Raw genomic sequence first — 1,153,433 nt, forward strand, 5'->3', positions numbered from 1 at the left:
TCTACGCGTAGGTACTTCCGGCCTGCCTCAGGTGAAGCGGTACCTAAAGCGTCCTCTCTGCTTTTCCACCAGGTCCCATGCCTCTCACCCTCCCCGGATCTCCCAGGGTCTCCCTCTTGTCTACCTTCCAGCCATCTCTTCCCTGGACCCAGGACTGGAGCCCGCACACCGGCCGGGGCTGCCCTTCCAGCTGCTTCCCTCACTGCTCTTTCATCATCCGAGGGCCGGGAAACTATCATCTTTCGTCATCAAAACTAAAAATAGAACTACCATACGACCCAGCAATCCCACTACTGGGCATATACCCTGAGAAAACCATAATTCAAACAGAGTCATGTACCACAATGTTCATTGCAGCTCTATTTACAATAGCCAGGACATGGAAGCAACCTAAGTGTCCATCATCGGATGAATGAATAAAGAAGATGTGGCACGTATATACAATGGAATATTACTCAGCCATAAAAAGAAACGAAATGGAGTTATTTGTAGTGAGGTGGATGGAGTTAGAGTCTGTCATACAGAGTGAAGTAGGTCAGAAAGAGAAAAACAAATACAGTATGCTAACACATATATATGGAATCTAAGGAAAAAAAAAAAAAAAAGGTCATGAAGAACCTAGTGGCAAGACGGGAATAAAGACACAGACCTGCTAGAGAATGGACTTGAGGATATGAGGAGGGGGAAGGGTAAGATGGGATGAAGTGAGAGAGTGGCATGGACATATATACACTACCAAATGTACAATAGATAGCTAGTGGGAAGCAACCGCATAGCACAGGGAGATCAGCTCGGTGCTTTGTGACCACCTAGAGGGATGGGATAGGGAGGGTGGGAGGGAGGGAGACGCAAGAGGGAAGAGATATGGGGACATATGTATATGTATAACTGATTCACTTTGTTATAAAGCAGAAACTAACACACCATTGTAAAGCAATTATACTCCAATAAAGATGTTAAAAAAAAAAAAACAACTCCTTGAAATAAAACGCTTTGCTTCGGTTTTCCCAAGGCCCGCCCATGACTCCTCCGCCCCTCGCACACTGACTTCTAAACGGGCCCGAGAGCCTCACCTTCTCCCCAGGCGCGTCTCTCCTCCGCCTCCGCTCCGGGGACCCCTCCCCTCATCTCCTCCAGGCCCCCGCGCTAAGGCTGAGAAATTAGATGGTTCCAGCCCTGCAGCCTGGTGAATGTGGGAAAGGCTGATGGCACCAGACACTTTGATGATAAAGTAGCCGATTCCACGTCGGGGCAGCTGTACTTCCTGGAAAACATTTCCTTGTGTTGAAAGAAAAAACAAACAACTGGCCTCCTTTTGAACCTCGTTGATTGCGCTCTCAGGAGATGCGCAGGACCAAAAGATGCTGCTGCTGCTTAAAGAAAGCGCTTCAAAAGCACGAAGGTACCACTCGTGCTGCCCTCCACCGCCCTCCCCTATCTCATCTCCCAAGTCCTCTCCCTCTCCCTCTCCCTCTCTCTCTCTCTTTCTTTTTTAAGACAGATTGGTAGAGGTGACAATATACCCACTGTGTTACTCATCCACCTTTTCTCCTGTGCATCTGTTTGGATGAAGTGAATAGTCTAGCCCTCTGCCGGGAAATTTCCAGGCCAAAGTGATTAAAAGTAAGGATAGTTGACCCCATGGCCTGACTTCTGAAGCTTCATTTTCACTTCTACCAAGGACCAAACGAAAATCCCCCGGGTTAAGTTATAGCAGATTTTTCCCTGCTCTTTCAGGAAACCATTGCATTGTTCCCTGACATTGAAAAACCCCCTGCTGTTGGTCTGAATGCAACTTTTTGGAAGCTGGATTTGATTTTACAGTATTTAAAAGTCTATTCTCAAACACTGACTATTGCTAGCTCACTGCATGTCCAAGTAGGCACCAGTATCTAGGGCAACATAAATGGAAAGTGGACCAATATCAGGGTCTCAGCATTACTACTGACCTCAATGGAGCACAAAGGGGTGTAAAGCTGATAAACACCGAATACGAAAGTAAAGAAGCAGTTGGCTCTGCAGACTCTGTCCCCATCAGGGGTCACAGTCTGGATGCACATACTCTAGTTTCTGAGACCTTGCATGAGATACGGCCCCAGTTCCTCGTCTATAAAATAGAGGGAATAATAGCACCTGCAATCCCAGGGTTGTGGTGAAAACTAAATTAGATTTAAGGGAACAGAAAGAAAAATGACAGACTAGAAGGAGATCTTCACAGAACACACATCTGACAAAGGACTTCTGCTAAAAACAGACAAAGAACTCTTACAACCCAGCAGTAAGAAAACACACACCAATTGAAAAGTGGCCAAAAGGTCTGAGCAGACACCTCAGCAAAGAAGATCTGCAGGTGGCAAAGACACCTGAAAAGGTGCACAACATCACGTGTCAGGAGGGAACTACAAGTTAAAACAAGGAGGCAACTCTGCTCACCTATTAAACGGCTAAAATCTGAAACACTGACAGTGAGACCCTCGCCAAATGCCGGCCAGGACATGGAGCAACAGGAAGACTCATTCACTGCTGGTGAGAATGCAAAATGGTGCAGCCCCTTTGGAAGACACTTGGGCAGTTTCTTACAAAGCGAAGCCTAGTCTTACCATACGTTCCTGCACTTGTGCTCCTTGACTTTTACCCTAGTGATTTGAAAATGTACGTCCATGCAAAATTCTGTGCACAAATGTTTATAGCAGCTTCATTCATAATTATCAAAACTTGGGAGCAACTCACATGTCCTTTCATAGGTGAATAGATTAACAACTGCCAATCATTCATACAATGGAGCATTATTCAGTGGTAAAAAGAAACAAGCGTCAAGCTACAAAAAGACATAGAGGAATCTTAAGTCATACTGCAAGTGAAAGAAGCCAGACAACTTATGGATACCAAACGGGAAAGGGGGAGGATAAATCAGGAGTTTGGGATTAACATATACACACTACTATGTATAAAATAGATAACCAACAAGGACCTACTGTAGAGCACAGGGAACTCTACTCAATATTTCGTAATAACCTATAAGGGAAACGAATCTGAGACTGAATCACTGTGATGTACACCTGAAACAACTAACACAATGTTATAAATCAACTATACCTCAATTAAAAAAAAAATAAAAAAATAAACATGTAAAAAAAAAAAGACTATATATACTGTGTGATTCTAACTCTATGACATTCTGGAAAAGGCAAAACTATGCAGACAGTAAAAGAGCTGAGTGGTTGCCAGAACCTCAGGGCGGGGCGTGAAGGGAGTGGAGGGGTGAATGGGGGAGCACGGGGGACTTTTAGGGCAGTGGAAGTACTCTCTATGATCCTGTAATGGTGGATACATGGCTTTAAGCATTTGTCAAAACCCATAGACTGTCCAACACCAAGAACCCTAATGTAAACTGTAGAACTTTAGTTAACAATTGTGTATCAATGTGAGTTCATTGATTATAGCAAATTTACCACATAAACACAATATGTTAATAACAGGGGGAGTTGAGTGGTGATGATTAAGTGGACGGGCTCTCTGTTCAATTTTTCTGCCAACACAAAACTACTCTAAAAAATTGTCTATTAATTTTTTAAATTAAAAATTAGTGTGTACAAATTGGCTTAGTGCGGTTATATAGATAAATGATTTTTTAAATTAAACAGATGTAGACAGTATGCATTATATATAGGTATTAAAACTTACCGCTCACCATTTCCTGGCTAAAAAGTCAGAGATGGGAAGAGATTTCTACGAAAACTTAGGAAGGAGGCTGTCCTCCAAACTTCCTTTCTCCAGGTTCTCCCTGCCACCCTTCTGCCCCTAACTTGTGCAGACTCTACACATTTTCCAGGTTTGCAAGCCAGTTAGAACAACCCCACAGGAATCAGTCTGCGTCACACGGGACAGAGTAGAAACTGTGACATTGCAAAGCTTTCATTAGGAGTTGGATGTGATTGAGGAATCACTAAAATGGTCTGTTTGGTCTTTTAACGCTTGTCCAGTTCCTGGTTTTATCATTTTTAGTATTTCTCTACCCATTTAGTTGCATTTAAAAATAAACCATTTGGATTGAGTTATTTGTAGTGAGGTGGATGGGCCTAGAGTTTGTCATACAGAGTGAAGTAAGTCAGAAAGAGAAAAACAAATACCGTATGCTAACACATATATATGGAATCTAAAAAAAAAATGGTTCTGATGAACATAGGGGCAGGACAGGAATAAAGACGCAGATGTAGAGAATGGACTTGAGCACATGGGGAGGGGGAAGGGTAAGCTGGGACAAAGTGAGAGAGTGGCATGGACTTATATACACTACCAAATGTAAAATACATAGCTAGTGGGAAGCAGCCGCATAGCACAGGGAGATCAGCTCGGTGCTTTGTGACCACCTAGAGGGGTGGGATAGGGAGGGTTAGAGGGAGATGCAAGAGGGAGGGGCTATGGGGATATATGTATACATATAGCTGATTCACTTTGTTACACAGCAGCAAATAACACAACAATGTAAAGCAATTATACTCCAATAAAGATGTTAAAAAAAAAAAAAAAAGACCATTTGGGACTTCCCTGGCGGTCCAGTGGTTAAGACTTCGCCTTCCAATGCAGGGAGTTCGGGTTGGATCCCTGGTTGGGGAACTAAGATCCCACATGCCTTGCGGCTAAAAAACCAAAACAAAAAACAGAAGCAATATTGTAAAAAATTCAATAAAGACTTTAAAAAAATAAGACAATTTACTTTAGTTGTTCTAGGTTTCCCTCTGGTGGTTGTACATGGGTACAACATCTCAACAAGGCAGCGGTAAGACACTGCTGTGTTTCCAAAGTAATGAGAAACATGAATTTCCAAGTGATCTCTTGGGAATTTGGCAAACACTACCTAGCCAGGTGATTCTGTCTGATTTGATGTGATGAGAAGGGCACTTCTTTGGTGTTCTTCCCCAGAAGGCATAATAACTCCATCCTAACCATGAGAAAAATATCAGGCTAACCCAAACTGAGGGTCATCCTACAAAACACCCTCAAAGCTGCCAGGGCCATGAAAACAAGGACAGTCTGAGAAACAGTCACAGATCAGAGGAGGCGAAGGGGGTGTGACAACTAAATGCAATGAAGTGCCCTGGGTTGGATCCAGGAAAGCAAGAGGACAGCAGTAGAAAAGCTGCTAATAAAATCCTAATAAAGTATGGAGTTCAGTTAACAGTAACGTACTAGTGTTTGTTTCTTCGTTGTGACAATGTCATGTATGTATGACACTAACTATATGGGAAGCTGGGTGAGGAGTGTACAAAACACTGTACTGTCTTTGTAACCTTTTGTAAATCTAAATCAATTTTAATATAGAAGGATGCGCCAAATCTTTTCTCAGAAAATTCTTTTTCTTCTTCATTTTAGATCTTTCTCTAAGCCTCTCCCTTTCCTTCCTGAGACTATAATTTCAAGTTCCTAAGGTTTTTAATTAAATTTGGTCACTTTCTGCACGGCTCTTCAAATGTATTTTAAACAGGTAAATTTTATAGTATGGCATTTGTACCTTAAAAAAGTTGTTTAAAAAAGAAAAAGTTCCGGGAGGGATAAATTAGGAGTTTGGGATTAACATATACACACTATTATATATAAAATAGATAATCAGCAAGGACCTACTATATAGCACAGGGAACTCTACTCAATATCTTGTAATAATCTGTAAGGGAAAAGAATCTGAAAAATAATGTGTATATATATATATATATATATATATATGTATAACTGAATCACTTTGCTGTACACCTGAAACTAACACAACATTGTGAATCAACTGTACTCTAATATAAAATAAAAATTAAATTAAAAAAAGAAAAAATTCTGTAAGTTCTATCCATTGATTCTAGTTTTACCCTCTAGCATGTTATGCCTCTTTAAATATTGAAAAAGTTTCTTCCTTCCTTCCCTCCTCTCTCCCTCCTTTTCTCCTCCCTCCCTCCCTTTCTTCCTTCTTTCCTTCCTCCCTTCCTTGCTCTTCCTCTCTGTCTTTTTTGACTTCTTTTGGGGGCAGGGGTTTGCTTTTTCATTTTTTTCTCTTGTACAGAAATTTCTAGTTTCTTGACACTTCCTTCCTTGACCTTTTCCACATTTCTCACTATCAGGTGACAGTGGGGAATCCGGGGGCTCTTTCACCGCATGTGCAGAAGCAGGCTTCCTCCTACATGAGGCCCAAGCGGACCACCCATTCCCTGAGATAAGACTCAAGCAACAGCTAGAACTCCAATTAGTTTTAATTTTCACAAATGAAAATTCTTGCAGCTTTCCAAACTCTTCCAAATGGCTGGACGTATCCACTCAGATAATGGGGGTTAAAAGGAACTTCTGCTAAGTGCTGAATTTCCTCTCCTGGGATGTGGGGAGAGGGATCTCTGAAAGCACAGACCGCATCCTAGTTTCCCGAAGGAGATGCGGATTTCAGCACTAAAGCAGGCTGTCTTCTCTGGAGGTGTTTCCTCCAAGACTGGATGACAACTTTCCAAGGTGGCAGAGGGGAGTCCTCCACGGGCGGGAAGCTGTTTAGAAATGTCTTGTTCACTTTTACTGTGATTTTTAGACTCTAATCGGGCAGCCCTGTCAACTCTGAGGTTACCACTTAAAAAAAAAATAATCAAATTTTCTTCACTTCCAAGGGAGTCAAATTGTTATGTATTATGCAATAGGCTTCTCTGAAATGCAAAAGGAGAAAGTGGGCTGTTTTCATTTCCAAGTGATTCTCTACCCAACAGTCCTGTTCATATTGAGTGTGGCTCCTATTCCCGTGGGGGACCAGGGACCCCCCCCCCCCAAACCTATGCTCCTCCCTGACAAGACCCCTTAAGAGGATCAATCCTTTCTCAGCATTTAGAGAGAGGCTAGGTAGGGGCGGTCCTGAGGGATGTGAGCAGACCACACTCCCATCTCCCTACTTGCCCCAGCTCACACCTGTAGGCTGCTCCCATACGGACAGCCCCCAGCCCCGGAAAGACCCTTTCCCATGGACGTTTTCTTTCTCATAAACTCCCCCTTATTCTGCTTTCTTGCTACTCTCCCCAGATCTCCTGAATCCTGGTTCCTTTCACTCCTTCCATCAAGTTAAATTTAGGGCGACCTTCTGCTTCCACCCTGAAGCTCTCGCCCCACCTGCCTCTTAAATCCTGGAAACACGTAGCCTCCGGGCAGGATGTGGTCAGAGCTGTGTGTTTCCTTTTCCATTCGCACTACTGGGCAGAAGGAGGCTCCCATGGGGCTGAAGAAAGGCAGGAGGGGTGTTCCCAGTCCCAGGGGGCTGCTTTCTCTCTGTTTTGGTTTCTTTTTTCTGGTCTATCCAAGAGATCTTAATACAAAATAATAAAACTAGATTTCTCAATTTCCTTCCAATTTAACTTTCACATTTTTTCTAAAATAAAACCGAATAGTGCATGTCTCTTTCCTTCTTTTGAATTCCGGTTCAAATCCCTCCTCTTATGTGTGTGTTTGAGGATGGGGGTGTCTTTTAAGCAAAAGCACTTAGTACCTATACGCCAATTGCTATTAATGGAAAACATGGAATAATAGATGTAATAATTATGTAATATTCTGAAGCTGTGCAAATGCATAGACCTAAAAAGAATACTGTTACAGGCAGTGATCACATACGAAAATCTGCTAAGAAATTTCCCTTGGTATTTAAAGGTGGAACTATAATGTTAAAAACTGCAATTCCTTTATAACCACGAGACTTTTCTAACACATTTTTATGTTAATGTGATGGTCTGGATAGGAGCAGAACATTTTGGCCACTTTGTGGTTCTTTTATTGACCTGGAAAACAACGGCAGCGATGTCTATGCCACAGGGAAATGTGACTCATTACTGCAGTTACTATGGCAGACCCTCTGCCACAGAAAATATGGAAAAGCATCGTAACAGGCAGAATAGCTGTGAATAAGGACAGCTTGAAAGAAAGGAACAACAGAACATCCAAAGCAGCCAAAGTCTGAAAAGCACAAGGTCTAGAGTCACTATCGAAGTTTTATATACATATACACACAATAAAATGTTTTATCCAAAAAGTTCTCATAGAATATATTCTACCACTATAAATACATGCCTAAAGCTAATGATCTAATCAGTGTTTCCCTCTAAGTGGTCTAAAATGGATTTTGTGAGTTTTCCCATTCATTTGTGAAAAAAATCGTTGCTAAACAAATGGAAAAAAATAAGACCCAGAAAAATTAATCAACTTGTACTCCGGAATACCAGATATATCATAGTTTTGTGCTGTTGATCTTGTTTGTTTAGTCCTTTAAAGTGACAAATTAACTAGCCATTGGGAGATCTAAATTGACAGTTCCATATCATAACACCATACCTAACAGTCCCTCACACAGAGCTACCCACTCCATCTCAGCCCATTAGTTCCCACCTTTGTGATTAGTTTTAAACACAGTGTGTGATTGCAGCGGGGTCTAGAAACACAAGATAAAACAAAAACTAAACAAATGCCTAAAATCTTTTCACGTGCACAGAATTAAGTATGCAGGAGAAGTATCGCATACTCTAAATACATGATCTTAACTTTTGGTGAGGATCATGCTAGCCTAAGATTGTAAAATAAATCTAAATAAACAACAAATTGATACTCATTAACTGTTATTAACATCCTTCTACAATTTTATTATCTTTATTTGTTCAATGATCTTAAACATTATTTCCTTTTTTTTTAAGTAACAAAAGACTTAGTCAACTTAGCGATGGGGAGGGTGAGGAGGAAATCAAAGACAACCTCAAACGGAGCTTAAGAGAAAATTGCATTCACTGCTTGATGGCCCGGGCATGGCTGAGCAGGGACATCCCCAGTGTTTGGAGTTGCTGAGGGCCCCATGCCAGCCCTTGGGGCCCTCCCCTCCTCCACAGGAGAAGGGAAACCAGAAAGGAGAAGCTGATTTGATGGACGCCTAGAGATCTTGGACCCCCTTTAACCATGATGAATCTGTGAAAGTTAATCAGATTTATGCACATTTACAAAATTAATTTAGAAAAGTGAATGAGCCCACAGATATCCGGAGTAAACTCTCTTTATAATCCCCAGGATCCTAGCACAGGCCAGACAGACAACAGGGGGGCAAAGAGACTCCCAGGGGTCTGCAGCAAAGCAGAGAGCACTTGTCTGGCTGCAGTGGGCAGAGAAAAATTAGCCCTGTCGATTGTGGCCTTGAATAGCCCGGTTCTGTGTGATTTCCGGAAATTATCATTCAGAAATCTTTTTGGCAGTATTAACTGAAGCCGGACGTATGCATAGTCTATGTCGTAACAATTCCACTCCTAGGTATAGATCCAGAGGAAATAGGTACGTAGGGTCCCCAAAATATTTTCAGAGAATATTCACAGAAACACAACTCATAATAGCCCCAAACTGAAAATAGCCCAAAGGTCTTTCAATAGTAAAATGGACAAATATATTGAAATTCTATTCAGCAGAGAAAGAGAATGAACCCTTCCTACAGGAAACAGTGTGGAAAGATTTCACAACGTGGTGAGCAGATGTTGAGAAGATGACATCCCGTGAGGTGCCACTTGCATGAAGTTCAAATGGCAAAACTCTTCCTTGAAGACAGAAGTCAGAATGGCGATTACTTAAAGTCGGGGAGGAGGTGACAGGCTTCGGGGTGCTGGCGATGTCCTGGGCTGAGATTGGGGAGGTGGCCTCAGGAGGGGTCCACTTTATAAAAACGCATCACCAAACCGTGCCCTAAAGATTCTGAGTATTATCGTACGTATATCATATATCACCCTCCAAGGCTGTAAAATAAAACGTCTGTATTTCTGAAAGAAATTTGAGTGTCCTGTTTCAAGTAATGAATCTAGATTTTTATCTTAGAAACCAACTCAAAAATTGCAAAGCAACATGGGAGCCCAACCAAACACGTCAGGGGGCTGCACGGGTCTCCTAGGGCAGGGACATCTTCAGAGTAATATTTTCTGGTTCGGACTTCGAATGACAATAGGATTTATTAAGCCCTTCTATCAGTAGGTCATTGCACCCATAACAGAGTACACTGGGAGGAGCTTCTCTGCTCGGTGACCAGCCAGCGGAGGGGTTTCTCCAGGCGCCAGCGAGGCCAGCACATTACTTCCTCAGCATGTCCTGCTAATGCATTGAGGGCCCTCACTGGGTGATGAGGTAGCATCACGAATCTTTTTTTTTTTTTAACTTTGGGTTTATTTATTTTGTTTATTTATTTATTTATGGCTGTGTTGGGTCTTCGTTTCTGTGCGAGGGCTTTCTCTAGTTGCGGCAAGTGAGGGCCACTCTTCATCGCGGTGCGCGGGCCTCTCACCATCACGGCCTCTCTTGTTGCGGAGCACAGGCTCCAGACGCACAGGGTCAGTAGTTGAGCATCACGAATCTTGACTTCGGATTTAAGACAGAAGAGTATCTGGCCGGGGCCCATATACTTAAACCTTAGAAATTTTCTTTCGTACGAAATCCCAGGATAACATCCTTTTCTGCTAAAATAAATTGGAGGAAAGATAGCAAAGGCTGAACTTGGGCAATCTCACTCACTGTTGCAGTCACATCCCCACACACCTCTATATTTACCTAATCTTTTTTTTAATTTATTTTTTATTGAAGTATAGTTGAATTACAACACCGTGTTAATTACTGCTGTACAGCAAAGTGACTCAGTTATACATGTATCTACATTTTTTTTCATAGTCTTTTCCATGATGGTTTATCCCAGGTTATTGAATATAGTTCCCTGTGCTCTACAGTGGGACCTTTGTTGTTTATCCATTTTATATATATACCAGTTTGCACCTGCTATTCCCAAACTCCCAATCCAACCCTCTCCCACCCCCCTCCTCCTTGGCAACCACCAATCTATTTTCTATGCCCCTGATTCTGCTCCTGTTTCATAGATAGGTTCATTTGTGTCATATTTTAGATTCCACATATAAGTAATATCATATGGTATTTTTCCTTCTCTTTCTGACTTAATTCAACTTCCTGATAACTGCATAAACTTTGACTCAACCGAAGTCTGATTTTCCTCACAATTTCACTGACGAGGAAGATAAGATTCACACTTTAAGGCCGGTTTGAACAGAAAGCAAAATAAGATTTAAGACCATTTTATGTGGCTGAATTCTACATCTGCTGACAAAATATGCTAAGCCATTTAGAAAGAAAAATGTTGCAAGCTGTAGATTTACAAGAGATTAGGGTGCAAGCCTATTACAATGTAGTTTTACCTTTCTTTTAACCTAGGCTCTAAGAAATATTTAATCCATAACTTTATATATATAGTATTGAGGTGACCAAATCCTTTTTGAAACATGTAAAATATTTATGACTTCAAATACTTTATATCATACCCTAACACATACTACTTTATAATGTTCTACAATTTATGCACCTAATTTTTTTTAATCATTTTACTTAGTCTTTTTTTTAATTGAAGTATAGTTGATTTACAATATTGTGTTCATTTCTGTACAGCAAAGTGATTCAGTTATACATATATATACATTCTTTTCCATATTCTTTTCCATTATGGTTTAATCACAGGATATTGACTATAGTTCCCTGCACGCACCTAATTTTTAAGACAACATTCAGTGTTATGGAGAGAAACCAAAAGATGAGTAGTGTTAGACAAACAATCCAAAAATGAGGCAAAAGGCACTAACATTTTTTATTTGGCAATCCACTTAGCAGCAACACTAAGAAAATCTCTGACTTCCTTCTAGTATCGAAACTTCTACCTCACCTATCACTTCTTTTTTTATTACAATATTGTAAAACAGAATAAACTGCAAAGTGTATTTTATTTTAACCAAAAAGCCAAAACTATAGAAATCAGTTTTAAACAAAGTTTAATTTTAGGCACAAAATAAAAATAATTTTGTTTTGAAAAAAATACCTTTAAAAATATTTTAATGTAAACTGGGGAAAACTAGTGTAGACCAGGGTCTATTTTTCCATCTGTTTAAACAATGAAGTAAACTGTTTAAACTGATGACATTTAAAAATATAAGCAAAACACATGACGTTATAAAAGATAAGTATTACAGCATTCTCAAAACTGAGTCTTTATAAAATGAAAATTAGGACAATGTCTTCTGGCATGTGATAATCTTTGGAACAAGCACATGGCATATAACATACTCAGGATGCCAAGAACTTTAATTAAACCTCAACTTCTGTAAAGCTAATAACATGAGTATTTTTTAAAGGCTGGGATATGTGAACTACAATACCAGCAGTTTAAAACAGAAGGATAGGAAATAAAGGGAAATGATATTACATTATTACAAATGTACTTATTAACTTCTATGGCAGATTTTATTTTTAGGTAAAAACACTTATAGTTATTTCTTTCAATTAATGCTTATATGCATGAATTGGAATTACCCTACATTAAAAGTTTCTGAAGTAACTGAAATTAGCTATAAAAAATACACCTAAGTGTAAACACATGAGAGAATTATTTCCCTCCTGTGAAAGATGTCCAGGAGTGTTCCAGCAGGTAATATATGATATTAGAGCTAAAAATTGCAAACTTGAAATAAACCTAAAAGACTTAAATAGTACCTATATCCTATTTTGAGTCCGATTGTTTAATATGATATTTAAATTTAAACTTTTAGTTACTTTTTCATGTATGGAATGCAAGATTTCCATACTTTTTTTTTTTCTCTTTTTTTTAGTTTCCTCAATATTAACTGAAAAAGGAGAAAGGGTATTTAACATAAAAATAGAGGATAAATCCTGAGATTTCCCCCAAATGTCTTAATGTCCTACAGGCACAGGCGCTGTTCCATAGCAAACAGTGGGATACGATTTTTGAAGAAATGATTACTGCCCCTTTGAATCTTGTGCTTCTTCCAAGGTAAGAAACTATTGACTAAGGTGTTCAACATGGCATTATAGTGAAAAGTCTTTCTAGTTCTATTTTTCCTTAAACGGGCTCTAGTTCTTGTAATTCGCATGACACCCTTTGGCTGTGGTTGTCTGTTAAATTTCCTGTTTTGGTCTAGTTTCAGCAAACTAGGCTATGGTAACTACCTTTTTTTTTTTCCTTTTGGTATTTCCAGTTAAGTGTTTTCTCTTTAGAGGTACAAAGAAAGGGAGGAAAACAGCCACGCCAAGGTGTGTAAGTAGGTCACAGAAGTTTCAGTGCACCAAAAAACGTGCCGTCTCCATCCTGGGATATTTTAGCATCTTCGCGTGGTATTGCCAGTTGGAGTTCATCCCCTTCCTCCAGCTTTGCGATGCCTGGAAAAGAATGATTTGCAAGAACTTTAAGCTGGAAAGGAGGGGGAGGGGAGAACATTAAAGACAACTACTTTGTTTTGAAAAAAAGTAGTAACATAGGCATTCACCCTTCAAATTACACCAGTGGACTTCTCAACCAGTTATTATTTGTCTAAACACCCCCCTAAAAAAAGTAAAAGAAATGAGAAGGAGGAGTTATAACAGACATGAATGGATGTGTCACCTACTGTTTGTAAAATGGAGAATCTAAACAGGAACCAAACATCTAACTATAAGAAAAAAAAGTTTAGGAATTCATAGCACGTCCCTTGATGGAAGGTTACATAGTTAAAAGTGGTTTTGCTTCATTTTATTGACATGGGAATCTTTAAAAAATAATGTTAAATAAAAATACAAAAAAATGAGCACACCCACGTATATACACGGCATAGTCCTAAATATACTTTCAAATGTGCATACAAAATGCATAAATTATTTTAAAGTGAAAAACAAAACACTGCTTATTCACAAAGCACATCTGCTAACATAGTCTTTCTCTAGAGTACAAACTATGGGATGAGGAGTCATTTGGATTACTTTTATAGCCCTCTATAATTTGGGTTTCCATACTTGTTTTTACAATCAAAAGCAACAAGGTAATTAGCTTCTCAAAACTGATCAACTAATCTGCATGCATGCGCCTAATTTACAATAATGCAGCCTGTGATTCAGGAATACAAAACACAACTCAGGAACTACACTCAGTATATCAGGTCATTCTTGACTCCATTTTAAAAGAAAAAGATAAAGAAAAAGAAAGAGGAGGAGGGGCAGAGAATAAAACCAAAGAAATAACAAAGGAAATAGCATCTAAATTGTCAGTACTTTCAACTAACAATTTTAAAAGTAGTTGCATTGTTTCATTAACATGCCATGAAAATGTATTTACAGGAAAACATCTACGTTAACCTCTATTCCACTGTCAAGCCAAAGCACCTGGGTGTCCTGCAGCAATAGCCAGTGGGTGTTTATTTACTGAGCACCTCAGATATACCAGACACCTTCATAGGCCCTCATAGGGCGGTGATCAGAATAACCAAAGCGTCTGTCTACAGGGACCTTGTTTTTTGTTAATAGACCAAGACAGACAACAAACAAAAGAACATAGTTTTAGGTATTGTTAAGGGTAAAGTGTACACTTTTAGGATTGGCAAGGCATTTGATGACTACATTAAGTAGTAGAAAAAAAAAAAAAGATTGAAGTTATCTGTTGAATGGATTAGTCATTATCATAGAGATTGAAGATAATCTAATAATTTGACAAAGGCTATAGATCACAGATCATTAAGTAATAGTGATTCTCAAAATAAAGTCTGTGTGAACCAACTATGTTTCAAAGTAGGTTCTATTTAAAATTTCGGCACTGAGTTATTGGCTATTTCAATTCTTCCAGATTATAGCAATCAGCTCTAACTTTTTCTACAATAAACACATTCAATTTTTTAATGAAATAATAAGATTCAGCTTCGTTGGGCTCCTCAAATGGACCATTTTAATTTTTTCCAGATTATTATGGAAGCACTTTATACACGTATACACCAATGTGTAGCTTTTAATGGTTTTAAACAAATTCGTTCTAGAACAGATAAAGATTGAAAACCTGAAATTTCCTAGAAAACACTTTTCGTAAATAATACTAAGCTACTAGCACTGCGAAATATCTTTAAGGTCAAGTTAATTACTCTTAAAAAGTAAGGCACCTAGGAAATCTGGCTGAGAAAGTAACCATGAGGGGCTGATGATTAGAAAATTTGAAAAAGAGTGTGTTGTAAAGCTCTAAGTACTAATTAATGTAAATAAATATAACAGACTGAAGTGACCTCACCATTTATAAATATTTTGCAACACCAAAATACTGGTTAACCACTGGCTGCAGGGAAACATTTCTCTTTGAAAATTAGGGAATTCCAATTCAGTAAACTTCCTCATCACCCTGTCAAAGCTATTTATGGCTGTGGATCCAGGATGACAATCGTCTCCATTATTGGGAACTATTTTGCTTTCTCACTTGTTTCATCGTGCCTTTGTCAGTAAACGCCTTCGGAATACAGTGCTTCAAATCGCACAGCCCCGTTGCACCCCATGTTCCACACTGTCATTCGCGCTAACTGTCTGGAAGGGAAGACATTCCTTGGGGTCCTGAATGGATTTGTCAAAATCACCAGAGAGAAATAAATGTGTCGAAGGCAATTTTTTTTTTCCAAATACTGGCCTCGATTAATTTGAAATTACCCCAAGACAAAATGAAGGCTCCGATGGCAATTACAGCCCAAACAGACCTGAAATGAAGCGAGCCTGCCCTTTCCCTTTTCTGAGTTGAAATGCAGCCTCACTCCTACACTTTCACATCCCAAACGCATCCACCTGGTGTCCATTGACACCAGCAAAGCCACTGTGCCACTGACCCTCAAACCGACCAAAGGCACTTCTTCCGCAGGAGGTAAAGAAGAGATTCTGTGAGTCCCACTGGGGTCAGACTGGCTGGTTTAAACTAAGTTCTGTGCAGCCTAAGACAATGTGTGCTTCCTCTCTGTGCCTCAGACCCCACCTCCCTGTCGAAGGGAGGATTAAAGGAAGGGGCACAGGTAAAGTGCCTGGCACGTGGTTATCATTCTCTTATTATTCCAGCATTGTTATTACAGGTTGAAGAAAACACAGCTTACGATTGTTCTAGTGTGGATTGCTGTGAAGTTACTGCCCTTTCTAAATGTATATAAAAATGATAAACCTATTAATAATGATTTTGTCTCTATTAAAACAGACTAGTTTATCATTCAAGATAATAAAAACCACACAGTATATTGAGGAATGTCTTTCTGGCTATGTATATAGAACTATTATTTACCAGCTGAATAACAGGAATTATTGGGTAGTGTTTCAGGCATATTTTGAATACATCGGAACAAAGTCACCAGACTCAATTCGTCCCCAAAGACATGGACTTTTTTCCTCTGTATTAGGTGTCCCATGGCAAAGGTGTTATCGGTGTATAAAACCTGAGAAACAAACCAAAGAACTTTGTCAGAAGTCAGCACAAAATGGGAGGCATTGGACAGAGACAGCGGCATTAGGGCTGAACCTACCTGACCGTATATAAAGAAGTAACCCGTTTCTTTGACCAATATTTTATTCTCTCTTTCTTCTAGGGCTCTTCCTCTTTTAAAGCTGAGAAGCCACGGAACAAATGTGTAAGCTCCTACAATGAAGAGAATGATTTATAAGAAAAAAAAACTGAGACAAGCAGTTTTTCACCTCCACTTAGCTGCTAAACTAAGTCTGAAACTTAGAGGAGAATTTCATCTTTTAAAAAAAGGGGAAAAGATGAGAAATCACAATCCTCCACTGGTTTCTCAGCCATCCTTTATATACTCACCCAGGCAATTATCAGATACAGGAACTTGAAAGCAAACACTTCATATGTAATGTCTGGGGTTTTGATTTCTTCTGTATTTCAGCAATTTTCAAAATATAGTCTGGTCTGGATGGGACAGTTTGAGGCCAAAAAAATGGACAAACTGTCTCTGAATAACACACCAAGAGAAATTTTTGGTTCTCCTTTGATTCTGTTGGGGAGGAAGAGATTTTCCTCTACCCTTCTTGGTTCTTCTGGCTGGCCTAAGAATTAAACTGACATGAGACAGATCAACAGGAGAAAATCACACAAAAGTTTAATAATATGCATACATGGGAGAGTCCCAGGAAGACTGAGTAACTCCCCAAAGTGGGCAAAGCCCTCACTTTGAATACCCTCTTCAGCTAAAGACAAAGGAGGATGTTGGGGGTACGGGTTCACAAAGAGATGGAAAAACAAATGTCTGCTGGGCCACCAGAGACAGTGGGACACAGAGTGGGCTCTGGTCGCTCAGCCCTACCAGAGTCTCCCCCACTACCCTCAGCCCATATTCTTTGCAGACGTCTCTCATGATGGCTCTGTTCTAGGAACAAGTCCTCTATCCAAATTCTTTTAGGCAGTTAAGGGGAGAGGTAACAAGAAAAACTTCCTGAGTCTTCTTAAAAATAATCGCTAAAAATAATCAGCCTAAATTAATCCTCATGTCAAAGAGACACATTTTGGGGCAGCAAATTTTGCTCCCCTCCAGTGCCCAGAGAGGAGGGAGTTTGTACGTGGAGAGTTTAGCAAAGAATATGGGGAGGAAGCCACCCTCTCCCCAACACGGCAATAAGACAGAGCTTAAGGAGAGGGAGAGAAATTACTGAGACGCAATCTCTCCTAGGAAATGGTCCAGGAATGTTGTGATAACCATCCATAATGTTCAAGTTGAAGTGGTTTCTGTTCAATACACCAATTCTCCTCCACTATCCCTCAAACATCACTTGGGGAGTGGCAGGAGAGCCACGGTTCTCAAGAGTTGGATAAAGAGGCAGAGAGAAGACAGAGGCCAAAGAAATGCGTCGGCAAAAGGGGTGCAGATGGCTGAGCCGGAATGCCCACCGAACGAGTAAACACTACTTTCCGGTGAATTCACACGCTAAGGTCACTGGATTTCCCACCATCGTGTTATGCATATATTGGAGTAAGCAGCGGACCCTGAGGCTAGGGGCTGGGAAATTTGGGGTATAAATAAAATGGCATAAAGTAAGGGAAAAGAAGATTAGGGAAATGGCAGTACAAGAAAAAAATAGTAAAATGAAACTGTGGTAGTCTAAAATCATATGAAAAATGTTCCCATATAATTGGCAATGTTGGACCACATGTGTCCCCAAGCTTCACCTTGGTCATAACAAAAAGAGAAACAAAATCAATAATAAAATTCAGAAGTCTACAAGACGGTATGACAGAAGCTCAAGAAAAGAACAACTTGTCCTAGACTGAGCATAAAGGAAATTTTCCCCTGTGGATTTTCCTAAGGGGGCGCCCTAGGATGCAATAGTTGACAATGCTTTCATGTTCATAAATACAATTGCTAAGTGGACATGCCCACTTCAATGGTGTCCCCAAGGCAAAACCATCCTACTTGAACTTTTCCCAAATAGGATTCTCGAGGAAAGAATACAAAAGAAGAACCACATAGTTTCTGAATATTTCTGAGGAATTAAGAACCTGAGTGGTCAAACAAAGCCACTACACTGTGAATTCAAGTTACAATGAAACAACTCCTTAAGGCAGCCCTCCAGGATCACATTCCACAGACAGAGGGAGGGAGCTGAGAGGGAGGGGTGGGTGGAGAGAGGAGAGAGGAAGCAGCAGGAGGGGACCCCACAGGTCTCCACTCCTCTCCTGTGCTCCCCTGAATGGCTCCATCTCTCAGGAGGAGTGAATGCTCCCCCCGACACATGAGGTAGGTCTGATCCCCCCAATCTGCTGTCCACAAAGACAGTCTCTGAGAAACCATTTCCTTAAATGAAAACTCTCCAGTGCCACACACTGGGTAATGACAGTCCACGAATAAAGATCTCCTCATTTACAAATAACAGAGGTAATCTCATCATCACCTGTTTTTATAAAATATTATTTCGGTGAAAAGATTATAATGACGTAGTTTTAAATTCTGTTTAAATAAAGATCACGTGCCCAAAGCATTCTTTAAGGTAGAGTTCTGAAAACATGAGGAAAAATTAATATCATGGTTGTTATTATTGTAAAATGTAAGCTGATGACTGAACGTGATTGTTTTCATGGAAGTGATACTTATTTGGTACTCTGACCACAAAGGGCTTTCCTTCCCCTTCAAAACTATACACATCATAGACTCTAATTTCTCTGAGTTTGGGGACTGTTTCTGTTTGGTTCCCTGCTGTTTCCCCAGGGCCTAAAATGATACCTGGCCCACAGCAGATGCAGCAAATATTTATTGAGTTAACTAATTCAACTTTAAACATAAAATAATTCAAAATGGTGGGGTACTAGGCAATTAGTCACTAGCATTCAATTGTTTTTTAAAAGCATTTTATTACCTGCTTACTGAAACTCTTGGAAACGAAACACCCTCCGTTATAGAGGTAATATGAACTCTTGAAATAAAACACATATTTCTAAAACTGCTTGTTTATATTCTGACTAGAGATATTTATTGACTAAAAAAAATTTTTTTGCCATACCTGAAATTGATCCCCTATTTCTTTATACAATACTTATATCTATAAAATTAGCCAGTTCTTACCAAATTCCACTGCTGTATTGTCATAATAGAAAGAAAAACAAGTAGTTATTAGGTTTATATTCTTATTTACACTTTTGCTTTTGGCATTTCATCATACCTCGCTGGAAATATTCCTATTAAAGAGAGAGAGAGTATACATTTACTTGTCTTTATATACTGTCTATGTTTCTCCTCCCAACCCCACCCTCACACATACGCGTGTATGCACGCACACACACACACACGGATTATACTCCATTAGGCCAAGGCAGTGACTATGCTGTAGTCACAGCTGGAAACCCAGACGCCAAGAATGGAGCCTAGCACACAGTATGCACTCAATCAATATGTGCCGCTCAATGAATTTTTAATTTAAGAAAACAGACTGAACAATTAATTAAAAGCTAAAGTAATTATAAACTTAAGCATAAATGTTATAATATGTTTCTACACCTTTTTTTTTAAAATAAATTTATGTATTTATTTATTTATTTATGGCCGTGTTGGGTCTTCGTTTCTGCGCGAGGGCTTTCTCTAGTTGCGGCGAGCGGGGGCCACTCTTCATCGCGGTGCGCGGGCCTCTCACTATCGCGGCCTCTCTTGTTGCGGAGCACAGGCTCCAGACGCGCAGGCTCAGTAGTTGTGGCTCACGGGCCCAGTTGCTCCGCGGCATGTGGGATCTTCCCAGACCAGGGCTTGAACCCGTGTCCCCTGCATTGGCAGGCGGATTCTCAACCACTGCGCCACCAGGGAAGCCCGTTTCTACAGCTTAAAACTCACTTAGATTTTTTTGCCTGCTGGTTAGACCACAGATAGATGCTAACAAGAAAATATGCACTAAATGACTATTCCGTAGGATGCTTATCTAAACTAGTATGAATCAGTCCTTATAGTATTTAGGAATTTGGAAAGGAATAATTTCAATGACCACAGATTCTTACATCTTCTCCTCATACATAGAAAAGCACTGAAGTCATTAAACTGAGAGTCTATTCTTTGTGATTAGCAGTAGTCTTTTGATGTTCGACTAAACATTTTTTTCCAGAAAAAAAAAAATTAGATATATCCAGGTTCCTCCCTTGCCTTTCTGGAACTGTTTCTCAGAGCTATCTGAGAGGCTGTCTCCCAGGCTATAGTCCTCAATAAGACACAGAATGAACTCCAACTCACAGATCTTATATTGTGCGTTTTTATTTCAGTCAGTGGAGGTAAATGCTAGGAGTATTAATGCTTAATTTTGCTAGTCAACAGCTAAAATACTGATATATCTTGGTATATAAAGTGTGAACTTCCCAGCTCCACTCAGCTTTAAATACTTGATGTATTTAAATGTTTTGGAAAACTTAATAAATTACTGTGTACATTAATATGTGAAATTAAACAAAAATAATGCCAGTATTTAAATGTAAAAATAATTTACATGTATTTCTGAAAATGCCTGCTTTTGAAAGAGTAGATCTTTCCTGCACTGACATATATGAAAGACCTGTAGATACTAATAATATTTTTTGAAGATAGATTAAGTAAACCAATTTAAGAAATAGGGATTTTTAGAAAAGAAATAGGGATTTATTTTTTTATTGAACAAATATAGTTTAGCAGTGAAATCCACGTAAGCATATGCCTGATTCTGTAGATGAGGCAGGACTAGGAAAATCAACAGAAACAGAAGCCAGAGAGGCAGAGCCATGCAGGCTGAGCTACCAGAAGGGCAATGAGAAGCCCTGTAGGGGCTGTGAGCAGTGGGGGGAAAATGACTATATCTGTGTTTTAGAAACATCTCTATGTAGTTACCAGGTAAGAAATGTGCAAAACTGGAGGCAAGGAAACCAGCCAAGGTGAGAGACGATGGTGGTTTATACTAGGATGGTGAAATGAAAATGAAGAAAAACAGATTAGTTCAAATTATATATATGAGGAATCACTGATAAAGTTTTGAGATTAACGTACTGACTTCGAGGAAGCAGTCAAGAATGACACCCAGAATTCTGGGGATTGAACAGCTGAAGACATGGTCAGCACTTACTGAAATAGGAGACACTGGAAAAAGACCAGACTTGGGGAAAAGTTCTAAAGAGTTCATGCTGATATGCCACCTAGATACTCAGGAAAAGCTGTTAAATAGACAGAGGTATATATAGACTTGGATCTCGGAAAAGTCATCTGGGCTAAAGAAAGATCTACATTTAAGCCATCACACATGCATGTTAAGTGACAACATAGGAGGATTTAGGAATGCCAAAGAAATAAGAATGAAGAGAATGGGACTGTGTCAGAGGTCTGAAAAACATCAATACTGAAGAAATTTAAGAATAATTTGCAAAGAAGTTTAAAAAGCAGTGGCCAAAAAAGCTAGGAACATGGTTGGAGAAACAAACCAAGAAAAGCACGTGTTTCAAAAAGAAGGGAATCATCAAGTGTCAAATTCTACTGTGAGATTAAATCTCATCATTGCCTCTATGAAATAATTATGTTGAAAAACAGAATAAACAAGAGACTTCCACTATCAATATGATTGTGGAAATCACCTCTCCTTTTTTACCTCCTGTAAATCCTATGAAAGAAACATAGATGTGTGTTCTCCAAAATAACTGCAAGGGATGCCAAAAGCAACTGAGATCACACTGAAGCTGAGCATAAAAGTGAAGAGAAGAAGCAAAGGAAATAGTCAATGGCCTGGAAGCGGCAAAGTTCACATAGAGTCAGCAAAGCTCAACTCACTAAAGGTGATGAGTCCCTCACACACACACAGAAATCTACAAACAAACAATACAGGAAATGTCAATATCAGCTAAAAGAATTTGGGAAATTAGGGGGGGGAAAGTGCTCACTTAAATGAAAGTAAAAGTAAAAGTTTCAGAAGGGAAAATAGGTTTCATACAAAACAAAATGAGATGGAAATTTAAAAAAGAGTTAAGAATTGGAGAAAAATTGTAAAACTATAGAATATAAAAGATAGGTAAAGAATTACCAGCATATACATAATTGGAACCCAGAGAGACAAAAGAAAAACAACAAAAAGTCAAGCAGAACAACCACTAGAGCTACTGAAGAATTAAAAGACCCATATTATGTGCCAGGGAAAGTTGATTCAGAGTTTTATTAGTTTCTTATTGCAGCTGCAACAAATTACCACAAACTTAGTGGCTTAAAACAATACACATTTATTATCTCCCATTTGAAACATCAGAAGTCTCACTGGGCAAAAATCAAGGTGTTGGCAAGTTGTGTTCTTTCTGGACGCTGGAATGTCCATCCCTTGCCTTTTCCAGCTTCTACAGTCTGCCTGCTTTCCTGGGCTTGTGGCCCTTCTTCTTCCCAGACAGCAATCACATCATTCTGAACTCTGTTTTCATTGCCACGACACCTTCTCTGACTCTGACCCTGCTAACTCCCTCATACAAGGACCTTTTGTGATTATACTGGGACCACCCAGATAATCCAGGATAATATGCCCAAATTCCCTATCTTAATCACCTCTTCAAAGTCCCTTTTGCCAGGTGAGGTAATAAACTCACAGGTTTCAGGGATTACAGTGTGGACATGTCTGAGGAAATATTTTTCTACCCACCACAATAGTCTACCTTCAGATATATAATAAAATAAGTACTGAAATTTTAAGGTAAATATATAATTCTTTGTGTAACTAGGCAAGATAGTCAAGCCACTTATGAGAAGAAAATTTTCTCTTACTTTAGTTTTCTTCAAAGTGCATATAATGCCAAAGGCAAAAGACAGTGGAGAAATTCCTACAAGTTACCCAGGTAAAGAAAGGGTAAACTGAGGATTTCATACCCAGGCATCTGTCCTTAAAGTATAAAAACTACAAGGAAACAGCTTTATTAATGTAAACACTAAGAGAGCATTGTTCTCCTGTGGCGATTTTGAATAAACTAGTAGAAAACGAAATTCAGGAAACTAAGATATGAATGAGGAAACCATAGCAAAAGGACTTGCAATGGGTATTGAATATATTTACTGTAAAAACACATAAAGAGGATGGTTTGGTGATAAAGAATAAAACAGTTTTATGCCATGACAATGTAGAGATTATATAACTAGCAAATACTGAGAAGTACTGGAGAAAAAAATGTTGACAGTAAATTCATCAATGGCCTCATTTGTAACAGCTGGGGCTCAAAGGATATAAATTAAAGTTGAGAGATCGAGTAATAGAAATATAAACATTGTAACAGTATGTAGATAAGCATTAAGAAATATAATATCACTATCCAAAAAGTGGATGGTGGAGGACAGGAATGATAGAGAAAATAAAGAAAAATCATATTTAATTTTATTACAGACCAGAGTAGACAATCAATATATATCATCTAAAGATATAATTATAGATGTCAGAGTAACATCATGAAAAATGACACAGTAGAAAGCTCAAAAATAAGTCCCTTTGCGGAGGCAAGGGTATACAATGGAGAAAAGACAGTCTCTTCAATAAGTGGTGCTGGGAAAACTGGACAGCTACATGTAAAAGAATGAAATTAGAACACTCCCTAACACCATACACAAAAATAAACTCAAAATGGGTTAGAGACCTAAATGTAAGACTGGACACTATAAAACTCTTAGAGGAAAACATAGGAAGAACACTCTTTGACATAAATCACAGCAAGATCTTTTTTGATCCACCTCCTAGAGTAATGGAAATAAAAACAAAAATAAAACAAATGGGACCTAATGAAACTTCAAAGCTTTTGCACAGCAAAGGAAAGCATAAACAAGACGAAAAGACAACCCTCAGAATGGGAGAAAATATTTGCAAACGAAGCAACTGACAAAGGATTAATCTCCAAAATTTACAAGCAGCTCATGCAGCTCCATATCAAAAAAACAAACAACTCAATCCAAAAATGGGCAGAAGACCTAAATAGACATTTTTCCAAAGAAGACATACAGATGGCCAAGAAGTACATGAAAAGCTGCTCAACATCACTAATTATTAGAGAAATGCAAATCCAAATTACAATGAGGTATCACCTCACAGCAGTTAGAATGGGAATCATCAGAAAATCTACAAACAACAAATGCTGGAGAGGGTGTGGAGAAAAGGGAACCCTCTTGCACTGTTGGTGGGAATGTAAATTGCTACAGCCACTATGGAGAACAGTATGGAGGTTTCTTAAAAAACTAAAAATAGAATTACCATGTGACCCAGCAATCCCACTACTGGGCATGTACCCAGAGAAAACCATAATCCAAAAAGACACATGCACCCCAATGTTCATTGCAGCACTATTTACAATAGCCAGGTCATGGAAGCAACCTAAATGCCCATCGACAGACGAATGGATAAAGAAGATGTGGTACATATATACAATGGAATATTACTCAGCCATAAAAAGGAACGAAATTGGGTCATTTGTAGAGACGTGGATGGATCTAGAGACTGTCATACAGAGTGAAGTAAGTCAGAAAGAGAAAAACAAATATCGTATATTAACACATATATGTGGAACCTAGAAAAATGGTACAGATGAACCAGTTTGCAGGGCAGAAATTGAGACACAGACGTAGAGAACAAACGTATGGACACCAAAGGGGGAAAGTGGCATGAGGGGCGGTAGTGGTGTGATGAATTGGGAGATTGGGATTGACATATATACACTAATATGTATAAAATGGATAACTAATAAGAACCTGCTGTATAAAAAAATAAATAAAATAAAATTCAAAAATCAAAAAAAGAAAAAGAAAAAAAAAAGTCCCTTTGCTAAAGCAGCAATTAAGTTTGCAAGAACTTATAGAATCCATGTTTTTGGATATATGAAATCTAGTAAAAAAAACTTATAGAAACCAAGGGAGTGTTTAATGAAACAAAAGGTGTAAATTTCAGTAAGAAAGTATTGTGGTATTTTTTTTTTTTTTTTTAATTTTTTTTTTTTTTTTTTTTAATTTTTTTTTTATTTATTTATGGCTGTGTTGGGTCTTCGTTTCTGTGCGAGGGCTTTCTCCAGTTGTGGCAAGCGGGGGCCACTCTTCATCGCGGTGCACGGGCCTCTCACTATCGTGGCCTCTGTTGTCGCGGAGCACAGGCTCCAGACGCGCAGGCTCAGTAATTGTGGCTCACGGGCCCAGTTGCTCCGCGGCATGTGGGATCTTCCCAGACCAGGGCTCAAACCCGTGTCCCCTGCATTGGCAGGCAGATTCTCAACCACTGCGCCACCAGGGAAGCCCAGTATTGTGGTATTTTTGCTTACTCATGTACCACCCCTCATTCTCCGGCTTAGTGGCAGCCATGGAGATGGTGGCCTGAGTTCCAGTTGGTGTCTTGCTGATGCCAGGAAGGGCAATACTCACTTTGTTCTCAAAACACTGTGACTCTGGATTTTGACCTGCCTGGACTTTCCCTCTAGATGGGAGCAGCTCCTCAGACTGATGTCAGTCAAAAGCTTACAGAAATACACTACCTGTAACAAGGAACAGTGGATAGGGCAGGCAGCAGACTGACAAAAAGCGTGAGAAGGATGAGGCTAAGGAGGATGATACTTCAAGGAATAAGGGCTTTGAAGTGTTACCACATACACCAAGGAATCTGCAGTGGATTGTGCATGACCAGAGCAGGATGCATGTTCAGAAAACACCTGAAAGAACCCTAAGCTAACATCTCTAGTTGATCTTTGCTCTTTGCTCAAGCAGGATGGGAAGTCTAAGGCACAGTTGCTGGTAGCCTAGCTAAATGTTGAAGGAGTGCCCCAGCCCAGAGATAATCTGCTCAGAAAAAGGGAGTTTGGTTTTTGTTGTTGGTGGTGGTTTTGGTTTTGGTTCCTGGCATTAAAGTAAATCTCTATCAGGATTAGGATTGGAGATAAAAGAATCTCCAACAGGATTACTGCAGAGATAACAGAAAAAAGACTTCAGTGACCACATAGAACAAGGAGTACAGTTTATTTTTTGAAAAAATATTTTGGAAAATTCAATAAACAAATGGACAACTGCAGCCCACAACAATCAACAACAGCAAACCCTGGGGATGGAATTTCCAGAGTTACCACACTGTAATATTCAAATTGTCCAACTTACAAAGAAAAATATAAAGCATACAAACAAACAGAAAATTATGGACCATTCACAGGGAAAAAAATTGGCAGAAACCATTCCTGAGGAAGCCCAGATATTGGACTTACTAGACAAAGATATTACATGTTTTAAATATGTTTAAAGAGCTAAAGGATACCATGGACAGAGAACTTAAGAAAACTGGGAGAAAAGTGTATTAACAAATAGACACCATCAGTTAAGAGATAAAAATTATTGTAAAAGGAACCAAACTCTTTCTTTAAAAAGAACTTATGGAGCTAAAAATTAAAATAGTTGAAATAAAATTTTTACTGGAGAGGTTACACAGCAGACTTCACCAGGCAGAAGATGGAATCGGCAAACTTGAATATAGGACAATTGAAATTATCCAGTCTGAGTAGCAGAAATAAAAAGGAATAAAAGGAAGTGAAAAGAGCATAAAGGACCCATAGGACACTCTCCGTCAGACTAATATATGCATTATAGGCATCGCAGAAGGAGAAGAGAAAAGGCAGAAAGAATATTTGAAAAAATAATGGCCAAACTCTTCCCAACTTTGTAGAAAGAATGAATCTACATATCCACAAAACTGAATGAATTTCAAGGAGAATAAACTTAAAGAGATCCATACCAAGATGCATTATAACTAGCAGCTGAAAGACAAAGGCAAGCACAGAATTTTGAAAGTAGCAAGAGAAAAGCAATTCCTCAAGTACAAGGGATGCTCCATAAGATTAACAGCTGATTTCTTACTTGAAACTATGTAATCAAAAGGCAGTGGGATGACATATTTAAGGTTCTGAATGAGGAATTATGCCAGTAACATGGTAGAGTAGGGAGACTTACCCCTCATCCCTCCACAGAAATGCTGATTTAACAATAATATTGTTATCAAAATACCGTGAAGAGACATTCAGGATCCAGCTAAGAAGTAGAAGCAGCCTAGAGGAGCACAAACTGAGAAGCAGTCATATTTATACAGGTAAGAAAAGCAATTTCAATTTACTCACATCAGTCCCTCCTCCAAACAGGCTTAGCTCCACCCCAAGAAGACTGCCTCAGCCCATGATTCTCGCATGGAGGGATGGTGAGGTTGGACTGTGTACAAGGCCTCATGGCCTCCCAGGGTGCCTTCTGAGGAACTGGTTTCTATCTTGCCTCATACTGAGCACTGAACAACCAAAAGATCTTGGTCCCTTGAGACAGTTAGAAACAAAAAAGGGGAGTGCATCCCCTTATAGTCAGCAATTTTTTTGTCATGATTGTGGAAAAGCAGAGAACTGATACTTTTCCTCAGGAGGGAAGGAAGGACGCAAAGGGGCTTTGCTCCCAGCCTTAGAGTGACTAACACTGAGCACTGCTGATAGTGAAAGTGTATCCCAGTCAAAATCAGTCCAAGAAGATGGGGAGAAGTAGCTGCTTCTTCAAATGCACAGACAACAAAGCAAATCTACAAGGAATATTAGGAATCGAGAAAACACAACACAAAGGAAGAAAAAAAATCTCCAGTAAACAACCTGAGAGACATGGCTATAATGAGTTGTAAATCACTTTCAACTCTAGTAAATATAAAAGTTAAAAGACAAAAGTATTTTTTAAAAAGAGAATTATGACTACAATAATGTGTTAATACATACACAAGATAAGCAGATGTAAGTTGTCACATTAACAAGCTAAAGTGTAGGGGAGGGAGAAGTAAAAGTGCAGTTCTGGGATAAGATCAAAGTTAAGTTGTTATTAGCTTAAAGTAGACTATTATCACTAGGTTGTTTTATGTAAACCCCATGGTCAGCAGAAATAAAAACCTGTAGTAGATACACAAAATGTAAAGAGAATCAAAGCATACCACTACAAAAAATAATCAAAGAACACAGAGAATGACTTTAAGAGAGAAAGAAAGGAACAAATGAACTGTGAAACAGCCAGAAAACAATTAACAAAAGGGAAATAATAAGTCCTCACTATCAATAATTACTTTAAATGTAAATGGATTAAATTCCCCAGTCAAAATGCATAGAGTGGCTGAATGGATTGGAGAGAACAAAATCCAACCATATGTTGCCTACAATAGACTCACTGTAGCTTTAAGGACACACATAGACTGAAAGTGAAGGGTTGGAAAACAATATTCCATTCAAATGGTAAACAAGAAAGAAGAAGTGGCTTTTCTTAAATCAGACAATATAGACTTTAAGTCAAAACCTGTCACATGAGACAAAAAGGGTCATTATGTAATGATAAATGGATCAATTCATCAAGGGGATATAACAAATATAAATATATATGCACTCAACAGTGGAGCTCCTAAATATGTAGAACAAATATTAACAGATCTGAAAGGAGAAATAGACAGCAATACAACAACAATAGGATAATTCAGTACCCCATTTTCAACAATAGATAGATCACCCAAAAGAAAATCAGTAAGGATATAGCATACTTGAACAACCCTACAGACTAAACGAACTTAACAGATATATAGAGAACATTCTAGCCTACTGTAGCAAAATATACATTCTTAAGTGCACAAGGAAAATTCTCTAAGATAGATGAAATGTTAGGACACAAAATAAGTCTTAACAAATTAAAGAAGACTGAAATCATATCAAGCATCTTTTCCAACTAAAATGGTATGAAACCAGAAATCAGTAACAGGAGAAAATTTGAAAAACTCACAAATATGTGGAAATTAAACAATACACTCCTGAAGAACCAGGGAGTCAAAAAAGAAATCAAAAGGTAAATCAAAAAATATCTTAAGACAAATAAAAATGAAAACACAACATACCAAAACTTATAGGATGCAGTAAAGCAGTACTGCTGAAATGTTCACACACACTAACATTTACATGTTCAAGGTTTACTGGCATCACAACGCATCAGCCCAAATGGCAAAGCACCCAGATAAGCACCCAGATCTTCCAAGGAGGATCAATGTAGAGCAGCCACCACGCCAGGAAGATCACAACACTCTGTGAAATTCAAGCTCACAGTGGAGTAGCAGCTGCATTTTTTTGCATGATTTATAGCATTTTTGGCTTTGGCCAAATGTGTAAAACAAACCTTTTCCAAGTTATATTTTTTAATTGGTCGTTAGGGTCTTCTTCTGGCTCTATTTTAATTCTTAGGGAACAATTTGCTACCTAATAAAAGTTGCAAACATATGACTTTGGAAAATGCAGAACAATAAATAATAAGAGAATTTCAAATATTTTAGTATTTGGGTTACATTTAGGATAATTAAGTCACATAGAAGAATACAGATGAAAGATAGCATTCCCAGGAATCATTGCAAAGGCCAATCCAAATTCATTATCTTTCTTGTGTCTCCACTCCTGGCCCCCAGCTTAACTTCCTGACACTTCTGAACTCCCCCTTGTGGTTCACAACCCAAATATTCCCTTGCCCCCCGCCTGCTTTATTTTTCTCCATACCATTTAATTTTATCATTCTACATTTTACTCATTCGTTTGCTTTTCTGTTTTCCCTTCATGAGAAGGTAAATTCCATAAAAATGAGGACCTATATATATGTTTCACTGCTGAGCCCCAATACCCACACAGTAACTGGAACATTGTATGTTTTTAACCAGTATATGTAAAATATAAAGCAATAATTTCACATTGGAGATTTATCATAAAAATGTTATATTTATTTGTACATATACTTATTGATAAATTAATAGAAAATGTATGTTCAGTTTTATCTTCATCCTATTGTAATATTCTACAACCTAATATAACAGAGAATGAATATTTGTGAAGAGGATCTTGAGGTACCATAGAAGCCAAAATCATTTCTGAATAATAAAATACTGAATTTGATTTAGTACTGATTTTGTTTTATCATGTGCTACTTATTTAAAATTTGTACGTATTAGTATCCTTAAGGTAATTCTCTTTGTTAGGTTATTACATTAGCCTAAATATTTACTCCCCAATCATTTTAAATAAATGTATTATTTTAAATCTGATTGTAAGAAATTTTGAGGCAGATAGGTGATTTGAGATGGAGTCTGAATACAATCTTTAGACTTGAAATGAACAGGTAATTGGACTGAATTGAATTCTAAGTGGAAACGTTCCTGGGAATATTTTATTACCTTTTCGTATGGTAGGCGTGTCACTGTCTGCAATCAATTGCAAGCAGTCTTGAGTGACTGAAAAGCAAAAATGTATCATTTTAGTTACTTGAATACAAATAGTAAGGGAATAAAGATGACCAAGAATACAAAGCTGTAAACCCACTCTTCCAGTGACACCGAATCAGTTATACTTTCTATATTGCCTGTATGCTGTTCTTAAAATTACTTTAGGAAATGTGCCCACAGGTTCTTAATATAACTTGTACTTGAAATACAACATGTACTTGAAATTCAAGCTTTAGAAAAAGTCTATATGCTGTTGAAATACAGTAAGTATATCATCTGAACAGTTTAGCTTAACTTATTCTAAAATGTTATGCCTGTATAGAAAGCAAGTTTAGCCACTGTCATTTGTTTTTCAATTCTCTCAAATACACAAGCCAAATTATCAGATTACTCTAAAATGATTTTTTGTTTTAAAAAATCTAACATTAAGTAATAACTCACTAGTACTGAAAATACCACTATTAACATTACTGAAGATAAAAATAATTGCTAAAATGCATTGAGCTAATATAAATCCAGGCAACTTCACAAAAATCCCAAGATTTACACACTGGAAACTACATCATGGAAAGTGTAAACAACTTGTCCAGTCCCCAGGGATAGAAAGTGACAGGGCCAGAATTTAATCACGCCTGTTTCACTCTGGAGCCAAAGTCAGGCTTTTGGTAAAATGTTTTGGACTAGAAAGAGAAAGAGAGCTACAACGTCTTTTTAAGATAAAATGGAAGATTTCCCTGAGACTGCATCACCAGTAAAGCTTCTGGGAAGCATCAATTCACATCACACATCACATATAGAATATTACACAGAGTATTCCAAAGAATACATAACTACTCTATTAAATAAGGACAATGCCTTCAGGTAAAAGCAAAATAGGTACACTGCCTGTAGGAAAAGAAAACAAAGCAGTAAATATCTATGAAAAATATGGAACATGAACCTAAGTGTGCCTATTTTAAATTAAGAAAATATTAGTTTAGATCATTTATTATATAGCAAGTATTTTATTCTGCATTGAAGTAATGCTTTAAAAACATGCTTCGCAATGTATACATTTTAGGAGCTTATTAACACAGTGGAGAGTTCCTGCTGCAAGTCACTAATGGAAAACATGGAATAACAGATGCAATAATTATGCAATATTCTGAAGCTGTGCAAATGCATAGGCCTAAAAAGAATACTGTTACAGGCAGTGATCACATACGAAAATCTGCTAAGAAATTTCCCTTGGTATTTAAAGGTAGAACTATAATGTTAAAAACTGCAATTCCTTTATAACCACGAGACTCTTCTAACACATTTTTATGTTAATGTGATGGTTTGGATAGGAGCAGAACATTTTGGTCACTTTGTGGTTCTTTTATTGACCTGGAAAACAATGGCAGCGATGTCTATGCCATAGGGAAATGTGACTCATTACTGCAGTTACTATGGCAGACCCTCTGCCACAGAAAATATGGAAAAGCATCGTAACAGGCAGAATAGCTGTGAATAGCTTGAAAGAAAGGAACAACAGAACATCCAAAGCAGCCAAAGTCTGAAAAGCACAAGGTCTAGAGTCACCATATTAAACCTATTTTTCTAACAAACACTTCTTGAGGAATTACTACATACAAGGCACCATGATAAGTTTTGTGAGGGATGCAAGGGCCAATCAGAGCATGAAAAGCTCTAATCTTTCCTCCACAATGAAAAAGAAGAGGATCTTGATGAAAGTCAAAGTTAAATTTCCAAATTTTCCATCTTTCCTTTGTTATGTGCTTGCATATTGTAAAGATTAAGTGAGATAATACATCTGAAACATTTAGTACTGTACTTGGGACATAATAATTGCAAAGTCAATCTTGGCTATTATTAGTGGTATTGTTCTTAGTAGCATCGAACCAAATAAACTGGGAACACAAGGGAAGGACATTAGGAGAGCAAGAAGACCAAGTGAAGCTGATAAAGGGCCCAAGGAAATACTAGAAATACTATTTCTTTCTTTCTTTTGGCCACGCGAGGCACCTGGGATCTTAGTTCCCCAACCAGGTATCCAACACTTGCCCCCTGCACCCCTGCAGTGGAAATGTGGAGTCTTAACCTCTGGACCTCCAGGGAAGTCTCTAGAAATACTGTTCCAATTAGCCCTCTCCTTGACTGTTTCCACAGGCTCCTGTAGGAGACTTACCTTTTCTATTTAGACAGAAAGGGGTTTACCTAATGAGCGCTGCCTGTAAACTACCAAACTGATATGAAAATATCTGAATTTTAATCTCCAAAGCCAACTAAAACTTGGCCACAACCTACACATTGAAAAACTATGGTCTATTCTATCACACAGTAGTAGAAATCTAACTTTTAGAAGAAAATACACTATGGAGAGAAATTTTTATTTCATGAAATACTCTTCAGAAAAGAAAATGAGATATTAAAATGACAGTTCAAGAGTAGTGTTTGAATTATACTCACTAAAGCTAGTGCTATTCATTAGTTTTCCTTATTCCAGAGAAAGTCACTGGGCTTTTCAAGGAGACAAGTTCTTGGAAATAAGAACAGGACTTTCCATCCTGCCCTCATTAGATGCTGTTCAGGTCCCATCAACCCTATCAGTGCTACTTACCTCTTCAGCTTTCAACTCTTCCTTTTAAGGAAATTTGATATCTATTAGCAACTTATCTCCAGTTCAGTCTTTTAGGACTCTCTTTCCAATTCAACATAGATCTGATTTTAGACTATAGATTATTGCTCACAAAAACTTGGCCAAAAGAGAGCAGTACTGTTTTTGTATCTCCCAATAGCATAGATATCCAACCACAAGAGTTTTGAGAATGCATAGTCTAATATAAGAAACATAATATTGATAACAATTGTAGTATTAATTGACTGTGTTTGGTTTTCAAATGTCTTTCACACATCTTTCCTACAATTGAGGGGAATTATACAAGAGTTTGAGAATGGTTTATCTTTTTAACTACGCAAGGCAGTAGCATACATTAAAACATTTCTGTGTCAATGGGGAGACACATATTTCTAAATATATATATATGTATATATATTTCATATTATAATGATGTGAGGACCACAGATAATTAATCTTAAGTACATTTTTACAGCATAAGAAAATTTACTCATAATATTAAACCATGTGAAAAATATTTCTAAAAACAAAACATTATATTGATAACAAAACTAGCTTACAAAAGAGAATTCCTAAAATAAGAACTTTTAGACAAAAGTCATTTGCTATTGCTCAATATTTGATACAATAAAATCCAACCAACTTCATAATTAGAATAGTGGTTGGACTGATTGAGATTGAAAGCCACCTTTTAAAGTGGCTTTTAATCAGGAAAAGAGATTTATAGGTTTATGGAATTGCTAATATCTGTTGTATTGTTTTCTGTGTTGGAACCAAACCTTTTCAAACTGGAATCCAGTTTATTATACATTATTTCAACAAAGCTAAATCTAATAGAAACTACCGTAAATAATGCAATTATTGCAGATTATGCGTGGTTCCCATGAAAAGCATCCCACAATGAGCTTTTCCCATTACTCGTGTCCTGTCCATATGACCTACACCCACTAACTCCCATAGTTCTCACTCATCTCATTCAAGAAGCTTCCTCTAAGCTCTTCAGTCTGAATGAGATGCCCTTTCTTCATCTTCTTTTATCTTTCTTCTTTTTTCTGTTGTCTTACTTATTACATTGTACATTTTTCAAGAATGAGGACTCTGAAGATGATGCCTCTCTTCATTTCTGTAGAGCTTTCATTCAGTATATGGAAGTCATGACAAATGTAGGAGTTGGAATTTTCTTGAGCTAGTTTTGAATAAATCATCAGTGGCTGGAAAAGTTTAATTAAGAGAAATCCCTTAAAGTTCTAAATATTGACCTAATGCTGGACATAGATTTATGAAGAAATCAAAGAAATCATGGTTTTAGGATAAACATTTCTACTGGAATGGGAAGACAAAATTTTAGGGGTGGAAACTGGATTATAAAGTTTTATTTGATCAGGGATAAGCAGTTTGTGTAACTGGCAACATTTATTAAGTTACTTATTGGTAACTTACAAAAACAATGAATTGAGAGAGTCTTGAAAGAATTTCTACGGAGCTAGGGTGAGAAGTCTGTATTTGACTTACTAGAAAATAGAAAAAATATTAGGAATTCTTAATCTTGAGAGGGGCTTGCCTGATACATGTTGTGCTTGAGAAAGATCATACATGTGTCTATGTGTAGAACGAACTGTTGTAAAGGAAGAATGAAAGCCAAGGTTCAGCTCTTGACTGGTAATAAATATAATATGTGGGTGATTTGGTCTAAAATGCAATTATATAAGTGGAGCACCCAAGACAAACTGTGAAAAAAATTTTAAAGTTTCTGACTAATGAGTATATGTGTTTGAAGGAGAATTAAAAACTAATAATAAAAGCAGGTTTTCAATTCTGGGGAATTCACAAAGATGGCAGCACTATAATGGCCTTGGGGAAGTAAGAAAGGGGTGCTGCATTTTTGGAGGGCTTGGAATGAAGTTGATAAAGTAGAAATAAATATAACTGATAGAAGTAAAGAAATATATTTGAATTGAAGATTTTCTATGTGTATATGTGCACAGAAAGAGTCTTGACATGAACTGCAAGTTGCCATGTACCACTCATAATATAATCATGTTCTATGGCTAAAGTAAGGCAGGATATGTAAGATGGCAGCCCTCTGGATAGCCTCATAAGAGTAAAGTAACAAAGACAAAAAAAACCCAAAAAATACCATCTTCATCTAATGTTGTTTAATTTTGCAAATGATCAAATATTTTAACTTAAAATTACCAATTTTATAGTTGCCATCATCTCCACAGGATATGTTTTTTCTTCGGCCATGACTTCTTTGCATTATTTTAGGATATTTCACTTTATTAATGACGCATATTCGGAAGGCACCGGGTATTGCTAACTTACCAGTGAAGGACATTAGCTTCATAACACAACGTGCAAACAGGTCTGAAGTCAAGAAGGGTAAAACCAAAAATAGAAATACACCTGAATATCTGGAGAAAGGTAGCAATAAATTGCACAGTTGGCTGTTACATTTTCAACTCCCACTTGGACATTCCCACCTGAACGCCATAGTGATACCTCAAGTTTCACCTGCCTCAAATCTATTTCTTGATCTTCTCCACACACACTCACCTCTCACTCCTTCTCTGTTTTCTCTCTTAGTGGATATATAACTGTCCTCTGAGTTGCCCAAACTAGAAACTTTATAAACAGGCCTTATTCCTTCCTCCTCAATCTTGAAATTCAACTAATAACCAAGTTCTAATGGTTTGAACTTTTAACTTTCGTTCAATTAAGATTTCATCTCTCATTCATCCATTCAACAATTTTACTGAGCACTAAATTTGTGTCACATGTTGCACTCAGGGATACCAAAAAAAAGGAGATATAATTCCTACCCCCATGGAGCTTACAATCTAGTGGGAAGAACAGGCATGAATCAGTAGCACCAAAACAGAATTAAAATTGCAACTGTAAGAGAGATACAGTGCCCAGACATCTGATCCAATGAGGAAGGCTTCTTTGAACGGTGGCAAGTTTGGCTGAAGGAGGGAGAGAGAGAGAGAGGGAGAGAAAGAGGGAGAAACGGTAAGATGGGGAGCATCGTAGCCTAAATTCAGATCTTGCCCTCACCATTCTTCACAATTACCTTAGCCTACCTAGTTGTGCCTCTTCCATTTTCTACAACTCCTAGTCCATCACTTGTATTTCCTCCAGAATTATCTTCCTAAACCCAAATCCTATCTTGTCCTTTTCATGCTTATAATTCCTTCAAAGGGTTTCTTTGCACACAAAATCCAAGTCTACCTGCACAGCCTCATGACCCTCCTCTCCCACCCCCACTGTACTTAAACACGCCTTCTCAGAACAGGAGGTCGGCTTCATGTTTCCAGGACCTTGTATCTGCCATTCCCTACGGCTAAATATTCCTCACCTTTCCAACTGGTGAAACCTCATTCATGCTTCAGGGCTCAGGTCACATATCAAATCTTTCCCTGATCCTTCTAGCTAAATATTTGATGCCATTACACTTTGTACGTACATCTATTGAAATACATTTCACTATATGTACTAATTGTTTCTATAACTGCTTCCATCCCTAGACTGTGAGTCACTTCATATTAAGGGCCATCATTTACAAATTTGCAGTGTCTGATTTACAGCACATTAAAAAAAAATCTGTGGAACAATTTAGAGAAGAAAGTAGACATCATAACAACATCTAACCTTTCCAAATAATGCTTAAAAACCCCATCTTTACATCCAAATTTATAATACATGTTAAATCAAATTAAGTTAATGTTTTAGGGAAAATAGGTTCCATTAAAAAAAAAACAAACCTACGTCCATGATGTCTGAACTCTGTAACAATAAATCTTTGGGTCCATGGTTTTATGGAAAACACTCTTCATAACGAATAATCTCAATAAGTTTTTGAAACGTCATCCACAGAACTGTAGCACGCTATAATATTTTTAAAAGTAAATGGTTGTGTGCTATTTCTCTAGAATTTCTTACTCTCCAGTTGCCAGAAGAAGCTCTAGGGTAGTAGATAGAAGAGAAAAAGGATGAGCTGAAGTGTAGCTTCACAACTTGTGTCAGCAGATACCATGAAGCAGTTATTTTCCATTTCTTTGTCTACCTGACACAGGATAGTCAGAGGAGAGGGATGGAGAGGAGAAGAGGAAAGCCTGAACTTCAATCAATCAACATTTGCAAAAATCCCCAAGGAGATGGCCGCTTACTATAATAAGGTCTCTTGTATTTTTTCTATTTCCTGTTTTATTACTGTTCCCATACCTTGGATATACTCTCCTCTTACCCACATCTATCAACCTTTAAAACCCAGCTCAGCTCTTCTCGACCATGGTCTAGATAATCTTTCAGTCTGTGATCTCCACTACTGACATTCTATGATTCCATAACTAGCCATCCTTCTCACTGGTAATAATATTAATAATAATTTAGGCTTCTCCAGGATCCAATAATTTTTCTCAAATCTGGTGATTTATTTGAACGTTAAGCACATATAGCTCACATGATCAAAAACCTCAGAATTTATAGTCGAGATAATAAATTCAACCTTAGTTCTTAAACCGATTAGCTATTTAATCATGAGATTGACACTTAATTTTGAAATATTTTTTCTTACCTGTAAGACGAAAAAAACAATATCTATTTCATAGTGTTGTGAGAATTAGTTGAAGTCATAACTTGCATGTGTTTTGTAAAGGCAAAAGACATTGTTATTTTTTAATTGTTATTTATTATCTTGAAATTTACATTAGTTTTTAAAAATTTTCTCCAACTCAATACTGGGTTCCTGAAATGAGGGGTTAGCTGTGCCTGGGCTTCAATTCTCTCACCTAAAATGCAGACAATAATGCCAGCACTGCAGGTTTATGAAGAGGGCAAATGATAATCATAGGTCCACAGGGCCTAACCCAGAGCTTTCACATGGACCATACTCGGCTAATTTCATTTCATTTCTCTCCCTTTTTCTGCATATTCTGGAGAGCCTACCTCAGAGCTTTGCACAGTAGGTGTCTCCTCTATTTTGAGAAAAGTCTGTTTCTTCTCTAACTCCTCAGAAATGGGGATACTTTTTGTTTTTTTAATATGTCCTTTGAGGAATTTTTACTTTTTAGCATCTTTATTGGAGTATAATTGCTTTACAATGGTGTGTTAGTTTCTGCTGTATAACAAAGTGAATCAGCTATATGCATACATATATCCCCATACCTCCTCCCTCTTGCGTCTCCCTCCCACCCTCCCTATCCCACTCCTCTCAGTGGTCACAAAGCACCGAGCTGATCTCCCTGTGCTATGCGGCTGCTTCCCACTAGCTATCTATTTTACATTTGGTAGTGTATATATGTCCATGTCACTCTCTCACTTCGTCCCAGCTTACCCTTCCCCCTCCCCATGTCCTCAAGTCCATTCTCTACGTCTGCGTCTTTATTCCTGTCCTGCCCCTCGGTTCATCAGAACCATTTTTTTTTTTTAGATTCCATATATATGTGTCACCATACAGTATTTGTTTTTCTCTGACTGACTTCACTCTGTATGACAGACTCTAGGTCCATCTACCTCACTACAAATAATTCAATTTCATTTCTTTTTATGGCTGAGTAATATTCCATTGTATAAATGTGCCACATCTTCTTTATCCATTCATTTGTCTATGGACAATTAGGTTGCTTCCATGTCCTGGCTATTGTAAAAAGTGCTGCAATGAACATTGTGGTACATGACTCTTTTTGAATTATGGTTTTCTCAGGGTATATGCCCGGTAGTGGGATTGCTGGGTCATATGGTAGTTCTATTTTTAGTTTTTTCAGGAACCTCCATACTGTTCTCCATAGTGGCTGTATCAATTTACATTCCCACCAACAGTGCAAGAGGGTTCCCTTTTCTCCACACCCTCTCCAGCATTTAGTGTTTGTAGATTTTTTGATGATGGCCATTCTGAGTGGTGTGAGGTGATACCTCATTGTAGTTCTGATTTGCACTTCTCTAATGATTAGTGATGCTGAGCATCCTTTCATGTGTTTGTTGGCAATCTGCGTATCTTCTTTGGAGAAATGTCTATTTAGGTCAAAGAAAATCCCACCACAACAAAAGAGCAGCTGCCCAATGCAGATCCTGTAAGTAGGACTTGACCTATAAAAAGCATAATTAACCATTAAAACTAATATCACCCATTTCTACGAACTATTAATGAGAATGCATCCCTCGACATTATGAATTTATTTTTAAAATACCTACACATGTCTGCAATTTTTTTTATGTTGAAAGTAATTAATAATTAGTAATAGTAATAAAAAATTAGTAATAAAGAATTATTGAGCTTTCAGGGATTAGATAGAAAGACTTACCCTGGCCTCCCTATTTAAAATACAGACATGTCCTCTTACCCTTCTTCACCCTTAACTCTGCTGGTTCTCTTAACCCTGCCCTAAATTTTTCACTTTTGCAATGTATTTGACATTTTCTAGTATTATAATTTCCTCATTAATTATGTTTATTGATTATTTTCTATGGCTTTCCACCTCACTGCAGTGTAATCTCCAATGCACGGGAAACTTTTATCTGTTTGTTTTCTAATCAATACCCAACAACTAGAACAGTGCTTGGACCTCCTAGGTCAGGGAAGATTGGAAGAGATACAGTATCGCTTCTGGCTGCACTGGTTGATTCGCTTCCTGGCTCTTCTGTTTCCCAAAACTTTAAACTTGATAAGGACAGGGTTCAAAGGTTTGGTTACCAGGTCACTATTTCCATTTTAAATACTTTTGTGGAAATTGAACAGAATCCAGCTCTTGCAACACTGAAAAGAAGGCTCTCGTTATTTGAAGCAGGGGAAAAGAAAAATAACACTCAGGGAAGATTCTGGTCAAAGATCACCATGACAGCAGCCAGCTGTTTCTGTTCTAGGAAGGAACACACCCTTGCTGGGTAAGAGGCTGCCGTTAGCCTCATCTGGGGCCAAATTGGATGGTTGAGTTATATACTGCATGCTTTTAACACTCACTTTACAGCCTTGTAAGTTACAGCTGAGCCCAAAATGCCGATGAAGCAAAGACTGGATGTTACAGACCCCTCAGACACCCCATCATTTCTTGCAAAGGAAATGGACTATAGATTTCAAGAAAGAAATACTAATATTTCAAAAATATTAATAGTACTGATATCTTTATGTTTAACAACAAAAATGTTTACCCCAGAGAAATACTTTAGTTATACTATTAGGTGTTAATTTATGTGCATTATATTCAAAACTCTGATTTTTAAAAACTATTAAATGCATTCTGGTGTCCCGGATGGCTCCTGGAACATGAAAAGACCTTAGCGGAAAAGCTGGTGAAATTCAAATAAAGTCGGGAGTTCGGTTAAATCCCAGTGTTGGTCTCTAAGTTGTGACAAAGGTACCATGGTAACATAAGATGTTAACATTAGGGGAAACGGCATGAGGGGTGTATGGCAGCTCACTGCACTGTTATTGCAACTTTTCTGTAATTCTAAAATAATTTCAAACTAAAAAGTTTATTTAAAAATGGAGAAAAATAAAGTAGATTGGTCAGAATTTTACAAGAAATATTTGAAAGATAAAATATGGGCAAATTTTTCTGCTCTTGTTTTTATATTTCTTTGAAATGCTCATGCTTTCACCACTTCATTACTTTTTTTGTTTTTTGTTTTTTTTTTAACTTTTTGCCTGTGCCATGCAGCACGGGGATCTTAGTTCCCTGACCAGGGATAGAACCCGCACCCCCTTCATTGGGAGCACAGAGTCTTAAGCCTGGACTGCCAGGGAAGTCCCTTTCACCACTATTTTTAATATTACAGTTGAGATGAGTATAATAAACATTATTAATAAAAAATAATTTTTGTCTTTCTATAATCTAAAATACATGGGTTTCTGATAACTTTTAAATTCCCTACTGAATAACAAGGGAAAAAATGAAAGGTCACCTAATCTTATTAATAAACTGTTTTAGTTCAGTAGGAACCCATTTGGAAGAATTCACTTTCTTGATGGACTCTGAAGATGCTTATCTTTAGATTCTTAAGATAAATAGAATTATAGTTAAGTGCAGGTTCAAACCATGGGTCATCATGATTTCATCTGTGAAGAAATTTTCATGCGTAATATTTTCAAAGCCACGTGACTTTAGTGTTTTTGTTTTTGTTTTTTTTTAAATTGGGACTATCTCCAAATACACTTATGGGCTTAAAAGTGAATTTTTGGCTATTGTAAGCCATTTGGCAATTTTAATCCTGGATTTCCCCACATTTCTGTTTGTTATATGATAATCAGAAATTATCTTATGAAACACATGAAACTTACTAAGACTTTCATTTGAAACACAACATAATTAAGAAAAACAAAACTGGAGCCACAGCACCAAATTCTAGAATGAAGTAAAAGCAGCGCGTTTACTCCCGGGGTGGTCTGCAAGAAATACTAAATGGGTGTGTAGGCTGATGGTGATGTCTGCCCTTCATCTACTGCTGTTCAGCTTGTGAATTTCACTGACTTGTGTCCTGAAGATACATGCCTTTTTCTGTACGTAAATAATATGTCAATTAAAATTTAAAAAATTAAGCTAAAAACCCATGAAATTATAGTTAAAGAAGTTGCTGAATCTGGGAGCTTCTCTATGACTTTTCAATGAGCCCAAATAGTGCCTCTACCTGGTGCACCAAGAGAGTCTGAAGCAAGGGGTTTCCAGACTGCCCCTGAGACTTTAGCCTTATGATCATGCTGATTCTTTGGTTAATTAGTTATTTTAAAGGTCAAGTTAAAAAAATTTCATAAGACGGCCTTTGATCAAAACCTGACAAATGAAGAAATATGGGAAAATCCCTTCCCCCCCCCCCAGAATGATGCCAAATCATTCTATCTTATTTGATATTCAGCCCAAAATTGATGAACACATATTCATGGAATAACTACAGGGTGCAAGTGTCATGATGAATATACAAAAGGAGAAATAGGACCAGACCACAGAAGTCTCTACTCTTTAGTTGAACAGACGGGGTATACACAAATGAAAAGAAAACAACCTTCCTAGGTAATATGTGATGAGTATCAAATACCAATGCAATAACCAGGCTTGCTGTGTGCTGGGGAGGTTCGACTTTCTAGCCCACAACATACTGAAATTTACTTACAAACTGAATATCCACACAATAAAATTGAGATGCCTGGTGAAATTTGGGTTGGATTTATAGAAAAATAAGAATGAGTAACATTCTGGTACATTACTTAGCAATAGTCAGCTGTGAACCTTTTTGACGCAGTTATAAAATAATGGCAAACTGATGTTGAGGAGTATATACAGAAAGCAGAGTATTTTAGAAAAAATCTAGAATGATATTATAATTCTGTTAAGTATAAATCCACTGAGTGTACTACTGACGTGGCTTAAAAAAAAGCGTGAGATCAAATACTATATCATTTACTGAAAATTCTATGTTTTTTAGCAGTTTAACAAGCTATTTGAAAATGCTAAGACTCCTAATAGCAATAAACCCTTTTTCATTTAACTATGAAAGAATAGTGAAACCTACGTAAGGAAAACCGTCTTACTGTGAAATTTAAAATTCTGTATTTAATAGAGATATTAAAAATTCTTGAATATATCAATTCAAAGTGTGAAAATTCATTTTCTTCTTCAGAGTTACAGTTTTTCTAAAATTCCAACAAAAACGTTTATAGAAAATGAATAAATAAAATAGAAGCTAACGCTTTGAAAGTAAAAGGGATAACTTTGGCTTTTGAGTTTTACTTAAAATAAATCACAACAACTAGAATGGAAACCAAAACCAAAGAAAGTTGCTAGATTCAAACTGCATAGAATTTTCTCAATTCCAAAAAAAGGACCCTACCAAACAGAAAACAAACAAAAATCATGGAGTTTCAGACAACCTTCTTGGTATATATATATGCATTAATTTTGGAGTAAGGCTAAACAAAATAAATTTTCCCTGCACAAAAGGATAGTGTCTAAAACAACATTCAAGCCAATTTCATTGACCGGGAATAATTGATATTACCTATCACTAAGGTTCTGGTCTTCAAACCTTTCATCTGGGATCTATGAATGTTATAAATATATGTAGAGAGAGATTTAGAGATATACACGTACTAAGTATATTTATACAGTATATATATACACAATATATATACAATACATATATATACATATATATATATACACACACAAACACCATATATATGCTACATGAGGGTTTATAAAAATCTGAGGCAAACCATGATAATGACCATAGTGACTACATCTGGGCTATGGAAATCGGGTGCATTCTGATTCATTGGTTAGAACTTTCTGCTATTCTCCAAACTTTCTAAAAATTGCAAATTATTTGGGGAAAATTTTTGTCAGTATACAATTTTTGGATGCCCTAGTAACACAAATATGAAAAAATATTCACATGGGAGGAAATTTTAAAATATTAATAGAACATATTTTGGTCAAGTGGGACTCAGGGAGTTATTGATTTCTTACTCAATTCTTTCCTTCTTAAATCTGCTGTAATGAGTCTATATCCTCTTTGGAATGGAAAAGTTAGGGTTTATTTTTAATATTAATATTTAGAGGCAGGGGAATACTAGCAGACAAGGTTGAAGAAGACTGAGGCGTCCTCACCCTACTAGACATTGAAGCTCATTTTATTATAAAATTACTTAAAATATTTAATACAGATAAATAGGAAACAAATCAATGAAAAAAAACAGTCTCAAAATAGATTCAACTATAAATGAGGAACTTAATATAATATAGTAAGCGTTCCAATGCAAATGAGTTTAAAAGAATCATCTAATGAATTTGGCCGAGATATTTAGAAACAGTTTGGAAGGAAAAAGTAAAAGAAGAAAGGGGAAGTTAAGGAAGGAAGGAAGAAAGTTCCTAAGAAAGGAAGTTAGTATGACATGACCTACCAAAATAAACTCCAGGACTAATGGATTAAATACCAAACTACAACACTAAATTAAACAAATTCAAAATGGTAGAGAAAAGAATAAACTACTTAAGAGATTATGAACAAATATATTTTTAGCTTTGATGTATTACAGAAAATTTAAAAAGTGTATCACATTAAAATATACAGATGCAAAATCTCCGTACAAGTTTAAAAAACTGCAAAATATTGTGAAAATATTTACATCAAAATTTTGATAAACAATATGCCTAATATAGAGTTTATTCAAAATTATTTTAAAAATAGGACAAATGAGGGAAGTTATAAATAAAAATTAGCAGAAGATAAAATTAGAAGTTATCAAAATATGCAGAAAGAAGATAATTCTTATTTGTAAGCAAGCAAAAAATTAAATTTGAGGCACTGCTTTACAACTACTAAACTAGCCAAAATATATTTTTAAAGATAAAATGCTGTAAGAATGTGGAGAACTTGTACACTGCATTTCTGATTGCATACATTTGTAATTCATTTTGAAAACAGTATGGCAACAGGTAGCAAGGGTGCTAAAGATGTTCATCCTCTTTGGCTCAGACATTCCATGTATGGAATTTATATTGAATATATGCATAAAATTCCTCAGAAACAAAGAGATCTGCACAGAAATTTTGGCATGTTCCATTCTATCAAAAAAATTGGAAATGATCATGATAAATAATTGTATGATAACAAATAAATATGGATGTGTGAGAATTACTTAGAAACAAGGAAAACGTTTATTGTGTAATAAGTGAATACAAAAACATACCACAGTATATATATACTGTATTTTTTCAATTATGTAAAAAATATAGATGATAAAACGCAAAATAGGAAAATAATCGATGTGTTAAAGTATAGTAAAAATATGAGTGTTTTCCAGTTTTAAAATGTTTAAACCCAATTGTTTCTGATAATTGGCACAAAGATATGATAACCAGATACAAAATTTACGGTTGTATAAAACAAGGAAGAATTTTTTCCACGAATAAGGCATTTAGTGAAAAATAAGTTTACAGAAGGAGCATCCTGTGTGTTGTGTGTGTGTGGTGTGATAGGACACCTATTCTGTCTCTCGTGCACTTCTGTTCAGAAGTACAAATACATGTAAATAATTACACCTGTTGGGTCTGCCTCACACTCACCGTGAAGATTAAAGGAAACAGGAGGTGTGACGATACCTCTCCTAGTACAAGCCTGCCTGGCACATTCTAGGGGCTCAAGAAAAGGTTCCTTCAATATAAAAGGGAAACAGCACCAAGGATTTGTTAAATTGCAATATTAGTAAATGCAATGCAAATGCTTCTTTCTCAGCCCTGAAATGAAGGAACTAGAGCTGAATCACGTCTTGGGAGGCCCCACCAAACCTGAGGTGTCAGGAATTCATACAATTCTGTGGAACACGTGGAGCTGGAAGAAAGGTGGCAATCACTAAGGAACTATTACAAGAAGATTATAAACGTGTGGAGCTCCAGGAAAAGCACACGTTAAAGAAAAGCATTCAAATCTGTGTGTGTGTGTGTGAGTGCGTGTGTGTACAATAAGCTTTTTTAAAAAAGCAAGACACCAAATAAAGCACAAACATGCACCTGCTTCCGGGCTGATCTACACGTGGTTTCACAGCGGCTACGCCCCCCAGGAGATGCTGTCTGGCTGCCCTCCTCTGACAAAAGCTTATTCTGCATTGGCGCGTGGTGCTTTGTTCCTGCACTGCCAGACGATGCTCCTGACATAGGAGCGAACTACCTATTTGAGGGGAAATGTGGGCCCCTTGCCCCTTTCCTAAAGTGCCGCACAGATCAATACCTCTCCCCACAAAATCTGCTCACTGTAGGACAAAACGTGCTGTCGGCCTATGACATCGGCCAGGGCTTGGCTTTGCCCTGGAGCCACACCTGGCTGGGATGGTAAGTTTCCAAGTTCCTAGGTCCTGTTTTGCTCCCCTCTCCTCCTCACCTGTGAACTGGGATCCCTGACTCCTAGCCGCTTCTGTGCCCCAGACATACCTGTTTCTTCTGCATCCGGCAGGCCACGCTTACTCCTGCTGCTTTGGCTGGAGTTGCTCTCTCCTGGAGCTGGTAGCGCCAAGCTCCCCTGCCAAGAGAAGAGCCCCCCGTTATTGCCAGGGCGTCTGGGCGCGGGAGCATGGGGCTGGGGCTGCCGCAGACTCACTTGCAGCGCGGAGGTGGCGGCCGCAGCCTCCCGCAGGGCGGCCCTGGGGGCTGCGGCTCCCGCCTGGGGGGCGCCGGGCAGCTCCCGCAGCTCCGCCCGGAGCCTTCCCAGCTCTGCTTGCAGGGAGGCTACGCGGCAGAAGGACAGCACCGTGAGGCAGCAGGACAGCAGGGCCAGCAGCAGCGTCACGGCCAGCAGCTTTCCATCTTTGGAGAAGCGGACAGAGGGGCTTTCCTTCTGGGGGAGGATGGAGACTGTCTCCTTCAGTTTCATTTCGTCTCTGGTCTTAGGGCGAGAAAGGCGTGACTGCTCCCCTGTGGAGTCATCCATTTCCCTCCTTGAACTTTGAAGGTTCGGGCCCTTAGAATAAGTGACCACAGAGAATGGATCATTTCCTGTTATCTGTGTTTGTTGATGTCCTACATTGACTACATGGCCCAGCCCGGCGCTCGCCCTCCGGAGAGTTCTCCTGAATTTTCTTCTCTCTGCCCGGCTGCATCTCTGCCCCTACTGTACGATAGGTCTTCCTGGCATTCGCCCTTCTATGTGATTGCTCAATCAGTCTTCCTCATTTCACTTTCAGTTTTTGTAAGAATTTTAATGGCATCTCAGAACACTCATGCACAAACGGGCCCCTTAAATCTACTGACGGGAAGGAGTTGGGGGTTTGGACCAGCACCCTCCGGACAACTTTTAAGATAGAAAGGTGTTTAAGGAGCTCCCCCTCAGGCATTAGGAGAGAACTGGGTCCACTTGGGGCCACGTGGCTTTGTAGGGAAGGGGGAAAAGAACATTAATAAGTTCCTGCTGGTGTGATAAAATTAATGAATGCCAAGGTCAGATAAGCTAAGTACACTAGCATTGAACTGTAGTCAGCTGGAGAGTGATTCATTAACAGTCTCTAAGTGGGAAATAAAATGAAATGTCCTCAGACGAGGCATAAAAGTCCGCTGGGGAGTACTCTCCCCACTATCACCTTAGCAATGTAATAAGAAGAATGTGCCTAAATTTGGGGGACCTATTTAGATTAGGTACGCAGGGGATTCTTTATATGCAGGTGTATGCATTTGGAAAGGGACCCTAAGCAATCCTCTTCCTCCTGGGCCTCACTGCTAGAGAGGCAGCCACCCACAGGATGGCCAGTCCCCCGGAGCTGTCCCACCTCTGCTGTCCCCACCTCTGGAGCTTTAAGTCCCTGCTCCGTCGGACACCATTTGGGGGAGAATCGGTCTTAGCTCAGCTCCAGATGCCTGGGTCCCGTCATTAACTGCTCTTTCCCTAAAGCAGCTTATCTGCCCGTCCACATTAGGCCGACTCTGCCCCAATCTAACCTGTATACAAGACGACCCGACTCGACCCAGACAGACTTTAGTTTCAAATCTCTATTGTTGGACGTGGCGTGGCTGTAAGGACACCAATCCCGCCTGTGATTCAGTGGCCTCATCTGTTGGATGGGGTGATAACTGTCCCTGAGAGCTGTAAGGAGACTTACAGGAATGTAGAACAAGCTACCTTTAAGATGTTCCCATTTTTCATTCATTTCCATTCATTACATTCATTCATCATGTGGAATCTATTTCATTCATTCATTTTATGAACGGAATGTTTCATTTATTCAGTCCATGGAATATTTTTCATTCTTACAAACAGTGCTGCAATAGACGCCTTTGTACCTGTCCCCTGGTCACAGCTGCACACACCTGCTGGAGAAGAGCACATAGTCACCTTGACCAGGTGTCTCTGAGCTCCCTCCCAGGACCGCCTGTTTCATCCTTGCCTCACTAAGTGTGATGTCATCCGCCTTATTCATTTTTACCTCTGGGGATTGTTGTTTTTTCCTCTGCATCTGCAAGTTCCAAGACCTTTCAAAATGACTTAAAAATTTTTTTCTGTTTAAAAAAAGGTTTTAGTGATTCCCGTGGTCCCCCCAGTTAGCTGTTCTCAGGTGGAAGTTGTCTTCTATGAGTGAGCGTGCAGACTCTTTCGTGTAATACAACTCCTTTGTGACTCCTTTGTGACAGTCCTTGTTTCCAGATCAATCACGGTAAAACATACTAGACAACATTTCAATTTTTTAAAAAAGGACTAGTTTGGGGATTACTTTCTGACTGAAAGTAATTGAAACTCTCTCAGATTATATGTGTGTGCATTCATAGTACCTAAATACAGAGAGAAATAAAAGAATTCAAGGCAGTGCTAGAAACCAATTACTCTCTCTTCCACCCTGGACACCTGCAGCCACTGCTTCTTTCTGTGAATGGACATTCTTCCCCTTCTGGCAGGCCACTCCACTCCGTGTTCTGCTGTAAAAGTTCTGAAGAGAGAGGGAATGACTTGCTTTAGGGAATTACCTTTGCCTTCAGCTGCTCTCCTGGGAGAGCCACTGAGCAGTCTGCCTGCAGCCAGTTTGGAACCAGGAGCTGGTCTTGGACCACCAGCGGGCAGCCCCAGCAGAGGAGGGCTAGTGCCCCCTCGACCAAAGGCAGCAGGGCAGCTGGCCCAGACTGGACTTGGCCAGGAGATGTCCTCCACAGCCATCACACAATGCAGTTTCTCAGCAGACAGGTAGAAAACGAAGTGGCATTTATGTGCTCTCGAATTTCTTATTAGAGGAACAAAAGGAAGTTATTACTCCATCAATCAAGGATCTGTTTCCTGCAAAGGAAAGGGTGTGACAATAATTTAACTGAAATTCTGTTCAACAGATAGCAAGCAGTCCATAGTCATTGACTAGCTCACCACATTCACGTTTATTTAGGGCTGGACCTGAGAAACAGTTCTCTTCCATGGTTCAGCTCCTTTTCACCCACTTCTTTTTCTCAACTGGAGTGTAAACCATTCTCCTGCAACAGAGCTGAAACAAACTGAATAAACAAAGTGAGTCCCATGTTTCCCGTCCCATCTATTCAGGAGAGGGTAGATAGGAACATGGGAGAGTATATTTGAAAAGAACTGAAGTCAGGAGTTTGTCTGATGGATGAAACACAGCATAAAACAAACGTCTACTCTGACTGCTTGCTTCTTGTAGTGACAACCACAAAAAGATTCAGAAAGCTTAATTTTAAACTTCTGCCTTAACAGTCCTATAAAGAATTAGCTGGTTTGAGAAATCTATCCTTTACCCATTTCTTTGAGGAAAAAAGTGTCTTTCATAAGGATTTGGACAACTCAAGCATGGAGACAACAGCTCTTCTAGAAATGCGTATGTACCTAAAAATAGATCTAGGTAAAGCTGGCTTCCTCAGGTGCTCAGAATATGGAAAATGGCTTGATGCAAACAATTATTAATTTCAGAAAAAATCATGTTGTTTTCTTGTAGAAATATATACATGCAGTCAGTTGCTATTATAATTATAGTGAAACTCGAGTTGGAAGGCCAAGTGCTAATCGCTCTGTGAAACTGAACCAGGAAGTAATGTGTGATTTTAAACATAGACAACACTGGTCACTTCTTATACAAAAAATAATGTCAGCGCCTGCGATGTTGATTTCTATTTCTTAATAGTTATATTCAAAAGAGGTGTATGTATTTACTGGAGCTTAATTTTTGCCCGTTTTGGAAAAAAAATCCACTAAGAGTTCAGTTTCATTTGTGCATTGTCCTCAACGTGTAGTGTAACTGCTTTCAGATTTAATTCTCTTGAGTGTTTATTTAAGTGTGTGTTTTTAAGAAATTTCTGTTTAATACTATTTTCAATTAAAGTGCAATTTAGTTTGTTATTCTTTACCTTCATAATACTTACGAGAATATTTTCATTAGTATTAAGATGAATATGTGGCAGTCCATGTGACCATCTATCTATTTCATATACATCAACTAATTTTTCTATTTTACATGCATGACACAGACAATACACGTTGACACAGAGGGGCACTCAAATAATACCTGGTCAGATTTGACCATCTCAAAAATGTTGGGAGAAAGGATTAATTCTATCCATGCAGGGAACATTACTTATGAAATTCTGTCTGTCTTTAAAAACGAATAAAGCAGAGTTTGCAAACATTTTTATATTTTAATTTAAATTTTAAATTTTAATTTTAATCCTATTTGAAATTTTGCTTATTAAATGTAAGAAGTAAAATGATGGGGGTGAGATGTACGGCCTCTGAAGTCAGACACATCTGTATGCCCAATTTTGTTTTACCATCTTAACAGACTCTTTCCTGCCCCAAATCCAGAAACTGATTTTGTTTAGATAGCCATTTTGGTGGGATGCTGACCCACTGCAAGCTTCAGTTCTAATCACTGCAATGCAGTCCTGGTGATTCCATCCGCATCAGCACTGATTGCTAAGAGTGGACGGATAAGAGAGGTTTCTAACAATCAGATGGGAGGGGTGGTCTCTTTGGGGGCTCATGAGAAAGAGTTCGTCATCTTTAAAGAGAAACCCAAGAAAAAGACATCCTTCCTGCACTGCCACATGTTCACATATGACAACACAGAACTGTGCTGGCCGTCCACCAACTGCTGTGCTGTCCAGGCTGACAGGTGGAGGGTAGGAAGAAAACCTGGGTCTCTAACCGCACTACTGTGCTGCTGAATTAATCAACTCTTCGTGTTCCCTATTTGGGGATGTTTTATACTGAGTAATACTTGTGCCTTATTCTTTAAGCCAATTTGAGACAAGATTAGATGTTAATGGATCCCAAAACATCCTAACTAATTCTGCTAGCTTGAGGATATTTATATTCCTACAACCAAAAAATTTTGTTTCGAATGTTCTTCCAGAATTTTTCCAAATGTCTTCATGTTAAAAATTACAATGTAAAGAGAAATTTTTGTTTTATAGTTCATCTAGCATTTATTGCTGGAAAAACTAGCTCATTCATTAAGAAGAATCTTATTTCCATTTCTACTATAAAGTTACTTTTTGATAACTTCAATTATTTAGTACAATTAGGAAACTTAAGAAAACAACATCTTTAAAAGTGTTATTCTGTGGAGATGTACTGAAGGGATCTGTCCTTTCTATGTGGACCCAGAATAAATTCAGTCACCTCTTCAGAAAGGGAAATAGGAAATCAGAATTGTGGGTCACCATGTAAGGAGGGAATCACTTCGAATTAAAGAAAAACCAAAGGAAGCCCAGGGTATTCTGAGAAAAATGCAGCCTGAATCCATTTTTCTTCTCCTTCCTACAGGCTCTGAGTTATCCGTCTTTCTTGAGCCAAACTACAGAGGAACCCAGAGGCAGCTGGATGTTGGGCTCTGACAGGTCTTAGACAAAGAAAAATGATGTGAGGCTTCTTCCCCCAAAGCAAGGTTAGGTATAGTATTGAATCTGGGACTGGAGTCTCAGTGGGTCTTTGAATAAATGGCAGAGTAGAAACCTGTGGGCCCAGGCAGTGGGGGCCATCAGCCCCCCATGAGTGTGCCAGCTGTCCTTGACCCAGAGAGGGCATGGAGGAACCAGGTGAGTGGAGGTATTCCTCCCGTCCCTGGAGCTGGGACAACGTAAGGGGTGAGAGGAAACGAAAGCCTCCCCAACGCCCATGTCTCATCAGTAGACGGCAAGCTTCTCTGCCGGCACCAGGCCGGCTTATCCGGATGGAGGGGACTTGGTTTCCCGGCAGCTGAGCGAGTAAAGAAAACTGATAGGATGCTTAGGAGAGGTGAACAGGCACAGAAGGAAAGAGAAACAGGAATCCTCTTGCGAACATGCAAAACAGAGGCGACGGACAATTTGAGTTCTAAAAATGAATAGAAAATTCAACTGCAGGAAGTTTTCTTAGAAACTAAAAATGATCCTCATCATTTTCCAATGAAACAGTTTAATAGACGAATTAGAAAGGAAAGGATGGTCACTTTTGAGCTCTGAATTACTGGCCTGCTGGCTTAAGTGGAAGTAAAACCTCAAAACACAGAGTAGAGACCTAACATGTACAACACAGGAGATGTTAGGGGCAGTGGGGTGGGCGATAGATTAAAAGACAATGATTTAAAAGCTTGTAGAGGGCTTCCCTGGTGGCGCAGTGGTTGAGAATCTGCCTGCTAATGCAGAGGACACGGGTTCGAGCCCTGGTCTGGGAAGATCCCACATGCCACGGAGCGACTAGGCCCGTGAGCCACAATTGCTGAGCCTGCGCGTCTGGAGCCTGTGCTCCGCAACAAGAGAGGCCGCGATATAGTGAGAGGCCCGCGCACCGCGATGAAGAGTGGCCCCCACTTGCCGCAACTAGAGAAAGCCCTCGCACAGAAGCGAAGACCCAACACAGCCATAAGTAAAATAAATAAATAAATAAATAAAATTAAAAAAAAAAAAAAAAAAAAAAAAAAGAAAAAAGAAAAAGGCTGGCTGTCCTTGGCCATAACCCACAAAAAAAAAAAAAAAAAAAAAAGCTTGTAGAAAGAAAATACCTTTCTTAATCTATGAAGGACCTCAAACTGCAGTTTGAAAGTTCTCACCAAGTGGAAACTCAGAAAAATAGACCCAAGCAAGACCTGATGAAATTCCTGAAAGTAGCAAAATGTGTGGGATATTCACAGTTTGTGAGATGCATTTAAATCTATTTTTGTGATGAAAATGACAGTTTCAATTGCATATTTTAGAAAAGAAGAATAAAAAAAGTGAATATAGTTCACACGGTCCTAAAAAAAATTAAAGTAAAAGCTTAAAGATAAGATAAAGATAAAGAAATATAAAAAGAAGAGAAGAAGTTAATAAAATAGATAGCAAGCGACCACGCAATAGAGAGGATAAAGAAAATTGGTTATTTGAAATGGCAAATAAAATGAATAATTTGGGGGAAGACAAATCGAAGAAAAAAAGGAAAGTACAAAGTTGCACTAACAAATGAAAAAGGGGATATTTCTAGAGCTATTACAGATGCTAAAAAGATAGTAACAAATGAACAAATTTTTGCAGTAATAATAAGGGGGAATGGGAGTTTACATACATTTCTATTGTGTACAAGGAAAATGAAATAATAAAGCAGGGAAGGTGGTTGCCAGATGAAGGGCAGTCAACATTTAGTTCTTCATTAATGTTCTAGGTGCTAGAAAGAAAGAAAAATTGAAAACTCGTGCTTCATGGAGCTTAAATTCTATTGTATGAGATCATCCATTTTGAACAATTTCAAATTTCATTTGATAGATTTATGCAAAATAGTTTCTTCTCTGGTTTTCCATTTCAATTTTAATCTGTGGCTCTCTCTCTTTTTCAAAAACTGTCTACCTGTGATTTCTCCCTTTATTTCATGGGAGGATAGCCAAAACTTGTTTGTTCTGTTATCATTGTTTAAGTAATCAACAGATGGTTTTACTTACTATCTTTGTGATTTGCCTCATTCTACTTGTCTTAAGTTTATTTTGTTGTTCTTTGTTCTAACTTCTTCAGTGGAATGCTTAAGCATTCATTTCCTTTCTTATTTGATCTCAATATATAGTCTATTAAATTTCCTATGAGCATTGCTGAGTGAAATTAAATCCTATTTGATAAGCAACGTTTTTATCATTAATATTTTAAAGAAAATCTGACAATTTGGTTTGGATTTCTACTTTGACTCAAAAAGTCATTTTAAGAGGTATTTATTAATTTGTTTTAATTTTTCAATCATTTTTTCCATTGTCTTACTAATTTCTACTCATTGCATTATAATTTTCTTTTACTATTTCTATTTACAAAATTTAGAGTTTCTTTGTAGATTAATAATACTGTCATTTGTGTGAATATAACACAGGCACTTGAAAATAAGGTACAATCTTACTAATTTTATTATTTAAATCTTCAATATCTTTTTTTTTTAATATGGTCTGTCACAGACTAATGGAGATCAACTAAAGTCTCCTACAACTAGTGTTTTTTCTATGTATTTCCCGTTGTTTCTCCTTTGGTTTTAACTTTACAATTACTGATGTTATATTATTTATTATATTATTTAGTATAAGGATATTCAAAAAAGAGGGTGATGCTTACTCATGTCTATTAAAAAGAGATTTTTTTCCCCAAATGTACAAGGAACACTTACAAAATTTAACTAATGACTCAAAAAAAGTAGACTTTTTTACAGGCTGCTGTGATGGATAGTTTGCAAAGACTGTGAGAACAAACCCTCTGGAGGAAACCCATTTGCAAAGTGACTTTGTATCCTGTCAAAAGGTTCTCTAGTTTCTTGCCCCTGAATCTGAGCTGAGCTTGTGAGTTGCTCTCACCAGTAGGATGTGGCAGATATGACTGAGTTCCAGCTTCCACTCTCTTGGACTGCTTCCCTGAGACCACCATGTAAGAAAGTCAATCTCACCTCTACTGGGGGATGAGAAGACACATGAAGAGGCACCAAACTGTCCCAGCCAAGAGCCAGCATCTGCTGCCACATGTGTGAGTGAGGTCATCTCGAACATTCCAGCCCAGCCAGGCTGCCAGGGACCTGCAGCCACAAGAGAGAACTGAGGTGGGAAGCCCACAGAATCACAAAAGTAACAAATCATCACTTTTATAAGCCACTAAGTTAGGGTGGTTTGTTACTTAGCAACAGATAACTGAAATATCACATTCATTGGTTGTAGTTAATAAAAGTAGAAATCATTACAAAAGGTCAAAGAGTTGTTTACTTGAAAATGTAAAAATACATTCACAAACTGTGAAGCACAAAGGTATGGAAAACTGAAGTTAGAAACTACCCAGAAAGCAAAGAGAAGGAAAGCAATTTATATACTAAAACAGCAAAGGCAATACTCATTAATAAAATTATGGCATTGAAAACAAAGCTATGATCAAAACATACGATATTCAAAGGAATCAAATGCTTATCTGAAGAAATTAGAAAAGGAAGAAAATAAGGCAAAATAATCCAGGAAATGAAAACTAGTAAAGATAATAAACATTGATGATTAATTGTTAATTATGATTGCTAGTTAGAATGTGAGTAAAGGGTACTCTTTCAAAAATATAAAATAATAAAGTTGTTTTGGAAACGAATCTGGCAATACCTAGTAACAACGAAAACACATAGACACTTCAGCTCAACAATATTACTGGTGAGACTCTATCCGTGAGAGGAAAAAACAGCAGAAAATTGCAAACATATAAAGTCTCAGGTAAAATTAAATTCCATTATGTTTAGTCCTCTATTGGAAATCTGCAACTTCTCTTCTTGTGTTTTCCTGCTACTTAAAATATAAACATAAAGACTCTCTTAATCTCAGATTGTTTTATTACCAAGTCTGATTGCTCAACAGAAATATAATTTTATAGGAAAATTTGTAAAAGCTGTATTAGATAATCGTGAAGTATCATAAAACATGTCTAATATGTCAGAGTTCATAAATTGCATTTATTGTTAATTACGTGTGAATGAACTGCATTTAAAATGAATTTGCTGATTTTTGTCTATTCCTTTTAAATATAAGCCTCTTTGTTCTACCACTGGTATAAAAATAAGAGGGTGATTTCCAGAATTTTAACCAAAAGCATAATCTGTTATCTCACAGCTACAGCTGTTTACATATTTTAAACTAAATAATGTTTCTATTAGTTTCAAAAATTAAACACAATCCAGACCCATGTTCGTATTTCCACACTCAAGAAAAGTGATCACGATGCAGTACAAAATTCATGTGAAATTTTCACTATCACTTATCAGCCAGCAGTATTAGTAATAATTAACCAAGGATAACAAGTCAAATAAAATAAAGTATAAACTGGGCTCTGCTGGTGACTATTAAACTCCTTCAGTATTTTAGAACACTAATCTTAAATCATTAACTGTAGACATTTTTTGAGTTTTTTTAATTGAGGTAAAATTGGCATATGACATTATGTTATTTCAGGTGTATAACATAATTCAATCTTTGTGTGTGCTACAAAGTGATCACCACAGTAAGTCTAGTTAGCATCTGTTACTGTACAACTGATCCCCTTCACCCATTTCACCCACCCTCCCCAAGCCCCTTCCCCTCTGATAACCACCAATTTGCTCTCTGTATCTGAGTTTTGTTTTGTTTTGTTTGTCTGTTTGTTTTTTATATTCCACATGTAAGTGAAATCAAACAGTATAAGGATACTGTCTTTATCGATATTTATCGATATTAGGATATTAGTCTTTATCGATCTGACTTTTCACACTTAGCATAATACCCTCAAGGTCCATCCATGTTGTCACAAATGGCAAGATTTCCCCCTTTCTCATGGGTGAGTAGTATTCTACTGTATATGTACCACATCTTTTCGATTTAAAAAAAATTGTGTTAAAATACACGTAACATAAAATTTACCACCTTACTTTTTTTTAAATTGAAGTGTAGTTGATTTACAATGTTGTGTTAGTTTCCGGTGTACAGCAAAGTGATTCAGTTATACCTATATACATATTCTTTTTCAGATTCTTTTCCATTATGGTTTATTACAGGATACTGAATATAGTTCCCTGTGCTATACAGTAGGTCCTTGTTGTTTATCTATTTTATGTATAGTCGTTTGTATCCACCTTACCCTTTTGAAGTCACTTTTCAACTTCTCTTTAATATGGTTGACTTTTTTTTAATAAATTTATTTATTTTTTAATTTATTTTTGGCTGCGTTGGGTCTTCGTTGCTGCACGTGGGCTTTTCTCTAGTTGCGGCCAGCGGGGGCTACACTTCGTTGCGGTGCGCGGGCTTCTCATTGCAGTGGCTTCTCTCTTTGCGGAACACGGGCTCTAGGCACACGGGCTTCGTGGTTGTGGCATGCGGGCTCAGTAGTTGTGGCACACAGGCTTAGTTGCTCCGCGGCATGTGGGATCTTCCCGGACCAGGGATCAAACCTGTGTCCCCTGCATCGGCAGCTGGCTTCTTAACCACTGCGCCATCAGGGAAATCCCAATATGGTTAACTTTTGAATTTATAATCCTCACCCCATCCCAGATAAGGAAAGGTATCTCATTTGGGGAAACTTCTGTATGTCATGGATTTGCAACACGAAGAGCACTGTAGGAGGCACTGTACACATCATCTCAGGCTCCAGAAGGTGGCAGTGCGTGGCGGACAAAGCCCCGGCCAGCACTCAGAAAATCTGGGTCCTGATTACAGTTGTGTGACTAGGTCTGGTCCCTTCACCCTTGGGTTTCATCTCATTCCTCTGTGGAAGGATATTCACTTCTCTTTCAGGTCTCTTCCACTCTAATCAGTACAGAGAAAGGCATTTTGATTCCCAGCACTGTCCTTTACCTACAGTGTCTCCTGTGGCCCTAGATTTTTTTTTCAAATTGTGGTTTAAAAACACATACCATAAAATTTACCATCTTAACCACTTTTAGGGTACAATTCAGTAGTGTCAAGTGCATTTACCCTGTTGTGCAACCATCACCACCATCTTTCTCCAGAGCTTTTTCATCTTGCAAAAATGAACGTCCATACCCATTGAACTAAGAGCTCCCTTTCCCCTCCCCCAGGCCCTGGTCACCACCATTCCACTTTCTATCTCAATAATTTTGACTACTCCAGATACTCATATAGGTGGAATCATACAATATTTGTCTTTCTGTGACTTGCTTATTTCACTTAGCATTATGTCCTCAAGGTTCATCCATGGGATGGCATGTGTCAGAATTCCCTTCCTTTTCAGTGCTGAATAATATTCCAATGTGATAGTAATGTAGGTAGCCCTCATCCAATCCATCGAAGGTCTGAAGAAAACAAAGAGGCTGACTTTCCCTTGAGTAAGAATGAACTCCTCCTGCCTGTTAAGGGGGACACGTGTCTTTTCCTGCCTCAAGACTTGAACTGAAACACTGGCTCTTCTGGGGTATTGAGCCTGCTAACTTTTATAGTAGAACCTACAATATCAGATCCCCTGGTTCTCAGGACTTCAGACCTGTACTGGAATATGTATGTATGTATGTGTGTGTGTGTGTGTGTGTGTGTGTGTGTGTGTATACATACACACACATACTGGAATACATGTATATTTACACATCCTGTTGGTTCTGGAAAATACTGATTAATATAATACCACATTTTGTTCATCCATTCATCCATCTGATGATGGATGATAATCAACTTGGGTTTCTCAATGATCAATTTGGGTTGCTTCCACATCTTAGCTACTGTGAATAATGCTGCTATGAATACGAGTGTGCAAAATCTCTTTGAGATCCTGCTTTCAATACCCTTGGACAAATACACAGAAGTGGAGTTGCTGAATCATATGTTAATTCTATTTTAATTTTTTGCGGAACCTCCATACTGTTTTCTGTAGCGGCTGCACCCATTTTATTGATACATGTCCATCAAAGTGCTCAAGGGTTCCAGTTTCTCCACATCCCTGCCAATACTTCTTATTGTCTGTTTTTTGATAGTAGCCATCCAACAGAAGTTTAGTGATATGTCATTGTGGATTTGATTTCCATTTCCCTGATTAGTGATGAACAATGGACATTTTTTAAAGGTCTTTAAAGTTTACTTTAAAAAATAGCACAAATGCTAACTTATTTACAATGTGAAATAAAACTATAGACAGTTTTTGTGCATTGACTGGCACATCTTCTCAAATAGGCTTGTAAAGAAAACCTCAATCTTCCTCCTATGTATGTTTTTTTCTTTTTTTTAATTTAGTTTTCTGTTTGTTTGTTTTATCTTTCTATGTATCTTTTTACCATCACACCACTACCAATCTCTCAACTCTTCTGACACCAAATGTGTGGGCGCTTCTCTGCGAGGCCGGCTGGCTGTCCTACAGTTTAATTCAATTCTGACACATCTATCTGGAGTTCGTCTCAGGTTCCACAGGCTGAGGGCTCAGTCCCACAAGACTAACTCCAGCCCACTTCAGATGGCAACCACAAGTCCAGGCTGTCACTGTGCTTCTGATAGACTGGCTATAAATCAGAGGAACCCACGACCCGATCCTTGGGTTCAATTAATTTGCCCACAGAACTCAAGAAAATGTTAATTAGTGTTTACCAATTTGTTATAAAAGGATACGATAAAGGGTACATATGAACACCCAGACAGAAGAGGTATGTGGGAAGCGGTGCCTTGCTTCCACACCCTCTCCAGGATGCCATGCTCCCAGCACCTCCAGGCGGTCACCAACCCCACACTTCTGGAACTTTTCTGAAAGCTTCACTAGGCATGATTGCCCATTAACTCCAGCTCCATCTCCATCTCTGGAGAATGAAAAGTGGGGCTGAAAATTCCAAACTTCTAATCATGGCTTGGTCTTTTTGGTGACCACCCCTCATTCGGTGACCAAGAGTCTCCTCATAAGAACAAAAGACACTACTATCACCTAGGATATTCCAAAGGATTTAGGAACTCTGCATCAGGAACCGATCAAAGACCAATATAAATATTTTCTAAATCATTTTAAAAAATCATTTAGAAGCTAACTTATTAACAATGTGAAAAACTATAGATACAGTTCTTGTTTATTGATCAGCAAATTTTCTCAAATATGCTCAGATATTCATGTGTAAATACACTAGTGAGGCAACATTAGAAGCACAGGTTTTGGAATTGAGCAGGGGATTTCTTGGATTAATTTCACAGTTACTGTTATCAACCCATGTTAGCAAAATAAACCTACATCGTCTACAAGGACACACCTGCCCTTACACCCCACTCTCTAGGTCACGGTCTCCTCGGTCATGTGGGAGACTTACTGCTAATCTGACTTCTATTTTTCATGCCCCATTCCTGACCACTCCTCTCTAATTGAGACACTGTTTTCCTGAAACATTCTACTTTTTAAGGAGACTTTGCATATGTTTAATCTATTATTGTTTGTTCTATAATATAAAACATAAAATCCAAATGCAATATATAAACAGATGAAGATCCTGGATCAAAAAAAAAAAAAAAAAAGCTCAAAGAAATTTGGGGAGAGATTGAGGAGAGCTGAATACAGATTGGCTACTTTGTTGTTAAGTATCTTAGGTGTAATAGTGGTATCGTGCTTCCGTAGGAGAACACCCTTATTCTTAGGTGATGCATCCTGTAGTATTTATGGGTAAAGTGTCATCATACCTGCAACTTACTTTGAAATAGTTCAACATAAAATAATAGATATATGATGGATATAACAGACTGACAGGTGAAGCAAATATGGAGAAAAACATGAGCAAATTCTGAATCTAAGTGACAAGTGAATGGTTATCCATTTTACCACTGTCTCAATAGCTCCGTACGCATGAAAACTTTGTAACCCCACAAATGGAACAAAAGGTCAATCACCTTTTTCTTACAAGTTCTGTGAAAAGAAAACATTGGAGGCGGCCCCTCCGTCTTTCGTCCACGTACATAACAATCCTTTTCCTAAAAAGTAAGATGTGTGAGTTTTAATGATACTTTCTCTTGCTTCTGCCCTTTCTTCCAGAAGGCAGGTCAGCTTCTTTGTACTCTTATCCTTCAGAATCTATGCCCATCACATGCTCTGTTGATTCTGGATTTTTAAATCATGCAGCATCTTCGTCAGTTTCCAACACACCGGCACTCAGGAGAGACACTGGAAAGACAAGGGGATGGTTTCCACCAAGTAGGGAAACCCGCATCTGCCACCTGCAGGGCCTCTGATGGGGGCTCTGTGTGGAGGCCAGAGACACACAGTGTCCCTAGAAGCCGCGGAAAACAGACTCATGGCTGAGCCTGGTGTGGAAGGAACGATGCCGCCTTAGAACAAACTCTGGAGTAGAAAGACCCAACAAGATTTAAATAGCAAGCATCCCAGAAGTTATCATATTATATTGAAAACCTGAGGCACTGCTCCAACTGTCTTAGATCCCATAAGTCAAATGGCTCTAGAACCATCTCAAGGAAGAGATTAGGGGACCCTGACAGCAGAACCATCTTGATCACCAAGATTAACAATCCAGCCAGGAAGATCAACGAAGGCTGAGTCAGATTTAATTTGATGTAGAAAAACAAGGAAACAGGATCTTTCCTGCTCCCAAGTACAAGGGAGTCATTCTCTTTCAGAGAAATCTATTCTTTCTAATTATAGCATGTACTATTTGTACTGCATGTGTATATATTTATTTATTTACCTGTTCATTGTTCATCTCCCAAATTCCATGAAGGCAGAAGCTGTGTCTGTTTTGCTTGCCTTTATGGAACCAAAATACAGTACAGTGACAGAACACACTATAAATGCTCCATTCATGTAAACAATTAATGAAACAAATAATATCCATTATATTATTATATAATATTATGTACATTATATACTATATATAGTATAATTATATATAATCAATAATTATAATTTAGGCTATAAATCAATCAATAATTGAGGCTACTTTATCTAAATGTGCAGTTGTTTATTAATGGAATATATATATATATATATATATATATATATATATATATATATATAAACACTTCAGCTATTTTGTCCTATTTCACATTATTTCAACATGCTTCCATATCAAAATCTCATCAGCATGTCTTCAGTTGACAATATATTTGGATTTCTGGTAATCTGTTTACACTTCAGTATGGCAAATGTGCTATATGTGAATTAATTAGAATTAGTTAATAGACGTTGAGTAATTATTGTAAAGAGTTAGCTTGTCCGTATTACATCTTAGGTTTTGTAAGAAACGTAAAGATTGTCAGAGATTATCTTTAATTGGCAAAATCAGTGGACTACAAGATACGTGTTAGTGAGTACTGGTACGGCAGGGCCCACGGCCTTTGCACGCACACGGATAAGAAGCTGGCGAGCCCAGCCATCCACAGTGCCCCGCAAGTATGGATCCTGCTAGCCTTGCATCTCTCTATTTCAAGGGAAATCTTGCTAAGCTGCTGCCCCACAAAGCATGCGGCTCCTGCCTCAAAAACGTTATCAAATGACGTTGGAGTGACCCATTGATACAAGGTGTTAGAAGGACCAGAGGACAGAGCAAAGAACCTCTTCCCCTCTATCCAATGTGTCACGCTGGTTGAGAATTAGAGTCTGTGCACGTAGAGGAACTCAGTCTGAGACGTGCTCTCATAGTAACATCTGTCTGGGTGCTAGGTGCCTCTAACACGTAGAGAATCTAGAGACTCACAAGTATAAGCACATTTGCTACAGCTGACGATCTAGGAAATAAACTTCATCAGTTAAAGGGACTTGAAATCTGAAGATCAATATAAGCTTTTGTGTTTTCTAATTAAGTTTAGATCCTTCAGATTTCAACAATATGAAAATACTTCTCTTACATTTTTAAAATACCCCTAAACATATTAGGTGGAAAATGAATGGTGGAGAAAATTGTGTATCTAATGCTACTACACCCCTAGGATGAAGTCAGTGGAGACAGATGGATAGACTCAGATGATAGACAGATAGATAGATAGATAGACAGATAGATAGATAGATAGATATAGATGGATGGGGGATATATGGAGTATTTTATAGATATATATGTATGTATATATATATAAATGTATATATAATGACTGTTGTTTGGCAATTTACAACCGAAATATTTTAAATAATGTTTCTATATTTCAGGCAAATTTACAAGCTGATCCACAACACTGTGACTTCCTTTTTAGCCATTTTATTATTATTATTATTATTATTTTCTTTTTGGCCGCTCCCCATGGCTTGCAGGATTTTAGTTCCCAGACCAGGGATTGAACTTGCACCTTCAGCAGTGAAAGTGTGGAGTCCTAACCACTGGACCACCAGGGAATTCCCACAGTGCTCTGACTTTTAAAACCAGACATATCACTAGAAAAGATTTCTTCTATGAACTAGGGGAGGGGGAAATTATTAAAGCTATCATATACAAACTCTCCTTTATCTTTTCAGTGTTAAGTACATGAAAACCCACATTTTTGTCCAAGGTGCTTTTTTAGTTTTGTTTTTTTTTTGGCTACGTTGGGTCTCCATTGCTGTGCGCGGGCTTTCTCTAGTAGCAATGAGCGGGGGCTACTCTTTGTTGCGGTACGCAGGCTTCTCATTGCGGTGGCTTCTCTTGTTGCGGAGCACGGACTCTAGGCGCACGGGCTTCAGTAGTTGTGGAACTCGGGATCAGTAGTTGTGGCTCGCGGGCTCCAGAGCACAGGCTCAGTAGTTGTGGCTTGAACCCGAGTCCCCTGCATTGGCAGGCGGATTCTTAACCACTGCGCCACCAGGGAAGTCCCCAAAGGTTCCTTTTTATTAAGAATTATTTCACTTATACTTTGTCGATATAACGCATGCTAAGTATAAGTCAAACAATTTTGAGTTCTATACCAACTAATGATCTCTTCCTGCCTTCTCCCCTCTGTAGCAATCTTTCCCTGATATGTACTTAATATCAACAGTTTAATGCATGTACTGTGTATAATATATAAACAGTCAGATAGCATATACAAACAAATTTTATACCAACACCACTCTCTTTATATGTAAACATATATACACAAACACATACATATTATTATATGTATATATATGCTTTCTAATGGACTAATACTGTTCACATTACACTGCAACAGATTTTCTTCAATAAAATATATCAAGGGTATTTTTCCAGATCAAAAATATAGATTTTAATTCCTTTTATAACTTATTTAATTATTTCTGACTGATGGAGTTTCAAGCTATTTTGCAGGGTTTTTGTTTGTTTGCTTCTTTGTTTTGGCTACTACCAAATATATGCTCCATTAAGATATAATTTTACACATGCTCTCGTCTAATTATATTTTTAGGATAGATTTCCCAAAGTGAAAACTGGATTAAAAGTGATAAAACAGGGGCTTCCCTGGTGGCGCAGTGGTTAAGAATCTGCCTGCCAATGCAGGGGACACAGGTTCGAGCCCTGGTCCGGGAAGATCCCACATGCCGTGGAGCAACTAAGCCCTGTGTGCCACAACTACTGAGCCTGCACTCCAGAGCCCGCAAGCCGCAACTCCTGAAGCCCGGGCATCTAGAGCCCATACTCTGCAACAAGAGAAGCCACCACAATGAGAAGCCCACGCACCACAACGAACGGTAGCCCCCGCTCACCGCAACTAGAGAAAGCCCGCGCACAGCAACAAAGACCCAACGCAGCCATAAATAAATTAATTAATTAATTAAATTGGAAAAAAAAAAAGTGATAAAACAAAACTTAATGTTTCACAGATGTACTCAATCTGGTCTCCAAAATGTAGCAATTCACAATCCTGCCAGCAACACTTCCTTGTACTCTTGCCAGCATGAGATTTTATCAATTATTTAAATTTTGTTCCTGTTAAACTTGAAAAACAAAACAGTGTATTGTTTATACACTGACACCAAATTAAACTGTTATTCCAGCTACCTCTGGAGTAGAAAGTCCTAATTCTATACTAATTTTACTAAAAATTAAATTCTTGTGATTTTAAAATATAATAACCAACAAATCCTCTCAGAACTCATACATTCCAAAGAAATAAACTAGTACTAAAGATGGTAATTGGCCCTCCTCCCTTTTTCGCATCCCCTTCTTGGACCACCTGCCCCACGCATAGCCCAATAACTGGGCTAGGAGTTGCAGGCATCTTTGGTGACACCAACTGTGGGCTAAGTCCAAGCAGAGCAGAAGTCGATCTGCTAAGAGAAAGCAGAGATATGAGACCATGTGACTCCAGAGCAGCCAGAGAGAAGCTTCATTCATTGATTCTTTGATCAAATGGTCATGGCAGGGTCTGCTTCTGTTGGCATTTTACAAAATTCAACACTCTTTCATGATTAAAAACATTCAACAAACTAGAAATAGAAGGAAATTACCTTAACAAAATGAAAGCCATATATGAAAAGCCCACAGCTAATCTTTAGAGAAATGCAAATCAAAACTATAATGAGGTACCACCTCACACCGGTGAGAATGGCCATCATTAAAAAGTCTAAAAACAGGGAATTCCCTGGCAGTCCAATGGTTAGGACTCTGTGCTCTCACTGCTGAGGACCCAGGTTCGATCCCTGGTTGGGGAACTAAAATCCCACAAGCCACATGGCACAGCCAAAAAAAAAATGTCTATAAATAATAAATGCTGGCGAGGGTGTGGAGAAAACGGAACCCTCCTACACTGTTGGTGGGAATGTAAACTGGTGCAGCCACTATGGAGAAGAGTATGGAGTTTCCTCAAAAAAAATAAAAATAGAGTTGCCGTATGATACAGCAATCCCTCTCCTGGGCATATATCCAGAGAAAACTCTAATTCAAAAAGACACCTGCACCCCAATGTTCACAGCAGCACTATTTACAATAGCCAAGACATGGAAACAAATGTCCATCAACAGGTGAATGGATAAAGATGTTGTATATATATACAATGGAATATTACTCCGCCATAAAAAAGAATGAAATAATGCCATTTGCAGCAACATGGATGGACCTAGAGATCTTTTTTAACTTTTTATTTTATACTGGAGTATAGTTGATTAACAGTGTTGTGACAGTTTCAGCTGTACAGCAAAGTGATTCAGTTATACATATACATGTATCTATTCTTTTTCAAATTCTTTTCCCATTTACGTTGTTACATAAGGACCTAGAGATTGTCAAACTAAGTGAAGTAAGTCACTTAGAGAAAGACAAATATCATACGATATGTGGAATCTAAAAAAAAAGATACAAATGAACTTATATACAAAACAGAAATAGACCCATAGGCAGAGAACAGACTTGTGGTTGCCGAGGGGGACGGGGGTGGGGGAGGGAAGGAATGGGAGTTTGGGACTAGCAGGTGCAAACTATTATATACAGGATGGATAAACAACAAGGTCCTACTGTACAGCACAGGGAACTCTATTCAATACCCTGTGATAAATCATAATGGAAAATAATATGAAAAAGAATATACATATATGTATTGATGTAACTGAATCACTTTGCTGTACAGCAAAACTTAACACAACATTGTAAATCAGCTATGCTTCAATACATTTTTTTAAAAAGCCCACAGCTAACATCATACTCAATGGTGAAAAACTGAAAACTTTCCCTCTTAGTAACAAGGCCAGAATGCCCATTTTTGACGCTTCTATCCAAAACAGTAATGGGAGTCCTAACTAGAGCAATTAGGGAAATAGAAGAAATAAAAGGCTTCCAAATTGGAAGGGAAGAAGTAAAATTGTCTGTTTACAGATGACATGATCTTATACGGACAAAACCCTAAGATTCCACAAAAATATTGTTAAAGTAAATAAATTCAGTAAAGTTGCAGAATATAAAATCAACACACAAAAATCAGTTGTGTTTTTGTACACTAACAATGAACTGTCTGAAAAGGAAACTAAGAATACACTCCCATCTACAATAGCATTAAAAAGAATAAAATAATTAGGAATAAACTTAACCAAGTAGATAAATGGCATGTACACTGAAAACTATAAAACATTGCTGAAAGTAATTAAACAAGACACAAATAAGCAGAAAAACATTCCACGTTCATGGGTTAAAAGAGTTAATATTGTTAAAATATTCGTAATACTCAAAGCGATCTACAGATTCAATGCAGTCCATGCCGAACTATCAATGGCATTTTTCACAGAAATAGAAATAATCATCTTAAAATTCATATAGAATCTCAAAGGACTCCAAGTAGCTAAAACAATCCTAAGAAAGACAAAAAACAAAACTAGAGTCTTCACAGGAAAACAAACAAAAAAACTATAGAGTCTTTACAATTGCTGATTTTAAAACATAGTACAAATTTACAGTATGGTACTGGCATGAAAACAGACACATGGACCAATGGAACAGCATTTAAGAGAGAGCACAGAAATAAACGCTCACGTCTATGGTCAAATGATCTTTGACAAAGTTTTCGGGGCTACACAATGGGGAAGAGATAGTCTCTTCAACAAACGGTGCTAGGAAAACTGAATATCCACATGCAAAACAATAAAATGGGGCCCTTATATTACACCATATACAAAAATCAACTCAAAATTGATTAGATACCTAAATGTAAGAGCTGAAACTATAAACTCCTAGAAGAAATCATACAGGAAAAACTTCACGACATTGGATTTGGCAATGATTCCTTAGATACGGCACCCAAAGAACAGGCATAAAAAGCAAAAGCAGACAAATGGAACTACGTCAAACTTAAAAACTTCTGCATAGCAAAGGAAACAATGAAAAAAACAAAAAAGCAATCTACAGAATGGAAGAAAATATTGCAAACCACAGATCTGATAAGGAATTAGTATCCAGGATACATAAAAAACTACAACTCAACAACAACAAAAAATCCCCCCATAACCTGCTTTAATAATCAACAGAGGACTTGAATAGACCTGTCTCCAAAGAAGATAATTTGTAAATGGTCAACAAGCACATGAAAAGATGCTCAACATCACTAATCATCAGGGAAATGCAAATCAAAACCACAATGAGATACCACCTCACATCCGTTACAATGGTCACTATTAAGAAAAAAGGAAGTGTTGGCAAGGATATGGAGAAATTGGTACCCTTGTGCTCTGTTGGTGGGGATGTAAAATGGTGCAGGTAGTATGGAAAACAGTATGAAAGTTCCTCGAAAAATTAAAAATAGAATTGCTATGTGATCCAGCAAATCTTACTTCCTAGTATATATTCCAAAGGATTGAAAACAAGATTTCAAAGAGGTATTTGCACACCTATTTTCATTGCAGCATTATTCACAATAGCCAAGAGGTGGAAGCAACCTAAATGTCTACTGGCTGATGACTGGATAAAGAAAATGTGATGTATACATACAATGGAATACTATTCAGCCTTAAAATAGAAGGAAAGCCTGTTTTATGCTATAACATGGATGAACCTTGAGGACATTATGCTAAGTGAAGTAGTCACAAGGAGACATATGTTGCATGATTCCATTTACACGGAGTATGTAAAGTAGTCAAATTCAAAGAAACAGAAAGTAGAATTATAGTTGCCAGGGGCTTGGGGAGGGGGAAAATGGAAGTTGTTCTCTAGAGATCCGTTGCACGGTGCATATAGTTAACACTAAGGTACCATATACTCAATAATGATTAAGATGGTAAATTTTATGTTTGTGACTTTTACCACAAGAAAAAAAGATAACTGACTAATGACAAAATAATTACAGTTGTGAAATGTATAACATATACAGAAGCAAAATATGTGACCAAAATAGCACAAAGGCAAGAGGGGGAAGAACATAAGTATACCATTTATAGGTTCTCAAATTTCATGTGAAGAGGTCTAAAATTATTTGAAGATAAGCTGTAAATTTAAAAAGAATGCTGAGAGAACTTAAAGAAAGCCTCAAGATGAATATTTTTAAGATATTAATTTGACCCAAATAGTTCATCAATTTGAAGGGTTTTTTTTTTAAAGAAAATAACATTTCAATATTTGTATGGAAATGAAAATGATTCAGAATAGTGAAAAAATCTTGAAAAAGAATAAATATTGAGGATTTACACTAAACGATTTCAAAACGTTCTAGAAAGCTTTAATAAGTAAGCGAGTGGTACTGAAATAAAGGCAGAGAAGTCAATGGGACAGAATAAAAAGGCCAGAAACTCTGTGTTGGTCTGTCTGTCTCTGTCTCTCAGCTGCTACAAAAGCAGCAGAGTCAATACTATCAAAAACTGCCTTGATCATCTGCTCTTGGCCAATGAGTGGTTATAATTCCAAATCTTAAAATTTCACAGTAACAGAAAGTCTGAACCTAAATGCCATCATCTCTCTTTCTTGCTCTTTATCCTAATCATATATATGTTCACTTCTGCCACCTCTAAGTATCCAGCTAAGGAAAAAAAGAAAATATAAGACTTAACTTTGTCATTATTTTTATTGCCACCTTAGCGGAGTGGACGTTACTAAGTAAAGAAAGGTGTGGCAATCGATCGTAGTGAAGGTTGTTGATAATAGCTACAGAACGTGGCCCAAATTCATGAAGAAATCTCACTTGTCAGAGAAACAATAAACTGAATTAGAGTGTATGTCGGGAATATGATTGTAGGTGAAGACTGAATAAAAGTGCTTTCAGGCAATGGCGCCTTGCTTCTGATTACGTGCAGAGTAAACAGTACTGTGTCTCTCAGTCCCCGTCCTGGACCCTGGATTCCTGTGGACTCTGCACTATGATAAAAGGAGCTGTTCTATGCCATGACCCCAACTGCTAATCTTGTTCACCATGATGCTATACACCAAATTTTATAACCCATGTGTAATCACAGACGCAATTAACACTCAACAAGCTCAGGAGCTCCCCAGTTGAGGAGTAAACTCATTCATTCGTTCAGATTTGGAACAAGGCTACAAACCTTGTTCCAAGACTACCCAGTGCCAGCTACTCCACAGAGCTGAATAAAACACCTCATTCTCTTTCTCCTTTAGGGACATATCTCTTTCTCCTATCCTTTAAAGGTTCAAATGCCTCAGCCTAGGTCCTACGTTCTCCTTTCCTTTTAGACTCTTGCCCTAAACGTTCTCATCCATTCCTTCTTGTTTTTCTTTTTTTTTTTATTGTGGACAAATATACATAACACAAAATTTACCATTTCATCCATTTTTTGATAAACAGTTCAGTGTATTAGGTACAATCACACTGCTGTACACCACCAATTCTTGTATCAACAGTATCACTGATGGCTATTCACACTCGTATCTTTAGCTCCGATCTCTTTCCCCAAACCTAACGGCCTTTTCAGCATCTTCTTTTGGATGTTATACCACTCAGGTTTCTCTTAGGTGCAAGCAACATAAACCATCTCTAGCTAATCAGTTAGAAAGGATTCTATTGAAAGGATTTAGGGTAACTTGCAGAATCTATGGACAGAATTAGAGAATCATGCTTAATCATGTTTGGAGGATTGAATATATATACCTCTCGCAATCACAATACAGAAGTGAGCCCATAAATATACCACTGCTGTTACAACTGGGCACAGACCACCACTTGCAGTCATAGCTCTGGGTACCTACTGCTAGAAGCATAGGTGCTGGAGGCTCTGAAATCTGCATCTGGCTGCTGCTGGGGCTCACTGCTACTGCCACATTAGCATGGATTTTATAATGGCCTTCCTTTCCCACATCACCAGCCTCTACCTGGTTGACACCAAGTGTACCTGGTTGACAAAGTCTGGGTCATCACAGCTGCAAGAGGAGCATCCAGCTCTGACCCATCAGATGGAATATTTGCCAAAGCAAAGGGCAGGTGCTAGGCAGCTGAAAAGGATGAAGAATGCTCATACCTTCTTTAGCAGACACTTCAAACTCATTATGAATTTAACTTGAACTCCTGATATTTCTCCCAAAACATTCTTGGGTTCTTTTAATCAACCAGGTATGAAAGGCAGAGATATAGACGTATTCATTCTATAGTCTTCTGGACCTCCCACAATCGCTTACACCCCAAGTGTATCTTGAATCCATCCACTTCTCTCGAGATCCACTACCATCATTTAAATCCAAGAGTTTTTACTTAGAATATTCCTAGTCTCACCCATTATAACAGCTTTATTGAATATAATTTACATGCAACATATTCATGCATTTAAAGGTACAATTCAATGATTTTCAGTATTTTCACAGAGTTGTGATACAGATTGATCACAACAATCTATTTTAGAACATTATCATCTTCCCCAAAAGAAACTCTATATCCATTAACAGTCACTCCCCATTCCCCCCCACCCAATACCCCTACACTCAGACAACCACTAATCTACCTTCTATATCAATGGAGTTGCCTATTTTGGACTTTGCAAATGAATAGTCCTTTGTGACTGGCTTCTTTCACTTTGCATGCTTTCAAGGTTTGTCTACGTGTAGCATCTATCAGAATTTCATTTCTTTTCATTGCTGAATAACATTACATTGTAGGATTCATCACATGTTATTTATTCAATCATTAGCTATTGGATTGTTTCCACTCTTTTGCTGTTATGAAGGATGCTGCTATGAACATTCATGTACTAGTTTTTGTATGAACATATATTTTCAATTCTCTTAGATACATACCTAATAGTGCAGATCCTGGTCATATGCTAACTCCATTTTCAACATTTTAAGAACTGCTAGATGTTTTCCAAAGTGGCTACTCCATTTTTCATTCCCACCAGCAATGTGAGTGTTCAAAATTTCTCCACATCCTCACGGACACTCGCTGACACATTGTTTTCTGTCTCTTTGATTATACCTGTCTTACTGGATATGAAGAAGTGTCTCATTGTGGTTTTGATTTGCACTTCCCTTATTATTAATGAGACTGAACATCTCTTTACGTGCTTATTGGCCACCTGTATGTCTTCCTTGGAGAACGTCTATTCAAAGCCTTTGCCCATTTTTAAATTGGGTTGTTTGTCTTTATATCATTGAGTTGTAAGTGTTCTTCACATTCTGGAAACAAGTTCCTTATCAGATATACGATTTGCAAACATTTTCTCCCATTTTATAAGTTGTCTTTCACTCTCTTGATAATGTATAATGTCCTTTGAGGAATATTTTTTTTTAATCAAGCCCAATTAATCTATTTTTTTTTCTTTTGTCCTTTGTGCTTTTTGTGTCATACCAAGAAACCATTGTCTAATCTAAGGTTGCAAAGATGTGACTATGTTTTCTACCAAGAGTTTTACAGCTGTAGCTCTTACACATGGGTCTTTACTCCCTTTTTAATTAATTTTTTATATGGTAAGATGTAGGAGTCCAAATTCATTCGTATGCATGTGAATATCCAGTTGACACAACACCATTTGCTAAAAGACTGTTCTTTCAACAATGAATTATCTTGGCACTTTTGTCAAAAATCAGTTAACTGTAAATATATATTTATTTATGGACTTTCAATTGTAGGCCATTGATTTATATGTCTATCCTTATGCCTGTATGTCTTGACCATTATACCTTTCCAGCAAGTTTTAAAATCAGGATATATGAGACCTCTGACCTTGTTCTTCTTTTAAAGATCGTTCTAGCTATTCTAGATCCCTTGTATTTATGCATGAATTTTAAGATCAGCTTGTTAACTTCTGCAAAAAAAAAGAGACAGATTTGATAGGGAGTGTTTTGATCCATTGATCAAACTGGGGAGTATTGCCATCTTTTCTTTTTTTTTAACATCTTTCTTGGAGTATAATTGCTTTACAATGGTGTGTTAGTTTCTGCTTTATAACAAAGTGAATCAGCTATACATATACATATATCCCCATATCTCCTCCCTCTTGGGTCTCCTCCCACCCTCCCTATCCCACCCCTCTAGGTGGACACAAAGCACCGAGCTGACCTCCCTGTGCTATGCGGCTGCTTCCCACTAGCTATCTATTTTACATTTGGGAGTGTATATATATCCATGCCACTCTCTCACTTCATCCCAGCTTACGCTTCTCCCTCTCTGTGTCCTCAAGTCTATTCTCTACATCTGCATCTTTATTCCTGTCCTGCCCCTAGGTTCTTCAGAACCATTTTTTTTCTAGATTCCATATATATATATGGAATCTATATATATATATAGAGAGAGAGATATAGATATATATGGAATCTATATATATATGTGTGTGTGTGTGTGTGTGTGTGTGTGTTAGCATATGGTATTTGTTTTTCTCTTTCTGACTTACTTCACTCTGTATGAGACTCTAGGTCCATCCACCTCACTAGATATAACTCAATTTCATTTCTTTTTCTGGCTGAGTAATATTCCATTGTATATATGTGCCACATCTTCTTTATCCATTCATCTGTCGATGGACACTTAGGTTGCTTCCATGTCCTGGCTATTATAAATAGAGCTGCAATGAACACTGTGGTACATGACTCTTTTTGAATTATGGTTTTCTCAGGGTATATGCCCAGTAGTGGGATTGCTGGGTCATATGGTAGTTCTATTTTTAGTTTTGTAAGGAACCTCCATACTGTTCTCCATAGTGGCTGTATCAATTTACATTCCCACCAACAGTGCAAGAGGGTTCCCTTTTCTCCACACCCTCTCCAGCATTTATTGTTTGTAGATTTTTTGATGATGGCCATTCTGACTGGTGTGAGGTGATACCTCATTGTAGTTCTGATTTGAATTTCTCTAATGATTAGTGATGTCGAGCATCCTTTCATGTGTCTGTTGGCAATCTGTATTTTGGAAGAGTTTGAGAAGGATAGATGTTAGCTCTTCTCTAAATGTTTGATAGAATTCGCCTGTGAAGCCATCTGGTCCTGGGCTTTTGTTTGTTGGAAGATTTTTAATCACAGTCTCAATTTCAGTGCTTGCGATTGGTGATTGGTCTGTTTATATTTTCTGTTTCTTCCTGGTTCAGTCTCGGAAAGTTGTGCTTTTCTAAGAACTTGTCCATTTCTTCCAGGTTGTCCATTTTATTGGCATAGAGTTGCTTGTAGTAATCTCTCATGATCCTTTGTATTTCTGCAGTGTCAGTTGTTATGTCTCCTTTTTCATTTCTAATTCTATTTATTTGAGTCTTCTCCCTTTTTTTCTTGATGAGTCTGGCTAATGATTGATCAATTTTGTTTATCTTCTCAAAGAACCAGCTTTTAGTTTTATTGATCTTTGCTATTGTTTTCTTGATTTCTTTCTCATTTATTTCTGATCTGATCTTTATGATTTCTTTCCTTCTGATAACTTTGGGTTCTTTTTGTTCTTCTTTCTCTAATTGCTTTAGGTGTAAGTTTAAGTTGTTTGAGACGTTTCTTGTTTCTTGAGGTAGGATTGTATTGCTGTAAACTTTCCTCTTAGAACTGCTTTTGCTGCATGCCATAGGTTTTGGGTCATCGTGTTTTCATTGTCACTTGGTTCTAGGTGTTTTTTGATTTCCTCTTTGATTTCTTCAGTGATCTCTTGGATATTTAGTAGCGTATTGTTTAGCCTCCATGTGTTTGTATCTTTTACAGTTTTTTTCCTGTAGTTGATATCTAGTCTCATAGCGTTGTGGTCGGAAAAGACACTAGATACGATTTCAATTTTCTTAAATTTACCAAGGCTTGATTTGTGACCCAAGATATGATCTATCCTGGAGAATGTTCCATGAGCACTTGAGAAGAAAGTGTATTCTGTTGTTTTTGGATGGAATGTCCTATAAATATCAATTAAGTCCATCTTGTTTAATGTATCATTTAAAGCTTGTGTTTCCTTACTCATTTTCATTCTGGATGATCTATCCATTGGTGAAAGTGGGGTGTTAAAGTCCCCTACTATGATTGTGTTACTGTCGATTTCCTCTTTTATGGCTGTTAGCATTTGCCTTATGTATTGAGGTGCTCCTATGTTGGGTGCATAAATATTTACAATTGTTATATCTTCTTCTTGGATTGATCCCTTGATTGCCATCTTAACAATAATAAATCTTTCAATCTACAAATATGTGATTAGTTTCCATTTATTTGTCTTCTTTTATTTCTTTAAAAAATGTTATGTAGTTTGCAGAGAAGACATTTTGCTTTTATTGCTAAGTACATTCCTAAGTATTTCACTATTTTTGGTGCTATTGTAAATGGAATTTTTAAAAATATATTAGGGCTGTCATAACAAAGAACCACAAACTAAGTGACTTAAACAACAAAAATTCATTCTCTCACAGTTCTGAATGAGAGAAATCTGAAATCAAAGTGTCAGCAGGACCATACTCTCTCTCCTAGCTTCTAATGGCTGATAGAAATCCTTGCCATTCCTTGGTGCTGCTGCATAAATCCAATCTGTCTTCATTGCCACACGACCATCTTTCCTCTGTCTGTGTCTTCACATGTTATTCTCCTCTCCATGTATGTCTGTTTCTATGTCTTTCCTCTTTTTATGATAAGGACACCAGTCATATTATATTAATGGTACACCCTACTCCTGAAGGATCTCATTTGAATTACATCTTAATGACATTTGCAAAAACCCTATTTCCAGTAACGTCACATTCATAGGTACCAGGTGTTAGGACTTCAACATACCTTTTTGGGGTACATAATCCAAGCTACAAAACTCTCATTTGGGGGTTGTTTATTGACGGTGTATACAAATGAAATTGATTTTTGTATATGGATCTTGAATCCTGCAACCTTGCTGAGTTTATTTATTAGTTCTCATATTTTTAGTGGATTCCTTAGGATTTCCTATACACAAGCTCACATCATCTGTAAATATAATATTACTTCTCCCTTTCTGATCTAGATGCTTTTTATTTCCTGCCTAACTGTCCTGCATGGAACCTCCAGTACAATGTTGAATTCGGGTGATGAGCTTGGGAGCCTAGCAAGGTGAAAGAACATTCCACCTAGCAGTTAAAGCACTGGACATGGGTAAACGCATAGAGGAGGAATGAGTTTGGCTTATGAAACAGATAAAGAAAACTTCTTTCACAACGAGATTGTTTAGTTGGTGAAGGACCTTATAGACCAAGAAGTCTTGACTTTAATGAGAAACGAAGTCACTAAATGCTCTTAGGGAAAGGCATGCGGATTTTTTCTGACAAATTAGAACAGGACAAACATGGAGGAGTGGGGTCAGTGGATTTGGACACCAGATCATAGACTATTCAGTTATCAAGAATAAATGACAGGGAATTCCCTGGCGGTCCAGTGGTTGGGACTCTGCTCTCACTGCCGTGGACCACGGTTCAATCCCTGGTCGGGGAACTAGAATCCCACAAGCCATATAGGGCAGCCAAAAAATAAAAAAAAAAGAATAAATGACAAAAAGGAGTCAGAACAATACTTGGTACATAACAAGCATTCAATTAAAATGTCAGCTATTATAAAATAATTCCAGGGACTGGTATGGTGGTATGGTAATAGTGGAAAGGCTGGGAAAATACATCTTACTGGAAAAATAAACAGCAAGATCAAATATATCAGTTTCACTTCACGAGGAAGATGACTCCTAAATTTTTCTATAAAAGGCTGAGGAAAGAGGATGAGAAGTCTTATGAGGTTAATTAACTTCTACATTTTCCTGCAGGGACATACATTTAACTACTCTGAAAAAAGTGTAGTTTCTTGTATATTCCTAATTTTCTATACATAGCCACTTTTAATTTCGTTTCAATGTCTTAAATCAACTCCAACATGGATAAAAACAAATTGTTTCATTGAGTAAATGAGGCAATGTGCAGTTGTCCTAGATTGAGAACTGGAGACACATTCAGATCCCGGCTCCATTCTGGGTAATCTTGAGCATATTACTGAACCACTCTGAGCCTGTTTATTATAAAATGGGACTTTTATATGCAAATTACTAGACAGTTCGCTGTGAGGGTTCAATGGCATTAACACATTCTACACTTGTAGGTATTCATCCTTTCCCTCCCTTCCCCTTCGTAAGGCAGGACTTACAGCCTCTAACCAGATCCAGATGCTCATCATCTTTAGGATGTGAAGCAGGAGCTGAAGAGTGAAATAGGAATGTGAAAAAATTATCGCTTGAAAATAAGAACTAGTTATCTAAAGGATTCAGGTTGGTGATCTCTCAGGGAAGCACATGAGGGATGCTTCTTCCCACCAGATCTACCCATGGAAAAACGGTCTCCACTAGGTGAATTCTTCATCTGCACTTACAGGGGGCCATTTAAGGTTTGTCATACATTTCCTATCATCCAGCTGGTTGTGACACTATTCAAGCATGCAAATTTCTGGTTAGGGAAAGCAAGCTACAGCCCCCTAAAGGTCGAATGAATATTAGGCCATTTTTGTAATCATCCCAAATCATTAACACAGTACTAGTAAGAGAAAAAAAAGCAAATTTCATGAAAAGGCACTTCATGAAATCTCAAGACAACATGACTATGAACAGTTAAAATCTATTCATTCCTAGATTAATGTAACTAATCAAATGCTTTGGATCTATTCATTCACCAGCAGTTCGCATATAGAAAATATTTAATATTAGCCTAAATGAAATGTATGTGGGAGAAAAATACGAGGAAAGGGAAAATAAATCTAACTTCTACTTTTTATTCACACCATTAGTACAATAAAAATTAATTTCAGTACAAATTCAGGAGTTTATTTGATCATTAAGGAAGCTTTAATGTCCTACCATATAATCTAGGTTAATAGAAAAGACAGAATACAAACTATCTTAAGACATTAATCAAACTTTTAATGTATCAATTTATTGCATATGTCAGTACAGAAAAATAGAAAGTGTATTTTAAAAGAAATTTATTGTAAAAACACAAATGTAAATGTTTGCTTTTGCCATGATTAGCACATAATGTACTATAACATTCAGATTTGAGTTATAAAATTTTATCACTGCTTCAAATAAAATATGGCAAATAACAAAAATATGATTTACATTATGAAGCCGGATTAACTTATTTTATCCTGAACGTATTTGAATAGGTTGAAAACAACTTGAATTTTCAGTATACGGAGTACTGACAGAAATTCTGTTATAAATGATGTTAAACAACACACACTCATCCCTGTTACATATGTATATATGACACTTTCCGTAAAAGAAGTGTCTCTTACACACAGTCCTATTGTTAAACTATATTTTTAAGATACAAAATATAAATGGAGGTATATTTGCACCATCTGGCAAAATGTGTTGACTACTATTAGGATGAATGCATTTATTTTGTCATACAAATGAATATACTATTTCTGATTAGCTGAGATGATGTGCGCATATGGCAATATAAGTCAACAGAAGTGCTTTTTATTTTCTACTCTGATTTAAAAAATATGTCTGTGCTCTGTCATTTCCCAACTTTACCTGAGTGATATGAAAATACATAAATTTAAGGATAATCCAAAAGCATTATGACTAATTCTTTTCACATTTCTTTCTCCATAATTGCTGTCAAACATAATAAGAAAAACAGAGAGGGGAGAGGTCAGTGGAGGTTTTCAGTATATCTCAATCATGATCTAATTTAAAAAGTGACTTCTGCGACACCCTCTTTTAAGGTTTACCTTATTTATTCCTAACCTCAAGGACAGGACTCAGTCAAAAACTACACTTTGGCTGGGCTTGCATGATAGTTTATATAAAATTGAATATGGCCTTCATTCTTTAATTCCACCAAACAAGCCCATACCCACCTCAAACCAAATCTTATAAACATAAGAAATGAGTATGAAAACATCAGGTGGTATGACTTCTCAATAAATATTACGGTATCATTAATCTGGTGACGCATTACCAAAGGTAGAATTTGGGTTATTATCAACTGTCTACAGTCATGAAAAAATAAATTTAAGCTGCCCCATAACAAATTTCAGAATACCATTTTAATGAAAACACCAATTTTACAGTCAAAGTGTTTGCAAAAACATAGGGTAGATGCAGTATCAGGTGCTCCAGTTGCCTTCTCTGTTAGAAGCACCTAGAGTTCAAATGATCTGTTTTACATTTTCACCAACCTCACCAGCTAATTATTTCCTAGATCTACATTTAAGAATGATGTCACATTTCCCTTTCCAGTTGTTTCTATCCTATTAGTATTCTTTTATCTGTTACAAATGATTTCTTCCCGTATTTTGCAATATCTTTTTTTAGGATCTTTTTTGCCGTTTTACCCCCAATAATCCCTTTTGAAATAATGGATTTTGATCTCAATGGATTTTATCTTGCCATATTTAAAATCACTCTAGGGTTTCCAAATTCCAGTAGCTTAATAACTTAAAAACTCATTCAGAAACTCCTACAGCTGCTCTTACATCAATGAGCCAGAAATTAATAAACAAGATAGACACACACCTATTCCACTAAGAGATGAGCCCAAAATGAAGGTGTGACTCATGAAGAATTCACGTTTTATTAAGACCAATTGCTTTGGCCACAAAATTAGACATGTTTTAAAAAAAATGATGCCACAGGCTTCATGGACCCCTGATAATAGGAGTTTGTCTTCTACCCCCTTCTCATCTAAGGAACCAGTCTCAAGTACAGAACGAAGCTAGGAAGGAAAGATGTGCTACAACCCTAGACACCTTTTCCTTTTGCTGCAGAAAGAAAGGCTCCTCAACCCAAAGAGGAGAATGAAAGTAGGGATGGGACACATGTACTCCATAACTTCTTAAGTCCTGGGTCAAAAAGAAGAGGGGGGGATTGTTAATAAACCTGGAATACTAAAAAAAAAAAAAAAAAAAAAAGCAGCATAAAACAAAACACTGATGAAGAAAAAGCTTTTTATACTTCATCAGCATAATATTTATAACTAAAGTTGATAAATTCCTCCATAGTGTACTAGACTAAATCATCACATGAAAACATAAGGTACTTTGTAAACTTTAAAGAATGATACAAGTCTAAGGTGTGCCATGTAAGCTCATGTCTAAATACACTACATTTTGTTGTATTAACGTTCTTGTTAATACATTACTATTTAGGATAGTCATTCTACATAGCAATGATTGACAAGATGAAAAGTAGCCTTTAATTGTAGTGAATTTATAAATACAAAATACACCTTCCATAATACGCATTTCCAACTTTTTTTAAAAACGCATGACTTTACAATTTATAGAAAACATTATCCTTTAGAAATCATACTTGCTATAATTTAATTTTTTCTAAATACTGACATAAAGTGAATGATAAGAATGTTATTTGGCAAAAGTATTTCTAGCCCTATCTCCATGGAAAGAGTTTCAATTAAGGTCAAGATTATTGACCCATTATTTCTCTGCCCTAGCTGCTTGCACAAAGCCAATAAATATAGCTAAAATACTCAGAATATCATATGTTAAAGCTGACATAATGTACAGAGCTCAATTACATCTAATTTTTGAGGACTGCTTGAAACAACTTAGCTTATATATCTTAAGGTAAATCCTGTAAGTTTTAAGGGGCTCTTTTTTTAAATAAGATTTTTCTTACCTTCTATATGTCTAAATACTACTTCCCACTTACAGCCATTTAATTGTTAAATGTGGTCACACGTTCTGTGATCAAAAGCTCTAGAGTTCCTTTATCCGCACATTCTCACATGTAGAAAATAAATAAGACTTCCTAAAGCTGTCTTTTGATGCAGTTCTTCTATTTCATAACTGAAACATCAGACCAAAGCATATAGTTTTCATTTACTTTTGTTTTTGTAACTTTTATTTTCAGAAAGTCCAATAAATGATATCCTGGCTTTAGTGGGATAGATATACCTAGATACTTGGACTTAAAAATGAAATGTGGGAATTCTTGTAAAACAGTATGTACAATAATGTAATGATAAGACTTCCTAATTCTTAAACAGATTCTAATCTTCATTATGACTGCTATTAGTGGTTCAGCTGTAGACTTACAAAATCGACAGAAGCTAAAATTCTCTTTGCCACCAAAATTACAAATGTTAAAAAGTTCAAATATGCACATCAAAGCTGCAGTAAAATTCTCAATTTCTATTTTTACATGCCATGATCCAGACTGTACCTAACAAAACACGGTACGTTTATATTGGAAAATGGGGTCCCATTTATTTGTAAGAAAAAGCTGGATCTCAGCATTCACCAGAGCAAAATTCAATGGCAACCTGCACATAGGCCTCAATTTCATTTCTTGCTAAAAACAAAATAGAGTTTACATAAAAATAGATATAACCCAGGTTACCATATACATTGGTATATGACCAGTATTTACATTAAAAACATTGCATTGCATAAGTCAAGGAATAAAATACCATCATGCATTTCATTTTAACTTTTAAGGTGAAAAATGCAATTACAGAACTAAGTTTGCTTACCATGATTGTCCCAATATTTACTAAAGGAATAATACCCAAAGGTTTCTTGTTTACATGTCTCCTTCCACACTTAGTCATTAATCTAAGTGTCACATAGATTACACAACTTCAGCAACAAGAAACTTTTGAATATAATATGCTATTATGATAGCATATTAAACTAAAGATATGGATACATAACCATATTGAAAGGTTCGATGAAAATGTATGAAATCCCAATAATTATAGTTCTTCAAATGTAAAAAACTATTTGGATCATTTTAAAGGAGCACTGAAGTCCTTTCAAAGTTTAATGTCACTCTTCAGACAAGTACAGATGTAACACACGTCTAGAAAGGAACATTCTTTATAATTCTGCACAAATTAAAATACACTGCATTAATCAAAAAGAAAAACATTATATAATTGTTACATTAGATGAAGTTTTTGCCATTTCTTCAGGAGAATGACTCTTTATTACTTCTTTGATGAACTGTTCAAGGGCAGTGAAGTAACCCTGGCATTGCCATGTATCATTATGAGTTCCATCAGGAAAAATGGCTAATCTCTTAGTCCGAGATGGGGAGAGTTCATAAAGTTGCTTCATCATTACTGGTGGGATTAATTGGTCAGAGAGTCCAGAGATGAAAAGAGAAGGCATTCTGCACTGAGAGATTTTTCTGTAGGACAAAAATTTATTTTTGTAGCACCATAAAGGAAGGTAACGCATTGGAAAGAATGAAAATAAAGTGCTGGCCATATGCGGTATGCTTAAAAATGTGTTCTCCACCATAATGGCTGAAATCCTATGTGAATTTTCAGAGGCCAAATGAATAGCTACTGCCCCTCCCAAGGAACGGCCAAAAAGAAAAATTTTTGTTTTGTCAAGGTCAGGTCTGGTCATCACGTAGTCTAGCACAGCCTCAGAATCTAGGTAGAGTCCTTCTTCACTTGCTTCTCCTTCACTTTTTCCATATCCTCGATAATCAACAAGTAAAAGATTAACTTTGAGGTTAACCAACATAAGCAATGCATTCGGTAACCTGTGACCTATGTTGCCTGCATTCCCATGAAAATAAATTATAGTTGGGGAATAGGGCGAATTGTCTCCAGTGTATCTTATCAAAATAAGATTTAGACGCACTCCATCTTTGGTTCTGATGAAAATGTTTTCATGTGGAATACCAGTCGGCATGGGAACATAAAGGCGTGAAGAAGATGGCTGTTCTGGGAAATAAAGCAATACATCCTGGAATTTATAGAGAATACCTGCTATTGATATGAATATTAACAAAAGTAAGATAATGCCTCCATACAGATGGAAAGTCACTATTAAAGGTAAAAGAGAAATACGGCAGAGAGCCCAAGACCATGAAGCCAAAGCTATTAGCCATCTTTCAACAAAGTTCCACAGCATCCAGGACTTTTCCATTGTGGCTCTCCGTAAGCGTCCTGAAGAGAGACAGAGATAGGGAGAATCAGTAATTCAACATATATCTATTATTTTAAAAGTTAGATCCATGATGTAATAAATCATGGTACTAGGTGAATTCTTGGAAACCTACATCAATCCATCCACAAAATCGATTGTTCTAATTTTCCTCATCCCTTCAGTTCTCAAGGTCTCCTTTCTCCCTCCACTGCTGTATATATGAAACACAAATATTCATCAAACTATATTCATTTTCTAAAAAAATGCAGGTACTTTCATTCATGTATTCTCCTTGATTTGACAGAAAAATAAGTTGATGCCATGCTCCCAATTTTTTATATGAGGGAACAAAGGCTCTGGAGCATAAGTGGATTGGCCGTGTCCCAGCTTTGCAGGCAGAAGAGCCTGGAGACCAAGGAGCACGCTTCTAAGGCTCCTGGTGCACCCACTGGTCAGCTAGATAAGGTGAGGGCAATTTTTTAATTTGAGGTAAAACTGACATATACCATATTAATTTCAGGTGTACAACATAATGATTCAATATCTGTATATACTGCAAAATGATCACAATAAATCTAGTTAACGTCCATCACCATACATGGTTACAAAATTTTTTTCTTGTGATGAGAACTTTTAAGATCTACGCTTAGCAACTTTCAAACATGCCATACAGTACTATTAACTTGTCACCATGCCGTACATAACATTCCCATGACTTATTTTACAACTGTTAAGTTTATACCTTTTGACCCACTTCTCTCATTTTGCTCACTACCCCCAGCTTCTGGCAACAACCAATATGTTCTCTCTGAGTATGGGGTTGTTTTGTTTGTTTTCAGAATCTACACATAAGTGAGATCATACAGTATTTGTCCTTCTCTGACTTACTTTACTTAGTATAATGCCCTCAAGATCTATCCATGTTGTTGTAAATGGCAAAATGTCCTCCTTTTTAATGGATGAATAATACTCCACTGTGTGTGTGTGCGCACACACACATCCCACATTTTCTTTATTCATTCATCCATCAATGAACACCTAGGTTGTCTCCGTATCCTGGCTATTGCAAATAACGCTACAGTGAACATGGTGGTGCATGTATCTTTTTGAGTTAGTGCTAAATTTCAAGTCTTTAATCCATTTTGAGTTAATTTTTCTGTATGGTGTAAAACAGTAGTCCAGTTTCATTCTTCTGCATGTGGTTACCCAGTTTACCCAACATCATTTATTGAAGAAACTGTCCATTCCCCATTGTATATTCTTGGCTCCTTTGTCATAAATTAATTGACATATATGTGTGGGTTTATTTCTGGGCTCTCTATTCTGTTCCACTGATCTATGTGTTTGTTTTTATGCCAATACCATACTGTTCTGATTACTATAGCTTTGTAGTATAGTTTGAAATCAGGAAGCATGATGTCTCCACCTTTGTTTTCCTTTCTCAAGAATGCTTTGACTATTCAGAGTCTTTTGTAGTTCCATACAAATTTTAGGATTATTTGTTTTTTTTTCTGAGATAAATGCCACTGGAATTTTGATAGGGATTGTACTGAATCTGTAGACTGCTTTGGGCAGTATGAACAATATTAATTCTTCCAATCCATGAGTCCCAAATACCTTTCCACTTTTTTGTGTATCCTTCAATTTCTTTCATTAATGTCTTATAGTCTTCAGTGTTCAATTCTTTTACCTCCTTGGTTAAATTTATTCCTGGGTATTTTATTCTTTTTTTAAATTGAAGTATAGTTGACTTACAATGTTTTAGGTGTACAGCAAAGTGATTCAGTTTTATATATATATATACATATATATAACTTTTTCAGGTTCTTTTCCATTATGTTATTACAAGATATTGAATGTATCTTAGGCTACATAGTAGGTCCTTGTTTATCTATTTTATATATAGTAGTGTATACCTGTTAATCCCAAATTCCCAATTTATCTCCCCCTCTTTCCCCTTTGGTAACCATAACTTTGCTTTCTATATCTATGATTCTATTTCTGTTTTGTAAATAAATTCATTTGCATAATTTTTTTATATTCCACATATAAGTGACACCATATGATATTTATCTTTCTCTGTCTGACTCAGTTCAATTAACATGACAATCTCTAGGTCCATCCATGTTGCTGCAAATGGCATTATTTCATTCTTTTTTAGGGCTGAGTAATATTCCACTGTGTGTGTGTGTGCGTGCGTGTGTGTGTATGCCACATCTTCTTTATCCATTCATCTGTTGATGGATATTCGGGTTGCTTCCACATCTTGGCTATTGTAAATAGTGCTGCTATGAACACTGGGGTGCATCCATCTTTTCCAATTACAGTTTTCGTCTTTTCTGGATATATGCCCAGGAATGAGACTGCTCGATCATAGAGTAATTCTATATTTAGTTTTTAAGGAACCTCCATCCTGTTCTCCATAATGGCTGCACCAATTTACATTCTCACCAACAGTTTAGGAGAGCTTCCTTTTCTCCACAACCTCTTCAGTATTTATTATTTGTAGACTTTTTGATGATGGCCATTTTGATTGATCAGTGTGAGGTGGTATGTCATTGTAGTTTTGATTTACATTTCTCTAATAATTAGTGATGCTGAGCATCTTTTCATGTGCCACTGGCCATCTGTATGTCTTCTTTGGAGAAATGTCTATTTAGGTCTTCTGCCCATTTTTTGATTGGGTTGTGGGTTTGGTTTTTTTTTTTTTGATATTGAGCTGTATAAACTGTTTGTATATTTTGGAAATTAAGCCCTTGTTGGTCTCATGGTTTGCAAATATTTTCTCCCAGTCCATAGGCTGTCTTTTCATTTTGTTTATGATTTACTTTGTTGTGCAAAAGCTTTTAAGTTTAATTAAGTCCCATTTGTCTATTTTTGCTTTTGTTTCCATTTCCCTAGGAGACGGACCCCAAAAAATACTGTTGCAATTTATGTCAAAGAGTGTTCTGCCTAGCTATTTTATTCTTCTTGATGGAACTGTAAATGGGATCATTTTAATTTCTCTGACAGTTCATTATTAGCATATAGAAACATGACAGACTTTTATATATTGATTTTGCATCCTACAACTTTACTGAGCTAGGTAGGTTGAGGGCAAATTTTATTAAAGAGGTAGTTAACAGATTCTAACCTATCAAGACCAATCCAATAGAATTTATTGTCAATTTTCTTTTTCACATTATAGAAAAAAATTATAATTAAACTAAAATAAAAAATATAAAATATTTTCCCTTCTATTTGGAGGTTCTCACAGCTAAATTTAAAAAATAATTTAAATGGAACACTAGTTTCTAATATTGTATTATTTTTAAGAAAAAGTCTAATAATTTGTCTTTCACATCTGATTAAAAAGAAACTTTAGATTGTTAATACTGTGAAATATGCTCAATCTTTTATAGAGCCCTTACTGCAATTTCATACCAGTGGGTAAACAAAGATTGCTACCATATACTGATAAGGCCATAAACACTTGGGGGATAAGTGTGAAACAAAGACACAGAAATTCTATTTCAGAACCAGAGATAAATGAAGAAAACGACTTACTGGAGAAAAATCTTTTTGAAGTTTGCTAAAAAATATAACTGATGTAAAGAAAATACAAAAGAAAAGCTTTCAGAAGTCATTGTTTTTGTTATCAAATAAAGTTTATGTGTGTTGTCTTAAAAAGGCACAAGAGGTGAGACGTTACAATTTTTCTTATGTAGTACTCATTAACTTATATATTTACTATTTTTAAAAATTACATTCTCTTTTACTCACTAACAAAACTACCATAAAGAAGTTATTCTTAAATTTAATAAATAATTGTTAATGACTTATCTTTAAAATTTTACTGTATGCCATAAGCTAATAAGTGTGGCATTTTAGTTCATCAAATTAGATTTAAACACTGAAAACCAAGTTAAATTATACTGGCTACAAAGATGAGTTAGACGATTTAATAGATTCGATTTTTCACTATTATCTCACCAAAAATATTTTACTATTCCGCTAAACATGGACTTTCAAATCTGAATTTGTGTTCAAATAACTCTCTTTGAACATAAACCAACAGCGTAGCATTTTTCTGAAGTTTCTCTAAAATCAACACTGCCACCCAGTTGCAGCAAGTTTTATTACAATAAGCACTATGTTAAGCCAGAGAAAAGCAGGTATGTGAGGTAAAACAAAAATCCAAGCTTAACAACTACAGAAGCAACACCTGAGCATTAGGTGTCAGACCTGGATAAGAATCAGATTGAAAGAGACTACACTACAGCAGCCAAATAAGCCAATTACACTGAATACTGAATAACTGTTCCAGGTCAATAATCAATGCTGTTTACAATCTCTGACCACTATTCATCAACAGCTTAAATTATACAGGGCTACTCTATAATCCTTCACTGTAGTGGATAAGTCTGAACAACACATCTGAGCATTTAAATTTTTCATCTAATGCTTACTTAATTTTATTTCTTTAAGAGAATGATTTTCATTTGTACCCAGAAGTTGTATTAGGAAAATTTGAAAACAGACTGGCATTTACTTTATACATCAAAATAAAATAATTTTTGTATAATGATTAGGATTAACAAGGTTTGGATATAACATACAAATATACTAAGGCACTGTATCATTTGGAAAATAAGATACCATTTAAGATATTTCTTTAGGGAAAAAATGTACTTTTTTTCATAGTCAAGCCAATCGTTTATGACAGAAGTATCAGAGATGAGTAACTCAAATATCACTTATTTGGTGATATAGTAGGAAAAAACACACTAAAATTCCATCACCCTTAAAGTCTGCTCTACCACATATTTGTTAAATAATCTTGGGTTTATCAGTTATTTCCAGTTTGAATTTCCTTTTCAGTAGAATGAGAATTCTAAAAATGCCTATTTATAAAGCTGGTCAGCATTATCAAATAAAATTAATTAAAAAGCATTTACAAATGCTACAGATATATTAACTTCATTTGCTTTTGAGACTAGTATTTCTGGCTGTACTACTACATTCTTAACCATGTTCTGCTTGAATTAACATCAAAATTAGAACTTACCAAGCACCTATAAGAAAAAAAATCTAGGAATTTGATAAGGGCATGGCAAAGCACTCCTACAACCTGGATAATCAGGAGTGAATTGACCCAAGTTTTCAAATCAAAGTTCTTATAAAAAACTAATACAACACTAAATAAAACATAAAGCTCCTAATACATGGACAGGGCATATTTTGAAATTCAAACCACTTACACAGATTAAACTATATAGTTAAAGTTTTCGATTTTCAAACTTTGAAAAAATATCTTTTTAAAAAAAGTAGCCTCTTTCATTTTTTTTTTTTTTTTTTTGCTGCCTCCAAAACAAGACTTCACTCACAGAAAAGGCTCAGTAAACAGCTACCATCATCATTACCATCATCTCTGTTTTTACATCACCCTATTTCTTTCTGCCCTTCTTAAGAACTGCAACTAGATGTTTAAAGATAAATTTGCTTTTTTAAACACACAGTTGCTTGCATATATTTATGATCATTCATAGGAAATTATGGCAAAACATCTATTTTTTAAAGGTCTTTCTATAATATATACAGTAAATCTAACCTGATATAATGAGAAATGCCTGAGAACATGAGAAATGCCAGCATCACATGACAGTCAAATCTTTTGTTGAGAAATTTCCTGAAAACAAGTTTCTGAGCTCTTCCCCAGAAATCACAAGCTCTGTACAGGGATCAACCTTTTGGTCTCTCGCACTGGGCTCTCCCTTCTCCTCTGTCTTCCAGAGGATGGGAACAGGACAGGATCCATGACCAGTGAGAGCTTCTGAAATAAGTTGTGCTCAAGCACCTCACTGTTGATCCAACCAGCTCTCCCATTTGTAACTATAGAAATATTTAAGGTCATTTTAACCCTGGAATAGGGAACTGTTGATGCGCTAGCTCTCAATATCCGGAGACCTGCTCACTGGCTGAGATGACATATTTCGAAGTGAAGTGAGGCTGGGACAGACGTGTGGTCTCCCTGTGATCATGGTTAGTGAATAACAGCAGCCGTCAGGAACCACAGTCCCCAGCATACCTCATGCTCTGGTGGCATCTCTGAGGGCTGTAACAATGTCTGAGCAATTTTCATTAATTTTCAGCTGACTCACTTTTCCAATTTAAGTCATTTAATCCTCACAACTTACGGAAGCATGTAATGTTATTTCCCTTTTACAGATGAAAAAAAACCAAAACAGGTAGAGAGGTGAAGCAACTTGCTAACATTTACAAGGCTGATTAATGCTAGAGACAAGACAAGAAATCAAGCCTTTTTGACCCAAAGCTCTTAATCTCAGATTTCAAAGCATCTAACTATTTCTGAGTCTCTTAGAATCTCATTATGTTCATGGTATGGATGCTTCTTAAATCACTGGTAATTTCCTGTAACAGCTGCTTCGTCTTCAGAATCTTTTCAACATACAATATGGAATTTAAATCTGTAAGGCCAGGAACTGTGTTTTTCTTTTTCACTACTGTATCCCTATGGGTAGTACACCACTTTACATATATTCAAAACTAAAATGTTTTTTAAATGAACAATCCAGTAATGTATCTGAATTATTAGATTTCTAAGAAAACACAACTGCATTATGAGCGTCAGACATATATATTTAAGACTGGACATCAGAAAAATGGCATATTTGAGTCCATTATTGGTTAGGAACAATAGGGATTAACCTCGCAGTTTTCCACAAAGCATTCCTGAAAAGCTGCCTTAATTAAATTGATAAACAAAGGTAATCTTGCAATGGATTGTTAAACTGTGGAAGTCAATAAAAGTCAATTCATTTTGAGGAATATCAAATGGAAGTCAATTTTAAGGACAGGTTAATAAAAACTGTTCTAGAGTGTGTCTGTCTCTTCTCTTTAATACATTACGGCATATTGGTGGTTTACAAAGAGACCTCCACTCACGAAATGCCTTATTTTTCCTAACCCAATTAGCCAATAATTTCTGCTCCTCCTTCTATATCATACCTCCATGCTCTTAATGGAACTGGATCTATCAAACAATATAGGGAGGATTTTTTATTTGATAAATTTGCTGAAACTACCAACAAAGTACAATTACTAGAGCCATCTGCTGAGATGTAAAAACAACTTCACATAAACCCAGATGCTACGATGATCAATAAAAATGAACACTGCCTCGGGTACAGTCCACTGCACAGATACTAGAGCTATCAGTAAGTTTTCCACTTATTTTGCCAAAAAATTAGTTTGAATAAAGGGTTAACAAAACCTTTTCTCGGACTTCCCTGGTGGCGCAGTGGTTAAGAATCTGCCTGCTAATGCAGGGGACACGGGTTCGAGCCCTGGTCTGGGAAGATCCCACATGCCGCGGAGCAACTAGGCCCGTGAGCCACAACTACTGAGCCTGCGCGTCTGGAGCCTGTGCTCCGCAACAAGAGAGGCCGCGATAGTGAGAGGCCCGCGCACCGCGATGAAGAGTGGCCCCCGCTTGCCGCAACTAGAGAAAGCCCTCGCACAGAAACGAAGACCCAACACAGCCAAAAATAAAATAAAATAAATTAAAAAAAAAAAGAATTAATTTTAAATTCACATCCATAATTAGTTCCATAGCATGATTCCACACGTCTCCTTAATCCCCACCTCAGACACAGTACCTTTGGCTCTAAATTAAAAAAAAAAAAAAAAAAGAATCTGCCTGCCAATGCAGGGGACACGGGTTCGAGCCCTGGTCCAGGAAGATTCCACGTGCCGCGGAGCTACTGAGCCCGCGAGCCACAACTACTGAAGCCCACGCACCTAGAGCCCGGGCTCCGCAACAAGAGAAGCCACCGCAATGAGAAGCCCGCGCACCACAACGAAGAGTAGCCCCCGCTCGCCACAACTAGAGAAAGCCCGTGCGTGGCAACAAAGACCCAACGCAGCCAAAAATCAATAAATAAAATTTAAAAAATAGAAAAACAAAAACCTTTTCTCCTCCATGAAAAAAAAGTGACCTCTGGTTAACCTTCTAGCACTGTTGCCCTGGAAACCTCATAAGGGTGGGATTCAGCTATGTTTCTCAGCAGCATTTTGTGCGGTAAACCTGACCCTTGCTAGTGAGCTAAGCCTGGACTGAGAGGACAGTGAGCAGCGCTGCAATGCCCAGCGGGAACGCAAAGAGGGGACACACTGTGTCCTCTGCTGAGTCCTGCTCGCTATGCCCTTGCGCTGCAACGAAAGCTACCGTTTCCTGTGGAGCACCAAGCAGCTAACTCACGGTGGCACCTGCTCCCACCCAAGTGCCATCTTTCCACTAACCTGAGCTATTACTTGGAACAATATACCTGATGCTGCCAGGCCAGGTTTTCTATCCGCGTCCTTCCACACAGCAGAGGGAGGCTGGTGCCAGGTATGGTCTTCTGAGAATGAGAATGTCCAGCTGAATCCAAGACCATTGCTGCTGGTCATGCAGAATAAGCAAGGCAATTAGTTACCCCTTAAAAAGTACATCCTATGAGGAAAATTTATGAAATGTGTTGCCAGAAGAGATGGTTATTTGCCAGGTTCTTTTGCATGCTGCAATGCACTTGCTGATAACATCTTAGCATCATGAACAATCAAGAGAAATGTGAGTTTAATATACTCCAAGTGAAATCAATGTTTATACTAATTAAAAACGCTGCTTAGAGGGAAAGAACATTAGACCTGTAGAGCATAGAAGCTCGGTCAACCAATATCCTTCATCTGCCAGTCTTCTTTTACATTATTACTCTGTTTTTAATCTTATGCCTACATCTTAAATAAATAGCTCACTTATTCCCATTTCTCAATTCTGCCTTTGCCAAATTATCACACCAGCTCTCACATATCAAATGTCTCTAAAGCCCATCTATGGCTTCAACCACCCCAGTAACTGCTAACTACTCACTAGCAGAGAATCTGATGCGTGAGCTCTTGTGATGATCTCTCATAAAAAGCAAACCTCACTTACTAATAAATCCAATGGACTTTTCTCAACCCACACTGCAACACCGTACCCCTAAGTAGCACCAAACCTGGAATCTTCCTCAGCTTCCAGTATAATCAAATCCCTGTGTTTCTCCCTCTGACCCACACCTAAATTGTAGGCATTTTCCCAGGCTCTGTATATTTACCTTTCTTTCCCTCAGGGATTTCATTCTTTCTCATGGCTCCAACCATCATACTTGTTTATGAATTATTCCCATTCTCCATGTCTACTCCATCTATAATCTCAATTTATCTGTTCCTTGAGTACCTGATGCTTCGTTAACAACACAGACTTATCCAAAACTAAACAAATCCTCCTCATCTAATGTTTTACATGCTTTATGTTAATTATGAACAAAAAAAACATGATGTGTAAACAAATACATTTTTTTAAAACAATTGATTCTAGGGCTACATATAAAATAACGTGCAAAGTAAATTTAACTATGTTACAATATCAGTAATAGGTACGTTATTATAACATGCACAGGTCTTATATCTGAATGAAAAAAAATCAACCTTAAAAACAATTTTTGTGCATTTTATTTAGATGAAGTGGTTAGAGGTGTCATACTGATATTAGTGAGCACTTCTCAAGAAATAATCTATTAAAAACATGACTAATTTTTATTATAATGTATAGACAAAGTAAATCTAATTATGATTGTTTTCTTTTTAAAAGAATGGTTTTGAAATATTAGTAATATCTTTTTATACTCTATAAGCACTTTGATCAGATGAACGAAAAGTAGAAATCTGATGATGATCATCTTGAGAATTTTATAGTCATTAACTTGCTTTGTTCACCTTCATTGCTCCATATGCTCCCTATCTTTAAATGTCAGCCCATAGAAGTACACGATAACCCATTTAAGGCTAAAAATATAAACAATTTATAGCTGTGAAGCTGTCAGAACCACCATGTTGGTTACAGTGTGAGCTGAGTGACAAGTCAACTGAGTGAGAGATGAACATGTGCATCTGACCTCCTGTAATCACCTTATGTGCTCCCTCATATATGTACTTGGAGGATTGCAAATGGTTCCATTTCTAAGGAAAAATATTTAAATAACTGTTCAATAAGCTGAGGCTTAAAAAAAAAAGAGAGATCAATAGATCAATACCAAACGTATGCCCACCCTCAACCATATGATTCCTCAGAACACAACTACACGTCCCCCAAGGGAGTTCTCAAACCCAGCCCAGACCACAAAATGGTCCCAGGGTTGGTTTCCCAGCCTCATCAGATTCCAGTGCATCCTATCATACTATTTAAAGATTAAAGACAATGCCACCAATACCTGCAGACATCTGCTATCTGAATCATAGTGCTCAGACACTGTAGACTATTTAAAATTTATAAATATTCAGTCTTATTCTTAAGTAGCTCATGATCTACTCAGTAACCCTCGATCTACTCAGGAATCATGGACATATATAACTGTATATGTCTAACATAAATTTAATTATAGAGGAGCCAAGGAAAATTAGAGAAAGATCACACTGTCCTTAAATAGAGCAAAAGAAAAAGAAAACCTTAACTATGTGTCCTTCACAACATAATTTTAGTAATCTCTGGATTTCATTATGCTTGAATACTTAAAGAAACCATGGGGAAATTTTTGCCAATTTTTTAAAAACAGGACAAAGTACAACTCTAGGGTTAAGAATTTCTCTTACTTTCAATCAAACAGCTGTCTATGCCACTTATTTTTATTCATTTAGCAATATTTTATCCAAAAATTTAAAATAAATAAAGATTAACAACTTAGATATATCAAGAACTAAAACTCAAACTATGGGAATGGATACATTTAATTATGACTGCCCCAATAATACTAGCAGAATAAACTGAACAAATATGTTACTCTTTCAATCGCAGATAAAATTACACTTTAATGAAGGCTGGAACTGTCTCACAAAAAAAAAAGTAAATGCTAATTATTCTCATTACATTTTAAATGCAGAAGTTTATATTGTATTGCACAGTATATATTCATTTACTGATTCTGCCAACAGTAAAAGGTCTTTGAAAACTATAAAAGATGTTTTACCTATACATGAATTAAATATGACTTCCCCAAAAACAATCTGACTAAAGAGTAATCAATTATAAATACAATTTTAAAAAGTCATAAATGTACTATTATTTTAAAGGCCTTTATATCCATCTCGATTGATAATTTTAGGAACATCTTGTTTAAAAATAAAAACTGCTCGTACATTAAAGAAACATACCGACAAGTGACAAAACCATGTGTAGGTTCAAGGGAAGACTAAAAAGTGGAAAGCAAATTCATGCGTCACGCCTAACGTCTACATCACAGGGGGAGAATGGTATCCTCTGGGGGAATTCACAGCTTCCAATCACATTTCAAGTAATAGAGAACGCAGATTCAGCCCTCCTGCATCAATGGATCTCCCTTTCTGCTAAGCACTGGAAAGTTAAGAAACCATGCCAGCTGCACAGCTGAAATGAAAACACAAACAGCCACTATCAGTGTGCTGGAGACACCACAGGATGAATTATCTATTTCCCTAATGGTTACCCACGTGTCATCAATAATGAAAAAGTGTGTATTAATAGTCCTATGGGACAAATCAACAGTATCTGCCTATGGAGATGCTGGATTTAAACTGGGATTTCAATCGGCTTGAGCAGACATCTGGAACATTATACCAGGCAGCAACTTAGTAGCATTTTTGTGCTTTCCCTTTCGCTTGAAGCACAGAAGACTTCGCAAATATAGTCAACTCCGAGAGAACAAAGATAACAGTTTCTTGTCACTGTGGAAGTCAATCACAATTTATTCTGAGATTATAAATATCAAAGAAAGAAAAGGGTTAAAAAAATAGATCCACAAGGCTAAAAATGCAAACAGTGACGTTAGAATTAAAACTGATAATGAAATACAGAAAGTTTCCAACTTACGATGGGATAGTGTTCTAAATACTATTAACTAAATGGGTGAAACTTAGAATTTATTTTCTTATAAAATCAGTGTTACAGAAGAAGTACGATTCTCAGGCTAGCTCATAAATGCACACAGTTCACACCCTGGAAATACTACAGCTTTGCAATTCCAGTACGATATACTGCTGTAGTTGTTGAGACTTATACGAAACAGCAACATAAAATGTAATAATTTATTATGCAGTCTATCATTTGAGGGGGAAAAAATCTTAATTAGAAAAACTAGAACGCTTTTTTTTTTAGGTCTATTCTAAAAAGAGTATATAAGGACCTCAAACATTCCTGAGGTGACTAAACAATAATTAGAAAGATTTTAGAATCTCTGAGTAACAACCGAGTTCTAAATTAAAGAAAAACAGAGAAACAGAAGTAGATTTTCCTGAGGTAAGCGACCAGAGAGGAGAGATCACAGAAAAAGGTTAGGTTGGATTGTTTCCTATACCCACTTCTAAAGACACAACGTTGACTCAGGATAACTTGGTTAGTAAATGCTCTCGTTCAGGCCCGAGGTGTGGCTGAGAAGCCAGGAGGCTTGCCAAGGTCCGTATGCACAGATATTCATAAGCTGGCTCACTTTCATCATTCCAAAGGACCTATCAATGGCAGGCAGCGCCGTGCTGTGGGAAGGAGGGTGTTTTCAGGCTCTGTACGTTGACAGCTGGGTGGCTTTTGACAACTCACTTAAGCTTTCTAAATATATGTCTCCTGGTGTGTAAAAAGGGGGTCAAACACGTAATTGAAACACGGCTGAGATCAACTGTAACACAGTGTGTTAATACATGCAGCTACTTGCACGAGACAAAAGTTAAAGCATTTTATTAACTACTAGAGCAGAGTAAGTACAACCAGAAGGTCTGCTAGACCTGGATGAAATAATGGTAGGACTCACTGGAGATCACCTGAGTAGGTGCACACAGGAAGGAATTAGGGCGCTGCCTTATTTTTTCCTGTCAAAACCCAGCTCAGGTAGCAGCTCCTTCAGAAAGCCTTCCCTGGTCCTCTACTCCCTACTGCCAACCATTCCACATCCTGTAGTTTGTACAAATTCATGTGGCGGCACTCACTACCGTAGTGTAATTCATCTGCTTTACAGAGACTGTGAGTTCCTTGATGACAGGGACATCATCTTATGCAAATCCGTATTTTCAGTCGACAGAGCAATGCCTGGCACACAGTAAGTCTCTATTAACAACTACTGAATTGAGCCGTCTAGGGCGTAAGCAGGACAATTATGACATACCACTAGATGGTCAACCACGAGTTCTTAGCTCGTGGAATAAAACTTAACCTCTCAGCAAGATACGTGATTAACCCACGCTTGCACACAAGTTCTTAACGCGTGCCGAAAGATACCAGGAGAGGATCCATGAAAAACCAAGCATCAAAACTTAAAGCCCCCATCTTCTTGTGCCTTTCTATGCAGTTACTGTAACATGGTGAACCTAAGGGCTATCGAATAAAAGACTTTGTTTGGGGTTCTGATACCTTGGGCAATAACTCTCGTAATGCATTTTGCACAAAACACATGCTGACAAGACTCTACAGCAAAACTGACTTCAATCTATGGGGTGCTCCCGCCCTGTTTCATAAACACCCCAAAGTTCCTGCCACGGAATTCGCAGGGCTAAACCTGTTCTTGACGTGAGTGGATCAGGACCACTCCATGCCTCACACCTGGCAGCTGGGATTGTCGCTGCACTTTTCCTGTGTGCGGGAGAGGGCTGGGCTGGGGACGGATGGTGTCCACGCGCCGGTTCGTACACGTTACTAGAAACATCACTGACAGCGCATTCTAAGACACCTTCTAGGACAGCGTCCCGGCGCCGCACCGGAGGGCGGTCGGGAATCGGCGCGCCTCGGTTCCCACACCGGCGTCTGTTTGGGCTTCTCCCCACCTCGGCCGGCGAGGCTGCGGAGCGGGCTCCGTCCGGTCCCGCACGGCCCTGGGCGCGCAGCCCCGCGCTCCCGGGAGGCCCCCGCCGGTCGCCCCCCGCGGCCCCGGGACACGGCGGCCCCGCGGCTCGGCGGCCCGCACCGCACTTACTTAGACCTGCTCGCAGGCTGCGCAGTCGGCCGCGGACTCGGAACCCGGCGCCGCGCAGAAGCGTCCCCCCGCGCCGCTTCCGTCGCTCCTCATCGTCCTCCTCCAGCCGAGGGGCCGCCGCCGTCGCCACGGTGTAGCCCGGAGCTCCTGCGGCGCCGCTCTCGGTTCCTCCACTTCCGGCCCACGCTCGGTGTAGCCGGCAAATACCCCCGCCGGCACCCACATCACCTGCTCTCGCCTTCCTCCCGGGAGTGGGAAGCCCGCCCGCCCTCCCGGGCATGCGCAGAGCCCGCGGCCGGAGGAGTTTCCCCACCCCCCCGCGACGGCGGCCCGGACGGACAAGATACCGCGGGAACGGGCCGCCCGCACGCGCATGCTCGCGATGGGCCGGGTAACCAGCGACGGGTTGACCCGCAGCCTCTCTTCCCTCCGATCACCGGCAGGCCTCTCGCCCCGCCTCCGAGGCCTCCGGGGTGAGAGCTCGGAGCCTGCCGGATCTGCCTGCAGGACGTATGTCTTCCCGAAGAAACGGTGTCTGCCCCAGTCGGTTGTTAGGGGTATAGGAGTGAGTTCCGGCACTTAAATCGCTTCCTTAACTTTCTCTTTTTGTCTTCTCCCAACCCAGGCCGCTCCTACCTTTGTCAGAGTGGACCGTCACGGGCGGATGCATGTTTTATGAGGCCCGAAACTTGTACCATTTATACGGACCTTGTAAAGAAAAAGAATGGAACATTACCTTACTTTTGCAAATTTTACAGAAGCACAAGACCGTGAAAACATTGCTAGGGCCTTGGAAGTGACCATACAAATGGGCCCCTGAAGCTGGAGCGTCATTACCTTCACTGACAACTGCCTTGCGCACCAAATTGTACTCAATTGTTTGTTTATAGATGTCTGACCCCACCCCCGTCATTCCCTATTCTCTGTACCCTGTGTTACATATACAGAGGATGTGTAACAATGTTTTTTAAAGCTTGGAATCTGCTACCAACTTGAGAGCTCCAGGTCAGAGAGGCTCTTGATAATAATTCCTATTATTATCAGGAGTTGTTATCAGGTGGTACATCATCTGATACGCACCACCCACCATGGTAGACCGACCACTTACAAAAATAAACTAATAATCAAAGCAACTCTAGACGATACTCAATGAAAAACTCTTGATTCTCTTTGAACCAAGCATCAGAAGGCTAAAATAACATGGTAACTTGGAGATGGGGATTTGAAACAACTTGGAGTTTGTCTGGTTTCCTTGTTCCCCTCTTATATCACTAATACAAAGTGCAATCTCCGACATTATACAAGCTCAGTAGATGTTGAACAGGGTACAAAAATGTACACAAATGCCTTCGCAAAAGATGGGCACGTGGAGGGTCCTCTAACTTAACACTATTGGGTGCTCCTCCAAAGTAAATTGATAATTAAGTTGACTAGTAGGTGGAAAAATTACCCACAAAACAGTACCATGTGACTTTATGACTCAAGGGATTTTAGAAAAGTAGATAACATAGCTGGTGTGACATATAATTGTTGTTGAGCTAGAAGGAGCCTTAAGTCTAGCTTTACTACAAATTAGTACTGTGGATTAAATGTGTGTCAGTTTGTAAAAAGAGGCTTTTGTACATTAGACAACAACTAAGGGCACTTAAAACTCCAAAATGTATTCTCAGAGCTTGTTGTAGCAAAATTTCACTTTCATTTTAAAGCAATAATATTTTATGCTAAAATGAAGTAATTCTAAAAGTTGTTTCCTCCTACAGTTTATGAATAATTTCTCAATTCTCCATGGTGGAAGAGGACAAACCATAGCAAGATACTGGTAGAAAGCCACAGCTCCTGGAAAGACACACACAAGGATTCGGGTTGTTTTCATTTCTCAATCCTCTGTATGTAGCACAATTTACAATATCATAGTAGGTGCTCAGTAGAGATTTGTGGAACAGTTTTATTTTGAATCCTTGAATAGAAACTAGTCCATTGTTGATTTCTGAGTATGCAACTGTTTGTATCTGTATTATGAATTATATATTATGTATTATTGTGAATTATGTATTATTTCTGTGTTACGAGACAAGAGCTCACATCACAGTTGCACCATCATGAAAAACAAATAGGAAAGAACTGCCTTAGACAATTTTGCAAAAGCATATTTTTCCACCTAAATGAAACAGCAGACGATTTGGGAGGGAAGATGCCCGCTTCTCCCCTGGGTGCTTTCACAACCGCGGAAATGAGTGATGGTACCACTCTTTACACATAGGGAGCAGAACTTTGACAGGCTGTCACTTGCTAAGAGTAGCCTAAGCAGAGAGGCTCAGGCTCAAAGTCCCAGTAAGGAGCCAGTGGACAAAGTATTTGGGGGTCTCCCTCAGCGACGAAATCCACTCTCGTGGGCCAACCGTTTGCAAAGAGCACCTGCTGCTGAGGCCAACGGGAAATGTGTTGGTAACCACACTGTAACCCCGGTTGCCTCGGGGCCTCTGCAGCCCAGCAAGGTGGGCGGTCCTCCCAGTGCCTCCGGAAAGGTACCGCGCCTGCGCACATCATCTTCCTGACGTCACAGCCTCTGGGCCCGCAGGTGGCGACGGCGCTCGCGTACATCAGCCGCGTGAAGTCAGGGCCGCTCCGTCCGCAGGAAGCGATTGCGCCTGCGCAGGGAGCAGCTGGCGGAACCGGCCCTCGGTCCTCCCGCTTCCGGTTTGGCGGCGGCGGCGGCGGCGGCGGCGACGACGACGACGACGACGACGACGACTTCAGGTCAGGTTGGCGGTTTGTGTGGCGGCCCGGGAGGGGCCTCGGATTCCACGGAGGATCCAGAGGTGGAGTCTGGGCAGGCGGAGGCTGGGCAGGTGTGGCCGAACAGGAGGGGGCCGTGTCGCGTCTTCTTAGTCCAGGAAATGATGCAGTCTTAAGAGTTCAGGTTTCTTCTTCGTCCTTCGGTTCATCCTCCTCGGGTCCCCGGGTGAGGGGCACCGACACCCTGGCGACCCGCCGCGTTAGAAGCCCGGTCTCCGGTTCGGGGCTCTTGCTCTGGACCACACCCCCTGGGACGTGGGGCGAGGGGACTGTAGTGTCCCCCGCCTTTGACTTTCAGGAGCCGTGTTGGCTGCTTGAATGGCCTGATTCCGGCGCCAGCCCCGCCAGCTGGGGACCCCTGGACTCAGAGCTAACGGTTTGCCCAGGGCCAGGACTCCCCCGGCATCCGTTGATGAGGGTAGTGTGGACCGTCCAGTGATTTTGCAGGGAGGGAATATGCTTGTTTCTCTTCTTACGCCTTGTCTTTCACTAACTTCCTGCCTCCCACAGCTTTCTGGCTTTTTCTCACCACTAATTTCTTTCTCCTGAGGTTCTCCCAGTATATCACAAAGTGCTGTGGAAGGTGGGCTCCTGTCAACCCTTCTGTCTTGTCGAGGGTTGCACGAAGGAAACTTCACCTGTGCCATCCCTTTCTCTCCAGTAGAAGAGCATTGAATCATCTCCCATATTCACCGAATAAAACCTTGCTAGTGTGTCTTGTTGTATATAGGCAGCAGCTGAATGGATGATGAGTCATTATTGTACTAATTATTTGTATATATTCTCGTGAAAGCTTTGCTTATCCTTGTCAAAATGAATCGTCCTCCTCTCTTCTTATCCGCTTAGTATTTTGTAATATTCATGTGTTCAGTGTCTTTGGGGTCAACAAGCATTATAGTACTAAAATCGATCGGGGGCTTATTAAATGCCAGGTACTGTGTTAAGCATCTTATGTGAATTCTCAGGCATCATCCTAATTTCTACATAGTTATCAACCCCACTTAACACTTAAGGAAACTGAAACTTAGAGAAATTAAATAGTTGCCCCATATCACACAGCTATGAAGTGTTAGACTCCACATTTAAACTCAGATTTATTGGCCTCCAGAGCCTGAGCCCTAACCACAAACTTCTTTGTATTGCTTTTTCCCAAATCAAAAACATCAGCTAAAATCCCCAGAATCCAGAAAATAAAATTAAAAGAGTATGTAAAAAGCAGTGGAAATCCTAATATTTGACTTTTTTGTACAATTTTAATAAGTAAAAATATTTGAAGTCTACTCATTTTATACTAATTTTGGAATCCTTGTTATGTATGTAGCAGTTTTACGATGCATATATATTTACATCATTACGTGGATTTCAACATTAGTATAAAGTAATTTGAGTCTTCGCCTGAGACTTGTTCAGGGAAACTTTGACTTTGAGACTGTAATAGAATCTACAGATAAATCAGAAACCCTATACCAATCTTGAACATTCAAAGAAGTATTTCTTAACATACTTCGTTTGGTATATATTATATATGAATTGTAAACAGGGCATTATATACAGTCATGTGCTGGGGTGAGGGAGCATGTTTTGAGAGCTGAGACAGTGAACAGACCTAACCAGGTGTTGCAGTCAGTTATTCAAATGAGACACAGCAAGGGGAAGCAGTTCCTGTATTCAGAGACAAAAGACCCAGGATTGTGGTCTCTCCTGGGTTTATCTCGGCCTAATGGACTCTGTAGAAATTGGATTTCCTTTGTCAGGAATTAGACTGAGAAGTGAGGGTTTTTTTCCCCATAGGCCCCCAAATGGATTTTGTTAGCCTTCCCCAGAGCAGTCATAGCTGCTGGGTGTTTTTAACCAAACTACCCCACCACTTTGTGTGTGTGTGTGTGTTTGTGTGTGTGTGTGTGTGTGTGTGAGAGATGAGCTCCTGGCTTTCCCTAGTGTGCTTTTCCAGGAACTCAACTGTAGGTTTCAGTAATTCATTCAACAAACCAACCTACTATGCGCCAGGAGCTAGTGGCACAGATTACAACATGATTTCTAATCTCCAGAGACTGACAGTTTAGTAAACGTGGTATTGTAGTTAACCATGTGATTTCTCCTGCTAGATAGTGTAGCCTCGTGCTAATAATACTGTGTGATTCTCTTTTGTTTGCTGGGGCAGGGAATTTCATGGACTCTGCACCACAAGAGACCTCCCCACTCCCTGGAAGCTGCTCTGACTCCCTGCCCTGTGGGCTACATGGGGATATGCCAGGAGGTATCTGAAACCACAAGATAAAACATGGCTTAAATTCCTAGAGTACACATTTTACTTGAATCTTTTTTTGGAAAAGTTAGTATATTTTAGTGTTACATAGTTTAAACCATATTAGTTCTGATATCTTATAGATTCTAATAGAACTTGCATGATTATTTAAAACTTCAAAGAAATTTTATGCTTGTGGTGACCACTTTAGCAAATATTCTAGACCCTAGTCCAGGGTCTAGGGTCTAGAATAAGGCCCCCGTTATTTCCTCTCTGACTTTTAGGAGATATCTCAGTGAAAAGCTCTGTCTCATGACATTTTACTTTTGCTATATTTTTGTTAAAGCACTTAGCATTTTATAGTTGTTCCCATTACATCTCTTTTTCATTGCAAAATGTACTCCTGAGGCAGAAACATACTGTATTTGCCCATAGCACAATGCGTGGCCCATATATAGTCAGCAAGTGGTTTTGGGATTACTGGCATGGGATTATCAGCCAAAAAAGTGCACTAATGAATTTAAATTTATAAAACTGTAAGTAACTATGATAATAGAGTTAAGAGATAGGTAAAGTGAGAATTTCATGGGGAGGATATTTTGATTTGGGTTTTGAATGCTAGAGTGATTTGTCATAGCAGTGAAGAAGTGACAGTAAACATAGTCATAGGCTTTGTCTGGAAGAAGAGGGTACTTATTTGGGGGAAAGGACCCTATCTATGTAGAAGTTCAGTTCAGCCGAATTTCAATTCAGTGAGCTAGTGATTTGTTAAAAACATGATTTTAGGAAGTTTTTTTTTTTACATATAATGGGTAAACAACAAAGTCCTACTGTATAGCACAGGGAACTATATTCAATATCCTGTGATAAACCATAATGGAAAAGAATATAAAAAAGAATATACATATGTATAACTGAATCACTTTGCAGCAGAAATTAACACAATATTGTAAATCAACTATACTTCAATAAAAAATAAAACAATAAAATGGGAAAAATTGTTTGTAAATTGAAAAAAAAAAGTTTGTTTCTGGTGCTGTGTGGTGGTGGTCTGAAAGAAAAAGAGGAGAAATATAAGAAAAGACCACAGGAGCCCAGAAGTGAAATGGGTTTGAAACAAAATAGTTGATTATCATTCAATGTAGAGGTTGAAAAGAGACATCATTTGTAACATTGGTCTGTTTTCATTTAACAAACATTATTAAACATTTGTTATGAACCAGGCACTTTCTGTAAGGTCTTTACATTAAAATTTAGTTGAATTTTATCTTTTACAGTTATTCTCTTTTTGCTTTATCAGATAAACCACCCGAAAATTCACCGTCTCTTCCATGGCTGCCTCACAAACTTCACAGACTGTTGCATCTCACGTTCCTTTTGCAGATTTATGTTCAACTTTAGAACGAATACAGAAAAGTAAAGGACGTGCAGAAAAAATCAGACACTTCAAAGAATTTTTAGATTCTTGGAGAAAGTTTCATGATGCCCTTCATAAGAACCAAAAAGATGTCACAGATTCTTTTTATCCAGCCATGAGACTTATTCTTCCTCAGCTGGAAAGAGAGAGAATGGCCTATGGCATCAAAGAAACTATGCTTGCTAAGCTTTATATTGAATTGCTTAACTTACCTCGAGAAGGAAAAGATGCCCTCAAACTTCTAAACTACAGAACACCTACCGGAACTCGTGGAGATGCTGGAGACTTTGCGATGATTGCGTACTTTGTGTTGAAACCCAGATGTTTACAGAAGGGAAGTTTAACCATACAGCAGGTAAATGACATTTTAGACTCCATTGCCAACAATAATGCTGCCCAAAGGAAGGACCTAGTAAAGAAGAGTGTTCTTCAGCTTATAACTCAGAGTTCAGCACTTGAACAAAAGTGGCTGATACGGATGATTGTAAAGGACTTGAAGCTTGGTTTTAGTCAGCAAACTGTATTTTCTGTTTTTCATAATGATGCTGCTGAGTTGCATAATGTCACCACAGATCTGGAAAAGGTCTGTAGGCAACTGCATGATCCTTCAGTTGGACTCAGTGACATTTCTATCACTTTATTCTCTGCCTTTAAACCCATGCTGGCCACTATAGCAGATATCGAGCGAATTGAGAAGGACATGAAACACCAGAGTTTCTACATCGAAACCAAGCTAGACGGTGAGCGCATGCAAATGCACAAGGATGGGGACGTGTATCGGTACTTCTCCCGCAATGGATATAACTATGAGGATCAGTTTGGTTCTTCCCCACAGGAAGGTTCCCTTACACCGTTCATCCATAATACATTCAAAACAGATGTTCAAAACTGCATCCTCGATGGTGAGATGATGGCCTACAACCCTAATACACAAACTTTTATGCAAAAGGGGAATAAGTTTGATATTAAAAGAATGGTAGAAGATTCTGAGCTGCAAACTTGTTACTGTGTTTTTGATGTATTGATGGTTAATGATAAAAAGCTAGGGCAGGAGACACTGAGAAAGAGGTATGAAATTCTTAATAGTGTTTTTACACCAGTACCAGGTAGGATAGAAATAGTGCAAAAAACACAAGCTCATACTAAGAAAGAAGTAATTGATGCTTTGAATGAAGCAATAGATAAAAGAGAAGAGGGGATCATGATAAAACATCCTCTGTCCATTTACAAGCCAGATAAAAGAGGTGAAGGATGGCTAAAAATTAAACCAGAGTATGTAAATGGGCTGATGGATGAACTGGACATCTTAATCGTGGGGGGCTACTGGGGGAAAGGTTCCCGGGGTGGAATGATGTCTCATTTTTTGTGTGCGGTGTCAGAGAAACCCCCTTCTGGTGAAAAACCATCAGTGTTTCATACTCTCTGTCGCGTTGGCTCAGGTTACACCATGAAAGAACTGTATGACCTGGGTTTGAAGTTGGCCAAACACTGGAAGCCTTTTCATAGGAAAGCTCCACCAAGTTGCATTTTATGTGGAACAGAGAAGCCAGAGGTCTACATCGAACCTTGGAATTCGGTCATTGTTCAGGTTAAGGCCACAGAGATCGTCCCCAGTGATATGTATAAAACTGGCTGCACGTTGCGTTTTCCACGAATTGAGAAGATAAGAGAAGACAAAGAATGGCATGAATGTACATCTCTGGAGGACTTAGAACAACTTCGAGGGAAAGCCTCCGGAAAGCTTGCGTCTAAACACCTTTATGTGGGTGATGATGATGAACCACAAGAAAAAAAGCGGAAAGCTGCCCCAAAGATGAGGAAAGTTATTGGAATTATTGAGCACCTAAAAGCACCCAACCTTTCTAACATAAACAAAGTTTCTAATATATTTGAAGATGTGGAGTTTTGTGTCATGAGTGGAACAAACAGCCATCCAAAGCCTGATCTGGAGAACAGAATCGCAGAATTTGGTGGTTACATAGTCCAAAATCCAGGCCCAGACACATACTGTGTGATTGCAGGGTCTGAGAACATTCGAGTGAAAAACATCATCTCTTCTGATAAACACGATGTTGTCAAGCCGGAGTGGCTGTTAGAGTGTTTAGAAACCAAAAGCTGTGTGCCATGGCAGCCTCGCTTCATGATCCACATGTGCCCGTCAACAAAACAGCACTTCGCCCAGGAATACGACTGCTATGGGGATAGTTACTTTGTCGATACAGATTTGAACCAACTGAAGGAAGTGTTCTCGGGAATTAAAAATGCTGGTGAACAGACTCCTAGGGAAATGGGTCCTGTGATTGCCGATTTGGAACACCGGTATTCCTGGGACAACACTCCTCTTAGCATGTTTCGACACCACACCGTTTATTTGGACTTGTATACTGTTATTAATGACTTAAGTACTAAAGTCGAGGGGGCAAGATTAGCTATCACAGCCCTGGAGCTTCAATTTCATGGAGCAAAAGTAGTTTCCTGCTTAGCTGAGGGAGTGTCTCATGTCATCATTGGGGAGGATCAGAGTCGGGTTGCAGACTTTAAAGCTTTTCGAAGAACTCTTAAGAGAAAGTTTAAAATCCTACAAGAACGTTGGGTAACTGAATCAATAGACAAGAGTGAACTACAGGAGGAAAATCAATATTTGGTTTGAAGCTAGCTTTCCTAGTGAGGGAAGCCTCTGATCTGGCTGACTCATTAAACATTTTATTTTAATCTCTTAAAATCTATGCTTAAGCAGTATTATTAGATATAGAAACACAGTAATCATAACTTTTGATATAGAAAAGACACCCAATGGCCCAATGTCAAGAAAGAAAATTTTTTAACAGTGTAGTATTTGATTATTTTTATAACCAAGATGAAATAAAATGTTTACAGTCTCCTTATAGAAATCTAGAATTTTGACTCAGATATTAATAAAATAGATTTGAAGCTTTTAGAGTCATTAAAAACAGTGACCTAAAGAGGATTTTCTGAAGTCAAATAAAAATTTTAATAATAGATTTTGTCTAATAAAAGCATTGCAAGAAAAAAATCAAAATTGTTACAATTGGACTTGTAAATATATGTCTTTTTAAGTTGAAGGCTAAAATTCCTCTTTTAAATGTGAACAAATTTATTTTTTAAGGTTAAGTCAAGCTCATGAATACATACCTTGTTATGTCATTAGCTAAATCAGGGGAAGTTGAATGAGATTTAACAGTCTAAAAACTTAAAGTTAGATCAGTTTGATTTTTAAAATCTCTTGCAATTTTAAAAGTACTTGGCCCGCACTTAATGTTTTTTCTAAAATAGAGCATGTTTTAAAGAAAATACTTTTATGTGAATTTGTGCTTCAGTATAAATAGTATTCACAAAGAGTGATTTTCTTTAGTATAACCCATTGAATGTGTCAGAATGGCATGTGTGTTACAACTTTCTTACAGAGAAGTACATTGCTTTGACTTTTTAAAGTGACTTATTTATTCTTAGGTTATGTGAAGTTTGTATAGTATGTGTATGTATTTATATATATATTATGTCTGGATTTATGTACCAAATATATAAATACCAAAATATACCAAATTTTGGAATGCAGCCTGTACATTTTGAAAAATATGTTTTTATGACATCAATTAAATACTTGGAATTTGGTACCTGAGAAACTGTGTGTAGATTATTTGTAAGTAGTTAAAAATTTTATCGAACCCATGGAACAAATGTATGTTACTTTGTTATATTTCTTAATTTAAATAAAATATTTAATGTACTATTAAAATAACTTCTTATCTTTATTTTCAAACAATTCATAATAGTTATTTCAGTCAAATAGACATTATGGTATTAATATAATTTTTGACTGATTCAAGTCAGTTCCTATTTCAGGTCCTTTGAATTTCATATTACTGAATGAGCTTCATTAAAAATTTTAAACTTGTATATTTTTTTATAATGTCTATTGAGAAAAATTACAAAATACAAGTATGTGTAGTGGGAAGAAAAGTACATAATTTTACCACCAAAGATAATAACATCTATTTTAGGTTACTGATGGTAAGGAAAGCACAAAATGCATATTTACAGTGTAACAAATAAGTATAAAATAAGCTATAATGCTTTCTATGAGTAGTTTTTCTCACCTAATAAATTGTGAGAATATTTACAGTCACTAAACTATATCTACATCATTTTTAATTGCTGCACAATATTCCATTGACTGGTTTGTAATGTATCCAGCTGGCCCCTATTGTCTGGCTTTTAGGTTATGTCACTAAATCACCTTCACTTCTTTACTGAGCTTTGTAATCAATTGTTTACATTTGTAGAAATGGAATTGCTGATTCATAGTTATGTATTTTCCAGTGACTTGAGACACATTGCAAAATTCTGGCAAGAATGCCTCTCTAGATTTTCTTGGAGAGTTCAGTTTCTTAGTACTAGACCTGTTCTCTCTCCTTTCAATCCATAGGTGTTCTCATCCTGCCCAGTGGCTTTAAATATGCTAATAACACCCACTTTTTTTAGCCCCGATTTCTTTGCTTAACTCTATTTCACATATCTAACCGTTTACATAACATCTCCACATGAAGTCACATGGGCCTCTCAAACATAATGTGTCCAACCATAACTTATTTTTTTAATCATAGAAAAAATTTTAAATGCAACCAGGAGGATAGCATAATGAACCCGCATGCACATCACCCATTCTCAACAATTATCAATGATTAATCTTTTTTTCATATTTATAGACCTCTGAATTATTTTGAAGTCATCTTAGATCACATGATTTCATCTAAAGATATTTTATAGTAGAATTCCTGACTTCTCAAACAAACATCTTTTTTTTTTAATTTTTATTTTCTATTGGAGTACTGTGGGTTAACAATGTTGTGTTAGTTTCAGGTGTACAGCAAAGTGATTCAGTTAAACACGTGCATGTATCTATTTTTCAAATTCTTTTCCCATTTAGGAAAATGTGTCTGAGTTTCCTCTTGCATAAAATAGGGTAATAGTGGTAACTGGTTTATCCAGTGGTTGTAAGGACCCTGTGTGTGTGTGCATATGTATTATGACTATGTTTAGAACACTATCTTATCAGTTATTTTTGTACATAATGTGAGAAGGAAAAATAATAGGTGCAGAGGTTCTGTGATACATGGTAATAATAGAATGTGAATTGGAGAAAAGAACTGTGTTTGTAAGGGAAAACCCTGTAATGGGCATTGCCAAACTTTTCTGGCCCTTTCTCCTACGAAGTGGTTCACAGCTGGGGAAGATTTTTGCCCTTCTGGGGTTTGGCAATATCTGGAGACTTTTTCATTGTCAAGACGGAGGGGTGAGGTGTGACTGGCATCTAGTGGGCAGAGGCCAAGTATGCAGTTAAATATCCTACTGCGAACAGAAAAGCTCCCCACAAGTAACGATCCAGACCAAAATGTCAATAATGGTGAGGTTGGCAAAGATTCACCTGAAATGTAACAAAAGAAGACCTTATATTACTTATGAATAACTCCAAAAGACCGTGCATAATCACAGCTTTATTGCGAGCCAGTTTTTCATTCATAAGACGAAAGCTAATTCCCGCTTCTTCCTTTAAAAGGGTTAGTAAGTGGGTTAATTAGCGTTTGCAAAGTCCTTTGAAGATGTAAAATCGTATGTAAATGCTACGTATTATTAATTACCATTCTGGAAGACCGTGCTGTGCTCCTCCTTGTTCATGACCACAGCCAAGCCTCAAAGGCCTAAGAGGCACTGCGTGATTTTTGATAAGCTGGAAAGTTTATAATGAGAAAGATGGGCATCAGGACCTAAGCCAGTTTTCAATGGCTGGGATATGACTGTGTATAACTTGGCTCATTAAGACTAAGAAAACTATAGGTTTTGCTTTGGGATATGTTTGCTAAACAGGAGTCAGTTTCTTCCAATTTCACAGCACTGTATGCGGGGGGGAGGGGAGTAGCAAGAATCCATAATACAATTTTAATTATTATAAAGAAACAATTAATTTATAGAAAAATTCTACTATTTATATTTATAAACTGGTTTTCTCTGGCCTGGGAGTCACTGTGTAATTCGGACTGGGTCTGATAAAATGAAGACAATAAAATGAACTGCAAAAATCTAAAGAAACCAAGAAACTGAGTATAATACAGTATGGTTTTTTCTCTAGGTATGAAGTGTAAATCATGTCCCATAAATATAATTTTATCCTTTGACAGTATAAATGTCTTTAAATTTCAATATGTCTCTTGATTTTACCTAGTGTGACCATTTTCCTTTTAGGAGGTAGAATCTAACCTCTAGATTTAAATAACAATGTTATCTTTAACTCAGCTTCAATCTGGATAAAGTATCTGTAGTGATATACTGGGGTAAATAATTCTGAGCTGTGAGATTTGGCTTTGCCAAATTCTGATGGATGCATATGTGAACTTCAGTGTTTAATAAAGGTGACGTTTCATGTCAATGAGGGAAAACATGGATTATTTAATAAGTAGTTTGGAGACAACTGTGTAATCATCTAGAAAACAAACCTTCTCTTATTGCTTAAATACATCTCAGATAGCACAGATATTTAAAGTAAGAAAACAAAGCCACACAAATAATACAAATTTAGGAGAAGGGTATTTTAGGTATTGAAAACAAAAACGAAAATAGAAGCCAGAGAAGAAAAGATTGCTAAATTTAATTTATATGATTGATAAAAATACTCTACAGTGAATGCCGTAAGTCAAAGGAGGTGACACAGAAAAAATATTTGTACCAAAATAGCAGGAAAATGACTTTTTTCTCTATTATATGAAGAGCTCCCATAAGAAAGGCTATCAACTAGATAATAAATAAAAAATACAACTACATGTAAAACTATTCAAAAATATAAAAAGATACAAAGATATGTCAAAGAAAACACTCGGCTATTAAACTTATAAAAAGATATCCTCCTCATCCATAACAAAGACAAACTAAAGTTGTATTTTTCTTTTTGGTATCAAATTTGCAAACCAAAACTTTGATAATAATTTGTGTTGATAAGAATGTGAGAAAAAAAAGATATCCTCATGCTTTTTTGATGCAAATATTTATATCATGTATATACTGATCATCTGTAGGGGGAAATGGCAACATCTATCAAAATTTTAAATGTTTTTATACTCTAGCCAACTTAATGAATTTTCAGGGATTTATCTTTCAGAAGTTGTTACACACATACAAAAACATACATTTACAAGCATAGCATAGTTACAGCAAAATTACACTCTAATGAAGGAGAGGAATTAAATTAAATGTAACAGGCGTTTGGTTAAATAAATGATGGTATATCAGCCCATGATAACATAAAACTATTTTTAAAGAAACAAAGATACTTCCCTACTGTGTTTACCAGTAGGGAAGTATCTTTGAGATACATTAAGCAGAATAAAAAAAGAAATCGGCAGGACACGGTGGAGATTCTTTTACCATTCTTTTTTTTTTTTTTAACATCTTTCTTGGAGTATAATTGCTTTACAATGGTGTGTTAGTTTCTGCTTTATAACAAAGTGAATCAGCTATACATATACATATATCCCCATATCTCCTCCCTCTTGGGTCTCCCTCCCACCCTCCCTATCCCACCCCTCTAGGTGGTCACAAAGCACGGAGCTGATCTCCCTGTGCTATGCGGCTGCTTCCCACTAGCTATCTATTTTACATTTGGGAGTGTATATATGTCCATACCACTCTCTCACTTACTCCCAGCTTACCCTTCCCCCTCCCCCATGTCCTCAAGTCCATTCTCTATGTCTGTGTCTTTATTCCTGTCCTGCCCCTACGTTCTTCAGAACCATTTATTTATTTACTTATTTTTAGATTCCATATATATGTGTTAGATACGATATTTGTTTTTCTCTTTCTGACTTCCTTCACTCTGTATGACAGACTCTAGGTCCATCCACCTCACTACAAATAACTCAATTTCATTTCTCTTTATGGCTGAGTAATATTCCATTGTATATATGTGCCACATCTTCTTTATCCATTCATCTGTCGATGGACACTTAGGTTGCTTGCATGTCCTGGCTATTGTAAATAGAGCTGCAATGAACATTTTGGTACATGACTCTTTTTGAACTATGGTTTTCTCAGGGTATATGCCCAGTAGTGGGATTGCTGGGTCGTATGGTAGTTCTATTTGTAGTTTTTTAAGGAACCTCCATACTGTTCTCCATAGTGGCTGTATCAATTTACATTCCCACCAACACTGCAAGAGGGTTCCCTTTTCTCCACACCCTCTCCAGCATTTATTGTTTGTAGATTTTTTGATGATGGCTATTCTGACTGGTGTGAGGTGATACCTCATTGTAGTTTTGATTTGCATTTCTCTAATGATTAGTGATGTTGAGCATCCTTTCATGTGTTTGTTGGCAATCTATATATCTTCTTTGGAGAAATGTCTGTTTAGGTCTTCTGCCCATTTTTGGATTAGGTTTTTTGTTTTTTGATATTGAGCTGCATGAGCTGCTTGTAAATTTTGGAGATTAATCCTTTGTCAGTTGCTTCATTTGCAAGTATTTTCTCCCATTCTGAGGGTTGTCTTTTCGTCTTGTTTATGGTTTCCTTTGTTGTGCAAAAGCTTTTAAGTTTCATTAGGTCCCATTTGTTTATTTTTGTTTTTATTTCCATTTCTCTAGGAGGTGGGTCAAAAAGGATCTTGCTATGATTTATGTCATAGAGTGTTCTGTCTATGTTTTTTTCTAAGAGTTTTATAGTGTCTGGCCTTACATTTAGGTCTTTCATCCATTTTGAGTTTATTTTTGTGTATGGTGTTAGAGAGTGTTCTGATTTCATTCTTTTACATGTAGCTGTCCAGTTTTCCCAGCACCACTTATTGAAGAGGCTGTCTTTTCTCCATTGTATATTCTTGCCTCCTTTATCAAAAATAAGGTGACCGTAGGTGCATGGGTTCATCTCTGGGCTTTCTATCCTGTTCCATTGATCTATATTTCTGTTTTTATGCCAGTACCATCCTGTCTTGATTGCTGTAGCTTTGTAGTATAGTCTGAAGTCAGGGAGCCTGATTCCTCCAGCTCCGTTTTTCTTTCTCAAGATAGCTTTGGCTATTCGGGGTCTTTTGTGTTTCCATATAAATTGTGAAATTTTTTGTTTTAGTTCTGTGAAAAATGCCATTGGTAGTTTGAAAGGGATTGCATTGAATCTGTAGGTTGCTTTGGGTAGTATAGACATTTTCACAATGTTGATTCTTCCAATCCAAGAACATGGTATATCTCTCCATCTGTTTGTATCGTCTTTAATTTCTTTCATCAGTGTCTTACAGTTTTCTGCATACAGGTCTTTTGTCTCCTTAGGTAGGTTTATTCCTAGGTATTTTATTCTTTTTGTTGCAGTGGTAAGTGGGAGTGTTTCCATAATTTCTCTTTCAGATTTTTCATCATTAGTGTATAGGAATGTAACAGATTTCTGTGCATTAATTTTGTATCCTGCTACTTTATCAAATTCATTGATTAGCTCTAGTAGTTTTCTGGTAGCATCTTTAGGATTCTCTCTATATATTATCATGTCATCTGCAAACAGTGACAGCTTTACTTCTTCTTTTCCAATTTGGATTCCTTTTATTTCTTTTTCTTCTCTGATTGCTGTGGCCATTCATTTTTTTTTTTTAAGAGTGATATATACTAGTATGCCTATATGTGCTATCACATCTCTTCAAGATTGCACAGGAACTGTCACAGTGTCTCCTCTGGCAAAGGAACGTGAGGGTCTAAACTTTGCAGTATGTATATATTATCTATTGAAAACAAGGAAGGACCAATGAATGAAATACCCGTTCATACTAATATGTATAATTACCATAGTCCTTAGCATTTTCCAATACTCACGCCATGACTCTGTTCAGGAATGTAGGGAATATTATTGCCTTGCCTTGTGACCATGTCATAAGCATCTTTCTGGTAAGAAAACAAACATTATTTTTATATTGATTTGGTATTGAAAAACTATATCATATTTTTGGTTATTAGATACATAGAAATAACATATTTTAAAATAAAAATGTTTTCGTTTATTGAAAAAATGCACGCGAATGATACCAGTTTAATCATGGAGAAACATTGTTGGAGTTAAGGATGTTATTTCATTGAAACAGCCTAGATGAAGAAGCCTTGACTATTTTCTTGACACATTTTTATAAAGGTTAAATTTACCTGGCATTTATGTTTGGCATGATAGCCAAGCTAAATTCAAACTATATTTTGTGTTTGTTTTTCAAGAGTAAGTGCTAATTCTAAGAGCCTTGTCTAATTACAACAGAGACCCACTGTTTTCTTTCCTTGTTTTATTGCACTGACAATGAGCACCCTTGGATATTGGTCCTTGTATTGTAAATACAGATAAAAAGATAAGATCTGACTTGTTCATAATGGATACTCTGTAATTTCAGATGATGAGATGGAAAATTAAAGGGCACAGTAAACGCCAAATGGATTTATTCTCCACTCAGCAGTGTTGTTTTCTCTGACCAACATCACCAGAGGAAATGCTTGGAGAAGATACAGTTTTCTCCTCCAAAAGGTAGCTCAAAATGGCTGTTCCCCAGAGTTTCCTGGTTTTCCTTCAATGTAAACTTATTAATTGAAGGAGTTTCCCCTTTTGTGTTGGAAATCCTCATGTAAAATCAGCTTACCCTTTTTTCAGTAGAGAAATCTGGTGATGTATTTCTTATACTATTGTCTCCGAAGAATAAGTTCATTAGAAGATAATCAGCAAAATACTTTTTCAGACAATCTGTTAACAGCCAGGCTCAAATGCCAGCCTTGGTAGGAGCAGCTGACAGACTCATGATTCACTGAACAGGACAATAAATTTCAACCTTATTTGATTTTGTTATTAGTGTAAATGAGATCACTGTAGGAGCAGTTACTAATTATCAGTCACCATCAAATACCTGATGGGAGAGGTAGGCATGATATGCATAATTTTAACCATACTCATTTATTTGAACATAGTGAGAATGAGGAGGTTACATTTTTCGTGATCTAATTCTTGGTTAGGTTAGCATCACTCTTCAATATGAAATTCCATATATATGGAGAGACGTATGTGCAAGGATGCTTATCACAATACTATCAGTAATAGAAAAATTTGGGAAGGATCTAAATGGGTAAGTAAAATAAAGTACTTCATATAATGATATGATAGACATACATTAAATTATTGAGGAAGATTTCATAGCATGCAATGTGTACAAAATGATATAAACAGTATGCAATGAAAAATACTTAATTGCATAGAAAAAAATATAACCTGTGGATCATATATCAAAATATGAACACCAATTATATGTAAATACGGTAATTATGAGTACTTCCTTTTCTTTGTGTTTTCCTAAATTTTTTAGTACTTTTGCACTGAGGGAAAAGTTCCAGGGAAATGAAATTGTTATGAACTTTAAAAAAATGAGACACTGAACACTGAAATCAGAAATCTTATTTTTCTCTGCTGGTGGAATTCATAAGATATGTCCTTTTTTCTTTTTCTTTTGGCTGATTTAATTTTTCAGATTCCTTTCTAATGATTCCTTTATTATTTCACAAGTTTTTTTACTAATGGGAAAGCAGGAGTTATATTTTATTCTAATTGTAAGTTGTTAGGTATAATCTGGTTCTAATCCATTGGTGGTGTTGCTGATACCAAATAGGGCCTGTAGTATCACAGACCCTCGCTCCAGTCCTTCTGCTAATGTGGAAAGAGTGACTGGGCCCAGACTATAGAATAGAATAGAATTGAATACAATAGAATTGAATAGAATAGAATTAATAGAATATTATGAGAATGAGCCTTGCATACACATTTTTCTGCGTTCTTTAAACAAAGAACTGATTTTGTAACACAGTATATCAGAATAAAGTAAGATAAGAAGTAAAAATTCACCAGGTGTCCTTTGTGTAAATAATAGGAAGTATAAATTATGAAGCTAGAAACATATATCAAATGCATTGTACCAGAGTCATAGGATTCTTGGTTTCTTCAGTCCTCTCTCAGGAACTTTTACTATGAGCTTAATGACAAGTACAGTTTAGCATTTCTGTATTAATCAAAAATCTAGCTTGAAGATTGCACCTATTAAGGACAACAGATAAAAATTAGAAGGGAGAGGGCAACTAGAAAAAATAATGTCCTGGGACTGAGAAACCATAGAACGCCATTTCCTGTCATTCTATGGAAGAAAGAACCTTCGCTGGAACCTTCATTCTTTATTTATCAGTAATCTCCATCATCTCTTCACCATAGTCTCCTCTTTAATGCTCAAATTAAGCTTCAATTTCTCAACATGCAATCTTTGTTCTAATCAACAGGCTTCCCAGTGGCCCATCAGTCTATAATAAATCATTTCTGTAAAAAACCAGGAAAGATCCATGTATCATTATTATATACACCCTTCCTTATGTTCACAGAGATTTTAGAGCACCCTTGACCCCCCTCTCTGCCTGGAAACACCCATCGTGTTTTATGTGGCTCACTCCTACTCTTACCTGCACTATACACCATTGGCTGAAAAAAAAAAAACACAGCCTAAAAGTTGCAAATTATATTTTATTCAGCAGACTTTCTGAGGACTTAAGCCTGTGAGGCAGCCTCCTAGATAGTTCTGCAGGACGGTTCCCAAGAGGTAAGGAAGGAGCCAGGATCTAGAGGGGTTTTTGCAACACGGACCAGGTAGTGGGAACATCAAAAGATTGCTGTTAATTAAAGAAAACCAGACATCTCAAGTAAAGGAATTCAGTGCTTTTCTATGTATGAGAAGATGCAAGAGTCTGGGCTCATTGAAATCATTCCTTTCATATGCACCTTAGCTCTCTGGGGTTAGTATCCAGTGTTTTCTCATCCCGTATCCCCTCAGGGCTCACCATAGGGGCCGCTGCAGTGACCTGATGGCTGCAAAGTCCTTTGTTTACTGATATGGCAGGTGACATTTTCATTCACAACAGCCTTCTCTAATCTTTCCTTTTCTCTGAACTCTTACTGTATTTCTAGCCTAAAAAAAAAGGTACTTAAGCACTCTGTTTTATCTAGAGCTGTAGTAGTCTTAATAGTTCTTTCAGGGAAATTTAATCTTTTACCCCTATTTTGGGGGGAATTTTCCCACTTCAGTTATAATTTATATAGTAAACTCCTATCATTAGTTGATTAGATATTATGTACTATTATACTCTTAAATTTGTATTTTTATCTTAGTAGTGTTAGAATGAAAAACAGTAATAGTGTCCAAAAGGTGCTAAGTAAATATCCCATAAGGTTGCTGATGAGTAACTGATGGAACCGATACCAGTGGAAGAGGAAAACAAGGTATGATGATAAAAAAATTACTTGCTATTTATTATTTTCCAGACTTTTGAATAGAAGTGGCCACAAGATTTACTGGGGAGAGTATGGTAGACTTTTGTACCGTTGAAGACTGTATTAAGTGATGGCTGTCATGACTCAACATTTCTTTGACTAAGAAAACGAGGAGAGGTATTAAAGGGGATGGAATCTGAAATTGGGGGCTGCAGCTCATGGGGAATGGGCTGGAAGAGAGCGCTTTAGAAGACACTTGTTGGCTTTGGGCCCGGGCTGGGATGGGGGGCAGGGGTGTGTGTGTGTGTGTGTGTGTGTGTGTGTGTGTGTGTGTGTGAAATCTGTGTGCACAGGCAGCTCCCCTGTCCTGCTCAAGGTAAGTGTAGAGTAGATGCTGCTCGGGTCCATCAGCAGAATGAAAACATCATTTCACAGAATCGCTTCCAAAACAGTGTGAGGGGGTTTTGTCCATATTTTAACACAGCAGGAAATAGGTTCAGGGTGGTTGAAATGTTTCCTTACTGTGTACACAGAAGGAAAAGCGTAATGTTATGGTGGAGACACCTGGGAGACACCACCTCAGCCAGACAGATGATCAAGGTCCTCAAGTGGTCTTTCCTCGGTGCCTATATCCTTCCTATCTGTGTGTCCTCTCCAGATGAGAATGCCAGTCTGATTGGATTAGACCCACCCTTAGGGCCTCCTTTTGACTTAATCACCTCCTTAAAGGCCCTTCTTAAGTACTGATAGTCACATTCTAAGGTAGCTTCAACGTATGAATTGGCATGGGGGAGGACACAATTCAGCCCATAACAGCTACTTTCCAAATGTGGAGATAAAACCACGTATATTTAAGAACTATCTTTAAAGTGTTTCCATTTTACATCTAAAATGGGATGGACAAGAGTTTGGGCACATCAACTGCAAGTCCCTGCTTTTCCTGAGCGTTTGCATTTCCTGAAAGGCGCCTGCAGGCCCCTGGCTGGCATCAGCCCCGAATCTTCAGACCCTATACTTCCTCTTTTCCTTCTGCACCTTGGCTTTTCCATCTTGACCTTTCATCTCTTGTTTTGTATTGTATTCTCATCAGGCATCTTGCTCTTTGCCTGAACCTAACGCATCTGCAGATGTTTGGTTCTCCTAATCCCAGCCCTTTTCTTTTTCTGGCCTGAGTTACAAACATGTTTTTTCATTCTCTTGGAAAGTCACTACATACCAGCAGTTTTAAAGAAACATCTAGAAAATTCTGTGATATTTTTATGATAGTGTAACCTTCTTTTTCTTCCCTTTTCTAGGTTTGAATGTCAATCCAAAGATTCACTATCACTCAGTTTTAGAGGGAGCTAGAGGTTGTAGTAAATGGGTGCAATTTTTTTTTATGCTCTAACTTTTTTTGGAAATTATAGCTGTGAGAGTATGTTTAATACGAAATAGAAAAAGGTCGAAAGATTTAAAACAGTCAATCATAATTTGAACTGAGGAAGGTTTTAGTTAAGCTTTAAAATTATGTTATATAAATAAATTATATGGGCTTGAATGAGCTGTAAGATTTCCCTAAACATCTAAAGGATTTTCAAAGAGGGAGGATGCTATAATTAAAGTGGTAAATCTTTAAGTAAGCAATACTTAAATTATGCAGAAGCTCTTGAAGAACTTGCCAGAAATAAAGATGAGGCAGAGAGTTAGGATGTAAATAGGTAATTATATATATATTTAATATACATATAATATATATAATTTATACATATATAGGAAATTATATATAATATTTATAATAATATATATAATATATTATTAATAATATTATATATAATTATATAAGTACATATACATACTTTTTTGTTTGGATTGATATAATTTTGAGACATTAAATATATTAAATATTTTTTAAAACTACTATAAGTGTATTACACGAGATGGCAAAATAGATGAAATATCTTGGAATCATGGGGTTCCAAGGAGGCTTAGCAATCACATAAGTTCTTACTCAGTTTAATAAGAAGAAAATTGAGACCAGGAGAGAGATACATATCTCAACACTAACAAATGTATTTGCAAACGTAAATGTGTTCCATCTTGTATAACAGTCAAGTGAAATGAAGAGAGATGCAAAGATATTCAATTTGAATATATGACCAATTATAAGGAGGAAAAAAACAGTATAAATGTTCCAGTTCTTCCTACCACTTAACACAAATACACAGATGTGCACTGGTTCCATGATGTCCATCTGTTCTCTGAGATTAGGCAGCTGTGGGAGGTTCCAGGTGGATGCACATTCCTTGACACTTGTCCTGTCCAGAGGAAAGCCTATTTCTCCTTCCCTGGAACCTTGACTGGCCTGTGATGGTGTTGACTAACAGAGCACGGTAGAAGTGATGCCCTGACAGGCCACGACTTGCTTTTAAGAGGACTGGCAGTTTCCACCTTGATCCTGAAGCCTGAACCATCGTGTAAGATGTCCAGTTGCCCTGCTGAAGAGACCATCTAGAGATGTCCTGAAACTGGGGAACAGCAGAGGGGTCCAGATGAGCTCAGCTTTCTAGCCATGGCTCTAAAGGCACCAGACTTGTAAATAAAGACATCTGGGACCCTGGAGACCAGACTAACTGAATGTTCAGGCAATGCCTGCCTGAATTCCTGGTGCACAAAATTGTGAGATACAATGAAATTACTGTCGTTTAAAGCCTCTGAGTTTGGGGAGAGTTTGTTATGCATTAGTAGAATATTGCAGGTTGGATTAACTTAGGAAGAGATTTAACATTAATTTCAGGGAATGACTGTCTTTGCAAAAAATAATCAACATAATAGCTAAGTGTATTAAGATAAGTCAAATATAACTAAGAACTATTCATACCCTTAAGATTCAACCTGAGGCCATCAGATACCCTTAACATACAGGCACAGGTTATTCTTATCCTGGAAGTGCTGGAAATAATTGTGCTCTAGGTCCTGGCTGCTGAGATTGTGGTCCATGGTCCAGGACCTTCAGCCTGACCTGGGAGCTTGTGAGAAATGCAGGACCTCTGGCCCTACCCCAGACTCCCTGCATCATTTTTTTTTTTTTCTTGGTCATACGGCTGGCCAGGTTGTTGTGTTTTTTTTTCTAAACATCTTTATTGGAGTATAATTGCTTTACAATGGTGTGTTAGTTTCTGCTTTATAACAAAGTGAATCAACTATACATATACATATATCCCCATATCTCCTCCCTCTTGGGTCTCCCTCCCACCCTCCCTATCCCACCCCTCTAGGTGGTCACAAAACACCGAGCTGATCTCCCTGTGCTATGCGACTGCTTCCCACTAGCTATCTGTTTTACATTTGGTAGTGTATATATGTCCATGCCACTCTCTTCGTCCCAGCTTACCCTTCCCTGCATCATTTTAACAAAATCCCCAAGTGACTTATTTGCACTGTAAAAGAAGCACTAGTCTAAATAGTTTTATTCGAAGGATGGGAATTTATGTAAATAAATGTGAGAGGAACATTCTTTCTTAATTTTATTGCAGAGTGCCCCTTCTTCTAGAATGTTTGGACCGTGGTTAAACCTAAAGGGAAAATTGTTCACATTCATTTCTGCTTCCATGTTCAGTGATAACAGTTTCTTGTTTTGGGTAACTTCATCTTCCTCCAATATCAGGTTGTTATTAAAGGCAGAATTTCTCCAAATCCACAAATACTCAGGAAAAGGAAAGTATACTTTCAAATCGGGGCATGTATCATATATGTATTAAAATTATAGCTTAATTAGATAAGAAAAATATATAAACACTTTTATCAGTTCTTTGAAAATAAATATTTTACAGGTTAGGCTACTGGGAAAAGAGGTCCAATAAAAATATTATTACAAATGGAATAATTAAACCAGTTCAGACTTCTGGAGCTGGAAAAAGGTGCAGCAAATTTGGAAGGCATCTAGACAAGAGCGACTAAATTTATATTAATAAATTTAATATATAAGGTGACTTCCTCTGGCAAAACTGGTAGCCCAACTCAGACCCCACACCAAAGGCTTCCTGGTCACATCCCAGGGGTCATTCTTTTGACATTTTTCTACTGTTGCCACCTATTGGTCAAGAATGAATTCTGTTGGTCTTGCTGTTTTGACATTCATTGATTTGTATGTTTGTCTTTAAATAATTCAGCAGATATAAATCATGGGCCTATTATATGATAGGCACTACTGTTACAAAAATAAGACATCGTCCTTGTCTCAAAGAGTTCATGGTTTTGTTCAACAGAAAGACAAAATGAGGCCTTGACATCAAAGGGGTATATGGAGAGACAAGGGTGCAAAGGAACTCATGAGAGACATCTAATCCTGCCCTGGAGGTCAGGGAAGAATTTTCACAAAGAAGTACAAAGAAATGGTTCAAATATGGGGTCCTAGTGTCAGAAAGGCTGTGATGTGTGTGAAAAGAAACTCAGGGAGGAAAAATAACTGAAATCTATATGACTTATTAAATTGTTAAAATTGAAGTATGACTCTATTGATCAAGTCATATTATGGTTTGTAGAAAACACAAAGAAGAGGTGGTTTCAGTGTGAACCACAGAAAGGGTTTTTTAAGAAGAGATTTTTCTTCACAAGAGTTAATTAAAGATGAGTAATCTATATCCTTTAACAAATATTTATCAGGCACCAGCTGTGTACCAGGCATGGTTTGGATGCTGAGGTTTAAACAGTGATCAAGACGAGGGAATGAAAACTGATGCAGCCACTGTGGAGAACAGTATGGAGGTCCCTTAAAAAACTAAAAATAGAATTACCATATGATCCAGCAATCCCATTACTGGGCATATACCCAGAGAAAACCATAATTCAAAAAGAGTCATGTACCACAATGTTCATTGCAGCTCTATTTACAATAGCTAGGTCATAGAAGCAACCTAAATGCCGATCGACAGACGAATGAATAAAGAAGATGTGGTACATATATACAATGGAATATTACTCAGCCATAAAAAGGAATGAAATTGAGTCATTTGTAGAGACGTGGATGGATCTAGAAACTGTCATACAGAGTAAAGTAAGTCAGAAAGAGAAAAACAAATATCGTATATTAACGCATGTATGTGGAACCTAGAAGAATGGTACAGATGAACCGGTTTGCTGGGCAGAAGTTGAGACACAGATGTAGAGAACAAACGTATGGACACCAAGGGGGGAAAACCGCGGTGCGGTGGGGATGGTGGTGTGCTGAATCGGGCGATTGGGATTGACATGTATACACTGATGTGTATAAAATTGATGACTAATAAGAACCTGCGGTATAAACAAACAAACAAAACAACTAATACTAAACTTTCTTTGGGTTATTTGTATGGAAATATGTTAATATAAATGTTTCAGACATTACATGAAATTTCTAAAAATCTTATATGTTCTGGTATAATGTTATAAGGCGTAATTCTAGTTATTACTTTAAAATGTATAGCTCAGAAATAACTAAAAAATAATAATAATAATAAGTTTGAGCACATCTTGCACTCGTTTGTGAGCTACGTCTCCTGACGCTCAGGATAAGTGCCCACTGAGAAGAAGCAGCCCTGCCCGTCCTGGGGTTCCCCTGACTCTCAGTCCATGTGTCTTCATGACGATCCAAGTCACCTGCAAATAATCATGGCCATGAACTTGAGGCATCAAACACAAGGAAGGCAGAGTGCTCTTATATGGTAGGATTTGGGAGTCAGGCTCTCCCTCTGTAGACCTGTGGTCTAGAAATACACCCAAAAGGGCCATACATACAGGGATACATTGTGGATTCACAGCAGACCACTAACAGGAAGTTGGGAATAAATGGGGGGGTCACGTATTTTACAATGAGGCTGTGAAGGATAAGAAGTACCAACTAATGCTTAATGACTCAGACAAAGTTGGAATTGTGAGTGGGACAGACATACTTCCCGACAAACGTGTGTGTTGCCACATTTACGCCTGGGTGCAGGTGCTCCTGCTATGCCCCAGGTAGACGTTCTGAGGCTTCCTGAGGGTATTAGGAAAGGTCTCTCAGTGTGAGTGCCTGCCATCGCAAAACTGCACCTGGTGGGCAAGGAAGAGGGAAACACACACAACAATTAAGTTGTCTCAGTGTTCCAGTTTCCCAGTTCCAGGAGTGTGGGTGCTCCTCTTACATACCTGTATGAGTCAGGATGCTCCAGAATACACGCATATGTATATATGACTTATGATAAAGATTATATACACCACCACGGAGACCGAGAAGTCCTAAGTTCCGAAGTCAGCAGGCTGGGGACCGAGGAGAGCTGGTAGTGTACGTTCCAGTCCTAGTCGAGCCCTAAAGCAGTTGCAGAGCAATATGGCGGCTGGAAGACAGTCAGGGTGAAGTTCCCTCTCACTCGGCCTCTTTGTTCTATTCAGCCCTTCAAGGGATTGAGTGAGGGCCACCCGCATCCGGAAGGGGCCATCTGCTTCTCCTAGTCTGCGGACTCAAATGTTAATCTCGTCCAGAGACACCTTCACAGACGCACCCCAATCACATGAGACCAAATGTCTGGGTGTCCTGTGGTCCAGTCAAGTTGATACATAACATTAGCCACCATGATGCCTACACTTCCTATTTGGACTTTAGTCCTGGAAAGTTCCTTACGTATGATACGGTCATGGATTCTTTACCCTTAAGCGGTCTAAGAAAGAGATCTATTCAGGGATCTGGCAAGAGTGTGTGTGTGTGTGTGTGTGTGTGTGTGTGTGGTGTGTGTGTGGTGTGTGGTGTGTGGTATGTGTGTGTGTGTATGTGAGGGATGGACGTGAGAATTTTTCCAGGAAGGGCTTCATAGCTTTCATCTGACTTTCACTTGTGTTCTTGACACCCAGCATGTTAACCACCATGTGGTACAAAACCCACAGGCTATAGGTTAGGGTCCTGAGTGGGGCAGAGGTGTGCCCAGATGCACACACCTCTTCAGCAGAAAAGCTAGGAGAGGACCTGTCACATCGTCTCACCTGGTGTTCTTGGCCCTCACCTGTGCTCCTTCTAGACAGAATCCAGTATTTAATGATTTAGTGACTATTAAGGGATATAGGCTAATTTGCTAATATTACTAAGTCTTAGAGATGTGTCCCAACCCTCCACTACTTGGGATTTGTGAGCTTCAAGGGACAGGGACCACGTTGTCTTCAAGCGCTTACGAGAGGTGTCACATGTTCTAAGGTTCTGTTTGGTGTTAAGAAATTTTAAATCATGAGGTCTTATACTTTCTAAGCTTTACTTATGAAATTCTCCAATATTATTTTCTGCGCTTGCATATGGATTTATCTCTTACTTTGGCTCAAAGCTTAGCCATAGCACATAACAAAAATATTATAGAACCCTGGACTCTGAAACAAAAATCTGATAACTACTGGAACTAATGGAAAAAAAATTTAAATATATTTTATATTCTCCTTAACATTCTGAATAGAGATTATTGATGTTTTATCTCAGTGTCTCCTATTTGTTTAATCATTTTCCTCATTTTATACTAAAGTATTTCTAAATAACAAGAGGAAAACAGTTTTATGATAGCAATAATTTAAATTCACTTAATTTAAAAAATACAATCTTTTAAATGTCACATTTATCTCACATTCCACTTTTCATTAAAATGTCCCCTGAAGTGCGGATCTTATAACTAAGAGAGCATTTACAGTCATTATCATAAATATGAAGATGCTCATAATCACATTGGTGTCTTCGTTTCACAGACTACATGCCTTTCTGAGGGTTTTCAGATCACATTTAGTGATTCACAGAGCCACCCAGTGAGACAAGTTGCTCAGATGAATATTAGATGACTGAATGCTTCGAGTAATATGTTTTACGTTATTTTGTGTAAATGTGAAATTAAATCAAACAGCATGGCAAGGTTCCCCTCCTCTTGAGGGGAACAATTCCCGAGAGTTCCAGCAGGTGGCAGCATAGAATATCGCAAAAGGGCCGAATCGCCTCAAACAATCTAAGCACCAGCATGCTGGTCTTTCTCCCTTTACCGCGACTGAGGCCGCCCCGCGACCTTTAACGTGAAAGTAACATGCGTGTACGTGCTAACAACGAAAATAACTTTTCGGTATGGAGATAACATACCATGCTAAAGACAATCATAATAAAAATAGCTAAACTATACTGAGAACTAAATCTACGCTTCCCACCGTTCTAAGCACTTCATACGCGTCATTTATGTATTACTCACACCAACCTTTCTGTTGGTATTATTACTGTGTCCATTTTACAGGCCGCAAAACCGAGGCAGGGACTTGGCCCAAGTTTTCACAGCTGCTAAGTGGAGGTGGTAGAATTTTAAACCAGGCCATCTGGCTCTAATGGCCAGTCTTTGAACCACTGTCATGCTGCTAATTGTGGGAAATGCAGTAACTGATGAGAATTCAAAGGACTAGGAAAAATACGATGAGTTTTCAGAAAAGAGACCTGAGTATTAAAGGTAATTGTTAAAAGGTGGAGAAATTACTAGGTCATTAAGGAGTGTTTCAGTAAGAAATAAAGAAATGAATGAATAAAACTAGAAGAGAAAATGAGGCTTCAAGGAGGCCTGCAGTTAATGGTACGAGTCAAAGCACTCTGAGGTAGGGCAAAGAGAGGTAACACGTAAGGGCAGGAGAAAGAAGAGAAGTTCGTGTGGGCACAGAAAATGTCACAGGGGCACACGGGGCCGCGGAGAGGCTCTGGATCTGGATGGAGTATTAGCCAGGGAATCAGTCTTGACTGTGTCCATCTAATTCCAGGATGAGGTCTCCACCACCTCCATCTGTGCTGTGGCCAGATCACATAACCCCTCGGTGTGGGAATAGGACAGAGCTTACGGAATATTTGTACTTACCCATAATTTTTCCTTCGTGTGATCATTAGGAAGAGTAAGGAGATTTACAGACGACCTTTGATTTAATGTTTTTATTTAGTTAATTACTGTCCTATCTACTAACATCTCTCTCCCTGAAACCCTACTCACACCGTGGGGTACTGGCTCTTCTCTGAATACATCCCTCACTTTTATACTTCTGTGTGTTTATCTTGTTTCCCCAAACCTGGAGGAGCCCCATCTCCCAGGCCCCTTTCAATAATGGTTATTGGACTAATGTCAATATTGACCAAAGGAGAGGCAGAATGGATAGGTTGGAGAAATAGGGGCAGGGGCTTGTCAGAGAGGCTGGGGTAAATAGTGGCTCATGTTTCAAAAGCAATGGGATGAGAAGCCTTCTCCTGGCATTGTCAACTCTGGTGTCATCGTGATTTCACCAACAGGATGGTAAATTCCTTTCAGAGGTGGAGCCACGTTTTGTTTACCTTCAAGGTCCTCCCAAACTTAGCTGCTAATACCTCACACCATACTTTGCGTCCAGTAGGAATCAGTGACTGGTCGTAGAGGGTGGAGTGGTGCAAAGTCCAGCTAGTATGGCACCTGTCTTATCTTGGCTGGACCCAAGCACCTCTTACCCAGATTTCTTAGCAGCCCTGGGCCAATAGGGAGCTGAAATCAAGAAGAGATTCTTTTTTCTAATTTGGGAGAGAGAATAAACAGCTATAAAATATGGCCACAAAGACAATAACCAGGTTGTCTAAGTCACATTTAACAAAATGAATACGTTCAGGAATGCTCTGTGGGAGGTACACTCTTTCACTCCCAGGCTGGAAGGGAAATCAAAGCACCCCCAGGCGTGAGGGATCTGTCCATGTGTAGCACAGCCTGTGTCCAGGCTGGAAGAGGAGGTTGAGTGGGTAGATCGTCCTCTTGGAGGAAGGCTGTCAGAAGCTGAGTAGGACTCAGGAGAATCCAGCTATTAACTAAAGACCACCTCTTAGTACCATGGCACTAGGGGCTGGGATCTCATCATTTGCATTTAGGGGGTACATGACGTTCCATCCGCAATGCTCACCAAAAGTAGTCCCACCCCTTGGGGAGCCATTGCTTTACACTTCTTAGGTCAGGGTGAGACCTCCGGTGGATGTTTCTTTTACTCTACCCTGTTAAATAGTGTCTTATTTTTTTTCTTTCTACTCATGTGAGTTCTTCTAGGGCAGGTACTGTTTCTCTAACAGTGCTTGAATATTCTGAGATGAATTTATATGTCCCTTAAAACTGAATAAAAGTGCAATTATAACTAAAAGTAAAACACACTAAGCAAAATGAAGCCACTGGTAATATCACCTAAAGAGAGCCACCGTGATTACAGGGGATTTACGAAACTGGCGTATATTGTATGTCTTTGGCAATGTCTCTTTTCACCTAAAAATGTTTTGTGCTGGTAACACCTGGGCCTACTGATCAATATAAGACATCATTAAGAGTAAGCTCGTAGGGCTTCCCTGGTGGCGCAGTGGTTAAGAATCTGCCTGCCAATGCAGGGCACACGGGTTCGAGCCCTGGTCTGGGAAGATCCCACATGCCGCGGAGAAACTAGGCCCGTGAGCCACAACTACTGAGCCTGCGCGTCTGGAGCCTATGCTCTGCAACAAGAAAGGCCGCGACAGTGAGAGGCCCGCGCACCGCAATGAAGAGTGGCCCCCACTTGCCGCAACTAGAGAAAGCCCTCGCACAGAAACGAAGACCCAACACAGCCAAAAATAAATAAATAAATAAATTAATTAATTAATTTTAAAAATGCATATCAATATAAAATTTAAAAAAAAAGAGTAGGCTCGTAAAACCTTATCTGAGTACCCTGAAGTATTTTTGTTAAAAGCCTGATCATAATCAAACCTCTATATCTAACTTTCAATTTACAAGTTATACAGGGATTGGAGGATAAGTTAAATGACAGGAATGCAATCAGCAAAATTCAGAATATGGGAAATTTTATATGAAAAAATGATTACTTTTTTATTATAAATGAACATGAGATAAAATAGGGGATTGTTATAGACTAAAAGAGACATCAACAAAATACAAAGATTGGGCCTCATTTGCATCCAAATTCAGGAGACAATTTTTTTTGAACATTTGAACATAGACTTGATATTTAGATTATATTAATTATTGTTATTTTTACAACAGACTTGTGTTAAACTCATTAAACATATCATATCTGCTAGTAATACATATTGAAGCAGTTACAGACAAAATGATACAGTAACTGGGAGTTGCTTTAAAATATTCTAGCAGATACTTGTGTTTCCAGCTAATGAGCGACTAGATTCCAGCAAAGCAAGCCTTCTGTATCCTCCAAAATTAGAAAAGCAACACCCAAAACAATACTTCTCACCTACCTCCCCACACCCACCCCCCAAAAGAAAATCTGTTCAGAGACATCAGAAAGCAGCCAAGGCAGCCAAAATTGAGGGTCCAAGCTCAGAGAGGGAAGAGAAAGTCGAGCCTGACATTCCTTGCTGCATTTCCCCTGAGGTGTTTGCTGATATTTAAACTAAGTTGGACAGGAACTGAGAAACCAAGGAAAAATCTGAGCAGAGAGCAGCGACTGTGCAGAGCTTGGCTATCTCACGGCACCAGGAGAAATTCAGGCTACCAAACCAGCTAGGACTGGGGAGGCCAGTTCCTCAGGGGCTGAGGAGTAAGCAGGGGTTCGTAGGTTTCACGAGCTAGAGACATGACTCTGAGTCTCAGGCCTGCAAGGACAAGGCACCCTATCAGACATCCCATGCTCTTAACTTGGATGCTGGAATACCAGAAGGACTGCATCCTCAGGAAAATGCAACCAGAAATCACCCATGACTTCTAAAATCTGCAGCCCCAAACCTGCGTCAAAACCAGGAGGTATACTCTTGCAGCCAGAAACTGGAGAGAAAATAAAATCATACTCAGGTGGGAGACACAGATGCATATGTTGCAAAACTTAATTCCAGGTTGGATTAGGAGGATCTTTCTCTATTCCGACTGCTTGTCAAAAGCTAAGTGTTCACACAGATGCTCTACAATTATTTATACTAAATATCCAACATTAAATCTATAATTCTCTGGTGAAATTCTCCATGTTGTCATTTTTTTCTTGAACCTGATAAGCACTCTATTTAATAAGTTATTGCAAGGACTCTATCTAGTAAGTCCAGTGTCTGGCTCACCTGTAGTTCTGTTTCTATTGTTTGTTTCTCCTTTTCTCTGCTTCTTAACAGATTCAATCTAATCCTTATCAAAATTCCAGCTGCCTTTTTTGCAGAAATGGACAAGCTGATTCTAAAGTTCTTTGAAAAAGCAAGATATACAGAAGAGCTAAAACAAATAATATTCTTTGCTTTTCAAAAATAGTTTAGAATATTTATCATATAGGTCTAATAACTTTCTTATTAAATTTATTCCTAAGACTTTTTATAATTTTTTCCATATTGTCAATTTTTTCTGCTGTGTCCTTTTCTAGGTTCTTATCAATGAAATATATAGAATCAATTGATTTTTTGTTGTTATATTGTATATAGCCACCTTCTCAAGTTCTTATTAATTCTAGTTGTTTCATACTAGAATCTTGGACTTTTTTAGGTATGTGATAATGTCATTAGTGAAAAGATACAGTTTAATCAATGTAATTTATAGTTTAATTAATATAATCCACCACATCAGCAGACCAAGGAAGAAAAATCCTATGATCCTATCAATTTTCCTGTGAACAGGCAGGAAAAAATATTTGAAAAATACCCAAACTGATTCATGATAAAAACTCTCAGCAAATTAGGAATGGCGGGGGCTTCCTCAATATGACAAAGAACAGTTACCCCAAATCCACAGCTAAAATCACACTTGATGAAAGACGATGTGATCTCAGTACATACCTATAAGAGTGGATAATGTCCATAAAACTGACAAGACCAGAGTGAGGACGTTCTTCCTGGCTTGATCAGCTGCCTTCTCCCTGTGTGTTCACATGGAGATTCCTCAGTGATGTGCACAGAGAGAGAGAGAAAGCTCTGGTGCTTCTTCCTTTTCTTATAAGGGCACTAATCCCATCATGGGGACTCCACGCTCCTGGCCTCACATAAACCTAATTACCTTCCAAAGGCCCCACCCCAAATACCATCATGTTGGGGATAAGGGCTTCAACATATTGATTTTAAATGTATACTAATATTAAGTCTGTAACAGCGAATTTGCAAAATAAGTAGCTCAGCATTACTGTTGCATAAATTGCAGGTGGAGAAGAGAGAAAGTAAATGCATATTAAAAATTGGGCAATACTCTATCTTTAAAGGTCTCACAACAAGGTCCTACTGTACAGCACAGGGAACTATATTCAATATCCTGTAATAAACCATAATGAAAAAGAATATGGAAAAAAAATCTTGCAAGGAACTTAGATTTTATTGTGTAAGTTATGGGGAGCTATTGAAGAGTTTTACACGGAATAGCAACACAATCAGAACAGCATTTTAGGCTTAACCAGATAGTAGTATTGTAGATGGATGGATGATAAGTAATAATGTCACGGGGGGACTTTTGAAAAACATATAATGAGAGCCTGACCCAAGGCAGCACTTGACAATGGGGATGGAGGGATGAGAATAGCTGTGAGATGTACAACGAAAAATCTGCAAGAAAACTTAGATATGGGAGAGAAAAGAGATGGAGGCTGGACAATGACCCAGACTTGGAATGTAGAACCACAAACTCAACCTGGCAAGAGAAAAAGAGCAAGGGAAGAAAATTCGGTAGTAGAGGAAGTTGAGCTGATTGAGAAACAGACATTTGGGTTCATTGAGTACACATTTAAATGTATATATATATATATTTGGATTTGGAAGACAGCATTTTTTAGGGGAACATTAAAGTGTCAAATTCCATAGAGAAGTCCAATAATATAAGATCAAAACATCAACCATTCAATTTAGGAAATGCATAGCACAATAAATGGGATGCACATGGTCCTTGCCAAAGTTAACACTATTTTAAAATACATATGAACACATAGCCATGAAAAAATTTCAAAATATTTATCCCAAAGTGTTCCATGTGGGGGACAGTTTACTGAGAAGTAAACTGACTACTCTCTACTCAATTAGGTAACATGAAAGAGGCTAGTTATGTGATCTTAGACTCAGTAGTCCCTGCCTCACATCAAAAATTTTAAGTGATTGGATATAGTTCAGTTATCCTTCCCACTATTAGTTTTAGCTTTTAACTTTTAGCTACTGTCATTCCAAAATAGATAAAACCAATGTGACTTCTAAAGGTCATGGCTAATATCCATATGACGTCTCTAAAACAGTATAAAATTAATTTATTTTACATCTAAGCTTCTTTCCTGTCTACCTTGGAAAAAGATTAAACATAATAAAATTGAAGTTAATTTAACTATTTTCTTGTTGAGCTTTCCTGGGTTTCTTATTAAAACTCTAATTGAGTATCTTTGCTTTTTCTCGGAAAATACTTTTCAGTTGCCAGTTCCCTTGCTGGTTCCATGTGCATTAACAAACAGTGACCAATGGGACCTCTGAGTAACTTAATATCAAGGTGCCGAGCAATCTGAGATGTCAGGGCACCCCACAGGAACACAATTGTTTCCTCTGAAGATCTCATCATTCTCAAACTGGGATGAAGTCTGTACAAGTAGAATTGCCCTTTCCTTGGGAAAATATGACTTTCTTTGCTGTTAATATTCTATGTACTTATGTTCAATTGGAGGAGAAAAATTCTGTTTTGGCTGATCTGAAAACACTTTTGCTAAAAATTACAGGTGGTTTGTCCAGAAAATTAACGTTCATTCATATTTATTCAGTTTTGAGATATTTTAGGGCACAGGTAAATGAAGTGCTGATAACTTTGGCTTAATGTGTGTATACTCCACTTTTGTTTTTCTTTGAGCATCTATGTTCCCCAGGCTAGGTGTGGTCACCAAACTAAAATGGGATTTTGCCTACACACAACCCAAAATCTTGTTTCAACATCTGCTTTATTAATGTCTAAAATATACTTAGGAAAAGTGTTGAAGTCTTAACCTATATGGAAATATTAAAGAGGTATTTCCATTTTATTTGGAAGGAACTACACTTTCGAAGCATGAGAAGTAACTGCCTTTGTTTTTACCACCACTTCCCATGACCAGGGTAGTTTATTTCTTGCACAAAAAGACCATACAGTTTTAGTTTTCTCAACATCTTTGCTGACCAGCGATACTAGTATTTTGTTCTTGGTTTATCTGTGGGATTTCCTTTTGAATTCCAACTTCCTTTTTGACTTGAATTTACTTGTTCAGGCTCAATAAAATAAGAGGCTGAAAGTCAGTTTGCTGGGATGAGAAGTTGTTTATTCTGCTTGATAGGCACCAAGCATTTGCAGAGGGCCTGCTGAGCACTGAACACTGGGTTAACCTGCAAGAACAAAAATTTGAATGAAACAGTTTCTGCCTCCAGGAGGCTCCTAGTCCAAGGGGGTGGTGTGCTGAAGCAAGCACAGTGAGCTGTGTGGTAAATCCTTTGACATAGGAATGCCTGAAGAGCTGTGGGTAGGAGAGAGAAAGCGGGTCCAAGTTGAGAGAACATGGGCTAAGGTAGGCGTGAACATACCACAGCCTCCATCTGGGGATGAGCAAAGCAAAAATTGCACCAGACAAATGTAGACAGGCAAGCACGACTTTATTCCAGGCTATTGTAATAGGGGAGAGAGGCTGGAACTCAGTCTGACCTTAATTCCACTGAAACAGGGCAGGGGGATTTTCAAGGTCAGGATACATCAGCTTCACCCAAAGAAAAAGCAAACCTTCTTGTACCCTTGTGACAGGAGGTAGTTTTCCAACTTGGAGCAAATCCCACCAATGAGCTCCAACCCTCCAACAGAAACTGGAAAATGGGGTGCTATCTCCCTGGAGGTTTACACTTCAAAGAGATGGCTCCAAGCCCTTGACAAAGACAGTCCTGGGCTGCAAAACTTGCAAGAGTCTCTAAAACAGATTTGCATTCATCACAAAGAGGCAGAGAAAAAATATACAAGTTTTCTAAAGTAAATGCTCTAAGAAAAGGGAGGTCAGGGTCTAGAGTAGGAAGAAGCCTGATTAAAGTTTGGTCACACAGAAGGGAACATTCAGGATTCATGCCATCCAGGGCAGGATCTAGACTCTGGAGCACATAGACCCTGGAGTGACCACAAGTGACAGAAAGTGAGAAGGTGGTCCAGGGCCAGGTCAGGGGTAATCTTGGAAGTCCTGATGTGGAGTTTAGGCTTCATTTTTTAGAAACAAGTAATCATTGAAAGATTTTAAGCTTGGGAATAAAATGATCAATTTTAAAAGCAGGGAAGTATGCAAATTTTTATGAACAGAGAATTGAAGAGGGTAAGACAGGTCATAGGAAGAATAAAAGAACATAAAAGGAATTATCTTGCTTAGTACTCAAAAGTCTGTGATGTGGGCACTTATTATTTCCACTTTCATGTGATAAAGCAGAGGCTCAAAGTGTTTAAGTGATTTTTTCCAAATGTTGTATGCTTAGTTGTATACTTAGTACACGTGGGCAGTGTGTCTCCCAATAAGCACAGAAGCTTCCCACTTGGCAATAGGGCTACTGAACCAGGGACCATCAAACAGAATATGCTGTCTGTTTGCTTTGTGCGAGATGGGTGACCGGTGAATGATAGGGTGTGGTAATTGTGGATGGATGGTACTTGCATGATGATGGAGAACAGAGAAGCGGATCAGTATCAGGGTCAGAAGGGTTGAGATGGACGTCAACTCTTCCTAAAAGTACACTCCTGGGATCTTGGCCAACAGAAGCTTCTTTGGGTTTCCTAGATTCAGTGAGATAATACACACCAAGCAGCTTTAGAAACTGTAAAATCCTAAGAGATGAAGGCTATTACTTTGGGAGGGAAGTTCAAGAGGGAGGGGATATGGGGACATGTGTCTGCATATGGCTGATTCTTTTTGTTGTGCAACAGAAACTAACACAGTACTGTGAAGCAATTATATTCCAATAAAGATCTATTAAAAAAAATTTTTTAAAAGCACATTAAAAATTATAATATTGTACCTAAAAAAAATAAGAACATAAAATATTTATAAGTCGGTTTCTATCTTAAGTGCACTAGGGTGGATTATATTCATTAGAGACCCATCATGAATTTTTTAAAAAGTGAGAAATTATTTCCTGTTGTATTCCTGTTGTTTTTCATATGTTTAAGGCTCTCTGTGGATGACTCAAAAACCCTCCTTGAAACTCCAAAAAATGCCTTGAGAAAATGTCTACTTACATATGCATCATTTGGAATATTTTGTGCGGCACGTTGTAGAAAACCCAACTCAAAATGTTTTAAACGACAGAGTTAATTTACTGGGTTTGCAACTAAAAATCTGGCATCAGGAAGAGAATCTTTATGTAATAACTCAAGCTACATACCCAGGGCCATGATTCATCCTGATTCTTGCCTCTGCCTCACTCAGTGTTGGTTTCGTCCTCAGCCTGTAAGGCATGCACCGTCTCCCACCACTCTCCTCTCCAGTCGCACCTCATGTAACAGCAAAAGGGCCTCAACAGTTCCAGACCTCAATCCTTACATTATGTAGTTCATAAGAGGAGACAGGATCACTCCTAATATCTTCTGTGGAGAGAAGAGGAACTGTCCCCTTCCCAGAAGACCTTAGCAAGTATCTCCTCACATCCTATTGTTCTCCTTTGGCTTCTGGATTTTCCCTGAGCCAACTGCTGTGACCAGGGAATGGGCATCATTGACTGGTGTAAGGCGATTGGACTCTCCCCTGACCGCCACAACTGAGCTTGGCTCAGTCCTGCCCCATCCACATGGGCCCAGTGGTCCCGGAAGGATGGGTAACTGTGCTGGGAAGCCAACAAATCTCACTGTAAACCACCTTTGTGGTTGGCTTGGTGTGTTCTATTGGAAACATCCAAGCTTAAATTCAACCAGTTTCACCAAATAGATCTATTTGGGGGGATTTCTTTTTGAATTACTTGGAAGTTAATTGGATCCTCCTCCAATAGGTTTATTAAAGACTTACTTATATTTTCCTCAGAGTATTCTATGGATTACTTAATAACTTAGTGTTTTGATTAGTGGAGTCTTACTGGAATTTGTCTGGGATCTGTTTTGGCATGATGTTTAAGTGAGGATCCAAGAAGCCTGTTTTGGGGGGAAAATTGTTCTAAGATCTCACAGTCTTCCTTCCTGTATCCCTCCTTCACCTGGCCACAACTCCTCTAGGTCTGCAGCATGATTTTCACTGTACTCACTCATGTGAGCCCAATCCAATTTATTTTATTTTAGGTTTTGACTAAATAGGCCAGGCCTTATTTTCATAACTGAGTTATGTTATTTGCACTCTTTTATTCCCATACCATTGGAAAAATCAAATACAGTTCTGACCAGCAGCTTCTCCACACTTTTCAAGATGGAATCTGTGATAATTATTTTTAATTTCTTAACTAACTCCAGGCATTAAAGGAAACTTTCTCAGATAAAATTATATTAATGTCTTCAGAATAAAAAGACATTTAGGAAAATATATATGAGGTAAGATTATTCTAAAAGAAAACAAAAGAACCTTAGTTCTTTTTTGGGCAGCAATCCGTTCTTCCGAAAAAAATGCTATTAGCTCAGAACTTCCTTTTAATAACTGGTGTACTTTTCCCATAATAACTTTATTCTGCAAAAATTGTCAGAATGACAATTTGAATACTGCTTAGTTCTTTCTGACTTCATCTTAAAGAAGCTTTAAAACCTCTGATATAATGGACTATTGATATCTTTGGACAGATTATTAAATTTCTGAGGTCAAAGGGAATTTATAAATCATTGTCTTATTCAAAAAGATTCATACACTTCTCATTTTAGTGGGGCATTTACCCAGCAGAAACTATTGTGTATACATATGGTATACATGTGTTGTATGTATACTCTTGGTGTGAATACACACCTACACCTTTAATAAGTATGTACAGAACCCACAATGATTTTCTGCTCACCAAGCAATTCTTGATTCCTTTACACTCCTTAAATGTCTTGTTTGATTGCTTCTCCTTCGGTGAAATTTCTTAATTCCTTCTCTCTGCTTATTCACTTTTCCCTGTTTCAGGGTCAAATCTAGAAGTATTAAGTTAGTAGGGTCAGGAATTTCATTATAGATTCGGAAAAAGGGGAAGCCCTAGCTGAGTGTGTGAGGAAGGAGGGTGCAGCAGAGCTGGACTGGACAGGGTGCGCGGCGGAGGTGGACGGGCAGAGCTGCCATCTCCGGAAAGGAACAGCAGGGGGCACTGTGGTGGGGGGTAGCGCCGCCTCTGCCCTATCAGTTTTGTTTGATTACGAGCAATGTGATCATTCTTTTCCTCCCTCCCTCCCTTCTTTTCTTTCTTTCTTTCTTTCTTTCTTCCTTCCTTCCTTCCTTCCTTTTTCCTTCTTTCTTTCTTTCTTTCCTTCTTTCTTTCCTTCCTTCCTTCCTTTCTTCCTTCCTTCCTTTCTTTCTTTTTCTTTCTTTCTTTCTCTTTCTTTCTTTCTTTCTTTCCTTCTTTCCTTCTTTCTTTCTTTCCTTTCTTCCTTCCTTTCTTTCTTTCTTCCTTCCTTCCTTCCTTCCTTCCTTCCTTCCTTCCTTTCTTTCTTTCTTTCTTTCTTTCTTTCTTTCTTTCTTTCTTTCTTTCTTTCTTTCTTTCTTTCTTTCTTTCTTTCTTTCTTTCTTTCTTCCTTCCTTCCTTCCTCCCTTCCTTCCTTCCTTCCTTTCTTTCTTTCTTTCTTTCTTCCTTTCTTCCTTTCTTTCTTTCTTTCATAGCAATTAGGCAAAAGTCCTCAGAGCCACTTCAGGGTATAAAACTAACAATATAGTTACTTTTTATTTTAACAGTTGGATTTTAAAAATGGCCTATAGTGACAATAGCCATTTCTGTCCTGTGAAGTTTCACACAAAAATATCATCTAATCTTTTCAACAGCCGTACAAATCTTTTTATTGGGTCCATTTAACATATGAGGAAAGAGAGGCTCAGAGAATATGAATATGTATTCCAAGACTCACACAGTGGTGGAGGATGTACTCTCATCCAGGTCTTCTGATTCTAAATCATGTTCTCTTAATAACCCCACTCACTAGCAACCATTCTATTTGAACAGTAAAACTTCATAAATTATTAGGAAACCAAGGGAAGTTCCATTTGAATTAGCATAATACTTCAATAACAGAGCATCTAAAAGAAGAATGGAGTCATGTCATGTGAAAACTGGTCACAAAAGCATCAGCGGGTAGTTATTTTTAGGTTACTTGCTCTATTGAAATGTTAGCGTGATATTAAATTAACAAGAATTCATCTAAAATATTTATGTAATTTAAATACTACTCTTATATTTTAATTTTATGATTTAGATCACTGCACATGTATGAATTGTTTATTTATATTTATTTAGTGTTTCAATTAGTTTATGTTTTTTCACATATATGCTTATTCCACAGATTTTCTACAAGATGTTCTACAAGGTGTTCTATCTACCTGGCTAATTTGGTTATTTTAATGCTGATTCTCTTTAACTGTATGGGGGCCTATCTGTGGGGCTATTACTAAAGCCTTATAAAGGAATTTGTCTGGGAAGACAGATCTAGAGCATGTAGCTCAGAGCCACACAGAGAAAAGTCTGAGAGATCATGGTAACGGCTTTTACTAAATTACCAACTGCCAGCCAGCCTGCTGGGCACTGCTCCCTTCTCTTGATTATGGTGATATTTCAAACCAACCCACTGTAATATGTGCAGATGTCAAAAACTGAACCCACCTTGATGCAGTATTGTAGATATTTGAGAATGTTTACTTTCCTGAGCTAGAAATTACAAATATTAATTGTATAATGAACTTACACAGGCCACTGTCCAAGAATGCTCTGTATTATAGAAAGATTCCACTGAAAGCTTCATGTAAAAGGTTAAATAATTTCTGAAGACCAAGATCTGAACAAATCCTTACCCAAACACCACGTATTTTTTGCCTTGAAATTTAATGAATGCCTTTGTAGATGGGATATCAAACAGATGAGGGATTTTGATAAAAGTATATGCTCAATACTATATTTTCCCTTTGAGCAGGAAGCATTTTCCTCGACAAGCTTATGTGAGACTGAATGTAAAGTGTGCATCTGAGTGTGGGCCTGTCCATCGGCAGCTTTTGGGAAATATGTCTCCTTGAAGAGCAAAATGAGCAGGAATTGCAGAATGAAAGACACCAGTTGTGAAGACAATCCTGTGCCTGATTAATCACCTAATTATCACCTACTCTTGATAGAACTATATCCTCATAGTGGAGTCTCTGCAAAGGAATTTTGAGTTCTATAAATTACATTTCACTCACAAGAGAGCGGGTAGTATCCTGCTGCGTGGAAACAACAGACAGCAGGGGAATAACGTGTGTTGTCATCTTGGTGACTTGGTTTCAAACCTATTTCTTTTTCTTAAACTTTTTATTGAAATATAGTTTATTTACAATGTTGTGTTAGTTTCAGGTATACAGCAAAGTGATTCTGTTATACATTACATATATATATATATATTCTTTTTAGATTTTTTTCCATTATATAAAACCCATTTCTTTCTTTTTTTTTTTTTTGGCCGCGCAGCTTGTGGGATCCCCGACCAGGGATCGAACCCGCGCCCCCTGTAGTGGAAGCACGGGAGTCTTAACCACCGGACCGCCAGGGAATTCCCTATAAAAAACCTATTTCTAACAGTTATTTTTATTTTATGGTCACATTCATCATTTCACCCGTGATTATCATGATTTTAGATATTTTTTAAGAGATTATTTCCCTATTTGACTATTTCTGTTAAATGTATGTTACGTATCATCCTTTAACTCAGGTTTCTTCCCTCAAGTATGCATACATTTTATTTGATTTATAGATGCTCTGTAGTATTCCTTGTTCTTTTGTTACAGGATGATACTATTTTAGAGAAGGAATCGTATGTTCCCAAAGCTCCATATTTGCTCTTATTTTTCTCCAATGGTCACCCGACAAATAAGCATCAAAAAAGTGGAAAATTGAATTTCATAGGGCTGATATGTCGAGTCCTAAAGTGACATAGCATTAAAAATAGGAGGCATCATAGATAAATGTTAATGATTGCACATTTTCTGCAATATTAATAAGCCTTTAATCTTGTCATTTTCAAGGGCTTGGTGCCCTTTCTAGGGTGAATTAAGCCTTGTTCTTTATCACAGGATTTGAGTAAAACTTTAATTATTGATATAATACAACCCTATTATAACATAGCTCATTATTCAAGTCAGGTCTACTAATATATGTTAAGTACCCATTTTCTATTGGAACTATGCAAGGTGCTTGGGGACACAAATTTAGAAGAAAAAGGCAAAATGTCACACTCTTTGGGGTTTTTAATGTATCCCTATATATAGTAGCCCAAAGACTACCCCTTGAGATATTATAATCACATATTACAAAAATCTGAAATAATATAAAGAGCTTATAACCTGATAGAAGAGAAAGATGCACAAAGAGATAATTTTAATATTGTATAGTTTTTTTCTCAGTTGGTGACTTGCTCAGGTGATGTGAAATGGCACTCAATCCATTCTAAGGTTCAGGAAGTCATCACTGACCAAGTGATGCCATATCTGTATCGTGAGAGAGTTTGTGTAAACAATGAAAGTTTGGAAGACTTCCGGGGAACAATGCCACATGAGCAAGATGGATATAGCGTGCACATGGATGTAGAACTCTAATTGTTCAAGATAGGAGGAAGGTAAAATGGTTTCAGGTGAGGATGGAAATCTGAGGATGACCTTATGAGCATTCATTGAGTTTAACTGGGCTTTGTTGTGGTAACACTTCCAAATATTGGTCACTTGACCTACTACAAGTTAATTTCTCCATCAGGTAAAGTCTGCTAGATACTGTGGAAAATCACCAGCATTGTTACAGAATACAGAACATCACACTGCCGTTCCAGGTTTATAATGCAAAGGATAGACACCAGAATATAGGACCTTGAGAAAGAAATAGATTTTTCTAATGGAGACTCATCCTTATGGGAGAGAAACATTGTCCAGGACACAGAGACTGAACTCCACACTGGACCAAAGGAGAGCCCAGTTCCCAAGGCTATCACAAGGGCTTGCAGTGAGAAGGCTTATGAAGCTGTAAATCACCCCTCTTCTACCTCTCCAATCCTGCCAAATATCAGTGGAATCGCAGGTAAAACTCCTTAGGAATTTGAGATGGGTTTTAAGTCGATTTAACCGGAATTTCAGGGACGACTGGGTCACTATTAACACAATGCCAGGCTTGAAGAATGGTCTCAGTCAGTGTTAGTTTTCCCTCATACTCGACCCAATCATGGTTGGAGAAAAGAACACTTGCTAGGGGCAAACTAAAATGACAGTGACTCCAAGGCACAAGCAAACTGTGTGTTTGATAATCTAGGTTTTAGGGAAGGGAGTAGCAATTTTGTGCATTCCATGTCAGCCTGAAGGAATTCTTTTCTTTTTTACAGAGGACCTCAATAATTTTTATTTTTAAAATTCATTAAGTGACTAATCGTATCTATACTATTAAAGTCAACTGTTTATATACTTCATGATTAGGGCTTATATTTTAATGTCTTATTTCTAACTGTGGTTGTAACTTTTTCAAATTCAAGAGACTTGTTTTATATCCATATCTTTGCCATAATGCAGAGATGTTAGTCATACTCCGTAAATCTTTGGGCATGGTGATGATAATTTGTGAACAAGAGTCTCATTTTGCCTTATCTGTCACTTTGGGTGCTATAATTGTTTTCCTGTTCACTTTAGCCCTCTTCTGAATTATCTTCAACAAGAACTTGTCCTTGAAATTAAGAATATCTGGGGACACACGTGAATTATCTTCTGGTTTGAGCTGTAAGGGAGTGGGACACAGTTCAGTGTACTTTAATGGCGTTATGTGTTTAAAAGATAGGGGGAAATAACAAGGAAATTTTTATCCTAATCATGAATGGCCCTTACTCAGAACCCTACCTTCTGCGGCATGTTAACATTGGGTAGATGGAACAAAGAATTCAAAAGTCAGACCTCGACCTCATTAGAGAATAAAAGCAAGAGGAAATGATGTCAGTAGCCAACTGTGGGATGCAGGATGAGAAAGCTCATGAAAATGAAGCTGGAGGGAATGTTGGGAAAAGGGGCACACACTCGAGGCCCCTCAGCAGGACCAGCGCTAACAGAATGAAGAAAGCGCCTTGATTTCCGCTGCCTCTCCACATGTGCTGATTAATTTCATAAGCTTCCGGTTTCACAGAATGGAAGCACATTTAACTGGAGATAGTTAAGGAAAGAATAATAACGTTAAATAGGTTAAGAATTTGTTTCCTTTTTCAGATGCACGAGCTGTAATCACTTTTAACCACCTCACATCTTTTAGCTTGGGAATATAATGAACATTTAGCTTCTTCATGTGTTAGGAGTATCAAAATGGTGAAGTGAATTACTCATTAGTTTCCCTAAGCTTTCATGTTTCTGTGCTCCTTCCTGCCATGTCTTTCCTCTAGGTCTCAGTTGAAATGTCTTGTCTCTTCTGGATCATTCTTTGATCTGCCCAGAGTCCACAAGTAGCCGGCTCTTCCTATTCATACGTACACAGGTGTCTCTATTGTAGTCCTGGTCATCTAACACCAGAGGTACTCATTTATGTTTCTCTTCTTTCTGTGAGGCCCACCAGGGTAGGGGTGATGTTCTGTAGTTGTTTTGACTTCCCAGGTGTTAGTACAGTGCATAAATAAACTTAAGAAATATGTGAGAAACATAAACGTGAGAAAGTCAAGGTCTTGAACACCAGAAGGGGCCTTAAGTCAGAGCTACAGAGGATCAGTTTCATTTTGTGACTTTCATTTGTCTGCTGATTGGATTGATAAATCCTGAGGTTGTGATTTAACACCATCAGTCTCCTTTCCCCTAAATTCCCGGGGTCTGAGAGAAGGATAACCTACTTTGGGCTCAGAAATGCAGGTCTTGTGGTGAGGGGGAAGAGATAGAGAGATTTTGGTTTGTCCTTAATTGAGGCGGGGGATGGATTTAGGCACAGCAGAAATCCGCGCTTTATTTGAATGTGTTCCCTCCTCATCTCTTTCCTCAAATGACCCCTTCCGGTTTTGCTGACCTTTCCAGAAAGACTGTCCTAACTGTTATGACCACAGCCCGAGGCAGTATGTCATAAAATAGTTGTTGGTTCAATTATGAATAAAGAATAAGAACCACAAATGAAACACAGACAGCAAATGAAACCAAATACTGGGGAAAACAAAGAAACAAATTTTAAACAATAATTGATAACATCTCAGTATGTAAGAAGATTGGAACAGCCCTATAGATATTTATGTAATATTATTCTCCCATGATTTCTCAGACAAGAGCAAAATGCTTTTGTTATTTGTCCACAAAACCACCTTTGGCTTCCTTTGCATTAACATGTAGAATAAATGTTTGTGTGATCTTTTAAGGCTTAAATGAGATTTTGCCAATACCAACAGTGTGTTCCAGTCACAGTTAGTTTCCCTTCATCTCACGAACTTCCAGAGCTGCAGAGAATTGAAGCCAGGTTGTATTTCACATAGAGGACTGAAAATGCACGCACAAAAAAGACATAATCTCTGTGTGAACTGCTTCTTGGTGTTAGTAAGGTTATCCATTCTGTTAAATAAGCCCCCAAGAACTTACATTTGCCTGGGTCCTAAATTTAATAAATATTCAAATGTTACTGATTGATCAGACACAAAAGGCTTACTCTGTGATTCCAATTATATGTCATTCTAGAAGAAGCAAAACTCTAGTGATGGAAAGCAGAACAGTAATTCCCAGGGGTGGGGATTGGCTGCAAAAGGGCACAAAGGAACTTTTTGAGGTGATAGAAATGTTCAATATCATGATTGTGATGGTGGTTAAATGACTACACATTTGGAAAATTCATCAGATTGTGCATTTATAATTGGTCATTTTCACTGTAGGTCAACCATACTTCGATAAAGCTGATAAAATTGATTGACCAAGTTGAGTGCATTATAACCTGTGATTCTTCTAAGTCATCACTGCAATTTTCTTATGTTTCAGAGTTATGTTCTGAAGAAATTTAGAAAATTCAAGTGTTTCTCACTGTTTCAGGCAATATTATGGGCTACAATTGGGCTAAAACCAAGTCAGTTTCTAGATTAAGCAATTGATGGTGGGGCATAGACAAGATCAAGGAAGTGGGAATTAGTATGGTCCCTGCCTCATGTTCTGGGATAAGAGTTGATGGTATTATTAGTACGTTACCCTCTGGGGTTACTGACTTTCAAAGCTTTGCTTATTGTATTGGTTGATTCATTCTTAATCAATCATGGTGTGTGTGTGTGTGTATGTTCACACATGCACACGCTCAAGCATTGTGTGGTAGAAAAAACATTAAAATGAGGGTTCCAGTTCTATCACTTACTAGCTGTGTGACCTTGAACAAATCACTTACTTTAATGAAATTAAAAATAAAACGCTAATATTCAATATGGTAAGGGGCTCAAAAGATATTGTTACTTTTACTATCAAAAGTAGTCACGAAATCAACCAAATTCCATGAGAAATTATCACCTTGACATAGAGGTAGCTGTTGAAGAGTTTGCAAGTTCATTACCTGCCACCTTCATGAGGACAGGTGGGAGGTATACCCATGTGGTGACATTGTTACTGTCTGTCTGATTGTTCTCACAGCTAGTGACACATTTTAATAATCTGTCTAATGACTTCAGGTATTGATCTTCATGAAATTATACTTCTATCACTCTTATTCTCTTCGAATAAACAATTAGCAGTATACAAGATTGTTAAAGAATGTGCCAGTTTTGAACTCACATGAACAGAATCACCAACAGAAAAATCTTTATTTCTCAGAGGTTAATATTTCAGTTTGCAGAATAAAAGCAAATATAAGAATAAATATAAATAGGAAATGTATATATATTTTCAATTTCTCAATTAATATCACAATTCATCTGATGTTTTGCCCTGTCTTCCTTCGCTTTTAAATGGCCCATGTTTCAGATAACTTACTGGAGTTAAGATTCCTCATCCTGTTCTTCTTTTTCAGCCTAGAAGTCCTTTCCTCACATGAATTTCTGGTGGATAAAAGCTTACTCAACCTACAAGCCTCATGGCACATCCTTCATTAAACCTCCTCTGGCGTGAGTAATCATAATAAATCTATTTGTTTACTCTTGTATGCTTACTTGTACCTCTATTTATAGCCCTTTATTGTTTACTTGTGTCTTATGTTTACCTGTAAACATTGCCTCCCAAATCCATAGGTCACGTTTATCACCATTTATTTTTTGCTAGGCACTTTCCATGGATTACTCACTGAGTTCTCTACATGACCCCATGAGGTAGATAGCATTGTCACCTTAATTTTATAAATAAGGAAACTGAAGGAAGTAGATGTTAAGTATTCTGTCAATGTCTCACAGCTAGTAATTGAAGAAAAGAAGATTCAAAGGATCAAATTGATAGTCCCTTTAACCTGTGTATTTGTTTAAATATCAGGGCCTTTACGTAGACTTTAATCCTTCAGAGGGCAAAAGATGCTGCTTCCTTATGTCTTGAATGCTCCACACAATTCTTTGCACATAATTAGCTTTTGGTAGCTATTTGTTGAATGACTGAATGGAAATACACATTTGCAAATTATGACTGCCAAAATTTATTACTTTTAATAAATGGAGAATACATGTGTACAACAAATCTATAATGATGATTAAATGGAAAAGGAACTTTAGAGATTTTCAAAAGAAGAAGTGCCATGAAAAGTAAATGTCAAAAATGTTCAATTGTGTCATAACCTAAAAATGAAAGCATCAATTTTCAATTTTTACCTACAATTAGAAGTCTGTCTGCACTGAGAGACTGTGCTCTCATAAATGCCCGGCTTTGTAAATCAAGGTAGCACACCTGAGGGGTTAAGAACGCAGGATCTGAAGCCAGGTTGACTGGTGTCAAGTGCCCGCTCTGCAACTTGCTCTTAACGTGGCTGGGCCTCCACGTCCTCATCTGTAAAATGGGTTGGTGATTGTGCTTTCTTCACAGGGTAGTTGTGAGGATTACGTGAGCTGATATTTAGGAAGCTTTCATAACACTGACCGGCACAGAGTATGTTGTATGCTATGTAACTGCTTGTTAAACAGAAATTCTCACGTTTTCAGTGAAGACAAGATGGAACCCCATGACTGTTGATGGCTAAGCACGTTCTAGGTGCACAAGATGTACTTTATTTTTATGTCATCCTCATAGCCGTGGCAGGTGATGTGTGCTCATTTTTACAGATGATGGAACCACCGACCAAGAGGCCAACACTTCCCCAGGACCCAAGTTCAATGGAGGAAATTACATGACTTCTCATTTCATACGTAAACATGACCTCCTCCCTCAACTGGCTGTAAGATTCTTGAAATTAGAAACCTGGAAATTTATTTTTTCCTTCTTCACTACGCATCGTATAATAATTCATGAGCTGTAAGTGCTAATAGTCACTGAAGGAACACGTGTGGACTGAGCACCTAAAGTAAACTCCCGTCCTTAAGAAACTGACAATATATTTGGATAAATACGCTACTTCAGGGTAAGGCTAACAGAATAAATAAATTTGCTATAAATGCCAATCAAACGAGACTTAAGAAATGCTTTTGGAAGTTCAGAGACAATCCCTGGCAAGCATATTTAATAATAAGAGGTTTCTATAGAAGGTAACTTACTTTAATGTGTATTTTCTTCTTTCCGTCTCTGAGACACTGCAATTCATTGCGAGGACTTTCTTTTGTTATAGTTTTCCAGGACAGTTTTCATTGGTTTACAGCATTTTCAATGTTTCTTTCTCCACATAGATGAAATTACGGCCTTCAATACACCCATTTTTAAATGTTGCTTCTTTAGAAAATATTCGATGATATTAGGCTTCAGGAAATGTGACACATGGAGTGGAACTGAACTCCCTTTTGTCTTAGTATTGGACACGTGTTCAGTACTAAACAATCTAGATCAATACTAAGCGACCTAGAGTCGTTCTTCAGTATCCGCAGGGGATTGGTTCCAGGACCCCCATGGATACCAAAATCTGAAGATGCTCAAGTCCCTTACATACAATGGCGTAGTATTTGCATATAACCTACACACATCCTCCTGTATAAGTTAAATCATCTCTAGATGATGTAATACCTAATATAATGTAAATACTATGTAAACAGTTGCTGGGCAGCAAATTCAAGTTTTGCATTTTGGAACCGTCTGGAAATTGTTTGGAATAGTTTCAATCTGTGGTTGTTTGAATCCTACGGATGTGGAACCCAAGGATATGGAGGGCAAAGTGAATTACCAATTAGAGGGGGACAATAAGGAAGCAGATGAGATTCTGGTGACAAGGAAAGAAGTCAACGAGGGTCAATTTCAGCAACTGTACTGATGGAAAAGCTAAACAAACAGGGCAAAAACTGACAGCACTGGCTGGTCAAGTCTCCCTGATATGATACAGGGAGCAAGTTTATGCCGTCCACATCTCGGGCTGGCAGGGGCCCTGAGGACGGGTTTTCTGACAGGTGATCGATTATCCTGGATTTTGAGGGTAATGAGGGATGCCGAGTTTATTCTTTGCACACGTTTTCCAAAGGCAGCACAAACTCAGAATTTTAGAACCAAAGGGACATGATCGATCCTCATTCCTCAGAAGAGAAACTTGAGACTCAGGTCAACAGATGTGCTGCAAGTCGTACGGTGACGTAATGCCAGCTCTGGATGGAGCTGAGACATAAAGCAGGTTCTAAATGCTGCAAATCATGCATTTAGTCTAGATTCTGCACTGGCCCTTGTAAACATTATGCCAGGCATAGCGTGTTTTTTAATGATCTTTTTTCTCCCTTTATCATCCACCTACCTGGTGTGCCGTCCCCATCTCCTCCCTCCCCATCCCCATTTCCTCTTCTTATATGGCCATTGGCTGAAAATGACAGGATTAATTGAGGATTGAGGTACCTGCTGAGGAGATAATCCTGGAAACTTAATGTGGGGTTTTAGAGACAAAAATCTCTCTTGTATTCAATGAATGGAGATATGATCTGAAATGACAAGGTGTGGGCTTGTTATTTTAGAGATACAAAGGGTGGCACTGTCCTGTAGAAGGTAGAAAATATACCTAATTTGCCAGGTGATTTAGCCCAAGGGGTTTTCGCCCAGGGTGTGTCAAGTGTTACCTGATCGCTCCCGTTGCCTATTAAAAAAACGCGTGAGGGCAAGAAGAAGCGAAGACTCTCAAAACTACAGCGTGACTTGCTAGTTTGGAAGGCTCCCAGCCCTCCAGATGCTAAAATTAAAAATGGCTTCTGAGTAAGTATCTAATCCAGAGCACTGTCAGGAAAGCTGGCGTAGACACGACGTCGAGAATATCACTGTGAAATGCTTCGTGAAGCCTTGGAAAGATCGACCTTCCGTCAGACCAAGGGCCCTCTAAGGCCATGTGGCAGGGGGCGGTGCCTCACCGTTCTCTACATCACATCAAACATTGGACTTCTAGGAAATTTAAAGTGGGTGTTTCTCAGGCCGGTCAGCAGGGCTCCTTTTTATGCGATCTGGGTGGAGTGTTGCAGATTCCGTGACTCGGTTCCTAGCAAGGGTGTTAATCAATGGTTAACCTGTGCAGACTCCTGGGCAGCCCTGGAATGTGTTTCTCTCTCTTAGAGACTCTGGCAGAGACAAGAAAGAGCCTGAAAGGAGTGAGTCCCGGGCTCTGTCTCATTCTGTCCATGGTCTGTAAATGGTCTCCCCGTAGTTTTCTTTAGGTTCAGGGGAGCTCAGCCCCTTTGCCCTCCTTCAAAAGCGCGCACCTTATCTTTACTCTCTGTTCTTGTTTAACCTCCTCCACGCCTGGTGTAGAGTGGATCCCTATCTTCCCAGTTTGCACGGACGCTCTAAAGGTTTCTCTGCCAAACTATCTGGACAAAGAGGCAGAGAAAACAAACACAAACAGTATGGGGCAGTGACAGCATGGTACACATTCACATCCACACGTAGGCTTCTTTCAGTGTCTGATACCCATGAGTCCCAGAACAACAAGTCTCAAAGAGGATTCCAGGACTTGTGAAACTTTTGTGGACAAGTTCTCTGTTAAAGTTTAAAAAGGTTTCTTTTTAGTAACATGCCTTGAAGTTTTTAAAGGCAAATGTTTGTAATGTATTTACTATTTTTTTGTATTTATTTTTTTAAAAGTTAAAAACACCATGTATATATAACCTGGTTTAAAAACATGTGTGTATATATACGTATATATTTGTATACACACACACATTATATATACATAAAACAAACCCTTCTCAAGTGCAACATAAAGCATTTATAAAAATTGTGGCCGAGTCAGAAAGCAAGTGTTAACAAGCAAATACCAAATAAAGTAACTGGTACCATACATTCTCTGACCCCAATGCAGTTTTTTTAGAAATAAATAACAGCTAACCGAAAGAAGGTCTCAGGTTTATAAGCTGAAACATAGCCCGCAATAATATGGAGTTACATTCAGCGAAGCTGACCTGACCACTGAAACTGCTGAGGCGCACTCGGCCAAAGCAGAGTCAGACTCTGAGCCCCTGACATGCTCTATCCCCTTGGGGGACACCAGCTGCCTGGTGACAGGTTCACTCCATGGGCCCGTCTCCATTACAGTGGGGCTGTGGTTCCTGTCTGCTGAGCCACAGACTTACTTTGAATATGGATTTGACTTCCATGCCTGCTACGTCTCTTCCAGGACCAGCGGTGTAAACTGACTGATGCCTTATTCTCTTTCATAGTATTCCAAACATTATTTCCGATCATTCCCCCCCGCCTCCTTTTTTTTTAGTGACAAAATAAACGAGGCAATAGACTCATACTGTGGCATTCACTCATGTTATGTACTCAATTATTAGATGAACTGGCTCACTGACAATTCAGTTACAGCATCAATTTGGAAAAAATATCTTGTAAGTGTGGGATGTTGCCCCATAGGATAATGTATGCATTGAAAGACCAATGAAGAAATAATTCCGTCTCCTCCATACCAGGATCATTGGATCTGGGAACCCAGGGGTGAGAGAAGCACTAGCACCTGTAGGGCTCGTATGCAAACTACAGTTGACCTTTGAACTGTGAGGGTGCACTTATACGTGGATTATTTCAATAATTACTATAGTACTACACAACCTGAGGTTGGTTGACTCCACGGATGTGGAACCACAGATATGGAGGGCCGACTGCCAAGTTATCCTTGGATTTTTGCTGTGCAGGGAGTTGGTGCCCCTAACCCTTGCGTTGTTCAAGGTCAACTGTGCTTATTTTCTATCACCATGAATCTGGGCTCTTCTCTGCCAGAACTCCAGGGTCTACGGGAGAGATGATTCATCCCAGGACCCACAGTGTTTACATTGAGGCTGTGGATTTGCCAATTTGGGTTCCTCATGCCATTGATCCAGTAGGCCCCCAAATATTCTAGTGTACGCATCGAAAGATCAATGAAGAAATAATTCCGTCTCCTCCATATCCGGAACATTGGATCAGCTGGGCTTGTTAGTCCTGACCAGCATGGGGAAGTAGTGCCTGTGCTGGGATAGGATAAAAGTGTTAGAATCCTGGAGAGTCATTCTAATGCCATGTCCAGTGGTACAAATTCATGGAAAACTTCAGCAAGTCCATATAGGGCATTAGGGGCTCAGACTCTGTGAAATAAAGATGTGGGTCCCCTACCCCAACCCTCCCCCAAGATAAAGAATTCATCCAGTCAAGATGCTGCCTGAGACAATGGATACATGAAATGGGTGGAGAGAGAACACATTTTACATGTCCGTCTCGATGTCTTGCAGAATCTAAGTAACGACCTCTATTTTCATCATTGCTTTCTTAAGCATATATTTGTAAAAATTAAACAATTTCCTTTTTCCTTTTTACACCATGAATAAAAGGACTTTTGATGGGGGTTAGCCATTTAATTCCTTAGGTTACAGGCTAGTAAAATGGGATTATGACTGACCTGGAAAAGGAAAGGACGTCATCCAGAGATGTGTCCAGTGATTGACAGGACTATGGGTTTCCCTTCTAAGGGAGTGTAAACAGGATGATGCTGTTTGAAAGTGCAAATGTCCATGGGAGAGTATGTGTAGATGTGGAGGAGCCACAGGACTGGCCTTCTTCTAGTGAGTTCCTTTGCAAAGACTTGAAATCTAAAAGCTGCATTTCCCAGCCATTCTCATCGATAGGGGTTCTGCAAGTGAATTAAATTCCTTCAATTAGATAAACTTAATGAGGTCTGGTAGGTGGAAGTTAGGTGGAAGCTATACTTCTGGATGTTTTGGAAAGTCAAGTCAGGAGAGAGAGAGAGAGAGAGAGAGAGATAATATAAATAATATTATATAAATATAATATACTATTATATAAAATAATATATAAAATAATATATAATATAAATTATATATATATATTATACTTATAATATAAATATATATATATTATACTTATAATATAAATATAAATATATATATTTTTTCCTGGATGAACACTCAAGATTCCACTACTGCATCATTTTCAAATATTTTATCAGTACTCAACACTCAATTTTTTTATGCTTAAAATAATTGGAGTGGTTCCATTTCCTGTAACTGAACCCTTACTGGCATAATTTTTAACGAAGAAATGCTAGAAGAATTCCCCTTAAAGTAAGAAAGGAGACAAACATGACTGTGCTTGCTAATTCTATTCACTGTAAAGAGTGGAGAAAGACAGGAAATAAAATTTAGAAAATTTAGAAGAGAAGAAATAAAACTCAGGTGCTGCTGATAGGAGCGCCAACTGCAAATACCTGCTATTGACTCAGCGTGCTTCTCTTATCCCCTGAGGAATTCTCCTTCATGGTTCCTAATACTCAGACAATACTGTCTGCCATGACACAGACTTGATTTTAAAAGTCACAGATGTCCCGGAGTTAAAAATTCTAATCTTTTTCTTACCTATCCGCATATTGAACAAAATATCTCACCAATAGGCATGTTTGATTGGTGTGTACATGTTGCATGAGGGAGGCCTTTCTAGTTTCGTTTGGACAGCTGTGCTACTGGAGAAAAGGGCAAAGGTCTGCATTTCGACAGAGTGTAAACTCTCCAACCTCAAATTATTGCTTCAGCGTCACAAATTCTAGGGTTAGTCCCTCTTCCATATTTAAACGGTGCCATAATGATTCATGGTTTTCTCTTTTCTGGCTAAAAATAAGCCTGCATTTATATAGTATAGTTTGTGGTTATCTTGAATTCTGGCTATTAACCTCCTTTCAATATGTTCACGTGTCTTGTTCCATCTTAACTTTCACGCTGAAAACATAATATGATATTCTTGGTGTGCACATGACAGCTCAAAAGTAGAGTATTAATCACATATTTTATTCTAGATAATACATGTCTATGAATTTACTCTTATTCATGAAGACTGGGGTTGAGGGTGGCCACGTTGCATTGCTGATCCTACGTTCTTTTTCTTTCTTCCTTAACCTCGCTCTGCTAGAGGCCCTAGCTAACACAGCCAATAACACATTAATCACTTCCACCTATGAGAAGATAATTTTGCTGTTTAAGGTTGGCATCTCTTGTTCTTAGTGGGGATTTTCCCTCTGTTCTCCACTCCCCTATATCTCTAAGCACCCAACAGCCACTTACCCTCATACCCCATTCTATAATTTCCCAGCCCAATAACTGACCTCCCCAGACCCTGATTTGCACTTTGTACCTCGCTGGAGATAGGACCCCCATGAACTCCTTTGGTTGTGGCTCCAATAACCTGTCTATCCTTTGCAAATCTTTCTCCATGTGGACTGAAGTATGGCCTGAATTGTAGACCTTGTAAGGATGCTAGTTAATGCCACTGGGAGCCCATGAAACTAGGAAATTTTATCTGTTTGATCAATACACATCATCACTTCAATCAGCCTCTTTGGATAGTGACACCATCCCAGGGCACATCTTCTGTGGTCTGGTGGACATTGCCATTTTTCTTTCCCATCTTGCTTCCCCATGAAGGAAGCCTGCTTCCCTGCAGAAGAATAAAGCTCTGTGGCTATTCTAGTGCCCCAGAACGAATCATCTTACTCCCGAGTTCCCATCTTTTCTCCGCACCTAGTTACTTTTCCTTTTTATATACATAGTCATTGATATCTTAACTCGTTAGAGAACAGCCTGGGCAACTATGTAAGCCTCTTCAAACAGATCATTTTTCCTTAGTAAGGTCGTGTGTTAATAAATCTTCACAATTTTGTCATGAGAGCCCCCATCCTTCCTGAGTCATTCTCCCTTTTAAAATCTCCTGTTGTTGGAATCGCATTTGATCTTTGAAGTTTAGAGAGACCCTGAATCTTTCAATCCATTTGATTCGACCAAATATGCTGTGGATGCAAAAGCGAATAAAACACTGTGCCTCTGAAGACTCAAGTCCAGTTAGGTTAACAGGCAATGCCTCACTATATGAATTGGGCAGGGCTCTAGTCAGTGGTCTTAGCAAGTATGCGAGGGCACAGAGGATAGAACAGGATAATCTGTAGAGGTTTTGAAAAGTGAGTAGGAATTTGCCAAGTACAAAAAAATGACGGAACATTTCTGACAAATAGGGCAGCATATGTAAAAGCCCTGTTGTGTGAAAAGGCATATGTGTCCAGGGAAAAGGGAAGACATTGTTATGGCTGAAAGATGGTGTAGGACAGGGGAGGGATTTGAAGGACAGCAGGAGCAAGATGACGAAGAATAGCAGTTTTCCTGTTAGAGTATGAATCTCATACGGTAAGATCCACAGAAGTGTCTTCAACAAGGGAATGTGAAAAAATTTGAAAAAGGTTTTTGAAAAAAAAACCTTCTAAGATATAGTTAATTTGGGGGAGTTCTAGTATTTCACTTTTATAGGCTAGGAGAACTGAAACAACTGCTTTCAGAAAGCACTTAAGCCCACTGCAGAGGCTGTCGGGCAACACTCGAATATGTAGAAAATTGCAGTGTATATGGTTAACAACTTCTAGGCACTTATCATCCCCTACGTCTACCTGGGTATTTCCCACGTCCATATTCACATTCCAAGTTCTGCCACAAGTAGCAGTTTGATGGACAGCAGCTGAAATTGCATTTTCAAACTTATTTTTGGATTGTGGAAGAGACTGGGTTGAACATTTTCTTCACTTCGTAAGAGTCTAGAGGATCCCAGCTTATCTTCCTGTGTTCCTTGGAGCCTACACAAAGGCGTGTTGTCTGTAAGTAAGGTCTGAGCGTAGGCGGTATCTTGCTCACTGTTGAATCACAAAGAGCTGTCACAGGGTCTAGAAACCAGCGAACTTTCAATAACGTATTAAATGAATGAAAGAAACAAACAGAACGGTCTCCTTGAACCACAATACCTCCTTAGCAGCAGTTGAAGAGGAGTCAAATATGGAATTATAAAAGCGATATGAGATTCTAACAGGTTTGTGTCAGGCTGGTATGTTGTGAGCCCGAATAGTCCTCAAAACCTGATCCTGAAATATTCAGTTTCTTCTTCCCGCGGGTAGCATCAGAGACTCAGAGGAGTAGCATTTCTGGGAGAGAAATGTCTAAACCCATCAACTGATTAAAAGTTCAAACACAAGTTTAAAGATTTTAAAAGGTTGTAGGAAAAAGTGACTTTCTACTACTTGTGTTTTTCATTCTTTCTTTCTTGTTGTATTTTACTTTGTGTATTACATACATATATTTATCTGAGGCATGGATGCATAAACGCTCACAATGACTGAGGCTATAAAATAAGAGTAACATGTCTAAATGAAATACAGTACAGGGCAGAGAGACAGGAAGTATTGACACTTTCTCCTTGTTTTTGGAGTCTTAGCCATTTTTGAAACATTTAATGTTCAGTCTCCTTTTCTTTTATTTATATACTAAGCAAGAATTTAGCACTTGATATTTGACATAAATTATGCTTAGGGTTGAATGACAGTAGTCTTCTTCTTATATGTATGTTTGCCTTCTCAAATTTGGATCTCCCCCAGGACCCATCTTCTTACCTCATCACAACTGTCATACAGTAATTTTTTTTGATTGATTCTGTTACAGGTCAACAGAAAATGTGTAGGAAACAGCAAAGGTAAGAATCTATTAGTGGCTACAGCATTGTGTCAACCCAAGAGCAACCGCTTCACCTACCTCACGGTAAAGATGTAAGCCATCTACATCTCATTCAGAGACTGGAATGCAGACACAATTAGGTAATGATATAATTTTACCTCTAGAAAGGCACTTAAAGGATATGTAGGCTTACCCTGTGTTTTAATTAGGAGAAACAAAGATTGAGAGAAGTTACAGAGATGTGCCCCAAATCACAGGTCAAGTTGATATCAAAGTCAAGACAAGAACACAGGTATCTTGTTATCCAGTGTTCTTTCTGCAATAGTTTGTAACGGTTAGTGTTATATGGGGGTCCTGGAGAACATGTTTTCCATGGCATATACCATTATAGAGTAGCAATTAATCACACGACTGCAAGCATGAATAATTAAGCTGCCATTTATTAGGCACTTTTCTTATGAAGAGAACTTCATGCTCATACCTGGCCTAATATCTTTGTGGCAACCTCATATGATAGATACTATCATTCATATTATTTTATGAATAAGGACAATGACACTTAGGAAAGGTAATATCTTTACCTGTGGCCATGCTACAGTTAATCATGAAACTAGCACCCTAACCCGAATTTTATCTAACAAAAATTCCCACGTCCCTGACTACTAAGCTATACTCCGTGAGTCAAGCTTAGCTCTGAAAGAAAGAGATCAGATTAGCCCATGTCTATCCTTCCTACTTTAATAATCAACAGTTTGATTCCAGGTACATTCATGGGAGTTTGTGTCTTAAAAAACAATCATTAAGAAACTCTAAGTGAAAAATACTGGGAATTCAGTGTTCTTAAAGGGTTACTGACTTTTCTCCCCCCACAGACTACAGTGAACTGATCTCAAGGCTCCTACGTATAAATAGATCTTTGTAGTTGTCACATAGAGAACAGAGGGCTGCTCTAATGGGAATGGCCTGCAGTTGAACCCTGATCATTTGTCCATTAACATTTTTACCTGTTTTTAATTGAAAGGATGGTACACCTACAATTTTCCTTTTAAATCATATAAGTCTCATGTGGACAAACATTGATCTTTTCCAAAATACCAAAAATGTATAATTTTAAAAAATATTCTGTCCTATTATTTTAGAGGTACAGCCAGAACTCTTTGCCGGGGAACAGGTTATCCAGTTAGCTCATTTTCTGTGCCCTGGGGTTTCTCTGTCTCCTTCTTGTTCTGTTCTCTTTGAAAGCATTGTACTCATTAGCATCACCATTGCAAGCTGAGGAGAGGCAGGCTTGAGAGAGGTTATGCCTTCTTCAAAGCAGCTGAGTAGATAAATAAGCTAAGTAAAACAAGGATCTGAGAGAGTATCTAATGTCTCTATATATTTTTACTATTTCTCATCTACATCAATATTGGAAATCTCTAGTTGAAAATTTAGCTTTACCTGCTGCACGCTCTAATTTCTGTAAGAAAAGCATGGCAATAGATAATAGGATTAGTTAGAACCTTGATAAAGTATTAAGCTTCTTCCACTAGTTTCTTGATTTTAAATTTCTCAGTTAAAAAAAAATGCATTCTGAGTATTTATAAGAGAACCTTAACGTTTTTATTAGCTATAATGCTCAGAATCGTATTTCTCAAACTGTGACCCCCTACAAGCCCAGGAAAAATCCCATATGAGCCCAGAAAACATTCTTAGAGGCTTTGAGGTCTTCTATATTATCACATTAAGTGTTTATCTTTAATGAAATATTCAATATAAGTATATTCTGGGTCATCTGTACTACTGCCTAGAACTGACTCCCAGCTCTTTATTTCTGCTACCATAATTACTTTTGTGTTTAACTTCACTCCAGGTAAAGACCACAAGTAAACATTTGCAGTACGCTGTAGGAAGGAGGGTTTTGCAATCATTGGAGAAAAGTAATAGAGGAACTGAGCTGTGACACATGTCTCCCGGGCAGAGGCTGGGTAAGTTCAGAACTACCTCTACCATCACACATTTCCCATCTCTGTGTTGTGAGTTGACTTGTCAATTTCCAATAGTTCAATGTCAAGATTTCTTCTGCTCCTGGTAGTGGCAGTGATTACAATATATACTCATGCAATGAAGGGTTCAGTAATGCAGCTATGCAAACTTTATGTTCAAGCAGACCACAGTACAGAATTAACAAGTGAACCCTAATAAAATTGGCATTAGAGAACTTCTTATGGCAGCATTTCATTAAAGTGAGAAGCCGTATTAGCTTAAGTAAAGTCTTAAAATTATTAATACTTTATAAAACGCATCAGTGCAAATATGCATTTTCTATATTAATATATTTAAGTCAACATGGAAGAAACTGTTAAAACAGAAAGAAACTCAGGGCAAAATCTTCATTGTTATTAAATACAAATTCTTTATTACTGAAGTCATCATTTGTAACTTAATTTCAAGAAAATTATCTAGTTGAATAAATAGTAATTTGAAGTAAATGTACGTTGTTAGTTTTGTTTTTATTTATTTTATAATTTCTTTTGGTTCTATAGATACACAGGAATATTAAGAGTAAGGAATTTACACTAGGTTGTGCAGATTTAAGTTACTATGTGATCAAAATACGGTACCAGGAAATTTTTATTCCCTGCAAAAAGGAGACAATACATTGTAAAAGTCTGAGAATATACTGTGATATGCTCTATAAATGGTAAACACTTGGTAGAAATTTTTCAGTATATTGGAATTACAGAACTGGAAGAGAGCTTAGGTATCATTTACTCTAGTCCCCTTGTTTAGGCAAAACATGGACTCAGGTAGTTAGAACCCTCCTCCAAGATCATTTAGAAAGTGAAGTCATTCAATCAAGAAATATTTCTGAGCACTTACTCCTAAGTGCTAAGAATATAATGTACACATGTGGTTAATGGCAGAGCCCCACCTAGAAGCTACACCTTTTATGGCCAAGTCCAGTCTGTTTTTATTTTTCCATGCGTCTTTCTAAGCCTGAACACCAGCCAGGAAGAAGCCTGATGTCTTAAGCAGGAATCAAACAATCACAGTGGCTTCTTCCATTCTGGGTTCTGCTTCCATTAGCATCACAATTCATTTTGAATTTAGTTGATAAGGTTGAGATTTTAGTCTCAGCTACAGAGAAAGAGAAGCAAGGGAATAAGTTAAAAAATTATGTATATGAGCTCAGGCTAGCCATACAAAGTAAACTGTGGCTTTTTCTTAATCAAAGACCAAGTTTTATTATTTTGATGAGGAGGGCAAAGCTTCATTATCATCCATTGGTCTTTCCAACTATGATAAGTGACAAATTAATGTGGAAATTTTGCAAATTATTGGGAATATCTATGTTGTTTATAGGCTCAGTCACTGGGAAGATAACAGGTGAGCTTGTCGTGTCGTAGGGCATTTGGTACAAATACCAAACTGCATTTACCGTCAGTTCTCTCTAAGCTTTATTCTCATTCATGTAGCACCAGTATAATCCCAAGTCCCTAGGACCTGGGTCCAAGAGGCCTTGAAAATGTTGGGTATTTCCTTTTCCCTATTTCACAGTGAACTCAATAAATAGAAAGTCCAGTTGTGTAATATTATGGCGTGGTTTTTCTAAGAATATACAGCTTCACTTTCATTCAAGGGGCCTCTGAATCAGTGTGAAAATCAGGGGAGGAGTTATGACTACCGGTTGGATACACTGGGGAACGTCTTTCGTAGGTGCCATTAATACTGTTTCACCAAACATTTCCAATTCTCCTTCTTCCAAGGTTGGGGTAGGATGGCTCTTTGTGATCCCTCAAGGATCTGAACCTGCAGTGCATTCTCTCCACACCATAGCAGTTTCTTTGAGTGAAATCTAGAGAAACAACTCTGATTAACTTAGGAAGAAAGGGCCGGGTGCCTTTTCTTATTGGAAGGATGATGAGTAGCTTGAAGAGTTGGACAAAGAGGGAGGTTGAGGAAGACAAGGACAAGAACAAACACATCTCAGGTATAAGCCGCAGAACAACGTCTGACCATCTATCTAGTTCATTGGTTTGGAACCGTGAATGAACCCTGGCTACACAGTAGACTCACCTGCAGAACTTTTTCTTTTCTTTTTTGGCCATGCCTAGGGGCTTGTGGGATCTTGGTTTGCCTACCAGGGATCAAACCCGGGCCCACGGCAGTGAAAGTGCCGAGTCTTAACCACTGGACCACCAGGGAATTCCTTACCTGCAGAACTTTTAAAAAGCACTTATGCAAAAAATAAAGTAAAAAAACTGGGGGCATCAAATTAAGGACCCCATGGATGAAATTAATTGACAGGTAGTAGTACAAGGAAAATAGTCTCAAGTCTATATCTGGAAGCTAATATCTAAATATGCAAAGACTGCTTGGAAATTAACAACAAATCAAAAGTACCCCTGACGTAAAAATGAGTAAAGGATATGAAAGGGTGATCTCTATAAGAAAAAAAGAAAAACCCTAAAGCTAACAAACTCATGAAGAGATACTCAGAATCATTGATAAATATAGAAATGAAAACTACAACAAAAATATACCCTTGGAAATTTTGGAATGAAAAAATTAACAAACTGGATGTTGCCAAGGATTAGTGCGGATTTGAGAATATATATATATATATATATATATATATATATATATATATATATATATATAAAACTTCATGCCTTGCTTTGGGAGTGTGGACTGGTATACCATTTGTAAGAGCAATCTGTCATTTAGCCAAATTACGCACATAGCACAGTAATTCCATTCTTAGCTATATACCCCAAAGAAATTCTCACATAGGTCTCTACAGGAACATGCTCAAAAATATTCATCGCAGTGTTATCTGTGTTACAAAGAGTTGGTTTCAAGTTGGCTGTCCGTCTCTGGGAGAAGAGAAAATTAAAGTTGATAGTTATAAAGCAAGGAGAATTATGAAGCAGTTAGAAGAAGGAGTTAGAGGCAATGAATTAAATATATACCTGGCAACATGGATGGATCTTAAAAGCATTTGCTTATGAAGAAAGAAACAATATAACATACCTAGCACAATACCATTAAGAGACTTTAATCCACATGCACACCAAATAAAAAATATGCATTTTTTTCAAGACTACATTAAACATCTATCTATCTACTACAAGGTACTAAAAGATAATTAGATAATATTATAAAAATTAAAATAACATAAAATGAAAACTAATGGCTCTGCTCCTCCCCAGAACAATGTCTCCCTCTCCCTCTATCTTCCTACTTATTTTTGGAGAGCTCCTAGGTGATTACAGTGTGAGGTAAGAATAACTATTGAACAGAATATAAAATCCACAAAAATAGAATAAAAAGTCTCCAGTGGCCTTTTCCTCTTATGAACGTCTTCACACAAGATTCCAATTACAGGTAAGAGAATCTGATTACTTAGTATAAGTGGTATCTGTGCCCCTCGGCTCCTGAGATCAGAGCTCCTCCTGACTACATGCAGAGCCAGAGGAGCTATTTCCCACAAAAGGGGTGCCAGGCAGCCCCAAACCCCAGGTAGGCCTTACTCTACCCAACAGTAATTAGACTGGATGTTTGGAAGTTTCTGATTCTCAAAATATATTTAAGACAAGATGTTTGATTCCAGGATGGTAAAGATTCATTAGTGCATGACAATTAATCACTATAAATTCAGGATTCAAATGATTCCACTTAAATAATTCTGTATTGTTGAGTGCTTTGCTTTTACTACACAAAGTACAGAGAAAAAAAGAAAAAAAATATATATATTTTGGATCTTGCCAATAGGAATTCCAGGTTAGATGGATTTCGGTCTGTCATTAGTGCCATATAATGTCTCAGGATGAGATATGTCAGATTTTTGTAAATGATTAGGAAAAATGACTGAGGAAATTTGTATGGGAATTTTAGGCAAAACCCCTTGCATATGCTCTAAAATTTCCTGTTGATTATTTTGAAATTCCAACACTGGATGGAACTCAATTCCCCCTCTCGTACCTATTAAGGCAACAATGTGTTTATCATGAGTTTGGGCAAAGCTTCATTTTAATTACTGTGCATGTGTTCTAGCGATAGAAAAAGCTTTCGATCTAGAAGGGATCTTTGGATTCTTATTATCTCCATTTTTAGTTTTATTAAAAAAAAAGAAATTAAAGTCCAGCGAAATGACGTCCCTGGCTCTAGGAGGTGGGAGTGTCGGTCTCATTCCAAGCTCTCACTCTGATGTCAGGACAATGTTAAGGCTCTTCCCAGATTTGTCTTCCCCAGTGAATGATGTCTTTCTGGTGTATTCATAGTAGATGATACCTAGTCATCCAGAACCTTGATGTCTGCATGACTGATACTAAAGTGCTCTGTTACTTTATTTTTTACAGCTTATTTCTTTAAAATTTGTTGGGTTAGTCATTTAATGTTTTTAATCATAAGTAACATAGTATTGTTGAGCCATTAAATGCATTTGTTCCAAATTTGTTATATGTATATATATACACACACGTATATACGTATATGGGTGTAGTATGTATGTGTATATGTGCTGTATATACATGTATCTATGTTTTATGTGCATGTATGTTTGTATATAAGTGTACATATACACCCTTCAATGTGCAAGGCACCATTCTAGACATAAGGAGCACCATGATGAAAGAAACAGATGAAATTCATGCCCTCAGGGAATTATAGTTCAGAGGAAATCATTTCTATCAAAACAAGCAAACAAAGCAGACACCAATTCAGAAGTGGATGTGGCTTAGTTGTTGCAGAGTTTTATGCTCATACGTGTGTGTGTGTGTGTGTGTGTGTGATGGAAGGAGGGAATGTGGAATGGGAAACGGGTTAAAAGAAATTGCGTATTTCTTTTATAAAGGTCTTAGAAATTTGAAGAAAATTATATTTGTCTGGGTGGCTTTATATGAATATTTTCATAGCAATACCTTTCAACTCCTGAAAATTACTGTGGGCTGCTTGTGCTGACGACGTGGAGGGGGGGTTGCCACTTTCTTTTCCTTCCCGACATTTTTCACTCTAATCTAGAGCATGATTTACCAACTGATTCTACTCGCTTTGTATTTTATGAGATTTTACCTTTTCAGTTTTTCATATGAAAATATTTCCCCCATTCTTCCTAAGCGTGTGGGTGCTTGATGTTTAAGCACATGGACTTTGGGTAAAATGCAGGTTTCTGATTAAAATACCTTCTTTAGTACACATTAAACTCTACTCACAGGAAACTGATGGCTTGGTCGATTTCCTCTCTTGACTTCTCCTCAAGTTGTCCTCAAATACGTGCTTTATTCTTCCTTGAAATGACACATCCCGGTGATTCCAACCAGCCCTTTATGCAAATAATTCCCACTTCCAGATCCTAACCCTTGGACTGTCTTCTGAGCGTGAGTGTCATTTGTCCAGAGGCTAATGAACATCTCCAGCAGGCCACTGCATAGCAGTATATTAATTTTCCTGAAGCATAAACTGCCCTGTCTTCTTTGTTTCTACCCATGCTAGAGCATTCTTTTAGTTGTTCAGGTTTGAGAACTTTAAAAATCATTTTAACTCATCTTGCACCTTCACTTCTTATAACCACTCAGTCACCAGATACTTCTGATTCTTTCTTTGTCATCCTTCACCCTGATATGGAAAACGAATCAGAAAGTAAATTTACCATGTTTTTCTAAGAAGAGACCGGTAGGTGGAGAGACATATATGGGAACTACCACTGGGAAAGATTTGGGTTGGGATGACTTGTACATGAGAATATTTTGAATGTTTTATTTTGGTTATGATTTTAAGGCCTAGGCTGGAAACTTAACTAGCTTTTATTTGATTTTTTGGAAAATATTTTTGAAGTTCCAAATATATAAATGGGTATGGGATAAATTAGGAGAATGGGATTAACAGATATATACTACTATATATAAAATAGATAACCAACAAGGACCTACTGTATAGCACAGGGAACTATACTCAATATTTTGTAATAAACTATAAGGGAAAAGAGTCTGAAAAAGAATATATATATATATATATATATATATATATATATATATATACACACATATAACTAAATCACAGTGCTGTATACCTGAAATTAACACCACCTTGTAAATTGTTCAATAAAAAATAAATAAATCAAATATGTTTGGGGGATACTTTGCTATGAATTACCTGTTACTGGTAACAAATCTCTAGAAACCACTAGAACTTCCTCTTGGAAGCAGAGGTCAGCTCTTTTTTATATTGGTGCTGACTAATACCACCGATGCAGGCAAACATGCACACCTTGGAGATGTGCTCCCAGATATGAGCATGGCACTCTGCTTTGTACCCACGTCCAGGCAGTGATTCCAGGGGGCTCGTAGTTCTGGTGCGGATCTGATGTTCACTTAGTAAGCTTGCAGAGACAAGAGAGAAATGTGCTTCATTACTCTCACCCCTCAGCTCAGAAAGGCATCTCCTGCCATCAGCTGCAGAGCCATTCTGCCTCCTCCAGAAGACAAAGCTTGGCAAAGTTAGGCCTGCCACAGAAATATTGTACAATCTCTGCTTTACGGTCTCCTCTTTGCGTGCATAAAGGTTTACTCTTCCAAGACTCAAAAATTTAAAAATCACTACTATCGCTCTTTGCCCTGTTTAATGCTTTCAGCCTCGAGCTCCATATTGTTTGATGAACACTTTGCCTCTGGAGCTTTCTTTTCATTTCCATTGCTTGGTGTCCCCTTGCCATTCACTCACGGTAAACCTCTTCTGTCACCGTGTTTTGTGGTGATTTCATAAGTGATAAAGAGCTATTTTTAGTTCTAATAGAGTCTGACATTCATTGTATGCGATACAACATTTTAACCCATTGACATTTTGATAAACCTACTCTAAATCTTTAAGTTGTACTTACACTTAAATATTTTATGCTGTTTTCTCTTCTTTTGCCATTTATCTTCATTTTCTTTATGGATCATTTTCCTTTTTCCTGTGAAATTGGAGTTTCCAGTATACTTTCCAAACCTTCTTTCCATTTTATAGGAACATACCAACGTTAAATAATTTTTGCATGCCCTCACCTCAAATATTTACTTGGCATTGCCCTCCTTGCTCCAAGATGAAATCTTAAGAATACTTGTGAATTTCCTCAACTCCTCTTTTCTCTGAGTCTAAAATTATCTATTTCCAAAATATTATTAAACTCACTCTTACTATACATCTATTTTCCTTTAAGAAGCTTTACATAAAAATAATTTTTCAAATTCTCAGTTTCATTATCATCATCCATTAGGGTTTAGCAATGCAAGATCCATTGTTTCCCCACTCTTTCTTCCTTAGTGTTCCCTGAGATACCTGCTCTGATTTCATGGTCATTTCTTGGAATACTTACGGTATTGAGAGATGATGTACATGGACGATGCAGCAGGGTCTTGCCAGTGAAATAGGGTCCGCGTGAGACAGTTCAGTACGTGACAGGAAACCAGTGACAAAAGTGTGGGAAGAGAGGACGTAGCCCATTGATCAGCAATAGGAAACAGCAGCTACTTCCGTCAGGGCTGGAGTAATCAGGGGGCCAGGTGGTGTTGCCAGCACTGTGGTGGGAGCTGGAACCATAGTAGAGAGAGCTAGTGCCAGCCAAAGACGCGACGTGATGTAGAGAGGAGAAGGAAAAAAGATCCCGGCTTCTCCCCCCCTCCTACTTGCCAGTCTCCCGTCAGGGCCTCCTATTACGGGAAGCTATTGAGAAGCCAGCTGGCAAGGGGACCTGGGACTCTTGGCTTGAGGACACAGACTCTGGGGAATGGCAGGGCACGGGCTTAGAGCAGCAAGCCAAGACCAGCAGAATCCTTCCTGAACTTTGCAATTCCAAGACTATCTTTATGTTGCACCAGCAGACGGATGCTGTCTTGGCTTTTGCCGTGTTACTCTTCATTCCAGTCTTGGCTTCTCCACAGTTTATAGTATCGCTCCACTGCCATCTTTCTACCAGGTTTGTCCATAAAAAAACTGGATTTCATTTTTATCTCTTTCCTCCATCACAAAGTGTGCATTATATTTTCTTTATTCTCTGAATTTCAGAATTATGAAATTCTCCTGGGATTTGGGGATTTTATATATATATATATATATTTATAAATCGTTCTTTGGTCTGTTTTTCCATCCTTCTAGGATTCTCATCACCCACCAGTTATCTCTCCAGTATCTTTCTTCCAGGTCTTTTTCATCATTTCCCTCACAACTGCCATTACTACATTTTTGCCACACATATTTTTTTCCATCTGTTTCTCAAAACAAGTAATAAACTTTCTAGACTAGGATTCTGTGAGGTTAGGGTTTCTTTATTCAAACACAGTGCTCAGATCATAGCAGGCACTTAGTAAATATTTGTGGATAAAAGAGTATATAAATTAGGCAGTCATATTATTTTCAGTTTAACAGATTACAAAATATATGGACACAGATATAGATGTATAGAGATATGAGTGTATATGTGGATGACTTCAACTATAAAAATAATGCTGCACACATAAACATTTGGATTTCTGAGTTACCACCGGATATACAAACTAAATAGGACTCTTGCATAAAGGAAATGGAGGAATAGTGTACAAGCAAATGTAGGCTTTTCAATATATATTACCTCTAATTTCTTTCTTTTTTAATTCAAAACAGGAAGCAATGGTACCCATAAATTTTCCTGAACATTGTGCTTATAGAAATATTTGTGTTTCATGCCTCAAGTAATAGCAGAACAAAACCTTTTTGAATTATATTATTTTATTAAACCATTTAAAATGTTACTCATTTTGCTTTTTTGACTGGTGATAAGTCTAAAAACGCTATTCTAAGGAACAATATTTTTAATGATGCATGAGGCTAGATTTTTTTTAATTTTTAATTTTAATTTTAATGATGCTTGAGACTAGAATTTTAGAAACAGAGCTATATAATATTTGAAGTTTATTAATATTAAAGTCATTTTTATAAGGCACCTAGCAACAGTGCACACACTTACAGAGAATTAAAAAGGGAAGCGACTACCTAAATATTGCAGACACATTATTTGATTTATAAAATGCCTGTGATGACAATGCCAGAAATCTTTTCTATCCCTGGCTCTATATTGGAATCCCCTGGGAGCTCTCCAAAAGACTCTCTCCACACTCAGGCTTCAGACCTCAGGCTCATTGATATTTCATTTTATAAGCAATTTTCTCAAGGGAGAAAATAATCAGGCCCCAGCTTGCTAGAATGGGAAGAGAAAGGGAAGCAATAACAGTGCAATGAATATCATTTATTAAAACTTTCAAAGTGCTCCTTGCACCGACCAACCAGCTTAAAGACATTATTCTGCTCACGAGTACCTTACAAGGTAAGTATCATTATTGTTACCATCTCTGTTTGACAGAAAACAAAACTGAGTCTTAAGGATGTTAAGCAGCATGCCCAGACTCATCATTTACCAACTGGTGGAAACAGGCTTGAACTCAGCTCTGTTTGAAACGAAATCTCCTGCTCTGAACTGCTCTACTGCACTGTTGCTCATGATGTTAAATTTGATTTACATGATAATGTCATGTTTATTCTAACAATTCTTACTTCATCTTGACAGGGAGAAAACTGAACTTGAAGTATGTTTTTCTCTTATAAAAAGACTAGATTACACATAATTATACACAGAATAAAAGTGTAATTAAAAACACACGCATTTTGTTGACACGTTTGGAACCTTGGATTAGACTGTTTCTCTTGAAATGCATTAGATTTCTAAATATAGCCTCCGTAAAATAGGCTGTTCCCTAACAACATAATGTACCGTGGCAAAATGCATTGTTTAATACAAACCTGGGCCACTGTGTTTCATTTCCAAGTGCGAATTTCTCACATTTTCCACGTTATCCCTAATGTCAATGATAATATTCACAATGAGAACAGCACCAAAGCACTGGTTCTGTGTCAGGCCTTGTTTTGAGCAACTACATCGATATCTCAGCCTCTGTGTGACTCTCAGAAAATAGCACAGACAGCAGTGTGTGTGTGTGTGTGTGTGAGTGTGTGTGTGTGTGTGTGTGTTGCTGTTTGAGTTCAAGTTTATTAAAATTACGAAATGAATTTCAGAAGCCTACCTGAAAAATTAGTGTTGGAGCAAATACCTGAAATCTCTGGAATTCTTTAGATTCCCCCTCCCCGCCAGCAGGGATGATGAACTAAAGGACAGAGAAATCCTCCATGGGATGATGCTGCCTTAGTTTGGTTCTTCGTGGAAGCCTTCCAGGAGCCCAACAGCAGCCAGGCACCCCATCCAAGAGGGAAGCACACTGGCCCAAAGCACACTTTTTACTGATCCTCGGTCAGCCCTCCCTCTCCCTTGAGGGTGCGAAATTGTCAAAATTGTACAGTCATTGCCTTTATCATTTTTGTTTTATTCCACATGTCCCAAAATTTTACTAACCAGGATACATTTTCCTTAAAAGAGTAAGTCATTTTGTTTAGTTCTATTGATTCATATAATTTATCCCAGCAAATGCTAATAAATAAAATATTTCCCAATATGCATTAACACATACAGAAGTTTTTAATTTTTTTTAAATTTTGGTCATGCCGCATGGCATGCGGGATCTTTGTTCCCCAACCAGGGATCGAACCTGTGCCCCCTGCAGTGGAAGCACGGAGTTTTAACCACTGGACCACCAGGGAAGTCCCCAGAAGTTTTAAAAATACGATTTATAAGATTTCCCACATAAAAACTTAACCTTATAATATCTATTTTAAGACATTATATTAATGTCCATTTAATGGTACTCCCGATTAGGATTTTCCTTCAAAATCTATCCCTTATTCTAGGCAAATTCTATTCACATAAAATAGAATTCAAGTCTTAGGAGCGATAGTTTACTTTTCCTTAATGGTTTGTATTTTCACCTCAATGTCGATCCAGTTCTCACTTTTTGTCCAACCTGACGATCTCCGTGCTTCCTTCTTGTATTCATACAAGAAATGCTCAACGTGTCGCCTTGATTTGAATATTCCAGAACATTGGTGGCAATATTATTCCTGCTCAAAGTCTACATAACTGATGGCCTATGTGTGGCATAAAGAAACCCAAAAAGCAACCTTTGGAGGACAGTCTAACCCCTAATGGCTGACCCAATTATTTTAACCAGCTCTAGGACTCATTTCCTCAGTTCCAATTCCCAGGTCATACATGCCCTCAATAAACATCCATTCAATCAGTTAATAAGAGTTGTGAGTGAGGAATCTATTTGTTCAGGCTATAAAACATAAAAACTGTCCTTTACACTTAGAGAAAAATATGTTCCCTGATAAAAAAAACAAGCCTAACATTGGCAGCATCAGAATCAGGCAGGTATTTGGAAAAAGTAATAATGATTGGAAAATGACATGACAATTAAAGAATGGCACAAAAGAACCCATTTTACCTTTAACCTTTATCATGCTTTTTAAATATTCCTAGAGTTTCTTCCCATGACTGAATTTTTTAAGTCTAAAAATGTTGTCAAATATAACAGTACTCTAAAAATAAGCAGCATCGCTATTGTAGTTCATGAGGAATTGATCATAGTCTTAATTTTTAACTTGTATCTCCTCATTGTAAGGCGGTACATCAGAATGAGCCTGTCACTTGTGATCTGTGAGAATAAAGCAGTCTGACATGAGCCAGTAAAAACAAGGGCTATTCATGGAGTTTTCCCCAAGATTAAAATAAAACAATACATTTGAACTTCAATTATATGATGAATTCATTTTGTATAACTGTAAGTTATTGAAAGTAATTGACTTGGGGTCATTTTTCTCTGTGTCCTAATGAATTTCTGTGAACAAAGAACAGATTAATTTCTTATCATCAGTGACCCCTGCCGTTTATCTGCAGAAAGATAGTGATCTATTAAACTTCCTAGGTTAGTCGAAGATCTTTGGCACTTGAAAATCCAGTCAGGTCATAAATTGGAATATTTTAATTTAAAAAGCACAGGTGGACATTAAAAATGTAATGATGTTTACTTCTTTAAATATTCTTTTGTAAGTGACTTTGCCATGTGTAATAGCAATAAGGAGAGCGAGGTATGGCCTGTCTGTAGTAAAGCTCTTTAGAAATCACTCTTTTGAGGATCATGGGTCTAAGTGAATATCAAACAGGAGCGCCCACTATGAAGGGTCTCAGAATTACTTGCAAATATAAGATGGACATAGGTTTATATAAAAGGCAGAAAGTAGGAAATAAGCCTACAAAAAATAAATTTTCTCTGATTTTATTTTCTAAAGGTCCAAATCCTTATGACCCTTGAAAACTCTGGATTAGAGGCTTTCAAATTCTTCATGCTTAAAACACTGAAAACTTCGTTCCACATAGAGGCTCTTTGCAGGGCAGATCTTTGTGTGGTTCTGGGGCCGCCCAGAGCATTGCCACTGAGTGACCCATGTGTGGATGGGAGGCCAGGTCAGAGGGAAAAGTGAGACTGGCTCTAAGACACAGACTGGAGTTTGAGTTGGAAAAGTCACCTACTGGTAGAGTCGACTAGATGCACAAAGTGTATCCAGAAACGTGATTTACTTAGACTCACAGCAAGCAAGCCAAGCTTGGGGTGGGGTTCAAGTAGGAGCAAAGAGATGGAGCAAGAGGCTGATGGGTAGCTTGACAGGCTGGGTGATTCCAAGATCTCACTTTACACACACAGCCCGACTTTCCTTCATTGAAAAGGAACTACATCTTAATTTGGGCAGTTGATTGTCCAATAGAGGGACGACTACCATAGGGCTTTTCTATTTAAGAAAAATATGCTGACTCACTAAAGTAGATATCAGACTGTGAAGAAATTGCATCAACATTTCATATATAACCAACCTTTCCTACCCCATGGAAACACTGACTTCAGTTAATTTCCTCAACACATAATCAAAACATTGTGTTAGGCACACTGATTTTGCTTGTTTAATCTCTTAAAGAGTTTTCGGGAATATTTACTAACGTTTTGCTCGTAAAAATAAACCTCCAAATTTTGTATCTGTATTCCCAGTGGGAATCCAATAAGGCTGCTCAAATATTGAATATTATATGGGAAAGTCATTTGAAATCTCTAAAGCACCGTATACTATAAATTATTATTTCCATAATTACAGTAGAGAAAAGTCACGTGCTTTCCAGGTTTCATTTCAAGGTGCCCTTTTAAAGTAGTGTCATCTTCCTATTAACCCACTCCTGTCTGTTCCTTTTTAATTTTAATTTTTTTTCAAGACAATTTCAATGTCAGTATCCTCCATAAAGCACTCCCTGACTTCTCAGGCCCAAACCAGCTCTTCCTTCACTGAATTCTTTTTCACTACAGTCATTATTGCATAGTCTAGTGCAGAACTGCAGTGGGATTGTTTCATATACATCTTCATTGAGACTAGAATTTTTGAGAACTGCGTGATGGTTATGTGTCAACTTTACTGGTCACGGGGTACCTAGAGTAAACATTACTTCTGGGGGTCTGTGAGGGAGTTTTCAGATGAGATAGGCATTTGCATGTGTGGACTCAGGAAAGTAGATGGCCCTCCCCAATGTGGGTGGGCATGACCCAATCCATTTGGGGGCCCGAACAGAACAAAAGCCGCAGGAAGGAGGAATTCACCCTTTTGCCTCCTGTCTGCCTGCTTGAGTTGGGACATCTCTTCTTACCTTCTCTGGTCATCCGACTGGGATTTGCACCACTGGATCCCTGGTTCTTAGGCCTTCAGGCTCAGATGAAATCACACCACTGTCTTCCTGGGTTTCCAGCTTGTGGGCTGGACTTGAAGTCGTGGGGCTTCTCAGCCTCCATAATCACGTGGGCCAGTCCTCATGAAAGATCTCCTCTATGTAGCCTACTGGTTCTGTTTCTCTGAGAAGCCCACCTAATAGAGACTGAGAGTGATTTTTTTTTTTTTTTTTAAGGGTGACTTGGAGCTTAACTTTTTTTTTTTTTTTAATTAATTAATTTTTGGCTGTGTTGGGTCTTCGTTTCTGTGCGAGGGCTTTCTCTAGTTGTGGTGAGTGGGGGCCACTCTTCATCGTGGTGCGCGGGCCTCTCACTATGGTGGCCTCTCTTGTTGCGGAGCACAGGCTCCAGACGCGCAGGCTCAGTAGTTGTGGCTCACGGGCCCAGTTGCTCCGCGGCATGTGGGATCTTCCCAGACCAGGGCTCGAACCCGTGTCCCCTGCATTGGCAGGCAGATTCTCAACCACTGCGCCACCAGGGAAGCCCGAGAGTGATTTTTTAAATAATCAGAAAATCTCCTAGAGAACGGCCATAGAAGATTCATATGAACATGGAACTTTAAATGGATGTGTGGGAAACAGTGACTTCAACAAGAAATGTGGCTGCATAGGTCAGACCTTGCCCTTTTCTGAAAACAATATAAAAGCAAAAAGGACAGTGAAAACAAAACAAAATGGACTTCCATTTCCATCAAGACCACAGATTCCAAAGCATGTTGAAGAGCTGCTAAAAAGCAGCTAAGATTGGGTAGAAGCCACATGGAAGGGGATTAAAAGAAGAAGAACAGAGACGAGAGAAACAGTAGTATCCAATATCTGATCTCAGAAAGCTTAAGCAAAAACACATTTCCTCAAAATGAAGGATTCACCTGAAGTCAAAATATTATGTTTCTTCTTCATAATACTGAGAATCACACCTGAACTGAGCAGGACTATGAGACAAAGTTTTCCTAAATGGAGTTTAGTTCAAGGGTGCTGAGGAGATGGACGACACTAAGGCCACACAGATGAGCCTCAGTTGCTAGAAGCAACTGTTTTGGCAGAACTCTCTCAGTGCCATGACCCCTATTCCCCCACTGATATATCCCTTCCCCAGTGGTCGACAGGGGGGCCCAGGAATAAGGCGGGGCTAAGGTTGTTTTTTAGAGAGTCAATGCCACTCAAACAAGGAACAAAGACTGTCCTTGTTCAATCAGGTAACTCACTCAACCTCCCTGGAGAAGGCGGGGAAATATTTCCGCTTGGAAACCAGGCAGAGGGAAATTATCAAGCCCTATAATAATAACTATCTTTATTCTTATTTTACTATACCATTTCATTGGCATTAAAATGGATTGTCTAAGAAGTATATTTTTTTCTCAAATCATGGAAAAAAGGGAACCACTATGGTTTGAATACCTACTAAAGACAAAATACTTTGATTTGCCTCATTTAATTTTCCTCTTAACCCATCTATATTTTGAGACATTAAGGTTTAGATAAGTTTTACCTACAAAAGTAATAGAGTAATCAAGTGCTAATGACAAGAATTGAATCTATGATGTCTGCCCCTGTGATAGTCTATTCACCATATTTTTCTGTTTCCTTCTATATTTTGTGAGTTAATGGAGGATTTTCCTTACTTCAGGGAAGATAAGATGCCATCAATTAAAAGTTACACGATTCTGTTTTATACCACTAGGAATAAAATGTGCTGCCAACTAACACATGATGTGTATCAATGATAAGACACATCTGATTATCAGAGATGTTAACATAGAAAACAAGTGTTAGAATGGATGAAAATCTAATATATTTAAGCTTAAGAGAAAATTCAAGCTTCAAACATAAATCCCACAACTTTATATGTGAGAGAAACGATTCGACTTGGATTAAATTTGATTTGTAAAAATACTGTGAATCAGTCTAGCCTCTTAATAATCACCCAAAGAATAGTTGATTGCCGACTGCCAATACGCAGCGTGACTTCATTTCAGTTAACGCTGGAATATAGTTGTCATTTTTATTTGTGTATAACAAGAATGAAATAAAATTTAAACACATAAATAAAATCCTCTCCTATCAATTACACACTTCCAGATATAGAATAGTTCTTGTTGCTAAATCCTCACTTCCAACCAACAAATATTGAAAATTTGCCATTTTGACTCCTGACTTAGTCAACTACTTTTAAGTTTCTTTCTGATGACTAAGTTAATTTCACAGGGCTTTCTTAGAAAGATTAAGACATCGTTGCATTTGCTGGAGAATTTATGTTAAAAACAACTTCAAAGGTTCAGTTTCCTGAGGAGAACAAAATGAGAGAATAAGATTGAAATGGAGTTTGAAAAGATGCTGAAATCAAATTCTTTCTAATAGCTCTTGGGATCTCTTTCCAGCATAAGGTGCATGCATCCTGGAGGTGAATGCAGTCCCAGAGGTATGCGTGGGTCATATAATGATACGTTTTCCCTTTCATCATTTCTCAGCAGAGTGGAGTCAACCTTAAACTGTAGTGCATCTTTTCTAGAGTTGAAACAATTATGGAAGAATATATGAATTCATAAGATATTGTCATAGTCCGTAGGACACTGTTCTGATTTAAAACCACTTTAAGTGAATTGAATGCTTGTGAAAGTTGCTGATGTAGTAAAGCCTGTGCCTTTTTCTTTATTTGCAGGTCTGTATAGAGATCATCAGAGTCTCTCTACGGACAATTTATTACTTCATCCATAAAAAGCCTAACTCGTTTAGCGCCGAGAAAATTATTCCTTGTTTGTGCCAACAAAATAATTTATATAATTCTTCTTACACAGAACTCAAAATGCTCTTAACTAATTCACTCATGATGTATCCACAGAAAATGTGGATTGTCTTATGGACAGAACTTGTTAGGTTCAGAGAAATGATTCAAGTGCAGTGTGGCTATGTTTTAAGGATGTAACTGAGTGGGTGAACCCCTAGAGTGCGTTCTCCTCTCAGGACACCTTGGTACATGTTCCCTCTATTTTGTTTGCCCCTTAGGAGTCTTTAAAGGATCCAGATTTTTAAAAAAATTATGTGCCTATGTGGAGAGCTTCCTTCAGTCATGCTATATCATACAAATTACTGAACTTAAAGCTTTCCTTCAGTAATCTGGAAAAAAATATACATTGGTTCAATGTATGTTCCTTATGGAATTTATATCCATAATATCCTAAAGATGCTCTAGCTCCAGCCCAGCACCCTGAGTGATCACCCAGAAATTCTGCTGGGTTTAGACACTCTGCTCCTGGCACTGCACTGACTCTGAACTGGACTAGGCCCAGAAGCAAAGACAAATTTCCAAGATGCCATCTCACTGAGAAGATCTCACTGCACCCTAACTCTGGGAAATATTAACAGTGCTTTGTGATACCATTGGGAGTCAGAAAAGCTATAAAACTTAAAACTGGTCACCACTGGTTATCTTGTGCTTCCAAGAAAAGCAGAAATGCCATTGAGAGATTCTTGAGTGTCCTCTGAGGTCACCTGATATCCGTAGCCAGCCTATGGAAGCTCAGGCTTGAAACCCTCTTGGCAGAGTGCCAGCCTGGGACCAGAGTTAGCATCCAGATAAAACAGGAAGTGCTCTGCTACTTCAGTTAAAAGCTGTCAGTCTGCTTTACAAACCAGAACAGTGGTTCAGTATGCTCCAGGGAGGTCCAGGGGATTCAAGCTAATGTAAGATAGTACACTTGTCTCTTAGACACTTAAATGGCAACGTTAACAGAGAATATAAAAGAACAGCAAACCTTGGAAGAAGTTGTCAAAACACGTGCATTCAAGCATCTCTGGCCATTCTTGCTGAGACCCTAGAACAGGAATAATTCATATCAGATTGTAAGGCTGGCATTGGAATGACAGAGATTGGTAAAAAGAAACAGACCAGATATAAAATGAGGACAGGAGCAGAGGAGATTAGGATCTAGCAGCTAAAATAAAGGGCTTGAACACTCAACATATCTACCCACCCCTGATGGTCACTGTCTTTCCAGGATCTATGTTGAAGGCTATGTTTTCCAGCAGCTCCTTGGAGCTGAGGTTGGAGTGGCCAGTGATGGCTATAGATCAGGCAGGCCACGGGTACTATCTTCCACAAATCCTGTACCCCTTCGGGTAATAAGCCAATCCTTCCCATGCAGAACTCACCACACCGGGCTTAGATAGCTCTGACTCTTCTCCCAGTCTTGTGCTGGAGTTGACTAGGCATAACTGGGACCTGTTTACAATAGTCCTGTATCCACCTGGTGTCCGATACTTATCAAACGGATTAGCATTTGACCCAAGCAGATTGATCAGAATCCTCCAGGGTCATCTGCTGGAACTGTCAGGGGTCATGTGATTTTGACTTCCCTGCGCTTGGTAGCCAGGAGGATGATGTAAGCAGGAAATTCCTGTTTCAATCTTGGCCACCACGTGAAGGCAGCCTGCCAGAGCATGAGATTATTTCATCCTCGGGGTACAACAGAGCTCTAGGACTGCCTGGCTGCAGGCCAATAAATTTCTTTTACCTTTGTGTAAGCTCATCTGCCTTGGGTTTATGTCACGTGAAACTAAAGGAGCCCTAACACAGAAATTAAGAACAACTGAACACATGGCTCCATAACCTTGATATTCACTTTCACCTCCTAAATTTTGTGCACCTTTCTCTTCTCAAAATAGTTTGTTAGGTTTTAATGATAGATTTCTACTTTGCTCCTATTGTCTGGCTCTGATGTGAACATTGATCCTGTCCTACATTTTACATCTAAATCTGTACATCAAGTGTCTTGAGTTTTCTTAATGAAAGGAAATGGACTAATACTGTATGATGCCAGTTAATTAATCTATTAAATGGAGAAATCTATATGATCACTCTTATGATCACTCTTAGAATTGGTTACCCATACATACCGTGACTACACGGCATACACATGGCATTTATACTTGTGAGCTCCCTTTATACAAGAGTGTATACGTGTGTCATTAGTAACATTAGCAAGAAGAAAAATTAAGGGAGTACCCTAACATCATTTTATAAAAGCACAATGAATTGTAGAAATGATATATAAGCAGAAAATAACAACTTTTCCCAGCTTCAAACTAACGAAAACGTATTTTAAAATAAAGCAATATAATAAGTATGCAGAAAAAAAAAAAAGGTAGGGGAAAAGGCAGGAATATCTTCAAACAGATGACTATAATAATCAAAATGTAAGACAATGAATATATAAGCTCATTTTTCATTTCAGGAATGGTTAAATGTTTTCTCATTTTAGAAACATTAAATAACAGATGATGACACAGCCTTGTTAGAGATATGATATAGTGTAGGGCAAAGCCACCCAATGTCAAAAATAACCTCTTGAAAGAACTAGGTGTCAGGAAACTGAATTAACCCAAGCCAACTGATGGGGCTTGGCTGATGAGCAATTTCAGCAATTTCCTCTGGCTTATTCTAGCATAGGTTTGCAACAAATCATTTGTCAATCACTATGCCCTTTGCCAATAATTATTCCTGGTCACTATTCCTAGTCTTTACCCAGGGCCATCACTGAGCAGAATTTATAGCTCCTTAATTTGGGGTGATATTTATGGTGAATCTGTGTGAGGCCTTCAGGGCTTTATTAAGACTCTGCCATGATTAGAAATCTTGGAATGAGGGAAAAGTTGCAAAACGGTAGTTTTTTGGATGTTTCCTTTTGTCTTTGCCAAACTCAAGTCTATAAACACAAATGGTCACTTTGCACAAGGCATTGCATCAAGACTCTTTTTTCTAGAAGGCACTAGCATTCTTACACGGGATTCACATTAATCATGGCTTTTAAACTGTTATATGACAAATAGAGAGCAGTATCTCATTTATAAAAGAACCAGCTAAGCACACACCCTAGACCTGACACTTGAGGCAGCTTAGTCCGCTAATTTGTCAAGAGTAATTAATGGTGGACAGCATGGTACGTTTTCCTGCCACCAATTCAGTTATATCTGGAGGCAAGGGTGCTGTTGTTCGTCTTTTAAGAAATTTGCCAGATTTTATAGGATGGAAAAGTTTGCTGTGTTCTTGCACAGTGAATCCAGGTATAAAAACGTCACTTCTTAATCATAACTTACATTTATAGAGCTCTTTTGCTCCCTAAATCTGAAATCTCATCTTTTGAATTACAGGGCCCTTTTGATCCAGAATTTAATTTCAGGCTTTGAGTTATTATTAAAAGTCTCTCCATTTTTTTTTTGTTTTGTTTTTTTGTTTTTGCTTATATTAGATAAAATTGAAAATCTCTAGGAAGTGATAGAGCAGGGATTTAAATATATTTTAAAAGTGTATATAGATTATACTTATATTGGGTTGGCCAAAAAGTTCTTTTGGGTTTTTCTGTAACATCTTATGGAAAAATCCGAACGAACTTTTTGGCCAACCCAATACTTTATGGAATTGTTCTTATTTCTATGCTTCTGAAAGCTTTCATTAAAGTGATTATAGAATTCACAGATCTTGAGACAGATCATACATATGTAATCGATCAAATTAGATTTGGTACAGAACTTCGTTTGGGAAAAATACAAATATACATGGCATGTATTTGCCTACAAATGTGGTTAAGGCTCCAAGCAATATTTGAGGCATTTGACAGGGACCATGCTTGTTAATAGAGGCTGTGTTGTATAGTAGAAAGAGTATGAAATTTGCAACCAACTAGAACCAAATTCAATTTACCCAGAAGTAATTTTATCACTGTCAAGTGGTGATGGTAATACTTACTGGTGAATATTAGTTTTAATAAATGGCAATTGTTACTGAGCCACGAGCCACAACTACTGAGCCCGCATGCCCCAACTACTGAAGCCTGTGCGCCTAGAGCCCGTGTTCTGCAACAAGAGAAGCCACTGCGATGAGAAGCCCACACACTGCAACGAAGAGAAGCCCCTGCTCACCGCAACTAGAGAAAGCCCATGTGCAGCAATGAAAACCCAACACGGCCCAAAGTAAATAAATATATAAATAAATTTTTTAAAAGGTGCTTTACAAAATAACTAAATAAAAAAAATAAAATAGATAACCAACAAGGACCAACTGTATAGCACAAGGAACTCTGCTCAATATTCTGTAATAACCTAAATGGGAAAAGAATTTGAAAAAGAATAGGTACATGTAGATGTATCACTGAATCATTTTGCTGTACACCTGAAACTAACACAACATTGTTATGTAACTGTACTCCAATATAAAATAAAAATTAAAAAAGAAAAAAAAAAAGGCAATTGTTTAATCCTTGATGGTGTGTCACTTTTAGTTCTCCAAAAAACAGATGCCATGATGGGATTAGGTGGGCAAAAGGTTTATTGAGGGAAATGTTTGTGCTAAATAAAGGAGGGAGGATCAGGAACAGACAAACAGCAGGGAAGTCTTCAGATGATGAGGCACATCAGACCACCAGGGAGGGAGAGAACAGGTTGGGAAGGAAAACTGTCAGATCAGTTGGGTTTCACAGGTAGTGGTTTGGGACTCCAAAGAGGAGGAAGGCAATTCGAGTGGAGATGGAAAAAATAAAAGTTTGATAAACAAGTGTTTGCTGGGTCACCGGAGACACCGGGAGATCAGAGTAGACTCTGGTCACTAAGCCCTGACAGAGTCTCCCTCACCACACCCAGCCCATATTCTTTGCAGACGTCTCTATCTACCTCTCTCTCGTGATGGCTCTATTCTGGGAACAAGCCCTCTGTCTAAATTCTTTTAGGCAGTTAAGGGAAAGGTAATGAGAAAAACTTCCTGAGTCTTCTTAAAAATAATAATTAAAAATAATCAGCCTAAATCAATCCTCATGCCGAAGAAAGATATTTTAGAGTGGCAAAATCTGCTCCCCTACAACAGCATTTTTTTTTCCTTTTGCATTTCTTTTGGGAAACTTAATTTGAACTATTTTGCAGTTCACCAATCATTTCCTCAGCTGTGTTGTGTCTACTGTTGAGACCTGTATAGTTTAGCTGTTCTTTATTTCTAATATTTTTATTTGACTACTTCTTACAGTGTCCATCTCTCCACTGAAATTACCTTCTGATCTTGCATGCTATCTAATTTTTCTATTTATAGCTTTGAACATATTAATCGGAATTATCTCATACTCCCTGTCTGATCATTTCAGCATCTGTTTCAAAGCTGATTTTGGCTGTAAGGATCACTTGGACTCTTCAGGCTGTATTTTTGTCTACTTTTGGTGTGCTTCTTTTGTTATGTTCCTTCTGCCATGCCTTTGGTATCTGGTCAGGATTTGGGCTGGATTTGAAGTTTGTGGTTGCTCTGGTTACCTGCGTTGAAATGTGTTGTTGTTCTGGGCACCATAAACTTGTCAATTTCTCTAGTGAATCTTTCTATCTCCCAGGTAGATGCTGTGTCTTCAGTTTGTGCTTCTCCCTTGAGAGAGTTTCCCCTTTGCAGCTTGCCAGCTGTTTCCCTTTATTTTATAGTTGAGGCTTGTTAGCATGGTTATGGGATGGGGGCAGAGACATCATCATTGTACAGTGAGTCCCCTACATACGAACGAGTTCCCTTCCGAGAGCGCATTCCTAAGTCCAATTTGTTCATAAGTCCAACAAAGTTAGCCTAGGTACCCAGCTAACACAGTCGGCTATATAGTACTGTACTGTAATAGGTTTGTAATACTTTTCACACAAATAATACATAAAAAACAAACACACACACAAACTAAAGGAAACACTTTTAATCTTACAGTACAGTACCTTGAAAAGTACGGTAGTACAGTACAACAGCTGGCATACAGGGGCTGGCATCGAGTGAACAGGAAAGAAGAGTTACTGACTGGAGGAGGGAAAAGAGGTGGGAGATGGTAGAGCTGATGGATTGTGAGCAATAGGAGATGGAGGGCAAGCTGCAGTTTCACTCACGCCTGACACTGAGGGAACACACGTTTGCATCTTTGAAATTTCGCAACTTGAAGGTTCGTATGTAGGGGACTTGCTGTATTCCGATTAAGTTTCAGACTTAGGGAAGTCCTGGGAACCTGGATCTTGTGGGTGTGGGCTTCACGAGAGTTCCTGCCCCTCCTGCACCCCTATCTCCTGCACCAGTTGCAGTGTCCTCAAGCTATGCTTTTGTTCCTGGCCTTCTGCACATGAGCCTTTCCTGCTTAGGGAAGATGGGAGGAAGGAGACTGTGCCCTCTCGGTGCTGCCTGTGTTCCCTGCCACACTGCAGTGGACGCCTCCCCTGTAGACTCACTGTGTTTTTTCTCTAGTGGAGAAAGAGGGTGTGGGTTTGGGTAAATTTTCACAGTGGGGTGAGAAGGGGAGCAGCAGATTCTTTCTAATTTTCCTTGAGAGCCTGGAGGATGTCCTAGAGCAAAGGCCTGAAGGAAGAAGTGTGAGAACCCCTCTGTGTCAGTGCCCCCAAGGCTTTATACCCTCACACTAGCCCACGTTCAGCTTTTAGAAGCTTGTTAAATCTTTCTAGTTAAACTTCCTCCTGGATTATATTGTATCCAGACATGTCTGCCTCTAAGCAAATGCTCAGGCTCTATTTCTCTCTGTAGACTTCTGGGTCTTTCAGAATCAGGAGTGTTGTCTGCCCTGTGGTCTCAGTTCTCTGATGAGCTCAAGAAAATCATTAATCTTCAGTTTGTCCTGCTTTTTTCCTCTTGTGGAACGTGACTGACATCCATGTTCAGCTCTGTACACCTCTGAGGTATTTTTGTTATTGAATAAATGGCTGTGTTTATTTTTAAATGTTTTATTGTCACTTTGATTAAATAGCTGACCAGGTGTTGCCTCTCAGGCACCCATGGTCCTGTCTTGATCCAATGTCCAAATTTCCAGTGACAACCGTTTTGATTTTTGGATCCCCAAATTGAGTCTTAAATATAGAAAAATTATTATATAGTTTTCAGGTTATCTTTTAAGCCAAAAGTAGCTTGAGGTTTCCCAGAGGGGCCCTGGGTAATCACAAAGATTTGTTCATTCCTCTTATAAAAAGGGAGGTGCTGTAAATAATTAGGTTTATTTAATACGTTACTATTAAAATTGCATGGGAAGACGTCAAATTGGAAGAGATGCTGAAACTTGTAGAGGAAAAATGCTGTTTCTATAAATATTTCAGAAATTGTATATTTTAGAGGGAGTTCCTAGGTATTTGTTAATACTTTCACTGTCCATAATAGGTTTATGCTTATCGCAGTTGATGTTTTGCCCAATGATATTAGATACCAGTAACATGTTATCAGTCATATGTTTGGTTATCATTAAAATTCTTACTTGGCCACTCTCTTATTTATTTTGAATCTAGCATCTTCTAGGCCAAATATTCTCAACTACTGTTGCATGGCTGACTTACCCACGGAGTTTTATAAAAATACCAGTGGTGGGTCCTACTCTAGACTTTCTGAATCTCTTCACATGATATTCTCATTATATTTTGTATATTAAGTCTCAAAATCTTTGTATCAAGATTTTTTCTCAATAAAATGTATGTTTGTGTTTTAAAATCAGATGTTTAAGACACAATCATTTAATGAAAACAGTGGTAATAATTATGTATTTTAGACATTTTATGTAGTTAAGACATTTATAGACATTTAATCTAATTTTTGGTATGGCTTTATTACTTTTGTCTGTCATATGGTTAGAAAATTCTCTTTTTTGACACCAAAATCTGACTCCTTTAAATCCCCACTACTAGTTCACTCTTTCTACCATGCAATAGGCCTTTTATGTATTCGAAAGTAGTGTTTATTTTTCCTGTATTATTTTTCTACTCTTTTCACCTTATTAAATGAGATAATGAATGAGAAAATCTCTTTTTCCAGCGCTTGGCACTTGCTCAGCAGTAGCTATAAGAGTGTGCGTCATCCAAAATTGCTGAGGGAAATTTGAATGTGCATTTTTTCACTTTCTCGTTGAATTGCATTCCTCTTTTATGTTTAGAAGTCATTGTCAACTCTTCCGTTCCCCCAGCCACAGACTACCTCATCAGCATTTGTTTTAAGTAATTCTTGCAAATATCTCTTTCATACACACCCACGACACACACAAACACAAACCCACAGATAGACACACGCACCTCATTTTTCTAATAGATATAGTTGCTGTTGTAACTGTAGTAATAAATACTTATTTAAAATATTATTGTACAAATAATGCAATTTTATCATTATATGCCTTTTCAACTAACATGCATTAAAATACAACTTGCATCACTGACTTCTGCAAACATTTTTGTTAAGTTTGAAATGCTTTAATAAAAATGGGTCAGAAGGGAATTCACTTTCCACAGACAAAGGAGCTTGTCCTCAGTCCTGGAAGAGAGTCTTGAATGCGTTATCAAAGGGGCGTTTGTGGGGGTTTGGACCAGGAGCAACGGGGCCAGTGGAGAGTGAAGTTCCAGGCTGCCAGTGTTGTCCTCCTGGGCACTCTCAGAGCAGCCGGTTCACATCTTTATGCTAGTATTTACCACATGAGATTGCATGTGCTTTTATTACTTATGGATTGTGAGTTCCCCAGGGTAGGGACCAGTTCCTGTTTGCTTCTGGATCCTCAGTGCTTAGAACACGTTAGCTAGCCCTGCATTTCCATTTGGAGCTAGTTCAGAATGTAAAAGAATTGCTGTGAACATAATATTGATATATGTAAACCATACCAAAAATTAGATACGATTTTCCCACTGTGGCATAGTGGGAAACACTCCTTATAATAGTACACACACACACGCACACGCACACACAATGTTAAACCCTGTACGAAATCCCTCAACCACTCTCCAGAGCGTTCAAGGATAGAGACAAAAGGACCTTCCTGCAAACGTGCCTGTTTGGTTCGGGCTCCCTGCATCCACAAGGTGTCTGGCCGTGGCCTTCCTGCCTCTTCTGGCCTGCATCCCACTCCCGGTCTTTGGGCTCCACGCCAGCCCCTGTGTTACTCACACTCAACACTGAACCCTGTCTGCTTGTGTATACATTGCCTCTCTGCCCTGTCCCCATTCTTCATTCCTCCAGGCTCCCTCCCATCATTCTTCTGTATTCTGACTGTCGACTGAAAGAAAATGCACAACATAAGGCTGTGAGTTGAGTTTATTCAGTGTTGTACTGAGGACTATGGCCCAGGAGACAGCCTCTCAAAGAGCTCTGAGGAACTGTCCAAAGAAGCCGGGGAGGAGCCTGGATATGTAGGACGTTTTCAGTTGGGAAACAAGCATGAACATCAAAAGATGACTCCTAATCCCAAAGAACTGACATTTCAAGTTAGGGATTTTAGTGCTCTTCTACGTACAAGAAGATGCAAGAATCTGCAGTCACTGAAATTTTAACTTAGACATGTATATTAACTATCTAGGGGCCAGTAACCAAAGCACAGAATGCTTTCTGTTTTCCTCCACAAATTCCTCCCAGATGCACTGTTTGGGGGCAAGAGGCTAATGGCTTGATCTCAGTAGAACTGAAATGGCGGGTGACATTTTTTCTTTTTTTTCAAGAGTGAGCATCCCTCCTCCCTAGGACTCCCCTCCCTCTCGGCCTTGCGCTGTCTTTGTCCTGCCATTCCACTTGGCACTTTGTCCTTTAAATCTTGATTTACTTGTCTCTCTTTCTCACTAGATAACAATTATCTTTGAAAGCAGAGGCTGTGTTTTATTTGACTCTGTGTCACCAGCACTTACTTTAGCTCCTAGCAGCAATATTTGTAGAATTAATGAATTATTTATGAGTGAATAAAGGCAAGTAATAAATAAATTTGACCTACAAATCTCTTGCTCCAGTGTCTGGGAAGGTAATAGTAAGATGAAGATGGAGTGAAGTGTACAAACAGAATTTGAGAAGAAAAACTGAGTGCATTTCAGACTGCATTGAATGTGAGTAAACCGGGGAGCACCTAGGCAGATAGTTAATAACATTTAACAAATATTTATTCAGAACTTATTAACTGCCAGGCACAGTTCTATGCATTAAAACAGGAGTCACCTTGCCCAGAGGGTTATGCCCTCAAGCCTTTTTTCAGGCAACCAGCTGGTCAACAGCTAAAAGACTGAGGGGGTCTGGAGACTGGATAGCTTGCAGGATAACCCCACGGAGCAAGTCATACTCCAGAGCTTCCCTGGGGTATAACTGAGGTCAGTCTGCAGGTGCGGATGTATTTGCAGGTGCGGATGTATTCCTGCTGAGTTCTTTTTAACAAAGGAAGTGATCTTCCTCTCTACAACCCTGACCACAACTGGAACTGCTGTTCTTTTTTCTTTTAATTTATGTAATTTTTTGCATCCAAATTTTATACACACAACTATTTTAAGAAGCCACTGTAAAAAGTTTGCAAAAGAAAGCAAAATGCCTTTAGGAGCTTGTATTCTAAAGAAACACACACACACACACACACACCTTAAAATACATATGTCATAAAACTCCAAAAACACATTTGTTCAGAATGAGTTGAGCACACGTTCTGTTCCATGTTGAACGACAAGGAGAGCTTGGGTATATTTTTGTATATCTCAGTTGTTCTTCGGAAATGTAGTTTAGGATTATGATAGCACTGCATCACATGAAATGTGCTTCATATTTTCACATTTATTATCTGCTGATAAATTCAGATGTGATTGTTAGAGAACATTGCTGCTTGCTGTGTATTAGCCAAACAAACACAAGCAATGGTACGTTGCTTATTGGAAAACAAGAAGTGAATTAGGAGACTCATTGTTGCCTCTGATTGACCTGACCTCACTTTTTTGTCACCAACGGGATTTTCCATTAACCACAACACTGAATTCCCTACTCAAACTTCTGTATCAAATTTTTTTCTTTACGTATCTCATGTACTACTATCCTTCTTTCTGGAAGAACCTTCCCTTTGCCTACCATGGAATAGACTTAAGAACTATCTCAGGAGACAATATTTGTGATATTCTTTTAAATACTCATTCATTTGAGAAAGAAGTAATATCTCTGTAGATACCTTTATCATCTACTCATTTGTTAAGTTTATGAGCCTGTCGCCTGAAAAAGAAATGCACAAGCTAAAAGTTGAGAATTATGTTTCATTCAGTGGACTTACTGAGGATTTAAGCCTGGGATGCAGCCTCTCAGATAGTTCTGAGGACTGTTCTGAAGAGGTAAGAGAGGCTGAAAAAAAACCCATGTGGTGACCATCAAAAGGTTACTGCTAACCACAAAAACAGACATCTCAAGTTAAAGATTTTAGTACTTTTCTAAGTATGGGAAGATGCAAGAGTCTGGGCTTATTGAAATCATTCCTTTGATATGCATTTTAACTATCTAGGGCCATATCCTGCTTTGCTCTATCTTGAGTTTCCCTGGGGGTGGGGGGCCGGGGGGTGGAGGAGGCCTGCAGTGGCTGATGGCTTCATGTGCACAACATCCTTTGTTCACTGAAATGTTAGGCGGCATTCTTTGTCCACAAGTCAATTAAGTGGAAAGGAATGCGTTATATAATATTCCTTAACATTTAAGATTTTAGTAAAACATTAAGTAACATTTTTGCATCTTGAAGGTTATGTATTATTTAAATAATAAACCTCTTTTTAAAAAATAATAAAACCTTTCATGTGGCTTAGAAATCGTGAAAAATTTGCTAGTCTTGATTGGTATAAATATTTATGAATGAACATAGACTAAAATAAATCTGCAGGCTTGATGGTCACATATTTTTTACAGAATTATGGAGACACTCTATTGAAGACATTTAAAAATGTAGGGACTTCCCTGGCAGTCTAGTGGTTAGGACTCGGCACTGTCACTGCCGTGGCCCGGGTTCAATCCCTGGTCGGGGAACTAAGATTCCACAAGCCATGCAGTACGGCCAAAGAAAAAAATAGTAATAAACTAATAAATAGATATTCTTTCCTTCTGTCCCTCCCTTCTTCCTCTCTCTCTTTTTCTGCTGTATTGAGTTCACTGAATAGACATTAATAGAATGCATGTGCTACTAGAGGGATCAATGATGAAAAATTCTTTTTCTTTTAAAGCAAAGACTTATATGGTTTATTTTAACACTGCATTTATTTAGCACATTTACAAAAATAAGTTCACATGGAAACATTATCACAAGTTTACAGGAAGAGAAAAAAGATTTTTTTTTCCTCTCTCTAAATGTCTTGGTAGTTAGATTATCTTTTGCATTTTCTCTAGTTCCACTGCTGAAAAGTATTAAATAATGGTGATTTGTGGTAACTATAATAAGACTCTTACATATAAATTACCAGTTTTCACTCATAAATGTATTAATGACAGCTTATTTTGTTTTGCTTTTAAGCGTAATTTTTATTATGATTTAAATAAAATTTTGATATGAGACAAAATAGAAAAAAAAGACTCATAATTTGCTCACCATTACACAAACATTGTTAATATGTATTTAACTACAGGAACAAATATGCTCATTTTTGTTGATTTGGTCTTACGTAAACATTTTGCCTATTCTTATGATTATATCTTCTTAACCATCTTAATTTCTTAACTATCATTTTAAATAACATCCTACTTAATAAAGATAATTTCCTTTACTATTTTATATTATTGAACAATCATTTTTTCCTCATTTTTATTATGTTAAAATGTTATAAAATATTTTTGCATTTGTGCATTTTTAATATTGATATTTAATAATGCTTCTTTTGAATTGGTTACAGGATATGGGGTCACTAAACAGCATGAAAATTATGTCTCTTAATGTGTATAGTCTTAGCATTTTAAATTATTAGTATGCTTTTATAATATTTTTTAGCAAAGTTTCAGACAGCCAGAGTCACTACTGTTCTGTGGACAGTAGGCATTTAGACATTCATAAATGACTTATCAATATTATACAGTTGGGCCCATCAGAGAACTGAGCTCACAGTGAGAGGCAAATCGAGAGGGTCTGAGCTGAGATCAGCTGACCTGGAGCAAAGACTGCTGGAGCCATAAACCAACAAGAACACTTTAAATGGCAACTGTGACCACGTGGTGGAGGTGAAGAGTGGACTAGCGTGAATGAGAGAGCCATCCAGGGGTCTCACTCTTGGGGCTCCCCTACACTTTCCTGGGTCTTATGTCTAAAAATCCCACCAGATAGATGTAGCATGTCACATACAGGGTAGATAGCAATCCAAGTACACCAATATTCATTTTAAATGTGAACCGTCTAAATATACCAATTAAAAGGCAGAGGTGGTTAGACAAACATGACCCAACATTGTCTATAAGAAACCCACTTAAAATTTAAAGACAAAAATCAGTTAAAGGTAAAGAAATGGAGAAAGACATCATGATAACAGTAATCAAAAGAAGACTGGAGTAGCTATATTAATTGCAGACGACCAGACTTCAGGACGAAGAACACGGTCAGGGATAAAGAAAGGTATTATATAATGATAAAGGAGTTTATTCTCAAAAAACCCCATAATGAGGCTTAATGGGTATGCACCTAATAAAAGGTCAAAATGTGAAACTTCTGCAATCTCTGCAAATATTTTGAGACCTAAAAACATTGTTTATTTAATTTCTTTTCTAAAAAATGTGATTGGGAACTCCCTGGTGGTCCAGTGGTTAGTACCCTGAGCTTTCACTGCCAAGGGCTCGGGTTCAATCCCTGGTTGGGGAACTAAGATCCCACAAGCCGCGCGGTGCGGCCAAATAAATAAATAAATAAAAATAAAAAATGTGATCATTTCTTATGACAACTTTTCCTTTGAATTCCTTGATTCTGTTTTTCACAAATCAACACCATATGGCTACTTAAATGGACAGAAATGGCCACAAAATCCCAAGGTTTTATTTTTTTGAGTGGGTATAAATTTAGAAAGATTTTCACTTCAGTCTCTGAAATGTCATAATTTTAAATTATATTTTAATTAAGAATATATATTAGTTATAAAATAAGAAATTTGTAGTATAAGATTAAAATAATTGTAAATATGTAAGACACCAAGGGAAGTTTGTACTCTTCTGTTGCTATAGAAGCTTTTGTTTCAACTGAGGAATCTTCTAAAGAATTACAACCTATGCCAGAAAATCTTGATTTTGGAGTAAGCAATAACAGTCTGTGTAGAATGTGTCGGTTTTGTTTTTATGAAAATGTAAATGTGCCTTAACCTCATTTTTCCATTGTGGCAGAAACCACAGCAAAACTTTGCCTTAGTAAACCACTAAAAGGTATGCAAAGTTTAAAGGAAAATCACCAGAATTGTTTTCAAATGATAAGAAAGAAAATGTTAAGCTAGGAACAAAATTCAAATAAGATGTTTCTGAAAACTTCTTAAAGATCATCTTCAGAATAACCTTACAAAGTGAATCTTGAATAACAGGGGAACTTTTGGGAAGGCCCGTGTTGTTGATACATCCCAATTGTTTTGAGGGGAGCACAGGATAAGACAACTGAGTTGGGATCTGCACTTCAGCTGCATCAAAGGTTGTATCCTAATTGCTCAAAAGAAACCAAATGATTAACCAACCTGGATTTTAAAATTACAGTTAAATCCAAGTACTGGCTTCAATAATTGCACTGTTATGTTGGTTTTTGTTACTACATTTCTAGCCATGTCTCTGAATATGTTAGTTTTACACCATTTTAAATAAAATATTTTAATTTAATGGTCTATTCTAATACCCAGATATAAGCTATTCCAAGAAATGTCCTTTTCTATTGCATTATGATTGAGAACGTTTCGAAAACCGGGAAGCGTTGCAAATATGGGGAGACTCACGAGGAAATGATTATTATCTGCATTCCATGATATTTTACATGCAAGTAAAAATTGGCTATTATGGCTTATTTTATTAGAATTTTAAAACTTATCTTTGGAGCATCTTTGAGTTTTAGAAACATTACTATAAATGTATATGATTCAACTTTGGATGACCTCATAAGGAAAATACAGACTCTTCCCCCTCCCTACAACCCCTGCCCAGTTTCTGAGCGATATAAATTCCTTCTGGTCCTTGTGTACAGGGAAAGTGTGAGGGAGCTGTGAGTCACGCCCACAGCAGAGTGCTTGGCAATGTTACTTAGAAATTTGGCAGGTATGATAATGGTTAAAAGGTATTTGGGGCTTAAACTTTTTAGCAAAATCTTCCATCATGACTCTTATTTTGTTATATTGAAGATAGAATTTGTGGTTGTATGTTTCCATTTCAAAAAAGTAAGTACAAAAGATGAAATGAAGCTCTGAAAATGGGCTTCTTGTTCAGTGGACTTGAGGTACTACTAAAATCAATATGCTTTTCATGTCTTAGCTGCTCCAAATTGTCCTTGTTCTTTAGAAAATGGAAACATGAAAACATGAAGTACAAAACTTCCACTGTAATTACTACAGATAATAGAAAATAGAAAAGGCTCCTTTGACCTGTGAGGTTTTTTTTTTTTTTTTTTTTTTTGTGAGTGGACTGCTAAAAAAAGCTTGCCTTCAAACCCAATTCAGGAAAGACCCATAAAGAGCTACCTCTTTGAGTACAATAGGATCACCTCCATTATCCTCCTAATTATCCCCTGTGAATATGGGAGGTTCAGTCACCTTGTCTGTAGGATCTAGTTTTTCAAGATGATTCTCTATTTGGTGTTTGAAAAATAGGAAAAAGCAGCTTATTTCTGTTATTACTCCTGTTTTATTGGTAGTTTTTGATACAGCAAGTCATTGCAGCTCATTTCTAACACACACTCACATAGCTTGTCACTGCTAATACTGTGTGAGGGTAGGACAAAACATGATTTTGCATGGTAACATCACCTTATTCACAGTGGCTGAGTTATTAACTCTATTATTTTTCTCCCTCCAAACAATGACACTACGGTGAAGCAAAAGATGTATCCAGTCCCCAATGTGGTAAAAAGTACCAAGAAATCTTAAGTGGCTCATTCCTAAGGGCAAAGTTCAATCCATTATGACCCCACTTGTTCCTTGGACACATTTGCTTTAAGTTAGAAACAAGACACTGGGTCTCAGAGTAAAGAACCATTCAATGGAACAATTCAAATAGATGAGGTTAAAGTAGTCTTCTATTTACTCTAAACCACATTATTAAAGAACAATAAACCTAGCGAAAATAGGGCTTTGTGCCTGTATGTACAAACACACAGAATTCATAGAGACATGGAAACATGCTTGATTGCTTTCTAGGTACCAGGCACTATTTTCCAAGTACCATCTCCTCACAAAAGGTTTATGAGGTAAATGTTGTCACTGTCGCCCGTGATAAACAACAGGGAAACAGGCACAGAACGGTTAATTGTCAAGGGCTTGAACTCTGTCTACCCCAGAGCTCAAACTCCTAACTACCATGCTATGCTGCCTTCCCATGTCAACAATGATTAGAATTTAAGACATGATGACAGAGCAAAGTAAACTTTTTTCAAGTTTTGGTATCTTAAAATGAAAAATGCCAAATATTCTCACCAGGGGGAGGGGGGTAAGGGCAAGCGGAATAAAAGCCAGACTTACTTTTTCTAAAACAGAATGTGGCTGGACAGTTACTTGTTACTTAAAATCCTGTTGAACTTGTCCTGAAAACACAAAATTGCCTGCAAGCCGAAGAACCATCTGTCTTCTTCCTTTTTAATGACTTTGACAGCATGAGATTTTCCAACGTTTGTGCAGAATTCCTGAGAGTCTTACAGACACATGCTAAGAAATCCCATGGGTTACATTTGGAACACCAGCTAATATTTTATGTTCTGATTACTGTGGAGAAAGCAAAAGGCTTTTTCATTGTGTTAGAAGAAAGGAAGATAAATATTTTAAAAAAATACACCATAAGCTTTTGGAGTCTCATGTAAAATCAAGTCTACTTGACCTACATGCTCTAAAATTTGGTGCAAACATGAAGTCTTGCCATCTTTGGTTTCAACTATTAGAAAAACATTATGACAAATGACTTGGTATTTTCATACAGTTTTCCTGGGGTAAACCATAACACTCTGTCAGGTAAGCTGGTTTCCGTGATTTAGTCTATCTTTGACCTATTTCTTACGGCATTATCAAACAAACACTTCTTATTCTCAGAAATGTGCATTAGAGATATGACAGGACTTTACTATATTTATTATAAGGGAAGGCTTCTTGGCTATTTGGATTGAACCTAATTATAAATACTCATAGAAATTTACACACAGGTCCATAAAAATAAATAATTGCAGACAAGTTTTACTTTACTGTGTTTATATTTTTGTGTTTGTGAGTCTATCCAGCACTAGGAAGCAAACACATGTAAGAAGAGGCTGGCTTAAGATAAGAAAATAGAATCCCATAACAGATGGAATCCAATCTGGGACTTGTTACCTGTGGTGGAGGCGATCAGGAGTATGCTCAGACCCCCAGCTAGCGCCCCCTGCCCTCTGGTTGGTCCTGATAGAGGTCACAGAAGCAAGCCCAACCTTTCCACTGTGTATGTATGGATACACATGTTTTGGGGTAGATAAACACACTTATAATGTAAACCCAGATATTTATATATAAATGGGTGAGCAATCATTTATACCATACTCTCTATGATATAATCAATGCAGATGGCTGTGTGTGAATACATTTTATTTACAATGGAGGACAGTGTGTTAACTAATAGTGTCTGCATGCCATTTACTATTTTAGAATGTAAAGATGGTGTCAGCATCAGAAAAAATGAATTGAAAGAAATTCAGTCTGCATGGGATCATACAAAAACTGTATTATGCCAGACCTAGGGACACATACAGACTGAAAGTGAGGGGATGGAAAAAGATATTCCATGCAAATGGAAATCAAAAGAAAGCTGGAGTAGCAATTCTCTTATCAGACAAAATAGACTTTAAAATAAAGACTATTACAAGAGACAAAGAGGACACTACATCATGATCAAGGGATCAATCCAAGAAGAAGATATAACAATTGTAAATATTTATGCACCCAATATAGGAGCACCTCAATACATAAGGCAAATGCTAACAGCCATAAAAGGGGAAATTGACAGTAACACAATCATAGTAGGGGACTTTAACACCCCACTTTCACCAATGGACAGATCATCCAGAATAAAAATAAATAAGGAAACACAAACCTTAAATGATACACTAAACAAGATGGACTTAATTGATATTTATAGGATTTTCCATCCAAAAGTAACAGAATACACTTTCTTCTCAAGTGCTCATGGAACATTCTCCAGGATAGATCATATCTTGGGTCACAAATCAAGCCTTAGTAAATTTAAGAAAATTGAAATTGTATCAAGTACCTTTTCTGACCACAATGCTATGAGACTAGATATCAATTACAGGAAAAAATCTGTAAAAAATACAAACACATGGAGGCTAAAAAATACACTACTAAATAACCAAGAGATCACTGAAAAAATCAAAGAGGAAATCAAAAAATACCTAGAACCAAATGACAATGAAAACACAATGACCCAAAACCTATGGGATGCAGCAAAAGCAGTTCAAAGAGGGAAGTTTACAGCAATACCATCCTACCTCAAGAAACAAGAAGCATCACAAATAAACAACCTCACCTTACACCTAAAGCAATTATAGAAAGAAGAACAAAAAACCCCCGAAGTTAGCAGAAGGAAAGAAATCATAAAGATCGGATCAGAAGTAAATGAAAAAGAAATGAAGGAAACAATAGCAAAGATCAATAAAACTAAAAACTGGTTCTTTGAGAAGATAAACAAAATTGATAAACCATTAGCCAGACTCATCAAGAAAAAAAGGGAGAAGACTCAAATCAATAGAATTAGAAATGAAAAAGAAGTAACAACTGACACTGCAGAAATACAAAGGATCATGAGAGATTACTACAGGCAACTCTATGCCAATAAAATGGACAACCTGGAAGAAATGGACAAATTCTTAGAAAGGTATAACTTTCCAAGACTGAACCAGGAAGAAATAGAAAATATGAACAGACCAATCACAAGCACTGAAATTGAGACTGTGATTAAAAATCTTCCAACAAACAAAAGCCCAGGACCAGATGGCTTCACAGGCGAATTCTATCAAACATTTAGAGAAGAGCTAACACCTATCCTTCTCAAACTCTTCCAAAATATAGCAGAGAGAGGAACACTCCCAAACTCATTCTACGAGGCCACCATCACCCTGATACCAAAACCAGACAAAGATGTCACAAAGAAAGAAAACTACAGGCCAATATCACTGATGAACATAGATGCAAAAATCCTCAACAAAATACTAGCAAACAGAATCCAACAGCACATTAAAAGGATCATACACCATGATCAAGTGGGGTTTAACCCAGGAATGCAAGGATTCTTCAATACACGCAAATCAATCAATGTGATAAACCATATTAACAAATTGAAGAATAAAAACCATATGATCATCTCAGTAGATGCAGAAAAAGCTTTCGACAAAATTCAACACCCATTTATGATAAAAACCCTCCAGAAAGTAAGTATGGAGGGAACTTACCTCAACAGAATAAAGGCCATATATGATAAACCCACAGCCAACATCATTCTCAATGGTGAAAAACTGAAAGCATTTCCTCTAAGATCAGGAACAAGACAAGGTTGTCCACTCTCACCACTATTATTCAACACAGTCTTGGAAGTTTTAGCTACAGCAATCAGAGAAGAAAATGAAATAAAAGGAATCCAAATTGGAAAAGAAGAAGTAAAGCTGTCACTGTTTGCAGATGACATGATACTATACACAAAGAATCCTAATGATGCTACCAGAAAACTACTAGAGCTAATCAATGAATTTGGTACAGTAGCAGGATACAAAATTAATGCACAGAAATCTCTTGCATTCCTATACACTAATGATGAAAAATCTGAAAGAGAAATTAAGGAAACACTCCCATTTACCACTGCAACAAAAAGAATAAAATACCTAGGAATAAACTTACCTAAGGAGACAAAAGACCTGTCTGCAGAAAACTATAAGACACTGATGAAAGATATTAAAGATGATACAAACAGATGGAGAGATATACCATGTTCTTGGATTGGAAAAATCAACACTGTGAAAATGACTATACTACCCAAAGCAATCTACAGATTCAATGCAATCCCTATCAAACTACCAATGGCATTTTTCACAGAACTAGAACAAAAAATTTCACAATTTGTATGGAAACACAAAAGACCCCGAATAGCCAAAGCAATCTTGAGAAGGAAAAACGGAGCTGGAGGAGTCAGGCTCCCAGACTTCAGACTAAACTACAAAGCTACAGTAACCAAGACAGTATGGTACTAGCACAAAAACAGACACATAGATCAATGGAACAGGATAGAAAGCCCAGAGATAAACCCATGCACCTATGGTCACCTTATTTTTGTTAAAGGAGGCAAGAATATATAATGGAGAAAAGACAGCCTCTTCAATAAGTGGTGCTGGGAAAACTGGACAGCTACATGTAACAGAATGAAATTAGAACACTCCGTAACACCATACACAAAAATAAACTCAAAATGGATGAAGGACCTAAACGTAAGGCCAGACACTATAAAACTCTTAGAGGAAAACACAGGCAGAAAACTCTATGACATAAATCACAGCAAGATCCTTTTTGATCCACCTCCTAGAGAAATGGAAAGAAAAACAAAAATAAACAAATGGGACCTAATGAAACTTCAAAGCTTTTGCACAGCAAAGGAAACCATAAACAAGACGAAAAGACAACCCTCAGAATGGGAGAAAATATTTGCAAACAAAGCAACTGACAAAGGATTGATCTCCAAAATTTACAAGCAGCTCATACAGCTCAATATGAAAAAAACAAACAACCCAATCCAAAAATGGGCAGAAGTCCTAAATAGACACTTCTCCAAAGAAGATATACAGATTGCCAACAAACACATGAAAGGATGCTCAGCATCACTAATCATTAGAGAAATGCAAATCAAAACTACAATGAGGTATCACCTCACACCGGTCAGAATGGACATCATCAAAAAATCTAGAAACAATAAATGCTGGAGAGGGTGTGGAGAAAAGGGAACCCTCTTGCACTGTTGGTGGGAATGTAAATTGATACAGCCACTATGGAGAACAGTATGGAGGTTCCTTAAAAAACTACAAATAGAACTACCATACGACCCAGCAATCACACTACTGGGCATATACCCTGAGAAAACCATAATTCAAACAGAGTCATGTACCACAATATTCATTGCAGCTCTACTTACAATAGTCAGGACATGGAAGCAACCTAAGTGTCCATCGACGGATGAATGGATAAAGAAGATGTGGCACATATATACAATGGATTATTACTCAGCCATAAAAAGAAACAAAATTGAGTTATTTCTAGTGAGGTGCATGGACCTAGAGTCTGTTATACAGAGTGAAGGAAGTCAGAAAGAGAAAAACAAATACTGTATGCTAACACTCACACACACATATATATATATATATATATATATAGATTCCATATATATTTGGAATCTAAAAGAAAAAAAAAAAGGTTCTGAAGAACCCAGGGGCAGGATAGGAATAAAGACGCAGATGTAGAAAATGGACTTGAGGACACGGGGAGAGGGAAGGGTAAGCTGGGACGAAGTGAGAGAGTGGCATGGACGTATATACACTACCAAATGTAAAATAGATAGCTAGTGGGAAGCAGCCGCATAGCACAGGGAGATCAGCTCGGTGCTTTGTGACCACCTAGAGGGGTGGGATAGGGAGCGTGGGAGGGAGACGCAAGAGGGAGGAGATATGGGGATATATGTATATGTATAGCTGATTCACTTTGTTATATAGCAGAAACTAACACACCATTGTAAAGCAATTATACTCCAATAAAGATGTTAAAAAAAAAATACACACACACAAAAACTGTATTATAGAGTTATCAGTCATGATGGTGCTTTTCCTGGTTTGATAAGACCTACCCTTGAAAGAAGGTGATGGCCAGTGTTGTCCCAGATGTTGTCCTCTCATACCTGGAGAGGTAGGGGTTAAGGGTATGGGCGCTGGAGCTGGAATACGGGGTTCCAATCCAGGCTCTGCTTCTCTTAGGGCAGCTACTAATGTCTTTGTGCTTTAATTCCTTCTTGTGGAAAATGGGTTAGTAATAGTTATCCACAGGCTTCTGGTTTTCTTCTCGTCACAGAAAGATTTTAACACTTCACTCATTACTCTTTACTGTATTCATTTTGTTGTTTTCAATGTCCATGTAGATTATCCCTGTTAACATTCCAGCTTCTTATTTTCTTGTCCTCCTCCCTATTTCAATTACGCACTTGCATTTTTGGAAATATAAATAAATATTATGCTTTGTTTGTAAAAACAGAATGTGCCATTTCATTAGAAGTGTATAAAAAGACTTATTCAACAAGATACTTTTAGACATAAGAATGAGACAGTAATAATAAGAAGGAAAGAATTGTGCAGTTTTTATGCTTCTGCAACCACAAGAGAAGAAAAATTGAGGTGCAGTTTGGGAAGAGTCATACAGAGGAAAATCTCTGAAATAATGATGAAATGGTTTGTATGGCAGATAAATGGGATTATGTTGAACTGGGAGATTTCTCAAGATCATCTTGGGCACTGTTCATGCTGGTCATTCCTCTTGCTCTCCTCAGCAGAGAGATCAGTGAAAAAAACTAGGTATTTGTACATCACTTTTCTCTGCTGTTCTCTCTGTTGCAGGCTGCTCTTGCCTGGAAAGACGCTCTAGGGAGCAGGGTAGGAGAGTCAACCATCAAAATAGACTTCTTTTTGTATTGTTGAGTAAGCGGAGAAAAATCCAGTTGGTATGTATGGAAAAATATTGCCACAAAAGGAAATTAAAGCATATGCCAAGAACATAGGAGACACCAGATTTCTGAGATTTTTTTTTACAAAACCAAAATGACAGCATAGTTTCTCCATGTTCTCAATAAGAAAAATTACCTATAATAAAAGTACAGGTCATTATAGAGATAGTAAAATAAAAATTGAGAATAGCTGGAATGGAAAGTGTTAGCAAAGGTTTAAAACAAGGCAAAAATATAAATGCGATATTTTAAAGAACAGGTTTTATGTAACAGAAATTGAATTACTGAATTAAAAAACACATTTCTGGACCAGTCACAGAAAGGAGAGAAAGAAGATAAGTAGATGAAAGTTATAAGATAGGATATAAGATATTGGATATATGACATATCCTATACAATTTATAAGAAAAAATAGAACTGAGGGAAAAATGTAATAAATATAGAGAGTAAAAAAAGGATTGCATGCTGAGAGAAACATGATCACCTGATTTTTTAAATATATGAAGATATATATTCTTTTCCTACATTCTCTTCCATTAGCTTAATACAAGATATTGAGTACCTTGTGCTATGCAGTAGCATTATCATCTGATTTTGTAGAAGACTCACCGAGGTTGAAGACTAAAGAAAAGATTCACACCTGGTCATAATCAGTTGCCCACTTTACTAGATTCCTATTTTTTAAAATAAAAGTTATTTACAAAATAGTGCAAGTAAAGTGACAGCAAGCTTTTTCATAGCTATTTAACAAACCAGAAAAATAATGATGTGATTCCTACAAATGCTGAGTGAAAACAAATTTTGAATCAATACATCCATGCCAATCACATATACTTAACTCATTAAACTCAGCTCGTATGTGCGGTCCTTGAAAATATTATTTGAAGTCTGAGCCACTGAGAAATAAGTCAAAATTACGAATATAATGGTAGGAAACAGATAAGGAAATCATATGACCTGGAAATCATAAAAGTCAGTTTTATTTGTAAATACTATGGAAAAATTGAATGCACAAGAATAGCAATCTTTAAAAAAATCATTTCTGTTGTTATCAAAGTGATATAGTTTACACCCCTAGGTAAAACCAACTAATGCCATTTCAGGTGTAGGTTTAGGAAATGGAAGAGGAATCAGATAAACTATTTTCTATGAAAGAGAAATATTCCATTTGATGGCATATAAATTTTGATTTAAAAATTTGTTAGGAATGTGTAAATAGAAGTCACCTTAGTAGAGGTACAAACATGATGGAGACCTTCAATTAGCAAACAAAATATAGTATATCTAACAAGAAAATCAATTAGCTATATAGCAAGAAAATATTCTTTGTCTTTGTGTGTGTGTGTGTTTTTATTATCCCTCCTGTGCTTCATTGGGCTTCTTAATCTGTGGGTTTGCTTCTTTCACAGGTCTGAAAAATTCTTAATTTTTCATCTCTTCAAATATTTCCACTGATCCATTTGCCTTTTTTTTTTTAAACTTCTTCTGGGATTCTTTGATATGTTGATTTTTTTTTGATGTTCTCACTCCTTCCTCCATGTCTCCTAACCTTTTTTTCTTCTAGATCTCTTCTGTGATCTCTTCTAGAGATCACAATATTTATTCAGCCTTCTATTGTAAATGAGCGTTTTAGGTAAACCTCTCTTTTATATTTTCTATCTCTTTGTCCATCTGTCCTGTATTCTGGACAATTTGTTCAGATCCATTCTCTAGTGCATTAACTCTCTCTTTTTAATTTGCTTTGTTTTAATCCCCGTTTACTGTCGAGTAATTTTATTTCATACATGCAAATAAAACCCAACACTTTATTAAGAATAACGTTTTATTTTTGTCAATTTAACCATTTTTTAAAATGAACTGTTTCTTATACTTCTAGGCATATCTCCTCGTCTCCACCTCCACCTCCAACTAAAATATTGGAATTTTTGTTGGAATACTTGGAATATGATTTTATTTGTTTTGTTTTAGTTATTTTTGGTTTTTACTTTACAAGGATACCCTCCATCTGTGTACACAGTAAACTTAGAATAGGACAAAATAATATTTCAGAACTTTTGGCTCCTGAGATTACTTAAAAATTACTGACCTTCTAGTAATAGGTAAAATAATTTAAATATAATTTTAAAATATATGGAGTTTTCCATTTTAAAAATACTCTTAAGTAAGAAGATGCAGAAACTTGTTGTGTTACAGGTTGATTATATCCCCCAAAAGATATGTTGGTGTACTAACCCTTAGTATCACATAAGAATGTGATCTTATTTGGAAGTATGGTCTTTACAGAGGTAATCAAATCAAATCATTAGGGTAGACCCTAATCCAGTATTATCAGAGGATCAGAACAGAGTTTGATGTATTTTTATTCTTTTTTTCCAGTTTTATTGAGATCTAATTGACAAAATTGTATGTATTTAAAGTGTACATGTGATGATTTGATGTATGTATACGTTGTGAAATGATTACCACAATTAGGTAATCAGGGTAGTTAACACATCCATCACCTCACAGTTACCTTTTTTCCCGTGTAATGAATCACTTAATGTTTACTCTCTCGGCAAATTTCCAGTACAAAATACAGCATTATTAACTATAGTCACTATGCCTTCTATTAGATGCCCAGAGCTTATTCATCTTATAACTGAAGGCTTATACTCTTTAACCAACATCTCCCATCCCAAACTTCCACGCCTGATTCCATCACTGGTATCTACCATTCTACTCTCTGTGTCTCTGAGTTTGACTGTTTTTTAAGATTCCATATATAAGTGAGATCATATAGTATTTGTCTTTCTCTTTCTGGCTAATTTCACTTAGCATCATGTCCTCTAGGTTTATCTACATTGTTGCAAATAGCAGGATTTCCTGTGGCTGAATAATATTCCATTGTACATACATATGCCACATCTTCTTTAGTCAGTGGACACTGAGGTTGTTTCCATGGTTTGGCTTTTGTGAAACACGCTGCTATGAATAGTGCAGATATCTATTCAAGATCCTACTTTCACTCTTTTTAGCAACTGTACAAGGTCGGGATGTAGCTGCCGGGAGAGCCTCCACTCCAGGAGAAGCAATATTAGTTGAAGCAGGTTGGCGGTGAAGTGTAAGTCCTTTCACTTACCTTCCTCAGAAGCTTCCCCACGCTACATAGTAGCCGGCTGATGTCCTTCTTCTCTGTCCTCTCAGGTCTTCCTCCTGCTCTGAAATTCCAATCCTCTCAATGCTTTCTCTTCTGGACTCCCCGATTCTGTAAGGTTATGTTTATTCCTGATCAAATGCAACGTGAAGAACAAAATACTCTCTCCAATCCCTTCCAGCCTTATGGTAGAATGTTCCAAAGAATGAAACGGTCAGTGTTGTGACGTAGTGCTTCTCAAAGGGGTGTGATTGGCATTTGGGTGCCATGCTTCTTTGCATCTGTGGAGCCACTAGATGTCAATCGTGCTCCTGAGCAACTGATACCATTAAAAAAAAAACAGACACGAAGATTTCCATGTGCCCTTTGGGGTCAATACCATTCCCAGGTGAGAATTACTGTTGTAAAATGTATCAAAATCAGTTGAGTTTGGCAGTGTCACTTCCTAATTCAAGGAGTGGATGTTATGTGTGTGTGCACCATCCTGGTGGTCTGAGGAGTGGGTGAGTTGTTTGGGAGGGAAAGGAAGTACTACGAGGAAGCAATACACGTTCCTATGACCTGTGGTCAAATTGCTAATGTGTTCATATTACAGGAAACATACAAATAAGACATGAAGCATTCTCACATCCCTCCCTCATCTCAAGCTAATAGGAGGAAGAAGCCTTTTTGACTGGGAACGCTATGTAGACTTGGAGGAACACATTGAGAGGCTGCAGGTAGGATACACAAAGGTAGAAGGCTAACGGGGGGTTAGGAGGTGATTGTAAAGTCAGAGTTTTGGACGTTTGAGAGATGAGTGTGGAAGCAAGAGCGTCAGGAGCAGCTGCTGTCCCTGGGAGGCTGGGGAGCAGGGCTGAGATAAGGGGGACCATTTAAGTATACTCCTCCCACCTCGATAGACTTTGGTAGAGAAACTGAATAAAACACTGAAATGCTTCCAATTTCCTCTTGATTGATGTGTGTGATTTGATGTATGCGTTTGGAGGAGATGGGCAAAAAGCTGCACCGACTCAGCTTCAAGGATATTTGACAAGCAAGTGATTGTTATTAGGAACACTAATACTATTTTCCTCAGCATTATTTATATTGTTGAAGACATGTCTTTCAAATTTAGAAAATGTCATATTAAGGCCATTACATTTTTTTTTAGTTGGATGTCCACTCAAATAAAAAAATATATCAGGAAAAATTTCATTGGGGCACTTTCTATACAGACAATATAATATATCCTTTTGGCACGATAATAATAATGATTATTATTGTTACTGACCTACGAAAAATGACTTTGAAGTTGGCTTGACCATTTCAGAAAAATAACTATTTTAGATTTCCTGAAATGAAAGCAGATCCAGCACTTTTATTGTATGTGCTATTTCTATATATCATGAAGAAATATTTCACTTACCTGCTGTAAAATTAAATATTTAAAATTATGATGTGGCATTTACTAAGATATAGGTAGGCATTGTCTTAACATAAAATATTCAGAAATATTGCCTGACAAAGGCCCTAGTATTTTATGAATATTAAAATATTCATTTTATTTTGCACATTAAGGGGCTGGCTTTTGTCTCTCACTGTAGGTACTGTTGTGATGATTTAGTAATAGGCATAGAAATGGCATTAATAATTCCTCTACATAATGCAAGGTGGTTATAGAACCATGATCAAAATATGTTGTATTATGTGGCATTTAAAATGGGAATATTTAGCTCAGATTATATTGAAAATCAAACTATTAGTTTACAAACCGATTGATATCAAGGAGCCCTTTTTGTGCTTTGGTTGCGTTACTGAAATCTAGTTGAAACTGTGTACACCTGGAGACGGAGCTTCGTCACCCTTTGCCCCGGCGCGCTGGCAGGTGCCTGTTAGTCACACGCTCCTCGGTGACATGCTCCGCAATCACTGAGGCTTCGCTGTTATGTAAAGTAATAAAGAGACTTTTGTGTTTGCATGTAAAGGGACAGTATCACAATAAATATATTGGGTTCTAGGAAAGAAGGCATTTGTCTTTAATTTGCATAACACTTCTGAGCTCTGTCTGGGAGGAAATCAACAGCTTTTCAGAGAGCAATAGTTTTGCCTTGTTAGGTTCACACCCTGTCCGAACAGGTCTGTTAAATCACTGGGCAGGAACATCCTGCAGGAAGAAGTGGCAGCAGCGTGCTGTGGTTTCATAACATTGAAATTCTATCTTTTCTGTCAAATGTCAGGGGTGATACAGCGTGGAATGAAGCCCGCCTACAGCTGGTGAAAAGGGCTTAAGAGGAAAGAAAGAAAACAACTTTAAATAGTATCGATTCCAGAAAACAGAGGACACTGGGAGCCATCCAGCTGCCCACCAGCTGCTCGAAGGTGGGCAATCAGGGTTGACCTGCTTGCAAAGGGAGACACCTGCCAGGTAACAAACAGAGGCAGCGGGGAACCAGGTAGAGTGCAGGGAAGATGTGAAATAAACAAGCTGCCCACAGTGCCATTTCCGTTTCAAGTTACCTATTTAAGCAATAAACTAACTTAAGATAACCCCATGCTTGTGCAGGGATCCACAATATTGTCATGGTAAAAGTGGAATTCTAAAAGACTGCCTCTGGAACAAGGAAAATAAATTAGTCTGGAAACTTGAAAACAATTTCAAATCTGGTAAATATCTTTTTCTTCAACTTCCTTAGCTTTTCTCCTGACCTTATTGATGTAACCCATCCTAAAAAGTACATGGCATGTACTAGGACACTAATTAGAGACTATCTGTAGTTGTATTTTGAGAAGTAAAATCGATTGTATATTTTCTGAGGCCAAAATTTCGTACTGAATTAGCTGGTTAAAGAACATGGATATGATGACTCAGGTGCTAGGACTTTTTGTGTAGTGACACATTTAAAAATATTTTCTTATGGTTTATTTCCATAAAGTTTAAATCCAGTATCTTAAAGGTAATTATAAAACAAATTCCTATCGAATGTTTTCTTGTCATTGACAAGGGCATAAAATCCAGAAATCCATAGTATTTTTTCTTAACTTTTAATTTTATATTGGAGTAGAGCCGATTAACAATGTTGTGATAGTTTCAGGTGCACAGCAAAGCGACTCAGCCATGCATATACATGTATTCATTCTCCCCCAAATACTACTATTTTACACATGAGGAAATGGGAGATTTATTGCTTTAGAAGATAAAAAAGAGAGGAGAGGAGGAAGTTGAAGCACTTTGTTGGGAGAAAGAAAAATAATTAAAACATTAGTAAAAGTAAGAGAGAATATTGATCAATTGATCATATTGGAAGAGGTGATCTAAGAAGCCCTCTGATACAAGATTTAGGAATAAAATACCATGAAACCAGTTTCAAGAAATAAGCAAAGTTGAGGCAAACCTCCATGTACTTGTGCTGAAGAAAATTAGATTGCCAGAGTCCAGAAGTGGGCTTAGAGATGTATCAACATGGAAGAAAAATAACTTGATGTGGTGTGAAGAGATAAGTAGTTTATCCTTTTTAGTGGAGCATTTTTTGCCAAAAGAATGTTTTTACCAATTACCCCAGTTCCCATGAGCCAGCCTTTGCCACAGATGCAAACTTCAGTACCATTCGCTACACTTGCCATTGGTGAACCTGATCTTTATCCCGTCTCAATTATTCTCCTAGCTGGGCTGACGGTTCAGCAGTAAGAACTGTGGAGATAAATAAACTAACCGAGTCGACTATGAACTGACATTGTGTTCTTCCTCTCTGTATATACAGCCAGGAGATACAGTGTTACGTTGGGCACAAAATTTGAGGAGAGAGTGTTCTAAATGTAGAGAATGGATTCATGGAATTCTTGGCTTTACTCACAGCCCTGTAGACCTGGATAAGTCCCAGAGAAGTTAGAGGGAGATGGTCTTTCATTAGTGCTATCCTTGGTTATCGAGTTCCTAGAATCCTGTGAATCCCTTGGGGATTTCTCAATCATTACTTTTGTTACATGAGCTATGATTTAAAAATCCATCCTCTAAAGTAGTGTGATGGAAATCAGTTGGTGGGTTTTCAAGAATGCCAATGCTGTATGACCATAAACGTTGTAAAACCTAAGTTTTGGTTGACAAGGAAGGGGGGTTATTTGATTAAAGTGTTGTGCATTGTTAAGTAAGACATCTTAAACATCATTTCTTACTCATTTCAATATTATGAACAACCAAGGGATTTTTCTCTCTTTATAAACTTTTCTCCATTATAAACGTTTTAAAATTAAATAATGTTAATAGCAAAACTCTTCTTAAAATTAAAATAAAGCAATGATGACAAATACTATAATAAAAACTAGGGCAAGATCAGGGCTTAAATCTCATGTGGCTCTCAAAAACACATGACAAATCCAGATGAACATTTTTTTAATGATCATTATAGAAAAAAATAAAGATTTTCATAAGCAGCTGATGTTGTTGAAGGAATCTAGTTAGAGAAACCTTCACATGAAAGATATTACATGGTTCTCACATCAGAGATTTCTTTTTCAATGCTTGCATCAGTGTAACAGATGCAGTTGAAGATCATGATGGACGATGAAGTTAATTTTTACTGGCTCTTATAACTTGATAGTCTAGGATACAGAGAATGGATATACCTTCGAAGACTTTTATAGAAGGTATAAAATTTTGAGGACTGGCCACGCAAAAATGAAAGGCATCCTCCCAGGCTAGGGAGGAGATGGGAGAGGCAGCCCTGAGAACAGAGGGAACCTGTTTCCTGGTCCTCACAGAGCCACGAGAGGAAGCAGAATGCCAGGAAAAAAAGTCCATGTGGTATTGTCCACAGACCCTCCCAGGCTGCCTCACCAAAGTTTTCTGTGCTGTAAGAGCATCACCAAGAGCTAGACCCTACAGGGGACAGCTCTTGGCTCATCTATGGACCAATGACTGAGGGCCACATGGTCTGATTGTCCCCTCCTGGCATGACATAAGACCTTCGGACCGTGCCCCAATCCTGTGGGGCGGGGACCAGGAACTAAGGAAGCTAGAGTCAGAAATTAACTTGAACTATAGAAAATAAACTTATGTATGCCACAGACATGGTACTTATTAACACAGAGCCATCTAAATATTCTCCTTAGACTGGAAAGGAGTTTGGATGGATGGGCTGCCCAGTGGAGTAACATAGACTATTTCCATGAACTAGTACCTTAGAATATACTCACTTATTTCTAGGAAAATAAAGATGCATCATCTCATGATTCTGTTCCTCTAGATCCCTGAGTTCAGAGTCTTAGCTTTCACTATTCCTTAAGGTAAAGGTATAGTTCAAATGGTATTGATTTTAGGTAACATCTCATAGCTTTTTCCCTCTTAAAAACCCAATGTGATATCATGATTATATTATTATTAGAAATGTATTTGGTGTAAGAAAAAAAGTTAATTATCTGTCTGCCATCCACAATCTGAGAAAAAGTCCATCTGCTGATTCTTATAATATCTATTAACATAATTGCCTAAGGAATAGGGGGTGTCATATGGCCCAGTTTTGTTTCCAAAGAGACTACTGTAAAAAAATTATGAAGCATTTTTAGTATCAATAAGGAAAACTTAGTATAGCTGTGATATGTTTATGTTTAAAGATTGCTCTAAACAATATGCTTTCAAATTATGGGGCTTGACATCTGTATCAGGCAGAATTGATTGGGGAAAACAAAAGCCCAATTTTTTTTTAACCAGAGATAATTTAACACAGGATATCGGCTAAACAGGAATTGGAGAACTGGAAGACAAAAAGGAACAGGTGAGGTGCCACAGTGACATACACTCCATGAGCCGGTGATGAAAGGAGAAGAGGTTGGGATTATCAGGACCTGGAACTCCTGATACGGAGGTTGAGGTTGAGGAGGTCTGTGAACTGGGGCCGGACATCTGAGCAGGGAGGTTGTCCAGCTGGTGCTGGCGCTTCATGAGCTCAGGGAAGACTTTGCCAATCTGGGACCCAGACCTCTAAGGAATGGTGCTGATGGACAGACAGTTTTTGAAACCCCAGGATCTCAGACAAAGGCTCACAGAACTGGGGTCCAGATGTCTGAGGAGAACGAGATGCCTGCAAGCTGGGGCTAGTGTTTCTGAAGAGTGTGATGTAGCTGGTCTGACAGAGAGGAAAACATCTGGAAATAGAACCAGCTGCTATTGGAACCCAGAGCTGCTGCCAAAGGGAAGGGTCATTACGGGGGGAAACTGGCAGACAAATAGCACCTAGGGAGCAGAAGCCCCCCTTCCTCCTCCTGTCTCTCTCTTCCCTCTAGCAGCCCTGCTGGCATAAACTAACAGCAAGCTAGCCAGCAAAGAAGTGCGGTTTGCACTTTCTCTCCAGCAGCTCCAGAGCAGAGGCAAGATTCGAGGGGAAGCACAATAACATAGCACCAGCACAAGCCACCACGCTGGATACTCAGGGTTCATGCACAACTGTCCACACACATTTGCAATTCCACACAGCAACAACAGTTGGATTATTTGGCCTAATAAGATGAAAGCATCCTTTACACAAATGAAGACCTCTTGCCCTCTCTCCAAAAACAAGTGGGAGACATAAAACCAAAGGGAATTCTATGAAATCTGTATCCTTTGAGCAGTTATGTTAAAAGAAGTCATGAGGTACTGGTGGCTGCTCCACAATGTGGGCGGGGAGGAACTGGTCTAGGATCCAGGGATGCCCTGGGACATCTCATAAACTACTACATTGTAAAGGAAAAGTTAATGGAAAACTATAGCAATCAAAACAAGTCAGGGCCATGGAAGTTTTAGGAAAGAATGAAATGAACCTTCAAGAGTAAAAGTTCTGGGCTTCCCTGGTGGCGCAGTGGTTGAGAATCTGCCTGCCAATGCAGGGGACACGGGTTCGAGCCCTGGCCTGGGAAGATCCCACATGCCGCGGAGCAACTAGGCCCGTGAGCCACAACTACTGAGCCTGTGCGTCTGGCGCCTGTGCTCCGCAACAACAGAGGCCGCGATAGTGAGAGGCCCACGCACCGCGATGAAGAGCGGCCCCCGCTTGCCGCAACTAGAGAAAGCCCTCACATAGAAACGAAGACCCAACACAGCCAAAAATAAATTAAAAAAAAAAAAAAAAAAAGAGTTCTAGCAGCTTTTCTTAAAAAAAAAAGTAAAAGTTCTAGTTATTCCAACAGTTAAGGAAACCAGCTAGCTATGATTCCAGGAGGGGGCAAAGGGGACATTAAAGAAGGAAGTTAGTCCTCAGTTACAGAAACTAGGACTGTGGCAGCTACTGAAAATCACTGCTTTCTTGCTTGTTTGATACATATGTGTTTGCATATGTACCATGTTCTTGCTTGCTAATTCTTATGTGTATAGGGGTGCCTATCATCTATCTACCTAGCTATCTATCAATCTATCTATCGTCTATCAATCATCTATCAATCTATCTGTCATCTCTATACTAATACTTTCCTGTCTTCTTTCCCCTTGTTAATTTATATAAGGGTTGCAGGTGGTGGGTAACTTTATAATTTAGTCTTTAAGTGAAGAATATTCAGGTGGGACCATGACTGAATTTGAAGAATAATTAACACTGTCCCTGTGATAGATACACTGAATATTATTATAATGAACCAAATTGATATATGTGTTTTGAGATGAAACCCTAAATCCCCATGAACTTGACTATTAGTTAGGCATGAAAATGATAATACAGATGAATATTTATTGGTGTTATTATTATTTTTTTTTGCCTTAGGCCTCCTACCATCTATCTATCTATCTGTCTATTTATTTATTTATTTATTTATGGCTGTGTTGGGTCTTCGTTTCTGTGCGAGGGCTTTCTCTAGTTGCAGCAAGCGGGGGCCACTCTTCATCGCAGTGCGCGGGCCTCTCACTATCGCGGCCTCTCTTATTGCGGAGCACAGGCTCCAGACGTGCAGGCTCAGTGGTTGTGGCTCACGGGCCCAGTTGCTCCGCGGCATGTGGGATCTTCCCAGACCAGGGCTAGAACCCGTGTCCCCTGCATTGGCAGGCAGACTCTCAACCACTGCGCCACCAGGTAAGCCCCGGTGTTGAGTTATTTGTAGTATATTCTTGTGATTTTTTTTTTAATACTTAAAACCTTATGTGAGATTTCCAATTTATTCCACAGTGGTAGCAGATTTGCTTTCTCACTGTAAACAACTGGAAAACTGGACAAATGTGAAATAAACATTGTTTCAGATGTTGGAAAGCAGGCAGAAAGGAGACAGATGAGGGGAACCTCACAGGTGCCTGACTTTGTGTCTGCAGGCACATTGCCAAACCAATGCAAGAGCAAAACCCAAGCTGAGCACGGTGGGCTCTTTGGGCTGGGTAGGCAAGGATGATTTGGGAGGATGAACAGCTAGAGGTTGTGAGAGAGGTACCAGAGAGGAGGGCTACATGGGGAAAGAGTGCTGAAACTTACACAGGTGTCTTTTAAGTCTTGGACTGAATATTCAGCTGTCCCTGTGTTGCTGAAACTCCATGAGGTTGGGAGAGAGGGATTACTGTGGTTCAGCCCTTGCTGGACAATTCCCTTAGCCCTGAAGAGCCAGCATGAAGAAACCTTGCTGACCATGGGGGTATTTATTCCACATTCCCAAGTAAGGGCTGCTCTTGACCCAGGCTGTCATGCTCACAACAAAGGCTCACCTCCTCTCCTCTGAAGACGTTGTGATGTAATGACATTTAGCACTGATTGACACTTATTCTGGGCCTTGAACTGTTTTGAGCACGTCACATATAATAACTACTCTACCCTCAAAACCGTTCTATGAGTTAGACACTTATTATCCCCATTTCAACAAGGAAACGAAGGCACAACTAAGAAGGCCCCACTGTTTTTACAAATGGAGCCAGAATTTACACCCCAACTCCAGAGTTTTCCCTCTTAGCAACTATTTCTCCTCTGCCTGGAAGTAGATATGACAATGACCATTTCATTGTAATGGGATGATGGTTATTTTAAATTTTCTATAGTTTGCTTATGTGCATTTTTAAATGTTTCTAAAATGAACATGTTCTGATTTTGTAAAAATAACAGATTTATTTTTAGCTAAGAATATAACAACAGTTGTGAACAGTGTACAGAGGTTCAATCTTTTTAGAAAGCAATTTGGCAGTGTGAACCCGGAACAAAAATAAGACTGTTCCTATCTTAGGTAAGGTTGGATCCCAGGTTTTAAAAAATGTATAGTATACATAAATTTAAAAACTGAGACGAGGATAGGATTGTGAATTATTTTGATTATTTTAATTTGCTTTCTGTGCATTTATCGTATATTGTATAGGAAAAATATAATTAATCTTAATCAGGGAAAATGGTAATTTTAAGTTCCCATTATTTAGCTAGTAAGCTCACTTGTAGGATTTTTAGTAACAGGTATTTAGGACACTATTGTTTATAGTGATGAAACCTCATGAGTAACCTATATGTCCAAAATAAGATTAATTAAACAATGATATAGTTATGTGATGGAATATCATGAAGACATTGTTATCCTATTTTTGAAGAATGTTTAAGGACTTGGAAAATAATTCAAAACATGTTAATAAAAATTAACATTTTCAACTGTATATAACCTCTGTTTCCAGTTTTGTAAAAATAAATCACAAAGATAAACACATATTCTTCCACCCACACCCCACCGCTCACACGTAACAGGGAGACACCAAAGATGTTAAAAGTGGTTCTATCTGGATAGTGAAATTAGGGTGATGTTAATTTATTCTTTTTGTTATCTTTCCAAATTTACCACGAGAAAGATGCTTGTTTTTTCTTCCATGAGCAACAGACATGTGTTCCTAATGTAGAGGCAAACCATTTGACCCTACTTTTGTACAGCTGTCAGGAATTTAGAATGATACAGAAATATTTTTTCGTTTCCTTGGTGCTTACCAGTGACTTAGGGATGTCAGCCTTCTTATGTAACTATAAAAGTTCCAGCTTTCTTCTTTGCCAACCGTTTTATAATTATGATTTGGGTGTGAGTAAATATAACAACATTGGGGAGAATATGAAGGTTTCTGGTTCATCATAGAATTAACTGAAAAATAAAAGATGTGTATATTTTAGTTATTCAGTATAAAGTTTTATGTAATAATTTTTAATTCTCCAAGAAAAATAAATCATTAACGTTACCTAGCATTCAATGAGTATAATGAATATGCACAGTTCATATGGTGATGTTTGTAAATAAAAAAGCAAAGCTCACATTTTTATCAGTAATCAGTTATTTTTCTCCTACATTGTATACTTGCAAAATTGTTTATTACATTAGTCTGCAGAAAGGTCACATTTGATTGCTGTTTTTTAAACCCTTATTGTTTCAGCTACTAGTTCTTTTGGTTTCTTTCCTCATTTCATTTCAGACAAAACCATTCACTGATTGCTCCCTCAAAAGCTGGAAAGGCAGACATGCCTATTACTTGGCAGAAGATAAGAGGGTAAAATTCTTGGGAGATAAAAGCAAGTTTTATTTAGAATGATAAAACTGAAATCTTGAAAATCTTCAAATGTTTTGTGATTGAATTATCTGAGAAAATGAAACAACCATGACTTTTGTGATTTTGATGGATTTTCACAAGTTTCAAAGAGAATCCCAGGCCAACATTTTAACAAATATTTGTGATTATTCGAGCTCCTGCCTGCATTGTTAGCTACTAGGCTAGAGTATATAATGATGCGATATTCTCTAGATTGCTGTCACACTGATGCAAACTAGCAAAGCTTCACCAGTGAAAGTTCGCAAACAGGCTCTATAGGTCATTTCCCAGTAGCAGGAACCATCTAATCAATTCCGGGGATTAAAAATAATAATAATAAAGTGAATTCTGTGAGAGTAAGAATCAATACTCTTATGTCTTCAGTACTTAATACTTTGTATCCCTGGCACTTAATAAGGTCTCTGACACCTGCTGGGCTTCCAGTAACTCGACGGTGAATAGAGAAATGGATGTGGCACCACTTTAAAGAAACACAGTTTAGGCTGTGTCTACATCATGTCACAATTTCTCAAATGGGCAGGAAACTGAATTTTTTTGTTTTTATCCAGGCTCTTAGATTTATGAAAAGATGCCTAAGTATGTTTCCCTGGAATGTTTGGACTTTGGTAATTTGAGTTTTCATATTTTATTTTTATAAGTAAATGACCGGAATAAAATGAATTTAAAATTTTATGCCTTACTAGGATAAATTAACATAAAAACATACAACACCTATGGATAATTAGTGGCCTATATTTTTTTTAAACCAAGAATCAAGATTTAAAATATCTGACCTGACGTTCATATGTTCTTGGTGGAAAAACAAAGTATTTGAAACAAGGGCTACTCTTGAAAACCAAGATTTTTTCTGTCACACTTATAAGTGGTCTCTCTTTTGCATTAGTGTTAATTATTACCTCATGCAAATTTAATATTTTAGCAGAACAGTTAACAAAGTCTAGTTAAGCAATGCTGTTATAACATGCAGTTTATATACCCTCAGCTGTCTAAGACAATTCAATACTCAACAGCTGCAAAATGAGAATGTCAAAACAAAAAAAGCCCAAAGAATTTAAGTTATTTTAGGACTAAACATTTAAAAAAGGCAATCAGGCAAAGGAGAGAAAAACCAAATAATATCATAAATATGGACAAGTTTCTTTGAGAGACTGAATTCATTAAATTCCCAGGAACCAGGAGCACCTCCTCTCCAACTTTAGAGCTTGGCTTAAGGCTTGATTTTTAAAAAAATTTTTATTCAACAAATGAAAGTGACCTTACTGATCTTACACTTTATACACAGTCAAAGATGTACTTTGGGTAACCTAATTCCCGTTTTTTTCCCCTATAACAATTTTTCAACTATGACCATCAAAAATTAACTATTCACTTTATAGGCTAACATCTAAGGTATCAGATCCTCTTGCTCTGATTTTGCTGTTGTTTTCCAACCCCACACTGCATAACACGCTACCCATTAACCAAATGTGGCTACTTACATTTACTTCAATAAAAATGAAGTAAATTAAAAAATCAGTTTCTCTGTTGTACTAGCTCCATTTCAAGTACTCAACAGGCACTTGTATGTAGGTCTATTGTACAGGACAATACAGATATGACATATTTCCATCATCTCAGGAAGTTCCATTGGACAACCCTTATGTAGCCTCTCCAAGAAATGATGTGAGCTGAGGGAAGAGGGAAGAGAGGTCAGCCATGCAGAGATGGGGGAAGAGCCTATGGTACTAGAAGACCAGCCACTGTGCATTTTATTTGTCCTCACACAGTCTCTACGTGATGGGGATTATTGTCTTCATGTCATAAAGAAGGAAACTGGAATTTAGAGGGTAAGATAATTTACTAAGGATCATAAGATTAGTTGGTGGGCAATCTAGGACTTGAACTCAGTTGTTTTGTCTCCCAATTCAGTGCCTATTGCTGTAGCAGGACATATTTTCCTGGAAGAGGAGAAAAGTTGAGCCTGGTATAAAAGTTAGACTTTGGGGTCTGGGTGCGGAAAGGGGCAGAGGTCTGAGAAGGAGCTGGGATAATTCACAGGTTCAGGCATTTGTTGATTGTACTATTTCTTTTTCTTTTTTTTTATTTATAATTTTAAAATTTAACTTTATTCATTTTTTTATACAGCAGGTTCTTATTAGTCATCAATTTTATACACATCAGTGTACACATGTCAATCCCAATCGCCCAGTTCATCACACCACCACCACCACCACCCCTCCGCCTTCCCCCCTTGGTGTTCATGTTTGTTCTCTACATCTGTGCCTCAATTTCTGCCCTGCAAACCGGTTCATCTGTACCATTTTTCTAGGTTCCACATATATGCGTTAATATACAATATTTCTTTTTCTCTTTCCGACTTACTTCACTCTGTATGACAGTCTCTAGATCCATCCACGTCTCAACAAATGACCCAATTTCGTTCCTTTTTACGGCTGAGTAATATTCCATTGTATATATGTACCACATCTTCTTTATCCATTCGTCTGTTGATGGGCATTTAGGTTGCTTCCATGACCTGGCTATTGTAAATAGTGCTGCAATGAACATTGGGGTGCATGTGTCTTTTTGAATTATGGTTTTCTCTGGGTATATGCCCAGTAGTGGGATTGCTGGGTCATATAGTAGTTCTATTTTTAGTTTTTTAAGGAACCTCCATACTGTTCTCCATAGTGGCTGTATCAATTTACATTCCCACCAACAGTGCAAGAGGGTTCCCTTTTCTCCACACCCTCTCAAGCATTTGTTGTTTGTAGATTTTCTGATGATGCCCATTCTAACTGGTGTGAGGTGATACCTCATTGTAGTTTTGATTTGCATTTCTCTAATAATTAGTGATGTTGAGCAGCTTTTCATGTACTTCTTGGCCATCTGTATGTCTTCTTTGGAGAAGTGTCTATTTAGGTCTTCTACCCATTTTTGGATTGGGTCGTTTGTTTTTTTAATATTGAGCTGCATGAGCTGTTTATACATTTTGGAGATTAATCCTTTGTCCGTTGATTCGTTTGCAAATATTTTCTCCCATTCTGAGGGTTGTCTTTTCGTCTTGTTTATGGTTTCCTTTGCTGTGCAAAAGCTTTGAAGTTTCATTAGGTCCCATTTGTTTATTTTTGTTTTTATTTCCATTACTCTAGGAGGTGGATCAAAAAAGATCTTGCTGTGATTTATGTCAAAGAGTGTTCTTCCTATGTTTTCCTCTAAGAGTTTTACAGTGTCTGGTCTTACATTTAGGTCTCTAATCCACTTTGAGTTTATTTTTGTGTATGGTGTTAGGGAATGTTCTAATTTCATTCTTTTACATGTAGCTGTCCAGTTTTCCCAGCACCACTTATTGAAGAGACTGTCTTTTCTCCATTGTATATCCTTGCCTCCTTTGTCATAGATTAGTTGACCATAGGTGTGTGGCTTTATCTCTGGGCTTTCTATCCTGTTCCATTGATCTATATTTCTGTTTTTGTGCCAGTACCATATTGTCTTGATTACTGTAGCTTTGTAGTATAGTCTGAAGTCAGGGAGTCTGATTCCTCCAGCTCCGTTTTTTTCCCTCAAGACTGCTCTGGCTATTTGGGGTCTTTTGTGTCTCCATACAAATTTTAAGATTTTTGGTTCTAGTTCTGTAAAAAATGCCATTGGTAATTTGATAGGGATTGCATTGAATCTGAAGATTGCTTTGGGTAGTATAGTCATTTTCACATTATTGATTCTTCCAATCCAAGAACATGGTATATCTCTCCAACTGTTGGTATCATCTTTAATTTCTTTCATCAGTGTCTTATAGTTTTCTGCATAGAGGGCTTTTGTCTCCTTAGGTAGGTTTATTCCTAGGTATTTTATTCTTTTTGTTGCAATGGTAAATGGGAGTGTTCCCTTAATTTCTCTTTCAGATTTTTCATCATTAGTGTATAGGAATGCAAGAGATTTCTGTGCATTAATTTTGTATCCTGCTACTTTACCAAATTCATTGATTAGCTCTACTAGTTTTCTGGTGGCATTTTTAGGATTCTCTATGTATAGTATCATGTCATCTGCAAAGAGTGACAGTTTTAATTCTTCTTTTCCGATTTGTATTCCTTTTATTTGTTTTTCTTCTCTGATTACCATGGCTAGGACTTCCAAAACTATGTTGAATAATAGTGGTGAAAGTGGACATCCTTGTCTTGTTCCTGATCTTAGAGGAAATGCTTTCAGTTTTTCACCAATGAGAATGATGTTTGCTGTGGGTTTGTGGTATATGGCCTTTATTATGTTGAGGTAGGTTCCCTCTATGCCCACTTTCTGGAGAGTTTTTATCATAAATGGGTGTTGAATTTTTGTCAAAAGCTTTTTCTGCATCTATTGAGATGATCATATGGTTTTTATTCTTCAGTTTGTTAATATGGTGTATCACTTTGATTGATTTGCATATATTGAAGAATCCTTGCATCCCTGGGATAAATCCCACTTGATCATGGTGTATGATCCTTTCAATGTGCTGTTGGATTCCGTTTGCTAGTATTTTGTTGAGGATTTTTGCATTTATGTTCATCAGTGATATTGGTCTGTAATTTTCTTTTTTTGCAGTATCTTTGTCTGGTTTTAGTATCAGGGTGATGGTGGCCTCATAGAATGAGTTTGGGAGTGTTCCTTCCTCTGCAATATTTGGAAGAGTTTGAGAAGGATTGGTATTAGCTCTTCTCTAAATGTTTAATAGAATTCACCTGTGAAGCCATCTGGTCCTGGACTTTTGTTTGTTGGAAGATTTTTAATCACACTTTCAATTTCATTACTTGTGATTGGTCTGTTCATATTTTCTATTTCTTCCTGGTTCAGTCTTGGAAAGTTATACCTTTCTAAGAATTTGTCCATTTCTTCCAGGTTGTCCATTTTATTGCCACAGACTTGCTTGTAGTAGTCTCTTAGGATGCTTTGTATTTCTGCAGTGTCTGTTGTAACTTCTCCTTTTTCACTTCTAATTTTATTGAGTCCTCTCCCTCTTTTTCTTGATGAGTCTGGCTAATGGTTTATCAATTTTGTTTATCTTCTCAAAGAACCAGCTTTTACTTTTATTGATCTTTGCTATCGTTTTCTTTGTTTCTATTTCATTTATTTCTGCTCTGACCTTTATGATTTCCTTCCTTCTGCTAACTTTGGGTTTTGTTTGTTCTTCTTTCTCTAGTTCCTTTAGGTGTAAGGTTAGATTGTTTATTTGAGATGTTTCTTGTTTCTTGAGGTAGGATTGTATTGCTGTAAACTTCCCTCTTAGAACTGCTTTTGCTGCATCCCATAGGTTTTGGATTGTCCTGTTTTCATTGCCATTTGTCTCCAGGTATTTCTTGATTTTCTCTTTGATTTCTTCAGTGATCTCTTGGTTATTTAGTAACGTACTGTTTAGCCTCCATGTGTTTCTGTTTTTTACGTTTTTTTCCTTGTAATTCATTTCTAATCTCATAGCGTTGCAGTCGGAAAAGATGCTTGATATGATTCCAATTTTCTTAAATTGACTGTGGCTTGATTTGTGACCCAGAATGTGATCTATCCTGGAGAATGTTCCATGTGCACTTGAGAAGAAAGTGTAATCTGCTGATTTTGGATGGAATGTCCTATAAATATCAATTAAATCTATCTGGTCTATTGTGTCATTTAAAGCTTCTGTTTCTTTATTTTCATTTTGGATCATCTGTCCATTGGTGTAAGTGAGGTGTTAAAGTCCCCCACTATTATTGTGTTACTGTCGATTTCCTCTTTTAGAGCTGTTAGCAGTTGCCTTATGTATTGAGGTGCTCCTATGTTGGGTGCATATATATTTATAATTGTTATATCTTCTTCTTGGATTGATCCCTTGATCATTATGTAGTGTCCTTCCTTGTCTCTTGTAACATTCTTTATTTTAAAGTCTATTTTATCTGATATGAGTATTGCTATTCCAGCTTTCTTTTGATTTCCATTTGCATGGAATATCTTTTTCCATCCCCTCACTTTCACTCTGTATGTGTCCCTAGGTCTGAAGTGGGTCTCTTGTAGACAGCATATATATGGGTCTTGTTTTTGTATCCATTCAGCAAGCCTGTGTCTTTTGGTTGGAGCATTTAATCCATTCACGTTTAAGGTAATTATCGATACGTATGTTCCTATGACCATTTTCTTAATTGTTTGGGGTTTGTTTTTGTAGGTCCTTTTCTTCTCTTGTGTTTCCCACTTAGAGAAGTTCCTTTAGCATTTGTTGTAAAGCTGGGTTGGTGGTGCTGAATTCTCTTAGCTTTTGCTTGTCTGTAAAGCTTTTGATTTCTCCGTTGAATCTGAATGAGATCCTTGCCGGGTACAGTAATCTTGGTTGTAGGTTCTTCCCTTTCATCACTTTATGTATATCATGCCACTCCCTTCTGGCTTGTAGAGTTTCTACTGAGAAATCAGCTGTTAACCTTATGGGAGTTCCCTTGTATGTTATTTGTCATTTTTCCCTCGCTGCTTTCAATAATTTTTCTTTGTCTTTAATTTTTGCCAGTTTGATTACTATGTGTCTCGGCGTGTTTCTCCTTGGGTTTATCCTGTATGGGACTGTCTGCGCCTCCTGGACTTGCGTGGCTATTTCCTTTCCCATGTTAGGGAAGTTTTTGACTATAATCTCTTCAAATATTTTCTCGGGTCCTTTCTCTCTCTCTTCTCCTTCTGGGACCCCTAGAATGTGAATGTTGTTGCGTTTAATGTTGTCCCAGAGGTCTCTTAGGCTGTCTTCATTTCTTTTCATTCTTTTTTCTTTATTCTGTTCCACAGCAGTGAATTCCACCATTCTGTCTTCCAGGTCACTTATCCGTTCTTCTGCCTCAGTTATTCTGCTATTGATTCCTTCTAGTGTAGTTTTCATTTCAGTTATTGTATTGTTCATCTTTGTTTTTTTGTTCTTTAATTCTTCTAGGTCTTTGTTAAACATTTCTTGCATCTTCTCGATCTTTGCCTCCATTCTTTTTCCGAGGTCCTGGATCATTTTCACTATAATTATTCTGAATTCTTTTTCTGGAAGGTTGCCTATCTCCACTTCATTTAGTTGTTTTTTCTGGGGTTTTATCTTGTTCTTTCATCTGGTACATAGCCCTCTGCCTTTCATCTTGTCTTTCTGTGAATGTGGTTTTTGTTCCACAGGCCGCAGGATTGTAGGTCTTCTTGCTTCTGCTCTGTGGGGAACTCGCTGGCGGTCCAGTGGTTGTGGTTCTGCGCTCTCACTGCCGAGCGCCTGGGTTGGATCCCTGGTCTGGGAACTAGGCTCCCACAAGCCCTGAGGCACAGCAAGACACAGACTTGTTACCCCCTTCCCAAGGGAAACAGGACGAAGAGCGCCCTGAAAGAGAACTTTTTTCCTTACTCTACTTTCTGCTTCCAATCTGAGGGACGGAAAATAAAATAGAAGAGCAGAGGATCCGCTTGCGAAGCGTATCCCCAGTTCCAGTCAGGCAGGGAGCAGGAAGTCAGATCTGATTGTACTATTTCAATAATTAGGAATTCTTTTAGGAGTCCAAGGTAAGTGAACTTGGGACAGTTGCTGAAGCTGCAATGGCAGGAATATGCAGAAGAGTTATCCAAAATGTGGAAATAAAGCAAAAACATGGGTGGTACATTCTTTTAAAGCCATATGGGGTTGAGAGCCAGGGGAACATGCATGGTTCAATTCACTGTTTATTACTGATTAAAAGTCCTAGACTAAGTAAAGTTACACGTTAACTTGTAGATTTTTGTGTGGTAGAGAGACTAATGATTTCTCTCTAGAGATACACTTGAAGGTTCTATATTTCGCTGTTTTAACATTAACCCATTTTATATCCAACCCAACAATCTTATCCTGTCATTGCCTATTTATACCTACCTCTCAAGGGCTTTTTGAACTGGTCATAATATCTTATTAGTTCCCTTAATTCATGAGTTAAATAGTTGACATGTATTCATCTTATTTTTAGACACTTCATTTTAAAAGCATATTTGAAAATTACCCACTAAAAGTTGTGGAAGTTTGACCAAGAAGCCCAAATGGACTTACCGGATGCAACAAAGCAAACTGTTTGTTTAGGAAGTGCACCTCTTGGCTGTTAAGTCCAAGTACACTTTTTCTCCCATTCCTGAGTGAAATTCAAGCAGTAGTGGAATTTAAACTCCTTTTCTCTCTCTTCTGGAGTTTTGTTTCTGGACAATAAATTATGCATGGACAATAAATTATTCTGCTTTGGTGGTAGCAATGATGGGGAATTTGTTCTAATTGTCTAATGATCTAATGATCATTTGGTGATCTATATTGGATGAATTTTGAATAGCTACTCTCTGATGGGTGAGAGAAGGCAGAGAAGTCAGTTTGTCAGTCTTTTGGGTTTTGTCTAATTGTGAGCTTGCTTAAGTCAATTAAGATTCTTGTGTCCACTGGAAGGGGAATGGCTTTTTTTGATCTGGCGAAATTGTCTTTCTGTATCTTTCTTTTCACCCCTGCTGAAGCTGTTGAACTGAAGTTATACAGTCTCTATATGTCTGTGGATCTACATGTCTGTATTTCAGAAATAGCTCTCAGAAGAGTGGGAGGTATTTTTCTAACTCCAGAATAAATATGATGCAACATCTCTTGAATTAAAGGTACTCTCTTCGATTGATTACATGATTTTTAAAGTGCTTTTATAAATCTAATAGTTCTAAATTCACTGAAAATAAGAAACTTCTGATTCTTTACATGTGCTAGCCTTTTAAGAAAAAAAAAACTTGCTGGCTTAGAAATATTTTAAGGATCCGGAATAAATAATTAGGTGAATCGTTTAGTGAATAAGACCAGCATAATAATTTTTGTTTAAGAAAAAGAAATATCTTTTCTTTGATTTATCAGTGTCAAGTAGAATGCAGATGTACGTTTGACTTTAAAAATAAGTTCTCGGTTTGTTTTCTCATTACAAAAACTAATGAACTGAAATTCCTAGACTTTTCTTGTTTACTGATTAAATAAGCTAACATTACCTCTATATAATATTTAAGATTACAAAAATATGTATTTTTTATTCAACTATATTGAATCATTACTTTAGCAATTTTTAAATATCAATAGTAATTTTGTTTTGTAGTATGTCAGCTTGAACATAATAAAGATCCTAGGATGACTTATAAACTTGGTCTTATAACAGAAACATTTATAGAAAATTCCTGTGTGCACATAGCCATAGCTAGGAACTTTTCCATGTGTTACAGGCATGGTACAAAAGTGTAGCAGAAAAATATAGATCAGTTCATGATCATAAACATAAATTAATTATATTAGGGAAAATTACATCACCAAAATTAAGTATTGTTATGGTTGTTTTCTTTACGACTGTTTTATTTCTGTTTTAATTATTATGTTCTTTCAGATCAATTTACAAGTTTTTCTAATTTCTGTAAGATTAGTGTGCAATGGAGGTTATAAACTGAATAAAGTTTGGATGTGACCCCACTGGGGAGAAAACACCAAAACCTGTGTATACAAGCTATTAAATTGAGTTTTTGTTTTTCAAGAGAGAAAAAGAGTACTTCAGTCATAAAGTGTTGTTTTCCTTGAATAAAAGAGGATAGTGACAGATAAAAAGTGATGGATAAAGTTGTAGAAGAGATGCAGAAAGGAAATTTTAGATTTTTTTCATTTATAATAACTGTAAATAATGATTCTGAACAGAAGAAAAAAAATGTGTTAAAATTTTGCCAAAATTGTCTATTATTCATAAGAAATGAAATGTTTGTGAAACTTCACAAATATTTAGTAATGCAAAACCAGACTTTATCTTTTTCTGTGTTAAGACTATAAGCTGGGCTTAGAGTTCTTAACAATGGGTGAAAAAGATTATTAGTCACTGTCTATGTAATCTTCCTAAGTAGCAGATATTCCATATCTCACTTGAGTAATTTATCTTAGTGTTGGCTTTACTGTAACTCTGACCATTAAAAAGAAAAAATTATCATATAATTTTGAAGGAGCTAAGGCACCTCACAATGTTACCTTCTATGTTTGCTTTAAAATATGTTATTGTCAGATTGATGAAATAGGCAATCAAGTATTGTTTCTCAGGCATGCATAATCCTACTTTAGCCAAGTGAATTGTCTTTCCTATATCATGTCATAGCATAAATTTAGGAAACTTTTCTCTATGTATCTTTCACACATAAAATTATCTTTGATATTTTTCCAGCAAATCTTGGAAAAGTCACAAAGATTTTTTTTTAAATTTTACCTTAAGAAAAGAGAGATGCTAGGAATAATTAAGATTGTTTGATATGGATAGTGAGTGGTTCAAATAGCCAATATCATTTATTGAAAAGGCATCAAATAGATGGACAAAAAGAAGTGCTGGTTAGGATGTGGAGAAATTCTAAAACGTGTGCCTTGTTAGTGAGAATGTAAAAAGGTGCAGCCATTGTGGAAAACAATATGGTAGCTCTCTAAAAATTAAACATAAAATTACCATATGATCCAGCATCACCACTTCTAGTATACACCTACAAGAACTGAAAGAAGGTACTAGAACAGATAGTTGTATACATATGAAGGTGGAAACAAGCATCCATCAACAGATGAGTGGATAAACACAATGTGGTATGTACATACATTGGAGAATTATTCAGCTTTAAACATGAATGAAATCCTGATACATGCTATAGTATGGATGAACCTTAAAGACATTTTGCTAAGTGAAATCAACTAGACACAAAAGGGTAACTATAGTACGATTACATTTATGAGAGGTACTTAGAATAGTCAACTTCATAGAGACAGAAAATACAATGGTGAGTGCTGGGGTCTGGGAGGAGGGGGAAATGGAGAGTTATTACTTAATGGGCACAGGATCTCAGTTTGGGATGATGAAAAGGTGACAGAAATGGATGGTGGCGATGGATGCACAATGTAAACAATGGCGAATGCTCTTAACGTCACTGAACTGTACTCTCAAAAATGGTTAAAATAGTAAAAAAATTTCTCTTTGTGTTTCATTTTGGATAGTTTCAATTGTTAGTTAAGTTCTCTAATCTTCTTGTTTAAAATGTCTAACCTGATGTTAATGTGGTGTGTTTTAAATCTCAGACATTGTAGTTTGTAGAAATTTTGATTTCGTTCTTTTCATATCTTTTCTGTCTCTAACTTTCATAAAACAGCAAACAGTTATAATAAGTGTTTTAAGGTCTGTTAATTTTTACATCTATCAATTGAAGGAGTTTCTCCCCATTTTGGGCCACATTTTACTGTTTCTTTGCATCCCTGGTAATTTTTTATTGGATGCCAGACATTATGAATTTTACCTTATTCATTGCTGGATAACTTTATATCTCTAAAAGTATTATTGATCTGTATTCTGAGACATAGTTGAGTTACTTGAAAACAGTTGCGTCCTTTCAGATATTGGTTTTAATGTCTGTTAGGCAGAACCAGAGCAGTGATGAATCTAGGACCAGCTGTTGCCACTAATGAATAAGACCCTCTGTACACTCTCCCTGGTGCCCCATGAATCACGAGGATTTCCATTCTGGCTGGTGTGAACAGGCGCTATTCATGGCCCTGGGCGAGAACAGGACACTATTACCATCCACATGTATTTTCTCACAACCATATGCTGATTAACGGGATATTGGAGATCAACCCTCTGTGGGTCTCTGGAATTCTCTCTCACTGTTTAGCTCTTTCCTCTTTGGTATTCTTTTCTCTGAACCCCAGACCTAGGCTAGAAACTCCCTCAAAACAGTGATCTTGGGGAATCATAGGACTCTTTTTGTTTTGTTTCCTGTCTCCCAGGTTAATGTTCTTTTTTTCGTCTGTTGTCCAATGTGTAGAAAACTATTACTCTCTCTTGACCTGAAGTAGACACCTTTCTAAGTTCTTTTCTTAAGTTCTTTAATACAGAGCAGAACCTCCAGATCTCCAGTCACTATTTTTAAGGTTTATTTACGCTTTCTTCTCTTTTCTTTTCTTTCTTTAGTTAATATCAGCCAATGTTGGACATACTAAATATTTCTAAATAACTCAAGATTCTGCATCACAAAATACTCCCTGCAAATAACTCTCTGGGAAAGTACAAATGCCGTGAAGCTAATAGTAATAGGAAATTGCAATGTCAGGTTGTCTTTTTGACACATCAGCACACATTTTTAAGTAAGGTAGATGTTAACATTTCTGGATAGTCTTTGAAAATCCTTCAGAATAATAGCAAAGTTGAGTTTATTACTTATTTTATTAATAAGAAAAAATAATGGATAATCAGACAACAATTTTTGGAACTGAAAAGAAACACTGCTACCTTGATTAATATTCATTAGTAAAACCAAAAGCTGTGGACAACGATTTTATTTTCAAATTTCTCGAAAGCACACAACTCTGAAAATACGTTTAAAATATCTAGAGTTTTTTTTTTTTTTTTTTTTAGTTTATTAAATTAGGGGGGAAAACCTACCATCAACTGAAGTCAACTAGAGACTCTAAAATAAATGGCATTTTACCAAATTCATAATTCATTTGCTCCCCAGGATTTGACTGTTAAAGTCCAATGGATGAAACATGGCAGAATACTTTAGCATAGTTTTATCTTTCTGAAAAGAAAGATCAGGTATGTTTAATTCACATATCTAAAACTCTAGTGATTTTAAGAGATGGGGAAAATAGATGAGTGTTTTCCAAGAAAATATCACAGAAAAACTAGAAACACTTCAAGAGAAGAGAGCCCTGGGTCCAGGGTTGGCAGCAGGCATCTGATGTTTGGCATAAAATTTGAGAGGCTCAGTTTTTACATGAGGGATATTTCTCTCAGCTGCTGTTCATACTTCAAAGCCCTATATTATAATGCATGTAAAAAAAGTTTAAAAAGGTTATGTCTACACTAATATAAACAAGATAAGCAATGGGATTTTCTTTTCTTTCTTTAATGTGTGAGAAATAAAATAAAAATGGTTGCCTTCTGAGATTTAAAAGGGACCCCTATTGACCATGTCAGTAATGTGAGGTTGTGATTTGAAATGATAACTTAAATTTGCATGAAACCAAGCTTGTATGTTGGTGGACTTGTTCCTAGAAACTGATTCAATTATGGGAAAGTGTTAGTTTGAATACTGTCCAGTCTACAATTTGTAAGTTTTGAATCTGAAGTATTCAGGTACAACATCACCTTTTCCTTGAAAATAAAAAAATACTATTTAAAATGCTTTACTTTTTAATTTTTAATTTTTTTACAGTAGGTCCTAGTTGGTTATCTATTTTAAATATAGAAGTAGAATTGTTCTAGATTTACAGAAAACTCACAAAGATAGTGCCAAGAGTTCCCATGTATTGTACACAGTTTCACCCATTACTAACATCTTTCATGAGTATGATACATTAGTCACAATTAATGAATCAATATTAACCCATGATTATAATTAACTATCAGTTACTAATTATTAATATTATTTTAATCAGGCATTCAGATAGTTATTTTTGAAACACACTTTACACAGTTCATTAAATATTCATGTAACTTTTCTTTAAAATATGGGGTCATTTTCCCTTGTTTAACAAACTGAACCCTGGAAATGACAGCTATCTTTCTGTGTCATGTTCTGAAGGCTGGATTGCCTCAGGCATCATACTGAGGTTTATTAGATTATGCCAAATTTCTGTGGTTTTATTTTCCCTGGAATTCATCTCTCCTCCTTGGTCCTTAGAGCATTCAAGCAGATACATATTCTTTTCATCGAGGAATGTTTGAAATAGGAGAAAGCAAGGAAACGATGTCTATCTATAGCTTTAAGAAAATATTGTAAATTTTCCTCACCATCCCATCTCCAAACCATTTAATGATTCTCTGGGGCCAATGGCGTGTGTAGACCTGGTAGGGCTGGGAGGAAGGGAGCCTTGAGATGGGGGGCAAGGGGAGCTAGGACGAACAGAAAGGTCTGTGGGATCTGAGAGTGGAGGGCGTGTGTATCCAATGCCCCAGGTGGAGCCCTGGGAGGCAGCAGCAAGTACTCTGAGCAACGGCTGTAGGGTGTGTCTGGAAGGATGGACCTAAAGCAGTCCTACAGCCTTCCTCCTCATGCCATTGATGCGCAAGAGAAACACAGTAATTTTTGTGGTTCTAAAGTAGAACTGAGTAAGTTAAGGGTCCTAGGGAGGTGGACAGAATTCCCTGGGTTGCAGTGTGGCATAGAAGTATTAAATCATCCCCCTCTCCTCAAAAGCAGAAAGGGTCACAGGTCCCCTAGGCACCTGGCAGACAATCGTGAATGATAAACAACCAAAGACTAAAAGAAGCCAATGGATAAACAACAGATGCCAGCTGAGCCACAAGACATCAAAGACAAGAAACTGTTTCCACTTCTTCCTGTGTCCTGGACTCACTCTGGGTACCACCTCACCACCAGTTTAGATTCAGTCCTTTGAGGGAAAAAAGTATTAAGTTCCACTGACTAAAATTCATTTAGACATTTAGCTGTAGAACTGCAGACTGAGTTTTATTTCACTTTATGTACTTAAGTTAAAACTTCACTGAATATTTTATTTACAAATGAAAATTGAGGTGGGTGTGTGTATGTTTGTTCCTGTGATTGTCTATATTCAGACCCCATGTTCTTTTAATTCTTCTTTTGTTTAAGTTATCTTTTATCACTTTCAAAGGCATGGAGTATTTAAAGAAGTGTTTAAATATATCTTGGAACCATTTTTAGATGTTAAAATGTTCTGATTGCTAATGTGATTTCTGGCTCTATTTAAACAACAGCTGTGTACGTACTGTCTCATATTTTCCTTTTGTATTTTAATGGTTTGAGCTGCACCTTAAGAAAATGGAAGTACTATTGTTGCTGCGTGATGGTATTGATAGAAACAATGGTAACATGAAGGTTTGAAATTAAGTTAATTTGGTGTCAAGGTTCCTATATGTGTAAATACTGAAATGGCAATTAAATGAGCTATTCTACAGCCTCACAGAGATGTGTCCAGACTCGTAAGAACAAGTGTATAGAGACAACTCTCTAGATCAGTGAAACATAGACTTTTCTCTATGAGTCCTCATGGATATTTTGTTCTGGAATTACATAATGTGTGCAGTCAACTTTTAATAATCTAAATTTCCTATGCGATATACCATGACACAGTGCCTAAAAGATTACCTTTCAGTCATAAGAGCTTAAAAGAAGTAGGTTATAATGGTAACTAACAATAACTGAGGACTTCGTCCATACCAGACACTGTGATAAGCATTTTCATGAATCAAAATATTTAATATTCACAATAAACTTAAGTTTTTAAGATTCTTCTTTATTAATTCTGTCCTAAATTAATTCTGTCCACAAGGGTTTTAGATCAGAGGGAGATTTCTTATTACTCACCTCATACCAAACCGCAAGAACGTGGCTTCTGTGTGTCCTGGTTCTTATTTCTGGGTCTTTGAGATGAAAGCCAGGGCAGGTGTCCTACACACACGAAGTCTGAACTGCAGGCAAGGAATAGAGAAAACAAATGTTATCTGCTTAGGATGGGGAAGGAGACCGCTGTCTCCCCTCTTCATACAGAGTCTGCTTTGGAACATCTTACCCTAACCCTTCGTGATGTAAATAAACTTCCCCAGAGAAGTGACAAGCCTGTTGTCTCCAGTTTTACAATGTAAGGGTGTCACCACGGTCCTGGACCGCCCACCCTGCAATGCCGATGTGTGACTCGAGTGTCTGGTGAGACCCTGGAGCTCTCATAGTCTATATTGTAGCACGTTAACTTCTGAGGAGTGCTCTCGCAGGTCACAGGTTCAGTAAAATTTGCTAAGAAAACCCTAACTGTGTAGAAACATAAACATCTTTTCTCGTAACACCACCCATATCCTATGTTATTTTTCAGATGAGGCACTTAACTTAGAGAAGTTAACTTGCTTTGAGTCAAATGTTGAGTTACCGATAAAGCCAGGATTTTGAGCCCCATCTAAATTTAAAGCCCGAACTCTTAAACATTTTAATATCTTGCTCATCTCCTGGTTGACAAAATGAATGAATGCATAAAATGGCCATTCCTAATTGCCACAAAGCAACTTTTTACTCCAAATTTTTTTCAAACTTGTCTCATAATAATGTAGTAAACTGGTTGTGACTTACAAGACAGTTTAATGTCATTTATTATTTATTCATGAGAATGAATTCAGGCCTAGGGAGAAAAAAGATGAGTGAGGGCATATGGGGACCATTAAATGGAGGAAAGAGTCAAGTACAAAGTTTGGTAAATCTATATAGATGCAATACAGGTAAAAATAACATATTTTCCGATCCCTCAAATATATAATAAATAAACTGGCAAGCTTTGAGCGTTACATAGTATAGATGCCTGTAGTTAATAAATGAATTAAAAAATGAATAAAAATGGCACTTGTTTATAACATTTAGGCATACATGACCATTATAAAATGAGTAAATTTTTGTAGGAGATGCTTCGTTATATAAAATCAATAATTCACTTAAATGTAATACTTGGCTTTGTCGTCTACTTTGCTCCTTTTTGCTTAAAATTTCCCTTGAGAAAAGGATATTTAAAATTAAATATTTAAGGTATTTACATTTATTATGCAATTTCTAGGCATCAGTACTTTTCTCTATCTTAGAGTAACTGACATTTAGAGTGAACAGTTATCTAAACGTCTGGCTACTGGTGATAGGTTGGGATTGTTTTTGCCATTTTTCAGTATGATTGGCTTCTGTAGATGCTAAAACAAGGTGTGGGAAGAGGGTGTAGGGTGAAGGGACTCACTTCAGAACCTCTTCTCAGTGGTTCAGATGAAAGTGCCATTCCCATGTCTTGCCAGAACTACAGAGATTTTTGGACAGGAAAGAGAATTTGTGATGTTAATACAATCTTAAAACCGTATCACCGTTTCCTCTTCAAATTTGGAATATGTGGGTTTTAACCCAACTAATATGAGGAAATATCTACTGACAGAATAACAGATATTGATAGCATAGCAATATTGTTATTGACAATTTAATAAATGTCAGGCACTTGGCAAGGTTACCAAAAATATGTCTTTCCCAATATTCTGGATAAACAGGGTGGGGAGTGCATGTAGATTAGAGGAGGGTAGGTGTTCCAAGAGGTGGGGAACAAAGGGGTGGGAGATAGTGATTTGGGGAACGATCCACTATAATCGTTCCAGAGTCATAACACCTTAAAAATAGAGCAATAGATCCAAGGACGTGATGCTGGAGACAATACTGTAACTTCCTACCTGGTCTCCAAAAAGGGAATGAAGACGAAGGAGCCGATGGAGGCTGACATTATTATTCCTATTTTATGGATGAGAAATTAAAGTAATGAAAATTAAGTAAATTGCTCAGGGTTAAGTAAATAGCAGAGCAAGGATTTAATCTATTTACAATGTAGATTTTTCCTATCATACCAAACTACCACCCAAGAGTTAACTTTGCATATATTATTTGGCTAATAAGTTCTATTTATGTCCTCAGGATTATGGGACCAATAAATCAATGTCATTAACAGGCATCCTACTGTCTCTCACTCCTAAAAGTAACTGAGGGTAAGAATTTATAATCTGACAAAATAGGTAAAAAATATCCAAAGAATCAGGATTACTGAAACCATCAAAACTGCACTAGAGAATTAAGAGACAGCAATGATGATAAAATCAGTAAATGGAGAAATGTGGTTGGAAAAGGTTGGCCTTCCACAAGGAAGCAATGAAATATCAGTATTCCATCTGGTTTCCAGAAGAACTGGAGGATAATATACGTGAATTTATTAAAACCTCCTGCAAGATTCTTTAAATCGAGTTTAGGGAAAAGCAAAGCTGTATATGTCATTATGTCTGTTCATACTTCAGGAAAATTTCCCCTACTGTGTACAAGTGCACGTGTTTAAATATGTGGATGAGGAAACAGCCCCAGCGCCAAAACCTTTATTGCAGGAAGAAGGTGTTTATTTCATCTTCTTGCCTGCAACCAAAGAGTTAGGAAACAATTCTATGAAGTCAGAGAACTATATCAACTTACAATTCATTTTACCCAACGTAGGATTTTCTTTCAATGTGAAATCTCCATTTATTTGCTAAAATCTTTGCCCACTCCCTGAATCTGTCATGTATTGATCTAAAAACTATGACGCATTAACTCTATTAAATTAAAAAATATGCAAAGGAGCCTTGAAATCAGATGTCTGAGACAATTGCTTTGTTATTGATAAACAGAGTACTGAAAGGTGAAAAAAGGGAGTTTGGACAGGAGAAGCAAATTTAGTAAGAGAACACTATAAGTTAGCCACTTGACATACTGTATACAGCTTGTATCAGAGAAGATTAATATCTTCATACTTTACAAGATACTTTTGATTGATAACATTGTTTTCGAAGGATAAAACTTGGATAAAAACATATTTAACTGATACTAGAGATGGATCCAAGTTTTATGGGCCCTGAAGCTTATATAATTTGGATAGCCAACTTTAACGGAAAAAAAACCACCACAAAGTTAGAAACAAAAACACAGGTACAGGGACTTGGAAGGAACTTGTCTAAGTGGGGTCCTGAAGTTTAAATACATTAATTTCTGACTCAGACACACATAAAAATATTTGAGGTTATGTTTCATTCTAAAAGGAACCTCTAAAAAATTTCAGTAGTGAACTTAGTATTAAAGGCCCTAGAAGCAACCATCTTCTCCAGTAAATGGCACTTTTTACCTACTTTTGTCTGCAATCCATGTTGCTCCAGCATACCTAACACTCAGCTTTAATGAACTCAGGTAATTGCTGCCCCGCTGACCTGAGCAGCACCTCCAATTTGTCACCTGTGGCTGATGCCACCAATAGAATGATGATCTGACATCTCTGGTTTGGCACAAGATGAAATACCATGTAGAAAACAAACCAATGTTGCTAATGATCTGTTACATAATTTACTGATATTTGCAAGATGGGTTACATGGTATAATTTCAATAAATTAAAAATTATCTCTGTAATTTGAAGTTGTAGTTTAGTTTTATTGCATTCTCCATGCCTTTTCTGCATATTTTGTCTTTAGTTTTCAGTTCTTACTTTATTATTTTTTGGATTTTCTAAATTTTCTTCAATAAGCAATATTTTTGTTTTATAAAAATTAAAAAAATTTTAACATTGAAACAACGGTGAAATGTGAGATAAATGTCAATCCATTAACTCAAAATAAATGAAGAAACATTATTCTGGTGAAATGGTATAAGTGGAAAGTCTGTTGAATCAACAGTGCATTGCACCCTCAAGGAAATTTGCAATATTGTGTCTTCTGCACAAGTAAAATCTTGGTGACATATGTGAAAACATTCACAATTTTCTTGGTGTGAAAAAAACTACAACTGCCCTATTTTTATTGCTTCTTGTATGCAATAAAAATATAACGTTTCCTTAACTGACACACATAAATTTACTATATGTTAGAAAAGAGATTAAATCTGAATCCATTCTTTCATCTTATATACTTTCATCCAGTTGTCATGCTCCCACACGAAAGATTTCTAATCAATTGTGTAAGTCTGAGATTGTCTTTTTTGCTTTTTTAACACCATGTAACCTCAATTTAGTATTCGGCAATCTGGTACATATGAGTTTCTAGCTTATATGGTAGTTTAATTTTTAGAACAATAAAACCATAGGTAGTTTTTGTTATCCAATATATTCTAATACATGGGTATTGGTCAAGAATACATTATAAAGAGTTAGTAAACATTGAATATCTATATCACAGTTATATTGCTTCATCTAAAACCCTAACAGGTTATTAATAGCATTAGTAAAAGGACACAGGTGCAAACTATCAAAGTGAGCAAATAAGGTCCATTTTTAGTAATAAAAAGAGAAAGTAAGAAGCCGTCTGAAAACTATGGCATTTGTTCAGTAGTAAATATTAAAATATAATAAAGCAAAGTTTTAAAATATACTTTATATGGTTAAGAAAATATACTAAAGCACTATTCAAGATACTTTCTGTTTTTCTCACCCTCCTTAGTAAACTTATTATAAAACCATGAATACATACCAAAGTTTATTGAGAAAATTTTAAAAGACATATCTATGTATAAAATTTGGCGATATCACTCCAACTCCTTTCAAAAGATAAAATACAATATATAACCAAAAGCTAAATGTAAAGAAATATAATATAGATGATAAACAAAGTGTTAATTTCTATAATATGGAAAGTGCTGTTTGATAATTACACGATAAAGAAAAAATATCAATAGATAGAAAATTTGATAAGGATCCCTTCATGGTCCACTGTGAATACCAGTGGACAAGTGTGGTCATTTATATTAAAATTAATTAAACAAAAGTTAAAATTCAGTCTCTCAGTCACATTGCTACATTTCAAGAGAATACTTCTACTATGTTGGAAAATTCTATGGAAAGCTGCTGCTCCAAATTGTCAGCTGATAGAAGAGCAAATACAAATGGCCAACTGGCAACAACAACAAAAAGGTCCAAATCACTAGTATATGGCAACAGTGATTACAGTAGCAGAGTATTATTTTACACTCACCACACTGGCAAAACAAGAAAAGAGCAAGAGTATCCTCCTTGCCTGGGATTCACTTATTCTTACCATTGCCATAGATCTATGATGCGGCATATCACTTTTAAAAGCAAAACAACAATATTTATTTAATAACATTTTATAATATGTGTGTGTGTGTGTTTTGTATAACTCTCTTGACAGCAGTATCATTCCTGGTAATCTCTCCCACAGAAATAAAAGTCCAAGTACAAATGAAACATGTATGACGGTGTTTATGAAAGTCTTGCTTGTAATGACCAAAAACAAGCAAATAAACAGAAATAAAACCTAAAAACAAATAATTGCCCATCAATAGGAAAGCAGCTGAATATACTACATTGTACTCACATCTTGGAATATTCTGCAGACACTGAAAATAATAAGTTAAAACACTACCAGTTGACTTGGAGTGATGCCCACAAAGGGCTATAAGTGAAAAGGGGAAGATTTAAAACAATGTGCATTATATGAACTTATTTTTTTTGCAAAGCAAAAATGACGAATACATTTATGCACATACTCACACATATATGCCAATACATGAATGATTATCTGAGCTTGGAAATATATGAAGACTACAAATTAGACTGCTCATTTTGTCAACATGCTGTGGAGACGAGGATGGAGAATCCAATATGGGAAAAGGGACAGTTAAGCATAAAAACACTTAAAAAGATATAGGATTTGATTATTAATGTAATCACATACAATTATATACACCTATATCTGTGTAAAGACATTAAAATAATTTAAAAGGAAATTCATGCTTTCTAAATCCAGAGAAAAATCTTATAATCCACACTGAATTTTAATGCACATTTCTTTTCCAAAACACCGAATAAGATTTTTCTCACGGCATACTGCTTAATTGTTTTATTTAGGTGTCAGTTATGCTTTTTCTTGTTTACATACAGATGTATCTAACACAATCTAGGAAAAGCATAATTGGTTCAAGTAACCCTAATTAGAAGGGTTAAGATACTATAGCAATACCATCCAACAGAAATATAAGGCACATTGTAAATGAGAGCCAATGTGTAATTTAAAATTTTCTGATTACCACATTAAAAAAAGTGAGAGGAAACAGGTGAAATCAATGTTAGTATTATATTCTTTTTAACTCCAAATATCCAAAACATTATCAGGTCAGCAAGTAGTTAACATAAAAATTATTGAAATACTTTTCATTACTTTCTCATACTAAGCCTTTGAAAACCCGGGTATATTTTACACTTTCAGCCATTCTCAATCTGCTTGGCCACCTTCTATGGAGCACCCATAGATGCTGGAGTGGCCAGGGTAGAACTAGACAGCTGGAAAAAAAAGGAGGGAACTGATCAAAAAATGTTGCAGTAGTAAAAATTTTGCTCATGATATAGAGGAATTCAGAACTGTCTAATATATTTTTTTCATCTGTTCATTGGCACACGCAACACGTAATAGATAGCATTTCCAGAATAAAAATGTTGTCCGATGTTTCACAAATGGTTTCCCCCCCAACAAGTTTTAGTGAGATACAATTGACACGCAGCACCGTAGAAGTTTAAGGCATGCAGCATAATGATTTGACTTACATGCATTGTGAAATAATTACCACAATAAGCATCCATCACCTCATATAGTTATAAGAAAACAAAAGAAAAAAATGTTTTTTTCCTTGAGGTGGGGACTCTTGGGATCCACTCTCTTAACTTTCACATACACCATACAGCAGTGTTAACCATAGTCATCAAGTCGTAAAATGGTTTCTTTTGTAAGGATCCATAAGGACATTTTTCGTTGGTGCCTGCAAAAGCTGTTCTTCTCTCACACAAATGGTCATTTTTGAAGTAGGTCATTCTCCATTTAGAATGGAGAAATATGCTATGTGTTTGTGTGTGTGAGTATGTGTCACTGTGTATGCTTCTTGTAGACTCTGAAATTCTTCCTTTAAGAAATTCATTACAATCATCTACAGAACTTTCCTTTTTTAAAAAATGCAGAATCTTAACGTCAATCCAATTTCATGGATTCAGAATTTCCAACTGAGAGATGAGTGCCCATCAACTGACTTTTTAAAAAAATGCTCACCTCATGATTCTGAGGTAATAAAGACTGGTTTTTGATGAACCCTGTTTGAGAAGTTTTGCTTCCATTTTTGGCCTGCAGGCATCTCAGCATTCTAGTTGTACAGACATTTCTCTCGTGTTTCAGTGTTACACCCACTCTGGATTTATTTATTTTTATTCCAGTGTTATTTTCCCTTCACCTTGAATATGATCTTTCCTAACCTGATACTAACCACAGTGAATTTTCAATACAAGTTATTCAACATAGAAAAAAATTGAGAAGTATTAACATATCTTTGTGAAATGTCTTTACTAATGCATGACTTGAGGCTTCATTGCCCTGGGCAGTTAATTTGCCTGCAGAAATTAGTAATGTTAGAGAAGGAATTAAAATACATAGTTTCTGCTGTGAAAAATAGAATTTTGCAGCAAAACAATTCCCTGTGCAAGCCCATTTATTGTGTGGCTGAAGACTGCTGTTTCCTTTCCCTTTTCATCAGCTTCATGAGTCAACAACCAAGACTAGTGCTACTTACCCTTGGAATTCTCCCACGTGTAGGAAGGATAGTTCTTCTGCCTACGACAGTACAGAGGAAGGGGGTATGACATGGATGGGATAAAAGAAAAGCCCAGGGGCCTTGGAAAGGAATCAGAGAGGGAGGAGGTGGAGGCACCTCAACATCCTGACACCCAGGGGAGGGGTGGGGATAGGCTCAACAACTGAGGACAACGTCGAGATCTCCCATTTAGGATTCTGGATAGCAACTTCCTCTCAGGCCACCATATACTGACATGGGGACGACCGTCTGCAAGGAATATGAGGCCCTGTGACATGGGCGAGCAGGAGGAGACTTGGGGTATGCCTTTCCACACTGCCCCTGGGTCCATGTGATATATACTGGGGTCAGGCCTTGCAGGCGAATGAGGGGACACTTGCCAGAGGAAGCAAGGTGACCACAGGGAGGGATGGAGCCTGTGCTGCTTGGGCTGGGAACTCAGGGAAGTGCACAGCACCCTGTGGGGTGAGGTGCACCTGGACTCTCCTCCAAGCTGAGCGGAGTCTGGTGAGCTGCGCCGAGTGCAGACGTTAGTCACCAGTGACCCCTGAGCGAGCCTTAGCCAGAGACAGAGTGGTTGGAGGTGAGAGCTTTGCCCAGTGACCAGAGCACAGCCAAAGCATAAAAAGAGAAAAACCAGAGCTCCCTGGTAGTGAGGAAACTGTCATAAAACCCAAGGCCACGAGTCAGATTTTGCAACCAGACACGTCTTAGGGGAGACACTTGGAGGACTAAGGATGCTCGTTCAGCAGAGACTGATAATTGCCTATATGTCAGATTAGAATATGCTTTAAACCAGATGTGACCTTTAATTAATTTTTTGCTTGCTCAGAAGAAAGGCCAGATTACTTAAATAAAAAATTAAATTAATCATTCTGCCTACCCATTTTGTAATGAGAGTTAATTTTTGACTTCAACAAATAGATAAAGGAATGAATGATTTAATGAAATAATCATTATCATATGGATATTTGAACTGTGCTGAAGGAAACACAGGAGCTTTAAAACAAAACAAAAAAAATTTTATGGCAAAATGCTCTTTTCTGCAAGTTTAAACAACAACAACAAAAAACCCACTTAGGAGTTAATAACAAGATATGAAAGAAAATATAATTATAGTAAATCCAGTGTGTTAGTTTCTATAGAATACTGTTACTAGTCAAAATATACCCAGGAAATAATGCAGTGTGGAACCAATGACTGGGCTTTATTAAGATACACTTCATTCCATCCCTTAGCAGCTCAACCCACGTCCAGAAAGACTCTTCACTTGCCTACTTAGAACAGAACATCCTCTACACAGAGATCAGAATATGGCTTGGAAATCTGCTTCTCCGTCTCCTCTTCTACTAAGTTTAAAAATACTTGTTGCCCTAGGAGAAAAGATGATTCTGATATTTCCATTAAAAACCTATATCTAATTAGTAATGACATCATTATCTTGTAATTCTTTGAGTATGAAACTGAAAGACTGAACAAGAAGCACAGTCTAGCTCTATTTTTCAGAGATTAATATTGGGTAATTGTTAGTGAACCAACTTGCGTCAGGCAGTGAAGCCAATATACTGACACTGGATTGTGGCGAAGGAAAGGGCAGCGTTTATTGTAGGGCGCCATACAAGGAGGATGGGTGGCTCATGCTCAAAACCCCCAAACTCCGCAAAGGGTTTCAGCAAAGCATTCTTCAAGGCCAGGTAAGGGAAGGGGGCGTCTCAGGGTGTCTGATCAGCTCATGCATAATTCTCTGAGTAGTTGATGGTGAGGTAACGGGGCAGTATCACGGGGGTTAACATCAATTCTTAAGCACCAGTAGGTTTGGGGGTTACACGCTCAAGATCATCAAGTAGATAATTTCTTCCATTTGGTGGTGCTTTTAGCATCTGTGAAACAACTCAGGAAGCATGCATCAGATACTATTATCTGGGTACTTCACAGAGGAGCTACAGCTGAGAATATACGGGAGGGGTCTGTCCCGGGAAGACCCCATAGGGTCCTGCTCAGTTACATAATTATAACTCATTTTCTTTTCTTATCTGTTTTATATTCAAGGACTTTTCTAATTTGTATATGAAAGTTCATTTTTGTTCAGTTGTTTTCAGCTGTTCAGAATGTTCCTTATCTTTATCAATAGACATTACTAAGTAGTCTGCCATGTACTCTGTTAGTCAATGAATTGCCTAAAGGTGATTCATTTTATACTAAATTCAAAAGGAATTCAATTTCACATATTTCAAAGCATGGACTTGTAGGATTTCAAAAGTATTATTTTATTTATAACCAATTATTATGGAAAATTTCTAATTTATTTCAAAAAGAAGAAAGATGAGCGAGCATGAGGAAACCCCATGTGCTCATCAACAACTATCTCATGGCCTCTCTGCTTTTATCCCCACTCCACCTCTTCTCCCTCTCCCAGATAATTTGTTTTTTTTTTAATTTTTATTTATTTATTTATTTATTTATGGCTGTGTTGGGTCTTCATTTCTGTGCGAGGGGCTTTCTCTAGACGTGGTGAGCGGGGGCCACTCTTCATCACGGTGCGCGGGCCTCTCACTGTCACGGCTTCTCTTGTTGCGGAGCACAGGCTCCAGACGCGCAGGCTCAGTAGCTGTGGCTCACGGGCCCAGTTGCTCCGCGGCATGTGGGATCTTCCCAGACCAGGGCTCGAACCCGTGTCCCCTGCATTGGCAGGCAGATTCTCAACCACTGCGCCACCAGGGAAGCCCCTCCCAGATAATTTTGAAGCAAACCCCAGACTTCCTATTATTTCATCCAATAAAGGTTTTTAATCCTGGGTGGGTGGGGGACACTAAAGGCTGACTATTTATTATTGACAGTCACAATTGTTCAGCTCTTAGGATTAGAAAAGAAAGATTTCAAAGGAATTTCTTTTGCCATCACAGTGGACTACATTCCAGAAAATCCACAAACTGCATCATTCCATTTATACAACATTCTTGAAATGACAGAATTATAGAAATTGAGCAAAGATTAGTGGTTGTCATGGCTTAATGAAGGGGTGGGGGTCAGTGGGAACTGGGTGTGGTTATAAAAGAACAGCATGAAGAATCCATGTGTTGATGGAAATGTTCTATATCTTAATTGCATCAATGCCCGTGGTTGTGATATTAACACGAAAGAAGTCAGGCTTGGCAGCCCACTGATAAAGAGTCCTGCAGGGCTCACTTCCTGCCTGGTACAGTACTGGACAGCTGAATCTGGGGTAAGCTCTGCATGTCAAACACTGGCTCTCCTTCCAAAATAGTTCTCCCAAAGGTTTCGTGCGTGATCAACTACTGTCCCCTTTGCAGTAACTTAAGCTTTGTCGTTTTTGTTATTGTGAAAGGGATTTCATTTAGATGGAAATTTAGTCTTTTGAGCAATTTGTCTTACACTGGCCCCTAAATTAAGACCGTAGAAGTCTTTCTAAGTCTAGACTGAACTCCTTAATATCACCACCACATATCTACAGCAGTCTGTTCTTTAAATGTTTGAAATAAAATTAGTTAGATGCACAGCCTTTGCCAAAGTAAAACTTTAAAAATTAGATTCTGTTCATTTACAGAATTTAGAGAGAGTATTTCTTCACAGATTAGCATATAAATGGGACAAACACTTAAATGTGTGATTCACAAGATATTAAATTATGATTCTTTTACAGTAAGATAGATCTTGTTTATAATTTCTGTGACTTTTCACTTTTTTCTTTTTCTCTTCTCTAATACCTCAAATCAGATATTTCATGATGTGGCCATAACCCTTGCATCTCTCAATCCACACACAGTGAACAACTGAATATGACAGCTAGAAATTCTGCCCACTGGGAAGGTCTGCCTTCACCAGGCAGACAGTGAGTTCTGAGAAGGCTGTAACCATGCAACAGTTCACTTCCCACTAGGTGCTCATGATTTTGCAGAGCTCCATGTTTTTATTCCTCAGTCAATTGTTCTTATGAAACTTCTGTGAGGCCACTGGTCAGCATTCAAGCTCCAGCTCAGGCAGACTTATTTGGACCTTTCAGACCTGCTCAAGCCTGATCTCTTAAATATCATTTCTACACGGTTATGGATTGCTGTGGAGAACACCCAACCTTATGGTGTAGGGGTCAGATTTTCATCAGTTCCTGATGGGCAATGGTTATGTAAAGTCTGAGACATGCATTCACTGTCTAGTAGATCTAGTAGATCTCAGAAGAAAGCCAGATACAGTTCCTTTAAAGGAGCATAAGGTATGTGTGCAATAGGAGATAACTTTTCTCCAGCATTTACAGACCTGTGCTGGCACGATCCTGTTTGAGCTTGCCAGAGTCAAGTTCACTTGTCATAAACACTTCAATTATCATTGGATATTCTAAGGCCCAAATATTAGAGAAGCTTCACCAGCCTGGGCCTGATGCAAAGCCTTCTCTTGCTCTATGCCTCACTCAAAATAGCAGCTTAATGGGATACATAGCAAATAGACCAGACTAAATATGCTATATGTTGACTACAAATACAAAAAAGACCCACATATACGATGTGCCACATTTTAGTAATTGGAGGTGCAATGTGCCGCATCTTATCTTCCGCTTTGGAGAGCTAGGTAAACACACTCCAGATCCCTGGACGCTCAAATTTCCATGGGCTGGTGGGCTTCTGCATTTTCATGGGGTTTATCCCATATACTCTGGCATTCATGTTTGCTATGAAGACATTGTAGTTTTCACTGCTCCTTGCCCCACAGACTCAATCAGCACAACATCAATGAAGCAAAGCAGTGAGACATTCTGTATTAAAATTTTTTTACAGACTAAAATTATGGCTGCTTCAGTAGGTCCTTGCAAAGTAGCAGGAAAAAAAAAAAAGAGCATTTTCCACATCAAAGGCAGGGTTAAAGGATCTATGTTGATTTGCTATGATTAGAGAAAGAGCAATAAAATAAAGCAAACGGTATCAGAATACAAGAATGCATAAAGACAAATCTAATGAGTTAGAAAATAGAGATTAAGGAGAGTAATAAATAAATCCAAAAGCCAGGTTTTTGAAAAATTAATATACAAAATATATACGTTTCTATCTAATTTAGATAAGAAAATATTTAAAGCCCAAAATTTGAAAAAGAATGAAGGAAGTAAAAAGGTAAGGAAAAGAAAAAAACAAAATAATTTAAAAGAATAATAATAAAATAACTTTCTTAATCTGTTACTAATATATGTTTTAATCTGGGTGAAATAAATACTTTTTGGAAAACTATAACTTTCAACAATGACGGCAGAAATGATAGAAAATATAAACAGCCCAATTTTAGTAAAATAAATAGAAGAAAACGTCAACATTTTACTTTAATACAAAGCATCAGATTGCATGGGTAGTAAGCAAACAATGTTAAATATACTGTGTACAATGTTAAATATCATACATTTAGCCCTTTCCTCATGTGTTTAGTGTTCCCAATTAAATATGATACTGTTGCTTTTATTTTTATTGTATTAAAACAATACTACTTATGTTTTATTATTACATATTTTTACCAAGAACAGATTTCGAATCTTAAAATGCTATTCCAGTATTAATGTAGATCTTCCATTTTTCACTTTAGATCTATGAATATGGTGAATTATATTAACACATTTCTTAATTCTAAAAAATCTTGCATTCTTAGATTTACCCCAATTTAGTCAAATTCTATTATTCTTTTAAGATGTTGCTGAATTCTATGGGCTAATGTTTGGGACTTTTGTTTACTATTTATAAAGAAATTGGTCTGAAAATATCTTTTTGGACGAACATTTTTCATATTTTTAATTTTTCTTCAAACAGATTAGCAGCTTTTATTCTCATATAATCCAGAATAGTGCTGTCTACCTCTCTTAAGCCATGCTTCATTAAAATCCTTTGGTTGCATTAGGTTCACATTCATCTATCTTATGGTTAAGAAAAGTTAATGTTATTTTTGCAGATCACATGGTGAGTCATAGAATTTGATCTAAAACTTTCAATAAAAATAGCATACCCAGGGACTTCCTTGGTGGTGCAGTGGTTAAGAATCCGCCTGCCAATGCAGGGGACACAGGTTCGATCCCTGGTCCGGGAAGATCCCACATGCCATGGAGCAACTAAGCCCATGCGCCACAACTACTGAGCCCACGTGCCACAATTACTGAAGCCTGAGTGCCTAGAGCCAGTGCTCCGCAACAAGAGAAGCCACCACAATGAGAAGCCCATGCACCGCAACGAAGAGTAGCCCCCGCTCGCCGCCAACTAGAGAAAGCCTGCGCGCAGCAACAAAGACCCAACGCAGCCAAAAATTTAAAAAAGGAAAAAAAAGCATACCCAGGATTGGCTACAAAATTTGTAAGACCCAGTGTAAAATAAAAATGCCGGGCCCCTTGCTCTAAAATTATTAGAAATTTGAAGATGACAACAGCAGAGCATTACACCAAGCCTGAGGCTCTTCTGAGTGCAGGGCCTGTGCCATTTCCCAGGGCACAAGCCCGTGAAGCCAGCACTGGTAACCCTACACACCCCTGTCATAAAACCACAGGATGTAGCGCCAGAAGGGACTGGAAACTGTACCTTGATTTCACAGAAAGTTGAAATAAGGAAGTTATCTTAGGTCATGTTTGCACAAAGCGTTGCTGTGTTACATTAGCTGGGGTGCGGGGAGGGATGGTTGACAGCAGTCCTAAGGTTCTAGACTCAAGTTTCTAAGCTTTACCCTGCCAGGTCTAATTTTGGTTTTGCCAGGTATATCCTCAGTTGCAACACATTGCTGATTGAACTGCTTGTACATGGGGAAGATGGTCCAATAGCCAGTCTGTTCTTATTGCTGCAATAACTTAGAAGACGTTTATATTCTCTTCTCCACTTGTGCTGTTAATACCATCAATCCCTTAGCTATTTTCATACCATATGGACCTCAGTTTCAGTACTAGCAATCTCTTTTAAAATGACTACATAGCTGTTCTTGAGAACTAAGTAGTGTAACAATACCTACTTTGTCCTCTGAATTACTGTCAGGCACGTTGACAGTTAAAGCCAGTAAATGTAAAAAGGCAATGTTATGAGCAAGCTTAATAACCTTTCTTAACTCATGAGCTACAGAATGGAAGCCACTCCAAAAATGGCAAAATTAGGTTGTTTGTTTCAGCAAAAATGGCTGGTCGTGATAGATATTTTGCAAAGAATATGGTGGCTTATTACCAGTAAGCAAGTTTTTTGTTAACTAAGTTCTGCTTCCTGTTTATTATGCAGAACCATGGCATAAATGTCCACTTTCAGTCTCTGAGGACTGAAAGTCAAGATTTATGTCACTAAAGAACATTTACTTTAAACCCTCACATTTAACAATTCTATGCCTTCTGAATGAACTAGGCCCTCATTTTTACTTTAAGTGGTGTTAGGACATTTTGTCCTTGATGAATTATTGTCATTTGGGTTCTAAAATCATTTAAAATCACTAAACATATGAAACTTCCTGTGAGAATTAACTAGCAATTACTCTTCTATTGAAAAAGAGAAATCGTGGTGTAAACCCATTAAATACTCTTTCCAAATTCAAAAACAAGGACCAATGTTCTAAAGTACCTCATAGGTCTTCTTTTAATCTTCAGTGGAAATTATTTATGATATTCAAAAATTTTACAACAGTTTAGTTTTTGAGTTAACTTTTAAAATTACACTGCCTAAATTTTTTATTTAATATATAAGGGTCACAAAATACTATGATAAAATTATCTTTACCCCTGTTTACAGAATTTAACTTGGACTAAATAATAGAAATGAATATACAGATTTCAAAATGGAGACATTTTCATCTTAGGTTTGAATGTAATTAGTACAAGCACACACATTTCTTATATCTGTAGATTACTGAAATGGCTGAACCTTAGAGATTACTGAAAACAAAGAAAGCCCCAAAGTAAAGTAAGTGCTTTGTCTCAATCATCACACATACTACTTTATATCCGAAAATTCAAAAACCACATGAAAAGGAAAGTTCTTACAATATTCTAATAATGATGTTGAATTCTGGGTAACAGAGATACAGGTGCTTTCCTTCTTGTTTTTTTTCTGTCTTATTAAAGTACCTGCTGTCATTTTTGTAGAATTTTGTACGGGCTAGAGAAGGCAGAGCTTGTCCCCACAAGAGTGTTGCTTGGGGATGGTGGGGAACAGAGGTCCTTCTCTGCATTGCTGACATGTGGCAATATTGTAGGTGCTCCCTAGATAGGACAATTAGAGATGAGGCAGCAAAACTGCAGATGACCTGTGATCCATGAGGCAAGCTTTCCGTGTGTCTCCCTGTGTCTTCATGAAGTTATTAAATTCATGAAAACATGAGTGTGATTGGACTTTTAGCATGAAAATACTAGAGGAATCCAGATCTATATATCAATCAGGATAAAGATGCAATAAATAAAACATGCACATAGATGCAAAAGTGGAAATGAAGACCAAGAACCCAGAGGAAGCATGGGAGAAGGATGCTGAAGTCACAAAGGCTGGGAAATTGTGCATTTAGCTAACACTCCAGGGCAGCCTGCCTCAAACTGTACCTGGATGCTATCCCCAAATCAGAGGTAGAGTGTGGAAACTATTTAAGATTGGCATCACAGGTTCTGAAAAGATACACTGTTCATGAGCAGTTATTTCACACAGAGAGTCTGATATGGGCTTACTAAAGAGATGGAATCCAGTAGGAAGGAAGGAAGGAAGAAAGTAAGGGAAGGAGGGAGGGAGGGAAGGGAAGAGTCTGATATGGGCTTACTAAAGAGATGGAATCCAGTAGGAAGGAAGGAAGAAAGTAAGGGAAGGAGGGAGGGAGGGAAGGGAGGGGAATCTAAGGAAGGAATGTAAGGATGCTTTATCATCCCAGTTCACAAGGGAGGAAATGTGAGTACTGAGAGGGTAAGCAAGCTCCTCAGTGCCTCACTACTGGTGTATGGTGAACTTGGATTCAATCTAGAACCCATGTGCTTCACAGTAAGCTCTTTGACTTGTTAAGAAAATACTTTGTAGAAAGGATGGCAAGAAAGGAATCTGGAAATCAGTGAATGGCACCGTCTTGGCTGATGTGTGTAGGCAGATGCAGACGGATGGAAGCAGAGAACCAAGGGTGACGCAGATGTGACTCAACTCCCTGATGCTGCAGCTTCCAGTGACTCTCGTGTTATAACCACATTTTCTACAATGAGTATTTATTGCTCAAGAAAGTAAGAAAAAAGAAATATGGGGGTTTTATTTTAAAACCATACATGTATGGCACATGAATTCATTTGGGTATTAACTTGTGATTTTTCTGAGTTTTTTCCTCCTTCCCTCCTAAATGGAGCCAGGACCTTTTGTTCCCCTTTGTCAGGCTTGTAACAAGAGTAATATGTGCTTATAAGCAATGAGCGATCCAAAAATGAAATTAAAAATAAAGTTCCATTCACAATAGCATAAAAAAGAATACTTTTTAAAAATAAGTGGAGATACATTCCATGCTCACAGATTTAAAGACTCAATACTGTTCAGACGGCATTCTCCTCAAAGTGATCTGTAGTTTCAATTTAATCACTATCAAAATTTTTTATTATTTTATTTTTTGCAGAAGTTAACAATCAAACTCAATAATTTATATGAAGATATAAAACATACAAAATAGCCAAAACAATTTGGAAAAAGATAAAGTTGGAGGACTTTCATTTACCAATTTCAGAACTTAGTGTAAGACTCCAGTTATCTAGATAGTAAAGGTAGACATAGGGATGCATGTTAAAGAATTGAGAATCCAGAAAGAAATAATTATATTTATAGTCAATTTATTTTTGACAAAGGTGCCAAGAATATTCATTGGGGAAGGGACTGTCTGTTCAACAAATGGTGCTGGGACAATGGGATATCCATATGCAAAAAAGGTGAACTTAGACCTATACCTCACACTACCCACAAAATTAACTCAAAATGGATCACAGATCTAAATGAAGTAACTAAAATGATGAAACTTGCAGTAGAAAACAAAGAGGAAAATCACTGAGTTAGGCAAATATTTCTTAGATACGACACTAAAAACACAGTCCATACGATAAAATATAACCAGCTGGAACTCACCAAAGTTTGAAATTTAAAATTTTCATTTCAAAAATCACCATTAATATATACCTATTAGAACAGCCAAAATCCAGAACACTGACAATACCAAATGCTGAAGAGGATGTGGAGCAACTTAATTCTCATTTGTTGCTGGTGGGAATGCAAAATGGTGCAGACACTATGGAAGACAGTTTGGTGGTTTCTTACAAAACTAAACACATTTTTATCATATGATCCCACAATCATGCTCCTTGATTTACCCAAAGGATCTGAAAACTTATGCCCACATAAAAACTTGCACAGGAATGTTTATATTAGCTTTATTCATAATTTTCAAAATTTGGTAGCAACCAAGATGTGCTTCAGTGGTTGAAAGGATAAATAACTGTGGTACATCCAGACAATGGAATATTATTCAGCAAAAAAAAAAAAAAAGAGTTATCAAGCCATGAAAAGACATGAAGGAACCTTAAATGCATATTACTAAGTGAAAGAAGCCAGTGTGAAAAGGCCACATACTGTATGATTCCAACTATATGCCATTCTGGAAAAGGCAAAACTATAAAGGCTGTAAAAAAATCAGTGGTTGTCAGGGGGGTTACAGGGAAGGGAGGGATAAATAGGCAGACCACAGAGGATTTTTAGGACACTGAAAATACTCTGCATGATGCTATAATGGTGGATACATGTCATTATACCAAATATATATTTGTTCAAACCCATATAACATACAACGCCAAGAGTGAATTCTGATGTAAACTATGGGCTTTTGGTGATAATAATTTGTCAATATAGGTCTATCAATTGTAACATATGTACTACTCTGGTGGGAAATGTTGAAAATGGGGGAGGCTAGGCATGTGGGGGCAGAGGGTAGATGGGAAATCTTTGTACCTTCTTCTCAATTTTGCTGTGAACCTAAAACTGCTCTGAAAAATAAATTCATTAAAGAAAATCACCATTAAGAAAATGAGAAGACAAGCAATAGATTGGGAGAGAATATTTGCAAAATATTTATCTGATAAAGGACTTACAGCCAGAATTTACAAAGATCACTTACAACTCAATAAAGAGATAAACAATCTAATCAAAAAATGGAAAAAAGATATAAACAGACATGGTGAAGAAGGTATACAAACAGCTAGTAAACACATGAAAAGATGTTCAACATCATTAATCATTAGGAAAATGCAAATTGAAACCATAATGTGATATTGTACAATTTCAAAATTGTAAGAATGACTATATTAAATAAGACAGCCAAAAAACAAATGTTCGCGGAGATGTGGAGAAATTAACACCCTCATGCATTTCCTGTGGGAGTGTAAGATAGTGAAGTTACTTTGGAAAATTTCTTTAGCAATTTTTCAAGAAGATAAACGTAAAACTACCATATGACCCAACAATTCCACTGTTAGGTATTTACTCAATAAAAATAAAAATTTATGTCCACATAAGACTTACATACTACAAAGCTACAGTAATCAAAACAGCGTGGTTTTGGCACAAACACAAATATAAAGATAATGGAACAGAATAGAGAGCCCAAAAATAAGCCCACACACCTATGGCCAATTAATCTTCAACAAAGGAGGTAAGAATATACAATAGAGAAAAGACAGTCTCTTCAGCAAGTGGTGTTGGGAAAGCTGGACAGCTGCATGTAAATCAATGAAGTTAGAGCACTCCTTCACACCATTCACAAACATAAACTCAAAATGGCTTAAGACAAATATAAGACAGGACACCATAAAACTCCTAGAAGAGAACATAGGCAAAACATTCTTTGACATAAATTGTAGCAATATGTTCTTAGGTCAGTCTCCCATGGCATTAGAAATAAAAGCAAAAATAAACAAATGGGACCTAATCAAACTTATAAGATTTTGCACAGCAAAGGAAACCATAAGCAAAATGAAAAGACAACCTATGGATTGGGAGAAAATATTAACGAATGATAAGATTGACAAGGACTTAATTGCCAAAATATACAAACAGCTCATACAACTCAATAACAACAAAAAACCACCCAAACAACCCAATCAAAAAATGGGCAGAAGACCTAAATAGACATTCTCCAAATAAGAATACAGATGGCCAATAGGTACATGAAAAGATGCTCAACATCACTAATTATCAGAGAAATGCACATCAAAACAATACAATGAAGTATCATCTCACACCAGCCAGAATGGCCATCATTAAAAAGTCTACAAATAACAAATGCTAGAGAGGGTGTGGAGGGAACCCTCCTACACTGTTGGTGGGAATGTAAATTGGTGCAGCCACTATGGAAAACAGTACGGATGTTCCTTAAAAAACTAAAAATAGAGTTACCATATGATCCAACAATCTTACTCCCAGGCATATATCCAGAGAAAACTCTAATTAGAAAAGATACATGCACCCCAGTATTTATAGTAGCACTATTTACAATAGCCAAGACATGGAAGCAACCTAAATGTCCATTGACAGATGAATGGATAAAGAGGATGTGGTATATATAAATACAATGGAATACTACTCAGCCATAAAAAGAATGAAATAATGCCATTTGCAGCAACATGGGTGGACCTAGAGTTTACCAAACTAAATGAAGTAAGTCAGACAGGGGACAAATATATGACATCACTTATATGTGGAATCTAAAATATGATACAAATGAACTTATTTACAAAACAGAAATAGATTCACAGACATAGAAAACAAACTATGGTTACCAAAGGGGAATGGGGGTGGGGAGGGATAAATTAGGAGTTTGGGATTAACAGATACAAACTACTATATATAAAATAGGTAAACAACAAGGTCCTACTGTAGAGCACAGGATAATATATTCAATATCTTATAATAACCTATAATGGAAAAGAATATGAAAGAATGTATATATATGTATATATATAAAAGTGAATCACTTTGTTGTATGCCAGAAACTAACACAACATTGTAAATCAACTATAATTCAATTAAAAATTTTTTTTTAAAAAAAAGACTTACATGTGAATGCTCATAGCAGTATTATTTTTAATAGCTCAAACTAGAAAGAAATGTTCATCAGCTGGGAATGGATAGACAAAATGTGATACACTTATACACTAGAATAATATTCACCAATAAAAAAACAAACTATTGACATAGGCTACTGCATGGATGAACCTCAAAAACATTATGCTAAGTAAAAGAAACCATATAAAAGAGAATATATATTGTACGATTTCATTTACATGAAACGTGCAGAAAAGGTAAATTTGTAGACAGAAAATATTAGATTACAGGTTGCCTGGGGCTCAGGGTGGGAATGCGGATTTACTGTAAAGAGGTATGAGGGATGTTATTAGAAGGATGAAAGCATTCTAAAACTGATTTTTGATGATGGTTGCACCACGTACTAAAGTTACTAAAATCAATGAATTGTATACCTCAAGTGGGTGAATTTTATATATATTAATAAAATATATCTTAAAAAAGTTGGCAAGAAAAATAACATATGCATGCCAGCTTAAGTAATTTGGATATTAATTGTTCTCTCTCAATAAAGAAATCAAAATCAATAGGTTTGCATGCAATTGGATTTTTAGGATGAAATAGTAAAGGAGAGTCCATATCTGCATTATCAGTCAGCACAAAACTGATATATTGGAATACATTTGGTTTGTGAAATTTTACATCCTTTGTTTTTAATACTTTTTTAACTGGGGATAGTGTTTCTCTGTTCAGCAATGATGATGATATCAGAATGGTAAATAAGTGAAAAATAACATGAAAGAATATGTCATTTAAAGTCATTTCTGAATTACTATTTAATATATTATTATATATTAAATATGTCTAAAATGTTTACAATTAATTTTCAAGCCTTTTCTGTCCTCTTTTTTTTTTTAATCCATGGAATTCTAAACTTATTTTAGATGTCCTTTCTGCCTAGGAAGAAACTGATAATTTGTCAATAGTAAATAAATTAAAAACTGTATTTGACATTTGTTTTCTCACTTTCAAGTAAGACTATGAATAAAGGGAAAATGAGCTCATCCATCATATAGTAAAAAAGAGAAAGGATCATTGGTAAACAAAAATACTAGGTCCAGTAGTGATAAAATAAACATAGGATATGGTGAGTCAAACCATGAAGACAGAGCTGGCTTCACGCGTACAAGACCTATGCAGTCACACAAGCCCACCTCAGAAGGGCCCACACTCGCCTTAATGCTCTGCTGTTGCCATCTTGATGTTCTTAATAATTTTTAGCGAGGGGCCCCCCTTTTTATTTTGCACTGGGCCCAGGAAATCAGGTCGCCAATACTGTGTGCAGAAAACAATATCTGAAAAAAGGTGGCACTTTACCATATTAGTTGTACTTTAATTGCCCTCATATGTTGAAATGTTTTCTCTTTGTATGCTTAGAGTTAGATAAATAGGGATAAGAATGTGTGCCTTTCCGTGATTGTACTCAAGCAACAGCTGAAAGTCCATGGAACCTTCCAACTCAGAATAATCATTTTGTTCAATTTACTTAATTCTCTGCAGATATTCCCCTAGAGTAAACAGTTTCTTATTAAAAGATTTAGAGAAGGTCAGACTGGTACCCAGCCAGTACTACATCTGTTCTGCCAGCGAGCTCTCACGGGCCTGACACACCACGGGCATCTTTGCTGACTGAGAGAAGAACAGCTGTCCAGAGGGCTCACGCCCGGAGGCTACTCCACTCACAGGTGACACTGTGATAGAGGAGACGAAGGAGGAAGAGGTGCCAGATGGGTAAATGGTACTTATTTTGGAACTGAAAACCATAAATTATGCTGTATTAAACACACTTGTGAGAGCAAGCTGGTGTCATCTGCTCACGATGGTTTAGCTGCTGTAGGATTACGTGAAGTCCATCAAAAGCTTTCTGTAAATGCGTAAAACATTTTCTGGACAGCATGTATTTTCTAGGAACTAAAAATGTATTTTCTTTCAGCTTCATATAAATGCTTTTTCTCTCTCTTTTTTTTTTTTTGGCTGTGCTGCGAAGCTTTCAGGGTTCTTAATTCTCTGACCAGGGACTGAACGCGGGCCCTCGGCAGTGAAAGCTCAGAGTCCTAACCACTGGACCACCGGGGAATTCCCTCTCTCTTTTTCTATCTTTTCTCATCATTGAAATCCTTAACCATCCATCTTTCACCCCTTCTGAAGCAACCTACAGTTGTGAGACCTCTGCATCCCCTTTATACTAACACACACACACACTCACACGGCACCCCTGATTAACTGACAGCGGCTGCCTCAGTGCCGAGATGAGTACTCTTAGCTGCACCCTTGTCAGCAGGAAAGTGACTTGTGATTGATTAGCGCTGTCTCACTACAGGGAAGACGCTGAGATGGTGAGGCTGGGGCCACAGGGAAGGGAGGTTTAGGAAAGGGGCGTGTTATGCATCTGGCTGATCTTAAAGAAGGATCTGTTATACTGCTACAGACCAGCCTAAGGGCCCTAATGTTTGCAATTCCTTTTCATTTTTGCAGACGCTTGTATTTGAGAAACACTGATTTAATAAATGACGCTAGTTTATATTCACTTACAACTTGTTTGATGTTACAAAGTGTGAAAGCTGGAAATAAAGCTGGAACATGGACTGAAATCTTGAGTGGTGCAGAGAGTGACTGAAGCATTGTCAACTGGATGAATACCGAGGCCTCCGTATTTTTCTCCCAATGTTTTTTTTTCCCCTGGAGGGCCCTTGTTCATGGAATAATAGTATTCATTCTTAAAGCCTAGCTAAGAAGTCATCTTTTTCAGTAAGTTGTCCTGCCTTTTCCAACACAGGTCACTGCTCTCTTACCTCTGTTTTGTTTTTGTTCTTTTCACTGTCAATAATAATGTGCTTATTTTCAAGACTGGCTTCTCTTCTAAGTGGTGAGCCTCACTGATGGACCGAAACAAGGTTCAAGAAGACATTCTTTTCAAAAGACTTATTAGGGAGGGGCCTGTAATTTGGTCTCTCAACATGAACCCCAAAGGCTTTTTTATATTACTGTCAATATGACTTTATCTTACATGTAACAGGACATTAATAAGAAGTGTTAAATCATCAGCAATATGCAGCCGAGACGGAAGGAAATACTTAGACCCATTGATACCATTCTAGATGCACCTCCTCCAAATACCACACAATGTCTTCGATTTGATACGAGTTACTAATCATTTCTGAAGGAACTTGCATTGGTTTCCTGTAACAAGTACCACAAACTGGATGGCTCAGCACAACAGAAACGTATTGTCTAACAATTCCAGTGGCTAGAGGTCCAAAATCAAGGGGTCATCAGGGCCAGGTTTCCTCTGAAACCTATAGAGGATAAGCCTTTCTTATCTCTTCCTACCTTCTGGTGGTTTGCGGGCAATCTTTCCTATTCCCTGGCTTGTAGATGCATCTCTCCAATCCTTCATCTCCACATGGCCAGCTTCTTATAAGAACACAGTCGTACTGGATAAGGGACCCCCTCTACTCCAGTATGACCTCATCTTACTGCAATTAATTACATCTGCAAGACCCCATTTCCAAATAAGGACACATTCTGAAGTAGCGGAGGTTAAGACTTCAACATATTTTGGTGAGGACACAATTTAACCCATAACTGACTTATTCTTCAGTGATTTTATTTATATTAATCTACACATAATACATCTAAAATACTTTCTACTTGCAGCAATGATAATGCCTTAAATTCCAAATTGAAGATTTTTAATATTGATTAAAACCTCTAACTTGATCATATGAGTTAATTATAGAAATTTTCATTTTATTTTTTCCTGATTTTAAAACATGGCTGGACTTTACTAAGGTAACATGTAATATGCACGTTTACACATTAGAATAATTTAGTGTACATTTCAATGATTACATATTGTTTTCAAATCTTTCTGAGTAAAGTCCCTTATAAAATAAAACCAGCTTTACTGATGTCACTAGCAGATTTAGTTTGGGTAACATTTAACCATCATGTAATGAAGAAAACAATGAAATATTCCATGAGCTGTTAATAAAATAAAAATGAATGTTTTGAATAGTTTAAAATCTACTCATAAGTCGTATTTCAATCATTTGGATACAGCATTTCTTTGCCTATACTATCTAAATAATTACTTCAGTTTTCTACTTTATATTTTGCCTATATTTATAGCACATATTTTTCCAACAAAATTCTAGTAGAAAACGGTGTGTTTTATGTTACTTTATTTTTGCGGGACTGTTTCTTTTTTTTTTTTAGTATCTTTATTGGAGTATAATTACTTTACAATGTTGTGTTAGTTTCTGTTGTACAACAAAGTGAATCAGCTATATGCATACATATATCCCCATATCCCCTCCCTCTTGCGTCTCCCTCCCACCCTCCCTAGCCCACCCCTCTAGGTCATCACAAAGCATCAAGTTGATCTCCCTGTGCTATGCAGCAGCTTCCCACTAGCCATCCATTTTACATTTGGTAGTGTATATATGTCCATGCTACTCTCTCACTTCGTCCCAGCTTACCCTTCTCCCTCCCTGTGTCCTCAAGTCCATTCTCTATGTCTGCATCTTTATTCCTGCCCTGCCACTAGGTTCATCAGTACCATTTTTTTAGATTCCATATATGTGCGTTAGCATACGGTATTTGTTTTTCCCTTTCTGACTTACTTCACTCTGTAGGACAGACTCTAGGTCCATCCACCTCACTACAAACAACTCAATTTCATTCCTTTTTATGGCTGAGTAATATTCCATTGTATATATGTACCACATCTTTTATATCCATTCATCTGTCGATGGACATTAAGGTTGCTTCCATGTCCTGGCTATTGTAAATAGTGCTGCAATGAACACTGTGGTACATGACTCTTTTTGAATTATGGTTTTCTCAGGGTATATGCCCAGTAGTGGGATTGCTAGGTCATATGGTAGTTCTATTTTTAGTTTTTTAAGGAACCTCCATACTGTTCTCCATAGTGGCTGTATCAATTTACATTCCCACCAACAGTGCAAGAGGGTTCCCTTTTCTCCACACCCTCTCCAGCATTTATTGTTTCTAGATTTTTTGACAATGGCCATTCTGACTGGTGTGAGGTGATACCTCATTGTGGTTTTGATTTGCATTTCTCTAATGATTAGTGATGGTGAGTATCTTTTCTGCAGGACTTTTAAGCATAAGGAATGCTAAAACTCAAAAAGCAGTTATCAGCAAAACACCTAAACCATATCGACTTGAGTGCTGCTGTAATTAATAGCCATGCTGGCAACCAATGAAGCCTAGATACTCAGCTAAAAATCAATGGAAGGGCTGATGATAATGTGCCATTCATTCTCTGACCAAGACAAAAATGAAAAATATGACAGTCAAACTGTCCCACAGTGCATAGCACCTGTGCAATTCTGCTAGCTTCATGTAGGAAAAAAGTGTGAGTTGTAATTTAAGACTAGAGAAGCCAACTCTAACAATGGAAGCAAGTGTGACTGTGATACGTTCTTAGACCTAGGTACATCCTTTGGGCTAACACATTCATTAGTAAGGAAACAAAATGAAAAGTGTAAACCGAGCCCCAGATTTAAGCATGAATCAAAAGGAATTACCATCCATTTCATAAACAGTACTTTAATCCAGTGGAAAAAGTTTGCTTAAAGGGTGTTTTTATTAGTAGTATGTTATTATGGATTAGAGTGCTTCAGGCTCTGAACTGAAATGACCGGTAGTAATCATCATTATCAAATTTTAATTATGGTGACAATGATGAGAGCTAACACTTGGTGGGTTCCAGTGTTAGTGATTTAAGACCAGTATCTGAAAGTTTCATCACTTCTATTTCAAATGCTACTGAATGCAAGCAAATCCTCTTCCTGTTACTATGCTTTGTTTTATACGAATCTGGCCACAGAGGGTTGGATGAAAGATAATCAACTACCCAAATACACCAGCCACAAGCCAATCATCGCTCTACAAGCTACCCCAGAAAATCTGCATTCACTAAGGTATTCAATACTTGATGGAGACTGACTGATCCAATCAAAGGCTCATCGCCAAAAGACAGTTTTACTTTGGAGGAAATGGAAACACTTGATGGTGACCAGAAGACTAGAGCTAACAAAAACAAACAGAATAATATTATGGCTCAATATTATGGCAGAGCATTATTGCTGGAAGCAGAAGACAACTTCTGCTGAGGCGAAACACATCTTTTCCCCATCATGGTCATACATGCACTGCATCCAGAGAAATTCAGTTTAACTGAGGCTTGTCTGTGCCGATATTAAGTTAGTTTCCTATCTTCTATTTATTCTTCATGTGGCCTTAAAATAGACTTGATCAACTGAAGTTCAGTGCATCTCTGGTCTTTAAAATTGATACCTGATGGTACTATTTAAAGAAGTTACATCATCTCACCATCATTACTAACTTTGGTATAGCAAATTCTCTTTGACTATGGAAGGTGAATTGCAAGAAGTCTGCATAAAAGTATTTTCCTAATTTCCATGTTTCCATTTAACTTTGCCCACCACAGTATTTGTGTTTAAAAGTTCTAACACACGTGGTAGTAAGAAATAAAATCATTGGAAAAGTTACATTCTGAAAAGAACATGTCCATTTCTGAATAAATATATTTAATTTCAAATCCATAATTGAGTATTATTAAGAAGAGTAAGTTCAGAATCTATTTGGCAAAGTTTTATTTCCACTTAAAATTATATTTTAGCAAAATTTTGTCTTTCAAAAATATATATTGTCTTTATGTATTGAGAGTTTTTGACTAGATACTTTCTTTATAAGATCATCTCAAGTATCCCATCACTAGCAAAGGGATTATATTCCCATTAAGTTTATAATGTAAAATGGCACTATTTGACTTACCTAATTCCTAGGCCCCAAGCAAATTAATGGGTCACCCAATATTTAGGGCATACTGTATAGTGGTTGAAAATATATTGAACAGGTCATTTGACCTGGATTCCAACTTCTGCTCTACCAAAATTAGTTGTAGGTTTTTGTTTAAGTTACCAAATTAAAATGAAGAACGGGAAGTCCCAGAGATGTTAAACAACTTTGATTAGATTACTGCTAAAATTTCTAACATTATTTAAAGCCTCTGATTCTATGGTATAAATTGGTGTACTATAATACATAAAATAGTATTCTCACTTTATTAGTTTAGTGTTTGGCTAGGATTTAATGTTTCATTATCCAAGCAAACGTTATTAATCAATCTACAAAAATGAAAGGCAATGGATTTAAAATGTAATCACAGATTAAAAGATGAAGTCTTATCATCATTCTTTGATACAAGTATGGTTTTAATGAATCTCATAAGACTTTCAAATTGTCTACTGTGATGTGTGACATAGTTGCCATAGATATATTATGGTGTCATTCTTCATGTCTATTCCTTTTAAATATAATAATACATACAGTTCAGTCTCTGCAGAATGTTAAGGTATATATAGCAGGTGTGTTAACAGGGTGTTTCTGTTCAGAACATCTTGGCATTGTCTTAGTATTCATTCCATTTTACGTAAAAATAGTGACTTGCTCAAATGCAATTTAAAATCTAAATATAAAATCAGTCACAGTAACACCCCAAGTAACCATGTCTTTTCTTTTAGGTATCACACACCATTATGGTGCATACCTGCTCTCTTCCCATCACTTATACTCTTTCTCAACTGACGCATTTTATAAATGATTCATGTAATTACAGCTTACTTAGTGATTTGGTGAGGTCACTAGAAAGGAGATTTAAAATTGTTTTATTTTTACAGAAATTCAGTATGAAATAAAATCATCAAAAATTATACCTTTTAGCATTCAAATTTTTCAATACTACTTTATTTTATATTAATGGTTCATTAAATTATCATCTTCCCCCAAATATAATATCAAGTTAAATTTACTATTGTGGTAAAAATGTTGGGGTCTCAGTTATCAAATGTGAAACAGTCATCTATTGTTTTAATTCATTAACTGTTATTTAATCTCAATTCATTAACTGTTCATTTCTGTTATTCATTCATTAACTGTTATTTAATCTCAAAGCAAAGCCAGCCACCACGTAAGGTTCTTATTCAGTTTGAAAATGCACATTTGAATTACAATACTGGAATGTTATCTATCTCATATCTCAGCTGGATCTTGCAAAACTTACCTCGCATAGTAACAATGAAGAGCTGTAGAATGTCTTTGGGATCTTAACAATATTATTAAAACATTAAAAAAGTCATTGTACATAACTTCTTCATGATTTAGGAATGTGGAAATGATTAGTACCTCAAGTAAAACTCTAAGTATCCTGGATGTCTGGGACGCTCTGCAGTTTCCTACAGATGCTCAGGAGACAACACCTTCTCCTGTGAGGAAAACATTCCTCACAGAATCAGGATCCTGGGTTGAAATCCCTTAATATGCTGTGAGGCTTGTAGGACTCACTCTTTCTTTCTCACCTATAAGGACAATAATATCTGCTTTGACCATTTCCCACAGGTACTGCCAAAATGAAATGAAATATTAGATACCAAAGAAACTTGAAAAATATGGAAATGAGATGCATGTTCAAAGCTCAAAGACTGATATATGGAGTAAAGATCAGATACCAATATGATTTTCAGAGGTACTTTCAGAATAAAAATTACTTTATTGAGGATAAAATTAAGCAAACATTCCAAAATAAATTAAAGTGAATAATTAGAACATTGGCTTCTATAACTGTGTTTGTATCATTAATATTACTGGTTATTTTTACCTCTGGAGACCTTGAAAGTAAGTCCAATGCTTTTCAGAAACTCATGTGGTCAAGATTGATGGAGTTCTTGGCATGGGGCCACCTTGTTTATGACAATCACAATTCAATGACTCACATAGGAGTCAATTTGCTGTTGAACATGGTGTTTTTACTTCTTCATGTATCAGTTTTCAACCATATCTCACATGCTTAAAGATCAAACATTAGGTTAAGACCATGAAAGAAAATTTACATAATCTTTCAATATTGAATATGTATACTTTTCCCAATCATGAAAAATGCATTAATTACACTAAGTCCATCTTTTGGATAAAGAAGTAATATTCCTGTCATATCCTCAGCATTCTACTGCCTTGAGTATGCTGTGCATATATGATGAGGTCCACTTGATACCTATGATCATACCTGGATCGATGTTCATAAGGAATCTAATTGCAAGGAGCATGGAGGGGGATACAGATTCATTACCTGCAGTAACCTTCCAAGTGTCAGGGCAGTACTATGATCTTAGGTGATATAAACTTGTCAAGACTGGGATGAGAGAATGAAAACAGGAGCAACCCTTGGAACCAGCTAAAAGACTTTTTTGTTGGGATCCTATAAATACTTGGCCCATCTGTACCGTGACTAGACCTCTTGACATTTTGTTGTCTTCTCCCTTTGATTTTATTTATTTATTTATTTATATGTGATTACTCTTTGTTTTTTAAATTTATTTTATTTATTTATTTTATTTTTGGCTGCAGTGGGTCTTCATTGCTGCGCTCGGGCTTTCTCTAGTTGCGGCGAGCAGGGGCTACTCTTCCTTGGCTTCTCATTGCCATGGCTTCTCTTGTTGTGGAGCATGGGCTCTAGGCACATGGGCTTCAGTAGTTGTGGCATGTGGGCTTCAGTAGTTGTGGCACGTGGGCTTAGTTGCTCTGCGGCATGTGGGATCTTCCCTGACCAGGGCTCGAACCCGTGTCCCCTGCATTGGCAGGAGGATTCTTAACCACTGCACCACCATGGAAGCCCTCCCTTTGATTTTAATATGATTTATACTTTTTAACTGGGCCTTGTCAGAACTTTTTCCTAATACACTGTACTAAATTCCAAAAAGTACACACCTCAGAGTTGTTAATTAAAAGGGCCTGCTGGTATAAATAAACACATATGCTGATTAGCCACCCTTTAGGGGTCAACAGTGGGGAACTCCTGCTGGGCTTCTGTTAATTGTTGTCCAAAATCTTAACAGGAACTGTCTAATGATCTGGTATGGCTGTGGCCATCTGGCCCTCTAAGTTCACTTGCCAGTAAATAGTCAACCTTTAGAAAAAGAGAGAAGTATCTCTTACAAGAGGAATATCTTACAAGATATAAGCTAGCCATCCACATGGGTGCATTAAGGATGGATTTACCTTAATTTGCTAATCAAACCTCATACTCCTAATTTAAATTGTCCTTTAGATTTATTCTAATGTCAACTGCTTTAATACTAGCTACAAACCAGATTTTTTTGCTTCTTTTACATAAGTAGCATTAGATGCATCAGGAATTGTTAGTATTGCATATTTTATATTTATGGCCATAAGCGATGAAGAATGCTTTTAATAATTAATGTTTCTGAATTTTGCCTGACAATTTTAAGTAATGGTACATCTTTTTCTTCCAGTCAGTGGGGTACTGTGGAACTGATGACTAGGTGCAAAATCTAGTTTCACATATTCTAAAATAGACTTAGGATTTTGGTTGGTGTTAGTCCTCTAAATATTACAAAGCTACAATATTAGCTAGTTTTTCATGAAATTATCTCTCTCATTTTTAGCTGAATGTTACATAATAGAGTTAACAGATTTAAAGCAGCTAGTAAGAGAATAATCTTCATTCATGGTAAGACATTGTTTTAAAAACCTGTTTTATTTTTCTCATTTTTCAAAGAGCTGAAGGTCTGGATACAGGGGAAGAGATCCTTCATCTCAAGGTGCATATGTGTATATTTTATTCATAGATAACTGTGTGCTGAAGAGAAGACTATAACTGGCCACATTTACTCTCATGTTTAATCTGCTAGTACACTATCAAAAGAGATCTGGCAGTACTCTAAAATTAACCTAAGCAGTAGAAATGGAAGTTACTGTTTTTCATTTGTATTGTATTTTATTGGTGTCTTGCCTTGTAACAAATAGACACTTTTCTTTCTAAATTTTCAAACTACAGTAAGTCCCTTACATACGAACCTTCAAATTGTGAACTTTCAAAGATGCGAACATGTGTTCCATCAATGTCAGGCATGACTGAAATTGCAGCTTGCCCTCCATCTCCTATTGCTGAGGATCCTTCAGCTCTACCATCTCCAACCACCTCTCCCTCCTCCAGTCAGTAACTCTTCTTGCCTGTTCACTCCATGCCAGCCCCTGTATGCCAGCTGTTGTACTGTACTACAGTACTTTTCAGGGTACTGTACTGTAAGATTAAAAATGTTTTCTTTATTTTTTGTTTGTTTGTTTTTTATGTATTATTTGTTTGAAAAGTATTATAAACCTATTACAGTACAGTACTATATAGCCGATTGTGTTAGTTGGGTACCTAGGCTAACTTTGTTGGACTTATGAACAAATTGGACTTAACGAATGCGCTCTCAGAAGGGAACTTGTTTGTATGTAGGGGACTTACTGTACTCCTTTCTCCAGATGATATATTTTTCACCTAAGGCTTTGCTTAATTGGTGAGCACTCTTTAAAGGAAACTAAGTACAGACAGAACAATATTTGTGGCAATGTTCACTTTGACATATGATTGATCAATGTGGTAGCATGGATGGCAAACTATAGCCACACTGTGACTATCAATCATAACACACATCATGATTGCTTTTTAGTTATGTTGCCCTAATTCTGAAAGAAGAACTAGAAACTCAACTTCTTTCAAAGGTTTTACAAACAAATTTTACATGAGGTACAGAATGTCAAACTCTTTCATGTTTTGGGTTTTATACTACCTCTCTTTTTTCCATGGCTCCTGCTAGCAAATCTGAGGGTTGGATGGGAAATGAGAAATCAACTAAACTAACCACAAATTTTTCTAGAACTATCTTCATCCAAAAAAATTTCCATCAGGACACTTTCCAATTACAAAATCAAACATGTGTGTCTATAAAAATTAAACAAAGATACAAACAAAAGAACCCTTGGATGATTCAGATCCTTAAATCTCTACATCCCTCCAGAACCCAGAATGTAGGCTGCCTGCCATTCTACCTGCTTTACTGTCCTTCCACATCCTGGTTACAGTACTCATAATCTCTGTGGAAAATCAAACAATCTTCTCGTATTTTTTTCTTCCACACATTTCTGAGACCCCTACTGATTAATTTCCACATACTTGTGAAATTTCCATATTTCCTTATGTTACTGATTTCTAACTTCATTTAATTGTGGCTGAGGAATACACTTTGTGTGATTTCAATATTTTTACATTTATTGAGATTTGTTTTGCATCCTAAGACATGACTTATCTTAGAACATGTTCCATGTGAACTTGAGGAAAATGTGTATTTTGCTGTTGTTAGGAAGTGTTCTTTTTTTTTTTTTTTTTTTTTAATACTTCAATAAAATAAATTTTAAAAATGAAAAAGAATAAAAACACAAACTTACAAACACATTGCTTACAAAATAAATAAAACACCTAATGGAAGAGAGAAAGCTATAAAAGATTAATTATAACTTTTATGAGAGATACTTCCTAAGCTTGAGGCCAAGGCCAAAGAAAGCCATAAAATGCTTTCTCAAATTGTCATTGTTGCTTTCATTTTAAAGACACACAGTGGAGCTAATCAATAGAACAATTTATCTCTTATTCAAATAGGCTTCCAGTTTGGGGTGGTAATATTCAAACTAGAAGAGGCAGTAGTGAGGGATTCTACCATAGCAGCAACCCCTCTGAAGCACCTTGATGTACTGGGGCCCCATGCACACCATGACATATAGGAAGTTGGGAGTTTCATTTATAAGCAATGACTGCTTTCCAAGTCATCCAGAAAACAGCTAAAGACTAAAGATATAGGAAGATAAATGGAAATTTTAAATTAAACCCCAAAGGACAAGTCCTCCTATCCCACCACCTTTGACTCATTCTTAGACAACCATGCCTTCAACTTCAAAGAGGAAATAGAAATTATCAAAAGGCCCTCTCTCATCTTCCTCCTATAATACAAACTTACCTGCATTCCCAATTATCTGTTCCTCCCTGCCCTCAAGCACAAGAAAGAGGGGTTCTCTTACCTTCTTTCAGGCTAATCCCCTCATTTGTGCTCTGGATCCTACTTCTTTCTCATCAACTGCAAGGACTTCTCCCTGCCATCTATCTCCTTTCTTTCTTAGACCTCGAACCTATTTATCATTATGTTCCTTCCTTGAGTAGCTGAAGCAACTCTCTCATGACTTCAGTACCATCTATAACACGATGCCTTCAAGTATCTTCATCTCTGGCCTAGATCTCTCTCCTCAGCTTCAGATATCTGCTAGCCTCTAAATATCTCCACGTCAATGTCCTATAGAAATTCCAACATGTCCAAAACTAAACTCATCATCTTTCTCCTAAAACCAAGACCATCATTCACCCAGTTTCCAAGTGAGAAACCTAAGTGTTACTTTCGATTCCCTCTTCTCCCTCAGCTCCCCATGTCCAATCAAGTCCTTTGGATTTTACCTCATTAATATACTTCTGTTCACTTCTCCCCATCTGCAAAGCCATTTCCTGGTTCAGGTCCTTCTCACATCTCACTTGGATTACCGTAGCACGCTCCTACTCTTCTTATTTCCGTCTTACCCTTCCCCAAATTTTCCACAAAGCAGCCAGAGTCATATTTCTAAAGTGCACATCTGACATTTCCCTATTTAAAGCACTCAATAGCTCCCTACTACCTTCAGGATAAAGGTCAAATTACTTATTACATGACCCTTCAAGGCCTGGTCCCAGATTACCCCACCACCCACTCCTCTATAAATTTTACTCTCAAGGCACAATGAACCCGCCATTTGCAGTTTTCCAACTACTGTGTCCTCTCCCTAGCTTCAAAAATCCCACACAGAATCCTAAAGCATCATATTGATGACTATAAACCCAAAGCAGCAAAAAACTGTCATCCTATACAAATCCTAAATTAATCTTCACTTAGAAAAATTACTTTTACTAAATTCTACAGTGCCACATAGTGGTGAGAGAGGGAAGCGAATAGCAAAGGTAAAGGAAGTGTAGGTGGAGGACACAGATGAGAACATCAAGGAGTCTGAAGTGATGTGCCTTCCCTGAGATGAATGGGGAATGTCTGTGCAGTGCTCCATGGCTGCATGTACCAGAGCACTCACGCTTACTCAGCTAGTCTTGCTCATAACATCACCCTCAGGAACTTACATCACTGGGGCTCAGGCTGCCCAGCCCATTCTCCTGCTCAGAATCCTTCCCAGACTCAGTGCCCTGGGAGGACCGGGAATGGGATGGATGAATCCAGATCTCCAGGCGAGTGGTGTCATCTCCAACATGCCGGAAGGTGGATTTCTTTCCTTTCCGCCATTGGCCAGGGCTCAGTTCCAATTCCTCATGTTGCTTCTTTTCCATCTGTTCTGCCTTCCTTTTGGTCTCTTCAAACAAGCTCATGAGACTCTCCTTGGCAGTCAGGATAGGGTTGCTGGCAGCTAGACTGCGCATATAGTAATAGACGGCATCAAGCTTCCTCCTCTGCGTGCTTTCCCGTAGTTTGCCGTGTCATTGGCTTGCTCCCGATACCTGGCAATATCTCCTTGGCAAATCATACATCGCTGGGCACTGATCAAGGCATATTTTACTGTCTTTCGTAATGGCTTGCTGCGAATGGCAAGACCGTCCATGTAGTCCTCCAGTTTGAACTTGTAAGTAACCTGCAGCTTCTGAAGCAAACTATCAAAGAAGTCACTACCCTCATCCAAGAGCTCCAAAAGTCTGTTCCGAATCTGTTCTGGGTTCTCAACATTCGGATCCTTGAGAAGCTGCCTGAACTTCTCAATCACCTGATAGAAAGCATTCTTCCACAGGATCTGATCCACATTCTGATTATCAGAGAACTCAACATCTAATAGAATACAGCGCTCATACAGCTGCAGCAGTTCAGCTCTCTGCTCCCGGCCTGCGGAGCCAGAGTGGCCAGGATCCCTCGCAGCTCCGACGCGGAGATCCGGACACGCTCCAACCCCTCCGCCATCTTCGCGGCTGCTGCTACAGCTGCAGCTACTCCGCCAGCGCCGCGCGCAGCCAGGAAAAACCAGGAAGTGTTCTTATATCTGTTAGGTCTAGTTGATTTACGGTGTGGCCAAGTCCTCTAGTTCCTTGTTATTCTTTTGTCTAGTTGTTCTATTCATTTTTGAAAGGAGGATAACTCCTTGTTGAAAAATAATAATAGTTGGATACTTCAATATTGAATTATCTATTTGTCTCTTCAATTCTCTCAATGTTTGCTTCATATACTTTTGGTCTCTGTTGTTTGATGCACACGTGTTTACAATTGTTATATCTTCTTGATGAACTGATACTTTTAGGATGTATAATATCCTTCATTGTCTCCTGTAACAATTTTTGATTTAAAGTCCTTTTATATGATATTAATAGAGCCAACCCAGCTCTCTATTGGTTACTAATTGAATGGTATATCTTTTCCCATCCTATCACTTCCAATTGATTTGTGTTTCTGGATACAAAGTGAGTCTCATATATTTGGATCATTTTTTTCATCCATTTTGCCAATCTCTGCTTTTAAATTGGAGAGTTTAATCCATTTATATTTAATGCAATTACTAATAATGAAGAACCTCCTACTGTCACTTCACTATTTGTTTTCTATACTTCTTTCACCGTTTTGTTCCTCATTTTCTCCATTATTTTCTTCTTTTGTATTTACTTGATTTTTTAGTGTAATATTTTGATCCCCTTCTCATTTCTTTTCCTATTTTTTTTGTTTGTTTTTAGTTATTTTTCTTAATGGTTATGCTAGGGGTTACAATTAATATCAAATTTGTAACAAACTAGTTTGAATAAATAGCAACTTAGCTTCTATAATTTGCAACATTTCTGCCCCTGTACAGCTGTATATCCCTCCCCCTTTATGTTGTTATTATCACATATTACACCTTCATATGTTGTATGCCTGTTAACATAGATTTATATTATTCTTGTATGCACTTAAAAAAGCCATTATCATTGGATGAAATGTGTCTCCTGCTGAAGATACCTGTAATGTGACTTTATTTGGAAGTACGGTTTTTACACAGTTAACTTAAGATCAGGTCATTAGGTAAGGTGGGCCCTTACCTAATATGACTGGTGTCCTTATAAGAGAGGAAGACGGCCATAGGAAGACACAGACACACAGGGAAAAGACCAAGTGACAATTGAGGCAGAGACTGAAGTGCTGCAGTTACAAGCCAAGGATCATCCAAGATTGCTGGAAAACCACCAGAAGTTAGGAAGAAGAAAGAATTCTCCCTACAGGTTTCAGAAGAAGCATAGCTCTGCTGACATCTTGATTTCAGATGTCTGGCCTCCAAAACTTAGACAATACATTTCTTTATCCAGTATATACATAAAATTTACAAAGTATCAGACAGTGTCAGGGTTTGTTTTAACATTCACAGCTTTTGCTCAACTCGCGTAGGAATTACTATGAAAACATCCAGGCACAAGAATATTTTAACTAGACACTGATTATACCATGTATGCAGGAGGAGAATAGGAGAAAGATGAACTAAACTGATGATGAGGTCAGAGAAATCTTGACAGTGGAGAAAACATTTCAGTTGGGATTGAAATGATGACAAGTGGTTAACTAAGCTGAGAGGCAATGGGAGAGGGTTCTAGATGAAGGGACTTGTGCCAAACCAGGGAAGTATGAAATGACATAAGTTGTTTGGTAAAGTATAAGAGGTTCAATACTGTAGAATATTAATGTTTGAGATGTAGATGGGAGAACTATTAGTAATGACTAATGATGTATTATTAAGAAAACTTGCCTCAACTGAATTTAGGGGGAACTGAGAATGTACTTCCTGACCTAGCCATATCTAGGGATTTAAATCACATCATCTAGACTCCTGTTTCCATCCCTTGTCTCTTCTTTCTTCTGTGTTGGCTTCATTCTCAGTGAACTGACAAAGACAGTAGCTAAAGCTGAATATTCCTATCCATCAGTTTAGCTAGAGGATGAGAATTTTTGTTGCTATTGTTATTGTCATTGCTGTTCTCCTAACGCTACAGTAAAAGTTCCAGGTAAGACGTGGATCGGCTCATTTTGGGTCATCTTCTCTTTTCTGAACTAATTATACTTGCCAAAAGTAGAGGGTACTCTGACTTACTAAGTTTGATCTCACATGCCTATCTCTGGGGTAGGGCAGAGGCGGTGCCAACATCCTTCTAGTGCATAAAATGAACCAAATTATTGCAAACTCATACAGGGATATAACCTCCAAAATAGGTTATGAGCAGAAATGGAAAAGACAGAGACGTAATAAAAGAAACCAAACAAACACCAACTCCTGAGGAAACAGGAAATGAATATGATGGGTGGGCAGAACTAGACCTTGATATTATAAAGAAGGAAGTCTGTCTTATTCTGTAGAAAAGAAAGATACATTGAAAGAAAATGGAAAGGACAATGACAAATTGCATTTTCATGTTAGAAAAAGAACTCTGAGAACTGTGTGGAAGACTTGTTGGGGAGGAGTGAGACGGAGGCACTCTGGCCCCTGCCAGATATGTGCCCCAAATTCAGACTTTCTTTCTTACCTGCATGCATTTTTCCTAATATTTTTCATATTCTTCAGAGACCTTGGGAAATGTCACAAAAATGTTGGCCAGCTATTCAAATATGATTCAACTACGAGATATAAATAATATATAAAATATATATTACATATATAACATTATATAAGACTGGCTTTGTTCTTTTGAGATGCTGCATTTTAGAAAAATGCTAATGCTTTGCTTCTGAATTGAATATGTCTGTCTCTAGAACATTTTTATTTCCTGTACACTTCCATGGGTTTATGCATATATAATGAAATCTGTACTATTTTGGTATACACACTTTTTATGTAAGCATTGTATGTTCTAAGGAAGATATTTTGAATAGTCAAAGCAATAGCCTTCTGAAATAATATGATTTAGAAAATAGTAAAATCAACCAGAAAAACAGTGAATATTCATTACGATTCAACATGCTCTAATGACATCACTTATTAAATTTAATTTCTGCATTATTTTTATCTCTTTCAGTGTGTATTAAACATTAGCCAGCAGTGCTGCTCTTTTCATAATGAAAGATTACCCACACATGCAGGATCTCACAAATATTTACATTTATTTTAGATCAGTAATCTCATGTGAGTTTTGTGTAAAAACACACCAGATCAAAAAAAAAAGCCTCCTACTCAGAATCTTGCAGCAGAGCATAAACATGAAGACCAACACTTTAAAATTCCTTTGTAAACAAAAAGACTTGTATTACTGAACCACAAAATATGTCAAGAGAGTGTGCTTGCTTATTTACTTCTCTGCTGCAAATTATATTGGGCCTTTTCCTAAGTTTATATTTGCATAGTGTTAGGCATGCAAGGAAAAGAGTGTGTCTATTTGCATTTTTAACATTTGGTATCTTTGGCATAAACGAAGGTAGGCAGTTTGCCCTCATATTCCCTCAGTACATTTCTTGACATGAAAATATCTTTCCAGTGATTCACTAATGTGGTTTGTAGAAGAAGCAAGACTATTATTGAGGCAATCTTCACATGTCAGTTAAAAGTTCAGGCTCTTGGTTAAATCTACATCTCAAGTGTAATTTTTAAAATGCTGTGATGTGATTTAGTCACGCTCTCCTTCCTCAGACACCCCATCCACCACCTCTAACCATTCCATGTGTTTGTTGATACAAACTTTTACCTCAGACTCAAATATCTGTTTCTAACCACGAGGAATGATGTTACTTGGAATCTTACAGCAGATCAATAAATATGTTGATTCATTTAAACTAATCTTCTAAGGCACAGGGCGGTCTGAATGCAAACAGGAAAAACAAACAAACAAACAAATAGTAGTGGTGTGTTCTGAAGACAGCAGCCAGAACTGGAGACTAGGGTACAATTCACATACCTGCTAAATGAAGACGGCACAGATATAAAGGCTTCAGATACAGAACAGTGGGCTCAACTCCCAGTTTTGATGCTTATTCATTGGAGGAATTTTGGTAAATTTATAACTTATTCATTCATTTTTATCCACAAATCATTTATCCAACAACTATTTAAAACAACCTAGAGTGAACCAGGAATTTACTATGTGAATTTCATGTATGGGACATTGTGGGGGATTTGATACATATTTGATGAAGAAATGAATAGTCTGAATAACATTAATTAAATACGAAAATTATTCTAAAATAAAAGAACAACTTTATTAGTATATGAAACAATCTTTTTAGCTAAGAACACATTAGTTTGCACAGGGCTATTTAGAAATTCAAAGAGAAACCAAACAAGTGATGTTTGTCATTTTTTTTACCACTCAGAATATTTTTATTGTGCATACTTTGGTTTCTAAAATAATTGTAGTGCCTCAGCTTACTAGCATTATCACATTATCACCACTTTGGCAACTCTATATAATTTTTGTTAGTGTATTTAAGACAGCAAAAAGCATGACACAAACTCTTCAAACCCACCATAAAGAACTGCACAATGTCTCAGAACGACATAACAATGCACCTCCACTCATGTAGTTTTTTGATTATTAGCAATGATGAAAATTTTTCTCTAGCAAGTACAGTTTTGACCCTTGAACAATGCAGAGGTTAGGAGCGCCAATGCCCTGAGCAGTCGAAAATCTGTGTACAGTCTTGCCTCAGTGTCCGAGGGGGGTTGGTTCCAGGAGCCAACATGAATACCAAAATCCCAGGATGCTCAAGTCCCCATAGTCAGCTCCCTGTGTCTGCAGTTCTTCATTGCAGGTTCAACCAACCACAGATCGTGTAGTACTGTATTTACTCAAAAAAATCCACATATAAGTAGACCAGTGCAGTTCAAACCTGTGCTGTTTAAGGGTCAACTGTAGTTTGTTATTAATGAAAAGTTGTATGTTGGTGTCCATTAAGAAGAGAAAATTCAGCAACTGTAATAAATATTTTGTTTTAAAAATATGTTGGGAACTATATCGTGCATAAAAATGTGTCTATGGCAAATAGATGAAGTTAAAGAATAATAAAAAAATGAACCCCATGAATCAAAGTTTTGCTAAATATGTTAGTACTTTAGATTGTCCTGTGGGTCATTCCCCAATCTTGTCCTCGTTGATTCCTGGAGATAGTATCATTCTTCTTAATTTGGTGATAATCATTTCCTCCTGTTTCTTTGTAGAATTATCACAATAATAGATATCCTTGAATAATATGTGCATGTTTTAATTTTGCTTCTTTTCATATTTATAAAAAAGGACTGATACTGTGTTAATTCATCTCTGACCATGCTTTTTATCTTTCAGCATTGTTTTTAGAGTCACCCAAGATGATTTAGGTAGCCCTATTTCAATCATTGTCATTGCTCAAAAGTAGAAATTCTTGAAACTTTTGGCCTCAGGACTCTTTTTTTCTTCCCTCCTTACTAGATAGTAAAATTATTTCCCCTGCTAATTTCAGTTTACCATTGTCCATATCATCCCCCAACAAAATGAGCACACTTGCCGGTACTCATACTCATGGTCTCTTTCTCCAGTCTTGACTGCTCCACCCCTCCTCTGCCAATGTACGATAAAAACATCTAGAATTTTAGATCTGAATTGTTAAGAATAGACATCTGTTGCTGGCTTTTATGTTTTATTCTGTTCCTTACTTTGTGAGAAAACATTTCATTTTACTAAGTTACGTGAAACCATTACTTCCATTGGCGCCTACCATCCTCCATGATACTGCTTTCTTCTTACTTGAGTACTTCCCCCAAGGGTATTTATAATTAGATCTTGGCATGGTATACCATCTGATGCCTTGAAAGATGAAATTTTCTTTAACTATTAATCCAGTGATAATTGAATTGAATACAAAAATACAGTTTTAAAGTTATTTACTTAAACATTTGAAAATACTACTCATTTTCTTCCTCCATCAAAATTGCCATTGAAATTTGAGATAGATCTGATGGAATTTGTTTTCTGTCTAGGGAAGAGTTCTTTCATCTCTGGAGGTTTTGAAACACACTTGTCTTTCATTTACTTAAATTTCACAAAAATATTTCTAGGTGTGATGCCTGGAGTACTCTGAAGCTTTTCAATCAGCTAGCAATGATTTTTCTCTTATCCTTGTAAATTCTAGGATAACACTCCTTTAAAAAAATTTTTGTTCTGTCCTTGAGTACTCCTTTCATGTTGATGTTGATGCATTTTTTTCTGTCCTCAATATTCCTGGACTTTTCTTTTGCAGTATCCACTTCGTTATCTTTCTGACACCTAGTAAAGTATCAAGATCTGAACTTCAAGTTCATTAATTTGTCTTTAGATTTATTCTACTCTTCCCAATCTGTTGAGTTATTTATTCCTCAATATTAATTAATTAATAATAAAAATAAATTAATACAAATCTGACCCTTGGTTCTCCTTATAATTCCTTATCTCCTGGAGAATACTTAATGTGACTAAATTAAACTCTTCAATTATGTGTTCCATTAATTTTACTTTGCCTGGTATAAGTGATTCTGTTCATCTTTCTTTTATATGGCTGTGCTCTTTTTTTTTTTCCTCCCATTTTCAGTGCCAATTTATGTTTTCTTAGTGGTATAGAGATTATGTGATTTTTACAGTTATTAGTTTCTCATTTGATCCCATGGCCCCATCATTCGTCCCAACGTGCAAATGAAGAAAACTAAGCACAGGGTCTCACCCGAAACAAGGTGGCTCATAACAGTGGAATCTCTCAGTTTTGAAGGCATAATGCATTTCCCTCTAAGTCAAAGATTTTGAACTTAGAAGAACACTGCAAGGTTTGTATAATTATGCACTTTTACAAATGCGGCATCAAAGTTTACAAACAGGAGTCATACAGCAACACAGTGCTCCATTTATATGATATTCTAGAAAATGCCAAGGAATAGGGACCTACAGTAGATCAGAGATTAAGGGTGGAGAGGTTCAATACAAATGGGCAGTATAAGACCACTGTTTTCCCATGGTGGAGTGTTCTCCATCTCCATGGTGGTATAACCATACGTTGGTGAAAAACTCACAACTCTACTTAAAGTAGTGTGTGTATATCCTACAAACAATTAATGGAAAACAACAAAAATGCTTTCACCTGCTAGAAGAAAGTTAAACTTTCTGAACCTTGGTTTTTACATGTGTAACACTTCCTTCCACCACCTTGGGATCCCTCTTAGGAAGAAGTGGAAGGATCGTGGAAGAAGGACACGGGCCACAACAGGCCTTTCTTGGAACCAAGTCGGAAGTTAGAAAACCCTCTCCAGGGCGACACCTGCCCTCCTGTCATTCACACAACTGGTGAGAAAGTGACAGGACTCCAGGGTCTGCCTTTGGGTTGACATCAGGTTTCGGGGGTCAGATCTTGGGAAAGCTGTGGTCTGAAGCATGGGGTGCATCTAAAAGACCTCCCCACGTGGGGTCCGTCCGAATTTATCCTAATCCTTGGGCATCAACATCACGTATTCCCAGAGCAGGTCTTGAGGCCAGTCCCAGCTCTTAAACGTCCCATCTCAAGCCCCCTCTGGACCTGCTTTCCGAGAAACATGTTGAAAACACAACACCCGCCCCACCCTGGAAACGTTCTCTGTTGCAACCCTGCGCTATCGTGATCCAGGTGAAGCAGCAACAACCCGGAACCCACGGGCCGAGGCGCAGGACCCTCGGACACAATCATCCCCGCCGTCGCATGAACATCAGCTCGCACCGACCGACCAGCACAGCTTCACAAGCGTCTCAAAAGCCATAATGTCAGAAAGGGACGCCCTGCCGGTCCTGGCGTTAGGAGTCCCTCAGGCGCCCACTGTCCCTAAATCTCCCCCCTCCCGCGTCTCTGGCACCTTCCACCGCGCCCAGCGCCTCACCTCACAACCAGCGTCCTGAGTGGTCCCTGCTTTTCTCCGGAACCCGACTCCCGCCTGCGGAAGTCCAGCCCGCGGCGCCGGGCGCCGGCGGTCCCAGCGGCCCCTCACTTCACGCGGCTCCCAGAATGCAGCGCGGCAGCAGGAAGTGGCGGGAAACGCCGGAGGAGGCCTCTGCCCTGAGGCGCGGGCTCCACCTCAGCGAGGGCCAGGTGCGCCCACTGCCTCCCGAGGGAAGGAGCCGGGAGGAGGGGCGATGGCTTCCAGTGCCTTCCGGGTCCCCACGGTGGCCTCCGGAGACCTGGGGCCCGAGGTCGGCCTCCACCCTCCCGGACAGCCGGCGTTCTGGCGAGCAGCGAGGGAGGCCTCGGTGGGAAGGACGCGCGGGGCAGACGCAGGTGAGAGCTCGGGGGGTGGGGACGCGCCGGGGGAGGCCCGCGGGCCGGGCGCCCTCCCTGGGTGCGGCTGGGCCCCTGAGCTTGGGCTGCTGCGCGCGCCTCGCTGAGACCGCAGCTCCGCCCCGCGCTGGGGTTCGCCAGGGGTGAGCCTCCGGGCCGCCGCCATCTTGCCTCGCGGGTGCGGAGATGCGGGATATGGAGTCAGCGCTGCCGTGTGTGCCGTTCCTTCGTCCCTGTTTAATGCAGCTGAGAGAGAAGCGCTCGGAACACCCGCCGCTCCTCTGCCCTGGGCGCGTCCTGTCCCCGCCTTCCTCCTTCTAGAAGATTCCCCACCCAGTAGTTTGGGCGGCGCCTTGTGTTGGTTGGCAGCTCCGTCACCGCTCCGCAGCTCTTGGCGTGGGTGTGGCGGGCCCCAGGGCTTCCGCCTCCGTCTCGGAAACACCAAGCCCGCGGCTTGACGACCTTGAGCTGAGTGACTTCGCCGTCCCCGTCTCGGGGACTGATGGAGGCGGAGGGGGAGTTGGGTGGGTGACGCGCGGGTGCCCTCCTCTTCGGTGACCCGTCTTGTCTTGTGTCGGGAGTGAGAAGATGTCTGTATGCCATTCACGCGGCGTGTTAGGCGCAGCTGAGGCAGGAGATGGTCCCATCGCCAGCGGCAACACGCGCTGGGTGAGACCCGCCAGACACAGGGAGGTCATGCAGGAAGTCTGCGCGTTGTGCCGTCCAGGGCGACACCTAAGAGGACTGGGCCAGAAATCAGGGGGATAGGCAGCCACCGGCTTGCATTTGGTAGAGGAAGACTTTTCAGTTCTAAGGATAATTAATAAATAACTCCAACAAGAGGTTCATGAAAGCGTATCTTTGAAGAAGAGAAAGATAATATTGTCCCAAAAACTCGGATGAATAGCTCAGCATTTGTTCTTTTAGGAATGGTGAATTTGCTTGAACACGAGGTGCAAATATATAATGTAATGAAGAGTGAGTAAGGGAACCAATTGAAGACCTCCCAGAGCTGACCTGAAGTTCCCAGGTACCTCAGTTACGCTCTGAGGATGTTGCATTTCTAGAGAAGCTGTCCACCCTGAAACAGATTTCACACCTTTAGGTCAGAGGCCCAGTGATGAGGAGACCAGTACAATGACCAGAGGGCTTCCAGGTTTTCTGGACTGGTAAAAACACTGAGGTACCTCTGATAAAAGGATTTGATGGGGAGACCCGAAAACTACACTTCTCTCCATCATTGAGGTGAAGGCTCTCAAGCCAGAGTTGCTTTGGTTACATAAATTAAAAAGTGGCACTTCTTATTCTTTACATGCTATGGAGAAACCCAGACTTAATGTGCATGTGTACGCACACACAGACACACACACGTTAAAAGACCATAACAGAAAAATACCAAGCATACCAGAATGTTCAAAAAATGCTTCTCTCTTAGTGGCAGTAAGGGAAGCAATTATTTTCTTCATACTTTTATGCATTTTTCCACAATGAGAAATTATTACATTTGTTATTGGAAAATAATTTTTAATATAAGAAGAAGAATGTAAACTAGTCTATAATCATTCTTTCTGCTTTCCTGCAAAGCTGTTGGAAAAAGCCTGCCATGACTTCTGCTGAATTTAATATTCTTTCTCTTGTTAAGGCCAGTGTTCAAAATGAACTATATTGATAATATGGATGTTAATTTATAGTAGTGGAAAGAAAGACAGAGGGGGGAATGTACCACTGTGAAAGGGCCATGTAGTTAGTAGAACATGGCACCAGGCCATTTATGGTACATGGTCAGCGTAACCCAAACTTTGATCTGTTCTTTTGCCAGTGCTCCGATGCCAGGAGACTGGGTTTTGACATTCTTGGCATTCGCTTTAGCACCTTTTCTTGCACACATGACCCTAAATTTCAAGTATTCACCATTCTGGAAATAATCATGTAACAAAAATGTCTCAGGGCAATGTGCTGCCTAATTTGTTTAAACTGTGAGCAGACAGCCATGAAAAATGAACACCAGACAATAGATTGGGTATACATGTGTAACCCTTATTCACACCATCATATAAAAAACAATTTGGTAATTCATTCAACAATTGTTAATAATTTTATGTGACACAAACTATTTTAGATGCTGGACCGTCATAAAATGTCCCTGGCCTTGCAGAGCTAACATCTTAGGGGCAGAGGCACATAGCAAGCGAGTGTACAGACATCCTCAGTCATAATTACAGATCTTTCTTGACTTACGGTGGGGTTACCTCCAATAAAACCATCATAAGTTGAAAATATCTAAGTTGAAAACGCATTTAATATACCTAACCTGCCAAACATCATAGTTTAGCCTAGCCTATCTTAAATGTGCTCAGAACCCTTAATATTAGTCAACACTTTGGGCAAAATCATCTAACACACAGCCTATTTTATAATAAAGTGTTGAATAGCTCATGGAATTTAATGAATACTCTACTGAAAGTGAAAAACAGAATGGTTGCGTGGGTGCAGAATGGCTATTAATGCATGGGTTGTTGACTCTCGTGATCCTGTGGCTGACTGGGAGCTGTGGCTTGCTACCGCCGCCCAGCTCCACAAGAGCATAGTACTGCATATTGCTAGCCCTAGAAAGATCAAAATTCAAAATTCGAAGTACAGTTTCTACCGAATGCTATCACTTTCACAACACTAAAGTCAAAAAATTGTAAGTTGAACCATTGTAAGTCAGGACCATCTGTATATGAATAATGCCCTTAGGATGTGACCTCTATCCCCTAAACATATCCTGAAGACCACGAGATAAGCCCAACATTCGGCAACTTCAGAATGTTATGTAAAAATGGAAATATTATCAATTTGACATAATCAAGCCTCTTTTTTTAAACCTTTTTTACTGTTAAACTTTGAGCAGAAACTTTTTAATCTCCAGGCACATGCACACATAGTATCTGTATCCAGGGACAAACACTCAAGGTATTGAGCGTCTTTTCATTCTGTCCTCACCTTTCCTTCCACAGGTTTTGGTCTCAAGGGCATGTCTTTATAAACATTTTTCATGCTAAACTCTCTCACAGATTATGCTTCTCAAGATCCCAAACTGCAACACACAGGAAATTAGGCTCTGGAAACAGAATAGCCTTTCATAATTGTTTTGAGTTGGATCAGGAAGGCCAGGCCTGGCGTCAACCAGTCTTTGGATATGGGCCTCAGAGGAAAGGAGTTGACCTTGGGCAAGGTGTATAGCAGCTCTGGCCAATGGGCTGGTCCCTTCTGGATGCAGCCCACTAACTCAGGCATCCTTGGCAAGTGACTGATGTCCCTTTCCTCTTCCTCATTCCAGGGCAAGAGTGGACATAGGGTTGAAACTCTAGTCTGTGAGGTTGCTGCAGGAGGGAATGAGGTGGCATGAGATGGATCCATAGCAAGATGGGTGCAAAGGTTTGGTGGGAGAACACTGATGCATGTCTCTGGAATTGTGAGATGCTCTGGATTATGTTCATGGAGGAAAAGAAGGTAGTACAGGAAGAGTGCAGCCGAGGCTGAAAGTACCCATCCTGACCCTGTCACAAAGTGATTTACAAACATGCTTACCAGTATGACCTTAGAATTTTGCAGAGTAGGAGAGCTTTACCATAGCCAATGCATTAGAAAAATGTGAAGGCAAGTCACTAAAATATGTCCAGGAATAGTAGTTTGACTCGATTGGAAAATATGGCATATATTCTAAAAGAAGAGTTTGCAAAGGTAATTTGGGGACCATGTTTTAGAAAGCTTTGAAGGCAATATGGGATGCATCATGACTTTGAGCCAGGGGATAGTATCGTTAGCCCTAGGCTTTAGAAGCGTTAATCCAGGATCAAGGTTTGGGGTGAATTTAAGTGGTTAGAGGTGAGAGGTTGACCGAACTGTGAGGAAATGTAAATGAGCATCAGAATGAGGATGGAACTACATGGTGGCTCCCTGACTTGTAAATTATGTGACTCTGGCCAAATTTCTTAGCTGGTCTCAGTCTTAATTTTTTAATGTCTATAAAGGGAAAGAGAATATCTATTTCACAAAAGTTCATATAAGCAAACAGTAAGACAAAGGTTGTAAAATATCTGAGCATATATTCCCAATAATTACTAGTTCTGTCTGTCCGTATCAATCAGCCATCTAGGGTTCTGTCTTTCAAAGTATCCTGGGAGTAAAAAAGATGTACCATAGATTGTTAGTGGTGAGGATAAACAGGGGAAGAAACGAACACTTAAATAGCCTGCATCCATGATTGTACCCCCAACAGGAAATGATTCATTAAAATTAATGGCAATCGTCAAATTGTGGCAAATCATCTTGGAACTTGTTTTTCACTGAGAATTATTGGTAGAATAGAGAAGCCATGATAATTTCATAAATGACGAATTAAAAACCTTAATATCCCATGCATTTTACCTTGTCAGTTCTTCCTCATGGAAAATTTGAGGCCAAAAAATTCTGTATATGGGGTTTGCTGATCTGTATTGATGCTCAAAATGAACTTTCAGAATCCTGGGGGAAATTTGGTGATCCTGACCAGAAACATTCTGAAGACATTTTGGCCATGCATCAAATGGATAATAAGAATTCAAGGAGTCATTACCAGGGGGAATTCTGTCCTTTCTTTGCAAATAAGATTGGTCTTTGGTTATGAAATGTACCAAGTTTAAACTATTGAAAGAGAGAAGACTGTTTTTAAGTTGTCTTAGTTTATTCGTCAGTATTTTCACACAGTAAAAAACAAATTATCTCCTCCACTTCTTCCTTGAGATGGTCCCAAAGGCTTACAAAAGGAGAGAGAAGAAACCAGTAAAAAGAGCAAAGTAACTTTGAAACCACATGGTAGAATTATGTAAAAGAATGGAAAATAATGTAAATTTATAGATACAGATTCATAAGACAAAGTGTATTCTCTTATACATATCAAACAACAATATATGTATATAGCAAACAACGTTTCTGCAGTCTTCCTGCACAACCGTGTCCATCCACACACACAGGCATGTGTATGTATGTGTGTGGACGTACATGGCTGTGCAGGAAGACTGCAGAAACGTTGTTTGAGTCCATACTTAGGACAGAGGATCAGTAGGACCAGTAGTAGCAAAGGCATGGAAGGATAATAAATAACAACTTCCTAGAATTACTTGGCCCAAACAACTTTTTATCTGAATTTAAAAGTAATATATTTTTTTAAATTAAAGAAAAATTAACGAAAAAAGCAAGCTATTACTCAAAGATAGTCACTGTGCAATATTGTGATGTGTCTATTTTCTTTGAATACATTATAGATTCATAAGATAATAGCATATAAATTATATATATATAATTCTACCTTTATAATTTAACATTGTATCACCAGCAAAACCATATATTAGTATCTGTTTTAGAAAAAAAATTTTATCGTGGCTTCATGATATTCTGTTGAGAGACTTTATCAGTTATTTCTTGGTACTTTGACATTATGATTGCTTCTAAATTTTAACTATTATAAACAATACCTCATATAATCATATTTGTTCTAAAAACAAATAAGCAAACTTTTAAATGGATGTGCTAAGCTACCAAAAGCACTTTTTTAAATAACAGAAAACACAAAAGATTGAACTCCCTTTTGTGGGCATTGGTTTGCAAAGGGAAGCAGAGTGTGTGGTTGCTCCTTTTTTCAGAGAAGTTAATGGGTAAAGAAAATCTATTCATAAAGAAGAATGAACTAGTCTGGGTTATTGCAAAGAGACTTTGCAGTGATGTTTCACATAATATTATTACTTAACATTAGTTGAGTGGTTAGTGTGTGCCAGGCAATATTCTAAGCTCTTTATATTTAAACATTTATTTGATCTTCACATTAAACCTCTGGCAGGTACTATTGTGTATCCTTATTTTATCAGTGAGGAAAATGAGGCATACACACACACACACACACACACACACACACACACACCACCTCCTACATAGAATGAGTAAGTTACCCAAGATCACTCATCTACTAAACGGAAGTGTCAGGATCTAGACCAGTTTGCCTGAGAGCTCTATTCATGCCAGGTACCTATCCTGCAATAGTGTTGAGCTATTAATATTGTCTGTGCTTCAACTAATTGATCATGAATCAAATGAGAATTCTTATTTGCAATCCTGGAAGCTAGAAGGCAGTGGAACAATATTTACAGATTATTCAGGTACGGAACTGCCATCTAAGAATATTTACACACCCAAGATAGCAGTCATATGTGAGGGCAAAAGAAGGATAAAATCTGGTATAGCAGGTGCTTAGTGGGTGTACCATCCAGGGTATCATTCTGAAGGAATTGACCAAGTAAATTCTCTAAACAAAAAGAAATGGCATCAAAGCAAGATTGAAAGATAAAAACAGACAACATGTGCAAGAAAAAAATGTGTCCAATGAATTTTATGTTCTTAGCTAAATTTAAATGGATAGAAATTTGTTCCTAGCTGTGTTGAAATAACAAGGACTGGACTTAACCTACTGTCATAACTAATTAGAAAAGTGGAAAAGTACATGAAACAACTGTTTTCAGATGGTGGATATCAAGTAGCCTCTGACTGTGATCTTTGAGAGAAAGCAAATAAAATGTGGTGAGTCCTAGGATTGTTATCCAGCTTTTTGCCTGGAGGCAATTTTTGGACCAGGAGCATGAAGTAGGGGCAGGGAGGTAGAGGCCAGCATTCTCCTTGGACTGGGGAGGAGGTGGGACGTTAGAGAGGCGGAGGGGGCTGGAAGTTGTGGGACAGACCTGCAGAGGAAGGAGCCCCATGGTGAAAGCACTAGAGATCAATACAGGAACATTGTGGAGGCATTGCTGAGTACTAGGCCATACGTACAAAGGGGGGACCTTAAAAAAGCCTAGGTAAAAAATGACCAAGGGATAAGCTAAACACTTCTCAGAGCTAACACAAGGTAACAACACATTCCAACTATGACCAGACTGATCAGAGAATTCTCAATGATTTACTGAGGTGTTTAGCAAAAACCCCAGGACAGTAACGCCTTGTAGAAGAGCACATCTTTCTCTGGAGTGAAGTCTGCTCCATACCATACCAGCAAAGTATGAAAGTAGAATGCAGAGGGAACTCGGGATTTTTTTCTGCAGAAATTTTTCACAGTAAATGGGTTTAAAAAAATTTTCCATTTAGTTTTTTTTTTTTTTTCATTTAGTTTTTATACAGTTTTAGAAAAAATAATTAAAATTACCTTCATAAATTAAAAAGAGATATTACAGTGATATATAATTTATAAGTAGATATTTATGTATTGGGTTCATGCTCAAAATTTTATTGGAAAGACTATGTAATCTGAAAAGTTGTAGACCAATAATAATGTAGAAGAGTAGCATTCAGTCTAAAGGTCCAGTAATAGTGGCCCATCCATTTAAAGAAATTTGATGTGTCTATTTAATAGATTGCTATAAAGCCACTAAATTCACCACTAAATTACATGGAAAAGAATTGTATTTCATAGCAGTGGAAAAAAACTTAAGAAAGCATATATAAATATAAAAGTTTAATGTGTATTTTTATTTTCACATGAGTCAAAAACGTAAGGTTATATAATACAATTTTAATTCTGTGAGTGTATGTATGTATCTATCTCCTGTATTTTTGCATTCTTCTGTGTCATTTTTCTATGTTTTCTGTAAGTACATGGAATACTTTTTAAATTAAAAAATACGTAGGTATTTGAAGGTTATGTCATATTCAGATTTATGGGACTCACATTCTCTAGAATATTGTTAGCATTCAATTTATATTTAGTGAATCCTTGGATGGATAAATGAATTAATGAATAAAAATTTTCTTATTCTAAAAAATTATTTCTCAGAGATAAATACATTATTTGGTATTCTAATTAAGCAACACTATACTAAGTATTCAAAAGTAATAATTTAAAATTCTGAATAGTCATCTGTTGCTCTTTGCTTAGATATTTTAAAAAATATTGATCGTGCTTGTGCTTAGCTTTCTCCTTGCATTTATATGCACAGAATTTTAGAAAAATCTGATGGTCCTCTGGTGGTTCATTAGTATTGAAGGCATTAGCAGTATTAATTGATTGAGAACCAAAGTTTGATCCTGGGTACAGACTGAGTATTTATGATTCTCTGGTCTCTCTTCAATTACTACAATTTTTATTATGTTATCTTTATAAAATGGAATTTGTAAGTATGATGGACACTATGACTCATTAATTAATGGAAAGTGTCAGGGGAAAGGAGGCAAGAAGAAAAGGGAAAATAGGCTGTATAAACCGTAGATTCATCTAGATAAACAATGTGAGGGAAAGTGAAGAGTGATGAATGGAAGGAAAGATGGGTATAGAGAGAACAGCAGTCAGCAAAACAAGCAAAGCCAAATCATGATAATCATAGTTGTAAGTTATTTTTATGCAGACCTTTGTGTTTAATGGCATGAAAATTCAGTGAAGCCTTATTCATGAGTTTAAGCCCCGCCCCCCTTAGTCCTATCCAGTTTATCATGCTTCAGAACTGATAACAGAAAAATACACAGTTGTGCTGAGATACCAGCAATATTTGTAAAACAGGGATAATACTTTGTAGGAAGAAATATTTATAACTAAAATAACTTAATATTTCTACATAATTACTATTAATTATCATTTATTAAGTCTACATTTATTTACAAGAAGTTCTGTATCCATTTTACACTTACATAATTAATTGATAAAAGTAAGAGAAAAGTAAACTAGAGGATGTACATAAGATAACGTTTTAAAGTTGACCAACAGAACAAAATTACAAACATTCGAAACGATCAGAAGAAAAACACACACACTAATACACTCAAACAACACAGGCAATATGTTAAAAGAATAAAAAACAATAGAAACAGAAAGTATTACATAAAGTATTAATTTGAACCCAAGAACAACAACATTGATTATATTAAGAAACTTTAATTCTTTTAACTCATCTATTAAAATTCTGTAACTCCCAAATGGAATTATTGAATAAAATGCAAATGTATATGGTATGTAAGTCACTAAAACAAAGTGACTCAAAAACACTGAGAATAATCAGATATTTAAAGCATGCCAGGCACAAATTGAAAACAGGAGCCATGATATCAGTGTTAAATTTAAAGTTATTAAGCATTATAGGACACAAAAGGCCAATTTATATTGATTAAGTGTGAAATCCACAACAAAAATCTAACAGTTATTTTGCATGTGATAAAATATAAACATTCATAAAACAAAACCAACAGGCAATTTGAGCAGAAATAGGAACAATGTAGTAGGCAATTTGATGCATACCTTTCTTGTGGCACAGTATGTAGACAAAATGATGATAAAGGTGACCTAGGTAATTTGATGAATAAAAGATCTACTTGATATAATGAATTCAGTACCTTCAAAACAGAGAATATGCCTTTTTTTCAAGTGACCATGTGCCCATCCACAAGCCCAAAGAAACTACAGGTCGTGGAAGGCATTTTAAACATGATCTTGTAGCTGTCTGGAAACTTGTCCTTTGTCCTGGTTCTCAGACACTAAATTCATGAATTGACTCAGGCCAGATTGTACAGCCTGAGTCTGTGAGTGATGGATGAGGACTTCAGGTCTGAGTGCACTGTTGCCCTGCAGTGATGCATTGAACAGGATAGCTCAGAGATTGATGAAGCACACCTGGCCCAGGTGAGGTGTTCTCTGGCATGGATTCAGATTTGACTAGTAGTAGGATTTCTATAGACTAATATACTAGGTTGGACCTAGGAGAAATTCTTAAGTTTCAAGAAGTTCTAGAGTAACCTTCATTCATTCACATATCATCAGTTGTTTGCAGCTTTATATTCTCCAGTGAAGGATTTTAGGGTCAAATTTTCACCCTGTTTGTAAAAATATTCTGATATCCTGGCTACCTGCCAGTAGTGTGCTGATAGACCTGTATCCTTTAGGTAGTTCAACACTAGTTGATTTACCTGTACCTTACCTACTATTGACCCTTGTCAACAAAGTGGCCATTCATCTTTAAATAGTCACAAAAATAGACAAAGAAAACCTCAAACCATTCCAAAAAGAAGAAATAAGAGACATTATTATCTTATCAAAATGCAATAACAATGAATGAAGAAAAATGGGAAAATAAAATATCTTAGTTTCTAGAATTTGAACATTCTCTTCAAAGACTTTTGGCAAAGACTCTGGAGTGGGGAGGGATGGTGACAGAGAGAAAGAAATTATTGCAGAATATCTTCAAAATAATTGTAATAAAATATTACAGTTTGACCTTTGATGGAAAAAAGGCACAGTAAAGTACATAAATCATTAGCTAACTCTTTCCAAGGGAAAAAAAAGAGAAGCAAAGCCCAACTATTCAAAAGCAGACATGATAAGGAGAACTAATCACAGACACAGGAAATTTAGACTCATAAGACTTTTTTGTTCAACACTAAGCAAATAACTTTGAAAACATGGGTGAGATGCATTATTTTCTAGAAAACTAGAAATAACCAAAACTAATCAATGAAGATATAGAAATTCTAAACAGACCTTAGACAAATTAGGGAAAGTTATCAAGCAGCAAAAACCTGAAAGATGTTTTAGTCCCAGGTGCTTTCACCAGCAGAGAGCTGTGAAATCAGTGCAGGTAAAATGTCTGGATGATTTATTAGTATTTTCTTGCGTAGAAATGAAAGGGACTTTGACGAAAAAACCTCCCCTCATGCCCCGACATCTGATTCTGGTCATTCTAAATCTTACATTCAAAGGCTTATAAAAAGTACCAATTAAATAAACGAGTTGCTGGTAAGACGCAGGAAGTCTCCTGTGACTTCTCTAAAAGAATAGGATTCCTGGGCTTGGAATAAAGGAGTAGAAGCCCAGTAAATGTTTTTAATAAATGGGGTTGGCACATTTAAATGGAAATAGCATCACAGTAGGCATCAGGAGACTTGGGCTATATACTAGTTCCATTAACCAATGACCATTTGACCTTGAGCAAGTCATGTAAATTTTTGTGAATTGATTTATTTATTTTTTGGTTTGTATAAATGGAAGGTATCTGTTGTTGTTGTTTTTTTTTAGAAGGGGATCTTTGATATATTAATAGGTTTCCCACAAGTGTTTGAAGGATGCTTAAATAGTGATAAATTGAAATATTAAAAGAATAGAGAAAATTTAATGTGTTGCACACCAAAGTGGATGGACTGCGATTGGTACCACCCCCATATGGGAATCTTGCCTTGGATTGCTAAGAATATTTTATGGAAAAGAGAAGAATCTTGGACTTACCAATATCATGCTCAAATGTGCAAAGTAAACTTAACATCTTTCCTTCTTTCATACTTGAAACAGATTCCTTTCCCTTAGAGCTCCCTTCCCACTGGGAAGTGGGGAAATATAATTTAACTCCAATGTATTAAACTCAGTCCCATGGGATAATTCAGACAGTCCTTTGAGAAATCGCTCACTGCTCTTTGGGGAACATGCTCGGTCTCTAATATTACCCCATCCTCATTCCTCCACCTAAGACGGCACCCAGGGGTATGAGGAGCTTGTTCTACCACATGGCAGCAGAAGAGTGGGCATTTTCCACTCACGGCTGTGTTCTGTGGGTTTTCACTGATTGTCTCCGTAGAGTAGTTGGTTAAAGTCACTCCCTGAACATTCTGCTGACGTTTCTGCTAAAGATGGTACCTGGTAAAATGTGCAGCCCATTTTCTTTTAGCTTGATGAAGCCCTGATCACCTTCCAAAGCTGACTTTACGCACCTGGGTACTTCTGGTCTGGCAAACCCTCTCTCAGTTACCTCTACTTCCACTTTCCATCTTCTGGCCAGGCTATCAATGGCACAGATTTGACTGTGAAGTCATCCTTCCCTTCAACAGTTCAGACCCTGGAAGCAGACCTTAACCTTACTACCTAGCTCATAAGGAGACTTGAGAACTTCTGGGATTTGTCTACACCATTCAGGAAAATTGGATGACTTAGAGAAGCTAAAGTCTAGCCTGACAGAAGAAATAATTACATTGTATAGCCAAGTCTACTTTATTTGGGGGAATCTCCTAAGTTGGTGTGGGGTGAGGAAAAGCACATCCGAAATGCTCTAGAGACTCATTTCCTCCTCCCTTTCAGGAGTCTGCCAGAATCTGACTCAGCGTGCACAAGTTGATTCAATGGAAGAACAGCTCCAGAAACTCTTATTTTCAAACAAGGTTATTTCCTCAGCAGGCAGCTTGATTGTTATACAAGACACTGCATGTGCTCTGCTCTCCTTTTCTATAATACACAGACTGATACTGAGGATTAAATCTTTTTGGTGCATTTCATTGATGTGGTCAGCTCTGCCCAGCACAAGCTGCCTCTGTGAATAGCAAGAGAATATGGGAACACTGCGCCATACCTAGTAATCCTAGTTGTACAGATAAAGTACACAGCACTCTCATTGCTGTGTGTCTGTGCCACAGTTGTACAATGAAAGGAAGATTGCACACCTCCTTACTCAGGCCAAGAGCTGCCATTTTAGGGAATCAGGCAGCATACCCCTGGCTCATTGTAATCTAAGGCAAAAATACAGAGCCAATGTCCAGTGATGCGCTGGAGTGGGCTCCTGGCAATGCGTGACAGAGGATTGTGAATGTTTTAACACAGCCTTTATTACAAATTAAATTATATAAGCTTATAATTAAATAAATTTTATTAAAACAAAAATTAATAAATGCTCAACAGTCATCATTGATTAACTATTTTACTACTATCTATGCTTTGAGATTACTTACATCTATTATATTTTTACTGTGGATCTACTACATCATTATATACTACTGCACATTTCTTCCCAACTCTGCATTCAGCGACACTGTGTTATCAGCTCCAAATTGGACATGATAGGTGTATTTACACCATAGAAATTGGCAAACACATTTCACCAGAGAAGACATACAGATGGCCAACAAACACATGAAAAGATGCTCAACATCACTAATTATTAGAGAAATGCAAATCAAAACTACAATGAGGTATCACCTCACAGGGTCAGAATGGCCATCATCAAAAAAATCTACAAACAATAAATGCTGGAGAGGGTGTGGAGAAAAGGGAACCCTCTTACACTGTTGGTGGGAATGTAAATTGATACGGCCACTATGGAAAACACTATGGAGGTTCCTTAAAAAACTAAAAATAGAACTACCATATGACCCAGCAATCCCACTACTGGGCATATACCCTGAGAAAAGCATAATTCAAAAAGACACATGCACCCCAATGTTCACTGAAGCACTATTTACAGTAGCCAGGTCATGGAAGCAACCTAAATGTCCATCAACAGAAGAATGGATAAAGAAGATGTGGTACACATATACATGGAATATTACTCAGCCATAAAAAGGAATGAAATTGTGCAATTTGCAGACATGGATAGACCTAGAGACTGTCATACATAGTGAAGTAAGTCAGAAAGAGAAAAATATTGTATAATATCGCTTATATGAGGAATCTAGAAAAATGATATAGATGAACTTATTTGCAAAGCAGAAATAGACACAGACGTAGAGAATGGACGTATGGATACTGGGGGAAACGGTGGGATGAATTGGGAGATTGGGATTGACATATATACACTACTATGTATAAAATAGATAACTAATGAGAACCTACTGTATAGCACAGGGGACTCAACTCAGTGCTCTGTGATGACCGAAATGGGAAGGAAATCCAAAAAAGAAGGGATATAATGTATGCATATAGCTGATGAACTTTGCTATACAGCAGAAACTAACACAACATTGTAAAGCAACTACTGCAATAAAAATTAATTAAAAAATTTTTTTTAATTAAAAAAAAATTAGCAAACACTAGAAACATGGGGATTATTTTTTCTCTTGGATTGGATTGCTATCGTTAAACATTTGACAGCACACGACTGATATAACTCTCCCCAAATGGAGACCATTGTTTGTTGATGACAAGGACACAAGAGCAGAGAACTATCAACATGGCTGTCAGATTCTGAAAACTAAGCTCCTAGGAAACGCTGCTGCACAGGAAACAAAGCAAACTTTTTCATTATGGAACTGTAGCTGAGCCAGTCTTCAGGATATGTAATCTAGTCTCAGTTATATGCATAAATAAAAATTAAACAGGAGGAAAAAAATGTAATCATTTCAATGTAGCTTTGTAATCCTGTATTTGGCAAGGCATTTACCTTTCCAAATGTGTTTAGTTTAATTCAATTAGTTATTAACCATCTGAGCAAATACCCTTTTACAGAAGGGCTCTGCAGCTTATCCTGGGAGAAAGAGGAAAATAGCCTGATTAACATGTTTTGCTACAAATAATACGTTCAAGAAAAATAGTATTCTTGCAATTCCTTTCATGCCAAGGTTCTAAAGTTGTTTGAAGTTAACTATTCTTTAGTTTCTATGTTTTTGATTCTTTTATAAAAATCTTAATTTATTCTTTTATTTAACACATCCTTTAAAAAAAAGATGGAGGCTCAAGGATGAATAAGGAGTGGTCTCTGCCCTCAAGGCAATTATAATCTAGTTAGACGAGAAAGCCAGATAAACAGGAAATACCCAACAACAAAGTGAGTGCAATGATGTAAATGAAGCATGGTTTGTGGGAGTACGTGTGTGCACAAATATGACTTCAAGTATATAAACATGGTATTGCCCTTCCTCCCTCCCTCCCTCCCTCCTTTTCTGGTATACCCTCAATGCTCCTGCTGGGTGAATCCATCTGAAATATATGGTGATATCCCTCATCCTCGGTTGGTTCGTGTGGTACTGTGAAAACAAAACCAATTTTAGCATCAAAGGATATTTTCAAGTATTTTTCTTCACTAAGCAAGCTGTAAGAATCTTCAGCTGTTTTGTTGCCATGGTGAGTGGAGTTGAAGTGGTATTTCTGGTCAGAAAGGAAAATCTAGAAAATGAATGCTAATATATATGAAATAAACTAACAGCCATCATCTTTTAAAGCAGGAAAGTTTAAATGTGAGAGTCATCACCTCCTCTCAGACATACAGAGAAGCATGTAATTGTGCCTGAAGACTGGGGGGTAAGGGATGCCCATTTTCCCCTCTTTGCAAATTCAGTTTTGAATACAGCTAAAGTTTTAAATTGTACTTTATTACAAGAATGGGTTTAAAATTTGGCTGTAGTGAGAAAATAATTTTTATGGGGATGGAGGACTAGGTTTTGGTAAGTCCTCCAGAAATTGTTACCTCCTGTTTGACCCAGGGAAATTTATAAATTTGTAGGAGGTCATTTTCTTCATCTACAAAAAAGAAAAAAGAAAAAGAAAAAAAAGAGGAAAACTAATAATTTTTGTCCTTACAGAATTATTTTAGTAGTAAATAATGTAATGTGTCCTAAAAGGCTTAAACTGTTAGGCCCCAGACAAACATTTAATTTTAGTATTGGCACACGGTAATACAGCACACAAAAAGGTGTATTATTGATTACAACACCTGATGAAATAAATACAGAATTCTAGGTGGACAGTGAAATTCCCTCACCATTTCAGGTAACCCATTCTGTGTCTTTCTTTTTACAGTCTGTGAGATAGCATGGTTCTTTTTTAGACTTCTATAGCTGTAACAATATTTGGGAGACTAATCAGGTCTTTTTGCCCATTGTTTTTATGGAGGTTTTATCTTCTTACTATTGAGTTTTAAGAATTGGTTGTGTATTCTGGATATAAGTCTTGTTCTGTTTAGACACTGTACAAAAAAGACATAGGAATGGCCAATAAGCACAAGAACAGGTGCTCGAATGCATTAGTGATTCAGGAAATGCAAATTAAAACCATGATTGACATACTATTTCACAACCATTAGAGTGAATACAATTAAAAAGTATTGGCTAGAATATGAAACAATAGAACTCTCATATTTTGCTAATAGTAGAGATACATGGTAATTTGGTGAATTTTATTATACTTTCTTTAAAGTTAAAGATACACTTATCATATATTACCCAGAAATTTCATTCCTAGGTATTTTTCCAGAGGAATTCCTTCTGTAAATCCAATTTCATGTGTGTAGGTTTATTTGATTTCCTACAGGTCTCTGATACTATATTTGATTTCTTTTTCTTTTCTTTATTTTAATGTTTTATGATTTGAATGGTTCCTACTTACCTTTATTGAAGTTCACTAATCATTTTTTCTGCTATGTCAAATGTGCTCTTAATATCATTCAATAAATAATTTATTTGATATTTTTTATATTTTAGGTCTGCAATTTCTGTTTAGTTTTAGTTTAGAGCATTTGTTTCTATGCTGAAGTTCCCCATCTATTCACGCATTCTAACCATCTTGTCCTATCAATTAATAATTTTCTCCATTAGTCCTTTTATTTAGTTATTTAATTGTTAATGATTTTATCTTAGCCTTTAATTCTTGCTTCCTAATTCCAACATCTAGGACATCCTTTGTTCTGACCCTGTTAACTGGTGGTTTTTCTTGATTATGGGTGACATTTCCCTGTATATTTGTATGTCTCTAATCAATGTAGTATGCTAGACATTTTATATAAAAATTCAGCAGAGACTCAAATAGATAATTTTGTTTTGTTTTGTTATACTCCACTGGAAACACATACTTTCCTTTGTTAGGAGCGTAATGAAGTGGCTAACACCATGAGTGGAACTGAACTGTGGGTGGACAACTGCAAATTTAATTAGTTTTACTTTATCTCTGGTTTTAAATGAGACAACAGGAAATGTCTTTGCCTTTTTTCCCAACCATCAACTTCTTGAATTGACTGAGGGACTGTACTCTTTGATCTTTCATATATTACTTGGGACTGAGTCTGTTTGTAGCTTTAGTTATATTCAACTTAGCTGAATTCAATTCCAGTTGTGCTCTGTTTCCAGCTGTGCTCTGTCTCAGTTAACTTAGCAACAGTCCAGTGGAGGGTAACTGTCAAGTCAAGATACTCATTTTTGTTTGTTTGTTTGTTTGTTTTTGTTGTTGGAGACCCTTCCAGTTACCGACCAGATTTTCCAAGCAACAATGTTAATAAAAATTGGGCTACTTTCGCCTTTTCCTAGAAAGGTCTCTCCAGTTTCAGCAGTCATATCCTTTTACTTACCATACCTAGGTTAGGCAACTGGTCCATATACAACAGCAACTGTCTCTCTTTGCTCACTGATGAAGGGCTTATCCTTTGCAGAATTTATTTAATTTAGATTTGTTTGCATGCATTGCTCTTTGATGGCATTAAAGACAAACATGCTTTTATTTTATCCAGTGTTTTCTTCTTTCAGTGGGAGCAAGGGACTTTCACTTGAACTCAGTTACTATTTTTATTTCGCAGTTTGCTTTTCCCTTTATCTTTAACAGTATACATTTCCCCTATCTTCCTATAGTGGACAGCTCTCTAGATTAGTGCATGTAGCTCTGGTTCATTATTTCCAATGGCTGAATGATATATCATATTATGACAATACCAAAATGTACCTAAATTTATCTCCTGTTGATGGCCATTACTATTGATACTTCAAATAATCACAGGATGAACAACCTTGTATATATGAGATACATATTTGTCTCAGACCTTCATGTGATTTTTTTCCCTTTGTGTATTACTGGGATTGGAATTGTTGACTCAAAAGGAACATTAATTTTAACTTGTCATAAATATCAACAGATTATGTTTACAAATAAGTATTATCAATAAATTCTTCAAAATTTTATTAATTCTCAGCCCCCCTCCTTGTCACCACTGTGTATTTCATTCTTTTAAATTTCTGCCAATTTCACGGGGGCAAATTTCTTCCCACACTCCTTTCTTTTAGTATTTAATTTTCTTGTTTACTAGTGAATTTCATCTTTACTAGTAACTAATAGTTAAACTTCATCTTTGAAGGCCATTTATATTTGCCCATATACTCTTCCATTGCATCCTTTTTCTAGTCCCTGTTGATTTTGAAGAACTCCTTGAACATTATGGATATATAAACATACATATTATAAGTTATTTCTGTGTCTGTATTTCTTACTAGGGTGGGAACTTCTTGACATTAAATACAAAATCATATTAACCTTTTCATCTCCAGGAAAATTACAGTTGCTTGCCTGAAGTAGATGTTCAAATATTGACTAACTGAATAAAATTGACACAGTGATATATTCCATAATTATTTCTCTAATAAATAATGTATACCCACATATCCTACTGTATAAACAATCAACTTGTTGAAATAGATCCCAGTCTATTCTGCCTTCTATTTCAGTAGTTGTGTTCATCTACATGCTTTTTAATGAACTTCACCATTATAACTCTGCTTTGAGTCCTACCTACCCAGTCATCTGAGCAACCCTCAGTGTCTGTAAAAACACTATTTATCACTTAAAAATGATTCATCTCTTTCCAGTGCATCACTTGTTCTTTTGGACTCAGTAATTGATCTTACTCATAATATAGATATGACCTAAGAGCCCTTTAAAATTGAGTCTGAGCAAAGCACTTACCCAGAGTCCTGACGGTAAAATATGTTACAGTCATTGAATCTAATTAAGAAAGAAAACCCTCTTAAACCAGTGTGTATGAGTATAGACACTACCCAAATTCATTTATATTTTTGTCATTGAAAGCTAATCATGGGACATTTTGATTGGAAAACTCTAAGAATGTCAAAACATAGCAGGTGAAGCAGATGTTTCACTAAAGGAGCATCAAGTGTTGACTGCTCTCATTTCCTACTAGAACAGCTTTTCCTAGCAGTGAGTCAGGACACACCTGTGTCTTTTATTTATTTATTTATTTATTTATTTATTTATTTATTTATTTTTGGCTGTGTTGGGTCTTCGTTTCTGTGCGAGGGCTTTCTCTAGTTGTGGCAAGCGGGGGCCACTCTTCATCGCGGTGCGCGGGCCTCTCACTATCGCGACCTCTCTTGTTGCGGAGCACAGGCTCCAGTCTCGCAGGCTCAGTAGTTGTGGCTCACGGGCTTAGTTGCTCCGCGGCATGTGGGATCTTCCCAGACCAGGGCTCGAACCCTTGTCCCCTGCATTGGCAGGCAGATTCTCAACCACTGCGCCACCAGGGAAGCTCACACCTGTGTCTTGATCAATTATTGAATGTATGGAGAAACTAAAAATCTCAGTATATAATTTCAGGTGTGCAAAAGACTTATAACTTTTTCTCTTATTCAACTTAATGTTTAATTCAAAACTTTTATTCTGCTCACAGTGCCGTTAAAGATGTCCCCTCTCACATTGGGACATAGCCATATAGTTATAAATATTGCAAAGAACTGGGGCCAGGTGGAGTGTGGAGAGCAGGTAGAATATATTTCTTATATGTCTTACTCATTGGTCTACACATGTTGCTGCAAATTCCTACCCTAAAGGCTTATTATGCCTGTCTCCTGTCCTGCCATACTCCTGTCCTCAGTTAATGAGTGAGGAATCACTCATATGAATGGACACAAAGGAATATGTTAAAATAGAGGGAGGGAGAGAATAAAATCAAAACATTCTCACTATCATATATGTGGGTAAGAAAATCACTACTGAATATTGTAAATTATTTGCTTTTCTATAAATACATACATTAAAACAGATGCAACTTTTCCATCAAATAACAGTATTCTCACTAACTTGCATTTGAAGTTGTCTTTTTGAATTGGAGAGAAAGAAGTGGTTTACACAGCATACAGAAATATGTACATAACAAAAATAATTGAAATATGTAGTTAGTTACTTTGGATGAATACTGCTGTTCTTCAGGATTTGTGGCAAAAAAAATGTAGATTGATTTCCCAACAAAATTAGCAAAGTTGAATATAGAAAATCTGGGTATATCATGGAAATGTGTCATGCATGAGAATATCTTCATTTGTGCCTGCAGCAGGAAAAAATGTGTGGAAACTATTTTATAGAGCAAAATGTAATGGGGCATGGCAGCTGACAGATAGCAGTTTAAAATAAAACAAAAGAGTTAGGAATATACATTTAACTAGACTCATTCAGAAAAAGTTTTCAGGAATGAATGGACAGAAATAGAACAGAGTTGTGTTGGTTGTCTTTCTATTTAATAGATACATTTGATCCTCTATTCTGTGCATTCATGAAAAATATGCATTTAATGGGAGCTAGATATCCAGGCATGGGAAACAAGGACTCTGTGAATATCAGGCAGCAGTAACTAGAGGGAAGTGCAGGACAGTGTCATGTTCTACACTAAACCATAATGTCTGTGCTCACCAACCATCCATTATTATTAGCTCGAATTCCAAAATCCTGTGAGACAGCACTCAACTGGCTAAGACTGTCTTATGTGTGCCTCTTGATTATGCCATTGGGAAAATGAGGATCAAGCCTCTTTGATTTCTATAGAGGAAGGCAGCAATTATCTCCCAAAAGTATCCAGGAGACTAGATACTGGTTACCCAAAATATGAAAAATATCTATTACACAGGATCACAAGAACTGTAAGACTTGAAAGCACATCAGTAAATTGATCAAAGTTGATTCTGCTGAATATGTACACATCATAATTTACATAGCTAGTCTCTTTTTTGATAGATTATCAGATCATGCTCTTTATATTTTATTTACTATTTTCTAAAACTTCAAAGTAACATCCGTATGCATAACTTTTTTTTTTCTAGCAATATTTCCTTCAGACTGTTTCATGGAAAAGACCATTTTCGAATAATATGTTGTACTCATTTTACATTGACATATATTGCCAAACTGGTCTTCAGAGAGGTTCTTTAAATTTATACAACCACCCATAACTTTTGAGAGAAACCATTTTACTCACTGTTAAGAACACTCTGGCAAGAGAAGGTAATATTCAAAGATGGTATGAGCGCAGCAAAAACTCAAGAAGAGGGGTTGGTATGTGGCTGGGATTATTACTGTTTACTTCGGGGTTCTTTATAGAGTGTGGTCCCTCTACTAAGAAATTTGAGTTGGAAGAATAAGAAGATTAAATAGAAAAATTAAAATACAGAATAACTGCTTTGAGAATTGTGATTGGAAGTGAATCAGGATGAATAAAATGATTAAAAAATGGTAGAAAAGGCAAATTTAAATTTAGAAAGCATAAATCTGTATAGAACATCGTCCTGCTTCTTCCACTATGAACTGCAAACACTAAAGGACAAAATGAATTGGAGGTGGGGTAAGAGTGTAGGGTCTTGAGTTGGTCACTGTATTCTAAGCTCACTGAGAGGGCTGAGTATGGGTATTTAGGCATCTAGGATACCAGAGAAAGTACCACTGAAATAAGATTAGAACATCTAAGATAGTCAACAGTACAGTCAATAATGTAACAACTGGACTGGGAAAATTAGGGGAAGATGAAGTATTAAGCGCACGTTTTTTTTACTAGAATGAACATTCCTAAGTGAATCCTACATAATGTCCACTAATCAAAACATATTGCACATTCAGTGCTCAACAAGTATAAATAAAGAATATCTTCTTCCGCAGACGTAGAGAATGGACTTGAGGACATGGGGAGGGGGAAGGGTAAGCTGAGACGAAGTGAGAGAGTAGCATTGACATATATACACTACCAAATGTAAAATAGATAGCTAGTGGGAAGCAGCTGCATAGCACAGGGAGATCAGCCTGGTGCTTTGTGACCACCTAGAGGGGTGGGATAGGGAGAGTGGAAGGGAGACGCAAGAGGGAGGGGATATGGGGATATATGTATACATATAGCTGATTCACTTTGTTATACAGCAGAAACTAGCACACCACTGTAAAGCAATTATACTCCAATAAAGATGTTAAAAAAAAAATCTTCTTCAAGAAAATTCTAGAAGGATGACCAAAAATGTGAGGCAGACACCTGAAAGACAGCAAGGCAGACAAACACACCCACTGCCTTAGGAATGGAGGTGCAGCAGGAGGAAAGAGCCAGGGAGATGGTGGAAGGTTGTTCACTGCTTCACTGATCCCCTCCCTGTAAACTTTCACTTGTTCAGGAACATACAGTATCCAAAGTATGATTGTGAAAGGACACATTGATTGAGACCTGGGTAGGCTGAGCAGAAATGCAACCAGGGGAATTCCCTGGTGGTCCAGTGGTTAGGACTCGGCGCTTTCACTGCCGGGGCCTGGGTTTTATCCCAGATTGGGGGACTAAGATACTGCAAGACACACGGCATGGCCAAAATTAATTAATTAATTTAAAAAGAAAGAAAAAAATGCAGCTGGGGCACATGAATAGAAGCAAGAGCAGATACAAAAATAAGGTTAAATTTTCTTAATAAAATAGAAAAAGATTAAGGGGTTCAGAGAAACTGGAGACAGCTTGGATTTTTCAAAGCTATGGAAGAGGTGCTTAGAGCTAAATTTGTCCAATCTTGAAGTACCTGCGAGTCTTCAGTGACATTTGTGTCATTTGTGTACACAACAGTGTACTGTTTCACATAGGATTTTTGTACTAAGATGAAGTACCCAGTATGTTTTAGATTAAACCATCCCTTAGAATTGAATTGAGAATGGACTCACTGTGCCTGTTAAATCCTTGGATGTGAGGCGATCAGAAGTTGAGACAGATCAGGCAGGACCTGTAATGATCCTTATACACCACCTCAGAGTCAGTGACATTATGAAAGCTTCCCTGAAAGATCTTAATTGAAACTCTTGTGAGTTGTACCCTTTAAGACTTGGTGTTTCAGGTGGAGAGCCAGGTCCTGGAGCCCTGTGCGAGTTTGCTAGACAGAGAAAGGCTAAGAAACCATGTGGTGATAGGAAAAATGTGAAAATTGGAGCACAAGCAGTTTTGAAAATGAACACTTTTATCAAGAAATTGGATTTAGATGTCTAATCATAAAAAAAATGTCTATGGAAGATACATGTAGTATGATGAAAGCCCTTTTCTTGATTCAGGAGGCCCTCAAGGCTGGTTAGCTGCTGTGGGATTGGCTCTCAAGTGTGGTTCTGAACTCCTGATGTTACCAGAATCTAGAAACATTAGTAGAATATACAGTGCCAGAAAACAGGAGTGGGGAATTTTGAGTTGGCGTTACAGTATGTCACTGAAATTTTAGAGAAGTGACAGGCCTTACACAGGAGAAGTGACATCTATAAATGGAAAGTTTGCAGGGCCTGGCATTAAGAATTATATCTGTCGCACACTCTCAAACTCCCCCATTTCTAAACTGATGCACAGTGCACTTGAACCTAGTATAAAGTATAGGTTCCCAGAATTTTGGCATCAGTTTTCTTCCATAGCAAGCACTGCGGAAAATACTTCTGCTGTAATGCAGAGTTTAGAAAATCAGCCCTGGTTAGGTAAAACTGTTGTGGAAGCAAACTCTCTATTTTTTTTTTGAATTTTTGAATTTTATTTGATTTACTTTTTTATACAGCAGGTTCTTATTAGTCATCAGTTTTATACACATCAGTGTATACATGTCAATCCCAATCACCCAATTCAGCACACCACCATCCCCACCCCCCAAACTCTATATATTGAATAAAGTATTTTAAAAACCCCCCAAAAAAAAGAGACTTCCATGAGACATTAAAGAATCCGTAAATTCTTGAGTTTATTGAAACTAATTCCATAGAAGCAGTGGTGGAAGGCAGCACTGAATGGTAGAAAACAAGATCCAACAGTGTTTTTGGCATCAGAGGCACCAGCTTGGGATCCAGAAGCTGGAGTTGATACAGGTGACTCAGCCCCGGTGGAAATCCTGGAGGTCCTGGAAGGCTCTCTGCTGCTGTTTGCCCTGCTCAGACTCTGGCTAGAGACCAGAGATTTGTTTCTGATGTGCAGAGCTGGTCACAAAAAGGCAGGCTTGAACCCATTTGAAATTACCCTCTGACTCTTAAAAGACTTCTAGTAACAGTGGGATAAATTCTAGAAAGAAAAAAGAACTCATGTAGTAGTGTACTATTTACTATTGAAAAAGATCCATGTGTAAATGGACCTGCACAGATCAAACCCATGTTGTTCAAAGGCCAAATGTATTTGGTTTTTATTTAATTAATTGTGTAACATACAAGTATGAGAGGCAGTCAGGTACATATACTGCAAGGTGAAATTGTAGGGTGTGACATTTGGATGACTTATGGAACGTCAGATCTCTTAACTGCAAGGGACAGAAAAGTTGATCCAAACTGTTCTAAGCAAAGAATCAACTTACTGGCTCAAATAATCGTTCTAAAAACTGTTTTTATTTTGTCCAGTACAGGTTCAAAAATTGCTATGATCGCCTGAACACAGAGTCCCATATTTCCATTTCTTAGCTCTGCTTTACTCTCCTTGGGCCTCCTGTGACACAGATTTTCTTCTTGCTATGGCAATATGGCTACCAGTAGATCCATGCTTAAGTACTCTTCTCTCTTCCCAGAAGTTGTAAAAATCCCAAGATTGAACCTCAGGGGCTCTTTTGGCTCAGGCCTGTCTATTAAACAGTCACTCCCTAGAATCAGATGCGATATTGATTGAGAAGGCTTGGGTTCCAAGCTCACTTCTGGATGGTATGAGAGTTTATGTTGAACTGAGAATGAGGGGTGAGTGGCCCCCTTCTTCCTTTTCCCTTTGGAAAAGGGAAAAGTTGTTACATTTCTTTATAGTTTTACCATCTATACCCATCTCTGATTTTGAGTTTTATATAAGTATAATCAAACAGCAGACAATACTTTAACTGGCTTCTTTGGCTCAACATTATACTTGTGAGATTCATGCGCTGTATTGATCGTCGTTATGGTTTATTCCTTGTCATTTATGTATTATATTCCAATTTATGAACAGACCAAACTTTATTTTTCCATTATGATGTGGATGGAACATTTTTTGTGCTTTCCAATCTGAGGTAACTACCAAAAAAAAACCAGTGTGGTGATCACATATCTAAATCCATATGAAGAACATACATTTCTCTCAGACATATACCTGGAACTGAGTGTCTGGGTCATAGGATATACGTGTTTTTACATTTAGAAGATAAGGCCAGACTATTATCCAAAGTATTTGTATTGTACATTCCTACCAGAAATGTATGACAATTCCTGTTGCATTACATCTTCATTCCACTCAATATTGTCAGATTAACAAAAAAAATTGTCAATCTGTTGACATATAATTGTATCAAATTGTGATTTTTCTTGGTGTTTCTCTGATTAGTGAAGTTAAGCATCTATCACATGTTTATTAATCATGTGAATTTCCTTTTCTCTGAAGTACCTCTTTACTCTTTTGCACATTTTTGTTGGGTTTTATGTCTTTATCATCTACATGCTCTCTTTACAGATTTAGGTAGTCTTTAAGTATTATGATACTAATTCCTCAATGCCTAAATAATGTAAGTTATGGGTAGTGAGTGTTTCCTGTGTCTTGCTTACACAATTGCTTCCTATCTTTAAGTAGGTAAGCTGTTTTCCTGTATTCTTAGTTTTATAATTTTACTTTTTACACTTGATTTTAATCAATTCGGAGTTTATTTTTTGTAAGGTTAGAGCTAACCTTCACTCTTACCATATGTTAATACAGTTATCCCATAATCATTTATTGATATCAATTATTAAAATGTTTATTGAAAAATTTTCCACTGTCTAACATGCTACATCTCTCATAAACCAGGCTTCCATATAAGAAGGATCTCTTTCTGCTTTTGCACGTTCCATTCTGTCCATTGGTCTTTATGAATATCTATCATCTAGTACTGTACCATATTACTTACTACAACTTAAAGATTAAGGTGACCATATAATTTATTTTCCAAACTGGGACAATGTGAAAGTGAAAGAAGTTACCAAAAATAAAATTATGTGAGTTTTAAAAATATTTATTCATGTGTAACTCAATTTTATTATATTGGTGAACGTATGGAAATGTCTATTCAAAATGATTTTTAAAAATAAAGTTATTTCTGAAAAATAAAATAACATTTATACAATGTACACATAGTCTTCTAGCTGCTATTTTAAAATGCCATATACTGGGCAGTTTATAAACAACAAAAATTTATTTTTCTTGGTTCTGGAGTCTGGAAAGTCCAAGATTGGGTGCTAGCGGGGTGATTAGAGTCTGGCGAGGGTGCGCTTCTGGTTCATAGATGGTGCTTCTCACTGTGTCCTCGCAGGGTGGAATGTGTGAGAGTGTTCTCTGGGGGCTCTTTTATAAGAGCATTAATCTTATCATGTGGGCTCCCCCCTCAAGATTTAAGCACCTCCCAAAGGCCCATTTCAACATATGAATTTTGGGAGGATGCAGACCTTAAGTCTGTAGCAACATTACACATATTAAAGCAAATCTTTAAAATCTTTTATTGACTATCAGCATTAAAAGATAACACAAACAGAATAATTAATCTTGGTAATATTCACAAAATCATTTCTTATCTATATCTGTTTATAATAGCCTGTCACTAGTATTTTAAAGAAATGTTACTTTTTTCAATATGATATTATCACTTATAATTGGTTATAAAATTTACTGAGATCTTCAAAATTTTAATGATGGTTAATAATTTTATATTTCTTGAGACCTTTATTGCCTTTTCTCTGTATACCCAAATATTTTTGAGAAACTACTCCTTTTGGGTATGTATTTTTAATATTTAAAAATATTAAGTGTGTAATTATTTTACCAAAATATTTTCCAGATATTATCTTTTTAAGCCTCTATTCAGATCATCAATATTTAAAAAAATTTTTTACAAGAAAAAAATTTCTTTAAATCAGTTGATTCTATTTATGATTCTTTTGAATGTTTTACCAAATTTATATGCTGGAAAGTCATAGGCCTTCTTGTTTCATTCTGTCCCAGTCAGAGTATAAATTTATCCAATTAAAGTAGGAACTTCATCAAAAATTCTTCTCACAATCCAAGATATTCCAAATCACACTTGTAGAAGTTAAAAATTAAATTCTGTACACCATCTGAGCTCTCACTCTTTGATTTGTTCACTTCCTCTTTTGCTTTTGTCAGGACAATTTTCAATGTCTTCTAGTTATCAAGGTCTCTTTTCAATAATTGCAATTCACCCAGTTATTCAAAAGCTGAAGTTTTTCTTCATTGAATACTTGGATAAAGATTTCCAACCAATTTTGTGCAAATTAAGACCAGTTTTTCAAGAACTCATTTATAAAATAATTCAATAATACATTATATGTTTGATTTAGCTACATCATTTCTGAATTTTGCTGGTTTTGATTGGTTATTTCAAAGCTTTGATTGATTATTAATTCTTCTAGATCAATATGAAGTGTTAGACTACAGTTCCATCTGCTTTGTGGCCACATATTTCTGGTGTGTTTTCATTATTTCTTAAAATGTTAATAGGAGTATTTTTATCTTTCTCCTTGTAATTCTTCTAGTAACCTTTTTATGGATTAGAATATATTCCCTTTTTTCCCTCCCATTGCAAAAGATGATGGGATGGGGATGGGCTAGGGAGGCTTTCTCTGTTTCCTGGCTGGCTTGTGAGCTCCCCACCTTTCCTGAGGGATTCAAAATGTGACCCCACCTCACTCAGGTAGCCATTTCTCAATTTCTCTAAATGAGGTCTTCTCGGGATGATTTTTTTCCTTTTGCCCCATGCCACAGGCTCTCACCTTAGGCATTCTCTTGCTTCCCAGTACTTCTTAGAGCTGCTCCTGGGTGTCTCCCCTTCCTGCCACCTGAACCTTCTCTCATTCCTGGTGTTCCTTCGGTGCTCAATTTGGATCCCTCAGGAGGAGCCTGTCATCTTCTGGAGGATAGTCTCTGCAAGTATTTCTCAGGCTATTGGGTTTCATTCTACCATGGCAGTGTTTGAAGTCCTGTCGTATCTTGGCTTCTTGTGCTTGCCAGGAACTTGGAGGCTCTGATGGTTTCCAGCTATACCTGTGGCTCTTAGCCCTCCCAGGCTTCTAAACTCAAGTCTCAGTCCTCTCTTTGGCAGGGAGAAGAGGTGGATATTACATGGTATTCCACAGGGTTTATAGGTTGTGGATTGGCCCCTTTCATGGCCTGCCATTCCCATCTCATAGATATTGATTCTTACTGGTTTGGCCTCACCCAAATATTTCCTTGGGAATTCTTTGTTGTCTACTTTTGTGGAATATGCCATCATCATTTTTCCTTTCACTACCCAAATTTATTTCTTTGTTTTTTTTCAGGAAGAATAGTTTGGATATTCAAAAATTATGCTGCCAAAATGATCACATCACTTTAACTATTCATGAATTTTAACTAAATGATATAAAGTAGAAGTTCCCATTTTATCTTTCAATCCCACTCCCCCAGAGATAAACATTATTAAGCTTTTATTGGATTTTTCATATGGTTCGTAAGTTTAAACAGATATAGCCGCATTTCTATGGACTAAACTGTGTCACCTCAGAATTCCCATGTTGAAGCCCCAGCCACCAGTTTGATAGTATTGGAAGGTGGGGCTTTTGGGAAGTGATTAGGGTTAGATGAGGTCATGATGGAGGGACCCCCGTGATGAGATTAGTGTCCTTGTAACAAGAGACACCAGAGAGCTTGCTTCTTCTCTCTCTCCCCCACGTGTGGACGGAGTGAGGAGGCCTGCAAGCCAGGAAGAGAGCCCTCACCAGAGAACTGAATGGACACCTTGATCTTGGACTTTCCAGCCTCCAGAACTGTGAGGAATAAATTCCTGTTCTTTAAGCCACCCAGTCTGTGGTGTTTTGTTATGGCAGCCCAAGCTGACTCATACATTACCATATTCAAGTCCTTACTTTATTCAATCACATACATGCCCTTTTTCTACAAAAAAAAATCTATTTTTAAAATATAGATGTTTAGAGATTACTAAAGAATATGAGAATTTAAAATTTTAATCAATACTGTTAAATTACTTTGCAAAACAACTGCATCGATTGCCATTCTCACAATGAATTTACTAAGAAGACTTCACTTCATGTATTACCTCTAGTATTGAATTCAATTGATCAGAGATATACAATGCCAAATAGTGTTGTATTTAGATGCAGCCTGAAGGTGTTATTTGAATTAGAATAGTAATATTGTATCAGATATACAGTGTCATTTGTTCTAAACTTTGTGTCTTGATCAGCTGTTATGTTTCTGACTGCTAGTTCATGATAAAGCATGGGTAAAAAGCAAAACAAAAACAAAAACAAAAAACCTCAGAATTCCAGTGGACGAGAAATATAGATAAAATAGGTAAAACAGTTAGTTAAACACACCTGGTGAATATTGAGACTTAGGACATAACACTGGGAAGGCAAGCATTGAAAACTTAGTAGGAAAAATACAGGATATTACTGTCTACAGGAAGGAGGGAGTGCCAGACTGAGGTTGGCACTGGCCTGTCTGACAACAGTGATATCTGCTTTCAGCCTGTGATTGAAAAGACTTAGATATCTAATAGTTGGGACCTTGTATGGTTAGAAAAGCCAAATTTCCAGTCCTAAGCTATTCAGCCTAAGCTAAACACAGGCATGGAGGGTAGACGTTTAGATGTATCCTGGAACCTGAGAGAATCCTGATTCCCTAGGCCTATCCTCAGCACCTCCTGTTACTCATTTCTGCCAGACAAGGAGCCATACCCTTAGTGTCAGGATGGTGCCAGAATGCAGCTCAGGAACCAGAGGAAGACTTTCTCACCCCCAAGCCATTGATTCGAACGGCCTAGAGGCATAGGCTAAATTAGAGACCTGTAATTCAAAGGCCTGAGTGTCAATGCTTATGAGTAAAGAAAAGGATATTCACAGACCAGATTCTAAATTCACAGATTATAATTGAGCAAGATTTCTGGCTTTGGTCAGTATCACATGGTCAGTATCCCATCATTTCCATAATGACCAAAAAAACACCAGTTTGTTTTTAATGTATTAATTCATTTACTATTATTTAGTAGTTACTCTAGATATTACAGCCTATATCTACTCTACCTTTATAATTTTAGTTATAGACTTTGTTTTATTTAATTTTAGAGTTTCTAGTTTTCTGACAAAATTCTTCATTGTGTTATCTAATCTCTTTAACATATTAATTAAAAATTACTTTAAATTTTATGCCCAATACTCCAATTTCTGGATCTCTAGCAGATCTATTCATATTTTAAAATTTTTCTCCTGAAATTGTGTCATGAAGTTTTCAGATATTCTTGGTCATTTTTTATTACATTTCAAATATTGATATGAACCATTGTAGACATAATTTGAGACTCTGGTTGATGTTCGATTTCTCAGGATAGGTTTGCTTTTGCATCAGGTAGCCAGTTAGGGTAGACACAGGATGCCTCAGTCTAATCAGGGCTTGAGCTGCTTCAAATTTGGACATCAGATTCTATGAGGGCTTGCTTTTTTCTAGTTCTCTTTCTTACATATAGTGTGTGAACATTTGGGCTCCCATTTGAAAACTGGAGATATCTACCAGGGTCTGTCCTCTTTAGTAGATGCTGAATGATCTGTCCTACCCTCACCCCCAGCCAAAAGAGAGGTGAAATCCTTTTCAGTCTCTCAACCTCTTAGTTGCTCCTTTCAGTTTAGTTTTAAAGCCTCTTCACTGTTGCTTTTTTTAAAGTAACTTTATTTATTTATTTTTGGCTGCATTGGGTCTTCATTGCTGCGTGCGGGCTTTCTCTAGTTGCAGTGCGTGGGCTTCTCATTCCGGTGGCTTCTCTTGTTGCGGAGCACCGGCTCTAGGTGCGCGGGCTCAGTAGTTGTGGCTCGTGGGCTCTAGAGCGCAGGCTCAGTAGTTGTGGCGCACGGGCTTAGCTGCTACGCGGCATGTGGGATCTTCCTGGACCAGGGCTGAACTCATGTCCCCTGCATTGGTAGGCGGATTCTTAACCACTGCACCACCAGGGAAGCCCCTTCACTGTTACTTTTGGATTGACAAATTCCTGAAGAACAACATAGAATGTTGGACTTTCTGTAGTTCATCATCACCTTCACACAGATGTATTTTGTATTTTATTCAGCTTTCCTAGCTGAAACAAACTTGTCTTAAAAAATGGAAGTAGAAGTCTCTCCTCGTTTATTAAAAGACGTAGTAGCTCACTTCCCATGATGCGTTTTGGGGAGAGGGCAGGCACATTCATTTCATATCCACAATTGCCAGGCCTTGAGAAGCCACATCTGTGCCTGATATTATGACATATCAGTCAGATGAGAAAGTAGGCTATAGTATTTGAATAATTATTGTATTTTATGCTCAGTATCGACTTTCTTCTTGTGGTCACAATACCCTGACTTTATTTGGGGGATCTCTCCTTAGCCCATACGATTTCTGCAAAACAAACTTCACTCCTGGGTTCCTGAGTACCACACATGTCCAGGCTAACTCCTTCAGCACGTTCTGTCCTCTTGGCCATAGTGACTGGTTCAAGGATGGACTCCAGGACCAAGATGGGCAGAGCAGGAGCAAGAAATTTCAAAATTGAGATTTAAGGGGACATTAATTTAACCTTGGAGCTCCAAGAGACCACAGTATGAATCCTAAGAATGAAGCCAGCACAGTGGAAGGAAGAGCCCAGAAAACAGAGAGGCCAACTCTTACTCACATTGGTTGACTGAATATGGATGAATGTAAAGCTCTGTCCCTGGACGTTTTGGTAATAAAAACCAATATATTCCTTTTTCTTTTCTCGAAATAGTTTTAAGTAGATTTCTGTGACTTGCAAATAAAAGATCTCACTGATGAAGGCTGTCCCTATCTGGAGAGGGGAGAGAGCAGCTTATGTAAACCTGTGTATTTTGAAGGATATGGATGGGAGGGAGGATATGTGGATGTTCGGGAACAACAGTACAGACTCCTTGCCATTCCTGGAGTGTTTTGCGTCCACTCACCCTAGACCACACAACAGCCTCAGATTTTCATTTACAGGTGAGCCACTCTTAGGTTCAGTGCATGTGGCTTAGGGTGGGGATCAACCCCAATTCCAGATGTGGATCATGTGAGGTAGCCTAAACCATAGCCATTGCGTCAGACATGAGCACATGACTTGATAATCTCCAACCGCAGTGAATCTCAGGACTTCGGTGGGAGCTACTGGAAGAGGATCAGTCATTTCTGATGATCTTGAGCTTTGAAGCCTATGAGGTAGCGGCTGCTGACACTGTCCTTCCACATAAGTGAAGCACCTGCATGTGAGCATAGCCAACAAATTAGAAGTCAGAGCAGAAAGTTGGACAGTAAAATTGGCCAAGAAGACAGTGTTCAACCCTAAGAATCCATCTATGCTTGAACGAAGGCTTACCCCTGGACTTTTCAGTTCCGTGAGCCAATAAAGTGATCTTTATTTAGACCTGTTCAGAATTTTTTTCCTGTCACTTTGAACAGAAGGAATCCTAACTGATGCTGTATGCAGTCAGTTGTCTTTGGTGTAGTTGCACTGTACGGGCATAAGCATCTTTCATGGAGCACGTATTCGAGGAAAAGTTATGTGAGGTCCTGTTGAATTATTTCTTTACACATATTCACTTTCACTCAATAGATATTGATATGTGCTATTAGTCTGTTAGCTGCAGTAAATGCAAAAAGACATTCTGCCTGAGAGGAGCTTACAACAAGATGTTTGTTTGTTTGTTTGTTGCTATTTTTAAAAGAGAAGATATATAAGCAAACTCAGGCAGTACTTATGGGCACATGCCAGGATGGAAAGGTCTACAACAGGTACTTTTTGACCTGATGTGAATGGCCTATGATGGAGTTTCAGGAAGTCTCTGAATGTTGCAAAACTGTAGGCAAAATCTTGAGTGTATGAGCAATAAACTTCTTTTGGGGAGAGTGTGCAGAGCTTTCATCAGAGTATCAGAGATACTTCACTCCAAAAATGGTTAGGAGTCACTGCTGTATAGAATATTGTGGAAAAACTAAAGAGGGAAGTAGTCAGTAGTAAAATTGCAACTATATTCAGAACACGTTGAGGACATATTTGTTCATTTATATTCCTATAAAGACAAAGAGTAGATACGCAGTATATATTGGCTAAATAGGTTAATGAATAAATTTAGCTCTGTCTGGAATGGTCAAGGAAGGCAGCAGGGAAAAAGTTATGTCTGAGCCAGGTCTTAATAGTAGTAGGAATTCACAAAGTAGACTGGATTGGTGACACACTTGCTCTTTTGAGCGGATTAGTTTACAAAAATGTAAAGCCCTTAAAAGCACAGTATAAAAATATCTACCTATATTTCTAGACTGTGAGCACCGTGAAGTTAAAGAAACATGTCTACATGTTGATCTTTTTAGTTAAGGAGACTAAGAAACTTACCTAACACTTAGTGACTGTGCAGCTAGAGTGCTTTATAACTGAATGAATGAATGAATACACACTGCACAGTATTTCAAAAACTCTGACCCTGTATGTTTATAAGCTTGTGGAGGAAATGTGTTTCAGTATCAGGGAATGAATCAGCTACATGAATGCAACACCCCTGAATAAGTAAGAGTTCATTTTCCTTTCAGTCATAGCTATAATTTTTTACAAACAAAAGATTAATGATTTCACGAAGTTAAATCTTATAATTTATCACATGAATTTTTTCATTGGTTTAAGCCTTCCTCCATATTTTCCCCACTGTTTAAGTTTTCATATTTAATTATTTAACATGTCTAGAGACTATGCTAAAGAAGTAAATATATAAATGAACTCATATATCAATATCTAATCCATTGTCCCAGAACCATTTATTTTGTTATATTTTCCCTAATCCTTTATCATATGCTAACTCTTTATAGGTCTTGTTTCTGTGGTTTCTATTTTTCCCTTCTTTGCCTACTTGTAGGCCACTTACACGTTGCTTTAATTATTAGATAATTAAAATATGTTTTAACACATGGTAAGGTTATCACCCTCTTTACTTTTATTTATTTATTCACTTTAAAATTCACCTGCATTCGAAAACTCCCAACTGGGTGGCCACTCCCTTTGGATGTAGATCTCTTAGGTGTGTTCTCCCTCCTCTCTGTTTACAGTTGATTTTCTCCTGACCTCTGTCACTACCATCTGTGTTGATTTTAAAGTCTGAGAGCCAGAGAGAGAAATACATCACTGTCTACTCTTTGGTGGATGTATCTGATTTCAGTTTGTGATTAAATCTGTAGTTGGTGTCACAAATCCATTCTCTGTATGGTAGTGTGAGAACAGCACTATAGTATCTGGGAATAACCATCCGGGTATGGTACTCTGAGATCTGTCCAACTGGCCTCACTCACCCAAGCTCTGGCTGGAGATTCTCTGAACACTGGAGAGATATGGAGGGGCAGAGGCTGGATCCTGCATCAGTTGTTCATGGAATGAGTAAGTCACCATTTATATCCCCCTCCTAGTGTGCTTTCCATAATAGCCTATTGGGTCTTGTGATGGAGAGGCCAGTCACGAAGGGAGAGCCATGGAGACGTCCTGTCTCAAGGGCAGCTGAAGGTGGAGGCAGACGTTCCTGTGCGTGAGCACATTCAGGGAGGATCCATTCTAATATCTACTTATGATTCCAGATTACCTTTATATCTTGCTATCAGTTTCTACAGAAAATTCCTGCTTTAATTGAAATTGTATTAAACAAACCATATTTGTGCCTGAATATAAGGGAAATCAACATAGAATGTGTCTAAAGCCCATCCCTTTTGATGAATCAGAAACTTACCCAAAAAAGGCTTCTATAAGCTTGTACTTATCAAATTTAAGGATGAAAATGAAATTAAATAGTAAATGTCTACTCATAGCATTTTATGTATAGATATAGATACACACTTATTTGAGTTAGTACATAAAGTAATACATTAATTTTGAAACACCTTTTTATACTCTCACAAGCCAAGAAAAAATATTACTCAAACTCTCCACTTGCATTTTTGTGAGTATCTGAACTTGTGTCACCACTAGAGACAATAACTGTCAACTAACTTTACTCTGTTTCTGCCTGATGAGCAGCACTTAGATGGTTCTGTGAGGATGCCCCTGGGAAATTTTGTGCCAAACCAGAGAATCCATTTGCATAATGGTGATAATGTTCTTTTCTCTTTAAAAAAATCCCTGAAAACGTATTCTTAACCACTGCCACATGAACATTATATTGTTTTCTACTGTGATCTTTGAAATCCTTACTTAAAGTGACATCTGATACTTAATATTGTGGAATCATTGCCCCAGAAATAATTACTAAATTTACCTCCTTTAAAAAAGTTTTCCTTCGTTAGGTTAACAACTGCTTTGGGTATCCTCTACAAGCATGTAAAATTAACATTGGTGGGTCTTATTGTAGGGGATGTGTCTTCCCCAGAAGAAGTTTGGGGTAAAGTAGAGAGAGGCCCCACAGCATGAAACATTTTGTAAGGGTTCAAATATAAGATGGTTCCCTCTTATATGGGGATACTTTCAGGAAGAATAATCTCACCTTATTTTTAGGCATATGTACATTAATTTGGGGAGAATTTCCATCTTATAATAATCATCTTCCTATTTAGACACAGGCTGATTTTTCCTGCTGTTCAAATCTTCTCTTATATTTCTCAGTGACTTTTGTTCATTTCTCCATTTGGACCTTGCCCTGTGCATCTTGAAGGAAGTGTTTTCCCTTTGTGACTTGTTTACTTGCAAAATTTGGTGTGTGTGTTTACACATATGCTCAGGACAGTATTTGGCAAATAATAAGTAATTTCTATGATGATGATGATGTAGATATTTTAATGGTATGTGTTGGTGTACTATATTTGCATTCTGTGGAAAGTGTTCATGAACTAACCCTCCATGTGCTAACTCTTAATCACAAATACTATTATTTAACATTACATCCTCTAACAGATGGATCTTGATATTGGTTTAGAATTTAGAGTGTGTACTCTAATTTGACTGACACGGGCTGCTCTATCCAGCAGGGCCGTCACCGTGGATAGCCGGATTCACTGGTCATACAAAGTTTCCAAGAGAGACTTGTTAAAAATGCAATTTCTCTGGACCTCATCCTAGTCCTACTGAAGCAGGTCTCTGGAGAGCGGCACAAATTTCTAAGCCTCCACTTGATTTTTTTGCCCGCCAGTGTCTGAAAACCACTGAGCTAGAGTACACTGGAAGTATACAGATAGAGAGCAAGTTCTAGTTATGCCCAACCAACCCAATCAAGTCAAGGTCAGTTGAGGTTCAGAGCGACTCTGGCACATTTACCATTGTTGGTAATTAACCAGAGCCCTCAGGTACCTGATGGTGCTAGAACCTGCCCTTTTCTTTAAAGAGAGTTTATATTAGCAAACTAGAGTGGGCCTAAATCTAAAGGTTTAATCTTATTTTCTTTATAAATAAACTTAGCGTACTCTTCATTAGCTCTTTATCCATAATTTGTTTTTAAAAATATAGATATGTTGGTCAAGAATTTGCATGTTATCTGTGAATTCTGAAAGCACAAAATGCCCTTCTAGAACAATAGGTATATGAGAACATGATCCGTTTTCACTTACACGTGGCACATGAGCAGTGTCATAACAACTAAGAGGAGGGGCCTATCTTTGTGCGTCCAGAGGACATTCAAAGTGAGAAAAGAAAATAGCTCAGGATTGTTATATATTTGATTTATGGAGTTGGCATATTCAAGTAATGGTTTTCACTAGAAAATAAAATATTTCTTCTCAGTTTGACTTCTCTATGGTAAAATTATTTGGTAGATAATTAACTCTAAGGAATAAAGGTAAATTTTTGAGAAGAGGACAAAACATGTTATTTTAATTATTTTTATAAAATAGAACCAAAGTAAAAGAAATATCTCCTTTCCAATTCATAACAATTTAGCCATTTAAATAGGAATAAAAGTACAGCCTCATGAAAATAAGTGTAATCAAATAACTTCAGCACTTTGAATTCTTCGAAAGATATAAGCATAAATGACACCCAGAATAGTAAACACAGAGCTGTGATATATATGTAGATTATTTCTGCAATGTTCTCTTGTAAGAAGCACATTTAATCACCAGATCCCTCAATATATTTGCAACTGGGTACTATTCAGCTGCCTTCTGAAATGTGCCTGTGCTATTAAGCTACTCTGCGCTGTTAGTCACACTGTTAGGTAAAACCTACGTAGGAGTTTCTAGACTCCACAGCCTACTTTTTCTGATAAATGAAACCTACATACCAGCCAAGCTATTTGCTCCTCTTTTCCACTGTGCTACATTTGAGCTGATAAGCTAACAAGAAGCAACGTGTTTACTAACCTGGTTAACACCTTCCCTGCACATATTTCTCATTTTGATTTTAGTGAACGGTGATGTTAGTGAAAACCAACTTTTAAATCACTATCTAAATTTCCTCAATGAATCCCAACCACCTTCAGGAGAAGAGCCAGTTTCTTTGCTCATGATACATTATCATTCACGAGAGAGTCCAGCCCTGTTCTCTGGTCTCTTCCTTCAGCTTCGCCATGTGCCCTCACACTCCAGGCCAGCCCACTCACCCGTCGGTCCTCCAGTGCCCTGGGGTCCTTCAACATGGAGGGTCTTCTTCAAGAATCCTTCCTAATGTCACTCAATGCCCCCAATATCTTCCTATCCTGGTCCCTCTCAAAATCGGATTGGAGTTCATCCCTCCTCCTCTGAAGCCTCCCAAATTGCTAATCCTTTAGCATTCCCCGCCCTGTTGTGGTTGCCGGCCCAGTCCCTTCCTCTCCCCCTTGACTAAGCTTCAAGAGGCCGGACATGGTCTCTCATCTCAGCCTCCTCATGGTTCATTCTAGGACCAACACATAGCAAGCAGAAGTGGGATTGGTTGTTGACAGTTTACTTTCAGAGGGCATGTACCCTTAGAGTCGTCTTATTTTAAAACATCCTAATTCATGGGAACTATAAGAGGAGGGCAAGGTCCAGATTACCTAAAAACAAAGAATTGACTATAGGCTATTGTAGAAAGTAGTATTATCCCAATTATTAAAAAAAAATTAGTAAAACGCTATTGCAGTGTATTAGACTTTTACTAAGCATCATTGAAATATCTTGTGAGACATAGTTTGGCTAGATATGACTAATACTAAGATAAAAATAACAGAGCCTGACTATGCTTCTTCCCCTTGTTTGAGAGTAATGAACCTTTAATTTTATATATTGTTCATTTCTTTTTTTTCCCATTCCTAGTTCTCTTTCTGATTTAATCACGCGCTCAGGGAAAAAGAGATGCTAATATTTTGAGACACCATTAGAATTCGTGTGTCTCTGGTTAAAATTAACAATGCAGTACTGAGGGGAAAATTTATTATCTAGTACATGTGAATACGTATGCTATCAGACTTCCTACTGCAGTCCTTAAAAGAAATCTGACTTAGTAAATGGCACAAAACAGGGGTTTTATAATATAAAATAAATGTTAGAGAGATACTGCAAGATGGAAATAGCGACTATATCTGGATGTTGGGATTACTTGACTTTTTAAATTGTTTGCATTTTGTAATTTTCTACAACGTGCATATTGTATTTAATGTGCATGTAATAACAGTAATTACATTTATGAGCATATACATATATATTTAGTTCCGTTTATTATATACTATGTATAAAGTACAAACAGACAGTTGCCTGATTAATAAACAGTCTGGTTAATAAATAATATTTTTATCGGAATTATGGAGAAAAATTCTGACATTAATCAGATTTAAGTAACTGTCACTTATCCCCTTAACTTTCTATAGAGAAGAGAGTGAGAGGTTAAGGGAGTTTCAATATTTTCAATATTAGTCTTTTAAAAGTATTCTATAACAAGAGATGTGTGAGGAGGTGGTGATTCTGGGTGACGATTGTAAGTTCCCTGTATATAAAGCAGAAGTTATAGGTTCATCTGTGATGCCAGAACTTCTCCCATGCAGATATGAATTAAGAAACCACCACTTTGAGATGTTTATAGAGCAGTGGTTCTCAACGAGGGTGATTTTGCTCCCAGGGGACATTTGGCAGTGCTCGGAGACATTTGTAGTTGCCAAAACTGGGGAGAGGTGCGTGTGCTGCTGGTGTGCTGTGAGTAGAAGCCGGAGAGGCGGCTGAACCTGGTGCGAAGTATAGCCCCGCCCCACGCCCCCGCCCCACGCCCGAGAAGCGTCTGACCCCATGTGTCAGTAGAGGCGATGCTGGGGAACCGTGTCTGGAGTGGTTGTGAGTGCTTTGATCGCAATAGCTCTGTTGATCCTTGGCTTTAAAGTCCACCCCCTAGGTAATGAGTCTGTCTGTCAGTAGCGAGAGCGCTCAACAGAGAGAGCACAACTTCAGGCTACCGGACATGAAATTTGAAGCTGAAAATGTGCATGGAGTGGTGCAGTTGGGGAAGAGAGTTAGTAAGAATTGTGATGTGCTGGACTTGGGACAAGAAATACGTATTTTGAGGAAAAAAAAAAGAGCAAATATGATAATTCATTTCAGTAGAACATCTGCCACTTTTTCCTTGGAAGCGTAACTTCAGGTCTTCCTTACCTTCACTTGGGGTGTTATTAACCCCTGTGAACAAGAGCAAGTCTGACCTGAGCTGAAAGTCCAAACTGCCAGGGTCAGAGGCACACGGGGCAGGAGGAAGCAGGGTTGGGTGGTGGCCGGGTGGTGCACAGCTGGGGAGTGGGGGTCCAGTCAGGCACTTCAGCCTTGGAACCCTAACAGTCACTTTGCCCACCTCTCTCCCTTTGGGGTAGCAGAAGGGCTCTGGCGGATTTTGCTTTCTTACATTAAAAAGTCAGTCACCCTCAGATCATCGTTTGCTCTGAAACTCAGTCTAGTCTGCCTGTGAACTTTCTGTGTGAGCTTCCCCACTCAAGGATACCATGTGGACTTCCTTAGCCAAGGATTTTCTGAACTTTCTATCTTGCATAGTAGAGATCAAGAAAAATATAAACCTGTCCAGGCAGCATCTTTAAATTAGGAAGAAACAGGGTGAAGAAAAATGAAGAGGTAGGTAAGAGAAAGAAGTATGAAATTAAATCCTGTAACCCAGGTATTAAACAACTGCCTCTAGATAGAGATAAAAATAGATAGATGGATAAGCAAAAAAATTCCTTAAATTTTTTTTAATTAAAAAATCCTCACCCTGTGTTTATAGAAAGAAAGGCCTTGGATTATTATACTTCATCTATATTTTATCACAAAGGGCCAACAAGTTGAAGACAAAAGAGAGGGAGAATCATTTCAGGATTTAGAATATGATATGTTCAATTTCATGTTCTGCAAGGTCTTTTATTGAGAAGTAGAAATCAAGACTTCTGATATTATCTTCCACATGTATTGTATTTATTTATACAGTAGAAAATGCCACACCGATATATTCACTTATGTCTACAAGCAGACTTTATGTTGCACTTAAATCTGATTTGGTTTAAGAGGGTTGAAGTTTTAAATTTAAGAAAAAAGTAGAGGACCAAACAAAATGCTTTCTAAAATTTACAGGGATTTTTCTAAAGGATATCTTTATCCATATCACTGGTTGAGAGAATATTGTATTCAATGTCAAAATAATTTAAACTATCAAAAGAGAAGAATTGAAAAGACTATTTCCTCAGCTTATGCTGGCTTCCCATACAAAGCTCAGATAAAATGTTTTCATTTCATGTTTAATTTTCAGCATGGAAATTTGCCTATTGAAAGGTGCTATAAGGTAAGGACAAACCTGCCATAGAAAGTATATCTTTTAGTTTCTAGATCTTTTATGTAGCTAAAATTCAACACATTAAAAGCCAAAGTGCCAGAATGGTATACTTACACAGGTTGTCTTGTAAAACATTACATGACACAGATCAACAAGCTGTCAAATTGCACCAAGCTTTGACGGTCACTGCATATCGTTTTTAGAAACTTACAGTTTACATGGGTAAAATTTAGTATTCCGCAGAAAGGACTGGTTGGTTGAATCCGGCCCATTATCTTTTGCAACTCGCCTTTTAAAAAATATCTACTTCTCCTTCCTGCCAACACTTAAGGAATGTGAATAAGGATGATCCATCCTTTTGGTTTCTCAACATAGCTGCTTAGAATGATGGCACCCTAATACTGCCCATGTGCATGTGCACCCTACAGAATAGTAGAGTCATTAGAAAGCAGGGAAGGGAGGTTGACACAGTGAGTGCCCGGTGGAACACACCGCTGTCCTCTGCGACAGCCAGAGAGCGCTCAGGACAGCGCTGCGCTCCGGGTGCGCGCGCACGGGGAGGCGCTGGCCCCGGCACGTCTCCTGCCCTCGCAGCGCTGGTGGGAGTGAGGGGCGAAGTGGGCAGGGTCTTCAGATAAAACGAGACTGCTGTTTGCCCCCAGCATTGATCCACGTGAGGCGGGGTCGAGAGGACCCCTGATTTTCCCAGCGCGACTGACGCCTTTCCTTCTCGGAACTCCGAGAGCCAACGCTAAGGGGCACCAGAGGCTCGGGTTGCCGCGGCTGCCACCCGGGCAGCCTGATGGCCCGCTGCTGCGGAAGTCCTGGGCGGCAGCAAAGCCCCGCTCGGTTGGGGGCTGGGGCGCAGGCCTTCGGAGCGGGAGTCCCGGGAGCTTGGGGTGCTGCAGGCTGGAGGGGGAATCCTCCGAGGTCAGGGTGTCGAACTCGAAACTCTGCGCTGGGCAGTGAGCCTTGGTAGCCGAGGTCTTACTAGTTTTTCCTAAGACTCTGTGAGGCCACTTCTAATCTCCTTCTACTTCATGAAAAATGTCGCTGTCCTGTATACAGCTAAAGATGTAGATGCGCACACATATCCCTTCCGTATACTAAAATTATTTAAGATGATTTGATGCACGGGAAGCTGTTGATCTCTAGTTGTCTGGGGATCCTGAGGCACATGCAGAGGGATCAGATGTCACCTCCTCCACCTCCGCCAGCCAATTCATGTTCACTCCCATGCCCCCAACCTTTCATTTGAAGTCGACTATTCTTTAGTTAAGGAGGTGATACCCAGACCCTCGCCCCGCCAGAAGCCTCTAACCACCCGCCGGCAACTCGGACTTTTTCCGGAGTCAGAGAGGGAGCGGGAGATGCTGAAGAAATTAAAAGGCATCCTCAACCTTGCAGTCCGCATTCTGACTTTTCCCAGTGATAACAGTAAGAAAAAACCGAAAAGGTGGGGAGGGGTGTGCGGAAGGGAAAGAGCGAGCGTCGGAGCGCAGCAGTGCAGGCCCCCCACCCGTGCCGGACCCCGGCGTCCTCGCCCTCCTCCTCCGCCCCGGCCGAGCCCCGTGCCAATGCGCCAGGATGGAGACATCTCGGCGCGGGAGGAGATGACGCAAAACCCAGCGCTCCCCCCCAAAAAAGTGTTTCTCCAGGACGAAGATGGCGGCAACTTAGCCGGGGACTGAAGATGACTGTGGCTCTCGGGAGGCCCAGACCCGGCGATTCGGCCCCGAGGTCCGGGGGAGGCGGCGTCAGCAGTCGGAGCCCGGCGGCGGCTGCGCCCGCGGGCAGACCTGCGGCGGCGGCGGCGGCGGCGGCAGTTGGAGCGCGGGGTGGGGGGTGGGGGGGAGGGAGAGCCCTGCCGGCGGCGGCGGCCCAGGCTCCGGACTCGCGGAGAGAGAGCGAGAAGTAGGAGCAGGAGGAGGAGAGGAAGGAGAAGGAGAGGAAGGAGGAGGAGAGGAGGGAGCTGGGGAGGCGCTCTGGTCGCAGCCAGCGGGCAGCGGAGACGCGGCATGCCCCCGGCGGCGGGCGAGAGAGGGCTGTCCCCGGCGGGGCCATGGGGACGCGCGCTCTGACAATGCCTGGGTGAGAGGAGCAGCGCCAGCCACTCCGCCGCCTCCACCATCACCTCCTGCACTCCGCTCACCGCCGGCCGCCGGCCCCAGCCTCCGACTGTCTCTCTCTCCCCCCTCCCTCCCTCCCTCCCTCCCTCTCCGCCTCTCTCTCTGCATTATTGTTTCCCACTCTACAGAGGATGGGGTCGGCAGATGATTAGGTCGGAAGCAAGTCATATCTTCCTCCAAAGCCTGGTAATATTTATGTAGGCAAAAAGAGAGAGAGAGAAAAGAGGGAGAGAGAGAGGGAGAGAGGGAGAGGGAGAGGGAGAGAGAAGAAACGGGAGGAGGGGATAAGGAAATTAAACCCTTTAAGTCAATGCATATCGTGGTGACACCGGCACAGGAGCCCTCACGGTGGAGTCGGCCAGGGCTGTGCGTTCCCAAAATATGACCAGGGGTGCTTGGATGTGTCGGCAGTATGACGACGGGTTAAAAATCTGGTTGGCGGCACCCCGGGAGAACGAGAAACCGTTCATCGATTCAGAGAGGGCTCAGAAATGGCGACTGTCTCTGGCATCTCTCTTGTTTTTCACAGTCCTGCTCTCTGATCACTTGTGGTTCTGCGCCGAGGCCAAGCTGACCCGGACCCGGGACAAGGAGCAGCGGCAGCAGCGGCAGCGGCAGCAGCAGCAGCAGCGGCAGCGGCAGCAGGAGCCCTCCTGGCCCGCGCTCCTGGCGAGCATGGGGGAGCCCTCGCCCGCCGCCCAGGCGCCCAGACTCCTCGCCGCCGCCTCGGCCCCCGCCCTGCCCCCCTCCCCGGGAGCCGGCGGGGGCGGCCAGGGCAGCCGAGGCAGCAGCAGCCGGGGCGAGGCTCTTGTGCTGGGGCACTCTGCCCAGCCCGTGTGGCGCCTGGAGACCTGTTACCCCCAGGGCGCCTCCTCGGGCCAGTGCTTCACCGTGGAGAGCGCGGACGCCGTGTGCGCCAGGAACTGGAGTCGGGGGGTGGCGGCCGGGGGGGAGGAGCCGCAGGTGAGGGGGACGCATCCAACTCCGCTCTGGAACTTGTCGGATTTTTACCTTTCATTTTGTAATTCCTACACACTTTGGGAGTTGTTCTCGGGGTTGTCCAGCCCCAACACTTTGAACTGTAGTCTGGATGTGGTGCTCAAGGAGGGCGGTGAGATGACCACTTGCAGGCAGTGCGTCGAGGCTTACCAAGACTACGACCACCACGCTCAGGAGAAATACGAAGAGTTTGAAAGCGTGCTCCATAAATACTTGCAGTCGGAGGAGTACTCGGTGAAATCGTGTCCTGAGGACTGTAAGGTAGGAACAGTGGATTTTCCCCATCCTTGCGCTTTTATATCCGTGTGTGTTTGGTTGAGGCGTTTTCTAGAGTATTAAAATGTTTTTTGGACTCTGGTTTTTTTGTTCCTTCACCGTTGTTTTTGTGGTTATAAGAGCTTGACTTGCTGCTTGATTTGGGACTATCCCGTGGATTGCTGGTGGACTGTTGCCTTCTTCTGGGATCCTTGGAAGGTCAAGAAGACCCTGGTCTTCTGAGATAATAAAGCCAGTGCTATGGAGTTGGTTCAAACTCTGTTGCCTTTTTTTTTTTAAATGGAATTTGAGTGAAGCTTGTTAGGAAGACAGTGATGGGATTGCATACTGATGACCGCAGCTAAAATCAGAATAGTCTGAGACAGGCATGTATGGTCTGGCTTATGGGCCTGGCACATGAGCTCTCTGATTGTGACATCATTAAGCTGGTTGGCTGAAGGGACAAGAGAAAGTGTTTTGTGGCTGTTTATGTAGGAAGAACTAAAAACGTGTTTTACTTGTTTTACAGGGGTAGTTCTGGCCATTTGGAAAGTCTGAGGGCCTACCTAAGCGTATTTACTCACATAAGTTTCCTGTTTCCTCTTAGAAACTTGTATAGTTATTGATCGGAGACTCATTATGAGTAGAAAGTTTTAATTAAATATCTGGTGATAACTGATCAATGTTAGATTTTTTATCAGCCACCTGATGTAATTAGCTTGAATTTTCAGGATGCTCTCCAGAAGTACTAATTGGCAAATGCTTGATCTATGAATGAAAAATACTGAACTTATTAATAACATATATTACCTTTAACCCCTTCCTATTAATATAATAATGGCTGTAATCCTTGCTGATTGACAAAGAAGTGTATGCAAGTTTCTTAAGAAATGGCTAATGCAACCATGGGCGCGTGTCCTAGGAGAAGTGTTGCTGTCCGTGGTGCTGAAATGAGATTTGCTCAAGAGCTTTGTTGAAGATGAAGATACTGCAGTGACCTTTTAGTAGGGAAGAAATGATGACAGAATCTCAGTAATAAGCCTTAATGTTTTGTTCCAAAGGTAATTTCTTAAAGAGTGCAATAAAATAGTATTGCTTTTCAAAATAAATAACACAGCACATTCTCTCTCTCTACCTTTCTCTTCATTACTTCCCCAGCCTCTCCACGGGAACACAGCAAATGTCCCTTTTTGGCCTCACTTGCTTTGTACTCAGAAAGCGTAATCAGGGGCAGTATGGATCAAAAGATTCTGTGATGCTTTCACAAGAGAACTGGCCTAAGGGATACCTACTTAAAATGAACATAGTTCAAGGACTGTATTTTAGTTTGGATTGATTAGTTGTGCTTTTGACAACTAAGCTGAACTAAAACTAAACTTGTTTTGCCAACATTCTTTAAGACCAGAAACATATCTTCTTTGCAAATAATAATATTGCATTTACAACGTTAATTTAGAATGCTACTTCATTAGATAAATGGATTTTAAAAGTTTTTTACATATTTTTCTTAACCATACCCCTGTAAGTCATGCCTGGGAATTAAACTTAATCTTAATGGTAGAAGTTAATAATGAATGACTAGTGTATTTATTGCAGTTATTTATTTTGACAAGATACGTTGCATCAGAATTGCAAGGAAACTGATGTGCCTGCTAATTCTACTACTAATAAAAAGCTTGCAAAGGTTTCAGTATATTTATGTTTAAAAGTGATCCCTTGTAATAATTTGAATTTGCTTGCCTCCTTGAGTGTAAACTCTCATAGAAATTTCTAGTAATTCCAATTTGTATAGTTTCAGTATTTAAATGATAGTCTACATTGCCAATATACTAGAGCATATTTTCAAATAAGTCTGTCAAATATATTTTTGTTTAAATATTCAAGTTTTAAACATGTATAAATGTATATTTTCCTCTTGACCTGAAATCATTATCAACTTTATACTTATATCATCATAGCTATAAGGCACAGTGTAGGTTAAATGAATGTGTAATGTTATGAACTACTTCTGGATTGTGTTCTCATATAAAGTAGTAGTTGTTAGCTGTATACACAAAAGCACATTATAAAAATCTGAACTCCTTTTTAGAAACATTTCTTCACACTGAAAAGTAAACACAGACATTTGAGTTTTTCATCTCCACAACACAGGATTTATTACTTGTGATGCCTTGTAGCTATTTCTTGGTTGGTTGTTTGTCAGCTGGAAACACTTGAAACATTTATTCCAGGATAACTGTTCTCACACAGCTTCAGATTTTAGGTGCCGGGGGGTTGGAGGGGGGCAGTGTTCGGTGTTCTTGGTTGATAACTCACAAATCTGTTGATTAGCTCCTGAGCTTAATACACAGCTTCTTTATGATTCTGCAGAACCACAAACACATCCACATACCAAGTATATTAAACGGCTTAAAATGGTACTTGTAGTCTTTGAAAAATGTGTCTGAGTTTCTTTCTGAACATTTTTACTTATTTCAAACATACTTATAATGATGAAATGATGACTATCTTCAGGAGCAATGTTCAAGATATATAGTCTGTGCAAAATTTTCCACATTTTAAGGTTAACAGCAAAGTCTTAGGCAACATTAAAAGTAAATGCATTATATTTCTGGAATTGGTAATATATTCATGAAAAAATCCAATTTAATAGTTTATTAGTATATTTATAAATTTATAGACAGGAGAATATATGCAATAATATTAGCTATACAAATTAGTAGAATCCATATTTTAGGAGCAATATATTAACTTTGTTATACCCATATATAATTAAATGATTAATACAGTGATTTCTGACTTTTAAAAGTTAGGTCATGTTATTACCCTCTAGTTTTATAATCTCCCCCATTAAAAATAATGCCACATTCCATATACATATGAAATTAAAATGGATTAAATTTAATTTTTATTTAACTTGATTTAAAGGGCTTTTGGCCTGTTATACTGAAAACAAAACAAAACAAAACAAAAAACACCTTAATATTGATCTAATCCAATCATATTGTCTTGGGCCCGTAGTAGTTGGAGATCAAATATAGCTTGGATTTTCTTTAGTGAACCTTTGTTTGCAACATATAATAGAAATCATTTGCACCCAAGAATATTTTTTAATATTCATAGAAATAGCTGGTTTAATTTTTAAAGTAAATATGCACTTTTATCGGGGAAGTAACTTATGGTAAAATAAAGAACAAGAACTTCTGCATGTATCATTTAGACTATAGCATTCAAGCTGCTATATTACATAAATCAAGTAGCAAAAATTTGACAGTAATTCTCTGGATTTTGCAGTGTTATTCAAAATAATGTTTTTGATATACAATAAGAATCTGAAAATCTTCAAATTGGCTTCAAATTGGCTTCAATATTAAAAAATACACTATTCTAAGCTACAGAATTACATATGTATATTATTAACATGCCTGAATTTTTACTTAAATAAAGATTTTTTCTTAAATATGCCATTCTTTACCTCCTAAGCATTCTTGAAATTACATATTACAAAACTGGGATGTTTAGGGAATATAAACTTCTATGTTACAGGTAAACTTTTGTTAATCATAGTTTTATTGACTTACTATTCCTTAAGACAGATGGTCAGGGAAAGTGGGTGTGAGATTAGATTCTAACACAAATCACTGTATCATCTGTATTTTAGTTCTCTCAGAATAGATTCTAATCTTTATACTACCAAGAATGTATGCATTCTTATATTTTTATATTATAATTTTGTATTAAAGCAAATTATATTGCCTATTTTTATTTAACAGACAATGACCAAAAGAATACTCTGCCAGTGTTCGGCATATATAACAATCGTGATACTCAGGGCTTTCTGTATTGTTTGCAGAAACGACTCAGAAACATTAACCAGTTTGAGGACATAGAATTTGGGTTACATAATGTGCAAGTTAAAAAAAAGTCATTTTAAAGTCCTTATTTATTTTGATGTCATATACTATAGATTCTTAAAAATAGTTTTTATAAGGAAATAAAATATCTAACAATTCTTTCCACTTAAATATTGAATCTAAAATATTACTTTGCTCTTACTCGTTTAAGTGCTATTGTACATATTATGTCCAGAGTGTGGAATACGTCTGCAAATAGATCTCTTTTATATTATACCACTGTGTTATTTTTAAATCATATTTTTATAGTTGAATTGCTTCTCTGTAAAATCAAATAGTCTAACCTTCAGATGATCACATTAACCATTAATAAGGCCATTTATAGTATCAAAGCCACTTTCATAACTGTTTTTATAACCCAGATTTTCATTTTCATATTTTTGCTCCATATATAACTACTGATTTATGATATGTGTTTTATTTTTATCTTAATTTTATTTTATTTTTATCAAATTTTATCTTAATATTATATGCTGTTGCTTTATAGACCAAAGAATGATTATTCTTTTTTAACTTTGGATTTGTAACTGGGTCAAATTAGTAGCTATATAGGGCATAACCACAAAGTTTTAATAATTGCTGTTATACCTTGGTTTTAATCACTTTAATTAGATGAGATTGGTGTCTGCATATGCAAGGTGAATTAAAATGTGAAGGAAAGGAAATCAAATAATTTTCTCAGTCTCATGCTCCCCCACAAATAAATTATAATCCATTAAGATATATTTTCATACTAGATTGACTATAAAAGAACAAATATACAGATAACTATCTGAAACACAATACTATTTTGGTTTGAATTATCTGACCTATTGCTTTCATTTCAATTCCCAATTTCCTTTTTAATCTTAATCTTCTAAGTTGACCTCACATTGACTAGGCTCCAATCATGTTGTTGTATGCTTTCTATTGATTTACACTGAAAAGATGTTTCTTCAATATCAGTAAACATTTACTCTAGATCAGTGGTCCTTGGGTTCACATTAGAATATCCTGGGAATCTTTGAAGACACCCCCAGCCCCAGGAGATTCTGATTTCATTGGTCTGGCTTGTGTCATGAGCTTGGGATTTTCCAGTGTTCCTGGTGATGTGCAGCCCAGGTTGAGAACCACTGTTCTAGTTGAGTGCCAACCAAAGTGGAAAGACCTTTTAGCGCCTGTGCCTCAGTAATTAATACATAATAACCTCATTTGTTCAACTGATGAAAAAGCAACTTAAATTTTTTTTAAGTGGTAAAGGCAGTAGGACATAGCCAGAGGGCAGGGGAGCAAATAGGTAGTGACTGGGCTGAGGAAGTAGATGAGAAGTGAACCAACTGGGTGCAAAGTTTAGGGAATGTACCAGGAGAGAACATGGAGAGAAGGAGAAGGATGCATAGAGGACCAGAGTCAAGGATGAGCCTCTTGGCTGTGGATTTTCTGTCTTTTAGCCAGAACTGTCATTATACTAGTGTTCACTAATACGCTGAGCACATGAATGCAGAAATTGGATGATTGTCTCTGTGAGACTGATCAACTATTTGATTAGAGGAGCCTCAGCCTCATTTTTGTCTCTAATTTTAGTTTATATAAATGGCTAAAATTTAGAATTTTTCAAAAGTATGGGTTGGTTTTAAGAGAAAACATTTTGGCTTTTCATAGTATTTCACATAGTTCGGGTTTATTCTTTCTTCACCTGTTCACTTTACTAAACCTAGGAAATTACTAATCCTTTTTTACTTTTCTTTTTCCATTGTAATGATGAGCCATGTTTCCTTTTTTACTTATTTCTGTCATAGTGGAATAACTAGTTGATATTCATACAGTGTTTTGAAGATACAAGTTGCTAAGTAGGCACAGAATACTACCACACCTAATTTAGGAATTCATTTTAGAGGGATCTTATCATTGTTCTCTTTTGAAGTGATTGTAACATAGTCATATATATTTTTTTAATTAATTAATTAATTTATTTTTATGGCTGTGTTGGGTCTTCGTTTCTGTGCAAGGGCTTTCTCTAGTTGTGGCAAGCAGGGACCACTCTTCATCGCGGTGCGCGGGCCTCTCACCATCGTGGCCTCCCTTGTTGCGGAGCACAGGCTCCAGACGCACAGGCTCAGCAGTTGTGGCTCACGGGCCCAGCTGCTCCGTGGCATGTGGGATCTTCCCAGACCAGGGCTCGAACCCGTGTGCCCTGCATTGGCAGGCAGATTCTCAACCACTGCGCCACCAGGGAAGCCCAATAGTCATATTTTTTTTAAAGTTTAGATTACAAGATGCTGTGAAACACTAAATTTAAGTTTTACCTTAAATTAATAAGCAATTAAACCTTACAATCCAAATCATGAAATTATAGTAATAAAATGTTTTAATTTACTCTGATTCTTTAAAACTGGAAACAAGAGTTAACATCTGCCTTTCTTTGGTAATAAATAGTTAATGATTTATACTGTGTATTGTAGTAGAATGCATGAAAATATTTTACTTCTTGGGTGTTTAAAGTGTTAAAAGGTAATAGTTGATTTTTCCCCTCCCTTGGTAGTCTGTTTCTACACACAGTCATTTATTTAAAAAGAAAAGTTGTAGATGTTACCACAGATGGTAAAAAGAAAAATATCCTGCAAAAAATACAAGTTTACTGTGTGTTTAAATAGTGTTACCGATCTTAGCAGCAGCAGTAGTGTATCTACATGTGTGCGTGACGGGTGAATGCAATAATTACTGCTTTGGAAATACTTTGGGATTTTATATGTCAGCTGCTCTGCCCTGCTTGAGAAGGAAATTGGGCTCTGCTCAAAACTCTGAGTCTTCACCCCTTGGTCTCCTCTTCTTCCTGTCAGTGTGCCTTCTTGTTCTCATCTGGCTGAATCCTCTCCTGGTGTCTGGAAGCTTCACTTGCAGGGCCTGTGTCCCATGGGAAACCCGAAGTTCAGAAGTCTTACTTCTCTGCATCTCTACTGACATCAAAAATGATCAGTCTCTTTCGTACTGAACTATCACTGATTTAGTTTCTTTGGAAAGAAAACTGAACTAAGATTTAAATGGATGATCATGACAATGTGTTATTAGTTTTCTCAGAAGGTGAGTTGAATCACTCAGAAATTTAAGTGCTGGAACGAGCTTCAGTAGTAGCTAACAAGCTTTAGAGTTTATTAGAAGTCAGAAACTAGTCTAATCCATTTAATTGTCACATCATCTTTATGAGGTAAGTACTATCACATATTTTACAGATGAGTAAAGCGAGGACATAAAGTTAACTGTTCCAAGGTCAAACAGCTGGTAGTGTTAAAGATCAAGTTCACTTCCTCACTTGATCGTTATTTTCTTTTTCCCCTTCGTTATGATCATTACAATCATACCAAAGAGTGAAGAGATAAGTATAATAAATCCACAAATAGATTTAACACCTATTAAAAACCTCACCATATATACTTTTTATTTTTAATTTATCATTAAAAACATTTTATAGATGATACAGAAAGCTAAGATGACAGAAATTTTGGAGCCCTAGACAGCTGGAATGAATGGCCAGGAATTCCTGGTTCATCATTGCAAAGTCTTAGAGGGAGATATGAATATGAATAAATGGTATGACGATCAGCAGAACACTTAGACTTCTGCTTTCCTTTTTAGAGTGGAGCAGAGAAAGGATAAATATACAGCTTTGGAGGGAAGGAAGTAAACTTTGGAAATCTGTGATAGTTCCTACACTGAATTCATGTTAGATAAGATACCGTCACTTTCTGTTTATAATTTTTAAACAACAGTCCAATTTTTACCATATTGTTTTAAAAGATGTTGAGTTTATTAGTTGAGAATTGTGTACACATTGCCTGACATCTATAACACTTAGGAATCTTAACATTTATCTAACCTTTATTAGCTTCTTATAAGCCTTATCTCCAAATACAGTCACATTGGGGGGTCAGGGCTTCAACGTATGAATTTTGGGGGACATAGTTCCACTCATACGTTGAGTAAGGTATATGGCAAGGGCTGTAGGAAATACCTTGGAAAGATGTGCTCAGTTGTGAAGAACCATGTATCCCATGCCAAGTCTTTTTGAACTTCATTCTCTGTGTGATAAAATATCAGAGAGGAATTTTAATCAAGTGATTTACTTGGGATGGTTTGTTTTTCTCAAAGCTTAGCCCTGGCAGCAATGTGACGATAGGTTGGAGGAGGGTGAAGTGATGTCAGAAACTGAATTTTAAATTCTATTTAATTTCAATTAGTCTTAATTTAAATAGCCCCATGTGGCTAGTGGCTACCATGATGGACAGAAAATTCTAAATGACTATGATGGCTATGGAAGTGGAGGAGAAAGCAAGATTCAAGAGACTTTTCTGAGTTCAAATTTACCAGTTAATATGTAGAGGAAGGATTTGAATATTACTCAGCCATAATAAGAAACGAAATTGAGTTATTTGTAGTGAGGTGGATGGACCTAGAGACTGTCATACAGAGTGAAGTAAGTCAGAAAGAGAAAAACAAATACTGTATGTTAACACATACATATGGAATCTAAAAAAAAGGTTCTGAAGAAACTAGGGGCAGTACAGGAATAAAGACGCAGACGTAGAGAATGGACTTGAGGACACGGGGAAGGGGAAGGGGAAGCTGGGACGAAGTAAGAGAGTGGCATGGACATATATACACTACCAAATGTAATGCTAGTGGGAAGCAGCCGCATAGCACAGGGAGAGGAGCTCGGTGCTTTGTGTCCACCTAGAGGGGTGGGATAGGGAGGGTGGGAGGGAGACGCAAGAGGGAGGAGATATGGGGATATATGTTTATGTATAGCTGATTCACTTTGTTATACAGCAGAAACTAACACACCATTGTAAAGCAATTATACTCCAATAAAGATGTTAAAAAAAAAAAAAACACATGCAAGGGGAAAAAAAACTTTATAAAAGGTGAGACTCTGGATGTGGATACATTTAATGAGATAGGAAATACAGGAGGAAGAACACTTTGGGATTGAGACTGGTGAAAGAAACAGGAGTCCATTTTTGGAGATAATGACATCAGGAGATGTCCAGTAGATAGTATACCATGTAAGTAGGGCCTTTGGGTGTGAAGTTTACTCTCTGTGCGTCGTGTAGCTTGATCCAGGAAGCTGTGGGCAGAGATTAGATGATTTAACAAAACAGATTACTTGGAGAGAATGTCAAAGATGAATTCTGAGGAAGAGCAATATTAAAGGGTTTGGGCAGAAAAGGGACCAAGAATAGAGACTGAGAAGAAACAAGAAATGAGAGTGAAAATGGGGGAATGAGAACAGAAGAGAGAATGGAGGAGGGTGGGGGAAGAGGAGGAGAGGAGAGAGGGGGAGAGGCAGAGGTAGAAGGAAAGGAGAGAGAAAATCATTAGAATGTGATGATCTGAACAATACAGGGAAGAATTTTAAGAAAGATACAGAGTCAGTCAGGAGTGTCTTATGTTGCAGAAAGAACATATAGGATGAAGCCTAGAAATAGGTCACTGCATTTGGCAATTAAGTCTTATTGACCTTACAAGAGTAGTTTTGTAGAATGATGGAAGAGATGTCAAATTGTGATGGATTAAGGAATGAGTTGGAGTTGAGGAAATAAGAACTAGTCCAAACTATTCTTCATTAAGTTCAGCAGTGAAAAGAAAAAGAAAATGAAATAGGTGGGAAGATGAGAGTTTAAAGAAATAAATATTTTATGATGAAATAAACATTAGAATATTTGTAGCTTTTGATCTAGGACCCAGATGGGAGTATGATATTGAAAGTACCACTTTCAGAAAAAATTAGTGAAGGCATCAGATCCCAAAGAAGAGATACTAGGCTCTGATCTGTTGCTTACTCTTGGGGAGGAGGGAGGTTTTATCTTGTACATTGTGCTGTGCATCTAAGATCCTTTGTTTTGTTGTTTATATTTTAAATAGGAACAATGCTATAATTTCAGGATTTCAGACAATAAGCACAATTATTATCTTGAATATGCTTAAATAAAGTAGAATATTCATTTTTAAATAGTTACTGGCTGTAAATATGAGATCATAAATATATCATGTGTGTTACTGCAAACTATTTTCTTTAGGAATGTGCTGCCCTGGGGTTCAATGACATATTTAGAGAGTCCATGGAATTAAATATGGCTATCTTGTTATGCATTTTCTTAAAAAATATTGATATGTTTGATAGAAAGTTCTAAAAATAGAAATTAACTTAAAAAAAAAAGAAATTAATTTTAAACCTAATAGAGAAGTATAGTAAAATGGTTAAAAGAAGTATTGAGGAAAACTGGGTTCAACTCCAAGTTTCATCACTTATTAGTTATATGACATCATCTACCTTAAAATAGGGATTCTAACATCTCTTTCGTAAGACAGTTATGGGGAGAAATCAAGAGACTCTCATGCAGATTAAAGTACCTAACCTAGGGCTTGATGATGCCCAATAAATGGTAGCAATTCATTAAAACAGAAGCCATAGGAAAATCAGTAAAATTGCTTCACTTGAGATCTCATATAAGTTTTCTGGTAAACACCACTCATTTACGAGAGTTTTATAAGCAGACTTTGCATTCTGCACAGTAAAATTCTCAGTTTTATTACATCTACATTCCTTCTGCTTCTCTAGAAGGGTGACTAATGGTGATTCTTTAGAATGAAACAGAAAACAAAAATTCAGCTAGGGTGAAAATGTTTCATTCCTAAAGCTTGACTTTTTTCCCCCTGTTATTTCAGATTAAAAGTTAACATGTGCTGGGTTGTAGACCGAGTGGATCCTCTTAGACTGCTGCAAAGGAACTTGAGCCCCTTTGTGTACAAACCTTTTGGGGAGGACAAGCGGAGAAACCATTGTAATGACTCTCCATCTCCTGGAAACCTCTGGGTGAAAATAATCTTGGGGGAAGTTCTTTGTTATGTAGTCTGTCAGGCATTGCAAAGTCTCATGTGCCTCCAAGTTTCATTTTAAATGTTGGGGCCCTTTGCTCTACCCACTAGCTACCTGGCTTTGTGTTTTGTTTTGGTTGTCCCTGTTATTTTCTGCTCTTCTCCCGGGAACTTATGCACTCGGCCATACTTAGTAATTTTATTGATTGGGGAGGGAGAGGAAGTAGAGTAAAAGATTGCCTCGGCATTTGAACTAGAGCTAGCAGACAAGGCAAACATGGCAGGTGCCAAGATATGCAAGACTGTATGGGCTAGAATAAAAGACTGTAAGCTGTGCTCCATGAATGGGAACATGATTGCCCTGAGAAAGAGAAGATGCAGGGAGACATAGCAGGGTTCTTTAATTTGATAAAAATTGTCATGTGGTATGGGAGTCTTATTATCTAGTACTTAGTTTTGGTCTAGGGGTAAGAATGAGGTTCTATAAGCAGGTGTTTTAGAAATATCTCTCCTCTACATAAGAGAGAATGTTCTATTAAAGGATAAAATGGAACAATCTGTCTGGAGAAATGAGGTGCACATTGCTACAGAAGATGTACAAATAGGATGGGAGCTATCTGCCATGACCCTTGAGGGCATCTTACCTATGTGTTGCAGGTTGGCCAGAAGATTTTAAATATTCTGTCTAACATCCTTTGGCATAAAATGAGGCACCCAGAAGTGATAACTTTGCACAGTGAGATTGCACTATATTCTTTGCCTAACACCTTGCTCATAGTAATAGTTCTTTGCTTTTAAAAAAGGAAGTCTTGACGACTTCAACTTTAAATTATTTCTCTGGTTCCCATTCATATTGTTGTCAACCTGGATAATTTTAAAAAGAATGAATCAAATACATGTGCTTGTCCTGAAGAAATATAGAAATTGAGCTGGACTAATCTCTAAGTAAATTTTTTGTTATTGCTTATAACAAGAATAAATACTCATTCTTCTCTCCTAATCACAAACACATCAGTCACTTTTATAAACTCTCAAATGACCTTTTGAGCAAAGCAAGACTCGACGACACGGTCAGATCTGAAGGAAAGTGGGTGCGGCCTTCCTCCATTGGTCTTGCAGCACTTCTTTTCACACGTGAATTCACCCCACATACAGTTTCTGTGGGGACATTATCACTAGTAATTAAAATCACTGTATAAAATGCCCATTCTTGTGGAATTGTACACATTAAGTTTTTAAAATAAACAAGTTCTACACGATAACTTTAGCATCCTTATCTTATTTAATCCCCACAACAATCCACCATTATGGGCAAAATTAGCTTTCTTCAACAAATGGGTTAACTAAGGCTTAGAGAAGGTAAGAAATGTGCCAAAGTTCTCACAGGCAAATGTGGCGTAGACAGAACTCAAACCAGTAACATCTGGCTCTTAATCTCATGGCCCTGACTTAACGATTATAATATCCTGTTCACTCTGTCACAAATCACTGCTCATGTCTAGTTTTTAAAAAAATTTTTTAGGGGGAGAATGTGGGTGGGTGACAGCAGGAGTGGATAGAATATAAAGTTCTTTGGCACATGAAAGAAAATGTAACTCACTTCATCCAATTTTTCTGTTGCAGCAGCTTGGTGTAGGAAAAGAGCATGGGTCTAAAAGTCAGAAACACCTAGATTCAAATGGCTGTTCCATCAGTCCTGTAAGATGGGGATACTTATATATCCAGGTTGAGGAGTCACTGAGAGAAGAAACAGAGCAAGTGTGTAATAAAATGTAGCTGGCGAGGGAGTTCCCTGGTGGCCTAGTGGTTAGGATTCCGGGCTTTCACTGCAATGGCTCAGGTTCAGTCCCTGGTTGGGGAACTGAGATCCCACAAGCCGTGCGGCCAAAAAAAAAAAAAATGTAACTGGCAGGTAGAGTTGTCATCTTTTCAGTCCAAGCTACTCTGAGAAGAGAGGGTGGCATCACACTGCAAGACATACTCTGCTCTCTTTACTGTTAGAGACTGAGCTGGTAGAAAACATTGACAAGTTTGTCCTTCTAATCCAGTTGTTGGTTTCTGATCAGAGCTGTCCTAGTGTAGAGATCTTGGATTTAGTTTCCATAGAGGCATTTAAAAAGGCACTGGTGACGTATTTAATCTTGGGAGTCACTATGACTCTAGATAAGCAGTGAGAGACTGTCTGAAGTGAAGCAAGTGTTTTTAAAAAGGTAAATCTGAATCCTAAGCCATTTAAAAACAGAATCTCGGGGTTTCCCTGGTGGCGCAGTGGTTGAGAGTCTGCCTGCCGATGCAGGGGACACGGGTTCGAGCCCTGGTCTGGGAAGATCCCACATGCCGCGGAGCAGCTGGGCCCGTGAGCCAAAACTGCTGAGCCTGTGCGTCTGGAGCCTGTGCTCTGCAACAAGGGAGGCCACGATGGTGAGAGGCCCGTGCACCGCGATGAGGAGTGGCCCCCGCTTGCCACAACTGGAGAGAGCCCTCACACAGAAACGAAGACCCAACACAACCAAAAATAAATAAATAATAATTAAAAAAAAAAAAAGTCAAGCACAGATGGCTTCTTTAAAAAAAAAAAAAAAAAACTCTTCTTCCGCCTAGTGAAGACTGGACTGGTCACTATGGGCCATTGGGCAAGGAGGTGTGGGCCCCCCCCCGCCCCGTGCTTTTCAAGTCAGTGGCTTCAATGCAAAGTCCAGGTGAAATAATGGGAAAAAAGACCACATGCAAATGCAAATGATCTTGCTGTCAGTGGAGCTGTGGGTCTTTATACCTGACTGCTTTGTAGAGGGTTGGCAAAGAAATGGCAGATTTCAGGTATGTTCTATTTGTCCCAAGGATTTCTAAATATATATTGAAATTTTAAGAGTCTCTTATGAAAAAATGAATCCTTTCCTATCATTTCAGTTTAGACTTTTTAAACTAAATGTTCATTTTTATTCAGTGTATCTGAAAATTCCAGTAGGATGGAATTCAAGTCTGAGTAAACAAAATCCTTGTCAACATAGTTTGGCTTCATTGACGAATATAGATTATTTTCAACTGTCATAGTTATAACTGCTCAGCCATGGACTTGATTTCTCTATTTGATTGACTGGCTCTTTAAGATTATTAAAATAATTGATTCAGTCTTTAGGTACTTGATATTTTTTGTTCTTATGACTTAATGGATAAAACAGGCCAACTTTGTATGTGCTACTTCGCCTACAAGGAGTCAAAGCAGCTATTTATCTATTTTTTTTTGGCAAAAGCAAGCATATTAAAAGAGTACCCAGAGTCTTATTTGTTTATTTAGTCTTTGAGAAATAAATTTCTCATTTCCAAATAACTTCAAAATCTAGGGAAAATTAACAAAAATCCATATGAATATTTATGTATTAAATTTGTAATTTTACATTTCATACATTATATTAAGTGCTTGAACTTTTCATAACAAAAATCTAAAATGGTTCCCCAAAGATAGTGGGGTTGATTTTTGATAGTCCTCAATTATTTCATAAAGGTAGAGATTTTAAAAGGCGCTACATACAGGAGTAATTCTTAACATGGACGAAGAGGTCGGGCTTTGCCCCAGTCGCACTGTCCAGACAGGCAGCACCCCAAATGTGCATGACTGAGAGTTCACTCATCACTTGGTTCACTGTTACAGCTTCTCCAGTATTACACTCTAATTGGACGGATGTTTAAGTTTCTCACAGTATACGCTTTAAACAGATAAATGCAAAAGCTAAGCAATGCAAATTTGCATTTCTTTAACAACTTGATTTCATTAATAAACTGAAAACTATATAGCTAAAGGAACCCAACAATTTACTTTTTTTTTTTCAAATCAAGACTAGATTTTGTAGTAGGTGAACTGTAGATAAGTTAACTCATGATAGATATTGTTTAGGGAAAAACATTCTATCTTCATCCAAATATATTAATTTATCTTAATGGCCGGACATTTGACATACATGGGACCAGATGAAGGTGCTGCAGATAGAACGAGGGAAACACACAATGATTAATGAGAGTCCCCATTTCCTACCTGTGATCGATTGTCATGAATTTACTTTTGTCTGTGTAATGCTGTCTCTGTTCTGGGCTATTTTGTATGGCCTTGAGCCTATTCCTATTCTACTGTTTTGTTTTTTTTTTTCCTACCGTGACAATATATGATGCATTTAATATGGTAAATTATTAAAGAGAGTTTCCCAAGGGGCTGTTCAACTCAGTTCCTCTGACTTCTCCAATTAATGGTGAAGGGCCATTCTCAGGGCTGCTGGTCGATGCTTGTTGTAGAATGAGCAGGTGAATCAGAGGGACCAAGGAAGTGTCAGTACTGAAGAGAACACATGCGTTTTCTCAGAATGATCACAGTGGTTATTTGCAAAGGATATGATAATTGCCATCCAGATGTATTAAAGGCTGCTTCATAAAGAACATTTTAATAACTTAATTTGTGATCATTGCCTCTGGGAATGCACTTTGTCATACAATTTTTGTGTGCTCTATAGGAAAAAAACAGTGTAAGGACAAATGAATATTTCTTTTTAAAAATAGATCTTTAGTGGAAGCTGTTCTTAGATAATTTGAGCACTATTATTATATGGCAGTAGTAATTTAGGCACTGAGATAAAAGATATCCCACAGTGCACCTAGTTAAAAAAGGAATAAATAATCAGACTCTTCATCATGTGTGACTCACATAAGGACATGAAAAAAATGTAAGAAATTTATATATAAACAGCGTGTTTACTAAAGCAAGAGAAGGAAAGAATGTGAGGGAAAATCCAAGAGAATATTTGATTTTCTTTTTCCAGGTACATGTTTATGAGAACAAGATTAAAAGGCATGTAAATCTCTTAATCTAAAAGCTCTTGTGTTCATAATCTGCTACTGAAAAAAAAAAAACCCAACAACTTGGTAACAAATTTTTCTTTTCACATGGTCTCACTTTCAACCTATAAATGAAAATCAGATTTCATTCAGAGCTTTGAAATCAGGACAGTGTTGCAATTTCAACCTGAAATTGTTCCTTCTAACTTGCTTATGAGAAGTTCATTGTTTCCCTCTTAAAAAGACAGTTGGCCCTAAGTCAAATAATTACCAAATACCAATTTTATAAAATATGGTGCTTGATATCTTTGTTGCTGAACAACAGAGCTTTTTATATGTTAAATATAAACCCAGTATTTTATTTCTACATGCTTCTTCATGGGTAATTATGGGTTTGAAAAGTAATAAGCAGCAGTGTAATTATTCCATAGCTTGCAGTGGGGATGTGTGTTTCCTTAATCTGACCACTTAAAGAAAGAAGTAGCTATTCATCTCTGAACCTTTCCAGAAAAGCAATTTTTAAAAAAATTCAATGTCTTTTTCCAAATTCAGAAGACTTTAGAAAAATATATCACTGTTTGGTTCTGCTGATTAGTTTATGACGTTTAAGAGACTGGAAAGATATTATAACTTTACAATGGCGATTTCATCTGAGAAATCACCTGGACAGGTCAGATAGTTCCAAAAATTCAAATAACCCACAGAGAAATGTTTTAAAATATCACTTTCCACTTAAGGAGAGCGTTGTGACATCTGCAGCTTACTTTGATATGGTTTAGGCAGAAAATATAAATGTAATAATGGAAACATTTGCCAAATCTAGGTTATGGCTATATGAGTGTTTAGTTATTAGTCTTTCAACTTTTCTATATGTTTAAATTTTTTCATAATTAAAAAGTTTTTTAAAAGCAAATCGATGGCCTACAGGGAGGAAAATGTTCACTACTTTGGGGGTTGTTTTTTGTTTTTTTGTTCGTTTGTTTGCAAAGGAAAAAAAAACTCAAGCTGCTTCACTTCAACCTAAACTTTAAAAAGAAGTTGAATATAATATCTCATTTTTGAAATTACTTATGAAAACTGGCAACCACTCTGTTGAATAAAATGTTTAGTAAATTACTGAAAAAACTGATGGGTTCTTTCCTTCGTGATGATTGTTTGCCTCTTCCTATTCTACCCGACGTTTAGATAATGCCACTTGCTCCTGATTATACTGTGCCTAGTTTTCTTTCTTGATTTCTGGCCTTTAATTCTTCCCAAAATATTCCAGATAAATTGAATGTGAAAATTTGTTCAAATGATGTTTAGAATATTCCAAAGATATGGCTAGTAGGTGGATGATACAAGAGGTGATGATTTTAACATGTGAGTGAAAATGTAACTGTTTTTTCCTAAAGAACAGTTAAAAACTCTGTGGCTGAGAGAGAATATCATAATAATCACCCACTTGAAAACAATTAAAGTTATAAATGCAGAGTAAATTATTCAATTTCAAGTGGACTAGTTCACTATAAGTTCCTTAATTTAAAAAAATCAAAACATGAGGATTTCAACTGAATATTCCAGATAACACGGCCTTAAAATTACTCTTCCCTCAAAAATTTCAGCAGATATATTTGGTACTTTATTTATTTGGACAGTTATACTAATTTCCATTTTACTTGCCACATATGGACACACAGTGAAACACATTAGTATAACCCAATGAAAGACGTAAGAAGCTCTTTGGAGAGGACTCGGCTATGTATCTCTCCATGACACTGTTCATATGCAACCTCAAACTGAATCTTTTCAGTTGTATTGTACACAGCTTGCTCATAGGCATTGTTCATCTGCTTAACATCATACATGTCAAAACTTCTCAGATGATGAATTGGGCACGAGAGTCAATGCAGGAATATTGGCTACTAAATGAATTAAATTAATTGGCAGGAGAAAATGTCATAAGAACAACTTCAAGAAACTGCTTACCAGCATTGCTAACCAGAGCGGGAAAGAATTCAGTAAGGTACATGAGGCCACATAGGTTTCTTTTATTTCAATTTTCATTAGTTTTACTCAATGGAACCTCTAACCTAATGGAGAATCAATCATTCAGCAAGCTGTTATTGAACACTGTCCTATTATCTATTGTTGCATAACAAACCACTAAAATGTAGTATAAAACAACAACTATTTTATTACAGTCTAGGATTCTGTGGATCAGGAAATCGGACATGGCATAATGGGGGAAGCTTTTCTGTCCTCTGAAGTATCTGGTGCTTTGAGAAGATTTGAAGGGCTCAAGGTGCCTTAAATGGCTGGGCATTGGGCTCATCTGGAGACTTTACTCACATGTATGGCACCTGGCCTGGGACAGTTCAAAGGCTGGACTCAGTCGAGACTGTCTATGAGAAAGCCTACCCATGGCCTTTCTGTGTGGCTTGGGCTTCCTTACTGTATGGTGGTCTTGGGTTCACTGACTGCCTTGAAGAACAGCCCAAAGCTTCAAGAATGCATGTCCCAGCAAACAAGGAAGAAACTGCATAACCTTTTATCACCTGCCTTGGAAGTCACAGAGCATCACTTCTGCCCTGGTCTTTTGAATAAAGCAGTCACAAGCATGCCCAGACTCAGAGAGAGGGCATGCTTACACCTCTCAGTTGTAGAAGCATCAAAGAATCATGACAATGTTTTTTAACCAACACAAGCTCATTTCCTTCTTTCTTTTCTTCTTTACAAGTGATTAGACAAAAAATATGAATAAGACATAACTCCTAGCTTCAAGAGTAGTCTCAAAATCTAACAAGAGAAACAAATGGACTAGTACATATGTACGAAATCAGTATTATGGACTTATCATGTAAATCATCCACGTGTTGCTAGAAATTGTCTTCAAGCTAATGTTTTCAGTGATTTCCTACTTTCTTTCTTTCCAATAATCTGTAATCTTTGAAAATCAAGACTGCTTCTATACCATAACAATATAATAGAAAACAAATATAAGATAATTGTTAAGAGCTTTAATTAAAAGTCTTGTGCCCTTTGTTTACTTTTCTGCAAAATGGGGATAATTATCAGACCTACTTCAGAGAATTAAATAACTTGGTCTATCACTAACACTAGGTGCTAACTGTGAACTATTATGATCTTAACAGAGAGGAAAATTGTCCTCCAACTTTGGGCATAGCTTTGCTGCCTACCCACGAATCAAATTAAAATTAAAAACTAAAATTTATATTTACAAAGACAGAGAAGTAGATTTTCATCAATTATTTTCCCTATACTTGGGTTGTTGACTGATTAACAAACTTTCTTCAAATCAGATGACCAAAGCAGTCACTGTAGAATTAAAAGCCAGAAATCAAGAAAGAAAGCCAGGCACGGTATAATCAGGAGCAAGTGGCATTATCTAAATGTCGGGTAGAATAGGAAGAGGCAAACAATCATCATGAAGGAAAGAACCAATCAGTTTTTTGAGTAATTTGCTAAACATTTTATTCAACAGAGTGGTTGCCAGTTTTCATGGGTAATTTCAAAAATGAGATATTATATTCGACTTCTTTTTAAAGTTTAGATCGAAGTGAAGCAGCTTGAGTTTTTTTCTTTTTTTGCTTTGCAAACAAACGGAAAAAAAACAACCCCCCAAACAGAGAATTCCATTGTATTATCTATTGCTCTGTAACAAATTACCACAAATGTAGAGATTTAAAACAATGTACGTTTATTATCTCACAATATCTGTGGGTCAGAGTCTGGCATGGCTTTGATATGTCCTCAGCAAGGCTGCAATCAACGTGTGGGCCAGGGCTGGGGTCTCGACTGAGTCTTTACTAGGGAAAGATCAGATTCCAAACCCGCATGATTGTTGGTGGAATTCATGCCTTGCAGACTGTGGAACTGAGGACCTGGGATACTTACTGCCCATTGGCTGGATGCTGGCTGCCCTTAGTTCTTTGCCAAGTGGCCCTCCCTAGGGTAGCTCACAACCTGACATCTTGCTTCTTGAAAGACAGCAAGGGGGAAGGTTTCTCAGCAAGACGAATGTTACAGTCTTTTGTAATGTCATCATGAAAATGACAACCATCACCTTTGCCCTGTTGTATTCTTTGGAAGCAAGTCCCAACCACACTCAAGGGGAGGAGGCTACCTGAGGACATGAAGACCAGGACAATGAATTGTGGACACATTAGAGACTGTTTGTACATCCATTACTGTTAAAGGTCCCTCAAAGATATTATTCTTTAGATAAGCAGAGACAATTTCATGTATTTTTAAATCATCTCAGGCAAGATACATCTTCATTTTTGTTTTGTCACTAAGTCAATATTTGATAAATATTTAACTATTAATGTAGGATTTCATCAGCATTATTAAGTACAAGTGTGTTTTATTGCAGGGACATATGTAAGTAAAATTTTATTACGCTTGATTCTGCATAGAGAAAATGGAATTTTAATTAAAGAAATTGAAAGTGGTCATTTTCAAGCCTTCTTATTTCTTCCAAAATTGTTTTTGTGTAAAGTCAACATTGTAAAGCAACTATACTCCAATAAAAATAAAAAAAAAATTCTAATTTAAATTTTCTTTGTAATATTTCTTAAAATTTAAGAGATTTGCTATAATTATAGAATGATAAATGTCACATAATTGCTTTAGATGAATACAGTCTGTTTCCTAAAATGTATTTTTAGGGTAAATTAATGAATTTTAGAACCTGTAGTTTCTAAATGTAGACCTATAATTCCATAATAAGATTAACTTGTTTAGACCAATAGAGTAATTGCATATGCCTATTTAGTCATCTATATAAATCTCATTTGTCTGGAATGCTGCCCATAATGCTGAATTCAGATTAAAGTTTTCAGCAGTGGGATTTGAAATAAACATGAAGGCACTTTAGGGCAGCTGCCTTTATGAATAGAGGTCTGGAAACTATCTCTCTTCAACTATTCTGATCCAACTAGAATACTTATTTCTTTTTACCATTCTGGAATGGCAGATATTCTTCTAGGAGCTGCTTTTTTTGTCTTTAGTCCTTCATCCTCATTAAAGTTCAAATTCTGCATACCTAACACTGCTATACATTTACTTGAGTAAAATGGTTTTCCAATTTTCTTGCTTACTGTATGGTCTTTTTTTAGGGAGAGGAAAAATATACCTGGGGTAGGATTGGGAGTACTGAGTCAGACTTGGAAGGTGAGAAGGCTGTATCAATCAGGATAGGTCAGGTTATGGTGAATTAATAAACATCCCCAAATGTCAGTGACTTACAACAATAACGTCTATGAAAGATTTCTTTCTTGCTAACAATATATGTCGTTGTGGATTGGCAGTGCCTCCGTTATACATTTTCAATCCAGAGTTCAGTCTGACAGAACAGTCGCTGTTTAGAACATTGTCAGTCTTGTGGCAGAAGGAAAGGAGACAGGGTACCATAATCTGGCTCATAAAAGTCCAGCTCAAAAGTGAAACATACCACTTACAGCTACGTTTCACTGACTGAAGCAAGTCACACTACCACTCCTGTGTTCAACAGAGTAGAGAGGAAACTAGGGTGTTTGTCAAGTGGTGATACAGTCTACCAGAGATAGTAAGGATAAAATGCAGAGAATCTGGGCTCAAAGAAGATATATTTTTATATTTCAGGACTTTGCTTATGGTTGGTACTTTTTAATGTATTTTTAAAAAATTGTATATTAAATCCAACTCTGCCATTATCTTCCAAGTTTTTTTCAGGAAAGTGTTCCAAAGATTACCTTATTAGTGGCATCCTTTTGGATGATATGGTAATGGAGATAAAATTGACATAATGGATAGATGAGACTTTTCCATATGTAATTTTAAAATGTAAGTAGTTTGAAAGCAAATTCTAACTTTCTGGGGAATGGGAGAAGTAGAGTGGGGATATGTGTAGAGCAGTGTTTTGGAGTCCTCTCCCCAAAAGCACAGGAGTTAAAGGAATCCCAGGATTTAAAAGGGTATTCTCAATTACATTTCCCCATTTATATCACTGTGGTTTTATGAAGTTAAATTATCTAAATAGATATGCTTAGTATTGAAGAATGCTTAGTATTGAAAATGGAAAACACAGTTTGGAGATAGTGCTCTAATTTCTGAATTTGTACTCATTGAGGAACTGGTATGGTGTTGTGTGGAGGAGCAGTTAGATTGGCACTTGGGTAAACAGGGTAGGGTTAAGGTTACCACCGTTCTGCCTGCCTCAGCTTGCACCCATTCTTTGTCATCAGGTATCTCTGTGCCACTGCACAGACCAGACCTTTTGGTTGTTTAAAGAAGCTGAAGTGGGTCACTATTTGAAAAATGAGTCCAAGCATATGCCACCCGATAGCATCATCTTGGTATTTAAAGGAGAGAATGGAGTTAACAGTCCTTCATCTGGACTTGGGTCATGCCAAAGTGATAAAAGAAACTAGTACAAAATTAAGAATTTAAAAAAGTATTTCTGGATTTTCGTTTTTCCATAAATGGAATCATCTTCTTGGACATTCTGAACTTTTAAACTACATATAAGTTGTTCATTTTTCGTATGCATAATTATTGACTTAGAATTAATGTGCTATGTAAAATTAGCTCCAGGTCTTTATTATTTATACTTTCAGGACAGTTGGTACATAATTATTCACTAAATATTTGTTGAATGGATATATCCATTTGGAGAAAATCTAGTTTTAATTCCATAATCATAAAAAAGTGGGGTAGCCAAATCTGCTGTGACTCCCAGAAACACGTATCCTTACGCTACACTCTTAAAATCAGGCAGAATTTAACTACGGTCTTTTTCTGCATGGTTTTTAGATGAAGTCATGTTGGATCAGAGTGTCAAAATCTTGTTTGAATTAGGAAAAAAGAAGTTAAGCAAACCCATGTCTTCATTTCAAAGTATATTCATTCTATTGTCAAACTATCAGTGGTTGCTGGATTTCTTCAAATCAAAGCATGATTCATATAATTACTGTATTATGATAAGCTTTATTAAAGGACTGAAGGTATTTTAATGGTTTGTGATGAATGAAAAGAAGATGGAGTATGAAGAACTAGTCTGCAGTGAGAACTGCTGAATGTTGAATTCAGTTATAGTTATTGTTGAGTATTCTTTAAATAAGATTGAATCCAGAGGCAAGACATTTTGTTCCTTAAAAAAAAAACCCATTGAAGTATATTTTAAGAATGACCTACATAGTAATGAATTTTCAAATTCTTATTAACATCCTGCAAAAAAAAGAGAGAGACAGAGAAGGAACTCTGGCATAATTACTTTGGCTTTTTAAGTTTAAATTGATGCTCAAATTCATTTTAAGTTTTCTTCTGGTCATTTCATAAGAGTCTCTTGTATAATTATTGATTTTATAGATTTTCTTTAAATATGTATTTTATCAGTGGCTACTTACAACTCAACAGATTGTACTTATTTCTAGTCACAAATATTGGAGGAGGGAATGTCCAGTTATATTCTAATTAACTATTTTTAGAACCCTTCAAAAAGGAGTTTCCTTTAGAAATTTGATAAGAGGAGAGTGAATATTAATGTTCATTATTTACTAATTTACATCAGATTTAACTATGCAGAAAGTAAAGACCAAGCAAGTTTTGGTGCTTCAGTACTTGAGTGGAAAATAAGAAACATACTTTTACAACACTTGGTCTCTTTAGAAGCATTTAATGTTAGAGGCAATGTCTGTTTTATAAAATAGCATTTTTGATCATCAGTTGATAAGTAGTTTCTCTCCAAATGTCTTTAAAGTGCTTTTAAGTTTATTTTCAATTTATTTTCTGCTTGATTCCATTCACAGATGGCTTCTGTTTCTACTGGCTCTTCTTAATGGGTTTTTGGTTAATTTGGCCTCTATCCCAGGGAAGACAGCACGGAGGTCTTCCATGCGCACATTAGAAGTTGTAGGATGTATCTGATGGAAAACAAAGCTGAAATAAGGAATTATAGTGATTAGGTTTGTTCACTTCTAGATTTCATTTCAAGGTGAACCTCTTGGGGAATCTTATTAAAATACCAAGTCTGATTAGTAGGTCTGGGCCTGAACTTCTGCATTTCCAACAAATTTCCAGGTCATTACCAGGATTCAGGGACATGGAATGGACCATGTTTTGTGTTGCAGTTTTGTGGGGTTTGAGGTAGTCGTACCAGTGAGACTTGCTCACGTCCCACCTGCCTTTGTTTTAGCAGCCCCTTGGCATGTATAATTTAACATTCAGAGTTTGAAAGTCCATTACTTGTAGGTTTAATTTATAATATTACTGAGGTACAATTTTAAATTGCAGTTATGATAATAAGTCATTTATCAATTAAACATATATGTATTGATATCCTACAGTATGCTAGGCATTCTCTTAGGTGCTTTGTGACAAAGGCAAACAAGACTCTCAGACAAGCAAATGGATAATTGGAATATAGTGTGATTATTGATACTCTGAGGGATGTCCAGGTACTATGTGAGGCTTTGGAAAGCCTACTTAGAGGAACCAGTGTCTAAACCGAAACCTGAAGCCAGCAAGGGTATGTGTGTAAAAGGACAGAGAGACGCTCTGGGTTCCCTGCTGCCCAGAGTGTGTTCCATAGATCAGCAGCGTAGCCCTGACTGGGGAGCTTGTAGAAATGGAGTCTTGGGCCCTGCTTTGGACCTGCTGCATCCCTGAATTAGAATCTGCATTTTAATAAGCTCTCCAGGTGATGCATGTGCACATTAACAAGATACCCAGGTAACTCAGTCAAGGAAACACTGACTGTAGGTGAGAGACAAAAAGGTACTTTAAACAGACTACAATAAATTTATTTCATTGGAGGAGACAGCTGAGCAAACATCAAAGAGCTGGCACCTTGAAGGCCAGGAGGTGAAAGAGGTTATTCTTGAGTTTTTAAGTCAGTTTATCACAAAGTACACATTCTTTTCATTGTTTTTAATAAACAGATAAAAATGTCTGGAAATGCTAGGTACAAAGTCCATTGTTTGCTGGGAGCTCTGCCACCTTGAGATGCGGCTTCTAATTATGGGAGTTGGTCCTCTCTGGCTTCAAGTACTTTACTAAAGTCTCCATACTAGGTCATTGAGGGAACAATCTCTGCCTGAAAAACCTTAAATTATTTTGCCAGCCATAAGAACGTTGCTTATGCCAGTCTACTCTAAGAAAGGTGTTTTTCTTAAGGACCCTCACTCATATGCAACACGCTGTACTTCATGTCAAGATCCATTTCCAGTGATGCAGATTAAGCTGTGGCTCTTCCTAGTGGATGCTCCCCATTTAATTTCAGATGTCAAACAAAATAGACTGGAGTCTCAGGAATATAAATCATCATGTAAAAGCACAAGACAGACACAGTCTTCCTGAATTTGGCCACTTCCTATGATGGAGTATTTTAGGCTCGTTGAACATAATGTGTTTACTTTCCAATGTAGAAATCTTACCACTGATGATGAATCATGAGTCTGCTATGGTACTGGGCCAGCCCATGGTGTCTGGTGAGAACTTTTCACCTGGACTTGGATCAAGGTAGCTTTTACTCTTTGGTATCAGAAAACAAGCAACGTGAAGGTATAAATAAGGAAGAAGCACAAGGGGTTGTCAAGACAGTTGATTTCTTATAAGCCCCGTGTATATACCAGAAAGGTATATGGAGACACATCCACTCACCTATGTGTTTGCTGCCTTTTCTACCTTTAGCCACATCAGCACAGAAATCATTTTTACTTCCATATAAGCAGAATATTCTAGACCTTAAAGTGCAACTTGTGTGAGTGCCAGAGCCACCTCTCTTTACCTGCCCTGTTCTTTGGCCAGAGATTTCTGTTTCCGTTTCCATCTGCTTTGGGTCTCTTCATGAGCAGGCTTGACCACAGCCTCCTGCTAGTAGAGTATTGGTTTCATGTACTGAGGAGATTACTAATACAATTCCGAGCGATTATGGGAGAAGAGGAGAGTGATATCAGTCAAATGAGGTTCAGAATAACGGTTACAAAATTAGAAGATTACATGCATATGGGCGATTATTCAGGCATTAAAAAAAAGCACCAAGTAGAAGTTGAAAAAATATCAAAGCTTGCATTTTTAAACTAAGTTTCAGAATTTAAATAATTTCACAAAAAAACCACTTTTATAATCTTAAAATATTATTATATTTTTATCTTAAATGTATAATCCCTCAAAAGTTATATAAAGAGACCAAGACTGTTTCTTTACAGTGAGGTTACCCTGTCCTTTATTTTGCAGAGGAAGTTACAGGTGCTTAACTATATCTTAGTTGAGGTTATTCAAGAGCAGCTCTAGCGCTGTTCAAAATAACCTTCCACAAAATCAGTTATACTTCAAAAAAAAAACAAAACCTTCCATGATAATAGAAATGTTTGATACCTTCACTGTCAACACAGTAGCCACTAGCCACATGTGGCTGTGGAGTATTTGAACCGTGACAAGTACAACGGAGGGACTGAATCTTCAGTTTTATTTAAACTTAATTAGTTTAAAATTTAATTTAAATGTCCATATGTGGCTAGTGGCTGCCATAGTGAACAGCACAATTCTAGAAAATAGTTGCTATCTCATAAGTATCTGAATGGCTTTTTGTATCTCCAAGGCAGTATCAGGGTAACTTGTATAGACCCTGTACTCAGTTAATGATTAATAAGGTGGGGGGTAATTAAAATTCATTGTGCCAGCCCTTACTAAAAAGTCATTTTATCCACATGAAAGTCAGGATATATAACCTTCAATAAGAAACTCTTAGTGATTGTCATTTCTTTGATTAAGTCAAATGAGTTTGCTCCAATATTTTTAGGATCAATATTATAGGATCTGCTATTATGTGATTGTGCTACATGCCACGAATAGAAAGATGTGACCGTTGGTAAGGTGAGCTTTGAGGGGCTCCTGTCATATAACACTGTCTCCTTTGGTGGAGCTGTAGATCATAGGGATAATTCTCTCAAGTGTTGCTTGAGCTCCGTAGTCAAATCTACATTCAAACTTTGTCTCTGCAGTTTACCGCTGGTGTGGCTTAGAGCCATTTACTTAACTTTTCTGACTCTCAGTTTCTTCATCTGTGATAAAGGGTTAATCACAGCACCTAACTCCTGGGGTTGTTATAAAGATTAAATAAATCCAGATTACTGTAGCACTTAGCATAGTGTCTGGCACACTGTCAGTGCCATAGAAGAGTATTTGCTAGATAAATAAAATACGCTTGGCATGTAAAACATGCAGCCAGCCATTAGTCACCACTAATGTTCTGCTAAATGTGGTTAGTTAAATGTTACATGTATTTCTACTACCTAGGGAAGTATCAGTAGCCTGAATAACATGCACATGACCCATGGAGCCTGAGCGCTTCCCTGGCTTGTCCAAGAATATCTGGGTGATGCTTTTATTGAAGAGAACACGTAAAAGCTGATTAGGGTGTAGGGGGAGGGTCCTGGTGATATCTAAATAAACAGCTGGGCATAAATATCACACTGGCAGATGTCGTCTTCCCAGAGATTTGCCAAGATTGAATTAGACCACTGTCAAGTTTTCCCAAAGAGTGTGCTGGGGAATCACTGATTACACGGGACGTTAAAAGATGTTGAAAGATAAGGAATGTTGTCCTCAAGTATGTCTGAGAATTGGTAGCTTTAAAAAAAACGTTAATTATATTTCTTTATGGCAGGCCTACTCAGAGTCTTTCATATATCAGTGTGCTTTGTGAATCTCCAAGCCTGGTAAATGTACAGATTTCTACCTTTACTCTTTATATGTAATATACTTTCAATCTGCATATTTGATTTTGAAAACAATTCAAATTTTTGCATCATAATGATTGGCAACACTTAATAAATTTTAAAATGCCAATATACCAAACATCTGTAGTAGACACATTATTTCTTCGTGACCTTGCACAAGTAATTTGATCTCTCTTGGCTTTGATTTTCTTATCTATAAACTAGGCTTACCTCATTTGCGTACAAGTAAATGATGAAATGGATCTTTTTATGTTTTAATTCTGGTATCTATGAGTACATGAATCTTGAATCACATTTGCTTTAATGATATATTGGGTATCTCTATCACTTGTCTTACCTTTTACTTAGAAGCCAAATTGGCTAAAATGTTTCAAAATGAGATCAAAAATTTTTTTAATTGTTACGTGTATGTGAAAAGAATATGATATTTCACCAAGTTATATGTAAGAAGGATTTCATAAATATAAGCAGAAAAAATATATTTTTATTTTAATAGATAACTATTCATTATTTTTGTGTACTTCTAAAATGATAGAAATTTAAATATAGATGCACATTTCTATATATGGTTTGTGAAAAGCATTCTTTTGCAAGAGTATTTGAGATTTCAGTGACACTTCAGGCACGCAAGAAATAATGTAAAAAGTAAAACAGGCATATAATCAACTTCTTTCCCAGAACTTATTCAAACAATATGCTTCCCCCATGGCAGTGTAAAAACAGTCTTTGTGAAATGTGTTGTAGAAAAACAAAACAAAGCAAAACAAAGTTAAACAAGAAATTGAAAACATTTTTATTTTTTCTAGTTTGGGCTTTTAAAAGAATTTAACAGAGATTCCAGCTTTTCTTTTGTGTTTCTGTTTTGTATGCCCTGAGTCATTCTCAGAGAAGAACTAAGGACTAATAAAGGAGAGAATATCTATGAACCGCAATACTTATAGAGATTATTTCAGTGCTGGGATGTTACCATTTCCCCCCCAAGCATTTTAATATTATTATTATTTTTTCTGTTAAATGAAAATACTCATGAGTGACGCATCCTAATGGCATCAACTGTGCTAAGTGGGGTGTTGCCTCTGAGTAGCTCTTTCCCCTTTGTGATGGTCCCTCGAGGGCACACATAGTCGGGGCTCTCATTCCAGGGCAAGCTCCTTGGGCAGTAGTTTTGGCAGTCACAGATGGAGGAGGCACAGACATTCCCAGATTGCCTTGACCCCTCATTGGGTTGTGAAACCTTAAGTGCTGTTAAAATTGTGTTTGAAATCCACTTAAGTGTAATTGCATAATGTACCAAATATTTATTGAACATCTTCTATATGCAAAACATCGGGGGAGGTGCCCGTAATAGTCCCTCCATTCATGTTTGCTGCATGCATGAATAAATACATGCACTGATGACCCCTGTCTCCCACTAGCATATCATTTAATGGGAGAAACAGAATTGCTTAAAACTATTTGTATTCCAAATCAGGATGCTGTGAATCACTAGGGAAAGGTCAAGTTCGACAAGAAAGGATTAGGAAAGATTTTATTTAGGAAGTAGTTTTAAAATTAAACCATAAAGATGAGTAGGGTCATAAATTACACAGAAATAATCATTTTTTTCTTTACTGTTTTCTAGTAGAAACCCAATATCCTGAACTCAGTTGTAGTTATGTGGGGCCATGTGACCAAGTAGTAGCCAATAAAATGTGTTCAGGAATTCAGTGTAGTCTTTCAATGGGGTTATCTTAGAGGGAAAGGGCCTTTCTTTACCTTTTATCTCTCCACTTTTCTACCTGGAAGGCAAGTGTGATCTTCTTCAGCTCCAGCAGGCATCCCGAACCTTAACGAGGAAAGTCTGTTATCCTAAGGATGGTGCAGTTTAACCATGGGATCTGATGAGTATTTGGAGTTACTATACCCAAGTGGACCACCTGGTGCCAAAATTTTTCCATTTTAAAGTGAGAAAAAAAAAAAAAAACCTACCTGCTTGAAACCACTATTATTTGGGATTTTACTGTTACATGTCTGAGAAAATATATATGGCAGCGGCATTGCTAAAGAGCTTTACCAACTGTGCTCATTTCTTTTAGTTTATTCATACTTAGATCTTAGGATATGCATAAGATCAATTTGTAGATCTCATTTTATCTACACAAAGAACATAGGAAGTCCACAGTATATATGTATTTTAGAGTATTTGCATTTGTGTATTTGTCTACTAAAGGGAGGGAGATACAAGTTCAAATGTGAATTGAATATAATATGCTATACCATGTCACCACTTTAAATTAAGCACTGAATATTCTTAAAATTATACATAAGGCATTAAAAATAATGGCCTTTTGCCATCTTTATTTTCTCCATTTATTCCTTGTCTTCAAAATTTACTCCTTATCTTACAATTTTTTAACGGGTAATGAAGATCCTTATCTAAAATGTAAGTAATATTTAAGAGATATTTTTGTCTTAAACATGCACACATTTTTACACTATGGACCCAGAGCTGGGAATCCAACTCTGTTGCTTTCTAGCTGTGTGACCTTGGGCAAGTTTCTTAAACTTTCTTTCCTTTAGTTTCCTTATGGGTAAAATGAAGAATAATAGAATTTACCTCAGAGAGTGAACTGAGTTAATATATGGAAAGTGTTTTTATGGTACTTGGCACCAATAAACACTGTCAAATGATCAGCAATTATTCTAGTGGTAATCTTTTCACAATAAGCTATAGAGTTTAGACTTTATCCACGTGTAAAATAGCAAACAATTTAAATTGGCAGTGGAAGCATATTAATGAGGAAACTGGGACTCTAGGCAGGTTAAAGAGATTGGAGTCTGGAAGATGGATTAAAACAAGGATAAAGCAGAGATGTCAGATCGTCATTTAAATGACAGCTGAGCGTACGCAAGGAGACTAGAATAAGAGCACTAAGACTGCTTTCATCTTCATGGCATGAGAATTGGTCTAAGCACTAAACTAGCTAGGCCAACTAAATATCACTCCTTTACCCAACATCTTATTACAAATCAGGTGTTTTTCTCCCAGGGGGATGGCAATTATTAACTTACTTTGGGGTGGTGGAGGTCATCATGAATCCTCGCTCTCTGAGAGGGTAAGTAAGACCCAGAATCGAACACAGAATCGGAATCTGAATTTTGCAGTCAAAAATAAGGCACCTGCAGATTCCTGTGGGGGGAGCATCTGTGTGCTCGCTTTCTGCAAGACAGCGCTGTGAACTCCTCACTTGCTAGAACATAATAATTACTCACCAGTAAAATGTGATAGAAGAGGATTTGTTTTCGTATAATGACTTTCATACTCAAAACATCCCCAAACTCCTTGCAGATGAGTGATTGAAGAGCTCCTCATCACCCTCCCACCTGCTCAGGAATAACTGGAACCTCTAACAGCCTGTATCTTTTTAAGCCAAGTGAGATCACAAGGGGGGAGGACAAGAGTGGAGGTGTGTTTGCATGAATTTAAATGATAGCTTGAATAAAACATCTCTAAAGCACTTCTTACACTCTTGCTGTCTTCACTGTCCCTGCTAAGACCTCTTTAATCAGTGATATAGCCTGGATGCATATTCACGCAAGCATGCTTCCCACCAATTAGCTGTTACCTGCAACGGCTTTAAGAAATGTGTCCCCAAGCCCCCTTTGAATAGGAGAAACAAAATAATTTCCAAGTGTAGGATGCTCTGTAGAGTGTAAGCAGTTACAGGAAAAGAATACTGGCGCTGAAAAGGAAAAATAAAAACATTCAATGTGATTTTATTTTACTGCTTAAGGAAAGAGTAACCCATGATGGTGCTTCTTGTGTTATGTATCAAATCACCTGGGGATCTGTTAAAATGCAGATTCTGATTCCGTAAATGGGATAGGTTCAGAGAGTGCATTTATATCAAGCCCCCCCCCCCCCCGCCCCAGGGGATGCTGATGATGCCGGCTCTTTAGTTGCACTCAGAGTAGCAAGCATCTATGGCATAAAGGCGTAATTTGTTAGTAAACGTGAGAAAGGGTCAAAGCCAAGCTCTTCAGAACCCTACTCTTTCATGAGTGGTTCTTGTACTTGTTTTTACTGGGCTTCCAGCATTTGGAAGTTGTCTAAACAGAAGTTACAGATCTTTCTACTCACATTCTGAGCACCTAATCTAAATACCAAACCAGAGCTCATTTCTGGAGCATCTTGGGTCTAACATGCGTTTTTGGACCTATGTTTAAAAGAAAGCTGCCTAATCTAATGATGGATGCTCCCTTGTAAATCAGTTATGACTGCTTTCTCTCAGAGAAGCCTCTGTGAAATGATCTTCGAGGTTTTCAGGGTATCTTTTTTTGCAGAAAGAACTGGTAAAGTATCATTTCCGTTCATCCTCCTCATCAAATGTCTTTTCTGAAACCCGGGTGGTGCTGTGAAGTGCTATATCAAGAAAGTGAAAGCAGATGTCATGCTGACTCCTGGGAGAGTCGGTGCAGCTGGTGGGGCAGTCAGGGTCCCAAAGCCCTCCCCAAATTGTTTCAGGTCATTTGTATTGCTCAAGCTTTGATATCTCTCAGCGTTCTCAGCGTCTCCCCTCTATTTTCAGGACCCATTCTCTGCAACATCCTCTGTGCTTACAGAGCTCATCCCAAATCCCTCTAGAAGGTAGACGCCTGAGGAAACTTGTGGAGGTGCGTTTGATGTTGGGAGGAAAAGGCTCTTTATTGCTACAAAGAGTTATCATCGTGCCCACGTATTTCTTCGTTCAATAAATCAACTTGAAGCTTTGGGAGTGTTGTCTGCTGCGCTGTGTTATCCTCTCTGGGCACCAGTTTCCACATGGTAGATGCTCTTTGAGATTGACGAGTTTATAAAAAGGGTTGTGAATAACATCTCCTAGTGTTAGCAACATTCATAGTGTGCTTTACCATTTACAAAGCTTTTCGTATAAATTGTCTCAACAATGAATGTAGGACAACTTGCCTGAGGTCACTTGGCTAGTGAGGATTTTAAAGGAATTCTGAAGCCAGGTCAGAGCTTTCACTGCTAGAAAAATACTGTTAATTACCCTTCAAATATAGAGTAGCATTTAACCCAGAATATTATGGAATCCTGTTTTTCTTCTGTTTTAATGTTACGATCTATTTCTACTATTGTCCTAATTAAAACTATAATTAAAAAAATTAAAAACCCCACTTCATGAGCAAATGTGCTAATTCGTTTGAGAGAAATTTCTCATTCTTGATGATGCCTTTGTTGGCGTATTTAACAAGAAAATAACACTATTAAATGTTAACTACCTTGATTTCAAGGTATATTATACTTTTCTAAGTGCTTTTTTGGTATCAAACACAAATAATTTGATAGTTTTGCAAGCAAAATGTTTCCTAAAATGTTTAGGAAATTCCTAAAATTTCCTAAAATTTCTGTTCCCTACAACATAAAATTGCTTCTGTGTTGTGCTTAAAGTCGGGCTGGCTCTCTGTCACTGCCTGGATTCCAGTTGTTGTGGTGATTAAAATGAGAATGTACAGCACACAGCCTAGTGGAGAGCAAGCATCACTGAATGCTAGCTCTTAATTAATATTGTCATTTCTCATATTTTATGTCGTGTATTATTTATATACTTTAAAATGTTTTAATAATGAGCTAAGTCCTCAGCCACTGGTCTGCCTGCTGATCTTGTGCCTGCTCTTAAGTTTACTCGAATGGGCTAACTCCAGCGTTTATGCTTCCCACTGTCTCAAAATCGGTGTCACGAAAGACAAATGTCCCTGGCTCCCTCACTCTCAGGGCAGAATTGGCTGAGGGAAGGGACAGTCCCAAAGTCAGATTTACTCTTCCAGTTTTGGGGAGGATGAGTGGGTGGATGAAATGGTCCTTTTTTTTAAATTAATGTAAATCATGCTCATTTGTAAGAGCTTTCACAGTGCAGAAAGTTAGGAGGGGAAAAGAGAGGTTAATCTATCTTTCCATCATTCGGTGGAGGGGAGATATTGATGACATGTGTAAAGAGATTTGTAAGGGTTTTTATTTTCTGTGTATCTAAGAATAGAAAGATGTTCCCATGAGCCATTTTACGTGTGAACTTGTGCTCTCATGTGCTTCTGTGTCCTCCATTTCTAACCTGACACTATATCTTGACAACTATCTTGTAAATAAGTACCGTGCTACATCAAAGGGAAAAATAAGTAATTAAGTAGTAAGTAACCCTGTATCAGACATCAGGGATGATGTATGATCATACATTTCCATGACAAAAGAAACAGAAGAAAAAGGAAGATGCTAACATATGTATGACTGCTGTGTGTTCCAAAATCAATCCTTAAAGCCTATCATTTATAGCCCAACTCCTGTAAAGTTTCTTCCCTTTCTTCCTCGGTGCCACTTGCTGTCATATTAAACCTGGAATTAGTTTGGTGTTCTTGTCTCGTTTCCTTAGGAACCTTTCTGAGTGATTCGTTATACAGGAAATTATCATCCCACAGTTAGGAAAGTAATCTTAGAGATGAATAATGTTTTGACAGAATTTTCAAAATTAAATTGCATACCATACCTTAGCAGAGTTGAAATATCTTAATGTATATGTTCCTGAGAGAGTTATCTTTATCATCCACATAGGGAATATGAGAATGAGAAATGATTCCATTTTTCTTATCGAAAACTGGAGAGCAGAGCTTTTCTCCAGGCAAGTAATCCAGCTGTCTGGGGTAACAATTAGACATGAGAATCAGAATCCTTTTAATTACACTCGTTAATTGTTTACCCAGTTAGTGCATCATTAATTGCCACCCTTGTTGGGCCAGTACCCTGATGACTACCGTCTCACAGCTTGGCTGATAAGTAGGGGATGATTCATTGCATTTCCCTCTACTCTCTTGACATAATGGTAAGAGCTTTACTGTTACTAAAAAAAATAGGTAGCAAATTTAGTCTCATGTTCTCTGACTCAAGTATGAAACAAAAATGGTCTAATTTAGTATTAGCTTTGAAATTTGTCACAGTTGCCAGAGTTAATACATATGTTAGTGAATAGCATTATTAAAAATAAAAGACAACTATCTTAACTATACAAAAAACTGAAATCTTAAATATTATGAGAATAAAGTAAAATGGTTTCATGGAATAATACCTTTTCATGGGAAGCATTATGATGGCAGATAACAAGGGGGTCAGAAATCTTAGTTTTCATTTTTCTTATTTTTTTTATTGTGGTAAGAGCACTTAGTATGAGATTTACCCTCTTGAAATTTTAAGCACCCACTAGTGTTGTTAAATATAAGCAGTGTGCTGTACTGACGATCCCCAGAAATTACTCATCTTGTGTAATGGAAACTTTATATCCCTTGACTAGCAACGCCCCATTTTCTCCTTACCCAGCCCCTGGTAACCACCGTTCTACTCTGTTCGTATGAGCCTGACTATTTTATATACCTTATTAAGGGGAAGTATTTGTCCTTCTATGTCTGGCTTATTTCACTTAGCATAATGTCCTTCAGGTTCATCCATATTGTCCCGTATGGCAGGATTTCCTTCTTCTTTTAAGGCTGAATAATATTCCATTGTGTGTATACAAGATTTTCTTTAATGTTATATGCCACATTTTCTTTATCCATTCATCCATCAATGGACAGTTAGCTACAGAAATCATGGCTTTCATTTTGATACTTTCGCTAATTGGTTGAAAAATTTTGGGCTCATTATTTAATCTTGCGATCCTCCATTGCTTTGCTATGTAAAATATCTTATTTTTAACATCTTTCCATTTGAGAGGATTATGAGGGGAGCAGTGACCATTGAATACGAGGAAAAATAAAGTTAAATATGGTACACAAAAAAGCTAAATAAATTTGATAGTTCATCATGATTGGGAGATTGGAATGTAGAAGATTAGTTGTAACGATAGAAGCAACCAGTGTAATAAGAGAACTAGCAAGAATAGTTTCACATACATGCAGACACATAAATTCTGTAAGTGGAGAAAAAAAGGAAAAGGTGACTCTTCATCCAGCTAATAATACACGGTGTTCAGCAGAGTGCTTATTTTGAACCTGATAGAAAATTATACCAGTAACATTCATATTTGTACTCAAAAACATATCTATCTTCCTAAGGCCAAAAATTTCAAATTCATAGAGACGGAAAATATAACGGTTGTTGCCAGGGGCTGGAAGGAAGGGGAAACTGGGACTTTTTGTTTAATGGGTATAGAGTGTCAGTTTGGGAAGACAGATATTTTTGTCTGCACAGTGTGAACTATCCATCATACCAATTTGCTGACCATACGGTGAGTCAGACTGCTTTGAACACCTGAAAGGAGGAAGTAGAAAGGGGAGTGGGCCATGGGCAGGTGAGTCAAAGTGGTGTCAGTGTAGTTCTCCTGCTTCTTTGACGAGGGTTCCCCAGGTTAGTGATAGCATTCTTGGGATCATGTAAATGGAGTCTTCTGTGGGATAGGGTTGGAGTAGGTTGTCAAGCTATCATGTTCCCTCCTGCAAAGCCTCACTGTGACTTCATGTCCTTCTAAACACAGTGACACTATGGGTTGAAATTATATGCTATCTCTGTTACAGAAGACAATTGCATAAAGAGAAACAATTTATGTTTATTGCCATATACCCTCCTGTTGCAACACAAACCTTATAAAATATAGTGAATCAGTGATTTTGAAAAGTATATACACGTAAACTTCACTGATGGAGAAAAACATGTAAATCTGTGAGTATGTTTCTTGCCAGCAAATGTTCAGAAATGAGTCAGCTCATGATCTTTTTATCATAATTTAGTCTGACACAATGATAATACCTTGAGTTCAAAATTAGTATGGTTATCTTAGATTTTATTTTAATTAATTATCATAATATCAAGATGCAAAAAGGAGGTTCTGTTCATAACATGACCTCATAAATGTCAGTGCTTTTGTCTGAAAGTATTTGAAGACCTGGTTGTATGAAACCACTGCTAAGAAAAATTACTTGAGTTCTAAAAGTTATTTCCTTGCTATTGTGGGTGCGTATTATTTCAACATTGAAATATTGAAGTGTCAGGTTCACTGCTGTATTTTTGGTCCAGCAAATTTCTGAAATATGCACGTGATGTGATATGCTTTGTCAGAGCCACAGGCTAGGCTTTGACTAACCAACACTATTAGAAGCAGATCAGTCACTGCTTAATATTGTGTTTCCTTGCTAGAGTGTGGAGCAAAGGTGGGAGCTGGATGTAGGGGGAGGTATTTTTATTTCACCTCCATGTTATCCTGACATCTCCCAAAGACCTTTCTTGTCTGTGCTTTGCATAAGAGATGATGGGAAGTGTCTCTGGTATATATGCCTTACATCCTCAGATTTGCCTCTCCATTTTTGCTCGTTTGGCCAGCTGCACACTCACCTGCAGAGAAAGAGTGGGCATCGTCATGCTCCAGCCACCTCTGAAACTCTTCTAAGTGGAGACCATGGACACTGGTGCACTGAACCTTGGGCCAGAAAAAAACAGTGCACGTAATCTAACTGCTTGGAGAAATGTCTTTGTCTAGGTGATGATACACCTATAACCAAAATGGTGAAATTGGTACCATCCCTCCAAGCACATCTGAAGCCACGTCCTTGTTCATATAGACTGAGTTGCTAGTAATCAAGTGAAAATATAAATTCATATCCGTTTTACATGGTTTTTGAATAGGTGACCAGTTGTTAAGCCATCATTCTTTTATCTGCTTCTCCAAGCAGAAATAAACCTCTGAAAAGAGATATTGGATTGGAATGAACCAGACATGGAAATTGTGTTTGTTGTTAGGGGAGACTGTGTGTGTGTGTGTGTGTGTGTGTGTGTGTGTGTGTGTGTGTGTTCTGATTAAATTTAATGTGAATCACTACATATTCTGAATTTCCTCACGGTATTCTTCTTTATTTTACTTCTTTATATTATTCTTCTTTATTCTACTTTATGTTCTGAGTGATTTGATTTAATCGACTTAGATAAGATGGGTTATAGATAAGTACTTAGCACACAGTGATGTATGCAGGTGCAGTTGCTGCGTGGAGCCTGACCTGAGGCCTTCCTCTCCCTGTGCTCCCCACTGTGACTGCAGAAGAGAACCACACACAAAGACACGAATATGGGACAGATGATATCAAAATTTGGAGTGCAAATGATACTAAGGGGAGCCTTAATTCTAATCACTCATAAAAACCTTTTCAAAAAGAAAGATAAGATTGTGTAGTTTAATGAAAGTGCTATCAGCATTTTAAGACTAAGCTGAAAATTGCCCCAATGAGAAATCATGTGAAATCTAATTGACAGATCCCTTCGGTTTGCTGGGACAGTGTAAGATCACTCTCTGCTGAGTGCCCAGTGAGAGGCATACACATTGGCATGGCAGCCCAAACGGCAGCAAGGAGGTCCTGACTGAGGGACAAAACGCTTCCTCATCTGCTTCAGCTTTTTTCAAATAAATATGTGAGCATGGATATGCCCAGAAGAGTTTATCTTTTCTGTGCTGAAATAGTTTAACTGCTCTTTCCAAAATTTACCGAAGTTCAGTTTTCTTGAAACTATAACCAGGATTTATTACATTGTGTTTTTTTTTTCAATTCACTACTATACTGATAAAGAAAGAAAGAATTAATTTATCTCCTTTATATATGTCTGTGGAAAATAAAACAGAGTGGTTATAAATAGAATTTTTTAAAAAGCATGTTTGTGGAAAAAAATTAGACTGTTGATTTGCAGGGTACCATAGACTGAATGCTTGTGTTTCTTCAAAATTCGTATGTTGAAACCTAACCCCCAAGGTGATGGTATTTGGAGGGGCTGCCTTTGGGAGCTGATTGAATCATGAGGGCAGAGCCCTCATGAGTATGATTAGTACCCTTATGCAAGAGACCTCAGAGAGCTCTCTTGCCCCTTCTGCCACGTGAGCACACAGGGAGAGATGGGCAGGTGAATCAGGAAGTGGGCCCCTGCCAGACACCAGCTCTGCTGGCACCTTGATCTTGGACTTCCCAGGCTCTAGAACTGTGGGAAATAAATTTTTGTTGTTTGTCAGCCACCCAGTCTATGGTAGTTGGTTATAACAGCCTTAATGATGGTGATACAAGGCAAAGATTATACAGGCAAATAAATATAAAAACAAATAAAAACGTGGATAGTAGTTAATTAAAAGTAAATGGAATGAATTGGCCTAGAGGTGCATAGCACTTACCAGCCTGGGGAAGTGAGTTTTGACAGTTGAGTTCTAATGCTTCCTTATGACCAGGGATCCTTGCGGGAAGACACTGGGTTTAGTTCCTAGGAATAGGTCTGTTCTCAGTGATTTTGCAGCAAACTCTTTGACTCTGACAAATATTATTCCTGGGTGCCTGGGTGGAATCCTTCTAACAGAAAGACATAACTCATTTAATAAGGAACCCTTATGCTCCTTTAGCTCAGACAAACTCTCAGCTAGCTGAAAAGTAAGTAGGAGAACAGAGGAAAAAAAGGCAAAGTCTAAAGCAGTTAAGAAGACTACTACATGTGGCCCTTTATTTATTAGGAAAATACTTTATTTCTAGAATAGATACTTGAAAAATATTTGTTTCTATTTCTGTAAGATGAGTCAAATAATATTAGATTTGATTGGTTAAAACAGGTATATTGCAATATTTGTAGTTTTAAGAGCACATCATAAATCGTAAGGCAGTGTCAGAGATTATGCTCAGCACGAGGATTATTCTAGAACATGGTGGATGCTAAATCTTGTAAATAAATAGATTTACATGGATTATTAGCCTGAGGCATTCTGACATAATTTGATATGCTAACTTGCTTTCTCTTATAATTTTATTTCCATGTGTGTAAGGTCTTGTTTTTCTCATAAATTTATGAAGATTGAACACCTACTATGTGTCAGGCAAGGCACAAAGCCCACTACATATTTTTTTCAACAACCCTTTGAGACCTTTGAGGCCAGTTATTCCAATGAGAAAACTGAGGCTAGGAGAGTTGTGTGTTTTCTCAAGGTCACATAAATAATAAGGTGGAACAGAATTTTAATGTAAATGTTTCTGTATCCAAAGGCCACCTCCTGTCCAGAGGGAAATGTCCTTTTGTCTGTGAGGTGACCGTGGTCTTCTCCACTAGTGTCCTTCATGTTTTATGCAGGAAATTGCTCCGACATTAACAGTTATAATGCTAGAAAGACTTTCCTACCCTTGCTGAAAATTGTTTATAAGCTGCCTTCTCTTTTTATGAATTTGTTTTTCTGTTTCCTGCTGTCAGCCTGGAGCTGCTGGGCATCTTTCTGTTCACACTGAGCCATTATAGATGGCGCTGCTTTTCTGCTCTGTCTGGGCGTGCTCGTCTGCGCAGCCTGCAGTGTCACTCCTGCTGTCTCTGTTGCTCGTGGCCCCCCTGCTGCGTTCGACAGCTTTGCAGTTGCTGGTGTTCTCTGAGGCACACTCCCCCAGCTTGTGCTGTTGGCTGAGTGGCTTTGCACTATAGTAGGGGCTACACACACGCACACGCACGCACGCAGGGTGGTGCGTATACAGGAATGGGATAGTTCAGAAAGACCTCTTTGCTAGGACGTCAAATGAGTCTTTCCTTCTCTCTTTCTCTTTCTCCCTCCCTCTCATTTTCTCAGTCTAAAATTCTACTCTCTTCTCCAGCAAAGTGGCTACATTTAAAAGACTACCAGCTGTATGATTCTGCTCTTTAATGAGTTATACTAGTTGTAGTCAAAATACAGCTACCTTACAGGACTTTGTCGGAATGGTAACTGCTCATTTAAAAAGTTTATGAAGTTTCTCTTCTTTTTATAGTTTTGCATGGGTGAAGAACTGTTTATATGAGTGATAGTGGAAGTCATTTATTTTCTACAAGTATATGAGTTTATTTTTAATTATCTCTGTAGCTTTGATCATTAAATAATATTTTCAGGAGTTAATGCTCACTGTGAATTGTATTTTTAACTTGGAGCATAGGGATTGAGGCCTAACTATGGATTGAGGCAAGAGTTCAGATAAAGGAAAGAAGATTCTAAGGAAAGATTATAGATTTTTTTAAAAATTAAGGAGCATCAGTATTTTTTTGATGTCATAAGACATTTGATATTGAAAAATGGCATTTCACCAATTATATAACATGATTCTTTTAGGTTAAGTTAGAGACAAGAAATTATATATATATATATATATATATATATATATATATATATATATAGTGAGAGAAACAAGCAATTATAGTTATAAAGCTTTTTGATCATTGGCGATCATTCAAAGTAGACCAATATTCTCATTTTACAGTTGAGGGGGTGTCTAGAAGGTAGATTTTAGGTTACTTATCACAAAACAGCAAAGCTAATTGGAAACAAGGACAGAAATTCTAACTCTCCCCGACCCAGGAATATGCCTGTTTTACCCTAGGAATTGACAGTTGCATTTTGCTTTTGAGAATCATGAGTTTGCTGTTCTCAAGTATTGCCTTTCCTTTCTAAACATCCAAAGTACCATTGGAATCCAAACAAACAAGAAAATAAATAACAGCAGCGTAACCACTAGATTCGTGGTTTTGGATTCTGTCCTAGCGTTCAGGAGAGGTGGAAAGCAATTTATTTATATCTACTTTAATATTTCTGACATTGGCCACTGAAGTGGCAAACAGAAATTCATAAGGGCAGTGGTGCAAAGCGAGCATGATTCACGACTACAGGGTGATGGACAGGCCCGATACACATGCTGGGAAACGTGTGCACTCACACGCTTATCAGGTTCTCATCAGAAATGAATGGCAGCTAGGCTCCTGGCTTCTTTTCCCAGAACTCTATGACTTGCTGTATTTATATATGAAAAATGGAGGAATCCACACATGAAGAATGGAGTTGAGAGACAAGCAATTTTCAGTTTGAATCAGTTATTTTAATCCTTTATTCTGGATTAGTTTAGGCCAGAATTTCCTGTTTAGAATATCAGACCCATGACTTCTATTCTGCCCTTTATCTTCCTTGTGTTCTCAAATCTCAGGAATGTTTCCCCAGGCTTTGTATGAATGGAAAATGCATTCCATTACAGCATTTTCAATCCAGTGAAGCATCACCCAAAAGACAAGCAGTTAAGGAAATTATGGGAGAAAAAGGATTTAAGACATTTAATCTATTCACGCTTTATTTTCATTTATTTCCTAATTTGTTCACTCATTCAATAAATATTTACTGTATGTCTTTCACTGTTAGTTCTGGAGTCAAAACAGATGACTTTGACATAGTCCCTACTATTAACAGTCAGGCAATATAATGAAAAAACAGAATTATGTACTTAGAATAATTATTTTAATATGTGCTAAATATAATAATAGCTGTAGCCATTTGTTTATTCAACAAACATTTTATGAAAGCCAGTCATGTACCGTTAATATGTTACAAAGGTGAGAACACAGAAACCATCCTTGTCTTTAAGGAGTGTGTATCCTGATGGGGGTAAGAATAATCACAATAATAATAGTGAGCATTTTCTAGATGCTGGCACTGCAAGAAACACTTTTCATGTATTAATTCATTGATTCCTCCCAACAGCCTTATGAAATAAGCATTACTATTATTCCTATTTTTTTATAGATGAGAGAATTGAGAGCAAGGAGGTTAAGTAACTTGCCCAGTATTGCACAGCTGGTAAATAGCATAACTAAGATTCAAATCCAGGTTTCCCAGCTCCAAAATCTATAAACTTATTATATAAACTTACGTAAAGTTGCATGGAAGGAAGAGCACAGAAGGTCTCTGGAAGGTCATAGAAGGCTTCTCTGAAGACTTAAGCTTTGAAGGACATGCAGGACATAAGTTGGTGGAGAGGGAGAAAGAGCATCCCAGGCAGACGTGCAGAGGCCCTCTGGAGAGGGTGCACAGGGTCTAGGACGTGGCAACAAAAGCCGGTGGGACGAGAACACGGGGAGGTGAGGCAGGAGGTGCAGGCTTCTTGGCCTTCGTGAGGAAATTTGTTTTTAACCTCAGAACAGTGGGAAACCAATGGGCTTGCATGATTATGTCTGGAGAACAAGTGGAACAGGGCAGAGACTCTCGTGGAAGGTAAATTAGGAGAGTATCTCACTTACCAGGTGAGAGATGATAGCAGTGCAGACAAGAGTGATGGCAGTGAAGTCCACAGTTTGCTAACTGCCTAAGGAGTTTTTAATTGTATCCAAGTCTCTATGAGAGAAAGACCCAAAAGAGAAGTAACAGGCACACTGGGCTCAGAAGGCAGGGCTTTGCCAGACAGACGGGGAGGGTGACTGGTCATTCTAAGTAGAGGAGAGAGATAGATATTGATGGAAGAAATTCGGGTAATTGAACTGTCACAGTAAAACCAAACAAATGCTCCTGACAACAGCGTTTCTCTTGGTCAGCTGCATCCAGCACTTTTACACAGATTCTCATTCTCAGCAAACTGCAATAGCGCTGGCTTATTTGTTATGGCCAGCGGCAAATGCTTTATTAAAATCCAATTTGAATAGAGAGCAGACTTCCTCAGAAAGATGAACTAATATTCACACATCATAAGTTTTTGGCTTAGCTATAGCAGTTTAACTGACCGTTTCAATCTTTGGGTTAATCTTTTTAAGCCATAATTTTTCATTATTCTTTTTATATTTAACAGTGTCCCTAAGTCTTAATATCTTTCCAGAATGTTATTGTCATCTACCCCTTTAACCACAGTGCCAAAACTTGGAACATTTTCAGTCACCTTAGTGCTAAAATATAAGGGAAAAAATATGAAAGGCTATAAACAGAAGGAGCTCAGGACTTTAACAATATTTGTGATTTGTCAGCTGCAGTGATAAAACTGCATTGCTGACTATGTTGATGGCGTAAATGTGTTCACATTGAGTTGCTTTAATGGTGAAGCGCTGGGTCTCACATTTGGGTGTGTTGTGGAATCACCTGTAGTAAGAACACAGATTACTGCACTTAGCCTGGAGAGTTTCTGATTCAGTAGTTTTTTTTGTTTTTGTTTTTAAATAAGTTTATTTATTTATTTGTTTAATTTTGGCTGCGTTGGGTCTTCGTTGCTGCTCACGGGTTTTCTCTAGTTGTGGCAAGCAGGGACTACTCTTCACTGTGGTACAAATGGGCACTTTCTAAAAGAGAGACATGTTTGCAATTAATTTTTATGTACAGGAGAGGGGGTAAATGATATAACAAAAGAAAATGTTTTCATGCATCACCATTGTCCACACCAATTGTGGTGCTAGAGTTATTTTGAAGATTATATTGTGTCATGGCCATTGGTTCATTATAGTCCTTTGAAAATATGCTCCAATGTAAAGATGAATCATGATATGATAAAGATAAGTTGTTTAAATGTTTGGGAAAGGGTATGGAAAATAAACAACAGTATTTTCACAAATAAACAACTAGTTTAAATTCTTATTTCCTTTTTTGTTAACACGGTTAATGATATGGATTTATTTGGATTTCACCAGCTACCCCATTAATGTCCTCTTTCTGTTCCAGGACCAAATCCAATCCAAGCCACCGCATTGATTTAGTTGTCTTGTCTCCCCAGTCTCCTCTTGTCAGTGACAGTTTCTCAATATTTCTTTACTTTTTCTGACTATGAGAGTTCGAAGAATACTGACCATGCATCCAGTAGAATGTCCCCAAGCTAGATATGTCTTTATTTTTCTCAAGATAAGACTGGGGTTATGGGTTTTGGAAAGAGTACCACAGAGAAGAAGTTCTCTCATAATATCATATCAGAGGATGCATGATATCAACAGGACATCACAGATCTATGCCTGTGCTTATGTAATGGCAGGCATAATTACTGAATCTAAGTGCTAATAATAATCACCTGAGCAGATTGGTATTTCAGTAGCTGAAGGATATCTGTGTAAGCCATCAGCAAATCAGGTAGAAAATTCTCTTATAAATGTTGCTGTAATAAACCAAAATTTATGAATTTCATTAACTTGAAATAAGTAAACTTCAAACAAGTAAAAAAGTCATATTTAAGCACAGAAATATTTTTTGTCCCTAAAGAAACATTTATTTTCACCTCTAGAGACATATTTTACATTGAAGAACATAGGCAGTGATGCTTATGAGCATATAGTGACTGTAGTTTATGCTTATATTCCTATTTTTAATGAAATGCTAAGGGGAGGGAGTATGCAAAATAAGTAGCTATGCATTTTATCCACGGACATGAGAGTGCAAGTAACCCAAGACAATTTTTGCTAATACCTGAAGTAAATATCTGGCACGGGCATTTAGCTGCCAGGTTTCGAACATTGGTAATGAACTACATCATGGAATATCATATTTTGCCAAATCAGTGTCTCCTGTGGTTATTAAGCCACAGACTAGAACTGGAAAATCTCTGTCAGCAGCAGTCACTGTGACAGAAATACCAATGTAGTGAGAACAGGGAAACAGATATTTCCTATTAAAATGTGAAGCCCTTGAGCATGAAGAGAAAGATTTATATGGTAGATAAGGGGAAATAGATTAAGTTTCCCATATTCATTTCGAAATTATCATTTAGATTTTTGGACTCACTGAGTACCATAAGCTTCTGCCTGGCAGGTTTTGAAAAAAATAAGTTTGTGTGTCAGCACCTTGACAAGGTAGACAGGGAGCTGCAGGTAACAAGGCTGAGGGCAATTTTAGCCAGCTTGTGTGATGCACCATGAAGAGTCTGGAATAATCCATTCAAAGTAAATGTCAGATCTCTATGCACATTCAGTTTTAAAAATATGAGTGTGATTCAGGCCACTGGAATCAGTCGTACTCAAGGAAATATATGATTAGCAGTGAGTCCAGTTGACTATAAAATATCTTTGGAAGAATAGGAAATTGTCGCATTCACAAAACATCACACATCATTCATGAAACATGTATTTATTGAGCTCTTACCTTGTGCAAAACACTGTGTGAGGCACTATAGATGATGCAAATGATATATGGCATAAAGAGTCTACTCCTAAGAGTGTAAGTAAGAGCATAGCTGTTTGAACGTCTTGTCTTTTTGGACTGAGATGGGGACATAGAGTTCTAACAGGCTGTTTTGCATGAAACAGGGCTAGGTTTTGGAATAGAAAGCTTTGGCTCTGAGATCTGAGCAGGAAGTCTGCAATCCACATTTCAAGAATTTAGCCTCTAAATTCCCTCTGAATGCATCTATTATCGGAGAGGAAACTGATAATAAGCTAGAACCGGTTTAGACAACTATATAAATAAATGACTGCAAATCAGAAACCCTACAAAATAGAAAGTGGCAAGGTATAGATTAATCTATACACAAGGAGGTAAAGATTAATCTATACACAAGGAGGTATACATTAATCTATACACAAGGAGGTATACATTAATCTATGCACAAGGAGGTATACATTAATCTATACACAAGGAGGTATAGATTATGTAATATGTTTGAGAGAAGGAAGAGAAGGAGGGAAGGTAGAAGGAAGGGGGAGAGAAAGAGAATTTCCAGATGGAGACTGTGGCTTTCATGTCGTGGGCATGTAGTGTCAGAGAACAAGTAACATACTCCTAAAGTAATTTAAGTCCAGACCTTACTCAGTGGTCAGTGGGAAGTGATTAATATTTACAAGTACTAAAATAACATAAACAGACTTGTACTTTAGGAAGATTTAGCAGTTTAGAAAATAGATTTTAGGTGGGTAGAGCACTGCATATACTTTCTTAGTAGTATGTGCAAAAGGTGATGACGTCCTAAGTTTGGAAAAAAGAGGCTACACATACAAGAAACACTGTTGTGGTAGAATCTGACAAATTATAGTTATTTATAGAGTGATTCATGTTTAAAGGTATTTACTGAGTGCCTATTCTTTATGTGATAGTCACTGTGTTAACATTGGAAGTTCAGAGTGAACAAGGTAAATAGGATCCCTGACCTCATATTACTCATACTCAAATGGGAAAAAAAAGACTTGTTCAATTAAGTGATTACAAATCATTCATTCATTTACTCAGCAGATATTTATTGGGAACCTAACTCTCTGCAAGACACTAAGCTCAGGAGGTAGAGCAGTAAGCCACGAGATCATGATCAGTGCTACAAAAGTGAGTATGCATTAGTATGTGTACCTATTCCAAGGGAAACAGAAGCAAAATAATTGTGTAACTTTCAGGAGCAAGCTGTCATTCTCCATAATTTCTGAGCATTCTCTTCCTGCAAGAACATAGCTGGATGTTTTCACACTTAACACTGGAGTTCTCAAACCTGCTCAGTTGGATTTTTAGGACAAATTCTGACATCAAGTGAAAGACATAGGCAACTCTAACTGCAGTCTACAGCTCAGCACCAGGTGATCTGTGTTGCCTGATGAGGGGCTCTCTGGGACTGGGACTTATGCCTGGACCCTGCTTCTTCCAATGTCGCCAGGGCCCTCATTCACACAGCCAAGATACACTGAGCACTTGCTGTCCCCAGGAACCCCTGTGAAGGGTGGCCTCGAGCTAAGGTTATTTGACACACAGGCTCAGAGTGCTTTGTGCTCTCTCTCCACTGCCATGCCCCCTACCCCTTAAAAAGAGAGAGCAGCTGGTGGACTGAGCCCTTCTTCTGATTGCTGCCCCTTGTCCAGCTGAACAGGAGCGAGCTTAACTCCTCCCAAAATGCCCCCAGGAGATTAATGCACCCCTGACTCTGGCCAGGGAATGCTTGTTGATGGTCCTCAGAGTCCCTCACATACCAGAGAAGAGATCTTTATAAGAAAGACAGCACAGATCACCATACGACTTACAGGGAGAATTCAAGAACGATAGGAATTGATCTTTTATTGCATGTCTGTCTCTACCACCAAACAGCAACTTGAGAGCAAGGAGCTTGCTTTACATATCTTTATATTCACCCCACTTGGACTACCTGACAATCAACAAATATTTGTCAAATGATAGATGGATGGGTGGATGGATGCAGAAAGCAAAAGCCTTTGTGCTACTACAGTACAAAAAAGCAGATGGAAGCTAGATTACATGGATGCTGTGTTGAGGAAGTGTAGGGCTCACAAGGGCAGTGCCCCTTCAGGAGGTTTGTCAGTGATGTGGAGAGGGACCATGTACAACAGAAGCACTGTGAAGTTATAGGAGTGTGAGAAGCCATTTAGGAGACTTGAGAATGACTGCAGACTGATGGGATGTCCTCTGTGATTGGTGAGACGTTGAAAACAAATCTTAAATGAGGAGAAGTGGCACAGATGGATGAATTACCTACAGAAGGAAGAAAGATTTCTTTAAAAGGAGAGAATTGGGAGAGAAGGTAGGAGAGATTATAGAATAACTCTTTCTATACTCTCCATGGTGAATGTTTTAAAGATGACATTTCTTAAGATATCATAATATGTTTCTTTGTATTAACTCTGGTGTGTGTCATTAACCTGTTTGTACTTCTTTTATCACAGATCTTGGTTTAACTCTGCCTATAATTTTAGAAACATCATTCTAAATAACATTTACAAAGATAACATAGCTGTTATATATTGTTGTTTCCATACCTATAATGTGTCACTTTGCACAAATCACAATTTCAAATGCATTTCATTCCTTGACAATCTATTAAATGATAACATTTTCCATTTTTATTTGTGAGATATATTTTAGATGATTCTTATATGAATATCTTAATATTTATTTATTTATTTATTTATTTTATTTTAAATTTTATTTATTTATTTATGGCTGTGTTGGGTCTTTGTTTCTGTGCGAGGGCTTTCTCTAGTTGTGGCAAGCGGGGGCCACTCTTCATCGCGGTGCGCGGGCCTCTCACTGTTGCGGCCTCTCTCGTTGCGGAGCACAGGCTTCAGACACGCAGGCTCAGTAATTGTGGCTCACGGGCCTAGTTGCTCCGCGACATGTGGGATCTTCCCAGACCAGGGCTTGAACCTGTGTCCCCTGTATTGGCAGGCAGATTCTCAACCACTGCGCCACCAGGGAAGCCCAATTTTTATTTTTTATTAACCTATTTACTTACATTTTACTAACATATTTACCTCTTCATTTATTGACATTGGTATTCATATTTCGTATAATGCTATCTCTTTCTCCCTCCAACCAAGAATAAAGTCGTAAAGAAATTTAAAAATTACAAAAACATTTGTATTAAATTCCCTGGAGAAGTCCATGTGTATTATAACAGAATAAGGAAAAGGTGAAATAATAGAATGAGCTTGGAAATGTCACTCATGATTGTATTTGCTTGATTAGCTGACTGCCGTTTTTTGCTTTTAAGTGGCCCTGGCTCCTTCTGTATGCTAGGTAGAAATTAATTGTATGAATTAGGTGGATACATCCTACATAAAAATAAAATTCAACATAATTTTATTGCAATTTGATTTTAAACTTATTTTTGTTTTATTTAACACTAAATAAATCAACAATTCTTGTCATATAGACAATCACATATGCTTTATTGTCAATAAAAATCTTTTTTATAACAGCTTTATTGCCGTATGATTCACATACCATCCAATTTACCCTTTTAAGGTGTACGTTCTAGTGGTGAATACTATGTTCACAAAGTTCTGCAACGCTCACCACAATTAATTTGAGCACAGAGTCCTTACTCCCCAAAGAAGCCCTATCTCTATTCGCAGGCACTCCCTATTTCCCCTCAATACCCCCAGCCCCAGGCAACTACTAATCTGCACTGTCTCTGTAGACTTGCCTATTTTGAGTCTTCTATATAAATGAAATCATACGATATGTGGTCTTTTGTGACTGGGTTCTTTCACATATGTTTCACTGGATTCTTTAGCATATGTTTTCAAGGTCCATCGTATCTTAGTTTGTATCAGTACTATATTTATTTTTATTGCCGAGTAATATTCCATGGTAGGGGTATGCTACATATTTTTTATCCGTTCACCAGTTGATGGACACTTGAGATGTTTACACACAGTAAATATAAATATTAAAAAATATATATTATGTATTATATGTAATAATAATGTGCAATAAGCAGCATCTAATATATAGCCAACCTTATAAGAAAATGTAAAATTACATAAGTAAGCATTAAAACAAGTTTGAGTTTCCCAAAATTTATTTTATGAGTTTTCAAAATTGAGATTGTTATAGGAGGAATTAAATACTTTTGTTTCTCCAGGTAGGTATGTTTCATGTGTTGTTTATTTATATAGTAAGCTTATGCTTCTAAATTAGCCCCCTTTAAGACCTGTAATGCTATTGTAGAATATAATAGTCATTTTTTATCAACTTAATTATAGCTTTGGTTTCTTTGTTCATTGTGATAATTTGCTGTGGGCAAATGACACATACAAATAAGCGTATTTATTCAGTGCTCACAATTCACAATTTATCAAAATTTGACCAAGCCTGTGTCACAATGATTACTTATTAAGACAGTTGCTAATCTTATCCCAGTAAGGCCAAGGCAGACTAAGCTTTCTAAAATTTTATAATATTGGGGCTAGAAATAATGCAATATTATTTCAAAATTTCCATAAAATTATACTCCTTGAAAGCAGAAGCTTTGGCTAGGGAAAAATAAAAATAAATACTAACTACTTAACAGTCATGAGGAGTTTTACATGCCAAATATTAGATAAGTTGTATAAAGCTCTAGATGGATCCATGGGTGAAAATTATAAATCAGTAAGGAGAAGTTTGAATGTTAATATTACAACACAAGCCTTGTAGCCATTATCAGAAACGCTCTTTCACTGACGTGACTAAAAAAAAAAATCACATTTCTCAGCAGACCTAGTATGAGGTATGCAGTGTTGCATATTCTCTGCATCTTCATCAGATGAACCCATTTCAGGTGGTCTTTTTTACTAATCTAAGTGAACAAACTATCTTCATATATCTCAGCAGTGTTCGTTTGAGTGGTCAACAAATACTATTATAGTAGAAACATTTAATTCATTGAAGCATGTCAATGATGTTTAGGTTGGCAAAATTTGGTTGTTAGTTATATTTACTTAATCTTAATAAAAATGCACTTATACTGGGTATTATAGCATCTATTCTACATACAGACTTTTCATTAATTTAGCATATATCTAGCGGAAATAAGTGAAGTTTATCCGTTTTAAAATTTCACTATTAATAATTATGTTTACGTATTAAACACTATGTAATATTCAACATTAAAATATTTTCTATTTCTTAAATTCTATTTCTCAGGCCTTATGAAAATATTGAATAGAAAAAATTTTCAATTGCCATGATTAATTTCCCTAAATGTCAGTGAAAACAATTTAAAGTGTAAATATGCAAAAATGCTAAGGGATTTAAGTTTAGCCTAATCAAAAAGCATATTTTAGACGTTAGGAGGCTGTAAAGATTAATAAGATGTCCTCTGCGAACTTATAATTTAATAGAGGAGATCTATATGCTTTATGTATATGATGTCAATCAACATAAAATATAGAAAGTGTAACGTAGAGACTGAAAGGTATATAGTCAGAGTGAAAGGAACAATTATTTCTGATTCAGGAATCAGGGACAGGTGTTGCAGGTGTTAGCATTTCAGTTGGGGTTTGATGGGTTAGTAGAATTTCTTCATTGGACAGAGGGGAAATAGCATTCCTCCTGAGGAAATAGCATGAGTAAAAGCAAGTATGAAATTGCATGCCACGTTTCAGTAGCAATTAATTTTCCAGTGGGCCTGGAGCTTAGATAGTGTTCTCTAGGGGGGTGGGTATTGATTTAAGAGAACAAGCAGTCTGAAAAGGTAATCTAACAGAAGGCCTGAATTTCATATAGAGGATTTTGGATCCCACTCTATAGGTAAATATTTCTAAATAAAGGTATAATGGGTCACCATACATCAGGGGATATATTTGCTCATTGATTTATATGTTAGATTACACACATATGATATATGTATAATTATATGATTAACATAAATAACATGTATGGAGAATTATACAAATGTTAATCTGGTTGTAGAGTGAATAGAATGGAGAGGCAGAAGGTTGAAGGAAGGTTGGTCACGATGCTAAAGCAACATCCCTAGAGAGAGACACTGAAGATACAGATTACAGAATGACATTCAGATGCAAAAGGAAAGAGAGGATGGGAGAGATTTTGAAGTAAGAATTGGCAGGAATTGGTGGCTGACAGAATGCAGTGAATGTAGGAGAGAAAGCAATCTTAGACAAGCATAAAGGTTTGGCTCAGATTATTAAAAGAATGATCATGGCAATGACCAAGATAAGATGGAAGAAGTTGTTGTTTTTGAAAAACGATAAATTTGTTCAATCTCTATGCAGTTTGCAATGTTATCAGCATATCCATGCATAAATGTGCAAGGTGCTATTGGAAAAATGTATATAGAATTCAGTGAAGAGATCGGGGCCAAGATAAAGACTTGGGGATTATCTGCACAGAGGTTATGGGAGTGCATATATAAAGCATGCAGAGAAGAGAAATGATTTCGGAAATCTGGGAGAGATAATCTTTAATATGGCTGAGTAGAGAGTGAGGAATAAAGAAACTCTGAGATGAACTGTCACTGACACAGAAAGAAAAGCAGTACTGAATCATCATAAAAGGACAAGGAAGGACATAATTCTGTGATTGGTCAAAAATATCAAATGCTGTGGAGCTATTGACTGGTGTGTAGACTCTGAATTTGCCATTGGGAAATGGTTGTTGATCTTGGAGAAAATTTCTGCAGAAATGGAGAATAAACCAGTTTGATTGTATTTAGGAAAGAGGAAATGGAAGTAGTAAATGTAATGAATGTAAATTATTTTCTAGAAAACTTTGTCAGTGAAGAGCATTAGCTGGAATAAGAGTAGACCTGGTGGACAGAGGAAACAAATATGCCTGACAAGGGGGAGGGAACAGTAAGATATGAGAGGAAATGGGCAGGAAAAGATCAAAAGTATGATGGAGCAATTTGCCTTGAAAAGGGTGAGAATGATTTCTTCCTTGAGAGAAAATGAAGATGATGACTGAGGATAAAAGAAAAATTGGGGGTGTAAGTGAGATATATGGAAACGTTTACATGAATATGAACTCTGTTTTCCCGAAGAAGTGTGCAAGTGAATACAAGCTGAGAGCCAGTTGTAGGAAGGAACGTGGAGTTTTCACATTTGGGGAGTGAAGATCCTGCTTGGGAAAGGTACTATGAGTATATCGTTGGCTTAATATTTCAGGTCCAGCACCAGAGGGGTGAGCACAGCAAAAGTAGGTCTTCCAGAAATTGAAGGCCCATCCCATGTTTCTCTAAGATGATAAAGCTCACCCCCCAAAGACAACCAAAGACAAAATTAGCTCTTTTCATTTGCTGCAGAAAGGGGAACTGTGGGCATTTCAGTCAAAGGCAATGGAGAGGGCTTTTTCAGGGTTTGAAATTTTGCTGAATGACTGTAAGAATGTTGTGAGTGAACCAGAGAGTGACTTTAAATGGCATTTGTCATGAGGCAGAGTCAGTTGCTGATCTCAGTAACTATGCAGGAGGTTGAGGGGACTGAGAGGGATATGTTTGGAAAGAAAGCAGTGATTGCACAAGAAGATGGGATGTGTGTGGCTTGGGAAGAAAAATTATCTACATGGCCCTGCCCATATCTAGGTACAGACATCATTTTACGTTCGGTTAGGAGATTCATGATTTGATTAATGGTAGTGTTGAGAAGTAGACTTGGGGTTGGGGTTCTGTTTCTTTGTAAACTATGTGATTAAGAGAAATGTGGAATGTTGAATCCAAAAGCTCCCAATCTGAGGCTCTGCATCTTGTTTCGGCAACAAGGCTGCTTCCCATTGTCAGGGAGCAGATTCCCAGAGTAGATTGTTTCTTTTTCACCAGTATGATTTTCACTGCAAATTCTGCATGTTCTGTGATTTCAGAAAACAAGGTTTCTTAACCTTGTATTTGATGTTAATCCATAAAAACTGGCTTACACGTTCACAGACCTATTTCCAGCTCTGGGAGTTGATCCTGGATTGGACAATCTGGTCACAAAGTACTTTGATTTGAACCTGCCTTATGAGGTTTCTCGACCATATTCCCTGTTATGTCTAATACTGTGAGCAGAAGCACGGAGATAAATGTTGAGAGATTTCAGGAAGATAACTATCTTCCAAATGCCTTTTCTTTTACTACATAGTTTTCCACATTGTTCTCATAATCTATCCAAGGAGTATTTTTTTACTGCATAATGGGAATTCTGTCACAACTAGAAGTGAAAATGGAAGTAGGGAAAACCCCTGCCTCTGTCAGCCAAGCTTTCTTTCCTCCGGAGTCACCTGTGTTTCTCTAAGAGCCTCTGTCCATGGTTGCTTTTCATAGTACCGGGATCTGTTGAAGCTAAAATAATGATGTTGGACAGGAAGTCAGGAGAAGGAGAAAGACAGGCTAAAACAAGCCCAAAGTAGGAACAATCTTGGAAGCAATTTCTAAAAAACTAAGGGAAATTTCTATTTTCCAGGATTAAAATAAGAAACATGGATGGGATAGATTCCTTTAATGTGGAAAAATCTAAATAAATATTATAAACATTTCATTGTAAACACTGGTTGGTACCATCATTTATATGGTAGTCCTTATAAGGTATTCCCTGTGGGGTATACATCTAGGCTGCAAAAGCCCTTGGGTCTCACAGGACCCTTGCAAATTAAGCAGTCATTATGGTTCCTTTTGATAAATAAACTAAAGAGAAAAAGGTAATTTTCTAAATCAGACAGCCTGTTAATGAAGGAGGCCTACAACTCACTAGATATGCTTCCTATATAAATTATTGTTTGTAGAAGGAACCACTTTGAAATCTGGTGAGTTCATTTATCATTTATGCATTTACTGTTTTATCACAATATGTAGGTAACGCAGTGTGGAAAGAATAGTATAGAATCTACAAGTGCTGCTTTAGTGGGAACCATCGGTTGGCTCTTAGTGATTTTTCTTTTTGGTGAAAATCAACACTCATTTAGAAAAGTTTCATATTTTTGTGAAACATTTTTGATATTCGTGGCTCATTTATTTGATGTGCTAAATAAACCTTTTGTTTTTACTTATTTGATTTTGTCAGGCTTTGCAGAATCAGTCAGGTGCAGTAATACTATTCAATAATTTATCATAATGTATATTTATGCATGGTGATAGTTTGTATTCTAGATGCACATAGTGTACATTACATGTTGAAATAATATTTTGCAATAATTCAAAGTGTTTTATGAAGCTGAATAAGCAGACTGTCACACCAATGAAATCATACATACTGAATATTTTACAAATGAATTTACAAAGAAGTCATGAAAGGATTAATACTAAAAGAAACTAAATAACACTGTTCTGTTCTTTTGCAAGTAGGTGTCAGTATTAAGTGTTTTAATAAGTGTCTACTGACTTACCTTGATATTTAGGGTTTTAAACACATGTTAGAATTCAGCAAAACAGAAAATAAGAGGACTTGCCCAAAATCGTTTTAACTTTGAGGAAGAATCATAGAATATCTACTAGCAAAGTAATATAATTTATAAGAATGATTTTGAAAGAAAAGAAAAAGAGCATAGTACCTATGAGTCAGGCGTTTTAAAGCACATGTTGTTGATTTCTTACATTTAAACTCTTGGGGTTAAAAAAGTCTTTGTTTTCAATTACTTGTAGTTGGTTGGACACATACACAGAAAATAAAATGCAGACCTTTCAGTGTCACTGGAAACTATCATAACTGCAGGTCAGAGATTAAGAAATGACTTTTATAAGAAGTCTTCTCAAAGTGAATTTCAAATTTTTTCATCTACTTGGTATACTGAATCAACCCCACATAAAGACATTTTTGCTTTTCTAAGATGTCATATTTTGGCACCATATTTAATGCTAAATGAACAATCCATTGCTTTATAAAACTCATAAAATTATATATTTTTATCATGTAGAAATTTTATGAAATGATATTAAGAGATGGGCACAATCAATACATGATTGACTTTTTAAAAAAGTGGTGTGCCTCAAGATTCATTCTTCTTTTATAGTTCTCTTCTGAGATAATTTCTTTAATTTTATCTAGAATGTTTTAACATTTTTACACATAGAAAAACACAACATATTCTATTTTATGTCACTTAAATAAAAGGGTCAGTATGAAGCCACATCCATCAGTGACTGCATTAAGGAAACACCTAAAGGCATAGAGAATTTTAAAGCTGTCCGTAACAGAACCCAGAGCACAGAAGAATATTTAGTATTAGAAACTAGGTCATCCCAGCACAAATGCATGTACCTTCCTTTTCTCTCTAGGTCACTTTGAGGTTTATATGCTTAGTTCAAAAATAGTGGGTTGGCCAAAAAGTTCGTTTGGGTTTTTCCATAAGATGTTATGGAAAAACCTGAGCGAACTTTTTGACCAACCCAGTACTTGCAATCTGAAATCGTTAAAAAATGGATGAGCTTTCTGAAGGTTTCTCCATGATTCTTTCTATATAATTCTACAAAATCTATTTTTAACATTAAATAACAGTAAAAATGTATTTTAAGACATTCGATCTGTTTTCACCTTATCATTTTAAACCTACAAGTGTTGGGACTGGCCCTTTTAATTTTGTGTATGACCAGAAGCCCTATCCGTGTCAGGGATCTGGGCCAGAAGAAGCCACAGATGATAGTTAAACTGAAAGTCCACACTGACAGGAGTTAGAATTGTTACCAATTCATTAAGAAGATATTTCCAAAATGCTTATCCAAGACTTCTAAGACTATAATAAATGCTTTATTTGTATATAAATTTACTCTTGTGATCACTAATCTGGAGGGTTCATTGCACATAGGATTAAATAATGTTCCATTTCTCAACTAAATGTGTATTTACTCGTGGATTGTAATTTAGAAGTTTTGAAACCATGAATTTTTTTCCCTGCATGGAAATAAAGGGTCGGAAGAAGGTGGATAGACTCTGCAGTCTATTAGAGCTTTCTCCCACCGCCCTCCCTTCCCTCTGTAAGAATAAAAGAGCCCCTGTGAGGGTGGAGAATGAACCTGTTTATTTCATAATTATAAAGGAGTAAACATATCTTGAACATCCTAAAATATTACCTATGCCTATGGCATAGAGCATGCAAGTGAAACGCTGCAAAGAGAAACATGGTTGAAACTGCCAGGGCTAATGACTCTGATAGGATTCGACTCACTTGAGGGGATAATCGATGGTGATATATGTACATTTAAAAAGACTGCATGTAATATATAAGTAAGCTCTTAGAAGTCACTTAAAAATGGTGCAATGACCTATAGAATTTACAGACAGTCTGATGTAGTTAATGCTATCTCAGATGTTACACAATTGGACCCATAAAAACACACACCAAGGATAATTACACTTCTCTAAATGTATTTCAATTACTGTTTTCAGCTGCCTGACTCAAGGATAGTTATTTGATGTCACTTGTCCAGGATCTCCCAGCAAGTCAATGATATATTCAATGATTTAAATTATTTAAATTTAAATACATTTCCATTTATTTTATATGGTACAAAAATTATGATATAAATTTTACTCTTCCATGTTACTGTACTTTAATTCCTTAGGTCCCTTAAAACGTAACTTGAAGCAAAAGATTAAATATATAAGGCCCAACACCATATTTCTTTGTTTATATTGACAAGTAAATATTTTGATTTCTATTTATTTGTTGTTCAAGGCAATAAATCCCACATGCACATACTTTGCGACAACTAACTGAACACATTTGAGATACTGTGACACAGTTCATTACGCCTTAATTTTTCTTTGTAAATTTAATGCTTGAAATTTTAGTAAACATATATTATTATCTTTAAAAATGACCAGCATGTATAGACATTCAAAGAGACCTCACACTGAGAACAGCACAACAGTGTAGCAGTGTTCTTATGTGGTGGGGGAAGAATCTGTTCAGTCCAACACGTACGTACTGAGTGCCCCCTGCATGGCGGGCTTTGTGAAGGGCTGAGGCACACGGTCCCTTTCTTTGGGGAGCTCACCTACAAGTGGGGGACGTTCCACCACAGATGCGGAAGGCTATGCACAGGGAGGATATTAAACAGGTTTGTACTGGGGCAGGGACTGGAGAAGGCTTCTCAGAGAAAGGAAGTGGCCTTTAAGCTCCACCTGGAGGAAAGAGAAGTGGAAAAGATTGAGAAATAGAACCTGTGAACCTTTTTTCTCCTGCCTCCCAGCAGTAGAGAGGTGTCTTGGGCTTAACTGATGCTGAAGGCATTTTAAAATGGTTGACTAAGGAGCGTTCCAGACAGAAGATGGGCATGTGTGAGGTCTTGAAGACAGAGAGTGCTCAGAGCATTTCTGGAGGGGCACTTGCCGGCCCCAAGGTGGGAAGGCGAGGGAAGAGCTGTGAGATGGGGGACAAGACCTCAGGGCTGTATTTTAGTCTGTGCTGTGTTTAGCGTCAGAGCAGGGGCTTATAGCATGGGATTTGTGTGATTGCATTTTTGTTTAGGAAAGAAAATCCAGGGAAAGTAGAGGAGAGGACACAATGGTGACATATTGTGTTGGAAGAATGGACAGGACTTGGAGATTCATTGTGATGAGGGAAAAGTCAATGAAACTACCACTTGTCTGACTGGCAATTCACTGAGATTGGAACCAGGGAAAATGGACCAGCTCACTTTAAAATAATGGAAGGAGAGGAAAGTATTGGATATTACCCTATATCTGAATCAGTGATTCAGGAATAAGATGTTCACCATGGTGGGTATGCTAAGTTTTTTTTGCAGAAAAGCAAGTCTGGAAAATCTAAAGCAGATCCCATTTCTTAGTATAGACAACTTGTCTGTCTCACTTTGCTAGGGTTAGTGGCTCCTGAAGTCTTAATTTTAGGTTTGCATTGGGATCTGCAGTCCTCGACGTGCACCTAGAGTAACTTCTCTATATTTAAGGGTAAAGGAGATCAAAGGAATATGGCCTGGGTAACAAAACCCAATCATTTTAGGAAAGTTGAGTGCCATTCTGGGTCTAGAGAAGCTTAACTACCTCTAAAGAGAGCTCCCAAAGCCAAGAAAGACCATTATTCAATATCAATAAGCTCTGGTACATGATGTCCAAAAAATAAATGGGCAGGTGAACCCTTCCTTAAAGGAAAGCAATTAATTTCCTGCCCACATGCTTCCACCTACATATTGTTCTGTGTCTCCACTGTCACTTAGAAAACAGAAACAAAGTTCCTAGATCTGTCTAGCTGACCCTTACGGCAATGCGTTCCTGAGCTGTAGAGTGACGGCGTGCACAAGGAGAGAAGCAAAGGTGTTCTCCTGCAGGACTCAGAATGAATGACAGAGGTGAAGAAACATTTAGGTTTGGTGAGGAAAAAAATGAATCAAACGTTAGTCATGTCTACACAGACCATGACATTCCAGGTAGCTCTATCTAGTACTCCTGGCTCTGTCTCCCTCTCTGCTATGTCCAAAGACACAACACCCTGAGATTCATTTTCAGTTTGAGGTACAGTTATGATGTATTTGAAATATTTTGCTCTGGTGAATTCTTACATTCACTTGAAACAGAGCTGAGTACCATCCTTCACCGTTGATCTCCAAGGCAACAAGGCTTGAAATGTCAAGGTCTTTCACTCCTCCCTGGCCATTTCCGTCAAATCCTCTTCCTCTGTATTGCCTCACCTTAGTTCAAATCCTATTGCATCACATACCACAGAAACTGAAAATGATCAATTTCATGCTTAAATTATTCCCAACACTACTGTTGCTTTAGAGAATATACAAGAAACATCAAAACACCCTCCCTCAACCAGCCATTGGAAAACCTCAGCTGTTAGGACCCAAATCGTCAACTTCTAGAAAGGTCTCCATGATGACAGTGACCATGTGGAGTAGTCAGAGTGCACTGATTTTGCGTTGAACACTTTGTGCTGGAGATTTAGGAAGTTCAGTTGTATGTCCCAGAAACCACTGGTTGAGCTGAATTATGGAATCAGTCCATGGTGCATGAAAAGAGCCCTGACAACAGGGCCAGTGTGTGGATCGGGCTCTGCTGTTTTCACCTGCATGTACTTGGGCAAGGAGCCGCCCCCTTGAGTCTGCCATATTTATTGTGGGAGTTAAATTAATTAATGCAGATGAAAGTGCCTAGTATATAATGGCCTTCGTTAAAGGCTTGCTAAATTTGTTGTTTGGAAGCCATTTTATTTCTAGTTAGTTTAACAAATTAAAACCATAAAGACGGATAAAACCCCCATATTTTTGAGATAACTTTTCTAAGGGAGATTTTAGTTCAAAGAGTTTAGCACTTGTCTGGGAGAATGCATCACTCTGCACTGTACATCATTATAAAAATATGTGCAGAAAAAGACAGCAAAGTTCATATGTAGTATCTTGAAAATGAATATTCAGATAATGCACATATTTCTTAATGATTTTTATCCTGAATAATACAAAGCTATTTTTAAAGGTCTTAATCCAGATTAGAGCATAAAATAATAATTTGACTTCTGTTACCTACTTTTGAGCAAGTTGCCAGTTAATCCTCATTATTATTTCCTGGAAACCAACTTGGATTCTGAGGGAAATATTGACCAAGTTGTGTTAATCTTAGCAATGTTAAATTTAGAAATTTGGTGTCATTTAATTGTCATTTTCCTTTGAATTCTTACCAACATAATTTACAAATTGAATCCAGTCTCCTCTGGTTTTCTGAGCCGTTCATTTGATTATTTCAAATAATAGGGACAGCCCATGTATCTATTTGCAGTCTGAGAGGGCAAGACTCGCTCCTTTCATGTCTGCAACAATGCTGACACTTAAAAGGGGCTTAGTAAGTATTTTTGAATAGCTGTATGCATGATAGAATGACACCAAATTGGAGATTTTCTAGGCAGTTTTTCCTCTTGCTCCGTGAAGAGGTCTTTCCATTTCTACATGAAGGATGTGATGAAGGTTTCAATATCTAGTACAATTGAGTTTATTGATCATTGAATTCATTTGAACCGAACTTTCCACTAAGATTTTTCCTTTTGCTCTGTCAGGCAAATGATCATCCTCAATCTTAAAGTCAAGCATTTGAACTAATAAAATTTCTAGCAATGGGGATGGTATAAAAATGGCTTCTCCCCTTTTATTCTATCTAGCACATTCTGCAACCTTCCTTTTATTCACTTATACATCTACACCCTAACAATTTATGAACTATGTACTCTCTGCTAAGCATTGTGTTAGGTACCACAATTGATATACCCAAATCATGGTCCCTTTCCTCAAGGAACCCATGTTTTATACATCTCTTTTTTCTGGGAAATGTATATCTATGTATGTTATGCACTTGAGTAAATTTTAGATGACTGTAGAAAAAAGAAAATACAGGGGTTAGAGAAAAAAATACAAAACATTATATATTTTACTGTTTTTAAGATTTATAGAATTATTCACAGATTGTGATTAGAAAATCGACATGCAAAATATATTTATAAGGATCTATTTTACAAATAGTATGATTTTGATATTGTTTGTAAAAGTTGTTTTTATTTTAACAATCTGTAGTATATACAAATATATTTACAGATATTTTATATATACATATATATATATACACATACACACACACATACAGATAAATTAGCTGTAGGCTGTAAAAGGAAAAGTGAAAATATACCAAAGACATATTTTGGGAAGACTAATTTTGCCGTTTCTATTTGTGGTAATAAAATATTTTTCTAGGTATATCTACACAGCATACTCATTTATAATATGCTAAGTGAATAATAAATTTACCCAAGTGGAAAAAAAGGGAGAGGTTACAAATTGAAACAAAAGAATTATAACATAAAAGACGAGTGACCTATATGGAACTTTGATACACATGTCTTTTCTTTATCTGTGAGAGGAGACATCTAGCAACCAACTTCTTGATAATAGAGCTAAAGATATTTCTAGTGAGAAGTTTTTCATATTGAGATATTTACATAAGACAGATTTCATGCAAATTTCTATTTTTAAAAAATTTCTAAAACATATTCCCACCTAACAACATGGGCAAATGAGATGGGTCCTCAAACTGCTTACACACAAATAGTTAGAGACTTGAGCCAATGAAGTGTGCAAAAGGCAGAGGTAACTCACAGTCATTTCACTCAGCCAGCACAGGGAAGGGTGTGTGCTGAGGAAAGAAAACATGCTGGGAGCCAGGAGGGCGAAGTTTGTGCAGGGCCTCACGGCCAATTTTCGAGAGCTGACTGAGTGGACCTGGTTCATCCTTGTGAGACATATTTGAAATTGCTCTCTATCAGCATTAATTAGGATATGAAATTAAAATCTGTTCACATCCAACTGAATATTATGTCAGCAATACAGGGCACATCTTTAGTTGGCCCCTGACAGGATTTTAATTTCTGCAGTCAGTTTCTAGAAAAACCTTGTAAGGAATGGAATGTGCTGATCTATATTTTGTACTGACAGCTGCCAAGGTTCTGCCAAATCCATCTGTCTTCTTATGATTACCTTTCATTGATGTCCTTGGAATTCCTTGTACATAAAGAGAAGAACAGTACCTGAGCATCACCTGTGACTGTGTTATGATTGCACCACACCCCTCCTCAGTGATTGCTCATCTATTCAAAGCCTTTCTTGCAAATATTTTAAAACAAATTGACATCACCCTAGTACACCAGTTAATCTACTCTTGTGTAACATCTGGGAGATGTCTTACTACTTTGCTTTGTATGCATTGGGTAGCTAGGAAAGAAAATAAGCTATGGAGGCAGTGGAGAATATTTTAATGAAAGAATTATATTCAGTCATCTAGAATCCTAGATTTCTGTGAGAGCAGTGACACTATTACAGTTCTAAATGCTTTTCGAACAAATATCTTAATATTATACTATGTAGTGTACCTTTTAATTTTTGTTTTAATGTGTAGAAAAGATGCAGGACTAGTCAAAGCAAATGAGAGCAAGTATTATTTAAGGCATTTAAATAGTTTAACTGACAAATTGTATAGAACCTGTAGCAAGATAATTATGAAAACCAATTTCCTTGAAGTGTGACTAAGGAAGTGGAGTTAGTGCAAGACAGTTTGTTGATGTCGCTGATTTTCTTCTGTTGGATAAAAGATAATTCTAGAGCAACCACAAGGCTTTGTTCTGAATATCTGTAGTTTATTATTTTAGAAAAGAAATATACTATTCTAACTCAATCTAAATGGTGCTAAGAGGAAGAGTTGAATGTTTCTTCATTTGTAATTTACAAATTACTGTGACTATTTTTTAATTCATTTTATTTAATTGTATGAATGCAAGCTAGGGAGAGCTTCTGGAAAAATAATATAAAGAGTAATAATAACACAATAAACTAATTCAAGAGGATTTTCTACAAAATATCAAATTTGAAAGTCAAGTATCTTGAACTTTTTTTAAAAAAATTATTTATTTATTTATTTTATTTTTGGCTGCGTTGGGTCTTCATTGCTGTGCGCGGGCTTCTCATTGCAGTGGCTTCTCTTTTTGCAGAGCACGGGCTCTAGGCGCGCGGGCTTCAGTAGTTGTGGCTCGCGGGCTCTAGAGCGCAGGTTCAGTAGTTGTGGTGCGCGGGCTTAGTTGCTCCGGGGCAAGTGGAATCTTCCTGGACCGGGGCTTCAACCTGTGTCCCCTGCATTAGTAGGCAGGTTCTTAACCACTGCGCCACTAGGGAAGTCCCTGTCTTGAACTTTCTACTTCACTTGAGCACTCATTTTCTTGCCCACAAAAGTTAGGCAATGAATAACTCTGAATGACTCCTAAGAGAAATCTTCAGACTGTACTACCTTTTTCTTTTTCTCTTGCTCCTTCTTTCTTAGTTCTGTACTTCAGTCAACCAACAAATGTTAACAGGATGCTCTTGAAGTGTGAGGATTGTGACAGGCGTATTAGGCATAGTTTGATTCTCCCTTCTTTCCTTCCTTCCTTCCTTCCCTCCTTCCTTTATTTTCTTTTACATCTCTCTCTTTTTTCCTTTCTTTTCACTCTTTTATTTCCTTTCTCACTTTATTTTACTTTTTCTGACATTCTTCAATTTTCATTGCTTTCTCCTGTTTCCAATTGTTAGTCAAAAAAGATGTAACTCAAATTCCAGAGAGTCTTAACCTGTTGTTGTTGTTTTTCCTTTCTTTGTAAAGTACAGGGAATCTGAACAACACTTGGATCCTCAGCCTTGCTATTTTGCTTTCACCTACTAATTGTAATACAGTTTTCAAATTTTCAGCATTCTTTTGATGCTCTTTTGTATAAAATTTTTAATGTGTGTTAATTCTACTTTTAAAAGTAGCTAAGAATCAGTCCATAGATCCTTCTACCCTAAGATTTATGATTATAAGCAAAACAAGCCCCGTTAATTGTAAGGCTTACTTGTAGAAGTAAATAATGAGTCCACGCTTCTAGCCTTTAACCATGATGGTGGTTGGTACCGTAGAAAAGCTGATGAACGTGGAGCCCCTTCCATTGCTTTCATTGCTCTCATGTTCTCATATGCAAGGGAGAGGGAGATCAAAGGAGGTTCAGGCAGACGAGTATCTGTGGAGTGCCCACCAGGCCCCCGGCCCCGTGCTGAACATTGCACACATATTACCTCATTCAGAGGCAGGCCCCATTCCCATCAGCACCAGCGAGGCTCCTCGGCGGAGCCAGCCCCAGGAAAGAGGCTGAAAATAGGGCATAACGAGAGGAGGCTGGTGGCGGCACCAAAATGATTTGCTCCTGATTTTGCAGCGCGTATGTTCATATCCCAACAGAAGGCGTTTCAGTCACTGCAGTGGATGTCTAGGGCCACAGTCATTTTTGCAAGGTTTCCCCCGATGGGCGTGCAGGGATTCTGCACTAAGTAGATGTGAATACCGTGGTTAGGAACAAGCTCAGGGGGACTAAAGTCTGCCCTTTTTTGGTTGTGGGACTTTATTAAATACATTAGGCTCTCTGAGGCTGGCTTTTTCTATTTAAGAAAAGGCTAATTATGAGAGAGTTGTGAACTTAAAAGAGAAAACAAAGTTCCTGGCATATATAAATGTTTAAAAGGCCATAATTTATATATTTACTATTATTACTAATTTGGCAAATGTTGCATTTTGTTCTATAGTATTTTGGGGCAGATTGTTCATCTTTATTGCCAGGACTTTATAGACAATGGGCTGCATTCAAAGTCTGACAAGCCAGAAAGACACAGTTCAGAAAAGAAATATTGTTTTATCCCACATTAGCAAACTTTATTTAGAAATTCTGAAAATGAAACTGTAAAACCATTCCAAACGGAACAAATTTCCCCTCTGAATACACTGTTTCTAATAAATTAAATTGCACTGTCAGTTGGCTCATCTGCTTGTGAGTGGATTTCAAAATTCAAAAGAAAAGATAGGACAAAAGAAAGTCCTACTATTAGGACTACTAGGACCTAATTCTGAATAAAAAATATCTTAATTTCTAGAGACAACAGTCAGCCTACTTACCTGGCAACATATATTTAATGTGCATTTTGTTTTATAAATTTTGCTCTTTGAAAAATAATTCTGCAAGCAAAGGACAAAAAGATACACAAAGCTAAAGGCGACTGTCATCAACGATTAACGATCTGTACTAATTGTTAGTGAAAACACAGATGCCAAAGTGTCCCATATTCAGAGGGCAAAAGCAGGAAGCATCAGTCGTGGGGAGAACTGTGTACCCTTCCTTACACATCCGCATGTCTCTGAGGCCAAGAACATTGTTCTGCAAAGCATAGTTGCATGCCTTGCTTTTGAAGGACTCACAGAATCTGCTGTAATCCAGACTGAGGAAAAACCGGGATGCAATTTAAATAGTTGCAAATTGCTTTCAAACTTTTTAAATATAGAAAAGAATAGCCATCTTGGGCCATTTCTGTTAAAATGTATTTCATTTGCTCTGTTGAAAATACTTTCATGTGCACAATAGGAAGACAACATAGGGAGTCTGGTGAACGGTCTTGCTGGAAGAGTACCAGGTGTCAGAGGTTTGCATTTCCTGTTAAGGAGTTTCTCTTCATTCTATAATTAGAGATGTGATATTGAAAGATTGTATTCAAGTAAGCCTAAACAATAAATCAGGATGGTATTTTAGAATGATAACTTTGATAGCATCTTGGAGGATAAGTCGGGATTGAAACATTGGGAAGACACAGGGAGGATAGATACTCTCTGGCTGGTGGGGGAGGGACTGCACTAAGAGCATAGAGGAGCGACCCAGGCGCTTAGAGAAGGTCAAAGGACAACAGAAATCAGTGGAAAATGTAGAGCTTAAAACTGCCAGAGATTATTAATAATCCTGTTTGGAGATTATTCCCAGAGAAGTACGGGTTTCACAGAAAATTTAAGTGGATTTGGAATAGCAACACCGGTGAAAATTAGGGTTAAACACTCCTCAAGCATTTGTTCATGTCAAAATAAGAGAAGATTTGGAAAATAATAATGTCAAAGAGAATCCTTATATTAAATACAAGCAAATACTAAAAAAATATTATATTAGGCTAGAAAAAATTCAATTTAAGAAATATAACTGCACAATCCCAGAGCACGGAATGACGAATTGGATGCTATTTGATGTGACTAAAAACTACACTGGATTTATTATAGTGCTCAAAAAGTTAAAGAAACAAGGTACATAAGATAAATAAAAGGAAATCCAATAATCATGACTTCAAATTTTAAGAGGGAAATATATTTGAGGAGAATTATTAGTCTACATTAATTACCACATACAAAGATTACCTTACATTAGTGTTAAAGCATGTTTTGATGTAAAAAATTATTTACGGTTGATGTTTTTAAAAAATAGTGACATAGGAATACAGTAAGACACTCACCGATACGAACATTGATGTACTTTTGAGTCTGGTAGTCATCAAACTGGTATGAAATTTAACAGGTAAATAAAAAACAAAACAGTTTTTAAGACTACAGAAGAAGAGGAAGAGGAGAGAGGAGGAAAGTGAAGGGAGAGGAAGGGTAGGGAGAAGAAAGGGAAAAAAAGTTCTACAGTTTAGGAGGATCCTGTTTGGAGAATATTTTTTCTCACTTGTACTGACATAGCACAAGACAACTGAGACGAAAGTACAGAAGAGAAATGTGTTTTTATATTCGAGGATGTTACAGTCAATGGAATACTGGAAATGTATATTAAGTCCTCATCCATTGTTAACTTAGGATAATTTGGGCTTACAAAGTGCAAAGTACAAAGTACTTTATGAACTATAACATTATTAGACATAATCAAATAATTATTATGTGTATAGCACTGTGCTAAGATAAAGGGAGAGTGTTGAAATCACAAAAGAACAGAGCCTTCTACTGTCTAAACATGGAGTTTATTTGAGGAGAAAGGATTCATACAGAAAAAAGTAAAGGTCTTTTCTTCCAGCATTTTAAACCTCAGCTCGGTAAAAGGCTAGAGGTAAGTGGCACTAGAGGAAAACCTTGGACTGGGAGGGATGGGCTGCTCTGTTCAGTGAGACCTTCCGTCCCTTTGCTGACCTACGGCTTCTACGAAAGGATGCCTAACTGGATGCATTTCCTGTGAACAATGAGCCCTATTAAAGCTTTTCTATTCTTCCCGAGATCAGTGGCTTTTTCCTCCTCTTTCACAAGATGGGTACTGATTTTCTTTTTTGCTTGAGAATGAAAAAATTAGATTGACCTAAATATTAGTTGACTGTAGTTTATTTTATCTAGAAACACTGGCATGGTTTATAATTACCCTTGTGCTCTGAATAAAAATTACAAATGCAGGACTCTAACATTACCTTAGCTAATTTTGCCTGCTTTGCTCAATGTGCACTCTTTTTTTTTTTTTTTACAATTATTTGTATATGCAAATAAACACTTTGTAAAATTAATGTGCATGTTCACTTCACCTCTCTTGTTTTATTTTGTTTTTTCTTTTTGTTCTTATTGTTATGCTCTCAATCAGTAAGGTGACTGGGAGTAAATGAATCCAAATATTTTCCTGTCTCTTCAATGCTAAAAGAATGTGTTTGGACAGATATTTTTGCTGTTGCTTAAGAAGGTAAACCCATTATTTGGTTCAGTTTAAACATAGCTTTAGGCATGAATATATTGTACAAACATTCAAAATATAACTTAAAGAACATAAGTAAAAATAATTATTCAGTGCTTCCTTTGTGACAGAAGTTTGCCTTACAGTAGCTTAAATCCTTAAATGATCCTGTAATGGAGTCCCCATTATTTCTGATATTCCATAGATAGAAAGTAGTGCTAGTGAGAAGTTTTTAACCTAATTATGTAGATTCCAAGAATACTTGTAGAAACTGGCAACAGAAGTCAGATTTTAATAGAAATGGTTTTTTTTTTGGTGGATGAGGGAAGTTTTGAAAAAATAGTCTTTCAATATATTGACATATTTTGTGTCAAGCATTTAACATTGTCAATGAAAAGCAAACAAAGAAACAAAAAAACCCACATGCTAGTCTGAATAGAGAATAAAGGACTTTTCCCATTATAATCAGCATTTTCAGATCCTGTGCATCTCTATCCAGTTTGGGAGTCCAGCAGTCAAAGTGGGAAAAGAAGGACACAGCAGTTATTCAAGAGGGGAGAGGTCAAAAGCTCACAGGAAAACAACCATGGCTTCGACTGGGGGGGGAAAGAAAGCCAAAAGACTGACATAACCAAGAGCTTTCAGATCCAATGAAAGGGTAACAGGCAGCTGTTCTTCATTTCCAAGGGCATAGAACAAGAAATAAGGGGTATGCTGCTGTGCAATGGATTTAAGTTAAGTGTAAGTTGGCTGTAGGTTAAATATAAAATGGCTGTGAGGATAATTTACCTAAAGATTAGGTAAATTACCTAAACTCTTTTTCCCAGATATATTTTAAAACAGTGAAGATTCTCACACCTGTTTGGAATGGTATTAGTTACCATGCTTAAAAAATAAGAGTGAATAGGATCAGTTAATGAAATTCATATTCAAGCTCATCTTTTTTTCAGATAATTTCAAGCAACTTTTAAAGACTGAAATTTTTAAAAAGGCTGTAGTGATTCATTGTCAATTTAGAGACTAAAGAAAGCAGTTAAGCTGAGGTGGGTTTATTTGTGTCTGGATACCAGAATTTATAATAGCCTAGGTAGGTGGGACAGACTTTATGACCTAAAATTTCAGTAGAAATTGATTCATAATAACTAATTCTGATTCAAACTTATGACTAGTTAATGGCAGAAACTTTGAAGCTGAGATTAAAAACACAAATACTACAATTTTGACACATATCTGCTTCCTAGTAGAAGCAGAATCAAGTATTACTTGCTCTCTGCTTGGTGTCAAAAAACGTAGCTTGGGAAAATTATGAAAATAGTTTAAGTAAAACATTCAGGATAACATTTTGCAGAAGGAAAATCCCATCCTAACTGGAAGATAAGGATGTAAATATGAGTTAAGGTTTCATGAATCACAGTAATGGATGAAGCCACCAGGTCTAAAAAAAAAAGGAATTATGTCACCTAGGAAGATTTGATTAGGAGACACGCTTATTAGTAACTTAAGCACATACAATGTAGCTTTCTGAAAAGAGTGGCTTTACTATTGCTTAACCCATAAGCCATATATATTAGGTTGTGAGAGAGTTCAGACTGGTAGTAATTTTCTTCGAAAGAAATAACTTTGTAAATACTTTATTTTACTTACCAACTTATTAGAATAAATGATATACTAGTTATAGTAGCCAGAGTTAAGTAGCTCTGAATTCGTTCCCTAAAACTCCCAAGAAGACATACAAACATTGGCAGTAGTTTTTAACTGCTTTACTAGGAGCCACATAACTTAGATCTGGTAACACTGGTTGTAAAATTAAAGACATATAAACTGTGAATCATAAAGAGAACAAAGGGCATAATCAAAACTCAACTCATGTGAATTTGCAGTGCCTTTGAGCCTCTAATGAAGTCTGTATTTTTGAAAAGTCCACTTATCTAGACATTCACATTCATATAATTGTGATAATATTTTCTGCCATCTGCAGCTATTATTGGAAAAATTTGAGGCTAGAATTTCCGATTGGTCAAAATAATCGGTGTACATGCATATGTACAGATTTCTCATCAGTGTAAGATGTAAAATATTCTTACATCAGTGTAAGAATATTTTCTCCCATGTCTATACAAGAGAATTGGTAAAAAGAATTTTTAAAATCCTGAGTAATGAATAGTGATGACAGTTAAATATAACAATAAAGAAATACCATTAGATGTACGTGACAGTCTAAAGCTTGGTATATTTTCAGTGTTGGTTAGTAGTAAGCACAGACCGGGAGACAGAATGATCGTGTGCAGTGATTATGTTAAGGTTCCAGGGTCTCCCTCTACTAAGTAGGTTTGTTAACCTGTCTAGAGTCCAGTGTTCTTATCTCTAAAATGAAGACGGCGAATACGTGTTTGTCCCACCAGATTCACTTTCCACCACTGTCCACTCTGCTGAGGGAGGTGGACCTGTAACAGCTACTCTAAGCTTTATTTCAGTGAGTTCCTTAGCCATTTGAGTTAGGCAAGCGGTTGCCTCAGGAGAGATGAGAGAGGGGGAGGAGCCGGTGGTTAGGGTATTCATTCCTTGGTTCCCTTCCTATGATGTTGCCTTGTCCTGGATCTTCCAAGGAGACCCTCTCTGGAATTTTCTTTCCTTCTCCGTCCTTTCCTTCCCTGTGTCTTTTTGGGTGTTGGTTGTGGGAAAAGCTAGCCCCTTGCTTTTACACTACCCTTTATGGTATCCTTACATCTTGCCCACAATTGTCTCTTTGTACATAAAGCCTCCCCACATTATCCCAATTTGAGTGCCATCTATATCCTGTCAGATGCTGATTGATACAGTAGTCTCTAGAATTTCATCAAGGAAAATTATTCGTTATTTCCATAGGTTTTGAGAACCACTGTCATCATCATAAAACCATTAGTAAGTCTGTTCAGGAGAACAGTTACCGTAGACACTTCTTTGCATCTCAATGGAGTGACACCTTTCACCAGTTTCATTTTAAATATTTATCAAAGCAGGCCATAAACTGGTTCATCTGTGATACTTTTAGACAGTCTGAGAAGTTTTCTTTTCTATATAAAGAGAAAAAACCAGTCAGTGATTTACTGGGAAAAGTCTTCCTGAATTGACAGGTAGGAACAGCTATTCTGGTGTGTGTGCATGCTTTTATGTAACCACACAGGACAGTTGCTATTTCAATGATTACTAGCAACATGCAGTTTCCATGTCTTCACTTCCTGTTTTATTGCTTAAAATCACAATTTCTATTTGAGATGCATCACTCAGATTAAGCAGGGGAAGGGTTATTTAGGTCATGCCTTCATGGGCATCTTCTTTTCTAAAATATGTGTAGACCCTAACATGTACAAGTTTTCCTGATATCCCATGTAGCTTGTCATCTCATACACCATCTGCAGCTGTCACCTGCTTGTGACTCTCGGGAAGGAGAGTTAGTTCTTGAGTCGCTCCCCCTAATTGAAGGGAGCTGTGGTGTGGACTTGGTTCTCCATAACCCAGGCTAGATCTGCTGGTCTCCCAGGGGCTCAGCTCTGTCAGGGTGCTGTGTAGAGGAGGAGTGAGTTCACCTCTAAGATTTAAGATGTTTTCATAAGATTTCTTTAAAAAATTGGTCCACAGAAATGTAACCTGGCCTTTACAATTTTTATCATCTACTAGGGAGTCAAACACCAAACAAACAAAAAAACAGTGTTTGGTACATAGTAAGTCAGTTTTGTACAGAAAAATAATCATAAATATGCCCATAGATTAGTTGGTTGTTTGGTTCATTTATTCATTCAACAAATTTTACTGAGCTAGGCAATGAGGATATTATTATGATTAAAGCATATGTACTTATTCTCCACATAATGATTACAGTAAGTGCATACAACATTCAGTTAAATAAGTAATTAAAATCAAAGAGCAGAGCTTTTAGAGGCATGTAGCAGAGGCATCTAACTCAAAATTAGAGTCCCAGATGAAGGGCTGTAAAGAAGAAGTGCTTCTGACATGGTCTAGTCAACTGGAAATTTTGTGCCTTTGTCAATTAGTGGGAGTTACTGATAAATTTTAAGTGATCATACCAAACATTACAATCATAAAATACAATTCAAACATGTAATATTATTAGTGATGGTGGAACAGATTTGGACAGACTCAAGTAGCACCTGGAGTTAGAAAAGGAAGAGAATTTACATGTGGTGGTTGGGGGCGATCTGAATTAAAGTTCTGTACAGATGCAAGATGTAGACCAGATTTAAAAAGCACCAACAAATTACTCACGCTGTTTCTTCACCTGGATGTTGATTTTTAAATCTCTTAAGGCTTAGGTAATACAGCCTCTGATCCAGGGACATATACTCTCCTATAGAGCCTTGCTTTGCCTTAGAATGATTAATGTGGAAAAGATTCATTGAATTAAAAATAAACTTTCTTTTTTGAAGAGACACCTCTGGTTCCAAAAATATACAAATAAAATTAGAACCTTTGCATAATAATATTAGCATAGACAATATTGGTTATTTTTCTTCTTGCACAAGAAGAAATTTGCAGTATTATCAGAAGTAAAAAGCAAGCTGCAAATCCACCATAAATTTGGTAAATATTTGACATTTCTGCTATGTTCTAGTTTATGCAACTGACAAAATTCTTAGCAGGTATTGATTAACTAATTCAGTATTTGAGCATCTAATATACGACAGGCAATATACTAATGCTAGGAATATAAAGATGAATAAAAAGCTGGTTTCCATCCTCCAAAGTTCACATCCTATCATTGAAGGCATTGCAAAAGAGGTTTTTCCCCCCAGGTTTATTGAGGTATAATTGACATATACCACTGTATAAGTTTAAGGTGTACAATATGGTGATCTGATACACATATATATTGTGAAATGATTACCACAGTAAGGCTAGTTGACATTCTTTACCTCACATAATTATCATTTTGTTGGTATTGGTGGTGGTGTTGCTATGGTGAGAACATTTAAGATCTACTCTCATAGTAATTTTCAAGTATACAATACAGTGTTTTTAACTACAGTCAGCATGCTGCACATTAGGTCTCCAGACTTTATTCTTCTTGTACCTGGAAGTTTTTACTCTTTGACCAACATCTCCTTATTCCCCCCACTCCCCAGCCCCTGGCAACCACCAGTCTGCTCTCTGTGTCTAAGTTCATTTTTGTTTTGTTTCTTCTTAGATTCCACATATAAGTGGAGTCATAGAGTATTTATCTTTCTTTGCCTGGCCTATCGCATTAGTATAATGCTCTCAAGGTTCATCCATGTTTTCTCAAATGGCACATTTTTATAGATTTCCTTCTTTTTCATATGTGAATATTATCGCATTATATATATACAGACACACATCGCAATTTCTTTACCCATTCATCTGTTGATGGACAATTAAGTTGTTTCCATGTCTTGGCTATTGTGAATAGTGCTGCAATTAACATTGGGGTGCAGTATCTTTACAAGATAGTGGTTTTATTTCCTTTGGATAAATACTCAGAAGTGGGTTTGCTGGATTCCATGATAGTTCTGTTTTTAACTTTTTGAGGAGAGTTCATACTGTTTTCCACAGTGACTGTACCAATTGACGTTCCCACCAACAGTGCACCAGGGTTCCTATTTCTCCACATTCTCACCAGCACTTGCAATCTCTTGTCTTTTTAACAATAGCTATTCTAACAGGTATGAGGTGATATCTCATTGCAGTTTTGATTTGAATTTCCCTGATGGTACTGAACACTTTTTCATGTACGTTTTGGTCATTTGTATGTCTTGTCTTTCTTTTCTTTCTTTTTTTTTTTGTTGCTATTGAGTTGTTCCAACAACAAGAAGAACAAAACAGCAACAGGGAAAAATGTATGTTTTGTATATAGAGATCAAAGTAATAATAGCACTTTTTATGTAAAAATAAAAAAATAATTCTCTTTTAACTTTTATGAGTACAACTTGTTTTCCAAAGGGCTTAAGACCACGAGTCATGCTTTCAATTTTATAGCAGAGGTTGTCCAACTTGAAGGTCTCAGCATGAAAAGGAAAAGAAGTATTGAAATGTTAGTATCTGCTTCATAAGAAAAGGAAGTTACCTGAGGTTTTAGGAGAAAGTAGAAAGAGAGTAAGTGAAGGAATTTCAAAAGGCAGCTTGAGAGGGTTGATTAAGTCATCCATGTGTGGAGACATCTCAGGTAACGTATGAAAGTGTCATGTAAAACTTGGTCTACGAGGCAGAAGAGTAAAGAGCTAGCCTTAGGTTTGCTGGCAATCAGCGTTCTTTCTCCAGCTGTGAATGGTTTGGCTAAGAGTGGATGTGAGGAGGGAAGAGCATTTCCAGGGAAGGGAGCAGAGGAGCCTCCCTCACCTGCTTGTTATAAGCAGAAGAGCACATGGAAAAATATCAGTGTTTAAAAGCCACTAGATCTGGTTTTTGGAAACAGTATTATCGTATGTGTGAATCAGATTATGAAGTATCTGATTTGTAATTGTATATTCCCTCAGTGAAGTATGGAAAGAAAAATCACTTAAAGATATGATACCATTCAATATGTAGCTCTGAAGGTGGCATTAGAGATGGACTTTCTGGTTCTGAGCAAACGCTGGAAGGTTGACGTAGCCTAAGAGGACATCATGAGCTCAGGTGTTTGAGTTAATTCTATAATGATGCAGGTGTTCATCCTCATTTAGGTCAATATGATAAGATGATGGAATGTACAGCAGAAAAATGAAGGAAGGTCAGTGAGCTTTGTGTATGAAAAAGCATAGAGCAATGAAAATATTACATCTGTCTGCAGTAATTCAGCCAAAATATTCTGAATATGAAATGAGATTTGTATAAACTTTATGGACCTAAAAAAGAAAGAAAAAGCAGAACTTGATGGCATATTGACTGCAGAGAATGTAAGATTAGGAACAATCAAATAGTAATACTTTTTTAGTGAAAGTAATTGGAACTGGAAAAATGTGAGCGTTTGTGGCTAAAAGTGTAGATTTAGGAGGTGATGGTTGGCTAGTGAGAGCTGAAGCTGTTGAGAACCATTGGCTGTTTGGAGAGAATCCCTGAGAAACTGGGTGCCGGCCGGAGTGCGTGCTGGTCCCGGAGAATGAGAGGCAGAGAAGGCAGAGGAGTCAGCCGGAGGCCCGGGAGGGGTTTCAGAGCTTACGGCCTCCACGTTCTGTCTGTAGAGGAAACACGCGCTTTGACCTTTGAGAAACAGGGAGCGCATTCCTCCACCGCAATATCCCACTCCTGTCTCAGCTGTGGCCTGCCATCTGCCTTCTTCGAAGGCCCAGCCGTTGCTTCTGGTCTGCCTTCAGTCCCAGTTCCTTTTCTATGTTCAGACCTTTGACCTGTGAGCTCAGCAGTCACGGGCCTCCGAAGCGTCCAGTCCGACAGCTCCAACATTCCCCGTCGTCCCTTTAACCAGCCCTCATGTGGTGTGCCTTTACCTTTCCACTCTCCTGATTTTCCTCCTCTGGGCACACTCTCATTAAGTTCCTTCCTAAACTGTGGTGCCCAGATTTAAACACGATGCTCCAAATACATTCCATGCATTAAGGAATAGAGGGAGGCACGTGTTTCCTTTGTTCTGAATCCCGCGTTTCTATTCACGCAGCCCAAGTTCACAGGGAAGTTTTGGCATCCGAGTCTTTCTCTTCACTCCTGTTAAATATGCAGTCACCCTAAAGGCCCTGGGTATTTTTAACAAGTTTTAAAAAATTTATCCAGGTCTCCTTGGGATTTGGATCAATGTTTTAAAACTTAACACATGCAAATTAAGTCTGTCTTATTAAATTTTATTTTTAATTCATCAGCAAATAAATCATCAGGTAATTTGAACAAGACAAAAAGTAAGCACAGTGTCATGTCACAGTCATAGGAAGCACATTTCTAGGAATATGTTATAAAAATATGTTTATCACAATTTTTATACATACATTACATAAACTCTACATAATATGTTAAGGGCTTGTTGAAGTTTATTTTCTCCGATTTCTCCGATTTCTTTAATCTCTCTTTTTTGCTTCCTTTCCTATAATTTGCGTATAATTAAAGCTCTGTTTTTGAAAGGCATTGGTGGGTGCATTTCCTTTTCTTTGCATCCCTTCTCCATTGGGTGATAGAGCTTAAGAGGCAGAATGTGGCTGGCCACTTACTACCTGCGTGTCTAGGGTGAGTTTTAAATTTTCTCTTAACCTTAGTTTCGTTACCTGTAAAATGGGTGACAGTAACAATATCATCCTCATCAGGATGCTTTGACAGTCATACGTGATACCTTATGTGACGTGTTGGACAACTTGCCAGATTCAGAAAAGACATCTGTAAATATTAGCAATTTTTATTGGGGCACCGCTGAATCTGGATTTTTCTCTATTTCAGCACTTACATCAAAGCATATTTCGAGCATATTTCAAGTATGTGTTTACATTTTTGTCTGTCCTAAAATCTGTCATGTCCTTAATGGAACTGTTTCTTACTCAACTCTGTATCCATAAGATGGTTCCTGGCACACAGTAGGTACTCAGTAAGTGATTGTGACATTAATGTAATAAATGGATTAATCGGTGAAATTATGATGCAGTCTAAGAACTCTCAAGTCCCACTAGACTGTTGTTTAGTGGCAGTGCTCATCACGATGTAATGCTGGTATAATCCCAAGACCTGTTCTTTATGTGTTAACCACCGTATTACTGTTATCACTGAGAGCTCACAACGTGCCAGGGCTGTTTATGTGCACTTTCTCATTGAATCCTCGCCACAACCCTGTGAAATAGGTTCAGTCATTTGCCTCTTTTTACAGGTGAGGAAACTGAGGAACAGAGGAGATGAGACTGACCAAAGTCACTCAGCCGGTGCGGGATGGAGAAGGGATTAGAGACCAGCCTGTCTGGCTCCAGAGCCAAGATCACCCATCACTGCCCTCTGTTGCCTCCCACCTGCTGAATTGCTCAAGTTCAATCTTTCTAATGATAATAATGATTTAAAACACAAGACTTTGCCCCAGATTTAGGTCAGCTTGTACATTTGTTTTGTGCTTTCCTGACTGCTTTCAGAAGCCACAGCTGATGCGCCATTGCACTTTCTTCTTCCCTCTGGCTGCCGAGGCCAGCAAGTCTTACAGTTGACGGGTGAGAAAAACAGGGTCGACTGTCACTTTAGGGCAACTTTTCTGTGTGCGTGTTACTGAGATATCACCACTAGGTGTGTAACAGCCAACCTGCTATGACAGCCAGGCTGGGTCATTGCCCAGCTAACCTCAGAGACACTGCTCAGCCTTCCCCAAACTCATTTCTCTTATCTTTGAAAAGGTGAATGTGATACTTTTCCATATTGTTGTAACGAGTAAGTGAAATAACATGTGAGCGCACCTAAAATATTGTGTACCTCAGCGTAGAACTTTGTGTTTCTCACCCAAATGAAGTTGATAATCCAGTGGGAGACATAGGAATTTACATCAATAACTATAGCATGATGGTCTCTGAGATATATTGTACTAGACATATGTAGAATATAGAGCTATTAGAGAGGAAAGGTCCCTCCTGATTCTGGAAAAAGGGAGGAAGGTCCATAAAAATGGGATTTCTGGCTGATCCTTGAAGAAAATTTTCAGCTTCTTCGGAGCATGGCTAATTTAATAGCGATTTGCTCCCATGGACTCCATGAGGGCAAAGAGAAGGATTGTTTTCCCAACACTCCGGCCCCACTGTCTAGCAGCAAACCTTAACATACAGTTTAACAAATATCCGTTGGATGAATTCGTAAGCAACAGAGAATGTAATAACCACAGTGACATACTGTGTGTTAGGTCAGAAGTATTTTAAATTCCATTCCACTGATGAAAAATTTAGACCCAGAGATGTTGTGATTTGTCCAAAATAGTTCATCCAGTCAGGAAAAGAGAAAGGAACATAGAATTTGACTGTAAAATCTGTGATTGTATTTTCTTAGGAGTTTTGTCTTCCTAATTTGTAAAGAAATGTCAGAATAAAATCAAGTGTTCAGATTGCTTTTGGAATCCAGTGGTGATTGTACAAGGACTGCATTTTTCTAGCTGATTTAAAAGCTTGTTGGAACTGTTGAGAGCTCCCTAATAAAGTCCTGCCACTAAGATTTGCAAACCGTTCAGAAAAATGCATGGCATCACATCCAGAATCGGAGCTCTATAACACATGTATGCACATAAACATAAATACACACATTAAAATTGACTCAGAACTACTGCTACCATAATGAGCCACCTTAAATATGTGGGAAATGTCAAGAGAAATGAATGAAGTGACCGCTCTTCTTGCATTCATTAAGGGGTAAATATTGTAGCTCAGTATGTGTAGCATAGTAGACCCTCAATTAATAGTTGATGAAGAGTAGCATAACAGGTATGCTGGAAGCATAACAGCATAATTAGGTAATTAATTTAATAATGAACTCTTTGAAACGCTTGAAATTGATCTTTTAAGGGGAAAAGAAACTGTCTTTAGCAGGACTGTAAATGTAAAATAACCTTTACAACCTAGTTGATCTTAAACTCATACAAAATAGTGATACTTACTGTTATTTTATTTAAATGATAAGGAAATCAAAACAAAAAACAAGCATTGTAAATTAAATGTAAGAGAAATCTCCTGTAGGATAATTTTTGTTTGGTTTGGTTTTAGAAAATTTATTGAGAAATGGAGGAGTATAATTAGAATAAGAACAAAAAACTTAATCCCCTGAGATTATTTTATAAAATTCATAGTTTGCTCACCCCATGGCAAAGTAACCACAAGATTGATCTACTAATAACTTCAAGGTGTAGCCCTAGAGTAGCTTTAAACAAAGACATTAGTCTGTATTCAGCATTATTTTCAACCTGGCTTATTCAATGAGTATGATTTATAACCCTGAACTATGATTTATCATATATATCAAGATAGATAGTTTCACATTTTCTAGTGCTATCTTTGTTTCAGCTCATGTTTCTGATAAGAAAATTGCAACTAATTCATCAAGGTGGAATATGACCAAGCTGGAATATGTCAAGATGTGACTAAAATATAGATCACAAGTCAAATGGCTTCTACAGACACATGGCCAATATACTGTTTACCTTAATTAAGAACCAGTACTTTCGTTTTAACCTTTGATAAAAATGAGCTCTTTAAAAGTAAGAACTGTGAATTATTCATCCTAAATTACTTGTGCCTGCTTAGCAAAGTACATTCTAGATACTCATTTAATGCTCATTAGATAACACAAATAGAAGATTTAAGAAACCTTTTTTGAAATGTAATAGGTAGTAAAGGTCTATCCTGAAATGTTCTAGTCCATAAATTTAAACATTAATTTTTAACTGAGAACAATCACAAATCAATTGGAAGAGATTTTCCTATATGATTAAAAAATATCGAATTTTAAAAGGTGCATTCCATAGAACACTGCTTTCAGAGTTTAACGTGTTTTTATCACGTAAGAACCCAAGCTCTCAAAGGTTTTATTATAATAGGCTGATATGGAAGGTCATGGCTCAAGAAGAAATATAATTACTGTGTTTCCCATGACTATTTTACCACAGAATTTTTTTTCATTGAATATATTTTAGGAAAGTTTGATGTAAATGATGCTGCAAATTTCAGGTTAGTTTATTTTTTGCAGATATATTTTCTACATTTTTTAATAAGAGATTTTTTTTCACATAACATTTCATACAGCTCCTTAAAGGCCTCACTGAACTTATGTTTCAGGTTGAATTTATCTCAGAAAATGGAGACATACTGACGGTATTACTTGTGCCAGGACAGGATTTTTTTTCCCCACATCATTTGTAAACTCTCCAGAATATATAACTGTATGTGTGTGTATATATATTTATACATATATTTTTTAATTTTTATTTTTATGTATAATCGAATTCAATTTACTTGATAACCATTAAATGTTATATATTATGTTCATAATGAACTTTCTAAAATCTATATGTTCAATTGCAAAACACTTTAAAAGTCAAAATCCCAGTACTTATCATATACTAATAAAAACTTCATATAAAATTCAATCTCAAACCAACCTAGAGATTTTAGATTTGGAAACATCCAGAAAGTAAAAATAAGAGTTTTGTTAATTTTATATTTTTGTAGATTTTTTTAACTTTAATCACTAACCTGCAAGACAATCTAAACTGCAAGATAAAATGGTATGCATAATATTATAAGTACATGTACCATAAGTACATTTTCAAATGAAGTTGTTTTATGCCCCTTTGAAAAAAACAACATGTCAAGTGATTTTATTTAAGGTGCTAGACCCAAATTTCCTAATTCCTCAGAAGGAAGAAGGCAAATAACTGCAAGGACTGCTAAAGGTCAAGGAAAATTTAGGCCAGAACCAAGAATGCAAGAAAAGAATTGCCAGAAACAAAGGAGACATAGTGAAAAGGAAGTCAGCAAGTTCTTTAAAAAGGGAAGAAAAAAATGAAAGTTTAGGTCATTAAAGATTTAATTGACTAGTCAAAGTCAGCAAGAACAAAGCCATCAAATGAACTTCTACAGTGGCCCCATGGAGATTTCACCCTGGCCATTAACATATCTTCCTAGGCAACTCTCAGACAGGCTGTTGGTAAACCCTGCACTTTTGAGAAACATAATTGGATAATGGCTTGGAAGCGATTAGAAGGATCATTGGATAAGACAGTCTTTATTATTTACTTGTGGAACCACAGAACTTTGAAATTTGTTTCAGAAGTTAAAGCCCAGTTATAGATACTTACGGAAAATATCTTTCTTTAAGAAGTAGAGCTTTTCTTGAGAGACCTTCAAGATGGCGGAAGAGTAAGACGTGGAGATCACCTTCCTCCCCACAAATACATGAGAAATACATCTACATGTGGAACAACTCCTACAGAACACTTACTGAATGCTGGCAGAAGACATCAGAATTCCCAAAAGGCAAGAAACTCCCCACGTACCTGGGTAGGGCAAAAGAAGAAAACAGGCAAAAGAATAGGGACAGGACCTGCACCAGTGGGAGGGAGCTGTGAAGGAGGAAAGGTTTCCACACACTAGGAAGCCCCTTCACTGGTGGAGACGGGGGCGGGGGGGTGGGCGGAGGGGAAGCTTCGGAGCCACGGAGGAGAGCACAGTGACAGGGGTGCAGAGGGCAAAGCGGAGAGGTTCCCACACGGAGGATTGGTGCCGACCAGCACTCACCAGCCCGAGGGGCTTGCCTACTCACCCGCCGGGGTGGGCGGGGGCTGGGAGCTGAGGCTCGGGCTTCGGAGGTCGGATCCCAGGGAGAGGACTGGGGTTGGCTGTGTGGACACAGCCTGAAGGGGGCTAGTGTGCCACAGCTAGCCGGGAGGGAGTCCGGGAAAAAGTCTGGACTTGCCTAAGAGGCAAGAGACCATTGTTTTGGGGTGCGCAAGGAGAGGGGATTCAGAGCACTTCCTAAACGAGCTCCAGAGTTGGGCGCAAGCCGCAGCTATCAGCGCGCACCCCAGAGACGGGCATGAGACACTAAGGCTGCTGCTGCAGCCACCAAGCAGCCTGTGTGCAAGCACAGGTCACTATCCACACTGACCCTCTCGGGAGCCTGTGCAGCCCACCACTGCAGTGGTCCCGTGATCCAGGGACCACTTCCCCGGGAGAACACACGGTGCACCTCAGGCTGGTGCAAAGTCATGCTGGCCTCTGCCTCCTCAGGCTCGCCCCACATTCTGTACCCCTCCCTCCCCCCGGCCTGAGTGAGCCAGAGCCCCCGAATCAGCTGCTCCTTTAACCCCGTCCTGTCTGAGTGAAGAACAGACACCCTCAGGCGACCTACATGCAGAGGCGGGGCCAAATCCAAAGCTGAACCCCAGGAGCTGTGCAAACAAAAAAGAGAAAGGGAAATCTCTCCCAGCAACCTCAGGAGCAGCAGATTAAATTTCCACAGTCAACTTGATGTACCTACCCTGCATCTCTGGAATACCTGAATAGACAACGAATCATCCCAAACTTGAGGCAGTGGACTTTGGGAGCAACTGTAGACCTGGGGTTGGCTTTCTGCATCTAATTTGTTTCTGGTTTTATGTTTATCTTAGTTTAGTATTTAGAGTTTATTATCATTGGTAGATTTGTTTATTGATTTGGTTGCTCCTTTCCTTTTTTTATATATATATATATATTTTTTTTTTTCCTTGTTCTCTTTTTGTGAGTGTGTATGTGTCTGCTTCTTTGTGTGATTTTGTCTCTATAGCTGTGCTTTTACCATTTGTCCTAGGGTTCTGTCTGTCCGTTTTTTTTTTTTTTTAATTTATTTATTTATTTTAGTATAGTTTTTAGCGCTTGTTATCATTGAGGGATTTGCTTTTTGGTTTGATGCTCTCTTCTTTCTTTTTTCTTTTTATTACTTTCTAATTTTTTTAATTTTTAGTAATTTTTTTATTTTTTATTTTAATAACTTTATTTTATTTTTCTTTCTCTCTTTCTCCCTTTCTTTCTTTCTTTCTTTTTATTTCTTTCTTTCATCTTCCTTCCTATCTTCCTTCCTTTCTATCTTCCTTCCTTCCTTCCTTTCTCTCTTTCTCTCTTTCTCTTTCTTTCTTTCTTTCTTTCTTTTTTTCTCCCTTTTCTTCTGAGCCGTGTGGCTGACAGGGTCTTGGTGCTCCAGCCAGGGGTCAGGCCTGAGCCTCTGAGGTGGGAGAGCCGAGTTCAGGACATTGGTCCACCAGAGACCTCCCGGCTCCACATAATATCAAACAGTGAAACCTCTCCCAGAGATCTCCATCTCAACGCTAAGACCCAGCTCCACTCAATGACCAGCAAGCTACAGTGCTGGACACCCTATGCCAAGCAACTAGAAAGACCGGAACACAACCCCACCCATTAGCAGAGAGGCTGCTTAAAATCATAATAACGTCACAGACACCCCAAAAAACACTACCAGATGAGGTCCTGCCTACCAGAAAGACAAGATCCAGCCTCATCCACCAGAACACAGGCACCAGTCCCCTCCACCAGGAAGCCTACACAACCCACTGAACCAACCTTACCCACTGGGGGCAGACACCAAAACCAACGGGAACTATGAACCTGCAGCCTGCAAAAAGGAGACCCCAAACACAGTAAATTAAGCAAAATGAGAAGACAGAGAAATACACATTAGATGAAGGAGCAAGGTAAAAACCCACCAGACCAAACAAATGAAGAGGAAATAGGCATTCTACCTGAAAAAGAATTCAGAGTAAAGATAGTAAAGATGATCCAAAATCTTGGAAACAGAATGGAGAAAATACAAGAAACCTTTAAGAAGGACCTAGAAGAACTAAAGGGCAAACAAACAATGATGAACAACACAATAAATGAAATTAAAAATTCTCTAGAAGGAATCAATAGCAGAATAACTGAGGCAGAAGAACGGATAAGTGACCTGGAAGATAAAGTAGTGGAAATAACTACCACAGAGCAGAATAAAGAAAAAAGAATGAAAAGAATTGAGGACAGTCTCAGAGACCTCTGGGACAACACTAAACGCACCAACATTCAAATTATAGGGGTCCCAGAAGAAGAAGAGAAAAAAAAAGGGACTGAGAAAATATTTGAAGAGATTATAGTTGAAAACTTCCCTAATATGGGAAAGGAAATAGTCAATCAAGTCCAGGAAGCACAGAGAGTCCTATAGAGGGTAAATCCAAGGAGAAACACACCAAGACACATATTAATCAAACTATCAAAAAATAAATACAAAGAAAAAATATTAAAAGCATCAAGAGAAAACCAACAAATAGCATACAGGGGAATCCCCATAAGGTTAACAGCTGATCTTTCAGCAGAAACTCTGCAAGCCAGAAGGGAGTGGCAGGACATATTTAAAGTGACGAAAGGGAAAACCTACAACCAAGATTACTCTACCCAGCAAGGATCTCATTCAGATTCGACAGAGAAACTAAAACCTTTACAGACAAGCAAAAGCTAAGAGAATTCAGCACCACCAAACCAGCTTTACAACAAATGCTAAAGGAACTTCTCTAGGCAGGAAACACAAGAGAAGGAAAAGACCTACAATAACAAACCCAAAACAACTAAGAAAATGGTAATAGGAACATACATATCGATAACTACCTTAAATGTAAATGGATTAAATGCTCCAACCAAAAGATACAGACCAGCTGAATGGATACAAAAACAAGACCTGTATATATGCTGTCTACAAGAGACCCACTTCAGACCTAGGGACACATACAGACTGTAAGTGAGGGGATGGAAAAAGATATTCCATGCAAGTGGAAATCAAAAGAAAGCTGGAGTAGTAATTCTCATATCAGACAAAATAGACTTTAAAATAAAGACTAGTACAAGAGACAAAGAAGGACACAACATAATGATCAAGGGATCAATCCAAGAAGAAGATACAACAATTGTAAATATTTATGCACCCAACATAGGAGCACCTCAATACATAAGGCAAATGCTAATAGCCATAGAAGGGGAAATTGACAGTAACACAATCATAGTAGGGGACTTTAACACCCCACTTTCACCAATGGACAGATCATCCAAAATGAAAATAAATAAGGAAACACAAACTTTAAATGATACATTAAACAAGATGGACTTAATTGATATTCATAGGACTTTCCATCCAAAAACAACAGAATACACTTCTTCTCAAGTGCTCATGGAACATTCTCCAGGATAGATCATATCTTGGGTCACAAATCAAGCCTTGGTAAATTTAAAAAAATTGAAATCGTATCAGGTATCTTTTCCAACCACAACGCTATGAGACTAGATACCAATTACAGGAAAAAAATCTGTAAAAAATACAAACACATGGAGGCTAAACAATACACTGAAATTAGAACTCTCCCTAACACCATACACAAAAATAAACTCAAAATGGGTTAAAGACCTAAATCTAAGGTCAGATACTATAAAACTCTTAGAGGAAAACATAGGCAGAACAGTTTATGACATAAATCACAGCCAGATCCTTTTTGACCCACCTCCTAGAGAAATGGAAAGAAAAACAAAAATAAGCAAATGGGACCTAATGAAACTTCAAAGCTTTTGCACAGCAAAGGAAACCATAAACAAGACGAAAAGACAACCCTCAGAATGAATGGGACAAAAGATTTGCAAATGAGCAACTGACAAAGGATTAATCTCCAAAATTTACAAGCAGCTCATGCAGCTCAATATGAAAAAAACAAACAACCCAATCCAAAAATGGGCAGAAGACCTAAATAGACACTTCTCCAGAGAAGATATACAGATCGCCAACAAACACGTGAAAGGATGCTCAACATCACTAATCATTAGAGAAATGCAAATTAAAACTACAATGAGGTATCACCTCACACCAGTCAGAATGGCCATCATCAAAAAATCTACAAACAGTAAATGCTGGAGAGGGTGTGGAGAAAAGGGAACCTTCTTGCACTGTTGGTGGGAATGTAAATTGATACAGCCACTATGGAGAACAGTATGGAGGTTCCTTAAAAAACTAAAAATAGAACTACCATATGACCCAGCAATCCCACTACTGGGCATATACCCTGAGAAAACCATAGTTCAAAAAGAGTCATGTACCACAATGTTCATTGCAGCTCTGTTTACAATAGCCAGGACATGGAAGCAACCTAAGTGTCTGTCGACAGATGAATGGATAAAGAAGATGAGGCACATATATACAATGGAATATTACTCAGCCATAAAAAGAAATGAAATTGAGTTATTTGTAGTGAGTTGGATGGACCTAGAGACTGTCATACAGAGTGAAGTAAGTCAGAAAGAGAAAAACAAATACCGTATGCTAACACATATATCTGGAATCTAAAAAAGAAAAAAAAGGTTCTCATGAACCTAGGGGCAGGACAGGAATAAAGACAGACGCAGACATAGGGAATGGACTTGAGGACACGGGGAGGGGGAAGGGTAAGCTGGGACGAAGTGAGAGAGTGGCATGGACATATATACACTACCAAATGTAAAATAGATAGCTAGTGAGAAGCAGCTGCATAGCACAGGGAGATTAGCTTGGTGCTTTGTGATCACCTAGAGGAGTGGGATAGGGAGCGTGGGAGGGAGACACAAGAGGGAGGAGATATGGGGATGTATGTATATGTATAGCTGATCACTTTGTTATACAGCAGAAACTAACACACCATTGTAAAGCAATTATACTCCAATAAAGATGTTAAAAAAAGAAAAGAAGTAGAGCTTTTCTTGAAAAACAAACTAGAGTTACTATTTTATATATCGGTGGAGATTTACTATGCATAAATAGTTTTGAATAACACTTTCACATTGAAAACTTGAGGCATAAAAACCTACATCACATATAAAGTAGATATATATCTTTGGAGATTTACTGTGCATAAATGATATTGAATAATGCTTTCACATTGAAAGCATTATTCAAGAACTGGAGGCATCAAAAGCGTATGTCACGTAGAAAGTTGACCTTGACCCCTCATCAGTACTTACAATGCAAGACAAAGTGGATTATGAGACATAACACAACTGCCCCTGAGTTGTAGGCAGCTCCCAACAGCAGAAATAATGACAAGAACGTTTTGGGGAACTCTGGCTATTATTGGAGATTATCAAAATAATAGAAAAGCTAAAGTAGATTTGGAAGTTTGAGATATTAGGAGAGTCTACACTGATGCAGTTTTCCAAGTAGTGCCCCCAGCCTGCTGCAGTTAGGCTCAGGGGCAGCGCTTCGTCTGTGTCCATACACAGCCATTGATCTGATGGGGTACTGGCTGGTTTAATTAAGGTTAATGAACAGTTTTTAAGGTTAAGCACTGTGTTTATTTCTGAATTCTGGAGAATTTTCTATATCTGCTAATGAGTTACTATTGTTTATCAATTTTACTGGTAGTATGAACTTTTAAAACTTACACTTCTACTTCCAAAAAAGATTTGATTTCATTTTCTTCTACTTGTTTATCAGGTGTTAAAGATGGAGGGAAATTTATTCAGAGAATGGTTCAAACTGTCCATCCTTGTTCTTAATAAATGTTTCTGGAGATCTCAATTAGTAGAAAAAAAATAATTCTCAATAATTTTGTTTACATCCAAATGTTTTTGAGACTACCATGTACTGAAAATTTATTGTGCCCCTTAGTGTTAGGATATTTCCATAGATTATCTCTAGTCCTGAGAAGGAGTCCCAGGTATAGGTAGGTATGTTTACTTTTACTTGGTAGAAGAAAAGTCAAGAAACACAGTAGTAAAATAACTTGCCACAGGTGTGCAGTACTTAGCCTGTCCGAGCCATAGTTTTAGAAGTAATCTTTTATTCATTTATTGAGTACTTACTACAGCCCATATACTGTTCAAAACGCTGTAGATGTAATGCCTAATTTTATTCTGGAAAGAATCTTATAGGGTATGTATCATTGATCCTCCTCTCAGTTATAAAAACTGAGGCTCAAATAAGTGAAATAATTTGTTAAGGCCACAGGACTCTTCACTGACAGCTGAGATATGCATTCAGGTTCCTCTGCCCCCCACCCCCGCTCTAGTCCCCAGGAGTGTTTGCAGGAATGACAGCCCAGCGATGGTTCCTGGGAGTTCTGCTTTCTCAGTGTCTCTCTCCTTTATGCATGTCTCCTCACTCTTTAAACTTATTTCTTCTTACATAAAAACATAAAAATGAGAAAAACACTCTGTGAAGATCTAGCACTGCCTCAGAGTATGTACTAAAGCAGGTTATGATATCATATGTAAACAGAAAAATTCTATCATGAACGGCATTACAGGGTTATATAAGCAACCACACATACACATGTAATGTATATAATATGATTTATATGAAATGACCTTTAGAAGCACCCATATAACTCTTACACTATTACATGAAAGTACATGATACAGTTAACATTCTCTCTAACTCTACGGTAGTAATGGAATTCTAGGATACTTTTCAGAAGGAACACAGCTGTCCCCTAATTGATATACAGATATGGGACATCCTAGAATACTCTGATGTGGACCAGGAAACTAAGTCTTGCAAAGCCTCTATAGAGCATTTTAGGACAATGTGTAATAACCAGTGTAATAACCAGTCATTGCTACTCTCCTGGGATGTACAGCAGGGAGAGGGAACCCTGGGCCCTTGACTTCATTTCATCTGGGCCTGGGGGTAACAGGAAGTGACAAGCCATTTGTGCATCCAGCCACAAAGCACAATGTGACCTTAGAAAAGCTACCATAAGAGGTCACGTGGTATGGATTTCTAGCCTGTTAATTTTTTCCTCTGTTTCTGCTTGCACGTGTCATTTATTTTCTTTGTATGTGAGAAAAGCACACTGTGGGGTATTCCTCTGTCACTTTCTGCATGTGAATCTCTCTCTTTATCTATATTTCCTCCTCTTCTGTTGCATTTTCCCTCTTACTCTTTTGTCTCCCAACCCCCCCCACCAGTTCTAATTCTTTCTGTTGTCAGTTACCTGCTTCTTTTATGGATAACATAAAATAAAATTATAAAAAAAGTCTGAGCTGCTTTTGGGCTCCTTCTGTAATATGAAAATCAAAATGAATTTGTTTTTACTTCTGTAGCTTTTAGATGATTCTTTTTATGGATCAGATGCTGTTCAAAGAGTGGGGCCTGAGTCCACATTCTCTGTCTTTCCATGAACTGTTTTGAATCCAATACATGAAATAAATATATGATAATTTGCAATTTAGAAGTTCTGTTGCATTCAATTTATTTTAGTGAAATTTGTCTTCTATTTTAAATTGAATCAGCACTCTTTGATTGCTGCTTTAATACAAAGGTACCAATATGCTCACAACATATGAGAGGAAATTTTTCTCATATGTTACACATACAGATACAAATTCTGTCATAGGTTGGCAATGATTCTAAAATACCCTGTTTGACACTTTACTCATCAGCTTAAATCTGTATTGAGTATATATGTCATTAACCCGGACAGTATTTGGGACAACAGATTCACTACAGATTTCAATATGTATTTCTCCTATTATTATTAATGCTAATAAGCCTGCATTTTGATCTGTTGTGTAGTATAATTTCACTTGAAAGAAAATTAATTTTTAGTGACCTACTCATACATTTTCTTTGTCTGATTTTCACTTGATTTAAAAAGGAAATGTTTTGGTGAGCACATCGTTATCTACAACTTACTCCTTTGCAAAGCAGAATTTCTAACACATCTGCTAAGCTGCTGTTTGCCTTAGCTTGCTGTCTAATATGAAAGATGTCTATTTTATTTACTTGATCTCTAGGGATGATACAGATTCATCTTACTAACACCACCCTTGGTGAGACTTACAAAGGTTCTCAGGTCGCCATTAGCCACAGTGCTCTTGTGCTAGAAAGGGAATGGCACTGAAAAAAGGCTTATTGCAGCTGCACCTGTATCTGTAATTACACCCACCTCCCAGCTCAACATGAAGAATAATCACAGAGTGTAAAGATGGATGATCTTTCTTTTTTTATGGTTTTTTAAAATTTTTACAATGAGCAAAGAAAAAACTCAGCTAAAATATATTTATTTTTATAAAAGAGAGTAATGTGACCCACATAAAGAGGAATTTAAAACAGCTAGTTTATTAGACCCTAAAGGAATGTGATTTGTCATAGACATAATATGTTCCTCAAATATTTATAAAGGTTAATAATAGCTACTCTCTAAATATTTCATTCCTTTTAAAACCACTCAAATCTAGGTAATATTTATTAATTTAAATATTTTTTAATTTAGTAGGCTTAAATAAACTAAGAGGATGTTTCAGGAGCAATCAGTGAGAACAGGTTTTATAAATGAGGCAAGCAAGCTATCTCTTTTCATTTATTGTGAATATAAAACATGAATGGGCGGAATTCTATTTACTAAATGGTACTATGAGAGACCAGTTAATTTCTTTTAAAAATCTGTCCTCATTTTTTAAACCTATCCTTATTTTTAAATCTATTCTTAAATAGTGTAACTGTATGTTAACACTATATACATTTATTATATACATACACATAGTTGGAACTAAATAGATAAATATTATGTAAGTGGGCTTGCAAGTTTATGTGCTCAGCTCTAATAGCTAATCAAGATCAGATGACACTTTCATATGCTGTCACTTATATAACCAAACTATACTATCCCATCCACATTAACCTGATACTGAGCCTTGGAATTTTGTCGTTAGATAAATATTTTAGGGAGAAATTTAGAAACCCCACTGGACTGGATTCATTCAGGACAGATTCTGATGATACCAGCTCTTTGGAAATGGGTATTTATGGTTTGTTGAACATTTGTGGTGTAATGAAAATATGTAAATTGCAATTAACACAACAAAGTTGAAAAATGAGAAAGTTGTGAGATTTCAGTATCTTCTCTGCTAAGCTGCTTGTGCATGTGATGGTGGGGATTTCTGTAGTATTCTAATCCTAGCAACATATTTTCTTTCCATTCAGCGATAGCTCTCATTTAGAGAAGTGGCAAATGTACCTACTAGAGATCTCTTTCAGTGGGTAAGGAGCAGCTCTTGTTTAACACATTGTTAAGGATGCAGTGATTTGCACTGACTTGAAAGGCAGGGACTGATATCCTCTGTGCATAAGCTACTCCCAAGTTGTAAGATAAATCACTTTATAATCTGTCTTGGTTCTTTCAGTCCAATGGCTGGAAAATTACTAATCAAATGTAATTCTCTAAAGGGCTTGACTCTTGAGATCACATAGTTGACCTCGGCACAGAGAATATTTTGCGGGAGAAATTGTAAACTCCGTTAAAGTATGTCCCAATACATCACTGGGTATTTTGCAATGTTTCCACTAACTTTACTGATCTTGGTCATCTGATGAATATTTCTGTGATAGACTTCTAGCTATTATGCTTTACATGTTTGACAACACAGAATGGCCATTTTGACATAATCACAGGAATTTTTAGGTGCTGTTTTTAAGTCAAATGTACTTGGTTTTCTGTTTCTTGATTTTTTTTTTTTACATTACTGTCACCTAGATGAGACAAAGTCTCTTCATTAGGATATTTTGCCAGATATTGATGTCAAGGTATCTCAGTCTCTCTCTCTATGATAGATAGATAGATAGATATGGATATAGATATGGATATGGATACTGATAGAGATACAGATACAGATCTAGATATACATATAGACATCAATATAGAGATATACAGATACAGACATATTTATAGATTTTATGTATATAATTAAAGCTTTGCCTTGGTGTTGTAGTATATTGCAGTCTGTTTCCTTTCCTATCATGCCCAGGTTTCATAGTATTTCTACCTCAGCTGAAAGAAGTGAGAAATAAAACAAAGTGGTCACCACAGTGGGGAAATTTCCTTGATGTTATGGTAACTCAAAGTATGTTGCTTGGCAGGCTCTCCCAGAGCTCAGGGGACAGAAAGATTTGAAGACCAAACTAAGAAGATCGAATTACTGGGACTATGATGTTTATTTAAATGTACAGTGCAAAGCAGGAGGAAGAAATCATTAGGACAGGGTGCCAGTGGGGTGGGGCAGCTTTTGATCAAGTAAGGTAGACCTCCTGGCCTGTGGTGGGAAAACTCACCCAAATGGCTGGACACCTGGTAGTCCTCTCTTTATATACCTTTTTATAATATTGCTTTATTAATTCAATGACATGAAATAGTAAATATTTTATTAGTAGAATGTATATATTATATTTCTGCATATATCACTATAACCCCAAAGTCAGTGACAGAAATAATTAGCTATTTCTAAACTTTCCAGTAATATCAATTTGCTGCTTTTTCATTAATGCTTGTTTAGGACAGGTAGAAACAGGCCTCAGAGCTTAGCAAGAAATATTTTTGAAGAAAACTTGAAATGGAAACCCTATCTACTATTTTTCTCCCCAGTGAACTGGAAAGGCCTGCCTTTTTTTTTTTTAATTTCAGTAGGGAAAACTTCAGTATAGATCCCAGATGTTCTAAAAGTACATAATCTGAGAACCAGTGATTTAGTCTGAAGAAAATAATAACAGGGCAACTAAGTAGCTATTTTAAGACTGTAAGTGGACATTATATGGAGGATGGCATCTAGAGATACTTAATCTACCAGAGTCACTATTTTCAGCCATTGAAATCCCATTGGTGACTAATTCTTGGGGGAGGAGGAGGGGGTTTAAGAGCGCTTTAAATGGATACATACCTCTTATTTGTGTGGATATTGATTTTCTCATTTTCTCATTTCTGTTGTAGTATGTTTAGAAGATTTTACGAAATAATATGAAATACATGGTTTCAAATGATTTGTTGGATGCCAGAATGAATGGTGAATTCATTTTTCTCTCTTTAAGCTGAAATTTGAGACCTATTAGAAGAAGAAAAAAGTATCAAAACAGATGTGTTCATTGTTATTCTTTTCAGCATCCACAAAGGCTGATATCCAGAGCCTGGAAAATCTGTAATTATTTTTCTTGTTTCAGTTCCCTCTCTGAAAACCTCATAATAGTTTCTCAGTACCCCTCAGATACAATCAAAACTCCTTAAGGAAATTTATGACTTTCTTTTTGTAATGATTTTAAAATTGTGTTTAAAAAACCTATAACATAAAATTTACCTTCTTAGTCATTTGTAAGTGTACAGTTCTATAGCATCAAGTATATTTACATTGCTGTGCAACAGATCTCCAGAACGGTTTCAAATGTTCCTTGCAAAACTGAAACGCTGTACGCATTCGACAACAATGCCTCATTTCCCCCTCCTCTCCATCCTCTGACCACCACTGTTCTATAAGACTTTCTTCATCCAGCTCCTGCCTATGCTCTCTGATTTTTTTCTAACCCATCTCAAAACCTGTTCTCCAGGCACACACCGTCTTTCCATTACCCATTCAAACTCTCATTTCGGGACTTTGGTCCATGTTCTTTCCATTGGTTAGGACACTCTTCCCCCACCTCTAGTATTGTTAACTTCTGACTCAACTTTCACACATAGACTTACATGGCTCTCCTAGAGTGGGAGATGTACACCTAACTATGTGTTCTCATGTGCATCTTATATTTATATTTCCAGCTGTCACAAAAATAGCTTTAAATTTTTTCTAACAGAATATGAGTCTTTGAAACTAAAAACGTGCTACACAAATAAGAACATCTATTCCTTCCCATCGTTTTATTCCTGGCAGCATAGCACCCACTAAATAAATACTTGTTGTTGAATAAATGGGTCAGTGCTCAAAATGCCTAATTTGAATTTTATTGTGTCACCTACTGGTTGTATGCCCTTGAATACATAAAGATAATTATGATGACAATAATAGTGATAGTAGTAGCAAGATGCTATCCCTGACATTTCAGAGCACTTATTATATACTAGGCATTTTTTATCCCTTACTTATATTAACTCATTTAATCTTCATAATAACTCTATGCAGTAGATATTATGATTATGCCCACTGTCAGATGAGGAAAGAGAATGGGGATATTAAGTGATTTGTCCAAGGCCACACAGTTCAAAAGAACAGAACTGTTCCTAGAATCAGACATTTTGAATCTGAAGTCATGTTTAGAAATATTGCTTGAAGTGTTGGGGCCCCACTTCCTTGTATAATACATAATAACGATTATTGTAACCATTTCAAATATGGATGATGAGCATTAAATGCTCTAATCTATGAAAGTTGCTTAGGACAATGCCTGGTATGTAGTGAAAATTCAATAAATGACAGCAGCTTCTGTCATAATAAATGTCAAGTGCCTTGCTCAGTGCTTCTAATGATGGAGGCTTTCAATAAATGTTAGCTCCTGTCTTCTCTCTCTTCCCCCTTAATTAGAGCAAGTCAGAGGCAACTACTAGTGCAGTAGAATTAGGTCAAGAGCATATTGCAATGGCCGCCAAGAAAATGAAATATAATTGGTACAAGCTGTAGAAGAATAGTGCAAGTTTAAGAAGAAAACGGCTTCCTGTAACTGAGTGCTAGTACTTTCCTGGGATTGTGGCAGAAATGTCTGGCATTTAGATAATGCTTATAACTTTGAAAGCTTGTTCACATTTTTCATATTTTTATTTCATAGTTGACTTTGAGAGAAAGGATAGACTATCACAATTCCCATTGTACAAAGTGATTTGCTGAAGATAAGAATAGTTAGGGTACAAAGAGGAACTAGAAATTGTATTTCTAGAATGCTTGTTCTGTAAAAATATAATTCATCATCACAACAGGACTTTTTGAAAGTGGAAGGAGAACCTTAGCAATTAAGTTAGTACAACAGACATAAACTGGGACTGCCCAGGGCCTGCCAGGAGATATGTTGCCCTTACTTCTACTCATATTCTTCCTTATCTTGTACACCTTTTCTTTTCTCTTGTCCCACAAGCAAGCATCACATTGATTTAAAATATTCCTCATCCTTGATCCCCAGAGAAGGAGTTATTTCTCCTCCTCAGGGCTTCCATAGTTCCATTTATTATGCACATGTATATGTGTGGAAATCAAATGTATCTAATAGAAAATATGAGAAATTTACCTTGACGCAGTGACTATATATACATGTATGCGTGAGTGTGTGTGTGTGTATATATATGCATACACACACATATACATATGTCAGATATGTCATGTCTATTTGACAAAGACTGAAAGGCCAGTATACTTGATATGGTTTCCTTCTGCGACTGAACTCTCTTTTGCTCTATTGAACCTCCTTTTATCAGCTGCATTAAATCATATGTCAGTTTCCGAGTGCTCATAATGAAGTACCATAAACTGGGTGGCTTAAAACAACAGAAGTGTATTGTCTCACAGTTCTGAAGGCTTGAAGTCCAAAACCAAGCTGTTTGCAGGGTTGACTGTTTCTGAAGGCTCTGAGGGAGAATCTGTTCAATCTCTCTCCTAGCTTCTGGTAGCCCCACGTGCCCCTTGACCTACAGATGCCTCACTCCAATCCTCCACCTCACACGTCTTCACATGGCATTTTCCCTGAGGGTCTGTGTCTTTATATGCCCGTCTGCTGTGGTCATATTGGATTAGGGACCCATCCTGCTCTTGACATTACACTTACAATGATCCTATTTCCAAATAAGGTCACACTCTGAAGTACTAGGGGTTAGAAATTCAACATATTTTGGAGGAAGAGAGCACAATTCAACCTATAATAAGTAGTAACAGCCAAATGCAATCATCCTGTAGGAGGATTTGCCATTGTTGCACAGTCTGCATAAATCTCTTTTTTGTTAATTTCTGTTTTAGTAAAGAAAGAAAATATAAGAATTAATTGGGTCTACTGAAGATATAACCTCATAGTGACCTTCCCTTTTCATTGAATGAAAGATGGTGATGGGATTAAATTTTATAGACAGGAATTATAAGCAGAGTTACTACAGAATGAATATTTTGTTAAATTATTTTCTCCACTTGCTGTGTTTAAAAGATATGCAAATTATTTCCCTCTTTAAATTTACAAAACTTTACTACCATTTTATTGATAATGTTATATTGATTGTGTTCGTTTTACATTTGTTTTAGTCATGCACAGTTGTTTATTGGAATGGGAAATAATTTGGCATGTTAGTGGAATTATAGATTATTACTAGATAGATACTTCACACTCTAGAAGACGTGACAAAGAAGTTATTATTGTAACTTGCTCTGGTTTCACGTAAACTAAACAGCGTAGTGGTGTCTGGATGGACTTCTCATTCCCAGCAGAACTTACCTGGAGGAAAGAACCAATAGGATTGAGAACAGCATCCTGGGCAGAATGACAGATCCTCTGGGAAGACATCAACAGTTCCAAGCAATTAAGTCCCCAAGAGACAGGCAAAGTAAATACCATTTGAAGATAGCTAATTGAGGCTCCACATAGAGAGGATGAAAGGTGCTGAGCAGGTAGGGCAGAGAAAACACAGGTAGAGTTGGCTACTGGATTCTATGAGAGCTGAAGTGCTGGGCTTCGCTCCTCGTCTGCAGGCACCAACGAAACCAGCTGGTCCCCTGGGACTAGTGGGAAAACGGATCTGGACTCATGAGAACCAGCTTCACGTGCAAGAAGGAGAGACAGGCACGGAGCCATTCCCTCTAACAGTTTAAACCAGGGTAAAGGGGTATTCTTCAAAGGTAGCTGCAGGGAACTTTCCCAACCTTGCAGTGTGCCATCTCTTTTGAAGCAATTGACTCCTCAACACAAGAGGACAGTCTCTGAAAAAACCCACAAGCACCTTTCATATCCCTGCTCTGAGACCTCCACGGTTCCCCACTGGGAAACTGACATCATTTGTAAAGGTCATCCTCATCCTCTCTCAGACTAGATAATCTAGTGTGGCTTCCTAGAGTCTTGTAATCTGGAGGTAGGGTTTTGGGTTTTGTTGTTCTTTTGAAATCTGTATTGAGACACTGAATAAAATGATTCCATACTTAACTTTTTTTTCCATTATGCATAAGACATTATTTTAAACATGCATTGTGGGGAAAGCCAGAAGTATGGCAAGTATAACATGCTTCTTATTGACTCAGCAAATGAGTCACATAATAAAATGATGAATGTGCTTTTATATAGAACTTAAAACGGAATTATTTGATAGCTTTGATCATTTGAGATTGATGAATAGGATGATGTCAATACAGCAATGGAAAAAAATTATTTTGGAAATTATCAGTTTTGTCAGCATAAAATCCACACATATTTATTAATAGTGAAGTAGGGAGGAATAACATAGATAAGCAGGTATGGTTGAAATCAAAATCCAATCAGAATTCTTTTGATCTTTTTAACCCATTTCTCATTGGATATTTTGCTTGTATTGCCTAAATAACATAAGAGAGTAACTGCATTTTGGTGTTACTTCCTCTTGTCATTTTTGCAGGGTGGTGGTGAGGAGATGCTACTGTCAGTTGGATATATGAACGAAATAGCCAAATACAGAGATAATTGATTTATCTCTCTGATCAGTCCCTGTACAATTGGTAGTGGAAAATGATTTAATACCATTCATAATATTCAAAAAAGAGATTATGCATGAGCTATTATCATTAAGGGTGACATCACAAAACTCAAGATGATTTTACAGAATTTTTCAAACTGTTTAAATCCTTTAAGCATCCAGTTTGAAAAAAAAAAAAAACCTTCAAAACAGTCAAGTGATTGACTTGACAGATGCTTTATTTTACTGATCAGCCAATAAAACTAAGAAGTCATCTTAAAGTCTTAGAACAGGTCTGTTCTTCAGTGACAAAGTCAATAATTTAATCAATTACATAAGGAGAAATATGTGTGTATATGTGTATGTGTGTGCGTGTGTGTGTGTGTACACGTAAACATATGTTCACCTAAGTTTTTCAAAATGAAAGAGATACTTTGGGAGTAATGATACGTTCAACTCTTTATATCTATAATGATTCTTTACTATCTATTAGACAAAATTCAAAGGTTTTTATAGTTAGGGGCTGCATTTTTACAGATCTCTAGCTTCTTACTGTTCAAATAGACTTTCAATAATATCTGTTGAGTGAACAAAAACCAAGGCCAAAGTTGTTAACTGGAGTGTGAAGCTGTGCGTAATGTTCCTCTTCATCTCCCCAAATAAAGCCTCCGTTAAGGTCATGTTCATCCTCGCCGCAAATCTCCCACTCTCTTCCTCCCGCTGCAGTAACATGCATGGAAGGCCTTCCTTCCTTCGGGCTGCTACAGTGGTGATCTCACCTGCTCAGCTGGACCGCGCAGGCTTCATACCTTCCTGTTTTATCTCTCACGGCTCTGCACCGGCACGTACTGCCTCCTGGCCTTGCTCCTTGTGTAAAGGTGTGGACCGTGTCTCTAGTCTCCTCAGACCTTGAATAGGGCAAGGCCTTTGTGTTAACATGAGTCTTTAGTCTGGAATCACATCTGGGTACAATTTTTTTTTTCTTTTACAAAGTACCATTGAATGAATATTTATAATGAGGGACAACTGGAAGTTAAGGCACACGTCAATTTGTAGCTTTTAATATGAACTTATTAAATGAAACTTATGACAGTAGTGCATCAAAGAATCCATGAGGCTAATTGTGAAGATTTGTGTGACAAGTGAATCTAATGTCATTACAACAAAATCAGATCCTTAAACCTTCGTATGTGACCAAACCATTAATTTCACAAAGCACTGAGTCTCCTGTCCTTGTTTATTGTGTGAAAGAGAAAGTGCGGATCTTCTTTTTGAGGTTAATTGTTGTTTTCACGGCTCACACACCCTCTTTCCTTGCACCCCTTCAGGATTGCCTCTGACCCATGACATACTTGTGAAAATTGATATTCATGGTTTATGGGCCACAAGGAATGATTTGAATGGTAACTAATCCCTGGACGTGTTCAATATAGTTAAGCATGAATGTTGAATAAGGGCTAAACATTTTTAAATGACAATTGTGAGGATACAGAAGCTGTGTCAGGCCTGCCTAGGCTAACATTTATTTCATTTTCTGTTAAATGTGGAGCCTCCATCATGATTTTATGTATTTATGGTTTATATGTATCTGTATTAATGCTTTGTATGCACTGACATTAAACTCATTTAATATTTAGTTACGATTGATTCTAGTACTCTACATCTGTGCTCCTCGAAGTGCAGTCCGTGGGCCAGCAACATTGGCATCACCCAGGGGAAGTTGTTAAAAATGCGGAATTCAGGTGCTGCCCTGAACTACTTCGTCAGAAATATTGAGTTTTAACGAGAACCCCCAGCCTAATGTTTTCCATGCATATTGAAGTTTGAGGGCTGTTCTACATCTCTATGAATGTACTCTTTGTAGAGATATGAATTAGTATTTGGTTTTGAAACATTGCCATTGTTTTGGGGAAGTTAGAGCGCCTAGAGAAAGTAATTTAATATTTTTCATAACAAAGTCTTCTAACTTCTACCTGGTGGATGGAGATTTTACTCCGGAGTCACACAGATGGAATATTACAAAGAAACATTAAACATAACGTCTTTAGTAACCTAAAAGGCAAGATTTCATTAGATACTCTATGTGTAACAGGCCTACATATCGCTGAAAGTAGGTTCTTTCTCATTAGTGACCCTTTTGTCCTTAGTTGTCGCATTTGTAGTCCTAGAAATCTACAGGACTGTAGTAGAATTGTATATAAATAAAAATTTTGGCCAAGTGAATTTGCTGGATCTGATTTCCATTGCTCCTTAAGTAAAAGGGCTCCCAGTGGCACTGCTAAAGATTTTATGTTCTGAGATAAATTCCACCAGCTGAAACTTTCGGTCAGTTCTCAGTCTGCGGCAGACTGTAACTTTTCCCTGCGAGTATACGTGTATGTGCAAACACATGAGCACTCAAGCATACTTAGAATCAATTTTGAGCAGCTCTAATAGTTTTGTCTATCAGCCTAAGTTCATTATAGGAGCCGTGGCAGTTAGAGGGATAAATAGAGAACAATTCTTGCCTTCTGGGCATTTGTAATGTAGTGTGCGAGATAAATTGAATAGAAATCATCCCCATATGAAATGTAACAGAAGAGCCCCTGATTACTTTGCGTAGAGTAATCAAAAAGACATTTTTTTTTGATAAACTGATATTTAATTGATCCTTGAAAGATACACGACAATCCAACAGGCAGAAAAAAACAAGAACATTTTAATTGGAAGCAACAGTGTGAACAAAGACAAGAAAACCAAAAATGATGAGGCCTGGAGAGGAAATAGTTCCACTGAGGAAAATGGTGGAGAGAAGACAATTTGAAGCTAGCTTCTGCAAGTGTCAGAGGCTAAACTAAAAACTCTGCATTTTATTTAGAAAGTGAAAGTCAAAGGTAAGACTGTGTGTGGAAAGTCATGGGATCTAAACAGAGCCCTTGGCAGAGGGATCTGGCAACGCACACACAAAATGTTTTTGTTATCTTTAAAGATTTTGTTCTTTATTTTTGGTTTGGGGGGTTGATTTACTCAGGAAATACTTGACAAGTTCTATCTCTTGAGCTTTATTAGCGCCCATATATGATAACAGCTACTGGAAAATTTCTGTAGCCTCAGAGTTCTCACAAGTAACTAGATACCTTGTTTTTGTTATAAAGCCGAAATGTATAACTCATTTAACTCTTTGCCCTTATATTTCATTACAATTTGTCAACAATTTTAGAGCTGAGGTTTGAAATTATATTCAACAACGACCATAGGAGACACACAGGATTGATACTACATATCAGTTGACCAGAAGACCTTAACTTCTTCATGAAAAAAAATCCCAGAAAAAAAATGAAAAAAATTGAAAATACCAAAAATTGAAGGAAGAGAGCTCTACTTGCCACCACTCCATAGTACTTACATCTTCTCACCTTTCTAATAGCTTAGGTATATAAAGGCATTATTTTTATAAATATTGGTAGGCTGAAAATAGTCAAGTCAATTTAGAAGACAAATGTGAAAAGACACTTCTTAAAATAGTTAACTACAAAATCGTGTGGTCTTAGAAAGAAAACATCATTAAGAACCATGTTCTTCAACTTTCATATGAAGGACAGAAATCTTCTGTCTCTTTTCTGGTTTCCATCCAGGTTTTGTTTAAATTCATTTGTTGACAATTTTCTTCATTGAAATTTTCAAAACAGCATCTGGAAAGCCCTTTTATCTTGAATTGATTGGAAATCAGAGGAGAACCATTCAGTGGTCTACTTGTTTGTCCATCCCTGACCCCAAACTAGGAAATTGGGAACACATTTTTAACTTCTGCTTAGAACTTTGGTATTTTTCTAAGCTTATATTCTTCAAATGTTCCATACATGGTATAAAATATTTGTGTGTGTGTTTTTGTTTGTATAAAATTTCTAAGTACTCTGATATCCTTTCTTTGGATGAGTTCCCAGGAAATGACCAGTAAATGCAAATTAGATCAAAGACTTTTCAAATAATTGCGTTAAAAATCACTATCGTGTATCTAATTTCACTGTTATTACATAAATAAAAATATAAATTTCACTTCAAAAGTAGGACAAAAATAATCTCAGAATAAAACAGCCCTTATCTGACAACAACTTAATTTTATCATACGTAGCAAAACTCTGCACAATATAGTCCTTACTTTTTTCACTTTTTTCCGTGGATTACAGAAAAAGCTCTTCATGGTCAGCAGACCACAATTTTGAAAGCAGCCTTCTCTGTGACCTCTGTTTCGTCAGTATCTCTTTGTAAAATGTTATATCAGAATTGAACACAGAGCTCTCAAGTGGAGTCTTCTCCTGTTTGGTCATGCGTCCTGGGAAAGTGCAGCCAAATACTGCATTAGGTGTTTTTGTCAGCATTATCATTCTATTTGCTCATCTTGCACTCAGAAGAAACTCTCAGCCCTGCCACTCCACGTCTTTATCTTTGCAGTTAACTTTTTGAACCTAAAGGCAACACTTTATATTATCCTTTTCGACTGTATCAGTACTGCGTTCTGTTGAGAACTTTCAGAGTAATGGTGATGTATATCTGTAGTTTCATTAAAAATTTATTTAGCTATATTTGACATATAACATTATATTAATTTCATTATGTTGTACATACAAATGTTTGTATATATTGCCAAATGATCAGCACAGTAAGTCTAGTTAACATCCAGCACCATACATAGTTACAGAACATTTTGTGTGTGATAAAGTCTTTGAAGAACTACTCTCTTAGTAACTTTCAAGTATACATTGAAGTATTATTAAGTATAGTCACAGTGCTGTACATTACAGCCCCTTGACTTACTTATTTTAAAGCTGGAAGTTTGAACGTCTTAACCTCCTTCACCCATTATAAAGTTTATTGCCAATGTTTTCAGGCTGTCAAAAAAATTGAGCAGAAAAATTATATAAAAATTTTTTCAGGATGTATTCTGTGTATCATTAGTATGTCGTATTTCCTTCTTGACATAAATAAAAAATGGATCAGTCTTATGTATTTTAAAAAAATCTGCCAGGTTGAAGTTTTGGCAGACACAGCTTGGTATATCTTAATCATCTGCTCAACATTTTTTGTAATGAGTATTTCAAATAAAAATTGTATATATTTAAGGTATACAACATAGTGGTTTGATATACATAGTGAAATGATTACTACAATCAAGGTAATTAACATGTTATCTCCTCACATAGTTACCATTTTGAGTGTGTGAAGAGTGTACCTGAAATCTATTCTCTTATCATATTTCCAGTGTTCAGTACAGTATTATTAAATACAGTCATCATGCCTGTACTTCAGCCTTGCTCATCCTACATAACTGCAAGCTAGTACCCTTTCACCAACATCTCTTCATTCTCCTCCCTCAGCCCAGCCCCTGGTAACCAACGTACTACTCTCTGTACCTGTGAGTTTGACGTTTTTTAAAAATTCCACGTATAAGTGAGATCAGACAGTATTTGTGTTTCTCTGTCTTACTTATTTCACTTAGCATAATATCCTCCACGTTCATCCATGTTGTTGCAAATGGCAGTATTTACTTCTTTCTCATGATGAAGATAGATAGATAGATAGAGATAAAGATATCACATCTTCTTTGTCCATTCATCTGTTGATGGACACTTAGGTGATTTCCATATCTTGGTTATTGTAAATAATGCTGCAATGAACAGGGGGTAAAGACATCTCTTTGAGATACTGATTTCATTTCCTTTGGGTATATACCCAGAAATGAGATTGCTGGATCGTATGGTAGTTCTATTTTTAATTTTTTGAGGAATCCCCATACTGATTTCCATAATGGCTGTACCAATGTGTATTCATTCCACCACGGTTCACCAGGGTTCCCATGTTCGCACATCCTCACCAGTACCTGCTATCTCTTATCTTTTTGATAATAGATACTTTTAACAGGTATGAGAAGATATCTCATTGTGGTTTTGATTTGCATTTCCCTGATGATGTTGAGCGCCTTTTCATATACCTGTTGGCTGGCTGTATGTCTTCTTTGGAAAAATGTGTGTTCAGGTCCTTTGGCCAGGTTTTAGTTGGGTTATTTGTTTTCTTGCTATGTAGTTGTTTGAGTTCCTCATATATTCTGAATATTAACTCATCAGATGTATGGTTTGCAAATATTTTCTCCCATTCTGTAGGTTGTCTCTTCACTCTGTTGATTTTTTTCCTTTGCTGTGCAGAAGCTTTTTAGTTTAATGAAATACCATTTTTCTATTTTTGTTTTGTTGCTTGTGTTTTGGGGGTTATATACAAAAAATCATTGCCTAGACCAATGTCAAGACACTTTTCCCCTATATTTTGTTTTCAGTAGTTTAATGGTTTCAGGTCTTACATTTAAGTCTTCAACCCATTTTGAGTTGATTTTTGTATATGGAGTGAAATAGGGGTCCAATTTCATTCTTCTGCATGTGGAAAACCAGTTTGATACCACTTACCAAAGAAACTGTCCTTTTCTCATTGTGTGTTCTTGGCACCTTTGTTGAAGCTCAATCTCCATAAATATGTGAATTTTTGAAGTTTTGGCAAACGCTGCTCTGTATTTCTTCATCTGTTCAACATCTTCAAGAAATGGCTGCATTGTTTTTGTCATGATCAAATGCATTATTTAAATTAAGACAGTAACAAGAAAGAAAGATTTATTATTTTGCTGCCAAGAAATTCAGCAACCAATTTGGGGTTAGAAAAAAAGTTAGAAATGTGTCAAGATACTAAAAATGGCCTTTGGAAGAGAGGAAAAAAATCTAAATCAAAGGGTGGATGGCCAAAGAGAGACCCATGGTTACACTGAGCTTTGCTTTACAGAAGAAAGCAGTTTTGTTCTTTTGCTGGCTCTTGATTTAAAAGGTGATGAGTTGACCATGAACAAATTGTTGAGTCTGTAATCTACTTGGAAGGGTTTAGAGCATAACTGAGTGGCTTAAAAAGCAGCTATAAGTCTCATAAAAATCTGTTTTCATCTTATTAACACATAATAATTATGTTATGGCCAAAGTCTAAATGTTGGCTAATATAATGGTGAAAGACAATTAGAAAATCAATAGACTGGCTATCTATTGTAGAAAAAAGGAGAAAGATAGTGTTGTGTAATGTGTGTAATAGTTATAGCATTGGACAGGTAGTCAAAACATCTGACATGCCATTAATTACTAAATTTGATTCATTTAATATTTTTTCATTGTGTACTAGACAACAGTGATTGAATCTTTCTTACATTTATCGGTGTTTTGAAAAAATTTGACATTTGATACAATATTAAATTCTATATTTAATAGAATTTCATTCTATATTATTATAAATTGTAAATGTATATAAATATATTTATATCATGTATAACTGTGTAATATGTATGTGTAATATCCTTATATTCAGTAATAAAACTTTGAGTAAGTTTGGATCTCTTTCAAGTCTATTTTGGGTTAGGCGGTCACTTATAGAGTATGTATCTATGAATTTCTGCATTATATTCCTCATCATGATTTAGCATTTGAGACATAAATATTTTACAGGGTAGTATCTTAATAGGACTAGAAATTGTACATGTTCAGTACCATTCACCAGGTGATATATACGATAGAAAAGTCTGTTGAAATTAATTAGGTCTGTTTTAAAAAGCAATTATTTATTTTAGTTCAGTAAACTGTGCGTGTATGAGATGAGTTGATCTAACTTTGATATATGAATAGATTATTTTTAACCTAAAATAGTCAAGCCAGTTAATTTTTGTGTGTACTTAATCCAAAGACCAGTTGTTTGACACCATATAGCTGTTATTTTTTAATCTAAATAATGTTCCCCAATTCTTTACAAAACAGATATTCTTCAAGGTCAGTTTCCCATTAATTTTAACCTGAAAGAAGGCTTCCATAAGCATACAAATGCAGCTTCTCTCTTACCTCTACCCTGGGCAAAGCAATGTGAAATATTATTGGAGCATACTCTGCTGTTTTGCTATGAGCCTTACGACAATTTACCCACTCCAGAAAGGTTAAGGCATGTCATCCAGCTGAAACCTCCTAAGCCTACAAAATAGATTATTTTATGGGAAAGCAGCTTTTCCTTTCTAAGTATGTTTTGCCCTGGAGGAAATGAAGTTGCCACTTTAGAATGCTTAATAGCACCAGCGTTGTCGCTCACAGAGATTAATCAATTTCTGCTCTGTTTTATCATCAGTCAAGAGGCTTACAAATTAAGTTTGGCACCCATTGGACTTTCACCTGTGCACTCTAGGATGTAGTCTTTACAGGAGGCGTTCTATCTTGGAATTTTCTTTTTTTTTGGTTCCCTGCCTTATAAAGCAGATTAAAAAAATTAGTTATTTCAAATTTAACACCTCTTAGCTTTTTGAATGAAAGAAAATCCTTAAGAAAGTTTACTTTCTAATTTGTAATATTTTATTTTGTGATCTTTTAGTGGAAAGGACTTCCATGTTAATATTTGAGAAAATATCATTTAAGATCTATGATTATCTCCTAGAATTGTCAACTAAGTGAGTACAGCATAATTATTATTTTAGTGGAAAGCTGTATCTACTTAAAAGTATTGTTACCTGTTACTATAACATCATTATTTGTGAGTTTATTTTGTTTGTTGCTTTTCTTTGTTCTCTTTTATTTTTCATGTTAAAGAAATCCAAAATAATATTGTAATGGCTAGGCTTTGCCCCAAATAATAACTTTTATTTCCTTTTTCCCTCTTTTTCTTTCCTTTCCTTTTCCACAAAGGTAGGAATTATATTATCCAGTTTCATTCTAAAACACATCCAGATATAAAAAGTTAAATGGATGAAATTTATAATGAGACTTTTACAAATGTGATGTAGTTCAATTTAGTATGAGTTAAATATTGGCTAAATAATTTCTTGTGTCTCTTCCTTGAGAAATTTGATTCCCATGGTTACTTTATGCAGGACCTAGATAGACCCTCCTGTTGGACAGCTTAAAGTTCTTACCATATTTTCTAGTCTCACTGGATAATGGCATTATGGTAAGCTGGCTCTATTTTCATGCAGATGATGTGTTGAGTCTGCACACCTACACTCTCCAGTAGGGCAGCCATTGGCCACGTGTGACTACTGAGCACTTGAAATGGGGTGAGTGAGGTAGAGGGAATGCTCTTTTCCAGTTTCATTTAATTTTAATCAATTTAAATTTAAAAACTGATGCAGTGTAAAATAAACTTACAGTAAACATATTTTCATTGTCTTGCTAGGACTGTATTTGACCTTTGAAATTTTAGCATATGATTAAGATGTAATGTAAAATACAAGATTTAAAAGATATTATATGAAAAGAGGAAGCAGAATATCTCAGGAATAATTCTGATTTTTATTGCATGCTGAGATGATAAGATTTTATTGTAGATATATTATGTTAAATAAAATGTACTATTAAAATTAATTTCACCTGTTTCTTTTTATACTTTTTTAACGTGGTTACCAGAATAGTTAAAATTGCTAAGTGGCTTGCCTTGTATTTCTGTTATACAGCGCAGCTCTGGTGGTTCAGATGAGACAGTGATAGTTCTCTATGCAGAGGTGAACTTGGCAGTGAATTCCTACACAACTCAACATTTTCTCCATCATTACAGATTCTTTCCTTTTTAATTTATTAAGAGAAAATCATCTTAAAATACAGATTTCCCAAAATATGTTATTGACAATGTTAAAAAGCTTTCTTAGGGTTTTAATATGCCATGTGCCATATGTATATATAAACATTATACCCTGAGGCATTTCCTAAATTGATTTCCAAGGAGCATCTCTCAAGAACAGCATTCTACGGATCAGGTGATCAGATGTTTGGAAGTGTAATAATGGTTGTGCAACTCACTATTTTGGTCATCTTTTATCCTAATGTGACAAGTGGCAGCTCCTCACATTGAGTCCCAGGTGCATATTACACATATATTTAATGTTATTTGGCACTTTTCCCCAGGGACTAAGTGGCCTTTTCCAGCTAGTTACAAATAACGTAAGTAAATCAAATAATGTGAGTGCAATTTGTACCCCAGTTTTAGCACACATATTTTCGTATTTAATATTTCATGCTAAACATTTCTAATTCTTATAATTAGCTTCAATTAAACATTCATGACATTAAGTTAAATACCAGAGGGCATTCAATGCTACTGATCAAAAACTATTCCTGACTAATGAGTATTAATTAATCGTCAGGTCAGTTAACAAATGTTTATTAGGAGTTTATGTTCTGCAAGGGACTGTGCTGTAGACACTGGAGATTCAGTGGTAATAGACACACATGGGATTTAATGATATGACTTCATGGAGAATAACTATCAGCAAATAAATGCCATATATTTAACAGAAAGAGCCAGTGCATGTGTAGTATGAAGGCTTGTTCATTTATTACTTTAAGATTTCCTTTTTGCTCTTTACGTTAAACAAGATGTGGAACTTGTGAAAAAAGTTCTATGAAACTGCCAAGTATACATTTGTACCTAATAAATGTAAAAGAAAAGTGAATTTTGTGTCTTATAAACCACAAGCTGCAACTGAAATATCTTTATACACTTCAGATTAACAAAGGATATAAAATTACCTACTAAGAAAGCAGAAGAACCATTACTTAATAGAATTTCCCGGTTTCATTTTCTCCTGCTTTTTCCTCTTTCCGAGTGGAAATTTATCATAAAAAGTTCAATTTGATCCCCTAAAAGAAGCAGGCAAACTGGGGGTGTTTTTCACGGAGGCGGGGAAGAGCAGTTAAATTATTGTAGCTGAAATTCAATTTTGTCATTTTGTTAGAATTGAAGCCATTACTTACAGAAATAGCATAAGCTCTTTCAATAACTGATTCACTTAAGATGTTTCTCATTAGATGTTTCTAATTAGAACAGGGAAAATATTTGGTGAGACATTAAATAATTCTATGGAATGTACTACTCATTGTATGCAGGAAAGAAATAAGAAATAATTAAATTTAGAATTAAATATTTTAATCTTAAGGCTTTAAAAAAATTTATTTTTTACAATCTTGGTAGAGTCATATATACATTTTAACAGTGAGTCATTTTATTTAAAAAAAAGAGAAGTCGAGAACTCTTCTTGAAGAAACACAACTTTGTCCTAAATAGTTATTTTCCAGAAGAGGGGATTATTACATGACAGAATTGTAGTCATCTGTGTCTAACAAAATTGAAAGATATAATGAGTGTAGATTATAGAAGATGGGCATACAAGACTCTCCACTGGCTCCTAAGTGTGCTTTTCAAAGATTAGATTTACACTAGAGTTTGGCCATCTTGGAAAAGTATAAGCCTTTTGAAAAAATATTTATTGAGCTAGGTGTTTGAGGCAATAGAGAAATAAGTAAGATACTCTTTGCACTCAGAATGCCTAGAGTTTAATGGGGCAGAGGGAGGTAAAACAAACATACAGTTAACCAAACCAAAGGATAGATGTTCATTTACTAACAGCTGAAAGACAACCTAGTTTCAGTAGAGTAGAAGTAAGATCCCATCTGGTGGAAGGGTTGAGCTTCACAAAATAAGCAGCATTTGAAATTAGCTGCACAGGATAGCAAATTTTTACAGACAGAGATGGAGAAAAAAAGAGCCTTGCAAACAGAAAGAACCATGTGGACATAAGGGAGAAAATGCAAATCACCATCAGAGTGCAGCAAATAGTGCTTTGATTATGGCATGAGATAAGTGTAAGCAAAAGGACTTAAGATGGAAATTGAAGTCAAATTGTAAAGGCACTGACTCTCATGACACCTATTGTGTTCAATGGACAATGAAAAAATAAAATTCATGAATGAATTGTAGGAATGTTAATCTTTCAGTAGAATGGTTTAGAGTGGATAGAATTTGGAGAAGTATTGGTTTGGATGAAGGCAACTTCTGTGAGCCTGAAGCCAGCTTTCTTTGAGATCAAAGTCCTGATGAGATTCAAGCAGTTCAGGAAACAACTCTGCACAAAATATTTCCATCCACAAATTTAAAAAATATTCACAAGTAAAATATTTATTCCAATTATTGAATAAAAGATTACTTTTGATTCAAAATTGAGTAATTTTGGAAAGTTTAAGTGGGATTTCTTTACACTTGAGTATGAATCAGTTTAATCAATGTTTTTCTTCCCATCTGAGTTCACTGAAATTCACCAGAAAGCTATAATAATTCTAGAATTGTGTGCAATTGACAAAAAAGCCTAACGTAGTAACAAAACAAAATTGATAGAACTATAGAACTCTGCTATCATAATGGAAGATTTCACATATATCTGTCAATTATTGATAGGTGAAGAAAATAAAAAGTAAGCAAAGATAAAGAAAATTTGAACAACACAATGAACAAGTCTGATTTGTTAAAACCTGTACATAAAACTAGTGTGTGTATAACTTATAAAATATACACACTTTTAAGTTATATATTTTCACTTAAAAATCATCTAAGTCATACATACAGCAAGTCTCAACAAATTTTAATAAATTTTAAATAATTCATATCACACAGTGATACCGTAAAGCAATAGGGTTTAGTGAAGAGTATTATCGGGTCCCCACTGTATGATTTCAAATCTCAGGTTCTTCATATACTAAGACTCTGGGAGGATTTTTATTCTTCTTCTGTTTCCTCAGCTGCTAATAGAGGTAATAATAGTACTGATTTATAGATTTATTGTGAGTCTTCAATAAGTTAACGTGTGGAAAGTACTGGAAAAGTATCTGGAACATAGTAAAATGATCTAACAATAGCTACTATTGAAATAATAGTTTTTTTATAGTACAGGAGCAATGGGGAAGGAAATAGTCTTTTCAGAGCAAGGCAAGATTTTCCCAGGCTGTCTGGGTAGAGATCCAGAATAGAGATAAGGAATAAGGGAGTATGTAAGATACAGGGCAAAAGGGAGCCCGGTAACTGGGAGGAGGGAGGGATTGGGAAAGTGAGGATGAAAAAAAAATAAAATCCACTCTGTTTTGAGTTGAGTGTGTTGGGTAACAGCAATGACTCTAGGACACTGCCTCAGCCATACTGTTGGCCCTGATTCTGTTCTTGGTGACTCTGGAAATGTCTTTACCAATCCTAGGTGGTGGTGCTTTGGTGGATACTGGCATAGGCATCTCAATAGCCCCGCTTCTTACCATCTCTGGCAAGTCATAGGTTGTGAGCCCTGACTTTACTCTGTGGTTGTAGATCTTCTTATGAACATTGGAACAGAGGACCAGCAATGGAGCTTCCACAGTTTGTACATTATTGAACACAACTCCACGTTGTATATTCTTAGGCAATTTAAATTTCACTGCTGATTTACTGTGAAGGCCAAATGTTGTGCCTTTGGGTTTGGATCCTGGTATATATGTTCACAAACATGTTGATAGAACATAGAAGCCACAGTGGTCTTCTAGCTACGTTTATTACAATAGAAACTTGTTCTGTCTGAGAAAGATGGCCAAATGCCTGCATAAAGAACAGAACATTTAATCTTCATTCAGTCTGATTTTTGGTAAACATATGAATACTTGCTTGAAAGGCCCTGTTTAAAGAGTTATTACACCAAGTGTTACTTTCCAATTAGCATTGAGAAGAAGCTTCAAAATTTTAGTGCATCTGCAGCAAAGATGTAGAAAATAACTCCTGAAGAATCCAGGCTTTTTGACAGTAAAATTCCTAGGTAAATAGAGAATAACTCTGCTAATATGCAGCCGTGGATGAATTAAAAAACAGTAGATCTCAAAAAGTCTATGCTAAAACAAAGTGCTAAGCAATAAAAAATCAAGTTCTGCAACAATGTTTCCCATAATGTCTTGAAAGGAAACCTGATTTTTTCCCCCCAAGAGAATATCTGTTTCCTTTAGACACAGATTGGGTCATCAATATTTATTAAGCACCTTGGGGTGAGCTGGCCAGGATCTGAATTACTGCTCTGCCTTGCTGGCTATAATAAATAATAAATATTGGTGCTATGTTCAAGAACAGGAATTCCCTGATTTGAGGGTTTTTTAAAATCAGAAAAATAGACATAGGTCACGATAAATATTTTATTACTTCTTATTATTTATCTATGCAAACCCCATTATGAAATAAAAAGGGAGTGAGAAATAAGATCAAATCTGTTTTGGCTAAGGAGAAATAGCAGTTTCAGGGGGGATTTTAGAACTTTAGGAGACTTTCATAGTCATCTAACCCAACAGTCTCATGAACATTTATTGAAACTGAGTCCTAGCAAGTGTCTGCAGTCTGACTAATATCACACAGCTAGTATATGACAGAGGTGAGAGCAGATTTCTCTCCTGGTTTTTTAACTCTCAATCAAGTACTCTTCGTACTATATCAGAATACTTCCTACCTTTAGTCTTGTTCTGTGTAAATTTCTCTGTAGGTGGGAAGAAAACCTTGCTTCAAAGTTATATAAAAATGATAAAATCATGGATTATTATATTTCTATTTTATCTGAGTTTTAGTTGCAATGAAAGCCAGTGTTGGTATCCCTTTGACCGTGGTGGTAATTCATGCTACAGAACCTTCCCATCTTGGATTGGAAGATCAATAGCGTCATGTTTGTTAAGAGACTTTGCTGAAGTTGGTCATGGTTCCCACTTACTTACTGCAGCTGATTATGAACGTAAACGAAGTAGAATGAACCAAGCTGTACAGCTGAATCATTCCCTCAGGAGTGTGGTGGGCCATCATGCACCAGGCCCTGTGAGAGAAGTGAAGTAAATCAACAAACAGATAGTTTTGCTAAATTCTTCCTGGCCTAGAGTGTAATCTTTAGGTCGATACGCTTAGAAACTTGAATTTGTCTTTAATTGAGGGTATGATCATGTTAAACCATGTCGTAAGAAACTATATATAAATTTCAAGTGAGTATTTATTAAACTTCAATAAAAATACCACTCTCACAGAAAACAGATTTCTCAAGTTGGCATGGCCAGCATTTTCTGTTATTGTAGTCAGACCATCAGGTGAAACCAAATCACAATCTCAAGGTTGTTTTGAGATCATGGAAGCAGAGGAAGAAGCGTAAGTTGCGTGACTCACGTAGACTAATGTGCTGGATTCTGCTCTAGGTACGTGCCTGTTATGTCTTTTGCCTTCCTTTCTTTAATGATTAATTCTAGGCTGATAAACCCCACACCTCTTCTGACTGGTAAATTCTTTATTTTTTAAAATTTATTTTATCGAAGTATAGTTGATTTACAATGTTGTGTTAATTCCTGCTGTACAGCAAAGTGATTCAGTTATACATATACATATTCTTTTTCATATTCTTTTCCATTAATGTTTATCACAGGATATTGAATATAGTTCCCTGTGCTATACAGTAGGACCTTGTTATTTATCCATTCTATGGTAAATTCTTTATTTTAATATGTTAATCTCTTTGGCTAAATTTTAGCTTTGGGGATATCATTTTTTAAAAGACTTTGCCTACTTATTCATGTTTTAACAACAGTGATGATAACTGCCATCGATTAATCAGATGCTTAATATTCTCCAGGCACTCTACTGGACTTCAAATGCATTGTCTGTTTTATGCCTCAGTAGCCAATGGGGTATGTCTTCTTCTCTTTCTTGTAAATGAAAATGTTCACGTCTCACAGGGCTGAAAGAGCCTGCAAGATCTCACACTGGATTAAACCCAAGTCTGTCTGACTCAAAGCCTTCTCTGCCTGCTCTACTTTCTGTGTTTCATTTTTATGGTCACGTCCTTGCCTTACAGCCGGTCAGGCTGCGGCTAACATACACTTCTGTTTTCTTTTTCTTTCCCTCTGTTGCAACCTTCACTCTGGGCATCATTATTTGCTACCTGTACTACTGGACTAGCTTTCTACAAGGATTTCACAACTCCCTTCCCTTGTTCTAATCTATTTTACACAATTAAAAGATCAGTTTTCCTAAGGCACATTCTGATCATGTCACTTACTTTCTAAAAAAAAATTAAGGCTCTCCATCGCCTGTACAGAACAATTGCAATTCTTGGCCAAACATACACGTTAGAGTCCCTTTCCAACCCATCCTCCCAGTAACTCCCTTCACACAGTCTATGGTCCAGACAAGCAGAGCCACTCACCGTGTTCTCCATACAACTCTGCTGTATGGCCTCCATATGTTTCTTATTCCTTTTACTCTGTTAGGAATGGTCTCAATTTCTTCATGTCTATACCCTAACCATCACTCTCGACTCAACCCAGATGAGGTTTGACCAATTTGGTATATAATCCTTGGTTCTTTCTTCTTTCAATGCATCTTTATCGATTTTTCCAGGTACAGCCCCTCCCATGAGCTTCCATAGCACTCCATCTGCACTTCCATATGGCCTCTGTTACTTTTAATATTATACTACTGTGATTTAAGGTTGCTGTTTCCTACCAGAATGTAAGTTGCTTGTCCCCAAAGTGAAGACTGAAGCAAGGATTTGAGTGCAAGTTATTTATTTTGGAGTTGATCTTGGGAATCACTTATAGGAGAAGGGGAGGAGTGAGACAGGGAAGGGAAGGATGTGTGCTTCCTGTGAGCCGGGTAAGGCCCTGAGAAGCTGCAGTACGGTCCTCTGAGGATCTGTAAGATCCTCTAGCGTGTCCCCACTAAGGAGGGAAAAGCTGAGGTATTCATATGCTAAATTCCCTTCTGGAAAGTTTGCGGACCACACCCAGGTGAAGTACACTCAGCTCTCCCCGCCTGGCCAGGAAAGACTGAGCCAGTGAAGCAGGCAGAGAAAGCACTCGGGGAGACAAGTGCGCTGTGTGGGTAGGACAAGTGTCTGCAGTGTGCCTCCAGGGCAAAACCTTGTGGATTTATCTCTGTGTTCTCTGTAGTGTCCGTAAGTCTTAGCACGGTGGCATTCATTCATCTGCTCGTTCATTTACAACTATCTATATAGTGTCTGTTGGATGCCAGGCCCAGTGCGAGGGGTTGTGGATGCACCCCTGAATGTGGAGGGTGCGTATCAGTGCTGCTCACGTAGAGTTTACACACAGTGAGGACAGGTCGGTAAACAAGGAAGGAAATTAACAGAGGGATAACCTATGTACACACTGCTTAAGGGGCACCTGTGAGCAAAATTTTGTTTCCTCCCAGCTAAGTTAAAGAAGCAAAAACTACAAGGAGAACATTAAAAAAAAATGCTAGGTAGTATGGCTTCAGTATTGAGAAATGTGCCAGTGGGTATGATTTAATATTACTATCTTCTTATATTAAAAAACAAAACAAAACTTATCCTGGGTTATTTACTTAAGGCATTTTTCAGTTATTATATTATGTTTTAGTTATGTGAAACCGATAAGATTGCCTCTCAGAAAGACTGTATAAAAGCAGTTGATAGGTGCTCAAAAGTTGTTTCTTGTTAATAATGAAAGCATTTGTCTTTTTTCATACCTTCACTTTTTCTACAAAACAATCTTAATAATAAAATCATCATTTCCTTGACAAATTTATGCTTTGGCAAATATTTCTCCTAGGAGAGGTTAAAACATTTCCCAATATATAATTCCTATTTAGTAAGGTTTCCCTGTGAAATGGGTAAAAAGTACTCCTTGCCATATTTGCTATTTGGGAAATCAACAGTCAGAGAAAGTCACAGTAGTTAGTGGAATTCCATCATCCACTTAGCACTGTAATCTAATGTAAGTAATAGATTTTGGAATTGTATGTCAGTATGCCATTGATGAGTCCATGCATTGTCATGAGTGAATTACCTTAATATTAATTTGATTTTGTTGTATTTTAACTAACAAAATGCTACTCAGACAGAAGGATCAATGTTATGCGTGGATTATAGTAGGAACACATTAATGTGTATTGAATGAATACACTACATTATATATTGTATGAGTGAATGAGCATCATGATCTCTGCCACTCTCGCTCCTGAATTTAATGACATCTGAAGCTGTTCTCTGCTCCCTTTATGTCCATCCCTCCCACTCCCACTCTGTAACCCACAGAGTAGTTTACCTTCTGTTTGCGTTACAGAGAACACGCTTTATCCCTGGCTGTGGAGGGTCTGGTGTGATTTTGTTTTTCTGATCCTCAGGAAAACTGGCAGGAATTGGCAGAGCATTTCACACATTTGGCAAACCATTCTTGGATAGGTGGTACATGCAAAATGTTGGCTATTTATAAAATGATTTATATAATGATGATATTAGATATTCACCAATATCTGGGAGTTACCTAGGTTACTATAATTTGATTTATGAAAAATAGGTGAAACTAATATGCAAACATTTTTAACTTTATAATTACATGTATTAATTTTATTATAGTTTGCACATGAATCTGAAAGATCAATAGTGATTAATAATCCAATGATAGATGCTATGTAAGTTCAAGAAATTCAGTGTAAATTACATTTAACTGATTTTTAAGTATTTCTACACTAAGTTCCCCAAACGAAAAATAATCATTTGAAATCTCCATCCTTTATTCTCCAAAGGTAAAGAGAAAGGATATAATATTATCAACAGATACCACGTAGATTGTTTCTATCCTGATTCTATTCTATGGTTTTGTTTCTGCTGTTAATGAGATATTCTTATTCTGCATGTATCATTTCCAATGAGGAAATGCATCATTTTCTGTATTCATAGATATTATTTTTTACCTAGATTTATAAAAAATATTATTTCAGGTATATAAATTGTGCAAAGTATATATCAAGTCATATTGATTTGAATACACTGTAGAGTTCAGTTCCTCTAGGTCCTAATAACACAATTTACCTTGTATTATCAGTATGGCATTGTTCTAATAATACATTAGATATGTATTTGTCACCATATGTTCCTGATAAGTCAATGAGATCAGTATCAGCATGTGAGAGCTTGTCCCATGTATGACTAGAAAACCCCTGCAGTCAGATTTTTGAGCAAACATGTGCTTTGATTATAAAATGTAACTGCAGTTTTCTCTTTGTAAATTATACACAGCTCTTTTGAAAAATGTATCTACTTCATTTCTAACTGCCTCTTTATTTACCCATTCTGAAATTATAGGGGAAAAGCTCTTCATAATTTATTGTTATTGAGCTAAGTGGTGTCATTGTTGTTTCCTTGTGTTCTCTCAAGTTACTAATTATTTGACTCAAGTTGACCACTTAGGAGGATGAAAATGGGTTTGGGGGCAAGGGAATGGGGAGAAGCAGGGAAATTGGACAAAGTGCAGGTCTGTGATTAGAATCATGGAAGACTTTATACAGTTGCTGTGCAGTTGGTCAGAGGGAGGCTATCCATCAAGGTCATGAGTCTGCATAACTTACAAAAGCCAACCAGAGCAAAAAGTGGTGACCTCTTCAAAAACAGACACAAAGATCCAGGGAACAGAATAGAGAGCCCAGAAATAGACCCACACACCTATGGTCAATTAATCTACGACAAAGGAGGCAAGAGTATACAGTGGAGAAAAGACAGTCTCTTCAATAAGTGGTGCTGGGAAAACTGGACAGCTACATGTAAAAGAATGAAATTAGAAAATTATCTAACACCATATACAAAAATAAACTCAGAATGGATTCAAGACCTAAATGTAAGATCAGAAACCTTAAAACTCCTAGAGGAAAATATAGGCAAAACACTCTTTGACATAAATCGTAGCAATATTTTTTTGGATCTGTCTCCTAAAGCAAAGGAAATATAAGCAAAGATAAACAAATGGGACCTAAGTAAACTTAAAACCTTTTGCAGAGCAAAGGAAACCACTGACAAAATGAAAAGACAACCTACTGAATGGGAGAAAATATTTGCAAATGGTATGACAGATAAGGGGTTAATATTCAAAATATACAACTCAATGTCAAAAAAACAAAAAAAATGGGCAGAAGAACTGAATAGACATTTTTCCAAAGAGGGAATGCAGATGTCCAACAGGCACATGAAGAGATGCTCAGCATCACTAAGCATCAGGGAAATGCAAATCAACAGCACAATGAGATCAAAACCGCGCACCTGTCAGAATGGCGGTCATCAGAAAAACCACGAATAACAAATGTTGGCGTGGATGTGGAGAAAAGGGAACCCTCATACACTCTTGGTGGGAATGTAACTGGTGTAGCCACTGTGGAAAATAGCGTGGAGGTTTCTCAAAAAACTAAAAATAGAACTACCATATGACCCAGCAGTTTCACTCCTGGGTATATAATATATCTGAAAAAAACAAAAACACTAATTCAAAAAATATATATGCATCCCAGTGTTCATAGCAGCATTATTTACAATTGCCAAGATATGGAAACAACCTAAGTGTCCATCAACAGAAAGATAAAGAAGATGTGGTAAATATACACAGTGGAATACTACTCAGCCTTAAAAAATAATGAAATTTTGCCATTTGCAGTAACATGGATGGACTTGGAGAGCATTATGCTAAGTAAAATAAGTCAGACAGAAGAAGAAATACTGTGGAACCTATATGTGGAACTTATATGTGGAACCTAAAAAACACTACAAACTAGTGAATATAACAAAAAAGAAGCAAACTCACAGATATAGAGAACAAACTAGTGGTTGCCAGTGGGGAGAGGGGAGGGGGGAGGAGCAATATAAGGGTAAGGGATTAAGAGGTACAAGCTATTATGTATAAAATAAGCTGCAAGGATATATTGTACAATATAGAGAATACAGCCAATAGTTTATGGTAGCTGTAAATGGAGTATAACCTCTGAAAACTGTGAATCACTATATTGTACACCTGTAACTCATATCATACATAATCAACTATACTGCAGTTTAAAAAAGTGGTGACCTATCCAGAGCAAACTTCTCAAAAGTAGAAATAAGTATCAATTGGGAACATTCTAGAAAGTGTTACACTAGCCTTTTTTGTGTCTGGACATAAATAAAATGTATATGCTATTAAAAATTTTAATGAGAATTCTGAAAAATATCATCAAGTTACTCCTAGAAACCAACACTTGAATGATGAGATGACAAGCAGGTGGGGGTGAGTTACATCTTCATTCTGTTGCCTTTCCACGGTAAAATAGTGCGGCGTGCAGAGACCTGTATTTTTAAAAGTTTTAATCTTGTGCCTTAGTATCAAACTGACTGAGCTAGAACTATTTTCACTGCTTCTTGTAGGCATGTATTTATGACTGTGCAGAAATTTTTTATTTTCCAAATGACTTAGCATGTTTTAGTATCCCTCCATCTGAATCATACATGGATGCATTTTGTATTCTTCAGAAAGAATATTATGACCTCTACATTAGAAGAAGAAGAAGGACATTGTTTCCATTAGGCCTACAGACTCCCAGACAGCAGTGTATTCTACAGGATGATGGATTATTTGCAATACTTTTATAGGTAACTGACATCTCAGACAAGATGCAGAAAGAAATCTACAAATAATTAGGAAATTTATTTCTACTCTAGTTCCTTCAGCATCTCTTGAAGTTACTTATGCGAGAGTATACTGTGAAACTAAATAAAATTTAGCTTTCTACTTTGAATCTTTTTTCCAGAAACAAGTCAGTTTTTTAGGGTTCAGAAAAATAGTGATTACAATATAGAAACTGTAAATGGTTAATAAACCTGGAAAATGATCACCTATTGTTATCAAAGTTACATAAATTTTAATATTAGCATTCTTCTGATTTCTCCCATCAATAGTTTTAAAAAATCAATTGGTTTTAAAATGAAAATATCTGATGCCGTTAAGGATTCAATGAATGGGAATTCTGCATCACAGTGGAATGTTGATAAAACCTATTTCAAAACTAATTTGTCTCACTAAACTTATAAATATTCATCACTTTTAACTCAGCAGTTTCATTTATGGTTAGCTATTCAGTAGAAACCAACTACAGCAAACTCCTGAGAAATGGTTTTATGAAATCATTAATAATAATCTCAGAAACTGGAAATTACATAATGGCTAGTAAAGAGGTTACTGGTGCTTCTTTATGCAGCTTTAACAGTCATTTACAAACATTTAACAGTAATGTTTTAATGTTCAGACTAAAAGAAGATCATGGAGAAGTTGATGTGGTTCTCAGCTGGCTTCCAGACTGGTGGAACAGTCAAAACAGGTAGTTATAAGTCATGGAAACATGTGTAATTAGAAATGCAGACCTGCTCAAATGGTTGGCAGGTCATTAGGATTCTCCACTGCCTGGGGATCCACTGCCAACTGCGTCTAGGAAAAATTATCTTAATCTGGTGGCGTGGCTTTCATTTTGTTTTGTTTTAAATTTTGGAAAAGGAAGTTTCCGATCTCTACTCTGGCACTCCCTACTTAGCCTATATTTTGCTTGTCTGTCAGTGCCTCATCACACCCGAAATTAGCTACGAGTCTTTGATTCACTCTGGTTTTTTTCATAGCTTGTTAACTGAAAGCAGTGTCTTAACAGACAAGAGTTTATAGACAGCAGAACTGAGCTAAAGAAAAAAGAGAGGGGCTTCCCTGGTGGCGCAGTGGTTGAGAATCTGCCTGCCAATGCAGGGGACACGGGTTCGAGCCCTGGTCTGGGAAGATCCCACATGCCGCGGAGCAACTGGGCCCATGAGCCACAACTACTGAGCCTGCGCGTCTGGAGCCTGTGCTCCGCAACAAGAGAGGCCGTGATAGTGAGAGGCCCGTGCACCGCGATGAAGAGTGGCCCCCACTTGTCGCAACTAGAGAAAGCGCTCTCACAGAAACGAAGACCCAACACAGCCATAAATAAATAAAATAAAATAAAATAAAAAAAGAAAAAAGAGAGAGACCATTTCAGACCCCTACCATTTGAAGGTGATCTAACACCCAAATTGAACGAGGTGGGGTGTAAAAAGTAATGTGGGCTGTGCCCAGTACTCGGTGGTTATTTAGAGAACTAACAAAAGGAACATTTTAAAGAGACTTACAACTAAGCACAAAGGAATGAGTAGGTCTGCTGCTTATTTGTGTGGATTTGTTCCCACCTGTGAATTGCAGCATCTTATTTTCAGGGAAACCTACTGACAACAGCAGTAGCCAGGGGTGTAATCAACCTGTGTGAACAAGTCAACAAGCGAGCTCCAACAAGGAAACATTACACAATCTAAGAAATTTGCTGCTGCCGCCACTTTTGCTGCACTCTAATGAAAGTGTCCGAATTGATTACAGAGTGCAACTGCTTAAATATAGCTTATTCAGGCTGTGTGTGTGTGTGTGTGTGTGTGTGTGTGTGTGTGTGTGTGTGCGCGCGTGCGCCCTAAGGGTCTTTATAGTCCAGTAGGGAACATAAGATTAATATAAAAAATAACTTTGACACAAGATAAAATGAGATAAATGCCGTGAGAAGGGCATACAAGTCAGAGTAGAGAAAAATCACTGAAAGAGTTAGTAGTTCAATAACACACAGTTGTCCTTCTTAGGCAAGACTATGTTAAATACCCATCTATTAGCTGTGATGATATAATTTTAGATTCCAGGGCTTGTTTCTACATTATCCTTGTACCAGAAACAGTTTGTGAGTAAGGGGGTGCCGGAAGAGAAGCCTGTCTCCTTTTGACCATAATCTGTTAATGATGTGAATTCAAATCTAGAAGGCTACAGCTATTTGTACAATAATCTACTGTTTTTACTAACATGATTAGATATTTTAGTAAGAAAAGAAAGATTTTATGAGCATGGCTTTTAAAAAGGTCTCTTCGAGACAGGGCAAGTGATCCATTTTTATTTCCTTCTTTGCCACTTACCCCTTGCTCAATTTAATCTGTGAGTAAAGAAAAGTTAATCATAAAACATATGTGTATTTAGATAGGAATTTGGAGAGGGGAGCTTTTCTGATTTCACGGTATCTTCCTGGATGAAGCAGGCTAGTCAGCATTCTAAAGCCAGGAGAAAAAGGCAAGCTGCCATGCGCAAATATTGGCTGAAAACATTTGGCCATTCTCTCCAAATTAATTATTTTATTCATCCAACCATGTTATATTCCTGATCACTTGGAATCTAGAAATGCCCACAATTTACTCTGCCACAAAGGCACCTTGGCATCAGTATGCCTTTACTACATATGTCTAGTTGTCAAATGTGGAGATAAAACTTACTAAACCAAAATGTACTATTATAATCTTCATTCTCTGGGACTCATGAGAATATGCGGTCTGGGTTCCTGTTTTCCACCAGGGTCCATGCAACTAGATCAAGTCTTTGTCAGTGTTTCTGAGCTCCCAGTCTACCAGGTTTCCTGGTAGAAAATTGTTTTCAGGATGGGCAGCTGGGCCTCCCATCTGCACCTATACTTTTGCTCCCAGGACTGATAACTTTTGACTCCATAGATATCCAGATGGGGTTTAGTTCACCTGTCAGCTACTGTCTTACTTCCCCCATGTAGAGTGTATTTATAGCCATGTCTAAACTTTGGTCTGTAATGGTGCCTGGAGTGTAGTTGGGGAGGGATAGCAGAAGTCAACTATCATTTGGAGGATCTAACGTAATATTATTTATACGAATCATTAACATAGAGTGAATACTGTCAGTGGTAGTTATCATCATCATTAGTAATGTGAGCACATTACACATCTTATTTTATTTTATCCTAATGATATTCTTATGAGATAAGCATTGGTATCCATATTTCACGTATGAGACAACTGAGGCTCAAAGAGATCAGCATCTTATCCAGGTCCCCCACCTACGGGCAGGAAGGGCTAAAACTACATCTTTCTGCATCCAAAGCTTGTTTCCGTTATGCCACAGATGTACTATGTACTACAGCGTAAACACACACGCATACACACAGACACAAAACAACAGCAACAACGCTTAGAAGGATTTTATGAGACCGCTAGTACTACAGAGGAAAGTAAGTATGTTCTGAGTATCCTGTATCTAACTCTTGGATCCTCCTTAATTCAATTATTATGCTTTTCAAGGCACGGAAAAGATCCATGGGTTTTCTCTTGTCTCACAGTGCAGCATTACAGATGCTCCCTAGTGATGACCTTTCCCGAAATTAAATTGTAGGACTCATCAGTGGCTGATACTACTGTATGTTCTAGCATAATTAAGTGATGTGATGGCAAGACCAAGCTCCTCTTTATTTAGCCTCTGTTCTTTTGCTTCCCTCTTCTGGGAGGTAAATACAAATTGTATCAGGAACAACTTTTGGTGTCACACAAACTATAAAGGTAACTATTGATAAATTAATCTTCTCTCATGACCTTGGTGGCTTTTAATGTCATGATATTTCTATGAGGTTTTTTTATGTCATCGATTTATTTTTATTAAGTACATTAGGAATTAGTAAAAATTCTTTTCTCAGTCTTAAGCTAATAGAAATATACCCCTCTTTCGGGCTAATACTAATGTATGCCTTTGCTTTTTACAAAAGTAATAGATCTAAGATGCATCACTGTCATTGACTAATCATGCTATTTTGCTTTTTTAAAGACACATCCATGTGAACTAAAATGTAAAATCATAAGCTGCTGGCATCTTACATGTGACCACAAGTCTGGCAGTACTTTAGAAATTCAACAAGAAGACAAAATAACTGAGATTTAAGCCATTCTGGAAAAAAAAAAAGAAGACTTCAAAGTTGTTACAGAAGGCGTTTACCCTCCTGCAGCAGTGTCTGCGGTAAACAACAGGTGTGCTCTGGGAGGTGGGTGATGGGAAAGCGCGGTGAGCACGCTGCCGTCACTTCTGCAGTGCACCCTGGCTAACTCAGGCTGAAAGACTAGACCTTTGTCTAATTTAAGAAATTGGCACAATGACTAACGGATTAACATCGCAGGCATTGTTTTATCCTAATAGAAGAATTTATGAACCCCAAGAAAAGGCCAGTATTTCTAGAGGATTTGAGTGAAGGTGCTTTTGATCCGGGAGTCCCTTCTCTTCTCCAGGGAGCTGTCTTGCTTTCTGAATTTCCATATTAACCCATTCAATTAGCACAATGTTTTTTTTTTTTTTCAAAGCAATATTGTCCTCAGTCCCCAACCCCTACCTTTCTATGAACTCTAAAAACCTTGGGGCAAAGCAAATTTCTACTGCATGGGTGAGCTATATACAAACTTGCATACACTCAACATGTGGAGGGAGACGGAAAGATGAAGCAAAGATCCAGGTGTTTACATGGTTTCTGTAATAGATGTATATCACTCTGCATCCCTATTTATCATGGCAACGGAAGTAGGCAAAAGGTGAGGGGCAGCCTCAAATCTCACTACTGAGAAAAGTAGATTAAAATAAACAAATCCCAGGAGGCACCCATTCTGCTTCTCCTCTTTTTTGTAGTCCCATGTAAGACTTAAGAGAAACTACTTGCACTTTTCTGGAGGCCATGCCCTAGATGTGGGTGAGTGCTCATGTGGCAATCTTCTGAGGGCATGAGGAGAGGGTAGACGTATTCAGTAGCAGTAAAAGCGCCGCCCTAGCTCTGGCCTCTGGCCGGGAAGACAGGCAGGCAGGCACACCCACACATGGCTTCCTGTGAGGCTGGGCTTGTAGGCAGCTAATACATCTTTTCAAGTGTCCAGAGTGGTCAAAGCACTCACTGCCCATGGTTGAAAAACTCACCATGTGTACTTATACACCATGCAGACATAAAATCAAATGGAATTGAAATCAGTGCAAACCATCTATGTGTATGTATATGAGAAAAATAATATTATTCATATATTCTATGTGTATGCTATTATATATATATTCATGTGTATAGTATGTCGAACATAGTATGTATAGTACAGTGCTCAAAATCAACGGAAAAGAATCCAGAAAAGCTCTGTGAAGAGAGATGGGTGAAGCTGCTCCCAGGGAGCTAAGAAAGAGTCAAGAATTGCTAGAAATGTGGGGATAACATGGGAAGAGTCAGCCTAGGAGCAGTAAGTCAGTTTACAGCGGCAGTAAATTCCCAATTCCTATTTCCTCTTGTTTGTTTTCCTTATCATATAGATTCCTACAATCTAGATAGCCCTCTGGAGAATTCTGTAGGGCAAAGGAAGCAGGAGAGAGGGTTTTTAGGAATTTTAAACTTAACTATAGCATAAATTAATATGTGAACCTTCAAGTTCACTTTTCTTAACAATTACCCCCCAGGTTGTAACATTTACTGAGGATTCACATGTAATACAAAGGCTCCTGTTGAGTGATATTGTTGTTGTATTAATTTAGAGGTAAAGTTTCCTTACAGTAAACAGGGAAATATTTGAATCATCTCCTTGCAAAGATGCAGGATGTCTCTATACCTTTGGGCAAAGATTCCTTCCACAGTTTGTTTTCTGAAAAGATAGTCAGCATACTAATTTCCTAAGAAATATTACGGCAAAAACAATATCACATACTTCCCTAATTATACCCATTCCTATATTTTATACTGTAGGAGTAGCTCTCACGCTCTCCCAACATTTTCAGCATGCACGTCCCTCTCTCAGATGGGCATTCCATTAGCATACAGGTGGTGTGTGATGTGAAACACTTCATCACTGGTCTGAGGCTGAAAACCCTGAGGTAATTTACAGTGTTTATAAGCTGCAGGGACCCCAGTTGTGCAGTCCGAAACGAAGCATTTCAGTGCGTGTTAGCCTTCAGAGAGGATAATGCTTGGTTCCTGCAGAATCACTAGCATCTACTTTAGACTACATTACTCATTTACTAACTTACAATGAAAGGTAAGCTGTGGCAGGTCATCCTGAGATGGTTACCTGATTTTATGTAATAATATCAACTACCCTAAAACATTGAAGAAATATGACATTTTTATTAAAAATACATTGAAAATGATTTCTTTATGAAAAATTGTTTTTGTGATATCATACATTCATACAAGGTAACACTGAATGTCTTTTAAGGAAAGTGCAAGTATTAGATTGGAACACTAGGAATTGTTAGAGACTCATTTTCTACTCCAGCCAGTGAATTGAATCAAAACACAGAAATGCGGGAAAACACTAAATCAGATTAAAGTCCCAAGTTGAATTCATGTCACGACTAGAGGTAAAAAAGAAAACAAAACAAAAATAAAAACCCCAGCAGCTAATGTCAGCAACAACAAAAATGAAAATAAGCTCAGGAACCAGAGTCCTGTTTAATTTTCATATTGTGATGAACTTGGCTCAGTCATTATATTGGAGAGTGTTGATTGAGCCCGAATCTCACTGTGATATGCAAAATGTGTGAAAAGCATTCGTGTGTCAACAATATTTTCAGTAACTCATTTGTGCTGACCTCTGTGAAAACAAATTACTGTACTTAAAGCAAAATAATAATGAGAAGAAGCTTCTTGACAGTATGTCTGTATGTAGAATCCTACTTTATGAATGTGCTCTCTCATTTTTCCTGGAACAGACAGGTGTTTGATTTTTCCTGGAGCAATTTTAGTAGCAGACTTAGAAAATAGATGCTGTAGAGATTATGCCATTGATGATTAATAGGAATGGCTTTTATTATGTTGACCAAGAGTTTCATAGGTCAAGGAAACAATATATTTTGACTACATTGCACAGAGTAGACACTCAATACTTGTGGGAGATTGAGTCGGTTCTTCTAGGCATATGTCCCCAAAGTCTATCCTGTGTATAACTGTACGTGGCCAAAGGAGCTGCACAGTTCATTAGTTTGATTCATTTTAAATTAAATTGTAAAATTGAAAATACATTCATACCTTACAATTTAATAGCATCATTATACATTACATTCCCACATTTACTTTTTCTCAGTAGCAATGTAATGTGTCACAAATAGCATCCCATAAGGATGAGGCAGAAAAGGAGATTTATGGTTGGGCAAGTAAGATGTTTAGGTCAAAGATTGGCAAACTTTTCTGTAAGGAGGAAGACAGTAAATGTCTGGTTTTAGGCTTTGCAGTCAATGTATAGTCCCTTTGACATGTTCTTTGTTGCGTTATTTTTTAAACAAACATTTAAAAATGTAAAAATATTCTTAGATTATTGCAGTACAAAACAGATGCATTTGGATATGAGACTCTAGTTTGCCAGCTCAACCATATCAGTGTGTACTTGGTGGCTCAAAGAGTAAATGCCTTCCTTTTTCAAAGGCTACTTTGTGCATCCACTAAGAGGAGTCAATTAAATTGGCATTCTCTGCCATGATGAGCAAATATATCATATACAGACCATTTATTAACCTCAAGAAACTAGTCAGAATATCTTACAACTAGCACGTGTCCTTGTGTCTTCTTATTGTAGCCTGTTCAATGAATGTTCTTTTGGCCTGTTGGCTATAACCCTTTCCTTGCCCTTAGACCTGATTTCTCAGCTATGCCTACTTCTGAAGAGGAGACCAGTTTCCCGCTTTCAAACCAGTTTGTGTAGTTCAACGAGGAAACACTCTTCTGCCGTTTCCTCACAGCTAGATTCTTCTTCCTCTTCAGGTTCAGAGCTGAAGAAATTGCAGGAACTGGTGCCAGAAGCAAGGACTGTTATAGATGCCTACTACTGAACTCATGGAAGCTTTTTGTCTTTCCCTGTTGTCCTCAGGGATGCTCCTAAACCCACAGAGTACTGGGTATGATGCAGGTGCTAAAGGGATGGATAGCAGTTCCCAAGTTGTGAAAACCCTTAGCCTGGAACTCTCATGAGAAGTGCCACAAGACCCAGAATATTCTTCATGAATAGTTTTTGGAACAACTCATAGAAAGTCAAAAAGAGATAGGGATATAATGCATCTACCCATTTGAATCTTTTCAGATGAAATTTTCGACAGGATTATTTTAGTTTTATCCTTTATGCATATTATCTTATTTATTTATTTAGTTAGTTAGTTTGCATGGCAAGTTGTGTGTCTGTCTTTTCTTTTAGCAAAAGACATACCGGTCTCAAGTCTGTGCCTCAAAACATGCCATTTCCTTTGCTATCATGGGCAGTCTCTTGTGTCCTTTAAGTATCTATTTATTTATTTATGTTTCTCAATTTTCTACTCTGCCATGCTGAAATTTTAGGAACATATAGTTTATACCATGAAGTAGGTGTGAATTCCAAACTTGGAAAAATAAAAATGAAGAATTGCTAAAATCATAAAATGCCAAACCTTGATAATAACAGCTCTTAGGAAAGCAAATCAATTGAGGCACAACTCTTTGGAAATTGGGAGTAAAAAATAGTCTTGAGTTTCTCCTTTAATACAACGCATGACACAATCTCACATTTTCACCTTTGATTTTCTGTGAGTGTTTTCTTTGTAAGCAGTAATATGTCTTTGCAAATTAATTTGCAACCATCTGTTCTATGAAAAAGAATCCCTTATTTTTCAACTTAAACTATTCAGCTTACAATTTAACTTTAAATATATCTTTATCAATATAAAATTCAAATGGACAGGTAAGGAATACTGATAAATACAACAATATGTAAGGGCATTTTGACTATACAGGTTTTCCTATGAAGGTTAGATGAGACAGTGAAAAGTTGTGAATAGGGAACATGTATCAAAGATAAAATATAAAAAAGAGAAAACACACATGAATTTCTGATCCAGATAACAAATATCTATGCCTCTCTGAAGCCCAATAAAATCGGACTGGGCTCAAGGAAACAAAAGGAAAATCACAACCCAGATGAGGGTCTGCTTTATTTTAAAGAAGTTTCTGTGAAGCCCAGTTGGATATTTGGAAATGTTTTATAGGTAATTTAATAAACCAAGATATTAAACTAATTCTACTTTAATGCTTAATTGCTTCAGGTGGAATTTTTTTCTTGAATTACAAGATTGGCCTTCTTTTCAGTTTCACTCTGCTTATTTAACCAAACTTCTTATACTTATGTTGGACCAGTTTTTTTCTTCCTTCTCCACAAGTTTCTTCTGTTTGCATGTGAGCTACAAGGGGCCATTTAGAAAATAATTTCATTAGATATTATTGATTTTGAAGTTTGTATTTACCTCCCTTGCATTTGTAGGTAATGTATAATTAAAGCACGTATTTCTGATAGATAGTGAAAAGCCTCAACTTTTGGACAACCCATAAAAAATTATCAAGAAACATTATTATATATATTTTATATGGTAAATATTAATATATTATATTAACATTTATTATATAGTATATATTTATAGCATAATGTGTAGTCATATAGTATAGTATTTAATGTATGTAAACTAAAGTCATGTATTATATATAGTATATATCATATGTATCATATATCATAATATAACATATATTATTTTATACATATACTACATGTAATACATATTTAACTATAGCAATTTAAATTAGTAATAACTTACTAGGTACTAATTATTTAAATTAAATTTTTAAAAATGATGCACTCAACTTCAGTGGTCCAGTGTGTCTCCACAGCCTTTGCAGTTGGTATGTGCAAAACTCAGTTTGCAAATCTTCCCTAGATTTGCTGAAGAATATCCTATAAAGTAGACATTGTGTATCTTTGGTGCCATTCTGTTCTTGCTTGCTCACTATCTCATCCAGATCTCTTTTTTGACCATCAGCTGGGTGTTATTTTCCAAGAGTTGGCTGAAATGTTTTAACACTTGGTTATTTCTATTACAATGGAGAACTCTCGACATCCATACAAATTAAACAGATAATAGTAAGACTGGCAGTTCTGGACAGATGGACTTGCCCACTTCTCTAACAGGTCATAGATAGATGTGGCTGTTGATGGCACAGTCAGAGATAGGGGACATCAAAGGCAATGTATTTCAGTCTTTTCTGTAGAAAAAGGTAAAACTCCATTTAATTGATAACTTCATATTTTCCAAACAACAAAGAAACTTTTTAATATAATTTGATTTTATGGAGGAGAATTTAATTTGATACAAATGTAAATTAGGTACAATTTCGGTCATGGTTTTTTTTTTTAAAATATATAAAACTTTATGTATGCCATTCTGTTTTCTATAATTTCATCACACCAAATTAGGGCTTATTTAACAAAAGTAAAATAATACCAAGCCCCCACTACCAAAAAAAAAAATTCACACAGAATGCATTTAGCATATAACTATGGAAACTGAACCAACATTAAGTATAAGTTAACTACACTTGACTGTGTGCATAATGGTCTAGCCAACATTATAAGAGGTATTTTGCTCTGCTTTGAATTCCTAACATCAAATTTTAATATATGTATATAGTCATCGCTTGGTATTCTCTGGTAATTTGTTCCAGAACCCTCCAGGGATACCAAAATCCACAGATGGTCAAGTCCCTTGCAGTGGGCCCTGTGTATCTGTGGGTTCTGCATCCTAGGGTAAGGAGGGTCAACTGTACGTTTAAAATTCTTAATTAATTACTCCTTTCCCTAATGACCAAAAAACACATTATGTCAGAAATATATTGACATTACACAATTTAAAATGAATTTTTGGGATGTCAGGGTAAGTATGGTGGGAAGAGAGACAATGTAACTTTAGCATCATTACCTATACCTTCTGTATTTAATGGATATTATCATTCAGTTGGAACACTGAGTAATTGAGAACTTTTTTAGTTTTGTATTTAATGAGTCAGTGGTCTAGAGCTAATAATGATAAGTCCTCATTTTAAAGCCCTAAAATTAGATATCAGAAGAATAATGCAGGCCAGCTATTCTATTGCTTTAGGTGATATATACCACTGCAATTTCACTCTCTGTTTGAAATCATACTTGATAAAACTATGGCTTCTATACCTGACTAACCCTAGCTCTACCTTACAGATAGGAAGTAATTCTGTAATTCTCCAGTGTTTAGAGCAGCTAGTGGTTCTCTACAAATTAGAAATATCCACTACAAGAATTTGGGGAGAGAGCACTTCGGTAAGGAAAGGTGGGATAAGAAAGATTGTCCTAAATACGTGGCCAAATGGCCATGGCCAAATTTAATTCCAAAGCAAATGATACTAATTTTAATTAAGTAATTAATTAATTGACTATTTCTGATGTGTGCATGAGCTGTAGGTAAGAGACATTTGGGGTGGTATTTCATGACAGGAACCCATTAAATGATTAAAGGTGTTACTTGAATTCAGAAATGCACTTCACAGGTGAGACCTTAAGCTTGATACCTGAAAGTTTCTTTTTTTTAAGTAAGAAGAGTTGAAATGTTTTGTAGGATTCAAAATGGAAGCAGGCACTATACTGAAGGAATATCAATATGAATCTTTAGCTTTCAAATGTGATTTCCTTCTATGCTTTCATTAGGGCTATTTCACTTTCAACTCACAATTCAATCTATAATGCTGACTGTCATATATAATCCCTAGAGAAAATTCTAGAGTTTTCCATTTGGAAAACATCAAAAATGTGCTTTTTGTTTTGATTGTTACTCAGTGACTCAAGAAAATGCATTTCCTTCCTCATATATTTGCATATTTGACCTATCTTTTATCACGCAAGTAATACCTGGCAAGCTCAAAGGTTGACCAGTCCAGTTTAAGGTTCTTAAAATTTTCTTTTGTCACCCTTTATTCTTATCACAAAATATATGTATGTGTTGATGTGTGTGCATGTGCATATGTGTGTGTGTGTGTACACAGTTCAATGATGACAAAGATTGTCTCTCTTCTACCTGTTACATATTAGGCATCTAATAATTAAACTATTTGCTGAATGAATGAAAGCACAAGATATTTAAAGAGTATTTCAAACCAAGTGTAAGAGATTACCGTACTGAACTTGGGGGCTTAAAGGGACGAAAAAGAAAGTGAGACAGAAACTTATTAAGAGAGAACACCACTGTCAAAGGCATTGTATGGGATGAGTAAGAAGTGGTTGAATGTGGCTAAGGGTAATAAAGGATGTGATACCGGAATAGTTGGTAGGAACTTTATTTACTTATTTTTTAATTGCAGTGTAATTGACTTACAGTGTCATATTAGCTTCAGGTGCACAACATAGTGATCCAATATTTTTATACATTATGAAATGTTCACCATAAGTAAAATTACCATCTGTCACCCTACAAAGTTATTACAGTACTATGGACTATATTCACTTTGCTGTACATTATATCCCTGTGGCTTATGTATTTTGTAACAGGAAGTTAGTGCCTCTTAATCCCATTCACCTATTTCACACATCCCCCACTCCCATCCCTCTGGCAACCATCGGTGTGTTCTCTGTGTTTATGAGACTGTTTCTGTGTTATGTTTATTCATTTGTTTTGTGTTTAGTTTCCACACATAAATGAGATCATATGGTGTTTGTCTTTCTCTGTCTGACTTGCTTCACTTGGCATGACACCCTTTATGTCCATCTATGTTGTCACAAAAGGCAAGGCTTCATTTTTAAAGGCTGAATAATATTCCATTGTGTACACACACACACACACACACACACACACACACACACACACACATATATACATCTTGTGTGGTGTATACATATATACCAGAAATGCGGTATATATCATATATATATACCATATACATGTGGTATATATATGTACCACATCTTCTTTATCCATTAATCCATCTCTGGACACCTACGTTGCTTCCAGGTCTTGGCTATTGTAAATAGAGCTGAAATGAACATTGGGGTGCATGTATCTTACCAAGTTAGGGCTTTCGTTTTCTTTGGAAAAGGTAAGAGCTTTAGTTTTAAAGAGATCGTATGAGGTGTATGAAGCTGCTGTGCTATATAAAACACCAAGAAGAAACAGTACTCCCTTCCTAGTTTGAAATCTTGTTTTTTGTAGGTTTATCTTAACTTTTATCCTGCTGCCAAGATATTATTTGTTTTGATTTACATGTGATCCCCATTCAGAAGGTTGTCAACGCAGGTCATTGGGTATGAGTTCCGTAGAGCAGGGAAGATGTCCCTGTCGCCTGTGCTCCCCGACAGCTGCCAGCCCAATGCCTGGCACGTAAGAGATATACAGGATCTCTTAAGTTTTGTGTTTCCATCTTTCAGCATTTCTCAGCTACATCCTTTCCAGCTTTGAAGTCATGTCTAGGGAATTTAATATATTTTAAGGGATTACGAAAAATGGGCTTTTTGAGCTAGTACACTAGACTCTGAGTTTTCAGGGTCTGGAGGAGATCTGCACAGCTAGCAGTGGAAATTGCAGGACAAAAGATGTATTGAAGAGTCAGGGCCTGCAGAAGCAGCCAGGAACTCTGGTTCCAGGACTTGCATAAACAAGTAGCCCAGGAATCACATGTCTCCTTTCACATTTATCATCTTCTTAGGTCCCCAACAGACTGGCTCAATATTATGAATGAATGCAATAATTAATCAGGGTTATTGCACAAGGAATTCCAGCTTTGGATGTGAATTCTAACTAGGTGGCTTATACGATTTTTTTAATATTGAAAATCTATGATAAATACATGCATAGAAAATCCTAAATTGCGTGATCATTTTAACAACCACCCTTTTGGGTAAGGCATGTGCTCAGAGCAACCATGTATAGTAACTCGGTTTTCCAAGAGGGAAAACCGGCTGGAATCCATCCTGGGTTGTAACCATCTGACCTGACTAGACTGAATGCTTTAAATGCAATGTTTGAGACTGTTACAGCAACCCTGGAGTGGCATTTTATTACTTCCATTTTACAGATGAAAATAAGGATTAGGGAGGTTTTGCGACTTGCCCATGTGAATGTGGCTAAACAAACCCAGGTTTGATCTCAGGTCTGTCTGGATGCAAAGCCTTTTCCCCACACTCTGCTATTAGGGCCATCGGCAGACATTTGAAGAAGGGAGATATACGTGTTGTGAGGGGCCTGCAGGAAGGCTCCACAGGAAAGGCTTTGTTGAGGAGCAGCCTCGCAGCATCACTCCCGGGTCAGGGGGCCCAGCTTCTGGCGCCTGGTTCCGGAACACTGAGGTCAGGCAGCCAGAGCAGGAGAGGATGTGCTGGCTTTCCTCCTAAACTCCTGTGACATGAACCATCAAATCATCCAGTTTCAGAGGCAGTTTCTCCTTGTTTCCTTCAGTCTGGGCCCTCTGACTACAGAAAGAATATGGATGCCACACTTCACTTTATGCTAAGACCACATAATGAGTTCTTTAATGTTTTCTCTCTCTTCCTCTTCCCCTCCCTCCCTCCTTTTCCCTTCTTCTCCTTCGGTGGCTCTTTTGTCTCTGTCTTGGTCTCTCTCTCTCTCTCTCTCTCTCTGTTTAGGTCATGGTGTACCTATGATTCCACCAGAATGTCTTTATTTCTTAACCTGCTGAATGTTTCAGTTTGACTTTATAACGGCCTTAAATCTCAAAGGTTGAAAAAAAGTCCTTGATGATGACTTCTTTCATTTGTCGTTAGCCAGGGTGCGTGGGTAAACAAAGCACGCCAAAAGCCTTGTGAATGCATATGCCATTTGAGAATGTTTTAGAATAGTCAAGAAATGGAGGTAGGGTATATGCCCAGTAGTGGGATTGCTGGGTCGTATGGTAGTTCTATTTTTAGTTTTTTAAGGAACCTCCATACTGTTCTCCGTAGTGGCTGTATCAATTTACATTCCCATCAACAGTGCAAGAGGGTTCCCTTTTCTCCACACGCTCTCCAGCATTTCTTGTTTGTAGATTTTCTGATGATGGCCGTTCTGACCAGTGTGAGGTGATACCTCATTGTAGTTTTGATTTGCACTTCTCTAATGATAAGTGATGTTGAGCATCCTTTCATGTGTTTGTTGGCCATCTGTATATCTTCTTTGGAGAAATATCAAAAAGAGTCAGGTACCACCATGTTCACTGCAGCACTGTTTACAATAGCCAGCACATGGAAGCAACCTAGGTGTCCATCAAGAGATGAATGAATAAAGAAGATGTGGCACATACATACAATGGAATATTACTCAGCCATTAAAAGAAATGAAATTGAGTTATTTGTAGTGAGGTGGATGGACCTAGAGTCTGTCATACAGAGTGAAGTAAGTCAGAAAGACAAAAACAAAACCAAATGTTAACACATATATATGGAATCTAAAAAAAAAAAAAAAGGTTCTCATGAACCTAGGGGCAGGACAGGAATAAAGACAGATGCAGACATAGAGAATGGACTTGAGGACATGGGGAGGGGGAAGGGTAAGATGGGACGAAGTGAGAGAGTGGCATGGACATATATACACTACCAAATGTAAAATAGATCGCTAGTGGGAAGCAGCCGCATAGCACAGGGAGATCAGCTCTGTGCTTTGTGACCACCTAGAGGGGTGGGATAGGGAGGGTGGGAGGGAGACGCAAGAGGGAGGAGATATGGGGATATATGTATATGTATAGCTGATTCACTTTGTTATACAGCAGAAACTAACACACCATTGTAAAGCAATTATACTCCAATAAAGATGTTAAAAATATATATTTAAAAAAAAGAAAAAGAAAAAAAGAAACAGCGGTAGGAATGTATCTGACAGATCTGCAGTCAGTAGCCCTTCTCCAGCTGCGGTTCCCTCTCTCACAGGAGAGAGCAGGAGGGAGGATTTTACGTATTCTGCTTGCCAACACTAGGCAGTAAGATTAACATAATGAGAAGGAAAAATGAAGATTGAGGCTATCCCTGATGTCCGTCTGTCCCGGAAGTTAGGTGTTTGGATTCTGCCGGAGAAACAGCGAGCGGACATAGTGGGCAGAGCCCAGAACCAGGAAATCCCTCCCCAGGGGCTGGATGAGCATCCCTGCACTTTCCTGCAGCCTGGGGCCATGCAGGAGCCTGGCTGTGGGTTCTCCTTTACCGTGGAGAGAGAGAAAATCGAATGTACACCACATTGCAGAGAGCTGAGTTCTGTGTATCTTTTCAGGAACACATAGAACTTGAAATATTAAACCTTCTCTATTTGAAATGCAGTCTAGCATTGAAAATTCGGAAGTCTGTAGCATGGGCTCAGCTTGCCTGCGCTCCTCACTTCTCTGAATGTGACACGGGGCCTCTGGGCTGGGCTGGGCTGAGAAGGACTGTGTTTCCCTTTAGTCCTGGGTGCTGGTGGAAGCTGATGAGGACCAGCTCACTGGTCGAGGAGGCAGGCAGAAGGCAGGCAGAGGTAGAAATGTCAGCAAAGCCGCTTTCGTTGTGTACAGTATCCCCCAGGAAGCTACATCATTTTCACGTGCTAACTTTATTCCATATAGTCAGGTGCATGATATCCAGAGCATTCACAATCCTGCCCTTGATGTCTATTACAGAAATGAACGTTATGATTATTTTATTACAGATTCTTTTATATATGTTGAGCTCCAATGACAAACCAGTTTTAAGTTAATGTTGTTTCAGAGTAAATAATGCAGCTGTCAGGCTCCAAGGTAAATTTACGTTGTACACACGATGAGATACCCACAAGGATACAAGTTCATGTGGGTACAAATGGATTTAGGAAATGATGCCTCCTGTAACCTCCGTGTTCAGTTCGGGTTTGACTGTAGACAAATAGAATTGTGCTGGATTATTCTCCCAGAATGGAAAAAAAAGCAAATATGCAACCTTTTGTGTAAACAGATGTGTTTCAACGTGTGTTTACCCAGAAGGTGGGAGGAATCACTTCCCTCAGCACAGCATGATTTTGCTCTAAAGTGATCAGTCATTAAAAGGGCGTGGATTAGAACTGCAGTGCAGGCAGATGGGTAATGCCTGGGAAAATGACAGACTCTCTCTGCTTCCCCAGCTGAGTTCCTTCCATCATTTGATTTGGCTAATTTGCTGCTGCAGTCTTTAAGGTGGTCAAATGCAGAACTTAAAAATCCAATTCAACAGGCATTACTGGACTCTTAACACTCATAGGTATTATGCTTGCAGCTGTGGCTGTTAAGAAATTGCACAGAGAACATGATCGTCTTCAAGGAGATTTAGTAAGGTCACGGGCAGGCCTAATGAGTGGCAAGTTTGTAGGGTGGAGGCCACCTGACTGCTGTAGGATCAAGATTATGCCTTGTTGGAGGTGAATAGGAGATGCTCCATGGAGTTGGTGACAAAGGAGAGAAGACACAAAAGTGGGACGAGTTTGGGGTGGGGACATAGTGGGGGGGGGACGGGGAGGGCATTTCAAACGCAGAGAGAGACATGAGCAAAGGGGTGGAGGTAGATATCAGTCCCTGGGGAAGGAGAGCAACGCGGCGCCACTGTGTTCAGGAAGATCAGCCGTGCAGCCGTACTTGCAGTGAGTCTCGGGAGGGGGTTTGAGTTTGAGAGAGCCGTTCCTGGAGTCCAGGTGAGAGGTGATGAAGGGCTGAGTGGGGCAGAAACACATGAGTAAATGCTGGGAAAAGATTAAAAAAGAGCAAAATACGGCTATGGTCTTTCAAGCCTGGAACCCCAGAAAGCGTTCCATTACCAGCAAGGGAGTATTCAGAAGGGAGGAATTTAGTCAGAGGTGAGAGGAAAATATGAGGAGCTGGATTTTGATTAACTTTAGTTTGCTTTTGCTGGGTCATCCAGTGCAAATGTCTAGCAGGCAGGTATAGCAGTTGTGGATTTGGAAAAAGATCCGGATAGGGTAAATAGAAATTTAGAAATTTCTTTAAAAATGATGGCCAAAGTGGTAAGCATGATCATATCACCAAAAAAGAGGTAGTTATAGAGGGAGGAATGGTGAATGTTTACCTTCATGGGAAACGAAAAAAAAGGAGACTGCAGACATAGTGTCTAGGGGCAATCACGGGAGCAGTGGGCAAGCAGAACAAGGCGGTGTTATAACAGCTAAGAGAATATACACCGAGATGGAAGTGCTCAATGGATTAATGTTAGAAACGTTAAGGAACCCTGCTAATTTGAAAACTAATGAATTATTGGTAAGGTCTGTAGATAGTCGCCAGAGTTCAAGTAGTAAAGAGAGTAGGTGTGAGGAAGTAGAAATAGGTAGCTCCTTCAAAATGTTTTTGATGGGAAAAAAAAAGAAATCAGTAGCCTGAAAAGTGATTGTGATAATGACATTTACTGAGTACCTACTGGGGGCCGGGCACTGCATGTAATTTATCTCATTTAATTCGGACGCAAACAGTCATAACTGGAGATTTGGGATTGAGAGAAGATGAAGGCATGCGGGCATCACTTCAGCCTCCCACCGCCTGTGTTCAGCAATTTGAAAGATGATAAAGGCAGAAGATTCCTTTTTTTCTGTTTGAGGCTCAGTCCTTTTCTGTCTGGATGTAGCCCCTCCTCCCATCCTATCACTTCTTGGTTATAACTGCAGTGCCCTCGGCGGTGGATAGAGCTTCTTACTCAACATCCTCCAGCTACCTTGATGAACACATTCCTCTTTCCTGGCTTCCCATCTCCTTCCTTTTGAGGATTTTCTAGTTCAGTTCTCAAGCCCTAGTGTGCATCGGAATCACCATTCCATTACCATCAAGGGAGTAATGGAAACCAGTTCAGGCTGTGAAACCAGTGCAGGCTGAACTCTGGCTCCAGCATTTCTGATTCAGTAGGTTTATAGTGAGACCTGAGGTTTTGCCTTTCTAGTAAGTTAGAAGGTGACGCTTATACTGCTGGTCAGGGCACTTTACTTGGGGAATTTTGTAGATTAAGAATATATTGTGCGTTGGTTTATCTCTGGGCATTCTATCTTGTACCATTGATCTATATTTCTGTTTTTGTGCCAGTACCATACTGTCTTGATTACTGTAGCTTTGTGGTGTAGTTTGAAGTCAGAGAACCTGATTCCTCCAACTCTGTTATGAAAAGATGCTCAACATCGCTAATTATTAGAGAAATGCAAATGAAAACTACAATGAGGTATCACCTCACACCAGTCAGAATGGCCATTACCAAAAAATCTAGAAACAATAAATGCTGGAAAGGGTGTGGTGAAAAGGGAACCCTCTTGCACTGTTGGTGGGAATGTAAATTGATACAACCACAATGGAGAACAGTATGGAGGTTCCTTAAAAAACTAAAAATAGAACTACCATATGACCCAGCAGTCCCACTACTGGGCATATACCCTGAGAAAACCATAATTCAAAAAGAGACATGTACCACAATGTTCATTGCAGCTCTATTTACAATAGCCAGGACATGGAACCAACCTAAATGTCCATCGACAGATGAATGAATAAAGAAGATGTGACACATATATACGATGGAATATTACTCAGCCATAAAAAGAAATGAAACTGAGTTATTTGTATTGAGGTGGATGGACCTAGAGTCTGTCATACATAGTGAAGTAAGTCAGAAAGAGAAAAACAAATACCGTATGCTAACACATATATATGGAATCTAAAAAAAAAAAAAAAATGGTACTGATGAACCTAGTTGCAGGGCAGGAATAAAGAGTTAGACATAGAGAATGGACTTGAGGACGTCGGGTGGGAGGGCGAAGCTGGGACGGAGTAAGAGTAGTATCGACATATATACACTACGGAATGTAAAATAGTTGGCTGGTGGGAAGCATCAGCATAGCACAGGGGGATCGGCTCGGTGCTTTGCGATGACCTAGAGGGGTGGGATAGGGAGGATGGGAGGGAGCCTCAAGATGGAGGGGATATGAGGACATTTGTATGCATATCGCTGATTCGCTTTGTTGTGCAACAGAAACTAACATGGTATTGTGCAGCAATTATACTCCAATAAAGATCTATTAAAAAAAAAAAGAATATATTGGACTCTGGAGAGCGTGACAGACTGCTTCTAATAGCTACATAGTTGTCAGTTGGAAAAGGGATTTTGTTGATGTTTGGTTCCAGTGGATACAACCAGAATTAATGAGCAGAAGGTACAGGGAAATCTGGCACTTGAGGAACTGAATTCAAGAGGATAACGTGGGTGACATGGGTGAGCTTCAAGGACACTGCTGAGGACGCTGTAGCAGTTTCCAGTGTGCATGTGCAGTTGAGTAGACGATCTTTAAGCTTCCTCTCAACTCTGAGATTCCAGTGATTTTGATTCTCCCAAGTTCAACATTTTTATTCAGCGTGGCCTGGGCCCTCTTACTTTTCCAGAACCACTCCCTCTCCCTAACATTAAAACAATATAAAGGTGTAAAAATGAATTTCTCTTTACAACTCCACTCCTCCATCACCACTGTCAGTCACAGAGTTGGTAGCTGAACTCTCTTCCTTCCAGACTCAACAGTCACCACGCTCTCTGATGAGGCCTGTGGCCCACATAAGGCCCTATCAGCCATTAAAGAGATTTCATCTGGAAACGAATCTGTGTATAAATGTAGTCACAACTCCTGTCTTCAGCCAAGTAGGCCACGGCATATCCACTTTTGAGAAGGAGGTATTTTCAAAACATATCACCTGGTCTGTACCTTAAGTGCAGAGTTTCTCCCCCATATCAAGCCGTGGCCCTTGATGTACTGAGGAGGAGGTGGGGAGGGAAAGGAGGGAAATATGGTGCAGTGAAATAGAATATGCTATAATGCTCTCCTCCAGGGTGAATTTTACACCTGGCTGAAATCAGGGAGCACTGTTCCGGAGTGATTGAAAGTCCTCTTTTCCAAATGCAAAGACTCCAGTGAATTTTGAACCTTTCAACACTGTCTTATCCTTGGTAATAACTCCAGCTAAGAAGTGCAAATGAGTCTGATGCCTTTGAGAACATCTGAATGGTCTTGATGGAAGCATTGATAGGGCAAAGCGGGAAATTAATGTTGCCTTGAAGGGTGACATAAATGGGTTTCAATTACCGCCTGAGATGGACATCCTAATTTCTATAGATAACATCAGTCTTCCCAAAGTTAACTGTGTTCCAGGCATTGAACTTAGCAAACTTTGATAAAACAACATCAGAAAAAACTGCTAGCACGCCGTATCTTTTACACTGATCAATTTACTTCCTTTGCTTTGGAGCAATACTTGTAATTGCAGGAAAAAATTCTGTCCCCTTGCATGAAGCCCTGCATGGCGATCTTTTGAGCTATTGTTTTCATTTAAAAACTTCAGAGGAGGCTTTTAATCCAGCCAGTGTGGCCAACCACAGTGGGGAGCCAAAGTCGCTAGAGGTCTCTATGGCAGGAATGTGCGCTACAGAGCAGTGCTTTGCAAACTATCTGTGCTGATGGCCTCACTTTTTTCCAGTACATCACAACCCCTGGTGGTCCCCCGCACATGACTGTACAAAGCTCATGCCTGTCACACACAACTCATCACTGAGTTCTAAAACACTCCAGCTAAGTGATGACTCTTGTTCAACAAGTGACTCCCTTGATCAGACACAGGAATGCTGTGCATTATCAAATTGTTACAAAAAGTTGCAAAACACTCATTTTCTGCACTTACCTTTCTATGGACCGTAACTAATTGTAAATGACCACAACTGGAGGGAAATTCCTCTTTATCAAAGAACCTGGTTAATTTTTGAGACATTTTATAAAATGAAACTCTTTCAGGTACAAACAACATAGGCAAAGAATGTTGCCATGGACCCCATCCAATCCCTGGAATCTTGGAATTCGAAGTAGGGAATAATACTGATACAGACAGTTTTATGTCAAACTCATAGGAGATAAACTGGGAATGTCAAAGCAGAACACAGATACACAAGAGAGGTAAACATTCTGTTCAGATTAGGGAGCTGCCCAAATTTGTGAGGAAGGAATAATTTAGGGCAGCTACAGGGGGTCCACTCTCATGGTGGGAAGAAGCTGGGAGAAAAAGCCAGCAGAGTCCTGAAGGACAGCTCTGGGCCTTGTTGACTCTAAGCTTTACAGAGATTCACTCATCATCATATCTCATGGTCAATGGTAAGTGGAATGTTGGCCATGAAGTGGATTCCTTACATTAAAGTTTATAATTGCAGAATTAAAAGATGCAAATTAAGAGCTTTAGTGATTATCTGTTTCTTATATGAAGTCAACTTAAATCCACAGAGTTGAAGTAACTTGTTTCAGGCCCCACTTGTCGTAAAAGCTAAAAACGGGTCCCTTGTCTAGGGCTTCTGACCCACATATGAGATCTTTTCCTAAATCCTGTTCTCTCTCTCTCTCCATCTTGATTTTTATTCTTTTCACTTAGTTATTTAAAAACACTTCTCTCCTTTAGTCTATACAGGATACTACCCATTGTGTTATTTTTTTAAAAATTTCATGTATCTTGTTTCTTCCCATGCAGGAAGGTTTAGGGTATTGGGTCATGCAGTCATTTGACCCTTTCATTAAAAATGTAGATACAGAAAGATTACTGGTAAATATATGACACACGTATTGTATATGCTGGTTAATTTAAACCCTCCATTTTATCATGCTCTTACCTCCATACTATGTTGTTTACTAAGTTATCAGGGACTAAGATGACAAATTGAGGTAAGATTATGATAGCACAATGATATGAACACTGGCTTATACAACCCGTTCATAAATCCAGTGCGTGACCTCAGATGATGTATTTAATCTCTGTGACCCTCAGTTGCCACATCTATAGAATGTAGGTAATAACGGTGTCTACCATACAATCCCATTATGAGGATTATATGGGGCCATTTATTAAGGCACTGCCACAGTGCCTAGCAGTACACAAACAATAAACATCACTCTTATCATTATAAGTTTATATCATTACATTCAATAGAAAAATATGAGTCCTTAAAAGACAGTAGAGAAGGAAAAAAATCATGTAATGAATTAAGAAAGGAACAAGGTCCAATTATATTGTTGTGCTCTGAGAGAGTGAAAACCATTTGTTTTGTGTTCATTTCCCTCAAAGGATAATCAATATTTGAAATGTCCTGCTTTCTGGAGGAACAAGGAAATTGGAAGAATATAATTAAATTTAAAAATACATTTAAGAGTGCCATTTCTAGGCAACATTGGATGCTGCCTTGCAGTGGCTGTCCCTTACGTGGCCGTGGTCTGCCCAGCAGATCTGGGTCAGGAAGGCACTCCTGCAGCCACAGGGACACTGCAGCTCTTATTGCCCCGTTTGGAAGCAGAGGGCAAGGGCCTCCGCCTCAGCTCCAGGTTAACATGCTGGATGTGATCCATCTCCAGATGGAAGTGAGGCCTGGCTGGACCTCACGCCTCCGTGTCTGTTTGGTTTGTGGGTTAGCAAGTCAGCTCCTGTCTTTGATCGCAGACAAGAGAAAATCTTTTGAATTTAAGGAATCAAACCACTGCAGCTGTTATGAGGCAACAATTTGAAAAGCTTTTGTAGACTTTTTGCTGAAAGAAAGCTCTGTACCTTTTCATACAAGCCTTTTGCACTGTGTGACATTTTCAGTGCTTTCATTTTTTTTTTTTTTTTTTTTATCTTTCTAGCACATGCCACAGTAAAATTACAAGTATAGCAGTCCTCCATCTGGCAAGACTCATTCTCCCTGAAACGAAGCTGGGGCTGTGGAAGATGCTTTGTATTTTACGTTTCTGCTTCCCTACATCTGTACCACTCTGTGTTGTCTCTCCTACTTGTTAATCAAATCTTGAAAAAGAACGTTCAAAATTAATTTCTAAGGCTCTCAAGGCCTCAGTAATTCATGCTGGATCTCAGTCTAATTTAGGATCTCAGCTTAATTTAGGATCTCGGAACTTAGTTTGTGTTTATGGCTTACATCTAACATATTTTTTAGGCTGTGTATTGCCCCAGCCTCTGTTTTATTGCTGTTATTACCATCTGTTTGATTTTTAGGGTTCATTCCTTTTGGTTCTTTAATCCTTTTTGGGAATGTCACTGCTTATTAATATCTCTTCCAGGGGAGAGCAGAAAAAGGGAGAATACAGGCATCAAAAATTCTCCAAATCCAAATGTAAATGGCTGAGTTTAATGCAGTCACCAGTCCATTTTGACAATTTTTTTTTAGATCCTTATTACCAAATCAAGGTACAATTTATAGCATGTGAGTTTATCATAGGATTAAAATATGACTTAATTAAGGTATGTACGGATTAAGGTAATTTAATTGAGGTAAAATTCAAAGAGCTTTTACTTTTTTGGTATGGAAGGGATTGACAAAATTAAGGTCTTATTTGTTTATTCTGGCTGGGGACTTTTTGTATGATTAGTCCATATAAAAACCTGTTTCTCTTGCTTTTAAATCCATCTAAAATTTCCCATATAAAATATTGTTCCCAGTAAAAATATTCTCTTGTTAACAAACACATGTTTCTTATTAACTAACTGCGGATTAAAAAACGATCAATAGGGACTTCCCTCATGACGCAGTGGTTAAGAATCCGCCTTCCAATGCAGGGGACACGGGTTCGAGCCCTGGTCCGGGGAGATCCCATATGCCACAGAGCAGCTAAGCCCGTGTGCCACAACTACTGAGCCTGTGCTCTAGAGCCCGCGAGCCACAATTACTGAAGCCCACACTCCTAGAGCCTGTGCTCTGCAACAAGAGAAGCCACCGCAATGAGAAGCCCGTGCACCACAACGAGGAGTAGACCCTGCTCGCCGCAACTAGAGAAAGCCCGCGCGCAGCAACGAAGACCCAACGCAGCCAAATAAATAAATTTATTTAAAAAAAAAAAAGATCAACAGTTATAGCAAAAGCATGCTCGTTTTAGATGGTCTCCCTGCCTGTTTCCATAGGAAGTAGTATTTAGAAGTACTCTTGAGAATGCTGTTTGAAACTCCTGTTGAACACCTGGGGTTTGTCACAGATTAGTAAGATATTTCTTCTTATTTTTACAAAATCCTCCATACAAACCCTCCTGGAACATAGATACATCCAAGATGATGAGGAAAGCATTTGATATGTTCATGGACGTTTTCCTGGGTAATAAACAACTGACTACTCTTTCCTTCATTAATGCATAGACTTCACACTAGGTTAAAGGGAATTCTATAAAAGAAGGATTATGAGTTTGGTACAGTATCACAATATCACACGTAATTCAACTGTATACACACTTCTGGCATAGCTACTGCTAGAAGGGCACTCTCTTAGTCCATGTGGATAACATAATGATGTGCAAGATACAGCCTCTTCTCTCAACTTGCTTATAGTGTACTCAAGAAATACGATAAACATGTAACTACTATAATGTATTTTTGTGACTGGTAAGTTACTGAGCATTTCAGAAGGAGGAATCATATTATTTGAAGGGATAAAGAAAGTATCAAATAAGTAATTGTCATTTGAGGTGGTCTTTCGTAAAATAATTTCTGATACCTGGATTCAATCATTCCCAAGCAAATAAAACCCACAGAGACATGACAACTAAGGAAAGCTTTTTTACATACTACTATTCCACATGAGCTAGAAGCCAGAGAGAAGTATCCATGCTGATTTTTATAGAACTGCATTGATGCTGTAAAGCTTAACTTTTATCAAAAAATCGAAGGTGGGTTGTCTACACAGCATCTTGGGATAACTGATATCCTACCCATCTCCGTCTCATTGGATGCCAATGACTGCTAAATTTGACCAAATTATTAAATCCCAATGAAGCTGTCATCACAGGAATAGGCAACAAATGAATAATAATATGCATTTACAGCATATTTTTTTATAAATGATATAAATATACATATAAATTTTATAAATATATAAATGTCCCTTCTATATTTTTACATATGAAACCAAAAAGAATTAATTCATGGGGATAAGACTCACAATCTTTTCATCTATTAATGGTAACATTTCAATTGTTTCATCATGAAACAGAAATTTATAAAATAACCATGTTATTTTCATCCTAAACAACACATGTTAAAAGAGTGGGAAATAATATAATGACAAATATTTTGTGACCCTCTCTAAAATTACCTTCTTAGCAATAGTTCACTAAACTTACATCGTCTGATAGAGCAGCCAGTAGCCATGCTTGCTTTTTTAAATGTAAATTAAGTAGCATTGAATAAAATAAAAATTCATTTTCTCAGTTATACTAACCATAGTTCAAGCACTCAAAAGCCACACGTGGGTCGTGGTTTCCTTATTGGACACTGCAGATATAGAACATTTCCCCTGTTACAGAAACTTCTATTGGACAGCGCTACACTTAAGTTCCTTTGAAGATAGAGCAATAATTTTTTATTGCTTAGGAGACTAAAGAAATATTTTTGAGCAATTAACTTAAAGAGAGCCCTAATCTAGAACTGTTGGTCTCTTGGAGTTTTTTTTCGGTGGGGGGGTGTGCTTTGAAAATCCCTGCCTTTGGTTAAATGTAAACGCTAAGCTATAATGACTATAATGACGATGGTGGTGGTGGTGATGGTGGTGTTAATGACCAAACGATAATGATGATGGGGCTGAGGGTTATGAATATCAAATAAGAATGTTTACCAAGGGTAAGCTGATCTGGGGGGTTGAATTTTTGTTTGTTATCTAATGAGCAGTTGTTGTCAACTCTTCAAACAGGAAATGGATACCTAAAAGTTTGGTATGTCTGTGATGTGGATACAGGTGCTTTTACTTACATGGAGTCCTTTTCAGTCATATCTGAGGTCTAGTGTAAACGTCTGTTAGAAATGTTCTATGTTGGGACTAAGTCCTTATGGAATAGACCTTGAATGGTATACCGCCAATATCTGGTTGGGCTGGTAATATGCTGTAAGAATTTTAAATGGTGTAGAAAAAGGGTTGTTGAATGTTTAGTCTGAGCTTCTTAAAAGATGAAATGGCTTAAAAGAGTTTCTGAAAGCCACATCCAAGTTAAGACTGTTGCTCCCAACTAATGGAAACCAATTTCATAAGAGAATGATGAGAATTTTCTAAAGGATTTTCCTCCAGGAGACATCTTCTCAGAGGATAATCTCCTCAGGAGATTAGATATAAGTATGCATAAAACAGACCTTCAGCCAAAAACAAAGACAGTGACTTTAAGGGGTAATTGTGGTCTCCGGTAAGAATTGCTCTTTTTCCCCAGCAAGAATACCCTGATTCCAGATGTAATGGAGAAAAATGGAAGCAATGTATTTTTACCTGAGGGTAGACTATTCCCTAGAAGCAAATTCTATCATGACTTTCAAAGGTTTCCATCATTATCTCTGTGTAAAATATTTATATGAGCATTTTCTAGATGGCATAAAATTGACTCTATTCATCCTTTCTTTGCAGCCGTCCAGAAAACACACCTATCCATGCAAACAATTGGGGGAGCTTATAATTATTTGTGTTAGAATAACATGCATTTCCAAAATCAGGGATTGTTGTGTGTTTTCTTGGTCTAGAAGTCCCAAAGCTGAAATATAAGAGCAAACAGAAATGCAGAATACCGGTCAGAGTTCTTACTTGCAAGCAACATATATTAGCCAATTGTGTGGCTAATTTAAGCTAACCGAAACTCTAAGAAAGCCAGCTAACCCAGTTTGAAAGCTATGCAGCTGTGAACAATGCAAGCTATCTCAAAATATCTAACCATACGAAGATGTCACCATCACCATCTCTGGGACAGTGGGCACTGCTGTGGCTGTAAACATTCACCAGAACTGGTTCATGCCTTCCCTCCCATTTTACCTCATTCGCTTCCTGTTCACAGTAGGAAGTGAGTGCTTGTGGTTGGCAGAGCCAAAGTCCTTCAGCTGTGCCCTAGTGCCCTATCTGTGGGGCATGGGTGGAAAGAGAGTATCTAGAATTTTCAGTTTGGTGGTGAGAGTTGGGCTCTGCTTCAAGAGGGAGGGGATTTCAAAATGAAACAACCACAAGTAATGAAAAAGCCATACTATACATAAAATCTAGCTCAATCTCTTTATCACTGACATAGGATGCATCATTTGTGTGACTCATGAAAGTAAGGAAATTAAATTTTGCCAGATCATTAGGTTTACTTTAGCCTATGTGAATGGCCAAGTGACAGAATATTCATATGGATGTACTTAATCTAAAAACCACAGGACGAAATTCTCTCCCCATGTATGTTAAACAATTAAGCAGTTGCATTCAAATACGAATGAGGTTAAAACTATTAAGAGAAAAACATTTTCTGGTTGATGTTTTAGGTTAGAAGATAGGAAGATCAAAGAATGGAAGACCATCAGTGTAGCCAATCCTTGAAGCATCCTGAGGACACGTACTCGTTCTAGTATAGCCTGTTCTGTATGAGTAGGGGCTGGAGTTATATTTTCTCATTTAAAAAATCCATTGTTTTGTTTTTCTGGATGACACTGTTTTGCTCAGGACTAATCCTGCTTTCAAGTTATCAAATGAAAAAGACTGCATCAAATGCTACATTTAAATTTGCATTGAGAAGAGCTCTTGTGGGGGTTGTGGGAGAGCAGTAGGCATAAAGAAGTAAATGTGACCGGGAAATCTTTGCAGGATAGAACTCATCTACTTCAAAGAAATTCAAGTGAGAAATCTAAGTATAATACGAACCCTTATTAGGGTTAATGAAGTAACTGCCAGTATAATCTGTCTTGCGGAGCTGCTTGTCCTTATACTGTACACACCATGTATTCCTAGCAAAAGAAATATAGGGTGAAAGAAGAAATTTATAATGTCTGGAAGGGAACAAAGTTCTGGTTACATTCCTGACTAATAATTTAACTTTCCCTCCCACATAGACAGTCAGAGAGAGTATTTTTCACGCATTTTATTGCCACTAAAGATTGAATCCTATTGTTCTAGAATACCACAGACATCCAGCTTTCTCTTTCTCTGCAGTTTAGCAGGATATTGAGAATGTGTCCTCTTTTTTTAGTATGTGTGCTGCCGAAGCGAGCACGAGAATGTGTCCTTAAAGGGAATAACTTGTCATTTATCCAGATGTCTATGTGATAGTCACTTGTGTCGCTGGAGTTAAAGCTCAGACTCCCTGTAGAGCTAAGCTTCTGACCGCTCCTCAGTGGTTCTGCCTCTGCAGCACTAAGCGCCCCCTTCCTTCACCGCCCCTTTCCCTCCCTCCCTCACACATCCTCAGGACATATCAGCTGGAACAGTAACTAGCCAACTGCTTTATCACCACTGCAAATCTATCACCAAATATAAGCTCTCAATGGAAAAAATAAAAATAAAAGTAAGGCCTTGCAAGATTTGCACTAGTGTTTTCACTAAAGCATCTGTTTATGTTTTCTTACGCTGAAAGGCATCACTGTTTCCATTTGTCCTCAGTTAGAGCCTTGGCTTTGGAGTAAACTGTGGGGACAGTTATATCACTTTCTCACTTTTTTTCTTTCTAAGCCAGTGTTTTGCTTCTGTTTGAAAATGCTTGCTCATATTATGATCAACGCCAAATTCTGTGTTGTTTTATACTTGAGCCTGACTGTGTAAACATGGTCCGTTTTGGATTGCAACTGTAAATATGTATATACACAAACACACATATAAGCACACACACTGCTATCGATCTCGTAGACTTGGCCTATGAACTTTGTGCAGTGCACTGCCTTAGGCTCCATACTCTGCTAATATTGCAAAAGCAAGTGCCTTCTCGTATGGTGCATGCCCATCTCACAAGTACTTTCCAAGACATTTACAGTGTCTTGACCATAAGAATACCTCTCTTTCATTGTCTGTAAAAGGGAATAATATGTGTATGTCTTTCGTATGCCTGATATAAAGTTTAAATGAGAGAATATCTTTAAAGCCTGGCACATAACATAAACAAAGAGGTCAAAATATGGAAGAACATGGGAGAAAATATTTGCAAACGAAGCAACTGACAAAGGATTAATCTCCAAAATTTACAAGTAGCTCATGCAGCTCAATATCAAAAAAACAAACAACGCAATCCAAAAATGGGCAGAAGACCTAAGTAGACATTTCTCCAAGGAAGATACACAGGTAGCCAACAAACACATGAAAGGAGGCTCAACATCACTAATCATTAGAGAAATGCAAATCAAAACTACAATAAGACATCATCTCACACCGGTCAGAATGGCCATCATCAAAAAATCTAGAAACAGTAAACGCTGGAGAGGGCGTGGAGAGAAGGGAACCCTCTTGCACTGTTGGTGGGAATGTAAATTGATACAGCCACTATGGAGAACAGTATGGAGGTTCCTTAAAAAACTACAAATAGAACTACCATATGACCCAGCAATCCCACTACTGGGCATATACCCTGAGAAAATCATAATTCAAAAAGAGTCATGTACCACAATGTTCATTGCAGCTCTATTTACAATAGCCAGGACATGGAAGCAACCTAGGTGTCCATCTACAGACGAATGGATAAAGAAGATGTGGCACATATATATAATGGAATATTACTCAGCCATAAAAAGAAATGAAATTGAGTTATTTCTAGTGAGGTAGATGGACCTAGAGTCTGTCATACAGAGTGAAGTCAGTCAGAAAGAGAAAAACAAATACCATATGCTAACACATATATACGGAATCTTAAAAAAAAAAAAAGTTCTTAAGAACCTAGGGGCCTAGGGGCAGGACAGGAATAAAGACACAGACGTAGAGAACAGACTTGAGGATATGGGAAGGGGGAAGGGTAAGCTGGAACGAAGTGAGAGAGTGGCATGGACATATATACACTACCAAATGTAAAATAGATAGGTAGTGGGAAGCAGCCGCATAGCACAGGGAGGTCAGCTCGGTGCTTTGTGACCACCTAGAGGGCTGGGATAGGGAGGGTGGGAGAGAGTCACAAGAGGGAGGAGATATGGGGATATATGTATACGTATAGCTGATTCACTTTGTTGTAAAGCAGAAACTGCCACACCATTGTAAAGCAATTATACTCCAATAAAGATTTTAAAAAAAAATTATGGAAGAACGAATTTCTGTGAATTATGCAGGCCAGGTGTGGGACTGATAATAGGAAAACTGCACATTAGTTAGACCCAAAGGTAGGGACCTAAACATCCAGGGAGCATTCTTCCTCCCATTCCTCTCCTTCCCCAGTTTATTCTCTGGGGTAAGTGATCCAGAGAAATTGAGACTAGAGGTATCTCAAATTCGAGGGTAAAGTTTAGAAATAAAAACACAATGATTGTATCACATTCTACACACTGAAAGGTGGGGTTCCCTGTCTTCTTATCACTTTACCTGAGAATGCCTGTGGCCACGCAAATATTCCCCAAAGCTAGAGATTGTAAAATTCTTCTTTGGATAAAACCAATAACCCCAAACAAAAGACCTAGTGACACTAAAACCTGGGAGCCCACAACGAACACAACTGACTCAAGGTACATGCTGCTGCATTAAAAGATAAGGATAGGATAGGATATAAAATAATTTGTCAAACAACTGAAAAAGAACTCTTGGAAACTGGGAATATAATCACTGAAAAAGTTTAACAGACAAATTCAGGGAATTTCACAAAAATACCATGAAAATGAAAGAGATAGACAATAGTAAAGAAAAGATTAGTAAATGAGATAAAACAATCCAGGAAGTCTTAGATCTAATTATTTGGAATTTCAGAAAGGGAAACCAAAGGAAAATAAATGAAATATTATCAAAGAAAGAAATAATTCAATACTATGTCCCAGAATTGGAAGACACACATCTTCAGATTAAAAAGACCATACATCTGAATAAAAATAAATAAATAAATAATAAATAAGTAAATAAATAAAATAATTAAGTCATTAAAAAAAAAAAAGACCACACAATTTCACACTGTCAAACATAATAGTGCGAACCAACAACATCTAAAAAAGAAAAAAGGTGCATGCAAATGTATCAGATTTAATTAAATGTCTTAAGAGCAACACTAGAAGCTAGGAGACAGAACAAATGCCTTTCAATTTCTGAAGGAAAAATATTTTTTAGTGGAATTATATAGCCAGCTGAACTATCAATGAGTGAGAGAAAAATAAAGATATTTTTGGACATGTAAAATTCTCAAAGAAATTTTTGCCTCTCTTTCAGTATTTCTCATGAAACTTCAGAAGCTATACTCCACCAAAACAATGAATTAAATCATGAAAGAAAAAGCAGGAGATGTAGGAAACAGGAGTTTAATAGAGAAAAAAAAAGAGGTTCCTTGTGGGGCAGGACTAGAAAAGTTGCAGGGTGAAGGACTCCAAACAAACAAAACAAAACAAACAAACAAAAAGAAGATAGAATTTATAGTTTATCTGGTGCATTTGAAAATAAGTGGATTAGATGATAGGGCCTTTACGGGTGTCTTTGGGAAATTTTCACAATGGATATGTAAAAAAAATTAAGCAAATGAAGAGATTCAAGCCAATTGTTAATTCTAAGAAAAACAAAATTTGTACATTGGATAAATGCATATTACAATGTTGGGGTCCAGCAGGGAACAATATTTAAATATTTATAAATTGTACAAGCTAATTTTTAATTTAAGTAATATATTGCTTGAGAGGGCAGACTATTCATCCACCATAATGAAAAATGAGTAGAAAATTTCTGAAATGTATAATTTAAGAATTAATTTTTAAGAGCTCTTTTTTTTAGGAATATAACTTTAAATATGAAAAGAAACAACTAAAATGGGTGATAGTGGTTGCTTCTGAGAAGCAAGACTGGTGAGTCAGAAGCGGGTGGAGAGAGGACACTTGTCATAATAAGCTTTGTAATAGAAAGTGATAGTTTAAACTTTCTGTTGTCTGTATTATTTATAGTACTTGCAGCTCACATCATTACTTCTGCAGAATGAAATTAAAAGTCAAGAAAATTTAGTAAATTAGCTAATGTCATTTGTATAGTAAGTGAAAGAACCAAATTTACATCAAATCTGGCGACTCCAAAATTTCATACTCTCAACATTGACACAGTGTCATCAACAATTGTGTGTGAGTGTGTGTGTGTGTGTGTTTATATATATATATACACACACACACACACACACACACACACACATACTCACTCTTTCCCTGCCTTAGTAAATGATGCGGTGTGATTTCCTTTCAAACAAAGATACATGGGAACAGTTGAATTGGTCAGTGTGTATGTTAATTACAGTTCACAACCTGTTGTGATTTTCTTATGTATTTGTTCCAGATGGCTGCATAGTTTTAGGGACCCTTCCCATCTCAGCCAATGCAAACCCATTGAAATGAACACAGTTTATCACCTGTTTCAATTAGACAGAAGAAAACAATAATGATTTTCCAAATGTACCTTCACCCTGTTTTCCCTCCCTCATCCCAGACAAGATACTACACAGCCCATGGAAGTTCTTGCTTAGCATGAATATGGCCAGAGAGGATTGTGACCTTTCAGTTGGCTGTTTTAGAAAGGGGGTCTATGAACAGACTAATACCCAAGGTGATTCAGGATAATAGAGTTTTATATTATGGAATTCTCTTCTTCTAATCAAGGTTCAGCCTCTGAGAAGACAGCCTCTGAAAACAGAAAAGTGACCCTAGGTAGTACTATGGTGAGTGGTTACAGAGCTTTTTCTGGCTGAACCAGGGACCACGAGATAGGAGGTAGACTCAGGAAAAGTAGATTATAATTGCTGTTGGATATGTACATTGACACAGCCCCTTTGGAGGGTAATTTGGCAGTTATCTCCTGAATTTATATATCATATATCCCTTGACCAGTGATTTGCCTATACCAGAACACTTGAAAAATTATATATGTCCAAGGATATTCATTACATTATTTTTTTGTAATAAGGACAGATAGGAAATAACCTAAATTTCTATCATCGGGAGACTGGTTAAATACATTATAACACATTTATTTAATGGAATGTAAGTAATTGCTATTAAAAAATAATGAGGATAGCCTTTATGAACTGACTTGTAGAGATTTCAAAAAAAAATATGTTAAAAAACTAAACAGACAAAACCAAAAGCCAAAATATGTAACAGTGTATGTGGTGTTGATACTATTTGTATAAAAAGGATAGAGATTTTATCAGTGTAATTGGCTTGCATGTTATATTACTGGAAGCATGAATGGATGGGATAAGAATGCAGAGGACTTTTCCCTAGATATTTCACATTTTGAGATTTTGAATTTGCTGCTATGCAGAAGATGGTGTAGGGCAGAGTGAAGTTGTTTGCGAAGAGGCGATTGAAATAGTGCAAGTCACAGAGTGTAAGAGTCAAGAATAAAATGCAGCCAAAGGAAAATAGGGTTTCAAGTCAAACACTATTTCAATTTATAACAATTTGTAGCTAATGATTCTATTTACTTTTATATTTGTGTATAGATATTGTGAAAAAATTGAAATTCCTTCTTTCCTCCTCAATAGACATTTTGATGAGAGCTTTCTTGATAAATAAAGGCATTTAAAACCAATAAAATGTTCAGTAGCAGCCAACAGAAGCAGCCAATTTTTAATTGAAAGTATTTAACTAAAGCCTGAAAAATGGATATGCTCAAGGTAGGAAAGTAATTATAGGTGAAATACATGGCCAAATACCAGAAAATACAAATAAGCTTTCACTACAGTAAGGCATAAAGTTCAAAATGAAATTATCCATCTTAATCTATGAATGCAAGATTAAAAATTAATATTGCTGGCTATATTCATTACAAGTTAGCTCTTGGAATTTTTTTTCATTTAAATGAGATACTTGATATATTAGTATCTTCACCTAAGGTATTCTTCACAAATCCATTGCTATAAAAGAATTATTTAGTATTCTCAAATAAAACATACCAGAAGTCTTATAAATCTTATCTTGGGGCTAGTATTTCTATTGAAATGTTATGTACTTAAAAATTAGGCGTATTGGTTCTTTATATTTACAATTTTAGTTTTTATAGCCATGATATGTGGCTTTAGACAAGTAACTTAACATTCTGTGTAATCGTTATTTAGACATTCTCTAAAACTAACCAAGATTGTCTCAATATACCAAATTGTTTATCCTTTCTTTCTCCCTTATTATTGATCATTAATCAATAATGATCATACTAGCTTCGTCCTAGCTTCTTGACCATACAGATAAATAAAATAACAGATAAAAAATGGGGGAAGGAAGCAAGTTGCAGGGGAGGGGAAGGCCAAGGAGGAGAGAATGTGTGTATGACAATGGAGTAGGCAAGTGAAGTGGGATACAAGCAGGGGCACAACGTGCAAAATATAAAAACCAGGCCAATTAGAAAAATAAAAACCCTCCAAATGCAAAATGATTCCAAATATAAACACCATGTAATTTACAAAAACTAAATGAAAGCTACGAGCTATTGAGCGTTTTTGTATAACTAACATTCTGAGTTATTTTATATATACATCATCTAATCTAAATTCCCCAACATTTCTATGAAATATTATTAATTCTGATATTTCAGTTGTATATATGTGTGTATATGTGGATATATCTGTATATATACCAGAAATATACACACTAATTGTATGTATACACACACATGCAAACACACACAATACATATACACATACAAACACACGCATACACATATGCTTGAAGACCTGGCGATGTGAAGTACTTTGCCCACATACTCTTACTACTAAGTAGGTAGTAGAGCTGGTATCTAAATTGAGTGTCTGACTCCCAGGTCCTTTATCCTACCCTTTTTTTGTCTGTGTTCATTCTGCTTTCCTTTTGAGTGAGGTTCTCAGTTGTGAAATGGAAATCAGATTTTGAATCATCTATTATCAAATGGATGTCCACCATGATTAACATTTGCAAGGTATTGGAAGTTTTGAAATGTAAATTATACATAGCATAGCTTCTACCAGAGCCACTCTTGGGCTTCCCACTGTTTTAAGTCTCACAGACTCAAAGATGACTAATAAAGGCTCTTACTAAGAGTTATAGATGAGCAAACGTAGCTCATATTTTCCACCATAAATTGCACTAATTCATTCAACCAAAATTTATTGAACCAGGCATTGTGTAGAAAATTGCATCTTATTTATGCTTTTGATAAAGGTGTGCTTAATTGTACAGGCTTTTTACATAAAACGATATATCAGGAGGGCACTGAATAATAAACCAAGAGAATACAGTGTAATAGAAAGAGAACTCAACCAGAAACTAGGAGAACTATATTATTTGCTCATTCACTGACTACCCGTTTTATCTGTAGTCTCCAAGAACCCAGTTCTTTCCTCTATAAAATGAGATGGACTAAAATCTCTGTATTTTGATTAAGAGCTTGTTCTGGGCTTTGAGTAAGCACAAATTAAATTAGAAGTATTAGTAGGAAGGAATAAACAAAACTATTTAGGTACAGAACCGTAAATCTGCCACTAAAGTGATATTTTAACTTGTTGAGAAAATATGTGAGAGGAGAATCACTGAATGTCCTCTCGTGCCGAGGTGACCCTCACCTGCTAGGTTTGTTTATTTTAATGGCTATGGTTTCTACAAAGTTAAAGTTATGTTATAAAAAGTGCCCTAACCTTACTCTCACATCCAGATTCATGGTAGCTCTCTTGCCAACTATTTATATATACTTGATTTTCTCTGACTGGAAGACATGGTAGGCGCTTTTGTATTTTTATTCCCCTTCATTGTAAGGGTAGTTGTTATTGGTCCTATATCCCATGTGAGAAAACTGAGACTTGGAGGGTAAAGAGCTTCTTAAGTTCAAGCAAGCTGGGGAGCTAACCAGAACCAATTCCAAAATAATGTCATAGAAGCAGAGAATTTGTATAGCACGGAAAATAACTATTTTTATAAATAAGGTTTGATTATATAGCATTTAATTAATTTATTTTTGCTGAAGAAATCAGGAATATATTGATGCAACTGAAATAGAGTCTGAGATTCGAGCAAGAAAATTGCAGAAACTAACAAAATGACTATGTCACAAACATGAGTAAATCATTAGTAATTTGGTGGCACGGGAGTACTTTGTTGATGGGGCCCAGTCCCTGGTGCATATAGATCTCCCCGGCCCCAACAAAAGAAAATGAAATGTATCAGAATTCTCAGGAATTCATTCCCATGCAAACCAATCATTGCTTTCACAATTGATTTTGACTTTTTAATGAGATAGATAGATAGGAAGACAGACAGACAGACTGGAAGCAAATGCAGTCTGCCTTTTCTTATCAAATCATCAAATTAAAAGTGAAATGGAGAGGAGAGTAAGGAGTATGTGGAGAAAGTAAAAAGTGAAAGATGACTTGACAATGGATTTTAAAAGGAGGATTGAGGCTGAGAGATTCAATTCCTGAGTTCATAGGATTTCAAGTGGTATCTCCAGTCTCCTAATCCTTTCTAGGATTAGTACTTTTAACAAGTACTGGTTCCTGCTGCAGGTTATCGTGTAGGGTGGCATAAAGAGGTGGTCTGTAACATCACCACTACTTTTGTGACCTCTCGTGTGTAGTTTAATCATTCTCCTCTTCAGTTTCTTCATCTGTGTGTTAAGGAAGGTGGTAATTTTCACCTAATGAGATCTTGCAAGTATCCGTGAGGGAAGTGTGCGAAACAACTAGCACAGTACTTAGAAAACACCATGGCTCTTGAATCTGAGAGTCACATTTTAGCATTTCCCAAACTGAATTGTGTCTTACATTTGATGTGTGTGTTTACGATATCATTTTTTCTGGGAAACATAATATATTACCTTCCTCGGGTCAAAGTTGGTGGCAATTAGAGTGGCAATATAGCAGAAAGTACTCAATAAGCAATAACTACTTAGCTGATGATCTAGGTATAACTAATTCTTTTACTCCCATTATAAAGAAAAAGAAGAAAACTGACTTTTAAAAAGAACTTTGCCTAACTTATAATGGTGATTTCCATGCAACTCTCACTGAAAAATGTTTCTCCCATTGTATTTATTCTAAATATGTACTGTTCTTTTCTATGTAAACTCAGAAATTTTATTAAAATTCATTTAAGAATTCCTACTGTTTTTTTAGTTATTTAGGCACACAGTAAAAGGGTAGATTTCTAGACATCCTTCTATATTAGGTATATGTTGTTAGTTTGACATAGCCATAAATATGTTAAATTGAGAAGGTTATTTTTTCAAATATATTAGATGCACCATTCTTTGTCCAGGTTTGTGAGAAAATTTTTAGTTATAATGGACAATTTGACTTTAGACTTAGCACATTTTTATGTGATTTTGTTTGCGACTCAAGAAGAAACTACTAAGAATCACATAGTCTGGGTTTCTTTAGCAGCAAATATAATGCTTTAATCCATAAATAGCTGAATTAAAGTAATTTCTTGATTACTTCAAACTGGGCCAGATTTGCATAATATAAAACCAAGTAAGATTGATTTCTCAAGAAAACTGAAATTTTAAATGAAAAATAAAGTTTGTGTTTGGTTGCACTGGATATTTGTATCAAATATCCAATATATCAATTTACCAAATTCATTTTTTACACAAAATCAATATTCATAAAATTATTACATTTTATATGTAATAAATTCAGGTACCAAAGGGAGGTAGCAGAAAATTGGCATTGACTGCAACCCTGTCTCACTAGAGTCTAATTTGGAGAGGAATGAATTAAGCCTTTTACCTGTTTTTAAACTTTTCATAGTTCAAAATCATCAGGTAGATGATTTTAAATAATGTGAATTATCTATAAATCTCAATACATCTCCTCTCATCTCTTTTTTATGCAAATATACTCAGTTGTCCGTAAGATTTTATTTTGCTTTATTTGTTTATTTACAGACTTGAGAAACATTTACTGTCCACGTACAATGTGCTAAAAACTATGCCTGGAGGTGAAGATAAAAAAAGATATGACATAGGTCTCTCCTCGATTTATCCACAAAATAAAGGAGGGCTTAGAGTATTATGGAATAAATAGTTTTAAGAAACATACATTTTTACCAAATCTTGTTCAGACTTTCTTCGCCTATGTTTGCTTTATTCATATACCATTTTTGTTACTTTTGAATTTTTGAAATGCATCACAAATCATCTAACAGGGCATACATTCACATGAAATATTTGAGATTTATACAGTATTAAGTGGATTTCAGATACTTGCCTTTTCTAATATTCCATTGTTCATTTGTTGCTGCATTTTTTGACTTTGAAAAAATCGTGTTATTAAGAAAAAGGGACCTGATTCATGTGAGATAGAAGATGAGCTCTTCATTTTACTTTGATTCTGATCTCAAAAGCAAAGTGTATGTGGGTGACACTCTTATAATAAGATACAGTTTGTATAGAAAACCAGATGAGAAATACATCCTTGGATACTTTATTGGTCTGCTGGGTCAGCCATAACAAAGTACCATAAATGGGCGGCTTAAACAACAGAAACTGTCTCACAGCCTGGAGCCTAGAAGTCCGAGATCAAGGTTGGTTCTGAGTCTGTGAGGGAGAATCTGCTCCAGGCCTCTCCCTAGTTCTGGTGGTTGCTGGCAGTGTTTGGCATTCCTTGGTCTCTGTATCACCCCAGTCTCTGCCTTCATCTTCCCATGGTGTTCTCCGTGTGTGTGTGTGTGTGTACGTGTGTATATGTGTGTGTGTGTCCAAATTTCTCCTTTTGATAAGGACACAGTCATATTGGATTAGGGACCCACCCTAATGATCTCATTTTAACTTGACTAATTGCATTTTCAATGATGCCGTTTCCACATAAGGGGCATTCTGGGGTATTGGGATAAGGATGTCAACACATGAATTTTGGCGAACACTATTCAACCCACAACAGATAATGAATTCTTGGCTCAGATTTACATAAAACTAAATTGATTTTCCAAGTCTCTGCAAGAATGCCTGAGTGACTTATATTCTTACCATCATCTTGCTTGTGTACCTTCTTCGTGACTGTTAGAAATTTTCCACAAGTGTTTATAGCATGAATAATTAAATTTTTACCTCTCCTTGTTTCTTCATCCTCTCCGCTGCAGCATTTGATCCTTTGGTTAAGACGCCATTCTGAATGGCATCAGTCACCAGTCCTCCCATGTTCCTTCAAAGTGTTTGTTCTGATCAGTTTTGGTTTTTTTTTTTCACAACTACTCCACCCTACTTGGAGGCTGTACCATTACTCACGATGTAGTTTTTATCTCCTAAATTTTAAGATGAGCACTCTCAGTGTAAACAGTTGACCTGCTCCATTTAATCAAACTATCTTTAATTTTGAATTCTTTCTTTAGTTCAAATCACTCACTAATTCCCCAGGAGACAATTCAAAAACCACTTTAGCATCTCAGAACAAACACACTTAAAAGCTATCATTCCAAATGTCCTACATTGAATTCTCCCTCGGGAAGTCAAGTACTGGAAACTTTTAGATACTGTTGAACCTGGGAACTGCATAATAAGAATATGATGTTCCCTAATTTACACCCTTTCCCTCTAGGTGAGGCACTGTATCTCTTTTTCTTGCATCCTGGGCATTCTCATTGAAACTTTGATTGCATTAACCCTTAAAGCATAATAGAATGGGCCAAGCACAGACTTGAGACTACTACAGAACTGAATTTGAACGTCAGGTTAGTTTTTCCTTTGTTCTTACCTCTGAAACAATTCCTAAACTCTCTGGCACTCACGTTCTTTATCTGTAAACTCAGGATAGTAAGACTTACTTTTAAGACTTGCTACACTAAATCAGCTAACACGTCAGTGAAAGGCAATTAATACTACGTTTAGTTCCTTTCCTAAACTTTCCTTTGCCTATTTTTTACTTACTTTTACCTACTCAAATGCTAAATTTAAATAATAATTGCTTCCGAAAAGGTACAAGTCAAGATTTAGTTATGTGTATAGGGAGCTATATTCTTTGATTACCAAAATGATAAAATATGTACAGTTCTTCATGAGATGTGACCTTTGATGGGGTCTTCAATTTGCAGAAGGGAATGGAGGCAAATAAATAAAAGCAAGTTAAGAGGCAGGCGTAGAATGTTTTCAGAGTTGCCAGAACTTAGGTCACTTACACATATCAAGAATCTAAAGACTTTTTCTAGAAGAAAAGGCATTTTTCTTTCCACCGCAATTGCATTACCAGATTTACATGGAGAATTCAAAAATCACAAAAATAAATCCAGTTTTGTAAATGTCTGTGATGACTTTTTGATGTCATATTTTAAAATGAAATCTTTCAATATTCTTATTTTAAGAGTTCCAGTATAGGCTCAAATGACCATCCCTTGAATTTCCGTTTTGGCAAAAGTCCATAGGACTAAGTTATATTCCTTTTAATTATCAACTTAGCATCAAGGTAGTTTTAATTTCATATATTAGGAAGCTGCGGCAAAAATTCAACTCCAGTGTGATTCTTCATTTACATGGACCCGAAAACAAAGAATGGTCAAAAATTGTGGATTATATCAGTTATGAAAAATTGTCATCATAAAAAGTAAACAGTAGGATCAAGTAAGACAGAGGAAGGAAGAGAAAGGAGAAAGAGGAGAAGGGAAGATAGCCACCGGAAAGGGAGGGCAGACCAAGGACAGAGACGGAAGAAAAGGTGAGACGCGCTGGCTGGGGGATAGGGGCGGGAATTGAAAATAAGACTCCAGGGGAGCACGTGCACATGTCCAGCTCTGCTGTGATCTTGACAGGGTGACTTCTCTCTAGATGTTTTCAAGAGGACTGCAGAGAAAGTATCTCCAGGGAAGCAAGCTGTCTGATCAAGCTTCCTGGCCATTCTAGTGACAGAACAAAACTCTAGGCTTTTCAGGTAGGGTCTTTTTGTTCTGTGTCATTTGGTCCTTCTACTCCAGTTCAAGCTTGCCTTCCTGCTTTTTCTCATTACCATCATCCTCACTCGCCACCTCCGTTTTGAGATTCTTGTCTGCCTCACTTTGGTGGCATTTTCATTAGGTAATGCATTCATGTCACCAGACCCGGGAGCCGCATTCTGCCAGCCTCTGTCTCTGACCTCTGAATTCTCCAGGCGGATTCTCCCTTTGCGTTGATATTTCTAACCCAGCTTCTCAGGCAGCAGGTCTCAGACATCAGAGCTAGGGTCACTTGGACGGGAGCTGTAGAAGGACAGAGAAATGCTGCCTTTGACACTGCCTCTGGGTTTTTCCCTGGAAAATCTTTCTTATGCAGAAAAAAGAGGTCTCGTTTCATTTTATTTGAATAGCCACCTTAGACTTGTCATCCTTCATCATTTTTTCCCGTTTAAACTCTAAGAACAATTGACTAGAGCTTTGCCGTGCATGTCGAAGGCATTTTATACTGTTTGAAACATACTTACATATTTCCTATTGATTCATATTCTGTAATGATCTACCATTCATCTAAGTTAACGGAAATGGCATATACTTTAAATTTACTAACGTTAAGCTGGTCAGTACTTGGGGTAAAATCCTACGATGTGCCAGTGTGAAAGTTCTTCACCGTCTCGGCAGTATCGGTGGCGGGTGTGGATGGAGCAGGAGTCTGGAGTCAGGCACCTTGTCTGTGATGCTTTTGGTGCCACGGCATCGCATCCAGCAAACTTGGGGCAGTGAGTGAACTTCTGGGAGCCTCGGTTTTCACAGCCGTAGATGCACTGTTACTATAACAGTGCCCCTATCATCAGATTTTAATCAAAATGATGTGGGAATGTGGTTAAGATGTTTAGCACGGCGTCTGCCACGTAGAAAGCAATCCAGAATTGTCAGCCATTGTTATTATTGTTGTTGTCAGTAGTAGTGTCTAGTAGTGTCTGGCTTCTGGGCACTTGCCACAAAGCTAGTGCAACTGACAATCTGAATTTCTAATTATATTTAATTTTAAATAGTTTTAATTTTAATAGCCTAGGGTGGCCAGATTTAGCAAATAAAAATGAAGGGCATCTAGTTCAATTTTAACTTCAGCCAAACGAAAGATATATTTTTAGTATAAGTATGTCCCAAATGTTGCATGAAGTATTTTATTTGCAAATATAAAATAACTACATGTCACTCGTGTTTACAGCATTGAACAATCTGTCTCTAGGCAACTCCTTTTTTTAAGTAGATAAAATTACCATATGCATTCAACAAGGACATATAAAACATATCGCTATAATTAATTTCCCACTTCATTTGTGACCTATTATCTAAAATCAAAATACATAGTTTCTTGGTGATATCCTGGGAAGTTTCGAAGACTTTAAGTAATGTTAAATAGAACCTTATCTTTAATTTATTGTAAAAGAGAAGCCAAATAAATGAAATAATGGTTAACTTCAGGAAATTACATGCTTTTTTTGAGTCAAGTAGAATAATATATGGGTCTTAAATAACATGTAGGTAACGTGGAGCGCAACATAGGAAAAGCTGGGCTATGGCGTAGAGACAGAATAAGCAAGGGTTACATATTTAAATAAAGTGATTTTAATTCCTTAGTTATCCACAGATGTAAGTCCCAAACATAAGGAATTTAAAATACGAAGAAACATTTGCTCTCAACAGAGACAGCAGTAGTGACTTGACATAATTGTAAAGGGGGGAGGAGATTGTATATTTTTACACTCTTCTCTGTAGAATATCTTCTGTAATTTCTCAGTCTTTAAAGGAAATTCATTGAACAGTCATAATTATCATTATCGGATGCATAATTATATGAAGCCAAATACATTTTATAAGACTACAAAAATGGTCAAATGCTTTTTCTTGCAAGATTATTAAGACTATTGTTAAGACAAGCAAAGTTTGCCTGATCGTGGAACAAACTGCAGGGGATGACAGAGGAATAGGAGTAATGAAACCTACCTCATGGGCTGATCTGAGAGCTAAAGGAGCAAGTGTATTTTGTAAGGGTTCAGACCTCACACAGATGTAAGGTATATTTATGAGGATGGTGATGGCATAAATACTTGTGATCCTTGTTTGTATCCTTTACACCTCTCGTTTCTTTGTCCCTCGCTCCCAGTCCAGCAGCCAGCCTTTCAGAGCTCGTCTTCTTGCTGCCTCCACACCTGTCCCAGCCTTTGCTGTCTCCCACCTGGGTTCCTGCCAGGCCACTGTGTTTGCCCTGCTTTCATCATTAGGATCTTAGAGTGCATTCTACATGAGGCAGAGCAAACCTTGTAAACACACCCCTGCTTAGACCCTGCTCTTGTGGCCCCACTGTGGTTAAAATAAAGTCTCCACCTGACCTCCAGAGAGGGCCCTCTCCCCCGCCACCTCCCCACCCCATCTGCTACCACTCTCCGCTCTCCCCACTCCTCCCCAGTCCCACTGGCCCTCTGGCTGTCTCTCCCACATACCAACACTGCCTTTACCATGCAACCTTAGGACAGACTTCTCTGGAATGTTCTACACACAGACATTCCCATGGCCTTTTTTAAAGTTCTCAGATCAAACATCACCCCTTCAAAGAGCCCCTGCTACACCCACTGTATCACGCCCAGCACCAGCATTAATGATATTTGTGGTTAGTTTGTTACCTGCCCCCCCCATCCTAACTAGAATGTAAGTCTTAGAGAGAGGAACCCAATCTAACTTATTCACTCTTGAATATCAATAGCTCAGAACAGAGCTGGCAGAGACTAGGTGCTCCAATATACTGGTTAAATGAATCAATAGGATGATTTAATTCTTTGCACTTCTGCACTTTGCTTTCATTATCATCCCTTTCCCCTCAGTGCTGTTGTGCTTTATTTGGCTTGAATCTGGATTTCTAGAGAAATCCACTGACCCATTAAAGACTTAGAGGGACATTGTTGAAACAAAATTTCGATTCAGTGAAGATGAAACTTTTCCCTTTAAAAATAATATGTTCCATGTCAAAAGAATAGAAACATGGTTAAAGTAATTCATGCATTTTTTAAATTAGTCCCCACTTAAAATATGAATGTCTTTGGAAAATAATATAGTGTCCTGTCTTATCCCTCTTTCTTCCCCTAAACTTTGCATCTAAACATATCCATCAAGAATCCAAGTGAATATACAAAGGCATTCTTTTTAAAAAATATATTATTCCATTCTTTATTTCAAGCTGCTGTCATTCTGTGCTTGAATTCTAACACTTGTTTTTCTATATAATCAATTTCGATCAATTTTAAAAAATACTTTAATATTCAACAAGATTCGTCATGCCCCTTCTCTACCTTTAGTAATATTGGGGAAACAAAAACTCTAAAGTAAGAGAGTTTGTGTCTTTAAGGAGTATTTTTGGCCAGGAGGGAAGATGAGATGTGCACACAGTAGAGGGCGTGTTCCCCAGATCCCAGGAGCCTCATTGGCAGCGGGAAGAAAAGAACACAGTGAGGCGGCAGAGGAGTCCGTGGGCCTTCGGGGACCCACAGGATTAACAGCCACCCACGCCAGCTACTCGACGAGAGGTGGACTAGCTAGGGGTTATTTCATTTAGAAACTTAGCACCAAATTGAAATATCTGTTCACAGCTGTGCTCATTGATAAGTATTAAATATCCTGAAACTCCTTATCCTTGGTAGCTAAATAATTCACTAGAGGTAACTAAACGGAAATGACCTGTTTCTTTCTTACCTTGCCAAGTAGAAGCATTATACCCGTCTGAGATGCTGAGATGTGGACGGTTTTCTGTCTTTGAAACCTATGACTGAGACTTGGGATGGAAGGAGCACCAGGCAGAGTGATGTCCACCTCCCTGGGCCCCCCCCTCTCCAGGAGTCCCCCTGACTCCTTTCTTCCCCACATGCCCTCTGATACCACTTGGGGCTTATCCTTTCCCTGTCAGACTCTGGATATGGAAAAGTTCAGTTCTAGAATGTTAGTGTTATATCCTATCTTTGAAACACTGTAACGATGTTAGAATGGGAATCTTCTACCTTCAGCTTCCTAAGGCATCAATATAGGGGGACCAAACATCAAAGGGAGGGTGATCTAAGCATGTCCTCCCCTCTGCACGTTTCCACAGGAAATGGCCCCGGAAATGGTTCTGAAGCTCAGACCTGACGTGCGGTCACAGGCAGGGGTTACTACCTCCCACCCCATAACCATTATGGGATAGGGAAGGGTTTGGTGACACAGGCAGAGAGCTGTGAGGTGTGTTCCCCGCACTTGGGAGGCTCAGAGAACTGGGGGGGCTTGCCGTTGAGCGGGAAGATTGAGGAGGGCCGGGCCCAAGGGCCCTGGGCAGCCAGACGTGGCTGACGGCTGAGAGGGTGCTTTGGGGCTGGCACCAGGACTGGCTGATTGCCAGAATCTTTGGAGTGAGAACACTTGGGTGCTTTTCATGCAAGTGATGTGCTCATAGAGGCAAGGTGGTCCTGTCACCCAGGTTCTCAGGAGACCCCACAGGACGCCTTCCGCTGGGAGCCCAGAGGCTGAGAAAGAGTCACAAGTGAGCCCCCAGAGCAGAGGGGCGGCTGTGCAGGACGAGAGCCAAGGAGGGAGGGGTCGGCCGGAAACCTCCAAGAGGACCCCCCACGTCCCCAGTGAAGAGGGGCGGCCTCAGTCACGCTCAGGAACCCAGCATCCATACTCCAGCAGCTGCGAGAGGACAGACCACAGCCTTGTGCAGCAGAAGGACCGCATCCCCCCGCTGCAGGCCTCTCACCGGATCGGAGTGCCAAGGGCAGACGAGCGATGACTTCACTTTGGACTTTGGAACGGCACCTTTCACCATAGGCTCTAATTGCAGAATTAAGAGTATTTTGCAACATAAAAGGCCTGTACGCCTGTCTGACTCTGCATATGCAGAAATGGCACAGAGGTTCTGCTAGAGGTTTCACCAGTGGAAAGGAAAGATTTCCCCACTGAGTATATTTTCAAGGGATGGTAGAAAATCAAAATAAAATTGTGCTTTCTCACAGCACTGCTTATGTTGATCTCCCTTACTGTTTATGCATGGTGCCAATTTAAAAAAAAATTTGAATAGAAAAGTATTTGTAACTAAAATTAAACCTAAACATAATTTAATTTTAAACTTATAACTCAGAAAAGAAAAGTTAGACTTTTGGAATAGTCTGGGGCCGTGCATGCAGCAGTGATGAATTGGAAGGCACACTGCACTTGGATTAAGAGGATCTTCCGCTTGAGTCTCGGACTTTCTTATCTCTGCTCCCATGTAGGGCGTGCTTATCCATGGGGGAGGGGAGGGGAGGGGAGTCTACTAGATGCGTGTTCAGAATGCCAGGTCTGGCCCTCCCAGAGCTTGTAGGCCCCTGTGAGTGGCAGATATTCATAAATCAACACACCTTTACTTAATTGATAACACATTAAAAAAAATGTTGAAAAGAAAAGAATGGGAGCTGCCAGACAGCATGAGAGCCCCACCTGGTTCTGGGAGGCCCTGGGCCTCAGGGGGGCTGCAAGATTTGAGCTGAGCCCTGACAGGCGCAGGCAGAGGCAGCGTGTCGGGGGGAGCTCAGTCCCCACAGAAGGAACAGCATGTGCGAGATGCTGAGGCTGGAGAGGAAGACCTTGGCCCGGCTGAGGAGCGGGAAGAAGAATAGCAGGAGGAGGGAAAGGAGTGCAGGGCCTGGGGCCCCAGATGGGCCAGGGAGGCAGGTGGGAGATCTCACCCTGTAGGTGATGTCAAAATCCCACTTGCTAGCTGTTGTTTGGCTTCTTAAAACATATATTATCATTTGTCTTTCCTTTTATTTTCAAAAAGGAGACAGTGATACTTTGTCTCCATCATAGAATTGTTAGGGGCTAGAGGAATAAATGCACCAGTGTAGAAGGCTGTGCATACAGCAAAGACATGACAGAGGCTCAGAGATGTGAGTTAAATCTAAGTCTACGTGGAGTTTTTCAAAGTTTGGGATGAACATTTACAGACCCTATAACATATCCTGAAATTGTCTCTTTTTCAATATGTTTCAGATGCATTGTTTACCGTGCCTGTCAGGGAAATGTCCAGGGGGTCTTTGGGTGCTCTGTGGCTGTAGGCCTTCAACACGAGTCCAGGCTGCACGTAACCCAGGACGATGATGATGGATGTGGCCTCGGAGCTCACTCGGGCTTGTGGGGGGGGGGGGACCAATGAGGCCCCCGTATCATTTCCACTCCTGTCCTTTGCTGCTTCCCAGCCTCCTCCATCTACGAATAGTGCAGGCTTCTGGGACAAGCAGGGTCAGGCCTGGAACAGGAGAAGCAGAGGAGGGGGGTTTGCCGTACTTCGGGCTCCCTGAGTGGATGACCTCCCGTGGGCACCACTGTGTTCAGGGTGGCACAGGATTAGACACATTTCACGAGGTCAGACCATCCTGTGGGGCTGTGGACCATTCCTGCATTTCCTCTGGCTCCACCTACCTGGCTCACCCCAGGGATCGGGATGGTATTTGATAAACAGTTTTAGAGATTAACAGGGCACTGAGTAGATGTAAAATAGTGATTTTTTTCAAACTTTTCTCCCTGGAACCATAGGGTTCCTGAATGCACCCCAGGGCCTTTCAGGGAGTGAGGGGTTAGATCCAGCAGCCTGTCCCCCAAACCCAGGCTCAACCAATCAGCATCTCTTTTATCTCATTCATATATTGGACTTTGCCCACATACTTTATTTGAAGTGAGCATGGCCAACCTTATACATACAGGAATAAATCAAATGAATGAATGGATGAACAAAGACAGAAAGAAAGAAAGATGATTTTGGACCCCAACCATCTTCTTTGTTTCACTGACTAAGAAACATGGCTTAAAAGACACATTTCCAGTGTTAGAGTGATTGATCTATTGACTGCTGTGTGGGTACTTCCAATTATTTTGTTAAGTAACATGGAATCAAGCCCAAATATTAAGGGAAAGACCATTAAAAGCTAATAATGCTGTCAATAGTGACTGCTTAAAAACTCAAATTCTTTAAACATTTACTCAATTTAAAGTGTGTACTTCCTAAAAACATATGACAAACTGAAAAATTGACCAGCACTATATAAACATGCATGCACGTATACACACACACACACACACACACACACACACACACACACACACGCTTCCTCATACCATCTCCTCAGCTGCTTGTCATCAGTCATCACAGGCATCTGTACAGGGAACATTTCCTCTCTGCGCAAGTAGGACAGCAAACCGTAGGGAGAGGTTGGCCAGGCAGGAGTGGCTCCTCTTGGCTGCGCTACTGAGCCCCACGCGGGAGGGGCAGGCTGGTACCTGGGAGGCTGCAGGGGCCCTGGGAGCACCAGTCCCCGGAGGGACCTGCCTTCCATCCTACTGGCCGCTGGGGAGACACATTCAGCTGCACTGTGTCTACCCGAGAAGGGGAATTACACCTCCTCTTCCGGATGAAGGGAGCAGAGTCAGAGCACTGGAGAGTGTGCGCTTGTTTCTTCCACTTGCAGGTTCCTCAGGGCTGCGAAGACTCCCAGAAGGCAGGTAGGGCCAAGACACCCCAGAAAACAGAACCATGTGGGCACTGGGGGCTGTGGACCACCTCGGGAAGGGGGCTCTGAAGAGATGCTGAGGGGTGGGTGCACGCGTCCTATCAGGGCACAGGGGCCCCTTTATGGCACTCTGTCCCCCTCCACTCAGAGGGCTCGTCTGCTCCAAGAGTTGCATTCTATGTTGTTTACCAGAATTCTAACCAGCGTTCACCTGCACATGAGCTTCAGGTAAGGGTGAAAGTTCCCTGCACCTGAGCTCCGGCTCTGTAACGGCCCCCGCAGTCCGAGGCTCCGCTCTCCCTCAGCAGCGCCCAGACGTTCATTCCTTCAACAAATCAAATAGTTTTCGAGCAGCTGTTATATGCTAGGCCCTAGGTGTACCTAAGAGGGAATTAATAAAGAGAAGAACACCTAAGATCCTATCTTAGGATCATTTGTAGTTAAAGATGGCTGCTTTTTCCTAATAAAACTTAAGGACACAGTCTGGAAAAGGCATATTTTTCTGCTGTAAATTTATTTATGTGAAAAGACCAGCAAACCTCTGAAAAATCAAATATTAATTTCTTGATCTAAAAAATTAACATTTTCGAACATTTTTTGAAACTGAGACTATCCCAGAATATAAAAAGTATACAGGCCCAGAGATAAAAGTCAGATAAATGGAGTGTGAGTGAAAACTGCAGTTCACAATCTTCATTTAAGCTGCCTTAAGCTTAAGGGAAAGGAGATATATATATACATATATACATACATATATATATGTATGTATATATGTATATATATGTATCTATCTAACACCAGTTATTTGCCAAATACTTTGTTAATTGCCTTATGAGGTACAACAGATGAAACGGATGTCCGAAGAAGTTAGTGACTTGCTTGAAATCACAGAGATTTGGCTTTGCCCCAGGATGGTGTAGGACAGTGCCCTAGTTTAGTGAACCTCCCTGCCCACTTTTCAGGAGCTGTGGACACATTTATACAAAGTGAATGGATCATTCTAGAATTTTCTGTGCAGTTGAAGCCTTGAGAATTCCCGCCCACGACACTTACCTTTCCCCTGCACTCACCACACCTTCCCTCCTTCCCAGCAGCTGAATGCTAAGTGCACAACTCATCCCTCACATTAGGAATGTCGTCTAGGGATCAGATTCCTTGGAAGGAAAGGGAAATTCAGTGCAAGCTGAATTGTAAGCCTATGGCTCTGTGAGTGCTTCAGAGAAGGTCACCGGTTTCAAAAATAGGTCAGGATTATTTTTCATTTTGACACATACACAAAATATGGACTTCGTGGTTCTGTAATCGTTTGTGGTCTGGTTATTAAGAAATCCAAAAATTCCTGATTCCACTGAAAAGAATAGTCAAGCGACTGCTGGGTATAGACATTTTTCACAGTTTACCTTGGGAGAAAGACACATAAAATGTTCCAACATAAGAAGAGAAGCTGTCACTCTGAATCCACCCATATAAAGTGTTCCAGAAAGTTCAATTCCAACTTCCATAAGGCTTCGGAATCAAAAGCATCTACTGTTTGGTCTGGTTTGCTTGTTTTGCTTTTGTTATCTCACATTTCACATTTTAATTATTTACCATATAATCAATCATAGACTGTGGGTGTGTTGACTGAGTAACATGATTAAAACCAGTAGCTAAATAACATGACTAAAAAGCCTTTTAAGCAATATTTTGATCATATTTTATATTGCTTTATGCATTTTTCCCCTGACAGTTTAATATTATATCTTTACACGTTCTTGTAAGAAATGATTTTAATGTCTATATAATATTCCATTCTGTGAATTTGCCATAAAGTATTTCACTATTCCTCTCTCTGGTATTGAACATTAAATTTATAATTTATATTATATAATATGTTATATACTTTCTTATATAATATGTTATATGATTTATAACGGTAGTTATAAATAATGCTATTTTTAACATAATTAATTATGCATCTTTGTATCCAAGTCTGATTATTTTCTATGACACAATTTTAGTAGGGAAGTTAGAAAATAGTGTTTAAACTTTTTAAAGCTCTTGATAAATATCACTGTATTTTCCTCTGTTATATTTATACCAACTTACACATCCCTGGCCTCAGAAGTCCAATTTACTCTATGTGATTCTGACCCCCAAATTGAGGCAATATTGTACATCTGTAGGATGTTTTAACAGGTAGATATTTTACATCTTATAGGAATTTTAAAAATCATTTTGCTATTTTATTATTCCTCTCCCCTCACTCTTTTTGCTTTATTAAGGTAATTTACATGCTTTTAAAAGTCAAGTAATTTTATAGTCTTATAACCAAAAATAAACATAAGCACTATTTACACCAGTTTTTAAAAATTTATGGGTATATGTCTGTGCATTTGGATGTGAGATACATATACATGTATATGTATATATATTTAATATATGTTAGAATAGTATATTTACATTTGGAATATATAGATTTGTTATATATTAGAATGGTATAAACTTTTTATTTATATATATTTATACATACACATATATAAATCTTTTTCCCTTTAATCCTTTCGTAAACTGTAGTTACAATTGCATTTATAAAATGTGGATAATCATATAACTCCCCTCATTTAAAAAGACTGTCACAGGACATCTTGTCTACAGGACAAAGGGCAGGGTCTTTCACCTGGAGTGGCAGCCCTTCTCAGCCAGCCCAAGGCCAGCCAGCCAGCCTCAACAGATCATTTTACATCTTCCACATATCCCATGTATTTTTACTGATCCGTTGTTCACTATGCCCAAAGAAAGCATGCCCTGGATTTTTTCCTTCCACCCTTCCTCACTTGGATATCTAAGATTATACAAAGGTTGAATCTTCAAGCAAAATTCCCAGAAGGCTGACTGCCAGTCTCTGTCTTCAGACACTGGATCCCACTCAGTCTCTCTGGCTCTGTTGGTTGAATAAGTAGCATTTTTCAGGCACATATACTGGAAAGGTTATAAGGTGTGGAATGGTCATTTGATCTTAGTGTGGATTTGTTTAATTTGATTACACACTTTCAAAGGCGGGAAGGAACGAATAACCCTGGCCCCTCTGAGCAGGCCTTGACGACCTTGGCAGCTCTGGGGAGGGAGGGGTCACAGGATGGGGGTGGTGCACTTCTAGCTTCACAGGCTGTGAAGTTCTACCTGTGACTGGAAGTTTCTAATTAGGCCTTCTGGAAATCTGATAGCAGGTGGTTGCTCATTCTGGGAAGGGAAGTCTTGACTTTCTCCTATACCGGCCGCCTGCAGTTAGTGGCAAGTAGAGAGTGGAGGAAGTGAGTCAGTTTTTTTTTTAAATTTTTTTAATTTATTTATGGCTGTGTTGGGTCTTCGTTTCTGTGCGAGGGCTTTCTCTAGTTGCGGCGAGCGGGGGCCACTCTTCATCGCGGTGCGCGGGCCTCTCACTATCGCGGCCTCTCTTGTTGCGGAGCGCAGGCTCCAGACGCGCAGGCTCAGTAGTTGTGGCTCACGGGCCTAGTTGCTCCGCGGCATGTGGGATCTTCCCGGACCAGGGCTCGAACCCGTGTCCCCTGCATTGGCAGGCAGATTCTCAACCGCTGCGCCACCAGGGAAGCCCAAGTGAGTCAGTTTTAAATCCCAGTATGTGAGTGGCATTCCTGGCCTCATCTGGCATGGGCTTCATAGTAGCCCTGTGTTTGTTCTATTTGTGTGTGATTGGGTACGTGAGGGGTGGTAGACAGAAACTTACACCCCACTTTGGAATGTAAGTCCACAGAAGGGGCCCTGACTTTCCTAGTGGGACCAGCGAGGGCTTTTCCTGCGGGAGCGTCCATGTGGATTCTGCGAGGTGGTCACCTGTGCAGATAGTCCAGACGGCCAGTGTCCACACTACCCCATTCTCTGTTCTGTGACTTTGGGAAAACAGCTTAAGTCTGCAGATCTCATTTTCTTCACTCATTCGAAGGGAATAGAAACTTCTTCTTTGGATTGTGAAGATTAATTGAAAGCACAATTGCCTTTACCATGAAAACAAGGGCTTAAAAATGTATGGTATTATTTTATTCAATCCGCAGTTGCTATTCAGTGGGGAGAGTGCAGATCCCTCCACCACATGGCGTGCAAGCAGAGTGGGACGTTGATGGGAATAAGGTGAGAGGTGAGAGGGGCTCCGAGAGGCTAGGCCTGGAGGTCGGTAATTAGGAGTGTGCACAGCGTACAGCTCAGTACGAAACCATAGAAGTAGGCGTGATCATCTAGCAGTGTTGAGAGAATGACACAAAATGGAGATAGAAACCGGAATCCTTGGAAATACCAGTATTTAAAAGGCTGGTGATAGAAACCAAGTAGCAACACCAGGGAGATTGAAAAGCCAGACAAAGTGCCGTAAAAGCTTATTTCTTTGTTGACATAGTAGACTCAGCACATCTAATGCCCACATGATACCCAGTAAACCGTTTAATGGATAAAATGCTAATCAAGAAATGTTTGTATTGTTCAGATGATGCTAGGCAAGAGTTCAGTTGAAAATGTAATATCCAGTAATAGTAATTGATGTGTTTTATTTTTTTCAAATCAACTTATTGTTCTAAAGTCATCAAGGGCATTTCCTTATGTACATGGGCTCACTTTTAAAAACATTTTCGTATGTGAAGTTGAACAATTTGTCTTTTTGCCTAGAAGGATTTACACCTAAGACCATAGTTTGATAAAGATAACCCCTTCCGTGTATTGTGTTGTGAATAGTTACATTTCCACTAATAAGAATTCTGATACTGGACAAATAGCCAACTGAAATCCTTTTGAAAAGTGGATTTGGGGGTTTTAAAAATACACATACAGATAAGAGGCTTGACTCAGAGAGGTGTGCTTTGCCCACCTAAGCTCCGCATGTTGCCTCCAGAAAGGGAGCCCTGAGGGCCATTCTTAGGGTCACTTCCCAGGTCACGGGCCTTGTTGTCCAGAGTGTGTCTTGTCTGTGGTCCCTGGGTTGCATGACTGATGATGACGTGGCGCTTTCTTGCTGCTGCTGCTGCATTTGTGCACCAATAGCTCGGTGGCCATGTAACTGTCTCCAGCCTGTACCTGGACCGTTTGTCCAGAGACCTTTATTCTTAAACATATTACACTCTGGACAGATTTTCTGGGTTAAATCACTAGTCATATAAGGTTAGATTTTGAGGGACAAGGAAGGGAAGGGCTCTGCATATACGTATAGAACGTGATGGCTAAAATTGTAGGAACCTTTCTTTCAGTTTGATAAATTTTCCCTTAGTATTATCGTAACTTTGAAAGTCCATGTTGGCTTGGGCAAAACGCTGTGGTCCACATTTGTTTTAGGACTTCAGTATGATTAATGATGCACTTTCACAGTTCTAGGGATTCCTGAGAAAGAAACAGAGGAGGAAGAAGTTGTAATGCAATACGATAAAGATACTTTTAACGTTTTTAACAGATACATAAAAATAGATTTTTCCCCCACTGAAAAGTCATTAGAGCAAAACTCTGATCACATTTGCTCAACAAGCGCATGTTGGCTAATGATGCCGTCTACGAGCAGGTGCTCTGAGGGCTGCGGGGACGCGGCAGCCTGTACCCCGGTGGGAACAGCTAACTCCAGTCTACTCGTGATGTGCAGAGACAGCCCCGTGAACTTGAGGGCAGAAGGAGAAGCACATTCCCCGGCAGATAGTACACAGAATGCCAGTTTTCTTCTGGAAGGGAAAGTTTAGCACGGACAGTGATATTTGAATTGAGCCTTTTAAAAGTGTGTAGAAATCTCTCCGGTCCCAAATCCCAGCCCCTTGGCCACTGCTGGTCTGGTCCTCTGTCTCCCGCCCACACTGCAGAGGACCTCCCCTGGGAACGGCCTCTGCGCATCACACATCCTGGATGCCTCTTGCCCACCTCCCTCTCCATCTGGTAGAAAACAGTCCTCAGAATGGAGCCCTGAGCTTCCAGGAGGGTTTTACTGCTGAGTAGCTGGGAGGGAGCGGGGGAAGCCTACCTACTATGTGGATGACACCCTCTCCCACCACTTGGCTCTCGCTCCTGCCGGCCTGAATGTTTCCCTGCCCCTAAATCCCCAAAGCCTTCACTCTCCTATGTTTTTGAATATCTTATTTTATGATCTTGTGTATATTTAAAGCTAAGTTTTTCCTTATCCCCTCAGGCCTCTGCCCTATTTGTTAGTGCATGCAGGTGGCACATAGCACAGAAATGTAACTTACCGGTCTCTCCCCAGTCTCGTGTCTTAGCCCCTTGAGGGCAGGCACAGGGCCCACCACATTGCAAGATGCATAGTGTGGACCAAGTAAATGCTACCTGAAAAAAACCAAAAAACAAAAAACAAGGAGGCAGGAGTAAATTCTGATTATTTCAATAGAAATAAATTGGAAAGAAGGGCATAAAGTTCAGAGGGAACAGCATGAACAAAAGCTTCTAGCTATGAAAATACAACAGAAATAATAGGAGGTGCTCAAGGATGAAATGGAAAATGAGGCTGGGATGTTTGCATCCGTGAAGATGGTTGACAGCGTGTTTGTGTCTGGGGAGAGCATTGGCTATAATGCAGATTTGGGGAAAGGAAAGTACACGCCCTCTTCTGTTTGTAGGTCACTTTCAGATGACAGTCCAGGGCAGGAGAATAGCAGAAAACGGAGATAAGGGCTCTGTTCAGGTATTTGGTTTTTATTCTTTGTTTTTCAATCTTTCCATTGGTCACACCAGGACCAAGGAGCAGGCAATGCCAGGAAACCACATGAGATGCTCAGCTCTAGGCTGGAACTGGGAGTGCAAACACAGTGACTGATGGGTGTTGCCTTCTGTCCCTGGGCCACTAATCCTGAGAACCGCAGACACCATGATTTCACTCTCTGTGTCTGTCCTGAGCACCTAGCCCTCGCCATACCCTATGCTGGACGCTGTGGGTAAGCCCTGAGGCTACCTTCTAGGAGAACGCATGTCAAGTTATTTCCTAAAAGGTAAAGGGGCTGGACACATATGTAAAAAGTAAGCTTAGGCTGAAAGTGTAATAACTGTATAATAAATCATCCTCTATTTTAGCAAGTTATTTGGGAAAGTCTCATGACACCCTTATGGACGTACTGGAGGAAGGACTGGAGGAAGGACTGGAGGATGTATTTAATGCTGATTCACAGCTGGTTAGCAGACCCAAGCATTCACTGATGAATGATGCCTGGCCAGCGGAGACCGGGGCCCTGAAGATGTGGAGGGAGGACAGCTGACACTGTCCTTGTCCGAATGCGTACCCTGCCGGGCTTCACGGGCTTGGTTTGATTTTAAATATTACAAAACACAGGGGGTCAATATTCTCAAGGCAGTTTTACCCTAAAAACAGAAGGCGGGTACTTTTTATTATTAAAAAATCATCTGGGGCTTCCCTGGTGGCGCAGTGGTTAAGAATCCGCCTGCTAATGCAGGGGATACGGGTTCAAGCCCTGGTCCAGGAAGATCCCACATGCCGCGGAGCAACTAAGCCCGTGTGCCACAATTACTGAGCCTGCGCTCTAGAGCCCACGAACCACAACTACTGAGCCTGAGAGCCACAACTACTAAAGCCCGTGCGCCTAGAGCCCGTGCTCCACAAGAGAAGCCACCGCAATGAGAAGACTACACGCCACAACTAGAGAAAGCCCGTGCGCAGCAACGAAGACCCAATGTAGCCATAAATAAATAAATAAATAAAATTAAATTAAAAAAAAAAATCATCTACATTTTTTGAAAAATTAAAGCTCAGAGAATCATTTTAAACAACCCACAAAACATTTTCCATCACAGTAATGAACTCTATTAACATTGCAAGCATATGACTATCTCCTGGACAGGAAATATGGCATCATACGAACCACTATTCTTTGATTATTGAAGAAGTTGTCACCCTTTTCATGTAATTATTGGTCATTAGTTAATTGTTGTGGAGTTTTCTTAGTAAATCTAAGACCATCTGAATATAATTAGCTGGTTTACATAAAGGTGAATCCATTATATAGAAGAATGCTCTGAGAGAGTCATCAACGAGGTGAAGTTAACTAAAATTCTGATACGCACGTAAAGAGAGCGTAGTCTCAGTGGCTAGTAAAATAGTCATATCCCCCAAACAACAACAGAGCAACAAGGTTGTAACTAGTCACTAGTATCACCTTCTGTGTAGCAGGAGCAATGCCAGGCACTTGATATACATTAGCTTATTTCATATATACAACAGCCCCACCAGAAAAGTATCACTGTTCCAACTTACATGAGAAAACAGAAGTTCAGAGGTTGAGCCTCTTTCTTAGAGACCTAAATTCATTCCTCATGTTCACTCTCACCGTCTGGGAAATGATGGGATAAATGAGAGACTCTGACCCTTCCTATGTTCTTGTGAGCATGTGTGCGCCTATGTGTGTGCATGTGTGTGCGTGTATGCACATGTGTGTGCACATGCGTGTGTGAGATGATTTTTGGGGATATGACTATTTTACTAGTCACTTAGACCATGCTGTCTTTAGGTGCACTTAAGAATTTTATTTAAATTCACCTTGTTGGTGCCTGTCTCAGCCCATCCTTCTATATAATGGATTTACCTTTATGCAAACCAGCTAATTATCTTCAGATGGTCTTAGATTTATGAGCAAGTTTAATAAGTGACTTCAAACTGGAAGCATAAACTTATCTCTGGGCATGAACATCTGGTGAAGTTCAGGGCATTCATTTCCTAAAAGAGGATTAAAAAGTAGCCCTTTTGCATTTCCTGTGAATCATTGAAAATCAAAGGGTGAGAGCAAATAATTCCAAACGTCATTTAAGTGGAGTCGAGCTTTCATCACTGATTCGCAGCATCATTATCCACATGATTTCACAACCTAGAGAGAATAATCACCTGTGCAGCGCCAGCCAGTGGGAGGATGGATGCTGAAATGGGGCTCCTGAACTGTACCTGTATTTGTTCTGACTTGCATTACATCCCAGAGCACTCCCGCTTTTCTTTGCTAGCTTTTCTCCAAAAAAGTACCAACAATAGCTGTCTTTGTTCCTGCATTGAGTTTGTGAACATTAACAGAAAACACTGTTGAAATGAGGGAGACGAAACGCTGTGTGTGACTGAACCTTTGCGAGAGCTCACGCCAGCTCGGGTGTAAACCTCTTATAAATAACAGATGCTCGATTGTTCAGCCGCGGCACTGTGCTCCTTCAGAGCGTCCCGTACTTTCAGCAGCCCTAGTGACGACTCACTCACGTAAGGCTGGCTTGGTTTGCTCCCCGAATGCCCTCTGCTTGCATCACGTGCCTGTTTGTATTCTTCCGGATTAAAGTTGGGACTTAGGTAAATATGTATAAAGCGGTTGTAAAGGACATTCAAAGTTGGACATTTTGTAATTTTCAAGCATTTTCTGTGATAGAACCTTTTCTGTACAATCTTTTAAACAGTGAGTATTATTACTGGTTACTTCTCAAAAAAGTAATAAATGCAGATAAAACTAAAAGAATTATGCATAAGAAAAGGTATCACTAGCCTTTCCTGTTTATACTGAGCATCTCCTTAAACTAGAGTCAGATCTTTCCCCTTTCTTTCTTCTGGATCTCAGGCCTGGGAAAGTACTAACGTATAATAGGGTCTCACAGAGTGTTTATTGACTATAGATTCATATGTAATTATGAACGTAAGAAAAATACAAACTTAACATCAATGCTGCGTCATTAAGTTTTCCAAAAAGTATTTTAGTGCATAAATACGAAAAGGAAAGTATGAAAGCAAGCATTTAGTGATTTCTGATTTTGAAGCTATTAGAGCCTTTTTTAAAAATTTGTTATCTGAAAGTGAAAAACTCAGGAGATCATTCCAGTATTTAGTGCATTATTTATGGGCTGTCTGTCTTCCAAGAAGCTCATAGTATCCTCTAGACTCAATCTCATTAGATTTCATGCTATCCCTCTGAGGTAGGTGATGAGCTATGGCTAAATTATAAATGAAAAGCTGTTAGATTGATAACAGAGTATTTCATGCACAGAGTCTCAAAGAGCAGAGAGGCCTGGACTCTCCATGACCACATCTCAGGTATCACAGGACAGAGTTGCTCCTGATTCCGGATCCTCCGTTGTGTGGGTCCTAGAGTGGGGAAGAGAGGAATAATTGCCATCGTTAACCCGGGAACCCCTAGCAAATGGAATCACTCCTCAAGAATGCTGCAACTACATTTTGCAAACGGAAACAAACCAACAAAGGTAGATTCAGTTATCTAGGTGTAAGATGCACAGAACTTCCTGGGAGCCAAGGGGGTCCCTAGGGAAGTTGGGGCCCCACCTCACAGCAGCCTAAGCTCTGCACCCTCACCCCATCCAGCTGAGAGCAGCAGCGAGACTGCCTGGGAGCTGGGCCTCACTAAGGTGTGAAAGGGAGGAAAGAGTAATCTTGGTTGTAGGTTTTTCCCTTTCATCACTTTCGATATGTCCTGCCACTCCCTTCTGGCTTGCAGAGTTTGTGCTGAAAGATCAGCTGTTAACCTTATGGGGATTCCCATGTACGTTATTTGTTGTTTTTCCCTTGCTGCTTTTAATATTTTTTCTTTGTATTTAATTTTTGATCGTTTGATTAATATGCGTCTTGGTGTGTTTCTCCTTGGATTTATCCTGTATGGGACTCTCTGCGCTTCCTGGACTTGACTGACTATTTCCTTTCCCATATTAGGGAAGTTTACAACTATAATCTCTTCAAATATTTTCTCAGTCCCTTTCTTTTTCTCTTCTTCTTCTGAGACCCCTATAATTCGAATGTTGGTGCGTTTAATGTTGTCCCAGAGGTCTCTAAGACTGTCCTCAATTCTTTTCATTCTTTTTTCTTTATTCTGCTCTGCAGTAGTTATTTCAAAAGCAGTTCTAAGAGGGAAGTTTATAGCAATACAATCCTACCTCAAGAAACATCTCAAATAAACAACCTAACCCTACACCTAAAGCAGTTAGAGAAAGAAGAACAAAAAACCCCCCAAAGTTAGCAGAAGGAAGGAAATCATAAAGATCACATCAGAAATAAATGAAAAAGAAATGAAGGAAACGATAGCAAAAGATCAATAAAACTAAAAGCTGGTTCTTTGAGAAGATAAACAAAGTTGATTAACCATTAGCCAGACTCATCAAGAAAAAAAGGGAGAAGACTCAAATCAATAGAATTAGAAATGAAAAAGGAGAAGTAACCACTGACACTGCAGAAATACAAACGATCATGAGAGATTACTACAAGCAACTCTATGCCAATAAAATGGACAACCTGGAAGAAATGGACAGATTCTGAGAAATGCACAACCTGCCGAGACTGAACCAGGAAGAAATAGAAAATATGAACAGACCAATCACAAGCACTGAAATTGAAACTGTGATTAAATATCTTCAAACAAACAAAAACCCAGGACCAGATGGCTTCAGAGGCGAATTCTGTCAAACATTTAGAGAAGAGCTAACACCTATCCTTCTCAAACTCTTCCAAAATATTGCAGAGGGAGGAACACTCCCAAACTCATTGTACGAGGCCACCATCACCCTGATACCAAAACCAGACAAAGATGTCACAAAGAAAGAAAACTACAGGCCAATATCACTGATGAACATAGATGCAAAAATCCTCAACAAAATACTAGCAAACAGAATCCAACAGCACATTAAATGGATCATACACCATGATCAAGTGGGGTTTATCCCAGGAATGCAAGGATTCTTCAATATACACAAATCAATCAACGTGATACACCATATTAACAAATTGAAGGAGAAAAACCATATGATCATCTCAATAGATGCAGAGAAAGCTTTCAACAAAATTCAACACCCATTTATGATAAAAGCCCTGCAGAAAGTAGGCATAGAGGGAACTTTCCTCAACATAATAAAGGCCATATATGACAAACCCACAGCCAACATTGTTCTCAATGGTGAAAAACTGAAAGCATTTCCTCTAAGATCAGGAACAAGACAAGGTTGTCCACTCTCACCACTATTATTCAACATACTTTTGGAAGTTTTAGCCACAGAAATCAGAGAAGAAAAAGAAATAAAAGGAATCCAAATCAGAAAAGAAGAAGTAAAGCTGTCACTGTTTGCAGATGACATCATACTATACATAGAGAATCCTAAAGATGCTACCAGAAAACTACTAGAGCTAATCAATGAATTTGGTAAAGTAGCAGGATCCAAAATTAATGCCAAGAAATCTCTTGCATTCCTATACACTAATGATGAAAAATCTGAAAGAGAAATTAAGGAAACACTGCCATTTACCACTGCAGCAAAAAGAATAAAATATCTAGGAATAAACCTACCTAAGGAAACAAAAGACCTGTATGCAGAAAACTATAAGACACTGATGAAAGAAATTAAAGATGATACAAACAGATGGAGAGATATACCATGCTTCTGGATTGGAAGAATCAACATTGTGAAAATGACTATACTACCCAAAGCAATCTAAGATTCAATGCAATCCCTATGAAACGAACAATGGCATTTTTCACAGAACAAGAGCAAAAAATTTCACAATTTGTATGGAAACACAACAGACCCCGAATAGCCAAAGCAATCTTGAGAAAGAAAAACAGAGCTGGAGGAGTCAGGCTCCCAGACTTCAGACTATACTACAAAGCTACAGTAATCAAGTCAGTATGGTACTGGCACAAAAACAGAAATATAGATCAATGGAACAGGATAGAAAGCCCAGAGATAAACCCACGCACCTATGGTCACCTTATTTTTGATAAAGGAGGCAAGAATATACAATGGAGAAAAGACAGCCTCTTCAGTAAGTGGTGCTAGGAAAACTGGACAGCTACATGTAAAAGAATGAAATTAGAACACTCCCTAACACCATACACAAAAATAAACCCAAAATGGATGAAAGACCTAAATGTAAGGCCAGACACTGTAAAACTCTTAGAGGAAAACATAGGCAGAACACTCTATAACGTAAATCACAGCAAGATCCTTTTTGACCCACCTCCTAGAGAAATGGAAATAAAAACAAAAATAAACAAATGGGACCTAATGAAACTTCAAAGCTTTTGCACAGCAAAGGAAACCATAAACAAGACAAAAAGACAGCCCTCAGAATGGGAGAAAATATTTGCAAACGAAGCAACTGACAAAGGATTAATCTCCAAAATTTACAAGCAGCTCATGCAGCTCAATATCAAAAACACAAAAAACCCAATCCAAAAATGGACAGAAGACCTAAATAGACATTTCTCCAAAGAAGATATACAGATTGCCAACAAACACATGAAAGGTTGCTCAACATCACTAATCATTAAAGAAATGCAAATCAGAACTACAGTGAGGTATCACCTCACACCAGTCAGAATGGCCATCATCAAGAAATCTACAAACAATAAATGCTGTAGAGGGTGTGGAGAAAAGGTAACCCTCTTGCACTGTTGGTGGGAATGTAAATTGATACAGCCACTGTGGGGAACAGTATGGAGGTTCCTTAAAAAATAGAACTACCATATGAACCAGCAATACCACTACTGGGCATATACCCTGAGAAAACCATAATTCAAAAGGAGTCATGTACCACAATGTTCATTGCAGCTCTATTTACAATAGCCAGGACATGAAGCAACCTAAGTGTCCATCGACAGATGAATGGATAAAGAAGATGAGGCACATATATACAATGGAATATTACTCAGCCATAACAAGAATGAAATTGAGTTATTTGTAGTGAGGTGGTTGGACCTAGAGACTGTCATACAGAGTGAAGTAAGTCAGAAAGAGAAAAATAAATACCGTATGTTAACACATATATATAGAATCTAAAAAAAAAAAAGTTCTGAAGAACCTAGGGGCAGGACAGGAATAAAGACGCAAAGGTAGAGAATGGACTTGAGGACACGGGGAGGGGGAAGGGTAAACTGGGACGAAGTGAGAGTGGCATGGACTTATATATACTGCCAAATGTGAAATAGATAGCTAGTGGGAAGCAGCTGCATAGCACAGAGAGATCAGCTTGCTGCTTTGCGACCACCTAGAGGGCTGGGAGGGAGACACAAGAGGGAGGGGATATGGGGATATATGTATATGTATAGCTGATTCACTTTGTTATAAAGCAGAAACTAACACACCATTGTAAAGCAATTATACTCCAATAAAGATGTTAAAAAAAAAAAAAGGAAAGATTCAGGGACTTCCCAAACCTTAGAGAGTACTTAGTAGTTGGGATGGGAGCAAAACTAAACAGAGGATGACATACTATTTTCTTTTCTTTAAACCTTGCATGCTTGTTCTTTGAGTAGAGAAAATGAAATCTCTGTCTTTATGTGTTCGATGGTTCAGCAGTACGTGCTGTACCATCCTCTGGTAACTTTTGAAAGGGTGATTTCAAAATAAATTGAAAACTATTTGAACTACAAGTATAAATTTTCAGTTTAATGATTCACCATTTCTACTTAAAAAATAATCATTGACCCAAATTTCCATATGGCCATGTATTTTTATAATTTTAAAGATGTTAATTAAATTTTATATATGATATAAAGAGACATTCACAAGTAAAAAAAAGTAGGTTAATCCTGCCCTCACAAAAAATAAGAAAATATTTTTCATTACATAGAGAGATTTCAAAAATTCATTTTCTCTTTTAGGATCTTACAGTGTTTGATTAGGTGACTCTTTTGTCATCAAATAATTGTAGTACTCCACATTTTCTTTGAAGATCTTACTTCTGATATCCATAGAAGTTACACAAATTAAATTTGTTTCTGATGGATAGACATTTGGCTTTTCTCTAAAAGAAAAATTACAAGAATTGACTTTTTAAAAATTGACTTTGAACATCAAATTTTGCTTGAAAACTTATATGTTGAACCAAGCATATTAATCTTTCACTTTCCTTTGTGCCACTTCTCTACCTTTACATAGGCTTTAAGAATCTTAGGCATCTTCTGGTTTAAGTCCTTGCATAATTAATGCGGAAACTGAAACCCAAGTTATTAGGTGACATAAATAATGAAACAAAAAACAAATATTTTTTTCCTCTCATTTTAAATAACCAATCTTGGGGTTTCTTTTCTCTTGGTTCACATTTAAAATTGGAGGGAAAAAAATCTTTCAGTAATTTGAAGTAAAGTTTTTTTGGGGAAGTGGGTGTGATAGGATCCTATAGCATGACTTTGTGAATTAAAGGATACTGATATTTTCAGGGCTTATCAATGTTTAATTTGTGTGTGTTGTGTGTGTGTGTGTGTGTGTAGGGGGTTCATATATATATATATATATATATATATATATATATATATATATGACTCAAAAATATATTTTATGGTAACTAAATGTAAAATTCAATGCAATTAAATTGTTGGGTACCTGTCTATTAGCTGAAATTGCATTTATTGAGCAATTAATATAGGTGGAGGAAGAATTAAGATGTTACCTTAGAAATCTGAAAAAAAAAATCCTAAGTATGTTTGCTTATCTATTTAAAATGGTTTAATAGTTTCTCTTATTCTCTGGCTCTTTACATATTTTTCTTTATGTATTCTCAATATTTTCAAAAACATTTAAGGCAATTTTTAGAACACAAGCAACATGACAAGATGCGATAAAATTCAAAGAAATATGAAAAATAATGTAGGAGAGCAAAATATTGCCACCAGTAACAGTAAGGTATTTAACACTAGGTTATGCTTAGGACTTAGAACCGGGGCAGGGAAGGGAAAACATGTTGTCTGAAGAATTAGCATGCCAAGAATGGCTTTATACTTGTTAGAGATGATCCACAAGCTTGTCTGTAAGTTTTATTTTAGATAAAGATGATATTGAAACCTGTCAGTTACAATAATTGCAGTGCCCATGTCGTAGAAAGAAAACTCTTGCTCAAGAAAAAAACTATCATGATACTAACAGTGTATGTCTTCTTTAGAAATATCCTCCACAGTCTTGGAGTAAACCCAGTGATAAATGTCGCTGGTTGCTTTTTTTGATAATTATCTTTTTATATTTTGTGCAGAAAATTAGTGCTAAGTATGGAGGGGGGAAGCCCGGAGTACAGATGTGTCTTCTGCAAAAATAATTAGATTTGTAGAACTAGTCAAATATCTCCTTTACAAATATCAGGGAATTCTGAGCTAAATTTATTATCTCATTACAGCGACCATGTCAGGTTCTAAGCCCATGTTGCCCCTTGGAAGTCTTCACATCTCTTTTCATCTTCTGTTTCACTCATCCACTGTTGTTCCACTTTGTCCTGAGCTGTCTGTGTGGTCACCTGTTGAAACCAAAGTGCCAGTGTAGGGTGTGAAGAAGGGGGACAAAATCACTTGGGCAGGTAGACCTCAAATTCAAGGCATCCTTGGGAGACTCCAACAGTGCTTACAGAAAAAAACCCATGCCAGGGCCAAGTTCAATAAGGATGAATAATGAATATAACACTGGATCAAAAGAACACAGTGCAGAAAATAACAACTTCAACTAATACATTCAGGGGAACCATATTCTTGTGTTTACATTTGTGGCAAAAATATACAAAAACAGCCATGAGTTAGAGATGAATGGCATAGGAGAGAAGGGTTCAGGGAAGAGTAAAAGGAAAGAAGTTCGTAGACTTGGGGTTGGGAGTGGTGGGAAGGCAGATCAGATAAAGCCTTGCAGGTCCTCAAGAGGGTGTTGGCTTTCCCTCTGAATAAAGTGGGAAATGACAGAGGGTTTTGTTCAGAAGTGGGATGTGATCTGATTTGAATTGGCTACTGTGTGGAGGAGAGTGCAAGTGGGGATCAGCTGGGGACCCTGATGTGCTGACCCCGGTGAGACATGGGAGGGTCCAGGCAAGATGGAGAAGGGGTGAGGACCAGCTGGGTCCTGAGTATGGTCGGAAGGTAGAACCATCAGAGCAGATATGTGGGCAGATGGGATGTGTGTGAGAGGAAGGAGGAGATTGAGGAAGAGCAGAGTCCCCGGTGTCTACAGTGAAGACTTTGCGGGGTCAGGACTCAGCCACGGATGTGCTTTTCTCAGACATCTGTGAGGCAAGAAGTAGGCAGCTGCACACGTGGACTTGGGCTTCAACAGAGATTTCGGAGGTGGGGGTCATCAGCATACAGAGGACACTGAAAGCCATGGCATTGGGTGGGATCACGAAGGAGTGAGTGTGGAGAAAGAAGAGGCCCGAGGGCAGAGCCCTGGGCCACTGCAACCCTGAGAAGTCGGGAGTTGAGGGGAAGGCACAGTGGAGAAGGAGCAGGAGAGCTGGATGACGTGTTTCCAGGAGGAAAATGTGAATGTGTTCAAGGGAAGGTGGGATCAGTTGAGCTCCAGTGAGATAACTGAGAATTTATTATTAAATTTGATAATGAGGAGTTATTTGATGCCATTGTCAAGAGTCGTTTTTATAGAAAGATGAAGAGGGCAAAAGGCTCACTGGAGTGTCTTACAGAATGTTGTATTTTTAAGAAAGCTCTTAGATTTTCTATAATACAATATTGTATTGTCTTTTAAATGTCTGGACAAAATTATAATGTAGTTCTCGAGCTAGTGATACAAAGAATTTAACATGTATAACTGTAGTTAAACTGTGGTATGAGGTATTAAGTTCTACATTAAAAAAAAAGACTATTATGTTGATAGTCAGGTTTCTTTGGAGTTGTCTGCCTTGAAGTTCATCAAAAATTAACCAGGTTCTCCAAACTGGTGGTTGCCAGAGGGGAAGGAGATGGGGGCACTGATCAGAAGAGGTGAAGGGGATTCAGAGGTACTAACTTCCAGTTATAAAATAAATAATTCACGGGGAGGTAATATACTGCATAAGGAATATAGTCAGTAATACTGTAATAGATTTAAGAGGTTCCAGATGGTTACTAGACTTATTATGGTGATCATTTCATAATGCATTTAAATGTTGAATCACTATATTGTACACCTGAAACTAACATAATATTACAAGTCAACTATACTTCAATTAAAAACAAAAAACTAGGTTCTCAATTGCTGAAATTAGCTGACTTGCGTGTTTTTCCTGCAGTAGTGGTGTTCACCACATACTTTCTGAAGGTCTTTTTTGGCTATAGGATAAAACAATTTTATTTCATCAGTTTTCCATTCAGGGCTATTACCTTTGGACATACAAAGGAAAATGTGTTCCCTAAGGAACTGATGAAGGAATTTTATGTGCTAAGTAATGAAAAGGATCACTAGAATTTATCACCTCCAAGCACAGTTGAATATTCTTTTTCAAGTATGAAATAACACAGTACATTTTAGTGTAAAGGCTTATTACTATGAGACTCTGAGATGATACTTATATAGCACCAGCATAATTTGTTTTTCAGTGAAAGGGAATCATTCAAGTTGAATATTTAGTTTCAGAGTAAGTGTAAGGGGAATATATATTTTGTTAATTTAGATGAATTAATTTATTTAAGTTTACATAGTTAGACATATTGAAGTGAATAATGTATAAATATCAAAAAATTAACAATTAAATTAGAATTTTGAATTAATTTTAAATGACTAGTTTAAGGTCATTTTAACTTTCAAAATCTTCAGAATATACTTATTTTAAAAAACCATAGTCTTTATTTAGTTGAACTAAATCTTGTTTCAATTTTATACTTGGTCATTGAACCCCTGGAAAATGAGAGTATCTTTTTACAACTAATAATAGTATTTATTATCATTTAATTAGAATATGTTCAGAAATACAGATTCCCCTTTCTTTTATTTCTTAAATACAAAATTTTACATAATAACATCTTACATAACTATTTATTTTTAATTGTCTAATTTAAAATTTTAGAATCTTTAAAATCATAGAACATAATGAAAAGGGGAGTTAAGTGACATTAATTTTATTTTCAAATTATTTTTAATGGACGTGGTACTTGAGAACTACATGAAACATTTGTAGGAAATCATATTACAGTGGCTAAAAACAAACCCAGTTTTGAAGAAAGATTATTCCCATATATTTCCTATGCTATTTTTTTTTCACATGATTGCTATCAGGCTTAATTTCCCCTATTTAAGGAAAAACTATTCACGCTCTCAATGATGTTAAAAGTCTGCTAACTAAAATATGGGGGTTTAGTAGGTGATAGACTTCATTTGTTGTTCTATTCTGTCACAGACACATATCCTGGAAATAAGTTTCCCTGTCAGCTGGTTGAATCCGGTGCCCAGGATATCATGTGGATGTTTCCTGGTATCACCTGTGACCATGGTTACCTCCAGCTCATTCATCACCAGCCCTGGCTGGGCTGTAACGACCAGGCCATAGGACACACAGCAAGTCAAGAGAGTGGTTGCCAAAGTGCAGAGGAGAGGAAACAAGTCAGAAGACTGCATGCCCAAAAATATCAAGAGAAAGGGTTTTGTTTTAATGGAATGATAGAAGCTTTTATTCTGTAACCCCACATCATCCCTTTTATACCTAATTCAGATTTTTGAATTTAGCTCTTCTTGGAAAGAAATAAATGTTAATAATTTCTTCATACAATTTTCAAAAGATTGTAGCTATAGAAATAATCCACAAAATCATAAAATTATAGATTAGGTTGAAGCACTGATCTAAAATTTAAGGAATCTAAGTAAATTTCCTGTTTGTGTTTTCTTCATTGTCTTTTTTTTTTCCTTCTGGATAAGGTTGTAACAGGTTTAAGTATCAGGCTTAAAATATGTATCAAATTAGTGTTGTGTAATATGTTTATTCTTGACATTTCTTACTGGATAGGCATAATTACCTCAGTGTGAATTGGGCTGGGGAACCCATGATTTTCCCAGTGTTGATGGATGACAGGATATTATCTCAAACTGTGAGATGGGAGGTAATTCAGTTTTCACAGAACATTCATGTAATGCTAATTGAATTAATCCTTGGGTTATGTGGCATGTCTTGTTTAAGGTATTATACGCCTAGTGCTTTTGTTTGTTAGGAAGCTTCTCCATCATACATTTCATATTTAGTTATCTGTCGTCCTGGTTCCCTAGGTCACTTGCGAGAGATGTGATTGCAGTTGGTTTTGGGGCATCGTATGGTTCGCTCTACTTCCTTAAATATGTCTTGAGTAGCAGACACGAAAGTAAAAACAAATCATAAAACTGATTTCCCAAGCCAACAAAAAAATGTATCACAGGTTAAACTGAAAGTATCCGATGGAGCCTGATTGGATACACTTACTAGTACTCATTGCTAATAATGAAGAGGATTTTACTACATGGTGGTAAGATTTGGAGGGAGGAGGGTGTAGGGTGGGACTGGAGGCAGATGAGAAATCCTAGAAATCAAATCCACACAAAGATGCTCAATAAATGTCTTCTGATGATGAATGCAAACTTTTCTTTAAAGTTCATAGAATTTAGAAGCTCTCTGTACTGAACCAGTTTTGTTTGAGAGCTGCTCCAACCCTCCTCCTGAAAAAATAATTAGAGCTACTTCCCAATGTCTCCAATGCCAACTAAATGCTACAGAGAGAAGTGGCAGAGAGGGTTTCTTGGGCTGTGTTAAATGTTGCTAGTTTGAGGGGTGACAATGGTCTTTTAGGTATTCATCCATTTGACTTTTTTCTTTTAATGCCAGCAACATGGAAGACACTCCACTGGGTCCCAAAGACATGAAGATAAAAGATGCTGTCTATTGATAAGGCACCCTGCGATCCAGTGAGGAAGAAGATAAATACAATAGATTACATGTAAATTATAGGCTAGAAGTCTAAATGGGATGGTATGCAGCACAGAGAAATGACTCTTGATTCACTCTGGGAGGTGTGGTTGGCTTCCCAGGGGGAAGTGACATTTCAGCAGATACTTAAGTGATGAGTAGGAGTTAATTAGGAGGAAAACTGTGTGCGTGCGTGTGTGTGTGTGTGCCTGTGCCTGCACATATGCATGTGCATGGTGAGTTGTGGCTAGTTGAGGAGGGTATCCCAAATAGAACACTCAACATGAAAGGATACATAGAAATGGAAGAATCATGGTGCATGTGAGTAACTACAGAGAGTGCAGTTTACACAGACACGGAGCATTGTGAAGCAGGTGGGCAAGATGAGCTGGAGCTATATTCCAGTTTTATGTAAGGGCCTCCTTGCATCTCTGATGGAGTAATAAAGACCTATGGAATAAGCAGTTTGAAGAGGGAATGACAATCACATTTTTGTTACAGAAATATCATTATAGTGGTACTAAGGGAGAGGAACCAGACTTGAGGTTCTTTGGGGGGGGGTGTTTTAGTAATACTAGTAAGAAATGATAAATGTGGGCCAAGGGTAAGAAAGCTTCCATGAGATTGAAGGGCTGGTACAGTTGGATAAAGGGGATTCAATCTAGAATAACACAAGGCTGAGGGCAGGGTGAGAATCTGAAGTCTGATTTTTCAGAAATAGAGCAATTTCAAGTGATGACAAGAAGCAGGGTTTGAAAATGGTGCTAGGTGTTTGCAAAGGCATAGTGATTGAGGTAAAGGGGCCAATTCATTTTTTAGAGGTTAACGTGCAAATTCAGTATTCAACATGAAGTACAGTTTGAAGGACAGAGTTTTGAGAAATGACATGAAATGATTTGAAAATTGTAGATACTATTAGGGAAGGTGATAGAGGGCCATAGGGATTGAAAAGCAGACAAAGAGAGGAAGAATATGAAAAAGTGATCAAGAGGCATGGATGGTAGACAGATAACACCCTCACATAAGCTAATGGAAGTTGCTCAAGAGAGAAGAGATAATTGGCAGGAGGTAGAATTCCAAGATAGATGAGAATTGTGCAGAACCAATAAACTCCACCAATCCTCTTATTCAGGAGGCTCACCAAATCCCAACAGAGGCAAATAAAAAGATATTCACACCTGGAGACATCATAATAAAACTACGAAACGAAGAGAAAAATCTTAAAAGTAACATAATATCCGACTAACAATTCTCATCCTAAAGCATCAGTGGACACTAGGAGACAAAGTGCTCAGGAAAAATAAGTAACATCTTAAACTTGTAAACCCTGTCAAAATCACTCTCAAGAAGGAGGGCACAGTAACAATATTTTCCTTCAGATGAAAACGTAGTTTACGCCACAGCCCTCTCTAAAGGAACAAAATGCTAAAACACGGCATTCATGCCCGTGTGAAGTGTCGAATGGCAGGGGGAGTCGGGCATTGGTCAACAGGTGGGAATCCAACAGAGTTATGCCTGGCGTTGATACTTCAGGTATTGGTGTATAATGAGGTTTAAGTGTATACTTTAGAAGAACAAAATGAATAGGCGTCCTCAGTTGGAGCCAGAGTAGATAATAGGTTCTCGTATAAAGCACACACCTCAGAGTATCAGTCACCGTCATTGGGTAGCAATGGAAGGACACACAGTCACAAAGACTCGTAAAAACTGTGTCCCACAGTAATAAAATCATAGCCAATGAACTGTGTCTTCTCTCCACAATTATCTTGGCAGACTTTCTCTCCTCACCAGCATCACTGATCAGTCCCTTTGCCTCTCCAATATACACATATGTGTGTACACACACAGACCAGACTCATCCATACAACACACACACACACAATACCAGGAAAAAACAAAGTCAACCCAATTACCTTCTAAAGAACTGCTTTGTGATGGTTGTTAGTGGTGGTGATACACAGTAAGGGAAAGGAGTGATTGCTTTAATTTGGGACCATATTTAATAGTACTTGTAGAATTCACTGTGTGTATTCGCATAGAATAATTGGATACATTTTCTGGAGCCCAGGGCAAAGTTTGAAACTGAAGATGTAAATTTATGAAGACATTTTATGTAATTAATTATAGATAAACACACAAAAAATTAATATGGTACATCAACTGATCCGCCTGTAAAATTAACTTACTAATAATCAATACTATGTGTTTTTTATTGAGAGAAAGGAATGGATGAGTTTGCTGGCAACTATTTATTTGGTATTATTCTAAGTTTACTTGTAATATTAAACTAAAGGACAGGTTGAAGTTTAAAGGTAAAAAATAAGCATGTGTTTTGGCATTTACCAAGACACAAAACAGTGGTGGTGATGATAATTGAGTTCAGCATAGCCTTTCTTCTATTTGCTTTCTTCTTTTACTCCTCCTCATCCTTCTTTTTCTTTTTTTTTTGTCTTTGGAAATATGGTATAGAAGTCAAAGCAGATTGCCACTTGATTTTCAATCGTCTGCTATTTCATTAATTATTTTTGCTCCCTTTGTCTGTAGAATCTGCTATTTCATTAATTATTTGTGCTCCCTTTGTCTGTCTGGTGTCCCTCTCCAAAGTTCAGGATCCCGCCTATCTAATTTATAAACAGTGTGTGAATTGCTAAGTAGTTGTCCTATCACAGCCACATGCTTAGGCACTCTGCTAGAAGCTGTGATGGACCCAGTGATGACCAAGACATGCTACTTCCTTTTGAATGTCTCACGATTCACATAAATAGAAAAAGCACTGTATTCAATTTATACTACTTCTATAAATAAACCATGCCATTTCTACAAAACTGGGAATTTGGTGGGGAAAAGTATATTGAAATGGTTTGGTTGCTGTGCTTTGTCAACGTGATACATCGTGACCAATCAATGAAAGGAACCACCGAAAGAGCTGCTATTTTGGGGAGAGAAAGCTTTGGTTACAGAAAATTCATGAAAAGATTTAATAAATATTAGTTGTGTTTATAGTATGTAGAGCTCAAAAAGATTTCACCAAATGTGAACGTTAGTGCGATGTAAACATACAATCCGAGAGGCTGTTCACCTTTCCATTTGTATATGTAGCCAGCATGTAGACACAGCCATTTAATGACACCCAAGGAGAGATCCTCATCTCATTGGGGTTTGCCAAACGCGGAGAAATAAATAAGCCCTGTGTCTGGGTGTCTGCAGTGTAAGCCTGTTCTAAGAAAAGGCCTGCATAACCTCCAAGTAGCGTCCTTGTTCTGTGCAAGTTCTGCCAAACATCTACAGAGAGAAAGAGATGCTATTTAGTTTTCAGACTAATGTTATATGTTTAGTTTCATTTTTAACTCCGAGCTCAGAGGGATAATAATGCTTCATTTGTTTTGCAAATGAAGGAAGAGATCTTTGAAGTCCTTGTTAACACATTCTTCCTCCTTCACCTTTGTTACATCGGAATTTTTCTCCTTCATTTGGGATCCCAAAGTACCTCCTCCTTGTCCAGAGGACCTACTAATCGCTCACTGTGTTGTCCCTCGTAGCTGTCAGCCATGATTTTCATTCCCTTTGCAAACAATGAAATACACATGCCCAGAGTCTAGGTCAAGGCACAGGATGCCCATCAGAAGTGACCTGCAGAACCCCCGGGACTGCCTTATTACCTTACCTTAAAATTACCTTACTTTCTCTGCTGTCCTGTCTCTGTCCCCGAGACTGCCCTCCTCTCCTGCCACAGACAAGCCTACTAAACTAGGCAGCTGCTGTCTGCAGGCCAGTCAGTACCAGGTACAATACCTGGTACCTGGAGGGGGAAAGATAACTCTCTCACTTTCAGGTGCAAAGGCAGGGGGCAATGGGCTCATCGTGTTTAAAATGGGCACTCATATTTTTACTTGCTTTAAGTTTTATTTACGATTTCTCTTCTTCAGTGTGGGCATGCTTATGTATGCACGTGTGTGAGGGGTAGGTAATAAGAGGCTGGTGAGTTTGAGCTTGTAAATACGTCCAGGACTGTTTCCAGCTGGGCAGTTGTGGTGGTCTCTAGGAGTCTAGATTGTGCAGGCCATCTCTCAAGCATTCTTGCCCCTGTCTGTACTGTTGACAGAAGTAGAGAGAATGTATTCTACTTGCAGTCGGTCTATCTGTATGAAAAGCTCAAAATGCATTGGAAATTAAAAATGGAGTTACTGACTTAGTTGATAGATTCCAACAGTTCTAGACCTTAATTTGTAGTTTAAAAAAAATTGCTTTATGCTAAGAACACAATGGCTTGATTATGTTTATCAGTGTTAGATGACTAGGGACTAAAATAAATGATGACCCAATCTAAAAATAGGTAGACAATTAGTAGATAATTCCTCCCACCATCTAGTTCACTTAATTTTCTCTTTCAACATTTGAGGAAACTTTCAGTGAAATGACTTCCCAACTGGGTAATTCTCAATTACCTTCTCTCCCTACAAAAAATGTATGGAAAGAGAGGGTGTGTTAGTTAGTTAGTGGGCTAACATTAAAATATCTAACTCAATATACAAAATTTATACATTTAATTGAAATGTGATGAAATAAAACATTATTTTTCTTGAAATGCTGTGTTCTTACAAATGCTTAAAAATGTCTGTTTTCATTTATAGTACTCTATTTTAATCTCAGAAGGGACATTTGCTCCTTAAACCCATGATGATTTTTTTTTTTTTGCAGATCCAGATTCATTTTCTATACTGCAAAATCCCTAATTTATTTGTTCCCCGCATATATCTGATTTATGTTATCCATTCATGCATCCTTCCAACAAATACATTTTGAGGACTGACTGTCTGCCATTGATGTTCTAGGAATTGGGGATACAGCAGTGAAAAAATGGATATAGTCTTCCCTCACCAATGGTTAGTCTATGGCAAAGTAAACCATTAAATAAGCAACAATATGAAGACTCATCTGTGTTATGGTAGAAGAAAGCCTAGCATTGTTGAGTGTAGATTCTTCTCTATGCTGAGGGTACGTGGGTACATCTCCATCCTTAATTTAATTGCACATGAAAAAGTTTTAAGTTGCATAATACAAACAATAATACATTAGAAAATCCAAAAAGGAAGAGATTTGGGGTGTTCAATTTCTGTATTTTCTGATACCTATGTAAATTTTAATATTTCTTTTATAGCAGAGTACGTATTATATAGAACAAACTGTAATAATTCATCAATATTATAGTTTATATGTAGCAATACTTATTCCTTTTAACATGTGTTTACTAACTCTGAGATCTATGTGTCTCCAAATATTACATTGCCACTAGCATCCTTCTCATGTTTGTGGTGAAAAGAGAAATGAAAATAGAAAGCTATAGGGTTGCTATATATATATATATGCAATACTTTTGCAATTTAAATAAATTCAACTGGTGTAATCTACGAGCTCCTGTGCAAATGAAATGCTATTTTGGAACATCAGTCCTCTGAGTAGATATTCCAATTGCACAATGTATCTAAGCAAGCTTCATTTATTTAAAAGACTCATGCAAAATTATCTGTATTTTTCTAATTATTATATTTCAAAAAAAATTAATGATTGACATTAAGACATTCTGTTGGAAGAATTTAAGAAAATAAGGGAAATAGGAACATATTGTACTTGATGTTTTAGGGCTTTTTCACCTTGACATTATTAAGTACTTATATATTTAATTTAGTGCTATAACTTCTGAAAATGATGTTTGAATCATAGTCAACACCTTATTTTTCATTTTAACATTAACAAAATTAGCCTTCACCAAACGATATTTTAATTATACTAAAAGTTGTCTATTTGATTTTCACCAATCTTCTTTGTTCTTATTTCCATTTTGTTACACTTACCTTATTCCCTTTGTCAGCATATCTTTTGAAAACGTTTGAGGTTTGAGATTGTCTTTCAGTAATTTAACCATTGCATCTTCATGTTGAGGTATTTACAGAGATGAATATTGCATTTGTTTTTCATTATCTGTACCTTTTTCTTGCTACTCTGATCTCTACCATACATTGGACTCCCACACACGTATACACACTAAGAGCAGAATGGATGAACACCTAGCCTATGTCGAGAGAGCTTTAAAATATATTCAGTTTTCTGTACATTAAAAAAGTACTTGTTTCATCCAGCAGTCTGATTTTCAGAGAGACAGCAGCTAAAAATTAGGAAGGCAAAGGTTACCAAAATTATTTGGTGTTAGTATTGAACTCAGAGAAGTACTGATTTTTTTTCTTTATTTTTCTTATCCAGCACAGTCAAGGAGCTTAGACACATTTTATAATGTCTTATATTAGCTTCTGGGGAAAACAAATCACAAAATGAAACTCACAAAACATTTTAAAAAATAATGGTAAATTATTCTGTTTGTTTCAGACTTCTTATAATTCATGGGATTGGTTGGTGTCGCAAATTATCAGATTGGCTGAGAGTGTTAGGTGATGACATGGGAAGGGTGAAGTCAAAGCCAGTGAAGCCTACACTTACAGCTCAAGCGGATCCAAATTGCTTTATGTCAATCTAATTTCTCTCAAATAACAGAGAGCATTTTATTAATATTAAGAATGAATGAGACTTTCTGATTCTCTTCTTTTTCAAGGAAAGACCTTTGTTTTAAAGAGATTGAATTTCATCCAGCATTTGCTTCTAGAAATTACACAGAATAATCTTTAACAATATAGAAAAATTATAGTACAAGAATCTAAGTAGGAATAAAAAAATGTTATAGAGGGATTTATACCATCATAAGAAACTGAGTTTTAAGAATTTCCTGGCAGGACTTAAGGTTTTTTTAAACAAATCACTGTGGAATTTTTACTGGGTTTTCTAGAATAAAGTTAGAGGGTTACCAAGCTTGACTGCTATATTTTAATGTTCCGTTTCCCACTACGGGATAGTTTTAGTTGAAATTTTTTTCTTTCATTTAATTCTTTCAACAGTAGGAATGATAGCTAAGACTCAGATGGGAACATAGAATTCTTAAGCATGGCTTAAGCATACCCATTACAATTGCTTATTTTTTGAGTTTCTACAGTGACAAAAAGGTATGCAATACAGTGATTCTATTGAATAATCTGGAGGCCCACAGTACAGGTGAACTTTATTCTCAAGACTAGAAATGCTACGAGAAACAATCCAAGAAAACTTTACCAATTTTTTTCGCCATGGTTTCAGCAAGGTTTTCATCACCAAGAAATGCTTTTGTATTGGAATTTTATTTCCTGAAAAGTAGGTGGGATATCATAGTTATTTCCAATCTAGAATCCTTAGAGAATAAAGTTTCCTTCAACCCTCATTTATCTCCCTTGAAACATAGTTGGCAGAAGTCATGAAGGAAAAAAAAGTGAGCCCAGTGGACATAGAGCAACCTGTGGATAAATGCAGGATGCAATGATCTGAGGCACCTAACACTGCTTCTAATCGTTGGTCTTTTCCATGTTGTGAAGAGGAAATCATCAATAAAGTGATCCCAAGGATAAAGTCCTTTATTGACAATGTAAGGATGATAAATTTATCAAGCTAAGGACAGGAAGAAAAATTGAAGTAGGGTAATACTCCTGGAATATTTCACGGGAAATAGCCTCAAAGTTCCACTTAAAAATGGAATATCACTTTAAAAAAATAGCCTCAAAGTTCCACTTAAAAATGGAATATCACTTAAAAAAAATAGCCTCAAAGTTCCACTTAAAATATCACTTAAAAAATGATAAAAAGGAAAAAAAATGTCTTTGTAAATGTTATGTTCCCTGCCCACACATATGCTTTCTGGGGAGAGCTTAAAAATCCCAAGTGCATTAATTTAATGATAGGAAAATAATGGCCATATTTGTTCCTATTCGATACTTTGCTTCTTATTTGGTTTTATAATTTTCCGTCTTATCTGCAGGATGACATTAGGTTGCGAAATAATTTGAACCCAAGTAAGAGCCTGTTTTCACTAGTAGATTTCCCAGACTGAAGATGAAGTAAATAAAAAGTAGTACAGTGTTCTGCATCATAACTCAAAGTATTTTTCAACAAAGCATAAGAAAGCTATTTATAGAGGTGATCATACCTATATCTATAAAGATTTTTTAAAAATCACGCTATATCTTCGTCTTATTTATGATCTCACATTCATTAAAATGGAAAACTTCCAAGTTTAAAATTAGCTTTGATATATCCACAGAGGGCAAATCTCCATAGTCCTGGTTGAACATCTGAACATCTGGGTGGAAAGATGCATCCTTCCTCCCTTCCAGCCTTCATTCTACCCTGAATCTTATTTTGATTAGACTCGATCTTAGCGCTTGAGATTTAGTAACCTTCAAGTGTATGTTACTGAGAACGCAGCATGCGGAAGTGCTTTAGGAGCCTCCTGTCATAAGCCGATGCTTCAGCTGTGCTCACAGACGGTTGGAAGTGCTGGGGGATGAAGGTGTGGCTGGGGGCTGGGCTTCCTCTTTGAAAAAAGGTCAGCAAGCCGAAATGCCTGCTCCATTTCAAAGGTAATTAATGCGCTGTTCCACTGAGCAAGCTAGCTTTGAAATCTGTTTAATACTTGTATCCATCAAACTTTCAATTGTTACTGCAGGTATAATCTCAACACTTTCATATGCAGGCTTTATTTGTTTCAGGGGTTTCCCTCGCCCCACACACAGAAACAAATCAAGTCCGTAAGACATCAAAATGCTGACGAAAATCTCAGATTCATTCAAATGAGCTAAGACAAAACTGGATGACTCAGCCCTTTGGCACTGAACAGTTGGAATGGTGAAATGCTTTAAAGCATTCCTGATGTGACCTGTTGCCCCTGCTTCCCAATGACTGCTTTGTGCAAATAAGGAATGAGAATGGGGGGAGCCCTGGACCGAATGTCTGAAGCCATAGGCAGTGTCCTGTGGGACCCTGGGCAAGTCCCTGACACTCTCTCCCCATATATAAAACAGGGACAACAACTCATTTTCCTCTTCTCTCATAAGTTTTTAGAGTCAAATAAGGTAATGGATTTATAATTATTTCCATAAGCAGACATTACTATTCGAATGCAGTGTCTGCCAAAGGAATTAGCTGATTTGTTGGAAGCTAAATTACGACCACTAGGTGGCGCAGCCTCATTGCACTCCCCCCGGGGCCAGTTCTCCCTGCCACACAGTTGGCCCTTTAGGATGGGAGACTTTGCTGACTTCTTTGAAACTAAAGTGACCTTCCTTTGCATTTGCTATTATTAACTTGGGAGCCATCTGTGTCTGCTTCATCTTATCACATAAATCAAGAGTATATTATTAATAACTGCGCAGGATATACCCCCAAGTGGCACAAACTCGTACAATTCTAGACCTGACAGGCGGCATTCAAATGCTTATTTTAAGAATGGAGCGATCAGCAGAGCGAATTTAACCTTTAAAATTTAGAGTACGATATCAAGGATGCCTTTCAATTACTAGTTCTTTTCCTTTAAGCTCTATAATTTATAGGCCAAAGTAACTCACAAGGATCAGCAATAGCCTACATAGAATTATATTTTTAAATGACAAGCTGACTTTTAAGAGCTTGAGCCTGACCTGTGCCTATATCCTGTGCTTAGGATCATCTTTATAGTATGGACTCCAGGCCCAGCACGTCACAAAATATAAAGTTTCCTAAAAGATAGTCTGTTTTATAAAAAGTTGAATCTCCTATGCTATCGCAGTTACATCATAGCTTTCCTTTTAACTATTTAAAAAGCATGCATTTTAAAAATAATTCTCCAGGATATTTTTTTCTGTGACTAATCAACTTCTTATGTTAAAAGTTTTATTTGCACTTAAACAGGGTTGGATAAAGGTAAATATATACATTGTTCAGTCAGTATGCCTCATGGGAAAAGTAATTCATATGAAACAATTAACTCTATAATCCAGGACTTAAATGTAAATGCTTGGCAAAGGAAACATCTGATTTAATCATTTTTAACAAAAATATAACAGGAAAAAACACAATAATAACTGCATCATCAATACATTAAAAAACCTATTTTTGTAAATTTTATTGTATAACATATAAAACTAAAGAGTAATCTCTAAGAATGTTTTTGGTGTAAACAGAACACAATTCTATATATTCATATCTCTTGAAAATTTAATATCCTGATTCAAGATATGACAGTCTCATTATGAGAATCTGTATATCTTTGTAAACAATGAAGATTGAAAGTTCCCACATGTAGTAGGATAAAAAGGAAAGTAACAAAGTTAATTCATAGTATAGCTGATGTCATCATTTTGTAACATTTTAAAAGAGTGCTATTAAGAGAACGGAAAAAAAAAAGGCCTAGACTTGGAGAAATATTAACAAAACACCTAAGGGATAAGGAACTTGTATCCAAAATATATAAAGAACACTCTGAGAAAACAAATCGCCCAATTTTAAAGATGGACAAAAATCTGAACAGACTCCTGAGCAAAGAAGATATTCGGAGGGCAAATAAGCACACAAAAAGATGCTCAATATCGTATGTCACTAGGGAATTGAAAATTAAAACAAGATACTGATACATACCTGCTAGAATGGCTATAATCCAAAGCACTGACAATGCCAAATGCTGGCAAGGATGTGGAAAACAGGAACTTTCATTCATTGCTAGTGGAAATGCAAAATGGTACAGCTACTTTGGAAGACAGTTTGGCAGTCTCACAAAACCAAACATACATTTACCGTATGATCCAGCAATCACTCTCCCTGGTATTTACCCAAATGAGTTGAAAACATATCCACACAAAAACCTGCACATGAATGTTTATAGCAGACTTATTCATAATTGCCCAAACTTGGAAGCAACCAAGATGTCCAAAAATAGGTAAGTGGGTAAACAAACTTGGGTACATCCATACAATGGAATATTATTTAGTGATAAAAAGAAATGAGCTATCAAACCACAAAAAAGACATAGATGAACATTAAATAAATATTGCTAAGTGAAAGAAGCCAGTCTGAAAATACTACATACTGTATGATTCCAACTATATGACATCCTGGAAAAGGCAAAACTATGGAGACAGTAAAAAGATCAGTGGTTGCTGAGGGTTGTTTTTTGTTTTGTTTTGTTTTGTTTTGTTTTTATGGTTGCAGGGGAGAATAGTGGATACATGCCATTATAAAAGCCCATAAAAAGTACAGAGAGTGAAACCTAATGTAAACTTCAGACTTTAGATAATTATAATATACCATGTTGGTTCATCAGTTGCAACAAATATCCTAAAGCAATATGTTAATAAAAGGGGACACTGTGGTAGGGGGGTGTCAAATGGGACTCTCTGTAAATTCTCCTCAGTTTTTCAGTAAACTTAAAACTCTAAAAAGTAGTCTATTAATTAAAACAAACAATGCTAGTCATTTTTATCATTAATATTTTGGTACAATACACAAAATTTAGAAAAATTACTGTATTCCATAAGCATCAAGTAAATTTACAGTAGCTCTTTTACTTTGCTAAGCTGTTTTAAAAATTAATTTCTGGACTTCCCTGGTGGCGCAGTGGTTGAGAATCTGCCTGCCAATGCAGGGGACACGGGTTCGAGCCCTGGTCCGGGAAGATCCCACATGCCACGGAGCAACTAGGCCCGTGAGCCACAACTACTGAGCCTGCGCGTCTGGAGCCTGTGCTCCGCAACAAGAGAGGCCGCGACAGTGAGTGGCCCGCGCACCGCGATGAAGAGTGGCCCCCGCTCGCCGCAACTAGAGAAAGCCCTCGCACAAGAAACGAAGACCCAACACAGCTAAAAATAAATAAATAAATAAATAAATTTAAAAATTAATTTCTAAATAGCTGAGTTTTTAAATAACATTTTTAAACATTCCGTAAACCTCCATGACTTAAAATTTAGAGACTATTTAATGCCATTGTTTGCATTATGTAATACTTGCTACACACCCATAATATAAATATCCCTTGGTTATATTTAAGGTAATCCCTTTCTGTGTTTTTTCTCACTTTTGGCAAATTTAACTCAGAGCTAGTAGTAAGTTGCTCAGGACAGATAAGTCATCACTGGTGGAGCTTTCTGACCCTGAAGCCCATATTTCTGCTATAATAAAAGGTAGTTTGTTTTCAACAGTATCTCACTTATGTTATTAAGTTATTAAGGCTTTCATGGAGGTGTGTTAAATTTGCAGTTCTGCTTTTGTAGAAACAATCTCTATGTCCATTAGTAGGGGAGTGTTTAATAAGTTTAAAAAAATACCATAGAGCGCTATGCAGCAATTTGAAGGAATGAACTAGAGATACAAGTGTTCTATTTTAATTAAGTAGAATGCTTTTAGTAAAAAGGTAACATATAGTTAAAAAAGGGAAAAAATAGTATTGAAGAACACATAATTAAAAAAGTAAATCTCTCAAGTTGGGTGGGAGGCAGGGGTTTGTTCACAGTTTCTCGTATACTTTTCAGGGAGCATCACAATCCTTTCATTGCTTTCTTTTTGTTTATTTTCATTTACCAATACGTTTTAGTGATTGTTCTTATTATCACATAGCAAATTACCTCAATATTCACAGTGATTCACTGAAGACATTTAATGTAATTTAACCAGTCCCTAGTGATGGGTCTTTAGAATATTTCCAAACTTTTGATTTATTAATAAGTTGCAATAACTATTTTCCAGTATATATGTCTTTGTCCACATGAGCAAATATATCTGCACAGCAAATTCCTATAAGTGGAATTGCTTGGTCAACATTTGAGTGCATTTATATTTTTGATAGATGTTGCCAAATCATTAAAGAGATTATGTATATCATTGGCCTTAGAAGAATAAAAATTCTCTATACATTTTTTAACCACTAAGGCCATTCAGATTCAAACTAATGCATTCATGAATGGACATCATGAATTTTACTGACAAGACCTTAAAGGTAGCTTTAATGTCAGTGTGAAAAGATTTATATTATACTATGTGATGGTTAAATAAAGGTAAACGTAGGAAACTCAAATTATAACTATATATATAATGTATGGAGAGAGAGAAGGGTGGGGAGAATTAATTTATATTGGAAATCAAATGCACATTACATTAATAGACAAAGAATTCACATAAAAAGGAAAAATATTTTACTCAGTAATTAAGTATAAGGAAATAATCTAGGTCATCTGATCAACAAATCTTTGGGCACTTTAACTGTGGAGAATATAGTACAAGATGAAAAACAATAGAAGAGGTAAAGATATCTTCAAATAATTAATTTTAAGGGAATAGCTTTTCGATGGGGGAAAAGACACAATTCTGTCTCATGCTATTTTATTTTAACTACATCATTAGGAAAATATTTCTGCTATTATTTTAGAAATTGAAAATGTTCTTACCTAGCTACACTTTTATTCGTTACTTTTTTTTCTCCTGCGTAGCTGGCAGTTACCCAGAGAGTATGTGTGAAGGAGATAGGGGATGTTAATGCTTTTCATTTAAAATAAAACTACTCTTCCAGTTGCGATGGAATAGCTTGTAGTTGACCAATGCTTCTACTGAGAACAACTAGAAAAGTCAGATAAAATTTGTAAAATACGTTTGAGAGGATCAGACCCCTGCTGAAGCAGCCAAAACCTGAAGGGCCATTGCCAAGAGAGAAGGGAAGACAACACCGTGAGCCAGGTTTGCTGCATTTCACTCTATGGGAGCTGATACAGGGCAGGAGACATGTTGAGAGCAGCTGCTGAGAGGCAGAGAAAGCACTAGTGTTTTCTGTAACCTCTTGAAGCTTGGGAGACCCCACTTGGAGCTGAATTTTGCCGTGAGACCCAGGAAACAGAAACCCAGAAGAGACGTTCAGAGGAATGAGCCCAATATTCAGTATCAATTTCTCGAGTTATTTGCTAATGAAGCTCCTCAGGGCAAAAGTCTAAGAAGCCAAGCATAAAACAGCTGAAAAGTAGAACAGTTTTATTTTCCCCGCTACCTTTTTCATGGTGCTACGGACTGAGAAATTAGAGTTCTGAGCTTGCAAAGGAGAAATTGTAGAAAACAACCTAGACTCTCTGTTGTCAAAAGAAGACAATGGAACAGAGAAGAATAACTATTAAATGGATAAGACAAATAGGCTATAAATAGTTTTATGGTAGACGTAAACCCAAACATAATAAAACCCATTAAATCCAGTAAGACATATATAAATAGTCAAATATTACACTTGACAAGTAATACCAAATTGGATAAAATATGCAACTATATAATGTTCAAAGAAAAGCAACTTAAAGATAAAAATACAGAAAGATTGAGAGTAAAGATATGGAAAAAATATATAACTCAAGAAAACTGGTTAAATTTGACTAACATATATCAATATAGATTGTATAGATAAAGAAAAACATTTTATACTGATAGAATAGTTATTTCACAGGGAAATGTAACAATTCTAAATGTGTAGGTAACACAGCTTTACTGAGGTATAAGTGACACATAACGATTGTATATACATTTCAGGTTTACGACGTGATGGTTTGATACATGTATACATTGTGAAATGATTACCACAATCAAGCACATTAACTTATACATCACCTCACAGAGTTACTTTTTTGTGTGTATGGTGAGAACGCTTAAGATCTACTCTCTTTAACACATTTCAAGTAGGCACTATTATTAACTATAGTCACCATATTTTAAATTGTCCTCACTTCCTTCCATTTTCTCCAGCCCCACAAAAATCATATGTGAGAATTTCTATATCCTGACTTCTTATCTCATTCTGTTGGAAGTCTTTCCTATAACTTACAAATTCTTTCAAAGCATAAGCATGATAGCTGTATCATAGGGCGTTTTTGATGGGAATCGTTTATTAAACCACAACCGGCTGGTTTGCTAACCCTCTTTCTTTTTTAGTTATGCTAATACTTTGTCCAGAAAGTCTTCCTCTCTAATAGCGTTCAGTCAGCTGCCCCAGCCGTAACCGCGCTCCTGAGCCAGCGGTGTGCTGCGATACCGCCGTCTGCTCTTACGCTCTGAGATGCGCAGTCCGCTTCCGCCGCTGTGACTCTCACACGTGCACCGTGAAGATGAGGCAGAAACCCCAACACGAGGTCTCTACATCAGCTCCTTTTCCTGAAACACCTGTAATTCAAGAGCAGGACACAGTTGCTATGCCTGAGTCAAGGTGAAGGGGCTTCTGAGTTAAAGTAAAACCTAATGAGAATGGTGAGCTAGGGCCCCCCTTAGTGATGAACGCCAGGGTTAGCGTGGCTGCGTTAAATGTTAGGTGCTGACTCATGTATCCTCGTTTCCCCTTTGCAGAGACATCTTCTGACTTTGGTCTTTATGATGTTTATCCACATATCCCTCCTTGATGTTCTGGTTTGGCCTTTCACAGAAACTCTACACATTTCAGAAATACTTAAGGACATAGGAATTCACCTAGGACAAATCACATTCATATTTTCAGGAGATGTATTTTGATATGCACAGGTAAATATTAGGAATTGATTGTTATGAAGGAACAAGATAGATGAATTTCAGTTCAACAATATGCAATGTGCGTGATGATCACTATGTTATATCCTGAGCATATAAAGTCTTTTTTTATTATTTATTGGAAACTGAAAATTTCAATGTCTGGTACAGTGTCAGACACATGGTATTGACTTAATAAATCTGTGTGGGATAGATGCATAAATGCTGACTTCAATGCAGACTTTTTTTTAATTGTACTGACATAGCCAATGTTTTAGTTCAGTTAACTGCATCATAGAGAAATAAATAAGTGAAACCCAACCTTTAGTTTTAGCGAAAATATAACTTCGTGAGTTAACGACAGTCACTTCCCACCAGCTCTGATATGTGTTTACTGCAGTGCTTCTCAGCTTTCCCTGTGCATAAAAATCACCTGGGGATTTTGTTAAGATTCTGATCCAATAGTTCTGGGGCATTCTGCATTTCTAAGAAGCTACCAGGCAATGTTGGTTCCGCTGTTCTGAGTACCTCACTTGGCCTCAGCCTGTGTTTGTCACACCTGGCTGCGTGTTGGAATCACTCAAGAAGCTAGAAAAGGTGATTCTGAATCCTACTCCCGAGATATTGGGATTGGATTGGTGTGGCATGAGGAGATCATTGTCTCCTAGGGTGATCACCCCCCTTAGCCCTGGTGAGTCGGCCCCAGGCAAAGTCCGGGATATGATCGCTGATAAAGTCCTGTCCTCCACGAACTTTTAAAGCTAGGACTGTGGTTACTGCCTAATGCAGAATGGACAGTGAGGTGTATCTGGGTGGCTGGCTATTTTCTGACACCTGAGATATAGAAGCACCTTTCTGCAGAGAGACTGAAGAATGAAACCAAACAAGAATTGAGGAGATCTCAGGACCCTGGGTTTTCATTCCTCTCTTTTTGAGATCCAGCTACACTTACTGCCTTTAGCCTCCATGGACTGTTTCTGCATCTTTGAAAGAAACTCCCCTTTGGGGGTTATCTACCTGCCATCAAATGATTCTTGGCTAAGATAATAACTGATCAATCTAAGGAACAGGGTTTGAAAGTCCCACTGATTATTAAATTATAAATGAATACATATGTTCACACGTTCTTTATAGAAATATACTGCCAAAATAGCATCTTTGCTGAAAAAATAGGGAAGTGAATGTTGAAGGTAGGATGCTAAGAAGAGGGGCACCCACATCTTTCCTGATGATACCTGGCCATTTTTATCCTGCAACCGTAGTGGATGATTCTCAGCTTTTGTTGGAGCCTCACCAAAGAACATACAAATGTAGGTAAAAGTTACGTGGGGGCTTCCCTGGTGGCGCAGTGGTTGAGAATCTGCCTGCTAATGCAGGGGACATGGGTTCGAGCCCTGGTCTGGGAAGATCCCACATGCCGCGGAGCAACTAAGTCCATGAGCCACAACTACTGAGCCTGCGTGTCTGGAGCCTGTGCTCCGCAACAAGAGAGGCCGCGATAGTGAGAGGCCCGCGCACCGCGATGAAGAGTGGCCCCCACTTGCCGCAACTAGAGAAAGCCCTCGCACAGAAACGAAGACCTAACACAGCCAAAAATAAATAAATTAATAAAAAAAAAAAAGTTACATGAAGAGGAAGGGAGGAGTTTATAAAACCCGTATTTCAACTCATTTGGTCCCCTCTTCCTTCTTATACTAGGAGGGGAGTTGCATAGACCCGATAGCTGGAGATACCTGGACAATTTAAACTGTGCTCCATGAGGTTTGGTTCCATGAACGAAGCTTTAAACAGCTATGTACTTACTATGTTCTTCCCACAGTGACATATAATTTGCAGAGGCAAAAAGGCTATATTTTCATGGCCCCTACCTTCGAGGAGCTTCCAGTACAGTTTCTTTGTGCATCATTTTCTAAGTGCTGGTATAATGGACAGGAACTCAGGGTTTATAGCCTGGCTGTCCACATTCAAATGATAGCTCTGCCACTTTCTGTTGTGTGAGCCTGGGCTTCATTTCTGTGTCTGTGGAATGGGAATAATAAGTGTCCACCTCCGATGTGTACTGACAGGATTAAATGATTTCAAGTCAAGGTCTTGGAATAGTCTTTTGCCTATGGTGGGAAGTAATCAATAGTTTTTAGCTATTATTACTATTATTGCTTTCACTGTTATTTTTATCCCCAAATCTGTATTTGTTTTCTTCAACCAGAATGCTGATTCTTTAAAGACAGGTTTTATGACTTTCAATATTTCACATATTATCACAGCGTCTCATACTGGTCGCAAGGTCTAGAAGTAGCACAATCTACGTTGTTAATCCCTTTGCATTTTTAGGGTTCACTCATCGTTGTTGCTCTTAGGCCTCACAGAACGGCTAACACACATGTCAAATGTATTTCTTTCACTAAAGCATTATTCTTAGAAAAATATTCATGCAAATGAAGTCTTCAGGGGAAAAAATCTTAAAGGAATATTTTCACATATACTGTTTTCTTGCTGATAAATATTTCCATGAACAATCAAACTCAACTCTGAACAAAACTTGACCTATAGATTATTATTTCAGTTTCATATTTATTAGTCTCAAATCTTATAATGTAAAACTGTTTTGAAATTAATTAAAGGTTATGTGAATGTTGCCAGGAAAAATGACTAAAATAGTTTGAATGCCTTCTTACTTTATCATAAGAATATTATACTAAAATGAAATAAAACCAAGTAAGCTGATACAGCCGGGAATGTTTCATTTTAAATTATATTTTAAAATTCCCTGCCTTGACTTTTTAAATACTAAAAAATATTTGCACTACTGCATAAACAAGCCACGTGCTGACCAGTTTCGCTGTAGGCTATGTCATCTAGGGCAGGTTACAATTTTTATTTTGTTCCTCTGACTAATGCCATGGGTCTTAGTGGCGGAGACGTAGAATTTGTTTATAACCTTCAACACTGTGTAAACTTGTTTTCTTCTTTGGCAGAGGCATCTTCTAATTATAATTTTAAATGATTTCCTTTTCACTCACCAGAGCCATACCATAATAACAAGAAGGCAAGGTAAATTATAAATATTTAAAGCATTAAATGATTATAATCCTTTTGAATATGAGATTTTCCATTATCTTATCATGCATTTGCTTGGATGATGTTTGATTATAAAGATTGGTTCAAAACCACCATAATATAAATTAAATGATACTTCTCAAATATTTATATATTCAACAGACATTTATTATGTACCAACTACTTTTATCAGGTACTGGGAATATCAACATAAGTAGAACAAAGTCCACTCATAATAATCTTTATAGGTTGCTATAGATATAAAAATAAAAGCACAATGAAGACCCGTAGCTGAGCAGGTTCATTTCCACTTGGGGTATGAAGCATGGTGTCAAAGAGTAGATACCTTTGATCCAAGTCAAGAACGTTTATTTACATTAACTGTTTATTGAATACCTCCTCTATGTTGAGATTTATTCCCAGGTCCTAGGGATGCAAAGATTTATATGCTTAAAATCTGCATCCTGAGGAAGCCTGTGATCTGATGCGGAGAACCTACGTTCTAAACAAACAATGATGTAAAAATATGCACAGGCTACAATGAGGACATGGCGGAGAGGGGGAGGGAGGGGAGATTAGTAGCACAGGCTGAGTAGTTAGGGAAGTTTCTTAGATAAAATATCACCTAAGCTGATGTTTTAACAGCATGAGTTGGAGGTGGAGGATAAGGGCAGTCAGAGAAAATACTAGGAGCAAATGCAGAGATGACATGGTGTGTCTGCAGAACTGAAAAATTGATTTGTCTGCGCCACTGGGAGAGAAAGGAAGGTGCCCTTGCTGAGAGGTATGTTTGACAGGTAGGCAAGGGTCAGATCACACAAGGTCTTGGGTTCCAATTCAAGGTAGTCAGAAGAACAGAGGGAGACAGCATTAGGCTTTGCCTCGCAAGGCAGCCTGGCTGTGGGATGGATGAGAAGTAATCCATTTGGCCTCGAGCAAAATAAATAGCTTATATTAGGTAAATAATCTCTTCCATGGGGACAGTTATCTTTTTCATTACTTCTCCCAGGAGAACAATTTGCTTTTACTGGGAATGCACTGTAATCAATCAGCTGTTCCAACAATAATCAATCAGCAACTGTTTATTGGGCTCCTGCTAATGAGAAGCATTTTACGTTATGTGTGTATATGGTAGCCAGATGCCAGCCGTGTGAGTGTCCTTCGTTCTCCCTTCCCTGTGGGCCTGGCCCCTCGTGTACCTGGGATTTCATCGCCCATCCTTTGCCTGTAGCTCACTCTTCTGCAGCCTCCGCAGCCTCCTGTAGTGCTGCTATCAAGTTGGTCTCTATCCTGCCCCAGGGCCCTTGCCCAATCTCTTTGCCCAGAGAGCTCTCTCCAAAGTCTTCAGATGGCTGCTTCTGACTCACTCAGGTTCTAGCTGTTCAGAGAGGTCTCCCCAGACGATGCCATAGAATCTCCCTCAGCTACCCCTATTCCATCACTCTCCTTTCCTTTCTCTTCCTTAAAGTTTGTGTCACTTTCTGAAATCGTCTTACTCAGTGATGATTCCACTTTGTCTTTACCTAGCATCCTCTCCTTCCTGTGTCCTGTCGCAGGTTGTAAGGCTCATTAAAGCAGGACCTCTTCTGCCTCATTCACTGCTACCACCCAGCACTGTGAACAGCAACTTCAACATAGCAAGCCTTCAATAAATACCTGATGAATGAATGAGAGAGCGAGAGTTCTCATTAGGATACAGCAAAATCAAATTGGTGGATCAGGCTTGCCTCATACAGGATGTATTTACATAAATGTGTGATAAATACATAAATGTACCTCATACAGGATGCATTTATGAGTGGGAGAGAGAGTGAGATTCATGAATACTGGGAAATATTTTAAAAATAAAAAATAACTTTGGTATAACGAACAAAAGACATATAGAGGCTACTAATTAAGTTAACTATAAAATTAAGGCTGATTTGAAGACTACTATAATTTTATACTGTAAAACATATTTCTTCTTACTACATAAAATTGTGTAAGAATAATAATAAAAAAGAAGCCACCGTTACTTTAAAAGTAATCAAAAAGCAAAATAAAATGATGCATGATAAAAAGATACCACTAAATAATGAGGGCATTTCATTCTGTCAGAGTCAGAAATCAAAGGCTTCTCCTTTAGCATGTTTTCCTGAACATAAATTGTTAAATACGGAGTCTTCTTGATCTGTCTCCATCTTGAGCAACCACAAATCAATCTTTTAAACAACATGCAATGAAGAAATGTTTTGGTTCATCTTGCAAGTTCTAGAATTGGCACCATACAATTCTAAACAATTATGTGTTTGTTTAAAAGCTTTCAATGGATGGATGCATGAGCAAACTCCTCCATATTTTATTCCAGTTTATTTCTTGTTTGGCAGCTTTGATTTTTGGATCAAGTTATGCTGGTTAATGGATTCAGTAATTCAACTGTTTGAGGTAGTGATAGTTTGTGCATCTCAACCATGTAAGAGGAACTCAACTGACCTTTGGCATTATGCTTCCATTGGTACAGATTCAAACTGCACCAATCAGGGCACTCATTCTTTGAAGTGGTAGAGTCCCCTACTTATCTTCCCTTCCATACCTTCAAAAAATGCTTTCATTTACATCTCATTTATGTGTTTTTTCTTCCTAAACAACTCTGAATCTGATTCAAGTTTGCAGGTTTAATAACTGAGTAAGCTAGAGTGGGAGATCAAATCGTACTGCAAAGTTGTGAATAGGCTTTTGTTTCCTATCCAAGCCAGTCATTTACCTGTGTAACTAATAGGTTTTATTTTGATTGGGGCTGCTACTAATATTTAAAACTAACATTAAATAACAGTCAGGGGCTATCCATGGGGTTGTGTTCTCCAAGCATTATTATATTCAATTCTTCAAACAAACTTGCTAGTTCATTACTATTATTACCACTCTCAACTTATAGATGGAGGATTGACATTTAGAAAGGCTAGGTGAATTTTCCGAGAATCGGGATCAGTAAGTGTAGTGGACTGAAGACAAAGTACTCACTAGAAACGTGCTTTAGCCTCAGATGGTACGACATGAAGGAATTAGGGTTTGCAGGTGTGTGGAAGTCAACTAGGGTTCCACAGTTTATAGAAGCAGCTCTGGTTGTTAAGATGTTCATATACTCAAATTTGGTCAAAACATTTTAATTATTGCTTGTATGTACCAGTGATCATAATTTGGATAAATATGAGGTAGACAACACAAGTTACTTTACAGACATACCAGTTACTCTTTTCTTGGTACAACCATAATCTTACGTTCCTTCTAAGGCTTCTTCCCAGTACTTCCCTGAAACACTGCTCTTTAGAGTTAACTGTAACTCTTTTGCTCTATCTCATGTCCATTGTTAACCTTTTTCCCCACAATGCTACTGTAGCATTTGATACAGACATAGTAAGACATTGAACATCTTCCCTTTGGTCTCTTTCTCTTCTGCCTTGATGAGAATCAGTGACTTTTTGATTCTCTCAACATTCTTCTCTTTGATTCTGCCCCTGCCTTCTACCATGTTTCTCTCCCTGGAAAAGAAATAAGTAAGGGAAGAAGTGAAGGAAGGAAGGAAGGAAGGAAGGAAAGGAGGAGAGAGGGAGGGAGGAAGGGAGAAGGAAGGGAAGAACTGCCTCTGAGTCTCTTTTCATATCATTTTCTCACCTCTGTGTTCTTTCTCCTCCTCTTTGCTTATCTAAATCTTTCACAATTTAGCTGAAGTCCCACCTCCAAAAATAAGTCTTTTATATCGCTCCAAGAGCTAGAGTTTTCTCTTTTTTCCAAACTTCTTTTGCAACACCACGTTTTCGAAACAAATTTGTCCTCTGATTTGTTCACATATATTGATGACATTTTTCCAAGTGGAATATAAATATGTATAAGAGGAGGGAAAGTAAATTAGCATTCTATTACTGCCCCCTGCCATCCTTACCTCCCTTCTCAGAGGTTACTCACTAAACATACCTTGTATGGGTAGTGAATGCCTGTTGATGAACCGGTTAATGTCTCCTGCTTGGACTCAGTTCTGTAATTCTACATGAAGGACTAAAGAGCTGGTACTTAGTATGTCTTGATTTATAAAAAAATGTTAAAATCCATATAACTCTCTGAGCTTTATACCATCTAGAACAATAATATGAGACCAATTTTATTTTTATATACATATATATTATGTAACATATGTATACAAAAATAAATGAAACATTGGGCAAATGTAAGTTAGACTTAAAATAGTCTGGCTTTGCTTATACTATTATTCAAAGTCTTATTAAGGAGGAAAGAAGTGAGAAAAGAGGTTTAGGAAGGTGGTAATGTGACACTAATGAGGTAGGTGCAGGCCATAAAGCATCCCAAAGATCAGGGGCGGGAGTAGTTGGATTGAATGGCAGTAAAGTTCATGACAGGCTGATGTTTCAGCATCAGTGGTGTAGAATGATCACTCACAAAGGTGACTGATAAGATGGTGCATTATGGTACAATGACGAAGCTTGAAATGACCTCAGAAATTATTTAGTCCAGCTGTTCATATTCTAGACGTGATGACTGAACAGTAAAGGGATATATGATCTACTCAGTATCAGCATAGCTCTTACGAGTTCTTGAGTGTCCTGACCACATTTTATTTACATTTTACATCATTTTTTTCAGAATTTCTTATCTCTGTATTTTATATGTGTTTCCTATAACTGGAGAGCTTTAGACATTTATTTTTTGAAATGTCACTGACTTTGGAAATTGTATTTATGTCAAACTATATACATCTGAATATGCTATTCAACTGTTCTTTTGATGGTAAGCAAAGCCTATTTCCAAAACAAAAAATTAAAAATGGGATACAATTTTGGAATCACCAGATCAATTAGTCTTTGTCTCTGAAAATACCTGCATGCTTTATTTTGCATAGTCCTCAATGGAGACAGGTGCTAATTTTAAAAAGAGCTGCACTAATTGAAATCTGTCAGTGAAATCTACACACCTGCACTTTCATGGGGTTTTGGTGAGGCTTGTTATAAGAGTTTTGACTTTCATTTCCATTCTTATGGGCTTTTCTTCTCTGGAGCACATATGATCCAATAATCATATTCCATTTATTCCCTCATTCACTTTGAAATTTTGAATATAGTGTTTATGCTCATTTTGTCTTAAAGTCATTGACTTCATATACACATATTTGCATTATAATCTCCTTAAATCTACTTAAATAGAAACTGCTATCAAATTGAGCCTTTAAGACATCTGAATGCAAGTAGCTAAAAGTGGGAATTTTTTTTTCACCCTCTGTTATTGGGTTCAGTGAGGGAGTAGAGCGTCAGCCCATAGCGGCAGTTGAAACCATGGAGAAGAAGACGTCATTGAAAGATGGAAGACAGACAGAGGGAGTAAGAGGACTGATGGCCTTGGAGCGTGCCCATGTGCGGAAAACTACAGAAGCTGGAGTGTTATTAGGAAGGGTGTTTCCTAAGGAAGGGGAGACAGAAGGAGAGGACAGAGGAGAGTGAAGGTGACACAGAGGGGGGTCTTCTGCCGATGTCAGCCAAGGCCAGGCCTCTCCAGCCCACCTCATTTATACTTCCTTCCCCAGGGACCAGAGTCCAGAAGGGCCACACGGAGATGTGAATAACCCAAGGAGGTGAAGACAGAGAGAAACCAATTAAACGTGTCTGTGTGTGCTCAAGTGTGTGTATGTGTATGGATAAATGGAGACAGATAAATATATAGATACATGGATATGTAGAAAAAGATGCATAGATACAGCATTTGTCACCAGAACACTGAAAATATGTATATCCTATCACAGACATTTATAATATCCCGCTGGGGTACAGTAGACTCGTTTTAAATTAAATTAAGTTGCATATGCAGAGTTGTTTCATCAAGTACACACGCTATGCAAATGATAGCTATCATTTATTGCTATTAATATAGTAACATATACATTTAAAATTTTATACCCAGAATATGAAATGTGGAGGATTGAACATAGGTTATTGTCATTTCTGAGGCCTCTGGGAGTATCATCTTCTCTAAATCTTTGAAGGGGAAATTGAAGAGGAGACAGAGAGAGAGGCAGGAGGATGTTATGTAGCTGAACTGCTATTTTCCCAGGTTGCTTTTGAAAAACGAGAAGTAACTCATGTGAAATGTTTCTCATATTTCTGGCTCTATGTCATCTGTACCAGAGGAGATGAGTCGTCCCTGAATTTGATGTCAGCAAGGATATGAGGGGCTCACGACAAAGAACACGAATCATTTGCTACTTGAGGTCCTGGTGAGTCTGTGTGCAATCCCCCAGCCCAGCGATTCCAGACAAGTCCTGCTATGCGTTCTGCTTGTTCATAGCCTGCTTTCTGGAATCGAAAGCTCTGAAGACGGCCTCCAGCCTGAATCCTGGGTGCTCAGTAACCTCAGTGGCGTTGTTTCTGTTAGGTTTGCCAAATTACAGAAGTAATTTTCTCATATTTTAACTAACTAAAAATCAAAATTAGGTTTAATATTCAGCTGCTCTCTTAAAAGACAGTTTTTCCCCATTCACATTTTTTTCTCATAATTAAAATATTATATTTTCAGATTCTGGTCCTCATTAGTAAGATAGTGGGAGCCCCACCTACATGGGAGGGGTAAGAGGGGGTGTGCATATGCCCCCAACACAGGGGAACACAGAGCAGGCACCATATATTGGCAGGTTTTATTATTACATAATTATTAAAGAATATTTGAAAGTACAGCAGAAGAAGAAAAATAAGCCATTTTGCCAACATAAGATAATATTTACGGAGCACCATTATATTTAAACATTCAGGTCTATAGATTCAAAAAGCTGGGAGGTTTGAGTTGAGTTACCAAGGTAATTGCCTCAGCTGCCTCTTGGATGAGCATGAATTCTCATCTTTTCTGTTCAATAATTGATCTGTCAATCACCTCAGAGATGAGAATATTAAAAATATGTCATAACATAAACTATACATGTTCTATAAACCGTATCTCAGAATTCCTTTTTGTCTCAAAACATTTGCCTTTTTAATGGCACACTTAGATCAGACCTGTATATGCAAAATAAAATCTAAACCAGCTATTAATAATTATAACAAAAATATAATTTTGTCCCAATTATTTATTCAACAGGTACATATCAAGAGCTGACTCTATGGCAGGGACGGCAGGTAGAAAGATGATAAAAACAGTATTCCAGCTTTTGGGCTCCAGTGGATGAAAATGATACATTGGCTCTGTTCAGTGATGACTTTCTAATACTCTGAGAAGTGCCTGTAGTTTAATGCTATTTTGGGGACAGAGGGTGCTATCTGAGGTTCTTTTCATTCATATGTGGATGTTCAAGGATTTCAGGAAGAATAATGAACTCAAGGAAAAGCCCTAAGTTAGAGAACTCATGGTATATAGAGAGGTATGAATGAACCAGAATGACTAGCTGGGGTTGTGCAGTAAACTCAGCGGGGACAGACAGCTTAGCAAACTTTCAAGTACCTCTTGTGTAAGAGAATGGATTTAATCTGACTGGGCAAAGGAAATTCACCAAAGGCATAGATAGATAGATGATGGATGATGGATAGATAGATAGATAGATGTACTTCAGTATGTGTGTGTGTCTCTGTGTATTCATTCCCATCTTAATTCTTTCTGTGTTCCGTGAAAATTTCATCACTACTTTCTGGATTACTCTAACAGCTTCCTAACTACAGGCACACATTGGAGATAGCGTAGCTTCAGTTCCAGGGAGGCACAATAAAGCAAAGACAGCGGTAAAGCAAATCACATGAATGTTTTGGTTCCCAGTGAGTATAAAAGTTATGTCTATATTATGCTGTAGTCTATTAAGTGTACAGTAGCATTATGTCTAAAAACAACGTACATACCTTAATTAAAAAGTACTTTATTGCTAAAAAGTGCTAACCAACGAATCTTAAAGCAGCCCTTTTGCTGGTAGAGAGTCTTGCCCCCAGTTGATGGCTGCTGACCGCACCAGGTGGCGGTTGTGGAATAGAACCCGGGGGAGGCTGTGGCTATTTCTTAAAATAAGACAGCAGTGAAGTCTGCATATCAACTGACTCATCCTTTCATGAACGACTTCTCTCTAGGATGCAATGCTGTTTGATAGCATTTTGCTCACACTAGAGTTTCTTTTAAAATTGGAGCCAATCCTCTCAAACACTGCTGCTTCTGTGTCCATTGTATTTATATAATATCCTATAAATCCTTTGTTGTCATTTCAGCAGTCTTCACAGAATCTTCACCAGGAGGAGATTCCATCTCAAGAAACCACGTTATTTGCTCATCCATAAGAAGCAACTTCTCACCCATTAAAAGTTTTATCATGAGATTGCAACAATTCAGTCATATATTCAGGTTCTACTTCTGATTCTAATTCTCTTGCTATCTCCACCACATCTGCAGTTACTTCCCCCACTGAGGTCTTGAACCCCTCAAAGTCATCCAGGAGGGTTGGAATCAGTTTCTTTGACACTCCGGTTGATGTTGCTGTTTTGACCTCTTCCCATTAATCACAAATGTACTTAGTGACATCTAGAGAGGTGAATCCTTTCCAGAAGGTTTTCAGTTGACTTTGCCCAGATCCATCAGAGGAATCACTATCTATGGCAGCCATAATCTTACAAAATGTATTTCTTAAATAATAAGACTTGAAAGTCGAAATTATTTCTTGACCCATGGGCTGTAGAATGGATGTTGTATTAGCAGGCATGAAAACAATATTAATCTCATAGTACATTTCCATCAGAGCTCGTGGGTGACCAATTTCATTGTCAAGGAGCAGTAATATTTTGAAAGGAGTCTTTTTTTCTGAGCAGTAGGTCTCAACAGTGGGTTTAAAATACTCAGTAAACCATGTTGTAAACAGATGTGGTATCATCCAGACTTTGTTGTTCCATTTAGGGAGCATAGGCAGAGGAGATTTAGCATAATTCTGAAAGGCCCTAGGATTTTCAGAATAGTAAATGAGCATTGCCTTCAACTTAAAGTCACCAGCTGCAGTAGCCCCTAATAAGAGAGTCAGACTGTTCTCAGAAGCTTTGAAGCCAGGCATTGACTTCTCCTCTGTAGCTATGAAAGTCTTAGTGGCATCTTCTGCCAATAGAAGGCTGTTTTGTCTATATTGAAAATCTGTTGTTTAGTGTAGCCACCTTCATGAATTATTTTAGCTGCATCTTTTGGATAACTTGTCGCACCTTCTGTATCAGCACTTGCTGCTTCACCTTGTACTTTTTTGTTATGGTGATGGTTTCTTTCCTTCAACCTCATGAACCAATAACCTCTCCTACCTTCAAACTTCTCTTCTGCAGCTTCCTGCCCTCTTTCAGCCTTCATAGAATTGAAGAGAGATGGGGCCTTGCTCTGGATGAGGCTTTGCCTTATGGGAATGTTGTGGCTGGTTTGATCTTCTTCCCAGACCACTCACAATTTCTCCATTTCAGCAAGAAGGCTGTGTCACTTCCTTATCATTTGTGTGCTCACTGGAGTAGACTTCTAATGTCCTTCAAGAACTTCCCCTTTGCGTTCACAATCTGTTTGGTGCAAGAGGCCCAGCTTTCAGCCTGTCTCGGTGTGCAGCTGCCTCCTCAGTAAGCTGATCATTTCCAGCTTTTGATTTAAAGTGAGAGACGTGTGACTCTTCCTTTCACTTGAACACTCGGAGGCCATTGTAGGGTTATTAATTGTCCTAATTTTAGTGTTGTTGTATCTCAGGAAACAGGGAGGCCCGAGGTAAGGGAGAGAGACAGGGACCTGCTGGTCAGCGGGACAGTCAGAGCACACACAGCATTTATCAATTGTTTGCTGTCTTACACGGGTACAGTTTGTGGCACCCCCAACAATTGCAATAGTAACATCAAAGATCACTGATTCAAGATCACTGTAACAAATACAATAACAATGAAAATGTTTGAAATATTGTGAGAATTACCAAAATGTGACACAGAGACATGAAGTGAGGAAATGCTGTTGGAAAAATGATGCTGATAGATTGCTCCATCCAGGGTTGCCCCAGATCATTAATTTGTAAAAAATGTAATATCTGCCAAACATAAAGCAAAGTACAATAAAACAAGGTATGCCTGTAGTATCTTTGCTTCCAAGATCTTCTCACTCCAACCAGTCAAGATATCTTTTCTAAAATTATCTATCTACCTATGTATCTATCGATATCTATCATCTATCTATCTATCTATCTATCTATCTATCTATCTATTTATCTATCTATGTACGTTTCTGTGTAACTATCTCTGAAGTAGAATTCATTGGAGTTGATGATCAATTGAAAATGTATGCAGTAAGGGAAAAAGAGTTGTTGAGAAAGACTCCAAAGTTTGTAGCTGAGTGAGGAGAGGAATGAGGCCATCACTAATCAAGATGGGGAGATAGAACAACTGGGAGCATGAGGGGAAATTTTGAGTTTTGGACTGATTTTGACAAAGCAAGTCCTTTAAAATAGGTGATTTCTAGCAGACAAAGTGTATGGATCTGAAGCTCAAGAGAAAGATCAGAGTTGAAGCCTGCTGTGTGTATCTGAATCAAAAGAGTATTTTGGCTGGAATTACATAATTGCCAAAAATTTCAATCACAGTTTTCAGTGGTACAACTTCACGCCTTAGAGAACAATAATAAATAATATAATAAATAAATAAATTCCTTACAGATAATTGTAAAAACATATTTCAAAGATTTTGTTTGTTTATGTTGACCTGAATAAATATATGTATAATGGGTAAGAGTAGAATATTTTAATAATAAAATAAATATATTAGTATTGTTTTCAAAAACAGTAAAAAAATAAAAAATAAAAACCGATTACGATCATTGAAATAGTAACGAGCATTTCATAAAGTTGACTTGGCCTTTGACTATATGTCTAGAAATTTTTCTTTATTGCATATTAGTCTTTTTTTTTAAACATTTTAAAAGTATTTTCGTGTGGAATTTGATAAAATGTTAGTAGACTAGTGCTTTGCGTAGAGGGATATCTCAGTGCCCAGATGACAAGTGAATTTTAAACATGTAGACTAGAATTGGACACGGGCAATAGTCCTTCCTAGAGTTCTTAATAATGGCGGTTCCCTTTGTCCCTGGGTGTCATATGTGTCACTAGGTGGGTGTCGTGTGTGTCATGTTGTTCTTGAATTGGGTGATTACTTAGTTTCACATCAATGGTGCTTATGGAGGTACTTTGGATTTGGATTACATAGTAGAATCATTTAAAATTTGGATTTAAAGGAACTTTTATAACATAACTCATCCAATTCTCTTTAGAACAGAGACATAGAGGCCCGAAGTAATTTGTTCAGTCAGTGCCAGGATGAAAAGTGAGTGTTCCTGACAGTGTACACCGTATTATTTGTTTTATCTCACTGCTTATATTGGCCAACTGATGGTCACTCAGAAGCCACCTTGCAAAAAGTAGGGCACATTAGTCTTAAGCGATTTAATTCATCTCCATGCTGAGTGGATGAGAGATGGACAAGAAATTGCAAAATACAACTCCTCTCAAGTAAATTTTTATGAAGCAGAGGACAGACTATAAATACCCTATTACTTATAATAACAGGGGAAAGTTAAAAGGAATGTCCTAAGCGGTAAAAACTTTAATTGGGGAGCCTGTAGGTAAGGATTCACAGAGAAAGAGCATATTAACATCACTTTTTAACCTAATGCCCCAGTGCCCTGATTATTAAAAACTGCCCAAATTTTTTATAAATGATTTTGAAATGAAAACATCAGTAATAATTTTTTTAAAATCCCATTGGCATTCCATGTGAAAGCTAATCAGGGTTCGTTTGTTTGTTTAGTTTCTTAAAGTAATATTTGCAAATTGACTAGATCAGTTTAGACAATGGTTTTTTTCCTGAATAAGAAAAAAAGAAATTTGTGACTGAAAGAATGTTCAAGATATTACTTAAAACTTGTTTAGTCTCTCATTTTAAAAGAGCATTGAGAATTACAGCAACCAACTAAAAAACCCGTGTTACCTTTTGATATGCAAAATACTTTAGCGAACTTATTTCACCTAATTATCTTTTCCATTTGCTGTATAGTTGTGAGCACGTTGAATCAATACACCTTTTAATGATGTGAAACATTTTATGAAATGTAGAAATGGTGAACCGTTCCTCAGAAGTTTCTGCCACACAAAAAGAGCTGAAGTAAAGGGTGGGCTGCCTTGAATGAAATGTGTGTTCACTCTAACAATCTTGCTAATGGCCTCAGACTCTAATTGAGGCTCACAAAATAGCAAGAGATCAATTTGCGTTCTCACTTGACATTCTGCTTGAAAAAACAATGACAGGAAGGGGTACCCCAGTGGAAGGAAAGTGGGGATTGGGGAGGTGTAATGTCCATTACATGGAAAGGGCTTTGGACTTTGCCTTAAATCAGCTAAAGTGCACTATACAAATGCAAAGTGAAGCAGCAGCGCTGTCTGTTGATTTATATACCAAATGACCAGAGCATGAATCTTGGCTGTCTTTTTAAATGAAACGTCTTGCTTTGGAAAAATATCAAGTGTCTGTTACAAGGGTAGCAGGCGTTCATGATGGTTTATTAAAAAACAAACAAACATAAAAGATCAATCTTATGGGTAAGGAGGGTGTGTCCATGCCACTGAAGAGATGTGTCTGATTTGTGTGATACCTTGTATATTTTCAGATTTATGAGAGAATAATTTCATCTTCATAACATTTATAGATTCTATATAGACTTTACTTAGAAATGAAAATAGAATTACTGTCCTTGTTTTTGTTTTTTTTCTTTTTTCTACTTTCAAGGCAGAAAAAAAGCCTTTAACATTGCATTCCTATTGTTTAAATGAGCTGGATTTCAGAACAACTCCAGGGTGATAACTACTCTCAAGTTTAAGACAAAATAAGTCAACCTTTGGAAGGCATTCATACTGAGTGCACGCAAATTTGTACTTTCTCCCTGGAAAGCAGGATGCTTTTAGAACTAAGCTGAGAATTAATAATAATAGAAGGGGGGAAGAAAATATAGAGTCCACAGTTACCATGCTTTCTCCATAGTGGTATCTCATTTGATCCTTTGTTCCAAGTTGCTTTCTGAGTGGCATTTTTCTTTAAGCCTTATGCGTAGGCTTTAAAATATAAGTTTTATAGGAAATTGCACTCCTAGACGTACAGGGGAGAATGTGCCCCTACTGCAGACATTCAGGCCACTTTCATGTAGAGAAAATATAGGTCCAAAAGGAACTCCTTCATTAAGGTTTCACTGGCACATATGAAAAGACAATCTCCCCCTCACCCATGGTAAATAACACTGAAAAGAATATGACTTTCTGTGAAATTATGAACTCCATTATGGGCTTTTCTAATAATAATCATAAGGATGAAAAAGCCTCAAGAAATCTGTTCATTTTAATAATACAGGGTCTGGTAAATAGTATGATGGAATCAAGCTGGTGCAGTGCTTAATCTCACAAGGTACTCTTTTCTTTTCATAAGTTTTTGAAAATCACTCTCTAATTCCCATATCCCAGGGGAAATAATAATGTATCTTCTAGGTGATTAAAACTTTCCCAAGTTCGGTTGTACATAGACCCAGGACTAAATCAATTGGATTAGAACTATTTCAACAGGGGATAAAAATCACCTTTTTATGTTTTGATTCCATTTTTAGTGTGTGTGCCATCTTGAAACTGAGTGCAACTTCTGGGATCGCTCCTTGTAGGATGTTGTAGGGAAGAATAAGGAACAATATGCCACTCTGAAATTGACTCAACTTTTGGAGATCATTCTTGCACTATGTGGCAGAGAAGAATGAAAAATAAAATGTGCCTTTGTTTATTTAACCACTTTCTTATTGTAGATCTTCTTGATTGTTTCCAGTTTCTAGTTATAAATAATAATTCAAGGAGCAAATTTGTATATAACTTTTTTACAGTGTCTGTGATTGTGATGGATTTATAAAAGTGGGAGTTCATGGTATTTTTTTAAGATTTTGACATATCTGTCACCTCATCAGTTATTAACAAAACTATTAAACATCCATTGTCATTATTTTCCAATTTTGTGTAGTGGGTAAGATGAACAAGTTGGAAAGAAAACCGTTTATAATCTACATAGTCAATCTTTTAAAATAGGTGTTATTGAACTAAATAAATACTCTGGATGTTGAGTGAACAGGTATAAATTTTTTCTGCTTTGAATATGGAACCCCTCATGTACCATTCATGCACTAAATTGACTAAGCTGTGTCTACATTGCAGAACAACCTGTCAGTTCAGAGAAAATAATCACTCAAAACAGTTATTTGGTGTCAGGTAGGAAAGAATTTTCTCTTTTCAACAGGGTTTGTTGCTGTCGTGTAGCTCAGACTAGAAAGAACATTTATTCCAGAAATATTACCCTTCCTGGAAAACTGTACCATTCACCTGGCTTGGAACACCAGTGAAAGGCCATATGAGAGAATGATGAAGAGGAAATGAACACTGGGATTAAATGGAGTGAAAGAAACCTGGTTATTTTTTTCAGCATGTCATTAATAAACTTTGATTTTCCAGAAACATTTTGTATAGACAACCAGTGCCGAACATAAAATGCAGCAGTAAGATACATAGAAATGAAAGATGGGAAATTGTGGTATTTCACAATATCCCTAAGGTACTTTTAAGCACGTTCTGATATGCAGCACCTTAAATAACTATTTTTGCATTAAAAATTATTTAATCACTTAAGATGTAGCTAATAATTTGGAGCGGGTGGTTCATATCTGTGTGCTGTTTTCTGCTCAGTGCCGGAAAGCTGACCTCTTTTCTGAATCACTAGGATGCTCCCCATTTAGACCTTTATTATCAAAAACATTGAACCAAGGTTTTTTTTCAGGTTACATTGCCCCTGGGTGGAGATGAATCTAATGCTAAATCTACATAAAGCTGCAAGTAGAGATAGGTTAGGATCAAATTATCAGGTGCTAGTGGAAATTTAATCTTTAAAGGCAAAAAAAAAAAAAAAAAAAAAGTGACCTTCTACATGGGAGCTCCTTGCCTGCACTGTGATTGTTGATAATTCCTCAGCATTAATGACTGGAGCCCTGAAGGCCAAAAGGAATCATGTGCATATGGCTAGATTAATGCGTGTTGGAAAAAGCCAGGGGTGATGCAGAAGAAATCTATGTGTTAAAAACCCGTAAATGTCTATGGTTTAGCATCTGAATGTATTGCTTTTAACTTTGGCCTGAAAGTATAACCTAGCATTTACCCAGAAAATTTGGAAACAGAACATCTTTCCCCCGTCCTGCCTTCCACTCCTCTCCTCCTTTATTGAGGCGATAAGGGGAACATCGACGGTGACGGTGAGCAAGCGGTCAAAGGACGTCACCCCCCAAAGGAGAACTGAGGGAGCGTTGGGAGCTAAAGGCCAAAGGCCACAGATATGGGCATACCTAACTTTACAATTTAGCTCTGTCTGTTCTACAATTCACTATTCAAAGGTTTTACAGCCAAAATTAGGAAGAACCCAAGCACTTTCCATAAACATCCACAGATACTATCACTTATATGTGGAATCTAGAAAAATGATACAGATGAACTTATTTGCAAAGCAGAAATGGAGACACAGACGTAAAGAACAAATGTATGGACACCAAGAGGGGAACCGGGAGTGTGGGATGAATTGGGAGATGGGGATTGACACATATACACTGTTGATACAATGTATAAAATAGATAACTAATGAGAACCTACTGTATAGCACAGGGAACCCTACTCAGTGCTCTGTGGTGACATAAATGGGAAGGAAATCTAAAAAAGAGGGGATATATGTATACGTATAGCTGATTCACTTTGCTGTACAGCAGAAACTAACACAACATTGTAAAGCAACTATACTCCAATAAAAATTAATTTAAAAAATTGATTAGATTGTATTGATTGTAAAATATCTCAGGATGGGTTAAATTTTAAAAGAGCGTAGAGTGATGTGTCCCTTATGCTACCTTTTTTGTAAGAAAGAGGGAAATATGAATGTGTGTGAGTGTATGTCTGTGTGTGTGTTCTGTGTGTTTGTGTGTGTGTGTATCTGAGTGTATAAAACAGGGATATACACAATGAGGTGAGAATGGGTCGGTGAGTGTGAAAATTGAGGACAACAGAAATTAGAGTCAGAGCAAGACTTTTTAATATATAATTTATTAAATCATTTTGATTTCTGAGCCATAGGGATGAATTACCATTCAAAATAATAAAATTCACTTAAAAAAATAAGCTTTATAACAGCTTTAAAATTTATATTACTCATCTAAAAATAACAGCTTGCCTGAAAGAAGAATTATACAAGATGACATCCTGTGGTTTTTCCCAGAACTACAAATTGAAAAGTCTCTGATTTTTAAAGAATTTTTACCAAGAAAATTCAATATATGGTAGAAGGCAAGAGTTATGATAAATAATTTGAATTTTAAGAGCTCCAATAATTGTCTCCTATGTTTTTTTCCCCATCCTTCCTCCCCATTGGCCACACAAAATTGTACTTACATTTGTATAAACCACACATTGGCTTAGTAGAAGTACATTACACAGTAAATCAGAAGAAATTTATACATCTACCTCTTGCAAGTACCTTTAGATAATTCACGAACATTTCTGAGCCTTCATTTCTTTGTTTGTAAAGTGAGGATGATTATTCCTCCATCACTGAGTTATTCTCCAACAAGACTTAATGCTATAATATTCAGAAACCTTTTACAAATTTTTAAAGTCCTATGGGAATGAAAATTGAAAATATGGCTATTTTGTTACACAACTGGATGGTAGTTATGCTTCAATCAACCAATTTTAAAAATTGATACAATGTACACATCCCTCTATACATTTTCATCCATTGTAATAGTTAAAAATGCTTGTGCCTGTCATTCTCACTCCATCTACAAAACACTTCCTTATCCTTTGAGCCAAAATAATTTCTTTCCTTCTGTTCTTTAATTAAATAGTATTTAGTCCAAAAAGTTGTTTCTAATTCATACTGTCTTCTGTATGTGGCCATTTTATTTGCTTAATTAATGAATAGATATTTATGACCATTTACTATTTTAGCACGCTCAGGAATGTTGGGGGAGCACAGAGAGACCATGGCACTCCACTCTCCTTACTTCCCAGCAAATGTGCCCTATCTTTGCATTTCTACAGAGGTTTTGTGCAGTTGACTCGAACCATGCATACAACAGAAAGAAACAGTGGTGCAGATAGATAGTATGTTTACCTTTATTTCACTTATGACTTTGGGATATTTTTGCATCTAGAATTCTTAAGCATTCAAAACACTTCCAAGAGTAGCTTTAGAGATACTGTTCAGGAGGAGTTAACTTATTTTCTAATTTCTTTACCCTGTTCCAAAGCTCAGAAATATTTCCTTTCTCAATGATGTAGACCTTCAACCCAAACAATGTGACCGTGCATGAAAAACAATGTTTTCCTGAAAAAAAAAATGCATATAAAGAAAAGTTGCTGTATGTTTGTTTCTTTGAATACAGATTCAATAAAAGAAAAGTCATGATAGGAGATATTAAAACAGTAGATTTATAAACCCTCTAACTTAATTATATTAATCAAACTTGAAAGGCTAATTATAGATAATAGAGTTGACTATGTATGTGTGTCTTATAATGTATGCTCTCCATACTTTCTTGTGGGAGCCATAAGCCCAGGTGACTCAAGCCCTCGTGATCCAGCTTGGAGCTAAACCCACTGCATTCTTAAGAGCAAGTCTTTGGTAACAGTGGAACCTATTACAAAAGTTCTTTTTCTTTTTCTTTTTTCATTTAAAAACAGTAATTTACGTTTTAATTTTTCCCAGATTTATTGAGTTACAATTGAGATGTAACATTGTGTAAGTTTAAGGCATACAAGTTGTCGATTTGATACACTTAAATACTGGGAAATGATTACCGCCATAGTCTTAGCTAACACCTTCATGGTGTCACATAATTACCATTTCTTTTTTGTGGTGAGGACATTTAAGGTCTATTCTCCAGCAACTTCCAAGTATGTAATACAGTATTGATAACCATAATCACTATGCTGAACATTTAATCCTCAGAACTTACTCCTCGTATAACTGGGAGTTTGTACCTTTTGATCAACGTCTCCCCTTTTCTGCTACCCTGGCAACCACCATTCTACTCTCTTTTTCTCTTGAGTTCAGCTTTTTTAGATTCCACATATAAGTGATATTATACAGCATTTGTTTTTTATGTACTGGCCTACTGTAGATTTTGCTCGCCAAATCAGGTTCATTTGATGATCTCTACAATTTTTCGTGGTGCAGTGAATCTGTTTCCCAGATATTCGTGGTCTCATATCATGTATTTTTTTTCACTTGGACAGAAAACTACTGTAGAATGTCTCAATCATTCCCAATTCCATTGCTAGGCCTAGGCTCTGTAATAGCTTCTGAAAACCATTCCCTATAGGGTGCACTGTCTAAAGGGTGCAAAAACCCAAAAATAAAAAATACCTGAGCTATATCCGAAGTGGAATAGTTTTTGCTGGTGAATAATGATTTGTTCAATGAATAATCACTGACATTGCACCTGGGCAGATGGATTTGTAAATCCCTGGGGTGAAAGCAACCCCAGGGTTTTGTATAGAATAGTTTTCTTTTTCAGTAGCTTACCTCTGAGGTAAGCAGGAGAATTCATCAGAGACAGAAGATCGGTGGAATAGAATAATCATTATTGGAAAATCTCTCTCATGGGCATACTTCAGATGTCATTCCGTGAGTCCCAGCAACATCTCCCCTGGAGGGGCCACCCTCTTTCCCAGTTACACATGCCAGAGCCGACTCGCAGAGCCAAGAGGGAGAGGGAGGCTCGGTTGACTTGATCATTCATGATCATACTCGGATCAGAACCCAAGTGACTGGCTTGCAACTTGATTTCTGCTCAGGAAATCAGAGCCTTGTCTGGGCCTTCATTATAGCCTCAGGGGAGCAGCACATCTCAATTTTGCTCATGGGTTTTGAGTGTTCAGCCTTAGAGTAGGGGTGACAGGTCAGGTCAGATAGCCAAGCATTACATTCAGGCAGGCCTGGGTGAAATGTATATGGTCCCTGAGGAACAAGAATACCTAGAAGCAGAAAGTAGTATCCTAGCAACTACAATAGAGGAAAAAGCAGTACAACCACTTTATTTTTTTATTTTTTATTTTTTTTAACATCTTTCTTGGAGTATAATTGCTTTACAGTGGTGTGTTAGTTTCTGCTTTATAACAAAGTGAATCAGCTATACATATACATATATCCCCATATCCCCTCCCTCTTGCGTCTCCCTCCCACCCTCCCTATCCCACCCCTCTAGGTGGTCACAAAGCACCAGGCTGATCTCCCTGTGCTATGCGGCTGCTTCCCACTAGCTATCTGTTTTACATTTGGTAGTGTGTATATGTCCATGCCACTCTCTCACTTCGTCCCAGCTTACCCTTCCCCCTCCCCGTGTCCTCAAGTCCATTCTCTATGTCTGCGTCTTTATTCCTGTCCTGCCCCTAGGTTCTTCAGAACCTTTTTTTTTTTGATCCATATATATGTGTTAGCATACGGTGTTTGTTTAGTACAACCACTTTAAAGTGAGAGCCGGTTACGGTAGCACATTATAGGAATGGGAACAGCAGGCACGCAAAACACGAGTTTTGCTAGGACTGTGCTTCTGATGACTCAACAACCCTCTCTCTGTAATTTCACATCAGTCTAATTTAGTTTAAAAGTTCACCAAACAGGGCGATTTTACTCTCTTGTTTCTCACAGTTCACAGCTTCTTGATAGAGTTTAGAATGGTTAATGTTGCCACTATTAAAGGTATGTTCCTTCATGTTTCTACGGTTCTTTGAACCTTAAGGAAGCTTAATGATACTAGAAAGTATTTATCAACTCAAAAGTATAATAAGAAAATATTATTATTGACCTGGAAGTATGCAAACTACCTAACAGTAGACTGTTGTGTTAACACTGTAATTTGGGACAGGAAGAATTTGATGAAATTGCAGGGAGAGCCGCGGCACTCAGATGTAATTACTCACTCGGAGATCAGCCACAGCGCTGCATCCCTTCCTTGATGGGATGAGTCAGCAGCAAAACTTTCAGGATCAGGAGTTGGTCTGATCTTAAACACGTGTTCTACTTGACAGGATGATGCTCCCTGGGGTTATTAGTCAAGTGTGCCCTGTATTTGAGCTCTCAGTAAGCTTGGTACCGTGAAAGCTATGACGAGGTGAATGGCATGAGTCCTTCCTACTGAACTGAAAACAGAGAAAGCAAGAGAAGGAGGCAGAGAGAGAAATAGAGAGGAAAGAGCCTGAAGGAGACAGAAAGGATTACTTCTAGTACTGGGGACTAACGTTTCTCTTCAAATAAACCAAAGACATTTTGGAAAACTTAGAAATGTGCAGGGATGGTGATTAATTGAGATAAGGGGAAGCTTTGAGTTAGTGTGATGGGCAAATTTCCATCATGCCCTCCCCACACAGACAGTTCCAGATTTCTCTACTACATGGTCCTATGGGAATGGAATATCAAAGGAAGAATATGATTGAGTTGGAAATACACTCAATATTTAGGAGGCTGCATCTGGCATAATTTGTTGGCTGGGTGGTGTTGTGCACTAAATATATACATTGATTGCCATTTTATACCCTAAATCCTAAAGAGTGGATGGTGGACAAAAAAGCAGGGTTCTCAGTGCTGCAAGAAAGTCACTTAGCGCAAAAGTATCAGAAACCACTGCTCATCCACCAGGGAACCCATGGATGGGAAGACATCCTGTGATTGATAAAGGTGAGAAAAATGATGCAGATAAAGAGTCCAGCTGGTAAAGAATCCTGTTAAAGATTTGTGAACATTCAAGTATAGAACTGCAGAGATTTTTCTGTTCCTCTTAGAATTTCTGGAATGCCACATACAATTAGAGATTATCCTGTTTTATTCAAACAATAGCACATTATTCCCCACGTAGATTCTCTCTATTAGTGTATATGGCTCTTTGTGGCGCAGGTATGGATAGCTTTAAATGTCAAGGGTGTCTCCCACTTGACCAAATCATCACCATTCTTTTGAAATCCCTTCTCTGGCTCACCATCAAATTGTGGTTCCAGTGCGTACTTTGGATTTCAATGATAAGCTTCCTGGCTAAGGACTGGCAGCTTTTCTTTTTTTTTTTTCCTGTCCTAGAGGAGGTTTTTTTTTTTTTGAACAGGTTTCAAATATCACAATTAGGGATTATTCCATTTTAAAGGCCCTATAAAAGCCAATTGGAAAATGCCAGGAAAAAAATGTTCCATTGATGCATGCCAGACTACTTAATAATGAACACACAAAAAGAAGGACACCTGTTTCTTTCCAACCCCCTAATCTATTTATGATTTGGGAAATTTGACAAGAAAACAGAATGTCCAGGCATTAGAGCCTCTGGAATTTCCATATTGGCCTCCTCTGGAAAAAAATAGCTTTGACGGCTGTTGTTTTGGTTAAATCTTATCATATAATGTGGTTACATTGGAAGTGTAAACGATGCACACTAAGAATTAGGAGGCCTGCGTTCCTGTCCCGGTTCTGTGGGCAGCTCCTCGTGTACCTGGAAGCAGTTCGCTCATTCATATAAGGCAGGTGGCAGGACTGCATGATGCCTGAGAAACTTCCAGGTCAAATAGTCTGTGGTTTTCTCTAAAGCTGGAATTGATTAGATGCTTGATATATTTTCTTAGCTTTACAAATTTGACTTTAGTAGAAGATTGTATATTTGGCTCTGATCTAATAAAGAAAAGTGCAATATGTAAAAGATTAGTTTTATATTCTGAGGCAACCCGGTCTGAATATTCCGTCAGAGAACTATATTCCTTCCAAAATCCTTGTTTATGACCAGGGTTCAGGAGGGAGCAATAAGATACTCTCTGATGGAGTAATGCACCTCTTGTCAGTTCAGATATCAGGTGAGGAGGATCTTCTAGGGGAGCAATGGTCAGAACGAAGAGGAAGAGATGGGTGCAAGAAATATTTAGAAATAAATCAGCCAGACTTTGCCACTGTTGCCACATCTTAGCTCATGTCCAAACCGTCCATCTTGTTTCCTTTTCACCCCCTACATTCTAATCCCCAAACTTCTCCCTCACGAACCCGACACAAGTGACGTCTACCAGCCGGTCCTGCAAACTGCATCTTGGCCACTCCTTGCTCTCACCTGGAGAGGTGTTCAAAGTGGTCTCTTGTTTTCCACCCTGTCTCGATGCTAATTCATTTCCCACACAACAGTGAAATGATCTTTTGAAAAGTATAAGTTAGAACATGTCACACTTCCATTTAAAACTCAAGAGTCTTTCCCTTTGCACTGTGACATAACATGACCCTATGGCTCACAACACTCCACCCTTACCTTCCTTCTCCTTCTCCGGGAATGTTCTGCCCACACTGTGAATGGCTGGTTTCTTCTGGCTTCATCCAATCTCAGGTGAAATCTCCTTTCTTCAAAGAGGCTTTTCCTGAGCTTCTCACTTTAGGTCCTCCTATCTCAGCGCCCTGTTTATATGCTCCGTAGCACTTATTACAACCTGTAACAAGCTTTAAGGTATTTGTGTTTCTTTTTTATTATTTGCTTGATGACAGCAGAGATCTGCTTGTATTATTCGTTGCGGAATATTCTAATGAGTATGTGTTGAATGAATGAATAATTAGATGAACACAATGCACTTCTCAGTTTAGTTACCCGCCCCAAGCACTTTGAAGAATGAGACACAGCAAAATTCCAGTAAGAAAAGGTGATCACAAAAACGCTGGAGCATTTAGGTTATTCCGAGCGGCAGATTACAGACAATGGGGGACGGGGGTGGGCAGCACAGAAACACTGGCTGCCAGGCTGCTGCAGGCGTGCTAAGGAGAAGAAGGAAAAGGAAGGTGGAAATAACATCTGGACACGTGCAACAGCTCGCCCTCTACTCCTCTGCTTCTCCAGTGACCTTCTTTGCATTTGTCATTCTTGTGCTGCTTTATCTTCCTGCCTCAATTAATTTTTTTCATTCATTTTGTGGCCCTTTTCCTGCTTTGTTTTTGCCATCTCTAACCCAGGGATGTCCACACGCTCCTTCCTTGTGGCTCATCTTTGCTGGAGCTGTTTTTTACTGGTTTGTTCACCATCCACTGTGGTGATGATCAGACTATTGTTAATTCTTGAGAATTGATTTTTTTTTTTTTTATCAGGTACCTAGAGCCAGAATGTTCACTCAGTTTCTGAAAAGTTGCTCTTCAAAAAACTTGTTCTAGGAAGCATTATGTTCTTCCTCATTGCTGTGAAAAGGAAAACTATAGAATTCTTTCACAGAATGATTATAACTAATGGGTCTCTGGCAAGACAGTTGAATGTAGTCGATGGATTGTAAATTAAGTGATTCCTTTCATCAGGCGTAAAAGAGGGGGCTCCATATCACAGAGGATACCTGGATCGTTTCCTCAAATGGAGGACACGTTTTGTCAAAGTTTCATGGTTAAATTTAGAAGGACATGAATATGTTCAAATTTAAGGAAGCAAAATTTAAAATGTGAAACACCTGATTTCTGTTGTTTGGGTTATTAAGTCCCATGACAAATGGAGCGCGTCTCTCATGAATTTAGCTTGCTAAACGTGCACTTGCTTATATGTACTGGGGAAATCCGATTTTGTATATACCCGGGCATTTTATGTTAAAAATAATTTTTCAGAATAACTAAGCTTCATGCTCTACATGGAAAAAACAAGAATTGCTCTGTAAGAGGTTTTTGCTTTTCCACACCTAGATGTTTCGTTTCTGTATTTCTATTCTTGGGTGGCATCTGACTGCAAATCCAGCGCTTTTTGCAGCCCAGGAAGATGTGCTCTCACCTCCATCCTCTGGTCACCCTCCAGCTGCTGCAGTGGGAGAGTTCCTGGCGGCATGGGTACTGGCTTGTGCTTTTACTTCTGTAACTATTCCTGATGACCGCAGAGCACTGAGTGTCTTCTCATATGTCATCCTGTCTGGCATTCGTTCTATAAAGGGTGGATGAAATAGCAGCTACTGACATTTGCTCTGGACTAAAGGAGGGGAGAGTAAGCATCTTGTTTTCTGGGTAGCAGGTGGGTTTTCAGAAGGTTTCCCTGAATTCTCTTTCAAAACCAAATTTGTATTCTGCTTTCGGGTTTTTAACATTTTTCCATCAAAAAAGAGAAGGAGATCTGTAGCTTTGAACGCTACATTAAAAAAAATCTGGTTACAGCACATATGGCAACAAAATGCTTAGCACTTGTTGAACTAAAACTGGCAAATGCTCCTGGGTTATAACTAAGTGTGATGACAGCGATGTGACTGGGAGACTTCTTCCAAAGAACATGCAAATCATCAGGCAGAGGGACAGAAATCAGTTACTAGAGATCAGGTGCCCACTTTAAACCTAACCGCTGTGTGTGTGTTTCTGGAATTTTAATCTTAACATTCAGATTTTCATTTTCTATTCTTGTAAACTTTTATTTTTCAGATAGATTTTTATTTTCCAGGAAGTTTATATCTTGTTGATACAGGCATTAACTTTCACATCTCCTCCTTTATCTTCATCAGCAGCGTGGAAATCACGTAAGAAAGCAGCTGTCATTTATGGAACATCTTCTGTGTGACGAGCACTTTAGAGGCATTTGCTCATTTAATCCTCACTTCAGCCTCCCCACTTTACAGATTAGGACTTAACAGACTGAGAATTATGAAATCCCAAGGGACCATGGGGCTTTAAAATGGCAAGGTAGGGATTTTAAACCAAGGCTATGGGAGATCTGATTCACGAAGTACAGTCCACTAAGCAGCTACCATTGCATGGCTCTCTGCTGTCAAAGAAGATGTAAGTGATAATGCTCACTGGTCTTGCGACAGGTTTGTAATCTAACTGAATAGAATGATTATCTGCATTAAAAGAAAAACAGTTCAAGATACTAATTTAAACATAGATGGCTAGTATAGACCAGAGCTCCCCAACTTTTTCATATTGGGGCACACAGAGAATCAGTGAGGCTGGTTCAGAAGGAAGTGACTGGCCCATGGGCTCCAGTCCTTCCAGGCTACTCCCCACTGCCCTGAAGGTGGAGGGATCAATGCATTGGCACCCTTTGGACCTATTTCCTGACTGATGGCTGACAATTTTATATTATAGACCATAGCTGCCATAGGAATTGAAGGAGGGAGGGCTGGAAGGAACAGGTGGTTTTATGATACAGGTGGGGTTTATGAAATAACAATGGGATTCAGACAAGAGGACAGTCGTGAGGAGAATAAACAGGCAGGAGGAATAAGTTGGTGAACCTGCAGATGACGTGCCCACAGTACAGAGAATAGGAAAGGCAGGGTAGCTGCAGACTACTTCCTGTAGACAAAGCACTGTGCTTTACAGGGAGAATAGATACATCCAGAGATATGATTTTTATCCCCTGTTAGGAAAACGAATAAATGTACAGGATGGTAGTTGAATTGAGGTAAGAAGATGAGGAGGTCAAATTTATGCAGGCTGATTTTTGAAATCGTGGCTTCACATTTAGGTGTTAGTGGTTAAAGACAAAAAGGGACATGGGATTGAAAATAATGAAAGTTTTGAAAAGAAGAGCCTCCACTCCAGTATGTCAGTGTAGAGAAAGAAATTATATGTGATCTGTAGACAAACTCCCATCTTTCTCCAGAGAATAGAGGGTAAGTCTGTTTATTTAATGGACATTTAAATAGTACTCTTCTATTTTCCAGGCATGGTTTTAAGTGCTTTATCAATATTGAGTCATCAAATCCTTATAACTTCCTCCAGGGGAGTTTTTTTTAAATTGTGTGTGTGTATGTATATATATATATATGGCATAAATTTACCCTCTATGTTACTCAGGTTCTCTAGAGCAGCGGTCCCCAACCTTTTTGGCACCAGATACTGGTTTCGTGGAAGACAATTTTTCCACGGATCTGGGGGGCGGGGGGATGGTTTCCGGATGATTCAAGCACATTACATTTACTGTGCACTTTATTTCTATTATTATTACATTGCAATATATAATGAAATAATTATACAACTCACCATAATGCAGAATCCGTGGGAGCCCTGAGCTTGTTTTCCTGCAACTAGATGGCCCATCTGGGGGGGATGGGAGACAGTGACACCCGAGGTGTGTGGCTTATGTCCATCTACTCCGTAATCTCGCTTTGGTTGCTGTCACTGCAGAAAACCCTGCTTCACAGAGATGGGATGCTGGAAATGGAAGCAGGCTTTTCAGTGCTTTTGTGGCAATCTCAGGCTATTCCGCCTTGACTTTAATCCGGAACGTAAGGAGATTTGAAGTTGTCTCAGACATACTTTTAAGGCCACCGTCAGTTGCGATCTCAAGCAGTTGATCCCTTTCTAGCACGGACAAAGTCGATTCACCTGGTTTATTCACAAATGGGTCGTGGATCCATTCCTTCCCAGTTCAGGGGTCTTTTGTGGTTGGGAAGTAATGCTCAAACTCTTTTGAAAGCTGAGATAGGTGATCGTGCACCAGCTGGGAGAAAGAAGGCCCTGGCTCAGTCTCTTTCAAAATCTCTGCTAATGTTTGAAACATGGCAAAAATCCCAATGTTCACTCGTCCCCCCCCATAATTCCAGTTTGGCTTTGAATGCAGCCACTTTATCTGCCGACTTGAACACAGTTGCCGTCCTCCCCTGAAGTCACAGACTGAGTTCGTTGAGCAGGTTGAATATGTCACACAAGGAAGCAAGTTTTGCGACCCCTTCTGTGTCACTGAAATGTGCTGCCAGTGGTGACTGTTTTTCTAAAAGAAATCTGTGGCGCGGCTCTTGTAACTCAAAACCTCTGGCCAGTGATCTACCTTTGGAAAGCCATCTCACTTCTGTGTATAATAGAAGACGTGTGTGCTCTGCGTCCATCTCCTCACAGAGCTGCGTGAACAGATGTGAGTTAAGGGCATGTACTTTAACGTGGTTGATGATTTTAATCACATCCTGCAAAACGTTGTTAAGTTCAGGTGACATTTTTCGGCTAGCCAGCCTTTCTCTATGGATGACACAGTGCGTAGACTCACATTCAGAAGCTACTCTTTGACCCAGTCAGTGAAACCACAAAGCCGTCCATTCAGGCAGCGGCTCCGTCTGTGCATATACCGACACAAAATGACCAATTCAGTTTTCCTGATATGTAATCATTCAAAGACTTGAATAGTTCTGCAGCTGTGGTGTTGGTTGGCAACAAAAGTGCACATAACATATCCTCATGCACATCCTTCTGAAAAATATATCGCACAAAAACAAGCATTGTTGCCTTGTTGTCAACATCGGTAGACCCGTCAACCTGGATTGCGTACCACGGTGACTCATTAATCCTCTCCAGCAATTGTGCCTCAATAGCCTCTGCTATTTCATCAATTCGTCTAGTTATGGTGCTACCCAAAAGTGGAACATGTGCCACCTTTTGAACTTCAGCCTCTCCTAAAAGTTCACGACAAATGTCCTTAGCAGCAGGCAGGATCAACTCTTCACCCATAGTAAAGGGCTTCTCTTAGCTTTAGCAATGCGGTTAGCCACTAAGAACGATGTTCTCAGGGCAGACACATTTGATGAAGTGATGGCCTTCAATAATTGCTTCTGTTCTTCGTGTTCACGTTTTTTTCTTTTGAAAAACGCCAAAGGTTTGTCTTTTTTTTTTTTTTTTTTTTTTTTATTTATTTTTGCTGTGTTGGATCTTCGTTTCTGTGCGAGGGCCCTCTCCAGTTGCGGCGAGCGGGGGCCACTCCTCATCGCGGTGCGCGGGCCTCTCACTGTCGCGGCCCCTCCCGCTGCAGAGCACAGGCTCCAGACGCGCAGGCTCAGCAGTTGTGGCTCACGGGCCCAGCTGCTCCGCGGCACGTGGGATCCTCCCAGACCAGGGCTCGAACCCGTGTCCCCTGCATTAGCAGGCAGACTCTCAACCACTGCGCCACCAGGGAAGCCCCCAAAGGTTTGTCTTTTAATGCAGGGTGCATTAATTGGTCTCCATGTGGCGAAGCAGTTTTGAAGGTTTCATGGCTTCGCTGGATAGCTGGTCGCCACATATTATACAAAGTGGGCTTGGAGAACATGAATCATCTGTTGAAATGAACCTGTAATTTAAGTAGGACTCTTGGTATTTTCTTTTAAATGCAGCTTTTTTTTGTTGGGAGTCTTAGAGTCTTTTGCTGTCTCATCATTGGGTCTTTCCCCCTTTTCAAAGAAGCTCTCCAGTGATGTTTGTATTTTACTCCTTTCAGCTAGGGTTAGCTTGTGGGCTTACCAAAACTGTGACTGAGACAAGTGCACAGTGCGGGAAAGAGGCTTGGACGGAAGTGATAAATAAAATAATGGGCAGACCACACGCAGACCAAAATAAGTGTCAGATTCTGACTTAAAGCCTGCCACCAGCTGCAGCTGTACAGCTGAAGTAGATCAACTCACCTGCCACTAAAAAGCCTGCCACCAGTTGCAGCTTAATTGTCACTTGCCACGCACTGATAGGGTTTTGATATGAGCCTGCAAGCAGTTGATTTATTATGGTCTCTGTGCAGTCAACCTCTCTGCTAATGATAATCTGTATTTGCAGCCACTCCCTCGTGCTAGCCTCACCGCCTCAGCTCCACCTCAGGTAATCAGGCATTAGATTCTCATAAGGAGCACGCAACCTAGATCGCTCACATGCACAGTTCACGGTAGGGTTCACGCTCCTATGAGAATCTAATGCCGCCGCTGATCTGACAGGAGGCAGAGCTCAGGTGGTAATGCAAGCGATGGGGAGCGGCTGTAAATACAGATGAAGATTCGCTCGCTTGCCAGCTGCTCACCTCCTGCTGTGTGACCTGGTTCCTAACAGGCCACAGACTGGTACCGGTCCGTGGCCTGGGGGTTGGGGACTCCTGCTCTAGAGAAGCAGAACCAAATATATATAAACATGCATACATATACATGGAAGGAGAGAGAGAGAGGGATTGATGGATTATAAGGAATTGGCTCACACAGTAGTGGAGGCTGATAAGTCCCAAGGTCTGCATTTAGCAAGGTGGGGACCCAGGAGAGTCGATGGATGGTGTAGTTCCATTCTGAGTCCGAAGGCCTGAGAACCAGGAGAGGTGATGGGATAAGTTCCAGTCTGAAAGCTAGCAGGCTAGAGACCCAAGGAGAACCTATATTTCAGCCTGAGTCCAAAGGCCAGAAAAGACAAGTTTCCCAGCTCAGGAGACAGGTGGAGCTCCCTCTTACTCAGCCCTTTTGTTCCCCTCAGGTTTTCAGGAGACTGGATGAAGCCCACCCATATCAGGGAGGGTAATCTGCTTTATTTGGTCTATTGGTTCAAATGTTATTCTCATCCAAACACCCTCACAAACACACCCAGAATGCTGTTTGACCAAATCTCTGTGCATCCATGGTCCAGTGAAGCTGACACTTAAAATTAACTATCACTCCCTCTTAACAATTATTAACTATACGTTACAGTGTTGTAAACTATATGGACATTTTTGTACAACGGATCTCTGTACATATCTGGTGATTGATACTGGCTGTTGGTAGGGACCTTAGCTGAAGTTGTTGGCCAGAACACTCTGTGAGAGACTGTGGCCTCTCCCTGTGGCCTGGGCTTCTTTGCAATATGGTAGATGGATTCCAAGGGCAAGAATCTCAAGAGAGAGCAGCCTCTGGAAGCTGTGCCACCTTTTAATGCCTGATCTCAGAACCCATGCAGCCTCACTTCCAACACATTCTATTCATCAAAAGAAGATACTACGATCAGTCCCTAGTTAGAGGGAGAGAAATTACACTTACCCTTTTGGATGGGGGAACTGTCAAAGAATATGTAGACTCATTTTTAAACAATATGAAATGGCCATTAAGGAGAGTACAAAGTTGCACGAAAAGCAGTAGTCTGATGTTTCAGTGTAGACAATGAGGTCCATGAAAAAACTCCCATCCTTCTGTAGAGAAAAATATGGGATTTTATTATTATTGACTAAATATTTTTTTCTCTGTTTACAGGTATGGTTCTAAGTGCTTTACAAATTTTGTTCAACAGATCTTCATAAAACCTTGAGTTAGGTTCTGTGATTATTCCCATTTTAAAGATATGGAAAGTAAGGCAAGGGTGGTTAAGTAAATTGTCCAGGGTTATACAGCTAGTAAGTGAGAGAACCAGGACTCAAACCTGTAAGATTTGACTCCAGATTCTAGGTTTTAAATCACATCATTATTTTGCCTCTGCAATAGTGACAGACTGGGTTAGAGAGGGGGTAAGAGGGCCATGTGATTGTCCTTAGTGAGCCAGTGGAATGAAATGAACCTCCTCTGTTTTTTTTTTTTTTTTTTTTTTTTTTTTTTTTGGACTTCTTTCTCTTAAAAAAAAATACAAATTAAACTAGCATGAAGTTTTTCCATTTTACTACTAGTTCTGGTTTTGTTGCAAATCTGTTCTACTTTTGCTGTCTAATTCATTACATCTACATTCTTTTCATTATTCATTTCTTTCTTCTTCCTTTGGGTTACCTGTATAATTATTTTCCAGCCTTTGGAATCACATGCTTAACTTATTTGTTTATAACCTTTCTTATATTCCACAAATCCATTCAAACTAACAAATTTCTAAGACCAGTGTGGTTGAATTGCTAATGTTTAATATGCAGTATTCTTGCCGTTGTTCACATCTAAATAGTTCGTAAGTACATTCTGGTTTTCTCTTGGCTCTCTTTTTTGTTGATACACCTCAAAAACCTCCACGTTATAGGCCCTAGAGAAACTCCCTAGGTACAGTAGGCTAATTATAATAAGAGTTAGCTTCCAGAGTAACAGAGAGGACATTACCTCCGGTTAGATATGGACTAGGGAAGAGCAAAGTGCCCTTGTTAATTCAGCGAAGTTAGACTGTTATGAAATAAAAACATACCAAGCCTATTAAGTTATTTCACTTTCAGGATAAACAAACTTTATTTTAAAGAAATCCAAATCACTAGTGCCTCAGAGAAGCGTCATAACGGAGAGAATATGAACTAACCAACCAACTGACTATTCAGCTTGGGAATGAAATTTGTGTTAAGAAATTAATAGTTTTAACTTGGATTTTGTTTTTATTTATCACTAAACATACTTTAAATGTTTCTTCTCAAAACATGTTAAGAAATATAAAATGGATAAGAATATAGAGAATATTTTCTTGGGGAATAGTAGATCCACGTCTACTGCTTAATTTGGTCATTGCAAACATTAGTGCCATTTGTCATAGTTATAGTGGTAGCAAGGATTACAAAATATTCATCTTGGTGCTTTTTATTGTACATGTGAGTTTAGGTAGCAGAAAACACATTGTTTCTCAAATTGTGCCTTTTGCCTGCAGCATAGATCTGAGTGAAGAATTATGTGCTTTAGGGTAAGTCAGGAAATCTATCAGAGATCTGACTATTGAATATTAAAAGTCAAACATCTCCAGGTTTGTGTCCCGTGATGGATTATGATTTGAATGATACAGCCCGGCTGGAACTACATGTGTTTTTGGAAGGAATTAACTGGTGCAGGAGAGGGGACATTAGCTTCTCAGCACGGGAACAGGTTGCCTGATAGATAACGTTTCAACAAATGTTTTCTTCAGCTAGTATGTTTCACTGTGTGGACGGGATGTTTCCCAGCAGCAATGACTCCATCCTGCTCTGCTTAATCCGAAACACCCCTGTCTAGCTCTCTAGAAACACACCATATGGGGAAGGAAGCCATATTTTCAACTGGTAGAACGGTACAGTGTCATATGCACATAGATGGAAATTTCTAAGAAAGGCCAAGTTAGGATTCTTCCCTTCTTAGGAATAGAGTCTTATTTCCTTTAACAAATCATTTTTTATGAAACCCATAAATAATAACCATAGCAAAAGCTAATAGAAAGAATTATTCAAAACAAAAGTATTATGATATACCATTAAGTAAATAGGCCTAATTAATTATTGTAGAATCTGTTATAAATCTGCACAGCCAAGTCCTGAATCAGTTAACAGGGAGGTGGGAGATGGCTTTACTTCGTTAGAGACAGTTGGCCGTGACACCCAGTTAGGCTGGAAAGAGAGCAGGAGGATGTGTTACATCCTTAATGCTGTGAGCCATAAGAGCTTAAACTCTTTTGCTGGAAGAGAAGCACATCAAGGTCTTAGAATTTTGATTTAAAGAAAACGCAGAATGCTATTAGAAGTGATTATAGGAACCCAAGTCCTTATCTAAATGGAAGTCATGCTTTGACCAACACTTTCTTTAAATCTGCTTTAGAGTATACTGTTTAAAAAATGATAATATGCATGTAAAGTGTTTAGCATAAGATCTGGCACATAATAAGCATTCAGAAACAGAAGGCCATCATCATTATTATGTGTAGAATTATCATTATCTCATGGCTTATGGGACCACTGAAGAGGGAAATGCTGATGTCAGCTCCATACCAGAACTCAGCCATGATATTAAGGACGCAGCAGAGTTTCAAAATAATCATACCATAGTTTACTGTCACCAGGTAACTGGGAAGTAGCACAGATATTTTTCTTAGATAAATTTCATGCCGAGACTTAATTTTTTTAAATCAAAATATTGTGGAATATTAATGAGGCAACTTGCCATATTCTGCCTCTTTTCTCGTCCCATGCTTTACTCCCAGTCTTAATCAGAGAGAATAATTTTCCTATCTGTCTTTTCAATGAAGTCTTCCGAAAGAATATCAAACATGTAAACTAGCATGCACCCTAGACTTTTTCTGAAATCAGCAATGTTTTGTTCAGATATGTTTCCCAAGAAATGAAAAACCCACTAATTCAGGTTGGAATTGCATTGCTTTGAGTATTTTCATTTTGATTCTGAGTCTTCTAAAATGTCTAATCATACAAATGAGAAAATTTTTTTTCTTAATTCCTTAGAAAGAAAAAACAAACTACTGAAATCTAAATGTGGATAGAAAAGATGAGCAAATAATTATTTGGATTAGGGAACACCAATTTAAAATGTAGCCTCTCAGTTCCCCTAAACAGCAAAAAGCAGTTTTAATGTGCTTGCATTTGGATGAAGGGGGGTGGGTGGGAGGGAGGGAGGGAGAAGGGGAGGATGGGGAGGGGAGGAGGGAGGTTGGCAAGAATGCAGTTATCTGGAGTACAATCATTTCTGATCTAAAGGTCACTGTTTTAGGATGTTTGGGGGAGGAGTTATATCAGTATTTTAACTTTTGCTTGTTTGGATGCTTCTATGATGGCTTAGACATTTTAGCTACATGATTCACTTTTGTCTTCAAATGTGGTTAGAGGACACATTTTTTCTGGAAGATTTGGAATTGAGAATGACTTATTCCTCAGTTAAAACTAAAATCTTTGAGTTAAAACACAGCCTCCTGCATGTGGCGCCTGCGTGTCACCTTTAGCTACCCTCCTCCCACTCCAGGGCAGTATAATGGAACAATCTTCCAGCGCTCAGCTGACAAAATGTAAGTCATCAGAGTGTCAAAACGTGCAAAAAGCATGGCATTTTCAAAATAGATAACTATTCCCCAGAATCCTGTTGGCATTTGGAGTAACAGATGGAAACATAGAAAATGGAGCCGCATACACGCAAACTGTGGTTCACTGGTCAGCCCCACCATAGTCAAAGGATCTCTATCTTAATCCTTACTTTCTTCTTCTATTTAGTTTTCATGGTCAGATTTTCAATTGACTCTTTGTTAATGTGTCCATTACTGATCTGTTATTAAAAGGAGAGGAGTATACTTTTTACAGTTTAATCCATTTTTAAATTTTTGATACATGTTGGCATTTTTAAAAATAACCCTGTATCACTGATTTCAGACTGTGATATTTGCATGGTTACGACTTTAGTCTTTTAAATCAGCAATAGTAACTCATTACTGCTTCAAAGTTATAAAAAGAACCCCTCATAGTTGGCCAACTTTTCTGACCAACCTGAAAGTAAGTGCTTACATTTGAACAGTTTTGAAGAGAGCATGGTAATCTTTCTTCTTGAAAAATGAACTGGTGCCTCTATAGATTTTTGACTAACTGAGAATGAAGTCATTGGCCCATAAGTCAGCTAGAAAATGTGAATAGAAAGTGCACTTTAATTAGAAATTCTTTGGCAATACCATTTTGGTAGCATTTAAATTTCACAACTAATTATTAAGTTGTAAATATATGCTAGGAAAAAAGGAAAATGATCATTTGGAGATCAATTTTATCATTGCTTTATAAAACAATTAAGGAGGCTTTTTTTTTCTTTTTAAGAAATCTCATTAAGGAATTGTTTTGAACTTACCAAAATTTCTCTTCACAGACAGGACTATAATCAAGAATCTGTATTAGGAGAGCTGCTAAAACTATCCTGTCCCTTCATTCTCTTACTAGGTCTCTTTGCCAAGTCATTTGCAGGGAATGAGATTTGCTACCTAATTAGTAAAGAAGATGAGTTATGAAACACGTATTTGTTGTTAAACTTCTAATAAATATGAGCACAGAGAATCACGTGTTCTCGTGTGTTTATGCGTTCTGGTACTGCTAGGCTATCAGAGACATCAGTGAGATGGATGGATACCCGAGAAAACTTGCAGCTATAAGGGCCTGAATTGCAAAGCTAGATACCAAGGAATAATTTAATGAATTAAACCTTTTCTAGAATCACACTAAATATTAAGTGAAATCTTTAAATATTCCTCAAATATTTAAAGGTAAACTAGAGTACAGTTGGAAGTACGTTGTATAACATTTAAGGAAAATAGGAAAGTGTTAGTAAGCCATGCCATCATGATATAAACACCTGCATTATAGATCATTATAGTTTTTTAGTTAAAATGTGAGTGCTAGCTGTGTTTGAGTTAATCTAGGAAATCACTCTGGAGGCTAACTAAAATAATTCTTTCCGGAAGGGGACAGAGACGTGTTGGAAAGGAGTTTGGATGTATAAATTTACAAAGTCATTTCATCTCTCTAAACATCACTTCCTCAACCGAAAATGAAAAAAAAAAATGGGTAAAGTAATTTATAAGATTATTTTATGTTCCCAAGTTTGTATTTCTGTATCATAGAGGGAATTCATTCATTAGAATCCATCTTCCCTCTCCCCATCCTGGTTGGCACCTTCCCAGCTCAGCTCACTATGATCTCCAGCCTGGAATAGTGAATTAGCCTCCTCATGGATCTTGTCAATCTTGAGGAAGTGGGAGGGGGCGAGCTTGGGAGGGAGCCTGTGTATTCTGGGGAGGGAATGACAGGTTAAATTTGATATGCACATCAGCCACCCAATAAATAATGTTGTCTTGGCAACTGAATATATGAAGGTGGTGTTCAAGGGCAAAGTTCAGAAATAGAGGTATATATTTGGGAAACTTTGGTCTATAAATTGATTTAAAACTGTGAGACTGATTTATTATCGATAAGGTCAGTATAGACATTTAAGGATTAAGCCTTGGGTTACCTAAATATTTAGACACTGGAAGATAAGAGAATTCAGGTAAAAGAGAGTACGAAATTGTTGCAATGATGAAGGCAGAAAACCAAGAGTGATTGGTGCCCATAATATAAATTTAGACAAAATGGAAATCATAACACCTATGAAAAATTGGGATTGTGTGTGTGTGTGTGTGTGTGTGTTTGTTTGTGTGTATGTCCTCATAAAGCAATTTGGAAAGATAACAAAATGTTAACAATAGTTATCACCATGTAGGTGATAGAACATAGAGTTTTGGATACATTTTACCTGATTTTTTAATTCAGAACCATATTGATTGATTTTTTAAAATAATTATTACATTATTTTTACAATTAGTGCAAAAACTCCTTTCCTTAAAAAAAACATCAGGCAGGCTTCTCATAGACTCAGTCTCAGGATACATTTCTACTCTTATTTCTCACTGTATTGAGTTACCTAACGCTGACTATTTTTCTTTTGTAAGCTCTTGTAGTTTTTTTCCCTAGAAGCAAGCCATTTCCACAGTTCAATACCTTTTATGTAACCTCTATTATTTATAAGAACAAAAGCCCTGGAAAGAAAGAATTTTCATGAGTGTAAGATTGATAGTCTCAGCTGGAACTTAATGTACACACTAAAACGCATGCATTTTCACTTATGTAAGGAAAGGTTTGGAATGAATGATGTGGTAGATGAGATGCTAGATAGGAGAATATACTGTACACATTTCCCAAATCTTGTACCAAAAGCATAATTTAAACCATCTTTGCCTTAATGCACCTTGTCTACATGTGCAGGAGTGCCATGGGTATGTATGAATGTGTGAGTACGTGTGCTTGTGTGTGCATTAGTTATGCAAGTCTTCAGGCATTAAGGCACTAACATGCTGCTTTATGCTTGTATCTTTGACAATAAGTAGACTTTTTCAAGGACTTACTTGAAGAATCTGTTCACATAATCTACAAGAGCACTTCTGATATTCTCAGAGAGCAAATATGAAAAATAGCCCCTCAATAGATGAAAAATATCATTTAAGGTTTATCTCAATTTTAATATAGATTAAAATATGTCAAGCAAATGCCAAATTGAAGCAGGACAAGCAGAGGCACCTACCTAGAAAAGCAAATTACCGTTGTGATTTTAAGCGATGTGAGTTGACTTCAAAAGGTTCAGCTGCAGCACTATTTACAATAGCCAAGACATGGAAGCAACCTAAATGTCCATCAACAGATGATGAAAGGGTAAAGAAGATGTCATATATATACACACACACACACCCCCCCACATATATACACACACACACACACATATATATATACACACACACACACATATATATACACACACACACATATATATACACACACACATATATATACACACACACACATATATACACACACACATATATATAGACACACACAATGAAATATTACTCAGCCGTAAAAAGAATGAAATAATGCCATTTGTATTATTAATGTCACAAAGTGACTGACTATATATTTCACTACTCAAATTCATGCAAATAATCTATTATTCATGAATTAACTCATCAAATGTTTATCAAATGTCTGATTTCCCAAGCAATAAAGTAAGGGATAGGGTGTTCAGAGGAGAATTGACGTAGTAAGACTTGGCACTTTTGCTCTGTCGTGCCGACAGCCATATGGAAGATAGCAAGAAACAGATTCTGGAGACTGCTCAGATGCAGTAGAGACGAAGAGGGTTTATGGGAGTTGGGATGGTGAGGTAGGGACGGTTTGTAGAAACAAATAGGAATAGGAATATAGGAATAAGCATCCAGTTAATTGGATATTGAAGGAGGGTAGGAAAGGAGTCAAGATTGACTCATATTTCTAGAATAGTTGACTTTGTAATGCTGCTAAGGAGAGAAAGTTCCAGAAGAACAGATGTTGAGTATTTGATTGCCATATTGTACATGAGGTGCGCACTTGGTAGCTAGATATGACATCAGAATCTCAGAGGGCTGGTCTGAAGATAGTGGCATGGGGATATCAATGTGCAAGTGACAGCTGAAATCAAGAGAGTACATGGGATCTTCAGGGAAAATGTAGGGTAAGCAGAGTAGTGCAAGAATGGAACCCTACAGAAGACCAGCATTTAGGGAGTGTGCAGCGGAAGAGTCAGTGCTGTGAATACAGGGGGACAAATCAAGGCTGAGCAGAGGACAGACCGGTAATTGCCTCCGGTATGTTTCCATGGGGAAAGGACGAGAAAAGGGAACTTGCATTTGTGAGGGTACATAGGTGAAGCGTCAACCATGGAGGAAAATAAAAGCAGAATACCATGAGTTGAAGGCTAATGTGTCGTCATGAAAGCCAAGTAGGTCACGAGTTTCAAGATGATTGACAACATCAAATGTAGAAGGCAGGTTACTTAAAACCAGAACTGTAGTATCTGTTTCGGGGTAGTAGGCCCAAAAGACCACTTTCAGCCCAATTTCAATGAATCAGAGAGGAAAGGGGAGGACTCAGGCTGACAGTTTTGAGAAATTTGGAGAGGAAGACCGAGATGGATGAATGGATCACTATCTAAAAGGTCGAGGTAAAGTCAGTGCCTTAGTCTTTTCAGGTTGCTATAGCAAAATACCACAGACTGGGCACCTTGTAGACCACAGAAATGTACTTCTCACAATTCTGGAGGCTGGAAGCCCAGGATCAAGGTGCCAGCATGGTTAGATAAGTGGTCTCTTCCAGGTTGCAGACTGCTTGTTGTATCCTCACATAGCAGAAGAGGCAAGAGAGTTCTCTGGGGTCCCTTTTATAAGGGCACTAAATCCCATTCATGAGGGCTCTACCCTTATGACCCAATCACCTCCCAAACTTTCTACCTCCTAATTACCATCACCTTTAGGGATTAGGATGTCAACTTACGAATTTTGGGAACACACAAACATTCAGAGCATAGCAGTCATTTTTTAAAATGAGAAAGTTTTGTTTAAACGTAAATTTGTCCTATTATCTGAGGGCCCAAAGCTCAGTATTCTTGAGCTTCTATTGCCTGCCATGTACTCTTCAAATATTGTCATAAAAATTAAATGTTTAAAAAGACCTTATATAGAACCTGACCGTGATATTCTCTAAACAAATGCAATTTCCAAATTCTGTTTTTTCCTGGTAGAAACATACCAGAGGCAAGCTGAATTTGGTCTTTGATCATAACTGAATTTTTTTCTTGATCTGTAGTGATGACATTGAATAGTCATTTTACTGTTATTCAAGGTTTCATGGTGTGTGTGATCTCAAGCTAATGATGTATGTTCCCCAAATATATCACTTAGCATCACTGAATTTCAATGTTGGCATTTGCTGAATGGTATAAAGAACAAAGTGATGAGAGGTGGTCTTAGGTCTCTCACAGTTCTGAAATTCTGTGTGTTTACAACTTCTCATTTAGGGTTATCATTTACTAATTGAATTTATAAAAAACTGTTTTATTTCTATGGGATGTTGCAGTGACTACAGGATAATGACCTGATTCTATCTTAATCTGAATTCAATAAACATTTTTCAGTACATGCTATATATCTCAAGCACTATAATAAACTGAGTTTAAAAAATAATCATAAAAATAATGGGAAAATATTTGAGAGAGAAAGAGAGAGGGAGTGTGAAAGCTTGGAAATAGTTAAGATACTTTGTTTTGGCTTTTTCCAAAAAGAACGTTTTAGTTGCTTGGACACACACACACACACACACACACACACACACACAGAGAAAATTTTCTCTTTTTTTCACCAGAAAGAAATGGGATGATAGTATAGCAGAGTTGCAAAAAACGTTGAATAAAAGTCAAATCTAGGAAGTGAAGTATTTGCATTTGACTAGGTAAATACTTGAAATTGTAGAGCAAATGTTGTAAATTATCTATACTTGGGTGTCCCAAGGGCTATAGAATCTCCATCCATCTTTAGAAGTAACAGAAATAACAGTAATTCTTCACATAGATTTACTCTTGAGAAAAATGTTCAGACTAAGTTTAATTTTTGGAAACTATTCTGTCAAATGTTTTAATTTGTTTACCTGCATATTTGAAAAAAAAGATACCGAGAGTCATTCAAGAAGGTTTTCTCATACTTGGTTTCTCTCAGAATGAAGCAAGTGGCATCTGCAATTCCAAAAGGTTGAAGGAAAGAAAAAATAGCTTTCTTCTTTCCATTAAACTAGTGGGAAGAGAGATAAAATCAAATAAACCTAAATGAAGGTTACACTTCACTCATTTGGAAGTAAAGTCACCTTTATAATAGAAGTTAAAACTAAAATGAATATGAATAACTTCTTACGTTATCTGGCCTTTAATTGAATGTGTGGTATACTAAGTAAAAATGCTCCAATCAAAATTTCCATTTGCATACTGTCACTGGTCTAGAAGGTAGATTCTGATGATTTTCAGATAGTCCCATGAGTCTGAAGAAGCCGGAAACAGTGCTCATTGCTCTAAGCCTATTATGTTGCAGAGTAGATGGTAAGCTTGGCCACTCAAGTGAGGACTCTTACTCATGTCGCCGCATTTACGCAGCGGTGGGAGAGGTCTCTGGGGTATGTGTACCCGTAGTCCTCCTTATTACTTTCATCTGATACTCACTTGACAGTTTCCTTTTCCTGTTCAGTGCTAAGCATAACTTTATCAAGAAGTCTTTGTGAACACATTTAGGTTATATAAAAAATACTTGGGAACCACTGAAATACTGAATTATCCTGATGGGAATTCTGTTGTTATTCTCATTCTTATTCATCTCATTAGACATTTGACCCACTGGGTTGTCTCTTTCCTCTTTACTGCTTCCCATCTTCACATTTACATGTTCTTTCTGTCGGTAAGTTTTATAATAGTCTTCATAAACTGTATAACTGAGTTTATAATAGTTTTATAATACTGTACTTAGAAAATAGTCACCCAAACCCTGTGACATCCTAGTTTATCTGCCAACTACAGCTAATGTATAGGGGTTTCCAGGTGTCTGTAAGGTAAGGGCACATTACAGATGGAGGCAACGGAAGGTGGAGACTGTGATGGAGCAGGGCACTCATCAAAACTGCACATGAAGGAGGTACTTGGCTCATTTAAGTGCTCACTGGGAGAAGTCAAACATAGCCTAAGTTCTTACTCATATGCCAATAAAAAGTGATACCCATTCACTGCTACCGAAAGCCAGTTTAGAGAAATTCACAAGTGATAGGTGTAAATGGATAAAGAAAGGGGTTGAGGCTTGTTCCTAACCTCTGAGAAGGACTCCACCTGTTTTAAATACTATTTTTCTCTTTGTTCAAAATCGTTCTTGATGTCACCAAATATACACAATATTCAGTTGTAAACCAGAAAGGCATTTTTTGTTCTTATGATTAAGAGGAGTGAAGATGGTTTATTCATTATATAATTAATAGTCTGTAATACAAGCAACTTTATTTTCTTTCAACCAATGAACAGACTTATTCACTACATGATATTTAAGGCCATAAAATGCCACATAATACAATAATTATCCTGAATAGCATACATTACACTGTTTTTTTTTTCCTGAACAACTCTGAAATATTTTGGAAATTGAAAGGTTAATGAACCCATTTCTGTTTCTTACAAGAAATCATCCAAATAAAATTCTCACCTTAAAAGCCAGATGTTGACTGGTGTAACTTTTGTGGCATTGTTACTAATTCATTAAAAATTTTTGAATCATCTCATTTGTCTTTTCATGACAAAAAGATTAAACATTTTCTAACTATCCGATGGTTGGTATTTTTCAGGGTAAGAATATTTGTCAAAACAGTGCTTGCAACTATTGTAATTATAATCTTGATGTATCTCTAATGTAGTGTCTTTTTTGCCAAAAGAGAACAGGACTAGAAAGGAAATTTAATTCCATTCAAGTGAAAACTAAGGAATATTAGCCTGTTAGCTAAGAGAAGTAGTAGAAGCACGTAAGAGCCTCCTGTTGTCTTCCTGCAGCTGAGATGTAAATGACCCAGCTAGTCTAAGTATGTAATCTGTTTGGTCATCCTGCCTGATGTTACAAGTTTTAGTAAATATTGAAAGCCCAATCACAGCATATAATAACTGCCTCGGGAATTTCCAAAAATCAGGCAATCAAAGAAAAAACTGGTTTACCAGATAATCTACTCCCTTAATCAGTATCTAATTATACATGAATCGTTGTGTTTTGGAAATATTATACTTTAACATTTCATTTCACAATTACAGCCTAATTACACAGAATTCAGAGAAATTTATATTAAATGTTATGGACTAAGCGATGGTAAATGTACTCTAATAACATTAATTTAATGTTTAGGGGGAAATGCCAGTTATTGTCTACCTTACAGAAAAAAAATCTTGGAGAGATCATTTACCCTCAAAAGCCATTCATAATTATTTGAATATGAGAGCAAATTCATAAAATAAAATTTAAAACTTCCAAAAACTTAATTAAATATGCCATTGATTCAATGCACTTGTAAAATCACAAAATGTTTCAGGAATTATTTCCCTTAATGAATTTATTATAGTAGGAAGTATTTTAGTTGCTGTTTATTAAAAAGCTACCAAAATTCAGACAGCTGGAATTTGTTTTTGGCCTCTCTTGTAACCTTGAAACGTAACCAAAATTTTAATGGTGATGAAAATAGTGCATGTAAATTCATCTTCATATTGATTTTTCTAACCACTCCTAGTGGGCCAATAGCCATAAAAATGTAAACAGGCAGAAAAAGGAAAGACTCGAGATGAACAACAATTTGAATAATTCACAAATTGACATTTGATTCTTGACTTCTTGAGAATTCACTATATACACTACCACAAAACAATGAGAAAAACCATGAACAAAAATCATGGTCCAAAATATCTTGGCAGTAACCTGTTTGCTATTTTCTGTCCCAAATATTTTAGGCAAATTTTCAATGAATATGGATTGTAATTAAATTATTTGGGGCAGAAATGTGCCTTAGCCTTTGATTAAGTTGATCATTTCAGCATTTTTAAATGCTTAATCTGTGTCTTAAAATGACATCAAGTTACGATATTGCCATTTATGGAGGCCCACATGCTCTCAATGCATTTACAGATTTGGCTCTCTTTCTCTTATTTCATTACTCCTGGAAAATATGATTGATTTAGTTTTATGCACATGCAGGATGCCATGCACATGGTGCCAAGTATGCCCCATTCAGAAAAAAAACAAAAATTAAAAGGACATTTCTTTTTATGCAGCAGCCAAAATTATGCAGATGTAGAAACCAAAAATCCTAAGACTGCTTGCCAGAAATTGTTCAAGGAAAATTTACTTGCGTTGTTTTCCCTTTTCCACTCATAAATAACAGATTTGTAAATACCAAAACAGCCTTCATCAAAATAATATAATGGGCAAATTCGTTCTTTGATGATTCCATTCTCTCTTCCACTTTTGCCCAAGCCATCCTATCTCGGGACCCTTTTTCGTGCCCAATTATTTGGGGCCTGTCTTCTTTTTCCAGGTGTGCTCAATTGGTTCAGTTATGTAGGGCTTTCCTTATGGCCCCAGACATCTAAGGCTGTCATGGCCGAGTTTCCCAACTCACTCTTTTCAGACCCTGCACCATTTCCGTGTTATCCTGTCATATTGCATCTAGTCAGAGACTCAAAATTGCCTACAGTGATATGGGCCACTAATTTACTTGATAAACTAATTTCTGTTAAGGCTCTTTGACCTTATTTCTCAGCTGAAATGTGTGTGTGTTGATAGTGGCCTACCACTTACACTCTGCTTTTGGAAGCTCTTGGATGATATCACTATGCGAGAAGAAAGGAGGGTGTTTATGGCACACCCACTGTATGTGGGCACTGTGGGAACAGCCTATGATGGGTGGACTATAGTGGCTTAAGTAAGTCAGTCTCTGGGAATAAACTCTCTTATTAAAGCAAGCAAGAAAAATCTTTATAAGCCATTCAGTCATTCATTCAACACATCTTAATGTGTAGGCCCTGAAGATACAGAAGAGAGGACTATAGACCTTACGTATCCTCGTGTGATTTACAACGTAGCAGGGATGCACTCGGGTGACAGAAATCTATGCATGGTGTCTATTCCACTCACCCCCCAACCCAATTCAAAGTAAAAATAGGACAACAATCAATAACAATAAAAGTTACCACTTGAGTGTTGAATAGGAAGGAGCCCTACACACGCCTCTCCTCACCCCCAGGCACAGCTGTGAAGAATTCTGAATCTCAGGCTGCCATTTTATTCACTTTTTATCACCTTGGCAGTCCCTTTCCCCTCATATCATATGCAAACGCATCCCTTTTTCAGATCCACTTATAAAACTGCCTGCTTTTTTATCCATTCTTACTCTCTCCTCTCTTCTCATCGCCCTCTCTGCCCAGGTGCAACGGATTGAACTGAGCCTTTGGCAACAATTATCATCTCAAAAGTGACATTTATATTTGAAATCTTATCTTCTCTACAGAGAAACAGGGATTAAAAAACAAAACAATGGAAATAGGGAAGAATTACCCTGAAAGATATAGCTCAGAAGTACGTACACTTTGTAAATTGGTAAACTGATCTCCCTAAGACACTGACTACAGATTTTTGCGCTGAATGGTTTTTGAGACCTTTGCTTCCGAAGCATCCACACATGGCTGAGAAAAGCACCTCGATCCTTGCCATTCACAGAAACTTTTTATCAGCCCTGTGGAATGTCTGTGTCTCCCTCCCACTCCTCCTTCCTCTTGGGGTCATGGGGGAAGCATGGTAACTTTCCGTGGTTCTAATTATCAGGATACTACATAACGCCCTGGTAGTGCTATTATTCAGATCCAGGAGCAAGAAAAGGATACTCATGAGCACAGGTTCCAAAAGAAGTAACATGTCTTAGACTTCTTTTTTCAAGTGAACAGTTTCATGAGATTTATCCATTCTACCACTAATTCATGGCTTTATAGAAGTATCTTAGGATAATAGATGAATCACGGCAGATATAAGAAGCCTTATGGTTCTCCTTCTACCATGACACGGTAGTTCTTTCTGTTTATTCCTCATCCGTTTCCCTTTTCTGTACATAAATCTGAGAACCCAAAGGTAATAACCAAGGCAGAATGTTGAGGGTAGTAAAATGTAACAATGGCATTTTATGCTGTTTGCGCTAATGCATTTTATAAACTCAATTCTGGCAAAAATCTATTTAGGAGAACCCTGGATAAAGCCATGATCTCTCAGGGATTCCTTTCTGAAAGTATATTCTTAAAATACCAGTTAAATTGCCTACCTCTCATGACTAGATAAATTCAATTATTTATTTAAATAACCAACAAAATATTTGGAAATGTACCCGTAACATACTGGTATTCTAGGAACATGTTGGAGTGATTGCATTCAGTGTGTGTTTGGAGCCATAGGAACTCAAAGGCCCCTGTGACATTCAAACTTCATATGCTTGTGTCTCTCACCACATGGACCACCGGGATGCTCGTTGGTAAAGGAGAGTTAGACTACACCTCTTATGCTTTACTGTCTTAATAGCCACTCTGGGAAGTTGGTAGGATGGCTGTCAACCCCACTTTATAAACGAGGAAAGTGCAGTTAAGATTCCATGTAGCTGCAAATGCAAACCAGCTCTGCCCTGCAGTGCTTGCTCCAGGGCAGGACAATGTCATCAGGTGTCTGGAATTTCCTTCCGTGTCCCTTCTTCCTTTCTTCACACACAGCCCTCTCCACTCAGTAAGTGTAAAATGAATGTCATTGTTTGACTACATTTTGTCACCTGCTGAGGTGACAGGCATTCTTCCAGAGCTCAAGTTTCCACATTAGCTGTCTCAGGGTACTAACTTTGAATCCTATCTTTATCATATGCAAACGTTCCAGGGCTAAACATATGGTCAAAAGTAATTAAATACGTACTTTGTGTGAGATTTCAGAAAATTGATGTTTTTCCCCAACAGAAAGGATTTTGTGATATGAGTGATTAAATTAATGAAATACCACACAGTGTGTTTATGAGGTTGGTATATGGTAACGGCAAGAAAAAAAAAATAATAAACACAAAGAGCGTTGCTTTGTTGTTCCGAGGTAATTACTGTCCCCGACTATGATCTGAGAACAGATGGTGGAGGCTGTCAGCTGGGTTGTGAGGCCCTGGTAAGCAGGAAGTAGGCGATGATAAATGACTGGTAATTTCCCTTAGTGGAGCAACTCTACAGAAGGCTCTGCCGGAAAGAATAGATGCTGGACTAAAACATCATCTATGGAATCTTGTCCAGTACTTCATTTTTTCTTTAAGAAAAGAAAACGCAGAAGTCTTGTTCTTTGTCTTTATGAAATCTTCAGAAAACTCACAATAATTTGTCTGCTCCTGAAAGAGAATTATCAGCCTTATCTAAGAGGTGAAACCTCGTATTTCTTGCGAGATTAGTCAGGATTTTTCTTCCCCCCTGTAAGCACTGGGGTTTACCGGAATACTTCCTACTTGCCCACCGTGCCAGCCAGGATTGGTTTGTCACAAATTTATTTGTATCGAATTTCAGGTGAAGGAATGGAAGAGATTCTTTATTTGATTTGTTTAGGTAACTGATTCTTAAGAGTCTATTTTGAAAGGAGAGTGGTGACTAATATAATAGAAAAGTCAAGTCTCTAAAATCAGAATAAGTCTAAATTGCAATTTTATCACATTCTATCTGTGTGTCCATAGTCAATAACTTTACCTTTCGGGACCTCTGTTAATCATCTGCAAAATAAAATCACTCCCAAAGCTACTGTGAGAATAAATTATTTTTAATTATTTAAGGAAGCCAGCACTGTATAGTAGCTAATAGGCATTTAAGAAAAAGTAGCCTGATATTAAGTAGCAGTGAGAGATGTAATAACAGTGATGATAATAACATAAATAATACAATGTAGTAGAAGAAAAAGGCAGCAAATCAGGAGGAATGTGGGAAGCACCCAGCCTGTGGGTGTCAAATGGAGCCATGCAGGATGCAGAGACATTCCATGGTGAGACCAACCTGCGACCAGAAATGAACCTCTCCACTTATCACAAGTGAAAAGTGCAAACAAACTAAAAACATGTGGCAGTTCTGTTAATATTTCTGTTTGGTTTGATGTTATTTACCACAGTGATAAAGAATGAGAACCATTTTGTTACTTGACATTCCCTCAAGAAGCAACAATTTAAAAGCCTCTTCTAACTGCTCTTCTTATTTGACATGTTGATCACTGCTTCTTTGAGGTTTAATTTATGATGCTAAACTGCAGGTATGAACTGATAAGCGATTGCATAAAAAAATGAGTTCTTCAAATTCAAGATTTGGAAGAAAATAGCTCATTTCCTTAAACACCCATGCATTAAAATACTCTCAGTGATTCAACTTTGTAAGTATCTTACAAGTGGTAGCTTTAGACTGTCTGACATTCCAAATCACAGTTCCTATTAAATCTCTGAAATAACTCTGGTATATGTCTAATTTTCTTATGTATGTGATTCATACTAATCTTGTGTTTGTTTGACTGACGCCCTTACCCCTATGTGTCATTCATTTAAGAAAATACATGTATTCCTTTTAGAAGCAGGAGAGGGAGAGCTGTTCATTGGAGAGCCCATAGGTTTTTTTGTTTTGTTTTGTTTTTTATTTATTTTTTATTTATTTATTTTTGGCTGTGTTGGGTCTTCGTTGCTATGCACAGGCTTTCTCTAGTTGTGATGAGCAGGGTCTACTGTTCGTTGTGGTGCGTGGGCTTCTCATTGCGGTGGCTTCTCTTGTTGTGGAGCACGGGCTCTAGGCGTGAGGGCTTCAGTAGTTGTGGCACGTGGGCTCAGTAGTTGTGGCTCGCGGGCTCTAGAGCGCAGGCTCGGTAGTTGTGGCGCACGGGCTTAGTTGCTCCGCGGCTTGTGGGATCCTCCCAGACCAGGGCTCGAACCCGTGTCCCCCTGCATTGGCAGGCGGATTCTTAACCACTGTGCCACCAGGGAAGTCCCGAGCCCATAGGTTATTGCACATCTTTAAATTTTTTTTTTTTTTTCGTGAATTAAGACCATAGGTCTATATGTTCAGGTACCAGGACCTTTCAGAATGGAACCTATGTCCTGTATGGTCCTTAAGCCTCATTGCTATGCATTCTCATGACAGGTAATGGAAAATTAAAGGAACTTTTTGTTGTTAGGATTGGGGTAGAGTAAACCTCTCTTTTTCACTGGGAGTCAGAGGAGGAGATAATGAGGGGAAGAAAGAAACACCCAGAGGCAAGGAAAAGGCCTCATTAGCAAGCAGGTGGAGGGAAAGGTCCAGTGTATTTCCGTGGACAGTAACGCTTAGGGGCACACTGCTTTGAAATATGATGGAAGCCAGGTATTTGCAGCCCTGTTAAATGTATATACACACAAAGTTCCATGTACAATTTCTAGAAGTTTGAGTACTTCCTAAAATATTCAGCATTAATGTCAGATTAAAAACCCTGAGTCTCTTTAGGTAAAAGAATGTCAAGAGTCACACATGCTAACGTGTGCATTTCTAACTGAAACAACTTGTTCCCAAAGGGGCATGTTTTAAAACTAGACGTGGAATCACAGTGGTCATTTTAAAATGATCATTTTAATGGATCACTGTTGCTGTATTTTATCACTGGCCACAACCAATAGACAGAAAATGTTTAATATATGGAAACTGAGATCATGTAAGTTTTACAAAATTATACTTCGTAATTTATAATTGATCTGAAGTAAAATGTCATAGGGAAAAAGTTTTATTTATTTGATAATCTAAAAAATACTAATAATATTATTTGAAAATACATTCACCTGATAAAATACATGGATAAATCCTAAAGATTAAGGAGTATATCACAAAAGTGATTCTTGCAAAAATATATGTACATTATAAATATTACATTTTATAAATTATATACTGTATACATTTATATTTTGTAAATACTATATTAATGTATGTATACATGTTTTATCTGTCAAATTCAGAATCTTTATTTCCTTCTGTATGAAAAGACTGGATGACTCAGAAAAAGAGGCAGAGAAAAGAGGGAGGAAATCACAGTGAAATATTTCAAGAAACTTTCCTAGAAATGATGAAAAGAACCCCAAGCCTAGATGTTTTACTGGGAAATTTCAAACCATTAATGATGAAAGGAAAATTCTAAAATCTTCCAGACAGGGGGAAAAAAATGGCATACAAAGAATCAGGAATCAGAAAGGCTTTGGATTCTCAAGAGCAAAACCAAAGTGAGAAAACAATGCATGAATGTACAGGTATAGACACATCTCAGGCTGGATGATTACAGATGAAAAATTTGAATCTGTCTAGATTGCACATAAACTTATTTTTTCCTTTTTAAGGAAGAAAATCATCATTAAAGTATTGTTCTTAGAATTCTTTGCTCTTAAATATGAACTTTTTTGTGTTTGGGGTGCATACATTTGCTTACGTATAATAGAAATGTTATATATATGTAACTTCAAATTTATTTTAAGTCTTTCCCTAGATGAAAATTTAAGAAAAGAAACAATTTATAACTGTAGGTTAAAGTTGGAAGAATCTTCTATAAATTCTGACCCAATAACCTAGTTATGCTTCCTGCTCCAAATTCAACTTAAACTTCATGCTGGACCTTTGACTTCACTTATTTTTTTCTTGGTCCAGAATGACTTGGCCAGGCTTCTCTTTTTGGCCTGTAATGTTTTCAGTCTTTGAGACCAGGTTCGATTGTTAGCTGTCTGTGAAACCTTTCCTGCTTCTCTGAAAATGCAGGGGAACTTCTTTATCAGCTCTCCTGTAGCACTTGTGTTTCCACCACCATCATCATGTTTTTTAGTCTATGCAGGATGTAGGTGCTTCCACATTAGTCTTAACATATCCGCAGAGAAGAATCCATGGCTCATCCAGTCTTGTATCCCTGGTTTCTTTGTTAGTGCTTATTCACAGTAGGTTCTGAATGCTTAAAAAAAAGAACCTGGGGGACTTCCCTGGCGGTCCAGTGGTTAGGGCTCCACGCTTCCAATGCCGGGGGGCGTGGGTTCGATCCCTGGTCGGGGAACAAGGATCCCACATGCTGTGTGGTATGGCCAAAAAATTAAAAATTAAAAAAAAAAAATTTTAAAAAAAGAATCTATTTCTTAGGTGTTCATGTCATTATATTAATTTCTAGACAACATCCAGTCAACACAATTATCTTTCCCATCAGGCGTTTACTGATTTTTTTATGCTATGTCCTGGATTTTGTGCTAAGTAACTTACAGCATAGGAGACTTCAGTGACAATGTAGAATGAAATACAAAAATTGCTAGAAGAAAGCTTATAAACCTACAGCAAATTAGTCATATGAGAAATAAGTGCCCAAAGGGATCTGATGAGGGGATAATCACCATGGGGTGGAATTATTAAGAATAAGAACAGTTACCATTATTATGGATTTATATGGGATGATGGGTGAGAACAGAGTCACAGAAAGTAGGAAACTAATGTGCACTGATGAGGGTCAGAATGGGTGTGGGAGTAGAAAGATACTATTTGCTTATGAAGGAAGAGTCAACAGGACTCAAGCACTTACTTGCAAGGTTCCCTCTATTATCTAGACATTTATTGCAATATGTTTTCTTTTTTGTCTTATGAAAACTTTGCTCCAAGGAGAACTAGAATGATCTGTTTACTTTGTTCATAGTTCACTTACCTCTCTCATTACACAATTTTCTTGTACTATGCAAGGTGTTATGTGTTTTTAATGAAATTAGCAAGACTGTTGGTTTTGAATGCTCATTGATATCCTGTGATTGCTTTGCTTTAGCCAAAATAGGCACTATATTGAATTTTGGAGGCATATGTAATAATTAAGATAAGGGCTAAGTAGGAAACTCAAAAGGCTTGAATCAGAAACACGTTATAGTACAGCAAGTTAAAGACCTTTGCTCTGTTGATTCTGTTCCCCTTTTTTGGCCCTTAATGGGGTCACTTTTTTTTAATATGAAAAAATGCCACATGTTTGCATTCAAGTAATACCAAGAAGAGGCAATAACACAGCAGTTACCCAGCCCTTGACCAATGCTGTCCTGAATCAGTGCAGTAGCCTAATCTAAATGCCTCCAAGGAACAAACAATGCAAACAAAACAGGAGAAGTAACTCTATTTTTCTTGAAAAAAGTCATTTCCAAGTCTTGGTTTTCACTGCCAGAGCCTTTTACTTAGCTCTTATCTGGGTTTACCGTGTTTTGACCGTTTTTCTCTGGTCTCCAGCTCATTTAATGCCTCTCTTGGCTCCTGTTCAGATGGGCACAGTGAAGGGCAGTTTTTCTTCCATCGTTACAGTGACTCTCTCTTTCCTTTTGTTCCTCAGCTGCTTTTTCTTTGATTTCTGAATCATCAACAAGCCGCTAGTCCTCTCTGGTCAAATCTGGCACCCCTTTCCCCCTGCTGTTAAAATGTTTAGTTATAATTTAGAAAGAGGAGAAAATCTGGGCATTAAACAGGATCCCCCAGAGTTTACAGCTTCTTCCTCCAAACTCAGGAAGAGTATGTGCTTATAGTTTTATTTATTAGGCACATATCGATTGATTGCCTTCTACGTGACAGACATAGTTCCAGGCCCAAGAAAGACAGCAATGAGCAAGAATAAGTCCCTTCTGTCGTGAACATATTCTTAAGGAAAGGCTCATAAAAACTGAACATATAAATAATAATACAATTTGAGAGAGTGAACAGTACTATGAAGAAAAGGAAAGAGGTCATGTCATGAAGAGTGCCTGGGGGGGGAGGTGCTACCACTGAAGGGTCATGGAGCAGAACTCTTGGAGAGATGCCACTGCAGCTGAGACAGGAGTGGCAGGAAGGAGCCAGTGCACACAGGATGCAGGAGAGCGTCCCAGCAAGGAGGGAAACAGGTGCACAAGCTCGGGGTGGGAAGCAAGCAGAAGTGTTAGGGAGCAAAGGAAGCACATTGGAGCATGGTGTTCCAAAAGAGAAGTAAGCGCCAGATGGATATTTATTAGGAAAATGAATATTGAGATAGAAGTGTGACAAGATATAGATGGTAGGGGTCTCAGCATGGTGAGCCAGTTAGTAGGTTATTGTAGTCTTTTAGACAAAATATAAAGATGGCTTGGATCCAAGTGATAGTAGTTGAGAATGAGTGCAGTGAAATAGCAGGAATTGCTGATGGATTAGATGTGGAAGATGGGAGAAAGGGAGAAATCCACAGTGGGGCCAGTTTGTGACATGAGGCCTTAATGTGTACGAACAAAGAAGCCTAATTAAAAATGAAGTAAAAATCAGCTAAGACAAAAATAAGGCTATGAATAGATTGTATATATATGAATATCTCCACATATGGCTCCATCCCCCAGGCAAAAGAATTACAAAGACGGGTGAAAAATTACTCTATTAGAATGTTAAATGGAATGGATTGAGGAGTGATGGGAATTAAAGACACTAGTCTGAAATCAGTAAGTTTAACTAAACAAGGCCTGACTGATGTCAAAGAAACCAGTTAGGAGACTGGCACATGACAGGGAACAGGGCACTGGGCAAGGTTAGAAACAACCAGAAGAGATACGAGTTGATTGGTTTAGGACTTATTTGAAAAGAAAAGATGGTGGAACTTGTAAAAAAGTTGGATAATGAGAGCAAATAAGTGGAAGGGAGTCAGAGACTCAGATTTTAAGTTCCAGTGGACAGAATGGACACCCAGTGAGGAAAAGGAGGAGACAAGAATTGGGGAGGGGGGGATAACATCAATTCCGTGTTGCACCCCTGGAGTTTTAGGTCTTGGTGAAATCTGCAGGAGATATTTTTAAGTGAATGGCGATTCAAAGAGCTTTAGGCTGGGATTATGCATCTAAAGACAAAGTATCTGAAGTGATACTTGACTATGAAAAAAGGGATGGTACTGAAGAAAAGACAAATGTCTTCTAATAAGATGGTCAGGAACAAAAGCCAAACTCAAGGTTGGAAGGAGAGGAGGAACCACACAGAACGTAGAGAGGTGGGAGCTAAACTTGAAGGGATGTGGGCTAATCCAACTTTCAAGAAGCTCATGGGATTGGGGTGGGAGATTTTCAAGAACGTAGTAGTTTTTACAACATCAGAGACCACAGAACATTTGAGGGAGACAAAATTTGACAAAAAAAAAATCCACCCATTCAACTAATAAGGAGATTTTCACAATAGAGACAAGAAGATTTAAGTAAAAAATCACAGCTAATAAATTGAGTGAGAAACAATATGGTACATCCCTTGACTTTGCAAAAGAATAAATATGAATACATATTTCCCAGATCACAGATTACCTAGTTTGGAAGCATTGTGACTTTAACAATTTGGAGTATTGAAAATGGCTAGTTTCTCCCCAGAATCCATTTCCCCTTTCTTCCTGGGTCTGTAGCTGCCCAGTTAGAATATACATCCCTCTCTCCTTACAGCTAGGTGTGGCCATGTGGTTTGCCAGCCTGGTTTGCCCATTCCCAGATTCTCCCATGTGAGAGAAACAAACTTTTATATTATCTAGGCCATAGAATAGTAGGCACATTTTTGTTATGAAAGCTTTGCCTACCCTCTAATTTATGTAACTTCTGGCCACGTAGGGCTAGCTACTGTATCCTCACTCTCATGAGAACACTCATCTACGGAAGATTGCAACATGTGTGAACAATTATGAAGTCAATCCCCAATTGAGAGTAGGAAATATTTATTTTCTACAATTCTGTCCTTTCAAACTGCTTGTCATTTTTAATACACACACACCATTCCATACCTCCCTGCCGTGGTGTAGACTGCCCTCTCTTTGTAGAATGGTCTTTCATTTTTCACCTGGCTTACTCCACCCAGTTCTGTAAGATCCAAATCAAAGAACCTTCCCTAAATTAATCATTCCCTTCTCTGACCTATATGTAGGTGACCGATATGCAAGACTGTGTGCTTGGTCTTACTACAGCATATCACACTGTGTGATAATTATCCTTTTATATTAGGCTCCTCTACTAGGCTATGAACTCCTTGTTGAGTAGGTAGCATGATTTATTCATCTTTGTTTTCCAACCCTTATCCTTTAGCATTTCTGACACACAGAAGGCTTTAAACGTAGTCTGAGCAAAGAATTCTCAGGAGAATAGAGAGAGAAAAATGTTCTTTCCTTTGGGGATAATTATCGTTTCACTGTTAGGAATTTTATTATTTATTTATTCATTTTTGGCTCTGTTGGGTCTTCGTTTCTGTGCAAGGACTTTCTCTAGTTGCGGCAAGCGGGGGCCACTCTTCATCACGGTGCGCGGGCCTCTCGCTATCGCGGCCTCTCTTGTTGCGGAGCACAGGCTCCAGACGCGCAGGCTCAGAAATTGTGGCGCACGGGCTTAGTTGCTCCGCGGCATGTGGGATCTTTCCGGACCAGGGCTCGAACCCGTGTCCCCTGCATTGGCAGGCAGATTCTCAACCACTGCGCCACCAGGGAAGCCCCCCTCACTGTTAGGAATTTTAGACCCAGAAAGGAGATGTCAGTGAATATGTACAGATTACTAATTCAGTGGTTGTTCTCTGAAATGGAACTTTTTAGTGCATTTAAATCTGGTCTAACAAGAGCTAAATCATTATCTACCATGATAAGACCTGTTGGAGAGATTCCCTTTCATCATTAAATAAAAAGTTGAAGAGCATGGTAGATTGCGCTCTCGTTTCCTGATTCAAGTAAGACAGAGAAGTTAATCAGGTCTGATCTTGTCACTGTTTTATTTATGCCCTTGCTCTTGATCAGAAGCCAGACACTAAAGGTATCAAATCTGCGTGCACGCGCGCACACACACACACACACCCCCTTCTCAAACATATCTTCATGAACTTTGTTTTATACCCAGACTATGTTGAATCTCAAACTGGAAATCGAAGTCCAAGGCTTGTCTTACAGATGGAAAAAAATAATAATCACCTAAATACTAGAATTTTGGTGACACTACAAAATCTGATACTTTCAAAAATCCTCCCCAATCACAGTCAGATGGCAGAAAGTGACAGTCAGGTGGTGTCCATCTTTAACCAAAGGAAAGAGAAGGAATGCTGAGGATGCAAAGGGGAGTGGATGTGCAGAAGAGTCGGGGAATCCATGCTGAATGTACACTGTAGACTGGAGCTTGTGGGATGGTGTTATGGGGAGACAAGACCATCCTGAACTGGGTGCTGGTCCTGGTTCCTCCCTGACCTCGTAGCCCTTGGGCTACTCACTCCATCTCTTTGCACCTCAATCTTCTCAAATGCGAAATGAATGCATTCCACCAGATGTCTTGGAAGTCCCTTTGAGTATAAGATTTTGGTTTATTTTTCCCCTGGACACTACTAATTTTGTTAATCTGAAAAATTCACCAAAGTTCTATGGCTTCATTCTACTACAAATAATTTTATATTCTATATCCAAGTAATTTTCTATTGTTAGTGGAAAGTAGAATTTCACAGTGGGCCTTGTGCACTTTAGGTCTCAAATTTTCCCTTACTCTTAATACAGCAAAAATGGTTAGACCCCTCTTCTAAGTCTCAAGAAAAACTTTATGGCATGCATCCAGGAATTTATTAGCTGAGGAAGTATTCATAAAATATAAGTGCAAGATGCTTCCAGAATAAGAATAACTATTGATCACTTTACTATCCCTGAGTTGCCAAGGACTCCTCTGTGCTTGCCCTAGATGGTACTGACTTTCATTTCCAGCCCCCTGTTCTACTTGGAGTTCAAGTTTCCATTTGTAATTCAAAGATAACATCTTTGCTAAAGAAAGGCTGCTCATTGATATGCAGATTGAAGAATCAGGGTGTCCTTTAGGAGTTTCAAGCTGTGGAATCAACCAAAGGCCTGCAGAATAATACGGCCATAGAGCCTTTTACATTGTGAGACTTTGATCTGCTACTAACAAGTCACCAAGTTATATCTATGAGCTTCACTTAACATGAAAAAACAAAGTTTGATCTTCAGTAGGTGATTCTAATGCAGAACTATGTAGCACAAGATCAATTGTAAAAATTCAGTCACTGATTCATTTACTCACGTATTCGTATTCAACAAATATTTATTGACTGCTTGCATTTTGGGTACTAGGAATTGGTCTTTTGTCAAAAAAAGAGACTTCTCATGGAGCTTATATTCTAGTTGGGGTGAGGAGGGAAGAAACAGACAGTAAACAGACAATAAATGGTAAAGACCCTAATCAGGTCTTTATCCTTAGATGATAATGATAGAAGAAAAATGGTATATGATAATAGACCAATTATTGTATATAATGATTAAGTGCTAAGTAGGAAACTCGAAAGGCTTGAATCAGGAACAAGTATAGTGCAGCACGTTAAAGAGCTTTGTTCTGTTGATTCTGCCCCCCTTTTTAAAGGATTCAAAATGTGCTCATCTACCCATGCTGAGGTCAGCCAGCCCAGCCAGCAGCTGCTCAGGGGCGCTGCCTTGGAAGTCTTTCCTGCACATGTCAAATTCCTTCTGTTCACACAACTAGCTTTCTTTTAGATCACCTAAGGGTGACCTATTAAATTGGAAATTGTAAAAAATAGGACATAATATTCTGCTAGGACCAACAATGCTCATGAAGTTAACAGAAATAAAATTATCTTAAATTATACAAATGTATACAAATGAAAGAAACAGCTTATGTGGAAGGCAAACTCTGGAGGCTTCCTGGACAGACCCATCTCGTGGGCTGGCGTGGGTGCCCGACCCCCTCTGGGCGCGGCGGTGAGATGTGAGGGTGGGCTGTGCAGTGCGTTTCTGTACATCTCCAACTCCATTCACGTCAGGCTGCAGGGCGTCTGAAGGACTCCTGTGTTTAGACCCAGACAACGCTGGGTGCCTCTGGCTGTGTCCCCTCAAACTCCAGAAGCCTTGCACCTCTGCGGTTGCTCCCAGTATAGTCATTAAAGTTCAGAGAGATTTGGCTGTGACTGCAGAGACATCCTCACCTCTGTTTCAGGATAGAGACTATTTATGTTCATATTTGTTATTGCACAAACCTGCAGAGTGTGGGAAATGCTGAAAGTGTGCCTCGTTTCCAATAGAAGGGGCTCTGCTCAAGCCTTCTGTAAAACCCCTCCTTGCCTGTAAAATTGTGGGTATCTTTTGTGAAATGCCCTCTCATAAAATCCTCCCCATTGCCATGAATAGGGTGAATATTTTTATAGCAATTCTTGACTTACCTTCTCAGCTTAATGTGGCTGAGAAGAATTTCCCTATCACTTAGAAGTTCTCCCTGTAAAAATTGCCTCTCAATAGGAAAGACTATTTCGGTCTCCATCCAAGTAAATTATAATTCATGTATGCTAGGATATAAGTATATCTTTTACTCTATCTGGAAAAATAGAATTAGCTTTTACCTGAAGAGCTAGGCTCTAGTCCTATGTTAGGTTATTTCTGAGACCGAGAAAAATTTCTTTCCGTTTTAAAAATTTAGATGTTTGAAATCTATTCCTTTGAGAGGCTGCTAGAGGTCACTAGTGAAATCAATTGTAAGGTTTCACAGGGAAGTTCAAATTTTTGCCTGGGCAAAGTATTATGGGCTTATCAATCTCAAGAACAATCAGATGAAGGCAAAATGTCCAGCTATTCTCATGTTGGAAGAAATAGACGCCTTGAGAAGTAATGTTACAGGAAAAAGAAAAAACAGGCCACATCCTGATACTGATACATGCACACATGTACATTATCTAGCATCCTGATAGCTGTCTTGTTTTACAGATGAGAAAATTGAAGCCCACTGTTAGGCATGGAAAGGAGGTTTCCCAGCCCCAGGAATGTTTTCTTTACAAATGTCTGTGTGCCTCTTCTCTACTCCATCTTAACTAGGGACTCTGTCTTGCTTTGTTTTCACTTGTTCACCTCTTCCTTGTGGGCATATTTTCTTTACCGCATTCCTAGAGTTCCTATTGTATTATGCCTCTCCGTTTCAATGATCCCTTATTCTGGGCCACTTTTCTGTCTTCTCTGGTAATCTCTGTGTTTCTATTTCTTCTTATGTGACACTGTTTGTTTTCATTTTGTATGGTTGCTTGTCTTTGATTTTGCTCTTTTCCTTTCCCTCTTAGGGATGCTACTTCCTCCAGTTACTGCCCCTCGTTTTCCTACGTTTCTATAATTGTACACCATCCTTTGTTCCCGCGCTCGCCTCCCTCCACCTATATATCAAGTTACCATGATTCGTCTGTATTTTCCCCTTGATTCTCTTTCATTTGTTCTATTTCCGCCTCTTCCTCTTCCATTTGTTCTCCTACTTCATCAAAAAACACATTTCCCTGTATTTTTTTTCTCTCAATATAACCAGTTTCATCTTCCTGTTCTTTCCTGATTTAGACATGACTCCATGTAAAATAAAACCCAAGGAAAATGTCTTTTTTGTAGGCATTTGCATTCCTGTTTAACTGCACTGGTCAACGTAAAAGTGAAAATCATATTTGTGCTTTCATATATAAACGTGCTCCCAAAGTATATCTGTAATGTTCCTTTAGACTTGGAAACAGGTGGCAATTCTTGTGGGGAGTTGTCATGCATGGTCCCAATAGGAGCAACATCAATTCTCTGACTTCCAAGCCTTGTAGCAGCCTTACCTGTATGAGGGACTTAGGCTCAGAATTCTAATGGCTCTGTCTTAGATGCAAAGGATGAAGAGGACCTGCTGCCTCTAGCCGGACTGTGGGTTATGAAGACTGATCAAAAGAGAAGCCCAGTCTCCTTGCCCTTGAGACCCCTCCAATCCGGAGCAGAATAAGCTTGAGGCTGAATCAGACCCAGTGGTTCCCTCTAGAAGGAGGAGCAATTTGCAGTGTTCAGATGGTTTCAGATGTGGGTGTCCACCTGAGCTACTCTGAAGAGAAGTAGGGTCCAGCCTCCAAGAGTAAGGTTAGTCTGTATTCCCTTGGGGATGAGAAAGAGTAACCAAGGGGAACTCAGGAAGGCCCACTGCATAGAACAGCCTCATGGTGGAAGGACATGGTTTAATATCTACTCTGGGAGGTGGTCAGAAGGCAGAGAGGGAACTTAAAAGGTGACCGGCAACTGGCAACTGATCCTCTTTCATGAAGATTCCCAATTTGAGGAAGCAGACTGTTTTGATGATTCTTTCTCTCTCTCTCTCACACACACATATTCATATATTCACAGCTGCTTTATGTTACAATATGCATTTCTAAAACCTTTGAAATAAAATAATAAATTTAGACTCATTAGATCTTAGACCAATAAGGCCTTACAATTGATTAGTGCATATCTATATTTGAGAGATGAACCTTGGACTGTAGAAATAGAGGAAGTATCATTTCCCCAACCTCCATGAGGATGGGACGTTATCTCCATTCTCTCAAAAGCTTCTTTCTGGGCTGTCTTTCCCAGTATACCCCATATGTTCCAAGGCATGCTAAGAACTGTGAAAGTTTGGAAGATACAGTTCTGCTGAACAATCATGGGTCAAGTATGAGACATACAATAGATGTTTAGAGATCTTTGAAAAGATATTTTGATAAGGTTATAAAGAATTTGTAAATACCATTTAATTCTCTCATATTCTAAAAAGGTTATCTGCCTGACATATTCACAGTGGATTAATTTGTGCTTTTTATTTGGTCCCGGATGGATCAACTAAATAGAATTATACAAGTAAATGTTACTTCAAATCCTCCAGTAGCAGGAAATAGCTTTATAACAAAATTACATAACAGCTGGTGCTGCCTCCAGTGACCACAATGGCGATGTTTTCTTTTGATTCCCCTGCAAACGGCACAGGGCTGTTTAGCTGCACGGTCTTCAAAGACTTTCGGCAAAACGGCGCAGAGCTAAATAAGGGACATTAGGGCTGGATAGGGATAAATGAACAATACATTATTTATTTATAAATATGTTGTAGTATGAAGTCCAATCTCCTCATCTGGATTCAACTTTGCAAAGTTATGTCACTGCTTTAAATGGAATAAAAACAGCAACACTGCTAAACCATGCTTCTCAGATATTACTGTGCAGCCAAATGACCTACGAAACATGTTAAAATGCAGATTCTGATTCTGGGGTCTGGGTTGGGCCTGAGACTCTGTTTTTCTCACCGGCTCTCGATGACGTTGATGGATGGTCCCTGAACTGCGCTGCCAGGAGCAGGGGTCTACACCACTGACTGGGTTTGTCAAAACTGATCCATGCACGTTGGGCCTGTCCCTAAGTCTACAGATCCAGGAGCTTCTGTAGGAGGTTCTGGTTTTTGAGGAGGGGGCCTGTGATTTTCATGAGCAGTTGCATGCAGTTCACATAAAGTTGTCATCCTCCTTAGTATCCCAGGGTCACCTTGAGGCAAGGACTTTGTCACAGTCAGTGTTTTCACTCCTCATATACCAAGTAATGTGCCTTACACTGGCTTTGTGCTCAGTAAATGTTTTTCTTTAACTCAGATTTGAATAAACAGTTGTTAAAACTCATTACACTTATTCACTCACATTTGCCTATTTGTTTGAAGAAATCCACCTGAGTTCTGTGTAGGACCAGCTCCAAAATTTCAGAAGTTGGTGTTGGCAGTTCTGAGGTGGAACAGAAAGGAAACTAGACATGGAAACTATGAAAGCTCTAGTTGGCTGGAAGGTATAAATTTCTTCAAAATGAAAGAGAACTCAATGCATCCACTCCTATTCCATCCGATTTTCACAGGCCTCCTTTAGGCCAGGGACCAATTTAACTTCTCCTTGTAGCCTCCGTCAGCCTGGAGCGCACTGGATGGTCCAAAAATGTCCCAAGGATGAGTTCACATGGTCTTGGAAACAAATGACATCAAGATTCTGAGGTTCATGTTTGTAGGCGGTACCTGGAGATGCTACAAAGGAGATTATGGTTTTCAAGATCCACTAGATCCGTAGCACTTATCAACTGATTTTTTTCAGAATGAAATAAAATGGAAACTTCTGTATTTATATCAGATATCCTCACAAAGCCCGGTGCTGCAGCTGCTGTAAGTTGCATACAGAGCAGAAGAGGCACAGCAGGGGTGAGTCTGTGCAAGGACAGGGCCTGCGAGGTTTACAGTCTCCTAGCGTCTAGAACAGTCATGTGGCCAGGAATCGAGGGGCAGATAAGGATAGAATACACGAATTGCAAATACGCCTCTGTCATTTCTCTTAGAAATAAAACTGCACAGATGCTAGCATAGGATTCATTCATAATAGCATGTGCTGCAGAATGGCAATGAAGGTTAAATCCGTGCCCAAATATATTCATTTCATAGGTTGTACACCATTTGCAGAAAGTGTAGACATGTCTTCAGTCCATACGGTGTAGTGGACCCTGGAGCAAAAGACATCTTTGTTTCCAAGATCTCAAGGCAAAGTCAAAATAGCAAAATCTCTTCTTTATTTTCTCATAGACTATTAGGCAGTCATTGTTAGATTCTACAAATATGATTTTATTAAATATGCATAAATTCAAGGGATTACAAATTCGCTCCATTTTGCATCTCATTTTGTTAATCTAAAATGGCAAACCTTGGAGAATTTCTTTCAGTATAATGTGAGTCCCTAAATAATAATGTAACTCATTCACAAGAGTGAGAAATGTTAATGCTGGCAAAACGTTGTCCCTGCCTTTTTAGAGTCAGTAGAGGGAAGAGACAGTTACATCAACACTTACTTAGAATGTAGCAGGGGGAAAATAATTAGCTGTGCTCTGGGACTGGTGAACGTTTCATACCAAAAAGATAAAAAATGATGGGTAATCTTAAAAGCTTAAAAATAGTCTTAAGTATTAATGGATAGGGATTTACAAACTAAAAATCTGACAAGAAGCAGAGTATTTGCATGTTCTCAAAGTTTCTCCCTACAGATTGCTTATGAGTTAAAGGGGAAAATAGTAACTGCAGTGGAAATACTAAACAATACTTTGATCCAGAATTCAAAATTAACATCACCAATGGGAGTAGAGAGACACAGGGTGCCTTTAAAGATAGTACCCTGAGAATCACCGTTACATGTTATTCTGGTGGGATGCATCAGATAAAGTAAGTGAGGAACATTCTATAAAATAACTTGCCTTTGGTCTTCACAATGTCAATGTCCCGAGAGACAGTAAAGTTGAGGAATTGTTTCAGATTAAAAGGAGACTCAAGAGACATGACAACTAAGTACTTTGTACTCTTGGACTGAATTCCGTGTCAGAACTGGGGAATGTTACAAAGGGCGTCATTGGACGCCATTGGCTTTGTCAAAATTGCAATATGGAAAATGTGTATTACATGAAACTATGGTATTGATGTTACGTTTACTAACTTTGATAGCTGCACTGTGCACTGTTGCAAGACAGTATCTTTGTTCTTTAGATATAAGACTTGGATGAGTATTAAGGAGTAAAGGGATTTAGATATTATTTATTTATACACATACACATATATATATATAAAACCTTTTCTCAAATGGTTCAGAAAAAAAAAACTGGCAAGGTCATTCAACGCTTAGAACCCACATGTAATGACACAAAATAATGAACTGACATATTTTAAAAAAAAATAAAAAGGATGTTTGAAGAAAATACAGGGGCTAGTGGTGGGTGGTATTAGGAAATAAGGCTGGAAAAAGTGTGTTGGGAACAAGTGATTAACTTCTCAACCATGTGGGAAGTTTATCCTGTTGACATCATGCTCACGATGAAGACTTTCAAGTTCTGTTTTTAAGAAGGTTGTCTCCCTGCCTTAGTTAATATAAAGATATGAATGTTTTAAAAAGACTGGTCTGGCAGGGCACCAACAGCCCACTGAGGGAGCACAGAGCTCATACACCTCTGTGCATGAGTGTGCCTGAGTGTGTGCTAGTGACTGTGTGAGTGTGAATTTGCTGTATCATGAATACATCAGCAGAAAGAACATGCTAATAAGCAGTAGTTTTGGGGTATTGCTATCCATTTAAAAATAATATAAAGTCTAACCCTACTTCATACCATATTTTAAAAATATACTTCAGACCCTTTAAAAGATTAAATTTAAAGAGTAAAAAAAAGTACTGAAAGAAAACATAAAATATATTTAATCTTGGAGTGAAACAGACCTTTCTAAGTAATATAGGACGTAATGCCAGTATCTATTTGCTTTTTTATTTTCAGTGTCCTTGAAAGAAAATCATTAGACAAATCCTTGAGTATTAGCTCTCTTCAGAAATTTCTTTTTCTTCTCTCTCAGTCCCATACCTGATCCCCCCCCAGCCCCTCCCCCGTGTCTACCCTGCAGTCAACAGTAGACCCCTTCTCCTCTCCTTTCCTGTCTGCAGTCCACTTTTTTTCTTTTTCTTTTTCATTTTGACTCCCTTCACCCATTTTGCCCGCCTCCCTTGCATCGGCAATCACCAGTCTGTTCTCTGTATCTACAGTGAGCTTTTTCTTTTTTAGATTTCACATATAAGGAAGATCTTTGTCTTTCTCTGTCTGACTTATTTCACTTAGCATAATGCCTTCCAGGACCATCCATGTTGTCACAAATGGCAAGATTTCATTCTTTTTTATGGCTGAATAATGGAGTTCACTTTTGACCTTATTGTATCCAGCACATTCCTTTGCCAACTCCAAATGCTGTTCCTAGAAGCCTGCAGATTTGATCCACTCTGCTGGAAAATTCTACCGGCTTCTCAACCTCAGCATGTCCAAGCCAACTTGTTTTCTCCATCCTCCACTTGCTGTGAATCCCACGTGAGATGGTCATTTCCCCGGGGCTGCTTACCTTGCTTAGTGGGATCTCATGATTCATTGTTAGAGAGGAAAGCCTTGGAATGATCTGCCTTCTCGCCTTCTCAGCCAATTCCACACTAATTTCCACTGATTCCATGGCCACAGTGTTTCTCCTTTTGCTTTCCTCTTCTCTCACCCTATTGATCTATCTCAAATCATTATTGTCCTTTCCCCTTGTATAAAAGGTTTATGTCAATTTTAGTTTTAATTTAAAATTTTAGCATTAGTGAACATTGAAGAAAGATAAAAATAGCAACCCTACAGATTTTGTTATTCTTTTTTGCATAGCTCTAATGCTGAGCTTATGGTTCATTGCATGACCTTCATATGACCGATGAGTAGCGGTTGCTTCCCCGAACAACGTAACAATGCACGGGGACGGTGTATGTCACCCCAGTGGTCACCATGACGCCCAAGTCTGATGATGTTTCCTTCTTTACTTTGGATATAGGAAGCTCAGATCAAAACAATTAGTATATTATTAGATATTTATTTCCTCAGTTTCATTTTATTTCTCTAAAATTGTACATGTTTTCTTCAATGCTTCTCCAATTATTCTTACATTTTATCTTCCTCCTTGTATCCTTGTTCACTGCCTTAGCTCATTTTGTTTTTATGAGGCAGTCTGTAAGCCATTAAAGAATTATTTCTTACCTGGACGGCTCTCTCTGTCCAGTCCCATTCATGCTATGCAAGATTCGGGGGTCACTCAGCAAAGTCTTCTCTGCCACCCTTTCTGCAACAACACAGGCTGTTGCTTGAACAGTCTACCTGCCCTCTCTGCTTCTCTGCATTTGCTTCTGCAGTTTCCTCCCCAAGAGACGGCCCCTCCGCGTGGGGTACCCTCCACCACGCCCACCTCTCCCCAAACCAAGTTCCAGCTCAAGCCATACCTTAAACCAATAGCAAGAGTAGCGAATGACTTAGTTACACTCTTACTGTGAAAATAATCATAAGCAAGCACGGTTGTTCTTCGTAGTTTATTTGTGTGATCGTATTAGTACTTTCTTTCAAGCAAGGTACACTCCTGTATTTAGAGATAAATGTAGCCTGATCGGTATGCTATATATACTAGGGAAGAAGAGACCCAAGTTTTAGTCACAGATTTATCACTCATTTTCTGCACTATTTGGGAGCAATTCATTTCTTCCTCCTGAACTCATCAACATTCGAGAAAACTTTTTTTTTTCTTGGAAGAGTCATAGGGGAAGCTCTCGGAGTCATTGGACCAGTGACCTGAGTGTGTCCACAGGGATACGGTTTGGGTTTGGGTTCTTTTTCATCTATTCAGTCTTTCTGAATGTCAGTGCCTTTCCAATATGAATGGCCACTGTGACAATGACACATCCCACAAAAATGCCAACCCACAACAATGGTGCATAGACACAACGTTGGCAGCAGGCACTTTTTTTTTTTTTAATTAATTAATTTATTTATTTATTTATTATATTTGGCTGTGTTGGGTCTTCGTTTCTGTGCGAGGGCTTTCTCTAGTTGCGGCAAGCGGGGGCCACTCTTCATCGCGGTGCGCGGGCCTCTCACTGTCGCGGCCTCTCTTGTTGCGGAGCACAGGCTCCAGACACGCAGGCTCAGTAGTTGTGGCTCACGGGTCTAGTTGCTCCGTGGCATGTGGGATCTTCCCAGACCAGGGCTCGAACCCGTGTCCCCTGCATTGGCAGGCAGATTCTCAACCACTGCGCCACCAGGGAAGCCCGGCAGCAGGCACTTTTACTAAAATTTTGAATTTTTGTTTTTTAAATAAAGAAAATCAGAGTCACCGTGGAGCCTCTTTTCTATTTATCAAACATACGCGTTTCCGTTGTTTGTTTTTTGTTTGTATTTTGTTACACAGTGTGTATGGTAGAAAGCACATTGAGATGGGATTTAGGAACCACAGATTCTGTGCCTTAGGAAGGAGACTTAAATTTCCTGTGCCTGAGTGTTCTGTTCTACAAAACGTGTTTTCATCCATCTCAAAAAGGCCAGGCTCCTGAGAAACCAAAATAATTAAAGGAGGAATAACCACCATCCATTTTCCAGGGCAGCAGGGAAAGTGGAGCCAGGAGGGGCCGTCATCTGGTGTCAGCAGCGCAAACAAAGTGTCTAGAGTCTCATGTGGTGGCAGCAGTGTCCTCAGTGAGTCCTGCAGCGTGAGTTGGGCATGTTTGACAGTGATTTGGGCCATTCTGCATCCCATTTCCCAAGTCTGGTTCTCCAAGATTTTAGGCAATTTCAAATCACTTATTTTCTGCTATAATCAGCCAAAACCCATTTCTGTTGTTTGTGAAAGTTAGAACTCTTCCTGATGCAGTCAATTGCTATGATCAACAAGAAGATTTAGAAGAAAATTAGACCGAGGATGACTGAACGTTTAATATTTGAAGCTGCAGCAAACCTCAGGGTCTATAGATAATAACATTACTACTGCTAATAAAAATAGCTTTATTGAGAGCTTATCATACATTAGGAGCTGAATTAATAAGCCTTTTATGCATTATTTCTATAATTCATGGAAGATATAGGGATTCAAATCTAGTGAAAATGAGCCAGATGGAAAGACATGGCCTGCAGTTTAGTGGTTGATGATGATGGTGACAAGGTTTGGAGTGAGGAGAATCACCGTTAGGGGCAAAGCCATATATGACTGAGTCTGTTTGAAGTGTCCCAAGTCCTCCTGACGCTCCTGGCAATAACCCCAACTCTAGGTAAGTCTCCTTCACGTTCATAAAGAAAGACAGAATTTAAATAACTATAGATCGTAGAGTTAACCTCTGTGTCTCCTGGAATTAGCCTCAGCTTCGTGGTGTGCACGCCCCTTGGCAAATCCTTCAGTTTTCCCAGGTTTCCAGCTATAATTAATTTAGTTGTGAAGCCATCAGTCCATTGATGTTTAGCTCAAGGGACCGTGGTGAACAGGGACGGTAGCTCAGTCACAACCACCAGCGTGATCTTTGTGGATGTACCCACTGGGAGGAAGGGCGTCTACGGTCACTTTTTGGTACGAAGAGTAGCTGGCCATCTAGCCTGATTTCAGTAAGTTCTCTTCGATATTGAAAAGAACAAGTAATAGTTTCCTTTTAATAGAGTGGTAAAATTAATAAATAATGATGTGCAATTAAAGGTGATCCAAGAAATGTGTCAAATAAACACTGACAACCTATCAAGGTCCTTTGTCTGAATTAAAGAATTATTAAAAGTTCTCAGGCAGAGGCAAAGAAAAATAAAATATCCCAAATTGAGCTTGAAGTGGGGAGGTGTTTATTGCACACCCCAGAGCGGGACAGTTGGGATGAGAAATAACCTGTAAAGAGCGGACTGTCCTCTCCACCAGCTGCATAGAAACCTTCAGCAGCCCTCCCGCTGCACACCCTCCCCAAAGCTTCCATCTTTTCCTGAACTTGATTTGAAAACTCTGTACCCACCGTGCTCGTTCACGTGTTTGCAGCAGTAGCCTCTGTGCCGAGAGATGTTCCAGGCTGTAGTCAGCACTCCATTTAGGTGAACGAATAAATGAATGAATGTTCTTTAAAAAATACTAACAGGGCTTCCCTGGTGGTGCAGTGGTTGAGAGTCTGCCTGCCAATGCAGGGGGCACGGGTTCGAGCCCTGGTCCGGGAAGATCCCACATGCCGCGGAGCAACTAGGCCCGTGCGCCACAACTACTGAGCCTGCGCGTCTGGAGCCTGTGCTCCGCAACAAGAGAGGCCGCGATAGTGAGAGGCCCGCGCACCGCGATGAAGAGTGGCCCCCGCTCGCCGCAACTAGAGAAAGCCCTCGCACAGAAACGAAGACCCAACACAGCCAAAACTAAATAAATAAATAAATAAATTTTTTAAAAAAGAAAAAAAAATACTAACGAAACAATATTCATGTTAAGAAGCAAGCCCCTGGCCATAAAAAGACTAAAGAACAGATATTACTTTTTTGGCAATGTTTTAAAATCTAGTTCAACTTTTCACTCTTTGGGAAAGGTAGACAGCTGTACGCTAAACTAAAACCCAGTGTGTGTGGCATGTCAGAGGCTGGAAATTTGCATTATGCAAATGGTGTAGCATTGAACACACTTGCTTCTCTTCCAAGTGTTGGCAGAGTGTTCCTTCCCCCTCTCCCTTGTTCCTTTCCCTCCTCCTTCCCCTTCTCTCCTGCATCCTCCCCCTCCTCCCCCTCCGGTCTCTCCCCGTCCTCTTTCTTCTTCTATCAAAACTGACAGACAAGCAAGCCTAATCCGAAGGAACTGTTGAACAAGAAACAGATATGAATTCAGCATTATCTATAAGGCCTCTTGAGTTTTAATGTTAAAGGAAAAAATCAAAAAAAGTTCTAATCCAATTATTATTCCCCAAGGCTTCTTCACATATATGCAAAAAAAAAAAAAAATTGGCCCACTTTTGAAGATGAGCAAAAAGAACTATTACCAGTCTCATATCTGTGGCCAATATAATCTTTTCTTCCCCTTTCTATCTCTCCGTCTCTCTTTTATTAATCAGTTGGTATGTCTCCAACAGACCTTATATATATAAGAACTTGGTTGCATTCTCTTCAGCTAAAACAACTTTAGCTTAAATACAAAAGCAGAATAACCTTCAAGACACCGATGTATTCTACTTTTTTTTGAAGATATAATATACTCTTAGACTAAATTTTATTGATTTAGAATTTGAGAAGATTCAATAGTAATTTGTGTAAAGAAGTCATTTAAAAATATTCCTGAACTATTACAAGTAAGCTCGGGGCACTTGTTTTAATTTCAACAATATTCTAAACACGTATGATTCTTACCCAGTCATTAAAAGAGATCTGCATCACTGCCGGTGGGAATGTAAACTGGTACGGACACTATGGAAAACAATACAGAAATTTCTCAGAAAATTAAAACTAGAACTACCACATGATCCAGCAATTCCACTTCTCAGTGCATGTTCGAAGGAATTGAAATCAGGATCCAGAAGGGATGTCTGCGCGCCCATGTTCATTGCAGCATTATTCATAATAGCCAAGATGTGGGAACAACCCAAGTGTCCCTTGATAGAAAGAAAATTGGTACATACATATGGTGGAACATTATTTCAGCCTTAAAAAAAAGGAGATCCTGCTATACACTACGACATGGATGAACTTTGAGGACATAAGTAAAGGGAGATAAGCCAGTCACAAGAGGACAAATACTGCATGATTCTACCACTTATATGCTGTATCTAAAGTAGTCAGACTTATCGAAGCAGAAAGTAGAATGGTTGCCAGGGTCGGGGGGAGGGGCAGGTGGGGAGTTGCTATTCACTTGGTTTAAAGTTTCGGTTATACAAGATGAAAAAGTTCTAGAGATCCATTGTACAGCATTGTGTCTATAGTTAACAATGCTGTAGTGTACATTTAAAAATTTGTTAAGAGGAAAGATCTCATGCTATGTGCTATTTGCCACAATGAAACAAACAGAAAGAGAGCTACATTGATTATAATTGACAATATGTTTTGCTAGCTACTAATCTTTGTATAACCTTATACTTTTGCAGGTAGTAAAACTGAATTTCTTCTAAATTTATTTTATAAAGCCTACTTTTTTCTAATTTAGTAGGTTTCCCCCAATCATTCACAGTTATTTTCCATGATTCTTAGGGAGGATACGTGATGAATGACGCACTAATTAACAGTAAGGCAATTTGAATAAGCAGAGAAAAGTTAAGGATTGTTATCCAAAGTGAATTTGGGTTTCTACAGAGCTTCCCAAATTTGTTTTAGTACAATCAAACATTTTTCTCCTCTCACAAAATAAACTTTGAGGGATAATTTGCATGAAGAAATCTGTATTACCCTGTTCCAGAGCCCTATTCTAATGGTTAGGGGGGGTGAATTGCACTATACTTAAACAGCCCGCTAAATGATCGATTGGATTATGTTGGTTGCTGCCAACCTGAAGAATGAGAGAGTTGCGATAATCACTCAAATTAAAGTGATTGTTTTGCAGCTCAACTTTGTCTTTTTTACCTGTAATATTTAGGAGAGAGAAGACATCTCTCCGCGGCAGCCATCCTGGGTACTGTGGGCTCACAGCCCTTTCTGCGCCACCCTCGGGGCCTAGCCCTTGCAGGGCTCACTGCAGAGCTGGGGCTTGCTTAGCATCCTCCGCCTTCATGCCTTCCTTCCTCCCTACTTAAGTCTTCTCCACGCTCTCCTCCACACATGGCATCCCGGCCCCGCGAGCCAGCCTGATTGCGCATTCTGCCGGGGAAGACCTTCCCTCCACCGAAGGAATGGCAGTATTTATCATTATGCCTTGGTGGCAGCTGGAGAGGGAGAGAGAATCACACAGACACCATATAAAGCAGTGGGCAGCGAATGTGGATGGTGAGCCAGTACCGGAGGCTGTTAGAAAGGAAGAGTGCCTTTCAAACTCTGGAGTCAAAACGTGTGTAAATAATATACCCAATTTGACGGGGGCCGTGGCCTGCTTTGATGGCTCCCCACCACCTCCAGCTTATGCTCTCTCTCAGCGTCTCTGGGCCTCATCTCCTCTGTCACCCGGGTGCTGTATGGGGACGTGCCATCCCTGCCAAAGGGGAGGCCTCCAGGGTCCCCAAGCTGCAAAGGCTCTTGTGACTAATTGCCCTGCCTTCCCTCAGCCATCCCTCGGCTGCAGGCACTGGCTGTTCAATGCAGGGGGACTGATCAACTCTGCTGTGACCTTCCCCAACCACTCTCTGAAGCAGCAAAGCCTCTGACTCAGGACGCCCAAAATCCATCCCCTAAAAGGCTATTTTTAGTTTTCCCTTGTAGCCTTCTCTCGGGACCTCTGGCCTAGATCATGGAACTGGACAGAAGAACAGACACAGTTCTGTCCTCTCAAGAAATCTACAGAAAGCTGGAAACACAGCTTCCTTCTGATACAGCCTGGAACTGGCACTAAATTCTGCTCTGGGCTCAGCTCAGACCCCCTGCCATACGTCAGGAAACCTTACATGGTACCAGGTGCTATCCATAACATCTCCCACCCATCCACACAACTGTATGAGGTCACAAGACCATCTCCAGTTGCAGATGAGGAAACCGAGGCATGTAGCAGGCAATCGTGGAGTTAAGTGGGGACGCTGAGACCAGAGCTGATGACTTCCTGCCTCTGTCAGGTCATGAATGTGCCCTTTAAGTAGGCGTGGACTCCCCCAAGCACTTGCTTAACTGAGGCAGAATCGGGTCTAGTATGAGGACTAACCAGAATGTGAGTAACAGAGTAGGAGGCAGGAAGAATGTTGACTCTCTAAGGCTGTGAGATCCACAGGGTATGCCTTCTTTCTTATAAATGAAGCATAACTTTGGTGACTTGCTCATTATTGCTCCAAGTATATCAGTAAGGTATGTATAAATTAATGAAGCCTAATTAGCTCATTCATATTAATTAAATGTCAAATAAATCAATAAACATTTTGATAGGTGAGGTTTTACTGAAGCGACAATTCAACTAGAACCTTAAGAATATAACATTGTCATAATTCGCAGGTACATTTCAAATAAGAGTAATCTATAGTAAACCATAATGTTAACTTCAGAAGCAAGTGCGAGGTTTTTTCAAAGATTAGATTATGCATGTAAAGGGTCTCTTATAATTCCTGGAACATAATAAATACTCTAAATATTAGCTTAAAAATGTAGCTATATTTTTAGTACAGTGCAACTCCCAACACATCTACTATCAAGAGTAGTGGTAACAGGTAGGGAGGCTATGAGCTGTAGTCATGTGATATGTTTATTGATGACTGCCCAAGGCACGATAGCAAAAATCCTATTCATCTTGAAAACAGAAGTGCATTAGTTACAGTGGGAATTTTTACATGCCATAAAACAGTTTTATGAAAAGATTTAGTAATGAGTTCCCAGCTTTTATAGGCCAGGGAACATACCTTATCTTTAAACATTAGGTACTGTTTTCTCTCAGAACCATTTATGTTCTTATACCTTGTCTGTGTGACTTTTCATTTACTAAATATCAATGTTGTTGAAGATTCATCTATTTATATTTATGAAAACTGAGCTTCTTAAACCTTATACAATTAAATGAGAGTCACTGAATATTTAGTTTTAATTCATTGATTTACGAGAGAACAATTCAAAGTATTTAAGTGGAGATTGATTTAATGGGTTATACCTTTTAAGCTCTATTTAATATTAGTGTGCCCCATATTTGATATTATATGAATCGAAGTAAATCATTGGTAAAACATGATTGTTTTTAATTCCTGAAAATGTGATGTAACACTATAAACATATTCTAAATACCCTAAGATTAAAGTACAATCTGAAAACTTGAACTGCTTAATGCAGACTATAACATAATTAACCATCTATTTCATATGTTATTTCCTTTTGTAGGAAAACTAGATTCATTATGAATATACATGTCATAGTTCCCTGAAATTTGTATAGTGCAGCAGGGCTGAAGCTTAGAAAGACTGAAGTTGGGAGTATTTTTGTGGTACCCTTAAGAGGTGTTCCCAACATCTTCTGTGTATAAGGAGGCAATTCCCACAAATGAGCCCAGTTTATATGTGTGTAGCCTGCCTCATGGTTCCCGCATCTTTTGGAGAAGCATTTAAAATCACCACATTCTCTTCTGTAAAGGAGGAGATTCTATTAAATGATCTGTATGTTTTCCTGATACAATTTAATTTGCTAATGCAAGTGTATTAATTTAGTTAAATAACTATATAGGCATATTTTGAGTCTTAAAAACAAGCATAAAATATATCTATTATATATTGCATATCATAACATATGTATAGCACACACATATTATATATATATTATTTATAATATATAAATAATAATATACAATGTATATATAATGTATAGTTTTATAAATATATAAATGTATATATGGAGTTAACATAGATAAATCTCCACAAGCTCACAGGCTGCAGGCAGATGGTCAAGAAGAGCATCAGTAGTTTCAACACAGCACCCTTAGTGCTGCCTGTAGTGTGTCATGGAACAAAAAGGGGAACAGAAAAAGGATGCAGAACAGTCAGGAGGGGTGTTAGGAGACACTTCTCAGGGAGTGAGGTACCTGATGGATGGTGGAGGAGAAGGAAGCCTTAGGTCGGCCTTCGAGATGGGGAAGGGATTTCTAGACAGTGCTAAAACACCAAGGATGGCCCGTCCCCTACTTCTTCTTAACGAAAAGGGCTTTTTCTGTTCTGTGATCACTTGTCCCGCTGCAGGTGGTCTTGCAGACACAGCTCTTCTGCTCTTCTGCCTAGATTTTCTAAATATTATTTTGCTTCACTAATGGGCTCATTGGATTTTACACTTGATCAGTAATTTCCATTTAATACAAGCATGTCTTTACCACTCTGTTTAAATCTGCGTCAACCCTAGGTGGAATTGCTCTAATGTGGTCTCCAGTATTGAATGCTTAGGATGAACTATAGAGAGGGACACTATGTGTGGATCAGGAATACGGGCTATGGAGCCACCAGCCTGCATTTTAAGTCTGGGTCTGCCGTTTGCAACCTGTGGGACATTGGCAGATCACACCTCAGTCACCTCATCTGTAAAATGGGTATAATGATGGCTGCCACCTCTTAGAGCTGCAGTGAGGAGTAATTAAGCAAATCTATGTAAAATACTTTGCATATTCCCTGGCCAATGGTAAACACAAAATAGTCATAGCTATATTATTATTCAATAAGAGTTAAACAATTAATTTGGTAACCCACAGATGGTGTCTATTATAGATTCTCTTAAATTACAAAATTATTGAGACTTATGTTATTCTAGTAAGTATTGTAAAATGGAAAGGTGTGGGATTCGGTGATAGAATTCCCCTTTCCTGATCCCACATATATGCGTTAATAGATGATCTTATTTGCAAAGCAGAAATAGAGACACAGACGTAGAGAACAAATGTATGGATACCAAGGGGAAAAGGGGTGGGTGTGGGATGAACTGGGAGATTGAGATTGCTACACATACACTATTGATACTATGTATAAAATAGATAACTAATGAGAACCTACTGTATAGCACAGGGAACTCTACTCAGTGCCCTGTGGTGACCCAAATGGGAAGGAAATCCAAAAAAGAGGGGACATACGTATATGTATAGCTGATTCACTTTGCTGTACAGTAGAAACTAACACAAAATTGTAAAGCAACTGTGCTCCAATAAAAATTAATAAATAAATAAAAATTAAAAATTAAAAAAATAAAAAAAGAATTCCCCTTTCCTGGATTTCAGTTTCAATAGAACATTTCTCTTTAAGGAAAACAGTAGACCAACCCCTTCACCACCTCTGCCCTTTTAAGTCACATAAATGTGGTAAACCAAACTATTATATATATGAGTTAGTCTTCTGGTGTCATAAAAGTACAATTTACAATGTACCTTCTGTTTATAAATTTATGATTATTATTACTGACCTCCATTTATTGGACACTCTCCAAGTGTCAGGCACCGAGCAAAGAAAAAAGAGCAAAGAGATTAAAAAGGTACATTTTGCTGGGTCATTTGGTAATTCGATTTTTAGTTTTTTGAGGAACCTCCATACTGTTCTCCATAGTGGCTATTATCAGTTTACATTCCCACCAACAGTGTAAGAGGGTTCCCTTTTCTCCACACCCTCTCCAGCATTTATTGTTTGTAGATTTTTTGATGATGGCCATTCTGACGGGTGTGAGGTGATACCTCATTTCCTACTACTGGGCATATGCCCAGAGAAAACCGTAATTCAAAAAGACACATGCACCCCAATGTTTATTGCAGCACTATTTACAATAACCAGGTCATGGAAGTGACCTACATGCCCATCAACAGACGAATGGGTAAAGAAGATGTGGTACATATATACAATGGAATACTACTTGGCCATAAAAAGGAGCGAAATTGGGTCATTTGCAGAGATGTGGATGGACCTAGCGACTGTCTGACTTACAGTGAATAAGTCAGAAAGAGAAAAATGAATATCATATATTAACACATATATGTGGAATCTAGAAAAATGGTATACATAAACCTGTTTGCAAGGCAGAAATAGAGACACAGACGTAGAGAACAAACGTATGGGCACCAAGGGGGAAAGGGGGAGTGGGATGAATTGGGAGACTGGGATTGACATATATACACTAATATGTATAAAATAGATCACTAATGAGAACCTGCTGTATAGCACAGGGAACTCCACTTCGCTGTACAGTAGAAACCAACACAACATTGTAAGACAACTCTACCGCAATTAAAAAAAAAATTATTGTGGTAATCATTTCACAGTATATACATATATTAAATCATTATGCTGCACACCTTAAATTTATACAATGTTATATGTCAAAGTATATCTCAATAAAACTGGGGAAAAAAGGTACATTTTATCATTGAATTTTCTTAACAAAAATTCAGTAGGTAGTATTATCCCCACTTGCAAGCAAGGAGCCTAAGATAATAAGAAAGATGAAGTGACTTAGTGATGGTCAGATAGCTAATATTTGAGTTGGATTTAGAAAATAAGGCCTGCCAATATTTTTTCTGCAAATCCTTCTACCATATTTCCTCCCTATACAATAAAGTGACAAGTATTATATTAGGTACCCAATTATACTGAGGGAAGTGCTACTTGGAAGAGAGAGAGGTGTATATGTCAATTTTTGTACATCCATTTTGTATATTATATATATCACAACATTTCTAGTTTTTTCTTACACTAGTATTGATATAGTTGAAAAAAATTCTATTTTTTACTATTAGGTAACTTTATTTATATACTATGTCACTGGGATTTTGTTTATCTAGTTTTTTTGGTTCAATATTGGTCTTCAGAGTTTTTTTAGGCAGAGCAAGGCTAGATGGCTAGGTTGAAAACAACTAGCCAAGAGAAAGAGAAAGAGAGAACCAATAACAAAATAATTAAACTTGCCTCATAGCGAAGCATTATTGATTTGTATTTGCAGTGTTCAAGGTTGCAGCTAGAGCTTTTTTGCCCCCTGGAAGTGCAAATAAAAAGGTCAGTGTAGAATATGAATGCACAAATGAATGGAGTGTTCAGGAGAGCTGATCCTAGTTTAAAATGAAATTAATTCAGGCCATCATATTCTGGACACTTAACACCCTTGAGGTCAGTTAAGAAGAAATGTGTGAGAGATGTTTCTAGGCAAACCTGTGTTAGGGAAGGCTGAAAAACCGTAGCAAGGTAGATTTGTACTTTCTATTAACTACTCTTGCTTGCGGACAAACACGGTGGGTGTCTGTTAAGAGCCCTAAGTTCAAGTGGTTCGAGTGGAAACTTCCCCCTCTCTGTAAGGCCAGCCTGCAGAGCAGCAGCATGGATACATCACAAGGGCCTTAAATCACAATGGCCTTCGTGGGCACAGTGGCCCCTTGACCCGAGGCCAAGTGGCAGTTTACAAGTGTTACTGTGTTGTTTGCTATCATTCCCCAGGAAGAAGGAAGGCCCAGCAGCTTCCAGCTACCTGTGGGCAACTCCGGGAAAAGCTAAAAATTGTTCTCAGATGCTTGACCTGGAGACTGTGAACACCTCAGGGTCAAGGACGCGCCAGTCTTTATTTGCTGAACAGAAGCCTGCAAAAATGCAATGTCATTCCTTCCAGAATGGTATTTGCTGTTGGAAAGAAGCCATACTATTGAGGCACACTAGTTATTAGGGATATTTGCAGGTCCCAATGCTAGATGTATTCCAGTGTGTTAGAACTTACAGGAAGAGAGAGTTGTCCATGGTATCTGTCTCCTGCTCGGACACGAGCATGCTGGAAGTGGGTTTTCCTCAGCCCATCAGGCCTTTACGATCTTGCCCTGCCTGCCTACCTCATTACCCAGAATGACTCTACTGTCTCTGGGCGTCATGCTCACCCATCTCCTTCCATTTGGAATGCATCAGACACCTCGCTTCCGCAGCCTTCGCACCACGCTGGCCCATGCCTGGAAACACACTTTACTCACCCCGACTCCGTTATCTGCTCTGACCCTACTCTTCCTTCAGATCTCAAGCTCCAACTTTGCTTTTTCAGGAAAGTCTTTCCTGACCTTCTCCCACCCTCTTTCTGAGATAAGCTCGGGGGTCCTTGCTGTGCTCTCCCAGAGCCTGTTAGTTTCCTGGGGCTGCTGTAACAAAGTACCACCAACTGTGTTGCCTAAAACAGCAGAAGTGTATTCTTTCAATTCTGGAGGCTAGGAGTTTGGAACCACAGTGTTGCCAGGGCCGCATTCTCTCTGAAGGCTCCAGGGGAGAACCTGTGCCCTGCCTCTCTCCCGGCTTCTGGTGTTGCTGGCAAGTCTTGGCATCCCTTGGCTGACAGATGCATAGTTCCCATCTGTTCATCTCTCCTCACAGACCAGTCTCCCTGTGTCCCGTCACGTCTTCTTCCCTCCATGCAAATCTGCCTCTGCATCTCTTCTCTTCTTACAAGGAGACCAGTCTTATTGGATTAGGGTTCACCCGAATGACCTCATCTTAACTTGACTCCATCTGCAAAGATCCTGTTTCCAAATAAGGGCACACTTCTGGGTACTGGAGGGATAGAACTTCAACATGTCTTTTGGGGGGACACAATTTGACCCATAACACAGAGCAACCTGTATTTTTCCTTGAGAGTATCCAGCACAGTCTGCCGTTGTACGCTTATTCTGTGGTTGTTCATTGTTCCAGGTCTGTCCCCTAGAGTGGATTGTGACCTCCACTTGTTCACCTCTAGCTCCATCCGGCTCCACGTGAAGTGACTGGCACGCAGTTAATACTCAAGAATTTGTATGAATGAATCTCTTTTCTACTCCTCACCTCATGTGCAGAATGTTCCCCATCTCCTCCCCCAAGGCAGGCGTCAATAGCAATTTCCTCCATGGATCTGAGAACAAAGCTTCACACAGAGGCAATTATAGGAGCAGATTTCATATAGAGGTCACTGCAGTTGAAGCCCATGTTGGCATTCTGGCCAGTTTGACCAAAATACATATTGTTAGATTCTAGATTTGTCTCAGATTAGCGGCAGAATGGCTTAGAAGAAACTGGAATTCTGACTTTGGAAATTGCTCATGCTTCTGTTTTGCCTTTGAGACATTTTTGTTTATTATAGTGGAAAAATTTTGAGGAAAAATGCTGTTTTTCTTCATTTTGGAGAGTTAAGACATCTATTCTCATTTATAACTAGACTCATTTGAAGTAAAGGAGTCTCTGAACTGGGACTGTAGAGCATATTAAAATAACATCACGAATGCCAAGCCCTTCTAACTAAGGATTTGGTAAAATCAAATCCTTTGGGTGTCTCAGAAACTGTATTTGAAGATTTGAGGGCGCTTATCTAAAAGCATGTGTCAGCTCACCTCCTTTATGTTAGTGACTTATTAGATGGTTTGTTTAGAATGATTTTTCATAATTTTATTTGCTCTACATATAGGTTGCTATTATCATGTTTGCACATTTTGACTGTCTAATTCTAGCAGAAGGGTACATTCTGATATATTTGCCTATCAAGATATTTTGTTTTTATTTTGACTTTTAGATTATTCCCTGACTGGAAACACCATCCACTGTTAGATTAAAAAAAAAACAACAAACACTTTTGGCCATATGTATTGACACTAAAAATATTTTATCATCTATAGATATTTAACACTTTAAATTGCCACTATGTTTTCACCATTTCACTTCTAACTCTGAAATCCTATTCGGGTTGAGAACCCTAAAACTCTATAACATATATATATTTGTTATATATATATATTTGTTTGTTTTGTTTTCTTTAGGAAGATATCTAGTAAGCAAAGGTCTCCAACAGTTGATAGAATTATACCTGCCTTTTCATATATTGATAAAAGGTTCAGGGCATACATACTAGGGTCATTTTTCCCATGAGTAGGCCTGCACAGGATCTTAGTAATTACACTCGAATCCACAATATGTTGTTTTTATTTTGTGGTTATTGCTATTTTAAATAAAGTGAGCTGGAATGGAATCATAATATATAATGTAGCATTAGTTTCAGGTTTAATGCTAAATGCAACTTGAGTTGCATTTATTCAATTTGGTGTCTGATATAGGAACTATTTATTCTGAATTTAAGAACAGAATTTGCCCTGAGAAATAACAATGTTTGTTACATGTTTCAAAGTATACAAGTTTAGTGATAGTCCTGTTAAATGAGAATGCTGTTGCTATGCAATAATTAAATATATTTCTAGTGTGCAATTCACTTTAACAAAAGATAGTAATTTGACTTTTAATATTCATGAAGTCTGTTAAATAGTTTTTTTTAACTTTTTATTTTATATTGGAGTATAGCCAATTAACTATGTTGTGATAGTTTCAGGTGCACAGCAGAGTGACTCAGCCATACATATACATGTATCCATTCTCCCCCAGACTCCCCTCCCATCCAGGCTGCCATGTAACATTCAGGGATACGTTAGTTCCACCTTAAAACGCATATCCTCTTCTTTCTCAGATTTCTTTTTGGATTTGTATCCTGAATTTATGCTTTTTAATTGTTTACAGATTTTTTTTTTTAAAGGTGCCTAACCAGATAAACTTGCTGAGCCGTTTTTGGTTGGAAAGCACCTAATTTTGCCCACATGCTTGAATGCTAATGTGGTTTCCCTCATACCATTGTGACTCCATTGTTGTTAAACATTAGATTGTGCTCATGAGAAGTCTAGTGTTTGTTTAATACTTGCAGCCATCCAGGGAGCATGAGGCGGTGTCTCATGGTGGGTTTGATTTGTAGTTCCCTGATTATATAATGGCAAGCATCTTTTTATCAGCTTATCGACTATTCATTTGTATACATTTCTTGGAGAAGTATCTATTCAGATTCTTTGCACAATTATTAATTGTTATTCATTCAACTTATTATTTTTTTTTTTGAACTTTTGGGTTTATTTATTTATTTATTTATTTATGTCTGTGTTGGGTCTTCGTTTCTGTGCGAGGGCTTTCTCTAGTTGCGGCAAGTGGGGGCCACTCTTCATCGCGGTGCGCGGGCCTCTCACTATCGCGGCCTCTCTTGTTGCGGAGCACAGGCTCCAGACGCGCAGGCTCAGTAGCTGTGGCTCACGGGCCCAGTTGCTCTGCGGCATGTGGGATCTTCCCAGACCAGGGCTTGAACCCGTGTCCCCTGCATTGGCAGGCAGATTCTCAACCACTGCGCCACCAGGGAAGCCCCATTCAACTTATTTTTAACTTTGGTGATTTTAACTCTTGCCCATAACTTCAAATCCTAATAGCAAGACTTTTCCGATCAAAAAAAGCAAAGCAAACTGCCCTTCATTTTGCTCCCACTTCCTGAGCTCTCCTTTCTCTCACAGCCTCCATGTGTACCCTTCTGTTCACATCCTCAGGTCTCAATTCATATATCACCTCCACAGGGAAACTTGCCCTGATTCTTCCAGACTGGGGTGGGCAGCCCTGTCACATGGTCCCGGGGGTGGGTGTGCCTGTCTTTAAAGGACTGGAGCAGCTGACTGTCACTCACCAGTCTAGGTCAGACGTGTCTCCAGCTGCTCTGCCCGCACTTCCTTTCTCAACCCTGATATGACTGAGGAACTTGCCCAAGAACTCACATGTATCATGTGGGTGATCCGGGATTCAAGCCCTGATATCTGATTCCAGAGCTCAGACTTCATCTACACTGGTTTATCTTGCTCCTTTTTGCCGTATTTAATTCTTGTAAGTAATCAGCTTAATATAACCCTTGGCGTTGGAGACTCGGGAGGGTAGACATCAGGGCTCTGCCCCCCATGGTACCCCTGACCCCTGACACAGAACAGATGCTGGTTCTGCCTTCTCTCCCAGACTGCAGAATTCCCTCGACCCCTCACTTTCTTTGCTTAGCTTGCCCTTGTTCATCTTTCAAAACACAGATCAGACATAATCCCTGGAGGCTGACCCTCCAAAACCAGATCATGTGCCCTGGCGAGTATGAAGGAAAACTGGTATGCTTCTTTAACCCATACCATCCCTCACACTGTGTTTTAACTCTTGATTTGTCTGATTCTCACAATACGCTCCGTGGGGGCAGACACTACCAGGAGGAGTGAGCGCTGTGCCTGCAGTACATCCCATAGTGCGTGTTTGTAGAATGAATCAATAGACTTGCCTGGACTTTGTATATCTTAGTCATGGCATAGCTGTGTATCCACTAATACCTGTCATTGCATTCAAGTAAATATTTGCAATTTAGCTATGCAGAACTAATGAACCAATATGAAGTATTTCCTAAAAAATCAGAATCTTTGGGTTTTGAACAGTATGCTAGCTGCTAATGCAATAGGGTTCCTAATTCATCTCCAAGGCGGTGGCAAAATTTCATACATCACAGCGATATAGGTGACAGGTAAGACTTCCGTCTCATGCTCATGCGAGGAGAAACTGAGTTCATGCTGACTTACGCTACCTGGTCCCAAAGGTCTGATAAATGACATCCGTTTGGTGGCACAAGGCCATCCCCAAACTCTGCCCTCACATTAATTTGAATTTGTTTTGTTCCTTCTTCATTCAAACATGTATATGTGCCAAGGATAAAAAGCACTTGATATGTAGAAATGTATTTTATAGCCACTTTCTGGAGTGGCCTTATTCTTAGTTGTCAAGGGCTCCTTCCGGTTTCTTGCTGGGGTAGAAGGAACACGGCGGGCTGGGCACACACTTGGCTCTTTGAGCTACACTACCTTACAGTCTCACTGAGGCAGGGCAGCCATCCAGGGACAGAGTGTCTGTGAATGAGTATAGCAGAGACTACTGCTTTTCTTCATCCTGGGAAAACATTTAACACCTTTCCCTTTCTTTGTCTGTTGTTCCGTGTTTGGATTGGGAGGCTGTCATGTTACTACTGTTAAAGGCTGTTGGCTGGAGACACCATCTAAAGAACTCTTCACCATCAGGCCATTCATTTTAATGAAATCTCCTAGTCTGTATCTGTAACATTCACACCTATTGCTTCAAATAACACATAAATATCCCTGAAATAAAAATGCATAGAGCACAGTGCAGTTTTAAGGCTATATCTAATGAAGATGCAGGGCTTTGGTGTGGTCCCCAGAGAGGATAAATCTTGTTCTATCTCCCGCTCTCTCTCTCTCTCTCTCGCCCTCTTTCTCTCTGACAAGAGATTGGTCATTGGATGTCTTTTTTTGTTTTGTTTTGTTTTAATATTTATTTATTTGGCTGTATTGGGTCTTAGTTGCAGCACGTGGCATCTTTCGCTGTGGTGCGCGGGCTCTAGAGTGCGTAGGCCTAGTTGCCCCGAGGCATGTGGGATCTTAGTTCCCCGACCAGGGATGGAACCCGCATCCCCTGCATTGGAAGGCGGATTTTTTTTAAATTAATTTATTAATTTATTTATTTTTGGCTGTGTTGGGTCTTCGTTTCTGTGCGAGGGCTTTCTCTAGTGTGGCAAGCGGGGGCCACTCTTCATCGCGGTGCGCGGGCCTCTCGCTATCGCGGCCTCTCTTGTTGCGGAGCACAGGCTCCAGACGCGCAGGCTCAGTAGTTGTGGCTCACGGGCCCAGCTGCTCCGCGACACGTGGGATCTTCCCAGACCAGGGCTTGAACCCGTGTCCCCTGCATTGGCAGGCAGATTCTCAACCACTGCGCCACCAGGGAAGCCCATGAAGGCGGATTTTTAACCACTGGACCACTAGGGAAGTCCCCATTGGATGTCTTGAGTTTGGAATTAAAGCTATTCCTTTCTTCTGCTTCAATACTTCTTTTGCTCTAGAAAATGAAAGAGGAGGAAGGGTACTTCTGCAGAGGCAGACATACTAAATTAATATCCTGAAGCCATAACAGTTACAGGACAAAGGGCCGTCCGAGCTGAAGCGGCCTCTTCACGAGCAAGGCCAGAACAGCAGCTCCAGGAACCAGCCTGTCTCTGAAATACCAAGGTCTTCTTCAGACAGGCACATAATGATCCTAGCTTTTTATTCTTTGACAGTTGAATAATTAATTGCAATAAATTTGTAAGATTATTAAAAGCTTTAGATTGGGTGGAGAAAAGTAAGGAGGGAGCATAAATCTTGCTTTTCATTTTTTTGTTTATTACAAGTGGCTGTCAGGGCTGTTTTTAATTTATGTAATATTCTTGTTAATAACAAGTCTAATTAAGAAATCCATTAGAAGTCTGTAAGGTTAATTTAACAGGGGAAAATCCTAATGGAGTATTATTGGAATTGTCTTTATAAAAAGAATGCCACAGGCTTTCATGGATTCTTAATCAGAATCTCCTATCATCTAAATTAGATAATGTATTCGAACTTGTATATTTTTAGAGTTTTACTGTTTGAGCATATCTCAAAGCATTTTTGGTATATGTCACCGAGTAGGCACTTTCCCCAGGCATTAGTGGCTGCTTGGCTGTCAGGAGTTTGGAAATTGGATGACTTTAATTTGTATAAAATGTTCTCAGTGTAGCAGATATTTTTACCCCTAATGCTTTCGGCATCTTAAAGTTCAGTGACCAGCAGTCACTGTGGAAGTTGACAGCAGAGCTTTCAATCAGTCGTGCATGACAAAAGCAATCATTCAGTTCTCTAGAATGGTCTGTATTTTCTGCCTCCTGGTTAGCATGTATACGCAGGTATAAAACATTCATTTTTAGGGAATCAAGAATACAGCTTTAGAATACATGATGCTATCTTTTGATCATGATAGGGAAATTAGAATTTCAAATGTTATCAATGTAGAAGTACACTGAAAAGTGGTTAAATCAAAACTCAGAGGCAGTTTCTTCAGGTTTGTCAAATTTAACAATAATTTTTATATGTTTGGTATTTCTAGCTTTAGCAGAGGCTGAGGTTTGGAATTTATTCCCTTTCAGTGGGCCAGAGCCTTCTTGGGAGGAACAGGAGTGCATGTAAAATCTCCTGCAATACTTAAGGAGAATGCCATTTGTGTCTACCTAAAGAGCACCCCTCAACGATGACAAAGAATGCCTTAGCAATATTATTCTGATGGGAATAGTCTACGAACCATAATGCTTTTAGCATTTGCCTGTGATTTTTTTTTTTTTTTTTTAATTTTATTTATTTCTTATTTTTGGCTGTGTTGGGTCTTCGCTGCTGCGCGCAGGCTCTCTCTTGTTGTGGCGAGCGGGGGCCACTCTTCGTTGCGGTGCGCGGGCTTCTCTTGTTGCAGAGCACAGGCTCTAGAGTGTGCCGCCTCAGTAGTTGTGGCACACGGGCTTAGTTGCTCCGCGGCATGTGGGATGTTCCCAGACCAGGGCTTGAACCCTTGTCCCCTGCATTGGCAGGCAGATTCTCAACCACTGCGCCACCAGGGAAGCCCTGTGATTATTATTATATAACCTAAGAACGCTTTAAATTCTCATTGGGCTAGCAAAATCTGGTGGCTATCTGATTTTATTTTCTTTGTGTTTTGCTGGATTTTAATGGTATTTTAAGAGACTATTAATTAACTAGAACAATCCTTATAATTATGCTATCATTAGGAACTTTAAAAAAACAGACTTTGTAAGTTTATACATCTCAGTAGTGTAGAGCAAAACCAATATATCATGCTAGTTAAGAAGAGCTGCTTTGCTATTTACAATAGCCAGGACATGGAAGCAACCTAAGTGGCCATTGACAGATGAATGGATAAAGAAGATGTGCACATATATACAATGGAATATTACTCAGCCATAAAAAGAAACAAAATTGAGTTATTTGTAGTGAGGTGGATGGACCTAGAGTCTGTCATACAGAGTGAAGTAAGTCAGAAAGAGAAAAACAAATACTGTGTGCTAACACATATATATGGAATCTTAAAAAAAAAAAATGGTTCTGAAGAACCTAGGGGCAGGACAGGAATAAAGGTGCAGACGTAGAGAATGGACTTGAGGAAACGGGGAGGGGGAAGGGTAAGCTGGGACGAAGTGAGTGACATGGACATATATACACTACCAAATGTAAAATAGATAGCTATCGGGAGGCAGCCACATAGCACAGGGAGATCAGCTCTGTGCTTTGTGACCACCTAGAGGGGTGGGATAGGGAGGGTGGGAGGGAGATGCAAGAGGGAGGGGATATGGGGATATATGTTTATGTATAGCTGATTTACTTTGTTATAAAGCAGAAACTAACACCATTGTAGAGCAATTATACTCCAATAAAGATGTTAAAAAAAAAAAGAGCTGCTTTGGAGTAGACACAAACTCATAACTGGTACAGTTATAAGCATAGATGTCATGTGACTGAGAATATTTCAAGGAACCATTATAAATAAATATTTCAAATAACGTTATCACAGTTATTACATTACCTCTATATAAAATCTTGTGTGTATTTTATCCTATTCTAGCATATAAATGTACTTTTTGTGATGTCATTAGGTAAACATGTCATTTCTCTCTGTTTTATAGATGAAGAAACAGGTTTAAGAAAATTAAGTTGAATTGAGCAAACATTTATTGAGTGTCAGCCCTCTTTACATAGTACTTAGGTGCTTAGGGAATGCAGAGATAAGGCACAGGGACCTCCCTTAAGAAGTGTACAGCAAAGTAGGGGGAAGATCGAGTAGGCAAACTCCAGTGATGAAGTAAAAATAGTGTGTCCGTGTCTGCTTTGTTTACCAATGCATCCAGCCCTAGGGTTTAGCAAAACGCCTTGAGTGGGATACACGCTTCATGTCTGAGTGCAAAATAAATGAGTGACTAGAATAATAGGTACTAGTTAGTGATTTCTGTATTATTATCGTAAGAGCTAACCCATGCTGACCATTTACAATATTCCAAGTGCTGTGCTAGACCTTTCAGAAATAGGATCTGTCATAATTCTTACAACAGTCTTTTGCAGGAGATATCATCCCCTTCTTACTGATGAGTCGACTGTAGCTTACAGAGTTCGAGCTAGTTTGTTCAAGTCCTTGGGTGAAGTCAGGACTCCAGCTAAGGTCTGACTCTGGCCAGCGAATACAGGAGCTGTGTCTGTGATCCTGTGGTTAGAACCCCAGATAGATGCCTTGCTGACTTGGGTCCTTGGAAGGTGATTTAATTCAGCTCCAGGGGCTCTGCCCTGAGGAAAATAATGTTTTGTATCTCCCAGGGTTATGCAGATTAAGTGCTTTGCATATGAAAATGTTTCCTAAAATACACTTAAGGGGTTCCGGGTAATGGGTTCAAAGGAAAACTGCTCAAGGATTACTGCTTCTTCAATGATCATTTTATGGAGGACAAAAGGAAGTTTCTCAAATAACGGAAGTAGACTATACTCAGAAAAAGTAAGGGATGCAATTATTAAGTGGCTTAATTGGAACATAAAGTCAGTCAGATGTTCAAACTGGATAGACTGTGAGTCAGTTGCAGTCCTGAGACATCTTTTATTGGGTTTGAAAGTTTTTAAAACATCAGAAAATTCCACAGATAAGTTCGTATTTTGAGCTACTTTAGAAAGGTTGGAAAATCTGTCCCCACTTGTGTGTTGTATATGCAATGCTCAGTGCTTCTGGGGCTGGGGGCCCGCTTCACCACAGTTCGCCCATTCTCTTGCGTAACACAGGCTTGCTTCACTCTTTCACATTGCGTGGCTGGTCCCTTGGGGCCTTTGAGCTGGTCATCCCCTTGTAGGATGCCAATCATGTCATCTTTAACATGAGTCTGTAAGATACTGTTGAGAGGGCAAGGATAGAAAGCAAGCGTTAAGTGAATCCTAGTTCCATCAAAATCCTCAAGTGGAATGATGAAAAAGGTATCCCAGTCACTAAGTAAACAACTTATAATAATGAAGCTAAAAAAATATAATCAAATGCCACATCTCAGTTATAAAACGACTCACAGGTGTAAGGGAAATTACATGTTGAAGTTAGTTTCCAAATTGGGTTATCTAATTACATACAAAGCGCTCCTATAACAAGGCTCGGATGCCCAAAGGCCCTAAGGTAAATGATTATATACCAACACCCTGCAGGAATTTTAGTGCTGGTGTGTTCACTTGTCCTTTAACACACAATCAACGGGACAATTATCTTCCTATTGAGGTTCAGGTCAGCGACTGCAAATGGGGCCCATCAGTCTCCTCAGAATCACTTTTAGTGTTGGTTTGGAATAGAGTCTTGCATTTGTGCTCTAGTTACTTAGACCAGAACCTAGAGGGCGAGACCTGAAATCTGTGTTTTTAACAAATTCACTGGTGAAATTTTAGGCATATTAGAGTATGGGAAATACTAGCTGAACTTATATAAGAAACTTAGCATTCCGTGTTAACTTTTCTTCCTTCCTCTCCTCCCCTCCCTCCCTTCCTTCCTTCTTTCCAACTAAATTATCAATATAGTTGTCTGTCAGTATTCATGGGGGATTGGTTTCAGGACTCCCTTGGACCAAAATCTGAGGATGCTCAAGTCCCTTATATAAAATGGTGAAGTACCGTCGGCCCTCCCTATCCACGGATTGAATTGGAACCTCGGATTGCTTGAATCCACAGATGGGGGAACTTGTGGATATGGAAGGCCAACTGTAGTATGTTAAGTTTTTCTAGGGAAGAATGTTAATATGTACATAAAGAAAAAAATGTATTTTAGAAAGAATATTTCACTTCATTGTTCCTGATCAGAAGATGAGGCAAACATTCTGAAGTAAAAACACATTTGTGGTTCTCAAGTTGAGTGTACGTCAGAATGACCTGGAGGGCTTGTTAAAAATAGATGTCTGGGCCCTGCTGCAGTTTCTGACTCAGTGACTGGGTGTGACCCAAGAACTTGTATTTCTCACAAATTGCCAAGTGTGGCTGACATTGCTGGTCCAAGGAACACACTTTCGAAGCCAACACTTTAGATTTCCCACTCACCTTCCACCCCTGACGCCCACCTTCATTCTCTTTCTCTGTTGTGCAAAGAATTTCCTTCTGCAACCCTTTGTCTCCCAGGGTATTTAGTTCCTGGGTTCCTCTCAGGCAACAACAGATCTCTTCATTCCTTCTCCTCTCCATTGTCATATAACATCAACTTGTTATGTCATCAAACAATCCGAAGAACGGATTTTACCGTATGTCATCCAAGGAAATGTGAAGACACCCTTTTAGAGGTACTAAATTTTTAATAAGTCCTTAACCAAAGCCATAATCTCCAGTTGTACACTTCCTGGCACCATAGAGACTCATGTAACAGAGGAGGGATTCGGATGTTTGTTTTATTTGGTGAGTTTGTTTTGTTTTGTTTTCCAAAGGAAGGTCTTTCTAATATTCTCTCAAATTCTTATTGAAAGATATCTGAACACATTAGAGAAATTGTGTTACCATCATAAATACTGTCAGGCATTTCAAATGTATAGACTTCTATAGAGATTTCGAAGTCACTTACAAACAATCAAAATATACAGAAACAAAAAGAGATTGGGAAAGCCAAGCCTCTTTAAAAGTTATGGTTGGACTTCCCCAGTGGCGCAGTGGTTAAGAATCTGCCGGCCAGTGCAAGGGACACATGTTCGAGCCCTGGTCCGGGAAGATCCCACATGCCGCGGAGCAACTAAGCCCGCGAGCCACAACTACTGAGCCTGTGCGCCTAGGGCCCGTGCTCCACAACAAGAGAAGCCACTGCAATGAGAAGCCCGTGCACCGCAACGAAGAGTAGCCCCGCTCGCCGCAACTAGAGAAAGCCCACACGCAGCAACGAAGACCCAGTGCAGCCAAAAATAAATTTTAAAAAGTTATAACTGTATATTTTAGGGAATATTTATGTTTGGATAAAATGATTAAAGTTTTAATTCAAAAGGACAGGCAACAACCGAATCTAGTCGAAGCAGTCCAGTTTTTAAAATTGTATTTTGTTTCAGCTTAGTATTTATACTTAATTTGTTTTCATGTGATTTAAAATATGTTGATAGCTATCATTGTCATGGAGTTTTCCTAATAGTTCTGCTACTATCGTTCGTATAATTTTTGGAACCTATCTAGGGATCAGCATCTTGTCTTTGGTCAATATAATTGCGATTTTATCTTAGAAACTAGCACAGAAATGTGATTATATTTCTAAATTAATTTCTAAATTGCTGCCTTTTCAGGGATTCATATTTTCTCTAAATTGAAATTCTTGATAACTTCAATAATATCCAAGGCTACTTATATAAATGAGCAAGGCATATGAGACAGAAAAAATCAAAGCTGGAATGATATCTATGAGAAATAATCAAATATTTTAGATAACTGATGTCAAAAGATATGGGTATATAAAAACTTGACATAATGCATTTTGATTAATTTGCTAGTAGTTTATGAAGTGTGGATTTGGACTAGATCACAACAAAAGCCTGAGACTTAACATAACCTGAACTCTCAATATTTAATAAGATAAATTTCATGTTTATTGATGAGGATACACATGCCACTAGAATGAACACTTCCTGGAAAAACATTGTAACAGAAAATATTAGCAATGATTTTTATTGCCAAAAAAGTAAGTAGTAAAATAGTCCATGATGGCAGCTCAAACAAAAGAAATAAAAATAATTGAAAATCCTTAATGAATTCCTCAGGATTTATCCTTGAATAAGAACATATCTCATATTGGGGGAATTCACAGTATTTCAAAAGATCTGATGCAGTTTTACTCTAAAAATTTGTTCTTGAAAACTTGTAGTTTTTCAGATTCTATTTCTGTTTAATTTCTCCTATTTCTCTTTAGTTTTTAGTTGATTACAAGAAACTTTATTCAGACCAGAGCACTTAAAAAGTTTTAGTGTATGATAAAGTAGCTTATCAATCAGTTAGGGAATAAAGCATTTTTCGATAAACACTTCTTAGATAACTAGCTAACTATCTGAGAGAAAAAAAATTAAGTTAGATCAGTATAAGAAATTAGCCGTATTAAAGATTTAATTGTGAAAAGTGATGCCTTAATCACCTAGAAAACAAATACTTGAATATCTGATTGCAAAATTTCACAGAACTTCATAAGCATAAAAGTAATGAAAAAGTTCAAAGGAGAATATCAGTCGATCAATCTTATGAAACACAAAACTTTGGCATGTCCAAAAGCACCATGAAATTAAAATGCAAGTGAAAATCTGGAAAAATCATTTGCAACAGTATGTCTGTCAAATTCAGAACAAGATGAGCATGCTGATAGAATAATGGAAAAAATACATATGAACAGACAAATCATACAAAAGAAATGTTCAATGCGAACTTAGCCAGAAGTACCATTGTTTAAATATTGGATTGGAATAAATGGGGAAAATTGATGATGAAGGTCAGCGGTCAAGAGCTCTGTCTTTCTAGAGGGCCACAATTTTATATATATAAATGCATACTCTTGGATTCAGTCATTCCTCTTATAGGAATGTGCCTTAAGATAACAGCTCAGTTGCAGACAAATATTTGTGTATGGGAACGTTCAGGAAAGGGTTATTTAGAGTGCGGAGGGCAGAGTTCTAGCTCTTTAAAAGTTTTCAACACACCTAGAATTTCTTCACTAAAATTTGTAATAAAAATAGGGAGTATTCTTTGCACATGGTCAGATACATTTCTGTCATTTATGCTGTTTTCCACAGTATTGCTGAAATTTTACTGCCAGAATGGAGAAACCAGATCAGAGTCTCTATACTACTTAGAAATGCTTGTTTTCTTTGTATAGTGTCAGCTGCTCTTCGTAGATGATTAGTCTCCGTGTTCAGGATGGATTCCAGTTTACATAATTATAATCTAATTGATATGATGTTTTCCACATAGCTTTGGTGATTTGCAATATTGTTTTGCTTCCTGTTTGTCCTGTCAGAGCTGCTTGGTTGCCCCAGCAGTGTTTACGCCCTGGCATTTTTGTGTGGAATGAGTGTTTTATGCTTTCATGCACATGCTATGGGCATATTAAAATAATCACACCAGGGGCTTCCCTGGTGGCGCAGTGGTTGAGAATCTGCCTGCCAATGCAGGGGATACGGGTTCGAGTCCTGGTCTGGGAAGATCCCACATGCCGCGGAGCAGCTAGGCCCGTGAGCCACAATTGCTGAGCCTGCGCGTCTGGAGCCTGTGCTCCGCAACAAGAGAGGCCGCGACAGTGAGAGGCCCGCGCACCGCGATGAAGAGTGGCCCCCGCTTGCCGCAACTAGAGAAAGCCCTCGCCCAGAAACGAAGACCCAACACAGCCAAAAATAAATTAATTAATTAATTAATTAAAAAAATAATAATAATCACACGAAATACATTTAACCTTAAGCCATTTCTTTCAATTTACAAGTTTAAATAAGAGGAATTTATTGGACTTGGCTTCTTTCTATGTGGATGTATTTCTTTCATTATTTTTTTTTTTAACTGAGCACTTGGTATGCACCAGGTTCTTCATGGTTTACATGCTAGTGGGGGTTACAGGCAGGAAATAGGAAAACAAATATAGACATTATTGCCGACTGGGATATATGCTATGCAGTGGACAAAGGGAGAGTGGCTTGTGGGGCGGAGGGTTTGGCTCTGGATAGAGTTGTCGGAGTCTTTGAGTAGGTGACTGAGTTATGAAGAGTGAGGCCGAGCCAGCCATGTACCAAGTGCAGGAAGAGTGGTCCAAGGTGAGGAGGAAGCAGGGCCAAGGCCCTGGGCTGGGAGTTTGAGAGGTGGAGGGACCCACGGGGCCGGGGTAGCTGAGTGAGAGTGAGCTGTGGGAACGTGGTTTGGGGTCACAGTAGAACCTGGCCTGTTACCCTTGGCTGTTGACAGTTCTCTTCTCCTTAACAGATGAGGTGACAGGGTTAGGCGAACTAGGGGTTGGCGTTGGTTCCTTATGAAAACTACCTCGAACCCCGTGGGCACAGGATGAAGGGAACTAAACCAAGAGACCACCAACTGCCCCCCGCCGTGGACAATTTGTCAACACAGTCACCGTCGGGATCCGCTGAGACAGCGACTCTCCTTCAGGGGACACTGTTCCTCTCTCACAGGGCTTTCAGCACTTGACTCCACATGTGAATGAAGTGAATCTTCCAATGACTGCACCGCGAGCAAGGCTGGCAAAGGTTTGGCTGGTGCCACCTGGGGCACCTGGAAGAGTGGGAAGCCAGCATTGCTCACCTTTTAGCTGAAAGTTGAAATTAGACCAATGAACTATACTTTAGGGGTTTCAGTGTCTGTGGTGTGAAAATCTGGGGTTGTATGAAAAGTCAAAAGCATAAAGTTTGCAGGCTGTCTAAACTTGATGAATCATTTGCTCTTTTATGAGTATACCTTGCTCCCTTCTGTCTCCCTGTTTTCAAGTTCTCTTTTCCTATCTGGAATGTTCTCTTTTCCTGACCACCTACATCACCTTTTTTTTTTTTTTTTTTAATTTGAAGGCCAAGAGGGGTTAAGTGACTTCTCAAAGCCACATAGCTTGTTAATACCAGAACTGTGTTCTCATTCTTCTGCTGTATAGTAAGTATTCACTCATTTTGAAATGCAGAGGGTGTGCCAGCCGTGGGCTAAGAACCGAGAAAACAAACGTGATTAAGACAAAACCATGATGTTGGGCTGTTCACTCTCTGGTGGGGAGACCTTGTTGAGCGAATAAAGCGGGATGTAAGTGAACGGTGCTGCAAGAGGACAAAGGTGGGGCTGAGCAGCCCCGTAGGAAGGGATTGTAGAATCTGTAGTTTAACTGAAAAATAATTCAAGTGGGAAAGTTTTGACGGGCAAGGACTACACACAACCTGTATGCAGAAGATCGTGATTCAAGGCACTGTGCCACTTTTATCCATTAAAATATTCAGCTGAGCTTTGGTTTCTTCAGTTATTAAGTTGTACCCTCAAATTTTGCACTACACAGCCAAAGCGGTTAGTTGACAGGTGATGGACACTTGGTCCTTTGCCATACGTGCTCGTGAATCACATCTGCATTATAAGAGTATTATAAATGACTTTCCTGAAGAAGCCAGTGACTGCTGACATCAGCTTTTGTTAGGAAGGCACGCCACCTGTTGTCTTTGTCGCAGGGGTAATTCCTCAGGGCCCAGTGTGTTCTCCATTTTGAACCACACTCATCCTCGGCTCTGGCTCAGATACCTGGGGAACAGGACCCTGCCCTCAGATGCCTCCAGAATGCGGACACCTGTGAAACTGGGCACTCATCCTGGAGGCTTGTATTTTGGACGCTCAGATGATTCTAATAACTTCAAAAGATAACAAAGCAACAGAAGTTCCAGGGACTTGGGTAATCTATCCCTGTTGAATTGGACATTTTTTTAAGTTTAAAAAAACATATGACACTATTATAGACTGTAAGTAACTGATATGTCACACTGCTTAATATATTTGTATAAATTTTCTTAACCAGAGTGTATGGTTTTAACTTATTTTTAGTATGACATAAACAGAAAGTTTCTATTTACTTTATAATGCAGATGAGCAAATTGGCCCCATTGTGAAAAATTGTTCTTTTCTAATCAGTAAAACATGTTGATTTTTTAAATTGCTATTATCAACATGCAAATTATTGTATTATTGTCTAGATTAATTGCAGAGAATATTTTTGAGCTATCTTGCATCACATAATTTGCTGGTAATTTAAGAGTACTTATGCTTATGTACACTTGCGATTTTTAATTAGTGGATGTTCTCTCAATTATATTAGTAATGACCTCATTCATTTTAAAGTATCAGTTCTATTTATGTTCCTCTGTAGTAAACTAAACACATTTGAAATATAAAAAATCTTATTTTTTAAAGAAGAAAAATCCAGGCAGGCTTAAACTGCCCAGACTTTTTCAAATTGAGGCAAAAATTCAGTAATTATCAGCTGTAATATTGTGTGTGTGTGTGTGTGTGTGTGCACATGTGCCCGTGCATGTGTGTGATTAAAAGTAATACTGAGTGTTTGAAAATGTATACTTCCAAAATGGAATGTGTCTAGGCCAGCTCTCAGAACATTCTTTTTTTCCTGGACCATCAGAGTTCCTCTGTTTATGCGCCCACAGATGTCCTCTGAACCTTTTGCAAATGTTAACAATTTATCACAAAGGAGCCAAGTTAAGCATGGAGGTGTATCAACACAAGTCCGTTCATCCTTCTACACATCAAAGTGATCCCCCAATGACAGTGGGTCAGTAGCTGCAATTCCCCAAGTAAAGACCATAGTCCTTCCTGACACTTTTTTTTCGTAACACTTAAGGCAGTAGAAAAATCATGTTTGAAATTTCACTGGGGTTAATTAGAAAGGTCCAAGAGACCCACTGCAAGTATTGTGGCTGATAGGAATCATGCCTGTCTAATTTTTTAGTGATGCTATTCAAGAGTCTCGGTGGCTCTCCAGCATATCAATTGGGTCATAACTAGGTTAGACTATACTCGTTTTCAGTTTAATTTCATCTTGTCACTTAATAGACATACACTTTCCAAGCTGTCTCATGCTTGAAACTGTTTTCTTGACTCGTTTTTTTCTAAGCATCAGATGTTGTTTCTTAATTGTAAAAGATCTTTCAAGTCAGATAGATTTCCTTTGATTCTGAATGTCTAAAGTTTAATGCTTTTTACACACAGAGGCATGAGCTGCATCTCTTCATGGGTTTAACCCAAGGTCTGAAATTTCAGATTATCCTCTTTTGTTTTGACCTTTAAATCATATCAATTATATTGATAACACAACAATTCCTATCACTTTTCTAAAATCCCCAATTATTTTCCACTGTTTATCCTACTACAGTAACCTTATTTGTAGTTAGAATGCAACTCAGTCCTCAAAAATTGTCAGGCTTACTATTGCCTTGGAAAATAATGCATGAGATGAATAATACATATTAAATTATTCACACAAATAACCACCCTGTACAAGGACTCCCTGTTTCTCTGCTGGGGGATACACAGATAACATAAAACAATCAATGGAAACAGAGTTAAGAGATAAAGGCATCGGAAAGCAGAGCACCAGTTGCTGCCAGGAAAAGCTTTCAGTAGATGAAACCTTCACAAAAGAGATGGGCTTCCCTGTTTTAAGTATAGCTGAAAGGTCAGGTTAGCTTAGTAACACTCCAGTTTATCTGAACACATGATGCTCAAGAAAAAAATGGAGGTAAAGAATAAGTAGTTCTAGGAGGAAACTAAACGACAAATGGCAGAATAAAAAAAAAGAAACAACTTTTGCTCTTTGAATGACAGTTTGAATGAAAAAACAAACTATGACTGGGTGAAAAGGTGATAATTTGCTTTGCAAATATCTGACAAAGGACTTGTATGGAGAGTGTGCAAAGAACACTCAAAACCAATAGAAAAAAGCAAACAATCCAATGAAAAACGGGAAGAAAACATGTATGGACACGTTACCAAAGAGGATATATGGATAGTAAGTAAGCACACAACAAGATGTTCCACATAATTAGCCCTTACAGAAATGCAAGTTAAACCACTATAAGATACCACATCCCATTAGAATAACTAATATTAAATATATATGTATATAAACAGACAGTATTTAGTGCTAGTGATTATGCAGAGCAGCTGTACATTGCTGAAACCAGTGTGAAGAAGTATGGAATAGTAGAGACACGCTGGAAAAGTTTGTCAGTTTCTTATAAAATTAACTATATGCTTATTATATGACCTGGAAAACCTACTCCTTTCTTTTGAAAGAATGCTAGGTGTTTATCCAGGCAAAAACCTAAACATATGTTCACACAGGTTTGTACATAAATGTTTATAGAGACTCTATTCATAATGGCCCCAAACTGGAATCAACTCAAGTGTCTCTCAGTGGTGAATTAATAAACCAACTGTAGTACTTCTGTACCATGGAATACAATCAGCAGTTAAAAGCAACAGAACACTGATACATGCAACAACACAGGTGAATTTCACAGGCATTATGATAAATGGAAAAAATCAGTCTTGAAGATTACGTGCTGTACGATTCCTTTTATACTACATTCTGGAAAAGACAAAGCTATAGCGATGGAGAACAGATCAGTGCTTGCTAGGGGTGGGAGTGAGGGGTGGTGTGACTTGAAAGGAATAGTATGAAGGAGGTTTTGAGGGGTGATGGGGACTGTTCTATATTCTGATTGTCGTGGTGGTTACATGATCACATGTGTCAAAATTCATGGATCTGCACACGTAAAAAATCAGCTTAACTCTACGTTAATTTAAATGTAAACTCTTTTATACAGGGGGTTAGCATAGTCCCTTGAAATGTGCAGGATTCACTGACTCAACTGTAGGTTAATCTCTCCAGAGCCCCACGTGGAAAACAAAGTCAGAAATGGTGGGGTGAACTTGGGAAACCTGAAAGCTCTCTGTGTCTCCTGAGATTTTTGTTTTCTGAGAACAAGTTCCTCAGCTGTTACACTGAGATGTTTAAATTCACAGCTTTTAAACTGCAGCTGCTGAACTATGGCTCTGGAAATCATCTGAAACTGAGAATGTGTAAATATTATATAGACAGTAATTTAGAGGAGAGTCAACATTTCCTTCCTTAACCCGAGGTTTTGAGTTCGTGGAATTGCCAAGGTTGAGTAAACTTTTAAGCCCTCCATCTTACTTCTTTTTATCCAAGTTTTCCTATTGAATTACTCTCTCCCTACCAAGGGTATTCTAAAATTCAAATGATTAGGCTGCAAAGTGCTTTGAGGCTTTGGGATACAGAATGATTCAAGTGCTAGTTATTATTATGTGGTATTCTAAAAAGAAAAAAAAAATCTCCTCTACCTGGCCTTCCATTACACTTCTTTCGTCTTATTTTCCTGCTAGTTGACTGATCATTTCATTCTAACTTTTTCTATGGATCTTCTCCTTTCTCCCACCCTCCAAATGTTGACATTTTGCTAAGATAGAAACTGGATCTATCAATTCTCTTCCGTCATACACTTTTTTCTTTGAAAAATGACATTAATTGTCATGGCTTCTTCTAACCGTGGAAATAGCTTCCAAACCAACCCTTTCTGCTCTGGCCTCTTTACTTTAATCAGTTGGGTCTTCTCTACTGGACTTTTTCACCAACATCTTACACTCTCTGTATTTGAAAAATCCCATTACTGCTGTGAGTCAGAATGGAAATTCTCTTGCATTTTTGGTGGAAATTTATACTGGAAGACATTTTGAAGTACAGGTTGTCAAGAGGTACCCAAAGTTTCTATGGCATGCCCTTTGACCCGGCAATACCACTTTCTGGAATAAAAAAACATGTGTACAGAGATGATAAGTAAGACATCATCATTTTATAGCCAAAAAAAAGCGAAAAAACTTCAGTACTCATCATTAGGGAATTGTCTAAATAAATTAAAGGTAATTCCATATTATACACTTCTGTATATCCTTTGCATGTTTACATTTATAGATATGAAATATACCCAAATTATATTATTAAATGAAAATATGAGGTCATAACATAGCATATAAGTGCTTCTTTTTAATATTGATTTTCCTTGACTTCATCAGGTATTATTTTTATAATCAGAAAAAAATCTCCCTCATTTAGGGGACAAAATTTAAACAAAAGGTAATTATTACTTTCACCTTAAACATGCCCATCATTCTGATTTTGCCTTAATACCATATATAGGAACCACCAATCCCCTCGGCACCCAGACTTGAGAGCTGAGAGCAGGGACCAGGAGATTGCACCCTGTCCCCCCCGGCTTTCACGCTGCTGGCCAGCCTTGCCGCCTGGAACTCTGCCATGGTGATTCTCAAGAGGGGCTGGGATGGATCTGTATATAAAAGTCTCCATTGTGGAATGGCTTACAGCAGCGATTTTTAACTGAGATTCTGAAATATCCATGAAATTCTCACCTTGAGAATCATTGAGAATGTGCCACCTTGGGAATCATTCTGTGCATTGAAGTCTGTAACTGACAGCAGCGTTTTGCCATCGGTGAATGATCCGGGGCAATAACAAACGTTGAGGACCGCAGTTCTGAATTCTATCCTTTCCTCATCATTCCTATTCTGTACTTTTCCCTGGGTAATTTTGAGAATAACCTCATTGATTTTCCTTTTTGTCTTCCTGATATCAAGCTCTCTTCCAGCCCCCATTCAAGTTGTTCACTCTTCTCTGATCAGTGTTACCAAGCCATAGCTTGAGATGGGGAAACAAAAGATGCATTCAGTTTTTGACATGCTGGTCTTATGACTTCATATTCCTAAATTTCTCCAACTTGTCATCTTCCTAGAACTTCTTTTGAAAGAATTTAGTGAACATTAGGATTCTCTTAACAGGAAGATACGAACTGAAAGAGAAAGTTTGTCAAAAACTAAAGTGCTCTGTAGAGGGGGACCCCAAATAAATGCTGTAAACAAATAAATACTGTAAAAGATAAAAGACAAATATTTATCACAGAAGCCTTAGGAATGGGTGACTTTTTGAAAGGTTGGACATAGAGAGAGAGATAAGAGAACTGGGCTAGAATGAAGAAATCACTGACTTAAAGAGGCAGCGTAGGATGAAGCATCTGTAAGAAAGGTCTAGAGTTCATGGAGTGAGAGGGAAAATGATTATTATTTTTTTCAGTGTGTAGGGGAGGGTATGGAGTTCAAGAAAGAGATCCAATAAGATTAAGAAGGGAAATAAGATCCTGCCATTGGAAGTTAGGTTTTCATTTTGTCAACAGATACGTCTATTATTTTCTCCTTGAATTGCAGGAGGATTTCTGACGCAATCAGTAGAGGATTTGCTTTCTTCTCACTTGTACCAGTGTTTCCAATTGTCTCTTTCTTTTGTAGCCTGGAAGATCGTATCCCTTGAGAAAGGGACGTAGTAAGATTCAGGGGATGTGAGGGGATATACCCTTTTTTCTGGAAGTATGAATTGGAAAGAGGGAGATTGTGAAAAGCGAGGTGGAAAGGAGAACCAGTCTATATTTCTAGCAAGTTCTGGGACAGATCAGTTTCAGGAAGGTGCAGAATTGGAAGCAATCTATGCCTGTGTAATTTGTAAAATTCTTTGTTGTATTCCTGGGTATGATTCTCCGTTTGTACCATCGGTTACTGTAAATTTAAACTTTGGAGCCACTGGGATAGCAGTCTGCCAACCGGCTGATGAAAGCAAGTTTGGGGTGAATAATAATACACTCACAGAAGACTTCCTTCCTTCTTGCCTCTGCACTTAGGTCAAAACTGAAACATTAGGCTGCTGGTTTTAGGTTCCGGGAATCCATCTGTGAACAAAGCAGACAAAATCCCTGTCCTTGTGAAGCTTAATTAATTAGTGCCTAATAATGATTTTAAAAATAATAATAATTTATTATTTATTTATGAATTAAATATGTGAAAATACAATAAGTGCTATAAAAATATATCAGGGTAATGTAAATTCAGGAGGGCAGCAAGTCACAATTTAATTTGGGTTGTCAGGGTAGAACTCATTGAGAAAGTGATGATTTTTGAACAAAGATCTGATATAGCAAAGGATTTACTCACTGAGATATCTGAAGGAAAAGACAGTCAGAGATACCCTATCTCACACTCTGCTGGGCAGGTTTATTTCCAGTTCATTAGTTCATGGCTTTTTGGGGTATCTCCAGATGTCACCTTCCACACTGCTTAGTTTGGCAGGCTTGAATCCCAATACTTATGTTGTGGCCTGATAGAAACTAAAGTTTTAGTTTCAGAGCTTTTGTATCTATATGGATTTAGGGCCTCGTTTCAAATGTATGCCCCCAGCTCAGCCATGCATTTACTTTTAAGGGTTTTTTTTTTTTTTAATTTTAAGCATTTTTAAAATATAGCCTGTTTGAAAATACTGTCCTGGGAGGGATTTTTAGAACATCTGCTCCCTGGGTATTACAAGTTGACTCTGCAGACTGACCGCCTGTTTGAACCCCAGCTTGACTACTTTCTAGTCATGGAATTCTTGGCAGTTATTTAAGTTATTGTGCCTCAGTTTCCTCACCTATAAATGGAGATAAATAGTAGGGTCTCTCCTGGAGGTTTGTAAAGAGGTACTATACCTAAGGTTCTTGCCTCTTTGCCTCAGACAACATATAAGTGTTAGCTATGAGGATGATGATGGCCTAATTGCCTGCTGCAATTAATTCAGCTCCCCATGTATCTTTAAATACATGGGCAAGATGGTACCAGCCCCAGCTCCTGGACGGCAGAGATCGTGTCCTTCCAGCTCCATCGGGCAGGGTTGGTACTGCCTCTCCCATGAGTTTAGAAAGGTGAGAAGAGCCTTCTTTCTCAGCAGGACAGGGGAACCCCACCAGTACTTGTGGGTAGTGATGCCAATCACTTTGCAATGCACAGGGCAGTCACACACAGTGAAGAATTGTTCCACCAAATGACAAACACAGCCCTGTTGAGAATCACTGTGTACAGAGCCTTGCGCATTGGAAAGGTTTGATAAATTAATTGATGATTGAGTGAATAAAGTTCATTCATGGGGAACTGAATGTAAAATGCTTATCTGGGTGCCAAGCACCATGTAACTCTTTAATAAATGTTAGCCACTGTGGTTACTCGGATTACTACGTTATGAAATGTTTCCCTGCTTTCAGATTTAGGTCAAAAGACATTTAAGAATCTCTGAGCTCATTTTCTCCAGGTCTATTTCAGATCTGTCCCTCCTTCTATTGTAATAATCTTTCTTCTTTCACATTTTATTTCTGGACATCCGATGTGAAAATCTATTGAATGAAGAAGTGTAAATTACATGGGGAGTCCTGAAACTCATTTATACTCTTTTAATCATGATTTTTGAATAGGAAGCCCTCATCTAAGTGAAAACCAATGAAACTGACAGCTTACCAACTAATTGTTTTCGTTTTCAAAACAAAAACATGTTTTTGTTTTCATGTACATGTCCCCTTTTACATGTATGAAAGCAGTTATATTAATTTGACCCCTAAAATGCAATTTCAAAGGTATGACTTAATTTCCCATAATTTCCTCCTGTGTAACCTACAATTGATATTCATGATGCTGACCTTAATTACTGTAAGACACTGAATAACTTTCCCAGCCATTGAAAAATAAAGCCTATTTTACTTCTTGAATTCTAATTTTTACATATGATTTATATATAATTTTTGTATGTAAATTACGCATATTATTGGCAACTTTAACCAGAGTACTCCACTTTTTGAAATGTCCATTGTCTAACTAGAGTTAGATATAGTTACTATTTCTAGAATGAACTGATAGTTAATTTTAACTGAATAATACCTGGATATTGTTCCGTAAGCTACTTCTCTCTCTACCTGTGTCTCTTGGTAATAGTATGATACAGCTGCAGTGGAAGAAAAACATTACTTTGGCTAGAAAGTATTGTTCCTTTTATTAGGTCATGAGGATCTAGTTTTATTTAATATTTTGCTGTTAAATATTTCTATTTTGAGACTTTAGTTTCTGTGGCTAGGAATGAATTAAAATGGGACCCTTTTTCTGTCCCAGCAAAAAGCAGCAATTATTTAACAACTTGGATTGCCTTCTTATTACTGGAGAGATGGCCACCCCTTGGCAAACCATACACTGAATGGTGTGATCCTTCTAAAAGGGTCCCTCGGGAGCCAACACCCTGGGGGGACACCATTCTTATAACACAAGGTCCTTTGTGAGTCATAACTTACATGTACCGCAGCTTCAGTTGTTACACACTTTAATGAACGTTCTTTGACATGCTCTCTTTTCTTCCCCACATCTTCTGATTTGCTATCACGTAAGAATCTTCATCTGTATCATAATACAGCTTCATCCTTAGCTTCCAAGAAATTGGAATTGAGTGCCCAAAGAAGTTTTCATCTCTTTTTGAGTACCTCAAATCTAAAATTCTAATTGGAGACCAATGTGAACAATAATTATATATTATATGTAACTTGTGGTTGGTTATAAACACAGATCACAAACTATTACCTAATCACCTTTACCAGATATTAACCAAAGTTCTCTGGAAGGCACATTGTAAATTCTGCACATTACAGTCTCTACCAGCATCTGAGTGCTGGTCCACCTGTGTGTTTGCTTTGTTATTTTACTTTCCCATGAGGGTCACTGTGGCCTGACTTGTCACTTGGCATTCCAGTCTTACCTTCATTTCTCCCATGAATCACTCTGGCCTTGTTGTCTTGTATGGTTCCACTTCAAATCCACTTTCCCAAATAAATCACCGTGATGTTGAAGTGTTCTCAAGTTCGTTTAGGATGCTCCATCCAAATATCATCGTGCTTGTTGAAGAACACCCAAAAGAAGTAAATGTACGATTTCAGGATAACTGAGCTATCTGCTTTCATTCACATTTAGCATAAAGTGATAGCACGAGCCGATCACGTCTCTGATCCGCTTAGAGAAACCTGCCCTTAGCCATCCCAGCCTCAAGACTCACCAGGTCCTCACCAGCTACTTTTAATTTTTTCTCCTGGAGCAGTTACCACCTCTAGTATACTATATAGTTACTTATGTGCCATGTTTACATTTTCTTCTGCTTTTCCCTACTAGAATGTAAGCTCCAGAAGAATGGGTAACCCGAAGTATCCTAAGTGTCTAGGAAAGTGACTGACACACAGTGCAGCCAATAAATATTTGTCCAATGAATAGAAGAATGCTAGACTGAAAAAATATACATTTATGTATGAGAGAAAAACTTAAAATTAAGAAAATTATGTGCATAGCCTAACATTTTCTCTAATTGGGAAAACGAAATTACTATTCAATTTTTATAGTATTGTCACACCAAAGTAATACATGTGAATTGCTGAAACAGATGATGTATATTTTTAATTCCCCATTCACTTCACTTGGGCCTTCATGGGGCTGTGGTCATTCCCTGTGATTGTCAGACTGTAGACCTGCAACCCTTATGCCATTTCCCAGTAATCTCAAGAGTTCCTTTCTTTCCAAGTACATATATGAACACCTCAAATTTCATTTCACTAATTTCCCCAAAACTGCTCTCACTCCTTCAATTCCTAGATATTCCCAAATTCCAACATTTGTGTATGCTTCGTAGAGAATATGTAAACAACTAAATGAAACCAAAGCCATGTGCAGCACCATAAAAATGACCTACTTTATATTTAATTATTTGGGGGAATATTTGATCTTATCTGTCTGTTCCTCTTCTTTCCTCTTCTTTCAATGCCAACATTTAATTCTTTAATCTGAAAATAAACACTAAAAATAACATATTTGTACAGCAGAGAGAAAATAAAGCAACTATTTTTCTCATATTTGACAAAATTATTTCTCAATTCTTCCTAACATTAAGACCCATATTTCAAAGCATCCAATCTTCTCAGCTTCTGTTCGTCTCTCATTCTACATTCTGTGTGAAGGGTTTGTGGGTTGGTTCTGTCAGTATTACGTTCTGCCTTACTCCAAACTACTTTTTGAGCTTCTGTTAAGTTTCAATTTCCTTTTTTTCTACTTAAAAAGAAATCCCCATTAATATGTGGGAAGAAGTTAACCCTGGGTAGTGTAGCCCATATTGCCAATAGTTTGCTTCTTTTCTTTTCCTTTGGTTTTTCAATTATATTTTCTCTATTTTATAAAAAAAATATATATATATGATCTTTTCAAATAAATAAATAGGACAGAATCTTTTTCTAAACATCATCAAAGACCAGTAGGAGTAAGAGCCAAGATACACATGTACACACACACACCACACACACCACACACACATACACACATCACACACACGTATACACACTCACACACACACCACACACACATACACACGTAGACACACACACACACACATCACACACACACGTATACACACACCACACACACACACACGTAGACACACACACACATACACACATCACACACACACGTATACACACACCACACACACATACACACGTATACACACACATGTATACACACACCACACACACATATACACACATCACACACACATACACACACACCACACATGTATACACACACACTACACACACATACACACGTATATACCCACACACGTATACACACACACCACACATACCACACACGTACACACACACCACACACGTACACACACAAACGTAGACACACACACCACACACACACTACACACGTAGACACACACACATGTAGACACACACCACACACACACGTAGACACACACACCACACACGTATATATACACACACACGTAGACACACACACAGAGACCACACACACACATACACACACACACCACACACGTATACACACACACCACACACACCACACAAACTTTACTTTAAACTAAGATAACAAATAGTATGGAAGGAATAGGGAAGTAGTGAGGAGCATCTGTTTCATACGATGGAAAGAGTGTACAGCTAGGCACCATCCTGCATCTTTAGCCAAGAATGTCAGCACGGTAACACTCCTACTTATCTAATCTAAGATTATCCAAAATAGTGAAATTTAGAAACTTTGAAATCTGGTGTTTATTAAAGAACCCAGGTCCATTTTTGCATGTTGACAAAACACAGACATAAATGTTTACTCTGGAAAATATCAGTGAATATCCCAATATTTACTAAAATCCTCATTAGCTGGTCGGAAATCATAGTGGATGGTGCTTCAGAAAAGTTCCCTGCGGTGCGCAATTAAAAAATGGCAATAGGGGTGTGCTCATGTTTCGTATGTGCTAAATTCAATCTGTCTGTCTGTAATGGAGACTGTAAAAGAGTAGCCATCACTATAGAAAAGGTTTTCTTCCCCTAAATGTAATTGCCAACCACTACAAGACTGCTGCGATAGCTTTATTATCTACGCATCTGAAGGCTGACAATAAGTTGAGAACGCAACATACGTTAATAAAGCTGAGAAAAACTAAATTAAACTGAGTTGTCAAATTAAATAAACTCTTTTTGCTTATATCGTGGCCAGTGCTGCTGTTTAAGGACAGTGTCTCTGTATGAATGGTGATGGCGGTCACTTTCTAATGTGGGGTGTTTAATAGGCTTGGAACAGCGAGCAGAGGCCATTTGCTCTTTTCTTTCACCCTCTGCTTCCGGCCACGTTCATGGGTTAGCGCATGTTATCTTTATTCTGGAGTCTGCTCTTCCTCTCTCCACTCCCGAGTCCTCAAACCCAGGATCTGCTCATTGTCGTCTTTGTCTTCTGTCATTTTAGAAAGCCGGATGGAGACTCTTTATTGCTTGTGGATCAAACGTCAGCCTTTTTCTCCTGACAGCCCTGCAGGTCATGCTCAATAGCTTCAACTGGCAGAATGAATGTTCTCATTTTGCTCTCAGAACCACTGAGTGAAGCCATCCTGGAAAGGTGTCACTCTTTCCTCACATTCTGCTTAGCCCTGAAGAGTCAATTCAGTCTCGTCTTTGTGAGGGCTTTTCAGTTCCTTCCACGACCTACTCAGTGCCTGAGAAAAAGTTTCCTGCTAAATCAGTGGAGCTACCTATTCTCCCATCCTCCGAGACCTGAAATTGTTCCTTCTTCCTCAACTCTGTCCTCATACAGTGAGTAAAATAGGGTCATTTCCACTCCAGTCCAGCCCCAGAAATAAGCCTGCCAGAGGAGCTATCCCAGCGCCTGAGATGCTGGAGGCACACAGTTCAGGTGGCGGGGAAGGTGATGAGGAGAATTGTGGGATGAGTATCTCAGGTTCACCGTGTGAACGGTGGTGTCACAGCGCAGCCATGGAACAGTACCCGGTTATTGTTGGTAATAACAGTAACGGATCAGAACTAGGGCTTTGTGGCTGGGCTGGGCAGAGTTGTTTTCAAACCCCCAGCGTTTGTTGTTGAAGCTGTTTGATTTGGGGCAAGTCTCTCTGATTTACTAATAAGTCTGTTACTTATTTCCTGTTCTGTGTGATGATGACAATGCCGACCATGCAAGGTTGTTATAAGGATGAAATGGGTTGATTGACGGCAAGGGCTTTGCGTGGTGTCAGGCATGTGGGAAGCACTCCGTATAATGATGTTTAATGCTCAATATACTGTAAGTCTGACTTTTCAAAGAAAAAATGCCTGGTAATCTTTTACTTCTCTCTCTTTCTCCCAAACCATTTTCCACCCCTAACCTTTCCATTCTTACTGTCAACACAAAGGTTCCAGCACCAGTTACCACTCAGTTGTTTGTAGGAATCATACTTTCTCATTTTGGAGTCATCTTTATGATTACAGACACTTTTACAAAAGCAGTGCATTTGATCTTCAAAGTTTCCGTTTAGAGGGGGTACATTTATTTCTTATATTCTGTAAATGGGTAAACTGTTGCTCAGAGAAGTTAAGTAACTTATGGATGCATAGCTGGCAGATCACATAACCTGCTTAATCCTCCTGGACCTCTTATGAGGACAGGATCTATTCTTATTTATCATAGGAAACATAATAAATACCTGTTACATAAACAAAGGTCAGATCTGACCACACTGTCCACTGCTTCCCAGCAAACTATAATTCCTTAGCCTGCCTACTTCTTTATCTTTATATCCTGTTGTCTATCCAACGATTCAAACAAACTGAAGTGAACTGCTGAGTGCAGAGATTCTGGGCTTTAGATCAGATAGACAGACCAAGGTTTGAATATGGGTTCAACCATTTGTTTGCTGTGTGACCTTGAGCAAATTACCTAAACTCTCTGAGAAAACAAAGATAGGATTTCGTAAATAAAAACAATGTGTTTTACCTTTTTTCACACTGCTACACGGAAGTTGTAAATCTTTCTCAAACAATTCGCATGTGCAAGAAAAGTTACCTTACGTTTATTTAAATCAAATCAGAGGCATAAGTTTCATCTTCAACTTTATAGCTGGCCCAGTGGTCCCCCTAAACCTGGGGTCACTCAGAGGTCTCAGATTTCTTATGCTGAACGAATAGTCACCAATGGCCCCGTAGCCACCAAAACACCCATTGTCCATTGAAGTGCGTCCCATAAGGTCCGATGTCCAGGGTGGTTCCACTGCCTTGGTCCCAATTCTCCTCCTGGTTGAGCATCCCTTGATGGACCTTCAGCCATTCCCCCAAATGACCCGCCACCTCCAGGGGGACAGGGGGCCACTCTGAGGAGGAGAACGTGGGGTCTCCTCTGCTCAGGCACCTCCATCATTTACCAGGCTTGAGACAATAGTTTTGCTTTCTGTTATTACTTCTACCATCATCCTTCAAGGCCCTTCTCAACAATGTTACAATAGCGATAGACCCTTAATTAGCTCAGACTTCAGGGAAAAAGAAAAGAAAGGCTAGGACGCTTTAGTCTTAAACAACCACTGCTCCTCTTACTATGATGCAAACGTCCTGCAAGACAGAAGTCTCACAAAGGGCTTGGAACTGAAGAGAAGAACGATTTGTGGCACAAGAACAACACAAAAAATATCATGCAGGCAACTTTTCTGTAGGTTTTAATGGTTTCAAAATAAGAAAAGTTGAACAAATAATAGTTTTTTTTCTTAACCAAATTAATACTTTGATAAATTATTTTCCCACAAAGCACCTAGGAGAGAGTTATGGTAAGTGTGCAGTTATCAGTAACTACGTGTTATGCCCAAATATCAAAGAGAGCTTTATTTTTTCCAAAAGTTATCCCTCAAAAAAAGTGATGTTGTCTTATATTCAGTCCTTACGAAATCCTTCATGCTACAATGAATTTTTTAAAATGCTTACTTTGAAAGTATTGTTATGGGAAGACATATTGTTCTGAAATAAAGTCAAGAAATGCTATTTTGATGCCTGTTATAATAGGTCACCTAAATATATTTAAAAATCAAAGACATTTAATACAGGTCTAATATTTACTCCTCTGGGGATTGATTCTGTATTAGTGAGCTTTAGATATTGCAGTAAATAAGCTTTTTCTAAAGATCACTTTAGAAAGTAATGCATATATGGTTCAGGTATATTAACTCCAGAGAGAAACAAAAATGAGTACTAACTTTATACGGGTATTTTTATGGTTTGGCACTTGACTTTCAGGAAAGTCATTAAGGAGACTCAAAACCACCGCCTCTCAGACATTTGGGATGTGAAGGTGATGTGCCTTAGGTGTGTGTCTTAGGTGACTTGGAAAGGGCTTAAGAAGTAGGGCTTTGCTGACAAGAAGCAGGACATAAGACGGGTGAGGGATTCTATGATTGGAAATCTTAATAAATCTTATCTAGAAACAGGGAAGACAAGAGTGAACTAAGCTGTAACTTGTAAGAAAGTAGTAGCCAGTCATGTTAGCCAGCATAGAGAGGGGAAGTTTGGCCATCTGTGGTTTGCCCAATGTCCATGCTTTGTCTGTGTTCAGACACGGTTACAGAGCACTCTTGTCTGTCACGGTCACAGAGTGGCCTTGTCCAATGTTGATGGTCTGTGAAATTGGGTTCAACAGCAGAATGCCAAGGGTTGGCTGAGTAATGGGCAAACTCCAGCATGTTGGAGGCTTTTCTCTTTCTCGACTATTTCATCATCTATAAATTGTGTATAATAATATTGAGGTTGCAGAATATAGTAAGAACTAAATTAATTTGAAATAAAACCCCCTGTTGTAGGCTCAAATGGGAGAACATTCCTCTTCTTTTCGGCTCACAGCTTCTACTGGGCAGCTGCCCTTGAGAATCATGGCATGAACCAGGTTTAATTGCTGATTCTCCCCAAGAGATAATGAGAGCAAGACAGACCTGGGAATGAAGTGTGAAAACATCAGTGAAACTGAATGTGTCACTTAAATAATATTATCATCATCACAAACATACTTGAGCTTTGATTAAGTGTTACGCAAGGATACAGATTTTATTAAGCAAGCTTAAAATTTAGTTAAACCAATTGTTCTTTTAAGAATTTCTAAAGAGAGTCAGTTTAAAGCCATTTTTGTCTGATGGCTATAAGAACACCTTTCGGAGTGGTTTGTAGTTACTTTTTGGCAATTTACTTCTCAATGTATTACTTTCTTACAAATTCTTATAGTGGCTAAAATGATGAGATGAATCTACATCTAATAGAAATGTTGACGTTTGAAGACAAAATGGAAGTAACGTTGTAAAAGTGACATACTAGAAAGTGCATGGGGCTCCAGGACAGCCCAACAAGCACTGTCTTTGAAGCATGAAAGTTCCAAAAATTAGGGAATATCCCATTATTCTAATCCCCATATATCAATTTTAAATCTGTTTCTCGTAAATCCTTTTCTACTGAAATCTTTGTTGTAAGGGTTTGATTACAGTAAACTTTGTCAACAATCCCGTAATTATTAATTTGCTTTTTAATTGTTATTTAGATTTCCTGGAGTTAAAACATTAAAATAGTAGAAAGTAGAGTAGTCAATTCAATCGATAAATATGGAATAAGATCTCCAAGAGTGTCTGGTATGTTTGTGTGAGCATATGTCTGTGTTTGTGTACAGTATTATAAAGTAGTATGTAATATGTAGATATAATACTACTACATATAAACATGTACACCAATGGTAAAGATGGATAAGTCAGTTCTGCATAAACAGTAGGCTGAATTTGTATATTTTGTGTATTTGCAACCATTTTCTTTTTATTTATTTTTTTATTTATTTTTGGCTGTGTTGGGTCTTCGTTTCTGGGCGAGGGCTTTCTCTAGTTGCAGCGAGCGGGGGCCACTCTTCATCGCGGTGCGCGGGCCTCTCACTATCGCGGCCTCTCTTGTTGCGGAGCACAGGCTCCAGACGCGCAGGCTCGGTAGTTGTGGCGCACGGGCCTAGTAGCTCCGCGGCGTGTGGGATCTTCCCAGACCAGGGCTCGAACCCGTGTCCCCTGCAACCAATTTCTGTTTGAAACAGAATCTGATTTAAAATAAATATTATATATATATCAAATTTTTAATTCCATTCATTAACTACTGGAACTTTGTTAAAATATAATTTGCAAATAATTTATTTTTATGTTAGACTTATTTTCATGACAAATAATTATAATATACTCTAAAAAGAGAGAAATAAAAGTTTCCCAAACCCAAATATTAAACTTATTTAGCATGGAAAGTGTCTTATTTCCTTGCTTGCTTGTTTGTTTGCTTTTTAACAAGTAAAAGGTTTGTTTAGTTCTGCTCTCCATTTATGAGGCTGGTCTGATTGGCTCCTTCTTCCTGATTTTGCATTAGTTGTGAGATGGGGGTTGTCTATGTGTGGTTGAAACCTGTGATAATGCACAGCTGGACTTTTCCTTCAGATGTTTATTTCTGGTGTTGCTTTTCAGCAGCCTGCTCAAGGAAAAACCAGAGTGAGTTCGAAAGATGATGACGGAGTCAGAATACCTAGAACTGCATTTTATTGTCAAGGTTTGAAAGTTAATTTATCCCCCTCTATGTTACAGATGGAAATGCAAAGTTAAAGAAAGATTGAATGACTTGCTCAAGATTCACACCTGGTTAGTTATACAGCCTCTACCAGGCAAGCAGTTCAGATTTCATTTTATATCAAAATTCCTTATCTTCATTAGTATTATTCATCAATAGTTGCAATGACTATACCAATCTAAAATATAAAACATATAGTTATATGTTATTAGTTATATAATGTAGTAATATACTAATAAAATCAATATACCTATATAAATATATTAATAAATTATATTAATATAATTAATATATCCATGTAATTATATATATTAGTATAGTATACATTAGTATGGTCCTTAGTTACTTATATGATGAAAGCATTTACGACTGACCTCAGAAATCCAAATATTTGTATTATACAAGGTGAAATAAAGAGCTGAATCAATCGTTTCAAAATTTCATATATGAAGCAGAATCTCCACTAATGCTTACTTACCACCTTGATCATTATAAAGCAATAATAATGAATAATTATTTTCATGCTTATACATATTTTTAAAATAATTATTTATTTTATTTTTGACTGCGTTGGGTCTTCGTTGCTGCGCACGGGCTTTCTCTAGTTGTGGCGAGCGGGGGCTACTCCTCGTTGCGGTGCGCGGGCTTCTCATTGCGGTGGCTTTTTGTTGCAGAACACGGGCTCTAGGCACGCGGGCTTCAGTAGTTGTGGCTCGCGGGCTCAGTAGTTGTGGCTCGCGGGCTCTAGAGCGCAGGCTCAGTAGTTGTGGCGCACGAGCTTAGTTGCTCCATGGCATGTGGGATCTTCCCGGACCACGGCTCGAACCCGTGTCCCCTGCATTGACAGGCGGATTCTTAACCACTGCGCCACCAGGGAAGTCCCATGCTTATAAGACCCAAACATTCCTATGACTATTTCAAATTGTCAGAAGTCATGGTAGATACTTTTTTAAATAGGAAGGAGCAGTATAATTTATTACTATTTTTTTCCGATCAATGAGCCTAATCTGTTTTTATGAAGAAGGTGGTGATTCAGAGGAGAAAAGGCCAGCAAGAATGTGTGGCATGGGAGGAGGCTCAGACATGGCAGGCGGGCCATTCCATTCTGGGAACATGCAGCTAGTTGAGCAGTTTTTGGTCTCCTAGTTAACACAGCTAGTAGCCATTTTTATGCTTTTAACTTAGACTTTTCATTTGGCTCTTCAATTATGTATTAGGCAATGAGTGCTAATTATTCTCTACTATTTCATAAGTATAACAGGGATGAGTTGAAGGAATCCCAATATCAAGAGGGCAAGACAGTTTAAGATACCTAGAACCCAAAGTCCTGATTTCAAAGCATCTTCACCACACTAGAAAAAGTGGCTACTTGACAGCTACTATGAACTTCACTGTATTGAGTGTTTCTGCCCTTGCTTTCTGTAAGGAGGATGGAAAACTAGAACATATTGAGACACATTTAAACATTTTTTTTAAGAGACAACTCAGATTTTTAAACATACCTGAGCAGGTTCATTAGCCCTTGGTTGCCTCAGGTGCTTCTTATGTAACTTCCCTTATCCATTAAAAAAAAAAAATTCTAGCACATAAAATACATGAATCTCCTCTGGGGCCAGTTATAAACAAATGTCCTATATTCTAAGTTAATGAAGGAAAGGAAATTTGAAGAAAACCCGTCTTTCTCCTACATTTTGCTGTCACGCGCTGACTAGGAACTCCCTAATAAAATGCTTGAAGTAGGTCAGCTTAACATAAAATTCTATTTGTGAAGCTCTATTACAATCTGAATAATGATTTCCTCCCTGGAAAATAGCTTAGAATTTTCATATGCATCTGTTCAATGTTGAATGAAGAGTACATGTATCTTGTTTGTGCTTCATGAAAGAACTGTCCACTCAGTTAGAAATTACCAATATCCTAGAAATTCAGTATTCTTTCTCTTCTGTATTTTACCAATAAAAGGTGATTTTCCTGATAAATTAAAGGTAATTTCTTAATTATGTTTAAGTTTAAAAATAGATTTAGAAATACTATTAGCCAACAATTATATTCCTTATTATATATTTAAGAGAAATGAAAAATATTTCCACTCAAAAAATTGTACCTGAATGTTCATAGCAGCTTTATTCACAAGAGCCAAAAGGTGGAAACAACCCAACCGTCCATCAAGTGATGAATGGATAAAGGGAGGGCATACATAGAATGAAATTTTATTCAGCAAAATAAGATATTGAAGTTTTGTTACCTGTTACAACATGGACGATTCTTGGAAATACTATACTTATTGGAAGAGACCAATCACAAGAGATAACGTATTTTGTTATTCCACTTACATGAGATTTCCAAGATAGGAAATACATAGAGACAGAAGTATTATAGAATAGTGGTTGCCTTGCGCTGATGTACTGATAGATGACTGCTAGTTGGTACAGGTATTTTGGGGAGGAGGGGTGACAAGAATGTTCTAAAATTAGTTGGAGTGATAGTTGCACAACTCTGTGAATGTACTAAAAATCATTGAATTATGCACTCTAAGTTAGTGAGCTATGTTGAATATGAATTATATCTCAATAAAGCTGTTTAATTTTTTTTTAAATATACTCTTTTGTTTTTAAATTTACTATATTTGTAAAACACTCTATTGTATTTAATATATAGAACTCAATTAGTTTGGGGATAAGGATACACCTATGAGAGCATCACAACCATCAAAGCCACAGAGATACCCATCACCTCTCAAAGTTCCGTCTCGCCCCCTTTTTTATTATCATTTTGTGTGTGTGTGTGTATGTGTGTATGTGTGTGTGTTAAGAACACCTAAGATTTATCCGCTTAGCAAATTTTAATTATACAGTACAATATCTTTAACTATAGACACAATGCTGATTAGTAGATCTCCAGAACTTACTTATCTTACATAACAGAAACTTTGTACCCTTTGATCATCATTTCTTCATTTCCTCCTTCCCCCAGGCTGTGGCAACTGTATCTACTCTCTGCTTCTCTAAATTTGATTTTTTTAGATTACACGTATAAATGAGATCATTTAATATTTGTCTTTCTGTGTCTGGCTTATTTGACTTATCATAATGGCCTCCAGGTGCATCTATGTTGTCACAAATTTCAGGGTTCCTTCTTTTTTAAGGCTGAATTATATCCCATTATATGTATATACCACATTTTATTTATCCATTCATTTACTGATGGACATTTAGCTTATTTCTGTATCTTGGCTATTGTGAATAATGCTGCAGTGAACGTAAGAGTGTAGGTGTCTCATCGAGATTTTGATTTCAATTCCTTTGGATAGATACTCAGCAGTGGGATTGCTGGATCACACTGTAATTCTATTTTTAATATCTTCCATACTCTTTTCCGTAGTGACTGTACTAGTTTACATTTCCACCAACAGTGCACCAGGGTTCCCTTTCCTCTACACCCTTGCCAACGCTTGTTTTATTTTTTAATAAGAGCCATCCCAACAAGTGTGAGGTGATATCTCATTGTGGTTTTGACTTGTATTTCTCTGATGATTTGTGATGTTGAGTACCTTTTCATATACCTGTTAACCATTTGTGCGTCTCCTTTTGAAAAATGTTTCTTCGGGTCCTTTGTTCAATATTTAATCAGGTTATTTGTTTTTGTTTTTGTTTTTCCTATCAATTTGTAGGAGTTCCTCATATGTTTTGGATATTAACCCTTTATCAGATATATGATTTGCAAATATTTTCTCCCCTTCCATAGGTTGCCTTATCATTTTGTTGAATTTTTTCTTTGTTGTACAGAAGTATTTTAGTTTCATGTAATCTTACTTGTGTTTGCTTTTGTTGTCTATGCTGTTTGGTGTCACCTCCAAAAAATCGTTGCCAAAATCAGTGTCAAGAAGCTTTTCCTCTATGTTTTCTCCTTGGAGTTTTTCAGTTTCCAGTCTTATATTTAAGGCTTTAATCCATGTTGAGTCGATTTTTGTGTAAGATGTAAGATATGGGTCCAATTTCATTCTTTTGCACGTGACCATACAGTTTTCCCAACACCATTTATTAAGGAGACTATTCTTTTTCTATTTTGTATTCTTGGCACCTTTTTGAAGATTAGATGATTGTATATGTGCACATTTTTTTCTGGGCTCTATTCTGTTTCATTGGTCTATGTATCTGTTTTTATGGCAGTACTATATTGTTTTGATTACTATAAATTTGTAACATAGTTTGAAATCAGGAAGTGTTGTGCTCCCAGCCTTGTTCTTCTTGCTCAAGTTTGCTTTGACTATTCAGTCTATTGTGATTCCATATGAATTTTAGGATAGGTTTCTCTGTTTCTGTGAAAAATGCCATTGGTATTTTTTTAGGGATTGAACTGAATCTATAGATCACTTAAGGTCGTGTGGACATTTTAACAATATTAATTCTTCCAGTCCTTGAACATAAGATATCTTTCCATTTATTTGTGTCTTCAAATTTCTTTCATCAATGTTTTGTATTTTTCAGTGTACACATCTTTCATCTCTGTGGTTAAATTTATTTCTTGCATTTAATTTATTTTGATGCTATGTAAATTGGATTGTGTTCCTGATTTCTTTTTCAGATAGTTTGTTGTTAGTGTGTAGAAATGTAGCTGGCTTTTGTATATTGATTCTGTACCATACAACTTTACAGAATTTGTTTATTAGTTCGAGCAGATTTTTGGTGGAGTCATTAGTGTTTTCTGTATAAAAGATCATGTTACCTGCAGAGACAATTTTACTTTTTCATTTTTGGATGCCTTTTTTTTTTTTTCTTGCCTGATTGCTCTCACTAGGATTTACAGTTCTATGTTGAATAGAAGTGATGAGAATGGACATCCTTGCCTTGTCCCTTATCTTAGAGAAAAAGTTTTCCTTTTTACACTGTTGAGTATGTTAGCTATGAGTTGTCATATGTGGACTTTATTATAATGAGATAAAATATAGTGTATTTTTAAAAAACATGTTATTGAAGGGGAAAAGTAGGAATAGATATGGATTGGTTTGACTTCAGGGAAATATAGTTAAAATGACTATATTTTAGCTAAATGAGTGATACTTAAAGGCATTTCTGGCCTAAGTTGAATTTTTAATTTCTCACATATTCTGATGTCATAAATTAATAATAACAATAAAAAGTTTCTCCAAGTTTGAGAATTAGCATGGTAAAATGTGTTACATCATAATTGTTAATAAATAGTGTCAGTACAACAACGCTGAACAGGCTTAAAAGACTTTAGAATTGGTTTTAAGAACAAAATTTTTATACATCAAACCACCTATAAAGAAAATTTTATTTCCATAAGTTCAACCAATATCTATTGAACCTTAACTTTATATCCAATTGCATTTATATGTCACTATGGGAACCACTCAGAAGATGGTGTTCTCTCTCCAATGAATTTCCTTTCTTTTTTTTTTGGCTTTTATTTTTTAATTTTATTTTTTAATTTAATTTTCATTTAATATTGGAGTATAGTTGATTTACAACACTGTGTTAGTTTCAGGTGTACAGCAAAGTGATTCACTTATACATGTACATGTATCTATTCTTTTTCAGATTCTTTTCCCATAGAGGTTATTACAGAATATCGAGTAGTCCAATGAGTTTTTGATGTGGTGGGAAAACAGATTTGTCCATACATAACTGAGATCTTAAGGCTGAAAGCAATCTCACAACAATATGGATATGTCAAAGTTGATAACTTTCAAATTTATATGCCCAGCTCTGGAAACTCAGACTCACACATCCAGTGATGTACTAAAAACCTCCAGTTGGATATACAGGAGACACTTAAATTTCTTGTGTACCCAATGGAACTCTTAATCTACTTGCCACCAAACTCACTCTTCTCTCAGTGTTCTCGGAAGAACTCAGTGATTCCGAGTTCCTAGCCCTCAGATCTCACTCGTGGAGTCATTTGTGACTTTCTCTTTCACTCCCACATCCAATCCAGTCCATCAGCAAATCTGCCATCCTACTTCACAGAAATCGGACTCTGACCAGCTCTTACCTCTTCCCAGCTGTCCTGTCTCACCTGGACCACTTCCAGGAGTCATCTCTGAGCTCCCTGCTTCTACTGTGAGCCTCCTGCAATGATAATTGGAGGGCTCCTTTGCAACAACAAATCAGATCGTGTCATTTCCCTATCGACCATCCTCATCTTCCCTGCATATTTAGAATGAAAGCCACTCTTCTTTGTCATGCCCTGAAGCCCGCTTCCCCCTCCTCGCTGCACTTTAGCCTCCCCTGTGCCTTGGACATCTATCACAAATGCTCTGTTCTCTCCGCACCGCTTTAAAACTTGCTGTACTGTCTGCCTGGGACATTCTTCCACCATTTGCATGGTGCTGCCCTCACCCCGGGCATTGCTCTGCTTCCTTGCTGTCACGGGCTCAGAGCTCTTTCTGAATTCTAGTCATTGTCTCTCTTCTTGCCCATGTAGTCTTCTCCATAGCCCTTACAGCTTCTTGCAGTTACGTCAAATTTGGATTATCTATGTATGTTCTGTTTCCCCTGCTAAAGCATAGCCTCTCTGCACGCAGGGACCTTTGTCTGTTTCGTTCAACCCTGGCTCTCTGGCATATGTAGACATTTGCTAAGTAGTTGTTGAATAAACAGAGGTATAGAGAGAGGGTAGCTAGACCTTGGGGCTCACAGCAGCTTTACCTGAGATGCCCTTTTCCCCTAGGCACCAAGAATGACGGGAGGGGGACAGTTACAGTGGTGACACACGCTGTGATGGTAGTTAAGGCTAACTATGGAGAAAAGCCTGAGTAAAAAGATATGTTGTACTCAGCAGAAATATGAGTTTGGGGATGAAGTTAGTATATCGTATAAAATTGAAAAACTAAGTTAGGGCCAGATTTTGGAGAGGACTTCAATACTAGTATCAAGAACTTTGAACTTTAGGTTACAAACAATAAGTAAACCCATTAAGGAATGTGAAACTGAATAGTGATGTAATTAGGCCTTTTTGATAATAAATTAGTTGTCTTTTAGAAAACGTGCAATAAGCAGTCAGAGCCACTGGAGAGTCTATTATAAATACCGTCTATTTTGTCTTATCACATCTGTCTTCTGTTAAAGGCCGTTGTTAAAGGCCACAGTTTCAAGTGCCTCTAAGGTTGGACCCCACAGAAAAGCTAAATGGATGAACTGGGCTGGCTGGAGGTTTTCCTGGGAAAGAGGCTGAGCAAGAGCTTGCCCCACCTACAGGCATTACATTCTATTTTATTTGTTTGAATTTGGGGTCAGAAGACACCAGCGTGCTGGCAGGATTCAGCCTGAGGCCTCTGCGCCTGCAGCCTGTTCTCCAGGCTCCAATCAGCTAACACAAGGGCCACCCGCAGGCTGCATGCCTCTCAGGGCCTGGGCTTTGTTAAGTGGAACTTTATCTGTCAACTGCTAAATGGTTATGTTCACAAATACAGACATAAACAAGCTGCATCTCCATTTTTATAGACTCTTTTGAAAAGAGAAAAAAATGCATTAAATAACAGTATTGGTACTAAATCATCTGTATTTTCCGAAAGCTTTTAGGCAATCAAATTACACAAAAAGGTCATATATGGGGGGGGGGGGGATTTAGATTTAACTATGTATCTGCTTTCACTTTTTTCTCATTGTCTGAAAAAAATTTTGAAATTCTAGAATTTATTGTTTAAGTGGTTATAAGAAGTATAATATTTTACAGAGATTTAAAAAAGGAAGGTGTATCCAAAGTCCTAAGGGGCTCTGGGTTCTTTGGGAGGTGACCTGCAGTAATGGAACCAGGAGGGAATAGGTGGGTTCCCATAAAGTTGGGTTCTCATTAAGGCCATTGCAGTTCTCATTTTATAATTTTAGATGAATATCATTTAGGCAACTTACTCTTCTAAATTAATAACAACTTATCTGTGCAATAAGGCATCTCTTTAAATAAAAATCTCCCAAGGTATTTAACTCAGAGAAATGTAAGGGAGATTTATACTGTGTTTCCTAACGGATGGGGTGCTGGAGAGATGAAAGGGAGCCTGCAAAGCTCAAACATATCTTTACAGTCTTTTTGGAAAAACAAAAATTGATGTTAACTGTATTTTTCTAATTTTCACGCTATCGATAGGAAGCATTCTCAAAGTATTTCTATCATATTTATATTTTCATAAGAATCTCCAAAATATTTTTAAAAAGAGGGAAGCCTTATTTATCACTTGAGATTAAACATTCTTTGCACTCTTGACCGTGTGAAGCAGGTCCTCAGTCGTAGAAATAGATTTCTCTGCTAGCAGTTTGAGCATAGAAATAATCTGTCCTGTCCTAAGTCAAATACAGTCTGCAAATGATGAAAGCTGTAGTCAGTCCTTTTAAATGTGAGGGGATTCTTTCTGCCCCCTCCAAAAGAGAGCCACAAACCGTAATTCTTTTGCATTTGTTCATGTGAAAAGCAATAAAATGCCCTGCAGAAGTTCCATCTTTTCAGTTGGATAGGAAAATTGTTCGTTGATGCTCCTATACATCAAAAAAAATTTATTCATATTAAAAGGAATGCCTGAAATCATGTATTTCACAAGGTGGAAAAATGCAAAAAAAATCCTTCTCTCTTATTTTCTAGTAAATCGTTATTTCATTTATCCTTTTTAAATCACCACATTCAGCAGAAAGTAGAACTCTGTTCCCATCAGTGGCTAGCTTAAATAATCCACACACCGAGGCTTAAAATTGTATGAGGAAACTGACTTGGTAAATGTGTAAAGTCAGGTCTACCTGATATGTTTGACATTCTGAAAACGGGGCTTCTCTTTAAATACTTCAGTTTATTGAGTCGCTATACAAAATATTTGCTGTTTCAGCATCTTAGTTCTTAGCGGACCTCTTCATGCAGAGACAGGAAATGACACAATGGAAATTACAAAAAATATTTAACAAAATGGAAAAAATGAGAGTCGAAACAAAGAGGTGTTAGGCATAAAATGATAATTTAAGACATAATTCTTTACCATCACAAAAACAAAATGGTGTAGTTTTTATTTTTATTTTTTTGTATCCCTGTCCACTTTAGAATTAATATATGTGCGACTGTCAAGCCTTCCTGTATTCTTGCTGACAAGCTTGATTGTAAACTTCTAACCTTATACATGATAATGGATATAGTTGACCTATAAACTGTGTGTGACCTGTTTTGATGGTATAGATAATTTTGATGCTACTTTTATGCCTGACCTTTTAAATGGAACGTTAGGATAAGTTTTAAAGATACTGAGTTGCCTCAGATAAACAATAGAGTTGTCTATAAGCGTGTTATTTGAAAGCAACACACAAACATTGCCCTAGATGATGTACATATCAGGTAAAGTCCCACAGTCACTTTATCTCAAGGAAAAGAGAAAATATACACACATAAAATAAAGTTAGGATAATTAGAGAAGAATATGTCAAATTAAGAATAGCAGGAAAGACAAACCAAGGCATAAAGAAATCATTGTTCGATTATTTTTTCCTTTGGTCTCTAAATCTCAGTGTTCATTACAATGTCCTCGATTTTCAGGATGGTCCTGTAAAAAATCACACATTATTAAAATAGTGTGAAATAGTGACTTGATCAAGAGCTTGCACGTGGCACATAACCTAGAATTTCCAACAGAAGAGTAGAATTTTCGCTGGTTCTGAGACCAAGTGACTTAAAAAAGATATTATTGTGTATAACCTTTAAATGTAAGACAGGATTTAATTCTAATAGTCTGTGAATTCTGTGGCTCTATAACTCTCAAAATGTTTGAGAAAAAATACTTTTAGTGTTTGAAGAATTTCTTTTTAAGTGGTCTGTATTAATAAAGTTTATTAAGTGATACCAGTTTTATTTCCTTCTGGCGTTCGTTTATTGACTAAATAATTAAGATAATAGAAGACCAGGCATCATTTCAGTTTTAACTGCAAGTGTCCTGACCTTTTGCCTTTGCTGAAGTATAGTTGTCATTAGTTTAGGACTGCGTCACAGTTGTGCATGTGTATGTGTGTGCCCTTGTGTGATAGATCTGTACATATATACACACATATTTTATGAGTACTTAATAACATTAAAAAATCCATTACTACTATGCTTTCTACATATATCCATTTTCATTCATTTGTTCTGAATAGAAACTGCTTCTGTTTTTGCAAAGATTTTTTTTGGATTAACCTGAAAGAATTCCTTCTGGCCTCTTACTGTAATGACAATTGTCAGGATTACTGTTTTTATTTCTCTTGTTGAAGAATCTTGAACACATTGTTAAGATAATAATAGCAACAAGAACAAAAATCAAGCCCCTTGTTAATTTTTTCATAATCTGTGTGTATCCATTCATTTTTCTTCCCTTCATAATGGAGACACTATCATTTGCAAAGCATCTCCTAGGTCTGAAATCACTTTTCAGTTCTACATCGTTCTTCAGATGTCCTCTTCCCACCATTTTCTCTTCTTAAAATTGCAGCAATAAATCTTACTCTTTGATCTTTAGTCATCATCCTCCCATATCTCCTTCTGCACAAAACTTGCTTACCCTCCAAAATCACTGCCCAAATTCAGCTGACTTTTAGAAACCCATAGCCATTTTTAACAATGATGAGGAAGCAGACATCTCCAGGGCTTTCTTATTTTCCCCAACGTAAATTGTGCCTGTTTCCCCACAATTCTCTCCCAAGCCCCTCAAATTCTTTTCCTGTAGTTATTCTGTAGTGGTTCCAACAACAGGAACCTTTCTTTGAGCTTAATACTCTCTGACGTATTTTATCCACCTGACTCCTTCTGACACATGATTAATATGTTCCCGCTTCTTACTTTTTAATATAGGAATAAGTCCGTCACCAGATACAACTTTTTTTTATTCTTCTTTGTTGTTTACTCATAGATTCTGTGTACAGGATTTGTTTTATGTGATATCTCTTTAATTAGGTAGTCAGTAGCCCATCTATTCTAACATCAAATTAATAAAATAAAATATCAGATCTGATTGGCTTCATCTTATTTCTTTTGGATAGCAATCGGAACTTGGAAGGCAGTCAAGATATTTACATTTCATAAAATAGTTCTCTATTCTTACAAGGGCAAAGATTCTGATGATCGGGAAACAGATAAAGTGTAAAATTACTTCATCTGCATGCGTGTGGCGGATCTGTGGATTCCTGATTCAGTTGTTTTGTTCTATTTAATTGTCAGATGCAACAAAGACACATTTAATCATCATTAATTAAAGGCCTCCAACTATCAGAGGTGCTAAAAGCCTATGAAGATACACGAGGCTGGGCTCCTGACCCTCAGCTGTTTATATTTGATGAGGAAGACTCGCATGCACACAAATATCTATGGTACCAATCAGATTACAGAAAAGCTATATCCAAAGTGCAGTGAGGACACTGAGAATTACTAATTTCGATTGCTTTGATTGCCGAAGCCTTTACTGACGAAGGAGCATTGGATATGGATCTGAAATCATCTAGGAAACTGTAATTGAAGTGAAGTATACATCAGGGCAGCAAGTGACTTGTCCTGACATGGCCCTGGTGATCAGAGTGACCAACTTTGTGGGAAGGCAACCCAGGAAATAACTATACCAGATAAAACCATGACAGCATTATATATAACAAATAATTATACATTAACAAAACTATGAAACATTGGTGTTTATCTGAATGATACATTATTCTGTATTATTTACTTTTCCATTATAGAAATGCTATTATTTAAATAAAACAGTAGGACTAATTAACAGTGCCAATGAATAGTAATTAAACAGTAAGAATGATTAATCAAATATGTATGATAAAAATATAACAATATTGAGATAGGCTCAAGGATGTATTGTACAATACGGGGAATATAGCCAATATTTTGTAATAACTATAAACGGAAAGTAACTTTTAAAAATTGCATAAAAATATATATATATAACAATATTCTTATAACATTTCTTTCTGTTCTTGGATACAGCAATTTATTTGAACTTTTTGTTAAACTCTGTACTGGATATTTAAAATCCTTAGGCTATATTATTGTATACCCTCAGTATTCATAGATGTAAGAATTTTAGAAAGGAAACTACGTAACAAATCTAATCAGTATTACCTATATTTAATAAAAAATACTACTGGCACGTTGCTTTCCGTCCCACTTTGCTGGGCTGCCTGCACCCTCAGGACAGCCCCCGTTCTTGGCGTGGTGTTAACATCGGATACAGACATAAACCTCCCTCTGACTTGCAGCTCTGCTCTTGTCAGACCCTCAGGGCACTGATTCCTGATGTCAGTCCGGTGAGGGTACCAAGCAAAATATTCTCTCAACAGTGGGGTCAGAGCGCGGGACTCTTAGGACTTGACTTGCAGGCAACAGCAGGTTTTAGACGTGTAGGAATCAATTTCCAGCTTTCCAAAAATGCCCATCCACTTTGTACCCCCAGGCTTGCTTTGGTAGACCGGCTGTTAGTCAATTAGGTCCTTTAAATTCATCATACTGGCTCTCTGTGCCTAAAAGGTCTGACATTTTTACACACACTGCAGCACATTGGATGTCATCACCAATTAAACAGCGCTTTCTCAGGGAGCATGCTTTCAAAGCACAAAGGTAATTGGAACTTGCAAAGTCCAAGTTGGTTTCCAAATACATGACAATTTAATAAAGAAATTGAGAAAGGACCGTGTAATTCGTTTGCCCTTTTCTGGTAACATTTTGGGTTTTTTTTAGTTCTTAAGAAGTCTTGCTTCAAAAAACTAATTCTTTTTGCTGTTGAGTTTTCGTCGCAGCCTGCACATGACATTGAACAACTGAGGTGTAGTCAGTTTATCCTTTTCTAGGCTCCTTCTGGCCTTCTCAAAGGTCATCACAGTTTTGGAGGAGCAGCTGTAGATTCTGTTTTCCTGTAATCTTGCTCTCCGTTCTCGTCCAGTGCACTCCGCATTAGTGGACATCCTTCTTTTCCCACACTTGGAAAGCATAATCTTACTGCAGGTCAGTATTTTAACATCTTTTCTGTGGCTGACAGCAATATTAACCGTCTTGTCTGTGGGTGCCCTCTCCTTCCGTAGCTGTGAATTCACATCCCAGTCAGTGCTTCTGCATGTTTTGAGGCAGGTGAAGGAGTGACCAGACTTTCATTATGAAAACCTCAGTGTCACAGGGAAGCAAATCACACGCCATTTTTCAGTGTCATATACAGGATATACAGGCATTTGGAAGGTAATTTTTAGGGAGTGGGGTGAGTCTATAGTCTAAATGGAATTTGCCAAAATTTGTATTTGTTCCTTCTGCTACATATGCTGGTGGATGAGCAAAGTCTAGTTTGCAGTTGGACAAGGTATCAAAAGTCAACAATTTTTTTGTTTTATGTTTCCTGTGCTTTCATTAAAATCTTCATAGAAATCAAGATGATGATTTAAAACTCCAATTTTCAGAGTACCTAAGAGCTAGGAATACCATTTTTGATTTTGTGGCTGTGATTGGACACATCATTTTTAATATGTTACAGAAAGCATGATTGTTAGTACCATCTGACAAAAATCAACATTCTCCCTTTTGTTCACCCATGGCACATTTTAGCTGCAACATTTCTGATTCAGGAAATGTAACTTTACTTGGTTTCTTTGAGCCATCAAGAGAATGGAATGATAACTGAGTTTGTTTGAATGATATGATATTGTATGTTTGTGCAGTGTGATAATGTGTGTTCACTTGTGCAGTATGCTCAAAATTCAGTAGCTGTTACATTCTAACTGAGTATGGTGTCTTTGGGGGAGACAAAATCTTCTGATTGATTTAGGAACACCTGTCTCTTACGCTGACTTGGGAGATTCTGTGTCCACATGGGCTATTACATCCCCTTCTCCACCGTGACCAGACTCAAAGTCTATTGAGAAGTTTGCTCTCTTTTGGTTATTTACCTTCCTAACCAGGTTGAATATGTCCTTCTGTCTGTCATTTAAAATACCACTGCTGTTCATCCTTCTTTTTTGGTGATGTCTAGGTCATGCTGGCTTGGTGTAATCATGATTGTTTTCACTATATGAACTCTTAGGAAACATGGTCACAATATTCATCATGTTAAAAATTAAACTAGTGCTACCTTGATACAAAGCACAATAGTTAAGCCATAGGCAAACGGACGCTGGTAAGACTCATGATTACAATGCACTGAAGCTGCATCACTCGGAATGACGCAGCCACAGATGATCCAACGCCGTGAACCGAAAGTCATGACTGTCAACATCAGTGGTGGGGGAAAGACAGCAACAGGGACGTGTTAGGTTAATCATCTCTGCCATACCCACCTGAAACTGAAAACAGTGCTGCTTTCAACCCCTACCTTGTGGGCTGACTTCGGAGTTTTGTACTTTCCCCCAGGTTTCAGCACTCATTGCCAGAGGCAACGTCTTGAGCTTTGCATCCCGGCAGACATTTCCTGGGATGTGGAACTCCCTGGGCGGCCCATGATGCTTGCCTTGGTCATCCTAACAATTTGTGCATCTTGATTGCTTCGGGGTGAGAAGGTACACTAACAGTTCGAAATCTCACAAATAAACTTCTTTTTCTTTTAAGTCTTTGCTCTCTGTTAAAGTGCAAATATTACAAAAGATGTGAAATATGAAGATTACGAATTGTTTACCCTTATTATGAATGAGTTTACCAGAGAGTGAAGCTTGAGATTGCAGGAGTGGACTGGTTTATGGGATGGACTGAGCATATCATCTCTAACTCTAGAAAGGGAAGCTGGCGGTATTATAGACAAACCTCCCCATCTCAAAATACTGCCTATGGTTCCTTCCCTTCTAAGAGACCTTAATGCCTCCTGGTTTTGTTTTTTTGTTTATTTTTTTAGAAGGAAAATTTAGCATGAAAGAAAGGACTATGGGATCTCCAGCAGAGGGGCACCTGGCCTTAGGAATTGGGATGAAGTTGCTCAAGATCTACTCAGCCAGAAGATTAGAGCAAATTCCAGCTCTTGTACTAGTCAGGATAACTAGCGCAAAGTCCAAAATTAAGATTTGGTTCCTGTCCTCATAAAGGTTACAGTCAACTATAGGAAAGCAAATATTATTCAAAGAACTACACACAGAACATTTCAAAATCCAACTGTAATAAGTGTTTCCAGGGAGAAGGGTATGGTTTTGAGCGTATGATAAAGGGCAGTTGACCTGGTCAGAGGGATCAAAGAAGGCTTACTGGGGAAGAAGGCCACTCAGCAGTTATCTAAAGAAAGATGAGGAGTTGCTTAGGCCTAAGGATTCCGTTTATGCAAGAAGAACAGTGTGTGCAAAGGCCCTGAGGTGAGAAGCAGTATGCTGTTTCAGTGTGTGGCAATGGTGATTGAGAAGGTGGGCATGGTGCAAACAGAGGCTGGCGGCGAGGCAGAGTAAGGCCTCTGTGGTAGCTGGAATTTGGGGTGTTTCCTTCCATTCTGAGTCTTTTCCCCTTTATCAAGAAAGTCAGCAGACTCCTCTTTACATCAAGCCATTTCTGTTTGGAGGTGCCAAGGTGAATAATGGCATTATAAGACTTCCGTCCACGTGCCTGTTGAACCCCAACCCTTCAGAACACTTACATTTCTTTATTTCTAAATGTCCCTAACTGTGCATTTTGCTGCAGTCAGTATTTGTGCTGATGAAATAAATGTACTGGTTCCTTCTGTCAAAACAAGGTGGTGGCCTTTCACCCATTCATACTCCTAATCAGATACCTAAGAGATCCTGACTTACCTGTTTCTAAGGCTCTACATGGTAAGTAAAAGGCTCAAAATAAATTTTACTTTGTACCATTTCTTTCCAGAGTTATTTTCTGGGTGCAAATTTTCCCAGATAATGACTTGTCCAGCCCATCCGGCATTTTTCATTTTTACTTTATTTTCCTCATACATAAAGTAGAAATGATAATGTCTTTTTCTGCATATCAGGGCTATCATGAGAGGATAAAACCATAAATAAAATAACGGTTATGAAAGCACTTTGAACAATTCTGAAGATTATAAAATGGTGAATGATCCTGTTACATAAAATTCCAGTGATAAATTCTGATTCAGCCATACTTGTTCTTAATAACAAATTGCTTCATTTTTCATAATTATTCTACATATTAATATCACTGTGAAGTCATTTCAACAGCTGTCTCTTTTTGGTTGCAGATGTTTTACCCTCAAAGAAAATGAAATTGTGTACTTCTTTTCTCTTCTGGAGTTTTGATGGAACCGGTTTTGAATCTAAATAGCTACAGAAATGTCTATCGTTGCCTATTAGTGAAGTACATCCATTAGCAGAATCTTATAAGTTAATCTTTTTCAACATACTTTATATTTTTGGTATCTAAGAAAACATCCTACTGCAGACAGCAAAGAACTGATAGAAAAGAGGAGAAAGAGAAATAAACAGCCAACTATAGAAATACTGTGGAATTGCAGTCCTAGAGTTCTGGGTGCGATATTACAACAAGACATTGGGGAAGGCAGTGAAGGCTTCTTTGAGGAGGTGACCCATGAAGTGAGGGTTTATAAAATGAGAAGTTCAAGGACGCAGTGGTGCAGAGGACAGCACAAGAAAACCTGTGGGGCTGAGAGGAGATAATTGAATTTTTAGGTACTCTTTCTGGTGCTGTCAATCCTCTACATCAGGATAAGTTTAAGACGGACCAGTAAAAATGAGGTAAAAATACATTTGCAGCCTACCTGAGTGCCGTAAAGGGCATATGTGCCCAGATGTCATTTATCAGTATGATAATGATGGCAATGAATATTACTATAATTATTATTATCATTTAAAATAATTGATCCCATCATTCCTTCACTTTGGCTCATCTTACCTGCTGTCTTCAGGTTTTTTTCTTTTTTTTCCTTCCTACAGTAATCTTTGTAAGAATGAGTTAAATTACCAAAAACTTGTGGACTGTTCTGAAGAGAGAGAGTCTGTGTGTCCTGGCAGTGGGGCTAAGTGGGACTGTTGAACATGAGGTACGCTAGGGACAGACGACATGTATTCGCAGTAGTTTCTGGTATGGCTATTTTGCTGAATTTCGAATACAGTTGTTATTTCTGCCTTCTCTTGGTACCTCTTTAACTTAATCTTTGCGGGAGTGGAGGATAGGACCACCCTAGCTCACATGGCACCTGTTGGGAGCTTCATCCAGAACCCCTCCTGGTGGGCTTAGCCCTGGGTGGTGGACTGCATCCTGCTGTCTCAGCAGGGCACCCTGGACCCTCCAAACTGTACGTTCTGCCCTACATGCGGCGTCCTCTACTCCTCTGCGGACTGTGCCTTCTCTTCGGGTATTCATTTTTCAGTTCTCATTCTCACACCTAGAGTCAATCACCGAGAGGGATTTCCCACACTGTCTGTCACTCCTTATCACTGACAAAGTCATTTGTATGTGACCCTCGAGGGGGAAACAGAGAAGCTCTTCAAGCCTTTCTAAATGTTCTGAATCACAACTCCTGGTTTGCTACCTCCACACTACAAAATGCCCTTTAGGTTACTTCTGTCCTGACGAGGGGTTCACCATGCTGTGAATCGACTCAGGACATTTTCTCCGCCACAATTTCATTTTTACTTTTTCTTAAGACAAACATCTCTGACTAATCCACTGGCTTTTTAGACTCAAGGTATTCATTATATAGGACTTTGAGGTAGAAGGGTGTATTGCCTTCTTGAGATGAGTATGGAAGATCCATGGCTTCATTTTGCTGAGGTAAAACAGTAACTTGGGATAAGGACCCAGGTGTCCTTGTTCCTGGAAACTTCAGTGTCTAATCAGCACAGTAAGGTTTCTTCACAGAGTTTAATTGGTTGAACATTTTTGTTAGTCTCGCAAGTACATTATATTGTCATTTACCATGTTGTTATGCTGCAATGTGTTTCTACATAATAAACTTGAATAGAAAACCCCAAGAGGGTGATGCTTCTGTAGATAATGGTCACCTTGTTAAATGTGACAGCTTGTGGGGGAATGATAAAATGTTACACAGAGCTTATCATCAAATAGATACAGATTTTCAACACCGCGGATCCATTGCACATCCATCCATGGGTGCTGAACAAATGAAGTTGTTCCTTATGGATGCAAAGTTTTCATCATGTTGGTCATAATTCCCCCATTTTTTCCACAAAGGCCTCCTGTTTATTTGTAAGTACTTTACCAACGACATATTAACTGTTCAAGAACAAGACAAACACAGATACCTGGAAACTTGCTTCCCAAGTCCTAAATGTATGTGATTGTGCGTGAAAATTACCAATGGGTGGTCCACTCCTAGTTACCCCAGATAATTTTCCATTATTAGTCTTGTCCATCTGGAAAGGAAAGTCTATGCGTTTAAAAATAGTCACTTTTTGTGTTGTCAAAAATCCGTTGGGCTGTGTGTGTGAGAGCAGATAGTGGATGATACTCTTCACCCACAGGGGAGTGATGCTGAGAATAATCTCGGAAGCGTACAGACGAGGTTACTGCACTTGAGGAATTTATGTTATGCCTCTACACTATTTTCTACTTTAATAGAGCCAGGTCTCTCTTATAAGTTGGTACAGACTTTTTCGAAATTAGGATTTAGTAACCTTATGGATACATACTCTTTTAGGCCTTTAGGGTCAAGTTGATTCTTCACACAGAATATATTGAGAAAACAATGGTAATATTTCTCTAAAAGTTTAATTACTTCTGTGAACACAGGATGAAAAAAAATGACCCCTTTGGGTATCCAAAGACACTGAGTTGAAATATTTTACGATGGGCAGGAAATGAAGGGGAGGAAGAAAATACTGCATTCGTTGTCTTGTTTCCCCATCAGGAAAATTCAGATTGGAAACAGGACACGAGAACATCGGAAAGAAACTCCCTTGTGTGTACCTTCTGTGCCTGGGCTTCCCCTGCCAACCGTGGGGTCGTTCTTCCCAGGTCACTAGGGAGAGGGGCGAGGTGTAGCCACACCAGGCTGGAAACATCCCAAGCGCAGGAAGGAACCAGCTTATCTCTCTCAGGAGCCCAGCCTGCTCTTGGCTCAGAGACACAGGGATCCAGGGAACTGGAAGATTCTGATCATGGCTTAATCTAAAAGCTCTATCTTCCTAGATCCTTGCATCCCTGTTCTCTTACTGATAGCTCTTCCTGTAATCTTTCCCCTAATAATTCCTCTCTACTTTGATTACCTTTACTCTGTGGTTTAACAACTCAAAAACTAAACATCTTTTCCCTTTATCAGTTTCTAATTATTAGATGGGTCTAGCTAACTGCTACATGTCACACCAAGGCCTAAAGAAAAGACCCATTTGTCCAATCAGTCTAGCTCCCTCACAATCCATGGTGGCAGAGGTCATCCTGCATATGTGTGCAATTTTAGCCAACAGGGAACTGAGCCTTCTTACAATTAATTAATATTTTGGGCACTCGACTTTATGCCTGACACTGAGCTAGATTCTAGAGATAAACTAGAAGTAAAAGCATGGGATCTGTCACAGGATTTGGCAGGGGGGATGGGGGTAGAGGAGGAGTTATACGTAGGACAGACAAGCAATTTCACAGATTTATGGAAAATTATTACTGTTTTAAGTTCTATGAAAGCATATAATAGGGAAAGCTGTCATGGTCTAGGGATTTGTGCATGTTTCCTCAAGGATGTAGTTATCTTGGAGTTAACTCTAAGGAGGTGATGAGGGGGCAGATCATTCAAACGTGCAGAGCTCTGGGAACTGAGAAGAGGCTTCACGGCCAAAGACCCTGAATATATGTAAAAGGTTTTGGACTTCAGTTCAATTTTAGGTAAACATCACAAAATGGTTTACAGCAGTAGTATCCAGATACATTTATATTTCTATTAGAGCAACCGTCCATTCGTGCGTTCAGCGTACAGTAACTGAAAATTCTCTGCAGACTCCTGTCTCTACTGGATACTAGGAATGTAGAAGTGACTGAGGCCCAACCACTGCCTGCTCACAAGCAGTTTCATCCCTAAAGTATTTACCACTTCATCGCTGAATATCTGACAGTAAATGAGGTGTGGGAAGTGCCCTACAGTTAAGGTGGAGGAAGGTAGAGTTTTTGTTTAAAATGTGATGAAACCCATTCACATGTTTGTCCTGCGATGAACTGCTTTGCCTGGTGGCAAAGAGAGGGACCGATGTCACTGCAGACATCTAGGGCCTTAGATGCTGGGAAACGTGAAAGGAACTGACGGGATCCCAATACAGAGTTTCCTGCAGCTCTAGCAGAAGTGCCGGTCAAGTGTCTCATTAATTTTTACTAATTGGCAATCACTGAGAGAGGCAGCAATGAAACACAGTGCCTTCATCTCCGGAAGGAGCACAGACACACACAATGTAACTGGCAGAGGCTTCACGATCGGGAGGGTAGCAATTACCCATGAAACCCTCCTTTATACCACTTCTATCGTAGATGCACATTTAGGAGATTTGCTGAAAAATACAGTCTTTTCCGAGCCCTGTGTGAGCTAACTAGCGTTTATGAGGCTAGCAGGTCCTGTGAGGGTATCAGCAGAAGCAGAATTTGATATCCCACCATGTACCACTGGCCAGGTACTGTGTTCAGTGGAAATACCCTAAAGACAAATACTCCACAGCCATGATGCCTCTGAAAGGCTTTCAAACTAAAAACGGATTATTATGGCTGTGAACTCCAGTTTTTCTACAGACTTTCTCTGCTTACATGCCTGGGGAGTTCTGATCTGAAAAATAACTATTGCCTTCTAATGCTCAGAAGAGAAGACAGCTGTTCTCAGGGCTTCATGGCATCCTTCACCTACCGTTTACAAACGGTAGTACAAACGTCAGAATGTCTTAGGCATTTCTTCTGTCCTCATCTTGTCCTGCCTCCTGCTAAGTGCAATGTGTGTCATGCAGGATGTTAATGAGAGCTGCCAATGGTCTGGAAACATTTATGCACAGGGGCATTCGTTCAACAAACGTTTATCGGCTGGCATACGGGAATCCAAGGTGGGACTAAGAAACCCTGTTAGAGCCTTTCTTGTTCTTCTTTTAACCCCAATGAGGTAGAAGAAAAAAGAAGGAGAAAGAAGAGAGTCCCTCTCATCCAGAGCACAGGCTCCTTGCCTGCCAAAGCTGCTCTCCTTGCCAAGGTCTTACGGGGATTTCAAAACACTGAAGAATAATTTAAGTTTCGGATATCTAATGTGTTCTTGTGATTGAAAATCTGACCATTCCCTAAAGTAATTTTCTGGAAAGTGTTTATAAAGCAAGAGAGTCACAAATGGACACTAAACTAGTTCAATTTGATATTGAATGTAGAATATGCATGAAGAAGTAGATAGTTCGTTTTTTTCTAGAAGTACTGTAATATACAGGGATATTAGAGACATATTTCTTTATTTCAATTACCTTTCCACTGTCAGAGAGCTATAATGAATGACGAATTTCTCATTCCTTTTTGGCCTTCTACATTGCGCTATAGTGGCTTGAGGGAAAAAGAATGAAATTTTAGAGTTAGGAAGTTTGCATTTAATGTTGGTTTTTTTCCCTTTACTTTTGGTGGGAGTATGGGTAATGCATTTAACCTCCAAAATTGTGAAAGGAGGGAATATTAATAATAATAATAATAGTAATACCAGTAGTACCCATTTCTTAGAATTTTTTGAGACTTACAATATTATATATATATTTTAAAAACTTTTTTAACTCTAAAAATTTGTTTTACCTATTATGTTTATGTAACATATTTATATTTATAAAAGTGCTGTCCTTTTCGATGCTACAGTGTTGTAATGTCACAAGTGCAAGAGTTTAAAAATTAGGTTCCACGGTGAAGCTACAATTCCTTCCTATGTAAATCTTATTCTCATCTAATATAATAATAATCATTGGTTCTAAGCTCTTCAAACAAAAAATAGCATAGTTTAAAAAATTATTCTAGTCCTAAAATAATCCGAAGTTTATTTTATCTTGTGGCTCCCTCCTTTAAAGGCCTATATTTGTATCTGTAGCTTAAAGGGGAAGAAATACCCTTTATAATTGTTTTAGTTGTTTTAATAAATCAGATTTCTCTGTTACAGGTGGAAATCTGATTAGATTAAAGCCAAGGATACATTGCATTTCATCAAATCAAGTATACCATCAATTATAGGACTAAGAAAAAATCCCAGACAGAATATGACAAGCTACGGACTTTATTAAACAATTAGACTTCAGAAATGTTAAGAGGCAATGGGTAACGTCTTAGAATCAAAGAAATTAGAGACTTATATGCATTTTACCTAAGTTAGCTTAAAGCAGTCATCCTGCCGATTATACAATGTTCATTCACCCTTCCATTAACTGAGAGATATTGCATTAACTTGCAATGCGCAGGCATGATGCTTGGTGAATGGGGACAGACACAGTCAGTGCCGTACATTTGTATACGGGAGCCCATGCACCATTTGGCAGGTTGGCACTAATTCCATAATCCGACCAATAAATGTAAAGCCCGACACTCCAGAACCATTCAGTAGGGGTTACCCTCAGCAAGGAATAGGGGAGGACCTCTCTGGGAGATTACAAGGAGCTGAGGCCAGGAGGATGACAAAATGTTAATTGGGAAGGAGAAGAAGATCGTGATTTACATTTTAAATTACTGTTCGTGATGAACTTGGCCACCATGAGTAGGAAACTGCCCTGGGACTGGTTTTGCCCATATTCTTTTTCTTCTTGCCTCCCTAAATCCCCAGATCTTTCTTGCAAGTAGGACCACTCTCCATTTCCCATGTTGATCTGGGCCAAAATGCATCTCTATTTTCCCAGGCCACTTCCTAAGCTCTTGCTGAAAATTCATTTAATATATACTTTTTAAAATTAATTATTCTGCTTAAAAGGCTTATTTATTTCTCATCTGTTCTGTAAAAGGTGGCTGCCCACTTAAAATGAAATGACGCGTTTTCTCTCTCTTTCTTTCTCCATCCTCTTTTTCTTACTTGGATGTTCTCTGTCCTGTATTTGAATTGTCTGCTACACTCTAAAAATAGAAGGATATTATAAAGTTTCTTTTGTTGAAAAGCAACATCCTCTTCAGAGTCCCTGTGAAATTTAGGATTCTCTGGAGAAAGAGAACCATTAGGATGTGTGTGTGTGTGTGTGTGTGTGTGTGTGTGTGTGTGTGTGTGTGTGTGTGGGAGAGAGAGAGGGAGAGAGCGATATATTTTAAGGCATTGGCTCACGCAGTTGTGAAGGCTGGCAAGTCCAAAGTCTGCTGGGCAGGCTGGCAGGCAAGGGGCCAGGGAAGAGTTGATGTTGCAATCTTGAATCCAAAGGCAGTCCCTCTTCTTTAGGGAACCTCAGTCTTTTTCTCTTAAGATCTTCAGCTAATTGGAGGAGACCCACCCACGTTACGGAGCATCACCTGCTGTGTCCAGAGTCTACTGCGTCAGAGGCTAATGTCACGTAACAAACACCTTCACAGTAACGTATAGACTGGCATTTGGCCAAATATCTAGGCACTATAGCATGACCAAGCAGGCACATAAAGTTAACTGCCGTGCTGAGATCATCCATTTCATGCGGTGGCAGAAATAAGGATAACTGAACACATGGCCTAAGTCCACAGCCTCTACTTTCAGCAAATCTCTTGGTATTTCTATGACTTGATCAGGTAGAACCTTGTGAAAATCACAGTGTCCTGGAGCAGAGGACTCCTCTCAAAACTCCTGGTCCTCCGAGGCCCACATCAGCTATCTCCTTTGCCAAGAAATGCTGCTCGTACTGTTACTGAGACCCACTGAGTCCTGCCTGTCAGCCCTCAGAGCACTTCACACACTCTTCCCCTCGGACTTTCACTCTCACTGCCTCACTGGAGACGCTTAGACTGAGGGCAGTGTGTCTTCTCCATCCTTTATTCTCCAGCAGAAACTTTCACCTAGTAGGTGTTTAATAGATCATTTGAATTACAAAATCACCCAAAAAGTCACATCCAGTGTATCTGTTTACATGCTTTGGAGAGAAGTAACATAAATAATGGTTATTTCTGTATGATTGCTTTTATATGATAATAACCTATTTTTAATAGCAAAGAAGATATCACTAGGTTTTCTTTTTCACTTTAGAGTTGGAAAGGACAGCAGAAAGGACTTTCAGACTATTAAATCATTTCAGATAGACCATTGTGACAAAGATTTATTTGCAGCAAACTGTTTCAAGATAGTATTTCATTTATTAGGAATTTTAGGTATGGGAAATTTTCAGTCATAGAAGTTTCATGGTAGGAAATCCATTCAACTATGTATGAAATGAACACTTTTCCAATGGCTTTCTCTTGATATCAATGACATAATGCAATTGCTTGCTAATTGCACTAATCAAACTTTTAGCAATCAATCCAATTGCTATATGTTTGTCGAATCGGTTTAAATGTAATTAATAAAAGGGAAGATCTTCATTTTTAAAGAACCAGATGCTACCTCAGAACCTCTTTGGATGGTCGAAAGGACTCGGCTTCAGATTTTGACCTTCAGTAACATCAAGGAGTTACTTCAGTATCAAATGATCAAAGCTTTTTCCCCTCATTTTTTTTTAAGGAAGATAGTAGAAATAGTAGGTATAATAAATCAAAGGATATGAGAATGCCTTCCTCAGTATATTTTGTTTAAAATTAAAGATTTAAAGGCAATCCTATTGTTAGTGAATACTTAGAGCTCTAAAGTTTACCTTATCTCATATAATCTCTATTCAGGTTCTAAAATACTTCATTTTAGACCAGAATAAAAAGTACAATAGGCCTTTTGTATAAACAGATTTGACTGTTCCATAGAGACCCCAAAGATTCATGACGTGTAGCAATTTGGAATTTTACTGAAGAACAAATTTGAGTCAAAACACTGGCAGGCAGATGTGCGAGGATGATTTAGCAAATGAATGACTTAGCAAATGAGTGATTTAGCTAATGAGTGATTTAGCTAATGAGTAAGCTTAACCTCCAGAGAGGAAAGATTAGTGTTGTTATTAAAAGAGGGTCTCTGCAGTCAGCGGCCTTGGTCTCAGTCCGGCTCTGCCAACCACCAGCCGCAGGGCCATCTACTCCTCCTCATTGAGCTCCACTGTCCTCCAAGGTCAGGGACAATGCCAGCAGGAATGCTAACTGCTAAAAGAAGTTAGCTTTCAATAACTCGACTTGGATTTGACATTTTGTCTCCATGTTTTGAGTAAAGTAATTCCCCTCCACTGATGAGTAGGCTTAATTTTTTATGAACATTGGACTCTGAAATATATATATATATATATATATATTTTTTTTTTTTCCCCCTGCACTATATAATGCCAGAAATTCTTTAAATGGTTAATCTTCCCAAGTTTCAACTTCTACTTGGTGTTGCAAACACTTTTCATGAAGGTAAAACTTAGAGAGAGAAATGGGGAGAGAGAGAGAAAAATTGAATGGAAATAATTGTGCATGACTTTCGAAAAATAATTCATTCTTTCCACAATATTAATTTCCTCCTGAGTTCTTAAAAATAATACACTTTGACTTAACAAGAAGTTACCAGTAAGCTTCAAATATCAATACATGACTTACATTTCTCGTCTAAAATATTACTTTACAATAGGCTTAAACCGCAGGAGTATAATATAATGTAATGTAATGTAATATAATATAATATAACATAATATGATATTATCCTCCTTGAAAGTCAGGATGTTAATTAGTGATGTACATAATTAGAAAAGCATTAGCTACTACTCTTTCCAAGTTTTTTTTTTCTTTTTCTTTTTTTCTGGAGCAGATCTCATTTAAAACCCCATCTAGCACTTTAATTGTTTAGAAATTAACTATTTAACAATTCTAATTACCAAAGAGCAATGTCTCAGTTATGAAAGTGGATACACATATAATATATGCCAGTGACAAATTATCTATAAAAAAAGCCAGGGTGGAGGAGGGCATAACTAGATAGAATGGGTCTCCTTTGACAGATATGCTAAAATAAAAAAAATATTTCACAATATAGGAAATGCTTATAATATTGGTATTTCTTTAACTTGAGCATAAAACTAATACAAGACAGAGATAATATGAAGCAACAGTTTCATAAGAGGCTAATAGTTACACTACCAGGAGTTTTGAAATTCCCAAAAGGCAGATCATGATTATATAATAGGTATCTTGAGGATTTTGGCATTGTCAGTTCATATAATCAGATATCTGAGATGCTTACTAGAGAGCCTTGGCAAGGAGGGAGGAAACAGTCTGGGAAGTGGGGTGGCTGGTCCACACCTGGTTCAGTGGACCAGCTTGAAGGGCATCTTCTACAGAAGGCTGGAACTGCCAGCATCAGTGATTCCTTTGACACTCAGAACTCATTTGAATAAAAAAGTGACTTTGAAGTGAAGAATTTTTAATACTCCTGGTTCACTCCATATGATGAAACTCTAGAGAAACTTTGGAGCTATAGCTTTCATGAGAAGTCAGAAATTATTTTGTTTTAGAATCCAGAATGAGTATATTTGTTTCTAAAAATCTTGTATGTTTCTCAAATATGTATTCTTAATACTTAATACAACTGTAAAATATATTTACGTAACAGTGAGTATTTTGTGATGAATTGGCACAAATCTAAGGTTTTAGTGAAAACTAAAAAAGGGATGAGTTTCTTTAATTTCTCCAGTTACGCAAAAAGAAAATGTAATAAAAAATAATAAAAAGCAATGTAAACATTTAACCATATGGAAGAAAGTAAGTATAGCATAGTGGTTTAAACACAGACTCAAAACCAGACTTTCTTTTTTGGGCTTTTCTCTATTACTTGGGCAAGTTCCGTGACCACTCTGTTATCTCTCTCTCTTTTTAAAATCTGCATTATGGAAATAATAATTTAACCAACCTCATAGTGTTTTGTGAATATTAAATAAACACAAAGAACAATGTCTGCCACTCATCAAATATTTAATAACTATTGGAAAATATGATTACCTATAGTCTCACATAGGTCTCCTTCACCTTGCTTGATACATTATATTGCGTTTGTAAATACTTTGAAGCGTTTGTGTTTTGAGTGTTTCCAAATATTCATTAGTTAAATTGAATAATTAATTAGATTTTGTTGAATTCTCTGAGGAAATAAAAATAAGGTCCAAATAGAAATGAAAATCACATTTGGGAATCTTCACATTCATTTCAACAATCATGTTTGAGTTGTGCATTAAAAATGTACGTTTTTCATGTGAGAAAATGAATGTTGAACGCCAAATACCTGAAAGACTATGCCAAAGCAAAAATTGCACCTGATGATGTTAAACAGACCAGGGTGACTTTATTCAAGGCTACTGTAATAGGGGAGAGAGGCCAGAATGCAGCATGAGCTCCCCTCTGCTGAAACAAAAGGATAAAGGGTTTTTATGAGCTAGGGGACAGGGATGGGATTTTAGGCTAACTCTGCTGATTCTTCTTCCTCAGAGGAAAAGCAAACTTTCCACGACAGCAGGGACTGTTACAACTTGTGGGTAGGCCCCTGCTGGAGTCAGCACCCTCCCCTCCCATGGAGACTGGGATATGGGGGTGCTGTCTCCCCTGACGATCACACTTGGGAGGGACGGCTTCCAGGTCCGTGAGGAAGACAGTCCTGGGTTGTAGAGGTCGCAAGAGGCTTTGCCAAAGGTTTACATCTCAAAGGAGCAGAGAAAGGGTTTCAATTACAAGTCTTCTAAAGTGAATGCTCCAAGAATAGGGAGGTCAGGGGCCTAGAATCCAGAAGAAACCTGTCTGAAGTTTTGTTACATGAAGGGAACATTAAGGCCATCTTGGCCAACCACCAGACCAGCCTGTTGACAAAACAGAGCTCAGTTCATTACCTCCCCATGGGAGAGCACATGGCAAAGTCCTTCAGTGGCCTAAGAAGGGGGACTCACGGATGGATATTTCTGGGCTTTGAGGTCTGGACTCAAAAGATGTAAGGTAAGTCTTTCCGTGCAGGGATCTGATTGAGAATGGGCCAAGTTCATGATACTATAATTAAGGATTGGTGGACCCAGAAAGGCCAGTGTCTTGAAGCAAGTATTTATAAATAAACAGTTGTTTCATTAGAGAAGGGGGCTGTTTGAGCAGTCTGTTGGTTTGGAGGAAGTTCCTGAAGCAAACAATGAAGTTATTTACTGGCTTACAGCCTTATCTCCCTTGAGCAAGAATTTGCTGGAATGAATGATAAAGTCGTGTTGATATAGGAGGTCTGAACCTTGGTCCTGGTAATTAAACTACGGAATACCTCTGGTCTCAGTTCTCAGCAGTTACTTGAACATTCAACTGTGCATTCTTTTTTTAGAAATTGAAATAGGACCCAAAGATGATTTTCATTTATTTCATTGGATTTGTTTCTTGACTCAGTTTCCCTGACTGCAAATGCCGTTAGTAAGAGCTTTAAACATCACATGAAAATGCTTTTAAGTTTACATTAATATGATTTATATTTTTAAAAGAATAGCTGTCCACTTAAACGCTCTAGCTATTCTCCTAAATTGTTTGTTGACTTACAAATTAATTGATCCCTAAGTTCCTAAATACCTCTTGGCTCATTACGGGAACACTTGTATTAATTGACCCAGCAGAGGGTCTCTGTGGTTGTCTCTGCTGCCAGAGAATTTCTACCAGGTGAGTTCATTTAGGGATTCCAACATAAATCTATGATCATAGCCCAATGAGATAGAATGCAAACATCCCAACTCTAAGTGCTTAAATTGATGTGTACTTATAAGCAAAATTAATAAAATGACCAAAAGTTATCTATACTTCATTCACTGCTATATGAAAGATTAAATATTTTGGATGGTTTGATACTGTCCAAATATCAAAGAAATACTTTAGAGTTCTTACTCTTAGAATGATCATCAATTTGCTTATAATCTATTCAAAATAAATGGATTAATTCAATATCATCACTGCTTTTTTAAAAGCAGGATTATATATTTTTGTAGCCAAATTTTAATTTAATCTAACTTAGTTTTCTCATACATTTCATGCATGAGAAAACATACACTCAAATGGTTAAGGATACGGTCAGATAGATAGTTGATGAAAAATTCTAAACCTGTGTATTACAGCTCTTTATACCACATTGCCTGCCTGTTCAAAGTATCTTATTTTACAATCACTTTCTTCGATGAGTGGTTCACAGTTCAAAATTCAGGGCTCAAGACAAGTAATTTGTGTCCTTAAAATGTCAAATCCAGGACTTCCCTGGTGGTGCAGTTGTTAAGAATCCGCCTGCCAATGCAGGGGACACGAGTTCGAGCCCTGGTCCAGGAAGATCCCACATGCCGTGGAGCAGCTAAGCCCGTGCGCTGCAACTACTGAGCCTGCGCTCTAGAGCCCGCGAGCCATGGGTGCTGAAGCCCGTGTGCCTAGAGCCCATGCTCTGCAACGAGAGAAGCCACAGCAATGAGAAGCCCGGGCACTACGATGAAGAGTAGCCCCTGCTCACCACAACTAGAGAAAACCCGCGCACAGCAACAAAGACCCAACGCAGCCAAAAAATTAATTAATTAATTTTTTTTAAAAATGTCAAATCCAACATGAAGATGTCTGCCGCCTGCAAGGACAGAGCTTTCTTTGTAACTCAAGGATGACACTCGCAAACATAATTGTATTAATCTGAAAGCTTTCATTTTTGAAATATTTATTTCAGAGATTTAGTGTGTAGACTGAGTACTAATTCATCTCCCAAAAGAATGTGGTTGTCTACAGACCTGGAATCTCCTCTTCTCAATGATTCTATCCTCAGAAGCATCCTGTGCCAGAGATTTATAGAGTATTGGACTGCTTTCTTTCTCATTTCTCCTAATATTTCTACTCCTTTGTCTATTAAAAACAATACAGAGAAACATGTATTTTTGCCCTGGGCGAAGGCTTTGGGTATGTGTTGCTCTCTCTGTGAGTTCCTACATAGTGTTGGTTGAACAACTCTCAGTAAAGAGCTTCTGTGAGGCAATAATTTCTCCCTCTAGCTCTATTACTTTTTGATTTAACTGTGTCCATTTCATTGAGCTGAAAGAGACAATAATTTCCCTGAGAATTTCTTTAGCAATTTCTAAAATAAAATTAGGTTATAATTATACTTATTTTCATAAGTTTATTACTTGGCTCCTCAAGGGCATCTTTAAAATATTGATTTAAGGACTGAATGTTTATCGTCCTAAGAATCTACAGTAAACCCTTTGTCAAGAACACGAGGCATTCTATCATTTTATGGTAATTAGCATCTTATGTATGCAAACAAAATGCTATGTAAGGAACCAAGGAGCATAGTGTCTTCCACATGTATGCAATGAATGAGAGCTGGATTTGAATGTAAGGTTCAAAGGATTGCAACCCATCATTTTGTGGGCCTCTCATGTTTCAGCCCTTCTAGTCTCCTCTCTCAAAATCCAGTGCCTCTCCTTGTTCTCTAATGAGAACCTTTAGTTCCATTTTTCTGGATGGTAGCAACTAAAAATACCGTGCCTAGGGATCCATGGGTTTATCTCTCAGCATCTCCAAGTAGGACGGATAGCTTTATCAGTGGGGTTTAGATAAGAGTGGCTTAATGTCAAAATGTCATAGTACATCTTGCGTCATAGAACAGTTTTTCAGCTCTGTGAATTAATTTTCCTTCTTGGTCATATATTGCAAAAGCAATATATACTCTGCAATACCTTGATTGATACAGAAACGTACAAAATATAAAATGAAAGTTGCCCTTCAAATTATCCAGGATAACTATTATTAATAATTTGATATTACCCTTTTGTGTGTATAAACATGGTTGTGTATATATAAGCCTTATAAATAACATAATTATATTAAATGTTTCTGCATCAAAGATATTTCATGGGCATCCCTCTATGACTCATATAGAATCATCTTACTATTGTTCGTGTTTGCGTCGGATTCCGTGTGTGTATGTAAAACAATCCATTTAGCTATTGACCATTAAGGGGCATTTCAGTTTTTCCACCTTCCTCAGTTTTATAATGTGTGTATTGTCTTTGTCAGCTCGGGCTGCTATAACAAAATACCATAGACCAATAGATATTTATTTCTCCAGTTCTGGAGACTGGGAGATCAAGGTGCCAGCAGATTCAGTTCCTGGTGAGGGCCCTCTTCCTTGCTTGCAGACAGCCACCTTCTTGCTCTGTCTTCACATGGTGGGAGAGAGAGAGAGAAAGAAAGACACAGAGAATGACAGAGAGAGAAAAAGAGAGAATGAGCACACTCTGGTCTCTTCTTATAAAATCACTAGTCTCCTATGAGGGTCCCACCCTCGTGACCTCATCTAAACCTGATTACCTCCCAAAGGCCCCTCCTCCAAATACCATCATATTAGAGAGTTAACGGGCTTCAACATGTGAATTGGGCGAGGAGCACAATAACATACATATATCCATGTGCATGTGTATGAATATTTCTGAAGGATAGCATCCTGGAAATAAAATTTTTAGTCAAATCAAGCTCTGTTTTTATTGGTAAGGGATCATAGCTGAGCAATGCAAGAAAATATCCTGGCGTCCCTGAGGTTCACAGCGTGTTACTCTTAGCAAATATTTATGACCATCTCCAGCCCAGAACAGCCTTTTGCTCTACTGTCTGCAATGCACGAAATGAGACTTACGTTCTGCCTGAGAGATGATAGAGCTTCATTTTCCTTTCATACATGAATAGGTGAAAATAGTTGATTTAAAGCATTGAAAGCTTGAAACTTTTCTATGCTCTCAATATCTGTCAAATCAATAAAGAAATAAGAAATAAATAGCTTAGGAATAACTACATGTAAAACAAATCGAGTTAGGGACTATTAGATTCTTCCAGCTAAGACTCAATGATTCTAGCTGTTTTAAAACAATTTGTTTTATTATTGATAATTATTGTGAGAATCAAAACAGCCACAAGTATTGATTTATACCCTCTAAGAAATATGCCGTGAATGGGTCTTGATTAAAAAGATATCCTTTACATCTACATAGTAGAAACTTCCAACTTTTTCTGCTACTGTGATTAGACTTATAGAAATCATGTGACTTATTTTATAAGCTAAAAGAGTAAGACTTGAAGCATCATCTATAAGAAACACTGTCCATAAGAAGCATCACCTATAAGAAGCATCATCTATAAGAAGCATCACCTATAAGAAGCATCATCTATAAGAAGCATCATCTATAAACAACATCATCTTTTATCTCTCACTGAAAGCATATGTTCAAAGACTTTATGTAGCTCAGGTTGGAAAACAATAAATGTACTCCGAAGTAGACTATTTTGTTGAAAAGGAGGAACTTATAAGACTTTTTAATCACTGTGATTTTTAAATATAGAGTAGATTTTAAAATCATATGTTAAAAAATGGGTATATCTGTGAAAGTAAGACCTCAAAGACTTTGGGAGAAATCAAGGTTCATATTTTACGGTAAAATTCTGTTGAGGAACCGAGCTCAAAATTCAGCAGACATGCTATATTTTATATACTTTTAATTCTAAGCACACTTTTGTGTATTTATTAATGAATCATCAAATAAATTCATTTCAATAATTGTACATGCTAATGTGTGCGTTTTGATTCAATACCATACAAATATACTTGTAAGATTATTATTTCTTCTCACTATTAGTATTTTCCCTCTTCTCTGTTTCTAAGATGCTTTGTTCATATCTTCATTCTTAAACTTACCTATCATAGTTATGTGTTTACATATTTGATTCCTCCCTTACTATTTCATAAGCTCAGTTACTTATTAAGAGGTGTTTTTTCCTTCCAGTTTTATTCAGATAGAGTTGACATTAGGCACTGTATAAGTTTTGGGTGTACGGCATAATGATTCGACATACACACATCGTGAAATGATGATCATCATAAGCTTAATGAACATCCATCATCTCATATAGAAACAAAATTAGAGAAAATTTTTTGTGATGAGAACTCTTAGGATTTACTCTCTTAACAAATTTTATATGCAACACAGAACAGCTTTCATTATATTTATCATGTTGTACATCACATCCCTAGTACTTATTGATCTTATAATTGGAATTGTGTGGTACCTCTTGACCGCCTTCCCCCAATTCCCCCTCCTCTACCACCACCTCTGGTAAGCCCAAATCTGATCTCTTTTTCTTTGAGTTTGTTTATATGTGTGTTTGTTTGTTTTTGAAGTATAATTGACCTACAACACTGTGTTAGTTTCTGCTGTGCAACATAGTGATTTGGTATTTCTATACATTTCAAAAGGATAGGTGTTAACTTTTCTCTAAATGTTTGGTAGCATTCCCCTGTGAAGCCATCTGGTCTCAGACATTTGTTTGGGGGAGTTGTTTTATTCCTGATTTGAGTTCATTACAGTAGTTGGTCTGTTCATATTTTCTATTTCGTCCCGGTTCAGTCTTGGGAGATTGTCCATTTCTAGGAGTTTGTCCATTTCTTCTAGGTTGTCCATTTTATTGGCATATGATTGTTCATAGTTATCTCTTATGATCCTTTGTTAAAAGGTGTTTTTTATATGTTTATTTTGTCCAGAAGTACTAGGTGTTCTGTATCTGGAGTTATAAAAATACATCTGGTCAGCTCTACTGCTGAAAATAAACACCTATTCACACGTTATTTCATTTTATTCTCATATTTTTCTTATAGTGGCTAGCGTTAAAGTGAGGAAACTTAGGCACAAAATCTAAGCAGATTAACCACTCTGACCAGTGTGGCAGATCATGGGTCATGGTTCTGAATATTTACAGCAGCACATTCTCGGCCCTTGTTTCGTTCTGCCATGTTCTAGAGTTAAACGTCGCTCTTTCTTCTCCAGATGTTAAAGTTTAGGAGGGTAGAGACATGGACAACTCTTCTTCTTGGAACCAGTAAATATTTGTTGAATGGAGTCAAACTTTTTGGCATAGTGGCCTCCATCTCCCCTCAGGTAATTATCAGTAAATTTTAATAAGTTAGGGTTGGATTAAATTGAAACAAAAATCACTACGGCTCACCAGAGTGTTTAGCACTTCTCTTCTTTGAATTGTAAAACATCCGCAGTTTGTTTCTTATTTGCATTAATCAAGTACATTTCCTTGGTACAAGACAGAGGTAAGGAACAGTCATATGACTTTTCTAAGGCTGACAGTTACTGATTTTAATAGTTCCAGAATTTTGATTGCTAAATCATATAAAAATTGTACTGATGGTTTAAAGTATTTGACTTTTCAATGATCATATTTGCTTCTCGTATAGCTGTTTCTCCTGCTAAATGCAATATTAATAATGTAAACTTCTTAATTGGTACTTTATGTTCATTAATCATAAAAAGTTATGCCATAAGAATGAGAAGAATGTAGTGGAATTTTTAATGTGGATTTCAGTAGCTTGATTTTACAGCAACACTAAAGAATGAAATATATAAATAGGACTGAAGGCACTGCTGTTCCTTCACAGGTGGTTTGTGGAAAATTTTATTGTATCTTACACAGAAGTGAGAGAGCACAGAGTATTAATAGCTCTTTGAAAGAACTGGAGGTATATTTCAAACCTTAGTCTTTCAGAAGTGAAAGTATACATCTATGTCAGGTGCCAAAATTATACAGATTTTAACTCAATATTTATCATTTCTATTTGTAATAGAAATGTCTCCAGGGTTCACCTCCTTCCATGTCAGCATGCAACAACGTGACCTGCCCTGTAAATTCAAATGGTCGACAACATACAGTATACATACAGGATTTACACATATGTTCAAAGAGCATGCTGAAATAATAGACAAAAGAATAATCAGAATTCCTAATGAAGTGGTCACAAATTTCATGTGAAGTTTTGGTGGGAGAGAGAATCAAGTCTGTTAAGTCATTACTAAGAAGCATCATCAGTTAAGTGCAATACAACATGAACATAAGGAAATGGGAAACTTGGAATAAACGAAGTTGATAGAGCAATTTGAGAGAAGAAAGAAGCATATTCCACACCCTCACCCTATCTGCACATTGCTCAACGGCCCCAAAATAGGAGAAAAACACCATGAAGAGAAAAAAGAAACTTTACAAGAAGTTCCGAAAAACCATGATAAAAAGAGGTTTTCTCCAACTCAGAGCCCCTTTTCAAGGTGAACCCAATCGGTTTTATTTTCCCTATCTCATCTCAAGGAATATACCTTTGAACCATCAAATAAACTCTCTCAGCCCCCAGTTCTGCCTGGAGTTGATTGGACCAGAAGACTCAAAATCTGGATATTTATAAGCTGTCCATATGCTCTGGGCCACAAGGGGGAGGCAACTGTTAGGTTCCTGGAAGCAAGAAGTTCCGTGGTCCATTTTCGCTAGACCCTGGTTCTGAGATTCTTGGCAGCCATCCTTCCAGATCTGTCTGTCTTGAGTCTCCATCTCCTTCTACCACGCCCACTCTTGCCCTTATTATCTTGTCCGTTACATTCCTGAACTTGCTCCCCAATCCTCCATCGAGCCAAAAGCCACGCACTATTTTAGGGTGGAGTAGGATCCCATTCCAGGTTCTGACTGGTGAAAATACACTGAAGCTCATTTCATCAGGAACACATTAGCTCAGTCGATGTGCCAGTGCAAGCAGAGAACTGGCAGATCTCCTCCAAATTGCTTTGTTCATCACCATCTTCTGCGCTGGAGGTTCCCACAGAGCACAGAGGACCAGGCAGGTGCTAAGATATGTGTAAGAGGAGCCTGAACTGCGGGGCTGGAGGGTGGGAACAGAAAGAGTCAAAGGAAGAATGAGAAAACCGTGAGGTTTACAAAGGATGCTAAGCAAAAAAGGTAAATAGAAAGACATCTAAATAACTATACTATTTGGTTAATAATATTTTCTAACAACATAGAAATATTTAACAAACCAAGAAAGCCAAGAAAAATTTAATAAACCAAAATATCACATGTAACTTCCTTTTATATTAAAAAGGTATCTAAATTTAAAACTTCTATGACCTTACCAAAGTTCCAGACAGTTTTAATGATAGAAGCTATAAATTAAAAAATATATATAAATCAGACTTGCTGATTTTATGCTATAAATAAAAAGTTAAAAGTAAAGGTAATATACCAAAATGTACATTTTTTAATAAAAAGGACAAAGTGTGACTGTAGGCTCAATCCTTTGTGAAAAATAAGACAAAAGGCCACCTTATAATGACTAGGAAAGAGAGAAGATCAGATAATTCTTGAATTATTTTACTCATTTAAAATTTCATATTGCTTATTCAAACCGTGGCATGGTTTCTCCAGACGTAAAAATTCAAACCAAGTCCTTAAGAATTCAGAGCTCACAGTGTGTCCATTCTTCCTGCCCCCTAGTTTTGTCACTTCAATGTGACTTTGACTTTCCCCCTACTAACAGTGTATATATCTATCATCTATTCCATTGCCAAATAGTTCTCATTTAAATTTCATTCATTTTCATGTGTAATGATAGTAATAGCCAGCTGTCACTTAGCGATTGTTGTGTATCAGCCACTTTAGTATGTCAGTTTTTTTATGAGAGTTGGTAAATAAAATAATATTTTGCAGATGGGTAAAACAGACCTGTGCAGGACATTGGTAACCTGTCCAAGGTACCATAGCTTAGTAAGTTGTACAGTTGGGAGTCTAAGCCACCTGTCTGGATAGGAACATGGGTTTTGGTGTCAGACAGGTGGAATGGAACATAGAAAAACCAGCTTACTTGTCTAAGCCTAACTAGTACTTCCTGTTTCCAAAGTCTATAGCTCTTTGTTCATAGCTCTTTTCTTACAATGATGTATGATTGAAATGGATTTATTTACACATCAGTTTCCCGCAACTAGATTATGAGCATCCCAAGGGCAAGAAACTGAGCCCTACTGATCATTATCTCAAGAACAAGCACCATTTCTTGTTTGGTGTAAGGGCTCATTAACTACTTTTCCTCCTTTTTTTGGAATTCCTTTTCCTTTTCTTTCCCCTCTCGCCTGTGTGAACGATACATGCTTCTTCCTTTTTCTTCTGAATGCCCCTTACCCTGTGAAAGCTCTCTGCTCTCCATGACCACCTTGTCTCCATTTGCATCCTCTATACCACTGCTTTGTCATGTGTGATAGAACCTTACTTCCAGCTACATAGCACAGAGATATCTGCACATCTGGTTTATGCCTCTCAGTTGATAAACTTTTTGAATGCAAAAATAAAATCTTTCTCTTTTACCTTGTTCAGTGTATCTGTATCCCCTACAGAGTAAAGTCCAAAATTTGACATGCACTTTTTTTGTGCAGCACCATCCTTACCTCTCACTCTGTTCTGTACCCTCCTCCAGATGTTTACAACTTCCTCAACAGGTGTTGTAGGATGTGCTTCCATGCCCCTAGGATCGTGAAAAAACATGAACTTTGGAGTCTAACAGACCTATCTTGGAATCTCACATCCACCCCTCCTGTGTGTTTTCCTCATTAGTAAAGTGAGCCTGATAATTCCTGCATCAAGGGACACTATGAAGATTGAATGAAGTAATTTATGTACAATCATGAAGCATCGTTTCTGGGATGAGTGAGTAATCAGAAATGAGAGTCCCCTTCCTCTCCTCTTCAAGATTCAGATCACGCGTCTCCTTCTATCTGATGTCATCCCTGAATCTCTAAGGAAAATTCTCTCTCCCTTTGTGCATTTGTCCACCCTATGCATATTCATGCCAGGCGTCCCCAAGATCACTTCAGGTCTGATGATTCATAGCAGGACTCAGAGAAGCTGATGTCGTCGTGGTCATGGTTTCTTACAGGGAAAGGATACAGATTAAAATCAGCAAAGGGAAAAGGCACATGGGGGAGGCCCAGGAGAGAACAGGCGCTAGCTTCCTGGCCTCCTCTCCAGTGAAGTCCTGCAGATGCATCAGGCTTTATTCCCTCAGCAACGATGACACAGCACCTATGAAATGGTGCCACAGAGGGAAGCTACCCAGCCTTGGGGTCAGGGTTTTATTTTGGGCTAGTCACATAGGCACATAGCACAGAAGTGACTGACCTTAGCTACATAGCCTCCAGCCTCCTAGAGGTCAAACCACTGATACAGGGTGGCCCTGGGTCCTCAGGGATACCCAGACAACTGTTACCCAGCAGGACCTTCCAAAGGCTTAGAAGTTATGCCCCAGGAGCCTGTCAAGGGCCAGTCCTCCTGAAACAGACCTTTTTCTAGAAAGCGCAGGGCTCAGACCTCCTGAATTAAAACCTTCACTGCACACCGTGTTTTATTACAATAATTCCACATGCCTGTTTTTTCTATATTCCCACTACTTAGTATTTTGTATTCAAGCAATCTTTGTCGAGTGGTTGCATAAATACATAAATGCATTTCTGAATCTCCTAACATGACCTATATGCAATATCCAATATATATTTATAGGTTCATAATTGATAATAATAATTCATAGATAAGTTTCTTTTGTTTTTCCTATTGCTTTAGGGAACCAGCCAAAGTATGAACATTATATTTGTTCAAGCTTCAGGTTTTGTATTTGTTTTTCTTTGGATTATCCGAGAGCCTTTCAAAGATTGTTGGTTGATTTGCAGTGACGGTAGAAAACAAAGTCAATGTTGATCTTTACTAACTTGGAGTACACAAAATGGCAAAGGCACACATTTACGGGTAAACAGAGAAAACTTTCCTTGGAAGGGTCCAACTTCAACAGAAATACTAGAAAGATAAGGGAGAACCAACGTTTGCAAAGCCAGGGAAAACATCTAGATGTTAAATATGTGACGGCCTAAAGGCAGGAATAAGACTAACCTACCGGGCTTCCCTGGTGGCGCAGTGGTTGAGAATCTGCCTGCCAATGCAGGGGACACGGGTTCGAGCCCTGGTCTGGGAAGATCCCACATGCCACGGAGCAACTGGGCCCGTGAGCCACAACTACTGAGCCTGCGCGTCTGGAGCCTGTGCTCCGCAACAAGAGAGGCCACGATAGTGAGAGGCCCGCGCACCGCGATGAGGAGTGGCCCCCGCTTGCCGCAACTAGAGAAAGCCCTCGCACAGAAACGAAGACCCAACACAGCCAAAAATAAATAATAATTAAAGGTGCTAATAATTTAAAAAAAAAAAAAAAAGGACTAACCTCCCGCCTTTGGGAACTCAGTCCTGGAGGTGGTGGGAAAGGGCTGGGAGCTGGGACAGGGCTGAGAGGAAGCAGAGCTGGGCCACACTTGTTGACTCGGCTCAACTGAGTATCTCACTGGACCGTAAAGGCAGCTTTCAAAGAGCGTGTTTTGAAAACTTGTAGACCATACTTAGTGACTGCTATGGGTAAATAAAAAGAAAAAATGCAGACACAGTTTCTCACAAACGTCTCTGACCTAGTTGGGGACAAAATACACATGCAAGAAGAGGATACATTTCTTATTCTTCCCACCTCATAGAGGAGGTTGTTTAGAATGTTTTTATGTAGAATACAGGGTTTTGGAAGTTCAATATAGAAATAAAAGAATGTTTCTAAAAGCATTTTTAAAATCTCATTTTATTCAACTGGACAATGAATCTAATATTCTCTACGTGAATGTTTATGCAAATTATAGCATGATTTCATCCAGTTTCAATTACTTCATGTTCGTAATAGTTTTAATAAAAGGGCATTTAAAATTTATATTTAATTTTTTTCTATCCAAACAGAAGACTCTAATTTTCTGCAAAATAATTTGATTAGATCTAATTTTTTAAAAAGAAACATGAATTATTTCTACTTCAAAAAATGTTAGTGGGGACTTCCCTGGCGGTCCAGTGGTTAAGACTCCACGCTTCCAGTGCAGGGGGCCCAGGTTTGATCCATGGTCAGGGAACTAAGATACCACATGCCGCATGGTATGGCCGAAAAAGAGATGTTAATGATAAATCAGAGACCTAGGGGCCTACTCTATAGGTTTGGTCTTTATTGAGCATTCAAGTTTTTGTGTTACGGTCCCTTTTGACAAAATATTTCTCTGAATTTTCGTCTTTTAGGTGGTCAGTTAAAATCAAGGCAGTATATTCAGATTTTACACTATATTGTCTTTAAGTCCCACATTAAATATTAAAAGATGTGTCCTCATGTGCCAACTGATTCTTTTTAAGAAAAATAGGATTATACTGAAGACAACCTCAATATAGTGTATTTCCTTCTAATACCCATGATTAGATTATGCTGCCATTAGTGTTCTTACATTTTTTTTTTAAATGGGATATAGTTGTTTTACAATGTTATGTTAATATAGTTGTTTTACAATGTTATGTTAATTTCTACTGTACAGTGTAGTGGAGTTCTCATTAAAGTGTTCTTACATTTCTTGCATTTAAAGGCTAAATTTGATACACTCTGTAAAGCATCTTTAGAAGAAAAATAATTTTTAGAAAGATTTTACCTTGAGAAATATGAGTTGGGAGAAAAGCAAAATCAAATTTAAAAACCTATGGTAACTTTTTTTTTATCAATATACATAGCTTGGTATATATAATACCATATACAACTATAATATCTGTCAAGTTTTCGACCTACAGTATATACCACCTTGCAAAAGGTAGCAGCGCATGAAAATCTATAGTGAGATTTGCTAGGTGCAAAACATATCAATGCTTTGCTTAACCACAGAATTCTGTGTACCTTTTGCAGAAGTTGAATTTGATGCCCAGGAACATCTTTTATAGAACAAAAGGTCTAGAAAGAAAGTCAGCATATTGGGACAGAGCACACCTACTCCTAGCATAGAATAATAGCCTGAATGTCAGTTGTTAGTTCATAATACTAGAGGTAGTTGTCAAGTCTCAGAATTTTTGAGATGTGTGTTAAATTAGAAAAATAATTGGATGTTATGTAAAGAGTCGATAACCCAGGCTGCCAATCCCTCATCTCCAGCCGCTCTGGGTGCACAGTCTCATTTGAGGGATGCACAGCTGTGAGGCTTGGGGATAAATGTGGAGGTTGTGAATCCCTGGAGATGTCCGGGCTTCTGGCTTTTTAATTTATCAGCTTGTCACCTCCCACTCTCGCCTCTTTGGGTTTGAGATGAAAGAAGTGAGATATAAAGGGATATTCATTTCACTTTTTACTTAAACATTTGGTTTGGTTCCAAAATACAAGGCTTCAGTTTTCAGTTCACATGCACAGAAAAGATGTCAGAAAAATGGTAAAAAAAAAAAAAAAAAAAAAAAGTTAAGCTTAGAAACGATATTCTTACGTACAAGACACTTTTACTTACTTTGGCTTCAGCAGAAAAAAAAACTCAGCTTGCAGGGTCCAGACGGCGTTCATAGAGTGTAGTCTTAGAACATGGATATTCTTGACCTCTGTCGGTGAAAATAAGTACAACGTACCATAGAAATATACAATATTATTGTGGCCTCTGATTAAAAAAATGTTTTCTATTTTTACATTTATGCACAAACGTTTTGCCAAAACTAACTAAAGCCATAGAAGCATGCTTAGAAAGTGTTTATTTGTTGGGCTTTCTTAACCCAAACAAGTGTTAGAACATTTGTTTAAAATACTATCTTAGGTTCCTGTTGGCAGCTGTTCTAAACCTCTTCAGTTGGCCATTTAGCTTTGAGCAATAAATAAATCGTAGAGCTCAGACACGTGTATATGCTTTTATTTTATCTTAGCCTATAAAGATGCTGTTACCAGTTTAGCAGATGAAATATTAAGCATCCTCTAAGAGTCTAAACAATAAGGTTTTGTTCTAAGTTAAGGAAGAGAGTCCCTTCCTGTTTCCTACCTGCCACAGGTTCTTGGGTCTCAGCACAGTGTTTGTAGATGCAAATTCCAAAAAAAAAAAAAGGATTAAAAAAGTATCTTATGAGTTACATCAATGCCAATATGAGTTCTGAGTATCTGAGAGTCTCAAGGCTCTTTCAGTCTCCTGATCTCCTAAGCAGGGCTTCTCACCGGTCCAGTGGGCCATCACTGGTTAATGAGGTGACCATTGCATGTTTTAGCTTCCTCACTAGTAAAACAAGGGATTTAAATCAAATGCCTTGAATGTCCCTCCCAATACTAATCTTCCAGGGATATCTTTAATGTGTCAGTACCTCTTAGAGGGGTTTTACTTTAAATCACATCATAAACTGTTGGGATGTAAATTTCTTTAGCATTAAAGCAGGACTTAGGCACCTTTAATGGAAAAATTAAATAAGGAAACACTCTTTCCATTGACTTGATCATTGAGTTTCTCTATGTGTCACCTTCCTTCTGATAGTGGCCTTAGGCTCTCACATCAACGGATACCATATAAATGCTGTCATTTGAAACTTTGGAACTAAATAAAGATAGTACTGTATACAGCTCCCAGCAGGGGCAGGGAACAAATCTAATCCACCTTTTAATGGCATCTGTGGAGGAAGGTTCACACCTATCACCTCATCTCTTTAATGAGATGATATCCTTTTCTGAAGTTTATTGTGATTTTAAATATTATTTTTTGAAAAAATCCACATGAGAGTTAGATTTTTTACATGTCACCCATCTAGACTTTTCCTAGAGTTAAATGAGTACTGAACACGGAAAAGTTGTGCTTCATCTTTCTGAAATAAAACCAGCATGAAATCTGAAACTGCAGAAGGAGATCAAACCTCAAAAGACATTATATATCATCACTAAAAGTAAAACTCCTGCTGTGAAAACCACAAATGGTAGAAAGAGTTTCTCCATTTGTACACTAAGTAGTATAATTTTGATGCAGAGCCAGGAAATATTGTTTAGAATTCCTACATATTCTATTAAACATAATGGGCCAAGTAGAGAGTATGATTTATTTGGGTGATTCTTACTGGTCCCAAGTTAAGGGTTCCTTGAGTCTTGAGACAGGAGATTATTCAAATAAGAAAAAAATTCTGAAAAATTAATGATAAATGTCATGGACAACATAAATCTGGGTAGCAGGGTGTTCTGAATGTTCATCATTGCTTTCACTTTTATGTGGTTGCACTTTACTGGAAAAATATCTTGTGTTCCAGTTCCGAATTAAACAGGGACGAGGTGTCAGGGGAGAGAGACTCTGACATGGGTTTTTTTTTACTATCTGTGTCGATGAAGAAGATCCCCGTGGCTCCCTTACTCCACTATGTTGCCTTTGACATTCCTGCAGTCAACAAGAGAGCACTGAAAAAAATAAGGTGAAACAATCTTCAGTTGTGCTCCTGGGTATTTTCCCAAATGAACTGAAAGCTTACGTCCACACAAAAACCTACACACGGATATTTACAGACACTTTATTCATAATTGTCAAAACTTGGGAGCAACCAAGGTGTCCTTCAGGGCGTGAGTGGATAAATAAACATCAAGACAATGGAATGTTATTCAGTGTTAAAAAGAGATCAGCTGTGAAGTCATGAAAAGACGTGGAGGGATCTTACATGCCTATTACTAGATGAAAGAAGTCAGTCTGCAAAGGGCACTTTCTGTGTGATTACAGCTTTGTGCCATTCTGGAAAAGGCAAAACTGTGGAGACAGTAAAAGGATCAGTGGTTGCCGGGGGTTAGGAGGGATAAAGGGATGAACAGACAGAGCACAGGAGATTTTTAGGGCAGTGAAATTAGTCTGTATGACACCGTGATGGTGGACACGTGCCATTATACATTTGACAAAACCCAGTGGAACATACAACATCAAGAGTGAACCCTGACATAGAGCACAGGCTTTGGGTGACGGTGACGTGTTGGCGTCGGATCACAGGTTGTACCTGCTCTCCCACTCTGATGAGGGCGTGTCACAGGAGGGGAGACTGTGCATGTGTGTGAGCGTGAAATCCCTGTACTTCCCACTCAATTTTGTTGTGAACCTCAAACTGCTCTAAAAATAAGTCTCCTTCTTACAAGTCAGGAGTTACGTGCAATTATAGAATTTTGAGGTTATCTTATGTTGCTTGTGATTCTTAATGCGCGTGAACATGTAAGCAATTTAACTAGGATGCAGTATGTTCTGTTGCTGAACCGAAAAAATGGGTCGTTAAAGACACTCTCTTTACACTAATTTAATACGAAAATTTTACTGGACAGACCTAATGTTGGTAGTTAATACATAAGCCTCTTTCGTCTGGCTAATGGCAAAAAAGATTGAACTCCTAGCAAACAACAATGGTAGTCATGAAAAAGCTTCTGTGAGGCCCAGGAAAACGGTCTGAATGGTGGGAAGCCTCCAGGCGTAGCCTCTGGGGTGAGCCATCGACCTGTGGTCCATCTAGAAGAATATTGTTCAGCTGGGCGTCAGGTAGAACTATTTCCAGATTTTTCAAGTTTTCAATAGAAACCAGAATGTTCAAATCTCCCAGTGTAAAAATCATGCCCCAGTGTTAAGTAAAACGTAGCCGATGAAGACAAGCATATGTGCAAGACCAGTGTGGCCTGTGGGTCAGCAGTGTCTTACCTTCTAGAGCAAGAGAAATGGGCTTGAGAAAGAGACAGGCCTGAGGTGTCCTGGGCTAAGAGCAAAAGAACTGACCTAGGAGGAGTGGGAGGAGAAAGAGGGGGGAGGCAGCAAGGAGGTCAACGAAATAGAATACCTCAGTGCATGACAGACAGAAAGATAGATACGGACAGGCAGGAGGGACAGGAAAGAAGGAAGTGTGAGATCAGGGAGAGCAATAAAGTGGAAGACAAGAAAGCAAGCAGCATGGGGTGGAATCCACACTCTGTCTCTGGAATTCACATCCCAACACATAAGGCTGAAGACAGTCCACTGGGCTTATTAGCCAGTGAGGTTGCGTCTGGCCTTTGACACTATGAAATTAGCTGAGCATCAGGGTCACAGATGCCGTCTAAGGGGAGAAAAGACAAAACTGGTGGAAAATTGGAAGGAGTTGTGCACAATTTATTTATTTAAGAAGTCTGAGAGTTAGAGGAAAGAAATTGATCAGAAACCAGGGAGACGAAGTGAAGTCAGGAGAGAAATAATCTTTCTGGGTAAAGGAGATCAGTTCAAGTGTAAAGCAGAAGTGAGAAAAACAGTGAGGACAGTGAATAAAAATGCTGGAGGAAAAGAGAAAAGGAGCTAAAAAACCTCAAGGATTTGTTCACATACGCTCCTTGTTGTACCTATTTTTAAAATGACATTACGCCCTGTCATTTCGTAAGCTCGTGTTATTTCACACACTCGTGGCTTAGTAGGCGCTGTTTGTTCTGAGGATTGTAACCCCTAAGTGATCAGGACACAATAGGTTATTATAAAGCTTTGATTCATCCAGTCTAGAATGTGTGCTTCAAAAGATGCTCTCTTTAGACACCCACAGTGTAATAAATAGGAGGGGAGATCAGGAGAGCTAATTAACTCAGCCGCACCAGGCCCCCTCCCTGACAAGCCTACGCAGTTACGCATGCCTCTCTCTCTGCGATGGGTCTTCGTATCTGGCATCTGCGCCCTGGTGTAAGAGAAGCAGACATCTCCACCCGCCAGCGTGCTGGCAGGACCCTGCCGTCCTCGGTGTCCTGCCGCGGAGCTCTGACCCAGCATGCGTCCGATGCTCATGGTCTGCTCAGCGGAGCACAGTCGTCCTAGTTGCCTCTCTCTGCGTTTTCATTTTGTCTACAGGGCAACAGCTTTCGGAAGGTCCACATCCTTTGTGTAAGCAACATAATATGAAATCCAGTGTTACTTCCTGTGCCGTGTGTGACTCACACCCCATCTGGCACAGCCAGGGACTGAAGCATCATCTCCAGGGCACAGAGTATTTAAAACGTAGCTCGTCGTTGGAGACTTTCACAGCCAATTCAAAGCCTATATTTTCCATTAGTTAAATATTTAGGATTGGCAACATGAATTTGGATTCTTTCATCTTCTTGCAAATTATCTGTTTATAACTATTATTGATGCTTAATGAGGTTGGCGATAAATAGGGCTCCTCTCCACTACCAACTCCAGCTCACTTCTCGGGTTTAAACCAGTTCGGGCCACAGAGCCTGGGGAATTCACCCAGCGCATCCTCGAGACACCTTAGACCTGGCAGTCTTTCCACTTTGTGTCCCCCTCTCCCTGCGTTAGAAATGCTTCTGTCTCCTAATCATTCCCACAGCCCAAATTACTCTGGGAAGCGGTCTAAACTCAATGCTTCCGTTTTCTCATCTTCCTGTCATGTTCCATCCCCTTGCAGTTGGGTTTCCTGAATCACTGCAGTAAAAGGGCTCTATTATAATCTCCGTCTTCAAGCTCAACAACTCTTTGAAGTGCATGTGTTCGGTTCTCGTCTTGGTCCTCCCCACCCCCTCTTGCTTCTCTCTCCCACACTGGCCGGAAGCCACCTTCTCCTCCTGGGCCCTCTCCATCTCCAGGCTCTGTGACGGCTCTTTCTTGTTTCCCCACAGCCTTTCTGATTATCCCTCCTCTGTCTTTCTCATTTGGTACTTTTGCTTCCCCCAGTCCTTCAGTTGTAGGTGTCCTTTAAGGTTTATCTTTTGGCTGCACTCTAGCCCCTACTGGGGGCACTAACTAGAACGCAGAATGGGTTCCCAGGGGAACAAATGGTGGAAGGCCTATTAGGGAGTCTGGGATTGACATGTACACACTGTTATATTTAAAACAGATAAACAACAAGGACCTACTGTGTAGCACAGGGAACTCTGCTCAATATTCTGTAACGACCTAATTGGGAAAAGAATTTGAAAAAGAATAGATACATGTATATGGATCAATATGACTGAATCACTTTGTTGTATACCTGAAACTAACACAACACTGTTAATCAACTCTACTCCAATATAAAATAAAAAGTTAAAAAAACAACAACATACAAACACACACAAAACCAAATGGTAGAAGGCAGGTCATCACTTATGTCATCCTGTAAGCTCTTTTTGCCTTGTTTACGTCACCCTTCCATCACCTTCTCTCAGCCCCACCTCCTCCTGGACAAACACTTTGAAGAAAACTGCTGGTGCCAAAAGTGGCCACTGCACCTTAGTGAATGTGGGTGTGGTCATGGGAGATGGTCTGCTTTGCTGACATTTCTAGCTGCCTAGGAATTCTAGGCAAGGCATCCAACTTCTATGTGCTTCTCTTTCTTTATCTCTAAATTTTGGAATATTAATGAGACCTCTAGGTTGTTGTGATGGTAAAATTAGTTACTGTACTTAGAGAACTGAAAATAGCATCGAAGAGCTGTGTAGACGTTGGCTCTTGTCGTCAAACACAGCTCTGTTCGTTAACCCACATTTCTAGCACCCAGCTCTCTTCCAAGCTGCGGGACCAGATTGATGTCTTGACCTCCGTGTTCCCCAAGCTCCTGACAACAGGTTCAAAATCAAGTTTCTCTTCACCTACTTCTTCTACAAACCCATTTGACAATATCTTCCTAGACTTAAAAAAAAATCATCATTCTATTTTACCAGTCCTCTTGCTTCAAACTCCGCAGTCACTGTAATTCCCTCGTCTCTCTTGCCCTCCTCTACACTCTCTGCAGTGTTACCTCTTCCATTTTCATCCATTTCGTTCTTTATGTTCCATTGTCGATAATCTAGGTCAGTCTTTCTTCCCCAGTTTGGACAATGAGGAAGTTCTTGTTCCAGTTTTACACACGACCCAACCCATCCTCCGGTCCTGCCCACGGCAGCCCGAGTGGTGTTCTGACAGCACAGCTTTGCTCTGCAGGTGGTAACGCAGCGGCGTTCAGAGGACAGCCAGGAAGAGCCTGCGGCCCCATCACATCAGCTTGAGAAAGGCAGCACCCAGCGTGAACCATAACTAGGGCATGATGATATCATTATTTCCTTGGGACTCTTTCAGACACTTAACTTTCAAAAGCAATTCCAGGGCTGCTTACTTACACAAGTATGGGTCCATTATTGAGTTCTAAAACCGTGTCACCTAAAACAGCTCCCGGCACATAGTAGGTGCTCACTGTATGTTTCTCCAACAATTGAATGAATCTGTAATGCTTACAACAACACATAAAGAAAATGCAGATGCTATGCATGCGTGTGAACACCCGTCTGGGACCTGATCCATCTTGGATACTATCCCTCCCGTTCTTCCATATAAATATTATATAAATATTCTATTTCTCCATTCCCAGGGACAAGGCCGACTCTATGGTAACATAGGGTGAAAGGATCCAATGTGCCAGCAGTCAGAAATTATCTCCTCCACTTGCATGCCATGTGAGGGAAATTCTTATTACTGGGATTTCTTCTTAAAGTACTAAAAACAGAAGACTTCGGTTAAAAATTCAAATTATTTCTTTACGATATCTGCATGATTTTTTGCTTTTTTGGTCAGATTAGCTCTAATCGGTGTCACACAGTGAATGGACACTGGTGGACCGATGGCCTGATGCCAAGGTGGAGCTGGTTATGTGCAACGTGGGCCCAAGACGCATGGCAACTGTGGGACTCAGGGAAGAGCGGGCGGCTGAGTGAGGGTCAGGGGCTGGGCTCCTGCACCTGTGTGAGGAAGGAAGAGAGCACACTCAAGCCTGGGGGGATGGGCTTGTTACCTGTGCAGTAGCAAGAGCCCATTTGATCACTGAAAAATTTATAGATAGTCACAAGTCGGCAGACTAGTCACACTGGAGGTACACATACAGTCAGAGAACCCAGCACATTGGCGAGGCTGGTCTTTCTCTTGCTCTGCTTTTTTTCTTTTTTTTTTTTTAATTTTATTTATCTATTTATTTATTTATTTATGGCTGTGTTGGGTCTTCGTTTCTGTGGGAGGGCTTTCTCTAGTTGCGGCAAGCGGGGGCCACTCTTCATCGCGGTGCGCAGGCCTCTCACTATCGCGGCCTCTCTTGTTGCGGAGCACAGGCTCCAGACGCGCAGGCTCAGTAGTTGTGGCTCATGGGCCCAGCTGCTCCGCGGCATGTGGGATCTTCCTAGACCAGGGCTCGAACCCGTGTCCCCTGCACCGGCAGGCAGACTCTCAACCGCTGCGCCACCAGGGAAGCCCTTGCTCTGCTTTTTTTAGCTCATTTATTCAAAAAAATTTACAGAACAACTATGTATTTAGGTGCTAGCTCTATAGTAGTGAACCAAATGGATAGAATTCTTGATTCCTGTCTACATTCTAGTTTCTGCTCAAACTCAAATCCTGCTGGGTGCTCTTGGCCCCAAGAGAACAAGACTCATATTTTCTCTCTCTCCACCTCTCTCTCTCTCTCTCTCTCAGACGTTTGTTCAGGCACCACTCTATTCCTGCCTTCCTTTCTCTCTGCAATACTCACCACTCACTTAAAGGCTCCATTTCAAATCCCACCTTCCAGAAATAGTCCCCAAAATAGCACTTTTGGGAGAATTTGTCCTATTTCAGCTTTCCTAAATGATCTCTTGGTTTTTAATAATTTAACTTTGAGCTCTTACTTTAACTGCTATTTTTCTCACTATGTTTATACTTTGTTCATCTCCTCAGCTTTCTTCTACATGTTTTCCTTTCTTACCATATTTTCTCTCATACGTTCATCTATATTGTCAAACCTGCTGATTTGATGTCAACCAGCTGGAGGCATCTCCGATGGACACCACTCGTGCAGTGGATAGCTTGCTAAGTCACATCTGTTCTCTGTGCACGTACACCTACCTCCTGGGGGCACGGGCTGGAATAACCTCTCTCCTGTCACCCTCTACATTTCTCCAGTTCCAAGGTCTCACTGCCTGTTGACCCTTCCTTCCTGAATGCACTGTTGGTATCTCACATTCAGTAAAAGTGAAGTCATAACAGTTCCTTCTCGCCCCCTTGCTGAAATGCCTAGTCTTTCCACTTTTGTATTTGGCAATACTATGTTCCCAATCACTCACGTGAGGGCTGAGTCTTTGACCTCTTTCCCTTGCTCTGTTTTTCTCTCATGGCTCATTTTTCCTGCTTCTTCAATATCTCTCATGTGGGACTCTCTCTCCCTGGTATTGTCCAAAAGCCTGGGATAGACCCTTATTGCCTGTATGATGAAAATGGTCTGCCCATGGATTTCTGCTTCCTTTTAACCATCCTAGCCAACACTGGGAGGGCACTCAGCTGGAAAGCTTAGACCCTCTCTTATTGCAGTAATGGATTTCCACCATAAGCTCCAGGGTCCACCACACCCATCCTGGACTCTGCACTGGGATGTAAGGTATTTGTGAGTAGGAGCCACGGGCCCTTCTTGTTTTCACCCTTGCGCTCAGTAAATGTTACGCATTCAGTAAATCTGAACTGAGAGAACTGGCTAGTGTCCATTCACCAACAAGAGAGCAGCAGAGAATATGTGTTTTCTTTTATTCCAAATGAAGACTTTAAAGTTGTGATGAATATCCCTCTAAATTTGTTTTGTTCCTGGTAGTGTAGCACACAAACTACGTGGAATAATCTCTCGGTCTTTTTCACTAGCATTTTAAGTATTGAGGGACAACTTTAAAAACTCATCTCAACTAGAAAATAAGCTTACAGCAAACATCGTTATATTCTTTTATAATTATACTTTTCCATAATTAGACAATAAGCCTTCCTGTAATACCTTTGTTTACATTCTCGAATCATTATATTACCTATGTTTAGCCAGCACTGAATAATATGCATTCATTATTGATGAGAGCTGTACAGAACTCTTAGAAATGTAAGAAAAAGAAAAAAAAAACATTTAAAGAACATCAGTCCAACTCATGAAGCAATTTAAGATTGTAAAAACTTGTTACTAATTAGGAATAGCACTCTTAAAATTTTAAAGATCTCAAAATAAATTTATGCAGTATCTTTCCAGCTGAAAGAAAAAAAAGCTTAAGAATGTTGCTGATTTGCGTATAAGATCTATTTCAGAAAAGTAATTTTATCAGTTCTGTCTTTACGTGTACATAATAAAGTACAAACAAATAAAAATAAAAAGCTTCCTGAATGGATGCTTCAGTTCAGGATTATTGCCATGACTGAGGGTTCTTTCCTTAGTTAAGATAGTTTGGGTTGGTTATGTGCTCATGGAGTATCCTCTTCCCCTCTGTCTTTATACCAGAGACCAAGGCCTCTCCCTGGACCATAGTCCTTCACGCCCAATTGTACTTTCTGAATGTTTTTGTTTGATATGGTATATTGGGGCCAAGGCTGTACTATCTTCAATGATACATATTTAGAAAACTTACTTACTTACCTTACATTTTAGCTTCTTGTGAGGTGATATTCTTGGTACTTCATGTAATCCCCGGTCAGAAGAATGACAGACTATGAGACTATGAATTTACCTTTGTTTCTATAAAACAACCTCTCAGTTGATAGCCATTAAAAATTTTCACGTAATATGAAATAAAATATGTTGTTTGGCATCTTATTCACCAAAACGATTGTTTTTTGTTTGGGGGGTTTGTTTTGCCATTTTCCTAGAATGGAGATAACAATAATAAGTAAAGTTTTTTGGATATTCATTAACATGTGTGTATGGTAGACACATACATCATCCAGTCTTCATGACAACCTGAGCATTGGGTGTGATCCCTCCCTTGCAGGTGAGAAAACTGAGTTTTAAGCCGTCACAGAGTGAGTAAACTGTGCTGATACGGATGATTCCACGCTGGTCCACAGTTGAGTATCAACGAGCTAAGGTGGATTTGGGAGCGAGTACTGCCTCGGCCAACGTATCTTGATGCCTTAATTTTGAAATAAAACGTTGAGGGAAACTTACTGGGCGACCTTAAGGCTCTTTCGGCGAAGAGACAGGGTCAGTAAGGAGTGGCTGAGGCAGCAGAGGAAGACAGGAGGCGCCGGGCGTGTGTGTGTGTGTGTGTGTGTGTGTGTGTGTGTGCAGGTCCCCATGGCGGCAACAGCAACAGGATCTGACGGCAGAGTCCTGGTTCGCCAGCAGACGGGACATGGAATTGGAAATCGTGGATGCGGACTCGTTGGTGCCGCTAGGAATGGAAGAACTACTTAACACTGTGCTTCTTCTCTCTTCATGTCTGCTTCCTGCTTTTCAACCCAAGTGTGTCGCGTGTTCTGGCGGCTGTCTCATGGTTTTTGTACACGCGGCACCCTGCGCAAGCGTGGCCCAGTGACTCAGGAAGGTTTGCGTCAGTCCTAAGGGCTGAGTCCCAACCCGAGGATGGTTTTCTTAGTCAAGGTGCCCCTTTCTTCTTCTTGCCTGACATTGTTGGCGGCCAGCAATTTGCACAGGAGACGAGGCTATGTTACCAGTGTGTTTGCTGACCAGTGTGTTGTGTCCTCTATCTTGCAGGATTGCCCGGTGCGTAGGTAGCCCCCTCTAACCAGAGAAACGTAGAACAAACCCAGAAAACGGAGCGCTGACCCATGTGAGGCGGGACCACACATACTATAACATCTCCATACGTGGGCACGCGTATCGTGGAAACCTATTTTGATCAGTGGTTTGCATATGTCTTTTAGTGGTGGGTTTCTTCCTTCAAATAAATATTAAACTGACGCCCAATAATTAAAACAGATAGAAAGTAGAGCTGATGATTTTTAGGTGTAAATGAAACTGTGTAAGGAACAGTAATTGCTAGCAGAAAAAAAGAAGTCCAAGAGGTAGGAAGTGGGGTTTTCTACAACCAGGCCTGGACCTAGAACTGCCCCAGATGCTCCAGCCAGCACTCCTCTCTGGGTACCTGGAGACACAGCTCTCATTCATCGTTAAACTACACATATCATCAGTACATAATTAGTCAGAGCCAAGAGTTTCAAAATTGCCTTTAAAAAAATGTCTCTAGACCAATAAGACTTTACTTTTACCAGATTGAAATAGTGCATATTTACAAAATGAAAGTGTTAATTAGAAGAAGGATTGGTTAGCCCAAAAACTTAGTACAATGAGAATCACAGAAAAAACAAACAAACAAACAAACATAAACATTGGCAGTATCCATCAGAACATGGTCAGGACAGAAGCTGACCAGGATTATGAATCTATAATCATAACACTGTAAAAAGAATAACAAGAACAACTAATATATAATAATATAATAATTTATATTATTATATATGATAATAATATATTATTATTACTATGTGCCAGATTTTGTTCTAAGTACTTTCGTACATTAACTCATTTAATCTTCCTAATAACCCTGTGAAGTAGGTTATTATCCCCACTTCACACGTGAGAAAACTGAGGCACAGAGAAGTTAAATGAGTTATTCCAGGTCACACAGGAATAGAATTGGAGCCAGATTTTCAAGACAGGAAATCTGATCCACAGTCTGTGCTCTACCTGAGCAAGAGGGGCACACCAGACACTCTCACCTGATGCCCTAAATATTCCCACCCTTGTAAACAACTTTACTTGTTCTGTGTTCTAAGTGCAACCTTGTAATTATGATAAACCTTACCATGTAGTTGTGCCTGCAGAGGTCATGTTGGTTATTGATAGTTTTATTTGTAATGGTAAAATGTTAAATCAGCATTTTGGTTTAAATTATCAATCTTTCTTAATGTAATCCCTCGAAACCATTCCCCCTTTTTTTTTTTTAATTTTGTTTTTAATTTATTTATTTATTTATTTATTTATTTATGGCTGTGTTGGGTCTTAGTTTCTGTGGGAGGGCTTTCTCCATTTGGGGCGAGCGAGGGCCACCCTTCATTGCTGTGTGCGGACCTCTCACTGTCGTGGCCTCTCCCGTTGCGGAGCACAGGCTCCAGACGCACAGGCTCAGTAGTTGTGGCTCACGGGCCTAGTTGCTCCGCGGCATGTGGGATCTTCCCAGACCAGGGCTCGAACCCGTGTCCCCTACATTGGCAGGCAGATTCTTAACCACTGCGCCACCAGGGAAGCCCCCATTCCCCTTTGGTTTGCTGAAAGGTTAGTTTGTAGACCTGCAAATAGCCCTGTTGTGAATTCCCTGTTGGGAATGCAGACTCAGCTGAAGCAGCAAAGTGAACAGGAAATGCCCTGTCTCCCAAGGCCCTGCAAGTGGCTGAGGGTTGCCATATATCTTCTTCTTGACAACGAAATCCCACGTCCACTCTGCTCTTCTCATCTGCTACTGGCGTACACAGCTGTTGACCTGCCCTGGCTCCATTATGGGGCTCAGTCCCTAGTCAATCCTACTTCTCCCCCTTCTGGCTCAGAAATGGAAGCCAGTCCACAACTGATCCTGCTTCCTCGAGACCCTCCTCTGAGTCCTTCACCTGAACCTGAACCTGAACCTTACAGAAGAGGCTTCCTGCCAGGCTCGCGTGGAGTGCTGTCCCACGGTTCTTCCTGAGTGCCCTCTGTCTTTGCATCAAGTCAGTAATCCCGATTTCGTCAGACTGCTGGCTTGTACCTGGTGGCCTTTGGGCATCAGTAGTCCCTGGCCCCTCACACCTTGTCCAGTTGCAGCACCTGGGTTCTAAGGCTCCTAGCCTAGGTTAACTTCTCAGGACCTCAACTCGCTGCCCTAATTTAAAGCAGCCTGTGCTTTCGATCTTCAGGATGTGATCTCTGGCTCGTCTGCCAGCTCACCAGTCTCTTCTATCTACTTAGATTCCCATTTTTTGAGAAAGGCAGTAATGCACACTATGTAGAGAAAGGGTTCAGTGTTCACACAAGCCTGATTATAAAATGTGCAATGTGAGTGTGGACAAGTTACTTAAAGTCTTGGAATCTCATTTTCCTCATTGGTCAAATGAGAATAATGTTTACCTCATCAAGTGATGTGAGAATTGAATAAATTGTATAAAGTGTCTTAAAAATAATAGAGGTTTTTAAAATGTTTATTCCTTCCCATGAGGCTGCTTACCCTCCTGACCCCAAACTGCAAACTCCAGTTGCAGCCCATTTCCAACCATAGTGTTTGTCCTGTATATAATGATAATAATAATAATAATAAAAACAATAGTACTGATTTGATAGTTAACACTTAGTGACTCTTTTGTTAGGTGTAGGCAATGTTCCAAGCAATCTGAATTTATTTAATGTCTTCAACACCTCTATAAAGCAGGCCCCATGAAAAACCTTACTTTATAGATGAGAAAACAGAGACACAGAGAGATTGAATAAGTTGCCCAAAGTCACACAGCTTGGTAGAAGAGGGATTTAAACCAAGAAAGTCTGCTTCTAGACCCGGTGTGCCTAACCCATTCTGTGCATTTATTGATACTATAAGGTGAGCCTTTATTGTAGAGATTACAAAATAGCATTCTAAATGCTGAATCTGATCCATGGGAATGTAATGTTTGATCATGGTGGTGTTTAAACAGTTGAATCAGTGGACAATATCTTTTTAAATGAAAAAAAAATTATGTAAAATTTCAGATTCTTAGCTTCTTTTGAAAAAGTAGAAGCTGTGGCAATACCTGGCCTGAATACCCACATGGCAAGATCATCTTTAGATGGATGTGTGCCTTCAGATGGCCCATCTCTCCACCATTGTACACCTGGCTGCTTTGTTCCTTTATGTAGACACCTGGGCCCTATCACCGCTGGAATTCGCAAACCCTGCCTGAATAAAATAGGACTGTCTTTTTAAGTGAGAAACGCAGTATGGTACTGTGAGGAGAAAGATTTTTCAGCATTTGGAACCTAAGCATAGGCAAAGGGTGGAACTCTGCCATAGTTATTTTTGTTTAGCTTTCAGAATTAAATTACAGACTCTAATAAATTGATAGTGTTTCTGCTGATTCCAGTGTTGGGCTTCCTTTCTATGACGTTTAAAGACAATTTAAACTCATGCATCAAGACAGAAAACTGATTAATGTCAATTCTGTTACATATTTTCAAAAAAAGTGATTTTTTTAGTCATGTGTTCTAAGGGAAATAAACATTTATATTTGAAAATTTCAAGTCCTTTATCATTTTTAAATGTTGGCTATATTTTGATTAAACAAAATAAATACATGTTTTCAAACCACCCCCAAAGAATCCTCTTAAGAAGAAAAGATAAGCACATTTTGAAGAAAAGTGAATAACTTGTAGAAAGGATCAAAGGCATAGCCTGGAAAAGATGTGACCCTCTTGCTTAATCTAAACAATTGTTAGAATGAAACTTACAATGTAGATTCACTCAATTTCCTTCAAGCTAAATCTGAAATAGCTAGGGTATCCACTGGTGTCAGCTACGGATAGTAGAACTTTAATGCAAAAATACATAAAGATAGAAATTAGTCAACATTTCTTAGTGCTCCAAAATCTATTTCTAAAGCCTCTGTGTAACTGGAGGATGTTAATCCACAAAACCTTTTCTATCTCCTCCTTAATTTACCTCAGGTTAATTTTCTCCCCAGATCTAACCTAATTGTAAAGAAGAACAATTTCATAATAACTGACTTATTTACTTCAGGCAAATCATTTTTTGTTGTTGTTGAACCAATGATGAAATGCATCAATATTGTCAGATACCAAATATTGTCACATTTTTCTGTCTCTGACAGAAATGATTTCGGGAGCAAGAGGTGCGAGGAGTCTCATATTTTTTAATGGGCTGAATTTCCTGGGATCTGGTCAAAATGTCAAATTATACAGAACCAGATACTTGAAATGAATCCTAACAGACTCTCCAGCACAATTTTTAAGAACTTCGCTTTGGGGGTTGGGAAGGGACCTTTCAGGCACCATCTACCTGAGGTCAGATGACGCGTTACCATCTGGTGACCTGGTTGCATTGGTTGAAGAGAGGGGCAGTCTTTCGTTTATTTTAAGCAAAAGCAGCCAAAAGGAAACTATAACTGAAAGGTTGTCTGGGATTTACATAAGGTCGCATGAAGGAGCTCCTTGAACAGCACAAGAATTAGGAAACAAGTGCAATCTGATGACAGAAATTGGCTTAAACACTGAGATTTTAAATTTAATAGAATTTGGTTAGTGCAGTAAAATCCCATTCCAAGCAAGACTCCCTGTTACCTTCCTCACAAATAAGAGGCAATTGCAATAAATATACAGACTCACAAATGCTCCATTTTGGGTGTTTGCTTGTCCTTCACATGTTGTGCTTCAGCAACAGACCTACTGGTACTTCCTAGAACACATCACCCTGCTCTCTTCCTCTCAACACTCAGTCCAAACACTATCACTGACTTTAAAAAAGATGTTTTCTGCTATTTCGACAGCACTTGGAGCAGTATGCATGGTACAAGTTAAATAAACATTTGTTGAGTAAATGAAGACGGGTGACACAGCCTTTGACTTCTTCAGGCTCAATTCCCCTAACTGTAACACACCCCAACTGAACAACTACACTGACCTGACATTTATTTTGATGTATCAACTCCTTACGTTCTTCCCATTTCCCCACCACCCACCCATATTTATATATTTATATCTTCCACAGGACCCTTTCCTCCACCCAGGTAGCTAGGGTAATCCACCATAGTCAACAAAAGGTAGGGTTTTAATGCAAAAACAGAGAGAGATGATAGAAATTAGCTCAATGTTTCTTAGAGTTTCAAAATATATTTCTAAATCCTCATATGTAATCAAGGTTATTAAATTAGAAAACCTCTTGTATCACTTTTTCCCATGACTCTCTGATTCTGCTTAACTACAGTGATAATGGATAAAGTCAGATACTCTGAAATGTTAAGTGGAAGCATTTCTTTTTGAAAGTTCAAATATTAAGACATACATATAATTAAAGCACATATAATTTGGCCTCTTAAATTGTCAGTGATCTGTAATTTGCTTTGCAATTTCAGTCACAGTTGAAGGATAACACGGTCAAGGGTAAGAGGTCTTTCTTTCTCTCTCCCCTTCTCCTTCTCCTCTCCCCTGCCCAGGATCATCCGAGACCATTTCCAGGGAAACTCATTTATTTTGGCAGCAAAGATCTGGCCTCGCTATGAACGTAGCTTACTGAGCTTAGATCCAGGGGACAAAGAAATACTGAAACCATGAAGTATATTCTGGAAGTGAAGGAACTCTGGTTTAACTCCATCCAGCTGAAAACAAAGTTCCCCAACACGTTTGAGAGTTGTGGGGATTAATGCACATGGAGAATGAGGTAATTAGAGGAAGCCGATACAGATAATACGGGTGGGAAGGAACGTGGAAAAGGACCGGGGCCACGTTGCAGTGGAAGGAGAGAGCTTATCCAGGCATGTAGTTGTCTTTTCTTCTAAAATCACAACCCAAGGGCATGTGGGATTTCCTTTAGATATCCGGGAAACGCTGTCATTCTCTACTGTGAAGACACAACCACAGGAGAATGAGCCCAAGGCTGTGAACTGGGTCCTGGTGAAAACCAGCTGTGAAGGGGAGACAAAGGAAGGTTTGTTACTGTTAGTCCTAGTAGCCCTGAGTGTTCTCAGTGTCTTCCTTCCAAGAAATTGATATGTACGTATTTCCCTTCAGTAACTATAGTTCCCCTATCAGCCACATGGGCATGATGGCTAAGTGCCCAGGGTGAGAATCACAGAATATGCCAAAAATATGGTCTCTGTCTTCAGGCTCTTGATACTAAATTAACACGTAAGACTATATTAGAATAAGGGCACCAATCACCCCGCATTAAATATGCTTAATTAAGAATTCAAATATTTGTGAATTTTAAAAAAGGCATTTGCATTTTAGCTCATGGGTGGTGTGAACTCTCTTTCCCTCAACTCTTATTAATAATAGATGACATCTCTGAATTTCAGTACAAATACCAAAAACATAACAATATGTTTTAAAATGAATGAGCACGGTATGTAAAAGATTATGTTGCTGGTATACCTTATTTAAGAGGTCATTCTTATAAAACAAACACACTCGTTGCACTATTATTAAATTCTACTCTGCAAATTTCGAACAGCCCAAGTCAGACTGTAACCTAAGAGCTTCTTTTTCTGCCTACTTCTGTTTCTAAAACAGTGTTAGCAGGCATTGTAGAAGTTATATTCCAATCAAGTTTCTAATCCCTAATTTTACAAAACCAGCAAGTCTCAACTTCAATGAGATCATATAAACTTTTAAATGTTCTTGTCCAGAAAATAGTAAGTATACTTTTTTCCTTTCAAACTATGATATCTAGGTCATATCTGGAAGAGATTTGAAATTTATTTCCTTCTCAAAGGTGAATTTTCTTTCCCAAGGAATATTTGACTTATATTAACCTTGGTGAATATTTCTAGAATCCTATGTCTGTAATAAATTCATGCAATTTAAAAACACATTTCAACGTGTGTGTATATATGTATTCAGATCACTTTCAAACACATAGAAAAGTTGAAAAGTTATACATTGGACATCCATATACCCACCATCTATATTCTACAATTAATATTTTACTATATTTACTTTATCACAAAAGTATCCATCAATTTGTTCTTTTATCAATTTTGATGGATTTCAAAGTAAGTTGAAGATGTCAGCACACTTCCCTACTAAACACTTCAGTATACATATCACTAACCAAAGGTCAATATTTTTTTTCTTTCTTTTTTCTTTTGAGGTAGAATTTACATAAAATGGTGCACTGCACAGATCTTAAGTTCCCACTCCATGAGTGTTGACAAATGCACACACCTGAGTGATACAAACACCTACAATTTTTAGAATATGACCATCACCCAGGAAAGTTGCTCATGGCTCTTTCTAGACAATCATCATTCCCACTGCCCCATGGGCCACCACACATTAGCTCTGCCTGCTCTAGAACTTCATGTAAGTTGAGTTATAGACTGTGTACTCTTCTGTATAAAGCATTTTCCACTCATAATGTCTGTAAGCTACACCTGTGTGGTTGCATGCATTGAAAGTTTGCTCTTTTTTACTTCTGAGTAGCATTTCTGTGTAAATACACCACAATTTCTTCAGCTGTTCACCCGGTGGTGGACACCTAGGTGGTTTCTAGGTTGACAGTTACGAATAATATGAATGATACTCGATGAACATTTTTGTACCAGTTTTATGGTTGTCCTTTTCTGTCTCTTGGGGACATACTTAAGTATGGAAAGACTGCGTCACAGGATAGGTGTCTGTGTGGTTTCATAAGAAACCAACAGGCTGCTTTGCGAAGTGGTTGGCCTATTTTATACACCCAGCAGCAGTACAAGAGAGTCAGCCAGCCCCTGCACGTGGAGCGAAGTTGGGCGTTATCAGCTTTTTGGCTTTTAAAATAATAGTCTTTCTGCTGAGTGTGTGATGGTACTTCATTGTTCTTTTATTTTTTTTATTTTTGTGTGTGTAATTTATTTATTTATTTTAACATCTTTATTGGAGTATAATTGCTTTACAATGGTGTGTTAGTTTCTGCTTTATAACAAAGTGAGTCAGCTATACATATACATGTATCCCCGTATCTTCTCCCTCTTGCATCTCCCTCCCACCCTCACTATCCCATCCCTCTAGGTGGTCACAAAGCACCCAGCTGATCTCCCTGTGCTATGCGGCTGCTTCCCACTAGCTATCTGTTTTACATTTGATAGTGTATATATGTCCATGCCACTCTCTCACTTCGTCCCAGCTAACTGGCAATTCTTGGGTAACTAATGATGCTGGAAACTTTTTTATGTGTTCCCTTGACATTTGTATCTCCTCCTTTATGAAATATCTGAATCTTTTGCCTTTTTAAAACATTCTTGGATTGCTTGTCTTCTTTAACTTGAATTGTGGAAGTTTTTTATATACTTTTGAGATCAGCTCTTTGTCAGATATATGTTTTGTAAATATTTTTTTCCAAGACATGTCTTGGCTATTTCTATTCTTAATGGAGTCTTTGAGGAGCAAAAGTTTGTTGTTAGTGCATAAAAACAAAATTGATTTTTGCTTACTGACCTTGTATCCTGTATTAATTCCAGTAGTTGTTTTATAAATTCCTTAGGATTTTCTACATAAACAGTCTGGTTACCTGCTAGGGAAGACGGTTTTTCTTCTTCCTTTCTGAATTTCATGCTCTTGTATTTTCTTGCTTTATTGTACCACTTAGGACCTCTACTACAGTGTTAAATAAAAGTGATGAGAGTATATACCCATGCCTTGTTCTCCACCTGAGGGGGAAAGGCTTCAGGATTTCACTAGCTATGAGGTTAGTTTTTCATAGGTGTTCATTATCAGAGAAAGTTCCCTTTTAGTCTTTGTTGACCGTTTTTATCATGAAGGGGCGTTGAATTTTATCAAATGCTTTTTCTGCATTCATTAAAATGATCACAGGCTTTTATTTTTCCCCTGTCATTATGCTAATACAGTGAATGATGTGGATTTATTTTCAAATACTGAAGCAGTCTTGTTGTGTGGGATATTCCCCACTTGGTTGGAATGTATTATCTGTCTTATTTACTGCTAGATTCTGCCTTTTATTTAAATTTCTAGATTCAAGGAGATGTTTTTTAATTGTTTGCTTACTTTTTTTCCAACAAAGTAAATTTTCTACTTAGATAATGTTCTGAGCTAATTCTAATTACCTAAGATAATTTTACTGCAAGAGTTATTTCTGAGAACAGGTTTAAGCAGTTATTCAGAAATATATTAGGAGGGCACTGTCAATCACAGAACAAATTTATTAAAAAATGAACAAAGTTCACTGACCAAATTAGTTTATTTACTATTATCATTGGTGTTTCTTGTTCTCTAAGATAAAGTTTTGCTCTAGTTTTGATTTTAGAAATGGGGTCCAGTGTTCCTTACTCAGAGCTCTTGGAAAAGAAGTGGCCATTTTCTCATCAGATGCTTGCTCTGTTTACACAACCTCTCTCTCTCTCTCTCTCTCTCCCTCTCTCCCCTTTCTCCCCCTCTCTGCACCCCTCCTTCACTCTCAGTCTCATTCTTTTTCACTATTTCTTCAGTCATATTGTGAAGATGTGACTATTAGTTAAACTAGGTCATAAGAGTGGGCCCTAATCCAATATGATTGGTGTCCTTATAAAAAGGGGAAATTTGGAGACAGACAGGATTACCTGGAAGAAAACATGTGAACATGAAGATGGCTACCTACAAGCCAAGGAAAGAGGCCTGGAACATATCTTTCCCTCACACCCTCAGAAGGAACCAACCCTGCCTACACTTTGATTTCAGACTTCTAGCCTCCAGAACTGTGAGACAATAAATTTCTGTTGTTTAAGCCAAACAAAAATTAAAAAAAAAAAAGAAGATGTGAATATTTATCAAAGGCTCCTATATCTCAGACATCAGACTGTTGCCCATTTCCCGTCACTTCTTTTCATAGGTAAGAACACTGTCCCATCAGCCTGTTTGGATACGGTAAAAGCCCAAGTACTTCTGCAGTTTCCTTCAGGTAGCAAATGACTAGGTTAATAGCTACGTTGAAACCGCTAGATCTGTCAGCAAGTGAACACAAACTGTAATCACTTCGTGAGTGGAAAATAAGCCTTCCTATTCTTAAATAATCATGCAGAAGACATTTAAGACACAGGTTCATCAGTCAGAAAAGCTGGTAAAACTGCTGTATGCATTTATTAATTTAATGAAGAAAAACACCTAAAATGGGTCTGCTAACAACATTTTGAGCTAACTTGACTTTTGATTTTTTTACATCAGCCTCTAAGGTGCTATTACTTTTAATATCATCTCAACTCCACAGCTAGGAAAGATTTTCAGAAACCCTTGGAGCATCTTGATGATGTGTTTCAGGGCCAGAACTAGAGGAACATGCCTATTTTGTTGTTCTCTCACGACTGGAATTCTCCCTGTCATCTTGGGCTTTTTGTCCACACATTTCTCACAGAGGCCAAATTATACATGGTAATAAGTTGCCAAAGTTACCTCCACAAATCTTACTAACCCCATCAGGGAAGCAAGGACCCTAGGGAGGAAAACCGCTTTTAAACACACCCAATGTCTCCAGAAACCTCCAGTTATTTGGCAACTATCACCATTTTGAAGCCAACTTGGAGATGTTTGCTGTCACAGGAGAAAGGGTACAGCAGGCAGGGTCTACACCTCTCTTCATGTGTCTGTGCACCCCACTCCCCTGCGAAGACTGATGATGGTGACTACATTTACTGAGCACTCTCCACATTTTAGGTCCTCTGCTAAGCTCTTTATATTCACCATCATATTGAAATCCTGCAAGAATTCTTTAAGACATACTATTCTCTGCATTTGCAAAATAGGGAAACCGTACCTTGGAGAGGATATCCCCATCCTGGAGGTCATGCTAGTAAGCAGCAGAGCTAGAATATAGAGTAAGATTCATCTCGCTCCCAACCCCGTGCTCTCAGATGCTGAATGCTGCCCTCCTGAGTAGCTCTACTCCCGTAAGTTAGGTCCAATGACCCAAGTTGTACTGTATCTGTGAGCTTTTATTATTGTTTATTTTTGGAAAAGCGTACATCATTTTGGGCTTCCAGAGTCAACTGGCAGAACAGTTCAGGAGAGCTGAGCTGGCAAAATGAATGGAGAGAAAAATCTAATTAAAGAGGCTCATGTGAATTGTATGGTCTTCTTTTACAACTCTGGTTAGTGTGAATTTCATCATCTTTATGATGATGGATCTTTATGAATAGATGAAGAGAAGATCCAATTTCTCGTTACCTACTGAGAAAGGAGTAAAAGTGAGCACTCACTTTGTGTCAGTGAAAATCAGCGCACAGTAAATTGGTATAAAGTTTCTAATTTCATAAATATAAAAATCAGAATAGAGGAGTTCATTGACTGCTCTAGATGTCTTCGCATGTGAACAAAATAATCTTCAACTCAGTTTAGGATGGGATTATATGACACTGAAACCAGACCTCTTATTCAGAAAGTGACATAGTTCTAAAATTCTAAAATTGGATGTGCAGTTGGTCAGTTTACTTTGCATTTTAGTATTTTAGTAGGGCGGGATTATCAGGCTCCTGATTCTCACTCAACAGTTTCTTGGTGTTCTAGCACACCCTCCTCATTCAATGGACAGTGAATTTGCTCACATTTCCTAGTGGCATGTAGTCTTAAGTGGGCAAGACTTGTTAACCGCGAGATCATACGTCTTCCTCATGCAGAGAGAGCTGCCAGCTTCCGGGTGCTTGCTTTCACATCAGCTGGCAAATTGGCTGCTTGCATGTTTCTTGAGATGCATCTCTCTATTTCAGCAGAGCATCTGGGAGTCTATTTAACCTTATACACTAAATGAAAAATGATCTCCAGGGAAATCTTCTCCTTTCACTTCTCCCAGAATTTTTGATAGTATATAATCAGTGATCATAGTGCTTCCATCATGACACAAAATGAACCATTTTTAACTGAAGAAATGGGAAGTGTTCTTCTAGGAATAAAAGAGAACTAATTATCTCTTTAATCTCCTCTCCATAATCTGTAACTCTAGTGGCAGAGTAATTTGGGATAGGATGGGCAAATTACCCTCAAAGCCAAGTCTCTGACCAATGAAGATGTGACTCAGACAATTTAAGATATTTAGATTTTTAGAAGAAATAGTTAATCTAACTTTAGAATAGTTTCAGTCATCATTGTGTAGCAACTGGTCTCTTTTCCAGCCTAAAGTTATTATAATGTACAACAATAAAGTAAATTTATTCCATTTTTTTCATTTATTTAGTAGGTATAACAAAATGAGCATTTTTATCATCCCAGAGTTCTACTTAGGGTCAGGCTGTTTTTGAGAAAATACCTTCATAATTTGCTTAAAAGTGAAGGTAGAACACTGGGGAATGGATGTCTACTTGTGGCCCAAACAATAAGATAATAGGTTTCTCTGTAAGACCAAACATAAAAGTGTATCTTGAGATGGGAATGAAAGAAAAGATCAAGAGGTGAATGAGGGGGAAGAGTGAGTAAGAGGGTGTAAGGTTGAGGGTTCCATGGGGTAAGTGCACTGTCTTTGTGGTGGGATGATTTAAGGACATTTTAAGGGATGGATGTCTAATTCGAATCACATATATTTGCCTCCATAAATGTAAATCCCTCCTCTATTGCTCAAAATAATATGTGAAAGCAATCATAATCTGAAATTATTTGAATGGGCAAATTATTGAATCCCAAAGAAAAACTGAAAACAGCAAAAGCAGATGACCAAGCCTGGGGACAGAGGTCCCTACAAGGACATCAGGCCCCGCGGGAGTTGAAGTACCTTGTTGAGGGTTTTGAATCTACATGGGCAGGGAATCTTGGGTGCATGCCCACCCTATCTAGGGGTGTAAGGTCGGGGTGCAGCTGACAACTCGCTTCCTCACACGTTTGTTTATTCACAGAAGTAAATCTCAACCTTGACTGCATGTTGGAATATCCTCGGGGAGCTTTTAACATTTACTGATGCCTGGACCGCACCCCAGAGAGTCTGAATTTTTTGGGTGGAACCTGCACATCATTATAATTTTAAAGCTCCTCAGATACTTCTAGCATGAAGCCAAGATAGGGAAGCATTGAACTTTGTGACAACGGGGTATATGATGCTGAAAATCTCATGCAAGCAAGGGATTTGGAATGGCCCGCTTTCCTAAATCAGGTGCCTCATTTGTACCACAGAACATCCGAAATTATTTTAGTAACTACATTTTTTAGGTCCTCCTGGGATTCCTATAACTACTGCTATTCCTAAAGGCATACGGCAGTCTTAGGGCAGGAAGGCATAATTTTCTCAGAACCTTACTTGGATATCTGGTAGACAGAAGGTGGGGATGTTACAGAGGCATAAATATTTGGGGGTACATTACACAGTCTTGTGATAGTCTCTCCTGTGCTCACTAAGGACGTAGCCAAGTATTCACGGCACTCCTGCAAGGTGAGTCAAGCCTCTAACCCCACAAACGTAATTCACATTTGCCCCTGTGAGCAGCAAACACCCAGTTGGTTTAAGCTATGTTATGCATTTAGCCTAATGGCATCATAGAGCTCATCAAAGTGACCAAACTATTCACATTGTACAGACCGGGGCAGCCTGTGCAGATGTGTGTTTAGGAAGCGCTGTTGATGGCTAAGCTGCAACGTGGGCCATTGACCAGGGCCTCCTCAACACACCAAAAGGCAGACGGTTATTGGGAGGGGGGTTCACTTGCCCAACTGGAAGAGAGTTGTTTGATTAAGAGCAAAGTAGTAGAGTGGCTAAAACATGTGCTCTGGCGTCAGGGTGAAGTTTGTTTGATTAGGAACTCCGGTGTCTGTTAGCTCTATAGCTTTGCTATATCCAATACTGGCTACTTGAATTATCTGTCTTGATTACTATTATATTCCAACCTCCTTTTATGGAATAGCTTTTCAATAAGTATACTTGAATGTGGACAAGTGAGTAAATAATACATATTCAAACATCTCTCTTCATTTGAGATTCCCTGCTGTGAATATATTCTGTAGAAACTGACATCTCTCTTAATACTTTAAAGCTCAGAACCAAACACCTAAAGCCAAATATGATCTCTCCTTTCTGATATAGGAAGGTTAAACATTCTAATATTTTACGTATTTAACAGCTTTATCAGATGTTGTTCTTATTAAGCTGGGGTATATAAGGGCTTCCCTGGTGGCGCAGTGGTTAAGAACCGCCTGCCAATGCAGGGGACACGGGTTTGAGGCCTGGTCCGGGAAGGTCCCACATGCTGCGGAGCAGCTAAGCCCGTGCGCCACAACTACTGAGCCCACGCTCTAGAGCCCGGGAGCCACAACTACTGAGCCCGGGAGCCACAACTACTGAGCCTGTGTGCCACAACTACTGAAGCCCACGCGCCTAGAGCCCGTGCTCTGCAACAAAGAGAAGCCTCACAGTGAGAAGCCCATGCACTGCAGTGAAGAGTAGCCCCCGCTCACCACAACTAGAGAAAGCCCACGCGCAACAACGAAGACCCAATGCAGCCAAAAAATAAATAAATAAAATAAATTAATTTACTAAAAAAAAAAGCTGGGGCATATTAAAAAAAACAAGTATTTGTACATCAAACTGCTTTAATAATGCCTGCAAAACTGAATAGTGTATTTGATAGGTTGATTTTAGGATTTTTACCTTTATCCCTGATAAATTTATCTCAAGTATTCCAGTTCTATGTTTCCCCTCCATTTGTTTGCTTTACATTTTGATTCTATTTTTATCATCTTACTGTTTCTTACCAGCTGGGAAGCACTGAAAAGTAATCTTGCATGATTGATAACAATATTGCATAAGAAGGGAAGGAGAACGCGGCACCTCCACTACAGACTCTTTTCTCTTTGACGTTATTGAGTTTATGAACACTAATGAGTATGGTTCTCTGGCTGGTAACAAATCAACCCAATGGTGTTATAACGCCACACTGATTTTATTGCTTTATCCAAACAGAATGTTAGGGCGGCATTAGGTGCCCTCTGCTTTCTCCCTCAGTTATTTTAGCAATCGGTGCTCTACCTAGACATGATATTAATTTATATTTGGCAGGCAAGCATAATTAACACATGGAAAACATTTTGATTACTTTATAATCCTTTTCTTTAAAAGATCTGAACAATTCAGATGGCAAGCATTTCAAAGACATAGATACATGATTAGGACCCAGTAGAACACCTGGTCCATATTAAGCACTCAGTAACCATGCTGGAGAATTTACCTTTAAATGTGTAATGATTTACTTAAACCCTTGTTAATTTTTATTTATTTATTTATTTATATTTATTTATGGCTGTGTTGGGTCTTCGTTTCTTGTGCGAGGGCTTTCTCTAGTTGCGGCGAGCGGGGGCCACTCTTCATCGCGGTGCGCGGGCCTCTCACTATCGCGGCCTCTCTTGTTGCGGAGCGCAGGCTCAGTAATTGTGGCTCACGGGCCCAGCCGCTCCGCGGCATGTGGGATCTTCCCAGACCAGGGCTCGAACCCGTGTCCCCTGCATTGGCAGGCAGATTCTCAACCGCTGCGCCACCAGGGAAGCCCCTAAACCCTTGTTAGAAGGGTTCTTTCACGGTGTAAAGGTTGGAGGATTGTTATTAGTAGAACTCATGTTAAGTTGCAGCAAAATGTATATAGTTTGTTAACATAAGGTACCAAGAAGACACCATAAACAATTAGTTAACAATGAAATATTTAACTTAAAACATCCTCCAAAGCACTGAAGTTTGAGTAGCTAAAGGTAAAGATGTTTTTTAAAAATATATTTACTTAGATATTTCAGAATCCAGAATTTAGCAATATACTACTTGTCACTCTCCATTCTAACATTTCCTATTATTTTGCTGCTCAGTGCCTTTTGTTGGGCTATTTCCTGATTCTGGGAGGTTTGGTCCTCAGAGTTTCAGAGCAGGAAAGGAGCCTAAAAAAATAATCCAACCTCAAATAACTCTCAAATTTTAGGGAAAAAATGAGATCCAGAAAATGACTTTTGACATGAAGCTCTCAGCAGTCCCCATTTCCTGATTTCCAAATCGGTAGGCAGCAGATGGTGGTAAAGATCCCGGAATCTTGGGTGCAAATTGTACCAGAGTTCCCGTCCTAGGTAAGTCACTTACAGAAAGTGTGAGCACCGCCAAGTTACTTATCACTTCTGAACTTCAGTTTCCTCATCTCTAAAATGGGATAATAATATCCCGGACCCCATCAGGCTGCTACAAGTAGTCTGAGTTAGTAGATGTGAAAGGCTTAGAAGATGGCCCAGCTCATGGGAAGCACTATGTATTAGCTGGAGTCAACTCTATTTATTAATATTATTCTGCCACACTCCGTCAAGGGTCAGCTCATACAACCCCTCTTCTAAGAAATCTTTCCAACCAGTTTCGCTATTTCCTCCCCAGTAATTCTATTTTGGCAGTTACTGCTTTAGAGAACTGCACGCCTTTCTCCCCAGGTAAGGCTGTCTGTCCTATATCAGCGCTATAGAGTATTTCAAATTAAATACACGCTTGTTGAATTGAAGTACATGTTCTTTTAGGATACTGAATTTTCAAGATCGCTTTATCTTTTTTTTCCATCCTTAATAGTATTTAGAGGGAGAATTTGTATTCCTGGAACAGAGCTTTCAGCCAGCTTATGAACAGCTCCTGTTAGGCCACTCCACAGAGGAAGCTCCTAATTGGATTTGAGAAGGAAATCCGTTCCCTTGTCTTAACACCCCAGTCCTTAGTTGGCCCCAGAGAAAGCACAAGGCAGGGGTTTCTGTTTTTGTTTTTAATTAAAAAGAACAAAGATGTCATAAAACGTTTTTCAGATTTCTCTTTTTTTATCTCTTTTTTTCTTTCTTCTCATCTGAAGTTAACTGATTTGAAGCATTATTTAAGAACTTATCTAAAGCTGACAACTCTGCTCCAGTTCTCTGAATATTCCTTATGTTTCTTAAGATGTTTATCTTTTAGGAAGTGAAATTCAAAGAAATGTATATTTTTATACTTCCACTAGTATGTTTCTTGGAAAACTAAAATAAAATTCCCCAGTCAAAATGACTATGATAAATTTTTCCCAAATTCTGTTGATTGCTTTTTAAAATTTAAAACAAAATGTTCTGCGGTTACGCTCCAGGACTAAAAAATATTTTGGCGAAAATGCAGTAAGAGTATAAAAAGTAAACAGAAAAACACAAGTATGTAGGTTGTGTTCCAAAAACAATGGAAAATAGTATAATCATGTATATGAAATGGAATAAAATATTTATTTAGGGAAAAAAGAAATTTCAGCTCCCTCATTTGTGTGTATTTATCTATTTGAAATATCAATATCCTCATTTTTTGAATTATAATAAAATTATCCATTAACACACCATCCTGACTCATTGCACAATTTTAGTTTTGCATATTAATTTTCTCTCTATGTAAATTTGAATATATAATAATAATTAGGGTAATTGGCTGACATTATATATAATGTATAATGTGCTAGGTACTTGTGTTATATAATATGAGAGGTATTATCTTAGTTTTATAGTCTTTACTATGATCAGTTTTAGAAACTATTATATTTCATTTTGTTTTATCAAGAGCCTAAAATCTGAATTATTTTATGACTCAAGGTAGGATATCATTGAGCAAGTTTTTTCAAGAAGCCAGCAGCTGTGGGTTTCAATCTGATGAAACCCTCTGGTGTGTGTGTTTGAAGGTAGCGCTTATTTGGTTGGAAGAAATTAGAAATTCTGAAGCTGCATTACCACCTCCAGGACAGAACCCGGTTGTACAGAGGCAGCTATGGAGGCAACACTGCAGTATCTCTCAAATTATATTGGATTGGACCATTTACAAGTAACCCATTTTTTGTTTTTTTTTTTTGTATATTCAATGATTCGTTGTGAAAATATGAGGGGAAGAATTCCCAAACACGCTTCTGGATCTCAAAGATGGTGGAGGAGGCTGAACATTCATATGCAATGAAAATCCCATGGACCCTAGTGTCACTCAGGTGAAGGTTCAAGTATCTGTTCTGTCTGTACGTTTCTTCAATTTTCTAAAATGTTGCACCGCATTTATTCACTTATTCAACGATTCCTGGTCCCTTGGAGCTTACTGTCGAACACGGGACCGATACCAATCAATCACTGACACCATGGGAGGTACAAGAATTGATACACATATGTGTATAACTGAATCACTTTGTTTTACACCTGAAACCAACACAACATTGTTAACCAACTCTACTCCAATATAAAATAAAAAATAAAAATAAAATTAAATTTAAAAAGATAAAAGTGGAGAAGAAAGAAGAGAAAAAAAAAAAGAGAGAAATTCTGTTCTACAACCACAGGTGATAAAGACCCTTGCCTGGCTTGAAAAGCCAAGGACGTCTTCCCCGAGGGTGTGATCTTAAAATGTGAGCGATAGTAAGAGTAAAGTTGGGGTGTGGTGTGGAAACAACCCACTGGGAGCATTTCATACAGAAGAAACAAAGGCCACCCATTTCTTGGAGTCGGGAGAACGTGCCTTTTCCAGGAAGAAGAGGAGGTTATATGGTTGACAAGACTTGAGCAAGAGATTGAATGAGAAAATGTCTAACAGAGTTTCTGGTACAGAGCTACTTAATATATTCTTTTAAAGAATAATAAATCAATAAAATCTGAGTTAGTAGGAAGTCAAACTTTTCCTAACAACTTATTCTGAACTTGGCCATTCTCTTTCTTCTCCTTCTACATTCTTATATCGAATATATGCTCTCTCTATGCTATTTTGGAACTTATATAAATATTTTAGGTCAGATTTTCTGATGAGGCTTTTCTCTTTAGAAATGCACCTAGTTTATGGTGAATTATGGATCAAGCGTGTATCCACATTTTCACCCACATTTGATTTGTGCTTGTACATATTGCTTCAACCAGTACAGCTCCAAAGTTCCCTGCCTTTGGTAAAAAGCATTCGTTTCTCAAAGTTTAATCCTAACTGCCAGTTTGGACTTTGTTCCCATCGACTTTCTTTCTTAATGCTGCCAGTAGAGGAAACTAGGAGCAAACTGCAACTTTCATTTGCTAGAAAAGGTTTGGTTCTAACAAAGGTTTGCTCTAACGGAGCAAGGTTCTGAGATCAGATACTTCTCTCTTACCCGACAGGTGAAATGAAGAACTTTGTCACTGGTATATATTTTATGTGTCCCACTTATAGGGAAATCGTAAAGAACAGAGAGATGTATATCTGGCAAAGTCTCATTTCTTCACATAGAACACTAAAGCACTTGTAGAAGAACTTTTTAGTGACCTGCTGTTAACTTATTACATGGGAAATCTTCAAATTCCCTGAAGAAGTTCTGACAATCAAGTGACCTTTTAAAGAAATCACAGAAGTTGAGATCTACAGGACTTGAACAGAAAGATGACGTTATCAATGGTACACCTCTAAGGAAAATTTGAAGTGTTAGAATGTCTCTCCCCATCAATGACATAAATTATACAAAAAAGTTTTTAAGTGAGAGAGATAAATTAGCTTTCATAGGGTCATCAACAGTCACTTGAATTAAAATACTCTTCTGTCAATCACATGTAAAAGCAATCTACAAGCGCATGGTACGTCAGCACTTCCTATATGCATATGAGAAGGCAGCCTATTTACGGATGGAGCGAAGAATCTCAGATCACTTTGGAAAGTTATCCAAGAGTTATAGCTGTACCAGCTCACTTGACGTGTGGCTAGTACTGGTTGAGATCTGGTAATACATTTGAAAAACTTGAAATTTGAAGCAGTGAAAGAATTATATTAGAATTAGAAACACTATTTCTTAAGCTCTAGACGAATGCTGGCAGGTAGAACTGATTCAGTTCAATTAATAATTTGCTGTCCTTTAAAACTAACTTGCTAAATCACACGGCATATACACTCACTCATCTAAGATTGGTAGCCTCAGGAAATTGACAAACAAAAGAAGTTTGCAGTGAGCTTCTGGAGGCATCAGTGTATTTGTGTATTTGTGTTTGCTTCCTGGTTATTGAGAGAGTCCAGTTCTGGTTTTGGAGTCAGTGAAGATCAAGCGTTTCTTTCTCTAGTTTATTAATGCTTTGTTTTTATTAATTCTGATAAACCGCCAAAGAAAATGCTGATTAGTCAGTATAGTAAAATGATTATAAACAGAATTTTGGAATAAGTGATTCTGGAATCAATCAAGTCCTGGCTTGACCCCTTAAATATACCTATTATTTTGGGGAAATTATCTTAGAACTTTAAGCCACAGCCTATTTGCAAAGTAGAGACAATACACTCTTCACTGGCTGGATGTGAGTATTCAATGCTCGAACAGAGTTTATTATTGAAAACCGTGCAATAAACAGCTACTGTTTTTATGATCATAAAGGAAGATGTGAGAATGCTCTTTTTAGCCCTTTTGTGATATTTTTTAACATTCTAATGAGTGAAAAATAGTTCTTAAATAATTGATGGCGATACTTGAAAGGCTGCAGAGATTGCCTTCCCCACTGGTTGGCTTTCTTATCAGGGAGCCGTATGGACAGTAGTAAGGAGGTGGGTTCTGGAGTCGGTTTGCTTTGACTCTTAACGACCCGAAAGACCTTATGTGGGTTCCTAAAAATTGTGTTCTCTCATCATACTCATCTGAATAGTGGGATATGCCTACCTCATACTGGGTTGGAGGTTTAAGTGAAATACTGGGTAGTACAGCCACGAGAGGACCCATGGTATGTAGTGGGCACCCATACACGTTAGCGATTATTATCCTCAAGAAAAAGCGTCTGTCAGACAAGAGAGAAAAGGCGGCCGGGCTTACTGCTTATTGAGTGTGGGTGAGCAAGGTGAAAACTATTCACCCAGCAACGTAAGCCTGTAGGGGGTGTCTGGGTCCATGGAAAGAATAGTGCTTTCAAATTTGTCTTTCCCTTTCCAGAGGATTTTTCTTTTGTTTATCTGTAGCGAGAGATGAAGAAAGTTTAATCTGTGCCAATATTTTGTGTCTGAAGTATTAAGAGAGGATCAGAGGAGGAAGAAAGAAAGGGGGTGGGTAGAATGTGTGGGAGAAGGTAGATAAATAGGACCAATGATGTTGCATGGACCTGAGCCGAAATGATGAATCCCAGTATCTCTCCAGAGCGGGTTTGAAGTTAGCCAGTCTCTCAACTAGGATATCGAGATGTGTCTATTTTCCATGTGGCGCTACGGCTCTCCTTCTTTCTCTTTTTCTTCACCTTCCCTTTCTTGTCCTCCTCCTGTATCATCTTCTATCATCTTCTTTTGTTCTTATGTACACTGTTGTCATGATTTGTAACAGCAGAGGGAGGTACATCCGGCTGCTATGTTTGGAAGTAGAAATGCCAGTATCCCTAGCCCTGCCCCATGACATCAGGCTTTTTAAGGAGTATTAATAGCTGTGTCTTCTGCATTACAGTAGAATTACAGTTAATGCATACAGAAGGGATGATTGAAATAGAAAATCACCATTTAGCAACACCCCAGTAATAATCATTTCAGACAATTAGCATCAATGAATGTTAAATCTACAGCATAATGAGAAAGGAGACAGTTGCATAACCTCAGAGTGTCTTTCCATAAGATACTTATTAACTGCAAAGGATAAAATAATAACTTTACAGTGGAGAAACCTGGCAGATGTCACGTTAACCAAGTAATCAAAATGAACATCACCAGTAATGAGACGTGTCACCATCATGCATCCCCTGATGTGATGCAGAGAGCAGGGCACCATTTCTGTGGCACTGTTGTCCAAAAAAGGCATCTCCTGATTTTAATCTTGATGAAACATTAGACGAACCCAAATTGAGGGACATTCTAAAAGTAAAAATAATTGTTCTAGGGACTATGTAAACACATCATCTCGATCATGTAATGCAGTCTGGCTTTGCACTAAAAACATCTTGGAAGTAAATAACTTGAAGATTTATGTTCAGCACATGTAATTATTCTAAAGCTTTTGGTGGATCTACAGGATTATCCGTATGTCTTAATTAGATTCATAATAATAATGCATTGCCTTTCCAGAGCAGTCCCAAAGCTAGAAATGCTATTAGGGCTCCAAGATTTATTTTATCTTTCACACGAGCTGGAAATATTTAATATGAGAATATTACTGAATTTTCAGTCAAAAGCAACTGCAGCGAGGTATACCAGGAACACTTAATGCAGGATTTATTGGCACATTTTCTCCCTCTTGTGTTTTTCCCCTTCTGCCCTGTGGGAAGAAAATAAAGAAAAATGTATTTTCTTCAAGTTGTTTTTTTTCCTCTTTTGGAAATAATATTTGCTGTTTGTGAAAGAGGCTTCTCTTTTGGAGCATTGGTTTTCCAACCAGTGGAGATGGAACATTCTACAAAAATGACCAGTGGCAGCAGCCAGGATTGCAAGAAAATGAGCAAGGAGCACCTGCATTCAGAGCTACCCTCCCTGCTTCTGGGTCTTTGCTGCACTAGCCGCGTCTTGGACTTCTGAGAAGCAGGGACGTTTGCTCTGAACGATCGGCCCCTTCTTGTCTTTCCTATGTTTCCTGAACTCTGCTGGCCAGAGTCCACTCTTGACTAACTATGTTACTAGTTCCAAGCTGGGTTTCCCTTATGAAACTAATAATGAAAAGAAGCGCATCAGATGCTGCCGCTTCCCAAGGCAGGAGCTGACATACTCACATCCTGGATGTGAGCAAACCTGATGTGTTTCAGAGTCAACACAACATACGTTTACGAGTTTCTTCTCGCTGCTGTAGCAAATCACAACTAATTTAGTGGCTTAAAACCACACCATTTTATCTTACAGTTCTGGAGGTCAGAAGACCAAAATAGGCTTCACTAAGCTACAGTCAAGATGCCAGCAGGATTACATTCCTCCTGGAGGCTCTAGGGAAACATTCACCTCATTCCCTTTCCAGTTCCTAGCGGCCGGCCGGTCCCCTGGTTCCTGTGCCAGGAAGCAGTCCCATCCCTCCGACCTCAGCTTTCCTAGCCACAGCTCCGCTCACACTCTGACCTCTCTCTTTCCCTGATAAGGACCCTTGTTATTCCCTTGGGTCCATGCAGAGAGTCCAGAATGATCTCCATCTCCAGAGCTCTGACTTAGCCATATCTGCAAAGTCCCTTCTGCCATGTAGAGTAATGTATTCACAGGTTCTGAGGATTAGGAGGTGGGCACTTGGAGGCCAATACTCTGCTTATTACCCTCAACTTGCCATCATTATGCAGTGAGGACAACCGGAAAGCAGGATTTTGAAGCTATGGAGAGCCATCCACCCGACTAGGGCCCACTGATGCGCTGAGTGTGATTATTATTCATGCAGTAGTTTTTAAGCTTTATTTCATGAGATGCTAAGGTGTCATGGAATAGCTCTCCGGCTAGTTTAAAATAAAGTATGGTCTACTCTGTAATGACCTATATGGGAAGAGAATCTAAAAAAGAGTGGATATATGTATATGTATAACTGATTCACTTTGCTGCACAGCAGAAACTAACACAACATTGTAAATCAACTATACGCCAATAAAATAAAATACAATACAATAAAATAAAAGTATGGTCAGTGGATGGCTTGCTGATTTAAGCTTTTCTTCATCATATTCATGTGCTAAGGTAAAAAGCATGGCAACATTTGAGATCCTGAGGCTTAGAAACAACACAGAATACATTTTCACATCAATAGTATGGGTATTGAATAGTAAACTCCTAATGGGGAGGAAAATATGAGTTTAATTTTTGGTATGATGTGTGGTATAGTCATGTATAGAGAGACATTGGATAAACTTGTTTCCTGAGAGTGATTGTAACCATGGTGATGAGTGGAATAGTGGTCCTTCCCATAAGAAGTGATCTATAAAATACACACAGTACGTTTCATGGGTAGGAATCTAATAGTGACAAGGAGAGAACCGTCACCTCCCAAGGAATAGGACACCAAAGGAGAATAAATCCGTGCCTCATGGATCATCACCTTCAGAAAGCACGACTCCCGTTGCTCTGCCCCTAAACCTCCAGAATTGTCCGTTTGCCTTCTCCATAGTTGTGTATTAGTCAGGGCTTTGGTTAAGCCTGGACTGAAAACCAGCAGCACACTGACCTTTTCTAGCACCCAGCACCATTCTTTCAATGTTTACAGAGAAGGGAGGATGCTGCAGAATGAACAGGGCCAGCTTGCCACCAGAAGGGCCTCCTGACACCGCTTCAGCCCCCCTCCTAGTCTACTGAGGAGGTGGCGTTGAATTCCCCCTGCTGCACCTGTGACATCCATCAGGGTGATGATACAGCTCAAGGGCGCATTGCTATATGAAACTAGCCTCATGTCTGTCTTTCTGGCTTTTTAAGTTTAGGGAATGAAATAAGATACACCTGGCACAATTTGTTTTATCTCTCATTTAGAATTTACTTTTTCCCATATCAGAGTTACAATACCCTATTTTACTAAAGAGCTACTTTACATCCCTAAGTAGCACAATATACCACCAGTAACCAAATACAAAGCTATGACTATCTGGCAAGTAACACATACTGGAGCAGTTAAAACTCTCCTTTTGTGTGAGAACTGGGATACAAATGAAGAGGAGGCACCAAAGGAAATGCCGAACAAACCTGCGCTTATCAATCATCAGAGCTCAAAAAGACTACTGTTTAAGACCTCAACTCCAATTATGAAGTTATGTGACATTAAATTTCTCTTTTCCATGCTTAGAGTAGAGAGTATGCATTGCTGAAAGGTGGGTGTTTTGAGATAAGAATGGTGTTTCCTCCCACATTTAAAGCCACTTTAATGTTGTATGTTGATGAGATAAAAACCTATCACATCTCCCCTTTATGACCTCTTATTTGTGTTGCTTAGTAAAAGTAGTTAAGGCAGTCCCCGTGATAAAAATAAGGAAACAACAACAGGGAGATATTGGATGGCATGCCTGGAGAAGTGCACAAAAACACAAAAAAGGGGAGGTTATACAGTGTTTCCTAGCCAATGATAAATAAGGCCCATAAAAATGCAAATGTACCTGGTATGCCTGTATGTGTGACTGACTCTCCCTAGATTAATATATTGGGTGGATTCCGTTAGAAACCCTTAGGCGACAGTATGATTTCTGAAATGAAAGCCATATATGTAGCTGTCATCTCTTTCAGGCGATTGCTACTAAGCTCTCGTTTCTCAGCGCTAACTTCTCTAGGAATTGCCTCAGACACATGAGCCTCAAAAGAATTCTATCAGCTAAAGATGGATGATATCTGACTTAATTTAAAAAATTAAAACATATAATTTTCCCCTTATGCATAGTTATTATTTTATTAATTACTTTTCCTCAGGAAAAGAAGGAATACATTTATTATAATGTCAAGTGATCAGCATATGAAAATTTTTAATAGGGAAACCCTCTAAATAAAATAAGTGTGACTTTAAAACAGTTCAGTGATTGCATTTTTGGTTTTTTTCTGAATTGAAAAAAAATATTTTTTTACTTTTTCTGATGATAAAAAGGTGCAAGTAATTCAAAGCAGTATAATTTTGAAATGTTATTCATCTTTTAATTCTCTTTGGGGAACACTGAAATTGAATTCTGTAACTATAGTGTCCTAAGAGCAACTGAAAATGGATATAGAAAATGCCTTTCTAGAGTATAAACTCAAACACACTTCCACCACTTTGCTTGTCTTTTCAATTTTTGCACCAGACATGCAACACGTCAGTAAATTATTATCCCAACACTCCATAGCAAACTGACTTCTGATTTTTTTCAAATACTTTTAGAGTTAACTAAAGAGCAATTGTACTTGCAGATAACAACAAAAGCTATAAATTGTCACTGACACTAAAAATAGAAATACTTCAATTATTACCTTATTTTATTTGCCAATGTGATTGATTCCTCCACAGTATTTTATACTTTTGACTCTTTTCTTCTTAAGGAAATATGTCATACATAGTGTTTCTTAAGTTTGAAAAGAATGGATTTAGAAGGAGAAATAAAGAAATTAAAAGTATTGTGCTATGTAATTATTTCATTAGAATTGTAGTTTTAAAGTTGGAAGGGATCTCAAAATTCAGTCCCCCAATTTGGGCTCTCCCTCTGCCTCAGTATCCTCACCTAGTAGTTTTCCAGTCTGTGCTTGAAGCTCTTCAAGGATGTGAAACTTACTTCCTACAAGAGCCAATTCTATTTGTGTTCCGCTCCATTCTTTCTTATACAAGACTTTGATCTCTTTTTCTGTATCCCTGAGGATTAGCTTTACAGCTAATTACTCATATGCAGAAAACTGCCTGATTTTAGATATAAGGATGTGTGATGTACCCAATAACTGATATTATCTTAGAGTATTTTCACTGTCAAATGTAGCTTCAAATTTCTAGAATTTTTTAGAACTAATGTAACTTTGTTTTTATTTGATTAATGTTTAATTGGATAATCAACTTTTAACAAATCATATAGGAATCTACAAACCGAAATTAGAAACAACCATAAAAGCCTGTGAAGAAAAAAAATCTACTCAGAACATATGCAGTTTAATGAATATCCACTTTGCATACGGGGCCAATTAACCTTAAAAGACAATAAATTCTACTGATGCTGTCATATTATTTATTTATTGGATTTAAGCAGAGCTGGTTTTGATCCTCAGTTCCACTCTTGCTATCTACTTTTCTTCTCCATCGTAGGCAATGAAAGATAAAATTTAGCGTCTGTCAAACAGTTCTTTGGAACAAAATTAAGAATTCTGGTACTAGATCACTGATTTTTCATTTCTAGAGTAGATATAAACAATCTGTATGTCAGTGGTATTACATACATACGTACTAGTTATCTCCGCATACAAATTATCCCCAAATTTAACAACTGAGAAAAACAAATGTATATTATCTCAACAGTTTCTGTGGCTCTGCAATTCAACAATAGCTTAGCTGGGTGGTTGTGCCTCAGGGTTTCCCTGGTGGTGGCACTTGTGGATTTGTGGCGCGGCTGGGTTTGCAGTCCTATCAAGGCTCCACCAGGAAGATGCGTGCTTCCAACCTCACAGGGCTCTTTCCATATGGCCCCCTCCTGGCTTTCCCAAGAATTAAGTGATCTAAGAGAAAGACAGAGAAACAGAGAGACAGAGAGAGATCCAAGCCACAGGCCTCTATCTTTTTCTAACCTAATCTTGGAAATGGCATCTCATCACTTCTGCCATATTGTCCTCATTAGAAAGTAATCAGTCAGCTCTGCCCGCATCCCAGAGCAGGAGGGTGCACAGGTCATGGAAACCAGGAGGAAGGAATCATCCAGGACCATCTTCAAGGCTGCCTACCACGGGGATCTTCTCTAAAGAACACAGAAAGGCCAGATGACTGAAGACTATAACTTATCGTGACTGGGCCAAGCAAGTAGAGAACATTTAGTACTGCTATGAATGGCAATTTCTTTTCCCTTTATTTAAGTCCATGTATTCTTAAAAATAATAGGGAAGTGGTGGATCAAGAGAGCCATATTTGAATTCTTTAAAATTCTTCTGCCTTTTTGACATCTTGGTGACATTACTAGGGAGGAAGTAGGAAGGACAAGACACAGTAAGACGGGGGTAGGGTTGTTAAGTCCACGTACCCACCACCGCCGTTGAGAGAAGTAAGCACAACATGCTCCCTCCTGGATCTCACAGTCAAGTCAGGACAACACAAACACAAAGGGTTAAATAAGTGTACAGAAGCATTAAGTTAAATATTAAAATTGAATGGCACAGATGTTAAATAGCATAGGAATCCAGATATAATGAAATGGGAAGTTGCACCTGATCTTGTCCAGGTAAGTTTGGGGTTGTTAGATGAAGATGATAGATATTTACTTTGATGAAGCTCTGATATACCTCTTGGGAAGATGTGATTTATATCTGGGGCTTGGAGCAAGATCAATAACCTGATAGACAGGAAAAGGACTCGCTCTGGGAAATTAGAATCAGTGTTCCAAAGCACAGACAATGGTTAGAGATCCAACACCAGGATGTTTTGAGTATAATATGGACAGGTTACTCAGAATGTCTTCCAACCAGTCCCAGTAAATACATTCTACATGGTTAGGGAGGATGACTTAGAGACAAGTGCTTTAAAAGGAGTTGAATAAAGCAAAGCATCGCATCGCGGATCCATTGTAAGAAATTGAGTGATAAAGTAATTATAATGGAAGGTGTCAGGGATGGGAGGAAAGTTTCCCCATGCTGGCTGGTGAAAGTTGGAGGAAGCTGCACCCATGAACACCAGTGTGGTGGGGACCCAAGGGTCCTGGGGAGGTGGGGTCAGTTCACCAACAGGTCCTCAGAGGCAGGGAGGAGGGATTGCTTCCTTCAAGGGTGTGTTGAATATAAAGTCAAGTCGAGACAAGACAGTGCAAGCATGACAAATAGTAAATATGCAAACAGTGGCATGAAGAACATGTATTTGGGCTGGTGGATAGATGAGTTCAAGTGCAAAGTGGCTGCAGAAAACACTGGAAAGTCAGGCTTTAACTTCTGGTGGGTCTTAGATATCAGATAATAAATCTCTCCTACACTCTGGAGTTTATGTGCCCAGTAGGAGTTTTCAATGTTACAGAGAGGAACTAGAAAACCTAAGGTGCCAGATCATATTGGAACACATAATTTGGATATGTCTTTTCTTGGGGAAAGGTTACAGATGATTCTGAGTGGAAAGTAAAATGCAAAATTGGATTACCTAATTTCCTCCACATTTACAGTTAGAGGAAAAGTAAACTATGACAGCACACGATGCTATTGTACAATTTAAATTTCTACAGATTCAGAGTGAAGTGCTTGTCGTGGTAGCAATAATTAATTCGGGTGAAGAGTCATAAATATATTATTTTTCTATTGCTTTGGAAAGTTTGGGGCTTTTTTTTTTCAGGATAATGAAATCTGCAATGTCGTCAGCAAGATCCATGTGAAGGAAAACTCGCCAGTTTTCACCCACCACTAATCCTAGGTCTGTTTCAATCTAGGTAGTGCATTGTGTACTGTTATTTCCAACCAGGGGAGCTCTTGTTTTGCACTGAAAAGATTTCTCATTTGGTCCTTGTTTTTTTTTTCCTTAGGCTGTTGGGCATTTGGCAGTGGATATAAAGTCCAATAAAATTTTACTCTCTCAGAGTTAATATATGCTTTGGTTAATCTTTTTATTCTTTTAATTTACTGGTCCCTCACCCTCATAATAAAAAGGACAAGACGGTTGTGTTTTATGAAGACAGGACATGTACTAGGCAGAGAGAATTTCATAGATACATTTCCTGTATACAGATATGTAGTAAAATCAGTTAACTTTGTGTCTTGTTTACTAATCTATACGTTTTCAAAATAAGCTTGCAAAATTAAGTTTAAAGAAGTATGTCAAGTTAGACTTAGTAAAATGTCCTATGAAAGTTTATTTTGAAAATGATACTTTTACTAGGCTATTATTTTTCTTATGTGGGTTTTATCTTCGGTTAGATATTATAATTCATCACTTGGATTTTTATCTGGCAGTGGCAATTTTGATTTTATCTTTATGTATGCTGAAGTTATGAAACACTTGCTTCTAGAATACTGGGCAAGGGTAAAAACATCTACAACTCTTAATCAAAATGAAAATTTCGTAGCCTGATTATTTGTGATTTTCACTTCTTAAGAATTGCTTGAAAAAGAACATATATACAACCACGATTTTACAGAGAATTTATGGTCAAGATTGAGAAGTAAGATTTAAATTAATAATCTGTATATTAAAAAAAGAAATAAAAACAGTTCACTGGGAGCAAGTAATGCATTTGATAATATTTGTCACCATTCTTTTTAATTGGAAAGAAGAAAAAATGTCATTATTTAGGAATGATATGATTTTTATCCTTGGAAAACTCAAGGTAATTTAATAAAAATCTTTTTGAAAAAAATTGAATGATCCGTGAGGGGACTGACTGCATAATTAATATATACAATAAATTGTATATATGAATATATGTAATGGAAGAAAAATGGCTTACAAATTTAATTTTAAAACAATCGTAATTACTCATAAAATACATAGGTATAAATTTAACAATGAATATCCAGAATCTGTAAAAGGAAAGCTATTTAACTATTGGGGGTGAACAAAAGAAAAAGAATAAGTGCAGAAATCTTCTTGATGTGAAGCTCAATTTACAAAAACATTAATTAATCTTAAATCTAATACATATACACTAAATTTAAGTTCAGTCTAAATCCTACAAAGCCTTTTTGTTTTCAACTCAGAAAATGATTCTGAATTGTATGTGGGAAATAAGCATGAGAAAATGATTAGAAAAATCTCTGAAAAACAGAGAAGAGTGAAAGGTCTGAGGAGAAACTTGATTCACTGGCAGTTATTTTGGGGCAACATAATTAAAAACAAAAACTTCTCCCAACCCAGGAAACCTCTCCACCAAGGTAGCAGAAAAAGAAAACACTTTTATGACCAAATAGGTATTAAACCAGACAGTGGGGAGGTTGCGGAGCAGAGAGGGGAGGAGCTTGAGAAAGAAAGGCTTGGACCTCCTGCAGCCCTGGTACCCTGGGCTTAAGAATTGCTTAAGGTTCCACAGAGCCCACCCAGGACCCCTCTCCAAGAAACAAATCCAGTTTTAGTAAATTGTCGATTAAGTGACTCTGTCCTTTGGCAAATGCACTGTTCAGTGAGTCGGCTGCTGGTGGTGGTGTCTTTAGCAAGTCGTGTAGAGTGACAGTGATACTGGCACAGGGGTCAGCAGGAAGGTCCTGCAACGCAATGGAGAGCTCGTAAAAACAGCCATAAAGTGGAGTTTCAAGTCAGTAAAGAAATACTGATTGTTTAATAAATGCACTTAGGATGATGGGGTAGCCATTTAAATAAAAATTTAAAGGAAGAAAGAAAAAGGGAAGAAAAAAGAAAAGAAGGAAGAATGGAAGGAAGAAAATTGGATTATACCTCATCCTTTGTACCAACTTAATAATCATATTTAAATATTAAAAGCAATATCATAAAAGTACAATAAATATATATTGGGTTTTAAAAAATAATTTTGAGTAAGGAAAGACTTTTTAAAGCATACGATTATTACATGAAATTATTTTAATATATAATTTTGACTATATAAAATTTTTAAAATATATTTAAAATATTCAAATATTAAAAACAGTATTCCCATTTGAATGAATGAAAGGTGAATGGAGGCATGAGGAAAAGGTTTTTGCAATATAGATGACACAGCTTTTATATTTTTAATATATATTCTTAATATATGATCAATATGAAGAAAACTCAAAGTAGAAAAATCAGTAAAATACACGGAATTGATTCACAAAAGGAGAAAAATAAATGGTCAATAAATAAATGAGATATTAACCTTTTTAATTATCATGTAATTTTAATTAATTAATTAGTATCTACAATTCAATTACATCATTCCTATTTTTTAAACATATATAATCTAAAAATTGTACAGAGATGATTTAAGAAGATTGATGAGTTTGCTTTTGCCATTTTCCTCTTTACTTATCTTTTGGCTGTAATATGCAAATAGGCCTTGCTAATGGATGAGACTTAAATGTAGAAATTTTGTTTCTTGTACTCAAAGTATAACTGAAGACTATTTGCAGTTAACCTTTTTATCATTGCAAATAACATGCACTTAGAATTATGTGGTAATTAATTATTCTCCTCAAGTTTATTTATTCAGACCCATTTGCTAAAATATGATATTAATACATAAACATAAGATGTACTTTAATAAATGTTAAGTATTTCCCATACAAGCAAAAGGCTTATTTTCAATTTGACAGATAGAAACGGGGATTGTTCTTTTCATAATCTGTGTTCCCTTCTGACTGGTTTTAGAAAAGATGTTCCTCCTTTTGGCAAGAAGACAACTATTAATATATTCAACAAATCCAGGTTAAGTTTTTAAAAATCTCGCTTGGCTTTCATAGGTCACACACGATGGAAAATTCTTCTCGTAATATTTTCCTAATAAGAAAAATTGGTGTTTTCACTGGGAAACAAAGTGATACTCTACCCCGACAAAAACAGATTTCTTTCACTATTAAACATGAAGATTCTGCGAGTTCAAATAGCATAAAATCCGTTACTTCCCTTTTGTGAAGACATTATTATGCCAGATGCTCTCTTGTGGTAAAGCTGGAACTTCAGTCCTAACTGTGCTGCGTCAGTTAATGAGTTAATGGGTGAATCTGCATTTTTTTTTTTTTGATATCACAGTCTTGTAAATATTCTCCAGGCAACATCTGACTGAACAATCATCTTATGGTTTGTTGAAGCCATGATATTATGTGACAGTGACGTGCAAAGCACATGAATCACAATATTATCTCAGCAATCGTGACTTGGTGCAGGGGACACAAACAGAGCAAGCAATAGCCTCCTGCTATCCTTTGTGAAAATATATGGCCCTAGTGAAGACGGTATATTTTAGCAATCTGTGAGTTCAATAATAATACTGCAATGGCAGCTACAACAAGTTGATATTATAATATGAATGGCCGTCCTAGAGGCAGCTGATGTAGTACTTACAAAAACAGCTTGATCAGTTACTAATTTTTTTTTCAATTTGGACAAGTTTTTTTTAATATCATTAATATTCAAGTTTTTATCCATTAAATGAAAATAATAATAGAACCTCATCCATAGCACTAGGCCAGATTAAATGAGACGAGTTTTGTGACGTGTTTAGCATGGGGCTTAGCATAAATAAATCTTCATTTAAGCATTGGCTATTGCTTTTGTTGCTGCTGCTTCCGAGAAAACTGAGGTTCATCTGGGAAACTATCATTTAAGTGTCTGGAAATCTGGACCATATGGTGTTTCTGTCTCCGTCACTTGGTGTCACAGCTCATTTAGCTGTGAAATTGTGAGTTGGACAGATTCTAATAATGTGTGGATTGTCAGGTTTTTGAAAGTCCAAATCAGATCGTGTCAGTGGCTTCCCAGTATTCTTAGGATAAAATAGAAAAGAGAGGTGGACCTTTGCCAACCTCGCTGGCCTCAACTCCAGCCGTTCCCTTCTCCACACCACGATTCCCCTCACACCCCTGAGTCTGTGAAGGTGTCCCGAGGAGCTTCTTGCCCACATTCTGCTGTTTTCTGCCCTGACCTTCTCCCAGGCTGTCCCTTCCGGTCCCATTTACCTGGCTGGCTGTTTTTATCCTTTAAAAGTGGCTTCTGGAAAGCTACCGCCGATGTCCACTCCATTTCAATGCAGGATATCGTTGAGCTTAAGGCAGTCATGTGGGAACTGGTGGCAGGGTTGGGCGCTCAGAGCTCATCTTAAGGGATCAGTGGATATAGCTAGTCTTCCTTTCTTCTGGTCCCCGAATGTCCTGCTCTTCTTGGTGACTCTCATCATCCTCATGGTCACTTCCATTGGTCCGTCTGCAGGGCCTTGCACAGCAGTGGCCTACAGTCAGAGCTGAATACCTGAGTGTCTGAATGACGGATAAATCCATGAGTTTAAGGCAACTTCACATTTTTTATTTTACCTTCAGCCTGTGGGCAGGATTGCAACCAAGCATTCCCAGAAGAAGTGTGTCATGAGCCCTGCAGCAAAGGAAAATCCACAACCTTCCTTAACTGTCTTTACGTTTCCTTGAATTTCACCACCTTTCCAACAATCCCTTGTTCATGGGACTTAGCTCAAATTGCCCCTAGGGCCTTAAAAGCTGAGATGTAACTTCACTGTTAGAGGAAGTATATTTCTCCCACCTTCTAAAAGTGCAGCCTAAACAAATTGGATGCCCAGTTCCAAGCATTTCTGTTGGGAGTTTTCTGACTCTCAATTTTCTGTACCACCTCCCACCTCCACATCTTATAGTGGAAAATCTGATCACTTTGGAGCTCCTTTGGACTGGGTATTTTCAAGTCTCTTCCAGGACAAATGCCTTAAATCGGGCGGAAGTTGTAGCCCTGCATAGATATTTTTCAGAATAATTGCAGAATTGCTATGATTTGCCCTGTGTCTTTTACACTCCCCGCCTTTATAATTTTGAGTAAGAAATATTGGACACAGCTGAAGTGTATATTCTGAAACTGAATGACACAAAATCCAGGTTGTCTGCACCTAAGTGTCATACAGAGTCTGGTTTACTGTCTCTTCTGAGACATTTACATTCTTTCTCCCTACTCTGTACCCAGAAAAAATTTCAAATGTTTTAGCAGCTTTAATTGGTGTGTGTGTGTGTGTGTGTGTGTGTGTGTGTTTGATTCCTTGATCATTTCCAAACTAACTATTTCAATTCATAAGGGCCAGGTCCTCGTAAATGGCCCTCCAGGGCAGTGCGACGTTGCCTATTTCTCCCGAATGGAGTGGATGCAGTCGGCTTGACAGACCTCTGTCCACATTTCAGTCTCAGTTTGGGTCATATTTGTCAGGGGATTCTTTTAGTAGATTTTATTCAGATTGCTTTTCCATTCCTCACTCTTAAACTTTGGTGAAGGAGAGAACCGATAGTGCTGGAAATCAGAAAACAACAACAGGAAAATCTGCATGTTTAGCAATGCTAATACTGAAAGTATGTCATTAAAAAGGAGACGCTTTGAATATTGTATTGGTTGCTCATTAGACATGGTGGTCATTAAATTTGTATCCTTCCCCTCTCCCTGGGTGCTATAATCTCTGCCTTTCCTGGTCTGCCCATCATTTCGGGTTTACCTCAATTCCTTTCTCTCTATGACAACTACACCGAATATTTCAGCTTCCTGTATCTCTTTCTTCTCTCAACTTTTAAACTTTTTACATTTAATTATAAATTGCTTCTCAACATTTTTTTTTTTTTTACCAATTTCAATTTGAGTCTAATCTTCCTGATTCTTGGAAAAGCCATATAATTTAAGAGTTCAGGTTTTGCAATCAGGGTTGAATTGAAATGTGTCTGTTCAATCCATAAATATTTATTGAGCACATGTTCTGCTCTAGACACCAGGGCACAACAGTAACTAAAACATACAAAATTCCTGTTTGCAAAGGGTTGACATTCTAACAGGTAGAGACATCATATAAACAATCAAACGAATCAATACTATGATATTAGGTCTTGATGTGGATATGAGGAAAAGACAAGGCCAAAAGGATAAAGAGAGAGAGAAAAGGTTGGGAGGCACTGCTGCTTTAAATAACATGGACAGGAAAGGCGTCTCTGATAACAGAGGAGTAATCATGGGGCCTACGGAGAGAAGAGGAAAGAGCGAGTGCGAAACCCTGAAGACAGGAGAGAGCTTGGTATATTCCAAGGACAACAGAGCAGTCGCTGTGCCGAGAGCTGAGCGATATACGTCCACAGTGAGAGTAGCAGTGACCTGGGGAGAGGGCCAGGCCCTGGTCTGCTGCCTGTGCGTCAGGACAGGGATTCCAGATTGCAGTGGGGGAAGCCATGGAGAGTGAACAGGACAGTGGCACTTGCATTATAAAAGGATTCCTTTGGTCACTCTAGGATATTAGATTGTATGGCAGCATCTTTCAAATGTTTTGACCATTAACCACTGCAGTAAATCCATTTTACATTGCAACCCAGAATAAAGATGTGTGTGCATGTTGTAGGTTTATATCAGGAATCATAGTTTCGTGGCATAACCCTTTACAAAGCACAACATACTTTATATTGCCAATTCCCCTCCAGTTCTTCTTTTTGTCTTATTTTGTGAAGTGACCGAAACACAACTCAGTACATTTTCCCACCCACTTGTGTAATACACCACAGTAGAGTCCAGGAGAGAGGATGAGACTAGAGATAATATTTTGAGGGCTCATCAGCCAAAGCCATTGCCCTGCATGAGATCACATGTGAGCCAGTGAGGATAGGAAAGAGAAAAGGTCCAAGATGTTCAGAGATGTTGGACCCACCAACAGAAAGCTGGGGAGACCCACAGGGAGACTGAGGAAATGACAAAACCAGCAGAAGGTGACATCCTGGAAGCCAAGTGAAAAAGGTGCCTAATGGGTAGGAATCGCCTGCCACAGGGAATTTAACGCGTTGAATGGGTCTTCATGGGTCCATTACCCCGACTTAAAAGAACCCATTTATAGTTTAAATATTTACCACTTCTTGGGAAGCACCAAACATTATTACTTAACATATGTAGCAGCAGAGTATTTTCACATATTTGTCATAAAACTGCATTCTTGAAAGCTCATGGTATACTTTCCCGTTCCAGTATTTTGGAATGTATAGAAATTAATGTGTATACCTTCATTATCACATATACTTCTATTAAATCCTTTCTCCTCATTTGTTATTATGGTGTGTCTCATTCCCAACATCTGAGGATGCAATAAGAAGCTATTACACTCTGGAATAATCAATAGATAGGAAAGGGTGGCCGATTGGCAGTGGTTGGGCCTGCTCTGAAGAAAGCATGTGTGGGGATGCGGCGCTATGCGGTGGATGAGCCTGTGGGAGGGAAGCCCCCCCGTCTAGCTGTATGTGTCTTTATGGAATGCACACTAATTGATGTTCTCAGATCAAGATCTGAAATTAACTTTCTGGGTAACTGTGGGTAAATTGCTTAAGATTCCTAGAAGCCTTGGTTTCCACATGTATATAATGAGAACCATATTAAAGCTAATTTCATTGGTTGTTGTGACTGTTAAATGAGACAACATGCAAAGTTCATAGAGTGGGTCCCTCTTCCGTAATTCAGTTTACCACCGTTGATGTCCTTTTAGTCCCTTGAATGTCCCCGAGTCATCTCTCACTCTGAGACCTCGGCACACGTTCTCCCTTTAGTCCTCAGTGTTCCCCATGGACGTACATCCCTTCATCTCTCACAGCAGAGCCCAAGTAGTGGTTCTTGAGGAAAATCTTCCCTGACTGCCCTCAGATCCTTCACTCGCTCGTTCCCGTATTCCCCTCTACCTTTCCTTTCCTTCTCATAGTTGGCAATTTTACATTATTTATGCGGTGATTTGGTTAGTTTATTCCCAGGACCACAAGCTCGAAGAGAGTTCATTCCTGTTCTGTGTATCATTGTGTCTCCAACATCTAGCCCAGAGCCTGACACTCCATGGATATTTGTTGAATGAATGTTGAATGAATATGATTGTTGTTTTACTGTAGCGGCAGTCGGGTGGTAGTTCCTTTTTAAAAATCTATTAAATTGAGCTGAGATCTGACTGACATCTACCACTTGGGGTCCAGCCATAGCCACCCCTCCTGTTTGTAAAAACTCTTTTGCATATAAAGCTGACAGCCTATTCGTGTTGGGTTTTGTTTATTGATTCATCTTTTTAAACTCCTGATGACCCTCTTCGATACTATTTTGCTATTCTTTACAGCACCCACAAGACTCATTCTGTAGTAAACTTATAATTCCTACTGAGGTATACCTGGTAGACAGTAATAGAATATCTGTTGACTTTATAACATAACCTCTGACATCCCTGAAATTCTTTCTTAAACTTCTCACGATGAATGTTTATTGCATGCTCTTTTAATAATTGCCCTCTTAGGAACGGAACTGTTTAGTTTTCAGAATTTGCTTTCTATGGGTCAATTTAATTGTAAAATGTGTCAGTGCTTTACTTGACCATTACAAGAATTGGTAAAATATTTATTTTTCTTGTTAAAAAATAAACCGAATTCTCTGAAACCATCATTAATTCAGAGAAGTTATCAAGGTGCTTCTCAGAGCGCTGGAATGCCTATTTACTTGAAAATTACCCTTACTCTGGAAGAGTTAATGCAGGTTCCAGAAGTTATTTTTACCTCCAACTTACAAGTTGTGCACTGACAGAATCTCAGTCAAATAACTTTTAAGAATTAAATCTTAGGAGAAAAATGTTCCATTGTGGGGTGAGGTAAGGGGTGGGTGGACTATTTTGATTTCATATCTCTTTCAAAAAGGTGGAATTTAGGGTGGATTTAAGGTTATCTTTATTATGGCAATGAGATGCTTTCATATCTGTGTCTTACAGAAAGATCTGTGAATAAACTTTTATCTTTTTAAAGTTTTTATTGATTTCACACTGATGTATGAAAATCCAAATAAGAACACTGACGAATCTTTAGCTGTATTTGATGTTATCCAACTCAAAAGGTTAGGCATAATAGTAACTCTTCCCCTTTAGTCCTTTCCAAGGACCAAAACAATCTTATGACCACTTTTCAATAGCATAAGACTATGGTTGTATGAAGTAAAAAGAAGGTTCTGTTAATTCAGATAAAAAAAGGAAAAAAGACTCAAAAGGTTTATAATTTCAATCATAAATATAATATTCCTAAAAGAGGTGAGTCGTTGTTCCTCTTTGATCTTTGTGGGGAAAGAAGATACTGGATTTCCTTATGGAAGAACTCACCTTCAGTGCTTAGCATTTTTAAAAACTATTGACCACTTTTTTCCCCCTGCTTTGCAGATTGATTTAGCTACTTGCTTAAGCATTACATTGGGCGTGTCATATAAGCTATGAAAAATGCATTCTTTTTCATCTTCAGAGTACATTTAAAATGTTGAATTACGCATTTTAAAGACCAAATAAACAGAGTAATGGAGTACCCCGAACATCTAATCGCTTCAGACATGCTACATTTTCCGAGCCCAGATTTGTCTGCAGAGCAGCTTCTTAATTGGCGGGCTTCCCACCAGTTGCGTCTGTGCTCTGTTACAGCAAGCACATTCATCACACAGGTAATAAAAATGTGGTGTAAGAGAATTTTAAGCACAAGAATTAGAAACTTTACTCGTTTCCATGATCACCCTTCTCTGCTTCCAAACTATAAGAGAGTATGGGAACAGGGTGCAAAGCCAAAGCAGGATGAAAAAGCAAAGGTGGGAAGCTAACTTTGAGGTCAGACATGGAGCACCAGCCCCGTGTGTGCCAAGAGGCTGCAATCAATCAACTCCCAAGACTAAATCATCAGGCCTGCAGGCACCCAAGCCTGGACGTCTTGATGGTGAGAAAACTCTGACCTTCAGTAGGACACCTCTTACAAAATTTTTGCTGAGGCCTGACAGTTGGGGCAATAGATTGTGCTGAAAAGGGGATGAGTCGTCAAAGCAGAATGGCAGAGTGGCCAGAAATAAGGAGAAAAATCCTAAAAGTCATAGATAGTAAAGTTTTCTTTAGAATTTTAATAATAGTAATTCCAGATGACCTGTTAAGTGAACACACTTCTTATACTTCCTACAACCCTCTCAAGTAAGAATAATATAATGCCTCTTAGAGGTGAGAAAACTGAGGCCGAGGGAGTTTAAATACTTTGCATAAACACACGGATTACACATGCAACTCCATCTGACTTCAAAGCCTATATTCTTCTGTGTCTCTCAATGAAAAATGTGGTTGTAGCGTGATACCTCGGGTTGAAATATGTATTAGTAAAAACCATTAATGATTTATGTAACCCAAATAAAATCAGGATATAGTATCAAGTATTGTATTAGTTATCTATTGTTATATAATGAATTACTACATATTTAGAGGCTTAAGACAACACTCATTTATGGTCTCACAGTGTCTGTGGATCAGGAGTCCAGGCGCAGCTTAGCTGGCTCCTCTACTCTGGGAGGGTCTCTCCAGGACTGAATTCAAGGTGTTGGGTGGGAGTGAGGTCTCATCTGAAGACTTGACTATGGAAGGATCCATCTCCAAGCTCGTGTGGTTGTTGGCAGGTTGTTCACAAGTTCTGAGAGTTAGAGTCAGACTAAAGACTGCAACTTCCTGCTGTCTGTTGGCTGGAGGCCCTGCTCAGTTTCCGACTACATGGGCCTCTCTAGCGCATGGCTTCTTGCTTCATCAAGGTCAACAAAGAAGAGTCTGTTTGTAAGGGTGAAATCACTGCCTTGTGAAACCTTGGCGTGGAAGGGACATCCCATCAGCTTTGCCAGGTCAGCCCACATGCAGGAAGAGGGGATTATACAGGCGCATGAATACCAGGAGGGGGGGATGACTGGGGGCCATCTGAGAGTCTGCCCTCCACAGGTATGGAGGTCTAAATGCCTTTTATAAGAAATGATAAGGCTGTAATCTCAGTATTCAGCTGAATGCTAAAATAAACAAATTAAATTAAATAATTCAGAAACAATTAAAAAGTCAAATAGCTTGTGTAAAAAGTCCTTGTTAATTCCAGGCTGTCCCATGTGGGTTTGCTTCTGACTCTACCCTATCCTAAATGCTTTATGCAGTCATTTATCTCCAGTCATGTGCCATTAGAGCAGACTGGCAATTATTACAGCAGAAGAAGCAGCTCAACATTGTTTTTTAAAGTGACAATTCTTTCAGTTGGGTGAGGATAATTTAAAAATCGTCTGTTTATTTTAGAGATGCACAATATTTTTTTTCCCTTTGACATGGAAATGAGCAACTCCAGAGAAAAGCCTGTCATACAAAAAAACAGTCTACAAAATAATAATTTGCTTTAATTTTTCTCCAGTGTTTGTGGTGATGAAGATATTTCAGCTTTGATTTTAAAAGAGGCAGCATAGTCACTAGTAGACTGCTTGACTAGAAAACAAAATCCTATTACCATCACAGGTTTGACTTCAGATTCCCTATGTTCAACAAGGATTTACATGTTGGCCAAGTCAGAATACACACATGATTAAGACTTCATTTATTCTTTGTGGCTATCTCAATAGGATTGAGTGAATCAGGTATCTAGAGAACTTCATCAGGGAAGGAGTGTCTATATGGGGTCTTATCTAAACTGGTCCACTCAATTACTTTTGAGCACAGTGATAGATCAAGGTCTGCTTTATAAACTGTCATTACAAAAGACTGTAAGAGATTCTTAAAGACAAAAGAGTGAAATTGATCATGTTAAGGCATGTTAATGAAAGCAAATTTAAATTTGTCTGTGTTATTTTTTTACCAGAGTTCTAAGAGAGGACAGTAAAACACAGGGAGGAGATAAAACACATTTTAGAAAAATCAAAGAGAGATAAAGTGAAATTTGATCAACCATATAATTTGCTCCCAATTGGAGACAGTTTTGAGATGGAAAGAGGGTGTTAGAAATATGTAATTTTAAAAAGTACATATTAATCAACAAAATGTTTCATTATATTGGTGAACTTATAAAAAGTTATATACAAAAATTGTTTTTAATGAAATTCTTTTCAAAAATAAAAAATAACAAAATCTATGCATGTTAAACTCCCCCCGCCAAAAAAATATATGAATTATTTGAACATTAAATACTAACACAAACAGGATGATTCTTCTTGATACATTTCACATACTTTTAATTGGTATATTGGCCACCTCTTCCCCAAATACTGTGCCTCTAGTATTTTCCTGAAGAATGCTTTTTAAAATATGGTCTTAATTTTTTAAAATATAATTGCCTGCAATCTTCATCAAAGATGCATTTTATACTTTGTTGTTTTATGTTCACAATATATCAGCATGTTCAATTAACTCTGACCATGCTATACTATTTTTAATTGAGGAAAAATTGTCTTTACAGTTGCTAAGGTATCTGGAAAATTCAGAGCAATTTAGTAATTGGAGCTTATTCTCAATGTAACTTTGTTTATATTTAAATGGATAAATATTTGAATGCAAACATTACCACATTTTTTGGGTTAAAGTCATACTACCTTTGTTTGAAAAGTATTTTTGTGACATAACTTAACAATTTGTTTTTATTTATTATTATTGTAAATATTTTGCCACTTTTAGATACTTCAAAACTGCAGCCTTTCCAAATGTCATGCAATTTTGGCACAGATTATAAATGTACCCAATTAAAACAGGAGTTCCTTCCAAAGATACTCCCATGAGTGGAGAGATACTCCCATGAGTGGATGCTCCAAGGGTCACCACTAGAATATCAAAATTAAATTAAATCTTGAACATGAGTTGAACTCATGTTATCACATTATTGTGTTCAGGTTAATTTATTCTGTTCCTGCCTTGCTTTTATAAAGATATAGTTCTGTTTTTTTACACACTGTTTTCAATTGCTAAAATAACTAAATAGCACTAAAAAAAACAAAAGCTGAAGTGTTTTGGTGCTTTATTTATCAAATATTCTGATTAAAAATTTCCACTTTATTTTGAACAAATATAGCAAAAATTTACAGGCTTTATTTTTAAAACAGTTATATAACAGTACTATACTTGGAATAATTTACAAAGTAATTCTTCAAAAGTTAAAACATTTCTAAAATCTTGTCTTTAGGTAACTTTCCATAAAGTACCTTAAAATTGGAATTGAAAATGGGTGTACTTAATTTAAAAGAACAAGAATAGCAGATGTTTCACTATTAACAAAATTAATTTCCAAAAGCTTTACTTTGATTTCATGACTTGGCTGAAAAAATTTGAAGTTACTGGAATTAACTGATTTTTAATTTGAAACATCTGATGATACTGGTTATCTACATTTATCAATGTTAACTGCTGATGCTGTGTACCATGAAATTTCAGCGTTAGCAATTACCTTGAGCCTAACCTTGTCCTAAAGCAGTTCTCAAAGTGTGGATCCCAGACCACGAGTGTCAGTATCAACCAGAAACTTGTTAGGAAAATAGTTTCTCAGGCTCCTCCTTCTGAGTCGAGTCTAGCAATCATGTTGTTATAAGCCTTCCAGATGCTTCGCATGTTTGAGAACCACCGCCAAAAAGCATAGTTGAAGGCCATCTTCTCTCTGTTGATATCTTAAGTTTACCTAAGGTAAGCATAATCATATATATTAAAAACTGAGTAAATTGTTTATTATTAATAAAAAACTTAGCTACTCGAAGTTGAATAAATTGAATAATCCATGCCTCAATTTGAATAACTAATTGATAATAGGCTAAATTCACATATGTTAATATGCCTAATTATGTTTTAAAAGCTAGAAAATTAGATGATTTGTGAATCATTTATTAAGCAATTACATGCATGAAACATAGTATGCAATTCTGAGGTAGAGGTATAAAGTGAATGTGGTATTAAGTGAATGTCATTGCAGACAATTAGCAAATTTTTAATTCTAGTGTCATTTTTAGTATATGTTATGGTCTTGTAAAATTGTTTAAAATGAAACATAGTCTTAAAAGGAGCATCATTATGCAATGACTTTAGCCAACAGATCATTTTATGTAAATAATTCAGCTTTGCAACAATAAGATACAGAGAATGATACAATTATTGCATACCTTATTGTTCTTTTCTGCTTTTGATGTTTGTTTTTGTTTGGTCTTTTTATGACAGGTTTATAAAGGAAAATCAAAGCAATTACATAGACATTTTAATAGAAATTGAAGCTGGGCTTAGGGCATTCTGCTACTTCTTTTCCTCTTGGTAATGCATCTCAGGATTTCCCTATTACTTTATTCTCTGAGGGTGTTGGTGGGTGTGAAGAGGATCTGAACTCTTCCAGGAAGTGGGAAGCCAAGGAATTTGATTAATCGGGTTCTGCAGGCAAAGACTCAGGGCGGATGTGTTATGATGGTGACGTGGCTGGGGCCACAGAGTTGTGAGGAACACGGGCTGAGCAGGCAGGAGAGGGGACTTTTCTCTTTCATCAGCTGGACTGATTTCTTCTCTCCTAGGCAGTGTGTGTGTGTTTTGTTTTGCTTTAATTTTGAGTTATTTATTTTAGGGAAGTACAGTGCAGGTTAGGTGATTATGAATGTTGGACATCTCACTATATTGTGGGTATTCTGTTGTGTAAGCCAAAGGAAGTGCTCATTTATATGAAGACACACACATACACACACGCCCCTTTTCGCACACACAAATACACACGTGCACACACTTATGCATGTTTGCACGCACACTTGCAAACACACACACACTCATGTATGTATTTCATATGTATATCTCCATACAAATGAGCACTTATATCATATATAAGCAAATATGGTTATATTATATATTAAAATAGATAATATATACAATTATATATACATATATGTTTATGTAAAAGGTTCAACATAATTTTTCTTCTTCCTTGAGTATAACGTAATTCATATCCCTCTTAGGTCTATAAATGTTGTATTTAACCCTCCACATCCATTTTTTCCCATTAAGCAAATAATCATAGAGCTGCTTCTGAAATTTTTATTGCAAGCCCTATGTGTCTAGCCACATCACTGAGTCTGCAGCTTCTATAGTAAATATGATGCATGCAATCTATAGCTGTATTGGTTTTATGGGAATTTTGGTTGAAAGAACTATACTTCCTATAACCTGTGACCATGACACTCACAAAGATGGTCAGCACCCCTGTGACATTCTGCTCTAATATGGAAGTTTTCTACCACCCTTCAGCCTTCTTCCCACAGAGAAATGCTCAGGGCCAACAGTGAGGACATTGATTTTGTAATTGGTAAAAAGTTTGAAGAGAATGATTTTGCTTCTCTCATCTCTTGAAGTTGGAAGAATGTATTGCTTATGTTTTCCTAACTATCAATTCATTCCTTTATTCATATAACAAATATCTAAGTACCAACTGTATACTGGATATTGTACTATGTGTTGAAGAATATGTCAGTGATCAAGACCCTTATGGGCATCAAATCATTGACTCTGTGTTAACAGGTCAAGTTTGCTTATCAATAACAGGTGGACATAATTTGTATTGGAAACAGCAATAAGTAAAGAAAAATAAATGAATTTCCAACCTAGTACAACCTGCTGCAATATTTACTTATTCCAAACAAGAAGAATAACAGTAAGAACTACCATTTTAAAACACTTCCACTCAGTTTCAAGAAGTATCCATGAGAGAGCATATAAGTTATTAAACATTACTGTTCACATTGTCCATTTATCTGTATTGTTTGGGATTTATTGTGAATGTTTGTTTATGTTGCAGACATTTAAGATTCCATGTCCCTGTTTCTGGGTTGAGGGTAAAATCTCTCTCCTCTGAATCCATTGGATAACCAGGAGAAATCTTAATCTTACCAGTGTTAAGCGTTTGTGTGTATTGTTTGGAGAGCCAAAATAATAAGAAAATATGTACAAAGATAATCATTTTGCAAGGAGATGCATTCCACACTTCAAAATGGATTTTTAAAGGTGGGAATTATAACCTTAACCACGGAGTTTAGAGAAAAACTATCAAATTCTCTTTTTGAAAAGGACAACCTGGGTGAAATATGAATTACCCATTATTTCTCTGCTTCTGGAACATTGTCATGCTGATGGAAGGGAGAATGAATAAATATCAGTCAAGTTCATCTGTAAAGGGATCAATTATGTAACAGAGTATTAGCCACTCCAATTGTAACTGCTTTTGAGGATGGCCATCATTTATATCATAAGCCTTCTATGCTATTTTTAGGATGTTGGAATTTTCTATACATAGGAAGACATATTAGTATTAAACATCAAAGTAACTTTTTGATTGCTCTCTTTTCCACGACCACTACTTTAAATGGACTAGAGCCAGGGATTCGCTTCCTAGGGTCTAAAATTGGACACTGTCATAGGTTATTCTACTTGACAAATACGGAGCAAAGGGGTGAGCCTAAGGCCGTGTCTTTGGGAAGCTCTAAAAATCAAATGTAGGAAGCCAAATGTTTATACCAAGTAATGCTTAACTACAGACAGAAACTTGGGCAGACCGGAGAGCAGCTTACACACAAAGAGAATGCAGTCCTGGGGGGTTACCTCCAGTGATAGGAGTGCCCGAGAATCCTTTGGGATAGTTGATGTGTGCATGCAATTAACGCACATGCCAGTCTAAGTTAGAAGTACCAGGTGGGCACAGTGTGTTTGCAAAGCCTTGCAAAGTCCTCCTCAGAGCTCCTTGGCATCCCACGGCTGACAGTGAGTGACACCTTAATGTTAGGAACACACAGATCACAGGTAGAGTCCTGCAGCATCTCTCAGTAATGTTTCCTCCTCTCATCATCTCTCAGGAGTAGAGAAGAGAAGGGAAACGTAAGGGACAGGAAGAAGGCAATCAGCTACACACCCTGCATTGAGTAGCAAGAGAAATGGACGCCTGTGGACGGACTCCAGAGCAGCCAACTTCAGGGATGGTTTCCATGGCGATCCTTGAAGTAGTTTCCCTACTGAGATGACTGGCCCGGTGCTTAGAGCCAGTCAGCTGATGTTTGTGGTCTAGAGGGCGATGCAAACTGAAACTTAACCTGTCATCCCAGGTGGTCAACCTTCCACAAAGGGTAGTGTTCTATCCTCCAAATATGCGTGACCCCCTTGCTTCCTTTTGCCTCTGCCATTATCTTATTTTACATATACTTAAATGAACACATACTCACACAGTCTGCAGTCTGATTAATATCAATCAACCCATTAGTATTCATAATTTCCTACTGTACACTGTTCACCCAGAAGTCATTTTTCACACACACACAGACTCCACAGCACTCCTGGAGTGATGGTTTAACCAGGATAGACTCTGCTGGAAACCCGTCTCCACTATGGTGTAAAACTGCTCTGCCTCTTGTGTTATAGTACATAACTTAAATGAACAAGGATGGCACCAGAGCATTTTATCCCAGTTCTTTCATTAAGTAGTAGTTGCTGGGAAGCTTACTATGGCCTTCAGTCTACCACCTTCAGTGAGGCAGTTACCGACCTAAGTGCTAGGAAGGTCTTGACCTTCCCCAGCATCACCCCAGGGCTGACCCAGTGACCATGGTCATCAGTCAGTTCATCCACCACCACAGAAGCTAAAAGTGTAACCAATGGAATGAGCTCATTTAGTGTGGTCAATAGATGCTCTCAGCTTTAAAAAATGGCTTTTCAGGGCTTCCCTGGTGGTGCAGTGGTGGAGAATCTGCCTGCCAATGCAGGGGACACGGGTTCGAGCCCTGGTCTGGGAAGATCCCACATGCCGCGGAGCAACTGGGCCCGTGAGCCACAACTACTGAGCCTGCGCGTCTGGAGCCTGTGCTCCGCAACAAGAGAGGCCGCGATAGTGAGAGGCCCGCGCACCGCAATGAAGAGTGGCCCCCGCTCGCTGCAACTAGAGAAAGCCCTCGCCCAGAAACGAAGACCCAACACAGCCAAAAATTAATTAATTAATTAATTTTTTTTTTTTTTAAAAATGGCTTTTCAGCTGCCTGCTGCCATGAACATCAAGGCAACCAATTTGACTAATTAGATTAGTTTTTCTTGTCATATAAAAGCTGGTCTTCTTTGAAGGCATTAACATTCTCATTTCTCATAGAGCTCCTCAGTAGCCTATGAATTTATTTAGTGGTGCAGGGGGAGTGGATTCTATGCCTTATATTTTTGTGTCTTTCATAGCATCCAGCACATAGGGGAACTCAAAAATATGTTGTATAATTTAATGAAGAAGGACATCATTGGATGTTCCAGTGGAATGTCCCACTTGTACCATCTCTGCACTTTGCTGGCCCCCTTCCTGAGGCCATGACTCCCCAGTGGATTGTTCATCTCCTCACTCTGGCTAGGTCCTTCTCACAGCCTTGGTATGAGAGAATGTTAAAATAGAACCGTTTCACTCTAGAGCCTGCCCAGGCCCAAGACAATAGATGCCATCATCCAAACTGACACCGAGACCACAGGTACACAGAGACACGTAGAGAAACACTGCTGTCTCCTCCCCCTGGAAAATCTGGACAGTGAGAGCCTCTCCAGCCACTGCCAGAAACAGAGCCAAAGAAAAAAATCTCTGCATGAGGGGCAGACTCTACCTGATATTCATCCTGCTAATCATGAGAGTTTGACGGGAAAAAGGATGATTGTTTAGCATGGGGCTTGCACAGAAGACAGCAAGCAAGGGATTGCTTTAGAGCCCATCAAACAGAGCAGCTGAAGGGACAAAGGGGGAGGTGCAGAGGTCCTGCTGGATGCCTGGGATGGAGGAAAGACCGACAGCCAACCAGCTGGACAAATAATACACTGGCCTGGATGTGAGGCAGTCTGGGAGCGAATCCCCAGGGAGTTGTCACTCCAGGGAGTCGGAAGGAAGGGGGAGAGTCTCTGAAGATTCCACAGAGGCAGGAGTTAACAAGGGGGGAGGACAGGAGACAGGAAAGGGAGAAGAAGCCAATGATGAGAGGCAGGGGAGCAGTGGATGTCAAACAAAGTTTTGGTAATTTTTATTATTACCCTGAACTGGGTACTTTAGTTCCTGATCTGAGACCGTGACTTGAAGTGACAATATGTCTCAAGTACTTTGTTATCATCTGAGGACCAGGAGACACTTCCTGGAATCTGTCCTGATTTCATCCACAGAGGTGGGAAGAAACTACCCACCCAGAGGAGGTTGAAATGGACCATGAAGAGAAGGAAAAGAGTTGCTTTCCGATGATACCTCCAAATATCCTACCTGTTCGGGGTAGTGGTTACATGAGCTTCAATGTTCCTTCTTCCACATTCTGTACCCAGAGCGGCTGTGTTGTGTTGTGCTTACACATATTAAATGCTAAATAATTTCTTAAAAAATAAATGTTGAATGCAGTGAGCAATCTCTGTCTTTCCCTCCATTCTCTAAAAAAGAGCCTCTGTTATTAATACTACTACTACTACTACTTTTATTATTTTTGGTTCTTCTGCCCCACTCTACCTGGCCAAATATATCTTGGCTTCTGGATTTGGGGATTTACAAAAGGGATGGTATTGCAAGTGCCCTATTGCTATTTTAGCTTCATGCAATCCACTCAAAATCTGGCCGACATTTTCTTGTGAAATTTGACCATTTATTTCATCTCTCTGTGCCTTTGCTCTCTCATCTGTAAAGCGATAGCATTGCCCAAGGTTGGTCTTGGATAGTCAGTGACGTCCATGAATCAACCTTTTCTCATGTAAATTCTAAAGCACTGGGTTTTAAATATTACTGCTTTTCATTACTGTTCTAATTGGGTTTTTTGCATCTTACTTATGCTTCAAGATGCTTAATTTATTCAGGAATTTAAAGCTTGTAATCTCTCCAGGGTCAAATTCTGTTTTGGTCAAAAGGAAAAAGTTGTTCTGAATCTTCTACTAAGGGATATACTTTGACTACCAAAGTGGTCCAGCCACTAATTTTATCCAGAAATTGTGAGATAAGTAGAGATATGATTAGAAAAAAATCAAACCTAGGAAGTTTTACTTTCTGCTTAAACAACTAGCAAGGCACATTTTTAGAGGCTATATTAAGTAATTATTGGGCTATTAGGGCTATTAAATCCAAGTTCTTTTCCTTAGCTTTTAGCCCCAGCTGTCACATCAAATTACATATGAATATGATAGATTTGGTGCCTTGAAATGATTTATTTATTCCGTAAGTGTTCACTGAACAGTGCTGAATACCAGGTGCTGTTCTAAGCAGTTATGGTACTTAGATTAATGAACAAAACAGACCAAACTTGGCCTTCGTGAACTTAACACGCTAGCCTGTGTGTGGGGGTGGGCATTCAATAATCACGAGGCAATGGATGGCTAAATAAGGTAGATAGTATATGTATAAGTTTGGTGGGGCGGCCACAGTGAAGTACCACCATCTGGGTGGCTTAAACAATGAAAATTTATTATCTCACAGTCTGGAAGCTGTAAGTCCAAAATCAAGGTGTCAGCAAGGTTTGGTCCTTCTGAGGCCGTGAGGGAGAGTCTGCTCCAGGCCTCTCTCCTTGGTTTGCAGATGGCCGTCTTCTCCCTGTATCTCTTCATATGGTTTTTACCTCTTTGCATATGTTCAAATATCCCCTTTTTCATGAGGACACCTACCATATTGGATTAGGGCCCACCCTAATGACCTCATTTTAAGTTGATTGCCCCTGTAAAGACAATCTCCAAATAAGGTCCATTCCGAGGTACTTACTGGGAGTTAGGACTCCACCTTGTCTTTTCAGGGTGACACAAGTCAACCCCTACCATGTGGTGGAGGTGTCAGAAGGTGTGTTAGAAGGTGATAAGTACTTTGGACAAGTGCCTGATGGGGGGAAGTAAGCCACTTGACTGTCTGCAGAGGAAGCAGCCTGGTAACATGGCAAATTAGAGGCATTGTCATACCTCCTCACTGCCGCAGCCTGTCTCTGAATGTCAAGTATGGGGAAAGCACAGGAGGGCGGGAGTATCCAAGTGTGGCCAAGACTTGGCTCTCATCCCCTGAAGCTGCGACAGTGCATTGTGCTGACACGTCCCTGTATCAAGGGAGCTGCGATCTTTGAAGGATATTTACAGCTGTAAGGAGTTAAGAAGAGCTAACATGATTGTTTCCTGGATGTGTAGTATATTCTTGCATTTTTTGCTGCACGGCAGTTCCCGAGACGCCTTCTCCTGTGGATTGGGATGGTCTTGCCGCCCCGCACAGTGTTTTCCTGGGTGGTAGCGTTTCATAGGCTCTGATGCCTGGGCTTCTTTCTTTCCTTCACAACGTGCTGTGTGCACCAGGATGAAGGGGTGGAAAAGCAGGCCCCATTCCCTCTTAATACATTTTACTTGGTGAAGTGCATTTTATTTAAAAGGAGTTCATTGTAAAACCTACTGTTTCTCTCTCCAGGGCACGAGTTTCTCCCTCAGGTTGTAAAATCTTGTGTCAAACTACACCTAATTTGTTTTGCATGGCACTGAGGTCTTGTTTCTTGTGAGATGCTGACTTTCTCAGATTATAGGGTCATTCTTTCCAAAGTCTTAAGTATTTGAAAAGAGGTAGTGTTCAGACAAACATGCGGACGAGAGTATAACAGATTTACACATGAGCACTGTGCCTTAGTCCCCTTAGTTTTACAGTTTTCAAAGTATTTGAGAATAAAGCCTTTAGCATAGAGCTTTTGAAAAATAGAGACAGCTACATTTTCGTATCTTGGTACAGTACCCTAGACAAAGTATTCTGGGTAATAAAATATGCATGAGGGCTTTTCTCTTGCTTGAGCTGAAAAACCTATTCTGATTAGATTTTAAATGGCCTATGTTATGAATGATTAAGCACAGTAAGAGAAATTCCAGGAACATTACATTATGTCTCTGATTCTTTAATTACTAGACCAAAGATGAGTCACCTGTTTATTTCTAAGAGTAGGTAGATGGGGACAGAGGCTGGTGCTGCTGACATGGTACAGGCATTAGCAGAAGGGCGGGGCTGGCAAGAGAAAGGCTGTGGTGAGGGCTTGTTCTACAGACGTGCCACAGATGCCTTTTATTTATTTATTTATTTATTTATTATTTATTTTTTGGCTGCATTGAGTCTTCGTTGCTGAGCGCAGGCTTTCTCTAGTTGCGGCGAGCGGGGGCTGCTCTTCATTGCGGTACGTGGGCTGTAGGTGCACGGGCTTCAGTAACTGCGGCTCGTGGGCTCAGTAGTTGTGGCTCTCGGGCTCTAGAGTGCAGGCTCAGTAGTTGTGGCACACGGGCTTAGTTGCTCCGCGGCATGTGGGATCTTCCCAGACCAGGGCTCGAACCCGTGTCCCCTGCATTGGCAGGCGGATTCTTAACCACTGAGCTACCCGGGAAGCCCCACAGATGCCTTTTAAATGCACAGAGGGGAGAAAAAGAAGGGCCAGAAGAGACAAGCTCTGGTGAGAAGATCAGTGAAGATTCCTCCACCATGAATTAGGGGCACCAAGACCTCTGTTATAATCACGCTGAAGAATGACTTAGTTTTAAAAGAAAAAGTGCAAATACCTATGAATTTCAACCAACTTTATTCAAAATTTGGGCTGTTTCCTAACCAGACTTGCAACTGTTAACTTCCCAGACTTGCAAACGTGACACCTTTCCTCCTGCACACATTCTGAGTCTATAATTCTGCTGTCAGTTTTGGGGAAGGATTGATCTCTTAATGACACCGCAGTCATGAAAATCTCATCTCAGATCGGAACCGATCTTTGGAATTGGATCATATGCCGGTGGGGGCCAGGTTCGTTTTCCTGACACTGAGCAGATCCAGTGTACAACCCCAGAGAACTTCTTTTTAATCTAATGCTGTGCTTTCAATTGAACAAGACAGCAGTAGACAGGCAAGCAGCGAACCCCAATCAGTCAGGGTTGCCAGTAGCCCATTAAAGGTGTGAAGATAAGTCATGTCTTGTTCAGAGACTTCAGCTCCGTGAAGTAAGGCAGGGAACTGCTGCTCGGCGTTGCCTGATGGGGGTTGAACCTGGAACAGAAACTCTCTGTCAAATATCATCCTGCCTGTGGTCACGGAACTAGACAAATTAATTCCTACAGGAGGAATACAGATTTCTGAAATGTCTCTGAGCTTTGAAAGTTCACATTTGGATCACTTCCAAAAAATAATTTAATTTCTGTCAGACTTGTCCCAATTTCTAAGACACTTTAGATGGCCAAAATGTCCTTGATCAAGCTTTTTATTCTTTCTACCCAAGGATGTGTCTATTTATCAATGTCCTCTTTATTTTAAGCAGCTACCGATGCTGTGGTCAAAGGTGTTTTTTTTTCGGGGGAGAGGTCTAATACATGAACTACAGTCCTTCTAGATTCAGAAAATGTGTCATTCTTTGGTCTGTGATGCCAGCTATGACATGAAGAGCCTGTTTGCAGCTCTTTTCAATGTGTCACTTTTACTTGAAACATGATAACTTTGCTCTTATCCCTTCTCTGGAACATTCATCATCTTATGTTACTCCCTTTTGATCTCTAAGCTCTCCGCACAGAAACCATAGTGCATAGTACAGGTGCCAGCCCTTGGATGGAATGTCTCTGATAACATCTCAGTGGCCAGGGAAAAAGTTGTGGCCATATTTGCAGACAGAGTCATTGGAATTTCATCACAATATTAAAGCTTTGAGGTCAGCAAGCCATTTGCCTTTTCATAGAATTCAGATGATTGTCAAGGGTCACACAGTTAGCTACTACGAAATAAGTAGGGCAAGGACTGGAGCACTTATCTCAAAATCAACAGCCAGTTAGACTTGGGGATTCAAGACGATTTGCCCAGAGAAGGTTACAATTCAGTGGCATATAGCCAATGATCAGGATAATGTTCTGGACTGAATGTCTATGTTCCCCGTGTACATTGAAATCCTAATCCCCATGTATCACTATTAGGAGGTGGGGCCTTTGGGAGGTTATTTGGGTGGAGCCCTCATGAGTGGGATTTGTGCCCTTATAAAAGGGACCTCAAAGGGATCCTTCACCCCTTCCGCCCTGTGAGGACAACCTTGTGAGGTCACCTTCTGCAACCAGGAAGGGGGCTCTCACCAGAACCTGACCATCCTGGTACACTGATCTCACACTTGCATCCTCCTGAACTGTGAGAAATAAATGTCTGTTGTTTATAAACTACCCAGTCTGTGGTACTTTGTTTTAGGAGCCACAGCGGACTAAGACAGAGAGAAATAGGCAAAGACTTTCCAAGCAGTGGAACAGTAGTATGAAAGCCCAGTCAGGAGAGAGCAAATTGCTCACAAGCTTAAGAAATATCACGGCCACAATCATTTCACTCTTAGACCACAAGTGGCTAAACATTAATCAAGATATCGATTTGACTTACAGAGAGCCAACCAAGGAGGTTTTGTCTGTAAATACTGCCTTCAGATACTTCAATTTATAAAGTGTCTAGAAATTACATTAACATTATTTTGAAGAAAACATACCTTGAGTGAAGATACCTATCTTTGAATTAGTTATTCGTCAGCCTCAATGCCAAGCTTCCTAACCAAGTTCTCATTGAGAAGACAGAATAAAGACATAACTATCTTATGTTCAGTAGTGCTTAATAAAAAGGTGTGCTTTTATGTCATTTAAGATGAAAGCTGTTCTCTATTTGAAAGTTAAAAATTGGAAAGTGTCTGGTTTTAATAGAATTTAAGGCATCCTCACCCGTCTCAGGGCCCCATGTTGGAACACGCTGTTTTGATTCTGCAGTTGTGAGCTAGTGGGCTGCTCACATTCCAAGAGGTATTATTTCTTTCTAATTCTGTATCTGGATTGAACTAAGAAAAGTCTTTTCTGTTCAACTTAAATATCAGTAATGAGTGAGAACAAAATTTTAAAATACACTATGAAATATCACTTTCTATAAATGGGACAAGAGTGTGGAAATGTGGAATTTGCTCCTTTGACACTATTTTCTAAGGATCGGCATATACAGATTGCAAACTATTGAAGAAAACAATATCTTGTCCTCCAAGTAGCATGAAAACCTGTTATTTTAAGATACTCTTAGTGCAATTAATTTCTAAGAACTTAAGAATGTTGGCTTTACCTCTCTTCCTCATAGAGTTAAATAAAGGAATTCCTTATTTAGAAAAGAAAACAAGGGAGGGGGAGATACTTTTTATTTCAACTGAACATGAAGAAATATGGTATTCTTGTTAACTTTAGAGATTTTTGAAGTAATAATGATGGAAAAAACGGCTAACATTCAATTACCACTTAATATGCGCCAGAACTATGCTCACCGCTTTACTTTGATTATATAATTTAACTTTTATGGCCATATAAGGTAGGTATGGGTGTTATCATTTGCTTTCTACAGATGGAGAGACAGGTTTACAGGGAATAATTTGCTTTCCTGAAGACCCACAGCAGGGTATAGATCTGAGATTCAAACCCAGGCAGCCTGACTCCTCATCTTAAAGGCTTAATAATCAGGAGAGAAACGACCTGTTCCGTCAGACCTTAGAAAGCAAAATTAACACATTTTCCATATGAACCTATTTACTAACTTATTTGATTTCCCCTTTTGTATCACGCAGATGAAGACAGGTCTTAACCTTTTCTCTCACCACTCTGAGCTGGTTTGTTTTTAATATGCTGACGCTTAAAAGGAGGAAGTTAATTGAAAAGTCAGTATAGGATGTTGACAAACAAAGGTTCTTTTATTATCTGTCTGATTTTTTAAAAAAATTTGCCTTGCCTGGTTTCACTTATTTAAATTCTAATGGATTCACTCTTCATTGGGAGAAAAATATTATTTCATTTTAGTCACTGTAAAGGGATATAAATTCTAGAAAAAAAATTGCTCCCACTTGAAATAAAATTTCAGAAGAGTAACTTACCTCTCCAAAATTAAGTAATTATATAATAGTTCTGGTACTAAATTCCTAGACTTCTTGGAAAGTAAAATGAGAGGCCAAACTTGTCTTCTGTGGAGGCACACAGACGTTAGAGTTATAGATACACTTGGCTTAATACACTGCATTTAATTTTTAATTGCATCTAACTTAAATTTATAAGGGAAATAACACCTCCTTGCACTAAGAGAGTGCATTAAAAATGAACCAACCAATTTATCTTTCAGGTAACTAAATAATCTATTTGCAGTTTTTAAAATTGCTTCTTAATTTTCCAAGTTACTTATTCTTCAGTCTATTTTTTTCTTCTTTATAAACTTGACTTCACTTTTATATCATACGTTTGTTGCTATTGTCTCAGGATAAAAGAGCAAGTGTTGTCAGGTGAATTGTTTTCCTAGAGCAATGGGAATTATCCCAAAAATATGATTTTTATTCCCTCAATATATTTTTTAAGCATAACAATGGGATAAACATCAATCATTACCCACAAAGAAACAGAGACCTTTTTTTTAACGTGTAGAGCTTTTGAGTGTATGGAACTTCAAAGTTTGATAGTTTCAGGAGAATTAAAAGAAAAAAGATCAAAAGTCAATTAATCTTACACATTAAATACACAAAGTGAATATGTACACAGAGACTGATGTTTATGTAGTTTGAATAAGCATGTCAAATTCTAACCAGGTTAGTAGAACACCACCAGATGGAGTTTTCGTTTGCAAATGAGGTGAAATCATATAATAGGTATTATTAATAGGCTAAATTTTACTAGCTCAATTACATGTTAATAAAAGCAATGACTATATTTTCAGAAGAAAAGGGTCACAAAATTATTTTGCCATTTGATTCCTAAAGTTGTGTGTTAAATAAATAGCAGGAAGTACGTAATACCCTCAACAATAGTTGCTTATTGAAGTAGATCCATGTTTTTTGAAGCTTCAGACATCTTACAGACACATACTGAAAAGAATCCTTACAATTTAATGAGGTCACAGAATGTTCAAAATGTACCCAACTACTAAGTTGTGGTGTTTAAACACAGGAAATGCACAAAGAGCTCAGATATGCTATATAAAGTCCGGGTGTTGCCTCTTGCCTCTCAGTGGTGGCTGCAGCCTGGAGTTTCTGGTCTGCCATCTCTGGGTGTCTTATAATCACTTCTTCAAGCTGCCCAGCTCTCTGCTGTCAGTTTCACACCTGTGTTTATTCCCTAAAGCAGAGCTACAACTAGCCATTTATCCAAAAGCTGATCATGTAAGGGCAGAACAGTTCAGGGAAAAAAAGATCGAACTCAACAACAGATGACACTGCTCTTAGTGTCCACTGGCAAACTGGGGGACATTCTACAAAACAATTGACCAGTACTCTCCACAAGTGTCAAGGTCATCGAGACAAGATAAGACAGAGGGATGGTCACAGATTGGAGGACACTAAGGGAGTGGGACAATGAAAACAATGTGGGATCTTGAATTTCTTCCTGACATAACAAAGGTATGGGGGGGAAGGATCATGGTATAGCATTGTACCCATGTTAATTTTTTCGTTCTGAAATTTACACCATTATTATGTAAGATGTTGATATTAGGAGAAGCTGGGTGAATGCTATACAGGAATTCTTTGTACTATTTTTGCAACTCTTCTGTAAGTCTAAAATTATTTCAAAATAAAAACCATAAAATAAATAAGAAGTAAAACACATTAAAGGAGGTAAGGTCGTATGATTCCAGAATATTAATAAGTGCTATAGGTTGAATGTTTGTGTCTCCTCAAAATTCATATGTTAAAATCCTAACCCCCAGTGTGATGATATTAGGAAATGGGGCCTTGGTGAGGTGATGAGGTTATGAGGGTGGAGCCCTCATGATGAGATTAGTGCCCTTATAGAAGAGACCCCCAGAGAGATCCCTCACCCTTTCTGCCATGTGAGGACACAGTGAGGGATGGTGGTCTATGGACCAGGAAGTGGGCTCTCACCAGGCACAGAGTCTGCCAGTGCCTTGGTCTTGGACTTCCAGCCTCCAGAACTTTAAGAAACAAATGTCTGTTGTTTATAAGCCACCCAGTCTGTGATATTTTGTTATAGTAACCTGAACGGAGTAAGACAGTAAGAATATTTGGCCAAACCCCTCTTTTGTACTGGGTTGTTATTACAATTATTCAAACATGATTTTTCCTTTTAAGCCAATTCAAGATCCTCTTCCTTTTTCTGGGAACATATAGGTTAAAAAACTTTTAGAACACTAGTCAACCAAATAGACCAACAATTCTGAGTTCATCTAATGACTGCCTCATTTCTTATGTAATTAGCTAATCTTCTCAAGAACACAAGATTATAAACCATTAATTACAAATTATAAAAAGTGACTATTAATGTCGTTACATGAATTTATTTTAGTGGCAAGAACTAGTATTGGCATTATTGTTTCATAACTCACAAAGTTACTAATATTTTAGCCCCCCAAAATTGCTAAATTATTTTATGAATACAATTGTTAAGTTGCAGTTCTATTCATTAAATTATCTTTAATTATTATAAAATTCCAATTGTGTGTAATTCATGTGACAGGGTTCCATTTTTTAAAATTTCTAATTATTCAGATAGACTCTGGATTAAGATTAACTATTTGTATAGTCATCCAGTTTATTTTTGCATTGTGAACAGTGACTGACCAGATAGGAAACGTTCCTTTTTCAGGGTCAGGGGAGGATCAGAAGTACTGCTCACGCCTAGAGGTGCCACAAAGATTATTTTATTTTTATTCATCCGCCCGACAGCTATTTGTGACACTCCTACTTTGTTCCAGGCACTGTTCTAGATGCTGAGTATATACTTGGAAAAAAGATACGGTTCCTGCCCTTTTTGATCTTATATTCCTATAGGAGAGACAGACAATTAATAAGTAAATGAATATATACCCAGTGAAATTTCAAAGAGTGATAAGAACTATGAAGTGAAATCGGCTAAGAAGCTAGTTGTGAGGAAGGGCAGGTCATTTTAAGTAGTGGTCAAAGACGGCCTCTTTGAGGAAATGACATTTGCATAAAGATCTAAATGTACAAATAATCTCAGGCGGTGAGAAAGGAGAGGGCAGTGACTTTGAGAAAGGAAGGCATAGGCTGGACTATTTGAGAACCAGCAAGAAGACCAGTGTGGCTCCAGGGGAATGGGCAAGGCAGAGATAAGCTGGAGATGATGAGGAAGAATCAGGAGGGATCTAGATTATGAGGACCTCATAACCTTTGTTAAAGAGGTTCCCTTAATTCTGAATGCAACGGAAGCCATTGGCAGGCATTGGGAGGAGGTGTAACATGATCTTAGTGTGTAGGTTTGGGACAGGTCACCCAGGCTGCTTCAGGAAGCAAATACTCTGGATGGAATAGAGTGGAGGGAACTGAGTGAGTAGTGGAGGGAATTGAGTGAGTAGTGGAGGGAACAGGCTATTACAGAAGCTCAGCAAGAGATGATATGGTCTGTAGAAGCAACCCTGTGAGAAGCCAAAATAATTTGCTAATGGATTAGGCGAGAAGCATTGAAAAGACAGATGTCACGGATGGCTCCTACTTTTTTTTGCCTGTGCAATATAGTGAACGGTAGTGCTGTTTTCTGAGAAGAAAAATGCAAGAGGAGGAGAAGCAGCCGGCTGCTTACTTGCTCAGATAGTAAGTAGCACGGGAGGTTGGGGAGGAGTTCAGGGACGGGCATCTGCGGGGTACTCATCTTCCAGAGACAGCTTAGGGAGATGGATGTGGTACTGAGCAGAGGTACCAAAAGGAACTAAGCCCTGGACCACTCCTGAAGAAGGACCATTCTCCTGGTGCCTGCTGGATCAGGTATCAGCAGCAGGAACGTGGCTGGGAAACAGCCTATGAAAGGCCCCTACTCTGATACCCCATAAACCACTCAGAGGTCCCCATGTCTGTCATTCCCAGCCCTTCCACTCAGAACTTGGTCCCGGAAAGGCAGAAAGAGCTAAGATTCCCTTTCTTCTTTCTTTCTTGTTCTCTTCTTCAACCACCACTTCCCTCTATAACAAAACGTTTTAAAAAATAATGTAAAGGACATGGAAACAAACCAGTACTACCAACACGTGTCCACTTTTTAATCTCCATCTTTTGACAAAATACTTTTTCTCCTCAGAGATGCAATATTTTCTGTTTTCTTTTCCTGTTTCTGGAAAATAATCCCTCAAGAAAATAACAACCCTTTCTTGTACTGAAAGGGGCGTGGGGGGAATTTCAGGGGAGGAGATCAGAACAGTCATTCTGTTTGATGTCTTAGAACTGCCTTAAATGAGTTCTTGTACATCTCCTTGCTACACAAATCTGTACCCAAATTTTGTTTCATTGGTTAAGGCTGTCAATTCAAACTCCTCCTTACTCCATCCTCATATAAGATTTTTCCGTAAAGCAGTTTGTTTATATAACTTTACATTTTCTTGTTTTTGTAATTACTATCACATACAAAAATGATGAGTGTTTTTTTAAAAAAATAGTACTATAAAGGAGACAGCATTCAAGTATGCAAAAATCTGGTAAAGGCTGGGAAATTGGAATTTCTCAGGCTATGCTGATTTAAATTTCAGAACTGGAAACATTAAAAATACTAATGCTTTTCAGAAATTGTTATTTTAGTAGGCATATTCAGCAATGACTCAGAAATACCACAAATAATGAAAACAAATTATTACTGAATGTACGGATATAATAACTATGAAAGAATCTGTTACTTTCTCAGTATCTTAGATGAAAAACAGGCCATATCTATCATTTAAAAATTCTTGACACGTGTATGACTTTATTTTCTCGAAACTTAAAAGGAGTTTATAATAAATTCCCAAGTGAGTGTGGGTCTTTATAATAGAGCACGTATTCACACCTGTCTTGGCATTTTGGGCATCTCCATGTTCTACTGGTTTAACAGAGAGACTTTGCCTCTCAGCCTTGAGTCTAAACCCCAGATGATCTACTCAGTTGCTCATTTCTCTCTAAATAGAAGCGTATTCTCTTATAGGTGGTCTGAAGGCGTGTCATTTGTCTGAAGCTTAATTAGTTCTGAGCAGGTGTTGAATGAAGTGCTCAGGCTGGGGTGCAGTTAATCAGATGAGGTTTCTTGCATGAGAGGTGGTGAAGAGGAAGGAGAAAATTCTGCGGGTGGGTTACAGCGAGTCCGGAGTGAAATTGACTAGCAGATGGCGAGGCTGCGCTGGCAGTGGGCCCTCTTCCCAAGAAGTGCAGGCTTCCGTGATGATCCCGGTGTGGGCGTGCAACTCCCCTTGTCTCCGTTCGTAGTCCTTTTGCTTTTCCCCCAGCGGGATTCTCAGACCTGAAATCCTTAGAGCATCCTCGAACTCTGAAATGCACTGGGAGTGGGAAACATCCTATCAGCTGAACTTTGTGGAAGCAAAAATGTTAGACCGTTTTAAGAAACTAATGGAGAGTTACTATAGCAATAACAAATCAGCCCTAAGTTGGGACTAGGACATGTAAAGTCGTTGCGATTTGTTTTTTGTCGTTTCCTTGGTGATAAGAGAAGCTATAATTAATTAACAGCCCACTACTCTGGTTATTTCTGGGTTATCACTGAACAGAACATGAAGTGATTTTTTTTTTGAGCTGCATAAGAAACGGAACATTCCAATTCTATTTAAAATAATTTCTAACTTGCAAGGTGGTCTATAAAGATAAAATAATTCCTTCTTGGAAGAGGTCCTGTAAGTCACCTAGGAAAGCAATTATTTTTTCATGATACAATAAGGAGCTGTGTTGGCAATGACTTATCAACCTGCAGTGGTGATCATTGGTCAAAATGCTACTAAGAATAAAAGCATCCTAAATTAATGTGATCTTGGTTTTATTTTCATTTAAAATATCTAGTCCTGATTTTCCTGTGTTTCAAGATAATCAATACACCATTTGTTTTCCTGTCCAAAAACCTGCATTAAAAAAAAAAAGAGTAAATGCCTGTATATTTTATTTTTCAACAATAATATTAAAAGTTTTGGAAAAAATCTGTTGCATTACCTAAAATTTCTTGCAGGGTTAGCTATGTATTTTCAATTTCTTTCTTACCCATATTTTCAACAAGCGTGCTGACAATAATTCAAATAAATTTTCAGGTTTTCAGATACTCAGCTACATGTTTTTTCACTTGGAACCAGAATTTGTAGTAATTTCTCATAGTATTTATGGATAGAAAAAGTGAAACAGTCCTCAGAGAAAATTTATTCTCAGGGTTAGTTTATAAATGAATTTTTCTTTCAGAATATTCAAAAGCACTTGGTGAGGTATATGCATGTGTGTTCAATCTGAACATGTAGCTAACCATCAAAATTGGCCGTATTGTAAGTATATGTTTAAATTACTAACCTGCTGGGGAGCAGTTACATGGTAATAACCCCCGTACACTGCTCATATATATCTCAAGTATACACACAGAATTCTTCTGCGTTATTCAAATTGTAAGAACTGCTTGGTTTACTCCTGGGAGAAAATTGTTTCTATTTTCTCTGTAGCGTTGCAGAGAATGTAAAACAAAAGCGGTTTTAACTTTGTCCTTTCAGGCGACTCCTGTGCACAGCAGCTCAGGATTTACTGTGTATTTTGTTTTAAGTTCCAACTCTGTTTAAACTGTGAGGGGGCCACCAAAAAAAGAAAAAAAAGAGAAAGGCAAGAAGAGTGAAGAGACGGATTTTAAGTAAAGAAATGATATCTGATAAAAGCTGGAACAGGACAGAGAACAAGGGGAAAGAAGAAAAGACTGTTTTAGGAAAGGAATGTTAACACTTGGTCATTTTGTAAATTTGAGACACAAGAGAATGAGGGCAGGGCCCAGGGCCTTGAGTCAGGGGAAATGACCTTGGCATTCTGCCTGTGCATTTCTGTCTCCTCCTATCCTGTCTTTGTGAACCTCTGAAATTCCTTTGATTTCTGTGACCCACTGATGAGACTCTGTCAAGGGAAGAAGCAAAATGCGTCCCTTCAGATTCTCCATCACCCCTTTTGGGACGCAGGCACAGGGCTGAGGACACAGAGCTGTCTCCTGTGGTCCTTGAATCCATGACCTCCCCTCCCTCCCGGGTTCCAGGGCTCATCTAAGCTTCCCTAGGAGGAAGGGTACTTCCTAGGAGGTCAGGGGACAGTAAACAGTCCTGGTTTCTGCTCAGCCCTGGGTCCTAAGGAGGTGAGAGCAGGTGGACAGCAGTGCCGGGCAGGGCTGCTTCCCCATCAGGGCAGGGAGGGACCGCGCGTGGGCTTTCCGCAGGACGGGTGAGTTACCTTCTATGGTTTTTGTCTCTTCTGCTGAATAGGAGCCAAAGTAACCTAATTGACTGGGGGGTGGAGAGATGGGGGGTGAGGCAGGAATAGAGAGATTGGCTTGTATTAAGTGGCTGTGAGAGTAGAGAAGGTTTTACAGCCGTCACTGTGCTGAACGGGAGGGAGCTGACAAGAGAAACACAGAGCAATTCCTGCACATTTGGAGGGCTTGGCTGTGGTCAGTGACCACGAATTCCCAGAGCAATCAATCTTCGTGGTGCAGTTCTCTCCACTTTTGTCTAGACCATATGTGATAAAGTAGGTAAATTTTCATTGTCCTTTCCACTGTGGCAGATGTGGAAAGGAGCAGCGCTATCATTGGAAATGGACTCTCTTTTTCAGGGTTTTGAAACATGTGATGTATTTATAGCCCACCTCATTGCACATAGAAGCTAAGGTGTTTTTGAAATATTGGGCATGATTTGTGGACTCTGTTACATTACAGTCTTCAGCAACTCCCTGAAGAGAAAAGGTGGCTGACTGATTATATTTGCAGGATCTTCTGGTCATTTTCATATCGGACCAGCAGTATACTTTTAATTGAAGACATTGAATTTATTCAACAAACATTTATTAAGAGCCTATTATGTGCCAGGTACTTTACCAGGCATGGGGGCACAAGGATAAACAAGATAGGGAAAGTTGCTGCTTTTGCGATGCTTATATGAATGCATGCTAACTGTCTAAAAAAATAGAAAATGCTAAGAAGAGAAAGTGGAAGTTCCTCTATGTGTGCCTGGAAGGGGGCTCAGGAGAGAGGATCATTGGGGTCATCTTGGAGCCTGGCCACCACCCCCATTTCCCACTTCCCCAATTCCACTCTCTACCCCAGTTTGGTATATGCTTTCTGAATCTTTTAGAATAAGAATGTTCTAGAACATTCTTTTCTTTTCTTTCTTGCTGTGAATGTTTATCAGGATAAGGGAGTAATGTTCTGTGTTAATCCTTTCCTCAAACTTGGAGCTACTTTGTCATTCTATTCTTTCTTTTCTTTATAGAGTTCTTATATTATTTTTTTAAATCATTAAAATATTAAACTTCTAAAAATTCAAAATTGAAGCTTAAATCAATTTTCATGTATTTCTGTTCTATATTTTTTTTCTCAACTGATAATGAAAATATGCAATATGAAGCAGTTAATCACTGAAATTGGACAAAGCACAGAGATGAGATATTTCCTATTTATCTACATGATAGATGTTTTCTGGAATGTTTTTTCATCTTTAATATACATTTTCATAAATAGTGTATTCTGTGGAATATGAGCAAGCATTTCCCAGAGAGTTACTCTTTGAGAACATGAAGAATATTAAAAGAGTTTCCAATTTGTCTTCGTTGGCTTGGTTGAATAGAAAATGTCAAATGCAGCTTTCACATGTTAAATGGAATATGATTAGGTAGGAAGAATGTATTTTGAAACCACATACCTGAAAGCTAAATACACATACACATACATAGACATGTGGTATCACAGCCCATTCCATTCATATGGTTTACTCACTTATATTCCTTGAATCATAATTGTTAAGATTCTAAATGTGCTATATTTATCCTATCAAAATGAATGCAATTGGGTATATGCACATACTTTTTTCCTGAACAACTAGAGAAAACCTAATTGAGCCATTTATATAGTTAGAAGGTATGTGAAGGTGAATTTTAAAAAAACGGTGGATGGTACCATTTTAAGTTACAAAAGTATACCTCTGTGCCAAGCCTAGATAAAAAATAATTAGATGGTGTTTCTCATCTCATAAAAATGTGTCGTCAGTCAAGGAGAGAATAAATTAGCAAAAACTTTAGACAATGTATTCTCTTTCTTGGTTTGCTATTGACCTTCTGAGACTGGGGGCAGAGTCTATCCTACCTCTGTGACTGAGGTAATTCTTAGCATCTCACTCAGTATTTCTTTGAGCAATTCCATGATGATTACAAAATACTTTTCTCAAGTGAAAGCTGCTTAATGATATTTAAGTTGTCATTTTTAAATACAGCTTAGCCTGTAATATGAAACCTGAAACATTAATAAGATATATTCCAGAACTGGAGAGGCCATCTACTTGTTAATCTCTTACTGAATTGAAAACTAGCCCAATAAAGATGCTCTGATGTAGTCATGTGCTGAATCAGAGTAGAAAATACTTCCTCGGAAAATAATTCCACGTTCTTGATAGTGTATTGTTCCACACAGAATGTTTGGGCGGCTTGGAGGGTTGATTCAAGCAAAGGTATGTTGGGGAATTGTGTTGCATTTATGGGATGATAACTGGTCCAGATTGACTAAAGCAGAGAAGGAGTTGCATGGGAAAGCAGGAGGAAACAGAGGACACTGACAAATTTTGTAATATACATTCTTTATAATTATAAAATAGCATGGAAAACATGTTAAGTAAAGAAACATTGGAAAGGTCAGAAACATTCCAAATGCAATTTTAGGTGGTAAGAGGAAAAACAGTGTTTCATTTTTAAGGAATATTGTCTGGTGTTAAAAATATTGATCATCATGTACAATGTATTTTTCATAAATATTTTTTAAAAGAATGAAAATCACTGTAAATAAGATAGGTTGTTTTGATGGATAATCTTAACCTTTTACCATGCTCAGCCAGAGTTCCTCAACTTTTATCATTTGAAACTGTGAGATTTGTGTGGCGAATCAGACTAAATCTCAGGTTCAAAAAGAAAAAGAAGAAAAAGAAAAAAATAAGATGATCGTGTTGCCCTCTTGTGGCTGTTTGAAAGACCAGATTGATGCTTAGAGAGGTCAGATACGAGGAGGATCTGTTACAGACAGAGGAGGTAGCCCTGGAAATCTGGAGGGCCCCTTTTATTTGGTCCAGTTTAGGACTGCCACTGGGCCAGTACATTAGGATCCAGCTGAAGTCCCATCTTCCAGCAGCTGTAGGAGCTACACCGTAATACAAAGTTAGCTGAGGGGTTAAGGTCAGCATCCCAGGGCTCACTGTAATCTTGATCACGTCACCGAACAGTCTCTCAAGTTAAAAGACTGTTAAAAATTGGGATTTTAATTCATTTACTCATATCCATTCCATTTGGGATCTTCAGTCTGTCCTCAGGTCTTCCCTGCTCGAGGTCACCATCGCCTGTTACTCAAAGTGAAATCGAGGACCCTGAACCAGCTACCAGGAGTGCCGGGTGCTGGTCTCAGGTCCACATTTCACTTATGATTCTCACAAAGTTACTTTCCTCTTAGGTCTCATTCCTCTTTAATAAGGACTAAAAGGAAGAGAGAAGGAGAGCCCATATTTAGTGAATTCCCAGCTAGAACCTTGTTCTCTGGTAGGTGCTCTTCATGCCTTATGGGAAGGCATTATTATCCGTATATTGATTATGTAACTCAAACAACTACAGGAACTCATCCCAAAGGAATCAGAGTGTGCATTATTAGCCCCAGTTTACAGATAAAGGATTTGAGGCTCAGAGAGGTTAAATGACTTCTCACAGAGGCTAGCAGTGGAGGAGATACGATCCAATCCAGATGTATCTGATAGTATAGTAACAGCTGTCGCTGATAGTGAACGAGTTAGATTAGCGGCCACGTATTTTTGAGAAATGCTGCACTGAACAAAATTAACCAGGTTTTCTTCTGAGTTTCTCATGGCCTTTCAGATCTAAATGTCCACAGTCATGCATAGTTGCACCTTTCCAGACACCATTGCTCTGTAGTACACATTTTGATAGTACTGATCTGCCCACAGATTGTTTCCCCTTATCTCATCTAAGCAAAGATCCTCCCTGATTATTTCGTCCTCATTTGTGTGTCTTTCCATGGTTGTTTCTAATGATATCTATCATATGATTTATTTTAGTGTTGTAATTTCATTAAACATTTCTTCTCTGCTAAATTTCAAATTCCTAGAGGGCAGAAATTAGTTTAGAGGTAACTATAGTGCCTTTCAACGAACAGGCACTCAGTAAATAATTGTGTAATATGAGAATAAAATGATGTGGTTATGCAAATTACTGTTTATATTTAAGTTTGCCTGGGAAGTTCATGGCTGGCACGTCATATGTCCCTACCGAGTTATTATTGTTTCAACAGAGGCCTGGCATATCCTACCCAGAAGGTTGTCTAAAATAGAAATTGCATGCATTGTGACACTGTCAGAGAAGGATTTGATCGAAAGGAGATTTCAAGGCCCTTTAAATCACATGCACATTGTTAAAACCTTAGCATTAGAAGGGATTATATAAGTCTGAAAGATGAAAGAAATTGGGACCTTAGTTCATCTGTAATGGTTTATCCTTCCAACATCTCGCTGTCTCTGAGGCTGCATGTACAGCTTGAAACTTCCCTGAGCTTTGCAGAGCCTCAAAGCACGAGTTCAGTCAATAGTATCTTATTCAGCTCAGAGAACAAATACAGAGTCACTGACTTTTTGGGCTGGGAGGACTCTCAGAGGCCATCTTGCCAGGTTATTTTCAAACTGTGTAGAATCCTGGGATGAGGGAGGGCTGGGAAAATTTGACTACATTTTTATTTCACAAGGTAAGTTTATATATTTCTAAAACTTAATAAAATTTTAACACATCCGATGCCTCCTTTTTATTTATTTATTTATTTTATTTTTATTTTTATGGCTGTGTTGGGTCTTCGTTTCTGTGCGAGGGCTTTCTCTAGTTGCGGCAAGTGGGGGTCACTCTTCATCGCGGTGCGCGGGCCTCTCACTATCGCGGCCTCTCTTGTTGCGGAGCACAGGCTCCAGACGCGCAGGCTCAGTAGTTGTGGCTCACGGGCCCAGCTGCTCCGCGGCATGTGGGATCTTCCCAGACCAGGGCTCGAACCCGTGTCCCCTGCATTGGCAGGCGGATTCTCAACCACTGCGCCACCAGGGATGCCTCCTTCTTTTTGACTACTGCTGCCAGTTTTTAACTTCTGCTCTTTCTACCTGATTAAAGAATATCCTAGATTGGGGTTAATTACTAATTTTTCTCTTTAAATCACGATTTCTCAGGGTCAGTACAATCACAAGAAAGTAAATTGGTTATGAAGACCTATATAAAATCACAACTCTCAGTCATAGCTACTAATTTCAAACTGTCATCTTTGTTCTGGCTGATGGACTTGATCATAATAAAAGGTTCAAGGACAAGCTCATGAAATATGCTTATTCTAATGAAGCGCCACCTTTGCTGTTTTATATTTTGGGTTTTTCCTGTGAATGCGTCTCAAAACTCTTGGGTCAGTGCTTTCCGATATGTTTGCAGCAGAGGAAACTCAGGGCCAGAGGAATAGCTAAAATCTGGGTCTCTTAATTCCTCATTTGCTGTTTTGCTTTCAGTATACTCTGCCATGTTTCCGTTTAAAGCCAACCCTAGCTTGAGGGGTGAGAAGGAGGTAAGCCATTTAATGGATGAGAATTTTTAAATGATAAAGCCTTCACTTTTTTCCTTCCCATGAAGTTACTTTTAGATCAACATGCAGAACAGACTAAATCTGACTGAAGTCTGTGCCAAGCTGAGTTCATTGTCATCGCCGGGGGTAGATTTTATCTCTCCAGTGGCCCGCCACCTACTGATTTGGCTTTTGTAAGTCCTCTAGATTCTTCATTTTGAGAACACAGGGTAATAAGCGGGCCTTTGCAAGAGCGCGTTGGAATTCTCCTTAGGAACTCAGGAAACTCGAGTGTCTTCCAGAGTCAGAAGAAGACTATTTTGGGAGGAGGCTGTGTGCCTCGCAGCCAGTACTGACTCATCTCACTGAATGTGGTGGACACCAAGCAGGGATTACTCAGTGATCACCTCCCGACGAGGATCTGCAGGAGAGGTAACCTTCCACCAAACCACAATTTGGAAGGAAGAATCTGGGCTTTTTATTCTTTGTCAAGTTCACAGATTTGTACTTTCTGTGCCTCAGGCTAATAGACATTTAACTTTTGGAAAGTAAATTTGTATGTTTCAGAAGGATGGCGTTCTATTTACAAGCTTTCTGTGATCACTTTTGCTCCTGCAGGGCAGTTCATGGTAATTTGAATTCATAAAGAATAAAAACTCGTGACAGCTTGTTTATTTTCTGTTCTTCCTTTGGTTTATTAAATGAGTGAACCAGATGTTTATCATAAGACACCAATTACCATCTTCTCACGTTTGTCCAAGACCATCTTTGGAAAGGCACTAAGGTCAAGAGTGTGGAGAAAACATATCTTTTTCTATATTTGAGCACATCATAAAGAAGAGACAACTTCAAGAATAAACTATCTAGAAGAATAAACTATCTTCACTATCTAGAAGAATTTCTTCTATTTCTATTCTTAAAAACTGTATACAGTTTAGATAGTACTCAAACATCTTTTGATAAGATCTTAAAAAATAAATCTTTAAGAACCCAAACAGAGGCTTATGTTTGGGTCAAAGTAATGACTTCTTCAAACCTTTTATTCTGTGACCATATTAGCTTTCTTTCGGTGGTAGTTTTTAATTCTTTGATTCATCAATTCATTAATTTATTCAACAAATCTTCATTAAGTTTTGGGAAGACAAAATATGTACAGAGAGTTTAGTAACTTTTTATATACCCACAACTATGTACATACAATGAAATATACATAAATATTGGAAGATATTCATCAATTAAATGTTTCCTGTTTTTAACTTTTAATGGTAGGGTTATAGGCAATTATATTTTTTGCCTTTTATGCTTATTTAAATAATCCAAATTTACTTGTAGTACAAAAAAGTTATTAAAAACATTATGAGAAACTAACACACCATTGTAAAGCAATTATACTCCAATAAAGATGTTTAAAAGGGCTTCCCTGGTGGCGCAGTGGTTGAGAGTCTGCCTGCCAATGCAGGGGACGCGGGTTCGGGCCCTGGTCTGGAAGGATCCCACATGCCGCGGAGCAACTGGGCCCGTGAGCCACAACTACTGAGCCTGCGCGTCTGGAGCCTGTGCTCCGCAACAAGAGAGGCCGCGATAGTGAGAGGCCCGCGCACCGCGATGAAGAGTGGCCCCCGCTTGCCACAACTAGAGAAAGCCCTCGCACAGAAACGAAGACCCAACACAGCCAAAAATAAATAAATTAATTAATTTTTTAAAAAAAAGATGTTTAAAAAAAATTATGGAACACCTGGGAAAAACTATCATATTCCAAGTATTGAAACAAACGCAAAGATGAATTTTTGCATTCTGTGGTGGAGGAACCACAATCAGATAAGGGCATTTGTAAAAAAATATTAGAATGCGTTGTAATAAGGGCTCTACTATAGTTTTGCATTCAGTGCTAAGGAGGTTCAGAGGAAGAGCTCTAAACTTCCCTTGGAAGAAAGGGACGTGGAGGCCATAACTGGGAATTTCTGGCAGACAATGAGTAGGAGATCACAAGTTGGGCAAGAAAGAGAACCACATTTCTTGCAGAGGAAAGAGAATGTGCAAATGCACAAAGCTGTGTGAACAATTGACGTATGTGATAAGGGCGAATAGATAGGTCAGAATATAAGGCATTTCAGGAGATGATGTTAAAATGTACATGGTGAGCTTTACCAGCGTGGGTGTAGTGGGCCTCCCAAAGACATATCCACACCCAATCCCCGGATTGGTGTTACCTTATTTGGAAAAGTACCTTTATCAATATAATTAAGGATCTTAAGATGAAGAAATCATTCTGGATTGTCTGGATGAGCCCGAAATCCAATCCTTAGGAGACACATAGAAGAGAAGACACAGAAGAAGAGGCCAGATGAAGATGGAGACAGAGATTAGGGTGAAGTGGCTACAAGCCAAGGAAGGCCGAGGATTTCCTTCAACCACCAGACCTAGAAGAGTCAAGGAACGGAATCTCTCTTAGAGCCGCTGGAGGAGCATGGCCCGGCCAACACCTCAGTTTTAGACTTCTTGCCTCCAGAACTGCAAGAGAACACATTCCTGTTGTTTTAAGCCACCAAGTTTGTGGTAATTTGTTACAGAAGCCACAGGAAACTAACACAAAGGGCATTGCATGCCATATAATGAAGAGTTTTATATGGATTTTAGTTGGGGGTAAAGCCGCCATATTTGTGTTACAACTCTGAGTAGAGGAAAATAACCCTTTGTGCTCTAGTTGCAAGGACTCGTGAGATTTTCTAAGAATTATGATGAGACGTAAAAAGGCATTTTATGTCTGTTTATGAACGTACCTCAAGTACACAGAACCCTGTATTTTATGTACATAGGATTAAGTGCTCAACGATTTAGCGCTTTTCATAGGGAATCGGAGTGCTCAGTATAATGGCTGTACTGAAATCAAAGATAGCATCTTCAGAAAGATATCCTTTTTAAAATAAAGATTATTTATATAAATGCATCTCTTTTTTGCACAGTGAAGTAGTCTCTCTGACTATTTAAGCCCAATCCTGATTTGGGCAATTTTCTTAGCCTGTGCAAATGTTTGCCTAGCAGTTTGTCAATGGACAATGCTATTTCCCTCTTTGCCTCTTAGGACAGTTATGAATGTAAAGATGAACTACTACATGATTTGGCACAAGGGGACGTGTAACTGGATATGAGACTGTGTAGCTGGGGGTACTCTCCTGCCAACGATGATGAAATGGTATATGGAAATATACTAGGTAGCTCATCCTGCGGGCCACAAGGCTCCCAATGAAGCCACGGCTTTGTGTGTGTTCTTCTCCAGGTGGAGCAAAATTCAGGCTCTCTTTGTAGTTAATTTCTTCCCACGTTGAGTTTTCTTCCCTCAGCCAGGAGAGATGCTAATCAGATAGGAAACTCTTAATCAATATATCCAAACAGGAAATGAAGGCGAGACTGTCCTCCATCTTCCCGGTCTGAAGTAAGACGTCAGGACAATGTGAATTCCACACCGCTACTCAGGTCAGTCTAATTCAGGACTGAGCTACCTGTGCAGACTTAACACATGCCAACTGATGAGGCGCAGACCTGGGTGACAGCAGAGTGACTGGTGGCTCTTTCTAAGAGTTTGCCTTTCCCACCCAGTCTCTTCTCTTTATAATTCATTCCTGAATTACATTTTCACGTTGGTGATGGAATGTGTGGTAAGAGGAATTATCCCTCAGTTTTTTTAAAAATTAATTTCCAAATTTAAGCACATACAGCTTAATTGTAGTGTTTCATGTCTCGCCTGAACTTTCACTTTCCCTCATGCCTTTTCACTTTCATCCTTGAATAAGAGACTAGTTATCCCCAATATTCCTTCTTCTCTTCCCCTGGAGGTTATTTGTTCCCAGAGACAATCAGAGTAAAGACTTCATTTCCCACGTAACGAGGTTCTGGCCAGCGGGATGTCAGTAGGAGAGATTTATGGAATATTCAGGAAGTGTCTTAAAGGGAGGTCCATGTTTCTGTCGTGTCGTGGGCTCCAATATAGACGTGATGCCTCGATGTGGAAACTGTATACTGAGGGTAACAGATCAACAAGGGAGACAGAGCTGGGGTCCCCAAGGATGTGGGGTCTCTGACCAGCCCTGGATTGCTTACAGTTAAGTGACAGAGATGTAAACTTTTACATTGCTCAAGCCACTGTCATTCTGGAATTTTTAGGCCACGGTTCAGTGTCTCTTCCAAAGCGAAAGACTGTTGTCAGAGTTGAAGCAGTGGTCCAGATTAGTGCACTGGCAAGGTGTCATTGAGCGAATACAATAAAGGGGAAATAATGGCTACGTAAGAAGCTCTTGCCTCAAAAATAGGTTGGCCTGAGCCCTTTTGTTGGTATGGTATATTTATTATGAACTTACTCATTCCACATATATAGACTTTCTTGATTGCAGGTTTAGAGCAGACATTGCATTATAGAACTTAATAGCAGAAAGAGACTAAAAGGCAGAAAGTCAAGATGATTATAATTCCCACTTCAAGTTTAGATATTGAAACCGTTTCTCATAAGGAGCGATGAATCTCTGTGTATAACCTAATTTTTTTTGTCATTAAAGTCATAGCACAGTGAGCACTTTCTGCTTCACTCTGCTGTAGATAGGAATCTAGATTTCATAGAAATCATTTGTCCCAAAGAAGTTCTTCACGAATGGGGCTGTTACACCAGCTCCCTTTCTGGACTGATCCTCTGCACATGCTAAGGGTGACTATCGTTTCCATCAAAATAAACCTCGATAGATTATCACTCTATGTGTCTCCACGTGCTTTAGGATGATTTCTCTGTTTGTTGTGTGACTTAGTTTGTTGCCTTCAACAGGCAGGGAAATGTAGAACAGACCCACAATAGGCTTCATAATCTCATTGTTGCTTGGTAATTGAACTTCCAAATTTATTGCATTAGAATGAAACAGCAAGCCCCTGACATGTAGGGAGCTCGTACACCATCTGGGGGGACTAGTAATGCTGAATAATGAGCAAGAGTAGGAAAAAATATATACAAGTGCATAGCTTGGGGGGTTATTGTTTAAGCCAATGAGATTGTCACTCTGGGGAGGTATAAAATTAGTGATATTTTAGAGGAGGAGGGTATTTCTCTCTGCTTGGATTTAAACACTCAATTTACCGTCTTGATTCTGTCCACAAATGAGGCCACGAGAATATTTCATCCTCTTTGTTAGTCAGGATGCCTCTGCAGGAGGAGGTGAGTGTCTCCAGCAACCTGGCTGCAGCCCCTAGACGTCAATAAGTGCCGGCAGACAACAAAAGACCATACATATGGCATCCATGCGTCTGTTGTTCTTTGCCGCTTCTCCACTTTGGCCACATTTCCTCAGGTCAAAAACTCTAGAGAGACAGTCCTAAAGTGGAAGACTGAACTGAGAGATGTGTGTTTGTGTGTGAAGCTCCTTTGTACCACCGCCAGAGGAAAAGTTTAGAGCAATGAGAACTTTGGAGAATAATTTCAAAATCTGGAGAATAATTAAGGTTCTTTGGCAAGAGGAAAGCAGCAAAATGTTCACTCGTGTCTGCTCTCATGCTGGTAAACTACTTGCAGCTTGCAATGAAGTGTTTTTTGCAGTTATGATTTTTCTGCACCTTTTCAAACTTGGTCTGATCACTTCCCAATAAAATTATATCCATCATAATATATGTTGCTGAGCGTTCTCAAGTGAATATGCTACTATTCTTTTTTTTGAGGGAAAGATATGAAGAAAAAATTTAAAACCCTTCACATATTCAGATATAGACCTGAATAATGAAAAGTACTGTCTTTTTATCTCAGTGTCAAAAGCACATCATCCTGGGTCAGGCTGTCAGGCTTTTAGGAACAGATGTTTGTGAACTTGTAACCAAGGCTTGTGTCTGACCCTGTTTCCACATTTATCTTAAGGTCCTGACTACCTTTAACATGAAGTAGAAGGAGGACATTGACCCCTTTGCTTAAACCTTATTTTACTGTCTGATCCCTTGTTCCTTTGATCAACAACATAACAGCATCTTGGATCTGAACGGGGCACTGTGCTCGGTACTGAGAATGCAGCAACCTGGCATTTCCATCCTTAAGGAGAGTAAGGGCGAGCCCGATCCTCTGGTCTGGATGCATGGACACTGAAGTGAGGATGGGTGGATGAGAGTCCGTGTGATTGCCACTGGGTGTGTCAGCACTGCTAAATATGTTACTACTAACGTTTTCACACTTTATATGTCTTACACCTGTAGACAGGCTTAGATTTGATGTACAGCAGCATACCCTGCATTTCACATCCACACACTGTGACTTGCCATCCTCTGTGCTTTTTGAAGATTCTGTAAAATGAAGTAGTTGGCACTTCCCATCCAAGATTAGTAACAAATGCTTGTATCAAAGACAAATTTGACCTCTCTGTGTCAAAGTTACTTTAAGTAGCTGAAGGGATCCACGGTACAATTTTTTAAGCGTTATGAGCTATAACAATTGTTTAATAAACCAAGATATCTTAGCATATTACTAAGTAGCTTTGGTTTCTCAGCAAAAAGAGAAACATTCCAAATATGATGTTATGAATGGTACTCAAAACATAACTTATTACTTACTCATTAGAATGTTCAGAAAGTACAATGATGAAGGTTTTCATTTATGCCTCTTTATACCTATTTTATTTAATTTATGCTCATTTCTACTATTACTCAAGGACACTTGGTCACTACAAGAAGCCCCTTGTCATTGGATTTCCAGGTTACCTACTGTCGCCCCAAGACTGGGAAATGCAACATAAAATAGATTTCACCGCACCTTCTCTTTGAAATAAAATGAAATGTTTTACAACTTTATTTATAAACGCTATTGAGGAAATTCTGATCCAAGAAGTATTTAGACCCAGTTTATTTATAATCCTGAAGCCAATTTTAGAACAAGTCAAAATGTCTCTCATTTATTGTTGATCTTAAACATAAGCAAGCCCAAAATAAAATCAGATATTATTCCGAAAAAAATCACATAAACTATACTTATTAACCTCATCCAGGATAAACAGTGTTCTGAGTAAGACTGTATACAATCCTCTTTGACCATTTGTAAAGTACTAAGATTAGTACTTGGTAGGAATACTAAGATTTTTAGAGGAATATCTGACTATCTGATAGTTTAGACAGGAATGGACAAACTAAATAAAAATGCTTGACTTGAGGATTTTGAAACATACACAGTATTAAAGGATTTAATTTATTCTAGTAGAAGTTCAAGTGTTATACATGTGATATATTGTTTTCCAAATAAGATTTATTTTTTCACTTTATGATTCCAATTGACATACAAGACTTTGAATTTTTGGAACGTCACGATTCTATGAAAGAGGATATAAGATAGAATTTCGGCCTGTGTCATGAGCACAAAGATATGTATAGTTAACAAAAACACTCCACCTACTGCAGATATACCACACTCACACCCCACATGGTTGCTTCGTGTGTGTGTGCCCACGTGGACGTTCACGTGAACACTCATGGGAATTCATATCAGAACACATGGTGATTTGCAGGGGTGTAGGAGCTCCACCTCCCTCCAAAAACTGTTGTTTTGGTTTGAATTGTGTTCCCCAAACAAGGTACTTTGAAATCCTCACACCAGAACCTATGACAGTGACCTTACCTGCAAATATTAATTCCTTCCCTTTTTACCTTATTCCTGCATCTTTATAAAACTAGCCTTCTGCTGCAGCATCCTCTGATTTGAACATTTTCCTCTAGTCCTATTTCTTCTTCTTCTTCTGATTCACTTATTCCCATTCTCAGCCCTTATCTTTTTTCTTGACTCATCTTCCTCTTCCAAGTTCTTAAATCCTGGGTCTTTCCGAGGTCTTCTTTGTTCCCACTGTGCTTTCTCCTGGGATGGTCTCCTCATCTGTTGCTGCATCTACTTTCTTTATGTCCATGTCTCTGGTCTTTAACTCTCCCTGAGCCGCAGATTTCCAACTATCTGATACTTATTTCCTGAGCCAGTAACATTCTTGGCTCTTCCATGGACTTTTTGCAGCAGCCTCAACCAGAAGGCTTCAAAGCTTCCATCAAAAGTCACTTCCTTTTGTAAGCATTCCCTGAATTCCTCCAGCTTACTCATTTGTGATATTTAAGTAATTAGTACTTTTTATTTACCTAGCTAAGTACATACTCATGATAGTAGAGGGCTGGACCATGAATTGGTGAGTAAGGGAAGGATGTTCTTGGTTGTTGATCTACAAAGTAAAATATCTCTATGTATATAAGTAAGACTTGGCTGAAAAAAAAAGGAATCTGAAACTGATCAAGCCTATAGATTTAATTACTCATTTCCAGGAAATGTGGAAGAAAGAACATATTCAATAACACCCCTGATAGGCAGTCAGTGAACCAAGACTATAGGAAACCCTACAGGAAAAACAGACGTGGCTTATTAACCAAAAATATTGTAAGAGAAAAAAGAGAGAAAGAGAGCAGGAGAAGACAGAGAGAGAGAGAGAAAGAGAGAGAAAGAAAGGTAGCTGTAGATTAGAAAAAAACTTTCAAAAATCAGCCTGTTACAATTGTTGCATTCTGATTTGAACATACTACTAAAAATTATGAAGTAATAAGAGAAATTTGATTACAGTGAGCTATTATTATGTTTTCTAGTCATGGTAATCGATGATGCTGATGTTTTTAGAAATATGTTTAAAATATTTTTTTTTAAATAAAATATATCAATATAATGTCCAATATTTACTTCAAACTAATTCAGAGTGTGAAAAAGTGGGTGCTGGATATAGATCAATTATAATTTGGTATGGGTTAAAATTGGGTGATGGGATGTGAGGCTTCATTTATTATTCTCTTTTCTTTCTTTGTATTTGAAATTTTTCATAATTAAAAAAAAAAATTGACTGAACTGCCCAAATAACAACTAAGCCTCCACCAATTCCAATTTTCGTGATGTGAAAAGGTTGAGATATTTCATTAGCAGTTCAGCTCCAAATGGATTTGATGATTCCAATGGGGTTTTGATCTGGAAGTGAAGACGAAAGACCACTGAGGCCTGAATTCTGGGATCTGAGCCATAGTTTAGTGGAAGTTGTGTTACAGTTCGAATCAAGTTTAGTCTCTGATACACTATTGAGTCAGAAATAACTAGAACTCTACACAAACTTCCTTTGGCTCTGATTCATTTTACTTCCAAAACTATTTGTTGACTTGTGAACGCATACAAGTGCCTACTTTTATTGTCTTTTTATTAGTGCCCTAGCAGCCATCATCAGAGTAATTATTTCTATTGCCATGCATTTTATTTTACCTTGTCTTTCACATGTTGCTACAAGTCATTTGCAAATTCTCACATCTATGCAATAGCATAACCACATTTGTGGTCAATTTTAAAAATCAATTTCTCCCTTGTGCCCATAGTGAAAATACTTACAGGTTATATAAATGCAAGTTTTATCATGACAGTGGAGCAGTACTGAGGTGGCATACTAATTTATTCATTAAAGTGCAAATGAACACATTATAATAGAAGGTGGTTGCCTAGTTTCCTTCTGCCTCTGTTGTCCTAGAACACACACTCCATTCAGATGAGAGACTGACAAAGACAGAATCTTTGGAGCCCTTCAGGGCACTTTGATTTTGACCCCGCTTAAAAAGTGATTAAAATTCCACACTCTAGAGGCGGCCACATTTTTTATATGGTTCCTAAAGTGCAGAGATATTGACATTAAGGAAAAAGGAAGGAAGGAAGAAGATAAATTTTTAGGGAGTAGAACTTAAAAACTTGTATCAACATGCTACTCAATGCTTCTTTAATATTTATAGAACTGGCCACTTGTAAAGGCATATTGCTTGTGTCTTTTATAAAGTGACACCACAGCATTATTCTAACTGGATCACACATTCCTTCTAAACATGGGATGGGAGGGCAAAGGCCAGACTACCTCAGACCTTTGAAGTCCAGTGGAAGAGGTAGGACGATCACAAAATACATCAGTTAGCAATGCACAGCCGATCAACAGAACAGTATAATTACGTTCAGGTGGAAGAGGTTCACTGTGGGTTTGGGTGTCCAGGGAGAAATCCCGGCAAGAGGAAGGGACTGAAAGAAAGTGGGATCCATTTGATCTGGAAGAAGAGAGAAGAAGGAATTATAAGAATGAGAGGGCAGTGAACACAATTCCAGGGAAGGGAGTGTTCAGAGCATGTCTGGGGGAGTTACTGGACCAGGCTGGCTAGAGCCGAGAAGGTACGATTAAAGGGAGATTCAGCAAAATTGTTCAGCATCTCCAATAACGTCCAGGCCTTGAAGTAGTTTTTAAAATCAGGAATTAACACGAAGTGACACTTTAAGAACAATGTGCTCTGTGGTTGACATGCTGATAAAAAGTCTCTGCAACGGTGGGCTTTCTCTCCAGCTACTAGTCTTTGTATCCAGTCCCAAAGAAGCCTGTATGTAAATTGAGAAAATATGTGTTACCCATCAAAATCAACATTTCGATTATGTACACTGTCATGGTTTTCAAGCTTATATATTAGCATGGATCCCTCTTTGGGGATGTTGACTAAATTCACTTGCATAATATACTGTGTTCAATGGTGCAGGGGACGCACAGATGGTTTATTTTCCTGGTGATGGCAGAAGACATTGTATTTTTAATTTGCAACACTGTGTTTCTTTGGAGAGTTTCAAGAGACATGCTTTTGGGAGTATCTTCTTCAGGCCTCAAATAAGGAGACCTGGTGTTTCAAACAGTTGAATTAGCTTTCCTTATCTCTTGGAGTGTGGTTGACAGACCTACATAGGCATTAACGTGGGTTAAAAATACTGGGGAGGTCTGTTTCCCAGCATTTACCAAGTGCCATGCGCTGCAGAGCATTTCTCGTCTTTATCTCACTGAAGCTCAAATGCTTTGTGTGGCAGTTTCCACTATTCACTTCATTTGGCAGCTGGGGAAACTAAGGCTCAGGGAAGTTAGGTAATTTTCTGATGGTGCCACAGCAAACAAGTGATGACGCCAGGAATCAAATTAGACCAATATTATTAATAGTAAATTAATAATAATTTTATTAAATTATTAATACATTTCTTAAATCATTAATAAATTTGATTGAATTATATGATATATAATATTAAGTATATAAAATGGATAGATGGGTAGAAAGATGTGTATATAGAATAGATGGGTAGAAAAGTGTTTATATATGTGTATATGCATATATATAAGCATGTATATGTACCTGTGTGTACACACACGTGTGTACCTGTGCATAGATAATACATATGCATATTCATGTGTGTGCATGTGTTCATTGTTATATAATTCATCTGTTTGTTTCTTCATTTATTTCCTCATTGCAAATGCAGTAAGTGCACGCCCCGAATGGCCTGCTGAAATCATGAACTAAACTTGGCATTGTCCATGCAAATAACGGGCCACGGGAGAGCCTCACAGTGACCCCTAAACTATAGTGAGCTGTGCTGAGGGGTTATTTGAAAACTCCTCCAGAAACGATCCATTAAACTAAGTTCTGTAGTTTATGTCCATATGTTACTGCACTGCTCTCTGCAAGAAACTATGGAATCATTTGCTGTTATTATCTCCAGATTATGTCTCAGCACTTTGGTGGTAGCATTTCTTTTTTATAGGAGTGAGTAAAGTACAGTGGAGAAAATAAAAGGGTCCTCCACTTGTAATGCCCTTCCTCTCCAGTCATCCATTCAGATACTCCAAAGCTACTTCCTCTGGGACGTTTTCCCTGGTCCCTCAACGGGAAATAATTTCTCTCTCTCTCTCTCTCTCAAGACCTACCATAACATCTTTTTACATCTATCTACTTTCTACAATGTATTATTTATATCTCTTACTTTCTTTATTAGATTTCAGGCCACTTTATGTTTGATTCATCTTTCTGTCCCTCACTGTATCTATGTGACACAGGGCACTATGGGAGTCACCAAATATTTATTTAAACAGTGGGATTCTAACATAGAAGAGGCTTGAGTTAAGTAGAATCAGTGAATCTGGCATGGCTGGCATTTGTTTTTCAAATTGTTGTTCAAAGGCAAACTAAAAATTCTCTTGGTGAGTTCGACAATTCGTTTGAAATTTGTTTGGCCCTTGTTGATTTGACCACAGAACGTGTCCCTCTGCGACATTACTAACAGGAGAATTTAATGAGTTAAATTTATTTTAGCAAGAGTTAAATTCTCTCTAACAATAGAATTTTATTTTAACGAGTTTTATTTACTGTTGTTTAGTGTTTAATCGTGAACTTTTAAAAACACAGATGCCAGTTGTTATTGTTCGAAAGCTTTGCCCTGGTGGAGTCAATTTCATGATCTGCGTGTTTACGTCACCTTTCCTGATCACAAGGGCTAAGCAGTGAGCAAGGACAGGGGATGAATAGAGAGGTCGGCAGACTTCAGAACAAATTCATACTATTAGTAGAATAGGGCAAATAGACCATTAACTTTGAAGTGATAAAGACTGCCCACTTGTAATTTTGCTTTCCAAGCAATTTAAGTTTCCTTGGTCGATATATAGCAATCTGAAAGAGTCTAAGTTTTGGGAAACCACTTTGGCACCAAGCTCACTAGAGACCTAAATTCCTGTTTTGTTGTAGACCCTTGACATTTTGAAATCTTAATTAACTGAACATCCCTATGGTGTCATAGAGTGCCATACTTTCATTACATCTACCCATGCCTAAAATATCTGATGTAGATTATCTTTGAGGACTGAATTGCAGACATCAACCAGTTCTAAAATGTAGCTACTTTCAGGTCAGTAGTCACATCTACAGAGCTTCACAGAAGATCCGTGAAGTTTCTGAGGTTTTAGACTCTGCAGCTGTACCTGCCCGAGGAGCATCGCATCAGGCTGTGTGTTTGTTACAGGAAGGGGCACATGGAACCCCATATCACAGGCTTTCAGGAAGGCAATACTGGCCACAGTAAAGAGGACCTTTAGTTAGAGAGAGGGGATGGAACCACCAATCCTAGATCTTCATCAAAATTTTTCAGGGCCAGGAATCTTAATGATGAAATGCACTAACGTACCTTGCTTGAGAAACAGATGTCCTACGATACTAAAATCTTTCATCTTTTACTTTTCTCAATTTCCAGTTAGCACTTTCTGCACAGGTAATTTCTTTGGAAAAACCTAGAATAAATATATTCCAGAACTTACCGTCATTTTTCCAAAATTACTGATTGCCAAGACCAATGTTTCTCCAACTGAAGTTAGAGGCTGATTCCCATACATAGCATTGCTTGGAACATCTTGTAACTTAATTTATCCCCCGACCTTGTTTTTTGGGAATTTTTTGTTTTGTTTTGCTTCTGCTTCAAAAACTCTCTTTTTGTGCCTGGTTATTCTCTGTCCCCTGAGATGACATACCGATGAGTTTGAGGTTACAAACCTAGTTATACAGGGACTATTTTCTGTGAGACCTGCCCCCTCAATGTAAACCACCGTCCCCAGATGGACAATGGCACCTTAGTTATCCACAAACTTAGTGATCCACAGTCTCAGAAAACTAAGAACGAAGGTTGACATTACCCACAAGCCTGCTGGGGCCTCCCTGCCATGAAAATTGCCTTGGAGTCCTCAGTTCTATGTGCTGCTGAAGCCCTTAGTCTCACTAGCTATCTGTGAGATCGTGGGGTTGGAGCTCCTAGCTGGGGTGGATGATGGTGTTCTCATATCTCTGCTTTCTGGAATCTTCCTTCTCCAGCAGAGTTGCTGTTGTGCCTGATGTCGCTGCAGATGTGAAGCCCAGACTCTTCGATGGCAGGAACCCACTCTTACAAACACCTGTAAATACAAGATAAAGCATAGCTGCAAATACCTGTCAAGTTCACTGATGAATGAACAGGCAAACCCGAATTACACATTAACCCACACAAGTCCCTGGTGTGTGTGAGCATGCCAGCACTTGGGTTAGTTCTCTATTGCAGCCGTAACAAATCATCACAAACGACGCATCACAAGCAAAGCGTAACAAAGCATCGCACCAGGCTAGAGGTCAGAAGTCCCGGTCGGCTCAGGTGTGCTCTCTGCCAGGAACGCCACAGGCTGAAGCACAGGTTTGGGTTTGGACTGGCTTCTCCCGGAGGCTCTGGGACAAATCCCCGGTCAAGGGCACTCAGGATGTGGCAGAATACAGGCTCTAGGGGTTGTAGGACTGAGGTCCCCATTTCCTCACTGGCTGTCAGCTGGGGATACTCTTGGCTCCTAGAAGATTCTCTCCAGTCCTTGCATGTGGTCCCTACATCTCAGAGCCAGAAATGGTACCTGGAATTCTGCTCACATCTGGAGTTCCTCTGACTTTCCCTTCGGCTATACTTTTCTGCCTCCAATGGGGCAAAGTTTTCTGCTTTTAAGGATACATGCGATTAGACTGGGACTAATGAGATAACCTAAACAAATCTCCCTGTGTTAGGTGTCACCTTACTTGCACCTGCTAAGTTCCTTTACTTAATTCACAGGTTCCTCTACTAGGGCGTGAACATATTGTGGGAGCATTATTCTGCTTGCTGCACACGAAATAACTTTTTTTTTCAAAAATAAAGAAGGTAAGTCATCTAAACCATCTGAAATATTCATTAACGTCATCAAGTAAATCCAGATCCACTTTTCTCTCTCAGGTAGTAGAGCTGCATCAGAAGTCAAAGCTGAGTGCTCGAGTTTCCGTTCTTTCACGGTTTGCCAGCTGTGGGATTTCAAACTAGAATTTAACCTCCCCTCAGAGGCAAGACATTGTTGTCTCTCTTTTGTGAATGAAAAGGTGATTTACCACACAGGTTAGTTGTGTGAAGGGCTGTTCTCCTAACTTTTAAAAATGACATCACTTTCCTGTGAATCACTTAAAATATGCCCGTCATGGACTTTCCCAAGAGGATCAGTGGTTTTCATACACAAAGCTCTATTTTTTTTTTTTTACAGCAACTTACAGATAGCGTATCTTTGTATGCTTAGGTGTGTGAAAATGCACTTGGGTTTTAGTAAATGGATTTGTCTTGATGTTACAGCGGTCGCTGCTATCACAAAATGGAGAACGTGAGCAAGGCGACACACGCTAACCTCGAACCTTGGAGAGGTCAGAGGGTCTCCTTGCGGGTATTTGTCAAGAAGAAGGAAATAGATGAGCTAGCTTGACTTTCTTCTCGCCTCTTACTAGCTTGTCTTGCACAGAATGGTTACCCTCCTATGGGACATGCCAGGGCACCAAGGACAGTTTTATTCAACCAGAGACATTCATGACTTCGATTTATGAGCCACAGAGATCGGCCACAGGGCCAGAAGCTGTGAGTGGAGCAATCAGAACCCATTTTGTAAATTTCTGATTAGCTCGACAGAGGAAACTAGCGGGGGAAGGGAGAGGTGAAGAAGAAAGCAATTGTTCTCTTTTGAAATAGCTGAAAATGCACAGACTAGAAAATATAAGATAGAATCAGGCTAATGGGAACGTCCCCAGGAACTCCTACTTCAGGATTATGATTCACAGATATCCCTGAATGCCAAGAGCTCTGTATTTGACCAGTGTCCGCCACCAGGCTCCACAGGCAGTATTCCAGTGGCCGTTTTTACTACACCACCTGCCATCTCATTTAGCAAAGAACAGCGGAAACGTTCTTAAAGAATGGATGGGGTCTTGATCCGGGCATCTCTGCTCTCTACCTCTTACAAAGGAAGAGTTAGCATCTGAAACAAGAGAGGCTTAATAAGAAGGAAATGGAAATGAGCAAGATATGAAGGGTGTATTATAGCTAATTTCATTGATGTTTGTCCTTCTATTTTCAAATGATCTAAAAATAGCATTCCACACACATCCCTCCCCCGAATCATTAAAATATTAAATGCTTGCTTCCTCTGAAAATATATGACTTGTCGCCAAATGAAATAAGTGTACACTTTTCATTAATGATTAAGGAAAGTATGTTTATTATATGCATTTTAAATTTCCCCAAATGATTTGACACATTTATTGAAATCTGCTCAAGTATTAAATTTGCTTCCGAGTAAACTTACCCTTTTAATGCCAATGAAATGTTTCTTTAAAAAACCTGATCCTTCATGACATGTATGAATTAAATTAAATTATTTGATACATAAAGTACACAAGTAATATTACTCTTTCTTCTAAAAATGCCCCTGGCACAGTGGTCAACCAATCAAATATTGAGAAGCTCTTTTATGTTTTCTATGGAAGTGAAATAATAAACAACATTCAAAGCTAGTTCCAGTGTACAAACGATTGAGAAATGTTTCCAGATAATTCAATGTAACCAATAGAATCACCGGAATATTCTGAAATAGGTGTCGTAGGACAAATGGCAGTGGTATAACGCTTCCTAGAATCAGAAGGGGTGGTGACGCTTGTTTCCCTTCTGCTGTGAGGTGTAACAGACAAGACCAAATCCAGCCTGGCAGCAGAGCACATTTGCGTCATAACAACCGTGCATCTGAAAAGCTTGGAACATTTCATGGGCAAGCAGCAATTAACTATCATCGTGGTAACACACTGAGAGGACACTGCTGAAGTTTAAGTTTAGACGTTGTTATTAGCGGAAGGACAATATTTGCAGCCGCAGATAGAGGTATGGTTAGTAATTAGAAAGCCTGTTTCATTTCATTTGACTCAAACGCAGGCTTTTCCATTTGCACTCTGTATTATTACAAGGATCCAGAAATCAGGACGGGCCTGTCGATTCAAGGCTGGGCGTTTCATGCTCATCGTTATTTGACTTGGCTAGATAGTCTGTCCCTGAAAGAGAGATGATGGAATTTTAAAGTAGATTGTGTTGTAGCTGGAAGCAGAGCCTGTCATTGGCTTGTAATAATTACACAGACTATTTTGTGTGCCTTGTTTCATAACTCAAAATGTGTATTTGCTCTGCTGGCGGCGGGGGGGCATAGAGTTTAAACTTCGTGTCCACTTGAAATGTGATCTGCCAAAGGATGCTTGATTTAACAGGTAGATTGTGGTACACGAAGGAAAGGTCATCAGACGGTTGGTGGTCCCCTAGGCGAACAGGCAGCCCCTGAGGTCCAGCACAGAGTGATGGGGTGACTCTACAGGCAGGGGGAGCAGGCTGTCCCCACAAGTCAGGGCAGTTGCATCCCTGAAGCCTGAGAGCAGAGCCATGGCCTAGCCACCAGTAGAGGCTCCTTGGAGAAGAGTCTGGGAAGACGAAAGAAATGTGCTCAGCCCCAAGTCCACATTATGGCTCTTGTGGACCTTTTCCTCCATAAAAATATATGAAAAATTATACTTTATGACTGCATTACTATAATGATGAATGTAATCCAGGATGAATTAAATTCACTTTTTTTTCTGATTTTTTTAAAAAAGTGTGTGCCCCTAGTTGAAAAGGATTTAAGAAAACAATTAACCTAATCCTGAACTCCTGAATGTAAGTATAGCTTGTAAGACCCCATTGGTAAATCATGATCCCTTCCCCAAATTTCCAAAAGGGAGAAAAATGGGCAGTTGTCCCTAATTACATTACCTTAGATAGAGTTGGCTGTGTTGTTTCTCACATTTTGTCAGAGTCCTAAATCTGTGTGAAATCAGAGATTGTTCCTCAGTGTTAGCAATTTCAAAGAAAAACCATCAACATAAGACATTTTAACTATGCCCTAATATAGCAAATGTTCAACAATCTCCTTTCTGTTTGGTTTATTTTTTCCCAAGCACTCGAAGATCATTGCGAAATAAGAATGTCACTGTCAATTTCCATTTCAATTGTAAAGCCCCAATATATATACCTACTGTACACCATTTATAGTTTAGTTGATTTAGCAAACACGTTCTGTGGTGACATCTCTGCCTAAGCCTTTTACAAATATCAATCCCCATTGAGTCTTCATAACCATTCATTATGGGTTGAACTGAGTCTCCCCAAACGATCTGTTGAAGTCCTAACCCCCTCAACCCATGAATGTAACCATATTTGGAAATAAGGTCTTTGCAGATATAATCCTAAATTAAGATAAAGTCATACTGGAGGAGTATGAGCCCTAAGTACAATATGGCTGGTGTCCTTATAAAAAGAGGATATGTTAGGGCTTCCCTGGTGGCACAGTGGTTGAGAATCTGCCTGCTAATACAGGGGACATAGGTTCGAGCCCTGGTCTGGGAAGATCCCACATGCCGCGGAGCAACTGGGCCCGTGAGCCACAACTGCTGAGCCTGCGCGTCTGGAGCCTGTGCCCCACAACAGGAGGGGCCGCGATAGTGAGAGGCCCGCGCACCGCGATGAAGACTGGCCCCCGCACCACGATGAAGAGTGGCCCCCGCTTGCCGCAACTAGAGAAAGCCCTCGCACGAAACGAAGACCCAACACAGCTAAAAATAGATAAATAAATAGAGTAGCTATTAATTAAAAAAAAAAAAAAAAAAAGAGGATATGTTATATATTTTTACCACAGTAAAATGTAATCCTCATATAGGTGGTAACTAATAAAGAGATGTATCTATTTATCCACAGTCACATGAGAAAAATCTCAGTTATATGACTTCATAGAAAACAACATACAGAGAATTTTAAAGGATTTTTTTTTTAATTAATTAATTAATTTATTTATTTATGGCTGTGTTGGGTCTTCGTTTCTGTGCGAGGGCTTTCTCTAGTTGTGGCAAGCGGGGGCCACTCTTCATCGCGGTGCGCGGGCCTCTCACTATCGCGGCTTCTCTTGTTGCGGAGCACAGGCTCCAGACGCGCAGGCTCAGTAATTGTGGCTCACGGGCCCAGCTGCTCCGCGGCACGTGGGATCTTCCCAGACCAGGGCTCGAACCCGTGTCCCCTGCATTGGCAGGCGGATTCTTAACCACTGCGCCACCAGGGAAGCCCGAGAAATTTAAAAGTATAAAATGTCATATCTCAATGAAACACTTCATAGAAATTGGGCTGTAATATCTCCCATGAAACTGAAGCAGCAAGAGCTCTTGCTGAGAGAGGTCTTCTTGCAAAGTGAGCAATTCACTCCCGTGCACATCCTCTTGCTGTGCAGAATCATGCCTTGTCAGCCCAGCCTGCTCTAAGGGGGACTGTTTTGCTGGATGGTGCATTCTCTGCAAAATATTTTGGGCTGCGAAGACCGGGTCTTACAAGTATCTGTCTATCTGTAACAATATCTTAAGATGGCCTTCAACCAGATCTTAACAAGAACACAAAATTGTATGTGAAAAAAGACTAAATTCTGAACCATAGGTGAAAAATACTTTCCCATCTATCATTTGTGTAGGCAGCAAACAGAGGAGTCAGAAGCACGAACTCTGTAGCGTTTGAATTCCAGCTGTGCCGCTCGCCAGCCGTGAGACCTTGGGCAGGTCATCTACCGCTCAGCGTCTCCGTTTCCTCTCTGTAGGAGGGAGAAAATAACAGTTCCTCCCTCATGGATGGTGTACGTCTCTCCTAGAACTGTCATGATGAAGGACCACAGCTGGGGCTTAAAATGACAGAAATGTCAGGAAGCCTGAAGTCTCAGCATTGGTTCCTTCTTGGGGGCTCAGAGGGAGAACCTATTCCGTGCCTCTGTCCTAGCTTCTGGTGGTTGCCTGTAATTCCCAGCACTTACTGGTTCCCAGCTACATCCCTCCAATCTTTCTCTCTATCGTTAGATGGGTGTCTTCCCTCTGTCTGCCTTTGTTTCTGTGTCACATGTATGTGTATGAAAATATATATATATCTGCAAAATGAAGGAAATCATAGTACCTATGGATTGTGGTGAAGATTATAGTGCTGATATTTAATATTAGCACTATAATTTAACTGGTTGGCTTCCCGCTTTCTCTCTGTATATATCTATATATACACTCATGTATATACACACGTCCACACAAACACACACACTCAGTGTGTTTAGGTCACTTGCACAAGCTAACTGTTCTCATCCATTGTGTCGTGTGTTCTCAAGTACACCAAAAGTGAAAAGTATCCTCTACGTAGGAGACCTGCTCCAAACATTTAAGAGCTTCTACAAAGGTAGGCTCTCCGGAAGTGTCTTTGTCAAATCGAAAGACATTTCCTATCTTTGACAGTGATGTGGTCTAGGCCTCCTTGTCGTCAGCACCAAGTGTCTATTAGAAATCATGCCATTTTCTAGCACGTTGGGAGGAAGAAGGACGTGTAGGTGTTCCAGGAAAGACGATGCTAGGAGAAAGAAAAATTGGGCAGTAACCGACTTTTCCTGAATCCTTCCAACTAATTTTCGTTCTATAAATCAACTAGAGCCAAAACCTGTCACCAGAGTTCCTTCCCTGCAGGACGGTGATTGAGCCACTTGTCTAAGTCACACGGCCGTGATGGCTCGGGAGCTGCCCCTGGCAGACTGTGATGAGGCAGAGACTGTTTAAAACAGCAGACTTTATCGAAAGGAGATTTATAAGAAAATAAATCAGAAATGTAAAGAAAGCATGGAAGCTGAAAATGGACAAAATGTAGACTTGAGTGGCCACGGTGGACGTGGAAAGAGACGTCTGAGTTACACGCAGCCATGTGGCCCTTGGCACAGTTCACATAATGAATCTGTCTGCAGTCTGCTGTCAGTGAAACGATTCCTCTCTCCAGCAAATGCTCTCTCCCTTCCACGCTTTGGTTTCTAACTTAATAAATAAAAGGGAAAGAAACGAAAATGGGAAGCATTTAAAGGAATGCACGTGACAAGACTGATGTGGAAGGGAGTTACAGACGGGGTGGGGGGCAGTGGTAAAGCCCATCCCTGAAGACGAGATCTCTGAGGACATCCCGACATCTCTGAACGAGATGGGGCAGGGCTGCCTTTCTCAGCAGTGTTCACGTGGTCAGTTGAGAGTTGTGTTTTAATGTTGGCTTAGCCTCAAGAATAGGAAATGTAATGAAAGAATTGAAAAAGAAAGTGTTTTTCTTAATTATGAGAAAAATTATAGTGGAACACAGAAAATGTGTGTATATTCATATACTTGTATTGATATATATGCACATGTGGACACACGCACACACATAAACACACACATAAATACAACGAACCGGATCCATAGAACAGCATGTCTGTGAGTTATATCACTTATAGAGGATAAAAGCACAATATATTCTGACCAGAGTGCAAATCTAGTCAGAGGTGAAGCAGATTCCCAGACCCCAGTTCAGACCTACCAAATCAGAATGGGGTGGGGCAGGAATCTGTATTTTCACAAACCCTACAGGTGACTTGCATGCTCATTAAGTTTGAGAAGCACTGTCAAAGGAGGTAAATATGATAATTTAATAACCCAGCATCTTTGCCTTCCCCCTGAGCACCTAGTGGGAGTTTAGCACATTTTAAATAAACCCAATGTATGCATCTCTAAGCCACCAAAGACAAGCAAAAATAATCAGATCAAAAATCAGCGTGAAATTAATTATAATTTATTTCATTATGGTTACTTGATACCTTGTAGATTTATTGTTAGTTTCTATCTGTTAGGCTCTTCTACATATACATCTTTAGGAAAGACAAGGGGTAAATAGGCCCATAATTGCATAGCAGCAGATATTTCTACACAAAGTCTCCTTTAAACATTGCAACCGTATTAGATAAAAAAAGTAGTAGCTGATCTTAACTAGTGCTTAGTAGGTGACAGGCATTTTTTGAGGAGCTTTGCAAATGTTAACTTACCTAATTCTGACAACCTACCCATGATGTGTTGTTTGATTTTTAGCTCTGTTTTACCAATGGGAAAATCAAGACTCGGAGAGGATAGGTCAATGGCCAAGGTCACACATGTCATAAGTAGCAAAGCCAGAAACCAAAGGTAGGCAGCCCCGCTCCAGACATCATGTCTTAACCACTAAGTATGGTTTGAACATATTTATGTTATTTTACTGGTGAGAAAGCAGATAGGTTCAATGCTTTCTTAGGGTCATAGAGTCACTAATGGGCAACCCAGTTCTACCTCACTCCCCGGACTGGTACTCAGTCCCCTATTCCAGCTCCTCCCTAAGTACCAGCCACATCAAATAGATTTAGACTTTTATATAAAGGGATTCTACCCCATAGGGGTTGTTAGAAGAATTAGGCCAAATAATGCATGCAAAGACTTCAGTGCTTAGCACATAGTAAGAGCTCAACTTTAGCAAAGATTATTCATTATTATATTAAGTAGACAAAGATTATACTGTATTTCATAGAATTAAGTTGTTATAGCTAAGAAACATCCCCACCTCGGAGATGCTAAAATATGAAAATATATGCGCCTTTATAATGGATGAAATATGGCACTCTATACATATTAGATTTTTAATCAGTGTTGAATGTTGGATTGTCCCAGAATAACCACATCTGCAACAATTTTTTTAAGTTGTTAAGATGTGTGTGACAGGGTGGTAGGTATGTACATTTATTTTTAAATTTCTCAGCCATCTGCTAAGGGATTATTATTATTTCTTATTATTATTCATTGCACAGGCAAGACAACTGAGACTTAGAGAAATTAAGCAACTCATTCAAAATCAAACCATTAAGTGGTGGAGTCAGGATAGATATTTGGTGCCTCTGATCCCAAAGTCTTTGTACTGTGCTGTGATGCATCGAACGTCTCTAATCCCAGGATACTTTTCTTAACTCTTTTCTCTGCACTAATCTTTCAGCTCTGGGATCTTGACTTTTTCACAGAGGAAATAGCTGTCACAATAGCCTCAAAGAGCTTTCGCAAGATCAAGGGAGAGCAAGGACACGAACTTTGAGGGATGGAGTCCTGGGTGTGATGCGAGGGCAAGGTGCCTCCTCTGCTCCTTCATCAGTACTGACCTCGCTCAGCAAATGCATTACAGGTCTACAGACTTCAGCAGTTCACTGAGGAGTCCCCAATACATCTCAACTCTCTCAAGAATTCAGATATGCTAGAAATTAAAAACGAAGAGGTTGCATTTGAAAACAATACAGATACTGCACTGGGTTTTAGTCTTCAAACATTTACATAGCACATTTTGTTCTGCTGCGAAGTAATCACACTGTCATTAAGTTTAGAGAAATAATTGAATTGTGAATTTCCATATTGCACTGCAGTCTGAGAGAGGGACAACCAATACTCAGCTTTTTAAAGGACCAGACTAGGCTTTCTGATCTAGCAGAACAAACTTCTGACCATTCAGATACTTAACATATTCCAAGGTGTGGGCCATGCTCTGAGAGGTGTCACATCCATCATTGGCCTTTTCTTCTAACGCGTTTTTCATAGTTAACAAAAGGATATACTTTATTTCCAGGATGACCTAATATTTGGTATAAAAAAAGAACCACACTGGTTTCTTTTAATTGATCATTATGCATGAATGTTTTAATATTGATTAGAAACAGCTGCCCCAAAAGGTGTTCTTACTTTTCTAATGTGATTCCGTTGTCACTGTCAAACAGAGTAAGGGGAAAGAAAATGACTTGGAGACACTTCAAAGCATGCTCAATTATACACCTAAAGTTATGTTTTCCATTCAGAAGAGTCTTGCTTGAATTAGACTGTGGGGAAAAAAATGTAAACCTGTTCAGTAATAGATTATTTTTAGGGTAGTTTCATAATAAGAAGAAAAAAAAAGCTACTACTGATAACGAGCTCTGCTCACAGTTTTGTGCTACGTGAAATGCATATTCAAGGGCATTAATACAGAAGAGGCAAATGGGGCCTGGTAGGGTGATAGCGTGTAATGAGTTGTCCCGACTTGGCTTCCTGGCAGTATGTTAGGGAACAGAGTCGTGCTCTTCTCTATGTGATGTTAACAAATGACTTTACAACCTCAGTGGCTGTGGTACTAGTAGAAACCAGCACATTAAATATATATATATAAGAATTCAATTATTTTAATATCTGTGCTCTGAAGGTTCCGGAGTACAATGTCCCCATTCATGAATTTATTAAATTTTAAATACTAATAAGATACTAAGTTTGCAAGAAAGAGGAAGACTACAAGAAAAATCCATCACCACTGCCCAGCCTTTCCATCACCCTTCTCTGTGACACTAGCTGACTGGTTTAACTGAAAGATGCATTTCCTAAAACTGAAAAAAAAAACTGGTTAAAATTTGGAAAGATGTAGTTTACAAAACTGAAAAAAGGAACTAGTTAAACTTTGGAAGTATATCTTTATTAAGTAAAAAGTATATCAGAGTTGGTGGGAAGGAAAAAAATGAGTATAACTTGTGGAATCTAAAATATGACACAAACTTATCTACGAAACAGAAACAGACTCACAGACAGAGAACAGACTTGTGGTTGCCAAGGGGGAGGGGGGTGGGGGAGGGATGGAGTGGGAGTTTGGGATTAGAGGATGCAAACTATTATATATAGAATGGATAAACAACAAGGTCCTACCGTAGAGCACAGGGAACTCTATTCAACATCCTGTGATAAACTATAATGGAAAAGAATATGAAAAAGAATGTGTATGCATGTGTGTGTGTGTATATATATATATATATATATATATATATATATATATATATATATCACTTTGCTGTACAGTAGAAATTAACACAACATTGTAAATCAACTATACTTCAATAAAATAAATTAAAAGATGAGTATAACTTGCTTGAAGTTAAAAGAAATGCAATCAATCATACTGAATATTTCTAAGTAGCTACAGATTTTGAGATAGCTATGAAAAAGTCACAAACATGCCTCACGGTTGGGATTTTAAAATCACTTTTAAAGTGGTAGAAAATTAAAAGGAGATGTTCAGTTGTAGATGAAAGATAGGAAAAGGTCATTGCTCTGTGAGATTTAGTAGGAGGGTCTTAAATGTGCTTCCTCCAGCACTGTCTGAAGACTTGTGAAGACGGGTGATAGCTTCAAAACACTCGATCAGTTTTATTTGTAGTTCGTATAATACAGGAGATTCAGGAGCCGCTGTTTTAGTGACAGTGCCCAATAGAAGTCAGGTATCATTTAATGCAAAATCTTGAGGAATTGAATGTTCTCAGGTAGCCAAGGCCACAGTTTTTAATTTCCAGGAGATTTAAGATGAGATCATCTTGGTCCCATCTTACTCTCCCTCTCATTAGCAGAACGGTCTCTCTAACCTTTTGGGTGCGCATTGATGCTGGCTTTAGGGCAGACTCGGGGAAAGCAGCATTCTCTCCAAATCCCAGCTTCCAGACCTCATCCTGACTCTGCCACTGCAGAGATTTATAAAGTCTCGGGAAAGTGAGCCCTTTAGATTTTCCCATCTCCTCATCTTTAACAGCAACTCTCAAAATCTCCAAACCAAAACCACAAAAACACCACCACCAATAATAAGCAGTAATATAAGCCTCCATCACAAATTCTGCCTGAGCCTAGAATATTGCTTTTCATTTCACCCAGCAAAACAAAACACCACAAAATTGATAGGCTCAAGAGCTTAGTAAACAAACCTAGCGTTCTGTTCCTAAGTCATGCGTTTAGGTCGCTTCATTATTTTTTCCCCTCAAATTGCTTTCAGTTTGTGTAAAGAGCCACTCAAAAAGTAAAATACACATAGCCCTAAAGGTAAATAAAAGCTCCATCTCTAGTAAGAATGGCAAATTTTAACGACAATTTGTTTTCAATGCTTTTACTTGTCAAGGTTAAAAACATAATCTTACCTCTGGTCAACTCCTGAGGTCTTTCACTAAGGGGGTGACAGCGCCTTCTGGAAGAATGTGTAAATCAAGGGCACACTTTAAAGGAACATTCTAGAGAAACAGAGCTCATTTGGCGCCGTGCTTGTGTAGCAGGCATTGGACAAGGCTCCAAATAGAGAGGTGAGGGTGGAGCTAAGGTGTTGACCTTCGTCCTTGGTCCTGTGGGCCACATATTCTCAACTGAAAGATCAAATCAGATGACCAGATTCACCAAAATCACATATTCTGAGGTTTCTATTTTGGAAAGCTCTCCCCAGATAATACTGATATCCCTCTATGCAAATCTTAGGATATTACTGCTATGTGAAATAAAGTATTGTTGAAGATGGATTTCCTTGAATTTGATCCACCATCACATTAATTAAAATATAACAAGAATATTTCATTAATATTCAGTTTCCTTTTCAATGTGGGTTTTAAAATTTGCCGTTTCTTCTAAACATAACTTCATGAATGAAACAGTGATATGAATGAACAGAATACATTCCCTTTATTTAAGGGAAACTCGGAAGAAAATAAATATACAGAAATAGAGATACATCCTTTTCTCTGAATTATTCATCAGTGGGAAATTCTGAGACTTGCAAATCACAATAAGTTCTTGAATAGCAGGGAAAAATACAACCCAAATCAACCAACAGAAGCAACCCCTTCTCCAGATTGGAAGCATTCACTACCCTCTTGGGAAAATAAGGCAGGAGCAGTGATCGCTTCCATATTTATTTTCACTTGCTCTGCATTTTAGCACACTGTGTATTAGTAAGCATTTTATAGATATCTTTTGGAATATCTCACGTATTTGAATGTTTCACTTATTTTCTCAGCTTCTGCCAATCTTTTTTTAATTGAAGTATAATTGACATAAAATATCATATTAGTTTCAGGTGTACATCATAGTGATTCAGTATTGACATACATTTTGAAATGGTCACCACAAGTCTAGTTACCATCTGTCGCCATATGAAGTTACTACAATAATATTGACTATATTCCCGATGCTCCACACAAACTTCCAGTTATAAAATAAGTCATGAGATGTAAGGTACAGATTCTGCCGTCTCCATTGTCCATTAATCCTGTATTTGCAAATTCACCTACTTGCTAAAATTTATCTGTAACCCCCAAATCAATACTTGGGTGCTTCATCGGTCATTCAGGGACATGCAGAGCAGTGAAAAGTTTGTCACCCAGTGGGCATGTTCCCAGCTCGGAAGGTGATACTCTGCCTTCTTGTTTCATCTCTTATACTGTAAACAAGTACTCTCTTCGTAGTCTGTTTAGTGGCATGTCTTTCACATTTTTTATGCTTTTTGTTGGTGATTTCACTATTTAAAATGGCCCCTAAGCATAGCGCTGAAGGGGTGTCTTGTGTTCCTCCGTGCAAGAAGGCTGCGCTGTGCCTTACGGAGAAAGGACGTCTGTTAGAGGAGCTTCATTCAGGCACAAGTTACACTGCTGCTGGTCATGAGTTCAATGTTAATGCCTCAACATTATATATTAAATACGGTGTCCTTAAACAGAAACACACATAAAACAAGGTTATATATTGATCGGTTGATGAAAGTATTGTGACCAGAAGCTCGCAGGAACCCAATCCTGTGCTCCCCCAAGAGCCGTGGTCAGTATTCACTACTTCACTGTTTGTGGCGTCTGAATAGAACATAACTGCCATGAGTAAGGAGAATCTAATTTTTTCACTCTTTATTTAAATTTTTTATCGGGTGTAGAATTGTGTTAATCTCTTGTTGTTTTAAAATCACTTTTGAAACTGAATTCAGTTTCAGCAGTGGGTTTCCGTAGAAATATGCTCACATCTTAGCTGTTCTTCAGTTTGACTGTGAACGGAAGACTCAGTATTTGTATTCTGGGAATCTGGCCTCTGGCGATGAAAGTGCTTTACCCCTCGGTGCAGCTCTGAGGAAGTCCATCTGTCACAGTAGGTTAAAATATACCCTCTGGTTGTGTTTTTCTACTCCTGCTGCACCTCTGTAAAGATTTTTTTCACTGTTTAAACAGTTTTGATTTAATTCCCTTACATGTTTAAATTCTCTATCTGAATGCCAGGTGACACTATGGTTAAATGTAAGTGTTTTTGTCCCTTCTGCAAACTGGGCAATTTGCACAGTGTGGAAAGGATCATTCCAGAGTTGTTATGGAACCAATAAGTGAATATTTTTGAAAGTAGGTTGTTTACTGCCACTTTAACAAAATCTATGTATTCAAAAGCAGATTGTTTTATGTGCAGAATGTGATTATTTGCAAAGGACCAATTCTAGGAACTAACCATTAATATTCCATATTTAGGAATTGTTCTTTTATTGAAATTTAAATTTACTGGCGGTTTTCTTTGGAAAAGAAATATTTTACAAGTAATTCTCTTCTGAAACAGACAATAGAAATGGGATACTTTGAGTTTCACTCTTGTTTTTTCATTGACTATTTTGATGTCCTTGGAAACATGCATTGTTCTTCATCCCTAAGAGTTAATATTCTAGGATATATAAAATTGAAATGTCTTATGAAAATGTTTATAAACATTTTGATATTCTTTTTAAGTGTCTGACCCCTTCTGAATCTTTAAAGTATGCATAGTAATTTCCCCTAATTATTAGTTGAAAGAAAATTGTATCTATCATGTAAAAATTGCTTCATGTTCTCATGAATAATTATCTAAAAGTTATTGTAATATTATGCTAAGGCTTAGAGGAAGAGCCTGGAACAAACATCAGGAAAATAAGATTTAGTACTGACTCTGCTACTAGTTAACTGTATAAACTTCTACAAATTGCTTGATTTTTCTGGACCTCAGTTTCCCCAATTGTGAAATAAGGTGTTGAGACTGGGTTTCCTCTGTGACTTATGTCATTGGGGGGGGGAAATGTGGTCATATGCACACAGTAAACATTAATCATGCTGCAAGAACTTTGCCTTTATATCTTTTATCATTTTTATTATCTATGAACAAATCGTTTCTCAGAATTCACAATTGAACAATTGTTCTACAGTCTTCAAAATATTACATTACTGAAGAAGGTTAGATTTGAAATTCCTCTAAATACTAACAAAATCAATATACAAGACATTTTTGTTCAGTATCATAAAGCTAAAGTCTCCAGATTACTATTGTATTACTATTGTTTTGTAAACCAGATTTCAGACACTTTTTAGAAAAAGTGAATATTTAAAACTGTTAGTATCTTCTTTTCTTCTATAGTTCTCTTTTCCTCTTATTCTATATCATTGCAATTATTACATATTTTATGTAAGTTCTTTGCCATCTTCTGTGTTTCATGATACAGGTTATAGTCAGCCATTGAAAAGATTCACTATATAAGCAGAGAGGATAGATGTAGAAGTAGAAAAGGATATGACACACGAGGGGATAGGTTGATAGAAAGGTTTTCATATATTTGAAAGAATTTTATTAGCGTAAATCTTCCTTTTTATTCTTGTTTGGAGCAGTCTATGACATTCTTCATGACAAGGCTTGAATTTAGACGGATTGCATTTGCAACTGAAAGGTGCAGTTCAGCTGTTTATACAAATATGAAACAATTACTGCTTGAAGCACATTTATTCCAGTATCCCTGTGTAACCATGGTGACACAGCCCTGTGGCTTGAAAGATGGCACAGGACGTGCGTCTAAGGAAAAGCCTCACACTGTAATTCTGGACGTGAGAGACCAGTTGAGAGACGAGTGTAGAAGCAGGATGAACTGAAACCCCAGCATATGCAGCACCTTTGATTTTAGGCTTTCTCATTTGGGATTATAAATATAAACTACTCCTCTCATAGTTACCTTCATGTCTTTTTCACCCCAATTGAGAATCAAATGATAACTTTTTTGGTAATGAATTTGATTCCCTACAATTTCATATGTTTCATCATAATATGGAAAATAGAGATAAAAACTGAAATATCATCATGTTGATATTTATAGGTACTCAGTATCAAGCATCACAGAGATAATGTGTCCATATATTTGTCAACATCATTTCCCTTTTGACATCAAGTAGATGAAGTCTCAGATTCTTCATCATTAGAGTCAAAATAACCAGATCAGCTCCTCTTACTTCTGGGGCTGAAACTCACCTACTGTGATGTGTATTCCAGTGCATTTCAGTTAGATAGACTATAGTTTTGACAAGGGCCACTGCCTTGAAATGCCTGCCTATGATCTTGGTCAATGTAGCTAATGAACACAGCCAACTTCAAGCTTCCTTCCTCAACTCCTTCCTTGACAAGACTAAGCCTAGAGCCTGTGCTGGCAGGAGTGCCTGGCGCTTTCTCACTGACCTTCTCCTTGAGTTCTCCAGAACCAAAGATGCCTCTCAAGTGAAAAGTATATGTCAAGCTCCCCAAAATTCACTTCTCCAAGTCCTAGGACCTTGTCTTAGTCGACTTGGGCTGCTATAACAAAATACCACAGACCGGATGGCTTAAGCAATAGATATTTGTTTCTCACACTTCTGGAGGCTGGACGTTGGAGATCAGGGTGATGACACAGTCAGGTTCTGGTGAGGCTCCTCTTGCTGGTTTACAGACAGCCACTTTCTTGCTTTATGCTCACATAGAAGGGAGAGAGAGAAAGAAAAAGAGAGAAAGCAAGCTCTCTGGTGTCTCTTGTGAAAAGGGCACTAATCCCATTTATTAGGACCACCCTCCATGACCTCATCTAAACCTCATCACCTCCCAAAGGCCCCACGTCCAAATACCATCACACTGGGGGGTTAGGGCTTCAACATATGAATTTTGGGGAGACACAAACATTCAGTTCATAATAAACCTGAAATAAATAGGGGGGAGGTGGCAAAAAATGGTCCACAATTTTAAAAGGTGAAGTTAGGCAATAAAACTTGTGGGGACAATTTCTCTCAAAAGTAATTTAAAGACACAAGCCAGATTTTCTTAGGAGAGTAGCTATTAGATAGTTGAAAATTAGGTTTGTTGGAAAACACTTACCTAGGTCAGGACCTGATGTTTCCAGGATACTTGACATCAGATTGCATTCACTGAGGTGAAATGCTTTTTTCTACTCCATTTGGATTTCCAGAAAAATGCTTCAGACTTTCTTGCATTGAAAATTTAAACTCTTTTATCAAAGCAAACTTTAATGTCTACTAAGATTTCATGCTTAAATTGTGCTTTTCTAAATTCCTCAAGACATATTATCAGTTCCTAACAAGGTTTACGTTTCAAACAATATTTTAAGGAAATACAGTCAGTTTGTATTTATGGTCTTGAATATTTCATAGCTCAAGATCTTGATAATTTGGCTCTATTGAGACCCCCCTCTTCATTTATCAAAGCTAGTCTGTTACAATATCATACTGATGAAACATCTCTAATTTACATCTCTAATTAAAAACCTAGCTAACAATATTTTCTGTAGACATATTGTATTGGCCTGTTTGTCCCTGAAATGCTTCATGGTTGGCACTGGCATTCTGTTTGCTTGAGAGTCTGAAAAAGAGGTAAATTTTTGATGATTTAGACAACCAGTGTGGATGAGCACCATAAACATGAGTGCTTTTCATTTAGTTCCTTACTGGGATGTAGAGGCTTAGGCTGTGGATTGCAAGTTTATCCTTCTATTTCTTCCTTTTAAAAATGAGATTAGAAAATTGTTTCCCTAGAACATGGGTAAAAAGATTTATGAGGCATTGTACTGTTCCTTTACAAATACATTTTGTTCCTCCAAACACCTGTGCATGTGTAGAAGCAAGACAGGCAGCAGAGAAACCAAAGGTTGTGTCAAACCATTCCTTTAAAGAGCCCTGTAAGAACTGATTGACAAAGGGAAAATGCGCTATGTGCGGGCTTCTGATATCCAGTTGGACTCTTGAGTTTAAGTTGAGATGAATTAGATAATTATAAAAAAAAATTTGAACGAATGTCAAGAAAAGTTTGTTTTAAGCACCTGAAGCATGCTAGGTACTGGGAGTGAAGAATGACAAGTCTAGGGAGGAAAATTCCAAGTTGCTGGGAGATAATATAGAATATAGCAGTGAGAGCTGAACCAAAACGTGTGTGTGTGTGTGTGTGTGTGTGTGTGTGTGTGTGTGTCGGGAGGGATGGGGAGAAAAGTCACTTTAGGCTAAGATCTGAAGGATGACCTGGAGTTGGGCGGATGGGTACCACACTGTCAAGAAGGACTGACAGGGACAAAGGTGTGTACACAGTGCCCTGTACAGTCACTAGTCACGTAAAATTAACCATCACACCCTGAATATCTGATGGCTGTTGAAGCTAATTATCTAGTATTTAAGAAGAATCAATTAGCCATTTGAATCTGGTATTGCAACCCCAAATATGTAAAGAGGAGAGGAAGTGAAAAAGTCACCCACGCTGAGATGCATTTGCGATCTGGTGGCTCAAGTCAGTGAAAGCTCTAAAAGTACTGCTATCGTCATGTTTCATCAACCTGAATGATATATTACCACATCTAGGGCACTCAGTGACATTTCATTAAGTGGTAATTATACCAAAAGCTTGATAACAGGAAAGAATGTATTAAGTATGTGAATGGCAGCCTATTAGAATATTACTCATTACAGAATAGTTGGGCCATGGCGATCTCATTCATATTGCATTTATTTCATAAAATGATTTCTCTTGAAATAAGTATAGTTCAAGAGAGCTTCGAGTTCCGACGCCTGTGGTAGGCAATATTCTCATAGACCAGGAATGTCTGTTCAGGTCAGCCGTGCTTGGACTGTCTTGTTTGTCTGAAGGAGAATGGAAGAAAGTGTTTGTGTTGGGTAAGCAGGGCTAACCCACCTTAAACTTTGCTTCAGGTGCACTGTTACGTAATGACTTGTGCTAATTTTCCCAGATGTTAGATGACTTAGATAAGCCTCAAATACCAACTTCCTGATTCCAGCTTCCTAGCTTTTCAGCCTTCAAAATTATCTCTACTACTACAAATTTTTTAAACATTGTCTGAAATTTTGCGTATTCCTTTTTTCTGCTGATTTGATGCTAGTGAAATGATTTGATGAGAAACAGAATTATTTTCTTAAAAACTAGCAGTTACTATAGAATACGATGTTAGAAGTCAAAGGAAAGAAATTGATTTCCCACCTGTCTTTTGCTCTCAGCTCTGAAACTGACAGATTTTTTACAAGTCATTATTTTCCATTAATTTATTTTTCTTGGTCAAATCAGGACTATAAAATATGTCTCACAGAATTTTCTGGAAGATTAATTAGGAAATAGACATGAAAGAACTGGGAACATAAATACTTGGAAAACGTAACTTGTTATTATGCATTCTATTATTAGGCCATTATATTACATTACAGTATTTGGATTATTTTATTTTTATCTATATGGTATTATGCTATTGTGTATTATAATATGCACACCCTGCGTTTCAAATTATATAGTACTTGTTAAGTGCCATGAAACATTTAGAACATGAAAAATAAATCATGTGTTAACAGAGCACTTCCATATATTTAAAGAAGCCACTGAAAATTTCAAGATAGTGTTTGAACAGACTATCTGGCAGGATGAAAGGACTTGCAGTGGTCATCTTTACAACTGATTCAGTTGCGTCAGCAAATCCACTTTGTGGCAACAGACAAAATCATTTAAGATGGTTGAAGTGAGCAAATTGACTCATCCAGGTTTTGTTTATATCATACTGTAGAAACAGTCTACATGGTGTTGAATAATATACCTTGAGTTATTTGACAGTAGATTTTTTGGCATAACTTTCCTGTATCCATACCTTCTGCAACAAACAACGATTTCATTAGAAGTGATATGAACTACTGAAAAATGGGAAATATTTCTGGAAAGTCTAGGCACTGTTTCATGAGATTACATGTACATCTACTAGACACACACACAAACACACACACTTCAAACTTATACACAATATACCATGAGTTAATGTATATGTATGGTGAAGAAATGGAATGCTTTGATTAACCAACAATTATAGCTCTATGCAATGTTATCATCTAGTATAAGGATACTTTCTTGGAATTCAGGGATCTCCGTAAAGAAATTTGTCTCTGAATATGCACAGAGGGCCCTGAAGACTGTTTAAAACGGGGATTTTTTTTAAATGTAGTACTTTAATCTGCTAATCAGAAAGTTAACTACAAGGTCAAGCACTTTAAAAGAGACCTCAGAAATGCAAATTTGAAAGAGTATCTGTGGAGTTTAGGTAAACATATTAAACCTAGAGGAAGGAAAAGTTAAAATGGGTTTTTAAAAGCTATTTATGGATAAAAAGCAAAATGTTTTAAAGTGACAAGATATTTGAAATAGATCTTTGATTAAAAATATCAGATACTATGAGTTAAAAAAATAATAGGCAGTCTTGGAAAACATTTGTCAAAGTGTTTGGGCAATCATAAAAATGAACCTGCTATAAACTGCTTTTGTCTCTCCTACTGGTGACAAAATCCATACAGGATATAAAGGGCAGATACATACTAACAGTGTCTCTGATAAGTTCAAATTTAAAAGAAAAAATTAGAGGAAAAAGTAAGGATAAACCAAAGACCAAGGAAGAACATAATGGTGTGTTTCATAATTCAGTGATTGGGCATTTATTTTATTCAACAAGTATTTATCGCAGGCCTGCCACAGGACAAGCACTGTAGCAGGCGCTCGGGCTGTGGATGAACAGCAGATCTTCATCTCTTAAAATCTGATGTGAAAGAAAAATGAGTAATTAGGAGCCACTGGTAGATTTTAAGTAGAGGAAGCAATGATTACATTTACATTTTAAAATGATCCCTCCAGCAATAAAGTAGGGAAAAAATTGGAAGGGGCAAAAATCAGAAAATAACTCAAAGGCTGATAAAGTAACCCTTCTCTGATCCGCCTGAAAAAGAGCAACAGAGGTGTAAGACTTGTCAAATGACAAAAGTAATGCAATTTAGTAACGAGTTTGATGTCCTTTATTCAACGGAAAGCAATGCTTGGATTGGAGAGTACATTGGAAACTTCCCGTGCAAGAGCGAGTTTGGGCAAGAGGGATTTTACAGAGGGTTAGAAGAGGCAACTTGGAAATGGCGCTATGGAGTCATGGATTTCCTTATAAGGTATCAGGTCCTGTTTCCTAGGGTCAGGTAAGTTAGCTAAAGCTTATTTGGAGGATCGTGATTGGTTGCTTTGACAGTGAAGACCTTCCAGTAAGTGCAGGCTGACCTTGGTGTAAATTTGTGAGCTGGGCTGGGCTACTGGGGTGGCCTCCATTTTGTGGGCCCCGATATATGGATTTCCTTTATCGGGAAATGAAAATCTGAAAAGGTAGAAGCAATGCAGATGAATCGTCGCAAAACTTTTTAAATGGTGATCTGAAGATTAAAGCCCTAAATGAAGTAAGATTGCTTAAGTGTTCTAAAATCAGATTGGAGCTTTTAAAGCTGTCCAAGAGACCCTGGGGATTTATAGATACAATATTCTTTAATACAGCTATCTTAAAGCTAATCAGATGTTGTGTAGCACAGAGGCATTTGCAGTTCTGTTGGGAGATAGATCTTAATCGTGCTGCTGGAAGTTTGGAAAGTAGGGAACCACAGTTCAGCTGTCACCTCTTATCAGGTCTTTGCTTGTCAGTACTCATCTGATATATTGATAAAACCCTGAAAACAGAGAAACAGCTTATGTTAATGTTAGTTGAAAAGAGCAAGTAAAGTCAGTGGCGGTAAAACCAGCCTTGGTGTTTTTCTAGAAACGAGAAGTTAGGGTGGAGCTACTGGAAAATTACAGATAAAATATTTTTCAAAAATTTGAAAAGGAGGAAAAAAGGAAAACAGGTAGCATGATAGTGATCCATAGTTGATTTCTTGCATTGAATGATTGGTTTGTGGTTATGTAAAAACAAGAAGTCATCACAAGAATCCAAAATTAATTTATCCAGTCTGATGCATAGATTATTTATTTTCTAGGGAGTCTTAATTGTTTTCTATGAGGCGTTTAACAAAATGTCTTATGACAGCCTTTTAGATACTATATAGATATGCAGGTTTTTTTCTTATTACACATAGGTAGGTTTATAGCTGTTTGAAGTTTTATTCTAGAGAATATTGTTTAAGGGGGAAATACCAATCTGAAGGCAGTAAGGTACTACATACTGGGCTTAAACAGGAAGATTACATCAGCATGACCATGAAATAATGGTTATCTGGAGGTAAATATAGAGCTCCTATCAACATTCAAAAAAAATCTTCACAAACACAAGACAAGGAGACTTGTTTTAACAAAACCTCTGTATTCAGTATACAATTCAGTGTATACCCACTCAATAGAATGGGTGATATGGCTACTGAAAAATAACAGTAATAAAGCACAGGCTCCATTCATAAAGGAAAGGACGTAAAAATCTCACCCTGCCTGAATTGATTGAATATATCAGAAATATGTTTTTTTTTTTTTAAGTTTTAGAAGTCACATTTTAAACAGGGATATTGATAGAAGTAGAATCAGAAAAGTGTTAACAAGGAGAAAGTCTGTGGAAACACCTGAAATGGCGTTTTAATGAAATTGTGGATGAATTCTGTGTATTTCCAGATGCAGGACCAGGAACAACCCACAGAAATTACTGGAAACAGAGTTCAGTTCCAGATGAGAACAAGCTTTCTACCACATAGAGTTGTCTGAAAAGGTCATGGGTTGCTTTTCCAGAGAGAAAAAGTTGGCAAATGTTCTGCTCCTCAGAAAGTCATCTCACTAATTATTCCTGAAATCAGCATTTAGACACTTGCAACAAACTTGCTATGTGTAGCTTTTTCTTCAACTTACAAAGCAAATTTAATGTTTCCAGTGGAGTTTGAGATGTCCTTCTGCAGTGAAAATTGCACAAACTACAGGAAAAATGATTAATGCTCATTATCAGTCAACTTGCAATGTTCTCATATTTTTGTCTGGATATTCAGAAAAATAAAATTGCTTGTTCTGTTCTTTTAGCCAGGCTGTTCCCTTCAACTCATTAGTTTATCTTGGAAACTCCACTTTTCAAATTTAAAGGCCCATAATTAGAATGTTTAATATTGATGGTAAAAGTAAAATGAATACATTACCAACAAAAATAAAAACATTTGCCATCCTTTCAAATAAATGTCCTCTAGATTTGTTTACCTTAAAATTCAGTGTGCAATATTGTAAATTTCTCCAAGTTTTATACATCCTTAACCTATAAACTCACATAAAAATTTTTATAAATATTGATAGGAAATAATATTCTTAAAGATGTAATAGTTCCTAAAACAATCAGATTAATAAAAATTCATAGAGATTCACATCCAGAAGGAACGTCAGAGATCGTACAACCTAACCTCGTGTTGTAAGATGAAAACATGTAATCAATAAAGGGGGCCCAAGTAAGCTAGTCACATCACGGATCAGGTGCCCAGGATACAGAACTTAGTAATTGCTCATTAAGCCACCGTTCTTTACTCAAAGAAAGTGTGATTCTTGCAACATTAAACGATTATTTATTAATAATGGAAGGCTTGTAGAAATAATTCCTGATTGTCTCAAGACTTGTTTTGTAGTACTGATTTTTTTTTTTTTTAATCCATCCTGGATCCTGCATGATTAACCATTTAACTCTGTTCTGGTCCCTTGGCTTCATTCTCTATAACTAAGGAGTCAGTGTGGGGAAGTAGTTCTAGTAACTTATGCTATTGGGTTTTTTATGCTTTCTAAACACTTTTCATTTCAGAAATTCAATTTTTTTATGCTCTATTCAACTCTTTTGTTAGTCTCTGCTTCTTTTCTGTTATTACCTTAAAGAATTTCTATGACCTTTTTATTTTTTTAAAATTGTAAAGTTAATATTTTAATGCTTTACTTTATCTAAATTTTATCTCTTTGTTTAGTTTTCCTAGATTATGGTATGGAGGTTGTAGTCTAATATAATTATTGGTTAAGAGTCCAAAAACACATTCATTATTTTTTTTTTTAAATAGGTTATTTTGAACATATTATCAGTATGCATGTTATATGCTATAATTTCATATAATCATCTAGTATATATACTCTTAATATTGATAAGACTTTAATGAAACTAGACATCCAATCTGTTCTGGACATAATATTTCTTACCTTGTCTAAACTAAGATTAAACTTTAAACTTTGTGTGTGTGATTAGAGAGTTTAGGAGCTGGATTGATTTTTGAACCTAAAGATGATTCCCAGAAATTCTACAATTTTTTCAAACCTCTAATTTGTTTAAACCTCACATATGCAAAATTGTTATCAACATCATAAAGAAAATGGATAAAGTGGATTGAGATCTTAGAATGATTTTGTTAAAAAACAATGATTGTCCTCCAAGTACATATACAGTGTAATGATGTTTATTAGAAATGTATTAAAAGATATACTTAAATAGGCAAGTGTTCCTGTCTTGATGAAGAATTGTATGCATGGGCTGGCTAAATCTAGAAAATAATTATATTATTGTCTTGATTATTAGCTTATCTCCAAATAATCAAACTCTGCTCCCAAATAATCTTTTATTTTGCTGGATAAGTTTTGTCATAAATAATAAAAATTAAATGTAAAGCTGAGCATTATTCTAATAGCAAAATCAGAATTAGGGTCTTGGTTACTAATGTTTCTACTATAATGTTAGATAAATTCCATATCTACAAAACAATCTATTTTCTTTCTTCCTAGAAAATATCTTTCATTTACATTTCTAAGAATAAAATTAACAGGAAGGTGTTTTTACTTTTGTAATTGTTACAGTACTTCCCACTTATGGCTTGTCATAGTTGCAATGATGACTTAATTAAAGATTTAGGTGCTATTCTTTGGCAACAGAGAATGTAAAATGAGGCTGTCAGTTGCAGATAAATCAGCAAAATGCAAATAAAGTGCATTTTTGAAAAGCAGAGAACTATAGCTTAAGTTGTAAGAGTTTAAGATTTTTTTACTTCAATTTTATTTATCATTTTTATTAGGTAGTGAATATGCTTATTTCTACTACTTTGGAAAGGAGAAACCAAAAGAAAAAAGATAATTTTAAGCAAGGAGAGACGCTGTAGACTTTAAAAATTAAAAAAACACTAAGCAAAGATACTCAAAATGAACATAGGAAGGAGCTGCAAAAATTTTCATAGACAACTTTTGATAAGTTTGGAAGACCTACGAGAATCACATTTCAATTTCTAGAATAGAAAACACTTATTCAAAAGGAAATCTGAAAAAAAAAGTACATTGGAAATTGCATTTGCTCAATAACAGAATTAAATTGCCTGTAATGTTTTATTTTACATTATGTGACAAAGTAAGTAACCAAGAGAAGGCAGTTAAGGTAAGAGTATGGAAGCCTTTTCAAGTCAGACAGAGGAAGATACACATGCAACGTGAAAACCTTGTAAACCCCTAAGTATGAAAAAGGCTTGGTGAAAATCAGTGTTTAGTAAAAGTGAATTCGTCAGCGTCATCCACCATGGGCACGTGAAGCTGTGATGGCAGAAACAAATGCTGCACAGAGTCTGGCTTAGAAGGGTAGTCCTGAAGCTGCATAAATCTGAGGCATTTTCAAGGAAACAAACAAAAACCAGTGTGAATTCTTTCACATCTTCTCTTTTGATACACAAAAGGGTATTGAGAAAAGGGCCAATCTGAAAGAAAATGTCATACATTCAGTTTTGCTCAAGTTGATTTTAAGATGAGGAAGTGAACATTGGAAGTGTCCATTTAACCGTCAGAGAGTGGGTGGCAATCCATGAATCATGACATCAAGAGCGTTTGGGTTGACATTGTCATGGAAAAGTGAAGGAGTACAGAGAAGGTATTTTCAGACTAGATACCGTACTCCATGGGTTGGCAGTTGTATTGCTTTGATTCCATTATTTGAATTGCATGAGCTTTGTTTCATTTGTTTGTTTCTTAATTCAACTGATATTTTTGAGTGTTTACTAAGTGTTTTGCATCGTTCTATTCACTGGAGATGTTAATGGAGAAATAAACAGGGCTCCTTCCGGGATGGACAGTCTATTAGGAAATAGAAACAAGTAAAAGACAATAAAAATCCCATGGGGTGAGTTCAACGTCAAATAAAGTGTATACCAACCAAGACTGGGCAGGGAGCAGGTCTTCAAGAGAAAAAGGTATTCATGCTGAGGTACCTTGGGTAAGACAGGGCAAAGGGAGGGTCACCGGCGAAGGGATGGGCGTGGCAAAGGGGGAAATTGCTCAGTTGCTCCATGTGCGACTAAGGAAAAACCAGTGCTTCTGGAGAATTAGGATGAGGGTAGAACTAGGAGGAGAGAAAGGGAGTGTAGAGAGTGGTGCAAAAAAAAAAAAGCTAAAAAGTGCTAAGTGGGGTCACATCATGCAGAGTCTCATTAAGGAATTAGTACATTATCCTGAGGCAAAGAGGAGATGAAAGGCTTTGCACTTGTAGAAGATTATTCAGACCATCAGGTGGAAAGTGGATTCCAGGAGGCCAGCTGGAGGCCGAAGCCTAATTAGAAGGCAGTCGTGGTGTTCTTGGACAGGAAGGGTGGTGGCCCTTATTGGGGTAGAGTCAGTGGGTCTCAAGAGGAAGTGAGTAGGTTTAAGAGTTATTTACAAAACTGTCAGACTTGGTAAATGATGAGCACTTGGTGACTTGCAGTCGTACTTTCTTCCTTCACTGCTGTGTTTTTGTTTTAGAGTTCATTTAGGTTGTGCTTATGATTAGTCTTTTCAGTCTGGAAACTCATGAGACCTTGAAAATACATTTGTATTACTCATGAAGAGTTGAAAAAAATTTCTGTCCCTTATTATCTACGGTCTGCATGTTGGGGCCTTTCATTGGATGCTTGTTTACACCTGTTCTTAAGGCTGCTCTTGGCCATTTCTTTATTTCTCTTCTTTTATTTTTTTCTCTGTTATTTTCTGGAGATTTTTAAATTTTATTGTTTTATTAATAGTTTTGTTCAAGCTACTGTATTTTAAATTTCAAAGAAGACTTTCTTTTTCTGTAGTTTCTGTTCATAGTACTTAGTTTGTATGTCATGAATGCAGGTTTTTTTCCTCTTATTTTTATGAGAATATAATTGTTTGTAGTACTGATATTTTCTTCTGCTCTTTGTATCATGACAGCGTTTCCAAGTTTTCTCTTTGGTTTGTTTTGGTTTCATTTCTCTTAAGTAAGAAACATTCTCAAATATCTTGTGATTCTTTTGTGTGTGTGCGTGTGTACATGTGTACGTGTGTACGTGTGTGTGTGTGTGTGTGAGAGATAGAGAGAGATTAGGAGCAAGACACTTACAAAGCTAACTGGATAATTTCTTATTGGACAGGAATTTTGGAGTCGGTCCAGAGTTCTCTGTGCTAATTCTCCAACGTGGGCAATCCATTTCTTACTAGGTCAGCGACCACTTCTCCATTGGCTTTCGCTTTTTTTATGGATTGTGATTCCAGGATTTAGGTGTCTCTGGGTTTCATAAAAGATTATATTTCTGTTCTGATTCTCCTTGATGTTATTTTAAGATTTCTAAGTGCAGAAAGCAGTTTTAGAAATGTCTGAATTTTGCCATCTTCAAACCAGAAGTCTGCCAGTTAATTATTTTTAGGTTTTTATTGAGCACTTTTTGGGAACTGAATTATGATGAATTTGCTCAGAGATTATCACATAATTATTATATAATTTAATGAACAATTAAGTACAGTTCAGTCTTAAGAAAACTCTTTTTTGACTAATGTGCCACAGTGTTCACTTCTAAGCCAGTGAACCTAATGAATACCACAAAAACAGATGTTTTAATAATTAGAAAGTCTATAAGTTCTGAAATATATGTTTTAAGATCCGACAGTTTTTAGTTTAGAGAAACAGCACCAGCCATTTTACTTTTCAGATGGCTCTTTTAGTTTTTTTAAATTTTTTTTATTTTTTGTTTTTTAACCCACAATTTCATTTTTTATTTTTTAATAACATCTTTGTTGGAGTATAATCGCTTTACAATGTTGTGCTAGCTTCTGCTGTACAACAAAGTGAATCAGCTATATATACGCTCTTTTAAAATTGACATACGACCTCAATTACAGTTAAACTTGGATGGTAAACATATTTAGCTTTAAGAGAAGCATGCCGGGAGGTAACAGGAATTATTTTTCTGTACTAGACCTCTTTTACCACTTCTTTTTTCACTTACCCTGTAGAGGAAGTATCTTCAAGCAAAAATAACACACACAGAGTACTGATAGCGGAGATGGGAACAGCTGAAGATGGAAGTACCAAGACATTAAAAGCAAAAAACAAAACAAAACAAAACATAGCGCACGTGCACGCACACACACACACACACACACACAGCACCACACACACACACACACACAAACCCTAGCCTTGCATTTGCATCCCTTGCTGGTAGCTCATGTCAATTCCAAAACCCATATGGAATTGACATCTGGAATGTTTGAGATAACCCGTCAGGTACTCTGCTCATAAAATGAAGAAATAAAATGGCTATAAGTGGTTACTTCAGAGGAATCCTCTCTACGGTAAAACTCAGAGAATGAATATAATTGTAAAACAGAAGCACTGCACCACAATGAATATGAAGCTGAAATTTGAGCCGCAGGATGACCAAATCCATTAAACAAGCAATGCGCTTTTAAGAGAAGTATGTTAGCTGTTCCAATTATATTACAGTCAGTGCCCTGGTAAGTGAAATGAGACTCACAGTTGGGAATGACCACACAAAAATAGGCCAATCCTTTCTACCAAGCACCAGCCTCTACCTTCAATTTAAGCAACGTTGCCTCATAATTGACTATGTTCTCCAAATTCACCTTTTCGCACCTGTTCTTGCTGTGGACTTGTGTGTTGACCTCCTATCAGGGTGATGCCAGTTCGTTAAATGTCAGCTCAAGCTTTCCTGAGTCAAATAAGCTCTCCCTTCTCTCGTCAGTGTCTCTTGTTTGCCTCAGGATTTCTCTCAGAATTTTGAGAAACGTAAACCGTTAGTGATCACACTCGTTGGCATTTAAAAGCAGGAATGTTTCTGGGCGGAATTCAAACAGTCAGGAACTCTGGATGCCAATGAATGTGAGGTGAAAATGAGAAAGGTTGAATGACATCATTCTGGAAACCACTTTCTTCAAGTCTGTTGCTTTTAACCTTTTCTGTGTACAGAGAAAGCATTGGCCAAACACAAGAGTTTCTTTTGCTCCTCTTTGAATTGCTTATTCACTCATCAACATTTTGATGAAACTACAAGATTTCAGGCAGATACGAAAATACATGGGTTGATGCCCTCACCATTAATAACTCCCTGGTTAAAGAGGAGAGTTAAGAAAATAGACTTTTATTGGAAAAATTCTCTTGTAAAAGGTAGACACATAGGCAGACAAGTCACACTTGGTCTATAGCCTAAATGCCTTAAATTGAATTAGAAGTCAAATAAGTACAGTACTTCAGAGAATTCATAGGGATTAAAAAATAAGCAGATAAGATGGAATTCAAGTCTGAAGAGGCTGGTGGCTAAGGAGGGGAAAAGAAGGGAGATAAGAACATCCATGAATGGATATTAGCTTGAGTAGAACAGCGTATGGGTCATCCCTGTTCTAGCACGTCACTTCTCTGCTAATATATAAGTCATTTCGCAATAAATGTGTTGGTTAATAAATGTTTTCCATATTTAAGCTTGATTTTTTAGGAGAGACTTCCAAAAGTAGAATTAGTGGAAGGTATGAGCATTAAAAATTCCCTAATATATATTTCAAATTACTTTTTGAAAGAGTGTGCCAGTTCACACTCATACCCACAACGTCTGAGGGTGCTGGTTTCACCAATACCTTGTTAGGATACATTTCTTTATTTTTGTAGCACTTTTGTAGGAGAAAAGATAACATGGGGATTGATTTTAAAAGCAATTGAGGGTGAATATTTTCTGTCCGTAGATGACTGGGTGTTGGTATTTCCTTTGCTTCAAATTATCATTTCATGTTCTGTTCCCACTAACTTTTGGAAACTTAGAGAGTCTCTTTGTTTGTAATTCATGGGAAATTATTGGTAGTATTTCATACTGTTACAAATATTTGTCAGTTTTTTAAAAAATTTTGGTTGTGATTGCTGTGGACATTAAAAGAATAAAAGCATGGATACAAAGAAGAGGAAAAAATAGAGGGAAAGTGATGCAGAAATCTAATGAGATTCCCTGTGATTTCCTGGGTAGGAAATAATGTAGAAATGCCGTGGTGTAAGCCATGCAAGTACTATCCTTAGTCCCCCACCCACCGATCTACCCCACACATCCATTAATACTATACTAAGGGTGTAACCTATTTCATAATATTAATTGCTCCTTAGAAGATAATCATAATATCATTAATGATACTTATAAACTGCATCATAGATTACAGTCTAAAATATCACTTCTAAGGAATTAACTGCCCACGATCATTAATCACGGCAAGTTTATTATGTCCATTCAAAACATTAGTATAAAGTGGATGAAGATTTCTCTTCTCTAAATGTCTCATAAGCATTATTTGGCAGTTAGACAGAAAACCATTCTATTTGTGTTTAAGGATACCTAATTCCCTCAATTGTTCAAGGCTGAATATAGACCATTGACAGTCAGAGAACGATACAGAGAACGATAAAGAATAGTGGGAGCTCCAAGACTGATTCCACTCACTGGCGTAATTTTCTGACATCGAATTAAGTGTCTGCCTTTATAGCTCCAACAACTTCTTCTTGTATTAAAAAAAAAAAAAAAAGTATCATGTAAATATGATTCGACTGAATCAATCACACTAATCAGGAAAAATGATTCTCCCTTCAAGTGACTGCGTGCTACCCAGTTCACGTCAGCGCCCGGCTGAATGGGTTAAGCCACGACCTTCCACTTCCTCTCTCTGTCCTCTCATCTCTGTCCCAAGAAATATGCATCTTCTTAACGGAGGTAATAGTTTTGTTGTCATGGCAAAGAGAATAGAAAACAGAACATTGTTTCTTACTATCAAGGGGAAAAGAGGGCACAAGGTACTGCAGAAGCTCACCCCACTGGTTCTCCGACTTGACTTCGTATCGAGATGATCCTGGAGCTTTACTCCTCCCCATCGCCCCCATGGTTCTGATTTAATAGCGTGCAGCCTGCGCACTGGGATCTCTAAGTTCCCTGGTAATTCTAACGGCGGTAAAGGTTGAGAACAACTGGTCTGAGGCGCCTCACCTCATCACAGGTGTGCACTCTGTCCCCTGAAGCGACTAAGACCCCAGGTGTAACACGACTTTGATCAGGGGAGTGGGCATGTATGCTTCGGAAGGAAATAGACATACATATGAAAAACCCCTTATTTTATTCAGGAAAAATGTCATCAGGGCTTTCAGGTGTCAACATTGCAAAGACTTGGTATTTTTTAAATAGAAGTTGCTCTTAATTCTCATGGTAATGTTATCAGGTGAGAAGGTTTTTCTAATCAGTCCTTGACTGAAAATGAAATGTCACTCATTGCTGTTGTGGCAGTGGTGGTGGTGGTCGCTTTGTTGACACATCATGATCAGAGCCTCTTCCTGTAGCCCCCAAACTGTAAATGATAATCCATCCATTGAGTATTTGCAAATCATTGGAATACCAGATTTCATCACTGATACCCAATCATCATTGACACTAAATAGCAAAGTCGTTGCCAGAAGTCACCATAAACATAACCATGGCCATGGCAGTGGGCCTTGACTTTGAGGCCACTGTTGCTATATGGTGCCCAAGTGTGTATGTTTGCTACAGACGGGAGATGGAGAACAGCTTTGTGATTCGGTTCTGTAACCAAGGTCCAATGTCGATCTTATGTCAGTGTGAGAGGTCACGCCATGGGTTTTTTGTTTATTTTTGGCCTGTCTGGTAGCTTTTCTTGACTTTCAAAGACGTTAATTTAATAAAAGGACTTTGGGATACAAGTAATTACTTTAAGATCACTTATAATTTATAATTTAAAAAATTTATTTGATTTTTAATTGTACAATATTTTATACTTAAAAATTTTTTTAATTTATAATTTTGGAAGACTTTAAACATATACAATAAGAATAGAATAGAATAGAATAGAATAGAATAGAATAGAATAGAATAGAATAGAATAGAATAGGAATAGAACTAATGAATCCCCATGCACACATCACCCAACTTCTGCAGTAATCAACATCCTGTCATTCTCATGTCATCTATACCTCCACCCACTCCCCATGCACCTGCTTGATTTATTACTGCTTTTACCATTTTTAAGGTAAAAATTAAAGACAAAATGCATACATCATAGCAGTACAATTTTGACAAATGGATATGCCTGGGTAGCCTATACCTCTTCACAGTGTAGAAAATGTTCTCTTACGAAATGTTCCCTCTTATTACTTCCCAGTCAGTCCCCATCCTTCAGAAGAAGCCACTTTTCTTGTTACTCACCTCTGATTATTTTTGGCTTTTGCTAGAATTGCGGATGTAAGGAAATATGCGGTATGTATTCTTTTGTGTCTGGCTTCTATTGCTCAGTGTAAAGTCTGTAAGTTTCATCATGTTGCTCCATGGATCGGAACTTCATTCCTTTTCATTCCTGTGTAGTATTCGAGGAGACCGTGTGGGTTGGTTTGGTAGCTCAGTGATGTCATCAAGGATCCAGGCTTCTCTCTGCCAACCTCACCATGTCAGAGTTGTCATTTTTCATGGACACATGCTTTGTCCTCTCACCACAACATTGAAAGCATAAGAAGCGCAAAGCTTAAAAGACTTGGAAATTTTTAAACTTAACCCCCACAAAATAAAATTAACATTTGGATAATAAATAAATGAAGGATGTGGATATAATAATGTCGTTCATTTTAGAAATCTATTGGCAATCAGAATTTTAATCTCATTTTTATACCCAAACAATTGATACTCTGAAGTTCTTTCTAAATAAAGAGCAGATAAATATGAGATTTTATGATTTGTTATGTTGTTTTTCTTAATATAATCAACCTAAAGACAGTAAAGAAAAAAAATTCTTTATGCTTCTTTTTGGTCCCTAAAGCAAAGTGCTGGACACATTACAGACACAGTAAGTGTTTGTAACTTGACAATAAGAGATGGTATGATTTGCTGACTTAGGACCAGCTAATTGCTGAGTGTAAGGCTCTGACTTGGAGTCGTGGGCATAGGATTGAATGAGAGTGTTGTTTTGTTCAACCAACTATTAGTTTGAAAACTACCGATTGCATTTCTTTTAATAGCTTATTAACATCGTGTATGCTGAAGGACCTCTTTTGAGTTCTTATTATTGTGTGTTCAGAAAAGGGCTTCAGTAAGACCTTGGAAGACTTCTGTATTTATTTTCCAGGAGTTAGCCTGCGCTCATAATTAACTAATGGTCTTTAATGCATTCATGGAATAATAGCCACAGTGATAAGTGCTAGAGAACATTTGCATAGGGCTACAAAGCTGACGAAACCCAGACCCCTCTCTGGCAATTGACATTCTCATCACCGCTGTCTCTTGACACCCGGTTCCCTTGGTTTGCCAGCATGTTGTGGGTCTCCTTTCTCACTGCACTCTGTCTTCTTTAATTGGATTTTCTCCTGCTCTTAAGCATAATTATTATTCAAGGTTTTTAAGGAGCAGCGGACTGGAAATGAGAAAATAAGAACTCTAGTCTTGGATCCACATTTTAAACATTTATAGTGGATACCATGGAACCTCTTAAGCTGCAGTTTCTTCAGCTATAAAATGGGCATTTTCACTTCTTCTTTGTTAATTCTCAGGGTTGTTATCCCCACCAACTGAGATAACACGTGTCCAACATTCTGAACACACAGTTTTTTTAAAGTACAGTGCAAATTCAAGGCACTGCCGTCACCGTGCTCCCTGTAGACTCTCAGCAAATAGAGTCTTTAGTCTTCCCTGTGCTTCTCCGCCCTGCCCACACATGCACACACTTTGTTCTGTCTAAACTCCTGTAGTGTATAAATCATTTCCCCTGAAATCTTTCCAGTCCCAATGAAACGTCATTTCAGTGTGAGGCTCACATGAGTTTGTCTGATCCGTCTGATACGCATAAATCTTTTAGGCTCCGTCTGAGGCTTCCATTATATATTTATCTAGATGTAAAAATCTCTTGATTCTCAAATACTAATAATATACTTATATTAAATAAATTAAATTAATTTAATATTAACTCAAAGCACAGTTGGTATCTAATTTGAGAGAAGTTTTGGTTTAAAGGGGTTTGGTAAATATGGTGCTTTTAAATGTAAATTCTCATATTTCCAATTCTTAATTGTAGTCTTTTTCTAAATACCCTTCCCTAAGAACAGGAACCAGGGCTCTTTGGAGAAATGGCTGAGTCTCAGTTTGGGGCAGAAAAAATACAAAAGAGCCTGAAACATTGAGCATAACAACATTTCTGTGGTCATCTTTTCCAATATCAATCTAAGCATGAGAAAATTTGCATCAGGCAAACCCAAAATGAGAGACCTTCTACAAAATAACTGACCAGTATTCATCAAAAGTGTCAGGATCATGAAAGATGAGAAAGAACAGGAACTATCACATTGAAGGAGAATAAGAAGAGACAGCAATTAATGTGGGACCGTGGATTGCATCCTAAAGCAGGAAAAGGAAGACAGGAAAAATACTGGTAAAATTCAAATGAACTCTAATATTTATTTAAGAGTATCATACAAAGTTAATTACTTGGTTCTGAGAATCGTGCTATAGTTATGTAAGACTCTATCCTTAAGGAAAGCTGGGCAAATAGCATATGGGAAAGCTCTTGTACTATTTTTTGTAATTATTTGTATAAGTCTAAAGTTCTTTCAGAGGAAAAAAATATGTCTGTGTGTTGTGTGTGGATATGTGTGTGTGTATACCTGTATATAATTTATGTTTCTTGACTCATGATAATTCAAACCTTATCTATCACACTTGCCCAAGCTTCAGTGCATAAATATAGAAAGATTTTGACTACCGTTTGGGACCTATTTGGGTGGATAGCAGATGGCTTTTACTGTAATAAGTGCTCCCTTTGGTTCTTCAAAAATTCCTCATAGAATTGGATAACATTATTTGACCTGTGTGGATCCATGGAAATATTTATAAACGTGCCCTGTTTCTTATTTTGCTCCTAGTGTATGTACAGTTCACACCCATGTTGCTGTATTCTATTCAACCTAATTCATTAAGTCAGCTCATGTTGCCATCTGTTAAATAACTTTAAAAGTTTTCATTAAAATATTAAAAGTAAGCCTCATTATTAAGGTAGGAAATGATGCAGTAAATGAGTTTAACTCAAGTTAGAATTATATCTGCCAGGCTGGAACTGCTCTCAATTTTTCATCAGTTATTCTGACAGTCATCCATTTTTCCAGAAGTCTGAGATCCTTTGATTTTCTTCCTTTCTTCCTGTAAGTTACACTTTCTGAAATCCAGCCTTTTGAAAATTACTGGCTGCCTTTTTGAGTAAAATGTAAAGGTAAAGTTGTCCCCCTCCTTTTAACATTCCTGAGGTCAGCTATCCATCTCTGTAAGTTTTAGATATAGAGGTAATTTCAGTGATATACTTCATTTTAGAGGGAGAGCAATGAGACTCAGGTAAATGAATTGCATAAGATTGCAATTATTTTACTGGTAAGATGAGAAAAACACTATTTTCATTATGGAAGTGGTCATTAATAGATTCAGCAAATATTCTTACTTGGTCCTCAACACTGGAGGAAAAACCAATGAAAAGACACGATTCTTTTCCCCAGAGAGGCCCCCATGTAGTGAGAAAGGGGAAAAAAAGCAACAGTTACAATAGAGCCCAGAAGGAGATTCACAATAAAAGCCTTCAGGAGAGGCCCTTTATACAGAATGAGAAGGTCAGGGAAATCCCACATGAATTTCATTTGTATTTTCTCTATTAATTACAGCTCTATTAATCAATGGAAAAAAAAATAGTACTCTGGGCAACGTGGGTCCATGTGGTGACTAATAATGAGACATAAATTTTCTGACCTTTTTCCAGACAACTTTTGCCTGAATGCTAGCTTAAGGTGACATCTGCCCTCCGCATCGTTTGTGTAGGTGGGTCCTCCCGGGCGTTGGAGCAGGGCCCTGGCTCTAAGGACCCCCATCGTCACATTGCCTCCTTTTGATCAGCTTGTTACTCCCTAAGATTATAGTTTTACTCACTTTTTACCTGCCATGTTCCCTGTCCCCTGATGTTTGTAAACTGCTATGACCTGAAGATGGCCTGACTAGTGTCATCCCTTAGTAAATATTTGTTAAAATAATGAAATCTGGGTATCAGCGGATACCCATTGTCTGTCAATTGAGAGTGAAATACTTTCTCTTAAAAACTGCCTCCATGGAGCTGAAACCAACAACTTGAAGTAAGAGCTTTAATGAAATGATTTTTCAGGGGCAACACCAGTTCCCTAGTTACCCTTCATCTTTGTTCTTCTTCCCTCCTGATCAACCTTGAGGCAGCAGGTTAAACTTTCATAGATTTTTGGTTTCACTGATATTCACTAGATATTCTATTAAAAGGTAGCCCCACAAAAATCAGCAATGAACAAATTTAACTGTAGCTATTTCTTAATAGTACCAGGTAGTGTATCTTCCACTTACTCTTCTGATACATTACAAGAAAATAAAAAAATAAACACTGTAAAGGATTACAACTGAAAATGAATTGGATGCAGGACAAGTACTTGTTTGGCAGAGTTGGGGTTTTTTTTTTTTTTTTGGCAGAGAAAATACAGTTTGCGGGACTGCTATTTATTTGATGATATTGTGCACATTTTTCGTTTTTTCGTTAATTCACATCTTATTAAATTAGATAAGGAGACGTACATATAATTGGAAATACAGCCAAATTGGCAATGGTTTGCTTTTTTAAAAAAAAGTGTTTTGAATTTTCCCTGTATCTTGCTTAACAATTTTCAGAATGTACTTTGGCAAGCTTTTTTTCTTTAGTTCTTTAAGCTCTTGCATTTCAGAGGAATTCAATCAAAGTTCATTTCAGAGTTTGCATTGACAGTTCAAAACACCAACTTTCAAGGGAACTGAGATAACCAGTACTTTTTGTGAACACTTTAGAGAAACTGTTAAATAATCAGATCTTGACAGGTGAGGTGAATTTTATGTCCGTAGGGTTTGGTTCTAAAAATAATAAAATTGAATTTCAAAAACCAATAGTTTAGTTCAAAATCAAAGTAATCTGATGCTTCTGTTTTGAAGCCAAGCACACACGGGTCTTGATCTCGCATTGCCTCAGTTTCTACATCTTTAGAATGGGATGATAATAGTACCATCCTGATAGCATCACTGAGGATCCTATGAGTTCGGACATGGAAAGTGTTCAGAAGATTACCTGGCACATGTTAGGCACTAAATAAATATTTGTGAAATGAATGGATTTTCCAATACATTTTGCGATTATTTTTCTTGTTATTGTTATTATCATTAAGTAGCTTCTCCAAAGTTTCACAGACACTATGTGATAAAGATCTAAGTTTGAATGTTGGATCTGCTGTTTTGTAACTGTGTGACCATGGGCAAATTACCTACAACAAAGTTCAGTTTGTCCATAGAGAATGGGAAAAACAGCACTACCCTTCAAAGAGTATACAGATTAAATAAAATAATGAACGTCCAAAAGAAAGAAACAGTGGCAGGGGTCCAACTAGCTCTCCTATTTGTAGCATCCCCAGGGAGACTTTTCTTGCCCCCTCCTCCCTTATGTTCTGTGACTAGATGGTCCCTGGTGGGGTGAGATTAGCAGTAGAATTTTCTCAATTTAGCCGTGCAGCACGTACAACTGAGTAGCCATCTGCGGACACCACGAGAGTGCGTTCCCAACACATCCGCTGAGTTTACCTCTCAGTAAAACACATCTAAAGAGGTTCTCTTGGCATCGAGGTGTGTAGCTAAAATGGTCTAAGAGGAGTTTAAATCCTCTTGTTTCCTCTTTAAAATGTTTGCTAAACTTGCTTCTTATGCCATAAAATATCAGTGCTTATTTTTATAAAAATTAATATACTTATATATTGTATATATTTATATAATAATATATTTTTCCAAGTCTTTAAATGAAGACTTTATTTCCAACAAGATGCTTCGTATTTTCTGGTTCTGTTCAGTTTGTCTCCCCTGAAGCTTATTTCTCTAAACAATCTTGGGTGCGTCTTCCAAATGCGTATTCCTGGCTCCACTCCAGAAATTCTGAGGGCCGAGCCCAGGAATTTACATTTTTCAGAAGAATCCAAGGGAATACTAAATGCGCCCTAAATAAGGATGACTCAGGATTAATTACCGTATTAATTACCACTGGATGTGTAAAGTTGAGTTTTTTCTTCCCGCAGCCTTTGCTGATGGCTACGATGGCGACCAGTCAAATCCTAGTGAGTGAGAAGCTGGGAATGAGGCCTGGAAGGTTTTTTGTAGCCTTTGGTTTGTGGTGGAACAGCATAAAATAACAAAGCCGATGCACACTGTTCAAAGAGTCATACGCCGGTAGGAGCAGGGTAGCTATGGTGAGCTACTACGCCTCATTTATAAATTTCAGTATCTTTACTTCCTGAATTACATACGAAGTTAAAATGTTTCACGACTGTTTTCTACTTGGAAATTAAATCAATTTAGAATAGGTACTCATTGTTAAAGGAAAATATCTGAAATATTTTGAGAGAAAACATTGCTTTGAAAAATGTTTTCATTACTTTTCATGAAAAATAATTTATAGCTACCTCAAGGGTTGAGTAATTTTAAGTCTTTCGTTTAGGAGGTAACTTCAGATTACCAATATAAACCACATAAGGAAGGAGTTTTACTTCTTATTATCACTTAGTGCCTAAAATCATCACCTAGAAAACACTAAATCAGAGCATAATTTGCCCTTTTTGTTCACTTCCCTATAAATGGGTAAGGAATTGGCTTCCAGAATAAAGATGCACGTTTGGGAAGAGGATTTCACATATTTAATTGTAATTTGAACTACTTATTAAGCATAATGGAACTACAAAACATGGCATCCTAGGTAGTGTATCTAAGCAGAGACGAACGGTAGAATACAGTATAGTTAGTTAAGAGTCAGTCTTAATCAGCTAAGAGAGAGCAACTGCCTTTTTTCCTGAAATTGCCTCACAATCTCCAGTGAGGACTCCAGGACCCTCTACTCCTTCAATTAATAACTTGTTTTCTGAATGTGTCAGTTCAGTGGCACTAGTTTTTCTTTAATTCAATGAGATACAAATTTGAAGTTAAACTCAGAAATCTATGCCAGCCTATACAAAGCTATAGATGATATATTTAAGTAGCACATAAAGGTATGTCTCAATATCAATTTGTTTTTCTAAATTGCAATAAGTTCTTTCTGAAAAATACTGTTAATTCAAGAAATACCTTTTTTCCCCTTTTATTGCTATTTTTTAAGGGAGGAGGGAATTACACTGGTTCCTTAAATCACTAAAATAAGTTTCCTGATATGAAATCATTCACCATAATTTGTAGCAAAATGTATTTCGGTTTCCTGCCTCTTTGGGAGAGTGAGAGGGTGAGGTTTCTGAGGTAGAAGATACTTAGCAAATTCAAAAACGTAATAAATTTTACCAGTGAAGTCTACTGAAGTCCAAGCATCCTCTGAATATAGGATAATTCTACCAATATCCTATCAGAACACGGAGATGCCAGTATCCTGTTACCTGCCACCCTTGTTCTCCTGGACGTTCCTGAACAGGATCATGGTCAACGCTTTCCCACACTTGAAAAGGCTCATTACTGTTACTGCTGGTCCTAGGGAATGGCTTGTCTTTTGAATTCATTTATTCTTTGAATTCATCTATTCACTTACACTTTGTGACTCATAGGAATGACCATATTTTTTAATGTTCTTTTAGTCATTGAAACATCTATATTCCAAGCTATTCTGGTAGAGAGTTGGTGACGAATTCATCCAGGAAATAGCTCGTTTTCTTTCCAAATGGCTCTCAGCTGGATGAGTGCAGATGGAGACTGATGGGTTTGCATGTGTGCACTCAGATGTCCACACGCCCTAAAAGGATCAGCAGATTTGGATCTGATTATCCTCTAATTCACTGAACTCTAAACCATCAGTAAACAGTTTTGAACACACCTCCCCAATAGGTGTGTGCGTATGTGTGTGTGTGAACGTACGTATATAGGATAGTATAGCATAACATGCATATGTTATAAATGCATACCATGGTACACCTTGATAATGTATTACATTACAAAACAAAAAGAACAAAAAAATAGCATATTTAAAAGAAATAACTTATCACCTCTTTTAGTGAGTAATTGTTGAGCACCTATTTTGTGCCAGGTACTATCCTAAGTGATGAGGATTCAACAGTGAACAGGATAAACTTTGGTATTTCATGGAGCGTGTATTTTAGTGGGTAGATAAACAGTAAATACATAAATATGTAATATAGTGCCAGTGATAAGTATTTTGAGGAAAAATCATGGTATGTTATTCAGAGAGTGATGGAAACTGAAGTATTATTTCAGCTAAGGTGTGCAGGAACACTGGACAAAGGCCTCAATAATCAGAGGGAATGAAGAAAATTATTTGATATTACAGAGGGGAAAAAAGTGCAATGTCTTGAGACAATGGCAATGGGGTGAAGATAAAACCAACAGAATTTATTTATTAACAGTTAATGAGGCACCATTAAGGAGAATGAGGGCATATCTGTATTTCACATAGTCTTTTAATACCTTTGAGTTTTTTTGACCTAACCTCTTGCCTTATTCTGATGGGCTTGTCATTGTTTTAACTTTAAAATATAGCTAACAGAGAACTTGTACCAGAAATAAGAGAGACTATCAGCTGTGCCACTGTTTTATTTTATTCACACATTTCAAAAAATGTTTTCAGATCATATATATTTCCTACCAAGACATAAGACTAGTCTGCTGTTAAATATGCTATGTACTGGTCAGGTGAGGTATGGTCAGTTGAAATGACAGCCATGGATTTTGATTAGGCAGGATTATTTTATGATAAAAGCACAGAGTTAGTTATTAAAATTTTATATTTGTTATTTTATTATATGATATTAATAGAGAAAGACCTAGAAGGCAAGGATCAAGTCTTTTGAAGTATCTGTGTATCACAGTGAAAACACAGAACCAAAAACACACAGGAGCTTAAATTTGTTAATAATGACCTTGTACAGTTCAAGCAAATGTCAGAAGATCATTTAGGTTAGTGTACAAATCTCATATTAGGTCATCAGAATTCCATGCAATGTAACAAACCTTTCTTCAAAAACAGCCCTGTGAATTCTGGAAGAAACCTGAATTGCTTGCTACTTATTTGACCTATTCAGAGTATCAGAGCGGCCCTAACAAAATAAAAACAGCCCAGACTTTGAGGACGACTATCAAGAAATATAGTAACACACTGGCTTGCATTGTGTATGATTCGTGTAGGTCGCTGCAGAATGGGAAAAGTCTGAACTAAGAAGTGTTTACCAAGCACACTCATAATAATGGGGCCTAGATTGATTTCTAGATGGTGTTGTATTTTCTGTAACGTTCCACTGACAAAGTCAGAATCTTTTTGTACCAGAATAGTTTTCTGAACAGTGTATATTGATGGATGGTAGTGGAGATGGAGTGAAGACTATAGTTACCATTTGTTTTTAATCACTAACAGCTCTTACCGATTCTTTATTTTTTATTTCAGTTATTGTACTTTTGAGCTCCAGAATTTCTAGTTGGTTACTATCTTAGTTATCTCGGGCTACCATAAAAAATACTATAGACTGGGTGACTTAACACGATTTTATTTCTCACCGTTCTGGAGCCTGGCAAGTCAAAGATCAAGGTGAGAAAAAGGTAGGTTTTATTCCCCAGCCTCTTCTCTTGGCTTGTAGGTAGTGCTCTTTCTAAGGGTTCACATGACCTCTCCTTTGTGCCCAACTGGAGAGAAAAAGAGAGGGAGAGAGAACGCTCTGGTTTCTTTTCATACAAGGGCACTGACCACACCAAGAGGCCAGAATCACTAGGGGCCTTGGAGGCTGGCTACCGAATCGAGTGTCTGACTAGTCACAAGTTCACCGGCTCTGCCTCTTCCAGTGTATTCGTTCTCTGTTACAGCCCTAAGCCACGCCTTACGTAGGTCACAGCATTATATATTTTACTTAAAGCACTGAGCACTGGTGGCTTTGGTAGCAAGGCACTCAGTAACTGCTAGGATTAGACACTCCCTTGTTTCCCATATGATTTCAGCCTGACCTCAGAAGGTTTGTCTGGGATGGAATATTGGTGTTAATGATGACAACTTGGAGTTCAGACAGGGTTGCTCAAACCGGCAGGTGTCAGGTCTTACCAGATAAGATCACAACCGAGATTGCACTTTCCTGATTGCTCCCCGGTCTTCCCTTGAGGGGCTGCACCCCAGCTGACAATGCGTCAGTGCAGAGGGAGAGCCTGTGGGTTAGAAGAGGTCGGGACTGTGGACCCACTGCTTCATACAGTCAGGCTGGGGGAGATGTCTCACCACCACTCGAGCATTCAGTTCCCCTCACTTTCATCAATCCTTGCTGTCCAGCTGGGTTCTGTCTCTTTCTGCATCATCAGGCTTATAGCAGGACCATAGATAGTGAAATATCCTTCTTTTCCCATTTTATTTCCTCTAATTGAAATATATTCCTCCTATGTCCAACTTATACCAATTGCTAAAGGATCAGCTTACGTTCTACATTTTCTGTGGTGCCTTTCCTGCTCCTTCCTGCTGGGGAAAGAACATCCCTTATTTCAAGGACTCCCATGACATTTCATCTGTAATGTTCTTATGGGACATATCACTGTTGACCTTGTACCAGAGTTATTTGTGTATATTTCTATGTTCCCTGTTATATTAGGAGTCCCTGAGGAGCAGGACTTTTGTCTAATTTATCTTTATATCCCCAAAGCACCTAACTGTACCTTGCATGCAGCAGGCAATCAATAGGTATTTTTGGAATAAATTAAATTAGTCACCAATGAGTATTTGTAGGGGTACAGCCCCTACATAGATATATATCTTTATATTTGCATATGTAAAAGGATATAAAAAGAGGGACATGCATCGTAGAACATTTCATAGAAAATATTAAATTAATTAAGCAAATTTAAAGCTCTGCCAAACTGTCAAACACAAAGAACTACAATACTGTTTCTGATGAATGCCTTCTCTTAGCCAATTAGAAAAACTGGGGACATAGTTTTAGTTGTGAGACTTTCTAGTTTGTTTTGGTGCACGAATTCGTATTTTCATAGTCTTCATAGACAAGTGTTACAAAGACAAGCATACAGATTGCTTTTATTTACTTATTTATTTTTTAGTATTTGACCTTTAGTTTGATCTAGATAGCCACAATTTACGTAAAGGTGGCAATTCAGAGTATAAAGTCTCTTATGTTTCTTCAGTTTGTATCAAAACAAAGGCACACTGGAGCTAGTTTGAACAAATTTTAAGTTAAAAATAGTTTGCCATCAAACATAAAGGCATTTAAACCGTAGGTTACATTCTGGTTGTACCTTCTGTGATTATATTCTGGAAGTTAATCAGTCAACGAATGTTTGCATGTATCATTCATTCAGTCAGTAAGTCAGTAACATCTTCATGGTTCAACACGGGGCACTCCTGGGTGATTGATGGAACCCCAATTATCATACTATTGGTGCAAAGATAAAAAAGATATAAAGCTTACCAGCCCTCATTCAGTTTACTATATAAGTGAGGTGTAGCATTTACACAAGTAACTAGTAACATGATTGAAGTTTTTAAAGACACATACAAAGAAGAGCCTTGAAATTTCGGAGTAGTAAGAGATCATTTTCATAGAAATAAAAGCATTTGAGCTGGACCTTACATGGTAAAGCGGGAAATTTAACAGTTGGAAGTTGTCAGTGGGAGAATTCCAAGGTTCAGAGGCATAAAGTGCAATATTGATCATGTAATATTCAGTCTGATGAAGAATGGAAAATGTATAGAGGGCTAAACTAGTTGAGGTGCTATAGAAGACAGCAAAATAAGAATTGAGAAACTGCAATCTTTTTCTTTTCTTAACATCTTTATTGGAGTATAACTGCTTTACAATGGTGTGTTAGTTTCTGCTGTATAACAAAGTGAATCAGCCATACATATACATATATCCCCATATCTCTTCCCTCTTGCGTCTCCCTCCCACCCTCCCTATCCCACCCCCCTAGGTGGTCACAAAGCACCAGGCTGATCTCCCTGTGCTATGCGGCTGCTTCCCACTAGCTATCTATTTTACATTTGGTAGTGTATATGTCCATGCCACTCTCTCACTTCGTCCCAGCTTACCCTTCCCCCTCCCCGTGTCCTCAAGTCCATTCTCTACATCTGCTTCTTTATTCCTGTCCTGCCCCTAGGTTCTTCAGAACCAATTTTTTTTTTTTTAGATTCCATATATATGTGTTAGCATATGGTATTTGTTTTTCTCTTTCTGACTTACTTCACTCTGTATGACAGACTCTAGGTCCATCCACCTCACTACAAATAACTCAATTTCGTTTCTTTTTATGGCTGAGTAATATTCCATTGTATATATGTGCCACATCTTCTTTATCCATTCATCTGTCGGTGGACACTTAGGTTGCTTCCATGTCCTGGCTATTGTAAATAGAGCTGCAATGAACATTGTGGGTACATGACTCTTTTTGAATTATGGTTTTCTCAGGGTATATGCCCAGTAGTGGAATTGTTGGGTGGTATTAGTTAGTTCTATTTTTATAGAGAAACTGCAATCTTAATTGGCCTTTAAAAGGTAACTGTTGGACTTGGGAAGCAGTTATTTCTATTAAATTGTAGGAGTCGACTGCAAGTCATTATTGAGCTGGTGGAGAGGAAATGAAGGTAGCAAGTGGAGATTGTGGAGACTGATGATAAAAAAGGGGAAAGAGATAAGACTGCATGCTGCAAAGACTCAAGATTGAGGGTCGGGTTTTTTAGAACAAGGAAGCATTTTGTAGGCAGAGTTGAGTGGGTAGAGATGGACAGATTAAAGACAGAGAGATAACAGGATAATTGATGGTGCAGGGTCTGGGAAGAGGAGATTTCAGGAGCATCTCTGGAGGATTTTACATTACAAAGGGTGGAGGAATGGGGCAGCCATTTATTCCGCATGTCTGGGGAATTAGAGAGTAGATGACCGTTTTGAGAAAAAAAGGAAGAAAATTGAGACAGCTCAAATTAAGATGGCCTTGATCTCAATTGAGTTAGAGGCTGACATAGAAATCGGGGGGCCGAGAGAGTGAAGATGACTTGTAAAAAAATGTCGTGCGAAAACAAATAAGCAGGTAAACCGCTGAGGATAGATGACATTCAATTACCTTGAATCCAATCAGCATTATTTCTTGACTTGCTCTAGCAGCCTTGCTGCCATGTGGAAAGGAGAACTTGGCATAACATGAGGAGTTTAGCACAATCTTTAAAGCAGATAGCAAATTCCAATGTACTGTGGAAAACATTATTCAAAATGTTAAAAAGCTAATTGTCTTCTGCTTCATAGCCAGTCATTTGTAGCTTAATAGGATCAGGTAAAAGTACTAGCATTATCAGATTTAAAACAAACAAACAAAAAAACTCATGTCTTACAATTAGCTGGTAATTGGTTTCACTTTCCATAAACAGACTACTTTATTGGGCATCCAAAATTAACCCATCTGGTCAAAATATATGGCATGCTTTTTTGCCCTAAGCTCTTAGATTGTGAACTCACTTATTCATTTGTTCATTTATTCATCACATTGATGGTGCTATTGAGGGTCAGAGAGTATGACAGGAGCGTGATAGAGAAAGAGGAGGAGAAAACCCACATAATCCCCGATTCCAGGGAGTTTACTGTGTGCTGTCTTATATTATCTTCTTTATTAATTCGCTGCGCAAACAAATATCAAATAACATGGACTTATTAGGAGTGACTTTCATTTTTAAAAAGTCCTGCTTTGGCAGATGATAAACAGAAGAACATTAGACCAGGAGTTTAGGAAAGGCGGAGATCAACAGTGAGTCCAGATCTTTTCTGAGTATGCATGGGGCTAAAAAACATATAAAACAATCCAGCTAGTGACCGACCCTCCCTTTACTGAATTCTCTCAAAATCGTGAGTGTGCCTGAATGGCGAGTTGATCATTAATGTGACCAGTGATTAACTGGGTGACCAATATTTTGTGACACATTTTTAAACACTTTGTAAAAACTGTTGTTCTTACCTGTAAATCATGGTATACAATGGAAACACTCTGGCTGCTTTAGGCCAGTTTTTCCCTTCAATTATTAAATCGGCAAAGTCAAAGGCACAGAGACAGTCAAGATACACAGTAAAAATTTTACACACTGAGAATGGGACCAACAACGTCTCCTTAAGGGACTGATGGGAGGGCTGCATGAGGATGGCGTGGGGCAGAGTTATGTCCAACCCTTACCCAGTGCCCAGCTAGCTTGTTCCTTTAAAGCCATTTTGATTTGATGCTTATAGTTTTGAATCATTCCCATCAATTCTCTCACTGATGCTTTGTTAAGCAACAGGTGAGGAGAAGAAATGCCAGGAATTGGTGGATAGTATGTGGGTGGGGACCAAAATAGAGGCTGGGGACACAGAGAAAGAGAGAGCTGGAAACAGGAAACATGGTTACATCTTTTAGGCACTGGCTTTAAAAGCCAATTTCATTACTGGGATGAGTGACTTCAAGTAGCCATTTGCCAGTGCCATGCTAATGAGAACCTGACAGTCAAGATCCAAATTTAGATACTGATAATGGCTCTTCTTGGCCTGTAGATAACTTGCAACAGCTCAATCTTGACCAAGGCAAGGAACAGAAAACTGCCCTTCTGGGTAATTGAGTTTTTAGAGGAAACTGCCTAAAGTAGAGATGAACTTGTCATTCTTCCTTTCCTGAGAGAACGAAACTGAGGCAAAGCTAAGAATAATACCTATTATCTAACTCTTAAAATGGTATGGTATTTGCTAACTGAAATTATAGCTGTATTAATAACGAGGATAATTATTTGTGTAAAGAAAGAGACTGGCACAAATAATTAAGGCATCTTTTAAAGACAGCACTCAAAATGCCTCTAAGACATGAAGGAAAAAATACCTCTGTAATTTTAAAGAAAGAAATTGGAAGTTTTCTGGCTGATACCCACTCTACCTTATTTCCAAATCACAGCAGAAGAAAGCAATTATCTAATGACCAGAAAGTTCACATAATTTCCTAGAACCCAGTGAAAAACTACAATGTGAATACAATGTTCTGTATCTTGCATAACTTATTTAGGAGAAAAATAATTTAATTTTGAAATGTTTCTTGAAGAATTTTCTTTTACAGTTTCTCTTCCTTTACTGTTTTTTGATTAAAATATACTTGTTAGGGTCATCAATAGAGAATCAACATTTTTAGAAAAAATCGTTAGGAATTAAAATTCTTACATATATGATTAGCTAAGTTAAAAGATGGCTTTCAGATTATAGAATGCTTTTAATTTTAAATATAAATGCATAATTTTAGACTTTTTAATTTATAAATGATGTATTTATCTCTTGATGCAGTTTGGAAAAAAAGTTTAATTTTCTGTCATAACCTATACAAAGATGGAATGGAGTATGTTGGTTTTCTTAACACTCATCAAAAGGGGAAGCGGGTAAAAATCTCTCTATGTTGAACTAGGCCCATAGCAAGGTAACCTTAAAATAACTTTTATTAGATCCAGAATTCATGTGTATGAGTTTCAATGTCATTTATTTTTGCTATTCTTTATGATTAATTCTACAAAATGCACTTAGCTGATTATGTGCTAAATCCATTATGGTCATGTAGCCTATTATTTCTTATTTTGGACATGTTTTGAGGGGAGAGAGGAATAACCCAAGGAAAAATATGAGCTATGTGTTTCAATGTTGTTCTGAGCTTAGAAAATTTAATTTATTGGGAATACACCCATGGTAGGCTGCTTCCATGATGTCTCCATTGATCCCTGCTTCTTAGTATTCACACCCTTCTTTAACCCCCTCCCCTGGATGTGAGCTGGATTTACTGACTTCTTTCTAATGAGTAGAATATGACAGAAAGAATGGGCTGTCACTTATGAGATTTGGATAGAACAGACAGTGGCTCCCATTTGAACCATCTCTTGGATCTCACACTGGGGGAAGCAAGACCATACGTCGTGAGCAGCCCTATGGAGGGGCCCATGTGGTGTGGCCAGAAACTAAGACCTTCCGTCCAACAGCTCCCAAAGAAGTGAGGACCTCAGCTCACAAGCCACTGAAGCCCGCCAACAACCACGTAGGTGAGCTCAGAAGGGGCTCTTTCAGCCTCAGTCGAGTCTTGAGACACAGTAGACCCAGCCAACACTTCACTGTAATCTCATGGGTAATGTGTTCAGATCTGGCAGATAAAAATACAAGATGCTCTGATAAATCAGAATTTCAGATAAACAACGATAATTTTTTTAGTATAATTATGTCCCATGCAATGTTTGGCACATTTATGCTAAGAACTTATTTGTTGTTCATCCAACATTCAAATTTAATCTGCATTTTATCTGGCAGCACTAGAAATGAGATGCCTTGAGCTGGAGGCATAGCTAAGCCATGATCAGATTCTGACCGATAGAAACTGTGAGGTTAAAAACGTTTGCCATTTTAAGGTGTGAAGTTTGCGGATAATTTGTCTGCAACGATAGATGACTAATACATTTCCTAATACTTGGATGAGGGTCCAGACAAGCCTGCAAATTGATTGACACGCGTTTTGATTGGTCTCAGAAGTGCAGAACCAATAATGATGCTTTTACTTTGCCTATCTCACTAGAATAGAACATGGTTTATTGCTTTGGAGACAGGAAAGATATATTATTTGCATTTAAACACTATTGACTGGAACACAACTTTTGAGAGACAACCTTTCTAGCCCCATTAGAGAGATGTTGGGGAAAATGTATAAATAATTTTGAAATTTTAATTTTTAAAATAATTTACCTCTTTAAAATATTATGGTCAATAAAAGTTAATAGAATGATGCCTAGAGAGGGTTTGTTGGTAAAACAAAAAATATATACAAAAATACAAAATAAAACCCAAAAAAACTGTATTTGGTACAACTTTTGAAACTATATGCATGTTGTATACCCATAACCATACTATGTATAAGGCACTTTATCCATCAGTTACACAGGTGCATCGGGGGAGCCTCTGATTTGAATTTTCTCTTTTCCCTCAGCCACATCTAAACAATCAGTCAATACTATCATGCCATTTTTTGCAACATTTCTCAAACGCTTTCCTTCCTTCTCCTCATTTTTTCCCTTCCAACCCCACAAGGCCTCTATCAGTTCTACCTGTTCCACCTCCATGGTCTTCTAACTGATCACGTTGCCAGTGTCCTCTTACATGTCCAGTGTTCCCCTACAATGCCAGAGTCCACCTTTCCAAAATATTACAATCATCATAGCAGGTCCGCATCCTAAAAGTTCCACTCATGTTCTATAACCCAGAGAATGGGCAGAAAAGATTTGGAGCGGAAGTAACGTCTCCTAAAAATATGACTCTAACCTTTGTTTTGTTTTGTTCTTCTATATTGTCTTGTTTCGTTGCATTAGCATGACCAAGTCATTCACGATACGCTAGGGGTAGGTGTTCCAGAGGAAACGGCTCTGCTGTTACCTAGTGTGTGAAACGTAGCGCTTCGCCTCCCACTGGGATATTCACGATGGGCAGTAGCAAGGGCGGATCCGGGCTTTGTGGGCATCTATTTAAAAAACACAGCTTCACCAGTACAAAAGTTTGTATGAAAGTGCAATATTGGTTAAAATTTAGAAAAAGAAATAAGTCGCTAGACCTCTGGAGATTCAGGTCCTTTTCCTCTGAGACCTCTCTAGGGTGGTGGTGGTGAACTTTTGTGCGATCACAGACTGTTGAGAAGCTAATGAGCGTAACGATTCCTCTCCCCAGCAGAACGCAGAGGAACTCTCACACCCACAGAATCTTGCAAACAGCTGAGGGTATTCTTAGAACGTTTCACTCCACCTCTGTGATCCTGGGAGGTTACAGGATGTCTGCTCAGCACCTTTGCTTTGGGAAATGTCCTGTTCTCTCACAGAGAGGCCAACTCTGTTCTATACCATGGATTCCAGCTAAAAGGAGGTTATTTCCCTAGGAAATCTGCTTATCATTCTTCTCTTTCAGAATTCTTGTTTCTTTTATGATATCATTTTTCTTTCTCTTAGGCTCTGTCACTTTGCATCCCAGAAGACAGTAAACATGTTAGGTGTCCCATCTCAATATTTGCAATTCTACTTTGCAACCAAATTTACTGTCTATTGTAATATATTATCTTAATGACATATCTTAATTATGTTAATTTTTCAGATGGAAAACAAAACCTTTGTAGGATATGGAAATAAATCCTTTTTATTTTTTAAATTTTTTTTAACATCTTTATTGGAGTATAATTGTTTTACAATGGTGTGTTAGTTTCTGCTTTATAACAAAGTGAATCAGCTATACATATACATACATCCCCATATCTCCTCCCTCTTGCGTCTCCCTCCCACCCTCCCTATCCCACTCCTCAAGGTGGTCACAAAACACCCAGCTGCTCTCCCTGTGCTATGTGGCTGCTTCCCACTAGCTAACTGTTTTACATTTGGTAGTGTATATATGTCCATGCCACTCTCTCACTTCGTCCCAGCTTACTCTTCCCCCTCCCCGTGTCCTCAAGTCCATTCTCTATGTCTGAGTCTTTATCCCTGTCCTGCCCCTAGGTTCTTCAGAACCTTTTTTTTTTTTTAGATTTCATATATATGTGTTAGCATACAGTATTTGTTTTTCTCTTTCTGACTTACTTCACTCTGTATGACAGACTCTAGGTCCATCCACCTCACTATAAATAACTCAATTTCATTTCTTTTTATGGCTGAGTAATATTCCATTGTATATATGTGCCACATCTTCTTTATCCATTCATCTGTCGGTGGACACTTAGGTTGCTTCCATGTCCTGGCTATTGTAAATAGAGCTGCAATGAACATTGTGGTACATGACTCTTTTTGAATTATGGTTTTCTCAGGGTATATGCCCAGTAGTGGGATTGCTGGATCATATGGTAGTTCTATTTTTCGTTTTTTGAGGAACCTCCATACTGTTCTCCATAGTGGCTGTATCAATTTACATTCCCACCAACAGTGCAAGAGGGTTCCCTTTTCTCCACACCCTCTCCAGCATTTATTGCTTGTAGATTTTTTGATGATGGCCATTCTGACCCGTGTGAAATGATACCTCATTGTAGTTTTGATGTGCATTTCTCTAATGATTAGTGATGTTGAGCATCCTTTCATGTGTTTGTTGGCAATCTGTATATCTTCTTTGGAGAAATGTCTGTTTAGGTCTTCTGCCCATGTTTGGATTGGGTTGTTTGTTTTTTTGATATTGAGCTGCATGAGCTGCTTGTATATTTTGGAGATTAATCCTTTGTCAGTTGCTTCCTTTGCAAATATTTTCTCCCATTCTGAGGGTTGTCTTTTCGTCTTGTTTATGGTTTCCTTTGCTGTGCAAAAGCTTTTAAGTTTCATTAGGTCCTATTTGTTTATTTCTGTTTTTATTTTCATTTCTCTAGGAGGAGGGTCAAAAAGGATCTTGCTGTGATTTATGTCACAGAGTGTTCTGCCTATGTTTTCCTCTAAGAGTTTTATAGTGTCTGGCCTTACATTTAGGTCTTTAATCCATTTTGAGTTTATTTTTGTGTATGGTGTTAGGGAGTGTTCTAATTTCATTCTTTTGCATGTAGCTGTCCAGTTTTCCCAGCACCACTTATTGAAGAGGCTGTCTTTTCTCCATTGTATATTCTTGCTTCCTTTATCAAAGGTTAGGTGACCATATGTTCGTGGGTTTATCTCTGGGCTTTCTATACTGTTCCATTGTAAATCCTTTTTAGATGGGCAGATAAATGTGTCAGTGGCTTCTTTTTTCTTGTTTAGTGACTAAAGATATACAAAGGATAATACTGTCCCATCTAAATTTTATTTTTGCATGGTGCTGTAAGACTGATTTATTGGTCCAGTGGTAGAAGTTTTCAGTAAATATAATAACCTGCATTAATAAAAATCTACATAAATAAAAAGACACTTTAAACCTATTGAAAATAAGAATATTATATTTATTCACGAAGTTATTTCCACTCATTAATTAGTTTTTTATTTCAAGTCATCAGGTCCTGATATTCAATTAATTAGAATTATATTTGGCAACAAGTGACAGAGACCTAAACCACAGGACCTTAAGCAAAATAGAAATTTCTTACTCTCTCAGTTAAATAAAGTAGACATAGGCAATTAGATTGGGAGGGCAGCTTTATGGTATCAGAGACCCAGCTTCCCCTGTATAACAGTTGCCCCATATGTGGTTTCCAGGATGCTCATGTTCCAAGATGGCGCCAGTAGTTCCAGCTGTCATATCCACCTGCAAAGCAGACAGAAAAAGGAAAAGGCAAAGAAGTCATATCCTATTCCTGTAAGGACATTGCAATTTTTCTGCCTATTTATCATTGGGTAAAACTTAGACCCATGATATGTCTGGCTGCAAGGAATGACAGAGGATGTGACCTTTTAGCTGGAAAAGAATGTCCCAGTTAAAATTTGATGATGTCATGTACATAGTATATGTATGAGCATAATGATTGTTTATTTAATATCTTTATCTTAAGATCAATTCATTATAGATTTTTAAAAAAATATTCTATGACTAAGAAAAGGAATGCAGCTGAAGCAATGAACTACTGAAAGAGATGCTCCTTTGTGTGTGTGTGTGTGTGTGTGTGTGTGTGTGTCTGACAAATTCATAAATATTTTGTAGAAGAAAAAGGTTACAAACACAACTTAGCCAATAAATGGTTGAGCAAAATCAAAGGGACATAACACACCAGGAACTCACCTAAGAACAGAGTAGCTCTGGCTGCCAAGTGACCAGGCAAACAATATTTGAACTCATTGCTGAGTTGTTCATAATTAAATTTAATTCTAAATTAATGTAAAATCAGGGTATATTTCCCATTCATGAGAAAAACAAGCTCTTAGAAAATTTACACACCAATGCTATGAAATCCTAAACTAAGCTTTTAATCATAATGCTGAAAAACATTTTATTAACACAGCAGTCAGTTAAGAAAACTTCCTGATACCTAATCATCTATCACAAAGCTAAATTAGCACCAGCCAAACAAGCAAGCACTTTCTGCTCCTTTGTACAATATATAGAAAATTTGGTCTAAACTTTGGATATAATTTGTTTAGAAGAATTAAAAGATGACTGTAATTTAAAAGCCCGATAAGGCAGAAAGTTCCATTTTGTTATCCAGATAATCAATATATGAAAAGAAGGAATGAAGGACCTCTCTAAAAAAGTCACAACCTTACTGAATCAAGACTTTGTGGCTCAGTTATTCTCGGGTAGCACACAAGACCACACGTGGGTGGTTATTGTGAGTGACCCTAGGATGTTTGCAAAGTTAGTTCTCCAAGACACATTGCCATCTAAAGGAATTGTTATGGCTGGGAATAACTCTGTGTTGTGCTGTGTTGTAAGAGCCTACTTCTGTTTTCTGGCTGCTGGGTATCAGCACTGCTGGTAGACATTGCTGCTACTTTCATTTCTCCATGTTTGTCTCAGGGGGTGCTCAGTGCCCTTCTCAACATCAGTATTCCATTTCTGATTACTGCCTGCCAGTTTGTTCTTTAAAATGCTATGTAGCTGAATAATCTGCAGAGATGCAGTAGTTTTCTGTCTCTCATTGTCCTCATGTCTTCAGCTCACTTTTTCTGCAGACACAGTATTCCTTCTCGTGATCTAAAGACAGCTCCTTTTCTGTTCTGTTTCTCTCCCCCGTCTACCTCTTTGTTATATATGCTACAGATCATTCTATCTGTTAAAAAATGCTTATTCAATTATCAAGAACAACAGTAAGTACATGTTCTGAGACTCTGCTCTGGGGTAGCTCTTGTAATGGATCTTCTGATTCTTGACACCGTTGCTGATAATCCTTGGCCATCATTTGGGAATAGAATTTGAAAAAGAATGGATACATGTACATGTATAACTGAATCACTTTGCTCTACACCTGAAACTTTCACAACATTGTTAATCAACTATACTCCAATGTAAAATAAAAAGTTTTAAAAGAGGAAGTTAAATTTGAGAATGATATTAATAAAAAAGCTACGACATGGATCATGGTATGGGTAAACAACCCAAAGCTGCTTGAGAAAATGTTACATGAAGCCATGAACTCATAACTTTGCAAGATTGTGAAGGCATGTTAGTGCCATATACTTCCTCATTGATAGAATCCTATATATGCCTTCCCTATTCTTATTTCTGTATTCTAGCTAACACAGTTTAAAGCGTGTTACTTAGGTACCTTATGTAGCAAAGTTAATGTTTGTCTCTGAATGGGTGACAGTCTTTCTCTGTCAGCTATGAGAGGATTTTCTTAGTTAAGGCAGCCAGGTGTCCTCAGCTTCCTCAGTTCTAACAGTTTGACAGATGTGTGCACATTTCAAAGCAACCAGTGATTTATAGCATTTGTTTGTTTGCCTGAAACTTTTCTCAAGGGCTTTTGTTGGTTTTGATAGTCTATGAAATGGATATAACTCTTGGAGGACTGAAAATATACTTTAACACTGATTTATAGTTTCCTGAGTTTTCAACATCATTGGACAAAGTATATTATCCAAAGCAAGAATCATTAAGCAAACTAACATCACTACAGTTGTTTTTTTAAAAAAAGTACAGAATTGTATAGGGAATCATCAAGTGTTACTGAACAGATACCCTAAAAAATATTCTTTTCATGGAAAAGAATTCTTTTCATGGAAATTAGTGGGTCTGCTTATTTTTGTCAGAATACTTGTCATATATGTATGTATACCTATATATGTGTATACATTTGTGTGCATATATATGCTCTATGTATGTATAAATATTACATTATTATATTGAGAGATTTGTGTTTGCTGCACGTACTTTCGTAGTTATTTCGTTACAAAGCGTGAGCAAATGTAGGGAAGTTGCTCTCTGAAACCCAAGCACTGGATTAGGAGATAGGAGATGTGCCCAAATGTGAGTCTGGAAGTCTCATTACTATTCTTTTTTTATAAAGTATAGACAATTACATCTGTCCTCCTGTGTGCTCATATAAGTCCTCATTTCCTAAAGTTCATTGACAAAGCGTAACTTGCCATGAAGCATAGGTTTGACATTAGAGTGTGATGTCTGTGAGGTTTATGAAATTGCAAAATAATGGTCCAGCAGCAGGAGAGGGGCAGGAACTGCATTTATTAAGCACTAGCTCAGGCAGGCACTGGGCTGGTGTCTTCCTCATCTGGATCATCTTTCTTTTCTTTTCTTTTTTATTGAGGTATAGTTGGTTTACAGTGTTGTGTTAGTTTCTGGTGTCAAGCAAAGTGATTCAGTTATACACATATATATATACTTTTTCATATTCTTTACCATTATGGTTTACTACAGGATATTGAATGTAGTTCCCTGTCAGATCATCTTTAAAACAGTATCTTCATTTTCAATCGCTGACTAGCAAATCACACAAACGTAGCCATTGAAAACAGCACCAGTCACTGACCTACAACTCGAGCAGGTCAGGCCCCTGGCACAGCAGGATGGGCTCTCTGTTCATTCTCCCAAGGTCTTAGGTGTCGGCCAGGCTGTATTCTCGTCCGCAGTGTCAGTCCTCTTCTAAACTCACGCAGGTTGTTGAACAAATTCAGTGCCTTGTGACTCTTTCCTCCTGGGCTGTCAGCCAAGAGCTACCCTCAGTTCCTTGAGGCCTCTCACATTTCTCGCCATGTGGCCATGTTTATAAAAACATAGCTGTCAACAAAATCTCCAGTTTTCCTTATTTCTCTCCTTGACTAAAGCATCAAAGAAATCCATTGCATCAAAATAATTTAATGTTACCTTCAAACGTAGACTTAAATATAAACTTCCATATTTAAACTTAAAATCATACTAACACTTCTTGAAAAATCAAGACTCAACTATTCCTTCTCTCATTGATCTGTTCAATAAATTGTTTATTGATCAACTTCTGCATATCAGTACTAAATCCAGAGGATACAATGATGATAAACAAGATGGTCCCTCTGCTGTTATAGGTAGAAGAAAATAAACAAACCAACAGATAGTTAAATAGATGATAGGTAGATATTTGATAGATGATAGATAGATAATAGATAAATGATAGATAGGTAATAGATAGATGATAGATAGATAGATGATAGATAGTTGGAGAGATAGACAGATAATAGATAGATGATAGGTAGATAATAGATGATAGATAGATGATAAATAGCTAATAGATGATAGATAGATAGATAATAGATAAATAGCTAGATGATAGATAGATAGATAATAACTAGATAGGTAGATAGAACTTCTGGTAATTGCAATAAAGAAAATCAACTGGTATGCTGACTTATTAGACCTGATTCAGATCTGATTTAGATCAGGAATGTCTTATAATTTGAGGCCTAAAAGAGCAAGAGGAATTGGCTCTGCCTCGGGAAGGAGCAGGAATCAGGTATAGGAAGGACTTTACAAGTTAAGGAACTGAAAGAAGGTCAGAGTCCCTGAAAAGTGTTCAGCGAGGGTGAAAGTGGCAAGAAATAGAAGTGATAGACAGGGACCGCATCGGTGGGCTTCTCTGATCATGATAAGAAATCATGGCTCATTTTTTTGTGGCTAGTTTATAAATCATAAAGGATATGTAGTTGCATGTATACTGATTAGTAATATCTTGTCTCATTGTTTAAAAGTTCATAATAATGGAAGTGATAGCTTTGGGTGAACATTTATAAAAATCTATGCAATATTTTCCTATAAGTATTAAAAATGTTTTGAGCCTCACTTAAGAAATTAGCCTGGTATATATTGCATATATTGCCTCAAGAAATAAAATTGCAATTAGATTGACCTTTGGAAAATCATTCTTGGAAAACATTATTCAGTTGAAGGAATGACCAAAACTTTGAGATAGAAAGAAATTGAATTTTTAATATTCTGAAAGAAGCTTGATTATTCACATAGTAGGATCTTTCAAATTTTTATGACGTTGTACTTCAAATACATCGTTCACAATTAGAAGTGATATTTTTAAAAAAACATATTTCTTCCTCATATAAAAAACTAAAATTGCCTTTTACATCACAAGTGCCGTCCACCTTCCCTCATTCTGCAGGTGTCTCTTCTCTCTTGTACCTGTTGCCTGACATAAACCAATATTGCACCTACTCTTACACCTTTGAGATGTGATATTGCCTCTCTGCAGTGCACCATATAGTGAAAAAGAGAAAGGGATAACTCTTAGTTATTATGTGTCTGAACACAACTCTAAGAACTGTGGAATGATTAGCTACACAGAAATTCACCTACAGAAATAAAAATAAATTCAAACTTTTACACAGAGACCTGTGGTAAAATACTATAAACATCATTACCTTTGAAGCCTTTCCAAAATCCATCTTGCTATCTGAACGCTTGACCCTGGCCTTTCTTCAGGTGTTTCTTTTTTTCCGGGGGGCGGGGTTCTTTTTTATATAATTTTTTTTGGAGTACAGTCAATTTACAATGTTGTGTAAGTTTCAGGTGAACAGCAAAGTGAATCAGTTATACATCGTTTCTGACTTTAGTAAATAACATTACTGTCCATTCAGCAAGACTTACATTTATCCAATCAATTACCAAGTCCATTCCTTTTAGTTCCTAAATACCTCCTGAGTCCATCCATTTTCTCCAGCCATGTTGCCATCAATTTGTTTGGTACTTGTGGTCTTTCGTTGCTATTGTGATAGATTCTAAAGTACTCTCCCCCCTACTCACCATTTCCCTGATTTCTAATCCAATTCCACTCCACAGCCAGAGAGATAATAGAAAAACACTCATCTAAACATATCACTCTTCTCCTTAAAACAGTTTACCCTTGAAAAGTGAAAAACAAAAACAAAACAAAAGCAAAACAAAACATATTATGACAAAAATGTCCCGCAAAATCTAGCTCCTTGTTTACTCTTGAGATTCACGTTGAGACCGCTTCTCTCTCTCGCTGCTTTAGCCAGACTGGCCCTTTTGTAATGTCTTCAAGCAGTCGAGCTTTCCTGCCTCAGGACCTCTGAACACACTGCTTCTTTTGTCTGGAATACCATCCTCGTGGCCCCTGCTTCTCCTCATCTACCTCACTTGTATTCTGGGTCTTAGCTTAGACAGGACTTCTTTAAGAAGATTGTCTGATTCACCAGTCTAAATTAGTAAATGCCTCCCCCCATTTTTTAATTTAACTTTTTATTGAGAAAACTGTAGATTGACATGCAGTTGTCAGTCATACAGAGAGAGCCCATGTACCCTTTACCCAGTTTCCCCCGATGGTATTATCTTGCAAAAGTAAAGTACAAGATCACAACCAGGAAATTGACAATGATGCAATCCATCAATCCATCAATCCTACTTGTTTCTCTCTCTTTTTTTAAGTCTGGCAAGGATTTATTAGGAAGCTTACTAGTCACAGTGAATTAAAAAACCATGAACAGAAGAACCAAGATCTCCAAATTCTGCCATTGGGCCTACAACACTAGTTAGAAGCTAATAAACATAAAGGATGTTCCAAGGGGAACCTTACCCAAGTCCCAGTCTTAACCCAACCAGGATACCCACAAACGCAGAGGCACACTCATTTGTGTGTGCCTGTGTGTGTTTATCTGTATATTATTTTATTGCATGTGTGAGCTTGTGTGTACACCACCACAAAAAAACACAATTCCATCACTGTAAGAATCCCTCGCGTGGCATGGCCTTTTCATAGCCGTGTCCACCTCCCTCCTCCTCTCTCTGTAAGCCCTGGCGACCACTCATGCAGTTCCCCCCCCTTTTTTTTTTTTTAGAATTTCACCTTTTTTAAATTAATTAATTAATTTATTTATTTATTTATTTTTGGCTGTGTTGGGTCTTCGTTTCTGAGCGAGGGCTTTCTCTAGTTGCGGCAAGCGGGGGCCACTCTTCATCGCGGTGCGCGGGCCTCTCACTATCGCAGCCTCTCTTGTTGCGGAGCACAGGCTCCAGACGCGCAGGCTCAGTAGTTGTGGCACACGGGCTTAGTTGCTCCGTGGCATGTGGGATCTTCCCAGACCAGGGCTCGAACCCGTGTCCCCTGCATTGGCAGGCAGATTCTCAACCACTGCGCCACCAGGGAAGCCCAGTTCCCCTTTTTATTCCCTCATTTATCAGTTTGTACTTCTGGCATCACTTTCCATGACTGCATCTTCATTGTCAACTTTTATTTAATATCTACATTCCCAGCTAGACTGTAAGCTCTGTGTTGACCTCTGTATTTCCAGCTTCTATCACCTGGCTTGGCACAAAGTAGGTGATCAATAGAATTTATTGATCAACTGATGCATTCTAAAGAAAAATGAAATAAAGCATAGTGGAGGGAGCCTTGGCCAGGAGACAAGTGATTTTGGGGAAACCTAGATTCTAGGACTGACCCCATAGTGAAGTATTTGTGGACCTCAGTTAACGCTGTGTAAAAGGAGGAGGAAAATGGCTTGGAGCCGCACTTTGTTCAGTCAACATCGTGCAGGAAGTTGAATCAGTTGAGCTGTCAGGTCACCACCAGCTGGGTGTACTGCACACGCCACGTCAGAAACAGGAGCCTGATGCTGTTGTCATCCTCTCTCTGGGAAACGATGTTCAGAGTCTAGAATCTATCCTGAAAAAAAGAGTCCTATCGTTGAGCAATAGAAAGGAGTTTTGTCAATCATTCACATAGCTGACCTTGTGCATAATCATGTTTCACGTTCTATCTTTTTTTGCGGGGGAGAGGGGCAGTTAGAAATTGCCTTGTGATATGTTGTGACTTTGGTTAACTTCTGTGATGTGCTTTCCCCATGGCACTATATTCCTGTATTTATAGTTTAAAAATAGATATATAAAGTCATAGGTATTGAATTCTTCCTCTATCACAGATGAAGAGCAAAAACAGGAGGCTGGGAAACTTAGAGCAACATGAGAAGAAGAAATCAATGCCAACAAAGAAAACAGATGTCTGTACAACAGTGTGAATCTTGTTCATTAGTAATGGAAGTAGCCATCTATTTGCCAGGACTGGTGCAGGCAAAGTGCTGTGGTCATTTATAATGTGCAACCTTGTACAACAAAAGGGTTAATTTTTCACTTAAGCAAAAAACACAAAACACATATGAGTATTTTATACACATGGCAAAGTCACCCAGGCACTAACCAGGGGGCTAAAAATCTGTCAGTGTGATAGAAAGGAGACGCTGAATGGGAAGAAGCAGGGTGTAGACCATATTTCCAGCTCGCTTACAGAATGTGTACGTTACCTTGCCTAGGTCACTGGATCTTTAATTTTGCTGGATTGCTTTTCAAGAGTGTTTCTTTGTCTCACTTGCTGATTTTAGGAACAGAGATTATAACCCTTGATACTGCTTCCAGGAAGCTTGAGAGCATAAATGAGAGAGAATCTGAAATAATGATCTCTCAGCACCTTACAGAAAACCCAAATATTATCCATTCTATATTTTTCTAATTCCCTATACTGAAGCTGCACTGCTGATTTCTTTCTTAATATATACTTTGGAAATACTTAATTACTTAGTCTCTGCTTATATAATTTCTTTGTAAAAAAATGACAAGATTTCCAAGATATTAATTACATGGGAAAAATAATCTCATATTCATAGACCAGAGTAATTGTGATAATTTCCCTAAATATGGTTCATTTTAGAAAGTGTAAGGTCTATGGCATGACTTAAAGTTAATGTTTAAAGTGAATTTTGACATTTAGTAGTTGAATTAATGTTTTAAAAAATACAGTGAACTAAAGAGAATCAAGTAATATATGAATGTTAATAATAACGAAATTCAGTAATGTGGCTAGATGGAGAACAATAAAAAAGAAATTCAAAAAATCAATGAGGAAAAGACAACCCAAAAGAAAGTTGGAAAAAGTGCAAACGGTTCATGGAAGAAAAATAATAAGATTATTATTCAAAAAATAATCAAAAAGTAAGTCAAAAAATAAGATATTTAATCTCTATAATCAGAGAAATATATATTATAGCCAGAATCAAATCACATTTTTTAAAACAAGCAATTGGCAAATAAAAAAGGTGGGTGATATCTAGCTTTCATAAAGGTGTGCTTGACAACATTTCTCAGAAGGTAAAATAATGCCTTCTCATCTGGTCGGTAATCTTTAAGGACTCTCTCCTGTAGAAATACTTCCTGAAGTGCACAAAAACTTACATGCACAACTATTTAGTACAACAATGTTTGAAAGAGTGAAAAATTAGAAACTACCTAAATTCCCAGCAATCAGGAAATGGTTAATTAAATTGCAAAGCATCTCTACAACCATTACAATGAGCATTATATGATCATATCAATCTCTAAGAAGGTGTTAATCAAAAATTAAATCGAACATTAGAATAGTAACACAATGTGATTCTATTTATATATTAAAAAACTGTAATTGCAAAATATTTCAGTAGCCACATAGATGCATATAAATACAAATGCATAAAAAAAACAACAGGAAAGAGAAACATCAAACTCCTCACAGCTGTTCCCTTTAGAGCAAGAAGTGGGAATGGACATTGGGTCCAGGAAGAGGCTGTCACAAAGGGCATTTCTGTTCTTTTTTTAAATCAATATATCTCCATATTTATAAAAAATATTTAAAATGAAGGTGGCCTCATGTACTAATTATGCAATTAACAAATAAAAGAAAGCCACACTGGTCCACTTGATGATTGATAGAATGTATAAAGTTTGCAGTAGCACTAGCAATGGTCAAGAGCAAAACGAAACAACAAAGTATTTCCCCATCTCTCCACCTGGTAAGTTGCCTCCCTTGGGCAAGATTGGCCCTTAGTTTTACCTAACTTAGCTAACTAGTTTACAAACAAAATTGGGATAATTATTTCAATTTAGTCAAAAACGCTATGCTTTTCCCAGTGGGTTTCCAATAGAAACCCATTAAATGGGTTAAATGGTTAAATGAATTCAATTTTTAAAATGTGATGAGAACCAAATCATTTGTGTGCATAAACTAATGATTATAAACCAGTATTTTGAATTGATTTTTAATCTAAAATGACCTCAAGAATTACTTAAAAATTGGCAACATAGTTGATGAAAAAAAATTAATTCACCACAACCAAGAAAAGTCTACTAAGTCATTACAGAAAATAAAGATTACAACATTAAAAACAATGGCATGTTTCTCACATTCAGGGGTTTTAATATCATGAAGGGAGAAAAAATTTAGACACATGTTTCCTCTTAAACCTACTTTGTATTTGAATCCACCAAATGTACTTTGTGCCTTACTCAAATGAAATCTGGCCACAATTTCATAAGGAATGATCAACCATGTTCCTAACTCAACCAAAGGATTTGCATCAGCTACTGCCGTGAGGTGACTGTGAATACCTGTTAGACGTAAAAGGAAGTTTTAAGCCCTGCTAACATGGTTCCAATCTAAGGAAAGGCCTAGAATAATTTTCACAGTAGAGAGATATAATAGGATGGATTCTATGGATGATTGACAAATAAATGGAGTATCGCAGCCATAAAAATAGGAATCAAGATGATTTTGTAATAATTAAGGAAAAAGTTACATACACATTTGCTATGAGTCCATTGTTGAGTGTGTGCATATAAGTATGTATATATACACGCATATATTTAGGTATACAAGTATATAAGTGTATATGTGTGTGTGTCTGCTATTATTATTATTTTGTGGGGTGTTGGGAGGCTATATGTCTACACACAGAATATGGAACTTAGCTGCTGGATTAAGGAGTGTCCTCTGAGGGTGACTGGCCATCCTGCTCTGCTAGGAATGATTTTCTGGGATGTGGGACTTTCCTAAAGTCCCTGGCAAACCAGGATGGTTGGTTTTTCCTCACCTTTGCTACTCATGTAAGGTTGCTCCTACTACTAAACATTTGATAGAAGAGGCTCGCATTATCCCTGTATGAGCATCAAGTCTATAATTCTCTTTATTTTGCCCAAATACTCATACATTGGGCACTGCATGCAGACAGTCCAGTTATGGCAGATATGGTAAAGTGACTTGTCACTTTGGTTACTGTGGTATGTTGAGGTCACCTGTGTACAATGAAGTGATCTTGCCCAGCAGTAAGAGTGATGGGATCGGGGGTATTATCCATGGCATATTTTTTGCCCTGATAATATTGGAAATACTTGTGAGTCGGGAATGTCCACCCAGTTAGCCTAAGTGAGACAGTTTTATAAACAGTACTTATTCCTATCATAATGTAAAATTTCAGCATGTGAAAAATTCTGGTTTGATGGGGGAAACAGTTGATTTCTGTGCTTACATGAGGTACCTGTTGGAAGTGAATGCATTCTTTGGGGGAAATAGATCCCATGGAAAGGACTGCTGTTTTGGTTTGATGTACAGTGTTAGCATTGTCTGAAAGAAATCCTGCAACTTTCATATGTTCCTAGTGACAGCTTGCTTTATTTGCGATAATAACATGTAGAAGCCTTGCTCAATTTTATTTATTTATTCCTTAATGTGAGTCCTAAGCATGTAAGCAAATAAGGAAATAAATAACAAATGTGATCTGCTGTTAGGTCACATTATTAGCGAACTGAAATAAGCAAATATTACTTTTTAGTTTATTTTAAAATTCGTTTATAGAATGCAAAGCCAGATCTGACACAGTGAGTATAAAATGAGTTAAGTGGGATATAATGTTGAACTCTGGAGAGCATTAATCTAGGTTTCAGAAGTTAATGATCTAGCAACCCACAAATGATCCTAGAAATGCTTTTGAAAGATACATGTGGCCTAGATAGATTTTCAGGCCTGGATACTTTGTTGAAATGGAGATAAAAAAAGGAAAAGTCTTTTATGCTTGTTAAAGGCACCTTGAAATTTACATTTTGAAACTGCAATAGTTGAGACATTTTTTTCCTCTGGTATATGTATTAACATTTTGTTAAGTAATAAGGAATTTATTTACTCCAGTAACTGAAGGTAGTTCAGTCTCTGGGGTCAACGTAACCTCTGGCTCCTGCTCACATTCTCTGTTTTCTCTATCATTTTCTGGACTGTCACCTCCATACTTGTTGGCCCAGGGACATCTTGTTTTCCCTTAATTCTAGATTCCCTCTCTTATTCCCTTGTATCCTCTAAGTCTGGTTCTTAACATTGACTTATAGTATCTGACCACATTTGTTTCATCATTACTTTGTCCTCCTTTTTACCCACTCTCTGTTTCTGTTGTTTGTTTCTTTGTTTGTTTCAAAAACTTCCTTTCCTGGCTTCCTGATCTCAACTTTTCCCATAACATGGATTAGAACCCAATTCTTTTGCTATGATTATCTCTGGGTCTCCACATGTGGATAAGATTTTACAGGATTACAGACTTGATATTTGGAAAGGAACTAAATGCTTTCTACTCCAAATCTCAAGGCTCTAGGTTCCTATATGAAGTGATCATCTAGTTTCTGCCTAAATCCTTTAAAGATGGAGACCTCAGAGCCACATAGAGCAGCCCTTTATTTTAACTTTGTATCATGGAGCCACGCATCCTGTTTCACCGAGAATATCCTTCAAATATTGAAAAGTAGCTTAAAGTTCTTTCTGTGTCCGTGCCATCTAAATATCCTTGATTCCACAAGCTATCCATAAACATATTCCCTTTTATGGACGATTCACCATTCCGGTCTACTTACTTTTGGAGGCTTTTCAAGTTTGTCAATATGTAGGATAAGAATTGAACACAATACTCTTTGTGTGTCATCAACTAGTGCAAAATAAACCTATACTATTCTCCCATCCTGGTAATGCCCCCCTCCCAAGAACTCTGAGATCAGGCTGGCATATTGGTGTTCATATCGTCCCGATGGATAATATCAAGCTTAGGTTAATTAGCTATGGATAAAGCACACCTCAAGTAACTACACAGTTAGGTTTTAGAGTCACTGAGAGGACTTTGTATTTATCCTAATTAAGTTTTACCACCGTAGACCTGACCAATCTTTCAAGCTAATTATGACCTTTTGAGTCAGAAGCTATAAACCTTCTCCTTAGCCAGAGGAGTAAGACAGGGCAGGGTAAAACGTTTTGCTTTACCTTGGATTTCAAATGTTTGGCAAGACAATGGGAGTGAGATTCTGTATTGTAGAACCAAAAGAAACAAACAGAGACAATGATCCTCTTGCTTGAAGTACTGATTTAGTAACCTAAAATTTTTTTTTAAAAAACCTGAAATTAAAAAATAATGCTCGGCTTCCCTGGTGGCGCAGTGGTTGAGAATCTGCCTGCCAATGCAGGGGACACGGGTTCGAGCCCTGGTCTGGGAAGATCCCACATGCCACAGAGCAGCTGGGCCCGTGAGCCACAACTACTGAGCCTGCGCGTCTGGAGCCTGTGCGCCGCAACAAGAGACGCCGCGATAGTGAGAGGCCCGCGCGCCGTGATGAAGAGTGACCCCCGCTCGCCGCAACTAGAGAAAGCCCTCGCACAGAAACGAAGACCCAACACGGCCATAAATAAATAAATAAATAAATAAATAAATAAATAAATAAATAAATAAATAAAAATTAAAAAAAAAATAATGCTCACATTGAATTCATTAGAAGCTATTAAATTATTTAATTTCTGTAGATTTTCCCTAAGATCAGAACCAAATTTTCTTTGCATTTTGCTGCTATCACCAAATGATGTGCCGGGTTGTTTCACAGAAGTATATTCTTATGGGAAGCAAGTCGTCTCACTCAGAAACTACTCCAGTTCAATATGAACTAGGTTGGACTCATTTATATATTTACTGTATATATAAGCTGTGCTCCTTCCCTGTTTATTGACTGCTACAGAGGTGTACTTCCCCTTTAAAAGGAGCTCTGTAACTTGCTAAATGCTTCCAGCAAAGCATGAGTTACTTCGAGTTCTTCCTCCTATTCCAGCCCTGGAAGGAGAAAGAGTTCCAGAAGCCGTGGGTAGGGCGCTGAAGCTCTTTGTGGTGTTGCATTACCCCTCCCCCACCCTCGCCATCCCTGCGACCCCCAAAGCTGGCGTTTCTGCACAGTCACGTGACTCAGCTGCAGAGGTTCCATCTGCAGAGATGACTGCCCAGGCCTCCGGCCACCTCAGGGCATCAGGCGGTGGGAAATAGGTCACTGGCCTCTTCACAGATGGGAGAGTTCCCTGCTGCAATTTCTTAAGATTAAAGAGAAAAACCCATCAGAGTGATGCTCTGAGGCTCTTTATCCCAGTGGTTTCTACTGGAGCCTATAGGAGATTAAATCTAAATCAAGAAAAAATAAAGTAAAAAGAGTGAGTCTCATGAGTGTCCATAGCTTTTTTTACACACGGATGTTTTCTCTGAACATTAAACATAGGTTAGATCAAGTATTTTACATTTCCTATCATTAGTTGAACGAGTCTATTCTCCGTGAGAGGCGAGATCATGACAGCCTTATTTACTGCCGTACCCTGGGGTGTTTGGGTAGACGGTCAGCAACAGATCCAAGGGGTATTCATGGGTGAAAGTCCCTAAGTTATTATACATTTTACTGACATAGAGGATGGGTAGCACACAGTTTACAAAAATAGAAACATACAATACTCTTTGTTGTAAATTCTATTTAGCCAACCAGTTCTCGCAGAATACTTTTGTTGATGTTTGCAAACTCTTGTATGTGTAGCCAAACTACGGTTGCGACTGACAAGATGACAAACGAGTGTAACTGAACATGAATGTTGGTTGATATTTTTAGTTACATTAACTAGTAAGAAGACAGTGATACAGCGAAGACATATATTAAAACTTCACTCATTTGTCAATGCAGTAACGTGAGAGCAGCTTCTCTTCTGGATTGGGTGATAGCTGTTGAACGCTGGAAGAATATTCCCTCAATTTTTGTGCTATTCACAGTGTGACAGTTATGTACATGAAGCACTTTTACATCTAATTTGGTTTACTAACATTTTCTCCATCACTCTCTTAGGACTAGATAATCAACAAAGCAATAAATCAAGCTGTGGCTTACATTGTTTGCCTATTTCTATCCTGTAAACACATCCATCATGGAAGAACTGGAGCTACCAGTGTGACACCACCAAACGCATCACTGTATGCAGTGCCCCAGGATGTGGTATTTCCACCATCCAAATATACTCAATATAAACAACTTCAAGAACACAGATAATAGTAAAATTTAGTAAAATAATTAAGGAGTAATGCATCTTGGACATATATTACCTTTGTTTCTAATATAATTTATTTAATTGTAAATTTATATAATTTAATTTTTAGTTATGTCTGCTTAGACAACTAGTTTGCAAACAAAAATTTAAATTTAACAATGGACTTTACCAGCCAGGGCAAATTGGCGCCACCCACCACTGAATATCCCTGTTGTCTGATACGCCTATTTTGGCACTGAGAATACATGGTCCAATACTGTTGGTTATCATTGCCTGTGCCAATATCTGATTTCTCAAATTTCTTAACATATTGATAATACCTTCCTATATTAGGTGGCCACGAAATGCATTGATCAAGCGATAAGGCTCTACTTTATTTGAAGAAAAGCAATAGAGAAAAGTGATTAAAAGGATAGTTTCAGAGGCAGACAAACTATGTTTAAATCTTGGGTCCGTGACCTACTAGGTGTGCAGAACCAAAGAAATGACCCAAGTTGCTTCCATTATAAAATGATGATCATAGTGATAATAGTAATAACATCAATAACAGTAATGATAATAATATAATAATAGTAATAATAATAGTAATTACAATAGTAATAAATGATGATAAAAGTAATAATAGTAATATCATCATAATAAAATGATGATAATAGTAATAACATATTATGTGTTGTGAGCATTAAATTAGACACTGTATATAATATATGTGCTTGGCAGATATTAAGAACTTGAAAAATGTTAATTATTGTAAATTTTGTATTAGTCCTCCCAATTACGTGTATGCACCCATTGAATTTCTGTATCTATACAGAAATTCAGAGTAGAGTTGATCCTTCCGGTCTTTCCCAAACCTTGTAAGGATGTCAGCCAATGACTTGATAAGACTGTGAAAATTATTGTTACTCAGAGAGTGAGGTGCCCCCGTGGATCTGAGTCTTTTTTGTGTAGCACCCCGCTGCGGCTTCAGAGAAGTTGAAGACTAACGAACACTCTTACTTAAAATTTACTTCAGTACTTGGAAATATAAAACATAAAGGGCTGAACGGAGAAGTAAACATGAAAAATCTTTCTTGGTGAGAATGAAGAAAGACAACTTCTTGCCAATCAAAGAGCAAAGACATAGGAAGGGATGAGAGAATGAATTGTTTTCTGCCAGTATGCCCCCATTCAGGGAGCAAACGTGCAATCTTGGAAAGATTTGTCTATTTCTCCTGCTTTAAAATTGTGAATGAAATAGCCAGCTATTTCCCACGCACTGCTTATAATCCTCTTCCCTGTGGGATAGAGGATTGGAAACAGTATTTGCAAAATCTGTGAATGAGAAAACTCATGTAAACTGAGTATGTCCTGAGTTTAGTAATCTATTTTTTGAGAACTAAACTAACTTTGAAAAAGGAAAGGTTAAGTAAATATGGACTTTCATAGGTCCAATGATATTTATTAACTACTACTGTGTGTTTTCCTTGAGTTAATATCATTAAACTGGACATTTTATGGTTATAAGCCAATATGCTAATGACGATAACTAGAATTATAGTATTTGCTTGATTGACTGATACAAGACTGAAATATAATTTCCCCCGAATTCTTGACGCAAAAGCTTTGTCAGTGATGACTAGAATCTGAAAGGAAAAGTCTCGTTCGGCAAGTTATGTCATATCACTTTCTTAGGTGTCTTCCTCACTTTACAAGTCTTTTATCAATGGAAGTAGTGGCGGCAGAAATCACAATTCCCCTGACTCTGATGATGATAATTTTTAGTCCTTGGTGTTAGAAAATCTCACGAAGCCTTTCCTAATGCTCACCTGTCCTCCTTCTTCCCCCATCCCCACCTTGTAACATGCCTTCAGCTCCTTGGTCTGTCAACTTCTGCTTGGTCTTCAACACCCAACATGTCTTACTTCTCATGTGATGCCTTTCAGTAAGCTGAAAGTGTGAGCTTTCCATGACCTGAGTTCAGATTCTGACTCTGTTCATCTCTAGCTGTGTTCCCTGTCTCTGTTCTGTAAAATGAGGATAACAGCATCTCCTGCAGAAGACTGCCGGGGGATTAAGTGTCCAGAATACAGGAAGTGTCCCAGGTCTTGCCTGCAGACACGTGGCCTCATATTCTTACCAAGCTCCTGTGTGCTTACTGTTTAGATAAACACATTTCATCCTTATTGATGAAACACCTGTCATACACAGATACTATTGGGAGCACTGGGAACACAGCGGTGAACAAGACAAGAGTCCTCGCTATCATCCAGCTTATATCCTAGTGGAGACACACAATAATCGGGTAAACACGTGAATACATAATATGATGGCAGGTGATCCAAGCAGCAGGAATAAAGATACCGTGAGGGGTGTTGAGAGGGAAGGCTCCTTGAAGAGGTGTCATTTGAGCAGAAAATTAAGTAACAAACAAAGACCTTGGAGGGGAAATGATGGTGTGAAGGGAGTCACGTGCCCCAAGGTGTTGAGTCAGGAATGCACTGGGTATATCCAGAGAGATGCAAAGAGAACTATGTGGCTGGAGAGAAATAGTCAAGATGGTGACAGGAGGTTAGGTCATAGAAATGGGCAGCAGTCATGCTAAGGACTACTTAGTGTTTCGTAAGTCGGCATATAAGCTATAGAATTAGTATTTTAGAGTGATCTGCTCTGATTATATCATGTAAACCAGCATTAGAGATGCTGAGAACACAGACTCCTAGTTAAAAAGGGGTAGGATGAGGCGACTTCCCCTACTTCATGGTGAAACTTAGGAACTTACTGAAGGCAGCAAGGTGGCTTTCTGCTGGTGTGGGCGATATCCCGGGGAGAAAATGTGAGCGTCTGCAAAACAGTCCCAATTGTGCCTGTCATCTGGAGATGCACTAGCCATCAGTCACTTAGTGTCTCTTTTGATTTATGGGCAAATGGGTTTAGAAACAACCTGCTGGGTGTATAACTTGTTGCTAAAGAGATGGGCTTCGGTGCTCCAAAAACAAAGCAATCACTTGATAAATGGAAGTAAATGATTCTGAAAGTATCTGAGAAAGAAATACCAAACAAGAGGAGAAGGGATTGGTACAAAAGGAGAACAAAAGACTCATTATTTCAAATGTCTTAGCAAATATGAATTGGTTCAAATCTTCTTTTAAAATTTCTATGTACTGATTTTGAAAAGTCATACAATAATACAATAGAATTAAGATATTTCCAGGAAATCAAAACCTACACATTCTAAACGATCTTGCTTTCCTCTCAAAATCCAACTGTGTAACTCCCAAAGAGTTGTGACTAGACAAAGTCCTTCTTGGCATCAGAATACAAATAAATCAATATGTCTTCCCAACGTATTTTAACTTACATGGCATCCATTACCCCACCTTCTTCGGCTTTTCCATAATTAAATGCCAGTGATCTCCTATCCGCAGTTTGCGGTGCTCTTTGAAGCCACATCACAGTTTGCAACCTCTTATTCCAGATTGGGTCTTTTTTTGTTGTTGTTGTTAACATCTTTATTGGAGTATAATTGCTTTACAATGGTGTGTTAGTTTCTGCTTTATAACAAAGTGAATCAGTTATACATATACATATATCCCCATATCTCCTCCCTCTTGCGTCTCCCTCCCTCCCACCCTCCCTATCCCACCCCTCTAGGTGAGGCCGCTGCCATTGGCTGTAGCTGCCGGCAGGTGTGTCTGTAATGAGGGCACTTAGTCATAATTGGGGACGGCTACTGGTCTACCTCGGCTGTCAGCAGAAGCAAAATCTTCTGTTCCACTTTTACCAAACATATGTCTTTTGAAACTGAGACAGAATGGAGAACAGTGTCTTGTATTATTCTTCTAATTCTGTGAATTCTTTCCTGATCAGTCAGAAATAGGACTTTCTTGGATTTTTTGGGTTTGCTGCTTCCTGAACTTACTGCATCCTAATGAAGTTGAAGTGGAGGCATTCACTGGAGAACGAATTCATCTGCACAATGTGCCTAAACTAATGAACAACGGTACTTCCCACTTTCCTATCCTCCCTGAAAACTATAGCACAAGATGTGAGTGAAAATAAAAATGGATAATATTTCTGTCTGATGAATGTTAATGTCTAATGTCACTGTTATCATAACTGCTATATAAGATCCCATATGAGGTAAGATACGGTCATTCTCATTCTTTTGGCATTCTCTTCTAGAATGCCAAAATGCATTTTTTAAACAAGGGAGAATGCTCCCTTGTTTAAAAAAAAAAGTGTTTTAAAATTCTTGTAACTATTCCTGAGGGTCATATTCTGAATTCTTTTTTTCTGATATGAATACAATAAATACCTTTCTTGTTTGATTAATAACAAAGTAGTCTTTAGCTGATTTCAATTATGTAAATATAATTTTCCTATGGTATTTTCCTCTTGGTGATAATGTCTCTTACGTAAATAGATGGTTTTCTTTCTGATGTGTAATCAGCATTGCATGTAATCGTAATTTAGGGTTCCAGTAGTGGTGAGGAGGGAGAGGGAGGAAGGAAGGAGAGAAGGAAAGAAGGGAGGAAGGAAAGAGGGAAGGAGGGAAAGAGGAAGGAAGGAAGGAGAGAAGGAAGGAAGGAAGGGAGCAAGGAAGGAGGGAGAGAAAGAAGGAAGATGATCACAGTACAAAATAAAAGTATCCTTTATCTATGGCATAATAAAAAGTAAAGTTTTAACCATGTCCCTACATCTATATTCAAAACTGATATAGTTTGCCTCTTCTGAATCTAAATGGAAAAGCAAAGCAATTGTGCATGAAGAGCTACTTGAGAGGAAGCCTGGTTACCCTTCAGGATGTGTCTTGAGTACCTGAGCTCATTTTATACAGAGATGTCCAACCTACAGCCCCTCACCAAATACCTTGTGGCTCCCCCAAATTGGCATTTTTATTGGAATAAGAGCATGAATTGAAATCAGCTCAATTCCCTAGCATTCTCCTGGGCAATTTAATTTTTCTGAATTTTAAAAACCACTTGGGATGTAATTTTTTCGTATTCCTCTAGATCCATTCCTCAATGAGAACATACGATTCTCAATGAACTCCATTTAATTGAGACTTCCTTGCCATGAGTCATCATGGCGATATCTGACTGTAAACCTATGACGGAAAATAAAATTATCTCCTTATCATGTCTTTGTCATTAAAATCCCAGAAGATAAATTTTGCTTTGATAGTAATCTGAGTGGTTCTCTGACATTTTTTTTACATGTGATATTAAATATGGTAGAAATCTTACTCTGAATGAGTTGAAGACTATGGGGAAGATGCAAATTCTCAAATCAGGAAATGTTCTGAGATGTCTTCTGACATGTTTCAACTCGCACCATGCCATTATTGTTTTAAAAATGCAATAAATAGAAAAAATGTTAAAATCTTTTCAGAAGTCTGATGAAAGATGACAAATATAAACCACAGAAATGTGCCCTACATACACGAATAAATCTCTTGCTCCAGAGAGCACCTGTGTATTGTACAGTAAAAGCTTTTGCGTAAAATTTCTTGCCAGGTTTCGCTGAATACTTGGGTCTTTTTCCCTGTAATCCATGCCCTTTGGTTTTTTGACAGTCCTGTCCCCCATTCTCTTGTGAAGAGCCCACATTCTTCTGTCTTCATGTTCTTTGTCTTTACCTTTCCAAATAATTCCCCCATATTCATCAAAGTAAATGGCATTCACTTAGAAATTGCCTCTTTCTGCACTCTGTATTGTGAGGATAAAAGACTGTACATTAATCTGTACACTCAAAGTTCTCATATTATCAAACTGTTCCATTCAACTCTGGAACATTACTTGTCCCGTAGAAACTTCTTCAAGCATGGACATGTGCTATATCTCTGCTGTCCTATATGAACACACATGGCTATCAAGGACTTGGAATGTGGCTAGTGCAACTAAAAGACTGGATTTTTAATTTTTAAAAATGGTTTATTAATTTCAATTTTAAAGCCATATATGGCCAGTGGCTACCATATTGGACAGTGCAGCTCCAGGAAAAAAAAATAGAAAAGTTAGATTTTACTAACTTAAGTTTTACCGCTAGCTTTTCCTTAGGCTACTGGGAATTTTGAAAGTTTTGACTTGCAAAATTTTTGCAAGAATTTAAGCTGGTGAATAAATTACTTTCAATGGTGTCTACAGTACCTAAAAGTAAGACACAATCAGTTGGATAACTAAACTAGCAAGACCTCGGCGGACCCTGATAGGTTGTAGCCTGAATTCTAAGCATGGTATTCTTGCTCCAGAGAGCACCTGTGTATTGTACAGTAAAAGCTTTTGCATAAAATTTCTTTCCAGATTTCGCTGGATACTTGGGTCTCTTTCCCTGCAATCCATGCCCTTTGGTTTTTGCCAGTCCTGTCCCCCATTCTCTTGTGAAGAGCCCACATTCTTCTGTCTTCATGTTCTTTCTGTCTTTACCTTTCGAAATAATTCCCCCCACCCATTCATTTTTGCTACGGCAAAGTGCTGGTAATATTAATAATAATGTTAAGATACGTGATCGGGTACCTTGTTATCTGAGGTGCTTAAAGCTCTCCTGTCGATGTGAATATCCTCCAAGATGCCTGATAGTTGTTAGTGATCTTTTCTATTCCTTTTCACCTCTTCACTAAGCTACTGTCTTGTGCTGGACTTAAGCAAAATACCCAGGTGTTGCCTCTTCAGACACTATATAATGACACACTGATTTATATTCAGCCCGGCTCGGTTCCAGAAGTCAGACAAATTGAGCCAGTGGAGGGGTTTTGTTTTTTTGATTTGTTTCTGTCTCTGTGAATTCAAAATCCCACAGTCATTTCTTAAGATCCGTGCTTTCCCTTGTATTCTGATCTCATTCCATCATCATTACATTTTGTTTCCTACATTGAACTTATTAAATTCATTTCCCTTTCAGTCAAAATAACAGATAACCTCATGTCTCCCTGGAGAAGTAGAGAGCTCTTTCAAGCAAATGTGATTCAACTGTACATTTAACTTGTGATCTTAGTGTATAATATTCTTTTCTTTCCTACACTGTTTCATTTCATTTTCCCATTAAACATCTTTTCACCAAGGGCTCTTGTAAAGTTGTTTTTGTATCTGTATTTGTGAAAATACGCAAATTGAACTATCTTTTTCTCACTCGCATTGATCACTTATGCAAATCAAATTCATTTTGGGATATCTCATGAAGAACATTGATTATCCATGTCTGTCAGGATCATGCAAATAAACAGATTTATCTGTCACCATCTTTCCAGAAATTATATTTAAATGGCTGACACTAGAAAAACTTTGAAGATAAGTGGACTGTTCATTCTTGAGTCTTAAAGTTTGCCCTCTGTCAATACTGAAGAAGAAAAAGGAATCACACATTTTGAAGCAACTTACATAATATTTTGCCCTTACGTGTCTCAACCAATAGATTATTGGTAGCCTTAATCTAGATTCACTGTAGCATTTCCAACTGTTTTCTTTTTCTCCTTCATGTTAATCCAAGGAGATTAAAAGACCAAACTAATTAAAAATTAAATTGGGTGAGAAGAACTTATTCCCTGGCTAGGAAATGTTTAGTTGCAACTCTGAGTAAATTTTTAGAAATGAGAAATAAATCCTTACAAATAGGTCTCATAATGGAAACACTAGAATTCTTAAAATACCTCAATGGAAAATGTCATAAGTGTGTGCAAGGACTGTCACAGAAATGTACTTCTTAATCCAGAAAGTTACCATTTAATTAGTCGTTTATTATAATTTTGGAAAATATCATTGAAAGATGAAACTTTCTCCTCTCCTCTTTCCTCCATCCAAACATAAGCATGATGTTTCATAATTTATCATAAAGGATAATCTCCAAAGTAGCATTTTCTTCCAGAGAAAACATAAACCATAATTTTATTATATTTAAATTCTCTTGGTAGGTTTTCAGCAACAAAAGATTCTGGCAAAACCATTCTGAATGGAGAAATGTTCTTTGACCCGATATCATAATCTTCAGAGATACTCATGAGGAATCAGAATAAATAAATACGGTTGCACGACCTTTTTGAAAGCCATACCTTTGACCCCGTGAGAATTCTATGTGACATTTCACCATGGTCTGAAAAACGAAACAAGGATTTAAAAAAAAACAACTTGATCTTTGAAAGAGACAACAAAGAAGATGAAAGAATAAAAAATATCCTACATTCTCTAACAGGATTTCAAGCTTTAATTTTTGATATTCAAATAGGATTCTAACTCTGCCTGCTTTGTCCTTGTTAAAAAAAAAAAAAAAGATTGCTAAATATAATAAAAGCACAACTTAATGTATGGTAAAAAAACTAGTTCTGTGGTATGGGTTGAAGATAAGCCGGGAAACAGCTGAGGCTTGAAGGGGGAAGAAAATGATTTTTGTCTTTCCTGTTGCAAGAATACTTACAACCTGAAAATCTACAAGAAAGGCTGTTTCATACTGCTTGAAGCATGTCTTCAAATGAATTTTTTTCAATGCACCGAAGAAGAGAGTACAAAGTGCTCTGGCTTTTGGTGAAGTGGAATATTGCTGTTTGTACAGAATGAGATAAAGGCATGCGGATGGAATGAGAGAACCCTCCAGGTACCAGCGAAGTCAGTAGAGCTGAGGGGAGAGATGCTGGCTTGCGGGGAAGGTGGTGAATCCTGTCTTCCACGTGCTGAGCTGGAGTTTGACGGGCTAATTTCTCCTCCAGGAGGCAACGCCGTTCAGCATGCGGGCTGGACCTCCAGAGGAAGGTAGTGTCGGGCGTAGACGCAGGGATTGGGGAACCATCCACACTGAAGCGAAAATTTCTGAATTGGAGGAGGGGCTTAATTGGGGCTAAATATCCAAGGAAGAATTCCCTTATTTTAAGTTTTTTGAGAGGGAAAATATATTGAAAATATGACTTCTTCCTGCATGGGTTGATAGGCAAACAGTATATTGTTTTTTCTCTTTGATGTGATTTCAGCTTTGTACTGCAAACATTTCTAGGCAAAAATACAAAGGAGAAAATCAGCAAAATGAGTATATCAATGCATAAAATGATTTAAACGGTTTTCTTAGGATTTATTTTACTGTAAATTTATATTATTAGACAAAAATATTATTCATAGGTGTTGACTTGGAAACCAGAGTTATACCTGGTGAGATGGAAGTCTGAGCAAGTCATGTCAATTACAGGAGGACTAAATGCAGGTAGCAATTATGATCCAGGGCACAAGCATTTTTTGGTGTGTGTCTAACTTTTTAAAAAGCAAATAAAATAAAACTTTAGACTGGATTTCACTCTATACTAGAAACATAATGAGAAGTAAATTTTAAAATTTCAACACATTCATGGCTTTACTGATCAACATGAAAACTGTCTTTTTCTTTGGCATAAAGCAGTTCGGGTGAAAACAATAGCCATCGTTCATTTAACGGACACTGGTTAATTCGTTTCCAATTTTAGAAACAGACTTTTAGTGTCACAAAGTCATAATGAATAGCAAAATTATCCCATGCTGACATCTTCCACGGGTCTCTTTGATTCTGGTAACTCAAAATTAAATAGCGACCTCCAGCTATTTTAATAGCTGCTTTATAAATTAAAGTTAGTGTTAAATTGCAAAGTGATCATGGTCTTGCTCAACTAACACATTAAAAAGTGCTGATGGTGTACTTCTTTGACCATCAGAAATTACAACAAGCATCTTTTCGCCTCGGTGAGGCCCTGGGTCTTTGTTAAATGAAAAATAGGAAAAGCATACTTATTATCTGCTGTCAGTTAGGATCAGATGGTAATTCTTAGCAGCTACTGAAGCTAAACAAAATTGGTCGGCAAAGACAAGTGTGTCTTTCCTTTGTCTTTATAACATGCAATTGGAAATAGATTTATAATTTATTAATTGGCCTCCCATATACTGCCCATATTCTGTAATTCCGTATTTTCATCACAGCACTATGAGGTAGGCAGGGAGATATTCTTTTCTTCCATGAGGACTTTGTTTGAGTCAACTATGGAAATAAGACTGCTGAGACCAAAGGAATGGAGAGATGAGAGTTAAACTTCAAAAGACGTGTAAAACCCAGATCATGGATGTTCCCAAAACACTGGCGGTGTTTGCCCTTTGACATGAAGAGTCCGTGTCAGCGGAACAAACACATCTACCCATGAAGACAAACTAATCAGTCTTCGTAAGACCACAATTCCTATTCATCTTCTCTTGTCTTTCAGAGGGAAAAAAATGGATCTATTCTCATAAGATGCTAGGTCACCATGGTAAAGCTCACATAGTATTTACATGATAAATAAATAGTGGCATGGATACACAACTCTTAAAAGTGACAATATGTACTACACTGTATTGATGGTGTTCTTCTTTGACCATCAGAAATTACAAGAAGCCTCTTTTCTCCAGCAAAATCACCATAGCAATTAATATTTATTTTATCAACATCACAACCTTGTTCTGACTCAGGTTTTTGCAGTGTCATTGCAAGACTCAGTATGAACAGTGGAATCATTTACTGCAGGATTTGAAATGACTTCCTGTTGAGGGAAATAGAGCAAATTTTGACACAAAAGGATGCACAGATTGTTGCAAAGTCCTTGATATGCCTTTTAATTGATGAGCTCACTGCAAAAGGCAACTTTCCTGTAGTCCACCAGGATAACCTGATTTCTGTGACTTCTGGAGCTGTTGGCACTGCTTTATGCAGTAGTTTTCCTCAGTGATTGGATTAGGGAAGAGGGGACGGGGCGGGGGACAAATGGGACATTCCTCCAGCCACACAGTGTGTGTCTTCGGCAGAACTGAGTGCCTCACAGGACCCACAGCATGGAAATCAAGCAGGGATGTCACATCTCTTCACCTCCCTTTCAGCTGCTTCCTGGAGCCATGACAGAGTATCTATCCTTCAGTTTCCCGATCCCTGACTGTCAGCCCCACTTACATATACAGTGCTGGCTGTTCATCTAATACTGTAGGTAAAAGAAATAAAACTAAAGCTTTAAAACAAGTAAGGAGACTGGAAGGGAAGGAGGCATTAAATATCAGAAGGCCCTTCTCTAGCTCTTTCTTTTTTTTAACAAAATTGTATCCTTTAACTGATTTCATGAGATGTCTTTATCTGTATAGCAATCAATGTCTTCAATGTTTTAACATTAAAATGGATTTCCCAAATCGTATGACAAGAACAAGAAAAATAACAGAGGCTGAAAAGTGAATCCTTGATACTCCCACCCTTCGACCATTTTTCTCTTTGTGTTTCCTCATAGGTCTGCTCCACAGGAAGATATTATTTTTATCTACCTGTATCCATCGCAGAGCTATGAGGTTCAGCCATGTGGAATTTTCAATATTTGACCATTTATTCCTACAAAAATAATCGTTTCATATGGTTCAAGCTAATATGTTTCAGCTTTAAATTTAAATTTAAAATCTAGCTCTTTCTGTACATACAGATGTCCAGCATGTTTATTTGTCCATTCATTTCTTTAAAAAATGCTTACTGAGTGCCTACCCTCCTCCAAGTTGGATGCTGGGCAACCAGTGAAGACAAGTTCAGTCCCAGGCTGACACCTGGGTCGTAGAGGCTCAGGATCTAGATGAGGATACACGGTAATCAAGTACATGAAGGCATAACCTGCGCACATTATGATAAGTGCAGTCAAGGAAACCAGCTGGGGCTGTGACAGGAAGCAAGGGCAGTGAGGGTTGGGGCCAAGCTGAAATCGCCCCAGTGGTCTGGGAGCCCTCTTCCAGGAGACGGCATTTACACTGAAATCTGAAGAAGGAGAAGGAAGAGGTGGGGGACAGAGCAGGTTGCATCCAGCAAACAAAGTGAATAAGATTCAGGAAGAGCTCAGCCTGTTGGGAGAAATAAAGCACAAAGTGGCAGTCAAGGGAGAGAGACCGAAGGAAAAAAATGGCGGAGAGCAAGGCAGTGGTCAGATGATGCCAAGGTCTCAGAGGCGGGACTTGGGCTGTAAGTTCCAGTGCAATGAGAGGGCAGCAAAGGCTTGAAAGCAGAGAGCGATGAAATGTGGGTCCCACGCCCTGCCCATCCTGTGAAGATGTCTTGCATTGGGACCAGAGTGTGTGTGAGTGGCTGAGAGGGAGTGGCGTGGCCTAAAGCTGGTAGTGGTGATGGAGGGAAGGAACAACTTGGAGGTATTTTAGATATTCTTATTCTTTGGAGGTATGATTGATGACCGGGAGAAACACTAGTCTTTTTGCTAATAGAGCAAAAGTTGGAAGGTAATTGATAGATCATCTGTCTGACACATTCAGTTTTTTTAGGAGATGACCCAGGGAGTTCTAGAACCCACTCAAGTCTCACATCTAAAGACTGACAGAATCCATAAACCAAACCTTCTTCCTGTGGGACCACACTGCAAAAGGGATCTTTAGATAAACAGAGAGACCAATAAAGTGCACACGGCTCTAACTTTGAATTATTTATGAATTCTTTACTAATTAATGTTGATCAGTTAATTAAAATAAATGTAAATTTGTTCAAAACCTATCATTCGTAACATGTTCAAATATTATGAAAGAAATCTACTGCTGACCAAAAACAAAATGCAACTTTATTCTGTAAGATAAGTAAAAGAAAACTTACTGAAGGCATCTGGCTGTTCCTCCGTATTTCCCTTTCTTTTTTCCTTGCTGTCAGAGCCTGACAGCTCCTGCCGGGCGCTCACCTGGAACAGGGCCTGGAAGAGGGAGACCGACGGACCTTCCCAGCAAGGGTCCTCCATGGCCTCCACGGTGAGGACACCAGGTTTCTGCAGGAATGTATGGGGCAGGGGTGGCGAGGGGGGCGGTCAGTTCCATTTTCTGCTTAGAGCCAGAAAATCTTTGATCAAGGATCATTCACCGGTCGTGCCAGACCCTGTTTGAAGCTATGTTTCTATACTTTTCTGAGCTGGGAATGTAAGCTAGGAAATGGACTTGAAAGGCCAATTTGAAGCAATTTAAAAAGTAGGGGTGAACGACTAAATGTTCTGTTCATCCAAGGGTTTAAGAATTTGGAGGTTTTTCAATAGCAAGAGCAGTGCTAATTGGAAAATAAGATTTCTCAAGAGCTTCAAGATCCGGTAGGCCCTCCCACACGTCCCAGCCAGGGTACTTTTTTGGATATGCTTGACTGCTTCTGCCAGGGCCTCCCTCGGGGAGAGTCACGCCTGGTGAGTTTTCTGGGAAAAGGGAGGGTCCTTCTCTCTGCCAGCTCTCTGCCCATCGCTGTGCGGCAGCTCTTCAGCTTCAAGGCTTTCACATGACCGATTGCAGTGAAACCTGTGAAATAGACATTCCCATCTTGCAGGCAAAGAAATCGAGCGTCAGAATAATTAAAGGACTTTTAGAGGATCCTGCATTCAGTAACAGAGCCCAGATTTGTGTCAGCTTTCCAAAGAACAATACAACAGATGCCTATTGGATGTCAGGCACGGTTTTAAGGACTTTTCTTGTATTAATCATAAAATCCTCACACCCAATGAGCAGCACGCCGTTAGTAACCCATTTTCTACATGGGAAGAAACCGAGGCATGGAGACACTCAGTAACAAACGTGCTCGTGTCACAGAGACAGCGAGTGGCCGAGGCAGGAGCTGAGGAGGATTCCTGTTCTCACTGAGAAGCCTCCACTGCATTTTATTAAAACTGCAGGTGATTATTCCAAGCCAATATCAAGTATTCCAGTTGCCTCTGTTATCTCATACCGACCTGATGGAGATGCTATAGCTGCATGGTGATCAGCCAGGACTCCAGTGGCACTTGGAAGCTCAGCCAGTCTTCACATCTGATATCAAAAGCGTTGAGAATTACCGTAGTTTATGAAAACTACGCTTTTGGCTCTGCTGACCACGTACTTCAATCAACCATAGAATATCGGAGTTGGAAGAATCTCAAGGCAGCAGGAGAAATGTTAACTTCTTTGGTGCTGGCAATTTAAGTCCCAAAGAATTAATCAATGTGTTCAATCTAAAATGGAGAGTAAGCACCAACTGACAAGGACATTAAGGTGGAAACCCAAGGGTTCTGACCTATAACCCCGCTTTCCCTAGAGCCTCTTCCAGCCCCAAACTTCTGTAACCTGTGCTAGTCATAGGACAAAACCAAAAATGAAATCAGGATCATTCAGCAAAATACCATGTTGGTATAGAGGAGGAATGGTGTTGAAGTACCATTATAGTCTAATTAAATTCTGAGGAAATCAGGTTGGCCCCCTAAAGATGCCCTGAAAATTTATTTAGCCACATTTTATATTTATTTTTAAACTTCAAGATAAAAGGCATATCAGCTCTTCTTTTTTCTGCCGTGACAAATAAACATATTTGTGGTTTGTGTCTTCTCTACAAAATTCATAAGCTGTTATTCATAAATAAATATCCAGGTTATTTATATAAGCGGATTTTATCCCTTACTGAGAGGATTAAAAGCTGTAGCTCCACTCTTAAATAGCAATAGATTGTGTGTTCACACTACTTGAATAAATTTAGGTTGATAGTTTTTTTTTTTAAATTTTTATTTATTTATTTATTTATTTATTTATGGCTGTGTTGGGTCTTCGTTTCTGTGCGAGGGCTTTCTCTAGTTGTGGCAAGCGGGGGCCACTCTTCATCGCGGTGCGCGGGCCTCTCACTGTCGCGGCCTCTCTCGTTGCGGAGCACAGGCTCCAGACGCGCAGGCTCAGTAGTTGTGGCTCACGGGCCTAGTTGCTCCGCGGCATGTGGGATCTTCCCAGACCAGGGCTCGAACCCGTGTCCCCTGCATTGGCAGGCAGATTCTCAACCACTGCGCCACCAGGGAAGCCCCAGGTTGATAGTTTTATAGCTGATAAAATAAAGGGCCATCTATAAAGAATTTCTGTGTTGAATAAAACTCATAGGTAGGTGTGAAGATGATGAACTAAAGCAAGATGGGGTGGGTGAGAACTCAACGTGCAGTGACCACAGAGCCGGGAAGAATGATACATGTGGGAATAGTCTCGTGGTGGCTTCATCAGCAGACGAAGACTTGAGAAAGATAGAGCTTTTCTTAGCCGTTCTGAGACATTCTTCCTATGTTATGATGCCTTTACTTCCAACACACTCCTTTTCCACTGGAATTCAGCGTAAAAAAATAAGTGAAGCAAAGGATATCTTTAGTTAGATGGAATTTCCTCTTTTAAATGTAAGCACTTTAAATTTTGAAACCACATTCTAACATACTAACCAAAAAAATCCAATTTATATGCTCAGAGAATTCTTAAAAATGTGCTGTGATGCAGAAATGTACTACAGATTCCTACCTCAGATGAGGTTGGTTCTCTTTGTATATTTTCTGAAGCACATGTGATGCAGTCTGTGTGGTCTGAATAAAGTGCCCATATCTTTCTGTGTCAGCCTCCTCCTTTGTAATACAGATGGTAATAGATAAGCACCAAATGCGTGCTCTAAAGGCAGGAAGTCATTAGGGTGGGCTCTAATCCAATTTGACCAGTGTCCTTGTAAGAAACTGCCACATGAGGACACAGACATACAGAGAGAAGGCCAGGTGATGGCAGAGGCAGAGACTGGAGTGGTGCAGCTGCCAGAGACACCCGAAGCCTGGGGAGAGGCATGGAACAGTCTTCCCTAGAAACTTTGAGAGGGTCTGACTCTGCCAGCACCTCGAGGTTGGGCTTCAAAGTCTCCAGAAGCGTGAGAGAATGGATTCCTTTTGTTTCAAGCCACCCAGTCTGTGGTGCTTTATTACAGAAGCCCTAGGAAACTGGTACAATACTCATTCTAAAATCTTTTTTTTTTTTTTGTCTTCTTTTATCTTCCACATTCAGTCAATCACTTTGTGCTGTGTTTCTTTAGCCTCCTGCAAATTCTCAAACCCATCTCCTACTTTCCATTCCAACGCCACTACCCTAGCTCAGGCCTTCATTATTTTTCTTTTTGAATATTGCGTGTTACTTCTTTCTTTCCTTCTTTCTTTCTTCCTTCCTTCCATCCTTCCTTCCTGCCTTCCTTCCTTCCTTCCTTCCTTCCTTCCTTCCTCCCTCCCTCCCTCCCTCCCTCCCTCCCTCCCTCCCTCCCTCCTTCCTTCCTTCCTTCCTTCCTTTCTTTCTTTCTTTCTTTCTCCCTCCCTGTGTAAATCCACCTTCCACACAGCTGTTAAGATAACCTAACTAAAACATTTCTGCATAAGGCTCCCCATTTCTTAAAGTCCTATATTATTCTGTGGCTTATCTTCAAATACACGATAAAGTCTAAGTTTCTCGGAATGATTTACAAGGCCCTGTTTCCAGGTCCGACTGTTTGGTTGCATCAAACCCACTGCCTGTCCTGCAATTTATAAGAACAACAAATTGCTTGGTAACCTGCCGACACAAAAGCACATCGTTCCACAGTTCTTTATTGTCGCTCTTGTACCATCTGTCTGGAAAGTCCTTTCCTTCTGATTCTCTGCGGTCACACCTACTTGTCAGCCATCTCCTCTACCAAGGCGCCTTGCATTTGGCCACACCTGGCCACGTGTGTTCTCACAGCTCCTTCCGTTGAAATAGTTGCCCTGGTGTCACTCCCCAGTGAACGCAGCACTCCGTGATGGCAGTAGCCATCCTCAACTAGCAGAGCGCCTGCAGGGCTGCTGGTACTCCATGCAGCCGTGCGTACCTGAACCGGCGCCTTACCTGCAAATACACTGCCCATTTTAGAAAACACAAGGGCACCCACGTCCTTCTCATCTTTCAAACAGAATTTACCGAATGGACACAATTCAGAGCTCCCGTCATCTAACTCTGAGAAGAAGAGGAGGCTTTAAGAGTTAAAGGACTTGTCTAAAGCCACACAGTTTTAGATTTTAAACCCTAGATGTGTTGCTCTGGTTCTACAGTGTGTGATTTTGATTCTTGCAACAAATTACATCTACTAAATGGGTAGGGCCCCTCTCATACAGAGTTCAGCTCCATCCTAAAAAAGAAGACTTACTTACACTATTATTACCTATACTTTTTATTATCCTTCAAATTAGAGATAATAAATTTTTTAATTTAATTTTTATTTTATATTAGAGTATAGTTGATTTACAATGTTGTGTTAGTTTCAGGTGTACAGCAAAGTGAATCAGTTGTATATATACATATATCAGATTCTTTTTCAGATTCTTTTCCCATATAGGTTATTATAGAATATTGAGTAGAGTTCCCTGTGCTATACAGTAGGTCCTTGTTGATTATCTATTTTATACATAGTAGTGTGTACATGTTAATCCCAACTTCCTAATTTATCCCTCCCCCTACCTTTTCCCTTTGGTAACCATAAGTTTGTTTTCGAAGTCTGTGGGTCTGTTTCTGCTTTGTAAATAAGTCCATTTGTATCATTTTTTTTGATTCCACATATAAGTGATATCATATGATATTTGTCTTTTAGAGGTAATGGATTTGTTCATCATGTTTCTGTGTCCTATGGGAGAGACACCTGTGTGTGTAGGTATACATGTGAGTGTACCTGTGTGTGTGTGTGCTGGTGTCTCCTAGATTTATGTCTTGAGCTCCAGTCTCTCTTCTGAGCACTAGATCAGTGGGTCCAACTCACTCTTTTCACCCAGTATAACATATATAGATAAAGAGATAGGTTGGTATAGATTATATATATGTTTTTGAGGATATAATTGAGATTATTACAATAAAGTTAGGACACAGTATTTCTAAATATTTTTATATTTTTCTTCATACTTAGAATTTAATTTGATGTTTCACATACTTATAATCTAAATGTGTGTTCTAGAATTCACTATCCATAGAATTTTACTTTCTCCATACCTATCTCCAGCTTTTCTTATTAAATAAAAATTTCTATTTCTGTAATTTCAGATTAATTAAGTTGCTGGTCTAAATTATTTGTGATGGATAAGTTCTACATTCTGGGTGTGCTTATCATAATGTCTCATGAAATAATCAAGGACAGAAAAATAACAGAGAGGAAAAATATATTATGTATATAATATATAACATGTCCCAGAAATATAAAATATGTTATATAATACATAATATGTCCCAGAAATATATAATATAGTATATAATACATAATATGTCCCAGGAATTTGTAATATATTATATAATACATAATACGTCCCAAGAATTTATAATATATAATACATGATATGTCCCAGGAATAGATATTATATAATACATAATATGTCCCAGGAATATATAATATATTATATAATACATAATGTGTCCCAGGAATTTGTTATATATAATACATATGTCCCAGGAATATAATTATATTGGTCAAATATCATTAAACTACTGAACGTAGCGATGAGATTTACAGTTTACGTGTCTCTAATTTGTTGTGTAGCTTTGAGAAACACACCACTTTGTGTCTGTGTTTCTGTTTTCAAAATGAAGATATTATGAGTTCTGAGCTCCCCTAATCTGGGAGTTTGCAGGTCTGCTTTCCTCTGGGCTGTGCCAGGGAAAGGGACCAGTTTTCCCTTCTCCTTTATCCTGACCAGAGCCTGCATGTTCTCAGAAGACACTGACTTCCGGCCAAATGCAGCCGCCCTGGAACATTTGAAACTGACTCCTCTGTCGGGAACATGGGAGCTCCTTGCTCCAGAAGCCTGAGACGTTCCGATCCTTCACTGGACCTTTATGGCCCCCCTGTACCCTTCTCTGTGTCCTTCAGCAGATGGCCTGTCTGTGCGCAGGTGGAATGCCGGGACCTGGTACGACCTCCAGCCCGGAGCAGAGGCGCTCAGCAGTAGCAGGCTGTGGGATCTTCCGTCTTTGCCACTTTTCTGGCCATCTTGGGCAGATAGGACCCGGGCGGAGGTCAGAGGAGGAGGAGGCCACGGACAAGGGGATCTGCTGGCCAGCACTGCCAGGGGAGAGCAAGGAGCTGAAGTCATCGGAGGCGTGTGCTCCTCTTCGGGAATGTCCTCTCCTTGGAAAATGGCATCATTCTCCACGATGGTATTTACAAGTGAGGAAAACTCTTTCCCATGTCTTCAAAGCATGGAAGGTGATAGTGTTAACCAAGGCCTTTCATGTGGTAACCCCACACTAAGTATTAATTGAACTGAAGAGAATACTATCAACCTCCACCATTTATGATTTCATATAATTCTGTCATAATTCTTTGAAAAACATTTGATTAAAAGTGTCCTTGAAAATGGTGTTTCTTTGAATCATCGCAACAAATTACTTTGCACTGGATTCAGTGGATTTTTTTAAAAGTATGTGTTCACAAACTTGGATTTTTTATGTTACTCTTTTTAATAAGGTGGAATTATTAATAAATATATACTAATTACTTTCAGGAATTATTTCAATAATAGGAAAGCAGTGCACTTTGACAATGAATATTGCTTACTGATTTCTGCTAAGCTTACTGTACAAATTATATGAGAATAGAACAGCGATAGAAATAAAGAAGTATGTTGCTGAAAAATCTTTAATTTTCCTGTGGTATGGACTAAAGTATGGTGTCCAGTGTATTTTAAATGGAGCAAGCACGATTCAGTGGAGATTTTTGTGTGTTCCATTTTTAGCACTTGCCTTTTTTTCCCACATTCTTTTTCTGTATAATTCTGTCTTTAATTGATTAATGCACTATGATACTATTAATCATGGAGATTTTCAGGCTTCCACATTTGGAGGAAGGCTGAGTGGGGATTCCTTTGATAAGAGCATTGCTGGGATGAAGGAAGTGTGGGGAGCGGGTGGCATCCAGGCATTAAGACTATCAAGTCATCAGCTCTGTCTGAAGTCTAAGGAAGGGTTTCTGGGTGTCAATCAGTCAAACTGTAATTACCCAAAACAGAGATGTCATAGACTAGTTCTTAAGAATAACCACATTGGAAAGCATTTAAAATTTTAAAGCAGACGAATGGAGAACTTAATATCTTCTATTTTTTTTTTGCCGAGCTGCTGTCTGGACACAGTGGTAGGGACTCGGGGAAAGTCACTTGGGATTGCTCTTAGCAAGGCCACATAGCCCTTGGTGAAGAAAAACAGATGATCTTGGAGGAACCGGTTCTGCTGCTTTTCCACGTGACCCGATGGCTGCTGAGCACAGGGCCAGCGGCCTGAACCTCTCAGGCCTGCTGGGCTGGCTGTCCAGCCTGTCTTTGATGTTTATAAAAATGGCATCCTCATTAAAGCAGAGAACACAGAATCCTGCCACCTCAAGGACACGTTACCCCTTGCAAAAGGACAATCGGGTCACGGTTGGCTCAGACTCCGCTGCACAGGTGGTAGTGTCTTGCGTCTAAAGATGCAGGAAAGTCACCAGGTTTCCCTAAAGAAAGAAGGGGGGCTAGCACGAGCTCTGGGCAAAGTCTCCTTTTCCATTTGATTTCAACCAGATGCAAATTCGCTTTATTTAAAAAGATAAGAAAGAAAGATCGTGTGTGTTTGGAAGAGCATGTCGATTTATGCCTCTTTAAAAATGGAACAAACAAAGAGTTCCATTTAATCGTGCTTGCTCCATTTAAAATATAATAATGGCCTTAATGTCTAATTTCTCATTTGAGACTCAGAATACTGGACACCATACTTTAGTCCACAGCACTAGAAAATTAAAGATTTTTCATCAACATGCTTCTTTATTTCTATCGCTGTTCTATTTCTCATATAATTAGTATAATAATTTCATATTTCAAGTAACAGTGTAATAAAGGGAATGCAATAATAGAGAAAGCTCATGTGGTACAATAAGATAATAGTGTTATATCATCTATAACTCTTATTCTTTGACATTTTACAAATAGACTATAGATATTCTTAATCATGGTATTTTTCTTCATTTAATTTGAGAATGAATAACAACTTTTAAAAGTGATGTGTTTTCTATGACATAAATCACAGCAAGATCCTTTTTGACCCACACCTCCTAGAGAAATGGAAATAAAAACAAAAATAAACAAATGGGACCTAATGAAACTTAAAAGCTTTTGCACAACAAAGGAAACCATAAACAAGACGAAAAGACAGCCCTCAGAATGGGAGAAAATATTTGCAAATGAAGCAACTGACAAAGGATTAATCTCCAAAATTTACAAGCAGCTCATGCAGCTCAATATCAGAAAAACAAACAACCCAACCCCAAAATGGGCAGAAGACCTAAATAGACATTTCTCCAAAGATATACAGATTGCCAACGAACACATGAAAGAATGCTCAACATCATTCATCATTAGAGAAATGCAAATCAAAACTACAATGAGATATCATCTCACACCGGTCAGAATGGCCATCATCAAAAAATCTAGAAACAATAAATGCTGGAGAGGGTGTGGAGAAAAGGGAACCCTCTTGCACTGTTGGTGGGAATGTAAATTGATACAGCCACTATGGAGAATAGTATGGAGGTTCCTCAAAGAACTAAAAATAGACCTACCATATGATCCAGCAATCCCACTACTGGGCATATACCCTGAGAAAACCATAATTCAAAAAGAGTCATGTACCAAAATGTTCATTGCAGCTCTATTTACAATAGCCAGGACATGGAAGCAACCTAAGTGTCCATCAACAGATGAATGGATAAAGAAGATGTGGCACATATATACAATGGAATATTACTCAGCCATAAAGAGAAACGAAATTGAGTTATTTATAGTGAGGTGGATGGACCTAGAGTCTGTCGTACAAAGTGAAGTAAGTCAGAAAGAGAAAAACAAATACCGTATGCTAACACATATATATGGAATCTAAAACAAAAAACAAAAAAAAATGGTCATGAATAACCTAGGGGCAAGACGAGAATAAAGACACAGACCTACTAGAGAATGGACTTGAGGATATGGGGAGGGGGAAGGGTAAGCTGGAACAAAGTGAGAGAGTGGCATGGACATATATACACTACCAAATGTAAAATAGATAGCCAGTGGGAAGCAATCGCATAGCACAGGGAGATCAGCTCGTTGCTTTGTGACCACCTAGAGGGGTGGGATAGGGAGGGTGGGAGGGAGGGAGATACAAGAAGGAAGAGATATGGGGACATATGTATATGTATAACTGATTCACTTTGTTATAAAGCAGAAACTAACACACCATTGTAAAGCAATTGTACTCCAATAAAGATGTTTAAAAAAAATAAAAAATAAAATCTCTTTCAAACGTGAAAAGAATTAAAAAATAAAAAAAATAAATTTACACTTCATTGCACTGGGTTGATCTAAATGCAGACGTCTCAGTAAAATAAAGTTTAAAAATATTACTCAAAGGCTTCATATAAATATTTTAAAGAAGTACCTATTTCCACGATTTATGTTTAGTATACACTGATCAATCTATTCTATTCACATACTTAATAAAAGTAATCACAATGTAACTTACAATGGGAATGGTATGAGACAGGTACCTTTCTAGCCTATTGTTTTCTGGTATATTTCCACTTTTGCTTTGGATGAAATATTTGAAAGAGTTTGAACAGCAAAATTGTTTAAAAAATCTGTGTCCATATTTGTATTCAGGAATATATATTTTTATCCTCTTAATGTGTGTCTATATGTATATATGTATATGACATATATCATATGTGTTATAAAGAATCTTATTACAATAAAAAGACCTTACTCTCAAAAAAAAAAAGTGATGTGTTTGTTGTCTAATGCATATTTGATGAATTATACTCTTTCCAATTATGATTATTCGACTCATTGTCACATTTGGAAATACCTATGCAGCCAATCTTCCTTTGACTGTAAAAAAGTACGCGTTTTTGGATGATAAATAATTTTTAGACAAAGAGTTTTAAGAAAAAAAGATGCAGAAGAAACGATTCTTTCGTTGGGTAGATGGCTGGATGCAAAAGTAGTTTCTAAAGTGAAGACTATTATTCTACAATTCCATTTCCATAACAAAATGTTGTTTAAATATAAGAAGATAAGATTACGGTGTGATCATTTGTATTGGGAGTAAAGCATCACTTTGTATGTGTGTTATGGGAGGCCTTCCCTCTCTCAGAGCCCTCAGTCCGTCTCCGCCATCGTGTGGTAGATGCAGTTGTGTAGGCACTGAATTCGATTCAGCTCATCTTGATTGTTGCCCTGCTTTCCCTGCGTAAGGTCTGCTTCTGTAACATGTAGCAGAGCCAGACAGAAATACGCCTGCAGGACTCTAAGCAAACCACTTATGGGTATTTTCGTCCTTTTTTTCTGCCCCCAAATTTTGGCTGCCATTGTCTGTGGGGATGTCTTCCGCTCAGTTATCTCTTTGAATATCCAAAAAAGGCCTTTAACTCAAGATGTGATGAAGATTTAACTGGGACTGAGAATTCGTGGGCCCACACTATGGAATGTGGATGCTGTAACCTTTCTACCTTCTCCTAAATGGTTTGTTGTTTTCAGATATAGCAAGCTACAAATACATCTTGTTTTAACTTGTCATCTTTTCTCACTAGAAAAAGACAATAACACTAGCTATAGATGACTGTGAAACCCTCTTGCCTTGGTTTTTCAGCTGTGTCTTGCCTTTGTCCCTGTGTCTCACCTTCCCCTGTGCCCATATTTACATGTTTCTTCCTTGTCAGCGCAGATCTTCCTGATAGGAGATTTCAAAATATGACCTGGAGATGAATCCCTATCTTTCTGTTTATACTTGTTCAAAATTCAGAATCAAAGCAGATCTTTTCTCAACTTAACTATTTTAGTTGTTATGTGTTTGTTCTTAACGGCATAGAACTAAAAGGCTTCCCTTTGAACTTACCACGCTCTCTGAAAGAGAAGCAGCATATCAGGGCAGAGAAGGACATGGGTTCTGAAGCTGGTCTGTTTGGTTTCAAAGTCTTGAACCCACACCTACTACCTGTGTGATCTCAGGCAAGTTACTTAACTTCCCTGAGTCTCAGTGCCTTCATCTCTGAAGATGGGGCTATGGAGTGCCTACTAAATGCAATTATATTGAGGATACTCTCAGTCACAGTATATAAAGTTTCTAGAACAATAATTGAAAAAAATAGGAAGTGCTCCAAAAATACAGGTCCTTTCTATCATCTGTTTCACTAGTTTTCCAGGAACTATGCACAAAGTCTTTTTGCCTGGGGCTTTAGCTCTCTGAGTACTGTGTATCCAGCCCAAGCAAGTGCTTTCAGCCTTTCAGCCTAGATCACTGATGAGTGAGAAACATTATTAAGATAATGAAATTTCCGAAATTTTAAGTCCACATCTAGCAGATGCTTACATTTAGATCAAATTGCTTCATCACACTTGCTTATGGGAAGTGCCCTAACTTTCATAGTTGTCCTGACACACTATGGACACCCATCCATTTTGAACTCTATTATTAGAAAATAAAAATAAATTAATTAAAATGGTTTAAAAATGTTAGACTCCTTGCACATGTGATGAAACACTGAAACTCCTCTGCTGCCAGAGGGGCTGTCTGCAGTCATCAGTTAAGCAGAAAATGTAAAAGACTTTTGAAGAGCACCTAGTATTTTCCATTCTCCTTCCCCTTTACCTTGATGCCATAGCATATGGTTCTCGGTTGCTCTTTTAAATGCACAGATCAGTTTTGGTACTCAAAAATCACAGAAAAAATTAGCAGCTCTCTCTTGAGGGAAACATTTTGGCACAGATCAAAAACTGCTTTTTTGTATATTATACTCAGAAGCCCTCAAGGAGCTACCGGTAAGACCAAAATGTAGTCGGTTGTAGCAATGCTGAGAAGAAGAAAGTGAAAAACATAAGGCATAGATTTTTTATGTGGAACTCTCCCATGTAAAGGGAATTTTGTCTAGTCTAAAATTAATGCATCTTCAAATATGCACGATTATTCAAGCACGGCGGGGCAAAAACACTGATTGTATGAACCATTAAGAGAGCCGCAATCTGCACGACTATTTTCCGACCAATTATACCTATGGAATGTTTAAAATCATTCATGTGGTAGAAGACAGTTGCGCTAACACAGCCAAAATATGCAAATAACTGAGGGACTGTGGGATTTTTTTATTTAAAGATTTTTGTGTCAGATGGACAGTCTTAGACCACAAATTCTTTCTTCTAATCCCCTCTTTACCCTGCCCTGGGCAAATATTTTTTTAAAAACTATATTTGCCAATTTTCCATTTCAAAATACACACTACTTAGCTTTCACTTGGTCAATTGCAAACCCTTGAATCTAGAACCACCCACAGCTATCACGGGGTTTCAGCGTCTAAGGCGCCCTCAGTGGTTCTTTTTCTCAACTCCCTAGCTTGGCCAGGGCATCTTTCTCTTTTATCCCTTCTTATCTCTTTCTCTGGTTCCCTTTCATTTTTCTTCCTCATGTCTTCTTTGTATTCTTCACAATACCTACTAGGCAAGCAATAAATATTTATTATCTTGAAGTTTGTAATTTTCCTACTTAATTCTACTGTTCCTTCCACATTGAAGGGCAAAAACAACAAATAACACCCAAAAGAGAAGACACACGGACATATGGAAGTCAATACAATAATGTCAGTATATTCACACAAAAAAGATTGAAAGGCTTTTTCACCCCAACAGGCAACCAAAGATAAAATTGCTGACATTCTGTGCTTCTAATCCACATGCATAGATATAGAAATTCAAGGGCATATAGAGATGAAGGAGGGAAAAAAGAAAGATTTGGTGGTAGAGTGTAGTTTTTCTTCTTGTATAAAATCTAGACTTTCTCGTTTATTAGATTGAGCCGTATGAAATTGCCGTTTTTATAGATCAAAATAGTTGAATATCAGGAATTATTTATGGATCAACCTAATAAAATTAACATACTCATGGAAAACTGTTTCTATTCACAAAGACAGAAGGCTGCATCTCCAGAACAAGTTAACCACAGGCAGTTAGCAGCAACTAACACATTATTTCAGGGTAACCATCATTATCTTCCCTGTCAAGGGTAAAATCATATGAGGAAAGACTTCTCTATAACATGCCAAATCTTCCATCACAGAATGGAACGGTGCTCCTTTGCTTTTCCGTTTTTCTTGCACATACTTGAAGCTTAGTTTGGAATCCAAGGCAAGAAAGATAGTTTTGCTGAGGCAGCACCGAGAAGATGAGTGAACCTGGGAAACCCCTACCTGGCAAATGAGCTTTCTGGAGCCCAGGGAGACTTTAATTAATGTTCGTGGAGAAACCTCCTTCAAAACCTAATTAAGCACTTAAATGTGTTCTTAATGATCTCTGCTCCCCGAGTCCGGGTGCAGAGAGGGGAATTGATTTAACACCAGGAATAAAAATATAGATGTTCATGGGTTCAGTCTGCTGCTTTTTCCGTGGAAGCTTTGCTTTCTCTTGGTAAACAAGCTTTCCTCCGGATTTCTCACGCACTGTGAAGCTCCTGTGGGCTGCTCGCCCCGCTCTGAAAGGTTAGCAGCTGAGCTAAAGGCATCGCTGGATGCATAATAACAGTTATATAAAGCACTTTTAAAATACAAACAGATTTTGAGTGCCTAATTATGCTACAGGTGTTGTGCGTCCCCCAGCATGAGAAATGATCTGACACTCTCTTTATCACAGGGCCAATGTGATGAAAATTCCCTGTCCCCGGGGAGAGAAGGGCTTCTCCAGCAGCACGTGGTCCCCATCATCATGATTCGTATTGATTTTAGATGAGCATGTATTTCGCATGATATAGTTCCTTGTTGCAAATCTTTAAATGAAATCCAAAATGAATATGCTCACCTAGGTTTACTATTACTTCTCAATATTTGAGTATATGTGTCTAAAATATGGTTTCTGTTTTATCTGAGGTATCTCTGGTTCAAAGAGTATTATGCTGGGAGCTAAAGGCAAAACAATGTTAGAAAATACTATAAAACAGTCACGTGACAGAGCCTCTATGAAGCTGGTAGGCTTGAAGCATACAAGATCACCAACTGGCAGAAGAGAACCTTACTAATTGAAAGGGAGGATTTTCAGGCAGACAGAAGCATCATCTACCGAGTCTCCAGAACCCTTCCACTTGTATCTTACCCTCTGTGTTTGATGCTGTTTCAAAGAACAAAATAAACAACTCAAAAGGGCTGAATTCTTTTTGGTGTATGTTTGAGCTAAACATGGCAATAGAGCACAATGAAAGGTTTACGTCATAGCTTCGCCCCCCAGGCAGAGGTATACATTTAACTTACAGGTCTTTTTTTCCCTGCGATGATGGGGTTGCCTTTTCTTGTCTGCTTTCCCTCATTTGCCCCCTCTCCTCACACTGAGTTCTCCTCACCGTTCTACCTCGAGGAGATGCAGGATCTTCTAAGATCATAAGAGAGATGTTGGACGGGCTGATTTCACTGAATTACTGTCATCTTGGCAATAAGGAGACTATTTCAGTAGAAGTATAGGAACTATGTTCATAATCCCATGCTGCCTCCTTACCTTGTATTATATATTTTCCAAACAGTCTATAATAGATTGTAGCTGCCATTAACCTTCTTTGAGATTAACCTTCATTGATATCACTGTTCAGCTAAATTAACCAAAAAATACAGGTTAATCAATAATGGTACCACTCCTTTTACCAGTGTATCTGGCCTAGGCCCTTCACATAATACTCAGTAGATGTTGGTGGAATGATCAAGTTAATAAAAAAGGCAACTCATTCTTTCTACCAGTATGTTAGACGTAAAGAGCTTGCATTGTGAAACAGGGGCTTTGCCAACACATACCATCAGCAAAGTCATATTAGATTTGATTGTATTTTATTTTTCCTTACATATATTTGGTTATTTTGTCCTCCCTAAAACCTTAGGAGGTTGGTATTACTAACTGAAGCTCAAATAAATAAGCTAAGTGCAAATAAATGCACGTCTTCAACCCATCACAAGTAATAAGTGACATTGCTCATGGCTTCCCTTGGATCCTTGTCACCTGAAGGGCTCTTATCTCTCCATTATGTATTCTTTTCCATTTCATTGTCAATCTCATCATGTAAAACTTGCATGTATTGGCAGTGGGGAGGGGGATGTTGACAGTTTCAATCATACCTATGTTTTTGTCTATCAAGACGTGAAAATTACCAGTACTATGCAAACTTGAATGATGTAATGGAGAAGATGTTTCAGAAAAGCAATGTGCTCGAATTTTAACTTAAAGTGATCGTCAAGAATATTTGATCAGAAGGTCCGAATTCATTCATAATGATGTTTAAAAGCTTTTGGCAGGCATGGTATTTACCAAACATCTTTCTTGGAAGGAGTTTTACACACCTGTGTCTTGAACATCTTTAGCTTGCAATAATCTGACCCATTCAATAACTCCTCATAGACCAAAGTACAGTGCTAGACACAGAGGGCTCTCTACAAGTTTCAAGTAAAGCGCAGTCCTAATGAAGAGTCTCGTCTGTGACAAACTGCCTCAACACTACCAATTTCAAAGGAGAAACTGGGGCAACCAAAAAGCAGGTGTGGCCTGATTCACAGCCGGTAAGAACTGCAGGATTTGGAGGCAACTGCATTGCTTGCTGGAGGGTGAGATGGTCATACTTTTTCTACAAAAAATATTGGAGAAAATTTTATACACAAGTACAAGTCTATATAGAAGTACACAACATCTGTGTTTTGTGAAATGGAAGATATAGAGAGAGGGATTGGAGCTTTGACTCAAACAGGAAGAGAATTGTTGGCAATGAATGATACACAACCTCAGAGAATTTTCTGTGCTGCTCTGATGGTATGTTGAGTTGCTCAGTCTATACTTTTATTTTGCCAAAAAGAAATCTCCTGAAATGATGTAATACAAGAATGTCTACATACAACATATACAGTGACACATGAACCCTGTGCTTTGGTGAATGTAAGATAGCTAGCAGTCATCATGCAGGTCCTATAGCTGAATGGCTGGGTGCGTGGGATCTGAAACTAGCCAGAAAATAGCCAGCCTACATTTAAATTCTGGCCCCTTGGCTTAGCTTGCTCACTTCAGTAAAGGATTTAAACTTTCTGGGCCTCATTTTTTTCACATCTGTAAAAAAAAGGAGAAATATTACTATTTACTTCAGAGGTTTCTTGCGAAAATGAAAGGAGCGACTACCTGTAATACTTTTATCAACAGTTTCTGGCACATAGTAAGCGCTGTGTAAGTGTCAGTCATTATCATCTTTGCTTTTCTTCGGATGCTGTGTTTGTAAGATCTGAAATCACCTATTTGTTATAATCATCATTCTATTCCTTCAGATTGATAGCCATTATGAGAAGTCAGGAAACTGATGTTAACATTTTTCAGACTGTAGGTCTTTGAAATTCAAGTATCAGGCTCTTACGTTTTGTTACCTACTCACTTTATTCCACAGTGAATGAACGACCTCTCACATGTGTACTATGTGAAGGAAACAGGTTATTGGTGAAATTTTCACTGGAAGGAAGCAATTTCCATCTAAATGTTTACAAATTCCAATAAATATGCAATTAACCTTGTTTTGCTCTTGTAACAGAAGACAGACATTTTCTGGCTGAAACTGATTTTAAACAATGGAAAAGCATCTTAAATTCTAAGGAATAAAATCAAACTATAATTTTGCCAGCATTTTCTGATTTCTTGACTTGATGTCATACAAATAGCACTGCTTTCTGATCTCTCTTACCCAGTGTGTCCCCTCCAGTCTGTTATTCTGGCCTTGGTTTGTGTTTAAACTCGGGCTCTCCCTGTGATAAATAATCCTCCTCCCCGCTCACTGACCCTCAAGAAAACAACTTTTATGAAGGGAACTGAATGCTGTAAAGGCCCTTGGAGTCATAATTCTACACAGAGAGAAACGTAAGGAGTGTTCATGGCTGTGGGAAGGAGTCAGGTGTTTTTATTTTGAACTTACAAGAAATAGCTCTGTTCCAAGTCCACCGTAAGAGGAAAGGCAGAAAGTATTTTTTCCTTGATATGACAATGGGATCTGGCCAACTGTAGAGAAAATGTGTGTGTGTCTGTGTATGTCTCTGTGTGTATGTCTATGTGTGTGTGTGTCTGTGTGTCCCTGTATGTATGTGTGTGTCTTTGTGTATGTCTGTGTGTATGTCTGTGTATGTGCGTCTGTGTGTGTCTCTGTATGCATGTCTGTGTGTGTGTGTGTCTGTGTGTATGTCTGTGTGTCTGTGTGTGTCTCTGTAGGTATGTCTGTGTGTGTCTCTGTATATATGTCTGTGTGTGTGTCTGTGTGTATGTCTGTGTCTCTGTGTGTGTCTGTGTGTGTGTCTGTGTGTGTGTGAATGTGTGTGTCTCTGTATGTATGTCTGTATGTGTCTCTGTGTGTATGTCTGTGTCTCTGTATGTATGTCTGTGTCTCTGTATGTATGTCTGTGTGTGTGTGTCTCTGTATGTATATCTGTGTCTCTGTATGTATGTCTGTGTGTGTGTGTCTGTGTATGTCTGTGTGTATGTCTGTGTCTCTGTATATATGTCTGTGTGTGTGTCTCTGTATGTATGTCTGTGTCTCTGTATGTATGTGTGTGTGTCTGTGTATGTCTGTGTGTATGTCTGTGTCTCTGTATATATGTCTGTGTGTGTGTCTCTGTGTGTATGTGTCTCTGTGTGTCTGTGTGTGTGTGTGTGAATGTGTGTGTCTCTGTATGTATGTCTGTGTGTGTCTCTGTATGTATGTCTGTGTCTCTGTATGTCTGTGTGTGTCTGTGTGTGTGTCTGTGTGTGTGTGAATGTGTGTGTCTCTGTATGTATGTCTGTGTGTGTCTCTGTATGTATGTCTGTGTCTCTGTTTGTGTGTGTCTGTGTGTGTGTCTGTGTGTGTGTGAATGTGTGTGTCTCTGTATGTATGTCTGTGTGTGTCTCTGTATGTATGTCTGTGTCTCTGTATGTATGTCTGTGTGTGTGTCTGTGTATGTCTGTGTGTATGTCTGTGTCTCTGTATATATGTCTGTGTGTGTGTCTCTGTGTGTATGTGTCTCTGTGTGTCTGTGTGTGTGTGTGTGAATGTGTGTGTCTCTGTATGTATGTCTGTGTGTGTCTCTGTGTGTGTCTCTGTATGTATGTCTGTGTCTCTGTATGTCTGTGTGTGTCTGTGTGTATGTCTGTGTGTGTGTGAATGTGTGTGTCTCTGTATGTATGTCTGTGTGTGTCTCTGTATGTATGTCTGTGTCTCTGTATGTCTGTGTGTGTCTGTGTGTGTGTCTGTGTGTGTGTGTGAATGTGTGTGTCTCTGTATGTATGTCTGTGTGTGTCTCTGTATGTATGTCTGTGTCTCTGTATGTATGTCTGTGTGTGTCTGTGTGGGTGTGTGAATGTGTGTGTCTATGTGCATGTGTATGTCCATGTGTGTGTCAGAACACTTTATAAATAAATATTTATGGAAGGGAAATATGCTAAAATTTTAAATGGACAGAGTGAAAAATGTATAGCAAGTACAGTTTCAAAGATAAACAATTTGGTGTCAGTTCTGTATAATTTAATAGTTGAATAAATGTTCACATGATAAATAGAGAAAGAGAGAGCAGCAAGGATTTAGGACCAGGACTAGGAAAAGGAGCTTTCTGATTGGTGGCAGCTGTTAGTTCAAGTGACAGGCAATTGTTTTGAGACATAATTCTGGCTCTTTTCTCATGAACGGTAGTATTACTCATGTCACCAGTGCTTGGAGTTTTGAGCATGTGTTAATAAGTTCACAAACACTGAGATCCTTTGCTGTATTTAAAATCTTTCACTATAGACTAAAACAGCAGTTGCTGAAATATCTTCTTGAGATAAAGCGAAGTACGCAGTGTTGAAAATGTTCAGATCTCCAAAGCTTATCCCCAGAAGACCCAGGAACAATCTACATAAACTATCAGAAGTTAGTATTTGTTTACACCTGAAGTCTGTGGGGTACAATGAAACACATTTTGTTCGGGGTAGGAGTGCTGGGTAAAATGACCTGAAATCTCAGCCTGGCTTTGCTGTATTCTGCTGTGGGACGTTGGCCAAATTGCCGGAATTCTCTGAATCTTAATTTTCACCTTAGTAAAATTGGAATACTCACACTCACCTTATGTAGACAATGCACTGATACCTAGGTGAAGAGTTGAGTACAGGCATACCCCAGTTTTACTGCACTTCATTTTAATGTGTTTTTTACAAATTGAACCTTTGTGGCAGCCCTGCGTCCATCAAGGTTATTGGCACCACTTTTCCGAAAGCATTTGCTCACTTCATGTCTCTATGTCACATTTTGGTAATTCTAATAATTTGTCATTATTATTATATTTGTTATGGTGATCTGGGATCAGTGATCTTTGCTGTTATTATAATTGTTTCGGGGACCCACAAACCGTGTCCATATAAGATGGCCAAATTAACTGATAAATGTTGTGTGTGTTCCGACTTCTCCACTGGGCATTCCCCGTCTCTCTCCCTCTCCTCAGGCCTCCCTATTCCCCGAGACACAGCACTATGGAAATTAAGCTAATTAATAACCCTAGAATGGCCTCTAAGTGTTCAAGTGAAAGGAAGAGTCACGCGTCTCTCACTTTAAATCAAAAGCTGGAAATGATTAAGCTTAGTGAGGAAGGCATGTTGAAAGCTGAGATGGGCTGAAACCTAGGCCTTTTGTGCAAAACAGCCAAGTTGTGAATGTAAAGGAGAAGTTCTTGTAGGAAATTAACAGTCTACTCCAGCAAACACACAAATGATAAGAATGTGAAACAGCCTTAGTGCTGATATGGAGAAAGTCTGAGTGGTCTGGATAGAAGATCAAACCAGCCACAACATTCCCTCAAGCCAAAGCCTAATCCAGAGCAAGGCCTCATCTCTCTTCAGTTCTGTGAAGGCTGAGAGAGGGGAGGAAGCTGTGGAAGAAAACTTGGAAGCTAGCAGAGGTTGTTGGTTCATGATGTTTAAGGAAAGAAACCATCACCATAACATAAAAGTTCAAGGTGAAGCAGCAAATGCTGATGTAGAAACTGCAGTAAGTATTTGCAGAAGATCTTGCTAAGAGAATTAATAAAGGTGGTTACACTAAATGACAGATTTTCAGTGTAAACAAAACAGCCTTATATTGGAAGAAGATGTGACCAAGACTTTCATAGCTAGAGAGGAGAAGTCAATGCCTGGCTTCAAAGGTTCAAAGGACAGGCTGACTCTCTTGTTAGGGGTTTATGCAGCTGATGACTTTGAACTGAAGCCAATGCTCATTTATCATTTCAAAAATCCCAGGGTCCTTAAGAATTATGCTAAACTACTCTGCCTGTGCTCTATTAATGGAACAAAAAGCCTAGATGACAGTGCATCTGTTGAAAACATGGTTTACTGACTATTTTAAACCCACTCTTGAGACCTAATGCTCAGAAAAAAAAATATTCCTTTCAAAATAATACTACTCATTTACAATGCACCTGGTCACCCAAGAGCTCTGATGGAGATGGACAATGGGATTCATGTTGCTTTCACGCCTGCTAACACAACATCCATTCTGCCACCCATGGATCAAGGAGAAACTTCAACTTTCAAGCCTTATCATTTAAGAAATGCATTTTGTAAGGCTGTAGCTTCCACAGGTAGTGGTTCCTCTGATGGATCTGGGCAAAGTCAATTGAAAACCTTCTGGAAAATACTCACCACTAGAGATGCCATTAAGAACATGTCGTGATTCACAGGAAGAGGTCAAAATATCAACATCAACAGGAATTTGGAAGAAGTTGATTCCAACCATCATGGATGACTTTGAGGGGTTCAAGACTTCCGTGGAGGAAGTAAGTGCACATGTGGTGGGGATAGCAAGAGAAGTAGGATTAGAAGTGGAGCCTGAAGATGGGACTGCACTGCAGCCATCTCACGATCACACTTGAGAGAATGAGGAGTTGCTTCCTATGGATGAGCAAAGAAAGTAGTTTCATGATCTAGAAACAACTTCTGGTAAAGATGCTCTGAAGATTGTTGAAATGACAACGGAAGATTTAAAATAGTGCATCAACTTAGTTGATAGCGGTGGCAGGGTTTGAGAGGATTGACTCCAGTTTTGAAAGCAATTCTACTGTGGGTGAAAGACTATCAAACAGCATCGCATCCTACAGAGAAATCGCTCGTGAAAGGAAGAATCAAAGGATGGGCAGACCTCAACGTTGTCTTCTTTTAAGAAACTACCGCAGCCATCCCAGCCTTCAGCAATGCTGCCCTGATCAGTCAGCAGCCACCAGCATGGAGGCAAGACTCTGCAGCAGAAAAGGCTGAAGAATCAGATAAGGGTTAACACTTTTTAGTAATAAAATATTTTTTAATTAAGGTATGTACATTATTTTTTTAGACATAATGGTACTGCACACTTAGGAGACTACAGTATAATATAAACATAACTTCATATGCACCAGGAAACCAAACATTTCACGTGGCTCATTTTATTACAATACTCACATATTGGGGTGGTCTGGAACCGAACCTACAGTATCTCCTAGGTCTGCCTATGTAGTAAATATTTATTATCTGCCCCCTCCTTGCTGTCTTCCTGCTGTCCTTTTCCCTTCCTTCTTCCCTGTCCTGTATCACAGGCACACTGACCCCCACTCAGTCCCCTCTCTGACATGCCACGTCACTCCCTGTCTTGACTGTCCCCTTCTCTTCTGCAGAACCGCCGGCTACCCTCAGTCATCACTGACCTCTGCTTTCTCCAAACCAAAGCACCCTGATGGTAACACACTGCCTACCACGTCTTGCCTTGTCTCCTTTAATTTGACGGTGCTATTTTGGGGGCCCGGGAAAATGTCTTATAATGACATTTTTAACCTGCCGTCCACTCCTGCTCGCCAGGGTGTGTACCTACTGCCAGGCCAATGGTCGGCTCTCAGTAAATAGCTTTGGATGGATTGAACGATACCTTTGAAGCCAAGGTTGGTAGAAATCAGTTAGCTCTTCCTGCATCATGATAACCGGCTACAGCTCTATTCTAATGAGAATTTTGAAGTGTTCACTCTGTCACATTTTAAAGCTATAAATTCTAAGAGGCTCACTGGCACTGTTCTGGCTGTGATCCTGTTTATCTAAGGACCAGGTGTAAATAAATAGCGTGTTTCAATGGCCACGTGACAAACAACACTGCTGCATCCCCAAGGCGCTGGTTTGCACATAGTCTCCGTAAGGAGCTGTCATCTCTCCTGTCCCTGCTCCTCAAGAACAGGACGTGCCAGGATAAAGCAGAAAGCATAATGATAGCTGTTGAGCTTGGACTTGGTGATGACAGAATCAGAAGTGCTCCTTCACATCTGGGAGAAAAATAAAGAACGCAAAGGGTCCACTCAACCAGGGGGCAGCAACACCTGCTTTGAGCGAAGACATTATTATTGTTTTAATTGACAACTCTTATGCCTCTGATATTGTAAAGTGGGGTGTCATCATGTATTATTCATACAGAAACGTCTTGACTGTATTGCAAAGAGGTAGAAAATCTAGATGTATACTCAGAGCATTTTATACTCTAGTTCTATAAAGTATAAGACTGTGTAAAATTATCAGATTGTTAGATAACTAATTTTGCTTTATTATTGCAAATTTTCCATATTTTACTTTGGGTTCTATGAGAAAGTTATGCCTTAACTTTCTTTAGACCTTTATTGGATGTTTCTATTAAGTGAGAGGCAGTTATAAGCCAGTCCCATTCTATTTACTTGTATGAAAGAAGTGAATACAGCTGCATTTTTTAGTGAATGTACTGATTACTTATTGTAGTTCTACTGAAAGCATTGGTATTTTCTAAACATACTCTAGATTGTGGATTATAACACTCATTCATTTATTAATCAACTGCTCCGTGAATTCCCATGTGAGTCCTCCCAAATAAGGGGACTCTACCATATTGACTCTCCCATTTCCTTGATGAATACATGCTTAAGGCTAGTCTCAGATTTATCTACAGACTCACTTCCATTTCTTCCTTCAAAAGGTTGATTTCCTACTTTTTAAACCCCTTTCAACATTCTCAACTTGCTTAAGGTATGGAGCCCCAAACTGAATTTATATCGAAGTGCTTCCTCACTGCCTTATTAAAACTATCAATTCTAACAGGATCATGGGCACTTTGATAGTTAACGCAGACCACGTTAAATACACAGTGTATCTAGAGGACCATGTGATATGTAATACTGCTGCATTTCCAAGGTATTGATTGGCTGATAGTCTACAAGGAAGCTGTCATTTATCCCTGTCTTTCCCGATTCTGAGAAAACAGCATTATGTCCACCCATGGCCGACACACAGAAGTGGCTTCCATGAAAGAACTTCCTTCCTTTCTTTTTTTTTTTTTTAATAGAATCATTTATTATCTTGGACTTACAGTGTTATTAAAATGCTGACCGTATTTCCTGAGTCCTCTTTTTCACTTCACACCTGAATTTTTCCAAAGTTATTCCATGCCCATCATCTTTAAAGCTTTATCTACGGTGCACAGACCCAGGGTTTTGAGGGCTTCTTTGTACTGCGTAAATGATACGGTGCTTTCATTCAAGGAGTCCATCACCTCAAACACAGCGCAATGTTAGAATTATCCATAATGGAAGGGAAAGTCATGCCTCACATTTTGGCAATTCTCAGCCGTTCCAATATAGATATTAAATACTCTCTTGGCTTTTCCAGCTGGAAAAAGAGGAGGGCACTGGTGAAATATTCAGCAACTCCATGATCAGATGTTTTGCGAAATAATTCCTGGCCTTGTGCTGCCTCTGCTGCTGGCCTCCATCACTCCCCATCGGGCCCTTGCTGACCCTCCTTCTTCCCCGAGGCCCATGCGCACAGTTCCTGACAGCTTGGTCCCTAACATGAGCTTTTAATTCACCTATTTCTATCACTATGAATATTCATTTTTGGAAGTACAATAGAACTGTTTTGGAAAGGGATGAGGTAGTGTAATCTGTCCTCCAGAAACTTTTTGCCATAATCCCAGCCAAAGCAGCTTGTCCATTTCCGATGACAAGGCCAGAGCAAATTCCGCCCTTGGCAGCTCTGCGGGCCTCCCCTGAGTCCCACCCATGGAGCCACCTCTTGCCTCCCCTTTGTGTGGAAACCCTTCTCTGCCTGGAACCCCAGGCCATGTTGTGTCTCAGCACCTAAACCATGGTGTCTGCTTGGAAAGAGAGGTTCAATCATGAAGTGGGCTTTTAAAAGTTTCTTTCTATAGAATTTATTTGTCCTCCGATAAGGGAGTTTGCTGATACCGCAAAAGGAGTCCATAGGATTTAATGTCTTGGAAGCACGTCAGGGTTCACGGTTTGAGTCTGCTCTGCGCAGGATCTCAGGGCCAGGTGGGCTCGCTCACGTGAACCAAATCGCCAGACAGAGCCGTGCACCTGAAGGCCATGGTGTGGATTTCCAAGGACAGTTCCATGGACAGTCAACTTCTCCCAGGTACACCCAGATCACCAGGAATACGAAAGTGCACAAGGCCCCGTTACAGGAGCCTAGAAAGGGAAGCAGACAAGCAAAGAGTGTCGCCTTCAGTGTGAGTCCATAGGAAGAGAACATTCCAGAGGCTTTCGGGGGTGGGTTTACGGATCAGGGGCAGGAGGTTTACAGATGAGGTCACACAGGATGGGTAGGAACCCATCAGGCTGAGGGCTGTGTGAGCGAGGCGGAGGGGGAAGGAGGGGGGCAGGGCTGCTGAGGACGAGGCACGTTTAGCGACACTGCATGTCACCTTCCCTAGCCGCAGCGCACAGACTGAGGATGGGGGTGGAGGGTCAGAGGCTGGAGCGCTCAGCAGGGCGAGGTCACAAAGCAGTTTGAACTTTTCCCTGAGTACTGTGGAGAGGCCCTGGATGATGTAAAGCGGAGTGGTGACAGAGTCACCACTGTACCCTAACTGCCCGGTACAGACCAGCGCAGAGGAGGAGATCAGGGCTGAAGGCACAGAGACTCATCTGTGGATGTGTCGTCTAGGTGAGCGATGGGAATGGCTGGGGTAATAGTGTCAACAGAAATCAAGATATTTGGAGCCTTGATACTTAGGACGTAGGCTCATAGGACCTGGGGATACAGTGGTTGGGGAGACAGCAGAAGGGGACATGGGGGGTGACTCCCAGATTTCTCTCATCTTGCTTCTCCCGAGGAGAAGATGCTGAATTCCACTCCGGACTTGCAGAGGCTGAGATGCTAGAGCATGGAAACAGAAGCATGTAGGACACAGTTTATAGACACATCAGGTGAGAGAGAGAGAGAAAGAGGGGTGCCCTGGAAGTAACGATTTAGGCATCACTGTTTTAAAGACCAAGTTGAATCATGAGAGTGGACGATTACCACAAAAGACTGTGCAGAAGAAAGTTTAGAACAGAAGCCTGAGTGACACCAACATTTTGGGGAGTGGCAGAGGAAACAAACAACAATTACAACAAAACAACCAATGAAGTAGTGGCTGGCAGAGTAGGAAGAAGCCCAGGATAAATGGATTCTCGTAATCACGGGGGCCAGCATTTCAAGAAAGAGTTTCATCAACAGCGCTCATTGCTGCCAAGAAGTCAAATAAGAAAATAGCTGATTTAGCAGCTGGGTTTATCATCACAGAGGCCAGGTTGCTTAGAAAGAACAAGTTTCTGTGCAGTAGTTCAGGCTGACACCAAACCATAGCGAGATGAGGAGGGGAAAGAAGATGAAGCAAGGACGTCATTAACTCAGACAATGCAGGATGTATACAGTAAGTCCCCTACACACAAGCCTTCAAGTTGCAGACTTGATGGGAACGTGTATTCGCATGTCCAATCACGTAAGTTAGTTCACGTGTCTGTTGTACATTGTCACGTGTGTGCATCCTCTACAAGTGGTTGTGCTTTTGTGTACTTTAGTACAGTACTGTATAGAATACAGTAGTACAGTATCTTTATTTCAAGCCCAGGATGTCCGGAAGCAAGCCTAAAAGCAGTGGTGATGTAGCTGGTACTACTGTACTTTTCTTAACCACTGTGCCACCAGGGAAGTCCCTACTGTACTTTTCGAGGTACTGTACTGTAAGATTAAAAATGTTTTCTTTATTTTTTGTTTGTTTTTTATGTATTACTTGTGTGAAAATTATTATAAACCTATTACAGTACAGTACTATATGGCTGATTGTGTTAGTTGGGTACCTATAGGCTAACTTCATTGGACTTACAAACAAATTGGACTTAACGAACGCAGTCTCGCGATGCAACTCATTTGTATGTAGGGGACTTACTGTGTTAATGAGGGAAAGAAGGGAAAGAAGAAGCTGGCTTCCTGTGTGCCCCGGACAGTGCAGGAGACACACTGACAAATTCTTCCCCGGTTTCCTTCGTTTCCAAGATCATCGTTGGATGGTAGCATCCTCTATTCAGGAAAGCTTGAAGAGTTGATTTGCTTTTTGTCACCGTTGCCATCACATGTCTGTGGGCCTCCAGGTATCACGCCTGACCAGCAGATGTAGCCGGGCTGGCCCTGCCTTTTTCAGACGGATTCCCTCCCCTGAAGGAGGGGCGGGGGGTGGTGAGAATGGATTGGGTGGACTCAAAAACATAGGGCGGTGCCAGGAAGCGAGGGCCGTTCTGAAGTTCAGGGGATTAGACCAAGTGTTATAACAGGACCCACGAAGTGGGTCACCAAGAGAAAACAGGAAGGCATTTGCATCCGACGCAGGAAATGGAGCCAAGATGCAGCCCCGCAGGACAAGGTATGCTGACATTGTAAGTCTTTGGCGGATCAAGGAGCCTGTCTCCTTACACTGTCCATCTCTGAATATTGTTCCTCAGGTGACCTGGCGCATCCTCAGGCAGAGATTGTTTTCTTGCTTCCCTCTTAAAATACGTCAGTATTTCCATTTTCTGGGTGCCACGTGTGCTTTACCCAGACACTGACACAGAGCTAAGGAAGGACGCTCAGATATACGCATGTGAACATTTCTTTCGACCTCCTGCCCCACTCACAACTGTAACAACATGCCTTGTGCATCAAAGTGCATTAGCCCGAGGCAGTCGCCACCGCAGACTACTGCTTACGTAACCAGCGATTTCAGCCCTGCACGATCCAGACACACGCCACTCACGCATTAGAGCTGCCAGGGAAGGGCCTCAGAAAACGCATCAACACATGGTATACGTGTAAAGAGAGTTAGCCCTTAGGAATTCTTGGGGGAAAAGGGAAAACGGCCTTCTGATTTGAAGATGGCAACCATGTTCAATACCTGACATTTTTCTTAATAATAAAAAATTGTAACTGACATATTTTTTCAGCCAGCTAACATATATTTGCAATATAAATTGGTTCCCTTGCTCTAAAACGTGGATATAGATTTTGGGGGAGGGAGGCAAGTATACTTAAAAGAAATGAGAATCCAAGCCCCTATGGGAAAAATACTAATATGGGGCATTTTGTGAAAGGCTCTACGGGAGGTGAGCCATGGTCGTGTGGAACGCCCAGAACCAAGAGAGGTTGTGAGACCCGGTGCGTGCTGACGTCACACTGGTGCGTGCTGACGTCACGCTGGGGCACGATGACGTCACTTGTAAGGAGGAGCCTGAAAACCATGACTATTCAGGGCACTGGGTATAACCTGTAATGAACAATATTTCTAGACACATAAAGCATCCCTCTCCTAGAGTCCCGTAGCTTAACATCGCTTCCCGTAATCAGGGAACAGAGACCCCTCGCTCAGTCTGTCTCCTGGGATTTTCCTCTCAACCATGCTTGTGTCATTACAACCAGAACTTACCTGAAAACTGAGAATTATCTTAAAAAATAAAAAACTAGTCTTCATCGGGAATCTGGAAATGAGTTCAGTAGACCACAGCTCCCTGGGATCTCCCCTCCTCTCCTCACACCTTCAGTTAGGCCCGCGAAACCGAGGGGATTTGTAAAGTGATGTGGGTGCAGAGAAGACCCAGAAATCAGCCCGGGGGTGGGGTGTGATTATTACAGCCACTGCGCAGAATTTCAAGGGAAGGTTTGGAAAGTGCAGATCTGGGGTGAAGTGACTTGTAAAAAAGAAAAAAAAGGTACGTTAAGAATGAATCAGTCATAGTTGATTTAAGTATTAAAATGTAATACACAAATTTCACTTTAAAAAAAAAAAAAAAAAAAGAATGAATCAGTTGATGCCTTCCCAGTAATGTGCTGTGTTATTAAAACAACATCCAAGAAGGCAGGGGTTTGAGGTTGCCATCAACTGTGATCTTCCTAGGCCCCAGTTCTCACTTTAAAATGAGAGGCTTAGCTAGATGATCCCTAGGACCTTTCCACTCTGAACTGCCACCCCTCCCCTCGAGGACTCCAGAGACCCACCTTTTGTCATGTTGTCATCACTTTCCGCTTCCTCTCAGAAGAGGTCCAGCTACCCCAGGGCCCAGTGAAGGAAGTGCTGGCCTGAATTCTGTCCATTTGCTACTATAATCTCTCTCTAACTCAGGTTCTTTATTTGTAAAATATTTCCCAAACCCATCTCAAGGGTTTCAGGGGGAAAAATAAGAAATGAAAAAATGCTCTGGGAGAAAAAGAGAAAATTGTTATCCAGCTATCAAGTAAAAATGTCATTCTTTTTTAGGCCATTTTAATAGTCTAGTCTGTTCCTTTTCTAGACTGTAGCTTGAGAGTATTTTCTATTGACTGTAGGATGGGCAGCTGTCAAACAATTTGTTGTACAGTCAGCAGTGATTTCCAAGGGGCAGGAGCAGAGCAGGGGTGGGGTGAGACGTCCTTCACGAGCGTAGTTACCTGGCAAACGTAACTTCCACAGAGAGGAAAGTACAAGCGCTCTAGGAAAGATGGGGGTAAACGTAGTTTAACCAGTCATTTATCATCAGAGACCTTAAACCTATTTTTGTTCCTTCCCAAAATTATTGTTTAGCATCAGATAATCATTTATACTATTCAGTGACACCTAGAAAAGGGATGACTTAGTATGTCTCTCCATAGGAGAAGGCTAAGCCATTATAAAAAAGATTTCTGGTCTTCCTTATACTATGGAGTTCTTATGAAAGAAGACAAGTGTATTCATTTGTCATCATGTGCTTTTGTCTGAAAATCCTTTAGGGCTTTTAAAAATTAATCATCTTGTTTCTTTGGTTTTGTGCCACCACAAAACATCTAACTTTCTCAACCTGCCTCCCTCAAAAATAAAAGGGCGGCATTGGAAAGTATCTCAGAGCTGTTTATTTCTCTCCCTTTCCTGACACAAGAATCCTCCTCACAGGATATTGGCAAGAGTTATCTAGATTCTGCTTGAATTCTAGGTTGTCCACTTACTTCCATTGCTAATTATTATCCGTGTGCAAAGTGTGACCAATAGTTACCTTCTATGCGTGTGCTAAGAATTACATGGGAAAAAATGTATGTAACTTGCTTAGAACAGAGTGTGAAATTGATAAATACTCGCTATTACTCTTGCTGTTATTGTCAGGTGTTTATGATCTCTTAGTGTACATTTAACGGTACACCATCCACTTTTCCAGGCAGAACATAGGCGACAGAATCTTACCAGGCTAGTATTAACCTTAGAAACGGGTAAACAGAAGACATCAGAGCCAAGGGTCTGGGAAATACCTGAGTCACAGCCATCTGTATGGTGGATACTTTGCCATTGTTTTATTTGGGCCTAGTTTCAACTTGTTCCCTTATATTAGAAAATGGCATTTTTTCAGTATCTACTTTCCTAAATACCTATCAAAAACAAAGAGCTAGGTGAAGGCATAGTCCTTTCACATTTTATTAAATTAAGCAAACACTTATCGAATATTGATGTGGATCACGGTATCTAACGGTCCAAGTTGCAGCTCTGATGAGGTTTCCTTCCTCGTGCTCCTCCCCACACCACGACATAAAGTGTCTGATTTAGGTTGGGTGTTTCCCGGCTTTCAGACGATGAGATATTTAATGCATTTGATGTGAGTCATCAATTTAAATGCCCGCCGCTGCTTGTTCTGTGCCCTGGAGTTCAAGCTCTAACCAGCCGCCTCTGCACAGCCCGCGGGGGCATCTTTGTAGGGGACTCAGCGCCATCTAGTGCCCTCGGGGGGAATAGCCGGTGTCTGCAGGGCTCACCTCGCACCCTGCAGTAAATAACCACAGTGGATCCACAGTTATTTCCTTTCTTGTATATCATTGGATTTTAAAAACTTCAGGCCCGGCTTAACTCCACTGTTTTTCACATGAGTTACATCCCCTCAAACACCACATTACCTTTTGCATTCTCTTAAGGGCTCAATCAAAAAATGTTTTGCTCGGTTGCCAAGACATCGCTTGCAGCTGGCCTTGTGTGAATACGCTTTCTCCAAGTGTGAGTTTTCTTATGATCCGCTTGAAACCCTAGCATGCTTCTCCCAGTACAGCATGTCCTTTATTAGTCAGAACTGTTGTCATCCCGCCCTATTTTTGATTCTTCTCTTTTTCAGATTGTCTACAAAGCCTGGCTGTGTTCCCAGTATTTTGAAGTCGCACAGCTGAACTGCAGAGAGACAATTCCTTGCAAGCAATACTGTTTGGAGGTTCAGACGAGGTGTCCGTTCATATTGCCCGACAATGATGAAGTCATCTACGGGGGACTCTCCAGTTTCATCTGTACAGGTACAGTGCAGGGCAGGTGTTGGCACCCAGCCTCTCGTGGTGGGTTTGCTTCTTATGTGGTGTTTGTTTGGTTGGGGGTTTCCTTCCACCGATGTAACCCTGATGATTCGGCTGGGACTATTCCATGCTTTCCTTCACAGAAGCCCTGAAAGGACCCCGAAACTGATTTGGAGATGATGCCACGTGATGTGTCGTCTACCTATGACCACCATCATTAAGTTTGTAAAAGGATAAAATGGGAAAATGTCAGCAATCTTTGGATTTGCTTAAATTTGACCTAGAGTGGTTGGGTTCTACCTGCCTTATCTTTGTATTAACCTAAGAACAGATGACGTGATAAGGCGGTAAAATTCTGTTTCTTCTTCAAATTGGTAACAAGTTTAGGCCCCAAATCTATTTTCGGAGAAGTGTTATGTTACTTTATCTTAAATAAGTATCGAGAGTATAAAGAAATGCCCATTTAAGTTACTCATGTGTGTGTATGTGTATTAGAGTCCGGTTAAATTGTTTACCTCTTTCACCAAATGACTCAGACTGGGCAAAACACCAATAGCAGCATTCAATTTCTGGATATTTATAAGTGTTACACAATTTAGACATAGAATAAGATGCAAAGGATAAGAGTAGATTGCTTTTTAAAAATAAATGCTGAGTAGACAAGTGAGAACAAGCCACTTTGCTGCAGTGATGTGATAATCAGAGTTGTTGCCCCACAGTCTCTCAGTAAAAACATGCTATGTGTCCTTGTAACTGGATGGCGTGAGTTGTAGCATGTTTAGTTTTCAAGTTTTAAGGATAAGACACCATCATATGTACGAAGAAACATGAAAACCCCTCTTCTTATAATAAACTTTGTGAGACCCTTCTAAGCAGAGTGACATATTGAGATGTTCAACATGAGAATTTATCAAATTCTTTCTAGAGCACTTATTTCCATGCCTATCCATAACCTATACTGTTCTAAGTGATGCACTATCAAGAGACTGTCCAGCAAAGCTCTCCCCTAAAAACCTGACTACACGCTGGATGACTTTTATGCTGCCCAAACTTATGGGAAGAATATCTGGATGAAGGTTAAGAGACATGGGCTTTCCTCCTATTTCTATTAATGCATTCTCTCCGAGCCACCATCTTCTCGTTAGTACATTAGTGATAGCAATACCCCTCAGGCATGTCTGCAGTGAGGAATACAGATAGAGAAGCAGCACGAGATACGTCATCCACAGGCAATAGCCATTGTACATAAGGAAGCGATTTGTGGAATGTAAAGTGATTTACCAATTATTTTTGTTATTCCACTGATTTGACGCTGAGATCATTTTTCATATAGTTCCTCTCTACTGGGAAGACAGAGAGAGAGAGAGAAGAGAGAGAAAAAAGGAAGGAAGAGGGAAGGAAGGAAGAAAGGAAGGAAGGAAGGAAGATATTAACACCTTCTTCCTTTGAATCTGAGCCAAAATTCACCAGTCACAGGCTATTCATTTATTTGTCTTCCACACAAAACTTGAATAAATGGTCATCAAGATAAGGTCTTCATCTCTTGACTTAAGGGTCAATGAGGTGTCCGTGATTTTAGGACTTCTGAGAAACTTCTGGAATTTTATGGAAAGGTTGTATTCTTGTTCATTCTCATGCATGTAGCTTTTTTCCTAGAGAAGGTCAGCAGCTTCACTAGATTCTCAGAGCAGAAAAGAACCTCAGATGAAGGGAGAGGGGTCTGTCTTTATCTCCTCCTGCTTCCTGGTCTCTTGTCTGTATGTTTGAATCTGAAATACAGGTTTGAATGTTAATCGCCTTCCCTATACACTTTCAAGGCCATCAGAAAGCTAAACATGGAAATTAATCTCTTTTCGCACATGTGCAGAAAGTCTATCTTATAATTGTCTTTGAGTCTTTCAAAGTCAGATTTTTTCATCTACATCATTAAGGAAAACAAACAGGAAAAGAGAGATTTGTCATTTGTCGGATCCAGGGGAAAATGCCACCAAAATTAGAAGCTTTCTGGGAGAATCTCATCACTGAATATTTGGGAATCTGACTCTTCTTTCCCCACTGTCAGCTGGGCCTATGTTCTTTTTCTTACTTCTCAAAAAGGTGCAGAATAAATTATGAAGGCATTTGGTCCCTGAGTGCTGTGAAAATTTTTGACAAAAAAATGGTACTAATTTTCAGATTGATCCTCTTTTCTAAGCTGTGACCCAGGCTTCCTGGAAGAATTCTTCTGTGTCTTGATCACTAGCAGCCATCCTTTATCCACCTTGGGTGACAGAGGTCCCTTGAGTTTTGCTGCTGGACTTGAACAGGAGAGATTTCTGCAGGTGGGAATCGCTTGCTGCCATGTCACTACTGATGAGGGTCCCAGACACCAGGGCCCCCAGAACATCTCCTTCTGGGAAGAAGTGAGCCCTCGGGGCCACTGGTGAACCCGTGCCCAGGAGCCCAGCGGCCTCACATTTGTAGGGAAACTAGTAAGACTTTTACATATAAAACATTTGTTCCCAAACATTGTCACACAATCTTTGAAGGTTCACCTCTTACAGGTAGACATGAAGATCCAAAGAACTCACCTTTCAGGTAAACTTGGAGTAAATGTTGAGTCATCTCACACACCTTTTACGCATTTTGAATGAAGCGTCTTCTGTGCTCAGAATGGGACTAAGTCTAGTCGAGAGATGGGAGTATTTTTCCTAGTTTCCCCGTTGGCTGCACATGACCTGAGGCCCACTGGGAAGCGGGCTCATAGCCACGTTTCAGCTCACACAGTACAGCACATCTGCTGGACTCCCCCCTCAATGAAATGAGTAAATGACAATCACTAAACCCAATTTCAGTCAAAGGAATTCACCAGGTAGGTTGGTCTTCATTTTGCCTCCAGTAATTCCTCTTTTTTAAAAAATTAATAAATGGTTTTATTGCCATTCTATATGCTGAAAAATATAATCATGTATCATCAAGAGTTGAAGGAATAGACGGAGTTTCCTTCAAATTCCTTTAATAATGGTCTCCCTACTAATGGAAATACATCCAATTCAGAAGCTTCCAGAAGGAAAGAGAGTCCCTCTAAAAATCAATCTCAGAAAAGTACTCAGTGAGCACGTGACTGCAAAAGGCTCGCTGGCAGATGCTGTCCAAGTGAGGGTCAATTTTGTTCAAGGTGCTTCTCCATGGTGACAAACCAGTGGTGTGATTATGGCTTTTTTTCCCTAGCGTCCTCTGCATCATCCAGTCTTTTAGAGACTGGGATTACAGGACTCCAGCTCTTCCTGTCACCTAGGCTTTTATTAGGTATATACTGATGCTTAGAATTCCTGTCATCCATCCAAAAAAGTACATCTCAGTCCTTGGGATCAGGGAACCAGTCAGAGGGTTCAGAACAGACAAACTTCCTTTAAATAATCAGGAGTTATTTAAAATTTTGGTAAGTTATTAGATGCAACCTTATTGCATCATTTCTTTATGAGGCTTATATTACTTACCCATGTCCTACATGGGAGTGTTTTGCATGTCTATATTTTGGTCATCTGCTGCTATGATCCTTAGCAAGCCGGTAGCTTATTTTTAAAAAATGAAATATCTGAGAATGCATGTCCATGGCTGTACAATGTCTTTGACTGAGGCTGTTACTGAAGGTGAAGGACAGATGTTCTAACCACAAAACTAGAGGAGAGAAGAGCCTCCTCCTGTTGTTAAGTTCTGCTTCTGTTTTAGGTGATGAAGGAAAGACACTTTGCCTGAGATCTCTCTTGCTTTTTCTGTTAGAGGATAAAACTGACGCGTCGCTGAAGGGGTGTTTGAGAAATTAATTAGGGAGAAATTCCAAGGTGCTGTCAGGGTGAAGCCCGTCATTGGATGTCAGGCTTTATTGAGTTAAAACTTTTCAAGGTGGGTTCTGTTCTCAAGCTGGGTTCACACAATACTCTGCTATTTTAGAAACTGTTTCTTCGTCTTCAAAGTGAGGGGGTGGAGTCGTTCGTGGGTTCTACGCTGTCAACCCATCATCGTGATAATTACGCGGGTTTCCCCCCTGCACACTCCCTTGCATTCTTCTAGAATCCCCTCGAGAAATCCTTGATTGCTTACCTGGAATGGTGAGCCAACACTAACAACACAGAAGTAGCAGAGCATCTCAGGCTGCGGGTGCTATGGTAACATACATTACGAAAATTGCCACTTGATTGATGGATAAGAGAGACCCTACATGATTTGCTGCTGTATCTTTCATAGGTGAATTATTGAAAGAAAAAAAAAAGCAAAAGTAGATCTGCTGGGGGTTACTGACAATGGAGATAAAACATTTTGAGAATTCTGTGTAAATTCTGCATTTCATTTTTTAGCTGTGACAAGGATGAGGTTATACTTCCGCCTCCTGGGAAAACACGGCGGGCTGTTGCTCGTTAGGGTGACAGGTCTGATAATGAAGTGATGGAGGACGGGCGCCCCCTGGTGGCGCGGCTCTGCGTCTGCAGGGGACCTAAAGCGGTTTATTTCCCGCAGGCAAGGAAAGTCGTTATTAATAATCCTTTGAGAGAAAAAGATGGGGGAAAATACTTGGATATGCATATTGATCGAGTCAGAAAGGAATTTTTTAATGTTGCGTGTCATTCACAGGAGAGAGTTGACAACTGTGAAAAAACATTCCCTAAATTGTATTCTGACACGTCTGGGGGGGTTGATGAAGATTTTTAGAAAGATTACGTAAAAGATTTTCTCACCAAAGTAGTATTTCAGTAGAAAAATCTGCTCCCTATAGATTTTAATTTGGACGTCTATGATATCTTTAATCTCCGTACCTTCTCTAGTGTGTGAATATGTTTGATTATTTTCTAAAACTCAAGGGTCTTTTTTTTCTGAAAAAGGAATAATGAAATACCAGCTAGTTATAGCACCATGTGATGTCATACAAAGTCTTTATATATATATAATATATATATATAAATCTACAAAATATGTAGATACAAAATCTTTATATAGATACAAAATCTTTATATAAATATATATGTATATATATAAATTTAGACCAAAAGAGAAATGTGAAGGAAGATAGTATGATCAGAATAAATAATAAATATGAAAATAAGTTATTTTTAAAAACTTAAGTAGCATGTAGTAACTTCATGTGTTTGGGACATCGTCCTCCATTAAAACACCACACTTTTGGAGGCTTATTAAATTCATATAGTTAGACCTGAGTTCAGGTCCTCGTACTTAAGATCATCTTCTCCGACGTCCACCTCCGTGTGCTTCCCCAACAGTTCAAGTTGGCCTTGAGCGAGAGGACTAATGCAGGGAAAGAGCCCCGGAGTAGAAATGAGGTTGGTGGATTCTGCCCATAGCTATGAATTTTGGAAAGTCGTACCCGCTGGGTTTCCGTTTCCTCATCTCTACAAGTGGCTGATGGGTCTGGGTCTCCAGCACACTCAGCCCTCCTGGGTGTTGAGGGCAGAGTCTGAGTCAGACGGGCGCCCCTTGGTCCAGGCAGAGTCTGAGTCAGATGGGCGCCCCTTGGTCCAGGCAGAATCTGAGTCAGATGGGCGCCCCTTGGTCCAGGCAGAGTCTGAGTCAGATGGACGCCCCTTGGTCCAGAATGAGGGCAAAGCTCCCCGGCTGCAGACAATGCAGAGTCCATCCTTGTCTGTGTTGGTGGAGGCTGACATCTCGCTCCAGGTCCCCCTGCATGACCCTCGCTGGAGAGCCAGGAAGGACTGGTGATAAACTCATCTACCTCCAGGTGTGCTGATAAAACTGACCACACCCTCCCAAGCCTGCACACCTAGACAAACCTTGGAGAAGTTCTAACATAGTCCACATTGTACTCTGCATTTTCTCTCTCTACCTTCCCTGATCTAAGAGGAGAAATGAAAGGGATTAGACCAGGGAGAGTTGAGGAAACCATGCCTGGAGCTTTTGCATGGCGTGGAGTTGAATCAGCCCCGAGGTGTGTCCAGTCTCTATGGCAGGGAGCCCCAAGCTTGCTGCTTCTGGAGCCAGGAAGGGCGGAGCCTGCAGCCACTCCCTGGCCTGTTCCCAGGTAAGTGGGCACCACAGGTGCATTGGGCAGAAAGCTGTCTTCCTTGATGCCACCTGGAGAGGATCCTAGTGACATCATCTCACAATTGCCTGGTAATCTGTAGCAGCAGCGTAACTTGCTGGCCTGGCCGGTATGTCTTGACCTCTGAACTCCCTAGGATGGACGACTATCCTTTACTGAAGCCAGAACTATTGAATGCTGCTCCGACAGGACCAGGGCAGGGCATCCTGGGCAATGAGTTGGTTGGTCTGTGCTCAGATGGAGGTTGAATCAAAACGTTTAGAGAGCTTCCCTAGAGCAAGGAGGAGGGTGAAATACACATCGTTCTACAGAGATTCACATCATCCCCAGAAAGCTTCGTGACTGACAAGACTCAGAGCTGTTTATGACTGACTTGGCAGCAAAGTAGTAAGATAAAGGAAGAATTTCAGTTCTGGAATTCGGTTTAGGAAGGGTAACTCTGCACAAAGAGGGATCTCCTAGAACAGGCGGAACCTTATTCAGCGAAGGCGTTTACTAACTTCATCTGCAGTTAAACATCTCTGCAATCAAGCCTCTCTGTGAAGTGTTTATCCCCACCCTGTAGCTGTTCTGGGTACCGAACTGCTTTGGACATTGCAGTGATCTCACGTGATTATAGATTCAGTCAATTTGAGAACAAGCCTGAATTATAGATGTCATCTAGTCTGATGTTGCTTTTATACAGGATTAAAGAGAGCTGACCCCCTGCAACCTATTATTGCAGAAACCAGGATAGACCCACATTTCCTGGCTATTAGTCCAGTGTCTGTATCACTGCTGGAGCGGGAAGTGGCCATTCGGTCCGTCCTGAAATTAACCTGTAAGCAAATGTCTCTTTTCTGCTGTCCAGCTGGAGAAGGTCCCCCTGTAGGGAAAGAGAAGGTGGGGACACAGCTTGTGGTGTGTGCAATGCCGTTTCCAGTAGTTCAACACACACGTCCTGATTTCAAAACATCACATATTATGTTAAAAATAAATATCACACATATTTTCTACCTGGGCCATTCTTTCTGCTTAAAGAAAGGAGAAATGTCTGGCACAGTTCTCTGGAAGATTTTGTGCTTAGATGGCTGGCTTTTTCAGTCAGATGAGTGAGCAAGTTTTTTAGACTGCACACATGCAAACCTACAAATATATTACTATGAAGGGTAAAGACAAGGACCCGAGGTCTCTAAAATGTCTGCCTAAATAATTGTGAATCTAAATGACCTTCTGCTCTGTGTTCAGTAGGTTTGAGTCCCACAAGGAAATAATGCATTCGATACATTTTAAAAATGGAAAGTGAACCAATTTGTCTCAATTTTGAAATCTTGTCTTTTTGGTGGTTCGGCTTGACTTTATACCAGATGAGATGATTATTGTTAGTCATAATTTCTAATGTATCAGATCATTATAATGTTTACTCTTTGGGTTCAATGTGAAGTTGTCTTCAAATTAGTAAGATGTAGGAGGTCAGTTTTTATATCCGTGATGCAGTCATTGTTCAAAATAATTTTTTAAATTTTCTCTGGAAATAATTTTCATATCCTGAAGCATTCTCTTCCTGCTTTGGGAGATTTATCTGAACATGTATGTTGTTTATGGCTGTATGCCCGGTGCCCAGAAAGGTGTTTGACACAGTTTGTGCTCAATAAACAAATTTCGAATGAATTAATTAATGGGGAACGATCTGTGGTGGGCCCTGTTATGAGGAAGAAGGGGCCATCCAAGGTGGGGAGAAGCCCAAGGAAGCCAGGGGGTGAAGGTTGTACCCTGCAGGGCCACCAGCTGCCTCCTGCCTGCCTCTGTCTGCCGGCGATATTCTGACGATTCCAGAAAGGGGGCTGACAGGTAGATGCACTTTAACAACATGTCCCCCTGTTGGAGGCAGAGAGAATATCAGTATTTCCTTTGAAAGCCATTTTGTCCCTCACGTTCCATCCTCCTGTCACGGGCAAGATAAAGACTCAGGTGGAATGCTGTTCAGACCTCATCATGCACGTTGCTTACTCACCTGGGATGCTAGGACTTTAAGCCTGATGAACGATGTGACACCTCACTTATGGAATTTACATTTTAAGTGGGCCCCCCAAACTGAGCGTCAAGGTTAAATTGCCCCCTGCCCCCCAATTCAAGTCCTAACCCGCAGTATCTCAGAATGTGACCTTATATGAAAATAGGGTCTTTATGGAGGTAATCAGGTTAAAGTGAGGTCATCAGGATGGGCCCTAATCCAGTGCTGCCCGGTGGGTGTGTTGATCTGCTAGGGCTGCCATGTAACAAGATGCCACAGACAGGGTGGTTTAAACAACAGAAATGTATTATCCCACAGTCCTGGAGGCCAGAAGTCCAAGGTCAAGGTGTTGGCAGGTTTCGTTTCTCCAAAGGCCTCTCTCCTTGGGCCACCTTCTTACTGTGTCTTCACAAGGTCTTCCCTTTGTGTGTGCACCCAGGGGTCTTCCTGGGTGTCCAAATTTCCTCTTTTCATAAGGAATCTCATTGAATTAGGGCTCACTCTAAAGACCTCATTTTAACTCTGTCATCTCTTTAAAGGTCCCGTCTCCAAATACAGTCACATTGAGGTGCAGGAAGTTAGGGCTCTAACATCTCAATTCATCTCACAGAAGTGTACTTATAACAAGGGGACATTTGTACCCACAAACATACCCACAGGGAACACAATGGGGAGAAACACAGGGAGAATTCCATCACCTACACCCCTGCCAACGCTCTGACCTCAGGCTGTCGTCCTCCAAAACTGTGAGACCATAAAGTACTGTTTTTAAGCTGCCCAGTCTGTGGGACTTTGTTAGGGTGGCTCTGAGCTCTGCCTGGCAATTTTGGAATAGAACAGATACATTCAGTATTGTTTGTTCAAGAAGAGAATGATGTGTAACCCTTCTATGAAGGCAGATTTTGTGTACTTCAAAAGTTCTAGAGGATTAGAGGAAAGGAAGCAATAAAAAGGAATTATAAAGGCACAGAGAGAACTCAGCCAAGAGGAGTTAGAGGATAATAATTATGCAGAGAGAGTAATGATGAAGAAGAAAGAGTATTAACCAGTACGGATCAGTTTTAATTGTAAAATAAAATGATTTTCATGAATTTCACAAATCTCCTTTTGAAGGAATTTAGAACCACATTCACTTTGCAAAGCTGTTGTGTGTACTGTGTCCACCCTTTCATGGCTTCATTATTAGAAGATTTGAAACCTGAATCTGCAAACTTTTCATGTCACAAAATTGCAGTTAGTGAATTTTTCTTTTGGAAAATCTAATCACTCTGTACTTTGTGCTCAACATTGCTGTAAACCTAAAACTGCTCTAAAAAATAAATCCTAATGAAAAGCGGGGGGCGGAGGAGAACCTAGCTAAATAAACTTTCCATCTCGAGATAAATTGTCTTCCATTTGGAGATGTGTTTGTTCTCATCTTTTCCAGCCTACTCTTGTGGTGTCAGAAGGAAATGCAGACTCATAATTTTGTATAACAGTTTTATGAGATTTGTGGACAGCTTTCAAATTCCAAATCTTAATCCTTACAAGAAGACTGGTTTATATCCCTGTTCGCTTCTATTATTCTTTCCACAAAGAGATAAAATTTAAATGCATGGAGCATCAGGAGAAGCATGAAGTGTATTAAAAATCACGAGCTCCATCAACTAGCACAAAAGAAGCAAACGTGAACGTATAATTAGGGAAACGCCATATGTAAAGTCACGGAGGTTTAGAGCTGAAAGGACGTGAGCTGTTGTCCAGCTCTTGAGGCTGGGTTTCCCGTTGGCTCCGTGCACGGTTGGCTCTGGACCGTAAAGAGGATTGAGGTCGGGGCCGTTAGTGGATTCAGTGATCACCTAGAAAAGTCTGCACAAGTGAGGAAGCAGGCACGGGCTTTCCTCAGTCATATTCGTCCCACATGATAGCTCAGTGGTTAAATCCAGCAGAAAAGAAAACTGAAGAATAGAGAAGCCAAGTCTCTTCCCCGAGTTCACACTGAAGCCATCGGTAGAAGCCAAGGCATCTGGCTCCCTGACTTGGCACGGTTCACTGCTCTTCTGTTTTCTCCCTTTTCACCAGAATTTATTTTGCAACTGGAGTAGCCAACCTTCTCTCCGTCGTGATCTTCTCATTACAAGCTTGACTCCAGAGGGTCATAAGCTCTTCCTACTTTTATTGTAAAACGCTTGCTATGCTAGAGAGAAATGTCTGTGGAGAAATGTGGTAGATGTATAGGAAATTATATTCTCTCCTCCACATTTTACTTCCTAAGAAGTGTGTCCTGTTCTGCCCTAAGTATTTTCTCTTGCATTTTCACTCATTCAACATAAATTTGCACAAGACTCATTGCATCAGTTTTCTGTTGCTGCCTTAACAAATTGCCACAAACTTAGTGGCTCAAAACAGCACAGGTATGTTATCTCACAGTTCTGTAGGTCAGAAGTTGGATCTCACCGGGCTGAAATCAAAGTTTCTCCTGGAACCTCTAGGAGAAGACCTGGTTCCTGATTATTCAGACTGTTGGCAGAATTCAGCTCCTTGCTATTGTAGGACCAAGGTCCCTGTTCCCTTGCTGGCCGTCCACCAAGGAGAGTGCCCGGCCTCTTGAAGCCACCCACATTTCTTGGCTTGTGGTCCTGCTTCTCCAAGTTCAAAGTCAGCAGTGGAGAAGCAAGTTATTCACACGTCACATCTCTCTTACCCGCTGGACTCAACCTCTCTCGCTTTTTAAGATCTCATGTGATTAGATTAGTCTCACTTGGTAAACTTCCTATTTTGTCAACTGATTAGCAACCTTAATTCCATCTGCATCCTCAATTCCTTTTTGCCACGTTACAAGATATTCATAGGTTCTGGGGATTAGGATGTAACATCTTCTGGGGGGGGGCATCATTTTGCCCTCCTGCATCTATCATGTACCAGCTATTGGGCTAGATGCTGGTGATAGAAAGAGGATTAATAGATGTGGTTCATAACCTGAGAAACGCAAGTTTATCTGCGGAAGTAAACAAATTGAATAAATACTAGACTGGAGGTGTTGCCTGTAATGTATTAACAAAATATCAAAGAGGAAGGGAACCATTCACTTATCTCCATAACTTCTCTGAGATGTAAGTATAGAGAGTGTAATTATCACAGATTTACAGATGTGCAAAGAGAATACAGAGAAACTATGTTTTCCCAGGTTTAAGCAGATGATTTCCCAAACAAGGGTAAGATCCATGATGAAGATTTCATCCCTAGCTTCCAGGCTACCTTATTGTGTATGTATGTCACTGCCACTGTTATAACCACTCCCAGCATTATTACTGTCTACTAATTGTGAGCACTTAGTCAGCACAAGACATTCAGCCAAGCACCGAAGATCCACCGTCTCATTAAAGCTTCACAGTGTCTCCATGAGAAGAGTATGTGTGTCGGTAAGGCATCCTGCAAGTGCAGAAACCCCACTGGAACTGACTGAAGCAAAGAGGGAATTCATGGTCCAGAAATAAACAACAGGGAATATGTTGTTGATTAGATAGATAGATAGATAGATAGGTGGTAAAAATATGCTGACATAAAGAGATATACTGAAGCATAGAGATACAGGAGAGATTCCATATAGAGAATAACTCTCTCGAGCTCTATCAAAGCTCCAAGTCGAGCTTTGGCTCCCCGACCCCACCTCTGAGCTCTGTTTTTCTCTTTGTTAGTTGATTTCACCAGCAGCTACAGATTTATAACCTCTCAGTTTGGGAACCGCAGCAGGAAGAGATCACCTCATTCCCATAATTTTTGCTGAAGTCCAGCCTTGGAGTCCAGTAGTGTGGCTTAAGTCACGTGTCCACACGAGCAATCCCTGCAGCCAGGGAGATGGAACATCCAGGTCAATAAGGCAAGTCCCAGGCCTCCTGCATGTAGGAGGGGCTGGCCCAGCCTCACCTGCACCACATCCGTGGAGTGCAGGAAACCTTTTCCCCAAAATAAAATCTGGGTGCTGTTCCCAGAGGGGTCACGGATGTTCCCTGAACTAAACAACAGCTGCCCACCGCATAGATGCCCCCTCACCAAAGAGACCAAGGAAGCCTGCGTGCCTTTCCCAGCCAGCCTCCGCTGGTTAAGTGCCCAGGGAGAGCCGGGAGAGCCTCATCAGAAACGCTGGGCTTACTGTTCCTGTAGCGCCAATAGATTAGAGAAAAGATGGCGTCTCTTTGAAAATCTAAGCATTTTCATCAAATATCTTAAAAACTCACAACAACCTTTCTGTAAAGTAATATCTGTTATTATATTTATACTAGAAAATGCATGCTTAATTATTTTAAAACATTCAGTAAATGTCAGGACTTCCCTGGTGGTCCAGTGGTAAAGAATCCGCCTGCCAGTACAGGGGACGTGGGTTGGATCCCTGGTCGAGGAACTAAGATCCCACATGCCTTGGGACAACTAAGGCCGCGCACCACAACTACTGAGCCCACGTGCCCTGGAGCCCACGCGCCACAGCTAGCGAGAAGCCCGCGCGCCACAGCAAAGAGCCCGTGCCACAACCAAAGATCCCGCATGCCTCAACTAAGACCCAAAAAGAAAAAAAAAAAAACATTTAGTAAGTGTCCATCAGCAAAAAGAAGATGATAAGAAAATCCATCATCTACCACCAATAGGAAGACAACATTTTATACCATGAATAGTGGGTTGAATGATTAAATATGCTTCTATAGCATAATTTTTTTTTTTTATAAAGAGTAGGCATCTGGTTATTCCATCCATTCTGCCCATCTTTTTTTTTTTTTTTTAATTTTTATTTATTTATTTATTTTTGGCTGTGTTGGGTCTTCGTTTCTGTGCGAGGGCTTTCTCCAGTTGCGGCGAGTGGGGGGCCACTCTTCATCGCGGTGCGCGGGCCTCTCACTGTCGCGGCCTCTCCCGTGGCAGAGCACAGGCTCCAGATGCGCAGGCTCAGTAGTTGTGGCTCACGGGCTTAGTTGCTCCGCAGCATGTGGGATCTTCCCATACCAGAGCTCGAACCCGTGTCCCCTGCATTGGCAGGAAGATTCTTAACCACTGCGCCACCAGGGAAGCCCCTATAGCATAATTTAATGTTTGCATGATAATACAGTATATGATTATGATGTAAATTACTTGAGTGTTTTACTAATTACTGGACTTTTTTTCATGTTCATTTTTTTGCTATGTAAAAAAAAAATGCTACTAAGAACATATATGCATACTTATTTCCATACATTTCTTTTTTTTAAATTTTATTGAAGTAGAGTCGATTTATAATGTTGTGTTTAATTTCTGCTGTACAGCAAAGTGACTCAGTTATACATATATATTTTTTTCATTTTCTTTTCCATTATGGTTTATCACAGGATGTTGGATATAGTTCCCTGTACGATGTGTAGGACCTTGTTGTTTATCCATCCTATTTATAATTGTTTGCATCTGCTAATCCTAAACTCCCAATCCATCCCTCCCTCACCCCCCTCCCCCTTGGCAACCACAAGTCTGATCTCTGTGAGTCTGGTTTTGTTTTGTAGATAGGTTCATTTGTGTCATATTTTAGATTTCACATATAAGTGCTATCATATGGTATTTGTCTTTCTCTTTCTGACTTATTTCACTTAGTATGATAACCTCTGGGTCCATCCATTGTGCTGCAGTATTTCCATACACTTCTGATTCATTTCCCTAAACTCATTGAATTGGACTTGGCAGGTAAAAGCGCATGCAAAACTTTAGGCCTTTGATATTTATTGCCGAAAACTCAGAAAGTTTTAACGACATAGATTTTTGCCAGCGGTGTATTATACTTCTCATTTCTCATTCCTTTGTGGACATATGTATTATAATGAGTAAGCAAAATATTACACATCCTTGTTGTTTCAAGTCACTAAATACTAGTATTTGAACTTTTTTACATTGGTCTTTTTTCTCTTTTATATCACCTCCTAATGTATAACTCTTAATTTAATATATAATCTTTTTTCTTTCTTCCTTTTTTTCTCTCTCCCTTTCTTCCTTTCTTTCTTTCTCTCTCCCTTTCTTCCTTCCTTTCTTTCTTTCTTCCTTTCTTCCTTTCTTTCTTTCTGTCTGTCTGTCATCACATGTGCATATTTTCCTTTTCTTGCATCTTTGTTTTCTTGTAGGAAACAAGGGGCCCAAGGAGCCTGGCTTCTCAGAATATTCATTTGTGCTGTCTTGCCTCTGAGAGATACATACTTCAAAACCTCATTTTTGTTATTCTTCATATTTTCTCAGTTTCTTAGTCTAATCTTTTCTCATCTTAATATTTTCTCATTTTACTATATTTGTGTCTTTCTCTCTATATTTTAAAAATGTAATCAGCAGAAAACCAGTAGATATCAAAACTATTGAACGAATATATGCTTTTGTTATTATAAAAGAACAGATGTTCTATGTCTCTCAAATAAGAGTCATAAGTGAGTGTTAAATCCTATTATTTCCCCCACCCCAAAAAAGAATAATTATATCTCTTTTACTTTAAACTTCTTTGTCAATTCACATCTGACAAATAAAGACAGTTAATCATTCTAGTTAATATTCTTTTTGTTAAGTTTAATGTCAACTCTAACATATTGAGACAATTTTCTTGTCTATAAATGATTCTAGAATATTGGCTTTTCCTTAGAGTCGGAGTACTACCAAGTTAAGTTTTGGCATTATCTTTGAGTAAAAATATTTTGATGAAAATCACAACTACCCTTTTTGTTCACATTTAATGTTTCAAAAACTGGTGATCAAATTAGGAAAATAATTTTCCCCTAACTCATTTTAAAAAAGTGTATTTTTGAAGTCCGGGTCTATTTATGAGGTGTTTTCATGCCTTGAAGCCATTAATGTGTGTCTGTGTAGGCAGGACACAGACATTGGGATAGCTTTGTATGTATTCTGTGATTACACAGAAAGTCTGTTTTTCTCTTTAGAAAGAAAAACAGGAAATGTTGTTTGTACTCTAAATACATTCATGGATGGATCAAAGCATTAGCAAAACTGTCTCTTCAATTACAAGTCATGGTTTGAGATTCTGCAGCCACAGACTTATTTACGTAGTTTCCTGTTTTTAAGGATATTTCCTTTGCAGAGTCATAGTTACTAAAGATTGCCAAATTAAAAAAAGACTGGGTAATCTACTAAAACATGACACTGATTTACAGTATGTGATCCTCACCGTGTCACTTCACAGAGAAAAATAACACAAATAAATAGAAATAGAACATAATAGGTAATGTTCTTAACGAGGACCATACAATTTTCTCCTTGGGTAACAATGCTGAACTAGCTAGCACTCAACATGAAGTCACGGAAACATCCGTGAGAGATCCAGTTTTTCACATCCTCCTGTAATGTAGATTCATATGACACACTTAAACGCATTTCTCTGAATCCTTGAAATTCACCTCATGAAATCCCATAAACACTCTTCCCATCTATGAGAGGAACCCAAGTGGAAAAATGAAAGCACTTAGCAACCATGGCTGGTTCACAGGAATGGAAGAGGAGTCAAGATTCTTATTCCTTCCTCAGGTGACTTTTACTAGTTGTACTTGGTACAAGTCCCTGATACTTGGGAACTTATCAGAATAGGAAGAGGAACATGAGTCTTTCTGTCCCACCAGCACCCCCTGCCTTGAGCCCTACAATGTTCTCATGGTTTGTACAGATGCTAACAGCTGCACTCCTCTGGGAACTGATATGGTTTTCCTCCATGCTATCCTATAAAGTCTACATCAAGGCCACCCTAAAAGGCATCATCAGGAATGGGGTGGAAAATTAAATGATATATTTGGTGAGCAAATATTTTCTTCATCCATGAATTTTTTTTCTTTCCTATTTTCTTAGAATAAATTTTTCATAACTAAAAATATCACTGTAACCCTTTTAGGAGAGATAACAATGAAAATGTGATATTTAACATCATGTGTTAGTTCTGTTGAGACTGTATTCTCTCTGACTGCAGAAGACGGTCTTTGTTCTTTTAGTACAATCCTAGAAAAATTTAGGACCCATTGTTGAGGAAATTATCTGCTTAGCTTCTAGACATTTTGAATGCCTAATTTATCCCTCAATTTAGCTTATGGTCTTAAGAAATGAGTGAATTCTTTGTAGAACTTCTTTGCCATTTTAATGTGGGCCTTTGATTTTAATTTCATTGCGTATGATTTTCCATTTTTAAAACAATCTCTATTCTATCTAATGTGCACTTAGCTTTCTATTCTGAATGACCTTTACATAGGCAGGTACTTGTGTGGCCCATTCTTGAGAGTCTGTATCACTTTTCTTCCTGATATGTGTACTTATATTTTACTATTGGGTTATATCCATGTGCTAATATATTCAACACATTAACACAGTCTTTTACAACTCAGAGTATTACTTCATGATCCCTTGGTTCCTTCCCCTCATTAAACAAATATTTATTGTTCTCTGGGAGATAAGCAGAATGCTAGGTGTTTAGAGGAAAGATGGAGTAGTTAGATTTCAGTGTGATGTTAGCCTGAAAATTCATCATATGGATCTGATACATTTGCCACCACTCCGCTCAAAAAAAACTAATCTATTTCAAACGTATACCTTAATTACTTAAAATTTGCTCTTGCTTAAAAAAGATACTATAAAGATTGTAAATATATAGATGCTCCTAAGTCATTCTTTCTGCAGATGGTCATATGATTTGGAAATTTGTTTCTAAATTTCTGAGACTGACTTCTCATTTTATATTGTTTTGCCAGCCCAATGACAAAATAATCCTAGAAAATTAGCAAAATCTCTACAGGTCACTTATGTTATTTTTACCTTTAAAAAAGTGGATACAATTTGGATACTAGTGCTAATTTTATATTTTTTGTAAGTTATTTCTAAATAAATCCTAGGTTATATGCATGTGAAACCACTATTGCAGCAAATATAAAATGAAGGGCTATTAAAGGTGAAATGCTAATTTCAAAAACTATTTTTTGCAACTCTCAGGATTTACATGATGGCAAAAAATGGTCCTGGTGATGAGTAAACCATTGCATTTAAGTGCGGGTGTGACTTCTGGTTCAAGGTGGCAAGCTGAAGCAGGCTTTTGTTTCCCACCTGTCTCTAACTCTTATTGAAATTGAAGTAAAAACTACAAAATGGGATACATTCATAGAAGCTATAGAACCTAGAAAATGGGACACGGTGAAAACGGAGACTGTTTTAAAAAATATACAGAGGACTTCCCTGGTGGCACAGTGGTTAAGAATCCGCCTGCCAATGCAGGGGACACGGGTTTGAGCCCTGGTCCAGGAAGACCCCACATTCCGCGGAGCAACTAAGCCCGTGCGCCACAACTACTGAGCCTGCGCTCTAGAGCCCACGAGCCACAACTACTGAGCCCTCGTGCCACAACTACTGAAGCCCACGTGCCTAGAGCCCATGCTCCACAACAAGAGAAGCCACCACAATGAGAAGCCCCGCGAGGAAGAGTAGCCCCCGCTTGCCGCAACTAGAGAAAGCCCGCGCAGCAACGAAGACCCAACGCAGCCAAAAATAACTTAAAAAATTTTTTTAAATAAACAATGTACAGAAGAGAAAAAGCAAATACAGGACTCTAGAATGCAACCAGAATTGTGAGAGCCTTCAGAGCAGGCTCTGAAAAAAGACCACAGCAGACGTGGGAACCGTTCTTCCAACAGGACCCTTTGATGATCATGGGTTGTTTTGGGGACATAGAGAAAGCAGAACAAAAAGACCAGAAATTCTCTGATGGATTAAAGGCTCTGAGCAGACATCTGAGCCAACAGATCATCCCCATTCCTGTCTATGCAATGTGGTGTCTGCCCACAAAATCCAGGGATCGACTTTCTAGACATTGAATGAACTCCCTGGGTGGATGTGAGGAAGGCTTCTTAGTAATGACTTTTGGGGGTGTTAGGAGGGGAGCTGCAATTCATCCATTTCATCTCCATTCACTCACCCTGAGGAGACTTCTGCCTCTTGGAGAGACTTGACAACTGAAGGTGACAAGAGAGTAAAACATTATGTGGAAGGGCCGGGACAACCCCATATGAGGTTTTTTGGATAAAACAAAACAAAAAGAGTATGAAGGTGGAAGTGGGGAAAGGAATTGATTATCAAAGCAATGCTAGAAGGAATTTCTCCAGAGTGGAAGAAAACCATGGTCAGATTGAAAGGGACCAGCAGAAGAAGCTATGAAGAAACCACGTGTAGACATATCTTCTTGAAATTTTAGAAAACAACAAATATATGAAATATCTGAAGAGGTTTCATTGAGGATAACAAACCCAAGCCTTCAGTGAAATGAGAAGGATATTAACATCTGTGTCATAGCCAAGATTTTAGCCCCTATGATCTTCTTTCTTGATATGCCCATGAATATGGTACATTACATGGCTCAAAGGACTTTGCACATGGAATTAAGATGGCTAATCAGCTGACCTTAAAATAGGGAGATTATCCTGGATTATCTAGGTCCACCCAATGTAATCACGGAATACAGAAGTATCAGCCAGAAAGATGAGGCAGAAGGAGAAATCACAGAAATGGAAGGTGTAGGAGGGACTCAACCCACTGTTGTTAGATTTCAAGATGGAGAAAAGGGCCGTGAGCCAGGGATGCAGGTGGTCTCTGGAGGCTGAGAGTCTCCAGTTGGCAGCCAGCAAGAAAGCAGGGAGCTCAGTGCTACAGCCACATGAAACTGAATTCTGCCAGACTCCTGACCCAGTTTGGATAATCAAGGCCAACACCTTGATTTCAGCCTGATAAAAAATTGTCACAGACATCATCGTGGCTTAAAATGGCATCCATGTATTACCTCACAGTTGTATAGGTTAGAGCCTGGGTTGGTTTTGACTTATGTCTCTACTTCACTTAGACACTAGTCATAACCAACCCAGGCTCTAACCCATACAACTGTGAGGTAATACATGGATGCCATTTTAAGCCACTGTGATGTCTGTGACAATTTTTTATAAATAGAAAGTGAATGCAGATTTCGGTACATAGAAGTGGAGTGTTGCTGTAACAAATACCTAGAAATGTGCAAGTGGCTTTGGAACCAGGCACTGGCCTAAGTTGGAAGACTTTTGAGGAGCATGATAGAAAAAGCCCAGATTGCCTTGAACAGGGTGTAGGAATACGGTCGTTAAAGCCTGCCGGTGGGGGCTCGGAAAGGAATGAGGAACATGTTCATGGAAATTGGAAACATCTTCAATGGTATCAGAAAGCTCAGCAGAATTGTGTCCTGCAGTTATCTGGAAAGCAGAGATGCTAAGTCATGAAGTTGGCTCTATGGCTGAGATTTCCAAGCAAATGTTTAAGGTGTGACTTGCTACTCATAATAAAATGCATAAGGAGAGAGATACACTGAGAGAAGAATTATTAAACAGTAGAATCCACTGCAATAGATTTGATGATTTGGGAAAATCTCAGTCTACCAAGATGGCAAAAGATTAAAAAAATTGCGGTCAGGAAAGCATACTCTAGAGAAAACCAAACAAAACTTCTGAGGGTATGGCTGTACAACCATTCTAAGACCTCACAAAGTTTGGAAGGTCAGAGTATTAAGTTATACAAAAGGCTTTTGAAGAGATTAAGGGTGGGACTCATGGATTCCCCTCAGCCCTTTGAGCAGTAGCCAAAAGTAGAGGAGGGTTTATCTAGGGAGGATTTGTGGGGGAGCTTCTTGTCTAACGGGGTAAACCCTTGTGACATAGACAGGAGTCTCACAAAGTAATGGAGAAGTTTATATTAGCAAAAACACTGCCAGCTTGAACAGAAAGGGACAGAGACAGGATGAAGTGAAGGAAGGCTGTTGGACCCTCAAAATTCTACTGGCGGAAACTTGCTAGTGAAACTACTCAGCTGCACACAGATGCGACTTTTTATAAGAAAGGAAAGATGAGTTAGAGGACAGAGATGTGAGCCCAGAGGGTGGAGCTGAGAATGGCAGAGGATCATGCGCAGGCCTGGAAACTTCATGGAGTTTGTGCAGCTAGATTTCAAAGTTGATTTGGGTTGGTGACCCCCTTTTCCTTCCATCTTCTCCCTTTTTGAAGCAGAATGTCTGCAGCTATTAGTCTATGCCTGTCTCACCATCGTGTGTTGGGAGCAGATAACTTACTTTCTGGTTTCGCCGATGGAGAGGAATTTTATCTTGGGATGGATTATGCTTAGAGTCACATCAATACCTAATTTAGGTGATATAGATAATGAAATTTGAGGATTTTGAACTGATGAGACTTAGGGGAGATTTCTGCACTTTGAGTTGTATTGGGTTGAGACTTGGGACCTTGGGATAGGGTGAAGAGTTTTTGCATGTGGCATGGATGTGAGTCTTTGGGAGCCAGAGGGTGAAGTGTGTTAGACTGAATAATGGCTTCCCCCCAAAAAGATGCCCATGAACTAATGCCCAGAGCCTGTGAATGTGTTACATGACAAAAGGGACTTTGCAGCTATGATTAAGGTTGTGGTTGTGAGATATGGAGATTATCCTGGATCATCTAGGTGGGTCCCGTCTAATCACACAGGCTCTGAAAAGCACAGAAGGCAGAGTCAGTCATAAAGACACAGTGTAAGATTCAGGTAAGATGGGGCTGAAGGAGAGGTCAGAGAGGTTAGAAGAAGGAGAAAGACTCCACACTGTCACTGTGGGCTTTGAAGATGGAGGAGGATGAGCCAAGGGATGAGGATGGCCTCTAGAAGCTGAGAACAGCCCCATCCAACAGCAAGCAAGGACCTCAGTCCTAGAAACATGAAGAACCAAACTCTGCCAGCAACCTGAATGTGCTTAGAAGTGAATTCCCCCCTAGAGACCCTGAAAAGGACTTCAGCCCTGCCAGCATCTCGATCTTGGCCTTGCGAACACTGAGCAGAGAAACCAGCCAACCCTCCTAGATTGTGACCTACAGAAGTGTGAGTAAATAATCGAGTGGTGTTTCAAGCTACTAATGTGTAGTAATTTGCTACAACATCGACAGGAAACAAATACAGTCATAATTTTCTCCCACAGCACTGGACCCTAGGATGCAATGAGTAATGCCTCCAAAGTTATCAGAAGAAGAGATTGTGAGTCTGGGATCCTATACCCAGGCAAAATGTCTTTCAAATAGGAGAATGAAGTCTGTTTCAATTAAATGTGTATATTCTTGAAAGTTTACCTTCTACATATCCCATCTGAAACATTACTTGTAGTTTTACTCTAGTAGAACAAAAGAGTATTACAAGAAAGAGGGTAATGTAGGCTCTCAATATTCGTGGTGGTGTAAAATAAATCATAAGATAATATCTGTGCATTGAAAATAACCTGTTCATATTAGAACACTGAAATTGTTATGATTATGAAATGGATTTAGTGACATAGGGATGAAGATATAATTTTTTCCTGATTATATGAAGAATGAAAGACAACTAGAATCTCAGAAAAAATGTGCAAGAGAATCGTGAGTCAAATATAAAGCTATCTAAAATTTTTATGATTTTTATGAATTGATAAAATATAAAAAGTAATCATCTATTTTGCCTGATATTTTAAATTCTTTGAATGATATTACTGTAATGAAATGGCATTACATGAACTCTAAGAATTTTTTTTCTTTCACTTTCAATTTTCAAAATTAACATACAGAATGAAAACATGTAAGAAGATGTAACCATAGTTTAGAACAAAAGCAATGGCTGGTCAAATATGAGATGAATGGGATAGGAGAGAACTATACAGACATGAATCTACTCAACTTTGTCAGTTGAGAATAGATATGACCTAAAATCACTGGATTAAGAAATAGACATATGAACACACTGTATAGAATTATGAAGGTACTCACTCCCAACATAAAAACAAACAAAAAGCAAAACAAAAACCAACAAAAGTCATAGTGGATTATGCACGCCTACCCTCCACACCCTGCCAATGACCTCATCTTAACTTGATTAAGTCTCTTAAAACCTTATTTCCAAATAAGGTCACCTTTTGAGGTACTAGGATTTAGGTCTTTAAGATATATTTGGAGGGCAAATCTATTCAACTTTTAACACAGAGAAAATGAAATATGGAACCTAATAAAATATACTTCACATAAAAGAAGGAAGACAGAGTTTGAGAGACAGAATGATAGCATATATTTAAGAAAAGTTACTACAAGGGTAATTTTAGACAGCATCTGTTCTCAATAAAATTCAAGGGCATATAGACCCTTTAAAACAAGGGGAGAAACGTGGAAAGGAAATTTGGCTGGGAAGCAGGCAAACATAACAATTAATTTAGATTAATATATATAATACATATATATATATATATATATATATATATATTGCAGGGCAACAGAAAACAATTGCAAATATGTTATACACGTATAGTATCAACCATATAGAGATTGAAGTAAGCAAAGTGGAGGATAAGCTTGAAGAAGACAGAGGCAAAGTCCAAGGTGGAGACCAAAACTATAAAAATGATGAGAAGGAATGTGATAAATTGAAAACACATAATACACAGGAAACAAAAGAAATAACAACCAAACGAAGACTGGGAAATATCTTTCCTGAGCTTAGAGACACTCTTACTGGCAGATTAAAGTGGTTCTTCCCATTCTGGCAAAGTTAAGGAAATTAGATCAAATTCCAAACATTCTTGAATTTTGAGAATGAAGGAAATAGCCTACAAGCTCCAAGGTGGAAAATATCATATTTGACCAGAAAGAAAAACCCTGACTTCACGTTTTTCTTTCAGAGAGTGAACCAACATGCACAGCTATGTTTGTTCTGTGGGAATCTCTCTCTGGTGTGGCTGATGAGACCAGCATAAACCAGTCAAATAAGTCAAGTCGATCTGCATCCCCAGGAGCATGTCACTGGAACCCAGCAATTCCAGTCAGTCCCCTATGACATTGAATTAAGAGAACAAAACAGTGAAGTCCTATCTCCAAGAAAAAGCCCAAAGATAAATGAGGGAGATGGGCAGCAGGAAACAGAGATCATTCCAGTGCTGTAGGGAGCACCCCTAGTTCTGAAGGCCATGCTATCTCTTAATTTAGTTCTTCATGTTCCCTTGTGTGCTCTCAGTCTTGTATCTCATAGAATAGGCTTGAATTTTTCACATATTCCTCCCATTAGCTGCTCTAGGTTTTGTTTTGTTTTGTTGCCTAAATTAGCTCCAGTGAGTTTCTATTAATTGCAACCAAATAATCCGTGAATAAGGTACATATAAACAATATGCAAATGTTAGTAATCATTACTGGGAGGGAAGATATAAAAATGTTAGTAATTTGACAATAAATAAGTTTCAAACATCTGATTATATAGCCCCCCCAAATGACGAGGGATTAGGAGTTGGAGGAAGTAAAATTTAGATAACTTCCTCATCAATGATCCTGATAATTAGACAAATTTGTCCAAGTGTGTGTGATTTTTTTAAAATGTAATTCTAGGAGAATTAATAACTGCACATATTTAACAAATTATGAAAAGATACGCACTTAAGTTCACACAGCAAATGATAGACAACAAAGGGAATGGTAAAGAAACATTTTTAAATGTTTGGAAATGTTATTGTATGAGGATGAAGGCAAGACCAAGCACTACAGATCTGACGATATGGGTAACTGGTTGGAACTCTCCTTTCCAATCATTGTGAAACTCTTAGATGCAGAACACAGTGCAGAGAAAAATATAAAAAGATCAAGAAAAATTAAAATAATGGACAATGATATATCAAAGATGTAAAATGAATGGAGATAACGTTAAGTCACTTTCTTTGCTCACCTATAGGAAACAACTCCTCGTCCTTTCAAGTTTGATCATGAGATGACTGCAATTCAGTCATATCTTCAGGCTCCACTTCTAATTCCAGTTTTCTTGCTATTTCTACCACAACTGCAGTTACGTCCTGCAGTGAAGTCTTGAACCCCTGAAAGTCATCCATGAGAGTTGGAATCAACTTCTTCCAAACTCCTGTTAATGTTGATACTTTGACTTCCTCCCATGAATCAGGAATGTTCTTAATAGTGTCTCTAGTGGTGAATCCTTTCCAGAAGGTTTTCAATTGACTTTGCCCAGATCCATCAGAGGAATCACTATCTATGGCATCTACGGCCTTACAAAATGAATTTTTTAAGTTATTACTTAAAAGTAATAATTAAAAGTCAAAAATTACTTAAAAGTCAAAATTACTTCTTGATCCATGGGCTACAGAATGGATGTCGTGTTAGCAGACATGGAAATAGCATTAATCTCATTGTCCATTTCCATCAGAGCTCTTGGGTGACCAGGTGCGTTGTCAATGAGCAGTAACATTTTGAAAGGAATCTTTTTCTGAGCAGTAGGTTGCAATAGTGGGCTTAAAATATTCAGTAAACAGATGTACTGTCACCCAGGCTTCGTTGTTCCATTAATAGCATGAGCAAAGTAGATTTAGCATAATTCTTAAGGATTTTAGAAATGGTAAATGAGCACTGGCTTCAATTCAAAGTCACCAGCTACTTTAGCGCCTAATAAGAGAGTCAGCCTGTCCTTTGACGCCTAAAGGCATTGACTTCTCTCTAGCTATGAAAGTCTAAATGGCATCTTCCTCCAGTATAAGGCTGTTTTATCTACATTGAAAATCTGTTGTTTAGTGTAACTACCTTCATTAATTCTCTTAGCTAGATCTTCTGGATAACTTGTTACAGCTTCTACAGCAGTACTTGCTGCTTCACCTTGCACTTCTATGTTATGGTGATGGCTTCTTTCCTTAAACCGCATCAACCAACCTCTGCTAGCTTCCAAGTTTTCTTCTGCAGCTTCCTCCCCTCTCTCAGCCTTCATAGAATTGAAGAGAGATGGGGCCTTGCTCTGGATTAGGCTTTGCCTAATGTTGTGGGAATGTTGTAGCTGGTTTGATCTTCTATCCAGACCACTCAAACTTTCTCCATATCAGCACTAAGGCTGTTTCACTTTCTCATTATTTCTGTGTTCACTGGAGTAGACATTTAACTTCCTTCGAGAAGTTTTCCTTTGCATTCACAATCCGACTGTTTTGCACAAAAGGTCTAGGTTTCAGCCTATCTCAGTTTTCAACATGCCTTCCTCACTAAGCTTAATCATTTCTAGCTTTTGATATAAAGTGAGAGACATGTGACCCTTCCTTTCACTTGAACACTTAGAGGCCATTGCAGGGTTATTAATTGGCCTAATTTCAATATGGTTGTGTCTCAGGGAATAGGGAGGCCTGAGGGAGACGGGGAGAGATGGGGAATGGCCAGTCGGTGGAGCAGTCAGAACACACCACATTTATTGATTAAGTTTGCCATCTTATATGGACGCAGTTTGTGGCGCCCCCAAAACAATTTCGATAGTAACATCAAAGATCACTGATCACAGATCATCATAACAAATATAATAAAGTGAAAAAGTTTGAAATACTGCAAGAATTACCAGTATGTGACACAGAGACACAAAGTGAGCAAATGAAAAATAGAAAAAAGTGGCACCTTAGACTTGCTGGGCAGAGTCACCACAAACTTTCAATTTGTAAAAAACACAATATCTGTGAAGCTCAATAAAGTGAAGTGCAATAAAATGAGGTCTGACTGTATATGTGTGTCCGTGTTAATAAAAAGTTGAGGAAACAAATTCCAACAGTTTCTTCTTGTTTCTTTTTTCATCCTAATGAAATCAGGTTTGGGGTAGTTTTCCCCCTTCTTTTTACTTTACTGTTTTCTAAACTTTTGCATTTGGAAAGATATTATAAAGCACATTACTAGTTCAAATATTTGAAAAATTAGTCTCATATTCCTGGATTTAAAGATGGCAAAATGTAAATTACTGAGATAATAAAGGGTTATATTGAAATAATATTTGTTTATTTTAAGGATTTCCTTAGAATGTCTTTCCTGTACTTAGATGTTATTTATACTGACTATACTAGAATAATTGTTTTGAGCTGTAAAAAATAAGGCTTTTCTGTGAGTGGCTTAGACTAATTGAAAACAGAAAAAGAATTTGAATTAGATGTTCTTTAAAGCCCTTCCTAAAAATAAATTCTGACTCTACTATTTATCCCAACTTATAAGAGGAATAATTAATATTATGTGACATTTTACTACCTGCCAGGCACTGTTCTAGACAGTTTATGTGTATTATTTAATACTCAAAAATAATTCATGAGATTGGTACTATAAGATAGAATAATTGCTACTACTATTATTTTCAATGTCAAATAGGTAATGATTCATTAGAGATTGCAGATAGAACATTTTGTAGAAACTGTAGAAGAACAACATTTCATTAACTGAAAAAATTGCTCTTTTCCTTTCCTAATCCCAATCTCTTACATATTTGTGCAATGAGATTGTTTGAGAACTTATTTCTTTTCATTTGGTAATATGTTCTTATAGTTTCTTTGAAGGATGAAGAAGAGTTGGCTGCTATAGGTAGGCTTTCCCAGGAAGCATCTGTATCCAGACGGTTTACTAGAGAGAACTCAGAACTGTACCTGTGAGGGAGTTAGGGAACAAGGATTCAGCAGAGGGAAAAAAATCCGAGGCTGGCTTGGCCCTTCGCAGATGCCCTGTGTCTTCAGTTTCTGGGGAGACACTGAGGCAGAATCCAGCCACAGGCAGCATTCCTGGCTGGAGGAGTGAGTCAGAGATCAGGACAAAGCAGACCGATGTAGAGAAAAGTGCAGTAAAGTTTCCTAGGCAGACCCAAGAGAAAAGAAATCGTTATTAGGCATAAATCCAAAAGGACAGAAGAATGGATAAGGAGACAACAACCAAACCCTCTTAGAAACTAGAAAGAAAATTGGTGCATGTGAAAGGATTTGGTGACACCTAGAAAAGTGAATGCTAAAGCAGCAGAGAGGAAGCAAAGAGTCAACCAGATTTCCATCCAAGACTCTCTCCAGACACAGGAATTGACAGCATGAAATACTTTGGAGGAGGTGACAACATAAGGGAGACCAGGTGGGAGTCTGTATATGAGGCAGTCAGATCTCCATAACCCATGCCTCCCTCTCCAGAGAAAAGTGCTGGCATATTTCTTTGTGGGAGGGGAACTATTTTTTGGAGATGGTTGAAGAAAGTTGTTGGACTGGGTGACAGACATGAGGAGGGCTTCCCACGTAAAAAGTAAGAGACAAAGAAGAAAAAAGCGATCTGGAGAAAACAGAATGCATGCAGGGAGGAAATAAAACACGACAAATAAAAGTGCTGTAAAAATCTTAGAGTGATAAAAGAATATATTGCAACTGTGAAATGAGAACAGTCACTTCAAAAAAAAAAATTCAGAGCATATAAAAGAGCTCTTGGAAATTAAAATGTGATTTTTTTAAAAAAAGAAAAACTCAGTAAAATTATTTCATGGTAAAGCTCACCAAATCCTCCAGAAAGCAGAGCAAGGGGTGAAGTGATGAACAAGGGAGATGATAAGAAAATTAAAGGACAGGTCCCAGAGGTTCAACAACTAAATATGGGAGTATCGCTCAAATAAAGCTGAAGGATAAGAATTTCTAAGCCAGAATTCCATACTCAGCCAAACAATCAATTAAACGTGAGGTAAACATTTTTAGGCATACAGCTTCTCAGAAATTTACTCCCAAGAGTTTGTCCTTATGAAAATACTAGATGCCGAGTCCACCAAAATGAGCAAAGAAGTATAAGGAACAGGAGATAGGAAATCCATGGGAAAGAGGCAGCCAGCATTCCCTGGCAGAGGAAGGTTCATTGGGGTTTTCAGGCTGGAATCTATGCATTAGGCATAAAAGCCACCAGTCCAGATGGTAAAAGACTCCAGGAGATAGTTCTTCAGGAAAATACAACTGATAGGAAAGAGCTGGCAAAGTATTGGGTGCTGAATTAGTAACTATGTAGAAAACTCTAAGAATTAGTAAGTATTAGCTCTAGGAAAAACAAACCTACCATAGAGGAAGGGGGTCACCTATGGGCTGGAGAAGGTGCAGAATGAATGTTTTATCCTCACATGTCCTGGGGCGGGGTTGGGGGGGGGAGGAATCTACTAGTGATAGTGATAAAAAATGAAAAATCACAAAAAGCATAAAACAGGTTATTTCCAGAAATGGTGCCAATACAGAAACAAATAAAAAAGTGCAATATTTGCCTCTGAGAAGGAAGAATTTGGGATGGAGGAGGTGGAGGAATTTTTTTAAATAAAGTATCTTGTAGAATTATTTGATTACTAATATGCATGTATAACTCTGAATAAAAATTCTTATTAAAAAGATGGACAATGTAAAAAGAAAGAGTATTAATTTTTTAGTCCAAAAGAAGAGTACATTGATTGACCTGAACAAATTGCCTTATTTTTTCTGAAATGACTTTAGGTCTAAATCAGTGAGCTGGCTTCTGAGCAACTTTGGAAGAGCTTCTTATCTGGATGACATTGTTAAAGATATTCTGACTGTTAACATTCTAAAATGTTGACCTAAATGACCTTTAGATTTCTATTGTTATAATCTGAACTATAAACTCTCTTCTTTGTAGAATAGAATTTTGGAAAACGTATACTTCAATAAATGATTAGTCTACCAGTGAGGTATCTTATCTGAAAAAAGAATAAAATACATACAATAAAAATGTCGGAGCTGCAGACCTCATTAATTCAGTTTTTTTTCCATATTCTACCTAGGCGAAGGTGAAGTTTACCTTTGAATGCCTAAGAAGAAATGAATATTGTAAGCATCATTATAAGGATATCTTGGTCATTTTTTTTTAAAGAAACTGAAGATTGCAGTGTATATTATTTAATAGACTCTTTATTGAATAAATATATATTGAGCTTATTCATGTAACAAATCTCGTTAAGTACCTATTTTATTCAGGCATTCTGCAACGTATTGGGAACATGAGGCTGATACTGTATAGTTCTTGCTCTTATGGTGACACATAAGTAAGGAAATTGACATGAAAATGAGCAATTGTGATTAAAAGAAAAAATAATAATTGCTCTATTGAAGCGTTACACAAAATGCACTAGGAGCCCAGGACTATGAATGTAGGCTTCACAAAGGGAATTCCATGTGAGCTGCACCTGAAGGAGAAATGAGAGTTAGTTCTATGAATTGATGGAGAAAATTCCAGAAAGAAAGCTTGAGCCGTGGTACATATGTGGGTGGAAGTGTCACGTGTTCTGAGATCAGCCAAGAGTTAAGGATGTCTGGAGCACTGAGCAGTGAGTCTGGAGAGAGAGGAAAGGAGACTAGATTTCATGAGTAAGGTCGAGTCAATGAGGCACTATTAATAGTGATTATAATTCACAATAGTCAAATTTTTCAAGTTATTTCTCTGTGCCAGGCACTGAGCCAAGCACTTTACATACAACATCGTATTTAACCCTAACAACTACTCTATCGTCATTTTTAAGTTTTTCAAGCTTGAGAGTAACAGAATAAAATTTGTGTAGAAACTTCATGCTAAATCTCATGAAAAAATGTTCCAGTCAAGTTAAAAAAAGGATACAAAATGGCTTAAGCGACCACGTAAAAATTTTATAATCTAGCAAGAAACAAGATTGGAAGGTTTAGATAGCCAGTTGTTTTATTCTTTTTCGTCACTTCGAAAGTCTCCACTTATCAATTTAAAAATAAGAACGATGTGTGTTTTTAGAGGAAGAAGGGGAAAGAGAAGGGAGAAAGAGGAGAGGTTCTGTGATGAGGGAAGAGAAAAAAGGAAGAGAGAATAAGAGAGAGCGAGAGAGTGAGCTAGACCCACAATCACTAAAAAGTGATGCTGGAGGATGGGAAAGGGAGAAGGATGAGGCAGAGACTCCTCCCTCAGTGGTCCAGGCGAAAGACAATACAGGCGTCAATGTAGGCAGTCATCAATAGAATAGCAAATGGAAGAATAAGAGAAATATTTACAAATGGAAATGGTCACGCTTTGGGTGTGTAGATGTTAAGCCCATTCACCAAGAAAGGGAGATGTGAGCCTTGGTGAGGTTCCTGAGAGGAAGCGATTAGTAACATGGTTCCTGTAGCTCTGGTATTATGATTGGTTGGTGGTTTCATAAATAAAATATGCTAAATATGCTAACTCATAACTAGTGGGTGTCACTTTACGCATTGCATTAATTAATCACATTCCTGTTAAAGAGAAAATGGTGGTTGAATGTTCCTGGTCACCAAGTTGATCCAGAACCTTAGGTTCTGGTTTTGACCTAATGAAATCTTATATCCTGTATTCATCACAACCCAGAACTTTCATGGATGACCACCAAGAGTACAATAAGAGCAGTGAGGAACCTAAAAGTACTGGACTGAGAGCACCATTGGTTGACCATTGACCCAGATTGTATGGACTTGACTCTCCTTTACAAAATGTTCCATTGCCGTAAGATGTTGTGGATCAGATGTTAAAGTACCCGCTGCCGTCCGCTCTGAGCGCCTTCCTACCCATCTTCCTCTCGCCTGTTAACCTTGCCCTTTCTTCACCCCCCAGGGCTCTACGAAACCTTTCTAACCAATGATGAACCAGAATGCTGTGACGTCAGGAGAGAGGCAAAATCCAACACCCCCTCCAAGGGGACGGTGGACAGAGGCGGCTCTTGTCCCAGGACGTCGCTCCCAGCTTCAGCGGCACCCAGGCTGGGCCCCAGCAGACTCAGGCTGTGTGTCCTCGTGCTGATACTCCTTCACACAGTTCTCACGGCCTCGGCGGCGCAGAACGCCACGGCCCTGGGCTTCGGGGGCGTCCACGCACTTGACGAGCGCTCGGCCAGCAAGGAGTAAGGACGCTGGACCCTGGAGCATGCCCGCCGCCCTGGCCACCGGCGTCACGGCCTGGGTGCTCCGACCCACGCATCACTTCGTGCAGGGCCTGGAGGGCGAAACTGGAAAAGAGGGGCCTGAATCCAAACAAGGACACACACACACAGCTTTTTATGGACTAAAAGGCTGGAAAGTGACTTCAATTTCTCACACCATTTTATACACTGTGTTTTAATGTTTGGAGGTTTTCTTTGCTTTCCTTTTGATTTGGGTTTATCTGTTTGGTTTGTTTTTGCACTTGTTAATACAGGATTTATTTGGGGGGATGGTTTCTCAGAGGTAAACTAAGTCTTTTCACTGTCTCTCTCTCTATATATATTTCTAGTCATTGTGTGTGTTCCTCAGATAGTTCTGTCTCATGTCCTGTCAGTTTCTATTAGCAGAATGACGGCTATGACCTCGCGGTATAGCAAACAACAACAACACACACAAAAAAAATCATAAAAAAATAAAAAAGACAAAAAAAAGAAAACAACAAAAAAATAAAAATAAAAAAACTCCCTGACTCTCCCTCCTGCCTCTGGAACCCACGCCCCTCCCGGCCTGCCCGCCCCGGGCCTTCCCCGCCCACAGCAGACGACATCCGCTTGCTTCTGTCCTTGTCGCAGCTGCCGTGAGTGGGCGCAGTGCACGCTCCGCCGGGCCCCTGAGCCGCTGCTGCACAAACCCGCAACGGAGCAGACCCAGGGGGGCCCTTTCTAGCCGAACAAACAAGTGCTCTCCATGACAGGTGGGGTCAGACAGTTAGCACATCTTTACGTTGAAAATAAAACAAAAGCAAAGAAAACTACCGTGAACTCGGTTGGTCCAGCTCCCCCTTCCAAGGGCCCAGGCCTTCCTCGCTGGTCGGGTGGCTGGAAGCAGCCGCCCAGAATGGGGGTGTAAGGAGGTAGGGAGTCCTGCCCTGAAGTTTCAGGTGGCTGGGCTTTCGCTGGGATTTCAGTTCTGTTGCAGGACTACACAAGCACCTTTTGGCCATAGTTACAGGAACAGGATTCTGAGGACCCAAATCTGGGCTTCTTTTTCCTCCTTTCCTCCTCATTGTGGAGGGCTAGCAGACGTGCTCAGACACCTGCAGCATACAGAATCTAGACCCTTTCACCCCAGTATTTCCCCCACATACAGTTTTTAATTACTCCAGGTATAAAGTGTATGCAATTCTGCATTATCAAAAAGAACTTTTCAAAAACTAGGTTAGCCATTTTCATTCAAGTACAGAAACGTTACCACTCTCACATGCTCTAGATAGTTGAAGACAAGAGGAGAAATCGGATCGCTCTGTTTGTATTTTTTCTTTTTGTGGGAACATTTTACCTGCTGAGTGTCTATGAATTTGCTTTCTTAAAAAAAAAAAAAAAAAAAAAAGGCTTTTATGAGTTTACAGTAGAATCAGTGGAAGGAAGAGTTAATAAGGGCTGTTTTTAAAACAAACAAAACAAATAATTTTAAAAGAACCACTTCACATTCTTTACTATTCTCTAACTACACTCGGGAACTGCATTTCAGGGATGATTGCTGTATAGCTGGCAGATGAAGGAAAACCATGGAAAAGGTCCTCTTAGCGAACAAAATTTAGTTCTTAACTTTCTAGCTATGAAATTCCCCCAGGCATTTGTTTTTGTTGAAACAAAACTTTAATCTCTGCATCATACCTAACTCTGCGACACGCGTTACAGTATGCATATTTTGTTTTGAATAAAAAAAAAAAAAAACTGTTTTGTTCCAGTCTGTTAAGAATATTCAAAATAATAAAGGTATTGCTTAATAAAATTGCTAGAATTGTTTAGCAGTACATGCACAAATATTTTACTAGATTCTTTGTTTTAATAGTGTTTTGTTGAGACTGAAAATCCTAAAATGGTCTGCGCAAATACAAAAAAAACCACCAAAAATGCAAAATTCTCCAGTTTTTTGTTCCTTTTTTGAAATTTGTTTTTTATTCAAATGCAAACACACTTTCACACGTGCACACACACAGGCACAGCATTTGTAATTTATGGAAATAATGGTACTATTTCTGGGGACAGTGGGTGGGCAGTGGCTCTGGCGCATATTAACTGCATTGAATTTTGCGAGACTTATAGAAGTGAGTTTTGGTAAAGCCTAATTAATGGGGGATTCTAGATTTCGGTGGAGTTGGGGGTGGGATGAGAAGGGTTAGGGAGCCATGACTGGAGGGGGAGGGGTGGGTGATGACTCATGGGGAAGAACGAATCAGATGAGCTCTTTTTCCACTGACCTCTTAATGACTTTAAGGTACATGACCAGAACCAAGCTTGTCGTGACCTTCATCTACCTCTGCCCGACAAACACCATCCCACTATCTGTTTCTTCAGTGTTTCTTGTGCTTCTGTTCATGCCAGAGGCATTTCCATTCTTTCAGGAAAATGACACAACAGAAGATGCAAGTTGCACCCACTCTTACTGGGCTGACAAGAAGTTACTATTTCTAGACACAGGGCAAAGTGATGACAAATAGCATCGCTTAACAATGGGGTTTCATTTTCTATTAATATTTTTTGCAACTGATTAAGATTCTTTGCCAGAATAAGGAGACTGGATGGTTCCACCTGCCCATGTTTTAGCTTTAGTTTGGGGAGAATGGCGGCCAAAAGAGGGAAACCAAAACACCACTGCTTTACATGGGAGGTAAGCCCTCTAAAAGACAAGTTCAAGAGCTGGGAAAAACCATGCAGTATAGTAAATATGAAATTCTCGCTTAGGTGAGGAAGAGATGGTGGGGTGGGAAAGGGAATGGCAAGTCAGCCAGAGTTGGAATCAACTGTAATTCTGGTCAGATTTTTTTCTTGCCACATGTACTCTGACGTGAGAAGGGTCTCCGTGCCTAGTATTCATGATCGTAAATGTGTAACCATTTGCCTATGACATTTCCACTGACACAGTGAACTAAAGCAGCTATTCCTGCGATCGGCTAAAGAATCCAAATAAGCAATGACTCCTTTACAAAGTCAAGAAACAACCGTTGATGATTTGTGATGCAGCCAGTTGGTGATGGAACTCTCACTACATCCATGGATCATTTGCAGTGGTTTTCCTACTTGATAACATGCTTGTTCCGCACAGAAAATATTCAAACCTTGCACCTTTGTAACCATCGTCTCGTTCTATTTTCCTCGTGGTGGATATCCACTGCATACTAGATAATGAATGATGATGTTAAAACAATTATTTCTGAAAACAAGTTGAAAATCAAGAAAATAATATTCTTCACAAATGTATGAAACAGACTTCTCCATATTTATTATTGTCTTATTTTTTCTGCAATAGAGAAATCCCAGTTTGAAGAATATGTTGATACTGCAAAACCAAATGTCAACTAACATAAGTGGAGTTATATATGACTCCTTATTGCATTGATGTTTGGTGGTACATTATATTGACTTCTCCTTCATTAAAAAAGATAGTATTGTTCCCCTCACCCACAAATAGTAAGCAAAAGTTGTTCTTTTAAATGACACCATGATAAAGCAATTTAGTTCCTTACCAATGAATTGGTACTGTTAATTACTAGGACCTGTAGTCATTAAAATAAAAGAAGGCAGGAACACAGCAAGGAAAAAAGCAGACAGGAAGGAAGGAAGGAAGGGAGGGAGGAAGGAAGGAAGGAAGGAAGGAAGGGAGGGAGGAGGGAAGGAAAATAAAAATGGATTTTTGCATGAATGAATAAAAACCTCATTTTTACCAGGAAAAAAAAATAAATGAAAGATGTAGTTGGGTGTCAGATCCATATGTCAAATATCTGAATTGGCAGATGACATTTGGTATCTGGACAACATTAAAATATTGATCAGTCTCAGGCATTGTTTTAGTTCTTTCTCGGTAACAGCCAAATTTACAGTGTTATTGCAACTGGAAGCATACAATCTGCAAAGAAATGAAAACTGCATCTTATTTTCACTATAATTGCAGACGGGTATTTGACTATATATGCATCCATGTGTGTATATAGGGAGAAAGGGTTATATATCTCTGGCATATTTTTATAGTGAGATAGATATAGAGAGAGAGAGAGAACAAGAGGTGCCTCTGGTTCCTTAAGCAAAAACACTGCAGTAAATTTAAATTTATTCTGTATGAATATATGTCTATGCTGAGTTGATATCTCTTTTGTCTTAAATTAGTACTACAATTTTCATGCAATGAAATCACAGTGAAAAAAACTAGGAAGCCTAAGAAGTTATTGATTAAGTCTAAGTAAATTAAGTCTCAGTAAATTAATGGATTAAGCAGGGCTCTTGATTAATCTTCTTATTTCACTAATTCTTATCTCTTTTCCCCTTCCACCCACCTCTCACCCACCTAATAGATATGTGAGTGTCTTGGCATGTGTCTTACCCACTCCACATTTCCAACTATAACAGCTTCAAACACTTTTACCCTTAAAACTTTAGTTGGAAGTCAGACTCTGGACATTGATCTGTGGATATAGGCTGTTGACCTACAGATATAGAAACAGTGACTGTCTCTCCTTAAACCCCCAGCTCACTGTAACACTGGCTGCTGCAAGATTCCAGTTGTCTGAGTGCTGGCTAACGAGGAAGCCACTGGTTTTGAAAAGCAAATTTCAACTTATGTCCATTTCCCATCGGCCATTTCACTGCAAAATAGATGACATAATAAGATGGGAAAATCAAAGCAAAATTTAAAATTCTATATGGACATTAGAAAAACTCTGAATTAGGGAGTCCCCTGGTGGTCTAGTGGTTAGGATTTGGAGCTTTCACTGCTGTGGCCCAGGTCCAATCCAGCAAGCATGTGGCCGGCCGGGGCGGGGGCAGTGGGGACGACTTGATTGTTCTTTTACTTTTTCTCTTTACCTTTTCTTCCTTTTCCCCCATGTGACTTTAATTTCCATATCATAATAAGTACCTTAATGTTTGCACTAAAACAATATTTCCATTTTTAAATTTTTGTTGATGATGTGTGATATATTAAAAATAGGGACAACTATATAAACTCATGTGTTATTTTAAAATTCTTATTCTAAATTCACTCAAGTACAATTTTTGAGTAAATAAAAACATAGAGCCAAAGTAGTAATACCACCCAATTCTGAGAGACTAAGAATGATGTGAAAAATGCAGGTTTCACTACAACTTTATGTGGTATGCTAGCAGCTACAGAAATGCTTTATTTCTTAAATGGCAAACTTTTTAAATTAAATATTAAAAATACTAAAAAGATATAAAAGACATTGCTAACATTTGTTTACGCCTTGTTTCTCTGGCTGACTAGATTATTCATCTTAAGTTAATTAGCTTTTTCTCTTGCTATCATTATGTTGCTGACTCAGTTGACCCTTCTCAAAATAGAACTGGCTGAACTTCTTTTTAAAAGTACGTATATTAGTTTAGATCATTTTGTTGATTGAGTCTCAAAAAAAAAATTAGTTAATTATAAATTTTTCAGTACTATACTTCTTTCTCTCTTTTGTGTCTTATTTTTATTTTTTATTCTTGACTATATCTATATATGGTATGAAAAAAATGGAGCAACACAGTTAAGGAAATTATTTCTGCTGCTTTTATCAATCTGTCCAGAAGACCAGTGGACCACTGCTATGGATTGAAGACAGTTTGTATGACTGGGATTGGCCCTGCCACCGTCTTGGCTCAGAATCCACGTTCATGATGGCCCTGGGTAAACCATGTGATGACTTAGTGCTATAATCATGGCTGTTGCTAAGGCCCTTGCCAAGGATTTCACTATCTGAAACAATAGAAATAATACTTTATCTATTTTTTCCTTCCCCTTAATCTAAAGGGGAAAATTGCAAAAATTATCAGTAAAGGAAATCTAATAGGAACAAAGTTCTTTTCTAAGCCTTTAAAGAGTGATTCCATTTTGATGAAATTCTTGGTGAAACATTTTCTACAGCTCTAAGCAAAAGTCAAGATGAGCCAAAGTGTTTTGATTTAATGCAATTTTCTTTTCCTGAGATGTGATACAGTGAAATAAGGTTTTGGATATGCAAAATACACAGCATGATGAATAAATACATAAAACATATGTAAAATGTTCTCAGGTATTGTTACCATAATTAGAGTCTAAAATTTGGTAGTTTTCCGTTTTTTCCCTTTCCTCTTAAGACAACGTACCTTTTTATTTAATTCCTGTGGTTTTTCAGAAACTCTTTTTATAGCTTTTTAGATCTCTTCAAATTTCATATGGAATTTTACAAAGTCATACTCATGTTCAATTAAACACTTTAAATTAAAATCTCCCTATGCATCTGTTAGGCCCAATATGTATAAACAAAATATTCAGGGTGTTTACAAATGGATTTAATTACCTGCATTTACTCTGATCTCTTTCTCCTTTTCCTTCTCCTTCCTAACCTCTCTTCCCCTCTCCTCTTTCTCTCTTTCTCTGCACTGCTGCACGCCACCAGTTCTGTTTCTCCCTCTGTCTGTCTCTCTCCCTCTGTCTTTCGCTCTCTCTTTCTCAACTTCAGAATTTTAAAATGAGCTATACTAGTGCCAGGGTTTTTGTTGTTAAATCAGGTAGACTGTCCTATGATTCTTAGAATTGAAAAGAGAATTAAATGATCTCATCAGAAAAAAAAAATATTAAAAATGTGAAATATATTAAATATTGCTTTATTAGAGCAACCAAGACCCTTTAAACTTCTAGGGAAAACTTTGATGCACTAATTTATTACAATGACTCAGAAAGAAGTATTCTTTTCAAAATGACTTAAGGAAATTGTCAGAGAATGTGAAAAGTACTAATATAATAATACTCTTGTAAGAATACATTTAAAGATGCAAACAATGACTTTGACTTTACTTGGGTTAGAGGATTTACACATATTTTAATAATATATAGGAAATTTACTTCCAAAATTTGATTTTGGAAAAAAATTCATATGCTTCAACTGAAATCAAAATTTAACCTCTACAGAAATCCAATATTGTTGCACATATTTTTTAAACAATTTTTGAGAAATTTTCATTTTTATATTTTTATGGAGGGCTGGCATCTTACTAAGAGTCTAGCCCTCTTTATCAACACCCACAACACTGCACGATGCCACTGATTTTGCATTTATCTGAATACTTTACAAACTGCACTTAGTGCACTGCTGCTTTAAACATGCAAGTATATTTTGAAAGATCTAAGGTGAAAGAAAATACATTAAGCAAGGCTTTCTTTTAAGAATAATCTATCTTGAATCTTATACCCCTGTGCAATGACAAATAACAGCTGAATCCTGCAAAATATTTATTTACTATATCAAATCAGCATGTGACTTCATTCCTAGAAACAGATCAACACCGGTTTTCTTCCTTCACTTGCCTGTGAACTTGGCCAATCAATCTTCTATTTCTCCCTCAAGCTATTCTCAAACGTGAACGGAAAGTGAAAATTTATTTTTTGTGACACTAGAGGAAAAGAGATGAAGCTTGGGTACAATGTTATTTGTATCCCTGTCACAAAGTAACTAGTAGACTCAGCTCATCATCCTGAAGGCAACACTCCAGGTCTCCCCTGGTGTTTGCCTCCTGTTCACTGATGCTCTCCCCCTGGAGAGGATTGAGGCCCCGTCCTGACCAGCAATCAAGCTCAACTCAGAACAAGGTGTGGGGCAACAGTATGGAGCTTGGTTTTTAAATCACATGATGAACACCAGTAAAATTTCTTTTTTTTTTTGACATCTTTATTGGAGTATAATTGCTTTACAATGGTGTGTTAGTTTCTGCTGTATAACAAAGTGAATCAGCTATACGTATACATATATCCCCATATCCCCTCCCTCTTGCGTCTCCCTCCCACCCTCCCTATCCCAGCCCTCTAGGTGGTCACAAAACACCAAGCTGATCTCCCTGTGCTATGCAGCTGCTTCCCACTAGCTATCTATTTTACATTTGGTAGTGTTTATATGTCCGTGCCACCTTCCCCTTCCCCGTCCCCATGTCCTCAAGTCCATTCTCTACGTCTCTGTCTTTATTCCTGTCCTGCCCCTAGGTTCTTCAGAACCATTTTTTCTTTTTTAGATTCCATATATATGTGTTAACATATGGTATTTGTTTTTCTCTTTCTGACTTACTTCACTCTGTATGACAGTCTCTAGGTCCATCCAACTCACTACAGATAATTCAATTTTGTTTCTTTTTCTGGCTGAGTAATATTCCATTGTATATATGTACCACATATTCTTTATCCATTCACCTGTTGATGGACACTTGGGTTGCTTCCATGTCCTAGCTATTGTACATAGTGCTGCAATGAACATTGTGGTACATGACTCTTTCTGAATTATTGTTTTCTCAGGGTATATGCCCAGTAGTGGAATTGCTGGGTCGTATGGTAGTTCTATTTGTAGTTTTTTAAGGAACCTCCATACTGTTCTCCATAGTGGCTGTATCAATTTACATTCCCACCAACAGTGCAAGAGGGTTCCCTTTTCTCCACACCCTCTCCAGCATTTATTGTTTGTAGATTTTTTGATGATGGCCATTCTGACCGGTGTGAGGTGATACCTCATTGTAGTTTTGATTTGCATTGCTCTAATGATTAGTGATGTCGAGCATCCTTTCATGTGTTTGTTGGCAATCTGTATATCTTTGGAGAAATGTCTATTTAGGTCTTCTGCCCATTTTTGGATTGGGTTGATTGTTTTTTTGATATTGAGCTGCATGAGCTGCTTGTAAATTTTGGAGATTAATCCTTTGTCAATTGCTTCATTTGCAAATATTTTCTCCCATTCTGAGGGTTGTCTTTTCATGTTGTTTATGGTTTCCTTTGCTGTGGAAAAGCTTTTAAGTTTAATTAGGTCCCATTTGTTTATTTTTGTTTTTATTTCCATTTCTGTAGGAGGTGGGTCAAAAAGGATCTTGCTGTGATTTATGTCATAGAGTGTTCTGCCTATGTTTTCCTCTAAGAGTTTGATAGTTCCTGCCCTTACATGAAGGTCATTAATCCATTTGGAGTTTATTTTTGTGTATGGTGTTAAGGAGTGTTCTAATTTCATTCTTTTACATGTAGCTGTCCAGTTTTCGCAGCACCACTTATTAAAGAGGCTGTCTTTTCTCCATTGTATGTTCTTGCCTCCTTTGTCATAAATTAGGTGACCATATGTGTGTGGGTTTATCTCTGGGCTTTCTATCCGGGTTCCATTGATCTATATTTCTGTTTTTGTGCCAGTACCATACCGTCTTGATTACTGTTGCTTTGTAGTATAGTCTAAAGTCTGGGAGCCTGACTCCTCCAGCTCCATTTTTCCTTCTCAAGATTGCTTTGGCTATTCGGGGTCTTTCGTGTTTCCATACAAATTGTGAAATTTTTTGTTCTAGTTCTGTGAAAAATGCCATTGGTAGTTTGATAGGGATTGCATTGAATCTGTAGATTGCTTTGGGTAGTATAGTCATTTTCACAATGTTGATTCTTCCAATCCAAGCACATGGTATATCTCTCCATCTGTTTGTATCATCTTTAATTTCTTTCATCAGTGTCTTACAGTTTTCTACATACAGGTCTTTTGTCTCCTTAGGTAGGTTTATTCCTAGGTATTTTATTCTTTTTGTTGTGATGGTAAATGGGAGTGTTTCCTTAATTTCTCTTTCAGATTTTTCATCATTAGTATATAGGAATGCAAGAGATTTCTGTGCATTAATTTCGGATCCTGCTACTTTACTAAATTCATTGATTAGCTCTAGTAGTTTTCTGGTAACATCTTTAAGATTCTCTATGTATAGTATCATGTCATCTGCAAACAGTGACAGCTTTAGTTCTTCTCTTCCAATTTGGATTCCTTTTATTTCTTTTCCTTCTCTGATTGCTGTGGCTAAAAATTCCAAAACTATGTTGAATAATATTGGTGAGAGTGGACAACCTCGTCTTGTTCCTGATCTTAGAGGAAATGGTTTCAGTTTTTCACCATTGAGAACGATGTTGGCTGTGGGTTTGTCATATATGGCCTTTATTATGTTGAGGTAAGTTCCCTCTATGCCTACTTTCTGGAGGGTTTTTATCATAAATGGGTGTTGAATTTTGTCAAAAGCTTTTTCTGCATCTATTGAGATGATCATATGGTTTTTCTCCCTCAATTTGTTAATATGGTTTATCACATTGATTGATTTGCATATATTGAAGAATCCTTGCGTTCCTGGGATAAACCCCACTTGATCATGGTGCATGATCCTTTTAATGTGTTGTTGGATTCTGTTTGCTAGTATTTTCTTGAGGATTTTTGCATCTATGTTCATCAGTGATATTGGCCTGTAGTTTTCTTTCTTTGTGACATCTTTGTCTGGTTTTGGTATCAGGGTGCTGGTGGCCTCGTAGAATGAGTTTAGGAGTGTTCCCCCCTCTGCTATATTTTGGAAGAGTTTGAGAAGCATAGGTGTTAGCTCTTCTCTAAATGTTTGATAGAATTCACCTGTGAAGCCATCTGGTCCTGGGCTTTTGTTTGTTGGAAGATTTTTAATCACAGTCTCAATGTCAGTGCTTGTGGTTGGTCTGTTTATATTTTCTGTTTCTTCCTGATTCAGTCTTGGAAGGTTGTGCTTTTCTAAGAATGTGTCCATTTCTTCCAGGTTGTCCATATTATTGGCATATAGTTGCTTGTAGTAATCTCTCATGATCCTTTGTATTTCTGTAGTATCAGTTGTTACTTCTCCTTTTCATTTCTAAATCTATTGATTTGAGTCTTCTCCCTTTTTTTCTTGATGAGCCTGGCTAATGGCTTATCAATTTTGTTTATCTTCTCAGAGAACCAACTTTTAATTTTATTGATCTTTGCTATCATTTCCTTCATTTGTTTTTCATTTATTTCTGATCTGACCTTTATGATTTCTTTCCTTCTGCTAACTTTGGGGGATTTTTGTTTTTCTTTCTCTAATTGCTTTAGGTGTAAGGTTAGGTTGTTTATTTGAGATGTTTCTTGTTTCTTGAGGTAGGATTGTATTGCTATAAAGTTCCCTCTTAGAACTGCTTTTGCTGCATCCCACAGGTTTTGGGTCATCGTGTTTTCATTGTCATTTGTTTCTAGGTATTTTCTGATTTCCTCTTTGATTTCTTCAGTGATCTGTTGGTTATTAAGTAGTGTATTGTTTAGCCTCCATGTGTTTGTATTTTTTACAGATTTTTTCCTGTAATTGATATCTAGTCTCATAGCATTGTGGTTGGAAAAGATACTTGGTAAGATTTCAACTTTCTTAAATTTACCAAGGCTTGATTTGTGACCCAAGATATGATCTATCCTGGAGCATATTCCATGAGCACTTGAGAAGAAAGTGTATTCTGTTGTTTTTGGATGGAATGTCCTCTAAATATCAATTAAGTTCATCTTGTTTAATGTGTCATTTAAAGCTTGTGTTTCCTTATTTATTTTCATTCTGGATGATCTGTCCATTGGTGAAAGTGGGGTGTTAAAGTCCCCTACTATGATTGTGTTACTGTTGATTTCCCCTTTTATGGCTGTTAGCATTTGCCTTATGTATTGAGGTGCTCCTATGTTGGGTGCATAAATATTTACAATTGTTATATCTTCTTCTTGGATTGATCCCTTGATCATTATGTAGTGTGCTTCTTTGTCTCTTGTAATAGTCTTTATTTTAAAGTCTATTTTGTGTGATATGAGAATTTCTATGCCAGCTTTCTTTTGATTTCCATTTGCATGGAATCTCTTTTTCCATCCCCTCAATTTCAGTCTGTATGTGTTCCTAGGTCTGAAGTGGGTCTCTTGTAGACAGCATATATATGGGTTTTGTTTTTGTATCATTCAGCCAGTCTATGTCTTTTGGTGGGAGCATTTCATCCATTTACTTTTAAGGTAGTTATCGATATGTATGTTCCTAGTACCATTTTCTTAGTTGTTTTGCGTTTGTTATTGTAGGTCTTTTCCTTCTCTTGTGTTTCCTGCCTAGAGAAATTCCTTTAGCATTTGTTGTAGAGCTGGTTTGGTGGTGCTGAATTCTCTTAGCTCTTGCTTGTCTGTAAAGGTTTTAATTTCTCTGTCAAATCTGAATGAGATCCTTGCTGGGTAGAGTAATCTTGGTTGTAGGTTTTTCCCTTTCGTCACCTTAAATATGTCTTGCCACTCCCTTCTGGCTTGCAGAGTTTCTGCTGAAAGATCAGCTGTTTATCTTATGGGGATTCCCTTGTGTGTTATTTGTTGTTTTTCCCTTGCTGCTTTTAATATTTTTTCTTTGTATTTAATTTTTGATCGTTTGATTAATATGTGTCTTGGCATGTTTCTCCTTGGATTTATCCTGTATGGGACTCTCTGCACTTCCTGGACTTGATTGACTATTTCCTTTCCCATGTTAGGGAAGTTTCCAACTCTAATCTCTTCAAGTATTTTTCAGTCCCTTTCTTTTTCTCTTCTTCTTCTGGGACCCCTATAATTCGAATGTTGGTGCATTTAATGTTGTCCCAGAGCTCTCTGAGACTGTCCTCAATTCTTTTCATTCTTTTTTCTTCATTCTGCTCTGCAGTAGTTATTTCCACTATTTTATCTTCCAGGTCACTTATCCGTTCTTCTGCTTCAGTTATTTTGCTATTGATTCTTTCTAGAGAATTTTTAATTTCATTTATTGTGTTGTTCATCATTGTTTGTTTGCTCTTTAGTTCTTCTAGGTCCTTGTTAAACGTTTCTTGTATTTTCTTCATTCTATTTCCAAGATTTTGGATCATCTTTACTATCATTACTCTGCACTCTTTTTCAAGTAGACTGCCTATTTCCTCTTCATTTGTTTGGTCTTGTGGGTTTTTACTTTGCTCCTTCATCTGCTGTGTGTTTCTCTGTCTTCTCATTTTGCTTAACTTACTGTGTTTGGTGTCTCCTTTTCGCAGGGTGCAGTTTCGTAGTTCCCATTGTTTTTGGTATCTGCCCCCAGAGGCTAATGTTGGTTCAGTGGGTTGTGTAGGCTTCCTGGTGGAGGGGCCTGGTGCCTGTGTTCTGGTGGATGAGGCTGGATCTTGTCTTTCTGGTGGGCAAGTCCATGTCTGGTGGTGTGTTTTGGGGTGTCTGTGTACTTAGTATGATTTTAGGCAGCCTTTCTGCTAATGGGTGAGGTTGTGTTCCCTCCTTGCTAGTTGTTTGGCATAGGATGTCCAGCACTGTAGCTTGCTGGTCATTGAGTGGATCTGGGTCTTAGCGCTGAGATGGAGATCTCTGGGAGAGCTTTCGCCATTTGATACTACATGGAGCTGGGAGGTCTCTGGTGGACCAATGTCCTGAACTCGGCTCTCCCACCTCAGAGGCCCAGGCCTGACACCCGGCCGGAGCACCTAGACCCTGTCAGCCACACGGCAAACTTGTTGCGTGTGGTGCCAAGTCTTTGGTCCCTCAATAAAATTTCTGGGTGATAAAAATGTCTCTTATGGTAGTCAAATGTAGCATTAAATACATTTCTTTTCTTCTTTTATGTTTTTTAAATTTTTTTATTGGAGTATAGTTGATTTACAATGTTGTGTTAGTTTCAGGTGTACAGCAAAGTGAATCAGTTATACATACAGATATATCCACTCTTTTTTTTTTTTGGATTCTTTTCCTATATAGCCGTTACAGAGACTTCTTTTATGCTTTATGGAAGTTTCCAGAAAGGGAAAAAAACCTGAAGATTAAAATCAATACCTAATGCTTTTTATTTTGAGAAGAGTAGGCATATTTTACATTTCCACTCATTCATTTACATGAAAACGACCTATAAACTACCTACATTCATGACCTTCATTCCTTTACTGGAAAAAAAAAGACAAAACTGAGAGTCCTCCATGTCACTGGGACTAAGCTAGGCCTTTTGGGGAAACAGATACAAAAGACGTATTTTTGGTTTTCCAGTTCTTAGACCAGAGTGGGAGAAGCGCATACAATTATAAGGCAAAGATAAGTCAAGAGCATGGCAAACTGGGACTTCCCTGGTGACGCAGTGGTTAAGAATCCGCCTGCCAATGCAGGGGACACGGGTTCGAGCCCTGGTCTGGGAGGATCCCACATGCCGTGGAGCACCTAGGCCCATGAGCCACAACTGCTGAGCCTGTGCTCTAGAGCCCACAAGCCACAACTACTGAAGCCCATGTGCCACAGTTACCGAAGCCCGTGCATCTAGAGCCTGTGCTCCGCAACAAGAGAAGCCACCACAATGAGAAGCCCGCGCACCGCAACCAAGAGTAGCCCCTGCTCACCACAACTAGAGAAAGCCCGCATGCAGCAACGAAGACCCAACGCAGCCAAAAATAAATAAATAAATAAATTTATTTAAAAAAAGAAAAAAAAGAGGATGGCAAACTAGACTCGAAGCATTTAACTCTGATTGGCAGAAATTAAAGTTTCACAGATAAAGTCACATCTTAATAATCAAATAGGCATTAAACAATCAAAGGACAGACAGCAATTGTGGTCATCTGCAAAGACACAGAAGCTGAAGGAACTTTCCTGCAGGGCACAGAGAGATGCAGGAGAGCCTCACGGGTGAAGACACGAGAGTCTGGTATTATAACCCAGCCTCAAAGTTTAGATTTGACCCTCAAACTAAGAGAAAGCCATTAGAGAATTTTTAAAAACTAATACTACATAATGAACTTAATGCATTAAAATTTTTTTCCCTGGCAGCAGGAGACAACACAGACTGAGGGAAGTAAGGCAGGAAGGGATTGTCACATTGATGAGATATAACGAGAGTCTGAACAAATTCAACAGCAAATGAGACAGAGGAAAGGAGTGAACTGGAGAAATATTATGATGTAGAATTAACGGGTCTTGGTTATTTTTCTGAGTATGACTGATAAAGACAAGTGAAAGGCAAAAAGAGAAAGAAAGAAAAAAAAAAAAAGACAGAAAGGAATCTCGGTTTTCCACAGTAAGCAGTCATCAAATAAAGAAGCCAGGAAGAAGAAAGAATAGACTTGGGACCATGGCCAGCCTGTGGCCACTTAGAGATGTTAGCAGGCATCCTGGGGGTGATACCTCCTGGCAGCATGATGTGTGCTACTAGTTAGGATAACATTAGCTGCTCTAAAAGGTAGACAACAAAATTTCAACAGAATTTTACTTTTTGCTCCCTTTAACATTCGGTGGGCACCTCTGCCGTGGCGAATTCCAAGGCCCAGGCTTTTTTCTTGTCCTTCTGCCATATCAATCCAGGTGAAGGGGACAATGTGGGAAAGTTACATCCACTTTCGAAACACGACGATGATGACTGCTTTGGAAAAGAAGACCTCTGGGGGGAAATGAGTAATCTGGGGGCAAATCGCCCTGAAAGACAAAGAAGGCTAAAGGGAGACGTCATTTTTCTTTAAGCATCTGTCAGGGTCAGGCGTTGTTCATAATTCATTCCTGGTTCTCACAACAAACCTGCATCAGAGGTGCTTTTTAACCTAACTTTTTGAAGGTGGCTCAACTCTCAGAGAGAGTGTGGAAGTGGATCAGGGTCACACAAATAGTCAACACCTGTGCTTGGACTCAAGTGTGATTTTTCTAACACCAGGCCCTTCTGCTTCTCCTTAAAGAACACTTAGTACAATCCTGCTCTCAGTCTGGGAGGAGGCCCAGGTAGATGAAATTGTTTAACATTCAATTTTAGCTTTAAATAATAAAAATAAATTGCATTTTTAATGGTCAAGAATATCTGAGAAATATAGTAAAATTGTCTGGTGAAAGAGTTTTCTATTTTTCTGTTCTTGCCTTTTGGTCCTCAAGGTTAGAGAATTTATAAAGTGTTCTAACCACAGATTTATAGTCATCGATCCTCTTAGAATGAAAATTTGGGTTCAATACTGATTAAATATGATCATACCACATGGCTGTGGAATTCCTAAGTAAACCAGTTGACATTAATTGAAATAAACTACCATAGTGTTCAGGGCGCTGGTCAAGATGAATAATAGATATTATCTCCTATTTTGACAAGTTTATAACAGTGAAAGCTACAGGCACATGGCTGAAAGGGAATTGGAAACCATACTTCTCACTTTATGTACTCTGTCTGTTATTGGCAAAGGACCAAATTATCTTTGTGCCCAACGGTTTAGTGATTAGGATTCATTCTCTCAAAATTGATAGAGAAAATTGCTGTTCTCCAGAGGGAAATATATTAAAAGAGAGAACACTCGTGATATTACTAAGGACACATAAACTTACAGAATGTCTCATTATAAACTCAACACCACATGCAGCTCAGTGACAACATCAGTCATTCGTGGATGCAGTTGGAAATTCTCCACGAAGTCAACCCGTGTTGGGATAATCAGGAAAATTCCCACAATTTCATAAACACCTATGTTTTAAGAAAACATTTCATTTTTCTAAGTGACTCTTATTTTTTTTTCACTTGATTTTCAGAACCAAAGATAGCCAGATGTATAATTTGTAAAAAGATACATTCTGGGTTTTATTGTTTTAAACTTGGTCATTCTAACTTGTGACTTCTTTAAAACTTGCTTCTATTTTCCAAAATAGTATGTAATAAACAGGTTTGGGAAACATTGCTAGTTGGTTTTACCAATTAGTAAGGGAAGAAGTATTCATTGCTCTCCCTTACAATTAGATGATATAATAAGTACAATTGCATCATGTGAGCGTAAAGAAGATTCTGGATGTAATAGATTATCCTGGCTTTTAGCATACATTCTGAGAATAAGCAAATTATTTGCATTATTCATTATGGTAACGGGACTATTGTGAAAAGCCCAAGCTTATTTATGAGCTAACACACTAAGCAAGAACTCACTAGAAATGAAAGAATCTATATATTGTTGTTATAATAGGGAAGTTGTTCAACATAAATCTGGTTGAGGAACAATATGTTTGAAAATGTTAAACTAATAAACCTGTATTTAGATTATCTGGGATTATCTATATAAAGGTCAAAACTCAATTCCCAGATTTATATTAGTACATTTCCACTTAATAGAATGTCTCCATTTCAGTGTACACTGAAGAGACCAGGAACTTTGCCAAAGGTAACTAAATTATATATAGTGAGATTTGAAAATAATTAACAGCAATTTATTTCAACATTACTTAGCATTAGAGAATTAATCAGTTAAAGTAACCTTACCTACCTACCATATTAGTAGCTTACTTACAGATACCACATCTGTATCTCAAGAGCATGAACTCAGTGTTTAGGCAGTTTTCTCTTACCTGCCTCAGAGGGACCCCCAAATCTCACTGGCCCACAGTTGAATATAACTATGTAATAAAAACACTATAAAAGAATATAGACACATTAGAATTTTAATGAAAATGAAACATTACCTAATACTTTAGATAATAAAATTAAAATTGTAGATTTTTGTTACCTAATGAACATTCGAACTACAATTCTCATTTTATTATCAAATTAAAATGCCAGAAAGCCAGGTCACTTGTTAACTAATCAAATTGTTCCAAATTTGCCCAAATTTTGTAGCTGGTATTTCTAAATATAATAATCTTGAGAGAGTCCTTAGTCATTTTAACCCTTTTAACTTAGGGTTCCTATTATCCTAATAAAATTTATTTCTGATTATGGAAAACTTCGCAGTCTTTTTGTTACTCTGAAACAATCACAAACTTGTAGAACAGTTGCAAGAAAAGTAAAATCAACTTTTTCTCCCACTTTCTTCAAACCATTTGAGAATAAATTGCCACCTGAAGCCTCATCATTTCTGAACATTTTGTGTGTATTTTCTATAAGTAAAAATATCTTCCTTTATAACTTCAAAACACTCTTCAAAATCAGGAAGCTAATGTTGGTACTTACTACCATCTAATCCTTGGATTCTATTCAAGTTTCACCCTTTGTCCCCAAAGTGGCCTTTAGCGTAAAAGAACTAATTCAGAACCACATGTTGCATTAAGTTGTCACATCTCTTTTGTCAGCTTCAGTCTGAAGTAGCTCCTCGGTAGGTCCTTTACTTTCCTGACCTTGACGTGTCCAAAAGTGACAGGCCAGCTATTTTTTAGAAATTCCCCTGATTAGTATTTGTTGGATTATTCCTCATTATTAGATTGAGGTTATATATTTTAGGATGAAATATCAGAAAAGTCATCCTATCATGTAAAATATAATTTCAACCTGTCCCATTAACAATGATCTTCACTTTGTCTACATGATTAAAGAGCTTACAAACTACAAAAGCTCACTCGAGAAGAAATGGATAACTCAAGTAGCCATATCTCTATTAAAGAAAATTGAATTCAAAGTTCAGAACCTTCCAAAAAAGGAAACTCTAGTACAAGATGGCTTGATTAGTGAATCCTTCCAATATTTAGGAAAAAAATAACACCAATCTTATACAAACTCTTTCAGAAAATACGAGGAGGGAACATTGCCCAACTCATTTTAGGGGCCCAGCATTACACTCCTATCAGTGCGATTTAATTTTATAAGAAAAAGAAAACTAAAAACGTTATATCCTTCATGAACATGGCTGAAAAAATCAGTGGGTCCTGTCAGTCAGGATAGTTGAACAATTCGTAGCAGCTCAATACAATTTTCATTTCCTTTCCTTTGCAAAGTCTAACAAGTAGATGCCCATAAGTTCAAGTGTTTGATGTCTTTTTATTTGTTTGAATTGATTTCTCACCAAAATTTGAAGTTCTATTGACACAGTCAATACCAGTGTACAATTTATCAATTTAGTTATGTTCTTGTGGGATTTTGTGTGTGGAGATAGCAGAAAATGAAATAAAAATCGTAGAGGGTTTTCACCATTTTAATGAATACCACATTAACTCAAAAATCTCTGAATACATCAAAAATAAAGGGAATCATCCCAAAATACCTTTAAAAAAACCCTAGAAGAATAATGCCTAAATAGGTTAATGTTGATCAATATTTCCTTACATGGTCATCTCTAAAAAAGACCAAATAAACCAAAAAGAATTATGTGGAATACTGTAACCATTAATATATGTGCATATACATGTACTTTTTATGTTTAATACATGTACTTTTTATGTTTAATAAAGTATCTTGATCAAATTAAATATGTATGAAGAACATTTAAATATTTATGTATATTGCTTTTCATTTTCTGTACAATTTCATAAAATTGTAACATAGACTTTCTAGCTGTAAACACCAATTCATGTTTCTTCTTTGGCAAATAGTGGTACTAATTGCAGATACTATTGTATATATAATGTGTGTATAAAAATCTATTTATCTATAAATTTTCTAGAATATAACTGCCCAGAGATGCAAATTAACCTGAAATTATTTGAATGAAATACTTTATTGAGAGTTGAGATTTGAATTTATTTCAATACTTTACAAAGTAAAATAATATGCACTGGATTAATTTTTAATTCACTTTATAAAAACTGTAATTGCTCCTCCCTTTTTTATCCTAGATTGTGGTGCTTGTAAGTCTTTTGTTTTGTATTGTAGTTATTTGGATATATAGCCATCTTCCCAGGAAATCTAACACATTCAATAGCTTGTTTTTTATTATCAGAAGCAGGAAAAGTATTTTTTCAGCAGGCTGAAAAATTCAAACAGCTGCCCAGAAGACGGTGCGGTCTAATCCCTGTGTAGTGTGCTTAGATCACACTTCAAAGGGGAGAAAACTATTTAATTCCACAGTTTTTATTATTTTGACTTTTCAGGAGGGGAATATCCCCCTACCCTATCCCCACATAAAGAACTTCTCAGTTAAATAAATCTGTATATTTGTCCTAGGGCTGCTGAAATGAAGTACCACAAACTGGGTGGTTTAAAACAACAGAAATTTATTCCTCCACAGTTGAGGAAGCTAGAAGTCCAAAATCAAGGTGTTGGCAGGGCCAGGTTCCCTTTGAAACCTCTACAGGAAGATCCTTCCTTGCCTCTTCCAGCTTCTGGTGGCCCCAGGTGCTCCTTGGCTTGTGGCAGCATCACTCCAATCTCTGCCTCTGTCTTCACGTGGTCCTCTTCATCCTCCGGTCTCCGTGTCTTCACATGCTGTTCTCCTTTCTGAGTCTCTCCTCTGCTTATGAAGACACCAGTCACATTGGATTAGAACTCACCTAACAACCCCATCTCAACTTGAGTACATCTGCAAAGACCCAATTGCCACAAGGACCTGGGGTTAAGATTTCAACATATCTTTTAGGAAGACACAATTCAACCCATAACAAATATTATTTGTCCACAGGATCAATGCTGATCACTATTAATAAGTGACTCCAGTTTTCTGTGTTAATTTGCTAACGAACGAGTTTAGATTTATACTATTTCCCCCCTCATTCTCCTGTGCAAATGTGTGCATTATCTGATTAGTCTCTTTGACCTAATCTATAGACCTAATTACAGCTTTGTTGAATTCAACAAAAAGCACTTGCTTGTCTATAAGAACAATATCTACAAACTAGCTCTCATTAGTAACATAATTTAATACTGATTTTTTCAGTTATTTATTCAAATATTTGGTACCAGTAAGACTGTGCCCAAGGGATAATCATAATTCTCTTGGATGTCTTTGTTTTGTCAAACCAAAAGGATTGTATCAACCACCCGACTGGATTTCACATGACAAGAGGTCATTCTGGAATTTTTCATAGAATGCCCTGTTCTGACCATCAACTAAACATAAATCGACTTTCTGAGAATCATTATTTGGGAACTAATTCTCTCCTCTAAACTCAAGTTGACTTTTAAACTTAAAATAAGTTTCTCTTCCTGTATATTCAGATTCTTGATTTCTTTTCTTTTTAGGTTTGTATCGCAGAAACTTCTTGAGGTTTCTTTTTACCGTCACCAGGTTTCACAATGCCTCATTGAAGAAATAAAATTGTCCCTGTGACCCCATTCATGACTAATGCCTTTTCCCCCCCAATATTAGCACTACCAACCTTCTGGGGTCAGTAATTCTTTGTTGTGAGGGCTGTACTGTGCATTGGGGGGCCTTCTAGCAATATCCCTGTCTCCACCCACTAGATGTCAGTAGCACCCCAATCTCCCCACCCCTGTTGGGCTGTGATAACTGAAAACATCTTCAGATATTGCCAAATATCCCCCAAAGGGCAAAATCACCCCTTTCTGACAGCCACCTCCCTCGACTGGAGTATGATCCCATTAAAGGAAACCAAATGCAGAGAAATGCTACAAACGTTGGCAATATGCTATAGCTTTTAATGTCTTTATTTTTGCAAGAAAATTTTTAAAAAATACATGCAGTAAATGTGTTAGCGTTATTTATTGATATTGATAGAATAATATTAATGTTATTGATATTGAGGACATGGCATGATTTATTGATAAACATTTTATTTTGGAGTTATTTTGAAGGAATTTTGTTCAGAGGTGTCTTGTGATTAAAATCTGGACTCTCCAGAAAGAGAAAAAGAAATACAGTATGCTAACACATATATATGGAATCTAAGGAAAAAAAAAAAAAAAAAAAAGGTCATGAAGAACCTAGTGGCAAGATGGGAATAAACACACAGACCTACTAGAGAATGGACTTGAGGATATGGGGAGGGGGAGGGGTGAGATGTGGCAGGGTGGGAGAGTGTCATGGACATATATACACTACCAAATGTAAAATAGATAGCTAGTGGGAAGCAGCCGCATAGCACAGGGAGATCAGCTCGGTGCTTTGTGACCACCTAGAGGGGTGGGATAGGGAGGGTGGGAGGGAGGGAGATGCAAGAGGGAAGAGATATGGGAACATATGTATATGTATAACTGATTCACTTTGTTATAAAGCAGAAGCTAACACACCATTGTAAAGCAATTATACTCCAATAAAGATGTTTAAAAAAAAAAAAAGACTGACAGAAAACAATATCTAAAAAAAAAAAAAAAAAAAAAAAAAAAAAAAATCTGGACTCTCCTTTCTTTCACACCTGAAGCCAGAGTTAAGAACACAGTTGGAGAAGCCACAGTTGTGTCCTAATTAAAATCATTTGCTCAATAGCTGTAAGTGAAATAAAAAAGCAATGGGAGGAAGATGAGGACTTTTAAGATGGAAGATGCTTTGGAAATGTTTTTAAAAATTGTTTTGCTTTACTTTATTTTTGCTTTGTTTTTCCTTCAGGTAAGGAAACTAATTTGGAAGGAATAAAATAATTGGCCTAGTTGTGACAGCTCATTATTTATTGTTTTGTTTTTATACAAGAGGCACAAACGTTTACTTCCTCATATCTTGATGAAAAAATCTGTTGCAAAACTCTGAAATCCTCAAGATAAATATATTGTGCAAGGGAACAAGTGTCCATATTCATTAACAAAATAAGTCAATACCATTCTGAGTCATGGGGTGACTGCTTTATACATAAATAACCACTCTTAACCAAAAACCAAAGAGAAACTTACCTAATATTATGGCCCATTTTCAAGGACTATACCCTGAAATCCATACTTATGTCCATCAATATTTGTTATCACAAATATTTGGCTACAGTTGAAGCTTATGTCTTCTGAGTTACACAAATAGGTTAGGTAATACAGCATTATTTGAAAAAATGAAGTTGTAGTTCTAATAAACTCAAGCAGGCATCGCTAGCTACTAGCAAACAACAAACAGGAAACACTATCAAAATTGAAGCATTACCATAGCAATTTACAACTTAAAAAAGAATTTCAGGGAAATGAAATACAAAAAAAAACCCTGCAAGGATGTTATGAAATCATAAAGACATCTGTGAATCTGAAGGTAGGCCAAACATGAAGAAAATTATGAGCTGCAAAATGAACTACCTACTCAATCTATTATGTGAATTGTCCCCATGGTATGAAAAAAATATTTCCCCTAACCTAAAAGATCACAGATGCTAGAAACTAAGTTTTGGTTCTTAATGAAAATTAACATTTTTATGAAAAGTACTTTTAAATAATAAGATTATGGAGTTTTTTTTTTAAAGGTGCTTATAATTGAATGAATGCACTCTCCCTGGAAAAGAGGTATACTGACTTCACTAATGGTCTGTGGTATAAAGTGAGCTCAGAATATTCTTACTGAGGGCAATTCTGCACGTCCCATCCCACCACTCAGTACTGGAGGCCATTTCATAACCAGAGACGCGCAGCTGGCCTGGGGTCCGACTACTGCGTTAATATAACCTAGGAATAAACACATTGGTGCTTTCAGGGTTCATCACCACTCTATCGAGTAAGAAGAGGGAAGGACATGAATACAGGAAGGGGAGAGGAGGGAGTTCAGTAGCATCAAGGAACTGAAAGAAAACCCATGCAAATCAGCAAATGATGGCCTGGGGGCCGAAACCTGTTGCCTCCTGTTTTTGTATCGCCTGTAAGCTAAGAATGACTTTCACGTCTTGTTAATGGTGGAAAATTTTTAGGTCTCAAGTTAAGTGTTTTTACCGCAATTTTTTAAAAAATCATAAATGGTTGAAAAAAAGGTAACACTTTGTGACATATGAAAAGTATGTGAAATTCAAATTTCAGTTTCCATAAAGGACGTCTTATTGGCACACGGCCCCATTTATATACATGTTGTCTATGACTGTTTCCACAAAATGGCACCTTGGAGGGATGGATAGCCTTCAGGGCCTAAGGTATCGACCACCTGCATCTTTACAGAACATGTTTTCCAACCTCTGGAAAAGATAAAACGTAGACATTTAGGGGAAGAGTGGGACAATGCAAGACATTCAGTAGACAAATCGTAGGAGGCACTTAACAAAGAGTAGACCATCAAGAAACGGTGGTTATTATCACTATGCCAGCAATTGAACCACAATGTGTATCGTTGCATTGATGGGAGAATGCATTAAATACTCTGGCCCACCTACTTTAATATCAACTTTTGGATCATAACCCATTCTCTTTCCAAAAGTTCCAGAATTCCTATATTTAAAAAATAGTTCTAGGTAAAAAACAAGTTTATGAAAAATAATGAACATCTTTTTTTTATGTTCTCTGTGCTACCTAGAGAGTAATGAGCTGCCCAGGGGTCAGGAGAGAGAATGTTATTAGAAAATGCTGGCAGAGAAATTTTTTACCCTCCACATAGTCAATTGTACTGCAGTGTTATGAGGCAGCAGGAGTACTGCACTGACCCAAATGGGCCACTTGGTTCCAAGTTATTCAAATCGGAAGGGACATACCTTGGAAAGATAATAAAGCAAATTAGTTAAGAAGGCGTGTTCAAAGACCTAAATAGACATTTCTTCAAAGAAGATATACAGATTGCCAACAGACACATGAAAGAATGCTCAACATCATTAATCATTAGAGAAATGCAAATCAAAACTACAATGAGGTATCATCTCACACCAGTCAGAATGGCCATCATCAAAAAATCTAGAAACAATAAATGCTGGAGAGGGTGTGGAGAAAAGGGAACACTCTTGCACTGTTGGTGGGAATGTAAATTGATACAGCCACTATGGAGAACAGTATGGAGGTTCCTTAAAAAACTACAAATAGAACTACCATACGACCCAGCAATCCCACTACTGGGCATATACCCTGAGAAAACCATAATTCAAAAAGAGTCATGTACCACAATGTTCATTGCAGCTCTGTTTACAATAGCCAGGACATGGAAGCAACCTAGGTGTCCATCATCAGATGAATGGATAAAGAAGATGTGGCACATATATACAATGGAATATTACTCAGCCATAAAAAGAAATGAAATTGAGTTATTTGTAGTGGGGTGGATGGACCTAGAGTCTGTCATACAGAGTGAAGTAAGTCAGAAAGAGAAAAAGAAATACAGTATGCTAACACATGTATATGGAATCTAAGGAAAAAAAAAAAAAGGTCATGAAGAACCTAGTGGCAAGATGGGAATAAAGACACAGACCTACTAGAGAATGGACTTGAGGATATGGGGAGGGGGAGGGGTGAGATGTGACAGGGTGAGAGAGTGTCATGGACATATATACACTACCAAATGTAAAATAGATAGCTAGTGGGAAGCAGCCGCATAGCACAGGAAGATCAGCTCGGTGCTTTGTGACCACCTAGAGGGGTGGGATAGGGAGGGTGGGAGGGAGGGAGATGCAAGAGGGAAGAGATATGGGAACATATGTATATGTATAACTGATTCACTTTGTTATAAAGCAGAAGCTAACACACCATTGTAAAGCAACTATACTTCAATAAAGATATTTAAAAAAAAAAAAAAACTATATCAAAAAAAAAAAAAAATGAAGGCGTGTTCAATGCAGAGAACACCACACGCACTGCTGAGTGCTGTGAGTTGGGGAGGGTTGTATAAATGCTGCTTTGAAACTTCAATGAGCTGTTGTTAACTATCCATGCTAATGGCGGGAGAAAAGAAGTAGAGAGATTACAAAAGTGTGAATTACCCCGAGTCGTTTTTGTTTGGCTTTGGTATGTGTTCTATGTATTTTGGGCACCCGATTCACCTTAACAGTTACATTTGCTTTGCGTAATATTAAAAATGATATTTCCTGGGCACTCACAAATCATGGCATGGAGAAGTCAGTCAGAAACAGCTTGAGAGAAGCAGACACTGACTTTTAAAATGTGCTGTCCTATTGGACCAGGGTGGATGATTCCGGGAAATGTTTTTTAAACAGTGGAATATTGATAGCTGGCAATACGTGAAGAGGGTGTCAGCTTGGCGACAAGGGGGAGTCTTCTGGATTTGCTTGGAGAGTTCCTTTTGCTGAGTGCTGCAGAATTCCTGGCTCTAAATTTCCCCGTGACACCTCCATGTTCCAGGACTTGACTCACGCCCTGCTTCTCATGCCTCCCTGGGGCATTTTTGCATCTAGACCTGAAGTAGGAACGTTCTTGGGGGTAAAGAGTCGATAATGGGAAGAGCAGAAAGAGAAAGATAAGAAAACTCAGTCTGTTGGGTTAGCTACGATGGACTGACATCTAGCTGCAGTCTTTTCTGAAGGGACCAGTAACATAAAATGAAACTTGACAGTCTGGCCGAGGTTTAATATGGACAAACCTAACCGTCGCCCCCAAGTGAGGGAATTAGCGGACTGTGAACTGCTGAAACCAAAGACCATTCCACAGAGGCAAGTGTGGTGGAAATACTCGAGACACCTACCTATGATCCCCATCTCCTGTTTCACTGTTTTGGGTAATCCCCTCCTTTGAGTGTGTGTATGTGGAGGCTACGGGGAGGGTTCTGTAACTTTCTTCTAACCCCAGAATTGGGAAAAGGGGACAGATGTATGTGCTGTGTGTATGTGATGACAGGATGATGCTATATAAGATGTACTGGCCGTCTGAGGTCCCCACCCCGTGTCAGCTCTGAAGGGCCAGGCTGCCTGTTGAGGGGAGCCTGTGTCGGGGAGCCCACACAGTGAGGAGCTGGAGACAGCCTCTGGATGCTGACGGTGGTCTTTGACCAGCAATCGCAGGAAACCGAAATCCTCAGTCCTACAACCCAAGGAACGGAATTCTGTAAACAAAAGTTGATCTCTCTCCAGGTGGGCCTCGATACTGCATCCCCAATCGACACTTCACTGATGACTTTTGAGAGTCTAGGAGTGGACCTAGTTTACCAAGCCTGGACTCCTGACCCACAGAAACTGTGAGAAAATAGATGTGGATTTTTTTAAGCAGTTAGGTTGGTGGTAATTTCTTACACAACAATGGAAAAATAATACAGGAAGACATTCCAAGAATTTAATCCAGGTACATCAAAGGGGGCTAAATAAGACACTAACACTCAGAGTTCCATTTCCTAAGTAGGTGCCAGGAACCTGCCTTCAATAAGATTGTCTGGGAAAAAGATTTTTTTATACACATTGCACTTTAGTATATGAAAGTTTTGAGAACTCTTGCAGTAAAGACATCTGTTTAACAGTTAATGTTGGAAGGTCCCAAATGTATTTTTTCAAAACAATTTTGGGTGTATGAATATGCCAGGAGAAATTTTCACCTATGGTTGCTCGGGATGACCTGCTGGTTAAAAGAAAGGTATCAGGATACAAAGAATGTGGTGCGTCTGAATATCACAGTATTTATTCATGTATGGTGACCACAAGGACTGTGGGTTGGAATTTCTATTTCTGACTGCAGTGGAGATCTTAAAGAAAGAAAAAGATAGGGCAGGGCTTTAAACTCCCAGCTCAATTTATAGTCAGAGAAATATAGTCAGAGAATTAGTGGCCTTAAAAATACTGAGTGAAGTAAGTCAGACACAGAAAGACAAATATCATATGATATCACTTATATGTGGAATCTAAAAAAGAATGGTACAAATGAACTTATTTACAAAACAGAAGTAGAGTCACATATGTAAAAAACAAACTTATGATTACCGGCGGGGAAAGGGAGGGGGAAAGATAAATTGGGAGGTTGGGATTGACATATATACACTACTATATATAAAATAGATAACTAATAAGGACCTACTGTATAGCACAGGGAACTCTACTCAATACTCTGTAATGACCTATATGGGAAAAGAACCTAAAAAAGAGTGGATATATGTATATGTATAACTGATTCACTTTGCTGTACAGCAGAAACTAACACACCATTGTAACATATCAACTATACTCGAATAAAAATTTTAAAAATAAAAAAGGAATATACGTTTACAGGCAAAAAAAGAAAAAAAAGAAAAAATGTCTTCTTTCTTACAGCCACAGTAGATCCTCGCTAAAGACTCCAACCAGACAGGACATTATTCAGGTTGTACATTTACAAAGCAAGTTGAATGCACAGTTGCCGAATTTCTTAAGTGAGGCAAGGAGAAGGGTGAATAAGGAGGGGGACCGTGAGATTTTGGATGAGGATGAACATGGGTCTTGAACGCCAGTTCCTGCAGAGTCCCCTTGGCCATCAGACGGGCCCCCTCCCCCTGTCTGGGAGACTGGCCGCCGAGCTTAGAGCCCGTGTGAGATCTCAGCAGGCGCAGTCGGCTGATGGGGTTACCATGAATGCTCCTTCCTCCAGACTCCTAAATACACGCATCTTCCAGCACACTCTGTGTGGGCTAATGCAAAGTTTGATCTTGGAAGAGACAACTTGTACACATAAATCATTGCTAAATCAGGCCAATTTATGCTGGCAGAAAAGTAGCAACTATGTGTGGGAATGGATTCTGAGATTGCTAGACCCATAAGACCAATATAATGCTGGATCAGACCAAGCTTATTGTTTGGGGTACACTTTCCTGGGAATTTAAATTTAATGTGTTAGTTCAAGCAGCTGGAAGTGGATGAAACAGTTCACTTGGATGACTGGACTGAACGATGTACTGAAGTTAATGGGGCTGAAATTCTATAACTGCCATAAGGCAGAGAAGGAAATCTAAAAGCCTGGGGGCTAACAATGTTGGGGTAGATAATTATACACAAATATTTTACTTTCTTCTTTACTACATCATCTGGCAGGGTCTCGAAGACACTCAGTTTACTAAGATATTAGAAAGGCGTGGGTGAGAGAGACAGCATCCTTGGAAAGCTCGTCGGTAACTGACGTGCAACAGATCTGTAGCCAAGGAGAACTGTGGGAGACGCATCCATTGAAATGGGTATCTTGATTGTAGAAGTGGTGAGCTGAGTGACGAAGCCACATGGAAGTGCTGAGACGCTACGGACAAGGACGTGAGATTATGGAAATGGGAAGCAGGAGTGCGGTGTTCGTCACTGTATTTTGTTCTAAAGGCATAGGAGGAGGTGGCTGATTGGCTGTATTGTACACGGGCATTAAATAGGCGGGCAGTGTACCAAAGTGTGAACTGATTTATCTAACTGAAAATCTCTTGAAACCCAATATAAATCCCTGCAGTGAGAATTTATGCCATCACACGAAATCACAGAATGAAGTCTGTTCACAGACCCAGATCTTCTTGGGTGAAAATAAGGCAAGATTGTCCTCTGACATAGGCATGATAACTTATATATCAATATTATAAATCTTCCTCCCTTTATTGTCGTTGTTATAATGGATATACAGCAGAAAAAAGGAAAATATCCACATTTGGGCAGATTGTTTAACCCTGGTTCTTTTTTTTTTTTTTTTGAATTTTATTTTGTTTATTTTTCCATACAGCAGGTTCTTATTAGTTATCTATTTTATACATATTAGTGTATATATGTCACTCCCAAACACTGGTTCTGATCTACCCAGTTTGTGGTACTTTGTCACCACAACACAGGACAGGCTGGAAACATCTGGATTCTGGATTCCCTTCCTCTGGGCGCCTTCCAGACTCCCAGGCTCCTCCTTCCCTCTATCTTCATGTTCAGAAGCCCTCTTCCTTTGCCCTCCTCCTCCAAGAATATAGGTTGATCCCTACAAGGGCTAAGTTCTCCCACAGAAGACAGAAAACCTGTTGGATTCAAGTTACTTTCGTTTTTCTTGAGGGAGTGCATGGCAAAGCCTGGGCCATCAGCGTGAAAAGAAAGGAAAAGGGAAATGATAAGAGAATAATTATTTTTTTACCACTTAAATAAATTATTCTGCTGCACATTCCAAATCTACATAGCCATTAACATAGAAAAAAGGCAGACACGTAGAAGAGTAGAAAAATATCAAAATAATATACACTTGAAATCAATAGATAAAACAAGTGGATTCTGGAGGAAGTACCAGGGATGGGTATATGATAAGCTGAAGGACAGACAGAGGAGGGAGAAGAATAACCCCACCCCTCCGTTGGTCTTGCGTCCTGAAGCAGGCTGGAGCTAGAGGAGGGAAACTGATATAGCACCCTTCAAATTTGGAATTTTGATTATCGCATGAGAATGAGTGCTCTAAACACTGAATCAAAACTGTGAAGTGACTGTAGGATTCTCCCTTTCCTATAAGCAAACAAAAAAAGGCACGGGACAGGCAAGAATTTTCACCCAGGAGCAAGAGAAGATTGCGCTGTATAAAATTTAAAGGGATGGGGAAGCAGGAAGTTCCACTGCGATCACAATTTTCAAGTTAAGCACCTTTTTTCTCATCATACCGGTTACGTACATGTTCCTTGACTCCAGTAAGACCTGCATTCAGAGAGAGGACATCCACGTCCGGCACCTCCACACCAGGCCCATCTGAATTTATTTCCTTCCTTCCTTCCCCAGTTTAAATTCTACGAACCATCACTTCCACCACTGTGCTCTTTGTGCTGTCCACACCCGTAACTCAGATTCTCTCTGTTACACTTGCCGGTCAAAAGTTCATCCCTGATGGAGGTTTCTCCACATTTTACCCAAGATGCTGAGGGCACCAGAAAAAAAAAAAAGCAGGATACGATGCTGCTGCTTGGTACCACTGCAAATACAGACTGCCTCGCCCTTGACTTTCTTATTAGCCACCGAATTTCAGCAAATGAACTTCCTTCCACTCCTCAGAGAGAAGACAAGCCACTGCAGGGGAACTGTTTCATTTTCCATCCCTTGCTATGACCGTCCAGCCCACTTGTACCTGATCAGGTGTGTCAAACACGCCGAGTCTTCCCCGGTTGCCATGGAAGATGTACCTGTCCCATGTCCCCATCTGCGCTCAGGACACCGTCCCCTCCTGGCATCTCCAGGGACTGTTCTCTGTAGTTTTTCTTGTATCTTTAGCTTTTCCCTCTCTAGGGAATTCTTCTAAGCCCGACTGACTTAAACATTCTTCATCCTCCATCTTAAAGCCAACATTTGACCCCAATAACCCCAGCTCACCTTCCCATCCCTTCCCCAGCCCCTGAAATCCACCACCTGCCCCTTGACTTCAGTGTCACGTCTCTCACCAAGGTCACCGATAATTTTCTTGTCCATAAGCTCAGTGGACCGGCTGAGCTTCATCTTCCTTGGCCTTTCTGCAGCCCTGGGTCCCTCCCTCTCCTTGAACTGTTTCCTCTCGTGGTTTCCATGGCATCCAACTCTTCCGATTGCTCTCCTGCTTCTCTCACCCAGTCCTCCCCCCCTCCTCTCCTCTTCCTTCATCTCCTCAGCCCTTCTCGGGTTCCCCCCCAATCCCTTCCTGTCGCTGTGCCCCTCGGGGAGCTCTTCCCCTCCGTGACTTCAGCTACAACCAACAAGCCGGTAACCATCAGTGGTCGTGAAATCCAGCCCGACTTCTCCGTTGTGTTTCATAGTCATGTGACCGAATCTCAGCTAAAGCTCTCCATCTAGATATCCTTCTGGCATCTCAAACTCAAAATGACCAAAATCGAAAACATATTCTCACTTACGGTCTTCAAATGTCTATCTTGATGGATGATTCCTACACCCAGTGAAACTCTCTGGAAAGTTGAAGCTCTTTGATGACGCCCCCCTCCTTCTCTTAATCAAACCTGAAGTCCTACTGATTCTACCTCTTTTTGGGTCCCTCACAGGTGAACATCTAAACCCTTAACATATAATAATAATAAGGACCTTACCAAATCCTCTCCTTTGTCCACCCTACAATTTTCTTTCTACCCACAAGTATCCTCTCTTCTTATTTCTGACTGTGTCTTGCAGAAATCACGGGATTAAGCATGATAATTAGAAGAAGTGTCACACAGGGGTTTCCAACAGAGCCTCAGGATCCTGACCATGATGCTGTGATCCCAGGCTCTCACACTTACCGGTTGTGAACTTGGACACATTCTTTAACCTGCCTGTGTCTTAAGTTTCCTCACCTGTAAAATGGGGATGTTAGTACATAATATTATACTTCCCACCTCAGAGTTCTGTTGAAAGGGCTGAGCAGGTAAATTTATGCCAAGTGGTTAAGACAGAGCTTGGCACGCAGTAAGTGTCTGGAAAGTGTGGCCCAGTATTTATTATGGTTATTTCCCTGCAATCCCTCTCTCTTGATGTTTCTCCGAAGATCTTTGCTGGGCAAACTCTAACATGGGAAAAAAAAAACGTCCATCTCTGGCTTGTCCCTGTGTGGGAAATAGTTGCTGGATCCTTCCAGCCCACAAGATTACATAAGCCCTGGGCTCCAGTGGGCCTGCAATCTGTCCAACAAAACGGTAGCTTTTCTAATCCAATGACATTTGCTCTTTGGCAAAGATTATTTGATAGCTTTCCTCAATTCTCAAACCTCCAGTAACTCCTCCCCACGAATCCTCCTTTTCAGCAGATGACTTTGCCTCATGTTCAGTTGAGAGATTGGAAACCTTCAGACAGAAACCCTGTGATCTCCTCATCTCAGATCTAAAACCCTGGGCTTCCCTGGGGGCGCAGTGGTTAGGAGTCTGCCTGCCAACTCAGGGGACACGTGTTCGAGCCCTGGTCCAGGAAGGTCCCACATGCCACCGAGCAACTAAGCCCGTGAGCCACAACTACTGAGCCTGCGCTCTAGAACCCACGAGCCACAACTACTGAGCCCGTGCGCCACAACTACTGAAGCCCACGCTCCTAGAGCCCGCGCACCGCAACTAAGAGTAGCCCCCGCTCGCCGCAACTAGAGAAAGCCCACGCGCAGCAACGAAGACCCAACGCAGCCAAAAATAAATAAATAAATTTATAAATTTATTAAAAAAAAAAAATCTAAAACCCTACCTGGGTCAGCTCCCATTCTTCCTGTGCTTCCAAAGGCAGGTCCCTTCTCAGAGGACGATACACACGCCAGCCCAGGGCCACGTCCCCAGGACCTTCTCTGGGATGAGGCTCTTTTCCTCCTCCCCCTCTTGCCTCCTTCTGTGCTCTGCTGAGTCATTGTCACCAACATCCCTGCTATTCCTCCCAAAGCACCTCCTGACCGCGTGTCCAGCTACACCCGCGGTCCCATCGCTCTGCTCTCCCAGCATCCGGCTCCTCTCAAGTTCTAGCCCAGGTCTTTATGCTCCTCCTTGTTCCACTTCCTCCCACCCGAAGTCTGAACGTATGAAAGTTTTCGAATTACCCCAATTTATTTTGCTCACATTCTCCTTTCTATGTTCACCCAGAGGTGACATATGTTTTTAAAAATCTATATCTAAACATGTCAAGAATAATCTCTTCTGATACGTTTAAATAGAGACTCTAGTTGAAAGAAAGCATTGGGTTATAGTTTAGCCGCATCTTTTTCTTGCTGGAACGTAGAATGTCAATATATCTTATAATCAGTGCATCTGAGATGTGATGCCATATGGTACCACGCACGCATGGAGGCCTTCACTGATTGCCCGGTAACTCCGGCATTCTCTCTCAATAAGCATTCTCTTCTTTCCTTCTCCAGGTGCTTAACCCAATTGTAAATGTGTCTCTTTATCTGCTGTATAACTATTTCCACGACCAGGATCTTTGAAGACAAAGCCAAATCTAGTTGACTCAGCCCAGGCTGCTCTCTGCCGAGAGAGAGACTGCTTCGCAAAAGGCTTTCACTACATATTTCTGGGTTCACTGAATCAGTGGATGGAAACCTCCTTCAGGGAGCTCACCCTTTTAGGAGAAGATGTTAGTTGCTATAGGCTACAATGAGGTAAAAGACAGCCACTTTGATTTTTGCCCTAGACTTCAGTGATTAAGCACTAAAACAAAATGCTGTAAAACACTTTAACATGAGAACACTCTTGGGCTTTATAAAACAAGACATATAAAAGGCAACTGGGTTCCCCCCCACACCCCGCGCCTGGCAGTACAATGAGTCTTAACGATTTGCTTGCTGCACTACCCAGGTGAATCTTATTAATGAAATGACCCAAATATATAGTCAGGCACATCCTTCCGCAGACCCTAAAAGTGTGGTTTCCAAAAGAAGAGAGAAATAAACAAACAAAAACAAAACCCTGGAGATTTCTCACACAAATCCAAAGCAAACATCCCCCATCTGGATTTCCCTTTGTGCAGCCATGGATATAAACCAGAGTTCAGCAATCACTCTGGAATCCCTCAAGTCCTTAAGCAAAGAATAAATGCAATTTTCTCTTCTGGACACGAAAATAAAAAGTAAACTCTGATTTGGAGCAAGTGTCAATGCTAAGTGTATCATAAATCATAATTAAATATAAGCGGTGCCTTATCTCACCTTTCGATCTAAAATTTTCATTTTCAAGACGAGATGAAATGGTGGAAATCCCTAAACGGTGTAGGTGTCCCTTTGGTTCTGGATGTGGATCAGTATTATTCCAAGAGACTTCATCATTTGTTTACAGATATTTAGGCACTGTCACTTGCTGGTATTGTGGGCTGAAACACATAACTGAATCACAAAAGCATGCAAACTAAATGTCTACTACTTGCATGTGAAAAAAATCAATTACCAGCTGCACCCACAGACCTAAGAAGTTGAACAAATAAAATATATAATGATTTGCTTCCTCCTGGACATAATGTGAGACTAAATGAGAAAACATATATTAAGTGCTCTCTGAAAATGTCGTATAAATGCATGATATTAACAGCCAGCATTGTTTTTCCGACACTTTCTGGCTCATTAATTTATATCTGGATTTCAAAAGATTTATCTGCCATTTTTAATTTAAAGAAACCACATGAAATAATGATTTTTAAACTAGATTAGGTGTAAATTCATAAAGGAAAAAAAATAGTCATTTCTATTGTGTAAAATGATTTTTAAAATGTGGTTTCTTGTTAAAATCCTTTCTAGAAATGTTATACCAAAATTTACCAGAGGAGGGCAGCAACGCCTCATAATTTAATTCTAACATTCTGCTGTTTCTTAGACTGGACGGGAATAAGTCATTTCAATTTTTCATTGCAAATCAAAGCATAATTGTAAGCTAATGTCCTATCTTGCCACCAGCCTCAAAGGTCATCGGCGTGTGTTCTATAAATGAAAAGAAATTGTTAGTTCTAATTGCATGTAAAATTACTATTGTATGCTCTGGAGCTGCTTTCTTCTTGGTTTTTACTCTTCACCTTTAAATTGGATGAGATATCATAGGAGAGACAAAGAGTGGCTACCAATATCCTTCATGGATTAAATTCTATGTGTTGTGGTTTAATTCAAATATTTGATTTATTATCCCTATAATTTAAATCACTTCAAATTAAATTACTGTGTTTTTGTACCTTCTGAATTTCTCACCAAGGACACTTAAATGAATCAACTTAAACAAAGCAACACATTTGGTTTTTTTGTAAACCAGATGCTTTTTTGTACAGTTTCAGTCATGCACAAAAACCAGAAACAGTGGATCTGGCAGAGTGGCTGAGTGGGCGAACGTGAGCATGTGCGCATTTGAACCCTGCTTTTCTCAGTCTTGGAAAGGGAGTGCAGGTAATTTGAACATAAAATGTATCAGGAGGAGGAGATATTGAGGTAGAAGGAACATTCTTACAAAATTCTCAAGTACGCAATGCATGGGGTGGGGGGCAGTCTGATCCCTTCGGCACCAACACCCCCTAATTCCAGTCAAATTTAGCAGAACCGGGCACAGTAGATGAAAACTGCAATGAGGCAGATTGCAGGTCGCCTGCAACAAGAGCTTTATAACCATTAGACCCAGCAAACGGGATAACAGTTTCCATGAGACATGAACTGCCCACGAGCTTCAAACGAACGCTTAGTGATTAAAGACTGAAGTAGTCAGTGAAGGTCCACAGGTAGTCTTGAAGTCAGTTTGCAAATCCAGATGCTATAACGTCAGCATTGGCTTGTGGAGCATCTACTGTGTACCAGTGGCTCTCCCTGGGGGGACGCTACTGCCTGAATCCTGCCCCCATCCTGCTCTGGTGCCATCCTAGAGTCGATGTCTGAAGACGTAATCTATGTCCTTTCCTTTCTCTTTCAAACTTAACTGGCCTATCATTCTGAACACCCTGCTGGTTTCGGAACTGCACAGATAGGTACAAGCTATAACAAAGGAAAGTGTAAAATAGATTAATCTTTTTAAAAAAAAATTTTATTGAAGTATAGTTGATGTACAGTAATATTAATAAGTTACAGGTGTACAATATAGTGATTCACAATTTTTAAGGGTTGTACTCCATTTGTAGTTATTATAAAATACTGCCTGTATTCCCTGTGTTGGACAGTATATCCTTGTAGCTTATTTTATACCTAATAGTTTGTACCTCTTAATCCCCACCCCAGTGTTGCCCCTCCCCCTCCCCTCTCCCCACTGCCAACCACTAGTCTGCTCTCTCTATCTGTGAGTCTGCTTCTTTGTTGTTATATTCACTAGTTTGTTGTATTCTTTTGGTTCCAGCTATAAGTGATCTCATACAGCATTTGTCTTTCTCTGTCTGACTTATTTCACTTAGCCTAATGCCCTCCAAGCCCATCCACGTTGCTGCAAAAGGCAAGATTTCATTCTTTTTTATGGCTGAGTAGTATTCCATTGTGTAGATATACCACATCTTCTTTCTCCATAGAATACATCAGTCTTTGTTTCACTTTCTCAGGTGACTTTTGGTGAGTCAGTGTCAGCAGAAGCTGAGTCAAGGTGCAAAACAGCGAATGACGTCTCCCCGAGCTGCTCCCCATCCGATGTCTCCCCCACTTTCCAGTGTCCTGCCAGGCTCCCGCACTGTCTGTCTTCCCCAAAATGTGCACAGCTGCCTTCTCCTGACACACGAGCTCCTCACATCAGGAACCCCAACCAATAAAACTGACCTGGGAATGAAGCCCACCACATTCCCCCACCAAGTTTGTTGAACTACAAATAGAAAGCACATGTTAATATGTTTATCAGGCAAAATGTTTAGTAGCTGCTCAGTTAGCCTAGGCTTAATTTGCTTAATTTACTAAAACTGTTGAAAGAAACATAAAAAGTCAGAAGCTAAACTGATCTGAATCAACATTTCAATTGAGTCTAACCCCCCAGATTAGTTAAAAAAGCAGAGATATACTGTTTTTCCCTTACTAGTCTTACTACTGTTCTACTGTATAGTTACAGAAAACACTTGCAGCTGAGAAATAACACTTTCCTTATTTATAAAGTGGAATTAAAAATCCTAAGAATAGTTTCTAAATTATATAAGATTATCCAAGCACCAGCACACAGTAAATGTTCAATAAATTTTAGAACTACCAGAACGGTGCTCCCCACGACAGGCATTTCTGTCCCTCTTGGTCATTCCTGTGTCTCTGGGGCCTAAAACAGTGCCAGGAACATCATATATGCTCAAGAAATGGTGTTATCTAGTAGGCTATCGTATACTGTTGAGTGGGATCTGGCACAACGATAAAGAGTACGGGGTATGACACCAAAGTATGCAAATGGCAATGTACCCACCCAGCTGTGGGACCTGAGGTCAATCCATCAACCTTCTTTCACCTTCGTTTCTTCAGTTGTAAACAAAGATAATAATGATAATACTGAGCTCCTAGAGTTATTGTAAGGAGAAGTGGGGAAATGCTGGTAAAGTACTTAGAAACCCTTTGAAATATACAGCATGTGGCAAACGATTACTAACTACAATTATTACATCATCTCTATAGTGTGAAAAAACCAAAGTTGGGGATAAATATCTTTCTTCCAACACATCTAGGTGTACCTTCTCATCACTGACCGCATGAGCTGTCACAAATGAAAAAAATCAAGTCTCGAAGAGTTTCCCAAGGTCAACATATAAAGCTCTGTAGGTAACAACACTGGTTTTCAAAACAAGGCGTGTCTGATTCTACTGACCAGACAGCTTTGGGCCACATTATACTTGATCCCATGTAGACTGTTTTAAAATAAATACAATTCACTCACACAATCGGTTCATGATTTAAGTGTTTAGTTGGTAGGAATTAATCTGAAAATACGTAATGTGAATATACTCACTCCAATCTTTTATTTTAACAGGAAGGCAGCCATCTAGCACCTCATCGACTTTCAGAACAAGCAACCAGCTTGCTGGTCTGAGGGGCTTGAAGGGCAGCCGCACATTTGCGCCTCCATCAAGGTCTAGTTGGAATTGCATATAGGAGGCCACCGAGCAAGCAGATAAGACCAAGCTAGAACCCCACTGTGGAAGCGTTTAGCATGAGGAAAGAATAGCTTCAGGAGAAGGGGCAGGCTTGAAATTCAGAATAAGAGAGAGAGAGCGATTGAGAGCTCTGAGAGAAAAATCTAGGGCTCCTCTGAAGCAGTGTGGAAATCTGTTAGCTTCCTGCCACGTGGTTCTGGCCAGGCTCAGGGGATGCTGTAATTCTGTCCTTTAAGTCTATGACTGCTTATCTGGTCCTGTTTTAGATCAGACCTTCTCTTTATTACAGCACTTACCCAGCTATAGTCTCCTGAGACTAGAGGAAACCTCTAGCTTTCTCTGCTAAATCCACCCCCACGCAATTTGGGAACCCAGTAGACCGGAGCCCGGTCTTTTGATCTGACTGGCAATTTAAGAGTTGACTGATTTTCGTATTCTTAGGAAGCATCGCAAGAGGTCCTTGGAGTGTCTTTTCTCGTTTCCATTGCACTGTTTATCCTTGGGGACGTCTTATCTCTTTCAGAGCAAGGACACAGGAGTAGCCTAGGTGTATCCATTCTGCTGGGGGAAGGATGGTCAACTTGACGTTTTGAAAGACTACCTATCTTAACTATTAACATGGGCTTAGTTTTTTTCCCTTCAGTATTGCAAGTCACACGTGGGGTGGAGTTGGGAGAGGTGGCGAAGCAAACAGGTCAACGTTACTGAGCCTAACCCCCAAAACGTGTCACCGAATCGCATAGTAATTTATTCTCCTTTCACGTCTGGGGCTGTGCATGCAGAGGCATAAAAAAATTTCCTGTGTTTGGATGAAAGCCCATATTATGGCTCAAAACAAGGTATCGTTATGAGAAATGCCTGGTTGACCCTCAATTTTGTAACGAGCAGAAAGAAAGAGGGTTTTCTTATTAACCAGTCTTAAGCAAACTCAAATATACTTTGAAGTATTAATAATTTCTGATACTAAAGGGCATGAATTTGTTGACAACTATGCTACATATTTTTTCTGATCTTTTAAATGCAATATTAACCAGCATTTAGACTTTAGCCCCAAACGATGAATCAAAACTATGGTTTCCTAAAGAACGTATTCGATGTTTTTTGCACCACTATTCCCAACCCCATCTCAACATATCAGAGTTCAGATATGTTAATTCCTAAATGGGAGTTACATTTTGCAATATTAAAAACTGAATGTGAAATATTTTTATGTGAAAAAATTAAATTGGGAGCACATAGGGTCTTCATGGGAGCATTTACAGTCTTGTCAATAAAATTTTAAATGACATTTATTTGTATTCCCCTACACCACTTCTAAACTTTCTAGTTAGTTGCTTCATGAACTACTAAAATCTACAAAGTTATTTCTACAAAGTTGTTTCGTGGAGGCTTTTTCTGAACTGAATGGCTGCGTTGAATCATGCTAGATTTTCCTGACCTTTTCTGTCTCACACATTCCTTCATCAAACTTGCACCCACTGTGTCGTAGAGCTAAGACTCGTGATAAGTAACATTCACTGTCTATTATTTACTCTGCTAAGCATTCGTGCTTGTTACTTCTCATACAGCCCCATAAAGTAAGGAGGATTATCATCCCCAGTATAAAGGTTTGAAGATTGAGACAGATACATTAAACAGCCAGTAGTGGCAGGTGTTAGACTTTTAGCCCAGAGACCTCACATCTGCGCTTTTACTAAGAACTTTGCTCGGGCGCTAGAGATGCAAAAATCAAAGAAATTTCCTGCCATGTAGAAAAAGTTAGAGGAGGACCTATCAACAAAGAAAAGAATTACAATATGATTAGCTTCAAACACTATGATTTACTAAGTGTTATGAGAGGCAAGGAGGAATTCCCTTACACTAACTACCTACTGTATGCCACCCATCATCCTGGACACTTTGCATATGCATCTTATCTAATGATCAAATTGAATTTCTAAGGGATCTATCATAGTCCCATCTGGAGATGCAGAGGAGCCTGAGGAGTGGTGGGGATGGCCAGGAACAGACTGGAGAGAGGCCTCGGGCTTTGTGGAAGGATGCTAAGCCTGTCCTCAGTGTGACAAAGTTGTCTCTGGGTTCACCAAGCCCAGGACTTTCTCTGGTGGGCACCCAGCCAGGCTGTATTTCCCAGCCTTTCTTGAGTGAAGTGAGCTCTGGGACTGATTTCTGGTCAATGGAATGTGCCCTTACATTATGTTCTCCCCCACCCCCCATCTGCCAGCTGGAAGCACAGCATCCCTTGCAGACTCTGAGCGGTAGAACACGGAAGAGCCGCCATATGCAAAAGCCTGGGTTTCTGAACAAGAGCAGGAGGGACAGATCCTGCACTGCCCTGAGCCCCTGAGGGTGGGAGATGGTTACAGCAGCCACCTTACCCTAAACACACTGGAGGTCAGTTGGTTTTAGACAGAGAGACTGTGTTTGGAAGATGGCTCTGGGGAGTCCGCTGTTTGGCATTGAACTGACACTTGTGACAAATTATGGGAGAAAAACAGGAAAGTCCTGGTGTTCTTCCAGTTTAAGTAGCAAGTGTTAGTTTATGCCATTTGGGGACTACTTGCCACATCCGGTTGGAAACATTTCTTACTGGCCTAATAAAAGCCTGTGTGAACAGATCGAATAAGACCTTTAGTATTTTTGTAGAACAACAGCTCTCAAATTGCGTGTGTAGAATAATCGCCTGGGGGAAATTCTAATTCTAATTCTCAAAATTTGAGGACTAATATTTTTTACTTCTAACAATCATCCAAGTGATTCTGACACAGGCAAGGTTAAAGGCAAAACCCAATTTGAGAAAAGCTGCCTAAACTCTAATCTATTGATGCAGCCCAGCCATTATAAGACTAAATACGAGAATATAAAGTGTAGCCCAGCCATTATAAGACTAAATATGAGAATATAGACTAACACCATTCAACATGCACTGGAAAGGGCTCTGTAGGCAGGATCTATGGAAATGACGTAGGAAGTGTAGCATTGAGGAAATTTGACCTCAGCGGGAACGTGGCAAATTAATCCCTAACCCACCTTTGTTAATTTAGCAGGAGTTTTTTCTTATGCCTCATGGCGTTACAATAGCCCAAACAACCAAAGTTTAGCAAATAAGACTCATCTGCTACTCCAGGCCATATATTCCTTATTATATATTGTATGGATCAATATGACATAAATAATTTAAATGATGCTGCATGGAAAATACACATTAGAATTTATTTCTAAAATCAAGAGTCCATGACGAGAGATGGAAGTTATTTTTCATATACGTGGGAGTTGCCAGTGGATGGTTGTCACTGCAAACTGACCACCAGAAAACGTAAAATATAAACTAATGCATTTGCTCTTGGTCATTCATGGACTTATTCAAATAAAGACGATGGGGTTTCTTCCTGCAAGCTCACCATCCTGGATTCTTCTCCGCTCCCCGCTTTAAGGTGACAGGACAGAGCAGGTTCCATTACGTTCCATCTCGGCTTAATCCCTTGCTGTTACGGGAAGTGGAAAATGCAATTAAATGCACTTCTGAAACCTTCCCCCAGAGTGCTGTTTACAATATTGCCTGCATTAAACAGGCCAAGCACGGAGGTGTGGCCACTCTCTTTGCATCTGGTGGCTTTACTCAGCTTTGGGAAACCCGTTTGCAAATTAAAGCGTTCAATCAGCAGCTCTGAGAATCAATCCCAGTTTGTTATAAAAGAATATCATTGAAATAAACACTCGTGCGGGTTTTATTTGGAATAGGGTTTCAGAGTGGGAGGGCTAGCAGGACATTCCATGGAGGCTGAATTGGGATCCATTTTGCTCTCCAGATGTCAGAGGAATTTCAATATTAACAGACCTTAAAATTACCTTAAAATAGGATTCTAAGCCAAGCAGGACTTTTCCTCCCTCCCCTTAAATGTTAATCCATTATTTAGATAAGCAGAAGCCACCATGGAAGCTGCCTGTTTCTTTCTGAAGGATGCTACTTTCTCATCTGACCATAAATTCCATTTGTTTCTCTCATAGGGAAAGGTGTGAAGCGACAGGTGACTAGGAGTCAGAATAAGATGAAACACTTTCTTGGATCTGCCTAGGGCTTGGTGTGTGGCCGTAGTCAGGACATGGAGCCTCTTGGTGACGCCATTTACCTGCTGAACTAGATGCCATCGATTGAAGAGGTCGTCACACCCCACACAGAGCACCCTTGAGCGATCTCTAACTGGATGTGAATTTGATGAGGCAAAACATCCAGCAAACATTTCTCCAGCACGTTGTCTCAAGAGGTGGTCAATTTCTATACCACCACTTCCTCCCGAATCTCCCTTTCCCTCCCAAAAATGCTGTCTTCTCTTTGCATCATCAATTACCATATTCCCATATTCCCACCGTGGATGGGAGAGGATTGAATGACAGTTCCAGGCCTTGGAGATCTTTCACTGTCTTCTCCCCTTGCCCTCTCTTCTCTTCCTTGATTTCATTTTCACAGTGCATAATGTCTGCCTTTTAATGCAGAATAATGAAGAGCTGCATCTCTGCCACACACCACTTACCCTCCTGTAAGCAGTTTAAAGCACCGACACTTCACCCCTCATCTGTCTCTGTCGCTCCGTCTCCATCCCCCTGCCCTCCATGCCACTCTTCTTCTCCTGTAAGTGCATTAAGTAAACACAAGACAATGTGCAGTTCTCTTCAGTAGCAGCGAGCGACACATGTGTTGAGAGGCGGATGTGAGACCAGCACGGTGATAAGTTCTCGGGATCAAAAGAGGCACTGCAGAAGGACATCACATTGGTCCCTGTTTTCCCCAGACCCTCTTATCAATGGACATTCCGGCTTCAACAAAAAGGTTTAGCCCCACTAATTCACCAGCCAAAACTGACCAAGGCAACCCATGTGTCAGTCTCCTCAGACCCACCAGTCCCTGGGTCTTGCTGTTTTGTGAGGTTTAGAAACTTCACACACTGCTATATTTAAAACTGATAACCAACAGGGACCTACTGTGTAGCACAGGGAACTCTGCTCAATATTATGTAGCTACCTAAATGGGAAAAGAATTTGAAAACGAATAGATACATGTATATGTATAACTGAATCACACACACACACACACACACACACACACACAAAGAAACCCATGTGCTCACAAAATCACAGGACTCTCCTCACCCCAGCACACTGGACCAGTCTTTATAACTAGACTTCTGGCTCTGTTTTCCATTCTGCTCTCTTTTTCTTTGTTGGGATTAAGGTCTTCACATGATTCCAAGCTCCCAGAGCTAATGCCCTGCTGTCACAACTGTGTCTTATCCACTCCGTCTTCTATATGTTGATCCCACACTGCATCCTGAAGTGAGGTGCTGGATGCCCTCCTGGGTCCCACCTGCCCCTGGCATCCTGCAAGCACGGTGTCTGCTGGGCGTCTCTCAGCAAGATGGAAACTCTGTGCGTAAGATCACTGGCTGGAAGGAAAAAAGGAGTGGACTTCTGGTCAACCTCTCAAGGGCTGCTCTATTTGTGAGCGGTGCTCTGCACCATCCTCGGTCTCTTAGACCTGATGTCTTCCTCCTCATCCTCCAGCACGGGGCTCCTATGTTCCAGCGTCTCCCCAAACTCATCCCACCACAGTCATATCAACGGAGCTTCTATCCCAGAGAAGGGGGAGGATTCTAATACGGTCAGGGAGACTATAATATAGTTGGCAAAATATAAATAATAATAAAAGTCAGTTAGGTTTATAGTATTGCTACAAATGATAAATCTCACAAGAGGGGAAGTAGAGAACAGAGAAAGTAGGAAACTCATAGCACATTCAGAGGATAAGGTTTTGAGGTGACCCATGAAAGAATACAAAGTAGAGAGAGGGGGTTGGAAATATTTTACGGAAATATAGGGTTCATTTAAGATGATAACAGCAAATCTTTAATGATGTTACTGAGGTCACACAGGTGCACATGAGAGGCTAGATAGTAAAAAGAGGTTTGTATTGACAGCCAAGAGACTAGGGTTATAGCCCCAGCTCTGCCATGGCCAGGTTATATGATTTTAGACAAGTTATTTATCCTCCACTGACCTCATTTAATGCATGTGTTATGTGTTAAGGCATGTGTAGACTGATGATCAGTAAAGCTTTTTGTGATGAAAGCTTTTTATGTAATTAGGTGAATCCGTGGCATATTCTAATGACTCAAGAGTTCTGAAGGAAAGGTGATTCTGTGAAGTTAGGAAAATTAATAAGGGGGGTATCGCATGATGAGCAAAAGAGCAAAGTAGAAAACTAGGGAAAGTAGTCCAAGGAACTTTATGATGTGGACCAGGGTGATGAGTAGGAGAAAACAGAAGAATAGAATGTGAGAGACATTGAAAAGAAACAAATTTCCAGAATATCCTTGTGATTAGAAATGGAAGAGGTGAAATAAGAAAGGATCATAATGACGTATATTTTTAACTGGGTTATAGCAAGAAAGTGCCATCACTCAGAATAACGAAATTTGAAATAGGAGCAATATCTGGGGTTGACAAACTCTTCTTGTAAAAAGCCAGATAGTAACTATTTGTGTGTGTGTGTGTGTGGCCATATTGTCTCTGTCAGCACTAATTAATCCTGCAGTTACAGCCCAAAAGTAGCCCTAGACAATAGGTAAACAAATGGTCATGGCTAAGTTCCAATAAAACTTTATTTAGAAAAACAGGCAGTTGGCCAGATTTGGCCCACGGACAGTAATCTGTGGACCTCTAAACTAAATGAGTTGACATTTGAAAAGTTGATTTTTGAGAAATCACAAACTTAAATGCTTATACTCTCTACCTGGTAACAAACAAATATGTGAATCAGTTCAATACATGTAATAAAGAGTGGTGGGGTCTTTATTTATTTAGAAGAGTGTATGTTACACACAATGAGATTTAAGTTCAAAACATTACAAAAAAAAGTTGTATCAACTAATCAAGATAAAGGGCAGACATGAGAGGAGGGCATCCAGGTGGAGCTGTCTAGAAGTGAATAAATTACAAGTTGATATTATGGAATTATCAATACAAACTTGATGACTGATTCTATGAGACTGAACTGTCAAGGGAGAAATTAGAAAGAAAGAGAATGGATTTCAGTGTTAAGTCCTCAAACAGGCCCATTTTAGGAAATAGGAGAATGTGGAGGTCACCATAGGTGTGACCCAACAAGAAGATAATAGGGTGGAAACATTTTCCGAGGAGCTAAAGACAGAGGAGTTGAAGAAGGAGCATCTGGTCACTGGGATGCCTGCTGCTTGGCAACCACGAGAACAAAAGCTGACAGGGGACCAATTGCTGGGGAGCTCAAGGGATGTCGATGTCTTTGGTGATGCTATTTCAGTGAAAAAATATGAGCAGAAATTTTAGGATTTTAGGATTATATTGTGGGGTTAAGAAATGGATAGGTGGGAAGTGCAGCGACAGACAGGCCTGGGTTCTGCTCCACACTTGGATACGTCCTAACTACTTAGGTCTTCTTGTTATAGTTGTTTAAGCTCTTTGAGATTCAGTTTGTCATTTGTAAAACGAGGAAATTAATATCCATCTTCAGGATGGTTTAAAAACCAAAATGAGACTGATTTATACACAGAGCAGCCTGGTGCCTGGCACACGATACCCTCTCCCCTCACCTCCCAAACCTCTTGGAATGTAGACTTCAGTTTTCAAAAATATGTGGTCAATACTCTATTATGTCCTGGTCTAAATCAACCAAAAGTTTTTGTCCACCAGACAAATTAAAGGGTCATGTTGTAGCCACAAGATGGTCCATTTCCTCATGTGAGGGAATACACCAGCAAGAACCAGAACTTACTTATATGTCAGGTTAACTAGTAGTAAATCAATACAACGTTGATTTTATTTTATTTTTTCATTCTAGGAGCCTTTATGCTAAAGGGGAAGACAGCAGGAAATTTTTTTATAATGTTCAATCATTTTCTTTACTATTGTATGAAGAAAAAGGACTTTTATTTCAAAATTTCTAACAGATAAGGAAAAAGGATTCTACCCCATTATTAAGTCAATATGAACATAAGACATATTGTGAATTCTTTTTCCTAAGTGTCAAGCACTTAAATGAAATTTTCAAAGTCTCAGAAAATTATTGGTTAAAACGATTTCAATTGCACTAAGATCATTTCATCCTACAAGCTAAATCTTTAGAGACTTTTATCAGAATATTTTGGGTCCCATATTTAATATAATCTGGACTGAAATTAATGAATTTTGTAAACTCCTTCACATGTAGACCTTGGTAGACTTTTGATATTATTTGCCTAATTTGAATAATATTTACAGAAGATTTTTCTTAATACTTTATTAAATATCAATTCCAAACTTTTCAGATAAACTTTATAATACCTACATTTCTGATGAGGAGATTGAGCCTACAAAGGTTCATTAATTATCACAGAGTGGGTAGAATATTGTTGAGCCCTTCTGTGATAATTAATGTTTCTCCTTACTTGGGAGAAATATTCGCTTCTCCAGAAAGCCCTGTAAAGCCTGAAAACCACTGTGGAAACTCTGGATTGCATCTCCATCCTCAGTCAAGGCAGATCCAGACCCAAGAATAACTGTCTGTCATCCCAAGAGAGGGAGGCTGAGGTGGTTGAGATTTATGAATGAACTAAGCGGGTTAGGGGTCATGACTGAGACTGAACGTGGGTGACTAACAGTCCAAAGGACAATTTCCTAAGTTACGACACAAAAGAGATTTCAATCTGTATTTCTCCCTATATGAGAAGGCTATCTGGCAGATGGGCACCCTAGGAGGAATTTTTTTTTTTTTTTTTTTTTTAGGAGGAATCTTAAGCATAAGACTTCTAGGAGACTTAGGACTTTTGCAACGTGGAAGTGGAGAGAGTTGGTGAGGATGACACCTCAGAGAAAGTTGACGGTAAAGGGAAGACGTATACAAGGGAGGTGGGGTCTTTATTTGAGGGGGGCGGAGAGAGACTTACTGTATTGTTTCATCCACTGACAAGATAATTATCTACTCTGTAGTAGGTGAAATGCTTGGCATGGGGAAGACGACGATGAACTCGACACAATCACTCTTCTTCAGGATCTTTCTTCCAGACGCAACCATGTGGTTTGAAGCAGTGAGTAGCTGGGGAGATGGGTAACAACCCAGTCCCTGAGAAGTTCTTGGCCAGCTCAACCCACGTCAGCAGGAATCCAGGGCAGGATTCCATCTTCAGAAGAGAATAACGGTATAAGCCAGGAAACCACGACAGACACTCGGCCCCAGACTAAACAAACACAGTGCAGTGTAGGAGCAAGATTATAGCCTGATGAACAGGGAGCACACAGGGCTCTGCCCAAGCTCCAGGCTGGGTGCTCACGGTCAGAGACTAACTCTGCGCCCCGCCCATTGAGGACCGGACCTCCTGGCTGTGGAGCATCTGCCACTGGGCAGAACTTAGCCAAGACGGACTGAGATGTAGCCTTTAAATGTTGTCTCCAAAATAGTTAATTTTGGTGTGTATTTTCAAAAATCAGCTCTATTTCTGAAACTTTCACATTTTCCCTCTGTCCAAACTTAACTTACCATGAATGTTTCAAAAGAAGTCCGAGTGGATTATATCATCTATCAAATCGAGAACAATGATTTTGTTGTTTTTAGTGTATTCATGTCACTCAATAAACATCCACGGTATTATTTCCTCAGATGTAAAAGAAAGATTAAAATCTGTCTGAAGTTGGTAAACCTAAAATTAGAATTTAGTCACGTCCACATGATACTCAAATAAATAGTCAAGTGGATCAAATATCGTGGCGATTTCATGTGAAATCCTTCAAGCTATTTCCTGATAGGTGGCAAAAGGGTTCATAAATTAAAATTTTTAGTTTGAGCATCAGAATAATACCATTTACCAAATAATACCATTTACCAATAATACCAAGCACTTCTCAGATCTTTCTAATTTTATGATTTTTATACCATAAATGGCTAAAGCAATCCATATTTTTTTTTTTTTTATAATTTTATTTATTTATTTATTTTTGGCTGTGTTGGGTCTTCGCCGCTGCACGCGGGCTCCCTCCAATTGCGGCGAGCAGGGACTACTCTTCTTTGCGGTGCGCGGGTTTCTCCTCGTGGTAGTTTCTCTTGTTGCGGAGCACAGGCTCTAGGTGCACGGGCTTCAGTAGTTGTGGCTTGCAGGCCCCAGAGTGCAGGCTCAGTAGTTGTGGCGCACAGGCTCAGCCGCTCCACAGCATGTGGGATCTTCCCGGACCAGGGCTCGAACCCGTGTCCCCTGCATTGGCAGGCAGATTCTTAACCACTGTGCCACCAGGGAAGCCCGCAATCCATATTTTTGAGAGATTCTATAAAGGGTATTTCCTGTGAGGGGGCTGGCAAAAATTATGGCTTTGGTTTTCTTGTACCTCAAGTACCTGAAAGTCTGTTGGGAATGTTAGCAGTTGTTAACAAATTATTTTGTTTGTATTTTATGTAAATACCTGTTGGGTATATATTGGGTCTTGTGTTGTGCCCTGTGAGAAAAAGACCACCTGGATGGCCACAGGCTTCCTGAAAGTCTGATCTGGAAGGTCTGATGAGGAAAGTATCTATTCTGCCATTATTACTGAAATCTTTGAAATACTTAAATGGATAGAGGGAGTTTTGGAAGTACACGTCGAATCAGCAGTAAATCAGGACTGGCTGTTCATTCATTCAACACGTTTTTACTGGGCACTTGCCCGGTGCCATGGCCAGTGCAGGCTGGGGAAACAGGGAGGCCTAAGCCAAAGGCTCCATCCTTGAGGAGCCCCCAGTCTTGTGTGGAAGACAGAAAACAAGCAAGAAATACAAAAGAGAACTCTCCCTGATTCACAGCTCTAGCTGTATTAGGTGGCCAGCAGCGATCAAACAGCTGGCACATTTAAGGGTGTTAAAACCCAGCAACAATCTTAGAAACAAACGCTAATATTCCTACCTTCTTCCCTTCAAATATTTTTACAATTAATACATTTCATTCATTCATACATCAAACTACCTCTTGAGTGCCCCCATGCTTGACACTGCTAGGTGCAAAGATTAACTTGACAAATGTCTGCCTTTGAGGAAGGAGGCATGTAAGTAAACATTATTGAATGTGCTAAGATCTTATATAAATATATATATTTTTTGTAAATATATATATATCACACTACAGGAGTTCACAAGAAGGAATGCTCAATTTTGTTTACAGGACCTAGGGAAGGCTTCCGAGAAGAAGTGCTTCACTGGAGTTGCCCAGAAGCTCATGAAGCTCAAGCAAGGCACCGGGGCAGCTAGGATTACAGGCAAAACTATGCTGGAAATAGCAAGTAATATGGTTGAGTAAAGGAATGTGATAAACAGCAGCTTGGAGATGGTCCCATGGAGGAGGGGAAGAAAGATGGGTTGTATGATACTCCAAGATGGTCTGGAGTGGGTAGTAAAAGGCTTTGCAGCCTTCTGGTATTTAAATAGCATGTTTCATTTGATAGAATCACCCAACTGTCTAGATCTAAGTGCTGGAAATCCTGTCTCTGTGCACCCTTACATTTATACTCACGTAATTTCAAGTGGGGAGGAAATCACCATGTACATAACCTTAGGAGATAATTATCTATTACTGTATTATAATCTGCATACGTGGTTATTAGCAATCACTCTTCGCAGCCATAAAAGATCATTAATAAGGTGAAAGATCTAGATCTATAGTGAGGGGGATTTGCTCAGGGTTTTATTTCGATGATGAATACAACATAAATCATGTTTTACTGATGAGGAAATGCACGGCAGCAAATGTAAGCGTAATACATCATAAGGAGGATTTTGTCAAACATCGTATTTCATTCAGTTGACACCAAACTATCAAACATCTCAGACTCGGTCTCGGCCTGGCTGCATACATTTGGTGTCGATTTTATTGCCATTTTGTTAATGAAATAGAAAAATTGAATGTATTGCAATGAAACGGTGAAATAAGTAGATTTCCACACCCTTTTGGCCTCAAAGAAAACAGGGCGGAATGAATGGTAATCAGCTGCTGAACCCAAGGGGAAAAAAAGCAAAAGTCTATTGAAGTAATCTAAGGGATCTTCTCTACCTTTTTCACTTCAAATTTAGTTTTCTTAGGAATCTATGTGGAGATAAGTCATAGATCATTCATTCTCTCTGAGCCAGGATTGGTTGATTGATTGATTGATTGTTTGATTTTTTTTTTTAAGTTATTGGGTAAAGTAAACCAAAGCTGACACTTTGATTGATTTCACGACAACTCAGAGAAAAAGAAAAAAAGAGGTCAAATCACAGAGTCCTGCCCTATGAAAAGCATGAAGTTACAAGCTAAATGAAACTTCAAAATGGCAACGTAGTCAGCCAATTCCATTCAGCAAGCATTTATTTGTCTCCAACTCTGTGCCTGACACCCTGCTGATAAACTGCCTCATCGTGACCTCATTACACTTGTTCTCAGGAATTTCAATGTCGTTTCTACCTTTTCCCAGCTCATTCTATACAGAATGACCAACATTAGCAAGGTGACCAATATGGTAGACCCCGGGAGAAACAGATATGTGACCTGGAGGAGCCCCAGCCCAGCCAGGCTTCCGAGCTCACAGGGGATTAGATGTATTTACAGCAGAATGCCAGGGTGTTGGGGAAGCAGTCCTCGAATGGCTAAACTACCAAAGTGAGATGACGCCAGAAGCTGTGTCCCTGCTCCCACAAGTATCACACAGATCTTCGGAGTGAATAAACATCACGTAAAGGTCCGGGGAGGGAGCCAAAAACCCATGACAGATATTTGGGTCAATGACAGGATTTTAAACAAGCTTAAATCTTCCTAATGACTAATACCACAGATAAGACTGAAAATGATGTTTTCTGTAAATTGGATTTTGACTTAAAGAAAACAGGAACATATGTAAACAGGGGGTAAGTGCATTCGATACAGGCTAAGGCTTGACTTTTTTCAAGCCGTGTCTATCCTCGCAGTGGGTGAATCAGTTCTAAGCTTATCTAACTGTTGCAGAAGCAATAAGATCAGCTCATCAGATTCTGGCCTAGAATTCTTCTTTATAAAGGTGGAGAAAATTATGCCTACTAAGAATTCCATTTCAGTTCGATTTGCTCTCAGCTGTATAGAGCATCTCAAGTGGGGATAATATAAAGGGATAAGGAGAGCTTTAAGAATGAAAGAGAATTGGATGTGTTCAGGTGGGTACCCTGAAGTTTTTAGCACTAAGTAGAATGTTTTGCAGTGTCACTGTTTTTTTTTTTTAACATCAAACAAACAAATAACACTTGCTTATTTTCTTGTATTTCAATCTGTGTATCACCTACTTTTGCCACAATTTTCCCCACCAGAAAAAATAAAATAAAGATGTTTTATTTTTTTGAAAATGTATATGTAGAAGCAAGACTCAGAAACAACTTTATTTTTCCCTCAAATGCAGTATTCTATACCCAGACAGCAAGCACCATTGGAAGAAGACCTAGTCTGTGACTTCTGCCACATCCCCCAACACGGAATAATTAGAAGGATCTGTTAAGAATGAAACCCACACAGTCTTCCTCTAATCATTGTATAAACAAAGGGAAACATTCTAAAAAATTATTTTAAATGTTGTAATTATTAATTAAACTGATGATAGTTATCAAGGGCAGAATAACTTCCCCATGAGTAAGAGACTCATTATTTATATAATCAAACCATTTTTCCAGCATGGATATTTTTTGCTATAGAAATCTGACAATGCTGAGATGGGTAGCAAGCCTTCCTATTCAAAACATTCCTATTATTTTGCTCTTTATTATGTAGGTCTCCACATTTCACCACCATTCTGCCTGGGACATTAGACTCTGCATAAATATTTGTAATTCATTTTCTTTCTATCGTGCTGAGGGAAGATCAAAAGGTTTTATGATGTATGCTAACTTGGCAAAGAACTAGTCAAATGCTTACCTGCAAAGGTGAGCAATAAAGATTTCCTCTTATCTCTTTTACTGCAAGCGCGGAGCAGTAGAATTCTAAAAGCTCATAATACTTATCAAAATGTATTTTCTGAGCAGGATTTATTATTAATGAGTATTATTCTGTCTTTGGTCATCTTACAATTTATTTTATTAATAACAAGGAAATAGCCAAGAATAAAATACATGCTGCTTATTCAAAGGCGCTTACAGGCAAGAGTAAAACACATGGAGCTTTTTCAAAGACCCGTGCCATTATCCGTATCTGTATTTGTATCTATAATCAAAGTCGGGCCGATCCCCTTCAGGACTGTGGTATACGTATTGATTAATTACCTGATGCGTCTACTCTCAAAACCAGTCTGGAAGTGATTGTTTCCCCCTAAGTTTGAAATAACTCTGGAGTAAGTTATTTCCTCAATTCTGCTGTGCCTCGAGCACCTGCTGAATTCTGCTTTCACAGAGAGGCCTGCCTTCCTCTTTGAAAGGGCCGGAGCTTTTGTTGGTCTTTATCATCCGCACACAGGCACCAAGGGGGTCCCTTGGCTGAAGTGGGTTCCTCGGGACTGAGGTTTTCGTTGTGATAACCTAGCCGTTCAAGGCTTTGCCCTTTAGATTGGCCCTTCAGACTGTTTAATGAAGCGAAGAGCTTTGTTCTCTCAGTGCCTTTTCCACTGTCTGAAGCCACATTGTTTTACAACACACCGATAGAGCATTTTTATGAGACCCATCTGAAGGAAGTGCATTTTAAGAAATTCACATAATGCTTGGGAGAACAAGATAATCACAGATGAAAGGGGAAATGTTTCGATTATTGAATTTCAAAAGCAGAGCACGTGATTGGAAGTTACAAAGCAACCTACCCAATTTCCAAAAGTACCAGATTTGAATATTCCTATGAAAAAAAATGCCAGGATAGATTTAACAGAAATGCTTCACTTTTAAGTTAAAAGAGTGAAGAAGCAAAATATGGTCTGATTATGGGTAAGGGATTCCCTTTCAGACACGTAAACTGAAATTCAAGTTCAGCTAGGGAGGTTCTGTGGGTCCTTGAGAGCACATTGGAAAGCACCATGATGCCTGGGGAGGAAAAACTCTTAATAAGTACGAAGCGTTATTGTCTTGACACTTTGAGTTCTTCTTAACTGCAGTCATTTAAAAGAATGCTTTCATAACCAAAATATTACAAAATTAACCTTTTGGAGAATTGCAAGGCAGTTCTAAAGTAGTTGGAATGGGGAACAATATATGGGAGTTTTCAGAAGCTCTACGTTCTAACAAGGAGGTCGATGATGATTATGTGTCCAAGGAAGGAACAGAGTATTAAACCTCACCACCTGTATAGCACTCTCCAGGGAGCAGACATTCCAGAGAATGGATTTGTCTGTGATTTGTCTTCTCCAGGAGTGATGAGACTTCTGCTTTACCTACGTGTACACATCTCAGTGCACGTGCCAGGGGCCTTAACAGAAGCGGAGAAAGAGGATAAGTCCTTTTACAGCAGATCCAGCCCTTTTTAGAAACTGCAGAGTTTTTTTTAAGAGTTAGTAGCCAGTAGTAATTAACATATCTTAACAAATTATACCCAGGTAATTTTATCACCCGATATGAGCAAGTTGACAAAGAGAGATGAGATTCCTTCACTGGGCTTGAGAAGACCTGGATTAATATCCCATACCAGATTAGGTCTTCTCATACCTACCTGTGTGCTCTGAGTCAAATTAGTGAACCTTACCAGACCGTTCAGCAGATGTTGTTTGGAGGATATTGGATGAGATGATCAGAGATCACTGAGTCACTTCTGAAGATTCCATGTTTAAAAGTCAATATATCTAAGATTTAGCTCACCGTGTCTATGATTTTGGCATCCTTTTCAACTTATGAAACCCTGTGGACAAGACTCCCATAAAGTGAAAATGAGGGGAAGACGAGGGATTGATATATTTTCAGGAAACCGTGACTGTGTTCGTATTTTCAAAGTTGCAACCTGAATATAAAAAGCATTGGGTATGGAGACTAGAAAACAAAAATATAAAGAAAAAATGTGATCAATATGCCTCTGGTGCTGTCCAGGGGAGAGGACCCCTCCCTGTGGCAGGCATTGGCCTGAGGGCTGGCATGAAATACTAAACCCCACCCAACTTCCATGCTCAGTCCAGTTGGAAAGGCAGGCAGATAAACTCACTGCGAAACAAATAAACTCCTAATATTCCTGTATGTGTTTTCATGCCCACAAAACCCAGCTTTCTATTTGCTGAGCTGAAAATCCGTACTGTGACAAAAGCACTGTCACAAGTAACAGCTTTCTGTTCAAAAAGGTTTGCTCTGCCTTATTGGTTCTCACTTCTAGGACTGTGTCTAGAGCCATCCTTCCTTGGCCCCAAGGTCTCTCCCTCCCCAGTTCATCTCGCTAAACTCACACATCCTTCAGGGTGGCTTACGGTTACATTTCCATAGCAACTGGCCTTATCACAGCTCACTCCTTCACGTCATCCTCAGAGTTGGCGCCCTGGGTAACAAAGTCACCTGGGATTCGTTAGAATTCACGTTCTCTGGCTCCACCCCAGCGGGACCAGCAATGGGGGTTTACCAAGCTCTCCAGGTAAATGGGATCCTGCTAACTCATAAGAATCGCTATTTCACTGCCATTGCTGGCCCAAGTGCCGGCCCTGTAGACTATAATCACCCTACGTGCAGAAGCTGCACCTCCAATCACCCTACTATTCCCAATGTCTGGCACATTCTGGGTGGTCAATAAATATTTTCTGGATGAACAAAAAAATGAATGAAATAGCTTCCTAAAGGACATTGCTTCTTCGTCTAAATTCCTTTTAAACCAGGAGTCCCCAACTCCCGGGCCACCTACCGGTACCAGTCGAGGTCTGTTAGGAATCAGGCTGCACAGCAGGAGGTGAGCGGCAGGCCAGCGAGTGAAGCTTCATCTGCCGCTTCCCATCGCTCGCATCACCACCTAAACCATTCCCTCCCCCTGCCACCACCCCCGCCCCCCCTGCCCAGCATCCGTGGAAAAATTGTCTTCCACAGAATTGGTCCCTGGTGCCAAAAAGGTTGGGGACCGCTGTTTTAAACCATCCATTTAAAACATCCTAAAACTATCATATAAATAGGTACATTATAAAGTTTAAATAAAGAATCCATCCTGCTGCAGATGATACATTAACCTTCTTTAAAGCCCTCAACATGTACTTCTTAATGATTCCCAGAGGCTTCTAGCTACTGATGTAGCTACATCAGTGGTTCCCTACTGAGATGATTTTGCCCCCCAAGGACATGTGGAAATGTCTAGAAACATGTTTGGTTTGGACAATTTGAACATCTACTCACTTGCATCTAGGGAGTAGAGGCCAGGGATGCTACTAAACAGCCTACAATGTCTGGGACAGCCCCCCCGCTTCAAAGAATTGCCTGGTCCCAAATGTTGATAGTGCCAAGGTTGACAAACCCTAGTCTATATGAGTGATTCTGAAATAACTAGTGATAAGGGTGGAGTGTAAATTTCTGAGAAGTTGGGGATCAGCCATCGACTGTCATAGAACCTCTCTTCACATAGCACTCTTTAATCCAATAGTTCTCAAGCATTTTCCTCCTGAAAACATTCTTTGTTGTTTTCCTCTTCACAGCCTTATGCTTTAAAAGCAATCTTTCAAAGATAGAAAAGTACAAAGCTAATGCAGAGAAAACAGCACCGCCAAGCAATTACTCGGTGCCCTTGCATTCAGCCTCCTGCCAAAAGTCTTCAAGTCTCAAAACGAAGAACAGCAAGATGAAGAAGGAGGGGAGACTGGTAAAGAGGCACACCTAGGTCCATCCATCCTGGTTCATGGTTGTTGCCATTGAGCAATTATTCGGGGCTATTTTAGTATGTTGTTTCCCCTTCTTTAGAACTCTCCCACGTGTCCCTAAATGAGCTGCCTTTCAGATGAAAAAGTACCGTGTAGGCATCCCAGATGCAGCAGGTTAGGTCTGTATGGGGATGCTGCATCAAAATGATGCTGAGAGGCCCAACACACTCGGATTACCCCCTCCAAATAAAAGGACTATTTCAGGCAAAACCAGAATTTTCTCTGCTTGCAAAGCCTCAGTTATGCTACTGAGGAAAAGTGAGGGAGTGCTGATGATTTAGCACAAAACTTTATTTGAAAGGCAACACAAACCAAAAATATATTGACGGTGAATGAATTGTGTTATTGTCACCAACTGGTGAATTTTGCATTGGACGTGGCAGTGTAATGGGTTAGTGTTACTCAAAGTGTAATAGTTTGGTTTGAAAACAGGTAAAATAGCTAGAACGACCTATTTTGGCTCTGTGACTTTCTGAACGTCAATGCTGGTGGTGATAATTTTAGATAAATAAAGCCTTCATTGGTCCTAAGAACTTAGAAGTTCAGTACAGTACAGTTCAGTACAGCCAAAATGTGTGATTTAGCATATTCTCCTACCAGGATTTCATCCCCCTTCTTTGACGGCATACTATTAAATTTTATACTTAAATCCTTCTGTAATTCAAAAGTGTGTAATGAATGTCTTAAAGCCTAACCACAATAAATAAAAATGTATTTGGACTATTCTAACATAAATTGTATCTATGAGAAAAGAAAATGTGTCAAAGATCTAGAAATATTGTTTCTAAGTGAAATGAAAAGGTACACTTTGGAGACTACACACTTAAGAAATACTTCTTTCAATATTCAGTCATGCACTTGGTTATTAGTATAACTCACTTTCATGTTGTTTTTCCTTAGCAGAAAATAAATATTTAATAAATTTGATTGACGTTGGAGCCGACTGGGATATCATGCCAATAAATTTTGAAGAACCAGCTAACAGTGGAATACCGAGAAAGGCAATGTCACTTCATCATGGCAGAAATAAAAATACAGTTTCAATTTTTCATAACGTTTAACCATCCTTTTCTGAACTCGATGAATCTAAAACATCTGGTTTGACAAAAGTAATTAAAGTGTGGACATTTTGAGTTATTTTGATATTTGAAATGAGAGCTTGTCTACCTTACCGTTCCTCATCCATCAAACTTCTTTTTTTAACTTGAAGTGACTTTAAAGTTACTAAGACACAGTCACCTTGAAGACCGGTTCTAAAACTTGGATAAGCAGTCCTTGTTTGTTTCAGTGAGATTTCCTTGCAAGTAAAATAAGGTCACGGGCTCATTCATTTTCACGGGAAACTGAGGACATTGAGAAAGATCTGGGATTGGCAAAAAAGAGCCTGTCCTCAAAGGCACTACTTGGATGGATCATATAGACATAACCAAGAAGTCTCCTCATGGCTGATTCCAGAAACATTTTAGGAAACAGGAAGCAAAAGCTATGTCATTCTTGAAATAATACACACGATCTTAAACATGATAAACTTGCTTAGAAGTGGTGCATCAGGTACCTCGTAAAATGTCTTCATGACACGTCCATGTTATGTTTATAATATCCTATCTTCTTTCAAGTGGCCAGTCTGAAAAGATATTTCAATGGCAATAACACTACTCAAGTTATTTTGATTACCAAAATTATTGATGGCATGATAATTGTGTGCAAAATGCAATGCTAAATGGCCCAAGGATGTAGGGCATGCTTATAACTGCACAGATATGGATCTTAGCTTTCACACGAGACGGCTGGTGTAGTAAAGAACTGAATTTACCTTCTTCTACAGCAGTGCTTCTCAAATTGTGGTTCCCAGATCAGCAGCATCTGCCTTACCTGGGAACTTGCTAGAAATGCAAATTCTTGAGTTCACCCCAGACCTACTGAGTCAGAAAGTCTTGAGGTGGAACCAAGCAATCTGCATTTTAATAAACCCTCCAGGTGATTTTGGTGCGCACTAAAGTTTGAGAACCTCAGTTCTACAGCAGCAGTTCTTAAAATATGGTTGCAGGATCCTGGGGAACCCTGAGATCTTTTAGGGCTGCAAGGTCAATTACTTTTATAATAATACTAAGATGTTGCATATTTTTTATGCTGTGTCAACATTTGCCCTCTTGGTATAAAAGCAAGGATCAATGACTTCAGATGATTCTTTAGCGCCAATCAAGGCAATACAGTGACACCAGACTGTATTTGTAGTCAATGTATTTTTCAGCAGCACAGGCATGCAATTGAAAAATGTTCATTTCACTTAAATATGTTGATTGCACAGTAAAAAAAAATTATTAAAACTTGACCCTTGAGGGGCTTTCCTGGTGGCGCAGTGGTTGGGAGTCTGCCTGCCAATGCAGGAGACACGGGTTCGCGCCCTGGTCTGGGAGGATCCCACGTGCCGCGGAGCGACTGGGCCCGTGAGCCACAATTGCTGAGCCTGCGCGTCTGGAGCCTGTGCTCCGCAACAAGAGAGGCCGCGATGGTGGGAGGCCCGCGCACCGCGATGAAGAGTGGCCCCCGCTTGCCGCCCGCTTGCCGCAACTGGAGAAAGCCCTCACACAGAAACGAAGACCCAACACAGCCATAAATAAATAAATAAATAAATAAAATATTAAAAAAAAAAAAAAATACCTTTAAAAAACTTGACCCTTGAGTAGGTATTTTTTATTATTCTGTATGATGAAATGGGAAGAAAGCCTGAAGCACTTTTGTTGTAAATCCAAGTCAGAGGGTTGTCTGAAGGAAAAGTACTAGTAATATCGAGTTGTGAGCTGAACTAGTAGCTTTTTTTCATGGAAGAATATTTCTACTTGAAAAAACAACTGACAGACGAACTATGGTTATTCAGATGTGGGTATCTGGCAGACATTTTCTACAAAATGGATAAAAAGAGGTCATCGCAAGAAAAACAATTGACAGTATTTGTTGCCAAATGTTGAGAACAAAAATTACAACTTTGAACATTTGGTGTTTGCCCTTGTGAGCTTAATAGCTTTCCAATACTCAAAGCGTTTTCTGATTAGATCAGTGATGATACTAACAAATATGACTTTTTAAACGTCAGTAGGAATGTGTGTTCTGAATAATTTATCAAATTATGCGCCAGTAAAAATCCAACCAAGGCACAAGCTAGTCCAAAGGCTTTCAAAGTAACAGCACGTGGAGAGTTTAATGGTATGATTTCAAGTTCCATGTTACACCTGACCTTTCCAAAATGATCATTTGTTGAGTTTTATTGAAGTGTCAAAGAAGAACATCCGGACTTATCTCAAAAGGCTATTACAGTACTCCTCTCTTCTTAAACCTCATATGTGTGTGAGGCCAGATTTTTTTCCCTTATACTTAAACCAAAACAATGGATCACGGTAGATGGAATGCAAAAGCAGATATGAGAATCCAGCTGCCTTCTATTAAGCCTGATATTAAAGAGACTTGCAACTTGTAAAACAACATCATGCTTCTCACTTTCTTATGTGTTGGAAAATAACCTTATTTTTTCATGCATATATGTTGTTTATTGATCTATCTGTCTATCTATCTATCTATCTATCTATAGAGAGAGAGAAAAAAGAGAGAGAATGTGTTCATTCTCTACACCCACTATAATACCAACTCAATAATGGTAGGATTTTTTTTTCTTTGATTTACTGCTGTATCTCCAGCACCTAGAACAAGGTAGTAGGTTCTCAATAAATACTTGTTGAATGAATAAACAACTGCAGAAATGAAATGAAAGGCAGAGAAAGAATGAAAGGAAGAAGGGAGAGAAAAAACAAAGACAGCCTCACAGGAACTTGTTTGTCACTTTTTCCCAAGTATTTTATAAACAATTATGAATAAAAAATTATTTTATAGGAGATAGGAAGCATGGGTCTACCTTCAACTTACTGCCAACTTTTGAATTACATAGGATTTCTTTGTAACACTGCCTTTCAGAATACAGCATCCCGCTAACTTTCAGAGGTTTTACAGCTAAATGAGATTATGTGACTCTATACATATTCTTCAGAATAAATAGTTTATAAGTTCAAGATGTTACCATGATAATTATTTTATGTTGCTTATATTGCCTTGAATCGTGTTATTCAAACAACTGACACCTTGCAATGGCTCTTCACAAAGCAATAAGCCATCTTTGGAAATCTAAAAGACATATTTTCTGAAAATATACATTTCTGAAAAAAAAATCATCGTATGTTATATTTCTTTCTTTGGAAGATGCTGTTTGAAATTCTGAAGACTGACTGAGACCTTTACCCGGGCTTGATTTGCTATTTTCTATAGAAAAAGCCTTCTGAAGACTTGATAGCTGCTCTCAGAATGAAGAGTAATTGCATAATACTTCATGTTTACAGCAGAGAATTGCTGTTTTGTCATTTAGACATGCAACAGTGCTGTTCTACACAATGCAGTGCATCAGAAAAGATTCAATAATCATTTCTTAACTAGTGTTAATTTGACTGACAATAGACCATAGGGTGCAACTGTTGAAAAAATCCCAAGAACTGATGTTTTCAATTCCATATTCTTTGAAGCAAATAAAATACATAAATACTTACAATGAATCTGATGCAAAAAATTCCAAATGCCAAGCAAGCGTTCTTTCATTCATCATTATAACCAGTTGGCAGGCAGACAATATTATTTTACTGTTCAAGATGGGGAAACAAAAAGCAAGGGACCTTCAGATATGGAGCTAATGATACTAGTAATGATAGTCACCTGGTGCTTACATGTCAACATCTATTTTGAAAATCCTGTACACAATTTCCTGAGAATGGTTCTGCCTCTTTAAATCATCATCATCAATATTTATCTTCAGAAACGTCTAAAGCAGTCATCATCCCATGCCTCTCAAAGATTTGGCCCCCAAAAGTGCAAAAAGACATTGGACTCAGACTAGGAAACAGAAGTTAACTTGCTTTCAGCTGTGTATCATTCTGTGAAATCTTAAAAATAAAATTCTGCACTGATATTTTATTCTATGTTTAAGAAAATGGGATGTTCTTTCATTATTTTCCCCACCACCATTAACTTTTGGTAGAAGGTAAGGCTGTAGGTGGCACAACGTGCCTTCTGGAACATCAGGACTTAATTACGTATGTTGTATCACTCCATGAATGAATGAATGAAGAGTGGAACCAGAGGTGACAACATTTCTGTGGGAAGAGAAGTTTTTAAAACAGTTTCCAGGACTGACAGTGGCATCCATATTTGTACATAACCCAGTAGTAGTATCATAATATTTTTGAAGATAATGATAAGGAGACCGTTTTCCATAGGAATAAAAGCTGGGGAAGAGATTGGGCCAAAGAAAGAACTCATTTGAACGGCATCAAAGTCAAAAGTCAACAAGAGGATTTTGTTACAATACCGGAAAAGGCAACTACCTCACAGGAGAAGGCTCCTGTAATCACGTGAGAAGGTAAGTGCAGCAAGAAACGCTTGCTTCCACGCATAATTTATTTACCTAAGGAACTGACACAGGCCTGGGCGATGATTTGGCATTTATTTATTTTTGAATTTTTATTGAAATATAGTTGATTTACAAGGTCGTGTTAGTTTCAGGTGTACAGCAAAGTGATTCAGTTATAGATGTAGATATAGATACAGAGCTTTTTTAGATTCTTTTCCATTATAGGTTATTATAAGACATTGAGTAGCGTTCCCTGTGCTCTACGGTAGGTCCTTGTTGGTTATCTATTTTATAGATAGGAGTGTGTATATTTTGCATTTTAAGACAGAAAAATGGAAGGGTGTGGCATGCTGGTCCTTCACGACTGAAAGCTGGAATGAGGCAGAAATGTCTCGGGAAGACCTTCTGACCCCCGATGTCAGGGAACATGTGTGGGTTCTGAATTTCAAACTTGCCTGATTTTTACTGAATGTTGAAAGCAGCCTGGCATCTGCTGGGTGTCCAGGTGGTGTGAACAGGTCACAGCCTCCTTGAACTCACCTCTAACGCAGACAAGAAGGCTTAGTTCCAGAGCCCCAGGCTTGGTCTACCCCAATCCTGGTGCAAACAGTAGGATGAAGATGCCCAGAGTGGCCACTCAGAACTTCAAACGGGTGAAGAAGGCTTTCTGAATGTTCCACTGTAATACCCACACTCCAAGAGAGAGGGCCTGCTGCTGTACCCTCATGTATCATGTTAGCTGGCATCTCATTTCCGGGCTGGTAAGTACCTAACACATATGAATGAGAATGGGGGCATTTGCTATTAAAAGTAGGCTTCCTTTAATTAGAATTTTTTATACTCGAGTCTCCTAGTTTATGAACCCCTGTGATGGACGTAGCTTTGTTTAGATAATTGCTTGAGATGAGTGAATACCCCAATATTTATTTTGCAAGGATGTCAAGGAATTATGAATGGATGCAAATAGTTCCATTGGGCAAGCGCTCTAATTAATAAAGCCAGTTTCCCATGGTTTCCTGTGTGGGAGAGCAGTACCAGGGCTCTGTGGCCATGTAACTGATGCACAGAACAGATGTTAGTGGTAGCCCTGAAAAAAGAACTGGCACGGGAGGAAAGCTGACTGGACTCAACCCCTTTGTATCTCTATCTCCTCTCCCTTCTCCATCCTAAAGACCTGGATCTTATCAACACATTTGCATAAAACAGCCTTTCCCCGGAGAGCTGATAGTTTAATCTCTAGCATTTACTGACGATGGTTTAACAATTACCTCTCCTGGGGGTTTTCTTGGGAGGTAAATATTCTTAAACTAGTAACAGGACCAGTCTAGGGCTAGTCTGTACATGTTGCATACCAACTGATAAAATATCCAAACATCTCCATACCTTTTGGTAAATAGCAACCGATCACAAGCCCTAAGTCCTACCCGTATGTTGTGGAAGCTCATCACTATTCAGTAACTAAAGAGTTAATGTCCACCAAGAGTCTTGAGGTCCAGATGTCAGCCTGGCCTCTGTTTTTATCAGAAATTTCTTGTGCCTCACTGGACGTTAAATATTTGGAATATGACTTCTGGGTGCCTCATTCCATCCCCAAAACTTAAATGCTTGAATTTTACCCACAACAATACAGAGCAGATGCTCTCTGTGGGCTGCAGGAATGCCAGGGCATCTTTTCACCCCCCATGTAGGCATCCATCTACCTGAGCAGTCCTGGGAGGGAAGGTGGAAGGAAGGGTACCATCGTAACCTTGAAATATATTAAGTTTTGGTGCAGCAGGAATGTGAAGCAGTACTAAGTCCCCTGTAGGTTCAGTGTTTTTCTGTTTAATAAGCCACATGAGTATGACCATGTTCCCAGGTATTTTGATAAATGCACGCTTTACGTCACTTAATCCTCACATGAGTTAAGTAGTATAATGCCCATTTTACAGATGAGTACAATAGTTCTGCCTCTCTTATAAGGAACATGGGATGTCACCCCTATTCTAAGAAGGCTCAAGGATTCCTGCCCCCTCACGACACACGCTATATAATCTGATTCCCCTGAGCATGACCAGGACCTGTGAATATGATGCGATCTCACTCCTATTATTAGGTTACAACATATGGTAAAAGGGAAGAGATTTGCCGATGTCCTTAGGTCCCTAATCTATTGGCTTTAAGTTAATCAAAAGGGAGATTATTCTGAACACATCTGACGGAATCAGGTAAGCACTGCAAAAGAGATCAGAGTATGAAGAGAGAGAGTCAAGGCTGCAATGGACGATCTCTATCGGCCTTGAAGAAGGAAACTGCCTGGTGTGGAGAGGGCACATGGCAGAGAACGTCAGGCAGCCTCTAGGAGCCGAGGATCACAGTCACCACCACAGGAATTCTGCCAACCAGTGGAATCGAGTGAAGACTGTGAGCCTCAGATGAGATCACAGGCTCAGCCAGCATCCTGACTCTCACCCTGGTGAGAACTTGAGTTGGGGACCGAAGTAACCTGGTCCACACATCAGACCCGTGGAAACTGCGAGAAAATAAATGCATGATGTTTAAGTGCTAAGTGCGTGGTAATTTTTTATGCAGCAGTAGGTAGCTATCGTCCTAGGCCCCAGAGGTTATCCACACGAAGGTCATACGTAAATACTGAGAGACAGTTTGTAAGAAATATATGAAGTAATCTTTAACCTGCCTAACCTATACTATCCCAGTGTTTAATTCATACTAGGTGTTGGGTAGTTAATAGGCTAATGGATACCAACCTTTAACCTAAATGTTAATCAACAGAAACTGAGGCTTAAATTTAACCTAGCAAATATTTGATATCTACTACATGCCAATAAGTAAACTAAATGATGTTGAAGTTTTCATAACAACAAAAATAGAAATGCAATAATTGTGTGCCCCATGGCGTATTAAAGGTTATGTAACTATTTATTATAATTAAGTTAGTAAAAACTTAGTTAAAATATATCTTGAAGGGCAGAGTGATTGAGAATATCTTCATCTTCTTTTTTTCCTAAGTCAGTGAGCCTACACTGGGTTAAACAGACATTTGTGTCAGGCAACCTGAAAGTAGGCCAAAGATAACTGAGTCCATTTGGATTCAATATTACTGTGCATCATCTACTTAGGCTGATTCAAACAAGTATTTCCTTTTAAGGCTACTGTAATGGACATAATAACACCACCAAATATGGGAACCAGAACCATCAAACATTTCTATATTACATGGAATCTGGATTGAGGCCTTGAGACATATATGCCCAATATCTGTCAGCATGCGGGGCCCACAGGTAGAGATGGGGGCTGCTAAGCTCAGAAACTTGGAGAAAGGACCTCTAGCCTTCAAGGCAGCATTGTAAATCGAGCTATTCTTTGTTCAAGCATGAGTCTTCCTTCAGGACTGGCAACTCCTCTCTCTCCAAAGTTAACAAGGATGCAGAATTGTTCTGCTGTAGCTCCAGTACGCCTGCTTTGGGGAGTCTATCCACCAGAATCCTCATGGTATGCTGACGCCACCTCACCTAAGACAAGTGGATGAAGCACAAGCATCACGTTCTGCCAATGGTTTAGAGGTCGATGGGGTTAGAGATGTCTCCCAACCTTGCTACCAAGTCAAGTCCCTTTGGGGACTGGCGGTGTAGAGCTATTAGTCATTACACCTGGGCAGCAAGACTGTGCAGGTAAATCAGGTCTCACGCTCAGCCTCCTTATGCGGGTAATTGATCAGAGCAAAACGCAGCCACTCTTGCAGACATTTGATGGCAAATCAAATGGAAAACAACCTGTTAGTTGAGTGGGGAAGTCCCAGCTCTTTCCTTCTGGTGATGTGAAACATCTGGCAGTAAAGATTGATTGTGCAAACAGCACAGTGTTTCGGTGGCTTCAAGTGGTCAAGTGGAATCGGGTCGGAGCAGGCTTCACACGACCAAGTGCTAGACCAACTTCTGCAGTCAAGGCACAGTGAACCTTCTGACTAGGGACAGAACAGAGGACGGTTCCGGGTTTACCGTCTGGAATGTCACCCCTGAGGTTACAGGGTGGAGGGTCTGCTAGACTCTTAGAACCCATTCGTGCAAGATCAGGTATAACTCAAAAATACTTGAGCCAACCCATGGTTCTTGAATATCAGTGTTATGGATGGAACTGTGTCCCCCCCAGAAAGATAGGTTGGAGTCCTAACCCACAGTAACTCAGAATGTGACGTTATTTGGAGATGGGTTTTAACAGAGGCAGTCAAGTTAAAATGAGGTCATTAGGGTGGAGCCTATCCCAACATGACCGGCATCCTTATAAAAGGGGAAAGTTTGGAAATAGAAACAGACGTGCACATGAGGAGAATGCCATGGAAGATGAAGGCAGAGATTGGGGTGATGCTTCTACAAGCCAAGAAGTACCCAACGATTGCCGGCATATCCCCAGAAACGAGGAAGAGGAAAGAGTCTACTCAGAGTCTCAAGGGACCACGGTTCTGCTGACACCTTGACTTCATACTTTTAGCCTCCAGAATTGCGAGGCAATAAATGTTAAGGCATCCAGTTTGTGGCACTTTATTTCAACAACCCTGGGAAACTAATAAAGCCACATTCACAAACAAACCTATTGTCATAATTGACGTGAGCATATTTTGAAACTTGAGGGTGTACACACCAAGAGACTCCAAGTTCCAAGTAACTGAGCACGCTCAAAAGTGAACACCAAAGAAGGGTGTGACTGGGCAGAAGGGGAAGTGGATGACGTGAGTAAGGAGAAGTGGAAATGAGTGACAGGGGACAATTGTTTAACTACGATGTGTGCCTCTTGGACACTTTCCAGGAAACACACTTTGTTCAAGGATTTTCCGTCTCGGGACAGACTGGGTGACCATGGCACAGGCTTCCCTAGGGCATGCAAGCTGTGCAGATGCATTCTCATCAGAGCAAAGCCGACATTACACCACGGTCTTTCCTGCAGACCCACAGAGGTCACACAGGTCAGGAGGACCCCTTCCCGTCCCTTGAAGTCACTGACATCCTGGATCCCATCCCACAGGGACTGTCCTCCACTTTTCTCACTAATCAATGGCATTTATCTGTTTGACATTGTTTGGGTAAATCCAGAGCTTACTTACTCTGAGATATATCCTATAAAGCGCTCACTTTGTAAATCCCCCCCTCTCAGAAATAAATAATCAACCTTTCCTGATTCACTTCTCCTTCCTTGGAAATTACCATGTAAGAATTTCCACTGGAAAAGGCGATCCTTTCACCTGGAGGAAAACGTTATCTCCCCGCCACCAACCCCTGGAACACCTGACTCCCGTACTCTCATTAAGAGACATCCTCAAAGCCTTCCTCAAGAAACGAGACCCGTAATTACATGTCCTCAAAATAATAGCTCGATAAAAATGACAGATTTGGCTCTTCATGCTGTTGTTTTGTCTACATGACACCAAACAGCCCTGTTGGCTCATAGTGTCACTGAGTTAATTGGTCACACCTGCTACAAAATGTCAGGAGCGCCCTGAGTTTGCAGCACAGCGCCGCGTGCAGCCTTGAGGGAGGTGGGCGTGGGCAGGCTGCTTCCCCTTTCGGGTTATCACGTTGGAAGCTGGGCTGTGAAGTCCTCTCTCCCCTAGGGCTGCTCAGTAACTGGTGATGGCCCAGAATATCTCCTTCAGCCTCAACTTCACGCGCGGGAAGCTATTTTAATACAGCACGAAGTAAAACTAAAAACAACACGCCCTTCATCCGACTCCGTCCCTTTATCCAAATCCTCTCCACACCCTCGAACCAACTTAATTCCTAGCTCCTCCAGAACAATGTCCTCCAAATATGTTTTCATCCGTCTCTTTCTTCCTTCACTTTTCTTCTTTTTCTTTTTTAAATTTTTTGGAGTAGAGTTGATTTACAATGTGGTGTTAGTTTCTGCTCTACAACAAAATGAATCAGTTATACATGTACTTATATATATACTCTTTTTTAGATTCTTTTCCCATATAGGTTATTACAGAGTATTGAGTAGAGTTCCCTGTGCTATACAGTAGGTCCTTATTAGTTACCTATTTTATATACCGTAGTGTGTATATGTTCTTGTTCTACTTTTAAAATCACTCTTTGGGCCAATACTCAGATGCTGCCTCGTGTAATTATTTAACAGTTTTATGTATATTATTTCTATTCAATAATCTTCTTGATGGTACTAATCATGATTTATATTTAACTGGGGTCACTGTCCTCCCTCTCTTGCCTAGTCTCATGCCAAAAAAAGGTAATTATTCAGTAAATAATTGCATTAAATGATGACTCTAAATGGATAACTTAGAGCCTGTCCTTGTGCTGTAAAATTACCAAAGTATGTGCGTCTTTCAATGAAATGTGCATTCTCTGTGTTTTTGACAACTCCTAAATGGAATTTCTAGAATTCCTAAAATCCATCTGACTGATAGATTCTCCTCTTCAAGATCCTAACTCTAAACTCTTTCTGGAATTACATCAAAGAATAAACTTAGGAATTGTCAAGGTCCAGTGCCCTACATTTGTTTTCTTTAACTCTGTGTGCATTGCAACTTCATCACACAATTCTGCCTTTCTTGAAATATCCACATTCTACATGCATAATCTTATTTTGACCTTCAGTTCACCTTTGATGGGAGTGCTGTTTGAGAAAACTCTTTTTATTTTAACCACATATGCATCCCGTACTTTTGGTTCTACAGAAATAATAAAATTTATTAAAACATTTCATTAACAACTTTTCATCCCATTCTTAATTTTATGTGTATCTACCTTAAATTTCTCAAAATCGTTCATTGATGACTCTCCATATGCCAATCTGCAAGAGGTCTCAGTTATTACAAGTATCTTGGGCTGGCTTTTTCCCTAGATTCAGTCATCAGTTCTGGCTAAAAATCTTATTCTTAAAATCAGTTGACCTACCATTAGTTCAGCTTGACTCCAAACACAAGTTCAGCTATTAAATAACTCTAAAAAATGGACTCAGTTTCTTATAGATAATCCATAATAGGGGTTCTTGACCTGAGATCTTATGTTCTCTAGAAGTTGTAAACAGAATTCTGTGTGTGTGGATATATTATTTTTCTAGCTAAAGGACCATATCTTTATCAAATTATCAAAAGGTCTATGACTCCAAAAGAATAGTGAATATTCTAGAAATAGGTGCTGAACCAGGAGTGGAAACAAGGAAAGGTCCAAGATTTTTGAAATTTCTATTGATATTTTCATCTCCTGAGTTTGTAGATGTGTCCTGCATTGGTGATAATATATTAATATCCAATTTTTAAATGAGCAGCCATGTGTAATTATTTCATAAAGTTTAAGGAAAGGGTGCAAGGGGACAGGAAGATAGAAGATTTGACTTAAATATGGAAATATTTAAATAAGAAATCTGGACCCCTTCCAATAAGTTTACATTCTGACATCAGGATGGTCTTAGGGATATATCTTCATTCTTTAATACTGTGAATTTCCTGGACATCACGCACTCACATGTAAAGTCCAAAAGTAAACATATAATGACCTTCCTTTTATCTGCTTTTCCCATCCCAATATCAAGTGTAATTAAGAGTTGATTCTCAAAGAAGACATCATACAGACAAAATAAACAAAAAAATATTGAAAGCCCTCGAGGAAGAAAACAGAGAGGAACACGAAATTATCCTCTTTAAAATCTTTTAACCTCACTGAGACTCAGACTTCGTTTTATCCACGAAGAGGGAATTAAGTTAAATATTCTTTAGGGTCCCTTTCAACTCTCAAATCCTTGGATTTCTGTGATCTTGTGAGTTCATTATTTTATTCCCAGTTACAATAAGTGATTTCAGCCTCAGCCTGCTGAGAAATTCTACGCCCGTGTCCCCCTACACAACACTGTGGGGTCTGTGTACTGTGAGGACCCCCAAGGATGCCTCAGTCTATGGCAGCTGAGGACCACCAGTGGGTGAACTTCACCAATAGAGTTTGCAAACAAACATGCACACACCCACACAGACACCTCCTTGTGACAGCAAAGTGGCTGCAGGTGTGTCTCCCTCTCCTCCATCTCACCATCTGGGTCGTTGAAATCAGCCGGGAGTGGAGTGTGGGATTTTTAACACAGTGGTTGGAAAATGAAAGGCATGCATAGTACCACCTTGGGAATAATGTGATTCTGGAGCGGCCTGACATGACAAGTTAGTGCAGCCTGGAGATCCATGCTTGCCAATTACGTCGGCAATTACTGAAGTTGTTTTCTCCCGTTTGGATATGAAGTGATCACAGGAGACACATACAGGGTGAAAGTGGGAAAGCTTGCTCAGAAACACAGGTTGTCATTTGGGGGACATCAGATGAGCATTTTAGAAAGTACCCCTGTGCCCTGCCGTGATGCAAAATAAATGAATATTATGCAAATGTTTTCCCCTCCCAGTTGTTGGAAAACACGGAAGACCTATGCCTGTATTTAAAAGATAGTCCAGCCCGACTGTGGTTATTAGTGCTCCTGGAGAAATAGCAGTCGATAAATGGGTTGCCTCAGGAAAAAAAAAAAAAAAAGAGAGAGCCTGCGCGCCATTTCTTTAAGTCCTAGTTACAACGTTAGAGGTGAGAAGACCAATAATATTTATGGGAGAAGCATTGCTTTTCTTATGTCATAAGAAGCTAGGGGGTGGATGGGAGAGCAGAAGGGAATTAGACTCCCCAAGAGAAATAAACTAATTTGCAACAATAAAAGGGAATGTGTAGCTCTCCCTCTGCCTAGACAAGCATGCACCTCACCGAGCCATGGCCTTGCTTCTGGCTCTGTTCCCTCGCAGGAAAAATGGGCGTAATAATGTTAACCACTCCTTACTCTTTTACGGGAGTGTTATGAAAAAATACAAATTATTCAACAACTACGAAGGTGTTTAAGATTCACAACGGAATATCCCCTTGGGGTTATCAATGAGAGTGAGGCCACCATCCCACAGAGAGTACTAATGATGCATCAGGCCCAGTGCGGCAGCTCCCGGAAGCATATACACCTTGAACGGAAGCCTAGACTAAATCATCTTCTTTTCCACTCAGAAAAAGGAGAATGTTCTCCCATAATCAGCCTTCCCTCCTCCAACCTCAGCTTTCTAGACCTGGGTGGAATAGAGCCTTCCTGTACATGCAGGCTAAGACAGGGGTGTAATTGGAAGATGTAGGATAAAGAAGCATTTTGTATGATTACACTTTATATCTATGACTCTACTATATGTCTTCAGAGTTGATCTTTCCACTTTTACTGTGTCATCGGCTCTGATGATAATCGATTTGTTTCAGTTCCCTTGTACGATACAATTAATTGCCAGTGCTTCCTGGAACGCTGTGTTGAGGATTCGGAGTGTGCGTGAGCTCTCAGAGGATCCTCGTCTTCATTCTGCTGGGCTAGGCAAACTCTGAGGGGTATTTTCACTTGGGTCATCTCAGGGGCTCCATTTTAAGAGGGAAAGATCAATGAGAGAAGCAGCCATAAGAAGAAGCATTTTATTGAACCCGCATGTAGGGACTCATGGCAACTTTAAATGAGGAAGTGTAGGATTAGAAAGATGACAAAGTTTTAAAAATTCATCTTGGTTATTATTTTAAGGCCTCCATTTACTATATATATATTTTTTGGCTGCGTTGGGCCTTCATTGTTGCACACGGGCTTTCTCTAGTTGCAGCGAGCGGGGGCTACTCTTCGTTGCAGTGCGCGGGCTTCTCATTGCGGTGGCTTCTGCACGGGCTCCAGGCACGTGGGCTTCAGTAGTTGCAGCACCCGGGCTCAGTAGTTGCAACACATGGGCCTCAGAGCACGCGGGCTTCAGTAGTTGTGGCACGCGGGCTCAGTAGCTGTGGCTCACAGGCTCTAGAGCGCAGGCTCAGTAGTTGTGGCACGTGGGTTTAGTTGCTCCGTGGCATGTGGGATCTTCCCGGACCAGGGCTTGAACCCGTGTCCCCTGCATTGGCAGGTGGATTCTTAACCACTGTGCCACCAGGGAAGTCCTCCATTTACTACTGAGAATGACTCATCATTCTTTCTGAAGGCCTGAGTCTACCAGGCCTAAATAATATGAATTTACTATTTGGACTTTCATTAGCACACCTCTCAGAGTCTCATTAGCATTTACAACCATGAAATGAATGTAATTCATTTTTTCTCACAAGAAAGAGTGTATAATTTGAAGGTTTGTTTTGCTACTAAAATAATTATCTACCAATTACTAGCGGGGGGTGGGCATGGGGTGGGGGAGGAAGGAAAAGACGAACGTGCTTTCTCTTTAGGGTTAATTATCTTGCCAGAAGTCACCCTCCACTGGCACAAAGTGCCCCTGTCAACATGAATTTGTACACCAGGATATGACATGCCCGTCTCCATCTGGTGCTGTATCCATCGCACAGTGCCGGAAAACCACATACCAAAGAATGGGCTCTTTTTAAAAACTACCTTATTTAAAGAAAATAGTTAATACCAGAAATGTAGAGTCTTCCATTATGCCCAGAGGAGTGTCAAAAGTACTGTTTATCCCATATCTATTTTTTTTCATCATGTAATTTCTAAAAATTAGAACCTATGGGCAATTATTGTCTGCAGATTATTTTCATATGTTAAGACTTCATTTCTCTGACAATGGGCATTTTTTCAGAAGTCATCGAAGGCACACAGGTGAGGGCTGTCCCTCCACAGCTCCGCCCAGCCCACCCAGCTGTTATCTTTTAAGTCTGACTCTGTCTTTTTAAAACCTTTATTTGAACTGTAATGGACATACCATAAACTGTGTATATGTAAAGCATACAGATCAATAAACTTTAACTTATGTATGCACCCATAAGACTATCACTGAAATCAAGATAATCAGCATATATACGGAACCCCCCAAATGTCCTCATGGCCTTTTATAATCCTCACTACTGGCCCTCCCTGTGATGGTTAATTTTATGTATCAATTTCTCTGGGCCACAGTGCTCAGATACTTGATCAAACATTATTCTGGTTATTTCTGTGAAGGTGCTTTTTGGATGAGGAACATTTAAATTGGTAGACGTGAGTAAAGCAGATTGCCCATTCTAGTGGGGGCGGGCCTCATCCAATCAGTTGACTGCCTTGAGAGAAAAGAATGAGATCCTCCAAGAGAACAGGAATTCTGCTGGCAGATGGCCTTTGGACTTGAGCTGTAACATCAACTGGCCCCTCCAGATTTTGGGAGCCAATTCCTTAAAATAAATCTATCTCTAGCTCTATCTGTACACATCCTGTTGGTCCATTTCTCTGAAGAACCCTGACTGATATAATACACTCCCCAATCCCTCACCAGCCCCATCCCTCTCCCTACCTTAGTCCCAGGCAAACACTGATCTGCTTTTTGTCACTATAGATTAGTTTGGATTTTAAAGAAATGTATACAAATGAAAAATTACAGTATGTACTCTTTTATCTTCTAGCTTCTTTCATTCATCACACTTATTTTGAGATTCATCAGTGTTCTGGCATAGCAATAATTCATCTTTTTATTGCTGAGTCATGTAACGTAGTATATGTTGTATATGCCACAATATTTTTATCCATTCACCTGTTGCTGGAAGTTGGAGCAGTTTCCAGTTTTTGTCTTTTACAAAAAGGCTCCTATGAACATTTGTGTATAAGCCTTTGTATGGAAATATACTTTCATTACTCTTGGGTAAAGGCCTGGGGGTAGAATGGCTGTGGGGTCATATGGTAGGTGTATGTTGCTAATAGGCTTTTAACTCTTTGCTGTTCTCTATTATATAATAGAGAGACCAGGAGCCCAATTTATCATTCTCCTATAAATCCTAGTTATGAACTATGATTTATTTCATTCTTGGAGTTTAGCTCAACTTTTTGAATGACTATTTACAGGTGTGTCTTTGAAAGCCTAATGGAAATAAATCTCAACTCTCAAGTTCTAAAAAACAACCTCATTATAGTTAAAAAGAGGACTGCTTTATATTCCTTACATTTAATTATAGTCAATGAAGAATAGAATTCAAATTCAATAAAGAATAGAATTACAAACTTTTTGTAGGTGTCAAACATTTTAAATATATGCCTCAGTCTAAAAAACAAGTCTAGTTATTTTCTCTGATTACTGAGTAGTCTGTAGTTCAATGTAGGACTTGGTTGAACCAACAAAACCAGTATTTGTTGAGAAAAATGCTAGGCTTTACCATTAAAACAGAGTTGCGTGAACATGCAGCAAATTACTTGGAAGCTGACAATTAGGTAGACTTGTTGAATAACTAAATTATACCAAACTGTTTGCCTTTCTGCTTTTCTTAGATTCATTCGGATTTGTTTGCCTTCCTCAGTATCAGGGGAGTTTGTCACCAAGCAAGGTTTTCACGATCAGTAAGCTTATCTTTCAGAATCTTCCTTGTTGGCGAATGTAGTGACTCAGAAGGCAAAGCATATTAAGTTCTGGGACACAAAGGGAAACAGTATTTGAAGTGGTATTATCATTGCTCTGTAAGTGAATTCCTGGCTTATCCCTAGCATCAGAAAGATAATTTTAAAATATATAAAATAAAGCCAATCAGTTATTGAGCCCTAAGGCACCATCAGATAGGAATCATAATAAATCAGGCTGATGGCCTTCAAACAGCCCCTGATTTTTCTAACTAATCAAATGAGATCAGAACTCAGCCATCACTGCAGGAGAAAAGCCAAATTTAATTAGCTTATCCAATGGTGTCATTTAGTAAATCAAAAGCCTTTGAAAGGTCAATGAATCTTGCCCTTATCATCTCATTATCTTCCATCACTAACGAGGTATCATCAACCAGCCCCACAGAAACAGTTATTTTAGTGTCAGGCAATAGCTTGCTATAGCTAGTGACCCTTTCTACTTTAGAAATGGTAGTGTGTGGAAAGGCTACTCTCTTGCTTCCAGTTCTGTTGTAATCCTTTGTCTTCTCCATGACTGTGATGGAAATAATATTTTCCCTCCCTTATTTAATAAATGTTAATAAGTAATGATGCCATAAAATTCATCAATGTTGGTATCTACTCTAAGCATAGTCTTTTAAGTAAAACCTGACTACTGATTATTGTATTATCCCCTCAGTAATATTTATTGAGCACCTACTATGTGTCAGGTATTCCATGAGGCACTCATAACATTAATATCCCTCCTAAGGGGCTAATTCACTCTTTGATATTTACTTTGGCAACAGGCATGAGCTCCATTAAAATGATGCATGGATAACTCTATTTTTAGTTTTTTGAGGAACCTCCATATGGTTCTCCATAGTGTCTGTACCAATTTACATCCACATGATCCAGCAATCCCACTCCTGGGCATATATTTGGAGAAAACCATAATTCAAAAAGATACTTGCACACACCAATGTTCATTGCAGCACTATTTACAATAGCCAAGACATGGAAGCAACCTAAGTGTCCATCAACAGATGAATGGCTAAAGAAGAAGTGGTATATACATACAATGGAATATTACTCAGCCATAAAAAGAATGAAATAATGCCATTTGCAGCAACGTGGATGGACCTAGAGATGATCATACTAAGTGAAGTAAGTCAGACAGAGATAGACAAATATCATATGATATCACTTATACGTAGAATCTGAAAAAAAAAGTTACAAATTAACTTATTTACAAAACAGAAAGAGACTCACAGACATAGAAAACAAACTTATGGTTACCAAAGGGAAAGGGGGGAAGGGATAAATTACGAGTTTGGGATTAAAATATACACACTACTGTATATAAAATATATAACCAACAAGGACTTACTGTATAGCACAGGGAACTATACTCAATACTTTATAACAACCCATAAAGGAAGAGAAAATGAAAAACAATATATATACATATATAACTGAGTCACTTTGCTCTACACTTGAAACTTACACAACATTGTAAATCAACTATATTTCAATAAAAATTAAAATAAAATAAAATTATGCATTGAACACATAGTATTTGAGCATCTACTCTGCGTGCTTAGGATTTACTGGGATGAGACGTAAGACAATGGGGAACTTTCAAAGTAGCCTCAGAAGTGTTGGATTACAGCTGACTGGCTGAATAAACTGTCAGTAAGATGGGGATTCAGAGGAGGGAGAGCCAGACTGCTGGGGCCAGAGACACAGCTGCTGGACAGACGAGTCGGCCCTTGAATGGGTGCCAGTGTATTAGGAGGAGAGGACCCTTTAGGGGAAGTTAGCACTAGAGCAAAGGCACAGATGCAGGAATGTGTACGGGGGCTTTTAGAGAACAGCAAGGTTACAGTAGCAAGTGTATCAGGGCTGTGGTCCCCAAACATTTTTTGGTCACAGACCCCTTTAAGCATACCATGATATGGTGATGGTAATAATAACAATAACAGTGCTATATTAATGCTAGCAGTAATATAAATGGTAACACACACATAATTTCAATGTGCCTTCAATGTTTTTCACATAAGTGCTTTTTACTAATTTAACCTTCACAACCCCATGAGGTCTCATGATCAAGCTCTCCCCTTACTAGATGACAAAACTGAAGTGTGAACAGTTCAAAGGTCACGCAGCCAGAAAAGTGTGACCTGGAATCTGGGCTCAACACCACCCTGCCTATCCAAGCAATAGGCTCTTTTTCCAGAAGAAGGAGCATTCTGCATTTCTACACGATTTCAGAGGGTTCATGGACTTCATGGATCCCCACGACCTTGGTCCCTGGGTTGAACAGTTTTGATCTATGGGGTGGCTGGTGGAAATGTTGGATTCACATTGATAAATAACCTCAAATGCCACCATTAGGAGCTCTCTGTAGGAAACCAGAAACACTGAACATTCCTAACCTGGAAATGATATGGAAAAGCAGTTTACTTTAAAAAGCACAGAAAGACAGTAACACGTGTGAATTGATTAGTGCACCTGAGGAGCTGGGTCAGGCACTTTCACATATTATGTTATTTAATCCTCCCAATAACAGTGTCTTCTTATGTAACCCTCCTTCCCATCTTTTTTCTTACAGGTAAGGAACCTGGTCACCTGAGAGTGTAATTCTCCCAAGGTCAGTGCCGCCGCAGGGTTTGCTCCTACCCACCCGCTCCCCAGCTAACGTGGAACCTGTGCCTCTCACCAGCCCTGGGCACCCTTCTCCCAGTTTCTGTGAACTGCCTGCTAATGGCTCACATCAGCCACCTTCAGAGACTGGTCTTGGCCAGTGTGTTCACTGCCCAACTAACAGCCAGAAATTCCCTCGAAAACAACCACCAGCTCAAGGCCGACGACTGGTGCGGAAGTGAGGCAGGCTGGGACCTGGGACCCTTTGTTGCAGTGCTGCAATGCTTGCACCTGGACAAACGTCTCCTTGAGCTACAAAATACAAAGAAACTGTATGGGACTAAAAATAACTGCTTGCATTCCCAGTTGGGGCAAATTTTGGACAAAAGATACAAAGAGACGGAAAAACCCAACTGCCACTTTTGAAGAGCCCGGAGCAAAAGCAGGAACAAAAGCAGGGTACTGCGCATGCCCCCTGCACGCAACACCACCTAAGGGGTGGGCAAACCACCTAAGCCACCCCTCCGGCCTGACCCCTGGACACACCCCTACCCTCACCCCATGTAAGGAACCAGCTCGCCCTCCTTCAGGGAGTGAGCAAGAAAGGAAATGATTGCTTGTTTTCGCTCCCCCCTGCCGCAGCAGGGGTCCCAATAAAGTCTTGCCTGAATTTCTTGTTTGGACTCTAGTCAATTTCTATTGATTGGGGAAGGCGAAGAACTCTGGTCGGTATCAGAAGGACCAACGCCCAGGACTTAGTCTCCGGCCTGCACACACCCTCCAGAGCTGCCGCAGGACCCTGCAGAGTCTGGGTCCTCATCTCAAATCCCACCTTTGCCCAGCTTCGCCCCTCCTCTGGCCTGCTTTCCTGCCTCCACGGAGTACTTCCTAATAAATTACTCTCACTCACATCCTTGGCTCAGGCTCTGCTCTTGCGAGAACCCAGACTTAGCTGGTCATACCAGCATTAAGGCTAAAAGGACGCCGAGCCTGGGTTTGATCTGCTCTCTTCCTTACCTCCCAATAGCCAACAGCTACAGACTTGTAAAGAAAAGCATCTAGAAATGAATTATTTATATACAGCTTCATTTTGGCAAACTAATTCTATGGACTCACAAGTGGGAAATGTATTAAATAAAAATATTGGAAGGGAAACTAACAGCGAGAATTATTGTGTATTATTTTTAATATGATTTCTAATGACTTGATTTTCAGGTGTGTGGTTTACAGATATGGAGATTAATAGACCATTACTAAGACAAGTTGCATGAACTTGCAAAAGCTTCTAATACTAGCCTAAAGGTAAGAACTTGAGTCAACTTCAATGATGAATGACAGCAACTCTAAAGGGAATATGATAAGAAATTGTACCAATAATGCACAATCAAAACTCCCCAGTAGGGGCTTCCCTGGTGGCGCAGTGGTTGAGAATCTGCCTGCTAGTGCAGGGGACACGGGTTCGAGCCCTGGTCTGGGAAGATCCCACATGCCGCGAAGCAACTGGGCCCGTGAGCCACAGCTACTGAGCCTGCGCGTCTGGAGCCTGTGCTCCGCAACAGGAGAGGCCACGATAGTGAGAGGCCCACGCACCGCGATGAAGAGTGGCCCCCGCTCGCCGCAACTAGAGAAAGCCCTCGCACAGAAACGAGGACCCAACACAGCCAAAAATAAATAAATTTAAAAAACAAAACAAAACAAAACTCCCCAGTAGTCGTCTCTGCCTTGGTATGATGTGGATTTTTGAAGGTGTATCTCTTCTTGTCCCATCCCTGATTCATGGCTGGAAAGGTCCTCATCTTTGTCACATTTGGTAACGACATGTGGAAGCCATGAAGTTCCATCGTGTCAGTGATCAATGAACTGTGGTCACCGCAGATATAAGAAGTGCAGCCACTGGTGGCAATAACATGAAAAAGCAGAAAATATACAATTCATTTCCAGGGGTGTATGTCTATGGATCATGGTTGTGCGTGTTTTTCTTTAAGAAAAAAAAAAAACTTAACTTGGATTAAAGTTCTGTAAGACACAGCATTTGATGAAATCAACCATGTTGATCATCATAATTTAATATGTAGCTGGTTTTTCCTTCAATAAATCATGGATATGAGTATACATATTTTTTTCTCTAGAGCGCTCACTGAGACAAAGATATTCAGATTTTGCAAGAGATATTTTTCTTTCCCTTAGGAAAACCTCTACTCGACATGATTTTTTAAAAAACATTACCATTTGTCTCGAGAAAAGTTAGTTCCCTTAAGTGAACAGGAACAAAATAAACAGGACTCTTGCCCCAAGTAGCACTTTTCACAGGTTTATATCAAAATATTTTACAGCCTTTTAAATTATGGATTGTATTCCTCCATTACATACATATATGGTATTTTTCAAGGACTTTTCTGTTTGTGAAACAGAGGAGTCTCTCACAAGAAGAATTCTGTGAAATGGAAAGAATCACAAAGCGGAGAATCCCCAGAAGTGGGTCTGAATGAAGTGTTTGGATGGAGAGACTCCAGATAAAGCTGCATCCTTTCCCAGGAAGGAAGTTTTTCTTTCCTATCACAGGCCCGTGCTCTGCCATGAGCTTGTAGGACATGATCTGAAATAGCATGCCTTTGGCCAAAATACATAGGACTTTTCACACAAACAATCAGATGCTGAATCCCAGCTGGGAAAAAGAACAATCTTCCTGAAACGTAAACATCACCAAAAATATGAAGAAAGCTGTAAGAAAAGTAGTTGCCTTTGAGAACATCCTTTTTTTTGGTTTGTTTTTGTTTTTTTAAAGGAAGCAGTGAGTCTTCTACCAAAACCACCTCTGACTTTCATAAAGCTGCTATCTGTAATTCAATTGTTTCTTTTCGATGTATTAAACATGACAGGTTTCATCTTTTGGTTTTCTGGAGTTGATTTGACCAGAATCTCTGAAAATGTACTTGTGGGAACTTCTGTCAAGTGCCTGAATGACAGTGTGAAAAAATGTTTGGAGAAGGAGGAAAATCAGTGCATATGGGGCTGAATGACAACTCCTTAAGGGAAACCTAAAAAAGGAGATTTCTAGCCAAAATGTTTAATTACTGCCTCTTCAAGACAGGCCAAGCCATCTGTTGGCTGGGATCTTGTCCCCACCTTTGGGGGGTGCCTGGTGATTGGCTGGCCATGTGTGAGAGAGCCATCTCCAACTGACATCTGTCATCTGTCAACCCCCCAACTGTAATGATGGGCAAAGTTGCTATCGGCTGTCAATGGGCCATATGGAATGATGAGTAAATGAACAGACCACATCCCAGACGCAGGGTGTTTCACAGGCAAACCAACCACTCACCAGCCCCTCTGGCTCGGAATGGAACCGTAGGATTTCGTTCTTCAAGAGAACATGAGGGAAGTGGGGTCGTGGTTACACATTAGAAGCCATCTCATCTTAAATCTTTACTGGAAAATTGGGAGATTGGGATTGACATATACACACCACTGTATATAAAATAGATAACTAATAAGGACCTACTGGATAGCACAGGGAACTCTACTCAATACTCTGTAATGACCTATAGGGAAATAGAATCTGAAAAAGAGTGGATACATGTATATGTATAACTGATTCATTTTGCTGAATCAGCAGAAACTAACACAACATTGTGAATCAACTATACTCCAATAAAAATTAAAACAAAATAAAATTTAAACTTAAAAAAATCTTTACTGGAAAGGTGAATGGAATAAATAAGTAAATAAGCCTGAAAATAAGTCCATCAATTAACTCATAAATGTGTATAGGTTAGGGTGGAGCTATAATCAATCTACACACAGAGATCTGCTAACATGACAAACATTGGCCCCAGGAGTACAGGGTCAGTAGGAAAAAGTCTGTCTTTAATCGTCAGTTTGAAAACTAAGAAAACATCCATGGACAAGGCTTGAATACCATCTCTCTCTGCTTTGGGAAGCTTCATACAGACAAGCAAATCACCGAGGGAGAATGTTTTGGTCTAAATATATATAAAGTTCACTTGAATGCTTGGCCAGCAAGGCTGAGATCTTTTTTTTTTTTTTTTTTTAATTTATTTATTTAGTTTTGGCTGTGTTGGGTCTTCGTTTCTGCACGAGCTTTCTCTAGTTGCGGCGAGCGGGGGCCACTCTTCATCGTGGTGCGCGGGCCTCTCACTGTCGCGGCCTCTCTTGTTGCGGAGCACAGGCTCCAGACGCGCAGGCTCAGTAGTTGTGGCTCACGGGCCTAGTTGCTCCGCAGCATGTGGGATCCTCCCAGACCAGGGCTCGAACCCATGTCCCCTGCATTGGCAGGCAGATCCTCAACCACTGCGCCACCAGGGAAGCCCAAGGTTGAGATCTTAATGTCATGTTCCCATGGCATGACACATCCTCAGCAGCCTTTTACATGTGTTCTCTGTTACCCTACAATTTATTCAAGAAGGCTTATTACAGGGAGTTACCTACCTTAAAGCACTATCTCACAGGCTTTAAAGTGTGGAATGAATTCATATTACCTAAATCAAGTCAGAACTTGACAATAGTCATTTCTGGAACTAGAGACAAGAGCAGGTGGGTGGTAGCATCTTTTTATAACTGAGGAATCAATTTGCAACCCCAAGCTTTTCAACTCCATTTAGTTGTGGACACTAAAGGGTTTTGATCAGTGGTTCTCAATCCCAGCTACTCATTGGACCAACTAAATAAAAATGGTAGGAAGTAGGACCCAGCTATAAGTATATTTTTTAAATGTTATCTATCATTCAAATGTACAGTTGAGAAGCATTGTTTGTAAATTCAGTTCAGCTGAAATTTGAGCCGAACCTGATGAAGCTTGGAGGGCATTACGGGACCCAGAGCCACCACAAGCTGGCTGAGGGCTGAAGCAGACTAGCCTGGTCATGCAACCAGGAGCCAATGTGCCTGGAGTGAACCAGGGACCCTGGGGCTCAACAAGGTCCAGGCTTTCTCCAGCACTTTCTGTGCACATCCGTTTCGTACAAATTGCTTTCTGCACAAACATCTTGTCAGCACTCCAGCCTTATCTATCAGGACCAAAGCTCATCCCCGAACCCCCTCCTGACTTCCAATTCCTCTGCTGTATAGAATGGATCCCCTGGAATCATAGTGATGTCTCCTGTCCAGACTTGACCATCCTCATGGCAAATATGACATGAGAATTAAGGTAAGAATTATTATCATCATATTGAAGACAGAAAGAAAGCTTGAAGAGGTCCAATCATTTGCTTGTGTAATTGCAGTGCTAGATTTCATCCCAGGCTTGTCTGACCCCAAAGTCTACCTTTCTCCTTTTAGCCACTAACGGGCAGCTCTGTCTCCTCAAATTTGGATCCAACTTCTCTTGAGAGGGGTCAGTTCTGCAGCCCTGGCCGCACCCAGCTCCAGCCACTTCCCTTGGCCCCCTCCTTCCTACTGGATGATGCTCCTGGATCCCATCCCATCACCAGCTGAGTTATAACAGGGGCCAAATCTACATGCCATCTTCCCTTCTTATCACCACTGACCAGTCCAGGCTCCTCTGACCTTTTTACAGCTTGGATTCTCCTTTTCATGATTGTAAGAACATTTTGCTGTAGGTTGATCTTCAAATGCTTTAGGTTTGATCAATAAAATAAAAAGAGCCTAATAAATGATTGTCTTCTCCCTTACCTTTGCAGCAAGATTTTCTTAGTGAATCTTGATGAATTTCATTAAAAATTTTTGAGATTTATTTTCCTTAAAGTAAGAGGAAAAATAATTTTGGATTAAACATTAATAATAATAGCAATTACATTTACTCAGAAGAAATACAATTCTAAATTCAAAGTAAATAAGGCAATTTGATTTTTGATTTTAAAAAAGTGAAAAAAATAAACAGCACAATAGGCTGAAAAACCACTTCATCTCTCTCATTAGTTCTGAGCTCTTTCTGGAATTGGGTTACAATATCATTAATAAAAGCATTAAAATATTTTTGGTACTTTTAATACACTAATTTGCTTAAAATGATATGTTACATTTTTGTTTTAAAAGTGTTACATACTCGTGCTATAAAATTTGGAAAAGTAGAGAAAAGAATAATCATGAGAAAAGCACTGTTAATATTTTTAAATATTATATTTCATTTAAAAATTTTATTGGAAAAAAGAAACAAAACTGAAGAACTTGCTAAACTTAGAATAAAAGTTTCTTCTCAACAGTATATATAAATTCTTAAAGATACCGATAAAGTTTAACATTTTTCAAAACCTTTAGAAAGTGGGTCATTGTATAAAAAGTGATAAATCACTCTCTAGAAAAGAAAATCCTGGTAAAGTAATTATGGTTGTGGCTATCATAAATCCACAGTGATTATACCTGAATTGAGAACGTCTGTCAGCCTTCTCTTTTCCTATGAATTACCTGAATAGTGTTTGTTTGACTTTGTTATTTCAAAAGGCACTGTTCTTTAAATTCCATCAACTCCTAAAAAATTATGTCAAAATTTCATTTGGGGAGCATGATTTATTTTCATCTTGTTTTTTTTTTTAACCTCACTTTGTAATTGCCTTTCTTTTTTCTTGACAGGAAAGATAATCACTCATTTTGTGTGACACTATCTACTTTCTTCTTAAAGGCATTTTCATGTAGCCCTCAGACTTCATGTTCTAATTTGGAACGATTATTTCTATGCCAGCAGTAAAGGAGTCGTTCTGAGATTTATCTTTTCTTTCCAGGGATACGTTAGTTCTACCTTAAAACTCATATCCTCTTATTTCTCAGATTTCTTTTTTGATTTGTAACCTGAATTTATGCTTTTTAATTGTATATAGTTTTTTTTTAAGGGTGCCTGACCAAATAAACTTGCTGAGCCGTTTTTGGTTGGAAAGCACCTAATTTTGCCCACATGCTTGAATGCTAATGTGGTTTCCCTCATACCATTGTGACTCCATTGTTGTTAAACATTAGATTGTGCTCATGAGAAGTCTAGTGTTTGTTTAATACTTGCTCCTATTTTTTTAAAAGAAAGTTTAGAATCTTTCTCTGTGGAGTTCTGAAATGCTCACCAGTCAATACTTATATGTGAGTTGTTTATCTACCTTTCAGAAATTCTTCCAAGTTTTCATTTGCTAATAATCACTTCCTTTTCACTGTCAGTTCTGTTTCTTTTATTATTAATAGTAAGTAATGTAGTCAGTACCCCAATTTGAACTAGCATTTCATATTTGTTCGTTCATTTGGCACTAACTACTTTAGCAAACACAAATATTAGTAAGACCATCTTCATCCATAAGGAAATAAAACATGCAAACAAATAATCGCAATATAAGGCTTTTAGGGCACATTTCATTAAATGTCTTATACTGCAATTCTTAAGTGATAGGACATCTGGAGTGAGAAAAATCTCTTCCAGTTGTAATAATCAAGAAAGACTGCATAAGGAAAATAGAGCATTTGCATAGAATAAGCAGGAGTTGAAACAGTAGAAAAGAAAGAATCTAGTCTGGACAGCCAGGAAGGGAGGAAGAGAAAGAGACTGGAGGGGAAGGGGGAGTAGATAAGGAACAGTGCAGTAGGTATTCTTGGGGCAGAGAATAGACTGACTCAGCTGGAAAGGAAACTCTTGTGTCAGGAATTGACCGGATTTGTAAATTGCGAGGAGAGTTTCACTTACTCACCAAAGGCCTGAGCTGTGAGGAAAGGGTCAGCAAGCCAAGCACAGGGGAATCAGGCTGAACTTGGTCTCCATGCAAAGCCTCTGGGGAATTCAGCGGAGTAAATGGAATTTAATAAACGTGGACAAGTTTCTAAAGTGACACACATTTATATAACTATATATAATATTAAAATTACAGATATGGGTGGGGTGTGAAACGAGAGATTTTCTTGGGAAAAGAGTGGGTTAGGGATTGGGGCTAGAATGCGGGGTGGCATTGAACGTGAGGCTCTAAAGACATTGGACCTGAATCAGTAGGAAACAGATGCCATGGAAGGCTTTTGTGCCTGGGAAAGATGATAGAAAACATGTTTAATGAACGAATCTACATCTGATGGTGGCTTATGGACCATAACAAAGCGGAAAAAATAACAATTAAAAAATAATTTAAAAACCACCAAGCGAATGAGAGCTCTCTTAGGGGGGTCCCTTTGAGGAATTGAAAGTGAATGAAGAAGAAAGGAAGTGGCAACTGCAAAGGTAGGTCAGCAGGATGGGCAGGTACTGGCACCTGAGAGTAAGGCAGCAGGGGTGGGGGAGGAGGGCATGGGAGGGAGTGCAGTGTACGAAAACTGAGATTCGTAATCCTAGAACTGGAGAATAATGACGTTTCTATTTCTAAAAAAGAGAAACCTCAGGGCTTCCTTGGTGGCGCAGTGGTTAAGAATCCACCTGCCAATGCAGGAGACACGGGTTCGATCCCTGGTCCGGGAAGATCCCACATGCCGCGGAGCAACTAAGCCCGTGCGCCACAACTACTGAGCCTGCGCTCTAGAGCCCATGCTCCACAACAAGAGAAGCCACGACAATGAGAAGCTCGCACGCCCCAACGAAGAGTAGCCCCCGCTCACCGCAACTAGAGAAAGCCTGCACACAGCAATGAAGACCCAACACAGCCAAAAATAAATAAATAAATAAATTAATTAATTAAAAAAAAAAAAAAGAGAAACCTCACAATACATCACGATGGGGAGGACATCACAAAGGTTCTGCACATGACAGGTCTACTCAAGTCCTGTTTCTGCCTCTGTTATGGAAACTTCACTGAGGCTCTACCATCTCTGGGTCTCATTTTCCCCATCTATAAAATGTGTTTGCAGTACAGTATATATATACATATATATTTTAAATTTTCAGATTAAAATTCTATAATTTTACTTAGTTTACACATTAGTGTTGGTGTCCTTTCTTCAGGAACTCTATCCCATATATTCATAAGCAACACATAAATGCTACTTTATGGGCAATGATGCTAATCTTCTACCTGCACATCTTACCTTAGGAAGGGTTACTTTTTTATTTTTATTTTTTTAAAACATGGTAAGAATCAGAGAATAGTGGAATAATACTATAAATTATTTGAGAACCAAGGAAAGGTTATTTTAAAAAATATATATGTCCCTTGTATTCCCCTTCAAATTCCAGAGCAGGAGATCAAGTCAAAGAATTTTAATGTGGATTTCAGTTCTATATATAAATCATCCTGTCATTTTGGCACTGCAGCTGAGTTTACTCATATTAGCTGGAGAAGATCATGAATAAATTTGCAGCAGACTGCACATGGGATTACGTGTACATGAAATAATTCTTATTGGCAATGGCTTTTACAATTCACTGCACAGAAAATTTAACATGAGGGCACACAATTTCATTTCTCACACTAGAGTGGAAACTGAGAGCCACAAACACAGATGTTGAAGAGTCTCTGCTCCCCTGATTGGTATAGCTTCTCTGCAAACCTGGTCTGATCTAACACCAGAAGTGCACAGCGATGTTGGCCATGACCTTTCAGTGAAGCCCCTTGGCTCTCAGATAAAATCATGGTACTTCAGTCTGGTAATCAAGGTCTGCCACCCTCTGACTCTAATTCAGTCCAAAGCCTTATCCCTATTTTGGAATGTTCCTGCACAAGAATGATGAACACGTGATGCCTGTGTTGACCTCTGTCCCATGCCCACGGAAGGCACCATCACTTGGTTGTGGCATTTTTTTTTCACACTATGTAGTAACATATCTTCTGAAACCTTCTCAGTACCATGTTCTAGGAAGTGACTTGGACAACTGATCAGAGTGGGCATCAGGTTTAAATACATCTGCTGTTCTTGGTGGCTTCTTTCTCCCCTTACTTTCCAATCCTTGTGGCTAAGACCCCTTAACTTCCATGTCTAGTTCAGGCTTATCCCAGGTTCTGAGGTCAACTTTCCCAGTAGGAATAAAAGTTTAGGGAACCCCAGGCTAGTATTTAGAGGCTCAGAAACAAGCCGTCCTCTTTACTGGCACCACTCTGATCTTATGTCTTAGTTCTATTCACTGGGCTTTTGACTTACTCTTTCGGATCCTTAGTATATGGCACCATATCTGAGTTTATATCTTGGTCACTTGCTGAGGATACATCTTTTCTTTGGGATTTGGGTGTTCCCTTTCTCTTAATAGTCTTTTCAGACACCAGAGTCCTTTCCCTTTGTGCCAACTGCTTGCACAGCTGCCTATTTCCTGGAATCTTAGATTTCCCACTCTTGGCTTCTTCCGGGACTCATACTTTTGGCCAAACTTGGACGTGGGCATCACCCCTGCCAAACTTCCTGACACTCCACCTGGCAGTTCAATTCTCTCTGTGAAAATTGAACAATACTTAACACTTGTGTGGTATGTCTCAATTGGCAAAATTTTCTCTCTTCCCACAGATTATATCACACTGTACCTCACTGAGCCCAATTTTAATACAATTCTACACGAAACTTCATTTCAGTCAAATTGACCTCTGAGTGTGTTTGATGATTTTTTCCCTCCTCTGTAGATTTCCTCAGAACATTCTCCCAATCCTAAATCTCCTCCCAAGTCCTCCACAAATGTTCAGCTCAGAGCTACCCTAAAGCTTCTCAGCTTCCTTGAAATTCGCTTCTTAGATCCAGTACCACAATTAGTTTCATGGCTTAATAATGCCTGGGATTTTGTCTCACAAAATCAGAATTTCCCAGGTTTTGGGGGCATACCAAAGGCCAATTAGTTCAAATACCACCCTGGTGTGATATATGAGCTTCTCCACAGTCTCCACCAAGTGTATACCCAGTCCATACTTGAGCATGCCAGCGACAAGGAACTTGCTACCTCTTACATCTTTGTAAATATTTAACCATCAAATAATCTACTTCTCAGTTACCTTATACTTACTTTCAGAGCCCTAACTTTACCCCTGGTGAAACATACCTAAATATCCAATAACAGCACCACAAAATGATAATGCCTTAAATGTTTAAGACAAGTCTTACGTGTTCACCAGTCTCTAGGCTTAATACTCCAAGACTTCAGTTATTTCTAATATTATAAAGTTTCTAGTTACCTCATAATTCCAGACCTGCCTCATATTACTTTTTTTTTTTTTTTTTTTTGTCTTCAGAGAGACTGATCGCAGATCGGTTCCATTTTTCACTGTGTTTTCCACAGTGATAATCCTCCTTGCTTGGGATGAAGGAGATACATATTGTAGAGTTGTTGATTAAAAATGACTAATGAGGATTTATAAATCATAGGCTAGTATAGTATGTGTTCTATATGTGCATGTTCTATAGGAAGATTGTTTAAATGAGACTTATTATGGCTGCACTTAGCCAGCCTGAATCTAGTGCACCAAGACTTTTGAAAAATATTAGTGCATTTATATAAAACATAAGGATGGGCAACTTATCACCCACTTGTTCCTGTCCTTCGTTTATTTACAACTGTTTTATGGGTGCTTAATCCATGTCTGGAACTATTCTAGATGCTGTGGATACAGGGATGAACAAGGCAGGTAAGTTCCCTACAATCCTGAGGCCACAAACAGGAGAAAACATGTGGTCTGGATGGTAGCAGATTACATGTGCCTGACATATGTCCTCCCAGAGTTCCTGTTAAGATGTACAGACACACAGAAATGCAAAATAGATAGGCCACATATGATAGATAAAGTGTGAGTGAGAAAGCAGAGGTCAGTCAAGGCCGAATTTCCACTGACTGTACTTCTGGTGAGTGAAGATGGATTAAGAATCACATTATTGATGAATATGACCAACGTTCTGGCCTTTGAACAAAACAGAACACATAATCTGGATAAACTTTTTGGCTTTTCTATTAACTATAATGGTAAATAATATTATCTTATAATAAGAAGATATTGAGCCCTAGTTATATAGAAATAAACCCGAGTTTTAAATGTTTCACTTATTAAATATCTCACGTAAAACTCAGTATACTTGATGTTATGGAGGCATGTTCAACAGCAGAAACCAATATTCTGTGGTCTGGTTTTCTGGTTTATTTTTTTAACAATAAAAATTACTACAACTATACTACTTATAAAACATTAGACTAACAAATGTAACCTATCAGGTTCCCAATTTAGCCATTAATAGTTTGGCTTAATAGAATAATACTAAAAGAGGCAAAATCAAAGACATTCAGGTAAGAAAGGCAAAAACGATCTTGCTGTTTTTCTGGGTCTTCAAAGTAGCCTCATTGGGAGGTGGGTTGACTTGGAAGGTTATCCACTTCCGTGTCCACGTTGTGTGGATAGGGAATGAGTCTCATGGTTGGTGTTGAGATATTTCTTGCTGCCAGTGGAGAACAGGACTGGGCCAGGACAGAGGGCTCACGTAGAGGATTCCCGGGGAGCTTCATCCTTGCCTTTCAGAAGAGGGGAAGCACGGGCTGTAGTCTTCTCAGGAGGTGACTAGTGTGATGCTATAGTCTGATGGTCTGTGCTTCCCTCGTTGGGCCACCTGCCTCTTTGGTCAGATTCAACTCAGTGTTGGTTTCTGAGACTCGGCCCCTCTTGGTCCCTTGGTCATTGGCTTTTGCAGCTGAGTCAACTATTCCCAGATACAGTTCCTCCTTCTGGGACAGCCTCCGCTCCTGGGCCAGTTCTCGAGCGCTCAGATAGCTTCCTTTGACAATGTCTTCTTTCTTGTCGGCACTTTCCCTCAAGGCTTTTCCCTCCCCCATGTCTGGGACCACCTGCTGGCCTCTCCTTGATAGTTTCACCAGGTCTGCTTTTCCCCACAGAGCTTGTTGTTGTAAAGGAACGTCCTCTTCTAGAGAGAAGAGTCCACCCAAGGGGAGATTTTGCAAACCGGTGGACCTGGTTTCTTGGTTGCCAAGAGACTAGCTCCTCTACTACAAGTTAGCAAATAGGAACCTGGAAGCCTCCCTCCTGCAAAGGGTGGCTGGTTCTCCACCAGGAAGAATGAAGAACGGTGCCTGCTCCCTCATGCCTTCCCAGAGGACTTTCATGGGAAGAAGAGAAACTTGTCGATGATGTTTGTTCCTAAAAACAAACTGTTTAAATATGAACGCAAACCACTTTTTGTACAATTTTAATATAAACAGTCTTTTCCAGGAATGCTACTATATGTCAACTGATGGAGGGTTTCTTTCCCCTGAACTTTCCCAGGAATTATTCATCATTTTAGAAAATCCCATGATGCTGTCCATGGCATTTACATCACCACCAGGAAACATCTGAATCAGTCTGCATTTCTATCTACCACAGTCATGGAGCGTCTACACATAGGGGAGAGGATCTGACTAATTTTTTTTACAGTAGTGTGCCTGAGTTGAGCCTTAGGTATTTGAATCTTCAGTTGGATTAGTTTAATCTTTTGCTCTTCTCTGGGCAAAAGATTGTTTTTATTTTTTTAATGGTAATCTCTATCCTTGAGCTTCTATGATGTCCAGGTATCAAACTACATTCCATGTATTATCTCATTTAATCCCCACCCTACAGTAAACCCAGTGGTAGGTAGCTTCATCTTCATTTTAGCGAAGAGTTCATTGAGCCTGTACCTTAAATGGTGATTAGTGGTCAGAACTAAAGCCAAGTTCTTCTGACTCAAAGGTTCTGTCTTTCTACCACACAAACTCTTCCCTTTTCAAGGTGTAGCATCTCAATCCAAACAGATGTCTGCTTGGCAAAATTTCTTGCAGAAGCACACAGTGAAATGACATATTTTGTGTACTATGAGAGCAACATTTGGAAGCAGAATCCATAACAGTACTGTAGCAACCCCCCTGAGAAAGTCCTCTGCTTAGTGACGACGCTGTCACATGACTACATGCATCTCAAGTGACATTTCCCACCTCACCGAATGGTCACAAGGCCACAGTTGGGCCAGGCCAGAGGGGATCTCTGTGGAAAGTCTCATAGGAGCCAAAAGACTCACCTCCTTTATTTAGGAGGAAGTTAATTAGTTAAATTCTTCTCCTCAAAATAAGAGGTGCTTATTATTTGAGGAAGAAAAATTAGAATCATATTATTATAATTAGTGGTTCAGAGAACTCCAAACCTCTCATTAGGATCACAAAAAATTTCCCATTTAAAAATTCTGTTTCATCTTTACTTTTTCCAGGATGGTAAAAGGATTCACAAAGTAAAGCTTTAGTACACTTTGATGGTATTAATATTGAGAAGTGGAAAAATTAGTCCAGAAAACTTCCACTTCTCCAAACGCCGATATGAAGGAAAGAACAGGAAATTGTAACCTGCACTTTCGCCAACGCAGAGCATGGGTTTCATTCAGTCACAAATCCCACTCTGTATGCAAATGGAATGTTTGCTAAAGTTTGTGCCAAATTTATCTTTTTTTTTTTTTTTTTTAACATTTTCTCTCCCCTTTTTGGCTATCAGTTTTTAAAAAAGAATATTTTAATCATCAATGATTTAAAATCTATGCTTGTATTTGATTCATAACCTTATTCTGGCATTGCCACGTGTTGGGTATTCAGATGACTAACTAGTTTGCAAAACTATTAGATCATTTATACAAATTTGATTTTAATTCAGTACTGGTTAATGGGCCATAAAAATAAAGAGTGAGCCAACAACAAAAGGAATATGGTTTATTGCCTGAAAGAATGCCTGGGGACTGCGGTTGCTTGATAAGTTAATAATAGCAAAGCATTAACTTCCCCCAAGCCTTTGTCATCTGTGAAAGTGAGATCATGTAATACTCGTTTATAAAAGCACACTTTAAATATATAATTTAAAGAGAGAAAATACAGAATGCAGGGAAATTGGCTGATTTCCTGCTTGAACAATGAAGCTGAAGTTCAGGTGTGCGTCTGTCACACTGCAGAATGCTCCTCTCACCAGTGTCCTGCTGGGGCATTCACTCCATTTCCATCTGATGGAAAAATACTGGCTGGAGATGGATTTTTGGTCAGACGTATTGGCCATAGACTATAAGAAAGGACAATAAAAGCTTTTCCATGTTTTAAGGACACTATATGCACACTTGCAATGAAACTAGTTTAATTTTCTGTTTTACATCAACAGGCTTTTCCTGGAGTATGCCCACAAAATGTAGCTCAGTGTGGTCTACTCAAAACTCCTACTGAACTGACCTTGGTGTTTCTGGTGCAGACCAAACTATTGGGGGGGATGAGGGTGTCTCCTCTTCCTCTAAAATAGATAAAACTAAAAGTTTTATTTTTAGAAGCAGAACATTTTAGAATAAGTGGAGAAACAAAATAATGATACTACTGTTTCAATTTTCCTAGCAACATTATTTAAGTAGCATTTGACGGAGACCAGAGGCAAAGAATACTGTGGCAAAATGTGAAATTTGGAAATTAGGAACTGAGGGGGTGGGTCCTGGAAGGGGAAATTTCTACAACATCAGCTGTGATTTGGAGCAGGAGGTACATCCCAGGAGGCAGAGCCGGGCTAAGCAAGAAACGCAAAGGCAGTGTCAATTATCTCCTTGGGAGAGAAGAAGAAAGGGTGAATGAAAAAGAACATAGAAAAATCTATAAGAGGAGTCAGTTGGTTGTACCAACAACATAGGTAAAAATGGACACGGCAGGCTAGCCAGTAGTTTTATTTCAGCATCAGCTTTGGTAGTAAACATACTTCATTAACATATGTGTCCACTCACCGTCCATTGAAACCAGAGAGTTGAAAAGATCTTTAAGAATGTGTTTGCTGAAAACTGTTCACACTGTGTTGAAAATGCCCTCCAGTTGGGGCAAATCAAATTAGAGTAGGGAACACAACTTCTGACCTCCTTGAAAAGTTTTCATTGTCCTTTCTTTGCTAAAATAAAAGTATTATATGCCAAGAATGGAAAGTCTAAATAGTTCGGTTTCTAAGTTTATTTAAAAGTTGTTTCTATAGAGGCTAGCCTCTATCTGAACTTCCTAGGCACAGATTTGCTGCTCTAGATAAAATTGAACGGCCTGCACTCATTTTTTTTCTGAAACTGAAGTAGATTTTTAAAGTGGAAAAAAGAATATGAGGGATCCATCAGGAACCGAAGCAACTGCTTTTTTTGAGATGGAAATTAAGATGCAGGTCAAAACTTCGAAGAGAAAGGTCATATAGAAATGGACAGGAACAGCCACCAGATGCCAGGTATTCTTCTTAAAATGTTCTTAGAAAATTGCCCTTAAATTGGGTTCAGGTAGAAAAAATGAAGACACGTGAGTCAGTACTGATATTTCATCTATGTGAGACTATGATATTTCAGAATTTTTAACATTTCATACCAACATGAATAAGTGAAACCATTTAGATAAACATAATTTATTTTATTTTATTTTATGTGGCTGGGCCACAGTTCCAATATATTTGGTGGAATTATTTTGGATGTTTCTGTGGTGTTTTTAGGATGAGATTAACATTTAATATTGTACTTTTTTAAATACATTTTTAATTAATTTATTTATACTTTAAATTTATTAATTTTGGCTGTGTTGGGTCTTCATTGCTGCGCGCGGGCTTTCTCTAGTTGCGGCGAGCGGGGGCCACTCTTCATCGCGGTGCGTGGGCTTCTCATTGCGGTGGCTTCTCTTGTTGCAGAGCATGGGCTCTAGGTGCATGCAGGCTTCAGTAGTTGCAGAATGTGGGCTCAGTAGTTGTGGCTCGTGGGCTCAGGAGCACGGGCTTAGTTGCTCCATGGCATGTGGGATCTTTCCGAACCAGGGTTTGAACCCGTGTCCCCTGCATTGGCAGGCAGATTCTCAACCACTGTGCCACCAGGGAAGTCCCAAGATAAACATAATCTTTGATAAAAAATGACTGAATGGAATGTAGCTAAGCTGCCTGTCCTCAGGAACTGTACTTTCTACAACTTTGCCTGAGCTCCAGTGAGGGAGGCCTGGGGTTGTCCTGTTTTGCTGACTTTCACAAAATAAATAGCCATGTGGCTGACAGGGTCTTGGTGCTTTGGCCGGCTGAGTGTCAGGCCTGAGCCTCTGAGGTGGGAGAGCTGAGTTCAGGACACTGGACCAACAGAGACCTCCCAGCCCCATGTAATATCAATCAGCTAGAGCTCTCCCAGAGATCTCCATCTCAATGTTAAGACCCATCTCTACTCAATGACCAGCAAGCTACAGTGCTGGACACCCTATGCCAAACAACTAGTAAGACAGGAACACAACCCCACCCATTAGCAGAGAGACTGCCTAAAATCATAATACGTTCACAGACACCCCAAAACACACCACTGGATGTGGTCCTGTCCACCAGAAAGACAAGATCCAGCCTCATCCACCAGAACACAGGCACCAGGCCCCTCCACCAGGAAAACTAAACAACCCACTGAACCAACCTTAGCCACTGGGGGCAAACACCAAAAACAATGGGAACTACAAACCAGCAGCCTGTGAAAAGGAGACCCCAGACACAGTTAAGTTAAGCAAAATGAGAAGACAGAGAACTACGCAGCAGATGAAGGAGCAACATAAAAACCCACCAAACCAAACAAATGAAGAGGAAATAGGCATTCTACCTGAAAAAGAATTCAGAGTAATGATAGAAAAGATGATCCAAAATCTTGGAAATAGAATGGAGAAAATACAAGAAACATTTAACAAGGACCTAGAAGAACTAAAGAGCAAACAAACAATGATGAACAACACAATAAATGAAATTTAAAATTCTCTAGAAAGACACAATAGCAGAATAACTGAGGCAGAAGAATGGATAAGTGACCTGGAAGACAAAATAGTGCAAATAACTACCACAGAGAAGAATAAAGAAAAAAGAATGAAAAGAATTGAGGACAGTCTCAGAGACCTCTGGGACAACATTAATAGCACCAACATTCGATTTATAGGGGTTCCAGAAGAAGAAGAGAAAAAGAAAGGGACTGAGAAAATATTTGAAGAGATTATAGTTGAAAACTTCCCTAATATGGGAAAGGAAATAGTCAATCAAGCCCATGAAGTGCAGAGAGTCCCATACGGGATAAATCCAAGAAGAAGCATGCCAAGACACACATTAATCAAACTATCAAAAATTAAATACAAAGAAAAAATATTAAAAGCAGCAAGGGAAAAACAACAAATAACATACAAGGCAATCCCCATAAGGTTAACAGCTGATCTTTCAGCAGAAACTCTGATAGCCAGAAAGGAGTGGCAGGACATATTTAAAGTGATGAAAGGGAAAAAACTACAACCAAGATTACCCTACCCAGCAAGGATCTCATTCACATTCAACGGAGAAATTAAAACCTTTACAGACAAGCAAAAGCTAAGAGAATTCAACACCACCAAACCAGCTTCACAACAAATGCTAAAGGAACTTCTCTAGGCAGGAAACACAAGAGAAGGAAAAGACCTACAAAAACAAACCCAAAACAATTAAGAAAATGGTAATAGGAACATGCATCTCGATAATTACCTTAAATGTAAATGGATGAAATGCTCCAACCAAAATACATTGACTGGATGAATGGATACAAAAACAAGACCTGTATATATGCTGTCTAAAAGAGACCCACTTCAGACCTAGGGACACATAAAGACTGAAAGTGAGGGGATGGAAAAAGATATTCCAAGCAAATGGAAATCAAAAGAAAGCTGGAGTAGCAATTCTCATATCAGACAAAATAGACTTTAAAATAAAGACTATTACAAGAGACACAGAAGCACACTACATAATGATCAAGGGATTAATCCAAGAAGAAGATATAACAATTGTAAATATTTATACACCCAACATGGGAGCACCTCAATACATAAGACCAATGCTAACAGCCATAAAAGGGGAAATCAACAGCAACACAATCATAGTAGGGGACTTTAACACCCCACTTTCACCAATGGACAGATCATCCAAAATGAAAATAGATAAGGAAACACAAGCTTTAAATGATACATTAATCAAGATGGACTTAATTGATATTTATAGGACATTCCATGCAAAAACAACAGAATACACTTTCTTCTCAAGTGCTCATGGAACATTCTCCAGGATAGATCATATCTTGGGTCACAAATCAAGCCTTGGTAAATCTAAGAAAATTGAAATCGTATCAAGTATCTTTTCCGACCACAAAACTATGAGACTAGATATCAATTACAGGGAAAAAATCTGGAAAAAATACAAACACATGGAGGCTAAACAATACACTACTAAAAAACCAAGAGAGCACTGAAGAAATCAAAGAGGAAATCAAAAAATACCTAGAAACAAATGACAATGAAAACATGACGACCCAAAACCTATGGGATGCAGCAAAAGCAGTTCTAAGAGGGAAGTTTATAGCAATACAATCCTACCTCAAGACACAAGAAAAGTCTCACATAAACAACCTAAACTTACACCTAAAGCAATTAGAGAAAGAAGAACAAAAAAATCCCCAAAGTTAGCAGAAGGAAATAAATCATAAAGATCACATCAGTAATAAATGAAAAGAAAAATGAAGGAAACAATAGCAAAGATCAATAAAACTAAAAGCTGGTTCTTTGAGAAGATAAACAAAATTGATAAACCATTAGCCAGACTCATCAAGAAAAAAAGGGAAAATAAATCAACAGAATTAGAAATGAAAAGGGAGAGAGATTGGTTCAAGATGGCGGAGTAGAAGGACATGCCCTCACTCCCGCTTTCGAGAACACCAGAATCATAACTAACTGCTGAACAATCATCGAAAGGAAGACACTGGAACTCACCAAAAAAGATACCCCACATCCAAAGACAAAGGAGAAGCCACAATGAGACGGTAGGAGGGGCGCAATCACAATAAAATCAAATTCCATAACTGCTGGGTGGGTGACTCACAAACTGGAGAACACGTATACCACAGAAGTCCACCCACTGGAGTGAAGGTTCTGAGCCCCACGTCAGGCTTCTGAACCTGGAGGTCCAGCAACGGGAGGAGGAATTCCTAGAGAATCAGACTTTGAAGGCTAGCGGGATTTGATTGCAGAACTTCGACAGGACTGGGGGAAACAGAGACTCCACTCTTGGAGGGCACACACAAAGCAGTGTGAGCATTGGGACCCAGGGGAAGGAGCAGTGACCCCATAGAAGACTGAACCAGACCTACCTGCTAGTGTTGGAGGATCTTCTGCAGAGGAGGGGAGTGGCTGTGCCTTACCGTGAGGACAAGGACGCTGGCAGCAGAAGTTCTGGGAAGTAATCCTTGGCATGAGCCTTCCCAGATTCCACCTTTAGCCCCATCAAAGAGCCCGGGTAGGCTCCAGTGTTGGGTCGCCTCAGGCCAAACAACCAATAGGGAGGGAACCCAGCCCCACCCAACAGCAGACAAGTGGGTTAAAGTTTTACTGAGCTCTGCCCATCAAAGCAACAGCCAGCTCCACCCACCACCAGTCCCTCCCGTCAGGAAACTTCCACAAGCCTCTCAGATAGCCTCATCCACCAGAGGGCAGACAGCAGAAGCAAGAAGGACTACAATCCTGCAGCCTGTGGAACAAAAACCACATTCACAGAAAGATAGACAAGATTAAAAGGCAGAGGGCTATGTACCAGATGAAGGGACAAGATAAAACCCCAGAAAAACAACTAAATGAAGTGGAGATAGGCTACCTTCCAGAAAAAGAATTCAGAATAATGATAGTGAAGATGATCCAGGACCTCAGAAAAAGAATGGAGGCAAAGATCGAGAAGATGCAAGAAATGTTTAACAAAGATCTAGAAGAATTAAAGAACAAACAAACAGAGATGAACAATACAATAACTGAAATAAAAACTACACTAGAAGGAATCAACAGCAGAATAACTGAAGCATAAGAATGGATAAGTGACCTGCAATACAGAATGGTGGAATTCACTGCTGCGGAACACAATAAAGAAAAAAGAATGAAAAGAAATGAAGACAGCCTAAGAGACCTCTGGGACAACATTAAACACAACAACGTTCATATTATAGGGGTCCCAGAAGGAGAAGAGAGAGAGAAATGACCCGAGAAAATATTTGAAGAGATTATAGTCAAAAACTTCCCTAACATGGGAAAGGAAATAGCCACCTAAGTCCAGGAAGTGCAGTGAGTCCCATACAAGATAAACCCAAGGAGAAACATGCTGAGACACATAGTAATTAAATTGGCAAAAATTAAAGACAAAGAAAAATTATTGAAAGCAGCAAGGGAAAAACGACAAATAACATACAAAGGAACTCCCATAAGGTTAACAGCTGATTTCTCAGCAGAAACTCTACAAGCCGGAAGGCAGTGGCATAATATAATTAAAGTGATGAAAGGGAAGAACCTACAACCAAGATTACTCTACCCGGCAAGGATCTCATTCAGATTTGACAGAGAAAACAAAAGCTTTACAGACAAGCAAAAGCTAAGAGAATTCAGCACCACCAAACCAGCTCTACAACAAATGCTAAAGGAACTTCTCTAAGTGGGAAACACAAGAGAAGAAAAGGACCTACAAAAACAAACCCAGAACAATTAAGAAAATGGTCATAGGAACATACATATCGATAATTACCTTAAACGTGAATGGATTAAATGCTACAACCAAAAGACACAGGCTTGCTGAATGGATACAAAAACAAGACCCATCTATATGCTGTCTACAAGAGACCCACTTCAGACCTAGGGACACATACAGACTGAAAGTGAGGGGATGGAAAAAGATATTCCATGCAAATGGAAATCAAAAGAAAGCTGGAGTAGCAATACTCATATCAGATAAAACAGACTTTAAAATAAAGAATGTTACAAGAGACAAGGAAGGACACTACATAATGATCAAGGGATCAATCCAAGAAGAAGATATAACAATTATAAATATATATGGACCCAACATAGGAGCACCTCAATACATAAGGCAACTGCTAACAGCTATAAAACAGGAAATCAACAGTAACACAATAATAGTGGGGGATTTTAACACCTCACTTACACCAATGGACAGATCATCAAAACAGAAAATTACTAAGGAAACAGAAGCTTTAAATGACACAATAGACCAGATAGATTTAATTGATATTTATAGGACATTCCATCCAAAAACAGCAGATTACACTTTCTTCTCAGGTGCGCACGGAACATTCTCCAGGATAGATCACATCTTGGGTCACAAATCAAGCCTCAGTAAATTTAAGAAAATTGAAATCATATCAAGAATCTTTTCTGACCACAACGCTATGAGATTAGAAATCAATTACATGGAAAAAAACATAAAAAACACAAACACATGGAGGCTAAACAATACGTTACTAAATAACCAAGAGATTACTGAAGAAATCAAAGAGGAAATCAAAAAATACCTAGAGACAAATGACAATGAAAACACGATGATCCAAAACCTACGGGATGCAGCAAAAGCAGTTCTAAGAGGGAAGTTTATAGCTATACAAGCCTACCTCAAGAAACAAGAAAAATCTCAAATAAAAAATCAAACCTTACACCTAAAGGAACTAGAGAAAGAAGAATAAACAAAGCCCAAAGTTAGCAGAAGGAAAGAAATCATCAAGATCAGAGCAGAAATAAATGAAATAGAAACAAAGAAAACAATAGCAAAGATCAATAAAACTAAAAACTGGTTCGTTGAGGAGATAAAGAAAATTGATAACCCTTTAGGCAGACTCATTAACAAAAAGGGGGAGACGACTCAAATCAATAAAATTAGAAATGAAAAAGGGGAAGTTACAACAGACACCGCAGAAATACAAAGCATCCTAAGAGACTATTACAAGCAACTCTATGCCAATAACATGGACAACCTGGAAGAAGTAGACAAATTCTTAGAAAGGTATAACCTTCCAAGACTGAACCAGGAAGAAATAGAAAATATGAACAGACCAATCACAAGTAATGAAATTGAAACTGTGATTAAAAATCTTCCAACAAACAAAAGTCCAGGACCAGATGGCTTCACAGGTGAATTCTATCAAACATTTAGAGAAGAGCTAACACCCATCCTTCTCAAACTGTTCCAAAAAATTGCCGAGGAAGAAAAACTCACAAACTCATTCCATGAGGCCACCATCACCCTGATACCAAAACCAGACAAAGATAACACAAAAAAAGTTAATTACAGACCAATATCACTGATGAATATAGATGCAAAAATCCTCAACAAAATACTAGCAAACAGAATCCAACAACACATTAAAAGGATCATACACCATGGTCAAGTGGGATTTATCCCAGAGATGCAAGGATTCTTCAATATATGCAAATCAATCAATGTGATACACCATATTAACAAATTGAAGAATAAAAACCATATGATCATCTCAGTAGATGCAGAAAAAGCTTTTGACAAAATTCAACACCCATTTATGATAAAAACTCTCCAGAAAGTGGGCATAGAGAAAATCTACTTCAACATAATAAAGGCCATATACGACAAACCCACAGCAAACATCATTCTCAGTGGTGAAAAACTGAAAGCACTTCCTCTAAGATGAGGAACAAGACAAGGATGTCCACTCTCACCACTATTATTCAACATAGTTTTGGAAGTCCAAGCCACGGCAATCAGAGAAGAAAAAGAAATAAAAGCAATACAAATTGGAAAAGAAGAAGTAAAACTGTCACTGTTTGCAGATGACATGATACTATACACAGAGAATCCTAAAGATGTCACCAGAAAACTACTAGAGCTAATCAATGAATTTGGTAAAGTTGCAGGATACAAAATTAATGCACAGAAATCTCTTGCATTCCTATACACTAATGATGAAAAATCTGAAAGAGAAATTAAGGAAACACTCCCATTTGCCATTGCAACAAAAAGAGTAAAATACCTAGGAATAAACCTACCTAGGGAGACAAAAGACCTGTATGCAGAAAACTACAAGACACTGATGAAATATATTAAAGATGATATCAAAAGATGTAGAGATATACCATGTTTTTGGATTGGAAGAATCAATATTGTGAAAATGACTATACTACCCAAAGCAATCTACAGATTCATTGCAATCCCTATCAAATTACCAATGGCATTTTTTACAGAACTAGAACAAAAAATCTTAAAATTTGTATGGAGACACAAAAGACCCCGAATAGCCAAAGCAGTCTTGAGGGAAAAAAAATGGAGCTGGAGGAATCAGACTCCTTGACTGCAGACTATACTACAAAGCTACAGTAATCAAGACAATATGGTACTGGCACAAGAACAGAAATATAGATCAATGGAACAAGATAGAAAGCCCACAGATAAACCCACGCACCTATGGTCAACTAATCTATGACAAAGGAGGCAAGGATATACAATGGAGAAAAGACAGTCTCTTCAATAAGTGGTGCTGGGAAAACTGGACAGCTACATGTAAAAGAATGAAATTAGAACACTCCCTAACACCATACACAAAAATAAACTCAAAATGGATTAGAGACCTAAATGTAAGACTGGACACTATCAAACTCTTAGAGGAAAACATAGGAAGAATACTCTTTGATATAAATCACAGCAAGATATTTTTTGATCCACCTCCTAGAGTAATGGAAATAAAAACAAAAATAAACAAATGGGACCTAATGAAATTTAAAAGCTTTTGCACAGCAAAGGAAACCATAAACAAGACGAAAAGACAACCCTCAGAATGGGAGAAAACATTTGCAAATGAATCAACGGACAAAGGATGAATCTCCAAAATACATAAACAGCTCATGCAGCTCAATATTAAAAAAACAAACAACCCAATCCAAAAATGGGCTGAAGACCTAAATAGACATTTCTCCAAAGAAGACAAACAGTGGCCAAGAAGCATATGAAAGGATGCTCAACATCACTAATCATTAGAGAAATGCACATCAAAACTACAATGAGGTATCACCTCACACCAGTCAGTAGGGCCATCACCAAAAAATCTACAAACAATAAGTGCTGGAGAGGGTGTGGAGAAAAGGGAACCCTCTTGCACAGTTGGTGGGAATGTAAATTGATACAGCCACTATGGAGAACAGTATGGAGGTTCCTTAAAAAACTAAAAATAGAACTACCATACAACCCAGCAATCCCACTACTGGGCATATACCCTGAGAAAACCATAATTCAAAAAGAGTCATGTACCACAATGTTCACTGCAGCTCTATTTACAATAGCCAGGACATGGAGGCAACCTAAGTGTCCATTGACAGATGAATGGATAAAGAAGATGTGGCACATGTATACAATGCAATATTACTCAGCCATAAAAAGAAACGAAATTGAGTTATTTGTAGTGAGGTGGATGGACCTAGAGTCTGTCACACAGAGTGAAGTAAGTCAGAAAGAGAAAAACAAATACTGTATGCTAACACATATGTATGGAATCTAAGAAAAAAAAATGGTTCTGATGAACCTAGGGGCAGGAAAAGAATAAAGATGCAGATGTAGGGAATGTACTTGAGGACACAGGGAGGGGGAAGGGGAAGGTGGGACGAAGTGAGAGAGTGGCCTGGACATATATACACTCCCAAATGTAAAATAGATAGCTAGTGGGAAGCAGCCGCATAGCACAGGGAGATCACCTCGGTGCTTTGTGACCACCTAGAGGGGTGGGATAGGGAGGGTGGGAGGGAGACGCAAGAGGGAGGGGATATGGGGATATATGTATACGTATAGCTGATTCACTTTGTTGTACAGCAGAAACTAAAGCAGCATTGTAAAGCAATTATACTCCAAGAAAGATGTTAAAAAAGAAAATGATTGAATGACTTGGCTGTAGGAATGTCAGTCTCCTCAACCCCCTCTTTTCAGAATGAAGGAGGTTGGTGGTTTGGGACGCAACCTGTGTTGTCAAGAACCTGATTTGCTGGTGGTTGAGCAGGGATTGGAGAGTGAAGCCCAGGCTGCCCAGCGCTCCTGGGCCTCAGTCCTGATGCCGACACACGAGGGCAGCTTGGTCACAGTTCCCGGCAAGGCCCTCCAATTCCCCAAGCATCTGTTTCCTCATCTGCAGAACAGGGATTTATAATAACCCTTCATGTGGTTATCGTATCCAGTTGGTAATGCATGTGGCGGCACTTTCTAAACCTCTATAAATGCTATACCAATTATGTTATTATTCTTCCCATGATGTTACACAGTGTTCTCTGTGTACCTGATGAGAAAGCTGAGGCCTAGGGTTACAAATTCACAGGAGGTGATTCCAGAATTGGGTCTCAATTCCAGTGTATATGCTTTTCATTCTGCTGAAATTTTACTTCAAAATCACATTCTTGTTCTTCTGAGAAGTAGGGTCAATTCCTTTTCCTTCTGTCTTGATGCTTCATTTCTCCTAAACCTGCAACCCCATGGTGCATCCTTACTGAGTTCTACAGCATGTCTTTCACTAATAGAAGTAAACACTAAAAAAAAAGTTTCTACTGAGTCCTATATTTGAATATTGTTTCTGTACGTGTCAGCTTCCTCTTCATGAAATTCCTGTCAAAGCTTGGCTGTGACATATGACAAAGACCCAGAGAGCAGGACTGGGCAAACCAATTTTACACAGCATCTAGTGGAGCCCACCGAGAGACAGGTGTGCAAAGGTTTAGCAATGCTCGTCATGGTTGTAACGGCCATAAAGATGGTCTCTCATCGATAGATCATAATCTAGTCCATGAAATGTCACAATATAAGGAAAAATCTTATTAATACCTGAAGAGCTATATCATAAAGGAAGTATTTCAAAGTTTCAGAAATCTTAGATGTCACATGTCACCTAGCATGGTTAATTGGATGGAATCCCCAAAACACGCCTTTATTCTGCACCCCAGATACTCTGAAAGAAATAACAAGCATCACAATGCATACAGTACAGTGTATCAAATATTCCTCAAATATATTTGTCTTCCTAAAATAGATTTGCCTGTCTTTTATGCCTTCATTTTAGTTACTAATAAACATCTTGAGAAAGATGGATCTCAAGACAGGGGCATGTTGAACTTTTGAACTCCATGGTAGCCTCAGACAATTAAACAGCAGATGGCATCCTGATGTTATAAATCTGGATTAGTCCCCAAATCTCCCGTTCCTTCAACATTACAGTATCACAGTTGCGATGATCCAAGAGTAACTGTCGACTGCATCTGGCACATTTGAAACACGTGCCTAGTAACCCTAACAAAAAATGTTAAATTGCTTGGGTCTAGCTTGACATGTTTTTAGTGAACGCACAATCACCAGATTCTTTTCTAAATACTCACAGACAATCCACTGAAAAGAGTTAATTGTATATTTTGGCCACAATTCACAAAAGTCTATAGTTTCTGGAAATTCCAGAAGATTTGTACTATTTGCCATTCTCCAGTCAAAAAGAAAAAACCTCATAGATTACATATATTTTTTAAAATTATAAAGTTTTTCTGAGATTACACACGTTTATTGAACCCATTAAGATGTAATGCTCATGTGCAGAGAGACTTGGATGTGTTGAAACTGGCCGGTTTTGTTTAAATATTCTTTGCAGCTGACTTGCGTTTTGTTTTTTCCTCATCAGAGCTGCCCTATCCTTTGCACTTTGGGACCGTCCTCAGAGTTGAAGGCACCAAAGCCATATGGGAATCGCACAGTTCAGCTTTTGGTCAACATGACATCATATTTCCCAAAGGCCCATGCCTTCTTTGTTCTTGTTGCTTCAAACAAACAAACAAAGAAAAAAAAAAAAACCTGTATTTTTTTCTAGCATTTCTCATGAACTTCGTTTGTCATGGGTTTGAGCCTTTCCTGACATTGTTCTTACAGGTTCGTTTCATGCTTTCCTTATGTGCCCATTTAATTTCACCTGTGTACATCCCACTTACAGAGGATAAACATGCTTTGAGTGATTCATCACAAGTTGAGTCACAGATGAGTAAAATCAAGTGAACATAAGAAGGGAAAATTCTTACGGGATAGGCACAACTTTCCAGACTCCATTTCCAAATGTTTGCCACTTCCTTCTTCTTTCCGGAGTGATTCCTCAGGCGATGCTTGAGGAATCACTGGAAAAGTCTGTCACGGGAAGTCCCCAGTGTCCCCTGAAACACCTCCCCAACGTCATTAGCTGTTGGAGTGTTTGCTTTAAAAAACTCCCAGTGCTGCCCAGGAGAACCTGTATGAGCTGGGCCTTCATTCATGTATTCATTTATTCACACATTTAACAAAGATTTTTTATTTTTACATCTTTATTGGAGTATAATTGCTTTACAATTGTGTGTTAGTTTCTGCTTTATAACAAACTGAATCAGCTATACATATACATACATCCCCATATCTCCTCCCTCTTGTGTCTCCCTCCCACCCTCCCTATCCCACCCCTCTAGGTGGTCACAAAGCACCGAACTGATCTCGCTGTGCTAGGCAGCTGCTTCCCACTAGCTAACTATTTTACATTTGGTAGTGTATATATGTCCATGCCACTCTCTCACTTCATCCCAGCTTCCCCTTCCCCCTCCCCGTGTCCTCAAGTCCATTCTCTACGTCTATGTCTTTATTCCTGTCCTCCTGCTAGGTTCTTCAGAACCATTGTTCTTTTTTTTTTTAGATTCCATACATATGTGTTAGCATATGGTATTTGTTTTTCTCTTTCTGACTTACTTCACTCTGTAATACAGTCTCTAGGACCATCCACCTCATTACAAATAACTCAATTTCGTTTCTTTTTATTGCTGTAATATTTCTTTTCCTGGTGTAATATTCCATCAGTAATATTCCACTGTATATATGTGCCACATCTTCTTTATCCATTCATCTGTTGACAGACACTTAGGTTGCTTCCATGCCCTGGCTATTGTACATAGTGCTGCAATGAACATTGTGGTACATGACTCTTTTTGAATTATGGTTTTCTCAGGGTATACGCCCAGTAGTGGGATTGCTGGGTCGTATGGTAGTTCTATTTTTAGTTTTTTAAGGAACCTCCATACTGTTCTCCATAGTGGCTGTATCAATTTATATTCCCACCAACTGTGCAAGAGGGTTCCCTTTTCTCCACACCTTCTCCAGCATTTATTGTTTGTGGATTTTTTGATGATGGCCCTACTGACTGGTGTGAGGTGATACCTCATTGTAGTTTTGATGTGCATTTCTCTAATGATTAGTGATGTTGAGCATGCTTTCATGTGTTTGTTGGCAATCTGTATATCTTCTTTGGAGAAATGTCTATTTAGGTCTTCTGCCCATTTATGGATTGGGTTGTTTGTTTTTTTGATATTGAGCTGCATGAGCTGCTTATATATTTTGGAGATTAATTCTTTGCCAGTTGGTTCGTTTGCAAATATTTTCTCCCATTCTGAGGGTTGTCTTTCGTCTTGTTTATGGTTTCCTTTGCTGTGCAAAAGCTTTTAAGTTTCATTAGGTCCCATTTGTTTCTTTTTGATTTTATTTCCATTTCTCTAGGAGGTGGGTCAATTGGATCTTGCTGTGATTTACATCATAGAGTGTTCTGCCGCTGTTTTCCTCTAAGACTTTGATCGTGTCTGGCCTTACATTTAGGTCTGTAAACAATTTTGAGTTTATTTTTCTGTATGGTGTTAAGAAGTGTTCTAATTTCATTCTTTTACATGTAGCTGTCCAGTTTTCCCAGCACCACTTATTGAAGAGGCTGTCTTTTCTCCATTGTGTATTCTTGCCTCCTTCATCAAAGATAAGGTGACCATATGTGCATGGGTTTATCTCTGGGCTTTCTATCTTGTTCCATTGACCTATATATCTGTTTTTGTGCCAGTACCATACTGTCTCGATTACTGTTGTCCAGGAGCCTGATTCCTCCAGCTCCGTTTTTCTTTCTCAAGATTGCTTTGGCTATTCAGGGTATTTTGTGTTTCCATACAAATTGTGAAATCTTTGCTCTAGTTCTGTGAAAAATGCCATTGGTAGTTTGATAGGGATTGCATTTAATCTGTAGACTGCTTTGGGTAGTATAGTCATTTTCACAATATTGATTCTTCCAATCCAAGAACATGGTATATCTCTCCATCTGTTTGTATCATCTTCAATTTCTTTCATCAGTGTCTTATAATTTTCTGCATACAGGTCTTTTGTCTCCTTAGGTAGGCTTATTCCTAGGTATTTTATTCTTTTTGTTGCTATGGTAAATGAGATTGTTTCCTTAATTTCTCTTTCAGATTTTTCATCATTAGTGTGTAGGAATGCAAGAGCTTCCTGTTCATTAATTTTGTATCCTGCTACTTTACCAGATTCATTGATTAGCTCTAGTAGTTTTCTGGTAGCATCTTTAGGATTCTCTATGATTAGTATCATGCCATCTGCAAACAGTGATAGCTTTACTTCTTCTTTTTCGATTTGGATTCCTTCTATTTCTTTTTCTTCTCTGATTGCTGTGGCTAAAAATTCCAAAACTATGTTGAATAATAGTGGTGAGTGTGGAAAACCTTCTCTTGTTCCTGATCTTAGAGGAAATAATTTCAGTTTTTCACCATTGAGAACGATGTTGGCTGTGGGTTTGTCATATATGGCCTTTATTATGTTGAGGTGAGTTCCCTCTATGCCTACTTTCTGGAGGGTTTTTATCATAAATGGGTGTTGAATTTTGTCAAAAGCTTTTGCTGCATCTATTGAGATGATCATATGGTTTTTCTCCTTCAATTTGTTAATATGGCTTATCACATTGATTGATTTGCGTATATAGAAGAATCCTTGCATTCCTGGGATAAACTCCACTTGATCATGGTGTTTGATCCTTTTAAGGTGCTGTTGGAGTCTGTTTGCTAGTATTTTGTTGAGAATTTTTGCATCTATGTTCATCAGTGATATCGGCCTGTAGTTTTCTTTCTTTGTGACATATTTGTCTGGTTTTGGTATCAGGGTGATGGTAGCCTCGTAGAATGAGTTTGGGAGTGTTCCTCCCTCTGTTATATTTTTATTTATTTATTTATTTATCTTTAGTTTTGGCTGTGTTTGGTCTTCGCCTCTGTGCGAGGGCCTTCTCTAGTTGCGGCAAGCGGGGGCCACTCCTCGTCGCGGTGCGCGGGCCTCTCACCGTCGCGGCCTCTCCTGTTGCAGAGCACAGGCTCCAGACGCGCAGGCTCAGCAGCCGTGGCTCACGGGCCCAGTCGCTCCGCGGCATGCGGGATCCTCCCAGACCAGGGCTCGAACCCGTGTCCCCTGCATCGGCAGGCGGACTCTCAACCACTGCGCCACCAGGGAAGCCCCCTCTGTTATATTTTGGAAGAGTTTGAGAAGGATAGGTGTTAGCTCTTCTCTAAATGTTTGATAGAATTCGCCTGTGAAGCCATCTGGTCCTGGCCTTTTGTTTGTTGGAAGATTTTTAATCACAGTCTCAATTTCAGTGCTTGTGGTTGGTCTGTTTATATTTTCTGTTTCTTCCTGGTTCAGTCTCAGAACGCTGTGCTTTTCTAAGAATTTGCCCATTTCTTCAAGGTTGTCCATTTTATTGGCATATAGTTGCTTGTAGTAATCTCTCATGATCCTTTGTACTTCTGCAGTGTCAGTTGTTACTTCTCCTTTTTCATTTTAAATTGTATTGATTTGAGTCTTTCCCCTTTTTTTCTTGATGAGTCTGGCTAATGGTTTATCAATTTTGTTTATCTTCTTAAAGAACCAGCTTTTAGTTTTATTGATCTTTGCTATTGTTTCCTTCATTTCTTTTTCATTTATTTCTGATGTGATCTTTATGATTTCCTTCCTTCTGCTAACTTTGGGGGTTTTTTGTTCTTCCTTCTCTGATTGCTTTTGGTGTAAGGTTAGATTGTTTATCTGAGATGTTTGTTTCTTGAGGTAGGATTGTATTGCTATAAACGTCCCTCTTAGAACTGCTTTTGCTGCATCACATCAGTTTTGGGTCATTGTGTTTTCACTGCCATGTGATTCTAGGTATTTTTTGATTTCCTCTTTGATGTCTTCAGTGATCTCTTGATTATTTAGTAGTGTACAGTTTAGCCTCCATGTGTTTGTATTTTTTCCAGATTTTTTCCTGGAATTGATATCTAGTGTTACAGCGTTGTGGCCAGAAAAGATACTTGATATGATTTTCATTTTCTTAAATTTACCAAGGCTTGATTTGTGAACGAAGATACGATCTATCCTGGAGAATGTTCCATGAGCACTTGAGAAGAACGTGTATTCCGTTGTTTTTGGATGGAATGTTCTTAAATATAAATTAAGTCCATCTTGATTAATGTATCATTTAAAGCTTGTGTTTCCTTATCTATTTTCATTTTGGATGATCAGTCCATTGGTGAAAGTGGGGTGTTAAAGTCCCCTACTATGATTGTGTTACTGTCGATTTCCCCTTTTATGGCTGTTAGCATTTGCCTTATGTATTGAGGTGCTCCCATGTTGGATGTATAAATATTTACAATTGTTATATCTTCTTCTTGGATTGATCCCTTGATCATTATGTAGTGTGCTTCTTTGTCTCTTGTAATAGTCTTTATTTTAAAGTCTATTTTGTCTGATATGAGAATTGCTACTCCAGCTTTCTTTTGATTTCCATTTGCTTGGAATATCTTTTTCCATCCCCTCATTTTCAGTCTGTATGTGTCCCTAGGTCTGAAGTGGGTCTCTTTTAGACAGCATATATACAGGTCTTGTTTTTGTATCCATTCAGCCAGTCAATGTCTTTTGGTTGGAGCATTTAATCCATTTACATTTAAGGTAAATATCGATATGTATGTTTCTGTTACCATTTTCTTAATTGTTTTGGGTTTGTTATTGTGGGTCTTTTACTTCTCTTGTGTTTCCTGCCTAGAGAAATTCCTTTAGCATTTGTTGTAGAGCTGGTTTGGTGGTGCTGAATTCTCTTAGCTTTTGCTTGTCTGTAAAGGTTTTAATTTCTCCATCAAATCTGAATGAGATCCTAGCTGGGTAGAGTAATCTTGGTTGTAGGTTTTTCCCTTTCATCACTTTAATTATGTCCTTCCACTCCCTCTGGCTTGTAGAGTTTCTGCTGAAACATCAGCTGTTAACCTTATGGGGATTCCCTTGTATGTTATTTGTTGTTTTTCCCTTGCTGCTTTTTATATTTTTTCTTTGTATTTAATTTTTGATAGTTTGATTAATATGTGTCTTGGCATGTTTCTCCTTGGATTTATCCTGTATGGGACTCTGTGTGCTTCTTGGGCTTGATTGACTATTTCCTTTCCCATATTAGGGAAGTTTTCAACTATAATCTCTTCAAATATTTTCTCAGTCCCTTTCTTTTTCTGTTCTTCTTCTGGGACCCCTATAATTTGAATGTTGGTGCTGTTAATATTGTCCCAGGGGTCTCTGAGACTGTCCTCAATTCTTTTCATTCTTTTTTCTTTATTCTGCTCTGTGGTAGTTATTTGCACCATTTTAACTTCCAGGTCACTTGTCTGTTCTTCTCCCTCAGTTATTCTGCTATTGATTCTTTCCAGGGAATTTTTAATTTCATTTTTTGTGATGCTCATCATTGTTTGTTTGCTGTTTAGTTCTTCTAGTTCCTTGTTAAACGTTTCTTGTATTTTCTCCATTCTATTTCCAGGATTTTGGATCATCTTTACTATCATTACTCTGAATTCTTTTTCAGGTAGACTGCTTATTTCCTCTTCATTTGTTTAGTCTGGTGGGGTTTTACCTTGCTCCTTCATCTGCTGTGTTTTTCTCTGTCTTCTCCTTTTGCTTAACTTTCTGTGTTTGGGGTCTCCTTTTCACAGGCTGCAGGTTCGTAGTTCCCATTGTTTTTGGTGTCTGCCCCCAGTGGCTAAGGTTGGTTCAGTGGGTTTTGTAGGCTTCCTGGTGGAGAGGACTGGTGCCTGTGTTCTGTGGGCGAGGCTGGATCTTGTCTTTCTGGTGGGCAGGACCACGTCCGATGGTGTGCTTTGGGGTGTCTGTGACCCTATTATGATTTTAGGCAGCCTATCTGCTAATGGGTGGGGTTGTGTTCCTGTCTTTCTAGTGGTTTGGCATGGGGTGTCCAGCACTGTAGCTTGCTGGTCATTGAGTGGAGCTGGGTCTTAGCATTGAGATGGAGATCTCTGGGAGATCTTTCGCCATTTGATATAACGTGGAGCTGGGAGGTCTCTGGTGGACCAATGTCCTGAACTCAGTCTCAGTCCTGACACCCAGCCGGAGCACCAAGACCCTGTCAGCCACACGGTTCAGTAGAAAAGGTAGGAAAGAAAGAAAGAAAGACAGAAAGAAAGAAAGAAAGAAAGAAAGAAAGAAAGAAAGAAAGAAAGGAAGAAAGGAAGAAAGAAAGAAAGGAAGAAAGGAAGAAAGGAAGAAAGGAAGGAAGGAAGGAAGAAAGAAAGAAAGAAAGAAAGAAAGGAAAGAAAGGAAGGAAGGAAGGAAGAAAGAAAGAAAGAAAGGAAGAAAGAAAGAAAGAAAGAAAGAAAGAAGGAAGGAAAGAAAGAAGGAAAGAAAGAAAGAAAGGAAGAAAGAAAGAAAGAAAGAAAGAAAGGAAGAAAGGAAGAAAGGAAGAAAGAAAGAAAGGAAGAAAGGAAGGAAGGAAGAAAGGAAGGAAGGAAGGAAGAAAGAAAGAAAGAAAGACAGAAGGAAAGAAAGAAGGAATGAAAGAAAGGAAGGAAGAAAGAAGAAAGAAAGGAAGGAAGGAAGGAAGGAAGAAAGAAAGAAAGAAAAGAAAGGAAAGAAAGAAAAAGAAAGAAAGAAAGAAAGAAAAAGTAAGAAAAGATAGTTATTAAAATAAAAAAATTATTAAAAATAAAAAAATTAAAAAGTAATAAAAAGAAACAAAGAAGAGAGCAACCAAACCATAATACAAATCCACCAATGATAACAAGTGCTAAAAACTATACCAAAAAAACCAAACAAACAGACAGAACCCTAGGACCAATGGTAAAAGCAAAGCTATACAGACAAAATCACACAAAGAAGCATACACATACACATTCACAAAAAGAGAAAAAGGAAAAAAATATATATATCTATATGTAAAAAAGAAGGAATAGAGCAATCAAATGAATAAACAAATCTACTATGATAATAAACTCTAAATACTAAACTAAGATAAACATAAAACCAGAAACAAATTAGATGCTGAAAGCAAACCCCAAGTCTACAGTTGCTCCCAAAGTCCACCTCTTCAATTTTGGGATGATTCGTTGTCTATTCAGGTATTCCAGAGATGCAGGGTACGTACATCAAGTTGACTGTGGAAATTTAATCTGCTGCTCCTGAGGCTGCTGGGAGAGATTTCCCTTTCTCTTCTTTGTTAGCACAGCTCCCGGGGTTCAGCTTTGGATTTGGCCCCGCCTCTGCATGTAGGTCGCCTGAGGGCGTCTGTTCTTCACTCAGACAGGACGGGGTTAAAGGAGTGGCTGATTAGGGGGCTCTGGCTCACTCAGGCCGGGCGGAGGGAGAGGTATAGATACGGGGCGACCCTGCGGCGGTAGATGCCGGCATGATGTTGCACCAGCCTGAGGCACGCCGCGTGTTCTCCCGGGGAAGTTGTCCCTGGATCGCGGGACCCTGGCAGTGGCGGGCTGCACAGACTCCCGGGAGGGGAGGTGTGGATAGTGACCTGTGCTTGCACACAGGCTTCTTGGTGGCGGCAGCAGCAGCCTTAGCGTTTCATGCCCGTCTCTGGTGTCCGCGCTGATAGCCGTGGCTCGTGCCCGTCTCTGGAGCTCGTTTAGGTGGTGCTCGGAATCCCCTCTCCTAGCGCAGCCGGAAACAATGGTCTCTTGCCTCTTAGGCAGGTCCAGACTTTTTCCTGGACTCCCTCCCGGCTAGCTGTGCCGCACTAGCCCCCTTCAGGCTGTGTTCACGCAGCCAACCCCAGTCCTCTCCCTGGCATCCGAACTCCGAAGCCCGAGCCTCAGCTCCCAGCCCCCGCCCGCCCCGGCGGGGGAGCAGACAAGCCTCTCGGGCTGGTGAGTGCCGGTCGGCACCACTCCTCTGTGCGGGAATCTCTCCGCTTTGCCCTCCGCACCCCTGTGGCTGCGCTCTCCTCCGTGGCTCCGAAGTTCCCCCCTCCGCCCCCCGCAGTCTCCGCCCATGAAGGGGCTTCCTAGTGTGTGGAAACCTTTCCTCCTTCACGGCTCCCTCCCACTGGTGCAGGTCCCAGCCCTATTCTTTTCTATTCTCCTTTTTTCTTTTGCCCTACCCAGGTACGTGGGGAGTTTCTTGCCTTTTGGGAGGTCTGAGGTCTTCTGCCAGCATTCAGTAGGTGTTCTGTAGGAGCAGTTCCACGTGTAGATGTATTTCTGATGTATTTGTGGGGAGGAAGGTGATCTCCGTGTCTTACTCCTCCTCCATCTTGGAGTTTTCTCTCTCAACAAAGATTCATTGAGTGTCTACTACATGCCAAGCACTGTTCTAGGTGCTTTTAATATCTCAGGGAACAAAGAACAAGAGCTCCTTAAAAATTTTTTTCAACTAAAAAATTAAAAATAATAAATAAAAAATTTAAAAATCTAATTAAAAATAAAAATAAATTAAAAAATTTTTAACTAAAAATTTTTTTAAAAAGAGAAGAACCCCTGCCCTCCTGCAGTTTGGCTTCATAGACGTTTTACTGGGTCATGAAGGATGAAAAGACAGAAAAGAAACTTCAGGCAGAAGTAAGAGCAGATGCTAAAGCTGTGAGTCAGAAAACAGCCTAGCAGCTTACAGGAAATAGCTGCAAATTCTTAAAAAGTGCAAATTCTTCACGTACCAGGTGAAGAACAGCTGGGCCTCTGGAGAGGTGGGGTGGTCCCATCAAGAAGGTTCTGAGTGTTCCTGGATCGGCTATGGTTCCTATACATAATAATCAAATATTTGTTGAAAAAGTAAAAAAGCTATGACATGCAGTTTAAAATTTTGAGAGGTACATTAGTTCTTATAAAAAACTGTGAGTATTGGGGAACTTGGTACTTTTTTGATGAATCAATAAATGAAGGAAGGAATGAGTGACATAAGGAATTAGAACAGGCAGATTAGAATTTTAGAAAATAATTATTTTGTCAGTTTAGGAGGTGGATTTGAATGGAAAAACATCAGAAAGGAGGTGACCAGATTAAAAAAAGGAGCAAGAGCCCCAGAAAGGAATGATAAGGACGAGAATCAGTGCCCCAGAATTGCCCCAGGGCCTCCACTCAAGGGAGTCCAAGGGCACCACCCACTGGAACATGGGAGAACACTGCCCGCTGGAGCCTCGGGGTGAACTATGGCAAAGACAAGGGGGATGAAAAATGGGAGCAAGATAAAGGACATCTGGGTAATAAAAACAGATTGGACTTGCTGACTACCTGGTGTTTTAAACTTTCCGGCTAATGAAGTACTGAAAATTACTTACTGCTTTCCCTTAAATTTTATTTGAGTGATCATAGTATTAATCCTTAGGTTAGCATTACCAAACCATAGAATACATATATGACTTTGAAAAACTGAAAAAACATTTTTTCCACTTGTTATTTACCAAAAGCCTAATAAACACGAAGTTTGTTGCTCTATCTATATATGCCAGTTGAATCCAATGCACACTTCATTTCCTTTGTGAAGACTCTGAATTTACCATGATTTCCCCCTGGTTGTTCCCACTGGTCTCTCTTCAACTAAACGGCTGCTGCATTCAGAGACTTTAACATACTACTTAATACTTGATCGTATATTGCTTTCTAATTATTTCTTGCTAACTACACTTGGGTGCTCAACAATTCTCTTATAATCGCCATGATGGTTATGAGGTTAGAGGTTAGGAGCAGGTTAATATAAGATAGAATAATGTCATGAAATTAATGCAATTAATCTCAGCATTCAAGTTTTGCAAAAGCGAAACCTCCTTCCTAAGAAAAGTCTTTAATGTTTTAAATTTATATTTTCAGTCAGGGGATTTTTGAAATGTCTTCATGTAAAAATTAATGTGTTAGAAAAGATAGTAAATGTCTTCTCATCTTAGCATTAGGATGATAAAAAGTCACCGATCTGTTCTTTTGGGGGCCATATAATTTTTTCATCTCTAAAGTTTATTGCAAGTTTGTAAGATTTCATGTTTCTCAGTTTCTATTTCTAATGTGTGGATGTTATTTCTATATTTGTTAAAAATGTGTCTGCATTTTGCACATTTCTAAGATGATCTGCAGGTGTGAAGTTTCTGTTCAGATTTTTAAGTAAGTTGGTTTTTGAAATCTTATCTTTACATTGGAAACACTAAGGTGCTGGGGGCTGATTTATTTTTCAGAAGACTGGCTTGATTTTTAATGTCTTATTTTAAAAGTAAATTTAAAATGTTTATTAAAAGTCTTACTAATAAAATTTTGTTGTTCTTCAGGTCATGATTTGGGACCTTTAGCAAGAAGAAGGGACTGTAAACCAAGTGGCACAATAAATCTGATTAGGAATAAAAGAGGATCATTTATTTTCCAGCCATTGGGCTGAGATTCCTTGGAAGAATAATTTTGGATCAGGCCAGGATGGGGGAGCATATTAATCATATTTGATTAATCAAGTCATGAAAACTGACTTGATACTTGAAATGCTTGCAGGGTTACTCCCAGGTTTGGGTTTCATCAAGGGGTCCCAAGCAACAAGCAAAACCCTCTTCCATGGGAGCATCACAGGTCAAGGTTAGATCATGGACATGAAGGTCCTCTGACGGCAGCATCCATCACCCCAGAGTCTGTACAGTCGACCTCCTCTTCGCGAGTTCTTCCTTCCTCACTATCCACTCCCCATGCTCTTCTCCTGAAACTGAACATGCAATAAAAGCACACAGCCTAAAACAAGAGGGTCACTATTTGGTCAAGAATGTTTAAATAGCTCTGGATTCAACTAGAAGTCCAGGGCAGACTTATACACAAATTTTGATTTCACGCCCAGAATCGTTCAGTTAACCCAACTGCACTGGACTGATAAAGCAGAAGCAGAAGCCAAGACAGCAGGAAAAGGATTGGGAATCAGATAATACATCTCGGTTCAGGCCCCGTCCTGTTGACTAATGATATTGACCCTTCTGATCTCTGCTTCCTTATCCTGAGAACTGGTCAGCCACTGCGGCTCAGGAAAGAGGTCAAGACCAAAACACGTTGGCAGGTGTCCACCATCTATTTATAAGAATCAAGAAAGCCACTTCATGAGCTTCATCTTTAATGGGATTTTTCTCTGTTCCTGGTGATTCTCTTATTTGATGGTGAACTCCTTGAGGACATGTCTCCCGGCTCGGTTGTAATCATTCATATCACCTGCATTTTGCCTCATGGATAGAATAACAAACTCATGGAACCTCAGAAAGGCCCTGAAACTGTCAATCACCGATCAGATACTTGACACTTTACTACATTCCTGTCTAATGATCATTGTGGTGGTTAATTTTACATGTCAACGTGGCTAGACCATGGTACACAGTTTTTTGTTAAACAGCAGTCTAGATGTTACTGTGAAGGTAGTTTTTGAATGAAATTAACATTAAATCAGTTGACTTTGAATAAAGCAGATTATTCTTCAAAATCTGGGTAGGCTTCATCCAGTTAAAGGTCTTAAGAGAAAAGGCTGAGGTCCCCTACGGAAGAAAGAATTCTGTCTCCAGACCGCCTTTGGATTTAAGACTGAAACATTAACTTTTCCTTGAGTTTCTGTCCTGCTGGCCTGCTCTGTAGATTTTGGACTTGCCAGCCTCCGTAACTGCATGGAAAACCCTGCCTAAGACAACCATTTAGCCACCTCTCAAATACTGTCAAGTTATCAGGATGCTTTTGAGATTGGCCTTTGTAACATCATGGTCCTGGGAGTAAATCCTATCTCAACCAGTTACTAACTGTGATTTTGAGTGAGCTACTTAGACCTTTCAGAGCCTAGCTCCCCATCTATGAAATAGGTATGACACCAACTACTCTGATGGAATGTCTTGGAAATCCCAGATGATATGAAGCACTCATAACATAAATGGTTCTCAATAAATAGTAGTCATCATTTTGCTTTGATGAGCTAAATGTGAATAAATCCTGTTATGAACTGTACTAGTAGCTAATGGCAAGGCTAGTTTGAACTTCTCAAATGAATTCATCTTTCTAGGCTAGAAATTGACTGTGTACTCTATATTTTAGGATGGCCTTTTGTTGTAATGTTGTCATGCAGGCTACAGAGAGATACCTCCAGACTTGAGTCAGCTTTCTTTATTCTGAGGCAGTAAAGAGAGACCTCTTAAATGATGGCTCTCCATGGCTGGTAAGAGCAATGGCTGGTTAGCAGAACCACAACTGAATGACCAAAGGATGGGGAGATAATGGTTTAAACCACTGATTAGCCCATGGAACTTGACTTAAAAAAAAAAGTGTAGGAATTCAAAGGAGAACCTTTCTAAGGATAGGTTTACCCCATTAATCAGATTCCCAAATGAATCAAACGTCCTTAAAACGTAATAATCACTAACCTAAGGTGTACAGGCTTTGTGGGATAATTATTTTACATGTGAGGGCTCACATTTTTTCTAAAGACCATAACTGTTGAGCAGATAATTGTTTTCTAAATATAAGTATTACAGATTTCAAGGGCATATCATCATGACTGACATTTTGGATATTAAGTCATAATAAATTATTAGAGATAATTTTTTTTTTTAAAGTGATGATCCATTTATTTATTTATGGCTGTGTTGGGTCTTCGTTTACTGTGCGAGGGCTTTCTCTAGTTACGGCAAGTGGGGGCCACTCTTCATCGCGGTGCGCAGGCCTCCCACCATCGCGGCCCCTCTTGTTGCGGAGCACAAGCTCCAGACATGCAGGCTCAGTAATTGTGGCTCACGGGCCTAGTTGCTCTGTGGCATGTGGGATCTTCCCAGACCAGGGCTCGAACCCGTGTCCCTTGCATTGGCAGGCAGATTCTCAACCACTGTACCACCAGGGAAGCCCCTAGAGATAATTTTTAAAAGGAAAAACTTGAGCTTTTGTGAAATTGAATGCTTACATTTCATAGTTTGATGTGATAAGGGTTTTAGAAAGATATATTTCAATCAATTGTTACCTAAGTGCATACTACAACACTTTTCACAAATTTTCTTTCAGTTCTAGGTCCCAAACTACTTCGGACAGGACACTGGGACTTTCTTATTTTTCAATCAGTATCTAAATTCAGTATTTCCGAGAAGAGACTCAAGAACAGCTTTCAAGGAAGATTTTATCACCTCTCCTTAAATCACATTTCAAATTGCTAACACGGTATTGCATACAGCACAGTGAGACCACGTGATCCACAGTCAAGACAGGGAGACATGACTTTAAAATGAGAAAGAGGGTCAGGAGCACAGAACCTCGTATCTAAGGATGATTTGGTTACACAATGTATTTAGACAAAGCCAGAGAGCTAACTACGAAGCTGTACTGAAATGTGTTTGTGAGAACCTGTGAGATGTCCAGCTCTGTACCAGGGGTCACTCCTTCAACAGCAGAAGCTGGCTGTCAGGACCTACTGGCCTGTGGCAGTCTGAATTACCAACCAAGAGGGAAGTCACCCAGGGACTCTCCATTAGGGAATTTTAACAATGCTTTCTTTGGGAACAAAAGTGATACAAATACTGATGAAAGCTTATATTTGCTACTACCTAAGTTTCTTAAGTCCATCACTTCTGGGGGAAAACTGAGAAATCGTACCACTTCGTATTGGTCTTTGAAAAGAACTAGGAACTTTTCCACAAATGACTTTAACATCCATCACCTCAAGAGTTTATTCAACTTCAACATTTATCATTTTATCTTCTTCCTGTTTACTCTGTCACTTAGCATTACTTCTTTAGAGATTTTTTTGTGTGTTTTTTTTGATTTGTCAACAACGTGGGATAAGACTTATTTTTTTACTACGACCCGGTGAGAGAGTTCATAGGATCAGGGTAGAGATCTCTGTCCACAAGGATGAAATCCCATTCCTCTAGATTGACCTTAAGCAACCAACACAATACTGTTTCTTTTCATGACCTTCTGATTATTCAGGAAAAAAAATTATCTTTCTTTGCTTAAGTTTGTAAGGCATTTTATATGTTGGGTTTTGCTCTTTCTGTCATTTGAAGCCTGCGTTATCTGCCTGTTCGTGGGAGCTGTCCCAGCAATAAGCTCTCATCCTAGGGAAAAAAAGAAACTGTGCAGTAATAGTTCATTTTGTCATCACAGATAACAGATCACGAATGAGTGGTAGCTTCATAATGTATGAAAAGAGAATAATTCCTAAGGATGTTCATTTTAGAATAATACTAAAAAGAGAAAGGCAAGCTTAATTAGTGACTTTGAGAATTACTAGTTCCTGCTTCTATATGAGTTTAGTAAAACTACAGTAAATAATATTTTAATATCAATATTGTAGACAGTCTTCAAACTTTATTAAAATTTGAAATACATATTCAGAAGCAAGAGTCTGATTTTTACGATTTCACTTTGGTAGCCTGTGCTGTCTGTTTCACTATGTGCTATAACGTGCACTACTACGTTTGAATTTAGTTCCTGGATCTGCCATTCACTGCGTGAACACACTTAATATGAGAGCTTCTCCTCATGTTCCTTGCCTTCTAGCTTCTAGTTGGCAAAACAGGAGAATAAACAACACATTTACCCATTGTAATGAGATGAGATGAATAAGATGAACACAGGTTACTGCACAATGCTTTAAAGAAAAATCATTTCTATTTGAAAGCAGTATATGAGGTATTTAAAAGCAAGGATTTTGAAGTATACTTAGACCTCTGTTTGTAACTGGATTTGTTAAGTAGGAGCCATTTGGCCTGGAGGAAATTATAATTTTACCTCTCAAATACTCATGACTTACCTGTCAAATGAAGATAACAATCACACCACCACACAGAGCTGTCATGAGGATTCCATGAGACTGAAAAGCGTGTATAGCACATATTCTTGGATCTCAGGACTCCACTGGCATTGATGACCATTTTTAAAATTTATTTATAAATTTATTAATTTTATTTATGTATTTATTTTTGGCTGTGCTGGGTCTTTGTTGATGCGCACGGGCTTTCTCTAGTTGCGGCGAGCGGGCTCTACTCTTCGTTGCGGTGCATGGGCTTCTCATTGCATTGGCTTCTCTTGTTGCGGAGCACGGGCTCTAGGCACGTGGGCTTCATTAGTTGTGGCGCATGGGCTCAGTAGTTGTGGCTCACGGGCTATAGAGCGCAGGCTCAGTAGTTGTGGTGCACGGGCTTAGTTGCTCCGCGGCATGTGGGATCTTCCCGGACAAGGGCTCGAACCCATGTCCCCTGCATTGGCAGGCAGATTCTCAACCACTGCGCCACCAGGGAAGCCCAACCATTTATTATTGCATGAATAAGAGTTGATGAATCGATTTCCACGTAATTAAAATGATTTCCTTCAAGCTGAAGAGTAGGACTAATTCCAGTCTCAGTGTTTCCTAGAAAAAGGTTGTGGGCCTAGTGGGCAGCTGCAGATGCAGACTGGGATCTTGGGTGGTAAGTCTTAGCTAGACGTTGCTTCTGGAGTCATCAGTCATTGGGTAGTAATTGAAGCCACAGATACATGGATGAAATCACCTAGTAAAACACACAGAGAGATAGAGAGAGAGAGAGAGAGAGAAGAACAAATCCATAGGGAGCACATATAGTAAAGGTCAGGAAGATGAAGGAGAAAATATGTCTTTTCCCCTGAAACAAAAGGCATGGAACTAGGGGTTGGGTACAGACACAGCCAAAATTTTAGCTAGGAAGAGGGTAAAGAATTGACATATTTAATTATCTCTACATTCTCTGATGCAAGGTTGAGGTTAATTGAATGTGAGGAAAGAATAGAAATAAGGGCAGTCAAGGAACCAGCGTCAGTGATGAATATAATTCATACGTGAGAATAGGAGGAGACAGGTTAGAAAGAGACACAGGCCGATGGTTGGGGGAGATCTTAGCTGTTAGAATAACATTTATCTTCCATCCCTGAGGGAAATAATTAGATGAAAACAGAGCCTTGAGATCTTAAATTGCTCGTGGAGTGCAGGATAAACTGTAAGGAAACTGGAGTCAAGGAAACCACTTAGCAGGCCATTGTGAGAAGATGGCCTGAGGGTGACTTCTTGGGCGGGGTATATTCTAAATGGTCTGACCCTTCTGGTCTTCCTTTGGCCACTCCACCATCTTGAACCCCATGGATTATCTGCTTCTTCACATGGCTAGCAACTCTTCATCCTTCAGTTTTCTACTCAGATATCATCTGTTCAGGGTAACTTTCCCTGACACCTGGTCTAATCTTAATATCCCTTCTCAGCATTGTCATAGCGCCCTATCAAGAAACTCACCACACTCTACTGTAACGATTCATCTGAACTGCGAAATTCCTAACAGGCAGAAACCATGCCTCCTTATTCCCTGGCATCTAAACACAGAACTTGGAACATTGAACAAAATTCAATGAAGGTGAATGAATGAATGAACGAACAAGTACATGTATACTGACTAAATACTATTAACATAAATAACAAAATCATAAAGGAAACGCAGACAGAGCATATTTAATAGCAAGCTATGTGAAAATGGGTCTTCTAAGAAAATGAAGGGTAATGAATGAACATTTTTGGCAGCAAAGGTCAATAAATTCTTGTTAAGCCATTCCAGCCACAATCTGCATTCAAACCAGCAGTGTGTTCTTCACAGTCACTTCTACATTATTCTGTGAAGCACTTAACAGATGCACTAAGCCTCTCCCTGTCAGCCGAGAGCCAAGGGGTGAGGATGGAATGAAGGTGCTTTTCTTTTCATGTGATCTTCTAACAGAACAGGCTTTTCTGCGAAAGGATTGAATCAGCCTGACCTTCCTGCAACTAGCGGTGTTTTACAGTATTTTTAAAAAATGCCACCCGAAAGGCAGTGACTTTTATATGGTGAGGCTATGCCGATAGTCACACCAAGTCAGTGATTTCACAGAATCGATCTGCTAGTGAGTTGTCAGAGATTAGCTGTGGTCTGCCGAAGATGATCAGGCAGAAAACTCCTGTGTCTTTTATCCAGAAAAATGTAAGTTTCCTAACTCTACAAGCATCATTTATTTTAGCATTCCTCCATATCTGTGTTTTTCAAACCTAGGGATCATGTGATCATGACCTAGTCACTTACAAATATAGAAATGGATCAAGTTTCATGAATTTTCTCCTTTTACCTCTTTTTAAAAAATTTTTATTTTATATTGGAGCATAGTTGATTAACAGTGTTGTGTTAGTTGCAGGTGTACAGCAAAGTGATTCAGTTCTACATATACATGTATCTATTCTTTTCCAAACTCTTTTCCCATTTAGGTTATTCCAGAGTACTGAGCAGAGTTCCTTGTGCTATACAGTAGGTCCTGTCGGTTATCTATTGTAAATACAGCGGTGTGTACATGTCAGTCCCAAACTCCCAATCTCCTTTTACCTCTTGACCACACTTCACTGCTATTCCGTGAATTTTTTAAAAAGCCCACTGCAACCCTTACCCTGATGTCTTTAGCCATTGATGGTCTCAGTCACAGTTTGAGAAACATCATTTTACAACACGGTGGAAGCAGTAAAATTATAGTCTAGAGAGTAAGTTGCTGTTTCACTGTTGTATCGGTTTTTACTATTTTGCCTATTTTATTTAATCCAGCTGATCAACTCAGTCAAATTTCAGACTCTTTTTATCTGCGTCTTGATAAACTTTATCTTTCAACTTCTTTTGGTTTTGTTCTATGTGTGTTGTGGTAGGGGTGGGGTTAGTGATGGAGAGAAAAGCAGGACCACAGACCACGAGAGCTTTGTCTTAGGATGGAAGATAACCTTTAGGAAGTATAGACAGTAAGTGAGGCTTTAAGGTCATCTGGCTTCACATTCTTGGAATTTTACCTTGATATTTGCCTTATTCGTGCATCCACTCAACAAACCTTTTGTAGCACTTACTGTCTGTCTAGTTCTGTGCCAGGCAATTGGAGATTCAAAGATGAAATACAGGTTTCTGCCAGAAATACGTTTATCACCTGGGAACAAAGAAGATGTGAGAAAAATTATGAAGTAATTATTTTGAAAAAAACCAACGTACTCTCTACGTTTCCGGATCTGAGTCAAACTGATATCTCAGTGCAATAAACTATTAAAAGAAATGTAACAGATCTAAATTCTACTTGATAGAAAAATAAATCTCTAGTCCCAGTAGTTGCACTACATTTGTGATTTGAGCTTAACTTTATTCTCCCCGCCCCTGAACTAGTCAAGGATTCCTCCAAAACACTGATTCCTTCTTGGTTTCAGACCCTCATCTCCTTGGAAGAACAATTAGAGATTCTTCTCTGCGATGCTCTGTGCGTTTGAGGACTGGCTACCTTGATAAGTCCACTCTGTTAATCTTAGTGCATACACTGCTATATGCTTGGACTAGGATTTATCTCATTTCCTCATTGTTAAATCATAGTAATGAGTAAAAGACTTAAGAAGGCCAGGGTGTGGATAACTGTTAAGTGTGATTCAATACCTATTTGCCTTCCTCCTGGGGATAGCTGGAGAGAGAGATTGTCTTGCATCTGATACCATTTGCTAAGAGTGATAGAAAAATGCACATCAGAAGAAAGGAATCCAAAAGCATAAATAAGCCCTTAAATATTTTCAAGAAAGAAAATTATAAATAGGTCTCTTTCTGGGAAAAGATTTACACTTTCCCTTCTAAGTTGTTTCAATGGCTCCTGCTTGAACTGTGATATGAGATCTCTAAACTGGTGACTGAAAATACACAGAAAATGCCTAGCAGAACTGGAAAATTTAGCAGGAAATGGACAAGCAGTGAGAATAGGGACAAAGCGTGGTCTAGTTTTTACTTGCTTTTCAGGTCACAGCCAGCCAAACCGAACTACATTTGAAATTCTCAGTGGCGATTGTAGGTTCCATGTCAATTTCCAATATCTCCCCATTGGGCCTGGGCCCTGAGGCTGCTGTGCCCTGGGGGACAGAGAGCTGCACGTGGTCGTCACGAACCCTGTGACCCTCAACTGCCACATTACCTTTCTCATCCTCGGGTTCCTCCTCCGCTTCGCGTGAGGTGTTAGTGCCCATCTCACTAGATTATGGTGCTGATTACATGAGATCGTGTAAATCCCGGTGTGCAGATGAACCTAAATGGTAGTTGCATTAAATTTCAATCTGAACCTGTTCTTCCTGTTTTCTCTTTCTTGACTGTATCATCCAGTCTTGGGACTGCACTTACTGTCTTCGTATGAAAGACACCAAATCCTGTTATCGACAGCATCAAACTTCTCTCCCGAGCTGCCTTGCTTGCTGACTATTTGTCCTTGGGTAGAATACCCTCACATCCCATTCCATCGGTTTAAATGATTATATTTACCCCAAACCAGCTTCGTGTCCATAGCTTCCTTTCCTGTTAATGACAGAATTATCCTTTCCAGGTGCCGAAGGTCAAAACCCTGGTGTCACCTTCCTTGCTCCTCGGTCCACGGCTGCTGATTTTCTACGCTGTATCAGGCCCCGTGTTAGCACGGAGACACACGGTGATCAACAAGCCAGACATTCAAGCTCCATCTTCTTTACTGTTTTCCTCCACTCTGCCTCTGTCACCTCAACTTCCCTTTTACCCTCCACTGCCATCACCATAGTTCAAGCCTTCAAGTGCAGCAGTAGTTAGCACAAGCCTTTCCGCATTTCAGTGCATCCTCCACACTCCTGCTAGACTGGTACCTCTCAGCCACATCCTTGCACAGAATTTCCAGATGTTTCCTGTCTGCTCTAGCAGTGGGCACAGACTCCTTAGCCCTCTATTATGGACCAACACCACCTTTCCAGTGTCATCTCCAACCCAGATCTTTGTAACTCTCCTATCCTGGTTCACAGCGGGCTTTTTTATTCATTTGCTTTGGCTCAAATTTCTTCCCTCAACCCCCAAAACCATAGAGGAACGTCTTTTTCTCCACTCCTAAAAACTGTGCCCATCTTTAAAACAAGCTCTATTATCTTCTCTTCTCTAAAGCCTTAATAGAGTATTCTTAGCCAGGGGCTGAAACACTCACTCATTCTCACCTAAGCTTTATTTCATGGGAAGAAAATCTAGGAATGTTAGCACTTATCAATTAGCAGGTTTTAAAGTTGAAAGTGCATTTATTTTCCTTAGCTTCTCTGCAAAATTCTGAATAGACAGTTCAATGTTTCCACTGTTCATCTCTCACTCTCTCCATGCACGTATAAGTTTGTATATATTTATGTCTATTTTTACATATATATTGATAGATAAAATTCAGAGCACCATCCTGCTTATATAAAAAGCACAATATAATTTGGAAATTTCCTATCATGTATTGAGACCAGCAGGACCCTGTGGGGTTCCTGGGCACAAAAGTTTTTCTGTGTTCCCTGCTTGCAGGAAATCAGCTTCATTCAGCCTCCTTGACCTTCTCTGAGTTCCAACAGGCAGGTTCAAACAGTTGCTAATCAGGGAAGGGAGGGGATGCAGAGACAAGAGAGGAACAGTCAGGAAACAATAGTGCAGGCTTGGGGGCAGGGTCCTGGTTCCCCTCAAGGGATACACAGAACAATATCTTTGAGCTTTTTGCAGATACTGAAACCCCTACCAGGTGGGAGAAGTCAAGGGCATGCTGCCCACAAGCACGCAGACCCCAGACCGGTTGGAACCAGAAGGTTGATGATGCCGACTCCCAATTACCTCACCACCAACCAATCAGAAGAATGTCCACGAGCAGATCACGCCCACTTTGAACCATTCCTATGAAGCTCCTCACTACCCCCTCCACGCTGGGACACACAGTTTTGAGGGCATTAGCCCACTGTGGCCCCCTTTGCCTGGGAAAGCAATAAAGCTATTCTTTTCTACTTCATCCAAAACTCTGTCCCCGAGATTTAATTTGGAGTCGGTGTACAGAGGCCGGATTCGGCATCAGTATCATGTATGCACGTAAATAATTACTTGTAAAATCTTAGTAAAAGTGATTTGCTTCTGTAGCCCTCAACACTCTACGAAAATAGCTGAGCAGTGCAGATAACAGATAGGACGCTAAAGAAATCTACGACTCTCAAATAAAGATGGTCTTAGGTCCTTGCAGTAATTAGCTCAGTTTTTAAATTCACCAAAATTCCACACTGAACTTTTTTTTTGTTTTCCAGAGCTGGGTTGTGATTGATTTTTCTCAACACAAACAGAAGTAGATTAGGGAACTAATTAAGGGAAACCTAGAATGTCGTCTTCTTCATTTCGCTTCACTTACAATGCCTGCTGGGTGGATGGAGGTGGCACTGTTAAGGAGATTATTTCTCCTTAGGGTGTGCAGAATATAACAAATGTTGTGATTAAAAGGCCTAAGGGATTTATATTTAGAAAAGTCTCAGTGATAACCTAACCACTAAAGAGTGCTCAAAGAAATCAATTGCAATTAATCCTTCCAACTGGTAAAAAAAAAAAAAAAGGTACCAAATTTTTTTAAACAACCTAAAATTAAAAAAAATAGAGAATGACCCTAAAATATAGTCTGAAAAAATGTCATAAAAGTAACACATTTAGAGTTACACATGTATAATTTCACATGTGATAAATTAGCCTCTGGTACTTTCCTACATTTCTTTGAAGTAGATTTGTTCCTGAAAAGTTTGCATTGAGAATATTTATAAAGGTTGTTTTTTGGGGGAGAGATATTCTAAAGCAAAGCACCATTTTTGGCCAATTATCGAGTGCAACTCAATACCTGTGGTAAATTAGTTTGTGATCACTTGTTTCCTGCTGCTTAGAAACAAATGAAAAACTTTGGTATTTCAAAATGTTAAAATGTTTTTAAAATTGCTTTTTAAAACTCTTCAAAATATGTTTTAAAAATCTTTCCCTCCATATACCCTTCCCTTCCCTTCAGCAGGTAAACGTTGTCCATGGTTTCTGCCCATCTCTATTCTCTCCTTTAAGTTATTATGTCCCGTGCTGGCTTATTTCCCATGCAAAGTAATCTGGGGTTTGATCAATATCTGTTTCTGTCATCATAGAGTTATTTCAGGGATGTGGATGGTATTGCCCAGCCTTGAGGGTCGAGTTCACGCCTCTGTTCGCAATTCAAGTCTGAAGTTCATGTATGAAGGGGAAGGTAGATGGAGGAAGGTTTCTCTCTCTTTTGGAGCACAACACCCCAAAGTTCTTCCTTACAGCGCTGCCAGACCGTGTGACAATCACTGATATCTAGCTAACAGCGCTGTTTAGAAAATATCAAAACAAAGCTCTTCAAGATGGTTTTCAAGGTTCTTTATGATGTGGCCCTGCTTGCTGTTCAGCATCCTTTCTCCCACCATCTCTCTAAAATGCTGTGCCTCCCACTCCCACCTTCTTCTAGCACCACCAAGGCCCCACTTGTGCTCTTTGCATGTACTTTTCATGTACTTTTCATTTGGCCTCAAACATTCTCCAACTATGTCTTCATCCTTTCTGATGAATCACCAGGACTCTTGCCTCCTCCAGAATGTGGGTAGGGATCCTCCCCACCTGGCCCCCATTATATCCCTGAAAGTCTACTGTGTTCTAGTTGTCTCTTTAATTGCTTTACCCTCCACCCATATCTGCCATGAAACCCCAGAACCCAGACTGTCACCTGACACCAAGAAAGCACTTACTGAAACTAACACAACGTTGTTAAATCAACTATGCTCCAATATAAAATAAATTTAAAAAACAATAAACTACATAATATTTTATGAAAAAAAAGAGAAAGCACTCACAAACGCCCTTTGAATGCTATAATGAGTTGATGCATGTGTGAGCAGATAAAGTTATAAATGAGTGAAGCTCTGAGCCCACCGTGGATTTTACTGCACTTCCCTCTCCACTGGGATTGATCTGCCAGCCCTGAAGTGTGTGCTTCTGCGTGTAGACATGCTTTGGATATGGAAAGAAGTGTTGTTTGTTGGGCCCCATCCTTAAAAACTTCCCTCCTGAGCACAGGCTCTTGCAAGCTGTGACTTGGTTTCACAACAGAGGATCTTGTAGGCTGAGTCGTCCAAGGACCCCAGGAATCATGAGCTGCACAGCCAGCCCGACCGAACACAGAGGCTCTTGCTTGTCACTGATTTTTGAAGAAAAGCCAGTTTCCCTTCCTTCCTTCCTAAACATTTACATTAGGGCACATCCTTATCCTTGCATGATAATCTCCACGGCAGGGGTAGCAGCTGCAGGAGAAGCTTACCCCTCTTGTCTCTCACGTGGCACTCTGCATCAGATGTTCTTCATACTTTGAAGTGTCAACGAATAATTTCCAGAAAGTTAAATATATCTACATGTACCCATATAGAAGGAAGATGTTCAAGGATTTTATTCAACTCATTGATTAGTGAGGGAACCAGGAAGATGGTGAAGCTGGATTCAAAAACATTTGAGGGAGAGGAGTTTGAATACATCCTCAGGAAATGCATGAAAAAAAGCAGAATATTAGAATGGGATATGGGTAAGTTAAGTACAAAAATGATTAATGACCCACAGGGCAATAACACAGAAATCTTTTGGGTTGATTTTACTACTGAACAGAAATCTGTAGTTAACATGCAACTTCATAGTGCCTACACTGTAATCAAAGAGGACCAAACAACAAAGTCAGATGTGTTAAATACACATTGGATGGGCTTGATGAACAATAACCCACTATGATATAGAAAGGGCAGGCCACTCACCTTTTTTCTTTATTTCCAAGTTTCAAATAATTTTCCTTAATAGCAGTTATCCTCTTTGAGAATTTGATGGAAGCTATGGACCACTCAATCAGAGCATTATGGGCACTATTTTAGGAGGCTTGTGATCTCCCTGAAACCCATGCATAGGTCCCAGTGGTCCATGAGCCTAAGAGTGGGAGCTCCTGGTCCTGATTCTCCATGGCTGAAACACGTGCATAAGACCACCAGGATGACCATATATCTTGGCTTTCCTTTCAGGGGAGCATGTAGGATGTTCATTATAAACAAGTGGATTCAAACTCCAGCAGATTTAGTCAGCTAACTCCTCCAGTCTTCGGGGCAGTAGGGAAGAATCTGGCACTACTGCATCAGCCTGCCAACCCCAAACAGCCACCACTGCCTGTGCTATGTGAGGCATGAAACCAATGGAATTGCAAGGCATCAGCTCAAGGGGAAATGTGAGAAATTCTAGGTGAGATGATGTGAAACTATGAGTAGGAGGTAGGGGCTGAACTGTCATGACATCAAGCAGATAGGGAGGACTCTGTGCCCTCTTCAATGTACAGGGCAAAAAAAGCGCAACTATTTATTATTGTTGTATGATGCTGTTTCTTACTTTTCAATAAATACTTTGGGCAACTCTAAACTGAAAACAAAAGTTCTTTTTCAATGAAAATAAGGTACTGGGTTTCCATTTTGCGAGAAAGTTGATGATGCACTTGCATGATTGGAGTGTTTTTCAACGTTTACCATCCATAGAAGGGGTAGGAGCAGGGCTAATATGATGCCACCAACAGCTCCTGGACCACCATCAACATCTACTCCCCAAGTTATTTTTATTTTTGAGGCTTGACTCAAATATTATTTAAAGGCTTTAGAAAAGGTCTGTTTTATATTATTCAGTGAAGCATGTTTCATTTAGATCAGGGACCCCTGTTGCAGTTAATTTCACTCATTTCTTTTTAAGTCCAGGTTTCTGTTTGCACCTACAAAAAGAGAAGCAGGTTCATGCGTTGGCTCCATTGGCAGAAGAATGTGTCAAAGAGTTAAATGGTTCCAGTTTCATGTTAGTGCCATCAGAAGTTGCAGAGGGAAAAGGAGTTCATCTCAATAAGAGTTCCAATTTTTCATCCAGTTCACAGAATCAAAGTAAGACTTTTGGAAATTAATTCAGTCAAGGGTGGAACATGATTGCAAATGCTATTACGTAATCCAATAAAAAGCTCAACATTGAAGATAAGATAATGTATTTTTGTTGTTTTTTGGTTTGTTTGTTTTTAGTGATAACACTATATAAATTTTGGTCAAGCACAGCATTGTGGTAAGACCACGTTTTTCCTAAACTAAGAAATCTGTGAACTTGGTTGTAATGTACACATAATTCATAACTGGCATCCAAATAAGTTCAATAGTTTGAATATAGAATGATAATGATTTTGATATATTCATCCTTAGAAGCACGACTCCAAAATGGGAATACAAAAAATATTTCAGCATGGCAGTTCATTTGTTATACATCATCATTCAGGTTTTGAAATGTTTGAACCTTTGAAGAATCCCAGTTTAATACCTAAAATGGTATTGAACTTTGGTGACAGGATCTTTTATATATTGGTTGCAATTTTGTTCAAAATTACTTGAAAATCTTAAATCACATTATTTGATAACTCGAGTACCCTCCCCCCAAAAAAGTCAGCTTGTGAAGCTTTTAGCAAATCATGATAATTCAAAACAATGCTTCCGAATTGGAAGATATTGTACATTGTTCTATAACAGCAAGGGATGAACCAAACACATTAAATGGTGAGAAGTAGAAAGGTATTTAAGATTTAAATGTGATATTCTATAATTACATTTTGAAATAAGTTGATTTACCATAAATATTATTTGATAGAGCTCCTATTTTTAATTGAGTAAATTAATATTTTGTAGCAAATTAAACTGAGAAGGGCTATAAATTTGCAGCATCTAAATTTAATTCCCCTAAAAAACATTCAAAAGAATGTTGTGAAAATATCTGTTGAATGAAAGTATCCTAAATGGAATTACCTGGCAAATATTTAATCTGAAATGTTCACATATTTTAATATGAAAACAAATCAGAAATGAGTATATTATTCATGTAGAAAATTTATTTTCAGATTACCAGCTATCTCAGCTCCTATAAAAAGTGTGTTTTCTCATTTCAAAATATCAGGGGCATACCTATATTTCCTTGTTCTGACAGCTGAAGAAACTGGAAGCAATGACACTCCAGAAGCAACAAGCACATCTAATGCCCAGATCTTGGTTTCTAATACCATTGTCTAGGAAAAGGAATCAGGGAGGGCTCCCAGGAGAACTGGCTGAATTTATGACAGGGGCAGGAAATATACATGATGTGCCTATAGCATCTGGTGGTGCCAGAAAACAAAAAAGTGCAAAAAATCCCCAAACCCTACATTGATGGGGGTGCCAGAGGGACACAGGAGCCAAAAAAAGGAGCTTTCGATGGCCCAAACTACAACAATTTGAACAACAACACAGACGGGACATAACCCAAAGCATAAAATAAACATCCAAACAGCTATGAGCTCATACTAATATAAATAAATGACAAAATAAATAAGTAAATAAATAGGGGAGAATAGACAAATATCCAAATAATTTATGTGGATATTCTACCCTCAAGGAGGTGGAGCAACCTCCCCCTGCTTAAATATGGGCTGTGAAGAGTGACTTCTCTCAAAAAAGGATGGTATGGAAATAGGGAGAAAAGTAACTTTCCAGCGGAGAAACCTGACAGACCCGACCTCAGTCCTGTGTCAAGGTTGGCATCAACAGTGACAATTCATGTTGCCAGCATGCACGTTTGATATGATACAAGAACGGGACTTTACCTCTGTGGTCTTCCTCCCTAAAACACATCATCCCAGTCAAATCCTGGGAATAAACTACTAGACAAATTCCAACAGAGGGGAGTCCTACAAAATATTTGACCAGTCCTTCTGAAGACTGTCAAGGGCACCAAAAACAAGTCTAAGAAACTATCACAGCCAAGAGGAGCCTAAGGGTACATGAGGATGAAGTGTTATGTGGCATCCTGGACAGGATCCTGGACTAGAAATAAAACATTCGGTTAAAACTAGGGCGATCTGAATAAGCTATGGACTTTAGTTAGTAATAATGTACCAAGATAGGTTTATTAATTGTAACAAATGTACCGTACTAACATATGAATAACAGGGGAAACTGGGTAAGGAGGTATATGGGAACTCTTCGGACTATCTTTTTAATTTTCCTGTAATACTAAAACTATTTTTAAAAATAAAATTTATTTTAAAAATGATAAAAGCATGAATACAAGGGCACATACTTTACCTTTCATGGATACAAGGGCACAAACTTTACCTTTCACTTTGGGCTCCAATGTGGCTCGGCTATCACTGGCTGTATCCCCACCTCATTTGAATGGAATGTCCCAATATTTTGTACATTTATTTCAAGACCGTAGATGTGATTCCACTGAATTTCAGTCAGGATTTTTCCCCAGAAACAATTCTGAATCTGTAAAAATACTACAGTATGCTATGATATTGAGCAGTCAAACCCCTCAATAAATGAAAACTTTGTTTAAAAAAAACAAAATCAAACATCATCTACAAAGAAGAGCCAATTTTAAATTCAGTAACTATAAAATAATACTTTGGAAAAATTGCTGGTAAGTTTATTTTAAAAATTAAAAATAATACACTATTAAAAATGTCTTCAGAAAAAGTCACATGTATCAATGTTCATCTCTGCAGTTTTTTTTAAATGCTAATACACTAAATGTACACTAAATGCTGCCATTTTTTTCCTTCCAAATAAATATTTTATACATACACCCAACCCATTCTTGTAGCTGTGCTTGTTCTCACTTCCCACTCTTGGTAATATTCTTTTAATCATTTAAAAAGTTACCTCGGACTTCCCTGGTGGCACAGTGGTTAAGAATCTGCCTGCCAATGCAGGGGACACGTGTTCGAGCCCTGGTTCAGGAAGATCCCACATGACACGGAGCAACTAAGCCCGTGCGCCACAACTACTGAGCCTGCGCTCTAGAGCCTGCGAGCCACAACTACTGAGCCCACGTGCCACAACAACTGAAGCCCGCGTGCCTAGAGCCCATGCTCCGCAACAAGAGAAGCCACCGCAATGAGAAGCCTGCGCACTGCAACGAAGAGTAGCCCCCGCTCGCCACAACTAGGGAAAGCCCGCGCGCAGCAACAAAGACCCAACGCAGCCAAAATTAAATAAATAAATTAATTAATTAATAAATTTATAGAATAAAATAAAATAAAAAGTTACCTTTTCACCTTAGCATGATGTGGTGCTTGTTCATCTTTATAACCAGTGAAAGGTACCACCCAATACAGCAGAACTGGCAAAACTGATTGTAGGAGGGACCATAATTTAGAACAAACCTGTTGGAAAAACTGCTGTAACAGTAAAGTTGAGGGTAAGTGCTGGAAATCAGACACAAAAGACCACACATTGCATGCTTCTGTTTACATGAAGTGTCTATAAAGGCAAATATATAAGGAAAGATTAGTGATGCCTGGGCCAGGGGGCAGAAATGGATATTGAATGGAAATGAATACAGAGGATCTTTTTGGGATGATGGAAATGTTCTAAATCTGGATTATGGTAAAGTTCACATAATTCTGTCAATTTACTAAAATTCATTGAATCATACACTTAAAAGGGTAAATTTTATGGTATGTAAATTATACCTCAATAAAGCTGTTTTTGAAATGATGCTTATCAAGATGGTGGTGCACACAGATCAACTCAGCCAGTTTGGTGTCATCAAGATGAATTTCTAAACTTGAGAATTAATATGGTTACTTTGCCTCTGAATCTGCTCCGAGGCAGCGCTGAATCTCACAGGAGGCAAACTGCCATTCTCCTGTGTAGAAACAAATGTGTTCAGGGCCCTTAATCCATGATAGAAACTTTGCAAAGTACTTCACAATGAATAAGCTCTATAGCCTATTTAAGAAATTAATTATTCTGGGTCTTGTAATTACTTTCTCTTTCATTCTTCCGTTACTCCTTCATTTCTATCATTTCTGTTTGACAACTTAAAAAAAATAACCTATCTTTCTTCTTTTCATAGTTTAATGTCAGCTAGAATTTTAGATGTCCCTTTTCTTTTCATTAATGCAAAATTCCTTTCCTTTTGTACCTGAGACTGCTGAGTTCAAGCAATTAGTTGTTGAAAAAGCTATGAAAATTTTTCTGTTCCCAACTGAACTGAAGATCCTAACCTGTGAATAAATAAATGCCATTGATGGGTTAGAAATCAAGGAAGAAAGACTACAACGAAAACATTGCTGCAGGAAAGGGCACTCTTTAGCAACCCTTAATGCCTGGGTATTTATGGAAAGTATTCATGAATGTAAAACAAGGGTATTATTCACCTCTTTGTATGATTAGGGGAAAGGACCAGAAAGGAGCCAGTTAATTAACAAAAAAAAAAGAAAGAAAATTAAAAAGTCCAGTGGTGAGAAATTGAACATATCAACCATGAAACTGTGTTAATTTGATAAGTAAAGTGTCTTAGTTCAAATGTAGATCCTGGACACTTAACAAAATGGTGACAAAATAATTAGGAATGAAGGCATATTATACACACATTAGCAGCTGAAATGAATACAGTATAAAGCTCCCTTCAGGAAAATGCTTTTTGCACAGCACAGAGCAATTATGCATAGACTTGATTTTATTTCCTCATTCAAAGAGGATCTGGGAAGAATGACAAGGAGCCTTTCTAGTTTGGTTGAGTTCTGAAGCCCACAAGCCAAAGCAGAGAAGGAAGAGAAGGTTAAAGTGGGGAAGAGAGGGATGTGGAAAACTAACAAATGAAGAAGGATGTGCACAAAGCCCTGCGTTGTAGCCCCTTCCCTTCTCTTCTAATTTTCTGATTCTCTGCTTTGGCTCTCTCTCCTTCTCACCTTTATCCTCTCACATTTTTGTCCCCTTTAAGATTTTTCTCTAGTCTCTTTGTATATTTCATCTTCACTCTTTTCTTTCCTTCCTTCTCAAAAAAACAGTCATTAAGGCAAGAAAGCTCTTGAGAAAAAAGAAAATGAATGGTTTAATTTTTGTACCAAATTCAAAAGGTGGAGACAAGGAAAGGAAACCAATGCATCATGTCTTTATAGCTCAGACAGGATGGCAACCTTAGGAGAAAATAGCAAACCAGGGGATAGAAACTGAGGCCTTTCATGGAAAAAGGTAATTCATTACAATACCTATTGTTCTGAGGCTGGGTGTGTGAACTGATATTTGTACAGTTTCTGCCAGGTAATTGGGTTCTCTTGCTTTGTCTCTTTCCCTTGAGGAGTTTAAATTTTTCCTTTTATAACTATAATACAAAGATGAGTCAGTGGCCCATTTTTTAAAAAGTAGATTTTTTTTAACACAGTTTACAGTATAGTTAGAAATGAACAGTCTTCTCTTGTGCATAAGGCATCCAGGGAATGGATTTAACTGCTAATTTTGAAAGAGGAAGGAAAAAGGTGACTCTATGCTTACACATCAAAGTCATTTCATTCATCAAGTCATTTTATACTATCAAAACCATCATTTCACTTATTGCCCTGTAGCAATCCCTGTTGCTCATTATTATTATTCATTATTATTATGATGTGTTCATTATTATTTCTATTTTTATTACTATTATGTGCATAAAGCAATTGAAGTTAAATCATTTTTGCCAGGTCATTCATGTCATATGTTTTTAGACCTGAAAAGATCAATCCCTTCATCTTACAAAAGAGAAATAGAGGTGCAGGGAAATTAAGTGCCTTGCCATGTCACATTGCTAATTAGGAGCAAATTTGAGACTAGAAGTCGGGCCTCTAGAGTGCTCTGGCCACTAGATCATGCTGCCTTTTATTTAGCCTCACAATGATCCAACCAGCATGGAAATACAGATATTTCATACATGTTTGCATTCTTTTTAGCTAAGTCATGAAGCAGCGAACTCTTGCATACAAACTACTTTGGCTGGTGTTGACAAATCCCAGAGACGTTGTAAGTTATAAGGTTAAGGTAGAGGTGGTAATTCAAGGCCAGCCTTAAGCCATACTAAAGCACCCCAGTATTTCAGGAATTGGGACAATTTGTCAGGATAGCAGTTAGTAACAGATACTGGGTAAGCATTCTCAAAGTTGGTCCCATCGCTCCTGTCTTTCTGACAGCAATTGGCTGAATGCAACAAGCATTCTCTTCTTCATTTCATCTTCTCATTCCCTATTAGAATTCAGATTTACTTCAAAGCAGGGAGCCTCCATAATTATCCTTTATTTTTCTGAAAGATCCCCATCTCATACACTGTCCCATTAGGACACACAGACTTTGAGGCAGGCAGTGGGCATCTGTCTGATACCTTTTCCATGGTCCAGCATGAAGGTGGATGCAAATCACAAGTATGGCCAAAAAAGAAAGAGAAGAAAGAGCCAATCCTTATTAATATTCTTCATAATCAATCTTTATAGTCAGAGGTGTTTTATTTCCACGATGTTTCCTGGACAAAACTCATAAAAGACTGCACGAAGGTTGATTTTCTAAGAGAACAGTTTTTATTGCTTCTCTTTGGCGGCTTCAAGCACATGATCTAATCTTTGTGTGCCTCAGTTTCCTCTTCTGTGAAATGAGGCCAACAACAGTGCCCTCCTCAAAGGCCAGTTGAGGTTTAAATGAGTCAAAATTCAAAACGCTTAGCATAGTGACCAGTGCACGGTCCATCCCCCCAAAAAGAGCTGCTTAATATTTTTCCCAGGAAAAATACTAAAGTTGTAGATTAACTATCAAACAACTTTTAGAAACTATCTTGTTAGAATAATCTTTCCTGGTTAGCCATGAACAATGCACCAACAACAGGGAACAGTCTGTATTGTTCATAAGAAACCCGACGGCCTTCCACCCCCAGGTTTTCTGTGCTGCACACTGATTTTCACTCCCATGTGCACAGGGTTCCACCCCTAGTAACAGGCATATTTGAACGCAGATTTTGCTCTTTCATCCTCAGCCCTCTGAGGCTCTAGGAGATTCATGGCTCTCATGTTTGAAACCGGTGTTCCTTGGAAATATTTAACATTTGGGTGAGTTATCTTTATTATGGAAATTAATACTCTCACAGTTTTATTCATTAATATTTTAATATGTTTATGATGAGACTCAACCCAAACCAATTTCCAAATCAAATCTGTCCCTCTGTAATTTGATTTGTTGGAACGGAGAACAAAAGCATTACCAACAGGGCAGTTTGAATGAAATTATAATTAATTAGGCATATGAATGCACTAACTAATTTTGGATGAGTAATTAGATGACTAATTACGTCGAAAACAGAACTGTGTGCTTAATGAGATGACCACGGCCAATTCTACCCACAGAGAATTTTTTCTATTAGTTAAACGTTTGATTGTTTTTGATGATTCAGGGTCACCTGTGGCACAATTACGTCGAGGAGTGATTTGAGACGGTTTTGACTTGCAATTTCCATCATACACCCACAATTAAGGCCTCTTTCCCAAATCTGTGTTCCATGATTGTAGTCTTCGGATTTATTGATATCCCATTTCTTTCCTTTCACAACCTCAAACGCACACACTTTCCCACCACCATCTAAATCCCAAGATAATTGCTTTAAGTTTCTAAATATAGCTATCGTTCATTATTGCTGCTTAAGTTTGGGATCTACCCAATGATAAATTAAACAAGAAGAGAAATGACACATTGATCAGGCTATAGATAAATCTTCATCCATCCTGGAGCCGTATCTGCACTGGCAGTTTCTCCTTTTAAAGGGCTCTGTCAGAGACCGGCTCAGATCAGAGGCAACCTTCAAGCATTTAGTAGTTCCGCTTCAGGCAGCTGGTTCTAACTAGCACCTATTTGGCAGAAACCTACACTCAGGATTTCTGGTTTTAAGTTCAGACCAATATTTCATAGCAATTGTGTTGTCAGAATTCAGGTCAGGAAGATGGCAGATGTTAATTGAAACCAAAGAAGCAAAAACAAACTCCTTTCACTTTTTCTTTTTATCATGCAGTTGGCAGTTCTATGCAAATTCTGAACACAAAGTAAACTGCCAGTGGGTTAGAGACACACGGAGTAGAGGAGACCTTCTTAAGGTATTTTGATGTCTGGTAAATACCGAATTGATTCTAAAATCAGACAAATAATTAATGGTGGGAAAAGGGATGGTCTTTGTATGTCAGAAAATACCATTGTTGATTTTCTTTATTCTAAAAAGCAAGCTGAAAATCATCATGATCCCAGGTTTTATGAAAATGCCTTACCTGGTCCATATTATTCAATGAGCCAGACTGTAAGCTCAGTCCTCAGAGAAAAACCATTCACCCGGGTCTCTGCTTTTTCTCTAGACTTCAAAAGGATTTCCCTTTGAGAAAGTGTTACATCTGCAGAAAAATGTGTATTTGTGCCTGGAATCTAAGTAGAGTGGAATCTACTCCATGGTTAAAACCCAAGACTCCCCATTCTTTTATGATGAATGCAAAATTGCAGGAAAAATCCTATGAATCTACGTGAATGTATCTGTTTTGGGGGGCATTTGTGTACATATAACTCTCTTTACATTTGCCCTACTTGTCATCTGTTTGTATAGTTTCAAAGGCAAAGAAAAGACCCAACACTGAACGTCTTCCTGATAAAAGTTTCTATCTTAAAAGGGAATTATGACTCTACCATAAAATCACTTGAATTAGCAATTTGCAATTCTTCGCATTGTTCAGGGCTCAGTATACTGAAATGATGATTTTTTTCACACCGAAGAAATTATTTAAAAATCATCTGCTGCATTCAAATCAGTAACCAATTATCTGACAAGCGTTTGAAGACTATCAAGTGGCACTACCTGTCTGATCAATATTTTGTTTCCATGAGACCAATAAACTACATACACCCCTGGTTCCTTTATGGCTCGCTTGTTGACCCAACATTTCTGCAGAGTCTGACCGTCACCACCAGGCAGTTCTTAGGTCTGTTGTGTGATAATCTTATCTGGTTTGCCATTTTATTTTGGCTATTTTTGCTGACCTTTTCCTTGCCCAAGAAAGCTTTCAGGACTTTTGGTTCTCCACCTGAGGATATCGAAATATTATTTACCTTAGATTAAGCATTTTGGAAGGTCTTGCTTAAGGAGACCCATCACACTTCCACATCCTGCCCGGAAGAGGTCACTTCAGATGCCCCAGTTTGTCCTGTCCTCATTTCCATGTAGGAGGTGTCACACTTCAGGAAAATAGAGACCCTTTGCTTCTGCCGGTTTAACCTAAAGAGCAAGAAATAGAAGCCCTCTCTGTAGCTTGTTTATTCCTCAATGAGAAAAAATAAAAAAGAATGCTTCGAAAGAGAAATTTAGACTCTACAAAGGTCTTTACGTGGAAATGAAGGCCAAATTTGGAAATTCACAGAACAAAATCCTAAGAATTGTTTTAGCTTGTCCTCTTTTCATGTTAACTTTTCCCCAGGTTTGGCAAAATGATGCACTTTGCTTTAGTTGTTTAGTTAACAGTTTGTCCCACTTCCAGAAGGCTAGGCATTGTTTCCTTTCTGTGTTAGAGATTTATTAGAAAAACTGATACTGTGTCAGAGAAGCTGAAAATAGAACAAGACAAAGGGAATCAAAATAGTCACTTGTTTTTGTTTTTTAAAGGTGTTACTTTAGAAGCCAATGATCAACACGCTTTTACAGCCTTAGAATATTCTGTCCCCTGTGCCTGCATCTATGTAAGTGTTGAACGTACCATGGAAAATGGAGAGCATTTGACACTAAAAATGTTTACTTCGTTTAGTCCACTACTACCAATGTAAATGGCTTTCCCTAGATCAGGGATTCTGTTACACAGTCCTGAACTCGTTCAATTCAGTTAAGTCAAAGTTAACAATTATCTACTGAGTGTTCCTCACATGAGCTGAGCATATGCTTGGGCCCATAGAACAAAAATACAAGCAATTCAAGAGAAAGAAAAATTGGTTTGCAATTTATTACTGACCAAGAGTGAACTTAACAGTAATTTATGTTGGTATGTAAATGTATGCTGAGTGTATATGTGTCTTTATGTGTGTATGCTTGCGTGTATGTGTGTATTACGTGTTTGCTGAAAGCATATACTTTCTAAAACACAAATAATTCAGGTTGATTTCCTTTTTTCCCAAATCTAAAGCAAAAATACTTTTGAATTATTATGTTTGGTTTAACTTTTTCTACATCTGATTCATGTGTTGCTTATTATAGAATTCTACCTGGTGATAGAATTTGTGTTGAGAAATCTATTTCCCTAGCTTTTTGGTCTGATACAGTGCACATTTTGTAAAAGCAAATGCATCAGACTCATAGAACAGACTTTACATTTTGCCCTTAAACTGACTAACTGGGATGGCTATGTTTGTTTGACTTGCTAGTATCTACTTTTCTGTCCTTTGTGGAAAGGATATAAGTTCATATTGGCCACAGGAATTAGTGTTTCAATAGAGTTACTTCTGTACCTAGCATACCATGTAGAGTGCAAAGTATGTCTTCACTGCAGGTTACTTATATGGGCATCCACTGAAGTAAGTGTTCTAACTGCAATGGAATTCTTTAGCTACATTTCAATACACATTCATAAAACACCTACGCTTCAAAAAAATGAATTGAAAAAAGTCAAGATAAGGGCATCACACTTTGGCTTTTACCAAAAGTTTTCAGACACAGTTGGCCAGTGAATTCTATTGTTTCTAAAATCATTTAAACTAAGGTTAGAATGACTCTTTATTGTGTTTTATTGCTTTATAGTTTGTGGTGATATGATAAAAGACCATTAAAATATACATGGGTAAATTCTTCCTGATAACTTATTAACTACTCCCCAGCTAAGCTAACATAGCCCTCAGAGGCTCTTAGGTTAAAAAATAGGTGTTAGGTCACTTTTATCCTGCACAAGATCCAGGATTGTCACACTCTTGTGAGGTACATGGTAGGTAGGTACTGCATGGTACTCAGGGGAGGATGGTACCCAAAGCGAAGATGCTGTGGTTTCTTAAAAAATAAGATCAGTAATTGGCTCTACACTATTAAATCTCATGAATTGACATGGCTAAGAGTCCATTGTCGGTTCTAAACTAAATATGGAGAAATAGAGAAAAAACAAATGTGAGGCTGGTTTCTGCTTTCCATCCCTGGTTTTGCACAGACCTTAACAAGGCCCATCCTCTCCCATCCTGCGTAGCAGCTAAGGATTAGCATCGTCACTGCAATGTTGTGTTAGCATACCCCATCTCTGTCCATGCGTGAGAGTCATTAAGAAAGACTCGGTCCAAGGTCAAGTGTCAGTGCAGCTGTGGAGGTTCCTCCAACAAGGTAAAAGCATGATTAATTCAAGATGGCTTACACTTCCCCATTGGTTCAGGCTGAGAACACATGCAGCTGGGTCACAGCTGGGAAAGCACCTGGCTTCCCATTCACCCAGAGCTGAGTCCTACCCTTCCTCATGGGTGAGGTGAGGGGAAGGCTGGGAACACATCTCAGAATTTGAACTCTTCCCTCCACACCAGGTGGCTACATAACAAATACCATCCCATGTAGATCTAAAGTATCCGTTTTTCACCAGGAATTCTTCCAAGCAGTGGTATGTAATGTTACTTCCCTCACACCTCCCAGATTTTTTAAGCCCATATATTGTGAATGTATTTAAAATAGTTCAAAAATATTGACTTTATAAAAGCGAAATCTTACCGGCAATCCTTGTCAGTTGAAATAAAAATAGTAAAATCCTGTATTTTTAAATAATTTTTAATCATGTTTTATAAAAACAGGAACAGGAAAAGTATATAATGAAAAGATTTGTTTATGACCCTGTATGCACTTAGCCAAGAAATCTGAAAGAGTCTGAAGTAACAAGGCTGCAGTGGGGTCAACCTGAAAATCAAAGGAATTAAGTGAATTCTTAAAACATAAACCAAGGAAACGTTTGAGAGCAAACTATCCCAGGTCTGGAAATAAATTACTTAGATGAATCTTAGAACTGAGCATCCCAGGAAGACTTGGCATCGGGAGAAATATGTAGTTCCTTCCCTCAAAGAAGCAAACAACCTAGGATGGAAAAAATTAATGTGCATAAGTAATAAAATGGAAAGAGAGGAATTCGTAGTCAGAACAGGGTTGTTTGATCTGAGGAGAATTGTATCAGTGCTACTAAGACTAAATTATGTGAAATAATTCAAATTAGAATACTATATTTATATCTATATATATATATACTATATATATACTATATAGTATATAGTATATAGTATATATATATATATATATATACTATATACTATATATATATATATATACTATATACTATATACTATATACTATATATATATACTATATATATACTATATATACTATATATATACTATATATACTATATACTATATATATATATACTATATATATACTATATACTATATATATACTATATATATATATATACTATATATATACTATATATATACTATATACTATATACTATATATATATACTATATATATATATATACTATATATACTATATATATACTATATATACTATATACTATATATATATATATACTATATATATAGTATATAGTATATATATAGTATATATATATATATATATATACTATATATAGTATATATAGTATATATATAGTATATATATATATATAGTATATATATATATACTATATATATACTATATTATACTATATTTATATCTTTTTTTTTGGTTCTTACTAGATTACTGATTTATTATAAAAGGATATAACTCAGGAACAGCCAGATGGAAGAGATGCACAGGGCAAGGCATGGGGTGAGGGTGCAGAGCTGCCACGTCCTCTGCAGGTGCTCCACTCTCCCAGAACCTCTTCAGAACCCTGAAACTCCTATTTATAAACTTTAAAATAGAGCCATAATACTACGATTTACACTGGTGTTATTTATTGAATGGTGTGAAAATTCTATGGTAAATCAACTGTGAGATAACAGAACAGCTATTACTGTACCTATTTTACAGGTAAAGATACTGAGGCTCATAGAAGCAAGGCAGCTCTACTGGGTAATTCTAAAGGGCACTATTTACACCGTACCCATCAATTGACCTTCTTAAGATACCAAAGCTGGTTAATGACAGAGCTAGATTTTGTTGGCAAACTTCAGTACGTGGGCGTTAGAGTCACATGGACCTTTATCAGCTGAATGGCTTTGGTCTTGATCATTATCATTGTCATCACTTATTTTCTTTGTGCCTCCATTTCCTAATCTTCAAAACAGGATAACAGTACTTGTTTCACCCATTTATTGTAAGGATTAATGAGGTATGGACGCAGAGCACTGAGTGCAAAACAGACGTTCAATACATAGTAGCGGTTACATAAATGTTACTATTTAAGAACTAATGTCTATTGATTTCTAGGTGAAAAATCTTTCCAGTACATCAGGCTTCTTTATTTTTTTTTTTTTTACATGGGCTGATTCCATATAAATATATCATTTAAACAGATATTTTATGTGTAAACACAAACAGATACACAAACTCACACACACACAATAAACTCACATACACATAACTTCAAAAAAAATCTATAAGAAAGAGTTTTCCTAGTTGGAATTTTTGTTGTAATCTTTACTGAAGAACAAAAACTCTCCTGTTATTAAAGCTTAAATATTATTCCATTTTTCTGAGTAGTCCAATCATGAGTTATATAAATTTCTTTCATTAAATTATATAAAAAATAAACTGTGTAACAAACACCTGAATTAGTGTGTAAAAAAAAAATATTTCCTTTAAGAACTATGTGACAATGGTTTGGCTTTGTTTAGAAAACTTCTTCAAGTTTAATTTACTTAAACCAAAGATAATTAAAGATAATAAAATAAAAAGTAATAAATAAAAGTTAACGTCCAATAGGAAAAAAAGAATCATTATTGAGGTAGGGGGAAGAAAGAAGTTTCATCTTTAAAATGTGACTCAGCTTTGATAACATAAGTTTTGAATAAATAATCCAAAAGAAGTTCAATCAGATGAAAGAGCACCCAAGATGGGTATGATTAAAAAGTACGGGCAGTGTAATGCATCAATATGTATTTGAGATTTTTCTAATAACTCTAAATACATCCTTTTCAGGTTTTGTACACTCTTCCTATTTGCTAAAGAGCACAGCATTTTTCGTTCATTCATTTTTTTCCCCCTTTATTCACATCTTCGTTTAGTCATTCATCAAGCATTTATTGAGCAAATAGTAATAACAAGATGCACCAAGGGCTGGGTAAGATATGTCCTTTGCTTTAAAGGAATTTAACATACATGTAAGTTAAGACACATAAATACACAAGAAACAAGGCATGACGTGGCACCAGTAAGTCTCTGGAAGAGGGGAAAGAATTTCAAGCAGGTGTCATCTAGGGAGTTAGATGGAGAAGGAGCAGCTGGTCCGTGGGACAGGCAAAGATGGGTGACGGGCATTCTAGGTGCAGGAGGGCTTAAGTCATGTAAAGGGAGCCGTACCGCAGGGAATAGAAAATAGGATTACAGACGTTTTTAAGAACAGATTTTAGAAATATTTGTTATCAACTATTCATTTTGCCAGTATTTTGGAGGGGGGGCGGTGTCCATGTATGTGCCAGTCCCTGTTCTCCCACTGACAGGACATCACTGGATAAAACACAGTCATATCTCTGCTGTCACAGAATTCACAATCTATGGTGGTCATTGGCGGACGGGGAAATAGACGCCCAATAAATACACAATGTATCAATATGTCATATGTGTACATAGCATGTCATAGGAGGGTTGAAGTTTTCTAATAAAGCAGCCAGGACATTTGAGTACCAGCCAACCAGCAAGAGGTGAAGTAGCAGCCCTAATGGTAAAGGAGGGAAGAACATTCCCAGGTGGAAAGAACAGCAAGTGCCAAGGCCCTGAGTTGGGAAGATCAGAGAGGGGTCCAGGGTAGCTGGAGAGGAAAGCAAGAGCTGGAGGGGAAGGGGGTGAGGTCAGAAACATCAGGCCACCGTTTTGAGGCTCTGGCTTTTGCCTGAATTGGTGTGAGAAGTCTCAGGATTGAGCAGAGGGGATCAATCAGCCCAGATAAGAAAAGGATCATCTGGGTCTTCTATCGACCGTGGATGCTAAGGGGGCCAAGGGGGAACGGAAGGAAAGAGCCTGGAGGCTACAGGACGTCCAGCCAGTGTCACGGTGGCTGGGACCAGTGTGCGATGAACAGAGGTGGTGAAAAGACTTGGGCTGTAGAGTGTTTGAAGGTAAAGTCAACAGGATTTGCTGTGAGAGGAAGAGACACCAAAGATAACTCGATTTGATCCCTAAGCAACTGAAAAGAAGACATTGTCAATAATCGGAATTGGAACACTGTGGAAAGAGCAAGCCTCAGGGGGTGAGTGGTCAAGAATTTGGCCATTTTAGTGCCTAGGTGCTTCAAGCCAGCAATTCCTTATTTATCCATACTTATTATACTTAACAATTATGCTTTATATACTGGTATAAAGTCACACCAACCTACAAAATAAGACTGTTTCATGAGCTGACAGTTAAGGAGCTTTACTTCTTTAAAGAACCCAACACTGCCAGCGTTAATTATTGTGTTTTATTTTGGTTGTCTTCTCTTTAGCATGACATAGACGTGATTGAAACAGGAAGCAGAGGTGGGTGTCTATGTAAAGATAAAGTATTTCGACAAACCAGGCTAAGGGAAAAGCAATAAAGCCAAAGCAATCAGAGGAGTTTCCGAAGGGTCTAGTCAGATGTTGAAAGAGACAAAATGTCCAGTCAAGCTCCTGTATAGCCAAAGCTCTCCTAAACAGAAGAAGAAAGAAGGAGGCCTTTCAATGAGAAAAAAGAAGCGATTCATTCCTCTCTGTCCCACACAAGAATATCTTAAGTACCGATTCTGATTCCAGTATTACAAACTATGGCAACATAAATTATGGTGGGTGGCCTTAAGATTTAATAACCTGTCATATTACAATAAAGAGTGTCCCATCAATATTAATAACTGAGAATAAGTGAAATAATCGGCCAAATACGTAGGAATGTAAGGAGCAAAATGTTATACTTCCTGGGCTAATGCACACTAAATGATTTTAAATGGCTTTTTTTCAATTTTATAAACGGCCAAGCATTTAATTACTGACCTATTATTTGGCCAGCGTCAAACTTACATAAAGAAAAATGTGCATGTGTGTTTTATAGAAAAGATCTTTACAATATTTGATGGTCAAATTTTTAAAGGATGCAATTAAAACTTTCATTCTGGAGAGTTTAATTATTAGTGCTATAGTAACTATTATTGTCACCTATGTCTCATGTACCCTCAGGTAGGTTCTATTAAACAGCTTAAACAACACTTATTTAAAATATTATATACCCTCGTTTCTAATTTGACACGCTGGATTCTTTTATTCCTTAAACTTTCATCTTTTAATAGGAAATAATTGTCTAATTCATATTCAATTTTCTGCATATAGGGCTTTTTTCTATATTAGAAATAGAAAATTACAAATTAAGTTACAGTTGGATGAAGGGCTGCTTAAAGCCCATTTGCCTTTCATAGGTTTGACCTCAGGAAAAACAAAAACAGAATAACTTTTAGTCCGTTAATTGCAAATTGTTGATGCCAGCAACAGAAGGGAAGGAAGGAAGGAAGGAAGGAAGAAAGGAGGGAAGGAGGAAGGGAGGAAGGGAGGGAGGAGAGAAGGAATAAAATTAGAAAGAAAGAAAAAACTAGAGAGAAAAAAAAAAAGAAATCAAAACAATAGAATTGTTTTCATATCAAAATGGAGTGATCCTGTAGGTGGACAGATAGTCCCAAGTTCAGTAGTGTTTGTTTCTTGCTTTGAACTTGCTTCTTGTTATGGTCTGATATCTGTGTTCCCCCAGATCCATATGTTGAAGCTTTACCCACCCATTGTGATGATATTTGGAGATGGGACCTTTGGGAAGTGAGGAGGTTTAGGTGAGGTCATGAGGGTGGGGCCCCGATGATGGAAGTCATGCCCTTATAAGAAGAGGACCAGAGACCAGCGCTCTCTCTTCATCCCGCAAGCCAAGGTGAGAAGCTGGCCATCTGCAATCCTGGAAGAGGACCCTCCCCAGAACCTGATCTTGCTGGCACCCTGATCTCAGACTTCCAGCTTCCAGACTGTGAGAAATAAACATCTCTGTTTAAGCCTCCCAGTCTATGGTATTTTGTTATGGCAGCCCGAGTTGACTAAGATACTTTCCTTTGGCCCTTTGCACTCCAAATTGCTTTTATAATCTCACCTGAAGGCCCCCTCCACCGTGCTCAGTGCTTGCTGTGCTGTGTATGTGAAGGTTAAAAGGGCTGCATCCTGACCTCAGAGTATCTGGACCCAGACACCAGGAGGAGTTATTTACTCTTGTGGTGCATCTACTCGTACAGCGCAGAGCAATATGCCCAAATAAGGCCTCGGATCCAAGGCAAGGAGGCCAAGGAGAGCTATTCCATCCGACATCCTTCCTGCAAATGTCAAACAAGAGGTTGTTAGTTTACCAGTCTTTACAGTGGTGTCCTGAAACAAACCATACAATGACCATTCTTCTTATTCTGCGTTTTGCTACTTGGAATACATGTTAATTTGTTTCTATCAAACACATCTTGCCATTCAATCTTCATTTTCACCACGTGTTCTGACCTGTGAATGTGTAACTCTAAGGATTAACTTCCAAGTGCATTCTTAAAAAAAAAAAAAAAAAGTAGCTCATGTCTTTATCCACCAATATTTTGCTGCCAACCTGGGCAGCTTTACTTTTAGAAGTTTACATTTTAAACTAGTCACAATCCAAACATATTGTTTGTGCTAAGCTAAAGGAGAGTGGCCGAGGGAAAGAGATACATCCCTCTGTTTGTGATAAGTTGAATGAATGTTATTCCCTTACATTCACAATCTTGACTCCATGAGAGTGGCAGTATAGGACAGTTGGATTTATCTGGTACTTCTTCTTAAAATGTAAAACCTATGCTGTTTTTCCATTTGATATTTTTTAAAAGATTAGAAAACAATTCATTGGATAGAATTAAATTTACACTATATTATACATAACAAAGGTATGCTTAGCAATTTCCTTAAATATAAACAAAAATATCCATCAATCTCTTTTTTTTATTGAAGTGTGGTTAATTTACAATGTTGTGTTAGTTCCAGGTGTACAGCAAAGTGATTCAGTTATACACACATATATATCTATTTTTTTCAGATTCTTTGACTTTATAGGTTATTACAAAATACTGAGTATAGTTCCCTGTGCTATACAGTAGGTCCTTGTTGTTTGTCTATTTTATACGTATATAGTAGTGTATATATGTTAATCCCAAACTCCCAATTTATCCCTCCCCGCCCTCCATCAATCTCTTTTCACATGAGTAATCGTAAAGATCAGGGGCTGACCCAGGCTTTGTAGAGATCGAAGGTTAACAATCTCTTATACCCCATTTAACAAAAAGAATACAAAATGATGAATACCACATTACTAGGACCCATCCAGGGCCTTGAACAGGTCCCATGTCAGAGAGAGAACCAGAAGCTCGATCTCATGAGCTATACAGCGATTAGCACACCTCTGGGACAGATCTTAGTCAAGGAAATGTAGCTGGCGTGGTCGGGGTCCATTTTCCTTCAGTGTCGGCGTTCGGATCCCGCCGTCCACTCGCACAGCTCGAAGTGGCTGCGGAGAGGCTGGTTGGGTCCCAGCTTCAATGCGACCCTGCACAAAAGCCCCGTCTCTCTATGGGGGACTCAAGTTCAGTCTATTCTTAGCTCAGAGCCTGCTGTAACCATGATGCAGAGAGTCATGCAAGCTACTCCCATGGACACCCCGCAGTTCAGTCTTGATGGCTGCTCTGTCACATACGACATGGCCCCTGTCCTTTTTGTCTCCATGTTCCCACCCCCTCCTGCGTGGATTTCCATCTATCTGTCTGTCTGTCTCCTATGCTGGCTTCACTTCTTCAATTTGCGTATCTTAAAGGGATGTTCTGGTTTAATCCCATGACTCCTCATACAAACTCCCTGACCTACTTTCCACCCAGACCTCTCCTCTGGGTTAGACCGAACCATACAATTGGAACTTTTTAAAGTCACACAGGTTTCTCATGCTGGAAATGTCCAAATCCGAGTCCTGATCCTCTCCTCAATACCTAGTGACTGGCTCTTCCGGCTATGCAGTCGCTCAACTCAGACCCAGAGGAATCAACTCCAACTTCCCCTATTTTCACTACACCCCTTTCTAGTCAGTTACCAAGTACGATGAATTCTACCTCCAAAATGTCTCTTGAATTCACTCATATCTCTGCATCCTCATCATCTCAAACCAGTCTAGGTTATGATTATCAAGTTGATTGATTCTTTAAAACATAGTCTTATTTGACTTCATCAAATACCCTTTTAGCTGTTTCCTACACTTGGATGGAAACAGAAAGCTTTTCAAGGCCAAATGCTGTGTCTTCCATTTCCCCCCATTACTCGAATCTATTTTTCACTGTAATTAGTTCGGACTCTCAGCAGACAACTTGATCGTCTCTGAGAAGGAAAATGAAAAAATATTAAGGAAGAGGTGGAAAACATCTTTAACATCCAAAGACCAAGTCTAGGGACTTCCCCGGCCACCCAGTGGTTAAGACTGCGCTCCCAATGCAGGGCGCACGGGTTTGGTCCCTGGTTAGGGAACTAAGATCCCACGCATGGCGAAAAGACCAAGCCTATAAACTTACTGGCATCGGAACCCATGTTTAATCTTTCATGCCTGTTACCATAGAAGTGAAGCCTTCCTCTGAATCAAAGCTCACCCTTTATGTGTCCACCTGTGATCCGGATGCCATCCCTTCCTTTCTTCTCTTTTATTTTATTAAATGTTCTGCATCTCCATCACTACAGACACTTTCATGTCAATATTGGACCACGGTTGTCTTTTCCACCATTGAAACCATTCTCCCCTCACTGGTTCTCCTAACTACTTCAATTCCAAATTCCCTGAAGCAGTGCCTACGTTAACTGTCTCTTTGTTCTCTGCCAACTGACATCAGCATTTTACCGAATTCCCAATCAATGGACATCTCAGTTACTTGGGCTTTCTAAGGGACACCTTAAACCTGATTTTCTTCCTGACTCTCTGATTCCTCTTTCTCAGGCTATTTTGTGACCTTTTTTTTTTTTTACCTGTACCAGCTCCTCTGCTCTTTTAACCTTATACACCTTTCTGCTCCATCATCCCCAGCTTTAATTACCAATGATGGATTCTGATTCATAAATTCATATTCTTTGCCAAGATTTTTATCCTGAGATTTAGATGAATATATCCCTCTAACTAGTGAAGATCACCACTTGAATATCTCCCAGTAAGGTCTAAATCCAATGTCCCTAAATAAGTTCATCCTACTCCCACCAAACCCACTTTCTCTTGATCCCAAATTTTGGCGGCAGGCATCACCATCTACCAAGATGCTCAAGCAAGAATCCTTCTGCTTCCCTCACCTCCCTTGCTTCCCACATCAAAATTCCTGTCAGTGATACCACTTAAATATTTTTTTGAGCTTGTCTCTTCTCCTCATGCCCACAGTCACTGCCCTACTGTTCACTATTACCTCTTACCCAGTACCCTGCAGGATTCCAATTGCTCTCTCTGGTTCTAGCATTGCTTGCTTCTAATACATTCTCCATATTGCAATGTAATCCTTCTTTAATGCACTGAAGAATGATCATGTCATTCTTCTGATTACAATCTTACAGTAGGAAATGACAACAACAAAACCTTACAATGGCCCTCCATTGCTCTTAGAGTCAAGTGCAAACTAAACATGTCTAATAAGGCAATAATGCATGGCTCCTGCCACCTCTCCAACTTCCCTCCCCATCACCTTCCCCGACACTGTGTAGCCGGCTGACCTCTTTATGTACCTGAGACTCTCCAAGTCACTCCCTGTGCTGCATTGCCCCTTCTCAGGAGATCTTCCTTATCCTCGGGCCTCAGATTAGCAGCAAGTTGTCAATGAACTCCAAAGTCTGAATTGGTTAAGTCTCCCTATGGCATCCTTTACAGCCTCTATTGATGTTTATTACCACAGTGTACTGTGTTCCCTATTTGCTTATTTGTAGACTATAAATGCCTTAAGGGCAGGACAAAGATTGTACTGTTTAATCTGCATATTCTTAGTGCTGGGTTCAGTGCCTACCACCTAGCAGATGAGCAACTTATATATTATGTGCCCGAACTCTAAAATGGGGATCATCATGATACCCACCTCCTTGGCTGTCATGAGAATTGAGTGAACTCTCACCTGGAATGAACTTGCAATAGCACCTAGCACATAGTACATGCTTAATAAATGTTAGCGACTGTGATGTAATGAATGGGCAAGTAATTGTTCTGACTAAAGGAACTTCCTGGCCTTGGACTCAACTTGGCTCAATATTCCCCATTTGCACAAGAACCTATAAATATGGAGTGTTAGTATTTTTAACTTAACTAATATTTACTCAAGTAGACTATGAGAGGTGGAGGATGCAGGATGAACAGCACAATGTCCTAGACCCACTCACTTTAATATAATGTAGGAAATGCTAAGGATGAAAATCGTGACATGTATTGTTATGGAGACCTGCAGGGTGGTAGGGCTTTTAAAAGAGGTCAGGTCAGAGACTAATGAATGAATCTGAGTGTTTATCTCAAAATTTTAAATTTGAGGGAAGAAACATTGCAATAAAAAATAGGTATCACTTGGAAAAGGTAGAGTACATCAAGTTATTTACTAATCGATCAGGACAATCTATTACTGCATTGAATAATTAACTAATATTTTCACAGAAAGCATACGTTTCTATAGGGGCTACCTAAGGTGGAAGTCACACAATCTAAAATTTGAGATTGCAAAATATATATTAAAAAAGATGCAGTAGAGCCTTACACAAATCTTTACCTCCTGGAATTGCAATTAATGTGACCTAACTAAAAGGATTACAGCTTGTATCAACTTGAATGACATAGGTCCTAATACATAGTCCACATTATAGAAGCCAGCACTCAAGATTCACATTTGGGCTCACATTTTCTTACTTGTGTGGGTTTAACTGTGAATCTAATCTAATGAACTTCTGACATCTACTCTCCCAGAAGAAATTGTCACAGCTCTTCTTTTTAAATGTGTCTGGAAATACAGTGATAAACATGTTTGTATTTATTATTGTGTTTTTTCTCAATACATTCTACACTCCACTGATCGGGATTGGTTGTTTTAGAGCCTAATACCTCGAGGACAAGAACTCAACCCAACTCTCACGTACAGCAACGCACACAGGAGGGCACTTAATTGATATTGTTAGTAATGATAACGGTCAGCATCAGGGGTTCTCCACTTGGCACTACTGACATTTGGGGCTGTATGATTCTTTGTCGTTGGGGGCTGATCTGTGCTCTGTAGGATGTTAGCAGCATCCCTGGCCTCTATCTTCCTGATGTCAGCTCACTCTCCTAGTTGTGGAAACTAAAAATGTCTTCAGACATTGCCCAATGTATCCTGGGGGGTGGTGTGCAAAACTGCCCCCACTTGAAAACCACTGCTCTACATACATGCAGGTGCGGGAACTTTAAAGGCAGCCATAGCAGGGAAGGGATGCAGCCCACATCACGTTCCTGCCGTACGATCTTGGTGTCCCAGGGCAGTGAGGTCAGAAAGAGGTACAGGCAGTCTACCTAGAATCTGATGAAGTTACCCACTGGCTTCAAAATTATTAGGCCGCCTTCAATTTTCAAATCTTCTTCTGCAAGATGACAACTGAGAATTTATGCCCTGGTGGTAGCAGGCATAAAAGAGCCTTGTGAGGTCCTAGGTGGATTAAGCTTTTCATAAATCAACAGTGTAGTGTGACTAACTGCTAAACCAAAGCCAATTGGATCTTCAGCTGCATTGAGAGTTGCATACTTTATTAAATGATGAATTTAACGTTCTGTACTTTAAGATCATTTTCGGAATGTCCTGAGACTACATTGTGAGAACATCTAGGTATGTACTGGGAAATACTCAAGGAATTGTAAGCTAACAGGGAAATCACGTATCTCACTACAGAATAAACCGAGGAGGTTTGAGATGCTTCAGTGATGCTAAAACACAAGCACATGCCTAAAGACCATTGATAAGGATAGTATAGAAAAGCCTTAAGTTTCATACGAGCAATTAAACTTGAATATTGATGCCACTTCTAATCCTGAGAGGCTGTGATTCCTTAAAAATGATAATTTAATTTTTCTCTCTGGCCTATTTAAGACCAGGACTGGAAGGGTGGGGGGATGGGTGTTCCCAGCCTACAGTGGAGGATAAACCGGACCTGTGTCTTGTATTTAGATTGCACATGTGTCTGAATAACTCAGTACTCCTTTACAAACGTCTTCCCAAGATCTTACGCCCTTAAGAACAGGATAGCTATCAACCCACCCGCCCCGCCTTGGTTTACCTTACTTGGCTTCTGCAGATATGCAGAATGTGTTTTAGACCAAATAAATTATTGACTATTCTGCCCTGATACCATGGAATTTATCTTTCCTAAATAGCTTTAATCTTTGTTACCTACTATATCATTATTTGTACAGCTTAGGTTTATCCATGAGAAGGTCACCGCTGAGAGTGTGATTAGACAGGATTGAAGTTTCCCACCAATAAAGCTGTGCTGACTCAGTTGACTTGTGAAGACACCTTCAAAGACAAATTTCCAGAATCACCTCCTCGCACTTGCATTCCTTATTTCTTGAGGCAACCTATTCATAAATAGGGTCTTCTTATTCACTTATTTCTCAAATATTAGATTTGATTCACTTGTGATCCCAAAGTGACTTAATGTCATAGCATCAATGAGTCCCTATTATATGGTTTCCTTCCCCAGAATACGATGTGTCCTTACTCAAAATGTAACCTTTTACTTGTTTCAGTTTCAACCTGAAGACGGCCAACATGCACTAGTCGTAATATTTCTTACAGAAAACACAAAGCTCTTTTATTTTTAAAATATAGCATTATATCTCCAATTAGACAGCTTCCCAAATCTTTGAAATCCTCTCTTTTGTAACTATCACCCATGCTCTTTTATGTCATCTCAACCTTTAAATTTTAAATCAGGTTAATTCTCTACCAAGTAAAATATCAAGTTTCCTCTCACTCCAAAGTCAAACATAATAATGAGGGCAAAAAAATTTTCTACAAATAAACTAACCTGATAAAAGTCTGCTGCAAAGGGGTGCCATCAGTTTTTTAGATGGTCCCATTATTGTGATACTTTTCATTGGTCCTTTTCAGCAAGTTCCTTCACTGTGTCTTACACAAAAGGATGTGCTTGCTTGACCCAATATCTTGCTGCATTGAGGAGGTGTGTCGAAGTTAAAAGTCAGGAAATTCGTTTCTCTCACCATCACTAATTGAGAAGCCTTTCATTTCTGTATCAGATGTTTCCTACCTGTAAAATGAACTCTCTGGCCCAAGAGATGACATGATTAGGATTAGTAAATAAATATCTAAGCGTTTTCAAAGATATCAGACACAGATTTTTATATAGCTTCTACAACTTAACATGATGCCCTAAAAGTTCATGGCTCTGAGTGTGAGGAGTAGTAAAAGCCTGTGGAGAAAAGGGAGCCCTCCTGCACTGTAGGTGGGAATGTAACTTAGCGCAGCTATGGTGGAGAACAGTGTGGAGGTTCCACAAAAAACTAAAACTAGAACTACCACATGACCAGCAATTCTGCTCCTGGGCATATATCTGAAAGAAAAAGAACACTAATTCGGAAAGATACCTGCACCCCAATGCTCATCATAGCACTATTTACAGTTGCCAAGATATGGAAGTAACGTAAGTGTCCATCAACAGATGAATGGATAAAGAAGATGTGGTACATATATACAATGGAATACTACTGAGTCATAAAAAAGAACAAAATCATGCCATTTGTAGCAACATGGATGGACTTGGAGGGTATTACAACTAAGTGAAATAGACAGAGAAAGATAAACACTGTATGATATCACTTATATGTGGAATCTAAAAACACGACATACTAGTGAATATAACAAGAAAAGAAGCAGATACACAGATATAGAAAACAAACTAATGGTTGCCAGAGAGGAGAGGGAAGAGGGGGACAATACTGGGGTGGGGATTAAGGGGCACAAACTATTAGGTATAAAACAAGCTACAAGGACATATTGTACAACATGGGGAATATAGCCCATATTTTATAATAACTATAAATGGAGTATGACTTTTAAAAATTGTGAATCACTAAATTGTAACTTATATAATACTGTACAACTACTATACTTCAATTTTAAAACAAGCCTGAGAAAATGTAAAAACATGCCAGCATGTATTCTTTGAGGCAGCAGGAAAGATGTCTGGTTCCCTTCTATCTCTATCGTGCATGCATCACAGTTGTAAATCTCCTTATAGTTCTGCATTTTCTTAAGCTATAGCCCTCTGAAGAGAGGCTACTGTCAGCGAGAGCCACACAATCTGGACAGCCAGGGCAGCCAAGGAGCGGTGGGCTGCTGTCTCCAGGGCAACCATTACTAGCGGTTGGAGGGATGGGTAGATAAATGTGCCGGCATCTCTCCCTTTGGAGCAGAGCTCTCTGCTGCATGCAATGCAATTTCCCGGGGGGTCCCAAGAGGGCCTGAGCCCCAGTTGCTCACAGCGGACGCACCGTTTATTGGCGCATTATTTTTTCCTTTAGCTTTTTTCCTTCCCTGTCTCACTCCCCATGCCTGCACGTCTGGAATCATCCTCCAAATAGACCACCTGCACCCGAGACCTCATGTCAAGCTCTTTTGGGAGGGTGAACCCAAACTAAGACAATTTCTCAGGTCACTTCAGTTTAATAAACTTTTATTGAGCACGAACTCTATGCTAGAAAATGTGCCAGGGTTTAAAGATAAGCAGTGCAGTCACACATTCTCCTGACTCAAGGAGGGGTAGCCTTTTCTGAGGGAAATAGACAAGTAGACACTTCATCACAATAGAATATTATAATTGCTATAATAACAGCATGTCCAGTGGTTTATGAGAGCTCAGAGGAGGGAAAAACACATTTTGTGGGGTGGGGGACATGGGAGAAAGGCATCTGTCCAGGACGCTTCCAGAAGAGGTGTGTAAACTGATGCTAGATGTATCCAATAACAGTGTGCTGTGTGAAAAACAGAGGAAAAGCGGGAGTGATCTGAACAAAGCATGGACTATTTATTCCTTTAACATGAGTTACCAAGCTCATATGACATGGCGAGCTTCCTGCTAGGCACTGGGAATGGGTCAGTGAAGGAGACAGCATTTTGCATGACATTTTGTCAGGACTCACCATTCTACCCTTTGAGGCCTTCACCGACTTTCCTCTGCACTGTGAACGTCTGGACATCAGGGACTACATTTTCTGGTTCGTTTTCTCTTTTAGCTTCATACCGAAATTTATCCAAATCTTGCCTTTCTAAATTTTCCTCTATTTAAACATCATTACCCGGCAGCCTAATTTCTTTCTTTTTTTTTAAATTTATTTTTTATTGAAGTACAGTTGATTTACAGTGTTGTGTTAGTTTCTGGTGTACAGCAAAGTGATCCAGTTATACATGTATATATTCTCTGTCATTATGGTTTATTACAGGATACCGAATATAGCTCCCTGTACAATATAGTAGGACCTTGTTGTTTATTCGTCTTATATATACCAGTTTGCATCTGCTAATCCCAAACTCCCACTCCATCCCTCCCTCAGGCCCCTCCCCCTTGGCAACCACAAGTCTGTTCTCTATGTCTGGGAGTCTTTTTCTGTTTCGTAGATAAGTTCATTGGTGTCATATTTTAGATTCCACATATAAGTGCTATCGTATGATATATGTCTTTCTCTGTCAGACTTACTTCACTTAGTCTGATCATCTCTAGGTCCATCCATGTTGCCGCATATGGCCTTATTTCATTCTTTTTTATGGCGGTCTAATTTCTTGCGTGCGCCAGTTTGAGGAGTGACTCAGTGGTGCATAGCAACCCACGATGATGTGTCCAAGGAGCTTAAAATTGTTTGGCTTTTCCTTGGACTCGCATTTCTAAAATAAACTGAAATTTTCTTGGCCCCAAACTTCCCCTCAGCTTCTCAGCCCCTATGATGCTCACCCTTGAAATGAGAGAGTGTTAAACACACAGCTGAGTGAGGACTTAACCCACCGATAATCACTCAGGAAATTTTGGTCCGTAAATGTGACCTGGAGTCATTCAGCTATGACCTGGAGAAAACCATCTATGAGGCCTTGGTCTGGAAAGTTCTGTCAATGTGATGGAATCAAAAGTAGAAACACAGGTGAAAGGGGCACCATTGGCTCCCAACTTAATGAAATACACAGCCATCTGTGTGTGTAGGGACAGATTTATTTCCCGCTAAAACATGTACTTCCTGTCTCATAAACACAACTTGAACACACCTTTCAAACACCCAAGGAGAGACAAAGGCCGTGGGGCAGCAGGGTACGGTCCACCCGTCAGCTCGCACCAGGTGTGTTTTCATCTGTGGAAGGTCACGTTTCTCACCCTAAGTTTAGCATCTACCTACCTCTCCTGCAGCCCAGCACCCAGTCTCTATTTTTAAATGATGATCCCAGTTTCTTAGCTCAGTAAACTACCTTGTGTAAACATTCTTCTCATCTATTTTTTATTTCCTCCTCTGGGGAGCAAGGTATTTCCTAACATCTGTTTTGAATTTGTTTTTCTTTTAATTTCTGTGCATGCCTTTTTCCTATCATCTGCACTGAATTGAAAATAGCATGTTGTATTGAAAGGTTTTTTTTTGGCCATTTCTAGGATAATGTTACCTTTCACCCCAGGGGACTCCAAAAGTGCATTTGTGCTACCTCTTCATGGATCATGTGGCCATTGCCATGCAGCCACCTCAGTGTCAGGGGACTGAAACAAAGCTGTGTGTCCCTGAAAACCTCCCTCTGAGCTATTTCAGAAGCCTGGAATACTTACTGAAATAGAGCGATGGATGGCCATTGCTATGGACTGAATGTTTGTCCCCCCCTGCCCTGCCCCATCAAATTCATATATTGAAGCCCTAACCCCCAATGTGATGCGGTCTCAGGGAAGTAATCAAGCTTAGGTGAGGTCAGAGGGTAGAGCCCACAGGATGGGATTAGCATCCTCGTAAGAAGAGGCACCAGAGAGCTCCCTCCCTCTCTGTCTCCCTTGCTCTCTCTCTGTCTCCACTATCATGAGGACGCAGCAAGAAGGCAGCCGTCTATAAGCCAGGAAGAGAGCCCTCACCAGAACCCTGCCTTGATCTTGGTCCCCAGACTGCAAGAAGTCAATTTCCATGGTTTAAGCTGCCCTATCCATGGTACTTTTTTGTGGCATCCCCAGCAGGTTAGCAAGACAGCCTTGTTGCATATTTTTCATTTTTCACACCCCTCTGTATACCCCATAAACCTCTTGCAGACATGTGGGTGGGGCCCCTCCTTCACTGGGGCCCTATTGACTAGACTGAGCATGTTGAGCTGTTCCTCTAGACTCTCTAAACTCTGGCCACTCCTGACGAGGACAAAGATTATTGCCATATGCAATCATGCTATTGGGGGCATGTTTTAGCATATACATTACAGACTTTTTGGAGAACAAATGAAAATGGAAATTAAATAAATTATCTACAATTCCACCAATCCTAAGATAAATAACAAGTATGTGTTGCTAAGATTACTTCTAGTCTTTTTAATATGGATCTATGTGCTTAAAGTGAAGCACACGTGCATATGTTTGCATGTGTGTGTATGCATGTATTATTCTATATTCGTGAGTATTATATGTGTGTATGTAGTGGATATGTACGTTTGTATGTGTATACACACATGTCTATGAGTAATACTATATCTGTATGTGTATTCTATATATGTATATGTATAAACACCCGCTGTATACACTATACACACACATAACACCTATGATGTCAGCCAAAGATTCTGCCAACCTAGATTCTTTGTGATTCAGAATCTGGAGAACTGAGAAAGAGTAAACAATTGGACACTGGAGAAAGAGAGTTCTTAAGAAGTGTTGCTGAAAAGTAGCAATGGATTTCCTTCAATGTTATTTGGAAAATGAATGTAAACATTAGAATTCTTTTTTATTTGTGGCTTGACAGCCAAACTCTTTTTCAAATGCTGCTCCATGCAAAGACTCTGCCATGAGGCTCCTTGGCTTACATTTAGGATAATATAAAAATGTGTCACTGAATAGTGCTGACCTGGTCATTTTCATCCAGCGTGCGTCACTTTCCAAAGAACATCACAGTTTTCTGCACTGGACGTCTCTTTAAATGAACTATTTTATGAATAGACACTTTTAAAACAGTAAAGCAGAAAGCAGATGTGAAATATTTCTCTTAATAGTAATGGGGGAAAACTCAGAAATCAAAGTGGAAAGCAGATTAAGGGGGGAAAATGCGATGAAAGTTTAGCTCTTCCCATCGCCTCCACAAGGACTGCCATGAGTGCTCAGGATGGCAAGGGTGTCCACAGGAGACCCTACACCAGCTCCAAAGGCAGCTGGGTTCTGAGTCAGAGGGTGGCTCTGCCATCTCTCAGTGACCCTGGGAGCACTTCCGTATTTTCGTGGTCACTGGCCCCTTGCCATCTGTATTTTGAGATGTTCACAAAACATTTTCTTCTCATTTCCAGTAGGAAATAATTTCTGTAAGTGGCTGACTTACTCTAAACAGTCTTCATTCTAGAATTCACATTTACTTAAACGGGCATCTTTTATAAAATGAAATATCTGATCAGACTGTCTCACAAGTTCAATTCTCACGATCCCCCATGACCTTGGAAGGGAAGAAAGGGACTAGAGGGTCTTATTGGGATCTGGTGTTCCTTAACTGTCGATTATAAACTTCTAAAGTTACTATGATGAAGAAAATTTTGGAATATTTCCTAAAGGTACTTATTCTGTGCTTTTCAAAGACAGTTCCAAATGGGGTGTTACGGTGAAACATTAAGATAAAGTTTTAAAGATCATGAGAGGTTTTTCCAAATTAAATGATTATATGATTCTTTGGAAAAAAATGCAAACAGGTGTTAGGTTTCTTTACAAGTTACCTGCAAAATGACTTCCTGAAGTTGACCAAGCAAAATGCCCCGTTACTATTTTGCATCAATTGTAAAGGATGTAGGGTGTCCAGCTTGGGTAAAGAAGGGATAAAGGAGCATGAGAATATGAGATCAAAGCCTGCACGCTATAGGAGAAAATGCTTTTTCTCCGCGGCTTTGAAAATCTCTTTCTAAAGGGATCCCCTCCCCACTTACTTTGGGGTTTGGCATATGGTTTGTGCTAGAGATGGATAAGCAGTAATACAGCTGTTAAGGGTCTGGCACTCTTGCTCTGCGATGCTCCCTGCCAGCTGGCCAGCAGCAGCCTGGGCTTGTAGAAGGAGCTGATTCCTCCCAGCTGTGAGGCAAATCAAAGTAGGAAAATGTTGTTATTCACCAATTTTCCTTCTAAGCCATCTTAGCTTCAGCTCAATCCCGACAATAACAACTTCCCCAGAGGCCAACTTCTTGTGACACAGCACACTTTGTCCACGTTATGTGGAATCGTGACTGCGAGGTTACATTTGGATGAGGTTAAAAGACGGCGGAAGTGCTTATTGCAGGAAGCTCTGAATAATGAATAAAGGAAGAAACCTCAGTCTGGGGGGATTATGGGGCGTTCACTGCGCTACCCGGGTGCCACCAGCATCCCACACAGCCCACGCAGACTGGCGGCCAGGTAATTCATCCCCCTGTATACCTGGAAGACCCAACATGAGGAGATCACAAAGTTCACAGATAGATTTTCCTGTTGAAATGTTTTCCTGTTGAAATGGTAGTGTGTTTCTGACAAAAGATGCATCAAACAATACTTACGATAAATTGTTTTAAGAAAAAGAGAGCTCTGAATTTGAAATGAGATCCGCAAAATACTGAAAGTGTCTCAAGAGCAAACCTTATCTGGGGGGCTAAGGGTGCAGGGAAAAGGAGGTGACGGGTCAAGTTTTCCAGGGAAGTCACCACCCTTTCTCTTAGAAAGTGCAAAGTTCACATCACCTTTTAGAAATGTGAGATACATGTTGCAGCAATGTCCATTTTCTCGATGAAGATGAATGCATTTTATTTGTAAATACTTATGTTCTGCATTTACATTTCTCTTCTCAAGGGGACTGAATGATCTCACTTTGAATGGTCACTGGAAGAGAAAGCGGTCTGCTGTAGGACCCTTCTCTGCGGTAACCCCAGACTCACCAGATACCCTTCTCGCGCTCTGGCCCCAAATCACAGATCATCTCCTGTATCACTGAGCATTTGTTCTTCGTCTTTGCTGATCGCGGCAGTTTTATGAGGTGGGGAGGAAAAAGGGAGAAGGGGAATAATGGACCAGAAAATCGGATGTTTGCAAGATTCTCAGGGATGGGTCTGGGGGGCTGCCGAGGGCTGTGATGAAGTGACCTGTTGGCTTCTAGTAGGAGGAAAGGAGTGAACTGGAAAGGCACAGGCCACCAGACAAACCTCTTATTTGCTCCCTCCTGTTGCTTCTGAGACACATACTGTTTGAGCTCCCAAATCCAACATGCACGGCAAAGCCAAAACCCCACAGGGTCTTGAGCAAGTTCAGGTGGAAAGTGGAAGCAATGTGAGGAGGCCTGCCTTATAGAGAACCTGCAGATCCCGACAGGACAGCATCCTTCCAACCTGCTTCATAGCTACGTTGTGATGCATTAGCCCTCGATCGCCTGCCATGGGACAGGCTCTTTTATCTTTCCCCAAGTGCTACAGAAAAGCTATCATAAAACTTAGATATGCTGCCCATCATGGGGGAGAAGGCAGTGTGACCAGCTGCATAATTATTTAGAACATGGAAAAGAAAAAAGATGAGAAACAAATTAATACTTTGCAGACATCAGGAGCTAGTTGTTGAAAGGAAGGAGGAGAATAAATGGACGAATGCTCCTTTCCCTCTTACTATCCTAATCATGAAACGTTTTAATTAAACAGTTGAAGAAAAGATAATTAATATTTTAAAAACAGTACTTTTCTAAAACATCACAGTGAAATTAAAGAACAGCATTTCTCATGTAATACACACTGTATTTCTGCAATTCATCTGGGACCCAGGGATGAAATGCTTCCAAATACTCTCTTTATCTCCCCTGGCTGCCAATTTTATCACGAATGGAAGCAGTGCTTTAGGAAATAACAGCACATTGGCTAATAAACATTGTCTGATTCGGTGATTTATTTTCTTCAGAAGTTATGGCTGTGTTCAAAATGATACCCAGTGAAGTGTCACACATTAATTTAAAAACATTTCAACAGGAAAATCTATCTGTGAACTTTGTGATGCCACCACGTTACTGTAAAACACCCTCTCATTTTTTTCCCCCTCTATTGGCAGCAATAATAGCAACGACATACCTCATGGATGCCACTAAATACTCAATGAAATGCATATGTTAAGTGCCTTCTGTGTGTGCAGAGTACTACACAAGGCAATATGGCAGGGTTGGGATGCTGGTAGGAGAAAAAAGAAAGAGAAGGAAAAGAAGTCTGGTTTAAGGAGTAGACTTTCTACTGCTGATAACCTCCGTGAACCAAATTCTTTCAAAGAACCTGTTGAATGAAGTGAAGCTTTTCTGGGGGAAGGGGGGAGGAGTATCCCCCAGTAAGCCTATCAGAACAGATAGGCTGAGATAAAGATAAAGAGAGGGTAGAAACATGGGAAGAAGTTATGCCCGTTATGCCTCATGGTTGGTAAATTTATGAAAACATTGGAAGAAGTAGGCGTGTCTTATTATTTTACTGATAAGAAAAAAGTCATGGGTCTTCTAAAGAACTATTCCAAAAATTGAGTTATTTCGTCCTAAGATATTCTTTCTCATGCAAACAATGGTCAAATGCATACACGTCATTGGACCAGATCGTTTTATCTAGATTGCATTGGTGGAGTTGAGGATGATAACAAAGAATCACAGATCAGCAATTAATCTCCTGCCTTCACAGGTACAACGCCCTCTCCCTTAAGATTTGTTTTGGTAGCTTCTCTTTCTCTACTGCCGAAACCCAGGAACAATTTGCCATGCTCTTATTCAAGAACGGTGGCCCTGGAAAGAAATCTTACAATGTAGGAAACCGTGGAAATATAAGTAGAAGGAAGACTCACATAATCTCCAGGGCATCGGGAAAACATGAGTCGTAGACAGTGCCTGTTGCCATGGTAAACCCACCTTCCCTTCCAAACGGAATCTTGCTTGCTTTGAAAAACAAATTCTTAGTGCTAACTAAAGCTAATCATTAGTCTTCAGACTCACTGCCAACATCTTTACCTTCATATTCTCACCATGCCAATTGCCTATGATGTCCTAGGGTGAGCATTAGATGAGATTGAACATATATGGCTCCAGCCACTAGCTCTGGTACTCATCTAGCTATAAATTAAGATTAGCATTTTGCCATGGGTCTTACTTGGTTGCCATTCTGTAATAAAGTGCTTTTTCCTTTCTTTCCCCAATGCGTGTAGGGTAGTAACTGCATACCCAGTTCAAGCGCCTCCCTTTAACAATACCTTACATGCTCTTTTGAGCTGAGCCTCATATATGACAAGAAAGTTGAGGCTACTGGAACACTACGATGAAGCATATTAAGGAGAATACTAAAGAAAAAATACATGGGAAGTAAGCCATAAGGAATGACCAGCCACTAAATAAATCCGCAGCCTTAAGAAAGTCTTTCTTCTTGTTTTGCTTCCCCTGTTAGTTTTCCTGGTGGTCTTGTGACTTGGCCAAATTTCTTAATAAGGGTGGATATATTAATTGCAGATGGTACTCAATCCATCTTTCATTTCAAAGTTGTCTTTAAATTTTATTGATTTCGTCTACTGAATTTCTGTCATTTCAGCACTTTCTCCTCCTAACTGCTGTTCCACATATCCTTGAAGTGCCAGAAAAACTAATCTTCTCTAATATTAATGCCCTCTGAAAAAAATACCTATTGTAAAAAGATGGTGACAAAGTAAAATATGTAAGAGAAATTTTATAGAATTCTCTGGTTTGTGCAAAGATATAATTATTCCCGGGTGGAATATTACCTAGAATTTCATAAATGAACTATTTGTTTAGGAATATGTTTGTGATGACGGTTTTCTGCATCCCTCCCAACTTTAACAATCTCTTTCTCCCACTGCAGCATCTGGGGTTAAAAGTGACAATTTTGCTACTTCACTGAGATTTATTTATCATATTTATTAACTGTGTTAATCACACTTAAATTTAGTAAAGCCTATCTTCAATGTAATTTATCGTTCATTCACTCATTTTTTTTTTTCAGAAAAACATTTATTTGGCAACTACTGTTCGTCAGGTACTGTCCCTAGTCTAGGGATAGAGTAGTGAACAAAACAAAAATCTCTGCTTTGATAGAATGATTTGACTGGAGGGAGACCGGCAATAAGATGAAAAGTAAATATGTAATACATTAGATGCTCCTAAATGCTAAGGAATAAAAATGAATATAAAATACCAGGATGGGGGTTGAGATGACCCTTTCAATAGGATGGCCCAAGGATTGAGAAAAAATAAAAAGAGGGGAGTCAAGGATGATGCCATGGCATATGGCCTGAACAACTGAAGGAATAGGGTCCCTTACCTGAAAGGGATTGTGTTGAGAGTGAGGTCAAACATCAGGAAATATCAGGGGCCTATTACCTATTTTCAGAATGGGAGTCAAGAGGGAATGTCAAGAAGTTAGTTGGACACTTGGGTCTAGAGAGAGAAGTCTGGATTAGAGATACAAACCTGGAAAATAAATCTAGATGATAGTTAAAGCCATAAGATCACCCAGGGCTTGGAGAGGAAAGAGGAAAGTACAAGTTCTGAGCCTTATAGAGGTCAGGGAGATGGAGCCTGAGGAGGGGCAGCTGGGAAGATGGGAGGAAACCCAGACGACAAGTCAACCCAGAAACCAAGAAAAGAAAACGTCTTTAAGCAGAGTATCATCTCGGGACTTCCCTGTTGGTCCAGTGGCTAAGACTCCATGCTCCCAATGCAGGGGGCCTGGGTTCGATCCTTGGTCAGGGAACTAGATCCCGCATGCCTCAACTAAGAGCCCACATGCCGCAATGAAGATCCCATGTGCTGCAACTAAGACCCAGAGCAGCCAAATAAATAAATTAAAAAAAAAAAGCAGAGTATCATCTCTATCAAATGCTACTGAGAGAAAACTAACACAAGGACACAAAAGGCCACTGGATTTGCAACATGGAGGCCAATGATGACTTTGGGGTGGATGGTGGTGGTAGAGTCCAGATTGCAGTGAACTCAGGGAGACAAGGAAGAAAGAAATTGGCTTCTTATGTACCAGGAGTTTTCCTCCAAAGCTTTCTTTGAGTGGATTGGCAATAAGAACTTTTTTTTTTTAACCAAAGAAATAAATGGGTTGTTTCCTTGTGAAAATGTTTGAAAGACACAGGAACACTTGTGCAGCTGGGGTGTTACTTGAGTAGCTTGGCAAATGCTGCCTCATTTACAGCAATCCTAGTGGCAAAGCTCCTTCAACAGGGATGTTCCAAAACCACGCTCGAGTTGGCTTTCAGTCCAAAAAGCTAGATGCATTTTTTTTTTTTTTGAAAATTGTAGGCTAGAGTATGATTACTAAGAAATCCTGGAAAGCTGGCACTTTTTAAAGGAATAATCTCCTAAAAGCTTTTTCTCGTGTATAAGTACCTAAATACCAAAGTCAACATCATTTTTCTTTTAGTTTCCATAGCCCTTCATGGAAAATATTTCTCAACCTGGGAGCAACTCAAATTTGCACTCTGTAAAAATAAAAGCTATATCAACCTTAAGCACTATAGAGGAAAAAGTCAGAAGATATATTTTAAAGTCGTGGATACTGGGCTCAGTTATTAGCTTTTGTGCCAAAAAGAACATACTGTGGACTCTATACTGGAAAGGTAGAAGTACACGTCTTTGTCATGTCAGACACTTAAAGGAATCATACTGAGGCAAAAAAATATTAATGAAATCTCTCAAATCCATGGCCACCGCTTGGCTTTCTAATAATAACTCATTCTCTTTTCAATGAATAAGAAGCACATGGGTGCCTGCCAGAGCATACTGCAATCAGTTTCTGACTACTAGAAATGTTCTTTTGCATGGAAGGGAAGATGAAAACATGAGCTTCGCCAGAGAATTTTGATACATTTAAGAATTCATAGGTCTGATGCTTGTTAACCCCTAAAACGCCAACCAGTGTTATTAGAAGTTATGCATCAATCTGAATCAGGGTCGTCTACTCAATCATCATTTGAAAACCACATGGGCAACACCTTTGTACTTGGATTGTCATCCATCAGCTTGACGGTGATCAAGGAGCCCCAATTCAACATTGAGTTTCTGAAGTCTAATATTTACCAAATGTGCAGCCTTGATCCCTTACAATCCTCTTTACGAGTTAGAAAACGGAGACCACTGGCTTCCTCAAAGTCCCACAGTGACTTGTGATTATAACGGGGCCACATCTCCGACTTTCCACAGTTGCCATTGCTTTTCTCATTCTACAAAGCTGTAGTGTGTTCTAAACCTCTTTATGTGAAATCAGATTGCTAATTTACCACTGTAGCACTTGCCTTAATTTGGGGAGAACCATTTTTAAAAGGCATTAAAGGAATAAAATGAAACCTCACAATTAACTAAAAGTGATCATCTCAAATTTGCAGCTTTATTATTTAAAATACACAATGACCTCAGATTTTATTTTTACTTTCAGATATCAAGGAAACTTTAATATCATCATAGACTATACATACTTTTTCCATTCAGATGGTAATTTGCTTAATTGGAAAGATTATACTTCAGGACAAAACAATAGGCTAGAATCTAACTTTTTATAACTCAGTGTAGGATTTCCAAATTTAGCAAATTTATCCATGGGATATACTTATACTGAAAAGCTATTCACTGTTTATCTTCAAGTCAGATTTAACTGGGTGTCCTGTATTTTATCTAGCAACCTAGACTAGCACCACAAAAGTAAACAAAATGCATGAACAGCATTTATGTGATTCCTTTTTGGAATGAAGAAAGGAAAAACCTTCCTTTAAGATAGCACAACTGTTTTTATTTTTTAATTTTTTCCTTTTTAATTTTTTTATTGAAGTATAGTTGATTTACAATATCGTGTAAGTTTCAGGTGTATAGGACAGCAATTCAGATTCTTCTTTTTCAGAGTTTTCTCCTTCATAGGTTATAACATAATATTGAGTATAGTTCCGACTACTGTTTTTAAAACAGTAGGCAAAACTGACTGTTTCCAAGCGGAACCCAGAAGCAGCAAGTAATCAGAGCAGCGGTTCTCAAACGTGGGCCTGGGATCTGCAGCATCCGTGTCACCTGCACGTGGTTAGAATTGCGAACTCTCAGGTCCCACCCAGACTATTGAGTCAGAAACTCAGGGGCCTGGGGGCCAGCAATCTGTGTTTCAACACAGATTATGATACGCTTGCAAGTTTGAGATCCACTGACTAGGGGACCGTTCTACTTACATTCACATCTAAAACCAACCAGAAAATGCTTATAAACTCAAGAACCTCCTTTTGAATGTTGTTGGCTTTGTTTTTACTTTTTATTGCAGATATGGAGCTTTTGTGTCCTCTCTTAATTAGACAATGAGGATGCGGCTATGGGGTGACGGAGGGGCAAAGAGAGAGTAAGGTTTTGACATGTTATTTGGTACAGCCCTCCATCCAAGGGCTGGCCTAAGATAGTTTCTTCAGCACCAAGATTATTTATTGACTGCAACCTAAAGCCATTTAATCAAATCAGCTCCATTGTAAGGTCAATTTTGCAGATAACGGGGCCAACTTATCTAATCAATTCTTTAGAATGGTTTCTAAGTAATATCAGGTAATGAACATTTTGAAGCTGGTGGGTGAAATGCAGGATATAATGCTTTTGCTTTTCACAGGGAAGTTTGGATCCAAGATGTAAACAAAGAGACAATGTAACAAAGAACTTCTAAAGCTCCCAATGATCTGTGAACTACTGTCTTAGAAGCATTTTCATTTTGGGAGAGTTTGGTTAGACACCATATTATCTTAATTACATTAATAGGGAATTACATATCCATGGGCTTAACATGTATATTTCATGTATCCAAATGATATTAAATTAGAATGATATCATCTGATAAGAAGTTATCACCTAGCTGAGATCCACGATTTTTTATATCTTCTTATTTACTCTAAATGTTGGCATGGCCTAAGGTTTTTGATCAAATAATCATATGTTTTATTTGTCTTTTTAAATAAAGAAACAAGTATAAATTAACTTTGTGCAATTAACCTTGATTATTTATTTCTTTTTGATTTTTCTCTCTTAGGTTCTAAATGTAAAAATAAGTACTGTTTATGTACAATGTAATTGTCACCCTTTCCAATACAATATCTTCATTTGAAGAGGTCTGATTAAATGTTTCATTAAATATTTAGAAAGAGGCATAATACATATGAAGACAAACACAGATGTGTATAACTATTTATAATACACATGTGTAAATATATATATTACATAGATATCACATCTGTCAATATTTAAACAAGATTATAACCATCCAGATGACGTGGTAGTTTTTACCCTAAGTCTATACGATGGTCACATAGAGCTGCTCAGTAAACACACTGGGTGCCAACCCAGCAACTCTCAAAAAAACGGAGAAGGGGCCTTACATGATCCTGATGACAAACATTCAGAGGGATTATAAGTGAAGGATGAGTAATTCACACACAATGAAAACTCTTACCAAAACATGAGATGACAAAACATTACCCATCTCAATTTGAGTCAATAACCAGTTTTCAATACAAACTCTTGAACTAAAGCCTGATGGGCGTGACATTCATCCTTGACAAGTGGGGAAATACATGAATTAAAAAAATGGTCAGTTCTCCCAGAATCTGTAAATTTCTCCAGGACAGACTGAGTCCTAACCAAAATTCTGCAAGTCTTATCTGACCCAGTGTCTTGAAGAATGTGCGTACACAATGAAAACTTGGTTAGTGGAATAAATGAACAGGAAGATGACAGTCAATCACAGAGGCCTAAAATAGGCTACCAGGTGCTGATGTATTTGCATTAAGAGGTGTTTTGGTTAACCTTATTGTAAAATTTGAAAAGTTTAAAAAATAGAATAGTGGCTACTGTGCATAAACCTGTTATCTTCACTAAAAAAAAAAACAAAAGAAAACAAAACACTTCCCTTTATTTAAAGGGAAGCTTACTGATGTAAGCTTAAAATAATGCAGAAAGTAATAAACTATATCTATTTGAAAGTACAATTCCCTAATTCTAACACTCCCTTAGGCAACAACAGTTATGACAAATAATTATGTTTGTGCTACACAAGCATAAAGAGCCCAGCATTGTTTTGAAATCTTATTTCAGCTCACCTCAAGGAGAGGCCTCTAAATTCCCTCGATTATGAATATGTTGCTCTCTTTTCTAAATCAAAGGAGGAGAAGGCATTCTAGAAGGTTCAAGACATATTTGTTTCTTAAAACGCATTTCTTTGGGTCCCAAAGATTTCACGACAAATCACAAACTCATTAATATTTTTTATGGCCCAACAGGTCAAGACATGCTTTTGTAGGTAACATCAAAGCAAAGGAACTTGCTTTATTTTATTAAATAAATGCTCTAATATTTGCAAAAATTTATTAGACCTAAAAATGCTTCCACTGAAGAAATAAAACTACCATAAAACTAGAGAAAGAGTCATAAAAAATGGAATCACTGCAGTAGTAATCCTAATATTTGATTCATGTTTAAGAAGTCCCTCCGTTGAAATGTTCAGATGGTGTAATTGCTATTTCTTGCTAAATTAAACTGAAAAGCACACAATGCATTTCTCTGATAATATAGGGTTTCTATAGGTTTTCTTGTAGCCCTGTTTGTGTAACCGGTGTTCACAGACTACCGAGACAGTTTGATTAAAAATGCTCACATGATTAAGTTCTTCTATTTACATGGCTAAGTACGTTTGGATGGTGAGCCATTTTATTTTTGTTTAAGAGATAATAGTTTGAACATGAAAGACCAAGCAAAAAATTGAATCTCCAGTTATAAAATGTGGCATGAAATGCTATGTAATTAAGACGTAAATCATCCCATCGTAAGCTTTCAAAGAAATGGGAAGGAAAAATGTTCAAAGGGACCAAGCTCCCCTCTTTTTAAAGTTCATATGCCAGAGTATCGAGGAAGAGATGAGTTTACAGGAGGAATAGCAATGTCTGGGAAGAAAAGGAAATCTAGGCATGGGAGACAGTGGGCCTGAGCACCCCCAGAACCCCAATTCTCCTACTGAACCAAATTTACAAGCCAGAGAACTCTGCTCCTGTGTAATTCACTAAACCTGCTTTCAAGCAGTCATTCTGGGCAGACAAATGTCCCAGCTTGGCAAGGACTGGAAAGAAGGGGGAAAACGCTCTCGGACCGTGCAGCCTATTAAGGAACATAAACAAATACCCAGAACACAGGCCATAAGCACCAGAAGAGATGTACTCGGGGCCCAGGGAATTCAAGTAAGGAGGACAGAGTATTTGGTGGTGAAGAGTGAGTGAAGCCTGGGCGTGCGGAAGGCAGTGAGTGAGAATTTGGGGAGGAGAGCTGAGACTGAGCAAAGATAGGAAGGGTTTGAGCACCGACCTATCACATAGGACACGTAGAGGAAAAGGGGAGAAAGACACTAGGGAAAGTTGTTTGGGGTCTTGGTGTGGGTGATAATAAAAGTCATTCAGAGGACTTGGTGTTTGCTTAATTCGACAGTCGCTGAGAAGAGCTAGAAAGAGCCTCAGTGGGGTGGTGACATGGCGAGAGCGAGCTTGTCAACCAAGGGGGGAGAGGGAGGAAGAAGCAGGATTTGGGGGCTGGTGGGGTGTATCAGGGAAAAGATCACTGATGCCCAATTCATCCATAAATAACCAACTCCAACTTTCTCCAGTCTTCACTCCCTGCTCTAAGGAGCTTACAAAATGGCAATTTGGGCAGCTGGTTACATAGCCAACTGCCACTGATCTAGAAAGAGTTAGACGTCTTTACAGGTTACACATGAAATCTTAACTAGAGCCCGTTTTCCACATGAGAAAGCTGAAGATCAGGTGACTAAGTAAATCCGATTCCATCCTGTGTCTTCAATTTCCAACTTTATGCTAATTCTCTATTTATTTCTTCAGCCACTTATTCTCTCTTGGTCTTTGAGGATCGTATTTTAAAGTTCCCATTAGACTTTTCCTCATAGCTGTGCTATCTCAAACCCCACCTCAAAGGAGCTCATACCTTCCATGTGTCAGTTAGTGGTGTCACCACAAACCTGGTCACCCAAACTAGAAAGTGCAGAGCCAGCCTCAGTTCCTCTGCTGCACAGAAACCCAGTAAGGTACCTCTAAGTCTCCCTGACTCTGGGGAACTTTCGGGCCAATGATTTACCCCCATCTTCACTGGCACTGCTTAAGTTCGGGGACCCGTACTATCTGTCCTAGACTAACAGCAGCAAACTGTCCAAACTGTCCAAACTACAGCAGCAAACGCCTCGTTTACCTGCCTGTCCCAGCTTTTTCTCCCTCTGGTCTGCTATCCATCTCTCCTTGGTATTAGTGGTATCCATGTAAAATAGGCTGAGATAACATCATCCACTTCTATAAAAATGGATTTCCCAATTGCCCTCTTACAAATTAAATACAAAACCCCAGCAATGGCATTCGAAGTCTTTTTACAAATGAGGTCCAAGGCGTCTTTCCAGCCAATGCTCTAACCACACGAGACAGCCCACCATTTATAATTGGTATAATTGGTAATTTATAAAGATGCTCAACATCATTAGCCATTATGGAAATGCAAATCAAAGCAACAAACACAAACACAAATTTCAACGCCTTTAACAGGTTTTTTGACTGTCTACAGAGTTCTTATTCATCCTTTACTTACTTGTGAGGTGACTTTCATTGGTATTGTTTTGTAACTCTGGGCTGACATTCAAGATCAAAGCTGAAGAAGCACCGTCGGCAGTGGAAAGAGGGAAGACCCTTGATGTTATCTTGCTGAGGGTCTTTGTAGACAATACACATACCCACCCTATCATGAAATAAAAGGGGAGAGTAGGGAAGAGTGTGTGTGTATGTGTGCATGTGTGTAAAGGGAAGGAACCTGTATTTTCGGTAACATCTTACGGAAAAACCCAAACGAACTTTTTGGCCAACTCAATAAAAGGATGTCTCAGGCAGCAATAAAATCTTATAAGGGTATTTTTGGTAACATCTTACGGAAAAACCCAAACGAACTTTTTGGCCAACCCAATAAAAGGATGTCTCAGGCAGCAATAAAATCTTATAAGGTGGAGAAGGCGAAAGAGGAAAAATTGAAATGAAAACTTATAAGATCAATATATATAATTTAGCGAGTGCTTAAAATATGATGCTGATACATGATAAAATTGATAAAAGTAAATTTAATAATATAAGTAGGAATGATATAATTTAAGTATGAATAAGCTATTTTTGAAAATTGGATGTGAGTCTATTAACTTATTCCACAAATGTAAAGAGTCACAGATACAAAACGTAGCCACAGACACAGGTTGGTAGTGGGGCTACAATCCCCCTGAAGTTCTCTCCCCTCTGATCACCCCAGCACATCCTCAGCACACACCCATAGGGACATATGCACAGAAATCCGTAGTCTGTAAGCACTGCAGGGGCATGCCACCACCAAACACTCAAAATGGCTTTGTAAAAAGCAAATGAGGCAAAAGATGGTACATTTTCTTTCACTGATAGCTTGGCAGCCACATCAGCAAAAGGAAAACAATAGACATGGACAGTCAACATTGATAAGGCTTTGGAGTCTGACCTCTGTAGCGCTATCATGATCGAGTTTGCTGGTTGATGAGAGTGTGTGGTATGGTTTCTATGTACTGAGATAGTGTAGTTAAGCCTTTTCCTGAAGTGTCCTGTACTAAAGATAGTCAGCTAGGAGCACAATGTGAATTTGGATTGTACCATAAAAATGACTGTAGAACCCATGCCACTAGACTTACATATTAATGATCTACATGGAAGAACAGAGAACCCAATCATCAAATGTTGAGATATATTTAGAAGCTACTGCAAGATTCTGTTGGCTGCTGAAAGGATTACTTCTTAGGATTCCTTACATGCTACATTGGGCAGAATTCCTAACACTTTGTAAAATACAGATGTAAAGTGAAAAATCACCATATCAATCGGAAATGTGATTTTATAAAACAATGTGAGTAAATTCGAGGCTGAATGACAAAGGGAAATCAGAAGTACATGTCATTGAAATGTAAATGTAAAATCAGTTAGACATCAAGGAAATCCAATTCCTATCCAAAATCCAAGGATCCAGTAGTAGAAGGATCCAGTAACAGCTATGATTGACCTCAAGCTAAATGAGTCATCAAGGAAGTTAGTATTAAAAAAAATCAGAGGTGACAGTGTGAAGAGCTCAGTGAACAATTTTCCTAGTAAAATAATCATAAATGGGGGAAATTACTAAACACACACACACACACACACATATAACCAAAATCCTGGGAAGTATCCTAAGGACCTACAGCAAAAAAAAAAAAAAAGAGAAACGTTTATTCAAGAATATCTACTAAATCTCTGTAAGAGCACCAGGAGTGTGTGGCATTTGAGCCACCACCCACTCCCTCCCCAGTCCCCTGCCCACCGTGGTGGAAGTGCCACTCCAGATGGGTGCAAACATGCATGCAGACTCCCCTCTCCCCGACTCTCCAGTCTAGGGCTATGGTAACTTCCTTGGAGGGGCAGGCTGCAAAGATGTACGCATGGCCAATAAGCACATGAAAAGATGCTCAACATCATTAGCCATTATGGAAATGCAAATCAAAGCAACAATGAGACACCACTTCACACACACTAGAATGACTATAATCAAGGCAAGGACGGCAAGGATGTGGAGAAAATGGTGAAGCCATTCCAGAAACAGTTCAGTAGCTCATCCAAATGTTAAACATAGAGTTCCATGTTATCAAGCAATTCTAACTCTAGGTATTTATCCAAGAGAAATGAAAATGTATGTCCATGTAAAAATTTGTACACGGGTTCAGAGCAGCATTATTCATAATAGCCAAAAAGTGGAAGAAATGTCTATCAATTTCAGTACAGCTTAAAAAAACAGCATGAAAGTAGCATTTATTCATGGGACTCAACATAACACACCCCATGAAATACATCACAGAGTGTTAAGAGGATGGATTTTGTAATCAGATAGACCTGGGTTCAGGCTTTGCTTTTGTCGTGATTTGCTGAGGGACAATACAGAAGTGTTTCAGTGTGTTTGTTTCATCTGTAAATCGGGAATACTGATGACTACATCTCAAGATGGCCATAAGGATTATGTGTAATAGGGGCTACAAAAAGAAAAGCAAGAACAAAATACTATTTAATAAATCATAGTTGTTAAGGATGTTAATTTTCAAACTAGTCAGTGGTTATTTCCTATATCCTGTAACTGTGAACCTCTCTTCCATTTTTTATTCAGAAAACAACAAGAACAACAACATTTTCCCAAACTGAATCAGCTAAGCCTTCTAATGACCCTAACCTGGGGAAAAGCCATATATTCTAAATCTCGATGCGCCGTCCAGGCTCCAGGCGTGGCCGGTACCCTATTGACTGCTTCCTACATTCTCCTTGACCCCTGAGTTAAGACTCCAGCAGTTTCCCCAGAGTTCCCCAGTTCCTTTCTCCTCAACCATCCCAGAATCTCCTTTACCTGCAGACACAAAGATATCTCTGCAAAACCAGTTAGTTATGTCTAGATCAACATCAATGTTAGTTCTACTGAAAGAATTCTACTTTTGTATATTCAGTGTCTCCCTCAGTAAAGCACTGCAACCTTGAGAACAAGGAGGATATTTTCTGACACCATGAAACTTCTTATAGTACAGACCTTTGTAGGAGAAGGTTTATCATTGCCCAGCTGACTGGTTCGGAGGACAAGGCAAGGTCCCTGGCACTGCTGGGGGACTCTGGGCAGACTTATATTGATGTGCAGCTCCTGCTAAAACAGGAGAGTCTCCTGGGATCCACTCTAGACCAGGGCAACGTCATATTCTACTGATATCATATATCTGCACATTTTCAACTTTTGCCTTTTATTTCACATGATTATTTACAAAAAAATAAGCCCTATTTTTTTTTTCTGCTTTACCCTCTCCTTGCTCCCAAGAGCATGTTAACTTACAAAGATGTGTACCATACAACAAAATTAAGTTGATTAAGACCGGTAATAAAAATAATCTAAAGGTAACGTGAAAGGTTGAAAAGTAAAATGGGATCGAGAGTGAAGTTAGGTTACAAAGGCAGGCCCCAAATTCCTCTACACCCTGCTGAAGCCAGATCACAAACTTAGATTGAAATTTTCCAGCAGTCAGAAAACTGGGAGGGAAGGACCAGATGCAGGAGATGCCGTGCTCCTAAGTTATAAGCAAAGCAGTTGCTTAAAAAAACCCCACAACTCTTCCTAATACCAAAACTCAGAAGACATTTCTCCTGTGGATATTATATGATGAACATAATTCTCTGAGTAACAATAAATTTCAGGATGGCACCCTTTCAAAACTGGTCCTCATAACTCATTTGAGAAATATACCAGCGTGTTACAATAAAGACGATGGTCTAAAAGAGAAAACAGCATTCATATTTATAGTCTTCTGCTTTTCTAGAATATAATAAGTCATTCATCTCTTCAACAATGCATGTTACACTCTATGATAAATGAATAAAAGACGCCTTACGTGCAGAAATAAATGCAATCGACTTATATTTACCACGTGTTACACCCTTGCATTGTCCTTTTCATTATATCAAAAAAGTGATTTTTAAAGCACTTAATCTTAATTTTGGTTCCCCCTCAAAACATTTTATCCATCAATAGATATGATTTTGAAAATACCTTCCATTGAAAGAAAGATGGCATCGTTTTTTTTTCATTTCTTTAATGTACAAAGATATTTATAATAGATACCATCAAGTTGACCTCATGCTTGCCTTTCTGGATTCATGGAAGTACAATCATAAAGGAATTCAGGGAGCAGATTCTAAATTAATTGGCAGTTTGAACTTTGAATGATCATTGCTTTGTGCCTGTTTGGGAAACATGATTGCTGGATTTAGAGATGGATAAGGACAAACTGCCCTGCTCTGACAAACCATTCTTCTGAGAAAATTGAACTGTTCTTTTTCCAACAGGGTAATGATACCTAATCCTTTGAGATGTAAAAACTCTATAAAAAGGCCTATTTACAGAGCACTCTGGTCAGCCGGTTAAAGAAAGTGAGCAGTGTTCTTAATGCAAGGTAAACGGTTGCCCTATAGGGTTTTATCTGTCATACTAATCTCGAAAAGCATCCCCTATGAGACTGAAGTTACAAAGACTGTCAAGGCAGGCTGCCCGGCTCTGTCAGTGAATACCTGGAGCTTAGTACGTGAAAATGTTTAAAATACTTGGAAGAAAGCTTTCCCCTGCACATTAGTCTAGGCATACTCAGTGAACCCGATGTGAGATAATCCAAAACAATTCAGGTTCAACAAAGGTTGGGAAAATATTGTAGTAGACATAAAGCTTTGATAGAGAGCTTCTTTGATCTAAAGATTATACAATACACAGTTTCTAATCTGACAAATTTTGAGCTGCAGAGCACAGTATCTAAACATTCCTCTTTTGTCATAACAGTTTAATCCCTTAAGAATGTGATTTAAACCACTGGGGAGCAAAGGTTACCATGAGATTTGTATGAAAGGGGGAAAATGCCTCAGACACCTTGATAGAAGTATGTGAGGGTCATTAAATTATATAACAAAATGCTGCTTACGACGGGCCCTGCCAGGTCACCTCCAGTTCAAGGCATGCCAAGTGCCCATTTCTTTTCTTGCAATTCGGTAGAAAATGAAACAGTTCTCTCTCTCTCTCTCTGCCTTTCCCCTTCCCCTTTCATTTCTCTTTTTCTCTAGTTCAAGATTTAAATTCCCTTGATGTCACAAAACTAGTTATCTGTAGATGCCCCAGTAGCTACAACTAAACTCTTACTACAAGTTCTGCCAATTGTAATGACATGCTTTCCATAACATATAGGTTTTACCAAAAATGCCTGGATAGTATTTTAACAATAATACCTAAAGTTAAACACTGAATGGCCATCAATATAGACAAAATAAATAGTTTTTTTTTTCACATGGGCCAAATGTACTTCCTTGTTCCTGCTGATGGAAGGAAGTTGGATGCCAGTGAACACATGAAGGCAAAAGCATATTAACCAGTTATCCTAACCTTCTCACACTAGTCAGATAGAGCTGTGGTCCAAGTATGCTAAATATCTGACTGTCAATTCATTGATCATTAGGGACTTGGGTATGATTGATGCATCCCATGTGCTAAATGCCCCTCTTTGAGACCTGAATAGAAATAGATGATCAATGTTGTACTCACCTAGGCATTGTAGAAGTGGTGTTTGGCATTTAAGGATACAGATGGATATGACACCTCTGCTCTACCTACCACTTTTGGCTGTTGGGACACGGGTGGAGGAGAGGCTGGCTTCAGCAGAGAGACTGAGAGTTTCATTCAGTAAATGCGCTTCCCCACCCACACAAGTCCAGACGGTCTGGAAAGCCTAGGAAACAAGCATTCTATTTCTCCCAGAAATAGAAAGTTAGGAGGGATCTTGCAACAGTACTGCTCCAACTAGCCAGACTTACATATGTAAATGTCTATCTGCTTCAGGACACAGATATGTTTTTCCTAAATATTTTATAAGCAAATTAACCCATTAACTGAGCTTGCCAGATGACTAGTTCAACATCTGGTTTTCAGGACTGGGTACCAGAAGACACAGATACAAAAAATGGGTGTGAGGCCCCCATATTTCAGGTTCTTGTCACTGGGGGGGTGGTGCAAAGGCCCTGGAAATGACACCGGAAGACACAGGCCTCCCTGGAGGTCCAAGCCCTTCATTAGGTGATCCAGAGGTGAGTGGAGGTCGAAGAAGAGCTCTGCACTAAATCCCCTCCCCGCAGCGGGTGAGGACACAGCGTTGATTTGGGTGGGGAGCATCTGAGAGCATCCTCACAGAAGTTTGAAAAGAACCTACACCTCCCAGGGGTCAGATCAGGCCACAGGGTCACTTAGGCTGAGCCCAAGCAGAGCCGACCTCCAGGGCTGTGTAGAGGTCATTCATTCAGCATACACTGAACGTCCTGGAGCTCTTACAGAAACCGGGTCTCTGCCCTCACAGAGCACACATTTGCTTTCCCAGCATCCGAGTATCAGTTCTCTCCTGACGGGCTGAGCCAATTTTTGCCAAGAGCCTGGCCCTCTCTACGGGCCACATGGATTTGCAGTTCTGGTTAAAATCCTGGTAAGAGAGACAAGCGCTATTCATTTTTTGTATCCCATGTAGGAGGAGGCACACAATTAGCATGCCACTATTTGAATACAATATAGTGTTCATATAAGAAAAAATAGAAATTGCATTTAATGGAGTTTTCCTATCAAAGCTTGATTGGTGTTCTCTTATCAGAACCAAATACGCTCCTGTAGGTAAATGGTTTTCTATCTTTATCCTGTTAGTGATGTCATCTTCCTGCTACCAGCTACTTAAAAAAACATTTTAAAAGAATAGATTTGTTCAGAAGGATCGGTATTATCTCTTCTCTTAATGTTTGGTAGAACTTGCCTGTGAAGCCATCTGGTCCTGAACTTTTGTTTGTTGTGAGATTTTTTAATCACGGATTCGATTTCAGTACTTGTAATTGGTCTGTTCATATTTTCTATTTCTTCCTGGTTCAGTCTTGGGAGATGGCACCTTTCGAAGAATTTGTCCATTTCTTCCAGGTTCTCCATTTTATTGGCATAGAGTTGTTTGTAGTAGTCTCTTATGGTCCTTTGTAGTTCTGTGGTGTCAGTTGTAACTTCTCATTTTTCATGTCTAATTTTGTTGACTTGGGCCCTCTCCCTCTTTTTTTTCAAATGCATAGGACTAACAGCTTATTATGTCAGGGGACCTGGCTAAAATATTCAGCCGTCAGGTGACCGGTCATTATTTTTAAGGACTCATGGAGGACACTGGCGAAGCACTAGAGGACTTGAAAAGGGCAAATGTAGTGTCTAGATTTTAAAATGGGATGAATAATGACCCTGGAACTTAGAGGCATCAGCTTATTTTCCTTACCTGGAAAAACCAGAACAAATCATCCAAAAATCAATTTGCAAGGACGGAGGAGAGCGCCTAGTGCTAGATAATAATTCACAGACTGTCGTGGAGCAAAATGCTGTCAAAGTTTTATAATTTCTTCCTACACCAGTGATAGCCTGGTAAATTAGAGGGCAGAAATGGCATCATATTTCTTCACTAATAAAGTTTACTGTCCCTTGTAACATTCCCATATCATCTGAGTAAATGTGAACTAGTACTGGAGGTCAAAAGAAAGTAACATGGGCACAGACATAATGGTGGTGTTTCACCGAAATATTAATCAATGAATAATTACATTTCAATTTTATAGCTTAATAAAGTGAGATTTTGTAAGCGGTCCCTGGGGATCTAGGACTATTTGATATTTTCAACTTTACCACGTAAAAAATAGACTATACTCTTGGTAAATGAACCAAGATAATCTAAGAGGTACAATTATCACCTTTAGTAATAGTATTAGAAATCAAAATAACATTGAAATAATAAAGTGAAGTTTAGCAGCATAGGGAAAGATACAAGGATATTTTTCTTGTTGAACAACAAGAAAGGAAATCTATAAAGAAAGGACCAAGAGGGAATTTCCAAGTATATATTAAAAAGAAAAAAAAAAATCTAGGATGTGAACTGAAATACATGTGGATAATTATTCAATAACAAAAAATTCATTATAAAAATAGATTTTGAGGAAAAGGGCATTTTTTTTTTTTAAAGAGCTCCTGACTTATTTATTTATTTATTTACTTTAAAAATTTTTTTGGCTGTGTTGGGTCTTCGTTTCTATGCGAGGGCTTTCTCTAGTTGTGGCAAGTGGGGGCCCCTCTTCATCGCGGTGCGCGGGCCTTTCACTGTCGCAGCCTCTCTTGTTGCGGGGCACAGGCTCCAGACGCGCAGGCTCAGTAGTTGTGGCTCACGGGCCTAGTTGCTCCGTGGCATGTGGGATCTTCCCAGACCAGGGCTTGAACCCGTGTCCCCTGCATTGGCAGGCAGATTCTCGACCACTGCGCCACCAGGGAAGCCCCAAAAGGGCATTTTTAAATGATTGAATTCATTATTTTACATTTAAAAATAATTATTCAACAAAAGAGGCTTCCAACAAAATTATGTAGGATTGAGTTAGAGAGTATCTGATTCATCATAAATTCAGCATCGAACTCTGAGACCTTTAGGAATGGAAAGTGGGACTTACTCATCTTGAAGGCCATGCCGGGGACATCGGGTTGTTTTTCCAGCAGGAGCTGGGTGGATGTGACTTGGCTGGACTGAAGGCCTGCTTGCTCAGAGAGTTTATACAGACAAGTTGTACCTCTCAGTACGAAGATGCTGGTCCCAAACTGCTACCTGTCATGAGCTACACAGGTACTGAAATTGAGAGGCACTATTTTGACAGATTGATTTCATGTCTGTTAAATCCAGTAATTAAAACAAAAAATTTGAGGCTTTCTTATACTGTTGGTGGGAATGTAAATTGGTGCAGCCACTATAGAAAACAGCATGGAGGTGCCGCAAAACACTAAAAATATAGTTGCCGTATGATCCAGCAATCCCACTCCTGGGCATATACCCAGACAAAACTCTAATTCTAAAAGATAAACGCACCCCAATGTTCATAGCAGCACTATTTACAATAGCCAAGACATGGAAGCAACCTAAATGTCCATCAACAGATGAATGGATAAAGAAGATGTGGTACATGTATACAATGGAATATTACTCAGGCATAAAAAAGAATGAAATAATGCCTTTTGCAGCAACATGGATGGGCCTAGAGATTATCATACTAAGTGAAGTAAGTCAGAGAGAGAAAGACAAGTATCATAAGATATCTTACATGTGGAATCTAAAATATGACACAAATGAACTGATTTACAAAACAGAAACAGATTCACAGACATAGAGAACAAACTTGTGGTTGCCAAGGGGAATAGGGGGTTGGGGAGGGCTGGATTGGGAGTTTGGGGTTAGCAGATGCAGACTATTATACACAGGATGGATAAACAACAAGGTCCTGCTTGTTTACAGCACAGGGAACTATATTTAATATGCTGTGATAAACCATAATGGAAAAGAATATATGTATGTGTGTGTGTGTGTATAATTGAATCACTTTGCTGTACAGCAGAAACTAACAACATTGTAAATCAACTATACTTCAATAAAATAAATTTTAAAAAAATTGAGGCTTGTATTTTGTACATATTTTCTTTTCTTTTCATTTTCCTAGCACTTCACTTCTTTTGTATTTTACAAATATATGGTTTTGCCATGATTTGGAAATTTAAAAATGTGGCTTCTCACCACAGGTAGTTTGAGAAGAAAATGATATAGAGCACATAGAAAAATGGGAAAAATTAAGTTCTTTCATTATCTTAACACTGGTTTGGTTTATTTAAGACCATTTCCAGAAAACAGATTGCAATATTTGGAAAAATATTAAAAAGATTCCGAGTTATGAATATGCTTCACATGTAAGTAATAAGACCAATCGGTGAATTATAAATCTATGGTCGTAAAATGTTCTCTTTAAATATCTTTCTGCTTTGTGATAAAATCTTTCTAATCCTTCAGGGTCATTTTAAAGTGACCTCTCTTCCAGAACACTTAAAGCAAGCATATTTATTTTAGTGTCAATGGTCATGCTAATAATGCCTTTCCAATTCTTCATTTGAAGAGATTGTTTATTAAACTATCAAGCAATTCTGGTCCCGGCATTGTTTACTTCTAAGGTCAGTGCAGAATCAGTTGCTGGGGGTGATCCGTGATCAAAAGCCCTAAGTCCACAGAGATTCTCTTTATTTCCCCTTATCTGCAGCCCCATCACTCTGTTACAGAGCACAGTTAAAAGAGTCTGACAGAGGACCTGGAGTGATCCTTCACACCTGTTTCTCTAGGTTTAGGGCTGATGGGCATCCTCTTTTATCTACCAAGGGGGCACTTTTCGTCAAAACCCACATCTTCCACACAGCACTTTACAATAATACCTAATGGCAGGTTTCCCACATGCTAAAGACAATGAAAAGAACTATGAAGAAAAAAAAAAGAAATCCAAAGGTTGATAGCCTGATGGGTAGAAGTTCATCTCATCTTTTCCGTCTATTTTCATTACACTCTGTCCTTTGACATTCTCAGGGAATGACAAGGGGTTGCGTTAACAATAGTAAGTTAACATGAAAATAATGTTGGTGATGTTAGTTGAAATATACATGCACCTACCAACCTAAATGAACCATATGGATGGCTGGGCATTTGTCAGTCGGACCTTGTTTATAGCATTGTTTTATAGGCTCTGTCGAGGTGGGTCCCTTCTCCTCTGTTAGGACCAGTCTTGAAGAGTTTCTCAGTGACCGTCCATGGAGCAGTCATGCAGGTCTGACCATGCAAAGAACAGAACCCTCTCCTAAGCGAGAAGCGAGGACCTCATTTCATTAGGGCTTGACTCCTGCCCAGCTACTTCAGGGGGTTACTCAGTTCCTCCTCAAAGGCTCATGAACAGAAGACTTACCCAACTCCGCAGCCCAGCATTCAAGGACCCTGAGCATGTACAACTGTAACATTCAAGCCACCCCCCAGTCCACCCAGAAGCCCGAAATCTGCTCTGCCCTCCAACCTCCTGGATGCCTTGGCTCTTCTACCATCACCAGCCTTCCTGGTCAGGACCGGGATGAGACAACGTTCCTTCTACATACTCCTGTGATGTTGTGCTTACACAGTTCTGAGGCATGTTTCACTTTGTGTTCACCTCCATGACCCCACAATAGACTCAGCTCCTTCACAGCCTGGAACGGTGCCCCTAGGTTGTCACAGAGACAGGCATGCAGCCAGCACCCAGGGATGCTGATGAGGGGACTTTCTGAGCAGAGGCTCCTTACTCTCTGGTCTTGCACACTTCAGATGGAGTTGGCTGGGAGGGGTCAACTTCCATCCCGGATTCCATCAGGAAACTGAAGGCCAAAGAACGACTCTGTGTCCCACGTCCTTCTCATCCTTTCCCACTTACCAAAATGTGGTGTCACTGCTCATTAGTTCTCTCCAGGGGACAGTCACTTAAACTGTCCCTCTGCGATTCCCTGTGCTTTCCCTTTGCTGTTACCCTCTCACAGATGACCTCCCTTCTACTAGTTTTCCTCGCCTTCTCTGAAATGTACTTCCCACGTCGTCTTCCTCTTCCTAGTCCTATCCAGAAGCTATGTCCCTCGTAACCCTCTTTAGCAGCTGTGTTCCAAAGCCTCAGCACCAAGGAATCGAGCAATGAGGTGTTTTCCCTCCTAGCCTCCATACTCCTCCTTCACTCCTTATGTAATGTTTCCTGCTAGAATGTCCTGAAATCCTGCCATGTCATTGTCATCGCCAAAGCTGCTGGTTGGCTCTCCCGTCATTGAGGGCTTTGTCATAAGAGTGACAATGTTACTCTACACCCCAACTCCCACCAGCATCACAAACTTCTTTGGATACTATCTTTTGGTATCCACGTGGAGTTTCCACGTGCTCACTTACCATGACCTTTATCTCCTTTCCCATTTCACTCACCCTCACTCACAACCAGACTTTGCTGCATCTCATCACCCAGAACTTCTTCTCTCCATCATATTCTCAACTCTGTGTTTCAATCTCTGACCAACAGATGTCAGTTTCCACCCCTTGGTACCCACTCTGTCTTCTCCACTCTGTCTTCTCCTAAGACTCCACGTTCTCCGTTCCCACATCTTCTCCTCGTTACTTTGATCTTTACGGCTTCATCTCCTCTCCACCTGGTTTAGTCTCTACGTGTGACCACCTGAACTACCTTTCACCAGAGAGCCAGGTAAGTCATCCATGCGTTGAGTAACAGAAAGAAGAACAAGGAAGACCCCACCAATATGGCATCAGATGTTCACTGATTACAGGCGCGCTAGCTACTGCGTAGACCTCTGGGTAAAGCAGGGCACACATTGCTTTCCATTAGCCCTTTAACGCCCTTTTCTGGACCTTTGTTTCCTCAGCATTGAAATGAGAGAACTGAAATAGATTAATCCTTTCTAATCTATTCTATCTACCTTTCTCTACCTTCCCGTTCTGCCATAAACTCTAATTTTCAAAGGAAATCTTATTACGAAACCCTTAAATATAAAAAAAAAAGATGAAAGTAATAAAAAGGACCCTCAGGCAGCATACATTTTAATTGTTTGGCAAAAATAAATATTTAATTTTTATAGCCCCAGAAACACCTGGGTGAAGCCCAGGGCTGTATAGAACTCATTTTGAAAACTAGTGTGTTATACCTGTGGGCTACAAGCTTTATAATAAAATTTAAAAAGGCAAATTGCAAAGGAGTATATTTAGCATAACTCCATTTATACATATATATACATGCACTCATGTATATATACATTATGTGTATATATACATATATATTCTTAAATACACATAGAATATTTCAGAAAGAACAAATATAAAAATTAACAGTGATTTCCTCCAAAGACCAGGAATAGTGTATGAGGAATTTCATTCTCCAATATGGTTGAATATTTTTTTACCATAAACATGTGCTATATTTATAATTTTAAATAAAAGAGGCAGTTAAGAGATTTAAGGTTCTCTGAGGTATCCTTCAGCTCTAAGGTTCTGTGGTTTTGTTTCCTGTAACCTGTGAGTTAATCTCCTTTCTTTTCCAGTATTTGCACATATCAAAAAATTGCTTGTGAAAAAAGCAATTAGCACATATCAAAAAATTGCTGCTCTAAAAATCAAGAGTTGTTTCTAGAAAGGAATGTTCCATCAGAAGTCCTTATGAGTGGAAGTGTGTCCCCCTAAAAAGGCATGTTGAAGTCCTGTCCCCCAGTAGCTCAGAATGTGACCTGATTTGGAAGTTGGGTCATTGCGGATGGAATTACTCAGGTTAAGATGAGGTCCTACTGCAGTAGGGTGGGTTCCTAATCCAATATGACCGGTGTCCTTATAAGACACAGAGAGAAGCGTCCACGTGAAGACAAAGATAGGCAGGGAGGATGCCCTGTGAGGTTGAAGCAGAGAATGGAGTGATCTGGCTGCAAGTCAAGGAAGGACAAAGATTGACAGCCATCACCAGAAGCTAGGAAGAGGTAAGGAAGGATTCTACTCAGAGACTTCAGGAGAAACCAACTCTGCCAACACCTTGATTTGAACTGCTAGCTTCCAGAACTGTAAAAAGATAAATTCCCGTTGTTTTAATATACCCAGTGTGTGTTACAGCGACCCTAGGAAACTGATGCATAAGCCTACCCTCTCAGGAAGGCCTATCTCCATACCTTTATCATTTCCCACTTTGCTGCTCACCCTACCCACATGCTGAACAGTTGTCATTGACCCGATAAAGAAGACAGTAAGTGGTCTTTTGTAATCAGCCCACAGACTCAAATTCAGAAAGAAGAGTTAAACTCAAGGATCAAATCATCCTATGTCTGGGATTGAACCATGTGATATATGATAATATAACAACTACAAAAGGAATGATATTCATCACATTGCTTTCTTTGAGAGCCAACTGAATATATAGTGAGATTGATTAGATTTCCCCTCAACTGTCAGTAAAGAAATGGAATTGAGCCACGAATATTTTACATCAAGAAAACGTCAATTCAGAAAGAGCCTCCAAAACTAAACACCTAACAAAAATCTGGAGTTGATCCCCCAAGACAAAGTGCATTGGATTTGTTTTAACTGCAAAATGTTGTCCACATAATCCTTAGGCAGCATTATTTTTCCACCATAATAAGTTTCTGGTATTAGACCATATTCTATTCCAATTTGTCATTAAGAATAAAATAACACTTCATTTATGAGAGGAAGATTCCAAGGATAACTTCAGTGCAATAGAGACACCAACACAACTGACCTAGAATCATCTCCAAAGCTGTTACAATAGCTGTTTTTGAACTTAGCCAAAAAAACTCATGATTTCCCATCCAAAAAAAAAAAAAAAAAAATCACAGCTTGGCCTCTGGATCCTATAATTAGTCAGTTTTCAGATTTAACCTTTTCTTTTTTGTTGGTAGCTTTTCTTTCTAGCAAAATTTTAATCTTCTGGTGAAAAGCATTTGATGTGTGAAATGGCCTCTGACCCAAACAAAGGTATTCACAATCAATGCATTTAATGAGCTCCTACTGTATACAAAATATTTTAGTCTTCATGGTTCTAGATACAAAAGCAAAATGAATACCATCCCTTATTTTATCAAAGTTCACCAATTTTACAGATATGTATATTGATAAATACATATCAATAAACCCAAAATAAATAAAAGTCAGCTTCTGCCCCAGCAATAGACCCACCCCTGAGATCCCTTCGAGATATTCATACCAGGATTAACTCTTCCTCTGGAACCACTAAGTAGTTAGGTATCAATCATTGTACGTCAATCACTCCTAATGCAGGTGTGCTTTCAACATTGCCTTATGTGGACAAAGGTGACAATCACACCCATGTTAATGAAAAGAATCACCTCCCCTGCTCTCATCCGACACCTCCACTTATTTGGGTCAGCTCCTCTGCCCCACCCCTCCCCTGGTGACCGGATAGGTTTGTTGAGCCCTGGTTTGAACTAAATTTCAGATTATTATCCTCCACTATTTCTATCTGCATGTGGCCCCTTCGTGTCTGCCTGGGTGGGGAAGGAGGAGAAAATAGGGAAATGCAGTAAAAAGTGAAACTAGAAAATTAGGTAAGAGACAAGTTGTAAAAGGCATTATATGCCAAATGAGAATAATTTGATTAGAATCTTCCTTTTGAAGCAATTGCTCAAATCCAAGATATTGCTAACATTCTGATACCTGCTCCCATTCCTGTGGCAGAACGTCATAGGTATCAAATTTTGCAAATTATTTATTTGCTATACAAATTAAACTACAATCAATATTATTCCCATAAAAATAGACTTTCTCAAATTTGAGTAGTATGTGAAATTTTTTTTAAAAAGCAAACAAACTTCTAATGACTCTCCAGTGTTGACCAATCATTTTCATTATAAAGTTACCATGGCAGGTTGAAAAACGTTACACCTACCTCTCCCCTACCAGCACCACCACCAAAGATAGCCACTTCCTATTTCCTGGAACTTGTAAATGTTACCTTAGATGACAAAAAAGGGGGATGATGGTTTGGACATGTGATTAAATTGAGGATTTTAGATGGGGGTAACCATCCTAGATTATCTTAGTGGGCCCTACATGCAATCGCAAGTATCCTCACAGGAAAGAGGCACAGGCTGATTTGACACACAGCAGAAGAAGGTGATGTGAAGACGGAAAAAAGAAGGACTTGAAGATGTGACCATAAGCCAAAGAATACTGGCCACCACCAGCGGCTGGAAGAGGTAAGGACCATATTCTCCCCTGGAGTCTCTGAGCACAGGGTGGCCCTGGTGATACCTTGATTTGGGCCCAGGGATAGTGATTTGGGACTTCAGATCTCCAGAACTATGGAAGAGTAAATTTCTTTTGCTTTAAATCACCAAGTTTGTGGAAATTTGTTATAGCAGCCTTAGGAAACTGATACAGTTACCAATCGTTTTTATTATAAAATTGATGAACAAACACCAAACAATTTATAAATTCTTTATTTTTATGCCGATAATACATCCGCAAAATCCCAACTAATTTATAAATTAAATAAAAAGAAAACTATATAACCAATAGAACTCAATAACAGCAGGAATGTAACACGAATGATGATTACAAAAATTAAGCCACCGTGTGCAATATGAATACAGCTCTCACAGCCATGGTCCAAGTTCTAAGTTTTACCTGCCTAAACTACCAGGTACTATGTGCTGACTTAAATCTCCCACCACTTTTCTCTAGTTGAACTAACTGCTGAAAAACTTCACAGAAACTCACTGGGCTAATTATCTAATTTTCATATATACAGTCTTTGTCCTTTTCTGATTAGCATTTGAAATTCAAATAGCACTAATTGGCAACAATGAGAGGGTAAACCTAGAAGCCAACTTGGGCACTGAAGTTGGGAGTCAGTAATATTTGTAGGTAATCACCTAAATCAGAGCTGCTTAAACTTCAGAACGTAGCAACAAATCCCTAGGTATCTTATTGAAATGCAGATTCACAGGCCTGGGTGGGATCTGAGAGCCTAGCAAGTTCCCACCCAGGTGATGTCAATGTTGCTGGACCATAGTTTGAAGAAGAAAAAAAATAAATAAATAAAAAGGATCTAAATGACCCATCTGGAATGTGCTTATTTTAAATTATTTTATATCATGATAAAAATATTTAAAATCTTTTAGTAGGTTTATGGAACTCTCATATCCACCCCTAGAAATACATCGTGTGTGTAACACTTGCCTTGGTTGGGATGGATACATGATGCCGTGTTAGCAAACAGCCCTGGAATATCAGTGCTTAACACATAAAAATGCACTTCTTTTACATGCCAAGACCACTGCCTATGAATTAAAGGGCATTCAATGGTCTCTCTCCAACAGCAGCTCCCCAAGCTCAGGGATCTAGGTTTTACCTCTCAATATGGTGCCATCTGCAATTCTCATAACCTATCTACTTTCTAGAACTAGTCACATGGTCCCGCATAACTTCAAGAAGGTTGGGAAATTTGGCGGAGCTCATGGATATTTAGGGAGCAGTAAATATCTCTGCCAAAGTACTAACTTATGATAATGACTCTCTCAATTACTTGCATTCAAATAATTTTATATGAGAGAGAAAGAGCAGAAATTACAGGGAGCTCTCACACAACTGGGCTTGGTCATAGTCAGCTTATCCATGACACAGCTACAGTAAAAACTTTCACTATTATGGGAATAGGGCTAATACTGTTATCTGACAGCACTAATGCTAAGATTAATTTGTTATATTATCTTACCTTCTAATTTTAAACTATAGATAATTTAGGAAGACAAAGGGGTCCATTCAAAGGGCATTCACGTCTGCATTGTACCTGGGTTAGAGTAACTCTATAAATATATCATTCACTTTAACAAAATCAAAGGTAAACAAAGTCATTATTTATGTGAAATTGGCAATATTGCATTTATATTACAGATCACATGTAAAAGTGTGTAAATTATATACCTTTTAAATTAAATAAGGATTTGTATAGTTATTGTTTAATAGTATATACCTGAGTTTTAAAAATTTTTATAATACATGTTATTGAGATCTGGAAAAAGCTCAAAACTATGTTTTAAATCTTTTTTTATTGTAAAATATAATATAAATACAAAAAAAGCACTAAAGCATAAATGGATATTTTAGAATTAGTTTTACATAAAATTATTGTGTTAAAAATATATGTTTGATCAAAAGACAGGCCCACATTCACAAGGGAACATGATATGTGATAGGTATGGCATTGCAAATCAGTAGAAATATGATAAACCCCTCAAAATACCTACAAAGATCATTGTGCAAATACTAATGATGAAACTAGATCTTTCCCTCAACCACATGTGCACACACACATACACACATTTTCATTTGGATTAAGATTTTTAATACTAAATAAACTTTAAAAATAGAAGAAAATATAGGGTATATGCCATTGTTGATGAGCAGCTTTTAAGTAAAGCTCATACACATACAAAATGAAATACTAAGGTCTGATAAAGTTGGCCTAATTAAAATTAGACATTCAAACAAACTGCTATCAACAAACAACACAAATAAAGTGAAAACAAAGTATATACTGGAAGAGAATATTTGTAACCTATATAACACATATACCTATGAGAGATTAGAATATAGAATATGTTACAAGTTAATGAAACAAACAGCCCAATGAAAGAGTGGGCAAAAGTTGTGAACATTATGCCCTGCAGAGAAAAGAAAATCAGAATAGCTAGTAAACATATGAATATACTCCTGCAACATCATTAGGAATCAGGGGAATGCAATTAAACCAATGATGAAATTCGACTTCAATTCCTCAGACTGGAAAAACTATTAATCATTCTGTACGTGACAATGAGGAAAGAAGAAACTCTGATATAGTACTACTGGGTGATCTGATACAACCATCTGGAGAGCAATATTATCTGGAGAGCAGAAGAGGTGTATTCACTCAATGGAGGCGTTCCTCTGGATTGCAAACTTTCTCTGCTCTAGATTAGAAGGTCTACCATATGTACAGGAGGATATTCACAAGGATTTTTGCTGCAGGGGTGTTTGTAGCAGTGAAATAATGAGAGAATTGGAACAAAGTTACTATCCCCTACTAGGGGAATACACAAATAGATGGGTTTATTCAGATACTGGAATCCCATAAGGCCAGTTGATTAAATGAACTGTATCAACATGCACCAATATATGTTGATGACAAAAAAATAGGGTGCAAAAGGGTAAATAGAGTGTGATACAATTTCAGTAAAAATGTAAGCAGGATAATCATATAAATTGCTTATAATACAAACACAATAGGGGTACAAACATATGCACAGTAATGATATACAGAACTTTAGCCTCTAGAGAGGAAGAGAAGGAAATGGAAGGAAGCCCAGTTTTAGCTGTCTCCTTTTTTCCTCTTTAAAACAAAGAGGAGAACTCTGAAGCCAGTGTAACAAAATGTCAACATCTGGTAGATCTGGGTGGTCGATACATGGATATCGGTTTTATTATTTTCATTGCTTTTCAGTATGTTTGACTTATTTCCTATTAAAAAAATGTTTAAAATCAAACTTGCCAATTTATTTATTTTTCCAGTTAAATGACATTTTTTATATCTTCGAATGGCTGATTTCATTACTTTCATGTTTTAAAATATTTTAACGACTATCACACCAAAAAAACGCAGCAATATTTGCTTTTTTTCTGCATACAATTGCGGGGAAGCAAGGTGACTATTTGGCTTTGTCCATGTCAGTGTGTTGCTTACGTGACAGTCACAGCACATGAAAGACTGAGAACTTTTGGCGTAGAAAGATAACTCTGATAGCAGAATCCAGGATGGAAAGAAACAGAGTCAAGAAGCAAAGACATTAGTTGTAATAGACTGAGCGAATTTACGAAGTTCTAGCAGGGGGGGAGCGCAAAACTGAAGATTAAAAAAGAAAACCAATTTTAACAGCAAGTTCAGCAAGATTCGACAATTAAATCAATGTGGAGGGAGGTGTAAAACATCACCCTGAGATTTTACGTCTGCAAGGAGGTGACACTAAGATATGGGAAATTTAGCACTTGTAAATGGAGAAGATGGTGAGTCCTGTTCGGGACATGCTGGATTTCTCGTGCCTCATTTGAAAGCACAACGTGGTTTTCTAATGTGACTACGTGTCACCAGAATAACCTGGAATTTAGGTTGCTAGTGGGTCGTAAATCTGCTGCGCCCCGTAGGAAGCGGGAGATGCCAGTTCACAAACATGAGGAGGTCGGAAACAGTGTGGGAGGGGGGTCCCCCTGAGGCTCTTTTGCTTGATTTCCAAGCTATTTCATAAGAGTGCAGGTGTTATTATCATGTTTTTTTTTTTGAAGGCTTTTTGAACACTTTATTGTAAAATAAAACCCAAATAAAACCAAAAAAGAATGTAGAAAATAATGAATTGTTATAAAGTGAATAATCTTTTAACCATCACCCAGGTCAAGAAATGGAACTTGAGTAAGCATCCCAGAAGTCCCTCCATTTTCCCATCTTAATCATGGCTCTTCTCCCTTCAAAAGCACCCCTATCCTGACTTTTATACTATTCACTTCCTTGTTTCACTGTAATTTTAACACCCAAGAGTGTATGCCCACTTTTTAAAACTTTATATTACTTTTTTTTTTTTAAACATCTTTATTGAAGTATAATTGCTTTACAATGGTGTGTTAGCTTCTGCTTTATAACAAAGTGAATCAGTTATACATATACATATGTTCCCATATCTCTTCCCTCTTGCATCTCCCTCCCTCCCACCCTCCCTATCCCACCCCTCTAGGTGGTCACAAAGCACCGAGCTGATCTCCCTGTGCTATGCGGCTGCTTCCCACTAACTATCTATTTTACATTTGGTAGTGTATATATGTCCATGACACTCTCTCACCCTGTCACGTCTCACCCCTCCCCCTCCCCATATTATCATGTTTTAATAAAGGTGAGTCAGGCTGTATTGCTTACTTTAAAATACATTATACACTACGAAATGACTTTTCTGTGGTTTGTTTTGCTTGCTGTCTTTTCTGGGGTCTCCAGAGCGAACCCCAACTTCCCTGTTTCCATACTATCACCATCAACAAGGTTTGCTTACCCCGAGTCTGAGGATGTAGGGCATCTAACCACTGGTCTACACAGCCCAGCCAGCTTTAACCACCCCCGCTCCCTCACTCCCCGCGCCACCTAAACACCCACATTTCCCAAGAGAAATTCTCTGGCCTGGTCTAGAATATTCCAATTTGCAGAATTTCAATAGCTTCATGACATTCTGCTCTTTGTCAAGAATATCCAGAACATGCCTATAAATCTCTCGTATTATGCATGCTAAAATGGAGGGAAATTTTTTCATTTCTTCTATCATTCCAGCTTAAAGTTTCCCTACCTTGAGTACAACTCTGAAAGACAGTAATATGAAACATTATTTTGGCTCAGAATTATTTACTCAATAAGTATTAGTGCCAGGAAAAAATCTAGACACTGAGCTATAGTAATAAATTTTAAATGATTAAAAATATGTACCATTATAGGGTTTATATATTTTTTGGAGTATAGTGTATTAAAAATACACAAGTAAAATATCAAGTAAATCACTAAACTAAAGCAAGTACAGAGACTAGGTATTCAGGAGAGTTTACCGTTTTCATTGGAGTTTGTCAGGGAAGGACTCAGAACACAGAATTGAGCAAAGACCTCTGAGATGTAGGAGCGTTTACATGCAGCTAATTAGCAGATGAGTGTTCCAGGCAGAGAGCACAGCACGTGCAAAGGTCCTGAGGCAGGGCTTCCTCGGGGGTGGGAGGTACAGCAGTGAGGCAGAAGCATCTGCAAATAGAGTGAAGGAGAGGGAGAATCTTGATCAAAACGCTGTTAGAGGGTGGGTGTAGACCTACAGGGTCACTGAGACCACAGTAAAAGCTTTGCCTTTTACTCAGAGTGAAATGGGAAGACACTGAAGGATCTGACTAAAGGGATATGATTTAGGCTGCTGTGTTATAAACACACTGTAGGGTTAACAACAGAAGCAGAAGACCTACTAGAAAGTCTTTGAAATAATGCACAGAAGAGATGATAGTAAATTAGCCCTTGAAATTGGCAATGGAAGAGTAGTATTTTGAAGGTAGATTCAAATTTTACTGATGGACTGAATGCAGACTGTGAGTGAAAGAGAAAAATTAAAGATGAATCCAAGGTTTCCTGACCCAAGCAGCCTAGAGGATGAATTTGCCTTTGGCTGTAATATGGAAGAAGAAAGAGGAAGTGGGCTTGAAGTCAATCAGGTCTTTACATTCAAGATCAGACACCCAAGTGACCATGTGACAGACTGTTCATCCAATTCTGGTGTCCAAGGAAGATTGGCTGAGTGTGAGTTACACGGTGCAGGGCAAGGCCACGTAGGTCTTCAGCAGGTTGGAAGGGCAGCCTCCAGTACTTGATCTTCTTTGTGGTCAGCGGTAAAGAATGACCTCCTTATCCTTTCCTGCTGTTGCTCAGAGATTCTCCTGCTCTCTCATGATTATCTCCTGGACAGAAAGTCCACAGGCACCTGCGTGAGGGCATGTACACACACACACACACACACACACACACACACACACACCCCTTCCTGGGACAGTCATTTTCCAAAAGCAGAATAGTCCAGTTCCATTTGTAAGAAAAACTACCATTCCTCTAAGTACAGAAGGTGAGGAGTGTCATGCCAGTCAATTTATATTTTAAGCAAGAGAACACTTAGAGTATTGGTGTGAAGCAAGTTTCCCCAGCGACTCTCAGTAGGCCCATGTTTCATATCTGCTAGATTCTAAAGCCCACAAAGCAACCCCTCCCAGAGTGCAGGGGGAGGACCCCGACACAAATGCTTGCTCACACCTCAGCATGGGGAAGTGTTTACTGTTATACTGACTAAGAAGTCAGCTTTCCACTTTAACCAACTGCGAGCTTTATTCTACATCAAGCACTCTATGTTAACAACTGGAAAAAAAAAAAAACCTCTTAAAACACAACCTGATTATTTTATTCAGTATAATAATTTAAAGCTGATATTAACTGAATCTCAAAATAAGGTACTGAGAACACGTTTGGATACCGAAAGAGAACTACACTGGAATTCAAACGCTGAAGTGGACTTGAAGTGTATTATTCCAAACCTTGCCCATAAGAGAGATTTAAAAAGAGTTTCGGAGTCGAGGATCTGCCTCCCTGAAATTCTCTTCACCTTCTAGTTGCTGGTCGTGACCGGGTAGTTCCTTCATGGGGGCCTCCCATTCTCTCGTTTCCTCCTGCTTTCCTTCTTTCGGAGATGGGATAAGATCGGCCCTCCATGTTTCTCCATTCTCAGTGACAACTTCAGTTCTCATTTCTTAATCTCTCTTCTAACGCTCTTTCTAATTCCTTCTAAAAAGGTAATGAGTATAAAGGTTTTCACACTTTCTACACAATAAGGAACTCTGTTATTTGTCTGTACTTTCCTTCCTCCCTCCCTCCCTCCCTCCCTTCCTTCCTTCCTTCCTTCCTTTCTTGTATTTCTGTTGAAAAGACTTCCATTATCCTCATGCGAGTGGGAGATATTTGAAAGTGCTAAAGGACTACTTGTTAATAATATTCTCAAGCTAATGCTGTCAAAGCTGTGTACATGTTCTTTTTTACTTTTAATAGAGCACTTACTTATTGTCAGGCATTGCTATGTGCAAAGGTATATAAGGAATGGTCACCTTCTTGAAAAGGTGCAGAATCTAGTGGTGGAGAGACAGATATACATGTAAACAAATGCATCTTGTCAAAAATATTTTTATAAAAAATATGTAATATGGGATTAGAGAAAAATTGAATGCAGCTTTCAGAGAAAGTCTACAGTCAGATGAAATGTCTGTGCTGAGACACTAAGTAGGCATCTCCAGGGGGAAAGGGCATCCAGGCAGATGGAAGGGTCCACACACAGGCAGAAGTGTGGACCAACATGACATTTGGGAAACGTTCAGTGACCTGGTGGGGACTGAGATAAAATGGGATTGGGAAGGAGGAGGTAGATGGAACCTGGCCTCCTATCCAGATGGCGAAAAACTTTGCAGGCTTAACTACGTGCCCTGGAGTGTATCCACCTGACAAAAGGGGGCCCGTGAGGTATTTTTAAATTAGGAAGTATTACAAGGTCATTCTGAACTGGTGCTGTAAGAGAAGGGGGCCGTCGGGTGGTGACACCATGTCTGGTACACCAGATGCCCAGCAAGGTTTCTCACCCTTTCCTCAGGACATACAGCTCTGAAACTTGACCCTGATTTTTTTTTTCTTCTATTATCCCCTCAGTGATATACTTTTCAGAGAACTACCTTTTATTAAAACAAGACAAAATAAAACAAAGCGCACATTTTATTCTACTTAAATGTCCTTTGGAAATGAATTGATAATAATTGGCATATAAGTGTCATAAATATCCTGACAAAATTTAATTGCTTTTAGTGTCAATTGGGGACACATGCCATTTTTGTGTTCAGTTCTAGGTTTTCACCCTTCCTCGTGGAGAGTGATAATATTTGACCTGACAGATTCTCGCATCAATACAACCTGAGGTCAATGGAAAGCATTTTATGGGTGCAACGTGAGTTGGGGAAAAGAAGGAAGGGGGAAAAGGAGTGTATTTGTCAGATTTCTCCAGAGAAACTGAACTAATAGGATATGTGTCTGCACAGAGAGAGATTTATTTTAAGGAACTGGCTCACAGGACAATGAGGGCTGGCATGTCCAAATTCTGCAGGGTAGCCCACATGCTGGAGACCCAGGAATACTTAATGTTGTAATCCAAGTCCAAAGGCTGTCAGGCTGGAGAATTTCCCTCTGGCTCAGGGGAGGCCAGTCTTTTATTCTATTCAGGCCTTCAACTGATTGGATGAGGCCCACCCACTTTATGGAGGGTAATCTCCTTTACTCAAAGTCCACTGACTTGAATGCTAATCTCATCCAAAAACACCCTCACAGAGACATTCAGAATAATATTTGAGTATACAGCTGGGCACAGTGGCCAGCCAAGTAGACACATCAAATTAACCATTCCAAAGATGAATATGAAAGGTAGGGAAAAGGGTGGAAAGTGCCTGTAAATTTGTATCCTGTTGTGTCCAGTCTGACAGTGCTGGGACACACATGAAGCAGGGTTGATACACTAAAGTAGGTTATGCATCAATAAAGCATAATATTATTTTAGTTTTTGAGTTAGCTTGAAGGTTAAGATAAAAGCAAACTTTCTTCCTACCTGATTCTCTGTAGATGCTGTAGAAATATACTATTGCTAGGCTAACTCTCCATAGCATGTAGAGAAATACTTTTGAGGTGGCTTTTCAGAACACACATACTTTCTATGTTATGTCTGTGAAAAATAAAATACTTTTGCTATCTTAACAGGTCATGAAAATTGCCATGGGAAGGTTTCAGCCATGCTATCCAGCCAGGCCTTGCTCCAATCCCCTGTCATGTACTGGCATGGCCCATGTGGCTTTAAAACGCTTTTTAAGCTATATTTAGAGCTTCTCAGAATATAAAAATTGGATCATACATTCCTTTATTTTTATGCTCAATTTTCCACTTCATCCCTCTAGCTTACTTTCCACTTTAAGAAATACCTCCTATCAGAAATCTGTCATATCTAAAGCTTTCCTCCCTCACCCTTCAAGGCAGTGAGGGATCTTCCAAATTATTCACCTTAAATGATTCTCCTTTCTCCACATCAGGTTGGCTGACCCAGAAGAACTCAAGTTCTGACAAAGAGGAGGAACATTCAGGCTTTAGTTTTGTGATTTCTATACGATAGGGACTTCCTGGAATCAAGGTGATGACTTAAAGATGACCCTGATGCTCACGTGTTCACAGAGCCAAGGGGACAATCTGGAAATATTTCAAAAGAAAATTGGGAAAGTTTCCTGTACCCAGATTGACACTTGATTAGGGTGGGATGTCTTAAAGTAGCACATGAGGGAGGTAAAAGAGTCTCTTGGAAACAGGAAGTTATTTAAGAAAAGAAATTAAAGGAGGTCACTTCCGGTAGCCCCTACGTGCTGATCAACGGGATTAGGACGATGTTCAACCTTCGGAAAGATCAATAGTCCGGTGTTCTTAACTTGCTTTATTTTTTTTAACTCAGGAGCAGATTTCACCTTTCCTTGATTCAAGAGTATGTAATGGCCAATTAGCAGGAAAGGTGAAGGTGAAATTAAAACTCTGTAAAGAGGTTTTTTGCCTGTGAGAATGTAGAGAACTCTTAGATGAAGAATGAGACAAACTCAATTACTTAAATAGCATCTTTAGTAACTGATGAGAAAGGGCATTCTGCCAATTTTTACTTGAGATTTTAGAGAAAAATGAACTTTCTTATTCAATATAATCATTTTGAAGATTTCTTGACTATGAAGAAAAGTTTCTGAAAGACTTTTGAACATGGAGACCTTTTAAAAACACATAAAAGGTGAGTTGATAGACGAATTGTTCTTAGTCCCCACTTTGTTTTTCTGGAAAGCAGTGCTAAGGATGTGAAGGTGAATAAATATATCTATCTACTGGGGAAAATGTCAAGAAATTGCCATCAAAATCCTGGAATTTTAATTTAAAAAATTAAGAGACTATAAACTGCCTTGGTTTTCCTATCTTTGATGTCTTCTCGTATTTTAGCTTGACTCCTTTAAAGTGGAACTATATGTAAATTACCGACATTCAGAACTTTTTGATAAATTCACAAAAATCAAATAAAATCATCAAAACTCATGACATCTGACCCCATAATAATTGTGGAACCAATAGCAAATGGTCCACGGGTAAAAACATTTAAAAAATGAGTGGCCAAGAATGATAATACGCCTGCCGATACATTTGCCTCCACTGCTGTAAAGGGGAGCAGTGTATAGGCACAGGGCCACATTCTGAAGAATATGTGGGTACTTCTCCATCACTTGATTTGTCCAGCCAAAGCTAGCTTAGTTCCCTTCGCATTATTTCTGTGGCTTCTTTCATGGATGGTCTGGGACTGATAGTTACATTACTTTTATCTTCATTTACCTCTGAATTGTTCAACTGAAGAAAAAAGTTCTCTCTATTGCATCAAGAGTAGCACTCAGTCTTACTGGCAAAAAATGCCATAAAGTTATGAAGAAATAATTTTTGCCAATTTCAACAGATCCTTGATGCTAATGATCAGATCAACACAACGTATTCTCTCTTCTTCCTCTCTCTCCCTTTCTCTCTCCTTCTCTCTCTCTCTCTGTCTTTTTCTCTCTCTCCCCACCCCACCTTACTCATGTTTCTGAGTGAACATTTGGTTTGGTCTTTGACCTTAACCAAGAAAGAAATCACTACTCAGCTAATAAATAGCTACTGGTAGCAATTTCCCTTCATGAGAGGGAAAGTTCTCTTAAACCAATAGCAAAGGGGAAGACATAACTTAGCATTGCAATTACCTGACTTCCTCTGATGGTCTCTTTCTGGCATGTCTCCATGTATCACAAATTCTTTTCTAAATTCATAGCTCAGCTCCCATTTTCTCATCTTATGTAGCTAATATCCTCACAACATCTCAAGGACTCTTCACTCCTTCAATCACTTCCAGGAAGAAAAGGAAATTATGGTAAAAAGGAGAGTCTCCTTCAAGAAAACTAATCAGTTAGATAGTGAAGAGATTTAAAAGCAAATTTAAAGACTTGGAAAGTAATTTTAAAAAAAAGAAATCTTTAGAAATAGGTATTGCACCTGTAATGTGGTTTTAAAGTGCTCAAATCGAGTTAAGGAAATGGATTAATCAGTAGAGTGCATTAAACAGAACCAACTAACATGATTTCTAGTCTGAGGATAAATTAAAAAGAAAAAAGCTGTAAGGCCAAGCTTTATTTGTTTGGAGAATTTTAAACTAAGGGGGGACCAACTGTAAAAACATCTGCAGTCAGCTGGAACTGTATTTCCATCACCACAGGGCAGCTGAGATCCATCCAGGCATCTCTTCCAGGACATCAAAAAAAGATGAGCCTAATTGCTTCAGCCTTGGCTGGTTAAATAGTTAAGTGCACGGCTGTGTCTTACTGTGTGTGATGGAAAAGAAATGATCTTATGATGGATTGAAGAATAGCATCTTGATAGAACTTCTCGTTCCAACCTTCCCTGGGTGTGTAGCACGAAACAGATCAGCATGATATTGTAACTCTCACTCTTCGGCCAAATAAGAGATGCTTTTATGGACAGAGCATAAGGAACTTATTTTTCTAAGTGAGAAGCCTAACCCTTTGGGAGAGAAAAGAAGCTTCTAGACTGAAGCTGGGTAGTTAAGTACTCTTTTGAATTAAAACTGAGCAAAGTACTGTCTCATGAGACAAATTAGTCCCATCATAAATGTAACATTTACTGAACTTACTTATTTTGCTAGAAATTAGTCACTACTATCTCCATTGACCTTTTCTATTCCATTTTTCTTCCTTGATATTTTCGTAGTTGTAATTATAGTCATAGCCATACAGGGTTTGCCTTCTTATGGTTTGTTCCTTTCTGTTTTCTAATGTGATGTCCCTCCATGACTCCTTTCTTAATACAATGGCCAATTTTGAACTGGTAACCATATGAATATATGTTACAAATTTGGAGTAGCCATCACCATTGAAGTCCTTCACTTTCTCAAACATGTTACCTTTGGGCACAAAGGTAAAGTTCATTGTGAACAATTCTGAATGAATCCAGAGAGAGACAGAAGAAAAAAATTTTCCATTTTCCAACAACAGGAGGCAAACTGTTCACATAAATAACATCTCTAAAGCAGAAGGTACGTGGACCAGAGGACTTCAGGGTCTCTGGAGCCCCGAAAATGGAAGGTAAAATCTGCAATTCAGGTACATTTGCTACAAAATTTTTTCATCAGATTCGCAAATAACTCAAAAGATTAAAAAGAACTATAAGGGGAAACTGATTCAATCTATATTTCTACAATTTAACCCTGGACAGAATATGGGCAAACACAATGACATGAGTATACCCTACAATCCTCCATGACGTAGACGTACGGTCAGTTGCAGGCAAAGGTGTTGGGATAGCACAGCTTCCTGGGATAAGTTGTCCATGAAAAAGTTGCCAGAGTCCTATTTGCAAACTGATTCCACTGACTTCCTGAGAGAAACAGCGGATACACTTTGAAAGTGACATATCCCAGAATTATGGAAGTTGAGAATTCTAGACTCATGGGGGAGGTGTGGGATGAATTGGGAGATGGGGATTGACATATATACATTATTGATACTACGTATAAAATAGATAACTAATGAGAACCTACTGTACAGCACAGGGAACTCTACTCAGTGTTTTGTGGTGACCTAAATGGGAAGGAAATCCAAAAAAGAGGGGATATATGTATATGTATAGCTGATTGACTTTGCTGTACAGTAGAAACTAACACAACATTGTAAAGCAACTCTATGCCAATAAAAATTAAAAAAAAAAAAAGAGGGTAGGACGAAGCTGTCATAAAACTCCACAGGAGACAAGAGAAGGGTGGGCAAATGGACGTATGGACTGCCCGCACATAGACTATGAGCTCAAAGAGACTGGAGATGGATAGAACCTCTCCTTGGAGACTGATTCTGTGTGTTCCAAGAACATATGGTGGTTATACTCCAAACCTTCTCATTCAATCCTACGGGAACTTTACCTAAGTCCTTCGGGAAATCTGAGGATTGTAAGAAAAAGGAGATTTCAGCAGACATTTGGAAGGACCATGTTAGCCATGTAGAAATCTGATAATATATACCTTAATGCAAAAAAAAATGTTTGGAGAAAACCTTTCTTCTCTTGCCAGTGATGCAGAAGGACAGCTACAGAGGAGAGAGAAGGAAAGATGGAGGGGAAATACAGCGGTGAAATCCCTTTCTGAGACTGAAATATCTGAGAGTAAAGCAGGTTACATTGAGACCCCAGGTGGCAGAGTGAAGTATTAGCTCTACAGTAAAATCACCTGTGAGAAAAAATAAGAGAGCAAAATCCCTGAGAAAGGAAAAACATCCAGAATATTCTCTGGGTGAGAGCAGGTTTCTATGCACTCATTTAAAGCACAATGCTGATTGTTTTGTCACCTCACGAAGTCTAGTATGAAAAACAGCCCCAGAGCTGCAAATATCTTGACCATGTGTGACACACTTCACCCCCAAAGGGCTCACCCAGCTGGCTGTGTTTTACCCGCATGCTCAAAATGTCTCATTTGTACACCAAAGAGTGAAGGTAAAATCTTAATATGTTGAGGCGAGGAAAATGAGGCAGCAATGTCTGAATGTTTGGATGGAAATGACGGAGTCAGATCAGCTTGTTAAAAGGCAACAGGTTAGTGACATGACTATCGTACAAGTTAGTAAAAATTCGTATGAGGATCTGGTTACCTCAACCTCTCCCAGTTAGACACTGAGAATTAGAAACGTCTAGTTATAATCTTAATTATTAAGTGTTCTACACACTCCAGTCACGGTGCCCTTTTCAAGATGAGACACTTTCACTTTAGAGAAGTTAAATGAAGATGCAGTCTTGGGCCTCACTGATTGCTTTTTTTTTCTCTTATCAGGTATGCTATTGGTCTTTAGAATTCACTATTTGTTTTGTGTTGGTTCCATCAAAGGGTCTAAAATTCTGCTTTAGGCATTGTTACAGATGCCCCCCAAAATTAAGATGATTCCCTAGGTTAGTCTGATATCTGACTTGTCTATATAATACTGCGTATCTGGAACACAGACACATTAGCCATGGAAGGATATTATTTGTATTTTATTAAATTTAATAAGAAGATAACGTTTCTATAAAGTGCTGGAAGTACAATGGTGAATACTACCCGACCTTTGCTCTTGTGAAGGTTTATAATACTCTGGAAGAGGCAGACATGACATTGGGCAGTGCTATTGATGCAAAGGCTATCATGGGGGGAGCCCTGCATGTGCTGAAAGATAAACAAGAGAAAACAAGGAAGAAAAGTAGAACATAGAAAACGAGAATGGACCAGGCTAACTGCTTGAAAACATTTGGGAAAGTTTGATAGAAGAGTTAACATTTAGACTGAATCTCGAAAAGACAAGCTGACACTCTCCAGGGCCCATACAATATGTTTAATGAGCTACAAGTTGGCATGACAGGAAATTAGATATATATGGAGAAAGGGTACGACCAGATTCGTAAAGAGGCTTGTAGGATAGGTCTTATCTTCCAAGCTAAGGAATTTGGAGTTTATCCAAATGTAGCTGATGGAGAACTGTTAAAGAATTTTAAACCAAAAGAATTAAATGTGCTTTAGAAAAACTGTTCTGGCAACACACGTAGTTTGGATCAAAGGAGGGTGAGAAATTGGAGGGCGGTTGCAATGGAGAAGTCCAGGGGTCATGGGTCCAGGGCAATCCCCTGCAATTCATCAAGCTCAATTTATCCTCCTTTCAGAGTCAATGAGGACCTAGGAGCCATAGCTTCAGGTGGGGACATCCTGGTGGCTGTGTCACTCGGAACTCAGATGAGAGGTCTGGGCAGGAAACAGGACAGTCATGGAGGGCTGGTGACTGTGATTATTAAGATCACTTAGGACTAGGAAGAGAGAAGGCTCAACTTTTCTCCCATTTGTACACTCTACTATTCTCTCTCTCTCTCGTCTCAACTTCCAACCATCCCCATTTACTTCCCAAACTGAAATAAATAAACAGAAATCTCTCTGACTCTATATTGCTTTCTAGCTCCCACCCTTTGAGCTTTCTTTCTCTTCTCAGCCAAGCTGCTTGAAAGTGATGAGAGTGACATCTTCCTTCTCTTCCTTCCCTTCCTCACCTCCCATGCATTTTTCTTCTGACTACCATCTGCTCTCTGCCTCTAGGACTCCACAGAAATGACTCTGGCAAAGGGTAGCAAAGATGTCTTTATCATCAGAGCTCCTAGACTCTGTTCAGCCTTTATCCTCCTGAATTGCTGTGATCACTCAGTATTGTAGAACTTTCCTTGGCCAAATATCAAAGGGGAGTCCCTTCTCCTTTCCAAAGTGCAAAGGTATTCATTAGTATTTATTTTTTTAATTAAGGCAGTGATGGATGGATTCTAAAGCTACAGTTTTTGTTTGTTTGTTTGATTGTTAACAAATTTCATTTACTTCCTGGAAATTTAAACACCTACCATCTTCCCTGCCCTTTGCTGGTGATGTCCATTTCCTTGAACTATTTCATAATTTAGGCAGAGAAAATGTTACCTAAGAAAAGAAATTCATTCTAAGTCAATCTCCAGGAACATAGCCTAAAAAATGCTCTCCCCTCGTGGGGTAACCTGCCTGCTCTTTCATTTTTGAGATGATTCACAATGATGTGATGGTGTTGCAATCTATTTTGTGTCCTATGAGACCCTAAAAGGGGGGGGGGGTAGTTCTTCTATATTTTATCGAAAATAGTATGAAGAAACAAGCATGCAAAAAATTCTCAAGACCAGACCAATAGGTACAGAGTGAAGACTATTCCTATGTTTATAGCTCCTTGTTACTGTACAATTTATATAAATTATCTATGGAGAATATAATGGATCTAGCCACATAACCCCATGCTCCCCTCACCAGATTTTATCAACTCCTCATGAAGTTTCCAGATAAAGAGACATCGTTCCATGACAAATGGCTCCGAGTAAAGGTTGTAACAAGGATTCACTGACACAATTTCTATGACGCTATCCTCTTATGATTCTTCTTCTACATCATTTTTTCCCCACCTCACTTTGAGGTCCTCCTCTTCATGTCCTGAAAATTGGTGTTTCCTGGCGTTTTTTCCTTGGCCCACTAGTCTTCTTTCTATCATCTCCCTGGGTGATCTTGTGCCCTCAAGGTTTTGATGACGTCAGGGATGGGAGATTCACTACCCTTCCTGGCCCCCATCCCTTCTGCCTGCTCAGAGCCACAGCCCTTGGGACGTGGATGTCTGGATGTACCACAGGCTTGTCATCCCACATTCAACATGTCCTCAACTGAGCTTTGGAGCTACTCATCTTTCCAACCAAGACTGGTGGCTCTTAACATTTTCCCAGTCGTAGATATCAGTACGATCACGGAGCCGATCACTGAAGTCAGACATTCTAGAGTATTCCTAGATCATCTCCCCAAATAGACACTCAGTTGACTACACTAGAATCCTTTGTCCAGCCCCCCAGTGGCCTTCCTTCCTCACAAATTTAAATTCCCCACTCTTCTTTGGATCAGCCTAAAGTCAGAGGGCCAGGAGACCACCTGAGACCACAGTTCTATTCACAGCCCCAGGAGAACAATGAGTATTTTCTCAAGGGTAGTTGACAGAACATTTCTGTACCCTTATATCTGGGATTATTTTCAATCACTATGTAAGGAAATTTGTGAACAAAAATCCTTGGATCCAATATACATAATCTGCTGATACTGGCCAAAACTTACAAAATGTTAAAACTATGGTCTAAGAAGACAGCAAGTGAGAAATATGACAGCAGGAATATCCATTAGAGAATGAATGCTGAAATCCATAATTAAAATAGTAGCTTGCTTCCTACATGGCTCTGTTATTAATCTGTTCAAATCTATAAACTACAATATCAATCACTTTACTAGGGGGAGAAAATTCTCCCAGTCTGTATTCCATTTACCAACATGTCACCTGAAGAAGAACCTATCTGGGACATTTCCCAATATCCGTACATGTCAAATTAAATTATCTGGTCATCTCATTTTGATGCCTCATATGTATTCACTATAAAAGACCCCCTTACTCCCTCCAAAAGGAGAAGAGTACAATTGAATGAAATTTTGGAGGGTAAAATGAAGAGTTTGTCTCCCATCCAGGTGACTTGTTCCAGGGATATAAATAGGGTTCAAATGCAGACCTAATACCTGTGACTTCCAGTTTCCAAAAGAGTAAAACAGAAATGCGTAAAACAGAGCACCCAGGGAGATAGAAGAAAGGATACGAGGGGGGCCAAGGAAAAAACCCCAGGAATCACCAATTTTAAGGGTATGAAGAGGAGGACCTCAAAGTGAGATGGGAAAAAAAAAAAAACTTGTCCTGTAACGTCCTGTCTGAGAACCTATTTGTGATTTGGATGAGTCAACCAAGTCAAAACTTAGGAAATGATTTAATGAAACCCAGTCAAACTCTAGGAATACTGCCCATTGCTGATGCAAGTGAACAAGATTTAGTTTTCAACTGATCAAAATCATTAATTCCATCCTTAGATCTATAAATTGGCTATTGCTGTTCACAGGGGGAGTGACCCACTCTGTACCATCACAACTCAGAAATAGAAAGTGAGTTGCCTCCCCACAGATCCATCCGTTTGACAGCTCTGACTGAGTTCCCTTGGTAAAGCCTCCATAAAATTTACATCTTTCTCTATGACCTCTGAAATCTTCTACGCTCGAAAAAAAGAACCCCCAAATCCCGAAGTGTCCTTTGCATATAGATGCCTCCATGGGATTGTAGCTATGGTTGTGGAAATGGCTTCATCTGTCAGCCACCTCCTGCAGGAGGTTTTCTAATTGATAATGAGCTCCTTAGGGGAACATAATTTCAGAGTGTAAATTAATAATCATTTTCAAAGGATGGCACCTGACTTTTAATAAGTTATCTACTACCTTGTGTGTTATCTTTTGTAACAAACTTGTCCTAAAAAGGCAAATTTACAAAAAAGAAAAAAAAAATGTGTTGAGTTTGATGGTATGCACATAAGTTAGCAAATCAACAATTGTGGTGACCCTACTTTTTAAAAAACACAAAACACCATCTGTGTTGTCTAAGACAACTTGTTGAGTTTAAAAGTATTTCACACTAAGATCTGAGTACATGTAGGGCAGGTGTCTCTTAAATCCCAACTAGACGCTGACTTTGCCTGGAAAAGCTTAAGAAAGTGTTTAGTGAAACTCAAAATAGTAACATAAACGTTGACTTATTTAAAAAAAAAAAAAAAAAAAGAGCCCTTTAGGTTTCCTGGTTCATCCCAAATGGTTCTCAGTGTTTTTTATAACCTGCATTTAGCGGGGTGGATAATGCACTGGTGATAAAGCTTTTCATTAATACATATTTCAGCAGCCAGAGAGTGTGAAGACAGCGTTGGTATTGTGGCTGAGGGTTTTGTTTTCTAATTACGAAGGACCGGAAAGCCTGACGCGCCAGGGCTGAGTGATTTCACCAGGTTTGTTCTGTGGTTCCCCATTGTCGCCCTTGAAAAGAACATTCCCACAGAGCGGGCTCTAAAGACAATAAACATCATATGTTAAAAAGAAATGACATAATATTCGGTGCTGATAAGGGAGCTTTTCCCAGGGGCTGCGTGGGACTGAGCCCAGGAGGCCGTCTGCGCTGGGTGCCTGGAAGGAAGTGTCCCCAGGGTGGTTTACAGAGCCAAGGCAGGCTCGGCACAAAGGACCCAGAAGTGGGCAGGTCCCTCCCGGCCTCTGTGAAAATCAATCCAAGGAAGTCTGAGGCTGTGGAGCAGTTTCCTGTGCACTGTGTGGGAAATTTAACTGAGGGCAAACGGCCGGCAACAATGGGACAATATATTATAATAAACAGGAAAAATAGCACTGGCCACGGAAATCAATGGCTGGACTTCATGAGGCATTCATAAGATTGACAAGTGAATAAATTAAAACCCAAAGGTTAGGACACTGAAAGAGAAGTTAATTTTATGTCTGTCCTGGAGCTGCCCTTTTCAGACTCAAATTAAGACTGTGTATAATAAAATAAACACAAAGTCTTAGATGTACAGAAAAGGCTTCACTGAGACCTACATCGTCAGAGAAGCAGAGGTTCTTTTAGGAACGGCCCCCTGCATGTGCAGCGCTGCGGACAGGGAGTTAACCCCCTCGACAGCGTGACCAAAGACTTATTTAAACGAGTTTCTTGCTTTCAATAAACCTGTGCTCAGCAACCAACTGTTCATCCAGGAAGTGATGTGACACCCCAATACCCTGAAGAAGTTTACTCAACCAGAACGGAATGGAGATGTGCTATTTAATTTAAAGAACCCAGGAAAAAGCCACACGAGATTCCTCCAAACCCCCAAATAATTATCCACAACAGAACACAGCTAACTCTAAAACAGACTTCATTTCCATAAACAATGATCAGTCCATTTCTGTGCTGTGGCTTCCCTTTTTAAAGATGTTTGTAGAGTGTGTTTGGCTTTCTTTTAATAATAAAATGACTTTCATTAGAATTCACCACTCAACCTTGGTTTTGCCAAGAAAGTGTTTGACACACCAAATTCTTTCTCCTAATTACTGTGAAAGACAGAGCTTTGTTCATTAGACAAAGCGATAGGCTGAGGATTTTGAGACAATTAATTCTAACCCAGGCTTGGCGACTAACTCTCACTCCATCTCAGTTCCTTTGACAATTAAGCATGAATCCACAGTTTCTGAACTTTTGTTTTAAGTTATTACAAAGCATGACATGTCTGATGGCTGCTGCTGGAGAGCTGTCTCACATACCCTAATATTTAGAAGCCATACCTCAAATATGTCTTACAAAGTCTGGTTTGGGTTTCAAAGATGTTTTGCTGCATTCTTCATTTTACTCTTTGATTTTGGACTGAGATGTTTTCTGTACATACCAAGGATTGCTGACAGGGTCCAATATTTTGCAAAGTTGTATGATTTGGTGTTTAATAAATAAAAATTAACTCAGGAATTTCTAGTCTCCTAGTGTCCTAAGAACACTCTTAAACACATTAAAGCAGAAAGATAATATCAGAGTGCCGAACTCTGGTTTCACCTTAAAATTTTTACTATGATTTTAGGAGGATGTAGAAAGATTAAGAAATAACATCCTTCAATCTCTTTATTATTTTAAATGTGGTAACAACCTAGTTTTTTTTGGGGGGGGTTAGCTTTTTTTAGGTTTGCCCAGAAGGAGGAGAAAAAAAGTCCAATTTATTTGTTTGTTTAAATTAATCCAACCTCATTCTTAACATTGACTCCAGCAGCTGGTCAAACACAATCGAGGCGGCCAGCAGAGGGCAGTATATAACAGCAGACACAGTCTCTTTTTATTCGAAAGGTAACTCCTACCAGTTCTACACGCCAAGAGACATAAAATAAAAATACAATTTTACATGGAGTAGCTTCTGACCAAAGACACAAACATTCTGGCATCAAATTAGATATCAGGATGCAGTCGGAAGACGTGAAAGCTCCTGGAAAAATCCGCTGCGTTTCGGTGACATCCCCTGAAGGAGGCCCTTCACACGCCTCACTCCGTGTTGTCTCTAAGGCCGAAGAGTCATTGACTTCTCCGTCTCAGCGTCTTGTTTAATTTAGATTCCATCCCGCTGAGCAGCGCTACGTTCAGAAGAGAACCCAGAGCGCCTTCAAGGAACATGAACAAGCCTGGGCAGACGCCTTGCGCGCCGCCGGGCAGCTTCACCCCCGGGGAGTCCCGGCCGGGTTCCCACGTGGTCCCTGCAGTAGGGCGTCCCAGCGCTCTGCCCCACGGGCATCCCCCTCTCCTCCCTCCGCCTTCATCCTTCTCCACGTCGTAGGTTTCACATCTCCATCTGCGGACCCGGCCTCTAACCCCTTCTAAGTGGCGGGCAAAGCTTCCATGGGAAGCCCCATCCTCGGACAGAGCTGCCTCTCCAGCCTGGTCTTCTGGGTCTTCCACAACTTTTACCAGAGTCATTGAAATTAACAATAGCACGCTTTCCTTGACAGCCTGGGCGCTGGCCTCCTTCCCTGGGGCCAAGGCCGGGTTTTCTGGGTTCCCCTCCCACACAAGCCCCGCCCTTCCTTCGCCCTCTCCTCACCCCCGCCGTCACCTCCACCCCGACTCTCTTTCCCCTTCCCAGCCTCAGACCACGGAATTGAATTAATAATCAGAGTAGCCTCCTGGGCACCGATATTTCCTCAGTTCTCCCGTGACCCGACCCAGCGCCCCTCTCCAGCTGTTTACTCCCTATTCAAACATCTGGCAGTTCTCCTTGCTTACCTTTTTTTTTTTTGTCTTTTCCTTAGGAAAGCAAAGTACAGGGCAAAGACAAAAGCTGACTATTAAAATAACAAGACTACGAAGGATGAACAAGCTACTCAGGGTCTGAACCAACGTCAGCACAGGGGTTACAGAAACCCCAGAACTGCAGTCAGTAAGCTCACCTGGATGAGTTAAGACCCCATGACCTCATCTGAGTAATGCGTGGGCTCCCTTTTTAAAATCCACTGTGTGGGGCTTCCCTGGTGGCGCAGTGGTTGAGAATCTGCCTGCCAATGCAGGGGACACGGGTTCGAGCCCTGGTCTGGGAAGATCCCACATGCCGCGGAGCAACTGGGCCCATGAGCCACAACTACTGAGCCTGTGCGTCTGGAGCCTGTGCTCCGCAACAAGAGAGGCCGCGATAGTGAGAGGCCCGCGTACCGCGATGAAGAGTGGCCCCCGCTTGCCGCAACTGGAGAACGCCCTCGCACAGAAACGAAGACCCAACACAGCCAAAAATAAATATAAATAAATAAATAAATAAATAAATAAAAGATTACTATTAAAAAAAAAATCCACTGTATGACGAAAAGGAAAAAAAAAACCTTAGTTCCTAAGCAGCTGCATCTCCCGCTGAAATCGACATGAACTTGAGGGTTTAACTCAAAGGTGTTTCCTTTCCTCTCAAGATAATTTATCACATTTCACTTCAAATATGGAACGTGAGTTTGCTGGATGGCGTAAAATACACCCCGTACTTTCAAATATTTCAAATTAAAAAAGAATAAATACAGAATTTCATAGTTTTCAAAGAAATGTATGTGTTGCCTTGCCGGTTATTCACGTTTAGTTTTAAAGGAAAACTATTTTTAAAAGCTAAATAAGGATGTAATGATTTCCAAGAGTAATATGGAATCTCAACATTTCTCTCTATCCCGCTGTCCACTTCACACCTCAGCTGAACTTGACTCAGTCTTAGCAGAAAGCTATCACTCTGGAAAAGGAGATTCCTACAGTCTGCGCCGTGAACACACCCCACCTTTGAAAGAAAACCTCTGTGGACAATGGCATTGCTTCTCTCATCTCCACAATAAGAGCCTTAAGTTCACATTCACCCGAGTCCAACGTGATTTTGAAAATCAATATATCACTATCAACAGTTTCTCCTCTAGTCAAAATTCAGACGGCTGGTTATTTTAATTTTTAAAGAAATTTCGGCCCTTTAATGATTTTTATCCATCTCAGTGAAGACGTGCTGGTTCTCAATATTGAGTCTGAGATTTACGGGCAGGGGCCTCAGGCAGTGTCTGGCGCTCACTCAGAGAACCACCCCCTAAGGCCAGCCTCTGAGGGAATCCCTTCAACAGAATCTCTGGCAAGCCTTCATCCTTCATTTTCAAAACACCCCAGTGATGGAGAAGCAGTCTCTTTAAAGGAGGTCCATTCCATTTCTAGGTAGAATAATGGTGCAACAATTCATCCTTATATTAAGCCCACCCTTGCTCCTGATTTCTATTTATTGATCTTAATTCTAACTTCTGGGCACACATTGGGAAAAAAAAGCCAAATATTCTTCTGCAGTGGTATTTGAGTAGAGCTCTCATGTTTCTTGAAAATTCTCTGGGTTAAACAGTGCTGGTCCCTTCTGAGGTTTCGCATAGAGCACCTTAGCAAAGGCTTTCAGCGCCCCAGTTTCATTTCTCAGGATCTGTGTTTGTAACACGCAGCTCTGGAAACTGAACACAGTTGGCTAGGTATGGCCTGACCAGCACCTGACGAGACCTCTCTTTTTTCTTTATCAGTAATTCTGAAACTTGTATGTGTCTAAGCATTACCTAGGGGACTTGTTAAAAATGGACATCTCTAAGCCCTTTTCTTATACATTCCGGTTTCTAGGGGCCCAGACAGCTGCATTTGATGAGCAGGTATTCCTCAGCCCATATACTGAGAAATATCTCCTTAGGGGGTATGCTTTTTAAAAATCTGGCCTCAGATCTTATTCTTTTTTTTTAAGGACACTGCAGAGTCATATTGATATTACAATCAATCTAAACAGTTAAGTCTTCTCACAGAAACCCCTATCAGAGTCCCCTTCCTACAACTGTATAAGTTTTGAGGCTAAAATTCATGAAAATGCATTTATCCCTATGTAGTGTTGCCAGATAAAACACAGGAAGCCCAGTTAGATTTGAATTTCAGATAAACAACAAATCGTTTCTTATTGGGACATATACTAAAAATTATGCATTGTCTATCTGAAATTCAAATTTAACTGGGTGTCCTACATTTTTGTTTACTAATAAATCTGATAACCCTAACCCCGTGAAACTTACTCTGGTTATATTTGTTTTTTCTCTTCTCCCCTTTGTGACCATTTTGGACCTAATTCTGTCCTCAAAAGTTTTTAGTTCTCAAAAATATTCTCCTGTTTCTGACCATCAAGTTACTCTCCCTGTTTACGTGAATTCCCAGGGACAGGCTCAGAGTTGATGTTTGCTCCCTATTGTAAAAGAAAGATCCATCTCACACATGTGATTAAGTACAAATATCCATTTTTCTTCATCATCTCCAACCTTCTCCAAAGTCCAAGAAGACTAGTTTGTTTTCAGCTATACCGTAAATAAAAGCACACCTGACTCAGAATCAGAAGGCCTGAGTTCGAATACTGGTTCTACCATTTAAGAGCTGTGCAACTTCAGGCAATTAATCGACTTCTCTGAACCTCAATTTCCTCAATTGTAAATGGGGCTACTTAGGGTGATTATGAGAAGTTAATGAGATGATGAAGAGGAAAGTCTCAAGCCTTGTGCCTAATAACTAATAATTCCTCAAAAAGAATTCTTCATTCATGAATTTTTAAACTAGTTATGAGAGCTGCAAGTTCAAATTGGCAGAAATAAGTGCGTGGATCACTTCCCCTTTGTCTTAAAGTCCATCAGAAGTATAAAAAGCAATAAATCTGTAGCTATAAAGAAAAAAGGGGGGGGAGATTGAGGTTAGCGGCTGCAAACTATTACACATAGAATGGATAAACAACAAGGTCCTACCTTATAGCACAGGGAACTATATTCAATGTCCTGTGATAAACTATAATGCAACAGAATATGAAAAAGCATGTATATATATAACTGAATCACTTTGCTGTACAGCAGAAATTAACACAAGTTTGTAAATTAACTACACTTCAATTTTTAAAAAAGAACGAGAAAAAAGGGGGGAAGTCATCATCAGATATACATTATCAATGAGTTACTGGAAAACAGAAAGCCAAGCCTCTGGGCACATGAAATCGAAACAAGAGAGGGCAGCCAGAATACACTCCTCAGTGAAGGGGCCCAGGAAGCGGGCCGATTCTGTGCATCCACACCAACAGGATGTGATACAGGAGAAAATCATCAGGTACAGGGGAGAATAAGAAAAAACAAAAACAAAAACAAAAACAGTGTGGCTGACAACAGAGAACCGCATGAATATTTACTTTCACTGAAGATCTGACATGCATAGCTAACCAGGGGGTTATCATCAGGAAAACAACAACCAAAGGGAAAAAAATGTGGGCGCTGGCCCTCCAGAGCACGGCTCTGCTGGTCCTGACATTCCCTTTGAGGTGGAAGGAGGAGCTTGCAGCTGACAGCAGGCTCTCTCTCTGCCCGTTCCCGCTAAAGAGAAGCCAGGAAACAGGCTGGATCCACATTCCAGGGGCCCCAGCTAGTCCGCCCCATGACAAGGAGAAGGCTGACTGTGTACGTGGAGGTGGACTTCCTTGCAGTGCAGCAGAGAACCCCACCCAGTTCCCAATCCTTCTGTCTTAAAAAGGAGCCGACTATCAAGGAGGAACCACATCCGTATGAAAAAGTAAAACGGAGAAAAAACTAACAGTAGCACTGAACCCAGAAAGACACACACAATTCAGACAATCAAGAGACCTTATAGAAGGAAGAAAAAAAAACAAAAAGAACTCAATAAGATGAGAAAGATTTGAGAAAAATATTCTTTTTTAAGATAGTAACAGAATTCTACGAAAAGATTACAAGGACAGGTGAGGAGTTGTATATGACTGATGAAATTAAAAAATACATCAATAAAAGGGACAGAAAATAAAATCTAGGAAATCTCCCGGAATGTAGAAAACATGACAGAAATAGGAAATATAAAAGAACACAGGCAGCATAGGGAACAAATCCAGGAGGTGTAATATTCAAATAATACATCACATAAACTGAGAAAAGAAAAACAGTAAGGAAGAAATTATGAAGACATAATAGGAAAAGAATTCCAATCCTAGAAAAAGTCACCCATCTTCAAATCAAAAGAATCTGACGAGCATAAAGCAAAATGGATGCAGAAATAGCCTTGTGTCTTTTCACAAGGGCAAAGTTAAAAGTCTTGGGACTTCCCTGGTGGCGCAGTGGTTAAGAATCCACCTGCCAATGCAGGGGACACGGCTTCCAGCTCTGCTCCGGGAAGGTCCCACATGCTGCAGAGCAACTAAGTCCGTGCGCCACAACTACTGAGCCCAGGTGCCACAACTCTGAAGCTTGCGCGCCTAGAGCCCGTGCTCCGCAACAAGAGAAGCCACCGCAATGAGAAGCCCACGCGCAAGGAGGAGTAGCCCCCGCTCAGCGCAACTAGAGAAAGCTTGCGTGCAGCAACGAAGACCCAACGCAGCCAAAAATAAATAAATAAATGTATATTAAAAAAAAAGTTAAAAGTCTTAAATGCTTCTATGGGCAGGGTGGGGGGGCAAAACCTATCAAAGAACAAGAATCAAAGTGCTATCAGATACATTATCAGCAACCCTGGTGAAAGAAGACAATGGAGAAATGCCTTTAAAACCTGGTGGAAAATGATTTGGGACTCAAATTATAAATCAAATGTGAGATGCTAACCACCTTTCCAGACAATCAGAGATCCATAAATTGTACCTTCCACCTACCCTTTTCTGAAACTTCTTACAAATATAAGCCAGCAAAAGCAAATGGGAAAAAACACAAAAGGATAAATTGTGAGATTCAGGAAACAATGGATGCAAGCCAAGAAAAGGTAAAGTCAAGTCCCAGGATGAGAGCAGAACAGGTGTAGAGCAGATCTAGAAAGAAAATGGTCCAGCTCGGGCCATTAAGGAAAAGGCATGTAATTATAAACTTCAGGACAAGCAAAAAACTGTAAGTAAATCTGTGATCCAATTAGGAAACAAACTAATAATAATAGCAAACATTTGTATAAAGCTTACAATATGTCAAACACCTTTTTAATCATTTTTTGTATATTGATTCAGTATCCATCAGAACTGTATGGTCATCACCCATATTTTATAGATAAACTGAAGCATAAACAGTTTAAATAACCTGCTAAGTCCCAAAGCTAAAGAGTAGCAAGACTGGGCACTGGCCCCAGGCAATATGGCTCTAGATTTTATGCCCTTAACCACACCTTTCTACTGCCTTTCTAAAATAGATGGTGCCTATATAGATTTTTAAACTAAATGATAATTTCTGTAGAATGCAAATATATTAAAGAGCCAGTAAAAATGATTCTGGAGAAAAAAGAAATTAAAGACATTCCAGAGAGAAAGGATAAGATGGCAGAAGGTAGAGTCGAGAAGATAAATGGATGCGTTTGCCTTATTAGGTCACAAGGAAGGGAAGGTGGAGTGAGCAGAATTGAAGTAGGTTTGTTTGTGTTTTTCAGAAGATGATGGGATCTCTACCTGATGGCTAGTTTTTCCATTTGTAAAACAAGAAATGAAGTCACCAACCAGGAGTGTGGGACCAGGTAAGTGCTGAGGATTTATGGAAACTAGAAAGAATTTGAAATCATTCTGGTGCAGAACGGAGGAATGTTGACCAACAAAATCCAGTAGAATTTCCCGGCAGCACTGCAGGTTAGTGATCATGAATTTACAGTAGAACCACTTTCCCCTGATGTGTGGTTTCTCCAGGCAGAGAAGAATGAGGTAGTTGGGTCCTTCCAAGGTGGTGTTTTTGTCAGATGAGTTGGAAAAAACGACAACAACAATAGCAACAAAAAGGCAAGAGGGCTTCAGGCATTGGCAGGAATTATTAACAAGATAGAGCATTCAATGTCAGCTGGGGGACCAAGGAGAGGCAGTTGGAGGAAAAGTAGGAAGACCAAAGGGCGCAAGTCTCAGCCAGATGGAAGAAATGACCTGGCGGAAGTCGCTTAACAAGTTAGCAGAGGATGGAGAAAATCTGTGGTCCCACATCACTGCTCTAATAAAGACTCTGGAGGTGTTCCCAGTTGTATTTCCTGACAAGCCTGCCAGTGTGCCACGGGAGTGACGAGCTCAAGTGAGTGGAGGTCTGCAGCGGTGAGAAAGTCATGGATGGACGGGGCTGCAGGTACAGAAGTCACCCACATGGATGACAGACCTTGGGGGAAAAGAAAAAGACTAAGTCACGTGCAAAATCTGTGATTTGTTTGATTAGAAGGTGGATAATCTCAATAGGGAGAAAGAGACGGAGATTAGTGTTAAGGGTCCTGAGTCTCAAAAATCCAGGGTTTGTCGTTGTTGCTTCGTTTTTGCTTTACAGATGGAGAGGTGGAGGAGTTGGGACCTGAAAGGAGCAATGAGGAGCCAGGAGAAAGCCAACGCCATGCTCTGTCCTTGAAATACATGAAGTGCGAGAAGACATAGAGCAATGACAGGGGGACTGCAGGGGAGATTGTGGTCCCAGATGAGAGCCAGGTAATAACGCAGGAAGCCGGAGGGGACACGAGAAGAGTCTGGGGACACGGGGTGTTTGCTTTAAAGAAAACTTTGGGAGGGATAGGAGGTGGAAAGCTGGACACCAAGGAAGTGGCGATTATTAGGGGAGAAGGAAGATGACCCAGCTTTCCTTCCCCTTAGGAACTGACTGATGACGTCACACAAGAGAAGGCAGTGGTTTGTCTCAACAGACTCTGATATAAGTGGATTCTGGGCTTGCTGTGTCTTTTAAGTCACATAAAAAAAAAGAGACATATTTCCACATACAATGCTCTGAATTAGCACAGCTTCCAAATTTGTGGAGTGCTAAGTAATGAGCTGTTTTTTTTTTTCATTTAACTTTTATTTTATATTAGAGTATAGTTGAATTACAGTGTTGTGTTAGTTTCAGGTGTACAGCAAAGTGATTCAGTTATACATATACATATATCCATTTTTTTTCAGATTCTTTTCCTGTGTAGGTTATTACAGAATATTGAGTAGAGCTCCCTGTGCTATATAGTAGGTCCTTATTACTTATCTATTTTATATATAGTAGTGTGTATATGTTAATCCCAAACTCCTAATTTATCCCTCCCATGAGGTTTTATAATAATACAAGATTAGGTAAAAGAACCATGGAGAAAAAGGACATAGAAAAGGCTCAGATGGAAAAAAAAAAGTCAATCAAAGAAATCAGTGACTCAAATTGTCCAAGCAAAAGGAAAGGGGTGACATCAAAATACGAGTATCCAAGAATAGAGGCTGCCTGTTAAACTGAGAGCAGAGGGTATGTTATTACTTTAAATGATGGCAGAAAACTAATGGGAAAGTCAAAGGTAATGATCAGTGTATCAAACCACCTTTTGGTCTGGGGGTGTGAGAGGTGATAACGTTTGCCTGTGGTGTTTATTCTATTTGAATTCTCGTCCAATGGAATCAGTGATTTAAACTTAAGACAGTGACATAAAGATAAGCATGGAAACAATGATTTGTTTCAAATATGTCCTACAAAGAAACTCAAAGTCAAAGGTGATTCAGAGATTAGAAAGTCTGGGGGCGGGGGGAAAAACAGACTCGTGATACCATGCAGGATGAAGTTGCCAATAGGTATCTCTGTAGAGAGGACTTTTCTATAATAGCACTATTTTCCTGGCAGTATGCTTGAGAAAATTAGCCAACATCCAAACATTAGTATCAGAAAAACAATCAGCAGAGGCAGCAGGAGCCATTGTGGTAGCTGCAAAGCCCCATAAATATCCCCCAGTGCTATTAGCCTGACAGCGGAGGTGAGGAGCACAGGTTATTCTGACAAATAGATGCATATTCCAGACACACTGAATTAGTTCCAGGATATATCATCAGGGGACGCCAGATGACATTGGAAACAGGGGACCTCAAAGCGACACAGAGCAAATCATAAGAAAGATGGAGTGCAATTAAAGCGAATGGTCAAAGGTGTCAGAGGGCACGGGGTGGGGGGGGGGGCCGGGGGGGGATCAAAAGGACCAGGGAAGAGAGGGATGACAACACCGCTTCTGAGACACCCATAGGTCACTGCAGACAATGCAAGGACACAGAGAAGAGGGGACTCAAATTATGATGCCGAGCAAATCGATTCCAAGTTATGCGATGACGAAGATAAACTGCCCGAAACATGATGTATAATTATCGGCTAAGCTAACAACACACTGTAGTCAGGACTTTATCTCAAGGAAAACAAGAATCTGTAAATATACATTAAACCAAATCAGCAAAACAAAAAATTACATATATAATTCAATAAACATAACTGAAGGCCAACTACATGCCAGGCACTGGGCTGGGAATTCAAAGGCAAATATGAGACCCTGAGGCGTCTGTGATACAGACAGGGAGAGGGAACCATGAACAGGTCGAGTTATCTCATAATGTACGCGCACTTGTGTGCATTTAGTCCACAGCATAGACATGTCACCATGGAAGGGTTATGGCCAGAGAGCTTTTCCATGAATGCTTGGGATTTTAAAAGATGTTTACAGAGAGATGAGGGGCAGGGGCATCGCAAGGGAAGAAAGGGCAGGTGCAGAGGGAGAGGGTCGGGGAAGGACGTACGGGGATCAGGGTCCTGCTCGGTGTCTGGTCCAGGCGGGAGAAGGTTCAGAGGGGCAGGAGTGGAGCGGGAGATAAGAAAAGGAAAAGGAGGTCCTGGTCGGTCCTGGGCGGCCTTGTGTGTCAAGCAGGGAAAGGGCACTTTGTCTTCAGGCAGTGGAGTCAGTCAGGGTTTCAGTGGGAAGCAGGGAGGGAGCTCTGGGTTTCAGAGCTATGGCCCTGGTGGTGGTGTGGTGGGCAGACTGGGCGGAGGCAAGACTGAAGGTGGCGAGGTTTCTGTCACCAGATGGGGATGGTGAAGACCTGGAGCAGGAAGGACATTCAGAGTTCCTCTTCCGACGTTGTCATAAGAACAGCTACAAACTGTCCATCACTTCCCATACGCCAATTGCTTCACCTGCAAAATTCTCTCATTGACTCCTTGTAACCATCAAATGTCTCCCTGTGACAGCTGGAATTCTCCCTGCAGCTCTGAAAAGGTAAGCAACCTGCCAAACCCATATGGCTCTTTACCCCAGAGCGGCTCTAAAACTCGCCTTCTTAATACCACGTGTGCTTAAGAGAATTTTTTCCCCCTAAAAATCCATAAAACTATAAATCTGAAAATCTGTAAATAAATTTACTTTGGTGAGGAAAGCAGCCATTCCTCTTCCCATAACTTCCATCCTGTGTCTCAGATCAGACCACAAACCACTTCTTTCTGAAACAGTGTGTTGAGCTGACCCTTTCTGCATCACATGTAACTGAGCTTGCACGCATTCCTCCTCTAGACGGGAGCTTCCGAAGGCGGGGTGTTCTGGATCTCTTGACCTCCAAGTCCCAGCAAGCGCCCTGCACGCAGTACATGCAATTATGGGTTGAACGAATGAAGGAATCTCCTGAGTGGCTTTTCGGCCCTGTAAAAGGGCTGTAAACGCTTGTAATGGCCGTGTTATCGCTGAGATGGTGACTTTAACTGTCAGGAGTTAACGTCCCCTCATCAAAGGACAGGCTTTCCCTAGAGGGTCGCACAGATGTGTCCTTCATTGCAGTGGACTGACTACCAAGCTTTTAACTAGTGAGTGAGAGAAGTAAACTAGCACAGAGCTCTACTCATTAATCTTTTATACATAGTATAATCATTAAACAGGCTGTAAGTCAAAAAATACTACGTAAAATATATTTAAAGACTACGATATTTTTTAATGCTTAAGAAAAATGTTAATTGTTCAGCCTTTACTTAATCATAAGCTTAATGTAATCACTGCCATTTTCCCCATTCCCTTCTTAGAATGTGTCTTCCTCGCCAGTTGTGAAGTTGAATTTTAGGGTCGTACCCCTTCCAGGGCTCATATGCATTTCAGGAACCTCAGCCGTGGGACATGAGGCCAAACTGTCACCTCAGGCCACTCCTGCTTCTTCCATCTGCCAGGGTTTTTCCCCTACATGGCCCACCTCGATCCACTCAGCTACTGTGGGCACTTGCGCTAATTAAACATAGGTCTCTCAGCGTGCCTGTCCTTATCATTCTAGAAAGTGTTTTCTCTTCCCTCTGATCTCTTGACTCCAGTCTTTACTCAGGACCCAGGCAGGCAGCAAGCATTAAGGTAATAAGAAACCAGTCTGCTTTTTATCTCTGAGTCTAGAAGACCCTCCACACCTGACTGCCTCCAGGGATTTTCTTTAACGGCTGCTTTTTTCTATCTTTTTCTTTTTGAAACCACTCTCTCCAAGTTTTATTCTTTTCTGATTAAACCTTTATTCTACAAACAATGCCTTTTCTTATTAGCTCCCTCAGAATCTTTAATTTTTACATCCTCCATGAAAAAGACTGTATCATTTTACACAGAACCTAAGTTTTTAAAACCAAACCTAAAAAAGGTCTGAAAGCACATATTTTACATGGGGTTTTCTCCTAATCATCTGACCTATCTTTTTTCTTTTTTTTTTTAACATCTTTATTGGAGTATAATTGCTTTACAATGGTGTGTTAGTTTCTGCTTTACAACAAAGTGAATCAGTTATACATATACATATGTCCCCATATCTCTTCCCTCTTGCATCTCCCTCCCTCCCACCCTCCCTATCCCACCCCTCTCGGTGGTCACAAAGCACCAAGCTGATCTCCCTGTGCTATGCGGCTGCTTCCCACTAGCTATCTGTTTTACATTTGGTAGTGTATATATGTCCATGCCACTCTGTCACTTTGTCCCAGCTTACCCTTCCCCCTCCCCATATCCTCAAGTCCATTCTCTGGTAGGTCTGCATCTTTATTCCCGTCTTGCCCCTAGGTTCTTCTGACCATTTTTTTTTTTCTTTTTTTAGATTCCATACATATGTGTTAGCATACAGTATTTGCTTTTCTCTTTCTGACTTACTTCACTCTGTATGACAGTCTCTAGGTCCATCCACCTCACTACAAATAACTGTTTCATTCCTTTTTATGGCTGAGTAATATTCCATTGTATATATGTGCCACATCTTCTTTATCCATTCATCTGTCGATGGACACTTAGGTTGCTTCCATGTCCTAGCTATTGTAAATACAGCTGCAATGAACATTTTGGTACATGACTCTTTTTGAATTATGGTTTTCTCATGATCTATCTTTTAGGTAAATAAGATTCCCGTCTTTCACCCAACAAAGCAGATATATTTCAAATGAGTTCAACTGCATTTCTAAATACATTTTCCCAACTGATAGAGGGAAATTAGTATCACTCAAGTGAAAAGCCCAGAGCCCTAACATGGGAAGGCTGTTTTTACTAGAATGCTGCTTGCTCATCATGGGATCATGGATCTCAGTCTTCCCTAAGAATCTGCATCGTAAATAATGCAGCGAGAGCATAGCAAGAAATCACCGCTTGTCTTTTCTTCCTTCTTGTCCCTCCCCACGTACAAAATAGATACTAGTGGGACAAAGGTGATGGAACTAATGACAGATGATGACCAAGAAGCCTAATAGCAGACAGCGCTGTCGTCAGAAGGACATTATTCATCAATCACCCTCGTGAAGCACGCTTGCCAATTCCCTGCACAAAAGAGCTGCAGCTTCTTAGGTCTTCTACTCCTTTTCCAGGTCCCTTTCCAAACACTGGAATTTAGTGAGCAATGTTTATGCCCCATGGACTCTAAATGCCCTGGACTTAATGACACCACACCATTTAGGAATGCTAACTCCATGTAACCAATCGAAAGAAAGCGGACCTGTGGGCCTTCCTGGAGCGCGTGGTACTCTGTCCTCCCGCCCCTGCCTACCCCCCTCCCTCTCCCCCCCACCCCCACCTATCGCCCGCGCTATTTCCTGCTGCAGACCCTCTCCCTGGATGGCTGAGCGCTCCGAGAGATGTCCAAGGAACACATATCGCCTCCACCTCAAAGAGCAAGCAAGAATTTACATCCTCAGTGGCCACATTCAAACGATTGCGCTGATATAACATCGAAAACATGGCATTTGAAATCAGAAAACTTGTATTTTAAATTCGGTTCTGGTACTCATCCCTGCTGGCATATTAGAATCATCTGGAAACCTAAAAAGAAATATCTGTGCCAGGCCATCTCCAGAGATTTCGATTTCATTTACCTAAGGTGAGTCCTGGGCACAGGCATTATTTAATGGCTTCCCTGATTATTCTAATGTGTCATCACCATTGAGAACACACACACGCACGCACGCACGCACACATCTGTGAGCCTTCAAGACAAGCGCTTAATGTCTTTAAGTCTCAGGGTTGCCACTTGCAAAATAGGGGTTGTGATTTCTTACTTGACAAGGTATTACGAAGATTAAACATGGTACACATATGAAGGCATTTTGTAAAATATACATCACTAAACTTAAAGTATTTTATAATAATCATTAATAATTCAAGATTATTTGTTGACTTATTAACTCCTTCTCATTCTTTATTCTATTGCTATTTTTCTGCCCATCTAAGCAAGTGAGTAAGGACTTTGTGTCTCTCTGCTTTGTGTGCATGTGTGCGTGTGCATGTGCACGTGTGTGTGATTTTTAGGGACAAAACAGAAGTTTCCATGAATTAGAAGCTTTTCTAACCCAGGCTATTTGGAAAAGCCAAGACTCTGGGGTATCTGGAGTCAGGGGCAAGGACACTCAGATGTGGCTTCCTCAGACGTAGGAGGAAGAAGGCTTGGAACCAGGTGCCCAGACTTAGGAAAGAGAGATTTAAGTTGGTTGGGAGGGCAGTGGAGTGACACAATTCCTCCCAAGTTTGTGTAAGATTGTCTAGAAGCAGCGTTCATAACTTTATGTCTCACCCTGCAAGGAAGAGGCCCGGCCTGCAGGACGGAGGCCAGTGACGTGACCCCTGAGAGTCAGGGCTTGGGGTGCCTGTCCAGCCTGTTACCGGAGCGGCAGAACTCACCACCTCAAGGTCCACACTCCACTTCACTGTGATTAGAATTCACATTTCTACCAGCTCAGAGGGATCCTGGAGCAGATTTTTTTGAGTTATAGAAATAAAGAAATTAAGCTATTTATTATACAATGTTGATATTGTATAATAAAAATTCAGAGCTAATAGTTCTTCATTTAACAAAAGTTTAACAAGACCCACCATGTACCTCAGAGCTACTGTATTAGTTTACAGGGATATCCTTTAAACTCAACAAAATAGATTAGGGATAATCATGATAGAAATGGGAATAACTTTAATACCTTTGTCCTCCCCACCAAAAGGCTCACATGAGATAGTAAATTTGAAAGTGAAAATCTGTACTGTCATCAAAATGGATTAAGAAGCTGAGGCTACGCCAAAGTCAGATAAACGCATAAGAGTTGGGTAGCGTCCTAGTCAGTAACTTTTAAATAGCTCGAAGATGAGTATGAAGAAAATTTAGAATAATACCAAAGAGTAAATGCTGTTTAGCATTAGTCATTAATTGATTTCAAATTGGGAGTCACAGAGCCCAGGCAGAGTTTGCAGGCTCAAGTCAGAGCTGAGAATCAGAGGAGTCGCACGTTCAAATCAAAGTGTAATCCATCCCACTTGTAGGGTTTGGACTTGAAGCCCAGTTTGACCAAGAGACTGTAAAAGAAAGTTCGATCTGTCTCTAGTCACTTCGAGAAAAATTGCCCTGAATGTCTACCACTGCAGCCAAAATCTCTGGATACATAAGCTCAGCCTATAAATGATATAACTCAACTTACTTGGGATAGGAAGTTGTTTCCATAAAAGATAAATAGGGGACTATAAATAACCCAGAAAGGTTTAGAATCAAGTATATTGATGACACAAATCAAATTCATTGTATGAAGGCTTTTGTGTTGAGTTTGGGAATAACAATTTGTATATCTGATATGTAGAGTACTTATAATGTTTAAGAGAATTTAGCATCCTAGAGAATCCAAAAGATTAGCCATGGTATTATAATTTTTAACATAATTAAGTAATTAATTTAGGCTTGTCATTTGACCTTGAAAGTGAAAAGATAATTTTACCAAGTTTTAAAAGAATATTAGAGTATGTAAAACTAACTAAAGTCACCACGTTTTCTATAATACATATTAAACTTGTCAATGTGTACTATATTACACTCTGTCTTGGCAACCCTGAAGTATTGAAAATATTTGGCACTTAAGGATAAAAATATGAAACATTTTTAATATCAAATAGGAATATCCATACCCTTTCTCTAGGCAAAGTTTGCTGCACTCAACATGTTTAATCCATTTTTTTAGACTTTTAGACACAAAAGCATTGAGAAATGTCATTTAAACCAATTCTCCAGCCCTATCAATGAAGATCAGAAATAGAGAAGTTAAGTGACTTGCTCAAACTGCAAAGCTATTTGTGCCCAAATCCAGCAAGAAATTTCACAACCCCCAGCTGAGTGTTTTCTCTCCAGTGTCATCAGCTTGGTTTATTGTTTAATGAGTTGATGTCGTTCCCTGGGACATACCACTGACAGTATCTTAGTCTGAACACAGTAGATGGTTCTTATTTTTCCAGACAGAGAAGACATTTAAGTTACCCCAATCTTTACAGCTGAGAACATTCCTCTTCCTGGTTATGAACATTCTCTCCTTGGTACATAATAAGAAGGCCACGACCCTAACCAAACTTCACTGGCTTCTTTCCTAAAACCATTGGAAAATCCCACTGACCTGAACAATGTTTTATTCTAGCCACAACTTGTCCATTATTCAAAAACACTGACTTTCTTAATGTCCAATATCCTATGTTCAATTTCACAACTTTGTAGTGAGTAACTTATTCCATATGAGACTTTTGGAAGTGCTTAAAACCCTGAATAATCCTCCTAGGACCTACTGGAGAAGGATCTTATGCTGTAAGAACACTGACTACTTTATTTCTGCTACAAGCACAAATCGAGGTCCTGTTCTAAAGTGCTAACATTTCTCTAGGGGTGGATGGAGAACAGCTTACGCAGGGAAGAAATCTGGCTCACTGTCGACAAAGCACTCACAGCCCTTGGAAGAGTGGTATTGTGCAAATGCAAAGCTATTATTACATAAAAGCATTCAGAAGATAATATTAGCCAAAATTGTATTAAATATTAATATGAATGCAAATGGTGGCTAAGAGCTTTAAAGAAGAACTGTAGAAGTTGATAATACATGAAGTAAAAGTACGAAAAGCTCGGGTATTTCTAACTATGCATACCACGCAAAGCCAACAAACTGAGGACGAATAATGAATTGTCAGAAGTCATGCTTTCATCTTAACTCCTTCAGCTCAAAAAACTTAAAGTAAAAAATGAAGGTTGTCAAACGTTTTTCAATGAGCATTGAAAACTGGACTTAAACCCAATTTACTTGATTTCCATAGGTGATGGCTTTTTGATGTGGCAACTTGGCTAGGCTAAAGCACAGTTCTCAGTTATTCAGTCAAACACGAATCTAGGGATGTTTGTGGGTGTGATTAGAATCCCTAATCAGTTGACTTTTTTTGGCCATGCCCTGCAGCCTGCAGGATCTTAGTTCCTCGACCAGGGCTCGAACCCACGCCCTCGGCAGTGAAATCGTAGAATCCTAACCACTGGACCGCCAGGGAATTCCCACCTGATCAGTTGACTTTAAATTAATCAAAGGGAGATTATCCTAGACAGGCCTGACCTTATCAAGTGAACCCCTTAAAAGTGGGCTTAGGGCTTCACTGAGGCTGAAGACTCCGTGCCCCTTAGCGCACGCTCGTGGGTAGCAATATGCTCACCATCCTCCCTTTCTGACTCTTGCGGACTTTGGGGACGGCTCTCACAACACATAGGCCAATTCTCTGCAATAATGGAAATATCTGTCTGTCCCTCTCTCTCTCTTTCTCCCTCTCCTGTTGATTCTGCTTCCCTGATCGAGCCCTGACTAATACACTATATTTTTCAATAAACATGTGTGAGGGCTGTTGGATTTTCATGGGTAGAAGAATGTACTCTAAATAGTATCATTTTACTCTGTAACCATAACACATAAAGGAAAACAATGTTTAATTTTGCTACCACTGTAGATGACATAATCTACCATTGATTTTAGGATATCACTACTCAAGATGGATGAGTTTTTCAAATGTTTTTCAACTGGATTTCAAATGAAATTCCAAACATAATGAATCATTGGGTCCTAAAAATTAAGGCTTCAATACTTTGGGTTAAAGCAAAGTTTTGGAAATAGCCTAGGACATTTAGTATGGACCAAAAAAAAAAAAAAGAGCTCCCAGTACCATGTATTCTTAACGCCTTATTTCCTCCATCCTTAAATGAAAATCACACGTGAGCACACCCACGTAAACACACTGCCTAGCAGAGCAAACCAAAATGTAAGATTGGGGCCATCTCTCAACAAGCCTTAGGAATACTGAAAATTTTAAAAATAGATTAAACTATAATTTAGTTCAAAGTTGAATAAAATAATTAAAATCATTTCAACTGGTTGTAATAATTATCTCCTCTATTTATCCTGAGTAGCTTCTGGTGTCTTAATAGATGACATACACGTGTTATTAACTCCCTTTTAAGGAGTGAAAAACCAAAATATTTTAAATGATATATCAAAAAGCAGTTAAATTAATTAGACCTTCTAACTTCATTCCTATTAAAACTCCCCAAACAATAATGTCTCAAAATTAAAAGGCATTAGGAAAAGCAAATTATAACACATTTGTAAAATGGAATATTATACAGCCACTGAAAATTATGTTATAAAGTAATTAGTGAGTGGGAAAAAATGATATATAATCAATAAAAGCAGGATAGAGAATTCTGTATATGTCACCTGATTTATAAAACATATAGGAAAAAACACTGGGGAAAATGTCCACAAATCCTAAACAATATTTATCTCTAAGTTGTGGAGTTATAGGGGATTTTTTTCTAAATTTCTATAGCTATTGTGCATTATTTATTCATTTAAAATGATTTACGAAACATGAAACCAATTGCTTTAACAATTTCTCATCTGTTAAATACGGGTGATATTTTGATATTAAAAGTAGTGAACGCCACCCTCCATTCCCCGCCCAGGAGCACACACTGCATTGACCATGGGAGCTGCACACATTCTGTGATGAGCTCCTGGTGACCTACGTGCCCATGGCTCCTGCTGTGGATCAGAATTGACTGGTGCCTGACTCTAGACTGTGTGCAGACCATGAGGGATGCTTCTGGATTGGCTTCTGGTGCCCCCAGTCTTTTTGTGATTACAGTTATCAATACAATCTGATTTAGTAAGAAAAGCCAAGACTGTATTAAAGTCTTGGTAGTATGTGCGCACACACACGTACAATAAAAAGGTGTGAAGATTTCATAGACTGAAGAATTTTGCTTTATTTTTGCAGAGATCTAGATTAAATTCATCATTTTAGCCTGCCTGCTTCACATATACCCCTGTTCTCACAATTGCATTATCCACCTCGTCTCAAACAGACGTTTTGATTTCAGTATTTTTCTCACTATATTTACTACTTTTCTCCCTCGGGGACCACGGTTCCCTCTGTCAGGGGGCTTCACTCTCTCATCTTAAGTGCTCTTTTGCCAAAATTATCCTTCTAATTAGAGATGAACAGATGGACAGAAAGTATAAGAAAGAATTCAAAATAAGGGATATTTAATCAACTTCAAAAACTAGTAACTGACCCCAACAATTTTGTATCAGAACAGTCTCCCTTCTTTCTTCCCACATTTATGATCCCTACATATAGAGGGAGTGAGTAGAAGATCCGCGACTTCAAACATTTTCTGCCCCAGGCTGGATTTCAGACCAGATTTTCTCTTTAGGATTTCAGCTTATGAAACATCTAGCTCTGTCAGCACTTTGAAAAGAAAATCATAGAGGGCAATGTTCCAGCCTTTGAGTCGCCTGGAGAAAATATTTGGGAGTGTATGCATAGCTCCATGGAGAACCATTCTGATGTGGATGAAGAGGAAATAAATTCTCCTTTCACCAAAACCTCGGAAAGGCTTTCCTCTGCTTAGTGATAACAAATCAGGGCTCTATATCCAGATCAGATAACCAGAGGTATAATTTCTTCAAAATCAGCTTCATCCTACTGAATGTAGCTTATTATCTAGCATAATGATAAAGAAAACAGCCAAACTGATGAAAAATATTTCCAATAATAACAAACACCTGATCATCTATGTTACAATCATATAATTATCATGTATCAAGGAAACAGAAGCAGGTTTGGGGGAATGTTGAAAGAATCAAATACTAGTGTCAACAACAAATAACTCGGAAGTTACATAAGTTGGGTTGAAAGCCACATGCACAAACTGGACTATTTGCTTACGTTTTCAATGAAATTGGGGCTGTTCCAGGTCCTGTCGGGCTGACAAACCAGTGCGAGCAGCTCTCCCCCCACTACTTCACTCTGGAGATCCAGAGAGACCAGAAGTTAATGGATGTGAGAAACTGACGTTAAAGCCATTTGACAGCCTGGGGAGAGACAAGGTGGTGTTTCCTGTGGAATGTGGGAAAGTGATGGCCCAGAACAGTAGTTGCCAGGAGTATAAATGAGGATAGTTTGAGGGAGGGCATTTTCTTTGCCATATTATCTTTTTCAGTCATAATCCAGGGCAGATTATGGCTGCCCATCAAGTTAAAAGCATCCGGAAGGAAAGAGCAGATCACCTACCACAGCATAAGAATCAGGTAGACATCAGACTTCTCATCAGCAACACAAGATGCTGGGAGACAATGAGGTCATTATTTCCAGTGTTGATAATCACTTTGAAACATGGATTTTCCCACTTAGTTATATTCTCAATCAAATACATCTGCAGACGTTTTAGTAGACAGAACTCTCTTAATAGAAATGGCTCAGAAATAAGAAAAATAAATGTAGGTTCTCTGAAATCTATATATACTCACAGATGAGTAAATAACTGTTGTTTTTGCTGTTTTGGAAAAAGGCAGAAACTGACATCATGGGAAAGGGTGAGCTTGCTTGGGGAGAAACTGAAGAAAAAATCTGGCTTGGATTGCTCTGTCTGGTTTCTAATTGTGTTTGGTTCTGTTTTGTTTTGTTTAGGGATGAAGACGTAGATACTGATAAGCTTAAAAATCAATGAAGAAAATATAAAAAATTATGGGCCTATTTTTTTTAATTTTTAAATTTTGAAAAATTGGGACACTCACCATAGGCATAAAAATAAAATGTATGATTTTTAAATCAAAAGAAGGAAATATTAATCTATTTTTTAAAAAAACAAAAAAGAGGAAAAATTAAAATATGTGGTTCAAAAAAAACACAAAATAATGGCACAATACATCTGACTATGGAAATATGGAAATGGATTATGCTGAATGATCAAGACCTTGTCAGACTTGTGACCTTCAGATGAAACAGTTGAGCGAATTGCTGTCTACAAGAGACACCATTAAAACCAGAAGATCCAGGAAGTTTGAAAATTAAGGGATTGAGAACGATACTCCAGACAAATGTAAGCCAAAGAAAGCCAAGTTAGTGATTTTAATATCACACAAAATAAAAATTCAAGCTAAAAATTCTGTAACTGACATTATATAATAAAATAACAGTAGATTTTAGAATTTTATTTTTATAAACATTTACTGACCTAACAATATTGCCTCACAGTATATAAGAGACCAACTGACAAAACCACAAGAAGAGTGAGAGAATTTTAAAAATTAGTTAGTACTACTCATGGGGAAATGACAGTATATTAAACTTCATTGGGAGACTTGCATTATTTATAAGCCCAGTAAAAATCCAAATATTTGACAACATAACGTACTGGTGAGACCATGGGGAAATACATACTTTCACCACTGGTAGTGGGAATGCAAAGTTATTCAACACTCAGGGAGAGGAGTGTGGCTCTATATGGAAAAGTTCCATATGAATTAACTCTTTGACCCAGCAGTCTTACTTCTTAAAATCTCTCTCAAAGATACACGGACAAAAATACAAACTGAAATTCACTCAGGGTAGTTTTTCACCATTTGTTTCCAACAGCAAAAGATTAAGAACAACCCAAATGACCATCAACAGGAGACTGGCTGACAATCTTGGATACCATCCACAAGCTGGCGTACACACAGCTGACTAAAAAGACTAAAGAGAAACTCTGTATCGTGATATGGATCTCTAGGCTACATTGTTTTTTAAAAAGAAGCAAAGTAGACATAGTGTCTACTTAAACTCTTGGGTAAATAAGGGGAAGGGAATTTTTTTTTCAAAAGAAACAATATAAGGATAAATAATAAATTCTTCTCCATAGGAGAAGGAGAAAAGCACATTTTCTGAGCAAATAAAATAAAGTAGGTAAGTTAGAAACCTTGTAATATTAAATTTGAATTGGAAATATCAGGACAATTTTATGATGTGTTTCGCTTTAAAAACTATACGTATTTTACAGGCTAGAAGCAATGAGCTTAGAGACACTTATAGCACCTAACCTGGGGTCTCTAAAAATAATTCCCATTAAAGCTTGGGCACATAGAGATATAGTTGATGCCAGATCTGAGGTAGAAAGTTCATAAATAACTCCTTCTGGCATAAACTTCTTGTTATGCCAGCAAGTAAGGAAGTTATCAAAGACTAACAGAATCCTATTAAAAGGACACAGGGACACTAAAGGTGCACCCATTGGCCTAATGGTTGGGGGGCTAGCATGAAAAAGAATAATGATACACAATAAATGGAAACACTTCAAGCACATGAAAGCTCACGGGTTCTTAATATTAAAATATACACATTGGTCTCCACTGGAGGTTCCTAAGATACCAGCCCATGATTGTGAAAATTGATAAACGCGAGAAAATTAAACATTCATCCTGAATGTCTTTTACCAACCCTATTTCAGGGTAAGAAAATGGTTGCTGAGGGATATTTCTTCTTTATGGAAGAATTCTGCCTAATACATGTGAAGGAATAAAAGAATTATAAAATCACTATTTTGCCATTTCTAATGAAATAATAAATGTAGACAACAATGACCCAAGACCTCTGACTTTATTAAAATAAGAAATCAATAACAAAAGAAGAATTAACCAAAATTCCAGATATTCAGAAACTAAATAGGTGGTTACTAAATGAATTTTGAGTTAAAGAGTAAATTACATGGGAAATTTGGGGATATTTAAACTGGGCAATAAAATACTACAGGCCAAAGTGTGTGCAACACAGCTCAAACAGCATGTAGCTTATGATGAATTATCTGGCAAACAAGAAAGCTGGGGAATAAATAGCTAAGCATTCAACTTAAGAAGCTGAAAAAAAGAGCAAGAGAATAAACTCAAAGAAACAAGATGAAAAGAAATAGTGTAGGTATGAGGATAAATCAATGAAATAGAGAATTAAAACAAAACCAAGAATGATAATGTTCCATGAGTTAAGAAACATGAATCACTCAACTTTCTGCCCTTGAAGTCTAAATAAAAAAACAAATGCATACGCCAAATAGACAAAATATGTAAAGAAATATCGTTAGACCTGGAGACGACCTTTAGATATAACATAGCCCTGCAGTACCCTTCCAGTTCTTGTTTTTAACTGTTTCCAGCTCCTTTCAAATAGAGGCAGACCTCAGAGATATTGCAGGTTCGGTTCCAGACCATTGCAATAAAGCAAATATTGCAATAAAGCTAGTCACATGAAGCTTTTGGTTTCCCAGTGCATATAAAAGTGATGTTTACATTATCCTGTAGTCTATTAAGTGTGCATGATGTCTAAAATAACAATGTGAATACCTTAATTAAAATATACTTTATCGCTAAAAAATACTAACCATCATCTGGGACTTCAGCAAGTCGTAGTCTTTTTTGCTGGTGGAGTGTTGGAAATATTGCAAGAATTACCAAAATGTGATACAGAGCCACAAAGTGAGCAAACACTGTGGGAAAAATGGCTCCGGTCGACTTGCTCAGGGCAGGGTTGCCTCAAACCTTCAGCTTGTCGAAAATTCAGTATCCACAAGCACAATAAAACACATCGCAATAAAACACGGTATGACTGTATATTGAATGCTATGAGTTAGATGAACTGAAAAGTCTTTAGAAACAACCCCACAAGACCACCCTCACTTCAGACATCAGCTGCAGGTTCGGGGGCCACCTGCACTTCAGACAAGCTGACTACACGTTGGAGGGTCTCCACACCCACTCACAGAAGTCACTGAAGTCTCTTACACTCACGGTCATGCTTATTACAGGCAAAAGATACAAATGAGATCCAGGAGAAGGAAGAGACACCTAAGGTGGAATCAGGAAGCATCACCATCCCCGCATCCAGGTGGACGACGGGCACAGAGCATCACCACCCAGGGAAGCTCACCCAGAGTTCTGGTGTCCAGGGATTCTGCAAGGGCTCCATCCAATCCTGCCTGAATGTCTGACCTGTTTTCCCCAGCCCCTCCCTTTTTCTCTGGCTACTCCAAAGATTGAAATTAACCTGAGTATTCCCCTCAAAGCCCCCATCATAAGTCATGTTGTTAGACTGTCCAGTGGCTAAAATCCCAGGCAAATAAAGACGCTCTTAGGCAGAAACATTCCAGGAGCCTGGAGAGCACCTCCTAGTAGCCAAGGGCAAAGGTCAGACCTCTCTTTAGGTACAGTTCATTCTTTACTACACACTGAATACAAATTTGGGGGAGTCAGACAGAGAATCCATGTTTTCTAAAAGCTTCCTTTCTAAAAGCCAGATTTGAAAACCACTGATGTAGCTTAAAATTACAGTGTAAAAAACAAGAAATTAAATGCTTTGTTGTGTTAATGATCACACAGATAGTAAGAGGGGAGCCAGGTCTAGAATTTGGGGAAGATGGCTGAGCTGTAGAGGGCAGGGTACCTTCTCACCAGCCCTCATGCATCGTCAACTGATTTAACCTGCCTCGCCCGCATACGTACAAACCCATTCTCGTATTGTCGCAATTAACAAACCATGAATTCATGGAAAGGCATTGTGGAGTTCTTCATGGCCTTATAAATCAGAAAGTGGTAAAGGAGTTTTCAAGGTATGCTTGAGGAGAAGACTCAGGAATAATTCAATCAGTACAATTTATCTATTACACCAACAAACTCAACCCTGCCCTTACCGATCCTTCTGTGTCAAATTTCATTTCCCCAAAGTCAAACTTGAGCAAATGTGGCAGGGCTATTGCCATTTTGATAAAACAAAGTGGAAGAAGATTCCTGCGATCCAATTACTCTTAAAATAATTTATCATTCATTCAACTTCACCTGTGTTTTACATGGACGGGAATCTCATGTACTATCTGCATTGCAGAGAGATTATCGTCTCGACTAAACATTACTTATTCTTCCTTTTTGCAGTTGTGCCTCATAGTAGTACTCAGTGTCATCGAAGTATAAGAATCAGATAAGAATCCATTTCTTATTCCTGCTTTTTCATATTACTAAGCCTTGTTGCATAAATGTTATTTTTTCCCTTCAATAACTGAAGTCAATCGCTCTACTCACCATTAATTAGCAATTGATAAATTTTCTGTGATTTCTGATGTGGAATTAATGATATGGATATAATTTATGTCAAAATAATTGTTACAAAAAAAGTAGGTAGGGCTTCCCTGGTGGCGCAGTGGTTGAGAATCTGCCTGCCAATGCAGGGGACACGGGTTCGAGTCCTGGTCCGGGAAGATCCCACATGCCGCGGAGCAACTAGGCCCGTGAGCCACAACTACTGAGCCTGCGCGTCTGGAGCCTGTGCTCCGCAACAAGAGAGGCCGCGATAGTGAAGAGGCCCGTGCACCGCGATGAAGAGCGGCCCCCACTTGCCGCAACTAGAGAAAGCCCTCGCACAGAAACAAAGACCCAACACAGCCAAAAATAAATATAAATAAATAAATAAATAAATAAATAAAATATTTTAAAAAAAAGTAGGTAAACAAAATCTAAATTATACTCAACTGATAAATTGTTGCTGAGCAGGGACCCCATTCTGGGGGTTCGGATTGTGTAAAGCTGTGTCAAGCACCAAGAATCTGCATTTTAAATAAGCATCCTGGTGATACTGTAGCAAAAGGACCTAGGATCACTCTGTGAGAAACATTTTAAAATCCAGATGTGAATATATATATCACCTGTGGATATTTCCTCCTGGGCAAATAAATATTCCTTATCCCTCTAGGCTACTAAGAGGAGAAGTAAATTTAAATAATAAACTATAAATAGATGTTAAAAATATTTAAATATTCCTATTTGCTAAGCCTAGGGGTGGCTTTGTGCCTTTTTAAAAAAATAAATTTACTTCCTACATACACTTGGAGAAAAAAAGAAATCATTCTTCCCAAATAACATTTGTCAGAAATAAGAATTCTCTCTTTCCCCAATCTAGCTCAGATTTAGATGTTTGAACAAAAAGAACATAACTAAGAATAAGATGTGAAGGAAGAAAAATATTTCCATAACAATGTGTGTAAAGACTAACCCTACCCAGGCAGGCATGGCAGAAAAATGCTGTATTTAAGGATACAAAAACACTTTCTGTTTCAAGTCTCAATTTTAAGATACTTGTAGGTTTTCACATTTTTTTCTTCAAGGATAAAATTTCCGAGATTATGCCTATGAATGTTGGGGTGATCTATGATTACCAGGAAATGTTTCTTTATCTGTTTCTTAATAGATAATGGGTGATGGGTATTGAATATGCATTCACAAACTGAAAGGAAAAAGGAGTTGAAATGTCAGATTTGAAACTTTTAAATTCAGCCTATAAGTCAGCCTCAACATTTATGATACATTTGAAAAAAGTTTTAATGAAACAAATATGATAAATTGAAAGAATATTAATGAATTGTGATTCAGTCAACTGGGCTGAGTTTTCCCATTGATGGCCAATCGCAGTTATTGAGAGCTTCTATCCTAACTCCCTTGGGACGTTTTAATTTCTTGGTTCTCCTGCAAAGAATGTGCATTGTTATGGAGTGTTGTCCCATTCAGTTCCTCTAGGGAACCAACCCTCCCCAAGCAGAGGGTTTATACAACAGGAGCGTCTAGCCACATGAAAATATATTTGAAGACTTAGCTTGTTGACCCCTCTCTCAGCTTCCCTACCATGCTTGCTGCCTGCTTACCATCTCTCCTCAGCCTTTCTCCTTCAGCTCCATGTGCATCAATCTTCTCTGGCCCCCATCCTTCTCTTTCCCTCTTGGCTCTGTTCTACTTCCGCCCCCTGAAGTCTGCATATTCAGAAGAAATCTCGCGATAACATCCATCTTGGCTGCGTCAGGGCTCTGGATGCCTTTCTCATCAGCGTTGGTTCCAAGATTAGGACCCCTGCGGGGACACTGTAACAGTGCTTCTCAGCCTTTCAACTCATGCATGTGTAAAGGCAGAGAAGCACAGATGCACAACCTCAGGAGTGCAGGACACGCCCCAACCGGCCTGCAAGTGCCTTCAAGCTCCCATTTAGGTGAGTATAGGTTGACTGTTTAACTGGTATCTGTGTAAATGTGGTACCATTTTGCAGTGGAAAACCTGGAGGCTATGAGGCGGCCTTGAACCCAATCCAATGCAATGGAAACAGTCCCTTACATGGATTTCTCAGTAGCATTTGGGTAGAGAACAGGGACCTTGCAGAGAACCGTGTAAGAGCAGTTTGGATAAAGACAACCGAGGAGCCCTAAGTCATTCTCTGGGACCCTCAGAGTCCTAAGGGAAGGGGAGATTGACTTCTTCACCTCCCCCGGCGCCCCAGATTTTCATTTTGCATTGAGACCCCACAAATAACGTAGCTGGTCTCGTTCAGAGTGGAATTAAATCTTCTTATATTCACTCTCTACTTCCAAAAAAAGAGGTGGATCATGAGAGTGATCTAGGCTTGAGGACTGGTGTGGAACGGGCGAAGGAGAGCCTGGGGCTCTGGGGCACCCAAACCAAGGGTGATGGGGGGAGGTGCACCACAGCGGAGAGAGGGGCTGGGAGACAAGAGGTCAGAAGACAAGAAAGCTTCCCAAACACATCCGGATTTGAAATCAGCTTTTGGGGAATAATAGTAGTATGTTCTGTTTTCAGATGTGTAAGTTATCATCTCTATTACTGATTAGGTGCTCAAATTCTTAAAGCACCATCGGTAGGTAAACAGGTAAAGATGCTATCCACTTTTCACCAACGACTTATTGGGAATAACTGTTTACATACTTAAAGAAGACCTAAGAAATGTGTGGATGTATGGTTTCCATTTCCTCAGACACAAACCCACTGTCCTTTCCCCTGATTCTTCTATTTGCTTTTGTTTTCTTCTAATAAATAAACATATAAAATGTCTATTACTGGAAAAGCTAAAGGCAAAATCAGAAAATGCCAAAATGAGACTTCTCATTTCAGGGTTGAGAACCAACACGCGTATATTTTATTGTTACAAGCATGTGTGCATGTGTGCGTGTGTGCGTGTGTGTGTGTCTGTGTGTGTGTGTGTGTGTGTGTGACACAGAGACAGTCACAGCCTCATACTGGGCCCAATTCCCTGAAGCTGGGCAGAGAACACATTTGAAAGCATGTGGCGTTGCCTGAAGTGGAAAAGAGGACAGCCAAGTCATGAAGCAGTTCAAATAGAAGGTGTAGAGGATTCAAGGGAAACAGTTTTCCTTCCCCTGCTGTCTCTCTGGCCACAAGGAACCTGGGGCTCTTTCCCAAGAAACTAGAATAAAAAAAGTAAGTCAGAGAGAAAATGATCTTCCCTTGGGTCCTAATTTTTGGAATTTTTTTGTCCTTAGGGACATAATTGCTCAACGATTTATTGGGCGTTTATTTGGACAACTACCAAGTATGCCCAATTTTGTGAGAAAATAAAATCAGCCCTATAAAACTAGAAGGCAGGAGAGAACTCTTTTACAATGTTTCTTGGATAGAAACTAACATCCTTTACTAAACCATTTTGCTTTACTGGTTTCAGCTATTGATAGGAGCCTGGGATTTGTGAGATTTGTGAAGACAGCATCCATTCAGCAGGGATCAAATGTAAGCTTGATTCCAGGACACGGGGCAATACTCAAAAATGTACCTGACTCATATTACAGCAAGGCTGCCATGTGACTTTTTCTTTTTTTTTTTTAAAGATTGATTGATTGATTGATTGCTATGTTGGGTCTTCGTTTCTCTGCGAGGGCTTTCTCTAGTTGCGGCAAGCGGGGGCCACTCTTCATCGCGGTGCGCGGGCCTCTCACTATCGCGGTCTCTCTTGTTGTGGAGCACAGGCTCCAGACGCACAGGCTCAGTAGTTGTGGCTCACGGGCCTAGTTGCTCCGCGGCATGTGGGATCTTCCCAGACCAGGGCTCGAACCCGTGTCCCCTGCATTAGCAGGCAGATTCTCAACCACTGCGCCACCAGGGAAGCCCCCACGTGACTTTTGTATACTTGCTCTGTGCTGTTCAACATCATTGCTGAATTATTTGCTTTCCTCATCAATAATAAAAAGTGTACTGCATGCTTATTATGTGCCAACCCCCTTAAATGGATCATCAATTTAATTCTTATGCCAACCCTGCGAGGTAAGGGCTAGTATGAGATGCATTTCATGCGAGGTTGGTGGGGCGGGAGGAGCGGGGGTGGGGGGAGTGAACTGAGACAGCAGAGTAGAAGAGTCAGGGTTTAAACACAAGTTTGGGGGCTTCCCTGGTGGCACAGTGGTTAAGAATCCGCCTGCCAAGGCAGGGGACACAGGTTCGAGCCCTGGTCCGGGAAGATCCCACATGCCGCGGAGCAACTAAGCCCGTGAGCCACAACTACTGAAGCCTGCGCGCCACAACTACTGAAGCCCGCGCGCCTAGAGCTCGTGCTCCGCAGCAAGAGAAGCCACCGCAATGAGAAGCCCGCGCACCAAAATGAAGAGTAGCCCCTGCTCGCCGCAGCTAGAGAAAACCCGCGCGCAGCAACGAAGACCCAACGCAGCCAAAACTAAATAGATAAATTTATTAAAAAAAAAAAAGTTAAGCAGCATAAATCCAAGTTTGTCTTCAAAGTGCATACTCTTAACCAGGTTTATGATGTAACCTAGGATTATATTAAGAATGTTAAAGAAAGTTGCAGGGCTTTAAAGAGACAATAAAGGGGGGGAGGGGAATATGTCCCAATAACTATTACGCTGTATTCTGAAATCTTTCTATAGTAGTAAAAAAATAAATAAATAAATAAAAAGCTCAGTGTTTTGTTTCTTATCACAAACTCCCTTTTCGCCTTCATTCGACTATTGTTTTGCTACAAAATGTATTATAACAAAGTGCTTTTGACCATTTCTTCCTCCCCTGGGGCCCAGATACTAAATATGTATTAATGGGAAAAAATTACGTTAATCTGGACATTTAAATTATGGGTAAAAATTATATTACATTTAAAAAATGGAATGAATGTCATGGAAATTAATTTAGAAACAAAAATAAATTTTTTATTTAAAATGGATTTTTAAAATTGAAGTAGAGTTAATTTACAATGTTGTGCTAGTTTCTGATGTACAGCAAAGTGATTCAGTTATATATATCCTTTTTCAGATTCTCTTCCATTATAGGTTATTACAAGATATTGAATACAGTTCCTTGTGCTATACACTAAGACCTTGTTGTGTATTTTATATATAGTAGTGTGTATCTGCTAATCCCCAAACTGGATTTGTTTTTAATGGAAGTAACACCTACAATGTCTTTAATAATAAAAACAAACAAACAAAAAGCATATACTTCAGGGCTTACAAAGAAAAGCAATAGTTCTTTGATCCGTCCTGCCCCTAGCAGCCCTGCTCCCCAGAGCCATGAACCACTTTTATACACTTTGTGTCTTTAATGTTTTTGCTGGTTATCGTCATATCACTAAATAATATGACCACATTGCTGCCTTGAATCATCAATTTTAGGCATTATCAATTGATTTCCACCTGGTGAGGGAAGGCTGACATAAGTCAGATCCAAGCCAAGCCCGGCCCTGCAGCCCGTCGACTGCAAACCAGTTGAAAATAAAAGCCAGTTTTGAAACCAGAGGGAAGGGCATGTCTTCAGTAACCAACTGTTATTTGTATTGCCTTAAAAACTAAGAATGTGACCTTTGGCCTCTCCAAATAATGAAGTCCATCTTACAGTCCTTCAGGGATGGTAGAGGCACAGATAACCAACGGATCCTCATAGAAACCCTTTTTCTTTCTGCTTTGTTTTCACTCGTCCCCTTTTGCTTGGCTGACTGGATAATCCCGGACTCTTTAAATTCCAGGGCGTTGTGTGTGCTGGCTAAGAAACCCAACACCAGTGCAAAGGCTCCAGGAAGTCATCTTAAGGAATAAGTATGTTTTGTAAACAGACAACTGGCATTGGATTGAATACACGGACTCATAAGCCACCCTTGCCTGTGCTTGTGATGGTCTTCAGGATTTGAGCCAAGGTTTTAGCTTAAATTTCAATGTAGCCAACGTTAGGATATGCTAGCAACACCACTGCTCTCACGTCCCATTATTTTCTTCATTTACAAAGTCATAAACTTCTTAAAATGAAAGGCATAGCCGTTTTTCGACGTGAACCTACTCAAGAATAATCCTAGCTATCTTTAATAAGAGAGGAAATAAAAAGATCATGGTTTGGAAACAGAAATAGACAAAGAGAAGTGTGGATGGAGGAGAACTAAAATAGCTGGGTTTGCTGAGTAGTTCCCGGTACTTATTCTTGGAAACTTTGGGATTATTTATATGATCTTAAAATATTCTCAACAGTCTCGAGATATAGCAAAGCCTAAATAGTTTTGATTTGAAAAACAACATAATTAGATTTCTTTTTCCTGGCATATTTTATAATACATCGTATGCAGGAAGAAGAAGAACGAAAAAATGAAATGACCTGCCTGCACACATTCAAGCAGATGTGGATTCTGTAGCCCAGGTTTAGTGAGACATGTGTATATGATAACAACCCCCCAATTTTTTAAAAATGAAAATAAACCTTTGGGTCTCTTACCATTCACATTACATTTCATATTATGAGAATCTAGAGCTCCTGGCATTTCAGACAAGTCAGGGCATGAGAATCTTGAAGGAGACTTGGCTTCATTCTCCTTCATTTCCCCAACCCCGACTGCAATAAAATTGACACTGTCTATTCCAAATGCAATGCAAAAACTTCACTGTCACAGAATCAGGAAAATCGGCCTTTAAAAAAAATTTCCTGAATGCTGATTCATTTATACATTTTCACAACGAAGAAGAGACATTAACAAGCATCGGTCCTGTCCAGTTGTGACAGTGTGTGCACAAATCTGTGACAGAAGAGCCCATGATGGGGGCTTCCCTGGTGGCGCAGTGGTTAAGAATCCGCCTGCCAATGCAGGGGACTCGGGTTCAAGCCCTGGTCTGGGAAGATCCCACATGCCGCGGAGCAACTAAGCCCGTGCACCGCAACTACTGAGCCTGCGTTCTAGAGCCCGCGAGCCACAACTACTGAGCCTGTGTGCCACAACTACTGAAGCCCGCGCCTAGAGCCCGTGCTCCGAAACAAGAGAAGCCACCGTACTGAGAAGCCTGCGCACCACAATGAAGAGTAGCCCCCGCTCGCTGCAACTAGAGAAAGCCCGCGCGCAGCAACGAAGACCCAACGCAGCCAAAAATAAATAAATAAATGAAACTTTTTTAAAAAAGGTATCTTTAAAAAAAAAAAAAAAAAAGAGCCCATGATGGAGAAAAGGAATTCAAAAATAAGAAGGAAAAGGGATCACAGTTCAGGCAATGAAGACTTCATTAAGTGGAAAATAGAATAATTTTCAATTAACTAATTGAATTTGGAAGACAATCTGTTTTTCTCAAGCAGAACAAAGTCTTCAACCATAACTTGGACATGTTTATATTTTTCCTTCCGTGATTTTTCAAAACATGTCAGAGCGTGGAGGAAATGGTATATCATCCTCATAATGTGCCCTGAGTTGATTTCTACACATGTGACAACAAATGCATTGATAGAAAAGTTTCTGTCTCTATTATCAATAGTGCAGTTCTCACTAGTACCATTTCATGAGCCCAATTCTAAATGTAAACTGAGCTTGGTTTAAGGCTGAGTTTGCTTACCTGAGATACATCTTTTTCTGTTTTTTTAAAAATACTCATTCAGTGGGAGGAATAAAAGAAAAATCAAGAGGAAATATCAACACAGGTTTCAACCTTGCGGACACCTGTCACAGATGATAGCTAAACAGACTTAAAGGACTAGGTCCTCCTAGGATACGGGCTGAAACACCAAGGAGCTTCTCAGAAGTCCTGAAGGCTGGTCCTCGGAATCACCATCTCAGGAATCACTATTTTCCAAATAGCCTCCTTCAGAAGGGGGTTGGTAAGCTCTCCGATTTAAATGATAGACCAAAAAAACCCCCCAAAACAAAAAAGGTTTTTCTTCCTTTATTTCTTCCCACCACAGCCTGTGCACAGGGCAAATCCTTATCAGTTAGGGTGGTGCTTATTTTTAGAAGTACTGCATGCTCCCTGGGTATGAACACAAGGTATTTATCTTCGCAGTTAACAAATGCCATCAAGTTAACAATTTCCCGCTTATGCCACTAAATCACCAACAACTAAAAATAGAAAACATATTATCAGACGTGGGCTGTGACTTAGAAAGTGTTTACCTAGAAGCATCTGATATAGAAAAGAAAGTTGGATTTCTTATGGAAGACTTTGCTTAATATCTGGTTTGTGCCCCTGAGGGCTGCTTGACCATGAAAAAGTCACCTCAGCATTCAGAAGCCTGGTGTCTCTTCTTCATAGTGAGAATAATAACATCTCTCCCACCCAGTGGCTCTAAACATTCTGTGAGTTTAAACAAATAAATTAAAGACTTGGCAGGGAGGGCTCTTTTAAAATATCATGGAAAACTTACATCAAATTTTGAGAGTCTCACTTTCATTTACACTGTTTCTACACACTAAAAACGGTTGAAATGATTCCACAAGAGAAACAAAACAGAATGGGATTCAGTCGACTTACCAGATTCAATTTCCCACAAACTAAATAACTATTTCACTGGATGCATAACTTCCTAACTAGTTATTTTGACATTGTTTAGACACAATCACAAAGAACCCAAAGTACAGCAAATGTTTTACCTTTAAACTTCAGAAACATCCTCTGACAGTATTTTTGTTATTTTCAACATATTCTTGAATGCTCCCTTCTGAGAAAAAGACTGACTTTTGGAAAGAATTTACATGGATTCCATTCCCACTGTAGCATGCATATTTTAGCAAGTGGTTAAATTTTGTTCCAAATGATTGTATTGTTGCTACAGGCATCATGACACAGACTAGAGAATTGAGACAACTTGAGAGATAATTCAATATTAAAAGTAATTACTCTTCCCTCCACTATTGCACTATCTCAAATGATATTTTTCTCTTAATTATGTAATTACTTGCCTTGGTTCTTCATTTCACTCTGAAACACTGTGAAACACCACAGCCTCAGAAAGTAAGATACTGGCATTTTCCATCCACCAAAAACTGGGGAGGTAGATAAAATAAAAACTGTGATGAAATAAATGCATTGCCAAGACTCTCAGTTATATTATACTTTTGCCTGTAAACAAATAGCCACGTGTAGGCGATTAATACATCAGTGGTGACAGTGACAACTTCTCTGAGACAGCGGAGTGGCTGGCAGTGCTTTATGCTGCCAACCACCTAATAAATACCTTTATTTAGGTATTTAAATGGTGCTCTGTCTGCCTGAGGAGGTTTAAGAAGCCCCATAATCACAGATAGGATCATTCCATCAGTGTAACACGTGCAGCTTACGGTGGTCTGTGGGTGGTCTCGTGTACTTCCAAGATTTTGAATTTCTCCTATAAGGCAATGACCCCCAGCTCTATGTCCCTAGACCAGATCACTATTCTGAGCTCTGACCAATAAACCTAACTCATTGAAGGACCTTGTTCTTTGGATGTGGGCAGGTACCTTGTACCACATTTCCAAACTTCTAGTATAGTAGTGCATCAGTATCAGGAGGGGAGCGGTTCCAGGACCCTCTCCTTCCACGGACACCAAAATTTGTGGATGCTCATGTTCTTTATATAAAGTGGTGTGGTATTTGCATGTAACCTACACACATCCTCCTGTGTACTTTAAATCATCTCTAGATTACTTATAATACCTAATACAGTGTAAATGCTGTGTAAACAGTTGCTGGAGCATGACAAATTCAAGTTTTGCTTTTTGGAATTTTCTGGGATTTTTTAATAAATATTTTTGAATCATGGAGGTTGAATTCACGGATATGGAACCCGCTGATATGGAGGGCCGACTGTATGATGAAGTCATTAAAAGCATGGACTCCAGAGCCAGACTGCCTGTGTTCTAATCCTGGCTCTTCTGCTTTACAAGCTGTGTGACCTTGGTCAAAGTACCCATCCTCTTTGTGTGCCTTAGTTTCTTCACCTGTAAAATGGGGGGAAATAATAGCTGTCGGAGAGTTATTTAAAAATTAAGTCAGTTAATCTCTGGAAAGGACCTAGAATACTATCTGACACATAGTAAAAACTCAACAGATGTCATATTCTCTTGTGATTCTTCCCCTCTTTCTTCTTCTCCTTCTCCTCCTTCTTCTCTTTCAATGAATAGCACCAGGATTTGCCCAGTGATTTAAGCATAAACCTGGACTCAACTCTTGGACCAACCACTTACCAGCTCGGTGACCCTGGGCAAGTGACATAACCTCTTAGAGAGCCTCAATTTTCTCAGCTGGGAAACGGGCATTACAGAGACGTCTAATATGGATTCAGTGAAAACCCAAGTAGAATGCATCCTGCAGGGCCTGGCAGGTCGCGAACACTCGGTAAAGATACGCAATTGCTATTGTTTGTCTTGGACTCTTTCTCTTCCTTAGCTCCCATTTCTAATTACTTACCAGGCCCTGTTGCTCTTAACCCTTACAAAACTCTAAATACCTGGCCTCCTTTTTACGCTCTCTCTCACCTTGTGTCAACTTTCATCTCCTAACTGCTCCTTTTACCCCTGGCTCTGGCTTTCAAATCCATCTTCAGTTCTCCCCTAATTCAGGCATAACTAGGTCACACCCCTGCCCCGTCCTCCAGGGCTGCCTCTCACCTGTACACTGTTAGCACAGCTTGGGGAGACTCCACACCCGGCACTCTGCCCCATGCTTATCTGTCCACCTGGTGGTCCAGCTCGCCTATGTGGACACTCACCCCAGCCCTTCCAAACAATCTTGTGGACCCCTGGGTGCTGACACACACACCCATTCCCCAGGACAGCAGTGGCACAGGGGCATGAAACAGCAAGATAAGATACAAAGGGCAAATCACGCAAAGCATTCTTTTCAGATGTTCCGCACTCTAGGAAATGACCACTATTTACAAAACAGAAGCAGACTCACAGACTTAGAGAATGAACTTATGGTTACCAGGGGGGAAGGGGGAGGGGGAGGAATAGTTAGGGAGTTTGGGACTGACACGTACACACTGCTATATTTAAAATGATAACCAACAAGGTCCTACTGTGTAGCACAGGGAACTCTGCTCAGTATTCTGTAACAACCTAATTGGGAAAAGAATTTGAAAAAGAATAGATACACGTATATGCATAATCAAATCACTTTGTTGTACACCTGAAACTAACACAACATTGTTAATCAACTGTACTCCAATATAAAATAAAAAGTTAAAAAACTTGTTTTTGACCTATCAACAGTTTTGTTTGATAGGATCTAAGGCTAGAGAAGAGAATACAAATTTTCCACTAATTTTCAGGTTGACACATGAGAATTCAGATTCTTCGGAGCTTGCCAGGTGTTGCTGTGGGCGAGGCCTGGGACGCTTGGGGACGACATTCACTCCTCACTGCCACTGAGGTTGTTTCAGGGAAAAACCTCCATTCCCCAAGGATGTCTCATATCCTGATCTTTGAGCAATTTGACAGACAGACAGACAGACCAAGTCCACACCCTCCCCATGGACCAGCTGAGTGAGTGATTCCTCTGTGTACACATAAAACACTCACTTCGTGTCTCTGTCTTTCAGTGAAGGTGTCTCCCTGGTCATCCCGTTTACCAGCCTCTCCTCTATAGTCTAAGGGCACAGGCTGTGTCCCATTCGTTTCTGTATTGTCACAGCCCAGCCTTGTTCCTGACACATAGCAAAATATATTAACATTAGGCAAAGGTGATACGTCTGCAAAATGAATCGTGTTTCACAGGAAAAACTATCTGGATATCTAAGTTTTTTTCTCAAATCTGTTTCAGATTCTATATGATACACCTTGATCTGTAACAGAGACCACAGGATATGGTCATCTATGCTGTATGTGCTGTAAGCCCACGCTCGCTAAGGTCACTTTGTGACACATCAGTAGATGGCTAAGAAATACATCTAAAAATGTTTGAAGTAAAGGTTTTAAACAGTGGTGAGTAAATACCTCACTCTTCCAGGATTTAAGGACCTAAGGGCATAGTAGTCCCTTTGAAAATATTTTGAGATAACTTCAAATTATTTATTTTCCAAAAGATTAAAGTCGCTCCTTCCACTTACACTCCTGAGACTTGTTGTATTCTTTGTTACCCGGAACTGCACCCTTTGAAGGCAACATGCCAAAAAATATCTTTTTTTCATTTGTTTTTCGTGGTTTTATTTTGGAGGAGTTTGGGGGAGGGAGGTTTGTTTTCATTTTTTTTTTTTTTACCCTTTGTCAACATTTGAGTTACAATAGCTGCAACAGTGGCCAAGCTGATAAGAAGGGGAAACCTTGTAAAAAGTACAAACCTTGAGCAAGAAAGGAAATTACCAAATAGGGAATTTTCATTCTCCTAAAATTAAAAACAGCCTGAAATTAAAGCAGCATGGCTGGAAGCCTCCTCTGGTTGTTTCTGATTGGCCTTTAAGGCAGTAAAGTGGCGACCCTGTAAACAGAACAGAGCAATCACCCCTTTTCCCCCATTCCTCCACCGAAAGGAGTAACTTGGTCCCCAGAATGCCTTAAACTAGAGGTAGGTTCAAGGACTGTTCTCTCAGGTCCAAATTGTTCTCCCACAGTTCTCTGATTCTTCTAAGAGTGTCGCCAAAAAAGTCAGGCTTGAAATTGCAGTGCTTGAAAAAAAGTGCAGACTAAGTTTTGATAAGGAATTTTGGCATCTCTTGAATGGAAGGTCTACAGACTGGCTTGTTCTTATTTGGAGCTGGTGGGGTGAGGACAGAGGGCACAGAGGGAGGTGGAGGGGAGGGCCCGGAGGATGTGGAAACTTGGACCAATTAGCTTTGTCTTTCTGGGACTCCTGGTTTGAGGGCTGGGGAGGAAAGGATTCCAGAGGCATCAGCCCAAGGTCACTTTCCTTTGGGCAAGGAAAGTAGAGAGCCCCACAGTATCTGGATGGCCCATCATGGTTCTCCTTATTCAAAGACCCTTTGCTCCTTTTGACCTTCCACTCCCTTCTGAGATTAGCTATGTAACAATAAAATCAAAATGCAAGGAGATGCAGGGTATTTCTGCAAAGATCAATTGACCTGAGTAATTCAGAAGATGTGCATATCAGATTTCACCTTCTTTTCCACTTTCTCACTTCCTTGAAAGCCAAATGATGATGAAGTCATTGCCAAAGACATCAACTGAGCTGCGATGGTAATATTGTCTCATTGCTCCTCAGACTGTCCAAACTTTTCATAAAAAGATGCATGTTTGGTTTCAGTTACTGCGGTTGCTTGACGCTGATTCAGTGTAGGAATAAACTATATCACAACAGAAGAAGGAAACGGAGGACAGATCCAACTCCACATAATCACAGTTCTGGATTTCCTAAGTCTCTTTTCAAGTAGATAAGACAGAGAACTTGTCTTAGTCAACTCAGGCTGCTGTAAGTCTGGGGGGGCTTACACAACAGACATTCATTTCTCATAGTTCTGGAGCCTGGAAGTCCAAAATCAAGGTGCTGGCAGATATGGTTCTTGGGGAGGGCCCACTTCCTGTCTGCAGACTGCTGTCTTCTTTCTGTGTGCCCACGAGATGGAGAGAGAGAGCTCCGGTGTCTCTTCCTCTTCTTATAAGGACACTAATTGAGTGTCCTTACAATTGAGGCTTCACCCTAATTGAGGCTTCACCCTCATGACTTTATCTAAACCCAATTTCCCCAAATCCGCACCTCCAAATACCAGCACACTGGGAATCAGGGCTTCAGCATATGAATTGGGGCGGGGGGGGAAACACATTCAGTCCATAACCAAAATCATAATCAATTTACTGAGACCCCTTTTAAATTAGCTATTAGTGAAAATACGGTTAAGTGGATCCATGTCCACGAAGAGAAGACTTCAAGAGGGCTATTTTAGTAAATGAGACTCCTAACTCTGTTTCCTGCCAAACCCTAAAGACAAGCTTGTGGCTCATTCAATAGGAGTTTGTTGGTTTTTTGTTTTTTTTTTGAGAGTTCTTTAAAGGTAGACTTAATTATATCTTTGTAAATCATTCCCCCGCACAACAGATACGATTGTCTGGAAGCTAGAATTCCTTATGTTCCACCTCATCTGTAATCACAAACTGCAGCCCCGGAAGAAGAAAATAGCTGTATTTTGTCAGGCAAATAAACTGGCCAGGCATACATATGCCTCCAATGACCAGGCTGTACTCTCTAAATCATGGCGATAAAGAAAGTATTACCTTCTATACTTTCTTATGTAGAACACTGTACTACTTTTATGTACTACACTGTTTGCCAGAAAAATATATGGATAGTATAGGAACAATTCAAAATGCTATAGCCAGCACTGGGAACTATACTCAATATTTTGTAATAACTTACAAGAATCTGAAAAAGAATATATATATATATATATATATATATATATATATATATATATATAAAAACATGTATATATATAACTGAATATATACATAACTGAATCACTTTGCTGTACACCCAAAACTAACACAACATTGTAAATGCATTTTCAACGGAAAAATGCAATCAGGTAAAAAAATGCTATAGCCTTTTCCTTTCTGTTTCCTTTCTGACGGCCATTCTCTAAAGCTCTTTGGCAAAAGTCTAACTCTTCAACTACCTGCATAAAACTCGAACTACCCGCAGAAAAACTGAAGGGCGGCATATTAGCAGAGCAGCTATGTAAAAGCTTGCTGATTAGGGGGAATGTCCGCTTTGGAGGATCCTGGTGTGACTCCGTGTTGTTCCCCACTGAGTTACTGAGTGACAAGATAACACAGGACAGGAAGCAAGAGCTTTTAGAAGGACTTTGCCAGGCCCTAGGAGGGGCTTAAGACCCCTAAAACTAGCAAGACAACGTTAAGTTCTATTTGGGGTAATGGGGTAAACATCCAATTAAAGGATTTCTCTCCAGAAGTAAGGGAGCCTTCCAGAGCATTTTTCCAAGTCCCAATGTACAACCAACACAGCGCCAGTATCAAGAGGAGGCCCCAGGAGAAGGTAGACAGTGCTTGCAAAAGCTAAACAAGCACCAGTCCCGAAGTCCTGACCGTAAAGGTTGAATGTAGAGCAAGAAGGTCCTTACATCTATCGAGGTACTTTTTGTTTTAAGCATTTACCTTTATACAGTAAAAAAAATCACTCTGTTAAGAAATTGATTCTGCACAAATAGTACTAATTAGTATAGATTTTTTTCTTAAATTTTAGGTAACATTAGATGAATCGGCCTATAATTATTGTAAACTCTCCATGATTGGTGAGTTAGCTTAACTGAAAGTACAGGGTTATTTTAATAGACACAACTAATGTGGAAGCTATTGCAATTACCAACATAGTGCTCAAAATAAGTAAATAAATACCCAAACAAACACCTTCTAGACGGTATGCCTTGCGAATAAAATCTTAGTATATTAAATGACAAAATCACCAGTAACAAGTAGAGCAAAGCAAGCATAAATGTTGAATAGTTACATTTATGTAAGAATTTAAGGTACTCACAATCCAGTATTTATACAAGAGAATAATAAAGATAATAAAGAAAGCACGTTTCTATAATGAAATTATCTTTTGAACATGTTATTTAGAAGATTTACACATAAAGTTGTATTTTAAATATACTTTCTGGGTGATCTATAATTACACGGGAGAACAAAGCATTGCAGCAAACTACCATCCTGTCCTAGAAACAAAATGTCTGTTGCATCCTTGTTTAGGATATGAAATAATTAATACCTATGACCTCAATTTTGCAAAGTATTTTTCCAGTAGGGGAGTGTTTTGTGAAACACTGCAAGTAGCTATGTATTATTGAAACTGAGTAAGAAGTAGCTTGCCTAAGGCCACGCATAATAACAGTTCCAGAAAGAAAAATCCAGGAGTGCTAGACTATTAATTTTCTAAGTTTATCTGGATAATATTTATAATAAATTAAATATATATTATTTTGTGCTTCAATTAAAATTATCTATAGTCAAACCTTTGCAATCAAATGTGAAATACTCTCCAACCATAAAAATATGGAATATGGGTTGATTAGGGAAAAAAGGCACAAGACAAAAAAAAATTATGACACCTGCAATATTTTTCAAAGGCTATAATTTTAGATGCCATCCTAGTGGGGAAGATAAAGACGAGATCATGAATGGTCTTGAAGTAGAACAATTATGAGTCTTGATGTTGATTAAGATCAAGATGACTTTAAATTTGTATAAGACTCTTATAATCATGTTTTACAAATTTAAATTGATAAAATTGACTATCTTCCTCCCTCACCTTCTAAGCCTGCATTCTCTATCTCATTTGTGGTACCTCTGTCTACTCCAGCAATAAACCTAGGTTCATCCTTGACTTCTCCCCCTCAATCTCCATATCTTACCTCCAAAATATTTGTCAAATTCATCCTCTCCTTTACATCTCCATCAACACTACCCTTGTTCAGGCTCTCATCCTGTTAATCACCGCATTAGCCTTCTCACTGCACCTTTGCCTCCAACTTTGCCCTACTTAATTCCATCTTCTTCAAAACCACTGTCCACTGAATCCAGTGAGGGGAGCTGGTTGTGCGGTCATGAAATGGGGCAGTTGCCAGAGGCGGGGTCTGGAGGGTGGGAGCAATGGGTGAACTCTTTTTGGTTTTTGTTGTTTTGCCTTAAATAAAGGCGGGGAAAAGCAGAGTAGTTGGAAGTGCCCACTGTATCCCCATACAGTACTGATAAGCAATCTCTCTAAAACTTTAAATGCCTTCCAATCACCTGTAGGCTAAGATCCCAACTCCTTGACATCCTGTATGAGACTTTCCATGACCTGTCCCTGGAGATCTTCCCTTTGTCCCATCTAGAGGCTGATTTGTGTGCATTATTTCAGTGGATTCCTTGTTTCCAGTTGGGTTCTGCCAATGGGGAGCACAGGCAGCTTGGAGGAAGGGAAGAGAGTGACGTCCGAGTGTCCCTCACCCCCTCCATCCCCTCCTGTTTACAAGTGAAGAAACTGAGTGTTAGGGAAAGGAAGTCGCTCACCCAAGGTCATAAACTGGTGAGGGGCAGAGCTTAGAGCTGCACTTTTCTAACCCCAAAGGCATCATTCCGTGTAGTGGTTTCCCATCTGAGCATCTACAACCTGCATAAACACTTTCATGCAAATCACAAGGGTTATGTAGATCCGCGTTTTGACCACTGCCCTAAAGAAGCATAAAAAAAGTGAAGATTTAGCTCTGCCAAGATGTAATCCAAATTGGTTATACGAGAGTTGTATTTAAGAACAGAAAATATTACATTATAAACTATCACAGAAATCATTTGAAGTGCTTCTGGAGGGAGCCAGGAGATCACCGCCTGCGCATGTTTGGATCTGCCTGCGTGGGTCCATCACCAGCTCTCCGCAGCTATCTGTTCGTCTCTGGCTACCGCCTCTTAGATGAAAAATGCAATAAGTATCTCTCTTTGAACTTAAGTTTGTCTAACACTTTGTGTGTGTGTGTGTGTGCTTGGAAACTTCACAAGGGAGATCTTTGCTACCGAACTGCAGATAGAGAGTCCCAGTTTTACGGAAACGCCTTCCGTATAAAAGAATCTAAGCTCTTGCAGCAGGGCCTCCCTGTTTCTGCATCGCCTTTGATGACTTGGCGTGTGAGCAGCGTGCCCGCAGGGCATAGTGCTCCAGGCGTCTGCTCAGACAATTTAATTTACTAAGACAAAGGTTACCTAAGGAACGCTAATTCCCTTTGCCTGCACAAGGCTAAAGAGTTTTGTGTTACTGCCGCTGGGAGGGGGCAAAACAAAACCCAGAAGCTCTGCCAGACCCTAGAGGTACACGAGGCGGGCGTTTTAAGTGAGCGGGGAGGGAAACAGGACGGGACCCTCCCTGGTCACACACACCACGACGCGGCTGCCCAGCCTTCAAAGAAAGCAGCGGCAGCTCTGTGGCTCCGGGGCCTCCTTCCTGCTGGATGCCCTGCCTTTTGTTTCTAATTTAAGCTTTCTTCTTTTCACTTTTGTCTCCCTTATTCTTTGAGTGTCTCCTTTTCATCTTTTCCCTCCTCCCTTCATCTTTTCTTCACGTTTTTCACTTTGTTTTCAAACATAAATAATGTATTGTGAAATCAAGTTTAAAGGATGATAAAAGAAAAACTTTTAACTTAAAAGAAATAAGACTTTTATGGTTCCAATTCTTAAACCATAGAAATATATCCATTTTGCATCTTTAGTGGTCACTGGATCTGTAAAATCTCAGTAAAATTGTCTTCTACTTTTTTCACTTAACATTCTTTTGTGAATGCCTTTCCCTTTCCCATAGGGTTATTATAGCGATGTAATAATGAGGTGATATTCTGTCAGCATGCCTCTTATTTTTTTCTTGCCTCCTTCTTTTCTGCATACACAAGAATCTCTGCTTTAACCATCTCTACTACAGCTGGGCGTTACATTTGTCACAGCAGCAGGTGGTGGAAAAGTCTAGTGTAATGTTCACATGGCTGTGTTTTATAGCTGATTTTAACCAACCTTGAATTCACCTATTTCTATTCACAAGCTTTTGGGGGCACTTTTAAGGAGCATCAGTACCAGCGAACGTAAAGCCAGTACTATCTCCACCTTAAACACTATTTGAGAGCCTGCAGGTTACTATTTCTCGTCCACAAAACATTTCCAGGCAGAGGCAGATAAGGGTTATGGTTCATTATACCTTGTCTGATATATAAAACTTGGGTTGTGTATGTGTTATGTCAGTTATTTTAAAAGCCTTTGTCATTTCTCAGACTTTCACTCCACTTGCAGAACTCTCCTGACATAATTCGACTCAAGTTTTTTCTTGATCTGCGGAATGCTTCTGTTTCTAATTCTCAAGTCATTTTCTTAGTGAAGTGCAACTGTATATTTATTTGTACAACTTACCTAGAAACAGAAGGCCGAAGAAGAATACACTGAGCCTTGTGATAAGCCTTCTATCTCCTCCCTTCAAAGTGGACCAATATTTCCTGTGTTTCCAAGTGCCACACCATGCTAATAATACTCTCAAGTTTCAGCTGATATTATGAACAAACTCAAGACACAAGCTGTTCCATTCTTATGGCCATGAAATATAAGCCAACAAAATGAGCAGTGACATTGTAGTTGAGCCCTGCAATCTCCAATCCATGAAGGCAGGTTTCTAGAGGGTGTACAAGTGGCTAACTCATGCACTAAGTTTAGAATTGATTTCTTTTTTTTTTTCATTTCCCAATACCATCTCTGCAATAACTACATTAAATTATTTCCTACGCTCTCTACCCCCAAGTGAAAAATAGATACAGTAATATAAGCTACCACAAATACAGGTTACACTGAAAAAATTTCACATTTCCCCACTTAACTGCTCTGAAATGAAAGGATTATTGGGAAATAAATAGGTGAGCACACTTGAGTTTTCAAGGTAAAATCATCACTTTCATGTAAAAATAAAATGAACACACGTAAAAATTTTATTTAACTCATTAATAAAAGAGGGAATGAGTAAGACATTAAAATCAGTTCAAAAAAGAATTCAAAGATTAGACATAGGTGTAGGCAATCAGGACTGCTGAAATGAATTTACAAATTGATGCAGAACTGATAAATATCCAACAGGGAAATTAAATGCAATGTTTTGGATCATCTTTTCTGTAAGGAAGAAGTCAGTTGTATAGACTGAACCAAATTTATGTGCTTTGCTGTAGACAAGGATCACTTGCATTCATACCAGTTTTCTGTAACTTAACTTCTACCCCTAAAGGGTTATAAAACAGCCTCGTCAACAGAAAGGCAATTAAAGGTTAAACTTCTATAAAATCAGTCCCCAGAGAGTTGGCTAGACCTACACTGTTCAGTACCATTGCCACTAGACACCTGTGGCTATGTAAAATTAAACTAATTAAAATGACATAAAATGTAAGCAGTAACCACATTTCAAGTGCTCAATAGCCACAGGTGGCTAGTGGCTACCATACTGCCCAGGGCAGATGCAGAACATCTGCATCAGCATAGAAAGTTCTACCCAGCAGTGCTGCACAATGACCGGAACTCAACTGAAAGGATACCCAGTAACCCCTCTGTCCATTTCCAACTCTTTGACAATTTTTCCTAACAAAGCAAAATAAGCAACAGCAATAATGATATGAAGCGGGGAGTGGGGGGGTGGCAGGGCGGGGTAATGGCTAGTATTTATCAAGTATCAAACATATGCCAGGCACTGGATAAGACCATTTACATATATTATCTAATTGAGTTTTTACAATTTACATGTATTATCTAAACCAGTCCTTAAAATAGCTTAACCCCATGTATTAGTTGAGAAAACAGAGATTCAAAAAGGATTAAATCATTTGAGTCTTCATAATTTACATACATTATCTAACGAGGCCTCAGAATAACTCAACCGCACTCGTTAGTGGATGAATCAGACACTCAAAGAAATCAGAATAATTTGCTTGAAACTCTACAACTATTAAGGGTTTGGGCCAGGATTCCGTCTCACATCTGTGTAACTCTTAAGTCTTGCTTGCTTCGCTAGACCAGATTGCTCAGACTACAGTCAACTACAGTTGGCGCTCGCCATGGGCACTTGCCATCCACCTCTACAAGGATTAAATCATGTGCTGCTGCAGCTGCTAACCTTCAACACTCCCTGAAAGGAGTTCAGGGTGGAGAGCAGAAATGAGGCCCTCTGTGCTCTGGGAAAAACTGGCAGAACAGGCCTTCAGATAGTTAGATATTTTCAGGAGCTGATTTTATGGGCCCAATTCTTGTATCTCTTCATATCTAGAAAAGCACTAAAATCCTTCATGGTGACGTCTGCTCCTCGTGACTAGCAATAACTTTCATGAGACTAGCAGAAAAATATATGCTTGATTGCATGTACTCCCCCTTCACCAAAATCACATATATACTGACCTCCCCCACTCTCCACCTCTTTGGAGCAGTTTCTCAGAGCCATCTGACATGTTGTCTCCCAGGCTATAGTCCTCGTTTTGCCCCAAATAAAACTTAACTCGCAACTCTCATGTTGTGCATTTCTTTTAAGTTGGCACTATGTGTCTTAAAAGAGAAGTTAGGACAGTAGACACAGGTCAACATAGGGTACAGATAAAAAGTATGACTAATAAAAGATACGCCCAAGAAATTTGACAATCTGACCTACCCAGGTTGACTTAGGCCACTGTGTCTCAGGAGAATAACACATGGCGGCCTGGCTGCTGAAGAAAGAAATGAGAAGTGTCTGTCCCATCCTTCTCCTTGTCCAAGGATGTCACTTAGCTAATGCCAGGCACAGTGTGTTCAAACGTCATAGCACTAACAACATCACAGTATGTGCATCAGTAAGCGTTCTCTCCCCAGTTAGACCTTGGATTACTTGGGGGAGAATCAGAGAAGAAACACACTGGCTTTATTGTGCCACCTGGTACATAGCTCGTCAATAATGTTTGTTAATAATACGATCTCCTCTAACCATTCCTATACCCCTGCCCCCCAATATCAAACCACCTCTTCCCAAATCACCCCACACCAATTTTTAAGAAGCACAGGTGCCTGGACAACTTGCTAGGTACACAATCCTTGCTTCTGCTACTATTTTACTTTTGCAGCTGTTAGGTAATATGGTAACTTCAAACGATGGATGTGTATCAAATAGATGCTCACCCGCTCCACCACTTACT

At 38.6% G+C, this 1,153,433-nt stretch overlaps 4 protein-coding genes across 9 annotated transcripts; 2 read left to right on the top strand and 2 right to left on the bottom strand.

Annotated features, from left to right (window-relative positions):
- Positions 1-12,730: 12,730 nt before the first annotated feature.
- Positions 12,731-54,523, bottom strand: TNFSF13B (TNF superfamily member 13b). Of its 3 annotated transcripts, XM_061170793.1 has the most exons (8): positions 54,512-54,523; positions 47,599-47,711; positions 46,268-46,627; positions 46,102-46,189; positions 30,517-30,573; positions 16,365-16,477; positions 16,127-16,277; positions 12,731-13,242 (listed from the first exon to the last, which is right to left on the bottom strand). In XM_061170793.1, the coding sequence occupies exons 3-8, from the start codon at positions 46,595-46,597 to the stop codon at positions 13,130-13,132; spliced, it is 852 nt and encodes a 283-aa protein (XP_061026776.1). In that variant the 5' UTR covers positions 46,598-46,627; positions 47,599-47,711; positions 54,512-54,523; the 3' UTR covers positions 12,731-13,129. The 3 variants fall into 3 exon arrangements, with proteins under 3 accessions (XP_061026776.1, XP_061026777.1, XP_061026778.1); XM_061170794.1 differs by lacking the exons at positions 47,599-47,711; positions 54,512-54,523 and adding an exon at positions 48,619-48,678; XM_061170795.1 differs by lacking the exons at positions 47,599-47,711; positions 54,512-54,523 and having other exon boundaries at positions 46,102-46,173; positions 46,243-46,789.
- A 26,437-nt stretch (positions 54,524-80,960) lies between these two features.
- On the bottom strand, positions 80,961-96,421 carry ABHD13 (abhydrolase domain containing 13). 3 transcript variants are annotated; one of them, XM_061170791.1, is made up of 3 exons: positions 96,184-96,421; positions 90,502-90,614; positions 80,961-82,194 (listed from the first exon to the last, which is right to left on the bottom strand). In XM_061170791.1, exon 3 carries the CDS (start codon positions 82,172-82,174, stop codon positions 81,161-81,163), a length of 1,014 nt encoding a protein of 337 aa, XP_061026774.1. In that variant the 5' UTR covers positions 82,175-82,194; positions 90,502-90,614; positions 96,184-96,421; the 3' UTR covers positions 80,961-81,160. The 3 variants fall into 3 exon arrangements, with proteins under 3 accessions (XP_061026774.1, XP_061026773.1, XP_061026775.1); XM_061170790.1 differs by lacking the exon at positions 90,502-90,614; XM_061170792.1 differs by lacking the exons at positions 90,502-90,614; positions 96,184-96,421 and adding an exon at positions 90,476-90,483.
- Positions 96,422-98,870: 2,449 nt separating this feature from the next.
- Positions 98,871-105,516, top strand: LIG4 (DNA ligase 4). Of its 2 annotated transcripts, none has more exons than XM_061170653.1 (2): positions 98,871-98,940; positions 102,525-105,516. In XM_061170653.1, the coding sequence occupies exon 2, from the start codon at positions 102,556-102,558 to the stop codon at positions 105,289-105,291; it is 2,736 nt and encodes a 911-aa protein (XP_061026636.1). In that variant the 5' UTR covers positions 98,871-98,940; positions 102,525-102,555; the 3' UTR covers positions 105,292-105,516. The 2 variants fall into 2 exon arrangements, with proteins under 2 accessions (XP_061026636.1, XP_061026637.1); XM_061170654.1 differs by lacking the exon at positions 98,871-98,940 and adding an exon at positions 100,906-101,236.
- A 204,816-nt stretch (positions 105,517-310,332) lies between these two features.
- Positions 310,333-900,414, top strand: NALF1 (NALCN channel auxiliary factor 1). The gene is made up of 3 exons (XM_061171155.1): positions 310,333-311,211; positions 869,514-869,685; positions 900,125-900,414. The coding sequence occupies exons 1-3, from the start codon at positions 310,333-310,335 to the stop codon at positions 900,412-900,414; spliced, it is 1,341 nt and encodes a 446-aa protein (XP_061027138.1).
- The last annotated feature ends 253,019 nt before the right edge of the window (positions 900,415-1,153,433 follow it).

This window comes from Eubalaena glacialis, chromosome 16, assembly GCF_028564815.1.
Source record: "Eubalaena glacialis isolate mEubGla1 chromosome 16, mEubGla1.1.hap2.+ XY, whole genome shotgun sequence".
In the NCBI taxonomy this organism is placed as follows: domain Eukaryota; kingdom Metazoa; phylum Chordata; class Mammalia; order Artiodactyla; family Balaenidae; genus Eubalaena; species Eubalaena glacialis.

Coding starts and splice junctions, on each gene's coding strand:
- TNFSF13B (XM_061170795.1), bottom strand. CDS start 46,597: ATGGATGACTCCACAGGGGAGCAGTCACGCCTTTCTCGCCCTAAGACC. Junction 46,174..46,242: donor TCTGCGGCAGCCCCAGCCCC/ATGCTCCCGCGC, acceptor GCTTGGCGCTAC/CAGCTCCAGGAGAGAGCAAC. Junction 16,478..30,516: donor CACGCCTACCATACGAAAAG/GTAATAAAATAT, acceptor TCTTCATTGTAG/GAGCTTACACATTTGTTCCG.
- ABHD13 (XM_061170790.1), bottom strand. CDS start 82,174: ATGGAAAAGTCCTGGATGCTGTGGAACTTTGTTGAAAGATGGCTAATA.
- LIG4 (XM_061170653.1), top strand. CDS start 102,556: ATGGCTGCCTCACAAACTTCACAGACTGTTGCATCTCACGTTCCTTTT.
- NALF1 (XM_061171155.1), top strand. CDS start 310,333: ATGACCAGGGGTGCTTGGATGTGTCGGCAGTATGACGACGGGTTAAAA. Junction 311,212..869,513: donor CGTGTCCTGAGGACTGTAAG/GTAGGAACAGTG, acceptor TCTCTTTTTCAG/ATTGTCTACAAAGCCTGGCT. Junction 869,686..900,124: donor CTCCAGTTTCATCTGTACAG/GTACAGTGCAGG, acceptor TTCACCCCCCAG/GGCTCTACGAAACCTTTCTA.